Source organism: Camelus ferus, chromosome 11 (assembly GCF_009834535.1).
Source record: "Camelus ferus isolate YT-003-E chromosome 11, BCGSAC_Cfer_1.0, whole genome shotgun sequence".
Taxonomy (NCBI): domain Eukaryota; kingdom Metazoa; phylum Chordata; class Mammalia; order Artiodactyla; family Camelidae; genus Camelus; species Camelus ferus.
In genome coordinates this window covers 60,460,666-61,561,981 of record NC_045706.1, presented here as the reverse complement: position 1 = coordinate 61,561,981, position 1,101,316 = coordinate 60,460,666, and the positions used below count along the sequence as shown (strand labels likewise).

The window sequence follows — 1,101,316 nt, the reverse complement described above, 5'->3', positions numbered from 1 at the left end:
AAGCACAAGTCAGCCTGTGTGCTAACCAGGGACCACGTGCTGGGCGGCTTAAAACAACAGACGTTAATTCTCTCCCAGTCCTGGAGGCCCGATGTCCAAAAGCAAGGGGTCGTCAGGGTTGCTGTCTCTCTGAAAGCTGTAGGGGAGGATCCTTCCTTGCTTCTTCCAGCTTCTAGAAGCCCCATTCATCCCTTGGTTTGTGGACACATCATTCCAATCCCTATGCTTACATCACCCCTACTTGTCTCTCTGTCTCCAGTGTCCCTCTACCTTCCTTATAAAAGGACACTCGTCATAAGATTTAGGGGACACTGGGATACTCTGGGACTGTCTCCTCCTCACAAGGTCTTTAATTCTATCTGCAGAGACCCTTCTTCTAAATAGGGTCATATTCATAGATCCCAGGAATTAGGACACGGACATATGTTTTGGGGGCCAGCACCCAGCCACTTCAGCTTGTAGTCACAAATGAAATCGGCCGAGATGGCCATCAGCAGGTGGGTCACAAGAGAAAGACTGAAAACAGGGATTGGTCACAGAGGGATGCAAACACGTGGGGTGCCTGGTGTTCTGCTATCCAGGCTCCCCCACCCCCACCCCCCGGGGCCAAGTAAATCCTGCTGCTTCTGAAGGAGACTCTTTGACCGTGAACTACCTCTGGCAAAGCCAAGGGCTTGGGTAGAGGCTGCGTGTCATCTCCGGCTCCGCCGAGATTGTGGGTCAGTGGCCAGCTATTGGCTGGATTAGTGAATCGTCAATAGATCCGGTGGAGCTGAGACAGCTGGAGTAAGCAGACCACGCAGGGGAGCTGGTTCTTTTGGCTTTCGTGGTGACGGGGTGTGATTTGTAGCTTGGCTCTCGGCCACTAGGACACTCAGAGCCGGGTCAGCTGTCACCGTGTCATGCTCTTTTGCGAGGGAAATGACCTGGGGGTAATTTCACGGTGCATGGAAAGAACTGGGGCTCTGGGATCACACAGACCCCCCAGGTCTGTCCCCACCATGCTCCCTGCTCCTGGGAACTTCTCGAGGCTTCCTCCTGGGTAAAATGAGGAGGGACAAACCCAACTGGAGGCCTTGTGGTAATTAAGAAGCTAGATTCTATCTCGAGGGCCTGGTCCAGGGCCTGGCACCCAGTAGGCACTCATTAAATCGTTTCAAGTTTGGGATGGCAAGGTCACCATCCACCACTGGCAGAAGCCTGGAACTTTCCACTGCCTCCTGCCTCCCCTCTCCCTCTCTCCGAGTCCTACCATGTCTTGACCTCTCCTTTGTGCCCCCTGGTTGGGGCCATATCTTTGTTTCCCTGGGTCCCTGCAGTGGCTTCCCACCCGCACTCTCTGCTGCAGGAGGCCCACCCTGCTCCACGCTAGCTTCACACGACAGCCGATGCCAGTGACAGCTCTGGTTTTGTCACATTCCTTGCCTCCATGTGTTGATGATTTCTCACCCCTGCTGGATGGGGTTCCTCCGGATCAGCCCTGCCCACACAGTAGCTTCAGGGATCTCTGCTCCGCTTCATGCCATGTGTTCCAGGGCCCATGAGCCCTGCTCAGAGCTACGCCTCCTTCCCACCTCTTTGCTCAGTCCTGCCTCCTTCCCTCATCTCTCCTTCCTCCCTCATCTCTTTTCTCTCTCCTTTCTTTTCTCCTTGCTCCTTCCTTCTTCTCTTGATCCCCCCTCCCCATCCCTTCCTCTCCCTCAACCTCTCTCCTCCCATCACCTCTCCCCTCCGCCATCTCCTCTCTTCTCCCTTATCTCCTCTCCCCTCACCCATTCTGTCTCCCCTCACCCATTCTGTCTCCCCTCCCCTTTCCTCCCCTCCCTATGGTCCCCATCGCCCCGCTTTGTGTTCCTACAACACCTTGCACGTCCCATAACCATACTGTGTTGAGCCTCTTCTGGGTCCTCGCAGCGAACACAGCCCTCCCAGACTGCTCTCTCATGGGACCTGGAGGGTCGTGGTCCAGAGTGTCTGGGACTGAACCACCTGTGTGACCTTGGGCAAATCGCCTCACTTCTCTGGGCCCTGTTTCTCTCAGCTGTGAAGTTTCCATGAGGGAATCCACAAAGAGCGCTGAGGACGGCAATGAGTATAGTCCGTGTGAGTGGGAGCTCTTTCCGGCATAGAATTGACAGCCTGGGGGACATGAGACAAGACAGCAACCATGATGCCGTGTGATGCAGGAAGTGTGAGTACAGTGAGAGGGCAGGATGGGTGCCTCACCAGCCAGAGACACAGGTGTGGCAAGGGTGTTCCTCCAGAGGCCTCCAGCTGCTCAGGGACAAGGACTGTGACATGGTTGCCGAGACCTTCGAGGGCCTGGAGTCCCAGCCTTCCATGGTGTTGGACACATTCTGAACACCACACCAATCTGCACATCCACAGCTCCTGCCCTAGTCACTGCCACCTCCAGCTGTGATAAACATGCCCCGCAGGGACTCCCCTCTCCCTCTCCTGGACCCCACACCACATGCCTCACTTCCTGTCTCAGACTTCCTGATGCCAGGGCAGGTGGCCACACCCATGGGAACCCACTGAGCACCCACACAGCTATGGTCTCAAAGTGCAGGGGTATGTGTACCCGGGACCACCCTTGACCTGTGGCAGGAGACAGACAAAAGATGAGCTGATTTCCACCTGAGTCCCAGGAGGACAATTCTGAAAGGCATTTCAAAAAGTTCTTCAGAAGGTTCTGGTCAGGTGGAACACCAGTCCCCTTAGCAGTGGGTAACTCAGAATGCATCCTTGAGTTGCCTCTCGTGTTTTTTCTGCCCACTTCCCAGGTCCTACACGCCACATGCCTGGGATACTTCCCAAATACAATCAGCCCTTCAACTTGGTCTCTGATGGGACCATCTAAGACAAGATCCTTGAGTTTGCGTTGGCAGCACATATACTAAAATTGGAATGATACAGAGAAGATTAGCAAAGATGACATGCAAATTCATGAAGCATTTCATATTAAAAAAAAAAAAACAAACAAACTCTAGCAAAGGTTTAACTTGAGCTGACTGGGTACCTCAGCTGGGGAAGCCTGCCACATCCCCTAGTGCCTCTTTGTAGGTGGGTCTCCTTTATGGCATTGGTACCGATGTAAGGAAGTAAAGATGGAGAAGATCAGGCAGAAAGGCAGAAAGAGCGAGACCACTGGGTCCAACCCAAGGTGCATTTAGCTGAGGTCAGAATCCAGGTCACTACGTTGAGTTTTCCAACCCATAAACATACTATATCTCCCTTACTTAGGTCTTCTTTGATTTCTTTCAGCATTTTATAATTTTTGCCATACAGATCCTGCCCATGCTTTGTTAAGTTTATATCTAAGTGTTTCATTTTCTTTGGAGCAATAATCAATGGTATTGTGTTTTAACTGTGGTTGGAAAGTGTTCATTTATGTGTGTAGAAATGCAATTTTCTTCTGTGTGTTGATCTTTTATTCTGCAATCTTGCTGAACTCACTTACTAGTTCTGATTTTGTGTGTGTGTGTGTGTGTGTGTATTTCTTGGGATTTTTCTATATAGACAATTATCCCATTGGCAAATAAAGACAGTTTTATTTCTTCATTTTCAATCTATAAGCCCTTTGTTTCTTTTCTTACCTTATTGCAGTGGCTAGAATTTCAACTATGCTAAAGAGTAGTGGTGAGAGCAGACATTCCCTTGTTCAGTTTTTCACTGTTAAGTATGATGTTGGTTGTAAGCTTTTTGTAAATGCTGTATCATGTTGAGGTGGTTCCCCTCTAGTCCTAGCTTACTGGGAAGGTTTTTTTTTTTGTTTTGTTTTGTTTTGTTTTTTTTAATTACTATACATGGGTGTTGGATTTGGTCAAATGTTTTTCCTGTGTCAATTGATATCATATGATTTTTCTGCTTTAGCCTGTTGATATGGTGGATTACACTGACTTTTGAATGTTGAATATGCCTTGCATACCTGGGATAAATTCTACTTGGTTATGGTGTTTAATTCTATTTATATTATCATTGAATTACATTTGCCTACACTTTACTGGGAGTTTTACCTCTAAGTTAATGAAAGATATTGGTCTGTAGTTTTCTGTTCTTATGATATCTTTGTCTGGTTTTGTATCAAGGTGACAGCAGTCTCAGAAAACGAGTTAAGGATTGCTCTTTCTTTTACTTTTTTGTTGACATTATACAAAAATGTAATTCTTTAAATATTTGGTAAAATTCTATGGTAAAGCCATTGGACCTGGAGATTTATGTTTTGGGAACTTTTTAATTGCACAATTTTAGTTGTTATAGGACTATTTAGGTTATCTATTTCATCTTGGTTGAGTTTTATAGTTGTAGTTTTTTAGAACTTCATCCATTTCTTCTAAGTTGTTGAATTCATGAGTATAAAGTTGTTTATAGTGTTCTCTTCTTATTTTTTTAATGGCTGCAAGCAAGTTCTGTGGTAAAGTCTCCTATTTCTTTCCTGATATTGGTGATTTGTGTCTTCTCTCTTCTTTACCTTTGTCAGTCTTACTAGAGGTGTATCCATTTTATTTGTACTTTTTAAAGAAGTAGATATTTGGTTTCATTGATTTTCTCTATTATTTTCCTGTTTCAGTTTCTTCGATTATCTTGGGTTTTTTTTTCCCCCCCTCATTCTATCTGCTTTGGATTTATTTTGTCTTTCTTTTTCTAGCTTCTTGAGATAGGACTTAGGTTATTGTCTTGTGATCGTTACTCTTTTCTAATGTAAGCATTTAGTGCTATAGTTTTCTCTGAAGGATAGTTTCATTGGATACAGAATTTGAGAATTGACAGTCCTTTTCTTTCAGCACCTGAAAAATGGTGTGCCACTTTCTCTGGGACTCTATCTTCATGTGAAAAACCTGCTGTCACTTGAATTGGTGTTTCTACATAAGAAAAGTATCACTTCTCCCTGGTTGCTTTTAAGATTTTTTTCTTTGCCTTTAATTTTCAAAAGTTTACTTGTAATGTATGTTGGTGTGGATTTCTTTTGGTTTTTCTTATTTGAGGTGTGCTCAGTTATTTGTCTGTCAGTTTATGTTTTTCACTCTATTTGAGAAATTTTTAGCTATTATTGCTGTGAAAACTTCTCAGCTCACATCCTTTCTCTTCTTCTGAGCTTCCAATGATGCAAATGTTAGACCTTTTGTTGTCCAACAGGTCCCGGAGGTCTGCTGGTAGATTCCCTTGTTTGGCTGGAGTGCATTCTCAAACACATGAAAGAGTGAGGCAAGTACACTTTTCAAATCTTGGCATCTGTAAAAATGTCTTTATTCTCTCACATTCCATTGTTGGTATGAGTACAGAATTTCCGATGAAAAATAAATTTGCTGTCAGAATTTTTAAGGTATTGCTTCATAATCTTTTAGCACTCAGTGTGGTTGATGCACAGTCAGAAGCAGAGATGATGCTTCTTCCTTTGTAGGCAACTCCATTGTATTTTCCCTTTCTGAAAACTTGAAAGTATTCTTATTGATCTTTATATCAAAACTACAATGATTACTTACTATAATTTCATAGTAAGTCTTGAAATCTGGTAGTATAAGACCTTAAACTTTGTTCTTTTTTTTCTTTCTGAAATTGACCTGGTTCCTTGAGGTCTTTGCATTTCTGTGTAAGTTAAGAATCATTTGTCCATTCCTATAAACATAGAAATATAAAAATCCAATTTTTATAAAAATCCCCTCCTGGGATTTTACTTGCAATTGAAATAAATGTATAGATCAATTTGGAGAGAATTGATATATTAAGATTGAGACTGTCTATCCAGTAAAAAGAGATATCCCTTTATTTCTCAGGTTGTCTTTTATTTCCTTCACTAACATGTAGTCATTTAAAAAATATAGATATTATACATTTTATGTTAAGTTTATTTATAAACATTTTACAGCTGTGCTTTTGCATGGGTTTTTGTTTTTTTTTTATAATTGTTTTTCATTCTCTGACTGGTTATTGAGATTTTACAAGGGTACTAGGGACACTGGGCCACTTTGAAATCCTGGCATTGAAACAGACAGAGCTGATGGGGTCCCCTTAGTGTAGCTGACAGCACTTATGGCTTTTGAGAGGTCATGAGCAGGAAAGAAAGGTGATCTAATCTAAGTTTAATCTGGCTACAGTGTGCATGTTCAGACGCATGGGGGCTGGGGCCATGCCAGAGGCAAGGACGCTGGTGGGGAGAGCATCGTCACAGGAGTGGTTCCAGCCTGGCTGACTTTGTAGCAGGGGTAGGTGCTTCTCCCTAAGGAAGCCACGTCAGTGATTTTAACTGAAGGTGCTCCCCAAGCTGTGGGTACTAAAGGCTTCCTTGTCAAAGATCTGGAAGAACAGGCAGAGCTCCTGCCACCCTAGAGAATAGACTCCAGAATGGTTTGCTCTCCATCCACAGTGTGAACATCCTTGATGGTCTCCTTTTCTTGCTCCATCTCTCTGGCCAATTTATCTCCCTTTTCCTTATTCCCTCCCCGGTGTCGGCTGGGACTGAATTGCATTGGCTGCATCTCTGAGCTTGGACCCTCACCACAAGCTCAGTGCTGCTGCCCTACACAGCCTGGCCACCGGCTGCTGATGCTGTCTGATCTGAGCTTGAGTTCACCATGTGTCCTTGGACTTAGAGCACAGGCTGCTAGTTCTCCTTTGGACATCCCGCTGGGGGACTTAGTTTTTTGTTTTATCAGTCATCACCCAGCAGTTCCACCCAAATCCAAGTCTCTGGCTGGAAGAAAACTGTACCAAAAATCCAATGGATTCTCAGATCAATTTCCATTAAAGCTGGGCTGGAGAATTTCTGGAAGCAGGAGGGACGTAGTTCCATCACATGTCAGTTTGCTGTTGCTTCTTTCTTGCTTTGGAAAGGCAAAGAAAATAATGAGTCATCGGAATCCACCAACAAATGCCTAATTGCTCAGCCATGCAGCCACATCTGCCCTCAACATAAACCAACCTGACCCGGTAGCAGTGTTTAATCATTTTTCATAGTCACTAATGAAAATAGTGCTGCCTCTGGCTGGGTAGTTCAAAGTGCCCAGCAAATGAATTCTGAGTCCCAGGCGAGAACTCTAGGTCTAGAAGGTCTTGAATCAACTAATGACATACCTTGTGCAAATTTTAAGCCTTCCAGTAATGTCCGTGCATGTGGCCTAATGGTCTGCAGAGATTTTAGGATTGGTGCATATATTAGTCGCTGTAATTAAAATCCCGGAGTTATATTATATGTTATTTGTATGGCAGTTTGTGATGTGTTTAATGCTCCCAGTTTCAAAATTATTAAAGCTGCTGTCCCTGGGCTGGCCAAAGTGATAAGCAAAGTCAGAATGCGATCTTATTCCCTCTCGATGGGGCAGGCGGGAAGGAGGATGCGAGTGGGATTTTCTTATAAAATAAGAGACCAAATGCCAAATAAAAGAATTCCAGCTGTGCAATAGGGAAGTTGAAATGGTTTGTTAGGATCATTAATATTGCAATGAAAACTAATTAAACCTGGAGCTAGAAGGAGTTCATTAGTGGTTTGGAGCCGAGGATTCTGCTTCTGCAGAGTTGGTTATAGCACTGCGGAACTTGGAAAGTTGTCAGCTGGGCTTGGGGTCGGGTGGCTCTCTCCGCTTTGTGGCCTCCAGAACTGGGCTTGGCTAATGATAGGCACTTGGCAGACATGAACCGAGAGAGTTACTTGGAGTACCTGAAGTACCCTCAGTCTTGTCACCAGAGGGGACCGGGATGATGCCACCCCTGTCTGTGTGGCTGATCCCATGCAGGCTACTGAGAATGAGCCTGTGTGTGTGTGTGTGTGTGTGTGTGTGAGAGAGTGTGAATTTTTTTGTTGTTTTTATTGTGGTTTATTGCTTCTCTGTTTCTTTGTTTTTTTTATTTACTGTTTTTTATTGAAGCCTAGTCAGTTTACAATGCTGCATCAATTTCTGGTGTACAGCATAATGTTTCAGTCATCCATATCCATATTATATATATCCACTTTCATATGCTTTTTCATCACAGGCTACTACAAGATATTGAATATAGCTCCCTGTGTATACAGTAGGACCTTGCTGTTTATCTATTTTATATATAGTAGTTAATATCTGCAAATCTCGAACTCCCAATTTATCCCTTCCGTCCCTCTTCCCCCTCTGGTAACCATAAGTTTGTTTTCTATGCCTGTGAGTCTGTTTCTTTTTTGTAAATAAGTTTATTTGTGTCTTGAGAATGAGCCTTTGAAGATGGGGAAGGGGGCGGAATTGGCAAGTTTTCTTTCCAAGCAGTGAGAGAGGTTTTCACATTGCAGCTCAATTCACTTCAGATTACTAGAAAGAAAAGAAAGCCACCACTTCGATGTAGTTTAGGGCAACTGAAGTGCTTTCACACACATCTCATTTGCTCTTCTCCTCGGACTTTACAAAACCACTTCATCATTTCTCCGGGTTGGTTGCCTGAGAGAGGGAAGGCTGTTTTTGTTGCAGGTTGGGTTTCTCAGGCAGCACACTTGGAGATGGGGTTTAGCTGGCGGGATGTCTATGAAGAAGGGCATTTGGGACCAGCCCTGTAGAAGGGCGGGGCTCGCAGCCGGTGTGGGTGGAGGAAGAATCAAGCTTTGCTCCTGTCTGACATCTCTGGGAGCTTTGGGGCTGGGGTGGCCCTTCAGATGTGAGTGTCCTGAGTTGGGCTGACATGGCCAGGTCTTCATCCTTTGGCTTCAATCACTCACTGGATGAAGGCCACCCTGGGAAGGACAAGACCTTGTACCAGGTGGCGCTGCACTGACATGATTTGTGAAGGTCCCTGCCCCCCCCCAGCCCCACCCACAGCACCCCCAGCAGCTGGGGCAGCAAGTCCTTCTTCATGGGGGGGTTCTGGGCAGCACGTGGCAGCATCTTCTGCTGTTTCATTCATCATACTCTCCCTTGACCTTAGCCTAGTACCTGACACATAATAGGTTTTTAATAAATATTTATTAATGTAGATGGAATATTCCCGTGTTGCACAGGAAAAAACCAAGGCTTAGCAAAGTGAAGCAAACAGTGGAATTAGAGTTAGAAGGAGGGTCCCTAACTCCAGAATCCCAGGCCTGGCCACTGTCTCTACCTCTACTCATGAATGATAAAATACAGGGGCATCTGTGTGATGGCCATCTGGCCCCAGCACGAACAAAATGAAGTTCATCTTTCAGTGCCCCCAAAAAGATAGCTAGGCTTTCTTGCTTTCTTTTTTAAAAAGGAATTGTAATTAAGTTTATTTAGCACTAATGACTAAACTTTTTTTATGATTTCATTTTTTTAAAATTTATTGAAGTATATAGTTGACCTACAATGTTGTGTTAGTTTTGGGTGCACATCAAAGTGATTCAGTCTTACATATATATACATATATGTTCTTTTTCAGATTCTTTTCCATTGTAGGTTATTATAAACTACTGAACATAGTTCCCTGTGCTATACAGTAGGCCCTTGTTGTTTATCTACTTTATATATTATAGTGTGTCTATGTTAATCCCAAATTCCTAATTTATCTCTCCTCCGTCCCAGGCATTCTCTTTTTCAAGGCTGTTCCCTCAATCCCCAACCTAGGCCGGCTTTGGGTAGAAAACTGTCACTGGTCTCAAGAGGAAGGATAGGGGCTTTTCCAGCAGGTCAAACTAACTTGGCCCGGAGTGGGAGGACCCCCAGCGTGAAAGGGGGGTCCTGCTGTCTGCACGATGTCTTGGCAGCTTTGGCCAGCCCAAGGGGCTGCCTGAGTCTGGGGATGGAGCCTGTGGACATGTAGACCCAAAGTTCCAGCAGATTGACCTGAGATGCCTTTGGATAGTTTTTTACAAGGTCTCAGCCCCTGTGCTTGCATGGCAGGCAAAACCAAAACCAAAAGTAAATCTGATAACTAGATAAATATGGCAACAATGTTTACTTTTCTTGATTTTTTCTGATCCTTGAATCCAGCACCTCTAGTGGGCCACAGCTGGGTTACAGAAATGCCAACGTGTTATTCCCCTTGGCCCTGGGGGCAGCGAGCAGGCACAGGGAGGGGCAGCTGGTCACTTCCAACCATAGACAGCATCTTGTTTATTCCCACGTAATATGGATGCCCTAATTTAGAAAAGGCTGAGATGTGCCATTGAAGCCGCTTCACTAAAGGGAGCTTGTTTTGAATGTAGGAAGCAAAAAGTGCTGTGTATCTTTGAGAAAGAGACCACATCACTTTTGCATTGTAGTCAAGAGATCGTTATAAGTGAAGTAAGCCAGAAAGAGAAAGAAAAATACCATATGTGGAATCTTAAAAAAAAAAGATAAAAGAGGACACTAATGAACTCATCTACAAAACAGAAACAGACTCGCAGACATAGTAAACAGTCTTATGGTTACCGGGGGAAAGGGGGTGTGAAGGGATAAATTTCGGAGTTTGAGATTTGCAAACGTTAGCCACTATATATAAAAATAGTTTAAAAAAACCCCAAGTTTCTTCTGTATAGCACAGGGAACTATATTCAATATCTTGTAATAACCTTTAAAGAAAAAGAATATGAAAATGAATATATGTATGTATGTATATTCATGACTAGGACATTGTACTGTATACCAGAAATTGACACATTGTAACTGACTATATTTCAATTAAAGAAAATAAATAATAAAATAAAATATTTTCTTTGGAATTAAAAAAAAGACCTTTCTCGGTTTTCCAAATCAAATCCCATGACCGAGAGGAAATGGCCCACTTTCTCCCAAGGCCTAAAACAGCCACGATTTAGCTGCCAGATCCTTGAGATCCAAAGTCTCCTGAGAGCATCTCATTCAAGCTCCTCATTTGTAGATGAGGATACTGAGGTCCAGGAAGCTGAACACCTGGGTGATGGGCGTAGACATGAGGTAAGTTTAATTTGACAACATTGTTAACCCTGCTCATCTTCCTGGAATGATCACATAAGAGCTCATGAAAAATGATAATTATTTAATTGCATACTCTACCTACATAGTGTATTTTACACACTGTATAATTATCACCACCGTAGTTAATGGTGGTGAATTCTTCAGTAGTTGAAAGCAGTCTACAAAGGGGGTATTTAAATATCTTCTTTTTCCCATCAAGGTTAATCCTAGGCAACCCTTTGCTTTTTGTTTAACCCCAGGCAGCTGAGAGCCAGCATGATGAATGCATTTGTGGGATACTACGCACCAACCCCGATTCTTGATGATCAGTCAACATTCCCCACTGTGAGGGTAAGAACACATCTCCAGGACACCCCAGGGTGTCCACAGTGCTGGAAAATTCAACCTGACTTTACCAGAGCCTCCCAAATGCCCTGATTTCAGAGGAGTGAAAAATTTAGCAGTCAGCTCTGAACCTTCCCAGTCACCCTTTCAGAATGGTTGAGGTAATTTATAATGCTTTGGGTTAAGTTAAACTGCAATAAAATAGAGAAATGAAATATCTTGGTGGTTTCAAAAAGTCTGAAACCAGGCCACTCAGCATTAGAAAGGCAATCCATGGTGACATCACAGGGCAGGATCCCTTTTTTTCTTCACACCCTGATGTGTAGCTTTCATCCTCAAGATCACCTCTTGGTTCAGGATGATTGCAAAGTTCCAGCCGTCATGCCAGCATTCCAGGCTGGCAGCCAGAAGGAAGGGAGCAGGGCATGGGGAGGCTGAGACTGTTCTTCTCAGTTGAATAGATTTTCCAACGTTTCAAACAGAGCAATTCATTTCCATTCTGTTGGCCAGATTCAGTCACAGACTACCTTTAACTGCAAAGGAGTGAGCTAAATAAAGGTTTTAGCCGGTGTATCTTCTCCTATATGAAAACCCAAAGGTCTGTAACTAGAGAGGAGAGGAGGATCATGGTGGGTGTAGATAATCACTTTCTCTGCCATGAGATTCCAGGAGATAACACGTGCCAGCCTTTAGCACAGCTCCTGGCATTTGATTCCGTTCTTGTTTGTTTATCCATCATTTATGCGGTGCCTCCACCTGTTAAGGCAGAGGCTGCCCCTATTCTCAGGAACAGAGGCATAGCATTCTCCAAGTGGACAAAGCTTTTTTGACGAATCTGCTTCATATCGGTGACACTTTTGTGGTTTTCAAAGCATGGGGCTACATAGCCAGTCAGCCAGGGTTTTGGGTGAACTGATGGTCTTCCAGAGGTCCATTGCAATAAGAATGTTTTGGGGGCTGCTGAGGGAGGCTGCTCCCACTGGGCAGCACAGTTTGATGGGAGTGGCACAGATTGGGAGCCAGAGAGTCCTGGCCTCAAATCCTGCAGTGATACTGATGCTGGCCCTCAATGTGGCAAAGCTCAAGTGCCTGGTCTGCCAAATGGGGATAAGGACACTTACCTGGCAGGACCATGGTGACAACAGTGTCCAGCTGTTGTCAAGGTGCTGCTGCTGCTATTATATCTGTCAGGCTACTCTGAAAGACTCCGGTTTAGGGAAAGTACTTAACTCCATGATAAATCCTACTTTCCTTATCTGTAAAATGGGAACATGGTTCCTACATTTTGGCATGTTGTACAGACTGAATGAGACGGTGTGTGAAGAGTGCCTTCAAGGCGGGCAGGGTATAGCTCAGTGGTAGAATGTGTGCCTAGCATCCACAAGGCCCTGGGTTCCATTCCCAGTACTTCCATTTAAAAAAATAATAAAGAAAGGAAATAATACATTAAAAAACCCTAACAACCTCCTCCAAAATCAGAGTTCCTTCATATAAGAAGGATCCATATGCAGTCCCCTTATTCTAAGCTGCTACCTATTGCAAGGATACATTATTTGTCATCCCCAAAGCAGGAGCTTACATCCTCTGCTTAAACCAATTCTTAGGTCATTGTCTTCAGGGACAGACCTTGAAATAAGGACTTATTAAGGAAACGTTCCCAAGAGAAACTAGTCATGGGGTGGGGTGAGGGGCAGAGAAAGGGAGGAGGCCAGCCACGGTGTGATTTAAAACAAAATCCCACGGGATTAGCCTCAGCCTCATTCCAGGGTGCTCTGAGGGTCAGTTTCATCTCAGAGTTGTTCAAACCTCAGACCAAGGGACTGGCTTCCAGATTCTTGCACCAGTCAGCTGTCAACTAAGGGGCACTTCTGACTCTCCATGTGTGCTGGCAAAGGGGCTCCAGCAGCCTTTGAAGGAGGGCAGTCCTCCTTCAAAGAGCAGGGTCCATCCATGTTGCAGCAAGTGGTATGATTTTATTCTTTTATATGGCTGAGTAGTATTCCACTGTATATATAAACCATATATTACATATATACATCACATATATATATATATATATATATATACACACACACACACATACACATTATATATATATCTCACAACTTCTTTATCCAGTCATCTGTTGGTGGACATTTAGGCTGTTTCCATATCTTGGCTATTCTAACTACTACATATATAAAATAGATAAACAACAGGGTGCTCCTGTGTAGCTCAGGGAACTATATTCAATATCTTATAGTAACCTATAATGAAAAAGAATATGAAAATGAATATATGTATGTACATGTATGACTGAAACATTATACTGTACACCAGAAATTGACACAATATTTTAAACTGACTATACTTCAATTAAAAATGAATAATAATTTTAAAAAAGAATTTAAAAAAATCAGCAGGGGAAAATACAACCAAGCTGGGAGGGGGAGGAGAGATATGGTCAAAAAGATCTCAGGGGATCTGGGCAGGGCTCCTGACACGTCCACTATAAGAAACGGAGTGCACTTTTCTGTTTGGGTCTCACACAAGACCACGAAGCTGAAAACAAAGATGTGAAATGCACACATATTCTAAATTGAGATTCTAGACCTGCCTTCACAGGACTTGCCCAGACCAGCCACAGTGAGTCCTGGTACCTCAGCCAATCGCCAACCTCTAGTGTGTGTTCAAGCTGGGAATGGCTCAGAGTAAGGATTCTTTGAATATGGAGGGTTGGGGGGTTGTCCCTCCCAGAGTGGGGTGCTTTTCTGGTTCAAGACAACTAGAGTGCTTGGGGAAAAAATCTCTCATAACGGAAGTATACGCTTGAAGGGAAACTGAAATCTCTCCCTCTCCCACTGATCAGGGTACTTTCTAAACTTAGAAACTCCTGGGCCCTTCCCTCCTGGCTATAGGGAAAGAAGAGGGGGAAGAGATTTTAGAAGAGCTTGGCTCAGCATCCTGAGGGTCTGGGGTACACAAAGAACAGCAGGGGGAGGAGAGAGGGAGTAGGGGAGAGGGGGAGGGGGCGAGAGAGGGAGAGCCCTCCTGCTGCACAGCCGACAGGAGGGAAGGGCAAGAGAAGGCAGGGACCCCACAGTAATGGGAGGGCACTCTGTCCTGCCCCTTCCTCCCATCCAGCCCTGGAGGATGCAAAAGCGGCAGACTGCAGAGGGAGGGATGCAGGAGCCTGGGAAGGAAAGTCTATATACATCATGCCCCACTTCCCACTAGGTAGAGGGGAGAAGATTTTTAAATGGATGAGAAATGGAGCTTTTGATTTCAATTGGACAAGATTTTTTAATACCCCCAAACCAGATTACCAAATGCTTGCAGGATACACTCAGTGTTGTCCAGGGCAAGCAGGAGTAATCAGACATTCCCTTCCCAAACAGAGTCGAGGGAAAAAATCATTTTCTGCTTGTACCTTTGAATTTAGCTCATTGAGTTTACCAATTATACATAATTTTTAATGACACTGGAATATTCAATTTGCTGTAATTTATTCAATTATTTCCCTGTTCTTGGACATTTGAATTCTAAGTTGCTTAGGTATTTTATTTTATCTTATTTTATTTTATTTTATTTTATTTTTTGCTTTTAAGAATAATACTGCAAAACCTGTACATAAATGTTTATAGCAGCTCCAAACTGTAAACAACTCAAATATTCTTTAACGGGTGAACAGTTAAACAAAACTGTGGTCCATCCATACCATGGAATCCTACTCAGCAATAAAAAGGAACAAAATATTAACACAGGCAACAACTTGGATGATCTCAAGGGAATAATGCGGAGTGAGAAAAGCCAATCCCAAAGGGCAACTTGTTGTCTGATTTCATTTATATAACACTCTTGCAATGACAAAATGATAGAGCTGGAGGATAGAGTTGTGAATGCCAGGGGTTAGGAGCTGTGAGGGGAGGGAAGTGGGTGAGGCTATAAAAACACAGGGGATCCATGTGGTTAGAGAACTGTTCATATCTTTGCTGTGGTGGTGGTGTTGCCACTAATCTATTCACGTGCTGAAATTGCATAAAATTAAATATACTCACAAAGGATAGAGTAAAGCAGGGTAAGTATGAATAATGGTGTTGTATCTTTGTTAGTTCCCTGGTTGTTTATACTGTACTAGAGTTATACAATGTTACCACTGGGGGAAGCTGGGTGAAGGGTGTTGGATCTCTCTGTATTACATCTTTTTATAACTGCATGTGACTCTCAATGATCTCAAAATAGAAAATTTGAAAAATAAACTTTTCTAGCTAGAAAATGTGAATCAATATAAAAAATGTATTCAGTAATTAAAGGTAAAAGTATTTGGGAAAAAAATGTAATATTGTATTGGTTGTTCCTGTACTTGTATCTTTTGGTGCTTCTCTGACTATTTTTTCTTAGGAAAGATTTGTGGAAATAGAGTTATTGGATCTAAAGGTGAAAAACTTTGAAGGTTCTTCATACATATTATCACATTGTGTCCAGAAAATTTGCACAGTTTATGCATCCATCAGAATTGGTTTTGTCCACAGCAGTAATAGTTGTCTTTCAATGTTAAGAATAAAAATCACTGTGTTCCTCATTGCCATTTCCATATGCACGAGACAATATCTCATTGTTTCAATTCCCCTTCTATTGATTATTAATGAGGCTGAACATTTTTCATATATTATGGCTTCCTGGCCATTTGTCTTTATGCTTAGCTCATATTTCTTTTGTGATATTAAGTTTTTTCTTTCTGATTTGTAAGAGTTCTTATAAGAACATTAACCCCTTTGTCATCTTTGTTGAAAATACTCCTTTTCAGTTTGTCTTGGCCTTTTATTTTTTAAATGTGGTATTATTGATATAACCTCTATATAATATATGTATATAGATTATGCAGTTTATCTACATTTTCCTTTGTGATACTTTTTACTGTTGATGTTAGAAGTGCCTCGACCATCCTGATCTCAGTAATTATTGACATGCATTTACTTGTATTTTTTTAAGGTTCCATTGTAAATACAAATTCCATCTGATGACTAATCCATTGCTTTTCCCTTGGGTGTGATGTTCCTTTTATCATCTTATCAATTTTTATATATTTTGGAGATATCTTTCTGTGCTTAGTCTTTTCCATTGATCTGTTTGCAAATCCTCCCGCCGATAAAACACTTCATTGTTGGAACTTTAGTACGCACTTTAAAATTTGGCAGAACAGTCCCCCCTGCTTTTAAAAAATGCTTCCAACCTTTCTTACTTGTTTATTTTTTAGATAATATTTAGAATAATTGTGTAAACATTTGTTTCATTAAAAAAAGTTCCACTGCCATATTGATAGTAATTGTCTAAACTGTCCAATTGGAACACAATTTACTTTATTTATTTATTCATTTAGGCCTATTTATGGGACCCTCTGGCAACTTTGCAATATATTTGCAATTTTTCTCCCTTTTTTAAAATAGTACTTTATATATTTCAGTAAACATTCAAGTTGACTACATATGTATTATAATAGTGACGTGATTATTTTATGCTTTAAAAATATATTGCGAAGAAATTGTTTCCTTATTATTCTTTTTTAGTAATTATCACTGGTATTGAGTGATGTTCTTGGTTTACATTGATTTGTCTTGCACCCACCTGAGAATCTAATTGATATAAACAGATTTTTTGGTCCATCCTAATGAGTCTCCTTGCTGCTTACTAATGAATTAAGTATTATTTTGGCTTAAGGTAGACTTTTCCCATTCAAAAATGTATCCTTCAAGTTTTAAGATTATGAGTCATCTTCACATTTGGTTCCATCAAATGTCTGGTTAACATTTTATAATACATTTCCTAATATTCCATCTCCCTTGCATCCTTAGGTAGAATCACCTTGATCAACGTAGAGATTATTTTATTGTACTATCATATTCGATTTGCTAATATTTCTATCAGGATTGGCAACAGAATCTGCAGGACCTAGTGTAAAGCATAAGAGTGGGGTCCCTAGTTGAAAAATTTTTAAGAATTTCAAGCTGGTGACAGAGAATTAAATCAAGCGTGGGGCTTTTCTGAGCACAAGGCTCTGTGTTGTACGTAGGTCACATGTCCATGAAGCTGGCCCTGATTTTTGCTTTTATATTTACACGTGAAGTTGAAATTGGTCCATAGCTGCTTTTGGGGTCAAATTTTGACATTGGGTTTATGTTAATTTCAGAAAATGAGGATGGTAATTTACCATATTTTGTGTCTTCCGGTACAGTTTACATAGCATAGTGATTAACTGTTCCTTGAAAATGTGAAGGGCCAAATGTCATCATTTGGCCAGGGGGTGTTCTTGAGGAGTTATTCTGAAATATTAAAAAAAAAAAATTTCACCATGAGTATTGTTCCCTATAGGATTCCTAATCTTCTAAAGCCAAGTTTAACCTTTTGCTTTTATCCTGGAAAAATTGATTAACTTGATCTGGAAGTTTGTACTTTTGGAGTAAATTTCAATATAAGATTTCATAATGTTTTGTAATTTACTTACCTTTGTTACATCTCATCTCACATAACTGTTTATATTTATTTGTCTGTCTCTTTTCTTGATTAGACTTACCTGAGGTTTCTCTGTTTTACAGTGATTTTCACCCAACCCACATCCCTACACAAAAAGACCCAGTTTGAAGTGGACTTACCAATCACTTACTTCCTCTTAGGGTGGAAGCCTTTTCTGCTTTTTTGTTTTATTTGCTGCCTTGATTTTTGCTTTTATCTATATTGTTTCCATCTACCTGTTTTGCTGAGGCTCCTATGTTTTCTGCTAACTTCTTATGCTACTGACTAATCTTTATTTTTGTACATATAATGAGAGCACTTAAGGTTATAAACTTGTTTCTGTTTTCATTTTGGGCTACATTTCATATTTTTTTGAAATTCACTGTCTTTGTTTTAATTGTTTTTTTTTCTCCCCAAGAAGCTATAATTGCAAATGTGACCTCTATGACCCTAGTGAGTTAAAAGCTCCACTGTACCTCTTCTGAATTTTTTCAAAAACTTTCCATGGGGCTAAACTTCATTTGTTTGTTGAAACTTTGTTATCAATTTCTAGTTTGGTTGTACTTTATTTTAGACTGTTGTGTGTATAATTTCTGCTGTTTAGGTTTTGTGTCGTCTTTTGTAAATATCCCAGGATGTCTGATGAGCGGGCTTACTCCCTCTAAGGCACGAAGTCTAAATTCTACCTGTTTGTCCAATCGGATTCATTCTAATCTCATTTCTGTGTCCCTTATTTTTAACTACTTGATTTGCTGAAGGTTGAAAGATGTGTGTTAAAATGTATCGCAATGATTTTTCCTTCTAGTCTTTCATTCCCATGTTCTTTCTATGTTTTATTCCTCCCGATGCTATATTACTCTGAAGGCGAAGTTTCATGGGTGTTGCATATTTACTCTGAATGATTTCTTGTTCTCTTCTCGAGAGGCTTTCTCTGAGGAGTGCATCCCGTTTTCCGTGGAACACTCCCCACCATTTCTGATCCATTCATTTGTCCCTGGTTTTGTTCGGTTCTTCCTTGTCCACTTCCCGCCTTATTCCTTACAGGACCTGAGTCCTTTTTCCCAGTGCTCAGAACAGTCTCAGGCACATGCAAAGCAGTTGATCAACATGGAGTCAAGGAATGGATAATAAATGACCTTTTTTGACATGTTAAATAGTTTTTTTTAACTTTGATTTTTTTTCCTTTTTTTATTGAAGTATAATTGATTTACAAGGTTCTGTTAGTTTCTGGGGTATACCATAGTGACTCATTTATGTATGCATATATTCCTTTTAATTTTCTTTTTCATTATAGGTTATTACAAGCTATTCAGTATAGTCCCCTGTGCTATAAAGTAGGACCTTGTTTACCGGTTCTGTATATAGTAGTTTGTATCTGCTAATCCTGAACTCCCAATTTATCCCTCTCCCTGCTTCCCCTTTGATAACCATCAGTTCATTTTCTATGTCTGTGAGTCTTATTCTGTTTTGTAAATAAGTTCATTTGTGTCATTTTCAGATTCCACATCTAAGTGATGTCATACGATAATTGTCTTTCCCTGTTGTCTGACTTACTTCACTTAGTATGATCATCTCTAGCTCCATCCATGTTGCTACAAATGGCACTCATTCTTTTTTTTTATGAGGCTATTTCTTTTTTTTTTAAATTTATTTCATTTATTTTTTGAGGGGGGGAGGTAATTAGGTTTATTTGTGTATTTATTTTTAGAGGAGGTATGGGGATGAACCCAGAATTTTGCACATGCTAAGCATGTGCTCTACCTCTTGAGCTATATTCTCCCCCCACTCTTTATTTAAAATTTATTTTAACCTTGATTTTTATTTTATCTAAACTAAGTAAGGAGTGTTGTAACACCCAGACTTTCTGGGCCCAACCACCCCTGTTCCGGATACCCAGACCTCTGGCCCCTGGACCTGAGCCCCATGCAGCAGCCTCTCTAAAGGGTGGGTTCCTGCCCTGATACCAGAGAAGTTAGGCCTCTCCTGTTTCCCCAAGCTGTGTCTCCCTGGCCAAGGTCAGGTTATGACTCCTGCCCAAGGAGGGACCCTCTTCAAGTCCTGGAGGACCCAGGACCACCAGTGAGGTGGGGGGAGTCCCTGGACCTTACATGGCGGTGGCTGAATGCAGTGTCTCCCCCTCCAGCCACCCTGCACCAGCATCTCCCGTTCTTGGCTGCTTCCTTCTCCAAGGCCCTGAAAGTGTCCATCCTACTCAAAAGCCAAGTGCCTTATCAACAAGAAGCCTCTGTATGTTTCCACTTCCAGCTCTGTTTATTCATCTTCCTGTGCTTCTCGCCCTTCCAAGCCACGGCCTTCGGCTCCAAAGCCTGACAGACAAAGGCCTGACCAGAGCCCCGGGGAGCACAGCTCGCTCCCAGCCCTGAGCAGCTGGGCCCATCCTGGCCTGACGCAGAGGGCCACGATGATCCAAATTTGGCTTTGTGAAAACTCCTGGCTGAGCATCCCCATCAAATGTTGGATCTCAGTTCCTCTAAAGTAAGAGGAAGACTTTCTTGCTTCCCTGGGGTGCCCTGAGAATGAATTATTTACTCTTTGTAAAGCACTTTGTAGGGTTCAGTCTCATTACACAGGGACCACAGGGCTCAAAAGCAGCCCTGGATGCCTGACAGGGTGGTTGTTACTATTAAGCATTTATATAGCACTTTACATTGGCCGAGTGCTTTCCAATCATTTATTAGTTAATTCTCCCAGCACTCCGGGGCTGTCAGTGGACTTCAGGTGCCAGGTTCTCCCACCTGGAAATGAGGTTGTTGAGGTCAGGATCAGACAGGCTGGGACCTAGGACCTGGGACCTTGGGCTGCAGTCCTGGCACTGTGACCGAACAACAGAATACAAAGAAACTATATAAGGGACTAAAAATAGCTGTGTGTATGCACAGTTGGGGCCAGTTATGGACAACAAGATACAAAAAATCAAAAATCCAACAGCCACTTTGGGGTGTGGGAGCAGAAGCAGGGAACTGGGCATGATCCTTGCACACAGCACCACCAAGGAGGTGGGCAGACCACCTAAACCACGCCTCCAGCCCAACCCCTGGACTGGCCCCTACCTCACCCCATTTAAGGGACCAGCTCACCCACCCCTTGCCCCTGCTGGGGAGAGAGCAAGGGAATCTGTTGGTTGTTTTTGCTCCCTTGTGCTGCAGCACGAGTCCTAAGAAAGCCTCGCCTGAATTCCTCATCCGGCTTCTTATCTATTTCTATTGATTAAAGAGGCCAAGAAACCAAGGAGAAGCCGGCCGCCTTGTCCAGGGTTAACCATCATGGCTGGATCACTGGCTCTGCCTTTGACCCTCGTGTTACTTGCAGGTTTCATGTCTTACAACCTTTTCATCAACCCATCCCAATCCTCCAGTGAGGCACCCTGCAAGGGACTGCTGTAGTTTATGACCTTGGGGACACTATGGGGGAATGCTCTCAATTTACAACCTACTGTATTGTGAAGGAAGGAGCACTGGCTTTGGGGTCAAAATATGGTTGTACAATTGACAAGAAGTGTGACCGTGAACCCATTTCTTAAAGCTCCTAAAACTCGGGTCCCTTGATTATCAAGTAAGAATACAAAAAGCAGGGAGGCTGTTGAGAAGATCGGGAGGATTAAATAGAATCTGGCATAAAATAAAGGCTTTATGCTTGTTAACACTAAGCCTCTGATCACTGTCACGGCACAGACAGATTTCAGCCTCAAAGATGACACAGGCAAATGCTGGGAAGCAAAGTTTTGGATCCATGAAACCAACTAGGACTCTATCTAATTCTTGCCTTTGACTTGGTAGCCTAGGAGTAGAAAGGGAAGAAACAGGGGGAAAGCTTGAGCTACTGCTTTTTCCATTATATATGAATAAATCATGTGAGTTAGAACCCATAGTGCACTTCGGTATGTTTTTTCATTAATTAACAAATGTTTACTAAGCACCTAATAGGAGATAGGCGTAGTTTTAGGAGTGAAGGATTTGGTGATGAACAAGGGAGACAAAGAAGGAAGGAACTCTGATCAGGCAGGCAGGGAGGCAGGGATGATATGTGCAAATGCCCTGGGGAAGGGAAGACTTCAGAATGCCTGGAGCATCTTAGAGGACAGCCCTGTGGCTGGAGTAAGGGAGGAAATGGTAAAGAGATGAGCTGGGTCAGGACAACAGAAGCAGCTCCCAGGGAGCCTTGAACCCCAGTGTAAAGGATAGGATTTCATTCCCCAGGCAAACCCTCTGAGGGGCTTCATAGTGATTCTTCAGACTGCTGTGTACATCAAGACATCTTCAGAAGACAGGCATCTGAGTTCCCATCTCTGTCAGGTGTTAATCTCTCAGCTCCAAAAAGTCCAAAGTGTGTTTTACTAGTGACATAGCCTGAGTATATCTGTCCCCTCCGTAAATTCATGTGTTGAAGCCTCTTCCCCAGTGAGATGGAATTTGGAGGTGGGGCCTTTGGGAGGTAATTACATCATGAGGGTGGAGCCCTCATGAAAGGGATTAGTGCCCCTATAGAAGAGACCCCAGGAGCGCTCTCATCCCTTCTGCCATTTTTCATGCCACACTGAGAACACGATTGTCTATGAACAAGAAGCAGGCCTTCATCAGACATCAAATCTGCTGGTGTCTTGATCTGAGACTTCCCAGTCTCCAGACCCGTGAGAAGTACATGTTTGTTGTTCATAAACCACAGGCGGTCTGATAGGACAGAGCCACTTAAAGCAGAAATGTCTGAAACACTGAGCCCGGTGAGGGAAGACCTGCCACCCAGCAATAAACGTCACTTCAGGGATGGCCTTTGCCCTCACTTCCATGATCGCCTGTTAATTCTCATGGACATCTGACAGGCTTGATGAAATGCAGCAACCCAAACGGCTCCCCAGTTCTCAAACGCTGGTACCAGGGCTGATGGAGATGCTCGTCACACTGCACTCGGCACCCGTTCCTGCCTCCTTTTGTGAGATTTGTCCACAGACTGGCTGGGGAGGGTTAGTACATCTTTCTTCTCTTCCTGGTGGTCTGGGGAAACCTGCTATCCACCAAGGTACTTCCTCATCCCGCAGCTCAGACTGATGCCTGTGGGTCCCAGATCCCCTCCTGGGGTCCTGATGTAGACTCGGCATGTAGGACAATCTGTGTGGGGATCGTGGAGCTTTCTAAGAAGGATGTGCTGTCCTGTGAGAAGCTTGCAGCCTGGTCAGAGAAACAAGACTTCAGTGCTTTAGGAAATGTATTTACGGAGTTGTAAATTGCTGTGGCTGGAACGAACCCGAACGTCTTCTGGTTGTTCTGGATAACGGCTGCAATTACCAGGTCATATTTCATTAATTGCAGGGTCCGTCATGCCTGACAGTGTGCCTAGGAACCTATGCCCAGGCTGATGGTGAGTTTCCTTGAAACCTCAGTAGTGGGGGAACCCATGCTTGAGAAGCTGTTGAGAATAACAGGGCTGAGGACTGAGGTCATAAATGAACCCATGAAGCATTCTATATATATATATATTTTACCTTCGATACAATAAAACAAAGGCAGCATATAAATAAGACAAAAGCATTGGCCTCTTACACATCATAAATTTGTAATAGCAGGAAGTTTGTAATTAATTTCCATTTACCATCCCTTCCTCTCTAAAACTTTAGACGTTTCTTCCTCACAATCTGCAGCCAGATGCTTGTAAACTCACTTGACTTGCGTTCAGAGGACATGTTTAAAAGGGATCATATTTTTGAAGCATTTTCACAGCTAGTAGTTCTTCATGCCCTGGGCTCCCCACCTGTGTTGGACAGAGTTTTTACCAGGGGACAGCAAAATCTGTACTCAGTTTAATCAGAAAGGGGATTTTAAAGTCATATTTGTTAGCTTACAGGATCTCCTGGGAAACCGGGCAATGATCTTGGCTGCCACACGGCCAGGAAAATTGCCCAAACAACACACAGGACTGTTCTACTTAAATATCACGGCCGCCGCCACCCGCTGCTTGACACCTACAGCACTACGTGTCCCATTTCAGCTGCCGAGAAGGGGCAGTTGCTTCTGCAGTCAAGCTTTCTGGAAGATACCATGTCCTGTTATGTGGCCAAAGCCTCTTGTGGTTTATTGCATTTTCAAAGTCTTGAGTCGGTACATGGGCTTGGTGGATGCTGGGTGGCATGTGAAATTCTCTCTGGAAACGTGGTGTCTAGCCCCCAGTTTCTGCAGACTAGGACGTCTAGTGTGGAGGGGGTTAGCTGAGGAGCCGACTTACAGGATCTGCCAACCCCCTCACAGAAGCCAGTTTTCAGTGCTTCAGGCAGAAGGTAGATATTATCGAGAACAGCATGTCATTTCTCAGCTCTGACTTTTCAAATTAAATGCTTTTTTGAGTCTCTAACAAGACCATAGGCTTAAGAGCTAGGATGTGTAGAGAGAGAAAGCTTCTTATAAATTCTTGAAGCTCCCAAATTAACATGTTAGCAGCCTGGCCCGGCCAGCAGGAAGATCAAGTTTACAGTAACAGATGGGGTAGAGAAACTCGTGGTGTAATACATCACCCACCCTGCTACACAAAGAAAGGAGGCAAACAGCTTGGCCCCTCCGCTCTGATGGCCTGTAGAAGGAGAGAGCGAGAGGCAGGACATATTGGTCAAATGCAGAATCCTCATCATCCCCGTCTTGGGGTTACACCTTGGTGGGGGCAGGGATGCTTAGAAACATTTCTATACCCTCCTCCCAAATATCAGAAATCCCTAGCTCGCTTCCTGCATGTTACCTGGGAGACTGTGGGTCTGGGGAGAAGACAGGTGAAAATTTGCCCCCACAGTTGACCTGCAATGGGAGCAATCATGTGCGCTTGGCTGGTGGATGAGCCGGAGATGGGGTGTCTGGCCAGGGGCCTAAGCTCTTCCATCTGGTGGCTCTGGTGCCCCCTTAGCTCTCAGTCCTCTGCCACATCCTCTCTATCTAGCCAGCCAAGACAAGCCAGGAAAAAGAGGGGGGAAAGTCCATAGAGGATGGCAAAGGAGACTTCAGGGGTTTGGCCACCAAGCAGTATGTACCACTTCCACCCGCGTTATGGGCCAGAATGAAATCACATGACTCCCCTCATGGACAATGTAGTTCAGCTGTGTACCGAGAAGGAAGAGGAATGCATAACAGGGTTTCAGTCCTGTGCCAAGGATGCAGAAGGGTTGGGTGCCTTGGCAAGAGGACAGAGTGGGCAGCACGCAGTGGAGTCCTAAGGGATGTCATATGCAGGGATTCCATGGCCAAGTGGAAATAATGGAATCCAGAGCTCAACCCTGATGCCCTGAGGCCAAGAGCGGTGAAAGGCTGTCTGATGGACAGCAGTCCCAGGTAGAAACCTGACTGCAGCAGAGGTGAGTGATGGTTCAGCCTGGATCTGAGGTCCCCTCTCCCCCTGCTGCCATGAGACCACGTGCACCCACCACATACCCAGATTTCCATCTCGGAACGAGGGAATGGTCTGCTGTTTGTCCCTCCACCTCTCCCACCCCCTTTTGAATCTACATCTTTTAGGATGCACGAGGAGGGATGACTAAGGTAAAAGGCGGAGGCTTTCTACCTAAGTGATGGGCAGTGTGCTCTCTGCTGGGCATTGCTCTTGCCTCTCTGGCTCGTGTTGTATCACCGTTGATGCATTTGATGTGATAGGTGTCCACCCCCTGGCAAGTGTGAGTTCTTAGGCAGGTGTCTCTGTGGGGTCTGTCCTGAAATGGGAAATCCAGCTCTGGCACAACCCCCTTCCCCACTATCCTTAAGCTCCCCCCACTATGCTTTCCTCCACTGCCCCCAGCGGACTCTTGCTACTGGCTTCCCACCTGGTGGGAACCAAGCTCGTGGGTGGGGCATCAGCAAGACAGCTCAAGCCCAGCCGTCTTTTGAGGCACAAAAAATTCATCCATTCTTGCTACTCAGGTGACTCGAGTGTGGGCTGCTTAGCTGTTACCCTCTTTTTGGCCATTGTCTTCCTTTCCTTCCATTCTCTCTGGCTCAGGGAGGTGTGGAGGAGGTGAACAATCCTAAGAGGTGTCAAACTCAGGGATCAGAGACCAACTTTCTCGTTTGTAGGCACCTAAATCCCTAGAAGAACCCCTCATTTCATTTGCCTTGGGAGGTGGGGGAGAGAACCTCCCCCCAGGATGAGGGGGGAAGAGTCCTCCTGATGCCAGTGATACATGTCTTCCCCCTACCTAGTCCTGGTCTCATGCTTACATAGACTTTATATACAGAAAATACATATACACGTATATTTATTTATTAACAGAGATTGGCTCATATGATTATAGAGGCTGGCAAGTCCAAAATCTGTGAGGTTAGGCTGGCAGACTAGGGACCCAGTTCAAGTCTGAAGGTCCTCTGCTTCAGAATTCCCTCTTGCTCAGGGAACATCAGTCTTTTGTACTATTCAGGCCTTCAACTGTTTAGATGAGGCCCACCCACATTATCGAGGGCAATCTGCTTTACTCAAAGTCCATTGATTTAAATGTAAAGCTCATCCAGAAACTCCCTTACAGAAACATCCAGCGTAATGTTTGACCAAATATCTGGGCACTGTGGCCCAGCCAGATGGACACATAATATGAACCATTTCAGTTGGGGTAATTGGATGGGTTTGCTCCCTTTAGTTACCTCTGAGGGAGCTATCTGTTCCCAATTGCTAGCCAGTTCTTTGCAAAACCTTGTGACTCTTCAGAATGTGAGACCCTTAACATCTGCCATCCCCAGCTTTTGTCCACAGTTACAAATTTGGGGGCAATAAAACAATACACAGTGTAAATGAAACAAACACCCTTCCTGTATGATTTCCCAGAGATAGCTATTACAAATGGATTATAGCCTTTCAAATTCTAAAATGACTTCTCTCTCTCTCTCTTCCTGATAGCATCTCTATGTGTGTCTGTCTATATCTACTTTTTGTTTAAACAGCTTTATTGGATATGTGTCACATACCATACAATTCACCCATTTAAAGTGTATATTCACAGATATGTGCAACCATCAGCCCAGTTAATTTTCGAGCATTTTCATTATCTCAAAAAGAAACCCATGCTCTACCATCCCCTTACCCTCCATCTCCATTCTCCACCCTAAGCAACCACTAATCTACTTTCTATCTTGATAGAGTTTCCTGCTCTGGACTCTTTTTTTAGATCAAAACTTTTTTGTGTGTGTACTACAAAACCAAAAATAAATCCAAGCAGGTAATGAAATTATATATATCTCTATATATGTATGTATATATGTGTATATATATAATTTTAAGTGCCCCACCCTGGGTTCTCTGTTCTAGAATTCAGTAAACAGTTCAAGTTTGGGTTGCTTAAAGACTTCTGGATCCTGTGAAGTCTCCATCTTCTAACCATGTTTCTTTAGTCTCCTACACTGTCATCATCCCAGTTATCCTCCCAGACACATGCATCTTCATCTTCATCTAACCCAGCCCAGTCTTCCTCAGGGAACTCTGTGCATTCCTCGTCCTCATCTAGGAGACCCATCTCTACCAGCTGCATTTTCTCTGACATCGCAACCCTCTGCACCCAAAACACCTTCAGGCCAATAGGAAGGTTGGAACCCTCACTCTCTCTCCCCGCTGCCGCAACCACCATTGCTGCCTCCGAGGCTGGTTCTACCATAGAGACTGGACTTTCCTATGAATGGTCTTTTGTGATTGACTTCTGTCCGTTAGCATAAAGTTTTTAAGATTCATCCACATAGTAGAGGTTTCATTCAATTTTATGGCTGAATAATATTCCATTACCATATACCATATTTAATTTATTCATTTGTTGGTTGGTGGACATTTAAGTTGTTTCCGCTTTGGGGGTATCATGGATACTGCTACTATGAACACTTGTGTGCAGATTTTTATGTGGACATATGTTTTCATTTCAGGAGTGGAATTGCTGGGTCCTATGGTAGCCCTATGTTTAAGTAGTTGAAGAACAGCCTGTTTTCTGAGGTGGCTGTATCATTTTACATTTGCACTGGCAGCATGTGAGGACTCTGTTTTCTCTACAACCTTGACAATGATTATTATTTTTTGACTGTTTCTAGCCATCCTAATGGGTGTGAAGTTATGGTTTTGATTTGTGTTTCCACGATGACTAATTATGTCAAGCATATTTTTTGTGTTTGTTACTGATAAAATCTGGGCTGCAGCTATATTCTACTTAGCTTTGCTAGAAAAGCCAAGAGTACAGGCAGTGCCTGGGTTGAAGGTCGGGTTGAAGGTCAGGTTCAATTGTCAGAGACAACTTTTCCCTTCATTTTCTTCCCCATAGTGGTGATACACTTGACTCACTTGGCTAGGCAGAGCTGGAATCCCCCAAGTTTGCAGTAAGCCAGCCAAACACCAGCTCTGTCCTCTGCTTCTCTCTTCCACCTGCTTTAGGCTTTTTCTTCTCCCGCACCCCAGCCTGGCCACCCCAGACCTTCTTTCACCCCTCAGTATGGCCAGTGCCCATTGGCTCATGTCAGAATGGCTGAGGAGAGTTCAGGGGTCTCAGTCCATTTGGTTAGGCTACAAAGGTCATTCCAGTAAGGGCTGAGTGTGCCTGTAAGCAGATTCTGTGTGATAATGTCTGTTGCAGCAAATGCACGTGCTCTTTTCTTATCTACACCCCCTCGCTGCCTTCTAAGAAGCATGGCAGTGCTAATTGGAAGGCCTTTTGTTCACTGAGTGCAAACAGTCCTCATGCTCTGTGTAATGGCTTCCATAGGCTTGAATACAGTATTGATTTGGGTGTGTAAGTTTAAAGGCAGAAACCGGAAAATTGTAAATTGCCCTCCCTAATTAGAAAGGAGTGGCAAATTGAGTGGTCTTAGGGAAAAATCTAGGAATGGGAGGTAGTAATAGAAGAAATTTAGAGCAGAGGCTGGCACACTTTTCCTTAAGGGCCAGATAGTAAATATTTTAGGTTTTGTGGTCCATTCAGTCTGTCCTGGCTACTCAACTCTGTCATTAGAACGCAAAAGTGAGTCCTAGATGAAAGCTAAATGGGTGGGCTGTTCCAATAAAGCAGGTGGCTGTAGTTTGCTGACCTCTGGGAGGGTTGAAGGGATAAGATGACACAGAGAGAGAAAGGGAGAGAGAGAGAGAGAGATGTCCAGACTAGTAGCTGAAATGTGACACTTTGGAAAAGAGACGCGACTTACAGAAAATTTTTTTGATGTGGACAGATTCTTTATGATGAAAGCAATAAATTGCTGAATGTTTCCTTGTGGCTGGTGAAGGGTGAACACAGAAGCTGTATCTGGGGCAGCCAACAGAAGTAACTAGCAGAAAGTGATGCCCAGCCCAATTCTGGGTGCCCAGGAAACTCTTAGTATAATGTTCAGCTGACTCTGACCAGAACTGACACCGCGATCCAAATGGCAGGCGTCTGACTCTGACTCTGGAACACCCTGAGGTTAGTAAGGAAGTTGTTTGATTTACAAGCCTCCCTCATCTGCTCATCACAAAACCCCATCAGATGGAAACTCTGCTTTCTCCATCAGCACTAACTTTGTCACAGGTTAGTACATGATTGCTTAGTGAGTATTGGAGAGATGAGAAATGGAAGGAGAGGCAAGACTGAGGCAGATGGCCTTTGGAGTGGGGGACCTAGGTGCCAGGGGAGGGAGGGTCCCCTAATGAATGGCAATGTGATCTAACATTGGGTCTAATTATTGGGACAGTGTGGGTGTCACACCCTGGCACTGCTTTCTATCATAGTTTCAGGTTAATTTATTGAGAAATCTGTTCCTGGAGAAATAGATCTACATTTTACCCCCTGCAGAAGTAGAAGTTATATCACACTTTTTCTATGGATTCATTTTATTTGGCTGCTGTGACGTCCTATTTTTCTAGTCATGGGACTGTTGACTTGGTTGCTAAGAAAACAGTCCAAAGACACATCAGCCATTTTTAAAGCTAGTTATTTTGATCATGAAGACCTAGCCAGGACCTTTGGTCTCTTTTGTAGTCTTTGGAAAATTATCTCAAGAGACAGTCCTTTCATAATAGTTTATGTTTTAAATAAATATAAATATTTTGTTCCCTAAACAACGGATTGCCTCACCAGGACATGGGACTCTTCTTAGAATGTGGCAGGTGGCAGGTGTAATGGCTGTCTGGTTACAGAGGCATTGCTGCACATTCTCCTTCCATTTAAAGTGAGATTTCAGGAAAAAAACATTTGAGGCAAACATGATATGAAAGATAATATCTTTGTTACTCAATGAGCTCATGTAAATTTTGAAGAACATTAAGACCCCAGCAGAGGCATGGAGACAGAACAGCTCACAAAAGGGAAATCAGGAAGATGCAACGAACACAACAACCCTAGCACCAGTTAAAAAATTAATGCTAACTCCCAATGGTTAGTCTCATATGGTGTAAATTGGTACTACTCTTTGGAAAACAATCAGGCAAAATGCTTTAAGATTCATAAACATGATCGTGTCTATGATCCAAAATTCTCACTTTTGGAAATCTTTCCTAAGAAAATAATCCAAACAGGGGAAACACCTTATATATTTGAGTGCACTGTATAAGCAAACTAGAAGCTCAACATTAGCAAGATGACATAGCCTATTATCTGATTGATAAACTAATATGCAGCCATCAAAAAACCAGTTACGAAGAACGTGAAAAGCAAAATAAGCAGGATTTAAATGGCACATACAACAAAATACACGTATCACTCCAAAGACTAGCAGGGAATACGCAAAAATCGATTCTTTTCCAGTCTTTGAAGTGATATGGAATTAACAAATTTAAGAGCTTTTTATTACAGAAAATTTCAAACATACATGGAGGGGGAGAAGGTAATAAACTCTCATAAATCCATCACATAGATTACACAATTACTAATTTTTTTCAATATTGGCTTTATAGATATTTTAAAATTTCTAATAGGCAACGATTTTCTAAAAATGCATCACCCACGTGCCATCATCACAACCAGCAAAGTAAATAATTTCTTTTGTGTGTGTGTCTTTTTAAAACATTTGGCACAATTATAAACTTTAAGGAAGATTGTAAGAATGATAGAAAGAATTTCTGCATATTCTTATTTTACAGTCTCCAAATGTTAATGATATATCCCGTTTGTTCTAGTCATCTTCCCCTCCACATAAACACACACATACTATTATTTTTTAAAGCCATTTTCTTAGTTTGTTCCAGCTGCTCCAACAAGAATACTATACCGGGTGGCTTAAACAACAATTATTTATCATAGTTCTGGAGGCTGGGAAGTCCAAGAACAAGGTGCTGGCAAATTCGGTGTCTGATGAGAGTGCACTTCTTGGTTCAGAGAATGACATATCCTTTGCTGTGTCCTCACATGGTGGAAAGGGTGAGGGAGCTCTCTGGGGTCTCTTTTGTAAACACTGATCTCATTCATGAGGGTTCCACCCTTGTGACATAATCATCTCCAAATGCCCACCTCCAAATACCACCACAATGGGGATAAGGTCTCAGTGTATGATTTGGGGGGGGGGGGTACAAACATTTGGTCTAGAGCACCATTTGAGAATAAGTTGCAGATGTGAAGCACTTTATCCCTAAATACCACAGAATGTATTTCCTAAAAACAAAGACATTCTTATGCATAACTGGAGTCCGATGATTACAACCAGGAAATTAACATACGATCACGGACACGTGACCTGTGCAACGATTGCCAAGAGACGACTTTTCGCATTTCAAAATTTCTTCTACATTTATTAGTTGGCTTTCTGTGGTAAGGAAGAGCTTTTTCTTCCTATTGATTGATTCGTTGATATTAGCATGAACTCATAGATTCTTAATTTGTTCAATGAGTTCTTTTCCATTATGCCATTATTTATTTTGGTGTTCTAGTTGTCCCAGATTTGGCCACTGCGAGCCCTGCATGCTGAATTCTGTGTCCGTTTGACATACCTCCATAATATTTTGAGTCCTTCTAACTTTCAGGCACAATAGGATGTTCCAGTTTCATCTTGCGCTTTCCATACTCCAGCCCTGGAATCAGCTGTTTTGTCAAGGAGAGCTGGCTTCTTTTATTAGGGATGGTATTTAGGCTCCAAGATTTGGGTGCTAGGTGTGCTCAATTTTGAGGGGTGTATCATTGCCTCTTGGTGCTCCCAGTAGACTATGTTAGGAAATATATGTACATATACATTCCCACATCCACCCATACACCTCCCCACACACATTAGTCTATATATCTACCTAGATGTTACACTGACACACGTATACATAAAATTTACAAAAGTTTACATTGATGCCTCTAATTCCAATCCAACACCACAGATTTCATTTAGGCTTTTCACTTTACATGGTTGTAACTCCTGTCTTTAATAATCGACTTAGCTATCATTATCCATAATATATTTGTTTATTTGTTCAATCAAGTGATTTGAAGTTTGGACATTTTCTGTCCTCTAATTATGTGGAGAGTTTGAGTTTTGTGCAGTTTTATCTTCCCTCCTCCTTCCCTCCTTCCCTTCCTTCCTTCCTTCCTTCTTTCCTTCCTTCTTTCCTTTTTTCTGTAGATAATGAGGGGAGATTTGGACTTAGTCATTACCATCATCTTGGTTACCAACAATAATGTAACACTATCTAATACCCCATCTGCGTCCAGTTTTCCCTGACTTTTTAATAAAATGTCTTTTTACAGTTAACTTGTTCTAATCAGGATCCAACTTTCACACTTTTCATTTGATGGTAAGTCTCTTACAGCTGTTTATTATTATCTAGTAATTCATAATAGTACCCCTTTTTCATGTCATTTATTTGTGGAAGAACTGATCATCTCTCCTGTGAATCTTTCACATTCTGGTTTTGGCTGATTTTGTCCTAAAAGTGTCACTGAACATACTTCTCTAGCGCCCAGATTTCCTTTAACCAGCAGTTCGACCCAGATACTTGCTCATGTTCAGGTTCAGTTTTGTTTTGTTTTGAAGGGAACCCTTGCTTGATGGCGCTGTGTTCTTCCCATTGCATCGTATCATAAGGAGCATGGTGTCTGGGGGAACCACTCTGAGTGATGACTGCTCAGTCCCCACTGGTAGGTGATGTCAGCTTCCGTTATTACGAAGTCCCTGCCAACTTTTCACCAGATGGACCTTCAGCCATTGATGAATATTGTCTAGATTCATTGTCTTGAGGTGGCAAAACTGTGATTTTTCTAATCTCACATGAATGGCCCTTTAATCTCTGCCCCTCACTTTATATAATATTACAATACACTTGTAATTAAAAATATAAATACATAAGAATGAAAGTGTATATCAGTATCAGTAGTAAGCTGAAGCCAAATGGTATTATCCACATGAAGGATTTTTAATCTCATTTCCCAGATAGCCTCGTTACCATGCCTCTTGAGAGCACACTGAAGTTTCCAAAGGCTGAGGGGTTTATTTTGGGAATGTGTGTGGCCAGTTAAATCCCTTCATAGGGAAGAAGGGAATTAAAATGCACACACCCTATCACTCAACAATCCTACATTGGTGTTAGCTCCAAGAAATTATCTTTCTCAGGGTAATAGCTTTTGTAACCTTAAGACAGAAGTGATTTGGTTTGCCAGTTTAAAGGTAGAAACCAGGAGAGGATTGCAAGGATATTCACTGTAGCAATGTTTGCAATAACAACAAATCATGACAACCTAAATATGAATGGGGGAAGAGAAAAATTGGAGGTAAACCATGCAAACACACGAACAAGATTTGAGCTATCTGAATCAGCAGGGCTAAATCTCAAAACCTTAATGTTGAGTGAAAAAAATCAAGGTACAGAAAACTGCATTTTTTATGCCAGTTTTCAAAATAGAAACATACCAAATGACATTATTTATTTTTTATGGATAGATATGTACCTATGTATGTAAGACTATGAGACATGAGTTGAAGGTGATATGAAACTCATAATAAAGGTAGCCACTAAGTTGAGGGGAGGGTAAAGGATCTTAAATTTACCTAACTTGTTTTAACATTGGTAAAAATATATATACATTTGTAATATACATATATGTACAACTTGTGCAATTAAAAAAAGTATATAAGCACAGAAAAAGATAGAGAAAGTATATACCTAAATAGTCACAATGTTTAATTTTATGGGTCTAAAATATGGGTCACTATTTTTTTCTTTTCCTTTGTATTTTTCTGTTTTTTTTTTAAATTTCCAAAAATTAAAGAAGGGCAGAACCTTGCAGGGCAGCAACAACACTTGTCCAAAAAGACATGCATAGCAGGTCCTTGAAAGGATGACTCTCCCTGGAGCATGATGCTGTGTCCGGACTGGCAGGTGTCACTGGAGTGAGTACCAGCCCTTGGAAGATGGTGTCTGCCAGGGAACTGACGGGCTGCTGCAGTCTGAGGCCACCTGGAGGCCACATCTCCTGATACAAACCTGTCTGCCCTTTTACCAGTGGCAGAACCTGGATCCTCTGACTACTTTTTTCTTTTTCCTCCCTTCCTCCCCAGAGGCTGACAGTATTTCCTCACTGAAGCCCCCAGTACCCACCACTGCCTCTCTCTCTCTCCCTCCAATCTCTGTTGTGAGATTCCAGACTGGCCTTGCACAATGCCATGGTACGTCTGTCATTCCCAGATGTAAAGATTCCCGGCAGTCCCTTATGGAGGGTGGGACAAAATCTAAATAGCTTAGCCTAACACGTGTGGTCCTCTCTTGAATTTGAGTCCAGCCTTAGTGCCTTCATTCCCTCCCCATCCTCCTTCCCTTCCTCCACTCCCTCCCCTACTCCATTCTGCCAACAAAAGCCTCTCACTAGAGCCACAGAGTCCACACGGTGTTTCTCAAAATCATAGCACACTTCCCCATCGCTGGCCTGGAATGGCCCCCTGCCTCTCGGCTCCCATCAGCTTCTCTGTGAGCCTCCTCTGCTCTCGGTAATCTGTTTGCCCTCTGAGTTTCCACGTCATGTATTATCCATGCCCCATGCATTTCTTCCATACCTATTATAAAATAATAATAAAGTGATAGCTACTGCTCCTTGAGTACCTTCATGTCAGGTGCAGACAGAGTTATTAGCCAAAGCCATTAGTTTGATGGAGGGCCAGAGAGATGAGAGGCCAAGGAAGGGCTGGCAAGGTCCCAGACACTAGGTCGTGGCTGGAGATGAGCTTCCTTGGCTTAGGGAATTCCTTGGGCAGAAGAGAGTCAAACACAGAGGGTCTACCTGAGATCGTTTGGGGAGCCGAGATGGGCAATCTGGAAAGAGGTCATTTTTTGCTGTCTAGGAGCAGCCAGGTTTGGGCTACACCCAGGGGCTGTAATAACCACCTTTTTGAGGACCCCTTCTGTGCTGATCCACAGAGGTCCCGGACTCCAGCAACAGGGAGGAGGGGGAAGGCTCCAGCATCACCAGGACTCTCCTGCCCTGGCCCCGCTCCCCTGCCTGCAGAGCAGGCTTTTAAAAGCAAAGAGCCCTGGAGCCCAGCTGCCTCGCTCTGGCCTCTCCTGCCCCCAGTTCAGGGTCTGCCTGCACCTGCAGCTTCCCTTCCTGCAGGCACCCTGATCCTTTGCCTGTTGTTCCAAACGGAGGTGGTGAGGACCCCAGCTGCCCAGGCTCCAACATTCTCTACCTACAGTCTACAGCTGCTGTCTTCTGCCTCCAGCGTCTAGTGATCTCTAGCTCTTTTCTCAAAGGGGTCACCATGTTTCTTGTATCAGGGCCCCAGAGTCTCAGTGGTTTGGAGGGGCAGGGTGGACACCATGCCTTGGCTGGCAGCCTGAACGAGCTCTTATTTAGGGCTCTGCCTATTTGTCCAGGTGACCCACGTGTCCTTCTGAGGTGGGAAGCCCCATGAAAAAGATGGCAGGACCCCTAGGCAGGGCCACTACACTCCTGCCAGAACCATTCGGTTCCCTGGCCCGGTGGCATATCTCACTATTTGCCTTTGAAAAGGCTTGATTCTAGGAAAGCGGAACTTACCCCTAAGATTCTATTGATTCCCTGAGCTAACTTCTGATTGGTCCATTTGTAGTACCTCATTTGCATGGAGCTCACTCCTGGTTGGTCCATTTCTACAAAGTTCATTCTTAATTAGTCAACTCTGTTACATCTTATTTGCATATGATGTGGCAAAGTGTAGACTGGCAGCCTATAAAAGCCTATGTAAACCTACAGACCAGGTCCAGCGCTTGGAGTGTTAACTCCTCTGGGTCCGCTGGTGTAATACACCTGAGTTCTCCAACCCTGTGAGTGCTGCGTGGTCTTTCACCTGGATCCAGGTTGCCGTCACCACTGAGCTGTAACACACTTTGCTGCAACACTTCAGGATGGGGCTCAGAGAAGAAAGAAACAGCACAATTCCCAGGTAGAACCAGAGGGAATTTTCCCTTCATAGATCAGGTGCCAAAGACGGAGACATCCAAGGAGGCTACAAGAGCGTGTCTTGGAGGCAGGGGACCACCTGAAGTTCAGGCTCCCAGCCTCAGGCTGGATGTACCTCCTTTCAAACACACAGCCTCCTGTCAGCCTCTGGTGGCATCAGCCACTTACAGAGAAGCCTTGGGAAAGGCAGTGCCTTTGCAGGGGCGTTCGGAATGCCGTCACCCTCTGGAATGGACGATGAGGGCTTTGCCCATGGCCCTTTTATTTTTACTCCAATGTTTCTAGAGAAAGTCTAATGGCTTCGAGTGCTCCTCTCTGTTCGTGAAATTTAAAAGGGGGAAACAAGAGCACGTATAATTATAATCCCACAGCAGGGCAATTGGCTTGCCTCTGACTATTAGGTCCCATTAAAGATGTAATATCTGTGGTGTCTCAGGAGAAATTCCTACTTATTTATGCTTAGTATTAGGGCAAATATTAGTTAGCATCAAAACAGGATGCAGTTAAGTCCAATCTGATGTCACCAGCCACGCTCGCCTTATAAACCAAATAAGTGGCAATTACTTTCCAGCTGAACTAATAATTTTTTTTTCAAGTGAGTCCATTTTGTGTGCATCAGAAATGTTCACTGAAGGAAGGTGTGTTCCAGGCAAATGTTCAGGGTGTGCTTTTTCATCACACTTTATTTAAATGTACAAACGTAGGCTGTGGGGCGGGCGTCTCTCTCCATCTCCTGGGGTTTTCCTGAGGGACAGTAATTAGGAAATATGACCCAATATAGGAAATGAGCATTACTGCTTTTATGGGGATTTTAAACCAAATGACTCTGCTCCTGGAACCGAAGGAATCGCTCCCTCAGAAGCCCGGCAGGTCGCTCTCTGCCTCCTGGTACTGCAGGCCTTTTGGAAAATGGTGCCTTGGCCTCCTGGAAGGGCCTTTAGTGAGAAAAAGGCAGGAAGGCCCGGAAGAGGGGCAGGACCCTGGGTCAGGAGTGGGTCCAGCACTCAGCCTGGCTGCACATGACCAGGTTGGCTCTCCAGATGGCAGTGTGGGGACAAATCCCCTCCCTCCCGAATTGCAGGCTTTCTAATGGCTGCAACCCTACTTCCTTATGTCAGTCTTTAGCTGCTGGGCTTTCAGCACATTCTCTCAAAACAGAGGGTCCTTATCCCAGGCTTGTCTGCCAAGAACTTCCTGAGGTCACTGATGCCACTCCCACCCAGGACTCTCTGTGCCTTGTTAAATGTCCCCCCGTAGCCCGAACACATCCATTCGGCCCCAGAGGTGCCCACGTGACTGGCCTGTGGGGCTCCCAGAAGGCTGCCCCCAGGCCCAGGGCAGAGCTGGAGTCAATCAGATGGGGCCATTGTCCTTCTGTCCTTCTGGGAGGGCAGCTGCTCTGATTCTGATCCCACCCATGGGCATTTTCTCTGCAGTGGACAGGTGGTCCCAAGCTCCAGCTGGCAGGTATTTGGGGGCCATGAACAGACCTGAGCATCCAAGTGTATGTAAGCCAAGCACCCATCTCCCCTGGGACCCTGGTTCCATGTTTGTGTTTCTGCCCGGCACCCGCCAGGACTGGTCCAAGCCATGAGAAAGTCTACAAGAAAGTCTGTGAGAATTTCAGATTGACTTCCCCTCCCAGGCCCCATCCTCTCTCCATGCACCTCCGTCCTATTACACGACACTGGGCATTCTCCATGGATCAGGCCTGGCAAGGCCCAGATGGCAGATTCAGAGAAGAGTGAAGCCTATGTTCTGCCTACAGAGAACCTGCACTTCTAGTTCAGACTGATGGTAACAGCTCATTAACCTAAGACCACCAGACCGAGACGAGTGCCGTGTGCTAGGGAGAAGGTGGTCTAGGGAGGCATCATAGCCCTTTGGGGAGATCAGGGTAATCTTCAGGAAGGAGGCAGCATTTGAAACCTTAAGGTCAGATACGATTCCTCCATGAGGAGGTGGCTGCCAGGGAGGATGCCCCAAGCAGAGAGAGCTGCAGAAGGAAAGGCGTGGAGGTGGGAAGTGATAAGGGCTTAGACAACGCCAGGTGGGTGGCTAAATTAGTTGTTTTTTTCATTCAAGTGATGGAAACCCATTCTAGTTGCAGAGGCTGATGTCATAGGTTAACATACCAGCCATCATGGGCAAAGAATTGGGGTACAGTGACACAAGGGTTGGGTGGGGCAGAGGTCAGACCCTCCAGGGCATTGCTGGCAGCACCTCTGAGCTGTCACAGGACCAGTGCTGAGCACATTAGCAGGTCAAGTGCTCCCTTGCCAAAACCCACCCTCATTATACCCGGGAAAAGTTCAAATGCCTCTGCTTAGCCTGTCCTAAAAGTCTACTCCGGAGCTACCCTTCTTCCCTCCACCTGCTATTACCCTTTAGAAATTATTTCCTTTGACTAGAGCAGACCCTTCTTTGGGGCTGAGAGAGGCAGGCTGACCAAGCTCACTACAAGTCTCCCTTTTCCAGGAGCACAGAGTTGATATCCCAGGGCAACCTTGCCTCCCTGGCCCATGGGTAGGCACCTGACCAAGCGTACCAACCACATTCATTCTAGGAGCTCAGAGAAGGGCAGAGGCTGGCTCTGGTCCCACAGCAGGGCTCCACAAGGAGGGCCAGCAAGGTCTGGCTGGAGTCATGGATGCTGCTCCTGTAGTGGCCTGCTTCCTGAATCTTGGTTGTTCACATCTTTCTCAGACTCGCTGAGATATGTGTATAGATGTAGATACAAATCTAGATATAGAATCCCTCCGTATCACTTGAAAATAAATATTTAAATGCCAATCACTTCACCCTAAACACTCTGCAAGGTATCTTCTAAGAATGAGCCTAGGACTATCTCAGGGAGTGGAAAAGGCCTGGGATGGGTGTGAAGGCCTGGACTCTGGAGCTGACCCACTGCTGCCCTGGGCCATTTGCTGAGCCCCCAATTACTTATCTGTGAAGTGGGCCCTGAATAACTCCCCAGACCTTCGGCGCGTCACAGACTCTATTGCTAATTTCACTAATCGTCAGAAGCCGGCCACACTGGAGATGCTGGCGGCCAGGTCCAAGCCCCACCAACTTTCTTCTGCAGCCCAGGGTTGGGAGGCAGACTGTTACCAAGAGGGCAATGTCCAATACTAACAAAGAAAGAGAGTGGTTAAGACATATGGCAAGAAAAAAAAATCTTGTAAGGTCTGTATACAGTCATGTGTATTTGGGAACATTTTCTGGCCATGCTGGGCTGGTAGAAATAGAATGTCATGAAACAGCAGAAATCAGTGGATCTTCACAAACACATCACAGTCAGCAGGAAGGACGCGTCTTGGTCAGCAAGATGGCAGGATATACAGGGCTGACAAAGAGGAAGGCACTCTGCAGTTCTGACAGTCTCCCAGCCTCGAGAGGGAGGGAGGTCTGGAGGGAGTCGGCAAGAAGCTGTGTAGGTGACAGCGATGGGCTTCCTTGGGGAGGGCCTGGCCGTGCACTGAGGTGATGCTGAGCCTGGCTTGAGCCGACGCAGAGCCGGGTACCGGCCACTGCATGCTTGTCAGTCAGTATCGTGAGCGCACACTGCCTGCGCTGCAAGCTGGGTGGAGCTGACAGCACCCCTTTCCTGTGGCTGCGCTGAGCTGGCTTCCTCCCGCTGCAGGAGCAGCCGGCTGCCTCGACAGCTCCTCGCAGACCCTCCCAGGGCACAGCCTTTCCCGAGAAAGAGAGCAGGATACAGAAGGACCCCCCTCCAGAGTCCGACCCCATCAGCCTCATTATCCTTTGCCTTGAAACCTTTAAGGGTCACAGCATCTACTTGACAACTATTTTAAGAGCCATATCAGAGAGCAACAGTAACATAGCGGGCTGCCTGGAATTCTTCCCTCGTGTCTGTCTGGGAGCCGACCCAGGAAACACGCCAACGATCTGCCTTCCTGGGAGATGGTCACACACACCCCACAGGCAATAGCTTTTAGGTTTGCCGACAAAGCTCTTTGACTAGAAGAATAACGTAGTATGTCTTCAAAGTAATATTTCCTTGGTCACCTAATCTTAAGACTGGATGAGCCTTCTTTTTAGAAATCACCTAATCAGAGTGGGGCTCAGAGAGGGACATCTGCCTTCCTGGAGCCACTCAGCAGACCATGGGGACTGGGGTCTGATCTGCGGCAGCTCCACCATGGAGGCAGGCATTAGTGAGAGTAAGCCATCAGCTATCTCAGGGGAGGGCTGAGACCTGGCAACCTCATGCTTTGCCCCAGACAGCAGGATGCTGCCGAGGACTCCAGCGCCTAGAGCTATGGGATAGGAAACCCTGAACCACTGAGTTTCTTTCCCAGCTTCCCGACTCTGATGGGGGTGGGGGAGAGTATGGGAGCTGCAGCCCCTCCAGGCTGGCTGAACCACCCCTCCCACCCCAGAATTGGCCACAGTGTGTTCCATATACCAGTCCCTCTGGCCGCACCGCACTTTTTAAAAAATTCTTAATTTTATTTAGGGGTTCTTTTTTTTCTTTGGGGCTTTCTGCAAAACACCCTTTCTTACTCCTCAGCAGCAAAGTTTGCTGCTTTTGAGGTTCCCGAGCTGTGCATGTAGGAGGGCAGGATCATAGCATGACTCTGAGCGTGGGTTATAGCATCACATGGACCTGGGTTCAAATCCCACTCTGTATCACTATTTGACTTGGACAGTCACTAAAAGCCCTAACCTTGGTCCCCTTGTGTGTGAGTTCGTGATAGTTACAGTACCTTCCACGTGGGGCTGTCATGCAGACTAACTGGGATGATGAATTTGAAGTTCGGTGCACTGTGCCTGCTCCACTGTACTGAATCCACCTGTTTCCACCACCGGCTTCGGACACTCGCAGGCAGTCTTGTGGAGAAGGGGAAAGGGGCAAAGAAGCTTTAGTTGTCCAGAGGACCTAAGGTTGTGTCCCAGCTCTGCCAACACATTGTCACCTTGACCTTTCCCGTTAGCCAGAGTCACTTGCCCTCTCGGCCTCAACTTTCCAACACATTCTGGCATTTAACAGTTGCCTGATAGCTGTCTTCCCTGCCGCAGGCATTCTGCTACTTAGAAGAAATTTTTAGGGTCAATGTGAATCTATAGCTTATAACACCTGTTTTATCTTTGATTTTGTGAAACTTGATGCCAGTGTTAATGTTCAGTAAAATTTGGCTGACAGAAATTGAAATGATAAATTAACCACATTTGCCACATGCATTTGGAGATACTCATTCAAGTTCATCAATGAAGCTTTCTAAATGCGGATTCATTATAAGTATGTTCAGATTTATTTATTTGTTTGCTTATTTTTGGTTCCTGAGTCATGCAATAAAGTAGGAGTTTAAGCATCACAAAGAAGACCTGACATAAGGTTGTGGTAGTCATTTCAAAATATAGGTATGTATCAAATCATCACGTTGTACACCTTAAACTTGTGCAATGTTATGTGTCCATTACATCCCAATGACTCTGGAAAAAACCGAGTTTGAATTTATACTAAGACAGAGTGGACACTGTTAAATTTTTTTATGTGAGAAGTAACATGGGTTGCTTTATGTGTTTGATGTGTTTTTGTGTTGCTGTGTTTGCTGCAAGGAGAAGAGATGGAACAGGGAGACCAACTAAAGATATTGAAATAGTCCCAGGAAGAGGTGGTGGTGACTTGGACCAGATTGGTTACAGGGGAGGAGAGCAGCCATGGCTCTTGGGATTTATTGTGATGCCTGGGTATGGTATGACAAGGAGTGAGTCAACGCATGTACCTCCCATGTTAAGGGATGGAGAATTTGAGTGAATGGGCGAGACCAAGAGACAGTCTGCAGGGAAAGGTGAGCCAGGAATCCTATTCCCATCCTGGTAAATTTCAGGTGCCAGCTGGAAATGCAGATGGAGAGGTCAGGAAGGCAGTTGGATGGGGATTCTGCAGGTTGGGAGAGGAACTTGGCTGGAGAGTGAATGTGAGGACCATTAGCATTAGGAGGAGAGTGTAGGGAAGGCCCAGAGAAGAAAGACCAGAAAGGTCTTCAAGTGTTAATGTTGATGGAGTGGATATAACAGAAGGCACAGCCAATGAGCCTGAGAAGGAGAGTTAACTGGGAGAGCAGGAAAGCAAGGATGGTGTGGTCACAGGAGTCAGGAGAGGCATGTGTCAAAAAGAAGAGAGGAAAGACATCATCTTGAGATTCAACTCAGGGTGGGTCTTTGGGACCTAGACAAATGCAATTTCAACAAAGTAATGAAGAGAAACACTCACTTGGAGGGAGCTGAAGAGTCCTGAGCAGGTGAGGAAGAGTAGAAAGCTGGTGTACATGGCCTTTATGCGAGGCTTTGCTAATAAGGGAAGTGGAGAAGTAAGACAGGAGCTGGAGAGTAAGAGGAAAGTCAAGGGACTTTGCGTTGATTTAGAGATGAGACACTGCAGCATTTTTGCGCTGTTGGAAGATCCAGGGGAGAGGGAGACACTGACGCTGTAGGAGAGAAAAAAGGATACCAGAAGAAATTGAAACCTTCAGGAGGTGAGAGGGAACAAGACTGAGGACACAAGAGGAAGGACTGACTCTTCACTTGTGAGAGGAACCATCATGAGATGCTCATCAACCTCTTTATCTTCTGCTCCATAATCGTGGGATATGGGGTTGCCCTGAATCCCAGTGGGGCTTGTCCATTTGGACCAGGGAACAGAGATGCCAGACTCTAGGTCCAAGAGCTGGAACCTTGGAGTAGCTTGGACTCTAGGTCCACGACCTAGCTACTAGTGTAAGCTAGAAAATCTTGGGAAGGAGGTGTCATCCAATCTCCTGCTCTCCCAATTCCCCCCTCAAAGCTATTCAAAGACCTTCCACATTGAGGTGATGGTGAGAGTTTGGGGTGGAAGGAAGCAGGGGATTTTGGAAATGCTCCACCTTCTGCATCCCTCTGAGTAAGTGTAGAATCAGAGAGTACGGAGGATTTGTACTATACTTGCTACAGTGTAGCCCAGGGGTTAACTAGTGAAATCGCCTGTGCCATCCTGGACCAACAGAGAAGTGTGGGTCTGCATCTCTAGGTTTAAGACGGTCAGGGATAGTTCCCTTTCCCCAATACTTTCCCTTGCTTCCCAAGGGAAATACACTGGCTACGCCACAGACCAAGTAGGGTGAGTCCTTTTGAAAGCAAGAGGCTGCCTCAGACCTAACAGAAATTGACACCAAAAAGAGGGCACCTTCCTCCCTTTTTCTCCTCTGTCTTGTAAACCTCAAAGTTCAGCATCAACCCCTGAAGCAATAAGAAATTTTAGAAAAGGAAAAAAAATTCTGATATGATTAAATTTTAAACCTTAAGTGATGAGAAATTACATGTATTCTAAATTGATAGGAAAGCAAATTGATTGTGTCTGAAAGATAGAATCGGTAGGGAGTCAAAAATTAAACTGAGTTGTAAGAATTCAAAGTTTCATTTTTACACGTCTGTGCTGGGTAACTTTCTTTTGCCTCCAGCCCCAGATACACTGCCCATCTTTCTCTACCTGCTCTCTGCTCAGGGAGGCTGATCTGTATAGCCAACATCAATGGTTTTCAATTGCCCTTGGCCACTGGGGAAACCTGGAAGGAGATCAGAAAGATCAGAAGGAAGAGAGTGAGGTTGGGTATTTATTACTCCAGATCCCTCCTTGCAGTTGCCCAGGGCTTTGCTTCTTGATGAAGTTCACAGCCCTTCTCTCAAGATGACCATCTCCACACAACTCTTTCCTTCTCAATCCCTGTAATTCCTCCCTTCTCTTCTCCCTGAAGCCTAGGGTGGTAACATCCTTGAAATACTGGGTGCCATGTTCTATGTTAGCCAGTTGGGTCATATTTTTTATCTGTTGTTCAGTATTTTTTGTGTGGTTTTTTTTTTTGCGTTTTATTATCTGTTTGTTTCATCAGTTACTGAGGGAGATACCTTAAAATCTCCCACTATGATTGTGGATTTGCTATTTCCACTTTAGTTCTCTAGATTCTTCTTGTATATATGTATTTTTTGGCTATCTTAGGTGTAAAATTTTAGGATTATTTTATCTTCTGGTGAAATTTTTCTTATTATGAAATGATCCTTTTTATTTCTAATAACCCTTCTTGCCTCAAAAATCTAATAGAGCTATCTCAGTAGTCTTTTGGTTGGTATTTACATGACATCATTTTCCATCTTTTTAACTGTTCTATATCATATGAAGTGTGTATTTTGTAAGCAGTGTGGTCTTTTTCTCTAGTCTTGTGATCTATATTTTTTAATTGAAATAATTTTTACATTTACACTTACTGCATTTACTGATATATGTAGGTTTGAAACTATCCTTTTCCACTCCTTTCTACTGTCCCATGTTCCTTTTTCCTCTTTTCTTGCCTTCTTTTGTATTAAGTATTTTTTCATCATTCTATTCTTTCCCTTTTATTAGAAAGTTTTTTACTTTTTATGTTACTAATTTTGATGGTTACCCTAGAGATTGCAACTGACTTATTAGCATCTAATATAGAGTCATACATTTACCATTTCCCATACTAAATAAAAATGTTATTTTTTTTTTTAGAGATCACCTTTTTTGTTTTTTTCACTGCTCACTCAAAATCCATTTTAGATGTTTAACAGTGACCAACTTTTACAATCTAGTTGACATTAGCCTCTTTCCTCCCATTTTTCCGATTTTCCTATTTTTTCCCAAAGATTTCTCATGGATTAAATGGAGGTAAATCCTCAACATATCTTCAGATTCTTTTAGTAATATTAAATACTAAGTAATGAACATTCATGTACAAGATTTTTTGTGTGGACATATGTTTGCATTTCTCCTGAGTATATACCTAGGATAGAAATTGCTGAGTCATATGGTAGCTCCATGTTTAACAAAAATGTTATTTTTAAATTCTATCTAATCCTCCTACCTTATGTGTTTTATTGTCATGCATTTCAATTCTATATCTTTTTAAATTCTACAAGGCATTGTTATTATTGCTTTATACAGTCAAGAGTCATTTCTCTTTATTCACACATGTTCTTTCTGTTGCTCATTGTTCTTTTTTGCATTTCTCTGCTTCTATCTGAAATCATTTCCTCTGTCAAAAGAAAATCTTTCAGTGTTCTCTTTAGTGGTCAGTCTGTTGGTGGTACATTCTCTGTTTTTTTGTTTGCCTGAAAATAGCTTTATTTTGCCATTCTTTTTGAAGGATATTTTTGCTGGGTATAGAATTCTAGGTCCACAGTTGATTTCAGAACTTTGAAGATAGAATTCCATTATCCTCTGGCTCCCATTGCTCCTATTGAGAAGTCAGTGTTTGGTCATAATGCTGTACCTCTGAAGGTAGTGTGTCTTTGTTTCCCCCACTGGCTTCTTTAAATATTTTCTAATTGTCTTTGATTTATTACGGTTTTACTTTAATGTGTGTAGACATGGGTTTCTTGGCACTTATCCTACTTGAATTAATCCCCATTTTAAGTCCATTCTTATTGTTTCACTTTAGAGACTGGAAATTTGAGTCAGAGTGAGGATGAAGGATGGTTGATGGTAACTAGACCTCTGAATCTTTTGGATCAGTATTAACCAGCCCCTAACTGTCAGCATCCCACCCTTCTTTATGCCCCCTGGTGCTCTTCAATCTCACTTACCTCCACTATCTTCTCTCTTACTCCAGGGGTTTTTAGTAGAAAATATAAACAGCTTATCATATCAGGAATAGTTTGAGCTGAGAAATATTCTTCCAGATCATTACCATGCTCAGGCTGGTGCGATACATCAGACACTCCCAATCATTTATCGAAAACCCCCTTTTTAGAGATAGTCTAGAACAGCAGTTATGATCCAGCTTCCAGATCAGATCTTGTGGGTTAACATCTCAGCTCTGCCAATCCGTCCCCCACTGAGTGACCTTAGAAAGGTAACCTCTCTATCTCTCCATATCTCATCTGTAAAACAGAGGGCACAAATATTGTCAGCTCAGAGTCGCACTACATCATCATTTTTTTTTCCCTTGAAGAAGCAAAGTAGTTAATACCAAAAAAAAAAAAAAAATTATTGGGACAGTGTCTGGAATAAAGCTTTATATAGTTGTTACTTACCGTGTTTCTTATGTGTAAGAACTTGTCCTTCCCTTTGGGGTTCACACTGTCTTGGGGCTGGTGACCTCGTATAGTGACAGACAATGACCAATACAGGGAATCTGAGTGGCAAAGTTTCAAGGTGAAGCATCCCCGGGGTCTGCTAGTCCAGCAGAGTGGTCTGTACCCAGCAGCATATGTGTGCAGGATGTGCAGAGAGCCAGGCCACTAAGCCAGCTTGTCAGACGTGTTGGTGACACAGTTCCAAGGAAGGAGGATTCTGTTTTGTCCAAATGAGATCATGGGACCAGAGGTGTGAGCTGTTCACTGTCTCTGCACTAACAGAGTCTCAACAGCCATTTGGCTTCGTTTCTACATTTACCAGACACTACAACTCTCATTTTCCCACCCAGCCATTAATAGAAGAGACACCTAGAGCTATTTCAGGGACTATGAAGAACCCCTCAAAGTGGCCAAATTGTTAGCAGCCATGCTTGGAAATAGAGCATAGAAATAAGGCTTCATTCCAGGGCTGCTGCCCTTCTGATATAGTGTCTGTTTTCTTTTTCCCTTGAAGAAGCAAATTAGTGAACACTAAAAAAGTCATCAGAATGGCATATGAAGCAAAGCTCTCTATAGTTGTTACTTGTTGTGTTTATTATGTGCCAGAGCTTGTCCCTGCCTTCAGGGTCACGGGCTGGTGAACACCCAGGAAACAGACGCTCACCTCAGGGTAACCCTTTCGCTGTCTTTATCAATAATGCTTTTCCCTTGGTCCATCAGGGATTGTGAGATACACAGGTTTTGGAGACAGACATGCTCAGGTTTGGATTCTGGTTCCCCTTTGTGTTAACCTCGACAGACCCTCCCAGCTCTCTCCACCCCACCCCTGGTATCTTCAATATGTGCCTCCCAGCACAATTAGAAGGACTTCAGCTGGGCCAAGCGGGGAAGCTCTGGGCAGAATAGCTCATTCCCTAATCCTACCTGCCAAGAAAGCTTTGCACAGTTCCTGATTCCACCTTCCATGGCCTTGCATCTTCTTGACCACTTTGCTTGGAGTCCCTGACCTCCCTTGGGATGTAGCAGTGATGCAGGAGTGCAACATCCCTGAACCGAGCCCAGAGAACCCACTCACACACACATCGTTGAGACAGGTCGGGGAGGACTCACACAGAACATCACCATGTAGACAACTGAAATCACTTACTGATCAGTTTTTCAGAAGTTCCCTCCAGATCCTTCCACTGTTGGCCTGTCCCTCAAGGGCCCCCACTGGCTTCTCACTCCCCTTTTGCTGCTGCAACTCCCTCCTCCTGTCTGCATCAGATAACACAGGAACTCCAGATCCTCCTCCCCAGACTCATATCCAAGTCATTTGGGGGCTCAGCAAGCAAAGTGGCCTTTTATTAAATAGCATTCACTTTAGCAAGAAGGCAGCTAAGAATATAAATGACAAAGTCCTTCATTTTGTTGTTTGAGTTGCTTTTGTTTGTGTTTTCCACCTAAGCAGAACCTGAGACAAATCCTTGGGTACAAAGAACTCATTTGGGAGGTGAGGCCAAGGGGCAGGAATGAGGGAGTAAGGAGGGTGAGACTGGGAAAAGCTTGTGAAATGCATACAGCAAAGTGATTTCTAGAGACAGCAGAGGTTGAACTCTGCGTGAACCTCTGCCCAGCAAGAATTGTCTGTTTAAAGTTCAAGAAGTTGTTGGAGCATGCGTGCTCCCATCCCTCATTGAGTAGCAGTATCTCCCCCATATTTCAGATTATTTATGAGCTGAGTGGGATGCCATGTCTTCAAAGAAAGCTCAGAAGCAGAAGCAAAGAGACCCGAGGCTCAGGCTGGAGTTGGGATGCGTGGTTGGAACTGTCCACAGGATGTGGCTGGAAATGGAGGTGGCCAAGTCGATGTGAAGCAAGACACTTATGGCATCTGCCACAGAGAGGGAGCTTGTAGAGGTGCTGAGCAGTGCATGGCACTCAGTAAGAGCTCAGCAGACCTTCCTCTCCACTCCCTCCCATCCTCTGACCCTTCCTACTCTTGGTTCACCAGGAGATGCTGACCATACCGGGATTCCAGGTGGGGCTGTTTGACTTCATTTTAGTGCCCTCTTTCCATGAGCTCAGCTTGTATTTGATTTAAGAGCTGAAGCAAAGCTCAGTTTCAGTTCTCAAATTGTTGGTTTGTGTCTCTGGGAATTAGATATTCGCTACCTCTGGTGGAAGAAGATGAGAGAGCACAGATGCGGCCAATGAGTGTCTGTGTGTAAGAGAAAAGCCAATCAATCTTTTCTCTCTCTTTAAGCTTGCAGTTTTGTGGGAGAGCAAATGAACAGAATGTGGGGTTGGGACTATGCATGGAAGGGAGAAAGAGAAGAGACAGTACCTAGCAACAAGGCAGATCGTTGCACGGGGTTGAGGGGCAAAACTGAGAACCCTGTGTGTTGGTCATTTCAGATACATTAAAGCTTGAGTATGGCCTTTAGGTAATGAAGTTGGGGGAACAGGCTGATCCTAAGGAGGTCATAGGAAAGACTCATTTAACCACATCACCTTTCACCCAAGATTGCTCATCTCATATTCTAAACTTAACCCCAGGTGAGCATGAGCTTTTTCCCAAATCAAATTCAGTTTTGGAATTTGCCTCCTTTAAAGAGAAGCAGAGGACATCACCCAGACACGGGGTTGATAAGATATGAGGCCAAGGGAGTCCTGAGCCAGGCCACTGGCCAAAGGTGTGATATGAGCAGATCCTTACGTGTCCCCAGGCCCCACCTACTCCAGGTGAGTGGACTCAAGCATTGTCTTAGGTCCCTTCCTGCCTGATCAGTCTGTGCATTGTCACCTGGAAAGGTTTTCATGGACATCAGGTGTTTGGGGGTTAAACAGGCTTGGGGCGATTTAGAAGAATGCATTCAAGGTGTGGTGACATGGGGGAAACCACATCGTAGCAGGAAATGCTCATGCAGGTAAAAGATGGAGCACATTTAAATGATGAAGAGCTTTTCCCAAATGCTACCCAGCTTGGGACCTTGTTACCTCCACCCTGTAGTAGTGGGATTCACACACTGTCTATATTCTGGAGTCACACCAAGAACCCCCGTTGTTCTAACCAGCACTCGCAGAAATCAACCCTCCAGAAGGCTGGTTTCTAACTGCTGACTCCATCAGATGCATGATTTCTGAAGCCACTCGTTTTGTGCTGTAGCGCTGCAAAAAAGCAGAGCTAAAGCGATTTTAGACAGTCCAGATAAATCCATGTGGCGAACGCTATGATGATTCCTTTTATGAACTCCCTTTGAAATGCTAAATACCTTTCAAGTTGTGCTCCCCAAATCATCTGATCCCTGTAACCCCGAGGCACTCTGAAGAGCATAGCTTATTTGCTCTTTAGTCTAAATCCCATCATGGGCTTTTGGCTCAAGGCAATAAAACTTGACCCAAGCTGTAAGCTCTTTATATAGAGGAATGTACAGTTGCATATCTTTTTTCCTTTGGTATAATTTTGTACGTTTTGAAAAAGAATATGATCACATAAAATCATTTGAAGCAGAGGCTTATATTAAGTCTTTCCTAGAACTGTTGTCAATTTCCTTCTTAATGGGGAAAATTGATTCTCAGGAAGGGTGTGAGGCTGTGCCAAACAGCTGCTCTTGTTGAGAATTGAGCTTAGGTCTCAATTCTCAACAGCAGATCAGTCAGAAGGTGACTAAACTGCAGCGACTGACTCCAGACCTTCCAGGCTGTCTTTGAAATGAAAGCAGTTTCTGCAGACCTGACTCAAAGGCCATTGGGTAACATGACAGCTGAGACAATTATATGGCTAAATTATGCTAAATAAAATAAGCGATTACTCCCCTCCCTGTTCACAATTAAGATTCACAGAGGCAAGGCAAAGTCCACACTGAAAACTCCTAACACAAGACTCATGCTGCAGGTGAATGGCTTCAGGCCCTGTGGGGTGCATGGGTGATCAGAGGAATTGCTGTAAGAGTTGTATTTCCCAGTACTGCCCCACCCTCTTCAGGGTAGTCTCCATCACTGAGGGCCTGGCCCTTGTGCTCTGGCCAAGCAGAAGAGAGGAGACTTTTCTTGCATAAGAGCTATGCAGAGGATGTGAGGAGGTGCCCCCAGTACCTTTACTGTCTCCCAAATAGCACCAGTTGGTGGCAGTGGCCAAACAATGTCTTTTCTAGTTTCCACACAGGTTTTTAAAAAATGTCTCACTGCCCCATCAGAGGTCATTTACATCAATGCTGCCCCAAAGGAAAGAACCCAACAATGGACCAGAAGATGCGATTTCCAATCCAGAACACTGGAAGAGAATTTCTTTCCTAGGTTTTCTACAGCAGGAGGAGGGGTGACCACCATAGTAGGCAAATCCAGGGTTTTCACGGGCCAGGAAGGGAGAGGTCTCATGTGTGGGGTGTGCTTGCAAAGTTGGGAGGGGAATCACTTTGTTCTTCTGTCATCCAGCTGAAGGATGAGGTGGCCAACAGCAGCGAGCAGAGCCTAAGGGCCACTCCTTGTCCCAGCCACAGCACACAAATGGACACATGGGGCTGAAAGGCTCTTTACATTCCTAGATCTGACTTCATGAATGAGCTCTGAGCTACCCTGGAGCAGCATTGGGAGCTTTCTCATGAGAAGAGCATGAGTTTGGGAGTCAATAGACCGAGTTGCAGTCTTGTTTGACACTGGGCAAACCACTCAGTGTTCTGAGAGGCATTTCCTTATCTGAAAGAGGTATGGCCAGGCCCAGGGTCTTTGCTCAATACACGTACAGTAGTTGCTACTGTAAATGATGCTTCTGAGAAGTAGCAGCACCCAGGCCCTGAGGGATGGAGAATTCCGTCTGTTCCTTTGAAAGCCTTGGGGAGAAGGCAGAGGCTGGAGAGGTAAATCCTTCCAGAATGTGCACCTCCAATACAGCAGTTCTCCCGGGAAGGACTGGGGCATAGTGGTGGCTCCTCTTTGAGGGAAGGTCTGTCTCTAATCCTGGAATTCCACCTCCCTACCCAGCTCAGCATCTGCGTGTGAGCTGGAGCCCCGAGTGTGCACTGTGCAGACATCAGGAGCAAAGGTGGATGAGATGGAGGCCGTGTTCAGCTCTCAGGAGGGAGGAGAGGAAGGCCAGTGAGGAACTCTGCTCCTGTGCAGCCTGGGGGTGGGGGTGGCCACAGAGAGCCAGCTGCAAGCCTCTCTTGCTTTTGTGACTGTAGGGCACTTCCCCCAGCTCCCCCAGAGCAGGTGAGGGAGAATGTGGAGTAGCTGGGCCCCAGGGTGTCTTTGTCACCAGCAGTTGGCTGTTTGTGTCTAGAGAGATAGCTGTTGGTGGCAAGGCTAAGCCAGTCCCATTGCTGGGTGTCCCCTGTTTCTATCCATTAAGGGGTATAGATGGGGTAGAGATGAGAGCTAAGCTAGGCAGCTGCAGGTGGGCCACCAGGGAGCTGGGGATGCCCAGCTTCAGAAGGTGGCAGCACAGGAGTGGGCCCAACCCAGGCATGGCTGGACTGGGAACTAGAAGAAACTGAGACAGAAGGGAAAGGGGCAGGGCACAACCAACAAAAGAATGACACAGCCATTGAGGATATGGCTAATACTGGTTAGAACCAACTAGGCCCAAGATGGCGGAAGATTCGACTTCAGGTAGCCCTTGAGCCTCATTATAAGCTCGTTGTAATACATTAGCTGTTAAATAACACACCCACAGGTGCCATGACAGTTCCGAGGCTGATTATAAAAGGCCATAAAGTGGGTGGTTCCAATTCCTGGAAATCCCCACTCCTTCCTGCAAGCAGTTGGAATAACCTTCCCACTTGTTAGCATATGAAGTTACCCAGCCCATAAAAACTAACCCCCTACACCTCGGGCCGCTCTCCCTTCTCGGATGGACAGCATTCTGCCTATGGGGTGTGTATCTCCCTAAACAAACTTGCTTTCACTCTACTGTGGCTCGCTCTTTAATTCTTTCTTGCATGGACCCAAGGACCCTCACTGGGTGGGGCGCATCCCGGGGACTCACCTGACACCTGGGATATCCCCATCCTCTTGTGCACCATTTTCCTGCAACAAAACCAGGAGGGCAGGCACACCAATGTACCTGCTTCTGAGGCGGCTGGGAAGTCGGGGAGGACCGAGGCCAGGGAGAGTCAGTGTAAGATGTTCCTTTCTGTGCCAGATGCCGGGCTGGGTCTCCTGAGGAGTGAGTACGGGCATGTGGCAGACATGGTCCTGAATGCCTTAATGTGTCAGCTCACTCAGCGCCGGGCAGATCTTGCTATGAGCATCATCCTGATCTGACAGATGAAGAAACTGTGGCCCAGGGAGATCACGTGACTTGCTTCAGTGACACTGCATTTAAGTGGGGACTGGACACTGGGACCCACGCAGCTGGCTCCAGCTGGGGATTTCCTTTCCCTTGTTGTTAATCAGGCAGGGTCAGTAAGCCTGTCTAACCACCTCTCTCAGCTGTGTGACAATCTTGTGGGACCACCATCCAGTTCCTAGACACAGCCGGTAAGAGACGGAGCCAGGGCTCAAAGCCAGCACCTTCTGGTTCCAAAGCTCGGGGTCCCTGTCTGGGCCATAAGAAAGGCCTGGACCCCCATGGCCTCACCCCCAGATGCTTAAGACACAGCTCAGCTTCCTCCGTGTTTTGAGAGTGGGGCTTCTCCAGCCCAACACTGCTCACGTTTTCCTGCTGCCTATTTTTGATCATGGGCTCTGCATGCACTCCGAGTATCCCCCCAACCCCCAACTTTAATTAAAGCACATGATCGGCTCAAGATCACATTCCTTGTGGTGGCTCCGCTGCCACTGTCTGCACCTGTCCCTCGACTCTTTCCAGAGAGAATGGACGGAGAAGAGGTCCCATGGCTTAAACTTAGGTAATCCGCGAGATGGATGCTCTGAGGAGAGCAAAGGATAACGCTGCCCCCAGAACCACAAAAGCTGAGCTAGAAGATGATGCTTGACACTGGAGAAAGCTCTTCCCAACTGCTCTGAAGCAGGCAAAGCTCTTAACAGGATGTGATGAGAACACTAAATTCCAGTGGAAATGACAGAAGGATGCAGAAAAACAGCAGATAATTGTCCCAGTTGAGACCTAAGGCAGAAGATTGACATAAATGACACCTTGGTGACTTGCATGAAATAAAGTGGAATGAAATATTGAAAGCAAGGGAAAAGTACATAAAGCTTAGCTTAGCTCTGTGACTTAGAGTTACTATATGTTTTCAACACGCTTGGATTTAGGTTTTGGTGAGCAGAAGTCACCAGGGGGCTGAACACAGGAGATGGTTCCTTAAGGAAAATCTCACTGGAAAAATCTCCTGAGAAACTCTCACGGCAAAGACCACTTGCCAGTTGGGCTGTGATTGGCAGGTGTTTGGTGACGACTGGGATGGATTGGGTGAGGGGCTCTTTTAGAAGTGAGACCACTGATGTGGCATCAATAAAAGTTTGGAAAATACAGAAAAAGTGAGAGGAGACACTGATTTTCCCATAGGCTAATAGCCCAAGCACTGCTATTTTTGTCATAGTGTTTCATTATGGTCTTTTTCCCCATGCATTTTTGTGATCATGCTGTGTAAACAAATATTGTATACTGTTTTCTCCTCAAATAGGCTTCTCCATGTTATTCCTTTGTAAAAATTTATTGTTATTAGTTGCACTGTGTCCCATCAAGTGTGTGTGTCTTGATTGGTGTGTTCATCTTTGAACATCTGAATTATTTTTAGTTTTTCACTATTATAGATGTATTTGTACATTGGGCTATTTTCCATCTTTGAGGTTATTTCCTTGGAAAAGATCCCCAGTGGAAATGGAAATGAATCTGACATATCCCTGTTGCTCAGAGAATTCGGTGCAGACGAGATGGCAGACAATGGACCAGCATGATTAGTGCTGGTGGGAGTAGGGGTGGGAGTGGACCCGGGCGCCATGTTTTCCTGGGTCTGCAACTGCCCAGAGTCCAGCACAGAGCTGGGCAGCCCTTGTGGAAACATCTGCAGCTCTGCTCCCACTGGGCCCAGGGAGCTCCCCCCATGCTTCTCCTTTGCTCAGATTCCCTCTCCTCTCACCTCCTTCTCAGTGCCTCTTGGACCCTTGTATTCCCACCACAGAACTCTCAGCTCTCGAGTCCTTACCTGGGTTTTTAGCTTCCTACTCAAACCATCCTACCTTCAATTAACTGACCATGGAGTCAGATGGTCTAATTCATTTTATCTCCTGGTGCTTCTGAATTTTTTCTCTGCAGTCCAGGGACTCTCTCATGGGCTCCCAGAGCCTCCAGGCTGTTTCCCCTATATATCTTGGTCCATCCTGAGTTTCTCAGTCCCCAGCCTGGGGTGCAGAGAGGGTATGTGGGTAGAGGCAACAGAGATGAATGAATGAATGCCCCTTAGAGCATTTCCATCATCACCGTGCTCCTTGGATGGACTTTGGGGGAAACACATGGGCAATAGCCTTTCAGAGAATCAAACAAATTAGGATATATCGGGCAACACAAGTTTGTTTCCTCGCAGCTTCATTAGATGTCAGCTGTTGGCCTAGAGTCTTAATGTTCTTTTCGGTTTTTCTGTGTCATTGCCTATTTTGAGGTAGGAATTGTTCATTTAGTTTGATTTTTTTCCCCCCAACTCTCGCACAGAGGCAAAGTTGATAAGAAGGAAGTAGTTTCTCCCCAGTCCCGCAGGACTGTAACAGTAACACTTTAGCTTGCCTCTAATTACAGCCACCATGACAGTTCATATGTTGTAGCAATAAAAATAACCATAAACCTTACATAATCATTAAAGTTAAGCAAACAGCCCCTCACTGCATCATAATGTACAGGTAGTTGCTAATAATCCAGGAACAGCATTGGGGCATTCAAGGAACATCTTTCCTACCTCCACAGTTTCTCAAACAACTTTAGAGACATATTTTTATTAAGTATATGCAAGGCAGATGATCTTAAACCTCAAGAAGAGTGTGCATAATAATTGTGTACTCTTCTAATGCTCTCCAAAGACCTATTCAGAGTCCATTCTGAAAGACAATAATATATCAAGAAGTTCTGAAAACTTCCTCCTAATGAAGACATGCCAATTTGAGACCAAGAATGTGGCCTCAAAGGACAAAATAACCACCGCTCTCAGTCTCTCGGTGTTTTGCTACTTTATTTCAGAGTGATTCAAAATCTAATTAAATTTCTAAACTCTAATGAAATTACAGAAGAAAAATCATTTAGGATTATATTATGTACAATTACTCACAGCTGAAAATTACAGTTACCCTCTTTCACCAGGACGGAGTCTCCTGGGAAAACCCTTGTTATTTATCCGCCATATGAAGCTGACACTTCTCCCACTATTTACAGGTTGGAGGTAAAACTGAATTAATTAAATGTATATATCCTGAGCTGCAACAGATAGATGGGAGAGGGAATCAAAGAGTGGGAGATATGGACTGAGATTTCCTTATGCAAGAAAGGCTGGGATCAGGTGAGTAAAGACTGACACTAGATTCCACCTAGCAGAGAGATACTCAGAATCTGGGATCTCTTGGGAGCAGAAGGTTGCAAAGCCTTAAATGATGAACTTGGTGTGGGGGACGTTCTTCAAGTTATGTTTGACTTTGAGGATCTCAGCTTATTTTCCTGTAGGTAAGGCAAGACCTTGCTACCAGAAGTTTTCATAGGGATGGTGGCCTGAATTTCTGTTTTAAAAGGGCTCAATAACTTGATCCATCCATGCTAATATTAATAACCATACCCTTTGAGTCTGAAGCAGCTGATTAGTAATTTCATGAAATCCATCTCCTTAAAGTCTTTAATTTCTGTGAATAGAGAGCTTTGACAGTGCCTCCAAGGAAACAAGCATTGTCTTGTATTACAAGTTGTGCTTTGGAGGACATGGACTTCCAGGAATATAGACTCAGTAACTTGGATCTTTCTTCTTATTAAGAATAACTGGAAAAGCTATACAAATATATTTTTAAAAACATCTGTGTAAAGTTGTCAGAGAGCTAACAGGCAGTGAAAAAATATAAGAACAAGATCTAGGATAAGACACTCCAAAGGAGCCTGGAACTTGAACACTTTCTCCCACAGGCATTTTTCAATCCCAGAAGAGGTGATGAGAGGCTGAGAAGTGAGGAGAGTTGTCAGTAGTTTGAGGGGATAGAATTAGAATCTGCTAAGAAAGGGGAACCCTGGAAACCCTCCCAGCTTTGGATCAGGATGCTGAGGGGCTAGTCCTTAGGAGAAATGGTGAACCAGAAATAAACTGGCCTTCAAAGGGATTGAAGTTCAGCTTTAGTTCATTTTAATCTCTAGCATTGTCTTTAGTGTTGCAGTTTTTGCTAGTGAAACCTAGAAGACTGTCAAAAGCAACATAAATCTATTTAGAGGAATATAAAATCATCCTAGGCTTAAAATTACTTTATTTCTCTAATTTTTCATACATAATATCAGAGACTCAATAATAAAACCAGGCATATGAAAAGATAGTAAAACACACTGGAAGGAAAAAAAAAGAGAAACAATAGAGAACAGAAACAGATACATAGTTGATTCAGGAAATAGACCTATCAGAATATACACTTTGAAAGAACTATACTTATCCTGTTCAAAGAAATAAAAGATGAGACTGTGAATATGGCAGAGATTTGGAAAGAATAAAAAAGTATCAAATGAAAATTCCAGAACTGGAAATTACAATAACCAAAATTAACTCAAAAGATGGGTAAATATCAGATTACATGCAGCTGAAGAGAGAATTAGTGAACTGGAAGATAGTTTAGAAGAAAATATCTATACTGACACATGGGAAAACAAAAGGGTAAAACACAGATGATATAATGACAGACATAAGGAATACAGTGAGAAAATATACCATACATGTAGAATACCAGAAGGAGAGGATAGAGAGAATAAAACAGAAAAAATATTTGAAGAGGTAATGGTTGAGGATTTTTTAAAACTAATAAAACACATCAAATCATATATTTAAGGAGTCTTAAAAACTCTAAGCAGGATAAGTCAAAAGAAACTACACTTAGACACATCAAGATTGGTAAAAATGAAAGATAAAGGAAAAGCTTATAAGCAGAGAGAAAAAGAAGAAAACGTATCTTCCAAAGAACAACAATAAGATAGACTGCCAGAGGGAGGAGGGTATGGCTCAGTGGCAAAGTGTGTGCTTAGCATGCATGAGGTCCTGGGTTCAATCCCCAGTACCTCCATTAAATAAATAAATAAATAAATAAATAAATAAATATAAATACATATAAATAATATATTTAAATAACATATATAAATAAATATACAAATATATTTTAAAATATATATAAATACATATGTAAAAAAATATATATATATATTTTAAAAGATAGACTGACAGAGATGGATTTCTGTGACACCAGTGAAGCTTAAACACCAGGATTCCTCACTTGCATGGGGTCCTTCTGAGACATCTGTTTACACGGTCATAGCTTTTTTTTTTTTTTTTAATAAAACACGCAAGTAAGCTATTTTAACTTTAATTGATTAAGACTACTCTTTTCAAACCCCGATTTCCTTCTATGTGCTAGCCACTATGATGGATGGTGTCAGAATATTTTCAGGATTTGGGGGAAATCAGGACATAGGGAAGTTTAGTCTGGTTTGGTTTAATAGGATATAATTATGTGATTCTTGGTCACTTTCACATACATCATTATGGTATAGAAACAGTTTTCAGTAATACTCTCTACTGCCTATTATGAGGTCTTGCCATGACACAAAAGTATAGGGTTAAAGGTTACATCTTAGTATAAGCATGTTTTTATGGTCACTGTACTGGAAGTATGTGGGCAGGAGAGAAAAACAAGCAAGCAAGCAAAAAAAAAAAAAAAAAAAAAAGTTTGGAAATACACAGAAGCCAGAAGCTAATCTATAGAAAATTCTTCCAAATCTTATAGCTTACATATGGAAAAAACCTGATGTGAATTTTCCCAATTTTGACAATAATTATTAACTTTTTTTTACTGCATTATGAAAAGAATGATGCTAAAGAATTTTTTATAATCAATTAGTAAGAAAAAAAAATCTCAAACATGCTAGAGGAGACTTTCCCTTATCTCTTAAAGGAATTGTCATATGAAGAGATATCAAAAGGTATATAGCAGAAAATTGGAGGGAAAAAGTTAATTAAAAATATTTTGTTTTTCTAGATTTTTTAGGTTTGTAGTATTTTTAGCTTTTATAAATTTATAATTTTCTGTTATTTCTTCTGTCATTCTAAATAAATATTCATTACTGAACCTAATTTTGTATTTTTTAAAAAATAAGTACTCCTGAATTTTATAAGCTTAAGACTAGATAAAATCTGGATCTTCTGTTATTGGTAGCTGACTTTTAAACAAAAATAATAAAAGTCAATAATATTTTAAATGGTTCAGAAAAATTATTACTTACCTTAAACTCCAGCAATATCCAGCAAAGAATAGCCTATATAAATGAAAGTGAAATGAATGCTTTTTCAGGGGGGAAAAAAACCAACATTTATCACCAGTAGACCCACACTGAAAAATATACAGAGGGTGTACTTTCAGCTGAAGAAAAATGATCCCAGATGGAAGTTAAGAGATGCAGTAAGGAATAGAGAGTGATGAAAAAGTTATTTGATTGTATAAAGGAATCATCATCATCATCATCATCTTCATCATTATCTTTTCATTATTCTCACTGTCACTTAGTAAGTATTAATATTATTAGGGCAAGTTCCCCTCCATCAGAAACCCTCATCCTTGCCCTACCCTCATTCTCTCCTTTTTTCAAAATCCTCTTAGTCATTCTTGGTCTTTTATTTCTCCATATAACTTTTTAAATCAGTATGAGAAGCTCCTAAAAGTTCACTTGGAATTTTTGTCATTATATTAAATGTATATATTAATTTGCAGGCATCTGTCATCTTTGTAATGTTAACTTGTACCGTATATAAGCATAGTGTTCTTCGTATTTATTTGGTCTTTAAAGTATTTTGTCAGAGATACACGTCTCCAAAAATGATTTGTGCGTTCTTCATTAAGTGGATTTCTAGATAACCTACAATTTATGTTACCATTGTGAATGGTATCTTAATATTTGAAAAGAAAGCTATTGTTTTTTACAGTTGCCTTGTAATCAAGTACCTGGCTTAGTTTCTCTTCTTTTTCCCCTTTAATGAAGGTACTGGGGATTGAACCCAGGACCTCACACATGCTAAGCATACACTCTACCACTGAGCTATTACTGCCTCCCTTCCTTTTTTAATTTTCACAACTTTATCTTCTGTCGAGGTGTCTATTCAGATAGTCATTTCATTTAGAAGTATTAAGAGTTTTGCTTCTTCCATTTCAATACAAATCACTCTTTTTGTTTGTTTTTAAAAATCATAACCAGGGATTGGACTTTATTAAATGTATTTTCTGTATCTATTCAGATGATCATGTAATTTTCCTCCTTTGATCCACAAATAGAGTGATTCCACAGCAAGATTTTTCTGATTTTAAACCATTCTTGAATTCCTTGGATAAACCCTATTTGGTCACAGTTTATCGGTTGTTTTAAAAGTAAACAGTTGACATGATTTGTTAACACTTCATGTAGAAATTCTACATCTATATTCACATGTGGATGTCGTTTTTATATTGCCCTTATCTGGTTTTGGCATGAGTAGTATGAGTTTTTATTAAAATGAGTAGGACAGATTTTACTCAATTATTTTCTGTAAATATTGATGTAAGAATTATTTGTTTCCATTGAATTTGGCAGAATTCACTTATAAGATCATATAAACACGGGCTCCTTAAAGATGGAATGTCTTTGATCACCTTTTCAATTTTTGGATTGCTATTGGTATCTTTAATTTGTCTATTTTTGGGGTGCCAATTTTGGCATTTTATATTTTTTCCAATTTTTGTTCATTCTTTGAGGTTTTTAATTTGCTCATGCAGATCTTTATAACATTTTAAAAACTCTCAATTATATCGTAGTATCTTATTTATTTTTGTGTTATTTCTCTTTAACTCTTAGGTAAATCTTGCTAGAGGTCTACTGCATTAGTACTTGCAGAGAATCAGTGTTTTATTAATCATTGGTATTGTGTGGGTTTTTCTCCCTTTCTACCTTAACAATAAATCCTTCAATTTGATGCAGGGCACATAAATGAAAGACTTTACTTCCCAGCCTCTTTGAAGTTAAGTCTGGTCATGTGATTAATTTTGGCCAATGAGATGTGAGAGGAAATGAGCTACAAAATTCATATTCTTTCTTTGTTGACTGTAAGTGTGTTAGTATGAGCTTATTTACATGTTATTCAAACTGTTTACTTCTTGCTTATTTTTGTCTACTTGATATTCCAGTCTCTAAAATAGATGTATGGCAGTCTCCAACTATAATTATTTATTTCTCTCTGTAATTCTTTAGCTGTTCCCTTATATATTTTGAGATTATATTTTTTGGTGCCTACATGTTCATGATTATTACATTTTCTTCCTTTCTTCTTACCCCTATGTATAACTTCCATCTTTCCCCTCATGTTATTTGGCACCTTAAATTCTCTTTTATGCAATATTAAAATCACTACCCTGTTTTTTTGTATTTGTCTACTATATTTTTTAAAATATATGTTTTATTGAAGTATAGTCAGTTTACAATGTTGTGTCAATTTCTGGTGTACAGCACAATGCTTCAGTCATATGGCAACATACATATATATTCGTTTTCATATTCTTTTTCACTATTAATTACTACAAGATATTGAATATAGTTCCCTGTGCAATACAGTATGAACTTGTTTTTCTATTTTATATATAATAGTATCTGCAAATCTTGAACTCCCGATTTGTCCCTTCCCACCTCCTTCCCCCAAGTCTGCTGTATTTTTTGTTTCTTATTTTCAATTTTATGAATTTCTTTCTGAAGTAATGTCTTTGTTTAACAACATGAACTACATAATGCAGAATTTTAAAAAATTCAGTATATTTGTCTTATAGTTACTCTATTTACATATTTAAATTTTTATTGAAGTTCAATAGGCATACAGAAAATGTATATACGTAAATAGAGAGCTAAGAGAATTTTTTTAAAAGCCTAGCTCATCCCCAACACTGTTTCTCCCTCCAAAATCTTTGGCTTCTTCCTTATCTCAAGTCTTACTGTTTTGTAAGCAATATCCTGGCAGGAATATTACCCATGTATTTAGGTCTTTGGGCTTGTGTAAGGAAAGAGACATTCCATTTTCAGGATATTTATTTATATGATAACATTTACTAACACAAAGGAATTGGTGTTTATACTAAGTTCTTGTGATTTCAGGGCAGAATCTTATCTGTCAATTGAAAATTTGTAGGTGACTCAAGGCTTACTTCCTAGGCAGAGAAGCCAGGAAAGATTTTAATTCCTCCTGAGAAAATAAGGTGGAGGGTAAGACTTCCAAAGTTTGTCTAGCATTCTCTAAGCAGCTTCTTGCATCACCTGAGATGCCCAGATAGCAGACAGACCTTTACTCAAGACTGAAGTTAAGAAACAGGCACCGGGGTGGTTTGCATTTTTGCTGGTCTTCAAATTTGATAAATGCCAACTTCTGATACCTTCTAAGAAATATGGGCTGAAAGTGAAATTCTTTTTTAAAGTGAAGGAAACACTGCATACACCATATTTTCTTAATTCTCACACAGCTTTCAGATGGCCAAGTATGGATGAAATTGGATGCCCAGCCTGAGAAAGATGTCTCTGTCCCCAGATCTCCTTTGAACTGGGCTTTTAGCAAGCATGTCTAGGTTTCTTTGGCCGGGATCCCCTGAGCCACAGAGGTTTTGTCTGTCGAACATGGTGCACGTGGCTTCTCCAAAGTCACACCAGTGGATGCCCAGCTCCTTAGCTTTCCTGGGGCCCTGGAAAAAACTTGAGAGTGAAAGTTGCTTTTCGGTTTTGGTGGTTTCATTATTTCAAAATTGATTACTTTAATAATGAATTTTGCATCAGTACCTGGCCATATTTGGGAAAATTTAGAATTGTAATATTATTCTTGGGTCAGCAACAGAACTCTGTATAGCTATACAGAGATAGGGGAAGAAATTAAGCCATATGTATGTTAAGGCTAAATATAATTTTTATAATCAGGAAATAATATTAAAACAATACCATATATATGTATTGATGGTAAGATTGGATCACATTTATGTGATAAGATTCCCTGTGGCTTGCCCCCAAATGCACATATATCCTTACTTTACCTTATTACTTCTGCTAACCGCATTCCAACGTTGCAACGTTCTTTAACTGCAAAAGATTTTGGACAAGAGTGCTGCACCACTGACCATGTGTGCCTACAACTTTTCCCTGTCTTCCTTCCCTTGAAACAGGTATCTACACCAATTTGCTTATTGAAATTCAAGTGAGATGCTGAAGGTGAAGGCACACATTCGCTGATGTATGTCCTTCTGTCTCTTTACTGTTTCATTAAAGACATGTGCTAATTTAGATTGGTCCCTGGCTTTAACTTATCGTTCTGATTTTTAATTTTCAAAAATAGTATGGTGAGCATCCTTAGATATACATACTTCATCCTAGGCACTCTAGGATGCCTCAGCTATACATCTGCCTTATTTATACATTTGTTCAATTCTTGCTTTAAACTGTGTTTCTAAAAGTGGGATTCATGGGTCAAAGCTTGTGTAAACTTTTAAAGCTGTTGATACTTCTGACCAGAATGGTTGAAATGATTTCAGTTTCTATCAGCACAACCATGCTAGTATTCACAGTTATTTTAATTACATTTTATATGTGATCTTTAACCAACATCAAATTCTACATAACATATGTGGATTATGAATAAGAAGATAAATAACTGTTATCGAGTCCAAACTCATTTTGCTCGCTACACAAAAGGCCAATAAATCGGGAGACAGGGTGTTAGGGCAAGGAATAAGGACTTTATTCAGAAAGTGAGCAGATCCAGAAGATGGAAGACTAATGTCCCAGAGAGCCATCTGAGACGCATTCAGTCTCCTAAAAAGAGGAGGGGGTGTGGTTTGTTGTAAATTTCTTGGTGTCGGAATTCTTTGTTCTTGCCGGAATTCTTTGTTCTTGCAGCTGTTCACTTAAGTCAGGTCATGATGCTCCTGTAAACCTCTAACAAGACAGATGTTATTCTCTGTTCTGCAACTTTTTATCTCTATATGAGTGAAAAAGTGTTATACTGTTTTTTGTTTGTTGTTTGGTTTTTGTTTTTTTTTCCTCCCATCAAAAGAAAAAGTGTTATACTCTTAAAGGTCAGAGTCTTGAGAATGCGCTATCCTGTGTATTTCAGGTTATAGGCAACATTCTTTTACAAAAAATGCAGAATCAGCATGACAAAAGCACAGAAAATAGAGCACAGTGTGAGAGATAAAGGAAGAGATCTAAGATGAAGTCAGAGTTGTTCTTCCCTATTATGTAATTACAATCCAAATCTTTTGGCCTTTGTCAAACTTTTGGGAGTGAAAGTGATGCTATTATAATTACACAAAGATAATGGATATAAAGCAGGACTTACCTGGGAAAAACTTGGCATACGATCTTCCTACTAATGAAGCGTAATAACAACACAGATACCCATGCGCCAGCTCAAAATGAAACAGCTGGAACCTTACCTCTGCTGCCAACCTGTGTGTTCCTTCCCTTACCCTTCTCTCTCCTGAATTTTGTGTTTATCATTCCAATGATTTTTAAAGTATTATTCAATGAAAAATATGTCTGTATTCTCTAGATTTTTTGTTGTTTGGTTTTGCTTGTTTCTGTGTTTTATGAAAATGGCATGATTCTGCTTGTCATCTTTTGCAATTTGACTTTCCACACATTGTGTATGATTTATCCAAGTTGTCTCTGTTGCTGTAATTCATTTATAGTTACATAATATTCCATTGGAAAATTCATCATGAATTATTTCTCTGTTCTCCTATTGATGGATTTTATAGTCCTTTCAAGGTCTATTTGCTATTACAAACCAGGCTCTATGAATATTCGTCTCTGTGTCTCTGAATGTACAGGTGTAAAAGTATCCCTGGTTTTAGCTCCAGGAGTAGAATGGTTGGATCACATGATAAATATTCAGCTCTACCAGAGAATTAAAAATTGTCTTCAGAGATGTTACAGCATATTTTCTCACCTTCTCAATGTAACTTCAGCATTACCCAAGAGTTTCCCCTCATCTTCACTGAACGATAATCGACAAATAAAACTCTGAGACATTTAAGGTGTGCAACTTGGTGTTTTGATATATGTATACACTGTGAAATAATTCCAGTCAAGCTAATGAACATATCCAGCACCTCCCATAGTTACCATTGTGTGTGTGTGCGCCTGTTGAATCCACTTAAAATTTACCCTCTTAGCAAATTTTAAGCACACACTACAGTACTGTTAACTCTATTCACACTGCTGTACATCAGAGCTCCAGAACTTATCCATCTTGCATAACTGAGACTTTGTACCTCTAAACCACCATCTCCCCATGTCCCTTTCCTGTCCATTCCTAATTTTAATTAGATTTTTTTTTATCATGAATGGAAATGGGTAATAGATTTTACCAAATATTTTTCTGCATCATTGAGATAATTGTATTTCTTTTTATTTAATATTAAAATATACATCCCCTATTTATCCTTTTTTTTTATTATTGAAGTATAGTCAGTTTACAATGTTGTGTCAATTTCTAGTGTACAGCAAAGTGTTTCAGTCATACATGTACATACATATGTTCCTTTTCATAATCTTTTTCATTATAGGTTACTACAAGATATTGAATATAGTTCCTTGCGTTATACAGAAGAAACTTGTTTATTTTATATGTAGTAGTTAATATCTGCAAATCTTGAACTCCCAATTTATCCCTTTCTACTCTCTTCCCCCCAACCCCAGTAACCATAAGTTTGTCTTCTATGCCTGTGAGTCTGTTTCTGTTTTGGAAATAAGCCCCCTATTTATTCTTAATTTTATTTTTGGCCTCTCTTTTTCTTATCTACTCAATGAGAATCTTGTCATATTACTAGTGCTTTAAAGATAAACTTTAAGACTTGTTGACCTCCCTGTTGAATCTTTGCTTTCTGGTCACTCATTTCTGCTCTCAGATTGATTTTCTTCTCTTGCTTTTTTAAAGTTTTATTCTTTTGCCACTTCTCAGTGGTTGCTTAGCTCATTTCTTTTTTAGTGCTTCTTTTTTAAGTATTTACATCTGTAATTTCCGTTTGTTATTTTACTTGCAAGCCACAGTCTGATAGGAGACATTTTCATTATCATTCAGTTCTAGCTATTTTTAATTTTCACTGTAATTGACTTATAAGTTGATTTATGAGTTAATCAGAAGTGCATGTTTGACTTAAGAGTTACTTAGAAGTGCATTTTTAAGTTTCCAAACAGATGGAAATTTAAACTATTTTTGGCTACTGTTAACCTGATTCAGTTGCACTGTGGTATGACACGTGATCTACATGTCACTTCTTTTGTGAAATTTTTGAGTTACTTCGTGGCCCAGATGTGTTTTTTATTTTTCTGTAAACATTGTATGAATGTCTGAGAAGATTATTTTCTATCTGTTGGGTGCAGCATTCTATTGAAGTGTTATCCATCAATTTATGTTTAAAATTTTCCCTAGCTTTGATTTTTTAGAAAGTCTCCTGTAACGGTGGTGGATTTGACAGTTTCTCCCAACTTGCAGACACATTAGGCAAGAATCCTGCACTCTGAGGCTGGTGCTGAGGTGCTAGGGGAGGACTGAGGCTTCCAAGATTTGACCTTGACCGTGCTGGGGGAGGGGCAGCAGCCTGCAGAATACCAGAGCATCTGGCTTCTTCTCTTCTGATTGGCAGAGTCACCTCCCAACCACAGGTAAGGTTCACAACCTTCTCGCTCAAACCTGGAGGCTGAGCTGGCTCAGCCTGAGTGTGAGCTAAGTCAGCCAACTGATTTCTTTATTTAATACAAGCTATTGAGACTTTGTGCTGTATCAGGCACAAGGTTGGGTGCTCTGGTCTCCGACCTCACAGGCTCGCAGTCTCTTGGGAGTCATCCCAATGCCTGTGAAGGAGCAGCCTCAGGTTACCAACGTGGCATTTATTACAGGGACATGGAGTAGGGCACACATCCTGGCTGGGGTCACCATATCACACTGAGACAGCCAATCGCACCCAGGTACACTGGCTAGATAGCAGGCTGTCTTTTCAGATTCTAGCTTATGGGACCATTTTGAGCTTCTGTATTTCCCCCTTCTCCACTCAAGTAGGTAGCAGATGCTGCATTTTCTGGTCTCAGGAGGTTGTGGTGGGATGAAAAGCAGAAGTTGCTGCAGAAACTTCCCTTCCTAGGTTTATATATGAAAGTCTGAGCCCTGGAACAGGTCTCGAGAGGTATTCTAGAGCAGAATACACACGGTTGTTTGGTTTGACCTGCCACATGTGAAAACATTTTGAAAGTAGTTGCCAAAAATTAGAAAATCAGTGGTTTCACGTCAACCTGGGACCTCTTTGTGCACCTGAACGCTCCGGGCTTGCCTGCAGCTCCCCTGGTGTGTTTCCCGCGGTCCCCAGCCACTGCCCACAGATTGTGGCACCTGCACTGGCGTTTTCTTACAGTTCACTTAGGGGCAAGTGAAATATTTCTCCTACAAACGTCCCCACCTTGTGGGATAAAAATTTGAAAAGTCCATGTGTTTTGAGAGAAGCACGACAGAGTATGTTTCCTGGTGAAGACTGACCCAAAGTGTTTAATATGAAATAAAGTGGGTCTGGGTAAAAGTAAGAGAGGTGATTAGACAGGCTTACTGACCCTGACCAGCTTCTGACAAGAGGGAGAGAGTGCCAGGCTGATGAAAGGCAGGACATTTCTCTTATCCCACAGCTGGCTCTTTGGTTCCAAGGACATAGCCATACAGTGGGACATTTTCTGTCCTGCAGCTGCTGCATTAGTTCCAAGGGCATCCCCCAGTATTTCTTTCTTTGTTCTCTTCCCCCTTCACCCCCTGAAGTTCCTATTTTAGGGCTGAGCTCCACGGGAGAAAAGAGCCAACAGTAAATGACTGGCACCACCAGAATGAAGGTCACATTGGCAGAGCCTTCCAGTAAAAGACCCCGAAGCCCAGTCACAGGTTGGATCTGTCTCTACCTAGCTGATGGCTCCCTGCTTGAATGTTTTCTTTCCTTTCTCTCTCTCTGAGCAATAAAGGCAGGTCTTTTTAAAACTCTTCCTCTATTGAGAATTCTTTCTCGGTCAGCGGGCAAGGACCCACACATTTGGTGGGCTTTCCAATTTGGAGGGTCCTTCTATCTGCTAACAAAAGGATGAAACCTTAAGACACCAAAATGTAGCAAACCGCTTTCCCCAGAAACAGGCATCTCCATTCAGGTCTGTCCTTTACATGAGACGCAGGAGCAAAATGGCCATTCTGAAGGGACCCAGTCAGTGGGTGTCAGTGGCCACCAGGGCAACCTAACGGCCTCTGGCTGGATGCCTGGACCTCGGCAGTAAGTGGTACCCACCCACAGAGGGCACAGCACAGTATGAGGGGCACAGGCTGTCAGCTAATGGCCTGGGCTCAATGCCCAGCTGAGTGGACCTAGGGGTGCCACATCCCCCTGCCACGTAGCTTTCTCCTCTGTCTAAAGAAGGTGGTGCTAACCCTTAACTTGTAGGGCTGGGATGGAAGACCAAATAAACTCCCATTCTACGGGAGGGCTGGGCCTGGTAGGAGGTGCTCAGTGAGTGAGCTGTGTTAGGGATTTGGCTGAGGGAGTGCAAGGATACAAAGAGTTCTGGTTCTGCCAGCTCATTTAGATGGGGCTCAACCTTTGTCATTAAGTTGATTTCTGTTTTTACAAAGTGATGTTTCTTGCACACTGAGGTCGATGGTTTGACAGTCAAACGGGTGTCAAGGAGAACCATGGAAACACGTGGCCCCAGTTCTGCAGTTGGAGCCTGTGTTGACAACCCAGGGTCCTCCGGGGTAGGGCACTTGATCTGGAATCTGTGAATTTTGGCTGGGACATATTACAGCTCTGCCCTCAAACCTCTAATGGAAACTTAGCATTTCCTTCTAACTGTGAGTGCAGCCAACCAACCACAGCGCCATTGCCACATGGATGATCTGATTACTGGTAGGAACTGCATTTCCATCTATATCCCAGTTGCTAGAGATATCGCTAAATACCGTTTATATTCATCACGACGTCAAGATGGTGGTAGGATTTTCACCTGCTGCTAATCTTGCTATTTCCTGTGTGGGTAAAGGAGCCCATGTGTTTCTGTATCACAAGGCTGTTTTTTAAATATTTTTATAACTGTATTTCAAAATAACTAGTTTCTTTTATAACCCCTATGTACTTTATTCTGGACATTTAACAATGTTATTCTGAGAAGAGAGTCATAGGCTGCCCCAGATGTAAAGGAGTCTATGGCACAAAAACAGTGATGGGGCAGTGCTGTGGGCTCGGGGGCACTTCCTGTCTCTGCCCCACAAAGCCATGGGGGCCACTGTAGGAGTTAGACATCCCAGCAAACAAAATTTGCCCACATCCCTTTCTGAGACTTACGGGCTGGGGTCTTTGGGCAAGGAACTGCACCCAGCCCCACTTGGGTTTGGCGCTGAGTGAGGAAGATTACAGGAGATAATGTTGAGTGAGGACCAGCACCCATCCCCCTTCCCCCTGCCCCACCACACCACGGTGAACCCTCATTGTGGGCCAGCTCCCTCCTGCCACTTCACAGACGAGGATGACAGGGCAGAGAGGAACTGAGCAGTGTTGGGCTGTGGTGGCAGCTTCCTTCCCCATCTGTCATGTGAGGCTTGGCTTCTGTCCCCACCGAGGCGGGCCACTCAGCCCGCCCTGCCTGCCCTGCCCTCCCTTTCAAGAAGCCAGGAGCAGACAGGCAGCATGGGCTTGGGGATCCGCATGCTGAGAGCCCTTGTCCTCCTCCTGGGTAAGTGAAGCATGCGGGAAGAGGGGTGCACGTTCCTGTTGCGTGGCAGGGGGTGCCTCGGTGACTGGGATACTGGGGCGCGTTAGCTCATCGGGGCTCAGTCTCTAAGACATGCGTGTGTCCCTTTGGACAGATGGCTTTCCTTACTTTGACCAGACAGTAAGCAGCACTCCTGTCTGTCACATTCCAGCTGCAACTTACAAATGCTTCTGGGCCATTGGAGAACAGGAAGTTTCCTGTGGCAGAAAGATCTCTGGGCTCAGGACCTAGACAAATCTGGCTTTAAGCCATGGCTCCATTGCTGGCAAACAGAGCAAGCTTCCTTGAATCTCAGTTTCTGAGCCAATAAAAGAGAGGATGGTAATACTTACCTTGTAGGATCATGCGAAAATTAAGCTAAATTTAATTCAGTCAAATCAAAATAATTACATAAAATGAGAAAATGTAGCTACGTAGATGCCTCTCTGTCATTAATGGTGAATCCATCTTATTATGGAGTAAAGCAGGCTGGGAGTTACCCAGAAGAATCTTTATTTTTTAAAGTCATCTTTAATCCTGTGATCAAAAGAAGGAAGGAGGGAGAGAGGCAGAGACCAACAGAAAAGTAGGGCCAGATATAGCAGAAGAAATATCAGGTCAGAAAGGCAGAGAGGAAGAAGCCAAGACAGATAGAGATCAAGGTAGAGTGATGGTTAGAAATATGCATAGAGACAGATAGAAAAGGCAAAAGATCTTTGCAAAATCTCCTTTTAACATCAACCATTATTTCTTAAAAAGGCAATGGACATCTGTTGTATACACAGAGATGCTCTTTCCAAGAATTTGCACTGAGTCAAGGCTCAGAGGCCAGCAGGCTGTCTCTAGAATTAATGTTCTGTCTCTGGAGTGATAGCCTGTATCTTGGACATGGGTCAAATGATTCAGGACTCTGAAGCCTTTACCAAGCCCAGAGAGCTAGTATGTCAGACGGACAGCAGCCTCGGCGTCTATCAGTTTACATCCAGAAATGGGCATGTGTAACAAATGACGGAGGCAGTGAGGGGATGGCAAGAACTGGCAAGCAAGAACTAAGGACATGCAGGACAGATAATGCAAAGTGTACCTGGTAAGGTGGCAGATGTTCTAACAATTAATTCTGCTTTTGACCCATGTAAATACACAAACCACTCTGTCCTGGAAGAAAAAGTTTAAATTTATGAAACCTGATGAAAAAAAATGTGCAAATTATTTGAACAGACAATTCATCGAAGAATTGCAAATAGACAGTAAACCTATAAAGTGCTCAGGCTCACAAGTAATAAAAGAAATAGTAACAGCCAACATTTCTGAGTGCTTATGATACGCTGCATGTTCTGCTAAATAAACACTTCACATTAGCTCATGCAGTCCCCATGACGACTCTATGAAATAGGTCCCCCTATTATCTGCATTTTGTAGACAAGGTTTTAATCACTTGGTCAAGGTATCATAGCTAGTTAGTGTTTTGGATATTATTAGTAGAGATAGTAGTGGTTAAGCATGTGTAGTCTTCCTTCCAGTGCTCAGTTTTCCCATCTGTACCTTGGGTATAAAGATAGTACCAACCATGTAGAAAACAAACTATGGTTACCAAAGGGGAAAGAGATGGGGAGGGCTAATGTTCTGTACACCAGAAGTTGATGCAACATTGTAGACTGACAAGACTTCAATTTAAAAAATAAAACAAAATAACCAAGACAGAAATAACCTGTGTATCCAACAACAGATGAAGGGCTAAAGATGTGGTATAAATATTACAATGGACTATTAGTCAGCCCTAAAAGAACAGAATGTTGCCATTTGCAACAATATGGATGGATGTGGAGGGTATTATGCTAAGTGAAATAAGTTAGACAGAGAAAGACAAACAGTGTGTGCTATCATTTACATGTCAACTCTAAGAAATAAAATAAATGGATGAATATAACAAATCTGAAACTATTTTTAAAGCTGAGATCCATGTAACAAATGTCCATTGACCCAATAGCCTGACTGTTAACACATTTAAAAATTTGGTTCTTTTTAAAGACACCTGTACATAAAAGGAGATAGAAAAATCAGCACATCCGTCAAAAACAGAGCATCAGAGATGGAGCTGGCTCGCCTCCTCTGTCTTGTTTTCCTCCCTCCCTCTCTAGAGGAAGCAGCACCCCTGCTTTGACTGTACTTACTTCCTGTGTTGCTTTCTAGGTGTTAAAATGTTGACCTGAGTACCACCATCGCATGGGTAACATCTGTGTCTTCTCCTCATTCTGAGCCTGTGAATCAAGCGTATTCATTTTAACCACCTCTGTGATTCTGCTGAAACACCACATCATAATTTCATTATCTATTCCAGTTTGACCAAATTTAGGTTGTTTCTTACTTTTTGCATGACCACGGAAGCTGCAGTGAGCCTTCTCAGTCCTACCTCCTAGAACCCACATGCATCTGTTTGCTTCCCTAGGAGGCACACCTGGAAGAGGAGTTACTGTGTCATTTGTATGTACGACTCTCTTATGGGAATTGCTCCCCATCAGTGCACTCTGGACTGTCTGTCTCCCTACTGATTCAGTAATCCTCGAAATTGTCAGACTTCTCTCTCTCTCTTTTTCTTTTGGTAGTCAGAGTTATAAAATATCACCTCCAAGTTTTTAGGCTCTGTGTTGCAGATGGCTAGTGAGAATAACCATTTCTCCTGTACTTACCAAACAGTCAGATTTCTTTTTCTGTAAACTTCCTGTTAGTTTCACTTGGTTATTGGTCTTTTCTGGATATTAGTTATTTGTGTCATGCATCGTAAATATTTTTCTCAGTTTGTTACTTATCTTTGATGTTTGCTCTGCAGAAGTCTCTAAATGTGATATAATCAAATTGATTGATCTTTTCCTTTTTGTGTGTTTTGTTTTCCTGTCTTGTCTAAGAAACTCTTTTTCTTTTAACTTGAAAGTGGTCGCATTTTTCATGACTAGGTCTTTAATTTATTTGGAAATTATTTTCGTGTATGGGCTAATTTTAGTTACGGAACATTCATTGTCCTATCATTTATTTAATAAGCTTTCCTTTGTCTCCTGCTTTGCAATGCTTCTTCTATTCTATACCTACTTAACACATGTTTGAACTGTTAATGGGCTTCCTATTCTGTGCTGCTTTTTGTATCCATTTACACTGGGTTCATGTCACACTGTTTTATTTACTACAGCTTAGGAACCTTGTTTTCCTGTAGGTAAGATCCCTCCTCCTCCCCCTCCTCCCCCCTCCCGCTCTCTCCCCATCCTACCCCCTCCCCCTCTCCCCCTCTCTCCCCTCCCCCTCCCCTCCCTCCTCTCCTCCTCTCCTTCTTTTTCTTTTGTGCCTTAGATTCATCTTGGCTCTTTCCACACCCTTACTGTTGCATGTAGAGTAATTGTGTGCATTCCTTGACAAGCATCATAAAAGTCTGCTTCCTGAGAGTGACTCTGGTTTGGTGCTGCTCTCAGCATTTCTATGTAGACCTCGATCATTTCTCACAAACAGCCCACAAGGTAGACGTGCTTATCAATAACTAACTAGCCTCATCATTATGCCCATTTCACAGATCAGGAGACTGAGAGAAAGAGCAACAGAGTCGCTTACCAGAGATCCTGTAACCCAAAAGTGAGAATGCTGGGATTCAAATGGAAGCACCTGTTGCAGCAAAGTGTGTTACAGCTCAGTGCTACAGCTCAGTTGTGACAGCAACCTGGATCCAGGTGAAAGGCCAAGCAGCATTCGGAGGGTTGGAGAACTCAGGTTTATTACACCAGCAGGCCCAGAGGAGTTAACACTCCAAGCTCTGGACCCCATCTGTAGGATTACACAGGTTTTTATAGGCTACCAGTCTATACTTTGCAACATCATATATAAATAAGGTGTCACAAAGTTGACTAATTAGGAATGAGCTTTATAGAAATGGACCAATCAGGAGTGATAGAAATGGACCAATCAGGAGTGAGCTCCATGCAAATGAGGCACTACAAATGGACCAATCAGGAGTTAGCTCAGGGAACCAATAGAACCTTAGGAGTAAGTCCCGCTTTCCTAGAAGTGAGCCTTTTCATAGTTAAAAACTGAGATAGTGCTTCTGGGCCAGGGAACTGAATGGTGCTGGCAACAGAGTAGTGGCCCTGCCCCGGGGTCCTGCCATCTTTTTCATGGGGTTTCCCACCCCTCTACCTGGATGCCCAAAGCCTATATTTTTAGCCCTAACACCAAACTGCCTCTCAGTGAGACTAGAAAGTGATATCAGCATGCAAAACTGATGTGACTTTTCAAACTCTTCATTCAGTTTATTTCTAAGTAATTTCAAATTGCAAGTTGCAAGAATAGGAATAGTAAAAAGCATGTTCGTGTGAGTTGCTGATTTCTTAAACAAATTCCCTCATATTCCTTATCTTATGTTCTCTGTCTCACCATCTTTCTCTCTAGGTATGTTCATATAATAAAGCAAATGTAGATATTTATATCTATAACTTATATCTATCTATATAGAGATATATAGGGAAAATATAGAGATATATTTATATAAAACAAATCTCTCCATATATAGAGTTTTTTTCTGAGCCATTTACAATTAACTTGTACCCATCACTTTTTTTTTAAACCCCTAAATACATTAATGTGCATTTCTTCAGCATAAAGAGAATCTCTCACATAATCACAGTCCCAGGACAGTTATCAACTTCAGGAAATTTAATGTTGACAAAATGTTTTCACATAATCTATCATAGCCCAATGTTTTCAGGGGCCCCAACAATGCCCTTTGCAGTTTTCATTGCATCTAAGCCAAGGAGCCAGGGGTGGGGAGGAGCAGGTGCTGTGTTTGGTAACTGTGTCTCTTCAGCCTTCTTTAACCTGGAACACCCCCACAGCTTTTGTTCAGCATTTATGACACTGATGTTTGAGAAGCTTCCATCTCCCTTTTCTCGTGGAACATCCCTCATTTCGGGGTTTGCCTGATATCCTACTGACCAGATTCTGGGGGTCCATTTCCCACCAGAAAACTCTAGAACTGAACTTCTGTCCTCAGGGTTCACATTGGGAGGCCCAGGACAGCTTCCTGGGGAAGGCTGATGTACTTTTGACATAATGATAAAAACTTCAGGACCGGGATTTGGATTATGATTGTCACAATTCTAAATAAATTATTTGCCACTTAACCGCCAACTGATCAATATTTTAAAATTTTGCTAAAATACTGCTCTAACAAGAGCTATTGAAAATATCTGGTGAAATTTCAAAGCATTTTATTAGAGGTTTGCATTTTCCTTTTTAAGAAGCTGCCATGCAAAATATTCCTGTGGACTCTAATTCTAACCAAAATGTCGGCCATCTGTCTTCGTTTTAATTCCATTGGAAAGCACCCGCTGAAATCTATGTATTATTATAATACAATATCACTTTAATTATGTTCCAGGGCCTAAAACATTCTTCACTGAAGGAGCCAGAGTTATTGAAGAGAGATTTCTCCTCCCCTTAATTTATAATGAAAAGATGGCAGAGGCCGGGGTAAAGAGAATTAAATTCGTTTTTATCTTACAAGTCAAAGTCATCACTTTATTCCTTGGCACTTAGTCCCTGAGATCTTTGTAAAAATCTTTCCTGACAGCTTTTCCTCAGCCCTAGATTCCTGCCAAGACGATATTTCAGAATCATGTGGTGTGTGGATTCCAGGGAAAAAGAATTCCTGCTGTCTTCGTTTTCTTTGGCTGTGTAACAAGTTACCACAAATACAGCAAAAGAAAACGTGCACGAGGGTCTCTCAGAAAGTCAGCGGAGGGTAAAGGAAGAGGCTAAGGACCCTGGGAGGCAAGCAGAAATTTCCTGATAGAGTCGCAATTCTCTTTATGATTTTTCACCCATTTCCTAATTTGATTGCTTGTCTTTTGTTTTGTTTTGTTTTGTTTGTTTGTTTGTTTTTGCTGTTGAATTTTAAGAGTTCTTAATATATTTTGGACTTGAGTTCTTTGTCAATTATGTGTTTTGCAGGTAGTTTCTCTCAGTCTCCAGCTTGTCTGTTCCTCATCACAGGGCCTCTCACAGAGCAAGTTACTTAATTTTAACTAAGTCTAATTTACTGATCTTTTTCTTGTATGGATCATGCTTTTAATATTGTGTCTGAGGAGTTTTCACCAAGCCCTAATTCGCAAAGATTTTATCTGACATGTTCTCCTGAAAGTTACATAGATTTATATTTTGCACTTAAATCTGATCTTCATTTGTGAATTTAGATCTGGGTAATATTTTTTTCTTTTCCTTTCCTTTTTTCCTTCCGTCCATCCATCCTTCCTTCCTTCCTCTTTTTCTCGCTCTTTCTTTCTTTGCCTAAGGATACTCAATTGCTCCTGCACCATGGGTTGATAAAACTATTCTTCTATTGAATTGATTTTGCTCCCTCATCAAAATATCAGTTGACCATACCTGTGTGGACATTTTTCTGGGTTATCTTTTCTTTCCATTGATGTACGTGTTCACCCCTTTGCCAACACCACAGAGTCTTGATTTCTGTTCGTATATAGGTTTCACCGTGGTAGAGCAACCCTTCCTACTGCAGTCTTAGCTTTCAAAAAAAAGTTTCTAGCAAGTCTGGTTCCTTTACCTTTCTGTGTAAATTGTGGAATAATCTTATCTCTATCAATAAAAAATCTTGCTGGACTTTTGCTAGGAATTACGTTAAATCTATAGGTCAATTTGGGGAGATTTGACATCTTTATTATGCTGAGTTTTCCATGAACTCAGTGTGTATTTCTATTTATTAAGGTGCTTTTTTATTTCTTTCAGTGTTGCGGTGTTTTTAAGATGAGACCTGTACGTGTGTTGTTAGATTTTCACCTAAGTATTTTTTGAGCAATTATAAATTGTATGATATTTAAATTTTATCTTTCTAGGTGTAATTTTTAGTGTATAGGAGTGGAATTGACTTGTGTGTGTAGATCTTGTTATCCTGCCCCTTCGCCGAACTCACTTATTAGTTCTAGGAGTTAATTTTTAGATCCCTTGAGATTTTCCACATAGACCATGATAACATCTGCAAATGGGGACAGTTTTATTTCTTCCTTTCTGAAAAGCATGCCTTTTATTTCCTTTTCTTGCCTTACTGGACTGGCAGGAGCTTCCAGTACTGTGTTACACAGGTATGTTCTCCATCTTAGTGGGAAAACATCTCGTTTTTCACCATTATGATATTAGCTGTAGGGTTTTTTTGGTAAATGTATTTTGGTAGATTTTTTTTTTTATCAAGCTGAAGGAACTTCCCTCTATTCCTCCATTCTGAGAGTGTATGAGTGGGTGTAGAATTCTGTCAAATGCTTTTCTTGCATCACTTGATATGGTCATTGATTCCTTCTTCATTAGCTTGTTAATGTGATGGATTACATCGATGGATTTTTTAATATCAAACCAGCCTTATATCCCTAAATAAACTCTATTTAATCATAATATATAATCCTTTTAACTTGCGGATTCTACCTGATAATATTTTAGTAAGAATTTTTGAATCTTTCTTCATGAGGGACACTGGTGTGTAGTTTCTTTTTATTTTATTTTCTTTAAAAAATTTTTTCTTTAAAACAGTTTTATCTGGTTTTAATGTCACAGTAATGTTGGCTTCATAAAATCAATTAGGAAGTGTTTCCTCCCATTCTATTTTCTGGGTGGGATTGTGTAGAATTGGTGCTGATTTTTCTTTACGCATTAGCTAGGCTTCTCCCATGGAACTGAACCTGGAGATTTCTTTTTTGGGAGTTTGTAGATTATGAATTCAATTTCCTTAATAAGCTAAGGGCTATTTCAAAGGAAAGGACTTAACAGGAAAAGGCTATTCAAAGTATTCTTTTGTGTTGAGTAAGTCATGATATTTGTAATTGTTGAGGAATTTGTCCATTTTATCTAAGTCATCAGGATTTTACATGTGAAGTTTTTTGTGGCATTCTCATTATCTTTCTCGTGTCTGTAGGATCTGTGATACTGTTTCATTTCTGTTATTGGTAATTGATGTTTTCCCTCTTTTTTCCTTTGTCAGTCTGGTTAGAGGTCTGTCAACTTTATTGGTCTTTTCAAAGAACCAGGTTTTTGTTTCACTGTTTTTCTCTATTATTTTTGTTTTCAATCTCATTGATTTCTGCTCTAATCTTTATTGTTTATTTCCTTCTGCTGGATTTGGCTTTATTTTGATGTTTTTTTTCTGGTTTCTTCAAGAGGGATATTAGATTATTGACTTATGACGAGAGGTTCTCATCTTTTCCAATGTAAGCATTTTAGTGCTATCAATTGCCCTCTCAGCACTGCTTTAGCTGTGTCCTACAAATTTTGATATGCATGTTTTCATTTTCATTTAGTTAATACATTTGTAACTTTCCCTTCAGACTTGCTTTTTGACCCATGAATTATTTAGAAGTGTTGTTAGTTTCTTAGTGTTTGGCAATTTTCCTGTTATCTTTCTATTATTATTTTTAGTTGAGTCCATTATGATCAGAGAACACTCTTTGTATGATGTAAATTCTTCTAAATTTGTTGAGGTTTGACCCAGAGTATAGACTATCTTAGTATATCTTGTCTGAGCACTTAAAGAGGATGTGCATTCTGCTGGTGTTGGGTCTTACTGCTTGATAGTATGGTTGAATTTTTTTTTTTAAATATTATTGTTGATTTTCTGTCTAGCTATTTGATCAATTATTGAGAGAGGGTTGTTAAAGCCTTCAGCTATAATTGTACATTTGTCTATTTTTTTCTTTCAGTTTTATCAGTTTTTGTTTTATACATTTTGCAACTTTGTTGTCCGATCTATAGACATTTATGATTACTGTGTCTATTTGGTGGATGGACTCTTTCATCACTTTGTAATGTAGCATATAATCACTCCTTCTTTCTGTTTATTAATGCTTGCATGACATCTATTTTTCTATCCTTTTAATTTCAACCTACCTGTGTAACATTTGGAGGGAGTTTCTTGTAGAGAGCCTCTAGCTCAGTTGTTTTTTAAATTGACCTTGAAAATTTGTTTTTTTCTCTTTTTTCTTTTATGAGGTGGGGGTAATTGGGCTTATTTATTTATATTTGGAGGAGGTACTGGGAATTGAACCCAGGACCTCATGCCTGCTAAGCATGCATTCTACCACTTGAGCTATACCCTCTGCCCCAAAATCTGTTTTTTAATTGGCAAATTTAGGCAATTTACTCTTAATGTTGTTATCAATATGTCTGAGCATTCAGTCCGCCATTTTATATTTTGACTTCTAATCACTCTCTGTTTTTCATTTATTTTTCTCCAGTGTGTTACTGGACCATTTTTTAAGAATTCCGTTTTGATTTGTCTGTAGTGTTTTTGAGTATATTGCTTTTCATAGCTTTTTGAGTGGTTGCTCTGGATATTACATTATATATATACATATTTATGTAAAATGTATTACCATCTACTGGTGTCAACATTTTATCATTTCATGTGAAGTGTAGAAATTGTGCCTCTGTATCCCTTTACTCTCTTAAATATTTCTTCTACATATATTGAGAACTATATAAGACATGTGTCAGTTTTTAGCTTTAACTGTCAAACAGTTTAGAAATCTTAGAGGAGAATAAAAATCTGGTTGATTGACTAATATTTTTAAGAGTCAGACACTATGAGACAGACATCAATGACTCAGCCACACACGACCTCTGGCCACATGCTACTTCCAGGGGACTCCCCCAAGGTCCTCAGCCAGTTTGCCTTCCCGTCTCCCCCTTTCAGGATAGATCTTCTTATGTGGATTTTTAATATACTATCTAGGGTTTTTTGCTCTACTTAGTGAGAAGACATGGGAAGAGTAAGCTTAGCCCATTTTCTCAGGAAAGGAAGTCTGAAAGGAGTTTGTAAGAGCCCAGAGGATGGGTGATTCAGAAGGATGCTCTTTGGGAAGGGGCTCTGGGCCACCTAACATCTCTCAGACACACGTTCCTGATCCAAGAGACTCCTGAAGGGGTGAAATGCCCCTTGAGGTGAAGGCAGGAGGGGCGACCCTGTACCCTGGGTGGGAGCTACCGCCGAGAGGCTCAGAACCAGAGCTGATCTGGCTGACACACTTTTCAGCAGACTTTTTCACTCTCTCCCAAATTAAACCACCATGCTTCCTCTTTAAAGTCCTGTAAGCATCTCTGTCACACCCAGACCCTCATTTATCCACCAGAATTGCTTGAACTGCTCCTTTTATTAAATTTGATTCCATTAAATAACTGGCTAATGGTTCTCAGTAAGATGAACTGGGCTCTCTCTTCCCGCTTGTCTGAATGAAACAGATGAGCAGCTGGGGAATTTCTGCCTGGAACCTGGCTGCACCCACCTCAGAGACCTGTGCAAACCCTTGGGCCATGTCATTGAGGAGTTGATGTCCAGGGGACGAAGTGAAGATCCTAGAGATGGGCCCATAGGCTATGCCAGAAGACTGAGACACATGGACATCACTGCTTTCTCTTAAGTTAAGCAAATAGTGATTTTCACCAGACTCTGCTGAGACAAAAAAATAAGTGAGTCGGGTCCCAAGGAGTTGACGGTCTCTGGGGAAGATAGTTGCAGTGTGGTGTGTTAAGTACTGAGATGAGGCAACATGGACGGAAACAGAGGAGGAGCCCTTGATTCAAACTAGGGTATCCGGGAGGGCTTCTTGGAGGAGGAGTTTTGTTGAGAGCAAATTGATTATGCCTCTGCCTGGCTGACTCCTTCAGCAGCTTCCCACTGCTGCCAGGACAGATAAGCATTTACTGGGGCTACAGGGCCTCCCCAGCCCTGCTACAGGGCCCACCCCAGAGTTCTTGCTACCCAAATCTGATGGACACAGGAGGGATGCAGGGAAGGCAGCACAGGCTGGAGGGGAGTGTGGGATCAGGCTGGCAGGTGAGTGGAGGAGGGTGGGTGAGCCATGGGGAGGAAGATGGTCTTATCCTGAAGGGCATATCGAGGGAAGGAGAGCCCCCTGCATCTCAGTGTGGCCGACATCAGGCTGGCGATTAAGAGATTTCTTAGGAGAGGGAAGACAGCCTGGATTTGTCTAGGGCCATGCCAGCAGGGTCTAGGCTGGCTTCTGAGCCACACCACATGCTCGCCACTGGCAGCAGCACGTGGCCTGAGGTCGGGGCTGTGGGTGAAGGGGCGCGTCTGTCTCAGCCTGTCCCCAGGCTCCGCCCCACAGAAGACAACGCTGGACAGGGCCAGCCCGGGGCTGTGTGTTCACAGCCCGGGGCAGCTAAGCTGACCCAGGGAAGGCTCTGGAGATACTCAGAGAGGGTCCCTGAGGTGATCTTGGGTTACAAAGAGCTGAGGTCCTCCCGAGCCGGAGATGTGCACTAGTCACGTGACACGTTAAGAACCTGTGGTCCACTTAGGGCCCCTGTCCTCCCTGTGTGCTGGCGTGAGACTCTTCTGTGGAGCCTGGCTGGCCCAGCTTCAGACCCCGCAGCTCTCCTACTTGGTATGTGACCCTACAGGACACATCACCTGCCAGTACTTCCCAGTGAAATGAGGACTGTGTTCCCCGAGAGGGGCCCTGCCCCTCCCTGGCTTTGGAGGTTCCCCCCAGGTCACACACACCCAACCAAATGCAAAGATGGTTTTTCTTCTTGGTCTTCTCAGAAAGTCTCTGAGAGTTCGGGAGCTGGGTCAGCACACAGATGTAAGGGAGAGGGACTCAGATGTGGCTTGAGCAGCTGAAAGCGAGGGGAGGGGAAGTGCAGCTTGGTCGGGGGCTGGGAACTAGAGGGGGGTGGGGACAGCTTTTATTTCAATGATCAACGGGCATTCCTACGCAGACCCAGCTCCCAGATAACCACACTGCACTGCCTCCCTCCGCTTGGCGGGCTAGTTTGAGGGCATCTCAACTCTGCCCAGGAGTCCAGTGGGAAAGTGAGGTGTTGGTGGGAGGCCCATCAGGGGCGTCAGACTGAGCCAGTCCCATCCCGAATCTGGAAGGGTCCAAAGACCGGACCAGGAGGCCCAGGCCAGACCTGACTTGCCCCTACTCTGTTCAGAAGATCCTGGCAGGAGGAAGTGGGGAGAGTCCCCCTCCCGAAGGTGACCCCTGGGGAGTGGACTGCAGGGACCCCGCCAGTTGGGAGCCTTGGGGAGGGGTGGGGTCCTGTGTGTGGCTTGATCTCTAACTTTTAAATATTTAGATTGGTGATGCCCTGGGCTCTGTGAATGTTGGAAGCGGCCTTTAAAAAGATGACTAGGGTGGAAATGCCTCGCACAGACCTTGGCACACAGTAGGGCTCAGTGATGGAGGCAGATGGCTCTGTGTGGCCAAGGTTTCCGGGCTCTCGTTGGCTGGGTGTGGCTGTTTTCACTGCAGCATCATGGCCCCTTCCCCGAGGGCCAGGCCAGCTGTCATCCCACAGCCCCGCCCTCTGGGCACATGCGCTGCTCTGCCAGGTCCCTGAGGACTTTGGAGCGAAGCTTCACAGAGGCTGAAGAGCTCGGTATGAATATTGCATGAATAATAATAACCCCACCACTTAGCGGTTATGCAACGCTTTCCTCTTCCACAATACTTTACCATCATTAATTAGTTATTCTGCACTGCTTCCAGCCTCCCCTGCTCTCTCTGCAAAGGCAAGCCCAGAGACTCGCTCCTGAAAATGGCTCTTTGGTCTGAAGCCCCAGTGTTGAGTGGGTGGGCTGTCCCCCACCTGGAATTCCACAGCCTTCTAGAGGCAAGAACAGAGACCTGAGTCCTCGGCGGGGAGGACGTAAGTGCCTCCCCAGAGCCAGCTCCTGGTATGCTCTGCCCCCACCTATCCTGTGGCCCCCTGGAAAGCTGAGGCCCTGTGTCAAGTGGTGGCTGAGTGCCCTTGGAGGATGGCTCCTGCCTGCACCTCAGTCTGCTTCCACCCACCTGGGAGGGGGTCCCCGGAGCCACACTCTGTCGGTGGCCAGCAGGCTTCCCGTGGCCAGCCCCATCGCACAGGGGCCACTGAGCCAGAGGCCATGTCCCATCTGGCCCAAGGCCACGGGCTGAGCAGTGGCAGAGTGCGGACTCAGATGTTCTGGTTCCAAGTATCACTCCTGCCCACCCGCTGCGGGGGCAGAGGTGGGTTTCGCAACTCCGCAGAGACATTCATAGGTGGAGCAAAGCCCTCCAAGGGTGAGTGTAGTCAGCTGGGTGTCCCGGCTGCGGGTCCTCTGGCCGGGGCCTCCCTGGACATCATATCCACCCCACCAGGGCATCTCAGGCTACCTCTGGCTTCCACGCACTTCTAGCTCCCTTGAGGTTTCAGCAGCTCCCTGGCGAGGCATGATAGTGTGTACATGTCACCAGCTTCTGGCCAGCGTGGACCTGGGACTCCCAGGGTGGGGGGTGGGGGGGGCGTGCTGCTTTGGAAGCCCTCCCCGTGCCTGGAGCAGCCTTGGATCCACCTTGGGCCGGAGCCTGCTCTCTGCCTCCAGCCCCTCCATTAGCCTGGAAGGGTATTGATCAGTTCGGCTTCTGGAGCTGAGTGTTTTAATCCCAGTGTGTGAATCTTTAAGAATTAATTAGCAAAGGCTGCTCCGGAAAAACAAAGTGGGCAAAGGTTTTGATACCGTCTGGTCACCCACCATTATTGTCTTCCTCTTCATTATGAGGCTATTTCTGGAAGCTGCAGGCATTTCCCCTTGGTGTTTCGCTGTCTCAGGTCAGCACTCCATCCCTCCTGGTGGCCTCCTGTGGCCTCCTGCCTCCAGCTCCTGCCCGGGGCGGCCAGGTCCTGGCTGTCTGTCCTGTCCCCATCCTCTGCAAGGCTCTGAGGGCCTCAGCTTACCTATGCCCCTTTGCCTCTCCGACCCACGGAGCCACCTTCTTGATTCCCAAGCCCTCACGCCCCCTCAGGCCTCCTGGCCTTGGCTGGTGTCTCTTTCTCTGCCTGGGCACCTTCCCCGCCTGCCCCCATTCCCCACTCCCCCGCCATCTTCACTAACTCCTACTTGTCCCTTTGTTTTAATTTAAATAGTGCTGCTGACTCCAGGAGACCTTCTTTGATGGCCCCAGGCTGGACTAGGTCTCCCTTGGTCTTCCTGGACAGCTGATGGCTGTGCGCTTCCAGGTGTTAGCAGGGACCCCATGTGTGCAATCCCTTACTCACTACCCATCTCCCAGGAGTCAGGGCCCACTGCGGGCCAGGATCTGCGTGGTCCTGAGCTAGGTTTGGGAGCGAGCAATCTGTGTGGCTCCGGATGCTCTCTTGCCACGGATGGGGATCCATGGAAGCCAAGGAGGTGTCCCCAAGCTCCCACCCCATTGTGGAGGCATCTCTGCTTTGTTCCCCTGGCTCCTCTGTTGCCCTTCTGCTGTCCCTCGCAAACCTGCACAGCTTCGGGGTGGCTTCTGCCCCATGTCTAGGCACTCTCACAGGAAGAAAGGAATGCTGGTGCCCATGGGAGAGGCGCAGCAGTGTCCTGTTTACGTGAAGTTTGGCACCTGCAGCCTCTTTAATGAGACCGGAAGAGGGTATCGGGGAAGTGCAACTTCAGATGGTTTCTTAGCTTCTGAGCAGGAAGCATGAGGTCCTTGCAAGTCACAGCCGAGTCACAGGAAGGTTCTAGACCCCAGAACAAATATAGCAGCTGCTGGGAGCAGGGGTGCTGTATAACCCAGGCCAACTCAGAGTCCTCCGGCATCCTGCTCAGAATAGGACTGAAGTCTTCTTGCCATATCTGGACTTCATGTCCCTAATTTACAGCATCAAATAGCCCCAGGAGGAGCGACAGGGCCAGGGCCACTGACCTTGTTTTTCTGAGAAGCGGACCCATTGTGAGCTCTCAGGAGGAAAGGGGCCACCAGCACCCACAGCCCCCAAACCAGCCCAATTAGAAAAGGCTGCCCTGGGTTCTGCTGGGACTCCAAGGTCAGCTTCCATTGCAGAGAGGCTGGGGACAAATGGGCAAAAGAAAGAGCTTTCTCAGTACGTCCCTTCAACATGTCAGGGTCTGAAGGCCCCATTTTCAGGTGAGAAGAGTGAGGCCCAGGCTCAGACCATACTGCGAGGCATCACCGGCCTGTCCCCTTTCGCTCTGCACTTCCAGTCCCCTTTCTGATCCTCCCCCACAGTGGGGGCGGGCTGTGCTGTTCTTGGACCTGGTACGTCCGCAGCAATGGCAGCCACACGTGTCCATCTGTGTTCCACACGTGTTGCTTGGGTGTCCCTGGTCTCAGAGTCACAGGAGCAATGCTGTCACTCAATTTCTCTATGGCTGAACTCCACTTCCTCCCGAGCCCTCATCATCGCTCAGCGCTACAAACTTGATCTTATCACCTCAAGCCACTTCCAGTTTAACAGTAATGCAGGGGGTACTTTCCCATCAGTTCAGGATGCTCCCCTTTCACCTTCTGCTTGAATCTGCCAGGAGGAGAAACTAACCTCCAAAGAAGTCTCACTTATCAGCCTGGGCCTGGGGAGAAACAGCTCACTTGGGGACTACCTGAAGTGTTTCCTTTGAGCCGGAGAACATTCTGTGGGGCTGGTGGCGGGAGGGTGGAGATCTTGAGCCAACAGAGACGAAGGGGAGTTCCAGAGGAGGTGGGTTTGTGCTAAGTCTTGAAGAGTAAGTAAGAGCTTTCTGTGGAGACAGGAGAGGCATTGCATCAACAAGAGCAGCGTGTGCAAAGGCCCAGTGGTACACAGGCTTGCTTAGCTTGTGGATCCCAGTTGGGTTTCTTTGAGACTGTGCTGTGACAGCTTCTCTTTGGCAGCCAGCACTCTCTGCTGTGTGAAGGACCTGCCACCTAAGTCATTAGGACTCTCTTGAATGTAGGTGACACTTACCTAGCTCAGATAAAACGAAGATAAAGAAGGTGTTTCCTTACTGAGCTGGCTGAAAAGTCAAGAAGGGATGCTTCAGGCAAGGCTGGATTCAGGGGCTCAAAAGCTATCTCAGACTTGATCTCTGCCTGACCCTCTTCTTTCCATGGGGGCTTCAGTCTCAGTGGGTTCCCTCCACCTCATGGACCATCCTCAGCCCCACAGTTACCAGTTCCAGAAGACACTCTTCTTTCTCAGTATTTGCTCCAAAGTCCCAGAGCTGAGTCTTACTGGCCTGTATTGGATCACCTGCCCCAACTCAACCAGTCACTGCTGACAGGAAGAAGTAATATCTCATTAACCAGGTGTGGTTCACACATTCATCCTGGAGCCAGCCTTGGGACCCAACGGAGATGGTTCCCCAAAGGAAAGCCAAGGTGCTGCCTGCAGCTGAGGGGTCAGGGGAGGTGGGTGGGCCACACAGCGAGTGTTCACCCCTCACACCCCCGTTCAGACTCCCTCCAGCTCTTGGAGACTGGGTTTGCAGGAAGATGCTGGACATTACCCATGACACTGATCTCTTCAGTGTAAATCTTGTCTCCCCATCACTCTGTAAGCTCCTTCACGGGGGACTGGGGTCCTGGGTGGCTCTTGGATCCCCCGAGGCACGAGGGCCACGCACACCGCAGGTACCTCATCCCTATGTGCAGACTCTGTTACGAGAAGTTGGATGCTGGTTCTAGACATTTGAAACCCCTTCCTCAAGCTGAGAATGTTGGAATGTATGCGATCTAAAGTTAGGAGCCATTCTGCAATATTTAAGTTCCAAGATGGAAATGGCCAGGCAGCAATTGACAAACACTTAGGGCGGCCTCTCCCTATTTTTAGGTCAGATACTTATAGAATGACATCTGCGGGCACGCACGCCCACTGCCCCACAACGGGAAACACACAGCCTGATTCTGCCCAAATAAGGGTGGTGAAGAGGGCTAGCCCCCATGGAGGGTGGGCCCAACAGGTGTGGACAGCACAGGAAGGCTGAACGTCAGGGATGGGCTCTCAGCGGGTCAGATTCCAACCCAGACGGGGCAGGCCACCCTGCGCTGTCCGCTTGCTCTCTACAGCAGCCCTGCCCATCTTCTCTGAAGGCTGCTCCCTCAGGACAGGGGGAGGGTGGCCCAGAGACCCTCCAGGCCTCAGGACGATTTACCCGTGCAGGAGATTCCTTCCTGGTGGGACATGACTTGCAGAGAGCAGACCCTGCTCTGCAGGACTGAGTGGGGAGGGGCTGCAGAGAGGTGGGACAGGAGCCTGGCTATTTTGCAGGGAGGGGTGGAGTGTCTGGGCAGTCAGCACATGGTCCAAACAGGACATGAGGAAGCAGCAGAGAGTCTAGACTCGGAGCCGTGATGGTGCCTTTGTGCATCTTAGAAAAAGGCACCATCCCCTAGGCAGGTGTAGCCTCAGGTATGTGGCTTGATGAGAGCTCCTGGGTGCAGGGACCCACCTGGGCACACGGAGACTGTGTGGGTGGAGGCTGCCCTGGACCCTCAGTGGTCCACCCAGAGGCAGTCCCCAAGCTTTCTGCTCTTGGCAGCGGCAAGGGCTGTGCCCCAGGACTTTGGCTTCTGCCCTCTGTGCCTGCCCGGCTCAGTGTGGACAGTCTGAGCGAGGAGTGCCAGTGATCAAGCCAGACTTGGGCAGCACTGTACCTACTACAGCTTTCTGAATCTACTGGTCAACAGGGTCCCTGACCCCCAGGACCCCTGCCTTGGTACTGTCCCCCGGGTCTGAGAGCCCCCTTGGACTGGCCCCCGGGTCTGAGAGACTGTCGTCTGGATGCTAAGTTCCTACTTCATGTCTGCATGAGAGAACACGGAGAATTCCAGCAAAGAGAGCGCAGCGTGGCCTCCTCCTGGGGCTCTCACAGACCTGAAGGCAGGAGCGCTCCGCAGGCCTCTGGCTGCTCCTGCAGACCAGCTCTGCTCGGGCCATCCATCTCCAGCTACTTTGCAGAGTCAGGGGAGATCGGTGCTGGGGGCTCACAGGGATCTATGGTCCAGGAGGGACTCCCCCAGCCCATGACCCTGGCAGGAGACAAAGATGGGGGTGGCTGGGGCATAAGTGTGTTTATGACGGATTCTCACCCGGGGGCTCCTTAGAGCTCAGGGCGGAGACGCAGAGCTCAGTGGGGAGGGCGGTGGAGGATTTCCCTCCCCGAGGAGGGGAAAGGCTGCCGCCGAGTGGCCGTCTGGCTGGCTAGCAGGAATTACCGGGATGGGATATGGCCTGGTGGAGCACACAGCATGGCCCATGCCCCAGGTTTGTCACTTACAGCTGTGAGAACAGTGCCCCCATGGAGAGCACTCTCTCAGTCCCTGACCTGGGGCAGGAGAGCCCCTCTGGGGCCAGGGACTGGGGCAGCCTCCCGGCTAGGAGCGTGGAGGGTGGTATCTAAGGAGTCGATGCATTTGGTGGGCGAGGCTGATGAAGGATGCTGGCAGCCTGGTGATGACTGGGGCCTGGTGCTGTCAGGGAGGGCAGGGCCAGGCATTTTTGGATGCTAGACATCCAAAATCTTTCTCCCCTTTCCTCCCCAGCCCTCCTGCCAGCAGTCTGAGCTTCTCAGAGCCGAGAAGCGGTGTGTGTCCCTCTGTCCGCATGTCTCCTTGTGTCTCTCTGGTTCTCCAGCTCTTTCCATCTTGCTCTTTCTGACCTGTGTCCTTTCTGTTTCCTCTGTTCAAGTTTCATCTTGGGCTCATATAAAGCTTTTATGCTGCAAGATGGTCAAGGTGATGGTCATCAGGGGAAAGATCCCCAAGGAGGGGACCGAAGAACGATGTCTGTGTGTGAGTGGGGCAGGGGAAAAGACTGTCCCTTAGTGGGCCTGGCTCCATGCACCGGTGCCCTGCTCTGCCCTGTCCCCTGCCTTCTGCCTGATAAAGGCACTGAGGGGCCAGACAAGTCAGAAAGGCCCCAGTGAGAGCGTGTAGCTCACGTAGCTCAGACTTTCTGGCATCAGCCCGGAAGTCAGCTCCGTTCAGTGGCGGGAGCAGTCCAGCCCTACCATGTGCAAAGTACCTTGTCCCACCCTTGAAATGGTTTTCAACCTAGCTGGAGCGGCGGGATTAATGTAAGAATTAATGTAAAGAAACAATGGATCTCATTCAAAGAACTGACAAAACCAGGATCATATCTGTGGTGTGTGGGTGGGTGGACGGGCCCCACGTGGGCCCATGGGGGACAGAGGTCACCAGATCTCCAAGAAGACTTGGAATTAGAACAAGGTTTGGCCCCTGACCCCCTGGCCTGATCACGGCCAGCAGCTCTGTTCTAACCAGACTCTGGGTTTTCGGTCTTCGCAGATGTTGCAGGAGCTCAAGTGTTAGCAACGGGCAAGTCTGCTGGGACCGAAACTGGTAGGTGGCTGCCTGGCTGATTCTGGGTGCAGGGCTGAGGGGCGGGAGGAGGCACTCTGGTGGGGTGTCCTGATATGCGTCTCCTGCCAGTCATCACAAAACCAGAGCAGTGCCCCCTCCAGGGCTGCCTGAGTGGCTAACACAGCTTCATCCCGGGGGCATGCTGCAAGAGAGACTGCCCTCAAAGGGGACATGAGTCATCAGGGCCACCTCCGTCCACTCTCTATGAGATGATTTTTTTTTAATTTGTTGAAAGACGTTTTATTTGCACCTACAGTGCCCTGCACTGCAGCCGTGAGCCCCTAGGCAGTGGGCTCTGCCTGGCTTCCATGCCCTCGCCAGCCCCTCCCTCCACCTCAGGGATCAGCTCACCTAGCACAGTGCAGCTTGCCGGTCACCCTCTCTGGGAAGGCTCCTGGCTCCCACACCGGCCCACCCCTGTCACCTGGCATTAGAGTGAGCTCTTGTCCTCTGCCTCTGAAGGCAGGCTCCTCAAGATGGACTCGAAGGCTTAGTCTCTTGCCTTCAGTGTTCACTACAGAGCAAGCCATCAAAACATACTCCATAAATGAACTGATGCAGAGATAAGTGAGGACGGCTAAAGGAGGCCAGAGAAATGAGGCATCAGCCACTCAGGAATGGTTTCCTCAGCTAAGGGATCAGAGATGGGGTTCCAGGAAGAGGAGACAGGGTGCAGGTGGAAGGGCAGGGAGGCAGTGTGCTCCCAGGAGAGTGGAAAATGAGGCTGGCCTCAGCGGGTTGGAGCATGGAATGTTAAGGTGCATGAATCTGAACTCCATCCTAGCATAAGAGGAGCCGTAGAAGACATTTGCAAGGTGGTGACTGATCGCAGCCCCTGGTTCATTTCCTCCCTGCCCATCAGATATCAAATACGCCCTCATCGGGACTGCTCTGGGCATCGCCATCTTGGCCAGCTTCCTGGCCCTGAAGATTTGCATGATCAGGAAGCACCTGTTTGATAACGATTCCTCAGACTTGAGAAGCACAAACGTGGGCTTCAACGGTAAGGAAACGGTGGTGGTCAACCCCAGCTCCACTCCTGCCCGACACAAGATGTATCCCGGGCAACCGCCCAGCGGGAGGCTCCCAGGGCCATGCCAGCTGGAGAGAGATTAAGAAACATGGGTTGAAAAGAAATGCAGTGACCTCTCTGTGTCTCTGTCTGTCTGCCCACCATCCCCCCTTCTCCCGTATTTTTCCATTTAGTCACTCTTGTTCTTCCTAAGAATCAGCTTTCCTGGAGAAAGGTGGAGAAGAGAGCTGAGTTGGCTTCAGACAGAAATGTCTATTCTTTTATGCAAATAGTGTGATCAGATGAAATTGATGGCAGGAGGTGACGAGGCTGATCCTAGCATGGCTGGGTGGTGGTGGGTGCAGCCGGCGCCGATGGTGTGGGCTAAGCTGCATTTTTCTTCGTAAACTGAGCAAGCCTACTCCGAGCAGTGCTGAGTGTATCCTCATGATCCAGACACTCAGTTTCTGAGTTTTGAAAGTAAAATGTGACATTGATTCACACCCTCTTTCTCTGAAAGTGTGACCCACAAAAACCATTCCCCGTAGTCGGGTGGTGTATAGCTCAAGTGGTAGAGCGCGTGCTTAGCATGCATGAGGTTCTGGGTTCAGTCCCTGGTACCTCCTCTAAGAATAAATTAAAAACCTAATTGCCTCCCCACACCAAAAAAAAAGAAAGATTCCCTGTGTAAGACTGCTTCATGGTATGATGAGGCAGTTTGCTGTGAGGTTTTCCTGAAGATGAGGAGGAAGGAGCCTCACCACATCTCTGGAAAATGTGATTATCATCTGCAAAGATGTGCAGAAGGGAATGGGGCAGGGAGAGGAGGAGACACAGCACTTAGGGGCCTGTCCAATTGCACAAGGAGTTTGATTGGTCGTAGGGGCTTGTTCGCCGTTGATTCTGTATCTCTAGGAATAAGCAGGGAGAAGAAACAGCCTCTCCATCACACAGCAGGACACGTTCTGGGTCTCCTAAGGGCAAGAGAGCCCAGGATCTGCAAGGAGGCGGGAGGAGAGGAGCAACTGGAGTTGGGGGTGGATGCACATTGTTACCTGTGTGCTGAGCCAGGGGCTCAGTGATCGGACCCAGAGAGAGAAGCGCCAACAGTGCCAAAGGGGAGGGGGTAGAGCACTGAGCCCAGGACTGTTCCTCCAGTGGCCCCAACCCAGGGAGCCTCTCAGCGCGACAGGTGGGATGGGCTCTGACCCTCTCCTGCTTGCCTGGCACTGAGCGAGCTGCACCACCGTCACAGCGCCCCCTGGCTGTCCCCAAACAAAAGTTTGTGTTCCCGATGCACTATGAGGCTAAACAAACCTAAATGTCAGTTTGGAGCAGAGGAAAGTTTATGGCAGAGCCAAGCAAGGAGGATGGAGTGGCTCATGCCCCAGAAAACCCCGAACTCCCTGACAGGTTTCAGCAAAGTTTACTTGAAGGCCAGGTAAGGGAGGGGGTCACAGGGCATGTGATCAGCTTGTGCACAATTCTTTGGTTGATGTAAAGGTAACAGGGTGACCAACACTGTCAACTCCTAGGCGCCAGGAGGTCTGGGGGCCATGTGCTCTCGATCATCAAGTAGTTAATTTCTTCCCTTTGGTGGTGGTTTTTGGCAACTGAAAAACTCAGGAAATGTACATGAGATACTCTTATCTGAGTACTTCAAAGAGAAGCAACAGCAGAGGATATAGGGGAGGGGGTCTGTCCTGGGAAGTCACCACAGGGTCCTGTTCAGTTACCTGCCTAATATCCTGCTTTCTCTGTTTAGACACCATCTCGCTAAAGAAGAGAACCCCAAGGTAAGGTCACCGCTGTCTTGTGACTGGTACCATTTTCCCTCCTGTTTTATCTATATTCTCTCACCTGACATCCTAGCCCCTTTCTCCACTTTGAAATGTTTCCTAGGGGACTAGAATGCACCCTGGGTCCCCTCCTTTGGGCAGTAGGCAGGTGTCATGAGCACGAGACCCACAGGGTACAGTAACCAAAGGGAGCTTGGGCTGGCTTCTGCACACCAAGAGTTAGGATCTCCCCTCCCCCTCAGATTCCACCCCCCTCCCCCGCCACCAGTGCATCCCTGACTCTCAGGGTGACATCTTCAGCTCCTGCCATGACCCAGTTAGGAAGCCACATGTGTTCTGCTCCAGGCTACCTGGCTTGCCTGCTGCCACCCAGCCTCAGTGCTCTTCCTCATAAAGCTAATGGCCTCTAAGCACAATACTACCTCAGGACCTTTGCACTTGCTGTTTTCTGTCATATGAAATGCTTTTGCCCAGATAGCTGCAAGCTTTGCCCTTCATTTCCTTCACATCTCTGCTTTCCATGTCACCATTTTGTCTTAGATAGCCTGCTTAAAATAGAACCCTCTCCCCACTTCTCCAGTTATTCTCTTTCCCTTACTTGGCCTTATTTTTCTTCATAGTACTTTCCACTTGCTGACAGTATATGATATATCGATTTGTCTATTTCTTTTGACTGTTTCCCCCTTAATATGTAAGGTCCTTTAAGGTGGGATCCTCTTCATCTCTGTAGCCCCAGCACATAGCACAGAGCCTAGAACAGAGGAGGCACTCATGATACTCAGATGTGAATGAATGAATGAGCATTAAGGTGTGGGCTAGGCGGTGAGAATTAAGAAAAGAGAAGACAGCTTCCCTTACAGTCTACTGGGGAGACGGACACATTATAGATCCTTGTCGCCTGGTATTGGGGCCAGGGGGTGCTGTGACAGGGCTAAGTGTGTGTTGCTTTGTGCCCTGGGGGTGCAGAAGGGTGCATTATCCAGCAAAGAAGCAGGATGTCTGGGAGCACAGGTTGAGACCGGGACTGTATGTGGAAGGATGAGGAGAAGTTCACTGGGGGAGCAAGGATCTGAGCTATACCAAGGATGCAGATGGCCCAAGACCTGGGAGCAGAGTGAAGATGCTGCAGGAGGAGAGGAAGGAATCCAAGAACAGCCAGCATCTGCTGGGGGGGGGAAGTCCTGGCTGGGTGGTGCCCTTGGAGGAGTAGGTGGTAGATCAGGTGTGGGCAGTGGGCCGTGGGGGTATGTTGGCGACTACTTTTTTGAACACTGTTAATCTGAGGCTTCTGAAGCCTTCCAAATAGAGATGTTCAGGAAGTGGCTGGTATTCAGGGTAGAATCTGGGCTGAGACAGGGTGGTGGGCTTTGAGAAGGAACCGGAAGCACAGTCTCCCCCTCCGGTCAGTCCCTGGGACCTGGGACTTACAAAGTAGTGTCTCTTGAAGGAATGGATGGATTCATGGATGAAGAAGAGATGAGGGTGTGGCACACTGTGATCAGGGGGATGCCCAGGGGGTGAGCTGGAAATGGACTTTCCTAAGAAGTTCACTTTCTTGAGGATCTGCCCTCCTTCGGATGTTCTGATTTCTGGCAATGATCTCTGAGTTGTGAGGCCCTAAAGGATGTTTCATCAACTCTGTCTCCAAGCATCACCTCTCTGTTTCTGACTCAGTATTTTTCGGTCTCTCTCTCTCTGTCCCATCCCCTGTCCTCCCCCTCCACCACCTGGCTGGCCAGCCCACTGGCCTAGGGGAGACAGGTGTGAATAGGGTGACTGTTTACCTTACCATCAAATGTGGACTTTTTGAGAGTGGAGAAGAGACACAACTAATAATTATGTCAGGACGATGGGCATAAACCCGGACCATCCTGGGAAAACCGGAGCATGTGGTCGTCCTAGGTGTGGTGGGCGGTGGTCTCTGGGTCCTGGGGTGGCCATACAGCTCTCCTCTCACTGACAATGTCACCTCCTCTTGCACCTGGGGTTCTCAAAGCCGGGGGGGGGGCAGGTCCCCAGCCCCAGGAGGCTTTTGGAAATGTGTGGTGGAATTGGGGGCTTTTGAGACTGGGGGACCACGGAGGCCACGTGTCCCATCTCACACACACACGCTCACACACTCCCAGACCCACCCTGGCTAACTTGTCATGTTTCTTTTTCTAAAAGAAACGTGCTGAACAGCTCCCGACTGCTACCAAATTCATGACCCACTCATGCAGGAAAGTGGAATTCCAGGTCAGCTAATGCCCTCCCTTTCTTCACCCTAAAGGGTGCCTTCTCCCTGGGGAAGCTCTGTCTTCTTCCAGCCCTTGCAGGAAGGTGTTCTCCCAGCTCAGCCAGGGCTATACTCTGATTACTCTGGTTGGAGCTGCCCCAGACTGTCCCACTGTAGAATCAGGCAGACTGAACTTCATCGGGATTTCTACCAGGGCTTTTGACAGACTGGGGTGTGGGAGGCCACGGACTGAGTCTGGAAGGATGAGAAGGATTAGCTTTTGATGGCAGGGGTGAGGGAATGCAAAGGTGAACCCCAGGTCCAGAACCTGCACTGCCTTTGGGGGCCCAGCTGGTCTCTGTGGTGGGGAGTGCAGGATGGGGGACAGTTTGGGATGGATGGACTGTGCCTGCAATGGCAAAGACTTTGCCCACAGCGTGGCCTCGGGGGCCCTCTGCTGGGTGGCTGAGGCACCCTGGCGTGTGGCCATAGGCTGCCGTGGCCGGCTCAGGCCCTGTGTCAGGGCGATCGAGTGGGCAGGTGGAAATTCCAGCAGAGTGATCTTGTCACCACCCACAGTGAGAGATGCTGACTTGGCCATCCAAACAGCCCACACACATCCGGGGGCCCGTGGGATTAAGGCATTGTGTTTTGAAAGCTCCAGTGCCCTTGAAAGTTTCCAGAACTGTTGCAAACCCTGAATCAGGGACATCTTAGTTTGGAATTCATAAATCTGAAGGATTTCACAAAGCCCAGTGCTTGCTTCATCCTGGTGCGTGCGGACATGCATGCATGCGTGCGTGCGAGGGGTGAGGGGTTGGGAGAAGCAGTGATGACTCATAATGAAGGCCTGGCACACACATGCGTGCGCATGAAGCTGTTGCTGTGAACAATAACACACACGCCAATTCAAAGCCTTGTTGCATGAACAATCACTGTGGTTTTATGCTCCTATGTATGATCGATCGTGTCAGAGGAGTGTCTCAGTTTTGTGTGTGTTTGGAGGGTCTGGATTATTTTAATACATTGCAGCAATAGGAGGAAATTTACATAATCCAGGCGAGGCTGAAACATTGTGAGAGTGACGTGCAGGAAAAGGATGGAGAAGGGTGCAGGAGGAAGGCAGCGGGTGGAGGAAGGGAAGGAAGAAATGAAAGAGGGGGAGAAGTGCGTGGCTGGGAGTTAATGGCTGGACCGGACTCTGCCCCCGCCCATTCTCCCCGCATCCATTCCCCAACCGTGTACAGGGAACTGTTCTTGGCACGTATCACGTCGGAGCTCCTCTACAGAGAAGGGAGACACAATTCAAGTTTCCAAAACTGACACTAGATGGAGTCAGGCTTGAGTCAGGAAGAAGTTAGACCTGAAAGAAAAAGCTAGGGCCAAGCAAGCTGTTCTCCTGTAGCGGAACTTTGCATGTGCTGTCACCTAGGAATGATTTAGTGAACATCCTGTCCTCCAGTTCTGCAGGTTAAAATTCGGTTTCTCTGAAAGGTGAGTTGTAAGAGGGATCCAATGGCTCTTACTGAAAGGAGGAAAGGCAGTCCCTCTGGTCTCCTGCACTGGCTGGCGGCTCCCCTGAGCGCCTCCCACAGGAAGAGAGGGGGATTGCTAGCCATGGTCCTTTAGAAGTCCTTGTGCCAGGAAGGCTGTGAGACCAGGAATCAGCATCTCTTTGGGACATGTGCAGAAAAACCCTAAAACAGTGGTACTCTGACAAGATTTTAAATGAAGCTGTGGGGCATTTGCCTGATTAGAGCTAAGAAACCTGGGTTTTAACAGCAAGATAATTAAATTTTATTTTCTATTTTATTTAATTTTACTGTATTTTATTTACCAAGAATGGAAATGGATGTTAATTCGATAGTATCATCAATTACGCAGCCCGTATTCAAATTTCTCCGATCAGTTTCACAAGTATCTTTTAGAGCTCTGTTTTTCCAAGTCAGGAGCCATTGTCTTTGATTTTGTCTCTTTTTTTTTAAGTCTCTCTCGATGTTGCCTTCTCTCTCAGCAGCATTGTCGATTTTGAAGTACCTCAGCCAGTCATCTTGTATGCTGTCCCGTTTTCCAGATTGGCCAATTCCCTCCTGAGTAGATTCGCATTGAGAATTTTGTCAGGATTACTGCAGAGGTGACATTGCATGTGTATCTTTCAGTGAATTGCATTCAGTGCATCCGGAGGCACACGACGCCAGGCTCACTTACTGTTGGTGATACTGCTTTTGATTGCTTTTTAAGGAAGTGTCAGCTAGATCTCTGTACTGTAGAGAGAAAATCCCCCCTTTGTAATTAGTAAATAATCGAATTTGAGACCTTAAGAACATCCTGACCCGAGCAATTCTTTACCCAGTGATTTAACATCTATTCCATGTCCATGTTTGAATCAGTTACTGCACTGAGGATTACAGAGAGCTGAGTTTCTAATTCCAGCATTCCTCCTACATTTAATAGCTGGCATTCTTCTACAAAAAAGACCGTCCTTTCTCCTTTTCTCTTTCTTTTACGGACTTCAATGCATTATAATTCATCACCATCATGAATCTTTTTGATGCTCACATTGTCCCAAGTTGTCAGTACAGGTCACTTCTTGGTGGCTTTAGACAGGATCCCAGTAGTTGTTGAGCATTTCCTAGACTTGTGGCACAACACAGTGTCCCAGGCTCACCTTGTACTGTCCCTGTCCAGACCTGGAGTCACCCATTTTCCCTAGATCCGTGTTTTCTTCCTTCTCTTCCTCCTCCTTCTTTCTGATGTGGAATAGCTTTTAGAAACCAAGATCTGGGCACAGTGAGTGCTCAGGGACATTCAGGCATCATCGTCTACCAGCCCTCTTAACGGACAGTCAGCAAATGCCTATTTATTTATTTAATTTTTTTATTGAAGTGTAGTTCATTTACAATGTTAGCTTCAGGTATACAGCGAAGTGATTCAGTTATACATATACATGCATATATAAATAGATATTTTTCAGATTCTTTTCCATTATAGATTATTACAAGAAATTGAATATAGTTCCCTATGCTATGCAGTAGGTCCTTGTTGTTTATCTGTTTTATATATAGTAATGTGTATCTGTTAATCACAAACTCCTAATATATCCCTCCCCGCACCTGCCTTTCCCCTTTGGTAACCATAGTTTCTTTTCTATGTCTGTGAATCTATTTCTGGTTTGTAAGTGAAATTTGAAAATTTTTTTGGATTCCGCATATAAGTGATATCATATATTTGTCTTTCTTGGTCTGACTTAATGCACTTCATATGATAATCTCTAAGTCCATCTGTGTTGCTGTAAATGGCAATATTTCATTCTTTTATATGGCTGAATAGTATTCCATTGTATAAATACACCACAGCTTCTTTATCCATTCATCTGTAGATAAGACATTTAGGTTGTTTCCATGTCTTGGTTATTGTAAATAGTGTTGCTATAGCAAATGTATATTTAAATTAAAAACTCAATACCATAAGTGTCTTCTTAAGAGTTCTTATTTTGTATTTCTACTTTGCTTCCTCTAAAGTGAAAACCCTATTACCCAACTGTATAAATATTTTTACCCATTTGCTCCATCCTATAATATGCACTAAATATGTACTTCCAGGATTACAACACTATACAACTACAAACTCGCTTAAAAATTTCTTTTTGTTCTTAGAACTGAGCCCTCCATGTGAACAGAGCATTGTGTTCAAATTGAATTATTCTCTCAGTGTGGTTATGCTATCAACTTGATACAGAGTGAGAGATGTTTGTTTCAGTGCATATGCTATTTTATGTCTCCTTTCTTAATCCTTTGAGTTTAATTTTATTTTTGCATATGTAAATCACGTATCTGGTTCAAAACTAAAAACGTAAACAGGTAAACTCAGAGACATTTTACTCTCTTTCTGTCCTCTCCACCCTGCTCCCACCCACTGCTTTGACGTGATTAATCTCAATATTCCCACTTTATCCTTTCTGTGTTCCTTTTACAAAAATATATTTAATTAAAATTTTTCTGCATATATATAATTTTTATAAAATTAGATAAATATTTATATATACACCTATGTATATATAAATATAAATAAATAAATAAATATACATATATATATATAATTCTGGTTCTCACGTGGGTTTATTTTTATTTGGATCTCTGATTCATTTGGTGTGGTGTGTGGTATGAGACATAGATCCAATTTTATTTTTTTCCCAAATAGCAATCCACTTATTTCAATATCATTTTTAAAACACCCTACTTTCCCCAGCGTTTTATTTGACATCTTTCTCCTGTTCTAAATTTCCACGTATACTTGGACTATTTCTAGATTTTGTATTATTCTCCAATGATATTTATGATTATTCACGTGCTATTACCACACTTGTGTGGTGGCATCAAGAAAGCCTGTTACCTGGCGGGGCTGCTTCCCACGCACCCTGGTTTTCTTTTCTAGCTGTTCTTGTGTGTTTGTTTTTCCATACAAGCTTTACAGTCAGTTTCAGAATGTAGCTACAGAAACAAACATCTTACTATTTTCACTGGGATTGAATTACGTTCATGTATTAATTTGAAGACGATTGACTTCTTTATGACAGTAAGCAGTCCTTCATGGACAAGAAATATGTATATTTTACAAGTCTGTGTTTTTGTGTGTGTCTTAGGAGAGCTTTTGTATTTTACCCTTATGGATTTTTCACATTTCTGGTCAAGTTTATTCCTAAATATTTTATGGTTTTGTTTCTTTTGTAAATGGAACGTCCCATTATGTCTCCTACTTGGTAATAGATTGCCTATGAATTTTTTTTTTTTTTGGTGTGTTAACATGATAGCAGCTGCCTTATTGAATGCTTTTATAGTTTTGTTTGTTTTCTTCTGGAGCTCCTTGAGTTTTCATCATATCATGTCATCTGCCAAATTATAGATCTTCTCTCCTAATTCTTAAGTCTCTAATTGTTTCCTCCTCTCTGACTGCATTGGCTAAAACCACCAATACAGTGTGAGTATCCCTGTCATGTTCCTGATCTTGGTGGAAAATCCACTAGTGGTTTTCATTAAGTGAGGTGTTAGCTTTAGAACCAGGTACACATGTTTTCATCATGTTAAGGAAACACTCATCAATTCCTATTTTACTGAGTTTTCAAAGTCAGGAAAGTGTGTGGGATTTGGTCAAGAGACTTTCAGCATTAGCAGGCATTAACTTATCCTCAGCAGATCTACCCTGGAATGGTCCCAGGCAAACCAGGAAATATAGGCACCCTTGTTACCAGTTAAGTTTATTTTTCTCCTTCTCTTCTTGTTGGTCTGTATGATTTTTGGAGGATGGGGTGGAAGATTTGGGTGTAAGCAGCCACTATAATCCCAGAGTCTCCAAAAGTCTCTTTCTCTTTCCCTTGATACCCAGCCCAGGTCCGCAGCCTGATTCACTTACTAGTCCTGCCAGCAGGTGCTGTCCCAGCGTCTGTCCAGCTAATCTTTCCCTATAGATTGTGTCTGATTATCTAGGGGCTGGTGGTGCACCCATCTGTAGAGGAATCTCTATCCTGTCAGAGAACAGTTCCTCAGTGGGGTAGCTCACGGGTGCCACTTCCCAGCTCCGGGACATCAGGGGTGGGACGCAGCTGCTCTCCTGGTCTTCCCATCTTCTCTGGCATCAGTATCTCAGGTGCAAATGCTGGCTATTCCAGATACTTTAGATCCTCTCATTAGCAACACCCAAAGGGACCCTTTTAACTCAAGACTTTGTAAAGATAATAGGAGGGATAAACTTTCTGTTGAGCTCCCGGACCTCCAGAGTAGCCAACTCAAACTCTTTGTTTTTCTGGACCCACCATCCTTTAAAGGAGAAACACAAAACCCTGACCGCATTTGAGGCTTTGAATCCTTTCTTCCTCCTCTCTCTCACTATCCTTGCCTTGCTTGTCTTCCATGTTGGCTCTGCTGCCATCAAGCTTTGTAACCCTGACCCCAACCTGAGCCCTTCGTCCTCCACACGGGGTGTTCGCTATGCATATGCTGTCCTTTTTATGGATGTTGTCTTGGCTCATCCCATTGATGCTTCATCCTGCCCTGTCTGTCTGCTGTTTCTGCCCCTTCTCTCCTGGGGAAATGTCAGACGTCAAGATATTGGGACTGAAGACGCACAATGAAATGGCATAAACAAGTATGCAGTGTTGGCATAAATGTGCCCAGCTATTAGATCTGTGGATAATGTTGATGTGAAACTGCCATGAATTGTTGGTGTAAATTTGATCTCCACATGAAAGTGTTGGTGACACCCTTGGCCAAGAGTGGCCACAGCAGGTTCTCTGCCTGACTTTCAGCCCAAGATTTTCTGTATCAGGGTCTAGTTTGGTGTCCATCTTTTCTTCTGTGTTCCTAGTTTTTAATGTATGTCTATGCTGCCATTCCCTCCTGTCAAAACTGGTCCACTAAGTACGGAGAAGTCTCATCCTCTGTAACAGCATATAGTTCAGACGTGAAGGTATCAGTTTCTAGTTACATTCTCGTAGGTCTGTCTACCTTGTTCCTTGTAGCACCTGTTCAGATCAATGCCAACGGAATGCCAAGGTCAATGCCAAGATCAAGATCAATGCCAAGATCAGGCAATGGAATGACTTCTTCCCTTTTTGTCACCAAAGTGGATGAAGTTGTGTGGCTTTGATCTGGCAGAAAAAACCTCTAGGTTGTGCTCGATCTGAAAAACTCTCCCCTTCACCTAGAGCCGCTGGTCTTCAGGTCCCTTTCTATGTTGCACGAGGACCTGTTCCACTTTGCTAGGATTGGCTGATGGGCTCTTTCATACCCGTTTAACTGTGTGGGTTGCCTAGGCGTACGCCATGATTAGTTAGAACATAGTCACTCTGTCAGTAAGTCTCCCAGATGGTTCTTTTCCTTTCCAGAAATGCAGCAGTGATTGAGCTCTGAGTGAGCAACCTCTTCGGGAGGGGATCGGCAGCCTGGACTGCTGCCCAAGATTGCAGTCTTGGAGACTTGAATTTAAGCATCCAAAGCTGGTAATGGACCTTTGCATGGAACTCAAAATCCAGGGCAAATAATAGAAGGAACAGAATCTATGACAGTGCTTCTGTCTCAAAGGAAAATATTGCTTCTCTTCTGCAAGAAACTGAGGGCACAGAGGGATGCATGAGCACTCTTTCCAGCAGTGAAAAAAGATGGAAGCCAGGAAATCTTCCCTGCCTATCCTGGTTCCCATGTCAGAGCTGGTCACGCTCCGTGATGGCGTTGTGTCCATGGCAATGGAATCTACCTGCAGCAAACGGCTCATGGAATAAGAAGCAAACTCAGGGCTACAGTCTTTTTAGCATCACCATCTTACTAACAGGTGGGCAGCATTTTCCAGAACTGCTGACCTCACTTTCTTAGCTGCCAGAAGAATCTCCCTGTCAAAATTCAGGGGCCCTGAAACATGGCAACCATGGGGCAGTCTTCATCCCTGCGAATGAAAGATAGACCTTCCAAAGGATGAAATGGCTGGAGTGGGAGGATGTTGGCTCTGCAAACAGTGGAGCCAACAAAGGTTTAAAGGACAAAGCAGACGCCTGCCTTGTAGAGAGCTGTACAAATGCAAGGGATTATTAATATGCTTTTAGATTTTGTGGTGACTATTACAATGTGCATACCTGATCACGGACAATGCAACTGGCAGAGACTTAGGAAACTCACATCTTTTTATTATTGCCGTAAACCTAAGGCTCTGTGGCCCAGACCCCACTCATGTTTATCTCCATGTAATATTAACCTTGTATTTCCACTCCGTTATGGAACACTGTTGGCCTTTTAATTCAACAGAAATCTGGGTGGCTGTGCAGACTGGTTCCCCTTGGATTACTCTCCTTGTATGCGATGAGAGCTGAGCTATCTTTTAAAACAAAGTGCTGTGTTATAATAATTTGCCTGGATTCCCAGGGCGTCTTTTATCTGACTTGATAACAATGTAGTTCATTAGCAGCCTTTGTTAACTGATAACCTAAAGCGGTAATGTGATAACTCGTCAGCAATTTTCTGTGTGGAAGATAGAATAAACCATCTTGTAAGGTATCTGTTAATTGATTTGCTTCCTTTAACATCATTTTAATTAAGACATCTGGTTGTGAATGGAAGGTGAATGCTTCTGGGTTCTCTGGAATCATTTTAATTTCTATAGACACAAGAGAACGTGGGGTCCTCTCCCCGACCCCACGTCATGCATGGCACATTTTCCCAGCACCACTCCTGGGCTCAGGCTTTGTTTGAGCTCCACACAAGGTCCCCTGTGTGAAGAAACAGTGTCTGAAGACCAGGGTCTTCAGCTTGTAGAGGCAGATGTGCTGTGGGAGCCGGAATGGGCTGGGGAGGTCTATGCAGTTGGTCTCCTTGGCTGACACCCCATATCCAAACTCAGTGACTTCTTTCTGTGGCAGTCCTACTGGAAGCCCTCTGATGCCTCTTTCAACAGCCCCTCTCCATGGGATCAGCTTCCGGGGATAGAGGTGCCATTGGGCAAGGGCTCTTGGATGTGGTTTTGAAGCATCCACAAGAAATCATTGTGTCTGTGTGTGCACTGTCTTGAGTGAGGGTCATTCTCACTGCCCCACCTCATGGTTTGGAAGAATGCTAGCAGAGGCCAGGGGCTCGGATAAACCCTGCCCCTCCCAGTCCAGTAGGCCTTGGGGCCCTCAGAACACATACAGATCCCAGACAGCCCATCTCAACAGGCAGAACACCCTGCCCAAAGGCAAAAGGACAGATGACACCAGAAGGAAAAGCCATCCCTACATGGGTGGATAAAGCCACAGATGGCAGCAGCCTGCCAGGATCTAAAGGCAGAGTGGTGGTTTGCTGCCTCCAAGACTCAGCACCTGGAGGAGACGGTGAGATGTAAGAGGGTTATCTGGCAAGATCATCAAATTCCAAATAGGTATCAATCTCTAGATCCATAAATTAGAAACATATTTACATTGAATCTGTAGAGTAAAATCAACACATAAAAATTAAATAAATACATGTATGTAATCTCTTTGTGTTAAAAGTATGCATATCATAGAATTCTGATATAGTCTATCATAGAATACATGGGGGGTTGAATAAGTGAGTAAATAATGGTCCTTTCCGTCATCCAAGTTTGGAGACAGCTGAGAAGTAGGAAACAAGTTAGGCAGATGGAGATTAAAGTGTCAGAGTTATTCTGATCTTCAAAGGAGGCATGACATGTCAATATCACGCTACAGACCCCTAGGGCCATGCTTGGTGTCCTTGCCCCAGTCCAAGCAAAGGGTGAGCGTGGCTGGGGGTGGAGTGCCTGCTGGCAGCAAAGATGCAGAGGACGGATGGGTTTGGGATGGTCCCCTCTCTGCGCGGTGTAGAGTATGTAGGCTTTGAAGCCAAATGCCGCTTTGTGAGCAGGACACATTATTTACCTTTGCTGTGCCTCAGTTTCCTCATTTGTAAAATGTAATAGCTGCACCTTCCCTGTGGGATCTTTGTCAGCATTAAATAAGGTGATGCATGTGAAGCTCTCAGGACACCGGCATGTAGGCCACCAGGGAAGTGGGTCAGAGCTCGCAGTATTTTCTTAGCAAAAAAAAAAAAAAAAAAAAAAAAAAAGCCCATAAGGAAGTCTTTCAATGGGTTTCTGATTTTTTTTGTCGTTGTTGTTCTTTCCTGAGTTTAAATCAGGAGATGGTTCTTAATCACCGGCAACAAATTGTGAGTCAAGCACAGTGGTTGACCAACCAACAAAGAATTAAAACCACATCCAAGGATTACCCTAAGCATATTCTGATGGGGCGTTTGCAGCCAGCAGCAAGGGCTCAGCTCTGCGTCCCCAGTAGACTTGCCCCAAGGGGAGACGTTCTGAGGACTCTGCCCCATCATCCAGGTGACTCCACCTGCCGCTGATGTGATGATGCTCCCCTCACCTCCGTCAGCCCTGGGAAGTCAGGTGGCCTTGATGCCTCCTACCTCCACATCAGGCCTTGATCTGTGCTCATTCAGGTTGGGCAGAAGTGGGGCTGAGGTCGTGAGGAAAGGCTGATCTCAGGAGGAAAATCAGACACAATAGGACAGGAAAAATCTTTCTCAGTCCAGGCTTTGTGGACACTTCATCCATTTAAATTGTATCTGCATGTCCAAGCCTAGCTTTTTTAGATGTAGGTGCGCTCAGTGTAACAACCACTGGGCTCCTCGCTGATGGAATTAAGAACAAGGGTTCTCATCTAGATGGCTGAGCTCTAACCCCTCCTGTGTGTCACTTACTCCCTGTGGGTGACCTCCGGCTAGGCCCTCAACTTTGTCTTAGTTTCCTCATCTGTCACCTGGAGCTGGTGACCACAGAGAGTTGCCAGGATTCCCTGATGAGTTATTAGATGTGGCACAGCTTTGAACAGTGTCCAAAACTTCTAAATGTCCTATCAATGTTACCTATTATCAGACACTATGGGAAAAAAAACAGGGGACAGAGATGTGGTCCTTAAGTAGGGGAAACTGCAGGCAAACGGGGTAAGCAAGGATTGCTTTGGAGATGTGTTGTTGGAGCCCAGAAAAAGAGAAAATCCTAGTTGCTAGCAGAGTGATCTCCCAGCCTGGATGGGAGGAGTCTGAGTCAGGGAGGAGGGTGGAACATTCTGGAACCCGGTCTGCCAATAGCCAGGAGTAGAAAAGACCATGGCGAAGCTAAGGAAGGGCAAAACAACCCCTGTGCCTGGGTCTATGCTGTGCGGGAGGAAGTGCAGGATTCTGTGATACATAGTGTTCTGCTGTTTGCTTGTCTGGATTTGTGCAGTCTGTTTTCTTTGCAAAGTAGGAAGATAGTAAGTGAGTATATGAAATAGAAGTTCAGAGATATAAGGAAAGACCCAGAAGTCCTAATACTCATTTACTAGATGTTCTAGACGGGGAGAGCAGGCAGAACAACAACAGCAAAAAAGGACATATAAAAAGACAGAGAATGAAATGGACCAGAGCTGCAGAAAGATACCAGAACTTGACCTAAAAGCAAGGATCTAGTGAGATAAATGCAAAACTGACTATATCCAGAAAAATCAAAGTAAAATTTGAGAGGACCAAGAACATAGAAATCCAATGACCTATAAAAATATGAGAATGTGACTAAAATTAGACTTCTTATTTGTAGAACTGAATGAAAGAAGATGGAGAAGCAATATTTTCAAAATTCTCAGGGGAAATGTTTAGGCAATGTAGTATTCAATACCCAAACAAACTACCATTCAAGTGAAGAGGAAAAAGAAATCAAAAACCTCAAAAAATTGACTATCCAAAACTTTTTTCTGAAAAAAAACAATGCTTAGAAGATGAACTTCAGCACAATGAAAACTGACTTAAGAGGAATATGTGAGATTAAAAAAAAGTAGCAGTGAGCAAAGAAATTAGTAAAATTTATATTTAAGTTTAAATAAGTAATGATTGTTATAAAAATTGTGGTACTGTTACTATACATCAGAATTCCACCTGACCTCAATATGGGTGGTCATACGAGAGAAAAAGAAGGGACAGATGTAAGATCACTATATTGCTCAGGGACATAATATAGAATATTGATGAATTCTCAATATTGATAGAAAAATATAGTACTGAATTTGTATACTGCAAATTCAGGAAGAGTCCTAGAATTTAAAAAAAAAAAAAAAAAAGATAAGGGGAGGATGGGAAACAGTTACAAGCAATTACAAGCCACAGGGCAGGAGGAAATAAAAAAAGAGAAAGAGAAAAAGCAGAAGGAGGAGGAAGAGGCTGTCAGAAGGGGAGGAATAAACAAGAAAGTATCATAAACAGATAACAAATCAGGGTAGCAAAAATAAGCATAATTACATAAAAATAAATGTGAATTAGTTAAAATCACTAAATTCACCCACTTAAAACAAACATTTATTTTGACTTAAAAATTCGGCTGCATGCTATTATAAACATAATTGAAGCAAAAACTACAATAAGATTAAAAATAAAGGGATGAAAAAAGTTATACCAGGCAAATGCTAACAAAAAATATGACAGATGTAAAAAGAGTAATATCAGGAAAAAACTGAATTCAAGTAAAAAGCTAGACAAAAGACAGAGAAGGATATTTGACAGTGATATTAAAAGCATCATGAAGCTTTGTGTACCTGACAACATAGCTCTGAAATAAAAATAAAGCATAGTACCCACAGAGGGAAGTAGCGGGAAGTTTTAAACCAGCTCTCCAAGCATCAACATGTCAAGTTGGGATCTTCCATTAGGCCACAGAGAAGCAAAAATAATCTCAACAGATTATAAAGGATTGAGATTATGTGCTCTACTTTTACTGACCCCAGTCAAATAAAAATCTGAAAATTTTGAAAATACTAGTACAAAAATATTTCTTTGCTTGGAAATGTTAAAATATGAAAAAACAAAGCAAAATAAAAATCCTGAGGGATTCTGAAGCTGGAAATAACAGAGGAGTGTATCATTCAAACCCTTCTCCTAATAATATTATAGGCTCAGTACAAAATACAATGAAGTAATACCAAATGGAAAGGCACCGCAGAGCCCCCTACAGCAGATGGAGGAGGGAACCTGACCCTAGAAAGAAGAAGGTAGCCTCCTCATTTATCCGGCTCTGCTCCTGAGGGCACATCCAGTCTACACGGCGAACAGGGCAATAGAACAGTTTAAGCAGAAAGTGGCTGTCTTACTGGGATGGGAAAACAAAGATTGGGACTTGAAGCTGTCATAGTGGCCACAAATTTAGGAGAACAATCCTCTAAAGGAAGCAGCCTTAGAGGTGGAGCCCCGAAATCTGCTTTAAAATTTCCCTTACATCCTTGGCTGACTTCTAAACTGGGCATGTGCAGGGTGAAATTGCCAAGGCGCTCAGTGGAGGACCACAGCTGGAAGGCTAAAAAGAGCTGGGCAGAGATTCCAGCAGCTGTCCTGCCATTGAGAGAGAATTTGAAGATCAAATCTGGCCAAATTAAAGGGATGTGGTGTGATGGTTAATTTTGTGTCAACTTGGCTGGGCCACAGTGTCTGGATGTGCGGGCAGACATTATTCTGGATGTTTCTGTGATGGTGTTTTTGGATGAGATTAATATTTAAATTGGTGGACTTTGAAGTAAAGCAGATTGCCTCTCATGATGAGGGTGGGCCTCATCCAATCAGTTGAAGGCCTGACGAACAAAAGACAGATTGCCCTGGAGTAAGAGGGAATTTGGCCAGCATACAGCCTTCAGACTTCAACTGCAGCATTGGCTCCCCAACACTTTTTGCCTTTTAAGCATTTTGTCATGCTTTTATTGCTTAAAATCATTTCCAAGGTCCTACTCAGTTTTTTCATGGGTACTATTTAAAAGTTTTTATTACTATAAACTACACATAATGAAAATTCTTGTGTGCCTTCTTTTGGCACAGACCTGAGAATTTCTCTAGGGCAGACACAATTTTTATTCCTAAAACCGCGGTGTGCGTGTGTGTGGCATGGCCAGTGTGAAAATGGTCTGAGTAATAATATGATGTATAATGATATTATCCCCTAATATTTGGGGAAGCCTGGTCTCCAAGGCTGCTGTATCCAGGTATTTGAATGGAAGCACACCCTACTCTGGCCTCTTTGTCCTGGTTTGCACCTGGCTCCGATGCCAGAATGCCCTTGTAGAGAGTGAGAGAAATTAGAGCTGCTTCTGCCAGCCTGAGGGGCAGCCTCCAGTGGTCGTGGCCAAGAAAGCCCTCAGGGAGGGAAGCAAAGTGGACAGAATGAACTGTGAGATCGCTTTGGCAGAAAGAGCACCAACATGGTAGAAACAAGAGTGGGGAAAGGACAGCCCAGTGCCTGGGAGAGGCTGGGTGAGGCCGGGGCTGGGGACACTGGGAGGGCAGCGGCAGGTACGGGCTGAGTCAGGCTGAGGGAGACCTGTGGGTGTCAGGAGAGGTGGTGTGAACGAAAAATACTGCAAGCCGTGTCGGTAAACAAAGAGTGCTGAAGACATCAAGTCATCAGCCACTGCCGCCACCCGCCACAGTGAGCTCAGACAAGCCTGCAGTCCAGCTTCTGCAGCCACCCACAATGGTACCCTCTGAAGGGACTCAGAATAAGAAAGGACAGGATACTGGCCCTAGGTAGCTAGGTGCTTGTCAAAGGAACGATTTCAATGATCCCAAATGTTTGCTCTTTCCTATATATAGAAAAGCACTAAATTCTTTAACTTGAGATGCCTGGTTTTCTTTACCAGTGATCTTTAATGTTCCGATTACCTGGTCTTTGTTGTAAAACTCCTATATATCCTGGCACTGCCCCTACCTCTTCGGTGCAGGCTCTCAGAGCGATCTGGGAAGCTGTCATCCCAGGCTCGAAGGGGTTCGAGTCCTTGAAAACATCTGCCAAATAAAACATAACTCTCAACATTTAGGCTGTGCATTTTATTTCAGTCGACAGTGGGATAAGCAGGAGGACCGGCAAGGCTACACTTCTGTCTCTTCTCTGCTTTGGGAGGAGTAGCTAGCTTGGAGATGATGGCTGTCATTTCTGTCAGCGGGATGCTGTGATATGGAATAGGCCTTCAATCAGAATAGGACTCACAGGAGTGATGGCAGGCATGGACCCCAGACACTCTCAGCTTGTCATAGGGACTGTGAGTCTACTCCTGGCTCATCCCTGAAAGAACCAGCAGTGCTGGAGAGGACCACGTGGAGGGTTTTATGCACCTGGATGGCAGAAGCTTCCCCTCCCAAGACACTCCAGGCAGAAGGGCCTGACTCCACTTCCCCACAGAGGGCAGTGGGCAGGAGAGCAGAATGGCTGGAAGGGAATTTGCCCCTCAAAGAGAAGTTTTCCTAGGCAAGTGAAACTTTTTAGAGAGAAAATAATATCTAAAGAAGCTTTTTTGGAAGTTGAGCCACGTCAAACCCTTGATGTTCCGACACAGAATAATGGATGCCAGCCAGGATGGATACGATGGGGCCTCAAGCAGACTAAAATCATCTCCTTTCATTGACTTCTTATGTGAGGATGACAATGACTCACCAGATGACAGAAGAGGGGTGAGAAGGGGGAGGAGGAACGGGCACAATCCCAGGGTGGTGACAGGAGGGGATTGACACCTGGGCCCTGCAGCTAGGGGCTGGTCACGCTCTCAGACATCATCTGGTCCTGAAGGAATGCCTCCATCCCCTCCCCCATTCCCAGTGGGGATCCCGTGTCTCTGCTCTGAAAGCGATGAGGGAGAGGAACAAAAAGTCAGATTCAGGCCAAGGACAAGAGAGAAAACTTAAGTGGAGTGTAACTTGTAAGCTTCAGCTATTGTTCATGAAATCATCCAGGCATTTTGGCTCCAAAGGGAAACGTCTCTTCAAATTAAGGATCATTTACAACGTGTGCTTAGCATTTGCCTGGCACAACTTGAACATTGTAAAGCTGCCTCAGCCTTTACGAGATTGAAATGGTGCCCAGGTTGGGGCGCGTGCTTGGTCTTGAAGGGGCTCAGTTGCTCCGGAGGGATGGATGGCGGTGGGTGGAGGAGCTGAGGGCTGCAACAGTTGTCCAGAGCGGGTGGGAAGGGACATGGAGGTGATTCTGGTGGGGACTGATGACAACCCCGCTTGCTGTGATGGGGAAAGTCTGCACCCTGCAGACGGACACAGGTCCTAGGTTGGACACCTGGTTTACAGCCTCGCAGCTACTTGACCTTGGGCAAGTTAGACAGGAAAACTGGCGGGAGTGGAGGGGCTGGGGGTTCTCCAGGACCCTCATAAGGATTAAACAATGTAAGGAAATGCATTGCGCTGTGATGGGTTGGTGGTAAATAGATGCTTGTTTTTTTAAATTTTTTATTGACCTGTAGTTGATTTACAATGTTAGTTTCAGGTATACAGCCAAGTGATTCAGTTATACGTATACATACATATATATTTTTTCTTTTCAGATTATCTTCCATTACATGTTATTACAAGAAATTGAATATAGTTCTCTGTGCTATACAGTAGGTGGATGCTCATTTTTTCTGTTTTACGAACTTGGAGTCGAGAAGACAGAATCTTGGGTGGGCTTTCTGCCCATTAGGCAACCAGAACAGCTAATTCAGGTCTCAAAGTGCTTGAAGCCCAGTCATGGTCAGGTTCCTCATGCTCAGTCTCTCCAGCAGCCCCCAGGGCCACAGAGGCTGCCCTGCCTGGCCCCCAGGCCCACCCAGCCCAGCCGGGCTCCTGCCTGACCCCAGGCCTCCCTCCTCTTCCCAGCAGCATCCCGGGGCCTGCTTGCCCAGCTGGCTTTGATCAGCCTCTCACTGAGCCACTTTTCTGTTTTCCTTCCTCCTTGTTTATGTTTCCCTGCAAACAAATGTCATGTCTTTCCCACGGGCTTCTCTCTAGCCAGTTTGTTTTAACCCCGCGCAAACAGCGCCAAGTTTCTGCTCTTCATCCCAGCCTCATTTTCTGCACCCATTGAGCCCAGTGCTGCCCTCTGACCCAGAGACTGACACCAGTCCTGAGGTCCTGGGTGCAGGGACGTGCCCGTGGGACCTGATCTGAAGCATCCTGGGGATGGAGGGGCAGGAGTCATGGGGTTTTGCAAAATCTTACTTGTGGGCCTTGTATATTTTTTAAAATTTCATTAGTATTTAAGTAAAACCAGAAGTAATTTATTGCTTCTTTTCTTACACGTTTATAGTCCAAAAATTAGAAATAAAGGATCACCGAAAGGATGGTGGAACCTCTTTTCCAAAGATAAATGTTGTTCACTCTTCGGTATGTATTGTTCCAGAATTTATATACGTGAGCAGATACATTTCTATATACTAGGTTCACATAACTGGGATTGCATGGTACAGTGGACCTTTGAACAATACGGATTTGAACTACGTGGGTCCACCTATCTGCAGATTTTTTTCAATAGTAAATATTACAGCTGGTTGACTCCGTGGATGGGGAAACTCAGATATAGGGGGCTGATGGATTGTAAGTTATACTCCTATTTTCAACTGTGTGGGGGATGGGTGCTCCCACCCCACTGCATTGTTCAAGGGTCAACTGTATACGTTACTGTACTGGGAACATATTGTTTTGGTGCTCTTCATGAACTGCATTGCAAACCTTTGTTTAGTTGTCCCATATTTTATTCAACCCAGGGGCTCTCAAACTCTAGCCTGCATCCAAGTCAGTCACAGAGAGGCTTATTTAAACCCAGATGGCTGGATGCATTGGGGGTAGAGCCCAAGAGTGTGCAGTTCTAATCAATTCCCAGGTGAGGCTAATGCGACCCAATCAATGTAACCTCCTTGCCTGGGACATTGGTTGTGTCTGAGCTCATGAACGTCAGTAGCACTGTGTTGAAAATGGGCCAGCAAAATCTTGGACACCCTTAAATCCTGAACGATACATTCCTAGAAGTGAGATTGCCGAGACTGAGGGTGTCACAGGTTTAAAGTTGTTGCTACATATTGCCAGAACTTTTGTCGCAATTTACATTTCCACCAGAGTATACCAGTTTGGACCCTGGGTTTACTTAATTATTTAAAAAATAAAATAAAATGTATTATGGAGGGAGGATATAGCTCAGTGGTAGAGTGCGTGCTTAGCACACACAAGGTCCTGGATTCAATCCCCAGTACATCCATTAAAAAATAAATAAATAAACCTAATTACCCCCTGTCTCCACAAAAATAAAATAAAATGTGTCCACCTGATCTAGCTAGCCTAGCTGAGAAAGCTAGCTTCTCATCCCACAGGCTGTGTGAACCCAGGAAACTTCCCCCACTGCTCCGGGTCTCAGTTTCTTCATCCATTTATGGGGAAAGAATACTCTTAGGTCAACCTTTCTAGGTTGATGTGAGGATCATAAAATGATGATGGGAGTCAACGCCCTTTCTACACTGTGACCCACGTGGAGGTGGCGAGGGTGGGGGGGTCTGAGCACTTCCTTGAAGGATTAAGATAGAGCCTCTATTGTGGAAACTTCTAGAAAGTTAGAATTACTGCGGAAATTTTACCTAAAAGGCTGGTCTTCACAGCCAGAACTGTGAGCTCCACTAACTGCATGTAGGAGCTTCCAGTGGTGAGATGGTAAACTGTTTAGCAACCTGCTCCCTGCCTGGGGTGATGGGGCAGCATGTTCAAAAGCCCTAGATTTTAGCCTTGGCCAATTACCATGATGTGGATACTGCCTCTAAACCGTCTTATAAGCTGCCCGAATGGCATACAATGTACTAAAATAATTAAGAATGAATAAATTTGGAATATTTATTACTTTTGTGTGTAACTTATTTACATTAAGTTTATATGATTTTAATTTTGACAATGACTGTGTTTCACAACTGGCTTGCAAAAAACATCCTTGCAAGATTTAACAACTGGCTTCCGTTAGTTAGCCAGTACTGGTGGGCCCCAGAACACCGCTGGAGGCTCCTTGGCTGTGAGCTCGTTAAAAATGCAAGTCATTTTTCCATCTTTATGGAGGAATAATGCCTGGTTAGCCAACTTCATTTTTTACATTCGGCTGTGGGCTACACCCTGGCAATCTGAATTATTAGGGTTCCAAACGTTTGGCATTTCTATGTTAAAATAGTCCAGCATTAGGCTTTGCGAGGACTGAGATCCGGGGTCCTGCTAGAACGTTTGGCTCTCATGCAAAGCCGTCAAGCTCCTCCTTCACACGACTCGTGCAGAAGGAAACCCAGCAATACAGGGGAAGCATGCGTTGTTTCCAGAACCTTATCAGTGAGGTCTGGAGAGATCCGTTTTCAATTGCTGCTATTCTTGCCAATTAATCATCTTTGCTGGGCTTTATTGTGATCAATTTAATTTGCTGTGGGTTGGATGGTGAATTGTACAGTGTGACGCCTCCTAATCGTATTACTGATGTTCATGGCCTGTCATTTCCCAATAAGCTGGCTTGAATTTGTGATCCGAATACAAGCTGGTCATACTTCTTTCACAAAGGCAGGTAAGTCATATAAGAAATTGCTTTTTGGCTTGTATAGTGCTATTTCATGGCGTGTACCACTGCCTGTGAACAGTGCCGTGTGCATAGCCTGTTTGTGTTGTAGCTAATAAAGCAATAATAAATTGGCTAGGTTACCTTCAAGTTTTAGGGAATCATTTTAAACCTGTAAGTCAAAATTTAAATTTGATGGAGATGCTTGTAGTGTTCTCTTGCAAACAATAAATAATTCATGTGTGCTCCAGTCTGATCTTTATCATATTTGTTGAATTTCTAATGGCCAGGGTAGACTTGGGATGGTGTCTGAGGGGAGCTGTCTGTCTTTTGTGCAGTGAATCAATGTTGACCTTCTTCTCACCAATCCTAGCGAGGTTTCTCTTTCTCCCCAGGACTGGTACCCATAGAGCCCAGGATGCTGGCTGGTCCAGGTGGCAGGTGGTCGGGTGGGAGGCGCACCGCTCTCGCTACTTTCCGCCCATTCCCTGTGCACTGTGGGCAGAACTCTGCCTCATTGGCCCTGAGGTCCTCCCTGAACACACTGATCACATGGAGCAGACGGTCCTTTAGAACCAGACCTGCCTGGCGGAGCAAAGTCAAGTGGAATTTATCCTGGGAATGCAAGGCTGGTTCAACATTTGAAAATCAAGGAATGGGATGTGCCACATTAATAGAATGAAGGGAAAACTCTCCACATAATCATGTCAATTGATGCAGAAAAAAAACATTCTACAAAAACCAACATCCTTCCATGAGAAAAGCACTCAGTAAACTAGGATTAGAAAGGAACTTCTTCAACATGAAAAAGGCCACATATAAAAGCCGGAAATATTCTCAATGAGAAAAAACTGAAAGCTTTCCCTGAAGATAAGGCACAAGACAAGGATGCCAGCTTTCACCAGGGCAATTCAACAGAGTACTGAAGTTCTTTCTAGAGCAATTAGGAAAGGCATCCACATTGAAAAGGAAAAAGGAAAACTGTCTCTATTTGCAGATGACGTGATCTTATGCATAGAAAACCCTAAAGAATCCACACACACACACCCCAAACTATTAGCATTAATAAGCAAAATTCAACAAAACTGAATTTTAAAAAGTTGTATTTCTATACAACAGTAATGAACAATCTGAAAAAGACATCAATAAAGCAATGTCACTGACATAGCCTCGAAAAGAATAAAATACCCAGGAATCCATTTTAACAAAGGAAGACAGGGTTTGTACACTGAAAACACACACACACACACACTATGGAGGGGGAGCTGGCACTGGGCTCCCTCACTTCAGGGGTGCAGCCACAGCCAGCAGAGGGTTGGTGTGGTTGAAGGGACTGCCTCATGTGCTGGCCCCTAAGTCTAGGCCTTGGGTTCTTTTCTCGGAAACTTTCCAATGGGAATTTCACACAGTCTGATCCAGCCTTTCCGGAAGTCCCCCCTTTACCCCCACTTCATTCCTGGAGGGTCTGGGATTGGCTGCAAGGCTTCGGGCGGTGTGCTGGGGAAGGGACAGTGGCTGGCTTCCCCTAGGATGCCTCTACTGTCCATCTCACAAAAGAGACACTTTCTCTGAAGGACCGGGGTAAGAAAAAGCCAGTCTTTAGCCAAGAGTCTGCAATAGCCATTCCAATGGTGGCCATGAAAAGAAGTCATCCCAGTTCAGCGCTGGTGATCTGTGAGCTGCTTTCCAGTGCGTGTTGCAAATGCCTTGGATGTGAGCTGAAGGCCACATGGGAGTAGTAAGCCCAGCACATTTGGAAACAGTGCTAACTCACTGTTGGCCTTTGGGGTCCTGCGATCTTCCCCTCTAAGCTGGAGCCATGCTTCCAGAGGGTTCACTCAGTATGAGTTGGCAACTGATGGCCTCAAAGTTGCATCTGAGGTGGCCTATGGCCAGCACATCTTGGACATAGAGAGAAGAAAGACCCATCCCTTTTTCCAGAGCTCCCAGCATGGCTCTCTAAGAACATTCAAAGGGAGTGACCAGCAGCTGGGACCCTGGAGATCCTGGGTCACATGCGTGGCCTTCAGCTGGGATGTCCTTCCTCCCAGCTGAGATCACTTTTCCAAGGAAACAGCTGTTGGAAAAAGACACTTCTGAATTCAAAAATCTCGAACATTTGCAGTCCCATGGAGCCAGAGCTGGACAGGAGGCACGGGGGCTGTGGGCCAAGTTGGGGCTCTGGGGCCTGGAGCACAGCCAGGGACATGCCCGAGGGCCCTGCCTGAGGGGTGTCCCCCTCCCTGCTCCCTGATGATGGGGGAGTCTTAGGCTGTTTGTGTGGGCATCCTGAGGTTAAGGTCAAAACCCCCAAGACAGCTCCAAGCAAACCACCGGGAAGCAGCAGCCTGTGATTAAGTCTGAAGGAAAACAAAAGCAAAGCTCCCATCCCCGTTTGCTTGGGGAGACTTCAGATTGCATTTCTCTGCGGCTGAGTTTTTTTCCTTCCATGGTCCACTGACTCACTTCTTTTTAAATAGTGACAAGAAGCAACCGAAAATGAACTCAAAAGATCATACTTCTCTCCTCTGATACTCAGCTTATCTTCTGGCACTTTCTCTGCAGGGTTAGCCCAAGGTTAAGGTGGTCATTAGTTCCCAGGAATTGGCTTTCACGAGGATGGACTCCCTAGTCTGGAGCCAGCCCTCTACGTGGCCCATAGCATCTGGGGCAGCTCGGCATTTCCCTGCCTCCCTCAGTGTTAAGTCTGATCATGGGGGTTTTTGGCGGGGGCTGGTACCCTCTCAGGGCACCCTATTGTCCAGGGCGAAAAGAGGCGTGTTGCCCACTTAAAACACTTTACACAGCAGCTCGGCCACAGAAACGCCACGACCCGTGCACCGCCCCGGGTCACGTCAGGCTCCTTGGCCAAGTGCACAGGCTATTTCTGGAAGCTCATCAGCTCTGGGGTGAATGATCTGATTCTCCCTGTAGCCTAGATTGTGGCACAAGCCGATCTCTGGAGTTAGAAGGGAAAGGAAGCGGGAGGTGGCGTCTGCTTCCTGCTGGGTCTGTGGCTGCTTTGTTTCCTGTTCACTTCTTCTCAGCTGAGGAAAAAAAAAAAAAAAAAAGTGGGGGAGGGGGTGGGAAGAGGAGGTTTTGGAAGAGAAGTTGAGACTGGAAAATCCTCCAGGCTTGGATTTTGGGGAGGTTTCAGGCTCGCCTGTGATGTGTGAAATGAGTTGGCCGGGAGTCAGAGCTCCGAGAATGTGCTGCGTTGGTCCTTTTGGGGTTCTGCGCTCCATCCCTGCTGGCCTCGGAGTTCTTGGCGAGGCTGGAGACCCAGCTGGAAAACTGCAGGGGCTGGGACATAGGGGAATGGGTGAGCCTGGGCCATAACCATCCTCCCCAGCCTTCTCCCAGGAGGGCAGGAACCCCGTATGGGTGGCCTAGAGGATAAGTATCCCTGTGGAGCAGGAGGAGTGGCTGGGACAGAGGGTCTTTCTGTGGCTGGAAGCAGCCCAGAGGCCACATGAGGGTGAGGGACAGTGGCATATTTTGGTGGGGCTTTACTCTAAGTCTCCCCTGGGAAGCAACCCACGGGGGACAACCCCCCGCAGCCTGACAGAGCATCCCTGACTTGGGGCTTGAGATATCAGCACCCCACTTCATGTCTCCTACCTGCACCTTAACTAACCCCTTGGAGTCTCAACCTCCCTCCCTCTATAGTGGATGGTTAATGGTGCCACTCAGGTGGGATGGTTGAGAGGGTTAGAAAGAATATGTGTAGATTCGGGGGCAATAAGGGGCTGACCCCGAGTAACTTTGGAAAATAGTGTTGCTGACTAGGAACTGTAAGGCTAAAGACAAAAGGAACTGTGCAGAAACACGGTACTCTCGTCGGTAGCTTCCCAAGGGGGTACAGGTTAACAACCCTGCAGCTGCTGTGCTGAATACGGAGACTGAAAAAGTCAGTAAAAGGATGGAGGGTGGTGGGAGCCGCAGCAGGATGGTGCAGTGCAGTCCAGACGCCGGTCAATGAGCTGTCTCACCAGAACATACTTAAACACTGCATGGAAAATCAAAGTCTGTTAAATGACTATGGCTGAGTAACAAATTGCCCCAAAACTTAGGGCATGAAACTACACCTGCTTACATTCTCTGAGGGTCAGGAATTTAGGCAGGGCAGAATTTGTCTCTGCCCTGAAATGTCTGGCGCCCCAGCTCGAAGATTCAAAGGCTGGAAGCCAGAATCATCTGCAGGCTCGTTCACTCTCACATCTGGTGTTTGGCTGGGACCTTTGCCGGGACGTTGGCTGGAACACTTTCATATGGCCTGGGCTTCCTCCCACCGTGGTGGCTGAGTCCAAAGGAGAGCGGAGAGAGAGAGAGAGACAGAGAGAACCAAGGGGAAGTCATATTGTCTTTTATGACCTAGCATCAAAAGTCTCGAAGCATCGCTCTTCTGCATTCCACTGGTGGAAGTAGTTACAAAGTCCACCCTGGTTCAGGAAGAGGGACCCTGCCTCTCCATGGAAGAGTGTCACCTTCGCTTTTTAAGAAGAGCACATGGGATGGGGAATATATTGGTGTGGCCATGTTGGAAAATACCTACATTCTCTCACAGCCCTGCTAATCTTTCTCCCTTTCCCTGAGGTCACTACTGTTCCCTGCAGGGGTGCGATTACCTTTTCTGTGTCTTTGCACTCATTGACAGTATAGGCTTGGTTTAGGGCTTTGGGGGGAAGAGGGTAGCATATTTAGTTTATCTCTAAGTAGAATTCCCTTACATTTTGCTTTTTTTCACTAAACATGAATTATTAGTACATGCGGGTTTCTTTATTGCAGTATAATATTCCATGGCTTGCAATTATTTTGTAATAGATTTAGCTATTTCTTTACTTTGATGGATCTTTGAAACATATCCTTTTTTATATTATGGACAACCCTGTAGTCAATATTTCTCTACCTGCTATTTTAAATGCACATAGCACAAAATGTGATCGTTTTCCAGGAAAGGGAGGTTAAGTAAACTGCTGAGGGAAAGAGCATGCTTTTTTTTTTTTTTTTTTTTTTACGCTTTTAATTGTAATGAGTATTACCAAAATTCCTTTGAGAAAGGCAGGTCACACTGTTACCAGCAGAGTACAAAAGTGTTCATTTTCTCTTGTTCTCACCAGCAACTGTCATTCTTTTTAATTCTTGCTTGCCTTGTGGGTGAAAACAATATACATATATCATGTGTTTTTAATTTGTAGCTTCCTTATTACAGCTAGGTTGAACATCTTCTCACATGTTTATCAGCCATCTGTCCTTCTTTTCCCAGGAATTGCCTGTTCATTTCCTTTACTGAACTATTCCTTTCGCTTTTACTAAAAAGCAGAGAAACGCAGATTGAAACAGTGAGGTTTTTTTTTCTTCAAGCAATGAAATTTAAAAAAAGACGACAAAGATTCTCAACGCTTGTGATGATTGATTCACTGTAGTTTAGAAAAGCCACCCTGTAATTACAAACGTTAACTTATATTTTCTTCCTAAACATTTAAAATTAAAATGCAACCCCAGAACCACATGGAAATATTCTTATTGGTTTTATATGCAGTGAGACAAAAATTGAGTTTTAAAAATAGTGAATAAAAGTTTTCAGCATCATTTATTGACTGAGTCTTTTTTTCTCTCCCAGACTTTTATTTATTTTCTCTCTTAAAAATTCAAATACATGATGTGATCTTCTCTTGGACAAACTTTGTCTTCCATTGATCTATTTACATTTTTGTGCTGCTATCCTTTGTTTTCATAAGACAAGTCTCTGGACTTATTAAGTAAAAAATATACAGGCAATGTCGGCATTATTTTCAGGATATTAGGATTATTTCAATCCATCATCTTTTGGAGCTGTATAGAATGCAGGATCCAGAGGAAATGAGTAGGTGAGATGAGCAGGGGTCTGGGGGGGGTATGGGGAGAAGTGTTTTGGAGGATGTGCGTTCAATTCCTAGGACATCCTGGAGCAGAGAGAGACAACAGGTAGGAAGGCATGCCCGAGTGATTGTGTGGAACGCAATTTGTGCAGGTGGAGAAACAGGAGGGGACGCTGAGTCGTGGGGTGAGAACCAGCCTGCCTCAGGGCTGCAGAGATCTGAGGTGCAGAGAGAAGGCAGCTTGCCTTGGTAGGCATGACCTCGCCAACCCATCCAAATACTGTCCAAAGTATTTATCATTTATTCATTCAATAATTTGACAATTATCTCTAGCATGCTTGTTAATATGCCAGTGTAGTCTAGATGCTAGTGACATAATGGGGGAAATGGATGACGTCTCTCTCTGACCTTTAAGGAGGAGATGGATGAGGAGAGCCATTATGCATATACACCACACAGGACAGAGTCTGAGGGGCATAGATGCGCTTGTGAAAAGTCAAGCAGGGTGGGTAAGAGAGAGATGGAGGGTGAGGAGTGCAGTTTCCCTGAGGATAAGTTCTGTCTCAGCAGAGGCTACAGTGACAGAGGGAGCCACGTGGAGCCCTGGGGGGAGGCGCTCCTGGCAGAAGGAGGGGGCGAATGCAAAGTGCCGAGCAGAATGAGAGTGAGCAGAGAAGGGGGAGACGTGGGGAGGCGCCGCGGGACTCAGGAAGGGAGGGCCAAGGGAACTAGTGAGGCCAGGTTGGGACTTCGGAGCAGTGGGGAGGAGGGGAGATTTCTGGTCACCTGCTGCTTCCACAGTTCAAGGTAGGCCCACCTGGATGTTGGGTGATGACAGTACGTACGTGAGCGTGTGTGTGGTTAAGCGAATGTGGTCTGAGTTTGTATGTGTGTGAGTGTGTGTTTGTGTGTGTGTGTGCAGGCATCTGTGTGTTTATGTGTATTTGAGTGTACATGTGCCTGAGTGATGGCGTTTGTGTGCCGGTGTGGATGTACATGTGTTCATACGTGTCTGAGTGTCCATTTAGGTGTGTTGAAGTGTTTGTGAATCTATGTGTGTACAAGTGTTTACCTGTGTGTTTCTGTGCTTTGTTTGAGTCCCTGACAATACACAAGTCAGGAGAGGTCCAGAGGGGCAATGAGATCGTGGTGGGAAGCCTCCCCTGGCGTCCCAGAGGGGTCTCTGAACTCAGCATGGGTCACAGAACAGACCAATGTCACTGATGACATCATAGAATAAAGCCAGGAGCCTGGTGACCACGGGCGCCGAGCAGCCACTCGGGATGGGGCCAGCGGGGAGGGCTTCAGCCCCGCCCCTGCCAACTCTCACCCCACAGCTGGAGTCTGAGCCCCCAGGCACCGGTGTCCAGCCATGAAGCAGCACTTCAAGGACCAAAGGGGAGGACGGTCAGCAATGGACGGGGCTACCCTCAGCCTGGCCAGCCCAGAGTCCACGGAGGAGAGCGTGGAAGTGAGCTGGTCAGGTAGGCGGAGAGGGAGGGTGCGGCTGGTGTGTCCCTGAGAGGGAGGTCCTGGGAGGAGACGGATGCGGTGGGCGCCAGGTGGCCCCTGCTGCTGTTGCCAAAGTGCTTTGTTGGCCAGAAAAAATGGATGGTGGGTGTGACTGAGGCCGCTGTTGTGAGTGCATGAGGTGATTCCAGGAGGTGCAAGGATGAAAATATAAAATGTCAGTCGTTACATATTTTAATGTGCTTTGTGATGTGTTCTGTGATTTCAGCAATGATGTAAAAAGCTCTTTGATATTAAATGAACTACAGTCAGTCTAGGTCATCAGTTTGAAGACCACTATGAAGTGACCATGGGCAGCGCCTAAGGGTCACACCGGCCCTCGGGGTCGAGGGCCCAGCACCAGCTCTGCTCCATCAGTCATTTCAAAGCTCTGTGCCTCAGTTTCCTAATTTGGCAAAATTAATAACAATCCAATTTCTTAGGTTTTTTTTTTATATTACAGAAGTTAAAATATGGCAAGCCTTTAGCACGTATATATAGCGATGGGATCCAATGAGTGTTCGAGGAAAGGGTGAGATGCCTTTGGGGTTAGGCAAGACCCGTCACAAATGCCAGGGGAAGGCAGAGCTGGATGGCCCAGCCAAAGCACTTCCCATGCCTGGTTTTCTAAATGGGCTTTATCGAGCTGTGATTTACACACACAAACCTCACCAACTTTAAGTGTACAGTTTGAAAGATTTTGACATTTGTGTAACCATCACTGTGATCATGATGCAGAATATTTTCATCACCTTCTGAAAGTCCCTTGTGACCCTCTGCAGTCAGATCCCTCCCCCTTAGCTCCTGGTAACCCCTCCTCTGTTCTCTCTACCTGTAGTTTTGCCCTTTCTAGAGATTATCTAAATGGAATCAGGTATTCTATGGCTTCTGTACCCTGACTTCTTCTGTTTAGTGGAATGCACTATAGATTCACCCATGTTTTATACGTAACAGCTGTTCATTCCCTGCTATCAGCGAAGAGGATTGCACTGTATGGACATCCCACAATCTGTATTCACCAGTTGAATCAAAGGTTTGGTCAAGGGCTTGGATATTACATTCATACATTAGTTGAACCTCATCATTAAATCCAAAACTTACAGATACATCTGTTTATATATTTGATTCCTATCATCACCCCAAGAGAAATGTATATTATCCCCCACTTTATGGGGAACCAAGCACAGGGAGGTGCACCCTTTTGGAGTCCTCAGGTGGACCATGGCACTGATCCTTCCAGGGCACTGATGAAAATGTCCTTCCACCTTGCAGGGACCACAGAGAGAGAGGAGCCATCTCCGCAGCTGGGCCCGGCCACTCCCCACAAGGAGGACGTCTACTTTTCGGGCAAGGGCCGGAGAATGCTGAGCTGGAGCAGCTCACTGTTGTCCGAGTCCTCCTCCGAGTACCAGTCCTACTCCCAGGACCAGTCTTGCTACTCCTGCACATACAGCGACAAGGATGCTGCCCAGCAAAACATGTGCGCCTTCTATACCCACGTGAAGACCGTGCAGGGCGTGGCCGTGGCCTGGGAGACCGACAGTGGCTTCGAGCCGGTCAGCAGGCAGCCCCGCATCCACGAAGCCGAGTTTATCAGGAGGCAGAGGCAGAAAGGCTCCTCCTTTGAGATGGCGTCCAACACCGACCTGCGCTGGGAGCTGGAAGCCAGCAGGAACAACACCTGCTCAGAGCCGGACGACATGGAGCTGCTGGCGCCCCTGGAGTGCTGTCTGCAGGAGCTGCGGGACACCCCAGACTGGCTGGTCACCACCAACTACGGGCTGCGGTGCATGGCCTGCTGCCGGGTCTTCCCCACGCTGGAGGAGCTGCTGGAGCATGCCCAGTATGGCATCCAAGAGGGCTTCAGCTGCCAGATCTTTTTCGAGGAGATGCTGGAGAGAAGGCGGGCCCGGGGCCAAATGCAGGAGCAACAACCAGAGGAGGAGGAACAGAGCTGCTCAGACAGTAGCGAACGTCCAAGGTCCCATGTCAAGGTGCTTTCATCAGAGCCACAGACACGGCCGCAGAAGCAGTGAGCTGGGGGTGGTGCGCCCCGCCCTGCCCTCACTTCTGGCACCACAGTGGCTCCTTTCCCAGCCAGCAGGACCAAAGCCATCAGGGCAGGGAGAGAGGCTGAGGGCCGGGAAAGGATGCGAGTGGCATGTAGACCTGGGAGGGCTGTGAGAAGGGACAGGTAAGATGCCATCCCAAAGGGCACAGCATTTCAACCAGAGTCCATTTCAAAGCCAGAATCAAGTGTTTCTGACAGAGGGTGTAAGATCTGAAGCCCACAAGACTGTAGCCACAGGGATTTCTATTTTTGCCAGTGGTTTCAGTAGGTTATGACTCCCGGGAGAGGCAACTGCTAATGAAGCTTCAGCCCTATTTTTTTTTTTTTTTTCATTGTTAGGAACCCGTCATATGCCCTAGTTTGATGTCTTATTTTAATGTGATTAAACTTAAATAACTCAATGTTTAAGGCAATGGCTAATTGAATGAATCACGTTATTGGGCTGGACCCATAGGAAATTGACATCTCTGTAGGTTACACACTGGCACAGGCATCCGAGATGGCAGGTGCCCAGAGGTAGAGACGGTGGCTGGCTAAGTTTTTTTGACCTATGAGTTCAGATATGTCAACTCTGGGTTTTAAAATGCTGCTACAAAATCTGTCTTCACCCTCTCAGGGGGCTGCATTCACTCAAGAAAACACACGATGGCTCAATGGGTGCTAAGCAGGCTGATGAAACGTGGACCCCAACCTTGCAGTGAGAGGCAGATAGAACAGGCAATTGCAAAGCAAAGGGAAGAATCACCTAAAGAAGGATTGGGGAGCCCAGTGGAGGGCCCCCAAACTCATGCTGGTTGATGAGGAGGGAAAACTTCCCAAAGAGGTTGAGGCTCCCAGAGGCTTGAAGGACAGAATTAGTGAGAATGGGAGCTTTTGTCAAAGTCAACAGAACTAAGATTGCTTCTAGGAGGGGTGAACAGTGTTAAATGTGGGAGTGAGCTGAAGATACAATATTTTTCCTTTCCTTTGGCATATGGAGGTTGCTGGTGGCTGTGATAAGAGCAGTGTCAGGGGCTGAGGGGGTCAGAGGCCAGACGGGCATGGAGCATAGTGGACATGAGAAAAACCACTGGACACAAGTATTAGACAACTCTGCTGGCAAGTTTGTCTAAAAAGAAAAACAATGATGGCTTAGCTGGACAGAAGGAAATGACAAATAGGCAAAGATGGGGAGAGAGCAAGTTTCTGTGCTGGTGGGAATGATTCAGAAGAGAGGGGGAGCCTGAGAATGCCAGAAAAATGGGGGGGATCTAAGAAGAGGAGTCAAGGAGGTGAGAGGAGACCGGATCTTGACCAGGTACGAAGAAACCAGCCCCTGACAAGAGTGCCCTCGTGTTCTCTGCCGTAGGGTAGTTAGGTCAAGTAGATCTCTTTGGTGAACAGGGTCAAGAATGAGTGAGGCAGCATCACTGGTGACAAGGAGTTAAAGAGCTGGAGGCAGGATGCGTTGCGTTCAAAGAGATTTAGGAGATGGAAATGACAGATCTTGGCTAGTGTTTGATGAAGGTGGTAAGAGAGGAAGTTGTCCAAAATGACTTCCAAGTTTGTTTGTTTTTTTTAAACCTGAGTGGTTGGTAAATGTTGGTGCCATCTGAAGACAGTGAAACAACAAAGGATGAGATTTGCTGGGACGCCAATGAGCCTTTTGAGGAAGCTCAGTTTGTGACAGAAACTTTCAGAAGGGAGCTAGTTAGAAGGATCTGGGTTTTGGAAGAGTGTTAAATGGGATGGAGATGGATTTGCAGTCATCTCTGTGTGTGTGGTTACCATGGGGCTTTCGTGGCCTTGTGTTAGATTCATTCTCTCTGCTGGTCCCAGTGCAACTTGGAAGCCATGGGATCACTTTAGAATGGATGTCCATCAGGGGAATGATAGCATATCACCATTTTCAAGATGCAGCAGAGTCACAGACTTCCTAAATTCCCCATGAAAAGGGATGGAAGTTCTTTAGGAAGAGAAAAGAGATAGGACAGTGATTCAGACTTTGTCAAGCTCTTCTCAGAAGAGCTATCTGGGGTTGAAGGGAGCTCAGAAGGAAGGGAGAATTCAAAGGCAACACAAGGGGAAGGGAGGCAGCTGAGCCAGAAAGAGCGAGCCCCAGTGATGAGAACATTTCTATTCAGAAATCAGTTGCAAGGGAAGAAAGATGAGGCATGACATCTAAGCTTTGGAATTTCAGCCTTTAAAACACGAGTGTATTTATGTGTTAAAATCACGGATATTCCAAGAGCCAAGCATTGTTCTAAACACCTTAGGAATCTTGAGTCATGTGATGCCCTTCACGATCCAATGTGGTGGGTCCAAGGATGAGTTCTGGTTTCTAGGTGAGGAAGTTAAGACCTTGTCAAGGTCATACAGCTGGTGTACAGCAGAGTCAGGCTTCACACCCAGGCAGCCTCATTCCAGAGCCTACGCTCTAACCATCACACCGAGAAGCAAAATATTCACGTCAAGACAGAGACAAGGTATTTAGGAAAAGCAAACATGTCAGCTGCACAGGTTGTATTTTCTTTAAATTAAGCAGAAGCAGCTGGAGATCGGGGGAAGGATGACGGGCGTTCAGGACAAATGAAAGATGACAAGAACTTTGGGTAAGCACGCTTTTCATGTAGAGGATAACTATAGCTGATCTGGATGGAATAAAGAAGGGATGAAATTGTTCTTAAGATAGTGACTTATTTTTATTCAAATAATTCTTTGCGGAGGGGGTGGAGGGGAGGTTAATTAGGTTTATTTATTTATTTATTATGTTTTTAACAGAGGTACTGGGGATTGAACCCAGGACCTCAAGCATGCTAAGCACACGCTCTACCACTGAGCTGTACCCTCCCCTCCCCCAAGACAGTGACTTATTTTTTAAAACATAACTTAAACTCAGCTGAGTTTGTGGTTTAAATATTCATTTGTGGTTTAAACTCATCACTTTGTAGAGACCTGGGACCTCCAGCAAATAAGACCAGCATTATCATCCCTTGATCCTTCCAGAGGATGAAGGGACTTCAAACATTTTAGGTCTTGGACTACTCCACACACTTTATTTTCCCAGGCTATAGAGAAAGATGAAACTTGTTTTATGAAATTTATAGAAACATGATAACAAAGATGGCACTAAAAAAAGTAATATATTGATCTCACTTATAAACACAAAAGGATATCAAATCACATTTACAGAGCGAAAGGAACAATTCACCATGACTGAGTCTGCGTCATCTCATGATTGTAAAGGGAAAATTGATTAAATCTAACAATATTTTGTATTGAAAGAAGGATCTTATGATAATCTCAGTAGATATTAAAAAGACAATATTCAAAATTAAGCCTATACATTTATGGCCAATTGATTTTTCAACTACAGTGCCAAGATAATTCAACGGGGGAAGGAATAATCTTTTCAGCAAATAGTGCTGGGACAACTGGCTACCTGTATGCAGAAGAGTGAAGTTGGATTTCTGCCTCACATCATATATAAAACATTTAAAAAAGACTTACATGTAAGAGTTAAAATGATAAAAATCTTAGAGGGAAACAGAGGTGTAAATCTTCATGATCTTGGATTACACAATGGTTTTTCTTAGCTGGGACGCCAAAAGCACAAGAAAACAGAAAAACACATAAATTGGACTTCCTCCAAATTAAAAACTTTTGTGTTCAAAGGATATTATGAAGAAAGTGAAACAATCCACAAAATGGGAGAAATACTTGCCCATCACATAGCTGAGAAGGGTTTAGTATCCAAAATACATAAAGAACCCTTATAACTCAACAGTAAAAGACAAGCATCCTAATTTAAATAGGCAAAAAAAAAAAAAAAACTGAAAAGTGTCTAAGAGTATAAAACGGTGCAGCCACTGTAGACAACATTCTAGCAGTTTCTCAAAAGTGAAAAATAGAGTCACCATATGGCCCAGCAGTTCTGATAATTGAAAACACACATCTCCTCAAAAATCCTGTACATGAATACTCAGAGCAACATTATTTCTAACACAAAAAAAAAGCGAAAACAACCCACATGTCCGTCATATGATGAATGGATAAACAAAATTCTTCAACCATAACAGAATGCAGTACTGACCCATGCAACAATATGGATGAACCTTGAAAATGTTATTCTAAGTGAGAAAAGCCAGACGCAAAAGGCTTCAACATGCATTGTTCTATTTATATGAAATATCCAATGAGGCAGATTTACAGAGACAGAGATTCAGGGCAAGGAGAGGAGTGAGAAGTGACTGCTTATGGATACAGGGTTTGTTCTCGGAGCGATGAAAGTGTTCTGGAATTAGACAGCAGTGGTGATTACATAGCTTTGTGGATGTGCTATGAACCGCTGAATTGGATGCTTTAAAAAGCTGAATTGTACAGTATGCAAATTATATCTCAATTAAAAAAACATGTAATAAATACAACAATAATTCCTATATTATTTCTAAAACTAACAATAGAAACTTTCTTCAGATGATATAGAGTACTTATCTTAAACCAAGTAGCAAAAAAAGAAAAATATCTATAGACATTCCTACGGAAATCAGGTAAAATATATCATCTATTACAATTTTTCTTTAACATTGTTCTGGAAGTTCAAACTGATTCAATGAAACAGGAGACCGAAATGTTATTTAGAATGGACAGAAAATTCTGCTCTTTTTCAGAAAAAGACAATACGCTTACCTTGGAAGTGCAAATGAATTCATTAAAAATTATTGAAAAAAATGGTAATGAAAGGATTGAGACATAGGATGGATATCAAAAGCTTTCTTATGTATTAGGTGTGACTGAATAGGGACCAACGTGGAAAATACTCCATGCACTAGATAAACAGATATTCATGGAAATATCGCAACTGTAATGAAATGTCAAAGTGATTCTTTCCGGTTGGTAATTTGTTGATAAATTTTGGTTTTCTGTAAGGAACTTTATGCCTATTTTGAGGGAGTATGGATTTTATAATAAACAGGCCATAAAACATTTAATAAAACATTAACTTCTCAGGTTGGAGGTGACATTGGGGACCACACTTTGAGAACCCTGGCTCTTAAGACCTTAATCCCTGGTCCTTCTGAATTAAATTAGCTTTGATTTTAAGAGCACTTTATAATGGGTGAGGAGCCAGCCAACTCTAGAGTTAGGTTACAAAGCTCTTTATGTGATGTGTCCTCATTTCTTGTGAAGGTTGAAAGCTGAGGGAGAGGGTGATCTTGTGAGAGAGCCAGGGAGGGCGCGCAGATGAGAGAAACGGTAAAAACGTAGCGAAGCTGGGAAAGAAAACAAGATGGTGCAAACAGGGCTCTGCAGGGAGAGGAGGGGAAGGCATGGCAGGAGGATGAAGGAAAGATAAGGAAGTTGGAGAAAGGAGATAGATGGGGAAAGAGAGAAATGGCAGATGCTGAGGATGACACATTGACCAGGGACTGTGACCCATTCACAAAGGGGGGTCCAGGTAGGAGGCTGGAGGAGGAAGTTAAGGGTTCATCAAAGATGATGGAATCCTGACTGACCCTTCCACTGGGGGTCCCTGGAATGCTCAGTAATGGATGTGTCCCGCACAAATTTATAGGTTGAAATCTTAACCCCTAGGACCTCAGGATGTGATCTTATTTGGAGATAAAGTCTTTAAAGAGGTAATGAAAGTAAAATGAAGTCATTATTAGGCTGGGCTCTAATCCAACAGGACTCATGTCTTTATAAGAAGAGATTGGGACACAGATACCCACAGAAAGTCCACGTGAAGACACAGGGAGAAGATGGCCGTCTGCAAATCAGGGAGAGATGCTTCAGGAGACGCCAACCCTGCAGACACTCTGATCTCGGACTTTGACTTCCAGACCCGGGAGACGATACATTTGTTGTTTAAGCCCCCATCTGCAGTGTCCTGTTACGCAGCCCTAACAGGTGATTACAGATGCCGAAGATCAGGAGCCCGAGGCAGGCGGGCAGCAGCCAGGAAGGCTCGAGTAGATCCGTGTTTCCCGCAGGGAGCCTCCCAGGTCCCAGGCCCTCAGGAGAGCAAGCACACAGCAGGCGTGCCATCCAGATCTGCTGATTTACATGCCCGGAGTGGCATATTTACATTTGAGACCAAGAGGCTGACTTTTGGCAGAGACAGAATGGCTTCCCGGCCCCGAGCACTCAGAGTGCTCTGGGCTCCAGACAGAGGGCTCTGCAGAAGGAATCTGGTGGCCTGGAGTCTGGTTAAGAGAACACAGTATGTTCCCTTCCATTCTCTTCTAAGCCTCTAATGCTTCCCTTGTGGGTGAGATTGACCAGAAGGCCCTACTGGGAAATGGGCTCAGCCAGGGATAATGAGGGTCAGGATGACTGAGCCGTAGGGAAGATGGAACCAGCAGTTCATGAAAATGCCAAGCCTGACGCCAGAAGCCAGACCCTGTGTGTGTGTATGTGTGAGAGAGTGTGTGAGTGTGGATGAGCGTGAGTGGGTGCACACGTGGCACTTGCTGCTCTGTACTGGGCTGTGCCTGGCTGGGGTTGGAGCACAAGGACCTGGAGAGAAGGTCTATGAATGATGCTCTGACCCCCGAGGTCTTGTGGACACTCTGCTGCCGGACTTCCTGCAGCTCCTCCCGGGGCGCACACACCCAACAACTGCCCAGCGAGGTACCATCAACCTCAGGACAGGAGAGTGAGAAGTCCCTATCGCAGTACTTTGCAAACTTGAATACTATCCTTGCAAAGGCCTAGAACATTCTTGCAGGGCCCGTGTTGACTTTTTGAGAATGTAATTATTTACTTATTTTGTTAAATTTTCTTTTCTTTATTTATTTATCTTTTAATTTTTTTTTATTGAGTTATAGTCATTTTACAATGTGGTGTCAAATTCCAGTGTAGACCTTGTTGACTTTGTTCTTGCTCCTTAAACAACGACTTAAACAGCACAAACTCATTCAAGTGTAGAGCTACTTGATAGTGATAAAAGAAAAACAAATTTATGAATTAAAGACAAACACAATTACAAGAGTTGTAAAACTCAAACTGACAACATTAGTTTTAAGCGACCGTTAAGCCTGGTGTTTGCAAAACCAAGTTGCCTCTTAAGTGAATATGGGACTGGATGCAAGGCGGATTCTTCTGCGGGTGATGGGTCCTCTCTGCTGCGTGCTAAAATGACACAATCTCCCAGTGTGGACACTATGTAAAGCTATGCCATCTGAGGACATCCTGATTGCCAACCCATATGCAAGCAAGGCACAAGGAATCAGGTGTCACCAGATGTTTCTTAGGTGCCAATCCAGAAAATCCATGTGCTTTAAGTTTTTTTCTAGATCTTCCTAAGTTTTAAGAGTTCTATTAGGGAGGATGAGGAGCCCTGGGGCCCTATTTGGGAAAGAAAGCCTGGGAGCACTCCTGTGGAACATCCCTCCTCCATTCCAGACACTCACCCACTGCTTCCCCCACACCCAGGGCCTGGGCTCTGGCAGGAGGGACACAGAGATGCCTGATGGCCAGTGTCTGGTCTTGGGGGTCAGACAGTCCAGCAGGGATACTTATGATGGTGTATGTAGAGGTTTGTATAAGAAACTGCGAGGGCACTGAAGAGGGGACCAAATTCAGCCTCTGAGGGCTTGGAAGGCTTCCTGGAAGAGGTGATGCCTCTTTAAGCTGAGTCTTGAAGAAATAAAAACCTAGCAGCCCTCTGGAGGGGCAATTAGCTCAAATATCCCAAACTGAGCTAGGACTGGGGCTCTGCATTTCTCGAATAAAGACTGTCATTATAAATAGGGAAAAGAGGGTTTATTTTGTCTTCTAGAGAGTTCGCCCCTCTGTCCCCATGATCTCCTCCTTGGGCAGTTAATGGTTCAGTAATTTCATCATCAGAGAGCCATTCATTGACTTAAGATTTCTTCTCTATTTTAATAATAATATCCTTGGAAAGCTCTCATACTAAGACAGTATCAGCCTGTTACATGTTAGTGTGAATTAGTTCATCAGCCAGCTATATATCCAGAGAAAGTCCCTGAGGGAATGGAAATGGAATTTGGGTGGGACTGTGAGAGAAAAGTGGGACCAGATCTTGGAGCTTACCTGCGGAGGGGTGGGTACCAGGAAGAGGGAAACATACCCTGAAGATATCTCGTCTCTCATCCATCCATGTGTGGAGTGGGCTGCATGTGTGTGTGCAGTCGGGGGAGTAAAAAGGTAGGTAGAATGGGCTGCTTTCTCACTGAGAGAGAGGAGGTTACTCAAGATGCTGCACAAAAGACTAGCTTCCTGCATCTTGCCCTGGGATGGAGGCTTGAGCCTGGGCCTGGAAGCTGCCTGGGCTCTGCAGCTACCAGCCAGGCTTCCTCTTTTTACAGCCCTGGCTTTGTTTGGGTCAGTGTTTGGGAGGAGCCTGAGCAGTCCTGACTCTGATTTTCCTGGTCCACGGTAGCTGAGAGCCAGACTCCGCATTCCTCTTGTAGAACAGAGAGGGAAGCCAGGCTGGCAGTGCGAGACTCAGCTTGAGGACGCCTAGTCCGCAAGCAGCATGCTGACCTGGAGCTGATGTAAGACATCAACAGCCAATTTGTACTTGGGCACGGCTCTGAATCTTGTACACCTGCTTCTCACAAAACCCCCAAAGCCCTCTGCTGCCCCAGTGACTTCCCTTCATTCTCTCTGTTTCTCAGCGTGGACACGATCGCCACTCTGTGTGGACTGTCATTTCCCATGCAGGACTATCCATTGCATAGCCCGGCATTCGCGTTACAGCCTCTGCCTCCTGAAGGCCAGTTGTGTAACCACTCTCCAAACCATTGTAATAATCAAAAACGGCCCCCGCATTTCCAAAGACCCCCTCAGGGGGTCCACGCTGCCCACGGAAGGGAGTGACTGACTGTCTCTCCAAGAACAGACCCTGCCGAACTCCATCACTGACCCATCCTTATTCGATTAACCCAAAGTATTCAGCACCCACAGTACACAGTGCAGGTGGAGCAGGGAGACCAGGATGGGTTCATCCATGAGGGGCTGAGCTCCCAGCCCCAGACCTCTGTGGCCCAATAAAGGCTGCTCCTGAGATACATCTGAAATGCACAAGAACAATGAGGTGTCTCCTCCCAGACTTCTCTTTGTTTTTCAGCCCCAGGTTAGGGTCAGAGGACGACGGATTTTCTTGGTTCTCTTGTTTTGTTTTGGGATTAGCTGCCCCTCTCTTTGATAGCTGACCTTGGCGACAGCATCTCCAGTCTCCTGGCTCCATACCCCCGTCTCTCTCTGTCAGTCCCCTTTGTCAACCCCTTCTCTGCCTACCCTTTCAATAATAACCTGCCTTCTCCTCCCCCTCTTCCTCCCTGCTGTTATGGGCTGAATCGTATCTCCCCCAAAATTCGGATGCCGAAGTCTTAAAACCCTAGGAGCTCAGAAAGGGACTGCCTTTGGAGATAGGGATTTTTAAGGAGGTAATTACATTAAAACGAGGTCATCATCAGGCTGAGTCCTAATCCGCTATGCCTCGCATCCTCCTGAGAAGACTGGAGAAGGACACTGACACGCACAGAGGAAAGACTAAGGTGACGACACAGGGAGAAGACGGCCACCCACAAGCCAAGGAGAGAGGCCTCGGAGAGAACCAAAACTGCTGACACCTCAATCTCAGGCTGCTTAGCTTCCAGAACAGTCAGGACAATCCATTTCTGTGGTTTCTGCCCCCCCCCCCCCCCCAGTGTGTGGCACTTTGTTATGGCAGCCTGAGCAATGACTTCCTTTCTTTCTCACTGATGAATTCACTGATGCACCTCTGAACCATTTACTGATGGCCCACACAGCACTGGGCACTGGGCGAGGATAGGTTTCCTAGGACTCAGCGCTCAGCCCTTCTCTCATCTCAGAGGCCACGTCCTGGACAATGGCACTCATGTCCAAGGCATCTGACATTGGCCTGAGGGTGACTCAATTGCCTTTTTCTTTCTCTACCCTCCCTGTGTTTGCAGATTGTAAATTTCCACCATTTCTCTTTGATCTTCCGTCAACAGTATTGGAGATATTAGACTCAATGCAGCCCCTGCCTCCAAGCCTGTAGCAACCCTAGTGATGTGCCCTATGTGATGCTCGGGGGACCGTTATGACATTTCCCCTCCTTCATGGATGGTACCTGACATCATTGGGGTGCAGTACAGACTCCCGGGCCTCACATTTGGGGGCGCTTGAGGGCTTGATTCCTGCCTGTCCCTCCATCCACATCTCACTACCCAGACTCAATGGCTCTTCTGGGCCCTCAGAAGCCACCTGTGGGACTTGAAAGTCCTGTGTCCTTTAGCTTCTGTGCTTTGACATAGGTTGTGGAACAGGCCCTCACTCCCTGCTGGTGGGACTCTGCTAGCATCCTTTAAGGTTTGATTCAAGCACTGCTTTCGCTGTAGATGTTTCTAGCCCGACTAGGAAGAGTAAGTGGGCGTGGCTTCTGTTGTGGTCAGTGATATAGACAATCTGTCCAGTTCTTAATTCCGCCCTCATTCCAATTCCTTCCATCTGGAACCTTCTAGAAACTATTTCTTTCTGCATCCAGCCAGCCTGCAAAGCTTGGCACCAAGCTCACAATCACAGCTAAAGGCATGGAATGACCCTAATTTATATATTATAGCTTAGTTTGGAGAGGCTGTTTCTTTTTCTTTCTTTCCTTCTTTTTTTTAATTTTGATGGAGGGACTGGGGATTGAACCCAGGACCTCGTGCATGCTAGGCACACACTCTACCACTAAGATATACCCTCCCCCTGGAGAGGCTATTTCTACCTAGATATACTGTCAGCCTTACAGCTGCACATTTTCTTATCTTTAGGGAAAACCCAGTGCATTCCACACCCCTTCCCTAGTTGTGCAGGGAAAAGATGCTGTAGGTTTCATGAAAGTTCCACCATCAATGGCTCCTGGCTTTTCCTTCGGATTGGATGGACGCATCCCCTGTAACCATGATCTCTTCTTTCATATCTTCCCTCCCATCAGTCACAGCCGAAACCTCTTTTATCCAGTCTACTCTTTGTTCACTCCCTATTGGTGATAATTCAAGCATGCAACTAAATGCTTCTAGCTATACAATGCCTGTGAGCAGTAAGGAGAAAGAAAGCTTAACAATGACTTGTGTAAACCCAGACTGAAAAAGCAACACAGGAATTCGCCAGATCCCTTAGAAGAGGGGATTTTCTTTTCTTTGGTGATTTTAGTTTAGGAATATACTTGCTGTGCACAGAATCAAGCTGGTTACAAAACCACGCCACGCTGTTTCATCTCTGACTCAGATTTTAGCAAAAAACTGAGTAACGTAAGAGAGAAAGGAGACCTCCAGACCCCAGCCTGCCACGTGATAGCAGAATGCGTCTATTTTCAGGGAATTTGGATTTCTAAGATTCTTTTGGTGGTGACCTGTAGAATCAGGATTATTGGAGTAGGGCCTCCACATAGCTTAGTGTTCACAGGGACCTGGATCAACTTCAGAACAGTCTGAACACTCGTCCAGAAACCCCAGACAAGTGGGGAGTTTTAGACGAGATAACTTGTTAAAATAATTGGATTGGGTTATGCTTCTAATTCAGAACACAGACCTGATGGAGCCAGGGGCTGGACAAATAAGTCGGTGGAGGGTTTTCAAATTGTCCTAAGGTTGTGAGTGAGTCAGCAGGCAGCAGGGTGAAGGGACATATCTGGAAGACCTTTGCTATTTAGTTCAGAACGGCTGAAATACTGAATCTCATCTGGGTCATTGGTGGTGTCTCCCCTGGGGACTGGGTACGGGTCCCCATTCTTTTGTTATACAGCAAAGATCTTATCAGGATGGTTTGGTAGATTGTTTGGGAAGCTGAAAAGTACTACGAGAGCACACAGCCAAAATGAGAGCAATATTATGTATCGCAGAACTGCAAGAAAAGCCCTTTCTAGCTCCTAAATCCCCAGCATGGCATCAATTTTTTTGCAAAGAGAAAGTGAGGCAAAGGGTGGGCATGTAAGTCTAATACTGGGTAGAATACCTGCTCAGTTCTGCAAGGAGAGATTGATGCTTAGAAATGATACAATGACCAAAGCAAGAATTGACTCCTTGAAATGGGGCCAACCTGTGCAAGCAGTCCCTCAACTTTCCACCAACGGGAAGTAAATTACAAGCACAAAGGTTGAGGTGGGAGGTCACAGAGGACAGCAAACAGTCCAGCCACTTTTTTAGCTCTGTGCCCACATGTAGTCATGTTGACGTGCCATTTTATGTGCATCACCCTCATCTGGACAGTGAGGTTCAGAGAGGCTACGTTGCCCAAGGACCCACAAGTGGTACCCAGGGTGGGATGCTGGCTGGCTTTCAGAATGAGTGCTCCTCCTCTGGCATCCTCTCCCCTGTCCTGCCAAGTAGTTCAGAACCCAAGTTCCCTGTTCAGTCGGTGGCCCAAGAGCCCCAGACAGGGCTCTGGTCCCCTTTGAGCCTGAGTCTACTAATCTGTAAAATGGAGCTTGGGATCTCTCAGGGATGGGGTGTGAGGCTTAGTTGCTCATGCATGCAATGGTTTCCAAGCTCTGGTCTGGAAGTCTCCCAAGAATGTCTGCATTCCTGGACTGTAGGATCCAGTTTGACACCAGTTCTCGTCCTCATTTCTTGTCCTTGGCATCAGACCCAGAGACCTTGCAGGCAGCTCTCCATTGGCCCCTCAGTTCCATCACCAGCTCGATGCGGAGGGACGGGACTGCTTCCTCCAGTCAGGCTGCCTGGATGGTCAGTCCAGTCCCTGTAGGGCCCTGCTCCATGTGAGAGTTCCCACCTGGGAGAGTCCAGTGGAAACCCTGGACCCCAGGGCCCCAGGAAGTGCCTGGCCTTTGGAGAAATCACAAGGGCTGTGCACCCACTGGCCTGGGCTGCAGGGTGGACGTTCCCCGTGGGACTCGTCCTGGGGCTGAGCACCAGCAGGCAGCACCTTTTCTCTCTCCAAGCCTTCCTCACCCTTATTCACTGCTCTTAGAGAAAAGGAGGTGGGGGGCCTGTTCTCTTCTTCCTCCAGGGACCCACTCCAAAGCAAGGTCCACCTTTTGTGGAACGCCACAAAGCCCTGCCCTGACAGACACACACAAAACCGACCTAACGTACACTTTCCTTATTCTAGTGATGCTGGACTAACACAGTCAGGCTCAGATCCCAAATTTAGAACCATGGCAAAGAGACCAGGCATTGGCTCAGGTGATTTGGGCTGAGTGGTCTTGTCATCGCTCCCTGGCTGTGTGACCAGGGACAGCCCCTTCATCTCCTCTGCTTCCTTATCTATAATCATAATAGTAAAGAACTGACATGCACAGGCCAGGGGCCAGGAGCAGTACCTTAACTGGAACTGTCTTACTTGGTCTTCTTAAATGTCTAATGAGGGATATGCCCACTTTCCCATTGTACAGATGGAGGAAACTGAGGCACATGGAGATTAAGTGCCTCAGAGTCTCACAGGGGCAGGATTCAGTGACATGGTGCAAAGTATCTACCCTAGGTCTGTGGGTGAGGGCACCCTAAGCTGCCATTATTATTTATAGCGTCCACAGCCTCTGAACTTATCTGCATAGACCTCAATTTTCCAAGGGTCTCCATCCCTGATCCCCTCCACCTTCCTATGGAAATTCAGCTTCTCCTTGGCTCCCAAGGTCCCTGTGAAGCGACTGCAGGAGGTCAGCTGGGCAGCAGGCTAGCCATGGGTCAGGGAAGCCCCTGCATTTGGTAGTCTCCCCTCTTAATCTCCAAGACGCCCTCCCCTTAGCAATAACTGTGTCTGTGATGCCAAGAACCCGCCAATGCCGCTGCAGCTATGTCTTTTCTGTGTCTGAGCGATCGCCTCCCAGAACCTCAGTTTTCACATCTGTGAAATGGGGGTGGTGAAATGACAACGCCTGCAGGTGGCGGAGCGACGGCCTGCCGGGGCTGCGCCTTTGCCCCGCGCGGCTCTGGGCGCCCGGAGGCCCTGGCCCGGCGGGGGCGGGCGGCCGGAGGGGCGGGGGCCGGGGGTGGGCCGTGGCGGGGGTGGGGTGGGGAGGGGAGGCGGGCGCGGGGGGGGTGGGGAGGGGAGGCGGGCGCGGGGCGGGCTTCGCAGCGGCCGGGCCGGGCGGGCGGGCAGGCAGCGGCGCTGCTCCCGCGTCACAGCGCCAGGCGCGGCGGGGAGATGCGGCTCCTGGCGCTGGCGGCGGCCGTGCTGTTGGCGCGGGCTCCGGCCCCTGGTAAGCGCGCGGGGCCCGGGCGGCTCGAGGACCCCGCGGCTGGGGCGAGGGCGGCCGGCGCCGGGGAGGCCGGGGCTCGGGGCTCGGGGCTCGGGGCCCGGGCCTGGCCGGGAGGCCCTGCCGCCTCCGGGCCGCCCCCTCCCGCGGGCCCGGCTCTGGCCGCCCCGGCGGCGGGGCGCAACGGCGCCTGCGGAGCGTCCGGGATGCGCGGGCGGCGGGCAGGGCCGGCGGCGCCCCTTCCTCGCTCGCCGCGCTGCCGGGACCCCCGCGCTCCGCAGAGACCTGCCGCAGCCCGGGGCCCGTCCAGGGGCCAGGCCGCCGGCTAGAAGACAGAAGCGGGAACGTGCGAGCCCTAGTTGTTGGTTGTTTTCTTTTTTCTTCCCAACAGCCAGCGCCGACAGCTGTTGGCACGTTAGTCTGGGCAGCGACTTCCCTTGAACTCTCTTCGGGGAGTTCGTCGGAGGACCCAGTCCGAAGGGGCTGGACCCGCGCCGGCCGGCGGTTGGGGTCCGGGGACTTGTTCGTGGGCTTTTTGCGATGACCAGGCTTGGAGAGACAGGGGGTCCGCAGCTAGATGTAGCTGGGGACCCTTTATCAGAGCCCCCTGCTTTAAGAGCAGCCACTGCCCACACTGCTGGCTTTCATTTGGGATTTCTGCTCTCTCTTCTAAGTTGCTGAAGATTTGTCTTTCTTTATTTCCCAGCTGAAAAGGCTGTGCTGGCTACAATAATAGTAATAATGAATATATCAATGGTACTCACATTTCTTGGATGCCTGTTGGGTGCCACGGTTGTCTCATTTAATCACAACAGTGCTTGGATGTAGTGGTGACAAGAGTAAATATATATCTCAGTGCTTTGCAAACATTAATTCAGTTAAGCTTGCCAGTAACTTCTGAGGGAGGTGCTAATATTATTACCCCCATTTTATAGGTGAGGAAACTGAGGCCAGGTTCATGAGTCGACTTGCTTTAAGTCGCAAGGCTTGTTTAAGTGGTGGAGCTGGGATTTGAACCCAGGAAGCCTGGCTCTAGGCTGCTCCGACTGGCTAGGCTGTGTTGCCTGTGTTTTGTAAGTAAGGGGGCTGATGCTCAGAGTTAAGCAGTTTTCCAAGGGTGACCCAGCTGCCAGATGGTGGAGCTGGCATTTGAGCTAGCCTAGATCAGGCTGAGGGGGAGGGACTTGGATCACGTGGGGAAGAAATTTACCCGTTGTCCCCTGGCTACCAGTTTTCCAAAACGAATAAATCATCATTTTGGAAAATGTTCCTCCTTTCACAGTTGTCACTATCTTGGTTGACAACGACTGGAGGTTTACTGAGATGGTTGGGCCAGGGCAGCTCTGGTAGCCAGCAGCTAGTGAGGTACAAAGGGGACACAGGGGTCTTTGTCCCCCCAGCTCCATAACCACCTTCTTTTCTTTTTTTTTTAATTGAAATATAGTCTATTTACAATGTTATATTAACTTCTGGTGTACAGCGTAATGTTTCAGTCATACATATACATACATATATTTGTTTTCATATTCTTTCTCATTATAGGTTACTACAAGATAGTGAATATAGTTCCCTACACTATACTGTAGAAACCTATTTATGTATTTTATGTGTAGTAGTTAGTATCTGCAAATCCCAAACTGCCAGTTTATCCCTCCCTCTCCCCTTTCCCCCCAGTAACCATAAGTTTGTTTTCTGTTTATGAGTCTGTTTGTTTTGTAAATGAGTTCATTTGTGTCCTTTTTCTAGACTCCACATATAAGTGATATCATATGGTATTTTTATTTCTCTGTCTGACTTACTTCACTTAGTATGATAATCTCTAGGTACATCCATGTTTCTACAAATGGCATTATTTTATTCTTTTTTATGGCTGAGTAGTATTCCATTATATATACATGTGGTGTATGTATATCACAATTTTATCCTGTCATCTGTTGATGGACATTTAGGTTGTTTCCATGTCTTGGCTGTTGTAAATAGTGCTGCTATGAATATTGGGCTGCATATATCTTTTCAAATTAGAGTTTCCTTCAAATATATGCCTAGGAATAGGATTGCTGGATCTTATGGTAAGTCTATTTTTAATTTTTTAAGGACTCTCCATACTGTTTTCCATAATGGCTGCAACAAATTACATTCCCACCAACAGTGTAAGAGGGTTCTCTTTTCTCTACACCCTCTCCAGGTTTTATGGTTTGTGGTCTTTTTCATGATAGCCATTCTGACCCGTGTGAGGTGATACCTCAATGTAGTTTGATTTGCATTTCTCTGATAATTAGCAATACTGAGCATTTTTCATGTGCCTATTGGCTGTTTGTATGTCTCCATTGGAGAAACATTTGTTTAGGTCTTTTGCCCATTTTGAGGTTGGCTTGTGTGTTTTTTTGTTATTGAGTTGTATGAGCTGTTTATATATCCTGGAAATTAAGCCCTCGTGTGACTACCTTCTTAATCACAGGTGCTGTCAGAGAGGATGCCCCCGGAGAGGGGATTTTGGGGGTTGGGGACATTCTCATGTTTCCAGGGGACCTCAGGAGCCTTGAGAGCTGGAATTGGGGAGCATTCAAGGTCCAGTTTGGCTGTGCTCAAGGCTGTCTAATAATGATGCTGTAACTTACCACGTGCCCTCATTCTTCTTGGCGTTTCACCCACAACGCCTCCTCACGATCCCCCAAGAGACGGCCTGGCAGAACCGCTTCATACCTAAGTCTGGACCCTTACCCGCTGCACTTTTCTACCTCTCCATTTTGAGGTGAAGCAGAGCCTTAGATCTTACTTGGTCCCACCTTTCATTTTATAGAAAAGTAAACTAAAGGGTGAAACATTTACTCAAAGCCAAGCTGTAGTCCAGATTGGTGGTTGAGGGTTGTCTCTGATGCCAGATGGCCTAGGTTCCGAATTCCAGCTCTGCCACGTGCTGTGTGAGCTTGAGCAAGTGGCTTTGCCTCTCTGGGCCTCAGTCTTCTTGCCGTAAAATGGGACTAAACATAGTATAAAGATAAATTGAGAAAATCCATCTCAGGTGTTTAGAACAGTACTTGTCCTGGAGTCCAAACCCATCAAATGTTAGTGTTTATCATTGATCAAAGCCGTGTGTTTGTCCTGGATAAGAGCTATTTTAAAGTGACGGGCTTAATATGAACACATTATCCTCAAGGCTGGGTCTGGTTCTTGCACCTCTGCTTGCTTGATGCTCGGTAAACACTGGCTCCTAGTGTCGTGGGTTTTTAAGTAATACAACTGCATTTCTTTCAGAGATTTATTTGTCATGGATTCAGACTCTCTCATAAGAATGAGATTTTCACTGCTGACTGGTACGCATAATTTTTCATTCCTTGTCAACATAGAGGTTCTTGGCTCCCTGAAATGAGTGGAGCCAATTTCATCAGGACAGAGAAGTGTGATGCACAGAGCCACCAGCACCTCATTAGCCAGGTCAGAACAGAGGGACCCCAGCCGTGCCCAGCTCAGCATCCCAGGCCACGCAGGCGCCTTGTTCTGTTAGAAGTTCTGTACCCGCTTGTACCTGTAAGTTGCTGACTTCGTTTTCATGATGAGTGTGAAGCAGGGGGCGGGGATGAGGGAGAGGGAAGGGCTGTGTGTTTTAGGCTTTTTTCTGAGCTGTTAGTGCTTTTCACGACATTATCCAAATGGGAACAAGAGGATTAGACCTTGTAAATCTTATCCACAGGAACTTAATATTCGCTTACAGGCAGAACCAGCTACATCATTTGTGGGAACCAGTGCAAAATGGAAATGTGGGGCCCCTCATTTAAAAATTGTTGAACTTTTAAGAGAGCAACAGTAGAGGTTAAGTCAAGTGGTGAGGGGGCGGGGCTCCAAGCATAGGGCTCCGTGTGGTTGCAGACTGTACCCCCCAAAATCCCACCCGGCTCACAGGTCAGTGTGTGTATGTGTCCCTTTCTATGATCCCCACCTGCCCTGCTCTCAGCGCCTGCAAACTTTTATAGGTATTTTAAAGGTGTTTTCTTGTTGGAGCCTTCAACCTAGCATGCAAGGCATCATCGTCTTCCAATTTTTGAGATGAGGAAAACTGAGGCTCTGAGGGCCTCACTCCTAGTAGAACCAGGTTTCCAGTCTGGCTTTGTTGGATTCCAACCCCTGGCTCTCCGCCTAGCCCTGCCACACCACTGGAAGTCCCTGGGCCTTGAACATCCCAGTGTCCAGCCCACCGGGGAGAACCCAGGCCTGTGCTTGTTGAAGGAATGAGGTTCCCTGCAGCAGGAATCCTGACCCTCTGTTTGGGTGAGTCTCTTTCCTGCCCATTTTATTATAGTCTTCCTTTAAGAGCTGGCCTTGGGGGCCCTGATTTGGGTGCAAAGTCCTTTCCTGAGGTCTGTAGGCAGACATAGGTGGCCACCTGGGCCCTGGTGTGGTGCATTTCACCTGAGGCCACTAATCTTTCCACTTCCAGCCTGCGCCAGGTGCCTCCTGCCTCAGGGCCTTTGCACATGTAGAACTGTCTCCCTGAATTAATGTTGTAAACTCCAACTCAGCCTTCAGTTCAAGGTCACCTCTCCAGGGTCTCTTTCTTCCCTGACCTCACAGATGAGATCCAGATCTCACCTTGTGTTCAGGAGCCCTGCACCATTTTTTAGTAGCGTGTGACACTTTTTGTAGTTACATTCTCCTGTGTCTTTTTCCCGATGACCAGTGCCTTGACCAGTGCCTTGCCCTGTGGGCTCTCAGCTCCACAAGGTTAGGCATGCCTCTTCTTCCCACAGTGTCTGGCTCATGGCTGTTCTCAGCAACTCTTTGTTGAGTGATTAAGTAGGGTGTGAGCTGGGGTGTAAGCTGGAGGAAGCAGAGCGTTGAATGTGTAGATGGCCAACTAGCGGGGGCGGAGGGTATACTTCCAACCTCATTTGCCTGCAAAGCAGGGTTAGGAAGCAAGAAGTTAAGTTCTCCAGCTTAGAATGACTTCTGTACTTCCCCCTCTTTGGCCATGAAGTGGGAGACTCTGCCCTGCCTGGGGTGACTCCGCCATGCCTGGGGCGACTCCCTCACCTTACCTGACATCGGAGGGTCTAGTAACCCGCAGCCTCCCCCGTCTTGTGGCTGGCGTGGCCCATGCTTGCTTGCCCTGCTCCTCTGCCCTGCAGAGTGTGGATGCTCTTTTGTTCAGGAGACCCAGGAGGGAGGGAGGAGCCTGGACACCCCCCCGGCCCCTGAACTCTAGTCAGCCTGCCTCCACTTCCCACCTCTCAAGCCCACTGTGTTTTCTCTGTTGAGCCGTGCGGGGCCCGATGACTGTGGTGGGTCAGAAGCCATGGTATGCTCTCTCCTAGCATCTGAACATCCAGCCCAGCTCCTGCTGGCCAGCACGGGGCCTCCACCTGCATTTTCTCCTCGCCTCTCACAACTGTGTGCCCATGAGCTGAGCTGTGCTCCCAGGGTTTAAGGTGGTCATTGCCAGGATCCAGGGGAGGGCATTGCCTGGGGCACTGGCTTTCTGAGAATGCTCATTGTGGGCACAGGGACCCACAGCCCCTGAGAGCCTGTGTCCTCTAGCAAAGCTTAAAGCCCCCGAGGGGAAGCCCTTGCAAATCGCCATTTCCATCCCACCCCGTATACCCTCATGTGAAAGCAGGTGTAAATTTCAAGGCTGGTGGCCGGATCGGGGCTGAAATGAGCCTTCCTGTGAGCACGGTTGTATTGGTCTGCTCAGGCTGCTGTGACAAAGTGACACAGACAAGGGGTCTTCGATGGCAGAATTTTGTTTTTCTTGGTCCTGGAGGCCAGGAGTCTGAGATCGACGTAGTGGCAGAGTTGGTGTCTTCTGAGGCTTCTCTCCTTGGCTCGCAGATGGCTGTCTTCTCCTTGGGTCTTCACGTGGTCTTTTCTCTGCCTGTGTCAGTGTCCTAAGTGCCTCTTCTTATGAGGACAGCAATCATGTTGGATTAGGGTCCACCCTAAGGACCTCATTTTAACTTCGTCATCTCTTTAAAGGCCCTTGCTCCAATCCAGTCCCATTCTGAGGTACTGGGGATTAAGGCTTCAATATATGCATTTGTAGGGCGTACTGTTCAGCCCATTATAAGGGTCTTTGTACTTCAGCGGGGGAAACGTGCTTGGGTTACTGGTAAGAGAACGTGGGGCAGACTGGAGGCCGAGAGGCGTGCTGGTTAAGCCAGAGTGAGGGTTTAAGGAAGGGTTTAGGCATCTAGGGAAGATGGTTCAGTCCATCCCTTTTCGTGGGAGCTGCTGACTCGGCCTGTGATGCAGAAGTGGAGGAGTTACGAGTTTGCCTCCAGGATGGAATCTGGCCTCCCACGGGGACCGGAGCACTTGGCAGGTTCTCCTGGTTTCAGTCACTATAAATAATCCCTCCTTCATGCAGCGTTAATAGGAGGAGACGGGGAGGGTGTGGGGTCCAGGCTGTGCTCTCAGCCTGTCCAGATTGTTTCAATTTCCTGCCTTCCCCAGCTCTCCTTGCCTCCAGTGGGGAGCCCTCGGGGGCGGGCCGGAGCTGGACTAAGGTCCTGGAAGCCAGCTGCCTCCTCTCTGCTGCTCTCCGCCTGCTGAGCCTCCCGGGCGGCTGTTGGAGGGGGTCAGCCTGGTGTCCCCGGCTCTGCCGTGGGGCGCATGTAGATTTCAGACGGGGCCCTTGAGTTTGGGGAAAATGCTTTTGGACCAGTTTAATAGGATGTATGGGCCTGATGCTGGCTGGGCGGGAGAGGTGCAGGGGGGATGGTGGGGACAGTTCCTCCTCTTTGGGCCTGTGTGCATGACTTGTGTGCACAGTGAGACTGTTACTGGGGAGCAGGTGACTTCCCTGGTTACCTGTCGACCCACCTTCCCTGAGTGGCTTTCTGGGTGGCTTTGTCCTTTGTTACTGCAGACCTAGAAGACCTCATTTTTGTCCACAGGGAGCTGAGTCCAGGTGAGCATCGGTCTTCTTTCTTCTGACTTGACTTCCATCTGTTTTTTTTTACATTATCAAAAGACTATCACAATGTAGTAAGACGAATAATGACCCCTAAAGATGTCTGCATCGTGATCCCTCGAGCTGTGAATGGCCCCTTATACGGCAAAGGGCACTTTGTGGGTGTGATTATGTTAAGGATCTTGGAATATCTTGGACTGTCCTGGTGGCCTGGCTTCTAAGAGGTGAGAAAGAAAATGACAGGAAATTGACCCTCAAGTCATATCCCTCAAGACGTTTCGTTTGTTAAGTCAACAGTGGAGACCATACGTGAGGGTGAACTTACTCTCCGGATTTTCACGATGAAGGATGTGGTTTGTGAGACACCCCCTCTCCGCACTCCCTCCACAGTGCACACAGGGTCTCGCCTTGTTGACTTGCAGCCTCTTCACAGTGGAGGGTCCCAACTTTTCCTCTTTTCATCCTTTCTCCTTGCTCACCTGCAGCACTGACCAGGGCTCAAAGCTTTGGGCGACTCTGAGATGGGGGCCCAAGTCCTTCATGTGACCAGAAGCTGGTGTTTGGGGACCATTTGTAGTTTGGGGTGACCTTGGGGGCACCTGCTCGTGCAGTGGGGATGGCAGGGAATGGTGCCTCCTGGAGTTGTGCACTGGGCAGTGCAGGGGTGATGATGGATGTGGGCCCTGGTGAGAAGACAGCCCTGCTTGGACAGAATGTGGCTCTGGGCATCCTGTCCTTTCTGGGCTCCTCCTGCCAGGGGAGGCTCACCTGTGAGATCCGGGGTTGCATGGCCGCTCTGCACCATCCCTGCAAACACTGTGCAGTACCTCTCTTGGGAGAGGGCCTCTGTGAGCGTGGCTGGGCTTGCCCGCTCTTGGGTGGCCATGGGGGTGGCGCTTTCAAAAATCAGCTCAGGGAACATGGTGGCCAGGGAGGGGCAGCCGGAACTAAGGAACCAAAGTATAGGAAGTAGCAGCCTGGGTCTGGAATCCTGGAGCATCTTTTGAGTTGCTGAGAGAGTCTTGTACCCCTCCCCGCTTCTGGGCTCATTCATTCTTTATTCCTGCACTTCAACTCTTAGGCTGTAGATCAGGTTCCAGAGAGACCTAAAGCGAGAAATTGAGGCAGCCCAGTCATTACAGCTCCCCGGTACTAGTTTAACACCCACCTGACCGGTACTGAGAACCTGTCCTGGTTACAGTTGAAAGAGCTGAGGCAGGGGAAGCGGCTTAGAAGGCAGCTCTTGGAGCCACAACATTGCCCACTTAGGAGGTGATGAAACTGACCTGAGCAGGCCTTGGGGAGGCAGGTTGGGGTCGGGAGGGGATTGAATGTGAACTGGAAATTTTTAAGAGATTCCCCAAATCCAAATCTTTATGTGAAATCTCCTGAATTTTTGATGTCAGTACCTAATTAAAAATTTTTTTAAAAGTGTGTCTGGGCTAGATGGTCAGTGGCATCTCACATGAATAGGATCATGTCATAGGATGAGGACACAGGGGCCCGTAGAGGTTCACCCCACCCCCGAGGAGGCTCCTTCGAGAAGCAGAGTGAGCATGGAGGGGGCGGGGCGGCCTCTCTGGTGGTGCAGATCACCCTGGCTCCTGGAAAGAAGGTGCCCTGTGGTCCACCTGGGGAAAGGCAGTGGCCTTCTTCATTTTTTTTCTTCCTTCTTTTTCCTCTGCAGAGGTCTGTGGGGCCCTCAATGTCACCGTGTCCCCGGGGCCTGTCGTTGACTACCTGGAGGGGGAAAATGCCACTCTTCTCTGCCACGTCTCCCAGAAGAGGCGGAAGGACAGCTTGCTGGCTGTGCGCTGGTTCTTCACGCGCCCAGACTCCCAGGAGGCCCTGATGGTTAAGATGACCAAGCTCCGGGCGGTGCAGTACTACGGGAATTACAGCCGCAGCTCCTACCGGCAGAGGCTGCGCCTCCAGGAGGAGAGGCGCGGGGCGCTCTACTCACTGTCCGTCCTGAGCCTCCGGCCGGCAGATCGAGGACACTACGTCTGCAAAGTCCAGGAAATCAGCAAGCACAGGAATAAGTGGACGGCCTGGTCCAATGGTTCCTCAGCGACAGAAATGAGAGGTAAGAGTGCGTCCGCTCTCTGGGCGGAGGTGGCAGGGGACAGATCAGTGGGCCTCCCTCCAGCTGACCAGGCAGCGGCCCCCAGGATGCCTCTGCTAAGTGCATCTTTTTGGCCTCCAAGGGCTAAGGCTGTATGAGTCAAGCCATGGGAATGAGGATAGATCTTTACGTGGACTCTGGTGTGTACTGTCGACGTGGAAGCCAGGACAGAAAGGAGCAAGTTTCTGGCCCCACGCCACCCAGCCCTCCCCTGGGCAAAACCTCTTTCGCAGCTGAAAGATTGGACCGGCTGTGTGCTTGGTCTCCAGCTCAGGTCTGCACAGCCTTGGTGGCTTTGCCTGGTGGTGGTGGCGGGGGGATGCAGGCGCCCAGAGGAGGAGACACGCGTTGGGAGGTCCTGATGTGAGTGGCCAGGCCTCAGAGCAGGGCAGGCTGGTGGCTCTGATCCATCACCCAGAGGAATTGATCCAAGCCTCAGGCAGCAGCTCACTGAGAAATTCATCCAAAAGTGGGCAAAGGACCAGAGGTAGCCCTCCCTTCCTGGAGACAGATAGGAGGCGTGGGCCGCGTTCCGGCACATCTTAGCTACTAAGTACCATGTTTGGGGGTTATCATTCTATTCTGATGTTCTATTCAAGAAGATACCTTTCACAATTTTAATAAGACGTACTACTGTGTACTAAAATTCCATTTTTGATTGCTTTGAACTTGAATTTGGTTTGATGGAAGATCAGGAGAATCACAAAGCAAAGCTGATGATCCCAAGTATGAAAAAGAATCTGATTTTATTATATACATGTCATATAACATTAAAGGCTTTTTGGCTAAGCTTTTTGGAAGGGATAAAACTCAGTTGTGAAAGAGCATTTGTAATCTCCTATATGATAAAGTAAATAATTTACGTGGATGGTCCGACTTCATTTGTCTCTGGAGTTTGCCTATTTTAATGTTCTTAAGCACAAAGTGATGTATTATCTGAAATGCCATGCACTTTCTCTCCTTAAGCAAATTAATTTGAAGAAACAAATGACTGTTAATATAAATATGTCTTTTGGCACAGAAAGTAGAAAAAGACATAGGTTGACCAAAGGCTGAGGAGGGAATCCACTCTGAATGTCACTTGGCTCTGAAACGTAAGATTTATATTTGGCGTTTTAATTTTTATGTCCTGGGATATTCTAGAGCTGTATCTCCAGGCAGTACCTATTCTCTGCCAATCAGAATAGACAAAAAGGTCCCCTGCATTCAAGTGAGCACTGTCATCCAGTCCATTATTTCCTGTGCATCTGCTCTCAGTGACTGAAGCTGGGTTCCTTCTAGAACATTAATTTGGGTATGTGCTGCAAAAACCTGAGGTCGTTGGTAAGACTTCCCTGGAAATCATCTCTTTCCCCCACTTCTTCTGCCTCCACCTCCCTTCTCCTCTCCTCTCTCCGCCACCCTCCTCCAGTCTCCCCCACTCCCTCCCCTTCCCTCTCTCTTCTCAAAATCCCTGTGTCTTTTTCCTCTTCCTCCCTGTCTCTCTTCCCTTCCTCCTCTCCCCTCCGCTGTCTGTTTTCTCTCTGTCTCTGTGTCTGTCTGCCTGGGGCTGCCTCCCCCCCAACACCCCTCTGATCTCTTACCTGGAAGCGTCCTAACCTCTGGGCGCAGCAGAGCTTCCCTGGCTGTGTGGGCTTTGCCTCCGGGTCTCCTGCTTCCTCACCCTTCCTCAGCCTCTGGCCAGGGCCTTGGTTCTCTGAGGGGAAGACTAAAAAAACCTTAGGAATTAATGACCATCCCTTCTAGAATGTTCCACCTAGGCTTCAGGGGACTATGCGTAGGAGGTGGAAAGGAAACCGCACGTAAGGGACTTGTGCAGGTTGGATCGTGTCCTGCATGGGCTGGGGGTGGCGCATGTGGAGGCCTGGCTCTCTTGCTGTCCTCCCTGGGCCAGGCTGGGGACAGGCCTGGGCTCCAGCCTCCGGGGGCAACCGTCCCAGCCATTTGCCTTGTTTCTCTCCAGGAGCCGTGTTTTGTTGAATCTCCACCTCATGTTAATCATTGCTGTGTGAAAAACAAGAACCAGAACAAACAGCATGATGAAAAGTTCTGTGGGCCAATTCACTGGGGTTGGAGTGTTGAATAGAGACCCCCAGGGTGGTTTTGGAGCGAGTGCCTTTTCCCGCCTTACCCCGTAGCCCCTCTTTCCTAACATCCTCACGTTGCTCTTCTTCCTATGGGCTTCTCCAACTAGCCACTGGAGAAGGGGACTCCTCCTGGGAATTATTTCTAACGCTACCCCCCCCCCCCCCGCCCTCTGCCCTTGACCGTGGACTGTAGTGTTCTCCCTTCTTGCAATGTTCTCATTGTGATGTAAAAAGAAAGGCTGGGGCGTGATCTCTTTGCATCTCCCTGTTGCAGATTTCTCTATGTTGCTTGTCTTCTATTGCAAAACAAACATAGCTCAATTAGAGAAAATGTGGAAAAATACGAAAGGGATTAAAGAAGACAATGACTTGCAGTATCTCCACCCAGGCGTAACATTTCGCTGTAAATCCTTCCGCTCATTCGTATGTAGAGAGAAATGAATGCCTAATTCTGCTCACGCCTCAAATACTGTCTCGCGACTGGCTTTTCTCACGTCACTAAGAAGTGTGCACATTTCCCTGTGTTATTACATGTGCTTCCATAATGTAATTTTAATGGTGGAGTCATACTCCATGATGTGGATGGACCACAATTTATCTTTCCAGTTACTGTTTGTTGTTGTTGCTGTTTGTTTGTTTGTTTGTTTATTGAAGTATGATCAGTTTACAATGTGGCATCAGTTTCTGGTGCACAGCATAAAGTTTCAGTCATACATATACATGCATATATTCATTTCCGTACTCTTTTTTATAGGTTATTACAAGATATTGAATATAGTTTCCCTGTGCTATGCAGTATAAATAGACTTGTTGCTTGTCTATTTTGTATATAGTATTTATTATCTGCAAATCTTGACCTCCCAGTTTATACCTTTCCACCCCCTTCCCCAACTGGCAACCACAAGTTTGTTCTCTATGTCTGTGATCCTGTTCATGTTTTGTAAATAAGCTCATTTGTGTCTCTGTTTTAGATTCCACATATGAGTGATATCATATGGTATTTGTCTTTCTCTGTTAGGATTACTTCACTTAGAATGATGGTCTCCAAGTTCATCCATGTTGCTGCAAATGGCAGTATTTTATTCTTTGTTATGGCTGAGTAGTATTCCCTTGTATAAATATACCACAACTTCTTTATCCAGTCATCTGTCGATGGACATTTAGGTTGTTTCCATGTCTTGGCTGTTGTAAATAGTGCTGCTCTGAACACTGGGGTGCATGTATCTTTTTGAATTAGAGTTCCTTCCAGATATACGCCCAGGAGTAGGATTTGCTAGATCATAGGGTAAGTCTGTTTTCAATTTTTTAAGGAATGTCCATACTGTTTTCCATAATGGCCAGTAACTGTTATTAAACATTTAAATTGTTCTAAATCCTTGCCAATAAATCGCCACAAATGTCCCTGACCTTAGAATAAAGTCCTGGAAATAACATTATGGGGTCCAATACCATTTTAAATATTGATACAATGTATTTTATTTTTTAATACAATTTAGATTGATACAATTTAAAAAAATGAACTGACCTCTAGAATAGTTAGTGAATTTATGTTCCCACCAGCATTGAAAGTGCCTTTTCCCCATGCACTGGTCTACATAACATACTCTTTTTGAGGAGGATGAGGAGGAGGATGGTGGTGGTGACTGGAGTACCTGGAACCATACCTGGTACACAGGTGACCCCCAACAGGTACTTGATGAAGGTCTGTGATGACCTTGCTGTGGATGACCTTGAGGTAGGCACGGCTTGGTAGATGGGAGGCCTCACCTCTCTCTCCCTTGGTGTATCCCAGTGGACATGTTATCTGAGGTCCCTCATCCATCCTTCCTCTTCCATCAGGCCTTTTGTGTGTGCGCCAGCCCATGGAGAGCTCTCCCAGGACACCGAGGGTATCCTGTTGCTTCTGTTTCTAGCACTGTTTACACAACATGGTGTCAATTGAAATAAAATGCATAACCTGAAAGTTGAGGGTTATGTTTTATTCGGCGGACGTTTCTGAAAATTTAAGCCCAAGATGACAGCCTCTCAGATCTCTCTGAGGGACTGTTCCAGAGTGGCAGGGTAGAAGCCCAAAGACCAGGTAGTCGGAACATCAAAAGATTACTGTTAATTAAAGACAACCAGATGTCTCAACATAAGGAATTTAGCACTTTTACCTGTATGGGGAAGGTGCAAAGATCTGGGCCTCTTGAAATCATCCCTTTGATAAGCACCTAGCTGTCCAGGCCAGTACCCTATTCTTTACATTCTGAGTTCCCTCAGGGGGCACCCTTGGGGGGTGGCTGCAGAGGCCCGGCTGCCTGCTTGTCTGCATCCTGAGTTCCCTCCACTCCCTGTCATGGGTGTTCATAGCGGCTGATGACCTGATGGCCACAGCGTTCTCTGTTGACTGATAGGGCTGGCAATAGTTTTCATTCACAATGGTGTGCTCAGTCCACTGTTCTTGTAAGCTGCTGGGGCGCAGTGTTGACGTAAAAAATATTCTAGAGTCAAATGGAAGAACTGCAGTTGGAAAGTCTGTCTCTCCCCCACTCACACCCTAACGGCCCCCATTTCACTGCCATCCCCAGAGCTTATCATTGATGATTTGGTTTAGATCTTTCCAGTCCCCCTTTCTGTTGGCATTCATGAACACCCACATGTATTTTACACACACCTGCACACGTATATTTCAACAACAGTACACTTGATGCTCTATAGAGATTGTGGGTGGTATTATATGTGGTTTTTTGTAATTGATATCCTATAGCGAGGCGTTACCGAACTGCACCCCATATTCCCTTAGTGATGCACACTTAGGAAACTTCCGATTTTTCCTTGACACAACCAGTGTTTCAGTGAACATCCTTGTACGTACTTCCAAGTGTGTCTTTTGGTTAGATTCCTGGAAAGAGAATTGCTGGGCCTAAGGCTATGCATATTTAAATTTTTAACAGACAATGCCAAAGTGCTCTCCAAGAAGACTTTACAGATTTATCCTCTGACCATCGTTGCATGATAATGTTTATTTCCCTGGAGCCTCATTAACAATGAATATTATTAATCTTTTCTATTATTTATCACAATGACGGGAAAAATAATATTTCATTGTTTTAATTTTGATTATTGTACACAATACAATTTAATTTCAACCGTTGCATTCAGTTATTAGTGAGGTTGAGCATCTCTTCATATGTCTTTTGACTGTTTAAAAATTTCCTTTGTGAATTGCCTGTCTAAAGTTTTTGCCTGTTTTTCAGTTGGTTGCTGTCTTTTTCACACATACATGTATTTTTTCTGACCATTGGTTCTTTAGCTCTTATATATGGTACAGAATTTTCTTCCTATTTATTGCTTATCTTTGTACTTTGTTTATGTTTTCCTTTGTCATACAGATATTTTATAGTTTCAGGATATGAATGTGGTTAGATTGGCCACTTTTTCCTTTTTGCTATTCCTTTTTCCAGTAGGACTTTTTATTGGGATAAAATTTATATTTGATAAACTATGCAGGATACCCTGGTTTTGTATCTTATCTGGGAAGGTATTTCCTACTCCAAGATTGTAAAAGTGTTTTCCATAGTTTTAGGTTTTTAAAGGTTAAAGAGAGTTTTATTCCTTTATTCCTTTATCTCTTTGGAATCCATTTTTATGTAAAGTGTGTAGTAGCTAATTTACTTTTTGTTCCCAAATGGCTATCCTGTTGTCAGAAAAAAATTTCTTCAAAAGAGTCTTGAACTTTTCTTTTTTTTGGAGTGCTGTAGTGGAGGGTGGGGATGGCGGTGGGAGTAGGGAGGGCATTTTTAAACTATGTTTATTTCTAGGCATCTTATACTTGTAATTAGGCTGCATCCCTTCTCCCTACCTCCATATGCACATACATCTCGTTTGAATTGGTTATTGCTGGTGTATAGAAGAGTGGCTGGCTCGTATTTGGCAATGTCATGAGTTATCTTATTATCTTGGATGTAGTCTTTTTAAATTGCTTCTCAGTGATGTCTGCAAATTTATATGTCATTCCGTTTTCTAACTTGATTGCTCTGGTCATTAGAAGTAATGAGTCATCTACCTATACTCTTTTTCTTGAAAGTACTAGGACTTTTAAGTTTACCATTTGTGCTTTTATCTATTTTTAGTGGAGGGACTGGGGATTGAACCCAGGACCCCGTGCATGCTAAGCGTGTGCTCTACCACTGAGCTATACCCTCTCCCCTGGGCTTTTATCTGGATCATATTTTTCCATCTAGCCCACATGGCTACTGTTAGAGACTGTCAGTTGCCTTACTAAAAAGCCAGCTTTGAGGTATCCCTGACTTCATCATGATCCCCGCCAGTAAACCTATCAGAAAAACAATTGGCATTGACCTGGCAATATCTGTTAGTGATTTACCTTTCTCTTTTGTAATTTCTTTAAGTAATTATTTAAAAATTCATTCTAAAGATGTGAGCTCTCCAGCCATGAAAGACGTGGAAGAACCTTAACTGCATATTCCTAAGCGAAAGAAGGCAATCTGAAAAGGCTGCATCCAGTATGATTCCAACTATATGGCGTTCTGGAACAGACAGCACTATGGAGACAGTAGAAAGATCAGTGATTGGCCCGGGCTTGGGGTGAGGGGAGGGATGAATAGGTGGGGCATGGAGGATTTTTATAGCAGTAAAAATCTGTGTGATACCATAATGGGGGATACACGTCATTCGTTTGTCTAAACTCATAGAATGTACACCACCGAGTGAACCCTAACTTAACTACGGACTCTGGGTGACTATGATGTGTCCGGTGTAGGTATGTCAATTACAGGTCAAATGAAAAGTCTTAGAAAGAAAAAAGAATGCAATATTGCCATTTGCAGCAACATGGATGGACCTAGAGAATATTATACTTAGTGAAATAAGTCAGACAGAGAAAGACAAGTACTGTATAAAAGCATTTATATGTGGAATCTGAAAAATAATACGAATGAATCTATATACAAAACGGAAACAAATTCACAGGCTTAGGAAACAAACTAGTGGTCACCAAAGTGGGAAGGGAAGGAGGGAGGGACAGATCAGGAGTCAATTAGCAAATACAAACTACTATACGTAAAATGAGTAGGCAACAAGGATTTACTGTACAGCACAGGGAGTTACACCCATTTCTTTTTCAATTTTTATTAATTTATTTTACTCATTTCTTATAATAACCTATAATGGAATATAATCTGCAGGAAAAAAAAAAAACGAATGACCATCCTGTACACCTGAGACTAACACAATATTGTGAATCAACTGTATCTCAGTAAAAAAAAAACAAAACACCAACAACAAAAAACTGGATGTGGGCAAAGGAGAGAGCTTTGGGATGATATCCAGGGGTCTAACCAGTACGTGCAGGATGGTGCCCACAGCTGACAAAGGGACCCCAACAGTCGTCCAGGCACTTGCTGGTTGTGTTTTGTGCCTGTGTTTGTTGGTAATCCCTTGACCTCCCTCTGCTGCCTCTGCTCCCCAAGCTTTGGGAGTCTCTCTGCCCTTGTGACTTTTCCATACTGCTTGGTGTCCCCGTGCCCCCCACACTTGTCCTCCTCGGGTACCGATCTAGGCGGATCCCTCCCAGGACATGCAGACCCTGGAGAGTTCTAAGCATGAGCATGGCCCTGGGCTGGTAGGGGAGGCTGGACTAGCTCTTAAACCTGGATTGCTTTCAGGAGAGTTTCCAAGATGAAGCCTGGGGGTCCTTGAGGCTCCCTCCCAGCCAAGGGTAGGCTCCCGTGCGGTCCTGGGTGCCACGTGCCCCTCGCTGTCGTTGAGCTTTGACTCGGGCCGGTTTCTGGGCTCTGCTTGAGGGCACCACGTGGGCCCTTCGCACCAGGGAGTGTGAGCCCCCCGCGGTTCTCAAGAACGGAGTTGTCATTCATTTAGGCTTCTGCTCTTGGGTTTCAACAGCTTGATTCCAACTCCCTAGACCTCATAAAAAATTATTCTCAATGGCTTTTCAGTGCTGATCTGCCACCCACAGACTCAGAAGCAGTCTGACAGTCTGAGCTGGGGGTGGGGAGGTGGGGATATGAATCTCCATCCTTTCATATGGAGATGTCTTCATTAACAGTGAAAATTGTAATAACAGAAGCAATTTGCAAAGGCTGTCTCCTGCAATTTAATCAGTACTTCAATCTAACCCCAAATAACATATTTTAATAAGCCAAATTGTTATCTGACTTAAGATTGCAAGTGAGCTTTCAGTGTGAGGATTGGACAAAGCAAATGGAAAACTCTGTTTACACTTAAAGTATTTGGGGGCAAAGATGAAATTGTAGTATAATTTCTTCTCTCTTTAACCCCAAAAGGTTAGAGGGAGTTTAATCATTGGATCTGGATGTACTACCACAGGGAACCGACATTTCAAGTTTCAGTGGAAGAAATTAAATTATTCCTTTTTCTCCAGAGACATGGAGCAGATAATTAGGAATGAGATTAACTAAACATTTAGTGCTACTGCTTAATTAAACAAGCTCACATCATGATGTTTAAAGTGTCAACAGGTCTAGATACGCCGAGGGAACAAATTGACAACTGGAGTGTAATTTACACACCACTTGAAACAATTCTTCATTGTACCTGCCCTCATTCCGACTGCCACGGTTTTGGAAGAATTTAGGAGACTGGAACTTAAATTCAGCAAGATGTATGAAGCCCCAGTTTATGAGCCGGTGAACCCTGTGCTTTGCCCAAAGAGAAATAGGGCTGGAGAGCTTTAATCCCCACCCTCCCCGGTCCCCAGCCTCACAATCTGGAGGAGGAGACATGTTGTCGATATGGGTATCAGTTTCATAGGCAATATCGGCATAGCTCATAGCAAGAGAATATGAAAGGGGCAGACAACAGGGTGACACTGGCATGGGAGTAAGGTGCATCCTTGGGGGACCATGAGAAGGTCACCTGGAGGATGTGGCATTCTGCTGGGGCTGCAGGATGAGGAGGGCCATGACAACTATGGGCCATGCCATGTTGCCAGATGAAACAGCCAGAGCAAAGGTATAGACAAGGGGGAAGAGGGGTTTGCAGATAGCTCAATGGAGGTGGATGCCTGTCTGGGGTTGGTAAGGGCTGAGGCTGGCATGGTGGACCTGGCCAGAGACCTTGACTCCGGGACCCAGCCAGATTCTTCTTAAATGCACCCACATACCTGATCGAGTGCATGGGACACGGAAAGACTTCATAACGACTTTTTTGGCTGAAAGACTGAATGTGTGACCCAAACCCAGCGCCATTTTAATTAATGGCAACCAGGAGAGGAAGGTGGTTGCAGGAGAATAATATCTAGACCTAACCCAGGGTTGTATCTGGAGAAGACCGGTTACCAAGCCCTAAGTTTTAATATTTCCTAACTGCTATTTGGGGACACACACATGGCCTTTGAATTCTGCAGCTGATTCCATCTCAGAATGCAACGTTCTTGTCCAACAGCCTTGTCATGACAGGAAGTCCACATTTAATATAGTTTTTCGTTTGCTCTTTGGCTATGTTTTCTAGAATTTGTCTCAGAGTGAATGCAAAGGAAAGAGCTTGACATAGACAAAGCTGGAGCTTTTCTGTTTCCCATCAGCTGCTCCATCAGCACAGGTCACTCAGAGGTCCTGCTCACATATATGGCTTTGCCTGCGCCCTGAGGGAGACTGCCTTTGGCCCGAGTCTTGGAGGGGCAGTGGGGAAAGGAAGGGAGAGGCAGACTCCTGAGAGCAGGAACAGAGGTCTCTGTGTCTCTGGGGTTCCACTTGCCTTCCCTGAGGATGCTGATCTGGTTATAAATACTGGGGACACAGCTACATTTAGTTTTTCCCTTGAAAAACCATCTCATCGTCACTGAATAAGAAAGGGCCAGTGAACTGAGTATAGTAATTTTTGAATTTGGAGCAAAGGTGTCGACTCATCTTTATTTTATTTAAGGGGCTTTGCTTATGCATACTTCACGTCACCAACCTCTTCTGGTCCCTCTGGATTTTCCTCTCCCATTGATCTGTCCAGGATGCTACCTGAGGAGACTGAAGCAGGGTGTGTCCGCTCTCCAGATTTGTACACCTCCTGGGTGCAAATTAGTGAGGTCTATGTGCCAAGGACCAGGGCCTTAAACTTCTGCCCCTCTTCTTTCAGCTCAAAAGAACTTAAGAATCTGAAGTCAGACAGAGAAGACAAATATCAGATGACGGTGCTTATATGTGAAATCTTAAAAAAAAAAAAAAAAAAAAAAAGGAAAGAGATACAGATTTTATTTACAAACCAGAAATAGACTCAGACATAGAAAACAAACTGTGGTTACCAGGGGGGAAAGGAGAGGGGGAAGGATAGATTAGGAGTTTGGGATTAACAGGTACACACTACCATATACAAGATAGGTAAACAACAATGACCTACTGTATAGCGCAGGGGACTATATTCAATTTCTTGTAATGAGCCGTAATGGAAAAGAAACTGAAAAATATATAGATATGTATATATATGGATAACTGAATCGCTTGGCTGTATACCTGAAACTAACATTGTAAATCAATTACACTTCAATAAAAAATAAGGGGCAAAAAAGCATTTACAACAAAAAACAAGAAAACAGAAAAAGATCTTAAGAATCATCTTCTGCTTCAGGTCTCTGGGCTTCCTGCCTCCACCCTTATAAGAAACTAAGAATATGTGAGGCCAGAAGGTAAATCATGGCAGACGCAAAGCCTGCAGCTCCAAGGTTAGGTCACTACAGCCAAGTCCACCTCAGAGGCCTGGTGAGCTGGTGCGTTCCCACTGCTGCTGCGGTGGGTCTTCCATGGGAAGGAAGGTGCCGGTGGGACAGGGCCCTCTGCCCTGGGCTCTCTTCTGAACCTTCCACCTTGTAAGTTGGCCCCACACACAAAAGTTTTAGAAATCTTGGTCTTTGGGCTCTTGGTAAAGGCAATGCGCTCCAAGATCAAGAACTGTAGAATCTGGGAGAATGCTTTAGCCCAGCCTGACCAGCAGTAGAAATAGGAAGGTGAAGGCGTGTCTCCCAAACCTAGAGCCAGTCTTTCCCACATTCTGTGGCCTCCTTATATCTCTGTCTGTTCCAGGGCCCTCTCCACACTTCTCTCCATCCACCCCTGCATCCTGGAAGGTGTCTTGTGTCAGAAATGTGCACCTTACTTTGGATGTCACCTATGGTTGCAATTTAAGCTGCTCTAATTATAAGGTTCTTTGTTAAACGACAGGTGAGCAGGTGGGAAAGACTATTGGGAGCAAGGGAGCCTTCCCAGGGCCTCTCACAGTCCTGAGTCATCTGTTCCATGGATGACAGGGGTCAGTCCCTCCATGCAGGATCAGATAAAGGCATCTGTATCATCTGTGAACAGGAGGCCAGGAAGGGAGCGGAGGCCCCTCAGCCTGGAGGGAGGGCATCGTCACGGGGTCTTGGCGTGAACTCAGGGAACACAGCCTGTGAAACACACCCTTCCCAGGGGGGTCGGCGGGACGCTCTGTCCAAGTCAGAAACCAAGCGTCTCCATTTCCACACTTGAGTGGTGGTTTCCCTGCAGGTCCCAGCAAAAAGGACTTGACTGATTCTTTCTTCTCCAACCTGCTTCCTCCAGACACGAGGCTGATAGGATCGGTTTGTCTCCGCGCCTCTGGGCTGCGTTCTTCCAGACTGTTTGATCCTGTGGCCAGTTTCAACTGGTTCTTCCCGGAAGGGCCGAGACGTATTGGGTCTCACAACTTGCCCCTTCTTCGATTTCATCTGATTCTGCTCTCTTGGGGAGGAGCCCGGGGACGGCCTGCCACCCAGTCATCCGGGCCGTCACCTCCTCACCAGAAGGTCAGCCAGACTCTGCCCACCGGGCACCGGGCCCCCAGGAAATTACAGAGCAGTCAGTAGGTCAGTTGATGACTTAGCTCTTGAGTGCTCTTTGTTTCTCTTTTACACTGTTAGCCCAGACCGATTGGTAAATAGGCACAGGAGGCAGCAATCAAAATGCCCACCTTGTTTCTGATAAAGCTGGACTGCGAACAGTGGTTTGGTGCTGTGGCCCGACTGGGCTTCCTTCTGTTTCCCTGATCAGTTGCACCACCTTCCTCCCAGGCCCTGTGCCCTGTGGGGAGAGGTGGCCCTTGTACCGCCCTCCCTCACAGGAGCCCTGGATGCTGGAAGGATGGAAGAGGCAAGGATCTCTGGGGAGCGGGGGTGACGAACATCCCCAAGGGGTGCATGCTGCCCAGCCCCACATCAGCTCTTGGCTAAGAGTCTGGGCTCAGAGCACGTGGCAAGACGGAGGCCACCTTGAGCAGGGCGTGGGCCACGTTCCTCTCACTCAGAGGGCAGTGTGTCAGAAGCTCGCCTGGATCAGGGGCTCCTCGTCCTGCCACAAGGGTAGTAAGAGGGGTGAGTGGAGATGGGAGTCGGGGGAGAGTCAAGCTGTGTTATTTCAGTCATGCCCCCTGCTGGGGAGGGACAGAAGTCCCAATCCTCCTCCGCACCTTGGAAACCCAAGCACACAGGAGTGGGGACACCACCCGCCATCATGACCCTACAAGACAGCCCATTGGTTCGAAGGCTGGCTGAATGCACGTGACTCCCTAATCTTTGAGGGAATCGGCTGAGAACTGCCCCAGTCATAGGTCGCTGTCAGAAGGTGGGGACCTTTAGTCCTCCTGGAAGTCTTCACTGCTCTCAGGAAGAGCCAGGACTTTGGGTATGGCTTGTCGCCTTCTTCCCAGGTGTCTGGGAGTCCAGCTGGATCACAAGGTGAGGCAAACACAGTTGAAAGTGGTAGATAAAAGGCCACAGCCTTCTGATGGCTAAACTCATCGGAAACCATTCCAAATGCTCTTCAATCAAAAAGTTTGCATTTTATCTTAGAAAATCTTTGACCAACACTAATAATAGGTGATTAGAAAATTTGCCACCCTTTCCTTGGTCAAGCAAAATGTTTCCTTGAAGGAAGCGTTCCGTCCTCTTTTATCCTGTCTCCCCAGCGGTGGCCTTTTCCACTCAGCATCTCCAGGTTGATCGTGGTAAATCTGGGTTCGCCGTGGGCCACTGTGCCACAGAGGGAAGTGTGTCAATACAGTCGAGGGACCCGCTGCTTGTCCACTGCAAAGCCCTGGCCGTATCCCACAGCGTGTTTCCTTACAGTCTGTGAACTCCGACGTGTGGCTTGACAGCGTATCGTGTTCGCTTTGAGAAAGCATGGGATTAGCAGCTGAAACAAGAGAGCTACGCGGAACCTTGGGAAAATTTCTCAAGCTCTGGCAGAGTTCATGTGAAAATTCTTCTTTCTTGTGGGAACAGATAAGATTAGGACCGGTATTGCTGATCATCATATGCTGAGCAAAGTTGCTGCCTTTTCCCATAAAATAGCTCTTCTGGAGAGAGATGAGAAACATCCACGAGTGATTTACTTAGAGCCCCCTTAGCTTCGAATCCCAGATTGTTGGCTCTCCCGACACACATCTCCATAAGCCCACCTGGGAGACTTTGTTACCTTCTATCCCAGATAAGGCAAAGGGAATTGTAATTGGACTAAATCAAGGGCCCACAATTTCTGAAAGGGAAAAATGAAAGATGAGCCCAAAGTGGTCCAAAGGCACTTGCCTTTGCTAGAATGGTAGCGGCCCGTCTGCGTTCCAGACATTTAGCTACAAGGGCCGGGAACTCTTGCTTATGGACCATTTTGGACAACTGAAGGTTCATACTCTGAGGCAAAGGGCTGACAGCAAAGGACCATGCTGGAATTAGAGCAATGAGTGAAACAGACCACATCCCTGTCTTACAGAACTAATGTCCCTGTGGATAAAAATGGCTCACTAGGTCTCGGGCACTGTTCTGAGTGCTTCACACATCTAAACCCATCTGGTCCTCACACTACCCCTGAGCATAGGGACTTATTATCATCCCTGCATAACAGATGGGGAAACACAGGCACTGGGAAGTTAAGTGACTTGCCCAAGGTCACAGGACCAGCAAACAGCAACTTAGTATTTCAACCCAGGGCGCATCAGTGCTTCTCAAATTTTAAAGTGCATATCGTTCACCCAGGGAATCTGGGTGAAAAGCAGATTCAGATCCAGTAGATCCGGGTTGGGGCCTCTCCACCCTGCACTTCTGACAAGACCCTAGGTGACGTTGATGCTGCTGGCCCACGGACCACACTTGGAGGCGGGAGGATCTGGACCATGATGGGCATCCCTGATTTCCTGGAAACTGAGGTCCTTGGAGATATACTTCTCTCTCATTTCAGTATTGTCTTCAGTAGAACTCTGCGGTTATCCTAGCCTAGGCTCTGTTAGCTGAAGATGAAAATCCATTCAAGCTAATTCAGAAGGGAGGTGGGGATGGTTTAAGGATACAGAGCTCATGGATGGAGCACCAGGTTAGCAAATAACCCATCAGCCCTCTTGGTACCCAGAGTGCCATCAAGATTAAGTCCTCTCACCTCCCTCTTCCTCCTGCAGGTTCTGCCCTCTCCTTGCTTTTCCAAACACGGCCACCCACCCCAAAGTCCACAGGGTTTTTCACCTCCAGGGCTTACAACAACCATATGCATGTACTCTGTTTCTTAGTTTAAGTTCTTGAAGGGGGCCTCTGGTTAGTTGCTCTGGCAGTAAGTGGATTACAGGGGCTGTGGGTGGGGCAAATTAAGCAGGAAGAATGATGGACAAATTGTCTGACATGCTAATATCACATGAAAGCCCTAACATTGCTTCCTTTGTGGGGCCATCAGAAAGAAATAGATTGTTCATTATTTTCCCAGGCACCTACCAGCTGTCAGGCAGCGTGCCAAAAGATGGTGACATCGAGGTAGACCATCCAGCTTCTGGTTTTAAGGAATTTCCGTCTTCTTATGGAAGATGTGTTCTTTTCCACTGATGGCAGACTAGCTCAGAGCAGAACAAAGCCCTCCTTCTGAGAACAATTAGAAAAGCTGGAAAAAAAAAATCTGTACTTCAGCTTTCCTAATTGCATACTTCTATTTCATAAATACATTTATATTACATAATTACACAATTGTGTATGTGCATGTGTATTTCAGCTACCCTAATTGTTCTCTGAAGGACTATGGAGATAGAGTGCAGAGAAGAGCAGTGAGTGAGCCCCGTCGTCAGGGACACTCAACTCTTTTAAGAAATTCAACATACTTCTGTTTTTCAGTTTTTTGAGAAACTTCCTTATTGTTTTTCATAGTGGCTGTACCAATTTATACTCCCACCAACAGCGTACGAGGGTTCCCTTCTCTCCACATCCTTACCCGCGTTTGTTATTTGTGTTCTTTTGATGACGGCCATTCTGACAGGTGTGAGATGACGTCTCATTGTGATTTTGATTCGCATTTCCCTGGTATGAGTGGTGTTGAGCAACTTTTCACGTGCCTGTTGGCCATCTGCATTTCCTCTTTTGGAAAAATGTCTGTTCAGTTCTACTGCCCATATTTTAAACGGGTTCTTGTCATGTCCAAGCCATAACACAGTGTAACTCAATTCTATTTCCCTGGCTGTTGAAAGCAGCCACTGAAAGTGAATTCAGTGATCAACCACTGACTGAAAGCAGACAAAATAATCTCAAAATCAGATGCCTGTTGCTGGGTGTCTGGCACTGACTCGGAGTCATCAGATGACCTCAGGCTTCTCTATCTAGTGGTTCCCAGGCAAGTACACTACATTTTAGAAAGATGTCCATTAAAATGGTAAAGTAAATAATGTTTCGGTTCTTGGAATTCCCATTGGGGAGCTCTTTATTTTGCAGGTATATGGGACAAGTGGGATTTCTGTTGAACTGAGTCCCAGCAACTTAATTCCCCTCTCTGGTTTCTCTCTTGTTACCTGCAAGTCTGGCATGTGAGTTGTGACAGTTAAATATGGTTTTGCAAATGTGAAAGTTACTTTGTAAATGGAAGCGCTGTATATACCATGTGACATTACTTTGGGCTGCACTGTGGGTCCCTCCAGAAGCTACTTTATTTCATGTTATGCTGTTTCTTTTTTGTCTTACAGTGATTTCCCTCAAAGCTTCTGAAGACTCATCCTTTGAGAAAAAGAAAGAGACCTGGGCATTTTTTGAAGGTAATGCTTGCCTGATTCTTTATTATAAGATGCAGCCTTTCTTTTAGATAATGGGAAAGGAATAGAAAAGGAAGAAAGACCCTGGACTTCTTAGTTTTGCCCTAACATCAAATGGTTTTCTTGCCCTAGACTTACTCAAGAGTAGGGTGGGAATCCCTGGTGTTATCAACCCATGGGTTTTGAAAGAGTAGAGGCGAAAGCTCCAGTCTGCATAATTTGGGGCGGATTGTTTGTTTTGCTGCAGAATTCCTACTCCTGCGTGATACTAGGGAGGGACCTTCGAGTAATATACAAATACAAAGTACTTGTACTGTGGCTAATTTCACCTCAGGTTTCTTAAGGAGATTGGGGTTCTGCAAACATTTATAAACCTTCAGTAAGTGATTTGCAACCCATGTTGGAATCACCCGGGAGCTTTAAAGACATCGATGCCTGCACCACATCTCTAGCGATCCTGATTGAGTTGGAACTTGCGAAAAGCTCTTCACATGACTCCAGCATGCAGCTGTGGCCTTAGAGGGCTGTTTGCCGAAGCTGGTTCCCGACCAGCAGCATCAGCATCACTTGGGAGCCTGTTACAGATGCACTGTGTTTGGGTGCCACCCTCGCTTATGGAATCGGACTCTCTGGGGTGATGCCCTGCAATCTGGGTTTTAACAAGACCTCTGGGTGATTCTAATTACAGACTGGAGCCTTAGGACAGTGAGTCCCAACAGGAGGTGATTTTTGTCCCTCTCGGGGCCAATGTCTGGATGCATTTTTGGTTGCCACACCTAGTATTTTTGTGCTACTGGCATCTCTTCGGTAGAGGTCAAGGATGCTGTTACACATCCTGCAACGCACAGGTCAGCCACTAACAGCAAAGAATTATCTGGCCCCAAAAGTCAGGGGTGCCAAGGTCGAGAAAGCTTGCCTTAGCGTGTGGAAAACTCACAGAAATTAGTATTGTTAAGTGGTTGAGGATTATGACCATAAGCAATGAAAGGAAGCACTTTGTGAGTTCTCAGGCAGAGTATTGAAAAACAACAGCAAAAAACAGCCAACAAACAAAAAACAAACAAAAAAATGGATTAACGTTAAGATGTGATCAGGAAATTGTGAAGGGTTACATCTTGCGAAGGCGTCACGTTTATTGACGACGTATAGACCTTCCCAAGAGGGTCGAAGGAGACGTGTGACTTGGGGCTGTTCAAAATGAACACAATCAATGAGAGCTTGCCCTTGGAGGGGAGCACTTGGATCCAAACCCACCTCTTCCAACAGCTAGTGAAAAGCAGTGGACTGAGGCACTTTCTCAGAAAAGTGTAACCGTAATTATGAACACCATTTGCAGCTCATAAGGTGCGGCTCAGGTGGGCCATTAGGATTTATTGTTTCCTTTTGAAGTCATAAATGTTGCACTTCTCAGGTTGCGCTTTGCTCTAACAATGATTCTTTGTATGCCCTGCCTTTTCTTCCGCACGTTTTGTAGCTGGCTTTTTCCTTATTTGATGACCTTCTCCAAGTAAAATAATCTCCCATTCCTTGCCTTACCCTTTTCATTCAGTGAATGCCGATTTGTTAGCAGAGAGGAGTGACTTTCCTCCTCACAGAGTGAAGCAGTAGAAAAAGCATTTGATGTACCTGTACTTCTGAGTTTGCCCTCTGACCCAGGCCTGGGGGAGGGGTGGGCATCTGGAGATGTCCTGTAGGGGGTTCCCTAAGGTGGGTCACTGGCAGGTGTAATAGCAGGAGCCCCATTTATCATCAGGTGCATAAGGGTATCCTGGGGGGAAGTGATTTTAACCTCGACTCTGGGCTGCCCTCCCCTCCTTGAATCTGATTATTACATTTAGGAAGAGATCAAAGAGTTTGCACTTCATCAGGGCTTCTAGGGTTTCTGGTGCAAGTGGTCTGAGGACTGTATTTTGAAAATACCGTGGTGCAAAAACCAAGACTTTCTATGTTTGGAAGGATTGTAGCATTTAGTCCCCACGCGCCTTGTGGCATAGTCAGCATCTCTAAAATACTTCATAGAATTAATACTACTTTTAATTGACTTGTCGCTGCAGAATATCAGGGTTACTCTTGACCTAACTTCACACAAAATCTGTAGTCTGCACTGTCTTCGCCACACAGAGCCTTGGGTCCCTTTAGACAAGCAGAATCGGAATTGTTTTTGGGGTTTTTTTTAATTGAAGCTTAGTCAGTTTCGGTTGTGTCAATTTCTGGTGTAAACACAATGCTTCAGTCATTCATGAATATCTCAGGATCATGGCTCAGAGCAGCTGTTTCCAAAGTGCTCTTGCCCTGTGATTTCGGCAGTGGCAGCCGCAGCATCCGAGGCTTTTGCTTCTTTAACCCCGGCCGCAGCGTTGGCGAGGTCAGGGGTGTGGTTGAAATTCCCTGGCGCCTGACTCGGAGCCTCTGCCCTTTTGTTCCTGGATGGGAGAGCTGCCCTGGGGGCTCGCGGATGGATAGGCATCCTCCCAGGGCTTAGCTCGGCCTGGCTGTGTGCCAGCAGCACAAAAAAAGCATTGTCAGGCCTCTTGGTGAGATGCTGAGTGAGTTAAAATCCCTGCGGGCTTTTGCTCAGGTCTCTCTCCCGGAGCAAGATGTTATATTATCGGCTGGATAAAAAAGTTAGTAGAAGTATGCCGGTTTCTCGGCAGAATTACAATCTAGGCATTTGTATTTGCCCTGGAAATGTAGAGGACTGACGCTGACTTTCTGGAATCAGTGGTCCGGGGGGAGTTGGGTTCCTTCCCTGTGCTGAGGAATGCTGAGGTCGCTGGGTTTCCAAGCAGCACTGAATACTCCAGCTGGCCTCGGGGTTGCCCGGCAACAGGTGTGCCTGTCTCTCTCTCACTGGGGCCGCTCTGCCTGGCCTGGCCTGGCCTGTCGTGGCTTGGCTTTCTGGGAGGATGGGAGCTGGCACGCAGACGTTGTGCACCCCGTCTTGGCCTCCCTGCCGCGTGCACATCACTCCAGCCTGCCGGCCCCACCATCTGCTTTGGGGAGGCTTGGGCTGGAGGGCGGTGGGAAGATATTTTCTGCATGGTGGCTTGCAATGGAGTCTGACAATGACATTGGTGCCTTTGGAAGTCCGATGGCGGAGGACAAAACTGCAAGTGAATTCAGGGACTAGAACAAGGTGTTTAGAATTAGTTGGAGTATTCTGGCGTAGGTGGTATTTTAAAAGCTAGTCCCAGATCTGGTGAAGGGCAGATGTTTTGTTAAATTTGGACTCGAAGGCTTGGATTCAGTATTGTTTGGCCTGGTCTGTGTTTTAAAACCTATGAGCCAACATTTTTAATTAGAGTGGTGTTTACATAAAAGGTAAAGTCAGAAAACAGGACAACTTTGGAGTGGCGTCTGGAACTTCTCTGCGGCTGCCTTTGTCACCGGGCACAGCTTGGCTCTGGCCTGCTGGCAAAAAAAGGTGTCCCTGGAGTGTTAGGAGTTTGTGGCCCCGGCCTAAATGGTCAGGGCTTAACCTTTGTTATCAGAGAAAGATAGGGGAGGTGGTTTTAGTGTTCTGAGAAGATACAGCAGGGCAATTGCCTTTCTGCAGCAAAGGAATGCTTGGAACAGGGTGAAAAATGAGAACTTCGGGGTACCGGCTGCTACCCAATCCAGGGAAACTCAGGTGTTTTTTTTTTTTGTTTTGGGGTTTTTTTTTTTTTTTTTTTGAGCTTTTTCTCCTCCTGCAAGGTGACCCTTTTTAACATGTCTGTGGCTTCAAGGATACAACAGAGAGCCATCCTAGGCCTGTGGGGACCCCACATGCTGGAGGCTGGGGCCTGCTGGCCGGTGGCCACGGCCCGAGGGCCTGTGTACTTGGCATTGGAGCTGAGCCTTCCGGACTGGCCAGATGTTTTATGAGTCTGCAGCCGTGGCTGCCTGTGGAGAGCCCCCTCTGTGCCACGTTGAGGAGGCTGTGATCTGAAACCATCATGTGAGCCTCTTGGAGCCCCTGGCCTCCTGCCTGAGAGCAGGCCACAGATGTCGGCAGGATGCTTCTGCGGGCATGTGTGGGAGATTCTCGCCGCAACCTTGTCCCCCTTGGGTTCCCGCAGTCCCGAAACCAAAGGAAGTTCTGAGGAAGAGGTGAGCTCGTGGGGCTGGTCGCTCCGCTCCAGTGGCACAGGACTTTAGGAAGACAGGTTTTCTCTGCAGCCCAGGACGGAAGCCAAGTTGTCATTGCCTTTTGATCCGGGGTCCCGCGTCTCCGGAATCCCTTTGGGCAGATGCTGCTCCCACCTGCCCCCATTCTGTCTTCCTGGCACTGTGACTACATCGCTTCCCAGCCTCCCGTGCCAGAAACGGCTCCACAATCCTGGTCCGGAGTCGTTTGCTCGGCAGTGTGTAAATCCAGGACTGGCCATATGTCCTCCGTGTTCTGGCCCGTCCTGTATCCTGTCATGAGTCCCCGTCTGTGATGTCGGCTCCACCCCTTGGAGTTTCATGTTGTTTAAATAGATTCCCAAGCCTGTCTCCTAACTGATCACTCCCAGGGTTCTCTGTCATATTAACCTGCAAAGCCCACACATCCCAGCCACAGGTGTCCGTTTAGAAAGGCAGCTTTGATCTTAGCTATAGGAGAGAGCTTCCTCTTTTTCTGTCTCATCCTCCTCATAGCCCCTGGGGCTCCTCAACCCCCGTAATCCGGCTTTGTCCGTATATTCCCACCGGATGGGCCTTCCTCCAGGACTTTCCCAGCAGCTTCCTACTGGGAAAACCCAGAGGGTGTTTCCCAGCATCACTTGATGCCCTTAGGGAATCTTTCTTGGCTTCTAGAACTCTCCCTTGTTCCTCTTTGGCTCCTGCTCCCTCTGAAGGAGACTTCCTCATTCCCACCCACCTGCCCTGCTCCCTTAAATATTAGTCAGATGCTCCTTCCACCTGCAGCCTTGTCCTACTGCGCTTTCTGCTTATTTCATTTTCAGTCCAGGCTTCTAAGTTTCCTCCTAAGAAACCCACTCGAACTAGCATGGGCGAAAATGTTGGCTGAGCCCGAGACCACGGGAGGCACTCCGGGGGCAGAGGGTACCCCAGGCCTCCCAGGGGCGCGGGCCAGGGAGGGCAGAGTCCAAGGAACGCGAGATGTCTGGTTCCATCCCATTCCCCCTCCTTCCCTCTCCTTGACCACAGCCTTACCTGCTTCTCCAGGCTTGCCCTGGAAGCCGGCCATCCCAGCAGGCTTACTGCTTGCTTTTTGAGTTTAAGCACTTAACTAACTGCTTCTCCGGGTCCCGAGGGCTTTACAAACCGTGCATTCTTGCTGAGTCCGCAATTCCGCTTTCCAGGAACTTTCCTCTTAACGCAACATTAAGGTTTAAGGTTGTGAGTGCTCATCACAGATTCATTTATCACGGAGAAGTCAGAAGCACTTTGAATAGCCAACAACAAAATATTGTTAAGTTCCTTGTGATATATTTTATGACAAACTTTTATCATATTTTTCAAAATTAAAATCATGTTTTTGAAGAGCACATAATGAGAAAAATGAGATTTAAATAAAAAGCAGGAATGAGATTTAAATAAAAAGCAGTATGATCTTAATTGAAAAATAGCAAACATATACAACATAAAGTACACCAGATGTTAACAGTAGTTATACCAGAGTGATGGATAGCTGGTGACTTTTTCTCTTTCCCTCTGTTTTCTCTATTTCTTCCTCTGTTTTTATTCTCTCTCCCTATTTTTGCATTTTCTGTATCATTTTAACTACAACTCATCACAGAGGTCCAGTCCTCTGGGAAGCCCTTCCCACCTCCCCAAGCTGAATGGGTCCCTCCTCTGCCTATTTCTGGTTCTGGGGACGTATTTCTATGGTTCAGGTATACTGCAGCCCTCTGACTTCTTGAGAAGACCTTTGGATGGCCATCGTTATATTTCTCATACCTAAGAGCAGGCAATAGACTATGTCTGTTGGCTAAAGAAATTTGAGTCAGCAGAGAAACATTTTTGCTAAGTTCAAACATTTTCTGACTTCCAATATCTGCAGCTTTTTAAAAAAATTGAAGTGTAGTCAGTTTAGAATGTTGTACCAATTTCTGGTGTACAGCATAATGTTTCAGTCATACATATACATACATATATTCGTTTTCATATTCTTTTTCACTGTAATTTACTATAAGATATTGAATATAGTTCCCTGTGCTGTACAGTATGAACTTGTTTTTTTTCAGATATAGTAGCTAATGTTTACAAATCTCGGACTCCCATTTTATCCCTCCCCACCCCCTTTCCCCTTTGGTAACCATGAGTTTCTTGGTCTGCGGCTGTTTGCTTCATAGGAACGTAAAATAATACTTTTGGCTTCTCTTTCACTTTCTGAGCGGTTTGGGCATTTTATCAATTGGCTTGGTGATGAAGCTGTTCATTGAAGCTTCAGAAATAAATGCGTACTATTATGGGCTGAATGTTCATGTCCCCTAAAATTCAAATGTTGAAATCTTAAGCCCCCACCAATGTGATGGTACTAGGAGGCGGGGCCTTTGGGAGGTGATTGGGTCCTGAGAGTGGAGCCCCCATGAAGGGGGTTACTGTCCTTATAAGAAGGGACCCCACGAGGGCTTGCTTGCTTGCTCTCTGTCTCCTCCACGTGAGGTTACCAAGGGAAGACGTCTCCGAACCAGGAAGAGAGTCCTTACCAGACGCTGGACTGGCCAGAGCTCTGATCTTGGACTTCCTGGTCTCCAAAACTGTGAGAAATACGTGTTTGTCATCTAAGCCGCCCAATCTATGGTGCTTTGTCACAGCAGCCTTAACTGAGAGGTACATGAACGTGAGTTAATTATTGGAACGTAAAACAAATTCCCTTTGAGAAAATTGTAGATTAACCTAGATTTCTACTAAGTAACACAGAGAAATTCCTTGTACCAGTTTGTGCCCTTTTATCCAATTTCTCCGAATGGTATCATCGTGCAAAACTGAAGCTTAATACTGCAACCAGGATATTGACCCTGATACAACTGAGATACAGAGCATCCCCATCACTACAAAGGTCCCTGAGAGCAAGACGCATTTTCTTCCCATCCACTCCTTCCTTAACCCCCAGTGACCACTAATCTGTTCTCCATTTCTATCATTCTGTCGTTCCAAGAATGTTATATAAATAAAATCATACACTATGTAACTTTGGGGGATTTTCATTCCCACTCCGCAGAACACTCTTGTTGTCAACAGTTTGTTCCCTTTTAATCGCAGGGTGTTGCTGTCTCATGGTGTGGAGGGACCACAGTTTGTTTACCCGTTCACCCACTGAAGGGCATCTGGGCTGCTTCCAGGTTTTGGCTATTATGACTAAAAGTGCTATAAACATGCACATACAGGTTTTTGTGTGAACTTAAAATTTTTTCATTTCTTTGGACAAATGCCCTGGAGAGCAATCGCTGAGTTATAGCTGTATCTTTTAAGAAACTGCCTGTTCTCCAGAGTGGGGGTACCATTTTAGATTCTCATCAGCAATGTCTGCGTGACTCAGTTTATCCATATCCTCGTCAGCATTTGGTATATCCCAGCTGTTATTTTAGCATGTGGAATATCTCATTGGGGTTTAAATTTGCAGCCCTCTTATGGTTAAGAAAGAACATTTCAGCATCTTCTCATGTGCTCATTTGCCATCTGTATATTCTCTTTGGTGAAATGTCTCTGTAATTCTGTCCATTTTCTAATAGGATTGTTGTTTCTTTTTTACTGTTGAGTTGTAAGAGTTCTTGGTCATACAGATCCAAGTCCTCTGTTGGGTATGTGGGTTACAAATATTTTCTCCCAGTCTGTAATTGGTCTTTTCATTTTCTTTATAGGAGTCTTTACAGAGCAAGTTTTTAAGTTTGATAAAATCTAATCTATCAAGTTTTCTTTGTATGGATGGTGCTTTTGGTGTCAAGTCTGAAATTCCTCTACTTAGACCTAAATCCTGAAGATATTTTTACCTGTGTTTTTTTTCCCAAAAGTTTTCTAGTTTATAATTTGCATTTGAACGTGTAGTTCATTTTGCGTTGACTTTTGATCTATGTGAAATTTTTTTTTTTTTATTTGGGGCACCTCCTCTGATGTGTCCCATCCTGATGGTCACCCGTGTGTCTCTGCCTTTCAGACCTGTACGTGTACGCCGTGCTCGTGTGCTGCGTGGGGATTCTCAGTGTTCTGCTCTTTACCCTGACCATCATCTGGCAGTCTGTGTTTAGCAAGAGGAAATCCAGAGGTAAGAGGATGGATAAAGTCATGTCTGGGAGTGAGAGCACAACCAAACCACAGGCAGGCGGCAGATGCTGGGCTAAATATCCCTTTGGTTGGAAAATGCATCCTGAGTCAGAGATTATGTACCTGTGACCAGTAAGCAAAGCGGATGCGGAGAGGTGTCTCCCTTAGACTCTGCTGAAATCAACTGTGACCACTGTTGACATCACTTAAATTCCCCCTTTTGCCAGATCCCTTCCTTCCGCGGTTTCTGAGGGCCCTGACCTGTCTCATTCTCCCAGAAGAGGCAGCGGAATCGGATGACCCTGGGTTTGATCCTGGCTCGGCTGCTTAAGACCAAGCGTTTAGATACATTCCTTAACCACTCTGAACTTCAGCTTCCTCGTTTATTTATTTATTTATTTATTTATTTATTTTTCATATCCTTTTTCATTAAAGGTTATTACAAGATATTGAATATATTTCCCTGTGCTATACAGAAGAAATTTGGTTTTTTTTCTTTAATCTATTTATATATATGTAGTGATTAACATTGGCAAATCTCAGTTTCCTCATTTATTAAATGAAATGGGATGGACAGCAGCTTCCTCAGATTGAATGCCCTTGTGTGTCCGTAATTTAATTACAGTGCCGGGCACTGTGCCTGGCAGACAGATGGAATCAGGAAAGCTCCCTTCCCTTCTTTTCCGGTCCTGTCTGAGTGTTCACTTCCTTCTGTCTCCTTCCTTGTCAGTGTCCCTGTCCCCTGGATTCTACCTTCGGCGCCTTCTTGCTTTACTCTTTTTACCTTAGTGATTACAGTTCTCGCGACTGACTCTTCCCTCCCCGTGAATGCTGCCTCTTTTACTCTAGTCCTCGCCTCTCCCCAAGCCTCCATGTCCCATTTCCACCAGCTCCTGTGTGTTTTCTCTGAAATATCCTCCCTACATCCTCATCCTTCAGAATGTCTAAAATAGAAGGGACACGGTAGCTCCCAGTGGTGACCTGGGTGAGAGTGGGGCTCTGCAATTAGACTAACTCCTGTTCAGATGGTGACTCTTCCTTTACCAGCTGATGGCCGACCTGCCGTGCCTCACCTCCTCCGTCTGAATAATGGGGGAAACAGCAGTCTGCCAGTCTCGTGCGATTGTTGTGAGCATTAAGTTGACAAAGAAAAAAGAAGCACAAAAAACCCTTAATACACTCCGGCTCCTTGTAAGTGTCCTGTGTTTAGGATGACGTGTGGTTACAGTTATACGTAAAGGCTGTAAAGCTGAGAAGTGTTAGATTTGGTGGTCACGGCCTAAGGGGACAATCAAAAGGGAAACTGAGCAATGTTCTCAGAGGGGACTCTCCTTGGAGGTGCAGGCAGGACTAAAGGGAATCAGGTAGGGAGGGAAGGGGAGACACTCAGCAACCAGCACCCTTGGGATGCTGTTTCCACCCTAGATCTTAGGGGATGAGGGGAGGAGAGATTTATGGAACTTGTGAGAGCTACAGCTGTGGGTGAAGTGTCACCAACAGGAGACTTAGGAGAGGGACGCAGGCAGTGCCAAACCAGGAGACAGCAGGAAGGGAGCCAGCTGGGTGGAGAAGGGTGATGGGCACCCAGAGGGATGCAGAGTCACCCAGCACCCTCAGCGCCCGATACGGAGTGAGAGTTCCAGCCAGATCTCTGTCCTCCACAACCCTCGCCGTGCCCGCTGCGCTGTGTGTGTGTGTCAGTGCCGGGCTCCGAGAGCCTCCCTCCGCGTGTGCGCGCCCTACCTCACCCACAGTGCCCGAGCTTTTCTCTGGTTGCAAATCCTTGAGGGCTTTTATGAGCTGGTGGCACGTGCTACATGTGCGCAATGTGTGCAAATGCATTCGCCTCCCTTCAAGAGGATGGTGTGTAAGGCCCTGCATCTGACCCATTTTCCTGAGAATTTGGCTCATGACAGCTGCTTAGCAAATGCTGGGCAAATGGTGGGCAAATGGCTTTGTTTCCCAGCTGCTTTGCTCCCAGCTGTTGGGGTTTGGAGGCCACATGGGCAGCCTCCAAGGCTGTTTTGCTGTAAAGGGGCCAGGCTCAGGGGCGTGACAGAGAAATCTGCCTGGAGCTGCAGGCCCTGTTAGACCCTAGGCAGGATCCAGGAAACAGAGAGACATAGGTAGTTCAGTACGCGTCCTTCTCCAAAGCCAGCAAGGCAGACCGAGACACACGCTCCTGGCCTCCCACAGAACCCCTGAGACCCCGGATCCTAACTGCCCTTAATCCCCTGGGATGGGCTCCAGATGGCCTCACGTGCACGTGCGCTCAGTGTCAGAAACCCCTGTGAGCTGTTTAGAGCTTTGCCTGAGCACCTGCTGCGGGCCAGACCCCTCTCTGGCCCCTCCGCGTTCTCATGAATCCTCACCACCAGCATGAAGACCGGCCTTATTACACCCATTTAACAGAAGACACAGCTGGGAAACCAGGGAGTGGCAGCGCCCGAGCACAGCCCGCTCCGCAGCGTCCCGTATTTCTGTTCAAGAAAACCTCAGCCATCTGGGGGCTTCCCTTGCTGAGGAATTTTCCTTCAGCCCTCCGCGTGGTGGTCACTGAGGTCCTCCCCAGACAGCTCCACGGGGGCCTGGCATCGGTCTGGTACAGCTGCCGCCAGCATCCCATAGCCCTGGCAGGACCGTGTGGGTCAGGCCTGGTGTTACCCTCCCCTGGACCCCGGAGCCCCAGGGCAGCACTGCCCACGCCTTCGGGAACAGACTGCTCCCCTGGGAACCTGCTCCAATGCAGATTCTGATTTGGGGCATCTGGGGAGGCCTGAGAGTCTGCATTTTTAAAGTGATCTCAGGGGTCCCACTTTGAGGAGCAAGGCCTTCAGATCAATTCTTCACTCTCTCCTAATCAGCACCCTTCTTTTGCAACAAGGATTTTGAAGTATTCCCATGACACTCTTGAAATGAAACTCAGAGATAAGCTATGCTCGCTGGGCCCCTGGACCCCCTTGTTATGTAGACGATTTCTGGGTTTTCTATGCAAGTGGGTGTTTGCTGGGCCTTCTGCCTCCTGGCTGCCTGTGTGCGAGCCACAGAGCACCCCAATTTGCAAGGATGCTCACACACATGTGGGAAGCAGAGGAAAGAGCCTGGCACCCACGCTCCCACTCCCTCAGCAAGATCTGTCTGAAGGCGAGGGGATAGCGCAGTGGTAGAATGCCTCATGCGTGAGGTCCTGGGTTCAATCCCCAGCACCTCCATTAAAAAATTAATAAACCTAATTCTCTCTGTCCCCCAAAAAGAGAAATTGGAAAAAAAAAAAAAAAAAGATCTGTCTGAAAAAGGACATTAGAGATTACAGTAGCTCTCTCCGCCCCGATGTGATTCCCCCGGTGGCCCCTGAGATAAACACAGCCCATCCTGGAAGCCAGGGGACCAGAGGCCTAGCCCCCTACTCTCTCACCTTCCTGCGGCCCTGCCATCACCCAGGCCTCACTGCCCTGTCTTCCTGGGGTGCTCCTTGTTCACTGAGCTTTAGTTGATCGCACCCATGTGTGACTAGCTTTCCACTTCCTCTGAGCCGTGTCTCTGTCCCTGCTCTTTGTGGGTGCAGGGGTGTTGGGACGCTGCAGCTCTGACACCCTGGAAAGCACCAGTCCTGGTGGCCCAGGTCCGAGCCCTGAGTTACCCTAGTGGTTCCTCAAGCACACTGCTTTCCGAAGGTCTCAGCTTCTTTGGGTGTTGGTTCCGACCTGCCGCTTTGAGGTGGCCCCAACAATCCCCAACCTTCTTTGTTCTAAAAGGACAGATTTAAAGGCACCGGGAACCAGGCAGGGCAGGAGAGGGGTCTGACCCCTTTGTCTCTGCTCCCGTTTGTGACGACTGCGTTTAGCCGGTGCTCGATGTGCTAGAACCCTGGCCCCAGAGGGGACCTTCCCAGACACCGGCTCTCTGCTGCTTCCCGTGGCGATGGGGTCAAAGGGCCTGTGAGCTTCTCTCCAAGAAGAACAGGAAAGAGGGAGCTGGGGGCTGCCTCCCATCCACAGCCACGCTTACTGCAGGGAGGAGGCCACGAAGCACGGAATGGGGCGGCTGTGGACAAGGGAACCCTGGGATCTTGGGAGGATGAAGGGCTCACCGCCTGGCGTCACAGACACTTGGACAACCCCCAGCGTGAGCGCCCCCCTCCAGACTCTTCTGAGATGCAGGCTCAGTCCTCCGAGTGCCTGGAAAGGCTCGGTGGCTCCTGTGGGCCCACTGTCTGTGGGTGGGTGCTCGGAAGCCTCCCCAGTAGCCTTGGAAAAAAGCCTTGGACCTCAGGCCCAGATTCAAGCCCTTTACTTGAAAAGCAGGTATTCTCAGACCCCCAGTAAATATCCTGAGCCTGCAGGTGTCGTCCCTGTGAAACGGGCATGAGTTCCTCTCACCTTGCAGGGCTCTTGGGGTGCTTTCCCCAGTGCTGGGGCCCACCCGAATGACCTCATTTTAACTTAATCACCCCTTTAAAGGCCCTGTCTCCAAACACAGTTGTATTCTGAGGTACTGGCTTTTAGGGCTTCAGCATATGAATTTTGGAGCAGGCACAGTTCAGCCGAGCTGTGTGACCTTGAGCAAGGTTGTTAACCTCTCTGGGCCTCAGTGTCGTCCACTGTAAAAATAGATATGATGACAAGGTTATTGTGAAGATTAAAGGAGACTACCAAGTTGTGCTCTTTGAACATTTTTGCTTGTAGAGCCCCTAAAATGCACCTTTGAGCATTTTTTGTTGGTATCAAGACTTTTTCATCATAAGTGTAAACTGTTGCAAAGGATATAATTTCCAGAGCATCACAAATATTGACATCTTAAAGTAAAATGGTTGAACCTCTCCTTTACATCTGAATATCATGAAGTAAATAACAACATCTGTTGATTTAAAGGCTCTATAAACAGGCTTTAGCTGTTAGAAATTTTATGTTGTCCCTTTTTCTCCTTGAATTTTCATCCCCAGTCTACTTCCCCTACAAAATTTTATTTTACTTTAATACAACTTTTGTTTTGAAAGTCGTTTATTGATCACCCTATTCTATTACTCTGTAAAATAACATGTATAAAGTTTTAAAGTAAGATTTTAAAAAACTTCCTTATTCCACAAGTCTCTAGGTGTTAAATTTTTTTTTTCTGGATTAAGTTATCAATATTGCACAATTAGTAAGATTTGGAAAATGAGTATAAATTTAATCAAAACTACATAAATATATTATAAATTTAGTTAAATAATTAATAATCATAAGAAGTAAAATGTTATTGGAGATATATTTTTATTGAAATGGATTTTTATTTTTCTTTCATATACCCTTGTAGGAATTTGCTTTGTGGTGGAATCCAGCATCATGTCTAGTCCTGTTTTTTTAATAGATGCTAGCTCTGAAATACCTTGTTCTGTATAAAAAGAGGCAGGAATGGATGATGCTTTCTTATACCGCTCAATACTTTAAACCACTTCTGAATTAAATGTCAAAAGTTACACAATGGTCTATCATCAAAAATGATCTTAATACTCTACCAGCTGACAGCTGGATGAGGTCATTATTCGATCCTTGTTGAAAGCAGAATATGGAAATCCTACCCCACAGTGAAAAGTTTAGTTGCCCAGTCATTAGTCATTCACTTTCTCAAAAGTGGCACCAATATTTCAGATCTTCTCTTGTTTGGTGCCCAGTGGTTTTAACCCCCAGGACAGGTCTCAGTGGTACAAATCAGGATGGATGAGAGGTGCTCCTTGATTTTATGAAGTGGAACGGGTGATAGGACAGGGGATGGAGGGAGACAGATACAGCCAGATCTCAGGCATGCTCCAGGGGAATAAATTCGTATGAAAGAATACCATGGGAAGTGAGGATACAGAAACTGATGTCCTTAAAACTGTTCTTCCTAAGAGTGCCCAGAGGTAGGCAAACCCAGACTAAAGACCAGTGATCTACATAAGCTTAGAATAGGGCCAGGAACATATGATATGTTCAATAAATGTAACTATGGTTTTATTATTGTTGCATCTATCAATTCTCCAGCACATGGGAGGTACTCAGTAAGTGGAATGCAGAAAGAGCTCAGCTACTAATAATGGGTTGGACCAGATAAACCAAAAAAGCCCCCTTGAAAGCTGAGAGTGTCGTCCCGGTCTGGTGCCTGCGTTGTCACCTGTGTTGTCACCTGCATCACAGAATACTCCAAGTGCAGCAGCTTAAAACAACAGCTGTTGCATTTGCTCACACTTCTGCAGATCATCGAGTTGGGCGGGGCTCAGCCGAGCTGAGCAAGTCTTCCGGCCTCGGCCAGACCACGCAGACAGATGCAGCCTGCTGGTGGATCCGCGGGGGGCCTGGCTGCTTTGGGGCCTCCGCTGGGATGACTTGTGTCTGTTCCGTGTGGTCTCAAGCTTCTCCACGTGGTAGCGGAAGAGTTCCCTGCAATGAGAGAGAGAGAGAGCACAAACCTCTGTGCATAAGGCCTTTTATGCTTCGGCTTATGACCCACTGGCTAATGTCTCACTGGCCAAAGCACATCATGTGGCCGAGCTCAGAGTCCGTGTGGGAGGGAGTCACACAAGGGTGATGTGTGATTCCGTGGGGCCATCGGTGTGACACATTACTACACAGCTCCAGGGCCCAGTGGCTGTGTCAGCTTTACTTCTGAGCTTAGGCTGGACATTTGTTAGGATGACTTCCTAGGTATTATTTCCCCTTTGCAGCTAGAATCTGGTTTTTCTCAAGGAGACCAACTGTGGAGGATGTCATTGCCAAAAAAAAAAAAAAAAGTATTTTTCCAAGGGCTCCTCTTACTCCTAAAAGAGCACTGATCACAGAACAAAAACCCATTTTACAGGGCGGAGGGTCTAAGTGGAGACAGGTTGCCCCAGGAGGGCTTTCTCATGACGAAGGCAGAGCTCAGAAGTTGAGTGACTCTATTACGTCAAGACCCTGAAGGTTAGAACCCAACTCAACCTGGCTTGGTGAAAAACTGAACGTTTTTTTGGCTGTGTAATCAGGAAGTCTGGGGTGCATGGCTTCTTGCCTGGCTTGATCCAGGTGGGGGACAGTATCAAGTCACTGCGGTGTCCTTGCTGTGGCTCTGCTTCCTCATCCAGAGAGACGCATGAAAGCCCTGAGAGGTGGGTTGTGCCAGCATCCGGGTACCACGTGGGTGTCTGCGTTTCCTGGTAATTGCTGGAGCATATGTGTTTAAAGCAGCATTTATTTACCATCTTCTATTTCTTTTTCCTTTCACAGTGAGACATTATTTGGTGAAATGCCCTCAGAACAGGTAGGAATGTTTTCTTCATTTTTTTCTCTTTTCAAGGAAAACTCTGTGCTATCTTGCTTTCTTATGATATTGCCAAGAAATTGGTTTACATTCATCTCTTTACCTTAAGGTCTGCATATTGGTTCACAGATTGGCCTAAAGTTGTGTGTTCTGCATGTGCTTGCATGTGGCCAGATTCCACGCTCTGGGTGTCACCCCCAGAGGGGCCGGGGAGCATGTGGCTCATGCTGGCCCAACATGCCTGCTGGAGGAGGCTTGGCACCTGCTCCTTGAGGATGGCTCCCCTGTTTAGGAAGGGATGGGCAGGTGGACTATACCACTTTGATGCCTTCTGAACACAGAACACTCATGATCTCCTTCCCGTGTCTGCTTGTCCTATGCCCCACTGCAGAATGTGACAATTGGTGACAAATGTGCTAAGATTCTAGCCTTTTAGCTGATAGGACCCACCTCACAGGTAACAATAGTTAGAGTAGATATTGCAAACTCATAGTATTTAAAAATGTGAGACTTCTGGTCCAGACAGGATGGATTAGATCAATTTCTCCATGCTCTTCTCTGCTAATAAGCATAACTGTGAATCCTGGAAATAACATACGAGACAAACAAAGAAGGACTCTGAAAAGTGGCGAGAAGATTATGAAATCCAAAGACAAAGAAAAAAATCTTAAAACCAACCAGAGAGAAACAATGTGTTACCTACAGAGAAACACAAATTTGAATTACAGTGCATTTTTCATCTGAATCCATGGAAGGTAGAAAGAAGTGACACATTTTTCAAATACTGAAAGAAATAAAAGAATAAAAAATACATAGGATTGACCAAAAATGAGAAATAAATATAACAAAATATGTGGGATGCAGCTAAAGCTGTGCTAACAGGGAAATTTCTAGTATTAAATGCTTACATTAGAAATGAGGAAAGTCCTCAGATCAACATTCTAAAGTCTTAACTCACGAAATCAGGAAAAGAGAAAAAAAAAAGCAAATAGAAGCAAGGAGATATTAAAGATCAAAGCAGAAACTGAGGAAATTGAAAACAGCAAAGAACAGAAGAGAAAATCAATGAAACAAAAATCTGGCTCTTAAGAAACCGTTGGGGAAAAAATGGGCAAAGGGTATACATGATCTCTCTGCTTTATTTCTTATGACTGTGTGTGAATCTACAATTGCCTCATAAAAGTTTCCATTAAAAATGTATTTGGGTACCTCTGGGGGATCCTGTTTACAGTCCCAACAGTCCTTATTCTTGACTGCTTTGTGTTCCTGCTGCTGAGATTGGGATCCTTAGAAAGAAACCCTGTTACTGATATGAGAATGCAGATGTATTTTATTGAGAGCATACTGCTGACCAGGTGCTGTTCTAGGAGCTTGGGAAACAGCAGTGAAGTAAAGAGACAGAAATCCTGGCCTTTGTGGACCTTACCAGGCTGTGAGTGCAAATGTGTATGTGCCCAGGAAAGATGTCTGAGTATGGCTGAGGGAGGGGATCAGCAAGTCCTCTCCCCCAAATTCAACTGTGAATATGAACAAAATGGACAAAAATAACCATTTTAGCACTCTGGAAAGACCAAAGGCATATATTAACCTGAGAGGCTTTTATACTTGAAAAACTGCTGATGAGAAGAGTGGTACTCTGTGGAGTTTTGGGCTGCTCTGATACACTCTTCTCCCAGCTTGGCTGATGAGTTTCCTTCTGGGCAGGGAATGCCGTGAGGGTGACCAGCTTCTCTCTTGTGGTGGAAAGGGGCTCGCTTGACTTGGAGCAGTGTGCAGTGCCCACGTTCAGCAGCATTGTCAGTGGAAATAGCAGTCTTAGAGCCACTGAGCAGGGAAGTCCAATGGCTCTACTAGTCTGAGGTTTGGGTCACATTTGGAGCAAGTGTATTTCTGGCTGAGACACCATGCATATGCAGAGGTGAATGGAGAACCCTAAAGAATAGAAAAAAGCTACACCATGTAAGCCATGCAAATAGTGACAATAAGAGAAGCGGTAGCTAAGTTAATATCAGATAAGATACTATTTAAGACAAGAAATCTTACTAGAGTCAAAGAAGGAAATTTTATCATTATGAAAGATCAACACTTCAGGATGATATAACACATTATATGGACCTAATAACAGAGCCTCAACATACAAGAAGCAAAAACAGGAAATTGAAAGATGAAATAGATTCTAGAATAATACCTGGACATTTCAATGCTCCACTCTCAATAATTGATAGAATGACTATACAGAAAATCAACCAGGTCACAGAAGACGAAACAGTTTTACCTGAAAAGTAAGAAAACTTTGCCCAATGACTACATAATATATTCTTTTCAAGTGTACTTGGAACATTCTCCAGGATAGACCACATGCTAGGCCATAAGACAAATCTTTTTAAACTTAAGTATTTTATGTATGCAGGAAATCATGTGAAGTCTCCTCTCTGACCACAACAGAATTAAGTAGAAATTAGTGACAGAAAGAAATCTGGGACTTTCCTAAAGGTTTTGAAATTTCAAACAGCACATTTATTTTAAAGTCAAAGTAAGTCAAAGAAGAAATCAAAAGAGAAATTAGAATGTATTTTGGATTAAATAAAAATGAAGACACAGCATATCAAAACTTATAAGAGGCAGCTAAAGTTGTATGTAGAGAAAAATTTATGGCTCTAAAGTCTGGATCAGACTTAAGAAGAAAGGTCTAAAATCAATAACTTAAGCTTTCATCATAAGAAGCTAGAAAAAGAAGAGTAAGTAAAATCCAAAGTCAGCATATATAATAAAGATTAGAACAGAAATCAGTGGCATGGGAAACACATGCACCCATCCTCACCAACCCACCCGTGTACACACACACAGACACACACACACAGACACACACACACACACAAAGAGAAATATCACTGAAACCAAAAGTTGGTTCTTTGAAATGATCAATGAACTTGATAGATCTTAAGTTAGACTCTCCATGAAAATAAAAAAGAGAGAAAAAAGCCAATTACCAACACTAGAGAGGGAAAAAGGAATGACTACAGACCCTACAAAAAGTAAAAGGTTATAATCCTTGTAATCTAAGTTTATTCTAATAAATTAGACAACATAGATGAAATGGAAAATTTCCTAGAAAACACTAATTTCAAAAGCTGATTCTGAATAAACCTGTAATAAGTCAAGAAATTGAATTGTTAGCAAGAAACTTTCCAGCCATGAAAATCCCAGGTCCACATTGCTTTACTGGTGGGCATATCAAGTATTCAAGGAAAATAAGAATACCAATCCTTCACAAAGTCTCCCCCCAAAACTGAGAAAGCATAGCCTTTCAACAAATGCTGCTGGGACAAAATATATAAAGAACACTTATAACTCAATAATAAAGTGATAAATGACACAGTTAAAAATGGATAAAGAAAAAATAGAGATGGCCAACAGGCACATGAAAAGATGCTCAACATCTTTAATTATCAGAGAAATGCAAATTAAACTACAGTGAGATAGCACCTCACACCTGTCAGAATGGCTATCATCAAAAAGACCACAAATAACAAATGTTGGCAAGGATGTAGAGAAAAGGCAACCCTCATACACTGCTATGGGAATGTAATTTGATACAGCTACTGTGGAAAACAGTATGGAGATCTCTCAAAAACTAAAAATAAACTATCATATAGCCCAGCAATTCCACTCCTGGGTATATATCCAAAAAAAGGAAAAAAGAAAGAAAACACGAATTTGAAAAGATATATGCACCCCTATGTTCATAGCAGGACTGTTTACAATTGCCAAGATATGGAAGCAACTAAAGTGTCCATCAACAGATGAATGGTAAGGAAGATATAGTGTGTGTGTGTGTGTGTGTGTGTGTGTGTATACATATATATATATATAGATCCCATTATATGTATGTAATGGAATACTACTCAGCCATAAAAAATAATGAATTTTGCCATTTGCAGCAACATGCATAGACTTGGAGAGTATTATGCTAAGTGAGATAAGTCAGACAGAGAAAGACAAATACTATATGATATCACTTACATGTGGAATCTAAAAAATAAACTAGCAAATATAACAAAAATAGAACAGCGTCAGAGATATAGAGAACAAACTAGTGGGGAGGGACACAAAGTAGGGAGGGGATAGCATACAAACTGCTATGTACAAAATAAATAAATAAGCTACAGGGATATATTGTACAAAGTAGGGAATATAGGCAATATTTTGTAATAACTATAAATGGAGTAGATCCTTCAAAAATTGTGAATCGCTATGTTGTATACCTAAAACTTACATAATATTGTACATCAACTATACCTCAATAAAAAAAATGGACAAAAAAGATTTGAATAGGTATTTCCCCTAAAGATGATATATAAATGGCTAGCAAGTTCATGCAAATATGTTCAGTATCATTAGTCATTAAAAAAGTTGCAAATAAAACCAAAATGTCATGCCACTAAACACCCACTACCATGGCTGTAATAAAAAAGATGATGTCAAGCACTGGCCAGGTTGTGGTGAAACTGGAACCGTGTGCATTGCTGGTGGGAATGTGAAATGGTGTGGCCACTTTGGGAAAAAACAGTTTGGTGATTTCTTAAAACACTAAACATAGACTTACCATATGACCCAGCAATTTGACTGATAGGAATCGATCCTGAAAGAGATGAAAACATATGTCCACGCAAAGACATGCACGCGGTTGTTCACAGCTGCTTTATTCATAATCACCAGAAGCTGGAAACAATCGAAATCTATCCATCAACTGGTAAATGGATAAACATTTATTACTTCATTCAACACAATACAATTTGATCATAAAAAGTAACACACTGCTGATCTATGCACAACTTGGATGAACCACAGAAACATCAAGTTAAGTCAAAGTAACCAGATGTGAAAATTTACATGCTGTAGGATTCCGCTTATTTGAAATGTCCAGAAAAGGTAAATTTATAGAGACAGAAAGTCGATTATTAGTTGCTGACGGGTGAGAGTGGGGATAGGAATTGACTATAAATGGGCAAGAGGGAACTTTTTTGGGGTGATAGAAATGTTCTGAAACTGTATTGTGATGGTTGCATAACTTTATAAATCTACTAAAAATTATTGAATTGTGTACTTATGATCTGTGAATTTTACGGGGGAGTAAACTATACCTCAGTTAAGCTATTTGTTTCTTTTTTAAAGCTTATGCCCCACCCAAAAGGCTCTGAGGACTGGCATTTCAGATGTGGAGGGAGATTATGGCTGGGGTGGTCAGAGGCGTGCTGTGATTGAGTTCGTGTCTGGCCTTTTGTTAGCCAGCAGCGCTGGGAGTTTGGACCCCGCTTCCTTCCATGCTCTGGACTTCCCCCTCAGTTGTGCGTATTCTAAGTTGGTGCTGAGGCTGGAACCTCTGTGAGGATGTGCCGCCAGCCTAGTAGGCATTAGTGTTCAGTCTCCCCCACCCCTAGCCCTGAGATGCCTACCAGGGGTCAGGGATGACCACAGAGTCCCGCTAAAATGCTGTCCCCTCTACCAGCTGGTGGTGTCACTGAGACTGGTTGGTTGGGTGCCTGTGTTGAACTCTCCCTGTGGGCATGCCTCCCATTGCGCCAGCCCACAGACCTGCCTCTGGAAAGCCTGGCTCTCCTCCACTGCACCCCGGACCCTGCAGGGGCCAGGCCCGCCCCCTCAGACCTGGTAGTGGGCACCCTCCCGTCTTGCATTCATCCCTCTGATTAGAACCTCATGCTGATTTAACTTAGTGCAGTCCATACCCTGCCATGGGGCCTCACGTGAACTGGTCCATCCTTGCCCTGTTAACTGGCTCTGTCTCTGCAGCCCAGGCATTTTTTTTTCCCATCCCTGTTGTGCAGGGGGTGCTCCCAGACACCCCGTCTATCATCTGAGCTATGGCTGGGACCCTGGAGTCCCAAACCATGATCGGGACCAGTGTCCTTCTCTGTCCTCTGACCACTTCCTCCTAAGGGAGCCTGGGCAGAGAGCAGAGGACCAGGGCAAGATGCCAGGAACAGAAACCCTCAGGCAGGGGAGGGACCCTCAGGCAGAGGCCACACATTGGCGCTGAGGCTGCGGTCACTGAGAGAGGGGCCTTGCCAAGAGACAGAACCTGGGGACTCTAGGGAATTCCATGACTTACTGAGAGAAGTTCAAACTGAAGGAAAACAAGTCTCATCTTGAATGTGTGTCAGCCCTGAACAGAAGTTGCCGTCTCCGGGGAGGAGTGGCCCTGACCTTTGGGCCTAGGGGGCCGTTCCTTTCCCACGGCAAAGTGCTCCCTCCTGGAGCAGAGAGCTGGGCCTTATTGAGCATCTCGGGATTCTGCAAGATTTTAAACATGCCCTAACTGGGGCAAACAGCCCTGAGAGCAGTGCGAAACTGTACCCCAGAGTCCTGGAAAATCAGATTTGAAATGAAACGCCACCAATTGCATAGAGTTATCATGTGTTCCCACACCACGACACGTCCTCAGTGCACTCCGATGCCTTCCTTCCTGTAGGTCAAGTTCAGGAAGGTTGTCGAAGGGATGGATGGGGGCATCAAACAGGCAATTTCCGCCAGTACATTTCCTGCCCTTTTGCTTGACCTCTTCTTTTTAAAATTTTTTAAAAATGTTAAATTAAAAAAAAATTTAAGTATAATCGGTTTACGATGTGTTAATTTCTGGTATACAGCATAGTGATTTAGTTATACATATATATGTATGTTCCTTTTCATATTCTTTTTCATTATGGGCCATTACAAGGTATTGAATATAGTTCCCTGTTCTATACAGTAGGACCTTGTTGTTGATCTATTTTATATATGGTAGTGTCTGCAAATCCCAGACTCCCAATTTATCCCTCCAACCCCCTCTTTCCCCCTGGTAACCATAAGCTTGTTTTCTGTCTGTGAGTCTGTCTCTGTTCTGTAAATAAGTTCATTTGTCTCCTATTTTTTTAGATACTACATATAAGTGCTACCATAGGATATTTTTCTTTCTCTTTCTGGCTTACTTCACTTAGCATGACAACCTTTAGCTATTGTAAATAGTGCTGCTATGAACATTGGGGTGCATGTATCTTTTTGAGTTAGAGTCCCCCCTGGATATATGCCCAGTAGTGGGATTGCTGGATCCTATGGTAACTCTATTTTTAGTTTTTTTAAGGAATCTCCATATTATCCTCCATAGTGGCTGCACCAAACTACATTTGCACCGACAGTGTAGGAGGGTTCCCTTTTCTCCACACCATCTCCAGCGTTTATCGTTTGTGGACTTGCTTGAGCTCTTCTTCTGGGTTGGAGATAATGAAATATTTGCAAATGGGTGAAGTTAAAGTGGACATTGTATTACCTGTACAGATAGCAGGTACAGCTGAAATTTTCCAAGTTTTCTGGTGCATCCACCTCCTCAGGGATAAACAGTCAGGTGCCCAGACTATATGTTGGATAAATTACAGGCACAGCTTTACTGTGGTTTGTGAGCTTAGTTTATAGCATTTTTCAGTCTTTTCTGAACCATCAGAGATTTTTAAACATACCCCATAATCGAAGTACGGGATTTAATTTATAAGTGATTTGTTCAGGATTTTGAAAGACAGAGATGTGATTTCAAAGAGAAGCTGAAGATATGTGCTCAGAGCTTAGATAAATCACTACTTGCTTCATTTGCACAATTTCGAATAGCAGTAGTAACGTTACAGAACGTTTATTTCGTCTGTAAAAGGCAGGCCCCTGTGATGGTTAAAGGCTCTACGGCCGTGCTGCCTTGGTTCATATCCAGGCTCTGATTGCTGTGTGCCTGTAGCTAATTTTTCAACCTCTCTGATAAAATTGGGGCAATAATAGCCCAGCATGTAGCGTTGCTGGGAGGATTTCCCGAGTTAGTCTGTATAAAGTGACTCCAACAGGTAATGGTGAGCCCTGTATAAATGGTTCTCTTCTTATTCAGTCAGTATTTCTGTGTGATTCTTCTACATAGGACAGCTTGTAAGGCCCATAGAACAAGGATGAAATAACACACAGCCCAGGCCGTTGAGGTCTGCATCTAGCAGGAGACCCAGAGAAACAAAAGCATGGCAGCACCATGGGACACCCACGGAGCTGTCACGGGCACCCAGAGGGGGTGCCCCTAACCCTGTGTCAGGGGGCAGCGGTGGGAGGGAAGGCTTCCTGGGGGTGAAATTTGGGCCAAGTCTTGAATGATGAGTTTGAGCGTTCCAGGAGAAGAGGGATGGGGGAGGGCAGCACAGGGAGAGTGGATGATGGTGAGGTCTCCTGGCCAGTGTGACAGGAGGGACAGTGAGGAGTGCCAGCCCAGGCCGCCGGGCTCCAGTACTCACGCACTAGCCCAGGTGTGCCCGGAAGCTTGGATCTGATTGTGAGAGCTTTCATACAAATAAACAAGGAGTAGACACTGCGGGAAAGTCAGGGCAATGGAAGGAGTGGTGGGAAGGGTACGGATGCTGGGGATGGCCGCCGCTGCCCTGCATCCCTCGGCTTTGAAAATTCCAGCGGGCTCTGGTCACAGGCATCGATTTGTGGATGTCGTCCCCTCTGTCCACATTCACCCGAGCAAGCAAGGTGGCCGGGCAGGGACGGCAGACTCGGGTGTGTGTCCCTTGGCCTCCCTCCTCCATCCCTGATGCTGCTGCTAGGACATCTGGTCCTCGCCCCACCCCCGGGGCTCAGGCTCAGCTTCCTTCTTCCAAAACCCGCTGGACGGAGACAGTCATGAGGAGGGTGGGCCTGTGCAGTGGGGCCTGGTTAGTATTCCTGAAGAATGTTCCACCTGGTTTCAGTGTCAGTTCGAGCCGTGCCACCTAGCATCTTGGTGATGGTGGACCAGTCACTCAGCTTCTCCGGGAGTGTTTCACCCTCCACAAAATGGGCACAAACGCGTCCTTGTCCCTGTGTCTCAGGGGCATCGTGAGGATTCAGTGAGAGGAGAGCGGCCGTGGACTGAGTCCCCGTGACTGCCCATGGGCTGCCCGTGCACCTCTGCGGTGGAAGGCTTGAGGCGAGTCATTTCAGATCCTCATAAAAACCCTGCAAGGCACAAATTAATCTCCCCAGACTAAGAACATGAATAAAACTGCCAACGGTTAGACGGATGACCAGCCGTCTGTACTATTTATGAATCTCTTGATTCCAGGTGACAGAAAAGCCAGCTTAGGTGGTCTTACCCGGCCAGGGGCTTGGCTGGCTCACCTGACTGGGGATGCTGCCATGGGGTGGTTGGGGTGGTGGCTTCCGTTCCCGGCCCTTCTCCTGGAGCTGACGACTTGCAAGCAGCACGTGCCTTCACCCTGGGCTCGTGAAGGAGTCATCTTGCTTCCTAACCGACAAACACAGGTGCACCCCTCTGTTATGGGACCAGCCTGAACCAAGCACTGTGGCCAGAGGATAAGATTGTGCTGAGCAGGGGTTAGGGTCAATCCCACCCAAACGTGTGCCTTCAACCCTGGGTGGGCAGGGGTTTGGGGGTGGGAGGGGGTGCTGGGCAGGTCACCCCAGTGACCTCTCCTTACCATTATTCTTACGACCCAAGACCAACACACATGGAACCACTAAATATTAATGAAGCACCTCCCAATCTTCCCAGCTGGCAATCAGATTTTAAACTTACCAGCAAAACCACGAGCCTGGCCAGACCTCCGTGCAGACTTTGTGAAGCTGGCAGGGACTGCAAAGAAAGTGCTCTCCCAGTGAGTCCCAGCAGAACCTCTTGGGGGGGTGTAAGCTGTTACAATTAAAGGCCATGGTGGGGCTGTGGACAGGGAGATGCCATGGCAACTCCTTCACAAAGGAGCAGCTTTTATTCTGATGCTGTTCACAGTTTGTGTGCAGAAGGGTCATACGCGGGATGGAAGCAGCGGGAAATAATGCATTGAGACTCCCTAAGGGTCTGCGGGTTCCTTCTGGCTGCACCAGCTCTGGTGCAGTTTCCCCAGGACTCTGCCATGTCCGCTCCCTATTCAAGGACTCCAAGAGCTGATTCCACAATAGTGATGATAATAATGCTGGTAAGATCATAATAGCTCACGCCCATTGAGGGCTCCCTCCATACCAGACACAGTTCTATGTGCTTGACGTGTATCACTCATTTATGAAAAAGAGTCATTTCAAGGGAGTCCACCTGGAAAGCAAAGTTCTGTGGCTTTTCCACAGCCCCTGACGTGTGCTGTTGATTGACTTCGTGCGGCCCAGTGGCAAGGGAAGCCCATGGAGCACTTTCAAAAGCCCAGAGCGAGATGTCGGGAAATTCGCCCAATTTGCACAAGTCCTTGGCCTTTATCAGTGGCAGCTGACCTTCTGTTGGTGGGGGGCACCTGCTCAGAACTGAGGTATGTAGGCAGCGGGAAAGGAAGCACATGGACGGTTCTGAAGGTAAAGTGGATCAGCGGAAGCAATGACCTTCAAAGACGACGTGGAGCAGGAAGGGCCTGGGAGACAGCTCCGGGAAGCAGGCCGGGAAGGATGCTGTCAGGACCGGATCGCACACCTTCCTCAGCCCTGCCCGCCTGCAGAGGGCTTCCTGCGTCGGGATCCCTTGCCTGACCGACCACACTTGACATCCCAGCCAACCCAGTTCAAGCTACACCAAATCCTTCTGCAGGGCATGACGGACAGCTTTGTGCTGGGACGAAGAGCCCCTGCTCATCCAGCAGGAAATGGGATTAAACAGACCCCAGGGAGGCGTAGTTCAGAGTTCATAACGTGGAGGCTCAAAGATTGCCTGAACCAGGGGAAACACCTGGTGTCTGGGAGGTGAAGGTTGGATGTCTGTGTGCCCCTCAGTGGGAGCAGTTAGTCACCCCTCTGGTGTAGCCCAGAGAGAGGTGGGTACTGACGGAGGCACGAGGCTCCTGCACTGGCTCAGTGGTTCAGCAGGAGGATGCTCTGAGCTCACGTTTAGCTATGAAAGCAAAGCGTGCCTGGGTCTACGGTTCTTCATTTTATGTTCCTTGGTGGGATCAGCTCAGTTTAGGCTGTTTTATCTTTTTTTTTTCCTCCTCCCAAACACTCTAAGCTATAGAGTGGAGGCACAGAATTCCCACATGGCCGGCCCACCCACCCGCACCTCCATTTTGACAGCTGTTTATTTCAGACAATCCTGGGGACAGGAACGTGCTCCCCAGTCTTGAGTCAGGATGGCCCTTGGTCTTGGTTGGGCACAGTCACTGCTGCTGCCTCCAGGACCCCAGCACTCAGGCTGGCCCCTCTCCCTCCCAGCGGGACAGCGCTTTGAGCGCTTGGATTGAGTACAGACTGAAAATGCGCTGTCTGGTACCCTCTCTTTGGAGAGCTGATTTAAGCCCGGGGCGGCCATTGTGGCTCTGGCTTGATTGACCTTCAAAGTGAGGCTTCATTTTCCCATCTGGGAGGTCAGAGATTGTGGATGTCAGACACTTTTCACAGTGCCTTCCGTAGGATAGACAGACACAGCTCTTATTAACTTTAGCTTCTGCAAAATATGATTGCTCACAGTTTGTTCAATGCCTGGCAAGATCCAGGTTGCTGGCTTTACCTGGTGTCCTGGGGCGGCTGTCCGTGGCTCAGGGATGCAGCCTCCCCCTCCCGCCTGCTCCCCTGCTCTGTCCTGGGCTGGTACTGCACTGTCACATCTGTGGCCACAGGAGGGCACACTGTGCTCTCTTGGGCAGAAAGATTTCCTGGTCAGAGTTTCACTTGAAAGTTATAGACTTCCTGCAGGACCAAGACCGGGCACCGCGGGATCCCCAGTGGTAACAGGGTTCTCCCTGGAAGCATCATGAAATGCCGCAGCCCCACTACTGCACCTGCACACTGGAGATTAGGGTCCATGCTGTCTAGTCATTTCATGCCCCTTCTCATTCAGGCTGCGCTATCTCATCTGACCCTAATAATAACCCTGCAAGACAGAGAGCAAGGGTGTGTCTCTCCATTTGACAGGTTTGGGGGATGAGACCCCGGGAATGAGTGACTTACCCTGTGTCACCTCTCTAGTCAGAGTGGAACCATATTTGGTGCCAGCCGTCTGCCCCTATCCAGTGCCCATTCACTAGATCCAGCCCCCACATGCCACAGAGCAGAGGTGCCCAGCCTCTGTGGGACAGAGATGCCTATGAGAGGCGGCCAGGCCGGAAGCTTGTACATGTCACAACAAGGGCCCCACACGTGCGCCTCCTGCCCCACCCTTGTGGGAGCCAAAAAAAACAGCCCTGTTCTCCACAAATAGCAATTCTCTCCCATCACACAGCCCTCTAATTTAGACACAGCTTCAGCCTTTTTTTTTTTTTTTTAAATCTTCCTTGGTTTGACTTGTTCCAGCAATGCTCCCTCCCTCGGGACACAAAATATTCCAATCTTAGATGTAGGGTAACTTTTCTTGTGAGTGAATCATAAAGGAGACTTTCTTAGCCAAAAATTCCTACCAGTCCTGCTGGCTCAATGGGAGACGTTAAGATTCGGAGAGAACAACCGTCAGGCGTGTGTCATTGTAGTGACTCATTGCGTGTGACGGACGGCTCAGCATTGAAGTATGAATTAGAACTAAATTTAGTTAAGTGCAGTTTTACTGTTTTCAAGGAGAACGGTGATGACAAAGCAGATCTTTTTCAGCTCTCTGAAAGCCCTGGACATAAAGATGAAAGTTTACAATGTCCCCAAAGTTTCATTAAAGAGCTGAAGAATTGACTGCAAGAAAAGAGAAGAGGAAGGGGAAATGTTACTTGATTTTTCAGGGCATGAGGTGCAGCTGGGGAGGACAGTCCAAACTCAGAGGCAATAGACACAAAGAAAACATCAAATGATTTTAACAGAAACAAATTACCGTGCATTTAACAAAAAGCCAGAAGTCAAAGAAAGTTGGGGACAATATTTGCAATAAACATGTCAGATTGATGTAAAAGGTGCATGCAAATCTGTAAGAAAAATGCAAGATCTCGATAAATAATAGCAGAAGTTGTCCATCCGTCATTCATAAATGAGGAAGCACATTTAGACAAACACAGGACACGTTCATCCTCACTGGCAAGCAGAGAAATGCATATTTTTTCTCATTAAATGAGTCATTTTTTAAACTGGTAAACCTGGTGTTAAAGAGCATGGAATATGAAAACGAATATACGTATGTTCTTGTATGACTGAAGCATTATGCTGCACACCAGCAATTGACACAACATCGTAAACTGACTATACTTCAATAAATAAATATATATATATAAATTATTTTTATATATAAATACAATTTTTATATATAAATATATATCTATATATACACACACACAAAAATAAAGAGCATGGAAATATAAAATACCCTTATCCATTGGCCAAATGGTTATAAAGCAGTATGAATTTGTTGGAAATAATTTGGACAGTACGGATTAAATAGCCTTTCATATGATCCCCCTCTGGGAACTGGTAAGTCCCGCTCTAAGAGTCCATCCTAAAAACAAAAGTCTAAGAATGTGAAACCATTATGCACACATATATTTATAGCAATGTTATTTATATAGCAAACTAGGAAACCAATTAGATGTTTAGACGTCAGAGAATGGCTAAGTAAACTGGGGTATACCTTCTCGCTGGAATAGCATGAGGATGTAACAATATGGAAAATGAAGATTAAGTAGAAAGAAGGATGCAAAATTGTAATACATTATTATTAAAAAAAATATATTAGGACCAATATATAAGTTTAAAAAATTTTCTTTGTTTTTGGAGGGGTAATTAGGCTAATCAATTAATTTTTTTTAATGGAGGTACTGGGGATTGAACCCAGGACCTTCTGCATGCTAAGCATGTGCTCTACCACTGAGCTACATCCTCCCCCACAGTGTGTAAGTTTTGTGTGAAACTTATGTTCACACATAAAACCTGCACATGGATCTTTATAGTAGCTTTATTCATAACCTCCCAAACTTGGGAACAACCAAGATATCCTCCAGTAGGTGAATGGATAAATAAACTCTGGTACATCCAGACAATGGAATATTATTGAACATTAAAAAGAAATGAGCTCTCAAGCTATGAAAAGACATGGGGAAAACTTAAATGCGTATTTCTAAGTGAATGAAGCCAATCTGAAAAAGCTACAGACTGTTTGATTCGAGCTATAGATGGCATTCTGGAAAAGGCAAAACTATGCAGACTGTAAACGGATCAGTGGTTGCCGGAGGCGGGGGAGGGAGGGATGAATAGGTGGAGCCCAGAGGAATTACAGAGCCTCAGAAACTATTCTGTGTGATACTATGATAGTGGATACATTGTTTGTCCACACCCATAGAATGTACAACACCAGGGGTGCATCCTAATGTAAACTGCAGACTTTGGGTGATAGTGATGTGTCAAGGTATTTCATCAGCTACAACAAATGTACCACTCGGGTGGGGGATGTTCATCATGCCCGGGGAGGGGGGGGGGGACAGGGATCTATGGGAACTCTCTGTACGTTTTGCTCAATTTTGTTGTGAGCATAGAACTGCTCTAAAAAAATAAAGTCTATTTAAAAAAGAAAGCAGGAAAGAGGGAAACGTCTGGAAATATTTACCAAGTTTGTGTTTTGGTTATGATAGGCTTCTTTCCTTTCATCTCCATGCCTGACATGACCATTTTAAAATGTGAACATGCATTCATTTATAATGGAGAGAAAAAAATAAACATTTCAAGAGTTTAAAAAGCAATGAAATGAAGCCGTACGTGTGGTTGTGTGTTTAAACAATTCTGAGGGTTTCTGATCCCTTGTTTTCTCTTAGTGGCCAGAGAGTTTTGGAAACACGCATTCCTTTTTGGCTGTTTGTGAATTTACACGATTGACCCCGTATTCTAAAGCCATGGCCAGTTAGAATTTCTGTTCCCCATAAAAATGAGCTATCTTCTGGGGATTCTCAGTGGTGAACTATATTCTTGGAAATTTTCCCACAATGTGTGATTCAGTCTTTGTTTATTTTTAAAACTCTAGGATTCTATTAGAATTGTCTGTTTTCTTTTATTAAATATATGTAGGTATTTATTTGTATTTAATTTACTGTTTTTCAAAGATTATACAACCTCCGGCTTTAATAAATTAAAGTTTAAAAGTACAGTTATTCATTTACAAATATATAAATACAGTGCTCATTCTCCCTATCCAGTCTCCCATCTGTTTCGTTCCTTAGCATGGACATGCTTAAAACCACTATTTTTAAATCCTTGTGAATATTTCCAAAGTTTCTCTGTGTTTGTGTGCCTAAGTACTAATATCTATTATTCTCCCATATTTCTGTACTAAAAATGACTCATTTTATGCATTGTCCAACTCCTTGCTTTTTCACTTAACAATGTGTCTTTCCTTTTCAGTACATAAACAGCCTCTTCATCCCTCGTTACAGCTACAGAGGACCCCATGTGTGGGTGTCTGTGGATTCACCATAATTTCCTTAGCCAGTCCCCTGCTGATGGACAGTTAGGTTGTCTCTAATCTAATGCTGTTACGAATAGCACTGTAATGTACATCTTGTACTTGTGCAAGGATATTTACAGAATAAACTCTCAGAAGTGAAATTCCCAGGTCACAGAGTATGAGCCTTTGTTTCTGATACCCCTATTATTCTGTTGCCGAATTATTCGCCATCAGGAAGGGTTTAGACTCATACCAGCAATACTTCTGAGTGCCCGATTCCCCACAGCCTTGCCAAAACAGTGCTTTGCCTTAAGTTTGATGGTTGCTGTTCTGATACTTGGAGAAAGAAAGTGCAGTACATTTTAATTTGGATTCCTCTTTCATGAGGAGATCTTAGCATGTTTTCCTAGGTACGAGCCTCTCTTCTTGGGTGAAAAACCTTGTACCACATTCATTCATTTTGATTATTAGGCTGTTGGTCATATCTTACGGATTTCTAGAAGTCCTTTTTGTATTAGGAGGATAGCTTCTCTTGGTACCTACCTGGTCGGAACATGTCCCCAAGGATAAGAGATTCTAAAAAAGAGATTTCCCTCTGGGTTGCTGGAACCCATAAGATGTATTTGAAATAAGACTGATGGCCATTCAGGGAAGTGTGTGGGCTCCACCCCAGAGGTAGTAGCATCAAGAACACGTCTCACATCAGGCCAGTCTTTTGTGTCTGCTGCTTACTAACAGTGTCCCTTAGAGCAAGTCACTTAGCATCTTTGGATCTTGGTTTTCTTACCTGTAATATAATGCTCGTCAACCCCATCACTTTGGGTTATAATGGATAACACATAGAAAGAATTACACAGATAATCACCAAGATAATTGAAAATACAACACTCCTGAGGGTTGACTCAGCTTTTACCTTGGAGGCACTGGTCCAGCAGGAGGCGATAGCGTGAATGACCAGGGGGACCCTAGGGACTCCTGGGTGCAGCTCCCCAGGGTCCTTTCTCACTTGCACAAGTGCTGCTCTGTCTCTGGATTGTGGGCCACAAAGAAATGTACAGGAAAGCTTGTTTTAGGGGACTTCAGGGGAAGGGAAGTGTTTCATAATATCTTCATAGCCTACTGGTGAAGTCACCAAGCCAGACCATGTAAACCCAGGTGCAAACCACCAATCTATTCATCCCTGAAGAACAGAGACAAGCTAGCCCTGGGTCTCTCCAGTGGTTTTGCAACTTTAAACAGCACGTTATAAATCCCTAATTCATCTCATCATCTTTATCTTAGCCAAGGGTCAGTACCAGATCTCCAGACATCCCTGGAGACAAACACAGAGTGATCCCAGCTCAGCTGTAGGAGAACCCTACCTCATACACATGGGGCACCCAAAACTATTGCTTCCTTTCCTTTTGTCTGGAACAAACCTGCCTCTGCCTTCACCAGGACCTTTTTCTTCTACAGCTCCGGGGAGACCGTCACCAGCGTGACCAGCTTGGCCCCACTGCAGCCCAAGAAGGGCAAGAGGCGGAAGGAGAAACCCGACATTCCTCCCGCAGTCCCTGCCAAAGGTAGGACCCTAGCCAGCCGTCGTCACTCATGTGGAGACTGCCACGCTTGATCAGAAGTGGGCGTGGGGTTTCATGTGAGATCAGGACGGGGGAGCAGGCAGATGGAGGACACGACAGCCATGATCATATGATCTGGAGAGCCCCACCTAGCTTCTGGTCATAACTAAGCCCCGTCCCTGAGGCAGGCGGGGGGCAATGCCAATGGCCAAGGTTGGCTTTAGCAGGGAGCTGGAGGCAGGGGTCAGTCTCTCCAGACTATTCCACACTGTATTTCGCTTTGAACTATTAACATGCTCTGCACATAGCAGAGTGGGGCAACCGCATCCTCTTGGTTCGTTCAAGGCAAAGAAGGCTCTCTGATTCTCCAAAAGATGTCAGCTAGGCGTGTCATTTACTTTGGGTTTGGCCTGGGGATAAAATGAAGGTTAGCCCTTGACTCCAGTTATGACTTAGAGTGGCACAAGTAAGGCAGATGGGCGTTTCCAGAGTTGAGGACTAAAACGCTTCCTCAAATAACTGTGGCCAATTTAAGAGAAGTTCATAGGTCAAAGAATTTGATACGGAGTTAGGAATACAAGGATTGCCCAGGTGAACAGCTTAATAACAAGGCAAGATACGTTCTGTCCCTCAATTGGGACTTCACGCGTGTCTCCTAGGGACGCTTCGAGCCCTTTGATGAAAGGCAGTGGTGTTGAGACTGGGTGGGCAGAAGGGGCTGGGAGGCATGGGTGTTCCAGGAGGCATGACACGTGTGGGTCTGGGGAGGGAAGGCAGCGGAGAGCCGCTGCTCTGGGCCAGGTAGGCTCCTGCTGTATTGTCTCATTCCGTCAGAGTAGACAGTGCCCTCCCTTAAGAAAGAAGGAAATGACACTCAGAGAGCCACGTGGTGGAGCCTGGCTTTGAGTTCAAGTCCCAGATCATCTAAATACTTGTTATCTGCATGGCGTTGGGGGAAGAGCCTCAGTTTCCTCCTCTGTCTAATGGGGACAGTAAGACCCTCCCTGATGACCTCACCAGGCTGCTGTGAGGGTCAGAGGTCACTGCTGTCAGTGTTAGTGTGCAGTTAGGATGAAGCCCTAGGGAAGGTCCCAGCCTCAGCCTTCACCAAGTGCCTCTGGTTCTCACCTGCACACCTGACCTCTTTGTAGCTGGTGGTGTTTCATGCAGTTGTTTTGTTGACCTTGTTGCGGGGTCCCAAGGCTGGGAACGGACCACCCTTCCCCAAGGGGCACCAGACTGGCTGATACTTAGGTCAGAAACTCGAGCTCTCCCACGAGGGCGGGAAGGGGCCCCCGGGTCTCTGTGTCCACGCTGCTCAGGGTACGTGGGCTTTAAGAGTCCTGGCAGGAGTTGCAGACTCAACCCTTGACATGCTTCCACAGCTCCCATCGCCGCCACGTTCCACAAACCGAAGCTGCTGAAGCCACAGAGGAAAGTCACCCTGGTGAGTGACCACAAGCTGCGTGCTGTCCTTTCGAGCCTTGAACACACTGAGGTCCCAGGAGGGCCTTTATTCACTCAAAACACGCTCCAGGTTCTTGACGCTTTGTCCCCAACAGAGCTGCTCTCTCTTCTTGGGTCAGCTTTTGAGCCAGCTTTTCTGTACCTAGTTCCCAGAGTGGCTTTCTTTTTCTTTTTGGAAGTATGGTTGATTTGCAATGTTGTGTTAGTTTCAGGTGTACAGCAAAGTGATTTTAAATATATACAGAATATATATATTCTTTTTCCGATTCTTTTCCATCGTGGGTTATTAAAGATATTGAATGTAGCTCCCTGTGCGATACAGCAGGTCCCTGTTGTTTATTTTATATAAAGCAGTGTGTATATGTTAATTCCAAACTTCTAATTTATCCCTCTGCCCACCTCTTCCCCCTTTGATAACCATAGTTTGTTTTCTACGTCTGTGAATCTATTTCTGATTTGTAAATAAGTTCATTTGTGTCATATTTTAGATTCCACATATAAATGGTATCATATGATATTTGTGTTTAAACTCTGTCTGACTGACTTAACTTAGTATGATCATCTCTAGTCCATCCATGTTGCTGTAAATGGTATTATTTTATTCTTTTTTATGGCAGAGTAGTATTCTAACGTGTGTATATATATATACACACACACACATATACCACATCTTCTCCAGAGTAGCTTTGTAAAAATTCAAATGGAATTACTTTTTGTTATCAATGCTTCTTTTTGAAAAGAAGGAGAAAAGCACACTCAAGAATGGGTAAAATAGAAAGTGGACCAGTTGTATAAATTTGCCAAATAACCTCTCTGAAGAGTCTACTGAAGAGCTTTCCAGGAAATATACTTCTTTATTGTCAGCTAAGTTTACATGCATGGAAGCGTTATAAAGATGCTACGGAGTTCCTGTCTACAATTTGCCCAGCTTCTCCTGACGTTGCCATCTTATACAGCCACGGTGTATTTGTCAAAACTGAGAAATCACCATCAGTACCTAACCGGTAACTGCACTCCAGACTTTGACCAGATTGCAGCAGTATTTCCATGGATGTTCTTTTTCTGGTCCAGGAGCCAATCCAGGACATTACATTGCATTGAGTTGTCATGTCTCCTTAGCCTCCTCCAATCTGTGCCACTGCCACTGTCTGTCTTCTGTGGCCCTGACACTTTGAAAGAGGAGCAGCTAGTTCGTTTTTAGAACATCCCTGGATTTGGGCTGCTCTGAGGTGTTTCTGATGATTAGAAATGAGGTTACGGACTTAGGGGAAGAACAACACAGACGAGATCCTCCTTTCTCATTGTGTCATGTGGAGGGGACGTGCTGTCCACGTGTCTCGTAGTGTGCATCTTGGCCACCTGAGTAAGCTGGTGTCTGCTGGCCTTCTTCAATATAAAGTTACTATTTTTTCCTTTTCATATTCAATTTGTTAGAAGCCAGTCACTAAATCCAGGTGGCACTCAAGGGGAGGAGAGTTAAGACTTCATGGACATATATGAAAACCACTGCAGTAATTCATACGTATTTTAGGGGAGACACATCAAGCCTATACAAATATCCTGTTTTTCCTTGAACTCTCGTCTGCTCATTTTAACGTTTTGTGGTGGATTTTGCCTGTAGTAGTTATTACAATGGGGAACTGATGGTGATTTTCTGTTTTCCTCAATCCATCTACACTTACTACTTGAAATTCTTCTATAAGGAAGAGCTGGACCCCTTCCCTCACTGATTTACTCACTAATTTCTTTGTATCAGTGGGGATGCATGGATATTTCATTTTTTTAAGTTTCTAGTCATACTGTTATTTAATTTGTGGCTAATTTTGTTCAGCAGCTGTGTCTTTGGCGGGGGCGGGGAGAGAAAGGGAGAAAGAAGGAGAGGTAGAGAAACGGGCAAGCCTGTTCTAAAATGTCTACGTCCTGCAAAGGGCCAAGACAATCTTGAAGGAAAAGAACAAAGTGGAGAATTTCTCTGCCAAGTCATGAGCTTTACATTAAAACTGCACTAATTAAGCCAAACATTAAGTCATGATATGAGCAAGAACAGACAAATAAACCAAAGAAGCAGAATAAAGAGCCTCAGACGTCTCTACGTATGCACTGTCACTTGATTTTATGACAAAAGTGACACTGCAGTGCAGGGAAGAGGGGGTGATCTTTTCAGTACATGGTGATGGGTCTGTTGGATATTCACATGAAAAACGATGACCCGTAGCCGGTACTCCACACATACAACAATTAATTAGAGAAAGTCCATCCACTTAGTAGGAAAAGCAAAAAGAAAGCTTCCTAAAAATAGCATATCTGCCCCTCATCCGGGTGAGCAAAGATTTTTCAAACAAGATACATAATGGACCAGCCATGAGGGAAAAGTTGGAAAACTTTGGACTCCATTGAAATTTAGAATGTCTGTTCTGCTTCAAGATACTTGTTCAAAAACGAAAAGGGAAACCACCCATCCGGAGAACATCTCTGTCATGCAGAGACCTGACAGAGGACTCTGACCTAGAATTTGTGAACACCTACAAATCAGTTAAAAAATAAAAGAAAAAGACAACTCTCCAAAAAAATAGGCAGAAGCCTTAAATTTGTGCTTCACAAATGAAGCTATACAAATAGCCAGTCAGCTCATGAAAAATACTTAATCTCATTGGCATCATGGAAATGAGCTTAGAAGCAGGAGGGCTGAAATGAGATACTTATATGGTTTCTCTTTTTTTTTTTTTTTTTTGGTCTGTTTTTTCTGATCCGTTTGGAATTCAGGAATGGATCCAATTTTGGCTGTCACTCTTTTTTTGTCACATTCTTTGTTATTTAATTTTATGTTTCATATTTCAATAGTCATTACTTGGTAATTTCATTAAACTTCATTACTACGTGCTAAATAATTATTTAAACTTAACTTTTATTCGTTTCGTGATAACTTTTTTTGAATCTAGTGTCCTCCCGCCAAATATATTTCCCTTTACATTTGGGCAGTTTGTCTATGAATGGAATTCTAGTTTCGTAAACGTTCTCCACTCTGTTCTGGGAAACATGCTAAGCACTTGATGTGCATTTCTGTGTACTTCCCACATTGCTCGACGTAAACGACGAAATCCTTTTATGGCCTCTGATGCCTCGTATCATGTAAGCCGTATGTGTCACTTAAATTTTCCAGGAGCCACGTTAAAGAAGTAAAAAGGAACAGGTGCAACCAGTTTTAATTATATCGCTTACTCAGCCCAATATATCAAAATATTAGCACTGAACTGTATAACCAGTATAAAAATTATTAATGACATATTTTTCATGCTTATTGTTGGACTGTGTCTTCAAAATCCTGTGTGTATGTTACACGTACTGCACATCTCATTTCAGAACCACATTTCAGTGCTTAATAGCCACATTTGGCCAGTGGCTTACCATCTTGGACAGCACAGCCCTGTCGTGGTCTAGCCTCTGTTGCCTCTTCGACATCATTTTTATCACTGTCCCCCTTCCTCATTCCCTTCCGACTATTCTGGCCTCCTTGCTGGTCCTGAAGCAAGTTCTGGTCGGGCCTTTGTGTCTGCTGTCTGCTCTGCCTGGACCGTCCTCCCCAGGGTATGCCTGGGGCTTATCACTCAGCCCCGGGGTCTCTATTCCAACATCCCCCCAAGGAGAAGCCTTCCTGAAACCCTGTGCAAAGCACCACCCACCATACTTTTATATTTACCTACTAATTGTGTCTCTCTTCTGTCAGAATGCAAGGTCCGAGAAGGCAGGGAGGTTGTCTGCTCTGGTCCCTGCCGTGTTCTCCCCACCAGACCAGTGTCGAGCAGGGCGGGGATGTGTTGTCGATTTTGCACACCAGCTTTGTGGAGCAAGTTATGTCATTCTGCTTTTATAGCGGGCCCCAGGGAGACTCAGAGTCAGTAAGGTGATGGTGGACGACTTACCCAAGGTCATGCAGCTTGTGGGCTGTAGTCAGGACTTGAACCTGTGTCCTTCTGGATCCAAATGTAAGAGTTTAACCAGCTTATTTGAAACCTTGCCTCAGAGTGGAGCCTGGATCTCTGTGTGTGGTTCTGACACCCTCTTGAGGGCTCGGCCTTGCCCCAAGGCTATTGTGTGCCCAGATTTCCCACCATTCTCCTGGAGAGGATGGGTCCTTTGTTTTCCCAAAGAGAGCCTCCTTTTGTCTGCAGTGAACTGTGGGTTCCGAAGGGCTTTTCGTACAGTGTGATTTCGTCTGGTTCGTATCATCAAAAATCCCTCATCCGTTCTGCTCTACTGACTACACCTGTGTCTTGTCTTCAACTGCAGCAGCGGAATTTTTGCTGATTTTGGTAGCTCTCTGGTCATTCTGTGGGCTTTGGGAAACTCAGTTGAACATAAAGGCTAAAACTCTCAACTTGCCTTGGAGCATCCTGCATCCTGTGGGTGAGAGTCAGTCTCCCCAGATAGAGAGTCTGAGCTCAGTCTCCCTGAGCTGGGGTATCACTGCACCTCTGTGTGTGCATGTGGGTATCTTTTCCATATCTTTTCTTCTCAGTCCTGATCTTTATCAACAAACTCAAGAATGATTATGCTTTGTAAATTTCCCCCACCTCACATTCTCTCCAAGTTTCTTAGGGCTTCATGTTTCTAATCCAGTCTCTCACCCCTGGTAACAACAGAAACAGATCTTTTGAAGTTCCAATTATATATCCCAGGGGTTTAGAAGAAAAAGCACTTTTTGCATGTCATTATATTTAATTGTCACACTAAGTCCCTCCCATCCCCACATTTGCACGTGAGGACACACACACACTCTGTTTAAGAAGAGTGAGTCCCGACAGCCCACAGCGGGGAGCATTGCGTTTCCCGTGCTGCTGCCCCCAGGGGGTAGGGCAGTGCCATCAGCCTTGAATGGACAACTTGCCCTAGTCCACAGCTAGGCGGGCCCCACCTTTCATTAACCCACTGAACAAAAATCAGTTGTACATCTAGTGGGTACAGAATGCAGCTTTATGCAGTTGGGGGCCACTTAGGAACAGAGTGGATTCAACCGCATTTTCAAAAATAACTGGTCCTAATCACAAACTTTTGTTGCTGTTTGGGTGTGTGTCCGTTTGAGCTCTTTGTTCCTGCTTCTCTGGATGGAGAATCAACATAGGAAATTATTAATTGTCACAGAAAGTAAGTCGGGCCAGTTATGTGCATTTCAAAAAGGCTTCTTTCTTTTAAGGAAATAGCCCCCGTGACAGTTCTTAAATGCCAAATGTCCTTAGATCAGTTAAGATATGAAAAGACTTAAACTTTTTTTTATACCAGATTTTCCAGAAACGAGTCAATTTGGAGACCCGTTTGCCCCCATAACAGTACACCAGAAAGAAAAGAGCTGACTTTGAAGGGACTTCTGTCTGACTAGCAGTTTGGAGTTAAAAATGCCAGGCCTAGCGTCGGCAGGTTTTGGTTAATATTAAGATTTATTTTCCCAGGAGATCGGCATTGACCTCAGTCTCATTTGGTCAATATTTAATCTCTCAGATCAATGAGTCTTGATGGCGGCTGAAACTAAAGTCAATAGCTACTTGTCGACTCACACAGATCTTGGTGGATAATTTAGAAAATAATTTGAAGACATCTTTTCTTTGGGGCCTGGTACGGGTTTGGGTGTTTAATTCTGTAACTGTTGCATTTTGCCTCAAAATCCGTAAAACAGGACTTCTTGGAGCGGTCAGAGCCCTCCAGCCCCCCAGCCCCTCTTTCCAAAGTAAGGTTGACACATGCTCACCCCAAGAAAACCACCTGCCCGCTGCCTCCTCTGACTCATTGGCAAGAAAGCAGACCCTCCATTTATTGAGCGCCTACTGTGTGCTGGCCCTGCTGCTAGGTGCTTTGCAGGCTCGCTCGTCTCAGCTGCATGTGCAGAATCCCAGCAGACCGTCCAGACTCCAGGCAGAACTGACAAGCCTGGGTCCTTGTGTTTTTCATCCTCAGAGCATTAACAAGCGGGAACCTTTTCTTATGTTTCCAAGATAACGTGGCATTTTGCAAGAAATATACCAGATACTAACAGAGGTTGGAAGGATTAAAAAAAAAAAAAGATGAGAATTCAAGATAAAAAAAGAGGTGAGAAAGGCATTTCAGACTCTTTATTATCAAGGTATCAAAACAGCTCTCTGCTGTTTTAACAAAACAGCCAAACACAACAAGCTGCTCTCAAAGTTGGCTCATCAGATCTTAGGGCCCTGCGTTATCACTGAGGCTCTCTCTGATTGACAGCATGATCTGTTGGTCCAACAACCTTAAACATTGACAGCGAGTCATTGCTTCAATGTATCAGTGGTTCTTCATCCTTAGGGGGCGGGGAAGCACCTTCACAAAACTCAAAATATGTAGTTTTCCTTCAAATTGAGGGCGGGGGGACGGGCACTGACTCAAAGACTCCTCCAAAGCCTTGTGAGGACCCCCATTTCCTCCCTGTGATTAAGGGCTCCCTGAACCCAATGAGAGAATTCACACACTTCCAAGAAAAACTGTCATTGCTTCCTTATTTCAGAAGAAACAGAGAAAGCCAGAAGTGCATTTGATTTATTTCTATGGCATTAAGTCATCTATTGACTTAGAGCCCGAATGGAGGAAAACAGCTTCTGTGATACGGAGGCAAGACCTCGGTGTTTAAAGGAGAATTTGCAATGGGGAGCATGAGGTCTTGGGGAGGGGAGTCAGCATCCCCAAACTAACCAACAGAGGAGAGGCCGCAGTCCTGTGGGCTCTGCAAACTTTCCTACGTTCCTTCTGCCCCAGGGTCACACCTCCGCACGGACGATCCCGCGGTGCCTCACCCTGAGTCCTCTCTCTCTGTAGTCAAGTCACTTGTATGCAGCATTCGGTGGCTGGAAAAATCAGGCCACCCCCGTTCTCTAAGGAGAAAGTGATCTCTTGTGAGTCAAAGACTGAAGACACAGAAAAATCAGGAATGTCAGGGGCTTAATTACCACGTTTCCCAGTGGGTCTCTTGTATCCTGTCTCTTTCCCTCTGATCCCTCCCTCACATTGCTACCTGGGGATTTTGCTAAAACACAACTCCAAGCATGTCATTTCCCTGCTTAAAATACTCCAGTAGCTCCCCCATCACCTCCAGAATGAAGCACAGCTTCCTGCGGGGAGCGGGCCGTCATCATCTGTCTCCTGCTCCACTCCTGGACCTCTGTGGTCCAGGTCCTCTTACCGTTGGCCCCACAGGCTCTGTCCTGCACCTGCCGCCCCGTTCATCCTCCCACAGAGCTCCCGCTCATCTCCAAGATGCGGCTCACTCACCGCCTTCTTTCTGAGGCCCCGTCAGCCCCACTTCTCCACAAATCTGGCTTCTGCCAGGCATCAGAGTTATGCCTCTGCATGTCAGTGACCACCCATTGCCAACTCATGACACTTTATCACTGACCCCCAGATGTACCGATGCCCTTGTCCCTGGAGGTGAATGTGGGTCCCCTGTCATCACCCTAGCCGACTGCTTTCCCTCCTGGCCATTGCCCCTCCCCAGACTATTAGGCTGGCTTCCCCTCCTTCGCCTCTCCAGAGTGATGGCGTCTCTGGGGTCCTCTTCTCCTTGAAGACATTGCCTGGGAGACTCAACACTCTCACAGGTGCAGCAGCCATTGGTTCCCTAACCTGGGTCTTCAAGTCAGTTCCAGACTGGGACTGTTTATAATACACTCCCCTGGGGGCCCCATGTGCACCATGGATTTACCACGGCACACTCAGAACTCATTACCTTCCCCAGGTTCCTGCTCCACTGGGGAGGTCCCTGCCATCCGGAATCTAGGTGCCTTCTCCTTCCTCACCTGCAGATCCGCTGGTGAGCGGAGCCTGTCTGTCACTTCTCAGGATGCCCGGGCTTGTCCCTTTCCTCTTCCTCATCAGTGCAGCTGGCTCACAGACCCACCGCCTCCCCATCCATCTGACTTCAGGGCCTCTCCGATGATCCCTGGCCTCACCTGTATCTTAGCACTTCCCACTCTCACCTGGAAGTCACGTTTACCTGCCTGTCTTGACTTTCTCCTCCACTAGAACTGCATGGTTCTTAACTGTGCTAAAATACACATAACATGAAATGTACCATCTTAACAATTTTTAAGCATACAGTTCAGCGGTGTTGGGTACACTCACCTTGCTGGGCAATCTTCAGGGATCTTTTCATCCTATGAAATTCTGTACTCATGAAATAACAACTCTCCACTCTCCCCTCCCCCAGCCCCTGAAAACCACCCTTCTGCTTTGTCTTTATAAATTTGACCATTCTAGGTACCTCCTATGGGTGGGCGGTACCTAGAATGGTATTTATATTTTTGTGGCTGGCTTATTTCACTGAGCATAATGTGGTCATAGGCCATCCATGTTGCAACATGGGTCAGAATTTCCTTCCTTTTCAGGGCTGAATAATGTTTCAGTTTACGTGTATACCACACTTGGTTTATCCATTCATCTGTCGGTGGACACTTGGGCTGCTTCCTCCTGTTAGCTACTGCCAATAATGCTGCTGTGAACATGGATGTATGTGTCTCTTTGAGTCCCTGCTTTGAGTTCTGTTTGGATTTATAGCTATGAGTGGAATCCCTGGATCACATGGTAGTTCTATTTTTAATTTTTTAAAATTGCAATATAGTCAGTTACAATGTTGTGTCAACTTCTGGTGTACAGCATAATGTTTCAGTCATACATGTACATACGTATATTCGTTTTCATATTCTTTTTCATTATAGGTTACTACAAGGTATTTGATATAGTTCCCTGTGATTTACATTAGGACTTGTTGTTTCTCTTTTTTATATACAGTAGCTATATCTGCAGATCTGAAATTCCCAATTTATCCCTTCCCACCCTCTTCCCTCACCGGTAACCATAAGTTTGTTTCCTATGTCTATGAGTCTGTTTCTGTTTTGTAAAGAAGTTCATTTGTCTTTTTTGGGGTGGGGGGATTCCATGTGTAAGTGATCTCATATGATATTTGTCTCTCTTTCTGGCTTACTTCACTTAGAATGACAGTCTCCAGATCCACCCATGTTGCTGCAAATGGCATTACTTTATTCTTTTTTATGACTGAGTAGTATTTCATTGTGTATATATACCACAACTTCTTTACCCAGTCATCTGTCGATAGACATTTAGGTTGTTTCCATGTCTTGGCTATTGTAAATAGTGCTGCTATGAACACTGGGGTACAGGTATCTTTTCAAATTAGAGTTCCCTCCAGATATATGTCCAGGAGTGGGATTGATGGATCATATGGTAAGTTTATTTTTAGTCTTTTGGAACTCTCCTTACTGTTTTCCATAATGACTGCACCAAATTACATTCCCACCAGCAGTGTAGGAGGGTTCCCTTTTCTCCACACCCTCTCCAGCATTTACCATTTGTGGATTTTTGAATGATGGCCATTCTGACTGATGTGAGGTGATACCTCATTGTAGTTTTGATTTTGCATTTCTCTGGTACCTCATTGCATTTCAATGATACCTCATTGTAGTTTGCATTTCTCTGATAATTAGTGATATTGAGCATTATTTTTAATTTTTTGAGGAACTGCTCTACTCTTTTCCAGAGTGGCTGCACCATTTTACATTCCCATCAAATAGTGCACAAAGGTTCCAGTTTCTCTACATCCTTGTCAACACTTGTTATTTTCTGTTTTTTTTTTCTTGATAGTAGCCATCCTAATAGGTGTGAGATGATGTCTCATTGTGGTTTTGATTTGCATTTCCATAATGATTAGTGATGTTGAGCATCTTCTCCTATTCCTGTTGGCCATTTGTATATCTTTTTGGGAGACATCATGCCTATTCAAGTCTTTCCCCCATTGTTAAATCAGATTGTTTGTTTTTGTTGAGCTTGTAGAAGAAGGTCTTTATATAATTCTGGATATTTACGTCTTTTAGATATATGATTTGCAGATGTTCTCACCCATTCTGTAGATTGCCTTTGCACTCTGCTGACTATGTCTTTTGATGCCCAGAAGTTTTACATTTTGATTAGCACTGGTTTTTAACGTATCAACAACCTGCACATCACTGTGTCCCCAGGAGGGACCTGGAATCTACAGACTGTGCAGAGTGAATCAACAATTGAAGGCAGAGATCTGAGATTGGAGCTCTAAGTCCTCGCTGCTCAATGTGAGGTCCATGGACCAGCAGCCTGGGCATCGCCTGGGAGCTTTGTTGGAAAAGTGGAAGCTTAGGCCCCACCCCCTAGACCTACTGAATTAGAATCTGCAGTTCAATAAGATCCCAGATGCATCTGATGAACGTTAAAGTTTGAGAAGTGCAGCTCTGAATAATTCATCAAGCTCAGTAGCCAGCTCTGGTTGGGTCATTGCCAACAGTACAGAGTCATCACTGGCCACCGCCGGAGAGCGCTGTACTTAAACATTTTAGTAAGACAGTTCAGCCCACTTGGGAGAATGGTAGGTTTTCTTATTTATCAACCAAGAGAGAATTAAACAGGAGAATCCACTTCTAAGGGATAGTGTGACTCTCCCTCATTCCCAAAAACCTTTCCTGAATGGCTCATCCCCATCTCAGCAGGTCCAGCCCCGCCCCGTGATCTCCTAGGTTCCTCAAGGTCACAGGTGGAGAATTTCTACATACAGAGAATGTGTGACCAAGACCTGCTTGCTTGGGATTCTCTTGAGTTTAAAGTCTACCATGAACCTGTCTCTTCTCATGGAATCTGAAAGATCAGAGCCCTCAAGGCAGACAGAGGGACAAGGTTGAAGGACATCTGTCTTAGGAATGCGCCTTCCACCCAGTGGTCAGCTCAGGACTGAGCTGCCCCGCCCCGTTCAGTGTCTGCCTGGCATCAGGAAAGAAGCCTCTTCTCCTGGCTCAGTTTTCACTCTCAAGAATGTACTTCCAAGACTGAAAAGAGTTTTTCTCTGATCAGTAGCAGGAAAGGGCTTTGAGGCACATTAGACACCAGTCAGTGATCGAACTCTGAGAGGATTTTAATAATAACCCAAATCCCAGCAAAATTATTTCCAGAGGACATGCATTTCAGGTTTCTTGAAAGATGCTTATAATAAGCTGGAGAATTTCTCTTGTTGACATTAAATGTGCTAGCACTGGTTTCAGTTAAATTTTACATGAAAAGGATATATTAACCTGCATAAAATATGTTCATAATCTCGATTTAAAATTAAAAAGAAGGAAAAAACCCTGCAACCGCATGTACAATATATTGCCCCAAGTAAAAGCCTTGGGAAAAAAACAAAAAGTTTGCTTGTACCATGCTAGTGCCATTTTTGCAGAGATAAAATTCTATGCTCCCCTTGGTGCACATGCAGATCCTGTTACTATCAACAGGAGTTATGCGTGTCAACTGGAGGGAAGGATAGACGCTGAGGCTTCGGAAGGGATGAGCGTGGGTAAAACAGAAGTCATTTCCTTTCATGGGTTTGCTTCAGTCTGGGGAGAGCGGGCGGCTGTGATCATCCAGGGTGCGAGAGCAGAGCTCCCAGAAGTGGCACTGGGAACGTCCCATATTAGGGACTGTTAGCCCTGACCCAGGGCTGTCATTACCCTGCAGGCCACGAGGTTAGTGCCGAGGTCGGTCCCTCTGCTGCCTCCCGCTGTCCACCCACAGCGAGCAGGCTGGATGCTTCTCAGCTGCATCAGAGGCTGCTGGAGGTTGGTGGAGGCACTGATTTTATTAGAAATGGGCCAAGCAAAAATGTTACTTTCAGGAGTCTTTTAAGACTGGTAGCACCTTGAGGACTCCTTAGGAACCTCCTTTTGGGAGACAACAGGAATCTGACTCAAGAAGTGATGCAGAGGGAGCCTGCCTCACCCTGTCCTCAAAAGAGAGTGTGGCTTTGTGCTTTCAGGAGGCAGGTCACTTCAGAATTGACCACCTCAGGGCTGTGTTTCTCCTGTTTCCTGCATCGCTGATTCATTTGGATGATTTTGCCATCTTCCTCTCCTCCAACCTCCAAGTACCTATTGGGCGTTGACAGGCAGTGTACAAGGTGCCGTGGGGACAGGAGCATGAGCCTTGGAGCCTCCTGACAAAGGGGAACATGTATCAGAGAGGTGAGGCTGGAGGCAGGCCCAGAGGTCCATTAGGTCCAGCCCCCTGAGTGACCCCGCCTGGTTGCACGTGTCCGCCTGCTGCATCGGGTCCCAGGCCCACTCTAGGGCAGGCCCATCCGTGTGTCTGCAGGGAATGTCCCTGCAGAGCCGTAGCCTGTGTTCCATCTCAGCTCAGCTGATTTACTGCCTTTATTGGGCACTTCATTGCTGGGATCATTGCACTGCTGGGAAATTTTTTTTTTTAACTTTTCCCACTATTTTAGTTTTGTAATCTCCCGAAACAGTATCATTTGTGCTCACAGTTGATTTTTTTTTTCTGAAAGCCTATTTCATTTAAAACTTCAGTTTTGAATGTAGAGCACTTTAGAGTTGTTGTTAAAAGACATTTTGTATCTGAAATAGAGAATGCTAGAAATGAAGTACCATTTGGGAAGAAAGAAAAAAAAGGAAAGGAAGGAAGGAGGAAGAAGAGGAAAGAAAGAAATTCCCCATCTCTCCCCTCTCCCCTCTCTCTCCTCTCTTCCCCCCTGCTTCCTCCCTCTCTCTTCCCTCTCTCCTCTCTCCTTCCTTCACCCCCCTCCCTCCTCCCTCCCTCCCTCCCCTCCCTCCTCCCTCCACTCCCTCCCTCCCCTCCTCCCTCACTCCCGCCCTCTCCTCTCTCTCCCCTCTCTCTTCCTCCCTCCTCCCTTCCCTTCCTTCCTTCCCTTCCTATCCTTCCTTCCTTCCCCTCCCCTCCCTCCCTCCCTTCCTTCCTTCCTGCCTTCCTTCCTTCCTTCTTCCTTCCTCCCTCCCTCCTCCCTCCTTCGCTCCCTCCCTCCCTCCCTCCCTCAGAAAAATAAAGCATCAGCAAACCTGTATATGGGGAAGAAAATCTGTAAGTGAAATTCTGAGTTCATGACAAACTACGAGGCTTTTGTTTCCCAAGCCAGATTCGATTCTCGTTTATTGTTATAACTTCCTAAAGCTGAATTTATAAATTCCAACAACCACATGTGATGGAAAAAGACACAGCCTTGGGAATTAATGATTAGAATGTTCAGGGAAAGGTGAAGAATACAAACCATGAATTCAACATGTGCCCATTGCCCATGTTACGTGTGAATTCAACAAATGAGCTGGGATACCTACTGCTATTGTATACTTGGTCTTAATGTTTGGTTTGTGCCCTGTACATTATATCTGTGACATAATCCTGGTGGTGATAGTGGTGGTGATGGTGATAAAGGTGGTGGTGATGAGATGATGGTGATGATGAGATGACAGGGGTGATGATGGTGATAAAGGTGGTGGTGATATTGATGGTGGTGGTGGTGATGAGATGGTGGTGGTGGTGATGAGATGATGGTGGTGGTGATGAGATGATGGTGGTGGTGATGAGATGATGGTGTTGATGATTACAATGATACACACACTTCACTTGGATGGCACTTCCCCACGCAGACAGGATCCCAGGGCTTACCAGTTCGAACATTGGGATGACCTTGACCTAAGTATTGTAATGTATCCGTCTCACCAGTGAGGCAGGTGGTACCAGCATAAACTCCTCCACCAGGAAGTGGCAGAGCTGGGTCTGACCAGGCACTTGGCCCCCATTCTCTGTCCTTCCCCACTGGACTCTGGCTCTGCTGCCTTTCATCAGAAGCACTCAGTAAAGTCCCAGTCCACTGGTCTCAATGTGTTTTCTGTCCTGACTTGACTGGATGGGTTTTCATGATGAAAGCTGTAATGGTGATTCTAAGTGGGGCACAGGAATAAGGCTGGCGGATCTCCATTTGTTAAAATAGAAAGTAAAATTCTGCCTTGGGCCTCCTAACAGGGGGCTCACATTCTTTGAAATATTTTTCACTCTATATATAAACTTATATCCACGTATATGTATGTATTCCCAAAGTGCATGTACGGTCGACTCACAGTCAGTGTAGATCATGGCTACGAATTATGCCAAATCCACGTCTGTGTGCCAAGTTCCCCGAAAACAATCCTAAACAATATGTTCACGTGTTAAATTGATTTATTATTAACAAATATATCAGACAATAGATCAGGCTCATGTTTCTCCGTTAGTACATAGGGATCTACCCCATTCTTTTTATGACTGCAAAGCGTTACAGTATCATCGTTTTTTTCAGTCTTTTTTCTTTGTTTTTGTGGGGGTTTTTAAGGGGGTTAATTAGGTTTATCTATTTATTTATTTAATGGAGGTACTGAGAGTTGAACCCAGGCTCTCGTGCATGCGCTGTACCACTGAGCTACAGCCTCCTCCATCATCATTTCTTTAATTAGTCCCCGACTCTAATTTTTCACTCTTTGGATCAATGTTCTAGTGAATATCCTTTCACTTATAACTTTGCTTATTGGTATTTCTTTAGGAGAGGTTTTTAGAAATGGGATTATGATATGAACGTATAGCTGCATTTTCATTTTGATAGTCTGCCCTATTACCTTCCAAATGTGTTTTCTTATTTTATTCTTCCATCAGCAAAGGATGAGAGTGAGCATTTCCTCACACTCTCCCCAGTGTAGGATGTTAACGATCTGTCTATGTCTGTCTGTCTATCTATCTATCTATCTATCTATCTATCTATCTGTCTTTAAAACTATTAAGTTTAGAGCCGTATGCAGATTTCATGTGATTCCCAGTGGCAGAGCCCAGGTAGCTGACTTCTCAGTAGACTGTCCTCGTGGGGACCTAGACAGGCTGAGAGAGAAACGAGTCCCATGGTTCTGCCCGTGACTTCTGAGAGCATCCCCTCCCTGCATTCCTGGGGCCAAGGATAGCCACAGGACAGTTTTTAATGAGTTCCAGGTGGGTTTTCTTTCATTTTTTGTCTTATTCATTCATTCATTTAAATATGAGCATTGAGTATCTTCTGTGTGCCAAGTAGCACCGGGGCCGTTTATCTTCCTAGGAGCTAAGTCGTCAGCAGCAGCATGCTCCAGCCCACTCCTGTCTGCCAGAGAGAGAGAGCAAATCCCTTTGGCATCTTGCAATCAGTCATCATGGGAGGATTTACATATGTAAATCAGCAAAGGCTACAAATGAGAGTTTTCTTCTTGGGGTACCAGTCGCTTGACAGTTTCCCCGCACAGCACTGGGTGCAGCAGTGGCAAAGTTTAACAGTCACTGCTTCCATGGAGCTGAGCAGTGTGGTTAGAGGCCAGCGGTAGCCCCAGCGCTGCTGCTTGCTAGCTATGGACCTCAAGCTTGCCATTTCTTTGCCTTGGTTTCTGCATGTGTGAAATCAGGGTGATAAAAAGAGTACTTTCTGCACAGAGTTGTTGGTGTGCTAAGTAAACACTAGGTACTATTATTACATTCTAGTGGGAGAAGACAGCAGGTAATCAAGGAGACATTGCTTTTCAGTATCAAGGGGTGAGACGTGCTCTGCAGAGCAATCGAGCAGGGCAGGGAGCTGGGGAGGGGCTGTGTTTGATGGGGGTGGGGGCCTCCTTGGAGCACAGAGCTGATAAAGTGAGGGAGCACTGCCGTGTGGGGAAAGAACATTCCAGGCAGAGGCCCTGAGGCGGGCCCTGCACCGGGAGTGGTGGCCAGGTGTGTCCAGGAGACACAAGAAGACCAGTGTGGCTGGAGCCCTGGCCAGCAAGGGGGACGTGTGGTGCGAGCTGGGGGCAGAGGGGTTCCGGGGCAAGATCAGGAAGGATCAGAATGCTGATAAGGACACTCGATTTTATTCTTAGGTATGAAGAGAAACTGGGGGAATTTTGTGTAGAGCAGTGAGCGGCATGATTTGACTTATCTTTTTAGAGCAATTATCTTTCCCACTATGAAAAAAAATTACCTGGATTTCTCTGGAACTGGTCCAAAGTCCAATGGCATCCAGCAGCATCTGGTACATGATGTTTTTCCAAATGATCTCTGACTGTCTTCTTTTCTCTGCTCTAAATATTTCAAAGGGACCAATTGTTCAAGCAACACTTGTTCGTTTCTACGATAAAAATTATACTCATGGTAGTAACTGAGTACTTGTGTAGCATTTACTGTTTATCTACCAGGTAATCTTCTAAGTGCATGACTTGTATTAATGCATTTAATCCTCAAAATAATTCTGTGGGATGGGTACTATTATAAGTCCCTCTTGACAGATGAGGACACGGAGGCACAGAGAGGTTAAGTAACTTACCCAAGGTCACACAGCTAGTAAATAGCCATCTTTCTGTCTCCAAGAGTCCATGCTCTTAAAGTACCACTAGACAGACCCTTGCACGATCCCATGAATCTGGAAGAGTGTTTTAAAGATTGCAGTTGATTAGAAGATGGAGCATGTTCAAGACTGAAGAGTCTCAGAATGGACGTCTGTGTACAAGTAGGAAACCAAAGACTCTCGTTTTCAAAGCATAAGCATTCTCTTGAATAATATTGCCAGTAAAAGTACTTTGGGCTGGCAGCTGGGAAAACATAGCTCTATGGTCCACCGGGAAGGGAAGATGAGTGACTGTATTAGATCACGGAGAGCTCGCTGTGCCACTGTGAGAAGTTTCATGTGTCAGGACCCTCCCCAGGAGAATTGTCTCTAATCACATTTCAGCTTCCAAAACATATGTTGGTGAAATCTAGAGATAGCCATCTGTCTCATGACTCATAAAGCCTCGGGCCCGTCTGCGCAGAGCATCAGAGCCTTCTACAGCTGGTCACCTCTGTCTGTCCTCTGAGCCATTAGCCAGGGGCATGTGACTTTCCCTCGTGTCAAATTCCTTCTGGGAATGCACTTTGCTAAGCATCCGTTGAATTCTCTGTAGGCTCCAGAGCTCGATGTGAAATAGCTCCGCTCGTGATTTCCGAATGACTTCATCCAACCCAAGGTGCCAGCTCACCTGGATGAGGCTTGGAAATCTTCATCTCCAGCCAAGTCTTCTCTCTTGAGTTCCAGAGCTTTTTTAATCCTTCCAAAGTCCTAGAGAACACTGGGTTACCGGCCATGAGTCACTGGGTATTAGCAATGTGGAAGGCAGGCATGGGGTAGGACTCTGGGCAGGTACACCTGTAAGGCTCACAGGTGGCTGAAATGACAGAGGAAGGGGGCCTCGGAGAGCATCTCTGTCTCCACGCACAGTAACTGAGGGTCCTGGTCTCTGGGCCCTGGCTCAGATTGCCAAGACGCACCTAAGTCAACAGTCTCATCTGCCTTCTCGGTTTGGGGAGTGCAGCTGAATTCCAGTCCCCACCCTGCCTCTGAGGGAGGATGCTGGAATCAGTTATGCTGCTAGAACCAGAGGTACCAGTGGACCAATGACCTCAGCTCCAAGGAGATGGTGAGAGTAGACCTGGCAAGTCTCCGGCGGTTACCTCAGAAAATTCCCCTGGATTTTCCAGCCCCACCCCATCAGCGCCGAGCTTCACATTTCTCCCTGTCCAGTGGGCACCTCTGCCCTAGAGTCTGTTGCTACCTCACTCACAGCCTGACTACACCTTTGGCACCTCCCTCCCATGCTGGTCAGAGGCACACCTGCTCCTTCCTTGGAGACTAAGACTCCTTTGGGGGTGAGACTGGGAAGAGAGACAAGAGGTCACCAGAAGGGACGCCAGCAGGATTCCCGCCCCTTTGTGGTGTGACCCAATCAGTGTCAGCCCCACGTGTCAGCCCTTGGGCTGTGCCCTCAGGTCCCCCACCCCACTGCACGAAGCCAAGCCTCTGATGAGGGAGGGCTGGTTCTCCCTTCCCCACTCCCCTCCAGCTGGAGCTCACACTGCCGCTGAGCAGCCCTGGCCTCTTCTGAAACACACTCTCCTGAGATTTATGCCAGTGAAGCTTCCCCGTTGTCTTTGGAAGGTCACTCTTGTCCCCGTTGGAATTTCAAGGACTGCTGTCCACCTGGCTGGCTCACCCATGGACAAGGCACCCACATCAGAGCTTCTTCAGTCACTGCTTCTGACCACTACTTGTTAAGTTCTGGGCACTGCCTGTGAGCAGGGTGTGGATTCCAGGCCGGACTGCTGGATTCTGAGTTCAGACTCCACCCAGCAATGGCTGCATGACCTTGAGCCATTTAGCTGCCTTTAAAGCCTGTTTGCTCATCTGTGAAGTGGGCATGGCCACTGGCCCCACCTCACGGAGCTGATCTCAGAAGGACCAATCCCCAACACCCCCCCACACTCTGCCACCCCCTAGAGTCACTTCAAGATTGTGTCTTCATACCATCGTTCAAGGTCTCTGTCTCAAAAATATATCTCTTTTGTTTGTTTTGATTCTTTCATTTCATTTAACATGCTTTTTCTTTCCGTAATATGTTTAAATATAAATAAATATGCCAGTTGGCAGGCCTGTGGAACACAAGTCAAGTTCGTTTCCAAGGTCTGTTGGTTCTTACAGGACACATAAGGACCACGACAGAGTTTTCTTTCCTGAGTTGGGACCTACAGGTACCCACTGAGTGCCCTCCATCACTGAATGCACTTGAATGAGCTTCACGGAATGCGCAAGCCTTCCCCGCTCCTCAGTGGCTCTGGTGGCTCTGGTGGCCAGTGTGTGGATGTTACCAGGGGAGAGTTTGTTTTACCAGTGCTCCTCTGTTGAATAAAGAATGAACACTTATCTCGAAGAGGGAAGAGGAAGTCTGCCCTCGGTAATATGGATAATGTGTAATTCTCTCTTGGGTAAATAGATTCCTGACAGTGCAACTCCGAAGAACTGCAATCACATTTTTAAGCTCGAAGGTGACGTTAGCATAAACATCCCATGTCCTAGTTATTGATCTGATGCTGCGATAATGGTATTACCCAATTGAACTTCTGACATCAGAGAACTTGCAGTGGCTGCAACTGCATTGTTCTTTTATTCCTGCAACTTAATTCAACGTTTGCATCGAACCGTGATCTCTGTGCAAAAGTGTGGTTTTGCAGCAGTCTGCATGGAATGTTCAATCTGTTTCTTCTGGGAGGAAAGCTAACTCTTGGCTTGACTCTTGGAAACACACCTACAAAATGAGACAGAAATTTTCAGTTAGGGGCTTGAAGTAAGGCATGGTCCCAAGAGGTTCACAACTTCTAAATCCTTTGGGGTTGACTCTTCCAGTGTTAGCTTTATGCAGTAAATCCTTCCCTTTAGACATACGTTCCATAATCATCGCTCTAAAACTGGGGGGAGGTAGGGCTTACGTTAGAAGCGGGAGGTCCAGCCTGGAGGCTGTCATCTGCTGTTGCAGGTCTGACCACTGGCAGAACGGGAGAGGGGATGGGGGACATAGCATTTCAAACTCTGAAACTTGCATATTCACTTCACTACACCTAGATTCCAGAAGGTTCTATCACTGTATTAGAAAACTGGTCTGTGTGCTAAGCCTTTCCCAGTTCTTCTCGGGATGTTGTTCTATGTGAGAATTTAATCTGGCTCAGTGGCTGTCAGTGAGTATTTGAGTGCAAGGCTAGGACTGGTGAGTTCCTCCAGGACAGTGAAAAGGTAATTACTGGACCACCAGCACCTACTAGAATGGCGAAAATAAAAAAACACTGGCACTACCAAGTGCCGTCATGTATGTAGAGCGTGTAAAACCTCAGATATTGCTGGTGAGAGGGAGCAATGCTGCAGACACTCTGGGCAAATAGTTTGGCAGTTTCTTTTGAAGTTAGACGTACTTTCCATATAACCCAGCAACCCCATTCCTGGGTGTTTATCCTAGAGTCATGAAAACATCACACACAAACCTGCAATGATTATTTATAGCAACTCCTCATAACCATCAAAAACTTGAACTGAGCCAGATGTCCCTCAGCAGCTGTTGGATAAGCAAACTGTGGCACGTGACCCACCGTGGGATACTCCTTAGCAATCAGAAGGAACAAACCATTGATACACATGGCGATGTGGATGAAATGTGAGGAAATCATGCTGAGAGAAAAAGCCGATCCCAAAAGCTTACATGCTGTATGATTCCTTTCACAAGACATTCTCTAAGAGAGAAAACCATAGTGACAGAACACAGATCGGGGTTGTCTGAAGATAGGGTTGGAGGTAGGACGTGACTGCAGAGGTTAGTGGGAGGGACTGTGATGGAGCCATTCTGTGTCCTGAGCTGGCAGAGGTCCTGGAAATCTGTATGTGCATTCAGATGCATGCAACGATCCACCAAAAAAAAAAAAAAAAAAAGCTTTTACTGCATGTCTTTTAAGAAAATTAAATTAAAAAGTTAAACAAAAATCTCTGTGTCAGTGGAAGACAGAGCAGGAGATGTGAGTAGAACTGTAATCCTAGGGCTGGGGGTGCACACGCATGTGTGTGAACCTGTGAACATGCCTGCCGGGTGGGGGTGTTGCCCACATTGGAGAACATAGCTCAGGAGCACGCTTAGAACATTTGAAATATTTTCATGGAAATAAATAAATTAATAAAAATTTATTATTATAAAATCTCTTCAGTCTTTGGCCAGTGCACCATTCTATGATTACTATTATTAGAGAGATAGACAGATAAGCAGACAGACAGAGAGACAGAAAGAGGGAGAGACAAAGAGAATATATATCATGGTAGGTCCCAGTGCATTCCCAAAAGACGTGTCACAAGGCTGGGCAGTGGTGTGGAGCACACTGTGGACACAAATGATGTCAGGGAGCCCTCACAGGGGGCTTGGCTGGATTGTGAAGCAGTAGGGGGTCCACCTCATATGTGAGGAGAGAGGGAATTCCATGCTGAGGGAACCAGCATCAGTTGCAACTGAGCTCCCCTCACCTGCTGGGGACATCTGAGAAGGAGGGGAACCTGGGAGGGTGATTGAAAGCAGATCACGTAGGAGAGTTTGCATCTAGGCCATCACCCTTGGCACTTGCAGCAGTGGCCGGATGTCCAAAGTCAATCAATGCCTTCCCCTTGGGGTTTTGTAACCTACAACCTTTATTGCTGGAGAACTTTGATATTCCAGACAACAGATCAGAAAGATCCACAAGGCAGGGCCTGTGAAGGAATAAATCTAGCCCTGCTTCTGTTTCGTGTTGACACCTATGTTCTGAGCCCCACCCATCCTACTCCCCCAGTGGGCTGGGTCCTCGTTCTCAGCACCGGAGGCAGTAGATTCCAGGCTGCCATGATTGCTAAGAGCCACCAGAGATCACAGATCACTGGCCTTCACCATCTGGCCACTTCCACTGAGCCCTGGGAGTAGGAATTTCCAAAGTTACGGTTCATTTTACATATTTCATTTTATCTTGAAACAGATTGTCATTTATTTTTTTTTTATGGCAAAATATCTGGGCATAGGCCAGGGCCACTGCCAGTACATATAGCACCTTTATGTAGATTTTAGAAAAATGCCCCTTCTGAATAGACAAATTACAAAAGGGCCCCCTCAACACCATGGAAACAGCTCTCCACCCTCTTGGGAAAGCTGAGCATGGAGGGAATTTCAGCTCCCAGTTACCTAATCCTGAAATCTTTGGTCACTGAGGCCACAAGGCTCCAGTATCTTGAGCATGTTGCCCCTGGTTTTCATTCTTGTTGCCTCAAGTCTCAAGATTTACTCCATTTATTTTTTCATCGGGAAGAAACAAGACACTTTGCCCAAGAAGGTCTGAGCGCATGGGGAAGTATCACTTCCTTGGACCAAGGAGCCCCTTTCTGCAGGATTTTGATCTGTCTTCTACTCAACACATTGCTCAACCTCATCCCAGTCTCTTCTTGAGGTTTGCTTCCCCTGTATCATCAGCGTGAGAAGTGGCAACCAAAGAGGTGGCTTCCGAGAGAGCTGTGGAGTGGCAGGTAGGGGCCCAGGGATTCGGGCAGAACCAACATGACTCAGTAAAGCTGACTCCTCCTCCCTCAGATGTCCATCTGCTCATCTGTGAAGATGAGGATGACCTTGGGTTCTGCCTATATGCTGGGTTCAGCTCAGACTGAACTGGACTAAAGATGGCAGACTGGACTGTCCTGTAGTCCATTATTCAGATGGAGGCAGCCGTCCCTGGGCCTCAGTTGCTGCCTGCAGTAGCTGCCTTCTCATGGCTGGAGCCAAGCGCTCCCTTACGAGGATATTTACAGCAGCATCCCCATCCCTTCTCTCCTCAAAGCTAGTGGGTCCCCAGCCCGGAGCTGTGCTCGGCCCGGGCTGCCAGCGATGCAGCTACGTCGGTTGCAACCCAGGGTCTAGCTAAGCCATGGCGGGCAGGGCTGCTGGGGGTGGAAGGTGTGTGTCTGTGTGTGTCTTGGGGGTGGGGGGTTGTACCATGTGAGGCAGTCCTAGAGCTTCTTTATTCCAGTGTTGTTCCTCATGGAATGGGGAGGTAAATAAATCAGACCTCAGTCCCCTTCCTCCCTCAGAAGGGGATGCTTCTGCTCCGGTGTTGACATAAATTGTGTGCATCTCTTTCGTCCTGGGTGAAGCATCAGGTAGTTCCTCTCCTCTGCCCCTAAGGCAGGCCATTCCCTTTCCCTTCTCTTCTGTCACCATCTTAACTAATCTGTTAGTTTGCTCGGGCTGCCGGACAAGGTACCAAAAACTGGGGCGCTTGGACAGTTCTGGATGCTAGAAGTCTGAGATCAAGCTGTCTGCAGGGCTGGTTTCTTCTGAGGACTCTCTCCTTGGCTGATAAGTGGCCATCTTCTCCCTGTCTCTTTATATTGTCTTCCCTCTCTATGTGCCTGAGTCCTAATGTCCTCTTCTTATAAGGACACAAGTCATCCTGGATTAGGGCCCACTCTAATGACCTGATTTTACTCTAATTACCTCTTTACAAACCCTGATTCCAGGTACAGTCACATTCTGGGGTATTGCAGGCTTAGGGCTTCAATACATGAATTTTGAAGGGACACAATTCAGACCATAACAACTAATTTCCTAGAATCTATTCTTTATCTGTCAAAAGATGTCCAGGGCTACTTCGTTCTCATCGTTCTTGGTAACTCCTGAAGACCTCAGAAGGTATACTGATGGGTGGTATTTTAGCTGACACTCTATAGAGAGAAAGCGATGACACCAAAACATTGATTTATTCAGCACACGTGTGTTCAGCATCTTTTACGGGGTTGACACAGTGGTGCGAGAATCATTGCATACATCTTCTTGTTTAAATCCTCACTTACATCAATGAGGTAGATCCCTGAGTGCCAATGATGGAACTGGCCCAGGGTCACCCAGTTGGCATTTGAACCGAGGTCCCAATTCCTCCTGAACCCCTGTTCTGCTGTCAGCCATGAGGTAATGGCTTCAGGGCCACTGTCCTCACCTCCTCTCCGTGAGCACTTTCATTGAACTAAGAGAGGAATTTTCTTTTTAAATTTTTGTCCTTTTCTAAAATTGAAGTGTAGTCGATTTACAAGGTTGTGTTAATTATTATTTTTTTTTTTTTTAGAGGAGAATTTTTCTCTCTTGGATGCATTGGCCTCTCTTGGATACGTTGACCCATGTCTCCATCCAAACCTCTGCCCCTCTTGCTTATAAAATCCCACTCCAGACTAAGGAGTGGATTCCTCATGGCTGGGAGGAAACATATGAAAAGTGAGATTAAATGTACATGAAACAAAGGGGTTTAGAACCTACAAGACCCAGGCAATTGAACACAAATCCAGGCCTTTATTGGAGGAATAGAAAGAGAAATGGGCCAGGAGTCTCTTCAGGCTAAGTGAAGGGGAAAAGAAAATAAAACTAAATAGTCCTGGAAAAGAGGAAACGGCCGTGTTCCTTCTCACATGTTTAGAAAGTTTTTTTGCTATTTTTTTAATTGAAATATTGTTATTATTATTTTTTTATTGAGATATAGTCAGTTTACAATGTGGTGTCAATTTTTCTGGTGTACAGCACAATGCTTCGGTCATATAGGAACATACATATATTCGTTTTCATATTCTTTTTCACCATGAGATACTACAAGATCTTGAATATACTTCCCTGTGCTATACAGTATGAACTTGTTTATCTATTCTGTACCTACCTGTCAGTATCTATAAATCTCGAACTCCCAGTCTGTCTCTAGGGCTTCTTTTAAAGGACACTGCCGGGACTTCAAATAGCTGGTCGCCATCCCCCTCCTGTTCTCCGGGGAACACAGCACCCGCAGATAGAAATGTAAAGTTCACGTCTGAAGCCTGGAAGTCCTACCTCCCACAGTGTCCTTTGTGTTTTCACAGTTGTTGCAGGAGTGCTCGTGAACAGCCAGTTCAAGCGTATTTAAATTTGTTTTCTTGAGTGCTGTTGCTCCCACGTACTTCTGTACTTCCTGCAGCACCAGGAACAGGATGGGGGCTTGAGGACCAGAGGCTGGCAGGGAACGAACAGAAGTGTGTGTTGATTCACCTCCAGGGACGCACTCACTGCACTCCAGTTCTTGAATCGCCATAGACATTAGGAGGGATGCCTTTATCTTAAGTCCAAACAGGTTTGTGTGGTCAAGATGGCAGCATCACCTGACACGTGACAGGTCCCTCACGCTGCCTCTGCCCCGCTGCAATTGCCTGCTTTAACCTTTACATTCTGCTCCTGACTCCTGGATTCACTACCAGCGCTATTATAGTCCTCCTGATACGCCGATAATTTTCTCTAAGCTACTTCTTAAGGCACCTCAACCTTCCCCTAAAGCATCAGTGCCAGGAAAGGTCGCTCGGTGAAAAACTGGTGAGGAGTCTACATTTTCCCCTTTTCGGTGGCCATTAGGAATTTATTTCTAGCTAAACAAGCTGGGAAGTGTAATTAAGCACATGGTTGATGGGGATAGCCAAGCACGCGTGCCAGAAAAACAATAGGTTCTTTAAAGGTGCCAAGGACTAATATTACGCATCTCCGGTTGGAAACTGTATATACTTCACAATTCGGAGCCTCTGGTGTGCTACCTCATATCTTCAATCAAATTATTATATTCCAGAAATATGCATAAGGGAAATGATTCTACACATTTTATGGTGGGTTGTTGCTTGTAGCAGTAATTGAAGTACCTTTCCACTTATGAAAATACTAATTTTATTTGTTTTTATTGCTTTTCTAGATGCAATTATTTATTTAGTATGCTTTGGCTTTATTAAATTATGTTTACTATAGGAACATCATAAAAATGTTTGAAAAGGACGCATTAGCCAGGCCAGCCTGGTGACCTGTATGGAGAAAGCTAGCGTTATTTTTCATATCCAAACGTAATGGAATAACTTAAGAATAAACAGATAATCTACACGAGAAAACAATGCAATTTCAAAGTAATGTAATAAAACACCTGGACAATATGATTTCAGAAATCTTGGCTCTAAAATTTACATGAGCTGGGTTTTGCGTGCTTAATTGAGGACGCATGGCGTTTCTAAATAGAATCATTATAATGGGAAACGTAATTAAACCAAAGGGTGAGAAATAAATGGCATTTTTGTTGGCTCGTAAGATACGGACAACGAAGAAGAAATGTAAAAATTTTTGATATCAAAAGACAAGCAGGAGGCTCCAATTCTTATCATTGTCTTTAACATTGAAATTTTAAAAGGGCCACTTTGTGAGGATGGGTCTCTCCAAGGTCACCCCTGACCAGAAGTTACTGGCTGTAAGGAGTTCTCTACATTCTCTTTTTTTTCCCCTCTTTTTTCTCTCTTACCTTTTTTTGTTTTAATTGAGTTATAGTCAGTTGACAATGTTGTGTCAGTTTCTGGTGTACCACACAATTTTTCAGTCCTACGTGAATATACATATATTCATTTTCATATTCTTTTTCACCGTGAGCTACTACAAGATCTTGAATATATTTCCCTGTGCTATACAGTATAGAGTTGTATATCTATTCTTTATCTACCTGTCAGTACAAATCTCGAACTCCCAGTCTGTCTCTTCCCACCCTGCTCCTCTCTGGCAACCACAAGTTTGTATTCTATGTCTATGAATCTGTTTCTGTTTTATATTTAAGTTCATTTTTCTTCTTTTTTTTTTTTTTTTAGATTCCACATATGAGTGATGTTATCATATGGTATTTTTCTCTCTTGCTCCCTGTCCCCTCTTGTGATGCTTCATCTCAAAAGAAAAGAGTCTTTTTGCTTTGGGCATTCTTTTTAAGAACCTTAGATTGAATGTAAATGGTTTATTTATCTTGAATTTTGGCTAGATCACCAAGGTATAGCACATGCCAGAAAAATCAAAATAAAACAATGACAGCACAGTCAAAGCCAAAAAACAAAAGACAAAAGCAGAGTTGCTTACATGAAAGTGATGTGTCTTTTATGACTATAAATCAGTGTCCAGCTTTAATTTTTCTAATTCTGAATTAAAATTAAATAATGTGCTGTTTAAATACATATACCATCTACAAAATTCAAAAGGTACCAACAAATGTGTACAGTAAAGGGTGGGTCTCCCTCCAGCTACCCTGTTTACTTCCCCAGAGAGAACCTTGGAGACAGGTTCTTGATTTCCAAGTGAGATCTAAGAGTTTTCTGAGCACATGGAATATATACACGTAGATTTACTCCCATACACACATATTTACACACATGACAGTAAAACATACAGTACACATACAGCTCCATCATTCTTGTTAAATACTGCACTGTATACCCCATTATGAATGCACGAGTTTCCTACTGGTGTCCATTTAAGTGTTTCCAGGTTTTTTTTGCTTGTACCAATAAGCACTTCCACCAACAATATACAAGAGGATCTGTTTCTGTTTCTTTTGGCAATCTTTTTTTAATTTTTAATTTTTTGGTTTGTTTGTCAACTTGAAAGATAAAACTGATGTCTGTTTTTAAAATTACTACTATCTTATTTTGAGAGAGGTTGAGTCTCGTCATCTGTGTGAGAGCCTTTGTGTTTCCTTTCCTGTGAACTCTCTGGTCCTGTCATTCTTTGTTCAATTTTCTTTTCCTTTTTTTTTTTTTTGGTCAGTTAGACTTTTTTTTGTTTAATTGAAGTATAGTCAGTTACAACGTGTCAATTTCTGGTGTACAGCGTAATGTCCCAGTCATACATATATATACACATCTATTTGTTTTCATATTCTTTTTCATTAAAGGTTATTACAAGATATTGAATATAGTTCCCTGTGCTATACAGAAGAAATTTGGTTTTTATCTGTTTTTATGTATAGTAGTTAATATTTTGTTCTTTGCTTGTGAGTTGGATCATCACCAATTATTCTGTATTTCAATAACATTCCTTAATCATGATAAGAAAATATACATTGGTGACAATAATTATTTTTAACACTTTAAAAAAATTTTATTAAATGTCTTTCCAGCATCTGTAGAGATAACCATATGGTTTTTCTCTTTATTACTACTGTGAATTATATTAATAGATTTTTCTAATATTGAACCATCTTTGCATTCCTGAAATAAAATCAGCTTGAACATGATAATCTATCTTTTAGTGTACATGTTAATGCTCTCTAAGTAAATCTGATTTATGCTAATTTATACTAATAAATGAGATCGTTCTAAAATATGTGAAGCTTTTCCTTTTTTTAATGCTCTGGGTCAGTTTAATTATATTAGAATTACCTCTTTCTTAAAAGAATTTCTTTTAGAAATTATCTTATAAAACTGCCTGGGCCTGGTGCTTTTGACAGTATTTTCTTTCCTTCCTTTTTGCCTTCTTTCCTGCCTCCATTCCTTCCATTATTTTCCTTTCTTCGCTTTTCTTTCTTTTTTTATTTTGATAATAATTAATACATTTAGATTTCCTGGAGTTAATGTTTATAATTTATATTTTTCTGGACTATTGCTCATCCTGTATCTCAAAGTTCTTGCCATATGTTAAGCAAAGTTCTTCAAGTTTTAAAATTTCCTTCACTTGTATCTCTTTTCTAATTTCCTATTTTATTCATTTATACTTTTTCTCTTTTCCTCTTGATTAATTTATTTTTCAGTTTGTTTTATTAGTGCTTTTTAAGCACAAGCTTTTGGATATTTTTATTTATTCTATGGTTTTTCTGTTTTCTGATTTATGCAGTCTAGTGTTATTTATTTATTTATTTAGGTTCTTTCTTCTCCTTTTTAAAAAATTTTTTTTGTTCTGTTTCCTAACTTCTTCAATTGGGGGTTTGATCCATTTAATTTATATCATTTAATATAAATATTTAAGGTTATGAATCTTCTCTGAGTACAGCCTTCTTGAGGTTCTGGCAAGTAATATCTTCTTTATCATTATTTTCGAGATATTCTGAAATGTTAGCTTTATACAGATTAAGTCACTTAAAATTTTTAGATAGGAGCATTCTAATTTTGGGGTTAATTTCTAAGATTTTTTGTTTCTGTCTTTACCTTTTTTTATCCTTTCCATGAGAGGCTGTTAGTTGCGTTTTCACTTGTCAGAATTAAAGTTTACTTTGTGGCCTAATGTTTAATCATTTTTTGTTAGTGTTCTGTGTCAACTTAAAAATAAATCATAGTGTCTCTTTGTAGGACATGGTGTTATATATAAGACAACAAGATCTATCTTATAGGTTTTACACATCCTTTTTTTAACTTTATTTTATTATTTTTATTTAATTAAAAAAATTTTTAATTGAAGTATAGCTGATTTACAATGTTGTGTTAGTTTCAGGTGTACAGCAAAGTGATTCAACCCTATAAACATATACATGTATATTCTTTTTCAGACTCTTTTCCATTAGGTTATTACAAGATGTTGACTGTAGTTCCCTGTGCTATTCAGTAGTTTCTTATTGTTGATTTTATATATAGTAGTGTGTATCTGTTAATCCCAACCACCTAATTTATCACTCCCCACCTCCCCTCTTTCCCTTGGATAATTGTCATTTTATTTTCTATGTCTGTGAGTCTATTTGTGTTTTGTGTCATTTCTTCAGATCCCACATATAAGTGATATTACATTAAGTGGAGTAAGTTAGCCAGAGAAAGGCAGTTACATGTCCCCTTACATTTTTTTGTCCATTTGTTTCCCTTTGAATCACCAAAGTGCTATGAAAATACGTGCCTGACAAATGAATGACATCGAACTCCCTGTGCTCAGCTAAAATTGTGTTGTGTTTTGTCTAATAGCCAAAGATTGCCGAGGAGAACTTGACCTATGCTGAGCTGGAGCTGATCAAACCCCACCAGACAGCCAAAGGCGTCCCCACCAGCACCGTCTACGCCCAGATCCTCTTCGAGGAGAACAAGCTGTAACCCATCCGCCACCCCAGTTATTTATGAAACCTTGGATACAAGATCCTTATTTTTGTATTTTCACTTATGCCTTCTGTGTGGGTGGGAGCCCCTTTCCAGTGACATCCCAGGTGCCTTCGGAGAGGTACGAGGCTCCTCTCTGCAAAAGACAGGTCTCCCAGGACAAGATTTTCTGGGTCTGAGCCCTGACGGGTGAGGACTCTGATTCTGAGACCACCCAAGGAGATTCTCTGCTGAGCCAAACCCCTTTATGTTTTCTTCTCCTTTCTCTGGCTTTCAGTTTGTTTTAATCCTTTTAAAAATCTTACTTTTAATCTTCTACTCTTCCTGTACCTGTGATAGCAAGCTCATAGTATTTAGCTGGAGGAAATGCCATTACAGGACCAAGTGTGAGATGGTAGATAAGATACTAACTGGTTTTCAAAGGATCAGAGAACATTGCCGGGGCACCCAGAACAGCGCAAAGTGCTTATCTAAGGCAGTTGCTCAAGATCGCATCTCTTGTTTTAAATAGATGCACCGACACTGGCGATTTAGAGGCCAAGAGACAGACTGTGGGCAAGTCTGAGGTCTAAGCTGACAGTGAACTGTCTGAAGACCCCGGTGCCCGATTCCCCACCCATTATCACCCAAGGCCGCAGGACGAGTAGAGCGTTGTCCATTCTAAGGGCCTGCACCCCTCCCGCAGTGGGGCTTCTGCAGGTGGAGAAATTTACATTCTCCAAGAAGTTCTCACTCACCCTCTTCCAAGGGCGCTGGGGAGTTTTCCATTGATCGACAGGATGGAAGGCCTCTGGGAAGGGTGCCAAGGTTACCAGCTCTAATTGAATGTCCACTTGCGTGAAAGCAAATAGTCTTCTGCCTGGTTCCCCAATAGTAGGACAGTAGGAAATACAAGCTGAGTTGGAAAACTGTGTCCCGAACACCCCTGTGTTACAGAGTGCCTTGCCCAACTCAACTATGCATGTGAATTCTAATGCCCTTGCGGGGGAGGGAGGCTGGGAGGCATGGCGTCTAGATCCCTGGGGAAGTTGCTCTGTGGACCTGTTCAACATCCAGGATCTCCCTGGAGGCAAATCCATTCTGGAACACAGCCATCCTGTCAACTGTGTTGTTAAGGACACTTCTTGATGTGTGAGTGTGCTTGGCGGTTTTTCACCGCACACTATAGAAAGTTTGGCTTTGTAATGGACCATGTATATATGGTAAATTATATATTTTAAACACAACCTTGAGTCGTGCCCCTCTGTATAGCCATGTGAACTTGGTGGAGTTTCTTATCCCCTAATTGCCTCAGACTCCGTGTCTGTAGAAAAGGTGAGTTAACCTCTCATAGAGTTCATGTCGTGGGATAATGACTGTTGCAGGATTCTGGACACTACATATTGCTACACAAATACACCGTGCTAACATTCATGCTAAAGCCAGTTCATGTTTTCAAAAATGAAAATGTCTTCACTATTTAAGGCTCTCATTGCAATAACTTGAAAAAGTAAATATTTGTCCATGAACTTAGCCCTAGAGTAACACTCCCAGAGACCCATGGTAGCTCACAGGTGCCTCTCGTGGTTTACTGGAAAGGGTCCAAATCGGGAGCAGGTAATGATGATCCAGAAGCAAAAATAGGCTGACCTTACAAAGAGGAAGTCTTCCTCTCCGGCCTCCCCTGGCTCCATTCCCTTCCTTTCTGCCAGACTTCAGAGGTGGTGAGTAAACTCTGCAGCTTTGGAAGAAGAACTCACTGGATCTTCCAAGAGCATCTCTTTAGGACCGGAGGATGTATAGCTGGGACATCGTTCCTGTAATTATGCTAGCATCCTATCATAGTCACCCTCGGCATCCTGTCATGTTCTATCGTGGCTGTCTTCCAGCAGAGCATGGTTACATGGTGTTTTGAGGAAGGAGGGTGGTTTCCTCATGTGCTCAAGGAGCTCTGTGGGCCAGTGGGGCCCTCAGGGTCCCCGGGGGGAGTGGAGGAGGTGGCGAGGAGATGGCAGTGAAGTAGGAGGCCCCCAGGCCTCTGCAGAACTGGATTGAACTTCAGTCACCCCAGGCCCCCCACCTTACAGTCATTGGGAGCCTAGTGTCATCACACATGGAAATAAATGCATTCTAAGAAGAGCACAAGATTTTAAGAACTAGTAGCTCTAGGTTACGTCTAACAAGTCACCGTTATAGATTCAATTCAGACTCTTTCTCCAAAACTGGTCAGAACTGCATCCACGCACACGCAGGTGTGTGAGTCGGGGACTTGCTGGCATAGGGTGTAAAGGCGGCTGCCAGACCATCACCTCCTACCGAAGATGCTTCCCAGGGGAATCATGGAAGCTCTTGGCAACATCGAAGCAGAGCTTGCCCCACCGTGATCTCTCGAAGCAAACCATCCAGACTCTGCTCAGAACTGAGAGCAAGGGATGACTGATACCTGGTGCTTCTTTGGGGTGATAAATCTTGACTTTATTGTCATGATAAGCTTTTTAAAAAATGGGTTTACTTATTCTTTGCTTGCAAATACACCACTAAGCCCGCGCTGACATTTCTAAAGATAAGGGAAAATGTGTCATTCAATCAGAAAGTAGGAAAAGTTCTTCAGTCTGTTTTTGCTGGAAGGCCTCCCTGGGGATAACTCTATAGAAGCAGTTTTCAACATGGACAATTGCCTGGACATCTGAATGGAGTCACAGAAGAGCTCAGAATGCAGGGGCTTCTGCAGGCAGAGTGCACATACTCTCAGATTTGCTGGTGAGTTTTGGCCTTGGCCATGCATAGCATGGAATTATCACAGGAAGCCAGGAAGGGGGCAAGAGAGGGAATCCCTCTGAATGCAGTTGTCTTGCTAAATCAAAGCCTCAGCCCCTGAACTAAAGCAGCTGTGGGAGGACAGAGTTGAGGTTCCGTTAAGATCATCTCTTCATTAAATCATTGTGACTCTGGTAACTCACAGGGCATTTAAGAGAAAGCCAAGCTTAATCCTCCCCTGATATTTGCTGGCGGGAAAATGCCATGGGGCACTTCATTTTTTTTAGTGCATAGTCATTGGGGGTCATCCCACATCGCGAGAAGCCCAAAGACTCACCTGGGATAAGAACGCTAAAGCAGCGGTTGCTTTTAGGGACCACTCACAGCCTTGTTCATCACTCAGCCCCTGATGCGCATGACTACAAGCAAGGCTGGGCCACGAATGGGACTCATGCCCCAGGCCACAGAAAAATGGGCTAAAGCATGCACGAGGCCTGGTCTGGGCCGAACAGAATTCTTAGGAGAAAGAAATCATCCTCCCCTTGGGCAGCTGAGCTGGGGTGCACACAGATCCATCTACAGCAACATCTCCTGCCGAGCAGAGCAGCCTCGGAGAACGAGGGAGACGCTGAGCAAGTGGCAGGGAGGACAGGGTCCCGGCAGCACGGAATCCCAGCTCGCAGGCTCTGAAATCCCCCAGACTCCCTTTCCCTCAGATCATCTTTGATCCAATCAACCAACCCATTTTTCTACTGCTGAAATCCTGGTTTTGCTCAAGCTTGTCAGATTGCAGTCGAGAGAATTCTGACTGATAGACTCAAAGCTGCCAAACAATTACCCCGAGGGTCACCACCCAAGAAGCCCAGTTGCACCACTTCCAACAACTGAACTTGTTCCTGGCGTGCTCTGATTCTCCCTGAGTGGGCCCTCGCTGGGCTCCGAAGACGCCCTTCTCCGTGGAGAGGTACATCCGGCTTCAGGACTGATGCTCTCCTAAGGGAGGGGCCCTTAGGTCTGGAGTAGGGTCCCCGGCAGTACTGAGCGGTGCTGGCGACAGCAGGGGAAGGGCACCGGGTTGAGATTCGAGTGAGCCCTGTCACGTGGATGTCGGAGGGAGCCTTTTTGTGTCGGCTGACCCTAAAGTTTTGGCTGGCTTCTACCTAGAACAGGATGTCCTTCCAGTATCCCTGACCCAGGGAGGGAGCCCACTGTAAGATGAGGCAGCCACACACCACCAATCCCAGCTCACCCTTCACTCCCTACACCCAATAGAAGCTGTTTACGGGGTTGGAAAACAAAGAAGACATGGTTTGGAGGAAGAGTCTGCCTTCAGTATGGACATGTTGAACTTGAGCCACAGGGGGGTGTCCAGATGGATAGGACAGGCTATTGCTCCCTAAACTTTAATGTGTGCACGAAGGACCTGGACCTTGTTAAACTGTACTGTGGTTCAGGAAGTCTGGGTGGGGGCCGAGGAATCTGTGTTTCTAACAAGCTCCCAGGGAATGCCCATGCTTCTGGTCCCTGGACTGCACTTTGAGTAGCAGGGATGTAAACTGAGGGTCGGGGGCTGGGGAATGTGGATCTGGAGCCCCTGGGGGGAATGAGGATGTCTTCAGATCATAAGTCACAGCTGAAGCCCTGACTGAGCAAACTCCCCAGAGGCAGGCAGCCCAGCCAGGACGGAAGCTGAGCAGGAACCTGAGTGGTTGGAGCGCCCCCTGCTGGCGGGTCTGGAGGCAGGCGAGGAGCCTGAAGGAGACCAGAGCAGAGCAAGCCATTGGAGGAGTCGGAGGGGAGCTGTGCCTGGAAGTTTCTGGAAGGAGGAAGGACTCAGCGGTGGTGTGAACTCTGCAATGATCAAGTAGAATAAAGGTTGACCCTTTGCTCATTCTTAATTAATTGTTCATTTCACATTTTTAAAAAAGATTTGTTTTTCTGGGGCAAACGACTCCCTGGGTGCACAAACCTAACAGACTTCCCTGCTGAGCCACGTCTGCTCTGCTCAGCAGATTTTTCTCCAAGGCAGTCGGTGTCTTTCCATGGGGTGGAAGATTTGGAGAAGACTCTTAATTAATGCATAGGGTGGGGTGGGAGGGCAGCCACAGCAGGTTTCTGCTCCTTCTGTTGTCATTGATAAAAGATGACTTGGTGCTGGCTTTCTAATAAACACGGCTCAACTAGCTTCACACCAAATTGCGTGTCTGATTGTTAAATGTTAATGACTGCACCCTATAGTTTTAAATAGAATTAGAGATGTTTACAGCTTTGGTTAAATACACCTTGTTCTTCCACATTAAACTTTATTACAAGTGTCCTCCATCGGCAAACAGGAGAAAAACTCATTAGGAGCTGGTGTGGGCGGGGGCCGTCGCTGCTGCTGAGAGCATGAGCCTTGATTCCCTTTATTACGGCTTTCTGGCAGGTGGGGCTGTTGGGTGTTACGGCTTCCTATTTATGAGTATGATTAGAACCCCAGACTCCTAGTCTACAGGTGGGTCTTAGGGAATCCACAAACACCCAGGGACTTTTATGCAGAAGTTTGCACCGTGTACCTGAGAGTCAGATGCTCTGTCTTCTGTTTTCTAAAGGGATCCATGATCCACTAAGGATGGGCCCCTTAGAGACTCTGTGCCAGGGTCCTAACTGCAAGATCCCCCAGGAGCATCACGAGCAAGCCGGTCACTTTGTAGCTGGAGGAATAAAGGAGACAGGAAGGGAGCTGCCAGTTGGTGGCAGAGCCAGCGCGGTGACCTCCACACATCCAGCCAGAGCCCCCACCCTCACCGCCAAGCTCTGGCTCCAGGAAGCCTATCTGTTCCCACCCTCCTCGCCTGCTGGGGGAACCCCGGCCCTCTGCAGGGCTGGTCTCTGGCTTTGGTAAGGGTCAGGGCTGCCCAGCCTTCTCCTTGCAGGATTTCCTCCATCCCTGTCCTTCCTCAGCCTGTTGTGTGCTCCCAGGATTCAGGGCACCCCAGTTCTGAGAACCCCGTGATGGCCCCCAGCCCAGCCCGGGGCCAACCTCGAGTTATTTAAAACGTCTCGCTCTGCTCCCACTCCTCATCCTTCCATCTCTCCTGGCTTCTGTCTCCTGGTTCTTCAGGGGTCTCCTTCACCAGGGATCCTCTCTCGTTTTTGACATCTTCAGCTTCTCCTTCAGTTTTCGGAGTGACACACATTTCTCAACTTGGGTGGCCCCCCTCCCAAGCCATCTCCTCTTGTCCTTCCCCCACTACCCAGGAGTCTGCGCTCCCCAGGCCTCCCCGCTTACCTCTCAGCCTCCACTGGCGGCCTCCAGCCTCATCCCCGAACTCAGCTCTGCTCCAGGCCTCTGGGTCTCGTTGCTGAGCGTGTGTTCCCCAGCAGAGGATGTGTTATCATCCACCACACCTTTTGACCCAGGCGTCCTTTCCCTTTTTTGAACCTGATCCCCCGACTCACCCAGTTGCTCTTCCTAGGCTGCCCTCTTCTAATCACCTTTCCCCCACTCGGCTGTTCCGTGATGGCTTTCTCTAAGTGCCACCCTCTCTCCCTCTTTGCATGCCCACCAGCCATCCTCCGCACCGAGCATCCCTCACGCCCCTTCGAGGCCAACGTCCCATCCTGACCACAGCCACGGACACCCCACCCCACCATGCTTTCCCTCACAACCACGCCTGAGATCACCCTATTTTATCATGAGGAACTCAGGCCACTCCCACGTTAGTAGAAGACTGCAGTAAAAAAGTTCACTTGGGATGCCCGAGGGGTGGCAGAGAGAGCAGGAAGACACACTGCAGAGAAAAGTTCTCCCCTTCAAGTCCCTAATTCTGAAATTCTTCCCAGTCTCATCCCAAGTGAAGTGGGGGGCTCGGCAGTCTGGTTACTTCTGTCTCTGATTTGTTCTCTTGATTTGGACAGATTGGGATATTTTGTGAATAACTATCCACATGGTTTATGGATATGTGAATAAAGAAGAGAACTTGGCTAATTTTACAAACCCCTTCTATTTACGGCCGGCTCGATCATTAACAGCACATGACTGGCAGGAAGGAACGTCATCCAGGGTTTGGGACTTCCTGAGTTAACAGATGTGGGCATGGTGGTGACACAGTGTCCTTGCCCCTTCCCTGGCCACTCCCTCAGAGGCGGCTTCTCCCCCCTCTGTCTCTGGGCGGGACTCTGGACAGCAGCCCCGCTCTTCGGGATTGACAGCGCCATCTGGTGGCCACACTGAGAACATGCGGACCTCCTTGCCTCCACGGGTCCCTCCATCACAGGGACCTCTGCTCCCTGCTCCTTCACAGCCAGTTCCTCTGTCTCCCTGAAACCCGCACAGGCCCTTCCTCACCCAACCTTAGCCCAAATCTCTCCATTTTTCTTCTTATCATCTTCTCTCCCTCTCTCCCCGCCTCTTCGTTCCATTGGCCAGTAAAGTGTCATGGGCTGTAAGCAGCCCGTGAACCAAGCAATCCCATCCAAGCCATCTCTCCAGCCCAGGCTCTAGCTTTTCTCACTTGATAGCATGAGTATAGGATTTAGAGTCAGAAGATCTGGTCCAGACAGATCCCAGACTGGCCTTTTCCTTGCTGTGTGTCTGTGTGAAACAGCTTGAGCGCTCTGGCCTGCAGTGTCTTCACGTGGAAAAGGGCCAGGGCCAACAGGGTTTAAAGAGCCGCCTTCCTGTGCAGAGCAAATCCACCCCTGGGAGAGACGGCAGGGCTGGGGTCACAATCACCAGCCCTCAATGTGGGCCTGGGGTGACAGCAGGGCAGGGACAGGCAGGTGGAGGGTTCTGAGAGGGGCTTGCCCCCGACAGGCCCAGGACTGGGAGCGTTCATGCTGGGAGGTCTTGCTCCCCAGGACTGCCTCTCCCATCAGCTTGTGCTCAGCTTAGCTGGGGATAAAAACATCTGCTCATGTTTATCTGACAAGTGAACACACGGAGCAGGAGGCCCGGAGCAGCAGGCCCGGAGCAGAGAGAGTGCTCCAGGACCTTCCCCGAGCCCTGTGATCCGTCTCCAGCTCCCAGTTACGCTCCTCAGACTGCTGTCCCTTGGTGAGCAGGACAATTAAATAATGCCACCAAGGGCAGGCCCTTGTCTGCTTTGTCACCGAGCTGTCCCTGCAGCTTGTCCCAGAGCCTACTTCTCAATACTTAGGAAAAGAGCAAACAGCGAAAGACGGGGATAGTGCTTTGAAAACAAAACAAAACAAAACAAAACACACAACCCACAAGGAGAATTTTTTTTCCCTTTAGATTTTATTCCTCTCTAAAGGCATCCAAATCCTGGGCCTCAAACCACATCATCCAGAGCTTCCACGACTCAGCAGAAAGGCACTGCTATATTTATCCAGTTGGCAGCCCCCTCTGCCAGTTTCCATCAAACAACAGCCTGAAATAACACCCTTGTCTGGGGGGTGACGAGGCCGCAATGGCTGGCAGCACCCTCCGGCTGTGGTCAGGCCCAGTGGTGAGGGGGGAGGTACTCAATGAGAACCCTGTGGTAGGGGGTCCACCACCTCGGGGACCTGCAGAGGCACCTCTTCTGTGGGGCAAGACCAGGCCGGCTCAGGGCTGGCCCCACAGTCTCCGAGCCCCCGGCAGAAGCTGGAACCACGGCCATCGGAAGACTGCAGCCGAGGTCTTGGGCCTTGGGGAGAGTCCCTGGCTTCCTCCGGAGATGCCTGGCATGTGCGTCTGGACAGTTTCAGGCTCACGTATAGAGGCTTTCACACTATTTGACCTCCCCAGATGAAATCCCAACTCTGGAGCAAGGTAGTGAGAGCAGTTCCTGTCTGTAAGTTGCTTACGCTTTACAAAGGGTGTTCTTGGTGGACTGTGCCTCCCCCAAATTCAACACAATTATTTTCCAATACTCTCTCTGAGAAGGAGCCAGCGGTTGGTCTAATTTCCAACCCTTCTAGCCCTCCCAAGCCACTTAACAGAAGGAGCTGCCTCCCTGTGCCCCCTGCCCGTTCACCCCTCTCTGGTTCCTCGTCCCTGTTCAGTGGCCTCTCATACCCCAGTGATGCCACGTCACCACGTGCCCTGCCACGTGTAATGTTCAGCCAGGCTCAGTTCTCCTCTGAGTGATTCAGTGGGACTCTGCGGCTGGCAACAATCTTGTAACAGAGAGAAATAGAACTTGGAAGCACAGATGAGCCCAAGTGAGACAAATGTGAAGTGGATTACAGTTCCCCCACACCCTTTAGCCATACTTTCACTCTCTGTATTTTCAGTTACCCATGGGCAACAGCCTTCTGAAAATATTCAATGGAAAAATCCCAGAAATAAACAATCCATATGTTTTAAATCGCCCGCTGTTCTGAATCGTGTGATGCAATCTTACGCCATCCTGCTCTGATCCAGCTGGGATGTGAATCATCCCCTGGTCCGGAGTATCCTGCCTGGAAGTCAGTTAATAGGCATCTTGGTTATCAGATCAACTGTTCCAGGAACTCTTATTTTACTTAATAACGGTCCCAAAGCGCACGAAGAATGAGGCTGGCGATTCAGAGTCAGGATATTGTGACTGGCTTACTTCACACATCATTATGACCTGAAGTTTCATCTGTATCATGGCACATGTCAGAATTTCCTTCCTTTTTAAAGCTCAGTAATATTCCACTGTACATATTGACTACAGTTTTTTTATCCAGTCATCCATCAACAGACCCTTGGGTAACCCTCTGCCTTTAGGCCGCTGTGAATAAAGCTGCTATGAATTTGGGTCTACAGATATCTGTCTGAGACCCTGCTTTCAAAGGATGCATTTCTTAAAAGAGGTTTTTCATCATTACCCAGCACAGGGCCTCACACACGTTCCGTGGGTGCCCCGGAAATGCTGGCTTCCTGCCATCTCTCCCCTCCCTAGAGCCGCGGGTCCCTCACTGTTGAGATGAAGATGGCTTTGCAAGTCAAGGTTCTCTTTGAGGGACGTTTAGAAATTGTGATATATTCAATCAACAATAACCAAGGATATAATTCAGTACTAAATTAGGTATCTAATTTGTAGTGAAGAACATTTTAGTTATTTCTCTTAACAGTGGCGGGGAGCTAAACGTCTTGAAGGAGAGTTGGAGAGAAGCTGTAGTGTTTGTGTTTTATGGTGGAACATTCTAGTTGTCATGTTTGCAGAGCATAGTTTGACATCTGTCCCTGACTTGGATCCTCTCCAGGACACCATGTGACAGACTCAGGGGCCTCGTGAAGGTCTCAGGCCTCTGGCATCTCCACACAGGCCAGCTCCCTCGTTCAGCGGTGTCTCCATCTCAGGAACCATTCGTCTAAATCCATCTGAGTGGTCCCGCTGAGGCCACTCCTTTTCTGATCTCTGAGAGGAAACCTAAAGGCATGAGGACCAACAGGCCAGTGGGGGAGGAGGGTCAGGATGTGATAGAAAGAGCCAGAACTGTCTGAACTACAGGGGGTGGGGTGTAGAAGGGTCAGGCACTGGGAGAGATGCTTAAAATTCTTGAGAATTGAAGCCTTTTCCAGCCACTGTCTTGCTGTTTCATTTCAGAACCTTTCCAAGCCTCAGTTTTCTCATCTATGAAATGGATGTATGGTTATGAGGCTTCAAGTAGCCGGGACGGGAAAGGGCTAGCAGACTCCCAGGGCATGCTGCGTGCTCAGTGAACGAGGGTGAAGGTCGGGGGTTGCAGTGCTGGCTTCCCACCCGGCTCCTTCACTTCAGATGGCCTCAAGTCTTCCTCTGCGATGTTCTGACACTGATGGTGTCCTCAAGGACCTTCTGTGAGGACGAGCCACATTGCACAGAAATCACCCACGCGAGGACCTTGGAGACGGCTCTCAGGAGGCTGGCGGTGATGCTGGGTGACGGAGGCTTTCCTTTGCTCTTCTCGCGCGCCGCGTGCCTTCACAGCTACCCTGGGCCTCGGGCGGGGGCTGCGGGTGGGAGTCCCCCTGCCGGCCTCTGCTCAAGTGATGCTAATTGTGCCGGGGAGAACGGCTCAGTAGAGTGGAAAATAGTCCTCATATATCTAGCTGAAGACGATAATGACCTTTTAAATAACAGAAGCAATTTTATTTCAATACCTCAATTACTCTGAACTCTCAAATGTCAAAGTGCTCGGCACTTTCCAAAGAGCTTAATATAGACATTTATAGCACTTAGACACAGCTAGTTTCTTATCTAACCTAATTACGCGTTGTACAGGAAATGGCGAAGCTCACCATCTCTGGTATTTTTTACGGTGATCCCCACGCATGGCCCTGGGCTCGGCCTGGCATCTGGCAGCTGGAATTTCTCCCTGGCCAGGGATGTTCTGTTCTGAGAAGAGGCGGGAGTGGGTCCCTGCTGGGGACCTGGCCTCAGCCAAATGGGGAGAGGAGGTTTGATGGGAGCCTCCTGGTTGGTTAATGTGCACACAGCCCTGTGCCTGGACTCAAGGGGCAGCTCCTATGGATGTGAGAGTCCAGGGCCGCTGGGACCAGATGAATGGCTGGAGCTGGGGGAGGGTGCTCTGCCCTGTAGCGCTAAGGCAGGAGGTACCTTCCAGGATGTGCGTGGTGTGAAGCCAGCATCACCTGGTCAGACCCGGCCAGACTGGTACCTTCTGTTGCCATTTTTTTAGAGGCTGCCCTCCCCTCTGCAGGTCTGCTCCCCAAAGGCCCCTGGCCACCCTGGGTGACAGGCTCCCTGTGATCCTCCCTTCATTTCTACTCAGACCCTGTCCCTGACACTCTCCACCACTCTACCTCAAATCACAGTCGCCTTCTTGCTGTTTCTCGGAGCAGCAGGCTTCTGTTTCAGGGATGTGCCCTGGCTGCTGCGTGTGCTAGAATGTTCTCCCTGACACCCAGTGCTCACGCCCTCACTTCATCAGCTCTCAGATGTCACCTTCTGGGCGAGGCTATCTTGGTCACCCTGTCTCATCTTTCTCTTCCCCATGCTTCGTGGCCCCTTCCTCACTTGTTTTTTGGGGTTTTTTTGTTTGTTTGTTTCTTTCTCCTTAGACAGGTACCTTATTTAATAGGTGTTTTTCTGACATATCTATTGTTTGTGTTCCAAAGTAGAATGCAATCCCCTTGGAGGTTGGGATTTTTGTAATCACTGCTCCATCTCCAGGGCCTTCGCCAGCACCAGACACCCAGTAATCACCAAATGACCAGTGCTCAGTGGACAGTGAATGAGTAAGTGAGTGGAAGGCTGGGGAACAGGGCAGCTCCAGGGGGGATGTCCCTGGTGAGGACAGTGGCCCACGGCTCTAGGCTGGTAGACCAGAAGGCTCTGAGGCCAGCCTGGCTTTTACCAGCAGCACCAGGAAGCCAGTTCAGGGAATGCATGCACTGCACATGACATTTTTAACCCTCCACCAGGATTGGATGTGAGCGTTGGCATTTTACAGATTTGGAAACTGAGGCTTAGAAAGTTGTACAGAGTTCCTGGAGTTCATGCTGGGTCTGGGCAGAGCTGGGATGTGATCCAGTCCGTCCTACTCCAGAGCCATCTCTTGACCAGGGGGGTGTTCCGGCTGTTGGCCCCTGCGGCCAGGCTGCCAGTCGTGGGAAGGTCCAGCTGTGTTTAGTTGTGGACCCGGCCCCATCCCAAGAGGGGACCCTGGCCAGACGGCCAGTCTGCAGTCCCTGCTCCCCTTACATTGCCCACACTTTCTCTTTGTCTCTCTCATGCCCTTTTAGCCTCTATTTTTCCATCTCCAACCCTCACTCTTTTTCTAGGCCAGGCATCCACTGGTGCCCAGGCCGAGGCACCCGCCTCACAAGACGGCAGGTGGTCCTCCTGCCCGAGCTCAGCTCCCGCCCTCCCGGCCACAGGGGAGGTCAATCATTTATTATGCTCTTGGTGAGACACTGAGAAAACACGCTTGTAAACTTTCAAGTGTTCCTCTTAGTTCATCATTTCTTCCTTCGTCTAGTCACTCATTCATCCGTTCATTTCCACCTTTATGAAGTACCCACATGGGACCAGCCCTCCTGGTCCTCTGGGCAGTCCAGAGATAAACAGGACGTCATCTCTGACCTCGAGGACCCCACAGATGCTTAGAGAGTCGGCTGGAAAGTGGGAAATTTCAATCCAGAGTGTTGGGCTGAGAACGAGGCAGCATGGAGTCAGAGGGGCCAGGAAAGAGTCTAGCTGTGGGCCAGCTGGGACTCTGGGGTCTCTGCTCCCCTGCAGCAGGCCCTGGGCTTTGCACTAGCTCTCAGGGGAAGCAGTCAGGGACCCCCATCTTGGTGCAGAGACCATCGAGGGGGAGGCTGATGGCAAATAGAAAAGTGCCTCCCAGGCAGCCTGTGTGAGGGCAGCGGGAGCACAGGTGAGAGACAGCTACAATTCATCCTGGAAAAAGGACAGGGGAGGGACAGGGCCGGCCCCATCCTAGAGCCAAGGAAGGGAGGCTGGGGGAGACCTGGCAGGGCTCAGGGTTGCTGGAGGTTCCCCGACAAAGCTCTCCTATAGGTCTTGGTTATAATGCAGCATCTAGGGAGGAGACAGACCCAGCCCCATGCAGGCAGCTTCAGCTGGGACGGGATGCTCAGCCATAACAGAGATGTGAGATCACATGTGACGACAGGACCTGGGTTTTTACCCTTCAGATCCCAGGTCCCTGAAGGACATCTCCCGCCCCTCTGCCCCCCAGAGTCCCCTCACATCCCATCTCAGGAGACACAGTGCCCTCACGGCACTCTTCACCAGCTGTGATCATCTCCTTTTTCTCCATGTTGGCCTCCATGAGTGGACTGTAAAGTCCACGTGAGGTGGGGAGCCCCATGAAAAATATAAGCAGGAACCCCAGGCAGGACCACTACTCTCCTGCCAGCACCATCAGGTTCCCTGGCCCTGCACCATTATCTCGCTTTTTGCCTCTGAAACGGCTTACTTCTAGGAAAGTGGAACTTACCCCTAAGATTCTATTGGTTCCCTGAGCTAACTCCTGATTGGCCCAGTTGTAGCACCTCATTTGCATGGGGCTCACTCCTGGTTGGTTCATTTCTATCACTCCTGATTGGTCCAGTTCTACAAAGCTTGTTCCTAATTAGTCAAGTTTGTTACACCTTATTTACATATGATGTTGCAAAGTGTAGACAGGCAGCCTATAAAAGCCTGTGTAAACCTATAGACAGGGTGCAGAGCTTGGAATGTTAACTCCTCTGGGCCCGCTGGCGTAATAAACCTGAGTTCTCCAACCCTCTGATTGCTGCTTGGTCTCTCGCCTGGATCCAGGTTGTTGTCACAACTGAGCTGTAACACACTTTGCTGACCTTATCCATCTTGTTCGCCATCGCATTCTGGTACCAAGAAGATCAGGTCCTTGATAAATGACTATGAATAAATATGGACTGAATTGGAGAGTGGCTGGCTGAGCCAAGATGGAGATGTTAATTATCACATAGTAATGGTAATGATTATTTTCCTGACAACATCTCATGTCCCAAGTGTGAGATTTCTCACCTTACACATAGGCTCTTAAATTCTTACAACCACCCTATGAGGTAGGCACTATGATTCTGTTTTATAGAAGACATCCAGAAATGAGTAGGTTAGCCAACTTGCCCAAGTTACTCAGCTCGTGAGAAGAAGTCAGGCCTTGATCCCAGGGGTCTGCGTCCAGATGTGAGCCACAGCCTTGTGCCTCCCCCTCTCTGGGTGCAGGGAAGGAATTCCTTTGGGAGATGGTGATGGGAACTGGTCTCTTCCACCATGTGCTAACCTGGCGTGGGCAGACTTACCCAGAACCTCTTCTGGGTCATCTCCCTGGTAAAATGCAGAGCCTGCCCCAGGACCTTGGGTAAGGACGGTATCTCCTAGAATATGATATCGGGATGCCAGGAACACCAGGATGTGGTTCCAGGTGGTTCGAGGGGATGCACGATCAAGAGGGTGTTTTTCCATTTATTTTTATTTAGTTAAAATACAGACTGGACATCAATCCAGTGACTTCACAGACACTAATGCTTAGATGATGTTAAAGTTCAAAAAAGACAACTAAGCGAATTGTAATCAATACATGTGATATAGAAAAATCACAAAGGGGGTACAGGAAGGAGAAAACTCAGGAAGCATTTGAATGAGGGGATAATGCCTCAGGGAGGAGGGAGAAAAGAGGCAGAAAGTTGTCCTTCTCTTCCCAGGCTTTGTGTGAGAAACCACATTCCTAATAAATCATAGTAATGAGCATCTTTTGAACCCATGCTCTGTGCTAGGAATCTGACACACATTATCTCATTTAATCTTCACAATGACCTGTGAAGTCAGTAATTATTACTCAGATTTTACAAAACAACCAAAAAGAAATGGCAAGTGGGCCTCTGGGGCCAGACTGCTGAGCGCAGGGGCCTCCTGTGACTCAGTTCCAAGTTAAGGAGGCTGAGCCTCGCAGTCCGGGCAGTTGCCTCCTGCAGCAGTGAGCTCCATGTTGCAGGAGGTATGCAAGCCGGTCTCTTCTGACACAAAGATTCTGCTCCACGACCCCCTTTTTTTGATTCTTCCAGAAGCATCCGTGCCCATTCTTCCTTTGAGGTGGGGAGGGGCAGCTGTTTTTGGAAACCAAGGTGTTGGAGAGTAAGCTGGGGCATCGAGGCTCTAGCGCCTGGACGTAGACTGTTTAGACTTGCATTTGCCTGTGGTCCCCCTAAGGCATACGAGGCCATGTGGTACCCAAGGTGCTCTGGCCTGGAACCCTGGCTGGGTTCTGCGAGTGACCTATCACTCAACCTTAGACAAGTCACTTCCTTCTCTGGATTCCTCACCTATAAAGAGATGTGTAAAATGGCAGAGTCAAAGTGTCTGGGTGACCCCTGATGGCCACAACCTCTTAGGGGTTAAGTTTCAGGCATCTGTGTCCAGACTCAGCCCTCTCCATCCTGCCCCAACTGGACACAGAACAGGCACTCAGTGGACACTTGGACAAAGCTAGTGAATGAATGAATGAATGAATGGACAATTGCACAGATGATAGTTAAAGGGAGCCATCTCTCCAGTGTCCACGAGAAACCATCCGTGCCTAACGCCTGGGTGTAGACGGCGGGCCTGCAGTGTGCCTTGCACGGCATGGGGGGCACGGACCACTTCTGAGTCACTGCAGAGCAGTGGGTCAGTAATGATGCATTCCTGGCCCACAGCGGTCAAGGGCCTCGGGCGGGATGTCTCTGTGTCAACCAGTTTGAGGGCAGAGATCTCAGCCAGGGCAACACACTGTTCCCTGAGCTTCCCAGGATTTGGGGAAAGGAGACAACCTGGAGAATCCTCCTGTTTACTAAGAAGCTATGAAGGTGCTGTGGGCAGCAGCCTGTAAGAGCACAATAGAAACAACACACACGTGAGCACGCGCGCGCGCACACACACACACACACACACACACCCGATCTGGACGTGTGATGTGTACCCAAGAATTGGTTAAAGCAAAACTGATTTTGACTTAGAGAGATTTGATTTGATGCTAAACAAATTTCATCAGGGTTTTCATATGAAGAGTCTGTTCCTCCCCAAACGTACCCGGCTTGGCGGCATGCTAATGTGCTCAAATCCAGGTTCCGAGTTCTCAGCAGGCCCCCAGGACTGGGTTCTCAGGGCTCGGCTCCTGGCTACCAGCTGGGCTTGGCAGAGGCCGTTGCTGTCACACAAGTGGCTTCCAGGGGCCTAGGCTTCTCTCCCAGGAGCCCAGGAGCCCCGGGCACAAAGGAATGAAAGCAGAGGGCTAGCATGGGACAGGAGGCTCTAGCCCCCAAGGGTGAGGGCCAGAGGGACCCAGGGGCCTTGGGAACCTGGTCGGGTCTTCCACGTGCTTCCACTGTTGAATTTCTGTCTGCTTGAGAGAAGCAGTTCCCCCAACACACACTGAGTGCCTCTGAGGTGTGTCAGGCCTTTGGCCAGGGCACCACCCTTTCTGGCCTCTAATGCGTCCAGGGTACAGGGCACTCTGATTTAGCAAATACAAACACAAGATGCCCAACTGGGGCATTTCAACTTCCAATAAACAACAAACGCTTTTTTAAAGTATATCCCAGGTGAGGTCAAACCAGTCCATATGGTGAGGTGGGTATGGCTTGGGTCTTCCTGGGGCCCACAGTGGGTACAGCCACCTCCTGGAGGGTGGACTCGGGTGCGCACCCTGAACTGGTGCTTTTGCAGACCCCCTGGGAAGCCCTGCTTTCCTGTCTGCAATTAGAGCGATGTCCCTTTCTCTGGGCCCTCTTCCCCAGCCTCTCAGAGGATGCTGAGTGTTACCAGGACGAATGGGGGGGGGGAGAGAAGCTCTTATCTGGAATGGTGAGCATTGCTGAGCCTGTCCCAGGGCAGAAGCAGGGGCTGTGGCACTGCTGGTGGAGGTGGGCTCTGGGCCCTGGGTCATCACAGCCGAGGGGTTGGGGGAAGGGGCCGGTCTCACGGTCATTAAGAAGTTGTCGCGAGAGGAGCTCAGCTGGCTGAGAGCTGGGCATGGCTGCTGTCTCAGGCTGAGCTGGTGAACGGGAGTGGACTATGGGGTCCCCGATCTCAGAGGCCACTCACAAGCTACCTGTTTTGACACTGCAGGGTGGGCAGCAGGGGACAAACTCCTCCATCCTCATCCCGTCCTGTCACTGTCTCCTCCAGAGCATCTCCTCGTGGGGACTCACAACAGCATCACCTGGGAGAATTTTTCTTCCCCAACATGCAAACTGTAGCTTCTGCTCTAGCTGGGGACCAAGAGCCTGAGAGCCGGACTTGTGTTCCAGAATTCCCGAAGCAATGCCATCCCCGTGTGTGCGCCTGGGCTCCAGCTGACACACCTCTGGGCGTGAGAGTGAGAGTGCTTCCTCCCGGGTTTTCTCCGTGTCTTTCCCCGGCGCCGGCAGGGTCTTCCCTGGCATGGGCAGAATGGCTCTCTGTCCCCTGGGGCCCGAGCACAAGGCCTGGCTCAGCAAGAAAAGATACTGGTGAGTGAATGGACGAGTGATGGGTTGAAAGATGACATCATTTCGGGACTGGTGGTCCATCGTTTTCTTCATCCCTCCAGCAGATAAACAGATGTGATCTGAGTCTCACAACAAGCCCTCGTGTAGACACCAGGGTCCAATCTTACAGATACGGAAGCTGAGGCTGAAGTTGGCGAGAACTGGGGACACTGGGAATGGGGCTCAGGCTGCCTAGTCCCTGGGCGCTGCTCTCATCCGTGACCTTCACTGCGTGTGCCTGTTCTCAGATTCTGTTCTCCGAGTACTGAGCTGGGAAGGTCCAGCTTGGCATGGCTCCTGCTTCGGGGCCCCCTTGTCCCTGATCGATTTGCGGTGCTGGCAAGCTTGCACCCACATGGCCCTCGGCCCAGTCTGCCAGTGCTCCCACCTCTGCCCTGGCTGCCCCTCTGGCGAGGGCCCAGGTGTTGAGTCTGCGCTCCCGCCCCACTCCCCGGGCCTCTAGCCTGGGTTTCCCTCCATCACTGACCATCGTCAGGGACCCCAGGCCCAGCCAGCTGGCTGCCAAAATTCTGAGCGGGGCCCTTCTGTCACCCAGTTTGCCCAGAGCCTGTGGATCCTGGACGTGCGTTGTGCCTGAGTTTTCTCCTTCCCCTTCCAGGGCCACTCTGTTCCCCCAGGAGACGCTGCTTTGGACCCCACCAGAGCCTATGGCGGGGGACCTCTGCAGTGATGGTCAGGGCGTCCCTGCTCCCCTCCGGATCTGTGTGCAGAGCAGTTTCCCTCCTTCGGGGGACAAAGGAGCTGATCTCGGTGGAAGGCGGGCTCTTGGTTTAGTGCCACTAGAAAATCACTTGAATCTTCCCCGACGTAGACGCGGGAGCCCCTGACAGTGAGCCTGCCTCCCCCATGCCTCCTCCCCAGGGCTCGCTCTGCCCTCCACCTCTCCTGCTCCACGGATGCTCCACCGCTCCCAGCTCCATGCAGGGCATCGACTACTTCATTCCAGGCTGCTGCCACCATCTCCAGCTGCATCCTGGGCCCCAGGCACGACACCCGTCCACCTCCCAGAGTCTCTTCCCACCGTGGAGGGGCTGCTACTGCACCTGCCATCACTCAGAGGGGTTTTTCCTCTCCCAGAACCACCGACTCTTAAATGTCCCATGGTTCAGTCACTCACCCACAGGTTAGTAGACTTAAGCAACACTTGAGGAGAACCTTCTATGAGCTGGGCACTGGGAGTCCATCTCCGCCCCCCTCACTCCCACTCACCCCACCCCATCACAAGCCTCCAGTCACAGCAGCCCCAGAGCAACAGCCTCCCCCGCCCCCAGCCCCAGCCTGGCCTTCTGTCTCTGTCTGCTTGTTCTTTCTGCCTCCAGCCTGACATGCCCTGTCTCTGCCCACACTGTCCCCTGTTCCTTTAAACCCTACTCTCCAGCTCCCAAGGCCAATTCGGACCTGCCCTTCCAAGTCTTGCTGCAGGGCCACCTCCTTCAGTCAGTGTCATGGGTTGAACTGTCTTCCCCCAAGACCATACACTGAAGTCTGAATCCCCAGGACCTCAGAATGTGACTGTATTTGGAGAACATCTCTTCGGAGGTAATTAAGGTGAAATGAGGTCCTGTGCATGGGTCCTAACCCAGTAGGACTGATGTCCTTCTAAGAAGAGGAAATTCAGACACAAACGGGTACAAAGGAAAACCATGTGAAGACACAGGGAGAAGGGGACCATCAACACGCCAAGGAGAGTGGTCTCAGAAGGAACCAGCCCCGCGGACACGTTCATCTCAGACTGCCAGCCCCAGCCTGCGGTACTTTGCTCTGGCTGCCCTAGCGCGCCACCACAGCCAGGATGTCACTCCCTAGGGCACAAGAAGTCTCTCTTTAGCCTTTCCACCTCATGTCACATTTTTTTTGCAAGAACATCTGAGCCCCAAGACCCCAGCAACAAGACCCGACTCCATCCCCGCATTTTCCCTGTGATACGGGGACGCGAGAGGCAGTGCTCAGGGGATGCTGGTTGAATCAATGAGCTCAAGACAGCCTTCGGGCCAGCAGCCCTTTCAGCCCGGAGTAAACGCTGGGAATTGCGTTTGGAAACATGACGGCAGACCCTCGATATTTACGACCCTGCTTCTTGGCCTTCCTGGGGAGGGGTGCTCTCTGCTCTTCAATTTATGGTCCTCCGGTGCAGCCCCAGACTGACTAGGGGATTGCAAATGGGTTGCCTGCTAATAGCATGTGCAGACAGTGCCGGAGGTGGCGTGATCCTTGGCCCTGGGGTCAGACGTGTGCCCTTCTCACCCAGGGAGGGCTGCGCGGACCTGAGACGCGCCTCCTCTTCCAGGGCGCCTTCTGCAGAGACTTCAAAGCTGACAGGTAGAGCACTATTTCCTAACCAGCCTTCACTCACTATTTTTGACATACATCATACCACCTCTTCTTCTTCATATTTATCTTTACCTTGACTCCCTGCGCACCCCGCCACCCGCCAACCGAGGCCAGATGGCCCAAGCCGTTAAGATACTGAGTCCGTTTTTTGTTTTTTGTTTTTTTTTTTGCCATCCCCAGGCCTGAGCTAAATTGGGGTGGGCCACCCACCAGGGCCTCTGCAGGGCGTGGAGACATACTGGAAGGATTGTGTTCTCTCAAAGGAAAGTTTCAGGGAAGGAGTTACAGCTAAAAAGTGTCACCGCCCCCTCCCCAAATCCCTGTGCACCCACTTTGGCTGGATTTCATTGAAGATGCAGGTGAATTTCTTTTCAAGGATCTGAAAGGCTGGGGGTGGACAGAGATGTTAGAATGAGGGTGATGTCTTCAATGTCCAATGACTGAGCCGATGTCCAGTGTCCAATGAACCAATGACTGGAGAGTGACTCAGGCACTAGAAGGTACTGGAATTCCTCTGCAGGGCCAACTACCCACCTGCCATGTTATTTTCAGATGGAGAACAAAAGTCACATGGCAGTCCCGATTTTCCCAGGATGAGCTGCAACTCCAAATCAGCACGTGGACTGGGGCTCTTTACCTTGTAAGAACGGGTCCCTGGGAAAGCCTGCCAAGCCTGAGGCCAGCCAGGACCCACTGCCGCCCACTGCAGGGAGCGGAGACGGGCACAGGCACCCTAGGCAGGGTCTTCCTTCCAGCTGACTTGCCTGCGCCTTCCAGGTCCTGAGCCTCAGCCATGGAAGCGGGGCCTCCTGAGTGAGGTCCCCTCCCCGAGAACCCCTGCACAGCGGGCAAGACACAGGAGAAGCCCGATTCCCCTGAGGGAGACGGAGGGGCTGAGGCACACTTCGAAGGTGGGCTTCCCCGAGGCCTTCCTGCCTGAGTGTGGGGCTCCAAATGCCTCGGTGGGAAAGGGGGGCGATTTTCAACTCAAGAGCCCTCTTGCATTTGGAAAACAGTTGTTTTAATAAAATAAAGACACCCTAGACCCTCCCATTAGTTTCCAGTAAGCCATTCAATGTTTTTTCAGTGCAACAAGCCCTCAGAAAGTTGAGCCATGTGATTTTGTGTGCCCGTGGGCACCTGTAAGCCACGGTTTCCAGCACGCTGTTCGCAGGCCCCGGGTGCGCGCACAGATCGGTTTTGTAGAAGCGCATCCTTGTGCAACGCAAGGCCAAGGTCAAGTCCTCTGGCGATGGAGGGGCTCCAGGTGTGGGGCTCTGGTGGCCAGCCGCCCCTTCCTCGGGGACCAGGAGGAAGGGAGGCCCTGGGGGTTTCCTTTCTGCCTCAGGCTCTGCTTCCCCGTCTTCCACCTGGTGCTGCTGCCCCTTGGGGCACCCAGCTGCCGTGCCAGGACCTCCACTGGCTCTCTCTTCCTACCCCTCTGCAGACCAGCAGAATATTCTCCCCTTCTCGTCGCCGACCAGGAGTTTGGTCTGGTTTCTGGGGAAGAGAAAGAAGAGACGGGAGTGTTAGAGCCAGCCTGCTCGTCCCAGCCTGCACTCAGGACGCGGCACCATCGGGGGCGGAGGGCTTCGGTCAGGCCCCTCAGGAGCCTGCACCTGGCCCGGGGCCTCCACCTAAGGCAGGGCAGGGGCCCTGGAGAATCTTCTGACAGGGAGATCTTTTGCATTAGGAGGGTTGTGGCCCCCAGAGCACTGAGGGGACGCTCCCAGATGCCCAGGCTCCAGGCAGCAGGGTGAGGCCCGGACTTTCTCTCCAGCATCTCCAGGTGTGTCTCTTGTCCTGTGAGAGATGCAGCCAGGCCCGTGGGTAGGAGGAAGGGCCAGTTCTCCAGCACAGAATTAGGGCTCAGGGCCTTCTGTCTACCCACATGCCACCCCTAGCCCTGAGCTACCCCACCTCAGCCTGCCGTCTAGAATGGCATGTGGTTCCACCACCAGGGACCCCAAGCGGCCCACTCCCGGGCAGGGAGGAGAGAAGAAATGCAACTCCCGGAGGCCTGCCCCCTCCTGAGACGACACTTCCTAGCGTGGAGGGCGGGCTGGTGCTCATGAGTCCTGCTGCTGGGTTTTTGTGAAGAATAAACAGTGTCACCAAATGTGGTATCTGACCCTCGTCTATTCTGCATGCGCTTAGAGCCCTCGAAAGGCATTCTCTGTGATGCAGTATAATCGTCATTCCAAATACTGCACTTGGCAGAGGACTTCAGGGAAAAAAGCCCCCTTTTAGGACAAAATCACAGAACAATATACTTTTACCTTCTGGATTTCTTTATGAATTCATAGATATTCAAGAGAGCGAGACAGACACAGAAAACAAACTTATGCTTATCAGGGAGGAAAGGGGGTGAGAAGGGATAAACTGGGAGTTTGGGATTTGCAGATACTGACTACTATATATAAAATAGATAAACAACAAGGTCCTACTGTAGAGCACAGGGAACTATATTCAGTATCTTGTAGTAACCTATAATGAAAAAGAATATGAAAAGGAATATATGTGTGTACATGTATGACTGAAACTTGATGCTGTACACCAGAAACTGACATTGCAAACTGACTATACTTCAATTAAAGAAAAAAAGAAAGAAAAATTTTTAGAAAGTGAGAAAGAGCAAGCAAGAACATTTATGTGTCGGAAAACATTTCCAAGAGCCCCCCATGGCCATCCCGCCTGTACGCTGCACACGCTGGGCCTGCTCGGGTCCGGGGGTCCCTGGAGTGAGGCCACACCTCTCAGGGCCCCGTGGCCACAACAGGAACAGCCAGGGCTTCCTGGGGAGGACACAGCGCCCTCTGCTGGAGGCCTGGCGCAGCCGGGCCACCGTTACCTGGACGCGGCCAGAGCTGTCACCGCAGAGCTGGTCTTGCGGGGCTTCCCTGTCAAAGCAACGCTGACATCCAGCTCTCTGCAAAGGGCAAGATTCTTCTCCCACTTGTGACCTGTGAGGGGCGTGCAAGGGGACAGTTAGAAAGCCCCGGTGGCTTCACACAAGTGCGTGTGTATGTCCATACGCACGGCTACGAACACATACACATACATTTGTGGTCAGCAACTTGTTAAATTGAGGGGGAAAATAGATTTAATCTTGGCCTGTGCTGTTGCAAAAAAGGGCCGTCCCAATTTAATTTGCAGGCTGTGATAGTTACATGTGCTGACGTGCTGCGGTATCCATTGTGTACCAAATTGGATTTGTGTATTATTGCTTTCTAAATTGCATGCCTAGTTCAGCAAAATTGTTCATCAGTGTTTACTGGCTGTATGCTTAATAAGATGCCCCACAATACCTTGCTGCCAGGGTGTAATGCGGCCCATAATTGCCCAGTAAAAATAAATTACATAAAGCCGGCATTATCAACTTATCTAAATCCTCTCACGCCACAACCGATAATTAAATGCTGAGAAGGTTTTTCTCAAAAAAACGTAACTCGATGATTGTTATTCTACTCATTTTAATGACTGGATTTGGGGACAGATGGTAATTCCTTCGTGGAGGGTAAGATGGAGAGACATTGGCTGGGGACATCTCTGCAAAGTCACCTGGGTGGAGTCGGGGCAGGACTGATGTGGCTGTCCCCGCTGTCCCAGGGTGGCAGACAGTTCTGTGCACCAGGAAATGCATGTGCTTTCTGGGTTTGTGCAAAAGGTCAAAAACCAAGCTTTTCCCAAGCACGTTTTATGGACCAGATTGAGCCCAAATCTGTGGCGTGATTCCTAAAATAAAGTGTACTCAACTGGGTTGGCCCCTGCTGCAAACGACAAATAAATGAATCCCAGGCAGAAGCCAGATTACATCCGTGCACAAACGCAGTATCTTCAATATCCTCAAAGAACCCCCTGCATCTGAGGGATGCAGCGAAACACATGCACGAGACCCGTGCAAACAGCCATGTGTCAGGCCCAGGACAGTCCCCTTCCGGCAAGACAGGGTGAAGCAGTATTATGAGAACATGAAGCCCTCCAGGGGCTTAGGTTTGCAAATCTGCACATGGGTTCGCTGACTCCACGCTGCGGCACAGCCCGATTTTTATTAATATGTTGGTGCCCTCATGTCATTTCATCCAAGTCCTCCCTTGAACTGTAACCACAACCCTGGTAGTTACTTCGATTTGACGGTGGTGACCTTGGGCAGGTCAGGACAAACAGCAGGGGAAGGGTGAGGACCTGGGGCTCCTGTCAGTCTGACGCCATTGTAGGTCCCCTAATGTCACTGGCTGGTGTGTCAGGGGAGACGTCTCTTGGAAGTCCCAGAAAATGACAATAATGACCCACATTTCGTTGAGTGGACTCCTGTCTATGTCCACTATTTCTCTGGCCTCAGCTTCCTACCGGTTAGGATGTAGAGGAAGTACCTCTACTGACAGAGGGAACTTCAGGGGCCAGAGCAGGGCACCCCCCGCTGCTCAATCATGAGTCCTTGTCACCAGTGAACACAAGCTCACCAGCACCGTTGACCCTGAGCAGGAACCCGGGAACCCACTGGCACTTTCAGAACCAGGGGAATGGCTCCGAGGCCCCCTTTGTTTATCTACCCCTCCCTTCTTCCTTCCGTACCCCACGCAGCCAGCATTCCTGCTCAGACATCGACTTATGGACCACGAGCTGAGCTGACGCCTTCAGCTCATGGGACCGCGGTGGCTTCAGAAGTGGGCAGTTGAGCCCAAGACTGGCACAGTGTGCTCTCGAGCCGGAGTGCCACCCGGCTGCTTCACAAGCGAGTTCCCCTCTGGGCCGGGCCGGGGAGGGGAGGGAGTTTGGCCCCTGCTCTCCGAGGCCGAGTTGTGAGTTCCTTCGAATACACAGGTGGGCTGTTGTGGTTCTGTGCGCCCTAGACCTGGCAACATCCCAAGACACTCGATGGCTCCCAGGGCTCTGTAGGCCTGGGGGGAGCTGCAGCCCTTGTGCTGAGGACAGAAGAGGGGATGGAGGGCCAAGCTAGGCAAGGGTATCCCCAGCAGGGCAGTTACCTCTCGGGCTTGGAGGCAGAGCCCAGGGTTCCTCGGTCGCTGCCTGCCCGGGAACAGACATCTTCACGTCCTCCGTCTTCCAAATCTGTCCAGAAAAGAGAACATGCCATGGGCTGGGGAAATGAACCTGTCTGAAGGCTCGGGCGGGGCGCATCCATTCTGTCACAGCTGGGGGACACTGAGGGAAGAGGGGCATGACCCTTTCTCACTTCTGAGGTTGACATATTCTCAGGAGAAAGTTTACTTAGGCTTCGGTTTCCCTGCGTGGAGGTTCGGCAGGGCACAAATGCAGACTGGGTGAGCTCACTCCCCACCTCCGTGTCCACAGGACACCTCCCCTCAACCCCTCACCTGCAGGGACGGGACTCCGAAGTCAGTTTATTATCACTTTACTTAGCGAGTGCCCTCTTGTCCCTCTGTCACCATCCCCGGAGGCCTCCCCGTCCTCTGTGTCTGGCCCCTGGTCCCCAGGCCTGCTGCGAGCGCCCTCAAGCTGACCACAGGTGGCCTCTCACTTGTGGAGCCTGGACCTTCTGTGGCCAGCCTCCATCTAAATGCTTCTGTGAGAGCCACACCAGGTCTAGCCCGGCGCTGGGCCATCCGGGAGCTGCCACCCTGCTGAGTGGATGAGGGCTGAGCACACGAAGACTCCTACACGTGCTCTGGGTGGCACCGTGGAAGAAATGCACCTGCTGCTTATCAGCCCAGGCTCCCCTGACCAGCCCGTTGTGCGGACCATGAGCCACCCAGCCCGGACCTCCAGCACCTCCTCGAGTTTTGGCCAACCCAGGATACCCTACTCTCTGCAGAGACCCCGTGCCCCTCTGGGCCCATGGATGGGGCCCTGTAAGGGGACTTCTCGGGGGCTCTCATCTCTCCTGTCCGCGCACACTGGCCCCTCAGTCTGCCCTGCCTTCCCCATATGCGCCGACTTCCCCTCGTCCTCTGGGCTCTGCTGAAATGCCACTTCCTTTGCTGTCTCTCTGCTGGAAATAAATCTGTGCTCCCCCTGGCCTCCCACCATGCTATCCGTTCTACTTCCTGAAACATTTTCTCCATGATTGTTCTGACATTTGAGCATCGAGGTTCCTGGAGGACAAGGCTATGTTTCAGCCGTGTCGGTGCACAGTAAGCCTTCACAAATGCTATAGAATTCAAGGGGTATTTTCTTGAATACCTTGTGGCATTCGATTGACTTTTCCTTTAGAATCTGTGGAATTCAAGCGACAGTTTCTTGAGGAAGCCTCTTATTACTCCTTATCTTATTCATTCCTTCATCCTTCCTGTCAGTCACAGAAAAACTACCTGAATTTTGTTCTTCCCATGTTATTCCTCCCACCTCAGTGTTTTTCTTTCCCTGTCTTGGAGCCTTGATGGTCTCTCTCTCCATGGCCCTTCTCAGAGGATCCATGGCACTCTTTGATTATCCCAGTCACAGCACGAATCACATACACGGACAGATGGATAGCTGGAGGGACAAATAGGTGGATGGATGGACGGATGGATAGAAGGATGAAAGGATGGATGGATGAATGGAAGAATGGATGGACAGATGAGTAGGTAGAGAGATAAATAGTTGGATCGGTGGATGGATGGATGGATGGACGGTTGGAGGGACAAACAGGAGGATGAATGGATAGGTAGATGAAAGGATAGACGGATGGAAGAATGAAAGGATGGATGGATGCATAGAAGGATGGACGGATAAGTAGGTACACAGATAAACAGTTGAAGGAGTGAATGGATTAGTGGATGGATGGATGGATGGCCCAAATGTCTCTTTTCAGCACTGGGCTATGTTGTTACGCATTTGCTCATTCAGCTTTCACACTCTGTGACAGTAAATATTTCACTGTATACCTGTGTATAAAATTTTATATATTACATATTATACAATTTTATTTATTTACATTTTGCCTGGGGAGAGCTTTGCCTTTGCCCTCACTTGCTGTGGGGACCTGGTCTGGAATGGTCTCAAATGCAGCCTGCAGATGTGACCCTTAGAGGAAGTGCAGAACAGAGATGAACCCATTTCTTGTACCCTGCCCTCATTCTGCCCAAGGCACACCTACCCGCACCATGCCGTCTTGACTCCCAGTGATGATGACATGGCTCGTGTCCCACGCTGGCCCCTCCACCACGCAGCAGCAGGTTATGGCTCCCTCTGGGCCCCAGGCCGTGGTAATGCTGGCCAGGGGCTGTCCGTTGACGTTCCACAGGGACAAGTGGGCTCCAGCACAGGAGACGATGGTGCCCTGCAGCGGTGAGAGCTGGCCTCACTTCAGGCCGGGGTCACTGCCCATCTGCTCAGACATGCGGTTTGTACAACGACTTGTACACCCTCAACCTGCCACTTTCTGAGGACTGACCAAGGTACACTGAGACCTCAAAAGACACTTCCTTCTTCCTAGCTGATTCCTAGGTCTGCCGCGTGTTCACATTTCCGGTTCTTTTCATATTGCGATCACATGTGAGGATATTGCTTATCCCAGTGCAAACTGACAGGCTCGCCCCTCAGGCCCCTCCCACACCCCTCCCCCCGGCAGCATACTGATCTGCCCCTGGCTGACCAGCCCTGTCCCCAGGAAACAGCTTTAGATGACCGGGCGGAGGGCAAGGAACCAGGGTTTGAATGACTGCACGTGGCTCATAAAGTCGGGCCACGACCCTCCGGAGGGAATTTCTGGGGACGAACTTCCCCACCGCATCTCCTGACATGTTTATATCCAGAGTGCTTGATCTTCAAGTCCTTGTCATTTGGGGCCAAATAGAGTAGTGGCCGCTGTCCGCCACCCCACCCTGCAGGGCTCACGACGTGCTGCGGACACAGACGTTGAGAAAGAGGGGCCTCACCGAGACGTCGCTGATGGCAATGGCAGACACGCCCTCCCTGTGGGCAGGCAGGCGGGCTACGTGCGTGAGGTGGTCCAGGTCCCACAGGGTGCAGGTGCAGTCTTGGGAGCCACTCACCAGGAGGTTGAAGGCGACTGATGCTGCCAGGCATGTGACAGCCTGGGTGTGCCCATACAGGGCCTAGGGACAGACACGGAAGCACAGGTTATGAGAGGGACCCTTAATCCAGCTCCCTGGGGAGATATTCCACACTCTCTTACTGTTGGGCTCCAGATGAGGAAACAGAGATTCAGAGTGATTCAGTCATTCCAAAGCCTGTGATCTGTTTGTGTGTGTGTGTGTCCACGTGTGTGCATAGTCATGAGTCTGTGCCTGGCCTCTCAGCAACATCCCTTTCTAGGGTTGAGGCTCAGCTGGGGAGAGCATCCTTGTGCTCTGTAGTCTCCTAAATTTGTCCGGCCTCATGAAGCAGCACAAATCCCTATTAATCGGCAATAGCACAGATTTGCAACGTGCGGTTTTCCAACCAGCAGCACAAGCATCATCTGGGAACTTGCCAGACAGGTAAATTCTTGGGCCCCACCCAGACCTACTGAATCAGAAACTCTGGGGCTGAGGGCCATAACCTGGGTTTTCACAAGCTGCCCAGGGAATTTTCACGCACGCTCAAGTTTGAGCATCACATTAAGGGAGCCTCAGAAGCATACGTGCCCCTGGAAACTAAACTGGAAACAAGGCAGGGAGGTCAGGTCATAGTTAAAAAGTTGTGTGACTCTTTTAAGTCCGAAGAATCTGGGTTCACATCCAGTCTGGCCATGAGGCTGGGCAGTGGGGCGGGGGGGTGTGGTGGTGACTCATGGCCATGGTTTTGGTCCTCAGTTTGGCCTGTGCAGGGACTGGTTTGGCTTATAGATGGCTATAGGTCGAGATCCGGCCAAAGGCCTTGCTCCCCGGGGACATGTTCCTGAGGGCCTGGGGAGCCTGCCAGGCAAACTGGTACTTCCAGGCCCACTGCTGCTGGCAACGGCGGGGTTTCCATCACAACTGTCCCAGAAGCTGCCAGGTAAGCCTGGTCTGCGAGCTGTCACGCACACACGTGTCCTCTGGAATCAGCCCGAGCACTGCAGAGGTGGCGTTCTGAAGTGTGACTGCCCTGGCTTACCTAGTGGGAAACTTGCTCTCTCAGGACAGTCATCGCTCACTCATTTGGGTCAACAAGGCTGAGCATCATTTTTCAAAGCTGTCACTTGGCCTGGTCACAGCAATTTAAAAGTTCTGCCTCAGATTCCCATGTGTGTGCCATGGGCCTGCACATGGCACCAACTAGATGGTACTGGCAAGGCTCTAGGTGTGACCCACGGAAGAAGGCTGTGGTCCTCTTAGGTAAGTGGAGACTGTGTAAATGAACAGAGGGAAGCAGAGGATTTGGCAGGAGCGTTCTGGTGGTCTTCCCAGAACAAACTAAGTCTGATGGCTACGTTCTGATTACAGGGGACAGGACAGCTCCAAAGAGTGCTGGCCGGGGGACCCAAGCGTAAGGGCTGGGGATTCCGGGAGAAGCTGTGAGCCCAGGGCCCATGTGTGCTGTCCATTCCTGGAGCCGGACTGCTGCTTTCACGGGGGAGGCTCTGAGAGTGAGGGCAGCAGCCCGCACGCACAGGCACCCACCGGCACCCACCATCCACCAGCCCGGGAGGCAGGGACATCACCCCCGATCTGGAAAGGCCTGGGAAAAAAAATGAACGAGGAATGTAATTTTCAACGTTCTCCATTGGCTTTTCTGTTTTCTCAGGATAATACCTCTCTCCATGGCCAAGTGAAATAATTCGTGTATCATATCTAACTAAAGTAGCAAAAAATAAATTAAAAAAAATCTGGAAAAAAATTCCCCATTCTGGATATATTGTGGTGAAATGGGTGCTCCTAATTAATTGTGGTGCCATTGGAAAACCATAGAACTTTCTTGAAATGTATTTTAAGAAAACAATTAATCAAAAGCAAACAGCAATCTTTACGAGATGTCTTCCACAGCACAATTTAAAATGGTTAAAGCTTGGAAGCAATATAATTGTCTAGTTTTAGAAGAAATGGTTTATTAAACTGTGGTGCATTGACATAAAACAATTGAAATGTAATTTTATGGAGGTGAAATAATATGAAACAATTGAAATATAAATTACAGAGACTGTAGAAAAGCAGAAACAACTTGACAGGTGGGATGAAAACAGAATCAACATATCTACACAATGATCAGAATGGTGTAAATATGAATATCTGGGGAGGGTAGTATGCAACACTGAAAACGTTTATAGGGATTATAGAGAATTGTTCAACTTTGAAATGAATTTGAAATTCATCTTCAATGTTGTAACATCTTTAGAAATAAAACACTTTTAAAAAAACTGTTAATGAAGCTATTTAATGGTAACTTCTCTGTCTACAGGGCAGACACCATTCTCGGAGCAGCTGCTGGTGTGGGGGCTCTCCAAGGCCATGTCAGCCTCTGTAGGTAACTGACGAAGTGTTTTATTTTGCTTAGGAAGTAAGAGCATGTGGGATTCCACATACTTTTCCTCTTGATTTAGATCTAGGAGAGGAGGATAAATTACGTCTTATGTTGTCAATACTGGGCTTTTATGGTGCAACTTCACCGCTAAACAGGACCTTGGAGCAGTGGTGGGGAGGGGATCATTTCCCTGGCGCCCCAAGGCAGCTTCGGGGTTGGGCTGGATCTCCCCTGTCCCCGGAGTGATGCCTGGGAGAGGGGGGGCGCTCCACACCGGTAATGGCAGTGCACAGCCTCTTGGCTTAGCTCAGGAATGTGAAGGCGTGATAAAGCCAGGAACTCCAGGCTGGCTGGGGAGGACTTCCTCTGAGTTCCGCTGAAGACAGCCTGCCCTTGACCCTTGACTGGCACAGCCCCTCTCAGCAGGTGCCACCGCTTCTGCAGGATTAACCAGCAACCTGGGCACTGACCCTTTTATTCCCTCACCTCACGTTTACGGAGCGCCTGCCAGGAACCACACGTGAGCTAGGGGTGGCACTGGGGACAAGGGCAAGCTCTGAGGAGACCTGAGGGACTGAGAAAGCAACTAGAGAAACCCAGAGTCAGTTCCAGTGAGATGTGCCCAGTTTAGGAGACCCGGTCAGTGGTGGGCCTTGTGTGATTAATGTTTTCTGTCTGTTTGGTTCTTTGTTTTGTTATTTGGGGGCCATACGGATAATTAAAGACCAGAGATACAAGTGAACTGCATTGTGGAGCTGGGCGTGTCCCCTAGTGGTATTCTCCGGCAAGTTCAAGTGTATGCAGGGGAAAGTATGAAGTTGAGCGCTAGACAAACCTAGATTAAAAATGCAAACCTGACCTTTTTGAGGCTCAGTTTCCTCATCTGAATGCGGGAATAACAGTGCCTGCTTTCCAAGATTACAAGGAAAGGACAGTCTTAAGCAAGCAGCAGTGCCGCTCTGTTCACTGTCCTGCATGGCGGTGCTTTGTGAGGTAGGGCCAGAACGAGTCCCCTGCCCCCGGCTTCCACTCGCTCTGCTGCTGCCACAACCACCCCTGTTCTGAGACAGTCTCATTTTTCTGGCTCTGAGCCTGGACAAAGCCTTGCACCGGATTATTCACCAGTAAAGGAGGGATGATAATGGGACGGACTTTACAGGGCTGTTGAGGAAGTAAAATGAGGCCATTTACATAAAAGTGCCCGTGACAAATGCTCAAACATGTCCCCTAGTGCAAAACAAACAAACAAAACCCCGATTTCACTGGCCCTGATGTGTGAGCAGCATCTCTCACTGAGGTGTGGGTCTCCATGGACGCACTGGCTCTGTGTGCTTGTCAGGTCCACCCAAGGGCATGGAAACGGTGCCCTCGAATGATGCAGAGCCGCCTGCCGCTCTCAGTGCTTCACCGTGTTCTCTGCTCCAGGCAGAGGCAGGGCTTTCGGGGGTCAGGGAGTTGGAACATGCCAGGGCACCCCACCTGCCCAGGCCATTGCACCTGCCCGAGCCACCCCACCTGCCCGAGGCCCCGTACCTGCTTGAGGTGCAGGCCTGTGGGGCGGCCTTTGGCCATGCTGAGCTCCCACACACACACCACGGCGCTGGTCCCGGAGGTGACAATCATCGTGGGGGAGGGGCACACGGCACACAGACATTGGCCCCAAACGGCCAAGTTCTCGAACGTCATCAGGATCTGCAGGACGTGAGTGGGATGAGCGCCCGTGCCAGGGCCGGCACAGGGCAGGGAGCTGGGAGAGGGTGACAGAGGATGCAGGCAGGTCTGGACCCTGCTACTGGCTGGCCTGTGTGCTGTGGGAACCGACGGAACTGTTACTTGTTCAAGAGCCTGGCCCTGGTGACAAAATCCAGGCCATCCAGGCCTGTCCCCAAGGAGCTGACATCACCCAAAGAGTGGGGGAGAGATAAGCCAGCAGGAGGCGGTGGGGACACAGCAAAAACGCCCTGTGAGTATAGTGAACACAGGCCAGTGACTCAGCCCGGGGAGGTCAGATGTCACCTCCTCTGGAAGCCGGGGGGAGCTTTCAGGAGGAGGTGACATCCGGGACCCACTTCACTGGCTGTCTCATGAAGGAAGTGGGGGAAGCCTAGGAGGGCGAGGGAGCTGGGTGGGCAGGAAGTCATGCCACGTGATAGGGTGGGAGACACTGAGGGTAGGAAAGGAGGCAGGGGTTGGGGGACACAGCCAGCAGGTAGAAATAACAGGATGGCCTAACGCAGGGTTGCAGGACGAAAAACCAGATGGCTTGGTCTGGTGGCCAGCTGAAAGCTCAGGATGTGTCCTCTGAGTCTGTACCCCGACCAGGGCTGGAGAAGCCCCCAGGACTTCCCACCCACACTGAGTGACAGTCCAGGCCAGCTCCGTGTAGCCATGCGACCAGCCAGCCACAGAGACCACCGTGGAGGTGACAGCCTGCAACACTAACTTACAAGTTCAATTTCCGGTAACGTGGGGGGAAGTTTGGTCCACGAGGGCCCTTGGCACAGCTGCCCAAACGCTCTCAGTCCCAGGCTAGGGGTCCAGCCACGAGGAGGAAGTGGGTGTGGGCCTGACTTGGGCTCGCCGGTCCCCTGAACACCTCTGCCCCAACCAGGAGGAGGCCGAGGCCCCGGGGCCACCCTGCACCCAGCACCGCTCACCTTGTCTGAGCCATAGCTCCCCAGGCAGCAGCTGAAGTCGTCAAAGCCCCAGCTGAAGGTCCTGCTCCAGTGAGGAGGCAGCAGCAGCTTGTTTGTCTCCACAGCCAGGATGGCCTTCTCCGTGGGGACGATGTGGCCGATGGCCCCTTTGGGGGATTCCGAGCCTAGAGAGAAGAGGTACATATCTGCCCCCCCATCAGTAAAGCGGAGCTTACACGTCAAAGAGCCACACCCGCTTTCGCCGGGCCACGCGCTGGCAACGCAGACCTGGCAACGCGCCTGCCCAGGCAGGGGCGGCTCCTCATCAGGGGCCCTCCTGCCCGGGCCTTCCTCCGGGGGCTGCATTATTTCCTAGCCCCAGCCGGGGCCCCCGGCTCTGGTCCCTCCCCGCCTTAGCGCACACATGAAGTGTGTGGCCATGCAGGTGTTCAGGGCTGCCGCCCTAAGGGCTGCTGTCAGGCCAGGGGATGCTGTCGGGGAGAGGGTGCGGCTCGGCCCTTCCTGCCCCTCCCAGGCACCGTATCTAGCAAGGACACTGTGTTTGGACTTCAAAAGGAAAAACCCTGAAAAATCTGACCTTATACTCCTTGGGACCAGAAAGTTATTCCACATAATGAGACTTCCCCAAAGCAGTGCACACCCCAGGTGACATGGACTTTGGACTTCACACACACACACACACACACACACACACACACACACAGAGCTCCTCTAGGAGGCAGGGCTGAGACTCAGAGACAGGTCGTCTGCCTTGGGGTGCATGCTTTTATAGCTAGTGCTCGCCAGCCCCCACCCCTGGGTGCTCAAGAGAGATAGTGACTGCAGGTGCAGAGGAATGGGAGCTGCTACCCTCCTTTACAAAACCTGGAAGCTTCCTCACCTGGCTTTGGAGGTGAGGAGGGGTGTGTGTGTGTGCGTGTGAGCACGTGTGTTCATGTGTGTATGTGTACATGAAAGAGAGAGAGGAGTGTGTGTCTCAGAGAGACAGACGGATGGGTCTTCAGAAGTCAGGGTGTAACAGAGGTGGCCCCGGACACTCCCAGGTCACAGGCCTCCTCAGATTTCTGCTGTGACTGGAGACACAGCCATGCAGAGTCAGACCCCAACCTCCTGCCCAGGTCTGTGCCCCTGGACCTCCAGAGGAACGCCAGTTACTGAAGAAACAACTCCGGGACAGGACACTGAACAAAGCAGGGCCAGGTACTCACCTTTGACTGTGACCTGGGAGGGCCTCAGTGACTGCAGGCAGTAGAAAAAGGGCAGTGGGTGGCCAGGCAGGCTCGCAGGCGCGGAGACATCCTTTGCAGGGGAAGGCTTCCCGGCAGCGGTCCTGGCCGGGTGGGGTTTAGTAAACAGCTGGAGAGGCAAGGGGACAGATACACCCCACAAAGGTTGTTAGGGACAGAAGGACAGAGGAGTTGTCGTCCCTGGGGAAGTCGCAGCTGCACCCCTGCTCTGGGCGCTGCCCGGGCTGGGCTTGCCCCTGAGCGAGGTGAGTATAAACAGAACCATCTGGTTCAGCCTTTAGAGGATGCAGGTGAGGGGCCTGGGGCTCAGAGGGGCAGCTACTTTCTCGGGGTCACAGTGCAGGGCTGGTAGAGAGCCCTCCTGGTTGCCAGCTCTGTCTTCTCCTCCAAGCTGCTCAAGAAAAGGATGACCTCACTGAGGAGTCCCGTTCCTGGGAGAGCTGCCTGTCACAGCACAGGGTCAGAATGGCCCTCTTTCCTCCCTAGACCACGTGTCTCCTCGTTTGCTTCAGCTATTTTTCACACTGTTTTCCTTTTCCTTACAGACTCTCTGCAGGCACGCCATCCGGGCATCAACACACGATTCTTCAAGAGCATCCATTCAAGTGTTCCCAAGGGCACAGGCAAACCTCATTAGCCGCCTTTCTCAGTTTCCTTTTTCTTAGATCTCTACTGTCAAATCACCCCGAACGCCAAACTTTTCACACAAGCAGACAAAGCATGAGCTGCGAGGCCACGCTGCCTGGCAGCATCCTTGCTGCTGGGCCAGAGAGAGCGGCTGGGGCTGGCTCCAGCTCTCCACCCTCCCCTCCCCGACCGGGCCGCTCTCTCCAGCCATGGGCACATTCCTCTGCTCCCAGATGGAAACACGCGCTGGGCGCCATGATGGGGGAGTGGGGTGTGGGGAGCTGGCCTCGGCTGGGCAGGGCGCGTGGGCAGCCGTGGGGCTCAGCCGGCAGCCTGGGAGGCTCAGAGCAGCCTTAGTTTGGTTACAGCCCTAGATCTGGTAAAGCTGGGCGAGTGATCAATACAAACAGCAATCAGAATGATGATTTTTAAATGAGCATTAAGTAAAGAATGTTCTCCTTTGCACAGAAGAATGAAAGCACCCAGGCTGGGTCCCTGTGGCGGCGTTCGCAGGCGCGGCCCCTTGAGGGGACGGTCCTGAAGCGTTTCAGTCTGGTCTTCAGGCTGGGACTGCTTGGGGAATTCTAATCTTGATGATTTTTTAGAAATATTTTTTACAAGCTCCTATGATATTTTGTTAAGTAATATCAGAATCTAACCTTGTGTGCACCCCATGATCCCACCGATGCGAAGATATTTTTGCTTAAGGGGAAGGACTGAGTCTATAATACAGGACACAGTTGGATGGTTTAAGCTGCTACTTTGAATCATCTGTTTCATCTGTATTATCAATTCTTTTAAAAATTAAAGAAATGAAACCATTTGGCTACCCAAGCTTCACTGAAATTCTCTCTTTTCTACAAAGACTTCCTTGGCCAAACCCCCATTTGGATTGTGGTTTGTTCTCCAAGTCACCCTCAGGCCCTTCCACATTCCCCTACCTAGGAGCTGAGCAAACGTGAGCACATCACGTAAGACCAGGCAGAAGAGATATTATTAGGTGAGCCCACCCAAGCCTCGTGGTTACATGTGAGGAGGGCCACTCCTCAGGATGGTCCTGGAGTTGGCTGGGTCTGTGCACTCATTTCCTAGCGTGCCTCCTGGGTGGGGCCATGCTTCTGCACCCAGATGGCTGTGCTCAGGGATAAAACATCTCTACTCTGAATGGAAGTCTGAGAATCAACAGGGCAGGGATCAGTTAGATAAGCGCCTAACTCTCTTGTATACCGTCATCAGGACGGGGACATGAATGCACAGACTCACACTGCCATGTGACTACATGGATGGAAACGGAGCCAGCAGAGCAAAAGGCCGGCGTAAGGCCCCTGCATTTCACCAGGGGCCCCGGCAGGACTTGGATGCTCTCACGCTGGTGCCAATATGGCGTAGGCTTTGGAGCCAGCCAGATGGGGTGGGAGCTCTACCGCTGCCGCCTGCCAATGGTGCAGCTATAGGCAAGTTATTATTTAGACCCTCAGAGCCTCAGTTTTCTGATCTGTAGAAGAAAAATCCCTATACCCAGAGCTTATGAGAGAATTCAGTAAGGTCATCACACGCATAACTAACATTTCTTGGGTGCTTATCATATCTCAAGCACTTGATGTCTTAACTCATTGGATCTTTCCAACAACCTGAGAGGGTAGACACATACATAAAGAATTAAATTCTGTGGATTTACCATAGTGTCTATCACACACGTCACAGATAACGATAATGACGTTAGCGTTCATCACTGTCATTAACGATGTCTTCACCTCCATCAACATCAGATGGTGACGGAGGGATAAGCCCTGACACTGAAGGCATAGGGAGATGATGTGGACCATTTCGGCTCTCAGGCCTCTATGCTCCTCGCTCTCTCTCCCATCCAAGCTCACCCTCCACACACTCTTTTGAGAAAGCAAGACAGAGGACATAGCATACCGTACCTGTTTGGGCACCTGCCCAAAGTTGCTGACAAACCCCAGGATGGTGTTCCTGATCAGGGGGTCACTGATGCTGCTGAGGTCCATTCTGTCACCGTAGAAGTAGGGGTGGAAGGTGTTAACAGCCTCCACTGCGGCTGACCCCTGCTGCTTGTAGCCAAAAATGAGGTCTATCCAGTGGTGGAGGTTGGCACTAACGAAGTCACTTTCCAAAGCCTGGAACCAAAACCCAAGCATGAAAGCATGAAAACGCAGGCCTCCCAACGGACTCATGGGCCCTCTGCCCAGATCAGGAGTGGGCACGTGGCTCAGGATGCAGCTCCGCACAGGAGAGATGAGTGATGCCTCCCTGGGCTGGATACGCACTAAGCGGGCAGACACACCGTCCACTCAAGGACCACCTAATTTCTGCCTCCAGCTAGTGGCAAAATGGGTCTGACCAGCCCATCCAGTTCATAAAATAACTCTGAACCGGAAGAAATGTGGACCAGTGTTGGGATGTCCCAGTTCACCCGTTTCTGCTGAGCAGAGCCCAACTCCAAAGCTTAGTCTCCAGAACCCACAGACGATCATTTGGAGTTGTCTGGGTTCCCCTTACTGATCTTCTGGGGGGACGTGCAGAATTACACCTGGGCTTGGGAAAGTCAGGTCATCTCCGTCAGGTTAAGTTTCTGAGGCATATGGCCAAAAAGGCTTTGAGAAGGCTACACCTGCGGAAAGCCTTAGGAGGTGTGATGCCTGCTGTCACCGAATTTCCAGCGACAGGGCTAAACCCCAGGAGAACTTTCTCCTCGCCAACGACAGACAGAGGAAAGGACACAGCTTCATTATTACTAGTCAGGCCTGCCCCATTTTTTTTTTTAAGTACAGTTTATGTATAATAGAATTTTCCCTAAACTTGTAGTTTAATGTGTCCTGAAAAACGTATGCAGTCATGTCAGTCATCACCATAATCAAGATACAGAATATTTACATCCATTCAAAAAGTTCTCTTACACTCCTTTTTGCTTACCTCCTACTCCAGACCTTAGTAACCCCTGATCTGCTTTCTGTCCCCATAGTTTACCTTTTCCAACATGTCACAAAATAGAATCCCATAGTGCGTAGCTTTGGGTTTTGGCTTCTTTTGCTTAGGACAATGCCTTTGAGATTCATCCATGTTGCTTCGTGTATCCAAAATTTGTTCCTTTTTATTGCGAACTAATAGCAATGGAGTATCATTGTGTGGCTGTATCATTTGTTCATCCATTTACAAGTTGATAGTCATGTGGGGTGTTTTTGGTTTCTGACTGGTACAAATAACACTGATGAATATTTATGTACATACTTTTCTTCTGTGGACATATTTTTATTTCTCTTGGGTGCGTACCTACAAGTGGAATTCCTGGGTGATATGGCAAATGCATCTTCAACTTTATAAGAAACAAACAAGCTATTTTCCAAAGTGGTTGTACTATTTTTTTTTTCCCACCAGCAGTGCAGGATGAATTCTGGCCACTCCACAGCCTTGCTAACTCTTGATTTTATCAGTCTTTTAAATGTTAGCCATTCTTGTGAGTGTGTAGTAGCATCTCGTGGTTTTGATGTATGTTTCCCTGGTTACTAATAATGTTAAACACATTTTCGTGTATTTATGCTAACCCAGGTATCTGATCCAGGATATGTATTCCCAAATGGCGTCTGGCCCCTACCCAATCAGCCTCTCTGGGTAAAGGTAGCCAGATCCTGGGGCTTATCAGCCAAGTCCTCCCTACTCTTGGAAAACCCTTTGGCCACGGCCAGCTCCTTGGGCCTCCAGCCCCTCTCTGATCTATACTGGGCAGTATGGCCCAGGGTTTGGCCTTGCCTGTAGGGGTGAATAAGGACACTGACTTGCCCTCCATCCAACAAGAATATGGATTTGCTTTCCCCTGCGAGTCCCACAACAAAGCGTACAAAGACAAAGCCTAACGGAGCTCTTAAAAGAGCCCAGAACCCAAGCCTTTTCCTGTCAACCCAAGGCTCTCCAGTCATATAAGGCCTTAGAAGTGCTCAGCAGTAGCCCTCGGCTTGGACAGAAAGTGTCCGTCGACACTGAGGACATACTGAGGTCCTCATTCAGGACACTGGGATGCGGCTATGATCCCACTCAGCTCACCTGTCTGTGCAGGCTGATGAACTTCCGAGGGTCCCCATCAGCCCAGGGAGGGAGCTGCACGTCCCCCAGCGCTGTCCCGTCCTGCATACGGCCTGAATGAGATGAGAAAGGGCAGGGTTTGGGATAAATGGGAACCCACACTGGACTAGGAACCAGGGGGTATAAACACTGTGTTGTCCAGGTCCGCCAGTTCCTGCCAAGGCCATACTGCTTCCTGCCTCCTCTGTCAGAAGTCAGCCCACCGGATCCGCCTTGAATATTCCTATTTGGGCACTAACCCTTCCACCCTCCACAAGGCCCTCCTTGCTTCCCAGGTAGTGTCTGTGCTTGATTCACAAGTCGCATAAAATGACTACAGTGTCATCATTGTCTGTACATCTTCCTCCCCTCTGCTCTATGCGTCTTCATCTGGGGGCTTGTACACGGTGCCCAAACAATAAGGAAACGATAACAGTAACCATGACAACTACCGGGGACGCTGAGCACCTCACTCCATGCCAGGGCGCTGTGCTAGGTAGGTGCTGGGCACACAACATCTTACTGAATCTTCATTCAGCTCTATGATTTATGCCTTTACTCTCCATTTTTAAAGTGAAGACAGCAGGTTTTCAGAGGGAGCTCCTCCAGACATTAAGAAGAGGAGTCTGGCTCCCAGCCTGAGTCTTTCTCCCTCCTATGAGCTGCACAACCTTGAGCAAGTTGCTTAACCTCTTTGGAAGTCACCTTTCCTACCTGCAGCCTTCCAGGGCTGGTATAAGGGTTAAAAGAGAAAAGTACACATAAGGTGCCTAGACTAGTTCCAGGTCTATGACGGTTGCTCAATAAAAGTTAGCCGTAGTCTTGCTGAAACCCCCCAGAGCTCTCCCGGTGCAGCTGCAGTGAAAGCACTTCTCCCTCCCCGGCCCACAGGGCTGGCCTGGCCCTTCTCACCACGCAGTCTCAGCTCACCTGCCACCTCCTCAGGTGGGTCCTTCCTGAGGACCAGAGTGACACAGGGCCTGAGTCACCTCGAACCATTTTCCTACCTTCTTTCCTTATAGGACTCATCAGATTGGACAGTACTTCACTGATTTATTTGTCTATATGTTCTATACCCGTGCCCGCAGAGTATAAACTATACCTTCAGGGCAATCCGCCTCAGGACACCCAACTAAACCCCAGTGCCTAAAAAGTGCCTGCATACAGTAAGTGCTTAATAGCCACTTGCTTTCCTGAATTCCCTGGGGATACCTTGGTCCTTGGCATGCAGCTAGGCCCCTCCCCTTCTGCAGAGAGCCCGCCTCCACCTCCCTCCAGCGCTCCCCTCGCCCCAGGCTGGTTGGCAGCCCCTCCATTCAGCTTCCACCAGCTCCCCCAACTTACTCCTTTCCTGGGCCTCCTCACATCTGATGGGAAATGCCCTTTATATTTTCAGGTTTTCATATCCCTGATGCATGTGAAACAGATCTGAGAATCTGAACACTGCCGAGGCCACCAAGATCCACGGGCTCAGACTCCTGGGCCCGGGCATGCTTTAAATGCCCCGCTGGCATACTGTCTGCAAACCGCCACACAAGAGGCGAGGGCCTGAGGCGGGGGCTGGATCTCCTCAACAGTGCTCCCCTGGGCCCACACCTGGTCTGGCTGGAGGTGCAGGCCCACATGTGCCGTTTGGAGGAAGAAGGGGTGCCCTGAGGAAGGGGAGCTCCAGGGCACCAGGTGTGCGCTGGTGTTGGTTTGTGAGTGCCTTCCTCGGGGTGGGGGATTCCATCCCCCGCCTCTGGGTAGGGAGGGCCGAGCCCTGTGGGGGCTCTGACCACACACCCCTCCTCCACAAGTTGCCCTGATACGTGTCGTCAAGGCCCCCAAGGTACAGTCTCCAGGGGACCTCCTCTAAAGCAGCAGGTAGGAAGGCATGGCTCACTCTGGGGTGGGTCCTGGAGGGCAGGAAAGAGGAGGAGCCACCAAGGATGCCCAGACGAGTGCCCGCAGACACCCCAGCAATCTGTGCTGGGAGATGCAGCATCTCTGGGTTCTGCTCATGGGATCCCACTTAACCCGTTTGTGGGACCTGGAGGAAAATGGGGCCAGAGAGGGGCTGGGGCTTGCCCGGGTATCCAGCACGGCAGTGCCAGCCTAGCTATCAGCAAGGACTCCTGCTCCCTGGCTGCCAGCTCGCTGCAGACTGAGGCCTGGGGACCCCTGGGGATAGGGCCATGGGTGGAACCGTAGCTCCGTGGTCCTGCAGCCGGGGACTGTGTCTCTCCTCAGCTCCCACCCAGTGGAGGCCTCACGCCGACTGTACTGGTCTGGTGAGAGCCTGTGAGTTTAGTCACCTGGCAAAGATCCTGATGTCACGACCCACGAGCTGCAGGAAACAGCCCGGCGCTGCCCGGCCCCTCCGCCGCCTTGCCCAGGCTCCACTCACCGAACTCCACGGCGTTGCAGTTGGTCAGGAAGTCGGGCAGGTAGAAGAACTCCGGGACCAGCTCCCTGACGTCACTCATGTTCTCCCTGGAGGCCGACTCCCACGCGTTCTTCACGCTGTGGAACATTCTATCTGCCACATCGAAGCTTCCACCCTGAGAGATAAAGGGGTGACAATCAGCCGAATACGGCAAGAATTTAGGCTGCACAGGCACCGCCAGGTGGTCCTGTCTTCTCTGTCACCGAGGCTCGGGTTCTGCTGTTAGAACCGTCCATTCATTCCCTGACACATGTGCACGGGTCAGTCCATCCAAGGGTTCCTTCAGGCATCTCTTCACGCACCCACTTCCTGGGACCCTGTACTGTGAGCAGCCATGGAGGATGCAGGACCCATGTAATAAAGGAAGCGATGTTTCCCTGGTTTGGAAATCAAGGTTCAGCTCAGAGACAGGAAAACCAGGTCAGTCATCTCATCATGCCCCACTTTTGCTGAGGGCCAGCCCTGAATTAGGCACAAAGACAGGACCCGAAGGACCCACCAAAGGACAGAGAGTGGGTCAGACACTCCACGTGCAGGAAAAGTTTCTGGAAAAGTTGACCCCTGGCGAGCCTGCCAGCCTGGTGACAGAGAAGGTGGCAGTGGACAAGGCCTTGGCCAGGGGCAGCAGTGGAGGAAAGCAGGTCAGGTCAGGACCCTGGAGACATCAAACATAGCAGCCTTGACAAGCAAGGACAGGTCTGAGGATGGACAGCTGGGGGCGCACCAGGCTTTAAGGGATGGGAGGCTGGCCCCTCAAGACCAGCTCAGGGTGCAGCACATACCAAGCCCACCTGGTTTCCAAGGCCCATTTATTTCCACAGGTGTTTCCATGCAGCCCCAAGCTTGGCAGCTGGGACTGGACCACATTAGACATAACGCAAATTTACCCTTGGATTCTCCGCTCCTCTCATCTGAATGGTCAGATCTCTTCAGCTGTCTCTACCCTTATTCCTCAGGTGATGTGGGCATTGGGAAGAGCAGAGAGGTCCCAGTTGGAGGACGGAAGATGTTGGGGGCAGAGGTACTTCAGGAAAGGGTTCTGAAACTGGGATTTGGGTCTGTCTGCTGAAGTTTACGGACACTCAAGGGACACCTCCTCCCTGGGATTCAATACTTCACTTGTCCCCATCGAAGCCGGGCCTGTCTTGTTCAGCCAGAACTTGTCTTCCTTCTGCCAAGCTCTGCAGAGTGCAGGTGTGGCCCAAGAGCAAAGGGTAGAACCAGAATGCCAGTGTCTGCCTCTGCCCGACCAGCTCCCTGCACTCTGCTGGGCTGAGATTTCCCGTCAACATTTATCTAAGGCGGTGGCGGCAGCAGCAGCAGCAGCAGCAGCAGCAGCAGCAGCAGCAGCAGCAGATGAAGGATAATGAATGTGTCAGCACTTTACACGCACAGAGATGCCCTCTCTGAGTCCTCACAGCAGGTGCATCAGGAAGGAACTGGCACTTCCATTTGGCAGGGCAGAACACTGAGGCTCCTCAAAGTTCACTGATTTTCCCAAAGCAATGGATGGCAGACCTGGGGTAAAAACCTACGGATATAACTTTAAAGGGCATGCTTTGCACTAGTGCCAGTTACCCAGGGGAACCCCTGGGCCTTGCGTAAATGATCTACTGTGTGTGGCCAAAGGACTCTGCTCTTTCTGAGAAGGGAGAACCTGCCACACACTTGGGCATCCTGGCAGGCTGGTCAATTTTCAGAGTCAGATGTGAGGAGCCAGGGAGACCCGTGAGTCATTCTCTGCACAGGGTTGGGGACTCCCCTGGGGTCACAACCAAACACAGTACATAAGCAGCTTAAAGAGGTGGCTTTCCTCCAAGATCACTTTGCTCTTGGCTTAAATTAGGGGATGATGCCCACCCTTAGGTTCAAACTGCAATGGAAAAAAAATGTGGGGAGAGTGTTTTTAAATAAATCTGCCCCTAACAAGTCACTCGTTGAAATGTATTAAGAGTTTTGCGTATTTAATTTGCAGCCTGAGTCTTATATCTGCGGGAGATTGATGCCTCCTCGTCGTCCTATTTTCCTTCTGCAGTTTTTATGAGTGCTGATGGTAATCTCCTGAGAAACAATATGATTTGGTAATAAAAAGATTACCTGTATTAAATAAAAATAATATATACATAGGAAATATTGTTAGTGCTACAAATCTGGTTAAAGATATTACCACAAAGAAAAATGTTATTTTTTTCACAGCTGTCTAATGCATTTTAGGAAAAGTAATATCTTTAAAACTTAAGCCTGTATTATTTATAAAGGAAGCAATAACTGATTTTCCGATTTCCTAGATTAATAAATGTATTTGCATACATTTGTTTCAAAATGAATGGGTTTTCTCACTTCTGCAATACACAAGAAACGCCAAATTCCCTAGAAGGGAAAGCGGAGCTGCTTTGTTACTGGTATCGTAAATCAGTGGGGTGACACAAACTCCGGGGGCTGCCGGCAAGGAGTCCCACCAGGACTTAACTCTCAGGGAGAGAAGGAAGGAGAAAAGGAAGAGGAGATGGAAGGAAGAGAGAGGGAGAAAAACACAATCTAGGTTCCCAGAGCATCCCCATAAAGAATGTCCAAAACAAAAGAAAGCGACAATCAAATTAAGTCTGGAGATTGGATGGAAGCGAAGTGATCGGAGGAAATTACTGTGCTGATATCTGCTCCTAAATCTGTTCTGCAGACACTCTTGAATATCAAGAATAATGAATTCTCTGTGTAGTCAAACAGACAGAGAACTAATAGCAAGGCTATTATTATGAACAAAGGATCCACCTTGTTCCTTTGCCAACAAGGCAGAAGATGTTTCCCAGGTGATGTTAAAGCTGGAAGACGAGGCCTCTCAGTCTGGAAGTTTCTGAGGCAAAAGGTTACAGTCTTTGGATTTGATGGCTAGCTGACATCACTCAGATGTAACGACACCAGACAGACATTCTGAACATTCAGAAATAATATAACCCTGGACATCTTTCCTCAAGTAAAACGCTTTAAGAGGTGCTCAATTTTACTAAGAGAGGAATCAAAATTAAAAGCAAAATAATGAAAGCAGATGTAGCCGACAAGGACTGTTGCTGAGCACTGACAGAAGTTAAAATCAGAGGAAAGTTCACAATTATGGTCCAGCAATTAAAATCGGAAATGCCCTTGAAAGGAGTGTATATACAGAAGGCACCATTCCTTTTGCATGAAGACATGGAGTCTACGCGCACCTGTGCCCTGGGTAGACATTCCAGTGGCAACACTCTTTAACCCCTCTCCAACATGGGAGGGAAGCTGTGCTGGAAAAAGCCCGTTCAGTTCCTGACCCGCACCCCTAGGAAGTCCAGTAACTGCATGGGCTGCAAGAAACTTAACACACAGCTATTCTGATAACATGTGCTAGAAAGTCTATTCTTCCCTCCAGGTGGGTCTGACCCAAATCAACCCACCACATCCAAATTACGGGACTGGTTTTATGAGCAGGGGGATGACCCCGTCTCACTGCAGATAACCTTTCCAGGAATTTAAAAGCACCCCAGGTAAACAGTTCACTTACAGGACCTTGTCGGTACATCAGTTGGCCTAAGCGGCTGGCGCTTGTCCGTCAAAGAGGCCACATGCAGAGTGAGTGGAAAGCGCCTTAGCTTTAGAACCAAGAGGACCTGGGGGCGGGGAGGCAGGGTTTTCAGCACCCATTTGCAGTGTGTGCTCCAGGGATCTCTTAGTCCCTTTAATTTCCCATGCCCGGCTCTGCAAATTGTGGATGTGAGAGAGTGTGGGTGAGTGTGAGTGTGTACGTGTGTGATGTGTCGCAGGCCAGGCACACGGGAAGAGGTACCACAAGAGCCCGGCTCCCTCGCTTTCACACACCGGGAACTCGGGAGCAATCCTGGGCTTGGGCCCGAATCCCAGCACCCATGTGGAAGGTAACCATGGGTTCAAAAAAATAAAAAGAAGGATTTGGAAGTTATTAGACATGGAAGTGGAGGTACGAGGGGAAGGGAGGAGGAGTGGGGTCCTGGGACGGGGCAGGAGAGAAGTAGCGAGAGTATTGTCCGGGCGGTCTTGAGGCAACACCATCACCAAAGGAGTCAAGGGGCCAACGCGGCTTCCTCCAGCTCCGACATGGACTTGGGAAGCCCAGGTACCAGTTCAGCTGCCTCCTCCGTCTCCCTCTCCACTGAGGACGGGCTGACCCAGACTAGTCGTTAGCTTTCCTTCCTGTAGGATATGGTCTTTTACTCAAATAAAACCCACATACAATGTGCTGCCTGCTCTGAAGGGGAGGAGAGTGCACACGTACGGAACCCTCAGAAGCAGCAAACAGTTCTCATGATGAATCTCACTTTGCCCCCATCAGCCCGAGTCGGGTTATTTTAAAGGAGGAGGAACGGAGGCTCAGGTATTCAGCACTAGCAGTTAGAAAGTTCTAGAGCCAGGACTTCGTCCCAGGTCTGCCTGACTCTATCACCTGGGCCTTTTCTTACTCCCCACTGAGTCAGCGCAGTAACAATTACACCTGTAGTGCGGACACAACTCCACCCGGACCGGGCTGGCACCCACCCAGCCCCCAGCTGATCAGCCTGGGCCAAGTGCTACCCACAGCCCTTGGTTCTCTCCGCAGTTAGCATACGTTGTACGCAAAACCAGCCATCTCGCCTCAGGTGGTTCAGAAAACCCTTCCCGACCGCTGGTAATGGCCGACTTCACACAGGCTGTGACTTAATTAACACAGCACTTGATTTCAGTTCCTTATTAAATGCAGCAGCGGTGGCAGTGGCACTGCCACTGTGCCCTCACTGGGGCGCTGGCTGCCTTGGTCTGCCCTCCCCTCCCCAACCCCCAGGCTGGGTCTGAGTTCAGGCCTGAAAGCAACGGGCGCTCGTGACAGGGCAGAAGTGGGGGCCTGGCCCCAGCAGCGGGGTGGCTTCCCAGCTGCTCAGCTGTAGGAAGGCTCCCAGACACTGGCTCCTGGTAGGTGAGACTCCTGAGAATTACAGCATCCTGGGAGGCCAGCCCCCAGCTCTGGTCAACAGTAGTCCCACACCCCAAGGGACTCGGGATAACAGGGCACATAGCCGACTTGTGCCTGGGTCACACTGCCCACATATCATATTTTCTGGATGGTAAGAGTCTATCATTGTAATGGCAGGTTTGGGGCAGAAAAGCAGAGACAGCAACAGGAGAGGTAGACATCAATTCTAAGACCAGCCAGAACTTCATAAGGCTTAAATGTGAAGAGAATAAAGGAAATCTTATGCCTAGGAATCAGAATATGCCACACTGCAGTTCTTAGACTGCCCACATCCCTCTGCACCATGCCTAGCGGGCAGGCCACTGCCCAAGGAATGCTGTACCCACCTTCCATCAGACCACACGAGGTGCCCTGCACAGGAACCAGCTCTCCACATCGAAGCCCTCCCTGGCCAAGTCATCGAGCAAGCACATCCCTCTGGCTTATTCCCGTAACAGGCCAGAGGCAGAGTTTGCTTAATGCAGAACAGAAGAGCATGCACTTTCTTAGGCTGACTCTTGGATGTACACCTGCTCTGGAAATAGAGGCCAATCTCACTTCTCTGCTCCCGGATAAGTGAAAAGGGCCCCGCTGCCCAGATTCTGCACCCCTCTCCTTCTCTTCCTCTCCCCTTCTCTTCCTCTCCCCTACTTCATGGTCCATGCTGGGGCTGGGGGCTGGAAGCCTCAGGCTGCTAAGAATGCAGTGAGGCGCCTTTCCTTGTCACCAACAGGGGTGAAGCAAAGATCCCAAGGCTCCCACAGGGGAGCCAAGCATACTCCCCCAGATAGAGGCTCTGTGCACACCCCCTTGGGAGCTACAATTCATCTTTTATTGTAAGGAAAAAGCAGAAGACTGTTGGTTCTCCTGGTTCCAAAGGCTTGGACCTACTAGAGGAGGCAGTTAAAAGAAGGAAGGGGAAGCCAATTCAGAAGTATTGTGGAGATTGCAACTCGGATGGGCCAATGTGCCACAGATAGACTGGAACCCGAATAACTAGGAGTCACATCAGACTTAGACACGGGAGTCAAAGACCTCAAGCTAATACAACTGCCTTTGCGCCACCCTCCCCAAAGCAGAGAAAATCGCCTCTGATCATCTCACACTGGTTTAGACTATCTCACCCAGTTTGGGCTGGTCACCAATGGACCGATTCCGGCTAACATAAGCTCAGACCTGTTACGACTAGCTTCCAAGTGGCCTTAACCCAGTAGGTTGGCAGCACACCTGTTCCGCCTGGCTCAGGCCTTTTGGGATGCTGTGATGCAGTCCCGACTGTCTTGAATTAGCTTAAAGCAAAGAGAAGCAGCTTGCACAAGTCCAGGACTGCTCAGATGAGATCAGATGGGACACAAAGCTCACAGCTGACACTGCTTCTACTTCCATCTCCCTCCTCCCAGTGTGAGAAGACCCTTCATAACAGGCCGAGGTGAGGCAGTAACACGTGCGACTGAGGGCCAAGGGGGAGCTTGTGAAGCACCAGCACTCCCTGGGTGGAGGGCCGTCCTGGGATGCCTCAGCATCACCGCCAGCAGGGATCATCCTTCTTGTGGATGGCGGAGGAGCCGCTGGAGGGGATTCCTGGCATCGGGTACAGCTCCAGGGCTGTTTGTTCTCCAAACCAAACTTACTCAAAATGCCTGTTGCCTGAGAAAGGCTCAGGGGAAGCACATTTGTTATTTTTGAGTGAATTTCCAGGGAGAGGAGTTATACAATGTCTAGACGATCTGTGCCTTCCAGGAGCGAGAAGTGTGCCAGGACACAGAAGACAGGAGGGCTTTTGCTCCAAACCAGAGAAAGCGCCTTGACCTTGCCTACCCGTTCCTGCCCAGGGCCCAGGAGTGGGCGTGCTTTGATGCCGACCTAGGGTGGCTTTTCGTCTCTCGGGGTCAAGCTCATCTGAGTGTCCACAAAGAGTGACCTTGCCGATGAAGTCACTCCAAAACACACAGTTCCTGGAACAAGCATGCTTTTCCATTGGTGAAACTTGGCTGTCAGAGTGAGTCCATGTAGGTTCGGCAGTCTGTTACCCATCAGGGCCAGGCCTTCCTCTCCATAGGACCCTTGCAAGGCCTGGATCAGGAAGGGCCCTAAACTTGGGCCCTGCGGTGTGTTCGCTTTGGAGTTGGCTGAGGCAGCTGTCTGCTGCTAGGATACCCAATGGCTCTCCCCAGTCAAAACCTGTGTCCCGGGATAACCTTGAAGCAGGATCCCAGTGATGGAGTCAGAAAGGAAGAGAGAAAAAAACTCCTCAGCTGCCCATGAGGGACCCTGTCCCAGGAAACCCACGTGTCTTGGACATCACCATCCACTCAGAGTCAGACTTGCCTACTGCCAGCTTGTATTGGGCTGCCAGGTAAAATACAGGATGCTCGGCTAGATCTGAATTTCAGATAAATATAAATCACTGTTTATCTGAAATTCAGATCTACCTGGACATCCTGTATTTTTATTTGTGAAACCCAGAGACCCTAAGCTGGTGTGATGGTCTGTTAGTTTATGGGTGGGCAAACTGGTTAGTTTCTTTCTCGAGTTTGGCTGTTCATTTCAGCATTTAAATATTTTGTTCGTCCTTTTAGGCCTTCAGGCTTGTACTGAGCATCGCTTTATGCATTCTGATGTCACAGTGGTATTCTCGTTCTTCCTTCCTTCTTTGTCTTTATTTTTCTAATTTTTGACCACCTACCTTCAAGGAAGTCTTCAAGCTTCCTGCTTTTCCTTTTTCCACTAAAACCTATTCATGCTAAGTATTTTTTCCCCATATCTCTCATTCCTTATATTTTAGAGTCTTTTTGCAAGACTTTTGGGCACACATAGAAGTGTATCTGACAAAGAGCAGCCACCCTCATCTGGACGGCCTGGCATCCTGGAGCCAGTGTCCAGTGGGAATCGTGGTCTGCAGACTGGATTTCTGGCAGTGGGGTCCCCACCTGGTCCAAGCCTAGCTCTTAGTCTGTGAGACAGAGCTGTCTGTGTGTGCACACACGTGTGTAGGGGAGTGGGCGTGCTTACCTGCAGAGAGCAGAAGGCCTGGGTGAAGGGCGGCATCCGGACCAGGTAGGAGGCGACAATGATGGCCGAGGAGTAGTGGGTGCAGTAGTGGCACTGGACAGTCATGTCTCCTGCAATGAAAGGACACGCATGGGGTGGCATCCCCACCTGTGCTCGGGCAGGCGGCAGACCCGCAGGTGTGAGCCCTGCTGGTGCTGGAGCCTTGATGTTCTGTTCACAGACGTCAGTGTAATTTGGCCAACAGCCACCAGTGGTGGCAAGCACATTCGAGACCCTCAGCTGCCAAGTCCCCAGTGGGGTGCCCTCAGGCATGCAGACAGAGCCAGGCTCCGGGAAGGATCTGCTGAGGATCCACTGGGGGGACAGAGCTCTGCTTTTCTGACTTAAGCAGGACGTAGAGAGCCCCAAGGTGATCCAGTCCCACCAGCAGCACTGTCTCCTTCTGTTCTCATTTAGAATAAAAGTACCTGTGTGAGAGGCAGAGGCTTGTTAACTTGGGGACACTCCCCCCCATCCCCAGGGTGAGTGAGAACATAGTGTCTTCAGTCCCAGAGGGACCAAGACTGGAGAGGCATAAATATCTCCAATTTGCTCCATCCAGGGATGGCGGAGCTGGATCGTCGAGTCAGAAGCAGTGCCCTGGCCAGACCGGCCCAGCAGAGTAACAGCGAGGGTGCCCTTGAGGACACTGTGCAGGCTGTGTCCCCTCCGTCACTCTCTCCCTGAGTCCACACAGCAACCCTATGAGTCGGGGTTACTTGTTACCCCCATTCCGCCAATGAAGAAGCCAGAGCAAACGAGCGCCGTGCTCCCATCATTAGTGAGTGGGAGAACCAGTTGGAGGCACGGTCGGCAGAGGCCCCAGACATCTCCCCTAAACGGCCGCTCAGCCATCTCACTGCCAGGCCCACCCCTAGCCCTAAGCCTTCCCTAGTGCCACGAGGGAGTGGCACTCTAAATCAGAGTTGTTTGGGGAGGTTGTTGGATGTACTTGTGTAAGGGCGCAAACTCACTGTGTGTGGCTCCAATGCACACCCGGGTTGATATGGGAGAGAATGGTACCCAAGTGGGTCCTGCGTGGGACACAGCTGGGGAGACCTGATGTCCCTCTGCCCTGTCTCCCTGGAAGGCAGAGCCTGGTGGAGCCAGAGGAACAGCCTCTGGGGTCAGGTGAGGGACCTCAAACCAACCCAGTAGGTTGGCAGCACACCTGTTTCGTCTGGCTCAGGACTTCTGGGATGCTATGATGCAGTCCTGATTGCCTTAAATTAGCTTAAACCAAAGAACAGCAGCTTGAACTCCAGCCATAGGAGGTAATAATCAGGGTAAGGAGGCCTGCCCACTCCTCCCACCTCCCCCAGCCCCATGCAAAACAGGGGTCCCAGGTGGGGGCCAGGAGGCTCCCAGGGACTGTGTGCCGAGAACCTGTTCACCAAAGGCAGGGCCTCGGGGCTGAGGGAGCCTTCGCAAAGTGTGCTGCTTCTGGTTCTCAAGATAAGCTTTCATGGTTCATGGGTGGACGTTCCTTATTTTACCAGTTCTATGTTTATTTCAAAGTGTTTGAGAAAACCAATAGAGCTGGTGTCAAATACATGACAGAAAATTGTCTTTAAAATATATTCATTGAAGTTTAAGAAGTGAATAGACCTAAAGGAATAAGGCGGTTACAGTATAGGGGGCATGTGAATGTGGGGACAGCTGTCCAGGTGATGTGCTGGTGAATAGGTTCTACAGCCGGACAAACGCAGGTTCTGCCACTTGGAGGCCATGATCCTGAGTGAGCGGCTTAAACTCTGAGCTCCAGTGTCCTCCTCTTTGAAAACGACCGCTGTATTTATGATCACAGCCAGGCCTGCACTTGCTGTACAGAAAGTGCTGAACGCATGTCACTTCCCGGCCTTTGCCTGCCTCTGGGAGTGGAAGTGTTAGCTCTTGGCACCATAGTTCTCAGTCCCAACTGCACGTTGGAATCACCCGATCCACACCCTAGCACAGACTTAAGTTAAATCAGAATTTCTAGAGGTGGGGCCTGGGCATCAGTATCTTTTTTAACAAGCTCCCCAGGTGATTCGCACATGCAGCCAGGGTGCAGACCACTGAATCAGAGAGTTCTCTATTCAGATGTCATTGTCTGTCGCCTAGGTGACCATCTAAATTGTTATCAACTCTCACTTCAAGGAATTCGGATGAAAAGCAACGCAGGAAATAAATCGAGCTGGTGTCTACCCACCTTCAGTCTTCTCAACTTCTTTAAACCTCTGGATGAATTTCAGCTTCCTTTCCTTGGTCTGAGCCCCCATGGGCTTCGAAAGATCCCGGAAAGTCTTGGGATTCGTCAAGTTCAATGTCTAGAAGGCAGATGTGCAGCTGGAGTTAACTCCCCAGGACCCCCTGTGCCCCAGCGAGACTTCAGGAGCCACGCTCTTTAGTTTTATGGTTCTCTTTATCGGTTTACTGTTGTTTGGTCTGACCCCCCTCTGGCGATTAGCGGGCCTGCTAGGGTTTTACAGCCTCGCAGCCAGTGATCCACAAAGACTTAATAGGGGAGAGATGGAAAATAAGAGGAGGGGAAGATTGAGTTCACACTGAACTGTGTCAAGTTGACCCACATTAGAACATCGCCACTGGTTACACAAGAGACGTTCAGAAGGGTTCCTGTTGTCAGGGGGCGCTTGGCTCTGGCCCTCACGGAGCAGTTCAGGGTCCTTGCTTAGAATCAAACTGATTTTACAGGAAATTAGAAGTCATTTGATTGGGGAGGAAAGGGGAGGAAGGACCTCATGTTTCTGGAGGCGCACTCCCTTCCGGGTAATGAAAACAGCACTGGCGCCCCTTCCCCTGCCCTTGGGATACACGACAGTGGAGGCATGTGGAGCTTCCAGGGCTGGGTGTCCTCAGAGATGTTTTATTAGCAGAGACGTTCTGCGTATTAGCAGGGGAGCCACGAACTCCCCGGAAAGGAGGTGTTTCTTTACACCTCTCTTCCCTTTCACTAGGAGTGAATCACCACAGCTTTGCTGGGGAGGCAGGGCCTCCCACCGTCTCATACCTGTTGAAGCCAGGCAGGGACAGAAGCGAAGCAGGTGGGCCTGAGACCCCCACGAGTGGCGGCCCCCATGGAGACCCACAGTCAGCTACAACCAACTCTGCCAGGGCAGAATGGGGCTTCAGAGTTGCCAGATCTCCTATTCCTCCAAAAGATACTGGAAATCCAGCTTTTTAAATGCTGGTAAGTGATCAAATTTTAATACAGAGTATGGGCTAGACAAAAGAAACCGGTGAGCCACCGCTTTGCCACACTGTGAGTTAAAGCTGGGATTGGTACGTCTCGGTTTTGAAATAACTCGGCCTCAGATGATCATTAGTGCAGTAAGAAGCAACATGTGGCTGGTGAGGTTTGCTGTGTTACATGTCCTAAGTGGGGATGGGAGGTCACCAAAGGCTGAGGCTTCTCTCCAAATTCTAGGGATCAGCCATCTGAACAGCCCGAGGCAGGACTGGCCGGGGCTGATCCGAATCGGGACCCGGCCACATTTTGCCCTTTACCTACACTGCCCAAGACACCTCCCGATGGCCAGAGCTCAGGTGGTCAGGACACTGCTCTACAGCTTGGTCGTCCCCCAGTAACCTCACCTTGGTCTAGCTGAGTCATTTTTCTATTCCTTCCTCCCCTGCCTGCTGAGTTCCAGGGACAGAGGCAAAGAGCAGATGATCTGGTCTTGCCATCAGCCTCCCCTGTGGCTACATGTCTCGGTCCAGCTCCGAGATGAAGTCTACAGACCATCATCTCAGTCACTGAAGTCAGGTTACCAGGGAGGAGTACCTTCTCGCTGGGTCTGTGTCTCTGTGTCTCTCTCGCTCTCTCCTCTTCTCTCTCACCCTCCCCTCCTCTCTCTCTCTCTCTCTCCCTCTCTCTCCACGTTGATTCTAAGAACAAATTTCATGGCCCACTTCACTTGATGGACCAGTGTTGTCCATGGCAGTATCTCAGCAGATGGGTATCTCTTGCATTCACGGTAGCAAATAAACCAGGAAGCCCTCTGGGGTGCATGTTATCTATCGTCCTAGTCATGTGGGGCTAGGTTCAGGAACCAAGGCAGCCAGACTCCACAGGCCTCCTCCCAGGCGAGGGGCCAAGCCCAGAGCAGCCCCCAGGCAGGCCCCGGGGGAACTGAACCCCATCAGAGAGGCTCTACATGATTATGGATGCTCTGGTCATCAGAAAGCCCCAGGACAGCTGCGCAGCATCCCTGTGAACACGCACCTGTGAGGTGTAGTCGGCCAGGACCCAGGGGAACACCGGATACTGCATGTAGTCATTGTAGGTCCTCCCGGCCAGGGTGTTGAGGTACATGAGATACTCAAAATTGCTGATGTCCCTTTTCTACCAGAAGAGACAAAGAGGGGATAAACCAAACACAGTTGGCCTCTTCCTAAGGACCACAGGGGTCTAACTCCCAGCCCCGTGTAGGAGACCCTCGCTGTGCAGGTGAGAGCAGGTTGCACTTACCTGCCCTGTTCCCTGCACCTCGGCGTGGAGCCGGGCCATCTCAGGGAGGCCCACTAATTCCAATATGAACTGAAGCAAATCTAGTTAGGAAGCAAAGTCAGCCAGGAAAACACACACACACACACACACAAGAACACAGCTTGGCAGTCCAAGCACTCTTTTGTGTTAACTGTTGGGTGGGATGATCCAAAGCTGATTAAAATAATAGCACCAATGCTGGGTGAACTTGCTGCTGACCTCTTTATGACTGAACACACAGCTGAGGGGACTTGCAGTCACAGGGAAAGAGGCTCTCACCAACAGGTGGAATGATCTGTCTTCCTCTGGGACTTTAGGAACCTTCTTTTCCCTGACCCTGCCTGTGTGGATAACACTGGCTCTTAGGGGCCTCGGCTTGAAGACGTACAATCACACATGGAGACAGGGACTGTATTCGGGGAAAAGTCCCCAAGGCCAGCTGGTGAATGAGCAGCCCCGTACATCCCTCATCTCTGATGGGACCTGCATGCTGTGGCCTCCCTTCTCCTTGTCCTGCTTCTTGGGAAAGGAAGTGGATTTGGGACACGAGGGATCAAGAGTTACTTTCTTGCTGCCATGTGATTTGTAGGACTGGCTCTCTTGGGGTCTGTTCCTTTCACTGACAACCCACAGCTGAATGTCAGCTTCTCCAGGCTGGGAGCCACGTGTGATTTCCCAGGACAAGATGTGGTGATCACTGTGCAGTCCTGAGCTGTGTTCATTCATACATACATGCACGTCTTCACAGATGGAGAATGTGTGCACACAGGGCCTGTGTACACAGACACACACACACACACAGACACATGCCCCCTCACTCCCCAGCTCTGAGTCCAATGCTCAAGAATCACCTCCAGTCACTGAAATCTTTTCAGGGCAATATTTGGGACATTTGGGCAAATTAATAAAACAAGATCCCTCCTGATTCATGCACAGGTTTTCTCTCTTCATCACTGGGACCTCAGCTATTTGCTGGTTTGCATGCCCAGAGGGATTCCTCGGACCTAGAGCCCTCTGAGGGGGGTCACTGTACCTGCCACTTCTGCAGCATGGTCCTGTCGAAGCCGGGGTATCTCCTGTGGAACAGAAAACAATACTGGTGACAAAATATCTCAAGGCATGATCGGGTGGAGAGGTGGGACTTTCTGGAGCTTTGAGGTTCCAGGGCCTCCAGGAGAGCCACAGACTTCTCAGGACCCACAGATTACTGCCCGAGCTCTTCTTGCCCCGACCCTGCCCTATTGAAGGTTGGGTCCTTGCAGCCACCATGGCTCTCAGGTGATGCCAGAATTCACTGCTGCCTGAAGTGTGGCCCCCGGAGAAGTCCCAGGGCCTTGCAGAAGCAGGCACCAGGGCCTCACACCCTCAACACTGGATTTCCCACAGCCACATCATAATCTTCTTTGGCCATTTGAACAAAATATATGTGAGTAGAATATGTTATATACGAATATAATACATGTGAATCTATGTGCATGGTTAAAAAATGCAAATGCAATGGAAGATCATGAAATATGAAATAATAGTTACAAAGTATTGCCCCCACTCAAGAAGTATCCACAGATGAGTTTCCAGCAAAGTTTTAGCCATAGGCCTGTCTATATGGTCACAGAGTGTAAAACCAATTTTTTTTGATACATGGGATCATCTCATGTGTGCCGGTCTATGCCCTGCTCTGCTGCCCAACGCCTTGGTAGGGGCGGCTCGAGTTGTCCTGTGGCCGTGGTAGCAAGACCTCACCGCACACCTGGATGGGAAGTGGCTGAGCCTGTCCCTGTGCTGGGCTCTGTCCTCACCAATAAGGCTTCTGTGATCCCCTCTGGACATACATCCCGGTGATTTATGAGATGGAAATCGTCACATCTCATAACGATTTCATGATTTGAATCTTTGTGAGTGTATCCATGAGTCACATTTCTGGCAATGGTACTTCTTGGCTAAAAAGGATGAGCACTTTTGAAATGCCCCTTCTGCTCAGCAGGGGTTTGTAGAGTCTGGTTCCTCAGCCTCTGTGATGTACCCTGGGGCTCCTTTTCCAGCTCTGTGCTCTTTCCCCCTCTGTCTCCCTGAGGCTCTCCCTCTACTCCCCAAACCAGGTCCTTGCTCAAGAGGTTCCACCAGACGGAACCAGGCCACGCTTCTCTCCAGCCACGCCCACCGCCTCAGTCCTGGGCTCACCCCCACGGACCCCGCCCCCACGTGCACCCTACGTTCCGCCCACCGCACCAGGGTCCTTCAGGCTTTCGTGCGCCCCAGAAGGGGCAGAGCCTCTTCATCTTCCCATCACAGTGCCGCTGTTACAGCATCTGTCCAGGCTCCCCACCCCTCCTCATTCAAGATCTTCCTTGGCAGATTTTCTATAAACAGCAAGCAACTCCTAGGCTGGGGCTCACCTCTTCCCCCAAGTACAGAAATCATCTTTTTGATCCATTTTATCCAGGCAAACAATAACCATAACAAGAAGAAGCAGGCAAAACCTGGTCACACTTATTGCTTTAGCTTGCAAAGGCTCAAGTGAAGATCTGGTGGTCCTGCCCTGTCTGTGAGCCTGCCACCAACCCCCGTTCCAGGAGTCAGGCTGCTTTGAAGGCTATAAACAAGGGCAGAGCCCAGGCTGGAGACAGTGAGGGTCACCACCTTGAAAAGGAGCCTTCCTGAGGCTGTGGAGCTGAGCTCCAAGGCCATGGAGTTGATACAGCAAAGCCTGCTAATCTTGCTACTTTATTTCAGAAAGCTGACAGTGGAGTGGGAATAGGGGAGCAAAATGTGCCTCTTAGGATCCTGGAAATGAGAGACAGCCTCTGGTTTTATTTTCTCCTTTTGGAAAGAGTTCTAGAATTTTACCTGTGGTCTTTTGTGACATTGCCACCCGACGGAATGGTGTGCAGAAGATAAAGGCAATTCACTTCCCCTTCCTCATTTCATCAGCTATGAGCTCCAAGGAACACCCATCACTTCAGGACCATCATAAAAAGAAGCCATTACCAGCAGTGCCCAGACACCTAACCAAAGGTGAGTTCTCTTTTTAAAAAAATTTTTTTAAAAAAATCATGCTCGTCTGAAGGCAGTTTACAGACCTCTTGGAATGGTGTATGTGAATTTTGTAACTATCTGATGATTAAAAGTATTTAAGAGTTGATAAACTGTGCTGTTCCATCATTATAATGTAAGTTTTAGATTAAACAAGGTGCCAGAGATGGCTCTTGGCTTTCCAAAGTACCCCCTAAGTTCTGGGGGAAGTAGGGTGGGAAAGAGCACGGGCTTTGGAGTCAACAGAACCTGCCCCCAACACTTGGCTGCTCTGAACTGCTGTTACCTCATCCCTCAAACAGAGCTGATCACATCTGTCTGACCACATCTGTCTGTGTGTGTGTGTGTGTGTGTGTGTGTGTGTGTGTGTGTGGCACCTGCCGGACCACACCTTAGCCCTACTTTGACCCCGGGCCCTGACTCTGAAGACAAGTACTTTCCAAGTACTTTTCAAGGGGAAAAGAAAACAAAAGCAAATAAAAATCGACAACTAAAATCTCTGACCTGGCTGGATTAGAGAGACGTTACTTGACAAACTTGGGTATATTTAGCATTAAAAATGAACATTAGCAAAATTACCAAATTATTATTGCACACTTATGCTATGAACTTGATACTGTAGATGCATGAAAAGTCTGGAAGGGTATTCAGCAGGAAGTTACCTCCAAATGCGTTGAGTGGCTTTAATTTTTATAAGGTTTTACATATCTGCATTTTAAAATGTATTTATCATCTCATATATTTTCTCCCTTAAAATATTGATTTTCCTTATGGCTTATCTGTATTTATAATTTTCATATTACTTATTTCCTAATTTAAATTATGTGCTTTTTGAATGTTCTCATTAGAAATGTACTAAGTTGTAGGATTTCAGTTAATTTTTAATTTTCTACTTATCTTCATTTGTTCATTATTTTAAATCTAATTATTGTCTAAATTAAATGATCTATTTTATTTAGTTTTCAATTAACTAGTACAGTGCTGGTGTTCACATATTTAAAATTTTAACAGTTAACTATATTTCTAATTTAAAGATTATATTTTTATTTTTTAATTAAAAATTTTTCATTTCGCTTTTTTGTACTTTCAACATTTTATTGCTTGGGTTAATTTTGCATTTCATAGTATTTATTTGCTAATTATTTTTTTAATTCAACCTGGCATTATTCAAAATAAGTATTTTTATTTTTTTATTTCCATATATGCATTTTCTAACTTTTCTACAATGTTATCTTATTATTTGCATAATAATTTTAACATTTAACCTTTTTTGCCAAATTTCTCAATTTCTTGGAATTTAATTTAAAGGAAAAAGATGAACAAAAATACTATAAATGCCTTAATACATTCATTGCAGCCTTATTCATGATAGTGTCAAATCGGAAAAAATAGGAAAAGCATGGTCCACGAGATTCATAATTGCACATTCATTCAAAATGTCGAGCTTGGAAACTACATATCAGCACTGAATGATGTAATATTAATCAATAAAAAATTGTTGTAGAATGTCTGATTTTTATAAGCAGTAGTCACTCTGATCTATTAGTGAAAAAGGGGTGTAAAAGAGAAAACCGCAAGAAAAAATTAAATTCAAATAAATAAAGAGATAAAAGACGGCCCTCTCTCAAAAACCAAAGGGCAAGAAAGAAATATGGGGGCCAAATTACAGGGAAGTCGATGATGTTTCATGAGACTCAATGCTATAGAAGATATTTTTTCCTTCCAAGAGGCAAACGTGGCTCTTTCCCCTCTGTTAGCAATGTGCACTGCCTGCGGTCTTCAAGAAAAGCAGCCCTGCTGATACTGCAACCCCCACGGCAGAATGGGGGAAGCCAGGAGCAAGCCCCCGGCAAGAGTCCCAGCGACCCCAGACCTGGCCTCCCTCTGCGTGGGAAGCAAGCTGGCCTGCTGGGAGTCTGAGTGTCCCGGAGACGCTGTCAGCACTGTGTTCTTTCACCTTACAGGCTGGCGTCAGATTATGCTAATGAACTCCAGATCCCAAGCCTCTTGTTGCCTGGTGACAAAGTTTCACCATTGAGGAAGAGGAACTGAGACCAGCAGGGTAAGTTTTCCTCTAATTGCATTTATTTTACTTTAACTCTGCCACACTACGACCTCTTCAAACTTCTTTTCTCTCCTCCTTTGAGTAATAAGCAACTTTGAAAATGCCGGTTCTCCTGGTGTGCTTTATTTACAACCCCCAGACACCACCGCCACTGGCTAATTCATTATTCAGGAGAGGAGGGAGCTGGCCGGGAGCCCCAGGTAGGAAGGGCAGCTAGCAGGGGGTGGGGGGGCCCAGCTTGCAAGGTTAGTGTGGGAGTCCGTGGGGCTTTGGGTCACACTTTCTAATGATCTTTCCAAAGTCTGAGTGTCCTGGAGTGTTTGTGGCACCACAAGGAGGTGGAGACCAGTGTTTGAACTGCTCCTCCACCCACCCAGTTACCCCTGTAAGGAAACTGCAATGCTCGGCCAGCCAGGAGGGCTGAAGCCTGTGAAGGTGACTTCAGCAGCAGACGTCACTCAGTGACTGCTGACTGTGCTGGAGCTTAGAGCACAGTCTGTCTTTTGAGAAGTCTGGACGCAAACCCTTTCTGCAAGTGATCCCGAACACTGGAATCCACTGACACGCGGTGGAGTCCTAGGCTGGGCTGGGCCTTCCAAGGAGGGATCGGTCATGGAACACACTAGAACACATGCCTCACGTCCCTATTTCCACGACAGGTATCATGGGGAAAGGAAGGTGCCCCTACTTCAAGTCTGTGTGACTTTGGACAAGCTATTTTCTCTTCTTATTATTATCATTACTAATTGTGCTTAAAAGGTTGCGAAGACTTTTCTGCTTGGGGATCAGCAAAGACTGTTCCACGAATCCTACATCTGGGATTAATGACCAAGAGGGAGGGTCTTGGGGCTACTGATTTGAGGGAGGCTCTCAATATGGTGCTGTTTGGTGAAATCTATCAGTGTTATTTACCATCATAAAGGTACCGGATACCAGATTACCATTCATTGAGTGCCCAGTGCACACTAATCACTTAATGTAGCCATCACCTCATTGACTCTTCACAGCAACCTGCAACTTTCTAACCCATTTTGCAGATCAGTAAACTGAGCTCATGATTAAAACCAGGTTGGCAGTGAAGGTGTGGATGGAGTCCAGTTCCAGTGGTCTCAAAGCCTCCACATTCTCCACCGCCTGGGTGCCTGGCTTCTACCGAGTACTTTATACATAACAGGAAAGGAACAGACAAAATGGCTAATACAAGGGCTCTGTCCCTATTTGGAAAATGCTGAAGAGCTGCCCTGTCCTAAACAAAGTGCTGCCTGTTATACGCCTTTGCTTGCATCCTTCCTGACAAGTTATATCTTTGTGCCCAAAGTCATCAGAAAAGAGGTCTGTCTTATTGATGATGGCCTTGGATGCTTCAGTAAAAACTTTAAATAAGCCTGATAAAGACTGAAGGAGGAAAGGGAAATCTGAATTTAGAAAATATTTCTACAGAAAAACGTTAAGATTAGAAGTCGTAGCGTTTTTGAAAGACAGGTGCCGTATATACAAAGACCCCCGAACTATCCTTTTGCACCCTTTTCCTTTAACCTGAAGTATCCCTTTAAAAATGAGACCGTGGTCCTTCCAATGCCCTTCTGTTCTAGATGGGGACCGATTAGCTGGGGTTTACATAAGCATCCTCCCCGACACTGCGCTGCACTGCTCTCACCCACGTGTAAAAGGCTACGTGGTTCTGATACCACAGTCGTCCGTGCTTGACTGAGGGTTTTCAGGGTGGTGGCCGGCTTGCTGGCTCTGAGAGGACCCCTGTGGAGGGAGACAAGGGCGGCTGCCGGGGCTGCGTACCACTCCCCGCTGTCACCACTCCAGCGCGGCCAAGTTTGCTGGAGATTCAAGAGAGCACGGGGCTGCCTCAGGTAGAAATTAGAGCGGAGAGACCCTGTCCTGTCTGTGGTCACTCTGGGGGAAGTGTAGGCACGGGCCTTCTCTCCTTGGTTTGACATGTCCTGGGGACTTAAGTATCATTTGAAAAATACGGCACAGCACGTCTGCCCTGGGTTTTTGTTTTTGTTTTTGTTTTTTTGCCTTTAGCCTGCCTGCCTTCTTTCCTTCCTTCACTTCTTCCTTCTCTCCCTCCCTCCCTCCTTCCCTCTGTCTGTCCTTCCATGGTCTCCCCTCCTTCCCCTGCCCTCCTGCTGTCCCTCCCCTCCCCTCTGACATGGAGCCTGGAGCCTTTCCATCTGGCCTTCCCTCTGTCAGAAATACCCTCCCTGCCTCCCTGCATCCTCACTTCTGTCTCTGCTCAGACATCTTCTGGTCAGAGGCCCTTCCTGGTCACGTCTCCAAAAGAGCACGTCTCCCCACAACACTCTCTCTCTTGTCCCAGCTTTTTCTCTTCCTGGCACTCATGGCACCTGGTGTTAGGTTTGTCTGCTTTGGTTCATCTCCTCTTATAGGCTGTGAGCAGGGCCTTTATTTTGCTTGTTGCGTAAATAAGCACCTCGTTCACAGTCGTTATTCAGTGCGCGCTGTTGATGAATGAATGAACTCCAAAGAACCAAAGGAAGTTCGGCTGCTCCCTTAGAGTTGGTGCTCAGGGCTCCCCTTCAGGAAGTTCACAGGTGGGCGGGTTTCCGCAAAGCCTTCCCCGGGAGCTGGGGGCTGTCCCACAACAGACAGGGGAACCCCACTGGGGTATCCACCAGTGCACACTGCCGAGGCGCACCAGCGTGTGCACCAGATTCTGCACCATGTCCACCCTTAGCAGGCTCTCCCTGAGGCCAGATGGGGTCATGGTACAGAAAGAATGCACAAAGCACAGAGCACTTGAGAACTGCCCCCTACTCTGCCATCCTGGGGGGCGGCACTGTGCCTCCAAGGAGCAACGTCCTTGTCCTCCAGATAAAGTAACCCAGTGTCTGCACGCGGGAGACAGGGATGCCCCAGTAAGTAAGGACGCTGTGCTATGTGTTTCTAACCCACTGGAATCCTGGCGTCCTGGCTCCACTGTCATCAGTTATGATGCATCAGTCCAGTCCCCGCCGCTGCTGCTCCCCACACCTCCCCTCGCCCTGACACACAGTTGCTCACCCTCACCCTGCCCTTCAGAAGCAGCCACTTTTACTGTCCTATTTACAGAAGTGGGGGCTGAAGCTCAGTGACGCTCTGCAGACTGGCCAGGGCCACCGGACAATAAATGAGGAGCTGGGTGGCGGCCCTCGCGGGTCTCAAGGCCCTGTGCTTCTTGCCCTGCCGAGCCACCTCTCTGAGCCCGGCTTCCCTATCTGCAAGGGAGGCAGTGGCTGAGAGGAGAAAAATCCAGTCACACCTGTCTGGCCATAGCGGTGCTTAAACCACGCTGGCTGAAACTGAATTAATGCTCACCTCTTGGGATTTAAAGGTGCCAGGACTGACTTTGGTTCTTCGCTTTCCTGGGAGTCAAGGTTGCTCTGTGTGCTTTGAATGTGTTGGTTGATGAACAAGGCGTTTCTAGTCTGTTAAACTAATAATCTTAATATTTTATTTTAACTGTAAGGCACCTATTCCCTCTGTTCCTTTAACAAATCCAATTAAAACAGAGTACATTCAGAATTACAAAAGAGATGCTATTAAACCAATAAGAAATCATAATCCTTTGTTATTGGGCCATGTGACCCCCTGGGAACTTTTGCTCCAAATAAAAGTTGAATTCTTATTACCCACCAGGGGGATGGGGGCAGTTTGACAGATAACAGCTTCCCGGGCAGCACATGTGCAGAGCCACAGTGATGCTGAGGACGGAGAAGTAAATAATATTAGGGGTAGATGAAGCTATACATGGGAAATACCCCACCAAGATCCTTAGCGCTGCATTGATCAAAATTAACCAGATAATTGCCAAATGAAGTGAACCTGCTAATTTCCATGCAGACTCTCTGTCTGCTGCAGCTCTGATGTCATGGAAAGAACGTCCCAACTGGATGCCCTGGAATGAGGCGGACAGTGTGAGCTTGGATAAACCAACTTTACACCCCACCCACCCACCAGGTCCTTATCTTTGGGTGGGAGGGATATTCCTACCTCAAAGGAGAGCTGTGAGGACTGAATGAAAGGGCAAACTGGAGGGCACTGGCTTTGCAGAGGAGGCATGAAGTGCCTCTAAAGGGCTGGCAGAGAGACTAAAAGCACTCATGTCTATGCCCCCAGGGAGTCTCTGCTCCAAAAACCAGGTAACACTAAGGCCAGTGGCAGAGAATACCGTTCCTGGCCCAGAGTGGGTGCTGGACAAATGGTCATGCTTTCCCTCAGTGCAGACCACGCCCGAGTCAAACATTAGTGCCTGTTTTGGAAGCCTGGTCAGAGGTTCTAGACACACACACTCCACAGACGGCCCCACCGTGACCACCCACATCTCCACCTGCCCCAGGGCTTCTCAGGTGAAGGAACAGCTCGTTTTGGGAGGGGTTGGAGGGCACAGGGAATGACCTGAAGGGGGAAATCAGAGCAGAGGAGATCAGAAGCTGGCCTGTTACATGCCTAGTGAATGGGTCTTACGAGAGTCAGGAGAGAGAATAATGACTTTTGAATGAATGACTTCACTGGGGCAGGTATGCATTGTTTCCCCTTAAGAGATGTCCAAAGTGCAAAAGCTATTTCTCATTCATATGGCACAAAGCTGGCTATGAAGTTAGTCCCAGATACTGGCTGTGAAACGGCGCTGACTTTGAGGGTTTCAGTTCTACAGTATGTCCACCTTGTCTCAGTGCATCAGTGAAAAGAGTGAAGTAATTATTGAGGCTGTCTTAGCAAGATGTTTAAAGATATCAGCTATATATAAATAAAATCAGTCTTACTTAAAAATATAAAGATACATGGGTGTGAAGCACCAGATAAATTCTCGTATCAGAGTGAAGACAATGATCTTACAACTGAAAATGCTTGCAAATATTTGATGGCATTAAAATATAAGTTGCTGTTACATTTTTAATTTAGATATCCATGGGGTGTCCCACCATGCTGTTTGATTCACAATGACTAGATAGAAAAATTAATTAGAAGTTAGTCAAACCAACTGGTTCAGTTTTTCCAAAGTATAAAAACCAACTGTACAAAACAAAAAGTACATTTAGAAACTTCTCATATTTGGGTTTCTAAGCTGTTCATGAGAAATAAAATCTATTATTTGTCTGTCCATCCATCCGTCTGTCTGTTCAGCCATCTATCTGTCTATTTATCTATCTATCCATCCTTCTGATTAAATCTATTTTATATCTCTCTCTCTCTGTAATTGCCAGCTTCCCTTGTGTGGGTTGGTCACACACTGACATCTGAGGAGTCTATGAATTGATCATAACAGGTCATCTAGTGACTGACAAACGCTTAATTTCCAGAATATGTAAACAGCTCATACAACTTAATAACAAAAAAAAATCCCCAAAAATAGAATATGGAGTCCCAAATATTTCTAAGTTTTTTTAAAAACTGTAAATTTACCTACAGTAAAATTGCTTTTTTTGTATACAGTTGACTGAGCTCTAACACGTACAGCCTCACGTAAGCACCACCACAGTCAGGGTACAGGCAGGTGCAGCACCCCAGAAAGCCCACTTGTGCTGCTCCACTGTTGTCAAACCTTCTGCATCCCTAGTCCCTGGCAACTACCCATCTCTTTTTTGTACCTTTCCTTGTGGCTTTTCCAAAGTGTTGTGCAAACGGAATCATTCCTTATGTAGACTATTAAGATTGGCTTCTTTTACTCAGCAAAATGCTCTTGAGATGCATCCAAGTTGTTACATGTATCAATAAGATTTGTCCTCTTTACGCTTGAGAGTATTCCATTATAAGGATTAGCCAACGTTTCTCATTCATCCACGCACTGAAAGACCTTTGGGTTTTTTGTTTCTGTTTTTGGCAACTGTGAATACAGTAACTATAAACACAAGTTTTCGTGTGAACATAGTTTTGGGGTTTTTTTGAGTAAATAGCTAGATGGAAGAATGCTCGGTCATATGATTAAGTATGATTAATTTTATCAGAAGTTGCCAAACTGTTTTTCAGGATGATTGTACCATTCTGAATTCCCATCAACAATATATAAGCATTCCAGTTGCTCCACATTCTCGCCAAATCTTTGTGCTATTGCATTTTATGTCCTGTTTTTTGTTTTAGGTATTTTAGTAACTGTTTTAGGTATTTTAGTAATCTGACTGTGATTTTCATTTGCTTTTCCCTAGTGACTAATGATGTGGAGCAATGTTTTGTGGTTTTGTGGGCTTATTAGTCATCCACACAACTTCTATGGTGAAATGTCTCATTAAATCTCGAGCATTTTTTTTTATTACATTGTTTGCTTTCTTACTGTTGACCTTGAGTTCTTTATAGAGTCTGGATACTAGTACTTGGTTGAATATGGGTTTTGGTTTTGTTTTTGATTTTTTTTACATAGCAAAAAATTTTAAATATTGTTGCAGTCCAATCTGTCAATATTTTCTTTTATGAATCGCACTTCTGCCTAATTCAAGGTCATGAATAATTTCTCCTACGTTTTCCTTTAAAAGGTCTATGGGTTTTTCTGGGGCATGGGCATAGCTCAGTGGTAGAGTGTATGCTTAGCACGCACGAGGTCCTGTGTTCAATTCCCAGTACCTCCATTGAAAAATAAATAAATCTAATCCCCACACTCCCCCAAAAAGCTTCAAAAAAAAGTTCTATGGTTTTACAATTTACATATCTATGACCCATTTTGAGTTAATCTGAGTTAATTAGGTTGAGAGTCAACTTTTTTGCATACGGGTAACCAATTGTTCCAACACATTTGTTGAAAAGTCTGGTGTTTCTCCATTGAATTTCTCCTCAGCTTTTGCCAAAAAACAATTTACCATTTGACCATATTTATGTGGATCTAGCTCTAGATTCTATTTTCAATTCCACTGATCTATACAGATCAGTATATATGATCACTGACCTATATAGATCAGTATGCATGCACGCACGTGTGTGTGTGTGTATATATCACATCCTTTCACCAATATCACATGTTACAATGACACGGTAAGTTTTAAAATCAAGATGCATGATACCTCCAACTCTGTTTCTCTTACAAAATAGTTTTGGGTTTCTAGTTCCTTTTCTTTTCAATATAAATTTTAGAATCTGTTTTTTCCTATATACAAGTAATCCTGCTGGAATTTTTATTGGAATCACATTGATCCTTAGCCTAATTTGGGATGAATGGACATCTTAACTATATTAGGTCTTTCAACTCATGAATGGTATGTTTCTCCACTTATTTAGTTCTTCTTTGCTTTCTTTCATCAGTGTTTTTTAATTTCCATCACAGAAATCCTGCACTTTTTTTCAGTTATGTGAAATACACACGTTTTTTTTTTGGAGCATTATTATTTTTCAAATTTCAGTTTCCAGTAGTTCATTGATAATATATAGAAATTCAGTGAGGGTTTTCTGTGTAACTTTGTAGCCTGCAACCTTGCTAAACCCACTAGTTTCAAGAGCGTATTTTAAATTCAGTGGGATTCTCTATGTGGACAATTCGATCAACTGTGAGTAGAAACAGTTTTATTTCATTCTTTCCTATCTGTCCGTTATTTCCTTTTATTTTTCTTGCATTATTGCACTGACTGGACTTTCCAATGTAATATTAATAGGAGTAATGAATTAACCTTCTTGTATTATTCTCAAACTTAGGGGGAAAAGCATTCAGTCTGTCACCAATTACATTAACTACAGGGTTTTTTGTTTTTTTTTTTTTTGTGGGAGCCGTATGTCAGGTTAAGGAAGAGCCTTTTTACTACTTGTTTGCTGAGACTTTTTGTCATGAATGAATACATAGTATTGATATGTGTTTTTTCCAGCATAAGTTGATATGATGATATATTTTTTTCTTTTTAGTCTGTTAATGTGCTGTATTATGTTGCTTTCTGAATACTGAATCAACCTTGCATTTCTACTTAGATGTCATGTATTTTATATATACATATGTATTTTATGTGTGTGTGTGTATATATATATATATTCAATTTACTAATATTTTGTTGAGGATTTTTATGTCCAAGTTCATGAGGTATTGGTCTGCAGTTTTCTTTCCTTAAACTGTCTATATGTGATTTTAGTATTAGGGTAATGCTGGCCTCAGAAAATACATTAAGAATTGCTCCCTCTTCTATCTTATGGAAAAGTTTATATAAAACTGGTGTCATTATCTTTAAATATTTGGCAGAATTTGCCAGTAAAACCATTTGAGCCCGGAGGGGTTTTGGGGGGAAGATTTTCAACTGTGAATTCAGTCTCTTTAATAAATATAGGTCTTTTAAGAGTTGTCTCTTTCTTCATGGGTTAAATTTTTTAGTTTGTGGTCAATTTCATCTAAGTTTTTTTCTAAAGTGGTACTATTCTCTTATACTTTTAATGCCTATAGGTTTTCAGTCATATCCTTGCTTTAATTACTGATGTTCATAATTTATATCTTCTCTCCTTTTTTTATTGTCAGCCTGGCTAGAGACTTAACAATTTTATTAAACCTTTCAAAGAACCAGCTTTTAATTTTATGGATTTTTCTCTACTGTCTTTATTCTTTCAATTTTATTGATTTCTACTCATCTTTATTATTTTCCCTCTGTTCATGCTTTAGTTTATTTTGCTCTTCTTTACTAGTTTATTTAAGGTAGGAGTTTATATTATTCATTTGAGAAATTTCTTTTTTAAATGTCCCTAATGTGAACATTTAAAGCTATAAATTTTCCTCTAATCACTGCTTTAGTTGCATACCATAAGTTTTAATATGTTCCATTTTTGTATTTGTTCAGGTCAAAATATTTTCTAATTTCCCTTGAGATTTATTTGACTCAAGGCTTATTTACAAATGTGTTAATTTTTTAACTATATGGAGATTTTCTAGTTATTGTTCTAATATTGTCTTCTAATTTAATTCCATTATTTTTAGAGAACACTCTTTATATGATTTCAATTCAATTGTTAAGATTTATTTTATGACCAAGAATAGGGCCTATATTTGTGAATATTACATATGCACTTGAAAAGAATGTGTATTCTGTGCTGGGTAGAGTGTTTTATAAATGTCAATTGGATCCAGTTGGTTGATGGTAATGTTTAGTTCTTTATCAGTGGTTCTCTTGTGGGGGCAATTTTGCTACCCAGTGGACAGATGGCAATGTTTAAAAGCATTATTGGTTGTTCAGCTAATGGAGAGCTACTGGCTTTTAGTGGGTAGAATATTCTGGCTTTCTGCTGCTAAATATCCTACAATGCATAGGACAGGCCTTCCTCTCATCACCACCCCACTCCTGCCAACAACAAAGAACTGTCTGGCCCAAAATGTCAACAGAACCATGATTGAGAAACCCCATTCCTTGCTGATTTTCTCTCTACTTCTATTGATTTGAGAGAGAAGTATTGCTGTCTCCAACTTTAATTATGAATTCACCCATTTCTCCTTCAAATTTTGTCATTTTTTACTTCATCTATATTAAAGCTCTATTGTTAAGTACACACACATTTAGGCTTTTTGTATCTTCTTGTTATTCTTAATCTCAGGTAAATTTTCATGCTCTGAAATATACCTTGTCTGTTATTAGTAAAATCACTCCAGCTTTCCTTTAGTGTTTGCATAGTACGTCTTTTTCCATTCCCTTAGTTTAACTTAAAGTGGATTTCTTATAGATGGCATATAATTGGGCCTTTTTCTTTTATAATCCATTCTGATAATTATCCATTCTGATTACTCTGGAGATTAAAATATACACCCTTAACTCTCTACAGCCTATTTAGAATTAATATTTTACTACTTCAAAAACAGTGTAAAAGTCTTACCTACCTATAGGTCTCATTAACTTCCCCCACTATGTTGTAGTTGTTATTTGCACTCCATCTACATACCTGGACAGTATTAAAATGTCTGCTTTCAACTATCACACATATTTTAAAGATCATAAGAGGAGAAAAACAGTCTATTATATTTTCCAGATACCTATCATTTCCATTGCTCTCCCTTGATTCTCAAAGTCCAAGTTTCTCTTTAGTATTGTTTCTCTTTTACCTAAAGACTTCCTTTACCATTTCTTTCGTAAAAGCCCAGCTAGTGGCAAATCCTTTTATATTTCATTCAGCTGGGAATGTCTCATTTGCCTTCATTCATAAAGGATTGCTGGCTGACAGTCCTATATTTTCAGCGTTATTTTAAAAATATTTTTCCAGTACCTCTGGCCTCCATGGCTTCTAGTGAGAAAACTGAAGTCATTCATATTGCTGTTCCCTGTAAGCAATGTGTCATTTTTTTTCTTTAGTTTTTTTCTTTAATTTTGAGCAGTTTGATTATGTCTGAACGTGGACTTCTTTGAGTTTTTCCTGTTTGGGATTCCCTGAGCTTCTTGAATCTGTAATTTTTATGTCTCTCACCAACTTTTGGAAGTTTTTACTCATTTTTCCTTCAAATATTTTTCTGCACCACAGCTCTCTGTCTTCTCCTTTTTATAGAATGTATTCATATATTGATAACGAAAGATGTATATTTTGAGCAGACAGTCACAAGTCACGAGTTCTGGCAAACCTTCTGTAGCTTCTGTAGATTATGGTTACAGTGTCCCATTCTGCATTCAAAGAATTTACAGTGCTTTTCAAACTAGTCCTTCATGTTGCTACTCAGGCACCAGGCTGGAACCTGCACAGTGGTCTCTCTCTTCGCTCAGTTCACAGTGCCTTTGGGTTCAGGGTTTGGGATTAGGCACTAAAGACCCAGTTCAGGATTTTATCCATTATTCATAGGCAGCTCAGGGCGCGACCAGGAGTTCACACACAACTTTATTCAGCTCTATCCTTTTTGCAATCTCCCCAACACTTCGTGGTTCCCAAGAGCTGCCCTCTGCCCCACCCTTGGTGTTCTGGCTAGAAATCCAGGAATCTTGTTTTCTAAACCTGCTGTGTACTTCCTGCCATGGTTTCTGCCTCCAGGGCCAAGTGGCAGTGAGACAGAGAGGAAAAAGCAAACTTCTACCTCGTGGGATGACAGTTTGGTCAAAGACAATTGTTATTCTCCTGCAGAGTTTTAGGTGCCTGCCTGCCTGACTCCAGTGAGATAGGATTGCCTGGGGCTGAGGCAGGAGAGAATGGAAAAAACAAACAGAAAAACAACAGGAGATCTCCTTCACTCTCTTTGACCCTAAAAGGTTCCCTTTCCCAACCTTGGCCAGTAAAAGAGGCTTTTCTTGGAAGTCTGTTGTCATTGGTTCAAAGCTGGTCTTACTTTGAGTTACTCCTCCAGTCTGTCTGATACCATTTATCTTCAGAGATGTCAGCGTGCCAGCTGCTCCGCGCGGACTGTCCGGGGCCTTCAGCTGCACTCAGTGGGTGATACTGCATTTTAACTGTGACTGAAACCCCAGCTTTCCTTTTTAAACTGCTTTATCCCATCCACTTCCTCACAGTAGCATGATACACACACTTCAGTACTGGTCAAGCCAGGACTGTCTTTGGTAACCAGCCAATTACGCCTGAATGCGGTCGGCCCATTGTTTCTGAAGAACAGGTTCAGCTTACAAGGCCTGCTCCAGAGAACGTCAGTGCTGCTGAGGGCTGAGAGGACTCTCACTGGGTTATCGCGGAGGCCCCCATCCAGCTCCGGAGGCTCTGATCCAGCGGGACTTGCACAGGGTGGGCAGCTCTGACCTCCAGCTAGGAGTGGCAACAGTGGGATTTATAATAAGCACGTGGGAGGCATTTTTGCCTACTTCCTTTGACACTGAGGATTATTGTACCAGGAAAACAGGGGATGCTAGGCTCACACAGCCTGATTGCTGGCGCTGTATGTATGACAGAAACCTGGTTCCTGATAAAGGGCCTGGATGATGAAGTGGAGAGACTGCAGAGCCCCTCTCCCACCCATGCCTGCCAGGGAATGGAGGCAGTTCTAGCATTTGTCTCCTGACAGCACACATCTGTCCAGGGTGGGAGCTTGGTCCAAAATACAAAAGCAGCAAGCAAGAGGCACCAAGTTGTAGAAAAGAAAAGAGCCTCGAGAACGGGCAGGCCAGTTGCATCCTCTTCTGAGCTGTAGACCTCCCTCACTCCTAAACCTCAGTCTTCTTCTCTTAATAATGGGGGTAATCCTGTGGACCTTGTTGGACTGTTGAGGATTAAAATCAGTATGTGCGAAGTTCCTGATAATAACATTTAATAGTTAATTAGGGTTTTACTGTGTGCCAGGCACTGCTGTAAGCATTTTGTAGTTTAGATAATTTACACTCCCAAAGAGTCCTAACAGGGGGCTGTTTTCACAAATGAGGAGACTGAGGCACCGAATATGCAAGACAATTGGGGAAGAACTGGATTCTAAGCAAGCATCTGAGGCCAGAATCCACCCATCACTCTGTACGTTCTCCTTCTCCGACGGCAGCAGTCCTGTTACCACACCTATAGGCGCAGAGGTGTCCACAGCTGATTTCAGTGTGAAGGATGTGAGGGGAGGGAGACAAGGGGGTAGGAGGTAGAAAAAGGCAGCATTCTCATTTTGGTTCCGCCAGGCTCCAAGCTGGCCCCCTCCGTGCTCATGGGCACAGCGGTACATCCTTCTACTGGTGGGTCGAGCCAAAGACCTCTCTGTGCTGCTTTTATTGCAATGCAGTCATAGGAGCCGAGGCCTGACTAGTTCCAGACGGTGAAGAGGGAGGTAGCACACGTGTCATTCTTAACTCCCGTCTTGTTCCCTCATCTCCAGGCTGCGTTGCTTCTGAGACCTCAACCATCCCACCCTAGGAACTCATGAGATAACTCTGAGAAAAGACTAGATTTAAGTAGGGATCTGGGAAATGACAGCTATCCAAGGCTGCCCCCACCCCAACACACACGAATACACATGTCCCCAGGAGGGGAAATATGTCAAAGTCCAAGACAATGGATTGTAGTCGGGGACTGGCGTAGCCAGAGGGGTGGTAAGCATCCTTCAGGCCAACCCTGAACCTCCCATTTTACATCTGGGAGCACTGAAGTGTGAAGCGGGCATTCGGTTTGCTAACGCTCTTTGGCTAGGCTACTTCTGCTCATGGCCTAATTTTTCTCCACTTTCCTCTCAATCTCCTTTTCAACCATGAGAGAGTGAAGCATTAAGATTTAGGGGGAGTCTAGAACCCTCATGTCCTCTCCTAACTAGATATTTTTTCTTTTCTTATCAGAGTGTACCTTCTAGCAGTTTCATATGACTTTTTTCCTCAAACTGATCACCAATCAATCAGAACTATCTACTTCAAACACACTCCCTTAACTAAAAGAACATGGCCAAGGGTGGCAAAGGCCCCAAGGGCAAAAAGATCACCTTCAATGTGGCCAAGAATTGCATCAAGATCACATTCGACGGGAAAAAACGCCTCGACTTGAGCAAGATGGGAATTACCACCTTCCCCAAGTGCATCCTGCGGCTCAATGATGTGGACGAGCTCGACCTTAGCCGGAACATGATCAAGAAGATCCCTGACTCCATCTCCAAGTTCCAAAACCTGCGGTGGCTGGACTTGCACAGCAACTACATCGATAGGCTGCCTGAGTCCATCGGCCAGATGACCACTCTGCTCTACCTCAACGTGAGCAACAACAGGCTGACCGCCAACGGGCTGCCCGTGGAGCTCAATCAGCTCAAGAACATCCGCACTGTGAACTTAGGCCTGAATCACCTGGACAGCGTGCCCACCACGCTGGGCGCCCTGAAGGAGCTCCATGAGGTGGGTCTCCATGACAACCTGCTCAACTCCGTCCCCACCAGCATCTCCAAGCTCCCCAAGCTGAAAAAGCTCAACACAAAGCGAAACCCTTTTCCCAAGGCAGAAGAGGCGGATACATTCATAGATACAATCAAGCGGATGGAAAATCTGTACCTGGTGGACGAGAAGGATCTGTGTGGGACTTGCCTGAGAAAATGCCAGCAGGCCCGGGAAAAGCTGAACAAAATCAAGAACATGACTGTGACGGCACCGAAAAGGGCCATCTTTTCTAATTTGGTCTCACCCAACTCCATGGCCAAAGGATCCCAGGAAGATTGGAGGTGACCTGGGACCCCGACCCCAAGGCAGGAACGGAAATGGGAGGGAGGGAAGATGGCAGTGGGTGCACCCTCAGAAAACTGAGGGAGTCTTCCATCACTGCAATAGCTCCTCCAGCCAAGCCCATAAAATACCTTTCCTGACCTCCTTGGCTTGTGATTTTGTTGATTGAAAGGCTTTTAGTTCTTTGCCATTCCATACATTTCTGTCTCTGCATTCACACACCCACATGTACAGGCACAATGAGTCAGGAAAGGGCCGTCCATCTCACTTCCACCCCAGAACTCTCCTGCCTACAGCCCACGGCCCGGGCAGCTCACACGAGCATACTCTTAACCTCATTATCACCCATTTCAGGACCACTGCCAGCTCCCAAATGGGGAGCCTGTTCTATAGGAATGCTTTGGATCAGGGCTTCAATAGTCAGGAATCTCAGAGGATGGGTTGGTAGGAGGGCTGATGGACATTTCATCTTAGGAAGGGGACAAAACTGGGCCACAGTGATGGGCAGATACTGTCGCTAAGTACTGGCATTAACATCTTGGGCTTAAAGCAGTCCTATCCTTTTCTCTTATCTGCACTTGCATAATTTGCTCTAGGAGCTTTTTAGCCTAAACCTGCCAGCCCTTGACTGGCTGTGAATGAATGAGGTTGCACTCCCATCTTATTACGTCCAACACTTTTGCAGACCTTTGTGGAGTAAGGAAAGAATGTGTGCACATAGGGGTTGGTGCAGTCAATAAATAAATACCTCGTGAGGCACTGTGCTGGGAGCAGGGACTGTGTCCAATGGGGGAAAGCTTGCCTTGCCCTGTGCAACCTGTGGGGAAGATGAGATGAAAGAAAACAGAGCGTGATGTCATTGTTTGAGGAAGTTAGGAGATCAGAGCCTAACAGTGTGCAGGGCTGGCCTGGTACAGAGAAAAAGCCAAAGATTCTGGAGTTGGACACATCTAACCTAGGGCAGCTCTGCCTCTTCCTTGCCATCCATCTCCCTGGGCATTCTACTCAGCTTTGGTTCCCTCATCTGTAAAGTGGAAATAACACCAGCCCAACTCTAAGGGTTGCTGTGGGTCTCCAGCAGATGCTCAGAGCAGGAGTACTTGGTAGAAGTCAGTTCTCTCTAAGAACTAGAGCTTGGTGCAACTCAAAGCTGAAATTCCACTTTGACAGTGTCCCTAGTCCCTCTAGAGCTGTTGGCAGAAATGACAGAGATAGAGTCAATCCTCACAATAGCTGAGGACCTTCTCTGAACCACTCACTCACGCCTTCATACTGCCTAAAAGAAATGGATCAAGGAAGACAGTGTTAGAATAGTTTTGTTTTGTTTTGGTTAAATCAAGGCTTTCCTGTGTTGGTGGCAAGTTTTGTAGTGGTTAATGGAAATGCACCAAGAGACGGATATCCATTAGTTCAGTGTAACTAACATATTTCTTTTTCATGTTATAAACCATAGCAGACAGTGTGCTTCATTTTTTCACTCCTCACTGCTGCTTTTCCATGTTAATGCTTAGCTGTGACGACTCTATCATATTTCTAAAATCTCTGAAGATATAGATTCAAAATTCCCTTTTCAGCTTTCCTCCTTATTAAATGTTTTCTATTATAAAAGGAACAAAACCATATATTGTTTTAAATATAGCAGCTTACAATTCTACAGGGTAAGCCAGCTGTAATATTGACAGATTTCCCTATGAGTTATTTTTCTGTGTATATTTTTATACATAGTTAAAATAATAGCATTCGTGTCATTTTTATCCTGCTTTCAAACCCACGTGTTTACACGATCTTAGTAACCATAATTTAAAACATCTGCGAGATAGTTTAGCATGAATATACGTTACTGTAAGTTACTATTGGGCTTTCAAGTTGTTCCCAGTTTTTCACTAACAGAAATTGTTTTGTGATGATGCCTGAATGGTTAAGACATTTAAAATATTTTGCATTATTTTCTGGTAGAGCTTCATTATTGCAAATACTGTGTTAAAGGGTGTGTTTTTAAAATAATTTTTGATATGTGCTATCAAGTGGCTTATAAAAAGTTTATACCCATTTATATATCTACCAGGAATATATTAGAGAACCCATTTCATTATGTCCTTGTGAGCACTGAATGTCATTCTTTACAATTTCCCCTTCATTTAATGACCAAAATGATGTCTTAGAAGCCCGTCTGTAGAGGAATAGAGGACCCGTGTCTGTGAAGTGCATGATGAGATGTCATGCCTGAGGCTCAGGAGTCCCCACGGGAGTGCTGGGCCTTGAGCATGTCCCCAAGGGAGCCATCCTGCTATTTTAGCTACTTCATCTCCAACCCAAGGGGCACAGAGGCATTCATTCCAAACAGAATCGTGGCTAGTTATTTGGATCCTGTCCATTTCCATTCTGTCCCCTTGAGACACTTTTTCTTTAGAATTAGTGTTCCCTTCTTGGTCATTCAGAAGGATCAGCGAAGAGCAGGAGTTAAGGAAAAAGATCTCCGTGCACCTCCACAAGGGGTCTTGGTCTGGACCACAAGTTGGCCCTTCTACTCCCTCTCCGGCTCCATCGCAGCAGCTTCGCCCACTGCAAGTGGTCCTCAAAATCTCTGCCCAGTGCTTCTCCTGGATTTCCTGCCGGCGGAGTGGGTGGCGTGCACGATGACGGGTTTTGCCGTCCTTCATCTCTAGGTGCTTTGCTGGGCTTTCACGCCTGCAGCTATGTCTTAGGGAGAGATTTTAAGCACACTAAACCTCACCAGGCTTGAGAAATTAACAGGCGGGGGCTTTGATCTGCCCCAGGATGCATTCACCTTAGACCCCTCATTTGTCAGGAAACTTTGGCGGTAGGATGAAGCAAAGACGAGACACGGAGCTCGTTAAGAGGAGGCATCTTCTATAGTTTATTCCTTTTTCTGTCAAGGGAAGGTTTCGTGTCAACGGTCCCTCATGCCCTAAAAGACCACAGTCACCTTCACTTCCTGGAGAGCATATTAGGCCCCCAGACACTTGATAGGAACACCATGGGGTTTCTCTTTCCTCAAATAGAACAAAAGTCCTTTCCACGCTCACCCAGTCACCACCTCTCTGAGAGTCAGGCATGACCTAGGTGACCCCTGTGTGACCTCTACCTAGCTGTGTTTTACCCCGTGACATGGAGTAATCACCTCGGCCTTTTGTGTCTCCATCCCCAGGATTCGCTCAACATCTCCCTAGAGTAGCTTATGACAAAAACTTGAAGACTAATCAGCTAAGAAGAATAAACAACTCTGACGAAGAAAAGCGCTCAGTTAGGAGAAGAAAGAGAGTGTCATGGGGAACATTCTGGAAGCCAGGCTCTCTGGTGCCGGCCAAGCCATTGAATTGCTTCTTAAATTCACTTTGCCTTTTTTGATGATCTGTGTGCAAAAATGACTTTGGGAAATATTTGATGTGTGATTTTTTTTTTAATGTGTATAGAGAAAATGCTTACGACAACGATAGATATAAATGATAGACAACTAAAGATTTAAAAGAAGGCTTTAAGACTTAAAGACGTATGCTCTTATGCTTAACTTGAACTGGTAAAATCCCAACCCCAGTTGCCTCTGATAAGTTATGTGTGTATAACATGATACCTCAAGCAACTAAAATTTATACCAGGAAGTCATACCAAAAAAACCTCAAATAAAAAAAAAAAAACTACATAAATCAAAGTAGAATTTTAACGAATCTTTCAGTAATGCAAAGGTAGGCAGGAAAAAGAGAAATGAACAACAGAGGGAAAAATAGGAAACAAAAAAATATATAATGGCCAGACTGATGTGCTAACACCTTAGTAATTTGTTAAATGTAAATAGTCTGCTTTGTTTGGCCCCAAACTAGGAATAACCAAGTTTCCCTCAACAGGATGGTTTAACCAACTCTGGTGTGTGATACCAGTCAGCAATAAAAGCACACTATGGATACAACTTGGATGGATCTCAAGGCATTGTTCTGGGTAAAAAAGGCCTATCTTCAAAGGTCACATACTCTGTGATTCCACTTACAGAATATCCTCTAAATGACAAAATGCTAGAGATGAAAAACAGATCAGTGGTTGCCAGGGGTCAAGGTTGACGAGGGGTGATTGATGCTGAGCATGACCATGACTGTGGTGATCAAATTGTGTACGTCGATCGATCGTGGTGGGGTTACAAGAATCTGCACGTGTGATAAAATGACAAAGAACTATGCATACAAATTGTTCAATGTCAGTTTCCTGGTTTTGAAATTGTACTTTAGTTATACAAGATGGAACCATTGGGAGAAATTAAGTGAAGGCTGCTTGGGGACTCTCTGTATTATTTTTGCAACTTCCTATGAATCTGTAGTGATTTTAAAATACAATAAAAAATTTAAAAAAAATCTTACAGCCTATATGCAGCAGAAAACAGATCCTTGTGTATCTGCCAAGTGCTAATTTATGAGTGACTATGGCAAGCGTAAAGTTCCTCAACCATCCTGAAGAGTTAAGGCATTTTGGGAGAAAGAGTGCCTTAACCTTGGATCACTGGACTAACTTAAGATGATCCATGTTGCTCTTATCTTATTGAAGATTCCCAAGAAAGATGCTAAAATAATAAAAAGACAACGCATAGCTTCCCTGTCTGTGCCCCAGGTTTTCTGGTAGTGGCTGGACACAGGTGGCAAGTAGGGTGGGGGGACGGTGAGCCAGCGAGTTGCTCCTCTCCCAGTTCTGGACTTTCACACACCTGCCCACTACCCCATGGAAGCACCTCTGTTGGGTGAAGCTGGATGGACAAAGGGGCCAGGCTTGGTGCAGAGAACAGGGCTTAAGTTGGGCTCCTGCCTAGAAAGAGGTCTGAGGTCAGGACTAAGGATTGTGCTAGGAGACATGAATAGGAAAGACAGAGAGCAACACGGAGGGGCCCCAAAACGAAGTCTGAGTGGGGCTCAGGTGGAGCTCACTGCAGGTCACAGGGGTCCACTGCCCAGGGCCTGTTGAACCAACCATGTGAGAAAATCCACGATGCCAGGGCATGGGTCATCCCACCAGGGGTTTAGTGCACTTCTGGTTCCAGTGATTCTGCTGTAACCCCGGGGCTTGAGTTGTGTGGCCCCTACAACTTCCTGTCCCAAGAAGCCAAAGGAGCATGTCTCCCCACTCAGTGATGGAGGAAAACCTCTGTATCAAAGCAATCACGCACATTACAGTTCCTCAGTCTTCCAGCTCGTCAACAGTGATGATCTCCGGAGACTAGGACCGAAGGGGCAGAAGTGGGGAGATGGAGTACTTGAAATTTAGCCTCCACACTGCTACCAGTGGTGCCCTGAGGGGTGTGATTGATTATCGTGGAAGACCATCTTCTCATGGGAGTTTATAGCTTCTTATGGTTGGTTTTCTAAGTTCTCTGTCTTACATTATTTTTCAAAGATAATCTATAAAGGAAACTCATTCATTAAAGGAAATCCATAAAAGACACTACTTCCTCAACTGCAGAACTTTGTGCCAAAAAATGAATTTCATCCTAACCATTACATTTAAGTCATCTGTACAACTGAGAGAACATTTCAGAAACTACAAGCATCCAGATACAGTAAGGCCCTAAGTATAGGCACTACCTGACAACCAACAGTTTCTTCCAGCCAAGGACACTTAGGTCTGGATGACACTGCAAGTAGGTATTTATTTCAGGCCTTGTCAGGGACCACAGCCATGGAAAGATGCCCTTCACCCATTCAAAGACATGTGCCGTGTGCCACAGAGATTTCAGAGAAGGGCCAGACAGGCACCCAGGCCTTGTATTTCTCTGAACTCTGGGCTCAGTAGGAACTGAGACCCCTATGAAGAGATGGAACCAAACCAGATCACGTCCCAAAGCCACGTCTGTACAGAAATACATCAAAATGTGAGGGCTCTGCTTTTTCAGAGAATCAGCATAGAAAGTTACATTCTGTCGTACTCTTTTTTCATTTTTTTATAAAAAGGGAACTACCTTCTTTGCTCCCCACTACCCTATTTAGACAAGGACAAATCTGATACTCAGTGCTAAGAGAAAGTAAGTTCCAGGGAAAAAAAAAAGTGCACAAACCCCTCTGTTTCTTGTTATATGTCACTGGAAAACGTTGTAACCCAGCACAGTTGTTTGATTTTTGTTAGTTTCGGGACAATTAGAGTAACCAGATCACTTCATGTACCTGATATCCCATCTATGTTTTCTTCCTTTAAAGGAGTTTTGGAGTAATTTTTAAAGGATCATTGTAGCCTATATTTAGTTTTGAAGCTGTCTCCAGCCCTTTGTGGAAGGGGACAGATAACTTCAAGTACAAAAATGTGTGTTTCTTTACTTGTACACTGATAACTAGCTTCCCTTTTCCTGTAACTTCAGCTATTTCCACATCTCCGCAGAGCCTGCCTGTGCCTAATATCGTGCAGCTTTCTGGTCATCGGATGCTTATCCTGTGGAGACGGGGGGCGTCTAGCTGGCTGGCTCTACATAAGAAGCCACTGTGTGCTTGCAAAGCCTTGCACCCCAATGATGTCTGATTATGCTGCCATGCTGCCTTCAGAATGGTCTAGTCTTGCACATGGGGAGACACAGGATTACAGATCCCGGGCTCATCTAGGCTTTGCAAGTATTTTCCACTTGGGCTCCAGGCCCACAGAACCTCCTTGGAATTCAGTTATGGCGGCAGCCACTGTCACTGAAATTCTAGGCAAAATTCTGGTACCGAAAAGCTCTGGTCTCCCATATGTCAGGATGGCCTCTAGAGGGGCCACATCAGTCATGAAGAGCTAGAGGCTGAAGACATGAAAATCCATAGCACAGGCCAAGTGTCGTGGGCCAGCTGAAGACCCTGAGAATGGACCACGCGCCTCCTTCAGAGATGAGACGCTTGTGTTCACTGGAGTGTCCCAAGGGCAGCTAGGCATTTGTTAAGACTTGGTGTATGGATGGGGCACTGTCCTTGGCAATCCAAATGAAAACTGGCCACATTCATTCCAAGCATGAATGAGGGGTCCTAAGTCTGGGAGCCACCACTGCCTTCCCCACCCTGAAACGTGGGAAGGCACGCTGTGTCTTGTAGGGGAAGGGCTGGGAGACGCTCAGAAGAGCTAAGAGCACAGACAGATGTGCTAATCAACTGCTCCATAAACACGCCCCAAAACACAGCAGCTGATTCTAAAACCAAACACAGGTATTATAGTTTACTGAGCACCTAATATGAGCCCAAACCAGGTTGACCCCAAAGCTCACGGCTGTCTGTTGCCGCCCATCAGCACATGCCCTGGCTGCTTGGGTGGCCTCAGAGCTTAGGACCAGGGCTCCAGCTTCCTCATTTTGTCAAAGCTCATCCTGCATGAGCTTGGATCCGCATTTCTCTGGAGCACTGCCCCCTTGAATTTCAAAATCATATATTCAGTCACCTACATGACTTCTCCACTTGGATATCTGACAGGCATCTCCAAATGAACATGTCCAAAATCAAGCCCTGATATCCACCATACCCCCAAAGCAGTTCTTCCTATGGTCTTCCCCATTTCACTCCCAACTGCTCAAGCCTAAATCCTTGGACTTTTCCTTAAGTCCATTCTCTTACACACACATACCCTACCCATGCTTGATTTGTTAACAAATCTCATGAGATGCACCTTCAATCATGCCCAGCCATGTCCACTCTGAGCACTTCACCCCACCTTTACTGTCCCTCCCCGCACCCGCCCCCCATCTGAGCCACCATCATCTCCTGCCTGCATTACTGCAAAAGCCTCCTAACCGGCCTCCCAGCTTCTGCCTTTGACCTACTATGGTCTATTCTCGACACAGCAGCCAGAGTGAGTCTTTTAAAATATAAATTAGGCCACGTGATCCCTCCAATGCTTCCCATTTATTCAGAGTAAAAGCCGACACCGTTACCACGAGCCCCGAGGCTTACATGAACTAGCCGGTTACGTCTGACTCTCCGCCCACTGACTCCCCGCACCCCAACCACTGTGGCCCAGCCAGGCCCACCACGCTCCCCCTGGGGACCTTTACCCTTGGCCTGAAATACACTTTCCCCAGTTATCTGAATAACTTATTTCCCACTTTGCTCAAGTCTTAGATCTCACATTTTTGGTGAGGGCTTCCCCTACCATCCAGTCTAAGATCTCAACCCTTACCTCTGTCTGCTTTGTTTTTTATACTTAAACTTATCATTATCAAAGATGCTTTATATTTCACTCTTTTAAATTGTTCTCTGTCTATCTTCCTCACAAGAGTGCAAACTCAATAAACAGAGGAGATCAAGTATTTTGCTTGTTGCCCTGTCAAGCAGCAAACACCACACGACATGCTATCGGTAAATGACAAGCTATCAGTAAATAGTTTTAAATGAACGGATGGCGTGCATCCCATAGTCGTTATAAATATTTTGAACACCACTCCCCTCCCCACCCAATCCCCCACAAACTCCTGGAGAAGACAAGCAACCAGTGTCCTCGCCCTGTTCCCACTCCTAACTGAAATAAAGCACCTGCTGATCCTGAACAGGCCTTCTGGAGAACTGGGTACTTGTAAGGGGGGGCCTTGGGAAGGGGCTGTAAGCCTTTTGTCTCCTGGGAAAGATGCTCCCTATCATAGACTCATAAATTAACATCTGATTTGATACTATCATGTATTTATTTATTTTCCGAGCTTTCAGAGAGTCGCAGATAGAAATGACAGACCTGGGATGGCTCACACCCCCACCTGAGGGCCTGATCCCAAGGTGGACAGCTCTCTGGGCAACCTGCCCCCACCCACCACAGGCGAAGGGTCACTCCCTGCCATTTTGGTTTGAACAAGCCCCGGAGCACTTGGGACTTCAAGTCTGTTGGCTGTAGAGGTTTAATTGGCAGAAGGAACTTCAGGAGTAGGATGAGGGTGCTATGGGGCTGGGAGCGGGAAATATAATCCAGAAGGCAGGCTGGTGTGCTCTTGGCCCGCCTTCTTGGCAGTGGGATCAGGCAAATGGAGACAATCAAAGTGAGGCCAACACAGCTGGCCCAGAGAGCATGGCTGGCTTCCCCCCTGCACCCGTTACCTTAGATTGAGCGGGTCCTCTGTGAAGCTTTTTCCCTTCAAGCTGGGTTGGAAGGAGCAGAAGCTGGACAAAAAGGGAAACCATCCTATTAGCAGAGTCAAGACTTTTCCGCCACCAGGGAGACATCTTAGGAGCCAGGCAAGAGGTTAGTCCATTTTGGCCACCCCAGGGGGCCCCATCTGCCCCCAGATCTGGATGTACCTGGTAGGCACCCTTAGCATCCTCTGCCATTACACATTCTAGCTTTAATACCAGCAATGATAACAACAGAACAATAGTTACAATAAAAATTACATGTTTTAGAGACCTCTTCTGGGCCAGGCACTTGGCATTTCTGTTGCCGATTTCAGCAACCCCTGCAGTAGTCCAGGGACAAGAGGCGTCTTAATTTAACGCTCCTTGAGCAGCATGGAGTGGGGTTGGGCACCGCTCACTGCCTCAGCTATGGATGTATAAGACTTCTAGATCAATCATGGAAAACTTTGTTTACTGCACAGAAATGACAAGAGAAAATGAATGTAAGTTTCAACGCTGCATGTCTCCTTCAGTTGGGTCTGAAACGGAACTTGAAGACCTTTCAGGAGGCGATATGACCACCGTTCTTGAAAGAACCTCAAATGGAGAATCACAGTCCATGGAGATGCGCCCAGGGCGGGCGCAAACAGCCTCTCTGTGAGAGCTGTCTCTCTCCACCCTGGCCCTCCCCTTCCAACCCAGCAGTTGGTCCTGGTGCCAGTGACTGGTCAGGGCTGACAGGAAGACAAGACTAGAACCTCGGAGCACAAAATGACCTGGGACATTTGGCCAGGGATGTCAGGCCTCACCTCAGAACTTCCAGCCCAAAATGGAGCTGAATGTGACCATCCCCTCCATTAATCCAACTTCTGTGTGGTCTGTTTATGGCCAGGAACCTACCTCTCCTTCGGTCCCTTCTAGATTCTCTGCAAATCTACGTATCTATAACTTTAATACCAATAAAAATAAACTAAAAATTTAAACTATAGCTTACATCCCTTAGATTGATTAATCTATTTGGAGAAAGACAAGTTAAATTAAAGCAGCATGCTTCTCTCTTTAAGAAAAAAAGATGTTCCTTGCGGAAGTGGGCAATCAGTTGTATGGAGCTCTTTCCAATGAAATATGAAGTCAAAACAACTAAAATTGGCAACTGGGATCAAAAAGAAAGATTCAGCCAAAATAAATTACTTGGAGAATTGAAAGATAAAGACAGAAAATTCTGGAAGCCTCATTAAATATGTTGCATCTGCACAATTTTTTCTCCCTTCAGTTATTGTTGTCTTAAACTACTTCAGTCCATGAAATAGAGCCTGGTTCCAAGGATTTAGGGAAGGAGCTTTTATAGCTTTCTCCATACTGTGCTCTGTAACTCAACAGTTCTGTGGGTAAGTCCTTCCTTGTGTCTAACCTAAGCCCTGTTCACTGTAGGTTGAGAACAATTCTCCTGTGAACAGAGCTGTTCCCCTGCTATTGGTTCATGATCAGTTTGCTTAGCGGAGGACTTTTCAGATCCTTACCTTTTAAAGACCTTACTCCGATCACTGTTGTGGAAGACAAGAAACTTGGAATATCCGTTTTGAAAAAAGATCTCCAGGGCGATGTCCTATAAAGAGAAACCCCTTTTACTTTTCCTAAAGTTTCATGGAATGGAGACACCCGTGGAAACAGAGCCACTGGCTGTGGGTCATTTGGGACTCTGTCAGATGTGAAAGGATTTCAATCTAAAAATGGAACTGGAGGATATGAAATGGCGAATCTCACACATGTACCCTTGGAAAATAAAACTTAAAAACTGAAAGACTGATTTTCCGTAAATGCCTGATTTACAGAAGATCAAGACTTACCCGCCCTGACCAATGGACATCCATCAAGAATCCCTCCCATCCTCAAACAATGAATTCACTGCTTGGTCAAGGGTTTGATTTCCTAAACCGAAGAGTTATCTTACCAGGAACACTAGGGGCTGGCTGGGTATGTGTAAGCTCCCGATCTGAGCAGCATCCTACATTGACCTACAGTCTTAAAGGCACGTGTGCTTTGCCAAGCCCACTTCACTGAGCCATTTTGATGTGGCCACACTGACACAGCAAAGTTGTTTCAAGGGTATTTTGTTAATGCCTAAGCAAACTCTACCTGATTTCCTTTCTCTTTCCCCTCCCTTCTTTCTCTCTCCCTCACCCTTCTAAGCCACAGCAAGTAAACAGTAGACTTGGAATAGTGCTAGAGTGAGCCCACATACAGGAGGAGGCTCAGGGATGAGAGGCAGTCAGCAAGAGGATTCCCAGGGCTGGAGGGAGGGACCTGGGGGGTGGAGGTGAGGCCTGGGCCTGGAGGCACAGGTGGGGTGGGTGAAGGTCAGACTCCAGAGATGAGGTGCTGCATCCAACACCAGTCAGGTCCTGCTCCTACCTGGCTGGAAATGAGTTCTCAAAGTCCAGCTCACTAGATTCCTGAGCAGAGGGAAAGTCCTTATAATGATAATGTAAGGCCCTCCTCCTCTGCAGGTGCACTTAAGAGCCTCGGATTTTTTTTTTTTTTTACAAGCAGAAATATAAATAATGTGCAAATGGATGATGAATGTAGACTCTTATGGAGTCTTGCCCCGGCAACCTGGAGTGTCCAGACTCTGACTTTCTCCTGGGAGAATTTAGGGCTGGACGGGTGACAGTCCTGCTCACAAAGCGCCCCCTGCCCCACCTGGCCACACACACACATACACACACACACACACGCCCTGCTGTTTTCCACCACTGTCAGGCTAACCAGCCATCTGGAAACAATCCCCTTTTACTGAAGAGAAAGAAAGCCACTACACCTATTTGCTACTATATATAACCTGTAAGGCAGACATACAATTATAAAAAAAATAATTTTTGAGTACTTGCTATGTGCCCAAAATGTACTAAATGCTATATATGTAATGGTGGAAAAGACAGGACATGGTTGCCTGTGCACTGCAGGGAACCGGAAGCCCAGAGAGACGCACAATGTGCCAAGGTGGCAGCGCCCCGTAGGACTGAGCCCATGCTGCTGACGTCAGCACTGTCAGGGTGGGGCCTCCTCCACCAGCCCCTTCCCAGCTCACTCTCCGCTCAAAGACCCGCACTAAGGGCAGGCCAAATGAGAACATTCGCTGCTTTGTGGGCAAAAGCCGCGGAGGGGGAGGGAGAGGAAGGGAGTCAGCTAAACCCTTGTCAGCAGGGCGACGGTCATGAGCACCCCCAGAAGGGCTTCCCTGAGTTTTCATTTCAGAAAATAATAATAAGGCCTCCTGCAGGAGGATCAAGGGACAAAGAAATTTACAAATGAAATTATTCTTGGTTCCTGAGGGCCAAGCCCTACTCACTCTGTTGGCCTTTGCAGAGCAAATATTCTGCCAAGAACGTAGGGGGAAGGATCTGGGCCCTCCCCTCCTACAAGGGTGGTCCCTCATTTCTTCCTCTGCCTGGGAGGCCCCTGGGCACAGATGTAACTTCTCTATTACTGAGGCTGGACTGGTGAAGGTAGGAAGTGTTTGGGACCAGCGGGGGCCCCAGAGTTCTTTCTCCTCCCTCTGCCACTGAGGTGATGCTTCTAAATCAGGTGATATCTCTCCAGGGTGGGCTGCGACTCGCTGACAGCAGAGCTCTGCCTCTGGAAGGAGTCAGCTCTGTCTAGTACCTGGGTGAACCCTTGAATGCACCAGACAAGGCTCTGGGACCCTGGCTGGAGGGGACAATCAGGAGATCTCTAAACCACGTGGCCAGGAAATGACCAGGAGCTGGAAGGTGGGTGAAGCGGTGGGCAGGGCAGAGGAGAGGGGCGGTGGCCTGAGGAGGGGTCCACGTGGTCAGAAGACGGCAGACCGCCACTCAACTGCTGTGAAGCCATGGAGCTGCCCTGTCCTGTATTCCTGCATCTCCACGGCAGCTCTGGGTTGTGTCAAGGGGAAAATAAAGCAAAGAGGCTGGATCCTAAATGACATAGTAAGAGAGAAGGGATTAGGAGCCAAATGACAGGGTCTCTGGAGACAGTGAAGCAGAGGGCAGAATTTCATCTCAGCCAGGGGACCAACCCAACATAAGCCAAGGGGAGTCACTATGTGTCCCAAAGAGCTGTGATGTGGGTCACAGAGGCGTGCCCCTCACATTCTAATGGGGCCTGGATGGCACCTGGATCACGTGTCCCCTGAAGAGATGGCCCTCCCTCTCCCCCCACCCCGGGGCATACCTGCAGGAGGAAGCGAGCCTGCCGGAGCTCCCTGAGGTCACTGTAGCTGTGGCGCTGGCATGAGTAGTGGTCGGAGGACCTATCTTTGCTGCACATGTTGAAGATGAACGGATCGCTGATGCTGGAAAGGAAGCGAGCCACACAGTGAGGGGGCATCTGGCGGGCCTGTCCCCTGCCTGCCCTATGGCCCCGCCTGAGACTGTAGGACACATGGGAGGAGACCTAAGGCCACTGCCAACCAGTGCCAGAGCCCTGTGACCCGATTAGCCCTGTCTGGGTCAGCCTGCCCCGAGGAGTAGGTGAGGCACCGGCCACACCAGGCGAGGGGACAGCAAGGCAAGGGGACTGCCTCCAGGACAGACAGTGACACAGGGTGCAGAGTGTAAGGGTGAAAAGGCTCTGGGAACAGGGGTCAGAAATAGGTTGAGGGGATGAGGGAAGAATGAAGGAGATATGCAATGAGGTCTGCAGAAGTTTCAAGCTCCTGAGACGCAGGGCAAGAAGATGACAAACCTGTGTTCAGCACAGCCTCGGGCAGCGTGGAGCCTGGGGTGGACCAGGTGTTGGGGTGGCACCCAGTGTAAAATGGGAGAAAGTGACAGAAAACTCTGAGCCCCCAAAGAAGTGGGCGACAGGGCTGAGAGTGCTGACGGGCTGAAAGATAAGGACCACAGCCTTACTGGTGGACCCCAGGGCACTGTGCCTGAAGCCAGGGACTAGTGATGTTGTAGCTGAGAGCGGAGGATGGTCGCGGGGCCAGGCCAGCTGCCATCTCCAGAGGTCATACTGACTCGCCTTGGGAAGAAAGGTGGGGGGAGGGAGATTCACGAATTTGACTAAGTATCGCAAAGAGAACAATTTCTGCACCAGAAGTAACTGAAATGCCTTTCGATAACCAACCAGATGAACTTTTCACCCGCAAAACAAATGGGGACTTGAGAAATAAATTTGATTTCAGTTATGGACGGTTACTTTTCTGAATATCCAAGTTGAGCAGCAATTTTACATTGTGTAAATGACCACACAAGCTCAGATAAAACACCCTTTTCGGACTTGAGAAAACAAGGGTTTCCCAAGCACCTCAGCCCTCGAGAAATCTGCGTATCCATCACAGAGCCGAAGAGCCCTCACTCCAGCACAAGGTTGCAAGAATGTGTTCCACCTCCTCGGACCCCAGCTCCAGTGCGGCCCTCGCCGCCCAGCTTACAGGGCAGACCATGCTTCTGGGGGAAATGGAGAGAGATCAGGCCCTCACGTAGGCCGGCGAGACTTCTCCGCTCAGCGGTCAGTGGTGGTGTTCCAGCGTCTGCGGTGCTAAGGGCTCAGCATTGCATGCTATGCAGAATGGTCCCTACCGGGCAGACTGCAAGCTTACTGGTGTGGGACACCATCTGGGCCTGCTACTCAGCACCCCCGAGTGGACTCAAATCCTTTGCAGGTCCTACTGTCCCTTCTTCCAACAATTCTTTCAGGGGCCCTGCTCTGGGCCACATTGCTGGAGGACTGATCAAACCTACTGATGGCTGAGGCCCTCTGTCCATTATTAATGCTTCCCCCTGGGGCTAAGTGAGGCCAGAGAAGTAACTCTGGTTCCTACCCTTGACTGAGGCCAAACAGCATCCCAGGTGAAGGCACTGGTGGCAATGACGATGATGACTCCTCTGTGGTCCTGCAGCCCCCACGCTTGGGGGAGCGCAGCAAACGTCCTCCATACCTTAGCCGCATCTGGTTGGTTTCTCTCCCCAGCTGACTGTGAGTGAGTTCGTGGGGGCACAGACCACGTCCATAGCTCTCACCCTCCAAATCTGCTCTAGACTGATCACTGTCCTGCTCTACAGCCCACCCAGCACTTCCCTGTTGTTTAATTGGATCCTCACACCGACCCCTTACTGAGTATGTGTGATTAACATTCCCCTCTCAGATATCAGGAAACTGCATCCCAAAGAAGAGAAGAGACTATTCCAAGGTCACGTGGAACTGAATTCCAAGCTGGGTCCTCTTGAGTCTAACAGCCAAGCTCACACGCAGCACCTGCTCTCCCGAGGTGGACAGGCTGGCAGGCACTGACACAGCTCCTCTCTGGAGCTCCCCGCTTTTCAGTGTCCTCTGTGCTGATTCTCAACCAGGACTCTGAAACAGTGGTGACCTGAGGAAGAACCCCCTGGAAAATGCTTTTAGGAAGGAGCTTTTAGGAGGAAAGACATTAATTCTTCTCTTGCCTGTAGGGACTGAATAACCACATAGAGCAGGAATGCTCAGACAGACCCAATTTCTTATGAAAATTAAATTGTGAAAATGGAACTGACCCCTGATGGAGGGTCCCGATCGGAGTTCCGTCTTATGCAGCATTAGTCACACAGCTACAACTGGGTGTCTTTGCCAGCACTATATTCTACATTTTCTGTGCACTACATCAGAGTTCAGGCCCCCAAGGTCAATGAGTAGAAAGAAACAGCCAACCCATGTTCTTCTTTAGGTGGGGCTGTGGCCATCAGTCAAAGGATGCTGTTCACAGCTCTTGCATGACAGCTGTCACAAAATATGCAAATTGACCAATGTGGTCATAACATATCTTTTAATATTCTTAACTAGGGAGATCACAGTAAGCTAACAGATAATTATGATATTGATTGACCTAGTCTTTGGTAACAGAAGTGGATTTCAGATTAAAATATACTTTGATTTTCCCCACATTTGAATATATCCAATGACTGTCAGAACTGACACCTAGAATTTATACCCAAATCATGCACTAGGTCACAAACTCTTTACCAGACTCAGCCCACATCTGACTGATCTCTGTATCTGTGGAGTCTACCACAGTGCTGGTACAAGACAGATTTTCAATAAGCATTTGTTGAATTAAATTAAACAGAGAAGGGAGGCCTTAAAACTGCTGGCTGATGTGAAGGAGACACCTAATTAAAAGCACCCCAACACGAAGAGCCAGTTGGATGGTTTGGATTCCCACCAAATGAATCAAAAGCTATATACCTTGTGAGTTTGGCTGTCATGAGTGGAATTGTGTCCCCCAAAAGACGTATGTTGAAGTCCTAATCCCCAGAACCTCAGGATGTTACTTTATTTGAAGTAAATCATGGAGGTAACAAGGTGAGGTGATTAAGACAAGCCCTAATCCAGTATGACCAGTCTCCTCATGTAAAGGGGAAAAACCCACAGAGGGAAGAGCACATGAAGACACACAGGGAGGAGATGCCATATGACCGGAGTGATGCATCTACAAGCCATGGACCACTGAGGATTGCCAGGAAGCACAAGCAGCTCGAAGAGGCAGGGAGGCTCCTCCCCCAAAGCTGCAGCAGGAACGTGGCCTGCTGACACCTTGATTTCAGACTTCTAGCCTCCAGAACGGTGAGACAGCGAATTTCTGTTTTCTCAAAGCCACACACGTTTTGACACTTTGTTACAGCAGCTCTGGCAAACTAATACGGTCACCCTATTCAGCCAAGAAGGGGTCCCACCGGGAGCAAAATGTAACCTTCTAGAAAGGTTCTTACTTTCTGAGGGAAGTTCCAAAGTACACAAGTCCAATCACTGCTGGAGGACTTGCAGTGTTCTTGAGTTTTATTTGGGATATTTTTATGGTCCATCAGAGAGCCTCTTTCAAGGTCTAATGCTCAACTACACTCAAATTTATGGCAGTCTTTAAGAGAAACATTTCAGAGTTGACTTAGCTTTATTTTTAACTGGCTTATTTATGTACCTTCCTTAGTCTCCATGGTCAAAATAAGACTTAATCCCCATTGATCTGACGTGATCTAATAGTCCATCTCTGAGAGTCACATCTCCAAGAGCGCCAGCAATTTCTCAGGCAGTATACAAGATCACCGAGAGGAAGCACGGTCTAGTTAACAAACTCTTCTTTGAGGTATGGTGACTAAAATTTCCTACGCAATTCCCACATGACATTCCAAGGCAGTAATTTGTTCTCACGACACTCCTATTTGCATTCTAGAAGAGCACATTTCCAGACATGGGAAGTCTCCCTTGTCATTGCAAAGCAAGCGAGTGCATCCAACCTGAAGCCCAGGCTTCTATTAAAAGTGCAGATAGTCAATTCGATCGTGATTACATGCACCTCATAAACACAATTTACCTAATCAATAAGATCTTATCTAAACACTAACTCAATTTAAACCAGAGGTGGAGAGTGAAGCAATGGATTATGCAGTCATTACATGGGCATGCCATGCATATAGGTAGAGAAGAAAGCTTTCATCCGCTCTCAGAAAGGCAAGTCTGCAGATCCATTGTCCATATTGATCAGTATCAATAAAACATGAGCAGTAAGATGGGAGGAGTGTGCCAAGTATTAATTATGCTTCTGCCTTGGAAAAGTACAGAAGACTCACTGCAATCGGTGAACGTTTGATATGAATAAAAGATGGAAATTAGCAGAGAGAAAAAATGCCAAGCATTTTAAAGCAAACCTAAATCAGAGGAGGGTGGGCTGACATCTATCCTTCCAGACTCCTTAAACTCTTGCTTCCTGACATAGGCTGGAAATGACATGACACCTGGGGCTTAAATTCTTAGTTACTGGCAGGTAAGACTGGCTATTCTGTCAGTGGTTCTCAAAGTGTGGTCCCGGACCAGTAGCATCAGTACTAGCTGAGAACTGGCTGAAATCTCAAACCCTAACCCAGACCTCCTAAATTAGGAACTGGGATAATGGTGGGTCCAGAAGTCTGTTTTAACAAGCCCTCCAGGTGATTCGATGTAAATTAGTTTGAGAGCCACTGGGCTAAGAGGTCATCTTGTCTTCACTTGAGACTTGGCTAACCAGAAAAATCAAGGCCTACATCTGGATAAAGAAATTTTCATCCGAATTTCTTTGTAAGTGATGAAAACATACAACTTGACAACAGAACTTTTAGCGGAAGTACAAACACAATCAATTTGATTTTGAATGACTGTGCTTTATAAACACAAGGGAATCCATCCATGAGAGCTGACTGAACCCAAAGAGATCAAATACATTTAATCCTAAAGAAGAACCTTGGGAGTTTGCTGCCAAAGACCTCTGATATTAGTTGGTGTAAAAATGACTCTTTAAATTTCTACCCAAATCTCACCCATCCTTCAAGACTTAGATCTCAGCCTACTTCCTCAAGTAGCTGTCCCTCACCCCACCAGCCCCATGCCAGTTCTCTGAGTGGGAGCCTCAAAGAGTCCTCCCACACACATGTAAGTTGTCCCTTGACAGCGTTCTCCCAACTCTTTCCAAAAGAACCTGTTTACACTGCCGATTGCACCCACGGCCCTTGTGGGCATGAAGGGACAATGCCTGATGTCTTATAAAACCGTGAACAAGGAGGAAGGTGTTGAGTGAGTAACCTGATGGGATTGGATTCTATTACCCAAATCACCTAAGGAGCAATCCCCCCATCCTGTGGGGCATCCCACACCAGGAGAGGCTTGGAGAATGGCCACGTTGTTAACTGCTCCAGATTTCAGCTTTGGGGAACCACAGTCAGTGGCTGCCTGTGCCTTAAGGTTCGTTTGTTTTATCTCATAGCTCAGTTTGTGGCCTGCACCTAAGTCTACAGTAAGGACAAGGTGGGAGATGTAGAAGTGCGGGTGGCGGAGAAGACAGCTTGGGGGGGCTCAGGGATGAATCTGCTGGTAGGGGAGGGCACTCACTTGGATAAGCAGTGGCGGGTGCAGTAGACGTCACCCACAGGGGAGAGCGTGAAGTTCTCGCAGACGTAGAAGTGTTGTCGGCCAAAGAGCAGGAGCCCTTCGCAGACCAGATGGCCCTGCACGATCACCAGAGAGTACTTCTGTGTCACCTGGAGGGAGACAGCACCAGAGTCAGGCCATGCGCAAGTGAAGCATGCTCATCTCCTTATGGAGGACAGGAGGGCAGTGGCTGGCCACCCATCGGGCACTCGGAGGTGAGAGTGGCACCCGTGAGAATGACAGGGCGCTGCCCCAGGGCACCGCTCATCACAGTGTAAGTGGCCCTTCTACCCCCAAAACGCTGTTTAGTTATTTCATCTACCCACAGCCACCCGCATCCCCACCGAGGCACACGGATGAGTGTTTATTGCTCTTTTTATCACGTTGACATTTTTTCTCTCACTTTAAGCTCCCCCACAACCGTACAAAACATTCCTCAGTAAACAGTGAGGAAAGAGTTCAAGGTATGAGGCATCCTTCAGTTACAGAGGCGAGGGAGCTTGTCCAGGGACCAGCTGGAAAGTGGCTGAGCCGGGACTGGACCTGGGTCTGCCTGGAACCACAAGGGCAAGACTGGTACTGCTGTCTCCAAGGCCAAGGCCAGTCCAAGGTGTGTGCAGAGGAGGCATGAGATGCTCCCGACCCCTCCTTTCTGACTCAAGTGTGTTCTCTCAGCCGCTGAAGATGCTGGCAGCTTTCCAGAATCGCCTCAGCTACAGAGAGCACCTGGCCAAAGGTCACGTCCCCATCAGTTCCCAACAACCGGTCAGTGCAGAGAAGGAAGGGCCAGACCCTTTGCCTCAATTCAGGTCAACTCTGAGCTCCCGTGGGATCAGCGGGGCCCTCACTGAGCCGGCAGTGGAGTTCCCCTCCTCCCTCCACTCGATCCTGGGACCCAAGCTCCCAGTAAACGTCCTGCCTGCACATCTCTGGCTCACAGCTGGCTTTCTAGGGAGTCTGACCTGCTATAATGTCTGGTATGACCCAGAGTCCTGCATGATGGAAAGACTAGGTACGTCCATTCACGGAATTAATCCCTGAAGGAACGAGGCAGGGAAGGCAGGAATTCTAGATGATGGGAGCCCAGATGGATCCGAGTGAGGCCAGGACCAACACTTTCTCAGGGTAATTCCGTGCTAACTCCAGTTATACTAAAGAGGAGCTGGTATTTTCTGGACTACCTACTATATGACCGCGGTAAACATTTTATGCACATTAAGCAGATAATCCTTACACTTGGGCCTGGCTGGTTTTAGAACTCTAATTTAGAGATTTTTTTTAAAAGTTCCAGAGATAAGAATCTCACCAGAGTAACTGGCAGAGCCTGGGATTGAAGCTAAGCTCCTTGCTCATCTTTGGGAGCAATGATGGGGCCGCAGTGGTGAAATCTCGAAAGAAGCCCTGGGTACCAGTTCTCATGCCCCTGAATCAGACGGGATTAGTCAAAGTGAGGGCCAAGGCCAGGAATTGAAGATTCACTGAGGTTACGTTCCAAGACAAGCATGAACCACTACAATACAGAACAAGGTGTCACTGAACTATTTTTCCTGTGTGGAGTCACTGAGGGTCGTGGTTCCTGTAGCCTAAGCCTGCGGCAGGCAGCTGGCTCTCTCGGCCTCTCCTGCCTGAACTTTATCAGAGGAATTGGTCCCCAAAGCACCTGCAGTCACAGCTTAAGATGGACTCATTGCCAGCCTCATTCATTCATCCAGATGTTCATCTGTTCAACAGTCATGGATTCAGCACCTAGTACATGCCAGGCCCTGAGCCAGGCTTTGGGGATCGAAGGACAGACAAGATGAACAAGAATCCTCCCCTCCTGGGGGAGGATGGAGAGTAGAAATACACGTCAACCGATAGACTGTTACAAACTGCGATAAGTGCTGAGAGGAAAAGAACAGGCCAGTGATAATAAGGCAGAGAGAAAGGATGCTATTTTAGACAAATCCTGAGGCTGAAGGGTGGAATGGGGCAGTCATGGAAAAGCTGGGAGAAGAACATTTTGGGGAAAGGGAACATCCAGCTCAGAGCCTCGAGGCAGGAAGGGCAGATCAGGGAGCAAGAAGAGGTCAGTGTGGCTGAGGTGGCACTGGAAAGCCAGAGTGCCCAGATCATGGGGGCCTTAGATGCTTTGGTAAGGGCATTGGGTTTTATTCTGGTTGCAATAGAAAGCTGCAGGAGGGGTCACTTCTAAAAGGTGACACTGGCTCCTGGGCCTTAAGAGTGGCAGGAGGGTGATCGGTCACGTGGCTGAGTCAGTGTCCTGGGGAGGGAGGTTGGCGGATGGGATGGGGGTGGTGGAGGGAAGCGGGAGGAAGAGGAGAAGTGGGTGAATCTAAACAAGAGCAGGTAGCATCGACAGGAGCTGCTACTAGACAAACTGAAAGGAAAGACGGAGGACACATGTCTACTTTGGGGCTTAGGCAACTGAGTGGTGTCCCCAGCTTCCCTAGAAGCCGTGCCCAGAGGCCACCACCAGTACTGCCTTAGAATGTGGAAGGGCACTGGATATGCCACCCCCAAATCTGCTATTTTGGCATAAGTATTATTGAGTTAAAGACCCTTGAAACACAGCAGGCACAAGACGGGCACTCCCACCTACTCTTTTCTTCCCCAAAGCGGGAGATGAACCCCATGTGACAAAACCCCCTCTGCCAGGAGGGAAGGCATATTATCACCAGAGACAGGGAGTCAGGCCAACAGAAACCTGCACAAACAAACCTTGTTCAACCATCCCAAAGAGAGTCTATGACTACATAAGCATGTTTTACACGTTTTCTCTTTTTTTACACAAACGGCATATTCATGTAAGGACTGGTCCTCAACTAGTTTTTTTCCCTCAATAGGTCTCCCATCTAGAAGACCCTCCCAAATCACTTCTTATACAATTGTCTCATTTTTATTAAATGGTGCACACCGGACCCTTGCATGGATGTACTGCAACTTACTTGACCCATCCCCAAATGAAAACATTTGTTTTCAAATGTTTTGAGACAGTACAAGCAATGCTGCAGTGACCATCCTTGTGCATACGTCACTCTAAACACGTGAGTTCAATCTGTAGGTTAGATTCCTAGAATTGCACGTCAAGCGTGTGCGCGTTTTAAATTCTGATCTATTGCCACGCTGCCCTCCTGCAAGGCGATACTAGTTTGCACTCCCACCAGCATTGCTGGGGCGTCTTTACGCCACCTGTGCCAAGCTCTCTATATGCTTTCTCTTATGCTCTCGTACGAAGGATACTCCATCCTCAAGTTAACAAGGTCAGAAGTGAAGCCAGGGCACCAGCCTCGGCCTGGGCACCTCCTAAACTTCTCCCCTCCCCGCCATGCCCCACCCTTGCCCGAACTCTGTGGTGCCAGCAGCAGGGGCTGCAGCATATTCCCAAGGTCTCCTGGTGTTTTCCTTTGGGGAGAATTAAATAACAACCAGAATAAACCAAACCACAAGAAAAATGTCTGGTGAGAGCTGGGTTAATAGCTTAAACATTGATTCTGCTAGAAAAGAATGGCATTTTAAAAAGTGGAAAATGAACCCAAGTGAACTATTACCTGCTCTTCCATTTAAATTAGCCCTGGGAGGGCTCCATCACCAAGTTATCTCATGATTAAGAAATGCCCCCCCGCCATGTGAGTCTATCGATCACTTTAAAAAGGATGGAACTTCTGCTTCATAAGTGGAATGTTTTTCAAATTGGCTACATGATATATTATCACCACGGATGGGTGGCCACACCTGGTCCTGTATATGTCAAGGAACAGATTTTCTGGAAATTCCAAAACGCCAGAGCTGAAGTTAGAAGGGCCACATTTTGCCGGGACATTCCGTGGAAGCCCATGCCAGCGTCATCTCCTAGAGGCAGTCCTCAGTGTGCACATCTGCAAAATGGGGAGGTCAACTAGAGGTTCCCAAAGATTTTCTCCAGCGTTATCCATCTGCAATTTAATGAAATGCTCTCTAATTTTACAGGTGGAGAAAGGGAGATTCAGAGCTGTCATATGAGGTACCCAGTCATACAGCTAATGTGTACATTTTCTTATACTTGTATGCAACATCTACTTCAAAGTAAGCGTTAGTCCTGCTCAAGTGTATCACACTTTCATTCCGTACATCTGCTCATGCAGACCTTGCTAGCAATTCGTTCTGTTATTCTGGTGCATGGGGTGAGTATTCTTATATTTCAAAAAAGCACAGATCGCTGAGAGAAAGTATGAAAGAAGAGAGAGCCTGTTTCTACTGATGTTGGCTACCTGTGAACTCAAGCGTCTTTTTTCTACATTGATCACTTCTAGCTGCAGTATTCAGTCACATGAGTAATCAAGTAAGTGGATATTAAAACAATAAGGAGATACTGCTTTTCACACACCAACTTGGCAAATCTGCGAAGAACTACACTGCGTAGATGACTTGTCGGCAGCCCATCTTTTCAGCTGGAGACAAGGAGCAGGGATGCCCCCTGCCTGCCTGCGTGTGCCACTTCCACAGGCGAGCTTACAGACAGCCAGACCTCCAGCCTTTCTCTGCCAGCTCAGGGAGACCAGATGGAAAGGATGGAAACTGCCATCCTTTGTAATGTGAAAAGGATTCCAAGTCCCGGGACTGCTCAAAGCACAGCGCATAGCACAAGCTGCGTTGAATAAGGATCCGCACTTTGGTGACTGATGGAAGTTGGAGCACATTTCCAGCCAGGGATGCTCAGAATATTGTAAAACTTGGATTTGTGGATCCAGACATTTATTCAAAAAGTTAGTATGTATGAGAATTGCCCAGGCGGCTTGTTAAAGTCCACAGTCCCAGGTTACACTGCCACATGCTCGGATTCAGCAAGTGCGGAGTGGTCCCTGGGATCTGCATTTTAACAGGCAGCCCAGATGATCCTGAAGCAGACGATCCGAAGACCATACACTGAGAAACTGACCCCTGGACACCAGCAAGGCTCTGAAAGATGAGGTCCTGTCTCCTGTGAGCGAATCGCTATAACTCATTCCTTTGCTGTCACTGAAAGGCAAGTGCGAATGTTTAGCGTGTGCCCCATGCAGGCAAAAGGGGAGATAAAGCACATCTTCGTGGTGCAAGTGGTCTAACAGGAGAGACAGAAGAATGCCAACTGTCCTGGCACAGCATGGGGCTGGGGGGAACGACAGGCACTCTGGGGGCACAGAGGAGAGTGCCCGGCCCAGACAGGGGCGGGAGAGGGCGCAGGGGTGACATCAGAAAAGTGGGCCCCAAGGCGGTGTCCCCCAAGGCTGGGGTTAGGAGCTAAGAAGATAAAAACTGTGGACAAACATCCCAAGTCACAAAATCTTGAGCCAGTTGGACATGCTTTGAGATTATAAGTAGTTCTGTATAATCAGAGTACAAAGGCAGGTGTGTAAGTGCTGCACGCTTGGATAAGGGTGAGGGAGGTACAGGGCCAGCTCACAAGTGGCCTTGTGCACAAAGTTTGCAGAACAGAGTCTCAGAAGGTGTTATATAGTGATGACATATGCAGCTCTGTATTTTAGAAAGTCGGCCGTGGTGATTCACCCTAGGGGGCAAGTTACTACGTGCAAAGGTTGACACAATTCTTCACTTTCTACAAATGACCTCAGCTAAAAACACCTAAGAAGAGCTTGAAGCTGCACCCTGCTGTCCAGAGCAAAACTATCTCCCTTTGAGCTGATTCTTTTCTACTAATATTTTATATCAAGTTTATATGAAAAATTATAAATATTTAATTGTTCATGTAATTAAAAGGAACAGCAACGGCAAAAACAACTCATGTGAGTTCTGACTCTGGACTGGGTCTGGAAGCGCATTTTTCCAGCAGAGACTCACTTCTGAGAGCAGCTCCGTGGAGGGGTTACAGGGGACCATTCCCAAGTGCACAGCGGCTGACGCAAGCCCGCAGTTAACATGCGTTAAATAAACCCCTCCTCACATCAGATGGAGCTGGTAGCAGAGAAATGTGTTTGTGGTTCCTGGAATCATTAATCAATGACTCAAAAGTGGCACAGAGTAATTACAGTCCCAGGTATCGCTGGAGGCGATTAGAGATCCAATGTTCAGGAAAAGAAATGAGTTAAGCTGGTGCCATCCCGGAGCGCCAGGTCTGCCTGCATCCCCTAGAGGCCTCTGTCTGGGCTGAGCCATCTAAAAGTCTGGAAGGCGGTTATGCCCTGGAGTCTCCTGGACTGCGTGTGGCAAAGGCCATAAAAGCAAGTGCTCCTGAGACAGCAGGGGAGGAGGGGCCAGGGCTCTTGTGGGGCTGCCCGCCCACTGTAGGTGACGGCCACCTGAAGGGAGGTGCCCCGGGTTTGCTGAGTGTGGGTGCACACCCTGCTGTGGGCTGCTTTCACTTAGAAAAAGCCCAAGGTCCAAAAGGTCTTATGGAGACATCTGAATTAGGGGAACTCTCAGCCTACCACAGTGCTCACTATAAAATATCTCAACACAAGCAGAAAATATTAGTCTGGGGAAATGCAGAAAATAATCATCTACACACACACACATGCACACAAACACCTGCTGTGGGGCAAACTTCCCATATCTTTGCTTGAACAGGTTCATGGTCCTAGGGTCAGCACGGCAATCCTCCCATCCTTGACTTTCAGTGCCTGTCCTTGACAATGAGTATAGTAGACAAGGACTAAGGTTACGGTGGGAGGGGATGCCCTGGAGCCCAGAGGTCTGCCTGCCTGCCTGGACCAGCACTAACCAGAACGTTTGCAAAGAAGGCAGAGGGGAGCCTGGAGCCAATCTCCAAGCCCCAGTAGGGAAGGTTGCTGAAGGTGATGGAGAGTTTATGTAACTGGCCCAACATAAGGGATTGAGAAGTAGTAGAAAGAGTGAAAAACCACACGAACCTGGAGCAAGACAGGCCTGAGACGAAATCCGAGCAATTGCAGTTAGTAGCCCCCCAGGCTCTGGTTTTGCCATCTTCAGGATGGAAATGATAAAGCCTCCTTCACGGGCCTTCATAAGACTAAAGGAGATGTTATATGAATAGCACCCAAAACAGGGGCTCCAGATGTCCCGCTGTTGACATTTTTGCCAATAAGAGTGATAAAGAGCAGAATGAGGCTCTGAGTCCAGTCTGAGCACTTGCCCTGTGCCAGGCTGCCCTCTTGGGCACAGGCTGCTGGCGCCTGCCTCCCTGGTGGTGGTGGATTGGCAAGGCAGCCAGCCCTCTGCTCAGCCACGCCTCACCTGCTCCCAGAGGGGCTCCCCACACAGCCACGGCGTGCCACTCCTCAGGCTGCGTCCTGAGGTGTTTGACAGCAGACAGGGTCACTGCTGCGGGCAGGCTGCCCAGGGCCCTGAGCCCCTGCACTTCCCCGCGGCACACTCGGCTGGCTCCCTGACACACCTGCTGATCTTTCAGGTCACCAGATCTTTCCAAAGCACAAATGCTATGTGCCATGGAAGGAAGAGACTTGGATGAATTCCAGTCTGTCCCTGCCCTTAAAGACATCACAGTCAGAAATAATCACAAAGCCGAGCGATAAGGAGGATGCTGGCAGGGGCGTGAGCAGAGTGCTTTGGGCAGTCCTGGGGCTCTGAGTGGGATGGACGCACCAGCACAGCTCACCCAGGAGAGGAGGAGGCCTCTGGCTGCAGGGGAGCGGTGAGCAGTGGGCACAGGGGCCCTGAGGAGCTGGCTGATGGAGGTGCAAGCAGTGGAAGGCGGCCAGGTCACGAGGTCCCATCTGCCCCACCAGCCAGCAGGGCCTGCTCCAGTAAGGGTTCTTCAGTCTAGACCTGACCCTGCTCGCTCTTCCAGCCCATGGATGTCCTCAAGTTCCAGGACCTGCTTCCCTCTGCACCTCCCTGCCTCGTGCTTTACATTCAGGGACCTCACCACACATCATCCAGGTACCAAACCCAGCAACTTCCCTCTTCCCACTAAACACTGGCTTTTGTACTGGGCGCAGAACTCCTAGATGGGACCTATTCCAGCTGGTCAGGTTTCTTATGGGCTCTACTCTGACCCTCTGTCTCATCCTCCACCAACTCAGTAAGACAAGAGACTCATTCAGACCCGGCGTGTCCCATTTGGCCCAAGCACTCACCAAGCGCAAGCCCAGCCCCTGCCGTTCCCAGCCTCACCGGCTCCCAGGAGCATCCTGCAGGCGGCCAGGGCTGGGTGTGAACAGGAGCTCTTCCTCATTTGCACTGACAGGCTCTTTCCCACTCGTTCGGGGCCATGGCTTAGGTTACCAGGGTTCATATCCCACTCCTCCCTCCTTCTTAGAATAAATCCTAAGGGATTACTAAAAGAAGAGCCACAGTCACGGTGATAACAGTGGACACAAGCCACCAAGCACTCCCCCAGGGCCAGGGCCAGAGTTTGGGGCAGGGACACACAGTGTAAGCGGTGGAGGTAGGACTGGGACCAGGCTTGAGCCTCTGCCCACCCTGCTACCAGGAAGCCTGTCCCCGGCTGGCCCTGGCCATTCTTCTAGACCTGCTTCTCCAGGGAGCAGGTATTCCTAGGGGTTTGGTTCCACTGATCCTGCAAGAACTCAGGCTGAGTCAGGAGACAATCTCTCTTTCAATTTACCAAAGTCAGAGGCAACAAGCGCAACTCAATGAAATGAAATCAAAACAACTTGCTCAAAGAACGATGTCTTGATAGTGTCAAGAACTGCCTTTCCTTGCAGCTGCTCAGCCCCCCATTTCAGGGAGCTGACACTCCTTTGACCCCCACCTCCCACCCAAGCCGGCCCCTCCCAGCACTAAGTGGAAACAGGCCAGCTCAGGCCTCGGCCCATGCTGGGTTTCACATGCTCCTGTCTGCACAGCCTAGGGTCCCTGCCACCACAATGAGCCACACGCGGCATTCTGACAGCTTCCCGCTGTGTGACGTGGGGATCCAGAAGGACCAAAGTTTAAGTACAAGGCAGTGGAGGATGGGAAAACAGCCTCTTCTGGTCCTGGCCCGCCTCTCAGAGGCTGGGAAAGTCAGTCGCCTGCGGGCTTCAGGCTCTGGCTCCCCTGGCAAGGCCCCTGAGTTGCTGGGTGGGACAGTTAGCAAAAACAAGGCTCTCCGAGACCAGGACAAGCACCAAAGGCGAGTACCAACTGCACCAGCCGGGCAGGACTAGCTCTGGCTGGGACTCTAAGCTCCAGACCTCACCCTCAGCCCAGCTCAGTCAGGGCGGGAACCACCCGGCTAGTCTTGGGAAACACATGGGAGTCAGGTCATCTGCAGAAGAGCTCTTCGTGGAAGGTGAGGACATGGACTAGGTGAGATGTGGACCCTGAATGATACCACACATGGCAGGAAGTATTTGGGGACAAAGATGTACCCCCAGGAGCCTCGTCCCTGGTTATCCCATCAAATACTAGACAAGGTGCTACTTGAAGGGCTTGAAATTAAGATTGCAAATCAGTGGAATTTAAAATAGGAGATTATTCTGGATTATCTGGTGGGTCCAGTGTAATCCCATGAGACCTTAGCAACAGAGAGGAAGTTAGAAGAGTTGGTGGGAGAGATGATGGAAGCCAGAGGCAGAGGGGAGACGAGGCAGAAGAGGGTCAGAGAGTCCACAGGGTGAGATGGCCATGACTTGTAGCTGGCTTGAAGTTGCAGGAAGGGGACCTCTAGGCAAGGGATGTAGGTGGCTTCTGGCAGCTGAGAATGACCCCTGGCGGACAGCCAGCAAAGAACCAGGGACCTCAGTCCTATGGAAGCATGGAACTGAATTCTGCCAACACCTGAACGAGTTTGGAAACATGTTCATTCCCAGAGCCTCGAGAAAGAACACCTTGGTTTCAACCCTGTGAGACTCTAAGCAAAAACCTGGCTGAGCCATGCTGTGCTCAGACTTTTGGGATAAATGTGTAGTGCTTTAAGTCACTAAGCTTGTGATCATTTGTCACAGCAGCAAAAGAAAATTAACATACCACATAACACCAAAGCATCGCTTCCTTCTTATCAAAACAATAAAAAGAACCGATATGGGGACAGATGACATATAATGCAATATTTCCTTATCCTATCAGGAAGGTAGATGGGATGGCTGGGGCTCCATCATCTGTTGAACGTGCATCCTTCATAGCAGGACTTCTCACCTTGGCACTACAGGCATTTGGGGCGAAGTGATTACATTCTGCCGTCCCAAGCCCACCAGATGCCAGCAGCACCCCCTCCTCACCACGTCATGCCAACCAACGTTGGCAAATGTCCCTCAGGGAACTGTCCCCTGCTCAGCATCACTGCTTTATACTGATCCTTTAAGGGTATTAGGCAAAGAAGAGTTTTTATAGTAATAAAGCATTGATCTCTTAGCTGTTTTCAATTGAGTGGGCATTTACTAAATATCCATTTACCCAAATGAATGTATTAATATATGCTATGTCCAAGAGGTCACCAGCTGTTATTACTCAGGGGCTGGACATTATGCATATACATACACACATATATAAATATGTATGTTTTGATATCCATTTTTTAAACTTTCACACAGGATTACTTCTGTAATCGAAATAAAATGAATGTGAATGTAATACATCATTATCCACCAGTATTTACCGAATGGCTTCTCCGGGCCTGCCTGTGGTTAGGTACCTGGGGGGGGGGTCCCTCCGTTAAGGGGTATGGGTGCAGTGAGAGAGGCTGACAGGTGAAGTGAGGAAGGTTAGCCTGTGTGCCGGGAGCAAGGGAGCAGTGGAGACAGCGATGTGAGAGAGACCAGTTCTCCAAGTCTCAGACTGGGGACTGGTCAAGATGGGCTTCAGGGAGTCAGCTGCCCGGAGTCTAGCGTGCAAAGCGCTGCAGGCAGCCGAAGCAGCAGGAGCGAAGGCCTGGTGGAGAGGTGTGTCGGGGACTTGCAGGTGCACTCTGTCTGAAAGCTGCGGGCTAAGCAGGTGTAAGGATGGAGCTGCTCCAGGACTGCGTCGCTTTAACTGTTACCCAAATCTGAAAGCAGCTAAGCAGCTTGGCCAAAGTTCTGCCACTGTCCATCTGGCCGATGCACTTCAAGGCAGCCCTTCTACCCAACCCCCTCCAGGAGTCTCTGCAAGGAACCTGCCTCTGGAAAGGACACACCAGCCCTCCTCCGGTTATACCAAGGGGACGTGCACACCTGGGCTCCCACAACCCAGCTCCAGTCTCTGCTAACTGGCCCAGCCTGCCTCCTGGCCACGCACACTTCATCTCCGGGTCCACCCTTCTGAGGGCTGACAGTGTCACAAGTGGGCTTCCCCAGGCCTGAGTGGAGGCCTAGAGGAGCTGGTATCAGGGTGGTGAGTGTGGGGACAGCTGGGACATATGGGTCAGGATATTCAAACACACCCACCAAGACCCCTCACTCAAGCTGTGGGGTGGACCCCTCAGGGTAGTCAGGCTGTGAGCAGGAGGCCAAGCTGCTGAACGACAGGAAGGCCAAGAATTCTAAACTTGAAGCCTGACTTGTAAAGGTCAGTGTGGGACATTAGGATGTATTTTACTTAACAGTTCATTAGCTTGACTTGCATCTTTCAAACATCCTGATGCAGGCTGCATGGACATTTGCACCCTCGCTCTGGGACCATGAGTTTAGGAGCGCGCTGTTGTTTTTGCTCATTGATTTTTTTTTTTTTTTTGATGGTGAATGGAGATATCGCCTCCCACGTCAGTGCAGAAAGCTTACTTCTCCCATGTCTGAGCATCTTTAAAGAATAATGGTGACAGGCTGTGTTACCTTTTCATGATCCAGAAGCTCCTGTAAAATGACTTGTCTTTCCCGGCACAGCTCCAGGAAATCTTCGGAGTGCAGACTTTCGTGTAAGGCCGGGAAGAAGGTCAGCTGGGTGCAGTCTGTCGCCTCTTCTCCCTCGCTCTCAGCCTCCTTAGCTGTCAGCTCATCTGCAGCAGCAGAAAGGGACACTGGGTTTGAGCCTGAGCCGCCAGAAGTCACGAGGGATGGTGTGCAGCCTGGGCCCGAGTCCCTGGGAGGAACTGTCGGGTTTCAGGGCAGCTGTGAACGGTGTGGATCCCAGCAGGACCCTCACTGTTTCCGAAAGTGGACACACCCTTCTGACCCCGTGGTGCGGTGACCCCGCCTGCAGGTTGACGCCCTCTGGAAGGTGAGCCCGGCGCCTGGCTGCTCTCCAGTGACCACCAGGCTACTGTTTCAGAATTCACCTCCATTAATCAGGAAGGCAACTGCCTACAGGGTCACCCGGGAATTGCTTTTTCTGAACTACATTTTGTTAACTCCATTAAAAGAATGAGTTTCTCAGAAACCTCTAATTACAGAAGCACTAATCTTCTTACTGTAAAAAACTGGAAGCATGTGAAATTGGGAGACATTCAAAAATTGGGAGAGATAAAGTAAATATCAGCCATGTCCCCAGAGAGGGTGCTACTAACAGCAGCATCTACTTGATGAGCACTCCCTGTGCTGGGACCTGAAGGACATGTCTCCTCTAGTCCTACCGAGGCTGTAGATTCCACTTCATCCTCACTCACAGGTGAGGGAGTGGACAGAGGCTAAATGTTTTGCTCAAGGTCATACAGCTACTAAGAACTAGAGGCGGAGTCTGAACCGAGTCTCTCTGAGCCCTGACGCTGACCTTTCCACCTCTAGGCTGTGTGTCTTCACCGGCCTCAGTCTGGCTTACTTCTGACATCTTTTTTGTACATATAAGTGTGTGCACGCACATATGTAATTTTGGACATGATAAGAATTAATGCTGAATTTATAGGTTCTCTTTTCTACATTTTTTGCTCAAGATTACACCACGAGTAATTTCCCATTCCGTTCAAAGTTCTTAGAAAGCAACTTAAGCAGCTGTGTAATAATCTCTTGCAGAAATCTTCCATGATCACCCGGCCTATCTCCTATTTTTCAGAGATACAACTAGTTTCTGTTTCCTGACGACCAAAATCTCCGGTGCTGCGATCATGTGTGTGCACATCGAGCCTCACTTCCTGCGGCTGCGCTCCTGGACATGTGCATTTGGGTGCCAGCTAGGCATATACCTACGTGGGTCCCCAGATCTTGCTCCTCCACCCTGTCCTGGGCGTCCACCTGCCCGAAGCAGCACAATGCACGTGGCTGCAAAGTCAGGGTGCTACTGGCCATTTTCTTTGTGCCAAGATGCTCATGTTTTTGACCCCCCCTCCCACCTGAGAGGCTCATAGCTGGATGAATGAAAGTGCCCGCTGCTCACAGCAACAGCCATCACAGGCTCTCCTCCAGGCAGAGAAACACTGCATAGAGACAGGCACCCAGGAAGGAAGGCTGGAGAATCACAGCCCTCTCTTCTCCTCCACTGAGTTCCCTACTGGGAGCTGGGGGGTCCGTGCTGGAGACACAGAAGAGGCTTGGGGTCACAAGTGACCAGGGGCTCTGTATGAAGAGGGCGAGGGGACTTAGCAGCCCATGGCCCTAGTCCATGTGATTTTTACCACTGCAGCCACTCACTCTCAGAGGCGGGGCAAGCAGACTCTCCTTCTGACCTGGGGTTTGGGGGCTTGTGGTGGAAAGAAGAGAAACCCCAAAACAGGCATTACAATGTCATCCCAAGTCCTGTGCTACAATGGCACCCCCAAGTCAACCTGGGGTCAGAGCTCACGATCCTCACTTCTGGGCGGGCTTTGTTACTGCAGACTGACGAGACAGCAGGCTCACACAGAATCAGGTGCTGAGACACTAAATCACACACATCTGATCAGCTCCAGGAAGCTGTCGTTGGGGTAAAAGTATGGTATTAGCTGCAGCTCAGGATACAATGAAACTCACAGACAGGGGGCGTCTGAAGCACAAGGCAGAGTCTTTGGTAGAAACACAAAATTTGAAAGAGAGTGAGAGAGCAAGAGAGCGAGAAAGCCAGAGAGAGAGAGAGAGAGTGTGTGTGTGTGTGTGTGTGTGAGACGCATTCGGATGTGTTCGGGACAAAATGACCCTTGAAAATAAACAGGATTTTCAACATATCGACTCAACCAAATTCCTCCATGAGTATTACACAAAGCATAAGCATAAACATCCAAAATGATTCAAAGCATTTTTTTAATTGGGGAAATAATAATGACTATCATCTCCATCATTTCTATAATCAGAGAATTCAGCATAAGTATTAAATATCTATTCCACCCATTTTTGCTCTAACACATTTTACTGTTTTCCTCAAGTGTTCTGGGTCACATACTGAACATGTATTTGAATTTGTGGGGGTGAGGGGGACACCTTTAAAGTTTCCCTCATATTGCAAATTGATAGTTTCCCTGAAAAAAATTCTGATTGTTGAAACCTAAGTAAGAAATTCCTCCCCTAACGGAGTGTCCTGGATGGGTTCCTCTTCATTCTGGGGAGCCCAGAGACAGAAGCCCTTGCACTCATGACTTGAGATGTGCAGCGTTCTCTTTCTATGATATATTAACTTCATATCTTTAAGAGGATGTTAAATAAAGCCAAGAATTGGTTTAACTAGTAAATAAAAAATAGAAAAACTGAATACCTTGGTTTTCAGCATTCATTTGAGACACAGCACCATTTCTGTCTTGGCTTTCCTGAAATAAAGCCAAAGAGAAATTGAATCTGGGGTACCCCACCCAAACATTCCACAGATTCATAAACACACACACATGCATACGACCCCTTCAAATCACTCATACACTCAAGACTCAGACGAAAGGGAAGCCAAATGCCAAATCCTAGAGGACTGCAATAAAATGTAAGTATTAATGTTCCTAAGTCAAAGGGGAAAAAACCCACAATCTTCCATTAAGTAGGATTTACAGTAATTACTAAAGATGATGCCAGGTGGGAACTGACAGCATCCTGGATGTCTGTGGTACAGGCCACCCTGGAGAGGGGGACCAGGGACAGGGTCTGGAGCTGGACAGCCCAGAAGACCAGAGACCAGTTCCATAGCTGGCCTTCGGCCTTGTCAGCAGCATTATGGGCAGGTTTATTTTTCCTGCCTCCATTTCCTAAGAAATGTATTGAGGGAAAAGTACTATATACCACCATTTATTGACAATACATTAAAAATGTAAGTGTCTACTGAATAAGTGAAATGTAATTTTTCATTAGGTTTTATAAACCTGACATTACACACTGAAGAACCTTGCAATTCTAGACGGATGCAGAAGGAAATGTCTTGTGTTCCAGTGTTCAGAAACCTACTTTTTAGAATATCTTAAATCACGATTGTTCAATGAGGACACGAGATCCTATTAACAGATTCTTCTATATCTACTACCAACCCAAGGATGGTTCTCTATCCTTTAAAAGGCAAAAATGTAAGGCTGACAACAGAGAGTCCAAGCTCCATTACAGCAAACTTCCAGAGACTGCCCAGCTCCCGTTGCCTGGGAATCCAATCCAGCTTCTGGGTCATTTGGACTAAGTGGGTCACCGGCCCGAGCTTGCAGAAATAGCTGAGTTCAAGATGTTTTAAGTTAAGACAACAGGATTTGCTTGCACAGTAATGTCCTTGGTGGTGCTGGTTATGACCACACCACGGCACATAACTTGTGTGAGCAGACAGTGGCCATCACGTGGCTCTTTCCAAACACAGCATCCACATCACTTTACCTAAATTTTACGTTTGTCAGCCTGGTAGTGGGTCAGCGGTGTAGATATGAACCACTCGCTAACTCCTTCTTCCATTCATTCAGGCTGTACTTACAGCATCCCTTCTTGTACCCTGGGAGCTAGTCATTCTTTTCCTCTGGGAAGCAGCATCAGAAACACAGTACAGCTCTCCTACGGTCAATTGCAAATGTTCTCGCTCCTACCTGCCCATGCGAAGCACTCTCGATGAAAACAACATCAGATGCTAAAGTGAACATTTCCTGCCGGGAAGCATCCTTGTCTCGTCTCGTCTAACCCTTACCTTGAGCCTTTCTCGGCGCCGGGCCTCCAGCAGGGACAAGCGTCGGATGCGCTTCCTCATGCGAGCCGGCCCTTCTCGCCAGTCCAGTTCCCACTGGGAGCAGGGTGTGGCTTCTGCCATCTGGCCCCACAAGCCCAACTCCCCAAAAAGCTGCTCCTGGATCCTGGCCCAGGCGGTGGCTGCCTTGATGTTGTCACATCTCCGCCTCTGGGAAGGAGAAAAGTGCAGTGTCACCCCAGACACATTTCTTCACTGGCTTGGCCCCCAACCTCCTGGGTGAACAGACCAAGGCCCGTATAACTGAGGAAAATGACCCCCAGAAGTAGCCCCAAGCACCTGCAGGTGGGGTAGCGTACTCTCTGGAGCCAGGACCAGGCCAGGAGAAGTAATCAATTTGTCAGCTTGGAGGCCATTTAATTCAGCTCAGGGAAGGAGAAAACCATCTGCCCTTTGGCCTTCAGAGCCATGTGACTGCCAGGTCACAGGGTCCCTAAGGTCCCCATGCTGTTCATCAGAGTGATAGGATGGACACAGACCCCTCAGCACAGCCCTACCCTTCCAAGTGGACCAGGAATTTTGCCACGGCCCCTACCCTTCAAAATGACGCTGAAAACACTCCTTCTAGTGTCTAGACTGGCGATGCGGTGAGAATGCTCACAGAAGCTAAAACCTTTGACATTAATTAAAATAACCCCACCTAGTATCAATGAACTCCTCATGGTGTGCACAGGTGGCACCTGACTGTTACACCTTCTGCTGAAGTATAACTCACACCTTCTACAAGATACGTCAACACTCCTAACCTGCATTTGTATGCCACGCTGAGGTTCCGTACCTCACCTGTCAAGGAAACAGTCCAATTCAGTCTGGACAGCAGAATCAACTTTGTCTGCAGCATGAACTTTTGCAATTATTTAAATATTTGATGGCGTGCACCCTACATTTTCATTTTCATTTTTCAGAAAACTGAAAGGTGACAGTTTTAATAACATGAAGCAGACCTCATAAACTTTGCGGCAAGAGGAACGAAATGCACTGTCATGCATTAGGCTGAGCCCCACACTCACTCTTTCTCATTTCCTCTACACGGTGACACCATGAGTGCAACTTGGTGTTTGAAAATGTTTTCTATTATCCTCATGAGGAAACCAAATCTAGAGAGGAAGGTATAGCTCAGTGGCAGAGCATATGCTTAGCATGCACAAGGTCCTGGGTTCAGTCCCCAGGATCTTCATTAAAAAATAATAATAAATTAAAAATAAATAAATAAAAATAAAAATCACCACTGTGTTAGAAAGGAAGAAAGGAAGAAAGAAAAACCAAGTCTAAGAGAGGAGAAGTGACTTCCCCAAGGACCAACAGGTGACTGGGCTGAGATCAAAACCCAGTCTGTCTGATTCCAGAACCTTCGCTTAAGCCTGCATGCTTTAACTTCTTTCCGGGGGACTTTGTATCATTCCAATCATTGGTATGATTCCAATCATTCCAGTAACTTGTGATTTCTGCTGGTATTACTTCAAAGACTGACAGACTTAGATCTAGATAAACCCTGTAAATCCAGGCCATTCTGAATTGATAAATGGTTCTCAGAACTTGACAATTCGCACAAAAACAGGACAGCTGGTATAGTGCTCAGCACCTGGTCTTTGGTGTCCAATGAGCCTGGGTCGTCACCACATTTCTGCTCCTCACTATCTGTTTAACCTAAAGGAGACTCAGCTTCCCATCTGTCAAATTTGGTTAGTAATATTACCACCATAACAGAACCATGGGTTTATGTAACTATCAAGTGAGACAATATTTTCTGGAGTTTATTACGCTGCCTTACCCAGCTTAATCAGTTAGTATTATTATTGTGAATAAAGATCCTACTTCAAAACAAAATTGCTTTGTTTCTCCACAGTTCTTAAATTCACATGTGAAATAGTTACTGCATTTTACAAGAATGCCAATTGGTTAATAGAAAACTCCAGAAAAATAATGACTATCTGAAGCCTTTTATAGGAATTTGGTTATATGAAATGAACACTTGTTTGGGGAAAACATTTCAGCTCTTTGGAGACTGTTGCTGTGTTTGAGCTTCATAAAGGATGAACAATCCCCAGCTGTTCAGTTGTCCACCCAGGGGCTTCAAATTAGTCTTTTAAGAGTGTTCTTTTCACCCCAATCTCCACGTATGCAGCCTTGAGATTCACGGCTGCTTGAGTCTTCATCACAGGACAAATCAAATTTGTTGTCTTGAATATCTGCAGCCAGACAGATGTGTGTCAGCGGCGCAGTCCCTCAGAGATGAATGATTGTTTAGTCTGTGACAGAAGGCTACGTGTGGTCACCCCAGGACAGAGGACGTGAGATGACCAAATAAACTGAAGTCCTGAGTCCCTGCACCTGCAAGGTGTGCTGTAACGCCCGTGTTTCTGCATAAGGTGAGGTCCTCTTTCAGTTCAAACCCTGAGTGGGCCAAATGCCACACTGGATGGAGAGGCACGGATGCTGGTGTGTTAGAGGCAGCTATGATTCTCGGCCGAATAGAAACTCTGGGGTAGCATCACTGAGACTTTCCTCTTGGCAGCCAGCCCTTCCCTACTTCCAGTCCCCAGTGCTTGGACGGCTGACCCCAGGCCTGGCTTCAGGGGTGGTGAACGGCTGTAGGATGGGCTAGTGGGCATCATTCCCTGGGATGGGGACGGGTGGTCTCTAGGGCCCATACAGGGAAGACGGCAGAGAGGTGGGTGTGTACATGTTCAAGGTTGCCCACCCCTGATCCCGGGCAACCTTGTGTGCATCAGGAAAAGGCACCTGATGTATCTGCAGCTGAGCCAGATACAGCCTACTGGCAGGCCACTCAACAACAAAACAGTCCCTCTGTGATTTCTCATCCTTCACAGGAGCCCCGTCTCGTTCCAGGATGTACAGCCTGGGGAACTGAGCATGAATTCACTCCAGCCTCACACGTGCTCTCCTTCACCTGCCCTGCTGCCTCAAACATATTAGTAATCTCATACCTCTGTGTGTGTGTGTTAGTGTGAGCGTGTGTGTGTGTGTGTGAAAGAGCGAAAAGAAAGAGGAAGAGAGGACATGGGTTCCTTAGAACAGAGTTTGAATACCTGGATCCAACTCTTCCTGAAGCCTGATCTTCTCCTGGATCTTGCAGTAACACAAAACATTTCATTTATTGCCTAAGCTAGTTTGAATTGACTTTCTGATATTTATATCTGAAAGAGCTGTGACCAAATCTTAATGAATGTATAGAGACTGAGCAAGAAATGGAAACAGCCTGTTGGCCCCCAGAGCCGAAAGAGCATGGGACAGCCTCTTGCACACTAAAAGAAAGGCCATTTCTGGGGTGGAAGGCATCTTGCAAAGAGCTTTAACTAGTGTTTAAAAAAAAAAAAAACAGCACAGAATGAGGTATATCTGTAAGGTATGAGGAGGACTCAGGGGGAGAACAGGTGGTCTGGGGATATTACAGAGCAGAACCAGAGCAGCTGGACCACAGACAAGAGAACAAATAGAACTGGAAATGGCACAGAGGCATCTGGGCAGGGCCAGAGTAGAGGCACCTGTTTTTGCCACTGCTTCTGGGATGATGAGAAATCTGGGAGATTGAATATCAGAACTGCATGATTTGCTGGTGATGGGATGATGCTTGGATTAACTTCCAGGACACTGGGTGACACTGTCTCCTCACGCTGCAAGCACCTGCCGGCTCCAGCGAGCTCTCGGGTGTAGGTAAACAGGTTACACGCCGAGGTAGAAGAGTTTCACACAAACTATTGCTGAGAGCCGTGTGGGCTGGAGCCCCGGAATTTCATTATCTCCACCCTCTTGGGAGGACCTCACTGAGTGTGCTTCGGAGAAACTGTCCTTGAAAACTATGGCATATTTCACAAACCTGATTTCTTTCCAGAACTTGGACTTGACTTCTCTGGAAGTGGGTTGGGGCCCGCACTGGGAAAGTGTGCTGCTCCTTAAGAGAAATCGGGGTGAATGCTCCAGACCCCATTATCTCCGTCAGATGGTGATTACATCTACATTCCTTTAAACATTGAAACAATCTGTCTTAAATATTTAAACACTTGGAAAGTATCCTTCTGGATTAGCCTCAAATGCTGATTTTCTCAAAAACACCTCACTCGACAGTAAAATTCTGTGCAGCTTTCTCAGGTGCCCTCCGAGCCCTAGTCAGGCCAGCTGCTGAGAACGAGCCAGGCTGATGTTTCTGGGGGCTGGATCCCTGCTTGCCCTCCGGGCTCAGAGCCTCTGCTGAGGTGCTGCCCTTCCTGATGAACTTTCAACCCTTCAAATTCCAGCAGAAATCCATGAAGTACCACAGAGCACAGCTCTCCTAGCCATGACCAAATCTTCCAGGCTTTTCCAACCGCTGAAGGAGAAATGGTCACAATCTAGGTGATGATGTGGAAGTTTAGATAAAGAACTCCCTCTGTCCTGAAATGGACCAAGTGTGATAAGGATATCCATAAAGAAAGAACTCAGTCCTAAACGAGTCATCTTATTTTCCCCGCAATGGCAACTGAATTTATTAGCAGTCTTGCTAGTCCTGAATGAGGTTGGTGAATGCAGGTAGGGAGGCACTGACATGCAAGGGCCTGCCAAGGAGTACAGATAACACGTAAAGATACGCCAGCAAGACATCTACCCAGCCGTGTACCCCCAAACCTCCTCCCCCACCCCTGCTGTGTCTGATAAACTGCCCATCTCCTTGCACAGCACAGCCTGGGAGGCTGTGTGGCTAGACTGTGTGCTTCTGCGTGCCAGCTGCATGTCTCACAAATCCTTATTCCCAGGGGCACATTGTGGGCTCCCAGACAAGCATATATGGGGGGAATCAGACCAGGTTCCTTGCTGAAGTTGATCACAGCCTGTTTTGCTTCCCTTGAACTTGGGAACTCCTGTTTCACCATTCTTTGAGCCCCCGTCTGACCCCAGGCGCGCTCAGTGGTTCCTGATACCCCCCTGCTCCTCTCTTGGTGGTAGAGCACCCTAGTACTGGCCTTGTCGCCCTGAGTTTGGCTGTTTCTTTACTCTTGGTCCCAGTACTGCATGTAAAGAACCTCTGAGGCAGAGCAGTGTCATGACCGTCTCTGCCTCTCCTATACCTGGCACAGGCTTTGGCACAGAGAAATGGTAAAGTAAAAATATAATCTGTGAAGTTTTAATACTATTGTTGTGGTCTATCATTAGCAAGCATTATAAATTTTGTTAACAACAATAACACTGGCTAAAAATGAACGTCCTAGCCATTTATTAACTACATATGGGACATCTATTCCCTGCCAGCCACGGAATGAGCCTTTCCCTGCTCATTCTTTAATCTTTACAGATAGGCAGTATTATCCCGCCTTAAAGATGGGGACTCTGAGGCTCAGACTGCAGGCCTAGGAAGAGGCAGGCCTGAGATTCAAATAGAGATCCCACTAGCATGAGAGCTAGCCAGCCAGCCAGAGCTCTTGAGCTCGCCTGTACAGATATCACACCTGGAGAGCTGATTCCAGTATCTAAACCTGCCGTCATCAGTGGCAACCCATTGCCCTCAGGATAACATGCAAAACCCTAAAGCAGCAGCAAGCCCTCTGTGCGCTGGCCCTGCCTCACCTTTACCCTTGTCTCATCCCAGTTACCTCCTCTTCTCCCACGTAGCTGATGACACCAGTGCTTTCCTGACCCGGGAGCCTCACACATTCCCGCCCCTGAGTCAAAACCATTTCCTTAAAATGCTTTTTAGCTCTGATGCCTCCTTCTTCAGATTTTAACTTAGAGGTCACTTCCTTGGAGAGGGCCTCTGATCTGCCCAAATGAAATCCGCCCCGCCATCGTAATCTCCCACCGTATCGGTATTTTCCCTGCCTGTTGCGCATTCCAAGTTATGATGATCTATTTATTTGTGCAGTGATTGAATGTCTAGCTCTCCTTTAGAATGAAGCTCATGAGAGTGAGGCCCACGCCTGGTGCGTTCACAGTCACGCCCCTAGCTCCTAGCACAGGGTCTGCCACACCCTCGGCTCTCGGGGCCTATTTGCTAATTGGAGATTCAGTAGATAAGTGGAGGGACACACTCACTGCCCATCTCCTCAGATGCTGACAGTGTGGGTACAAATCCCACTACACAGGTCACACTACGCAGGCAGGACTGAATTGCTAATGACCAATTATTGACTTAGCCAATTTCAAATTTAAACCGAAGGCCCTTGTGATTCTTTATTTCAAGTTCAAGGTGGACTCCGGTCTACTGTGCAGAGAAAGGCACTGTCCTGTCTCTTACCTGTACGTGATCTTTGTATAGGGATGCGTAGAGTTCCTGACCTCTTCGTCTATAGTTCTCAATACATGACACAAAATCCTGGAGAAGAGAGAAGACAAGTCAGAGCTAATGGCAGTTGTGAGTATAGAGGGGAGCTTCTCTGCTCTAACCAACTACCAGGGGAAGTGACAGCCACAGCACTCGGTGACCAGATCAGTCACACCCTCACGCATACACATCTCAGCCATGCGGATACATTCACAGACACGTTTATGGGTCACTTCAATCAATTTGAATGAACTGAAGTTCATGTTTATGGGTTACTTCCACTTCCAGCTGTGATGAACTAGCTTATAGTAGATAAATATTCCTCTCAAGAATAAGTAGAAAAGCTAGATTTGAATATACTTTAAGACAGCAGAGAGCTACCAAGAGAGCCAAGACTCACCAAGATGTGCCCAGTGTCCAATATCTATGTTCTCCCCTCCCCCCAAGATATTAGCAAGTAGGCAAATAGCACAAGAGGCTGAGAAACTGAGCAGAAAGTGGTGGCTGAGAAGCAGAGAAGCCTAACAGAGTTTTTGGAAGTCTCAGGTGGCCAAGAAGACAAAACTGGAGTCCAGGTCAACCAAGGCCTCCAGAACATAAGGAATCAAGAGGACAGAAAGAGGACAGTAAAGAAAAATAGGCCCAGCTTTCTGCATCAGTGTTCCTCTTAAAGCAACTGCCAATTCATACACAGCAGGGGTGCTGAGAGGCTGAGGAGGTAAGTAAAGTTCCAGCAGTCTCAGTCTGTAGAAGCCAACAGGAGGAGGCCTCACCTCGTGGGTTCTCTGAAGGGCCGCATAATAGAAACATGCATGAAACAGACCAGGCCTTACAAAGCCAAGACTCAACTTCCAATAAGCTCAATCTCTGAGTACATTATAGTGATGTGCCCCTACCCCCAAAACATGCAAGAAGACAAAAAAAAAGTCCCCTCTGGAGAAGGGTCACATCATCTGAAGCCTCTAATCAAGGATTTTTATACACAATGTTCAGCAGTCAAGCAGAAATTATTAGATATGCCCATAGAAAGAAGCAACAGAAAAACAAACAATAAAAACATGACCAAAGGTACCCAGATATTAGAGTCATCAGACATGGACCTTAAAATAATGCAAATAATATGGTCCAAAATGCAATATGGAGAATTTTGCAAGAGACATGAAATCTATGAAAACCATCCAAATAAAAATTCTAAATCTGTACAGTGAATTAATTGAATTTAGAAATTCCATAGGTGCAGGGGGGAGGGCATAGCTCAAGTGGTAGAGTGCATGCTTGACATACCAGGTTCAATCCCTAGTACCTCCTCCAAATAGAAATAAATGAATAACCAGCCGCTCCCAAAAGAAATTCCATAGGTGAGTTTAACAGCAGGGTGGACACAACTCAACAGAGGATGAGTGAACTTGAAGAAATATTCTTGCTAACTATGATGAGACGAAAGTATGAAAAATACAAGAAAGATAGAGTTATGTAATATATTATGTAATATTAGTAATATACATATGTAATATGTAGAAACTATCTAACATATGTGGAATTGTAGTCTCAAAGATAGAGAAAGAATGGGTCAGAAGCAATATATGAAAAGTTAACGAGCATTTTCCCAAATGGATGAAAGGCATCAAGTCACAGGCTTGAGAAATTCTACCAAATTAGGAGCTTGAGATTAACAGATACACATTACTCACTATAAAACAGATAAACAACAGGGATCTACTCTATAGCATAGGGAACCATATTCAATTTCTTATAACAACATACAATGGAAAAGAATCTGAAAAAATATATACATGTGTATATGTATAACTGAATCGCTTTGCTGTACACCTGAAACTAACATCATAAATCAACTACACTTCAATAAAAAACAAAATTAAAAAAAGAAATTCCATAAACCTGAAACAACAAAAATGCAAATAAAACCACACATAAGCCTATCATAGTAAAACTGCAAAAACAAAGACTAAGAAAAAAATAATTTAAAAAAATTGGAAAATATTTTAGACTAAATTAGAATGAAAAATGACATAATGAAGCATATATGTTAGAGCTAAAAATTTTTGTGGGAATATATATATATATAAAATGAATGTAAATTTAAGCCTATAAATTAATCATGCATATCAAGAAATTTGAAAAAAATTAAAACCTAAGAAAAATAAATTAAAAGTCCCCCAGAAAGTCTGATAAGAAACAAAGAACTAGGCAAAATTTACCAGGGACAGGAATGAGGAAAGGAGGTATCATTTAAAAAGTCATTACGAATAGTTTTACGCTAATACATCTGAAATTTTGGATGAACAAGAGACATTTCCAGGAAAATACAGCTTGTCAAACTTGATACAAAATGAAACAGAAAATCTGAATTATGCAATGTCTATTACAGAAACTAAATCCATAAATAAAACTCTTCCCACAGAGAAAATTTCAGGACGAGCATAAATGAGAGTGAGAGGATGGGGGAGAAACTTTGAGGAAAAAAAGTAAATCAAATTCAGCAATATATAAAAGTATAATGTAGCACCACATAATTGTATTCATTCCAAGAATACAAATTGACATGAAGATTGAAAAACATTGAACATGATTTGCCGCATTTATGAATTAAGGGAGAAACATCACATGATCTTCTCAACAGTTTAGAGAAAGCATTTCATAAAATGCAACAGCCATTAAGAATAAAAAGTCTCAGCAAATTAAAAGAAGAAAACTTCCTTAATTTGATCAAGGACAGCTGCAACAAATATGAAGCAAGTATTATATTAGTTTTACCCTGCAATCAGAAATGAGAGAAAAATGTCTACTATCACTGTTTGTAGTCAATATTTTAATGAGGGTACTAACCAGTGCAATAGAAAAAGGAAAAGACATAAAAAAGGTACAAGGTTTGAAAGGAAAAATAAAACTAAAATTACTCATAGTAAACACTATTCTGTACACTAAAAATGAAAAAATACCCATAGATAAACTATTATAATTAAAAAGAACTTTAGCAAGATCTATTAACACAAAATGTTACTGTATTTGTATATGCTAACAACAAATAATTTTTAAAAAGTATTTTAAAATTATAGACTAATTGCTTTTGTATTAAAAATATCAAATACTTAGAAATAATTTAATGAGAGATGTTCACTTATATGTGGATCTAAAAAGTAAAACAAAAAAAGTATATATATAACAAAACAGACACAGACCCTCAGATATAGAAAACAAATTAGTGGTTACCAGTGAGGGGAGGGAAGGAGGGAGGGGCAAGATAGGGGTATGGGATTAAGAGATACAAACTACTATGTATAAAATAGGTAAGCAACAAGGATATATTGTATAGCACAGTGAATTATAGCCATTATCTCGTAATGAATTTTAATGGAGTATAATCTGCTAAAAAATCTGAATCATAATGTTGTGCACCTGAAACTAATATAATATTATAAATCAACTATAATTCAATTAAAAATAATAAATAAGATTAACATTAAAAAAACTATAAATGTATACCTGCTCTCCTCTTTTTTTCTCTCAGCTTATTTAAAAGACATAAAATTACATAAATGAATGATTATGAGAATGTATTGTTGAGTTTATAACATTTACAAGTGGAATATGTGTAATAATAATACCATTAAAGGGGGCAGGATTAAAGGTAAAGGGGTAACATTTCTCTGCCTCACTGGAATTAAGTTAGTATAAATATGAAGCTGATTCTGATGAGTTATGTGCATCTGGTAAATTTAGAGCAGCCACTAAGGAATAACTCAAAAATAACACTGAAAAAAGTATTAAAAATTTTAAATGCTACAGCATAATACCTTCAATTAATGCAAAAGAAAGCAGTAAAGATGAAGCAGAGACAAAAAAAGACATGACACATAAAAAACAAAAAGTAAAATGACATAAAAAGATATAAACTCAACCATATCAATAATAATTTCAAATATGAATGGAATGAACAATCCAATTAAAAGGCAGAGATTGTTAGATTGGATAAAAAAATAAACAAAATCCAATTATATGCTGTCTTCAGGAGACACACTTTAGAATCAAAGATATAAACTGAAAGTAGAAGAATGGAAAAAGGTATATCATGCAAAGAGTAACTACAAGAAAGCTGAACTGGCTATACTAATAATAGACAAAAACTCTAAAACAAAAAATATAACCAGAAATAAAGAAGGACATTTTATAATGATAAAGGGTCAATCTGTCTGAAAGCTGTAACAATTATAAACATATACAACATATAAGCAAATATAAACACATAATGATTAGCAAAGCATCAAAATATATAAAGCAAAAACTTACAGAAATGAAGGAAGAAATAAACAATTCAATAGTAACAGTTGGAGATTTTAATGGCTCACTTTCAATATTGAATAGAGCAACTAGACAGAAGATCATCAAGGGAACAGAAGACCAGAACAATACTATAAACCACCCAGACCTAACGGACATCTATAGAACACTCCATCCAAAACCAGTAAAACATACATTCTTCACAAGTGTACGTGGACCATTCTCCAGGACAGAACATATACTAGGCCATAAAACAAACCTACAAAAATCTGAATAGACATAATACACAGTATGTTTTCTGACCACAATGAAATAAAATTAGAAATCAATTCACAGAAAGAAATTTGTTAAAATTAAAAATAAATGTAAACTATATAACACTCTTGAATAATCAATGGGTCAAAAAAGTGTTTCCTTATTCAAAAGGGAAAACTTTGAGATGAATGAATATAAAGAGATAACATACCAAAATGTATTGGACCTAGCTAAAACAGAGCATAGAAGAAAATGTGTAGTTGTGAATAGAGAAAAAAATACCTTAAATCAATATTCTAACCTATCTTAAGACACTGGAAAAATAAGAGTAAACTAAGCCTAAAACAAGCAAAAGGAAAGAAATAATAAAGATTAGAGCAGGAAGTCATAAATTACAGAACAGAAAAACAACAGACAAAATTAATTAAACCAAAATCTGGTACTTTGGAAAGATCAAGAAATTGAGCAAACTAGCTAAATTTAAGAAAAAAGAGAGAAGACTCAAATTACTATGATCAGAAATAAAAACAGGGACATTGCTACTAGCTTTAAGAAATAAAAAGTATTATATTATAAAGGAATATCATGAGGAATAGAATGATGACACTATGATTATAAAGGAATATATCTGTTTGTTTTTCCCATTTTTCTGGCTTGGCTTTGCACTTTTCTCCCCTTGGGACACTGATATCTTGACTCTATTGCCAAAAAACATCCCATCAAGGTCGTTTTTTGCCAATTACATGCCAATAAGTTAGATTTACTTAGATGAAGTAGACACGTTTAGAAAGACACAAAGTACCAAAACTGACTCAAGAAGAAGTGAACAGTCAAAATATACTTATAACAAGTAAAGAAATTGAATTAGTAATAATAATATTTTTTTAAACTACCCACAAAGAAAAGCCTAGGCTTAAATGTCTTCACTGCTGAAGCCTACCAAACACTTAATGAACAATTAATACTAATTTTCACAAACTCTTCCAAAAATTAGAAGGAACATTTCTCAACACATTCTATGAGACCAGTATTATCCTGATAATAAAACCAGATAAATATATCACAAGAAAAACAAAATATACACCAATATTTCTTATACACAGAATGCAAAATCCTCAATAAAATACTAACAAACTGAATCCAGCAACATTAAAAAGAATTATACACCATGATCAAGTGGGATTTACCCCTGTAATGCAAAGTTGGTTTAACACCTGAAAACGATTAATGTAATATACACATAATCATCTCAGTAGACAAATGAAAGTGTCTGACAATATTTAACATCCTTTTATAAAAAAAAAAAAACTAGGAAGAAAGAGAGCCTCCTCAACCTGATAAAAGGCATCCAGAAAAACCCATAGCTAATATCATACTTAGTACTGAAAAACTAGATGGCTCCCTCTAGCATCAAAAACAAGACCAGGATGTTCACTCTCACCACATCTAGTCAGCATTGTACTGGAAGTTCTAGACAAGGAAAGCAGGAAAGGAAGAGAAATAAAAGGTATCCAAATTACAAAGAAATGATCTCTTGTCAAAGAAAACATAATGCTATAGCATTTTACACCAAAAGCACAATTTACACACACATAATGAATTGGACCCCATCAACATTAAAAACTTTTGCTCTGCAAAAACCTGTAGGAATATGATATAATAATAAGCTATAATCTGGGAGAAAACATTTGCAAGCCATGTATCCATCAAAGGACTAGTATCTATAACATACATGAAATTTAACAGTAAAAACTTAAAACTCAACAGTAAAAAAAAAAAATTCCATTAGAATATGTGCAAAAGACATGAATAGACTCTTCACTAAAGTGGACACACAGATGGCAACAAAGCACATGAGGACTATGTTCTACATAATTATCCATTAGGAAAATGAAAATAAAAACTACAGTGAGATATCACTACACACCTATCTGAATAGTTAAAATTAAAAAATGACAACACCAAATGCTGGCGTGGATACTGAGAAACTCGATTACTCATATATTACTGATGGGAACGTATGGTACACACTCTGGAAAACACATCAGTAGACTTTTCAAAATCTAGATGCCTACCATAGGATCCAGCAGTTGTAAACCCTGGGGATTTATCCCAGCGAAATGAAGACTTACACTCACACAAAAATCTACACATGAATGTTTATAGAAGTTTTACTCATAATAGACAAAAACTGGAAACAATCCAGATGACCTTCAACAGGTGAATGAGTTAACAAACTGTGAAACATACTTCCATGGAATACTGTTAGACAATAAGAAGGCCTGGACGGTGGATACATGCAGCAACCTGGATGAATGTGCACAGAATTATGCTAAGTGAGAAAAGACAATCCCCAAAGGGCAACATCTTGTAGTGATGGAAATGTTCCTTGTGATACTGTATTACACTTCTGCAAGATGATACCAATGGGGGAAACTGAGTAAAGAGTACGTGGGATCTCTCTGTATTATTTCTTACAATTGAATGTGAATCTACAATTCTTAAAATAAAAAGTTTAATTTTAGAAAAGCCATTGAGGGCTCTATCTTTACCATTCAAAAACAAAAGTATTCACATCCAGAAAAGACAAATAACAACTATAAGTAAGTAAGATTTTAAAAAGAGACATTCAGTAGAAATTTTCTTAAAAGAAAAAAATTGAACTGGTACTTCATTTAAAAAAAAGGATGTCAATGGCCAAAAGACATATGAGAAAGTGGTCAACTTCATTTGCCATCTGAGGGATATAAACTAAAACCACAATAAGAATATCTAAATTCAAATAGGCTAATAATAGCACATTTTGATTATGATTTGGAGCAACTGGAACTCTCCTACCTTGCTGAATTGGTACAGCCATTTTGGAACATCGTTTGATAGTGTCTTAAAAGATGAATATACGCATACCCAGTGAAACAGCAATTTCATGCCTATATACATACTCAGCAGAAATTCACACGTGTGTTCCAAAAGACATGTGAGAGAATGTTCATAACAGCAGTGTTTGAAATAGTCCCAAACTGGGAACAATGCAAATGTCCACCAGTAATAGACTGGATAAATAAATTATGCTACATTTAAATACTGAATCCTTTACAATGATGGTTCTTAAAGTGTGGTCCATGAATTCCTAGAGGTTCCTGATACCCTTTTAGGGAATCCGTGAAGTCAAAACTATTTTCAAAATACTAGGACATCTTTGCCTTTTTTCACCATGTTGCCATTTGCATTGACAGTTCAAAAGCCACAGTGAGTAAAACTAGTGTCGCAGCCCGAATCAGGGCATTGGCACCAACTGTACAGTAACCATTGTATTGCCGTCCTCACCACTAGAAACTCGTAAGGAAAAAAAAAAATCTTACTTAAGAATGTCATTGATGCTGTATACTACAAACTGACACAACACTGTAAACTGACTATACTTCAATAAAATATATACATACAAAAAAAGAATGTCATTGATGAAACAATACAAATGGTTAATTTTATGAAATCTCAACCTTTGCATACACTTCTTTTTCAATAGTCTATGTGATAAAATGGGAAATCTGCATAAAGCACTTCTGAATATCAAAAATCATGACAGTCGTTTCAAGGAGAAGCACTTGTGTAATTGTTAGAGTCGTGAGCTGAACTAGCTGCTTCTGTCATAGAACATCATTTTTATTTGAAAGAATGACTGACAGACAAAATTACAGTTATGAAGACTTGGACATCTGGCAGATACTTTCTTGCAAATGAACAAAGTGAACCTGTCATATCAAATAAAACCACTGACAGTCTTTGCTGCCTATAATAAAATTTAAGCTTTCAAATTTCAGATATTAAAATGTTGGAAAACTTGTACCTTCCTCTGTGAGCTTGACAGTTTCCCAGTAGATAAATATTCTTGTGATAAGATTGGTGGTGCATGAATATGATTTTTCCACACTGCATAATAAAGTGTGTCAACGTTTGGGAGACGTAAGGAACTCAGGGAACCAATATTCCCAACTCATGTTACATGCATGTTCCAATTCGTGTACAAATTATGTATGGGTTAAAATATCTATTCAAAGTGCAAGATAATTTATACATTTTAAGGTAACAGAGTACAAAAATTCCCCTGATTAAAGTTTCAAGTAACCTTTAAGAAACTACCAAAATTGTTGAATTTTGGTGTAGTATCAAAGAAGAATATAATTTTCTGAAAAGTCTATTAAAATTCTCCTTTCTTTTCTAACTACACATCTGTGAAAAGCCAGATTTTCTTCCCGTATTTCAATCAAAAAAAAAAACACATACTACAACTGATTAAATAAAGAAGCAGGTAAGAGAATCCAACTGTCTTCTACTAAACCAGATAGATATTAAAGGAATTTGCAAAAATATAAAACACTACTACTCTTTTCACAATTTTTTCTTTTGAAAAATAGTTATTTATTAAAATGCTATTTATGCTTAACCATAATAAATGTATTACTATTATTTTAAAATGAATTAATAAATGTGTTATTTTTAAAATTCTGTTTTAATTTCTAATAAGGTAAATAGCAACAGATACAATCTATACAAACAACAGCTCTTTCGAGTCCTCAATAATTTTTAAGAGGGTAAAGGGGTCCTGAGGCCAAAAAGGTTGAGAACTCTATGAAAATGTTGTTCTCTCACTATGAAAATGAAGGAACTACCACATCATGAAATGACATGGATACATTTCACATAGTTTGAAATGAAATAAGCCAGGCAGGAGAATATATGTTATCACAAATCCATAAAAATAAAAATGTGGGAAAAATGATGTATGGTATCAGATGTTAGGAAATTAGCTACTTTGGGGCCAGTGGGTGCTAGGGAATAGCAGGGGGCATGGAGTGTGGGGGTGCTTCTGGGGTGCTATGAATGCATTTTTAAATCTGGGTAGTGGTCACATGTTCACTCTGCGAAAATTCTTAAATCTGTATATTTGTGATTTGAACACTTTTTTCCATATGTGTTATACTTCAATAAAATTACAAAGAGTTTACCAGCAAAGACTCAAAAATATGGAAACAATATAATTTTTAAAACCCTAGTTACAGTTTTGGAGTGGTGGGAATAGGGTGATTTCTTTCTTTTCTTCCTTTATTTTTTGTTTACAAAATTTTCCTTAATATTGCTGTTACGTGTTTACACACATTAAAAGTAACTGTCATTATGAGCATTGCAAGTAACATAAAATGTTGACAAATTTGACTAATTTTACATCGAAGGCAAAAGCCCAGACGTTTTTTTCTAATACGATGCTTTGGAGATGTGCAGCAGGAGAGAACTCCTGGGGGGCACTTGGACACAAAGTGGCTCCTGTCACACAGTAAATGTGGAATCGCACTGAAGAAGACTGGGCCTAGTAAGGATGGTCCCAGAGGGTTAAGTCAGCCTGGGTAGGGAGTTTCAGGCAGGCAGGCTCCAGCAAGATATGTGAAAAGAGATTCAGACTCCCCTGCTCTTCTGAGCGTTGCAAAATGAGAGTGTGGGCTAGAAGCAATACAAGTCCAGACATCTTGGTTCTTGGCTTTTACCAGCCACATTCTGTGGGCAATTGCTTAATATTTCTGCAATTTGATTTATTGTCTATCAAATGAAGGTAATAGTACCTCCTCTGTCTATTCTAAAGAGACATTACAGAGAAAGGAGGAGACTGTAGCATGAAAGCACTTTGTAAATTGAAAAGGGTCACCAGAGACTATTTGAGTGAAAGTCATAGATAAAATCAGCTAGAAAAAATTAACCGAGGTGGTCGCTTCAAAATGAACACTTACAGAAAATGATTTCAGCTATAAATCATATTTACTCTTCAAATAAATCCCATCTACAATCGCTGCAGCCCCAGGTTGCTTACCCCCTTGCTCAGATACTCCATGTCTACCCTCAAATTTCCTCTCTGTTAAGTTCAACAGTCACTGCCCACCTACTATTTTTCAGGCTCTGGGGTACAAAGATGAGCCCCATCTCTGGTTTTGTTGGGCCCAACAGAAGAGTGTATAGTTATGTGTTGACGTGGCCAATGTTGAGACAGAGCTACACACAGGACACCATGACACAGGTCACAGTCAACACACAGAAGAGGGGACCTTAGTGTTCAGTGAAGGCTCCCTGGTTGAGATGTTGCTTTAGCTGAATTTTGAACGAGAGGTTTTAAATAGAAGCCTGATTTATTAAATCAGTATATTAAACATTGTCCTGTACACCAGAAATTGACACATTGTAACTGACTAAATAATCCAATAAAAAAATTAAAATAAAACAAAAGTTTAAAAAAAATAAATAGAAGCCTGTTGTGGTCCCAGTGGCATTTTTTTGATAACTCACTCTGGTAGCAATTTGAAGGATGGATTTAATGACAACAAGACTAGAAGTAGGGAGCACCCTAAGGATACCATCATGACAGTACAGGTGAGGACTCACACGGTGCAATGAGTGAAGTGGAATTCCAAGTCAAGTTCAAGAACTACAGGGAAAATAAAATTGGGAAGAATGATAACTATAGCAGAAGGTAAGAATTACTCCGAAAGTTCTGGTTTGCCTAAATGAATGAATTAAATTAGATAAACTATGAAAAATTAAGAGAGATCACAAAGTCAAGAGAAAGAGCAAGTTTAAGTGATATGAAGACATGTTGAATTTGAAGCCTCAGTGGTACAGCTGAACACCCCCAGAAGAAAGCTCAAGTGAGAGGTCCAAATTCTACATAGATCTGTGAGTCATTCAGCAATCAGATGATAGATAAACCCTGAGAGATGGTAACATCCCTCATGGAAAGTAAGTACAGACAAGGTCAGACACCTGGAGAGCACTAGCGAAGTGTACACCAGGAGAAGGGTGGGGAAGGTATAAGGAAAATCAGAAAAGACATGTCATAGAAACTGAGGGCTGTTTAACCATCATGAATGCCTCAGAGAAGTCCTGTAGGATGAAGCCTGAAAATGTCTTGGCTTTGTCTAGAGAAACTGGCCTTTGGTAACTTGTACAAGAGTCATTTCAGAGGAATGATTAGACAGTAAGTGAGTCAACTAGAGATTTGGAGACAAGGAAATGAAGACAATGAATACAGATACTTCATTAAAGAAACTTGACTTTAAAGAAGAGGAAAAAAAAAAAAAAAAAGAGGTGGGAGCAGAGCCAAACAACATAAGGGAACGGATACAACTCAAGTATATTTCTAGGCTGATGGGAGCTTGGCTGTAGACCAGAGAAGGTTGACAAACAAAGCAAAGAGGAAGGTCACTGGTGGTGCAGGTTCTACGGGGTAAGAGAAGAAACAGTGGGATCAGTGGCCCATGTAGAGGTTAACCTGAGCTACGAGGAAAGGAGAAGTCTCTTCACACTCGGGAGCTGAAGGGAAGGACTTGAGGATGGTGCGGATGTGGGTGAGTGTCTAAGTGGAACATTGAAAAGTTCACACCTGCTGGCTTCCAGTTCCAGGGTGGAGTAGAGGGAAAGATGGCCCTGCTTCCGCCAAAGAACTGAGCAGGGGTGAAGGTTTGGAACCATGGGTTAGTGGGATGGGAGAGGGAACTGACTGAGGGCACCTTTAATATAAGAGTTGTATAAGAGTTATATATGAGGGTTATATAAGAGTATGGAGAGTCCCAATGTTTGTTATCCCTTTGTCCGTTCTCTCAGCCTTACATCCAATTAACTGATCTGCACACAGCTCTAACTTATTTGCACACAGCTACAAGCTGACAAAGGAGTTTCCTTATGCATTATCACATTTCCTATTTAGCCACCTGACAGATCTGTATTATGATTATTCCCATTTTACAGAAGATGAAACTGAGGGCAAGTGAGGATAAGTGACTCCAACAACATAGGAGTTGGCAGCGCCGGAAGATGACTTCTCGGACTCTGCCACCATGTGCGTCTCTCCCACATGGTTTCCACCCTGTGTGTCTCTGCAATGCTAAGCAAACATTACTTTACTATTGCCTTTTGAGACCTCTCATGCCCTGGGGAGCTGTCACACTCAGGATGGGGAGACAGGAGGAGGGTGATTTGGGTCGGTTCAAGGGCAGAGGCCCATCTGCCTGGGCAGCAGTGAATATGGCACATCGTACAGGGACAAATTCAGAGCAGAGCTCTGCACTGACTATTGGAGCTAAATGTCCTTTGCTTAGCAACTGCCTGTGTATTAAAGAGTATGAGAACCTTTGAAGTAGAACCAAAGGCCTCAGAAGGCCATGTAGAGATTTGAGGGAGAGCAGATCTGGTTTAAAGAGGCTGTGCCCTGCTGTCTCAGTGCCTCCTCAGGGAAGGTTTGTCTACAGGGATACAGATTAGATCTTGGAATGGCGAATGGGACACATCCCACCTGGGGGGAGGGTCACCTTTTAGTGAGCAGGGGTCAGCTGGGTGGCGCCCACTTTTGCCAGGGGCACCCCTGGGGCTGGCCAGCTGCTGGTGACCCTCCTGCCCAAGCTATCCCACAGGAAGTGCCCGCTGTCATTGATGACAGTCATTACAGTGTTTGTGTAAAGCATCATTAGTCCTGTAATCACAGTCGTGTGGCCTAGCAAGAAGGAGAAAGGCCAATATCTGAACACAGCCCCTCAGATCCTGCTCGGAAACTTAGTACCAAGGTTACAGTTGTAGGTCCTGGACTCTTCAGCCTAGCAACGCACATGCTGGGTCTGGGACTAAACCCACTAGGTGAGAAATGTCACGTTTTACCATGTGCTGACATGTATGCATGTGACTTTAATTACGAGTCAGCATTTTCACTGCTAGTCATTTAGTCCAAGGAAATTGTAAGATATATTCACTGGAAAACATCTTCCACCATCTTATTTATAGCAGCACAAAATGAAACAATTTAAATATCAACACATGGAGGGATGGGTCATCCTGATGCTAGAGCATCATGCAGTCACCACAAATTATGATCACCAAAGGCCACCACTAGCCCATATGGCACTTTCGTGTCCCCTTTGGCAGACACCGCCCTGGACCTGCCTGGATGGCTTGAATAGTGGGACAAAGAATGGCCATTTTTTTCCTTTTTGGTCTTTCTGGCCAGATGCCCTTGTGCACAACATACACAACCATTCACTGCAGCCCTGGTGTCAAAAAAGATCTGATGACTTGGAACCAGGTTTTTGAAGTGTTGAGATTTTTAAAAGGAGGTTAGAAAATAGTATGCTCACAAATAACAATTAAATGTCTATAGATTGGCATGAAAAAGAAAAACTGAAAGAAAGTACAGGGTGTTGGTCATTAGTGCTGTTTGCCAAATATTTCCAGTTCTCTCCTCTTGTAGATGTATGGCATGATCGCCCTTCAGGCTGCCTTTGAGCCAGGTGAGGCCAGGGAGAAGCATGCTGGAGCTTCGAGGGCTCCTGCTCACTTTGCTAAGCTCTTTTTGAATGGTCATGGCAGTGCTCAAAGTTCTAGGTGGCGGTGGCTCAGTGAGATTTTGTCACCAGGTGAGGTTAACACCCAGGAGACTTCCAATCAGGTCACAGTACACGTGTAGCACACGTGAGAAATAAACCTTTGCTCTTTTAGGGAAATTAGATTTGGAGATGTTTGTTACTGCAACATAACTGAACTTTTCCTGATTAATACACACACCAAACATGATAGGAAGGGTGAGAGTGGAATTGCACTAAAACACATAAAATTTATACAGATTCATATTTGCAATCAGTGAAAAAAAGATCAAGACAGCCTCAGTAAAAACAAGTGTGAGATCAATCAAATACTATGAACAAAAAGCTAGAACAAGTTAAGCAGCAAGAGAAATAACAGGCTTAATGGATTATAGCCCAAATTATAAAATAAATATGGATGAATCCCTACTGATATAAATAAAAGATTGAATAAATTAATTAATGGAGGAAAGAGAGAAACCTTCCCTACAGAAGAACTTCAAATAATGTATGTAGCTATTTCCCTCGTCAGGAGGCAGGACTTAATTACTCACCCTGTCGGAAGGGTGAACTGGACTTAATAATTTGCTTCCACAAAATCAAGTACAAAAAGAGAAAAACAGTAACTTAACAGTGGAGAAATCTGGCCAACACCACCATGACCATGTGATGGAACAGACATTACCAGTGCTAATGTTACGTGGGCATCATGTACACCTGACCTGATATGATGTAAGGGCTCTTCTCCTCTGTGGTCTTCCTTCCAAAAATCCATAACCCCAGGCTAATTATGAGAAAAACAGTAAACAGACCCAAACTGAGGCGTGTTCTACAAAACATCTGACCTACCACTCCTCCCAACTGTCAAGGTCATGGAAACAAGGGAAGTCTGAGAAATTGTCACAGTCTAGAGCAGACAAAGAAGACATGGTAACTAAATGTAATGTGATGCCCTCGACTGGATCCTGGATTAGTGGGAAAACTAGTGAAAACAAAATAAGACTGGAGATTAGTTACTAGTAACGTACCAATGTTAGCTTTGATGAATGTACCATCGTAATGTACGATTTAACAGGGGAAACTGGGTGAGGGGCATAGGCAGTATTGAATATGAACATGAAAATATTTCAAAATAGAAGTGTATTAAAAATACAATGGAATTCTCACAACCCTTCCACCCAAGCCCCATGATGAAACTGATCATCATCAGTCGTGGAAGAGATGAGTCATTGCCTTTTCAATTGGACATGGTTCCATGTTTCTCTTGGGTGTAAACAACTCATTGTACTGAGTGTAATTCTCGTGCTTGAAGACAAGTAATTTTTGGTAAATCTTGCCCCCTGCCAAACTGCACAAGCCAACCATTCCATTGGACACTTAACAGAGAAACAGTAATTCATGACCCAAATAATGGGAAAGCTGCCTGGTGGATGTACAGAAGGATGGTACAGAATTCACAAAACCACAATTATTCTCTATGAATAATTTAAGGCAATTTTAAAAGTATTGTTGACAACTTGATTTCCACTTTATCAATGGATTTTAAAACCTAACTCCATATAACACAACTGCATTGTAGGCAGTTTTCTTTATCATTTGTTAAGATTTCTAAATGTGCACTAATAATTCCACAAAGTAAACATAGTAGCCATGCTGTTTGATTCTAGTATTGAATCTAGATTCCTGCAGCCTCTGACTTTCCCTGGCCAAAGAAACGTAACAGGTTCAAGTTAAACTCAGGTAATTTCTCATTCACCAAGGCAAGAGTAAACCACAGATGTGGAAGAGATTTCCTCCACCCTAGATCCCACGTTCTCATTGGTCACACTGGTCACTCACTGGCCGTCTCTCCTCTTGCAGGGGCAGGCTGAGAGGATGAGGGATTGGATTAACAGTGCCATGTAGTTGGGTGGCAGTGAGCAACCAAGGAAACCATGCCTGGGCAGGCCCTTGTCATGATCATGTAACCAGTGATCATCATTAATGCTTTTCTTTTTCCCAGCACGCCTCCTCGGGGCTCCATGGTACAGCATAAACCCTGCAAAGGCAGCGCTCCACGTGACAGTGCCTGGGTTCCCCACAGACTCCCCTACTAGAATAAGCTCCCTGAGGGCATTGTCTAGCTCTGTCCCCAAGAGCCTGGCAAACAGGGACAATGATAGATAAAAGTTTGAGAGCCAGATTCTCTGCAGCTGGTCATTTCCTGCCTGGAGTGAAAACACTTGCCATGGTCACAATTAATGAGACCCAACAGGGCCAGGTGACAAGACTTCCAGGTCTGCAAAGGACAAGGGTCAGGAGCTGGGCAGTTCTGGCCCTCACTCCCACTTCTATACTTAAACCCATCTGAAATCCAGTATTTTCCTGGTTGTGAAACATTCACTGAACAGATTAGCTATGCAGTTTCTGTGTTATGCCGTCTCTACCTAAGGCTGATATATCTGCCTTCAAATGTAAGTTCTTAGTGGAATGACAGAAGCAGTTAATGAGAAAACAATTCGATGTTTTCTTTGTTTGTTTGTAAACCTTGTGTAATATCTACAAGTACACCCACAAAATGTCAGTAGTTGGCTACAAAGAAGGCAAACAGGAGCCAAGGGACAGAACAGCTTGGGTCTGCATCAAGCCGTGGTCCAGCTGTCTTTGGGGGATGTCTATTTGGACGACTCAGGCCAAGAAATCTCTTTTCTCCAACTGCCCACATAATTGCACTTCTCTCTACTACACAGACATAGCCCCTAGATTCTTAATAAATGTCAAGCAATACCAGAGTAATAATCATATTTCCAGCAATAATGACAAACAACTGGTGCTCGGAGTGGGTGAGGAGGGACCAGATCACCACAGCGCAATTCATCTCTTGTTAAATTTACTCACATATTAATTTCGAAGTTGAACAGTGGTTTCTGATTTGTCTTTTTTGAACTGTGATGTTTTTATTAAATTCAATCATCATGAGTACATGGAGAATAACTACTTAAAAAAAAAAAAACACTCCAGTGTGGCAAAGGACAAAAGCTTTGGAACTGCAGGTGCCAGGCCTTCTCAAGGAAGCCACGTTCCCTCCTTTCTGTCCCCTGCTCGGGCCTCAGGGCCTCCCCGAGACTTAGATGGATGGGTAGTGTCACCACACTGACTATTCCTGAACTCAGCCATGTCTTCCCATGTTTCTATCATCTTCATCTTCGGAGGTGAGGCTCGCGGAGACCCACACCTCCTCAGGCAGGGGCAGAAGGTCAGGAATTATGAGAAGGGGCCTGGATGAGAGATGAATGTGAGCATCTATCCCCGGGGACTGCAACCCATGGAAACATTTTCCCCTGAACATGTACTGAGACTCAAGGTTGCTGTTAAGGACTGAACTGTGTTCCCCTCAAATCCGTATGTTGAAGCCCTAACTCCTAGAACCTCAGAATGTGACAGTATTTTTAGAGATAGGGCCTTTAAAGAGGTGATTAAATTAAATAAGGCTGTTAGAGCGGGCACTAATCCAATCTGGTCAGTGTCCTCCTAAGAAGAGGAAGAGGCCCCCGGGATGCCCTCAGGGAGAAGACGGCCATCGACAAGCCAAGGAGCGAGGCCTCAGGAGTAACCAAACCTGCCAACACCTTGATCTATGATTTCCAATGTCCAGAAGTATGAGAGAAATAAACAGCTGTTGCTGACAGCCTAGGCCGTGGTACTTTGTTAAGGCAGCCTTGGCAAAAGAACACAGCTTCCTTGACTCCAAAGAATGCCTAACACTGAGGAGCCTGGACACTGCAACTGGCATTTCAGAGATCACAAATGGGGACTGGAGTTTACAGGGAGGATTCCTTCTTTAGGCTTTAAGGAGAGAGACAAGGACATTTTGGCCAGGACCACCCCGTCTACTGCCCACAGCTAGAGCAGAAACCTTGGCCTGAGCTCTCAGGACAGTACCGGCTGCGATCTGAGCCCACACCAGCATCTTCTGGAGGAAAACTCTGCCCACATCCCCGGGCTCCAGGATGCTGCACACAACCTGCTCACCTCGGCTCTCTCTTGGAGGCTTCGACCAGACTTGCCAGTTGGTGCCCACTGTTGGGCTGCATGTGACCCACAGGGAACAGCATCAACACCAGTCCTTCCCGCTCCTTTAGGCTGGGCCCTCCGAGATACAGCCATTGTGAGTGCAGAATAGATCACTGTGGCCACACAGGGTCACAGCCAGGCTGGAAAGGGCTTTCAGAAGCCCTTTGGTCTGCTAGGATGGGGAGGCTCTTCCAAGCAGATGAGACCACATTTGCCCAGAGGTAGAGATGGGAGAAGTGAGGGTGCATTGTGATAAAATATCAGAATGGGCCTGGTGGGAGCAAAGCCTCTGTGCAAGACTGTTGTAGGAGATGAACTTAGAAAAAGTGAGAGTCAGGCTTCTTGCACCATGGTCGCAGGTCTGAGTCCTCCCCTGGACAGTGTGGGAACAAATAATGGTTTATAATCAGGGACATGATCAGACCTGATCTTTAAAAATTCACAGTGAGGGTGGCATGAAGGTGTGAAGGGTCAGAGTATGACCACCTGCTTTGTTCTCCCTGTGTCCTTGTTCTCTAGCACTTCTCCCTCTTGGTGGAAGCACAACTGATGGGTGAAGAATAAATACATAAAGTGTCTTGGCTACCACTCTACAACGGCAGCCGGAAAGCTCAGGCATGGAGTGGATGTTTGGCTGTAAGTCTTTATGGACTGCGTATTTATGATCTTAATTCCCCAGGAATTGACTTTCTTTTTTTAGTTTTATTTTTCCTGATCTCGTTTCTTCATTTTATTACATGCATCCTCATCGAAAGATATCATAAATCCTCAGGGGATTGAGTCAGACTATAAATAAATACGTGAGATTAACGTAAACTGGATAGGATACTCCAGTGATACCAAGCTAGCAGTTGACCCACAAGGTTACAACTGTTCCTTTGTACCTGGAGGGGGCCCCCTCAGCACCAATCTTCCCACCTGTCCTTCCTCCTCCGCTTACTCCTCCTCCTCCAGGTCTCACTCAGCTCAAACTCAGCTATTTAACATTGTAATTATCTCGCCCACCCTTGCAGTTCAGGGACTGTGCCTTTTTGTCAGTATCTCCCAGCCTTAACCCAAGTGCTTGGAATATAGTAGGAAATCAGTGAACGTGCATGGAATGTTGAAGGAGGGGCTGGCTGTTCAGAGCAGAAATGGGTGTTTAGTAGATGAGAGAGAGACGGACACATAAGTATATATGCAGATGGAGTCACAGACATCGTCGTTTTCTGATCCCCTAGAGAACTTGGAAGGATGCTTAGCAACTGGCCCCTGCCACCCTCCTCCTGGACCACTCCCCCATTTGATCTCTGCGCTTCACTTATATGGACCTCTCTCTGTTCTCAAACCTACAAACTCGTTCCCACCGCCGGGCCTTGGCACTAGCTGAGTCCTTTTCAGAAGTTCTCATTCCCCAGATGTTCAACGGCTACTGTTTCCTCAGCTTTATTACCACATCCTGTTTCTGGTGATCACGAGTCAGTCTCCCTCATATCATCTCTTTCTTTCAGATTATGTCACACTATCTAATATTTCTCATCTATACCCTTTTGCTTACAGTCCAGGCACCTCACCTGTCACCCCCAGCCCTTACATCAGATCCCAGACATAGACGCCCGTGAGTCAGGAACCGTTTGCAAGAATCCATCCGACACCTACTCCTTCCATTGCCCTCTGCTTTACTCAAGGCTCCTCCCTCTCTCACTCCAAGTGGTGCTGGTAGATAAACTAGCACCCCAGGACCCCTGAGCCGGACCCCAGGCCACCCAGGACCAGCCTGCCACGCTCTCTCCTGCTGTCTCTGCTTCCTCCTTCTCCACATTCAGGCTCTCTCCCCTTCTGTGCCAGGCCTGGAGCCAAGTGGGCACCACCAGCTCCCACTGTGAAGAGAAGAAAATTTCAGAACTTCCTGTTCTGAGACTTTGAAAGACTTTTTTAATTAACCAAAATGGTTTCTCATAATAGATGGGTCCCAGGGCGAGATAGCGGCTGTAACTCACGCGGCAGGCGCCTCGCCGCCGATCTGCGGGGGTGGGGGGGGTGGGGAGCAGGGGGGTGCTAGCGGCTGAAAGACAGCAGCGCCTCAGGGGGGCCCCAGGCTGATTCTCCACTCCACGACCATCTGCTGTTTTATCATTTCTAGAGTTTGGGGCATTTCTGTCTTGTGAGCTCGAAAGCATTTTTGCATCGATGAACAGGTTTAAGTTTTAAATATTCAAATTTAGACATGTAAACAAACAAAAACGAGCGTCCCCCATCCAGAAGTCGTATTTTTTTTTAGGAATTGAAAGCATTTCTGGAAATGATGACCCCCTTCCCCCACCCACAATGTTAGTTTTTGGAATGCAGGTGTACCTCACATTAGGAACTACAATCTAAAAATATCTGAACCTCAAAAAATAGATTCCTGGGTATAATAAGCCTTTAAAGTAAAGAGCTATCTTCAGTTTTCAGAAGGATTCAATCCAGAATTTCTTTATGTTGCCAAGGTTCCTAAATTAATTTCAAATCTGTTTTAATTTACAAAACATTGATTTACATAATTTTTTTTTCAGAAACCCATCTACCATAATTCTTCTTAGATATAATCTAGCTAGAGAAATAAATAACCAGACTATAAGGATTTTTAAAATATAAAGCCATGCGTTATTCATCTCTATATTCTTAGGGAGGACTGCTATGTCTTCAATAAATTCATATGTTGTTAAATTGCATTTGATGGAGTATTTTTGTGCATTAGAATTTTGTGGACTGAGCTGTAGATTTGGACTTGAAGTTACTTTGAAATATTCCTCAATGACAGCTGTCACATACGGTCTATAAACACAATTAGCTTGATTTTATAATAAAATAAAGTCGTATAAAAAAGAAAGGAAAGAAAATCAGGCAGTAACTAGCAGAAGGAGTCCCAGACATAGAGAAGATCTAGTTCACTTTTTCTAACCTTTTCAGACTAGATGTTTCTGTTTGGGTAGAAATTCCCAGAGAAGGAACGGAGCATTCATCCCTATGGAATTTTCAAAACATGATTTAGATTTGATGTGCCTTTCAATGGCAGTGACCTTACGTTGAGAACATTCCATTGATTCGTGGAATTTCATTCAGTACTTGCTCTCTTGGAGAGGCTTCAAGCTATCATCTTGATGCCAAAAGCAGAACAATTTTAACCTCATTTCTTGTGAGGATGAATGACCAAAACCCGTGCTCAGAGACGTGGCTCTGGGCCACTCTGAGGTGGCAGAGCACCAGGACAGAGCCATCCATCCCTTAGTGCTACTTACGGTGGCTAGCAGGAGGCAGGACCACGAGCCAGCCTGTGGGACAAAGCGAGTTACTGCCGTTCATTGTGTGGACTCTGTATTCTTAGTAAGTCATGACATAACAGATCAGTTAAGTTTTCAGAGTTAACAGTTGAGAAGGAAATTCTGATAGGGAAATTCTGTCTGCTAGCTGAGGTGGGCGCCTGCTGCACGTTAGGAGAAGGTCACTGTAATGTGGTTTTAGCAGAGGGATCCCCTGGTCAGGTCAGGGTCTCTGCTAGCATAGCCACCGCCCTTTGCATGGATTAGAAAAAGGAGCGCCCTCTGCCAGGACAAATGAGAACAACTGCACCCATCTTCAGGGTGGACGCAGACCACACCATGCTCAGCACTTGCCAGCAGAGCTCAGACAGAAGTAGGGCCCACCCCCAAAGTGTCCATCTCTACATGGAGCCCTGGTCCCATGCGGGTGAGTTCCTTGGTGTGGTGCCACTGCTTACCACAGTCCAGCTGGCTAACATCCACCACCAGTCACTGTGCAGTGATGTCTGCCCTGCCTGCCCCAGGACACCAGCCTCTCTCTGCTTGGACTATGGGGCTGTCTGTATCCACAGCAATGAGGAGCTAGTGACTCAGTGGGCTCTACTCATGGCCAAGCCCTGACAATGATCTCAAGAGAACAAAAGACAGTCTCTCTTAGGTCATCATGTTCTCTCTGCATTTATCTGAAATCTTGTTCCCACATAATGGAGAGGCCTGGATCTGGCACTATCTAAATCCATCCTCGAAAAACATCATTCAAGAAGTGATTGAGGAGGTTTAATAAAGCGAGCAGAGCCCCTTCCTCCTCATTGAACAAGTGACATCAGCTAGATGCACCAAATGCCCAGTGTCTTCAGGGGAGTAGATGGCGGAGGTTGCAGCAGGTGCATGGAGCTCACAGAAAACTGTGGGTTTTCCTAGAAGGATGGACATTCCAGGATTCCATCAGGATTGTTTGAAGAAGGAAAGCTTTGGGGATTTGGGCATGGTGGCTTCTGTCTTGGGAGCCTCTCTTTTCCAGCAAATGTCTAGAGACTCTGTGATGTTTCAGGAAGGGTCCTCATCTGACGAGGATACTGTATCCAGCACTACAACGTGCCCATTCTAGTTAGGATAGTTTATCAGAAACCAAGGGGCTGCCCTAAGAAAGCAGAAAAATGTGAGTCTGCAAACAAGGACAGCTGGACCACAAGTCTGATCCAGGCAGCCTCCTTCCTTCCTGTGTGTGAGGGCCCACGGGTCACCTGCTCTTGAGCAAATCATTGATTACATTCCCCAAGCCTAATGGAAAAGGTGAGGGAAAGGCTACATTAAAAGATTTGACCTAAAATGCCTTTAAAGGGCAAACTCAGGTTAGATTACAGAGTTTTCAGAGAAAAAAAAAAAAAAGGTTGTGATCTTTTTTTTTTTTTTTTTTTTTTTGGTTGTGATCCTTTTAAACACAAAGGACAGAAACATAAACAAACATCAAATAAAATGATCAAATAGGTGCAAAAGCACAAAGCACAGGAGGAAAGATATCAACGAAGCACTGTCATACAGCACTATGACCACGTGACGATTCAAACACTGAACAAATGGCAACTTTAATATACACCATTAATAGCAAATGTCTGCTTTACTGAAGGAAAAAATCAGAGCTATGTTGCTCTAAGCAGTTTTGAAATGAATATCTGATTCAAAACTTCCCCTGTGCATATATTCGCATGCTAATTTACATTTTAATTACTTCCTAAGAAATCAAAAGCATTTGTTGACAGTAGAACATAATGTCAACTTCACAGTGCACTGTTGGTGGATGCTTAATGAACTTAATTAGATAATTAGTGATGTTAATTATCCTTCTATTATGAAGATAAAGCTGTCTCACAGATGATGCACTTGGTAAAGAAACATCATTAAAGGTATCAGTGTTTGCTTTGTTCATTTAGTTTCTATTTTTCAAACTCCTGTAACAAGGACTTGTGATAGCCTAGTAACATTTACGAATCCCCTAAAATGGAAAAAAGAAAAGCCACTGTCTCCCTCAGCTCGATATTGTCCTTTCCCCCTTAATCTGGAGAACAACGTTGTGTTAGTGATGGGGCTGCTGTTTCAAATCCTCTGCTGCCAGGACCTACTGGCCACAGTCAGTTGCTGTATGGAGTTTTGGGTTCAAACCACCTCCTCTCTGTTCACTTCCAATAGGTTCTGACACCAGTTGTTTTAAGAATGGTGTGTGTGTGTCACAGAAAGACAGAATGGAGAGGGAGCGCCCTGAGTGCCCAGACCACAGGAAGAAAACCTAAAGAGCTCATTCACCCACACACATGCACTGCGCAAACGTACTGCACACACCTGGCTGCATTTCCATGACCCTACAGTGCTGCATCCTCACCTCCATCACCAGGATGCTTTGCTGCTGAGGGAAGCTGCACTCTGCATGTGGTTGTTGGAACACAGCTGCCTGCTTGACCTAGGGCTACCATACGTAATCCACAGACTTCACTTTCGGTTGAAGTGAACAACAAAACTCAGAGGTTTAAGAAATAAAATTTTGGACTTCATCATTTTTCTCTTCCATGCCTCCAAATAGCACCACAACCAGAGCATAATGGAAGTCCCTTCCGGAAATAATCCTAGTCCAGGACCCTAAGGCCAGGCTGGGGAGAGCGGCATTTATTTTTAGGGTCAGTTACCTTGGGAAAAGCAGTCAGGAGAAAGTGTCACTGGCAGCCTGGCCACCGTTAATTAAGAAAACCAAGATTCCCCTTATCAGAAGGTCTTAGTGACAACGCTCACAACAGTGGAAGGGATTTACACTTTTCAAAGACTTTTTTCAAAATTATACTTTCATTTGCCTCTGAGGGGTTTCACTCCTCTAACAGATAGCCCCATTTCATTACTGGCTCACAGGACTCTTCCTACCACCGGACACTAATGGGTTCTCTGACAACACAGCTTTGTGATTTCCCATAAAGTCTGTGGTTGCAGCTTTCCTGAATCATTCTTCTCTTCTCCCTGGTTTTCAACCGTCTGTCCCTCCCGCTCCCTCCTCTCTTGATTTGCTGACACAGGCTGTCCTTCTGCCCTCCTGCCACACCAGGGAGGATGGATTATCAACATCTCCCCAGCCTCTGGGTCTTCTTGCCCCTTCAATTTTAGAACTTCTCATGTGTCTTAATTTTCCCCCAAATTTAGGCCACCTAACATCTCTCTTAAAAGGCACATTCATCTCTTGGGAAAATCCTTTCTCTCTTGCCCATGAACATCATGCTGAATTTACTACAGGTTAATGCAAAAATAGTTTATTTGACAACCTTCTGAATTTCAGATTTGCCCACCTACACTGTCGGTGGGAATGTAGTTTGGTGCAGCCATTATGGATAACAGTATGGAGATGCCTTAAAAACTAAAAATAGACTTACCATATGATCCAGCAATTCCACTCCAGGAGAGAACTCTAATTCAGAAAGATACACGCACCCCAATGTTCATAGCAGCTCTAATACAATAGCCAAGACATGGAAACAACCTAAATGTCCATCAACAGATGACTGGATAAAAAAGCTGTGGTATATTTATACAGTGGAATACTACTCAGCCATAAAAAAAGACTAAAACAATGGCTGGATCTTGAGATTGTCACACTAAATGAAGTAAGCCAGAAAGAGGGAAAAAAAGTACCATATGATATCACTAATACGTGGAATCTAAAAAAGATGAGACAAATGAACTTATTTACAAAACAGAAAGAGACTCACCGACATAGAAAACAAACAAAACAAACTTGTGGTTATGATGAAAAGATGGGGGAGGGGTGGAGGGATAAATTCAGAGTTTGAGATTTGTAGATACTAACTACTGTATATAAAATAGATAAACAACAAGGTCCTACTGTATAGCACAGGGAACTATATTCAATACCTTGTAATAGCCTATCATGAAAAAAATATGAAAAGGAATATATATATATGTGTAACTGAATCACTATGCTGTACACCAGAAACTAACACATTGTAAACCAACTCGACTTCAATTTAAAAAAAACTTTTTTTAAAGAAAAAAATTTCCTACACTTGCTTAAAGATTTTTGACTATAACTCTTGTATAGTAGAACATCTCTGGGAATTCTAACTTCCATTTTCACGGTTGCTTTTTCACTTCTTCGACTGTTCCCCCTAGACTCCACCACTTACTTCCCCTTCATTTCAAAGCCCTTTCCTTTCTATTTTCCAAAAACCTCTTCTAAGCCCTGGGGCTCTCCTAGCTCAGGAGACTTTTTTCCCAGGTGCATGAAACCTGAGGCTTCCACCTCAAGGCTGTTCACCCCTGGACCCGTCGGCGCCAGAGCACTAAACAGCAAAGCACTGTGTCCTGTCAGACCTCACCATCCTTCCTGAAACCCAGGAATGGGATTCTCGGAAGCCCATCATGCTCTCAGCCACAGCAAGACCAAAATCTCCGAGCAGCAGGAGACAAATAAATGCAAACACGTCGGAAAGCAAGACTTCGTCTCCCACAGTGGGCGCTCTAGCCCTCCAAATCTGCACGCTCGCTTCCGTTTCTGCAGTTTTTATTTAGGTTTCACGATTTCTTTAAAGAGAAAGGAAGTATACAGGAACAGATACACATGAATGGTGTGATGTCTGGGATGCTGCTTCAAAGTCATTCTGTGCAGAGGGAGGAAGTGGGTGGGGGTAGAGGTGAGACCAGATTGGCCAGAAATCGAGAACTGGACGTGAAGTGATGGACAGACGACGAGGGGGTTCATTTTGTATTTCTTCTACTTCTAGTTCTGTTTCAAGATCCCCACGATGATTCGCCAAAGAGATAATGGGCAAAGTTCTCAGAGTGGATGGTCAAAAATGTCATTTTCCTTGCCAGGGACCCGAGCCAGGGCTGCTTTTAGTACAGCTGTCCCCCCGCTGCTGGTCTCAGCCAGCATCTCATCCTCCACCAGGGGTAGGACTGCTCTGTTGCTGGGGGTGAGGCAGTGGGCCTGGCCATGCATTCAGGGAAGGAGCCAGTGGCAGGTCCTGCCCACACAAGGGTCCAGTCTCTGAGCTCTCCAACCCATGGACACTGCTGGTCTTGTAGGAGGCCCTGGTGCCTCTGGGTGGGCGGAGGACTCACCCACTGGGCAGCCTTTGGAGGACCTCACGGGGCCTTGGAGTAAATGTTTAGTGTTTTCATGTCCTTTCCTATACAGACATAAAATTCTTGCAAAAACTTGTCTTTGGTATTTTAGCCACTACAGTGTGCCACCCTCTGGCTTTTGGTGTCTTCTCATCCCTTTTTTTAATTCTCCTACAGCCCTGGCTTCCCTACATGGGCCATTTCAGCTTTCTAATACATGGCTTTGAAAAAAGCAACCAGATGCCTGCTCAGCTGTCTCCAAAAGCCATGGATACATGGCAGACACAGAGCCCAGCCCTGCTCCACCAGTCCTTGCTCCCCTATAAATCCTCTAATCTTCCAGTTAATCCCAGGAGGAAAGTGGGATGAAATTCAGCTCATGCCTTGCCCAACAAGACCAGGGTCAGGTGGCTGCACCCACCCAGAGGCTTTAGAGGGCAGAAGTGGTCCTGTACTCTCAACGCCTGCCCTCTGGTCTTCTGGCTTGTTCCTCCCCACTCTCTGCACAGCCCAACAGATCCAGCTGAATCACACACTTCCCACACTTCCCACATCTCCTACACATGGGTGCACTCTCTTCTCACGGCCTGATTTAAAAGGCCTGGAGCCAGGTCCTCTATCTTTGGTGGCCCTCTTCCCCCCACCACCCCCCGAGACTTGGTTAGACAATTTCTCTTGTGTGTTCTTTGATTTCCACTGCTTTGACCACTGCCACGCATTCTCCATCATCTCCCACCTGAATGATGCTACAGCTCCCAGCTTGGCCCCTCCCCCAAGGGCCCTAAACTCCAGTCTAAACTGTACAAACACAAACATGCCATCCTACTGCTTAACCCCCACCTGCGGGCCACAGTACCCCCTGACCTGCCCCCACGCCCATCCTGCCACCTGCAGCAGCCTTGAACGCCCCTCTGCTCACAGGCCTTACACCCGCTCATCTCACGGCCCCTTCCCACCAGCTCCCTAGCTCCCGTGTCCCATGTTCCCATTTTCTGTTTGCTGATGCTTTAAAAAAAAAAAAAACAGAGGGTGACATACTTTATGTTTTTGAATAATTCTGGATACACAGAAAAGTACTAAAGACAGTACACAGAACTCCGGTCAACCCCTCACCTGGTTACCCACGATGTTAACATCATACGTTGTTGTGGTATGTCTGCCAAAACTAGGAAACTGACATTGGTTGTTGATGCCTTTTCAATTTGTTTTTAAACAAGAAAGTCTGAAACTAAGCAGGTGAGCAAAGGTGCACCCCCTGCTGTGAAGAGGGCTGGCCAGACACAGGGTCCCCTCTGGATCCCTCCACCCTGAGGAGGACACCACGAGGTGGCTTCCTGGACACCCTAAGTTGGCCTCTGATGACCTCAAGGGAGCCCAAGGTCCCAACCTCTGTCCGACAGACCAACACCCACGGCCTTCTCTCTGGCAGAGACCACGACTTCACAATTTGATCCCAGAAGGGACTGCTATAGGGGCTGAGGGGTTGTGGGGAGAAGACATAACATCTATCATATCGGCCTTGCCTCAAAGTTCAGCTCACATGCCAAGAAGAAAAAATTTTCTAGTGACAGTGAAGACAGGTAAAAGGACTTAGGAATTGTACATGGTATGTCTCACTCCAAGGAACAATTTATCAGTGCTATCGAGCTGTCAGCTGCTGACATGATAAGGAATAACACCAAATGAATAATGTTTCCTCCAAAACCAACTCCTTTAATTACAAGCCTCTTCCTTCCAGAAGACAGACAGAAGATGCAGAAACACCAATTTCATGCACTTGTGCCTGAGTAATGTCTCCATGCTGCTTTTTCCAGATGGCGACCTTCTCACTGGAGGGATTAATGATGTGGGCATATTTAGGGAAAAACCAATAACAGAGTGTTTAACCTTCAACAACAAAAAGCGTGTTGTACAAAATGCTCCTTGGGATACATTAGAAAATATCAATTACATTGCTCACTGAGGTGTAATCAGCTGTAATAATCAAAATTAATTTTTAAAAATAATTAAACAGACCCCAGGGCGAATAGTGGATGCTCTCATCCTATGACATCACAGAGTACATATGTACCTGAGAGCTGTGCCTTCTGTTGGCGGCAAAGGCATCTCGCGAGGATGAGTGATGGATGTGGGCTCTCGAGGCTGGTGAGTTTCAGGCCACAGGAAGGAGGGGGCGCTCCCTGCGGCTCCCTACACTTTCTTTAAGACCCTTCTACGTACCAGGCACTGTGCCCAGCCTAGACAGAGTTACTGGTGGGGGATGATGCTCAGTGAAGACGCAGTTGATTTTTTTAATTAAAATATAGGTCACTTGATTTCAAAAATAATTTGTCTTTTAAAACTCCACAAGACAGCATAGGCTGTAGAAAGTATTCATACATCGGGTAAAATGGGGCTCAACCAGGAAGGAAGGAGCCAGGGAGAAGAGTGTGTGCAAATACGTGTATGAGTGTGTGCGTGTACACGTGTTTTGCACAAATTTATCCCACGGGGTATGGGCAGTTACACGAATTGGGCCACACTTATCTCTCTGGCTTCTGAGTGCATGGATGAAAGAGGAACAGCATAACTGCTGTTCAAGATTTGCTGTGGAGAAGCTTGGGTCTTCCTGGTGCTAACAGCTGAGGGAGATGTCCCGCGGCTGCCCTCTCCCCACTGCAGTCCGGCCTCACTGGCCTTTCTGCCCTGGAACCCCCCGGCACACACCTGCCTCGGCACCTTTGCCTGGTGGTCCCCTCACCCCTCCACCCACCGATCACTCTTTCCTGAAAAGTCCCAGGGCTCCTGTCCTTCCTTAGGTCTCTGCTCCCACACCTCCCACCAGAGAGGGCTTCTGATCCCCTCCATCTAAGTGGCCCCGCCCCTCTCTCATCACCCTCCCCCCACTTACCCTGCTCCACTTCTCCTCATTGCCACTAACTCCCCCAACATTTACAAAGTTATTTATCTTTTCTGTAATCGATCTTCACCCCCTAGAATGTCATCTTGGTGGAAGCAGAACATGTCAGTTTTTCTCCCTTCTGTAACCACAGTACTTTGAGCAAGGAACAGAATAAGCACTTAATTTTAAGCGTTTAATTTGTTGAATGAATGGATGGATGGGTGGATGAGATCTTATCTGATGCAGAAGACAGTATCCTCAGTAACTTGCCTTCAGCAAAGACAGAGCCGACTTCAAATATTCTACCTTCCAGATCTCTCAATGTGAGCCAAGAGCAAACTGTTACCAGCCATATGTAAACCTGCATGGCCCTGAACACGCTGTCTACTCAAGCTTCCTTCAGATGGGCTGTTTCTCAACAGACCTCCCTGGGACTCAGAGGCAGTGAGCTGTACCAAGGACAGTGACTTGGGAGGGGGTGGGACACTGGCAAGAGACAGCATCGATAGCCACAAGGGTTCCCATAAAATGCATGTCCACGTCCAGCATCCCAGCCATCCCTTCCCCAGCTGCCCAGTCACACTGACCTGACCTCCTGGGGACAATGCTAACTTGATCAAAGAGTGGGAGCTGCAGGGAAGCCCAGGGAAGAGGGGCTGGATCCCTCCTGCCACAAGTGGCATTGGTCAGGAGCAAGTGCTCAGGTACAAGTGAGGATGCGCCAGCTTCTGGGGCCGGTGCAGCTGGACCACATGAGAGAAGTCTTCCCCTTGGCAGAGAGAGCTTTAAGGTAAACTGGACTTTCATAAACTGTCTCCCATTTCTACAGCATTTGCAGCTTCCAAGTGCGTCCACAAAGTCTAGTGTAAACAGAGCATGTTTCCGGCTGTAAATTCAGGAGTTGAGGCTCCGAGAGGCTATGGAGTTGCCCGAGGGCATGCCCAGCAGTGCAGAGGCTGTGACTGAAGACCCTGCCCTCACTCTGCCACTTCCTGGCTGCAATGCCCTTGACTTTTTTTAGACTCCATTTCACAGCTATAAAACAGGACGAGTAATAGCTGTGTGATGTAGCAGGCAAGAAATCTTGAGTTGTTCACTCACTAGGCCAGCCAGTGAGTCTGTAGACAAATTTAATGAGCAGTGTCTTCCACAGGCCCATGCACTGAGGACACAGCCTGCCCTCAGCTCCAAACACAGGGGGCCGGCCAGCCCGGTCAAGTTTATTTCCTGTCTCCCCTTCTACGTCCAGGCTCTTTCTCCATATGGCCTGAAGCCTACTGCTCCTGGACTTGGAAAGAAGGCGGCCCTTCCCCTGGCTGCCTGGGCACCTGCCCTCCTCTCCTTGCCCAGTATCTGATGACAGTGTCCCTCTGCATCAGTTGCTGACCACTGTGGACAACAGACCCACTGTGACAGCAGAGCTCAGATTCTGAGCAGGTGGGATTTGGAATCAACCTCACTTTCCTAAGTCACACGGGCAGAGAGTTCAAATTGTGTAATGTGTCTGTCAACTGTCTACCCCACTCCCTGGGGAGTCTCGTCCCACCGTTTCCCACAGTAATTTATTTTGGACGTAATGAGATTAAAGACTCAGGGCAGTTAAGTGTATGGCCCAAGTTGTCTAGATCCTAAGGCCACGTCTGCTGAATGACCACAGCCTGCCTCTGAAGGTAAGTCAGTGACCCCAGCGTTAGAATATACGACAGAATGTGTTTTCCAAAAAGAACCTCAGCATATTTCCAGTCCTACGTGCTCTTACAGAACTTCGCCACTTCTCCACCAGGAGGTAGAGTCCATTGCCCTCCCTCTGAACTTGGGCAGAGCTTTGTACCTGTCTTGCCAAAGGGCTGCAGCCGAAGTGACACTGCTTGGCTTCTGATGCTGGCTCATGGAAGGCAAGCTGGCCTCCACTTGGGTTGCTCTCTCTCCCCACCACCCCCATCCCTATGGAAATTTAGCCCTTGAAGTCCAGCCACCAGGTGGTAAGGAAGCTCAGGACACATGGAGAAGCCATATTTTAGGTGTTCCGGTCAACAGTCTCAGCTAAGGTCTCAGACTAAAACCAGCAGCACGTGAGAGCAAGTTAGCCAAATGATCCCTGCTGAGGCCCCAGACATCCTGGACCAGAAACACCCCTCTGCCCAAGCTGTGCTCCAGAGTCCTCAACACAGCATCCACCATCACAAAAAGTCACTGTTGGTGCCACTGAGTTATAGGATGGTTTGTTATGCAGCTTTAGAGAAATGAGTTAGAAACTCAAATGGCTCAGTCCCACAGCATCAAGAGGAGGCACCTCTCTATCTCCTGACAGTGGCACCAACGCTTCTGCCCTTCTTTGCTCCTGCTGAGCTGTGGGTTAGTGCTCTCTGAGCACACCTGACTCAGAAGAGGATGAGTTTTAACACCATCAGGAACACCCACTCTTGGCACTCAAGAAAAGTCCACATGGACCTTAAGCTAAAGCTGACCTAAGACCTGGCTTCCCAAGATGGAGCCTCAACTGGGAAGCCACATGCATTCCCTTAAACACTCGGAAGAATGTGGAATTAGATCTGATCCAATGGCAATGAAGAGAGAAGACATGACACATGGGCTTTGAAGCAAACGTCTGATGGTCTCTAAGGAAAAGAGATCTGGGCTCACCTCTGCTTTGCACTCAGGGTCCTTGGTCTGCCTTCCAGGCATCAGCCTCATGGCTGAGGACAAGCTTCCGCTCCACGAAGAGACCTTTCTGTAGTGTCCAACAGTCGAGCGACTGCTCAGGGACTTCTTTTCAGATGCTGGGAACCAGGAAGCAAAGGACTGTCAGAGGTGACGTTAAGAGGGAAACACACACTATTTCTACAGCTGGCTTGGCTTTCAAAGTGCCAGCCAGGGACATAAGCCCAGAGTGCCTGCCTCCAGTAAGGGAAACAGCCCAGGCTACTAGCTTGAATCGCTATGAATTTTGTGATGGTGAAAGACTTAACACAAGTATGTAAGTCATACTCTGAAAGCAATGACATCTTTAAAAACAAAGTTAACACGTCATTTCTACAGCTGCATTAGTTAATATGACATGCTGACCTGCATGACTTGGCACAAGGTGTCAAACCTGGTAGGTGAGTATCAGGGCACGACCTAGGACCCTAAGTTCCAGAGCCCAGGTGAGAGCTCTGACATGGTGGCTCTCCCCTCCGGGAGACTACTAGACTCTGTTTGCTTGGCTGGCACCTCTAGCCTCCCTTCCACCCAAGATGCAAAGCAGCATTCACTCTTTGTGAGCAAAGATTCAGGAGGTTTCAGTGATGTAAATCCCACCCACCAAAGGGATGAGAGAGAAGGTCTAGTGTAAAAGGCTCTGGGCCCTGAATGGAACCTGGGGGAAGCCTGGCTCTGAGACCCAGAAGTTCTGTTCCCTGGAGCCATGTGGTTAGAGACCTAGATAGTGCTGCCAGGCCTTGAGCATCGTCTCCTCCCAGAGTGGCGTGACCTCTTCAATCTTCACTTCGCTGTCCCCAGGTTTCACAGAGAGATCAATCTTGAAGGTGTCCTCCAGCTCCTGCCGCCTCTGTGCCACGAGCTGCTGCCAGAGGGTCCGCACTGTCTTCTGGATGTTGTGCTGGACTAATGGAGACAGTACATTGCACAATCAGGACAGCCTCAGTGCTTCTCCCAGAGAAAGCCAGGAGATGGCGTCTTGTGGTTGCTTTTATGTGCACCCTTCTTGAACATCACCCAGGCTTTGCAAACTCCATCCAGATAGCAATCAGTATGCAGAGCCACATGGCTGATAACAATGCTACCAACATCCTTGTGAGCAGGCCTCTCCCCAACCTCCACCACTGAGTCCTGCCTGCCTCACATGTCCAGAGCTGGGAAACATAATGGATGGGCTCAGTGAGTCTCCTTCTCTCACCCCTAACTCTGTTAGATATCAAAGAGATACCCTGCCTAAGCTCTAGGTAACCAAATAGCTCCCGCCAAACAGCTCCTTCCAACCTTGACTTCTACTGCTGGCCCTTCAGGGCAATGGACACTGAACTCAAGACTGTGCCCAGGGTAATAGACACTGAACCCAAGACTCTGTCCTCTCTCCTGGCCCTGAATCATGCTTCCAACTAGCTACCCACCTTAGTGTCCTGGATTAGCAGAGATATGGACAAATCTACCAAGCCAGGTCTACCTGCTACCCCCACAAATATAATCCCCTGAACTGTGCTGAAATTCCTTCTGATCTTGGACCACTGGGTCCCCACTTTGGTACCAGTCTGTTTTTCTCATCCTAGGGGGATGGACATGGCTTAGTCCACTCTACCAGCTAAATCCCAAAATGCAAACGTTCATGTTGTAATCAACATTGTGTCAGAGTAACCTTTAAACTCACAAGATTCTTGAGCACTGGCTTTGGGCACCTATTGAACCAAAAACAAGGGCCTTTGTTACCATCTGGTATCACAAGATAAGCGGCACAGTCAGCAAACCAAAGTTGTGGGAAAAGGTCTGCGGAGGCTTCCTGGATCCAGAGGGAGCAACCTCTCAGACACATGGATCTGACTCACAAATTGCCAATCCCTTTAACTTGATTTGATATTTTCAAATCCAAGAATAATCTCCATTAAGCCAAAAATCTCATAAGGTAATGGGTTTCTTTACTCCATCCCCATTGTCTAGAGAGGAAGGCTGAGTGGGAGCTAGGTGATGGCCTTGGGCTGAGGGAGATGGCATGCCAGTCTGCACAGCTAGTGGTCCAAAGCAAAATGCAAGAGACCACCTGAGAAGTGAAATCAACTGACAGTGAGGTCCTCTGGGATTTCAGCTAAGTTCTTAGTCTAACCAAGTCCCACAGAGCTTTCCCTTCATCCACCCACCCATCCGTTCTAATACACAAAGATCACCCCGATTTTCTATCTCTATCAGGTTAACTTGCAGTATTACTACACTGTTCTGGGATTTCCTAGGGCCTCCTCTGGCCTTTAAGAATCTCCTTGGTAGTATAGGCTTCCTTATCTTAGGAAGGATAAACGGAAGAATGCAACCCTAGCAGTTGCCACTATCCATCTACTCCCCCCCAAAAAAACCAACAAGTAAAATGTACCATCGCTCAAACTTGGGAAGTCTTCCCCTGTTTTTTCTCTCACTTCTTCATTTGGAGAAAGAAAGACTTGGTGATAAGGAGTCATTCTGGGCTTGGGTTCCAATCCAAATCCTTCTGGATAACTAGCAGACAAGAGATTGTTCACTGTAAACTCCAGTTCCTTTGGGATCATTTCATCGTTACGTATTACAAGTGATCATCCTGCCCACTCAGTACCCATCAATATGAAAGAAACTTGTCTAATGGTTAGTTGTCTAAGGACAACTTCCATGACAGATATTATACAGAAGGATTCTGGAAAATAAGAAAAACATCTTATTTTCATTCCTATCCAAACCATGTTCTGAACAGGCCCCCCTCAACACTCTCCTGGTTTCTCCATCATGAAAATTGGTCATTTCTTTTTGCAGACTCCCAAAACAATGAACTCTGCCTTCGTTTGGCACTGATCTCACCCATGTGAAATGGGGCCAGGGCCAGCTTCACAGGCCTGCGACTTGTGCGGTTGTACACGGTCAGCACTCAGAAGGACCCCGTGCTCGGGCTCTGCAGTCACCATCCTGAAATTCTCGGGAGTTTTTGAACAAGGGCCCCACATTTGTATTCTGCTGGAACCCTGCACATCATACAGCTGGTTCTGAGTGGGGCACAGCGGTTTACACAGTAGGTTCCCCACAGACCATACGCTTCCCAGCTCCTGGTCATGTTCATGTCCACCTGCCCTCTTCTCTGGGTCCCTCACCCAACAAAGCAGACTAGATACTCAGTACGTGTCTGTGGACTGAACCAAAAGTGATAAACAAGGAAATGAAGAAACAGCAGCATATGAGAATGTCCATTTTTGAAATTCCTAGAATAAAATCCCTTTAGATTTTGGAGTCCATTTTGCTATATACAGGGATTTGCAGAGGGCAGAATTTCATCACACAAATCAGTTGGCGTTCTGTTCCTCTTACCTGTGCTTCCAGTATGGAGAGGGTCTAATTCTTGAAATGCAGAAAAGAAAGAAGAACTTCCCCAATTCAGTCCGTACACTGAAACTGGATTCTTTTATTTCAAACACATAAAAAGGCAAAGACCTCCTCTGGGCTAGGAGCATTCTCCAGTGCTTCTCAGAGAGTTTAAGACCTGCCAGCTCTTGGGTTTTGTAACGTTCAAGAGTCGGCTCAACAGGATTTGGGGAATTTTTTTTGTCAAGTCATCAGACACAGTTTGTGCTGGGGTAAATAAAACTGAGACCAAGGATAAGAGCCAAGTGTAATATCCCACAGTCCTTCCTCTATGCTCAACACGGTGCTGTTAATAAGAGCTAATACTCTCACGCAGTGTGATGCCACGGCACCCGGTGGTATGTATATACTGCCACACAGAGGCAGAGAAAAAAATTCACAAAAAAACTCACACGTCTTTGAAATTTGGACTTCAAAAAAAGGATCTCAACAAGCTTAACTTAATTTCTGATTAGTATTTCTTACACAAGGGTACTCATGGATGTCATTTAATGTCACAAATTGTGTGCATGTGTGTTTTTTTCTTTCTGCAAGCAAAATTATCCCTGGCTTGCGTGATATAATTTATTATATATTTTCCCCACTCTAAGAGGGCATTTATTAAATATTCAGTATTTCTGAAATCTGGCCGTGTCATAAAATCAATGTGCATTATTTAATGCTGGCATTTTCTGCCCCCAAATTGAATCGATGAAGTTATCTTACAACCTGAGAATTATGGAAATAGGGTAAATTATTATTTCATGATCATTCTAGCTACTCAGTAACGTGGCCAGGTTTGAGGATGTAACTTAACCATTTTATCAGACACTGTGTATAATTTGGACAACCAGATCAACAAAAGGATTGTATCATTTATAACTGGTCAACTTTAATCAAGCGTCCCTCTAAGGCTTTCTCTCCTGCATCGACCACTGGTGGGCAGCTCTCACCTTCTCGCACTGAGCAGCAGAAGACAATGCATGAGGCACAGGAAGAAGCTGGCATTGGAATTATAGGTGGCAAAGACAATGTCCCAGTGTTCCTGTAGAAAGCCCAGGATGTTGAGAAGGCTGAGGCATTCGGAGAGGGACTGCTGGGGCTTGGAGAGGCAATAAAGAATGACTTTATTCAAACTGCTGTATAAAGCATTGATGATAGTGTCCCTCTGAGAAGAGGCGTTCTCGATGACCTGTGCCATAAAACAAACACACACACGTAGACTTGTGAACACTGAAGCTTAGATACCGACCCAGTTAACTGCAAATGATACAATCTCAGATTTTTTTTTCTGTATTTCAAAAAGTGACATGATTTTAAAATCAAATAGGACCATTTCCTCTACCTTGGAGCTTCTATTTAAGTGAATAATCAATAAAGGGAATTCAAACATTTGGATTTACCAAAAATTGGTGTAAAAAAATTAAAAGTTTACTGCAACCATATTACAGAAAATAGATATGGGAACCAGAGATTTCTAAAATACAGGTAGCATAGTTGACACTCAGTATATAACAACATGCTATTAATAGTGTCTAATTATTTAAAAATATGTTATTAACTACTAATGGTATAGATTACTATTAATAGTATTATCAGGTATAGACTGTTACAATAGTCCAGTTATCATGCTGAGTGCTTTGCATATATTTGCATATATTTACATATATTACCTCATTTAAACATCATAACAACATCAGTGAAGTAGACTCTAAGATTATCCCACTTTATGGATAAGAAGGCTGAGGGTCTGCAAGGTTAGGTGGTCAGTGAGAATCAAAGCCACACAGGACACTTGAGCCATGCTCTTAACCACCATATCATCTAAAGGAGATGTGATGGGGGTGGGCATAGCTCTAGTGGTAGAGCACACGCTGAGCATGCACAAGGTCGTGGGTTCAATCCCCAGTACATCCTCCAAATGGAAATAAATTGTCTTCCCCTCATAAAACAAACAAAACAAGCAAAATGTGGACTTTGATGCGAGTCCAATGAATTTTAGTACATGAGAGATTTAGAGGGGGAAGGCAGAAGGTCCTGATTTGTAGCCTTAACACTGAACTCATCCATCTGTTTGGCTTCACTGAAAAAGAATCCATAGAACAAAAAAATACAAATTCTTCAGTCTATTAGAGAGGTCATTTGTTAGGTATAGATTGCTCTCTTTGAACTTCATAGGTAACAAGTGTTTATACCACTGAAGTTGAGTTTTATTTATATCTGCTGGAATCTGGGGTTCTTGTTTTGATCATCATCCTCTCCTGCTCCTCAGGTGGGTCACATTTTCAGGGTGAGGTTAAGAGCTGTGAGAGGCACAGACAGTAAGTAGGAGACAAGAATGGTAGATGTGGGCAGAGGAGCCTGGCACCCCCTCCGAGGACACATCAGCCCCACAGGCACCCACTCTTCGGTATCAGTTCTGAGTATTTGCTCTCACCACTGGGGAGCTGCTACGGACTGAATATTTGAGTCCCTCTAAAATTCATTTGTTGAAACCCCAGTGTGATGGTATTTGGAGATGAGGTCTCTGGGAGGTGATCAGGTCAAGAGGATGGAGCCCTCAACAACAGGATTAGTGCCCTTACAGGAGGAGACAAGTGAGAGCTAGCTTCCTCTCTCTGCATCATGGAGGATACAACTAGATGACCATCTCTTAGCCCAGAAAGAGAGCCCTCAGTGGATACCAGATCTGCTGGACTCCCAGCCTCTAGAACTTGAGAAATAAATGTTTGCTGCTAAGTCGCTTACTCTACGGTATTTTGTAACAGCGGCCAAACGCACTCAGACAGGAACTGAGTGGCCACTCTCATTCTCAACTCAGCCTCCCAAGAATCTGGCTTCAATCCCCTCAGAGCTGACAAGGGATATTTCTCCCTGCTCAGATTTATTCTTGAAGAAGCCTCTGAATACATTCTTTTCACGTTGCCCAGAACTGCAAATTCTCCAGTCTGCCTATCACTCTACGAATTGAGCCGAGGCCCAGTTCTGGTGTCTGCAGGAGACTCCACAGATGCAAGGGTGCTGGGGACACTGACGTCACTGTCTCTGATGCCTAAAGAGGAAGGAGAGGGACTGTCCTGGATTCTGCTGCAGAGAACACACCGAGAGCTGCTGGCAGGAGTTGCTGGAGGCAGATTTCAGCCTGGTGAGAGAAGGTGCTTTCCAGCAATCAGGTGTTCTGCTGACTGGAACCCCCTCGTACCACAGAGACTTCCTCACACAAAGAGGGTTCGAGGAAAGAGTGAATGGCCACTTGTCGGGAAAGATTTCCAGCATGAACTGGGAGGCAGGGACCAAAAAAAAAGGGTTCAACTCTAGAATTCTGAGATTGTATGATTCTGTGTGTGTGCGCACATGTACAATAAAGAACGTGTACACAGGTGCACACACGTGCACACATATTTACATCTCAGGGTATATCTACAGGCATGTATTTGCATGTGTGGGTATGTATCTCCATCTTTCTAGGGAGAGAGAGAGATGGAAAGCACATGTAAGAAAAACAGGACCAGGTGAAAACAGACTCTTGCCTTAATTTCAGGAAAGTCCACATATGGCAAATAGAGGTGGATACTAAAGAAGAAAATGAAATAGGCCTTTCAGGAGATAAAGATCTTTTTGGCCCTTTGTTGGTGAGGAATAACAATAGCTAAGATTAAACCAACATTCACAATAAAACCCCAAAGGGCAGGGGGGGTGTTAAGGTCTAGCAGGGGACAGAGCTCAGGTGACCGTGCAGGGGCTGCGGCTCCCGATCACTGAGACGGATCTCAGGCAGCCAAAGGTGAGACCCCTGCAGGGCGGGCAACAGCACAGGTGTTAGCTGGGCCGTAAAGGTCCACCTCCTGCCTCCCACCCATCTCAGATTCTATTTCCAGGAAGGTGGCAGGTCAATCTGGACCAAGTGGACAGCAGCCAGCAGTGCGTCACACAGACATCTGGTGGGTCAGCAGAAGCCTCACCACCATGGCCAACCTGGGGTCTTACCACCATGATGTGCTCCGTGATGAAGAGAAGGATGTGTCTGGGGTCTGCTGAGAACATCCCGCTGTACAGCTTCTCCACCAGCTTCTGGGTGAAGTGGGAGATGTTGGCGAGTGAAGGAGCAGTGGCAGCTTCTGCATTCGGCGGAGGCTCTCTGCTGCCTGGGGGGTTGCAGGAGGGTGACAGAGCCAGGCTGAGAAATCAGGTTTGAACTGCCTTTTCTCCACAACAGTTTCCAAGCCCCTCTTGGTAGCCAGCCACAACTTACTCACCTCTGTATGGCCCACTACAACCGTCTGTATGTGACCTGTCGTTCCAAAAATGGGGTAGGTGCCCACTGAACACACATTTATTCAAAGCAAACTGATCTTGAACAATCTATTCAGGGATATAAACCAAGTGGGGAGGAGGCATTGCTTCCAGTGGCCATTTGGAAGAAGAGAGGATGAGAATGTAAGGCACAGGGTAATGGGACGGCTGTCGTGGTGACCCACAGCCCCCAGTTACATGGGGCAGAGGGTAAAGCTGTAATGTCAATCATCCATCTGGGCTCACCTTCACAGCAGGCACTGTGCTCACAATATTATGGATGCGATGGTCTCAGCTAATTCTGTTAACGACCCTCTAAGGGTCCTCACTCACAGGGTCAGGCACTCGCCCGGAGTAGCACCGCCATCCAGTGACAGAGCCACAGTCAGAATTGGGCTCCCAAGCCCACACTTTTCCCTGCTCCTCTACCCTACCACACTCAGACACTTCAGAAAGACCAAAAGTCAGGGTTCGCGCATTGTGGGGCAGGGAGGAGTCCAGAAGACAAGTCACATCACTGAGGATTCCGTGGCTCAGAAACTACAGAAAAGAGTTTTGTTTACTCTTGTCTGGAAGGTACAGCTGCCCCGGAACCAAATATTCCAAATGAAATTTCAATTGGAACTTCTTAGGGGCAATGGCAGTGTCTTCACCCAGGCTTGTTTAAGAAATACGTGCTACATCAAGGACCTACTTACTGTACAGCACAGGGAACTATATTCAATTTCTTGTAATAACCTATAATGAAAAAGAATCTGACAAGAGACTATATACATATGTATATGTATAACTGAATCACTTTGCTGTACAGCTAAAACTAACATTGTAAATCAACTACACTTCACTGCAATTTTTTTTTTAAATAAAGCATATCACATTAAAAAAAGAAAGAAGCACATGCTGTGCCCAGGCATAGGTGAGTGGAAGATGTTAAATTTCAGCTGACACCTTGACTCCTCTCATGGGAAGAGGACAATTCTGAAGCTGGAGGGAACTGATTTGGGCCCAGATGACAGGACTTCCCATCTCCAATTGGCCCAACGATGGCAGGGGTGACATGGAAAGTAACAAGTAGGCCATCGAGGGAGCCTCGGGGCAGGGTCAGTGCGCTCTTGTTGCAGACTCGTGGAGGGACTGACCCACAGGTGGAGGGACAGCTCCCCAAGGTTCCTAAAGCAGCCTACCGTCCTGCAGCCCGGTCTTGCTCTAGGGCCCTGGGGCCAGCAGACTCGTGGCTTTCCTGCTCAGCTGTCAGCTGATTTGTGTCAGTAACAGTGAGGAGCAAGCAGCCCCGCTCACCTCTGAGCATCGGTGTGTGGCCTCCACTCACCACGTGGAATATTTCCATGGCGGAAAGCAGGACCTCAGACTGGAAGTCTTGCTTCTGTTGGCTGGTGGCATTGTCTGGACAAGCCTGGAAGCAAACCCTGGACTAAGATTGCAGCCACATGGCCATCAGGTCCACTCAGGGCCAACCGGGTGCCCCTATTGGGCAGTATGTTAATACTGTGGCAGCTGGAGTGTGGGCTGCCAACAGCTCCCAACTGCCTCTTCTCTGGGGCATGGCCCTCTGCTGACCAAGTTGCCTCATCCACCTCCCCAGGGCAAGGTGGCAAGGGGTGGGGGGTCCACAGCCAGGGACCACCTGGCAGGTACCTCAAGGTGGGGCTGACTCTGGGATGGGACCGGGCTACTGCCGAGACCATTTCCTCCCTCGTCCTCCTCCTCCTCATCCCTTCTCTGCTTTCCTGCCCCAGTAAACCACTTCCACAAAATCCCTGCCTCAGGCTCTGCTTCCAGTAGACCTGGCTAAGACCTGCCCTCGTTCATAAATTCACTTGCTGCTGGGTGAGCTCCCTGCTCCACCCGGTCCTGCAGTTCCCTCCCACCAATCTCTGCAGTCCCAGAAGGTGTTCCTGACCACCAGCCAGCTGGCCTGGGTGAGCTGTCACAAGGGGTCAGCCCTCGGGTCTCCCTGGGCATACCCGCCCTCGTGGTGCCCAGGCCCTCCCAGCCCCTCTCCCACAGCCCACAGCTCAGTAACACCCTTTCCAACCCACCTCCAGGAGCACCTCCAGTGGCAGCCACTGCTTAGGGTTGGGAGCCATGAGCAACAGCTCCTTCAAGAGCAGCTGCATGAACTCCCTCAGCTGCTTCCGCGAGGGATGTGACTCGGCAGGAGCCTGGAGACCCTCGGCGGCGCTGTCTCCTTCAGCCGCAGCCCCGGGACTGGGGGCGTTCTGGGCAGACTCAGTCACAGCCCCCTCAAAGACAAGAGAACCCCAGCGTGAGCAGCCTGCCCGGCCTCAAAGCGCTTTCACGCCCACCTCTGAGGTGCGCACGGTGGGATCACCATCAAACCCACTGACGTGTAAGGAACCTGAGGCTCCGAGGAGGAAGGAAGTTCTCCCGGGGTCCCAGGGTTCCTTACCACACCAGATCCTGCTGTGGTCTCCGAACCCGAGACAGTGGGAGTGGTGGAAGGAAGCTGGGCGCAGAGCAAGGGAGACCTGTAGTCTCAGCGAGGAAGCCCAGGATGTGTCCTGGGCAAGGCGTTACCCTCCTCAGAGCCACAGTCCCCATCAGTCAAGCAGTAATGATGAAAAGGCTCTCACAAAGACGCAACAAGGGAACAGTGCACGTGGCAATGCCTGGCCCCGGTGTACCATCAGGAAAGCACGTCCCACCTTCCTGTGGAGCCTGCCAGGCTCTGCTGACGTTGACAGACAGGACCCTCAGGTGAAAAGAGAAATAGGGCTTCAGCCAGCCCTGGGGTCCCAGCCCTGCAGCACCTTGGCCTTCACTGTCTCAGTTCACATTTATTAAAATACTGGGAGATAGACGAGGTGGGGTCATCAGCCCGGTACGTCCAGGAGGACACAGAGATGCTGGGAGGCTGAATGACATGCCCAAGGACACAGGGCCAGGGTCTCCTGACTCCCAGCCCATGGACTTTTCACACGTTCATCTGTCGGCACCTCCCTTCACTCATTCATAAAATTAATGCAGCCATTCTTAATTAAGCCATAAAATGAATTTAACGGCACCTAGGGTGGTGGTGACTGCATTAATTAGCTCCATGCAGCCTTGACTGGAAAGATGCCACATAAAATCACAGCAAATCAAAGTCTTCTGGTCACCAGCCTTCTGCATGAAGAGGGTCTGTCATGTTTTCTGTGCAAACAAAGGCCTTTTGGAGCGGACCTGGAGCTGAAATGGGAAGAGGAGCCCTGGGGATAAGAGCTCTAGAACTGGGGGCGGGCTCACCCACAACAGGCTGGGAGGTGACTTTGGGCCAGGCCCTCCCTCGGGCAGGAACTACTGAGCACACGGAGGAAGAGCCCTGGGTCAGAGTGCGCTCTGTGGCTGCCGGTGCGCAGCCGGCTGGAATCCTGACTCAGCAGATGGAGGGTCTGGCCTGTGGGTGCAGGGGCTGACGTGGGGATCTGGGCTGAGAATGTCAGGCTATCGACTTCGAATCCCTGGCCCTCTCTGGGTGGGGGGAGTGGTGAGGGCCAGCCTGTAGGACTGTCCTTCCTCCCTGCCTGGCCCGGGGCACCTGTGTGCGGGGTCCCATCCCCCATCCCTTCCAGTGCTGCCTGCAGTGCCTTCCTTTGCTCTTTATTGATTCTTTTTTACTTCCTTTTCTACTATGTTGCTTTAGTTGCTATTAGCCCATCAAATCATTTCCTCTTTTTGCAAATCTTCTAGTCATTTTATTAAAACTAATTACTCTTAAATTTTATTTGGCCATTTAATTTTATTTTAAACGCACTGATGGAAAGGACATGGGCTTTGGGGTGAGAGAGTGAGGTTTAAATCTTGGCTCTGTCACTCACTAATCACGTAAGCTGTGGTGTGTTTCATCCCCTCACCATTTTGTAGGATGGGTCTTACAGCCCCACTGAACCAGGAGGAAACTGGTCAGTTTCACCTCCCCAAATCTCACTTTCCACTTTAACACCGCCTGCATCGGGTGCCCGTGAGGGTGTGTGAAGCCCCAGGTCAGGACCATTGCAGGTGTTCAGTAGATGGAGGCTGTCAGCATGAACGCACTGCTAGAAAAGATTAGCTTACAGAGCATGTCCATTCACTCACTTCGTCTATTAGCAAACAATTATGGAGTAAACACTACCTGCGTGCACTGTGCCTGGCATGACTTCTAAACCCTCTACTTACCAACTGTGCCTCGTATGTTCCTTTGGCTACTGGTTTGCAGCCAGGTGTGGCTAACTCACTCTACCAGGCTGGTTCTCAGCTCCTACTCCACCAGCATGGGGTGATGGGCAGGCTTGTGCCCCTCCTCCTCCTACACCTGCCCTTCACCGGTCCCCGCCTGCTCCTCTCAACTCCCAGATGCTCTCAGCACAGAGTCCCCTGGACCTGCTGGCACTGGCTCTTGGTCTCAAACTCACTCACCTTTCTTCCCATAGCACCTCACTCTCATCTCTCTACCCCCACAGTCAGACCTCGTCCTCAAGACCCAGTCGGTCCCTTTGCCCTCCCAGCTGGGCCTCTGCAAACCCTCCGATGGCCGCAAACAGGAAGGGTCCTGAGAAGACAGGACGCTGTTGCAGTTCCGCCCCTCCCCTGCAGGGGGCGCCGGCAATGAGCTTCCTGGGATCGACTGTGTTGTTTTGCGTTATCAGCGTGTGGGTATTCCACATAAAACTGGACTCCATCTACCATCAAATTTCTCATTACTGAGATTCCTAACAACTCAAAAAGTTACTGAATCACAAGCTGAAAATGTCCTGAAGCTGCATCTTTGCCAAGAGAAGGAAAATCACCCAAGTTTTTTGCTTAAGGTTTCAGCCAAGTTGCCTTAAAGTGTATTTTAATTTGCAGGTGGTGGGGCAGGGGTGGGGATAGGGAGGAATTTTGCCCTTCGCCCTTGAGGGACAGTGCCGCTCAACCCTGGCTCTCATGGGGCGGGGAAGAGGCATGTCCTACCTTAGGGGCTCCCAGGGGGAAGGCGACTGCGGCCAGGGTCTGGAGGAACTCTGGGGCACGCCAGGCCGGATCCTGGGGGTAGGTGCTGTGCACGAGGCCGAGGAACTGCAGCACGCTGGCCGGGAAGGTTCGTTCCCACGCGCCGTCTCCAGAACCTGTCGAGGGCTGAGGGCACACTTGGTGAGAGGTGGTGAGTGGGTGCGTGACTGGGGGGCTGCACAGGAGGACCTAAAATCTAGGCAAAAGACCTCCTTTCTGAGACTCTCAACAAGACACCTCATTGTAAGACACTGAAAACTGTGGATTAGCAGGGATACTGGTCATCACCTGGGGCAGGGTTCAAGGGCTTCACACAGATTCCTCTTCTCACCTCACGACAACCCCCTGAGGTAGGTTTTACATGTATCTCTATTTTACAGATGGGAAGACAAAGGTACAGAGAGGCTGAGTAGCTTGTTAATGTTCACCCAGCAGGCAAGGGGCAGAGCCGGGAACTGAACCCAGGCAACCTGGCTGTTAAGTCTGTCTTCTCCATGCTTTCTATGTGGTAAGACATGGCTTCTGTGTACAAGAAACTTGCCAATTAGGGTTGACCCCAGCCTTCACTGGCTCCATGCTAACACCCCCAGCTCTAGCCCCTGCCCTGGCTGATACATGGATAAATCCTGTCCGAGGCTGCCAGGGCTCAAAGAGCCCCCTCCCCACCAGTCAGGGGTCTGGAATGGATCGTGTGGCACTGAGGTGATATCCAGTGCCCTGAGGGGACCTGGGCACCTGTCTGCCCCACACAATAACCTGGTCTTGGCCACCTGGCACAGCCTCCATCCTGGCTGCACCCTAGTGCCCTGCTGGAGCCCAGCTCCCCTGACCAGCTGTGTCCTGTCACTGATCCCAACCCCAGTGTATCCAGCTGCTGCCTGAGGTCCTTCTCTGTTCTGGATAGCCAGCCTGGAACTTGAAAATTGACCAAGCTTAATATCAGGGTCACTCCCTACCTAGCCACGCCAACAACCAGACTGAGTGACCCTCAGCCTACTCTTGTGGGTGTTCCAGGCAGACGTCGGGTCTTCCGTTGGCCAGTTACTCAGCCCCAGTCCCACCCACTCACAGCTTCCTCATTTCCCCACCAGCCTTGAGTCCTAGCCCCATGTACATGAGTTAGGATGTCCCGATAACCAAGTAAATACCAAATGCCTAGAACTGAGCCTCATTCTAGAAAACTCAATCCTGATTGAAAAAAGAAAGGGGACAACCAAAGAGAGGTTTAAGACCTCTTTCCCAAGATCCTGTGGGTTTGGTTTCAGCTGAGCAGGCAGGCAGAGGGAAACTGCTCCTGGAGTTACCTGCATCTGCCATCTCCACTGAGTTCTTACAGCACAATATTAGATTTAGAGGAAGTACCAGAGGTCGGAGTTCAGAGACCTTTTCCTGGAGTTAGTCTGCCGCTTACTAACAGTACAGCTTTGTATCACTTTCTTAATCCCCTTACACATCCAGTCCCAACTCTGCAAGACAAAGATTGTACTGTGACCTATTTCATAAGGTCATGAGAATTAAATGAGACTTTTTAGTGCTTCAGGCTTATTTTCACAGTGAGGAGCACAGGGCAAAAATAGAGGAAGTTGGGAGACAAAGTCAGATACAGAGGACTTGGACTTTTGGAAGAAGGATTTGAATTTGATGCACTGAACAACAGGCACCCCCTGAAGGCCCTTAGGCAAGGCAGTGCCCTGGGATGAAATGCTAACATTGGGCACACGTGCCTCCACCGTGCCCTCGCTCTGTGACCCTGCCTGAGTGGGTTAACCTCCACGGCTTCAGTGTCTACATTTGCACGAGGGAGATAATTCTGTCTTTTCCAAAGGATAGCTGCACGCAATAAAATGGCTAACATCTACAAGATCAATAATGCTAAACACTGACAAGGCCTTGGAATGACTAGAACCTTCGCAGACTAAGAGCTGGTGAGTGTAAACTGGCACTTCACTTTGGAGAACTATTCCACAGTATCTGCTAAAACAAGTCACGTGTACAGCTGGTGACCCACAATTTCACTCCTGGGTATATTTCCAACAGAAAGGATTATGTATGTCCACCAAGAGATACATGTAACAGCTTTATTCATAACCCAGGATGGATAAACAGTGATCCATTATCACAATAAAATACTACTGAACAATAAAAAAAGAATGAATTTCCAAGTGAATCCCACAAACCTAAAGATGAGTGAAAGACGCCAAACGCAAAGGAGTACATGCTGTCTGATTCTACTTGATATCAAGTTCAAGAACAGGCAAATGAATCTGTGGTTACTACGAGGCAGGGAAGTAACAGCAAAGTAAGGTTCCAAGCAAAAAATAAAATATAATAAACTGAGAAAGATATGTTAGCATTATTCACTACAATTACATCCCCAACCTTTCTCTCTTATCTTTCTGGATTTTGCCTTTTGTGTTTTGATGCTTTTCTATCATATTTGGTAAATGATGCCTTCATGGCAAATAGCTTCAATGAACCAAAATAATCTTCCAGTGACTTTGCTTTTGTTACATGTTTGTTAGATCCCAGTAGGTTGGGTCCTGTTTTCTGACCCAGTTTAAGGGTCACATCTGTAGTACACGAGTTACCCATTTTATGTTTGTTATTAAAATGTAAATGTTTGGCCTGATTTTTTTACTTCTCTCTGCATACTGTGTATTTTCTTTATTTTAAATGCTTTTGTGTTATTCCTTTGGTTTGCTCTTTCTAAATAACATTAATTGATTAGAAAGGTAACAAACTCCTTATGCTGCAAATGGAAAATATGCCTTTTTTTCAGGCGTCCCCAGATTAATTGCACATTAGGGCTACAATGGAACCATGAATAAGTTTCCCAAAGTAGGAAAGCATAAACATATGTTCTGCTAGGACAAAACTGAACTGGAAGGGGTAACAGCAATTTAAATTAAAAAAGTCCCACCACAGAGACACTGAAAACTATGAGTCAAGAAGGTCTTTAAAACTTCAATCACAGAAACCCTAGAAACCAACAAAAAGTGAAGATGACGTCAAATATCAAAATCTTAAAACAACTCCCCCGCAAAAACAGGAGAATGATAACATATATCGAAAGTTGGTTCTTTAAATAAATCCACAAGTCCTCAGCTCCTTAAGTAAGGACAGGTGAGGTAAAGAGAGAGCACGCATTTACAAATTAAGGATAAGAAGGAAATAATGACACAGAAAATTAAATGAATTAAAAGAGACCATTTGGGCAAACTGAACAAGTAGGAAGAAGTTCTAAAAATACCAATTACCTAAACTAGGTCAAGGAGACATTTAAAAGCCTAAGCAGGGCAATAATGGAAAAATTCAGGCCCCAGAATTTTCATAGGAGCAATTTAAACAATACAAGAATAATGAATTTAGCATCTTCTTGAATAAAAAGAAAAAAGCCCTTTTTTCAATAAAGCTAGCATAATAGTGATACCAAAGCCTGACAGCATATAAAAAAGAGAACACTACAAGCTAATATCACTTACAAATATGAGTGAAAATCAGAAATAAAATATTTACATGGAGACTAAGGAAGTATGCTAAAAGAACAATAACAAAATGGCAAGGTGAGATCTTTGCAAGAATGCAAGGAAATCTATTAATATAATTCATTATAGGGAACTGGTTAAAAGGAAAAAGCATATGACCATCTAATTATATGCTCAAAGAGTATTTAATAAAAAATAAGTACATTACTGTTTTTAAAAAGAGCAAAGAGCTTGATCTGGTTTTTTTTTTCCTTTTCCTACTCAACACACGCACGGCAAAGTTGGCAAAAGATGAAACAGGCAATTCAGAGTAAAATAAATAGAGATGGTTAACACGCATGTGAAAATGCTATTGACGTCAGTAACAATAAATGCAAAAGAAGTCAACTATGAAATCACCATCAGTTTGGCCTTGTCATCGAGGCTGGGAGGACTGGGCCAAGCACATCTCTACGAGACGGTGAAATGTAAGTGAGAAGGGGAAACGTGTATATATAATGTCTGATGCAACCTTCCTGAGAAATAAAATGCAAGAAGTACACTTTGCCTGGCGATCCCACATCCCAGAATTTATATGAAGGGGGACATCAAACTGGAGAATAGAGACATCTACTCAAGAAAGTTCATAATGAACTTTTTGTAACAACGAACATTCTGAGATACAACACAAATTTCTATCTACAAATAATGAATCCCAACAACATGTTGAGATTTAAAAAAAAAAAAAGGCAGAAGGAATCTGCAGTCTGATCCTCCAAGGATATGGTAAAATCTTAGACAGGTGTCTGGAAGGATACGCCACTAAAGTTCACAGTGGATCTCTGGATGGGTGTGTTTTGGGTGATTTTTACTGTCTACTTTTTTTTTTCTTGTTTAAATGTTAGGTAATCATGCAATTAGGGTTTCCCCACACATACGAAACCTCCAGCTTCCCTTAGAGTCTGCAGAATGAAGTCAGAATTCTTCAGCCTCTCATGCAAGTTCTTGTGACCTGGCTTACGGTTACTCCTGTTCACAGACCACATGCCCTTCACTCCCTCGCATTTGCCTCCACATCTGAAACCTCTCTACCCACCCTCAGGGTGGGCCTTGAAGGCCTGAATCAAAGGCTCTCCATGTCACGTCTGTAGCTGGTGGGCATCTGTCTTCTCCAAGACAGGTCTCCACCTCATGGGTCACCCAATTGAGAGGCCCACTGTCCTGGCAGAGGTGAGCTCCTTGAGAGGAGAGACCCCCTTTCCCCTCTATAGGGCCCCTGAAGCTCCTGACTTAAAGGGCTTGCTCCCAAATGTTCCCTTTGACTGAAGACATTAAATCTCCCAGTGAAGAAAGTCAAGCATTTAAACAAATGGGAAGTAGATGTTTCTGGCAAAAGCACGTAAACTCCAGTGGGCACAAATAGACACGGTTTCCCATTGTGCACCTAAATTATTACTAGGAACCCAACCTGCCTCTTCCATCAAGACTTCTGAATAACACCTCTAATTATCAGCATTACTGGAAGCTGCCGGGAAAGGTCAAGGTTGACTTCCCGAGACCGTCTTCCCATCAGAGCCTCCTCTCAGCACGTGGGGAGCGGGTCTCACCTGGCTCATGGTGGCTTTCAGCATCTCCAGGAGCAGCAGGGCACCTTCCATGCACAGCCCGGCCCGGAGGACCTCTTCCTTGTGGTGCTTATGCAAGAGCCATTGCAGCATGGCGTCCAGGCTGTCCTGAAAGAGGGGGCCAGGACTGTAAAGAGACCTGTGGCTATGTGCCAAGAGGACCAGCTCTCCAGCCAGCACATCGTGTTTCCCAGGGGGCCCCGGTGGGAAAGGAAAAACCAACCAACCACACGGCAGCAGCCCAGGCAGCTGGCCTGTTCGGGGAATTTCAGCCCCCTGATGGCGCACCGGGGAAAGCGACACCTCAGAGAGGGTGCTCACCAGCAACTGGCGTCAAGTTCAGTTCTCTTAGTTCTTCTTGGTCTGACATCACAAATACTCAAGGTCCCAATCAACTTTAATGAATTCTTGTGAGTGTGATGGCAGAAAACATACAACAAATGCCAAGGCTTTGGGGCAAGTGCAGAGCACAGCAGACAGAGCACAGGGTTGATGAGCTGGGTGACCTGACTTTGCCTCTTTAAAAGCTGTGCTTATGCAACCTTTTCAGCCTCTTGGCAGTTCAGTTTCCTTCTCTGAAATGAGAATTACATTATCTACCCCATGGGGTTGTTGTAAATATCAAACGATATAAAACATGTAAAAACATCTATCATGGGTCCTGACATTCAGCAAATGTTTGTTTCCTGCAATACGTTCTTAGAAAAATAAAAATACAGGGTTTCTATGAATTCGGGACAGCATATTAAGAACTTTATTTTGAAGTGTGATCTGTAATACTATTGGCATAGGTCGACTGAACTAGGTCAAATATAAGGATGTGCAAGAGGTGAATTTTCTAGCCTTCTATTTGCAAAGCCATGACCCTCCATCCATGTCGACTCAGTGAAGTTCAACTCAACTCAATCAAGACCAAGAAGCAATTTCTGAGTCTATTTGTCAGGTGCCCTGGAAGATGAGTAAGAGTTGAGGTCTGTTCTTGAAGGGCTCAGTATCTCAGGAGAGAGGCAAATGTAAAATGTAAACATGCTGGTGTCACATAAGGCATAAAAGGAATGCTTCTTGTTGTCTAGGGGTCTAAGCAGGAGGTGGCATCTGAGCTGAGAATGGAGGGAAGACATCTCTCCAAGCAGGTGATGGTGGGAGAAAGGGCTGACAGGGCAGGCAGGCACAAGGCTGCTGGTCTTATTGGGGAGGTGACTCAGGAGGACCACAGAACAAAAAGGCCAGCGAGAGAGGAAGTTAGGCTGGGAGACAAGTCAGACACCCAAACAGGAAGGGCCTTGATGCTGGCCGGGGAGTCTGAACCTGATCCACAGGAATGGGAGCCAATGAAGCCTTGGATTTGGTGCAAGTCAGTGAGTTAGTGAGTGAGAGGCTGGTGAGAAGGTGTGTATCGTGAGTGTAGACTCCTCTTTGGAGAAATGTGGCCAAGGAAGGACAGAAGTGTGACAAACAGGACAGCAGCTGGTCAAGAGTGTGAGTCAAGGGGACAGCTTCTGGTTGTAGGTGGGACATAATTTACCATGCCTATAGTCTCTGAGGAAAGAGTCAGTAAAAAAGAAGATGCTGAAAACACAAAAGAAGGGATAATAGAGAAGGGCGGTCACTGAGGAAAGGAAGCGAAGGACACCAGACTAGCCCAGAAAAGCTGCCCTTTGCAAGCAACAGTGGAGAGAAGGTGATCAAGAGGGTCATGGCATGTACATGTCGTGGGGGGGTTCCTGAGGTAATGCCCCCTTCATGGGGGCCTCCACTCCCATCATGAGGTAAGTCATCTGAGCAAAGGGTGCCTGGGAGCCAGAAGACTCAGGGCTCACACTGGAGTGCAGGGGACTAGCAGGGGCGTGACTGAGGCAAAGGGACATGTTTCTTCGGAGGCATAAGCTGAGGCCCTACCTCAGTGGTGGCAGCCATTCGCCTCTCCACATTGCCCCCACAGTCATGTGATCTCTCCAGCTGTGCCCAGAAGGAGAGAGAGACTCACAACTGGGATTGATCGATCAAAACGGAGCCCCGCTGGGAGGGACGATGGGAGGCTGAGGCTGAGGAAGCCAAGGGTATCTGCAGAGCTAGTCAGGGGAGTGGGGCTGCCAGGGCAGGAAGTGGGTCAGGACTGAAGTTGGAAGACACAGAGAGGGGAAGAGGGAGGGGAGTCTTAGGGAACCGCCTTGGTCACGTGGAACCAGAAAACCAAGAGTGTCGCCCCATCCCAGGGCGACCCGAGAACTTACTTTGGGCCTGTCCACCAGCTCCGTAAGAGGCGTCTGTAGGAAGAAGGTGGACACGACGAGGTAGACTTCCGGGATGTGAACGTGGTGGGCCAGAGAGTCGCTCAAGACTCGGAAGCCAGGAAGCAGGCAGGGGCTCTGGTCGGGCACGGGAGGGTGGCTCTGCAGGCTCTCTGTTGATGCGGGAGGTGCCCAACAGCCACTGAGAACAATTGCCCTCGCTTCCAGTCGAGGACTCCCTGCCACCCGCCCATCCCATAGAAGCGCCTGATGGAAATACACGTCATACACACAGGAGCACAAGAAAGTGCTCAACAGGAGTTCCTTTCCCTGCTCCTGACATGCCCATTCATTCATTCATTCATTCATTCAAAAACAGACGCTAATTTAGTGCCTACCTCCTTAGAGGTGACCAGACCTCTTTGTATTAGACAATAAGAACATAGCATTTTGACAAAATATACAGAACCCCGGGCCTTCATCAGCTACTTACAATGCGACAGGAGGGACAGACATGAAGGAATTAAATACCCAAATAAATCTATGCTTGTGAATTGTGGTAAGAACTATAAAGAAAAGAGAGTATAACAGAGGTGTCCTAACCCAGACGGGGCCCTCCTCTCCTGGAGGAAGGGGCCTTAAGGAAGACCTCACATCAGGAGAGATGTGCTGCTGTCAAGGGCTGGGGAGGCACCTCAGGAGGAGGGAAGAGCCAAGGAGACTCTGAGGAATGGGAAGAAACCCCAGCATCTGAAGAGCAGTGAGGCCACGGGGAGATCCTGAAAAGGAAGTCAGAGGGGACTGGGGCCGATCGGGGGTCAGGGTCAAGGTGATCCTACTGCACGGGGCTGAGCCGGCCCCAAGCAGGCCTCACTCACCGACCACAGGTGGTACCCGCCTCCCAGAGACGGCCACACGCTCACCCATCATGATGTCCACGCCCTCGGAGCTGCGCTCCACCCAGCACCCGGCAGGCAGGCCGTCTTTAAATCGCGCGCGGAGGGAGGGGCTTGACAAAAAGTGCAGCAGCAGCTTCAGCCCCAGCACCACCGAGCTGGGGTGCAGGTGGGCCTGCACGAACAGCAGGAACCAGTCGGGCCCCAGGTTCAGAAACATCTCTTCCTTTGTTCTGCATGGGGGAGAGGGGTCAATAAAATGCTATCAATTATCTCTCAGTCCACAAGCAAGTGACATGTCGGAAACACGGGAATAATGTCCAGCCTCACTAGTCACCTAGAAAAGTCAAGTTCAGGTTAACATCCAGATATCCCTTAGCAAAGTACACACTCCATTTTAAAAGACTGGTAAAATAAAATGCTGGCAAGGTTGCTGTGAAATACATGGAATTTGTCTGTTAATGGCTGGAGTGTAAGTGGGCCAAAACTCTTCAAAGCAATTGGAAACTCTGTATCAATAGATGTAAAAATATGCAGGCTTTTGACAGCCCTACTCACTAACATTCATACTTACACAGCGTCTGACTAACCACCCATCTAATTACATCAATGTAGCCATATAAAACACACAACGATTACTTAACTCCCTTTTTAAATAACTGGTCAAAACTAATCTAAATGGAACAGTCCAGTATGTATGCATCTTTATTGGTTTAGACAAAAAAAAATACATGTTTAACTGTCACTTTCAAAAATGAGTTTTAAAATGATGAGTCTAAAGAATACAGACTTGCTGGAGAGAAACGAGGGAAGGGAGCTGTGCAGCCCATCCTCAGGGGCAATGGTTCAGCAAAGGACTCAGCCTCCTGAGAGTCAGGGAAGGATTCACCTTTGTTGGGCATTGTTCTCAGCACCAGCTGCCAGACTCAGCATAGTGAGGGTGTGGCCACTGGAACTAGGAGTCAAGAAACTGCCCTCCTTTCTAGCCATGCCCCCGCTTATTAATTGGATGACTTTGGCAGAGTTCTTGATACTCTCTGGCCATTTTCCTTCATTATGATGATGATGGTGGTGGTGATGGTGACGGTGATGATGATGATGGTAGCAGTGGTGGTGATGGTGATAATCAGCAGTTAGCTTATGGAATATTGAGAGCACCCCAGGCACCATGCTCAGGGCTATCCACATGTTAATTTCCATCTATGGCAGATACCATTTTTATCCTCATATAGATAAGTAGAAGAGAGGCATGGGGGCTTAGGTAATCCCCCCAAGATCCCTGAGGGCAGAGCTGGGATTTGAACCCTGGAAGTCTAGTTGTCAGACCCCAGGTGCCTAAACAGTATACTACATTTCTTTTCAAAAAGTCAAAAAGGAAGATGCCTTCCTTCCTCATCCCCAAGGCATCTTCCAGTTCTACGATGCCTTGATTCTAGAAATATAAAGACTTTATAAGTAAAAGTATCTGCAAGGCTGTTTTACTGAGGGGTAACTCCCCACCCCAATTCCTCCCTGCCCCAAACACACGTACACACTGAAATGTCAACTCAGTGAGAGTAAGGACCCACTTGCTCTGAGAGAGGAACAGTGTCTGGCACACAGTAGGTACTCAACAAAGAGTTGTTGAATTCATGACTCCAGAGCTGAGATAAAGCAGGCAGGCACTCTGAGAGAGTTAATGGAACTTTATGATTACACATTGTTTTGAAAGTTAATTGAAGGCAGACAACTCCTTTTTCCAACTTGGGGAAGTAACTAACAGTAAACAGCAGAAGAGTTTGGCAAGTCTTTTCCTTGATAGATGTTATTCGGGCTAACAATTTCTCCATTCTATCGCCTGCCAAGTACAGGGACATCAAAATCAGTAATTATCACAACTGCCAAAACAATAACAATTACACTGTAGCAATGGTGACGGAAAGAGTTTATTGTAATTATACCAAATCTGTTTCCAGTTACTCATGCCCGTTTAACATTTGCATCAGAATATCTTAGGGCAAGGTCTGCTTTATTGGGTGGAGAGAATATAATTTTCTTTCTGCCTAGTGCAGAAAACACACTGCAGAAAACCAACTCAGAGATGCTAAACTTTTCATTAAGAAAAGGCTTTCATACTGCACCCTGTATGAGGCAGCCTCATGCCAAATCACTCTTTCTGGAGCTACTCACTCAGAGGACAGATGAAGTTGGGAAGAAGAGATTACACTGAGCAGCATCTCCAGCAACTGGTTTCTGAGCCAGATTGTCTTTCCAGATGTTTGGCTTCCAGCTACAAAAAAAAAAAAAAAAAGAAAGAAAGAAAGAAAGAAAATTCAGATTTGAGATAAAACGGATGTAAAGAGACATAATATTTGCTGCAGTAGGCAATCGTATCCACCAAATGCTTCATTCTCCCAGGAATTGGGGCATGGCTGGGACTCGAAATTTTGGCGTTCAATTCTAGATTTCCATGCAATGATTAAAAAGAATTTCAGGCAATGTTCCTAAAGTCCCTTTAACTGGAGATGTTTTTGATGCTCTCCTTTTCCCCATGAAAAAAAAAATCCTGAAAATGGTAAGGTCACATTTCTCTTCGAGTAGAAGAATGTCTTAAATTATCACAGGCTGCAACATTCCCCGAGCACCTACTATGTGCTGGGCATTATGGGAGGCACTGGGGGCAGAGTGGTGATGATTATGGTGCGTGATCTGGGTTCCTGCTCTCAATTTGTTTCTAGGCTAGGCCTCTGACATGTCTATGTTTGCACTGCAGTTTGAATTGTAGCAAGAGGTATGCAGATCCATTGGAAGAAGAAACTTTACGTCTGAAGTTTATTCTAACCCAGAAGGACATGTAAATACTGTCTTAATAGAAGATGTTTAGTTAGATAAAAGTTTCACAGTAGAGTCCCTATGAGAAGGAGGACTGACTAAATAGTACACTGTTAGCCCATTATCCATTCATTCATTCCCTTGGTTGGCCAATTATTTTATCACCAATTCAGGGCACGCCCACCATGCTGTAGAGATATGACTGATGAGGGAGCTTGGAGAAGTGGAGTCAGACTCCCCTCTATTTGGATTCCAGCCCTATCTCTCATTAAGTTCCTAATCTCTCTGAGCCTCGGTTTTCAGATCCGCAAAATGGGAAGAGTAATTCCTACTTTTCAGGCTTGATCTAAGGATAAAAGATATTTTATCTAGATTGAGTAAGATGATCCAAGAGAATCTTCAGTGATAAGAATGTTCTCTATCTGCCCTGTCCAGTAAAGGCAGTAACCACTGGCCTCACATGGTTATCAGGCACTTGGGACACGGCTAGTGTGTCTGAGGAATTTAACCTTTAATTGTAGTTAATTTCAATTAATTAAAATTAAAATTTAAATGGCCGTATGTGGCTAGAGGCTCCCATCTTGGACAGCGCAGACCCGAAGGGCCGAGGACAACGCAATCAGTAGTTAACTGTCCCCTTCACACCTGCCCTAGCAGAGGGAACGCAGAACATGATGTAGCTGCTGTCCTGTGTCTGGTTGGGGAGAGAGACTCAAAGGAACAAACCACAGACCTCCGCATGAGGGTAAGCACAGGGGCTCTAGAAGCACAGAGGAGGACTCTTAACTCGGCTTGTGGGGCTGAGACTGGCTAGTGAGTGTGGTGGGGGGGGGGGCTGCTCAGGGAACAGCATGGACAGATGGCAGACCATCATATGTTAGGACGTGGAAGTGCTTCAGAGTGTTGAAACTGGGGCTCCTCAAGGGAGCAGGGCAGGGGAGAGCCACCTGGGAAGGGAGGTGGGGGCTGGGGCATGAAGGCTCCCACCTGCTGGTCTACAAGGAACCGGGTGTCATCCTGGAGGCCTTGGGGCCCATTCCAGGTTGTGAGGGAAGAACATACGGTTTGATTCTATTTGAAACCCTAATCATATAGCTCTCCCTCCTCCTTTCATGCAAAATGGTCCCAGCGCCTGTGCCTCTCAGGGCTGTTGTGGAGGTCGTCCTGCTGCCTTCAGACTGGCAGCTGGGAAAGGTCTCCTCACCGGGCACGGAGGGGTCTGGGGCTCCGTCCACGCAGATCGGCCTCTCGCTCACTGATGAAGAAGGCTTGAGGGTGTACACAACAAACAGCCCGATCCTGAAGGCAGAGAGAGAAGGATGCGCTCAACAGGGCCCAGGCTGTGTCTGCTGAACACACGTGAAGGCTTTCTGCACAGACCCACCCCAAGGCGGCTTCAGGGGAGGGTTTGAGGGGAACCATGTTATTCTGTGATCAATGTGGTGTTTCCAGAGCCTTGTAAAGTCTGTCAGGATTCATCAGAGCAGCTAACTCTGGCTCTGCCAGCTCAACAGAACAGTGATGCAGACAGAAAAGGTGACACGTCATGCCAGCGGAGACCGTTCTTTGGGAAATCTGCAAGAGGTGGGCATGCTGGGTCACTGGCTGGTGAGGATGGCCATGCTCGCGGAATTTCTTGTGTTCTTGGCACAGTAGGTGTGTCCGAGCACCAGGGAGCAGTGGACACATAGCCCTGCTGGGGAGTCCAGTGGACCCACCCCTTTCTTCAACTCTTGGCCCTGAGCAGAGAAACTCCTAGAAGGTTCCAAAGAAAGAGAACCTGCTACTGTGTTGAGTGTAGTCAGGAGAGAGCTGGGGGTTACATTCCTTCATTAAACTACCCGAAGGGTCTGCCCTTCCTGCCCGGGGAGCTGGCGCAGTACCTGAGCAAGTCCTGGAGGCTGAAGTGGCCCCGCAGCTGATGGCCTAGGATGGCAATGATGGTGGGCATCTTGGAGGGGGTGAGGCCCGGCTCATTGAAGTGGAAGACGAGCTTGGGAATAAGCCGTGTCTGGTGAGCAACTTCAGCATTCCGGGGTCCGTCCCTGGTGAGCCCGGGAGAGAGGCAGTAAAAGCTTTTACTGGAATGAACCAAATTCGCTGTGTTTCTGCTAAAAAGGTTTCAAAGACTGGGCTTGCTCCGTGGCCCTCTGACTCCACCGCTCTCTTGTTAGCTCATCAAAATGCAGTCAGACACCCATCAAAGAAGTGTCTGCCCAGTGCCAGCATCGCTCGGGGATGAGCCCCTGTGCCCTTCCACCCCCAGAAACTGCCTTCAAAGACAAGCCCCGGTTATTGACTTTTAAATTCCAAGCCTCGGGGAAAACTAATGCCGGGTCTCGGAAAACACAGAACAAAGAGAGCAGACTGGAGTGTGACCACGGAGCACTTCCCAACAGCCGGGAGCGCGCCCTCGGCGAGCCTGTCTGGGCTTGCGCTCTTCCTGCCCGCCCCAAACCGCAAAGTGGATGAACACGCCGCCGGAGTCAGAGGGGAGAGAGACAGAATTCAAGCCTCCACACCCCCTCCTTAGGATAATCGCACATCCACTTTCCAGTAAATCCTACCCCCCACCAAGAAAACAGCCCCCAGGGTGAGTGTCCGTCTCCTAGAAAATAACAGGTACGGAAAGAAAGTGGAAAAGTCGGGAAGAAAATAAAGGTGGAGGAGAGTCAATCTGGGTGAGTGGCTCCTGCTTGAACAGTCTTTTCAGGAGTGGTGTGTTCAATTCTGCCCAGCTCCACATCCCTGATATACAATGGAGGCAGAACCAGTCCAGTTCTGTGTATGACTTGCATTCACAGGCTCAGTGGGAAAAATGTGCGTGCATCACCTGTAAATCCCCACCATCTTGTGCTCTTTCTTATCCCTGAGCAGCCCACTTTTCTGTGTTCCTCCTCCACAGGACTGTGTCTTATCCTTCTCTGAACTCCCAGCACTAAGAACTAGTGTGAAACGGAGTGGGTTTATAATAGTTGGTCAATTATGAGTGGCTAAATGAAAATATGGTTGCAGCACCAAGGTATTAATGATTTCTAGAATGGCTGACTGGTGAGGAGGCAGGTGGAGGTGGGTGTGAACAGCCCAGCGTGCAAGGAAGGAGGTGGGTTGATAGGCTGGCTTCCTTGCCTTCCTTCTGGTCACAGCCCCTGGTTTTCTTTGGGAACTACCTCTTTCTAACCGCCCTGCACCCACTCCAGAGGGCAAGTCATGCTCCTGGCCTGGCCACCTGACCCAAGATGGCCCCATGGTACTCCATCCTATTGCTAGGAGTATTGCGTGAAAAAGAAGCCCTCTCTTCTGACTGCGTTGAGCAGAGGACGTGCTCTGAGAGCTCTAAGAGCAGGGGAGCAAGTGGAGACGAAATCAGGGGCAGATCTCAGATAAAGGAGTGTGAGCACCACCTAGACAACATGTGAAGACCTGCCTCACTCAGTTGTGTGAGCCAAGAAGTGCCCTCTCTCTCCACCTTCCTTTCTCCCCTCCTTTTTCCTTCCTTTTCCCCTCCCTTTCTTCCTTCCTTAAGTTGGTTTCAGTTGTCTTTCTGCCACTTGCTATCAAAAGAGCCCTAATTCAAAAAGTGATGTTCAATGTGACGGTATTTGGAGGTGGGGCCTTCAAGAGATGCTTAGGTCATGAGGGTGGAGCCCTCACGAATGGGATTAGTGTCCTTATAAAGGACACCACAGAGTGCCCCCCACCCCTTCTGCCATGTGAGGTTGTAGTGAGAAGACAGCCAACTATGAACCAGGAAGCAGGTCCCCACCAGACACTGAACCTGCCAGAGCCTTCATCTTAGACTTCCACCTCCGGAACTATGAGAAGTAAGTTTCTGTGATTTGTAAACCACCCAGTCTATGGAATTTTTGTCCCAGCAGCCTGAGCAGATTAAGACAGATATGCCGTGGTCAGGGGACCCAGTGCTCTGGGAGTAGGGGAAGGCGTGGCTGCTGAGCCACCAGCGGTCCTGCCCTCTCAACCCCTGTCCTCAGCATGAAGCCTTTGGTTCCAATCCTTAGGCTGACAAAGCCCAGCCTACCTTGGCGACTGAAGTATTTCCACAAGATGGGAAAAGAGGGAGAGCTCCAAGTTGTCTGCAGCGTTCATCCAGAGCTGGAAGACGGAACACACAGTGAAACCAAGGCGTGCGGGAAGAAGGGTTTCCAGGCAGTGTGAGCAGGTGGGGTGCAGGGGGTGGTCTGCTCGGCTTGGCATCACTAGCGCAACTTACCAGCTCTGGGATCAGCCTAGCTCTCCTGACAGCTAGATGGTAGAGGATGCCTCCCCCAGGGGAAAGCTCAACTGTCGTTCCTGTCTTCCCCCATCTCTGCTGCTGTCTGGAGCTTTACTGTGAGTCTAGATTCCAACCAAGGACACCTGCACTAACCACCCCTCCGGGTGTCGCACCCTGGGCCCCGCAGCCTGGGTGTCCACACACCAAACACATCTCTTTCTCACTGGATCCTACCAGGCAATTATCAGCGTTCCCAGTTTAGAGATGAGAAACTCAAGGCTGAGACAGACCACTGAGTGACAGGTCCCTCTCAACACCAGCAAGTGACAGGGCTGGAATCAGAAGCTGGGTCTCACCTCTCAGGGTTCACGCAACTACGCAGCCGACCAGTGCATGCAATTTCTTCAGGTCCCCGACCTGGAGAACCTGCTGCAAGCCCCCGTTCCCATCTGCTGTACAACAGAATTGGGAGCGACCCGCAGGCGGGAAACGCACTGAGCTTCTAAGAGTGAGGTTTTATCACGCGAGTTGTCTGCATGCACCGTAAACGGAATGTAGCTGCTTCCCATCCTCCTGGGGCAAAGGTGGTGGCGTACCTTCACGTCTCACTTCTCCTTCCCTTTAGAAAGCCCTGCTATTTCTCATCTAAATACTGACATTTCCTAAGGCCCAGATCTAGAAGGTTCAGATGCGGGATTATAAGAATGCATTCACAGAGCAGCCAAAAGGGCTCGCACTTACAAATGATACCATTTGCTGGAGGCAAGAAGCAACATACAAAGTCCTAAAATGCTATCATTTTCTGCAATTACTAGATAAGAACAGGGAGGCTCAGAGCGACTAAGTAACTTGTCTGGCGCCCCTCGGTTTTTAATTGGCAGTGACGGGCCTCAAAGCCTGGGCTGTCTGACCACGGAGCCCACTCTCGTGCCTCCTCGCTGTGTTCCCCCACAGGCATCTCCTGCAGACAGTGGCTCAGAGGGTCAATAATCAGCCTCTCACGACCAAGCAGGTGGCCGTGACCCCATCCCTTTACTTACAAGGGGAAGCAAAAGAGCCTCCGCGGACACAAGTTTATCAGGAAGGCAGAGACTGTCCCTCTTCAGTCCCCAGGGCCTGGCACCGTGCAGGCCACACAGTGGGCACTTAATAAGGATCCATTACATTTCTTAAAAGAGAAGGTAAACCAGAGCAAGACAAGTGGATCACTTTTAAGCCAGAAACAGGCTGACAGAGTTCCAGCCCCAGAAGCACAGCCACTGCCCAGTACACACAGACGTAGGGCGGCTGCCACTGGAGAGAGCCGGGGTGGATCCATGTGGCTCCCGGGGAGCTGGGGGGAGCCAGGCATGGCACCCCAACATACCCAAGAGGACGCCAAGAGCTCTGCACACTTGGAATACTCATTCATGAAGGGAGTCGTTGAACAAATGATACAGCAGGCTCTGGGATGGGAGCTGGGAGAGCTGAGAAAGGCAGGCAGGAACCCCACCACACCCCTTAGCCTTCCCACAAAAGCGTACCCTTCCTCCCAATCTATTTTCCAGAGTGTTAGAACAATGAGAAGTTGCCACAGCACATCTGAGGCTGCCTAGCCCTTCTAGAAATTACTTTGTGTAACGTAACACCAATTGTCTGAATTTTGGAAAACATGCATAATTGAATCTTTTGGTTGTTGCCTGTGCTAAAGACTGCATTAAGACATCTGGATTACATTGGTTTGAATATCAAATGTGTCAAATTCTGTTCTTTCCCCACCCTGGGACGATCTCACTCTCAGAAAGAGCTGGCCTGTCCTTTCTTCAAAAGACCAAAAGCCTAAGATCTGAATGACTTCAACTTCCTGTTTCTCTTTGCTTCTCAACTTCCTGCCCGTTCCAGCTTCTCAGCTTCCTGCCCCTTCCAGATTCTCAGCTTTCTGCCTTCCCTGCTTCACATTAGTCATCAAGGATCCCACCCCTTATCCTATAACCCACTCTGATCTCCAAATTCTCCCTCTCCTCTAAGGACCTGCCCCATCAGTGGCTGATTCTCCCACTGGTACTCTGTGGTCACCCCCCCTTTCACTGTTTCCCCTTCCTCAGCCTACAGTCAGACTCCACTCTCCTGTCTTAAGTCCTGAAACTCTCCCCTATTTTCCTCTTTTTTTTCCTCCAAAAGCCCACTGACTGTCTACGTCCAGCCTGCTCTCCACTCTTCACCTCAGGCTGACCCCGCTATTTACTCTTTCCTAGGCCTGGCAGTGACCTCCAAACACAACGCACACATCCCTGCCCTTACTTTACTTGGTGTAGGCAGACATTGGAGAAGCCCTTCTTCTTCCTGAAATTCTCTCCGCTCAATCTTTCTAACATTCTATTTCACTTCATTTTATTGTGGGCTATTTTTTAGCATCTTTTTTTTGTGGATTTTTATTGGATGCTTATTTTCTTAACTTCAGCTTTAAAAGCACCCACTCAGCTCAGTTCATTTACTCCGAGAGGGGACGGGGTGCTGCCTAGGGTGGTTCCAGGAGCAGGCAATGGGAGCATGGTGGATTCCTGCACAGACAATTCCTGGGCTGGGCTGGTGCAAGGATGCCATGGAGCCAAGCTGCCTGAGCACGGCGGTAGCATTTTAGAAGCAGCAGCTATGAGGCCAAGGCAGGCTGTCCTGTATATCAGGGTGGCAAAGCCCTTTGTGCAAATCTCCTTCCCTGCTGTGCACAGGGAGCCCAGAGCCCAGACCTTGAGTCTATCTTCAGTTCCAGGACCAGGGTGTTCATCCTGGCCTGGTCCAATTAGATCACATTTTATTTACAATTTTTGGAGCTTTATTTATGAGTAAGATTGGCCTGTAATTTTTCATTTCCCATAGTATTTTTTTCTGGTTCTGGTATTAAGATTAGCTCATAAAAGAATCTGGGAGAGCTCCCTTCTCAATTTTCTGGAAGAGTTTATAAGGCTGGAATGGCCTGTTTCCTGCCTGGTAGAACCTTCTTACAGATGCCCTGGGCCTGAACTTTCTTTGTGAATATTGTTTGTTTGTAAGATTTCAAACCCGTGATTCCATTCATTTGATGGTTATGGGACCATCTGAGTTTCGTATTTCTTCTTGAGTGAGTTTTGGAAATAAATTTTCTTGGAGATTGTTCAAATGAGCTTTGTGTTCACATTTATCGCACACAGTTGCTGATCGCATTTTTTTGTTCTCTTTCTAACTGCTCGTTCTTCTGTGGTTAGTCTTCCCTTCTCCTTCCTGATAGAATTTACTTGTGCCTCCCATCTTTTTTACTTGACCAATCTCAACAGGTTTGTATGTTTTACCAGAACCAGTCGCTGGCCTTGTTAATCCTCTGTAGGCTTGTTTTCTTTCCTATTTAATTAATTTATGTTCTCATTTTTATTTTTCCTTCCTTCTTTCTCTGAATTTTGTTTTTGTTTGGTTTTTTGTGTCTTTGTTTTTGCTTTTTTTCCCCCCTTGATTATTCTAACTTCTTGATCTGCAGCCTCTGTTCATTAATTTTAAATGTTCTCTTTTCTCATACATACATCAGTGACTACAAATTTTCCTACAAGTACAGCTTTGACCCCTTCCTTGTTTTGCTATATAGTGTTTTTCTTGCCATTCGGTTCCCAATCGCTTCTAACCTGAACTGTGACACTTACTGATCGTCCTCTTTATCCCACTGCCCTTGCCACAATTCAGGTTTCAGAATCTTCCACCTAGATTTCTGCAGCAATCTCCCTGCCTGGAGCTCTTGCCATCAGAGTCATAGGCCTAAAATAAAATTCTAACGTGTCATTCTTTAGTTAACATCCTTAGGTATCGGCTACTTAGCAAAACTTACCAACAGTCTAAAAATTGTTTAGAAAGCCTTTATCCTAATCATTCAACTTTGATCATTTCTTCTAAGGGAATCATTTTAAAAGTGGAGGATGTGTGTGCGCAAAAGTCCAGCCTCTGTTAGCATTCATTCATAACAACAAATAAAGGAATAATCTAAGAATCTGACAGTAGGGGAATGATGAAGAGATGAAGAACTCTCTACAAGACAGATTATTGTTCTGACCTCAGAACAATGCTTGCAAGAGTCTAATAAAAAAATTGTTTAATGCTTATATTATGTGAGAAAGGTAGGATTTCAAAATAATGCCTATACTATGATTGTGACTATGATAAAATATATATGTATGTATAAGTATATATATGTATGTGTGTGTGTGTATATATATGTGTGTGTGTATATATATATATATATAAAAAATGCATAGAAACTACCAAAAAAGGGATGCATTCAAAGTTAATAATTGTCTAGCTCTCAGAAATGTGTTTGTCTTTCATTATTTTCTATAATTAAAAATATTCTATAATAAGCATATATTATTTTTTAATTAAAAAATAGTGTTTAAAACCCTTGAGCAGACTCCAGCAGTTACCGGCTAAACTGCGCATCCTGCAAGTTCACATCTTCTGCCTCTCTTCTCTTCCCCTTCCTCCAGCCTCACCTCTACCCACAACAGCACCCCTGCAGGCGCCCCAAGCCACCTGCTCTCAAGTCCCCATGGTTTGTCTCATCCCCACATGCGGGTAAACAGCATCCACTCCACTTGGAATGGTCCCACACTGAATGCATCCTGCCAGACTGAGCCCCAGAGCACTGAGCTGTAAAGCTGAGCTGACTGTCCTCTCCTCCCACTCCCCAGATGCCCCGTGCCTCCCTCACTGGCACCCAGCACCTTGTAGCATCACCTTTGTCATGTCCCAGGCCCAGGCAGCCAGGTGGAGGGTCTGAGTCCCGGTTATCACCATGCCTGCAGGACATACACCGGCGCCGGACCCCAGTGGTCACTCAGGAAATGAAGCTTCGTGAATGCTTCTATTCACCCCCAGCTCTGTGCAGCCCTCCCCACTTAGTCTCAGATGTGCCCTCAGCATCTTTCACTCATTTATAAACTTGGATTTACAAACAGCAAAGCACCTTCCAAAGGAAGTGGTACTTCTTAAAATCTCATAAATATGGAAGCTTACAACTTTAAAAACCTTTTCCAGATAGTATCTGATTTGACTCCCATACCAGCCTGTGAGGGAGTGGTGATGGTCTCCATTTCATATAGAAGACTGAAACTCAGAGAAGTCATGACACTTGCCTGAGGCCACACAGCCCATTAGTGGTAGGAGTTAATTATAAATCATGGCCTCTGAGCACCAAAGCCTTTGTGGTTTCCTCTCACTACCATCTTGATGTTGGAGGAAGCTGCCCTGCTGGGTCTAGAGGAAACACCAGGCTTTCTGCACCATCACACAAGCTCCTTTAGGGCTAATGACCAGTCTCCAGTTTACCTCAAAATTGCAGAGGATGTGCTGGAAGACGCCCACGTTGGTGATTGCAGACGACCCAAAACCCAGTTCTGCAGTGCCAGCGATGGACAGGATCAGCTGAAAGATGCGATGGTTTAGGAAAGAGGTCTTCTTCCTCAAGAGAAACGCCATTATCTGAAAAGGTTAAAAAAAAAAAAACATGTTTATACTGTATAGCACAGGGAAATATATTCAATATCTTGTAGTAGCTCATGGTGAAAAAGAATATGAAAGTGAATATACGTCTATCCATGTATGACATTGTGCTGTGCACCAGAAATTGACACATTGTAAACTGACTATACCTAAATAAGAAAAAATTAAATTAAATTAAAAAATTAAAAATTTTTTAAAAAGCAGATTCGTCATGAATGCATCTGCACCAGTCTCTCTCCCTCACCTGCCTGTTCCTGAGAACACCCTGCTCTCTGGCGCTCCCCTCTCCGTTCCCCGGTCTCAGAAGGAAAACACACACCAGCTTCTGTGGCTGCTTCCCCACCAGTGTCCCTGAGTCCTTGTGCAGCCTGACCTCTCACTAGGGACCCCCGGCTCCTTCCTGAATCTTCCACATTTCCAGGATACTGCTCTCTCCTAGTTTCCTTCTACGTCCTGGGTGCTTTTCTCATTTGCCTTTACTAGCTCCATTCATACCCTACCCATACATTCATACCCATACATGCTACAGTATCCCTCGGAAGCCACCATGTGCCTGTGAGCCCAGCTACCCCAGCCTCACTTCAGGCTGCAGCCACCAGACATGCTATTCTGTTGTGTGGGACCCTGGGAAACCTGCAACATGCAGGCATCCACACCGGGATGCAGGCACGGGACCCCAGTGACCCACACTCCTCTCAGAGACCAACAAGATGGCACTCACCTAGCCGCATGTCTCTGTTGACCCCACTCACACACAAGTCAGGCTGCCCTGCCATCCACTGGCATCTGGGTTCTCAACCGCTTTACCCGGAGTCTCAGCTCAGCTCACGCACAGCTCAGTTCCCTACGCCTGGAGATGACACAGTGCACCCTTCTCCCTGTCCTCTCAGACCCATTCTTTCAAGGTGCCATTAGGTCTCACTTGTTGTGATGGACTGAATGTTTGTTCCTCCCAAAAGTCATAGGCTGAAACCCTATCCCCCAATGTGACGGTATTTAGAGGTGGGTCCTTTGGGATGTAATTACCATTAGATGAGGTGGGGGAGTGCTCGTGGACGCGACTAGGGCCGTTATGAGAGTCACAAGAGAGTGTGCTTCCTCTCTCTGCTCTGCCACCTGAGGGTACAAGGAGAAGCTGGCCATCTGCATCCAGAAAGAGGGTCCTCACTCAGCCTCACGCTGGCACCCTGACCTTGGACTTCCCGGACTCCGGAACAATGACAAAATTCATTTCTGCAGTTCATAAGCCCCCCCGGTCTATGGTCTCCTGTTACAGCAGCCCAAACTGACTAGGACAATTGTGATTGGCAAATAATATCTTTTCAGATAGTTCCAGCCACTTCTTTAGCATATGTGAAATCTGGCCACTCCTCCCTCCCCGCCAGGACATCATTAGGACGGGTGAAAGTTGCTTGAGAAAAATCACTCGGGCCAACAGGTTTCACTGTACATCAATAGTGTCAAATGTCAGACTGGTACTCAGTTTGGCCTGGAGTCCGACTGTTTTTCTCAGAGGCTGGTCTTCCTCATCCTAAATATGATGCTCTCACCTCCTCTCCCTCCCTCAGCCTCCCTTCCCCTCCACCACCCAGCCCAGCACACAGCTGAGAATTTAGACCCCACCAGACACAAACACTCTCAGCTCTGTACCACCAGGTCCACGAGCACCTGCAGCGCAGTCCTTCCCGTCATAAGCAGGGCTTCCACTCAACCGGCCTCTGGAACCCACCCCTCGCCTTCTCCTGGGGACAACTCTTCTCTCCCGGCTTCATCCATCTTTCTCTTGTCTGTTACGTCCTTCCCGACAAATAAGCCCTAGTAGGTCTCCTCTTAAAATTAATCCTCCTTTGACCCCCCAATCCCTCTAGTTCAGGCCCCATTTCTCTACCCCTTTTTGTAGGTCAACTTCTAGAAAGCACTGCCGACACTCTTTGGCTCCATGTCCTCATGTCATGTTTTCTCTTCAACCCCCTTCAGTTGGCAGCTTCCTCCTCCTGTCCACCTGCCTTAGAAAGGTCACCAGTGCCTTCCAGGAGCCAAATCCAACAGAGACATCTCTGTCCTTAGTTTGCTGGATTATTTATCAGCATTTAGCATTGTCTGACCATGCCCACCTTCTCAAAACACTTTTTTTTCAAATTCCTGGAGAAAATGTTTCTTTGGTTTCTCTTCCCTCTTTCTTCTCAACCCCCTTGGTTGAGTTCTCACCCTATTTCCAGGCTCTCCCTGGTGAACCCCTCAATGCTCCTCCTCCGTCCTCTTCTCTCCTTTCCCTACTCCTTCTCTTTAGTTATTTCATCGATTTCCTTGGGCTGAATACCATCGCAGTGATACTGAGGACTCACACCTGTACCCCCCGCCCAGCTCCCCCCTGAGCTCCAGAGCCAGGCACCCCACTTGGTATTTCACCTTTAAAGTCTCACCGACAGTTCACACTCACCAAGTCCCAGATGTCTTCTCCCTCCCTGCGGGCCGCACTCGGGGGCACAGCACCGGCCGTTCTCCTGAGCTACCTGCTCACGCAGCTCACCAAGACCCTGAATCTCCCCAGGTCAGGGATGCGGTCTCGTACCACGATGGATTCGATCTCTGTCTCCTGCTCCCATCTCATCCCTCCAACCTGTCTTCCACACTGGTGTCAAAGGCCATTCTAAAGCATCATTCATTCTATTTCCCTGTCCCAAGACTTTGGATGGTTGGTCACTCATCACCTCTGAGGTAAGATCCACCCTCCCTGGAGCAGCAGAGTTCTGCCCCCTCCCTCCCTCTCCATCCAGGCTTGCTGTGCACTGGCCCGCCATGGTCCTCTCCTCCCCGCCCTGTGGGGGGACCTGTGCTGAGTCCCTCAGGTGCTCATAATGTTAATCTGGAACTCCATCCTCCTTCATCATGCTGTGAAAATCCAGCTTAGAAAACTTGTCTGGGTGTCAGTCTGACAAGAGGATGTTACGTTTGGTGGAAATAACAGACAGAAAGGGTGAGGCTCTCATCATGTTCTCACATTCAATCAGCAAACCAGCAGATGAATATAGAGCAAATGTCTAAAAAACTATTAAATCCACTCGTGAGCAAGCCACTTAACTAAAGAGCCTTGTTTTCACTCACTGGTTCATTCTACAAATCCTTACTCAACACCTAGCGTCTACCATGAGCTCTTAGGACATAGCAATGGACTAGCAGACCAAGTCCTGCCCTCGTGGACCACAAACATGGCAACAAGTCCACATACATCACACCAACAGGTGTGCACATTACGAAAAAATGCAGCAAGAAAAGCTGTCTAGAAAGGGATGAGATAAGAAAGGGGTTCTATTTTATAAAGTGGAGTCAGGGAAGACAAAAAATAATAATCACCTTGGCTTTTTATGCAAACCTGACATTTTTCACCTCCTCTACTACTGCCCAGGCTCTCTTTCCCAGAAGACATCAATCTTTGAGATTTTTCTATTTTAAGCCATAAGAAGAGCTTTAAATATTTTTCCTCTGCCTTCATGTGTAAACATACAACAAATCTCTGAATCTGATTAATTCTTTACGCAACGTATTTGGATGTCTCATGATACTAACATTCTTCATTAGACAATGCTGTCAGCTGAATGTGTCTCCCCAAAATTCATATGTTGAAACTTAATCTGCAGTGTGATGGTAGTAGGACGCAGGGCCTTTGGGCGGTGATGAGGTCATGAGGATGGAGCCCTCGTGAGCGGGATTAGCATCCTTATGAAAGAGGCCTCAAAAGGCTCCCTTGTCTTTTCTGCCACGTGAGGACACAGCAGAAAGACGGTCATCTATGAACCAGCAGGCAGGTCCTCACTAGACACCTAATCTGCTAGCATGATGGTCTTGAACTTCTCAGCCTACAGAACTATGAGAAATAAATTCCTGTGGTTTCTAAGGCATCCCGTTATGGGACTTTGTTAGAGCAGCCTGAACAGACGGAGTCAGACAGGCGGCTCCACGGAGAGCGGGACTGAACTCACTTGTCCGTCTGTGTCCCTGGCCTGGCCCTGTGCTGGGATGTCAGGAGGTGCTCAGTCAATATGACCTGAGTAAATAGATTCCACTCACGGGCCACTTTTTGCCTCTGCCATCTCTTCCTGAAAAACTCAGCCAACCCAGTCCTCCAGGCCTCCTCCGACCCTCTTTCTCTTTTTGACTCCCCCACCACAGGTGCTGTCGGCCACCTTGGTGGCTCTCAAGACCCTGCATCTGTGACGGGCACTCTCCGTGAACTCATGATGTGCCATCCCCGCACTGGGCGGTGAGGAGACAACAGAGGGCACGAGAGGCCCCCGCTCTCTGTGCAGCTCGGGGTTTCCGGGAGGATGCAGGGTAACCACCAAGTCATGGAGACTGGCGGTTCTGGAAGAGAATCTTGGACACTTAATGCATTTGATTTATACTAAAACTATTTTGGCATTTGTCTTATTTTATCCTTCTAGATATACCCCATGAAAGCAGAAACTGCTCTGTAGCTTTTTAGAAATGCTCACACTAATTATTAACATCCCTAGCCAGAGCGGACATCCATGTGCTGACCTGGAACAAATCCCACCACTATGGCCTTTGACAATATAATCAAAGAAAATTGTTATACACCAGGAGCCTCAATTCTTGAGTTTCGATGTAAACCCAGACACACTTGTGCATTTATTCTCCAATTATTTACTGAGTGTCTTTTTGGTCTCAGTAATTCATGGGCAAGGAAGAAGAAATTCCCGTCCCTCTGGATCATTACTGGGCATACACACAGCGCCACGGGGGCTGGGAGATGGGGGAGGTGTCCCCCTGCAATCGGAGCTTGACCTGGGAAGATGAGGAGTGTATGTACCTGGGGAAGATGGTCGACAAGCTGAGAGTCGCAAGGGACACAAAGTCAGGCGATGTGCTTAGTGATTCGGACCACATGGGACTTGGGGAGCAGGAGTGCAGGGTGGGAAACATTGGCTGGGTGGGAGGTGGGGCTGGAAGGACAGGGTGGTGGCCAGTTAGAAAGGCCTTTAGGAGTTTGGGATATTGTATCAATGACCAGACATCTTTGAAGGGTTTGCACAAGGCAGAGGCATCCTCGGGTCCGTGATGTAGACCTGTGACTGGCCTTGGTGGGCGTCAAGGGAGAGGCAGGAGGGAGGGGGCCGCTGTCCGGCTGTGGCGGGGCTCCGGGTGGGAGGGGGTGTGCCCGACACGACACCATACAGCTGTCCTCTCAGACCCTGACTGGGGGGAGGGAGGCTTTCTCAGCCTGCCCTCACTGTGCCCAGGAGGAACCTGCAGTTTTGTGCCCCAGGGACCTTGCCTAGACTTTGACCCGAGTCCTGGCCTTCAGGATTCCTTTCTTAGCTGCTTCCCAGCCACAGCAAGGTATTCCTTGAGGGCAGTGTCTGCATCTTGTCTGACGTTACGAACAGTAAATATCACTAAAAGTCACAGTGAACATGCGCACAGTGGTGACTCTGAGCAGGCCCACTTCCAAGCGCTCAGCATGTGTTAACTCAGTTACCGCGATCGGAAAAAATAGCCACTGTTTTCATTCCCATTCGACACAGAGGAGAACTGAGGCACAGAGAGATGAAGAACTAGAGGTGGCCAACATTTACAGGGCACTTACACTGAACCAGACCTAATTCTAAGCCCCTCACTCATATTAACATCCAGTCCTCACTGCAACCCCCTGATCTAGGAAGTATGACAGCTCACACCGTAGACATGGGGACTGAGACAGAGAGGGAAATTAACTCACGCAAGGTTAAATAGCAAGTTAGAGGAAGACGCTTGATTCCAACCCAGCACTCTTGTTACACGGTCTGGGCTCTTAGCCACATGCTAGATGCAAGCAAAGTGTGGGGACTGCAAATGATTCTGAATTCATCAGTGAAAAGGTGCCGGTAGCCACAGACAGGTGAGTATCTCATTCTGGTCAGAGCCTCACTCTGGCTGCCTGTCACCTGGCCCTCCGCTCTGACAACACTGGTCTCAGGACCCAGGGACTTTCAGTTTCCCTTCTCCAGAAGTCACACTGGAAGGAATGTCCACTTGGGCCAGCAAAGCCCGTCCCTGATCCTCGGGGATGACAGCCTTTCAGGGGGTGTTTCAGGCTCAGATGGGAGGGTGGGATTACCTGGTACCCACAGATGTGCTGCATCAGGCGGTCACACATGACATTGCTGGTCAGGACTGAGTGCAGGACTTTCACAGCCGCGTACATGGTGTGGTCATCCGTCGCTAAGGAAATGAGACCCAGGAGGATGGCGGGCCCGCCAATGAAGTCCAGGCTGCTGGCCGCAGGGCTGGAGTGGAACACCCTTACCCCTGTGTGGGACAAAGGGCATTCTTCAGTACAGTGGCACTGCCCATGCAAGAGCTGTCAGCGGCATCATCCCCTCCCAGCAGAGGGCGCTGTGCACAGGGGACAGGCTGGGAGGAAGAGCAGGGGCTGTGAAAGTTTTAGGTTCACTGAGAGAGCCTGTGCTGAGTCCTTTCTGGGTCACCAGAAGGCTGAAATAGCCCAGGGGGGTTCAGATCACCATCCAGAGTGCCAGCTGAGCCAGATGCCCTCTGAGCCTCAGTCTACTGGCTGCTGACAACTTCCAGCTCTTGTCTGCCCTCCAGATCCTCTGAGGAGGGACCTTGCACCAGCTCGTGGCTTTGCTCTTGCCTGACTGCAAGGCAACCAACAGTCACTGGCTGTTGTATCCATCCCAACAACTACAACCATTGCCTCTGCTCAAAGGACCCGCTACACTCACTAGCGAGGCTCCGCTGTACACAGACGCCAGCCTGCTTAGTAGCGAGCGCACTGCCAGCTGTCAGCGTCAGCTCCATGAACTGACCTCTGCAGGGAGGCTGACTCTCGGGTGTGGCTAACTCCCCACCTCTCACCCTCACTGTTTTGGTTCCCTAGCCCACCCTGTCCCACCTGCTGCTCCACAATTTCAGGCTGCACGAGTGATGACAGCCACAAGCCCTTCTTCCCAAAGGGCAGTAATGGCTCATACCTAGCTGGCCCACAGCCACGGCTCCAATAGTTCGAAGAGACCCGGAGAGGTGACCAGCACAATTTCTTAGCAAGAACACAGGCGTGGTATTGTCGCGGGACGAAATGTTCATCTAGAGAAATTGGCAACAGTGAGTCCTAGGAAGCTGTCCTGGGAAGGAGAAGGTCTTGTTCATGAGCTCCTGGAGGGTGGGCACCCAGAGGCCTGGCACTCAGTGAGTGTCAGTCAGGGGATGAGTTAATAACTGAACCGGTGTCAGGGGGACTCAAGCCAAAATTCAGGTTCTCCTGTCTGGTCTCCCAGGTTCTGGCTTAATCCTAAGGGAGCAGCTTCAGTCATACGATCATGCCACCAGTGTCCCACGCGCTCACTAGTATAGACAAATGCTCGCAGTGAGGAGCCAGTGAGGGCAACCAGGACCTGAGGACTCTTGGAGGTGGAACAGAGCTACAAGGCCAGGGCTGCCTCCTTCCCAGTACGGGGTCACCCGGCTCTGTGGGCCTCCAGCATCCCTGATCTCAGAGGGCCAGGAAGACGGGCACCTTGGCCTCCTCCATTAGAAGGTACCGCACTGCTAACCCGGCTTTGGTGCTTAAGAGGACCTAACCACTGATCCCACCACCTCAGTAAAGGGACATGGCCGTCCGTCTGTGAGGGTGGAGAGAATATAAAACAATTAGCCCAAATTCATCACAAGAAACAAAAGAGCTTTTTATGCAGGAATTGGGAAACAGGAAATCGAATGGCATCTTCATCTACAAACACGTCTGCTGGCTGTTCGGCACGTTTGTTGTTTTGTATAAACACAGTGACTCAAGGAATATTTTGCAATGGTGTGGAGTCAGGAGCACCCAGAAAAGGGAAGCCTAACAGTGTGCCCGGTGTCATCAGGTTTTTTGAATATCCCATTTGTTCTTGTTCTACTGAGAAGAATGAAGAGCCCTTTCTTTCTTCTTGGAGCAACTACAAATGAAAGGTTTAGTCTTGACTGGGGGGGGCAGGGGTACAAAAGGGCAGGGAATCACAGAATATTTTCAAATGAAGCAGGAAGCACGCCTGCGTGTATATGTCTACACATGTGCAAATGTGAATCAGTATTTACTTAATCACCAGAAGCCACGGATGCAAACCATGAGACCGTGATCCCAAAGAGGAGCAGCAAGTGAAATCAGAAGGCGTACCTCTTTAGCAATCAGGCGGCTGTCCACCTCATTGTACGCGGTTCTGATGTCGGCAGCACTGGTGACGGAGGAGCTGGCTATGTGAAGGCCAAAGGAAACCCTTTCCTCTGCAACCAGGGGCGTCACTTCCATCCCAGGATCCTCTCCTAAAACAACACGTCTTCAATCATTCCTACTCTCCCTTTCCTGAGATGGAAACAAACCCTCCGAAAAGTTACTATCTACAGCTACACGGCAACATAATCACTGAGAGCATGTTTGTACGCTGTCACATGTTGTTACATGGTCTGTTTGTATACCTGTGATTTCTGACAGTAACAGAAAACTGTGGAGAAATCTCACAAGATTAACCCTACTATAAAATAGAGGCGTGCTGGATGTGAAGCTGTTAAAGCTTGAGACATCTATCAAGAATGTAATCTCGCTCCCAAAACCAAAATGCTGGACGCAAAGCCCTAGGGTTTTCAGTGAGCTGCATGTCCCAGGTAGACACCTCTCCTGGAGTTAGTGCCCTGGTCCCTGAGTCAGGAAGAGCCACGTGTGCTACTGGAAAAGCATGGTGAGAAGATGGAGTTGGTGACACTTTGGCTCTGGACCAGACCTCCTCATGTAGTTCTCACCAGCACCATTTGCCAGAGGAAACGAAGTTCAAAGAAGACATGAGACCTGGAGATAGAAACACTCCTCGGTGCTCAACCGCCTTTCACTGAGCATGAAGGCTTCCAAACATAGATTCATTTATCATCCTTCCCACATGGGAGCTGACCCCCTGGACTTGACAGAGCACAGAGAGCAACGCTCCCTGCTTGAACAGCCAACAATCAATAGTGAAAATGTGGATGTTTTGTCTGCCTGTTTAATAATTAAAGACAACAGTATACTTTAGTTAAAAAGCTTCTTCATTAAAAGGAATGTAACTTATTTATCTCATTCTCTTCCCTCTTTCTTTGCTCATGGCATTACCCACCCTCTTTCCTCCATTATGTGCTTTGGAATTGAAATCTAAAGGAGACTGTCACTTCCTTTTCTGTGACATCTGCTGTTGGGTCGTAAATATATAACGATCCAGTAGCAGAGATCTCCTCTAATGACTGGCCTGTGCTTAATTTATTCTTTATAAATATGCTATAAATAACTGGAAGTCCATTTAAAAAATAATACCAGCAAGATCATTACAAATCAAAACACCCCATACCTTGGTCAAGCACAGCTTGGAAGTTACCGCAGTATCTTGGGCCAAGTTTGTTAATAACTTCCAGGGTTTCCACCGAGATGGCTTCTTCAAAGAGGTACGCAGAGCCCAGACGCCATATCAATGATGACTTTTGTTTCCAAACTCGAGGGGTAGCAATATACCCATAAACATCCACAAAGGAGGATGGATCCATTGAAAGGAAGGGTCCCGGTAAGGCCTGAATGTACAACATCTGTTAAAATGAAAGAGTAGAGGGGGAGAACGGTGGATGAGAGGTGTTTGGCCTCAGAATTAATCAAATAAATACATAAAATATAAAATGAAGTACCCTATTCTTCTCTCAGAGTACAAAAAAATTATTTTATCTAAACACATTACAAAGATAAACTCTGGAAGCTAAGGGGCAGTGCACAAAACAGTTTGTAAAGTGCTGGTGGAAGTGAAAAAACCAACCCTGTGCCTTTGGAAACAAATTTGATAAGAAATGTGAAGAACCACTATAAGGTTCATCTTTTTTTCTCCCCAAGTCAATTTCACTAAGAACTTACATGTCCAATATTGGCACATAAGTTAAGTTTAATGTACTAAAAATTATTACACTGGAAAGGAAGAAATGAAACTGTCTCTATTTGCAGATGGCATGTCTATGCAGAAAATTCCAAGGTGCCTACCAAAAAACAAAACAAAACCTCCCAGAACTAATAAGTGAGTTCAGCAAGGATATATAACATACAAAAATCAAGTTTCTGCTGTATAGCACAGGGAACTATGTTCAATATCTTGTAATAACCTTTAACAAAAAAATATGAAAATGAATATGTGTATGTATATGCATGACTGGGACATAGTGCTGTACACCAGAAATTGACACACTGTAACTGACTATACTTCAATTAAAAAAAATAGGAAAAATTAATAAATAAATGATTTCCCAACACTGATAACATCCCTTGATGGACCCTAATCAGACACATTAATTACAGATGATTTGCTAACATTTAGAGTATCTCTAGCTATGATACTATGAGAAATGATTTAAAGTTTTCTGCATTATTTTTTACCAAGTTTTGGTATTACAGTCACATTAACTTCGTAAAAAATGCACAGACACAAAAATCAATTGCATTCTACAGACTAACAAAGAATGTGGAGAAACTAAAGTCAAAAACAATGCTATTTATAACTGCTCAGAGAAAATGAAATACTTAATAAAAGATGTGTAAGCTCTGTATACTGAAAATTCCAAAAGGATGATGAAAGAAATCAAAGAACACCTATATAAATGGAGAGACACAGCACGTTCCTGGATAGAAAGACTCAACAGGGTAAAGATGTCATTTCTCCCCAAAATGATCTATCGGCTGAATGCAATTCCTCTCATATCTCAGAAGGCTTTTTATAGACAGACAAGCTAATTCTAAAATTTAAATGGGAAGGTAGAAGTTCTAAATTAGTTTAAACAAGTAGCTTAACAAATAGCTTGACTCTTCTTTTTCGAAAAATAGGACTTAAGTGGGAGGCACTACACTTAAGTCAATATTAAGGATTACTGCATAGCTACAATAAATAAGAGAGTGTGGTTATTTGTAGGGAGATAGTCACATAGATTGGAATAGAGTAGAAAATCTAGAAATAAGTGCATACAGATATACTCAACTGATTTTTGACAAAGGTTCAAAAGTAATTCAATGAAGGAAGGATGGCCTCTTCAAGGAATGGTCCTGGAGCAACTGGACATGCATAAGCAAAGAAATGAACTTCAACCTAAACCCCATCCCTCACACAAAAACTAACTCATAACTGATCACAAACTCAAGTGTAAAATGTAAAACTGACAAACTTACAGGAAAAAAAAAAGGCATAGAAGGAAATCCTCAGGAGCAAGGACCAGGCAGAGAGAGTTCTTAGACTTGACACCAAAAGCATCAGCCATAAGACAAAAAAAAAAAAAATGATGAATTATATTTTATCAAAATAAAACCGTTGCTTTGCAAAATCCCATGTGAAAGAGAGATAAAGCAAACTATAGATGAGGAGAAATTATTTGCAAATTACACAGCTGACAAAGGACTAGTATCTAAAATGTATACATAAATTCTTAAAACTCAACAGTAAAAAACAATCCAATTAGAAAATGAGCAGAAGACATGCACAGACATCACAGAAGCAGATACACAGATTGCAAACAAGCATGAGAGGATGTTCAATCTCATTAGCTATTAAGGAAAATGCAAATTAAAAACAAGAGATAGTACTATGTGCCCATCAGAATGGCTTATTTAAAATAATGACATCACCAAATGCATAGAAACTGGACCACTCGTCCATTGCCGGTGGGAACATAAAATGGAAGTCACTCTGGAAAAGTAGTTGGGCAGCTTCTTGTAAAATCAAACATGCCCTTACCATGGGACCCAGCGATCGGGCTCTTACGCATTTATTACAGAGAAATGAAGACTTAAGTTCACACAAAAACTTGTACACAAACATTTATATCAGCTTTATTCGTAATAGCCCCAAACTGGGAACACCTGAGATGGCCTTCCATGGGTGAATGGTTGTATATCCAGGTTATGGAATACTATACAGCAATAAAAAGGAATGAACTATTGACACGTGCAGCAACTTGCATGAAGTTCCAGAGAATTATGCTGAATGAAAGTCTAATCCTAAAATATCATGTACTGTATGATTCCATAGATATATAACACCTTTGAAATGACAGCATTTTAGATAACTGGTTGCTGAGTTTAGGGACAGGGATGGGGAGGGGGTGTGGATGGGAGGTGGCTGTAGTTATAAAAGTGCAACACGAGAGACCTTTGTGGTGATGGAAGTGTTCTGTATTTTGGTGGTAGTTGTGTAGATGCAGGAACACACGCATGTGATAAAATTGTATTGAACTAAACACATACACCTGAGCACAAGTAAAACTGGGGAAATCTGAATAAACTGTATCAATGTCAGTATCTTGGTTGTGATATTATTCTGTAGTTTTGCAAGATGTTGCCATGGAGAGAAACCGGATAAAAGGTACACAAGATTTCTCTCTTTCTTAACAACTGTTAGCCTACAATTTTCTCAATAAAAATTTCAATGAAATAGCTAACAGATGATCACGAAGTAAAAAATAATAGTTTCAAAGCCCATGTAGATAAAACTTTTTTAAATGACAGTGTTAATTACACAGTATACAAATTTTTCTATACAATAAAGTCACAGCTCTTTTTTCAAAGGAAAAAAAAACTGAAAGAAAGCATAAATGACGGTAAGGTAGAAGGAAAGTAAGTAATCTTTCCTCTTTTCTCTTTCAGTTATTTCAAAATGTGTTTACATTATTTTTATAACAACTCTAAAATTACTATGTACGTGAATATGTATACAAATACATTTTTTTAAATAAGGTTGTATTATTTCGGAAATATTCTTTTTCTCTCTACCAATGAAATAAGATTTTCAAACAAAAACGAACCAAGTTTTCAGCCACCGAGTCTGCCTAGAGTGAGGTCTGCTGTGCTGTCTCCTCTCTCCTGTCCTCTCAGGTGGGGACTTTTCCTCCCACATAACACCCTGTCCCACCCTTTCAATCCACCTTGCCCCTTTCTTCCCAGACTCCTACTGCACACACTCTCTGCACCATTCAGACTGACTTCTAAACTCAAGACGTCTCAAAATGCCCCTAAACTGTTTTGCTCAATGTAAGCTGTTAAAATACTCCCTACCTTTCTCAATTTAACTTATCTTCCCTTGGAAGTAAAAATCAAGGCTCTAACATTTGAGGAGAGCTATTTAGTGGGATCATTCCCAACCAAAGATCTCCCAGCTTGTTCTTGCCCAGCAGGCATCTGCATCAAAATGTGGCCCTTTACGTTTATATCATTTAAATTTCACATGCTGAGCCTGACCCGACTTGGTGAAATCATCTTGGAAAGTCAACTCTGTCAGACTTGGCCCTGGGCCATCCTCCACGGCATCTTTGGGCATCTCTGGGCACACCTCAAGGCATCACACCACTTCCAACCTCCCTGCTGACTGACTCTGGCTTAGCTGGCCCCATGAAGTTGGGTGTTCATCCATATACCAATTCACTGAACAACACTCCCAGCCAGGCCACGTTACTCCTTGAGGCTATAAATTCAAGGCGATTCATCAGGTGTTTATTGCATGCTCTCTGTGTGCCAGCCCCTGGGCGAGGCGCAAGAAAGGTCAAAAAATCAATAGGACAAACCTCTTAGCCTCAAGGTACATGAGCAATTTCACAGGACAGCAGCCTAGACAGAACAGCAACATATTCTGTGAAAGAGACAAAAACTAGCCAGCTTTGTAATTACGCAGATAATAACAAAGACACTGGGCAACCACACAAGTGACCACACTTTCCATCCTGGCTCATACTGAGTGACCACCGCTCCTTCTCCAGTAACAGCTCAAGCCCTGCCCCACCCCTCCCACCTCCTGGATAAAAGTTCTGACATAACACAGACGTCTAATTGCCTCTCCTCCTGACAGCACCCAATGCAGAATAGAGCGACCTCTGCTTCTTTGAAGCCTCTCAAAAACCATCGGGTAAGGAGACTCTTGTGACAGCAAGCTTAATAAGTGTAACTTTCATTTTGTACTATATGCACGCTCCTAGGTGTTTGGCTCGTGGGCATGGACACTTCCTAACTCCTAAAACAATATCTAACACTTAGTAGGTGTCCAGTAAATATTTAATGAGGGAAGGAAGGAATTGTTAATGATTGTGGAAAAAAAAGTATGTTTGGAGGATCCTTTTTTTATGCTCCTAAGACTCACTCTGATAACCACTGCTTTTTTTTGATAAGACAATTTTACCAAAAGATAGCATCAAATTCATCTTCAGGTGTTCCACAGAATTTAGGTTGTTCTAACCTAATGATTCTCAACCTGGGGTGATTTTGCCCGCCCCCCCACTAACCACCCAGGGACATTTGGAAATGTCTAGAAACACTTTTGGTGGTCACAACTGGGCAGAAGGAGACGCTATGGCATCTGGGGAGCACAGATCCTACTAAATGTCCTGATACACATAGAAGAGGTCCCCACAACAAAGAATTATTGGGCCCCAAATGTCAAACTACTGACATGAGAAACCCTATTAATCTAAGGGTCTCCTTTCTGGCTGCATAGTGAAATCACCCAGGAAACTTGGAAAAAACTACCAAATTACCCCACCCACAGAGATTCTGCTGTATTTGATCTGGGGTGCAGCTTGTGCAAGAGAACTTTAAGAAGACTTTCCAGATGATTCTAGAATGCAGCCTAGGTTGAGATGCTGTCTCTGGAACCCAGGTGAAAATCTGGCTGCACCTGCCCTCTGTGGTCTTCTGGGTCCTCCTGTCTCTGGCTTCCTCGGGGACCTTTGATGGTGGCTGCTGGACCATGCCTGCCAGGTCCTCAGCTCCCGGCCTCCTCCCCCTTATGCCCCAGGACCTCAAATGGCGGTGGTGAAATGCTTCCTCCAGCTATGTGTGTTCACATTCCATTACCTTCTCTAGGCAGGGGACCATCCTTTCCTCATCACTCCTGCTCTAAACCTGGCAAGAAGCATCGGTGTCTTTGCAAAATCTGGTGTCTTGCTCCTAAGTGTAGTGCGCAGACCAGCTGCATTAGCCTCACCCAGGAGCCTCTTAGAAAAACAGGACCCGGGGCCCTGCTCGGACCTCCCTGGGGAATTCGCACCTTAAAATGTGAGAAGCTTTGCTTTGTTCAGTCTGGAGATTTATACTCTCTTATGACTATTCTTACAATATAATTGTCATGGCTACTCTTATTTCCATGTTTTACTCTCTGCTCTGGTTCTGTGACTTCATTCTAGTTTCTAAAGATGTCTCTTTGTTTTAACATTTTTTATTGATTTATAATCATTTTACAATGTTGTGTCAAATTCCAGTGTTCAGCACAATTTTTCAGTCATACATGGACATACAACACTCATTGTCACATTTTTTCTCTGTGAGCTACCATAAGATTTTGTGTATATTTCCCTGTGCTATACAGTATAATCTTGTTTATCTATTCCACAATTTTGATTTTAATGCCTGAGTTCAGCCAAGTGTTCTGGACAGCAAGGGGCTTTCATAAGATACCAAACCCGCCACCAAAAGAAAGCAAAGAACTGAACTGAGGCCACTCCGGGGTGGCGTGGCCAGGAGGCATGGGAGAACCATCTCACCTTGGCCGAGCCAATGACCTGTCCATCCAGGTAGGTGGAAACCATACAGTTCCTTTTCATCTCCTTGGTGACAACCACAGTCAGGTGGTGCCACTGACCACAAGCCAGCAGCTGGCCACACCTGACCCGAAGCTGGCAGCCCGCAGAAGGCTCAGAGTCATCCTCGGGTTCCATGACATCTGGAAGAGAACACAGATGGCAGACCTCACCCGCAGCATCCCACTGAGGCATCCCAGCAGAACGGGCCTTGCACCTGTGGACCCAGGGCTGAGCCCCTCCTTGTAAAACACTGACAACAGCAGTGATCATTGCTTGAGCTCCTGCTTTGTGCCAGACACTGTCCTGAGGACTGTCACAAATATTAGCTCATTCCATTTTCATGACAGCCCAGTGAGCTAGGCGCTATCCTGATTCCTATATTATCCCTCCTGAGGCACAGAGAGGTTAGGTAACTTGCCTCAGATCACAATGCCAGGGTTCAAACCCAGGCGTTAGGCTGCTGGGACTATGCTCACTAGACGGTCTCCATAGTACTGCCCGTTAGCCAGCAAAGTCCCGGGAGGCAGGGGGCCTAGGCAGCCGTGCCCTGTGTGAAGGATGCCAAGCCAGTCTCTGGGCCTTCTGGTGTCTCACTCTGCAACAGGGACCCTCTCTGGCACACCAGAGCAGGGGCAGCCATAACACACTGGCCTTAGCCATCGCAGGCCGGTTCGGGCCATTGAAGGCAGGTGAGCTTGGAAAGCCAGGCTGAGCTCTAAAGGGCAGGGCCAGGACGAGCCACCAGCACTACTGAGGGAATGTGGGCGCCTGGACTCTTATGTCAAGAGCTGCTGACTCAGCCGCATTTCCCCCAAGTGTGGGCCAAGCAGCACTGGCCCCCGACACCTTACCCAAGGGCTGAAACTCTTTCTCTTCTGTAGACACAACCAGGGAGAGGTCATCCGGGCAGAGGCTGACGGAGAAGCAGACGAAGGGCTGCTCAGTCCGGGCCAGGTGGCGCACCAGGGTCAGGAAGCGCAGGGGGTGGCCCTCCAAGACGGCGCCGTGCCTGCTGATCAGGAACCAGCAGGAGAAGGTCAGGCCCCCGGGCGGAGGGAAGGACCTGGCAGCGCCTGGGGTCAGAACACAAGCACGCCCTTAGGCTCCGTCCTGCTTCGGAAGCCTGTCTAGACTCCCAGTGCCTCTGACTCTGCCTGGGGGTGGCCCTGCTGTGCGCCAGCACCGCGCCTGCCTGACCTATGCCCACTTACGATGCCCCCACACTGAAGGATGCTCTCGCCTCCCTTCTCACACTTGTAGAAGTCATATTCCTGCCAGGACTTGAGCCAAGATCCTCGAAGCCTGTCCCCAGTTCTGTTCCACCAGTGTTTCCATGCGGCCTTGCCAAGGGAGGGGCCAGGGGGCATGGCCCTGAGATTTGTCACCACTTGGCCCACTGGTCAGCTGATCTAAGGCCAGGCAGTGCGCTATGTTGCAGGGGAACACCGGCCTAGCTCGGCTGAACTTTGCACGGATGCTCCACTCTAGGGAAACCCAAGCCCTCCCACCTCGGAATAAGGTTGGCAGTCCAGGCAGGGCCCACTGACCTCACCGAATGGGTGGAATCAGACTCGGAAGCCTGCATCGATGGGCCATAAATGCAATGGCTCCTCAGCACCCCCCTTCCACCCCCCCCCCCCATAGAAACCCAGAGCCTGGCTCTCCTAATAGTGGGTGCCTGGTTTCAGCAGAGAGTTGCACAAAGCACACCAAGGCCCAACGGATCCCCACACGAGTCAAGGACAGGCTTGTTCCCGGATGGCCATCAACACAGAACTCATATTCCTCTCCAGAGAGAGCCATAAGGTGGGGCAAGGTGTCCCTTTCAGCCTCTGTCAGTCACCGGCAAAAAGCATCAAACTCAGCCAGGCTCAGCCACCAAGTCACCTACCAACTCCGTCAACACTGAGCTGTGGGCTGGGCCCTTGGGACACACAGTGAACCGGACACCCCTGCCCCAAGAGAGGCACAACCAACTGGAAGGATGACTTATCTACAGACATGCAAGACCAAGAGGAAGATGCATGCTTTCTGTAAATGCCAGGTGGAAATCTGAAATCAAGACTCCCCAAGGACTTACTCCTAGGACAAGAGGAGGGGACCTCAGCAAGCTCCACCCCCAGGGAAGCACCTACCTGTCCCAATTCCTCCGGAGATCGAGTACTCGGTGCTGGTTCCCATCACCGTAGACAGGGTTGGAATAAACAAACAGCTGGAAACAGGAAAGTGTCTCAGATCATGGAACTGCAAGCCAGCCTCTGGCTGTGACGTCTCCCCCTCCATCCTTCTGCAGGGGCCTCGCTCCCTCCTAGACCCTGAGGCCCCAAGGACAGAAAGTGGCTGATGCTGGCACCATGGCCCTAAGAAAGGATTCTGCTCTGGAGGCTGGCGGGGAGGACTGTCCAGAAGGGAGACACACTTGGGGAAGGAGAGGGTCCTGGCTGGGCAGCTGGGGATGCTATCCCTGAGAAGACAGGGTGTCCGTGACCCAGACATTTTCCACAGCTGAGTGTAAGCGCTGATGGGACTACAATTTTGTAGTCAATGCTGTAATTCACCCTAGGCACTGGGAAACTAGTACAGTGTATTTCAAGTACATGAAAGCCGGCCATACCCATAACCTTCCACGGACATGTCAAATTCCATGAACGACGGAGCCAGGGCCGCCCTCTGAGGCTGCAGGTTGCGCGGGGAAGGTCATGGAGATGAGGCTCAGTGCCGTCTGAAGGGCAGTGGTGGAGCCCTGGGATGGCCTCGAGGGCCTGCTGGCCTGTGTGACCACTGGGTGGGGGCTGGCATCCTGGGCAGCCGCCGCAGGACCCTCAGCAGGCACTGGGGCTGCTGCCGGCGACCCTAGGGTGGCAAGCAGAAGAGATGTGTCTTTGCTCAAAGCACATCCTTCCCTCTTCTGACAACAGCCCTGACATTTTTGCCACAGCCCCAGAGGAGAATCCTGCAGAGCACCAGGCATTTCCTAACCCGGAGCCTCCCACCTGGTCCCCCCCCAACCCCAGCCCTTTACTGATTTTGGTAACAATGAACTGTGGTGACAACCTGTTTCTCTTAGAAACTTCTCTTGTTAATTCTAGCATGACCCTCACCCCTTTCCAATACATTGTTTTCTGTTGCTGTCCTTGGGTTGCCCCCCGGCAGCCCCTCACTGGGGCTTTGTCCTGGCCCTCTGACCTCTACACTCTTTCACAACAGCCTCTCTCTTCAAAAGCTCTGTCTCCCACCTCTGGCTGCCAGCCCAAGCCTGACTCTCCAACCTTGCTTTTCAGTTGAGCCTCCTTGCCTTAGACATCCCACGAGATCTTACATTCAGCGTGTCCATGTCAATCTTTCATCCAGTATCCTTGGATGCTGGACCAGCATCCTTCCAGATAAAAGGCCAATGCTTTGTCCTCCTGACCCCCTAACTCCTCCCTGAGCTGTGAGCTGTGCAGAAAGCTGACCCTGCACCTCTGTCCAGGGGCAGCACTGGGTACCCCTGCAGGCGCTGTGCCACGAAGGAAACCCTGTCATTGTTTCCGTGATCAGAGCCCAAAGGGATCAAGTACAAGTTCACCACCACCTGTCTTATATGGGGGGTAGGGGTCATCCTCCCTCCAGTTCTGGGCTTTGTCAGAGGACCACTCATCCGATCCCCCTGCTTTTCCTCATGTGCTCCATTGAGCAGCAGGCAAAATCACTGTAAAACCTGTCTGCTTCCCAGGTGCTGTAAAGGCTCCTTTACAAGGAATGCATATTCTGTCTCTCTTTTTTTTTTTAATTTTTTTTTACTGAAGTATACTCAGTTTACAGTATTGTGTCCATTTCTGGTGTACAGCACAACGTGTCAGTCACATATTCCCTTCTAAATCCCGTTACCCTGAACCTGCTCTTTTCCTTGTCCTCACCTGAGCACCCGGAGTCCCCGCTGTGCACGTGAGATGAATTGAGGATTTTCGCTGCAGCCGAGGGAGGTGGGGGGATTCCAAGACCTAGAAACTGTCTGAATATCATAACAAACAAAAGAACAGACTGAAGACATTTTACGGGCAGAAGTTTCCTCCAGCTTCTTCTGAGCGCTGCCCTTAGATCCCAGAGTTCTCTGGTTCCCCCTCCATGTGTTCCTCTCTCTGCCTGGAAACCCCTTCCTCAAGCCACGCAGAAACAGGGCGTCCCTGTCCTGGCACCCAGACCAGAGAGCTGATGAATTTAGATGCTTTTGACTTAACCAGTGACCAGCGAGGAGCCTCAAACTGGACCATGAGAGGAAAAGGATTTTGTTGGAAAATAACTTTGTCTCACTTTAAGTTTCTAATGGAATTTACTGAACAGCTGAATTAAGCACAGTGGCCTTGTCTGATAACCTCACAGAGGCTGAAAGAGGCTGGCCTGGCCCCTAGGTCCCATGCTTGATGGTTGGAGGAGTTACCTTCCATCCCTGGCACTCGGTCCAGCAGGTGTGTGGCCCTGGGCACGCCCTCCCTACACCTACACCTGTACCATCCAGGTATTTAAAAAACCCTTGACCCCTCTCCTGCAGCCTTTCTTTCCTCTGCATTTTTGTCCTGTGTCTGCTCCTCCCATGCATCTCCCCTCCCTGCGTGGCTCTCCAGGGATAATGCGGCTTCACAGAGGGGCTGCCAGTGGGAAGGCCCCACAGGATACAATGGCACTGCCTCTGTGCCCCTCCTTGTCAGGAGTCCCAGTCCCTGCCCCTCATGCCAGCCGAGCTTCCTGTGGTCTGGCCTCTCTGCAGTCAGGCCCTCACAGCCTCCACCCTTTTCAGCAGGGCATCTTCACATGCCCGGTTCCCTCCTCTCCCAGTCTGGTGAACATCTGCACAGGCTGGGAAGCCCCCCTTGAAGTCCCCCTCTTTATGCCCAGTCTCCCAGCTGTGGACCTCCCAGCTCCACAGACCCACCCTCTGCACCAAGCTTCCCCTCTAGCGCACTCCTATATTGTCGGCAGGACTCTTTGCTTATTGCCCCCCGCCTCCACCAAGACATCAGCTCCTTGGGAGGGCTACGTCTGCTCCGTGGGCTGCACACTGCTGTGGACGCAAGGCTCCTCCTTGTACTTGTAGTGTCCAATGCTGGGAAGTGGGGAGGGATCCCGGGGACACCTGTCCCCATGCACCTCTTACTGCCCGCTGCGCACAAGCGCAGCACACAGTACCTTAGCACGTCCGGTTCGATGGCTTGGGAAGCAAGCTTTTCAAAAATCCTGATGAGACCCGACTGCAGGGGGCTGCTGCCGGTGGTCAGGACCTTGTGGCAGGAGGTCATGAGGGTCCTGAGCATCCCCGCCTCACACATGACCTGACGGTTCTTCTCTGACTTCACCAGGGACTGGATGTGACTGGCCAAGGAGCACTGGATCTCCTCGGAAAGCTAAGAGGAACCAAAGAGAGTGGTGAGCCCTCGAGGTCAGCATGTTTTGTGGCCTGCTGTGGTCGGTCCCAGGCTAGGCCTTGAGATGGCAGTGGGGCAAGGAGACTGGGCCCAGCACCGCCTGCGGTTCTCACTGCTGCCCTCCCCGCTTCCTTCTGTCCCAGGTGCCCTCCTCACAGGAGCTGCCAAACAGGTAGATGGCTTAAAACAGACGGCAAACTGGCAGGCGAGAGGCTGCACGTGCCTGGTGTTTAACCCTCATGATGTTAAAACGGATTCTGAATTGCTAACATTTGAAAGTCTGGAGAGTCTACATAGAAGTCCAGACATGCGGCCTCTCTCAAAAGATGGAAAGATCTGGTCAGGCTAGTTTGCCACCCTGTGTCTGTGGAGGAGCAGCTGGAGCTGGTGCCCTCTGGAGGGTCCCACACCTCCCTCCCAGCCCCCGCCCCCGCTGGCAGGGCTCAGTGTTTGAGTCTGCGCCCCTGGCCTAGACGATGGAACCCTCCTGGGAGGACCAGCCTGCAGGAGGTACCCACACAGCTGGCTGCAGCAGCTTCAGCCCCCTCTGCCTTCACGTGTCAAAGCACACCCAGAGCCCATAAACCCTGCATGCAGTCACAGCTCTTGTGGGAAGCCAATGCCCCGCTTCGCCCCTCAGGGGCTGTCTCCCTCCCACCCGCCCTCCAGCCGTCCTTTGCCATCCCTGTGCTAAGCACACTGAGACACACAGACAGCGGCTCTCTTGTTTCACCCCTGCTGGGTCTCAGGTCACTTCACTTTCTTTCTGTCCTCGAAGCTCGCAGAACAGAGCGCACAGAGTCAGCTCAGCAAATATCTGAGCCAGGTACATTGTTATCACAATTTTCCTTTCTTCATAAAAGATAAACCCCTGGACTTTCCCGCCTTCCATGGATATATTCTTTTACTTTGCATAAGATCGTCTGAAATGAGAGGGAGACCAGTTAGATCTTAACGGACTTTTCCTGCAATGGAGGCTACGGGGGTTCCACCCAGACCGCCTTCCCCAGGGGAGTGCACCCATCCCCGCTGCCTTCTCTGGAGGTCAGCCTCCCCTGAGAGGTAGCTGCCCTGCCTGGGGGCTCCGCAGTCCCTGCATATATGTTCACGTATGCGTACATGTGTGTACCCTCCCACACATGCATGTACACACATAAAAGTGTGCACAAATAAACACACACAAGACTATAGCCAATGAGGCCACACCCTTCAGGGTTGAGAGCCCCGCCCCGTGGGCTCAGGCTGAAGCCAACTTCAGCTGACAGCACATCTTCACTCAGCTCCTTCCCCTGCAGCCTCCTGCTTCCCTCACTCCCCTTTTCCCGAGCCCCTCCCTCCACAAATCCCATGCACCCAGACCCCTGTCTTGGGCTCCACTTCAGGGCACCCAGCCTGAGGCCCTAGCCTGCTTTTCATACTGCCCGCCTTTGCCTTAGGGCCCGGTTTCAAGACAAGAGATCTGTGATGATGTAGATCGCGTCTAGGTTAGCCCACCAATGTCACCATAAAGGCACTTACGTGAGAAACCTCTTTCAAATGAAGACTGGCTTCTGGTCCCATGGAGTCTCAGACCAGCTGTCCCCCAACCCCCTTGGGAGCTTCCGTGAAGCCCTGCCCCGCCTCCCTTCCTTCCTCTCCTGTTTCAACAACTGTTAAGGGCCTTTTCAATGTCAAGATTCAGGTGAAGTACTAGGCATTTCAAGGTGAATATGTGCCCGCTCTCAAGGGAATCATAGACAGGTGAGGATGGAGTCTCAGCGCAGTGGGAGACATGCTCTGGCGGAGAATTTACTGTCTGAGAGTGGGGAGCTTCGCACACTTCATGGAGTTCTTGGAGTCAGAAAGGAGTCCAAGCCTGGTATCTACTTCCAGGGCCAAAATCTACCCTGTGACGAAGCCATTTCCTGGATATTTCGGATGTGTCACGCCTGGTCCAAGCATTCTGACATGTATAGCTAATGCCACCCCTGTGAGGAACCTTCTGTGTGTGTGGCGGGGGGGCGTGTTACTATTACTATCCCCATTTTACAGATGAGGAAACTGAGCCCAGAGAGAATTATCCAGGCCACACAGTAAGGACAGAGCCTAGCTTTGACTACAGACCCCACGCTCAGAATCACCTCTCTCCACCATCACCTCCCGACACATGCAGTCATTTGAGGCCACCCTTCCCAGAGATGGTCAAAAGCACGTCTACATCATGAAGGGACAGAAATTAGTAAGATGACATTCTTCCACAGGCTGTGACACAGTTTTGTAGCATACGTTTCAAGGATTAGAATTTACGGTGAGACCTATTTATACTGTTTATCATCAGTTTCTAGGTTTTTTTTAAAACATGAAGGGGTCACACAGCTCACCCTCCTGTCCTCCCCACCTTCCAGAAGCATGACACCCATAGCTCCTGCCTCAAACGGACGGCATTCAGTGAAATTTCCATCATTACACTATCTGCAGTGATAATTTCAACTTAAAATTGTAGACTATCCTAATTTTAGTTTAAAACTTAAACTACATTAAAATGGTTTTTTTCAGGAGGACCACTCCCAGTTACATTATCTGTTATTCTGCCAGCATCACTGATGTCAAGGAGAGCTCTCACCACTCGAAGAGGGTGGTCCCTGCAATGGGCCAAATGTCTGTGCCCCCTCCCAAATTCGTATGTTGAAACCCAATCCCGTGTGTGATGGTATTCGGAGGTGGGGCCTTTGAGAGGTGTTTAGGTCATGAGGGTGGAGCCCTCCTGAACGGGATTAGTGCCCTTATAGAAGAGACCCCAGAAAGCCCCTCCTCCCTTGCACCTTGTGAAGACAGTGTAAAGAATGCCATGAGTGAGGAAGGGGGTCCTCGCCAGACTCTGAGTCTGTTAGCACCATGATCTTGAACTTGCCAGCCTCCAGACTGTAAGAAATAAATTTCTGTTGTTTGCAAGCCATCGGGTCCATGGTATTTCATGACAGTGGTCCAAGTACACTAAGACAGTTTCCTTCCCTGTCACTGTGGTACCCGCTCAGCCAGCCTGAGCTGGTAGAGGGACAATGTGTAAGCCAACAGGAACCAGTAACAGAAGGAAGAAATGACAGCTCTAATTTGCACTAAACAATTCCATCACTTTAAGAAGCAATTCCACGTGGAAATGTACCCAACCTCCTTGCCTCCCTTCCCCAGATTTTTCTTCTGATGCTCTAAGCAACCCTTTCTGCAGCCAAAGAGCCTGCACCTCTGTCTTCCTTCTCCACTCTTCTCAAAACAGAAAAGCCACTTCCACCCTCTTGCCTAGAACTCTTCCTCTCCCAGAACTTGGATTACTTGGTAACTGCGGTCTTTTAATTTGGGGTGAGAGTTGGGGAGACAGTCTGCATGAAGCAAGATGCAAAAATAACATCGTGATGTATTATTAATAAAATTAAAAAGAAATGTCTACGATCTCCAGTTTTTATTACCAGCTCTTCGCTTATTGCTTTGGGGACTTTTGGCTTTCTTTTCTGTTGTCGTTGTTTTTGCTTTTTTTTTTTTTTTTCTCATCAGAGCAGGAATATTTAAAATCTAAATATGCAAAAAAAAGGAAAAAAGAAAAAGTTTTCAAAAGAGAGAAATAGAAATGCTGATCTTGTCTAATGACGCCACAAGTTTACTCCAAAATTGCCCGATACCCCATAATGGATGAGGGAAAATTGATCTTCCTCATTATCACTGCAGCTCTGTCAATACCAATATCGCCTTGTTTTGAATAAAATGTGCTGGTTTTTTTCAATGTTGGTTCCAGTAAAATGGGGTTTTAGTGAAAACATGAGCAGTAGCAGGAAGCCAGGCTGGTTTCTCCCCCTACAAATGGATTGATTTTCCTAACGCACATTACTTCCAAAGCAGGAAGGGGCTGGTGGTTCAATTAGAACTCAGCGGTGAGCACTCAGGGTCACCAGCAGGCTGGACCGGCGAAGCAAATCATCACGGAGCAATGTGCGCTGTGCGGGCCCGCCTGTAGGGGCTTTCTGCTTTCTCCACTTCACAGTTGAGCCTTCAAGTCTGTCCTTGTCCAGCTGTGGGTGTTTAATCCTCTTTATCTCTTTTCCCTTCCCAGCTTTCTCTCCTGGTCCAGATTAACATGGCTGGGTCCTGGTGGGGTGGGTCCCTCCAAGGAGGCGTGGGCTTTGGCTACATCACTCCAGAGTGTGTCCTCTGGACTTGTCCTGATGGAGACTAAAAACCATCAGACGACCAGCGTCTGCTTCCCCCAGACACTTAGAAAGAACTAGGAACTTCAATTGAGCTACTCAAATCCAGATTAGTCGCTATTCCAATTGGTCAAAATGTTCTTTATTTGATGATTTGGGAAGAGAGATGATACACCTTAAGCGACCTCAACTCTTCAGGGGTGTCACGGGTAAACAGGACCCACAGACGTGTTTTATTTGACAAGTTGTGGGTCTTATCTTTCCTTTCTTAGAACTAGTTCTCTATATGGGTGTAAACTTTCCATTTTGCACAGTCCCCACCAGCCTAACACACTCGTTTGTGGTACCCACAAGGCTTCGCAGGCAAGGGAGTCTGTGATCTTGGTTTAGATGTGAGAGGGTCCAAACCCCATTGAATCAGTAGAATCCACGTCTAAGGCATGGCTTCCTTGATGCACTTGTATAAATTTGCAACTAAGACTAAGATGCGTGTCGGTGCCTGCTCTAAATCTTCTGCTCCTTTTATGAATTAGACACATATGATGGCCAATACTTCCTGGTATTCCTAGGATCTTGTATTTATAAAATATTTGTCTCTTTCCAATGTTACTGCCCATCTTCCCCTTTGGTCCCCCCTGTACTCTACCCTAGTAACATTCTCACCCTTTGCTAAATACACCACAAGCCCGAAGTTGAGAATGTCCTCTCCAATCCTATCCCTTTGCTGAGGTCTTACTTATTACTTGAGACAAGTCACACATCCTCTCTTCGAAGAAAACTTTTCTGACTTTCCCAAGCAGCACTGTGTCCATGCTTCAATCATTATAAATACCACACTATGACAGATGTCTCTATCTATCCACCTACCGATCATGAACTGTGCACTGCTGCCTGAAACGACCCTTCATCCTGTATCCATAGCACCTGTCTCTGTGCCTCAAATACAAGAGCCGCCCAGTAAGTGTAAGCACAAGGGGACGAAGTGTTCTAGGACGTGCAGGTGCACCTGACCCAGAGGGCTCAGAGGGCAGTCAGAAAAGGTGATGTGCCAACTGAATGTTGAAGGATAATGAAGAGAGAACCAGGCTAGCAGGGGAAATGGTCTTTCTGGGAGAGGGAACCGCATGTGCAAAGGCCACGGGGTAAGATTGAGCATGGCCTTTCAGGGAAAAGCTGGGGATCGCAGGTAGTGGTCAGCTGGGCTCAGTCACCCTCCTTGCCTCCAAGTCCCTCCCCTGCAGTGAGCCTGTGGTCAGCCCTGAGATGCAGCATGAAGAAATCACCAGGGAAACCAGCTGTAAACACCCATCCAGGAGATGCCTGCACAGCCTGGAACCTGAAACATCTGTGGAGAGTTTCCATCACCTTGGACACACCCCCCCCACCTCACCCAACGACAGCCAGAGCAATGGAGCCCAACAGAGGACTCCAAGAGACCCCCACCACCTTCTGGCCAGAATCCTTCCCACCTGTGGCCGCGGTGTCCTCAGGCAGCTCAGAAAGGGAGGGATTCACTTCCCCTGAGGATGCCCTGGCCACTGCTTTGGCCAAAGTAAACACCAGTCCTTTTAAGAGAGACCAGTATCTACCCCGAAGTAGGTACCCACGCTGCTCTGACACTAACTGATGGGAAACTTGGGCTAGTTCCTCACTCTCTCTAAGGCTCAGCTTCCTTAGCTTTAAAATGAGGCTAATGGAAATACCTCCCCCGGTATGTTTTGCTGGGTGTCCACAGAAACAGCACCTGGGGAAGCACTTTTTCTTATAGGACGCAAGTGTTTTCAGAATACTAACCCCTTTTAGTTGCAGTCTTCTTTTCTCACCCAGTATCAGGAAGATGCCTCCCACCCAAGCAGTGGTTTGCACGGCCACCACGCGCCACGCCAGCTCAGCACCAGAGCAGGAACATACGCCTGCCCTGTTCTCCAGTCCCACCACTAGTGACGGGAGCTGAGCTCCCCACGCGCCTGCTGTCGGCAGGCACCCTTCTAAGTGCTTGCATGGACTAGCTCCTTCCAACATCACAGAAACACCATGTCCTAGATATTACTATTATCCCATTTTACAGATGAGGGAACTGAGGCCCGGAGAGATTACAGCCTGCTGAGATTACACAGTGAGTGGTATGACAGGGATTTAAATCAGGAGAGCTGCTCCACGGCTAACTCATCGGCGGGTGCTAACGCTCGCAGAGCACCAGCCAGATCCGGGTTTCAGGGCTGCCCTTTATCCTGTGGGTCCCATGAGCAATAGCACCTCCAGCCTCCCGTAGGTCAGGAATGTGGGGGAGTGGAATCAGCCTATAACTGGGCCCTTGCAAAGCCAATCAAAACCGCTGACTCAGGGCTGGCCACTGGGTGCCCATCCCATCATGTCTTAGGCCATCCCCTCAAAACTTACAGGAAAAAACGAAGTGCTCATGGCTCTGCCCCACACAGGGGTCACCTGAATTTAGTAACTGGCACACAGTATTTGCCATGAACTACACCAAAGTGGACTGGACCATTTCCACCATCTGGAGAGGCCAGGTGGATGTCACCGGTACATGCAGCCTCACCCAAGGCTACATCCCCAAGTCATGGACTCTCAGAGCCCGTCAGGATCATAGGGTGATCAAGCCCAGTGCTGGTCCAGGTGCCGAACTGTCTCCACTGCAAACCCAGCACCCTGCTCAGAACACCCAGAGCTGAGCTGTTCATGACCTTCACAGCTGTCCACCCAGTTTCAGCAGGTGTATCTTCATGTGGAGCCAGACTTATTATTTTGCTAGCTGGTCTGTGTTTGTCTTCCATCGTTCCGCCACCAAGAAGCAAGGATTCACCCAGGTCTTACACTCCCAGAGTCTTTTCTCTCTAGGCTACACACTCTGAGATCTGCTGAGTAATCCTCCCACGACCAAGGGTGCTTTTCAAGCCCTTCACCATCTGGTTTCATGCCTCTAGTCAAACACAGTTGTGGAGTATTAAAAGGTTGGTGGGATCATCACCTCCCTTTAGCTGGGCACTATACTTCTATAAATACAGCCCCAAGTAGAATTCACCACAGCAATGACCCCGCCTGAACTGGGACTATTACTAACCTTGCACTAAACTTCCTAGGACCCTTTCACACATGCGATTCTGTCCTCCCCCACCCAATGCATGTGTATGGGTGTGTGTGTGCGTGCATTAACGCATAAGCATGACTATCTCTGCTGAATTCTGACTCAATGCATTCTGATCTATTGCTCAGGATAGTAGAGACCCTCCCCATTTGTCACCCAAGGGGTAACTCCTCCCCACTTCATGCTGTCTAACATCTGAGCTTCACCCAGGGGTCACAGATAAAATGCAAACCAGGCAGAAGAGAGGACTCAGCCTTTTGATTCGTAAGTGGATATTTACAGTCTGACGTCAATTGTCTTTTATTAATTTATCGATTGTAATGCCAGTTGAAGTATCCCTAGAATGTGTTCCCTTCCATTTTAATATTTCCAAAATTTTATATACTGTGACTCAGAGTCCTAGGAGCAGAGTGGCAAGGCCAGGAGAGAAAGGTAGGGGGTCTGGCGGGACTAGCATCTGATGAGCACACACTGTATACTGCATACTTACAACCACCCTGTCCATTACTCCTCTCAATGGGAAAATATGATAACACTGAGCCTTGAAGAGGTTGCATCAACTCCCTAAGGCCACACAGCTAACGAGCAGCAGCGTAACTGGTGCCCCAGCCCAGGTCTCACTCCAAAGCCCATGATTCTAACACTGCATCATGTCCACATTACAAGGAAGGGCACTTAGTGTCTCATAAAGGGGCGTAAACTGATGGTCTACGGAAGTGTTTGGTGGAAACAGTTTGCCTTTGATTCTATTTCCCCCTAGTTAGACGTCAGTACCTCTAGGCAGGGCAGGTACCCTTCCCCAGAGCCGTGGGCACATCATTCCCCGCAGTTTACACCTACGTATTAACTTCACCCCTCTGGCCCCAAGACATTGAGTCTGCAAGCCCTGTGATCGAGGCCAGATCTCTGAGTAGCTGAAATTGAGGTGCAGAGAAAGGAAGCGTAAGTCACAGAATGATGATGGTGAGAGGGGCTAGAAGCCAGGCCGCCAGGTCACTGGCCCAGCGCTCGCCCTGTCAACATCAGCTTCCATCCCACCCCTCCGAGTCCATCGGACCTTTCTCTCCATGCTCTTCAATCTCAATGCCAGGTTACGTTTACTTGCCCTACCTCAGAGGCTACCCTAAGAAGTCATCTGGATTTTGATCAGGATCTGAGATTTTTCCACTTGGGAACAATAGAAATACTTAGGGGATGGGGTTCAGAATGAAAGAGAATAAAAACAGAAATTCAACGTATTTGAAATTTCTAATGTGTTACAATTTAACAAAGCAAGACTCCTCCTTCATCCATTTCCTTGTTGGAGGAAATGGCTCTTTTCAAATAGCCTGCCCTTCCACAGTGCTACCCAGGCCATTACTGCTGTCGATATTTTAGTTATTTGAAACCCATATGATTAGTTCAATGTGTTTGAAATACAGGCTAATTCCAGAAAACGGCGCCCTTTCCAAACGGAGGCGCAAACGAGTTGACAGTCAGATGCAGCCGGGTCTTCCTTCTGCCCCATCAGACTGTGCGGGAGGTTTCGGGGGCAGTGGAAGCTGGAACACACCCAATACCGAGGGGCAGTGCAGACTGACGATGGACGACAGTCTCTCTGATGCCCAGGTCCGATCACACTGTTGTTTTCCAACTGCCTCCCACCCAGGGCTCCCACTTTGCCACAGGGAAGGCAGCTTGGCACAGTGGCGGGGGTCCCGGAGCCTCAGATCAGGGACATCCCACTTAGCTACGATGGTAACGCTGTCACTTAATTGCTACAGATTTCAAATCCTCATCTGCAAAGTGAGAATATTGTTCTTATGAAGATTAAATGGGTTGTCACGACCCAACAGCTCGAATAAAGGCCGTGGACATCTGACCCAGTTAAGCCAGCCCCGGAGCCCCCTCGCCACTTGTGAGGTGCCAGCTCTGTGAGTGGAGGACCATCCTGGATGGTCCAGCCCAGATGACACCACGTGGAGCAGAGATGAGCTGTCCCTGCGGTGCCTGTCTAGTCTCCTGACCCACAGAACCAGGGCACCATTACTGCCAGCTCGGCAGCACTTTGCTGCAAGGTGATAGAAACTAAAGGAGCAATCAAACCCATTTTAGACCAGGCTCCGGCTTTTTCAAAACTGCTGAAAAATACAAAGTGCATTCCATTTCACTATTAGATGGATCCTTATTCATTGGTTTGACAATCACTCTATCATCATTTTTCAGCAGAGGAACAGGAATCAGAAAAAGGACTCCGGTTTTACAAAGGGACATGTGGACATGGCAGGGTTATTATGAAGATTAAACGGTAGGATGCTTGGAGAGCTCTGGCCACTACCAGCAGTACCTATGCCATTCAGCAGGACTTCTCCCGGTGCCACGTGTGCTGGTCGCCCTGCTAAGCGCTCCTGCCTTGCTTCATTGGACCCTCACAGTAATGCCACGGGGAAGATGACATTATTCTCCCCATACTATAGCAAAGACAGGTAGGATCTCAGAGGCTAAGGTTAGATAATTTCCCAAGGTTCTATGACTGTTAAGGGGCAGAGCTGAGATCTGACCAAAGTCTGCTGTCTTCAGAGCCTGAATTCTGCCCTCATGTAGTGGGTGCTCCCTAAACATAGTGGTAACGGTGATGATGGTGATGACAATGACAATGGAGGCAACCCTATAAAGTTCAATTCTCTTAGGATGGAATTCAAGGCCCTTCATTATGTACCGTGAATACCATCCTAAGAGAACTGAACTTAGACCAACCTTTCCTGCCCCACTCACTTTCTACCAACATGGTCCATCTTAGCCCAGCTGAAATATTCAAAGTCCCCAAACGGGCATCTTAATGTGTGCCTCTCTCTGTGTCTGAGTGCCTCGTCCCTCCCTCCTCCCCCTGATCCAGCGCAGACATGTCTTATCTGTAAAAGTCTAGCTCCAGTGTCCCCACCTCTGTGTGGCAAACTTTTGTTACAGTTAAAATGTTGTCCAACTATCTTCTCCACTCTTCTGCCTACCCATCCTCAAACTCAGCCTGTGTTCCTGTGACATTCGCCTCTGAGTCCCCAGTGGCACCTAGCAGCCGTTGAGTATTCATGGAAGTGAATGTATCACGTTGATTGCTCCAACATGCGCTGAGTTCCATGTCTAATAAACTGGACCTGGTTTCCCATCCCATGAGTTCCCATTGTTATGCACACAAGCAAATAACCCTCCACTAAGACCTGAATAAAAACCACATCCCTGGTGGATGTGCAGTGATGTCTGGGACAGGAAAGCCCTCCAGTACTGGTCAGAGTTCTAGCCCGGAGCCACGTCCCTACGGCAAGACCCTCATGGCTGTTGAGCATGCTGGAAAGAGAGAAGGTCTTTCTTCCCAATTAGTTATTTCTTCCTCAGGCCAACTCAGCTCCAAGAGAACCGAGGTGAACTCCACTTCCGCCTTGCACTTAGGACGGCAATGTTCACAACAAAATTCCTACAGTCCAATTTTGATACTGATGATGACACAGAAGTAAAAAAAAAAAAAAAATCAGTTGGATTATGTTTCCAAGAGCAGCTCACAGTGTTAGCATTTTGGAGAGGGAAAAAAAAAAAAAAAACCTCTTGGTTGTGAACAGAATAAATTTAATGGGGTCTCAGTGAGAAATAAATCTTGACAACCCATTTATGTAGCTAAGTCATTGCTTCTAAAATGATATCTGAACCTTGGAAAGCCATGAGTTTCTCTTCCATAAGGTAGGAAGAGCGTCTGAGGAATGTAAAGTGGTAAGAGTACAGAGATGCTGGGAAGCTTGGGGCCCACCCAAAGGCAGGTGGGTGCGAACTCACAGCCCATCTTTTTAGTAACACTGCCACCTACTGAGACTTCTTTCTCTGCATCAAAATCTACAGTCCTGCAGTTTCGTTTCAGCATTTTTTTGTGTGTGGGTCTCATTTCTCATTTGATTTACTATTCTATTTGTTGTTATGAGCATTCCCACTCCCCCTTTCAGAAATTAATTACTGTAATTATCCAACTTTTAATAGCTGCTGATTTGCCGTCTGCAGAAAATACCTGAGAAAATGCCCTGCTACATTTCATTTGGTATTTGAGAGACAGCGTGCGAGAAATAGACTTTTACTAAATTACGTACGGTGACCTGAATAGAGGAACAGTATCCCACCAAGTGGAAGTCTCTGCGTGCTTCACCTATCCAACTACCATCGCAGGATGAGGGAAAGTTCTTCCCCACACACTAACGTGACAACTCGCGGAGGTGATCTGAACCACAGCTCATCCACAGAGTCTTCATGCACCAGCAGACATTCATCAGTCATCCTCACCATGGAGTTTTGCACAACGTGTCCATCAGCCAACCATGTGGCTGCTAAGACCATCCAAACCACCGGCTTGGTTGTTTTCATTGCAAGTACATTGCATGGTACAAAATACAGCCAAGGAAGCCAGACATCTTCACAATCAGGCGATTGCACCTGGAAAACTGCAATGCCAAGATGTGTGACCCTGCAATCTGCCCCCCTGTTGTTCAAGGCTCAACTGTAGTTATCATCTCTTCTTAAAACATATCACCTCCTTCTTAACTACTGGACAAAGCCAAGCTGGACCCGCATCCCCGTGAACCCCCGTTCTACTACAGAAGCCAGCGCTGTGCAAGAGAAAGACCAGACCTGCCAGCAGGTAGGACCACATTTAATACCAGGTCCAGCAACTCAGAATCCCTAAAGGCATGTAAATCGTCTGAGACTCTCTTTCCCAAAGGCTAAAATGGAACAGTGATACTCCTGACCAAGCATCTATGGGGGCAAATAATTGTGAAAGGGTCCGGCACCGTGCCTGGAACACGGCAGATGCTCAGGTCAAGTAATTTCTTTTCATCTGCTGCTGATTCAAGTGTACATTTCTCAGGGCTTCCTCAACTCTCCCAGCTTCTTTCTCAGAACCTCTGAAGAACACACTTGCAAAGTGAGAGCACTCGCTCAGAATCCACCTCGTTCTGCCACTCGATGCTCCCACTCCTCGTACAAGCTTGTGCCTCACTGCGGTGGAGCCAACAGTGCTGCCGGGACAGGAACTGAGAGTCGCCCATGTCTCCTCCCTCTTCCCTGTACCCCGTTCATCTTCAGGCCTGTGACTCTATAACCGAATAGGTCTCTTGACTCCTTTCTCTTCAAGATGCCACACTAAGCAAGCTCTCACCGTGTGTCACCTGGACTGTAGACAGGGCTTCCTAATTGCTGTCCCCTTTCCCCTCCACACAGCCCCATTCTCGGGCCACCCTCCATGACACAGCTCAAGAGATTTTCATACAAAAACCTGATCGTGTCCTCCTCCACTTACTTGAGCGAAGTTTAGTGTTGCCCTTGCGATAAAAGCCCGCACCCTGGCAGGACCCCAGTCCTCCTCCGCCTGCCCCCTTCCAACTCTCCCCCTTTGCTCCCACCCCAGCAGCCTGCAGGAGGCTCCTTCCCACCTCCTTAAGTGCTACTCACCTCTCAGGGCTCTGCTTCAGTGTCACCATCTAAGAGATGGCGTCCCTGACCTCTACGCCTTTATCTAAACTAGATTTAACTGGGTCTCCCCCGACCTCCTTTCCCATCATTCTCTCAGCATCCTGTTTCTTCCCCCTTAATATCACTTGTCACAATTTGTGATTGTATATTCATCTGTGAACTTATTTATTTAGTCTGTCAGCCCTGCCACCACCTCCCAGTTCCCACCACAGATGCAGGCTCCTTGGACAGTGCTCATCAGGTTAGCCCTGCACGTGCTACACAGAGCACCAGCCAGGGTCACAGCCAGTATCCAAGGGATGGATGAATAAAGGGGGGACCCACCAACGCCCAGCACTGTACGTAGCACTCAGGATCTGCCTCACGAAGATAAATCATTTTTTTGGATTTTTGTTTGACTGTTGTCTTCAGAAGGTCACTTCACCAAAAGAAGCGATCTGCTTTGAGTGGCCACGGAAGGGTGGGCAGAACTCAGTCAAGGGTCTCAGACCCACTGACAGGAGGCGCTTCATGAGGGAGGCTCTGCTAATACAGGGGACTGGAGGCAAAGGCAAAAAGGGAAAAGGAGTCTCTGGGTAGAAGAGCTTAAAAGATAAATCATGTGGAAAAGACAAGCTCATGGGTTCATCAATAGTTACCTGAGGGTGATCTTCATGGTACAATCGTGGCAGCAGGCTGACCATGATGCACAGGACCCCAGGGTGCATGATCACAGCGTCGCCGTCATCCATCCTGCAGAGAGGGGAAGGGAAGCAGGACTTCAGATTTGAGCCTTCTAGTCTCTTCTGCTTTCCACAGGACTTTCCGGCTCTTTGTAAGACAAGCTAGGATACACATCCTCAGTCCACCAATTATTATCTACCTGACCTTGAACTAATTAATCTGAGCCTACCTTCCCCCAACTGTACAACAGAGCTAACAGTGCCATACTTCCCACCTAGAGTCATAGAATAACACCACGTGCGCTAAGGCACACTGCATGGCACAGAGTCAATGCCCAATGGAAGTTAGTTCCCTGGGCCTCTGCCTTCTCTCCAGATACGTGGGAGATGGAGATGCTCTCATTTTATGTTAAACACACATACACACACACACAAAGACTTCTGGATCCCTTCAAGATGGTGACCCTACTCTGTCCTCGCCACTGAACGAAACTGAAAACCCAGATAGAACACATGAGTAGCTCTCTGAGGGCTCTGAAGAGTAAATGGTAGCAGAGAAGGAAACCAAACCCAAAGCACCATGCAACTGGCAACAAGTTTCCCAGGGCCTCCCCCTCCAGCAACCCCTGGTGCGGGCAGACAGGGAGCGAGAGCTGTGCCCCACGTGTGGACAGGACAGACAAAGCTCCAAGAAAAGGCTCTGTTCCTGGTGTGAGGAGCAGGAAAGGAGGCTCCTACAGGTCACAGACCATGGAGGAGGATCCCTAGCATTGTCTGCGTTGAGTTTCTCTACTCTCTTCCACCCCCACCTCCAGAAAACTCCACAGCAGCAGCAGCAGCCAGGCAGGCACCTGAAACTCTCAGGGAAGAGAGGTCAGTTCCTCTCTCTGACCAGAGGAACTCTGGTCCCAAGAGTGTAGCTGAAATCCCCAATGCTTTGGTCTCTCTTTTTCCTCTCTCTGCTTGGCCGCAGAGACAGATGCTCTGGTAGGAAGTGCATGGTAGAGCAAGAAAACTAAACCCCCAGCTTTCTAGACAGAGGAGAAGAAAGGGGACCTAGGGAGCCAGAAAGGGAGAGCAAGAGTGTTTAAGAAAGTGAGATCATTAAGTTGTGTATCTATCTCTGAGCTCAATTCTGACCTGTGTATGTGTAGATCTGACCCAAAACCACATTCTAAAGGCTTTGAAAACTAAGATCAGGGGTAAACCACTATCCCAGACTGGCTCCTGCCTGGGGCGGTTGTGGGTAGATCAACTCGCTGTGCAAAGTCTTTGAAAACTGAACTGACACTGGAAATACGGTCCAAGTTAGGTGGGTAAGAACTTGTGACCTGAACCTAACTGGGCTGATCGCCTGCCTGAAACAAAATAATCAACTTTCTCCAGAAGACGCAAGAGCTGGAGTATAACACTCAAAATGTCCAGGATACAATCTGAAATTACTTAGCATAGAACAAATCTGGGAAATCTCAATATCTCACGTGGAAAAAGATCATCAACCGATCTCACGTCTGAGATGGCGCAGATGCTGGAGTTACCGGCTGAGAACGAAAGCAACTATTATTAACCAAACTCCAAGATTTAAAGGCGAATACTTCTGAAGTGTGCAAACAACCAGGAAGTCTTGGTACAGAAATGGAAGCAATAAGAAAGAATCAAAAAGAATATTAAGAAGTGAAAAATACAGTAACAAATTTAAAAATCTCACTGAATGAGAACAAAAGAATGAGATGAGAGAGAAAAGGTTCCACTTGAAGACAGATCAACAGAAATTGCCCAGTCTGAACAATAAGAAGTAAAATATTTTTTTAAATAAAGAAGCTTCAAGGTCATGTGTCATAATACCAAAGGATCTAGCATTTCTCTCCCTGGAGTTCCAGGAGAGGAGAACAGTGTGGCGTAAAAAGAAAAAAACAACATTCAGAAATTTTTAGCATTATTTCTTCAAATTTGGTGAAAAACATAACCTTAAAGATTCAAGAAGCTTAGCAAAACCTAACCAAAATTGGCAAGGAAATCTATGCACAGGTACATAATAAACAACTGTTAAACCCTTAAGACCATGAAAAAATCTTGAAAACAGCCAAAGGAAAACAACATATTACACATATACAAACAACATTTTAAATGACGGTGGATTTTCTTATGAGAAATCAGAAGGCAGAGGAACAAAATTTTTAAAGTACTGAGAAGAAAGGCACAGAACTCCCTATGCAGCAAAAATATTCTTCAGAAATAAAGGGAGAATAAATATATTCCCAGATAAAGGAAAACAGAGAGAACTTCCTGCCATCAGGTTTTTTTCTAAAAACAGTCCTAAAAGAAGGTCTTCAGATAAGAGGGAAATAATAACAGAAGGAGACTTGGTATTTCAAGAATGAAGAAGGAGCAACAGAAATAGTAAATATTTGGATAAATAACATAGGGTATTTTCTCTCTTAAGTTCTTAAAATCTGTACAATGGCTGAAAGCAAAATCACATGAGATATAACACATACAACAATCCACAACAAAAATAAAGAAGGATAAGGGGACCCACAGAGAGGTAAGGTTTATATATTCCATTTAAAGTTGGAAAATATTAATTCTAAGTGGACTCTTAAAAGTTAAGTAAGTATACTGTAATCCTTAGAGCAAGCAGTAAAAAGACTAGATGAAGAGAGACATTCAATAGATAAATTCAAATGGAAAACTAAAATATAGTCAGGTAATCCACAAAAAGGCAGGAAAAGAGAAACAGAGGAACAAAAAAGAGGGAACAAATAATAAAACAGTAGACCTGAATCCAAACACATCAAAAATTACATTAAATATAGACGGTCTAATTACAATAGACACTATTGTCAGAATGGACAAAAAGACCAAACTAGATGCTATCTATAAGAAATATAATAATATAGATAAGCTAAAATAAGAGGGTGGCAAAAAATATATGATGCTAACACTAATCAAAAGAAAGCTGGTGTGGTTCTATCAGTCTTAGAGGAAGTGGACTTCTGGGCAAGGAAAATTACCAGGAATAAACAGGTTATGTTGCATAATGATTAAAGGATGCATACCATCCAAAATGTGTAGGCACTTCACAACAGACCAGGAATACTACTCAGTAATAAAAATGTATGAACTACTGATATAACAAATTGGGTTGATCTCAAAGGCCTTATGCTGAGTTTGAAAAGCTAGCCTCAAAAGATAACACACTGTATACTTGCATTTATACAGTGTTCTGTAAAAGACAAAACTATAGAAATAGATCAGTGGTTGCCAGAGGTTGGGGGTAGAAAGAAGGTTTCACTAAGAAGGGACAACATTCAGGAATTTAAGGGAATGGGACTGTTTGTTCTGTATCCTGATTATGGTGGTGGTCACATGACTCTACACATGAATTAAAACCCACAGAACTCTATACATACCAAGAAAGGGACTCTTACTGTATGTAAATTGGAAAAATAACAATAAAAAGAAAAATTTTTCTTGGCACCACCAGCCCACATAATGGCTAAGGTGCCAGGAGTGCTTCTAACATTTGTGTTAATTTATCCAATTCAACTTAACAGATATTTATTAACCTGAATATTTTCCAGGAACTCTGGATACATCTAAAAACTAAGCAAACTAAAACCTGTACCTGGGATGTGAGAAGAGGGGTGAAGACAATAAAGACAAACATAATAAATAGGTAAATTATAAATTATAAAAATTATTATCATCATATAATGTACTATATTATTATAATATTTTAATATAATAATGAATAAGGAAATTATATATTATGAAAAAAGACCTTAAGTGCTATTATAAGAAAAAATTAGAGCAGAGAATCAAGAATGCTAGGGTTTAGGAGGTAAGTAATTCACAATCTTAATTTGGGTGGCAGGGAAAGCTTCTTTGAGAAGGTAACATTTGGGTGGACTTGAAAGAGGGGATGCAGATATCCAGGGGAAAAGCATTTCAAGCAAAGGGAATAGTCTGTGCAAAAGATCCCAGGGTGGAAGCACATCTGGCATGTTCAGGGAACAGTAAGAAAGCCCATATCATTACCCTGATACAAAGCCACACAAAGAAAAAACTACAGGCCAATATCCCTTATGAATATACATGCAAAAATCCTCAACAAAATATCAGCAAACCAAATCTAACAGCATAATTAAGGGATTATATGTCATGATTCAGCAGAATTTATCCCAGGAATGTGAGTGGTTCGACATAAGAAAACCAATCAATGTAATATACCATACCAGCTGACAAAGGAAAAAAGATCACCTCAACTGACGCAGAAAAAACATCTGACAATATCCAATATCCTTTCATAATAAAAACACTCAGAAAATTAGGAACAAACAGCAACTTCCTCAACATGATCAAGGACATTTACGAAAAGCCCACAACCAACACACTCAGTGATGAAAGCTAATCCTCAAGTTCACATGGAATTGCATGTGCAAGATTCCCCTACATGGAATTGCAAAGGACGCTAAATAGACAAAACAATATCTCAAAAGAAGGATAAATTTGGACAACTCAATTCCCAAGTTCAAAACTTAGTACAATGCTACAGTAACCAAAATAGTGTAGCAGTAGCATTAGATTAGACATATAGACCCATGGAATAGAATTGAGAGTCCAAACAAACTCACACATCTATGACCAATTTGATTTTCAGCAAGGATGCTAAGGCTGTTCACTGAAAAATGAGCTCTTAAACAAATGGTGCTTACAAAAGTGGATAGCCATATGCAAAAGAATGAAGCTGAACCTCACACAATATAATGGATTGACAACCTAAACATAAAAGCTAAAACTATAAAAATTTAATAAAAAAAAATCAAGGTAAATCTTCATGACCTTGGATTTGACAACAGGTCCTCACATATGACAGCAAGAGCATGAGCAACAAAAGAAAAAACAGATTAAATGGACTTTGTCAAAATTAAAAACTCTTGTGCATCAAAGGACATTATTAAGAATGTGAAATACAAGGCTAGCATTGCCCTGATACCAAAACCAGACAAGGACAGCACAAAAGAAGAAAATTACAGGCCAACATCCCTGATGAACATACACACAAAATTCCTCAACACAGTATTAGCAAACTGAAACCAACAATACATTAAAAGGATCAGACCCCATGATCAATTGATCATGTAAAGATGGTTCAACCTCTGCAAATTAATCAATGTGATACACCACACTAACAAAATGAAGGATAAGAATACTATCTTAATAGATGCAGAAAAAGCATTTGATAAAATACAGCACTCTTTTAGATTAAAATTCTCAACAAAATGGCTATAGAGGGAACACACCTCAACATAATAAAGACCACATATGACAAGCCCACAGCTAAAATCATACTCAACACTAAAATCATGAACAAGACAAGGACGCCTACCCTAACCACTTTTATTCAACATAGTATTGGAAGTCCCAGCCCAGAGCAATGAGGCAAGAAGAAATAAGAGGCATCTGAATTGAAAAGGAAGTAAAACTTTCAGTATTTGCAGATGACATGATATTTTACAGGAAACCCTAAAAACTCCACGAAAACACATTTGTTTATCGGTTAGAACCGATAAACAAATTCAGTTAAAGTTGCAGGATACAAAGTCAACATGAAAAATAATCTGTTGGCTTCTATACACTAATAATGAACTATCAGAAAGAAAAATTAACAAAATTGCATCAAAAATAATAAAATACTTGGGAATAAATTTAACCAAGGAGGTGAAAGACCTACACATTGAAAACTATAAGACATTAATGAAAAATTGAAGAATACAAATAAATGAAAAGATATTCCATGCTCATGGACTGGAATAATTAATGTTGTTAAAATGTCCATAGTACCCAAAACAAAATCAGTAGATTCAGTGCAATCTCCATTGAATTTCCAACGGCATTTTTCACAGAAATAGAACAATCTTAAAATTTGTATGGAACCACAAAAGGTCCCAAAAAGCCAAAGCAATCTTAAGAAAGAAAAACAAAGCTGGAGGCAGCATGCTTCCCTGATTTCAAACTATATACAAAGCTATTGTAATCAAAATAGTATGGTTTTGTTTTGATTACACAAAGATTAATGAAACAGAATAGAGAGGCAACAAATAAATCCATGCATATATAGTCAATTAATTTACAACAAAGGAACCAAAAATATACAATGGAGAACGATAGTCTCATTAAAAAATGATGTTGCCTGTTGGTGGAAATGTAAATTGGTACAGTCACTATGGAAAATAGTATGGAGGTTTCTCAAAATAAACTAAAAATAGAGCTACCATACAACACAGAAATTCTATTCCTGGGTATATACCCCAAAAAGAAAAGAAAAGAAAAAAAGAAAAACAGAAACACTAATTCAGAAAGATACAAGCACCCCAATATTCACAGCAGCATTATTTACAATCGCCAAGATATGGAAGCAAAGCAATGTATACATATACGGAATCTGTGTTGTACACTTGAAATTAACATCATATATGTCAATTATACCTTAATTTTAAAAAGAGAATGTAAATGAACAACCTATGGAATGGGAGAAAATATTTGCAAATCATATATCCGAGAAGGGTGTAACAACCACAATATATAAAGAACTTGTACAACTTAACAACAAAAAGTAAAACAACCCAATTTAAAAATAGGCAAAAGACTTAAAACAGATTTTTCTCCAAAGAAGACACACAAATGGCCAGCAAATATAAGAAGATATTCAACATCAGTAGCCATTAGAGGAATGCAAATCATAATTGCAACAAGACATCCCTTTACAGCTACTAGGATGGCTAGATATATATTTTTTATTGGAAAATAACAAGTGTTGGTGGAGAAATTAGAACCCTTATACATTGCTGGTGGGAGTATAACAATGTTTTAGCTGCAGTGAAAAACAGTCTTGTGGTTCTTCGGAAAGTTAAACACAGAATTACCATTTGACCCAGCAATTCCACTCTTGGGTATTTACACAAAGAGCTAAAAGCTACTCAAATAACTACATGTACACATATGTTCATAGCAGCACTGTTTACAATAGCAAAAACGTGGAGGCAACTCAAATGTCCAGAAAGGGATGAATGGATAAATAAATCATGGTATATGCATACAATGGGGTACCATTCACCCATAAAAAAGAATGAAGTACTGATAGATGTTACAACGTGGATGAACCTTGAAAACACTGTGCTAAGTGAAAGAAGCCAGACATAAACACTACCTATTGTATGACTCCATTTCTACGAAGTATCCAGATTAGGTAAATCGATAAAGGCAGAAAGCAGACTGGTGGCTACATGGAGGCTGGCTGAAGGAATGGGAGTATGTTAGGATTTTCCTCGCGGAGTGATGAAAATATGCTGGAACCAGATAGAGGTGGTGGTTGCACAACACTGAATGTACTAAATACCACTGAGCTGTTCGCTTTATAACGGTTAATTTTTATGCTCTGTGAATTTCACCTCAATTAAAAAAACGGAAAGTTTTTTAAAAATTTTAATGGAAAAAATGCCTAGCACCTGGGGCAGAAGTTCTCAAATTTTAATGCGCTTAAAAATAGCGAGAGGAGCTTTTCAAAAAACAGATCCCTAAACTCCAGATTCAGGAAATCTGGTTTATGAGACTGTTTTTTAGCACTTCTGCAACTAATTCTGATGCAGGTAGGTAGCCTATGTGGGCTGGCTGGCCTAGAAGGATGTCATCCAACTCAGGTAACAGAATCTGGTAAATATCAAAGAAAGTTAGCATATGAGTAATCATAACTGCAGCTGACACTTACTGAGCACCTCTCTTGTGTGTGTGTGTGTGTGTTGTGTGTGTGTCTGTGTGTGTGTCTGTGTGTGGTGTATGGTGTAGTATGTGTGTGTACCATGTGTGCTGTGAGATGGGTAGTGTGTGTTTATGTTTCATGGAGATTATATATTCTGTATTTCGGAAGTCACATACATATTTTGGGGTTTATATAATATATAACGTCTATTTCATGAAAAATGTTACTCAAATTGTAGTTGTTACACAGATTAATTAACGCTTGCGACAAGCAGAGTACAGCATCCTGCACAAGAGTGTGCAGGAAACCGCAGCTGTGCTCACTGTGACTAACACCATTATCCTCGCCAGTCCTCACCTCACAGCAGCCCCCAGAGTGGACACTAACATTATCCCTGCATCTGAATCAGGAAATCAGAGCTCAGTGAGATAAAGTAACAGGCCCAAGGAACGTGACCACTAAGGTGTACAGCTCACGGGTCTGAGACCAGGGCCCACTTTGTATAGACAGGGCTGAGCCAAGTCGCTTGCCCAGAGGGATGCCAAGTGACAGTGCTGGGCACGGATGAGCACCCAGTCCCCCATCTCCAGCCCACTGCCTGCCCTTTACCCCACAGACTCTCTCAGGAGGGGCTGGAGTTTCACTTCCTCCTTCCTAACCATTAGAGAAGGTCAAGGGTGATGTATTTCTTCTAATGAGGAAAAAAATCGTTCTGTTTATGAAATCTGACTCTTGTGCATGAAGAAACTGCTCATTATGAAACCAGGATGACATCTGACACAGGAGTTATCTGTAAACGATCAGGGCTGACACCACCTACGGGTTAGAGACAAAACCTTAAACTGCAGATTATTGTGTCAGAACATTCAGCAAAGCATCACTGTTATTGTGGGAGTATCCAGAACAAGCAGGACAAATACCACACACACAGAGGGTTTGGATGTAGACTTGGGTTCAAAGTCTTGCTCTGTGACTTACTAAATGTGTAACCTTCAGCCGTGTGTATCCCGTCTCAGCCTCCATTTCTTTACTGGTTAAATTCTAGAATTTGAAAGAGAACTAAATGAAAATAAGTTATTAGTGCTCAGCCCACAGAGATATTCAACAAATGACTATTGCTTTTCATCACCTAATACCACGTACTGAATGTCTTCTGATGCTGACAAACACCTCCCTGCCCTCTAAGTGGAAGAAGATTCAACACTGAGATCCCAAGTTACCCTACATGCTGTCCAGGTGGCCACAGCAGAGGCCTCTTCAGAGACCCCCGCTGCCCCTGGAACAGACAGATCAGGGAATCTCAGAAGGACAATTCCCCCAAGACAAAGCAAGAAGAGAAGGGCCTGGAATCTGCCCAAGGCCTGGCTACAAAGGGCAGCTGCAGCCTCACTGAGGCATTCCTGTGTCTGCAGAAAGGCAGGATATCCAGAATAAGGAAAGGCTGAAAAGGGAAGTCTTGGAGCAAGAATCACAATCAAAAATCATAAACCACAGGGAGAAACAAGGAATCTTCAGACATCCACAGATACAACATACTGTAGAATCAGACTCTCAAAAGACACAGAGAAAAGAATTATGTTTCATACATTTGAAGAAACAGGAGAGAGAGAAACATGAGCAAGGAAAAGAGCTATAAAATCATCAAGTTTATTTGGAAAAGAACCAAACAGTATATCTAGAAATGTAAAACATGATCACTGAGATTAAAAATTCAAAACCTAAGTGGCTGGATTAAACATCGTATTGGACACAGCTAACAGGAGATCCAATGAGTTGGAGGACAGATCAAAAGAAATTGTACAGAACACAACACAGAGGGACAAAGAGATAGAAAATGTGAAAGAAAGGTTAAGAAACATAGAGGTTAGAAATAAAAAAGTAAAGCACAAATCTTACTAGAGTTCCACAAAAAACATAATAGAAAAAAAGATGAGAAAGAAGTAATAATTAAAAAGAATATCCAGAATTGGTGAAAGACACCAATGATCAGATTCGGGAATTTCAAGAAGAATAAAATTTTTTAAATAATCCAAATCAAGACACCCTACAGTAAAACTATAGAACAAGAATAATGAAAACAAAAGCAGCCAGAGAAAATGGCAGACTGCCTTCAAATAAACAGCAATAAAAATGCAGCTAATTTCTCAGTGGTTCCAATGGAAGCCAAAAGTTGGGGGAATATCACCTCCTATGCACTGGGAGAAAACAACTGCCCACCAAGAATGTACACCCAGCAAAACTATCTTTTGGAAATAGGGAGAAAATAAAGTCATATTCAGACAAATAAAAAAAACCCAAGAGAGTTTACCATAAATGGACCCTCACTAAAGAAAAATCTAACACATGTACTGCTTACAGGTGGAAAATAATTCCATATAATGGTACAGATTCAAGAATGGTGAGCACAGATGTTGAAAATATGTAGGTAAATCTAAATAAATATTGTATAAAACAGTAATAATAAATGCCTTATTTGATGGATTAACTAAAATTAAATAGAATTAAAATATTGGACAATAGAAATATATGTTAGGAAATGGTAATGATATTTAAGTGCCCGGGGTCTTTATATATTAACTAAAAGGAGGGTAAAAATAAACAGTAACAGTACACAGTAAATAGGTAAACATTATAAGGATGCTTATTAAATTATTTTAGGGTAACCACTAAAAGATTAATCATAGAGAGAATAAATTCCAAACCAGTAGATGGAAAAAAATTAAATAAAAAAAGAGAATTCAAAAGAAGACAGGAAAAAAAAGGTCAAATTAGAAAATACTACTTTAAAAACCAAATTTTTTAAAAACACTCTTTACAAGAGAAACACCTAAAGCATAAAGACACAGAAAACTTAAAACAAAAAAATTTTGTTTTAATTTCAGGCATATATTAACCAAAAGAACCCTGATGTAGCCCTATTATTATTAGACAAAATTGTTACTATGGCAAAATGTACTAATGGAGATTAAGAAGATCACCATATACTGATAAAAAATTTCATACCTCCAGATGATGGAAAAATTATAAATATGTGTGATTCTAACAGCCTCAGATATATGTAAGGTGAAATTAACAGATATCAACTAGTCTACCATTATAATGAAAGATATTTAACATACCTTAGTAACTGATATGCCAAAAACCTTAAAATTCGAATAAGGCAATTGACAAATTTCATCTAGAGGACATAAGTAGAGAGCATTGGACCTAACAACTGGAAGAAAATGCATTCCCTTCAAGCACACATGGAATATTTATGAAAAGTTACCACATTGGGGCACAAAATCAAGCTCAGCTAATTTCAAGGGATTACCATCAGACAGTCCACTTTCTCTCATGATGACAAAATCAGAAGTCACTAACAAAAAGATGACCAAAAATACTTCGTAACTTTGGAAATTTATAATTTAAATGAGATTCAGCCATAAAACTATGTCATAAGGGAAATTGGGAAATATTTAGCACTAAACTATACCGAAAATTTAACATAATAAAACTTGTGTGAAAGAGCTAAAGTAGTTACAAGGAAATGTATGTTTAAGAAGAACAAAGATTAGTCTCCTAACAATTAAATTAGGAAAAAGAACACTAGTATAAATTCAAAGAAAGTAGAAGGAAATAATAAGTATTAAAAAAAAAAAACCAGAAAAATCTATGTATGAAAAACAAGAAAAGCTGCAAGTTGGTACATGAGACACATTAATAAATTAACCTCTGCCAAGAATGCTGGGGTGCTGGTGTCCGTGGGCAAAGAGAAAGAAGACACAAATGGGAGTGTTAGGAATAAAAAGTTACAAGGATATTGTGAACAGCCTTATGCCAATAAATTCAACCTTATATGAAATGAGAAAATAAACTTGAAAAAGAACTTACTAAGAATGATACAAGAATAAATAGAAATTTACTCTTACAAAAATAAATCTTCACAGAGGTGACATCAGCACCGTGGTGGTGTGAAATGCTCCCTTTGTCCCTCCTCTTCAATCAACAACTAGTAAAACATTCGTAACTCCACAAAGCTTCCTCTGCGCAACACGTCAGGATGGTGGATATCCAAAGGTGGGTGAGTTGGGACACGTAGATGTGGCAGAACCAGGGAATAGCAGAGGCAGTGCTGTGATCCTGGCCCCCAGCCACAGCCCTAAGGCCACAGCAGCTTAGCCCACGGCCCCAGAGAACCTGGTAGCAGCAACAGAGGTGGCACACATGACTCAGGCCTCCCAATCATGATGGCACCCACAGCCACAGGGAGCTGGGCAGCTGCAGTGGCAGGACCCTCGACCCTGGTCCCTCCAGGCATAGTAACACTCATGACTCCAGCCCTACCTCCTGCCAAGGGCAGCAGCACCCATGAACTCAACAACCCTGGAAGCAGTGAAGGTGCCCATGACCCTGGCTCCTCCCTTTCCCCACAGTGGCAGCAGGGCCCCTGACCAAGGTGACCCCAGAGGTGTCAGAGGTGCCTGCCATCCCCCAGGCAGAAATGCTAGTGACAGCAGCAACACTGGCAGGAAGCAAGGCACCAGCAGTGACAATGAGGGCACCAGGGACACCTCTGGCAGAGGTGATGGAGGGTAGAAAGTGCTGAGTCTCAGCTATAGCCAAAAACTTGTGCTACAGCACCACCTACTGAAAAATAAAAGAGAAGCTTTTAATTAAGAACTCGAACTGTCAGAATCCAGTAAACAAAGCTTTACCTAAATAAGAAAGTTGTTTGCTACCTCAAACACACTAGCAGAGGAACAACTCATCAAGCACCATAAGCAACCACAACACAGTATCACAAAAAGAAAATGACAGTTCTCCAGAAACCAAAATTAAGTCATGGAAGATTACGATCTAACTGATAGAGAATTCAAAATAGCTGTCATGAGGAAACTCAGTACACTGCTATAACTCAAAATGTCTGCTATAAGAAAACTCAGAGAGGTGGTTCAATGAGCTAAACAGTAAAATTAATAAACAGAAGGAGTATGTTGCCAAAGAGACTGAAACGTCAAAACAAGAACCAAACAGAAACTCTGGAGCTGAAGAACTCAATAAATGAGATTAAAGAATACATTAGAAAGCATTGAAACAGAGCAGACCATAGGGAGAGAGAATTACCACACTCAAAGTTAGAAATCTAGAAATGATTCAGGTAGAAGAGGAGAGAGAAACAAGATTTTGATAAAATAAAGAAACTCTACAAGAAGTATCCAACTTAATTAGAAAAGGCAACATAAGGATAATGGATATCCCTGAAGGAAAAGAGAGCTTATTTAAAGAAATAACAGCTGAGAACTTTCCAAACCTGGGAAGGAACTGGATACACAAGTCCACAAAATTAATGGGACACCAAGTTATCTCAAAGCAAAAAGAGCTTTTCCAAGACACATTATATTAAAACTATCAAAAGTCAATGATAAAGAAAGAATTTTAAAGCCAACCGGGGGGGGGGACAGTAAGCTGTAAGTTGCCCCCGTTAGGCTATGAGCAGATTTCTCAGCAGAAACTCTATAAAGACCAGGAGGCAGTGGAGTGACATACTCAAAATACTGAAAGATTAAAAACTGTCAACCAAGAATATGCTATCCAGCAAAGTTATCCTTCAGATATGAAGAAGAAATAAAGCCTTTCCCAGACCAAGGGGAAAAAAAAGCTGAGGGAGTTCATCACCACTAGACCTGCCTTATAAGAAATGGTGAAAGGAGCTCTTCTACCTGAAACAAAAAGGCAAGTACACAAAACTTTGAGTTGGTGATAAACAGAGTCAGAAAATTGCAAAGTTATATCAGAATAAGTTTTTAAACAATTACAGCACAAAGGTTGAAGGGGGAAATAGCATTAAAAACAACCATAGCTACTCCAATTTGGTAATAAACTCACAACATAAAAAAGGGATAATTTGTGACAACAAACATAAAAGAGGAAGAAGAAAAGGACAAAAGCCTGTATAGGCAAATGAAGATGAGATGCTATCAGCAGAAAAAGAACTACTTAGTCCATAAGACAGTTTATACAAATCTTGTAACCACAAAACAAAAATCTAGAGCAGAGACATGAAACATGAAAAAGAGGAAACTTAGAAAAACAGCACATAAAACCACCAAGCTAAAATGGCAAACAGAAAATCAAGGGAAAAGAAGTAATGAAGATATACAGCAATCAGAAAACAAAAGACAAAACGGCAGCACTGGGGCCCCATATATCAATCATCACCCTAAATATAAAAGGATTGAATTCACCAATCAAAGACACAGAATGGTTGGATGGATTAAAAAACAAGACCCAAACAACCCAATCCAAAAATGGGCAGAAGACCTAAATAAGCAATTCTCCAATGAAGACATACAAATATCCAAGAGGCACACGAAAAAATGCTCAGTACCACTACTTATCAGAGAAATGCAAATGAAAACTACAATGAAGTATCACCTTACACCAGTCAAAATGGCCACGATTCAAAAGTCCACAAACAATAAATGCTGGAGAGGCTGTGGAGAAAAGGGAACTCTCCTACACTGTTGGTGGGAATGCAGTTTGGTGCAGCCATTATGGAAAACAGTATGGAGATTCCTTAAAAGACTAACAACAGATTTACCATATGATTCAACAATCCCACTCCTGGGAATACATCCAGAGATAATCTTAATTCAAAAAGATACATGTACCCCAATGTTCATAGCAGCACTATTTTCAATAGCCAAGACACAGAAACAACCTAAATGTCCATCAACAGATGACTGGATAAAGAAGTTATGGTATATTTATACAATGGAACACTACTCAGCCATAGAAAATAATAAAATAATGCCATTTGCAGCAACATGGATGGACATGGAGAATGTCATTCTAAGTGAAATAAGCTAGAAAGAGAAAGAAAATACCATATGATATCACTTATATGTGGAATCTAAAAAAAAAAAAAAAGACAAACTTATTTACAAAACAGAAACAGACTCAAAGACATAGAAAACAAACTTATGGTTACCAAGGGGGAAGCGGGTGGGAAAGGATAAATAGGGAGTTCAAGATTTGCAGATACTAACTAGTATATATAAAATACATAAACAACAAGTTTATACTGTAGAGCACAGGAAATTATATTCAATATCTTGTAGCAACTTCTGGCTAAAAAGAATATGAAAACAAATGTATGTATGTTCCTATATGACTGAAGTATTGTGCTGTACACAAGCAATTAACACAACATTGTAAACTGACTGTACTTCAATAAAAATAGATTTAAAAAAAAATAAACAAGACTTAACTCTATGCTGGCTCCAGGAGACTCAGCTCAGCTCTAAAGACAAATATAAGCTCAAAGTGAAGAGCTGGAAGATGATACTCTAAGCAAATGGCAGCCAAAAGAAAGCAGGTGTAGCCATACATGTATCAGACAAAATAGACCTCAAGCTGAAAAAGGTAACAAGAGACAAAGATGGACATTATATACTGATAAAGGGGACAACCCATCAAGCACACATAACATTTATTAATATACATGCACATATATATATATAAAGCAATTATTAGCAGACCTAAAAAGAGAAACTGACAGCAACACAATAATAGTAGGGGATTTTAATACCCCACTTACATCAATAGATAAATTATCCAGACAGTAAGTCAACAAGGAAACGTGGGCCTTAAACAAAACATTAGAGCAGATGGACTTAAACAAATACAGGACATTCCATCCAAAATCAGCAGAATACACATTCTTTTCAAGGGCACACAGAAATTCTCAAGAATAGACCATATCCATATGTTGGGACACAGGTCTCAATAAATTTAAGAAGATCGAAATCACATCAAGCATCTTTTCCAATCATACCCATATTAAACAAGAAATCAACCACAAGAAGAAAGCTGGAAAAATCAGAAACATGTAGAGACCAAATAACATGGTACTGAACAGCTATTGGGTCAATGGAGAAATCAAGGAGAAATTAAAAAGTACCTGAAGACAAATGAACAAGAAAATAGGACATATCAAAATCTATGTGATGCAGCAAAAGCAGTTCTAAGAGGGAAATCTATAGCAATATAAGCCTACCTCAAGAAATAAGAAAGATCTCAAAAACAATCTAAACTTACACCTAAAGGAACTAGAAAAAGAAGAATAAACAAAGCCCAAAGTCAGCAGAAGGAAGGAAATAAAAACCATAATGGAAATAAACAAAACAGAGACTAAAAATACAATGAAACTAACAGTACAATGAAACTAAGAACTAGTTCTTTGAAAAGGTAAACAAAATTGACAAATTTTAGCTAGACTCACCAAGACAAAAAGAAAGGCTCAAATAAATAAAATCAGAAACAAAAGAGAAGTTACAACAGATATCACAGAAATACAAAGGGTTATGAGACAGTACTCTATAAACCAACAAATTAGACAATCTAGAATAAAATGGATAAAATCTTAGACTTACACAAGCTTTCAAGACTGATTCATGAAGAAATAGAAAATCTGAATAGACTGATCACTAGGAAGGAGATTGAAACAGTCATCGAAAACCTCCCAAAAGACAAAGTTCCAGGACCAGCCAACTACACTGGTGAATTCTACCAAACATTCAAAGAAGAAACTCAAACTCTTCCAAAAAAAGGAAAGAATGCTTCCTGTATCACTTTATGAGGCCAGCATTACTCTGATACCAAAACCAGACAGAACAACACAAAAAGAAGAAAATTTTAGGCCAATGTCTCTGATAAACATAGATGCAAATATCCTCAACAAAATATTAGCAAACCAAATACATCAAAAGGATCATATCTCATGATCAAGTAGGATTTATTCTAAGGATGCAATGGTAAGTCAACATCTGCAAATCAGTCAACATGATACACCACATTAACAAAATAAATGGTACAAATCATACGAGCATCTTAATAGATGAGAAAAAGCATTTGACAAAATTCAACATCCATTTATTATTTTAAAAACTCTCAGTTAAATGGCTATAGAAGGAACATAATGAAGAGCATAAATGACATAAATGTCAAATCCAGCTAACATCATACTGACAGTGAAAACTGAAGGCTTTTCTTCTTAGATTAGGAAAAAGAAAAGGATGCCCACTCTCACCACTTTTATTTGACACAGTATTGAAAGAATTAACATTGTTAAAATGTCCATGTTACCTAACACAATCTACAGATTTAATGCAATCCCTACCAAAATCCTAGCAATATTTTTCACAGAAATAGAATTTAAAAGTCCTAAAATTTGTATGGAACCACAGAAGGACTTGAATAGCCAAAGGAATTCTGAGAAAAAGGAACAAAGCTAGGGGTGTTCTGCTCCTTAATTTCAAATTATACTATAAAGCTACAGTAATCAAAACACATATAAAGAACTCATACAAGTCAACAACATAAAAACAAAAAATCCAATTAAAAAATGGGCAGGAATCTAAACAGACATTCCAAAGATGACATACAGATGGTCAACAGACACGTGAAAAGATGTTCAACATTACTAATTATTAGGGACATGCAAACCAAAACCACAATAAGATATCACCTCATCCCCATTAGAATAGCTATTATGAAAAGACAAGTAATAACAAGTGTTGGTGAGGATGTAGAGAAAAGGGAACCCTCATACACTGTTGGTGGAAATGTAAATAAACAGTATGGAGATTCCTCAAAAAATTAAGAATAGAGCTACCATATCATCCAACTATTCTGCTTCTGGGTACTTATCCAAGGAGTATAAAAACTCTAATTCAAAAAGATATATGCACCCCTATGTTCATTGCAACATTATTTATGATAGCCAAGAAATGGAAACAATCTAAGTGCCCATCAAGAGATGAATGGATAAAGATGTGATACACACACACACACACACACACACACACACACACACAGGAATACTACTCAGCCATAAAAAAGATAAAATCTTGCCATTTGCAACAATATGAATGGACCTTGAGGGTATTATGCTAAGTGAAATAAGTCAGATGGAGAAAGACATATATGGTATGATTTCACTCATATGTTGAATATAAAAACTACAAAATAAATGAACAAACAAAACAAAAACATAGATACAGAGAATGGACTGGTGGTTACCAGAGGGGAAGGAAGGCTGGAGAAGGGCAAAATGAGTAGGATCAAATGTACAGTGACAGTGGAAAGAAGATTTTTGGTGGTGATGTGGTATATACAGAAGTTGAATTATAATGCTGTACATGTGAAATTTATATAATGTTATAAACCAATGTTACTTTGATTTTTTTAAATGTGCAAAGAATCTAACATATATTTGTCCAAAGAAGATACACAAATGGCCAATAAGCACATGAAAAGATTCTTAATATCATTAGCCTTCAGGGAATGCAAATCAAAAACACAATGAGATACCACATCACCCCCACTAGAAAGGCTATAATCAGGCAGATAATAACAAGCGTTGACAAGCAAGTGTTCAAATTGAAACCCTCATACACTTCTAGGGAGACTGTACAATGGTGCAGTCACTTTGGATAATGATTTGATAGTTCCTCAAAATATTAAATATACAGTTACCGTAAGATTTAGCAATTCCAGTCCTAGGTATCTACCCAAGAGATATGCAAACACACATCTACACAAAAACTTGAACATGAATGTTCATAGCAGCATTATTCATAATAGCCCAAAAGTGAAAACAACCCAAATGTCCAGCAGCTGATGAATGTGTAAGTAAATTGTGGTATACAGACTGGAAAATGATTTGGCGATAAAAAGAATGAAGTACTAAAACATGTTACAACATGGATGAAACTTGAAAACACTATACTAAATGAAAAAAAATCCAGAAACAAAAATGTCACGTATTATATGATTCTATTTATATGATATATCCAGAATAGACAAGTCCATAGAGACGGAAAGTAAATTAGTTATTGCCCAGGACCGGAGGTGGGGGAAGGAGAAATGGAAAATAATGGCTAATGGATATGGACTTTTCTTTTTGGTGTGATAAAAATGTTCTAATCAATTGTGATGATTGTATAATTCTGTGAATATACAAAAAAAAATTTAACTGTGCATTTGAAATGAATGAATTTTATGGTGTGTGAATTATGTCTCAATAAAGCTATTTTTTTAAGTTTTTAAAAGAATAAATCTTCTCACAAGAAAGCATCAGGCTTCTGAGATTTTACTGGCAAGTTCTATCACATAGCTAAGAAATAGAAACAGTAATCTTTCCATAAACTCTTTCAGAAAATAGAAGAAGGAACACTGCCCTACTCACGTTACGAGGCTAGTATAAATTTGACAGGAAAAAAAGTCAAGTAAGAAATGTGAAAGGCCAAACTTGGTCGTGAACAAAAATTCTTTTTAAAAATTAGCAGATCAAATGTCGCAATAATTATATCATGAGCAAATTGTGCAGGAATGAAAGAAGACAAATTAATTTACCAGATTAACCAATGAAACAAGAACAATCATATGATTATCAAGCTAGTTGGAGAACTCACATCCATCCCCTCACTGCCAACTCAATACTGACATGTGGCCAATAGGGGCTATCTTTGGATAAACTTGTGCAATGTCTTTCAGAACACTGTCCTGTGGTGGTAAAGGCAAGATGACATGGAAAGGTGGTAGGCAGGACAGTTTACTGCAATATTAACTTGTGTTTTGTCATTGCTGCTTCAGAGAAAAGAAAAAAGATACCAACTACTATTGCTTTATTCTTTCATTTTTCCCCTCCCACTCCAAGGGGGTGCGGGGTTCTTTGTGCTCCCTTGTTTTAATGGAATTCTGTTACAGAAATGGAAGTAAAAAATTGTTTATCAAAGTCTGCGGTCTTTGACATTAGCCTGCAGAGGTAAGAGCAATTGCCCTAGTTACGGGAAATGCAAGCAGCAAGAAAGAACGGGAGTCGTCCCATGTTTGGGAAGGATGCTGTGGTTTGTGCCTTGTAAGTCAAAGGACCTCACCCATGACCTGGCAGTGCCCTGGCAGCAAGAGATAAGACCTAGAAAGGCAAAGGCTGCCCTGCACACCAGGTGGCGGGGACCAGGCACCAAGACTCCCAGAAGCAGCAAAAACGCCAAAGGGGAAAGTGAGCTATCAGCAGCAGAGCTCTACCCTCAGTTTCCAAGACCAGGTAAGTCCCCCTGGTTCCTGTGTGACCAACAGCATCCCCCAACTCTGTATAGAGTCAGACTGGTCTTCTGCCAGCTCCCAGGGTGGGGGTAGGGGAGGCTTGGAATCAGCTGGGGTCCCCAGGAAAAATAAGATGGAACCTAGGTGATAAGATAAAGTCTAACCTCTTCAGTGCTTAGTTTAGTTCCGCTTGCTCATAGGGTACTGCATGCAGGGGTCTTGCACCCAGCGCTTCACACGGGAGTGCCTAGTGTGACGCTGCAGCCCAGCAGAATGTGTGCAAAAGCGCCGGGATCCACACGCAACTCAAGATGGCGGCGCTGGCAGCTGGCGGCGCTCAGAGACTCTGCGCCTCACTCAGCGATCGGGCACGGCGAGCAGCGCGCATGCGCCTTGAGAACCCCACCCCCAGCACCCCTCCCCCAGGGGCAAGATCCCAGAGAAAGCAGCCCCGCCCACAGCCTGTCGGGAGAGGCGTCCTCTACAGCGTAAGCTCGCACCTCTTCATTCTCTGAGCAAACACAAAAGCTTTCCTTTAATTAGAACGGAACTGTTCTGGCTCTATTGGCTCCCACAATATTGGACAGAAGGACTTTGTTGGGGACCAACTTGGGAGGGTCAATAACAATGTAACGTTTCCGCACGCCCAGTTTGTAGCCTAGGCTTCCTCCCCATTGCACCGTGCGCGGGATGTTCCGGTAGGACAAGGGAGACGGAGATACACTGACAACCCGATGGCAGAAGCAGGCAGCAAAGCTCTACCTGTCCTCCAGGTCCGGCCACTGCTTGAAGTTTCCCTGGGGGTCACTGTTGGCTTCTCCCCTCTGGGCATCCACAACCAGCTCCTGCATGGCTCTGGGGGAGTCTTTCAGGTCTCTGCGCAGGTGGAGGGTGCCTCGGGCCATGCTGTCCAGAAAGCTGAGGATCTGGAGGCAGCTCTGTATCTTGGGTGGAAGTGGGCTGGCAGAGGAAAAGGCCACACTCAGCAAATCAGCAAATGGCCTGGCCTTCATGTCCTCCCAGGACTGCAGAGGGGCGCTCTCTTCCTCCAGGACCCCAAAACAGCCCAGCAAGCAGAGGTCCTCGGCCAGCTTCTCAAAGAGTCCGTTCCTCCTGAAGAAGTCACCGTTGACCGGGTCCAGGTGCAGCGCCGCAGACAGGGCACAAAGTGTGTGCAGGACCAGGTCCAAGGTCTGGCTGGGAGACACCACCGACCACATCTGCAGTGGGGGGTCCTGGAGAGAACCCTCTAGGTCAGAGAGCAGGGACAGCAGCCCATTGAACCCACTGGAGACTCTGAAAGCAGCACGGCCTTTGGGGGTCTCCAGAATCCGGAGTACAGACTGAAACCAACAAGATAAAAATGAGATGAGTAAGTTCCAGGAGGCAGGTCTTTAAGTCTGAGCTCCCGCACATCCCTGCCAAAGCATTCCGAGTGTTCTCCCGAGCTCCACGCCATAGGGAAAGTGAGCTACAGAAGGGTGATTCTGAAACATTGGGAGGTCAGTACCATACCATTTCTCTTGATTTTAGTTTTGGGTTGCCCCTCAGTGTCTTTGTTCAAATGGCTGCTCTTAAAGTCTCTGCTGCTTTCATAGGATGGATTTACCTGTGTCCTGACTTAAATGCACCTCCCTCCACAAAGCTTTCTCTGACACCTAGCTTGTGCTCATCCCAGGCTGAGTGCTCACACAGCCCACTCTACCCCTCTGATCAAAACTCTCATCACAGTATATTAAATTACTTGAAAACTGTCTCAGCCCTCCCTAGACTGAAGCACCATGAAATTAGACTTACTCACTGCTGTGGAACTTAATAAATATTCACTAAACTCCTGAAATGAACCATTTCTTATTGTGCAAAGGAGACTCACAGTGAAATCTATATAAAACAGCTTATTACTATTTATCTCCCTCTCTGTGCAAGCATGGATACTTCTATTAAATGAGGAAAGATAGTCAAATGAATCCACTTAAAACCTGGTGTGAAAACATGAGGGAATTAGGTAGAGAAGAGGAACACTTCATGGAAGGAAACACATGGGACTAGACCACGTGTGGAGTTTAGGCTCTTACAACATAACATAGTAGACTCTACCTTCTCCAGACTGCTGAGATTTTTACAGGAGAGCCAAATTTTTACTTCCTTCTAAAATCAAACATTTACTAAGCACTTCCATCATGCCGTTCATTGAGCTCAGTTCATGGTATACACTAGGTATTCAATAAATGTTCTGAAAGGAAGGACTACATTTAAGAAGTTCTCATTCTATGCTAAAGCTTCATACCTAAAAGTGAAGAATGTATGGCTGATTTTAGATAAATATCAAAAGCCTCTAGCTTTTGGTATTTAGTTATTTACTGCTCACAAAAACTGTATGGGCCTCCACTGAAGACCCAGTCTTCTCAGGCATGTTTCCTGAAGAATGGCCGGTCCTCATAATTTTGCTAGTAGGTTCTGGAGGAAGATTTGAATTGTTTCGGCCTTTCAGGTATTTAATGTTCTAGTGACACAGGGAAGAGGGTTGTCGGGGCAGGCGCAACTTAAAGCCAACTTCAGGATACTTGAAACAAGGTTCCAAGAGAAAAAAATAAAAGAGAAATTACCAATTGGGGAAGCAGGGGGTGAGGCCATGTCTTATATGCGTGGTTTAGAAGACAATCTATAGCATAATGCGTAAGAGTCCATTGACAAAGAGAAACCTAGTGGGTCAGATAGAAAAAGGAGGGAAGGGCCTAGATTTAAAAAATTTTGTGTAGAGAAGGCCAAATAGAAACCCTAGCAAAGGTACAGGTAACTACGATATATGAAGTCATGCACTTTGGAAAGAGAAAGGTAATTTTCCAGCTTTATCTCTAAAATGTTAGGACTCCTAACCTAACCCTAGTATTTATCTGAAACAATATAATGCATATTCCTAACACCCAAATTTTATCTTATATTATATTCTACCACAAGAAGCCTGAGCTGCTTGGTGGAAAGTCAACCCAAGCTTAGGATGGAAGGCACAAAATGAGCCAGGAGTAAGGAAATGCACACAGGTGAGGACTCTTTCAAAGATGGAGAGAAATGATGACCAAGGAGCTGCTGAAAGCTCTCCCTCTGCCCCATCAATGACATTTCGAGAAATTAAAAAAACAAAACAAAGATTGTAGAAGCTAGAAGAATCTATCAAAGGCCAAAGGCCACGATTATGTTCAAAATGGACAGATTATCATAGAGTGAGAAAGAAAGATTCATCCTTACCAATATGGGTCAATTGATCTCCCAGTTATAGGAAAAGAAAATGCATGACTGATGGTGGTTAGATCAGTGATTACCCACCACAGCTCAGGGGGATGACTGGGGGGAAACTGAATTGTCATTTTGTTTTTTTAAAGGAAACTCAGCATCACAGGGCCACCCACTAACAGGGGATCAAGTCAGAGTCATGGGATAGATTTCAGGGAAATACTTTTCAAACTGCCTGAAAGATGGAAGCAAAAATGAAACTTTAGGGACTGGACAATAACAACTGCTTTCTCGCTTCCTGCAGAAGGATATGGCCCAGCTATCTCTGAATTTGGCTCAAAACCCAGGAAAGTTTGACATTTGTAGATAGGTCCTTAAAGAGAAGCATGTCCATACATTGCTAGAGCAGATTGTCTGGAATAGTGATGATCGGTGAATGTAAGAGTGAATGGTGTAGCAACACACAGCTTTCTAGACAAGGCAAGACCTTTTCCTGTAGAGACAGCATCACTGCAGCTGCCTTCCCCAATCTCCAACCCCTGGGACTCTGGGGCCAGGAGACGCTACAGGCAAATACGCTACCCTTGAGCCTCCCTTGTGTGAGCAGCTTACTCTGGACAGAATGTGATTTCTTTGACAGAGTTGGAAATGCATTCTAACTTTGAAATGCAGGTGGTGGTGGAAGTCTCTTCCTGCCAACTGATAATCCACACGAAATGCTGAACATTGGCATGTGCTGCATTGTCCCAGCCTGACCTTGTGCCTAGCCACGTGACTCACGCCATGAAAAACAAGTAAATCAGCAAGACATTGGGAAATCCTAAGCTCTAGGGTGTTAAACTGTCTAAATTTATGGCTCCTGAAACCACTATGAAGTTGTTTAAGGCAAATGGAATGAATGGAGAGCTCTTGTGTTTATCACATGACGCAGGACAAAACAAATACCAAAAGGAGAGAATGATTAAAAAACAAAATTAATCAGATCATAGCAATTATCTGAGCATTGTATAACCACTAAAACCCCCCTTTTCCCTTTAGAAACTACCTTCCAGTTGTCCAGTTTGACACCAAATATTGCTCGAAAGGTCTCCATCATTCACAGAAGTATTGAGAGCAGGTATTTTTTTTTTAAAGCAACCCAATAATAGTCCTCCTCATGATCTGTGGCTCTGGGAGGGTCTATCCCTGTGATTCCTAGATGGCTCTTTTCTCCTCCTGTTGGGAGGGGGGAGGAAGAGGGGGTGGCTGTCCTTAATTGTTGCTTTGTTTGATTTATTAAATTCAGAGTCATTATCTAAAATGGGGGTAATCTCATTAGAACTTAGACTGCTCTATTATTTCTTGGGATGGGGTTAATTTCATATTTGCAGAGTCATAAAGTAAAGAGTCCAAAATCCAATTACAAAGGCTTAATTTCATAGCAACTAAAGAGAAACATTTCTATCATAAAGGAAAATAAATACTGCGCTACTTCGGGAAACGATTTGTCAGGAACTGGGGGCCTGGGGGGAGGGTCTCCATTACTGTCATTCAACTTTGCATGATAATGCATCACCTAGGCTTGCAAGTCTTCGGAAGGGAGTAAAATTCAATCAGCTGAAGTCAAAGTAATCAGGCTAGGGTTGACACATTTCAAGAAAGGTCAGCGTTAAGCACATTTTCTCCTCCTTAACTCAGTTACCATGTCATCGGCTCTGAGTTAGTATTCCTCCAGCTTGAATCTATAAAATGGATGTCTGCTGCAAAGCGCTAACTACGTTAGGACTAACAGGATTTATTTCACATTCTATTATTTGTTATTCCTCATAATTTTCCATGTGTCATGCTGGAAGACCGGTGAGGTAATGCGATTAAGCTCAGAGTTGAACAGCTAAATGTATATTAGCAAATCAATCTGAATTTGTGCATAACCCAATCATGGTCCCACTGGCCGTGGAGAGGAAATTCATTTGCTTACATTATTCTTTAACCTAGTTATCATTTGGCAGAATTAGGTGGTGCAGTCACATGTGCTTCCGTATTGGTATGGAAAATGCCATTGGATTTTTTGGAAGCAACTGCCTTAAGTCGGGTGTTTCTGGAGGAATTTTCTGCCTCTGGGAAGGGAAGTGAGGGTGGCACCATGATGTGACTGCATTTCAGAGATGGCAAACCTTTATTGGGTGGTGGGGCAGGGAGTCCTGCCTTTGAGGTCCCCACCTTCCATCACATCCCCCTCATCCTACACCAGAACCGCGGTCCTTCGGGCACGGTCCACTCTCAACTACTAAAAAGGGAGATCCAGCCGGAAAGAGCTAATTTTACATCTTTGTTTCTAAAGTTCCAAGGGGTTCCCAAGACGATTTAGAACAAAGGCAGAGCCCACATCAGATTCCAGCAAACGCTGGCTAGTTGCTCACATGACTCTGTGGTGGGCAAGTCTGGACCAGGCTCTGGGACCCGATCTTTCCCCACCACCCATGGGAGCTGTAACATGTTATCAGCCCTGGTCTTAGAAGAGAAATGACAGGTCCAGGCACCCTCCTGACTGTCCAGCAGTGACTTGGCACCCAGGGAGAAGACAACATATTGTGTGAGGTATAGCTCTTATGGTTAAATTAGCTTACACGGTATTTATCCCTGACGTGCTTTCTTGATAGTGTGATTCTAAAATGATATTGAACCTGTAAAACACCATAATGGCTTTACATTGCTAATTCTAGAAATTCTGCCCTATTACCCAAGGGCTGACACTCCAATAAGGTGCCTCCGGGAGGTGGAGTAAACAACATGAACTTTCCATGAGCAAAGCAGAGTACTTTTCTAGAACGGACACAAAACCACTTTTAAAAACTGTCCTCTCTGGGGATCTGTTTGACTTTCAGTATGAAAAAGTCAGAAACAGACAGAAGCTCCAATTATTCACCCAATAGAAAACCAAAGCCCTGACTGCTTTGGTCCCTGCCTTCCCTGTACCTGATTAGAATAAGGCTCATGCAAATTAAGCTGAACACAGACACAGGAGAAAAAAAAATGCAACCAACAGCCTGGTGAAGAGGAAGGATCACCAGATTTTAAATCACTAGTCTTAGATTCAAACTCAACTTCTCCATTTGGTATTAGAAGCTCTCCCGGTCTGTCTCTGCTGGAACATTAAGACTGGACCAGGTATACAAGAAGTTTCTTTTGGCTAGCACAGGGAACTATACTTAATATCTTGTAGTAAACTATAATGAATATGAATATGAAAAGGAATATATGTTTGTATGTGTATGACTGAAACATTAGGCTGCACACCAGAAATTGACACAACATTGTAAACTGACTAGACTGCAATACAAATTTATTAAAAAATGAAATTATTGGTAAAAAGAAAAAAGACTGGACCACATGGAGCAGCTAAGGTCCTTCCCAGCAGTTAATTGTCATTAATTCTTGATATCTCTCTCCCTTACTCAGCCTTTTCCATGCCTCCCTCAATCCTGTTCCTTCACGTAATCATGGGACTCCAGTGTCTTTCAAAAGACCTTTATGTTTCCTTTTTTGTTTCACATAAATCAGCTTCACTGATTTTTTTTTTTTTTGACTCTATAATTAAATCAGTGTTTTGCCAAGCTCTGCAGGCTTAGGTCACAAGATGACAGGAACACAGCTACATCAGTGCCTGACAGAGGCTGGGCTGAGAAATAAAGGAAGTAAAATAAACTGAACACCGTTCTCTGTTACATCGGTTTTGTACAGAGATCGTCATGGCTAAGTAAGGTTGAGGGTTTAATTTTGGAAGTCAGGGCAACTTTGTCTTGTATAAAATTCACCAGTGATCGAGTGCAGTGTGATAATGAAGCATGAGCGTGTGTTGCACGTGGGGTTGTTTTGCACGTAGACGGGACAGGTCCCCAAGTCAGCTCCCTGGGGGATATTTGCATTTACATCTGCTCTTCTCTTAAACAGCATAACACAAAAGAAAGGGGACTTTTTTTTTAAGGCATAAACTCACCAAGACAAAAGGGGTGGAAAAGTGGAAACAGCAACAAACTTGTGGGAGCTGTGAGGCTGATGGTATTTATTACCATCTTTAACTGTTTTAATCTTAGTTTTGTTTCATTTCGTTTTGATTTTTCCTCTCCTCTTAACAGAGGCACTGGGGATTGAACCCAGGACCTTGTGCATGCCGAGCATGCGCTCTACCACTGAGCTATACCCCCATGCCCCATCTTTAACTACTTTAAGATAATTTGATGATTAACAGCATTACAAAAACAAAGACATATACTCCTTTTCATTGCCCAAAGGCAACACCCTAGTTTTGCTTCTCCCTTGGTAACCACTGTTCCCACGCCTTTGGCTGCCTTTTGCTTCCTGTTTCCAGTTCAAACATTGCCTCCTCTGTGAGCCTTCCTCAAATACATAAGGCAGCGCTGGTGTCTCCTGCTTCTCTGTTCCCATGGCAGCCTGCCCTCAGCGTCTACCAGGACCTTACCACGCTGCATCACCATGACTTCTTACTTATTATTAGCCCCAGTCTGTGAGCTCCCAGATGGCAAGGGCCGAATCTCATTCAACTGTGTGTCCCGGGCGTTTGGCATCATTAGATGCTCGCTAAATGCTAGTCAAGTAAACAAAGCAGCTGCTTGGCCATCGCTGATTGGGGATACACTTCCATAGTTTACCATGTTGGTAGGAAGTAGCTGCCCAACCAGGGACTACATTTCCCAGTCCGTCTTGCAGCCAGATAAGTCCTGTCCAAAGTTCTGCCCAAAAAAGATTGGCCAGAAGTTAACAGGCACCAGTTCTAGGCCTAAACAAGAACATGGGTGCCACTCTCCATGCTCTCCCTTCCTTTGTCTGCTGGCTGGATTCAATGCCCCGGTGACAGCTGTCCCTGAATGATGCTCCTCCCAATCACTGGGCCGTATGTAAGAAAGAAACCTCTGATGTGTCAGGCTATTGACAATGGGGGCTTATTTGTTACAGCAGCCAGTACTACTCTACCTGCATGATACACTGACCAACTGAATGAATGAATGCACGGGCAATGCCGACCACCTGCAGCACATCCATGGGAAAGCCCATCACAAACGAGGACTTGACATCACCTTCAGGAGATCCAGTTTCAGTGGCAGTTCTCCTTGAGTGGATGAGCACAAAGCACCCACAATGATGCTCATGTACTCCTCGGCGTTGATGACTGACAGCTGCTCCAAGATGCTGAGTGAGGCTCCCCGGTAGCACTCATCATCCAGGAAGATCTTGATGAAGGGCACCATGCCGTGGTCTTTCAGGACAACTGGGGACCAGACAGACAGTGTGGGGCTAGAGCGATGGGGGCCTTGGCACCTTAGTTTCAATTACAAGGAAAGCTTTTCCTTACAATTTCCAAGTTTGTTTGGCTACATGTGTATCTGTTTCTCCTGTTCATTAGAAAACTTTTTTCCCCAAAATCTATACCCACTGTTAAAATAAGAAGAGGAAGAAAGAAACTATGGAGCTGAGAATTAAAAAGAAAAACTGCTTTATTCTCCAGTAAGAATTCTAGTTTTGAAAAAAAAAAAATTTCCCCCTTTTCCTTTTTTAAAAACCTGAGTAATACAAACTGGATACACCCTCTGGCCCTTATTTCCACATATTCCCTAATCCGGGTTCAATGGCAGTTTGCTCTTATCTCTGCCAAAATTCCTTTTTTTTTTTTTAATTTTTTTGTGGGTAATTAGGTTTAGTCATTTATTTTTAAATGGAGGTACTAGGGATTGAACACAGGACCTCATGCGTGCTAAGCATGCACTCTACCAATCAAGCTATACCCTGTCCCTTCCAAAATTCTTATTGAAAGCAAACCAGAATTCAAGTTAAGAAGATACTTAATTTCTAGGTAGTTTCTCAGGGGAGGCGAAGGGGATAGGTAGGATTGAAGAAATTTGGCTAATGGTATTTTTGTTTGTTTGTTTAAAAGAATCTTGTGGGGCAGGAAGGGTATAGCTCAGTAGTAGAGTACCATGCTTAGCATGCACGAGGTCCTGGGTTCAATCCCCAGTGCCTCCATTGAAATAAACAAACAAACAAACTTAACTACCAACCCCTCTCCAAAAAAAAAATAGTAATCTTAGGACTTTCTTCCCTAGGATTGATCTTCGGAGTAGTCACGTGTGGAATAAGAATTAGGAAGTAACTGGACTCTTCAAATGGCATGATGTGTTTTTGAGCTGATCAACTCAATAAGGCAGGATTTCCCCAATTATGCGCCAAGTGCCCCTTACATGGAAATCTCCTTGGAGGTGTGTTTAGAAGCAGATTCCTGGGCTCTACCCTGATCCGATAATTAAATGTCTGGGAGGGAGCCTAGGAATATGCACCTCCATATTTACCAGCCCCTTCAGGGAATTCTGTATAGTCTAACATTAGAGACCCTCTACCATAATGAAGTAATCATTCACACTTGGTATAGTTGACCTATGAGGGCCTCAGATAAAGATGCCCTGAATCACCAACCCACTGATGTCACTTGTTGAGGCATCTGCTTTACAATATACTACATTTGCATATATATCACGTACATGTATTTTTTTTAAAGCATGGGAGCTTCATGTCTTAGGAAGCGAAAACTTTTTTGAATGGATGGAGCTGCTAAATCCATCATAGGCTGGAAGCACATCAAATTATGTCTCTTAAAAATAATGAGCTTTCTTTGCCTATATTTTACAATTTGAATCTTAAAAAAAAAAAGGATCCATAATCAGTATAGCAGGATATTGAAAGATTTTACTTGAGCGGGATGGGATTTCTGTGGTCTCATAAATTTAAGATAACTCTTTGATTCCAAACCTTATTTAGCATCTACCAATTTACTGAGATGACTGAACATCAACCAGCAAATAGACATTAGCCACAGTGGGTTGGTGTATTCCTGACATAAAACCTTTCAACACTGACATAAATCACCATGAAATAGCTGATATTTTACCAAGCAATGAAATGACAAGGTGAATTTCGCTACCATCCTTACCTGCGTTCCGAACCGACCCTTTCAGAAGCGTGACCACGGTTCTCAGCATCACACAAGTCAGTTCTCTTTCGGTGTCCTGAACTCCAGGACTGGACTCTTTGTTTCCTGCTGAATTTAAGAAGCAATGAAAAAAAATTTTAATACGCATGATATGGCCCCAAATCTCCAATTCCATTAGTTTCCTATCCTCTTAAGGAAGGTGAATATCATCCTTCCATTATAAGGGAATGTGCATCCCAATTCATAAGATGTGACCTTACAACCCTCCCATTAGATCTCTCAGGACAAAACCAGTTCTGTGTGTTCACTGTTGAATCCCCAGTGCTGCAAAGTGCTTGACACAAACAAAGAGGTATACATTTGGGGAAGGAAGGAAGGAAGGAGTAGACAAGGAATCAAAGTATCTAAGAAACAACAGGAAACAGTTAACAATAGAAAACACAAAGTGAAATTGGATACATCAGCTGGTTAAAAAGTTCAAATTTTTCTAGGAATGGTCATAGGTCTGGGGTTGGATTTAAAAGCAAATTCAACGCCCGGCCACTGAAAAGCAACACACAGCTAAGGTACCACAGGGCCATTATGCATAAAGACTGTCCAAAGAGCAACAGAGAGACGCATATAACAAAATACTCTCCAAAGTCCGCCCAGAGGCCCAGATGTGCCCTGACCCTATCTGCAAACACTTCCAGGAAGGCACAGGTCCTTCCTGGACTCCAAAAATTGCGAGAGCTCCCCCTTGCGTGTTTAATCCCAGTCCTCCACACAGGGGGCACAGAACCTATGGGGATAAGATGACTAACATTTCTTGAGCATCTATTATGTGCCAAGCACAGCAATGGGTCCTTTTCAGATATTTCCTCATTTAATTCTCACAACATCCCTAGATGTAGATACTATTCACCCATTTAACAGAGGAAGAAACAGGTTCATAGAGGTTAAGTAACCTGTTCAGGATCACTCAGCTGGTAAGTAACAGTGCCAGGATTCCAGCCAGAGCTGTCTGGCCCCAGCGTCCACGCTCCTCCCGCTCAGTGTCTTCCTTGCAGAGAGGCCCAGGAAGCAGACTGATGACTTAAGCTTGAGTCTGAAGTAGAATTCCAAAAGCAGCCAGTGACTACAGAGCCCCCGGCCCCTCCCAGCCAGTGCAGGAGAAGGAGAAGACATAGAAAGGTGGGGAGAGGTGAGTGGCTGGATTCTTGTGTCCTGGGGTCTCTCTTCCAGGCTGAAATCCCAGAGTGGCAGGAGTGGGCAGCTGAGGAAGAGCCAAGAGGAACTGGGAAAGGAGTTTTCATGCCCTGCTTCTTATTTGCAAGTTGGTGGAGGTAGGGGTTTTGGACAAGCACACAGAGTGGCCCCAGCAGGGTACGTGCACGGAGCGTGGTTAGAAGTGTCAGAGCCCGGCCCGCACTCCTGAGTGTGCCCCCGCCCGGACAGAGGACACCCTGGAGTCCCATGGCGGGAGCAGAGGCTGCTGAGGTTGAGAGCCCAGTGTCGAGGCCAAGGCAGGGGTGGGTGAGGGGATGCTGCCAAGGAGCCATGGCTGCACAGCCCTGCAGGGCATCGAAAGTGTGGTCAAGGTTTGGAGGGGCAAGCTGGGCCAGCACAGCCCTGGTGACTGACCCCTGCTCCCCGTGGAGGGCCGGGGGACCTGACAGCACCATGTGAGCAAGGGGGCCATATCCCAGTTGACCCCAGATGGGTCCTCCCCAACTCCCACCAGAGCCCCAGGCCTCTCCGAGCTCCCTTACCCTTCCCTTTGCATCACTGAGGACCTGTCCTGCTGCTGCCTCCCAGCTACACACTCAGCCCACGTCTAAAGGAGGAGATCTCTGAAAACTAAGAACTCATCAGGCCTGACTTAGCCCATGAGTCTGCTTAAAGTTGGGGATGATCAGGCAAGATAAAGGAAACAGGGAGGCTGCCAGCTCTGTGAAGCCATGTACCCCAGGGGTACCATCTCTGACGCTCATGGCGCCAGGTGACATGGGGGGGCTCACTTTCTCTGTTGTGTTGGTGGGTGGCGGGGCTGGCACCCAGACCAGGCCCAGCCAACACTGACACCCACCCCTTGTCATTCCCCCTCCCCCTCCCGACGCTCCAGGGAGGCACCTGACTTCCTCAGGATCTTGGCCTGCTTCCGCAGCTGGGCGAGCAGCAGGCCCAGGAGCCCCGAGTCCCGGAAGATGTCAGTGAAGAGCGGATCCGCGCCAGCTATTCTGAGGACACTCTGCAGGGCCACGAGGGTGCAGAGTGGCTCTGGGCTCTCCTTGATCAGGCGCTGCACCTTCCTCAGGATCTCATGGGGCACATAATGCATCTCAAACACCAGGGCCTCCAGCAGCTGGAAGAAGTGCACCTGCACTGGGGTCGGCTTCAGAGGCACGATCTCCACAAACTGCGAGATGGGCTGCAGGGTCCACTCCAGCAGAAAGAAGTTGCGAGCATTCCAGGTCCACATGGTCTTGATGGATAACAGGACTTTGGTGCAGAGGACGGGGTCACTGGCTTTGTGGAAGACATTCTGCAAGACTTGGAAGGCCTGAAGATTCTTTACGGTCACCCCTAAAAATGCAAAAAGGAATAATCTGCAAGTCGTTTCTCCTTCTGGGGCCTAGAAACACATGCTTGCGTTATCATTAGGAAATATCATTTAAAATTTCTATTTCCTAGCTCCCATGGGTAAATGTCTAGAGAAGTCCAGAAAAGCCATCTGCCCAGGATGTGAGTAAGGCTAGAACTGCATCGTCCAAGACATGGTGGCTAATTAAGCATCTGACATGTGGCCACTGTGACCTGAGGTGCACCATGAGTATAAAAATACACACCAGATTTCCAAGATGTAGCACAAAGTAAAGAATGCAAAAAAAAAAAAAAAAAGGAGAAAGAGAAGCCATTAACAATTATTTGTATGACTACACTGTTTGCTAGTAATATTTTGGATTTATTGGGTTAAATGAAACTACTGTATCTAAAATAGACAAACAACAAGGTCCTACTGTAGAGCACAGGGAACTATATTCAATACCTTGTCATAACCTATAATGAAAAAGAACCTGAAAAGGAATATATACATGTATCACTGAATCACTATGCTATACACCAGCAATGAACACATTGTAAACCGATCATACTTCAAGAAAAAAGTAAAATAACTTAACGTGTTTCTTCTTAATTTTTAAAAATTTTGCTACTAGAACATTTAAAATGACGTAATGTGGCTCATATTCTATTTCCATTGGGCAGCGCTGGGGCTGGAGGATTGGTCTCAGTCAATTAAAGTCAAATGATGTTGAAGAGTACTAAGCAAAGTCAGTTTCATTTCTAGGCAAGCTGTTAAATAAAGACTCTTTCCGAACCCACCCTGTCTTTTCTCTGCAGCCGGAAGGTTAAGCCCTCACAGCTTTGCAGCCTCTACTCTCTGGTCTGCACAGGTCTCTCTGCCCATCTTGCCAGACTCACCCAGATGTTTCTGGTCACCATTTCTTTTTAGCCTCAAAACCTCTCTTGAATAGGACTCTCTGTTCAGGCTTTCCTGACTGAACCGGGCAGAGCTAATCCTCCCACCTGGAGTCACCACTGTGTCTGTTAATCAGCCAGTTACTGAGTAGATTATGGCTCAGGTCGTGTGTAACCATTTATGCAGAGCATTTTTTTTTTAAATGCAGGTACTGGAGATTGAACCCAGGACCTCATGCATGCATAGCACATGCTCTACCACTGAACTATACACCCACCCCTTCTACAGAAAATTTTTAAGGAGCAGACACCTGCCCTGTTCACATTGGTGCCCAGCTTGGGGCAGAGTGGCTGCTGGACAGAGAGCAACAGTGTACGTTGATTGAGTTCATCAATCAATCGGTCAATCGATCAATCGATCAATCAATCCCTCAGAACCAAGTAGCCACTGACTGTGAGCCTGGGTGGCAGTTTCAGGGCCATCAGTGCCTGATATATAAGCAGATGTCACCAAATAAGTCACACCAGAGGTGGGGTTGGAGAGCAGAGGCTCCCTCCATTATCTGAGAGAGTCTTTGCCTTTTTTAAGCAAACATTTCCTCTAAGTCCCACCCAAGACACGTGGAAAAGTCTATCAAGGAGAGATTTTAAATCCATAGGTAATCTTCCCCAAAGGCATGACAACACCAGACCCTACTGTGTCACTGACAGGTGCCACAGGTTTGTTTCTGCACAAAGAATCAGGGAAAGAGCTGTTTGTCTTGTCAGGGCACGGTGCCACGTGCTGCCAGCTCCCAGAGTCACAAGATGACCCACCAGAAGTTTCGTGATGGAACTTGAAACCTTCCAGCTGTGGGTACGTGACGCTGTCGAACACCTTCAGCTCGGACCTTCCACAGGTTGTCAGCCATACCACCAGCCCGAGGAGCTCCTCCAGGTGGGGGTCCACATCACTCTGGGTCAGCTCATCGTACCTGTAGGGACAGACGAGGTCAGCTCCCGGGATGCCTGGGACAGAGAAGCCATGTTTGCTCGTGGTGCTGCCTCACAGGGATGCAGAGACAATGCAGGGATGCAGAGGCAATGCAGATGCGATGCTGGGCAAGACCTCAAAAGTCTCCACCAGTTCAGCCCCCAGAAGGCAAGGGGAGTGCCCTGGATAAAAGTCACTGTTTGCAAATGTCAGCCCTAGATCTCAGGATGTGCAGTTAGAATACCCGAGCTACAGCATCTGCTCATGGGAAGGCTGCTTTCCGTGGCCGGAACCCCCGCAAAAGGCAGGTGCTCTGGGCAACAGCGGGGCAGGAGCATCCTCAAAATGAGGGACTTAATATTTCAGAAGAGCAGTGATACAAACATCATGGGAAAGAATCGGACTTCGTTAGATTTCCTCATGCTCATTTCAGGGGTGAGTATTGCTTCCAGCTACTTATGTGGGGGTGGGCTGCCTTGCTCCTCTCATGAATGACTTGTCTCTCAAGTCTCCCTGCAGCTCTGCAAACACGTCAAGAGTGTAAGTGCTGGCGACGTGACTTCAGTTAAGGCAGAAAGGAAAACAAATGAGCTGAGAGGGATCCCTCCTGGTACTCCCTGGCACAAGTTTACTTTCCCCTCCTGCCTTCCATAAGAAGCCTGGGGAAAATCAACCATCCACGTAACCAAAGAAATGTTCAGAAACTGCTGGAACACAGACCACCAACGGTAGCAGTGGCCAGTTATTTATGATCCAGACTCATGTGAAATCGGGCACCCCCACAGGGACGTGCATTCTTAGCATCCTTTTGGAGGAAGGCCCTCGGGGTGTTGTCATCTAATCCCATTCCTTTGGGATTTTCAGTCCCCTTGTCCAAGCCATCCCTCTAGACCAGAAGCCTGATTCTGCAGCAACATCCGTGAAGCACGTGGTAAGCCGCACCCCCACGGAGAAGTGCCGCTCATGTTCAGAGCAAAGCCCAGGGGAATTTTTGTGGCCTTGCCCTTAAGCAGATTCCCCAAGATCAGTGGAAGAGTTTGGAGCATCAAGGAATTTCTTTAACTTCTGTCCCTTGGTTTATCCAATCCCTGGACCCATCCTGAAGACGACACAGTGTGTCAGAATGGAGGAGATTAATCCAGACCCAGCTGAGTGATGTCTTTGTTTGGGTTTCCCATGGGTCAAGAATTGGAGAATAACAGTAGGGGAGAGGCCCTGTGAGACATGCAAGGGAAGGAAGCCAGTATGGGAGAATTATCCAGCAAGAACTACTGGAGTTTAAACCTTCCAGAGACTCTGGAAGGCGGGGTAGAGCTATTCCACCCAAGACACAATGTGGCTGGGCATTCATCCATCAGCTTCTGCCAGGCACTGATAAAGGGCTGGTCCTGGGGGTTGCTGATTTTTCAGCACTTCCAGCCACTACACATGCAGGCAGAGCTGGTTATAGCCATCCCAGAAAGCCCTCCAACACAGGAAGGGGATTCTGACAGGCGGCTGTCAGGCCAGCAGGCGTGCAGGTGGTCCAGGCCACCAAACGGACTTTGTAAAACTATTACTGCGATCACCCATGGGTTTTCTAAAAAAGTGGCTACCAAACCAGGCTGCACATAGAATTACTTTCACAATAAATGCCCAATATCTGTCTTTCTCCAAAGTATCACCAATGATTCTGAGGATCTAGGCTCCCACAGTTTCTTCCCCAACAGGCACAGCCACTTACCGAAGTAACACTTTGAGTAGCAGCGGGTAGCCCTCCCCATTCTCAAACTCCAGGAAGAGGGCTGAAGAGACGGGGTAGGAGTCCTTCACAAAGCCCAAGATCAGGCTCACCACCTCGCTCACCTCAGGGGCGGGGAGAGTGTCTGCAAGCCGGGAGAGGTTCTGGAGGGAGATCTTGATGCAATCCATGGCTGCGGGAGGGAAACACACCTCTGCTGAGTTCGGCGGCGATAGCTTTTCTGCACGGGTCATTCCCTCCCCACTCGCCTTTAAACTGTATATCAAGATGTGAATGAGGATTCATCCAGGACACTTTTCTGCTGGCTCTTGGATCAAGAAGAAGTCTCTTCTTTGGGAAGGGTCACCCTGAGAGCCATGCTCTGGGGCCCACATGGAGAGCAGGTGAACCAGGAAGAGGAAGCAAGCCTCTTAACTGCCTACTTCTAACTCCCAGAGCACACAGGAGGGTCCAGGTCCATTAAATAACAAGATGCAAGACACAAGCCCTGAGCATCACAGAAGACTTTAAGGAAGCAACACCGAGCAGATATCAGCTTGGTGAAAAGTGCAGGGAAAGATATATGAATACGTGGGAAGGTAAGGGACGAAAAGGTGGTGTATTTCAGCTACCAAAGAATCCAGGGAGGTGGAGCCTGGGAGTGTGGTCCACACGGGTGGGGAGGAAGGCAGGCCCCGCTGGTGTGTGGCCTGCTGTGGGACCTCCTGGTTACCCCAGGGCTGCAAGAAACCAGGGGAAGATTTGAGTCAGAAGAGAGGTGTGTGCATCTTGATGGATGACAGTTTTTACGTCTCTTTCATTGGAGGAAGCCTCCTCTGAGTACCAGGAAAGCCACCCCAGGGGATCAGGAAAGTTCCTACGAGAATTTGAGACAACGCATGCTCAGTCCCCCACCTGCAGCCTCAGACGTGTTCCGGAGTCTGCCTGATGAACAGGGCAGAACCAAGGCCTGTGGGCTTGGCAGGTAAACACCAGGCCAGTCATTATTGCTGACTTTCTCCTCTGCCTGTACACCCAAGGAAACTACTCATTCTCCTGTGGGGGTCCTTGGCACAGGGCTCTAGATGGCCACCTCTGCAATGAGGTAGAATTTTTCTTTTCCAGCTGTTGTCTTGGGCAGCTGAGAATAATGACCGCAGTGAGAGACCCCCACCACCAACGCAGGCAGCCTTTCCCCAGGGGTCTCCGACTCTGGCCTGTGGGGAGAGCCTGGGCTGCTGAGTGCCTCAGGTGCAGCCCAGCCCTCCAGCATTACCGTGGGCCCTGGCCTCACCGGGAACTTTCAGTCCCGAAACTCGGGGTGACGTTTTGTCCCAGTGCTCAGTTACAGTAAGAGGGAAGCCGCGTACTTTCCCAGCTCTCAGCAGCTGACACCCGCCGTTACAAGAGGCCCCAGAAAGATGACAGGTCACAGGGCAAAGCGTTTGCAGACAAGCAGGTCACCTGAGCTGACTCAGACCCCCACCTCTCCCAAAAAAGACCCACAACTTGGAGTTAACCCAAGGGATGGATGGCTGTGCTCCCAAGAGGCACTTCTGATGGTGGAGCTGAAAAATGGTAGTGTTTTGTGGTGGGTAGGGAGGTCATCTGATCAAGCTGTTCCCCTTGGAGTCATGCAGAACCTCCCTCCCCACCCGTGATGGGCCAGCACCTGAAAGGAGGCCAACGCATTTTCCTAAGATTCCGTGAGCCACGGTGCTGTCTGTGCTTCCAGGCATTACCTGGGTCCTAGGGAGACACATGATGCTAAGGGAGGCCCCTGGGACTGCTAGAGGACTTGAGTCCCTCGGTGTCTTGCCTTTGGCCACACCCGCACGATGGCGCTGTGATGCTGATGCCTACGGGGCATCCACTGGGTACCGGGAGCTATCTAAGCGCTTCAAATGTGGCACCTCATTGACGTATCACACAGTCCAATGAGATCAGTGGGATTATTACCTCCATTTTACAGAGGAAAGAACGGACACATCGAGGCAGTGAAGTGCCCAAGGTCACTCAGCTCGGAGGACAGAGTTGGAGCCCACTCCCTGGCTGTCTGGTTCCAGAATCTACAGCTTTAACCCCTGCATGTGCTGCCCAGAGCAGAACTCAAGGCACTGGGATCGGGCATCTCCAGGTTTAAAATTTAATTCTCTTCCTCACTAGCTGGGGAGCCTGGGCAAATTCTTCCATCAGGGTCTTACAGTATGAAGTGGGCCCGCAGACAATCCCCGGTCTCCTGGGTCCTACCCTGCAGGTATTGGAAGATGCTGAGGTTCTGGGCCTTGGAGATTGCCTTCAGGACACAGAAGGTGGGCTCCTTCCAAAAGGAGCAGCTGTGCTCTCGAAGACAGGTGGTGGCAATCACAAGAGACTGGAGCTCATTTCCTGAGAGAAGTCCCTCCAGACCCTGAGCGTCACTGCAAAGGTTGAGCAACATCTGGAAGATAAAAGCCAGAGAGACTCTGGTTAGGAAGCCTCCTTCCTGTGATGGATTTGTTCCCTGCTTTTCCATGTCTCAGTGGGAAGGTCTGGGTTGCCTGTGGTTACCATCTGCCCCAGACCAGCATGGTCAACCGTGCCCACTAGAAAAGGGTGACAGGGCTGAAGTGTGGACTCCAAATCCTATACAAGCAGTGGTTAACTTTTCCACATCAGAATACCAGAAAAGTGACTCAGAGAGGTGTCTTTATACAAAAATGCAGAAAATGCCACCAATGATCAAAAGTACAGAATTCACAGGGCCCAGTGCTGTTTAAAAATAGACCTGTGTTCCTGAATCTCTGGTTGACACTGAAACCCTACCTTTCCATGAGATCATGAGTGTGATCCTACAGCCTGTTAACTAGGCTCCTTGTCCCCGCCAGTCCAGTGTCCCTGCCAGTCCAGTGTCCCTGTGGCTACCAGACGGTCTTCCAACACCATCCTATGCACTTGGGATAGAAACCAAACACCTTAGCCTGGCTCAGAGAGTTGTGTGTGGTCCAGCCCTGCATCATCTCCCACATTATCACATACACTCTCTCTTTGGCTCTCAGTGGGTTAACCAGATCTTCCTCTAGTTTGGCAAATATAGAAAGTTCCTTCTGTCTGAATCCATGAGCCTTTTCTCTCCCACTGATGGAGTCCCAGCTGGACAGCAATGGAGCTCGGTGACAGATGTCTTTCCAGGCCACCCCTGCAGTGGCAGGTGAATGTGGCCATGTGGCCCTTGGCTTGAATGGCCATTTCTGCTCCTCTTCCACCTCCTCCTCATTCATGTCTCCATCTCAACCTTCCTGGTTCAATGCCTTTTCTTCAGAAAAGCCTCCATTTAGGCTCTACTGTAAGTCAGGTCCACTTGTCCTCACCTCCCAGCACATCTTTCATCTTCCATCAGAGCACTTAAAAAACTGCACGCTGCTCATTTATTCCTGTGACTTCTCCCCCTACTTTGCTTCTTCTCTCCGTCACCTCAATGCTGGGACCTGAGACCCTCTTCTGAAGTGCTCACGCTTGCCGCTGGACAAACGTCTCCTCCAGCAACAGAATACAAAGTAACCATAAGGGACTAAAAATAACTACACACATGCGCAGCAGTCCAGCAGTTATGGACAATAAGATACAAAAAGGCCAAAAACCCACCTGCCATTTCTGAGGTGGGAGCAAAAGCAGTGTACTGCACATGATCCCTGCACAAAGCACCACCAAGGGGGTGGGCAGACCACCTAAGCCAGCCCTCCTGTCCAACCCACCAATAAGCCCCTACCGTCCCCCCATTTAAGGGTCCAGCTCGCCCCTCCTCAGGGAGAGAGCAAGGGAACCTGTTCCTTGTTTTTGCTCCCTTGTGCTGCAGCACGAGTCCCAACAAAGCTTCGCCTGAATTCCTCTTCTGGCCTCTTATGTATTTCTATTGAGTTAAAGAGTCTAAGGACCCAGGTCAGTAACAGAGGGCTGAGCTGGGCCCTCCAGAAGATTAGAGGAGTTTCAGAAGTAGGAAGGGAGAGATGAAAGGATGTCCAAGGAACAGAGTGTGGTCCTGGCCCCCAGGGAGACAGCTCTCTGCTCACTCACCTGCACAAACATCCTCTGAACTGGAGCATCACTCTCAAAGAGCTCATCCTTTTCCAGAGGAAAGACAAAGAAGAGATAAAGGCACTGTAGAAGCAGGGCTGGGAGCCCAGATTCAGCAACTCTGCCCAGAGTCTCCTGCAAAGGAAAAGCAAGATGTGACCCAGGGCCACAGAGCACAGCTCCAGACCCAGATCGGTGAGTGCTGCCATTTTAGCAGGAATGTGGGTAAGTCATTTCCTCTCTCTGGGCAACACATTCTTAGTTAAGAATGGAGACAATCGTAGAACCCACCTGGGATGGCTGTGAAGATTAAGTTTATATAAAGTGAATATTATCAACATATCTTTTTTTATTGAAGTATAGTTGATTTACAATGTTGTGTTAGTTCCTGGTAAGCATAGTGATTCAGTTACACATTCTTTTCCATTATATTCTTTTTTTTATATCTTTTCCATTATAGGTTATTATAAGATACTGAATATAGTTCTCTGTGCTATATGGTAGGACCTTGTTGTTTATCTATTTTACATACAGTAGTATGTGTATGTTAATCCAAAACTTCTGATTAATCCCTCCCCCCTTTTCCTTTTTGGTAACCGTTAAGATTGTTTTCTATGTTTGTGAGTCTGTTTCTGTTTTGTAAAAAAGTTCATTTGTATCATATTTTTTCTAGATTCCACATATAAGTGATATCATATGATACTTGTCTTTCTCTGACTTACTTCACTTAGTATGATCATCTCTAGGTCCATCCATGTTGCTGCAAATGGCATTACTTCATTCTTTTTTATGGCTGAGTAGTATTCAATTGTAGATATGTGTGTGTGTGTGTGTGTGTGTGTGTGTGTATGATGCATATATACATTGAGGTGCAAATATCTTTTCAAATTAGAGCTCCCTCTGGATGTATGCCCAGGAAAGGGATTGATGGATCATATGGTAAGTCTATTTTTAGTTTTTAAAGAACTCTCTGTACTGTTTTCCATAATGGCTGCACCAAACTGCATTCCTACCAGCAGTGTAGGAGGGTTCCCTTTTCTCCACACCCTCTCCAGCATTTATCATTTGTGAACTTTTTAATGATGGTCATTCTAACTGATGTGAGGTGATACCTCATCGTAGTTTTGATTTGCATTTCTCTGATAATTAACAACACTGAACATCTTTTCATAAACATTGTATCTTTTATACAATAGATGGATGATAGGAAGAAAGGAAAGGAGGGAGGGAGGGAGGGAGGGAGGGAAAGAGGGAAGAACTGGTACAGAGCAGAAATCAAGGGCTTTCCTGGCAATCACACTGCTGGTTTTGGTAGGTTTCCTCCTGGTGAGGGAACTGGAAACTCAATCAGGACAGGGTGGTTGATAACAAGTACAAGCAACTGACTTAAAGACGTGATCAGGATGCTTTCCATCCCCTCATCCAGATCTAAGACCTCACCACCACCAAACAGCGCTATAGGCGAGAACCAATAATCCAGAGAGCCACCCCTCAACTAAACAGCCCCAGGGCTCCAGGCAGAGAGGAGACAGGTGGTCAGCAGGGGGAACAGCTTGAGTGTGGAGCCTCCTGGGGCCTTTCTTCCACGGCCTCTGCCTGCCACTCCACTGGGATTACTGCGGCTGCAGCCTCTGCGTGTGTGTGCACGTACGCACGAGAGTGAGCACTGGTGTGGTCTAAACCAGAATCTAAAGTATATTGTCCCACCCAGTGGCCTAATCTGACAGACGTGGTGGGTAAATGAGAAAAAGAAAAGGGAAAAGTGTGCAGTCCAGGCCAGCACCAGGAGTGTACTGCAGCCCGCTGGTACCCGAAAGCTTCCACTGCAGCTGATGTCTGCCCCTGGATTTGACAAGTGGCCCTACGTGGCTGCGCTTGGGGTGGCTCTCCCTGTCCTCTGAGCTGTGCTGGCTCCACTGAAAGCCAGCTGCCTATTTCCCTCATTGCTTTTAGAGCTGACCCCTCACAGCAGAAAACAAAGCTTTAGGATTTTACAACTCAGACTGGAAACAGTCCTGTCCCAGGGGTTGAAGAGCCCCTGCTCTGTGCCTCAGGCCACAGTGCCTGACGGTGGTCCAGGCAGTTTACATAGATAAACAACAAGGTGGTCCTCCCTCCAGTGAACAGCTGTGCTCCTCTCTCACCTCCTGGCACTGTCTCCACATACCTGTCCAATGCCCGTGTTCACTGTTACACTGAGGGCACCCACCACCCCAGCCTGGTTCCCTGTTGTTCCTAGTCTGGGTACCAGTGTGGCACACACGCTAGATGGATAAGCCTCTGGGTCTGCCCTCTGGCAGGGCTTCTGGCCACTTCTGCTGATGGCCACCGCCCCCAGATTGCTTCCATCTGAGAGGGCAACCAATCATCAGGCAAAGCCCTCCAGGTCCCCTCCTCACGGTGTGAGGATGTGACTGCAGCCAAGGGCCCAGGCGGGAAGGGAAGAAGGCGGAGCCAGCCTCACTGGTTCCTTTAGTCTGAGTTTAGCAGGAGGCAGGAAAGAACAGAGGCTCAGAGCACGGGCTCCGGAGTCAGGCTGCAGCTACACATCACAGGTGAGCCTGAGTTCTCACCACCAGTGCGGCACCACCGTAATCTGACTCACAGGATTTGGGGAGGATTAACTGGTACAATGCAGGGGATGCCTCCGCCTTGCCCTGACACACGGGAAATACAGTCCATACACACCTGCCGTTGTCAAACCTCACACTTGCCCTAGAACGGGAGCATTAATATTCCCTGATTTTTTATTCTATTTTTTTTTCTTTAATGGAGGTAACGGGGATTGAACCCAGGACCTCGTACATACTAAGCACGTGCTCTACCACTGAGTTCTACCCCCTTCCCTAATTTTAAAATTAACAACACAATGGAGATGCAGAGAGGTCAAATACTTTGTTCAAGGTGACACTCAGCTTGTCAACTGAAAAGACAGGATTTGAAGATGAACTTCAGGCTCTGAAGTCCACGTTCTATATCAGAAGGGAAGTTGGGGAGGAGAAACGATAAATCAGTTTCATGAGAAAGAAGACACTCTTGAGACGCGCCACTGCCCTGTGCTGGGACTTCTCTCTGCACACGGATGAGAAGCACCCAGGCCGTGCCAGGGGGGCCTGGAACTTACTGAATCTGTCCCAGTGAGCACGTACACCGACTTCAAGAGCAGGTAGCCATCCTGGTCTGCATCCCCCTTCCATCGCAGAAACTGCCCAGCTGCCACCCGTGCTTGCTCTGGCAAGAGTGCAGGAAGGGGAGAAAGTGTCACCAGCAGGGCAGTGTGGTGGCCTGGTCACCCAGCTTCCCTCTATTCGGCCTGTCTCTCCATGAGATGTGCCTTAGCATCTCTTGGGAACTTGTGCCTCTTGCCCTCCCAACAGTGTCACCTGAATCTGTACCAAACATCTCACACTCTTGCCACATTCATCTCCTTGGGGGATAGCCTTTGTCATGCCACCAACCCTGTTCAACAACCATCAATGGCTCCCTATTGCTAAATAATAAGAACAAAGTCCTTGGTGATTGGACTTGCCACAACCCAGTGTCTTCACCCTACTTCCTGTATCCCACGTCCCCTTTGTCATGGGGATTCTTGCAATCTACACCATGCTCAAGCTATTCCTTCCCCCTGGAATTCCCTCCTGCCTTCAGCCCCATACCCTCAGCCTTCAGGGTCCAGCTCTGTGAGTGGAAGGATGCAAGTCTGGGAACCCCATGGCAAGAAACATGGCTGGCTTTGGTTTCTGTGTTGTCTGCGTGTCTGTGTGTGTGTGTCCCTCCCAAGAGCAGCAGAGTTCCCCACATCCCCCTTTGCCTTGTCCTTGTTCTCCAGGGTACTCCGTGGCGGAACCCGGCCCACCATGCATTCCCAAAGGCATTACTCTCAGTCCTCTAGACAGCCCAGAGGGGCTTAGCCGGAGGCCTGGGAGGAATACACAGAGCTGTTCTGCTCTCCAGGAAGTTCTCCCTAACCTCTCTTCTCTTACCTGCAGGCTTTCCCACCAGGACCTTTTGTATTTCTTGGACAAGCTGGTTGGAAACATCTTCAGCCAGCTTCGCGAGACTGGGAAAGCAGATGATCCCCACGGAGTGTTCCCAGGCCTGAAGTGCAACAAACAGGATTTGCTCAGAGATGTCAAAGCTACAAAGCCAGGCGTGAGCATCACCTACCCTACCCCACCCCCACTCTGGCCAGCCCAAACCAATGGCTCCACCTGCTTTCCAGGTGCAGCTAAAGGCTACGGAATCACCTACCCTCCAGCTTCCACTGTATCCCTAACCCTAGTGCCTGGGAATTCTTCAACTTCCTGCTGAGCTCCAAAGCCACATCCAACTGACCCCAGACATCTCCCCTGAACTCGGAACTCCTGGAACATCAAACACACCGAATCCATTGCCTTCCCCCTAAACCTGCTGCATCTTGTCTTAGTGAGTGGCCTTACCAGGCACCCACTTGTCCTACAGGGAAATTCCAAGAAGTGATTCTCTAGATCCCCCTCTCCCTCACCTTCCTCACCATCAATTGCTCACAGATTCTCCTACACGCTTGTCAAATCTCATGCAGCTATCTTAGTTTTAGTCGTGCAAGCATTTATTTCCTTCAGATAAATTCTGACAAGTGGAATTGTAAGTTTAAAGCATGGGATTGCAAATCTTTTAATGTGCTTTATTTTTTAGTTTATATTTTAGTGCTTTGGTACCTGTTACTAACTCATTCTCCAGAAGTTTACCAGATGAGCCTCCAAGGGCTCCGTGGGAAAGGGCTTAAGGCTGATTTCTGTCCACCAAGGCCAACACTGAGCACGGCGCTGCTCTTACATCTTAAATGAGAAACCTCATGGAAGAAAAAGTATCCCATCTCAACTGCAGCCTCAGATAACTAGCGTGGGTGGATGCTTTTCGTGCCTTTTGAATTGTCCGCTCTTAGCCTATTACCCTATCAGGGTTTTCACTCTTTTCTCATTAATTTTAAAAATGTCTTTATATGCAAAAATTGTTAAGCTTTGGTTCATAAGACTATCTTGATTTTTTTCCTCCAAATTTGTCATTTTGTCTTTTTTTTAACATTTTTTATTGAGTTATATTCATTTTACAATGTTGTGTCAATTTCTAGTGTAGAGCACAATTTTTCAGTTATACATGAACATACATATATTCATTGTCACTTTTTTTTTTTCGCTGTGAGCTACCATGTCTTTTAATTTGGTATTGTTTGGTTTTGCCATACAGAGATCTGAAATTCCTAGGGAATGAAATTTCTCAAGCTGTTCCTTTGTTTTTTGGCTTTAGTTCCAGGCTTAGGAAATCCTTTCTCAGTCCAGGTTGTTAGTGTCATTGTTTTAATCTCCTATTTCTTTTTCTTTTTTACTGATGTATAGTTGATTTACAATGTTGTATTAGTTTCTGGCATACAGAATAGTGAATCATGTATATATATATATATATATATATATGTGTGTGTGTGTGTGTGTGCGTGTATATATTCCTTTTCATATTCTTTTTCATTATAGGTTACTATAAGATATTGAATGTAGTTCCCTGTGCTATCCAAAAGAAATTTTTTTATCTATTTTCATATATATATATTTTTCTTAGGATGCCAGGCTCTTTTCAGAATTCCCTCCTGGTTTCTGTAGTAATCCCAGCCTTAGATCTGCGTCTGCCTTTGCTCTCCCGTGTTGTCACAGGCTGCGTCTAAGGATGGGGAGAGCTCCCTCCAGACCAACAGTCAGGGTGGAGTGACTATCCTCACCCCAGGCTTGAAATCCTGGCAGTCCCTCATCCGAGGTTCCCATCAGGAAGGCGACCTGCTGTGCACAATCCTGGCAATTAGTGGCATCTATGAAATGCAACTCTGCTGGGCTGTTGTCCGCTGCTCCCACCCACCAGCCATATTAAATTATATTCCTTCCCCAAGGCCTGATGGAGTTTTTTAAAGCTGAGATCCGACTTCTAGAAAAAGTGACAAAGACAGAAAAATACCAAAAGGAAATTGTTTCCAATATCTCCTTGCTATAGATATTATATTTGTTAAAAAGTAAAATCTTCTGTATTGTAAATGACACTAAGTACAAAATGAGGAGGCAAGCCACAGATTGGGAGAAAATACTTGCAGGGCATACACTGACAGGAACGGTATCTAGACACCTTCAAATTCAAAAGAAAAAAAATATGATTTTTAAAAAACAGCAAACGAAGCAACAAGTAACTTATAAAAGATAATAAGCAAATTACATAATCAGAAAAGTGCAAACTAAAATCGCAATGAGATGGTTTATATTTTGGGGGTTAGTAAAAATGAAAAGCCTGGCGATACCAAATGTGGGTGGAGGTGAGGGACCACGAGACCCCCTACACTCTACTGATGGAGTGTCACTTTTGAAGAACCTCTTTGAAGAGAAGCATTTAACTCAATCTAATAAAATTAAAGGGGCGCACGTCCAAGAACCCAGCAATTCCAAGCCTAGGTATTCCCTAGAGAATATTCCAGTATTTCCTAGAGAAATACAGGCACACATGGACAAGGAATATTTATGAGGTGTTACTTATGATTGTAAAAATCTGGGAAAGACTTAATGTTCATCAACAAGACAATGAATGAATAACCTGACATATTTATATAAGGATGTTATGTAGAACTGAAAAAGAAAAAGGAAAAAAGCTGTATCAGTATGAATAAACCCCGGAAATAGAATCTTGAGTGGAAAAAAAGCAAATTGCAAAAGTATATTACAGTATGAGCCTACAAAAACCTTTGAGACTATACATAAATTACACAATCATCTTACTTATGGTTATAAAAATATACTCATATTATTACATAATTTATATATAGTCTCCAGGTATTTTAAGATGATACTGTAATATACTTTTGCAACTTGCTCTGTGTGTGTGTGTGTGTGTGTGTGTGTGTGTGTGTGTGTGTATCTCATTCCCCATAGGGAATGATAATTTGGCAGGTTGGGAGTTACCATTGGGGGAGGACAGAAGGGGAATGAGTTCTAGAATTCATGCACAGGTGGCTTTAGTTTATCTGAAATTCTTTATTTCTTTTACACAAGTGGTGAGTCCTTGGGTATTTATTTTGATTGGAACAAAACTTTGTATCTGAAATACTTGAAAAATTTTCTGCCCTATAAACAGAGTTGCATCTTTCCTTTGTAAATAAAAAAGCCGTACATCAGAACTTTGCTAAAACTACAAAAATGCTAGGTGAACGTTAAACACTATTACACACAGTAGATCTTCAAACAAATATTTGTTAAGTGAACACATGATTACAGGACTCACAATATGCAGAAAGACGGCCAAATGTATCGCGTGCTGGTTTTATGCCAAACGCTGGGCCAAGCACTTACATGCATTGTTTCCACTAATTCTCGTCACAAACCTTTGAGATTGGTATTATTATTAGTCCCACTTGACAGAAACTGAGGCTGAGCCAGAGGGTAAGCCCGGAGAACCAGTTAAGCAGCAGAGTAAAGAGCTGAATTATCTCACATACACCCAAGTAGCATGTGCACATCCAAGAAACGTATGGCGACCACCTGGAAACGAGCTATCACCTGGAAACGTTAATCTCTGGAGAAAGAAGTCAGCCCTCCTGGCTGGGAATTTCTGCATTAAGATTATTTCCCTCCCCAGGACTGAGAACTGCTCTGATGTCTTCCTGACAGATTCCTGTGCCTCCTCCCTGCACTGGCAAATCCCTCAAAGACCAATTTGCAGGCAGTTGACTCAGAGGCGTGGAGATGGTCTTCGAGCAGTGGGACCCCAGGAGGCACTCCACAATAAAGCAAATTGGGCCACTGTGAGTTGAACAGTAATTGTACGCTCAGCCAGATTCTCTCAAGGCTCACACTCCTTCCTGGGACCATGATGGGCACTTCTGGAGGCCAAATTAACTCCTTCAGGCCACTGGGGTGCCGTCTGATGCACAGAGGCAATCATTTACTGAATGGTACCGTGGAGACCCCAAAGAGTTAAGGCAGCTTCCAAAAGGACCTAATTTTTTCCCAAACTGGGATTTGCACGCTGGGAAAATATTGCTCAATATTTTTAAAATCTTTTATTTACTTGCATTATCTAAGCTGTACCATCGTGCCTTGTGGCTGTCCCCTCACATGGAAAAAAGGAGAAAGAAAATGATGCTCTGGTCTCTAAAGGGAAATAAGGAATGACAAAAGCTCTAGAAGAGATGAGAGAAAACCCCAGCTTTTGAATAACAGAGAACCGGGCTGATTTTCAAGTGTTATTGCAATATTCCTTCTGCTCCACTGTTGCAGAGTTTGGTGATTTGGCTTTAAGTCAGTTCAGAACAGTTCAGAGACTTCACATGAGTTTCCCCTGCTAGTGTGGCACAGTTGATTCTCTCCCTTGTATATAGAAAAAAAAATGATGCGTCAAAACTTTGCTAACGTAACAAAAATTTTGTCCCCTGGGGAAGGAAATAAATCACGCTGAAGGCCCCACCCTGTGGTGGACTAGAGTCAGGGGTAGACAAGAAGGAACATTTACTCTTCCCATCCCCTCTGGATACCACGCTTGGAAATAACTGTTGGTCATCCTTGTTATTATATTTCATCTTACATCTCTCTCTTCCATTGTCAGTTGGGTCCATGGTTAGTTTATATGAGAATAATTGATCACAGCCAATGGCATAAAATCTGTCCCACTGGCTGGGCAGTTAGCCTAAGAGTACCTGTACACACCTGTGCATGTGTGCGCCCACACACACACAGAGAAATACACTCACCCCAAGAACGACTGATTTAGTGTTCACTGCAATCCCTTTACAGCACGAAATAAATGAATTCCTGCCCATGTTACCCACTATTCCAATTACCTATTGCTGTATAACAAAACACCCCAAAACTGAGTCACTTAAACTAACAGTAATTATTTATTTTTCTTGTAGATCTGAAGTTTGGGCCGAGCTCAGCAGATATAGCCTCTCTCTGCCTCCCTCGGCTGGAGCAGCGAACAAGGGCGAAGAGAGCCACTTGCAAGATGGCGCAGTCACATGGCTGCCGAGTTGGTGCTGCCTGTCAGCAGGAGCAGCTGCAAGGTCGGGGCTTTGTTTTTCTCCACATAAGCTTTTCTCAGGGCCGCTTGGGCTTCCTCACAACATGACAGCAGGATTCTGCGCGTGAGTATTCCAAGTGACAAGAAGAAGCTACGGGTCCCTTGAGGCCTGGGCCTGGAAAAGTCACTTCTGCCCTATTCCATTAGTCAAGCCATCACAAACCCAGCCAGATTCAAGGGGAGGGGACATGGATGCCACCTCTTGAAGGGAGCAGCGTGAACCCATTCGCATCATCTCTAATCTACCACGTCCACAGGTTCCCTTTTTTCCCCCCATATTGTCCCACCTCCCAACCCCCACTGCAGTTTCTCTGTCCCAGACAGCGAGGAATTTTACACTAATTGCTAAGGATTCCCTGTCTCACTGTCGGCTTTCTCTCAAAGTGCGTATTCTAAGAACAATCTTCACATCTACACCTATGGCTCTAGCTTTCTCCTGTTTATTTTTTTTTAAATAGACTTTATTCTTTTAGAGCAGTTTCAGGCTCACAGCAGAATTGAGCAGAAAATACAGGGAGTTCGCACGTAGCCCTCCCGACCCACACATACGTACTCCCCTCCCCTCAACATCCCTCATCAGTGTGGCATATTTAGCTCAATCAATGAACCAACATGGGCACATTATTATCAACCAAAGTCCATAGTTTACATTAGGGTTCACTCTTGATGTGGAACATCCTGTGGGTTTTGACAAATGCATGATGACATGTAGCCACCACTATTGTCTGTTATCAAATACCTCTATTCAATGACAGGGATTGAAGTGGTTCCCTTTCCTCCAAAATAAACTCAACTGAATGCCAACAGGACCCACCCATGCTTGCTAGAGGGATAGCCTTCTTCTCTTGGTGAGAGATCCTATATTGGAAGGGTTCTAGAAAGATCAGAGCCCAAGGCTCTTGTCAGGGAAAGAACAGTCAATTGAATTCTTCCTAAAAACACTGCCCTGCACGCTGGGAAGTCATTGGCTCTGTGCTGCTTCCTGTGTGATGCAATAAAACCTTCCCCTTGTCTGCAACATCCTGCAGTCAGCTATCTAAACAGTGCATGTGCAGGGGGTGGTGTTCTTTTTATACCCCAGGGGTCATAGGTACCAGCCAGGCAAAGCCATCGTCCAGTGAGGCATGAGGTAGGGAAAGAAACGAGATGTGGTGTGTTCTACGAACCTCAGCACTGTCCAAGGGAACCCAGTGGCTAACAACAGGGGCAGACTTTGCAGGTTAAGTTCTGCTCCCCACTAACAACTGGGTGACCTTGGCCGAGTTATGCAACGTCTCCAGACTTCTCTTTCTTCATTTACAAAGCTGGGATAAAAATAGCACCTACTTCCCAGGGCTATTATGAGGGCTTGTAAACACTGAACAAAATGCCTGGTTTAGTTGCTTAGAGCTTGGTTAACTATCACTACCCATCATCAAAGAAAGTAACCACTTGCCCTGGCTTTGACCGAAGAAGGGGAATGACGGAGGCTGGCAGAGGAGGACCTGAAGCTCTGGGTGAGAACTTTGTGTCTGACTCACTCCCCCGGGACAGCTCCCTGTTGGGATTCCAATGTCCTGAGACACCTCGGGCTCTTCCTGATTATCAAGACAGTAACCAAAACATTGAGTGGGTTCACGCCCTAACCCTGCAGTTGTTTTTCAGCTCTGGAGGCATTGGGGCTAGAATTTGCTGTAGAACCAACCAAGCCCATTTTACTTGCCTAAACAGTTAAGGCAGATTTATGTGTAAGCAATGACTGGGAAAAGCTCATTTCCCGCTGTGTGTTTGGAGGAATCAGATACGAGAGAAAGCCAAGGAGGCTGAAAGGAAGCTCTTTGGGAAGAGAGAGTTTGCCTCACAAGACAAGCCTATTGTCAAATCTCAAGACTCATTAGGTCAAGGCAGATGACATCCCTTGAGATGGGACATATACTGTTGTCAACCTTCACCAGAGCTCTAGCTACACGTGGACCATACCTTTCGTGCCTAACTGGCCCAGACCCCACAACCCAGAGACATAGCCTTTCCCAAGCAGGGGCAACAATTCAAAGTCCCTTGTGTGCATTGTCTTGAAACAAAGGATATTCCAGATCATCTTAATTTTCCTCGGGCCCAAAGCGAAAAGATCTCGGTACAGAGAGTTGAGCTCTATGAAACAAACTACATCTTTCAGATGCACTCAGGATGCTCGGAGCCCAGTTAGGACATGGTTTCCATGACAACCAACACATGCATAAAGCTTTGATGTTAATGGCCACATCCCACGGGAGATGGCATAACTTTTTAAGCCCTGAAATTTCTAGGGGGTTCTTTATAGACAGCCTTGAAGAACTGTGCTTTATGGTTATAAAATTCAGAACAGAGTGACTATAAGCGTGATTATTTACACAAGGACCTGTATTCCAGTGGCTTCCTCAGTCTTCCTCTACAGCTCAGATTTCATCTGCACTACACCTGAAAAAAGCCTCCCACCTTCTCCATGTTTCCTTCTACTTCCAGTTCTTAATTAAGAAGCCCAGAGGCTGTGGCTCTGACTCTGGCAGGGTTTTATTTGTCAGAACTTAATAGGAACAACAGGCTTGTAAACACGCAGGACTTAATAAAAGAATATAGATTTTTTAAACTGAGAAAGCCTGTACTATTCTGCATCTGCAGAGTTCATCAGAGGTGGGCTACAGGGATCCAAAACATAAGTAGATTTTGTCAAGCAGTTTGGGGAATCGTAGCTCCAGGATCTCAGACTGCACGTGTGCGGTGAGTACCCTGGAGGCTAGTGGAAAGGCAGTGGGGACCATGTCTGCTTTCCATGTGTTGTGGACTCTACAGTCTTCACCTTATCTCACCTGCACAGTCTCCTGGCAAACTGTTACTGATCCCACTTTAAAGATGAGGAAACTGAGGCTTGCTCAAAGATGCACAGCTAATAAGCAATGCAGCAGGAGCTCGCACCCCACTCTGTTTGACTCGAAAGCCCATGTGTTCAGCAATAGGGCCATCGTGCCTCCAGTTACCAGGCCAGGTTTTGGGAAACATTGACCAATATCAAAGTTCAGTTATAATAGGAACAACTTACTCTCCATGAGGTCAATGCCTGTAGGGTCAGATAACATGTGAGTGATGTGGATTGGGTGCAAGATATTAGGGAAGAGAGGACTAGGGTAAACTGGGAGACCAAGACCATTTCTGTCTAAAAGGGATGCCCTTGACCATCTCCATCCAATTGTCAGTATTACAGCTACAAATATTTTCAAGAAAATTTTTTTTTCAAGAGAAATTTGCAATCTGATCCTCATGTGAAAACTTTCCCTTTTGAAAAAAAATGGCACTAATTCATTTTTTAACCCCCTACAAGCCAAACAAAACACATTCTGGGTACCAGTCAGTATTCTCTGCTCTGGACAGATGTGGGTAAAACCGCTCTCCGTCTTCCTTACTTTCATAGCCCAAGGCCCTAGAACAGTGCAAGGGAGCTCAATAAATAATTGCACAGCAAATGAGTGAATTCCCAAACCAACGATCTGGGGAGGAGCGAAGAAGTATCAAGCCCTGGCTGTCAGATGCAGAGTCCTTCCATCAGATCCAGGGCTGCCCAGATGGCTGGGAAAGACACAATGTGATGGGAAAACCCACAAGCAATCCCAGAGAAGTTTGATTGGGGCCGGGCATTGCTCACAGGTTTTCTTCCATAAGGCAGTTGGTCTGAGAACTGGGTGAGGCTAAGTTACCTCCCGAAGGTGGGGTCATCAGGGCAAAGAGGGTTGGGAATGAGAAACCTGAGCTGTCTCAACTAACCTAGTTCCTCTTTTCCAGTATGTTCCCTCTGCCCCAGGTATCCAATCTGTGAAATGGGATGGATGGGATATACAAGTCCAAAACATGGAAGGAGTTAATGAATTCATGGATCGTAAGTTACCTGGAAATTGTTTACAGAAAGGCATCCCTAAGTATTCGATGCAGCCTATAAATATGCCAAGAAAATTCTGAGTCCTCTTTGGAAATTCTTCAATATTTCTGGTTAAAAAGTTAGATGAAACTAACAAAGGAGTTTCCCAATAAAAACCTCCCAAAGCCTCCATCTGCCCTAGTTTACTTTCAAATGTGAAAAGGATCTCATATCCTCTGTGCTTTAAATGTAGGTATACCTTTTTTTGTAACAATAACCCAAAAATCAATAGTTAAACAAAAACTAAGTCTTCATAAAAAGATGCATTTCCAACTCTACAATTAGACTTCAGTATATTCAACGGTAAGGCAGACCTCACTGGCTGGAACTTTATCCCAGGACAACAGAGGAAACCCCGTGTACCCAAACTGTCACCAGCTGCCACTAGCTGGGGTGCTGGCCCAGTAGACAGGCTGGGCTTCTCTTCTGTGTCTACGACCAGTGAAGGGACACGGCTTTGCTGATCCCCACTGATTACGCCTCGGTTGCATTGTTGGCACAACCGAGGTTCTGGTTCTCCAGGCCCTGGTGCTGGCATTGCTGGTGTCTGAGCTTACCAGCCATCCCGGCTGCTCAAGTCTCAGGACACACGTCCCTTTTTTAGCTCCCAAGGGAGCACGTCTGTCCTCTGGCTCCCAAGAAGCGATTGTGACTGAACCATATCATCTTTTTAAACTAAAGAGAAAATATTACTCACGAGCCAACTGTCCATCCTGTCCAAGCCCATCCTCACTTGTTCACCATCTTCATTCAACAGCACAACGCGCTCCTCTAAGCCACCAATCAGAGACCGCTTGTGATGGCATTAAAACTACCAACGCTGGTTTCCCATCCTCCCAGACATGTCCCCATAGCACTGTGTCATCTTTTTACAGTTTCAAAAATGAGTTTACTGACCTTTAGGAAGAGCGGGAGAAGATTCAACAGGCTCTTCTGACGTTCAGCGGGGCTTCTATACGCCTGCTGCTGGTATTCCAGAAACTTCCTTTCTAGCATCTCCCAGAGGGTGGTGGGGCCAGGGGTCTGCCCTCCTCGTGGGAAGTCAGGCTGAGCAACATCGGGCTGGCCTTTATTTTTGGAACCTGGATCCTCAGCTCTGTCTTCAGCCTTCGGAACGTCTTTCGCCTCCATGCCTCAGCAAAGCAGCTCTGAGATAGGAACAAAAAAGAAAGATGAACTGTCCTGTCACAGCACTTCCTGACGAGGCTGATTTGTGGGACAAGGTACCACACTCATTCAGTCCAGTTCCTGTTGAAGATGGTTCCTCTAAGAATCTGAAACTGACTGAAATAAGGAACACTTCTTAAAAAAGAGATCCGAATTTAGATATGACTCATACTGACAGTCTAACGTGTGCCAGGCACACTCACGAGAGATGGGTATTCTTATTTTTTCTATATGAGTAGGGGAACTGGCCAAAGGCACCTGGGCAGTGAGCCATCCAGTTGAGATGCAAACCTTTAACACCAAAGCCTGTTTTCTTATCACCTGATGTTCCTCCTCCTTAAAACTCTGAGTAAATAGAAGAGGCACATGTAAATGTCTTACCAATATATACAGGCATGTAATTCTCTATCTTCCATTGTAACTTCCTTCCACCACACGAGTCTAAAAGGATGTAAGTTCTTCATTCTCAGCATTATTTGCTTCTCACTCAGTAATTTTAGAGGGCTTTGTCCTCAAAATGACTCTCTAAACCTCCAAGTTAACTTACAGAAACTCCTCTGACACAAATGAATTTATTTACAAAACAGAAACAGACTCACAGACACAGAAAACAAACTTATGATTACCAGGGGAGGAGGAGGGGGGAGGGATAAATTGGGAGTTTGAGATTTGCAGATACTAACTGCTATATATAAAATAGATAAATAACAAGGCCCTACTGTATAGCACAGGGCACTATATTCAGTATCTTGTAATAGCCTATAATGAAAAAGAATATGGAAATATATATATATATATATAATATATTATGTATAACTGGGTCACTATGCTGTACACCGGAAACTAACGCAACATTGGAAATTGTACTTCAATTTTTTAAAAAAAGAAATCCTGATAATGCACACAAAAGAGGATCTGGGGTTAGCAGACCCGAGGATAGGAACGTATGAAATGAGACCAGCCAAAGGCTGATATGCCCAATAGGCAGCTTCTAGAAAGTACCTTTATTTGTGTTCTGGCTTTTCAATGGTCATCCTCTGAAGCTGAGTCATGACTGATTCACAGCACAACAAAGGTTTATTGTTTGTTTGTCAGGAGTGCAGGAAACATAAGCAGGGACCAGAGTGTCCAGCTGCCCTGCAAGAAGCCTTCCCCAGTCACAGTGTCACCACATAGGAGTCCATCCTGGAATCTGGCCAGCGACCAACAGCCACCAATCGAGAGAGAGCAACCAGACAGATGGACACAGAGGTGGACCCCCTGGTGTTTTGCTCTGGGCTACAGCAGCTGAGGGGGCACGTCATGCTTTATTTGTAACCCAAACACCCACCCCTTGTGACTAGAGTGGGAGTTAACTCAGGGTCATGTGGCCAGACGAGCCCTCCCCCTTTCTCAACCTGGAGGTACAAGACTCCCTGAGTCCCTGGCCCTTTTTCTGTCACACATGCTTATTAAGCTCAGCCTTGATTTGTAGAAATCATTTCCTTACAAGAAAGCCATGGACATTCAGTGTCAAAAACTAGGAAGGGAAAAAAAAAAGGAAGAAAATCAAGCTGGCCCATATCCAGAAAAATGACCGCTGACACTCAGGTTTTCATCTACATTGTTTACTAAAAACACCCTCATGATATTGTGGAAGCACACTTTTTATTTGTACTCTTGCTTTTGTTGGTGGCTTGGCTGGGACTTGGTGGGGGCTTGTTTGTTTCCATTTGCGGGTTGACCCTCAGGGGCAGGTGGTGGGGAGGGGCTCGCATTCCTGAAGTCCCAGCATCTTCTCTTCCCTGGACCAGCCTTCTCTCTGGCTTGGATGGTTCATCCACTTTCTCCCTTGGCTCTTCACCCCCCATGCCCGTCTTCCCCACCCAACCCAGCCCACCTGCTTGATAGCAGGGGTCCTTACAAAACTCGCCACAAGTGCGTGATTTCCCAGTGCTTGCACTTTAAGTTCCCCCGATGACCTTCTGCCTCTTTTCTCTGTTGACTGTCTCGCTCAGCATTACGACTTCCGACCTAAGCACGTGGCTCTGTTTGTCAACCTCATTTCCTCTAACTGCTGCTCCATGTTACAAAGTGGGCATCACGTGCCTATTTGATTTGTTCCGTCCACACTGGAGGGTTCGATCGCCGCCGACTTCCCGCACTGCCCTCCCTCCTGCCCTGGACCGTCCCACACGCCTCCCCACGTGGAACTGCACGTGACTGGCTCTGGGTGTGAACCCGGGGGCCAGAGGGCTGTGCCAGGAGTAAATGCCTCTCAGTTCAGCTAAGTACCACCAACGAAGATGCCTCCAGGGAGCTGGCCTGGCATCACATCCCTCCCACAGGCTCCTCTGCCATCTCCTTGACACCCCTGTTTGGCATCACTAGGCTTTCTAATGTTTGTCAATCTGAGCGAAGTAAAGCAATCCCTCACTGTCATTTTGATTTGCGTCTCTCTAACTTACTAATGAGTCTGAGCATCTCTTCATGTGCCTCTTAGCCTTTTGGGTTTCCTCTTCTGAAAAGTGACTCTCCATAACCTTTGCTTATTTGTCCTTGCTTATCCTTTTCTTGTTGCCCTGAGAGGGTGTATTCTAGAACTCGATCCCTTGTTGCCTTTAAAAATCGCTCCTGTCTTCTCGCAATCCATTTTTTTCTCAAAAATTAGTTCATGACTTTCTTTTAGGTCACAAAGTAGTATTGTGACTATTTTCCGCAGCATTAAAGACCCCCTACAGCTTCATTTTTAATGGTGGGTGGTGGCTGTGGAGCCATGTGGCTCCTTTCTTTAGCTAATCCCCTGCATTTAGGCATGTAAGTCATTTCCAGTTACTCACTATTATAAACAACTGTGTCATAACAGGCCTCGGGTCTAAGGCTTTTCATCTATTCATGATGAAATAATGGATTGTAATACGTTCCTAAAAGGAAAGAGCTGGACCAAAAGGTAGGGGAAAATTTTAAGTTCTTGATGCATATTTCCAAATAGCTTCTCCCAAAACAATGCGCAGCCTTCCTACCAAGGGTGTACCAGATTTCGCACTTTCTTAGTTCCCAGTTTTTAACTCTTGCTGATTTGATGGATAAAAAGCAACGGCATCTTTGTTGTATCTCCCTACATATTCTGTTGGATGTGTTTCCATCCGTCTGCTGTTCAGTGTTCTCCCAGGCTCCCAGCAGTGGTTTTCTGGCATCAGATGCCAAGTGTTCTCAATTCCCAAGTGCCCTGTAGGAGATCTCAGCTACTCCCCCAGCTTTAATTACCCCTGAAAGCCACACATCCACTAAATGTTAACTCTGAAGGAAAACCATTGTGTCTTCATCAGAGGTTAGCACAAATTAGATGCTCAGTAAAATGTTACTATATACCCGAATAAATGAATGAACCTATATGCTGATGGCACCCAAATCTCTTCTCTATAGCCCAGACCCCTCTTCTAAACAGTTCTTTTTCTACTTGGATTTCTCCCAAACAGAAAGTCACTGTGTCCCAATCCAGCCTCCATCTCTGTCACCAACAAAGCCAGCCCAAGTCCAGCATGGACATCCCAACCTACAGGGTGGCTGCCGGAGCCAAGCTCCATTTGTCTCTATCCCATAAAAATAATTGTGTGGCCACACCTTTAGGTGCTACTAACCGATTCATTCAATAAAACATATCAGAGGGCCTGCTAACACACACGTCTCCAGGATCAGCAGGTGAGAAGACAAAGCGAGTATTGGGTCAGGATGTGAAGATGTGGTTCTGGGGATCACAGCTGAACATCCAGGAGAAATATCAGAGCCCCTCAGGTTGTCTCTGAGGTTAAGAAAGCATGCTTACTTAAGGGAAACACTTGCGTCACATTCCCTTCAACAGACAGAGGTTTTTGAAAAACAAAAATTTCTAACGAGTGGGGATCCGTGAATCCCATGGAGAAGACATCTGACTCAAATGTCAAGCTATGGCCGTGCCCCCTCCTGCCCTTCTGCCCATCACTGGCAGCCTGATTCAGTTCCATTTGTAAAAGAAAGGAAACGGGGAGTAGCCTCTCCGGGCTGCGTGAAGAACAGCAAAGAGAAACCATTCTAATCCACTTTGGCATCAGAAATGCCTCCTTACTTCTGTAAAAAGGTGCCAGCAACCCCTTCTTATCCAGAGGGAAAAAGGACAATTTGGAGGTAGGATCCCCGGGGGCCAGGGCAGGACTAGGGTCAGGTTGAGGTGAGTGAGGGACTCACTTCAAGCACAAGATTTAAGGGGGCGCCAAAATCTCAGCAGCCAAGATAAAGAACATTTCAATGCAAAACTTTTAAAATCAAAATTAATTTTTAAAAAAATCCCATGATGAACAAAATAGGAAAATTTTAAGTAAAGACAGGATCCAATCCTGCAGGTGCCCAACCCCATCCCACTGGCCTCCCCCTATGAGAATTGAAACTGAGAGTATTTTTCACAAAAATCAATAAGTTTAAACAAATATCCAGACTTCCTTGGAGTCTATTCTAATAAGTGCAGAGCAGTGGCCACAAGCACAGGCTGGAGCCAGGCTGCTCCGATTTGAATCCAGTGGGCTTAGACCAAGGATGAAACCCAACCCAGGGCAAGACGAGGCCCCGCTTGGTGCTGGCGAGCTGTCTCCCAGTTTGGATCAGGCTCAGGGTATGTGACACGCAGCCCAGTTCAATCATGTCTCGTCCATGTGCCCAACCAGGCAGACCAGAGGCCCTGCTTTTCTGCAGCCTGTGTGAGGCAGCAAGAGAGAGGCAGCCTTGCAGGCACCTGCCCGTTCACGCAGCCCCAGGCTGAGGGGAGTCACGGGGCTGGGGCAGGAGCCAGAGGGCTGGAGTCCAGTCTCAGCTTGGCTACTGTGCCGCCTTAACCAAGTTACTTCCCCTCTCTGAGTCTCGGTTTCTCCTCACTGAAATGGCCCTGTTGATCTCAGTTCCACCCTCTGGCCTTTATACGCCGACTAGAGAAGGGACACAGGACAGTGAGCCAGGGCAGGATGGCTGGAGAGGCACCTGAGTGGGCTGAGCCTGTGGGCTGTGTGTGGTGAGGGGCGTGGGTGCAATGCTCCCTGTCTGCACACCGTGTGCAGGGAGCCAGATGACAAGTCTGCAAGGACCCGAGGCTGATTGACTACTTCATCCCTGACTTTCTGAGGGGTGATTTTTCCAGCGGGTGAGAGTCTCAGGTTGTGAGGTGTGATTTAGCAGCCCTTGGAGCTAAGATGCCAGGGAGCTATTCTGGAGGAAATGAGCAAGAAAGTGTGTGGAGCCTCCCTCCAACGGGGCAGGTCAGAGGAAATGTGGGACTCGGTGTGTTCTCTGGGGACACTCAGACCTGATGACAAAGAGTCACAATGATAAAATCCAAGATTAAATTCTTCTCCCCCTTTCTTGTCAGCATATGTGACTCTTACACTTTCTGGATTGTACGTCCCAGGTGCAGAGGCCCCCAGGCCCTGGAGCTGGGGAGCTGGTAAACCAGATGATGCAGAACAGAACAGCAACTTCCCATGTGTGGCTGTAAAGGACCTGTTTTCCTTTCCACTCAAAAGTCAGTTCCTCGTTGTAGGTCAGCAGATCCAAACACTCTTGCTCCTTGTTCAGCAAGAGCCCGGCCTCAACCTGGAGCCCTCAGAAAAACATAACAAAGCCCTTCTTGTTCCAAAAACATGTGACTGGCGGGGCTCGGCCTTGCTTCCTTCTTCCCCACCATTTCACAGTAACAAGAGAGCTTACAAGTTCAAAGCAAATTGAAAGCTACCTGCACACCAGTGTTCACGGCAGCACTATTTACAATAGACAAGACATGGAAACAACCTAAATGTCCATTGACAGAGGACTGGATAATGAAGTTGTGGTCTATATATACAACGGAATACTACTCAGCCATAAAAAAGAATGAAATAATGCCATTTGCAGCAACATGGATTGACCTGGAGATAATCATTCTAAGTGAAGTAAAACAGAAAGAGAAAGAAAAATATCATATTATATCATTTATATGTGGAATCTAAAAAAAAAAAAGGACACAAATGAACTTATTTACAAAACAGAGCCAGACTCACAGACATAGAAAACAAACTTATGGTTACCAGGGGGGATGCAGGTGGGGAGGAATAAATTGGGAGTTTGGGATTTGCAGATACTAACTACTATGTTATAAACCAGATAAACAACAAGGTCCTACTGTATAGCATAGGGAACTATATTTAATACATTGTAATGGCTTATAATGAAAAAGAATATTAAAGGGAATGTGTATACACACACACACACACACACACACACACACACACACACACACACACACATATATATGAATGAATCAATATACTGAACACCAGAAATTAACACGACATTGTAAATCGACTATACTTCAATAAAAAAATTGTTTAAAAAAGCAAATTGAAAAGAGGCAGAGAGGGTGGGCAGTGGACAAAAGTCATAATAATAGGGACTCTCTGTTCACTCCACAGCCTACTTCAGTTAATCAGAAGCACTGGGGCAGATAAAGACATTATCATCAAAGAAATGTAGATTAAAACTATGGTGAGGAAAAAAAACCAGAGTGAGATACTAGGACACACCTATTAAAACATCTTCAAAAAATAAATAAAAACCGATCAGTGCTGGCAAGGGTGTTTAGCAACCACAACTGTTCCTCCGGCTGGTGTGAATGCAAATGGTATGGCCAGTTTGGAAGACAGTCTGGCAACTTCTGAGGAAGTTAAACATATACCCAACCATTACTCTTCTGAGTATTTACCCTGGGGAAATGAAAACTTACGTTCCTATCAAAGCCTATACATGAATGCTTAGAGTAGGTCTATTCACAGCTGCCCAAACCTGGAAACAACCCAAATTTCCACCAAGGGGTGAATGAATAAACAAGCAGGCATCTCTGTGCACTGGGACGCTTCTCTGCAGTAAAAGGGGACACACTATTGATCCACAGCAACCTGGAAGGATCTCGAGGGGCTTGTGCTGAGTGACAGGAGCCAGCCCCAAAAGGCTGCATACCGCTTTTTAACCCATTTACATTACATTTAGGAAAAGGCAAAATAAAAGGGACAGAAAATAGATCATTGGGTGCCAGGGGTTTGAGATAGGAGGGCAGCTCCAGAGGGGAGAAGGGAACATTGAGGGTGATAGAAATGTTCTATGCCTTGATCGTGGTGGTGGCCACATAGCTCTGTATGTTTGTCCAGAGGGCACATTACAAAGGGGAAAAATATTTTGTTTGTAAATCACACATCAATCAATCTGACATTAACAAAGCAAATGTTCTACGATGGAAAGAGCGCTAACAGAGAAGCTAGGAGCTAAGGTTTGGTCCCTCCCCTGCTCTATCCAGTACAACAAGGATGCACCGACATGTTTAATGGTAGTAAGAACTCCACTGTGCTGAACGCTTACTGCATCCCGGCTCTGCACCTTTCTCTCCATATCATCTCACGTTACCTTCACACAACACCCCATGAGGGAGCACACAAACAGGGGCAGTATTTTACAGGTGCTGAAAGCAAGGCTCAGAGAAGGTCAATCGCTTCCCCAGGTGACCACGAAGAAAGTTCTGTGTGTCTGAGTCCAAAGCCAACACACTTTTCCTTAACCCCAAATGCCTCCTTTCTCGGAATGTCTCCAGCTGGGGACAGGATCAAATCTCCTGTGAACATAAGCCACACTAAGGTAGAGGGCTCGTTCGGGGTCCCTCCCACGCCTCAGTCTCTTTGTTGGGGCTGCACCCCAAGTTCCCATCCACTATTCCATCCAATTAAAAAAAAAACTATAGAGTTGACCCTTGAATAAATACAGGGATTGGGGCGCCAACTCTCCACGCAGTCAAAAATCCCCATGTAACTCAGTCAGCCCTCCACATCTGTGCTTCAGCATCCATGAATTCAACCAGCCATGGATGGTTTAGTACTACTGTATTTACTATTGAAAAAAAACCACATATAAGCAGACCCACACAGTTCAAACTTACGTTGTTCAAAGGTCACTTGTATTTTTATAAGTGGTCATTTTGTCAAATTAGACAAGACAGGTCAATTATGAAAAGTGAAAGGATACCCTCCCCTACCCCACACACAAAACTCAACAGATACTGGTATTCCCATGTTTACAGCATGATGATTTACAACAGCAAAAAGGTGGAAATGACCCAAACGTCCATCTGTGGATGAATGGATAAACAAAATGTAGTCTATCCATGCAATGGAACACTATTCAGCCTTAAAGAGAAAAGGAATTCTGACACACGCTACAACATGTATAAACCTCGAGGGCACTATGTTAGGTGAAATCAGTGAGTCAGAAAAAGGCAAATACTGTATGATTCCATACATGACGATCTCGAATCATCAAATTCATCCAGACAGAAAGTAGAATGGTGGTTCCCAGGGGCTGTAGGGAGGGGAGACTGGGAGTTAATATTTAATGGGGACAGAGTTTCAGTTTTGCAAGATGGAAGAGTTCTAGAGATGGATGGTGGTGATGGTTGCACAACAGTGTGAGTGGACTTAATGCCGCTGAATAGTGCACTTAAGAATGGTTAAAATGGTAAATTTTGTGTTATATGTATTTGATCACAATCAATCAGTCAATCGATATTAAAGGAAGAGGGTATAATTCTTCTAGTCTCATGACTCTAATAAAATAATAATGACAGTAATAGCGCCTGTCGAATGGTGACTCCACTCTGGGCTCTGGGCTGAGTGCTTTGCATGCGTGAGCTGACTTAATCCTGCCCCCAGCCCCATGGCACGGGGACTGTCCTGACCCTCCCTTAGAGATGAGGAAACAGAGTCACTGTGAGTTCCAGTAGCATTTTTCACAGCGAGTACACAGCTGTGTACTAGCATTAGTACCACTTCTAGTGCCAACGTACACAGCTAATATTTTCAAGGGAGGGGACGTGAATTCCCCTCTGGCCCAAGACCTCAGTATACGTTTGCTATTGGAAGGACCATGGGGAAATCAATTATGGAGGCTCTGTGTTGCACCCCTGGGTCGGCCCTGGATGGAAAGGACAGACAAAGTATGGAAGGGGAGGTACAGTGAGGCTCAGTGACAAGATCAGAGAAATCAGAGCTAGAAGTGGCTTGGACAATATAAGCCCCAAGAACTTACAGAAAGTGGGCTGGACCATTGACGTTTCTATAGGAGGTGGTGCATGGCCCGAGAGCACAGCTTCCATGATGCACAAAGGAAAGGAGTAAAGGGTAGACATGGAGACTAACATCAAGGGAATGACTGTCTCGATGTTTCCATGTGGGTCCGTGAGGAAAGAGGTGACAGGAATTCAGCATACCCTGAGCCTTCACTTCCCTTTGAAGTGCCCTGCCTGGCTCGGCAGCCAGCATTCAGGTGGTTCTGGGAGGTGAACAATCAAACCTCCAGCATGAACCCTGTCCTCCGGGAGAAGGCATTCCGGAACTCAGTTGTCCTAAAAATTGAGACTTTCCGATTCAAGAGGTCTGGGATGAAGCCCAGGAATTTGTGTCCCTAACAAGTTTCTAAATGATGCCAAGGCAGCTGGTTCAGGGACCACATTTTGAGTACCACTGCCTGAAGAGATGCCTTGATTCAGAAGGCCTTTGGAGGCAGAGATGTGTCGTTACCTAGGTTTTACCTAGCGTTACTGCAAGTCCTGACTGCCCCTCTTCCCTACCCCCAGACACTGGACCAAGAGAAGAAACCTGAAAAATGCTGGTGAGAGAATGAAGCAGCTCCCCCACTATACCCCTCTTCCCAGACAGCCCCAAGTCAGGAGGAGAAGGCTGGAGGCTGGAGCGCAGCCTTACTGAGGGCCTGTACTCCAGGCATCATGCACACGCTCTCTGGTCCACACAATGACCCCACAGGCTGGATGCAGGGATGCTGTTTTCAGATTAAGAGACTGAGGCTTGGAAGTGGAAGCTGGCCACTTGCTGAGGCCTGGGGCTGTCTGCCTCCAAAGCCTCCCCTGGGTGGTCCAGCACCTCAAAGACCATCCTCTTCCCTGTCTACCCTGTGAGGAAAGTCCTTGCCCATATCGAGAAGTTCAGGAATTCCCCTGAAGACTCAGGTGGAGACCCGATTGGCAGGAACCAGGCAGGTTGGGCAACCCCTCCCATCACCTGCAACACTTCCTTTTTTCTGACTCCAGTCCATGCACTCCTGGTCAGAACACACCTCTGCGGTTTTTGCAACAGCAACCGAATATAGGAACCCACAGTGTCCTAGGGAGGAGACCCAGTTTTATATCTTGGTATGTGTGTCAACTTCCATGTTGCCAAAAATGGCCAGGGAGCAGTTCCCCTGGCCAGACCCTCAAAGCTTAGCTGCAACTGAGCTATCACTGTCAGCACAAAGACAGGGGCTGGTGACAGCATAGCTAACAAGAAGCCCAGCCCCCATAATCGGGAGCCTCCCCAATGAGGGAGTTAATTGGTGGCTCGGCCTCCACTGGAACGTAAGGAAATGCTGCTTAAATAAAACCAGCCATGGGGAATAGGGGGTATAGCTCAGTGGTAGAGGGCACACTTAGCATGCACAAGGTCGTAGGTTCAATCCCCAGTTCCTCTATTAACCAAAAAAAAAAAAAAAAGAAAGAAAGAAAGAAAGAAAAGAATGTATGCATTTTTTAAAAAGGAAAGATGTGGGAAAAAAAAAAAACCAGCTGTAATTGAGTGGACATCTACTAACAGGGCCATCAGTGTTCTCTAATCTTACAAAACTTGTAAAGGACATATGATCATGCCCAGTATACAGATGGGAAAAGCAAGACTCAGAGAAATTGAGATTCAGAGAAAATAGGTAACTTATTTGCAATCAAACTGCTAATAAGCATCACAATAAAAGTCAACCACAGACTTTTCTGCCTCTAATGCCCCCCCGCCCCCTTCTAACACTCCAGGTTGGCTTGACATAGTGGTAAACGGTGGTAAAAACAGACCTTGGGGGTACCTTGGGTACTAGCTGGAAACTCTAGTTTCAGCAGGGGTCTGACCCCTGGCTGTAGGAGGTCTAGCCCCAGCTCCGCCATCTGGCCCCCTCACATCGCAGACAAGCAGGCCTGGGGCAGGACCCTGTGGTGTCACCATCCCCTCCTAGGAAGAGGTGCTCTCTGGGACCCACGAGGTCAAGGGTTCATCAGCCTCGGCACAAGGTGGGCACCGGCTGGCCAGTCACTCCTGGGCTGACACCAGCAGCACACCGCGCATTAATCACTCACCCTCCAGTCTAGTCCCCAGAGCTGCCCTGGACTTGAAAGCTCACAATTGAGACAGCAGAGAGACCAGCGAGGAAGCAGACAGAGTTGGGTAGGAGCTGGGCAGGGATATACCTGGCTGTGGGGCACAGAGGAGGCTCATGGCTCAGCCTGGGAGGGGTGGGGTGGACTGGAAGGGCTTCTCAGAAAATATGGTGCAGGGGATGGTACTGAGAATACTCCAGGTAGCATGCATGTTTGGGGACATGGGTGGGGTTCAAAGAGGCTACAGCACAGGGAGCAGGGAACGGGGTAGGGGTGTCTACAGTGGAAGGACCACGAATGCCCATAATGGACATGGACTTTGCTCCATGCAGTGTCCTGGGGTTATCTGTGGGGCTCTCAGCAGGGAGCATCACTGTGGAGCACGGAGACCCTCTGTTAGATGTGGGCCTGCCCAGCGGGCCAACCCCTACCCCTAGGTGCTCACAGCCTTCGGGGGAGAGGAGGCAGAAAAAAGGATGCTACAAAAGGATGCTGGAGCAGGAATCCAGCACTAAGGGGGCAGAGGGAAGGAGCTGGTTATTGAGGGTGAGATGGGGTGGGGTGAGAGTGGGAGACAGAAAGAGCAGCTTCACAGAAGCAGGGGCTTTGGAGAGGGAGCCAGAGGGAAGGGGAGTAAGACTGTGGACGGGCCAGAGAGAATTGCTCCCAGGGGAAGGACACTCAAAGGGACAAGAGAGGTGAGGCTGAACCACAGGTAGTTTTGTGCCACTGGGAGGGAGGCAGGAGGGGAGTAAGATGGAGAGCACGGGCGGAGGCCAGGTCATGAAGGCCTCCAGATGCTGCACCTCCAGTGGGGTCTGGCCAAATCACCTGTTCACTCATACTCTGACCCTTTGCCTTTACTCAAGCATCTCCTCTGCCTGCGATGCTCCGCCCTCGGCTCTATGCATCCTATCCTGCCGCCTTCCGAACACAGTTTCTGGCTGGCCCCCTGGGCACACGCTTCTCTGATGGCCCAAGCAAGAAATAACTCTGCTCTCCAACTTCCAAACTCCTCCCACCACTGGGCCATTCTGTGACTGGGAAGCAGTCACCCTCAGCGGGTGACAGCACTTCCCGGTCTATAATGCTGCACGCACACCTGATCTCACCTAGTCATCACACCAGGGAGGGCAGAATTAAGGTCCCCTCCCCCACCCCCATCCTGTCCCCCCACGCAGATGAGAAGGGGAGCCTGGGAGTGAAAATCACTGTGAGCACACGTGACTTGTGGAGTCACACAAGATAAAAGCCCACAGTTTGCAATCCCCAAATTTATCACTGTTACTCAGTACCTTTTGCCTGTAACTGTGGCACTCATCGCTTTCCTTGTGCTATCATTGTTTATAAACACACTTTATCTCTCGCATTTCTGTATGTCTTCAATCCGGAGATTCTAGCAATAGAAAATGCTACAATTATTTAATTAATGTTGGGGGTATTAAATACACAGGTCAAAAAATGAGACTATTCAGACACTTAAAAATTGTGTGCGGAAAGTTTTTCTTGGAAAGAGGGTGGTATTTTAGACAGGTGATGGGGGTGTCCCTATCCACAAGGGGAAGCAGTAGAATCACTCTGCAGGGTAACTTCCCCCCAATTCTTTCCCCAGTCCCAAGAAGGAGCCACTGACCCGTATGGGTTACCCTCATACGGTATATGTATTATTTGCATAATGAAATGCTTCCTGGAGACAGGCGCTTGAAAGGGAAAACTCAAATAAATAACAGGACTCTGTTCTGATTCGTTGGGTTTCTTCCTTTTGAATGTCTGGACACTTGCCCACCCTGACTGTCCTGGCTCTTTTCTCCCTCTTGGCTTCCCTCAAAGGTGGTGGTGGCCACCCTGTGCAGCTGCGCATGCGCTGGGTGCCCGTTCCCTGGGAGCCTCAGGCACCTGCGCAGGAGAGGGAAGCCCTGTTGCCCAGTCTTCAACATCTTGGGCTGTGGCACCCTAATTATCGATCCTTCCATTCGCTTCTAAAGGACAAGCATTCAAGACAATGGACATAGAGCTGCAGGGTCAATGAGCTCCTTTGTAACACTTGTCTTCCAACCACCTACCCCTCCGCCGGGGACACCTGCTTTTTGCACCTGGGGCCACTCTCAGTATCATCTGGTCCACAATCAGAGACCAGGGGAAAGCCCTGTGGGCTTACTGTAGCGTGTTTCAACATTATTCACTTCTGATACGCTCTGACCACTCCAGAACACAGTTTCCTTTTATGTGCATATCTTTTTTCAATCTTTTACTGTATATCTCTTTATATTTTGTGCATATCCTTTAAAGCTGCTATTGGAGTGCTACTTGGGCAATTGTCTTACTATTATATTGAAAATACAAAAACCAACAAGTGTTTCCTGCTCTTTTTTTTTTTTTTTGCAAACTATTTTTCACACCCAAGCATATTTTACTTTTAATTGATGTATAAAGTTCTAATATATTAATCGTCCATCATCATGCCATAAATATAGTGTATGTTGCTCTTTTCCTTAAATTATCAGATTTAGTGACCAAGAAGCATCCTTTTGGTCAGCAGCCCATAATTGCCTCTTTTACTCCCTAACAATGGGATGCTCAGGGTGCCTTCACGTTGTTATGGGTAATGCTGAGAGAAAGGATTTCCTGCACCATCTTTTTATTTGTGGTGAATTATCTATGAAGATGAATTCTCAGAAGGAGGATTAACCATTGGCCGAAAGGAAGAGCAGTTTTCACACTTTTGCCAAATGTTGACTATTCCTCTCCAGAAGTGTTTCCTCAACCTTTTGGTGGCAATGTTCCTAACTCAAAGCATGCAGGCTTTAACATCAGATGAAACTAGGCTCAAATCCCAGCCAAGGCACTTACTGTCTGAGGGCAGAGGACCTTATCTCTCTGAGCCTCCATTTTCTCACCTGTAAAATGGGAGAGATGAAACTGATCTCACTGGGGATTAAATAGGATTGTAAATACCACTGCCCTCCTACCCAGTGTCTGGCTTATTGTAAATACTAAATCCATTCTTCTTACCCTCCATATGTCTTTCTTCTTGGAATTGTTTGGGACAAGTGGCTTTTCACTTCTCTATTTCCCATCCTTCTGGAACCATATGCCCCATGATAGCTTTAGCTCTGGAACCAGAAGTATCATTTCTCTGAAGAGTGTTGCCCAGCAGAAATATAAAACAAGCCACATATGTAATTTTAAATTTGGGTGCAGCCACATTTTAAAAAGTAAAAATACATAGGTTATATTCATTAAATTTATTTACATAAATAGATTTTAAATATATTTTATTTAACCCAATATATCCAAGATATTTTCATTTCAATAGGTAATCAGTATTTTCAGTATTAACGAGGTGAGATATTTGACATGTCTTTTGTTGTTAATATCTTTGAAATCTGATGTGCATTTTACAACTTATAGGACATCTCAATTCGGACTGGCTACTTTTCAGGGATGGCTGCAGGCTATTGCATTGAATAACACAGGTCTGGAATTTGAGACTTAAGCATTTACCAGGTGCAAAGGGCTTAGACTTGTGGCCTGGAGACATAATTTTGGATGCAAGTTCAGGTGCATTTTGATGGTTTGCAGCCCTTGGAGGGAGACAACAAAAGCAAAGCCCTAGTTGTAAATAAAGTGGACATGAGCTCTGTAGTGTAGCTCAAGGAACTCTGAAGAGCACATCTTCCCCCTTCCCTTCCTGCACAAACTATCTCCCCTCCTGAAACCGAGTCCCCCTAAAACTGAGTTCCTCTGTGGAATTGATTATGAATGACCTCTCTATCTAAAACTTTATTCCCTTTCTTGTCCCACACCTGTTCCCCTCAGGAATGAGCAGTAACAAAAGAAAGGGGGGACTGAATCCAAGCAGGACCCTGCAGGGTCTTCCTGGGTTAAAACAACAACAGCAACAACAACAGCAAAACACACCCTCCATGTCTCTCATGTCTTATTTATAGGGGGTAAAAGGTTTTAGTCTCTTTGGCCTTCTTTGAGTTCCAAAGAGCAGGCTCAAGCAGTTAAAAATCAGGACAGTAGAGTCACAGGACTCTGTTCTTCTTGAAGGGTTATAGAGTAACAATCTGATGTGTATCTCTGAGTCCTTCTGCAGAAACTAAGATCCCCACACGGGTAGAGGATGGTGACTACATGCTGATCATAGCACATAGACCCCAGACTGGCTGGAACCAGAAGGTTGATGATTGAGATTTCCAAAACATCACTCCACTACTAATCAATCCCAATAAGGTCCACAAGCTGATCATGCATCCTTTGGACCCTCTCCCCTTTACCCTTTTTGCCTTTAAAAACCTTGTGTCCTGGCCAGCAGCAAGAAGCATTTGAGACGAGTCTAGATCTCCCATCTTCCAAGTTGGAACCTCCTCAATTAACACACCTTCCTCTGCTCCGGACTCCAACATTTTGGTTTATTTGGCCTCACTGTGGGTCTGGCTTGGGTCTGACAGCACTCCCTCCCTGACCCAAGGGGCCAAGTTGCCTTACTTGTCTACCATGAAGGCCACTTGTGAGCAGAGAGTGCCAAGAATTCTTTCCTCTATTTGATATTTTATAGGCATCTCCACCTTCATGTATGTTCAAACCAATATTCTGGATGATCACCACCTTGTAAATATGCTTTTTCTACCCTTGACCCAGCTCAGGGGACCCAGCTCAGTAAATGACAGTTCCATTCTCCTGTTGCTCTGGAGTCATCTTGAACCTCTCTCTCCTATATCCTACACTTACATTATTATCAAATGCCTCTCAAAAAACACCCTGAATCTCACCACTCTGACCACCTCTCATTATCCCTACTACTATGACTTTGGGGCAAGCCATCACTACCTCTAGCCTGGACCCATTACAACAGCCTCTTAACTGATAGTCTTTCTTCTTTGTTTGTTACCCATAGAAAGTGATTTTTCTTTAAAATGGGAGCATACATCAGCAAGGGTCAAAAAAACGTATTTTTTAAAATAATTGCAATAATATCAAAATATAAGCCATTTAGGAATAAATATAGGCAAAATATGCACTAATTTAATAAAGAAAATTATAAAATTTTATTTGAATACTTTAAGGAAGACCTAAATAAATAAGGAGACAAACCATGTTCATGAATTGGAGGAATCGTTTTCATAAAGGTATCACTTCTCTCCAAATTATATTTGCTATAAAAATCTGAACATAACTTTTTTGTTGAATCTGATAAGCTGATTCTGAAATTCATGTAAAGGAAGAAAGAACCAAGACTGTCAAGACAGAATGAAAGAATAAAAAAAAAAGAGGAGGTTCTTTCCAGATTTCAAATTTTATTATAAGCCCCTAGTTAATAATATTATTTAGTGTTGGTATATAAGCAGCTCATATGACTCAATAAGAAAAAAATAAACAACCCAATCCAAAAATGGGCAGAAGACCTAAACAAGCAATTCTCCAAGGAAGACATACAAATACACAAGAGGCACATGAAAAAATGCTCAATATCACTAATTATCAGAGAAATGCAAATCAAAACTACAATGAGGTATCACCTCACACCAGTCAGAATGGCCATCATTCAAAAATCCACAAATGACAAATGCTGGAGAGGCTGTGGAGAAAAGGGAACCCTCCTACACTGCTGGTGGGAATGCAGTTTGGTGCAGCCACAGTGGAAAACAGTATGGAGATTCCTCAAAAGACTAGAAATAGACTTACCATATGACCTAGGAATCCCACTCCTGGGCATATATCCAGAAGGAACCCTACTTCAGGATGACACCTGCGCCCCAATGTTCATAGCAGCACTATTTACAATAGCCAAGACATGAAACAGCCTAAATGTCCATCAACAGATGACTGGATAAAGAAGATGTGGTATATTTATACAATGGAATACTACTCATCCATAAAAACAGACAACATAACTCCATTTGCAGCAACATGGATGCTCCTAGGGAATGTCATTCTAAGTGAAGTAAGCCAGAAAGAGAAAGAAAAATACCATATGAGATTGCTCATATATGGATTCCTAAAAAAAAAACCAAACAAAGCATAAATACAAAACAGAAATAGACTCACAGACATAGAATATAAACTTGTGGTTGCCAAGGGGGTAGGGGGTGGGAAGAGATAGACTGGGATTTCAAAATTGTAGAATAGATAAACAAGATTATGCTGTATAGCACAGGGAAATATATCCAAGATCTTATGGTAGCTCACAGAGAAAAAAATGTGACAATGAATACATATATGTTCATGTATAACTGAAAAATTGTGCTCTACACTGGAATTTGACACAACATTGTAAAATGATTAGAAATCAATAAAAATGTTAAAAAATATATTATTTAGTGTTGGCAAAGAGATAAACAAACTGACAGAAGAGAGAGCCCAGGAACAGACCCACTATACATGACAACTTGATTTACAACAGAGCTGTTGTAGATTAGTGGCTGAAAAATGCCCTTTTTGATTCATGGAGCGAAGACTCTTGGTTATCCATATAGGAAAAATAAAATAAAATAAAACATTACCCCTTATCTCACACCACACAGAAAAATCATTTCTAGGTAGGACTAAAGACTTAAATATGGAAGGCAAATTATTTTTAAAATTTTAATCACGTAAGAGAATAATTTTATGAAATTAGGGTGGAGGAGAATCTCTCAGACAATGCATAACACGTATATATCATAAAGGAACGTATGGATAAATTAAGCTTATTTGAAATTAAGAAATTCAATCACTAATAGAAATCACAAGGACCATAAGGAGACAAGGCAGAAACAAGAGAAAAATATTTACAACATACACAAATAACAAAGAATTAACATCCAAATACATACTGAATTACAGAAAACCAACAGGATAAAATACAAATGCCTTCAAAGAGAAAAAAATGTTTGACCGGGAGAAAGAATTTAGAATGGTCAATGAGCATATAAAGAGACGTCCAACCTTAGTAATTCAGGAAATGCATATTCAAAACATAGATGGCTTTTGATTTGCACGGAATTGGTAAAAATCAAAACTCCAACAGTATCAAATCTTGGTGAAGATGCGGTGCCACAGAAACTTTTACATATGCTGATGGGTGGGTAAAGTGGTACAACTGGTTTGGAAAAAGTTTTGAGATCATCCAGGAAGGCTAAAGATTTGTATACCCTACAACCCACCAATCCTACTTCTTGGGTTTATACTGTAGGAAATTCTTGCACACATGCCCCAAGATATATGTACAAGGAGAATCCTGTCAGCACTTACAAGTGCCAGCAGCACCTGGCACCTTATAATACAAAAAAAAAAAAAAGTAGAAATATCCCAAGTGTCCACTGGCAGTATACTGGAGGAGTACACATAGGTAATTCATGTAACAGAATACTATACAGCAATAAACATGAATGAATTCAAAGCACATGCAACAATATGAAGGAATTTCAGAAACATAATTCTGAGCAAATTAAGCAAGTCTTAAAAGAATATTTAATTCCTATTTACAAAGCTCAAAACCATGCAAAACCAAAAAACACATATTTAGCCGTTTAAATAGACAAGGTCGAACTATACAGGAACAAGTAAGCCCAAAATTCAGGACAACCATTTTCTCCAAAGAAAGAGACAAGCACATAGACAACTTCAATGATGCTGATAATCTGTAAAAAAAACACTGAGGTGGCTGCACACACAGGGCTCATGCCATTTTCATTCCTTATACGTATACACGTTCTCCAAGTCCTGTTTTCTGTCCACTCAACATTTCAAAGCTTCCCAAGTCTGAAGGGCTACGGCACAGGTCCTCACATTGGACAGGAAGACCCTTCCAGGCCTGACCCCACTCCACCGCCCTCTGGCCGGGTCACCTGGCACCCTCCTCCTCCTAGTCTGCCACTCTGGCCTCCTCCTCTGCACTTGGCCTCCTCAGATCCACCCCGCAAAGAACGCTTCTCAGAAATGGACACAGCTCAGGCCTTCCCTTCCTTCAGGTCTCCACTTAGAAGATATGTGCCTTCTGGGGCCTCCTGACCCCTGCTTCCTACCCTCTGAGCTCCAACCTTCTGGCACCCATGGCGCCAAGCACCACCCACCCCTGTCCACTGACTCTACTGTCTCAAACAGCACCTGGCAGGAACTGTCTCTCAATAAATATTCCTTGAACACTTCAAAGGATGACTATGCAGAAAATCAAATTAAAATGGACACTTTCCCTGGAAATGGTAATACATGAAATTCTTAGTTGCCAGATCAGTTCCTCATGCTTCAGAGAGGTTGGCCCAAAGGATTGGTGCAGCGTTCTATACGGTGCAATTTTAGGTGGGGAAAGAAGAGCTAATTCTCAAACCAGGTGATCCTGCTGATTTAGAAAATATTGACATTTCTAAAGTTTGATGTGATAATTCAGATGAGGAATGGGAGGCCCTCAGGGGGTACTTACTTACCAACCCCTCAGGAATGACCACAGGGCCAGGACAGAACCAGCTCTCTCAGTGACCAGTTCGGAAGTGGCCCCCGCCACGTGGGGGCTGGGCAGGGGAATCTCACAGCCAACCCCCTCTCTCCATCCCTGGACAATGGGCACAGACAGGCCCAGGTCCAGCCTCTCCTAGGTGGGACAGGTTATTTTTCTTAGCAGAACCCTGAGAACAGGCTTGACCTAAGGAAGAGGTACAGTGCTTGAGCCTGCCCTGGCTTGGCACAACCCAACAGGGACAGACAGACACCCTGGCAGACCCAGACATTGGAGTGGCCCTGCACATGCTTCCTGCTCCTCATCTTACCTCCTCTCCCACATCCACGAACCCAGATCAGGCACTGGAGCTCACATGGACTCCCAGGCTCAGCTCTCCAGGAGGTGGCCAGTCGGCCTGCCCTGGAAGATGGGACCCCCATGCCCACTTCTGGCCTGGCTTGGTGTGGCCAAGAGCAAAGTGACCTACCTGGAGTGTGTCAGTCAGGGCCACCAGACCTTGGATGGCGTGGGACCCCCCATCCCCAGCCAAACCCCTCCAGCTCAGGGGACGAGGACCCGGCCCAGAACCTTCAGTCTTTAACAGCGTTTCACTATGAATCACTTGAGCTGGGTGTCTGCTCACTTCCTGGAGAAAGCAGAAGTGGAGAGTCTGTAGACGCCTGATTCTGCCCACTTCCTGGCCATCAGCAGAGCTGCCTGAGTTCTAGTGGGTGACCTGGGCCCTGTAGAAAGGCCACTTAGGGCAGCACAGTCAGGCAGTGCTGGGTGGGGGCCAAGGACAAAGAGGGAAAGCTAATAAGAGTGGACACAGAGTTCACCCCCGTGCTATTGGGCTGGACTTTGCTTCCCTGGGTCCCATGCTTCTCTCTGAGCCTTTGGTAAAATAAAGATAATAATGGTGTTTGGGTGAATTTAACTAGAGGTGTGTCTAAATACATCCACGGACACTGCATGACTTCATCATCTTCTTCCCTGAGCTTCTGGGTCCAGAGGGGAGCTTCCCATCTGGATTTCTTCCTCCTCCATCCTCAGACCTAACTTGTACCACTGATCAAGGGAGTCTTTAAAGATCAGATGGCCAAGAGTGGGTAATATCAAAGTGATGTTAAAAGAAAAGCTAAAGTAATGGAATAAAGTTCTCTGGAATTCAGTATCAAGATTCATATTTCTTTGGGTTTACTAGGTTGAATTGTTTCATATCCTCTATCCATAGCATCATCCATGTAGGACCAGCCAGCATGTCCATTCAAACACAATAGCTCCCTGTGTAACATGAGGAAGAGCAGTGATTAACATGAATGCCTGATGCTTCAAGCTAGCTCAGCACCTAAGAAATTATATATTGGGGAACAAAAACAAAATTAGGCAGAAGTTTTCTCAGAGACCATGGAAGTCCTAAGCCAATGGAAAGAGATCTCTAACATGCTAAAAGAAAAAAATTGTTAACCCAATTATTCTTAAAAAATGAGATGAAATAAAGTTATTTCCGGATACATGACAGCTGAAATCATTCATCTCCAGAAGACATGCACTATAAGAAATTCTAAAGGGTGTTTTTGAGGCTAATGGGAAAAGACCGGAAGGAAACATAGATCTAAGGAAAAGAGAGTACTATTAATGGCTAATATGTGAGCCAATATAAACTATATAATTTTTCTTGTCTTAATTTCTTTAAAAGATTGTAAGTGTTTAAAGCAAAAAGTGTCACACTGTACTTTTTTGAACTAGGAGACCTGCCCAGATTAAGATCTAGTCACAGACTCATGTCAACGCCACGCCCACTCCCCAACATGAGTCAGAGGTACCAACATCCCTTTTCAAGTTCTCATGTCTCATTCCATTGGCCATGGGTAGAAAGGAAGCTAGAATGGAAACTGGAGGGGCTCTGCAGAGGAGGGCACCACAGATCATCCTGAGATGTGCAGCAGGTGTGTACAGCAACACAGGTATCACCTTGTCAAGCCACAGTGGGCTCCATTTTTTTAAAGCAACAAATTAAGATCCATGGTTATACTCTATTCAAGAGCTGTTATGCTATAGTGTGTGCCATTATGGTGAAATATGTTAATTTTCTCAGTGTCTGATGTAAGACTCTTCCCTAAGGAGATACCTGCTTTTGTTGACTAAAATGATAGGTTAGGAGAGTCTGGGCTCTTAGGTTGAAAATCTGGGTTGAAATTCTCATTACTACACTGAAGGAGTTATCTTTAAGTCTGGTTCTTATTTGTAGGATGAGACTATTGCAATGTTGTAGGGAACAAATCAAGCAATATTTACAAGAGGATTTTTAAATGCTAAAAATGACTGTACCATTGTGAGTTGTTATTATCATTACTGAAAGAGTTGCCCATGCTAAGACATCAAAGCAACCAGGACAACTGTGAACTGCTCATGTAAATGTGTATTTTTGTTGAGGGGAAATGTGAGATTCTGTGATTTTTAAAAAATATCAAAAAATAGCAATTATACTTGTGCTTCCAGTTATGACAGGAGATAAGCTCCCACTGAAAGCAATTCTAAAATAGGGTAATATATGAGACAACTGTTTTCAGGTATTCAACAGCCGGCAGCATAAGACCACAAGGTGAGCCCCACAGTTGCTCTGGCTTTCTTCTTAGGGGTGCTTTCCTGCTGTGGTACAGGGAGGTGGACTCCCCAAAGGCAGTAATATCCTTGAACAAAAAAGGTGTAAGTCAGAGAGTTCCAGGCTTCCTGAGGGGTTAGAATTTTCAGGGCAGTGGCATGAAAGAGTGTGTTTTGTGGGAATTCACTGTGTATGTCCTTGGCGAAGGACCTGTATGTGCATGGGGTAAGACCCCAAGAGACCTAGCAGAGATCACCTGCTCCAAGGCTGAGAACTGGGTGGAGTGATAGAGATTGGGCAATGTTAGGAATGTTGATGTTCCACACCATCCAGAGTGGAGAGACATCGCTGAGCATCTTGGAATTTCATCCTAAACTCTGGAAATGCCAAACCTGAGAAATAAGAACTGCAGCCTAGAGTAGGAGCCACGAACTAGAACAAGTTCAAGCTTGAAATAGAAGAGCCCTAACAAAGAATAAAAGCAAGCCTGGCAGAATCAAAAGGATATTCTGGTAATTTAATTGTCAACAGGAAAGAACTCATCATCTTTTGAAGGAAGAAAGCATAATGCTACATCCCTTTAATGTGACATCCAGCATAAAACTAAAATTAGTAGAAATCTGAAGGAACAGAAAAAATGTGACCCATAAGAAGAAAAATAACTATCAATAGAAACAGACCCCAAGATAAGCAGATGTTGGAATTATCACATCAGTTCTGTAAAACAGCTATTAGAAATATATTCAAGGACTTAAAAGATAGCCATAATAATCAAAAGGGGGGAATTTTAGGAAGTAAATAGAAAATATAATATTTGGATGAAAGTGAAAAGCATATCTAAAATGAAAATTTTACTGATAGACCAACAGCAGATCGATGACTGCAAATTCAAAAAAAAAATCGTTAGTGAACTTGAAGATTGATCAACAGAAATTATTCAACCTGAAGGGCAGAGAGAAAAAAGACAAGACAAAGACACACACTCAGTTGCCTTTGAGACAACATTAAATGGTATAATATATGAATAACTGGGGTCCCAGAGAGGGAAAAAAACAAAAAGAGAAAGAGAAGAGAACAGTAAAAAATATTGAAGAAAAATGTTTGAAACTTGCAAAGTTAGTTGAAAATCAGTAAATTGCAGATACAGTAAGCTTCGTAAAGTCCAAGAAGGACAAGATGGATAGAAAACTACACTTAGGCACATCACAGTCAAGCTCCTAAAAATTTTAAAAATATATAATTATCTTAAAAACAGCCAGAGAGAAGAAATTACAAATTGGGGAACAAAAACAAAATTAGGCAGAAGTTTTATCAGAAACAATGGAAGTCCTAAGCCAATGGAAAGAGATCTCTGACATGCTAAAAGAAAGAAAATGTTAACCCAAATGTCCTTAAAAATATGAGATGAAATAAAATTATTTCCAGATTAAAGACAGCTGAAATCATTCGGAAGACTTGCACTATAAGAAATTCTAAAGGATGTTTTTGAGGCTGAGAACACAGATCTAAGAAAAGAAGGAAAGGAAAGAACGGCACAATTAATGGCTAATATGTGGGCAAATATAAACTATGTGCTTTGTCTTAGTTCTTTAAAAGACTGTAACTGTTTAAAGCAAAAAGTGTCGTGCTGTACTTTTCTGAACTGGAGTTTATACCATCTCCAGTTCATACAGTCATAGATGGAACATATATGAAAACAACCACACAAAAGATGAGGGAGTACGTGGAAACATGCTATTGCAAGCTTTTCGCATTTTACACGAAATAGTACTATATTAACTCAAAGGAGCAATAAAAAGTTGCGATACTTTATGTATAGCTTTGTGATGCAGATGTCAGGAAAGCTGAAGTTCAGTTCTGATGAACAAACTCACCCTAAGCATCTATTCTGGGCCAGATCCCAGCTAGACTCTAGAGAAACAGAGACGAATTAAGGCGAAGCTTCTGTAGAATTATTTCCTACAACAGCTGTTCCAGTGGGCAGGTGATTCTCCCATATATAATGATTCAGGAACTCAAACTCCTTTGTCCCTTAGAGTCTTGTTGTCATCTGCATCCAATCAGCAAAAGGTGAAAGAGAGAGAACAAGGCACATGTCCACTCCTAGAAGCTCAGCTCATAGGTGGCATGTATCACTTTGGCTCATATTCCATTGTAATCACATGGCCATATCTAACGTCAAGGAAGGCTGGGATGTGCAGCCCTGTCATGTGTCAGCCTTAACCTATCATTGGGGGAGAATGCACTGTGGTAGGCTACCAGCTCTGCCTTCAGAGAGCTTATGATCTAAGAACAATATACCAAAAAAAAAAAAAGTTAACAGTAGTTTCCTGACTTTCAAAATAAACCATGTTAATTTTATATGCGATGCAAAAAAGTATGAGGAATAGGAAATAAAATAAAATTATCAATACCCTGAATACCCTAAACAGCTAAGCCATAGCCATGGTGAGGACAGCAATTCATTCTTTTATTCCATATTTACCTGAGTATATTTCTTTGATCTTAATTTTTTTAAATAAATTTAAAATCAGGACATAAATTCTGCTTCATAACCTCTTGAGGGTCTTTTTTCACTTAATTCGTCATAAACAATTTCCCAGTTCATTATTACGGAAATTTGGGGTCAAGAAGAAGGAAGATTGTTTACGTAACAAGGGGATGTTTTTTAAAAACATGGAGAGAAAACAACTTCCTTGGAACTAGTTGGGTTTCCACATTCCCTGTGAGGATTATGATAAACTCTAGCAAAAGAGAGGGAATCCAAACAATATTTCCCCAGAAACAGAGGATGTGAGTCCGGGAGCAAATGGACAACACCTCCCAGGGCACCTGGAGCCCACAGGAACAATGCTCACTACTGCTGGTGACACGGGGAGACTTGGAGAAGTCTTGGGAGAGAGAATTGGAAAATTACAAATGGGTAAACACCTCCCTAATTTTCAAAAGATAACTGGAGGGTAAAATCTTCAACTCCAATTGGTCGTACTGACATAAAGCTAAAAAATAAAAAAGCCCTTCGAGAAGATAAAAGAATGCTTACAAGCTACTATTCAGCTAAATGCAGGCCATTCGACCCATTTCAATCACCATAATGATTCACCAGGACCAAGTCCTAAGCTGGGTCCCGCAGGCACAAGTAATAAATAAGAACGCTTTCCAAGGAGCTTGCAACCTAAGAACAACATTTAGGCTAAGCTCACTTATCTTTGGTGGATGAGAAGATACTGTATCACTAGGGATGGAAGCTTCAGTAAGGCATTGGATAAGGGCTCTCATGATTGACACTTTCATTTATTCCACTCCTGTCCCCTCAGCACCACCATGTGACTGACACTGTGTGAAATGCCTGGGGTGATAAGATCCAGTCTGTCCATGGGGAGTTCACAGACATCACACACACAACACACACACACACCATACAGATCTCAGCCTCTATACACAGCCACACACCTGTCATACCAAAACGGTTTTATTTTAGGGAAGTAGGAATAGACAGCTGACACTTCCGTTTAATTCTGAGCGCCTTTATGCCTTCACACCATTGATGTGGCACTGATAGAAATTAGTCCTCCCTAAAGATTCTCAGCTTTGGGGGAGATCTCATGGGGCCACAGTAAGGACATCACTGAGGAGCAGGCTTGAAAGTGGAGTGAGTGCAGCTTCTGGTAATAAGAAAGCAAAAGGAAATATTCTTTAAAAAGATTCATGAGAAACCAAAGCCTTTTCAAGAAATGGTGTTGAATAGATAAACAACAAGGTCCTACTGTGTAGCACAGGGAACTCTATTCAATATCTTGTAATAACCTATAATAAAAAAGAACATGAAAAGAACATATATGTACAACTGAATCACTATGCTGTACACCAGAAATTAACACAACGTTGTAAATCAACTATACTTCAATTTAGAAAGAGAGACAGTGTTGAAACAACATGGATATCCATGACAAAAATAAATTAGTCTCAACTCCTACCTCATACCATGTACAAAAAAGAAAAATCAAAGTATTTCTTAGATTGAAATGAAAAAGCTAAAGCCATTATGCTTCTAAGAGAAACAGAGGAGTATCAAGGCAACCTGAGAGTAGGGAAAGGATTCTTGGACAGGACACAGAGAGCAATAACTTTTATAAAAGAAAACATTTCCAACTGTTAGGAAATGAAAAGGCAAGTCACAGACTGGGATAAAACACACACAAACCCTATATCTGACCAAGGAAGGATCCAGAACAAATAAAGAGTACCAACAAATCAATAATTAAAAGCTAAATAATCACAATCTTCAGGTCCATCCATGTTGCTGCACATGGCATTATTTTATTATTTTTTATGGCTCAGTAGTATTCTGTTGTACAAATATATCTCATCTTCTTTATCCAGTCATCTGTTGATGGACATTTAAGTTGTTTCCATGTCTTGGCTATTGTATATAGTGCTGCTATGAATATTGGGATGCATGTATTTTTTCAAATTAAATTTCCCTCTGGATATATGCCCAGGAGTGATCTCCACTGGATCATACGGTAAATCAATTTTTAGTCTTTTGAGGAATCTCCAAAAAAAAAAAAAGCTAAATAATGCAATAAAAATGAACAAAAGACTTAGATACCAAAAATATATTTTAATTTATAAAAATATACATATGTATGTGTCTACATATATATGTAGACACACATAAATATACACAAATGGCCAAAGTACATGAAAAGGTGCTTAATATTGTTAATTACCAGGTAAGTGCAAATTAACACCACATTGAAATTCCTCAATACACCCATTTGAATGGCTAAGGTTTTAAAGATTTTATAGGATTTGGAGCAACTTGGAATGCTCCTATATTGCTAGTGGGAATATATAATGATACAGCTACTTTTGCAAACAGTTTGGCAGTGTCTTAAAAACGTACGCTTATCATGTGACTCAGCAATTCCTTACCCATGTGCTTACCCAAGATGAATGAATGAAAACACATGTCCACACAAAGATCATGCATGAACATTCATAACAGCTTTATTCATGACTGCTAATAACCAGAAACAACCCAAATGTCCAACAGCTGGATAATGAATAATTATGGTATGTTTCAAATCAGGGTATGTTTACACAATGGGATTTTACTCAGCAATAAAAGATCTTACTATCAAGCCACCCTTCAGCATGGATGAATCTCACAGACCTTAGGGACAGCAGGAAGCCACACACAAAAAATGAGTTCTGTGATTCCATTTATATGAAATTCTCCAACAGACAAAATTAATCTAAAGGAGAAAAAAAAATCAGAACAGTGGTTGCCTCCGGGAAGAAGGTATTGACTGGGAAGGGGCACAAAGGAACTTACTGAAGTGAGGAAAATATTTCATTTCTTGATAGAGGTATGGGTTACACAGGTGGAATAAATTTTTTTAATCATACCGTTAATACTTGAGCAGTTCAATACTCATAAAATGTTACATTAAAAAAAACTATATGAACAACTGAGAAGGGAAGGGGTGGAGGTATGAATGAAATAAAAATGACAAAATGTTAGTCAAGGTTGAAGTTGAACCATGGGTATACGGGTTCATTATATCATCATGTTTACTTTGAATATACCCAAATTTTTCCATAATAAAACTTTTTTTAAAAGAGAAAGAGAGAGCAAGAAAAAAAGGTTAGGTCTACCAGAAACTAAAACATACTCTGACTCTTCTGTCATAGAAACAGCGCCCACACATGGGTAAACAAAGAGAACAATGGAACAAAATAGAAGATCCAGAAACAGCCTCAATTACATACACGAATTTAGAATACTTAACACTGACATCTCCAATCAGTGAGGAAAGATGGACTATTAAGAAGTGGTGTTAAAAATGAAATTTTTTACAAAACAGAAGCGGACTTACAGACATAGAAAACAAACTTATGGTTACCAAAGAGGAAAGGGTGGGGATGGGCGTAAATTAGGAGTTTGGGATTAACATTTACACACTACTACATGTAAAATAGATAAACAAGGGCCTACTGCTACTGTATGATAAAGGGACGTATATTTAATAACTTATAATAACCTATAATGGAAAAGAATCTGAAAAATAATATATATATATGTGTGTGTGTGTATAACTGAATCACTTTGCTGTTCACCTGAAACTAACACAACATTGTACATCAACCATACTTCACTTTTTCTAAAAAGTGATGTTAAGATAACCAGAGAGATATATATGAAAAAACAAAATTAGATCATGTCTCACAACTCAATAAGAGCCAAATGAATCCGTTATCCACATGCAAGAAAAAAAATTAAATAAATGTTAAAGGAAGAAAATAAGGAGGATTCCCAAAGCATCTGGCAGGTACATAGTTCTAAAGAGGTGGCCACCAAGCCATTGAGTCCCAGGGAGATGCCAGGCTCAAGGCCAAGGAGCCAGACCCCCAGTGAGAACCCGAGGACAGGCAGCATGGAGAGCAGGGGTCCAGGGTGGTGCCAGCAGGAGCAGACACAGCCGAGCAGTGGGGCATGTTGCCCCTGAAGGGAAACCAAAATAAAACATAAGTTCATTTCACAAGTGCATGGGGCTATGCGATGGAAGGTGTGGACCGCCCTCTGGTCATTGTACTAGGTCAACCACAGCTGCGGCAGCTGCCTAGTGAGGAGTGCGGAAGAAGGAAGGGGGGATGGGCAGAAAGAGGGGAAGAACATGCTGCATTTGTGTGTCTCCCAGAACAACCATTTGGGCCCCAGCTGAACCTGGGACAAACATGGTGGCAGAAGGATGGCGCGGCAAGACCTTCGGATGGTGGCCCTTACAAAATTCTTCCTCATCCAGGATGGGTTGCTTTTCCATTTCCAAAGGCCATATCCCACCCTTACCAAGTACAGAGAACCCTCGGCCCTTCCTCCCCAGGGAGGGTCCGAGAAGAATTTACCTTCTAGTTGAAGAAGGGACATGAGAGCAGCATCAAGCACCTTGAAGACAGTCAGCAAGCCCTTCCCCCAACACCGAGAGGACAGAGGGTACCAGGAGATGGCACTGGGGGAGGCCGAAGAAGCAGATGGGCAGGAACAGGGAGACATCCTGAGGGTCAGGTGTTGGAGGCCCGCTGGGAAAGCGCAGGAGGCCAGTGGTCCCAGCGCAAGTTCCACAGGAAGCACTGGATGGAGCTATGTTCAGCTCTCCCGGATGGTAACCGGGAGGATGAAGTAGGGAAGTGGTACCCAAGGATCTGATATGCACCCTCAGATACCTGAGCGACAACCAGGACCAACTCCCTGGGCAAACACTGAATGAGGACGGCGCATGCTGGCGGTGGTGTCTGGGCACAGTGGCTTCCACATCTTGGAGGCAGCCCTGGGCAGAGGATGAAGACAAAGTTTCTGGAGAAGAGACTTTTCTCTGCTGTCCTTAGTGAAGTGCCAGGAAGGGTCTGGACGGGAGGTGTGTCCTCAGCCCCCTGGCTAGCTGGACCCTCGGTGCTTCTCCCACACACCTCCCTGGGTAGGTTTTGGTGGGAGTGGCCGACATGCCCTAAGGGAGCAGGAGGTGCTGCCCTCTTGCCCCTCCCATCAGAGTCTGACTGGCACCTTCCCTGCCTCACAGCACTCACAGCAGAACACGGCCCCGCCTGGCTCCTGAGTGTCCTCCCTCACCTGAGGTCCAGCCTCCCACAGGTGCTCCCTACTCTCCATCTCTGTTTGGACCAATCAAATGTGGCCTGGCTGGGACCTGGGAAGTGACTGTGATTAGGTCACTGTGGCCCCCTGAGTCAGTCCCGCAGTCAGAACAATCACTGGTGGCAGGAATGCCCGGCCAGCTCACGTTGAGCAAAACTGGCTGACCCGACTACAACCACATGGGGGGCCACCGGGTGGGGGGGGGGGAGTGCAGGGAAGGCTGTCTCATCAGCGCTCCTTACAGCCACCCACCCTGCCAGATGCTCATGCCCCAAAGAAGTCACCCTGCAGCCAGTCACCCCCAGACAGCTAAGCATGTCCTCTCCTTGAGCAGGAGATGCTGCGTGAGATGCTGCTCTGTTTAACCCTGGAGGAGGTGAGAGAGGCCCCAAGGCCTGGGAGGCTGAGGTTGGTGGGTTGGTGGTGAGAAGGGCTGGGTGAGGTTAGCAGTGCTCCCTGGGGAACAGCACGGAGAGGCAGGGTGGTGGAGCAGAAAGAGTAGCGAGCTTCCGTTCTTGGAGGTGTGAACTCAGTCAAGGTCGGATACCTCTCTCCAGGGGACCCTCCCTCCCAGCTCCTGCCAAGATGGATGAGATGATGTAAAAGGAGGGAAGCACCTTTCTCCATGTCCCAGGGCCACTCCTGAGGTCCGCAGATCCTCTGTCACAGGGTGCAGAGCCTAATGCCTCCACAGTCATCCTGGGGGCCCTGCTTTGGCATAACCCTCTCCAACAGCAGCTTTCAGTTACAGGGGAAGCGGAGGGCGGGAAGTACTGCAGGTGGGGCTGGTCCACACTTCAGTAGCCACCTTGCCAGCTGGCCTGTGGCCCCTGTGGGCCTCCGCTCGGGCATGGCTCCTGGACATGCCCTGCAAAGAAAGTGCGTGGGCTGCAAACATCGGCAGGGGCAGGGACGCAGCTGTGCCCACCGGAGGCTCTGAGCCCATGTGGACCCGGCCATCTCCCTCCCGAGAGCACCACTCCTGCAGGCCGCAAGGTCTGACAGAGGAAGGGACAGCTGAGGACCAGCCCCACCTTGCTGGGGGGCGGGTGGGGGAGAGCAGGAGGGAGAGGGTGATCTCCGGTACATTCCTTAACCACACTGAGACTGTGTCCTTCTCTGAAAATAAAGACAATTACCGCTGTTTCATACGGATTGTGTTTTAATGAGAATTAAATAGAATGTGTGTGAAGCTGGCAGGTCAGGGGACTCTCTCCTTCCCATCAGGGCCCCACTTGGGGGCACATCTGTGACTCTCTGCAGAGTACAGTTCAAGGGACCTCAAACGACAGACAAGATGGGGGTGGCTTCCTTCCAGCCCCTCACCCTGCCCCTGAACTGCGGGGAAGGAAACCCTCCTCTCCAGGCTGCACACTGCCCCCTGATGATGCAGGGTATCTAAGGTGAGAGCCTTAGGCACCCTCAACTTCTTACTCAGAGTAGCACTGCATATCCTGGGTGGGAGGAGGGATGATGCCCTGGATGATACTGGTCTAACCACCCTAATCCTTCACTACCAAGAACAGGAACCTGCCAGTCTAAGCCATTAAACCTTAGGGTTCTGAGCAAGGCGTCTAACTGCCCTGGGCCTTCCTTTCCACACACATAAATTTAGCGTAATGAGGGATAAGTAATAGCCCCATATGGCAAAGTGCAGTGTTTAGCACATTGTGAATATGTGTGGTGTAGACAAGCCCAAAATGTGGCCACTCCCCCGTGTAACTAGAGAATCCCCTGGCTGGTGGGGCAAGGCCATGGGAAGGGGACAGAGGGATTAAATGTGGCTTCAGGCCTCTCAGGATGTTTGCACATGTGGTCGAACTCAAACTATCCTGTAAAAAGTATTACTGCAAAGTTGACAGGTCCAGGCAAGAGGAAGCAGAAGTTGTTTTGTTCTGTTTTTGTTATTTTAACAGTACTTATGGGTTCTCTTTTTCAATTATAAAATTACACCTGAACATGGAAGTAAAATTCAGCTTACAAAAATGTAAAAAGTGGTTTCCCTTTTGCCCGTGATCATTTTCCCATGATCGTTTTCCCCTTGGTCCAAATCATCACTAAAAGCGATTGCTTTTAGATCTTCTAATGGTTACCATTACAACTTGAATCCTTCTAATTTAGGATTAACTTTGCACCTGAAGACATGAAAAATAAGAAAGTTAGAGTGCCTACACTATTTTCTTATTCCTTTCCCATACACCTTCCTGATTTGTAATTATATCTTTACTTTATTCCTCTAAATGTGACCTTTCCAGCTTTGTTCATTGCATTTTTATAATTCCTTCCAGTAATTGCCTTTCTGACTTTAAATAGTTTGGTCAGTCCTATATGGACTAAATTAAGACAGTATTTGCTGCTCTGTAAGGCAAAGATTAGTCATTCTCAGTTAGCTTCGTTATTCTTCTTTCCTCTCTCTTCCCCCATTTTTGTTTCTCATACTATTATTTTCATATCATCGTGGTTTGAAATATTTGTGTTCGCGAACTAAAAGTCTCCTCTAAGCTTTGTCGATAAGTTGACTCTAAAAACTAGAAAACTAATAAACAACATTGACAATACTGTGGTTTCCAACTTAATATTCACTGTAGAACCAAGAAACATGATTGACTCAGAGAGAGGAAAAATACTCCTGTGTTATTAAAACTGTAAATTCAAATTATATAACTTATATAAATATCAATAAACAAATAATATTTAAAACAAAGGTAGTAAGCAATCAAAATCAACTCATTTTGTTATGTCTTGCTCTTGTGCTGTTGGCAATCACTGGTGACTCAGTGCATCCGTGTGGTGGACACGCTATGTAACAGTGTCCTAATGCACAGCTCCAAACTGCATTTAGTGACATCATGCTGGTATTTTAAAATTGGCCATGGTGGGAGAATTTACACCATGGAAACTGGAAGATGTTACAAACACGTGCTTAAATTATTGTTTTGTTGATTAGACTTAATTAAAGTAGTGGAGAAAATTTTAGTGATGTAGATTAAATTTAAATTGTGCTGGATTGATAGCCAAGGCATTGTACATAACACAAAAACAAAATAAAACAAAAAACTTGAGGAAATATTTTTCCAGTGTCTGAAAATGATTATCCAGTTCAACAAAGTCACCCGGGCTGCTGACAATGGAGTAACACTCTGACATACGTCAGTGCTAAAGCTGAAAATGGTTTCTGTTTAAGGAACATAGTCGGTATGAGGATGAAAAATAGTGGAACCATAGATTACATCCCAGATTTAATGACCATAAATGACTCGGTAAAGCCTTGTGGATCAGGACACAACTCCATTCGTCCAATCATGGTTAAATCAAGACTATAGGTTGACTATGGATTCAAGAGTTTGGCAAAAAGTAACACAACTACTCTAGAAGAATCAATTGGCTATATGGGGTTTGCAAAAGAAAACTGTATGTTCTCTTATGATTTGTAAATTTTGTGCCACACATACTTTACATCAGTAAAATTGGTGATAAACTTCGGCAGATAGACAGATGGATAGATAAATGGATGCATGCATTTTTTGAGAGCCCGTTGATAAACATTTCCCAGCACACCGCTGTCTCGAGGGCTTGCTTATCTCTCCATTACAACAAAGAAGAAATTAGGAGGAAAAGAAACACCTCCTCCCCCAATGCTCCAGGGCCAGCGAGGTTCCCGGCCGGTGCGGCTCATCAGAAGGACACTCGGGACTCTTTGAGGAGGATGAGGAGACAAAAGGTGAGAAACAGCAGGGCTGATGGGGCAGGTCACGCCTCAGAGCCTTGACCCACACATCTCTAAAAAGGGGCTGCTGGCCCTCCCCCTGGGCCTCTTGAGGCATCCGGGAGCCTGGAGACCTGTGGTGCTGTGAGGATGTGCGGGGCCCAGTGGCAGGACCTGCTCCACAAGAGAGGTGCCCCCTCCCCATCACCGATTCCCCCCCGGGTCCTGTGGCCCAAACAGGCTGTGGTCCCCCAGGGCCAGGCTCACCCAGAGGCCCTGGGAAGCTGCCAGCACCAGAGCCGTCCGTGGTGGAAGCTGACCTGATTCTGACGTCTGGGGAAGGGGCGGGGAGGCAAGGCCACTTCTGCTTTCTGCTCACACCCACTGAGGGACCAGCCCAGGAAGCACATTCGAATTCTCAAACCTCAGCCCCAGGTTCACTTCAAGTTCTGAGGGAACATTTACAGACAGTTTTCTTACAGCGGAAGTACCTCTCCGTGCTTCCAGAGAACCATGAAATGCGGGTATGATTGTTCCAAATGCAGTGGATGTGACTGTGACCCATAAAGATTGCCTTCTTCTTCTAGAAAACCCCCAATTTAAAGTACTTGACTTACCCTTCTGTGAATCTGTCCTAAGGAGGTGACCCAATATTCAATAAATCTACCTCAAGTTTTTTTTTTAATAATGGAATGATGTGGAGATATAAGTAAATGTACAAGCAAATCTTTGTGTGAAAATGCACTCTGTCTGCTGGAAACAGTGGGACGTGTTCAATTTCAGGAGATTTAAAAATAACATACAATATAGTCATGAATGTGCCATTTCAGATGTTATTTTTAATACCATGAGGAAATGCATGATTTATAACGTTAAGTTCAAGGGCAGATAAACAGCATCCTGACTGCAAGCCCCTGCTCTGAGATCACAGCCCCGGCTGTGAGTCCTGCCTGGCCTTGGGCAAGTCGCTTCAGCTCTTTAAGGCTTAGCTTTCTCATCAGAACAATGGGTCCCTAGCAACACCCTTCTTCACAGATGGTTGTTGTCAGGACAACAAGAGGGCGTCGCAGTACCTGGCACATGGTAAGTCTTTGACGTTAACTATAACCAGAATCCTCATTGCAGCCAATGTAAAATCCATCCACATAAAATACTAACAGAAGTCCATAACAAAATCTCATTTCCCAACAGTGCCAAGCATTCACTCTCTTGCATCACTTCGAGTTCAAATCCATAGTCCCAAAGGTACTTACCAGGGCAACAGGCACAATGATTCCACATAGTAGCTTGGAAATATTTTATAATATTAAACAATTACACAATTCACTGACTCCTAAATGCATACATGTAGTTCTGGACATACCATGAACAAGGTGTGACTCTGCCCACTACTAGATGGAAAATGAGCACCAGGGTTGCCAAGTTTATTTGTTATATTTATTTTATACTTTAAAAATCATAATAAAAATTTAATTTGTTCAAATAATGTTTAATTAAATGTTTTCTATTTATTAATTATCATACACATTTTGCCTTTTGATCTTTAGAGAAATCTTTAAAAATGTGGTGATACTATATGTCAGCAAAGGTTTAACATCCTAAGAAGAATTTTCTATGTGTATTCATAATAAATTAGGAATATATATAGTTGGTATTAGTGAGTATTCACTATTTTGCACTCTATGTTTTAAACTTTTTCTTTTCAAATAATAAATTCACAGGAAGTTGCAAAACTGATACAGAGAGGTCCCACGCACCCTTTCCCTCAGGTTCCCTCCATTACTACATCTCAAGTAAACGTAGCACAATGTCAAAACCAGGAAACTGATGTTTGTACAATGTGTATCATTCTGTAATGTTTCATCACATGTGTGGATTTCTGTAGCCACCCTTAAGATACAGACTTAGTTCATCACACCCACCTCCTGCCCTCTTGATTCCCTAACCTCTGGCAACCACTAAGCTTTTTTCCATGTATATAATCCTGTCACTTTCAGAATGTTATATAAATAGAATCATACAGTATATGACCTTTTGAGATTGGCTTCTTTCTCTCAGCACAATACCCTTGAGATCCATCTAGGTTGTTGTGAATATCAATTGTTCATCCCTTTTTATTGCTGAGTAGGACTCCATGGCCTGGATGGGCCATAGTTTATCCATTTGTCTGTTTAACCACCTTGAATGGTTTCTGTCTGGGGCTGTTACAGATACAGTCACTTTGAGGAGACTCTCCATGCATTCTCACTCCAGGGAGGTTGGTTGGAGCCAATCTTATCCCTCGGCAGTGAGATGGATACATGATCAAGGCCCATCAAATGAAATGATTCTCTTCCCTGGATACAGTAATGCCTGGAGGACCATGCATGTGGCCCCCAGTGGTCCAGCCAGAACATTTTGCTGGAACCAGTTGGCTTATGACCTTTTGGTCAAAAATGCCTTGAAAAATATACCCAACCTCTCTGGGCCTCAGCTATGAAATAAAGATTTTTAAAAATCCCTATGTTAACAGGTTAGTATGTATTGCTCATCCAACAAAGTAAAAGTGTTTATTGAGAGAGCATGTGGGGAGAATTTCAAAAAGAGGAGGTGGCAGGTGCAAAGGCCCTGGGGCCAAAAAGGAGTTAAGTGACCAGTATGCCCAGAGCATAATGCTGGCAAGATGTGTGGGAAGTGGGGACAAGATGAAGTAGAGAAATAGGCAAGGACCCCTCAGGGAGCCCTTCTAAGATCTGGAGGGGAATTTGGACTTGAGACTTGCATAATGAGAAGCATGTTAATTGTAAAATCTTTTAAGCAGAGAAATGGCATGCTCCAATCTACTTTTACTGCTGTGTGGAGAATGGCCCAGGGATAGTGGGGCATGTATGGAAGCCAGTAAGGAAGCTCCTTTTAAAGGCCAGACGGGAAATGGTGGTGGCCTGCCTAGGAGGATAGTAGTGGGGATGCAGAGAAAAGGATGGATTTGAATGTACTTTGGAAACGAAGTCACTGTAAGGCTTACTCATGGAGTGGGTCAGAAAGTAAAATCCAGAATGACCTCTTTTAGAAAGAAAAATACCATATGATATCACTTATATGCAGAATCTTAAAAAAAAAAAACCCAAACAACAAAAAACAAAAAACAAAAAAACAAACAAACATATGAACTTATTTCCAAAACAGAAACAGACTCTTAGGCATAGAAAACAAACTTATGGTTACTGGGAGGGAAAGGAGTGGGAAGGGATAAATTGGAGGTTTGAAATTTGCAGATACTAATATATAAAATAGATAAACAGCAAGTTTATGCTGTATAGTACAGGGAATTCTATTCAATAGCTTGTAGTAACCAATAATGAAAAAGAATATGAAAATGAATGTATATATGTACGTGTATGACTGAAACATTATGCTGTACACCAGAAATTGACACAACATTATAAACTGACTGGACTTCAGTTAAAAACAAATAAGCTCTTTCTGCTTAAAGCAGTAACATTTACGGACACAGAGAGGAGGAGCAAGCTTGGGACAGGTTGGGGCACCAGTTTTAGACATGTTAAGTTTGAGATGTCAACCAGTGAGGGCAAGGGGGCAGTCAGAAAAGGAAGCCTGCAGCTTAGAGGTGAGGCCCCGTCTGCAGCCATCAATTTGGGACTCATCAAGTGATATTTTCAAACTGTAGAAATAAGTAAGAGAATTGTAGAGAATGTGCAACAGAGAAAGAGCACAGGCCTGAGCCCCGGAGACCCCCAGCAGTTAGAGATCGCATAGAGCATGGAGAACCCATTTCTCCAACCCGCTTCAAAGCTGAACTTGGAAAGAAAAGAAACCTGTCGTCACATGTTATCTTTTCCTTAATGTCTTTAGTTGATGCTGAGATAATTTGCAGCTTTTTTGTTTTCTAATGTACATATTTAATGTCCTAAACTTCCTTCAAAGTATCACACTAGTTGTTTATAAGTCTTCAAAGGTGTTTGTGTTGAGTCCAATTCTAAATATTTCATAATTCCAATAACTCCTTTGAGACGTAAATTCATGATGTTTTTCAGTGTTCAGAAATACTTTTATTTTTACCTGTCTTTTTTGTCATTAATGTCTAATTTTATTGTGTTGAAATTAGAGAACTTTGAATAATGTGGATTCTCTAGTGTTTATTTGTTGAACCTTCCTTTGTGAAATGATGCGTGCTCAATTTCTATAAACATCACACGATCAAAGACTTCTCTGTGTATCTATTGTATCAAGCTTGCTTATTGCTTACTAGTACTTCTTGATGAATTTCTTATTGTTCTGCTAGTTCTGTCAGCTTCTGAGAGTATCATCACAACATTGCCACGAAGGTCATGAATTTGTCCAATTCTCCTCATTATGTCATAGGTCTGCGTTTGCTTGTCTTCTTCCTTTCAGGCTTTGTTGTTTGGGTGTGTATAGGTTCAAGACTTTTGTATCTCTGTGAATTGCTCCTTTTATCATCTTGTAAAAACAATCTTTCCCCTCAATAAAGCCTTTTCCTTTATCTGATCTCATATTAATATTACTACAAAGTTTTCTTTTAGCTCCTATTTGACTGGTGTATCATTTTCGATATTTCTCAGTTCTTGTGTTTTAGGTATCTCTCTAGGCAAACCTTGAGTTTTTAAATCAAACCTAAATATCTCTTCTTTTTCGAGTTTTGTTTTTAATTGAATTACAGTCAGTTTACAATGTTGCGTCAGTTTCTGGTGTACAGCATACATATATTTGTTTTCATGATAGGTTACTACAAGATATTGAATAGAGTTCCCTGTGCTATACTGAAGAAACTTGTTATTTATCTATCTTATATATAGTAGTTAGTATGTGCAATCTGTCTTTAAATATGTGAGCTTAATCTGCTTACATTTACCATGATTCTACTGGTATATTTATACCTATTTTTTACTTTCTTCTTTGGTGTTTCCATTTGTCATGATTTTTGCTTTTAAGGTTTTTTCCTTCCTTTCTTCCTCTTCTTGAATTTATTAAGAAATCTTTTTTTTTCCTTTTATCTCCCTCTACTGGTTTGAAAATTATACATCCTACTTCTATTCATTACTTGTTACTCTTAAAATTTTAACCTGCATGCTTGACTTTAAAAAGTTAAGTGCTACATTGTGCAACACAGTAGGGCTGCTAGCCTCTTGTGGCCACTAAGCATTTAAAATGGGATCAACCAAACCATTCCATTTCATTTTAACTGATTTTAATTTACATTTTAAAACTGCTACACAACACAGTTATTAAAAAGCTTTTACAGATGTTTGGAACAATTTGGGTAGGTGAATCATCTCTTTCAACTCTAAATTTTGTGAAACCTCAATATAAGATAAAATATTTCCAATGGAAGTTTACCATCCACTTTGAGATGTGCAATAAATGTAAACAACACACCAGATTTTGGGAGACAGTATAAAAAAGAATATAAAATATTACAGTAATAATATTTATGTTGATTAAATGTTGTAATGATAAAATTTTGCATATATTGCATTAAATGAAACATATTATTCAGCTAATTTCCCCAGCTTCTTTTTTCAAGGTGGCTGCTAGAAAAGGTTTTAATTTGCAAGGTGGCTCGCACTGGCTCTGTACTGGATGGAGCTCATCTAAAACCAGAGCCCCGGTACCCAGGCGTCTGAGTGCTCTGATTTGCCCCAACCTTGCCATCACGTGACTGTGTTCAGCATTGGTTACTGTGTCACATGCGATTTTAGTTCCACCCCGTCCTTCACGCCCCCCACATTAATTCATGACTCATTTCTTTTCTACATAATGACAATTCAGACTTACCGAAATGTTTGCTGATTTCTTCAATCCCCTGTTCACCTGGCATGCCATGCCTTCTTCATGGATCAGCTCTCCTCACCCTGCTCCCAGGGGCCACACTGCTGGCCCACCAAGGACCCAGGCCCCCGGCGGACACACACCTGCCGCAGGTGCAGGACCTCTGTGCCTCTGTTGGAGCACAGCTGCTCCCCGCTGTCTCAGTGGGAGCCAGACAAGCCCAAGCTGCAGGCAGGAGGGGGCCTCCAGGGTGGCCGCCACACCCCGCTGGCCTCTCCGTGGCTGGCCTGCACCCTCACACTTGCCTCTGACTCCAGGTGGGATTGGGGAGGGGGCAGCGCCTTGTCCATTTCTCCCAGAAAGTACAGCTGTTCATCCTGGCTGGACCCTCTGGGGGAGACAAGGGGCCTGAGTGCCCCAGCTAGAAGGGCCCTACCTGACCAGAGAGCTGATTCAAGCATCCTCCTCTCCTAAAGTCGTAGGGGCCACGCCCCACGACCTGGACGGCAACAAGGCAAGTGAGGCCCTCACTGCCTACTTAAAATTTGCACCTTGGATGCCTCATTTGCCTCATCCTATTTCCAGCCCTGAATCCTCAAGAAATATGTGCTTCCCATGGGTGCTATGCAGGAGGCTCCCCTGAACCCCCTGGGACCAAAAGAGCCCCTCATCCCTGGAAGGGCCTCCTCAGACTGGAGGCAGTGCGCTGCTGGAAAAGCCAGTAATGCCAGAAGCGGTGTGCGGAGAGTGCCATCTTGTGGCCATAGTTGCCAATTACAGTCATGATTGCTCAGTACCCACATTACTGTTTCTTTTACCCAATAATGGGAAGTCCTGTTTAAAAGAAGGCAGGAAACAATCCCTGGGCTCCAGCATCAATATCAATATTTACACACATAAAACAATAGGTGGCCTTCCAAAGCTTATAACTTATAACAAATACAAAAACAAAACAGCGTTGCTAGGTAAAAGCAAACAAAGTCCCCTAAGAACTCTCAATTAAAGGTAATCTATGGAGTGGTTCTGGCTGAATTTGTGACTGCTGGGGTTCAATGGCTCATTGAGCAGCGGCCTCCAGAGGATTACTGTGTGGCCACCCTGATATCTGGGGGCTCCCAAGTCCTTACACAGGACCCTAACTCCGCAGAAGCCAGTAGGCTCACTGGTGGTAACCAATTCTTGGTGAAAACTGTGGGTTCCAACCTGGTAACCGGGGAGGTCCCAGAAAATTTTCCCAAGAGGCAGCCACAATCTGGCTGCTGGCTCCCCCAAAGACCCACATCACCAGGGTCCAACGTGCTAAAACACTGACAGGCACGTTTTCTGCCACCTGCTGTCAATTTGATTTTAAATACAAACATGAACCTCCAGCATTAAAATCACCTGGGGCTGTTTGATTCTATGGCAGTCATCTCACCTTCTACATAGAGCTTACTTTTTAATTTATCGCGTTAAATTAAAATGCAGAACTTACTCAATTTTGCAGAAATCTCAGTTTGAGAACTAAGCACTGCCCGGTTAGCACCGCTGCTGCTGATGGAGGAAGGGGGAGGGAAAGAGCCCTTCCTGGGCCTTTATGAAGTGCCGCTGCATCGTGGCGGTGAAGACTAGCTCTGAGAACTTAGCTGGGCTCTTTGCAGGACTTGCCTCACTCGATCCTCACAACAGAGCCCGGAGTCGGCAGTATTATTATCCCCATTTTACAGATGAGGAATGGGGTGCAGAGAGATAGTGTAACTTGCCCGGTGACCCAGCTAAGAAGTGTCCACGGCCAGACTCTAACTCGACTTTGGTCGACTCCACCGCCTCCGCCAGCACCCTGCACAGAGGAGTAGCCCTCCTCCGCGCAAGCGCAGAGAAGACCTAGTCTGCTGCTTTCCGAGTCCTCGGTAGGAAGGTCCAAGGGCAGGACACTACACCTTGCTCCTTAGGAGCCCTGAGCTCTGGGCTTGCAGTAGGACGTGTGCCTCCTTACCTGTGCCAGCAACTACCCAGGCCCAGCCTGCCACCTTGGGAAATGCTCTGAGCCCTTCTGACCTGTTTCCCATTCCACAGAGTGAGGAGATTTGGGCGATGCTGGAATCTTGGAGAGTGGCTCAGCTCCTCCCTCTGCAACCTGAGGGCTCCTCCCCCGCTAATGACTTCTCCAGCCCCAACTTCCTCCCCGTACTTAGGACAGGACTGGCTCAGCTGCGCGGAATTCGGCTGCTTGGAGGAAGACAGTACGGAGGAAGACAGTATAGGAAACCTCAGGAATCCCGCACACCCTGCGAGCCTCTCATGGCCCCAGGGAAGGTGAGGCTACAGGTGAGTATGGGGCGAATTGGTGCTGGCGGCTGAGGGACACGGGGATGGACTGAGAGGGAGGCAGGAGTCCAGGGCCGTGGGAGGCGGTGTCTGCTGGTGCCCGCCAGGGGGCGCTCTGCACCAAGTCAAATCCCAGGCCCGCGACCGTGAGCCGCCCTGCCCCAGCCCTTCCTGGCAGAGGTCAGCCTCACCCGGGAAACAGTTTCCGAGCCAGGGCAGCTGCAGCCTCTTCGCGGGCCATCAGCGCACCATCCCCAGAGGCACCAAGGAGCCAGGAAGCATGGATCTGACTGGTGATGTTCGGCCTGGGCAGCTTCCTCCTGGTCCTGCCCGCCTCCCCTGCCCGCTGGTCACATGGGGGCCGGAGGCAGGGCCAAGGCCTCCCCGGGGCCGCCGCGGGGTGAGAAGAGGGGGAAGGGAGCCCCAGCGCTCCCTCCAGGCAGTGCCCTGAGAAGGGATCCCCAGGCAGGCTCTGGGCAGCGGAAAAGGAGGTGTCCGACTCCCCGATACCAGGTGAGCAGACCCCGGAGGGGCAACACCCAGGCAACTTTCCTGGAAGCCTGGACCACCCTTGCCTGCCTGGGCTCAATGCCCACCCGGTGATGGGGTGCTCTCTGCCCCGTGCTCACACACACTGGCAGCCAGGGGCCCTGTGGCGGATGAATGAGGAACCATAGGGCGAACGTGTAGCTGGGCCAGCCCAGGACCCAGGACCCGGGCCATTTGTCCGAGCTTGGAAAATGGGTGTCAGTGAACTCAGAGCAATCTGGGTTTGAATCCCCCCACCTGCTCCATGTTAAACCGTGTGACTTGGGGTGACTCACAATTCCACTGTAGTAGTCACCTCTGGGTGCTGTCGGGTTAATGTGTTTGGTCCCCAGTTGGTGCCTGCTAAGTGCCAGCTGTCATTATTAATAAAGCCTGTGGGTGGGGTGGTGCCCACGGACAAGGCACACTGGCCTGAGTCCAGGAAGACCTGGTGTTCCCCGCACCCATCCCCATGGTGAGCCCATTTGCCATGCCGACCAGAGCTGCTCCTGGCTGAGTCATTCCCCAGTTCGCTCTGCACGACTGCCCTGCGCGGTGCTGCCTGGCAGGCCTGGGTGCTGCGCCCCTACTGTGCTGAGTTTAGCGGGGCTGTGGCCTGCTACTGCCCAGAAAGGTGGATGAGGGGCAGGCAAGGGCAGGGCTGGGGTGGGTGATTGGGAGCCCTTCTCCTGCCCCTCGGCCCTGAGGTGGCCCTCCCCCAGCTGGAGAGCGGAGCCCACCATTCCTGCCCTTCTACCCATGTTTTCCCCAAAGCAGATACCTGCGCCCTAGGGCCTTGTCATCCCCGCTGCAGGCTGAGGTCAGCGAAGGTCACTTCATCCAGAGCCCTCCTGGTATGATCCTGCCCTCAGCACTCACAGACACACGTACTCACACCCCTGTGATGTCGATGGGCAGTGGGGGTCAGGGACCTGCTCAGGGCACATGGCACAGACAGGACAGAGGCCCCGCTCACTGTCTCCCAGGGAGACCCCTTTGTTCTGTGATAGCAGAGCTGAGACTGGGGCATAGCCCTGACCAGGAGATGGGTAGGGGCTGGGAAAGAAAGAGCCATCAACATGTCCAAGGGGAAGAACTAATATTACACACACACACACACACACACACACACACACACACACCCCTGGGGGTCAGCCTCGTTTATCTTACCCTTCAAGCAACTTGCAGTGGGCATTGCATTTTTGGAGTCCTCCTCGCCTCCCCTGGATCATAGTGACCTGGTATCTATTTTAGCATCTACCCCTTTTCTGTACCAGCCAAGGTGCCTTGTGGAAGCCAACTGCACCCAGCTCCTGGGATGAGACTGGGTTGCTTTAGCCAATCAGCACATCTCATTCCCCAACCACCAAGATTGTTTCAGGAATGGATTGGTTGCCCCGTCAAGGCCATGAGGAAAGAGATGTTTGGGAAAGTAGAGAGGGAAAGCTTACCAGCACTCCTGAGAGAGACACTAGGAGATATGTTTTTTTCTTCCTTCTGAACATAGAGGAAATATTAGCTTCTGAAGCTGGTGTCCAGCATTTTTTAATAATAAAGCAATCTCATTGAAGATGAAGCAGACATCCTAGGAAGCAAACAAGAGAATTGGGGGGAAAAAAAACCCCCTTGTTGACATTGTCAAGCTGCTGGATCTAGCCATGCCTGAAGTCCACATCATGAGGACTTTCCCACCAAAGAAGCTAAAATAATCCCCCCTTATATTTTAAGCCAATTTTAATTGTCTTTTTTGTTTCCAGCAATGGAAAGACTTTTACCTGATTATCTTCTTTTGACCAAAGAGAAAATGGATACTCAGAAGGTATAAAGTTGCCAAATAAAATACAGAACACCCAGTTAAATCTGAATTTCAGATCAGCTAGCAACAATGAATATCAACAATGAATACCTTTATAGTAGATGCTATGGGCCATGAAATATTTGTAACACACTTACACTGAAAATATAACTGGACATTCCGTATTTTTATTTGCTAAATCTGGTAACCCTATTTCAGCTGCATGTCCAGATTTACACTACTAGAAAAAGAAAAAAACCTGGACACGGACCCAGAGTTTTTAATTCTGAAGCCCCTACTGCATTAGATCATGAGGTGGGCTTCTGCCTCTCACACCACCCCCCCCCATCACCCTGCTAGTCTCACGTGCTTAGAGGATACAGACGGATGTCACCCTGTCCCTAAGGGTCTCTGAGGTCTGTCCCAGTTCTCGGGCTTGTTGCTCCCCTAGCTCCTTGGCTCTGATCCTTCGCTGCTTCCGTCCTTCAGGCTCCATCTCTCTTCTCACTCCACACTTTGTCCCGGCTTCCCTTTGGCAAGCCAAACCACCATTCGCTTGGGCCCGAGGGCATGCTGGCATCTCTGGTTGGGGCTTTGGTGTTCTCCTCTAGCAGTGTCACCCTCACCTGCCAGCTTCTGCCCTCAGCTGCCCCAGGTCCCTCTGCAGAGCACAGCTTGGCCCCTCCGCTGTACTGTGGTCCCCTCAGAACAGCAGCAGCAGGAGCTGTGCTGGGGTCGCCAAGGCCGGGAGCGGGATGCCCCTGCCCGAGCACCTCCTGCTGAGCGCTGTCCAGCAGCCCCGGTACCCAGTACCCGGGGTGGAAGGGACACACCCACAGTGAGTGCCGGCTGTGCTTGTTTTATGTGCTGAACAGTGACTGGTTCTATCATCACAAACACGATCCAGGTTCAACAGGGCAGAGACAGGGGAGCAAAGGAGACAAGAAGGGTGGTTGGAAGAACATTCTGTTGGGTGTCTCCCCAGGAGTTGCTTCTCTGCCTCTGTAAACTCTGTATGTATTTAAATGGGACAATGCCACCCCCTTGGAGCTGCCTTTCCCTTAGATTGCCAGGACCGCCGTGTCAATGCTGTTGATGGCTGCATCAGCGTCACTGGGCTGTTTCCTAATTGGGAGTTTTCTTTTCCACTTTCCACAACTGTCAATTATGCGATAATGATGCTGAAGTTCCAGAAATAGAATGAGAAGCTGCACTGTTCGCCGCCAGTGTACCAGGGTGAGGGTCTGCCTGGGGTGTTGCTGGGACTTTCTTCCTCCACCTGGGGGTGGGGTCCATATCGCCCATCTCTCCACTTAGAGGACTGCCATACACATCAGCTGAGGGGCCTGGAATTCCTGGAGGTCATGCTGCACGTTTGCAGGTTATCGTTTCTGTCTGTCTTCAAGGCTCTGGAAAACAAGGCTAACTTTGCAAATCCAGGCCAGCTGATTGAAAAGATCAAATGTAGCATCTGATATCGGGGGTCGGGGGGTTGCCTTCTTCACCCACCGTCTCATTGACCCTCCATTCACTCTGATGGGTGGCTCATTATTGTTCCGTTTTACAGACTCGAGGAACTGATACCCAGAGGTCCGTGACTTGCCCAAGGCCATTCCGAAATCCCTGGGTACACTTGCATTTAAGGGACTAATTGCTCACAGCAAGGCTTCTTGTTGAAAATCCAAGAAAACACCAGATAAAGGGCATTCTAAATATACTTCTTTTCTATAGATGCTGATCTGTTACTGGAAAACAGGAATTAGCCTGTCTGCCTGAGGATGTGGTTGGTTCTTTATAAAAAGGATATATAAGAAATTTGCACATAGACTGCCAGCCTCATTATGCTGCCGACAGCTTCCAGCAAAAGAAGAACGTTTGCAGCCAGATATTTCGGTAAGAATTTTGTTTTGTTCTCTGTGGAGTATGATTACCTTTGCTCTTGGCTTCTAGCTTGGGGGATGGGGTCACCTGAGGCACCCAAAGGAGCCGTCCTGGTCTTGTGGGCTGAGAGCACCTAGGGGTGTCTGTGGTCAGGACCCGGGCACTGACTGATGGCACAGCCCTCGCCCCTGAGCTTGGGAGCTGGTCCATGTCTGCCTGAGAAACGGCCTTCAGCATGACCGCAGTTGTTGGGGTCCCTGACTGCAGCGGCGCAGGGCCCTGATGACATTCAGAGTCTGTAAAGACCACTGTGCCCACAGACCGCGGGTGTAAAAGGCAAGTTCACTAAGGGGAAAGGCTGAGCATCCGGAGGCTTCCCTGTATCTTTCCTGGAAACAATCCCTGGCAAGCAGTTAATTCAGAAACAATGAGGATGTTCAGCAGCCCTCGGTGACGTGCCCAGGAGGTAGACAAAGTGTGACAGCCCTCTGCGTGGTCATGCAGGTGCTGGCTGAGGGGTTGTGCAGGGACATCTTGTTTCTCTGGAGACCTGGGCGCCTTCAGGTGATGATTGAAATCCCAGATACTAGTGGGTGAAATACAGTGGGTGGTCCTCAACCTGGCTGTAAATTAGAATCATGCAGGAGCTTTTAAAAAAAATCCCCAGGCATTTCTGAGTACTGGAGATCCAGGCGTAATTGGTGTGGGGTGGGTCCCAGACATCAGCATATTTTCAGGTCCCAGGTGAGCCTAGCGTGCAGCCAGGCCCAGGGGCCACCAGACCACGTGCGGGGAGACCTCAGGCTGCAGGCAGCCTTTGAGCTCGTCTGCGCGGGTGTCCGCATAGAGAACAATCTCTGTGTTCTTAAAGCCAGGTCACCAGGATCGACTTGGCTGGACACGTGCTGTGGGACCCTTCTCGCACGTTTAACCTCTCTGGAGCTCCGTTTCTGCAGCAGGGGGTGGGGAGCAGCTGAGATTAACCTTTAACTCTGTTCAGTCCTAATGCATTGTGGGGGGAATCTGTAAAATCTCCGGATAATTTTCCTCTCAGCTGGGTTTATAGCATCATCTGAGTTGAAAGGAAAAGTCACTTACTTTTGTGGAAGGTTGCAGCCACCAGATTTCCACGGTGGAGCAGATCTTCCCCGGCTTCAGAGTACAGATGCTAATCCTTTGAGAAAAGGACAAATGTGCGTGAAATACCGGAATTTAAAGACTTTGATTGAATTAGCTTTTTATTGCAGTGAAATTCACATAGAATGAACCCTTTTCAAGTGAACAGTTAGTTCAGTGGTGCACTGATGGCACAGCCCTTGCCCCTGAACTTGGGAGCTGGTCTATGCCTGCCTGAAAAACAGCCTTCAAGATGTCCCACAACTACCAACTCTCTCTAGTTCCAAAACATTTTTGGGGGGAGGGTATAGCTCAGTGGTAGAGCGCATGCCTAGCATGCTCAAGGTCCTGGGTTCAATCCCCAGCACCTCCATTAAAGATAAATAAATAAATAAAAACCTAATTACCTACCCCCCCAAAAAATTTTCATTACCTTCCAGAAAAATCCCATACCATGAAGCATCGCCCCCTACCTCCCTGACCCCTGGGAGCCTTTCTATCTCTATAGACTTACAAATTCCAGATACAACATGTGTCCTTTCGTGTCTGGCTTCTTGACTTGGAATGTCGTTTCTGAGGTTCATCCACAGCATAACACACATCGGTACTTTATTCCCTTAGATTGAATTAATTTTTAAATTGTTATCTAACCACAAATAGCTTGGCAGCTTTGTTTAAAAAAAAAAAAAGGAGCAGCAATGCCATTTTATGACATGCCTTGGAGAAGACAGGAGAGTCAGCCAGCACAGGGGAAGCGTTCCCCGCCCCATCCTTGATCTCTCTCAGTCAGCCCTCTGTCTCTGCTCCCTGTCTCTGTTTCTGTCTTTCTTTTTTTTTTTTTTTTTTATTTAACAAAATGAAGTTTAATGGCATATTCATTGAAGAAATACTGTCATTTCCTCTGAAGTGTGGTTCTTTCAGATAAAATGCTAGCTGATGCTATATATTATATATATATAAAAATACACACACACACACACACACACACATAATGGTTACCATGAGTTTTACATAAAACATCTTGAATTCTTGATTGTGTATTGTTTCTGTTTCTTTCTGTCTATCTCTTTCTCTTTCTCTGACCCTCCCTCATTTCCTTTTTTTCTCTTTCTCTCCCCATACATTCTGGAGGTGATTATTGGGGAACTTGAACTTGATTTTAACTGAAATGTTTAAGGAATTGGGGCAAACAGAAGATTCTTTGGAGTTAACTTGAGCTCACTTATTCACTTTGCCCGTAATTTTGCCAAATCAAGGACATGCCACGTAGCAGAAAGCCAGAGGCCAGCCTCTACAGGTCTTGGTCTCTCACTGGGATGGCAGTGGAGGAGGGGGCATGCTAAAACGCTTACCCGGCCATGAGTACCACCCTTGGCTCCACCACTTGTGAGCTTTTCCTGTGCCACTGTCTTGCCTGTGCAGATCAGCTGTGGCCTCTTTGCTCCCAGCTACCAAAGCTTCTGTTCACTGGGCTGCCTGATTCTCTCTCAAGGACCGGTGGATTCTCCTTGCTAGCTGACCCTCCTGGACAGCCCCAACCATGATTAGCCACTGGACGTCTGAATCACCATGAGGAGAAAGACAGTAGTCTCTGTCCATACGAGGCCAGAGAGTCCAAAGAGAAGCAGAAGGCAGCTCGGAATCCAGCCCTTCCTACAGGTCCCCAGTTCCTGGCCTTCAGGACCAAGGCCAGGGGCCAGCTTGTCATGGGTATCCTCCACCACAGCCCTTTACTGGGCATTCCCAACTCTGTGGCTTTGCTTACTTGTCCTTTCTCAAGAGCATACCCTCTCTTCTTCCTGCTGTGATTGCACAGATGTGAGGAGACCATGAGAATCCAGGTGGGGAGGCAAGAGTATGTCCCGGAAGAACAGGAGACTCAGAGACAGGGGAGCTGAAGTCACAGGAAGGGGAGTGGGGGATTGTGTAAGAGGAGAGGTAGGTTGATGTCATGTTGAGAAATTTGGACTCGTTCTCATGAGCAATAGGGAGCTATTGAAAATTGTAAGCATAGGACCAATAAGAATTGTTCATAGGAAGAATGGTGTAGTGACAGGGTATGAAGTCAGCTTTCAACTGGATTCTTTTATTTTTTAAGACAATCGAACTGATAATATAACATTGCATGTTAATAGTTTCAAAGATAATTTTGACGAGCTCCAGTTTTTAAATAGCACTTTCCTTATTTTAAAGGTAACATATGGTCATGTCAAAAAACTTGGAAACTAGAAAAAAAGAAGAAAATTATATTTATTACAAATGACACAAGCTATAAGTAATTACTTGATTTTTTTATTGAAGTAGAGTCAGTTTACAATATTGTGTCAATTTCTGAGGTACAGCAGAATGTGTCTCAACTGGATTCTTACAAGGGCCCCCTCACTGGTCTTCCTGATTCTACCCATGGCCCATTCATCTCTTCTCAGTATTGCAACTGAAGCAGGACTCTTAAACCTAAATTAGATTAGATCTGTTATTCACTCAACACACCTCAATGGATTCCTGTGTCACTCTTCTACCCACCCAACAGTACCCATCACATCGTCCCCTATGTACCCCACTTGCTTGGCACCAGCAACACCAGCCTTCTTGCTGTTCATCAGACATTCCAGGTCTTTGCATGTGCTCTGCCCCCTCTCTCCAGAGCACCCTTCTCAGATAGCCACATGTCTCACACACTCACCTCTTCCAGACTATTGCCCAAGTGTCACCTTCTAGTGAGGCTTTCACTGACCACCTGTCTGTGTCACAGTGGAATAGGTTACACAGTAACGGGTCACAGGTCACCTGCTATCCTAGTGACTCAAAGACCCAGGCTAATAGAATGACCATGATCTCATGTGGTGCTGGTGGCCAGGCCAGATAGCAAAGGGAGAGATCGAGCTCTAGAAGGGTCTCATGTCACCAATGAAGTCACACATGTCATACTCCACTCACAACTCACTGCCCCAACTACCCACAAGGGGACCAGGATGTACAGCCCAACCACGTGCCTAGAAGCGAGGCTTGAAAGTATTTGGCAAGTCATGCCAATGACTGCACAAACTGCAGTCTCATCCTGGCATTCCTATGGTTCTTCCCTGCTTTGTTTTTCTTCATAGCATTCGTTTCTATGTCATATATTTAGGTATTTTAATGGTTTATGGAGATGTAGATTACGTAGGATAAAATTCACTCATTCCAAGTGTACAACTAAATGATTTTTGGTAAATTTATAGAGGTATACAACAATCACCATCATCTAGATTTGAACATTTCTATCACCTGGAAAAGTTCCCTCCTGACCACTTGCAATTAATCCTCACTCCCACCCACCCCAGCCTGAGAAGCCATTGATCTGCCTTCTGTCTCTATAAATTGCCTTTTCTGGAATCATATACTATGTGGTCTTTTGCATCAGGCTTCTTTCATTTAGCATAAGGTTTCTGAGGTTCATTCATATTCTTGTATCAGTAGTTGCTCCTTTTTAGCTGAATAATACTTCATTGTATGGATGTGCATTTTGTTTATCCACTTGCCAGTTGGTTTATTATTTTAGGGCATATCCTGAATGTCCCATATGGACACTAAAATAACATATATTCTGCTGTCATTATGATGAGTGTCTTATACATATCAACTAGGACAAGTTTGCTAAGTGTTGCCCAAGCCTTCTATATCATTGCTGGTGTTCTGTCTAATTGCTCTATCATTTATTGAGTTTGGGGCAGGGAATCAACTCTTCTCACTCAGTTGTCTGCTGTTAGTTTTTGCGTTATGTATTCTGAGGCTCTCTTGTTAAGTTTGTATATGCTCATAATGGTCATAGCTTCCTGATGTATTCACCCTTTTATCATGGTAAAATGTTCCTCTTTGTTGTAATGTCTCTTTTCTTCAAATCTATTTTATCTTATGTTAACATGGCCAATTCCACCTATCTCATGGTTACTGTTGCATGGCTTATCTTTTTCCATCCTTTTCCTTTCAGCCAGTTTGTGTCACAAATCTACAACGTGTCTCATGAATATAATTAGATCTTGCTAATTCATGATGACAGTCTTTGCCTTTTGAATGGGGGTACTTAGACCACTCACATTTAATGTAATTATTGATATGGGGTTTACAATTTCCTTTTTGTAGTTTGTTTTCTGTATGTCTCCTCTATTTTTGCTCCTCTCTTCCTCCTTTACCATCTTCTTTGTGCTAGATAGATATTTTCTAGTATACCATTTAATTTTTTACTGATTTTTTAAACTATATTTTTGTGTCATCTTCTTAGCATTTGCTCTGGGGACTATAATATGCATTTTACCTTAATCTACTTCAGATTAATTTTAATTCCAGTAAAATATAGAAACTTTGCTCCAAGGTAGTTCTGTTTTTTTCTCTCCTCTTTTGTCTTATTATTCTCATGTATCTATTACATCTATGTATTCTAAGCCCCCAAATACGCTGTCACAATTATTGCTTTATACACACATATATCTTTAAAAGATCTTAAGGGAAGAAATTAGAAAAATATATATTTATGGAGTCTTTCATATTAATCCACATATTTATGATTTCCTGTGTACTTCATCTCTTCCTGTGGATTCTGGTTACTGCCTAATGTCACGTCCTTCCAGCCTGAAGAACTTCCTTTAGCATTTCTTATGAGACAGGTCTGCCAGCAAGGAATTTTCTTAGACTCTGTTTATCTGGGAATGTCTTTATTTTGCCTTCATTTTCATAGGATAGCTCTTTGGATACAAAATTCTTTGTTAATGGTTTTTATTTTTCTTTCAGCACTTTGAATATGGCCTTCTACTTCCGGCCTCCATTGTTTCAGATGAGAAGTCAGCTGTCAATCATATTGATGCCCCCCACCCCCTTCATGTGATGAGTCGCTTTTCTCTTGCTGCTTTCCTGATTTTCTCTTTGTCTTTCAATAGTTGGACTCAAAAGTAGTGTGTATCTGCTCGGGAATTTTTAAGTTTGTTACATATGAAAAATGGTATTTTTCATCAGATTTGAGAAGTTGTTGGCCACTATTTTTTAAAATAATTTTTCTGTTTCCCTCCTTTGTGTCTACTAGGTCCTACATTACACATATATTCTCTGAGAGTCTGTTCTTTTTCCTTCAGTTGTTCTGTTCTGTTTCTCTCTGTTCTTTAAGGTGGGTAATTTCTATAGCTCTATCCTGAAGTTCATGTATTCTTTCTTCTGCCATCTCAGATCTTCTGTTGAGCCCCTCTAGTGAATTTTTCATTTCAGTTATTGGACTTCCCACTCGAGAATTTCTATCTGGCCCTTTACTTTCTAATTTATTGAGATTCTCTAAGTGTTGATTCATTATTATCACGCATCCCTTTAATTCTTTAAGCATGTTTCCTTTAGTTCTTTAAATGTATTTACATAGTTTTCTTTTAAGTGGTTGTCTGCTAAATACAAAAAAAAATCTGGGACTATTCGGAGAGTTTTTACTGACTTCTCCTGAGTATGGGTCACACTTTTCTTTTCCTTAATATATCTCATCACTTTTTTAGATAACATATTGTGGGAATTGGATTCTGATTTACTCACCTAAATAATATTGTTGTTCAATTGTTTGGTAACTTGCCTGGAATAAATCTGTTAAATCTGTCTCCCCGACAGTGTGCAGCCAGTAATATCTCTGGTTATATTTGTGCTTTATTCTTCCTTTTACTTCTAAGCCTGGCTTCCTATGGGCCACCCCTGTGTCTGTGTAATTCAGTGATCAGCCGGTGGTTGGACAGATGTTGTGTTGAGCCAGTAGAGCTTCCATTCTCTGCCAATATATCTGTGTGGGTAGGGAAGTGCTATCAAAGTTCAGGTTGTTTTCAAGTTTTCCCTGACTTTTACTTTCTGCTGGACCCTCCATACGACCTCTGCATATGCCCACAGCCTTAGGGGTGGCAGGAATGTTTGGGTACCCCAAGCTCTCTCTGGTCTCCACTGCACTTGCATACAGCCTAATCCAGGAGTATGTTTGCCCCAACAAAGACTACAAACTCAGACACAGCATTAGTTCTTTCCGTTCACCTACTGCCAAGATTGTCTGTTCTGCTGACTATGCCTCTGGGTGTGGACGTGACCCACTGCTCAAAATTGAATGGACTGCTTTTGGCTTTGTCAGCAAAGTTGCTGGTCCCCATGGTGTGCCTCACCCTGGCAGAACCTCAGTGAGGACTGAGCTGGGGAAAATGGGAGAGAAGCACCTGCTGGCAAGAACACTACAGACCGTCACTGTTCTTACCTAAAATATGGCCGTTTTTCAAGCATAATCGCTTTTCAGATTGCTGCATGCCTTTGGTCAGTTTCAGAGTATGGAGATGGTTGTTTTGTCCATTTTGTCCAGATTAATAGTTGCATTTTGGAAAGAGGATTTGCCGACCTCATCACTCAGACATAGCTGGAAGTCCCGCCTCCTGCTTATTTATTTCATCAATTATCTGTCTCCCCTTCCTACTAAGATATAGGCTCTGTTCTGCAGGCTTTATTTCCAACACCTCTTTGGTCACTCTTTATGCACCACTTAGAATAAGGAGGGAAGGGCGAAGGTTAAGGTTAGACCTGTTTTCAGTGTCTGGAATGATACCTGATATATGTTTAATAAGTGCTGAGTGAGTGAACAAATGGCATAGAAAGACTAGTGGATGTCAGATGGCTTCCTGAGGGACCTGAGTCAGTAAGAATATAAAAGGGGACAGTGGGTTCAAGAGATGTTGGAGAAAAAGATGGATAATGTTTGGCAGTGCTGGACAGAGAAGGCATTGAGGATGTCTGAGGCTTCCAGCTGGGTAGCAACGGTTTAGGGTGGTGCAAAGTATTTCTGCTAAACCCACATGTACCTGGCCCAGGAGTCAGAGAAGCTGAAGGAGGCTCCATGGAACGGTGGAACAATGGCAGGTCCAGCTCCTGCTTCATGCCAACAAGGTGAATCAGCTGATCAGCAACAATGCCTCTGTGCTGCAGAATGGCTGCGGCATCCCTTCCATCTCTCAAATCTCCCAAGAGTCTTCCTGTAACCCAGCCCAATGGGAAAAATGCAAGAAAGGGAATCCTGGGATGTGTCCTTCAGCCTTGCCATGTTGCATTAGAAAGTCATCCCAGGTTCTTATTTTCTGGTTTTGGACAAAGGAACCCAATGGAAGATATGAGGCCATTCTGAGATTCTAGCAGGATGGCTCTGGGATGGGAAGCTAATGGGCAGAGGGAGAAGAGCCAGGGCAGGGAGACCGACAAAGTAGGAAACCATTTCAACAGTTTAGGGAAGAGCTGATGAGAAGCTGGGCCAAGATACTAGTGGTAGAGACAGAACAGACTAAGAACATATAGGGCTTCGTGTCTGGCTCACGTGGAAGGGAGGGAGGGAGGAGGAGAGCCAAGGCCCAGCCTTCTGGCCTGGGCAGCTGGGACGGAGGAGGTGCCACTGTGGGCAGAGGGCACAGAAGGTGGGACCGTGATGGGGAGGACCGCTTGCTGCCATTCCTGACTGACCCATTCAGCATGCTCTGTCCTCTCACTGTCCCATCTCACCAACTCCACCACCATCCATCCATCCATCCATCCATCCACCATGCACCCCTGTGGGCTGCTCTGGACAACAGCTCTGTGAATGAAGAGTGACACCCACTTCCCAGCTTCGGTCCACAGCACCTGCCGCACAGCCAGCACCATTGATACCGCACTGGGGACCTGTCTGCTTCTTCAGGGGACTCTCAGCAGCATTCAGCTTCTTGTGTATCTGCTTCTTGCGGACTGATCTGGTAGGGGTGCTGACAAAGTGTGTATAGACGGCAGCTTTTCTGACTGTCCCACCCACCCACTCTGCCCCTTCCCCCCGGAAGAACTCTCAGAATTAAGCCAAAGCCCGAGCCAACCTGAAGAAGCCCCTCAGACCCCTGCCCACCCGACACCCCATCCTGCGCACTGTCTTTTCCCTTCATGTCTCTCCGTCTGTGAGCAGCTCCATCCCTGCACCCCTGTCCTGGCCCTTCTGACCTCCCTCCCAGCACTCTGGACTTTGCCTGCCAGCCAAGGGTTTGTTTGTTTGTTTGTTTGTTTGTTTGTTTTTACACTATCACACACATTTTAAGAGACACACTGCACCAAATGTAACAGCAAGTATCGTCTGCATCTGGGCATCCTCCAGGGTGCTCAGTAGGCCTTTTTTGCTAAGAAGAATTCCTCCTGCCAGTGTCCAGAACTTCGCAAGTTTTATCGCCACAGAGACAGATTGGGAATCTGAATCTGGTGGGCATTCTGTCACAAAAATGCATTGGTGGTGACCAGCTCTGCTGGCAATCTCGGCACCTTCCTACCATCTCCAAGTGGCAATAGTATGTTCTGGGTCTAGTTCCATAGACAGCAAGAATTTACCAGTAGCACGGAAACTGACTGAATGCACTCCCTTTGCTAATGGTAGCATCTTCGTGTAGATAAGGTCAGCTTGTTCATTGCATCCCAGCTGGGGATAGAAGGAGCTGTAACTGACATGTCTACTGAATCGCCTCCTTGGCCAGTTGCCACTCTGTTGATAAATTTGGGGTGCTGATTTATAGCGAGGCACAGAACATCATCATTATGTTCCTGATAAAACCTCTAAGTTCCTCTAGCAACACTGTGCAGAATATCAACGAATGCCGTGTAATAAATTATATCATCACCATCATTTAAATAATCAACGTTATTCCTACAGCCTCTGCCTCGATAGCCAACAACAAGCTCCAACACAAGGTCCTCTATGGTCTCTTTTTCTTGCCGACATTGGTCTGGAGTTTCTCTGGCTGTGGTGGGGCCCTGCTCATGGCAGGCCTGCTCCTCTGTGTCTTTTATCTTCTCTTCTTCCCGAAATCCCTAGTATGGTTATCACATCACCATCAGTTAGTCAAACAAGACACTTCACAGTTACAAGACAAGGCATTCCCATCCGGCCCCTCCCCAGGCTCCCTGCACAAGCACCAAGCCCAGCCTGTGACACCCCGGCACAGAGACAGCACCAACGCAGGCTAGGCTGGAAAGACCCGGCCACCCCAGTGTCTCCACGCAGCGTGCTCTCGGCCAGCTGTCTTTAGAGAAGCCCAGAGATAAACACTGATGTCATTTGGGGGAGGAGGGGAAGGGGAGGGACCGTGTCCACCCCTTAGCATCCATCCCTCCCCAAGGATGTTCACCTGCGCCTGGGAATACGGAGCCCCTAGGAAATGAGATGAGGGTGGGGCTTTCCTCTTCTGTTTTTAGATGAAAGAGCAATGAAGGAAGGATGGAGGAAGGACCCATGCTGCCACCAAACTAGAAATAGTAACAAATAATAGCTTTGAGATCACCTCACACGGTTCACCACCCACTTCAGCACAGGCGATCTCATTCAACTCCCATAATCAGCCCGTGAGATAGTCATGTTCCCATTTTGTAGAAGAGGGAAGTGGAATCTTCCATCCTGCTCCCCAGCTGGGAAGTGGTGAAGCTCTGTCCAAATCCCAAAAGCGGAGCCAAAGAGAAGGGCTTGGGGGCAGGCAGTTTATTTGGGAGATGATGCCAGGAACCAGGGATGAGGGGGTGAGGAGAGTGAGACATGCAAGGAGGGAAGGCGGGTGTCAAGGTCATCCTCAAGGTCGCCACTGTCAGCCCCAGACTGAGTTCCGGAGAAGAGGGGTGCAGTGCTTCCCAGGAGGTCCCGGAAGGATGGAGGCTGGAGAATGATCCTGCTCCCTCAGCTGAAGGCTGCTCCCAGGGGTGCGGAGGCACAGCACTTCTGGGCTTCGTTCATTTGCACAGGGGCAATGGGTTCCCTTTGGCTTCAGAGAAGTCCCCAGAAGCTGGGAGTGTCCATGAGGGGGAACTCTCTATCACACCTGTGACTGAAATTGGAGCTAGTCATGGGGGTGGGACATGGGACACCCGAAGTTGTGCTACTAGCTACAGCCTATCACCCCTGAGATCTCTCTCTTTCCCAGCTGAGGAGAGTGTGTGAACCGGAGAGCCTGGGAAACATGGAATTGGGGTCCTGGGGCCCTCAGTGCAGAGATGCAGAAATGGGGCTGGGAGCAGTGAGACTCCGAGGCGGCAGAAACAAGATGAAGTGTCTCACCTCCTGGTGGTCCCAGAGGAGTCCCTGCCTCCAAGGGCCCCCGTGGGAGCTGGAATTCTCTTACTCCCAGTGAGGAGGAAGGGCAGGTGTGTTAGTCTGCTCAGGCTGCTGTAACAAAGTAGCCCAGGCTGGGTGGCTTAAATAACGGGAATTGATTTTCAGATAATTCTGGAGGGTTAAAATCTATGATCAAGGTGTCAGTCTGGTTGGTTTCTTCTGAGGCCTCTTTCCTTGGCTTGCAGGTGGCCGCCTGCTCCCTGTGTTTTCACATGGTCTTTTCTCTAGGCACGTCTGCATCTTAATCTCTTCTTCTTATGAGGACACAAGTGATATTGGATTAGGACCCATCATAATTTCTTCTCATAACTTAAACACCTCTTTAAAGACCTCATGTCCAAATCCAGTCACATTCTGACGTACTGGGGGTTAGGACTTCAATGTATGAAGTCTGTTGGGGGTGGAGGCGGGGGGTACTGTTCAGCCATGACAGCAGGGGAGAGCCCTCGTGCTTTCCTGGGCCCTAAGAAATAATGAGGCAACTGTGCCCCAGGAGCAAAGAGGCTGGGGAGAGGCTGGCAGAGCCCTCAGCCACTGTCTAGACAGAAGCTCTGCCAGACACACTGCCCTCCGAGAGCCAAGCGGAAGCCCAGACTCACTCACCCCCAACAACTGAACCAAATAGGGGCTGAATCAGGGGCTTTCCTTAGGGAACCAGTTTCTTACACTGATTTCTGTTCCTGCACATCTGGGAGAAATGACTTGAGCCTGGGAGTGGTTGCGAAATGGCAAACCACAGTGAGGGCTCACAGTTCTTCTGTACCCTCCTGCCGTCTCATTTACTGCTGCCCCGGCTCTGTGGGGGTGGAGCAGCTCTCCCTGTTGGCCAGATAAGGAAGCTGAGACTCAGGAAATGTATTGACTCCCAAGGGCACACAGGTGCTGAGCAGCAGAGGCAGGACTCAACCCAGACCTGAGCTGCCCCATCTCTACTGCTCACTCTTAGCCGCACATCTACATCAGTTGCAGCCCTTGGCCACATAGCCATCGAGTTCCCCCACCCAATCTGGAATGTGTACTCATCCGACTTCCTACCGTATGACTGGGTTCATGATACCAATGGGCTTCTCTCAACATGTTCGATGCTAGCAGGTAAGACTGCCAGCCAGTTACCATAGCAACAAGGGTGGGAAGAGTCAACATCCTAGTGGCCTGGGTGGAAGGTGAGGATTAACATGGGGATATAGGTGTCCATGGCACTGACTTTCAGATACCTGCCCTCAATGCCATCTAAGAGTCAGTGCCTCCTGAAGACCAGCTCAGCCCCTGTTCAATTAAGAAACTGTTTTCTCTCCTGTACCCAGAATTCTGCTCCCTCTTCCTCTTAGCATCATGTCACAGTCCAGTCTCTGTTAACTTTCCAGTGAACAAGGAAAGTCAGTCCTCCACCCTGCTACTGGCAACATTTTGTCAGTTTTGAAAAGATAGGCATAGTCTTTAGAAAAAGCCAGGCCTGGGGGTGAATCCTAGTTTCACCACTTACTTACTCTGTGGTCTTATTCTGGTATTACAATCTCTCCACTGGAGTTCCTTACTATGAAAAGGAAAGCATGATAGGCCATATCTCACAGAACTGTTAGAAGAATTACATATATAATAAAAAAAAAATAGAGAGTGAGTTCAGGAAAGGGCATAGGGTAGTCCCTGAATGAATAGAAATTCCCTTTTAGAAAGACTACTCGATCCTACTCTGACTGTGAACTACTGCTTTTGGAAATTTTTTTGAAACGAAAGTAGAGTAATGGATTTGTGCTTGATGGAGTTTTTATGTACAGACACAGGGACCCTGTATTTGGAACCAGGCACGCAGTCTTACTTCTCCAGTGTTCAGGGAATAAAAACCCCATAACCAGTCAAATGAAGGTCCCAGAGGAAGGTAGACCATCATAGAGATGAGAGTCAGCTAGGGCCATTACAACTGGACCAGCCTGGAAATTTTGCTCAGCGGTTCCCTAATGAAGTGTTGATAATTAATTTGTCACTCAGCACACATGTATTGTGCCAGGTGCTGTTCTAGGCACTGGGGATGCAGTAGGTAACAAAACTGATAAAAATCCCTGCTTCCTGGAGTTCACATTCATCACTTGTTATCATCTAATGGCGGGATCTAAAGGAAGCTGTTCTCTGAAGTCTTCCATGTGGGTCATGGGCCTCTGGGAGGTAAATCAGAGATTAAGAAGTGGAGGTGTAGTAGGAGTTGTTTGAAAAAGAATAGTCATTATGCAACAGCTTTTAACATTTAAAGACCCAGGCTTCTGGTTTTATCTTTGATGCATACAAAGCTTAGAAGTTGTCAATCCCACCCTTACAACAAGGAAACAGCTAAACGAACTTAAAATCACTTGTTAGACCCATAGGGGAATTGAGGTCACAGAGCAAACCACCACTCCAAATCTACAGACATAGGGGAATTCAGAAAATAACAGCCAAGATATGGCAGAGATTTTGGAATTATGAGATAGAAAATTTAGAATAACTAGGATTAGTATATTAAAGACTCTAATAGAAAAAGTAGACAACATGAAGGGACAGATGGCCAATGTAAGCTGAGAGGTGGAAACTCGAAGAAAGAAGGAAAAAGAAATGCTAGAAATAAAAAACACTGCAACAGAAATGAAGAATGCGTTTGATGGGCTCATCAGTAGACTGGATACAGCTAAGAAAATAGTCAGTGAGCTTGAAGATATGTCAATAGAAAATTCAAACTGAAATGCAAAGAAAAAAGAATAAAAAAGCAGACAGAATATCCAAGAATGGTGAGATCATTTCAGGTGTAATAAGCACATAATTGGAATACCAGAAGGGGAAGAAAGGAGCAGAAGAAATATTTATAGTAATGCCCAGAATTTTCCAAAATTGATGATGGTGTAGTAGAGAATTTAAGCTTGCCCAAAAAGAGGGCTAGCCTTTGCCTTTGGTTTCTGGGAGGTAATCACTGTCATTCCTGAAAGGAATGTCTTCATTTAGGGCAAGGATTGGCTACACCAGATCTTAGAGTGTCGCTAACTACACCTGATAGTCTTAGGGTAGAGGCTACCTATGCTAGAAAGGCTAATATGTGATTCAAGGTGGGTGCTTTGGGGCATGTGGTATCAGTCAGCCTAGAGGCTGAGATCAACCAGGTGGACAATTACTCCTGCCTGTGTTATGTAATGGAGCCCAAAGAAAAATTCTGAAAACTGAGGTTCTGGCAAGCTTCCTGGTTGGCAATACTCTGTGTATTGTCACACATTGATGCTCGCTGTGCAACATGTCCTGACTCCACGAGAGAGAGAGCAAGGGAAGCTGTGTGTTTGGAATCCTCCCAGACTATTCCCTATTCATCTATTCCTTGGTTGATTTTACTTTGATTCCCCCCCCCCCATAATAAACCATAGCTATGAACTGTAATGGCTTTCAGTGAGTTTTATGAGTCCCTCCGGCAAATTACTGAACCTGAGGGTGGTTTGGGGGAACACCTTCAGACTTGCAGTTGGTGTCAGAAATGAGGTTGGCCTTACAGAGAACTATGTGCCCTCAAACTTGATAGCTGGACTCTAAACTGGTTTGGCCAACTCCAGGCAATGGCAATCAACAAACCACAGATCCAGGAAGCTCAGAGAACACCAAGTAGAATAAAATTATATACATATTAGGCATATCCTATTCAAACTGCAAAACAAACCAAAAGACAAAGAGAAAATCTTGAAAGAAGCTGGGGGTAGGTTTAAGGAACAAGGATAAGAATTACATTAGACTTCTCATCAGATATATGTAAGGGAGAAGAGTGTGGAGTGAAATACTTAAAACGTTGAAAAAGATCCCCACCAATAGAGGATTCTGTATCTAGTGAAATTATTCTTCAGAAGTGAAGGCTAAATAAGGACTTTCTCAAACAAATAAAAACCAAGAGTATTTATCACTAGTAGACTTGTTCTCTGCAAAATGTTAAAAAGAAGCTTTTCAGAGAAAAAGAAAATGATATAGGTCAGAAACTGATCTACATAGAATATTCAGAGAAGGAATAAATGAAGATAAAGTAAAATCTTTTTCTTATTCTTAATTGATCTAATAATAACTGCACAAAATAATAAGAGTAACAATGTATTGAGTGACTATGGTGTGTAGACAGCTGAACCCAGTAACAGCAATGGTATAAGGAACAGGAGAGAGGAAGTGGGAATGCTCTGTTTATAAGGAACCTGCACTAACTGTGAAACAGTAGTACAGTGTTATTTGAGTGTGGACTTAGATTAGCTGTAAATACATATATTGCAAACCTAGGGGAACCACAAAATTTTAAAATAATTATAACCAGTATGCCAAAAAGAAATAGATAATTTGAATAAGCCTATCACTGTTAAAGAGATTCAATCAATAAGTGACAATTTTCCAAAATAGAAAGCACCAGGCCCAAATAGTTTCACTGGTGTATTTTAACAAACCACTTAAGAACGAAATGATATCAATTCTCTACAATCTCATCCAGAAAGTAGAAGTAGAAGGAACACTTCCTGACTCATTCTGTGAGGCTAGCATTACCCTAATGCCCAACTGGATAAAGATAAGAAAGTAAAGCTACAGACAAATATCTCCTATGAATATAGATGCAAAAACCCTCAAGAAAATATTAGCAAAATTAACCCAACAATGTATGAAAAGAACTGTATAACACACCCAAGTGGGGTTTGTTGCAAATGTGCAAGACTGGTTGAACATTAAAAGAAATACCCACCACATCAATAGGCTAAAGAAGAAAAATCATTTGATCAAATGAATTGATATAGAAAAAACATATGACAAATGCAACACCTCTTCATGATAAATACTCTCCAGCAAACTAGAAAAAGAGGAGGACATCCTCAACTTGATGAGGAATATCTCAAAAAAAAAAAAAGAAAAAAAACTTCGGCTACCATCATACTTGATGAGAAACTGGATATTTTCTCGCTATATTGGGAACAAGGCAAGGATGTTCCCTCTAACCACTCCTGGAAGTACTGGAAGTTCTAGCTAATGCAATAAGATAAGAAAAGGAAATAAAAGTTATACGGGTTGGGAAGGAAGAAATAAAACTGACTTTGTTCACAGGTCACAGGATTGTCTATGCAGAAAATCACAAATCATCTGCAAAAACAATACAAACCAAAAACCAAAAACCAAAAAAACCTCCTAGAACTAATAAGCAATTATAGCAAGGTCACAGGATACAAGCTTCATGTACAAAAATCAGTTTTTCTCCCTCATACCTGTTTAAAATGAACCAGCAGAATTTGAAAATAAAAACACAATGCCATTTGCATTAACATGAAAAGTTAAATATAACATAAAGATCTAACAAAATTTGTACAGGATCTACATATAGAAAGCTACAAGACTGGTGAAAGAAATTGAAGAGGATCTAAATAAATGAAGAAATTTTCTGTGTTCATGGATTGGAAGATTCAACATTGTTAAGGTATCAATTCTCAGCTTGATCTATAAATACAGCACAATGTCAATCAAAATCCTGGCCAGCTATTTTATAGGTATCAGCACATTGATTCTAAAGTTTACGTGGAAAGGCAAATGATCAAAGCGGCCAAGGAGGAACTGAAGAATAACATAGTTGGAAGAATCACACTGCCTAAATTCAATTTAATTATTTTAAAGTTACAGTAACCAAGACAGTGCTCTACTGGCAAGAGGATAGACATAGGTGAATGGAATCTCATAGAAAGCCCAAAAATAGACCCACACAAATATAGTCAACTGATCTTTGACAAAGAAGGAAAGGTAATTCTGGAGAAAGGATAGTGCTTTTAACAGCTGTTGCAGGAACATCTGTATGTCCATACTCAAAAAAAAAAGAGAGAGCATTGATACAGACTTTATATGTTTTGTAAAAATTAATTCAAATTGGATAATAAACCTAAACATAAAACACAAGATACAAAATTTACAGAAGAAAACACAGGAGAAAATATAGGTAACCTTAAGTTAGTTTTCAGATACAACACCAAAAAAGTGATCCATGTTTAAAAAAAAAAAACTTTATTAGAATTCAAAACTTCTTAACTTTTTAACTTTTTAAGTTAAACCATGAACTGGGCAAAAATATTTGCAAAACACATTTTTATTTTTAAGTTGTATGAGTTTTTGCTATATTCTAGATACAAGTGACTTAATAGAAGTAAGGTTTGCACAAATTTTCCCCCATTCAGCAGGTTGTCTTTTTATTTTCTTGATTTTGAAGTATAAACATTTTTCGTTTTAATTACAGCCAGTTTGTCTAATTTTTTTCTTACTTATGACTATGTTTTCTTCTATGAATTTATAGCTTGGTGCTTATATTTAAGTCTTTGTTACATGTTTTAATTGTATGAGGGGAGGGGTCCAACTTCATTCTTTTGCATGGAGATACTGAGTTCTCTCAGCATCATTTGTTGAAAGGACTGTTCTTTCCCCCATTGAATTGTCTTGACATCCTTATTTAAAATCAGTTGACCATAAATATGTGTGTCTATTTCTGAACTCTTGATTCTATTCTAGTACTGAAGGGTTCCTCAGGATGCAGGACTTCTAATGCTTAAACTAGGATAATCTCAAGTAAACTCGGATTTTGGTCACCTTACAGCTGGATAGGGCTTGCCCAACCACTGCACATGTTCCTCTCTCTAATACCCCCAATTCTACATTTCACTGCTTTTCAACCCCTCAACTACTGGATCCATCCTTCCTTTGGATTTTCACCGTAGAAGTCAGTGCGTGCTTACCGAAAGAATTCAAACAGCATAGAAAAGCGTAATGCAGAAGCAGGTGACTCCAAACTTCCATCCCTACTCTGCAGCGATAACTGCTGTTACCTCCAAAAAGTTTTGACACATATATTCATCTTTCCTTTTGTTAAAGACACAAGTGGAATTGAAACATGCATATAGTTTAACAATCAGCTCTTAAAGCTGTATAATGTCCACTTTATCACTATACTACCGATCGTTTCAAAATACCCCACAGACTGGCCTTTAGCTCTGTTGAAGATTGGGTCCCCTGAGAAGCTGACTCTGAGATGGAGGTCAGTGTGGAGTAAGGTTATCAGGGAGTAACACCAGTAGGGGGTCAGGAAGCAGGATAGAGCAGGGGGAGAAGTTGGACTGCAATGCAGGCATAACAGTGACCTCAGTAGGTTCCACACTCAGCTGAGGCTGGGGTGGGCTTCTAGGGCTGAGCTAAGTTGGGGCAAGAAGCCAGGCCTTTATACTCCCACAGTGACCAGCCATCAATGGCGGCTGCCCCCAGGAAGGGAATGTACCTTTGGTGAGGAAATCTCCAGCAGAGGCAGAGGTGGTGGGTTGCGTGTCAGCAGCTGGGGACTAGACCCTAGAGTCCTAGGGGCATCTGGGTGGCACAGCAGAGTGTACTGTAGGTCATTAAAAACAAGGCTGTGATGCACCTTTCTCTGCAAGATAATGCATCTGCAAGATAAGGGGCTGCCTTGCACGACCCGCTTAGGCATGGTAGCAGCCACCTTGTCGTTGGTCCATAGCTGCCTATCAAGGATGGTGTTCCTCTTTCTGCTTGAGCTCTCTGGGTTGATTGATGGGAAGGCAAGCTTTGTCCCCTCCCTGCAAGACAAGTCCTTATTGTTCCTATGTCCTATCTGCACCAAAGAAGTTAACTCCAATGGGCTGTGAGAGAATGGGAAAGGGTTTAGGACCATTTTGTGATGAAACCCTCTTGGGTATGAATGTGCTTTAACATACTTTACTGAGGCCATGACCTGACAACTTTCAAAAAATTCTTATCCTTTAAATTTGCCATCAGGGGTCAACAGGAGAAACCTAATGCCTTGAAAGCAGATTTCTGGGCCTCTTGGTAGTTTGGGAGCCTTGGAGGTGAAGGATGGAAAGTCTATCATGCAGGTACCATATGGTACACACCTGTGCCTATGTCCTTGCTATGGAAATGGATGGGGACCATTTGGTGTTATATACCCTGGAATGCTGGGTTTGAGGCACCAGCTTAGCCCCTGGTGTCTGATGATGTGGTACACATCATGCACCACCTCTGAGCCTCACTTTCCTCTTAAGACAGGAACTGATAGACCACCTTTGGGTGGTGATGCATGTGAACCATGATAATGGAGTCTGACGCATGGTAGGTGCTTAGAAAAAGGTAACTGATAGAATAGTAGTGATGGCAACAACTGCAGAAAGGGGGATGTTGCCACTGGGCACAGTGTGCTCCTCACCATGTCAGGTCTGGTTCTGAGACTGTGTGTGTGCAGGGCTGGGAAGGCAGGCCCATCCTGAACAGAGGTGGCTGGTCAGGCACCTTGGGACCCGTGAGGCCTGATTCATGAGCCCACTGCAAAGAAGAGAAATAGGCCCCATGTCAGTCTCCATGCTGCCACCTCTGGCCATTGCCCCCCTTTCTCTGAGCCCCAGGGTTCTATGTTCAAGCCTCTGCCTTGGGACTGATTGTTCAGGCAACTCACAGTGCAATGCCAAGTCTTGAGTCTAGACAGTGCCCTTCTGCAAAAGACAAAGGTGCCCCTTTTTCCAGGCTGAGCCAGCCCCACGGCCAGACCCTATGGCTTGTTAATCAGAGTAACCCCCAACCCTGTGCTTCTTCAGCCAGGTGTACTGTTGGCAGGGCCTAAAATGCCAAGCCCCACCCAGGGGCCCTCAGTCTGTGCCCAAAATTATCAGGTTGGGATCTTCATAAATCCCTTGGGATATCAATGGAGACTGAAATTCAAAATTGAAAATTTAGAAAAGAGAGGCTGCCGTGGGCACAGGCCAGAGCTACCCACCATTGCCTTACCTAGGGACAGAACAGCACCCTGCACAGTTCCTTGGTCCCTGCTCTCTTTCACACCCAGTCCCAGGAGTGGACCCAGAATTGAATGCAACAGGCCCTGCCTTTATTGTTTTTTTCTTACCTAATTGCTCTGGCTACATCCTCCAATACAATGTTGACTAGAGGTGATGAGAACAGATATCCTTTTAAATCTCTTGAGACCTGCTTTGTGGCCTAACATGTGGTCTATCCAGGGATGTTTTTCCTGTGCTCTTGAGAAGAATATGTATTTTGCTGTTGTTGTGTGAAGTGTTCTATAGATGTGTGTTAGGTCTAGTTGGTTTATAGTGCTGGTCAAGTCCTCTATTTCTTTGTTGCTATTCTATCCATTGTTGAAAATGGGATATTGAAGTCATCAATTACTATTGTTGCATTGTCTATTTCTCCCTTGAATCTATTTTTGCTTCATGGACTTTGAAACTCTACTGTTAGCCAAATACATGTTTATAATTGTTACACCTTGATAGATTGATCCTTTGTGTGTGTGTGTGTGTGTGTGTGTGTGTGTGTGTGTATTCCTTTCTTTTTGGTAATAACTTTTGTCTTAAAGTCCATTTTGTCTGATTTCAGTATTGCCACTCCAACTCTCTTTTGATTACTGTCACGTAGAATATCTTTTTTCAGTCCTTTCACTTTCAACCTATTTGTGTCTTTGCATCTAAAGTTAACATGCTTTAGAGAGCGTATTGTTGGATTTTTAAAAAATCAATTCTACCCACTTATGCCTTTTAGTTGAAGAGTTTAATTCATTTATATTTAATGTACTTGCTGATGAGAAAGGACTTAATCCTGCTATTTTGCTATTTTTTTCTTTTTTTCATATTATTTGTTCCTCACATCCTCAGTTACAGACATCTTTTGTGTTAAATGAATATTTTCTGTCATACTCTTTCAAGCACCTTGTTGTTTCTATTTCTGTACATTTTGGGGGTTATTTCCTTAGTGATTGCCTTTTTAATCTAGTTTGGATTAATACAAACAGTATACAAAATGTTTTTATTTTATTTTACTTTTTATTGAAGTATAGTTGATGTGTAATATATGAGTTACAGGTATACAATATAGTGATTCACAATTTGTAAAGGTTATACTCCGTTTATAGTTATTATGAAATATTGACTATATTCTCTATGTTATATAATATGTCCTTGTAGCTTATTTTATACATAATAGTTTGTACCTCTTAATCCTCTACCCCTATACTGCCCTTCCCCCTTTCTCTCTCCCCACCAGTAACCACCAGTTTATTCTCTATATCTGTGAGTCTATTTCCTTTTTGTTATATTCACTAATTTGTTGTATTTTTTTAGATTCCACGCTATAAGTGATATCAGACAGTATTTGTCTTTCTCAGTCTGGTTTATTTCACTTGGCATGATGCCCTCCAAGTCCATTTGTTGTTGCAAATGGCAAAGTTTCATTCTTTTTATGGCTGAGTAGTATTCCATTGTCTATATATCATATCTTCTTTATCCATTCATCTGTTGAACAAAAACTTTTATATATCTTCATCATCACTTATTATATCTTTATACACTATGCGTTCATCAACATAGACTTATCATTTTTTTCTGACGTTATCTTTTAAATTGGATAAGAAAAAAAGAGAAGTTACGAAGAAAAATGTGCTAACATCATCTTTAATGTTTATCTATACCGTTACTTTTACTGCTGTTCTTATTTCTTCATGTGGGTTTGAGTTACTGTCTCATGTCCTTTCACTTCAGTCTGAAGGACTCCCTTTAACAGTAGTTGTAGGACAGGTCTGCAAGCAATTAACTGTCTCAATTAGTGTTTATCTAAGAATGAGTTAATTGTGCCTTCATTTTTGAGGAATAGTTTTGCCAAGTATGGAATTGTTGGTTGACAGTTTTCCACGGAGCCCTGTAACTAGGTTGTCGCACTGCAGGAGGAAGTAAGGCAGCTTGTGTGCAGTAGCCCCTCACCAAGGTTTGGGTACACACCCATACAGGAGCTGGATGGGAAACAGATGAGCATGAAATAAAGGTTGGAAGGCAAGAAGCATTTGCCAGAGAGGGAGGGCCTCATCCAGCAGCACCTTCTGGGTGAGCTGTGAATGCTGTCGGACAGGAGGCTGTAGAAAACAAGAGCCATGGCCTGGAAGGATGGCCTGTGGTTTCCAGTCTGAGACATACAATGCTTAGCTTGGTGGCATGATTGGGGAAATGAAGGAAATGCCATCTGTGAGAGAACGGACAAGTGGGAGACCACGCCATCTGTGCTGAGTTAGGAAGATGAGGAAGTGAGAGAGAAGAGGAATGGGAAAACATGGGCTGGGAGGCATGATGGGGGCATCAGTTAGAATTTGGTGGGTTGCAAGTCACAGAAAGGCAACCCAAGCCAGCTAAAGCCAGAAAAGGGAGTGTATTTGAAATATACCAGATATTTACAAAATCTTTTGGGAGCTGGAAAACCAGGCTTGGAAAACAGACAAGAATGATGGTGACCCCAGAAGGCCTAAAAGCCAGAAGTACAAGGGTCATCTTCTGGCAGGAAAGGCGTGGTCAGGACATCCCTGCGGGACACCTCTGCCATGCTAGAAGTCACCAAGGCCACAGCAGGTCATTGTCACTGCTGCCAGTGCTGGGAAGTCCATCTAACCATCTCTCAGTCTTTTCATGACACTCTCAATTTAGATCAGACACAGGCAGGGGCATCTGATGGGCTGAGCCTAGTTCACATGACCACATCTGACAGTGCAGACCTGTTCCTGATGGAAGCCATCCCAAAGGGGGAGGTCTTGGGGGGTTGGTCCAAAACAGGAAAGGGCCAGGTATCGTAAAGCCCCAAAATGAGTCCTGTTCCCCTATAACAAATGAAGTGAAGGGAAGTGTGATTTTGAAAGGAGGGGAGACCTGAGTGTGTTTGTCAACTTGGGGAAGAGAACCAGTGAAGGAGAGCAGGATTAAGGATGTAAACACAAAGAAAATGATTGGACGAGCAGATGGAGGTGGTACGCCCAGGGGGAGAGGCTGGTCCCACCTCTTGACTTGATTCTTGCAGAATCTTGACTTTGGGGAGAGGTGTGAGTTGTGAGAGAAGGCGCCTGGGAAATTTCCATTCTTTCCATCTGTTCCAATCCCTGACTTTCCACAACAAGCAGGTGTTTTCACGAGGGAGAAGATTTGTTTTTCAACAATGTAAAACTGACCAAAGGGGTGATTCATCATTTTCTAAAATCCTGACTCTTTGTGGGAGGGGAAATCATTTCAGATCTGCTTCTTTGTTGGACCCTGTTGAGAACAGGATGCTCCTGGACAGGCTTAATGCTGGCAGTCACCCTCCCCATGGGGTCCCCCCCTTACTGCTGCAGAGAAAGGGTGACAGCTCCTTGGAACCTCAGTATCTCATGTTCCCAGGACCCAGAACTCCGCTAGCGAGGTCACACTTCCTTCTTTCTTCTTAGCCTCTGACGGCCAGAAGCAGAAACTCAGCAAGGGACCCTGCCTGGCCCAGGGTGTCAGGCCCGGCTGGCGGGGGTCCCTCCTGCCACTTCCCACAGTGCCCTGAGGGGACCCCACCTGCTCCAGCATGGCCTGTCCCACTGTTGGCTCTACACATGCTCTGAGGAAACCACAGGAAGACTTTGCAGCTGAATAAAATCTTAATCTGAAAGCTGCTCAACTAAATGGGGAGCCCAGACAGTTGCCCAAGTGAAGCAGAGAGTCTCAGGTGAGTAGAATTTGTCTGAACTCAGCATTTACAGAAGCATAAAAAATGAGGCCTACGAGGTCCACAGGACCTGTCAGGTACATACAGCCGAGCTGCTCAGCGCCCCCTTCAGGAAAGGACTGGTAAGGCCCAGCTGCAAAAGTAGGGTTGGCTGACACCGCCAGCTGTCAGCGCTTTGAGGGTCAGCCTCGGCTTTCCGGCTTTCCAGCCAACTTCGTGTTCTTCTTGGGTGGCTCCCAGCCAACAACTTCTCAAGGCAGTAGCGGCCAAGTCATGCTTGCCTCCGAGAAGGCCTCCAGCCAATGACCATGCAAAGCTGTGGTACAGGGGCCTAAACACCTCCATCCAAAGCCAGACCACGCTCTGGCCCATCTGCCTCTGAGCTCCCAGGTGGGCTGGCAGGTCCACTGTCAGGTCTGTACACCCCCTTCCCGCCCCCCGCCTGCTTCCTCCCCTTTCCTGAGCAAGTGTTCAGCCCTAATGAAACTCTCGTCTTCGCATCTGCCCCTGCACGGACATCAGCTGTCTGGACATAAGCTGTTGAGGAGTTAAAGGTGATATGTGACAAGTGCCACGGTAGAGGTTTAAACTGAAAGTTACAGTATCTGAACCAGCTCGGTACCCCTGTGTCTCCTCTCCCCCTTGACCAAGGCTATAGAACTTAAGGAAACATGCTCGAGGTCACAAGTAAGGGCCTTTCCAAGCAAAGCCTCCATATTCTGGTCTGAACCCTCTTGCTGGCCCAGTGTGTCTGGCGGTTTTCCAATGCCCAACCCTGGGTTCTGCATCTTTGTCCTTCTGACTCTCTGCCCAGGATCCCAGGGCAAGAAAGACCCCCCAAAAGTAAGAGTTCAGGGTTCTGGATCTCTTCTGGAGGCCTGGGCTATGTATGGGAGGGTGTGCCATAGATTGAAGTGCATCGACTGAAATTAAAAGCCAAGCTACACATCTGGAGGAGGCATTGGGCCAAAGGACAGAGACAGAATTCAGGCCAAAGGCAACAGGACTGAGGCCAGCAACTGAGGGCCAGGAGAGGGGCCCCGCCCTCTTCCCTCTGGGACACAGCAACTTGCAGGACCCAAGTGTCCAAAGGTGAAACCCAGGCTGTGCGCCGAGTCCCAGGAAGACAAGGCCACCAAAATGGGAGAAAAGTTCACCTTTGATGAATCCCACACAATTCTGCAATTGGAAAGATCTAGAAAGAGTATTTTAAAGTCATCATACTCTAGGTTTTGTTTTTAGTTTACATTTAAATTATAGGCTATAATATTTAAATTGTGGGTCAATTTTTAAATTATGCATAATACATATGGGCAATTTAAATTTTATATATCTAAACTATGGGTAAGATCTTAATGGGGTCTGGCAGGAGGACTTTCAGAAGGTTTGTGTGGCCTCAGGTGTGGGTGATGAGGGAGATTATTAAAGGTGTGCAACTCTAACCATGGGGCTCCGAGAAGGGAGGTGATGCTGAAACAGGGTCCAAAAGGATGCATCAATGTCTAGGAGTTGAGAAGGGCAGGTAGAGCGTGTATCTGGTGGGAAGATCGGCTGTAGTGACAAAGAGGACCAAGTGGATAATGGTTCTACTTCTCACATCTGTCTGAGATGTTTCTGGTTGACAGTGGGGGCTCACGCAGTCATTCAGGCATCTGGGTGTGCCCAAGAAGAAAGAGAGAACAGATTTGGGTGGACAGCGAGCATTCTCTGCCCAGAGCGGGGAGTTGACAGTGACTAGGGCGCACAGAGCCAGGCTGGTAGGGATGACCAGAGGAGTGCTGGCAAATGCCTAACAACTGGCTCTCTGCAAGGGAAAAAAAAATTAAGTCCTGATGATGTCAAACAGTAATCAATATCAAGGCTGCAAAGAACAAAGAGCTTTACATTTGAGCATCTTACAAATTGTAATTCAGGAGACACAGATTCCAAGGGGTGTTTCAGGGAAAAGAAAGAGTCAGGGGCTTATAAAGGCAAAACCCACAAGGAAAAGAAATATTTGTCCTTAAGGACTAGGCTGTCAGGAATTATTCTAGGGTAAGGGTCTGATAAGTATCTCAAGTTTCTAGCAGGTGTTCTGGATGTCTTAGTACAATTTCTGGTCAAAAGATCGGATTCCATCCAGGCTGAGACATGCGTAAGTCACGCTTCCTCCGTGGCCCCCAGGCTCCATTTCAGAGAGCTCTCTTAGCAATGGCAACTACATTTTGATTTTCTTTCCACAATGGGCAGCATTTGTTGATTTTCTTGGTGTAAATAGTCTCACCACCATCAACTGCAAACTACCAGCATACCAACAGGATCACTGAACAAGGAGTTGGGAAGAGATGTGTGGTAACATCCCAATATATAGTTAAATTAGGGTTCTCCAGAGAAACAGAGCAAATAGAAGATATAGGTGTGTGTGTGTGCATATACACATAGATCACACATATATATCAAGAACATATATATATATATATATATATATATATATATATATATATATATATATCAAGGATATATAAATCTCTTGATATAGATATATATCTTCCTTGACTTACAGAGGAGTTATGTCCCAATAAACCCATCATAAGTCAAAAATGAATTTAATACACCTAACCTACCGAACATCATAGCTTAGCCTAGCCTACCTTAAATGTGCTCAGAGCACTTAACAGCTGGGCAACAAAGCTAACACAAAGCCTATTTTATAACAAACTGTTGAATATCTCATGTAATTTGTTAACTACTGTACTGAAAGTGAAAAAACAGAAGTTCTGTGGGTCTAGGGTATCCGTTGTAAGTTATCGGTCACCGTGGCACGGCCAGCTGGGAGCCGTGGGTCACCACCGCTGCCCAGCATCATGAGGGAGTATCTCCTAGCATCTGGCCAGCCCAGGAAAAGCTGAAAGTTCAGAATTTGAAGGACAGTTTCTACTGAAGGCGTATCGCTTTTACACTATCATGAAGTCAAAAAAATCTTGAAGTTGAACCATCGTAAGCCAGGGACTGTCTGCATTTATCAAGAGATTTATAACAAGGCACTGGCTCACACAACTATGGAGGCTGAGAAGTCCCAAGATCTGCAGTTGACAGCCAGAGACCCAGGAGAACCGGTGGAGTTCTTGTTCGAAGGCCCGCGGGCCAAAGACCCAGGATAAAAACCAATTTTCAGTTCTACCCAAAGGCAGGAAAAAAACCCCATGCCCTAGCTCAAGGCCTTCAGGCAGGAAGAGTTCCCTTCTCTACACAAGGGAGGGTCCGCCTTTCTGTTCCACTCAGCCTCCCACGTGGTTGGATGCTGCTCCCCTACATCAGGGAGGGAAACCTGCTTTATTCCGTCTACTGATTCAAATTGTAATTTTGTCCAGAAGCACCCTCCCAGACACACCCAGAATAACACTCGATCAAATGTCTGGGCACCCTGGGGCCCAGTCAAGGTGACATAAAAAATCACTGTCATAGTAGTATTTTCACCATACAGATATCATGGAAAGAAATAATCCTAAGAATGTAGACAGCAGTAAAATGTAGTAAATAATCAGAGTCATGTCTACTGAGTATCTACTACCTTTGTTTTTAATATCATTTATTTAATTGTAAGTTTACACACTTTAATTTCTAATGATGTCTGTGTTAAAATTTTAGAATTCCTAAGAATTTAACAATCTGATCTCAGGGTGGTTGGTACTGTTGCAGGAGGATGGACAGTGCCGGAGGATGGTCGTGTCCCAGGTCTCAGGTGCATCAGGAAAGAATTCATGAGTGAGCCATAGTAGAGTAAAAGTAAATTTATTCAGGGAGCTACACACTATAGACAGAGTGTATGCCCTCTCAGAAGGTGAGAGGCCATGGGCTGTGGGGTTGTTAGTTTTTATGGGCTGGGTAATTTCATAGGCTAACAAGTGGGAGGATTATTTTAACTACTTTGGCGAAGGGGCGGGGATTTCCAAGAACTTGGCCACCACCCACTTTTTGGCCTTTTATGGCCAGCCTCAGAACAGTCATGGAGTCTGTAGGTATGTCATTTAGTACGCTGATGTATTACAATTAGTGTGTAATGAGGCTCAAGGTCTACTGGAAGGCAAATCTTCTGCCATCTTGGGCTCAGTAGGTTCTAACCAGTTTCTGTTGTGTCTTCAGTGGCTATGTCATTCTTTTAATGGTTGTGCTCTGCCCTCTTCCCTCCTGTCTCAGTACAGGTGGACAGTCCAGCACACCACTGGGATGGACAGAAGTGGTATGCTGGAGGCTTCAGTCACCTAGCAACAGGAACTGAGGGTACCATAAGCAGGGAGTCAAGGGACGCTGGTGCTGGTGACCACTGAGCAAGCATCTCAGACTCAGGGTAGCAGTGTTTTCCCCCTCTGCCTCTGGAAGAGCACACTCTGTCCTCCCTGCAGCTTCTGGAACAGGGGAGTGGGGCTCTGCTACCTATAAGACATCTTGGTGTAAATTAGAGAAAGGCTCGCCTTCCTGGCAGTGGGTCCCTCTCACCGTGCTAGAACACATGGCTTTGCCAGCAAAGCCCAAACCCAGCCCTTCCCCTGGACACCTTTGTGCAGTGCACAGCCTACACACCAGTACCTGTGGCTCTGAGCGGAGTGGAGCGGTCTCATGTTAAGCCTTGAGACAGAGGCCCCTTTCTACTTTCTAACTAGAAGACTGATTGGTAAATGTGCCCCTCCCTGAGAAGAAGCCTCCTGCGAGGCTACAGCCAGCCAAGACTGCTTCTGGTGGTCCCAGGCTCTCGGACATGCAATTATCTAATAAAGTTGTAATTGTCACCCCGGCTGCATATGGATCACCAGAGGAACTTTTACACCTCCCAATGACCAATGTCCACTCCAGACAAGTTAAGTCAGAGCCGATGGGGGTGAGACAGAAAAGTCAGTTTTCAGAGCTCCCCAACGCACAGCCAAGGTTGAGAACCACTGATCTGAAGCCATCCTGGCTGTGGGCCAATGATGTTGATGGGTGACCATCCCACCAAGAAGTGTATGTTTCAGCAAATGCCTTCTGGAGAGTTCTGGCCTCCCAATCCTCTCCACTCACCTTGTAGAGCCTACAGGTGCCTGGCCCAGAGAAGCCCTTAGAAAATGAAAAAATGATGCAGAGCAGGGAACTGACAAAAGGAGACCCAGGACCACTGCTGGGAGGTGCAGTGCTGTGAGGGAAGGCGCAGGGCAGTGGGAGAGGGGGGCCATCTCTCTGTCTCTACTTCTAGTTGAGGCCCATATTTCCCCTCCTTGGCCTCCAATTCCTGCCTGTAAGTAAGAGGAGTGGGGGCAGTTCCTCCAAATAAAAGCTTCTGCAGGAGGCCATCATGTTCAGCAGATCCCCATGCCCTGTTCTTGCCCTCACCCCACCTTTCTGGTGACCTCAGAGGGAGTGGGAGGGCTCCCAGGGCCTTGTGGTGCAGCGTCTGTAAACTCCAGGAAGGAAGGTGTGCTACTGTCCCTTCCAGCTGGAACCCCTGGATCCCTTCATCCAAAGTATTGGCAACATGATCTGAGGGCAGAGAGAAAGAAAGGGCTCCCCTGCCCGGCTCCCGCACCCCCCACCATTCTCCAGTACAGGGTCCTACCCTTTTCCCAGCTTTACTTCTGGGTTTGAGCTCAGAACCTCTGTGGTTTTGTCCAGTTCCAACACTGATCCCCGGAAAAGCAGGCGGGTAAGCCCAGCCACTAAATATCATCAGGGGAAACAGCTGCACAGGAAAAGCACCCGGGGAGTGGTTTCTTAACCAAAACAAGTGTGAGTGGACCCAAACTAAGTCTTCAGGGCATTTTTCCTGCCTCTGGCTTAGAGGAAGTGGCCCAGGCTGCATTACTCACAGGCTTTCATGATTGCTCAAGACATTGGCACTGGCCACGGGCCCTCCCCTTGTGACCCTGATGTCAACATGAGATGTTTCAGCTCTGTGTCCTCCCCTCTCCTACTGGATGGCCTCTGCCCCAGCCTGACCTGGCCTCTACCTGGCCCAAAAAGAACAGGAGGCAGATTCTGTCATTCTGTCTTGGATCTGTCCATCAAGCAAATCTCATGGGGTTCCTGGCCTGATTCCACCTGAGGCTCAGGGCTGGGCATGCAGGTGAGGCACTGGGCAGTCAGAGGGACACAGATGAGAGCCCTCAGGAAGTGCTTCATGGCTTCTGTGGTAGAATCAGGAGACTTGCTTAGAATGATCAGACTTGTGTGGCTGAAACTCACTCCAAAGAGAAGGAAACAGAGCACGCAGGAGCAGGAGCTGTGCGCGCATCTGGTTGTGTGTAGCATTAGCAAGAGATGGGTCACAGAGGAAGGCACTGACAGCACCATAAAAGGCCTTGAACGTTATAGTAAACGTACTTATACTGAGGAGTGGCTGAGGGCCAGAATAAGTGACTTGATGCTGAGTAAGAGAGCTTTGTCTCCCGGGATTCTGCTCTCTCCCTGCAACCTGGCCATTCAACCGATTATATCCTGGTGAGTCCTTAATCTCTCTAACCCTCCTCTCCTCCCCATCGTCCAGATCCCGTCCTCCCTAGCATGGACTGCTGCAGTGGACTCGCAGTGGACTCCCAGTGGACCTCCAGCCTCTGGACCTTTTCCCCTTCCAGCTGCTAGAGTCGATTACACATCAGTATGACAGTTGGGGGTGAGCAGACATAGGGGCAATATGAGAATTAGGGTAGGAGCGTGATTGTCCAAAGCAGAGAGGTTCAAGTTCCCTCATCTTCCAGCTCTTAAGAGGATCACACAGTGCCCTGGCCCCCCAAAACCCAGCTCCAGGCGCAAATGCCTAACAGGGTACATGGTGGTGATTTCAGGATCCACAAACGCTGGTCCTCACCATACAGTGAAATCACTGAGGGCTCTCCAGCCAGGAACCTTTACAGGAAGTGGCTGGAATTGGGGTATTAGAGAGACATCCTGGGTTCAGGCCCCAGCCCTGACAAGACTGTGTGACTGTGGCTAAGATAGCTAACATTTCTGTGCCTTATTTTCTTCGTCTGAAAAGCCATAATAAAGGTTTCCCGGCATCAGGGAATTTGAGAATTAAATGAGATACTGACTATAAAGCACAAGCCTCAAGGACACATAGTAGGTGCCTAATACATGAAAACTATTACTGTGATGGCATTTCTTAGGCATTTTTTTAGCCTGTTGAGGCTGAACCCCCGCAAAATCCCCACTGTACACTCTTTAGAATTGTGCTAGTATTAAACAGAAACACGGCAGTTAGCAGAGATCCACCACTCAGTGCCCACTTTTGAGATCGTACTTACCATGTGCAGGCCCTGAACTAAGTGTTTCGCACGCATTCTTATTCCTGTCCCCTTATTAAGGCGGGAGAGAAAGGTAACATTCCTAACCCGCATCCCGTGGGGCTCTGAATACTGCCGCGGCCATATGTTCCTTCCAAGACACACCTGTCTTTCAACAGTTGGAACTGTGCGCTCATAGGCGGCCTCCGGGGCCCTCCTGGCAGGAAATATCGGGCAGAGCAGGCCCCCAGTGGACGGATCCTGGATGGAGGGGTCCTTGGCCCGCAGGGGATCAAGAGCCCTCTCCCCTCCGGCCCCCTCCCCCACTCCCGGACCTTGGCAGGGCGTGCGGGCCCTGGATGGCCAGAGGCGGCGCATTCCCTGCAGTCTCTCGGTTTTTCCAGCCGGCCCTCCCCTCGCAGAGGGCGGATCCGAGCCCGGAGCCCGCCCGCCCGCCAGGACCGTAGGACCAGCTGGGACCGCGCACTCCACCCGACTCCGCCTGCCCCGCCCTCCTCTCGCATCCGCCCGCCGTCCCTCCCTCCGGCTCCGCTCTCCGGGATGGACTGTGCCGCGTGCGCCCGGGCCGGGCGGAGGGACTGGCAGGCCGTCCCGCCCTGGCCCGGTAATTGATCAGCAGTGGTTACTGAGCCTCTAAATGGTTCGTGCGGATGGGAATTAATTCTGAGATGGATAAATAATGCATTGAGGTTTATGTAGTCCAAGGCAAGCCGTCGGTCCGGAGCCAGGAGAGGCGGCCGAGGGAGCCTTGCCGGTGACGCCAGCGGCCATGGGGGCCCTAGCGGGGCATGAGGGGCAACTGGGCGAGCAGAGGAGAAAAGGGAAGTGGATGGCAGCATGATCGGCCCAGCGACTCCGGCCAGGCGGCGGCAGGAACATGCTGAGCCCAAAGATCAGGCAAGCCAGGAGGGGTAAGTCCAACTTCCTGCGGTGGATCTGGCCACAGTGTGCGTGCGTCTGCTGGCAGACGTGTGCGGACACTCAGCTGGCTGCCACGCTGGGGTCAGATGGGACAGGCATTCTGGAGGCATCTTGGTGACTGACAGCCCTTCCTAGTGAGGCTCGTGGGGTGGGTAGGGGTCAGACCTGAGACTGCCAAAGGGCGATGGCCAGCTTAGTACCCCAGTGGGGGTGCAGGCTTCACCCCCACGTTCCATGTTTTACAGAGTCCCTGGCTTGCTCAAAGTGACCAGGTGACAACTTTGGAAAAACTTTCTTTCCTAGAAGGGAAACACTGACTGCTCAAGATTTGCTCTAGCTGCCAAGACAAAAGTGGCCCTCATTAGGAAAGGCAATGCCCGGGTTTCTCCAGACAGACAGGTCTCCATCAGGGTCCTCCTTCTGGCAATGTGTTCATCTGCTCTGCAGAGCCTGCAGGAGCTGCCACAGCTGGGCTGCAAGAAGCAATTCCCCCGGCCGAGGCTCCTGCTGGGAGAGCTCCCAGGAAGCTACAGGGCCTGGAGATGACCGTGTTGGGGGAGCAGATCCAGAGATGAACAGGAAATCCCAGTGGAGTTGGTAGAGACTTGCAGGGATGATCCCGCTGTGATGGGCTAGCACCCCACCCAGAATGTGACCCTGCACAATGGTCTGGGGACTCAGGACAAGTTGTGGGGCTAGGAACAGCCTCTCCCTGGATGGCAGTTTCTTGGCCAATGCAAGCGTCATTTTAGATGAAAGCATCTGTGTCTTAAGAAAATAGGATGTGTCTTTTCAGGTGGCCAGTGTTTGTGGAGGGCTGAGCCTCCCTTGTGAGTAAGGAACACGAGGACAGGACAGACGGTGTGGAGGTGGGCGGAGCTTCTGCCTGGGGAGCTTGGAAACAGTGCGTGTCTCACTCAGTGTTTGCGTGTTTGAGGCAGGGACCTTCCAGGCTCCCGTGTGCTCACAGGCACACACTCGTCTCTTTAGCATGCTGTAGGCATTTGGATGCCGGCGTTCAGAGAGTGGTCAGAGCCAGCAGGACCCCTCCGGGGGCGCTTGGAATGGGCTGTCACCTCTCGGTCCCAGAGGGCAAAGGAGGGCTGTGCATGGCTTTGCTGAGGGGTAGAGGTACAGCCTGGTAACCGACCTGGCGGGGAGGGGCAGGGCAGGCCAGGCCCTCCCAGAGAGCTTAGGTCTTCTCTCTCACTCCTAACATGCTGGTCACATGTGGCTATCGAGCACTAGACATGTGAGTAATCCCAACTCAGAAAAATGTACACTAGATTTTGATGACTTAGTAGGGGAAAAAAAAGAATGTAAAATATCTCAATGATGATTTTCCATTGATTACCTGCCTAAATGACAATAGCTGGGATATATTGGGTTACATAATACATATGATTAAGATTCATTTCATCTATTTTTTTTTCTTTTATTTTTAATGTAGCCACTAGAACATGTACAATTGCATATGTGGCTCACATTTTATTTCTATTGGATGGGGCTGGTCCAGAAAGAAACCAGAGCTTCAGCAAAGGGGTCTCAGGAAGCCTGCCTTTGAAATCTCAAGCTTCTTACAAACATTGGTTCTGGGTCAGTGGTTCTCAACCAGGAGCTGTTTCGCCCCCCAGGGGACATCTGGCAGTGTCTGGAGACATTCTGGCTGTTCCAGCTGAGGGTTACTCCTGGCATCTAGTGGATTTAGGCTGGGCGTGCTGCTAAACATCCTGCAAATCAGAGGACAGCCCCACAACAAAGAATTCTCCAGTTCCACATGTCAGTAGTGCTAATGCTGAGAAACCCTCTACTAGACAATATTATCTGGTAGGATATGTTAAAAGATAAAGTTTATGGTGCTGTGCATTAGAAATTAATAAGCTCATCGCTTACCCATAAAAACACATAATCATAAATCATGACAAGAAGCATTCTAAGAGCATAAGGGCATATACTACAAACGAAGCTTCCAGAGGAAGCAAGTGGCGTTTGAGCTGTGAACTGGAGAATGGAGGGGCTAACTAGGCAAAGGGTGGTGGAGGAGGGAGGCCACGTTCCAGGCGGGGACCAGCATGTGCATATGCCGTGGGAGGGGAGGGGCGCGCAGGGCCAGGAGGCTGGGGCTGGGGCAGGAACAGGCAGCACACACAGCACGAGGCTGGAGACCAGGTCAAGAATCAGATCATGCAGGGTCAGGCTTGCAGCTTAAGGAATGACGCTGCCTGGGGACACTTCTGGTGAAATACACAAATTATACATGCATGCCTCAAAGAAATCAGTCTCTGGTAGAAGGAAGACATTTCCTCAAAGTTCATCCCCATCTACACCTTTTAGGAGTTGGGCAGGCTACAATGTTATGAACATAGCCAGTCTATAGTCTGCAAATTGCAGCCCCTGCGAATCCAGACACTTCCTTGTCCAGATTGCTCCAGACTATATACATTCCAGATACACTTCCAGACTACACCATCACATGGTACACTGAGTTGCATGGAAAACTAGAGTCACTTTCTGGAATAGTTAATAAAACCAGCCCCGGTCAGCTGGCTCTGCAGATAGGGGCTTCCCAGGGGCCATTTTCCAGGGCCCGCTGACTGTTAGCTTCCTGGCAGGTCCCCCATCCCGGCCAGCCTGAGCTGTCAGCTCAAAGGGTGCCATCACCCTAAAGCCATCCTCGTGTCTCCTTCCCAGGGAAGGAGAGATGGCACGATGGAGAACCTCCCAGGGAAAACCGTACTGTCATTTACCTGCATATCAAACTAAGTTCGGTCAACTGTCTGAGCTCAACTTCCAAGACATAGTTAGAGGCAGAGGAAGCAAATGTTGTTCACCGCCCCTGCCACACACACACACACACACACACACACACACACACACACACACACACACAGAAGAGGACAATAATAATTCAAAAAGATAGGGAGGTACCCAAACCAGCTGGAAATATTTCCCAATAGGCCAGTAAATTCAGACAGTGTGCTTAGTTTTAAGTGCATCACTCAATGCAAACGGATTCAGGAAAAGTGGTCCAGATTAGTGCAAACCAGCTCACACTGGCCATTAATCCTGTGATTCTAGCCAGCCATTGCCTGCCTTGAACCAGTTTAGGCTCACCCTATCTAGTTCTGGCCTGTGGAAGCCAGTCCAGGCCAATGGGACCCAGGTGTGGTTGGCCCTGCCCCCGCTCAGCTCCTGCCTGGCTCTGGGGGTCCCTTCCGGGGAGCCTCTCCTGATGCCATGCCCAGCAAGCGCTACCTCTGTGAGCTTTGTTGCCATATTCCCAAAGTGGGAATGGAAGAGACAGGGCACCCCACCCCTCCCAGTATTCCCAGAAGAACAATAGGATGAATTCACTACAACTCTGTGAACTTATCACAGATGCAGTGGAGCAAGTCACAAGTGTGTGTGTTCTGTGACACTGTAAAAATGGCAGTTTAATTTTTAAGATAGAAAATAAAAACAGAAGATAGGTACCCTCTCTCCTGAGAGCAACGTGGGTATTTTTGAGGGTCGGGGGGCCAGCAGGTGCCCAGGCTGGATGGTCTTGCCCACGACCACACAGTGTGAGTGCTGTGCCCTCCGTACACCCTCCCCTCACGCATCCTCCAGGCGTACCTGGTTCACCCTGTCTCTTCAGGCCATAGTCAGAACAAAGCCCCAAAATACTTGACCCTGATGCTACCCCACAGCCTCCTGGGATTGCTCCTGATTCTGAAATCCCACTGTCACAGGACCTGCTCTTCCAAAGATTTGTGTATTCCCCACTTCTTCTTTTTTCAATTGAAGTATAGTCAGTTACAACGTGTCAATTTCTGGTATACAGCATAATGTTTCAGTCATGCATATACATACATATATTTGTTTTCATGTTCTTTTTCATTATAGGCTACTACAAGATATTGAATATAGTTCCCTGTGCTATACAGAAGAAATTTGTTTTTATCTATTTTATATATAGTAGTTAATATTTGCAAATCTTAAACTCCCAATTTATCCCTTCCCACCCCCTCTCCGGACCAGTAGCCATAAGTTTGTTTACTATTTCTGTGAGTCTGTTTCTGATTTGTAGATAAGTTCATTAGTGTCGTCTTTTTTTTTTTTTAGACTCCACATATGAGTGATATTATATGGTATTTTTCTTTCCCTTTCTAGCTTACTTCACTTAGAATGAAGATCTCCATATCCATCCATATTGCTGCAAATGGCATTATTTTATTCTTTTTTATGGCTGAGTAGTGTTCTATTGTATAAATATACCACAGCTTCTTTATCCAGTCATCTGTCAGTGGACATTTAGGTTGCTTCCATGTCTTGGCTATTGTATATAGTGCTGCTATGAACATTGGGGTGCATGTATCTTTTCGAATTAGAGTTCCCTCTGGATATATGCCCAGGAGTAGGATTGCTGGATCTGTTCCTCTGCTCTTGACTGAGGCTTCCTCTGTGCCCACTAGCATGGCCCAGAATACAGGTTTGTTGATTTGGGCTTGCCCTGTTCTACCAGGTTGAGGTGTGGGAGGCAGCCCTGTTGTTTTATCTCCCAAACAGCTCTAGACTTGGCCTGTTTCACTCAATCTGATGTTATCATGATCTCCCAGCCATCGTCATTTCTAATCGATGACAGTAACACTCTGCCTCACCCAACCCACTCCCATCCAGTCTCCTCTCCAAAGCCAGAGCCATCTTTTCAAATATAATTCCAGCCATATACCCACCTCCAGCCACTTCCTCCTCCTGCCCCAAGTTGGCATCTTTTGGTGGCTTCCCCATTAACCTTTGAGTTAAAATCCAAAGCCCGTAAGGCCCCTCTTATAGTCTAACCACCAGCCAAACCTCCAGCCTCCTCTCACTCTCCAAGCTTTAGCCACACTGGCTTTCTTCCCACTCCTCAACTATTTCATGGACCTTCTACCACAGGGCCTTGGCACATCCTGTTTTTCCTCCTGGAATGCTTCCTCCTCCTTTTCTCTCTCTGTCTCTGTATCTCTCTCTCACACACATACATACATACTTCTTAACTCTTACCCATCCTCCAGTTCTTAGCTCAAGTGTCACCAGCCAGCCAAGGAAGTGCTCCCACGCACCATAGTCTAACTGGGTCCTCTGCTCCATGGCCTCCTTTCCTTTGTGGCATTTACGTTGGATGGTTGTACACTCCTGAGTGTGAATGTTTGGCGCATCAGTGTTATCCCACCAGACTGTGAGCTCCATGAGAACAGACGCCATTTCTGGTTTTGATTGTCATTATACCCCAATGCCAGGCACTGGTAGGCACTCAGTACATATATGTTAAACGAATGAATGAATGAATGAATGAATGAATGAATGAATGAATGTATGAATGAATAAGTGAGTGAATGAATAGTGGGGAGAGCATTAGCCTGGGAGGCAGAAGCACTGTCTCTGGACCAAAGTGGTCTACATCCTTAGGAAAGTCACCCGCCCTTGACTGACTTACATGTTGTAAATATTTTCCCAATTTGTTGCTTGCCCTTTACTTGTATATCAGGGACTTTTTTTTCCCGAATGTACATAACTTTTTAATTTTTATGCCACCAAGCTCTCCATATTTTCTTTGAGAGTTTCTGCCTTTGTTTAGAATATTTCAAAGTAAAATTGATGTTGCTATTAAAAAAGCACCTTCTTTTAGAGGAAATCATTAGACAGATGAGCAGAGCTCCAGCAGCGTTAGCTGCCTTCCTTCACAGGAGTGTCAGTGTCTTAGAAGCCTTGATGAATGTGCAAAGCCTAGTCAATACTGTGGGGATGGAGAGAGAAAGCTCTATGAATGAGATAAAGTACTTTCCGTGGCCTTATTTTTCTTGATTTTCCCACAAGAAAGCAAACCAACATTTATTGTGTGTCCTCCATGCTCCAGGCATTTCCATGGTACGTATTTAATTCTCATGACGACCCTAGCATGAGGCTTCATTATTCCCATTTTAGCAGATGTGGAGGGAGAATTGTGGGTACCCCGCCAACAAGGGGTGGAATTCATTCTCATGTCTCCCCAGTGCTGAGACCTATGCCCTCCCCCTTACCCAACACAGGGACTCACACTATCCAAACGCCACTGCAGGTGACCCTGCATGTCTCCAGGAAAGCTATAGATTCTTTGAGGAATAAAATGCAGTGTGATTTTCAAGAAGATGCCCAATGCCTATGAATACATGGAAATTAGATTTGAACAGCTGTTGGAATATTTAAGGTTGAGTTATTGATTATGTAGTAGAAAACTAAGTAAATTAAAAGGCAAGGCAATTACGAACTCCAGGGAAAACAAAAAGTGATACATGAAAGGAAAGAAAATTATAGGGTACTACATAGCTCAACTGGGACTAGCAATTACATAGTACTAATAATGCCAATTCTGCATATTGATCAAACTGGAAATACACTATAACTGTATGGGGAGGATGGGGTGGGTGCTTCTGTGTGTTGGGAACAGGAGAGTGAAATAAATAAAACCTTCATCTGCCATAGTTAGACGTCAATAGAAAATACTTAAAATGGAAAAAAAATCAAGAAGTGATTTGGCATAAAAACAGATCATAAGTCAGTGAAGCAGAATAGGGAACCCAGAAATAAACCCATGCCTATATGTTCAATTAATCTACAACAAAGGAGCCAGCAATATACGATGGACAGCATATGGAATGGACAGTCTCTTCAATAAATGGTGTTGGAGAAACTGAACAGCCACAAGCAGGAGAATGAAACTGGACCCCTATCGTACACCACACACAAAAATCAACTCAAAATAGATTAAAGACTTGAATGTAAGACCTGAAACCACAAAACTCCTAGAAGAAAATATATGGGGTAAGACATATAAACTCTTAGACATCAGTGGTGGCAGTCATTTTTTTGGATTAGACACCAAAGCAAAGGAAACAAAAGCAAAAATAGACAAGTGGGACTACCTCAAGCTGAAAAACTTCTGCACAGCAAGGGAAACCACCAGCAAAATGAAAAGGAAACCTACAGAATGGGAGAAAATATTTCCAAATCGTGTATCTGATAAGGGGTTAATATCCAGGATATACAACGAATTCATACAACACAATAGCAAAAATAAATGAAAAAAACAATCCTATTAAAAGATGGGCAGAGGAACTGAATAGACATCTTTGCAAAGAAGACATGCACATTGCCAAGAGGTACATGAAAAGGTCCCAGCATCACTAACCACAGGGAAATGCAGATCACAACTACATTAAGATATCACCTCACACCTGTTAGAATGGCTGTTACCGAAAAGACAAGAGATAACAAATATTGGCAAGGATGTGGAGAAGTGGGAGCCCTTGTACACTGAATGTAACTAGGTGCAGTCACTATGCAAAACAGTGTGGAGATTCCTAAACTGAAAATAGAACTACCATATGATCCAGCAGGTCCACTTCTGGGTATATGTCCAAAAGAAATGAAAACAATCTCAAAGAAATAACTGCACTCCGTTGTTCATAGCAGTATTACCCACGAGAGCCAAGATGTGGAAACACGTGTCCATCAACTGATGAATGGATAAAAAATGAGATATATATACATATATACATATGTATATATATGTATATAAAATATATATAATCTGAATCCAGCGACGAGGAAGAAGGGAATCCTGCCACTGTGACAACATGGATGGACCTTGAGGGCCTTATGCTAAATGAAATGAGCCGCACAGAGAAAGACAAATTCTGCCCAGTATTACTTGTATGTTGAATGTAACAACAGCAGCAAAAAAGGCAAACTTATAGAAACAGAGTAGAAAAGTGGTTGTCGGGTTTGGGAGGTGGGGGAAACAGGGAGAAATGGGCAAGAGGGTACAAACTTTCAGCTGGAAGATACAGAAGGTCTAGGAATCCAATGTAAACCATGGTGACAGTAGTTGATGACACTGTTGTGTAACTGAATTTACTAAAAGAGAACATGAATGTCTCATACACACACAAAAAGATAAATACGTGAGTTGATGGGTGTGTTAATAACTAGATGAAGGAAATCAAGACAAAATAAAAGGAAGAAATGGCAATAAATGAATACCGTTTAGAAATGTGGAGGTAAATACCGAAGGAACCAACTGAAGCCGTTGCCTCTCGGGACTGGGAAGCGGGGGAGGACCTGCCCGGTTTCACCCTAAAGCCTGTAGGATTGCGTGAGATACTGGGGGTGACAGCTTGTTCCAGTCACACTGGAGGATTGTTTGGAGTGAAGTTTCTGCTCTTAAGGGGTGACCGCGGGATTCACAGACCTCCTCTGACTGCTTGGTTCCAAATGATGTGGCCTTCCAGAATACGCCCATGGTGACCCCGTGCTGCCCCCTCCCAGGCTTCTCAGGTGCTCGGAGGGCTCCCTAAGACAGACCACCTCCGGGGGCCTGAGATGGGGACCGTAATCTAATTAGCAAAGGGACAGTAATCTAATTAGGTGATGCAGCGTCTGCTTTGCCTGAGATTCAGAGAGAAGATAAGGGCCTAGCAGAGGGGTGAGTGAGGTATGTCCAGGAGAAGGTATATGAGAACAGCTCCTGGAGATGGAACTAGGGTCTGGGCTGGAGCATGGCCGGGACTGGAAGCCTTATTGGAGGCTGTGGTGGAGAAGGGGGGCCGCGGAGACTCACCTGGTGGCCTCCTTATTCTAGCCAGGTGCTGCCACCATTGCTCAGAGCTGATACCCACTCCAGAGCTTCAGTGCCCAAGCCTGGACCACCTCCACCACTAGAGGACCAAGCTCTCTCCCATCTGTCCTCTCCAGGAGCTTGCTCAGAGCTGAAACAAAATTGCAGAGACCTTCAAATGAGCAGCATGTCTAGGACAAATCCCAGGGATCTGCTTAGAGGAAAAAAAAAATTCCCAATTAGGGGATCTTTAAACAACAGTGGCCTTAAAAATATACTGCAGCCCAATTTTTTGAGTATTGTTTATTCTAGGATTTTTTCATTGTTCATTTTAACATTTTTTTCTTATTTTTAAAACTGAGACATACTTCCATCCATACAGCAAAATGTACACGTTAAGTGTGCAGCCCAGTGACCACCACCCAGATCAAGACATAGAGCATTTCCTTCCACCCCAGAAGCTTCCCTCCTGTCTCTTCCCAGTCACTCCTCCCGACCAGACTGACCCACACTCCGCTGATTTCTATCCCTGTAGAGTGGTTTTGCCTACTCAGTTTCATATCAATGGACTCATAGGGTATGATGCTCTCATTACTAACACATTAAAGGCCACAGATATTTCTTCCACTTTCTTCTTTAGGGAAGGAAGGAAAATGAGAAAATGTCTTTGAGTGTCTAGGATGTGCCGGCTGTGTGCTGACTTTCTGCTTACAGGCAAGCATCCCATTTTGATCCTTATACCAATCCTGGGAGTCAGGGGAGGGAAACAGAGGCAGGAAAATTGAAGCCAAGTGCTCAAAACTGCCCCACCAATGAGATCAGAAGCAGCCTGATTACAGGACACAGGTCTGAGAGGCCTCCCTCCACAAATGTGGCCCCGTCCAGGCCGGACAGTGTCCCCTGGGCGGCTTAAGCCCCGATGACATGAGGATGCTGATCCTTCATAAGCACTGGCTTCCCGGGCAGGGGTTCACAACAGTACCACCAGGTGCAGGGGCCAAAACAAGAGGTGGGGTCATGCTACCCACTCTGTCCTGGCCCTTCGCAGATTTGTTCAGCTGACAGCAGCCTGGCTGAGCAGCAGGCTAGTGGGAAAGGGGAGGGAGTCAGGATTAGATGGATGAGGAGGGGGGTCATCCTTCGGGGGTGCCCTCACCAGGGGCTGCCAGCCATGCTGGCCATGGGTGCGGATGCGTGTGGTGGGCTCGGGCGGGCCTGGCCCCGTGCACCTGGTGATGCTAAGAAATCCCAGCTTTGGCTACTATTTTATTTCAACTCGCTGTATTTCTGACAGATGAGCCAGCTCAAATACTGTATCTTCAGATGCCTTCACCTCCCTGCCTGCAAGGAGTCAGACACATGTTTAATCATTCATGCACTGACCGTATTTTTCAGTAATAGCAATAACCGTAGCTCCTGTCTGTTGAACTTGTGTAAACATGCTGTGGAACAAGCACAACTCATGAAGCCACTGATTTTGTGCCCTCTACTGTCCTGAGGGGGCCAGGCCTTCCCCTGTCACTGCCTGGCAGGGCCCCGTGACAGCTTTGAGCACTCTGGAATAATGAAATGCCCTAAGTCACCCATTAGCAAAATACAAGACCAGTTCAATATTTCCACATCCTTCCCAGGGCCACATAACTGATTTTCACCCACCTCCTTGAAAACATGCTGCTTGGCCGGTCCCTCACTTTAGAGGGTCACGTCTCCTGTGTCTTGGTGCCCTGTTGGAGCTCCCATTTTAATGTCCTATCACCCTTACCATGTGTATCATCTCCTTCAGTCTTGAAGAGATCCTCATTGAGACAGAGAGCACTATTGCCCCATTTTTCAGATGAGGAAACTGAGTCCCAGAGAGATGAAAGAACTTGCCAGCCAGGAAGGGGTACCCAGCCAGTAATGGCAGCGCTGGGATTCAAAATCCGAAGGCTCTAGAAAACCATTGTGCGTTTATTTGTTTACACCCCAAGTTCTTTCCGGGCAGCAGGAGAGGAGAGCTGTCCTGGGGTAGAAAGCCTCTTGTGTCAAGACCCAGAGGCATGTGTGCTGTGAGGGGCAGACTGTGAGCCCCTGGGCAGAAAGGCAGTGAGGAGACCAAGTAATGAGACAGGGAATTGACCCATCTCACATCCAGGTAGGGCTTTCAACAGGGGAATGATGTGTCTGGACAGAGCATTAGACAGTGATGCTGGCTGCAGTGTGGGCAGTGAGTCTGCAGGGAGAAAGCCGATGTTCAGTAGATGCTGTGGGAGCAATGACGTTTCCTGTCTGCCACCTGCAGAGGGTGTGAGGAGAAAGCAGGACCATTGTCAGAGCACATCTACTGAGAGTGCTCAGCGGCTGTCAGCCAGGCTCCCGCACACTCCCCCCTGGCCCCCAGCCCACCAGTCCATCTGCAGCTGCCGAGGCCCTTGTGCCTGGAGGTGAAGGTGGCAGTTTGTGTCCTGGAGGGAAGATGCACGGTGAACCCAAGCCTCCTCCTTCCTCCTGCCTCTCCTCCCAGATACCAGCTGGTGGGAAAACTTGAGTTCTGTCCGTGGAAGTTGCCCAGAGTTCATTACCCATTCATTACTCTTAGACACGCCGGGTACAAGGCACTGCCAGATGCTGGGCTAGAGGATCTCTGGACTGGGCTTCCAGCCCCAGAGAACTGGAGAATTGACCATGACCTTCGTGTTTGCAAGTGGAAAAATAAATGATTTATTTGTAAGACACTTTGAACTGGGTTAAGCCTAGGCTAGGAGGCTGCCTTGGACTCCTCAGCCAAGACAACCAGGGACCTGCCCTTACTCTGCTGAAATCATCAACAGCCTCAGTGATTACTTAACCAAGGGTGGAGAATGTATTGATCTAAGCTAATGGCCCATAGGCCGGCAGAAATGAAATTTATAATCAATATTGAATTACATCAACTCCACGGATCCTAGGCTCCTGGTGAGCAGCTTGCTAGTCTGAACAGGAGCAGTGTTAGCAATCCTAGGGCCAGCTGTTCCCAGACGCGGTGCAGAAGGGCGGAGAGAGGCCTCCCAGGGGCTCTGCCTGCAGCAACAAGATGCTAACCACCATCCATCCATTCTGCACTTCGCTCTTTGCAAAGCACTTTCAAAGTGTCATTCATTTCTTCTGCACCACGGTCTAGGAAGTGGACACAATTCGTATTTTACTCCCAAAACCTGGGGTTCCAAGAGGCTGAAGGGCTTTAGGTCTCCAAGTCCTGGGCCTCTCCATTCCCACCGCCAAACTAGGAGAAATAGGAAAACCACATCCTGTGTTTCCTGCTCCTGTTTGCTGCTCCTCCAATCCCATGAATGAAATTGACAATCTCGTGCCCTTTAACCTTTCGTCATGTGGAAACAGGCCTTGGGTAGGAGAAATCATGTTGGTGGATTTCTTCCAAACCAAGATTCGATCTTTCCTGTTTTCTTTGAACTTGAGGATTCCGTCTCATGTCTGCACATTTACTCGGCAAGCATTTGTTGAGAAGCTCCGAACTACATTCTAGGAATCCAGCCTGAGGAGGGCACCCTCTCGGGCCATGAGAAGCTCACAAATCAACCCAGCACAGAGAGGCACATGTCCGGCCAGAGGTGTGTGCTGTCACGGTGGTCGGCAGTCAACCCCCTGCTTTGACTGGAAGACTAGAGTCTTCATACGATAGGAAATAGCTACACTGACACGTCAGGAGTGGGTCAGGGCTCGTCAGGGTGGCAAGCACAGAGGTGCGGGAGTGTGGCTCAAAATGGCCCTTGTGGGGACCGGTCATTGATCTGGAAGGAGTGGGGTGTGTGGTATGAGTGGGAGGTGAAGCTGGAGGCCTGGCTGCACACCAGCTCAGAGACCTTCTCACCTTCTCGGCTTCATACCCATGTCGATGACGGCAAAACCTTCCTTCACCATGAAAGGGGGCACAGCCTCCTCAAATGAGATGCAGCAAAAGGGACCCCCACCACGGGACGATAGCTGGAGGTCCAGCCTGCAGATGAAAGTTAGAGGAGGTCCATCAGTCTTGTCTTTCTCAGAGAAAGGAGTTTTTAAAATTAGTCTTGGTGGGAAGGAGTTAGGGTTTGGTCTATTCTAGGACAGGGATGTGGGTCCTGTGAGAGTCAGGGTTAAAAGCCTGGGAACCAGACTTTCTGGGTTTAACCCCATGCTCTGCATGTCTTCCTGTTCCCCCTGCTGGGCACACCCTTTCTTCCTGCAGCCTTCCATAGTGTAGGGGAGGAAAATTGTCTATCCTCTTAAGTTCAGCACCTGATACCTGCTAATTAAACTGATAAAAGATTAACAGGAGAAAAGGCTTATAATTTTTTTTCCAGTTTTAAATGAGTGAGGGGCTGCTTCATAGAAAAGATGCAGTTAAACCCAGGGGCAGTAAATTATGGGATGGTGACTAGGAAAAGTATGGTAGATAAGAGGTGTTTAGTAAGGTTCATTATGCAGACTTGAGTCACCTCCCGATGATAAGAATCTCACTCTCCCCTTCCTGGTACAGGAGTGGCAAGGAACCTTTACAAAGGAAAATTGATGCCCTGCTTTTAGGCAGAAATGGGGAGGGAGGAGAGCTCCTCCTGTGTACTGTTTCTCAGTTGCCTTCAGCTAAAAATAATCGATATGCCAAAGTGGCATATTTTGAGGTGGCTGAACCTGATCCCCTCTAAGGGCTCGCTCCATTCATTCATCCGGATTCAGCCTCATTGCTGGTCTCCCAGTCTCCCGGTGGACGCCCTAGCGGCCCCATATGCTCCATGGATGGATGAATGAACTTAGATCCAGTTGGACCTGGGGGTGCACACTGCATGGAAGGGCAGGTCAAGCAGTTTGGGGGTCACCCTGCCTCCTGCACCCCCTTGCTGAAGACCAGCACCAGCTGAGCCAGGAGGCAGGCCCAGGAAGAACCAATAAAAATAACCGTTAGGAATGTAATCTTTGTCAGGCGCGGGTATAGCTCATGCTTAGCGTACACGAGGTCTTGGATTCAATCTCCAGTATCTCCAGCAAAAAAAAAAAATTTTGATCTTTTCTACTGATGTTTTTAAAGCATTAAAATAATCATTATGAAAAAAAAAATCCAAACTTTCTAGATCCCCCTCAGAGCTATATTACAATTAATACCTTTTTCTTACGGTGGGTAGGTTTCCTTCTTGTCCATATTCCAGGCCCCAAAGTGAGGGCCTGGCTGGTTCTCTAGACCCCTCAGATGGGTATCTTAGCAAAGAACAGATGACCAAGAGGAGCCTAGGAAGAAGCTAAGTCACAAGTTTTTAAAAAATGTTAAAGGTAGGGGGCACTCAGGAACCATGCTGTTATAAATCATCTGAGGCTCTCACAGTGCTCCCAGGACAGCACGGGAACCTGGCGAGGCCCCCTCGCCCTTGGCTGCAAATTGCATTAACTTTATGAAACCGTCTTGTCGGGCCCTCTCCAGAGTGCCTCTTCCATTACCTCCCCTCTCTCTTCTCCATCAATCTTTCGACTTCAATACTTACCCTTTAAATCAATTCAGCTCTGAGAGCCATCTTGCTATTTCCCCAGCCCAGCTTTCAAATCCCATTGACTTTTATAAATCAATTGTGTTTTAGTCCAAGCGCAGCCACTCCTCCCTGCTCTCGGGGCTGCATTTACTGAGCTGCAGATGGAAAAACAGCCCTAGCCGGCTGCAGAGCGCTGAGCCCTGGGGAGCAGCGCAGGGCCGGCCGCCCCAGCAGCTGCCAAGGCCTCGTCAAAAGGCCCTAAATACGAACAGGTGTGTTAGATGCGGGTCTCCTAAGTAGACCCTGAGATGAGATTATCATGCGGTAATTTCTTACGGATGTACCCCTAAGGGATCCCAGTGAGACAGAGGGAAGAGGCTAGCCAAGCTGGGGTGCAAAGCCCAATAAAAGGGGGGGGTCTCACCTGAGCCCCAGAGGAAATTTGAAGTGTGAATTACACCTTTTGACCCCTCTGAGTGGCTTCCAACTAGAAACAAGGCTGCAGGGGCTTTCAGGCTTCCATACCCAGGAGTCTTTGCCCAAGGGCTGGAGGAGTGAGGGAGGGATGTAAATTCCGAGGCACTTGGTTTTCCCAGTGCTGGCTCCAAATGGCTCCAACAGCCCAAAGGCAGTCTTCCAGAGTGGGCCGGCAGTCCTGAAAAGTCACTGGGGTAAGCTGTTGAAAGTAAGGGGGCATATAAACAGGAAAAAGGAATCAAGGGAATTTGGGTGGAGCTCTGAGGTGATCCACTAAGGTAAGGGAGCTTTAATGTGTTCTCGGCAATTTCTAAGCTGTAGCAGCTGCGAGGTACTCTTGTTGCAACGCTGGGTGAGTGAACAACCCACCCACCCTCGCTGAGCCCCCTCCTCACCTGAGATGGGGTGGAGCAGACAGGCTGGAGTAGACCCAGGGCCACCAGAGGGGCTCACCTACAGAGGACGGCCCCCTGACCATGGAAAATCTACAGATGCACCTGAGCCACGCTTGCACAAAGCATCATCCGTTCGGCCTCGAAGCTCCAAGCAGGCAGAGGCTTGGCGTCACTCTGTGTTGCCGACCAAAGCCTAGTGTGGTGCTTTTTGCAGATAAATACTCATAAACATTTATCTAACTCGTGATATTTTCATTGCTATTTTAGATCTTCCAAGGGGATTTAGCTCCATTCCAAAAGAGCTCTTTCTTTTAAAGTTTTTATTTTAATTTATATAAGCAATGCATGCGTTCCTTCCTGTATAAAACCGCAGCCCTACAGCCCACTCTTCCCTTCATGACCACAATCCCTGTTACAGCTGTGACGTGTTCTTTCTATGCAAATGCCCATCCCCCATGAATATACCTTGGGATGTCTTTTGTTTAAGGGGGAAGGGTTTTCTTCCCCCTTTAAAATAGTTTTATATTTTGTGTCTTGTTCTGCAATTTGGTCTCTTCCACCGCTATAATAGGATTTAAATAAATGTTAAAATAAAGCAGAAAAGGGTAGATGGGAGGGTTGGGATGCATCTTCAAAGGGTGCTCAGGAAGTCCTCATTGAGAAAATGGCATTTGAGAAAAGAACGAAAGGGCTGAGCGGAAGCCCTGCAGGGCCAGGATCAGCGGGTGCAGAGCCCGGTGGCAGATGCATGGCTGACCTGTTTGGGAAAGAGCAGAGGCCAATGTGGCCAAGGGCAGGGAAGCACAGGGAGGTCCGAGGGGCCATGTGGCTTGGTCCCGAGGACCCTTGTAGGCTGTAGTGCTGGCTCCTACTTTTCACTCTGAGCAAGAGGGGAGTCCTGCAGGACTCATAGGGAGCAGCATGCTCTAACTCCCATCTTTACAAACTCTCCCTGGCTGCCCTGTTAAGAAACTGCAGTGGGGGGTGGCAGACTGGAGAAGAGACTGTGGCAGTAATTCAGGTGAGAAATGATGGTGGCTGGGAACAGGCAAGCCTGATAGAGTTTCCGCTGACCTTGATAGAGGAGACTGTCAGGTAGTAGGTTTGGGGGCGGGGAAAGACCAAGAGTTGAGCTTTGGATATGAGATGTGTCAGGTGGACAGTGTGATAGACGCGTGGGTCTGGAGTTAGGGTTGAGCTCTGCACAGGCGCCTGCCACACATCGATGGTGTTTAAATCCATGAGGTGGGAGATCACTGAGGCAGCAGCGAGTGTGGACAGAAAAGGGGTCCAAAGACTAGCGCTGGGCACTGGACTCTAAGAGGTGGGGATGATGAGGAGACTGAGAGTGGTGGCCAGTGAAGAAGGGGAGAGACAGGAAGGAGTAGTCTTGGACCCAGGGATAGAAATGGACCACTTAACTGGGGTCAGGTGTTCTAAGGGGAAGGAATGGATGGACCACCTTGATCCTTGGATTGAGCAACATGAGGGACATCCGTGGCCTTGATAAGAGCAGTCTGGGTCGCACAGAGACAGGGGGAGGCTAACTAGGTGGGGTCAAAAGAGAACAGGAAGCATTGGGGGTGATGAAAAATTCTGGAGATGGATGGTGGTGATGGTTATATGGCAATGTGAATGTACTTAATGACACATTCAAGTGTGCACTTCAAAATGGCTAAAATGGTAAATCTTATGTTAAGTGTATTTTACTACAGCTTTTTTTTTAGCTGTTCATTTAGTGCGTCCTTTTTTTTTAAATTTTTATTTTATTGGGTTATGGTCAGTTTCCAATGTTGTGTCAATTTCCAGTGTAGAGCACAATGTTTCAGTTATATATGAATATACATATATTCATTGTTGCATTTTTTCTCCGTGAGCTACCACAAGATCTTGTATACATTTCCCTGTGCTCTACTATGGTTTTAAAAAGGGGACTAGGAGAGGACTTGGAGAGAGTGAAGACACCTCTCGTGAAGTGTTTGTTAAGAGGGGGGAGCTAACTGTCAGCTCATATACCTTCAGCTCATCCTTTCTGTCTTCTGCCATGCATCCTGTAATGTGAATACGGCAGTTTATTTGATGATTTTCCTATTGTTGAGCACTTGGGTTTTTCCATTTTTAGGATCATTCCGAGTGCTCCAAGGGCATCCTTGTGTGTGACTCCCTAGGTACTTGCAGTCCTCTCTGCAGGAGAGAGGCAAGAAATGGAATTGCTGGGTTGTAGAGTGGGCATGTTTTCAATTTTATTAAATTCAGCCCACCTGCCCTAATATCAGCACCTGATATTATCAAACTTGAAAAATATACCTGCTGAAAATGCTGCATCACATAATGGTTCTAATTTGCATTTCCCTCTGATTACTGTTGAAATCCAGCATCTCCACCCATCTTCACTGGCGGTTTGCATTTTCTCTTCTGTACATCACCTGTTCACGTCTTTAATTTCTTCGACTGAGAAACAAAAGATCCCCTTCCTTGATAGGAAAAGGGCATGAATCACGGCTGGCCTTGCACCTCCTGTTGCCCTAGCAACGCCTTGATGCTGTACAGCCCTTTGTCCTTCTCTAATAATGAATGAACCTTTGGGTCCTTGAATTCCATTTCCTCCACCCAGGGTTCTGACCTCCTGAGTTGAACTTGGCTGGTGTTTTCATCCCTGGCAGCCTCTGTCATCTCTCGGACTCTTGGGCACATGCCTGTTCAGGCCACTTTTCTCCTTCCTCCCTGGTACCTCTGATCTGAAGCACGTGGGGCCCTACTCAGGCTCAGTTCTGTTGGGGAAGGACTGTAGCATCCACAGTGACCAGCACTGACTGGGTTTTCAATCCTGGCTCTGCCACCTAACAACACTATGTGACCACGAGTGAGCTGCTCCCCTCTTCTGAGTCTCAGTCAGAACATCCAAGAATTCAGGGTTATTCTGAGGAACAAGTGAAATTACTCAGGTCAGCTGCCAGGCTCCCACCCCCAGCGCTGGCCCTTCAGGCACTCAGGCATGTCTGGCCCTTCCACTGCCACCCACCCCACTCTCGCCCTGTCCGAGCATCTGGCCTCTTCTTTCCCCTGTTTTGGCCCCTCCCAGGCCAGCTTTTCTAGGGAAGCCAGCCCAGTGCTAATGCAGTGAGGACTGAGTCTCCCAACACCCAGTGGCTGAGAAAGCTCACATCTTCTTTCTCCAGGTCTCAGAACAACCAGCCGGGTCAGGGCCAGGGCACTGGAGGTTTTGCAGGCCTCATGGCACAGCCGCAGCTCTGAGCTGCCGCAGCACAGAGGAATGGGGCAGGTGGCAGACAGGGCCCTGAGCAAAGGGGACCAGGTGACATAGGTAGGCTCTATGACCCCGCCCCGTGGGACTAGGTGCCCCAGAGCAGGGAGAAAGCCTCATCACCACTGCAGGACCCCGTCCATGTCCATCCCTGCCCTCTGCCTCCTGCCACAGCCCATGATGGCATCTTGCTATCCCAGGCTAACCCCCGCCCACGTTCCACATCTGTCACCTCATGTACCCTTCAGCTCCCATTCTGTCTCATCTCCCACCCACCCCCGCTCATACCCTCAACCCCTCCTGGGCAAAAGCCCCCCCCCCCCCACTTGTCCACTTTTAAGTAGGCTCAGATCCCTCTGTCTTAATAAGGGGCAACCTGCCCTCCATCCCACGGCCCGCTCCAGAGACCCTGCTCCCTCCCTCCCCTCCTTTATGGGGACCTACCCTGGAAGAGTTCTCCACACTCTTGACTGTGTGCCCCTCTCCTCACTCACCCCTTGACCCTCTCCCTGCCCACCCCCCACCCCCGTGACCCCATAGACATTAACCCTTTTTCTGCCTCTGGCAGGCTTTACCCTTTTCTTGCAACCCTCTCTGGGTCCCTGAGAACGCTCTCCCTGGTTGTTCACCGCTCCTCCCAGCCTGGTTCACAGGCTGCTCTGCCTCCTCCTGTCCTCCACGCAGAGTTGAAGGGCTTCGAAGTTCCAGCCCCAGTCCCTTCCTTCCCACACTCTAGAGGCCTCCTGGGAGACCTCGTGCGTGGATGCCCTGGCAGTTTCACAAGGGCCTTAGTGCACAGGCTCTGTAGGAGGGAGAATTCGGATTGGCTCACGGTGCAGCCTTGTGGCTGACTTGGCTCTCTAAATCTCAGCTTGCACGGCTGTAAACCAAAGCAGTAACACTTGTTATAAGGGGTAAATAAACAAGCCAGCGGCCAGTGCAGTGTCCTTTGACTGGGCGCTGATCTGCAGCCCCCTCTCTCCCGAGCCTGAATCCCTCTCCCACACGCTGGAGCCCACATCCCACTTCCTCCTGGACACATCCTCGTGGGTGTCAGAGAGACGGCGGAAACCCAACACGTGCGGGTTGGGTCACTGCCAGCACCATCCTGCCCCTCCCTCCTCGACCACTGGCCTGTGCCCCATCCCTCCTCCTCCCCATACTGGCAGTCATCAGCCCATCCTCCTAAATGCCCCTCAGGGTGGTCCCTGCTCCCCACCCTCCCAGAGACCCACAGCCTCCCGCTCTCTGCCTCTCCTCCCCTGGCTCATCCCGTCAGCTTCCCCAGTTTCCCACCAGCCTGGCTTCCGAATGAGGATCTCAGGCCTCCAGGGGTGCCGGATGAGTCTGCAGGGCCTCCCCACTTAGGACCGACTGCCTGGACCAAGACCCCAGATTCTGAATTTAGGATTCCTCCAAACAGGTGTGCAGATGCAGGCATGCACTCACACTGCACATGCTTGCAAACACACTCACACTCGTGCACCCACTCACACATAGACATACGCCCACACTCTCAAATGTACTTACAAACATACCCTCATACATTGTACACTCATAGTCACACACACATGCATGCACACACGCTCATACATTCACAGTCGTACATGCTTGCAAACACACATGCATGCACGTACACACACTTGCACACTCATGCACGTATACACTCTCTTACACACTAGAAAACACATGCACACTCATACGCACAGAGTTTCCCAGGAAAGAGTTGGGTCTTCTGTTTTGGGGAGAGGAAGATCCAGGCACATCGCAAACAACGCTATTATATGCCAGACTGTTACTCATAGCATTTTCAAGGTGAAATCGAAGTGAAAAGAAAGAGACTGATTTTAGTGGACTGACTCTGCTACATGGAGGAGGTGAAGGTGGACCCAAACCTGGAATGGCAAGTAGGACTTTGACAGTGAGGATGGACAAAAGGGCATTACGATGGGAAGTCGTCTGGTGTGACTAGAGCCCAGGGCAGCAATTACCAAAATCACCTGCGCTGCTTCAAAATCCGGATTCCAGGTCCTTCCCCCCAAAGTTGTGATTCAGCAGATCCAGACACCAGATTTTCTAAGATCCCCAGGTGGGGGAGGCAGACGCCTTTGACAGCTATTAGCCTGGGGCAGAGGGGGCGGGCGTGGTAAGCTGGGGAGACACCGTCTCATAAAGGAATCACGACTGCCGGGCTGGGGTTGGATTTTACTCTGCACATGGTGATAAATACCATAACTACTTTTGAGAAAAAGAATAAAAGGATTATATTCATGTTTAGAAAGATTTCCTTAGCAGCTACATCTCTTTTGGAGACTCCTGCAGAGGGCAGGGGGCAAGAGGAGGGAGTCCAGGCAAGGGATGATAAGAATTTGATTTGCTTCAGAATTTGGACACAAATTGACTGTGGGGCTTGAAGGGAGTGGGATTTGTCAGAACAACTCCAAGCGATCGAGACAGGTCAGTCCCAGTCATGAACCCTGGATGAGGAGCGGGAGGGGGAACAAGTTTGGGAGAGGTGAGTAGGCTTGAACTTGAACATGGGTGTTGGTGACCGTGAAGCATCCCCATGGAGATGTCTCACAGATGATTTAACATGTGAGCTGGAAGTCCTGGAATAAGATCCGGGCAGAAATAAACACCTGGACTCATGATGGAATGGAGGGCAGCAGGGAGAACAGAGGGAGTCACGGGCAGAAAGGGCTTGTAGATTAGACAGTTGGGCTCTGCAGAGCGGGAGAAAAAGATTCAAGAAGACGGTGATCAATATTGCCTGAGTACCAAGGGGTCTCGGAGGCTGAGAACCAGAACCAGATTGTTGGAATTGATCAGAGCAGGTTCAGGAGGGGAAAAAATCTCCAAATGCAAGGGGTTGGCAGGAAACTGGGGGCAAGGGTGAGAAAGGAGAGGCTAGGAATACAGCCCACCCTCTCAAGACATGCTTATCATTAAAATAGGTGACAGCATCAGCCTAGCACAGGCACTGATTTGAGCCAAGAGGTAGCACTTCCATTCCTTCCCCCCAAATCTGAGCCCCACCTCCCCTGAGATGACCCCAGTTCAGCTCATCCTCCAGGGCTCAGCCCAGGTGCTCCCTCCTCCGGGCGGCTCTGCAGATGTCTATGGCAGAAAGGTCTGCACCTTCCTTAAGATGGGTACAGCCTTTACCTGTCCATATGGCCTGTGGCTATTTCGTCTCTGGGTGGGTGTTCCTTGTGACTTGTTTCCCCTGCCAGCCTGGGGGCTCCAGGGGAACATGGACAACTCGGGGTTCTGCACCGTACCTGGAGGAGTTCCTGGAGTACCTGGAAGGCATGAATGAATGAGTGAGTGAATGAATGATTGTGCTTGCCCGGCTTTGAGGAGGGAGAAGGGCACCCTCCTCCTTCCCTGGTCACAAGCTGATCTGCTCCCTGGCCAGAAGCTCCAGAAACTTCCCTTGGTTCCGGAGCCTTAGAATGCCAGAGCTGTTTGACTTGAAACCTTGGCTTAAATGTTTACAGAACTGAGTAGCTTGATTCAAGGAAATGCTGAGGACAGGAACAGAAGTTATTAATAAATCATAACAATGGTTATTTCCCTTTCAAGATGCTCTCTGGGCCTTATAAGTAATATCTGTGTGATTGATCAGCAGGGGGAAAAGCCAGGCTGGCTTGGCAGCTTGAGTACCATCCGCAGGAAGTGCCTCCCTGGTGAACTGAGGGGCCTGGGAGCTGGCCTTTCCTCACCTCCCCAGGAGCCCAGCTTCTGCCCAGGCTCATGTTAGAAATCTCAAGTTACTAAAAAGACAGAAGCCTAGACTTAATTTTACCATCCATTCTTTTTTTTTTTTTTTTTAATTTTTGAAGTATAGTCCGTTTATAATGTTGTCAATTTCTGGTGTACAGCATAATATTTCAGTCATACATGTACATACATATATTCCTTTTCACATCCTTTTTCATGATAGGTTACTATAAGATGCTGAATATAGTTCCCTGTGCTCTACAGTAGGGCCTTGTTGTTTATCTATTTTATATACAGTAGTTAGCATCTCAAACTCCCAATGTATCCCTTCCCACCCTCTTTCTCCCCTGGTAACTGTAAGTTTATTTTCTATATCTGTGAGTCTGTTCCTGTTTTGTAAATAAGTTCATTTGTATCTTTTTTTAGATTCCACATATGAATGATATCATATGATATTTTTCTCTCTCTTTCTGGCTTATTTAACCTAGAATGACAATCTCCAGGTTACCATCCTTCTTAATTAATGGAATTTTAGAGATGAGGAAACTGAGACTCAGAAAACTCAGTAACTAAGGGGACACACCTGTGCCCTCCCCCCCCGGTCCTCTGTCAGACTCCACCAGAATACTGGGGTCATGGTAACCGTTGTCTGCAAGTCCCCAGGGCCTGGAAAGGGATCAGTGTCTGTTGAATCCAGCCCTGCTCCAGCTCCTTGGCAGCCTGAGATGAAAGGAGGGATGAGGGGGGTGCAGGTACAGCCCTAGGAGCAGAAAGGCCCCTCCTGATGCAGCAGGTCCCATGGGACATGGACCCCACCTCCCTGTGAGCCACTCAGCCGAGCCTCACCCAGGCAGGGCTCCCTTCAGAGAAGGCTGCAGAGCTCTGGAGATTAAGCAGTGCAGATGCCAGGCACAGTACCACGGGCACCTGGAAATGAAAGAAAGGCCTTTCAGGGGCTGTGGGAAGAGTTCCGGAGTCAGACTGAGGCTCACAGGGGAGGGGAAGAGGATTCAAGTGACTCATGGACCTGCAGGGACTCCAGCTGCTCCCCATCCTAGCCAGCCCTTCCCACCAGGGGCAATCAGTTAGATGGGCAAAGGGAGCAAGCGGATGCTTCATACAGTTAGCAGAAGCCCATGCAGAGACATTCCACCTGATTAGGAATCCAAAAATAGAGTGAGCTAGGATGATACCTAAGTATCTTTTATACATCCTAAATTATGGAGTGGGTGTATTCAGATTATGATATTTCATGCTGAGGGCTATGGACAAAGTGGTGCATTAGTGTAATTGTGTGCTGTAATATATCCACACACTATTTTCAGAAGGAAGTGTGTAATGGCACCTAAGGAGCTGAAAGTCATAGAAAAGTTCATGCCTTATGCCCCCTGAGCTCACCCTCAGAACCCACATTCAGGAAACAGTTCTGCATGGAGACATCCACCGTACCATTTTCATGATCATCATCACCATTTCCATGGTAACCAGTTACTGGGTACCTCATTCGTGCCCAGCTCTCTGCCAGGCTGCAGAGAGTCTCCACCCCTCCCCCCCCGCCCCAGCTCACCCTGCAGAGTCAGGAATTGCCATCCCACATGGGCCCAGCTTGCTGATGGGCAGACTGAGGCACCAAGAGTTCCCAGAACTGGCAGTGATCCCAACCCAAGCCTGTAGTTCTTCAACTGGACCCCATTGTCTCTTTAATTAAATAACTAACACTGGAAAGAATCCAAGTGTTCAACAGAGAGGGAGTCTTAAGTTAATTTACAGAGATAGAAAACAGCCAAAGAAATAAAGGCAGGAAGTGCACTTTCCTCTGGTTCACATCAACATGCGTGGGGACCAGGACCCGCAGAAAGGTGGGTAAATGCAAAAACAAGTGAAGCCCAGCCTCAGATGCAGGGCACAGGGAGCTTCAAGGGCAGCGCTTTCTTGGATGGAGAGCTGCACCATGCCGTCCAAACATATCTAACATTTGTAGATACTAACTACTGTACATAAAACAGATAAACAACAAGGTCCTACTGTACAGCACAGGGCACTATATTCAATACCTTGTAATATCTATAATGAAAAAGAGTATGAAAAGGAATATATATATATACACACACATAAATATAACTGAGCCACTATGCTCTACACCAGAAATTAACACATTGGAAATCGACTATTCTTCCATTTAAAAAAAAAGATTAAGAGACACAAACCACTTAGTATAAAATAAATAAGCAACAAGGATATATTGTATAGCACATGGGAAATAGAGCCATTATTTTGTAATAACTTTAAATGGAGTATAATCTATAAGGATATTGAATCACTGTGTTATATACTGGAAACTAATATAACATTGTAAATCAACTATACTTCAGTTAAAAAAAAAAGGAAAAATCCTAAGTAGCCTGTGATGTTTGACAGCCATGTCTGATATCCATTACCTACCTTCCTGGCATGGTAATGGGAGCCACATTACCAGCCATGGACCACGTACCTTACTCAAGGAGGAAATGACTATCTAGACAAGATCAGAAGGAAGGTTCTGTGGAGGTGGGTCTTGAAGGATGAATAGGAGCTCACCATGCAGCCAAAGCCAGGTGTTGAGTAGGAAAGGGATGGAAGGTCCACATGTGGGATAGCATGAGCAGAGGGACAGCCAGGCTTAGGGAACTGCAGACACTAGTGCAGTGAAAGGAGTTTAGACACACACACAAACACACACACACAGAACCACAGATACAATGCAACAACTGTGGGTTGTGGGCACCAAGCATTCCAATCAGAAATTAGGACCCATGGTCTAAGAATTGCAAGTGTGATTATGTTTGGACTCAGAGCTGTTCCTCCGAAGTCTATGATGGCCCCTCCCAGTGACCACTGCAGCAATATCCTTGACACTGGCCAGAGAGAGGAGAATAGCTTCCCCCAGGACAGAGGGGAGAGAGCAAAAGGAAGGGGCAGAGGAAGGACAGGACAGTACCACCCTAGGGCAGAGTGCTGGTCAGTGGCATCTGCAGGGCAGAAGTGCTCACGGGCTCTCAGAACCTCTGAGGGAGGAAGAGCTGGTCCCTTTCCCCTGCCAGGGAGCCATCGACACATCACAGCAAGCAATTGCAGTGGAGGCCCTGCTGTCCAGACCCACCTGCCAGGATGATCTCAGGGAAGCAGCTCAGGGGGTGCTGGGGGTGGGGGTGGGGAGTTCTGGGCAATGGTGCTCAGACCTGACGCCTCCAGGGGAGTGGGTGCTGTGCAGAAACTAGGGAGAGGGTCTGATGGGGCCAGCTCCTCGGGGCTTGAATAACAGAAACCTTTCTAGAATGGAGCTCTGGCAGGACCCAAATTTTTATGTTTCTTAACTGCTTTATCTTCAGCACCTGGAATAGTGACTGACACATAGTAGATACTCAATGCTGAATAAATGAATGAGTCATTGAACAAATGGAAGGATGGATGGAAGGATGGATGGATGGATAGATAAATGGATGCAAGGATGGATGAACACACCTGGGAAATGGAGAATCTTGGATCCCAAAGACGTAGCACAAACTAACCAGGCAGGTAGACTCTTCACTACCCCAGGTGAATGAGGTGCTCCAGCCCACGCCCCTTTGAACCTGAGGGGAAAGAAGGCCAAGCCTGACCACGCCCTGCTGGCCGAAGCTCCCATGCGCTGGTCACAGGGCAGCTGGGATGCCAGGGTGGGGCAAGGACTGCCAACGGGCCTGCCATCCCTCATGCTCCCTGTGTGTGTGTTTGGCTTCCAGCCCGCTCCAAAAGCCTAGTGATGGGGGACCAGAGCCGGAGCCCCGGGCGGCCGCCCTGCCCCCGCAGGCTGGGCCCTGTGCTGAAGGCGGGCTGGCTGAAGAAGCAGAGGAGCATCATGAAGAACTGGCAGCAGCGCTGGTTCGTGCTGCGCGGGGATCAGCTTTTCTACTACAAGGACAAAGATGAGACCAAGCCCCAGGTGAGAAGCGCATGTCCCGTGTCCGGTGGGCATCACGGCAGGGCTCCAAGGGGGGTGTGGTTAACTATGTCCAGGAGAGGGGAGCAGGCCGAGAGAGATCCTCCCATCAGGACCTCCACCCCTCAAAGCCCTGACTCCACTTGGCACGACAGTTCAGTGGGATTTCCACCACATTCCTGCTCTCACAGCTTATTTTACTGAAAAATACCCACAGCTTCAGTAATGAAAATGTTTCCTTATAACATTGAGAGAGAGCATCTCTGCATCACTTAAAAAGACAACTCTTCCCCTGGTCCTTTTCAGCCTCTTAGTGCTTCCAAGGAAGACGCAGCTACACACATCCCATTCCTTCCATTGTCTAGGGAAATTGGCACCCAGACACCTCTAACCTCAAACTGGAGTCCGGCTCGCTGTGAACCTCCTGTGTCAGAGGCCTCTGCCTCTCAGGGGCTGCTTCTGTTTTCCACCAGCACTGTAAGCTCCACTTCCGATGCCTAACACATCTGCTTTTCCACCCAGATTGCACTAAGTTCACTCACTCAAAGCAACTGGTGGCCTCACCCACCATGGTGTGGCCTGATGATGGTTGCCCTGTGCAGACATCATAACAAAGTGCCCTGCAGCCTGCTGTCCAGGGCAGCTGGGCTTGTAGAGTGTGGGCAGTCTAATCCTTGTTACGGGATTCAGACCTGAGAAAGGACATCTGAGAGCCACCCTCATTTCTCTTGGGAAAATTGGGGAAGAGAACTTGAAGGACTTGTCCCAAAGGATGCTCCTAGTCATTGATCTGAGTCTGAGAGAAAAGGGAGATTCCCCTTTTCTGAGGTCAGGGGTCACAGAGTCTTAGTGAGCGGGGACCTGTGCACATCCAACAGTTCCCACAGTGTTCCCAGGGGTATGGGGGGCAGGGAGGGCGCTCAGTGATGGGCAAGGTGGGAGAGGGTACTCGGGCACAGCCCAGGATCACGTTGACATCAAAGCGAGAAAATGACCCTGTCACTCCTCTTCCAATTCTTCTGAGTCTGAAGGAAGAATTGTCAGATCTTTAACACTTGAGGTCTTCCCTTTAAAGAATGGGTTCCTGGGGGTGAGAAGGAGCAGGACTCATCTCAGAGACCTCAGTCGCAACAGTATCCAGCTGTAAGTGAATGGCTTTCTGTCTTCACTGTATTTAGTTCCAGCGGTTGACTTCTGTTTATGGAAAGTCATACTGGTTTCCGTTCGTGATAGTCATTGCATGTTTTCCTTTCTAAAATATATCTAAGTTAAAGCCAAGGAGTGTGCAGAGCAATGTAAGTGTACTTAATGCCACTGAACTACATGCTTAAAAATGGTTGAATGGTAAATTATATGTTATGTATATTTTAACACACACTAAACACACACATACACACACACACACACACACACACACACACACCCCAAGTGAGACTGCTTAAGGAAAACTTAGACACCAATAACAGTTGAGATGGAAGGTGGAGATGACAAAAATCATGAAGGTGGATCTAAGTCAAAGTTTAGGAAGCTCTGATCTTGTCCAGCTTCCCTGGCTTTATAAGGAAGGAAAATAACTCCTAGAGAGGTTGAGTGGAACAAACAGGAACTCTGAGTTTGATCTGAATTAGGTCAAGCATGCTAGCTGTATAGCTTGGAACAAGTCACTTAATTTTTTTTTTTTTTACTTTCGCTTTTATCATTGCTAAAGTGGAGACATTATACCTACAGTCACAGAAATGCACTAAGGATTAGATTGTAGAACATTTATGCAACAGAGGACAAGTCCTAGCACCTGGGACACTTAAGTCTGGGTACCCTCAGTGCTCCCTCAGCCCTGTCTTTCCCTTACTCCCTGCCTCCTCCAGCCCCACCCCTGAACCTACTCCCCAGATCAGGAATCACAATTCTGGCTTGCCCCCTGCCAGCCTTTTTCCTTCTGGCCTCTGTGTTTTGTGTTGAAGACCAGCCTTGGCCCTTCAACAGCATCTTGGCTTTCCTGGCTGTCCTGTTGGTGACATGTCACTGATGATGGTGACCAGAGTTGCCAGGTCTCCTCATCTCTCAGAATCCTGCCTGTGGGCCCTACTGTCATCCCCCTCCTGGCCCAGACCATAGCACCATCCCCTGGGGGAAACTGCATCGTGATGCTGGGTGAGCTCAGTGGACTACAGTAACACATGGAGGTCATCCAAGCTACATGTGAACCCTTGCCATGGGCTTCCCCACATATTCCTATGGAGATCCTGAGGTGATCTCACCCATCACTCCAGCTTTACAAGAAAATTCCAGCTCCCTGGTTTCCAGACAGGTGAACTGGACAGTCTTCTTACTCACATGCCACCTTTTCCAGACTTCAGTGGCTTCTGGTGGAAACAGCTAATAGAATGGAGGCATTGACATCTTGAGTCACCAGCCTGGACACAGGAGGAGCCCTGGGGCCCAATCCAAACTAAACTAGGGCTTTCATAAGTAGGGAGTCATGGGATCCCTGAAAGGAGCCAGCATCTCCCAATGATGCCAGCGTCATGGCCAGGACTCCACTTTTGACCTCTCTGGGCCTCACCGACCCTGCCAGATCCTCATGGAGTATTGTTCTTTTCCATAATTCCCCCTCCCCTATAAAGCCTGACTGCTCTGGCAGCCTCGATGCTCAGGTTCCCAATCTCAAGGAGACTACTGGTCAAATTTGACTCTTTTAGCTTTACAATATCATCTCAAACCTGCATGTCTGCCAGCAAAATAGCCCAGAGATTTCCATTTAATTGCATGAACTCCATGTAATGGACTAATTCTCAATGTCTGGTTCCTGGAAAATTGTGCCCTGTTCACTGTTTACAGTGACAGAGGTGCCCAGGCAGTGAGCTCCCTCCTAACAGATGGCCTGTCATCTGTCTAGCAGATGTAATTGTCGAGAGGAGGGATGTCCAGCTATCCTTGATGCTGCCCAGAGCACATCCACGTGATGAGGATCACTCTCAGCCTACGTTCTTATTGCCTCTCCAAAGCCCTTTCCCTCTCCCTTCTCCCCTTCTCACTGGCAGGAGGGTCAGCAGAGGACATAGAGCACAGAGGTGGGAAATTCAAGACGGTGGAAGAATTATGGAAACTCAGGTGGAAAGACTAGATTAGGCAAAGTTCCTTTAAAACAGGGCCTGAAAGTGTGGCCCTGTCCCTCCAGCTTTTCCCCAACACATATCCCTAATAATTTCTAGCAGACACATCCTATAATTTTACTAATAGAAGATTCCAGGGTTTTCCTCTTAAGTGGTTTTAGCTTCTGCTTGAAGTGTTCTGAGCCATGAAAACTCCTGCCATGTCCTTTGTTGATCAGCCTGGTCCATTTCCACTGTTTGAGGATTCACTTTAAGTCTAGTTTTCCCAGTTCTTTACTTGTGGGTTGCTTGGCTTTGAATAGAAATGGAATAGAATAGAAATTGAAATTATAATTTCCTAAACATAAGACAAAAAAAAAATGTACCAAGTTAAATGTGATCAGTTCAACAAATGGGCAGAAAATGGAGGGAAGGAAAAAAAAATAATGGAAAGGTAAACTAGAAAACAAAAAAGTAAATAAGATGGCAAGGGATAAGAATAAACATTTCAGTTGTCATAATAATTGTGAATAGGTCAAATTTGTTGGTCTCTTAAAAGACAGAAAATGGAAGAGTGGCTTTAAAAAACAGAGAACAATCAACAAAAAGTTCAAAAACAAAACACTGGGAAAAAGGTAAGCCAGCAAATGCAAGCAAAAAGAAAGCAGATTTAGGAACATCAAAATCAAGCAAAATAGAATTCAAGGTGATAAGAACAAAAGGGAATAAAGAGAAATATTTCATCATTATATAAATAACAACCTACTGAGAAAATAGAGCAACTGTGAACTTTTATGCTCTTAATGACATAGCTTTGAAAGATACATAAACAAAAAGAATCCTCATTGTTCTCTATTTGTTTCAAAAACTTTTTTTTCAAAAAATGAAATTATAGAGCCATATTCATTGACAATAGTACAAAAAAAAAAAAAAGAAAAATTAAGGACAAAATAGGTAGCGAGTGAGGGCATGTATGCAAACAAGGAGAGAGAACTGTATCCACATGGAAATAAATCACACTCTTCATATTACCTCCTAAACTAATAAGAAAATCAAAACTTAAATTCAAACTTCTAGTCAAGGATGACAGATTTAAAGGCCTCCAAACTCCAGTAAAGAGCACTAAAGGTGTGCTTTTGAAGGTGTGACCACACCTAGATGGAGCAGATAGGAGGGAGACACCCACAGCAACGTTCTGGATGCTGGAAGGCAGATGGACAGGAGGTAGCTGATGTAGCAGACCTGAGCTAGCTAAATTCTGAGCCAGCACTAGGGAGAGCACAAAAATCCATCTGGTTTGCAAACCCCCTCTCCCCCTGCCCCAAACCCCTGCTCCCCAACCCCAGCAAAGACCCTGGAATTGGCAGGACCAGTTATCTCTGGAAACAAGAGCAAAGAAGAGCTCAAAACAGGAGGACTGATTGAAAGTCAGTTTAAAAAGCAATTAGATCCCAGATCTCCCAAACCACTTGATGCAAAGCCATGACTGCCCTGCCCCAACTTGGGTGTTAACACCGGAGTTTATTCTGGAGAGGATACAAAAGAAGCACTTCCGTCTGAGGACACTGGCCCCATTATATGGGGTGGGGGTTACTGATACAGGAAAATGTGGGGCGAGAGAATAGCCGTGTCCCAGGTCTCAGATGAGTCCCTGGGATGCGCCCTGACAAATATGGGTCCTTGGCTTTGAGCAGGAGAGAATTCAAGAGTGAGCCACAGTTGAGTAAAAGTAGCTTTATTCAGAGAGATACATACTCCATAGACAGAGTGGGGCCATCTCACTCAGAAGGGAGAGTGGCCACAGTGTGTGGGGATTGTTTGTTTTTATGGGCCCAGTTTTTTCATATGCTAACAAGTGGGAGGATCATTCCAACTACTTTGGGAAAGGGGCTGAGATTCCCAGGAATTGGCCCACCTCCTGCATTTTGACCATTTATGGTTAGACTCAGGAACTGTCATGGCGCCTGTGGGCGTGTCATTTATCATGCTAATATATTACAATGAGTGTATAATGAAGCTCAAGATCTGCTGGAAGTCAAATCTCCCGCCATCTTGGGCCTCGAGGTCTACTCGGAGTTGAATCTCCACCATCTTGGTGCTGCTTGCTGTGTCATTCCTTGAATGGCTGTTCCCTGCCCCCTGTCCTGTCTCAGTACCACACTGGAGCAGGAGGGTAAGACTGGAGGTTGACATCCAGACCTGTTGCTTCAGTAGTCCTACCAGTCTTCATCCCACACTTGGCTCCCAGACCCCAGCAGTCAGGAATAACCCTCAGGAAGGAAATGAGGAATTTTCACTGGAGAATCTGACAGGCCAAGAAGAAAAACAGTGAACAGCAGGGCCCCCTCCACAAAACAGGCCAGGCAGATCTCTCTCTTTGTTGACCTGCCGTGTGAACATTCCCTGCCGGCCCTCATACAATTTCCAGTCAGCTGCTTAGAGGAACCATAACAAATAGGGGTAAGGCACTTTGAGTCGCTAGACATTCACGGAAAGAATCTCAAATGAAGGACAGACAAAAACATAGGAAATCTTTTAAAAAGCAAGGTGGAAGCAACACAAACTATACGGGAGGAGGGAAACTTTTGTTTAAAACTATTTTTATCGATCTCAGAGAGAGGCTATAACAATAAGTCAGACCACAAACCAGCTCCCAAAATTCAGAAATAAGTATCAGAAATGAAAACTCAAAGGAGAAGTTGGATGGAAAACTTAACATCATCTCGCAGAAAGAATAGCAGAGAGAAAAAGAGGAGAGACAGCTCAGCATCTGAGAAGAAATCCTAGAAAGAGAGAAGAAAGGAATCCTTAGGAAAAAAATATCCAATTCAGTTCAATTCAATTTCCCAGAATCGGCAGTATAAACAGTGAGTACTGTCTGATATAAGCAAAGTTACCGTGGAGGTTCAGGAAGCCACACTGGGGGCAGGGGAGTTAAATAACCTTCCATGCTGGGAATTCCGCCAATAATGCCTAGAATTTTAAATCAAGATATAGTGATATAAGCATATTATTTAGAAATAAGAGAGGAAAAAAATTTTACTTAAAAGAGTTAAAAATAGTGACAAAGATTTGGGTAATGGTAGAAAGGGAAGAAATTGCTGCCTTACAACAGCAATTTGATTCTTCAAACTATGTTTAGGTATAACTTGAAGGAAAAAAGTGAAATAAAACTGAAATAATTTAGTTTTGGAATTTTCAGAGTATGACTATTATAAATAAAAGCTGTAGGGGAAGGCTTTGAGGGCGGGGCATGGAGACGGAGGTGGTGATCAGAAAACCTGAGATTTATCTGTGTCAGTCGGCCCTTCATATCCACAGGTTCCACATCCATGAATTTAATCAACCAGGATTGAAAATATTAGGAAAAAAAATTTTACAGAAAGTTCCAAAAATCAAAATTTGAATTTGCTGCATTCTCTTTACATAGCATTTGCATTGTATTTACAACTCTTTCCATAGCATTTACATTGTACTTACAAGTATTTACAAAGCATTGACACCGTATTAGGTATTATAAGTCATCTGGAGATGATTTAACGTATAGAGGAGGATGTGCGTAGTTTATATACAAATACTATACCACTTTATATAAGGGACTTGAGCATCCTCGGATTTTGGTATCTGAGGTGGTTGGGTGGGGGAGGTCCTGGAACCATTCCCCCACGTGTACCATGGGATGGCTGTATTCTAATTTCTCACGGTGAAATTATATTCATTTAATTTTCAAATACTTTTAATTTAAACAAGAAAAGAAAAACAAATCAGAAAAGGAGTGTGACAGGGACACCGCCCTCTAGAGTTCTCTTCAGGTCACCAGAAAGGGGAGCAGATGAGGGGTCAGACAAAGGAAGGGTTCCCTCTTCCAGACAAAGCCACCAGCCCAGCCAGCCTCTGCAGAGCTGGCCCTGGCACACTGGAGGGACTCAGAAGGTGAACTTTGGGGGCCCGTGTGTCTAGCAGCTTACGCCAAGGAGGAGCCCAGAGTCTCTGAAGCATAAGCGTGAGGGTCATTGTATGGGCAGGAACCCAAACTGCGTGCAGTACCAGAAGCTGGATGTGGAGGGCTTGGGTACCACATCCAGAAGCTGGGTCCTTATTCTGTTGGTGGTGTTGAGGGACTGTGATGTTTGGGGGCCCAGACTTGACCTTCAGAGCTCTGAGGGGGAAGTCATCCACAAGCGTGCAGGCAGGGTTGGGAGGGGGCCAGGCTGGAGGCAGGAAGACCATCCAGATGGGGCTGTTGTCCTAACATCCCGTGTGGCCTAGAAAACCACCATGTGCTGGAACTCAGGAGCTGGGAGCCTTGGAAGCAGCAGAGGAGAAAGCGTGGGAGGTGACGCCTGTGTCCTCCGGTGGAAGAGCCTGGGATCCGCGGCCGCGTGACTGATGCAGCTGTAGGTTCTAGCCGAGGCGATTTCAACATCACTTTGAGAGCAGGCTGGGTTCCGTTTGTTTTTGTTTTCCAGGAGAATAAGTAATGGGAGGCTCGGCAGTGGGAGAGAAGATTGATTTAAAGTTTGATTTAATTTAGAGTAAAAGCTTGGAATTGGGAGGAGGAGAGACAAGACGGATGGGAAAGAGGCTGCACTTCTAGGAGTGAACATTAATACTGGGCAATCAGAAACCAGCCATCTTTAGGAAAGAGGACGCCTCAGGGGAGGAAAGAGAGGCCGTCTGACCCCAGAGCTTGAAGGTCACAGGGAATGTTCCAGCATGCCGCCGATCACCCCTTTGCTCCGGCCTCTGGGTACCAAACTAGCACATCAAAGACAAAACGGTGCTGTCATGAGCTGGCCCCTGGGGTCCCTGCCCCTGAGGAAGGTGCCTGGATTGTCTCCATTTTCCGGATGAGGGAACTGAGGGGCTGGCTCAGGCCTGGGTGAATGGGAACGTTACCAAAGAGCCTGAAGTCTGACAAAAGTGCGGGGAGCCTAGGAAGCAGCTTAATGTCTGCCTGCGGAAACTCCCAGCTTTGACTGTGTAAGAGTCTACCCACCAGGGCCTTTATCTCGGCACTATCTGCGGGCGTAACTAAGATGCTGTCAGGCTGGTGGGAGCCAGTCCGTGCTCACAGCAAGTCGCAGAGCAGCCCTTGCATCAGACGCTCTTTCACATCCAGACCTCATAAATTCAACTCAGCTGGAGCTGATTCAGCCAACGCTAAGTGAGCATCCTTCATCAGCTGTAAACTGCTACTCAGACCACCCTAGAGGTCATTATTATTATTGTTGTTGTTGTTGTTATCTTTGTTGCCACTGCTACTGCTATTTTATAATGCTTCCTTAGTTTCATGTCTGTTGTCCATTCTAGTCTGTAAACTACAACCAGTGAATTTACAAGGCTGGGGGTGGGGGACGGCCAAGATGGAAAACAGCACTGAGATTCATAATCATCTTGACAGGCTGCTTTCATGGGAAATTGTTAAGATAAAATATAAAGTTCTTCCTTTGGTTCAAAAAAAATCACTTGATGTCATGGAAAGGAGAGGCCTGGATTTAAGAATAGGTCGAAAGGAGGCAAAGTTAAGTGTTTTAATGAGTTAAAGGCTCAATATAGACTAATAGTGAGATGTGGTTGCCGGAAAAGCTACTGGGGACAGTGGGTTGTGTTGAGCTGCATGGAAATTGGAACCAGGGAGGGAAGCCCTTGAGCTCTGCGTGGTCAGGCCAGGTCATAGCATAATAGTCCCCTCAAGGCACTGCAGTTTTATCCGGGCAGGAACAGGGCAGCCAGGATGGTGAGAGATCTGAACTCCTGCCTGTATAAAGAACAAAACAGAATAAATCATCTGGGGAAATGAAATCTTGGGAAAGGCACTAGGTCATGCACTGCATCCTTATGTTAACAAGACTCTGTTTATGCTGTGAGCCTCCAGAAGCCATGCCAGGACACATGGAACTGCATGGAGTCCACCATGCCACTCATATATGAAGAACGCTTTGTTCCAGTGGAGCGGTCTGCTAGGCAGGGGTGAGCTCCAGTCCCTGGTGCTGGGCGAGCCAAGGCGAGACCATCACTTGACTTGGCGGCCTGGACCTGGAGTCTATCGTTGGGTAGGAAGCTGGCCAGAGATGATCTACAAATGCCCTTTCAATTCTCAAAGCCAGGGGGTTCTGTGGAGACCTTAGAAAGCAAGGAGGAATGGAGGAACAATAACAGGAGTCAGCCAAGCCACAGAGGTTTTCAGAAGTTCCATCCTGGATGAGTAACAGAGGAGGTGGGAGAAACAGGTGGGCTCTGGGGATCTGGCCAGAGCAGGGGAGTTTCCCAGAATTCCTGCTGTTGGTGCCACTCCTGGCCATTGGTTGCCATTTAATGCAGAGCTCCTGACAAAGGTCTTTGCGAAGACGCAGCGGGAAGCAAGAGAGTTGATGGGTACAGACCTTGGTGCAGTGGGGTCTTTGCAGCCAGTGTTTCCACCAGTCACATTTAGCTTGTTGAACTTGCCCCGGACTTCCTGAGAAGTCCGGGAGAGCCTGACTTCACTCTTCCTTTGTACTTCCCACCTGCACATCTCTGCCCACAGAACAAGTGCTTCGTTACCTCCCTGGCTGCCCCCATAGATCTTGGCACAGCTAATTCCAGTCTATCTAGCTGCGCTCAGAAGGAACATGTGTGAGTGTGAGGGGAAGGCATCGAAGCACTGCGAGAGCCCCACTCTGCTCGGGCCTCAGGATCGCTCAGTAGCTGTTGAGTAAACACCCTCCCCAGGACGTCAGAAATCACCCGTGAGCTAATTGGGACCTGATATTAATGTTGCCATTAATGCTACAGGAAAAAAAAATCAAACAATAACTATTTTCTTGTTTTAAATGTCCTTGGGGATAACTTCAAATGCTGCTTTTGTGAAGAATTACTTAGTGGACCCTTATTTAAAAAAAAGAATCCTCATTTATTTATGTTCAAATATCAGAAGGTGTGGCTTTTTCGTGAGGGGATGCTTTATATTTTTGTAGCTATTTGAGAAATATAACTCCCCACGACTAACAGATCAAAATGAAAATTCTAGCCAAATGATCATTTAAAATCAAACAGAAATATATTTGGTAAATTCCAAATTGGCAACAGCAGCCAGCTCCATTTTTAAACTGTTTTTAAACTTTGTGGTTAAAACAATTTTTTCCCTGCACCTGACATATCAAGGAAAAACAGAGAATAGAAATAACCATCTAAAAATATGTGTTTTCAAGCTTATCTTTCACCATCCAACAGTGGTTCTTCTGTTGCAACTGAAATAACAATGCCGACATTACCTTACGTGTACCTACAGCTCATCAGTACGTGGCAAGATTTTGCCACTGTTGTAGGGAAGGAAAACCCAGTTTCTAAGGAGACTGATGCCACGCTCAGGGGTATATAAATCACACTGGGCGAGTGTCCTGGTTGCCCCCGAATTATTTTGCACTCCCAGTGTCACTGCCTACAAAACGGATCTTCACCTTCTGAAAACGACTCATGTGTTTCCTTCCATGTGGCTGCCTGTTCGTGTAAATGTAATAAGCCTCCCTCAGGGTCTGCTCATTTAAGTCAGCACAGATATTAGCTTACAGTAGCTAAATATCTTCTACTTAAAAGAGATCAATCCTTTGGCTTTCAATTGAACCCAGTTAATTTACAGTAATAGCTCGAAGACTGATGGGTAAATTATGCGTTTTGTCAATTACTAGGCAAAAAAATGAACCGAATGATGTTGAGGCAGCATGGAAAACACATCTCATTCATTGTTTAGATGAACATAAGTTACTTTTAATTATATTTGGGGCCTTCTAGCTCCTTTGTACATCGGTTAAAGACTGAGTTACCGTTTATCAGCAAAAAGGAGGTGATTTGGAGGGGCTGCTGTGGGATTGCTGTCTTGCCCGGTCCGCTGAGGTCTGTGGGTGGGTTTCCTGAACGAACTGTAGCCTTTGCAGAGGATTGGGGTGGGGTGTGCCTTACTCGGCAGAAAGTGGCACATGCCCCTTAGAAGCAGTTGGCTCAGCAGGTCAGCCTGGTAGAGGAGACCTTTGAAACATACCATGCTTCTCAGACTAACCTGCTATCAAGTAAACAGCATAGTGGCCCCACTCCTAGATCACCGTATACCCCAGAGCATAGCATTGGTTGCGGGCTGCAAGAGCAAGAAGACAGAACCAGGCGACTTCCAGTCAAGAAGGGGCCCCTCCCACCCAAGATGAGCCAGCATGAACATGTCCTAGTGGTGTGTATCCTGAGCAGAAACAAACTGCCAAGGAGTGTGCTCCAAGGCTTGGGGCAGCCTGAGCGAGCAGGGTCAGCCTCTGGGACAGCCTGTTCATCATGGGGGGATGAAGGCTGGACTCTGTGCAGCCTCAGAAATGGGGCAGGGACCACCACACGCTGTGGCTCAGTGCTGCAGACCCTGGGCTGTGGACAAGCTACGTCCTCCTGGGCTCCGCACAGTGTGGGGCAGGGGCCAGGCAGTGCTGACCATCAAAGGCTCCCAGCTCTGAAGTAGAGGCTTTTCCAAACCTGCCACGTGGAGTCTGAAGAGCTGAGGGCAGGGTTCGCACCTTGTGGGGCAGAAATCGACACCAACATCTGCCTGAGTCTTGGGTTGGAGAACGTACTGGAGAGAAGTGTCTGGCCAGTGAAGACCCACGCTCCTCTAGGAAGCTCAGAGCACGTGCTCTCTCAGGGCTGTTCCCTTCTGAATGCAACAGCCCTCGACTGCAGTGACCAATGCAGCCTTGCCCTGCTCAGTGCTTTGACCATGAGAGCTTGGCAGATCCCGCTGGCCCATGCCCGCTAAGGCTGTATCCCAGGCAGAGGGGCCTGCCCTCTCTTTGCTTTTCCCTCCCAACATCCAATCAGAGGAGCAAGAGAATAACCGTTATGAGTTAAACGGCTTTTCCTGCGCAGAAATCTGATGTTTAAATAATATTATGATTTTTAAAACTTTTTTATTGGACCAGGTAAGCTGTTCGGAACAAAATTATCTAACATGTATTTGCTCAAAATAATATCTAATTTGTTAAAATAAACAATGCTAAATGTTCCTGCAATCCCAGCACCTAAACAAAAATAAAAGTTTACCTCTTGCTGGGGCAAGTCCACTGCGGAGCAGAATGGAAGCTTCATCTGTTTCTGTGGCTTCCAGGGTTCATGTGGCAAGGGAGGGAGGAGAGAAGGCTGGGGGTCACAGGCAGTTGCTAAAGGACCTGGCCTGGAAATGGATGACATCACTTCTGCCCAGTCCTACTGGCCTGAGCCCTGTCACCACTAGAGGGTTCAAGATGGAAGCATGTAAGCATTCTGGTCCCCTGGTCACAAATATTGCTTCCCTTGAGTGCCTGGAAAGCTACTCGGCACCCCAGCACTGGGCCCATCACAGGGACACAGTGAGGCTAGGACGCTAAATTTAGTTGAGTGCTGGCTTCGTACAGACACTATCCGTGTGGCATCGCATCTCGTAATCATGAACATGATCACAGGCATGGGAAAGCCCACAGTGATGATAAGGCTTGAGGAGTGACCGTGTTGGGACCCCTTGCCTGGGTAGAGCCTGAGATTTCGCTGTGCTAAGACCATGGGCACCACCTCAACCTCTCGGCCTCTGCAAGGCTCAGGAATCCAGTGAAATGAGGCCATCTGAAAGAATGGCTCCAAGAATCACTCAAGGAGAGTCAGGAGAGTCAAGGGCAGGGTCCAAGAGTGGTGCAGAACCAACCACAGGGAAAACTGTGGCTCCTGGAGGGAGACCCACTCACCCTACAAAGGGCGTTCCCTCCGGGGATGGGAGAGGCATTAACCTTGAGGCTGGAGGGTTGCTGAGGCTCTGCCCTGACCTGTCTTAGAGCCTCCAGTCTGCCCCAGGCTCACCTCTGATCCCAGCTGGACTTTTGTGGGCTCAGGCTCCAGGGCTGGGCAGCCCTCCAGGTGAGGGCTTCAGGGCTTGTGGCCATCTGGAGGGGTGTGGGAAGGTGCAGGGAGCTGGTGCTCAGACCCCAAAGCCCCTGCTTTCTGCAGAGCACAGTGCTGTCCCTCCAACACTCAGCCCCGAAAGGGACACCTCACAGGCTGAAAGATGCTCCAGGGACACCCAGTGTAGCCCAAGACACAGGGGTGAAGCAGGGCTTGGAGACACGTGGAGCACACCAAGTGTATTTGGAGTGCGCAGGAGGCAATCGGCTGGGAGAAGCTTGCAAATAATGAGGCGAGACAAGTAACTCATCTCAACCTCTTAGGGAGGGAAAGCACCCCAATCAAGAAGCCATTTGTCTCCAACTTTTGGGTTGCCTTTTTTAATATCTGCATTTGGGCAGTAATGGACCATGGTTACTGGCTTGTACGATAAGGAAGGAGGATGTTTCCCTACTTGGCACTGAACTTCATTCTGATCTGCGTTATTTAATATTTGGAGTGATTCAGCTCCTGGTTGGTGTCAGAGGCTAAAGCTTTTTAAGATTGATCTGAGGCCACAGTCAGAATCATAGGAGATAAAGAACCCAGAGTGATTCCTTTTTCAAACGTGTCTGCAATTTTCCAAGATGCCGCTGGTGGGAAATCTTATCATGCCCCTTGCTCGGAAGCATTTCAGAAGCTGGTTCTTCAGACAGTCTCCCTTTAGACAAGGTGAAAAATGAAGACTTCCCAGACAGCCTGCCTTTGATCAAGTTGGAGAGAGATCTGGATGAGAGCGTGAAGATTACGGAACTCTAGTGTAGCCCAAAACCCAGACCAGGGGGAAAAGCGCAGACACGCCAGGCCCTGCAGGAGGTCCCCACAGGATTGTCACCACAAACTGTGAAGGAAGAACCCTGTCCTTCACCACTCTGGGGCTCCGGAACCTACATCATACCTTATTTTGTGGCACAAGTCACTGGTATTATTGGGGATGGGGTTGTTCCTAGAGACAAACCAAATGTACAGAAATAGTGGCCAAAGTGCTTTTAAAATTACAACTGTGACAAATACTTGCATTTATTCAGCCTTTAGCGTTTACAAAGCTCTAGCTTAGGCAGCCCCGTGAGGAACAATGATCAGAGGTTCATGTCCTCATTTTTACTGGTAAGAAAACCAGGCCTCAGCCCTGGAGCTGCTTGAATTACACATTAAGTGGCAGTGTTGCAATAATTACAACCCCCTGTAATTATTTTTAAATGTTTATATAGATTCCAACTCCTGCTAAGATGGGTATAAGCAGACTCTATTCCTTGGCTATGTCATAACTCGCAAATCACAGCGATAGCATTTAACTCTTGCCTGCACTGAACCCGGTCGCTGTTGAGACATCGGCTTGTGGAGGCCTCAAAACACATCACATTTGGGTTTGGGAAATGGCAGCTTGCCCCGTCACGCAGGCATTGGAGGCCCAGTCTGAGCCCATGCACTGGCCGTAAACTCTCACTAGTGACACCTCCACCATGCTGCCTTCCTGGGTGTCGGCTACAGTCTGGCTCCATTCCAGGCCTTCTGTTCACTCTGTCCCATTTGGTTCCTGAACACAGAGGGAAACTGAGGCTGGGAGAAGGGAATTTGTCCAACCACTTGCTGTCAGTAAGCAGTGATGTCAGGATGAAACCAGATCTTTCTAAAGGTTGCACCTATGAGGTTTCCATGACTATTCCACATCATCTCAGATTTAGAATGTTTGTTAGTTTATTTATTTTATATATATATATATTTTTTTTTTTTTGATGGGGGTACCTGGGGTTGAACCAAGGACATTGTGCATGCTAGGCACACACTCTACCACTGAGCTATACAATACCCCTGTCAGATTTAGAATGTAATGGATGCTTATCTTTTCATGACTTGGGTAAGTTCTAGGCATGAGACATCTGAACAGAGACAGGTGAACAGCAATCTTTGTCACCACTGCTGCTGTTACGTGTCTCAGTCATTCTCCTGGACCGAGCGGAGGCCTCCGGACCATAGGGTGCTCTGCGAGCTGTTCCCAGGAGAGATCATTCTTTGCCAAACAAGCCATGGCAGCCTCCTGGCATGGGCCGGGGCTTGTGCGCTCTGGTCAGACAACTTGGAGAGTAATTGTCACCAGGTATGATTCCGAGCGACATGGAGAGGCCCGCCACTCCTGATGTTTGCAGAAGGGAGGAGAGGAGAGGTGGCTCTCCTTTGCCTGGGGATGACAGATGGACCTCCGGGCCGCAGAAAAGCTGAGCAGGCCGGCCTGGCCCTTGACACGTGCAGTTGGGGAGGGCTTAGCCGGGCAGTGACACTGGCAAGAGGGCAGCAGCCTGTTACTCAGGCATGGGCTATGCCCTGTGAATTATCTCTCGTGCTTTTTTTTCCTTTTGTACTTTTAAATTAGATTTTCTTACTTTGATGCAAACATTATTGGGCAAAACATGAAAGCTGCTTCACCCTTCCCCCCACTCCCTCCCCAAGTGTCAGTTTTCTGTGCCATTTCTGTATATTTACATGTTGCTCCTGGATTCTTGAGAGAGGGCAGTAACAGAAATGGAGATGGGAAAGTACTATATTATTTTTCTGGCACTTCTTTTTTTTTTTAATTTAACAATTAATCTCAGAAGCTTTTTCCATTTACCTTGTTCTGATATGGCTGTACTAGAAATTATTTAACCACTCCCCCGTTGATGGACAAGTTATTTACACATTTTCTGGTAGAGAAATTTTTACAAAAGGCATCATTATACATATCTCTTTGTATGTTTGTTTTTCCTTGGAATAAATGCTCAAAATTCAATACTAGGTTAAAGTATATTTCATTTTCAAATTATTTTAGACATTGCCTGATTGCTTTCAAAAAGGCTTTATCAAATTACTGTCCCATCAAAAATGTCTGAGAATGCCCATTTCTCTTGCTTTCCCCAATATTAGATATTGGTAGTCACTTTATTTTATTATTTTTTATTGATGTATAGTTGATTTGCAATATTGTATTAGTTCCAGATGTACAGCGTAGTGATTCGGTTAGTTTTTTTGTGGATTATATTCTGTTCTAGGTTATTACAAGATATTGAATAGAATTCCCTTTGCTATATAGTAAATCCTTGTTGCTTATCTGTTTTATGTATAGTAGCTTGTATCTGTTAATCCCAAACTCCTAATTTGTCCCTTCCCCCAGTAGATATTTTAAATTAAGACTCTTACGACATGTTTACCCACCATTTGTACTTCTTCCATTAATTTCTTGTTAATACCCTTAACCCATTATTCTACTAGATTCTTTGTCTTTTATTTTAATAATACATTTTACTTAACCCAACATATCCAGAAAATGTCATTTCAGTATGCCAGGAATATAAAATTATTCATGAGCTATTTTACATTCTTTTTTTTTATACTGAGTCTTCAGATTCTCCTTACATTGAGCATCCCTGAATTTGGACACTAAGTTTTCATCAGAAAAACTCAGTCTGTATTGCGATTTCCTGAAGTTTACCTTTGAAGAAGATTCACATACCCACTTTGTTCTAGATTTTTTTTCATAAATTTCTTTCTTTTGGGGGAGAGTGGGGGAAAGTAATTAGGTTTATTTATTTTTATTTATTAGTTTTTTTAATGGAGGTACTGGGGATTGAACCCAGGACCTCGTGCCTGCTAGGCACACACTCTGCCACTGAGTTATACCCTCCCCCTCCCTGTAACATTGTTCTAAATATACTGTGGGAGGCAGAAGAATGGCTCCCCAAAGATGTCCCTGTCCCTGGAACCTGCCAATGTTAGGTTACATGGCAAGCAGGAGTTAAGGCTGACGATGAGATCAAGGTTACTAATCAGCTGACCTTCACTTAAAGAAATTATCCTGGATTACTCAGGTGGGCCCCAATGTGATCACAAGAGTCCTTGATAGTGGAAAAGGAAAGCAGGAGAGGAGGGCAGAGTCCAACAGCAGTTTCAAGATGCAATGCTGCTTTGAAGATGGAGCAAGGGGTCAAGAGCAGAAGGATGCAGGCAGCCTCTAGAAGCTGCAAAAAGAAAGCAAACAGCCTCCCCTGAAGCCTCCAGAAGGAACACAGCCTTCCCCACCCTTGCTTGTAGGCCGGTGAGGCCCATTTCAGACTTCTGACCTCTAGAACTATATAAAAATAAGTTATTGTTGTTTTAAGTCACAAATTTGTGGTGCTCTGTTACGAAACGGATACACATACTTAAAACTTTTCCAATAACTGAATCAAGTATCAGTTTTTCATAACAGCTTTATTAAAATATAATTGTCATCAATAAACTGCACATATTTAACACGTGCAATTAGATAAATTATAATACATGTGTATGGCGGGGTGGAGGGCGTGGCTCAAGTGGTAGAACGCATGCTTAGCACGAACGAGGTCATGGGTTCAATCCCCAGTACCTCCTCTAAAAAAATTAAGAAACGTAATTACCTCCTCCCCCCAAAACAAAAAAGAATTAAAAAATAATAGAATAATAAATTTTTTAAAAAGGATTTAAAAAAAAATAATACATGTGTATACCTGTGAAACCATCACCACAATCAAGATAGCAAACATTATCTGTTACCCCCACAAAGTTCCCTTGTGTCCTTTTGTAACCCCTACCCCCCTCTTCTGCCTCTCCTGACCCCAAGCAACCACTAATGTGCTTGGTATACATTTTTGGGAATTTTAGGGAAACAGAATAATACAGTATATATATCTGGCTTCTTTCACTCATTGTAATTATTTAGAGATTCATCCATGTTGTAGCATGCATTTTTATTCATTTTTATTGCTGAGTAGTATTCCATCACATGACTGTGCCACAGTTTATCCCATTTATTGCCCCAAAACTAGCCTCTGTAAGCTGATAGCCGAATTGAGACTCGGAGGCAGAGTTTTGGGAGAATTGGAAAAGAACAGCTTCATTGCTTTGCCAGGCAGAGGAAGTCACAGCGGGCTAATGCCTTAAATACTGTGAGCTGTTCTTGGGCTAAGGATCCTAGGGTTTTATAGAAAAATGGAAACGAGAGGGTGATAACAATCAGGTTGAGAGCAAGGGCTACATCCCTTTCATTTTGACAAGAACTTGCTGTTGAGGAATTTAGGAGGGTCTGCTCATTTTCTTGAGGTTATCGGTCCGTGACCCTCTTGCAAGACCTCTAGGGTAAAAGGATAAGTTATCCTAAGAAAAGAATGCACGGGGTGGGGAGCATGTTACTCATAAAATCAGTTTAGCTAGAAGTACAGGCCTGAACAACCCAGTAGCCACCTCGTTAGTTTTCTGCCCTTTCACATTCACATTCACTTGTTGATGGCCATTTGGGTTGCGTCCAGTTTGGGGATATTAATAATGAAGCTGCTATGAGCATTGCTGTAGAATCTCTGTCTGGACACGGATTGGCTGGATCGTACCTTAGATGTATGTTTAACTGTTTAAGAGACTGCTGAACTGTTTTCCAGTGTTGTACCATTTTACATTCCCACCAGCAGTGTAGGGGAGTTCTAGGTCCTCCACTCTCACATCAACCCTTGGTACAGTCAGTCTTTTACATTTTATTTACTCTAATATGTAGTGACATCACGTTGTGGTTTTAACATGTATTTCCCTAACTTCTGATGATGTGGAGGATCTTTTCATGAGCTTATTTGCCATTCCTACATCATCTATCATAAAGTATCTGTTCAAATCTTTTACCTATTTTTTAAATTGGGTTGCTTGTTTCCCCATTATTAAATTTTGAGTGTGCTTTGTATATTGAGGGTACAAGTCCTTTACCAGATATATGATTTTCAGGTATTTTCTTCCATTATGTTACTCATATTTTCATTCTCTTAATCATATCTTTCAAAGAGCGGGGGGGGGGTTATTCAAATAGGTCAAATTATCAATTAGTTCTGCTATAAATTGTGCTTCTGATGTTGTATGAAAGAAATCTTTGCCTAGTCCAAAGTCATAAAGGGTTCCTACCAGAAGTTTCAGTCTTAGATTTTACATTTAGGTATATGATTTATTTGGGGTATATTTTTCTATGTGATGTGAGGCATGGATCAAAGTTCACCTTACACAAGAGTATAAAATTTTTCCACCACCATTTCCTGAAAATACTAGCCTACTGTCTGTCCTCCACTGAATTGCCTCTGCACCTTTGTCAAAAATCAGTTTTGTTTGTTTGTTTGTTTCTGAATTTTCTAGTCTATTTCATTAACCTCTTTGTCTGTCTTAATGCCAATATCGCAATGGTTTGATCACTGTAATTTTGTAAGTCTTGAAATACAGAAGTATTAGATCTCCAACTTTGTTATTCTATTTCACAGTTGTCTGGCTGTTTTAGGTCCTTTATATTTCTATATGAATTTTAGAATCAGCTGGTCAGTTTCTACAAAACACCTACTGGAGTTTGGATTGTGATTGCTTTGACTCTCTGAGCCAATTTAGGGAAGAATTGAAATCTTAACAGTAATAAATGTTCTGATCAATGAACACAGTGTATCTCCCCATTTAGTTATATCTTCTTTTAGTTCTCCCAGCAATGACTTACAGTTTTCAGTGCACAGATCTTGAAAATTTCTTGTTATATTTATCCCTAAGTATTTCATGTTTTGGGTGTGATTAAAATGGTTTTGAATTTAAATTTCCAATTGTTCATTGCTAATATATAGAGACATGATTTAATTTTGTGCACTTGTCTTGTACCCTGCCACCCTGCCAAACTCATTTATTAATTCTAGCAGCTTTTTTTTATAGGGTTTCATCAAATTTTCTACATAGACAGTTATGTTGTCTGTAGAAACAATTTCACTTCTTCCTTTCCAATCTGGACAACTTTTATTCCTTTTTCTCGCCTTATAACAGCAGCTAGGACTCCAGTACAATGTTTAATAGAGGTGATAAGAGTAAATATCACGGTGTTGTTCCTGGTCTTAGGGGAAAAGCTTTTAGTGTGATATTAGCTTTTTGTTTTTCAGAGATACTTTTTTATCAGATTGAGGAAGTTCTTTTTTAGCCCTAGTTTGGTGGCAGTTTTTATCAGGAATGGATGTTGAATTTTGTCAACTGCTTTTTTTTTTTTTTTTTTCATCTATTGAGATGATCTTTTCTCTTTTCTGGTTTATAAATATAGTGAATTGACTGATTGATTTTGGATTGCATTCTTGGGATAAACTCCAGTTGGTAATTAGGAGTTTTCCTTTTTATATATTGTTGAATTTAATTTGCTAAAATTTTGCTGAGAATTTTTGCATCTGTGTTCCTGAGTGATATTGTCCTTTTCTTATAATGTCTTTGGCTGGCTTTATATCAGAGTTTTGGCCTCATGAAATGGCCTGGAAACTATACCTATTTTCAGTTTTTAGAAAGAGTTTGTGTAGTATTGTGTTATTTTTTTCCTTATATTTGGTAGAATTCACTACTGAAGTCATCTGCATTTGGAGTTTTCTTTATGGAAAAGTTTTTATCTACAAGTTCCATTTCTTTATCAGATACAGGGTTATTTAGCCAGTCCTTCTGGACTGAACATCAGTAGTTTGTGTCTTTTTTTAATCCACTACATCTAAATTGCCAGATTTATTAGCGTAATGTTTTTCTTAACATTACTTTATTATCTTCTTTAAATCTGAAGACTCTGTAGTGAAGTCACGTCTCTCCTTCCTGATATTGGCAATTTATCTTCTCTCTTTTTCCTGATTAGTCTGGCTGGAGCCTGATCAGTGGTACTGATCTTCTCAACGAACTACCTTTTAGTTTCAGTGACATTAGTCTTTGTTTTCCATCTTATTTATAGCCACTCCATCTTTATTTTTTCTTCCTTTTGCATTGAATTTAATTTGCTCTTCTATGTGTAATTTTTTAAGATGGTAGCTGAGGTCAATGATTGAGGCCTTTCTTCTTTTCTGATATCAGCATTTAGTGCTGTAATTTACCCCTCAACTACTACTTTAGAGGCATGTAACAAAATTTTATATGTTGTGTTTGCATTTCTATCCAGTTTCAAGTACTTTCTAATTTTCCCTTTTTAAATTTTTTTCTTTGATGTATGGGTTATTTAGAAATGCATTAATTAGTTTCCAAATGTTTGGGAATTTTCCAGAAATTTTTCTGTTATTGATGTCTAGCTTAATTCCACTGTGGTCAGAGAAGATATGTGGTATTTGAATTCTTCGCCTTTTATTAAGAATTGTTTATGGCCATCTTAGTACAAGTTTCATGGGCATTTGAAAAGAACATACATTCTGCTGTTGAGGGAAGCAACAATTAGGTCAAATTGGTTGATAGTGTTTTTTCAGGTCATCCGTATCCTTACTGATTTTTTCATCTACTTGTTCTATCAATTATTGATAAACAGACATTGAAAATTTTTACTATAGTCATCTATTTTCTGTTTCTCCATTAATCTTCATTCCTTTGGGTAGACCCTTTTTTCCATCTAATATCATTCTAATATCATTTTCCTTCAGCCTGATTGTCTTCAACAGTTCTTGTAGTATCAGTCTGATAATGATGCATTATTTCATATTTATTTTGTATCTCTTAAAAGGTCTTCATGTAGCCTTTATTTATGAGGGATACTTTCACTGGATTCAGAATGGAAGGTTGACAGATTTTTCTTTCAATACTTTTAAAGATGTTGTTCCACTGATTTCTCATCTGCATTGATTCTGATAAGAAATCTGCTGTCATCTCCACCTTTGCTCCTCCATACATATTGTATCATTTCCCTCTGACTGCTTATAAGAGTTTCTTTTTGTGATTAAGTTTGAGCCATTTGATTATGAAATACCTTCATATACTTTTCTTTATGTTTCTTGTGTTTGGGGCTCATTGGACTTCTTGCATCTGTGAGTTTATATGGTTCATAAATTTGGGAAAGTTTCAGCTATTATTTCTTCAAATATTTTTCAGTTCCCCCCTTCTTTTTCAGAGACTCCAGTTACATATATATTCTGTTGTTTGAAGTAGTCCCACATCTCACTGATTCTCTGTCCATTCCTTTTAAATTTCTTTTCTCTTTGTTTCATTTTGAGTAGTTTCTATTGCTATGTTTTCAAGGTTTGATTTGAGTCTTTTTTTTTTTTTTCACATTTTACATTGAGGGAGTCACCTTGGGTTATCCTCTGACCTCACTCAGACTTTCATGATGTCTCACCTAACATCTTGACTGTCATTGCATAAAAGACCCCAAGCTAGAAACACTCAGCCACTCCAAAATTCCTAATCTACAGAAATTCTGTAGGAGAATAAATGTTTATTATTGTTTTAAGCTACCGTGTTTGGGAGTAATTTGCTTTGTAGCAATAGGTAACTAATAATATTTAGAATCTGATATAGGAGGCTTTCTGAATTCATCTTCCCCAGCCCCTAAGTTCCACAATACCACAGTACAGTACCATATTCTAGGGTTCCCCATTGCTGGATTTAGACAAACGAGAGGGAGCAAGGCTCACTAGGCTGTTTCCCCTCCACCTGCAGTGTTCCTGGAGTTTGCATGTAATATGTTGTAGAAATGATGGATTTTGAATAAACCCTCTAATTTGACACGAATATATGAAATATATTCTCTCCCAAAGGCCCTTCTGCTGGATGTGCCTTACTCATTTCCCAGAGGTGGCTCTCTGAGAGAAGGAATTTCTGGAGCTTGTGTCTGGGGACTCCACCAGCTACCCATGGACCTTATCAAACTGATACACTTAAAAAGGTTGGGGAGGGAGCTATGGTGAGATAGCAGCAGGCCTCGAGTAGGGCCCTGTTGCATGCAGACAGAATGGGACATCCTTTGACCATTACTTACACTAATGGACTACATTGGTGTAGAGCTAGAAATGAGTGGAGTCAGTGGCAGAAGTCAGTCTTCTCAGGAGGAACTTGGATGCACCTAGGCTCAGACACATGGGAAAGGGGAGAGGGGATTAACCTTTGTTGAAAGTATTACCAAGTCCAACCTCATACTGCTTGCGTCCCAGACCAATAAATCCAGGGATGAGTATTTGGGGGTAAGGAATAATGACTATTCAGAAAGCCAGCAGACCGAGAAGATGGTGCATTACTGTCCCAAAGAACCATCTCGCCTGAGTTAGAATTCATGCTTCTTTTATACTAAAAGGGGAAGGAGTAAAGTCAAACATTTCCTGGTTCTGGTCAGCCTCTGGAGGGGATGTGTTAATTTCTTCCTTCCTGCAGGCATTCACAGTGGGCCTGGTCAGGATGTTTCCTGTGAGCTAAGCAAAGGTATTTTAGCTTAATGCTCATTACCTGGGAGGCAGGGTTCCCAGTGATGGGCCATTATGTATAATTTAAGCTTATGGGTAGCATCCCTTTAGTAATTACCTGGTAGCAAAAGCAATAGAATACAAAGGTGAAAGTAAAAGAAACAGATCCAATATGGAGTCAGATTTGTTCTTCCCTGTTACAGAAGCTGTCATGTGACTGGCGTTTGCACCCTCTCTTTCTGCACCCAGGTGCCCACCTGTGCAGTTCTAGGTGCAAACACTGTATCTGGTCCCTTCCCAGGCACTGCAGGATGGAGGCCAGCTGACCCCCGTCCAAAGTGCTGAAGGTCGGGGACACCTTGGTCCCCTCTCGTCTGGGGCACTGTCTGAGGGGCTGGAGGCAGGTCTTCATCCTTGGGAACTGCGTGCGTCCAGGGTACAGCAGCTCAACCAAAACCTGGCTCTCCAAGGCCAGCAGGAAAATATCAAATCATTCAACAGCCTCGTGATGTAGATGCCGTTAGCCTTGCTTTGCACACGAGGGATCTGATGTGCTGAGTAAACTTAGGGAAAAGGCACCTTCCTTTGGCTGCTTCCTCTAAGTGCCACTAGACAGTGGTTCTCAAAGTGTATTCCCAAGGGCCAGCAGCATCAGAAAGCTGGTTAGAAATCCAGATTCTCCTCCTTTCTCCAGTGCTGTAGAATCAGGAATCCCAGGGCTGGGTCTACCAGGGCTATGCTTACCAGTCCATTGTTAAACACTTCCATTATTCAAAATTAAATCATACAGATCTACTATTAAATAAATTATATTAAAAACAAAGATAATCAGTCTTCAAAATGTATCACAAGGGGGTGATACATTTTGACTTCATTTAATATTACCTGTGCCTGAGAGCCTGTTGACCCCTGTTGTATCTGTGGGGCAGGAGCCCTGCAGTGTATTTCTTCCCAGTGTCATACTCACTGATGACGTGAAATCATCCATTGGGGGAGGGGTGTTTATATTACAGAAGTTGGCAAACACTAAATCAGGTTGCCTGATTTTTTCAGAGAGCCTTTTGTTAAACGTTTACCACACCACCACCAGATCTGGCGCTCTGTGTTTTAACAAGCTCTGGGGTGACTCTGATACCTGCTCAAGGCTGAGATCTACCCAACGTGTTTCAGCTGGATGCTTCGTACTGACTCCTGATGTGTCTTTCGTGACAGCCTTCACAAACGTCATACCGGAAACAGGAAAACAGACTCCCTCTGCTCTCCTGCTTCCCCTCCCCTCCCCTTCTGTTCCCTGCTCCCAGCCCTCCACCCACAAATGACTGAACAAGACTGCTGAGCTCAAAGCTGTGGGGTTAACCAGTGGCAGGAGGCAGGAGGGATCTGGACAACCGAAAGCCAGTTCTGAGGGCCCCCTGCAGTGATGGGGCCACACTGGGAATCACCCAAGTGAGCGGTGGGTCCCAAAGTCACAGCCTGGCTCTCCAGGGCAGCTTCTGGTCCACAAAGTCAGCCAGCAGCCTCTGTCACAAATGTGGGAGGGGAAGTGCTCCAGCTTCAGACATACCCGGGTGCACATCCCAGCTCACCCCTGCCAGCAGTGGGACAAGGGGCTGGTTACTTCACCTCTCCAACCTCTCCATCTGCTCATCCAGGCAAATAGGAATAGTAGTACCCACCCCTGTGGGAACTCTAGAAAGATTAAATCCAATAGTTTAGACAAAGAGCCAGGAATATAGTACAAGCTCTCTAAGCAGGAGCTATTACTGCTTTTCCATTTAGCTGGAATAGAAAGTAATGTTAGTGGCAATATTGTTATTCCCATTTTATGGATGACAGATATTGAGGCACAAAGAGAAAAAAGCAAAGTGCTCAGGATTACACCCAAACGGTTACTGAAATAGCAAACACCCATCCCATTAGCCAGTGATGGACCTCGTCCACACCCTCTAATGAGCACGTTTCCCCATCCTTGGGCTATGGTCCTGATTTATTCCCACTAGCTCCAGATTCCCTAGAAAGAAACTGTTAATTTAGTTATAACGATTACCATCTGGTTCTCTGGTTTATTGCTGTAATTTCTCTAGAGCAAGCATCCGTGGGTGAAGACACCATTCTGCCTTTACGTTACTTAAATGAGAAAAAGCATCTCCCTCTGGGCAGCACCAGACTTCAGCAGCCACGTGGAGGCTCCAGTTACCTTTAAAGCCAGGAATTGCCTGGAAAAGATGGGAGTGGAAAGATGAGTGCCCTGTGAGCACACATAAGGGTAGGGGACTGAAGGCGACGACGTGGATAAAGCAGATGATCACGCCAGTCACTTGGGCAAGTGCAGATGCAGGGGTGCCATTCCCCCACCCGGCGTGGAGCCCTGACACACAGTAATAGCTAGGATTTATTTAGCAAATACATGGCTTTCACTGTGTGCCAGGTACTGCTCTGAGGACTTTCCAAGTACTGATTCATTTCATGTTCACAACAGCCCCACAAAGGACTATTATTATTTCTACTTCACAGATAAGGAAATTGGGAGGTTGCACAGAGAGATTAAGCAATTTGCCTGAGGTCACACAGCCAGTAAGTAGCTGAGCCAGGATCAGAACCCAGGCAGTTAGACTGTAGGGATGGAGTTTCCCATGGAAAGAACCCAAAATATCTAGTTGGAGCTGAACGCAGTCCGAGTTGAACAGATCTGAACGTGAACCAAAGGCCTTGGTGGAGATCAGTCACTCTGCATAGATAAAGGGGACAAAGGAGGCCCTGCCTAACCTGGTTGGGGGTGGGGGAGGATGAGTCAAAATGGTTTTGACAGCACCTTGTCTAGAGCAGGACTTCCTGAACAGGAATCTGGTGTCTCAATGTCACTGAGAAGTGGGAGTTGCTATCTCATTGTACAGATGTGGAAACTGGAGTTCAGAGAAGTTAAGTGGTTGCCTGAGGTCACACAGCCTGGGAGTGCAGGGCTGGGACTCAAACCCACCCAACCCATCCCTATACTTCCTGCTCTTATCCTGCATCTTTCAGCCTGCAGATTTCAGCATTAGAGAACAAGGTGGGACCCACTGGGACCCACCCCTTGTAAGGTACACACATGAGTACACCAGGCTTGTGGCACCATCTGTCCTGGGTCCCTTCTGCATGGTAGCTGACTCCCATGGAACAGGTAGAGAAATGAAATGTCACCTAGCCAAGAGGGGGCAGAACTGGGCTCACACAGATCTGTGTGTTCTTTCCCCCATGTCACCTCCTGAACAGTTACATATGAGAAGCCTTTCTCTCCCTGACCCTCTACTGCCTAAAACTCCTGCCCCATAAAGGCTACAAAGGGGCGCACTGGGACAGGGGCCCCCCGGATGATGGAACCTTCCTCCCTGCTCCTGACTTGGGCTTCTATGCCCAGGGGAGTGACGACCCCAGGTGGTCTCCCATGGTCAGAGCTCCTCCGAGGGTGGGTACTGCAGGCAGTGTTGCCCCACTCCAGCGGTGACCCCATGCAGGGATTCTCTGTGCCCAGTCCCAGCCGCGCAGAGGAAGTCTGTGCTCCTCCGGGCACCCAACCCGCCCAGCCGGAGCCTGGAGGGCGGAGCCTCTGACCCTGTGGCCCCACCCTCTGCTCTCCTGGAGCCCTGACCACAGAAGCCCTTCCCCAGCCTTCTCATGACCTCTGTGTTTGTGTTTGTCTCTCTATTTAGGGATTTATTTCTCTGCAAGGGACCCAGGTGACCGAACTTCTTCCTGGCCCCGAGGACCCAGGAAAGCACCTTTTTGAGATCAGCCCAGGTAGGTCTGACCCTTCAGCTCTGTGCTGGGGCCCCTGGTGGCCCCGGTGGAGGTGTCACTGCCCTTCTGGCTTGGGAAGGGCCATCTTCACAACACTCCTCTCTGCAAGAACCCCAGCACTGTCACAAAGCACAATTCAGAAAATGTGGGCCAAATCTAGAGGATACTGCAAATTTGGGGGAAAATTGGAAAATCTAATCAATCACCTGGGTAATTAGCTTTTGGTGAGAGGAAAATATGGATTGTCAAATTCACAGTAAACACAGGAAAAGAAACCAATCAGTGGGGACACCTTGTGGTGACGGTCCAAACACAATATCTGGGTCATATGCAAATAAATCCAGGGGGAACCGCTAGCAGAGATTCAGAGCCATAAAATAAGCTCTATTATGAATCCCAGAACAGAGCATTGCAATATGATGGGAAGAAGGGAAGTAATTTAACTCAGAGAACCGCTATCATGTTAGCGGTTACAAAACAATTTTTTTTTAAGTTCTCAGTTTTAAAATGTAATTCTTATTGAACTAAGTAAATGTGTCTTGCAGATGAATCTGTCTGTTTACAGAGGGGTCAGCTTCTGCGGTGAGGTGGTGTCTTTCTTAGCTTGACCTCCCCCAGATGCAGAGCCTCAGACAGGGAGGGAATCCAGGGTTGATTCCCAAAAAGCCTGGGGAAGGGAGCAGGAAGGGAGGACGGCCAGCAGGGTGCGCTCGTGAGCTGGCGCTGCAGCGGGCACCAGGGCTCAGTTCCAGTGGGCACTCCTCCAGGAACAGACTCAGAGATGTCTCACGCAGGGAGTGAGGAGGCAGGGGGTTTATCCACCAACTCCCACCAGCCATGAACTGAGAGCTGCTCCCTGGGGAGCTGACTTTGGCATGTCTGGTCTGGCCTGCCCTGCGCACGGCCGAGCTCCCTGCATTCAGAGGCCTGCAGGCAGAGCTGCAGGTGCTTGAGCAGAGAGGCCGCCAGTGTGGATGGGAACAGCGAGTGCCCGGGGGTCAGGGCAAGGCACCAAGAACGTAGGCTACCGGCAGCTAGTCCTCACATCCTGTCACATGCTGTCCGAATTTAGACTTCCTTCTGGGAAGTGCTGGCTGTGGACTGAGTGTGCGAGGGCCTCACTGGGGTCCGTGGGCCATTAAGCTTACAGTCTCGGAGCATCACGGCCACTCAACCACGCTGCAGGCTGTACACCGTGGGGTGGATCAGGCCGGGCACAGGCCAGCATACTGTGGCCCACTGGGAACAGAAGTGAGCAAATCCACGCCTGGGGCAGGGCACATTCTCCGTTGCTCTGTCCATCCTGGAAATTCCAGGAGGCACAGGCTGCGGGTGAAGTGGAGGGAGACCCTCCCAACTGCATGCCCTGTATCAAAATTCAAGTACCCGTGGTCTCATTTGGGCCCTTCATCTCCTGCAAGAATCTCTGTGCTAAAAGTGCACATTAGGAGGTGGCAACCGAGGGATCCCAGGTGATGGAGTGGAAAATAGAGGTTTGGTTAATTATGGAACAGGAGTAAAGGCTTCTGCCAAGAAGGGAGAGAAGAAACAAAGGAGAGCAGTGAGGTAGACCGGGCCCTGCCACGTGGGGGAGGGGGAGCCGGACACGTGGAAGGAGGGGCTGGGGGAGGATCCAGGGTCTGGGTCTGGGAATCAGGGAGGAGTGAGGTGAGGCTGGAAGGGAAAGGTGGAGGCCAACACGTGCAAGCCAGCCATAAACTCAGAAAGGCACTGAGCGTGTGGCCCTAGGGCCAAACTGGAATGGTCGCCAGTGCGCATGCTCTTTATTTGGGTCAGAGGTACTTCGGGGATTTCTTAGACTCTGGGGGGAAAATGATCCATTTGCCACGGAAGGTAACATGTTCACAGGTTCCAGGGATCAGGACGCGGACATCCTTGTGGGGCCATTATTCTGTTACCACAATACTCAAAATATCCCTCTAAGTTAAAGGGTAACTTTCATGCCTACTTTATAAAAAAGGACACTGGGGGGCTAGAAAGGATACGTGCCTTGCCCAGGGACACACAGCTGGGTGGCAGTAGGGCGTTCTGACTTCCAAAGCCACACACAGGGTAAGCCGCCCTCCAACACAGGTACCGAGTACAAGTCTGGCATCTTTCCTACCTGGGCCCGGAAGTCTAGGCATGCAGTACCAGGAGGGATGGCTCCCCGCACCTCTTTATCCCAAGCACAGCAGTGGTCTGTCCAAGCACCAAATGTGTGCAGAGTCCAAGCCCTGCCCATCTCTGCCCTCTTGACTTTGAACGTGCAGCTGCTCCTGAAGGCACAGGGGCAGGGGTGGGAGGCAACTGTGAGACCACTCAGGGAAAGTGGGGCAGGTGGTGGGCAGTGAGGGGGTCCCAGGCAGCCTTTGCGGAGCATTGACGGGGAAAGGCTCAATCATCTCCATCGGACACATCTTCCTGGCCAGGGAACGCCAGGCCAGGGTGCGAGTCTGCTATACCCAGTACCCCAGAGGGAGGAACACCTGACAACACCTGGACGTGTAATAGAAACTCAAAAATCCTAACGCATGAGATCAGTTACATGAATTTTAAGTCATAATTCTGTCTGTGCTCTTCAACAGTTTTTAAAAAATCACAAAGTTTCATCAAGATATAATTTTTAAAAATCTGAGGGAAAATTATACAGTGAGTGCCATCTAGTGGAGAGACATGACAATTCCCTGACAGGCCAGGCGTGGCCTCCCGCCCTCCCCCGACCATCTCAGCCAGGCCCACCTGTGATTCTTGGTGACCTCTGACAGTCACTAAGCAGTGGCTTGAGCCAGCCCTAGCCCCAGGGCCCCGCTCTCCACCAGCACGCTGAGGCTGGCTCCCGGGTCGGGCGTGAAGGAGCCAGGCCCCAGAAGGGGCTGGGATTCAGAGATTCCTTCCCATCTGGGCCTCTTCTCCAGCTGGCCAGCTGCCTGGCAAACCCTGCCTCCTCCCAGCCCGTTGAAAGCCGTCTGCCCCTTGCAGACTTGATCCTCTTGGCCTGCCAGACAGTCACTGCTTGGCGCTGCAGGCATCTGGCCACAGGCCAAGCTTTGGCCTTCCTCCGAGTCTGCAGGGATGGGGTAAGGAGTGGACAGGCCTGCTTTGGTGCTCTGGGCAAAACGTTGCTAAACCCACAAGATGCTCGTGTTTGGCGGGTGAGTTTAGATAATCCAAAAAGCAGTGTAACTCGTCGCTAACATCCCTCTCCCGGTATTAGCGTGATGCTACCCCAGGGAGGCAAGTCCACTGACTACAGGGATTCAAAGAGGAGCCCTGAGTCTTTCTGGCGAGAACCTGCTAGTCTTTCATGGGTCCTCCATTGCTGGGTGTGTTTTTCCAACGTCCCCGATGGCAGGTGGCAGAAGCCAGCTCTGGCAAAGGAGGAAATGGCCAGAGGCTATGGGGCCACACCGAATCAACCCACAGGAACCTGGAAGGGGCAGACGGCAGGGCTGCTCAGGGCTCCCAGAGCCAGGAACAGAGAGGGGTGGGTGTTCTGCGGGGAAGGCTGAATCCCATCCCACAGGCTCAGCATCGATCGCTCAGGGTCTGAGGGCCCAGTGGCTGTGTTTAGGCCATGTGCCCTCCCCTGATGACACTGGGGTGGTGAGGAAAGGCCTGTCTACTCCAGCATCTGGACAGACCCACCCACCAAGGCTTCACCCAGTAGGAGCAGGGACCCCCAGGAAACCAGGTGCTTTCAGGGAAGGGAAGGGAGGTGCACTGCAGCTGACAGCCCGTGGCTCTGTTTCTTTAGGGGCCAAGTGTCATATTGCTGACCTCGGCCCTTTCTGCAGAGCCACCCCTGGGTCCCAGAGCCGGATGCCTTTCCTAGGCGGCATTTACTTCTGGAGTGCGAGGAGCAGAGTGTCCAGGGCTGAGGATAACCCGAGTGAGACACGAACGGCCACCGTGAGTCTCAGAGCGGGAGAGCGCTATCTCTAGAGCAGGAGGAGGACATGGCTGCTCTGGCATCGGGGCCCTGTTCCCATTGCAGAGCACCTGTCTGCTTTGGGCCCTGTGGACCGTGTTTCTCAACGTAAAGTGCTGGAGACCCTGGGGGAAGCTGCCCAGTTCAGAGGTCTGGCTGGCACCCTGTGCTCCCAGAGTGCTGGCTGCCTCCCCCGACCACGCCACTTGGGGTGTGCCCCCCTGCCCCCACCAGACTCCCCAGACTCCTAGTGGGCATCCTGCAGGCAGTAGTAGGCCTGGGCTGGCATGGCTTTGAGTCCTTGGGTTTTCCACCCAGGCACTGGAGGCTGGGGTACCAGCCAGGCGAGCAGTGGCACCCCGTGGGAGTGGGGGAGACACGGTGGGTTGTCTGTGGGCAATTGCTGATGTTCCCTGGGGGGCAGGCTGGCTTCTGCAGCAGAAAGGAAGGTTCCAGAGAAGAGAATCGGGAGGCCGAACCCACGTGCTGTCTCCCCATCTGCAGCTGTCTTCTGTGCCCTCCCAGCAGAGCACGCACATCCCCACAGCATCTGGCTCTGTTCAGTGTCCCTGACTGTCCTTCTCTCCCAAAGTCAGGGAGAACTGGACAGGAGCCCAACCCTGTCCCCCGGGCCTGCGTGGTTTGGGACAAGTCACTCGATGTCCCTGTGCCTCTGTCTCATCACTTACATTGTGATAACAAACCCAAGTGTCTTGGGTTTGGTGAGGATGCAGTGAGGGCCCAGTGCCTGGCTCAGCGTACATACTGATATTTTTCTGTTCTTTCCTCCTCCCTGCAATCTGTCTCTTTATCATTATTATTCATAATAACAACACAGTTACCGTTTACCTGTCACCTGTAAGTCAGCAATCCCAATACTGTGTGAGAAGTGCTCCCATAGATGAGTCCCTGGGGCTGACAGCCCAGAGCAGAGGGTGGGGGCGGCTCACCTGGATGGTTCGGGAAGATTTCACTCAAGCTAAGCCTTGACAGGGAAATAGAAATGTCCTGGACCAGCAAACAAGAGAAGGTCATCCCCAGAGTGGTCCAGGAGTGAACACAGAGACCCGGAGAAGCACGGTGTGTGGGAGACTCGGGGAGGAGAGGACCACAGTGGAAAGGTGGGCAGGGGCCAGGTCACAGGAGGGCTTGGATGCTGGACAAAAAGGCTTGGACTTTAACCATTACACATCTTCAGCTGGCCAGAGGGATGGTTAAAACCAAAACCGTGTGTTAGAAAAAACACCAGGTGTAGTGAAGTGGGGATTGCAAGGACTGGGCAGGAGATGGGGAGGTGATCTGCCACCCCTCGTTACCACCATCCACCTCTGCCCCCACCCTCTCTGGGGCCAGTGTCCACAGAGGAGACCACTCTGCCCCAAAGCAGCAGGACAACAGTCCCTGCCAAAGCGCTTACCCGTTGTGGAGGCAACTCAGAAGCTGGGCCACTTAAAGCTGAGCTTTTTTCTGTGCAGCTTCAAGCTCAGGTGCCAAGTTCTTAGCAAGGGACCCTGATTATGAATGTTACTTTGGGGTCTGTTTAAGTGGGTCCCAGACCCAGCTCAGCCTCTAACTCACTGGGGGAACCAGATCAGATTTCCTTAATTTCCCCAAGTGTAAGATGAGAAGGCCTCCGAGGTGTCCACCTGCCCTAGTAGGATGGCACCAGGAGACTGGCCTTCCATAACCAAGCGTCCCCGCAAGGATGGGTTCCAGCACTTTCTGACGGCTGCACTGCGTCTTTGAAGCCTCTCTCGCACACTGAGTTTACAGCTGCCAGTCCTTATCCGCCTGCAGCTTGGAGAAGATAGGAGGGCTGCAGCCTGCTATCTCTGCGGCCTGACCTTGAAATGAAGCCAGCACACACAGATTACTTTGTAGAAGCAGACTGATTCGTGCTCCCGACAGCCACAGAGCATCGCTCATCTCATTAGCTGCCTCCTGAGCGGGATGCCTATCTCAGCCTATCTCGGCACCTGGTACCAGCCAGCCCACATATCAGCCTGACCCCGGGTGGCCCCGCTGAGTTTGCCTTCAGGGCGCCAGACGATGGGTAATGACTAGAAATGAAATTAGATGAGTAGTTCACAAGTGTTCGCCACCCCTGAGGGTGGGAGAATCAGCAAACGCGAGACTGGTTTCTTGTATGTCCCCACTTTGCCGTCTGGCCCTCCTGTCTTAATCTCCCTTTTCTCAACTAAACACAGAACCAGGTGTGGGAAACTCCCACTGGTATCCCTGGAAGTAGATGCTCTTGAAGAGGCGCGTGCAGTTCATTCCTTTGCCAAAACCGTGTTCCAGAGCAGCCCTGTTCAGTAGTAATGTAAAGCAAGCCACGTTTGTAATGAAGTTGACAATCCTGTTGCTCAGTTACACCTGCTGCATGTCAGGTTCTCAGCAGCCGTGTGTGTCTGGTGGAGCCGTAGTGCACAGCGCATGCCCGGATGAGGAGGCGACGGTGTGCAATGCCTGACATAGGAGAGGTGCTCAACAGGTACCCCTAATATGAAGGGGAGGGCGGGAGGGAGGGAGGAGGAGCAACCAGGGGAAAAAGCCTAGGCTTTGGAGTCAGCGAGATTCACATTTTAGCTCCGCCACTCACTAATGGCAGGAACTTGGACCAATACCTTACATTCTCTGTGTCTTACTTCACCATCAGGTAACAGAAATAAAACTACCTACTTGGCAAGATGGCTGTGAACATCAAGTGAACTAAGAAATGTGGATACACAGAGGACAGTCCCCGTCCCTCCACCAGCCCCTTCTCTCTCCCCTTGCCCGCCTCCCTCCTTCCCTCCCTCCTCTATCCTTCCTAACTTTCTCTCTCCTCTCCCTCTCCCCACCCTTCTCTCAACGTCTCTTTTATCTGCCATGTAAAAGCAAACTTCAAATAAGATTTCCAATTTCTTTAGTTTGTGGCTTTAAAAACAAACAAATCACAGCTCTACAGCACTTGTTCTCAAATTTTCCTGCGTATCAGAATCCCCCGGAGCACTTGTCGAAACCTCGAGTGCTGGGCTCATCCCCAAAGTTGCTGATTCCAGGAGCTGGGGCGGGGCCTGAGAGTCTGCGGATGCTGCTGGTCCCGGAACCACAGCATCAGCATGGTTGAAAGAGACAGGCTGAAAGGGAACTCGTGGGAGGAAGGGAAAAACTTTGTACTTCATACCTTTAATGGTGCCTTTTTCCTGGTTTTTGAGGACGGAGCCCTACATTTTTATTCTGCACTGGGCCCCACAAATGACGTGCTTGGTCCTAAGCATAGTGGAGGGGCAACTACAGGAGCGAGGAGCCCAGAGGATGTATTCATGGAGACATGAGCCTGGAATAAAGGAGGTGATGCTCCTGGCACTGTGCTAGGAGGACCCTGTGCAAAGGAGGCTGTCTCCAACGCAGGGAGGAGGCTGGAGGCCACCACACTCCCCTGCAGCTCTGAGCTGCTCCGCTGTGCAGGCAAAAGGGCACTAAGAGGGCTTGGTGGCCACACGAATGGATGTGAGATGCTGTGATGCAGGAGCAGGTGTTGCTGTTCTTTGTGAGGGAGGGGCAGCGGATGGCTGAGCATCCTGGAGGCAGGAGGCTGCAGAGGGCAGGACCACGGGACAGCTGAGATTCCAAGTCCTCACACACGCTCCACTGGCCCAGCAGACTTCACTTACGAAACACGCATTTTTTAAATTGAATTATAGTTGATTTACAATGTTGTGTTAGTTTCAGGTGTACAGCAAAGTGATTCAGACATACACTCTTTTTCAAATACTTTTCCATTAGAGGTTATTACAAGATATTGAATATGGTTCCCTGTGCTATTCAGTAGGTCCCTGTTGTTTATCTATTTTATACACACTAGTGAAAACACAAATTTAAAGACAAGATTATTGACAACTTCAAGACAGCCGCCAAAGAGCATTAAATTTCTAGCGCAGGGTCCTTCTGAGTGGGGGCCCTGTGCACCTGCCCTGGTCGCGGGCCCGTGGGGCCGGCCCTGACTGTGGGCTTCTGGACGTAAACACAGGACCTGACTTTCTGTTCTTTTGTGTTTAGGCTCCATCCTGTGAATGCAGCCTAACGCCCTTGTGATCTATTCCTGCAGATTCACTCGCCCTCAGAGGCCCCAGTCAGAAGTGAATTCATTGCAGATACAAACTACTATATATAAAACAAAGAACAAGGTCCTATGATATGGCACAGGGAACTATAATCAATACTTTATAATAACCTATAATGAAAAAGAATATGTATATATACATATATGACTGAATCACTATGCTGTACACTGGAAACTAACACAACATTGTAAATCAACTGTACTTTGGTAAAAAAAAATAAATTTAAAAAAAATGAATTCAGTCTGCACCTTATCAGTATGCTTATCCCGTTCATAAACTTGGCACTGGAAAGGGAATGTGGCTTCTCCAAGTGCTGAGCATGCTCCCCACATCCCACCCCAGCCCCGTGTTCTCCCCTGTCCAGCCCTGACCCTGGGCCCTGGGCCACTCCGCCCTCTGTCCTCTCCCCTGGGTCCCCATTTGCTGCAGAGACTGCACACACATCCTGATCTGCTGAGGCAGAGGGGCTTTTAAATGGAACTCCTGGCGCCCAGAGGGCAACAGGGCATGTTGCCCTGGGAGGCGGGGCCTGTGTCAGCATCCTTGCAGATCAAGGCTCTGGTCTGGTCCGTTAGGTGATTAAACGGAAACCATCCCTCTTAAATGAGGCCAGTTAGAGGGAGCCTTTAGCGCACCACCCAGGGGCTCCACACCTTCAGGGCAGCCTGGCTTTCTGAGTGCCTAACATGGTCCTTACCCCAGGGTGCTGGCTCAGTCTCATCTCGGCAGGTGTGACTCCCTGACTCCTTGACTCACATCCTTCTGACCTGCACAGGGAGGGCTCCCTGCGTGGCCTGTGAGGACTCCAGGGAGGGTCCCGCCTTGGCTGAGGGAGAGAAGCATGGACCCAGATAGACTCCAGGCTTGTTGCCGTCATCCTCATCCCAGCCAGGTGACCTGCCTTCTCCCACCCACCTCGGGGCTTCTCATTCAAACCTGTGCTCACTTCTGTGGTTGCACCTTTCACGCATGAATGGAAGTACCTCTTGGTTTCTGACCTTTTCGTTTGGGGGCACTTAAATTCCTCTCAACAGACTTAGATCTCCTCAGGGGCAGGTCCATGTCTGAGTCAAACCTGTAACTTCAGCCCAGTGCTCAGTGTCTGGCCCAGATGAGGGGCACGGGAGGAGAACCCACAGTTGTGCCCATATCCTGGGGCATGAGACAGCTTAGCTAACTCTGAGCCATTTGCTGTGGGTCAGATCCCAAAGAGCCTTGTGCTTGGGCATTTGGACTGTCTTATCAGCAATAAGGAGCTACTGTTCCCCCTTTCCTAAACCGGAAAGTTATGATCGTATTTCACAACAACGAGCAGACTGGATTGAGTGTTGGGTAACAAGGGGGACCCAGAACCAGTTAAGGCTGCTTTATTAGAGCAGCCAGCATTGTGTGCTGACAGGCTGAAAGCAAGCAGGGGCCAGGAGGATGAGGGCATGGCTGGGAGGCAGAATGGCCAGACCTGGTGAGGGACGGGATGCTGGAGGTGGAGTCCAGGATCACTGCCAGGTTGCTGGGCAACTAAGAGAGGACAGACAGGGGGAAGCAGTTTGGGAATAAAGATGACTGAGTCACTGTGAGGTCTCAGAAGCTCAGGCTAGCAGCCATGACAACATGGATTCAGTTTTCGGGGAGCAGGGTTTATCAAGCCCTCAGTTCCACTCCCTCGGGGTCTGATGTTCCAGCGGTCCCCAACTGTAAGTGATGCTTTTTATTTAAGATCCAAATCAGTGATCTAGGAAGCCCTTCTGGACTCCATCCCCACGTGCTCCCTGCAAACCCCTCCCTACAATGTCACTTTAATGACAGAATTCAAAAGCCAGCACCAGAACTTACTAGCTATATGACCTTGGTCAAGTTGCCAATTTCCTTGTGCCTCAGTTTCCTCATATATAAAATGAGGATAATTAAGGTACCTGTACCTTGGGTTAGGGATGAGGATGAAGGAATTGTATGTGATTGTAAAGGGGGACAGAGGAGCCTTATTCTGATGATACCATTAAGTATCTCGATGGTGGTGATAGTTTATATAGCTGCAATGTGATAAAACTATATAGACCGCCCCCCCCTCAGTACACACACACACACACACACACACACACACACACACCAGTCCATGTATAACTGGGGAAATCTGAATCAGCTCTGTGGATTGCACCAAGGTCAGTTTCCTGATTTTGATATTGTCCTGTAGTTAGATGTTACTATTGGGGAAGACTGAGTGAGGGGAACCTGGGAACTCACTGTACGGTTTTTTTGCAACTTCCTGTGAATCTAGAATTATTTCCAAAGAAAAAGGTTTTTTTTTAAGTACATACCTCTCTGTACACCAAGAAACTGACACAACATTGTGAACTGACTATACTTCAATAAAAATATATTAATTAATTTAAAAAAATTTTAAAAATGAATTGACCATTAAAAGAAGTCCATATCTCATAATGTTTTTGTGTTATGTTATGATGCACCTGTATGTTAAGATAATACCTGGCCTGTGTTAAGTACTCAATAAAATTTGACAAGTGTTACTCGAGGTGTCTGCAAAATTGAGAAGCAAATGACAAACTTATTTTTAAAGAATGATCAGTAACCTTTCAAATACTATGTTCAATATGTTTTTCTACAACCTCCAGACACCTTTTCAGATAAAATGCCCGTAAATCTAAATCAACGGGCCCAGTTGTTTATAATTAAAAAGTGTAACAAATCCAGCACTTTCTCTGCATTTTATGACTTTCTGGCCTTTCTGTGGTTTATTTGTTGATTGACAGTTGGGCCCCTTGTTTCTTAGAGGTGTTGCACCTGGAAAACATTGAGAGTATTATTTGAAATTCGGCAAATGCACCATTTAACAGCTTACTTGATATTTCCTGAGTTTGCGGACACCTGTGTGTGGCGGTCCCCCGCCCCTGGTGACTGCCACACACCTGCCCCTCTCCGGTATGTCTGCCCCTTGTACGTCCTGACCCAGACCAGGTACGGGTACACATTTGCCGGCTGACAGACTGAAAGGGCCACTCACCAGCAAAACCTGCTCATTCCTCCAAGAGCAACTGGTCATGTTCCTGGGACAGCAATAGAAATGAGGTCCCTATCTTAACATTCTCCACAGGACACGAACAGCAGGAGATTCTTAAAGTCATTTGTTGAGTTTCTATTTAGAGAGAGAAGTGGGAAGGGCACCTTACAGTGTATTGGCTCAAACTTCCTGACACCTGGGCAAGTGGACCTCGCAGTGCTGTTGTACAGGTGTGGAAACTGAAGCCCAGAGGGGTAGCTTGTCCCAAGTCACATAACTAGTACAAGGTGGAGTCTGGGGTCCCATCCAGGTGAGTCCCCTTCTGGGGTCCCATCTTTGGCTGCCGACAGGAGCCCAGGTGGGTGCTGGGCACTGCGGCTCTGGGACACGGAGAGGTGCAGACAGAAATCCCTCAGCTAGAGATAGGCACACCGGATAGGAAAGGGTGATGTGCAGGAGGAGGTATCTTCTGAGTGCCAGCCCAGGACAAAGATGGAGATAACATTCTTCATGAGTGATCTCAGCTAGACTAAATCTCTAGATAAATTAGGATGTGGGGAGGAATGTGGCAGGGGATTAGTGGGTGGGGTGTTGGACGACCCAGGTCACCTCTGGGAAGCCACACACAGGTACACAGTCTCCTCCTACGGGGTGCCTTCAGCTTAGGAACTTTCATAGACACGAGGCCATTCTTTTAGTCTAGGTCTTTCCTACACAAGAAGTGGTCCGTGGACCACATCACGCATTGGCATCACGTGGGAGCTACTGAAAGGGAATCTGGGTTATAGCAATACGTCCTGAGGGGTTTGTGTGCATATTAAAACGCAAAGCAATGCTCTCAAGTGGAACAGCATTAGTGCTACCCAACCCCGGACCCTGCGCTCCTGAGGGAGAATGCAGAGCCAGGTGCCTGGCTCTTTAAGATGCTTAATAAATTAAACCAATGAAGGAGCAGCATCTCAAAAGCAAGAAGGGAGCTAAAGTGATGGTTAGAGAGAGGCAAATGGTGACAAGAATTGAGTCTAGTTCTCAGGCTGCAAACTGAGCTGCAAACTGAGCTGCAAACCAGGGCTTGATTTACCCATGGGCTGATTCTGGCCCACAAGACATATTTCATTTGGCTCATGAATTTTTTTTTTTTTAATGGAAGTAATGGGGATTGAACCCAGGACGTTGCACGTGCTAAGCACACACTCTACCACTGAGCCACATACCCCCTGCTAAGTATTTTAAAAGCGAAAGGTTTTACCCATAGATAATATAGATTTCTAGAGGGTAAATTTGGGCCTGCCTTCTCCACAGAAGCACTTAGCAGGAGCTGAGTAATAGCTGCCCCTTTCTGACAGAGCCAGAGTGTTCTCCAGTTAGCCAGAATCCCCACCACTCCCTATTGCCCCCCCACCTCTGCCTCCTGCTTTCTCAGTTCAACTTAACCTGCCTGATATCTCTATAAGGGTCTCAGTCTGTGAGCCCTAGTATAGATAATTAAAAAACTCAAAATCACACACTGACACCCCCAGTTATTTGTCTTGTGCGGTTGTAGTTAAGGGCGAGGTGGTCCATCACACTGTCTGAGATTCAATTCTGGCTCAGCCTCTGCCCAAGTCTTGGATCTGAGTGAGTCATATAACCCTTTGAACTTTGGGCTCTTCACCTGTAAAATGGACTCAGTTAAAGCAGCTCTATGTAGAGCAATATGCACGTGCCTGGAATATGGTTACCAGTAGCTAATTGGTAAGACGTTAGCAACTGCAGTTGCCAGAGTGAAATAACACACAGGTATGTGGCTGTTTATTCCCTGCACTTCTAAAACATCAGCATTCATTATTAATATTTTCCACAAAAAGGTGTACAGAATACATAAAATTTGTGAATTCAGTGAAGCTAAATATTTTATATATTTCAAATAAAAATTATGGATGTATGAAAAGCACCAAGGGAAAAGATAAACCCATGAAATATAAACATTAAAAATATTACCCTTCTAATAAAAATTATTAGTGGATGAAATTAATAAAATATTCTTCAAAAATAACAAACCAGGCTTTATAAAATAAAGAAAATTTTAATGATAATGAACACTTGAAATGAAATCATACTGTTTGATGTTCTTTTTGAATCATGAACATATTTTGGTGTCCATTTTTTGTAGGTGCTATAATATTTTTGAGAAATTGTTCCAAGCTAAATTTCAAACTTATCCTTTGGGTTCTTTATCTTCAGATAACCTTATTTCTTATTCAATTCTCTAGGTTTCTTTTTTTTTTAACCTCCTTTTTTGTGGTTGGCAGGGGCTACTTTTTTTTTAATGGCGGTACTGAGGATTGAACCCAGGACCTCGTGCATGCTAAGCATGCGCTCTACCACTAAGCTATACCCTCCCCTCAGGGGGCTATATCTTTTAATTGATCATGAGCTCTAGGTTTTTTTGTTTGTTTGTTTTAAGCATTTCTAGTTTGTCTTCCTCTTCTGCAGTGTTCTTCTGGGTAGGTGATACTTTGGGTCCGGTGGCTGGGCCACAGGGAGCAGTTAGTTGTATCTGAAGGGCACTGGTTTGGAATGTCTTTGAACCAGAGTACGGATTTAATGTTTCAATAGAGGCACCTTGGTTCCATTCCCTGCTGTGGATTATGGAAGAATATAAACCACTCTTTTTTTTCCTTTAAGCACTTTACATGTAGTAACTCATTTTATTTTATTTTATTTTTCATTAATTTCTTTATTGAGTTATAGTCAGTTTCTGGTGTACACCACAATTTTTCAGTCATACATGAATATACATATATTCATTTTCATATTCTTTTTCACCATGAGCTACTACAAGATTATTTGATTTTAATTGAAGTATAGTCAGTTTACAATGTGTCAATTCCTGGTGTACAGCATAATATTACAGTCATATTCATGCATATATTCATTTCATATTCTATTTCATTAGAGGTTACTACAAGATATTGAACATAGTTCCCTGTGCAATACAGTAGAAACTTGTTTATTTTATATATATATTAGTTAGTATCTGCAAATCTCAAACTCCCAATTTATCCCTTCCACCCCTTCCCCCAGTAACCATAAGTTTGTTTTCTATGGCTGTGAGTCTGTTTCTGTTTTGTAAATAAGTTCGTTTGTGTCTTTTTTTTTTTTTTTAGATTCCATATATAAGTGATAGCATATGGTATTTTTCTTTCTCTTTCTGGCTTACTTCACTGAGAATGATGATCTCCAGGTCCATCCATGTTGCAGCAAATGGCATTATTTTATTCTTTTTTATGGCTGAGTAGTGTTCCACTGTAGCTATATACCATATTTTCTTTATCCAGTCATCTGTCAGTGGACATTTAGGTTGATTCCATATCTTGGCTATTGTAAATAGTGCTGCTATGAACATTGGGGTCCATGTATCTTTTTGAATTACAGCTCCCTCCAGATATATGCCCAGGAATGGGATTGATGGATCATATGGTAAGTCTATTTTCAGTTTTTTAAGGAATCTTCATACTGTTTTCCATAATGGCTGCACCAAACTACATTGTCACCAACAGTGTACGAGGGTTCCCTTTTCTCTACACCCTCTCCAGCATTTATCGTTTGTGGACTTTGGAATCACGGCCATTCTAATTGGTGTGAGGTGCTACCTCATTGTAGTTTTGATTTGTATTTCTCTGATAATTAGCAACATTGAGCATTTTTTCATATGCCTATTGGCCATTTGTATGTCTTCACTGAAGAATTGTTTGTTTAGGTCTTCTGCCCATTTGGGGGTTGGGTTTTTTGATTTTTTGTTATTAAGTTGCCTATGAGCTGTTTGTATGTTTTAGAAATTAAGCCCTTGTCAGTTGCATCATTTGCAAATATTTCCTCCCATTCCATCAGTTGTCATTTTGTTTTGCTTATGGTTTCCTTTGCTGTGCAAAAGCTTACAAGTTTAATTAGGTCCTATTTGCTTATTTTTGCTTTTATTTCTATTGCCTGGGTAGACTGCCCCAGGAGAACATTGCTAAGATTTATGCCAGAGAACGTTTTGCTTGTTTTCTTCTAGGAGGTTTATCGTGTCTTGTCTTATGTCTTTAAGTCATTTTGAGTTTAGTTTTGTGTATGGTGTGAGGGAGTGTTCTAACTTCACTGATTTACCTGTGGCTATCCAACTTTCCCAACACCACTTGCTGAAGATAGAAACCACTTTCTAAACAAGCTTTTCTTACTACATCCAAACTTCTATTGAAGCATATCCCAGGTGTAAATGATTCCAATTTTTAAAATATATATCACAAAAATACCTGAATTTTAGCAGTTTTTAAAAGCACATTATTCTAGAATACCAGAATGTTAAAAACTGGTGTTATAATCACTAAAACAAAACAAAACAAAACAAAACAAAAAACAGCAAAAAAACCCACCAGATTTGTCAGTTTTTCTCAAGGTCAGTGACACCTTCCTGGGTTCACAGGGCACAACTTTCCCTAAAGCTGTTGTCCCCCCAAAATTCACATCCAGTGGAAACCTTGGACTGTAACCTCATTTGGAAATAGGCTCTTTACCGATGCAGTTAGTTCCGATGAGGTCTGGAATAGAGTGGGCCCTCAATTCAATGACTGGTGTCCTTATCAGAAGAAATTTGGACACCCAGGCAGGCAAGGGAGAGGTCATGTGAGGATGGAGACAGAGATTGGAGTGATGGAGCTACCAGACAAGGAATGCCAATGATTCCCACAACCCCAGAACCAGTGGAGAGGCTGGAACAGAGGCTGCCCTAGGGCCTTCTGAGGGAGCCCGGCCCTGCCAGCACCTCCATGTTCGACTATGACCTCCAGAGCCCTGCGAGAACCAGCTTCTGTTGTTGTAAGCCGCCCAGTTTATGGTCCTTGGTTACAGCAGCCTAGCAAATTGGTACAGCCATGCAATTATGGGTGAAATGTCCAGAGCCACAGGCTCTTCACAGCAGGACCGACTTTCATTGGCCTGGAGAATCCAGCCCACACTCTTAAGGCCCCAAACCCAGAAGTCCTGGCTTCCCTTCCTCCCTGCCTCCCCCTTGAGGGCCCCTCATCTTCCTGCACAGCCCCTCCATCTGTGAGGCTTGTTACCCAAGCTATGGCCCCAACATCTGCTCCGCCTGTGGCACCACCTGGTCACTTCCAAGTGCTGCCTGTGGTTGAGTGGGAAGAACAGAGCCGCAGGAGTCCCACATCTCAGGAAAGCACTGGCTGCATCCTGGCCATGCGCACGCCTTGCCAAGTCACCTCTCTCCTGAGCCTTATTGAATGGGGATCGTAATGATCTTCATGGGCCTTGGCAAGGTTGCGGAATACAGCAGCACCTGGAACCTAATAGATGCTCATAGGCGTGAGGGGCCCCTCCCACCCCAGGGCAAGCATGATGAGAATCTGGGCATCCTGGAGAGCTGGGGCTGAGCTGGGGCAGGTGGGGCCAGAACGTACCAGCAGTGGGCGGTGCCTCCCTCTGGGAGGACGGGCTTGGAGAGGGAGGGGGAGCGGCCGTCTTCAACACACACACACACACACACACACACACACACACACGCACGCGCGCGCGCGCGCGCGCAGAGAAGGGGCGTCAGGCAGGGGGCTCTGGTCTGCGGTTTCCCGTGTCTGGCACAGAGAGGCGCTCCAGAAATAACTGTCTCAGGAATGATGCTGGAGAGGGAACGAACAACCCACCGGATGAGTCAGACCAAAGTGCTGCCGGTCCAGCCCACCGTGCGGGAGCCTCCACTGAAAGAATGTGCGGCTGCGAGGAGGGTTTTCTTTTCTTTTAAATTGAGAGAGGCTGATCTTCTTTGTTCTGTGAAGGGTCACTTAAGTGGCCCTCTTAGATACGCAAATGCCAGGCCAGTAAGCAGCCAGCGTCCTGGGATCAGTGCTTAACGGGACCTCTTGTGGCGGGGGTGGGGGGGGGGGATGGAGTGGGGGGGGTGTTTTGTATTTTTGAGTGGTTTGGCAGAGATTTTGTGCCCTTTCTTTGGCCTGCAGCAGACGGGGACTCTGTCGGGAGAGTTGGAGAGGAAGAGAAATGTGTCGACGAATTGGTACAAAGGGCCCGAGTTTTCTGGAAGGAATGAGATGAGCTGGATGCACCAACCACCATAGTGTTTTCACACTTTTTTGACAACAAGAAATAGACACGCCATCCCACCCGAGGGCCCAGGCATACACGGGAGCAAGGGTCTCACCGAAACATACTGTTCCTGTATGCAGGGCCAATGGCATTTTCTATTCTCGGAGATTCTACCTCATTTTACAAAATACTTACTGGCCAAGACCCACTGAGTTGACTTCATGACTTCAGTTGGAGTCCACAGTTGGAAAAATGCTTCTTAGGGTTTGGTGTTGAGGAGGTACCAAGGCCTGGCTGCAGGGAGGGAGAAGTGGCCCTGGAAATAAAGGCCCTGGGGTTAGTGAGCTCTGCCTGGTACTGAGTAACTAGGGGGATGAGAAATGATGGTCTTGGGGACTTATCAGATACTGAACTGGGTCTGATGGGGCCATGTGAGGCCAGCTTTCCATAGAAATTGTGTGTGTGTGTTTTTGTGTATGTGTGTGTGTGATCCGACAGCATGGAACACAAGGAGCTTGTGGGCCTTCTCCCCACACAGGAGGTCATGTGCCAGAGATGCTGTGTATCCCTGCAGAAACTCGGTCGCCCACTCCCTCCCCATGGGGTATTACTGTGGTATCCAGCAGCCCTTTCCTACACAGCTGTAATCCCATTGCTGCCACCATGACCAGCTTGGGAGGGGCCCGCCCCATGCCCTGACCATCCTGGGACCGCCTGGGGCCCTGTGGGAGTGGTCTATAAGGGAGTCCACAGTCATACCCCAGAGGCCCTGCCTTACCAGGCAGGGAGCCCTCCAGACAGACGGAATGCTGAGGCCTGGGCAGAACACCCTGGAGGAGTTGCTGCTTCCACAGCAAAACCCCAGGGAACAGGGACCTCACCCATCCTAGCATCTACGCTTTAGACACTTGGCCAAGGCCAGCATCAGCTAAGAAGCTTGATAGGCATCAGGATGGGACAAAAGTGGCCTGGACAGTTGCCCACCAGAACCAGAAATGAGAAGCCGGGCTGCCCTGCACTTTCTCCTTCCACAACTAGGTGGCAGCAGCAAGCACAAAGACTTGAACCCCTTTCTGTGGACTCTACCATCCCCGCCTCTCTCCTCTGGGCTGAAATTCTTCCAGTCCCACCTCCCCCCGACCCTGCCCAGCAGCCTTGGCTGCAGCTCTGTGAAGAAACCGAAGGCCGTTGGGCACTTAGTGTCCCAGTAAAGCCTCACAGCCCTTCAGCACCTCTGGCCCCATCCACTGCCTCATTGAAGGACTGAGGGTCTTTCGAGATGATGGAAGTCGGAATTCAATTCAGACGGCTTTGGCATCACTTGCAGCCAAGGTAGTAAGCACAGAGGCAAAATGCAGTCTTGGGCGTCAGATAGCCCAGCTGCCCCTCACAGCACCTCTGAGCCCCAGGGTGGCAGCCAAACCTGCTTCCCTTTCCTGTGGCCTTGCAGACAGTTCTCCAGGCTCCCCCTGCAGTAAGATGGGTCATGTGACTGAACTCTGGACAATGGAATGTGGGTGGGAGTGTGGCTGCAGGCTGCTCTCAGCCCCTGAAATCCCCTGAGATCTTCCTCTCCCCTCCTTGACAAGCAGATGGAAAGGATCCAGGGGAGGACACAGGTCCTCGAAGGAGCTTGAGTCCCCTAGTGACTGCCTGGAGCAGAGCCCCCCTCCCTCCCCCTTTTCATGCTGACCTACTCAGGATGGTGTCCTGAGCACTAATGAATGTGTGTTTATGGGGTTAAGGCTCTGAGATTTGCGGTTGTTTCGTTACAGCAGCCAGCAGTAATTACCTGATTAACGTGCAGGTTTCCTTATCTATGGCCTGGGTTTATACTCAGTCTCAGGGTGGTTATGTCTAAGATAGATAAGGTATGCAAATCGCCAATCCTGGGGGCTGGCACGTTGCACACTCACTCACTCAGGGAGATGCGCTGCAGGGCTGAGGTCCCGCCCTTGCACTGTCAGCAGCTGCAGCAGCAATGGTGACAGCAGCAAGGAGGACTAATTAGTCCCCAGTTCACAGTGCCTTGTCCTCAGCAAAGCGGCCCAGACACCAGGTGGGCCTGGCTCAGGGCAGTGGATCTTCTGTGGCACGTGGGGATGCTGGGAGCCTTCAGAAGTGCTCAGGTCCTGTCTATGCAAATGCACTGTCCACTGGATTTTTGCTGTCACTGTGGAGACTCGCTGTTAGGGCAGTATCCCTAATGGAATGCCCAGCTTAGGGGATCACACAGACTGAAAAGGAGTCTGGAGCTAGACCCCTGAGTTCAAACCCTCTCTCTTCCACTTACTAGCTGTGGGATCCCAGGTAAATCACTTAGCAGTTCTGTCCCTCAGTTTCCCCATCAGTACAATGGGGGTATAGTAGGGTTCTTGTGGAGTTTGAGTTAATATATATAGAAAGCTCAATGCTGGGCATACAGCAGATGTTTAATTTGTGTTGCTCTTGGGGGAGGGTATAGCTCAGTGGTAGGGTGCGTGCTTAGCATGCACGAGGTCCTGGGTTCAATCCCCAGTACCTCTGCCAAAAATAATAAATAAATCTAATTACCACCCTCATAAAAAAATGTTTTTTTTAACTGTGTTGCCCTTATTACTAAAGCAAGCATCCCACTTGGTGACTCCCTTGGTAAGCAACTGAGACCACCTCCCTCCCACCCCTGCAGTGCATGGAAAGTTCTGAGGCTATCAGAGCCACCAGGAAGGCCCCTGTCTCGGCAGCCAGTCAGCCCTGGACAGGGAGCAAAAGCCCTCAGGGCCATGGCCGTGGCCTCCTGCTCTTTCCCATGGTGCATTTCTCCTGGGGGGAGTCGGGGGAGGAAAGAAAGACAGAGCAGGTGGGAGCAGGGCTGGGAGTGAGACCTCGGGAAGGACAATGGGCTTTGTAAAATCCCTCTCTGGGCAGTCTGGCCAAGTTCAATGGCTTCAGGCCACATGAACAGCAAGAAAAATGTGGCCCAGGAATTTCTCCCCAACGATGCCCCTTGTCTTTCGCTGTGGGAATTTGGAGCTGCAGACACATTCCTTCCACGAACAACGTCCTCAGCAGCTGAAGGCCCATTGGCCGGAGCCGGGGAATCCGGCTGGTCGGGCATCTCTAGGGCCCTGCCCCCCGACCCCCCGCCCTGAGGAGTAGGCACAGCAAATGTGCAGGAGAACGGCCTCTCGCTGGCAGACTTCAGAGCCCGCTGAGTCAGGGACTGACCCCTCCCCGGCACTGCGTGCCTCTCCCGAGAGCCAAGTGTCCAGACAGTTTGTGCAGCTGCTTTTCCCTAATCTGTCACCCAGAAGTGGAAACTGGACGTCTTGGATAGAATCCCCACTTCTTAGAGATGGGAATTCACTTTTTTTTGCCTAAGCCAAATACTTCCCAACTTAAGAGGAAACAATTTCCCAGTGCTCTAAAAGTCTTCTTAACAGAGGGTTGCAAACTACATGAAGCCCACAGGCCAGGGGGAGGGTATAGCTCAGTGGTAGAGTGCATGCTTAGCATGCACAAGGTCCTGGGTTCAATCCCCAGTGCTTCCACTAAAGTAATAATAATAATTTTAGAATGCATAAATAAATCTAATTACCACCCCCCCTTAAAAAGCCCACAGGCCAAGTCTGGCTCACCACCTGTTTTATAAATAAAGTTTTATTGAAACACAGCCACACCCATTCATTTCTGTATTGTTTATAGCTGATTTCATCCTGCCAGGGCAGAGTTGAGTAGTTGCTATGGAGACCATAAGGCAAAGTTTAAATATGTTTTATGATCTGCCCCTTAGAAAAAGTTTATTAACTCCTAGTTTAAAATAGGAGGTATTACATTCACTCATTAACTTATACCACTGTGTTAATCCACAAAGGATTTGAAATGGCTTGTAATGAGAACATGTAGAATGAAATGACGGTAACACAATAGTAAAAATTTAAAATATTAAGGACCCAAGAAAATGCAAATAAAAGCAGAAAAGCAAAATCAGGAAACAAAAACAGAAATGTGAAGGCCTACTTTAAGGCCTGCGTACTTGCCAGAGACAAACTGAAATTTCTGTGAGCTTCCTGGTAGCCAAGGGAAAAAGAAAAATGAGACTTAAGTCTCATTAAGAGAAAGGAAAATGCATACCAGTCCTTATGGGATCCACAGCTATTTCTAGCACAAAGCAGTGTGGGCTTACTTCAGATAGACTCTACCTTTCCCAGAGTCACACACTTCATTAAAAAAAAAAAAAAAAAAAACCAGAACAATGAGTCTGTAAAGTGAATAATGGCAATGCTGTTGATGAGGGATAATGGTAGGGGGTGGGGGGAGGAGCTAATTAACATGTTTAACTGACTAGCTACATTCAAATCAGTTGGCTTCCATGCACTGTGGCAAAAGTGCACAAAACATATTTTGAGAGATGGTGGGAGAGGCCTCTATTCTGCTTCTCATTTCTCTGTTTCAAAGCAAAAACTGAAGTTGACTTGGGGTAGCCCCAACTTGTCACTAACTCAACTTCAGTGCCCGGCACATGGTAGGTCCTCGAGAAGTGACTGATGTGGAGTAGCTCTAGCCTTTCTGGACCTCAGATTTCCCAGGAAAAATAAGGATGTATTAAAATGTAAAGTCCCTTCCAGTTCCAGAATGTCTGTGAGTGTCGTACATATGGCGTGTGCACACTGGATTTTGGCCAAGCTTCTAACACAAATCAGAACTATGACGAGAGGAGAGGATGAGAGAGGGGGAAGCAGGACCAGATGGAGACCTTCACCTCTAAGAGGCAGGAGGCAGGGCACAGGTCATTAAGAAGGCGATCTATGGTGGTCAGACTGCCTGGATGCAAGGACAGGCTCTCCCACCTACAGCTCTGTGACTTTGAGAGCTCACACAACCTGGGCAGATGTCCATATTCTCACCTGTAAAATGAGTGTGATGACCTATCACCATCACAGGGCTGCTGTGAAAAGTAAATGACATAATGCCTGTCAGGTACCAGCACCAGGATGGGGTAGCTTTGTAATAAGTGGTCTACAAAGGGCTTTTATCTTCAGGAAGCCCTCTCTACCAGGTGTCAGGGCTGCCAGGGAACAGATGCTACTCTGAAAAGCAGTAAAGCAGTGAGCCTCACGTGGTCATCCTGCTGGACGCCGTCTAGTGCTCCCCAGGATTTGTCTGTTTTACCGCAAGTCTCACCCACGGACATGCCTTAGATCCATGGGGCATGAATCCATCACCGAGTGCTGTCCCTTCTCCCACCAAAATATCTACCATAGAATGAAGAGCGTAGGCTCTGAAGCAAGACAGGCTGTGTTCTAATCCAAGCTCGGCCACTAATTAGCTGTGTGAATTACTTGTATAAATTACTTCACCTCTCTGTGCCTCGGTGTTCTCCTCCTTAAAGTGGAAATAATGATGGTACCAAACACATAGGCCTGCTCTGATTCTGAATGGAAGGTCATGCTCATAGCCTGGCTCGCCACCAGGGCCAGGCAGTGTTAGCTACTGGTGTTATATACGACCCCCCATTTCAGGTGTGTTAGTGCCTAACAAAGTACCCCAAAGCTTAGGGACTTCAACATGTAGCCCTCTGCTCTGCAGCGGGGGCAGGGCTTGGTAGGGACAACAGTCTCTGCTCTACTTGCCATCAGCTGGAGGACCACCGCACTCACACGCTGGCCCCGACCTCAGTTCTCCACATGGCTGGGCTAGGCTTCCGGGAGCATGGCGGTCTCTGAGTGGTCCCACTGCTCACAAGGAGATGGCTTTCCCTAGAAGACAACAGGAGAAGCTACTGTGTGCCTTAGGATTTAGGCCCAAGACTGGTCCAGAGTCACTTCACTTCTGTCACCTTCTGTAGGTTAAAGCAAGTCACAGGGCAGCCCAGATTCAAGGGCACAGGACCACATAGGGTGTAGAGCTCTGGGTGGCTGGGGGTGGCCTCAGCCCTGCCGGAGCCTCTGTCCTGCAAAGCTGACGTCCAGCTCTTCTCCCAGAGCCCACTGCACTCCCTGAATACCCAGCCCCTGGTTCTGGCTCTGCTTTCCCGTGATGTGTGGGATGTTGGCCTTTCAGCTCCAGAAGATGTCTCAGAGGTCCCCACCTCTCTGGTCAGTTTTCTGGAGTTGGTGGCTTGAGCTCAGCTGGAGCCTTGCAGCACCAAGTGATCTTGATGTTTTGGCTCAATTCAAGATGATGTGGGGTCATGATGAATTCAGGGGACAGAGATATGTTCAGGGACTTTGAGTTTTCAGGCAAATTCCATGCTCAGTGTGTGCTTTTCCAGTTGCAGCCCATGACTCTACACCTAACTGGAGAAATGCCATCCATCCATCTATCCATCCATCTGTTCATCTGCCCACCCATCCACCCATCCACCCCTCCACCCGTCTGTCCGTCCATCCATCCATCTATCCATCCATCCATCCATCCATCCATCCATCCACCCACCCATCCATCTTTCTGTCCATCCATCCATCCATCCATCCATCCATCCATCCATCCATCCATGATTCTGACACTTACCATTTCATTGGTCTTGGGCAAGTCTCTTCACCTCTCTGAACTTTAGTTTCTTCCTCTGTAAATTGAATTTAACGACATCTGCCTCATGGGGTTGTCCTGTGGTTAATTGAGATAATAGGACTTGTGAGTTGCCTGGGACATGATGGGAAACACACAGTGACTGTTATTTTCCTTCCCTATTAGGGAATAGACACACAACTAGAAAACGATGTAAAATCAGGAATTAAAGTGTGTGAAACCAAGGACAGTAATACTGTAAGCTCTTGCCTTGTGTTCTGTCTCGTAAACTTCCCTGGGAGTTGATATTTAAAGCTCCTTTGAAAAGTTGAGTATCCCAAAATGTATTTGAATGGTTCAGTGGGGATACTGACCCTCTGTAATAGGCTCGTTTGAAATGATCCTGCTTTGCTACTTCGTCTAAGAAAGATAAACAAGCAGCCCACAATGGCCGCTGTGATGTTTTCTTTTAAATCTTGCTTTCCAAATGTAGGACTTGGCCGTTGGACAATCACCCGGGGGCTCGCTCCCCGCACATGCTCTCCCTGAATGCAGGGAGCTCCAGCTTGGAATTCCTGGGGCCTCATTAAGCCTGCTGTGACTAAGTGATCTTGCCTGGTGCTAAAACTGTTTAAAATGACTTGGCAGCAACCAGAAGTCAGGTTTCTCTGTTTTTTCTCAGTTCCTCCCTTTTTGTAACCCCCGCCTACATGTCATGAAATGAAAACATCTTTCTTGCCGGATCGGGTGCAGGACAAGCCTCCTCTCTCCCTGAAGAAGCCTCATCCTGGTCTTTCTGGACAGTTAGAGGGAGGCAGAAATCTGTCCCACTGGTGTTAATCTCCTCTTTGAATGAGACTTAACTCCTGGGAAAACCTCTTCCCTGTTCCAAGTCATTCTTTCCTCTCTTTCCCTGCCTCCCGCACCCCCACCATTAACTCTTCTCCTCCATGCCACTGGCAGCCTCTGCCTCTGGCCTGGCCTCGCCACTGCTCTTCTCCCCGACTGCCTCTGTGTTCTCAAGATGGGATGGGGGTTGGAAGGGAAGGAGAAAATGCCAGTCCAGCCAAGGCTGTCAGAGGGTGACCACAGCCCCGTTTCAGGGGAAGGAACAGATCCTAGGAGCTGGAGGGGTGAGAGAGAATCTAGTATTAAGAAGCCTACTCTGCCAGATAGTTGAAATAATTTCTCTCATTAGATTAATTACACAATAACATGTAAATATACCTTCCTTTAAAGAAATTAGACCACTATAAGAACGTTAAATTCCCTTGACACCCACTTTCAATCCACTCTTGTCACTCACCGTCTCCCTAGAGGGAATCACTCTCGATTTGCTGTTTTTTCTTCACAAGTGTTTTTCTAGACCCAGTGCTTAGAGCAGTACCCAGCATAGAGTGGGCATTATATAGTATAGTAATAATTCTTAGGGTGTGTGCTTTACATCAGTGCTATGAATCCGCAGATCTTAAACATTCAGCTTGCATCTCCCTCCTTTGATGCAGTATTTCATTTTATGAAAATGCCAGTGTATTTGATGACCCCTTTACTGCTGATCATCCTGTTGGTTTCAATTTTTGCAGTTACAAACAAGGCTGCAATGAAAAGCCTGGTAGAGGTTTTCCTGGGGGTTGGGGCTGAGCGCATGCTGAGAAATGAAATTGCTTGGTCCCAGGGTATTAGCATTTTTTTTGTTTTAATGAGCAGAGCAAATGAACATTAGCTTCCAAAGTGATTGCACCAAAACAAACTCTTCTGGCAAAAGTGTCCATTTGCCCAAATCCTCACCAGCACTTGATAATGATGATGGTTCACACTTACAAAGCACTTAGCAACATGCCAGTTGTGTCCTAAATCATATATATGTATTCATTTAATCCCCACAAAGATCCAATGAAGCTGTTCTATTAGTCTTTCCATCTGATAGATGAGGAAACTGAGCACAAAGTGTTTGAATAACTTGATACCATCAAACCTTTAATTTGTGCTAAATGACATCTGAAGCGGCCTTTCCCGCACATTTCAGGAGAGCTGTCTCAGGGAGGAAGGGTTACCCCAAGTCACACAGTCCATAGGTAGCCCAGCCAGGTTTGGGGGTAGCCTGGGCAACTCACAGTTGTAGAGTGCAGGTGAGCTGGGAAACTGAAAGCAGAGTGGCGCTGGCAGACGCTCCCCAAGTCACCCAAGAGGTGACTACTTAGAGGATGCTGGGGGAGGGGCGCCGCCGCACTTGCACCACAGGGGACCTTTCCTTCCGGTCTGCGGTGGGTTAGTATCATCGCCCGGCATACTTAGCCAGCTCCCTGCGGGCAAGGGAGGGAGCCGCAGACCGCGCCCTCTCGCACAGCGCCCCCTGGCGGCCTGTCGCGAGCGCGCAGCTCGGCACCCCGGGAGAGTAACGGGCCGCGGGGAGGGCGCCCGCGAGGGCAGGGAGCCGGCGCGGGGCCGCCCCGGCGCGCGGAGATAAAAGCGGGCTGGCGGCGCGGCCGGCGCGATCTGCGCGTTCTCCTATTGATTAGCAGGGTCTGCCCGGAGGCCGGGATGCCCGAGGCGCGGGACTCGGACGGAGAGTGAGGGGAAGGGACCGGCCAGGCCGGTGGCCACGCGCGCAGCCCCGCGCCAGGCTGGGCACTGCCCGGAGGCCAGACCTTGGCCGCGCCGCTCCGGGGGCACGGGCAGCAGGCGGTGTGTCAGGCATTGGAGGCGAGCGGCGGGCGCGGGCCGCTGCCATGGGGCTGTGCTGCTGCAAAGACTGGAGGGGACACCTGCGAGCGCCCAAAGGTAACTCTCGGGCGCGCACGTGCGCCGCAGGCTCGGGACCTCTGCGCTCCCGCGCGGCGCGCGTCCCGCCGGCTCCCTCCAGCCGCCACTGGGGGCTGCCAGCCCCGCATCGGGGACTGGTCGCCGGTTCCCCTGGGCCACCCGACATCTGCCCCCGCCTTGGAAAGGGCTCAGGTGTGGCTACAACTCCCCCAGAGTCTCCGAACTTTGCAGCGCGCGCGTCCAGGGGCTCCTCTTGCTCCGCGGAGCCCGGATAGGGGTTAGGGTCCGGCTCCGGGGTGGGAGGGGAGCCGAACGGAGGGGAGCGCCCGCCCTCCGGGGCCCGGAGCGGATGGTGAGTGCTGGCCGCGGGTCCGCCAAGTCCAAGGCTGGGGCGGCGGAGACCCCGGCGCCCGGCCCCGCCCGCAGGTCCTCTGCAGAGGGAGCCTGGCCTGCGCCCGGCGCCGCCTCTGCGGCTTAACCGCCTCGGAGCGGGGCCATTCATTCTCTTCGCCTGCCTCTGTCACTAACTTGGACCCAGGGGCCCCGACTCAGAGTTTTCCAAAAGTCGTGGCAGAACCTCAAGGGGAGCTGCTTGTGGAATGCGGCGGGCTTGGAGAGGGCTCTGAGCCGACAAACGCGCTGAAGCCGTTGGCGGCAGCCTGAGGTCCGGCCTCCTTTGGGCCGTGGCCCTTCCAGTTTAACCCTTGACTGCCTGAAACGATCCCTGTTGATTGTCAGAAACATAGTGATACAACCCTTTACTGCAGCGCTCCCTAAACTCGCCGGAACCTAAAACCCACGTGCCCTGCACCCACTTCTTGTTAAACATGCAGATTCCCGGGCCCCACCCTGACCTTTCTGGCTAGGCTCTGGGGAAGAGCCTGTGAGGTTGTGTGTTTAAGGACTTCCCTAAGGGACTGTTATGACAACGTGCGTCTGGGAAGCCTTGCCTGTAAACCGAATAGTCATCCAGGCTTTACCAGGATGGGCACCAGGACCCTGGTTCCTTGAAAAGTATATTCTGGAAAGGTCTGATAAAGGCGTAAATGTGTCAAACAGCTTGAAGGATTCTTGTCCAGGTGATGTTAAGGATGGCACAAATACACAGGTTAGGTTCGCAACGGGTTTGAGGTAGCTTATAACATGTGTAATAAATATAACACAACTAAATTGGATCCTACATTTAAACAGGTCGTATAGAGCAAAGAGAACCGAGTTAGTCTGACTGTAAGATAGTGTTTATGGTTGAGTCTTTTTGTAGCTAAAACCAAATATGAATAGTTACATGGTTTTCATTACTCCAGAGCAACAGTTTTCCTAGCTTGGATTTAAAAAAGAATTTTGCATATGGGGCTTCATGTTTGGAGGGAGGAGACCGAGGGCCAGCATGTCTTGGCTGTCACAGTGGCCAGGGCTACAGTAAGATTCAGAGGTTAGGGTCCAGCTGCATCCTGGCCGAGGGCAGCGCAGAGCCCAGAGCAGAGCAGGAAGGATTTCACTTGGGGGCTGGCTGCAGCTTTCATCTTTCCTGACAATTTCTCAGTAAACCCTGCAGGGAGTTGGAGCCAGAGTCCCAGAAGTAAGGGTGGATTTGCAAGGCCTTGATTAGGGAGGACTCAATTGACAGGCCCGGAAGGGAGGCGGGGTCATCACCTGCCAGGGTTGTCTTCTGGGGCTGGGGACCCCAAGCTATACCGATCCAGGTAATGACCAGGCCTGGTGTAGGAATGTTTCCCAGTTTGCCCCCATCCTGCCACGCATCCTAAGGCACAGCTGGCCACAGCAGCCCGTGAACAGGGACCCAGTCTGAAGGGCCCACAAAGTCTCAAAGCCCATGTAGATTAGCAGAGCTGGCCAAGCCTGGAGCAGGAGGGGCTGGGGAGCATTGTGGTGTCAGAATGAGCCTGCTCTGTCCAGAGCGGGCAGCCAGCCACTGGCAGGCAGGAAGGATGGTCTGCAGTTCAAGGAAGGCAGACATTTAGTTTTTGATGTAAAATCTTCAAATGTTTAAATGTCGTCGCCTCATTTAACACATCTGAAGCCATGTGGCCAGTCTGGCTAGGCAGGAGACAGTTTGGACCATTGTTCCAAATTGGTACTGCTACAAGCAGGGGGCACATTTCCCTTGGTCATAAACTTAGAAATGATGAGTTATCGAAGTTTGGAAAGTTTTTCACTGCAAGACTTCTCAGAGCTTCCAACACATCGGTGCAACTCCAAATCAGGTGGACGGTAGATACAGTCCCTGGCAGCTCGCCTTTCATCGAGCATCTTCCAGCAAGCACATCTTTGAACACACTTTGAAAAATGCTGCTTTGGACTGTGACCCAGTTGTCATAGCAGTGACGCAGCACGTCTGTTTGGGGTGTGTGGTGTGTGGTGTGTGTTTAGCTATTACAAGGTACCTGTGAAGAAGCTTTCTGACTTTCCAGTTTAGAAAAATGTGTTTTTTAAATTTAAGATCAAAAGAGAGTACATTAGTCATTGGTGTAACTTTCCCCAAGGCAACGGCTATTGTTTTTGACTTCATTCTTGGATATTTCTGAATCAAAATTTTTACAGCAGAGTAGTTGACCATGTCATCCCTGGGTAAAAGTGTACTTGATAAAGCAGGCAGGCTCAAACAATAAACCCCATGAAGAAAGCAGCAAAAATACAGCACGTGCTGGAGTCACCATAGTGGATCTAATCAACATGTCTTTAAAATCCAAAGCCTGGCTCTCTCTCCAGGGGACACTTGCTCTCCTGCTAGTGGTGGAGCTGCAGGCGGGCAGCCTGGACCTGGGGAGGGATTGCTCCAGGTGCGTTGTGGGGCGTGATATGCTGTGATATTAATCACATTTACTGTTATATGCAAGACAGATTGTTACAAATGGAGCCATCCTGCGTCCCAGGGGCTTCTGCAGAAGTCAGAAGGTCAGCGAGGGGGCTCTGATGTGCAGAGAAGGATTACACCCTCGCGGACTTGCTCTGAACTCTGAGGACACTGTCTGATTTCGTTGTTTCTGGGAGTTGTTTCCAGATGCTTCTGCTATGTTGAGCTCTGTGGTGGGTCTGTTCAGTGGCAGATTTCATTTGCTTCCACTTTGCATCGCGGCCCAAGGTCGAGACTTGGAGGAAGAAGTCGTACAGGAGGGCAGCACCAAGGCAGCTTTTGTTCTAGGCCAGGGAGGGGGCAAGGGCAGATTGCAGGTCCCTGAGACCTCTGAGGTGCACTGGCCCCCTGCTGCCACTCTTTGCCCCTCACACTTCCGGTTGGTCTCAGCACTGGGAGCCCTCCTGTCTTCCGGGATCTTGTACCCTGTCATGTCCTGACTGGCCCCAGCACCCTCACCCTCCCTTCCACTGGCTCCTTCTCTCAGCCCACAAACTTGCCTCAGTCATTCATCAGAACATTTTTTTTTTAAACCCATCTCTTACCCTTGTACATGCCACAGCCTAGCCCACGTCTCCTTCCCTCCATCATCAGCCCCCAGGAGCAGTCTGCTGGTCCCTGCATCCCCTTTCTGCTCCTCCTACCCTTGTCCCTGACAGCCGTGCCGGTGCTGGACCTGGTGAACCATCCTGGTGCTCTGAGCACCTGAGAGCTGCCCACCTTCCTCCCCCGCGACAGCCCCTGCCCAGCCCTTCCTGCCTCCCTGGGCATTATTGTGATCACCTGTAAGGAAACAGCCCCCAAATCCTCTGCCTCCCACCTCTGCAGTGCCCCCCTCCAGCCTGCAAATCCAGAATGCCAGCCAGAGTCCAGCACTCCCTCCCGTCCCTTCTCCCAGCTTCCAGGCTCTCAGCTCTGCCCTGTGCTTCATTCCCTGTGACCAAAGGCTGACAGCTCCTGAGATCTTGCCCAGGGCAGTGTCCCCATCCCTGCCCCTAAGGTCACTGCAATCCCTGTGGAGACCCTCATCCTCTTGACCGCGCTGGCTTTCCTGACCAGTCATCCCAAGTTCATCCCTGCTGCTTCTAGCCCACAGCCCAAGCCAGCATCCCATGCGCGGCTCCTGTCACCCTGTATCCCTCCTCAAACCCCATCTCGGCCCCACAGGCCCAGCTTCTTAACCTTGCCGGCGTTACCTGATTCCCTCTCCAGCACCCCCTCCTGACCTCCCCCCTCCACCCCGCCTGGGCCTCTCTGGCCCCTGCACACACCACACCCTCTCACGGTGCCTTCAGTCAGGCCTGAGAGGGGCCAAGCCCCGGGAAGGTGGCCCACGCCTGGAGCCATCTCTGAGACCCTGGCCTGCTGCCCCCGGTTCATTTCATTCTCTCCGGTGCCTGGTTGGGGAGGGTCTGTCTCCTGTAACTGGCGGTCATCTCGTCACCCCTGTGGTCTGGCGTGACACTCCAAAGAGAATCTGGCAAGAAGGCTGGGGGAAAGTTGCGCTCACCTTCACCTGCTCGTGGCTCCTGGCACCCGGGGAATCCCAGGGCAGCCCACTTGGGAGAGTCCAGCCCCACTGGGTGTATCACTCTGAGTGATAGCGTGAGGCACTGGACCCAGACTCCTTGTCCCTTTCCTGATGGGCGAAGGGCTGGTCGGGGTGCCTGGTAGCCAGGGTGCAGAGGCCAGTGGGCCGGGCAGGAACACTGCTACTGGGCAGAGAGGTGCCCCTCGCTTGGCCATCCCGGGGTCGGGGGTGACAGGTCTGGTTCTCCTGTGTAAACAGCTGATACAGCCTCTGAGCTCACTTTCTTGAGAAAATTCCATTTTTCACAAAATCTTCCAAGATTGCTAATAGGCAGCCGCCATCCAGGCTTTGGGCTGTCCATTTAACAATCATTCGCTGGCCACTCCATGCCAGGCCTCGTGCTGGGCATGAGGATAAAGAGTCAGGGAGGGTGCAGTGTTTGCCCCCAGTTTGCTCGCAGCCTGGCCAAGTAGAGGCCCAGGAAACAGTCGGCGAAGCTGCAAGCTGAGAAGACAGGCAGGGAGTGATGAGCCTGGAGGCTCTAGAAGGGCTTGGCTCAGAGAATGCCCAGACTGGTGGGTGCCCGAGCTGGGTCTCATAGGAGGAGCAGTCAACCCACAGAGAAAATAAGGCAGGGCTTTCCAGGCCTGCGGAGGGAGGCCAGGGCCTCGACTCCCCAGCTGCTCCTTCTCTGCCTCTACTCCCAGGGACCTGCACAAGCACATGCTCCTTGGGCTCACTTCAGCCCCCACCTGCTCAGCCCTCTTGCTGGCAGCTCCTTTAGTCGCAGTGATTTCCCCAGGCCAGGCCTCGCTCTAAGCACCAGACCCGCTTGACATCTCCATTGGACTAGAGCAGCCAAAGTTAATCAAGCTAAATCAGAACTCTCAATTTCATCCTTCTGTGATTTGCCGTTGCCAGGTCCCCCCAGTTCCATTCCCAAAATGCACCTGAATCCCTCTGCTTGCCTCCATCCATGCCAGCTCCCAGGTCCCAGCCCCCCACCTGCCGCTGCAGTGGCCTCCCGATGGCTCTGTCCTCTTAGACCCTCCCCCGATCCAGTGCATCTTCCACCTGCAGCCAGTGACTCTTCCAAGGTCCCATCGCTCCTTGCTCAGAAATGCTCAGGGCCTCCAGCGGCGTCCGCAGTGAACTCTTAGCACCGTTCACAGGGGGCTGGTATGGTCACCAGCCCCCCTGCACTCACCAGCATCCGCTCACAGCTGGCCTGCTTTCACTTCCCTCAGTGTCCCAAGTCCTCTCCCCACTCTGGTGTCACCCATGCTCTTCTGTCTATCTGAAGTCACCTTGCCCCTGCTCTTGACCTGCGGACCCCAATGTTTGGCCCTAAGTGTTTGTCTTTCCTGAGGGGCCTTCCCTGATCCCGGTTACTTACTCACTTGCCGTCCTGTACTTTTCCCTTACACCCATCACAACAGAGTGTCAGTTCATAAAATCTGTCCCCTTGCCACGTTGAGCCAGAAGCTCCCTGAAGGCAGGGCAGGCTCTGTCTCTTGCTCTCCACTGGGAAGGCTGGCAGAAGCCAGGCGGCATGGGAGCACATAGGTCTGACTCGACCTCAAGGACAGTGATGTGGCTGGAAGGATGTGTCAGAATCTTGGAGCCTTTTGCTCCAGGATTGTGTTTGGGGCCACGAGCCCTGAGGTCTCCGTAGATCAGGGTTTGCAGGGGTCACACTTGGTTTCTGGGAAGTGTCCCTTTTTGTTTACCTCTTCCCCATTCTCATGCTCTGGGGCAGAAGTCCTCTGGGTTTTGCAAAAATGGGAACCAGCCTCAGGAAGAGGATTTGGTTTCATTTGCTAGCCAGGGGACCCCTCTCTGAGCCTCTGCACCCCCAGTTATAAATGGGGACAGCCGTGCCGACCTCCAGGGTTGGCGGAGGCCAGGTGTTTGTCCTAACACTGCTCCTTTCTGGCTGGGTTACCACTCAGAGCCTCAGTTTCCTCATCTGTGAAGAGGGAAGCAGGCAAGACTGGATGGTCTCCAAGATCCCTGTCAGCTTGAACCTTAGACAGGTTTTTGAGGAAACTCAGAACTGCTCTGTGCCCCTAGCCACGGGGCATCTGGAGGCCAAATGCCTTTTCCCACCTGCTCAGAGAGGGGCTCAGCCAGCACTCATCTGGGGAAGGGTGTGAGACTGTGAGGAGAGGTCAGCGGACCAAGTTTCTGAGCAGGTCTGTTTAACCAGCGCATAGCCACGGTCCGCACCAAAGAGGAGCCAGTCCTGGGGGAGCCTGAAGTCCCTGACCTTGGCCATTAGGACAGCAAGCCTCCCAGAGAGCTCAGGAGTCCTGAACTCCTGGAGGGAGAGGGCAAGGAAATTGCCGGATGTGTGTTTTCTCATCTTCTTAGTCTGCAGGTCCTTGCACAATAATGGGAGGCTCCTTCAGGAAGCCTGGGCCCCAGTGGGGTGCATCCAAGTGAAGTGAATTCCAATAGTTCCCATTAACCTACCTGCCACAGCTTTATAGCTAATGCACATCCAAAATTACACCTTCTGCTGGGCTCTGCCCCCAAACGCCCATCACCAGACTCTTTTAAACGGCTTTTTTTTTTTTTTTTTTTTGAGTTGTAGTTCACATATCATAGAATCCATCCATGTAGATTTTGCAGCACCGTAGTTTTTAATACATTTAGAGTTACGCAACCATCACCATAATCTCATTTTAGGACGTGTTTATTACCCCCAAAAGAAACTCGATGCCCTTAGTAGTCACTTCCCATTCCTGAGACAACCCTACCCGCCTTGCCCTGCAGCCCTAAACTGCGTGCTTTGTACAATATATGGTTTTTTAGCAACTTAGCATAATGTTCTCAAGGTTCACCCAGGTTGTAGTGTGTTACCACTACTTCGTTACTTTTTATGGCTCTGTATACCATGGTATGAGTATGCCACATTTTGTTTGTCCATCCATCAAATGATAAGCATTTGGATTGTATTTTACTAGTATTTTTGTTGAGGACTTACTAGTATTTTGTCTGTATTCATAAGGGATGTTGGCCTGTAGTTTCTTTGCAATGTCTTTGTTTTTGTTAGCAGAGGAATACTGGCTGGGAACCACTGGGAACCATTCCCTTCTCTTCTACTTTTTGGAAGAATTTGTGAATAATTGGTGTTATATTTTAAATGTTTGGTAGAATTCACCTATCAGATATTAATTCTCCTTTAAATGATAGGTAGAATTCCTTAGTGAAACATTGTTAGAAATGCTTAAGTTATTAACTTGATCTCTTGCTAAAGTTTATTTAGAGTTTTCTGTTTCTTCTCGAGTCAGTTTTGGTACTGTATGCCTTCCTAGGAATTTTTCTTCCACATCTAAGTCATCTAATTTTGGCGTAATGTTGTTCATATTATTCCCTTGTAATCCTTTTGATCTTTGCAAGGTTGGCAGTGATGTCCCCTCTTTCATTCCTGATTTTGGTAATTTAAGTCTTCTCTTTTTTCTTGGTCAGTCTAGCTAAATTTTGTCAAATGTGGTAATCTTTGGAAAGAACCAAAGCTTTTGTTTTTATTGGTTTTTCTCTATTGTTTTTCTAGTCTTCGCTTTACTTTTCTCCACTCCAATCTTCATTATTTTCTTCCATCTGTTTGATTTGGGCTTGGCTTGTTCTTTTTCTAGTTTCTTAAGGTATAAGATTAGGTTATTGCTTTGACATCGTTCTTCTTTTATAATGTGGACATTTACAGCTATAGATTTCCTTCTAAGCACGCTGCATCCCATAAGTTTTGATATGTTGTGTTTTCATTTCCATTCATCTCAAAATGTTCCTAAAACTGTGGTGATCTCTTCTTCATTTATGTAAGAGTGGATTGTTAAATTTCCACATATTTATGAATTCTCCAAATTTCCTTTTCCTGTTGATTTCTGATTTCATTCCTCTATAGTCAGTGAATACACTTTCATATTTGGTTTTATTCAATCCTTTTAAATGTTCAAGATTTGCTTTAGGATCCAGCTTGTGGTCTATACTGGAGAACGTTCCATGTGCACTTGTGAAGAGTGTGTATTCCACTCTTGCTGGGTGAGATGTCCTGTAAGTTAGACCTCCTTGGTTCATTGTGTTATTCAAGTGTTCTGTTTCCTCATTGATTTCCTGCCTAGCTGTTCAATTATTGAAAGCAGAGTACTGACATCTCCAACTATAATTGTTGAATCTCACTTCAATTCTAATTTTACTTCGTGAGCTATGGAACTCTATGTGAGGGCAGTTTACAATTGTTAGATATTCATGCTGGATCAACCCTCTTTTCATTGTAAAATCTTTTTGTTTGTCTCCAGTAACATTTTTATCTTAAGGTCTATTTTGTGCGATATTGGGTCCACTTTAGCTCTCTTTGGGGTATTGTTTACATGGTATGTCTTTTTCCATGATTTCACTTTCAATTCATTTGTATTTTAAAATCTAAATGTGTTTCCTGTGGACGGCATATAGTTTGTTTTTTAAATCCGTTCTGTCAGCCTTTGCCTTTATTATTGGAATATTTAATACACTTACATTTAGTGTAATTGCTGGTAATGTAGATTTATGCCAGCCATTTTGCTGCTTACTTTCTGTATGACTCATGTCTTTTTAGTCCTAGTCTTTCACTGCCACCACCTTTTTGTGTGATTTTTTACTTTGCCATTTTAATTTCCTTATTGTTTCTTTACAGTATTTTTAAAGTTACTATCTTAGTGTTTGTTCTGGGGATTACAATTAGTCTTTTAATGCAGTGCAGATTAATACTACCTTAGTTTCAATAGTGTTCAGAGACTTTGCTCCAATAGAGCTCTGTTCCCTCTCCCCACTTTATGCCATTCTTGCCATAATAATTACATCTTTATGCATTATAAGTCCATTAACACAGTTTTGTTGCTCCATGTTGTTGTCTCTTAAATCAGATAGAAGAAAAGAGCTAGAAAAAATATATTTATACTGTTTTTTATATTTAACTATAGTTACCTTTTTTGGTGTCTTTTATTTCTTTGTGTCGACCCAAGTGATCATCTAATGTTCTTTCATTTCTTCTGAAGGACTCCCTTTAGAGTTTCTTATAGTACTGATCTGCTAGGACAGATGACTGAATTTTCTCAGATTTTCTTTATCTGGTAATGTCTTATTTCTCCTTCGTTTTTGAAGATGGATTTCTGGGTATAGAATTCTTGGTTGACAGTCTTTTTTCTTTCAGCATTTGGACAATGTCATCCCATTGCCTTCCGGTTTCCTTGGTTTTTTATGAGAAGTTAACTGTTTTATATAATGAGTGTTATACATCACTTTGTATGTGATGAGTCATTTTGCTTCTTTCAAGATTCTGTGTCTTTGAGCAGCTTGACTATGATATGTCTGGATATGAATCTCTTTTAGTTTATCATACTTGGAGTTCATTGAGATTCTTGGATGTATAATGGTTTTCAACAGATTTGGGAAGCTTTCAACCATTACTTCTTAAAATACTCTTTCTACCCGCTTTTTTCCTTTCCTTCTAGGACTCCCATTATACATGTGTTGGTACACTTGATGATGTCTCATTGGTTTCTGAGACTCTGTTCATTTTTCTTCATTATTTTTTTTTTTCTTTCTTTCTGTTTTCTCCTCATACTGGATAATCTCAGTTGACCTATCTTCAGGTTTACTGATTCTTTCTTCTGCCAGCTCAAATCTGCTATTAATTTGCTATAGTGAATTTTTCATTGTAGTTACTGTACTATTAAACTCCAGAATTTCTATATGGTTCTTTTTATAATTTCTATCCCTTCATTGATATTCTTTACCTGGTGAGATATCAGTCATATCTGCCTTTAATTCTTTAGACATGGTTTCTTTGAACATATTTATAATAACTGATTTTAAATCTTTGTCTCGTAAGTCTTACATCTGGGCCAAGGATGGTTTCTACTGACTGCTTTTTCCCCCCTTGTGTATGGGCCATACTTTCTTCTTTCTTTGTGTATCTTGTAGTCTTTTATTGAAAGGTGGACATTGTACATAATACAGTGTGGCACCTCTGCAAATCAGATTCCCTTTCTTCCCCTGCTTTTATTGTTATTACTGGTGTAGCTGTTTATTTAGTGACTTTCCTGGACTAAATTTATAAAATCTGTAGTACACAGCCATTGAAGTCTCTTCTTGATTAGTTTAGTGGTCAGATAATGATTTTGCAGAGATATCACTAAATGCCTTTAACCAATAAGTCTGCTACCCTTTGCTGAGTGTGTGTGTGTGTGTGTGTGTGTGTGTGTGTGTGTTGGGACACACCTTCAATGCTTAGGTAATTCATGACTGTGACTTAATCTTCACTTCCTACTTGTACAGGGACTCAAAGTCAGCCGGAAGTGAGAGATTGGAGACCTCTCCAGTCTTTGCTGTTCACTGGCACAGCTCTACAGATGTACACAGCCTTGTAGATCTCCAGAAATATGTCAGAGCTCTTCAGACCCCCCAGAAGATTTCTCCATCCCCAGATCTTCCCTTTGGCCAGAGCTTATTTGGCCCAATTAGTGTCACAGTTTAAGGCAGCAGAAATGTTAATGAATTACCACTGATTTTTTTTGGACAATGTCCTGCAGATAGGGTTTTTCCACAGAGTGAGTCAGGTCACATAATGACAATGCTCTATAAATGGGACTTTTTCAGGGAGCTGCAAGGCAGGTCAAATTGCGACAATGTCCTGGGATGGGACTTTCTGAGATGCTAATTCACCCCAAGGTAGGTGGGCGGGTACTTAGATCTTCTCTAGTCCAGGCCTTGCCCTTCTTACCCGACCTTTACCCTGATGCTAAGCGGTGGCTTGGAGGTGAGTTAAGGGGCCTCAGGACTTGGTCTCAAGGAGGTAGTGTGAAATGTAAGCTCATGCAGCTGGGAGGTGGGCAGATGTGGTGCTGAATTCTGGCTCTTGTCATATACTGTCTGTGCAGCCTTGGGGACAGGTTACTTCTCTGAGCCAAAGAGGGCTGCTTTTGTCTGTAAATTGGGATACTAGCAACCTCACCAGCTTGTGTCAAGGGAAAATTTAAATTGGCCTCTGTCTATGAGGCTGCTGGCACACAGAAAAATGCTCAATCATGGAAATGATTATTATTTGTCTTGAGGCTCAGGGTAGGGCTAAAAAATGATGAGGCCTGTGTTGTTTTCTTGAAATAAAAGCAATTATAACACATGTGACACTCGCTAGGGTCCAAGCCCTGTCCTAAGCACTTTGTATATAGGAATTCATTTAGCCTCAGGTGGATTCTGCTATCAGTCTCATTTAGAGACGAGGAAACTGAGGCATAGAGGTTCCTGCCCCAGGCCACTCAGAACTGGGAAGCCAACGCAGGCTGTCTGGCACCAGAGTCTGCGGTGCTAACTGGCACTCTGTTTCATTTTAATACCACGCAGCTCCAAGCCAGGTGTTCACTTTGACATCTGGCAGTGGAGAACCCCCAAGTGAGGGTAAAACAAAAAGCAGCATTTGCCCTTTACTGATGAAACTCGGAACAAAGGGACTGGATACTCCCGAGTCACATTCAGTTTGGAAAAAGTCAGAAGTCAGTCTCAACACAGCCGTTTCTCTTTTGTGGTTTCAGCCAGGCCACGGACCCGGGCCGGTTCCTCTCTGATATCCGGCCCCCACCGGACCTGCCCACCCACCCACCCTTGGAGTTCCTCTTGGGCTGGGGGTTGCGACTCATTCCTGGAGCTGGGCGCTGCCCCGAGCGCAGCCTCTCACCCAGACTGAGGGCTCACGCGGCTGATAGCTTCAGTCCCCACCAATGACAGGATTCCACGCGGACACCCAGGAGCGAGCAGCGCCAGCAGCAGGAGGGATGGTTAATAAGTTGGCACTCACCTCGACACACCAGGGACATGCAGGTGTGGGCATCCCAGGGGTTTAGTTCGGTCTTTTACGACAGGCCCTGTCACCATCAGTGAGGTCACAGTGGCCCTGACCGCCACGTGACCGTCTCTGCAAGCGCAGAGCGTGAGGTGTGGCTCAGAAGTGGGCGCGGGGCCCTTTACACCTGCTCCCCACCCTCCTCCTCACGCCTCCCCAGAGCAGGGCCCTAACCCACAGGCCCTCAGATACCGTCCAGCCCAGGAGGTCTGCAGCCACGGCGGACGTTCAGATGGAGCTCCAGAGCAGCGAGGGGGTCTGTGAACCGCTGGAACATTTCCGTACCACTTAGTGACTTGTCACTGCCCCCAGCCTTCCCGGGCCCCTCTGCCTCCCCACTCTCTAGGACCTGGCCACCTAGGACCAGATGTGGCTTAGGACCCACTTTGATTCTGATTGATCCTGGCCCCTGACTGATAGCCATTTTTGAGGATTTTGAACTCCATGAAGCCTGCATCCAAAATTTCTGGAGGCAGAGAGCCCTGAACTTGGGAGCAAGGAGAGATCTTTGAGACTGGGCAATTTCCTCTTCCTCGGTTTACTGTTGAGGAGAGTCAGACACAGAGAGGCCCACATCCCTCCAGGGGGCCCCCCAAGGGGGTGCAGAATGGGGACAGGGTGGGGCGACAGCATGAATGGCCTTGGAATCAGGTTGCTCTGGGTTCAAATCCCGACTCTCCCAATTTGACCTGCGGCGCCTCTGGCTGTGCGGGACTTCGGTGTCACCCGGCTGGGAAAGCACCGCCTCACCAGGCTATTGCCAGGGGGCAAGGCTGTGGAGAAAAAGGGTGTTGTATAGGATGAGCCCCATCAACACCAAACACTGCCTTCCCCACAACAGCGGGCTCTGGGATCCTCAGGGAAACACCTGTACCTCTGACTTAGCAAGGTCCCAGCAGCCATGTTCAGGGCCACCTGCCTGCGAACAGACCCCTACCTACCTCGCCCCAATCCACTGTGGGGAACAAGCAAGCTCTTTTCCTGTGAAGTCTCCCCAAGGAGGGTCAAGGAGAGAGTCCACTCTGATTATCATCTTGCTAATGATCAAAACATGGGGACTTAGAGATGTAATGTCCAGGCTGAGAGGGCGCAAGCTTGGGAGGTCCTCAGGTCCTCCAAGATCACCTAGCCTGACCTTCTTTTCTAGGTGAGTTTTAAAAAACACTCCCCAAAGAGAAAATGACTTGCCTAAGGCCACCCACCATGTCAGTAGGCCAGTGGGGACCTCACTCACAGTCTCTGAGTCTGGGGGCCCCAGTCCTCGGTCCTGAATAAGGCTGCCTAACTGCGTTCTAGTTTAGTCCCTATGAATTGAGGGCAGGTTCTGTGCTGGGCCACTTACAGAGTGGCTATCACACTTTCCTTACGCCAAAATGGAAGAATGGAGGGAAGGGACCAGACATTCAAGAGTCATTCAAGGCAGGATGAGGGTTGGGGGAGGGAGCCCATGGGTACAGGGGAGCCAGCCTTCAGGCCACCTCTCACAGCTGGATGTCCAGTCAGCCCCTCGGCCATGGCCCCTGCTCAGAATGCGCTGGGCAGTCGGGCAGCTCTGTCATAAATGATCCTTCCTCCATTGTCTCAACATTTCCAAGTACCAGACGGGACACAACAGGCTTATGTTGCCTTAAGTCTCTACTCTGCCCCAGGCCCGGGACACCTCGACCGTCCTGCCTTGCTCATTTGCGTTGACTCCATAACCCCAATGTTTTTGTGGATTCACAGGGTCAAGAGGGGTTCCCTTGATGCCTGCCAGGTTTCTCCACCAAGTTCAGAAACGTTTTATGCATGGCGTTAAATACACGGTCTTTCATCTGGGAGGGAGGAGAGGCTGAGTTTGCTGAGCTCTGTCGGTGCCAAGCACAGCGCATGCGCTGCCTCCCAACTCCTCAACCTTCCCCGCCAGGGTCGTTGGATACTGTGGATTTTGGAGATGAAGACATCGAGACTGAGAGATAAATAGTTTGCCCCTGGCCACCCAAATGTCGCCGGTCAGGTCTGCATGACCCCAAAATCCAGGCTGTTTCTCTCTTCCCTCAGCTGTCTTTCAAGTCTCAAGAATGGACTCTTTTGGAAAGATTCCAGTTAAAGGTCTTTGGCTGCTAGGACTGTGGGTCCTGAGGTTTCTCTGACTACCTAATAAAGTGATTTCTCATGAAAACCTAAGGACATCCTTCCTTCCTGTGCCCCCCTCCTCCATGACCCGCAGGACACCATCAGTGCATGAAATCTCTGGAAATCTGGGAGAAGCAGGCGCCGAAAGGATGTTGCAGCCCCTTTCTTTATTCAGAGGGGCTGGGGAATTGCTCTTTCCCAATAAACTCCCGAGAAGCCACTGACCAGGACCGGGCAATGGAGGAGGGGGCGCCGCTGGGTGAGTCTGGGGGAAATGAGGCCACGGAGCCCCGGAAAAGGCCCGGGTCACCCAGCATCCTGCCCTGCCTCCCCTGTGAGGCCCCATTGTCCTGGCTCGAGCTCCCAGGCTGGCCCGCCCTCGCCTGCAGCATTCATGCGCTGGCTCTGAGGCCCATTCTGAGTTAGTGCTATTTGTAGAATCTTCTTAAAATACCACAACAGTGCCATTCAGGGAGCGTCTGCACGGCGATGGATGGTGGAGGCTGGAACAAAGCTCTGCTGTGCTGGGCATCCCGATCTGGCCTCGGCTGGAGGGCGTCCCTCCGCCCTACTGACGGGCGGGGAGCTGCGGGGAGCTGGGGTTCTCCCCGTCCTGGGTGCTCCCGGGCAGGCGAGGCCCCGTGGGGCCCGGCATGGCATGGGCTCTGGTCCCCCACGCTGGCCTGCAGCGCATCCTGGGCCAGGCTGGCCGGCGGCGGGAGTGGAAGAGGGCACTAGGCTCTCCGTAAATGAGGCTGTGCTGTTTACAGTAGCCTTTCCCCAGGAGGCCAGGTCTAGTCCACCCTGTCATCAGGCCACACCCAGGCTTGCTCAAGGACAGACAGTTGGGTGGATGGACAGGAGCAAAGATGAGGGAGGGGCATCAGGGAGGGACCCACAGGGATGAAGCTGTTTGCATGCAGAAGGCAGGGCTCTGGCACCTTTCCTCCCTCTGTGTCCATGCTGTTCCATCACGATATGTGGCATAGTAGTGCCCTTTCTCTTCCCCACCTCAGCAGCGCCCGCAGCATCTTCTCAGGAACACATGTTCTTGGGATCTCTTAGGAGGTTAACAGGCGTTGCCATTGGCAATGCGTTTCGCGGTCCCTGGGAGGAGCTGAGTGGAGCTGAGTGGAGTCGAGCGTTTTCTCTGCTGGTGGACCTCTCAGAGCCGGTGGACCTCTCAGAGCCTTTACCGTGCCAACGGGACTGTGTGCTGTGTCCCCTACACTTAACCTCCAGGCCCTCCCTCACGCAGCTGCCAGCCAGGTAGTGATGTTCTGGCCAGACCTTCCTGTGGCCCCTCCAGGTGTGGCTCGAGCCCCAGGTGCGGTGCCCATCTGTTCATAGTGTTTGATGACTTTTCAGTTTTTCTCTTTTCCCCCAATGGCACCATGTGTTATACAGAAAGGAGGCAGCTTAGCTGTCCTAGCCTGTACCCGAGGCGAAGGGCCTGCAGTGGGCCTTCCTGTGTGTCTGGGAGTGGCTGGAGGGAGACCTCACTGCCCTGAAAGGCTTGGCAGCCAGGCCAGCAGCTCCCTCTTTGAGCAGCTGCGCCAGCCAGGCCCCAGTGGTGGGTTTTTAAATGTTCTCTGCAGGTCCCTGACGAGTGTCTACTAACAGCTGTTCACAAGGGACACTGGGCCACCCTGTGATCAGTTACACAAGCCAGCATGGGGTGTGACCCTTGACAAGGGCCTGCCTGTCAGGGGAGATCTGTTTGGAGTGAGGGTCAGGTGAGAGACTGACACCCCAGGGATGGTTTGGGGGTCCTCGAAGCACACCATGTAAAGGACAACACCCACCTCAGTGTGGACGGTGGCCACCACCGCATTTGAGTCCTGGCAGTTGAATTGGATTCTGACCATCCTGGTGGAAGGCAGGGCAGCCCTGGGAAGCAGGCCTTCTCTGAGACAGGCAGGCCCAGGTCACTCACTGGCTGCAGGACTTCAGGCAAGAGACTCGGCATTTTCATGCCTCAGTTTCCCCACCAGGAAAATGGGATTCACAAGGCCTAGTCTGAGGGTTGCTGTGGGACTGTGGTAGGCAGGAGGCCCGGAGAGGCTGGATGAGTTGAGGTTTTGCTCCCCAGCGCTGCCAGTTCTGCTGAAGGGAAAAGCACTGGACAACAAATAGATGAAGCATAAAAATCTCAGCTCTGACCTCTGGCTGGGAGTTTGAGGTAGTTTTCTTCTGTAAGATGCTGAAAGATAAGACCTTCCTCAAGGTTGCTTTGAGGCTTAAATGTGGGAACATGGAGGCCACCATGTTAACTCCAGCAGGGGAGGGATTCACAGAAGCTGCAGTGTGGAGTGGGGCCTCCAGAGGGCGCCATTCATTTTAGACTACAATGAGAATGGCTGCCCCAGGGAAGGAGGTGGGCAGGCACTTAAACCACAGTGTGAATGTCAGCCACTGGGGTGCCATTTATTAAAACTGTATTATTAAATGGCTGCCCCCAGAAGGTTCCAGGAACTTCTACTACCATGTGAATGGCTGCCTCCTGGAGTTGTGCCGGGGAGTGGTGCTGGGTAACAGTGAACAGATTAAACCTCCATCCTGGCACTGGCAAGACTTCTTGTCTGGTTGTTTATACCTGGCGTCCAGGAAGGAGGCCACTTATAAAAATAGTATATTGTTTTTTTTAAAAATCCTGAAGAATTTGGTTTAAGAAGAGGGTGGGGAGACCTCAGCTAAAGCCCTGAGGTCTCACACACCTGCTGGAGGTGGGCCCACATATGGGGAAAACCATGCAAAGAAGAAAAGAGCATCAGAAAGAGATCCATGGGGTCCAGCTCGAATTAAGGAATTTCTCATGTGCCCAGCATAGATTTTGTGGCTCCGCGGGGCCGGATAGCGGAGGCAGAAAGGAACAGAGGCGGCTGGATTGAGTGCACAGTACTGGGTGGGTAGATCATGGGCTTGGAGTTCCCTAGGCCCTGGTCACGTAACCCCTGCTTGGCAGGTCACTTTCCCCAGCCCCAGTCTCTTCATTCAGCCCCCCTACTCCAGCCAGAGGAGCTCCTTCTAGCCTTTGGCTTTCTGCGGAGGCTGCCTCCACCCTGGCCTCAGGGAGGGGGTCTGAACTCACCTCCAGGGGAGGCAGAAATGGTAAGAACCCCCCTCCCCCACCTCTCCCGGCCCGGCCGTCGGTGTTTCCCCCCACTAGGAAGAGTTCCTGTGATGGCGAGGTTTTGTGATGCAGAACTGGGGAAGGGGCTTACCGCCATCTCCATAATAAAGAGTAAAGAGGCAGTGCATCCTCCCCAAAGGAAAGGGCAGCTGTCCTTCCTGTTGCTAATTTGGCGTCTTGGGCTGCTTCCCAGTCTGTGGCTGACCTGCTTGCCCTTGGCTCCCTGAGGACCAGGGCTTCATCTCTGTGTCCCCCGTCCCCAGCCTGGTGCCTGGTGGGTTGTGTGATGAGAGGACCGTAGAATGTCCTTCCGGGCAGCGGTTCTGAAGCCCCTGTCCAGGGGGGCGGCATCCAGCATCGGGGGACAAACAGGAACTTCCTTCCGGTAGAAGGAGAGGTGGCGATGTAGGCACGGGCTGGTGTCAATGATAGGGCTCTAGTCCGGGACCTTGGATGATGGTCAGCCCCTGCCCCGTGGCCCGGGCATTCCCCCATGATGCCAGACTGCGGGGCTTGGGCACAGGGAGCCAACAGCCAGGAAAGGGGAGTCAGAGCAGCATCCTGGGGACTGTGCTTTACAAGCAGCTGGGCTTGAGCCTGAGGTGGGAATCAGCTGTGAGGGGGGTGAGGGGATGTCACTGGCATTTTTATAATTGATGCTTACAATCACAAAGTGATTTTTATTTATTTTCTAAATTTAGTCTAAAATGTGCAGTTTCTGGAGACAGCGAGCTGGATGTGGTGGGACTCAGGACACCCCCTCCTCCCACTGGCACTGGGTATCGTGCCTGCCTTGGCTCCACTTATGTCCCAGGGCCGGTGGGGGAAGGGCAGAGGCTTGGAGCCCCAGAGGCTGACCTTTGTGCTAACACTTCCTCTGGATCACCACCGAGACCAAGACATCCTGAACCCAGGTGATCGTCACCCCTTCACCCACGCCACCGCTTCTCCCCCCAAACACCTGCCAGAACCTCCTAGCTGCCTCTGGACCCACTTATGCCCCATTGGGGGCATTAAGATACACCAAGGACCTCAGGACCTTTCCCAGCTCAGGGCCTTTGCACTTGCTGCCCACCCCCCAACCCTCTGTGCCTGGACTGGCCCCTCTAGTCACTTAATTCTCAACTCAAGGACCCCTCAGACAGACTTTTCCGATCAGATGGGCAACCCTACCCCATCTCTGCTGCAGTCACCCCATCTGAGCTCCCTCCTTCCCTGATTTGCTCCCTCATCCTTTGTCCATTTTCCCAAAGAGTATGCTCCAGGAGGGCACGGCCTTGCTTGTCCTCTTTACTTAGGCACCCCCTCCACCCCTCCCCTGCATGCCATGCACACAGTAGGGTCTTGAGGAGTATCTGTTGCCTCACTGAAAGAAAGAGGCTCCCTACACATGCAGGCTAGACCAGGCCCAGCCTGCCTGAAGTCTCCTGCACAGGTCAAGCCTGCAGGGAAGGAGGGGGAAGGGCTGTGGGGGTGGGGTGGGGAAGAGGGATTGGGGGAGGGGGAGAGGGAAGTTAACGCCCCCGGGACCGCACTTGACTGGAGCCCATGGGTACCTCTCCCCTTTTGTCCCCAGGCTGGCAATTCTGATACACCCTTTGGAAGGCTGCACTGACCATCCCACCAGGGTGGAGGCCCCAGGCTCCCAAACAGCAGCCAGCTGGATCCGGCGTCCCTGTGGGCTGTCCCTGCTTTCCTGTTCTGTTCCCTGCCCTGCTTCCCAAGCCCAGTCTCTGGCTTTGGTTTGGAGGAACCCAGGCTAAGACACCACGTGGTATTAGGGAAAACGTTCTCAGCAGCAACGTGAGGTAGGGAAAGGCGCCAGGCCCCCGCAGTTAATAACAGCTCCTGCCAGCCCACTGCGTGCTTTAGTCATTGGTTTAACAAATGCCGAAGCGCCCACCTGGACGAAGCCCTCCGTTAGGGGTCAGGAGAGGTGTGAGAAGCCTTGAAGGGGAGACCCAGGAGGGTGGGAACCTGGGGCTGGGAGGAGGCTGGGGAGGGTCTTCGGTGCAAATCAAGCTTCCATCACTTACTAGATTCCTAGGGCTTGGGAAACCCTCCCACCAGCCCCAGCTTCTCCTGCACATAGTAGGGGCGGTAATACGATCAGACCATTGACTTCCTGGAGTCGCTTTGTGGGGTGCCCGCCTTTGCAAGCAGTGTGGGGGCGGCAGGACCAGTAAAGCTACAGCTGGGGGCCCTTGTTACCTCTGCAGCTGGCGTTGCTTGTAACATGGTAGAAATAAATATCCCTGTGCACATTCATAGGAGAGGTTGGGTCTAATGGTGTACAAGGAATGTAAGGAAGTCGAACTTCATAAATGTTCCCTTTTCCTTTCTTAGGGCAATGAATGTTCCTTTATTTTCCATTTTTATAATATAATATATATTTTAAATTTCATTTTTTATTTTTATAACTTTTGTTCTGTTATTTATTTAATATTTTATAAATTTGATAATATAATATTTTATAATGTAATATAATCATTCCTTCCAGGTCCCTGAGCATAAATCACATATTTTCCCCTCACCTCCAAGTGCCAGGCCCACCCCTCCTCCCCCACAACCCTCCCCACCCTGGAACAGTTCAGAACCAGCTCTTCATCTGAAACTGGCATATTCCATTTCCACATGTTGCTATTTTTAACTTATTTTTTTTTTCCTGCCCAAAAGTTATTTTAAAATGGAGGTGAGGGGTGGGTGGGCAGTGCCCTGACAGTTAGTGGTGTTTTCCAGTTGGGCAGTGCTATGTTGCTGCTAAGGCCTGGCTTCTCGGGCAGGTCAGGAGACAGCAGGGGGCCGGGTCAGGCCAGGCCCAGAGCCAGGCGGGCAGAGCTGTGGGTGGGAGGCTGTCCCACCCCACCCCTACCCCTACCCTGACCCCCACCCTGACCTCCCCTCGGGAATCCTCCCTAGCTCTTGCTCCCCACGGTGGTTTTGCTTCTGTGATAATGGTTCAAGCCTGTCTCCCCAGCTTGGCTGCCTTCTCCAAGAGGCAGGGACTCATGGTTTTGTCACTGCTGTGTCCTCAGCACATGGCCCAGTGTGTGGCACGTGGTAGACATTCAAAACGCCTTTTGTGGAGGGGAGAGTGGGAGAAGGAAAACTGGGAGTGGGTGAGGGGGGAACAGTTAGGGAAGGTGATGGAGAAGTGGGGATATTTGAGCTGGGTCTTGATGAATGGGTAGGAGTTTTCCAGGTGGACACAAGGGGAAGGGAGCCCAAGAAGAGGGAACAGCATGTGCAAAGACAATAAGACATGAAGTATGTGGTATATCTTGGGCACAAGAAGTAGGGCAGAGTACCTGGGGGGTCCACTATGGAGACTAGCTGGAGGGGCTGAAACGGTCCCCTCAGCCAATCAAAAGGAGCCCCAGTGGGAAGCAGTGACCGGGCAAATGTCCTGAAGGCAGAAGAGAGGGGCTATGGTGTGGAATTCTTGCCAGGGAAGGGAGAGCCCGGCCTTGTGCTTCAGAGGGGACCCTCTGGCCGGGCCTGAGCCTTCCCCAGCTGGCCCCTTCCTTCACTTCCGCAATTGTCCCTGTGAGAAAAGTCACAGCCCCAGTTTTCCCATGGGGTGCTGCACGGATTCCCTAAAAACGCAAACATCCCCAGAACCACAAAAGAAGATTTCCCAGGGAGATGCTGGTTTGGAGAAATGAAACCGCTGTGGGGCTAGGCTGGCCAAAGGGGAACTTGGACCGCAAACCGATTGCAGGACATTCGGGACCTTTTCCTAAACGAAAAGTACTCAAAGCACAGGGCAGGTCTGATTCTGCAGGGCCAAACCCAGGGGCCACCACCTCTCTTAACAAGGAAAAGAAACAATTTTTATTCAAGAAAGCGCTCTGTGCCTGTGATAACATATGCAAACACTTCAAAGGGCCTGTGGTGAAAAGCAAGCCTCGTGTCCTGAGCCCCTCACCTCCTCCCCTGAAGCAAGTCCGGGTCCCCGGGTCCTGCTTGTCCTTTCAGAAATGGGCACCCTTGTGTGTCCACGCCCTTGTGTGTCCTTGTCCCTCTTATACAAATGGCAGCATGTGCTTCCCGCGGTATTTTGCTTTTTCCACATAATAATACATCACTCCATATCACATAGTTCCACCACCACTTTTTTTTGAATGGACATCGTTTACTGAACCAGCACATTATTTATTTAGGGGGAGGGTATAGCTCAGTGGTAAAGCACATGCTTAGCATGCACGAGGTCCTGGGTTCACTCCCCAGTACCTCCATTAAAAAATTAATAAATAAACCTAATTACTTCCTCCCTCCCCCTAGCAAAAGAGCAAAACGACATTATTTATTTAACTTGATGGACGGTTAAGTTGTTCCCTGTTTTTCTCACTGCCTCCTAATTATGCACAAGTGCAAATTTATCTGAAGGGTAAATCCCCTAGGGAGGATGGCTGAGTCATTTAAAATTTTGAGAGATACAGTAGTGCCCCCACCCCGATCCATGGTTTGGCTTTCCGTGGTGGTTTCGGTCTCTGTGGTTTCAGTTACCTGCGGTCAACTGTGGTCTGAAAATATGTTAAATGGAAAATTCCAGAAATAAACAAGACATCAGCTTTAGAACAATCCACGCCGTTCTGAGTAGTGTGCTGAAGTCTCGTGCTGTCTTGCTGTGTCCCACGGAGGGGTTAGTCACCCTTTGGTCCAGCAGAGCCACACAGAATAAGCTGCCGGCCCCTTAGTCACTGAGCAGCCCTCGTGGTTATCCAATCGACTGTCAAGGTGTCCCAGTCACATAACTTTTATTACAGGATATTTTTATAACCGTTCTGTCTTATTACTAGTTATTGTTAATTTCTTAATATGCCTAATTTATAAATTACACTTAATCACAGGCATGTATATATGTACAGGAGAAATATCAGACATACAGGGGTTGGTACTATCTGCAGTTTGGGGCATCCGCTGGGGGTCTTGGGGTGTGTCCCCCGCAGATAAGGGAGGTCCACTCTATTGTCAAATTATGTTGCACAAAGAAGTGGTGCGAAAATCTTTATTACCAGCTTGGTAAGGGTCTGTCCCCTTTCCTCACCCATCCCCCTCGGGTCAGTCCTCCAGCTGTGAGCCCCACACCCCTCGGTCAGCTGGTCACCCGGCTCTGAGGGACTCCCAGGTGCCAGCGTGCCCACCATCCACCCCCATCCTCCACTCTGCACAGCTTGCAGCCCACAGCCCACAGGGGATGTGAGATTTCTTTCCTACTTGTCACTTTCTATTAAACTCCATTTTCATCTATTTTTTTCAAATAAATAACATGGTACAAATATCAAAAGTCCAAAAGCCGGCCTCCCTGCCCCCTTTTCCTTTATCTGTCCACTTTCCGCCCCAAAGAACTGCTGCTCCCAATGTCTTTGTCTCCTTCCAGAGGTATTTTGCACAAACAGGAATATTTCTGTTTTTCCTTCCTCCCTCCCTTCGTTTGCAAAAATGGTAGCATGTTATTCCTCCCTTGGCTTTTTCATTTAACAGTATCTAGCAGAGAACATTCTGAGCATAAGCTGCATCCTCCTTTTTTTTAATACCTGCAAAGCATCTCATTTTATGAATATATACCCCTCTCCTTTTGTCATTTGTCTTTTCACTGTCTTTTCTTTGCCTTGCAAATGTTTTTAACTTTCCTGTAGTGAGATTCTCTTTTGTGGTCTCTGGTTTTGGAGTCAAATTAGAAAGACCTTTCCCACTTCGAGATTAAACAAAATTTCTCCCACAATGGATCTTGGTACTTCGTGATTTCATTTTTTTATCTTTAAATCTCTGAACCATCATGATTTTTTTTTTATTTGTTGTAAGATGGGGTATAAGTTTCCAACTTGGTAATTTTGCTCTAGGTGGCTGTTCAATTGTTCTTATACCATTTACTAAAGAATCCATCTTGTATTGGCCCCTTTGAAATAACTTCCTAATTCTATTCCAAGCTCCCAAATGTGTTTGAGTCTGTTTTCATGTTGGGCAGTACTGCGTTGCTTTAATTATCGCAGCTGCATATTTCACTCTGTTTTAGTAATTGCTAGGGCTGGTCTGATTTCACTATTCTTTTTTTTTTTTTTTACAAAAATGCATTTGCTATTTTTACTTAAGAATTTTAGACTCAACTTGCCTAATTTAAAAAAGAAATACGATTGTATTTTATTGTGCTGATTTATGGACTAAATTGGGGAAATTGGCATCTCTGTTTGAGTTTTCCTACTTATGACAGATGATATGCATTTCTGTCTCTTCTAATTTATAAACAGATTGTGGTTTCTGTGTATTAATTTTGTATCTGGCTACTGTACTGAATTCTCTCATTGCTTGTGATGGATTTTCAGTTTATTGACTTAGGCTCTCCACACAAATAAATAATAACCACAAATAGTAATAAGACCAGGCCCTCCCCTCCAGCTTTTATAGTTTTATGTTTTCTTTCTAATCTAATTGCACTGGCACATACTTCCAGGAAATGTTAAATAACAGTGGTGATGGTGGACATGCTTGTATTGTCACTGACTTTGGTGGCGACGCGGCCAGTGCGTCTGCACTAAACAGAGCATTGGCTTTGGGTACATCCGTGCTGAGGAAGGCTCCATCTAAAGGAAGGCAGGTAAACAGGTGGCATCAACACAAGTGTAGCCCCTCACCCTGTACTTTCTCACCAGAGTTTGGTGCCCACTGCCCCTGCCCCCCCCCAGCCCCCCACCCTGCCAGCCCTTAAGCTGTTATCTTCGGAGCTGCCAGTGGTCCAGGCTCCTGACGCTGCGCTGGGAGGAGTGAGTGATACCGGAGAGGCAGCCAGGCTGGGCAAGGGGGCTGTCTCGGGCTCTTTATCCTGAGGGTCAGGGGGTGCACCATAAGGGTAGCAGCTGATTTCATGGAAGGAACCCCAAACTGCTAAATCCAAATCCTGCTGTGCCATTTCCTAGCCGGGTGGCCCTGGGCCACTGGAAGCTTCTGGAGTTCCGGCTGCCCTGCCGTAACATAGGGATGATGGTCTCTACAGATGGCACGTAGGAAGCACGGACAGGTGCCATGCCCAACTTCTGGCATCCTTGTTTCATTCAACCCTCACCAGAACCTCAAGAGGCAGGTCCAGTTATTGGCCTCATTTTGCTGATGAAGAGACGGAAACGTAAAAAGAGTAGGTGGCCAGTAAGCACTTAACGTTCCATCAGCTTTCTCCCACGTATTCATTTAGTCTCCACCAACCCAGTGAGGAAGGCTCCCTGAGTCTCCACTTGGAGAGGAGGACCCAGAGGCACAAAGCTGGTGGGGCCAGGGGTCTGGCCCTATGTTCTCAGCCCCTCGCATGCTGGGGGAAGGGATGGACCCAAAGGCAGCCAGGTGGCACTCCGTGTGCTCTCAGTCCTAGAATGCAAGCTGGCATGTGCAAGGTGGTCGGTGCTTGGGACCTGCCCAGGGATTTCCGTTGTAGGAAACCAGGGCAGATGGTGCACCAGCACCAGCTGGAGGGCCCCGCAGGAACCCAGCTGTTCCTCCTCGCCCCGCTCCGCCCAGGATAGTCCCGGCTTTGGGGCACTGAGAAGTACAGAAGTTCCCCAGGGCAGACAAAAAGTGCCTGGTCCCCCCCCACCCTCCGCCCACTGGCAGAGCACAGACAGCCCAGAGGCTGCAGCCTCTGCCTCCAGCCACACGAACAAACCCGAACTGCCAGCCCGCGTGCACCTGGCATCTGTCCCTGGCCCTGCCGAGCTTGGCTGCCGCTCCTGCCGCCACGGCCCCACCACTTCTTACACCATGCCTTTCTGCCTCGCCAGGCATCTGAAGAGGAGCAGGCGTCTGCCCAGGGGTAAGTGGACAGCCAGGGTCAAGGGCAGGCTGCAGGGACACCAGGCTGGGGGTGGTGATTAACCCTGGAAGGGCAAGTGGCGTTCAGTGACTGCCAGCAAGAGAAATTGAGTGAAGACAGGATGACAGAGATTCGTGGGATGCTTGCACCTCTGCTCTGGTTCAGCCTGGGGCAGCCTGGCAGGGATAGGCAGGGGAGGAAAAACCATGCTGGCTTCTCGACGTTACCCAGAGCTGGACGAGCAAGTGCGTGCATGTGCAAACACACGAGCCGTCTCAGGAAGTCTGGGGGCGGTGGGCTCTCCCCTCCTCTGCAGCCCCCGTCTATGCTGTCTGACAGCTGCCCAGGCCCGGGGCCACCAGCCACATGTGGCTACTGAGCACTTGACATGTGGCTAGTCCCCATGTGCTGTTAGTACAAAATACACACTAAATTTTGAAGACTTAGTACAAAAAAATACATATGTATATCATATCTCAATAGTTTCTGATTATGTGTTGAAAGAAATTATATTATTTTGGATGTATTGGGATAAACAAAATATAGCATTCAAAATGAGTTCACCAGCTTTTTGGTTTTTAAATGTAGCTACTAAGACATTTGAAATTGCCTGTGGCTCACATAATATTTCCATTGAATTACGCTGCTCTGCACAGCTGCTTCCCCACACTTGGCCTTCACCCCTGAGAACCCAAGTATTGGGGCCCTCCCCAGGGCTCCCCGCTCCCCTGGGCAGTCAGTAGGATGCTGGTGGTCCCTGTGACACTTAGTACATTGCTTCTGTTGTCACCTTTAAATAGTGACTTCTTGTATTTTGTAAACATTTCCTCTAAATCCCTAGCTAATTCAGATATCATTTGATTAATTACATCAGAAGGACAGCTTTTCGACCTGAATGCCATAGAAAGGGTCCTGCGAGCTACTATGTTCACAAAATGGGCTTGCTGGTGTCCTTGACTCTGTTTCTTTTTATTATGAAAATTCTTATACAGAAAGGGTGAAAGGTAGATCTTGTCCTGGAAGCCCTGCCAGGATCTGCTGTGTTCTGGAGTCACCTCCTCTCCCCAGAGCCCCTTGCATGGGTGCGAAGAGAGACTCCGGCACAAAAGGAAGGTTTTAAATCCCAGAGCCCCGGGGGGAAGAAAGCCCAGCTGGGAACAAGACAAGCTGGGCAGGGTCCTTGCTGGGTCACTTAGGGGCCTGCCCCTTCCACAAGCCCCAGGCTGACGTAGTGAGCGCAGAGTGAGGTCAAGGTTAGGAGCCGGGCTGCCTGGGGTCCTGGTTCACTGATTTTACAGCTTGGACGTGTTTCTTAACATCTCTGGACTTTTGCTTTTTTTCCTTTAAAATGGGAATGATGACACCATTTCCCATCAATTCGTTAACATCGTGCCTCCCTTAGAGTGAGTGCCTATCACCTCGGTTCTGCTGCAGCTCTTGCTTTTCCATTCATCACAGTTCCGTGCACGCCCTCCCCATGCCACGCATCGCTTGGGGTGCTGGGGTGGCTTATGAAACAGACAGAAGAGGAATGCATGGAAAATATACAGTATAAATAAACATATTATGTAAACCCATAAACTGCATGTGTGCTGGATTGTGATAAGGGCTATGGAAAAATTAAGACCGGGGAGGGTCCCAGGTTGCAATGGGTGATGAGAAGTGAGGTTTACATAGGGTGGTCAGAAAGGATTCCCCAGGGTGACATTTGAGGAAAGGCTATTAGGAGGTGAGGGCACTAGTCATGGCGGTGTCTGGGAGAACAGCTTTCCCGGCAAGAGCAAGGGCAGAGGGAAGGCAGGTGTCTGGTTGTCCGGGGAACAGCAGAGAGCAGCCGTGAGGCCGGAGGAGTAGCGGCTGAGGGGGCCAGGGCCCTGGAAAGTGACTGCAAAGACTTTGCTGAGAGGGGGGCCGCTGTGGGATTGTGAGCTGGTGTGGGTCTCAACAGGGTCACTGTGCTGATGTTTTGAGAACAGGTCATAGAGGGCAAGGGAGGGAGCCTAGAGACCATGCCACTGATCCAGAGGAGAGATGATATGGGCTCGGGCCAGGTGGGACAGTGAAAAGTGGTCAGAATTGGAATGTATTTTGAAGAAGGAGGCAACAGAAACTGCTGATAGGAGACATGAGAGAGTGGAGCTGAGGATGGGTCTGGTTTCCACTTAAGTAACGAGAAGGCGGAGCTGCCCTCACCCAGGAAAGAGAGGGGTGGCAGACCTGGAGAGGGGTTCCATATTTGGTGAGTGGAAGAGGCCTGGAGCCATCTTAGTGGAGCTGAGGGGTGGGGGATAGAGGTCTGGAGGGCAGAAGAGCAGTGAATTTGGAAGTCATCAGCATAGGGACAACAGTTAAAGCCCTGAGACTGGATGAGCTCAATGAGGGAACAGTATGGATTAGTGTGGGGATGAGGGGAGGGAAAAGGCCAGGTGACTCCCCACTGTGCGCTTGGGGCACCCGGTTGCCCAGCTCTGAGATAGGAACACAGGAGGAAGCCGGTGTGATGCAGGTGGTGATGGTTTTCAGACAAGCCATGCTGTGCTTTTGGGAGGGATGTCATACAACTGTAGAATCTTTTTTTTTTTTTTTTTTTTGCATTCTTTTTTTATTGTAGTATAGTCAGTTTACAATGTTGTGTCAATTTCTGGTGTACAGCATACTGTTTCAGTCACATATATACATACATATGTTTGTTTTCATATTCTTTTTTTAATTTTATTTTATTGAGTTATAGTCAGTTTACAGTGTTTTGTCAATTTCCTGTTTTCATATTCTTTTTCATTGTAGGTTACTGCAAGATACTGAATATAGTTTCCTGTGCTCTACAGTAGAAACTTGTTGTTTATCTATTTTATATACAGTAGTTAGTATCTGCAAATCTTAAACCCCCAGTTTATCCTTTCCCACCCCTTTCCCCCCTGGTAACCATAAGTTTCTTTTCTATGTCTGTGAGTCTATTTCTATTTTGTAAATAAGTTCGTCTTTTTTTTTTTTTTTTTTTAGATTCCACATATGAGTGATACATATAGTATTTTTCTTCCTCTTTCTGGCTCACTTCACTTAGAATGACAATCTCTAGGGCCATCCATGTGGCCGCAAAAAGCATTGTTTCATCCTTTTTTCATGGCCAAGTAGTATTCCATTGTATAAATATACCACAACTATTTTACCCAGTCATCTGTCGATGGACATTTAGGTTGTTTCCATGTCTTGGCTATTGTAAACAGTGCTGCTAGGAACGTTGGGGGTGCATGTGTCTTTTCAAATTATATTTTTCTTTGGATATATGCCCAGGACAACTATAGAATCTTAAAGGTCATTTAGCCACATAGGAAGTATAGATCTGGTTGCTCTACATCAATGCTTCTCAACTGGGGACAGTTTTGCCTCCTAAGGAACATTTGGCAACATATGGATGGAGAACTTTTCGGTTGTCAAGGGAGGGAGGGAGAGGCTGCTACTGGCATCTAGTGGGTGGCAGCCCGGGATGCCACCCACCATCCTACCACGCATGACAGCCCCCCACCGCCCCAAGGGAGAAATATCTGGCCCAGAACATCGGTGGTGCTGAGGTGGAGAAATTCTGCTCTAGACTGCATTTAATTGAGTGTGATAATAAAAGTGAATATTTAGCGCCTGCTTGTTAGATGCCAGGTGCTAAGCTGAGGGAATAGCTCATTTCATTCTCCCAAAAAGGTAGGCACCTTCATTGTCTTCACCCCACGGGTGTGTGACTGACATTTGGGGAAGTCACGGCACTCCCCCTGGTGGAGCTGAGTGATGGACCCCCGTGGGGCTCTAAGCACCATTCTAGAGGGCCTCAAATGCCTGGGATATGTGGCAGGGTGGGATGGGAACACCGTGGCCACACAAACTCCTTAATAAAAGAAAAGGGGAAGACCGGAGACAGTAACAAGAGACCCCCATTTTTCATGGTGCATGTCTTCCTGAAATATTGCGGTTACGACTTTTTGCCTTAACTAAAGCTAGTACTAATCTTTCCTAAGGAACAGAGGAAAAGGTAGGCATGCACAATTAAATGCTGTAGAATATCCCAGCGTTTGCTGTGATGACCTATTTTATCTTTCTTGTATTCCTCGCCATGAACATAGAGGGAGCTTTACACTGCAAAAAGAGATTGAGTTTATAGTTGAACAAGCTGAATCTTGGCCCCTCTTCTTGTTTGTTGGTGAGCTAAGGGTTTAACTTCTCCAAGCCTCAGTTTCTTCATCTGTAAAATGGGGTCAGTAACACTCCTGCTTCATACAGTGTTTATGAAGACTAAATGTGATGGTGTGTCTTACACAGTGTTTTACATACACTGGGCCCTTAGCCGTGGTCATAGGACTTTCACTTCTGGATAAGATGGAGCAACAGGGACCGATTAATACTCTCACCAAAAACAACCCCCCCCCAAAAAGACAAATAATATGAAATAATGTTTTGTTATTGAAGTATAGTCAGTTTACAGTGTTGCATTGAAATAATGTTTTTCAAGACACTAGATAGACATTAGGCAGGGAAGGACTGTGAACCCCCAAGAGATGGGGGACCCATGAGATGAGCTGTATACAAGTCCTGGCTTTCTGCCTGGGAAAATTTTCAGGCTGTGATGCAGGAAGGGGACCTAGGTGGAGCCCAGTGGATTGACTCCATGAGTTAAAGAAACAGCAATCAAGGAGCAAGGGAGACCAAAGTATCTAAGAGTTTTCAGGGTAGAATACCAAGGAGGAAACAGCTGCTCAGAGAGGAAACTCCCTTGGGAACCTGTCACCCTGTGCATATAAGGGAATTAACCTGAGACTGAGGAAGGAACCACTGGAAAGGGTCAGAAGCAACACCGACCGCTCTAATACAGGGCAGGGAAGAGTGCCTTTTCCCACCTGCCACCCTGGAAAACCTCACGACTCCTGGGCCTTGCATGGAACACACAGAAGGGTTTCCTCTCAGCAGTGGGGACTAGTTAGCTCCATACTGAGAACTCTGTACCCACCTGATAAATCTTAGAAGCAAAATCTATAAGGATAAGACCCTTTCCAAGTAACCTAACTTCATCCCAGAAAAAGGCTTAAATAAATATCTTTAGAGGAATACAAAAATACCCAGCACCTAACCCTTTAAAAATCACAATGTCTGGCACCTAACCAAAAATACCAGGAATACAAAGACTCAGGAAAACATGACCTGTAATGAGGAGAAATAAAAACGATCGATTGAAACCAACCCAGGAGTGACACAGATGTTAGAATTAGCAGACAGAAACATTGAAACAGTTTTTATTCCTGTATCTCTTATGCTCAGAAAGTTAAGTAGAGACATGAAAGATTTTTTTTAAAGACTTAAACTTCTAGAGCTCAAATCTACAATATACGAGAGAAAAAATACACTGGATAGGATTGATGACAGATTAGACAGAGAAAATGAAAAGACTTGTGACCTCAAAAACACAGCAACAGAAACTGTCTGTGTTAGTTTTCCATTGCTGCTGTAACAGATTACCACAAACTTAGCGGCTTGAACAACACGAATGTATTATCTTATGTTCTGTAGGTCAGAAGTCTGACACAGGTCTCACTGGACTCAAATCAAGGTGCCAGCAGGGCTGAATTCCTTTCCGGAGGCTCTATTAGCTGTGTGACTTCAGACAAGTTCCTTAATCACTCTGTGCTTCAGTTTCCTTGCCCATCAAATGCAAATAGTAACAGTACCCCCCGCAGAGTCCCAGGAGGGCGGCTGTGTCTGTCAGCTTTGTTCACTTGGAAGGGTCACAGACTGCTCCAGAGTTCCCTGGAAGGCAGATACCAGTGCTCAATAAGAACTTACTCCTGTCCCTGGGCTGCAGGCTTTAGCAAGAAGCAGCCTGGGTCTCACCGTTCTTACCCCCTTGGGAACACAGAATTCCCTGGGACTCACCCCACCAGCAGGTGGTCCCAGTTAGGATCTGAGGCTCTGGGACCTTAGCAGTTAATGGTGAGTTACATGTTGTGGGATGGGAAATGGGGCGTAAAAACAAGATTATTCTTGAAAATCCCTTAAACGGACTGTGTTTTCTATCCTTCAGCTCGGTATAAATTGTTCTCTGTCCATTTCAAAGATTAATTCATTTACACATGAAAACGCCAGGACCGCTGGAGCTACCGGAGGGGAAAAGGCAGTTCATCCAAGCTTTTCCCTCTTTCTGCATTTAGATAATGATCCACTATCTAGATGTGAGTGGGGAGGGCAGGCGGAGGGTTCTGGAGTGTTTGCTCCATCCTGATTTAACATCAAGCCTCTGTAACGTTAATACATATGGAGAATCAGGTCTCATCTTCACCCCGGGGGAGGGCAGGCTGTGATGTCAGAGCCCCTGTTAAAGGCACACAGTGACACTGCACTATGTGCTTAAGATGTGCAAAGTTGGGGTGGGGAGGGGTGGGTACAGCTTAGTGGTAAAGTGCATGGTTAGCATGCACAAGGTCCTGGGTTCAATTCTCAGTACTTCCATTTAAAAATTTTTCTAAAATAAATTCACAACTTAAAAAAAAGAAAGACGTGCAAAGATGACTTAAGTAAAACATGTAACAAAGCTTCTCTGGCGTCTGACCTTCTCTGAGCTGGTGTCACACCTAAGTGCTTTTTCCTAATAGTGGCCCGGGATGGTTTTAATTATTTCTGATTTGACACAGAACAATAACAAAGAAGACGAAGGGAGAAAAGAAACCCAAGGGGGCTCGAAAGACAGACGTGTGAGGCGTGAACGTGATGGGGTGCAGATGTAGAACCAAAAAGCATGGCTGTTGCAGGGCGGTTTTGGGGAAACAGCCTTCTCACACCCCCGGGAATAAAAGCCAGCTGGTGTCAGGGCTGGAGAGAGCCCTGTGGGGGAGGCACCCCAGTGTCGCTGAGGTCCCTGCAGTAAGCCTGTTCTCCCTGTCTTGCAGGTGGAGCCGGGGAGAGGGAGAAGGTGCCGGCCAACCCCGAGGCGCTCCTGCTCATGGCCAGCTCCCAGCGGGACATGGAGGACTGGGTGCAGGCCATCCGCCGGGTCATCTGGGCCCCGCTTGGCGGAGGTACTGCCCGTAGCTCGCATGCTCACCCTCTAGAACCCTTGTCTCCAGGTAATCATGCCCCTTCACCCGGCCCCGCGCCTGCCAGACCCCTCTCACTGAGGACCCGCTGGCCGAGCTCTGTGCTTCGTCCGGCAGATGGGCAGTGTCGTCTTCTGCTGCCAGCCCTCAGGAGTCACCCCTCTGTGGACCAAGCAGGTCCTGGCAGGGGAGATCTGGGCCACTTTGCAAAATGCCCTCCTCCAATCAGAGAGTCCTGTGGCTTGTGTGTCCTTGTCTCCCTGCATCCAGACCCACCCTGAACACTGGGCGTGTATGTGGTGGTCTGCACTTAGGCCAGAAGTGGGCACTTGAGGAGTCATAGCAGATGGCTAGGTACCGCATCCTTCCCTCTGTCATGCCTTGTGGCCCCTGCACGGCCCACAAAACCCATTCCCTGTCTCTGACCTGAAAACAAAGTTTGCCATTTACCCACCTCCTCCTTTATTCTGCATTTTTATTAGGTGCCTAAAATGTGCTGAGTAGTATTCCAGGCACTAAGAATTCAGTGGTAAACCAAATAGAGGATGCTCTGCCCTCCCTGCCTCCATTGTCCCGGGGGGACAGACGATAGGCAGGTGACATGTCATGTCCAGTAGGGAGAAAAGCAGCGAGCAAAGAAGAGTAAGTGGGAGGACCGAGGGGATGTTGTATTAGGTGTTGTTCATTAAGCCAACTTAATGGAGTCACCAGGAGAGCCAGGGGAGGCACAGGAAGAGCATACAGGTGGAAGGACCAGCAAGTGCAAAGGCCCTGGGGTAGGAATGGGCCGTGGGAACATGAAGACTCAAAGAAAGGCCAGAGGGCTTGAGGGAGTGAGGATTGGGCGGTGGAGGACCTGAGGCGAGGCATCGGGGACATGGTGGGGATTTCAGATTTTGTTCTAAACTGATGGGGCACCAGGGAGGGCTCTCAGCAGGGGACAGACATGACTTATACTTACAGAAAAGCCCTCTGGCCATCATGTGAGGGGTGGGCCATAGAGAGACAAGAGTGGTCGCAGCAGGATGGGACAGTCATTGGAGAAGGGTGCCGGCCTGGGCAGGCGAGATGTGGAGGAGACAGTAAAGAATGGTCAGCCGTTGTGTGTTCTGAAAGTGGGGCTGCAGGTTTTGCTGATGGGCCAGCCACAGGGCACAAGGAAAAGACAGACGCCACCCAGCTGTGCAGTAGCTGTCTCTGGAGGTCCCTGTCCCTGGGAATTCTTCACAAAAAGAGCTTTTAGAAGGGATCACCATGCTGGCTGGGCTGGGGCCACTAACTCCCTGCCAAGTGTGGAGACAGGGGCCTTCGGGCTGGCCGTCTTCAGACCACACGAGCCAGGACGTCCTCTCTCTCCGTGTATCACAGGAACAGAAGCTCACCTTTGGGGGCTTCATAAATGGTCCCAGGCTGTTAGCCAGGGCCTCCCTGCCTGCTGGCGATTGCAGCACCTTTGACCCACAGCCCCAGTTTAATGGCCTGGGAAAGCCCAAGCCCGCCTGGGAACTTCTGCAGCCTCCGTGGGCTTCCTTTGGTGCAAGATGGTTGAAAGTGAGCCGGTTGTGGAACAGAATAGGGTCCAGAGGCAATGCCCATGCAGGTGGACTTGGATTTATGACCGGCGGCACCTTTGAGCGCTGGGGAAAGGAGAACACTGTTATGATCTTGGGTAGGTAGAGACTTTTTAAATGAGTTACAAAAAGTACTAAGGGTTGAGCAATGATATGGAGAAATAAGGATGATTCGGTCTTAGAACAGAAAACAGCAATGAGAATGAATGTACTACAGCTCCACCCAACAGCACACGTGAATCCAAAAAACATGCTGGGAGACTAGGGGAGCCTGAGAACGTGCTGTGGTTCCATTTATGTAAATTAAAAAATAGGGCAGAAGGAAACGGTATTATTTATGGATAGATAATTAGGCAGCAGAGAAGCAGAGAAATGCATACGAGCCAGGAAGGCAGCCGTCGTGACACAGGTGTGCCTTTGCAGTACTGCGCGTGTCTGTATGTAGGTGTTTTAATACTTTCTGAACGTCTGCATGTTTCACTATACAAAAAAAATCAGAAACTGAATGAAACAAGGAAAGAAGGGAAACTAAAGGTCAAAGAAGCTAAGGAGTTTGCCTGTAAGTCAGGAGCAGAGTTGAGAAGTGGAGGCAGCTGTTCTGACCCGAGGCTGTGCTTTGTCGCAGCCCGTGCAGGGCGCTGCCGTATGGCATGTGGTCTCCCTGCGCTGATCCCTGACCCGCACATGTGCCTGCCTGTCTGTCTGTCTCTGTCTCTCTGTCTCTCCCTGTGCTTGCTCAGAAGGGGGACCGTTTGCAGAATCCCACCTGGAACCCAGATTGCCCCTCCACCAGTACCCCCCATCCTCCCTGGCCCAGCGCTTATCAGACTTCTCAGCCTGTGCGCCCAAGAATTCACAAGAATTGCATCAGGAACCGCCATCAAAGGCGCTTATCTCCCTTCCACCAGAAGTACAGAGGAAACACAGAGATCCCAGGGGTTAGCGGTGGCAGACATGTCTGGACAAGTGTGGGCACTGGCAGGGGGGCTCCGTCAGCCTCTGAGGTTTCCTGGCAAAGCTCTTATTAGCCTGGGTTCCCCTGGAAAGGAGGCTTAGAGGATCAGCCCTTCTTTTGCTGTTTAATAACGGAGCCTGTGAGCCCTTTCAGGCATGTTCGTTCTGGCAGACAGCGGCCACCTCTGACAGGCACACGTGGGCAGCGTGCCTGCTGCAGTCAGCAGACAGCCCGGCCTGTGGGTCAGGGGAGCTGGTTACTGCTGATGGCCTGCCCGAGGGTGGCCTGGATGGAGTGCCTCTTGTCTGGGCATTCATTCATTTATTCAAGCAGCCAGTCATTCACTCAAGGATGTGTTCTAGGGGCTGGAGACACAGCAGTGAGTAGGACGGACAAGGTCCATGCTCTCTTGGAATGTGCATTCTAGTAAAGGAGACAGACAACAAACAAGGCAAGGAAGCCCCTCGTAGGTGGGATGGTGGAGGGCACAGTGGAGACCGATGAGGTGGGGAGGGCAAGCAGAAGTGATGGGGGGGTCGTTCAGTGACCTTTGAGTAAAGGAGATGAAAAGGTGAATTACACATATATCTGGGCAGAGTGTCAGAGGCAGAGGCCTGGGTGTCCATGCTGGAAGAGCAGCAAGGAGGCCAGTGTGGCTGGAGCAGAGTCTGTGACAGGGGAGAGAGGAGGTGATAGGGTGATCAGTCAGGATGGCCTGGTTACAGTGATGACTCTGGCTTTCCCTCTGAGCGAGGTGGTGCCATTGGTGGGTGTTGAATAGAGCAGTGAAAGAGCCTGACGCAGGTTCCAACGGGATCCCTCTGGCTTCCATGTTGAGAATGGATGACAGAAGGAAGGACAGAAACAGGGAGACCAGTTAGGAGCTCATGACACAATCATTCAGGTGAGAGGTCATGGTGGCTTGGCTCAGGATGACACTGGTGATTGAACTGAGTTATCTGGAGAGAGCCAGCAAGCCCTTGAAGGTGGGTCTTATGTATATAGGAAGGTGCTTAACAAACCCAGTTGTGTTGAAGAATTAATGTATTTTGTATTTTGATGTATTTTGAAGGTGCGATCAATAGTATTTCCCTACTGGAATGGGTGAAAGGTGAGAGAATGAGAGAAGTCAAGGTAATTTCAAGACATTTTGATCTAAGCCAGCTGGAAGGATGGATTAGCCATTAGCTGAGATGTCAAAGAACAGAGGATGTGCAGAGGAAGAGAGAGAGAGAGTTCACTTTGGGACTTAGTCTGGGTATGTGTTAGAGGCTCAAGTGTAGATATCAAGTAGGCAGTTTGACATTTAAGCCTAGAGATCAGGAGAGAGGACTGGGTTTGAGAGAGAATTTGGAAGCCACATAGATGGGGCTTGAAGCCATGCAGCTGGGTGGGCACGAGGAGGGGCAGCAGAGGACCCAAGCTGAGCCTGGAGCTGCTCCCAGATAAGAAGTCAGGGAGCAGAGGAGGAACCAGCAGAGGGGCTTGAGGAGAGCTGGGAGCGAGTGGGGTCCCTGAGCCAAGTGAAGAGACAGCATCAGAGGAAGAAGTATCTATGCACTGCTGTTAGGTCAACCAGGAGAGAACGGATGGTGAGCACAGTTCATTGGTGACTTGGACAAGGGTGGTTTTGGTGCAGTCCTGGGGATAAAGCCTGTTAATAGTGGGTACCAGAATGGATAAGAGGAGGGGATTTAGAGTGTGAGCCTAGCCAACTCATTCAAGAAGTTTGCTGTAAAGGGAAAGAGAAAAATGGGACAGTAGCTGGAGGGGGGAGTCAGGTAGAGAGAGTTTTTTTTATTTTTTTAAGTTAGAAGACAAAACAACAATGATGGTGCAGGTGAGGGAGAGAAGAATTGCTGGAGCACCAGTATCTCTTGTGGATATAGATGCAAAATTCCTCAACAAAATACTAACAAGTTGAATCCAGCAATATATAAAAGGATTGTACACCATCACCAAATGAGATTTATCCCAGGAATGCAAGGATGGTTTAACATCAGAGAAGCAATTAATGTGATACATCAATAGAATAAAGGACAAAAAAAACCACATGATCATCTCAATCAACTCAGAAAAGGCATTGGATAATCTCCAGCACCCTTTCATGATAAAAACACTCAACAGTCTAGAGACGGAAAGGAATTTTCTCAACGCACTAAAGGACATCTACAAAAAACCTGCAGATAACATCATGCTTAACAGAGAAAGACTGGATGCTTTCCAGCAACAAGATAAGGATTCTCGCTTTCGCCACTGATAGTCAATGTTGTACTAGACATTATAGCCCAGAGCAATTAGGCAAGAAAATGAAATAAAATGCATCCAGATTGGAAAGGAAGAAACAAATAATAATACCTCTATTTGCGGATGATGTGATCTCATTTGTAGAAAATCTTAAGGAATCCACTAGAAACCTGTTGGATCTAATTTAAAAAACCTCAGCAAGATTGCAAGATACAAGGTCCATATACACAAATCAACTGTATTTCTATACAGTAGCACTGAGCAAACTGAAAATGAAATTAAGAAGACTTCATTTACAGTAGGATCCAAAAGAACAAACTACTTGGGAATTAACTTAACAAAAGAAGTACAAAACGTAATACTCTGGAAATGACAAAACATTGTTGAAAGAAATTAAACACCCAAATAAATGGAAAGACATCCCACATTCATGGATCAGAAGACTCATACTGTGAAAAGGGCCCCACTCCCCAGTGGCTCTCTGGACTTCAGTGCCCAGCTCCTGGAACGTGGCCCCCAGGGGTGCTGTTGGGTAGCACCTCTAACCAGCTCTCTATGAAAGAGGAGAGAAGGGAGTCACCAGGGACGCCCAGTGTCTGGTGGATGCTCATGAGTGAGTCCTTGCTGTCTCTGGTTATCTGGAGAGAGCCAGCAAACCCTTGAATGTAGGTCTTATGTACCTTGGAAAGTACTTAACAAAGCCAGTTGTGTTGAAGTGTGAGAACAGACAGAGTGAGCACAAGTTTTGGCATCAGGCTGTGGTCTGGGTGTGCTCTGGCTCTGCCCCTTGCTTGCTGTGTGACCCTAGCCATGCCACTTACCCTCTCTGTGTCTCTGTTTGCCAAAGGGGAATAAGAATCTCTTCTTTGCAGGGTTGTCATGAGAAACAAGAGAAAACAGATGTAAAGTGCTCAGCACCCTTAGTACTAAATAGTTCTTATTCATCCAACAAACGCAGAGCATCTTCAACATGCAGGCAGGACACAGGGAGGAACGGAGATCAGACAGAGTTTCTGTTCTACTCCCGAGACAGACGGTAACGGGGAGAGACAGACAGTAACAGGGCAAGTACATCTCGTGGCAGAGAGTCGTTCTCGTTGGAACCACTTAGAGGAAGGCTTATAAAGAGAGACCACTGGATGCCCCCAGCAGAGTTTCCAATACACTAGAATCTGCCTTTCTAACACGTTCCCAGGTGATGCTGATGCTCATGCTACTGGTCTGGGGCCCACATTTTGAGCACTGCTGTGTTAGAAAGCGGCGAGTGCTACTGAAAGAAAAAGAAAAAATCGAGCCGTTTAAAAGACAGTGGTGAGGGTGGGCCTCATGAGAGAGTGACACTCAAACCAAGATTTGAAGAAGGGGAGAAACTGAGCCAGGAGGATGTTTGATGAAAATGTGCCAGACCTAGGCAGCAGTTCCGGCAGAAGCAGAGAGCCTCTGATGGGGTCTTGAACCAGCGCAGAGGCTGGTGGGCCGGGGGAGTGGGGAGGGGGTGAAGGATGCTGATGGAGCCTGATCACAGAGGAAGGACATAATCTGACACTGAGTCAAAAGGACCGCTCTGACTGCTGACTGGAGAGGGACGCCAGGAAGCAGGGGACCTATTGCCGTAATTCAGGCAAAGAGACAAGGGTGCTTACCCTATGGTGGGTGTGGTGAATGTGAGCAGATTTCAAATCTATTTTGAAAGTAGAATGCACCAGATCTCCTGGATGTGGGTGTGAGAGAAAGAGGGTGGTGAAGGTGGACTTCCAGGGGTTTAAGTGGCCAGAAAGACAGTCGTCATTAACCTAGAGGGAAAGACAGCGTAGAGCAGTTTGGGAGGACGCAGCAAAATTACAGCTCCATTTGGCCACATGAGTTTGAGATGCCTGTTAGCCATTATACCCATGGGCACCTGGAGTGGGCAGTTGGATGCAGGAGTCTGGGGGCCGGGGTTAGCCCTCAATAACTCAGAGCTTGGTAACTCTCCCACCCACACAGCGGGCTCTGCCGAGCAAAGCCCAGAAGCTGTTTGTCCCAACCTTACAGGCAGCAGCACAGAGAAACATTCCTGCCCTAAGTTGCTCAGAAATCATGGGGATGAATGCAGCTCCCAGAGGCCACAGGGCAGGACACTTGACATGGAGAAAATCCAGCCTCGGGACAACTTGGAGGGACACAAAGCAACCCTGTTAATCCAGATGGTCGTGGTCATTACCGGCTGGAATGACATCTCCAAACGGAAGCCCTCAAGGCACAATCAGATTCAGGATGAAAGGTCACTGGCCCCAGCCCAGGCTGGCAGTGGTGGAGCCTGCGATCCTAGTGGACCACTTAGCCCCAGCACTGCTTACTCTATATCCCAGCCCTTCTGGGGGAATCAAAAAGAGAGAGTTTTATTTCCATTTCCTCTGAATGTGAACCCACCAGGCCAGGGGGCCTGGGTCTTTCCTGGTGGCCTTTCCAAAAGAGGAGAGACAGGACTGTTGCTGATCTGGGCTGGGGTTCACTGAGCCAGCAGAAGGGGTACTTGAGTCCGGTTCTGGTGCCCTTGGCCTGTTCTAGTGGGCTCTGAGGGTCTGCATACCAGGTAGAGGAGGAATTTCCCCCACAGACCTTGGACCCCATCCAGCCCACGCTCACAGTGGCCAGATCTGTCCCCTTCTGGGTGCAGGGATCAGCTCAGCGCACCCTTGGGCCTCTTTCTCTTCAGCCCTCAAGGCTCCTCCCCTGCAGTGAGTGCCCCAGGAGCCTGTGAGCTTGGACCCCAGGGCAGGGGAAACAGCCCCCAGCCACAGGCCCCACTGACAGGTGGCCAGGGAGCCCGGGGCCGTTTACCGAGAGAAGGGAGGTGGAGGAGCAGTTGCCTTATCTTGGGAGAGCCTGGCAAGCCAGCCAGGATGGCTGACAGGGGGCTGCCCGCCACTGCTTCCTGTGAAACTCAGGGTGCTCACCACTCGACCAACTGCCTTTTACCCACCTTGCTGGGTCACTCAGTCCGCCTCCCTCCCAGCAGCTGTGGTGGGAAGGCGCCGGCGGGTTGGCCTGCCTGGCTTTGTGTGTGCTCAGATCTCAGGGCTAGAACAGAGCTTGTAGTGACCATTGCTAGGATGAGGCCAGGGGAGGGCATGGGCCAGGGACACTGAATGAAGTCTCGGTGACCCCCAGGCACAAGCGGAGAAGTTGGGCCGAGGTAGCCACTCTTTCTAGGACAGCTAATGTTTATTCAGCGTGTCCCAGTGCCCGGCTCCGCAGGCCGGCCGACCCTCACAATAGCCCTATGAAATCAGTCTCGCTATAGCCCCTTTTACAGGGGAGGAGACTGGGCAGCAAGGGGGCTCAAGTCATCTGTCCAGGTCCCAAAGGAAGCCAGTGTTCTAACCCAGGGCTGCTGGAGCTCAGAGCCCTGGTGCTGGATGCCGGTTCTGGAGAACAGGATGCCAAGAGCCCTCCGGCTGCCCCATGGTCGGGTCCTCTGACTCTCAGCTTCTTCCCTTGGTCCTCCACATCAATCTGAAGAAAGAGGAAGGGCTCTCAGGCTTGCTGCGTGCTACTCTTGACAAAGGTTTGTTGTATCAAAATTATCTTGTAGAGGGACATAGAGGCCCAGAGAGGTTCAGCAAGTTGCCAACAGTACACAGCAGGGTTGGGAGCAGGGACAGCATTGCCTCTAGGGTGAGCCCATCCAAGGATGCCCTGTTGTCAGGCACCATAACCTCTGGATCTGTGATGCCTTAATAGTTGGGGGGAGGGGGGAAGGAGGCAAGACTGAGGCTGGAGGTAGTTCCCAAGGTCCTGGACCCAGCCCAGAAATGAGAGCCACATAAGCTCAAAAGGTCACCTGTCACCAGGTGCTCATGTGAGAGGACAGATCCTTAGCCTCTCAGCTCTCTGGCCCTGCCCCAAGAGAACAGTTTCATGACTATCTTTGCCCACCCATCTGAGGCCCCCCCACCTCAGGCTCCATGGCTAAAAAGACCCCCACAAGGTGGCTTCGGTGTTGACCTGGCTGGGGTTTAACCTAGAGCTCATTATGGCAGTGGCCGTTAGAGTCCAGAACCTTCTAAATGGGGACAGCTGCAGACCTCTGTCCATCTGGGTAATCTGGGGAGGTGGGGGGGACTGAGGGGATTCCTGAGAGCCTATTGGCCAGTCTAATTCTATGACCATACAGGTGGGGGAACCGAGGCTCAACAGGAGAAGGCAAGTCAGCACCAGAGCCTGTCTGCCTTCCTGGGAGGGCTCCACCTCCCTGGAGCAGGTGCTTCCTCTGAGCCCCTGAAACCTTCTCTTTAACATGGACAGAGCTGATCAGATCCCTGGGGCTGTGGGCCACGGGAGCCTCAGGCTTTTCTAGCAGGTTTAGGGCAGGGCATTCCTTGACTTATGGTTCTGCTGGCACCATGACCGGCCCTTCCCACCTTCATGTTTACCTGAACTCTGGGAGGCGAGAACCCTGAGCCCCTCCCCACATTCCTAGCACTTGGGAGAGCTTCTGCCCCCACTCCCACAGCAGCCCCAGGACCCAGATTAGGGAGCCTCACTGGCCTGGGGCATACAGTTTAAGGGGGCACCAAAAAACTCAGTAATCAAGATAAATGTTTTATTGGAATTTTTTTAAATGAAGATGAATACAGAAACACCTATTGTGTTAGTTTCTGTTGCTACTCTAACAGATTCACATATTTAGCAGCTTAAAACAGCACGAGTTTATTCGCTCACCATTCTAGAAGTCAGAACTGAGATTTTATGATTCTAAGATCGTGGTGTCGGAAGGGCTGGTTCCTTCTGCGGGCTCCAGGGGAGAATGCATTCTTTGCCTCTTCCTCCTTCTAGAAGCTGCCCACGTTCTTTGGTTGTGGCCTCATAAGTCCAGTGTCTGCTTCCCTCTTGACATTGCCTCCTCTTCTGTGGTCAAATTTCCCTTTGCCTCCATCTTTTAAGGCCCACTGGGATAATCTAGGATAATCTGCCCTCAATTTAATCACATCCACAAAGTCCCTTTTGCTTGGTGAGATAACAGAGTCACGGGTTCTAGGGGATTACGACATGGATGTCTTTGGAGGGGGGCCTTATCTAGCCTGCCACGTCCATAATAAACAAAATATCAAACTTTTAAATCAAGACAGGACCTGTGGGTGGGATTAGGGCAAGGCAAATGAGGCACTCACTCCCAAAGTCTGTGCAAGTACAGGGTCAGATCCTGTCTTGATTTGAAATGTTGATATTTTTGTTCATTATGCATCTTTTTGCATTAATTTCTATTTTTTTAATATTGCAAAAATATTTATCTTGATTACTGAAAATTTTGGCACCCCTCCTCCTTTAATTTTGCAACTGTAGTGCAAAATTCACTTGCCTCACTTGAGTCCAGGCCCTGATTAGTAAGAGCAAACATAGTGACCCTGCCCTGCACACTCGGCTTTCAAATGAGTCCCACCACCCCATCCAGACCAAGGGCTCTCTAAAGCCCCTCCCTTACAGAGTTCTGCCTACAGACCCCTTGGGGACCTCCATCCTTCCTTCTGGTGATGCATGGCTCCAGCTCTGCTTCTCTCTTCACCCGCCCTCCTAGTGAATGCCTGAGGCGATGCACCCATCTGGGTCCTCACACTTTGCACGCTCTGGAAGTGTGGGACTGTGGGCTTTTTTCACTGGGACAGAATCTTACTCTGGGAATAACATAGGCTTTACAGAGAAGCTAATGTAGGTTTGAATTGAAGCTGTCACTTACTAGTTTCGTGGCCTTAGGAAAATTATGTAACCTCTCTGAGCTTCAGCTGTCTCATCTGTAAAATGGGGACATTAATGCTCGCACTGCTCAGGGCTGCAGAAGACAGGAATGTTCAGTCCTAAGCACCCTCCCTGGCACCGAGAGTGCGCTGGCCCCCAGCCGGGCAGAGAGCTGGAGCCCTGAACGCCAGCTCCGCGCGCGGCCCGCAGCCCAGCTGTAGATCAACCCAGACGAGTCACCTGACCTCCCTGAGCCTCCACTGCCTCCACCTGGAACACCTGCTTCCCATTCTGCGGGGAGCGGAAGCTCCTAAAGCGAGTCTTTGACCAGCAAGAAGAGGCGGGTCATTGGGAGTTGATGGTATTCTTAGGGTGCCTGTAACATCGCGCGTTAGGAACAAGGGGGTCGGAGGTCTGAAACGGGAGAGCCACGGGGGCCACCTCCAGACGCCGCATTCCAGGAACTCGCGGGTCCCGGGCCCTCCCTCCCGCGCTCGCTCCGGGGTCCGGGCCCGGGGCGGGCGGGCGGGCGGGCGGCGGGCAAGACGCTACCTGCGCGCGTGCCGGGCATTCCTGCCGCCGCCGTGCCGCCGCGCCCGGGCGCGCCATGGGCCTGATGCCGGCCGCGCGGGCCTCCTCCGGGTGCCGCGCCTGCCCGCGGCCGCCCTGCCGCCTGCCCGCCTGCTGCGTGCCCGCCGCCCCAGGTAGCGCGGGAGGGGGGCGGGCGCCCCGCGAAGCCGCGCCGGAGCGGTGTCCCGGGCCCGAGAGCGCGCTCGAGCCCGGGGCCCGCGCACGCGGGGCGAGGACCGCGCTGCGCCGGCCAATCGCGGGGCGCCCGGGGGTTGCCGGGCGATCAGCCGCCAGACCGGTCGCCGGACTCGGGGAGCGGGTGCGCGTATTGAGGGGAAGGGGCAGAGCCGGGACGCCTCCTCCTGACTCCCGCGGGGTGGGTGGGCATCCCACGTGCAAGGATGAAGAACCCAGGCTTTAGGGGCGCCGGAACTTGCAGAGGATCACCCCCCCACACACACACCCCGCCTCCTCCGCCACTGCTGAGGGGACCAGGCAGGATGCCAGCTCTGGGTTAAGGACTCCAAGCCCAGTGCTCAGCCCTTTTTGACTCTTTGGGCCTCAGGAGGGCCCCGTGCCTGGGTTGGGGCTGGCTAACACCAGAAGGGTAGGGATTCCTTCTTCTCTGAGCAGGACCCCCACCTCCCACCCCTCAATGTTTGCCTCTCGCTGTATGTCTCTCTCCTGGGCCGATTTCAGCCTGTTGGTTGGTGAGGCTTGGGCACAGCCCAGCCAATTGGTTACAGCTGTGGAGGAGAGCTCTGCGGTACCGAGAGGAGGGCGGCGCATGTCGGCACAAGCTCGGGGGTGATGGACAGCGGATTCACAAACCGCGGGGTGGATGCAGGGAGGATGGCAAGTGCCCTGGGGAGAGGAGTAGAGCACAGGCGGGGCTTACCCAAAGTGTGACCCTCTGGAGAGAATTTAGGAATTATTTTACTCATGTATCTCTTTTCTGACTGTGTGCCCCTTCCCCCAACCGGAGAGGGCCCTAGTATGGCCAGAGCAGGCCTGAGGTCTCCTCTCAGGGTTCAGCTCCAAGAGGGAATCCCAGCTGCCTCCCTTTTCTGCTGGGGTCTGGGGGCAGGTAGAGCCGTGGCCCAGCCCTCCTGGTACCAGCTTCTTCGTGCCTGGTGCCATAGGCTCTCCTGCAGCTGCACACAGCCCTGTGAAGTGGCAGACACCGAGGCTCAGAGAGGTTGAGGACTGTGTCCAAGGTCACCCAGGACAGGGATCTGAGTCAGCTGAGTGCAGGGCCTGAGCCTTCCTGCCCCTGCCTGGGATCCTGGGGAGAGGGGAGTAAGGGCCGGGCTTGCCAGGGAGTAGCTGGCAGGGGAGGAGGCCCGGGCTCTGAGCCTGCCAGCAGGTCTACCCAGAGGAAAGGCAGCCTCTGCCAGTTTCCTCTCTGGTGGCAGAGCCAGTGCTCTGTGGAGAGCGTGGGCTGGGACCTCGAGGAACCCACATGCTGGCTGGGTTTCCAGGGATCTGACAAACCTACTGGAACTGGTTCTTGGCAAGTCTTCCCCTCTGAGACGTGCCAGGGGGCCTGAGGAAGTTCAGTGCGGCCGTTCCAGGCCCTGCCAGGCTCTGCCCGAGAGACCCTGGCAAGGGGAGTGGTGGGCCAGGCCCCTGGCTGAGGATGGCCAGGCCTGTAGCCTGAGCGCAGGGGGCCTGCAGCGGGAGGAAACTGGGAGGGAGGCCCCGGGAGGCTGAGCTGGGACGAGGCTTTCCCACAGGGCTCCCAGAGCATCTCTGCTCCAAGGGTGCTGAGGGCGCGGCTTGCACCTGGAATCGAAGAAGGTCTGAAGAAGACTCCACAAAGCCGTGTAGGGAATGTGGAGTCAGTCCTGGGCCTCGTGGTGCCTGGGGGCAGGGCCCCAGGCAACTGCTAAAGACAGGTGTGATCACTTCCCTGGTGTAGATGGAGAGACTGAGGCCCAGGAGAGCGATCACTCCACTCCTTGATGGCTTAGCCAGGATGTGCACCCAGACCAGTGCAGGTGCAGACTCGGCCTTCGTCCTTGACCGTCGCCCTCCCCCTGTGTCCCCACCTCAATCTTAGCCCAGTGTTCTCACCAGGCTTAGTGCTGGAGGGCCTCTGGGGCAGTCATCATTTCCCAGAGCCCCTGAGCCATGGATGGGGTCGGTGCCCACCAGGACCCATGGTCGTTGCCAGGGCAGGGGGCTGCTGTGTTCTCAGCCTCTTCAGCCATGCTCTGTCACACCCACTCTCCAACCCCTGGGGTCCCTTCAGACCCTCCCAACCCAGGTCTGCCTTGTGGTCTCTGCTCATGTGCCCCTTCCAGCCCCCCGCCTGCCCGCTTGCCCATCTCCTTCTCATTCTTAGACCCCAGTTCCCATGTCACCTCCTCCTCAAAATCGCCTCTGCTCAGAAGCCCCCAGGGCCCTGTGGACTTGTGTTTCCTGTTCAAGGGCTGGGAGAATGGTCTGCAAGGCTGCACAGGGGGAAGGCAGTGGCTGAGCGGAGCTTGGGAGAGGGCTTCAGACATGTGGGAGCTGCCTGGCTGCAGGCGCCGCATGGAGAGCCGGGCTGACCTTGCAGCAGCTGCCCTCTGCCTGGCCCGGGCTCTGCGCCCCAGAAGCTGGTGGAGGGAGGCGGGGACAGGACCGGCCTGCCTGCCAAGTTTGGGTTTTATCCTGGGTGGAGAGGAGGGAGGCAGCAAAGGGTTTTCAGCAGAGGAACTCGTGGTAAGATTTACATGTTTCTAGCTCTCTGGGCATCTCTGAAACCCACTAAACTTTAGAACTCAGGGTGGGGCACAGACATGGAGGGATGGAGGGATGGATGGACGGATGGATGGACAGGCAGATGGCAGTAGTCCTAGGGACAGCAGATGGGAGAGCAGGAAAGGCTAGGGCCAAGAGGAGGCTGGATGGAATTACCCAGACTTTGTGGATCTCTAGAGAGGATTTTAGGATTCCTTTCCTCAGTGTCCCTCTTCCCTGACTGTGGCCTTCAGTCACCTGTGAGCTGAGGGTGGGGAGCTGAGTGCGTGAACTCAGGACCCCAGACTGTCTTGGTCTGTGTGTTCCCCCTTCTTCACTCAGTGTCCTTTGACCTCTGCTCCAAGCCCAGCATCAGCTCGGGACTGGGGAGAGGGAAGTGGTTCCCAGCAAGAAACCAGGCAGAGGCAAGTGTCTTCACTGTGACCATCTGTGACCGATCAATTGATCAATTGATAGGTAAGAGCCAGCCAGGAAGAGAGCCTGGGAGCCCATGGTCGTGCTGAAAGAAGAATCTGGGACAGCTCACGTAGGAGGGGACATCTGAGCTGTTCCCAAGGGCTAATAAGAAGTTGGCGCAGACTGAAAAGGGAAGAGGCTCCTGTGTGCGGGCCGGGCAGCAGGAAAGCAGACGTACTCAGGAGGCTCCCGTAGTGGGCAAAGAGGAAGTGAAAGGACGCCTAAGCGAGGAGGGAGGTGCAGGCACCGAGGATGCAGGGCCCGGCTGGCTCCTTCCCCTCCTGGGCAGTTCCCCTTGTATGTTCTCTGCACTTGCGCGGTCCTGGCAGATGCCTCTGGTCATGACAGGCCCTGCTTCCCACTTCTCCCTTCTGTGGGTCAGGACCCCTCTCCTTCATCCTGTCCCAGTGCCCTTGCAGGAAGTCTGTGCCTTGGAGGTAGAGGCAAAAGAGGTGAGTACCTGGCAAGGCCACGCGAGTGGAGTGTGGACGGGGTGTGAGGCAATAGGGAATGGTGGAGAATTAGCAAAAGCAAGGGCTGTTGGAAGGGCACAGGTGCCACTGAACTCTGCCTGTGTTACCCTTTGGGAATTCGGGCCTGGTGCCGCCAGGTCTATGGATTCTTTCAAGAGGAGCTGGGAAGCCAGGTTTGGATAGGAAATCTCTTGATTTTAAATAACAAATTTTAAAATGTTTCAAACATCATTACACGTAAACACGTGCATCGTGGACCCCTGTGGCTCATTGCTGGGTGTAAGTGATTGAGCCCTGAGCGAGGTGAGAAGGACCCGTGGCTCTGTGTCCCCTGAAAAGCCCAGGCCACTCTCAGGCTGGGTAGAGCGGCCAGGACGCTGGTAGCAGCGGGCCCTCGGACAGGCTTCTCTGAGTGGCCCCAGGCAGCCCGCACGCCAGTCTCTCGGCAACATCGGCCCCTGTGCCCAAGGCCGATGACTGGCCTGTCAGTCCCCACCTCAGCGGGCAGGGGCGGCTGGGCGCTCCCACCAGGCCCCAGGGGGCGGACAGTTTCCTTTCTTGTCAGTGTCCAGCCTCTGCTTACCTCTGCCTGTCACCCACGTGAGCACATCCTCGGGGGCTACTGATGAAGAAGGGCAGGAGGAAGATGGGATGCGAAGCTGGTGGGTGGAGAGCATTGCATGGGTATCTGTGCTCCCACCTGGGTGGAGAGCAGCAGTGTGTTCTTGAACATTCTCTGCTCCTGGAGCCGCCAGACTGCTGGAGTTGGAACCTTGACCCTGAGTGAACTTGGGCCCATTCTGAAGCCCACTGCCTCTCAGTGTGTTCCTCTGAAACGTGAGAATGATGATGGCGACGATAAGAGTAAAGGCCACGTTCCCTGAGTTACCCAGCTGTGCGCGGCTGGGATGGATGGCTATGTGTCAAATGCCTGGAACAGCACCTGACGCCGCATGTGCCGTGTCTCGGCCATTTCAGCACACTGTCCTCATGCACCCGCACACGTGCACACACAAGTCCACACACACGTGTGCATGTATGCCCACACGCACGCATGCACACACTTCTCCCCAAAGCGCCTGTGTGTCACTGGGTGCCTTCCACATGGGCATGTTTTGTAGAAAGGGGAAGTCTCATCCCCCAGGTTCTGTACACTCTGCCTTTGGGTAGAGCAGGATGAGAAGGAGCATTTACTGAGTCCTCCTTTGTGCCACGCACGGTCTTAGGAACAACTGATGTATCTCAAAAGAGCCATTGTATGCGGGACGCTAAGTAGCGCCCAGAGTCCTGCCACCCTCTCACCCAGCTGGTTCACCACCCAGGTCTCGGGAAGCCACCGGTCTGGGCTGCGTCCCTCTGGGACGGCAACTGCCTGGACGGGATGGAGCTTTAATGTCATGCCCTGGCACACTCCACAGCCGCCCTGTGGGAAGGTCTCCACATTGGGGGCCTCCCCAAATCCTTGGAGAGCTTAGAGCTGGGAAAAGTCTGTTTCGCCTGTCTCTCACTGTGAGATGGAGAGCTTCATGGATCTCAACTCCTTTCACTCTTTGCCTAGGCTGCCAGGAACCTCTTTGCTCAGTTGTATATTTAGTTGTCACAGGTTTTCTGAGTCAGAACTTCCTCTACCTTCTTGCTGTCTCCCTCTGTCCCTCATTTGCTTTCTGGTCCTGTATTAAATGTTTTGGATGTTTTGCTTCCAGTTTTTTTTTTTTTTCCCTGTGGCAAATGTTATTGAACTGTAGCAGACAGAAAGGTGTACAAATCATAAGTGTACAGTTTAACGATTGTTCTCAAAGTTAGCAGAACTGGGTGGGCAGTGCCCAGGTCCAGAATCTGAGCATTACCAGCACCTCGAAGCCCCTTGGGCTCCTTCTAGTCACTGATCCACCAGGGTAACCAGGTCCTGACCCGGTTTTGCCCTTTACATAAATGGAGTCGTGCAGTGCGTCCTCTGGGTCTGGCTTCTGCTCACGATGATTTTTTTTTAATTTTGAAAAATTTTGGTAAAATAGATCTGACATAAAATGTACCATTTTAATGACTTTTTAAAAAATGTACAGTTCAGTGACATTAAGTATGTTTGTCATGTGTAATCACCACCACCCTCCATCTCCAGAACTCTTCTCATCTTGTAAGACTGAACCTGTGTCCATTAAACAGTAACTCTCCATCCTATTGTCCTCCAGCCCCTGGCAACCACCATTCCACTTTCTGTCTCTATGAATTTGATTATTCTAAGTATCTCATGTAAGTGGAATCATACAGTGTTTGTCTTCTAGTGACTGGCTTATTTCACTCGGCATACTGTTCCTCAGGGTTCGTCGATGCTGTAGCGTGTGTCAGAATTCCCTTCCTTTTTATGGCTGCATGATATTCCTTTGTATGTATGTATCACATTTTGTTTATCCATCTATCCATCAGTGGACACTTGGGTTGCTTCCATCATTTGCATATTGTGAATAATGCTCCTGTGAACACAGTGTACATGCATCTGCTTCAATTCTTTTGGGAGATGTGCCCAGGAGTGGGATTGCGGGGTCACATGATATTCCTGTTTTAAATTTTTTGAGGTGCCTCCATGCTGTTTTCCCCAGCGGCTGCACCATTTTACGTTGCCATCCGCAGTGCACCAAGGTTCCAGTTTTTCCACATCCTCACCAGCCCTTGTTTTCTGTTTTCTGGATAGTAGCCGTCCTGCTGGGAGTCAGGTGGTATCTCCTTGTGGTTTTGGTTTGCATTTCCCGATGAGTCGTGGTGTTGAGTCGTGATTGTGTTTTCACACTGTCCGACGTCTGTCTTGCTGCAAAAGCCGTGCCCCATCTGTTCCCATCGCTGTCTGGTGGGTGCTGCCCGGCGTGAGCAGACCATGACCATCTTACTCGTTCCACCGCGCAGGGGCCTTGGGGGTGGGTTTCCCATCGCGGGGAGTGGCAAGTAGTGCCACTGAGAACCTCCTAGGGTGCGTCTCTTAGTGGACGCTGCTGGGATTTTAAATGTAAGCCATTTCTATTTGGAGGTTAGTGCTGTATAAATAAACCAAGCAGCAAAGCACAGAACGCATGCTCCCTGAGGACCGTTTGAAGGGTCCACAGGCCCGGCTGCTGCCGGCTGTGCGCTCCAGCCCCATCCCAGCCGCCTGGTGCGTCTCCTCCCTCTTTCTAATTTGTTCCCTCAGGAGGGAGCCGCCCTTGGCCCTGGCAGCGCCCCCTGCTGTCCGTTGTCCCCGGCGCCCTCCCCCATCGCTGGGCCGGAGAGCTGAGGGTGTGACCAGGGATCTCTGTGCCCAGGGATCTTTGGGCAGCGCCTGGAGGACACCGTCCACCACGAGCGCAAGTATGGCCCACGCCTGGCGCCCCTGCTGGTGGAGCAGTGCGTGGACTTCATCCGGGAGCGCGGGCTCACCGAGGAAGGCCTCTTCCGCATGCCCGGCCAGGCCAACCTGGTGAGGGACCTGCAGGATTCCTTCGACTGCGGGGAGAAGCCCCTGTTCGACAGGTGAGCTCCTGGGATGGGGCACAGATGGGGCCACCTGCCCGTTCCCCCTGCAGGGCCTCCTCTCAGGACGCCGGCTCCCTTGGGCAGAGATGGGGAACAGGTGGTAGGTGGGATGGTGCCTTGTGTGTGCCCAGCCAGCACCCCCGACGGGCAAAGCGCAGGGCACAGAATCACTGCAGCAGCCCTGGGTCTCCCCCGGGGATGGATCCTGCCCCAGCCGGGGCCCGCTCACCTCCATGCAGGCTGTACCCATTGCACATGCCTGGAAGCCCACCTCAGCAGGAGAGGGGAAGGGCCCCTACAGGCATCGCCTGGGACTCCAGGCCTCCTGCACCATCTGTCTCTTGGCTCTGCCTTCTTAGGGGGACCTGCCCCCAGGCTCCTTTGGTGCCAGCTTGGAGCTGCAGCAGCTCCAGCCCCACATCCTTGCAGGTTTTGGGTGGGGCTGGGGGAGTGAGTTTCCTCCACCAGTCCTGGGCCAGTGCCCATCCCAGTCCGTTACTGGGGCTTACTGGGTCCTGGGCTTCACCGTGGGTAGAGTCAGCCTCACTTATTCATAGAAAGTTCTTTCTGCATCAGGTGAACCCCGGTCCCCATGGGGCTTCTGCCCATTCTTCTCAGATCTGCCCTCTCAGACAAGGGCCCCCTCTGTCCCGGGACAGAGGTTTCTGCTGGCCTTTTCAGGTCCCCTCTTGGGACAGAACACTCTCAGCCCCTCCAGCATCTGCCCAGATGTGTCACCGCAGCCAGGAGAGTCTGTCAATTCCTTTTTAGATGTGGAGTCTGCGACTGGCCACCATTTCCTAGAGGAGATCTCCTCAAGGAGGATGCAGGGGTTCCTTCACCTGGAACCCTGTGAATCTCCATCCGACACTGAGCGTGTGGTCCAGTATTTACAATCTCAGTGAGCTTGTGGTCCACTCTGAACCCCATCCAGCCAAGCCTCTTCTTTCCTGTGCAGTCAGGGGTTGGGGTTGGAGATTGCTTCAAAAAAACGCCCCTTCTGTGGTTCCTGGAAACTTGCTCTTCACATTGGGGCTTTTCAGAGAAGGGACCACAGCCCAGGTTGCCCCTGACCCCACACCCTGAGCTCTCCCCTGGCTGTGGATGACCACAGCCTCTCCTTTCTCTGCCTCCCCTCAGCGGGAAGGTGCTGAGGAGCTGAGTGTGGTGTGCCAGTGGGAAATCTGAGGGAGGTGATGTGGTCAGTAGCCAGAGGAACCCTGGGATCCAGAACCAAGGGGGAGAGTCTGGGGGCAGACGTGGGGCATCATCTGTTTCAACAGGGCAACAATAGGGTGTAGGGGCGAGTGGGCTCACCTGCGAGGGGATGAAGGAGAAGAGAGGAGGGGGGACAACCTGAGAAGACCCCCGTGGAGGATGGGCCAGAAGTGATCCCAGGAATAGGAGTAGAAGTGGCAGAGGGAGACCAGAGCCTGGGGAAGGCCTGCCCCATTCTGCTGAGAGGTCAGGAGTCAGGGCTGCACTGTGGGGGAGTCTGAGGGGCTCTGCCTCTCCAGCGGGTATACAGCGGGTGGGCCAGGAGGGGAGAGGACCCAGCCTGAGGCTTTCAGGAGCTGCAGCTTGGCACAGAGCATGTGCGCAGTGCAGGCAAAGCAGAGGGAGGCGCTCCAGGGAGCTGGGTTTTATGCTGAGCCCCTAGAGCCCTGGCAGAGTTGGAGGAGGCGGCAGCCAGATCTGGTTTGTATTTGTAGAAATGCCCCCGGGTTGGCATCAGATGTCGGACAGTATGTCTGGATCCCTGGGAGCTTCTGAAAGTCCAGATTCCAGGCCCTGCCCTCTCCGCTCCCGTGGAATCAGATTTGGGGTGGGGGTGCAGGGGGGGGTTGAGAATTCGCATGTTTAAAAGCACCAGGTGATTCTGCTTAGCAACCATATTTAGGGGTTAGTGGTCAAGGGGGAGCCCCTCACTGGAGCTGGGGTGAGTGGGATGAGAGGGGGCAAGGCAGGCCTCCCCTCTGCCCCCCTAAGCCTCAGCTTCTCTTCAGCCTCTCTTTCCCCCCGCCCTCCCTACCCCTCCGCTGGGGCCCCAACCCCCTGCTCCCATCTGGAGCACCCCACAGTAGGCCCTGCCCTCAGTGTGCTTACAGACTTCTCTTAAATGGTCATGTGTCCGTTTTGTGGGTTAGGACCTGAGGCTGAACCCATGGAACTTGCCCCAGATGCCCAGATGTGGCCTCTGCCCAGCCAGATTCTGGCCTCTTTCCCAGAGCCCCTTGCCCTCCACTTACATCCCCCCCTCCAAAAAAGTCCCTCTCTCTGAGTCCCTGCTCACCCTTCCAGAACCATCCTGTTACTCCCTCCTGTTACGTGGGGCCTCTTCTCCGTCATCCACCCTTGCCTGTCCTCCGCCCCCTGAATGTCCGGGCTCCTCCACCTGCCTTTCCAGGGCCCATCTCACAGTGTTCCCTGCACTGCCACCGCTGCCCTGGCCTCTCTGGGTGCCTCTCCCTTCTGGAAACTTCTCCCTGGGGTATCTGACACCGTTCTCTCCCACTTCCTGGCATCTCCTCGGCAGCTCCTCGGCCCTGCACTTGTGCCCACCCCCTACACAGAGGTCCCAGGGCCCCTCTTCTTCACTCCCTGACAGAAGGGTCCCGGGGCCCACACTCTGGCAGAGGTAATCCAGGCTCACTCCCTGGGCGTAGACCACACTCTCCACCAGGATGAACTCTGGCCTCCGGTCCTGGGCCCGCTTTTCATAAAGAGCCCCACTGGGCTTGGAAGCTGCAGTCACACCTGTCCCTCCCTGGTTCCTGGTCCACAGCAGCTCCCGCAGCCCTGACCACGTTGTTGTTGAGCGTGGAGGAGGGTCTCCCCTGTGCCCAACCCTGCTGGCTCCAGTGACTCTCACACCCTCCTTATGACACTCAGCATCCATCCGTTGAGTGAGAGCATGGGATGATGCCGTGAACGAGACAGACAGTAGACAAGGTCCTGCCCTCATGTGGCTGGGACAAATGACAAGTCATGCACACAGGGAACCAGCCTGCGCTCCTGTCACCCAGCCGGGGGCCCCCTCCGCCTGGCCCACAGCACAGAGCAGGGCATGCTCCTGGCTCCCAGAGCAGATGGGAGCAGCAGGCAGCCTGGCCCCCAGGGAGGTAATGGTTGGTGCCTGGAAGCCAGCAGAGGGGCTGGGGTGAGAAATAGGGGCTGGGCTGCCACGTGGAGAGTGGATTGTAGGGGAGTGAGGTGTACAGGGGACAGGCAGGAGACCGTGGCTGTGTTCTGGATGCACTGGGTGCAGGATTGGGACGGGTGACAGCACCTGCCCTGGAAGGGCTCCCAGGCTGGTGTGCGCCCGTGGTGCTGTGGGCTGTGGAACATTCTCCTTGAGTGCTGGGGGTGAGGGCTGGATTTAGGGATGGAGGGTTGGAGGGGAGTTTAAGAAAAAAGTACCAAGAAATAGCCTTGCGCCAACTGTGGGGAGGGCGGAGAGGAAGTGCATTTCTAGGAATGGAGGAAGGAAGGTGAGGCCATCAGGGCAAGGCCCTGGGGAGGGGCAGGGCTCCCTGAGCTGGGGCTGTCCCACTGGCTGGGCCGGGCCTCCCGGGCCCAGGAGCGCTGTGAACCACCAGCAGCCAGGAGGAGCCAGGAAGGGGCTATGGGCATGGATGCCGCCAGTGAGGTCTGCAGAGTGGAGGCCACTCTGCATCTACTTGGCTCAGATCAGAAATGCACCCCCACTCCTCTGCCCCGGGGGAGGTAGAATGGCTGGCCTTTGTCCAAAGGCAAGACCGCTGATCCTCCTCGCCTCCTGTCCTGCCCCGCCACCCACCAGACCTCCTGGGCTCCGGCTCACAGAGTGGCTGGCAGTGAACTCGTGAACGCCCCGGGTCAGGGAAGGGGCGCTGGGCTCAAGGCTGGGCACCCACTGGGGCCATAAGCACCCAGGAGGTGAGGGTGTCGGCAGAAGAGGTGTCTGGGAGAAGGCAGTGGGGGTTGGGGTGGGCATCAGGCCAGTGGAAGGGGGCCCTTCACTCCCACCGGTTCCCTAGCCAGCTTTCAGAGTGCACGTGCGTGTGTGCTCACACACGTGCTCACGCGGACATGCTAGCAGAGGCTGCCCCTGAGGCGAGTGGTGCGAGGTGCTGGTCACTCCTGTGGTTCCCTGGTGCCCCGGCCTCACACATGGCCCCCCGCCTGCAGCACCACAGACGTGCACACGGTGGCCTCCCTGCTGAAGCTCTACCTGCGGGAGCTCCCCGAGCCCGTGGTCCCCTTCGCCAGATACGAGGACTTCCTCAGCTGCGCCCAGCTGCTCACCAAGGACGAGGGGGAGGTTAGTGGCTCATGGGGACCCATCTTGTGGGGGCTGAGGGGGGCCTGCCAATTAGTAGGGAGATGTGGGGTCACAACTTTTCGTGATGTTTGCTGGCACAGATCCTGTCCTGCAGCCTGCTCTGTGTGTGTCTGGGGTGCAGGGTGCGGTCCTGGAGTGGCTTGCTCTTTGGTGGGGACAGGCCTGGAACCCCCCAGTCTGGGGAGGGCTCCACCATCCCAGTCTGTGTGGGAGGGAACTCTGGCCCGGAGTGTCCCCTCCCTGCTTGCAGGCCTCTGTCTCTCTGAGAGACAGGTACCTCCTGAAGCAGGCCGTGCCCCAGCCGTGCCCCTGAATGCGGAGTACCCAGCCTGGGCCACCACCCAGCAGGCACTCCTGCTCCATCACCTGCTCCCACCCTCAACCCAGGCTACCCAGGCCGGCCGGCCATGGGGTTCAGAAACAACCAGACCTTTCATCTGTTTCTATCCTGCCTCCTCCCAAAAGAATTTGAGACTGCCCCCAGGACAGGGCCCCCACCCCCACCCTGCAGTGCCCGCCTGCAGCCCGGGTCTGCTCCAGCTGCGGAAGGACTGTTTGCCCTCCCTGTGGCCGTGTGGGAGACGAGGGGTCTTTATCTGGCAAATATTTGTGCCTTGATAAGTGAGCTGAGCGCTGGCCCCGGCATTCCTCTGTGGCCCTGCAGAGGCACATCCCTCAAAACAGCTTCTGGAAAATAAATCTGCTTCGCCCCCCAAGAGGTCACAAGCCTGGCCTGACTGCTCCTCGAAGGGAGATGGGAGTGGCTGCACCCCCTGGTCAATTGGGGCCCGGCCGCATGGGCGGAGGATGGATGGAGGCCTGGACTCTGATTCCCAACTCCCCCTCACGCACCCCTCCCTCCAGTAAGAGAAGGGCCGCATTGCTGGTCTTTGAAATACTCTTTTTCTCAAGGGGACTCTGGAGTTGGCTAAACAAGTGAGCAGCCTTCCCCTGGTCAACTACAACCTGCTCAGATACATCTGCAAGTAAGTGACCGGGGTGGGGGCTCCCGTCCCCTGTGCTCTGGCTCCGTGCCCTCCATGGGGGTCGGGGGGCCTGGCTCTGCTCTCACCAGCACTTCTCCCTGAGTGTCAAGCCAACAGGAAATATAAAAGGACACACCCCGCACTCCTGAGGCTCACAGGCCCGTGGGAGCAGGCAGTGTCACAGTCCTGGGTGCATCTTTCCTGGAGGAAGGGGACGCAGCCTGTTCCTTCGGCCTCCTCTGGGTCTGCCTCCTGACCATGACCTGGGCTCAGGTGCTGGGAGAGGACCTCCAGGGTGGTCCCCTGCCAGCCCTGTGTCTTGGGGAGGGGGTTGGGTCTTCCTAGGCATCTGTCCCCACTGCAGGTGGGAGAGTTGTGTCCCTCCATGCCAACGACGGGCCCTTGTCCCAGTGGCCTTTGCTTCTGATGGCCCGCTTAGACGCCAGGGGAAGTTCTGTGTCTTCCAAGCCTGGCAGCGGCAGCTGGCTGTGCCCGGCAGCTGTGGAAACACGTGGGTGCAGCCGAGCGTGGGGGCCCGGCAGCTCCCAGGAGATCTGGCATCAGGACTTGCTTCTCTGCCAGCTGTCTCTTCCTAACTTTGAAGGTTTCTGGATGAAGTTCAGTCCCACTCAGATGTCAACAAGATGAGTGTCCAGAACCTGGCAACCGTTTTTGGACCTAATATACTTCGGCCACAGATAGAAGACCCGGTGACCATCATGGAAGGTAACGGTCGGGGTGGGCGTGGTGGTGCTCGGTGCTCTGGGCTCACCTTGGTCCTGGGCAGGTCCTCAGAACCCTCATGCCAGGCCAGCGGGACAGGTGGTGCCATCCTTGGGGACTTGGCAGGAGCCTCTCCGGACTGCCTCATTCCTCTCCCAGCTCCTCCTCCCCCGTGGGGTCAGCTGTAGAAGGCAAATCACGGGGTCATAGGGTACAATTAGAATGGCGAGGGGTGGGGGCGGGCAGCGGTGTATAGAAAAGGTCGGTGTCCTTGCCCTTGAATACACACAGGTGTTTTTGCTTTACTAAAGTAATTTTTGAGTAAGTAGTTGTCATAGGCTTATTCTGGATGTCAGAGCTTTGCAAACCCTGGGGATCTTCTGCTCTATAATGAAAAAGAATAAAAAGAGAAACACCAGCAGCCATAGCAGCTGCTTTCAGTATGCTTTCAATACGGCTGCCGGGCACAGCCCACTGCCCCTGCCAAGCTTGGAAGACGCAGTAAAGCCTCCACCAAGGGCTTTACTTCCATCACCTTGCTTGAACCTTGCAAGCAGCCTGAGCTGCGGTTACTGCCCCCATTTTATAGATGAGCCAGGCCGGGAGGGGCGAGGTAATTTGTCAGCCAGAGTTTTCAAAGGGCACAGGTGCAGGCTGGCATGGAAATGAGAGCCTTGCTTGGAGACCCCACGGAAGACGGTCCCCACGGGGTTTGTGAGAGTCTTGCCGCTCACAGACGGGAAACCCACAGCCAGTCCCAGCTAAGGGGCGCAGAGGCTGGCCAGGGCTCAGGCAGGACCCACCCCCGGTGCCATTCCTCACTGAGTGTGACCTGGGGGGTGCTGTGGAGGGTGTGGGGTGGCTCTGGGGCTGCTCTGCTCCCCTCCCCCAGCTGAGGGTGTGGCCCTCGGATGGCACTCATGCCCAGCACCCGCCCCAGGCCCCAGAGCTCCCTCCCACCTGCCACGTTGCATGAATGCCTGAGGGCAAACGCTCACCCTGCTGACTTTGCTGAGTTCCTGCTTCACTTGCTTTTCTGGACTAAAGATTCTTTACTTAATTTTCCCCAAGATTCTCAGTTATGTCCAAGCATCTCACCCACCTTATTGTGTCGAAGCCGCCCTCCATCCCCCAGGCTCTGGTCTTTGGTTGAGGATGAGTGGAGGCGAGGAGGCAGGTGGATCAGTACCCCGGACCCTCTGCACTGCCTCCCTTTGTCGCTGACCCCTCCCCCACCGCACCGCCTCAGGAACCGAGTCCCCACAGATGCCACAGGCTGCATGTCAGGGGCCGTGGCCTGGAGAAGAGGGGTTGTGTGTAAGGGTGTGTGACTGTGTTTGCACTGGGGGGACTGTTCAGGGGTGGCTGTGTGGATTTGTATGTATGTGCATGGAATTGTGTGTGTGTATGTGGTTGTGTAAGGGATTGTGTGTGTGTTATGACTGTGGGAGGGATTTTGTGTGTGTGTGTTGTGTGTATGTAGGGTTGTGTGTGTGCGCCCACATGCACCTATAGGACATCTCTATTCCCTGTTTCAGTGTCCTGTGCCCTCCAGGGTATGGACAGTCAGGCACAGCCCTTGTGGGCAGCCCAGGGCGGTGACATGGGGCAGCCGGGAGGCCTCTGCCATGCAGGTCCTGGTTTCCAGCCCCAGCCTGCACTGGCTCACCCCGCAGCCCTCACGGGCATCGTGCCTCTCCTCCCCCCACCAGCTGGTTGGGGTGGGCGCGAAGTGCCTCTCTGTGCTCCTGGCCCCACGTCGGAGGAAGGGCATCTTGGGCACGGTCCTTCTGTCCGTGCCTGGACTTGAAGGGTGTGGTGTCTGTCCTTTCCTTCAGGCTGGCAGATGGCAAGCTCTCATGGAGTCCTCACTTAAAGGGCAGCCTGGTCTGGGGCTACAAGCAGGGCCAGGCACCCTGGGTCCGAGCTGCAGCTTCCCCTGACCCCTGGGAGAGGTTCTGGAGAGCCCGAGCTGGAGGCCCTCACATTCACAGCCAGGCCTCTCTCGCTGCTTCTTCCTGGCAGGCACTTCCCTGGTCCAGCACCTGATGACCGTCCTGATCCGCAAACACAGCCAGCTCTTCACCTCGAGGACCACAGAAGGGCCAGCCTCCCCACGCGGGGGCCCCCCATGCACCGTGGGATGGGGCCCGGAGGAGGTCACCAGGGACAGCCAGCCAGAGCCCGGCAGCCCCGGTGCCCCCGGCCTGCCCTCGCACAGGACCTCTTCTCTGGATGGGGCCGCCGTGGCGGCGCTCTCCAGAACCTCTCCCACGGGCCTGGGGAGCCGACGCGGCCCCGTTGCCACCAGCCCTGGGAAGAAGGTGCAGACTCTGCCCAACTGGAGGTCCTCCTTCCGGCAGTCGGGGTCCCGGTCCGGGAGCCCGAAGGTGGGCAGCGCATCCCTGGAGGTACCCATCATCTCCTCCGGAGGGAACTGGCTCATGAATGGGCTGTCCTCCCTGCGGGGCCACCGCCGGGCCTCCTCGGGAGACCGGCTCAAGGACTCAGGCTCCGAGCAGAGACTCTCCACCTACGACAACGTGCCCCCAGCCAGCCTCTTCCCCAGCACGTCCAGCGGGGCCGGCACGCCGTGGTCTGGGGCCTCCTCCTACGAGGCCTCGGCCAGGGGCTCGGTCAGCAGCTGCACGGCCTGCCGGGCCAGCGACTCCTCCGCCTGCAGCTCCCTGCACACCGAGGGGGCCCTGGAGCCCTCCCCCGCCCCCAGCAGCAGTGAGGAGTGCAGACCCCTGGGCCCGGAGCGCGGCCTGGATGGGGTGGGCACCTGCATCAGCAGCAGCGAGCCCAGCGAGCCGGGCAGCCCGGCTCGGGAGCATGCCCGCCGCTCCGAGGCGCTCCAGGGCCTGGTCGCAGAGCTCAGGGCACAGCTGTGCCGGCAGAGGACTGAGTACGAGGCGAGTGTGCAAAGGTAAAGGGCTGTGGCTGCAGGGCGGTGCGAGGCTGGCCCTCCCTGGCTGGGCAGAGCCCTCGCAGCCAGCTGCTCACTGGACACCGGCCCCAGGCAGTCAGCCTCTGGAGCAGGGCTCAGAGCCGCCAGCTGCCCTTCTGGGAGAATGTCCCCAGGACAGGGCTGGGAATGGAGGGGTGGGGGTCCTATCCTGGGGAAGCTTGGGAGCTGGGGCCCTGGCATGCCTCCAGAACGCCTCAGGGTCTGCTGAACCACTGAGTGAGTTAGAATCTCAGCCTGAGCCGCTCAGAGTGACTCGGGCACTATGTGGGAGGAGGCCAGCCCCCAAGGTGTGTTGCAGCCCGGGCGCTGTGTGTGGGGCAGGGCCCACGTGCAGTGCAGGCCCCGGACTGGCCTGGCTGGCTGACCGTGCTTGGGCCTGGCGTGGAGTGAAGACTCCTGATCGGAATCCAGTTTCCTCCGAGGAGGGAGCTGGCCGTGCTGAGCCCAGCCCTCACTCCTGCTCGGTCAGAGGGCACCTCGTGCCACTCTCTAAGTCTTGCTCACTAATGGGCCCTGGTTCCATCCTCCCAGCCTCCCTCTGAGGAGGGTACTTTCCAGCTCTGAGAGGCTGAGTTCCCCGGTGAACGTCACCAGCAGAGCCCGCACTGGACAGTGCTCCCATCAGCACCTCAGACCCCTTAGCTCCGCTTGCCCCAGGCCTGGCGTCAGCCTGGCCTATGAGTCCTCATCCCAAGCACTAGCAGAGGGCTTCAGCAGGTTCTGAGGGCTGCCTTTTCCCATCAGACCGTGGAGGTGGAAGGGATTCTAATTCTGAGCCTGGGATTTCCATAGGGAGCTGGAAAGGCAGCACTTGGCCCTCCTGTTCTGCTGTAGCCGTCTCGTGGGTACCTGGGGTGTGTCAGGCGTGTGCAGGTGCTGTGTCCACGGCGGGAAGATGGCAGGAAAGGGCAGTGGCCCCTGCCCTGGGGGAGGTCAGGGATGGGAGTCACAGCAGGTGATGTCTGAGCCAGGACTTGAAGGACCAACAGGACTGAGTTGAGGGAGGAGGAGAAAGGACACGGTAGGAGAAAAACCCTGAGGTTTAAAATTGCGGAGAAAACCCACACTGTCAGCACTGGGTTGGAGCTGACCAGGCAGAGGTAGCGGTGGAAGTTCCCCGCAGGCTCGCTGGGAGGTGATGACTGCTGAAGGTGAGCTCAGACTAAACTGCGGAAAGCCTGGAGGTGCTTCCCTCCACCTGCCCACACAGCGGAGGCTGGGCGGAGGCTGGCTGAGGACGGCCTCAGAGTGGGGTGAGGACCACCTTCTCGCTCCCTCGGCTGTTTATGGGGCTGGCTTGAGCCTCTAGGCCTTTCACTGTCTCAGAGGCTGGGGTTCTCAAGGGGAAGTGCAGTGTTGTCACCTGGTGGGCTCTGGATTCGAGTCCCTGCCCGTTGTGTATTGGCTGAGTGTCTGGGCAGGCCCCCTGGGGACAAGTGACCTCATCGGTTTGTCGTGAGGAGGAAATGACGTGGTAGGTGGGGGTGCCCGGCACGTCCAGCATGCTCGCGTGACCTCCTGCTTGGTGGGTCGGAGGTCAGGCAAGGCTCTCAGAGACAAAGGGAGAGCAGCGGCAGCCCTTGGGGGGCTCTCGCTGGCAGAGTGGCCTGGCCGTCATCCTGACTAGAGGGGGTGTTCTAGAGGGACACAGGTAGGACTGGGGCCCCCTCCAGTGGGTCTTTGGGGGACATGTCTGCCCAGATGGAGTCTGGTCTGGGAGGGGCGGGGAGACCAGCTTTCTGCCCTGCCTCCTGGGACTCAGAGCCCCTCCCCTGCTCCCTGATCCCTGCATTCCCCAGACACCTGACTGTGTTGCTTGTCTGCAATGCTGGGGACACGGCTATGACCCAGACTGATCAAAATCTTGCTCCTATTTGGTGAGAGTGGGAGGGGGACAGAGAGACCATAAACAGGATAGATTTTTAAAAAAATATGTTAGAAGATTAGATAGAGGAGGCAGACAAAGGGGAACATGGGGGAGAGGGTGGGGAGGCACGGCTGGGAGGGGGCATCAGTGCTGTGGGCAGAAGGCCAGGTGCAGAAGCCGGCAGCTGAGGGGGGCTGGGGCTGTGTGGGCAGGTGGAGGGAAGAGTGGGGGCACAGGGGGCCGAGAGGCCTTTTGGCAGGAGTGATGCCCTGATTTTATTCCCAGTGAGATGCGAAGCTGCTGCAGGGCCGTGAGGACTTTGATCACTTTGATGAGTTACCCTGGCTGCTGCGCTCAGGGGCTCCTGACGGGGCTCAAGGGCAGACAAAGTCCAGTTAGGAGGCCCCGGCCACCCAGGCCAGAACTGCGGGTGGCGTGGACCTAAGGGGCAGCAGTTGAGGTGGGAGAAGCAGCCAGATTCTGAACATGTTTGGAAGAGTTTTTCCAGTTTTGATTGGATGTGGGGAGGGAGAGGAAGAACTGACTTGAAGGATGTTTTCGTTTTGTCTGAGCAATTAGAAGAAGGTGGTTACTGAGCGGGGAGCCTGGGGCAGTGGGAGGGTGACTTGGGGAGGGAGGGTCAGGAGCTCGGCGGGGGGCCTTTTGGGTTGGAGATGCTTATTAAGTTTCTGAGTGGAACCGAGGGAGATAAAGACTGAGAGCTGTCGGCACGGAGCTGGTGCTTTTGAGTCTGGAGGCTGGACAAGGTCACCCAAGGAGCGGCGTGGAGGGGAGGCCCAGGCTGTGCCTGAGAGCAACAGGGGTGGGGAGGACCTGGCAAAGGAGGGGCCTGGACTGGAGGAGAAGCAGTGGGGGGGGGCTTCTTTCTGACAGCAGGCCCAGTGCTCAGATGGGGGTGGGGGTGAAGGGAGGCTCTCTCCCTTCTCCGTGCTTTGTGTTCAGTGGTTGAGGGTGGAGGCCTGGGCCTGGGCCTGGGTGCTGCGGGGAATCGGTATTTGCTCCACACACACACCGTGTACCAGGTGGTGCGTGGTGCACACGTGGTCTCCTTGGGCCGTTGTAGCTACACTGGGGGAAGGTTGTCTCCTGCTTTTTAGGAGAGGGCACCAGGGCTGAGAGCAGTCTGTGTCCCATGCACAGTCACGTGTCTCAGTCAGCCCGGTTCCCAGGGGCCAGGCGCCGCACGTCCCTCAGGCCTGACAGGAGCACGTTGTCTGGTGGAAAAGATGCTGTGCCAACGTCTGCATGGTGCGGTGCCCCCCTCCATGGGTGCCCGTGGCGGAGCCCTGTGGTAGCAGGAAGGAGCAGAGGTGTGTGTGAGCTGCTGGGGAGGATCAGGTGACGCTCCCCAGGCGGTGCGGCCTCTGGGCCGGGGTGTGGAGGCTGAGTGGGAATGGAGGACGAAGTGACATCCCGAACAGGGTTTCCTGTGAGTCACTGGAGCTCAAGGGGCCTCGCAGGAGAGCAAACTCGGGGACAGTTTCCTACTGCCCTCTCAGTTCAGGGCCCAGTCCTGTTCTCTGCCAGCCAGCGGGCCGTCCCTCAGCAGGACGGTTGGCTGGGCCAGAGGGCAAGTGGTCACCTGTATTTGCGTGCAGACTCAGGGAGGCCCGGCCTCGAGTGCCAGAAACCGAGGGAGGGTCTCTGGGGGTGAGCCCCCGCTGGCTCGGGGTGAAGCGCAGGGTCTTGTGAGGAGATGTGGTTCATGTGGCCTCGTCTGGCGCCAGGTCTGAGCCCGCACCGTCCTCTCCCCGTGCCAGGCTGACCACCTGGCATCTGCAGACGGTGGAGCCCACGTGGCAAACTCAGTGGGCCCAAGTCTAAAATTGTCTTCTCAATTTTTTTCTTTTTTTGGCATCTACTCATGGTATTTATTTATTTGTCTATCGAGTTGGCAGAGATTTTTTTAAATTGCAGTAGTTGATCTACAGTGTTGTTAGTGTCTGGTGTACAGCATAGTGACTCAGTCACACATATACGTTATATATTCTTTCATATTTTTCATTATAGGTTATTTCAGGGAAAGACAAATATCACATATCACTTTCTTCTTGATTTTTAAGACTCGAAGAAGGTAGTGCCGACCTGAGGAAACGAATGTCACGGCTAGAAGAAGAGCTGGACCAGGAGAAGAAGAAGTACGCGATGCTGGAAATAAAGCTGCGGAACTCGGAGCGGGCGCGGGAGGACGCGGAGAAGAGGAACCAGCTGCTGCAGAAGGAAATGGAGGAGTTTTTTTCAACCCTGGGAAGCCTGACCATTGGGGCCAAAGGTGCCAGAGCCCCAAAGTAAAGGAATGGGGGGAACTCGCTTCGTGCCTCGTGGCGCACCCTCCCGTCGGCAGGGAGGAGGAGCCAGAGCCTCTGCAGCTGGGACCTGGGCCTCTGTGGTGCCCAGAGATGCGGAGCCGGCTGGAGAGGGAAGTCCTGACACACACCACCCCAGCCCTGGGATGCTGGGGGGCACCGTCGGGAGCCCGAGCTCCACACGGGGTCTGGATGCAGCTCTGACCACGCAGGCTGTGGCAGGCATCAGAGGGGACAGTCCCGTGGCCACCGAAACAGACGGCACCCGGGATCTGAGTAGCCCCCTGGGAACCTTTTGCATTCTTTATTAAATCTGCTCTGAAAGCATGATGCCTGGATACCTGACTCCTTTTTTACCGGCACGTGAAGTGAGGATTACCAAGTGACCTCTGTTTCTCACAAGGTTGGGAGTCCTCAGGGCGTCCCGTGCATGGAATGGCAGGGGGTCTTCAGGAGTGGGGTGTGAGGCTCCTTAGGGAGCACCCAGCCTTGTCATGGCCACTGAAGCTGGCAGTAGGTGCATGTGTGTGCTCTCAACTCCACCATCTGTGCTCCAAGCAGGAGGGTTTTCCTCCCTCCCACTCCCCCCCACCTACTATGGGTTCCCTGCCTCCCAACTCCCCCGACCCGCTCTGAGCCACCTGCAGCTGGTCTGTCCTAGCATTCCTCTTCGGCCTCCACCATAACCTGCTTTCCTTTGCTTGGCCCCAGCCCTGCTCCAGAGTCAGAGCCTGAGACAGAGCTCAGCCTGGGTGCCGCACCCCCTGCTCCGTACGTGCAGGGTGACGGGGCGTGTGTCTAAAGGAGCAGTGAGACAAGGTGACGGGAAGTGCCTGATCGCTGTCCTCCAGGGGCCCCGGCCTCAGGCTGTGCGCACCTGCCTTGCACACACCCCGCGAGCTAGTGCTAGTTCCTCTCCCTTCCCTCCTGTTCACCTTCTTCCTTCAGTTCATCCTCAGGTTTGGAGGTTCCACTGGGGCAGACGCTTCAAGAAAGCCTTTCCCTGGCCACCACCACACACAGCCCAGGCCTGGGCCAGAGCCCCTCAGGATGGGCCTTCAGGGGCACCAAAGAAGCCACCTCTGAGCAGAGGGGCCTGGCCTCCGGGGCACAGGCAGTGCTAGTGCCCATGTCCCGTCACTTGCCCCTGCTCACAGTGCCCTCACCCCTCACCTCCCACCACCCCCAAGCAGTGGTTTCTGTGGGGAGTGGAGGTCACCAGAGTACCCTAGTCGTGGACTACCATGTCTAGAGAAGTCATTCAGACCCAACCCCCACCCACCTGGAGTCAGGTGTAGACCAGCACAGCAGTGCCGCAGATCCAGGCGCTCAGTGCTCACAGGAAGTGCTGGCCCTTCACTGTTAAGGAGCAAGCCCACAGGCCAGGTGGATGCTAACCCCAGCGGTGGGGAGGCAGGCCGACGACTGGCCATCTGCTGGGACAGGTGCCAGCCGAGGGCCCTCAGCAGCATCAGTGGTCAGAGTTCCTGGGCGCGCGGGGGCGTGGGAACAGTGGAGAGTACCACCTGCACCTGCTCCTGGCTCGCAGCCATCATAGCCGTCATCTGGGTGACAGCTTCCCCGGGAGGAGAAATATTGACCTCTATTCAAGGAGAAAGAAAAGAACAGGAAGGGACAGATTCCTCACGACAGCCCAGTAGGATAGGCATCAGCTGCCTGCTCCCCACTCAGAGGAGAAACAGGCTAGGAGGAGACAGGTGGGAACACCAGTGTATCTTATGGTCCTGCATTCCCTCACCACAGTCCTGGAACTCTGCTTACTATGACCTAGAGAGAAAACGCTGTCAGGCTATCAAAGGAGCAGAAAGGACCAAAGGGGTTTCACATGATGAAAGCAGAAAAGTGAGGCTGTGTGTCTTAGCCATTAATAGTGGCAAAGCCTCAGCTTCCGGCCAAGTCTTTGGCCAAAACCAGCTCATGAGCTGCACCTGCCACCTGCTGGCAAAACTAAGACCTGCACATGTGATTTTTCTCTGAAAATTAGTTGGTAACCTTCCGTAGACGTTCTGTACTCCAGTTGCCACTTAACCAGCACTCTCCATTCTGTCTGTAAAACGTACTGACTTCTGCCTGTAAAGCACTGAGCACTGACGCTGGGGCTCTGGCCTAGTACCTTGTCCCTATCCGCTCCGTTCTCCCCAGCTGAGTTACATTTGTAGAAGCTGTTTTCCAAACCTGTAGATTCGTTATATCTAGTACATCATTTAATATTAAGTAAACCAATGAATTATAAACGTGAAAGGATAATCAATTTTTTGAAAACCTACATGAATGCTTTAGACTTAGAAAAGGCAACTTAACTAAAAAAAAAATCTGTCAAATCACGGATGAATCAACCATGCAAGAATGGAAAATTGGTAAAAATCTAAGATTGTAGTCTCAAATTACTCCAAAAGTGTTCTAAAATTCGTGCCTGACTCTAAAGCAAAAACTGGGAATTTTAAATCTCATACTGAAAAAAAGGGAGTTGTCTTATTTTAAAAGACTGACAAATGTCCCTTTTTAAAGAAGTTAGAATACAATTTTAAGGATGTATGTGTATGAAAGAGACAGAGGCAGAGACAAAGACAGAGGGGGAGATAGTTCTCACTTTACCTGGCTGTTGGAATAACGGATCAGGCGTGAACCGTGTCACTACACGCAGTAACAGGGCTTCAGAATGGAGCCCACAATCCACGCTCCCTGACCTGTGGGCAATAAATGGAGTAACAATGACAACAGATTTCACCAGCTCCCCTTCCTTTCGAAGCAGGGCCCCAGCCCCCTGAAGAGTTACCCCAATATCCTGCGTAGTTCTGCCACAAAGGGACAGTGAGAGGTGGCAGCAGTGGTGTGGGGTAACTGTCATATCTACTTAGCTGTGAGCTTGTACATATGAGACGCTGTCCCTGTGACGGAACTGAGACTGAGGGACAGGAAGGGGCAGCCATGCAACCAGACAGCTGCAGGCAGAAGGGGCAGAGCTACAGACGTTTGCATGAGTGCCAGCGCCCCCTGCTGGCATGGTGGGAGGAGGACGGGGCTAGAGCCCAGCAGGGGCCAGACACTGTAGGGCCCTGCCTCCCATGGTGGAGTTTTTATTTGAAGGGATATAGAAAAGCATTCAAGGGCTTTAAATAAATGGGCATGAATTGGCTTACGTTTCAGCCAGGCTCCTTTGGCCACCGGTGAGTAGTGGAGGAATTTGGGGGCAGGGAGTGGGAGCAGGGCAACTAGTCAGGGAACTGTCGGCGTGGTCTAGGCCACGTGTGGTAGAGTGACAGGCTGGAAGCTAGACAGGAATGGGGTGAAGACTGAATGAGAGGTGAAGGGAGGACAGCGTGCCCAGACCAGTCTCTCCAGAAGCGCTGACGTGGATGGGAGCAGGTGGAAGCAGAGAAGTGGGGCGGTACGGTGGAGGGGCAAGGGAGAGCTTTCCAAGAAGGGGATTACTGGAGCAGGCTCATGTGCTGCCAAGAATGATCCAGCAGAGAGGCTGCTGAGGAAGAGAACAGGGCAATAACGAGGAGGGGAAGTGCAAAAAAAGGCCAGAAAATGTGGAAGGGTTGGCTTCGGAGAGAGGAGGTAGGAAGACAGAGAACCGGGACACAGTTGTAGGTGGGTTTACGTGCTAAAATCTCTGAGACATCCTGAAAAATGAGAAACATGCTGCTCCTTCAATTAACAGCCCCCAAATTTATTTGACCACACAAAACCCTTCTTTGTTCACATCAAACTTCTCAGGCAGTAGAGCACAGTGGTTAGAGATGAAAATTGGAGCCAGACTACCCAGATTCAGATCCTGGCCCCACTGGATCGTTAGCTGTGTAGCCATGAGCAAGTTACTCAACGTCTCTGTGCCTCAGTTTCATCACATAAGAAGGGAGAGTAATAGTTCCTACCTCATCAAGTTGTAAACTCTGTGAGCTCATGTGGTCAAAGCACTTTGTGCCTGGCATAGAGTAAGCTCTCCACGAATATTGCTACTAATTCAGCACAGAACTCGTGTTCTGTGCAACAAACTTTGGGAACTGCTGCTAGGTACTGAAGGGTTTGAGGAAGGGCGGGGCAGGATAAACACTTTGGCTGCATGTCTGCCCTCCTCCACCTCCTCACCCCTTTTGGCCTCCATCAGGGGTCTCCTGATGTCTGCCTGGTTCCCTTCTTAGTAACACCCTGAGAGCCTGACCTCCCTGATTCTTTGCTGCACACTGCCTCCCGTCACCACTGCTCCTGGTGGAGGGTTGGGGATGTCGGTCTCTAAGCAGCTGATAACGAACGGAGGGACCATAACAGAATCATCTTGGGAAGCTCGTAAGAAGATCACCCCTCTCATGGTACTATTTCTGTCAGAATCACCTTCTCCCTTGAGCCCCTCCGAGAAAACAGCTATGGAGTTTTGGCAACTTGCTGTAGGTGAGGTGCCAAGGGTGAAGCCAGGCTTCTACACTTTGGGTATCTGGTGTCAGAGCACATGTCCACATTACTACAGTAATTTCACAGCGCTGTATACAATTCCCTTATACCACATCTTGAGGGCCATGCATAGTGGAAGTCAGAGGACAGAAACGGCGTAGAAGGCAGGTCCTAGTCATTAGCTTACACAGCCCAACATTTACTGAATGCCTACTTCCCAGGCACCGTGAACTTGGAGTAAGACAGGTTCTTCCTCCCAGGGAATTCCAGGGCGAAGCGACAGCAGCAGAGAAGCACACAGGATGCCCTCACAGAACGACTGTAAGAGGCACACAGCACACTGCTGTCTTACGTCCTCTATGGAACAAAGCGGGGAGGGCGTGAACGAAGGAATAGAGTTGAGCAAGGAAACATGCAACGGGGACATGAAAGAAAAAGTCCTTGCAGAGAAGGTTTATCAGAGGAGGAACTGTTTGGCCTGGGTCTTCAGCAGTGAGGATTTCAAACGGGCAAATGCGGGAGTAACAACCAAAGCACGTGCACAAAGCTGTAGCTTACAGGCCGTGGAGGAGGTGCAGCTGGAATGGATGAACGGTGGAAATGACATGAAACAGAACCGAAACACAGTGGTGAACTGCTCCACGTCTCAGAACACAAAAGCAAAACCCCGAAACCTCAGTACTGATTTTGAGGCATTTCTCTCAAATGAGAATTATTCAACTGAGTATCTTTGGCTTCCCAGTCCCCAGTCTCCACACTTCCAGTCTAACCAGACTTGCTCCCACTGTCAGTGACCCTCCTAAGACAAAGGTCTGGTCATGCTGCTCCTCTTTCTCACGAACTAGGAGTTCCTACTGCCTTTAAAATGAAAACAATTTCTTCAAAATGTTTCAATTCTGATCTCCAACTTTCCAGTCTTACCTCCCGTCATATTCTCTCCTCACAGACCCACACCCCGCCAGGCCGCGCGTACACACACCTTCCTCCTTGCCTTACCCTTTCCCTGGGGATACCCTTCCTCAGAAACACGCCTCCTCCGCAAAGCCCTCCTCATTTCCTCTAACCAGTCCTTCCCCGTGTCCCTTCGGCGTGGTCTTCACTCCTCCACACACTTACTTCAATCAAGCTGACTAGACTCTGAGCGTCGTCCATTTCTGCATCTCTCTCCACCCCCAGCTTCCAGCACAGGGTCTAAGACACATATACACACATTAACTGATGAAATTAAATGAAATATGTAACTAATCACCAAAGCAGGGGAAGAGACAACAGGATGGAAATGAAATATGTTAGAAGCCTAGCTTTATAAAACATATCTCAAGTATCTTTTAGTTTCAGATGAAGTCCAAAGCCATACTGGTGTATAACCTATAAAGAGTAAAAAAAAAAAAAAAAAATTCAAACCACAAAATCAGTGTGAGTTAATTTTCACTCACACAAAGTCAATGGACCTTTTAAGGAGCAATACTAAAATAAATGCAGCACCTCAATTAACAAGAACGAATTACTCCATTTCATTTGGTGTCACCAGGGTATTGACTGGATGCAAATGAAATTAGCTCAACACTCAACACCGATGTCTGTCTTGCCACCCAGTCTATCACTGGGGGCCTCTCCAGTGACTGCGATGAGGCAGACAGCGCCAGGCTGGCAACCATGTCAGCTGATGGAGCAGCCATGGTCAGGTAGAAGCTTGCCACAGCCTGTCCTTTCCTCAGGGCAGGGAAGTGTGAGCGTAGGGGAAGGGGAATGTGACCACGTGGGTACGAGGGTCATCTGGAGAAAGAGTTGAGCAAGAGGGAGAAGTGTCATCATACAGAGACTGGACGTCCGCAGCGGGCGAGCCTGACACCCACACAGCAGCCTGCCTGGTGTGGGCAAAGAGAACACCTGCTTGGCAAAGCTGGAAGCGCACGCAGAGCCGAAATCCCTGGTTTGTTTTGAAACAGATCCTCTTTCAATACTTACTCTTGCCAAGTGGCCATGATGGCTGCTCTGTCACATGGTTAACAAGAATTAGGTTAAGGGAACTGAAGCAAATTCTCCTTTTTAGATAATGTTTCTCTAGCAAGTTCCAACACCAGAAAAGCAAGACTACACAAGCCAGGAAACCAGGGCGGTAGTTTAGGCTCTTCAGAATTTGTATAAAATCCAAGTCTAACGAGAACTGTCCTAGTACCCTGTGGATCCCAGTCCATAGGGAATCTTGAAGGTGCCCAGAAAAACTGCTTACCACAAATTTATATTTTGTTTTCAATGAAAAAACTCTTAATTTCATAATTTTTCATACCACTTTTTTCTTTTTTATTTAAAATATTATAACCAATTAACATACTAGATAACATTGTTTACATTCCAGTGGTGCATGTTTAATGACTAGGGCATGAATGATTAAAAACCACAATAATTACCTCAGCATTCCCTACAAAGTGCCCCATTTTGTTTTGTCTAGAGAGGAGAGGGGAGGGGAGGGAACGGAACACAGGGAAGGGAGAGGAATGAAGAAGGAACGGCATCATATAGGGAGAAAAGCAGATGTCAGTTATCATACTTAGGTTGCAGGTTTCAAAACCTGTTGAACAGGATAAGCTATAATGAGAAAATAGATGTCACAGTCCAGGTAGACAGCTAGTTCAGTTTAACTTCATCATTCGGCTAAAAGATTAAGAGCTTCTCAAAAATATACCAAATATCGGGCCTACAAAAGTAATTTATTTCTTCGTAAAATTTACTAAGATTTATTCCTTTTGTAAAATGTAAAGAATGGACTGATGTCACGAGCAGGTTTCTACTTACAGAAACAGACAGCATAATGTCCAACGAGCACATCTAACAATTTCCCGAGACGGACAGTGGAAGATTTGACAGGTGAGTCTCTCTTACTGATGCAAGGTATATATTTTACATACTTACTGGTAATGTGTCAACACTGGCTATAAAGTATTTAACACACATTTATAATTCACACTCAGTGAAGATCTAACAGTCAGGGCAACAGCTTACTTGGGAAAGCACAGAAAATTAGTGTGAGGTAGTTCAATAAAAACCTAGTTCAATTTGTTAAGTTACTGTGAGAATAGAACATTGTGCAAAACTAATCCACAGGTAATATTTCTCAGAAGTTTCAGTAACGAAGAGAATCGAAACCAGAAATGGCCAGAAACTGATACTCTTACTAGACTCTCCTTAAGAGCACTTAACTAAGAGCAGTTAGTTTGAAATTAGGATTTCTGTTTTCCTTACCAGTTTTCTAATCGTACCCCAAACTATACATTTCTGCTTCAATGCCCTTTACCTCTTCATCTTTCTTGCTATTAAGGAAAAATCAGTTTCCTCTGATTCAGGAAAAACCTAAGAGAGATCAGTAGAAACACAGTGTGTCCTAAAACATAAAGGATCGGAGGCAACATTTAGGGGGGCTGCTAACGACAGAACAGTGGTGTTTGCTTTTTCTACCGGTGAGTTTACGGGGGTCGTGGGGCGTCATGCATTCACTCTACAGCTAGTGTCTGACTAATGAACAACAACTCACAAACTACAACAGTTTTTTTTTTCTGAAAATAGACTATGTTTTTACCTCAAAATGTTGTACAGGCTTGTGCCTAGGCAACAATGAGCAGTTACGTCTTCAGAGTGCAGCACACACAGGCCAACAGTGCGTACCAAGTCTTATCTGTAACCCCAACTGCATTCACTTGCCTGCTGCTGACTTCACTACCAGACATCGATGTCCTCTTCACCTTCACCTTTTCAGACAATGCAGCAGGATTAGCGTGGAACCAAATAACCAAAGGGCTGACGGGAAGGTCTGCTGCTTTGCAGTACAGTCAAGCTTCTCGATATCATTAAGGGGGCTGGGTGGTAGCCTCCTCACTTAAGAGGCTGGCATTTCTCTTAGGAAGTCTGGTGTCAATGCACTGTGCCTTTACCAACTTGGAAGAGTGCACACCAGGAGCAGTCAGCAGCCGAGGATGTGTGACAAAGTGAGTGCTGCTGAGCAAACAGTATGCAACAGTTGAGATGCTCCTTTTATATGTACTATGATTAAGCAATCCCAACAACAAGATCATTTAACAAATGGTTGGAATCCATTAGAGGGTAACAGAATAGTATGGTACATATTACAGGGAAACAGAACTGTAATCCCGAAGAAGTATGTATAAAGAATTAGTGTCTCTTTCCTCACCTAGAAAGTTGAATAAAAAATCTTGGTCAAAATAATTTTCTGACAGTAAGACGATGGGTATTTAAAGTATAAAAAGTTGAAAAATCAAAGTTAGAAGACAAGCAAGGTGGGTTTACGTAAGTACTGCTTGACAGAAGAAATCATACTTGTAATTCCTCTTAAAAACCATAAACGTTTAAGATGTTTTAAAGGTTCAAAAAGCTTCTAAAATAAAAAGAACTAGAACATCTTCAGTTTAACAGACTTATAAGAGAAGAGGGAAAGTTGTATTTAGATACTGCATTTTAAAAACCCAGGGCACACAACACTAACATACAGACTTTCTATTCAGGGCATAACTTAAATATTTCAGTCTACATGACTAATAAAGAGTTTTCTTTGAATCAACTGAAACATGCTGGTCAGCAAGCGGGAGCTGGCATATACAATAAACGATACAGTAACAACACCTGGTTTTCCCTGCTCAACCAAAGTCTGTATCAATAGAGATGGCTTATCAGCAAGGAAATACAAAATATGAGAATCTTCTGAGAGCATGTCAGTTGTTAAAGTGCAACAGTGAAATAATCCATTCTACAGAAATAAAGCTAGTTAATCGTCAGACTAATACGAACTAAGAACACATTCATGCTCGAATTTCTTCTGAAATCATAAATCCAATCCTGTTCCTACAATTCAAAAGGTGTTATAGTCTCAAAACTTTAATTTGCCTAACAAAGTGAATGCAGCCTGTCATACGAGTAGAAAAGGGATTGATAAAACGGCTGACAACCTCAAGAGACTAGAAATCACGACTTTAAACCATCAAAAACAAACTTGCTATTTCAAAGCATATAAAAAGGCTATTAATGTATTTTAATCCTAAATATTGCACATTAACAATGACCTAAAATACCTTACTCAAAAGGAATTTTGCACGAAATGTATGAATAACATGCCAAGCGGGCTTTCAGATGCTGCACGCTGAGCCACACCCGTTCTTGCTCCTGTTGGTCATTAATTCCAATGGGCTTTCTGCCTGGAACCTTTCGCTTATTTAAGTGTGCATTTCCCAGTTCATTACATGATATCCCTCTTGTTCCAAAAATAATAAAAAGTGCCTGGGGCATTACAGACAACGTATTTCAGAGATAATGAGACTTCAATGACATTTTACTTAAGAAAAATTCAGTTATAGAGAAATAATTCTGCAGATATAAAATGTAAACAGTTAACATACAACTTGTCAGGAGCAGCACCATTCTTACACTGTTCAACATCCACATTGTGTGTTTTACTGAAAATCAGGTATTAAAAAAAAAAAAAGGAAAGACTCAGACTAAATAACCACCACTTATGCCTGCTCTGCTCAATGTGAAGAAACAGTCCTTAAAACATGATATCCTATATATGGCTGTGTGCTACTATTTTTAGATGAACGGTATATTGCTCATTTTATACATCACCTACAGAAATCTAAGTAGGCTTTGGAACCTCCCGACAGCTAGTATAAATATGATTATGCCACAGGTAGACTCAAATGGCCAGAAACACCTTGAGAACTGGTGCTCAACTGACTGATACTCTAACAGGAAACTGGACAGGTCCAAGGGCCCGAGGCTGCAGGAAAGGGAAAGACCAGACTCCAGATCACTGCTGGGACCCACAGCCTGCGTAGATTCACTCAGTGTATACAAAAACAGGCTCACGGCTAGTAAAGGTGAACCATCTGTTTATTTGCATTGAAATGTATTATTCATGAAGTATCCTCTTGATTTTACGTGACCATAAGCTTTGAGCATGCCACAGATTTGCAGAAAACACCATATTCTCCTACTTTACTTTTGGTGGGTGGGATAGGGGGATAGGAGAGTGGTGGTAGACGCCCAGCATCTTCATTGACATGCTCTGAGTTATTCTGCCATTTAGATGATGGGGCTTTTGCTAAAATTTGTGTAGGATTACCTACCAATTGTTGTTAACTAAATCAGAATTGGCAAGTAGAAAATATTGGAGGCTTTTTTTTTTTTAAAAACACGTTCATCATTTACAGTAGTTATTCCTGAATATAACTGGCTACAGGTTATTTTCCCTCATTCCTCTGGGGTTATTTCATTGATAAGCACATAACCCTGAAGGATAGCATCATGAACAAAACATTTGAAATAAATTCTAATTAAAAAAAACTATAAAAATCTTAAATAATTCATGATATAGGCAAGTCACCACATAATAGTTGCTTTGATAAACAAAATCTTACAAGTTCAGTAAAAAAAAATCAGCAGCATAAGATAAAGCAAATATGCAAAAATTTAAAACCATGATAAAATAATTAGGTTTACATTATACAGTTAATTACAGCAAAAATACAATACAATTTTGTTGCTGTTTTAAAACACAACTTAAGTTTTAAATTACATCACTTGAAATTAAAAAAAAATAAAACTACTTTACTACAAAATGAATTCTACATTTTTGAAAAATCACTCAAAAATAAGACCACTGAATTGTTTTCAAAGTAGTTCTATCAATGACTAAACGACTCCCCAACCCTCCCACCCCCCCAAGGCCCAAGTAGTCATCTACAGCAGCCCAGAGGTCCAGCTGATGCTTCTAGACTGCTGTCTGTATCCGAGGCCAAAGTCGGATCTGTTGACATTGAAGACACATCATTGACAGACGATGATGACGATGGATGTTGAGAGCCATTGATCACTGCTGCACCTGTGCTATGAGAAACAAAACAGCAAATCAGTTGCAGACAGAGTTGCAGACCGAGCTACTTGTATTGTACTGACTATCTCTAGTGGTCAGTAACGTCTCTTTTGGCTTTAAAAGGCTCACTAAAAATAATCGCAAGTGATACTCAACCCAACACTAACACTTCACTGCAAACTATGAGGTGAGAATTCTGAAAATGTCTGGAAACCTGAAGCCCTGTCCTTTCTACTAATTTGTTTTTCATTTTCAATTCAAGACAAAAATTGTTAAGTCCAAGCCATATTTAGAAATGATCCTATGGTAAGATTCATGAATTGGCTTTAGGTTGTGTATGAATAATACTGATAATACATACAAAACTGTCTGTATTGCATTTTGTTGGAGAGAGGATCTCAATGGGATGTATGACTCAAAAAGTTAAAAACTGCTGCCCTAATAAAGAAATGCTTTATGACATCTTCTCACTGTGAAGTCCAAACAATCCTTCTGGTACATCCTGTTTTAAAGCAAAAACCAAGACAAAGACCAAAATCAGCTTACTTCAAAGGATCCTTAGTTCAACTGCCCCATTTTACATGAGGTTACATGACTTGCCAGAGTCACACAAGTGCCCTAGTTAGGTAAAGTCAGGTCTTGTTGTTTCTCTTCTAATACTTGATAAATGCAAATATGAGTTTATTAAACAGATAAAGTTGGGGAAGACCTTTACCAAAAGCATACCCTAACAAGAATTTCCTGGATTTTAAAAAGTAATAGGAATACTTAACATAGAAAAATCCTCTCAAGGGGGTTCGGTAAGGAAGGAGAGGGAATGACATGGGGTAGGAGATGGGGAATATGTTAAAGGTGATTCATGCCCTAGGTGAGTGCTTTTGAACTAAATGATCATTAAATAAAAGTCACTGCAAATTTGAGTATATTAAATAATGCAAGTTATATAAAAGTCTTTAAGAACACATTTATGGAATAAAGAGAAATGGCTTACAAACTGAGCAATAAGAATTTCTTAGGGGTGAGTTTCAGGGACCCAATGATGTTAAAACAAAACAGGCTGAAAAACCACTGCTCTAGAACTCAGCACATCAGTGCTGGGGTGGAGGCTGGGAGACAGAAAGGAATGGAACCACAAGGGAAAGAGCAGGAGATGGGAGGTGAAATGGGAAAGGAAAGCAGACCAGGCACTTTAGGCCAGACAGAAGAGAGAAAACGGAGAAATGTGATAACATTCTAGACACAAGGAAGGTCCATTAGGTTCCCAGTCGGAGTGAAACAGAGACATTACTTGTTTGGAAGTCCAACCCATACAACACTGTGCACCTAGAAAAGGCTGCACCTTTTCTAACTGAAGTGTACAGAATACATACCATGGCTAGCTTCAAAGACTTGTACTGAAACGTTCAAATCATAAAAGAGTTTTATCATATATAATTTTTCATGCCTCTGTTTTTTTAGTCCAAATTTCATTTTAACCAAATTTCTTAAGCTGATAAAAAATTAACTTTTAAATGCATCATAATTAAAGTTATTTTAATCTGAAAATCAAATACCTAAGGGAAAAAAAAACCACGTGTTTTTTTCTAACCTTTAAAGCAATACAGTAAATTCTCAAAATCTGAATGGCAATAATATGGAAAAATCTTTAATTTCAGGTATCTGGGTCATTTCCCTCTCGGTGAGTCTCTACACACTCAAAAAAGTCATGCAAACTCATTTTAATATTAGCCAAACCAAAATAAAAATAAGATGCAATCCAGGTGAAAAAATAATATATTTGAAAATCAAGTCAAAATGGCACTGTGATTATCTGATATTTTGATTCATTAAATACTGTTTCCTTCTGTTTTTGCATATAATTAAGAACCGAATATTTTTATAACAGATTAATTTACTAACACTCTTCTTTGCAAGCTACAACTGAGAATCCAGAAATGTCTAGAAATTTGCAGTCCGGTCTTTTTCCACTGACTTATTTTATAACCATAGTCAAGTAATGTCTAGGATTCAAATTCTTCACTTATACATTAAGAACAAATACAACTGCTCTATCATGAGATTAAGTTTACTCAAACATATGGTACTTTGGATGTGCCATCCACTAGAACAGTATGCTAAAGTGTAAAACTCTCCCTGATAATGGACTTTTTCAAGTTCTATTCGAGTCTCCATCATGAATAATTCACTTATATGACTACTGTATATCAATACAAAGCTAATTAACTAACAGCTATAAAGCATTTATAATATAGCTTTTTAAAAAAGCAACTGCAGGTAAAAGATGTCAAAACCAATTTATATTTTCAATAGATCTATATTATAATTTGGAAGATTGCATTCCTGATTAAGAATTTAAAAAACAAAGAATTAAAAGAACTCAAAATACAACCAAAAATGTTACAGGAAGCTACAAAAATTGTTTAAACAAATATATGTTTATAGTACAATAAAATGGGCACCTAAAACTATAGTTATAAATCTTACTTATAAACAAGATGTTAGATACGACATCCAATTTTTTTCTTAGAATGCAGAAGAGTTTTAGAAGGATGATTCAAATGGCACAGTTTTACTCAAATTCAAGATCTATCTGTTGAAACATTACTCAGCCTTCAAGGTTCAGCTCAAATTTAATCTTTTCCATAAAACTGTACTAATCTCTGTAGCCAGAAGTCTCTGCTGGCAGCCAGAGACCACATGGGATCTGGAAAAACCATGTCCTCTAAACTTACTGATAAACATGGCTTCAATTATTACCTTTTCTACATAAAAAGATCTATTGTCTTATATCATTTAATTTTTCTAAACTTTAGTTTCCTCATCTGTAAAATGTTCATAAACAATCCTATCCTTGGGGTTTTGGAGGGCCAAATGAAACAAAGTACGTAAGCCACCGGTGTCTGTCATGTAGTGTGTACTTAATATGTACCTGTTACCTGTCATTTAACTTTTCCTTTCAATTCTTTATGCTTTACAAGTACTAAAATTAAATATAAGATGAGCTTATGATAAAAGAAAATGTTTACATCCTACAAACCAGCGTTCTTCTTAGAGATAGAATACTTTCTGACAGGAGTTTTATCGTTACTGCCTTAGTTAAATCAAAAATACCAAAAGGAGAAAAGCGTTAACTAGGCATCATGTTAAGTGCATCATGTTAAAATTTTGCACTGAAGCTCTAGTTTATTTATCCAAAGTAAAGACTGTTAAAATAATAGAAAGGTAAATATAATGGATTATGAGAAATTTTTTCTTTAAAGACAATGCCAACAACAAAAAAAGGTTTTAAATTTCTGTTCTTTAATGGAAAGTCAGTAGCACAGGAAAAGATGTGCATTTTATGAAGTCAGTTACTGACATATTAGTACAATGCACTGGTACAACCGTGTGCCAATGCTTTCAAATTTAACCACCCAAATTGTACCCCATATACTTACTACACTTTGAATAATGATGGTAGTAAATATGGAAAGAACTGAAGGTTTCAGGCCACTGAAGATTACAATACAAGAAGTAAACTGTAATCTTAACCAAGCTTATATTGTAACCAACCTAAAGGAGAGGGCTGCCCCCGTATAACTCCATTCTTGGTTCTCTCCTCCAAGTCCATAACTTCTTTGTATATCAATTCTGAAAAAGAGGTGAACAAAGTTCTCAAAGTCTGAAAGCCAATCTCACAAGATACGTATGTTTCAAATAAGAAATTTTTACACACGTTAAGTACTATGAATAGTTTCCTTACGATGGTCCAGAAGTGTCAGACTCCCTGACATTCAAAGGTGTTAATAACAAGTCCTTGATCCTCAACCATGAATTATATTGAAAGAAAAAAATCTCTGCTATAATACTCTGAAAGGTGGGGATAGAGCTGGGGTTAGAAGCTTTATCTTTCTTACTCTACCAGCACTTTGTACTATAACCGTATCACACATAAATCATTCTGTACTAAAAATGCTCATTTAATTCTCTCCGTGAGGGCTTGAATCAAATTTGTCTTATGAACTTCTATTTCCTGAGCCCTGACATTACCTGATACACCGTAGGTACTTACCCACAGATACTGTTCAACAATTTAGATGCAAGAGTATGTGGAAGCTTCTTTAATCAGAACAGAATACAAATAAATTTTCATTAAAGGAAAAGAATCAGGCAGCTGTAGTTTAACTCCTTCTGAGTTGAAACACGGCATGCTATCACTGCCAAGACTTCTCCATGGGAATCTTGTTCCTTAACTAGGCTTCTGGCCAGTGTGCAGACTGCTGGGAGGACTGCTCCAGAGGCAGAGAGATGCCGGACTGCCCTACCGGTGGATGTGCCTTTGGCCCTGTATTCGTCTACATGATCCTGACATCAAGTGTGACATGCCTTGTGAGCCTGCAAGTCCACTTAGGAAGAACCTTCTGGTGGATGCTAATATTGCCATTATTCACTGTCTTCTCTGGGTCACGAAATCCTTTGAGAATTGCATAAAAGCAATAAACCCTCTTCTGAGGAAAACGTACAAGCAAAAATGTTGCACAGAATTTCAAGGAGTCTGTAATTCCTTATATTTTTGACAAATTATTTCTGATCACAGGGTATGGCAACATTTATGCTGATAATAAGGTAAAACAAATGGATACCCTGGAATGAACAGGAACTACAAATACCTAAGTTTGCCTACCACCGCGGTAACCTACTTGGGCTGGGAAGGGGAAAAACAGGAAGTCATGATAGAGGAAAGAATGGGAGATGCTTTTCTTCAAAGAAACAAAAAGGAATGATAAGCATTTTAGATAGGAGGTTTAAAAAAAAGAAAACATCACCTGTTTATGAAAAGGGATTAAGGCAGGAGAACCAAAGCTAATTAGGAGTACTACCTAGATAAAGCAATCTGTAATCAATGGCTTTGGCAATGAATTTTTCTTTCTGAAATGATGCTAAAATTCTTAAGAAGATCTTTAAAAAGATAGTTTGTAAGTACTCACTAAACTGCATTTGGGGCTGGGGAAAAAGATACAGAATAAAGATAAACATGTTTAGAGTAATCAAAAATCCCAGCTACATCCTTCTACAAATGAAAGTATTATGTTTCACTGATTTTAAATATGCACTTTTTTCATGGTTTAAAATCTCTGAAATTGGGTTGCATCTTATAATCAATGGTGCAGTACAGCTGGCATTGTTTTCTCTTTCTCAGTGGCGCGTTACGGTGTTTTACAACTGGTGACCTATTAAGATTCCATGAAATACCGTAAGTATTTATTGTAGATGTAATGATATATAAAAATATCTTTTTAGATATTTTAATACATACTCTGACCCATAGTTACTATACTCTTATAAATTACATATCTTACATATACAGATGCACTAGGTTCTACTCAATTCTATCATTCTGGTGGGCTCTATAGAGTCTAACTATATGTCTCCCAAAGTCAACTTACAGAAAACTAGTCTCTGGTTTTTTCTAAGAAGAAAGAACCAAATTCATTCCTCCCCGGTGAATTGATAGATGGATTACCTGCTCTGGTTTATACCTCCCCAGTCCCCTTTCCCTTCCAAATAGTTAAGGTCTTAGCTCTTGTCTTCTGTCTACCTGATTTTCAGATCAGGTGAAAAAGGGGATCAAGTGACTTGCCCAAAGTCATGAGCTTCAAGAGCGGTCAACACTCTAAATGACAACAATATAAATGGAGGTAAACAGGATCTAAAAGTTACATGGCCCAAATGTCCCAGAAAATCTTGTAAAGAAATATTTTAACATTTCCATGACTAACAAAGCATTATTAATGTTCAACAAAAGTAAAAAAAATACAATAAAACTATTATATTAGATATGCAAAGATTAAAAATTAACTCACCCTGCTGGTGAGGGTAGGGGTAAAACAGACACTCCTACACAACGCTGATGGAAGTGAAAAGCGGTACAATTCCTTTGGAGAGGAACTGGAAATAACTGAAGAATATCCTCTGGCCCAGCAAATCTCCTTGTAGGACTTTTCTTACAGGCATGTGCACGTTCTCAGATGTGCACAAGAACACTGCAGTTGTTTGTAACAGTAGACTAGACACAACTTAAAGGCTCTTCAAGAGGTTGCTGGATACAGGACAACCTTGTGACACTGCCACACAGTAGATCACTAACCTGGCACTAAACGAAATGAGCCAGGAAGAAGAGAGAATAATCTCTAAAATGTATGATTATATCAACAAAGCAAGTGTGCTGTATGCAACCACTGGTGATTAAAACAAGGTGGGAGAGAGAAAGCTGAGACATCAAACACACGTTTGTGTATCTGTAGACTGCGGAAAAAAGTAAGTTCTAGAAAGCACTAAAGTGTCTGTGTCTGGGGTGGGGAACACAAGACATTAGGATTAAGTCTGCGAGGGAAGGAGACTAACTTTCTACTTTCGTAAAAATATTAATAACTATATTATCAAATATCAGTTACGAATAATAGAAAATGTCTTTCATTTCCCTAACATGATGAATAATCAATACAGAAAGCCAGAAGCTCTTCCAGCTTCATCTTAAAGAATGTGGTGAATGTTACCTTTCCACTCTTCTATCGTGTGTTCCCTTTCATCTAACTGCTTGTCAGGTATCTTTGGTGGTGGCTGAAAAACACAAGGCAATAATAATTGAGCCAGTTTATTGGGAATATGGAAATTCTTCATAATTATTTGAAATATTAGTCAGACAGAAGGCCTGGAAAAATATATCATTAGACCAAGATTAATCAACAATCAACAATGTTCTTGTGTAGAGAGGCTAGTTTTGGAAGACTCCATGACAGGAAAAAAGATGTTTAACCCTGTTTTTCTTTTCTTCTTGTTTTTGAAAACTGTCACATTTTACTTATATCATAGAATTGTGCAAGGCTTTGGAAACAATAATATGTTTCACAACTAAATTAAGATGTTTCCCCAAAGAGCTCCTCAACATGCTAACTCATCATATCAGGTATCGAGGCAAAAAGGCAAGAAACTGGGAGGGAACCTTATTTTGTGTAAGAAGTGATTGGGTATGTTCGTTCTCTTAAGGAACTTTTCATGCAAAAATAGGAAAACACCATGATTATTTATTTGTATTTTTATTTAAAAATTTAAAAATCCTCTAAACCTAACTTCAATTCTAACTGTAAGAGTGTAATATATTCTTAAAACATTAAGAAGACAACTTACAGCCTCTGCTTCAGAAGGATCATACCAGACATTGATATACGGGTGCTGGAGAGCTTCATCTACGGAGATCCTTTTAGATGCATCAATTACCAGCATTTTGGATAACAAATCCCTTGCCTGACTGGCTGCAAAAATAATGATGTTAATGTATACATATCTCATAAAAGCTTTAAAATTATCAATACATTTCAGAAACTTGAAATTATCACTTATTAAAAATGTTTTTAAAGGATAGAATTTACTATAAAATTATGCACATGTTTAGAAAATACAAAATTACCAAAAAAAATTAACTAAAAATAAACTGAAACTTCACATTGTTCCACTACCCAGCGATAATGTTATGTCCCATAAGAATATAAACACAACCCCACGTAACCCCCTCATACACCGAACTACCCACAAAGGGATTAAAGATATATATTTATCAAAAGTACCTTTAAGTTTGTTGTGTTCTGAGTCAGCTGGGAAAAGTACATCAGGGAAGAGTTTCTCAAAGCTATAGCCAGCATATTTAGGTCTGTTCTCGACGTAAGTCCTTACTGTTGGCTGTAGTTTCTTCATGAATTCAGGACATGGCGTTCCAAGCTGTTCAATAACTTTATTCCACTGATCAATATCTAATATCAAGTAGCTAAGAAAAATACTGTGTATCTAATGTCCAACATATTAGTCACATCCATATTAAAATAACAAGAAAATGGCAATTAAAAAATCCTAAGAAAGAATGTGGCAGTTATAAATCTTATAGCCACCTTGTAAAAGGCAATGACTGCAGGTGGACAAAAAGATCAATAAACAAGCTTTGTTAACCTTATTTATTATGTGTATGTGTATGTCTACTAATACTGATTTTTATCATAAAAATGGAAGCTTAAAATCACAAATTCTAAATACAAATGGTAAGTGGCTCAAAGAAAAATGATAATTAGTACCCACAGGAACTCTAAATGTAAACTGTACACAGTTCTAGAATACAAAATTTGCCTTTTCTTCCAGCTTATCGGAAAATATGAATGCATTTCCAAGAAGGTAAGAAATATTTCTTATCATCTGTACTGCTTTTTTGAGTTTTCTACACTAACAGAAAAAAATTAGTAGCAATAAAAATGATGGCTCTGATAAAAGTGGCATTTTCTTTTGCCATTCTGTTTAGCTTATGTTAATAAAAATTTTTTAAAGCTCTGAAATTTAAAAACATAACTCATTATTTTGGTAAGTTGTAAGGTCAGAATCCCTGGTCTCTTTCCCCCGAGTCTTTAACACTTCAAGTCCTCCCTATGGACTAAGACCTAAAACTTTATTGTAATTCAGTGAATATGGCTTTTCCCATTCTTCTTCCTAAAACAATTTCAAGTGTCACTAGCTGATAAACACATAACAGATCACTGTTAATGTAAATATTAAAAGTAGTCAGCTGAACAAAAATCATGAACCTAAATCTACTCATCACCATATAAAACTATTACTGCTGAAATTCTTTGGCAAACAGATCCGTATGTTATGCTGAGTAATGAGACAACAACCAAAAGACATAAAACACACAGAACATCAACAAAAAAAGGAGGTGGGGGGGTACAAAACAAAAGGATGACCAGAAGCAACAGACAATTCCAAAATTCATATTAAGTCATAAGTACTTTTAGACTTACTCAAGTGTAAAATTACTGGGAAATTTTAATGCAAGCCATGATTTTTGATTTAGGTCAAATAAATCAACTCAAAGCCAGCAAGTGATTGTGGATAATTAACTTGAGCAGTTTTCAGAATTAACATATGAGACAACCAATGAATGAGGGAAAGGAAAGTCTATGTCAAATAACAGGTGGTATTTTGAAAGAGTAATTTAACAATACTTTCTTATCAGGGAGAGACAAAATACATTATACCTGACCAAGCTGAAGTGCTGTCATACATTTTGACCTTTAGAAACTACACTTTAGGCCAAAGATAAGGATACGATCTGTACCTGGGAACAAAACACCACCTTTGATCATTTCTCCCATGATGCACCCAACTGACCAAATGTCAACTGAAAACAAAATGCAATGACATTAACGTAAAGATTTTGGTTAAAATAAAAAAAATATAAACATTAAAAAAAAATCACGCACACCATGTATACTTCAAAATTATAGAAAGCCGTATAAAATAAAAATGAGTGACAGTGAATGTGCTCTAACTACCAGCAGAGACTGTATGTCCTACTGCCAGATGCAGCCTACAAATATTTCAGCTTCATCTCTCAACAATTTTTGAACTATAACAGCCACAAACTTTACGTCTGTTTAAAAAACCCCACCTGTATGAATGTGCACTCTATTCATTTTCATTAGAGAACATACTGGGAGTTCACCTGACTAATTAAACTGCTGCAGCAGCACAAGGATACAGTCCCTTCCTGGAAAGAGGATTTTGTGGCAAACCATTTCTCCCATAATGCACCCCACAGACCATAAATCCACTATATGTTTGCAGCACAAAAGAAGGAAAAGCAAAGCAAAAGGTTGTTAAAATCAAAGAAGCATAATATGACTGCATTATATAAAAACGGCAAAACATCACAAAAAGAAAAGTGATCTTAATTTTAGCTAATGGAATAATTTAAAACACAAAGTATTTTTCAAAAGGCTTTGATTCACAAAAGCAAATGTGAAGTGTGGCCTTTTAACTACATATTTAATTTTAAAGTGAGAGCTATGCACAGAAATCCCATAATTAAAAAAAACCTATGTATCTTGTCCCTGAGAATTTGTTTACAAAATATAAGAACCAAACACACATCTTGTAAATTAGGCTGAAAATGCACATGAAGTAGCAAAATTTTAAAAATAAAATCTTGATACTATTTTGAAGTTCAACTGTGCATTATACTCTCTCTTTAAGTCAAATGAAAGAAAAAAGCATGAGCAGAAATAATCGAGTATATCAAAAGGTTTAACAGAAAGAATGTTTCTATGAATGACTATAGTTAAAAAGTTAAAACTCTTCAGAAATTTTCAAGTTGGATTTCATAAATCTGCATTGAGAAGTGCTAAGTTTATTCTGAATTGAAAGTTATCTGTCTTTTTGGCAACACTATGCTGCATTTACTCTACTGTTCCCAAAGGAAAGCACGCAAAGAATGAACAAATAATCAATTAAGGAAACTTAGTAAAAAATGTATTTCATATGTTTTTCGCCTTAAGTTTTTTAAACCCATAAATCCAAACTATTTTGACTTAAGAAGTTAGTTTTGGCTGAATACAGTATGAAAGTTCCCACAGATTTATTATCTACAGTCTCCTGGTGGATTTATTGGCCCTTGTCAACTTTAAATGAGAGCTCTAATCAATGCTGAAAAGAATCTGCTAGACACAGAAATGGGCAATTTGAGGACCTCCACCTGTTTCACTAAAACTAACAAATACTCTGACATTTTCTATCTTTCGGTTTCAAAGTCGGATAAAAAGTAGATGCCTGTAATTTAATATAAGAAAGGGAAAAGGAGCAACGTGAAAGGAAAGCTTCAGAAACCTGCATTTGTTTTTGAAGTCTGAAGGCTCCAATTCTTGAATAGCAAAATGTTAGGAAGGATGTTAGAGATATACCCTTTACCCATGCTGCAGAACTCAGGCACTTAAAAGTCTGTACTTTCTAGTACACTCATAAGGAGACGGCTAGTTCATTACAGAATTTTAGGAGTTAAGTTGGGACAAATTTTGGAAATCCTATGGAACTAAGGTTTCTCTAAAATTTCACATTAAAATACATTAGAATCTTTTTACATTTACAGCATGATTCAACTTTCAAGGATAAAATTTTAGAGGAAAAACTAGTATTCATAAACCAGTTCAGAGAAAAACCTTTTCCAGGGTTTTCATTTTTGGCAAAAATCTATGACAATAATTTTTCCCTATGGATTTTATAGAGAATAGCAAGATTTAGTTAAATATTCAGAACACAACTTATGCAGGTAATCTTAAGAAAAACATTTTAAAACAGATTTCAAAAGCTGCAAGCATGAGAGAAGATACTGTGTGGGTTAGTAAAGCCTTTCCTCAGAAAACAATAAGCCTGATTTATATGTAAAACTAGCTTTACAGGGCCTAACTGCTTAGTCTATTGGGCAGTTTAAATATATTCTGTTATCTTACACTTTCCAAAAAGCATTGGGGTAGCTTGCAATAAAAGCCATATAAAACAACGTTGTTAGAACAGGTGGGGGTGGATGGGAAGTGTCCCCAAAAGGAGGAAGGTCTTATGTTTAACCCTGCTGGCTAATGCAGTTACATAATTAAGCATTACATTTGACTCAGTTTCCTGGGGGCAAAAAAAGGCAATAAAGTGATCTATATAATTCTTATCTAAGAAAGGAAAGTATGTCAATTTTTATGTCAATTTTTTATACGATAGTTTTTCTTGGTGCTAATTTTTGGTAGGAGGCTCCCAAGATCACAATTATAGGACCGAGTGACACATTACACATTATCTGTGACAATCAATGGTTTTACAGCAAATGCAGAAGTAATCTTCATGCTGGTCACTGGAAGTACCAATTCTCAAAAAAAAAAAAAAAAGTCTAATACTAAACCTAACATGCTGAATTCTATATGGTATAAACAACTTTAGGAAAAGAGTAAGAAACAGTCTATTTCAGAACAAAAGAATTATAGTAAATGTTTAAAGTGTTTGTTTTTAATTAGCTCAGAAAAAGAAATTAAGCTATAGTCCTGAGTTCAATGTTATCTTTTATAAAAAAGAACCCAGAAGACTGACTTGATACAGTTTCCTGATTCGAAGTGAACTGCTGTTTCGGACTCCTTCCTAGCAAAAATGTCTAGGTCCTATTTCAGGAAATGTTTCAGATTAAATTACCATATTAAAAAAGTTATGGTTTAAGTCAATAAAATCCTGTATAAACTTATTCATCTCCTAAATGACTGAGATTCAACAAAATTTCTTAAGTATAAATATATGTATGTATATGTATACAATTTTTTAAAATTCATGAACTACATGCCTAATAACTTCCTTCAACCTTGATTCTAGTGCTGATATATATAACTGACTATATTCACACATATTTATGCCACTTCTTTAAGGCTGGACATAAGGGCTTTGATGAAACAGTGAAAGTGACCCTCCGAAAGGTCTCTTTACATCAGTTATCCATCAGCTTTGCAGAATGGCCTTGTTGTAACTCTCAAAGTTTGCACTGAGCGCTACTGCTATTAACTTTTGTGTCATGGGGTTGGAAATGTGTGCAAATATCACTAACGCAAACTAAGATTACTGAAGGTAAACTATTGGTCCACTGTATACTTCCTTGAGCCCATGTTAGAATGCTCATTTTCAAGTTACAGGCAAGCAAATGGCATATGTTCTGTTACAGGGGCCATGGCAACAAATTCTTCATCCAATGGTAGTGTTGATGGTTATGTATTTGTGTTTAAATAAACAGGGGCCCCCAAGTTTTTTCAAACATTTATGACAGAATTTGTAGTTACTTGTAGTTTCAGTTGATAAACGTTTCTAACAGCGATACACATTTAAAACTATGCACTTCATTTTAAGTATTTACATAAGAAATCTGAAAAACAGAAGCAAATAAACCAGAACATTATTCAAGGAAATAGCGTTTGCTGACCGTTTTCTTTGTAGCCCATCCCTAGGATGACCTCAGGTGCTCTGTAGTAGCGAGTCACTACGTAAGGTGTCATCATAAAACTAGTTCCTGCAGTCCTGGCCAGTCCAAAGTCAAGAATCTTCAAAGTGCAGTCTGATTTTACTACTATATTACTGGGCTTTAAGTCCTTCAAAAATAAAAATAAAAAAATTACTGCTATGATATAAACAAATACTTTGCAGTCCACAAGTTATAAGATCACTTGTAAAACAATTCACGTTAATTGTTCATTTTTCTCACTGTAATTATTATCACTGCACAGATTCATTATAACAGGCAAATTTGAGAAATGAGCTTGATGGCATTTTAAATTTATGAATACATACAGTTCTTAAAGAAGTTAGCAATGTTTTATTTGCTAGAAATTATGATTAGGTAGAAATTAAGTAGAGTAAAAGTGATTAGGAAAGGCATCTCAAAGCTCACATAAGAACTACTATGGTAAAAGAAAGAATCTTAAGTTAGCATTTATATTCGTTTGTATACTAAATTACCAACTTTTAAAAAATCTCATTTTAAAGTCACAATAAGCTTTATACAGATATTATACATCAACAATGGGCCATTCTATGTCAACCAAAGCAAATGTCATTTGACCTTTCGAATCGGTAGATGTTCAACTCTAAAGGACTGAAATAGTCATTATCAGTCTTTCCATCACTGATTTGCCACCCAAAGTCATACAAATTTGTTCATAAAATTTTTGACTGACCTTAGAGTTAGGACACCATTGTCTTGGTGCCACTATCCATAAAATTACTTGCTATTGATACTACAATGTCTTTGTGAAGAATTTCCCACCTGATTCCAATACACTGAATTAATTAATTAAGGAATTCTGTGCTATGATCATTAAAAGGCAGCAGCATAAACACTCATGGCTTCAAGTTCAACCAATCTTGCCTGTTAGCTTCCATAAATCCTATTATGAACTAAGAGGCCAAAGAAAGCAAGCGTACACCCACATACATTGAATACCAATGACTAATACAACGGAAAAGAAAGCAGACCTGAAAGATAATGGTTACTTTTGTAATGTCTATAATCCAGAAGGGCATGTATGTTGTCTGTAACATATTCTGATAGGCAATCATGGATGGGTTTAGAAGATGTGTCCTCTAAATGTTTTATCAAATTAAAAATAGGTATCAATAGGCTTATTGAAGTAAGATGAAAATTTTCATTATTGCTATCCTGTAAATATGTTGCCACTGTTTCCAACATATAATGTCTCAGCAAAGTAACACTGCACATTCAAAAAAAAGTATTACAAACTTTGATACTACTTCAATGTCTACCATGTTGGTTAATGATTAATGGCTCTTCATACTACTGCATTCTAGTCTAGGAATAAGGTTCCAACCTTAAACACTTTTATTCTGAAAAAATTAAGAACAAAACACAATTTTTAAAAAACAAGTATTTTTTGTTAAGAAAAAGAAACTCAAAAAAATGCCTCAAAGAGTGTCATCTGAGATCCATTCTTGCATATCAACATGTATCTCTCTACAGATGCTAGTAGCACTGCTATCCATATTTGTGAAGAAGAACTGAACTTGTGTGAATGTGTGTGGCAGAGGTAGTGGACTAACTCAATATTTCACCTTTGCTCCCACATTTTTCCAGCCCAAATGTGATTAATTCTAGTCAATGAATGTGAGTGGGAACAAGGAACAGAAGGGCCAGTGCATAACATCTTTTTGTTTCTTGCCCTGCTCTGGTGATGAGTAATATTCTAGATAGTGAATTGCTGAGCATCTGTGTAAAGCAGTCTTCACCTCACCAAGACCTGTGCTGGACATGCAGTGTGGGAAAGAGATCTTAGTTGTGTTAAGTCATTGAGAATTCAGTGTTTGTTACCTTGGCCTACTTGTGATACTGTAATTTATAATCAGAAAAATAGATATGGTCTTTGTCCCAATTAGTGGCACAGAGGCCTTAGAACTCTTGGAATTTTCCAAGTGACAAGAGCAATAAAGGTGAAAGGAGTGCATAAGAAGTACCTTTCAACTACACCAGAGTTTATGTTAATGGGGTGTCTTCTGGAAAGTGTGAAAGGATGAGACTGGCTTCCCGGGAACCAACAAAGTAATTAGAGGGTTGGCTCTTTCAGCCCCACCCCACAGACCTCCTGGGAGGGAAAAGGGGCTAGAAATAGAATTCAATCACCAATGGCCCAATATTTAATCAATCAAGCCTATGTAATTGAAGCCTCCATAAAAACCCCAAAGGACTGGTACAGAGAACTTCTGGTAAACAAATAGAGAGAAACACATGGAGGTGGCTGGGAGAGTGATGTACCCAGAGAAGGCTTGGAAGCTCCATGCACGTTCCTACATACTTTGCCTTATGCATCCCTCCATATGGCTATTCCTGAGTTAGGCCCTTTGTAATAAACCAGTAATCTAGTAAGTAGATGTTTTCCTGAGTTCCGTTAGCCACCCTAGCAAATTAACTAAACATGAGGAGGCAGTTGTGGGAACCTCCAAATTACAGACAGTAGACCAGGAGCATTGGTAACAACCTGGGATTGTGACTGGAATCTGAAGTGGGGGCAGCCTTGTGGGACTGAGCCTTTAACCTGCAGCATCTAATGCTATCTCCAGGTAGATAGTGTCAGAATTGAGTAAAATGATAAGATACCCAGCTGGTGTCCAGAGAATCTGAGAACTGTTTGGTGTGCGAAAAACTATCACACATATGGTGTCAGAAGCATTATGGCATTAGTGTGAGAATAAAGGAGACACAGAAGAATGTCTTCCTTTATATTATTCTGACACTGAAATTGATACCAGGAGTGGGGTATTACAATTATAAACGAAGGATCATAGCTTAGCAGCTGAGTAGCAGTTCAAAGGTTGGAAAGGTGATCCAGGTTATAGAATAGCAATACATTCATTACATTCATGACACTGTCATCTACAATAACCAGAAGCTCTAGAACAGGGGTTGGCAAATTAATGCCTGCTTGTTTTTGTGAAGAAAGTTTGATTGCAACACAGTCACACTCACTCATTACCTACTGCCTATGGCTATTTTTGTGTTACTGTCATAAAGTTGAGAAGCTGTAACAGAGACTGCAGCTTACCATCAGCAAAACCTAGGATATATACTATCTGGCCTTACCTTTACAGAAAAAGTTTGCTGACCCCTGCTCTAGAAGAAGAGATTGAAAAGCAAAACTTTAATAGTGTGTGTAGGTGGCTACTGGGTGCATATCAAAGAAGTGGCCACTTTACAAGATATATTCAAAGTCCTAAAAGGAAAAACCTGCAACCTAGGATACTCTACCCAGCAAGATTATCATTGAGAATAGAAGGAGAGATATAGAATTTCTTGAACAAACAAAAACTAAGAATACAGCACTACTAAACTAATCCTAAAAGAAATATTGAAAAGTCATCTCCAAATAGAAAAGAAGCAAGAATCCACAAGAAAGAGACAATCACAACTGGAAAGTAAATCACTTAAATAAGCCAGTACACAGATTAAAAAATAAAATAAAAATTAAAACATTTAAAAAGAATTGGCCACTCTACAAGAAGAAATAAAAGGAACAGAGAATCCAGAATTTCAGGGCTTTGCCATTCTGGAGAAGTTAAATGTTACTAGATCTTTTAAAAAAAAAAATGGTGGATTGTTCAGCAAATATCTCCTCTTCCCAACTTATATACTTCTTCACCTTATTGATGGGCCTAGACTAATTTTGGCCAATGGAATGTGAGGGAATGTGGTGTTCACAAAATCTGAAGAGAAGTTTTACATGTGCCTGATTGATTTAGCATGGCTCTTGCCCTTCTTTCACTGTGAGAAAAGGATGTGCCTCAGGAAGGCACTCCTTCAGCCTGGATGCTGAAACCTGAACATGAATCAAACCCTGAAACTGACTCTGTGACCTGCAGCAGTGCCACACAGCCAAACTGCAGACCCCTAAGCAAGCAATAAATGTTTTAAGTCACTGATATCTTGGATTTGTTTTTAATGCATTATTTTCACACAGCAATTCTGAAAGCCTTTGAGGTAAAAAGACCTGTAAACTCTTTAAGCTGATGAAAATATTTCAGACTTGCCAACAGAGGCTTAAAAAACCATAAAGGTAGACATGGAGTCCAAGAATCTATAGAGGCAGTGAGCTAACAGATGTGCTCTGAAAAGAACTGTAATGAAAAAGATAAGAAGCCTCCTAAGTTTCTAAGAGAGTTGTACTATTAAAAAAAAAAATTCTAGCCTTAAAACAATGGTTCTTAAACCAGGGCAGTTTTGTTCCCAGAGGATATCTGGTAATGTCTAAAGAAATGTTTGGTTGTCATAATTGGGGAGTACTACTGGCTTCTAGTGGGTAGAGGCCAGGAATGCTGCCAAACATTCTATAATGTATAGGAAAGCGCCTCAAAAGAAAGAATTATTCATCCGAAATGTCAGTAGTGTCCAGGTTAAGGACTGCCTTAAATGACACTAGGGCCCCCAATCTTTTACAGATAGGAAGCTGAAAAAGCTGTGCAGCCCTCAATGAGAACACATTTCCAATACTCACTTGATACATATTCAAGAAGGCTGGTAGAAAAGACTCTCCACAGGGTGGAGAAGGTATCACAGAGAAAAGAGAGTATTCCTTGCAGAGATAAGATTCAGGGCCTAATCACATAGGCCAATATCACATATGAACACAGATGCAAAAAATCTGCAACAAAATAGGAGCAAAACAATTCCAACAGCATATCAAATTACACACTATGACCTAGCAGGACTCATCCCAGGAATGCAAGGGAGGCTCAATACACAAAAATTAACCAATGTAATGTACTACATTAATTGAACCAAGGAAAAACAAATATATGATCACCTCAACTGATGCAGAAATGCATCTGACAAATCCAACACCTTTTCAAGATAAAAACTCTTAAACCAGGTATAGAACGTATGTGGTGAAAAATTAATCCTATGTAAAGAGAGGTATGGTATTTGCCCTCAGCTACAGCTGATCTCTAAGCCAGTGGAATGTCCTGACTGACAGCAGTGACTTTATTTGCCAGGGGGTTTTTGTCACAGGACAGTCTAACAATGTGATTTATGACTGGGGCTTTAGGACACATGTTAGTTCCAACTTCTGGAGAAATAGGAGACTAAAGGTATTAGCGTGAACCTTAGGGAGGGTTGGAGACTAAGGGAGGCAGCATGTGATTGAGCAGCAAGGAAAACTCTGGAGTGAGCTTTCCTTGTTGGCAATACTCTGCATGCATTTTCATACTTTGTGGCTGGGAGAAAAAGGATTAATGACTGAAATCTCCATGATGTCTCCCACATTCTGCCCTAAGCACCTCCTTCTTCAGTTGGTTTTAATTTGTATCCTTCTGCTTAAAAAAACTTTTAAGTGTAGTGCTTTTTGGAGTTCTGTGAATCATTCTAGTGATCACTGAATCTGAGAGTGGTTGTGGGGACCCCAAATTTGCAGCCAGCTAGTCTGAAGTGAGGGTAGTCTTGTGGGGTTTGTGCCCTCTAACTGTACAATGTGATTAACTCCAATGCAAAAGGGAACTTACTCAAACAGATAAAGAGTATTTAAAATGAAACCCCATAGGTAATATCATACTTAATGGTGAAAACTGAAAGCCTTTCCCTTAAGATTAAGAATAAAACAAAGATGCTCACCTTTGCCACTTTTATTCAACATTTTACTTCAAGTTCTAGCCAGAAAAACTAGGCAAAAAACAAACAAACAAAAAAACCCCCAAAAAACCAAAGCAACAACAAAAGGCACCCAAATTGGAAAGGAAGAAATAAAACTATTGTGCAGATGATGTAATCATATATAGAGAAAACTGTAGGGAAAAAAAAAAAAACAAAAAAACAACCCTAATAGGATAAACTGAGCAGAGGTGCAGGATATGAGATCAACACACAAAAATCTGTTCTGTTTCTATATAACAGAAACGAACAATCTGAAAAGGAAATTAAGAAAACAATTCCACTTATAATACCTTCCAAAAGAACAAAATACCTAGGAGAAGATTTTAACTAAGGAGGTGAAAAGACGTACACACTAAACACTACAAAACATTGCTGAAAGAAACTAAAGATCTGTTGTAGACTGCACTGTGTACCCCTAGCCCACACCCCAGAGCAAATGTTGAAGCCCCAACCCCCTAATGTGACTGTATTTGGAAACAGGGTCCTTATGGAGATAATTAAGGTTAAATGAGGTCATAAGGGTGGGGCTCCAATACAAAAGAACTGGTGCCCTTACAAAAAGAGAGACACCAGAACTCACTCTCTCCCTGCATGCACAGAGGAAAGGGCATGTGAGGACACAGCAAGAAGGCAGCTATCTCCAATCCAGGAAGAGAGGTCTTCTCAGCAGAAACTGAATTTACAGGCACCTCGATCCTGGACCTCTAACCTCCAAAACTGTGAGAAAATAAATTTATGTTGTTTAAGACACCCAGTCTGTGGTATTTTGTTATGACACCCAAACAGACTCATACAACCTATGTAAATGGAGAGACATCCTGTGTTCATTAGTTGGGATACTAAATATAGTTAACATGGCAAAACTACCCAAGCAATCTACAGAGTCAACAAAATTCTTATTAAAAATTCCAGTGGCCTTTTCTTCAGAAATGGAAAAGCTAATACTCAAACTCATATGGAATCACAAAGGGCTCTGAGTAGTCAAAATGATATTGAGAAAGACTAAAGTGGTGGACTCACATTTCCCCATTTCAAAATTTACTACAAAGCTATAGTAATCAAAATAATGTGGTACTGATATAAGCATGGACACAAAGGCCAATGGAATAGGGAACTAAGAGTCTAGAGGTAAAACCACATGTCTATGGCCAACTGAATTTCAACAGGGGTGCCAAGAGCATTCAATTAGAAAACAACTGTCTCTTTAATAAATGGTGCTGGGACAACTGGATTTCTATAAACAAAAGAATGAAGTTGGCACCTTATTTCACACCATACACAAAAATTAATTCAAAGTGGGTCAAAGACCTACACTTAAGAGATAAAACTATAAACCTCTTAGAAGAAAAACTAAGGATAAATCTTAATGACCTTGGATTTGACAATGGATTCTTACATATGACACTAAAAGCACATGCAATCAAAGAAAAAATAAACTGATTTTCATAAAAATTAAAAGCATTTTTGCATCAAAAGAGATCAAGAAACTGAAAAAACAACATATAAAATAGGAGAAAACATTTACAAATTACATATCTGATTAAGATCTAGTTATCCAGAATATACAAAGAACTCAACAACAAAAAGACAAACAACAAATTAAAAAATGGGGCCAAGGGCTTGAATAGACATTTTCCCCAAGAAGATATATAAATGGCCAACAAACATGAAAAGATACTTAATGTTATTAGAGAAATGCAAGTCAAAAAACCACAAGATACTACTTCATATTCAACTAGGATGGCTAGAATGAAAAAAGACAGTAAGTATTAGCAAAGATTTGAGGAAATTGGAACTTTTTGTGCATTGTTGGTAGGAATGTAAAATGGTGTAGACATTGTAGAAGACAATTTGGTGGTTCCTCAGAAAGTTAAATACGAGCCAGCAATTCCATTCCTAGGTAGATACTCAAAAGAACTGAAAGTAGGAATTTAAACAAATGTTCATAACAGCACTATCCACAAAAGCTAAAAGGTGGAAATAACCCAAATGTCCATAAATGGATGAATGGATAAAGAAAATGTGGCAAATACATACAAAAGAGTATTAATCAGTCATAAAAAGCAATGAACTATTAATACATGCTTCAGCATGGATAAACTTGAAAACACTATGCTCTTAAAGAAATCAGACAGAAAAGGTCATATATTATATGATTCCACTTATATTGAAATAACCAGGAGAGGCAAATCCATGGACACAGAAAGCAGACTGGTATGATGCCAGGGGCTGGGGTGAGAGGGATACGAGGAGTGACTGCTCGATGGGTAGGAGGTTTTCTTTTGGGGCAATAAATATATTTTGAAATTTGCTATTAGTGGTGGTTGCACAATGTTGTGAATACACTAAATATCATTGAATTGAACACTTTAAGATGAATAATTTTACATTTACATGAATTTCACTTCAATGATCAAAAAGAGAATATGATAATTTTTTCTACTAACCCGATGAATAATTCCAGCAGAGTGAAGGTGCTTGATTCCACACAGCATCTGGTAAAGAAGGTAGGACATTCTTTCATGATCTAGTTCCATTTGAATCACTTGACAAAGATTTGCATCCATGAGCTCCATGACTATGTAACTTCATGGGAAAAAAGAGGACAGCTGAAGTACACAGTAACAATCAGAGAGTAATATACTAACAAAATTTTAACTGTCACACTTACACATCTTGAAATTCTTCTAGGGACTTCTGTGGTGTAAAAACATTCAACAGGCCAATTATCTGTGGTAAAAGCAGAGAAATAAAAAAATCAGAAATTGCTTAATAATTTTTTTAGAGGAGCTGCAAATACATAGATTAAGAAAAAAAAACTACCCTCAGTGTAAAAATTTTCTAGTCTTATGTTCTAAGCTCAAGCAATCTTTTTTATTTTATATATTACAACTTTATGGCCAGGGGTTGGGGGCAGGGAGGGAAGCAGAGCACAGAGGATCTTTAGGGCAGTGAAAGTACTCTGAATGATACTATAATGGTAGAAATATGTCACTATACATTTGTCTAAACCCAAGAATGTAAAACCTCAAGAGTGAAACCTAATGTAAATTACGGATTTTGGTGACATGGACGTGTTAATGTAGGTTCCCTGACTATAACAAATGTACCACTCTGTTGGAGATGTCAGTAATGAAGAAGCTATACATGTATGGGGGCAGAGGGTACATGGGATATCCTCTCAGTTCTGCTGTGAACCTAAAACTGCTTTTTAAAAAATAGTCTTAAAACACACACAGGCACACACACACACACACACACACACAAACTATATCAACAGAAGAGCCTCACAAAATCTATTCCATTTATGAACACTCAATTATCAAGGACCTACATTATATAATCCTCTATAATTTGTAAGCAAATCTGAAATACCTTCTGCCAGCTCTTATCCAACTCAGTATTTCTAAATAATCTCAGCCCTTTCGCCTGCTGGTTTTTCATTAATACTGCACTTCCCCAGTTTTCCTCATTTCCAGTCTATTCCACTAGTTCATCCACAGGCATGTGCTCTTTCCTACTATTCTGTCTTAATCCTCCTCCTTTCTCTATCTGTATCCTGTTCCTGGGTGATACTATGTATGTTTTTTTCTCCAAACATCTCTACGTGGGTAACTTGTAAGTAGGCATTAAAAGTCCTTTTTTAGCTTATGAGTCTTAGATTTTCCTTGATACTTCACATGATCTCTCATAAAATAATATAAAATTGAACTCATTATCATTCCTACCCAAATCCCTTACTTTTCCAGAGTGCCTTTTCTTTTACAATAGAAGGTTCAAAGTCTTTTTTGACATTTTTTCAATATTTGCACCGTAATAAATATTTAAAAGGATGTTGCCCACTTTACTGGCAGTTTGAATTTCAGCCTCTTCTTTTCACTCCCTGTGCTACTATACACGTTGAGGATTCTAACATTTCATCTAGGCTGTTCACGCTATAATAACTTCTAACACTTAGTTCCCTAACAACGATTTTCTGCAAATCCAGCTACCATTTTACTGCCTATAATATACGGTAATGAAAAGACCTGATAGTATTACTCACCTTCTCAAAAACTTGATTCTAATAACAACAAAAATTACAACCCCCTCTTGCAGTACATTCAAAGCCCTCCACGACAGGACAGCAACCCACTTCATCTCCTGCTGAGCCCTCTACTAAACTTGATACTTTATCCATACTAAATCAGTTTAAAGAATATCGTTAAAAAAAAAAAAAAACCACAAAGGCCTTTAAACATACTATTCCCTATGTTTGTTATTTACCTACTAAACTCTAACTACTAAAACTTCAAGACAGGCCTCTTTGGAGAGTCTGACAACCCCCTAGTCCTCGACAGAGCTGAATATTCTACTTTGTCCCCACAATATCTTATGTGTTATTATGGCATTTAACACACTATAGCATAGTTTCACTTTCACAACAGCCTCATCCCAACCACACCAAAACCCTTGTTAGAAAGAATTGTGTCTTATTCCCCTTTACAATTCCAGCATATAGGAAAATATCTGACACACATTTCTGAAATGTCTTTTGACAATTATACTTAGAAATGGGAATGCTTTTCTAGGTATACACTTCATGTGGGCAGAATCTAGGTTACTGATTTAAGCATAAAGCTTTGCTTTAGAGGCATTCAGGTATTTGTTCAGTGAATAAATTCGGAAAAATAATTTTCAGATCAGAGAGGTTTTAAACAAATTTGTTTAAGACAGAGGAAGTGATAATAAATATTTAGTTGCTTGAAATGAATTCCTGTCTTCTAACCAGATGAACTGAATACATATACCTGGACACTTGGAGAAATACTAAAACCGTTCTCATTAACATCTGGGAAATCCCAGAGTAGAAGAGAGGTGTTAAAGATGAAAGCCATTTAGACACAGAAAGGTGATGAGTGGTTGCTTAGAGCTGAGGGGGATGGGAGATGGGGGAATGAGAGCTAAAGGAATGGGGCTTCCTTTGAGGTGATGGAAATGTTCTAGAACTGACTGTGGTGACAGTCACACATATCAGTGAATATACTAAAAACCACTGAACTCTACACATTAAACAGGTTAGTTGTATGGTATGTGAATTGTATCTCAATAAAGCTGTTATTAAAAAAGATTAAAATGGACAGCTTCAGCAATTACATTAATTATGTAATCAAGAAAATTACATCAATCATAGACTTACATCAACAAAAGTCAAGGACTGATTAAGTGGGTGGTATATGACTACTTTGAAAGAAGTAAAAATTACTAGAAACATGTAAAATTTTATTTGTTTATTACTTCTGTGAATAAAAATAACAACAAAACAATAACAACAAAGAATAGCAGCAGTAGATCAGGGAAATGCAACCAGATATAATAAAGATTTCAAAAAGGCATTTTTGAAAATGTCACTAGTAACAATATCCTTGTGAACAGGTTGAGGAATTGAGGAGATCTGGGCAACTGTTATAGTGAGACATGTACTTTTTTGCGGTATACCCAAAAGTTGCTAATGAATTAATCCAACTATTATGCAGGCATCCTGAGCAAAACTAAGTGAAGCGAACAAGTGAAAAATCAGAACAAAGAAGAAGAAAGCGATCCCCAACAGTCCAGTAAGAGGAGCCAAAATTCACATGTGAAACTGAATAGGAAGATACAGAAAGTACTAATACTTATTATCTAAAACAAAACAAAACAAACAAAATGAATGGGAAAGACCTGTTAGTAGGTCTGTGACAAAGAATAACTTGCTGAGATAATGTGAGTCAGATGATGACCTGATTTCCAAACAGGATTACAATGTCCACACTTAAGAAGAGATGATATGCCTCAGTCCCTCTCAGAGGATTCAGTCAGACACGCAGTACTGTGTACTAGGTGACAGAGCCAAGTGCATTCAGAAATAAGTGACCAAGTTGAAAAGGAAATTCAAAACCGTCTATGAAAAGAGTGGAAAATGTACAATATGAATGTACTTAGTACCCCTGAACTGTACACTTAAAAATGGTAGACAGTAAGTTTTATCTTATGTGTATTTTACCAGAATTTTTAAAAAAAGAGAGAATAGGAAAAACCAGAGATGTTTAGACCAACGAAGAGATGATTTGAGCAAAACATGAAATTGTTTAACAGCCAAGACATTACAGAAACATCCATCCATGAGGGAGTGGAAAAATCCCATTACCATTCTTCTTTTCCCTATCTCTAGTTCCACATTCATTCACTGAACAATTCACTGAATAAGTATGCTCTGAGCACCTATTCTGTGCCAGCACTCTTCTAGGTGCCAAGGGTATTGCCTAGATGAATTTGCGACACCCACACTAGAGGGTTAATCATGTGAAACAAGCTTTCCATGCCCTCTATTTAGGCGACAGAATCATCTTTCTTTGAAGTCACTTGCCCAAGCTCAGGAGGAGGGTGTCACTGGCCATCACCCTAGTATAAAACCAAGGGAATGCCACCATTATCGCCACAAAACAAGGCACAAGCACTTCTATTCCAGAGCAGGAGCCACCAGCAAAACCCTGACAAGCAACAAGCCTGGTTCCCATGCAGAACAAGAATGGCTGACACACCTTCTTTCCCCATCACTGATTGAGCAATCTTCTCTCTCCTTAAATCTCAGCACTTTTTTCCATTTGCCATAATTTGACAATTAACTTTTACTGCTTTATTACATTTGATGTTTAACTCTTTCTGTATTTATTCTGTCTTCAAAGTAATACTGTAATCTCCCCAAATGAGTAGTCTAATCCTTAACTTCCATGAATGCTTCCCCTTAGGGGCCAACCTAACAACTGCAATACATGGAGGCTTGCACATAACTAGCTCTCAAAATGTGGTAAATTGTGTTATATGCAATCAGAAAGTACAGAGCTCTTCATATCTTATAAACTCCCTTGGACAAACACCACAAAACGTCTCCAATCAGATGCTTTTGGTTTAGTACTTCATAAAACTGTCCCTTTCAGAATTCACTCCTAGTTTGTTTCCTCTTGACTTGGAAAAATCATCCATTAAAATAATCATAAAAGTAAAAGTATGCTTAATTTAAGTTTAAAAAAGTGTAAATGGGATGAAAGTCATATGTTGAAGTCTTTAAAATCATTAGAAAATAGTATTAGGAACGTTTTACTAATTTCACTTAAATATTTTTTTAAAGTTTCTGCTAAACTGCTTTATCCAATAGTATTAAATAACAGTTCCAATGTCGAAGAATAAGGGGAAGGGGGAGGGAGGGTTTAGCTCAAGCACTAGAGCACGTGCTTAGCATGCACGAGATCATGGGTCAATCCCCAGTATCTCTTCTAAAAATAAACAGATAAACCTAATTGCCTCCCTGCTAAAAAAATAAAATAAAATAGAAGTTAAAAAAAAAAAGAATGGGAACAATTTCATCTCTGTGCTAAGGCTTCAGTTTTTGGAAATGTCAGCTTAATAGAAAACAAAAAGCAGAAGATGAGATCAAGCCTAAATAAAGTTCTAAAACACCTCCCTCTTTAAAGATCCTTTTGCAAATTAAACGTCAGAAATTTATACAATCTAAATTTCAGAAGCCATTTTTCTTCTGACATAATTTAATAAAGTTGAGAAAAATTTCACAATGTAGATATCCCTTTAAGCAATGTTTCAATCCAAAGGAACAATTTAAAGTACCTATTTTAAAAGTTTTTTGTTATCAATGTATTCATGAACAAATCTTGATTTCATTTATACTTAAGAAATTTTCTACAGTGTTCACTTACATTTTTGTGATTTACACATTTCATAAGAACTAGCTCTCTGTAAGCACGCTTAGCATGAGTTTGATTCTGAAATGGCCGGCTTAGCTTCTTGATTGCAACGTTTCTTTCAAGAATGGCATCATACGCTGCACTGTAATAAGAAATTCAAACAACAACAAAAAACTTATAAAAATCTGCAAAACTGAATTTATGAAACATTCATGTAGATTCCTCACTTTCTCCAAAGATAAATGCAAATGAATCAATTTCCAGACTTTGATGCTCAACATGTTTTTTCTAGACCTATTACAGCATATTCCAGCAAAGGACAGCATTGTTACCTGTTTCTTAATATTAAAAGTAAAAAATTGACCGTGAAGAAAGAGACTGTTTACTGGGTGTCGTCCAAGACCACCTAGCATACAATGGGCACTCAATGCACAAATGTTTAATAAGTATTCAGGTACAACAGATAGCTTAAAGCCTAAATGAATCCTTTTCCTGAAATCTACACCAAGGAAAGACAGGATAAAGAATACATGTGGTCATAAGTTCTACTCAAAATACTTGCTGAAGAACTCTACATTAAGTACCTCACCTTCTCCTCTTTAGACACAACAAAATGAATATAGAAAGAGGAAGGCACATATAGAGGCATCTATATGAAAGATTATTGTTTTAAAAAGTAAACACTTAAAATTTGCTTTGGAGGAGAAATTAAAAATCAAGGTATTTATAAACATAAATGCTAGATTTCAGGACATTAGAAGTGGCTTCATAACTATTAATGAAACACCTATAATTCTGTGAAATATAACACTATACTCATTACCCTTCACATCTTCCTTTACTGTATGACACTGACTAAATGGCACTTCGCAAATGACAGGTGAGAGAAAGTAAAGCACAAGTAAGGTAAAGTGTCTTAAAATTATACACTATCATGATTGAAAGAGACTAAAAATCATTTGGATTAATCACTTCCTGTTATAGGGCCAAAGAGGTTAAGTAATTTCCCCAAGGTTAGCCAGAAAATCAAAAGCAAAGCTGAATGAATAAATGGACACATGTACATATTCTATATACAGCATAAATAACCATTGCCTGTCTGCATATATATATACATACTCATACCAAAACATACATAAATATTATAATCTTTACTTAGAAAATGCTGTTATTTATAGATAGGTCCTTCCCAAATGAAAAATAAATATTAGGGGTCAGGCAGAATTAGAAGTTTTGACTCAGAAAAAGTATGTTTTATTTTTAAACACTGAATTCACTCCTATTAATTTTTTATCTGCTAAATCAAAGTAATATTTCAAACTCTAAAAGTTCTAAAGTTCAAAAGTATCTAAAAGTTCAAAAGCACTATTTTGTACCCAAGGTAATTAGATTTCTAACTATTAATTCCTAAGTGTGCACAAATTAGAAATACCTGGGGACTCAGAGGCCCCAATCCAGACCCAATGAATCTTACTATCTATAATTGGGGCCAAAATAATGCCTTTTTAAAAAAATTTAAGTTCTTCAGTTGATTCTGATAGTAACCCAACAGTGACGTTTAAAATATTTTTTAATGTTTCTCTATTTCATAGCAATCTTTTATGAAGGAATAAGCAAAAATTTGAAGGCATTTATTCCTTAGGACAGAGGCTGGTTACCTTCCAAAGCAATTAAAAAAAAATTCTGGTACACAAATTTCAAAAAGCACTTACCTGAGGATAAGGGAAAGCACAGAAACCTAATAGATTTTTAAATCCTATTAAATATTTTATAAATATATTCCTCACAACAACACTGTAAATTAGATAGGAAAACAGGCTTTAGAAGAGCTAATTTGTCATGAGTCACAAAGTTAATCATAGAGCTAGAATATGAACCAAGAGTGAGCTATCAAAAGCCTTTCCACATTGACATTACATTATTTTCTTTAAATTTAATTTGTGGTTGGTTAAATGTGATCAGTTAAAATGACCACCAGCCAGCCAATAATGCATTTTTTTGGTATTCTTTTTTATTGCTGTATAGTCAGTTTACAACACTGTGTCAATTTCTGGTGTACAGCATCATGTTTTAGTTATATATATCATACATATATTCATTTTCATATTCTTTTTCATTGTAGGTTACTACAAGATATTGAATATAACTCCCCATGCTATACAGTATAAACTTGTTGTTCATCTATTTTATATACAGTAGTTAGTATTTGCAAATCTTGAACTCCCAGTTTACCCCTTCCCATCCCCTTTACCCCCAGATAACCATAATTTTGTTCTCTATGTCTATGAGTCTGTTTCTGTTTTGTAAATAAGTTCATTTATCTTTTTTTTTTTTACAATTCCACATATAAGAAATATCACATGGTATTTTTCTTTCTCGTTCTGGCTTACTTCACTTAGAATGACGATCTCTAGATCCATACATGTTGCTGCAAATGGCATTATTTTATTCTTTTTTATCAGTCAGCCAGTAATACTTTATAAAATAACCCAGCTTCTGTAATTTGTTATAGTATAAATTATTTTAAGAATACATAAAAGAATAAAAATAGAATACATAAAAGAAAAAAAAGTTCCCATTACACAAATTTGCTTGATTCTAATATTTTTATCATATTTGCTCTGAATTTTTAAAAAAATAAATATATTATTTTAGGTTTTAAAGTCCCCTTCTTTCTCTTTATTCTCAGAAGTAAGTACTATCTTGAGTTAGGTGTTTATGAATGTTTTTACACTTTTCTACATGTATATGCATACATAAATATATGGCATTGTTTTCCATATTCTAAATAATATATGTGGTATAATCATGTGTGTATATTATACATCTTGCTTTTACACTCAGAATTACACTTCTGATTATCCTTGTTGATATATATAACTCGTTAATTTTAAATATTGTATAGTATTTTGCTGTATGACTATTTTTTACTCTCTTACTAATGGATTTGATGCTGTTACCAATTTTTTGCTATTATAAATTGTATAGCAAAAAACAGCCCTTTGCAGGTCTCTTTCTACATATGTGCAGAAGTTGTATGCAAGAGTTTTTCTAGAAACTGGGAGAACTGCAGGGATATAAACACTTACGATTTTTTAATGGATCCCAAAACAAATCTGGTTCAAAAAGAGGTAATAAAAATATAATTATGCTTGAGTGAGGCTTAGAATTCCCTAAAACACTAGCTTATTATGCTAACTTAGTGATCTAAAATCATTAACAGAACTGTCCCAAAGAGCATTTTGATTTTCAGTTTATAAGGAATTATGCTGATCCATAAAGCCTAGGCCTTTTGCAGAAATTAGCTTGTAAATCAATTTTAAAGATACATAGGAGTTTTGAAACAAATATAGAGATACTAGCTGACTTCATTCCCCAGCGTAAAGTAAGATTTATGAAATTCCAGAATTTTGTTGCAGTGTAAAAGTGATGATTAAGTGAAGCTTCTTATTAAACAATTAGCTATGGGAAGAGATGTAGACATGGAATTACCAAGCATGCCACTTACTCTTTTCTGATAGGTATTTGTCTTTATATGCTTATGATCAAGTATTTAATCATAATTTATACTTATCGATGACAGTGCTGATTTTAAAAGTTATGTTTTATGAATAATGAAAAGGTCATCAATCTCAGAACAAAACAACTTACCATGCTATGGCTTTAATTTAAATTTTATAGGTTTGATTAAATTTTTTGAAGCAAGCTAGATATTTACCAAGGAATCTACACTGTGAGAGTAGAAAACAGAGCAGTTAATGATTCTTTGCCTATTTTTAGAAACAAAAACTTACCACACTATTCCTTGAGCTCCTGAGCCTATAGGTTTTAAATTCTGATACCGTTTCAGGACTGTGAACGTAGAATCTCCAATCTCTACACTATAAAAATTGCTGTCACGCTTGCTTCTACTCATGGTGGCATGCAATTAATTTAATGGCTTCATCCAAAAATTCACTGAGAAGCTGCAAAATATAACAAAATGTGACATTAACAAAATGAATTTGTTTAATCTTAACATTCAAGTCACCACTCTGTTCACAGATTGCTAGATCATGTTTAAAAAAAGCTGCTTCATTAGAAAACACAATTAGAAAGAAAAAAAATCACAGAGCCTGGTTAGCGCACCTGTTATACTTAAGGAAACAACTGGTGGTTTATAAAAGAAAAGAAAAAAGCAAATAATTATAACTAAACTTGTTTTAAGGTTACTTCCACAGTTTAAAACTTTAAACCAGTCCTTTTCATATGTTTATTATAGAGTACTGAAATCTTAATTTTTGTAAGTGATAGGCTAGTGAGCTGGTTATCACGTTATCACCCCTACCTAACAAACTAACAAACACAGAGCCGCACAGTCTGTCATTATAACATAGCCCCTGACCCACAACAGCAACTTCTGGGTGCAATGCATATGCTGAAAGATATGAGAATCAGGGTAGCAAACAAAAGATATAAAGATACAAGATAAAGTTATTTAAAAAATAAAATGTAAGAATGAGAGAAGCATTTAGTATATTAGGATATCAAAACAATACTGTTCTGAACTGTTTGGGGCATTATAACCATGACCTAAGTCCTGACCACAGTTTTTTTTTTTTTTTTTTTTTTTTTTTTTTTTTTACCATTTGTATGATTATAAGCCAAGGGAGTCTTTTTCTACCCATCTGAATATTGGTTAGTGACAAATCTATTATCCATCCTTACTAGACAAAAGTGGCCTATTCCAAAATGCATGCAAGACAGCTCCGGCTACTCTCCACATCCTGCAATAACAGAGAAACCAGTTAGGTCTAAAGAACTACTGCTTTTGTGTGTGTGTGGTTGTAAGACAAGGCTGACAACAACAACAACAAACCCAAATCCTGGTAAGACTTACAATGCAGAGATTTAATCCAACAAATATTAAGTGCTTACCATGTGCCAGGCACTGTGCTATGCCCAGGGGCCAGACTATGTAGAGGCCCATAAACTGGATTCTAACAGTGGAATTCTTAGGCTAGGATAGATGTCACTGGAAAGTACAGAACAAGAGAGTGCCTTGACTAGATACCTAGCTGCTAGCTGGGCATACTGCAAGAGGAGGGGGAACAAGAGTTGGAAGAAGAAAACTAGTGAGCTATTGAACTGCATTTCCAAATGAAATAAAAGTAAAATTAGTAAGAAGTCCTAGGTATGTAAAGTTAAAAGTAAACAAAAACTAAACCAAAAAGTTCAAACAATGTAGGTTTTAAAAGAGAAGATAAATAAATTGGAAGTAACTGAAGAGGTAGAGAAAAGATTTGGATAAATTAAAGACCCAGAGAAACAGTTTCAGAATCAATAACTAAACTAGTCATGTAATTAACTCCAGAGAGGACTGAGTAAGTCTCATTAACTCTGCCTAAGTTGACAGACCGTATGCTTTAAAAAAAAAAAAAAGTGTAGTAATGATGTAAACACTCAGCTATGCTCATAGGATGATCAAATACAGGTACTGTCAACCAGACCAATTTCCCACCTTAACTTGGATTCCCTCTTGCCTACCAGCGTAGGAAAAAGGGAAGAAGAGAAGTGGGGTCAGGAAGACAGGAAGTGTTGGGTGTCAGGCCCTTCATCAAATAGTCCATAGATCTGTCCTGGAAACTGGGTCAGCCCAGGGCTTGAAGACAATAATGATGGTCTCCTGTAATCTGCACAAGGCTTAGAGGCTGAGTGCAGATCTGACGGTGCTTGTACCTCAAGTAGTCAAACTGTGTTTGTAGATGAGCTGTCTTAAGCCTTTTTGGAAGACTGGCATTCCGTTCCTTAGGAAGTTAAAGGATCCTCTCAGAGAGAAGGGGGTACTCTGCAGTGCTTCACAGGAGTTTGCTTATTGTTACCAAAGCAGGTAACAAACAGACTGTGTTTTGGTTTCCTAACTTGCTGAAAATCAAAGAAAAAAGCGGAGTAGATCCAGGAATATACTTTCTGCTAAACAATTAACAGCAAGGAAAGGCTTCTCTCTATTCTCAGCATAGCCCAGCAGCAGGCCTGGAGTCCATGGTGCCCACATGAAGTCTGGACAAAGCTGTGGCTCAGCAATGACAGCAACCACAACTCCCCAGGAACAGCGCAGGGGCAGCAGACAGAGGGCCCAAAGTTAAGTTGGCAGCCTCAGCCAATAGCACCTTCTGCAGAGGCCACAGCCACTCCTATGAACAGGAGAGAGAACTCTACTCACTTATGCTCGGTTGTACAATATTTACTGGAGTATCTGAGTCAAACTCTGTGCTCAGTACTATGAACACAATAGTAATTAGCGCTTGGCACTTAACAGAGCTTGTAGTTAAGACAGAAAAGCAATCTTACGCTATTTAGTACACCATCTGATGGTAACTATGGCTGTGATCAGAACAAGGAAGGAAAAGGGCAGGGTGCTACAGAAGCAAGGCTATGCTAGTCCAGGCTCAGGAAAGGATTCCCTTGATATGGAATGTTCAAGCAAGATCTCAGTATTGAATATGTGCTAACCAGGCAGGCAGAGAAGGGAGCTCTCTAGCAGAAGAAATAGTGCAAAGGCCCTAAAAAATTCACCAACTCTGTACCATTTGATTAGTTTTTTTATAAACATATACAACCCTGTAACCACCACCAAATCCTATAACCAGAACCAAAATCATGATATAGAATATTTCCATCACCACAAAATGTTCTGTGTATGGCCAATCCCTGCCCCTACCCTCAACCCCTGGTAACCAATGAACTGCTTAGTTGTGCCTTTTCTAGATCTTCACATAAATGAAATCATAGCATGTCATTTTTGTGTTTGGCTTCTTTCACTGGCCCTAATGCTTTTAAGATTATCTGTGCTGCAGTCATTTTTATTACTGACTGGTTTTCCATTGTGTGAATACACCATTTGGACACTTGGATTGTTCCCAGTTTGGGGGTTGCTATAAATAATGATAGTATAAGCAATCACACATTTTTTTTTTAATCCATCTTTAGTTAATACCTAGGAGTGGGATTTCTGAATCCTATGCTTAATAAAAAACCGCCGAACTGTTTTACAAAGTGGCCATACCATTTGTCATTCCTATTAGCAATACGTAAGAGTTCCACTTGCCCCACAATCTTTTGATTGTCATTAATTTTTCCATATATATATATATATATAAAATAGTATTTCATTGTGGTTTACATTTGTATTTCCTAATAACTAATGATGCTGAGCATCTTTTCCTAGGCTTATATGCTATACATGTATCCTGTGGTAATGTACCTAATTAAAAATGTAACTGTCTTCCTTTTATTGAATGCTTATATTTATATATTCTGGATATATATCCTTTATCAAATGTTCGCAAGTATTTTTCTCCCCATTTGTGGTTTGTCCCACCATTTTCTTTAGTGTCTTTTTTTTTTTTTTTTAAACTTTTTACTTTGAAAAGAACTTTAGAATCACACAGAAGTTGCAAGAATAGTACAGAGTTCCCGGGTATCCTTCACCAAGCTTCACCCAATAACAGTATTTGACATAATCATAGCAGAATTACCAAAATGAGAAAGTTGACACTAGTACAGTACTATTAACCGAACTACAGACTTCACTCAGACTTTATGAGCTTTCACATGCACTGATTCTGTGTATGAATGTGTTTGCATATGCAGTTATACATATGTATATTTATATATGCAAACTTATCACATACACATGTATTAGTGTTATCTCCACCACAATCAGGATACAAAACTGTTTCATCACCCTCAAGAAACTCCTTTGTGCTATCCCTTTATATAATCGCACTCTCTAGCCAACCCTAGCCCTGGCAACTGCGATCCATTTCTATCATGATTTTTTTTTCCTTTAAAAAATGTTATATAAATGGAATCACATACGAGTACTCTTTTGAGACTGCTTTTCTCACTCAGTATAATGTCCTTCAGATCTTCCAAGTTGTTGGTATGACAACAGATTCAGTTCTTCTGCATCCTTATCAACACTTGTTCAAGCCAGTGCTTTTAATTTTAGCCATTCTAGTGTGTGCAGCATCCCATTATGGCTTTAATTTGTATATCTCTAATGGCTAATGATGTTGAACATCTTTTCCTGTGCTTATCTGACATCTGTATACAATCTTCGGTGAAGAATCTGTTCAAGTATTTTGCCCAGTTTCTAACTGGATTGTTTGATTTCCTACTGTTAAGTTCAGAGTTCTTTATATACTCTGGATACAGGTACTTTGTCAGACATATTTTCTCCCCGCTGTGGCTTGTCTTTTCATGCTCTTAACAGTATCTTTCACAGGGTTAAAAACTCTTAATTTTGGTGAAGTCCACGTTACTGATTTTTTTCTTTTACGGATTTTGCTTTTGGTGTAAGAAATCTTTGCCTAGGCCCTAGATTAACAAGATTGTCTTCTATGTTTTCTTATATAAGCTTTATAGTTCTACACTTTACATTTAGATCAATGATCCACTTTTTCTTAATTCTTGTATAGGGTATGAGTTTTAGGACAAGGTTTTTAAAAAAAATTTTGGCAGGGGTTGGGTGGAGGAGATGCTACAGATGTCTTATTGTTCTATTTGTTGTAAATAGCATCCTTTCTCCATTGAATTGCTTTTGCACCTTTGTCAAAATTCATTTGGCTATTCTTCTGTTGAGTCTACTTCTGGTCTTCTTGTTTCATTGATCTACCCCTTGACCAGTAGGTACCACAATGTCTTGAGGGCTAAGTCTTAAAATTGGGTAGTGTGATTCCTCCAAATTTACTACTCTTACTCAAAATTGTTTCCAGTTACTGCACCTTTCCATATAAATTTTAGAATAAACTTGGCTATGTCTATAAAAAATATTGCTAGAATTTTGACAGGAATTGTGTTACTAATGAACTTGAATAGCCACTTTCGAAAAGCAAATGTTTTTAATTCAGATGAAGTACAACTGATCTTTTTTTCTCTTACGGTTTGGCTTGGTACGTCTCATCCAAGAAATAGACCTTTCCAGGGTGACATTTTTTTTCCTATGCTTCTTCTATGAGTTTTATGGTTTTAGCTCTTACATTTAATTGAAATCTATGATCCATTCCAAGTTAATTTTTGGGAATGGCATAAGGTAATGATTAAGGTTTGCTGTTTTTGTATATGGGTGTCCAACTGACTCAGAACCATTTGTCAAAAATACTAGTTTCTTCCATTGAACTGCCTCAGCATTTTTGGAAAAAATCAGATGAACCTAAGTTTGTGCGCCTGTATCTGAACTGTATTCGATTCATTTCATCTATATGTCTATCCTTAAGCCAATAAATACCATGCTGTCTTGATTAATACAGCTTTACAGTAAGTCTAGAAATTAGGCAATGTACATCATTCAACCTTGTTGTTTTTCAAAATTGTTTTAGCTATTCTAGGCCCTCTGCACTTTCATATAAATTTCAGAATTAGCTTGCCAATTTCTACAAAAAAGCCTGTGGAGACACTGATTGGAAATGCACTGAGTAGTAAACATCAATTTGGAGAGAAATGACATTATAATAATTTTGAATTTTCTCATCTATAATATGATACTCCTTTCCATTTATTTGGTTCTCCTTTTAAGTTCTCTTAGCAGCATTTTATAATTTGCAAAACACAGGTCTTGAAAAATTTTGTTCAACTTCTCCATAGTATCATTGATATTTAGATGCTATTGTAAATGTTTTCATGTTTATTGTAATAAAAATTTTAGTTGTTCATTGCCAGTACAAGAAATACAATTAAATTTTTTTTGCATAATAACTTTATACTAAGCTCATTTATTAGTCTTAGTAACCATTTTTTGGTGGATTCTTTGAGATTTTCTACATATACAAGCAGTTTCATTTCTTCATGTCCAATCTGGATGGCTTCCCATTCCTTTCCTTGTCCCACTTCACTGACTGTAACTGCCATACAACCCTGAACAGAAGTGGAAAGAGCAAACATTATTCCCTTATTCTTGATCTTAGGGGGAAAGCATTCAGTCTTTCACCACAAAGTATGATGTAAATCACAGGATTTTACTAAATGCCCTTTAACAGGCTGAGAAAGTTCCCTTCAAGTCCTAGGTTGCTGAGAGTTTTTATCAATAAGAGTATTGAATTTGGTCAAATGATTTTCCTAAATCTACTGAGATAATCATAGTTTTTCTTTCTGAGTAGGTTCATATGATGAAGTACACTGATTGTCAAATGTTAAACCAAACTTGTACTCCTGTAATGAATCCCACTTGGTCAAAAGTATTATCCTTTTTTTTTTTTTCCATAGCACTGACTCAGTTGGCTAAATTTTCATTAAAGGTTTTTCAATCTATTTCTGTGTCAGATACTGGTCTGTAGTTTCTTTCATGTTAAGGGTAAATGTTTACCTCATAAAATGAGTTGGGAAGTATTCCCACTTCTTATTTTCTGAAAGACTGTGTAGAACTGATACTATTTCATCTTGAATGGCTGATACAACGCCTCAGTGAAGCATTCTAGGACAAGAGATTTTTTTGAAGGAAAATTTTAACTGCCAATTTATTTTTTGAAAGTATATATAGGGCTGCTCGGGTTACCTATTTCTTCTTAAATAAGCTTCAGTAATTTGTGTTTTTCAAGGAATTTACTCATCTCATCTAAACTGTCAAATTTAATGTCTAGAGGATCTGCAGTCATGTGTCCTCATTTATTCCTGCTATTGTAATTTGCATCTTCTCTTTTTTTCCTGATGAGTCTGGCTAGAATTTTATCATTATTACTGATCTTTCTAAAAAGCTAAAATTTAATTTCTAATTTTCTTTATTGTTTTGTACTTCTCTATTTCATTGGTTTCTGCTCTTTTTATTCTTTTTTATTTGTTTTGGGATTACTCTTGTCCTTCAGTTTCTTAAAATGGAAACTTAAGAGTACTGATTTGAGAACTGCTTTTTTTTGTATAATATAAGCACTAGATACTATAATTTACCCTTAAAGTACCACTTTATAGCTTCATCTCACAATTTTACTGTCATATCCATATTTAATGATAATAAAAGCAAAAACTTTTGTAGAGTTTAACTTTATGCCAGGTCCTTTTTCAAGTGCTTTATAAATAATCTTAATACTCACAATACTCACAACAGTCCTATGAGGGTTTTCTAACTGTTTATGGCTAGAAAGTAAATTCAGTTACTGTCACTACAACTTGGCTGGAAGTATCAGTTCCATATACTCACTATGTCTGATGTTTCCTTATGTTAAGAAAGGAACTATTGTGTTTCCATTTTACATATGATGAAATTGAGTCTTAGAAAGGTTACTTATGGTTACAAAGTTAGTAAAGAGTAGAGTGAGGATTTGAGTCCTTTATCCATACACTGTATTGAGTCCAACAGAAAACAGGTCTTGGTGCTGAAGAAGATATGAAGGAAGAGAAGTTATAAACACGTTAAGTCTTAAGCATGTTGAGTCTGAGATACTGCCCCAAAACATCCAAGTGGAAATATCAATTTGGTAGCTAGATACAGAACAGGACCTAAGAGGAGAAGCCTGGATAAAAGATATAAATTTAAGAATGGTCATTGTTATTGAAGCAATGAGAAAGAATGATATTACTCAAGAGGATGTAGTAGTAAGAAAAGAAAGGCCTAAGAGTCAGCTTTGTGGATATCCACATTTAATGAGCAATTAGAGAAAGATAAGCCAACAAAGTCAGAGAAGATGTAGCCAGAGACATACATAGAAAATGAAGAGAATATGCTGGAGAAGACAAAGGAAGAGTGTTTTAGGGAAGAGAGTGACCAACAGCATTGACTGCTACAGAAATATCAAAAAGCCATTTGAGTTGAGTGATGTGGTAGAAGCTGGATTAGAATGAACCGAAGTGTGAACAGGGTATGACTTTTTAAAATTTATTTTTATTTTAAGGATACAAATGAATTACTTATTATTTATAACTTAGATGACTGATTTCTTGAATATGTGTAAGCACATTTGACTGTCTTTTATGATTGGATTACTGCATTGTTGATTCTTATATTGTGGTTGGCTTTATTCCTTTGATAACTACATAAGTTTAAAAAGCTAAAGCTCTAATCCGTTCTTAAAAACAATGAAGAGTACATATATGCAAACAAACAAAAGTGCAGTATATTTGTATTTACATGCAATATAATGTGTATGTGCAGTCAAATTACAATAATTCTACCTAATAAAACTGAAAAAAATGTATTTTTATTTATTTTTTAGATGATGAGAATATACATGCCATTTATGTCGTCTAGGATATGATTTTAGAAATAAGTTAAGTGGGTGGAGCTACTTCTTTAGAAAAGTTAAGCAAAGAAGAGGAAATGGATGGAGAAAAGTATATGGTCAAGGGAGGATGATTAGATGTACAATACAATATACAATACAGTGCAGCATGGCATAGCGCACAATATATATAACATAGAGACAACCTCAACACATTCATCTGCTAATAAAAAGGGCCCCAAAGCAGGGGAAGGGTGAGACGAGAGGAGTGAGAGGAAAACTGAGGTTTCAGTTAGCACTACATCTCTGAAAAAGTAGAAAGGAATGGGATCCAGAACACATGTGTGGCCATACAGATGGAGATACTGGTGTAGCAATGCCATCTGAAAATACGTTCAAAGGACTAAGGCAGAAAGAACAATTCCTAAGACAAGGGCATGAGGATACTAGTGAAACTTATGGAGGATGCATTTGGTATACTCTTCTCTCCATGAGGAAGCAGGAAGAGGAAGAGAGTGAGGAGGAAACGGTATGGAGTCTGTTAACTCAGTCCCCTACTCAGGAAGGTCCATTTGTGGACTGAAAAAAAAACTCAAAAACCAAAACCAAAAACAAAAAAACAAAAACAAAAAAAAGCAAAGGAACTATAGTTTTAGAATTTAGATGTGACTGGTTATAAGGCTCACAGGAATAAGAGAAAAGACATTATCATGCCATTCAGTAGATGAGTAACTGAGGCACAAAGGGGTTAACATGCAACATAATGTCATGGACATATTGAGTCAGGTTTCAAAATACTCCTCTGCAAGAACACTACACTCATGTCAACATGGCTAAATGATCATCCCCTAAAGCTCTCATGCACCGGATTTGCTCATTTAACTTTTTTTTGGTGGGGGGGGGGGATATTTTCACCTCTTTTTTGTATCTACCCAAATTCTGTGTAACAAAGACTGGCTTAAATATGATCTTCATGAAGCCTTTTCCAGCTTGAATCTAATTTCTCATCAAAACTACCTTGCTATATATTTAGATATGCAGATTTTACTATCAGACTGTGGTCTTTTTGAGGGCAAGGACTGTGTCTCTTACACTTTCAGATTTCCAAAACATGTCAGTTCTTCAAGAGTTAAAATTCAATACATAACTGCTAAAAATGTTAACCAAGAATGTGAATCTTTTTAAAGTAACAAATTACTTAATAAATTGTTCTGTTTATCTTCACCATTGTTTTCCTTCATTAGCAGGGAAAAGAAAGATTGAATAAGATTTTTATGACTCAAGGTCTATTTCTGTAATGTCTATACAAGAAACAAGACTCAACTGCTACCAAGTTGGCCCATTCATAAAATAGTTGGTCTGGTGAGCCTGAATGTAGGGACAAATAAGTTAAACTAAACAATTACAAAAAAATGAACTTAGAGAAAAAAAGAGTGAGTTCAATGCAGCCATACAGCCAGGCCTCAAAGACAATGGAAAATAATTCAGGCAACACAACAAAGCCCAGAATTCAAGACAGCTGTAATCATCGCACATTTTGAGACTAAGTCACTGGGGTGAACTGGAGCAGATCTTTACTTATCTTGCTTTCATGACTACCAGCAAACCCCATCTGTGATGGTTAATTTTATGTGTTAAACAGACTAGGCCACAGGGTACGCAGATATCTGGACAAATTGGTCAAACATTATTCTGCACGTTTCTGTGAGGGTGTTTGGATGACTCTGACATTTAAATCGACAGACTGAGTAAAGCAGATTGCTCTCCCTCATGTGGGCAGGCCACATTCAATCAGCTGAAGGTCTGAATAAAAACAAAAAAGGCTTATTCTCCTTTAAGTAGATGGGAACTCCTGCCTGACTGCCTTCAGACTATATAACTAAAATATTAGCTCTTTCTGAGTCTCGAGCCTGCTGGCCTTCAGGCTAGAACTTACATTATCAGCTCTCCTGGGTCTCAGGCCTTTGGACTTGGACTAGTATTACATCAGCTTTTCTGGGCCTCAAGCATGCTGACTGTAGATCTTGGAATTTGTCAGCCTCCATAACCATGTGAGCTAATTCCTTATAATCCATCCATCCATCCTATAGGTTCTGTTTCTCTGGAAAACCCTGACTAATATAACACCTCACTTTACTCCGAATATTTCTTCCATATAACTCTTGGCTTCTACTATCTCACGGTGGCTGCATGCTGCTTTTTCCTCTTCATCTTCTACTTAGGACTCTGCCTGAACACCAGCTTCTGAGAAATGCCCTTACATGACAAGCCTATCTAAAATGGTACCCTCTAATCATACCCTCTTCTTTCCCCAACTTCATTTTTCTTCAAAGCACTTACCACTACTGACATCTTATTACACACAAATTATCTGTCCTCCTCAAACAGAAGTTCCATGAAAGCACGAACTTTGGTCTGTTCATGATTAAATCACCAGAGCCTAGAATAGTAACTGGCATTCCTTCAGAAAGACTCAAATGCCTGACATTTTCTAATAATAACTTTCGCCAAGTCTTTTAGTAATAAGATTCTCAGGCTTACAAGAGAAGAAAATGTTGATGGCATTCAACCACCACCAGAGACATTTCTTAAAACCACAAATTAGGAATAGCAAATAAGAAGTGTCCCAGATGCATCTTAAAGGGAATTTTATTCATGTTAGTTAATTCTACATAATTACCTTTAGTTTATCTCGCCAGAAATGTAATTATGATGAGAATTTTTAAAAAGTGCTAGGTGTTAGAAGAAAATGATTCCATGACAAACAGGTTTCTGTAATAAAATGTGCCTATTCCCAGCAGGGTGGGGGGGAAGACCTTAATTTCAGTAAATTACACCATGTTTCAGAATCTGTAAACTCAGCAAGATGGGGAGAAAAACAGCATTTCCACTTGATTGTGTTAACCAGATACGACAAATCTAAGTTGAAGACTTGCAAGATTAGTAAAAAGGCTTAACTGTCCAGCTACAAACCTATCATCAATCCCTCAGAAACAGGTTCTGTTTTAAGCTCTATCACATCTTTAAGTTGCCCTTCATTGGATAAGACCTATAGCTTGAGCTATAAAAATCTTTGTTTACTACCAACACATTAACAGCAAGAAAAGCTAGAGATTAAAAACACAAAATTTTTCCCACATAAATCTGTAACATATATTAAGTGTTTCTCCTATCTTCTCCCCCCTCATACCCCATAAAGAGATATATGACTTTCTAGAGTAGTTCAATAACCTACATACGGAAAAAGCTCATGAAGTCACTTAGAAGACTACAGGAATATAGCATGGGTGTCCAACATGTCAACTGGCAGGAGTGATAAAATGACTTGCTTTTTTCCGGCTTGGATTTTTTGATTCACAAATGTTAACAGGGCTAACTATTTAAAGTGTTATTTATTTGTTCCTAAAGGGCTCTCTAACAATTTTAAACTATAACACAGTGAAGTGCTTTGAAGGAAAAAAGTCCTTGAATAATAAATCCAAATGACTTAGAGGAAGAAGACCTCAAAAAACAAGGCACACTAGAACCATTCAGTACAAGAACAAGTCCTAACAGTGCTCAAAAGGCCCCAGCAGTATTACAGCCCTGAGTAATAACTATGATACTCCTGAGGCATTAAGAAATTAGGCGACCAGTGTATTCCATTTCAGAAAGCCAGAACTTGGCTAATAAATTTGTGTAAAGCAAAGTTATGTTTTTTAAATGTTAACATATTGAGATTTCAAAAATCACATATAATATGCATCATTCATTGGCAATAAACATACTGCCAAAAAGTCAGTTAATCCTCACATCCTTACAATCTCCTTTCATGTTCCACTGTCTCCTGACCCCTCTGGAGAGCCACTCATGAGTTCCCAAATCCGGTGGCCTGCTCAGTCAACTCCTCTTTAACCTCTCAAGTTTCTCTGCAAATTGCTCAAACCCTGTAAGCACCTTTTCTCTGCCTCTACCTCTCACTCGTTAAATATACACAGTACCTAAGACGACCTTATCACTCTCTGTATTTCTCTTCTTGGTGAATGCATGGATTCAATTATGACTCCCAATTTTGTTTTCAGCCCTGACCTCCCTCCTATATTTTCAACTGCCTCTTGGTCATCTTACTATGACATTCTAGAGGTATTCAAAATCTAAATAGTGAAAATCAAACTTATCTTCCTTCCAAAATGCACTCTTCCTTCCATATCTATTTTTATTATCAGCAGGACTATTTGCCCAACAACACAGGCACTCTCCAAAGAAACTACTGGTTCATTTCCCTTTAGTGACACCTTCATTTGAGGATCAGTTCTCACACTGAGTTACTCTCACTTACTGTCTGCACATAAAGACTCCTACCCAGGCCTTTAACAACACTACTCTCCTGTTGGAGCTCCCATGCTTTTACTTCTTTCCTTCCTCATGTTATATTCCATGGCCCATCAGTTAGATCACCATGATGGCAATATCCCTGCCCTGCTCTCTCCTGATGCACCAACCTGAACTTGCACTTCATGGACCAAACTAGCTGTCTCCTTCTGAGTGTATACCTAGGCTGCTGAATGAACAAAAACCACAATGGTGCATATAAACCCAAGGCCTTCAATCTAACCTAGGCAGAAAACCCCAGATTTCCCTAGTCAGCTACCCTCTCTAATTTCTACAAGGTCTATTTCAGAGTCTCACTGCTCTTTACATCTTCAGCCGTACCTTACTTGTAGATAACTCCAATTCCTTTCCAGAGAAAACAAGTCAGAAAATAACTTCCCTTTACTAAACCAGGGTCCATACACTTCTTTTTGCTTCGTTCTTCACTATTAGAATGCAGCAGTGCTCTGAATAACTCTTCTGATCTTAAACAAAAATACACACACACTTAAAAACACTATTTCACTGTCAATAACAAACACTAGCCATTGACTCCTCTCTCTCCTTCCTCTCCAGCCAAATTTCTCAAGCACTGTTTATATTTGCTATTTTGATCTCTTTACACTTCACATAAGCCATCATATAAAGCCAGGAAATGGTAATTTTCATCTGAATTTTATCCGTACTTCTCATGACACTCAATATTTTTTATATTATACTAAACGTTGTCTACGTACCTATTAACTTTTTATTGAAATATAGTTGATGTATCCGTTAGTTTCAGCTGTACAACACAGTGATTCAACATTTAAATACATTACGAAATGATCACCATACTGATAGTTACCATCTGTCCCAATACAAAGCTATTACAATATTACTGATCACAGTCCTTAATGCTCTATAAATTACATCGCCATGACTTATTTATAACTGGAAGTTCATATCTCTTCATCTATTCTACCCATTGCCATGCCTGCCCTCCCCTGTGACAACCTCCTAATTGTTCTCTGATCTATGAGTCTGTTTTGTTTGTTCATTTGTTTTGTTTTTCGGATTCCACATATGAGTGAAATTATACAGTATTTGTCTTTCTCTTTCTGACTTATTTCACTTAGCATAATGCTCCCTAGATTCATCTAAGTTGTCACAAATAGCAAGATACCATTTTAAAAAAAAATATTCTTTATCCAGTCATCTATTAATGGACATTTAAGCTGCTTCTACATCTTGGCTATTGTAAATAATGCTGTAATAACCACAGGGGTGCATATATCTTTCAAGTTAGTGTTTTTGTTTTCTTTGGTAAATACCCAGAGTTTAAAATTAATGGATCCTTAGTAGTTCTATTTTTAATGTTTTGAGGAACCTCCACGATGTTTTCCATAGTGGCTGTACTAATTTACAATCGTGCAACAGTGCACGAGGGCTCCCTTTTCTCCACATCCTCACCAACATCTGATATCTGTTGTCTTTTTCATTACAACCACCCTGACAGGCATGAGGTGGTATCTCACTGTGTTTTTCATTTGCATTTCCCTGATGATTAGTGATGCTGAGCATCTTTTCATATGTCTGTTGGCCATCTGTATGTCTTCTTTGGAAAAGCGTCTATTCAGATCCTCTTCCCATTTTTTAATCGGATTTTTTTTTTTTTTTGGTATTGGGTTGTATGAATACTTAATATATTTTGTATATTAATAACCCCTTATTGAGGTTATTATTGGGGTGGTAATTTGCAAATATCTTCTCACAGTCAGTACGATGCTTTTTTGTTTTGATGATGGTTTCCTGCACTCTACAAAAGCTTTTTAGCTTGACACAGTCCTCTTTAATTTTGCTTTTGTTTCCCTTGCCTGAGGACACATCCAGAAAAATATTGCTAAGACCCCTAATATTACTGGATTATTGCCAATTTCTTCCTTGATATACGTTAATATTTGCTTTATATACTTAGGTACTCCTATTTTGGGTGCATATATATTTAGAAGTGCTGTGTCTTCTTGTTGGATTGATTCCTTTATCACTATGTAATGCCTTTCTTTGTCTCTTGTTACAGTCTTTGTTTTAAAGTGCATTTTGTTTAATGTAAGTACTGCTTTTTGTTTCCATTTGCATGGAATATCTTTTTCCATCCTCTCACTTTTAGTCTGTGTCTTCACATCTGAAGAGAGTCCCTTGTAGGAAGCATATATATGGGTCTTATTTTTTAATCCATTCAGCCACTTTGTCTTTTGAATAGAGTATTTAGTCCATTTACACTTAAAGTAATTACCAATAGGTATGTACGTACTGCCATTTTGTTAATAGCTTCCTGGTTGTTTTTGTAGTTTGTTCCTTTCTACCTCTCTTGCTTTCTTCCCTTGTGATTTGGTGACTACCTTTAGGGCTATGTTTGGATTCCTTTCTCTTTATTTTTTATGTTATCTATTATAGGTTCTGATTTGTGGTTACCATGAAGTTCATATATAACTATATATATTTATATACATATATATATATATAGAGAGAGAGATAATAAGTCTGTTTTTGTTCAGTCTCTTAAGTTTGAGCACATTCTGAAAGCACTACATTTTTACTCCCCCTCCACCCCATTTTGTTTTTTACCTCATATATTACATCTTCTTGTTCTGTGTATCCCTTAATTACCTATTGTAGATATAAATGATTTTTACTACTTTGTCTTTTAACTTTCCTACCTGCTTTATAAGTGGTTAATCCACTACCTTTACTGTATGTTTGCCTCTACCAGTGACATTTCCCCTTTTGTAACTTTCTTATTTCTAGCTGTAGCCTTTTCAGTTCCACTCAGAGAAGTCCCTTTAACATTTCTTGTAAGGTCAGTTTGGTGGTAATGAAGACTTTCAGCTTTTGCTTGTCTGCAAAGCTCTGTAACTCTCCTTCAGTTCTGAATGATAGACTTGCCAGGTAGGGTATTCATGGTTGTTAAGTTTTTTCCTTTTATTACTTTGAATATATTGTGCCACTCCCTCCTGACGAACAAAGTTTCTGCCGAAAAGTCAGTTGATAGTCTTGTGGGAGTTCCCTTGTTCATAACCAGTTGCTATTTTCTTCCTGATTTTAAGACTCTATCTTTAATTTTCGTCATTTTAATTACGTCTTCCTGCAGACCTCTTTGGATTCATCTTGTTTGGGACTTTCTCTGCTCCGTGGCCCTGGATGTCTGTTTTCCTTCCTCGGGTTAGGAAAGTTTTCATCTATTACTTATTCCAGTAGGCTCTCTGCCCCTCTTCTGTCTTCTCCTTCTGCGGCCCTTACAATGCAAATGTAAGTGTACTTGATGTTTTCTCAGAGGTCTCAAACTACATATTTTTTAAATTCTTTTTTTCCCCCTATTCATCTTGGGTGAATTCCAATACTTTGTCTTCCAAATCACTGATCCATTCTTCTGTATCATCTATTCTACTGTTGATTCCTTCTAGTATATTTTTCATTTCAGTTATTAAATTCTTCAGGTCTGACTGGTTCTTTGTTACATTTCCTAATTCTCTGCTGAAATTCTCACTGTTTTGTTGCTGTTGTTGTTGTTGTTCATTCTTCTCCCGAGTTCACTGAGCATCTGTAAAATCATTACCTTGAATTCTTTACTGGGTAGATTGCTTACATCCATTTCATTTAGTTCTTTTTCTGTGGTTCTGTCTTGTTCCTTCATTTGGAACATATTCCTCTGTCTCCTCATTTTGTCTAATTCTCTGTATTCATTTCTAAGTATTAGATAGATTCTTTATGTCTCCCAAATCTTGGAAAAGTGGCCTTATGCAGGAGATGTCCAGTGGGGCCCAGCAGCATGCTTCCTTCTGGCCACCATAGCTCAATATTCCGGGCTGTCCCCTATGCGGGCTGCACGCACCCTTCTGTTGTAGTGGAGCTGACTACCGTGAGCACACTGATAGGTGGGACTGGCCCCTGGCCCTACTGGCTGTGAGGCCCTGCCTCATGCGGTTGCTGTGGTGCATGTGGCAGGTTTCCCAAGTGACTGCTATGGGCTGCTTGCTGGCAGGGCAAGCCCCCAGCACTAACAGGCTAGAGTGAGGATTCCAAAATGGTGCTTCCTAGTGCTGGTGTCAACAGGGTAGAAAGAAATCCCCCAAATGGCTGCCACTAGCATCCCCAGGGAAGTCCCAGCTGCCTCCTACTTCTCCAAGAGGCTCTCCAAGATTAGTAAGTGGGTCTGACCCAGGTACCTTTCAGATTACTGCCTCTGTGCTAGGACTCAGTGTGTGTGAGATCTGTGTGTGCCCTTTAAGAGTGAAGTGTCTGTTTCCTATATCCTTCCACCTCTCCCAATCATGAGCCCTGGTCGTTTTCAAAGCAAGATGTTCTGGGAGCTTATCTTCATAGTGCAGGAATATGATGTGGAACTTGGACCCCTCACTCTTCAGGAAGGTACTCTGTGGTTGTAAAAGCCTTCCTATTTGTACATCGCCAACATGGGGGTGTGGGTCCCAACTAGACTGTGTCTCTGTCTTTCCAACAGTCTTGTGAGGTTCTTTCTTTGTATCTTTAGTTACGGAAAATCTCTTCTGCTAGTCTTCAGGTCCTTTTCACAGATAATTGCTCATAGATAGTTATAATTTTGGTGTGCTCATGGGAGGAGGAGAGTTCAAGGTCTTCCTACTCTGCCATCTTGATCCCCTTCCTAACTGTAAACTTTCATGTCAACCAAGAAAAGTCAAGTTTCTTGTTTAAACAAAGATAAAACATGCAAAGAATTCAATATAAATAAAATAACTAATATACTAATGCTCCCAAACATGATAATAATCATGGTTGCTTATAATTAATTAAATTGCATTTGTCTACAATGTAGACTTTCCACATTTAGAATGTTTTCATTACCAAGGATCAATCTTTTATCCTAGTTAATGACATCTCTCTAAACTTGAAATGTATTTTCTATTAACTACAATGGTCTTAACTGGAGCTGTGCACAAATAACCACAGTATCTCAATCGATATTAAAGTTTTCTTTGTGGGCTTGGTACCTCAGATGGCTCTTGGACTAACTAACACCTTCTAATCATTCAGTTGAAATGGCAGTGTTTTCCAAACTATGAGTTCTAACTCACTGATGTGTCACTGAAATCAATTTAGTGGATTCGAATTTTTTCTTAAATGAAACAGAATAGAGAATATCAGAGTATAGCTCACATGTTAATAAGTATTTGTGAAACTTTTACTTATTTCACACATAAACACAAATGTGTACTGTGTCACAATAAATTTTTCTCCTATGGACCACAGTAAAAAAAAAGTCAAAATAACAAATCAATGATATGTATAAGACATAGAGAATTAAAATATATATTGAAAAGTGTTTTTAAAAACCTGCTGATTTTCAACTAAGAGTAAGTTATAGTGGGTTAAACATTATAATATACCTAGGGCTCTCTTATTACATGAGGACATTCACTCACAGTCACATCAAACTACAGGAAACAGACAAGTATTCTCAAAGAATTCTCTTCTTCTGTTTTGTATTTTTTGTGGACTTTCTTTATTCACCAAGGACATTCTGCAAGCTATGAAGTAGAACTGCTACCTATTAAAATATTACATATTGCGACTTCTCATTGAATCAGGAAGTGACTAAACAATACAATATGCAATTAAGATTTGGATGGAGTTGATTCAACAAGATGTAATTATTATCCAGTTGTCATACCACAAATGTAACTCATTGAACATGCTCGTTCCCTGACAACTGAAAGTTCCTTGCTTATATTCATACCTAAAATACCTTTTAGATACAGAGCTATCAACAACAAAATGGCTAGGAATTCAATATATTTTTAAAAAATACCCTTGCCAAAGATTCTATAGGCAGATGAATAACTGTTACATTTCCCTCAAAAAGATGAAATAAGCTCTTTAGTTTATCATTATTCTGATTATCAAGAACTGGTAAAGTTTTGGAATTTCCACACAAGGCAACATTTTGTAAATATGGTAATAATATTATCAACACCTGACAATATATAAAAAGAGAAAAAAATCTCTGTATATCCAGGCAGTGTGTGGATGATTTACAAGATGACATGAAAGTTATAAATTTACTTACGATCATGGGAAGATGGCATTATTTAACTGAAATCTGATGATACAAAATGGTATCAGTGAGTTCAAATCAACAGCACTAATTATTTTTCTTAATAGTTGTGAAAGTACAATATCAACTTTGAAGGATATGTACCTAACGATTGTTTACTGAGACAGTGAAAAAGTATAAAGACTACAGAGCCAAGAAAAATGATACTACAGTCATAGAGAAATCAAGTACTCCCTTTTAATAAGTTTTTTAATTGCTTGTTTTACTTTATTGTAGTCTTGATTCTTTAAGAACCTTGGATAATGATCTTATTTCCTGTTTTACACAATTTAGCTGCAAAACCCTTAAACAACAGAGAATACAAAGGAGTTTTATGAAAAGAAACAAACTGTTATCTAGTTACAATACTGTTAATACTTTGTGCATTTTTATATCAATAACTTGCTATTTTCCCTTAAATCATATACTATGTTTTCAAACTGACAAAAGTAATTCATAGTTATTACCATGGGTAAACTAAGTATATACATATACATATGCACAGACAATGCTTGAAGAATAAGATTAAAAGTAAACAGCTTCTCTGGATAAATCAAATTTTATACAAAGTTTACTATTATTCTAAGGTTATCTGTCAAAAGACAGTATGACTGATCGTTCTAATTTGTCAAGAACACTTTTTTACATCAAAGATCTTAAAAAAAAAAATCAATTTTCAAAGGCAATCAATCAATCCATTGCTTGGAGTTTTCTGCCTTTAGCATATGGAAGTATCCAACCAGTAAAGGTAATTATCAAAAATGGTTCTGACACTTCAGGAATTTTTTTTTTTTTTTTTAGTAAAAGAATAAAAGCAAGCCTGTATATTCAAAAAGGCCAGGTTCCCTTTCTGGAAGCAAGCATCATCTTCCCAGGATACTACACAGATGCCTGTAAAGAATGAGAGCTTTAAAGAAGGTATACGATATGGATCCAAATTTGGTCTCAAAACATACTAGCTCGCTGATCCTGGGCAACTTACTTAACCCATTTGATTCCTCAGTTTCTTCATCCATAAAATGGAGATATTTTTATTTGTCTTCCAGGTTACTGGAAGAATCAAATTAAATAATAATACACTGAGCTGGCACATGATAAGCATTCAGCCAATCTCAGTTCCCTTTCCTTTTCACTTAACAACTCAAAATAACTAACCGTGAGCATAAAATATTTCTAAAGAATACAGTTTTAAAATTCTTGTTTTCATGTGTATCAACAAGGACAATGTAAAAAAGAGATAAAATTCTCCTCCTACAGTACTCATAATTGATTACAAACATAACCTCCATCAGCCATTTCATTCTACCAATCACCTGGCTTCAGAAATTCAAGGAAAAAAATTAATGCGGTAGGCTCCATACTGATAAACATGTTCTGTTTATTCATCTGGTATTTACTAATAGGACAGTATCAGACAATGGACACTCAATAAACACTGCTACTGAACTGAAGCGAACAGCCATAACGTGCCTCAAAAACTCCTAAAGTATCACCATATTCTGCAAAACGACTATGAGCCAGGAAAAAAAGAATGAGTTAATAACTGTATGCCCAGTTTGAGGGAATCTATATACAGATTACTGGCAAGTGAACTCAAGTCCAAGACTGCTCTTGAAAGGAAAAAATAAAATCTAAGCATTGCAATACACTGTTTTATATAAGGAACACTTCAGCTGCTTTTCAGATATTTGTAAATAATCAGAAAATGTGGGGAAACTTGACATCACATACATGTAAGTTGGAATGATTGGTCCAGATAAGATGTCATCCAAACAACTTAAAAGCAAGCAGTAATCAGAGAGCAGAAATCACAGGCAAAGCAAGTAAATGTCTATATGAGCTGACAAAGTGGTGCACTTGAGCCATCTAGTGGATAAGGGGAAAAAGTAAGTTTAATTCTGTAAGAAAAATGTCCTATTGTCCCAATCTCTTCTATAAAAACAGTAATAAGGTATATGTTTGGAGGAACAGTAAATTACAATTATAAAAGATAGTAGAGACCTAAGCAGTAGTACTGGGAAAAGATGAAGGATAAAGTGGTGACAGATTTGTCCAGGTGGAACTCAAGAGTTCATGGACAATTAAAGATGAATACTAAAAGCAAACACTACTCCTCATGATATTTTTCTTGAAACTATATAACCATCAGACTACATGTAAATTTGTAAAAGGCCATTATAGAAGATAAGAAAAATTTCCTACCAACTACAAAGTTCTGAGAAAGGGCTACAGGCAGTAAAAACAAGGAGACTCAGCCTCTTGATTGAAAGAAGAAAAGGGAACCGGAATAGAGTGAATTTCTATGGAACTAAATGAAGAAAATGATGATGCCAACATTCTGCCTGGGGACTCCCATCCAGTTAGGGTTATGACAGCCCCAGCTCACTTAAGATCTCCCATGACTCCTCTTCCAGCAAAGAGGGAAAGGTAGGTTGAAAGGATCCACTTTCAGTGGCATCTGTTCCAGCACTGAAAAAACAACACGAGGTCCTGTGGAGCAGTATGAGATTGGAAGTGGAGGGAGAGCTTTGGAACTTGAGAAAATGAAAACATTATAAAGTAAGCGCGGTGGTAATCAGAAGTCAACTCAGGGAGTCCACTGGAATAGACAGGCAACACGGGAAAACCAGGAAGATGACAAGACTGGCTGACGTGACAATTTTGAGATCTCCGTAATGTGATCAGGTGGTGGCATCTTAACAGTTATACAATACAAAAGTTGAGCAGTTTTTAAAAAGTGGGTCAGATTTCCACCTCACATATAAAAGCAGCTAGCCTGATACCACTTCCATAATATTTATCAATTCACGTCTCTCATTTCTTTTGATCCTACTTTGGTTATTTATATTTCCCTTTAAAAAAAAAATCAACCACTCATCAAGATTATAGATTTACCACTTCATCAAGATTATAGATTTACTGGTTCAGAAATTACAAAGAATTCATCCTATGAAATTTATTATATATCAAAAAATGTATTAGACACACACTTAAAAAAATAAAGTGAATGTCAGTGTAACTGCCACCCATTACCAGGATCCTTGAAATTCCTCCCCAACACCATCCTTCTCTCTCATCCACAAGAAGTAACATTTATCCTAAAGTATGTGAAAACCATTCCTTTGATTTTCTTTATACAGCTTCATAATCTAGGTATTTAACCCACTTACATTTTTCAGTTTTGCCTCTTACTGAATTTCATACAAAAGAAACCATTGTGCATATATTCTTTGGTGGTTTGCTTTCACTTGATGTTATAACTGTGATGTGTGTGTGTGTCTGTGGAAAGGCATTGCACTGTATGAATATACCAGTTTTTTAAACCAATCTACCGTTGATGGATATATTTAGGCTGTTTCCAATTTTGGGCTATGATGAAAAGTGCTCCTATAAACATTCTTGTTGGAATCTCTCATACACATTTGCTTATGCTTTTCCAGGGTATTTACTTACTTTTTAGTTTTTCTCTTTTTGAAGTCTTTTTCCAGTTGATCTGTTAAAGCCTATGTAACAGGCTTGGAAAAGAATGACAAAACTAAAAACATCTGCATGGAACAGTAAATTATAAACAAAAAACTACTAAAAGTGACATCCATAATTGAGTTAATGAAAAAAATTAAAACTTGTGGGATACAGTTATATAGTATATTGATGGAAAGCTATACCCTTAAAAGGTACTTTTTAAAAAGTAAAAATTAATAAACCAAATATTAATCCAAGAAAGTTAGAAAAAGAACAGTGAAATAACTTAAGCATACACAGTAAAATGAAGAAAATAATGAAGATGAGATGGGAGCACAAAGTAATAAAACAAAACAAACAGTACAGGGAATGGCAAAACCAAGAGCTGGATTTTTTTAAAAGACAAACAGAAAAAGTTGGAGGATTCACATTTTCAAAATACTACAAAATTACAGTAATCAAAACAATATGGTACGGCATAAGGGTGGGGAGTTTGTCTTCTTGATCCTGGACTTGGCAATGGGTTTTTAGATATGACACCAAAACCACAAGTAGCAGCAGCAGCAGCAGCAGCAGCAGCAGCAGCAGCAACAACAGGATGAGCTGGACGTCACCCAAATTAAAAACTCTGTACATCAAAGGAAATTATCAAGAAAGTAAAAAGACAACTCATAAAACAGGAGAGAATATTTGCCACTCATATCTGACAAAGGTTTAGGATTCAGAATATATAAAGAACTCTTACAATTTAACAACAAAAAATAAAAAACCTAATTAAAAAAATAAGCAAAAGTATTTCACCAAATAAGATATACAAATGGTTAGGAAGCACATGAACACTCAACATCACTGACCATCATCAGGCAAATGCAAATCAAAACCATGAAATACCACTTCATATCCATCAAGATGGCTAGCTATATTAACAAGACAGACAATAACAAGTGTTTGTTGGCAGGGATGTGGGGAAATTAGAAGCCTTGTATATTGCTAACAGGAATGTAAAATGGTGCAACTGCTGTGGAAAGCAGGTTGGTAGGTGCCTCAATAAGTTAAACATAGAATGTTCATGTGACCCAGCTATTCCAGTCCTGGGCATATAACCAAAGAACTGCAAATACGTGCTCAAACAAAAACGTGTACACCCATGTTTATAACAGCACTATTCTCAATAGCCAAAAGGTAGAAACAATCCAAATGTCCAGCAATTGATGAATGAATAAACAAAATGTTGTAATGCACTATATACATACAATGGAATGTTATTCTGACATAAAGAGGAACAAAGTACTCACACATACTACAACAGAAATGACTTGAACTGAAAACATATTGGAAAGTGAAAGAAATCAATCAAAAAAGGGCACTTATTAAATGGTTGCATTAATGTGAAATATCCAGCATAGGCAAATCCAGACAGACAAAAAGCAGGTAAGTGGTTGCCAGGAGCTGGAGTGGGGAGAATGAGGAATGGCTACTTAATGGGTACACGGCTTCCTTTTGGAGTGATAAAAATGTCCTGAACTATATAATGGTACTGTAATTGTACTCAATGTGACTAATGCTAAATTTTATGTTGTGTACTTTAAGTTTTTTGAAAATTAAAAAAAAATTGATAAATCTCTGGTGAGACTAGCAAAAAAGGCACGAAACTCTCAATATGAGTGGTGAAAAAAAATGGATGTGACTACAGATGCTACAGACATGAAACAGATAAAAAAGGATACTATAAACAAGTTTTATGTCAATGTTTTATCTACTTGTTCTATCCACTACTGAGAAAGCTGAAAACTCTCAGGTTATTCTTATAGATTCATCTTTTTTCCTCCTTGCATTTTTTTGGCCTTATATATACCTTATATACCTTTTATATACCTGCTACTGTGACCCCAAAATATATAATTGGGGCCACAGTAGCAGGTATATAAAATTTAGAATTGCTTTATTTTCCTATTAAGTTGAAACCACCCAATTTATCTTTAGTAAAGTTTTTCGCCTTAAAGATCTACATTAGTGTTTGCATGATGAATCTTTCTGCGTCCTTTCAGTTTCAGCTTTGTTACACTCTCCTTTTTTTTGGGTGGGGGTGGGGGTAAACTGCATAATTGAATTTTTAAAATCCAGTCTGACATTCAAAATTAATGGCATAATATATTTTATATTTAATATTTACTGATATATTTGGATTTATGTCCACCATTTTATATTTTCTACTTATTCTGTAAACTATCTTTTTTTTCCTTTGAATTTCATGCTTTTCTTTTCCTTATCCCATTTCCTACACTATGTCAGAAGTTATTCCTTCTGTTTCTTTCAGGTGCTAATCTTTATTATAACATACATGCTGATTAATTCAGATTCTGAGAAGTTGTGTATCTTTACTCTCCTCACCAACAAGTAACTTAGAATACCTAAAGCTGATATTCATCCCTCTTTAACATATATTATTATTGGCATATATACTAACTCTCCTTTAAGAAGCTCATGGACACAATTACTGTCTTATACAAATTACTTGTTTAGATTTACCACAGTATTTATTACTTCATGTTCTTTTCAAGCCTTCGTACATTGAGTACTTTCATTTGAGAATCACCTTCCTCCTACCTAGAGTACACTTTTCAAAATTTCCTTTCGTGAAGACTTCCCGATTGTCTGTTTGAAGTGTCTGAATTTCCCCTTAACCTTTTCCCTTGGTGTAGAATTCTAGATTGTTTTTTCCTTTTATTTCCATTCCAGTGTCTTCTGGGTGTGACACCACTGAAGGTAAATCTCTCTTCCCTCTCTAGATAGTTTTAAGATCTTTGTCTTTGATGTTCTGCTGTTTCACTGTAACAAAGCTAAGTGAGAACTTCCTTTTATTTAACCAGCTTGGGCTCTTGTGATTCTTGAAATGCACAGGTTAGCATCGTTAATGAGTTGTACAAAATTCTTAACCATCATCGTTTCACCTGTTAACTGTTCCCATTTTCTCTTATGGAAGGCCAATTCAAGTAAATGCTTATTCTTAGATAGTTCTCAACTTCCCGTTCATAGTTCTCATCTGTTTCTCTTGAATACATGCAGGGTAATTTCTTCAGATGTTTCTTTCAGTTCATTACTGCCCTCATCAAGTTTACATGAGTGGTTACATCCATCTATTAAGGACTTTTTAAAAGTTAAGTTAGTATGATTTTCAATTCTGTAAATTCCAGCTGCTTTTTAAAAGAAATATTTTGGGGATATTCTTTACAGTTTCTTAACCTTGGGACATATTTTCAACATGTCTTTAAACGTATTAAGCAGTTAGTTTACATTCGATGTCTGGTTACTCTTACTTCCTAGCGGATCTCCTGCTGTCTCCTGCTCATGGTTCTTACTTAGTTTCTGTGTGTTTTTATTTTTGACTGTCAGTTGATCTACTTACTTCGAATTTTATTTCCAGGAAAACTTTCAGCCCTGGGATAGAGATGAGTTTCTCCAATGAGAATCTGTATATGCTAAGAGCTTGGAGACACATTTATAGTATGATCACTACCATTATGAGAGTAAATTCAATATCTTAGGGAAATTTTTTTAGATCACCTAGGTGGTGCTAAATTCAAACTGCAAACCACATAAGCATCCACTGCTGAAAATTCTCAACAATAATCTTGCACCCACATATCTACACTAATGATTTCTGAAGTGTGGTCCCCAACCAGAAAAAATCATCATGACCTAGGAACTTGTTAGAAATGTGAATTCTCAGGTCTCACCCCATACCTACTGAATCATAAACTCTGGGGATGTCAAACTAGCAATCTGTGTTGAACAACCCTCCAGAGGATTCTGCTGCATATTAAAAACTGAGAAGCATAGAGAAAATTAATCTCCCTCACAGTCATGAAGGATGGTGGGATTGGTGGGGATTTCTAGTTTAACCCTCTGAGGCTCAGCTTTTAGGGGAAGAGGATGACTTATTAGATTTATCATCTCAGAAAGACCTTACTATTTCCTCTTGTTCCTCAGTACTTCCTGAGGCTGAGGAAAGGAAACTCAAGTTTACCAGGTTTTGCAAATGCCCTCTGGATAAAAGCCAGTTTAAGCGTCACACAATTAATTTCTCAGAGACCTTATGCCTTCATTTAGCTTTTTTTCATCTGCTTGCCTATGGATATCCAATTGTGCCAGCATTATTTGTTGTAGAGACTATCCTTCCTCCACTGTCTTCTGCATCTCTATCAAAAATCAATTAGCCTCAATTGTGTGGAGCTATTTCTGGCTTTCAGGCCTGTTCCACTGTCTAACTGCCTGCCAATACCACACTGTCTTGATTATGCTAGCTATATAATAAGTCTTGAAATTGAGGAGAGTGATTTGCCCCATTTCATTCTTCTTTTTTTCAAATTGTTTTAGCTACTCTACTTCCTCTGCCTTGCCATACACATTTTAGAATAATTTTGTCTACACCTAAAAATATACCTTCCTGAGATTTTGATAGGAATTTTGTTAAACTTGTATGTCCATTTTGGGAAAAGAGATTTCTATACTATGTGAAGTCTTCCAATCTATTGAATAAACTGTCTCTGCATTTATTTAGGTCTTAGATTTCTTTCATCAGTATTTTAGAGTTTTCAGTATACAAGTCCTATAAATGTTTTGTTAGGTTCATATTTAAGTATTTCTTTTTTTTTTGGAGCAACTGCGAATGGTATTAAATTTTTAATATCAGTTTCCACATGTTCTTTGGTAGAGTATAGAAACTGATTTTCGTATGTTAGTATCATACCCTGCCATTTTGCTGAACTCAATTACTAGCTTTACAGGTCTTTTCACAGCTTTCTTGGGATTTCCTACACTTATGATTATGTCATAGGCAAACAGGAACAGTTTCATTTCTCTCTTTCCAATCTGTACACTTGTTTTTTCTCCATCACATTGGGCTGGCTGAAACTTCCAATATTATGCTGAACAAGAGCTGTGAGAATGGACATCCTTACCACCTTGTTCCCAATCACAGGAGGAAAGTATTCAGTTTTTTTAACAAGTCTGGCTTTAACTGTATGTTTTCTGTACATGTTCTTTATCAAATTGAGGAAGTTTCTCCTTTTCCCTAGTTTTCTGAGCATTTTAGTCATGAAGGGTGTTCTACTGTGTCAAAAGCTTCTTTTCTGCAACAATGGATACGATCATGTGATTTTCTTCACTATCCTGTTAGTATGGTTGATTATATTGACTGATACAAAGTCCACTTGGTCACAGTGTAATTTTTTATACATTGTTGAATTATATTTACTTGTAATTTGCTAAGGAATTTTTTGCACCTATACTTATGAGGGATATTGGTCTGCAGTTTTGTTTTGGTTTTTTTTTTTTTGTACTGTCTTTGTCTGATTTTGGTAACAAGGTTAATAACGGTTTCATAAATGAATCAGAAAGGGTTCTTTCATCTTGTATTTCCTGGCAGAGATTGTGTAGAAATAATGTGAATTCTTCTTTGAGAATCTGGTAAAATGTTCCAATGAAAACACCCAGGTCTGGTTTTTGTTTTAAAATTACAAATTTAATTTCCTTAATAGTTTAGGGCTATTCAAATTATTCATATCATGCTGGGTGAGCTGTGGTAGCCTGTGCTTTCTGAGTAATCGGTTCATTTTATCAAAGTTGCTGAGATTTACTCTACCTTCGTTGAGAATTTATATTTTTTCATTTGTTACAAGTGTTTATAATTGCTTGTTGAAACATTTCCTTGGTGGCTGCTTCAAAATCCTTGTCAGATAATTCTGACATCTGTGGTATCTTGGTGTTATTAACTGCTTTCTCTATTTTGAGTTGAAACATTTCTGGTTCTTGATATATTTCCAACTGAAATCTGCATTCCTGGGTATTATATTATGAGACTATGGATCTTATTTAAATATCCTGTGATAGCAGGCTTCTTCTGACACTGCTCTGGTCGGGGAAGAAGGACACAGCCTTGTTGTCTGGCAGGGTGGAAGGAAGTGCAGGTTCCTCAATAGACTTTTGCTGACCACTGGTAGAGGGGAACTGAAGGAGGAACTTCTCATACTGGGTGAAGGTAGTTCAGGATCCTCACTAATAGTGCCCTGGCTGGGAGGAGCGCGTTGTTACTGCCCCCTCCGCCCCCATGACTTCCACTGATACCATGGAGGGGAGAGGTTGCCTTGTTATGTCTGAGGAGAGAGAAAGTCTAGGTCCCCACCTGGCTTCTGCTAATCAGGCGGATTTTTTTCCTGTGCATTTGGCCGGAGTGGAGTGGTTACTATCTAAAAGTTTTCTGCCTTACTAGGCTATCCCATTCCTAATCCTTGGCTAAAGAGGATAGACCTTTCTTGAGGCTTCTGTCTGTGCCAAACATATCTGGGTTGCCAGCTTCTCCATACCTATTCTAGAATATATGACTCCATAAGAAAACTTAGGATTTTTACAGTCATGCTATTATTTGGGTCCTGAGAGACTAAGCCAATCTATCTTCTTTTCACTTTTCCAAGTCTTTTATTTGCTTTATACACAACATCCAGGATTTTAGCTGTACTTAGCAGGAGTAGTAGGGAAATGTACATTTATTCCATCCTTCTGTAAGCAGAAGTCTATACTGCACCATTTTTAAGTTTACTTTTGTATTTTCTTCAGGCTTAGGCTTGGATAGAGAGAGTGGCGTGTGTATGTGTGTATGTTTAAAAAATCAGATCTTAGACTCAAAGAAATGTTCCTGTTTCATTTTATTCTCTATAAATACTTCGTAATTTTACTTATTTCACAAAATATTCAGAATTAGCTTTCTAACAGGAAACAGCAAAGAACCCTAGGCTTGTATACCGGCTGACTCACAAGCCAAAATGAGAAGGAACCCAGTTGTTATGAGAGAGAGTCGATCATAAAGAAATGAAGTGGAGAATTCACAAAAATATCAGATCAAGCCATGAAACTGGGAGTTCCAGACAAGCTTATTTAAATCTCTAACATTTCCTATGGTCTTGTTTATTCTCTGCACACTTTACTCTCAGAGATAAGTATGTTAAATTCTCCCACTAGGATCTATCAATAAAAAAAGAATCTTTCTGTTCTGTTTAATGTTTTATGCCTTGAATTCTACCACATCGGATATTCCTATTATTCTTGGTTTCCTTTACAATTTTGTAACTTTTTTTAAATGCTCGTAAATTTGCTTTTTAACTTTTAACCTTTCTGCTTCAAGATTTTGTTTTCTCACTCTCTCTGGATTTCAGTAGGTAGAGAAGAAGACATAATGAGGGACGTCCATGATCATATAACAATCTTACCTAGAATTCCTGAACTCCTACAGCATTTTAACTTTACTTGTCTCAGCAATTATAACTACATTATTTTGGCAAATTCATATATATGTTCTCTCTCCATAGACTGCAGGCATTTGGAGGGTGGAAAAATTTTTTATAACTTTTTCAGAAGTTTTCCAAAGTATTGAGCACATTACTTTATTTATAGAAGACATTTAACAAATATATTCTGAACTTAAATCAAATCAAGTCAGGACAACTAATCTTTGCACTAAGCACTGTGAGGCGAGGCTAGAGAATATATCAACAATGAAATCCCAGTAAGCAGTCTGCCAGCTTGGAAATGCATGCTGAAAATGGCCACCAACAAGATATTCAATCAGTTTCTGTACAGTGGCCTGATGTGAAACTCCCCAAAGCAGGAGTGAACAGAATTGCTTTGGTTAAGTCATGATGAAAAACTAATGACTAGTGGGAAACAACAGCAGATGGTCAATCTGGCAACAATCTTAAACGGGGGTATCTCTTTAGGAATAAAGACAACAGGGAATTATAAATAGTACCAGAATCTGTAAACTCAAAAGCAGCTCACAAAATCTGTGCAGTTTTAAAAATGTATATAGAGAAGCAAATCTGTTACCCTAAACTTACTAAGCTTCATCTGGACCATATTTACTTACAATAATTTTCAGAGGTGACCAGCTATAGTTGCTGCTAAACTATTATGGTCACTGAGAGAACCCACTAATAGAGTCAAAACAGCATGTGATCTTTGTTTGCTCTGATATTGCTCTATTTTTACCAAATATTCAATTTACATTCCTTAAATGTATCCTAAGTGGGAGAAACTGGAGGTGTACCAGAAATGAGCTATGTTCCATGGGTAACCCATATGAAACTGAAATACTACAAACCCACATATCAAATAACCCAGATTTTTAATTGATATATTTATAGCACAAATTTTCCATATACTTTAATGTATGGTATCGTCTTCTTTTCTCTGTCTCCTTTACTTCTGACTCCCTGTTCTCTACTGTCTTCTCTTGAAAACAGTAGAAACAAAAAACCTATGAAAGCTTCAGTGCTTGCCTTTTTTAGGCAAATTAAGACTGAAATCAACTGCAACTTTCACTTCAGGTCAAGTTAGTTAATTATTTTGGGAACTGGGCCTAGTGCCCATCATCTCAAAAAAAAAAAAAAAAAGAAAAAAAAAAAGATAAGACAAAATTCATCATGGCTCTCACTCATTTCATTAAAAAAAAAAAATTAATGCCCAACCAAATGCCCATCATCATCCATGGAGTTCTATACCTCTATGACCCTGACCAAGGCCTCTACTCCTCCTTAACTTTCCCAAACCATTCTATGGAGCCATCATAACTGCAGCTTCAAATTCCTCTATATCCTATATTTTCCCCAAGCACTTACTCTGCTTCTTTGCTTTGCATAAAATCTTATCTTCTCTCAAACCACCGCTTCTTATGCTGCTCTCTCAAATGGTGGTGTAGGTAGGTATCTTGCTTACTCCCCACTGTTCCCTTCTATCCTTTCCAAACTCTTATAAGACCCCCCCACACACATACAAACCTGCTCCTTTAAAGCTCATGTAACTCAGCTATAATACCCAGTTGCCCTCTTTGTTGCTATGATCTACCAGTCTCCTAGCTACCCCTGCCCCCTGACATTCAGTGAGGACTTTCACACCATAAAATCTTCCCCTTTACCCTAAGCTTTGCTATCATCCTGTGATATCAACATCCCTGAGACCAAACTCTCCAAAACTTTCAGTTCTTCTGACATCCTCATCTATAATAATCTACCTCCTCATCTAACCTGTGATCACTACCTGGGATTTAGTCATCATCTGAAACTGACCCACTTGGAGAAAACATAGTTCAGGTATCCTATACTAACCACTATCTCTTCCTGGAAGCTTGTTTATAAACTATGCTTATTATGAACATTCTTTGACCCCAGATGATATTTTAGTACCTTAATTTTGTAGCTTCTACTCATCTATCTTCTTTTTTATTCTTTTACTTTCTTAGGCAACTTAAATTCTATGCTCCAGCCTGTTAAAAAAAAAACTTTCATGAATACCCTAAGCTCCTTAGATTCCTGTCTTATAAAATTCCCAGCCTAGACAGAATGTCAGCTGTCTGCTTGCTCCATACTCCCGCCCAAGAGCAAATAGAAAAAGGAACACAACAGGATAGACAGATGCAAGTATCATTTCATGATCAACCTCAATGAGTGTGCAATAATGTTCTTTTCTCTGCAGAATTACTTTCTATTCTCTATTTTTATTTTAAATTTTTTTCATTCTCTTCTAACTTTTAATCCCCATCATTTCCTTCTCTTCATAGAAGAGAAGCTATCAAACAAGAAGTCTTGCAACTTCTAGCTACCAAACACCCTGTACATTCTCCAATATGACTTCTGCTTCCATCAAACAGGTCTCTCTGAGACTACCAATGGGATCTTTTTAAATCCACATTTAATTTGATCCCTCAGAAATACCAGACATAGAAGATCAATTGAATGTCTGAGGCATTCTTGTGTGGCAGGTTGAAAAATGCTCCCCCAAAGATATCAGGTCCTAGTTCTTGGAACCTGTGAATGTTCATGTGACACAATAAGAAATACATAATTGATTTAGTCCCTGACACCTAGCTCCTAAAACCCTGGGAGCAGTAAGCATGTCTTTTGTATACTAATGAGATGATTGGTGGGTGGAGGCCCACAAGTAGCTTCAGGATGAATGATGGTTGCCAGAAAAACCAAGGCATGATTGTAGGGTTGGAAATTTAGGCCCCACATCTTGACCTCCAGGAGGGGAAAGGGGCTGAAGACTGAGCCAACCACTGATGGTCAATGATTTAATCAACTGTACCCACATAATGAGACTTCCACAAAAAACCCCTAAACAATGGGGTTCAAAGAGCTTCTGGGTTGGTAAGCACATCAAGGTTCTGAGGAGGGCACATCAGTGCCTGGAGAGGGCATGGAAACTGCACACTCCTTGCCCCCATGCCTTGCCCTATGTATCTCTTCCATCTGGCTGTTCTGAGTTTCACCCTTTATAATAAACCAGTAACAGTAGATAAGAGTCCTTCTCTGAGTTCTGAGAGCCATTTCTAGCAAATTATCAAATCTGAGAGGAGGGACTGTAAGAAACTAACCCCCTTCACCCCTGACCTCAACTTCATAGCCATTTGGTCAAAAGTATGGGTGGCCAAGACTTGGAACTGGCATCAGAAGTGGGGGTACTCTTGTGGGACTGATCCCTTGACCTGTGGGATCTGCACTAACTCCTATCGTTAGTGTCCGAGTTGAACTATAGGATGACCACTTCGTGTCCAGAGAGTTGGTGAACTGGTTGGTATATGGAAAAAATCCACATATTTGGTGTCAGAAGTGTTGTGTAGTTTAAAAGCTCAGAATAAAGGTTTGGCAGATGTAAGTATATTAAGGATCTTGAGATGCGACTGTCCAGGATTATCCAGGTGGACCCTAAACACCATCACAAATGTCCATATAACAGAGGTAGATCAGACACAGAAAAAGAGGAAGCAATGTGACTATAGAGCCAGTGATTAGAGTGGGGTGGCCACAAGTCAAGGAATGGTGGCAGCCACCAGAAGCAGGAAGAGTCTCTGGAGGGAGCACCGTCCTGTCAAAACCTTGATTTCAGCCTAGTAATACTAATTTCAGACATCTGACCTCCAGACCTATGAGAGAATATAAATTTCTACTGGTTTAAGCCACTAAGCTTGTGGTATTAAAGCAGCCATAGAAAACTAACACAATGTAGCTTCTTTAATAATTCACTGTCCCAGTGTACAGAAATCAGTTCTTTGGCTTCTTGAATGATTCATTATCCTCTGTACCTGGACATTAAAAAGGAGAATTCCTCAAAGGCTAGGCATTCTCTTTTCTTTCCGTATTCCTTTGTTTCAGTTAGTTTCATCCACATCCACAGCAATTACCACATCAATACAAGAGATCCAAATGTGGATTTTCAACTCTGATTTTGCCTCTCATTTCATGGTATTTCCATTTGAATGTTCCAAAGTCATCTCCAATTCAACATCTCCAAAACCCAAACCTGGCCCCCTTCTAGTATTCCTAGTCTCAGCACCTGGTACTCTACTCTCCAGCCACTACATTAACTTTCCTCCATTCCTTGGAACATGCAAGGCCCTCTCTTGATAGCTTCTGCATAAGCTTCCTCTCAGCTTAGACTGCTCTGAACAAGTCCTTTTCAACCTACTTCCTTCTCCTTACTACTGAGTTCCTGCTCATCTATCAAATCTCAAATTCCAGTTCAGCTGTCACCTTCTCAGAACTTCCCCTGACTCTTCAATCTAAACTGGGGGTCCTTATACACTTTTATGATGCCATGTTCTTCTCACTGTATTTATCAAAGTTCTACCTGTTCATTTATTTTTGCGATTAATCCCCTTCACTAGACTATAAACTCCAAGAAGGTAGGGAATGGTTGTTTTATTCACTCTATATTCTAAAAACCTAAGCATAGTGCCTGGCATATAGGAAATACCAGATAATATTTGCCAAGTGAACAAATGAAAAATGAAAACTATTACTTCAAGCGCTAATGTCCTAGAAACCACCTAACCTTTCTTCCTTTACAGTTGGCCCTCCATATCTGCAGATGCAGAACTCATGGAAACAGAGGGCTGACTGTTCTGTGCCATTTTATACAAGGGACCCGAGCAACCACAGATTTTGGTATCCATGGGAGATCCCTGAAGATACTAAGGGATGACAAATTTTTACATTTTGTTACCAAGACTATTACTATGTTTTAACTCAGATCCACAGCTATTTAGATTTTCCTAAGGAAAGAAAAAATGTATCACTGTCCAATATTACCCATTATGTATTAAATGGGGTTCACTTCCTTTAAAATAATAGTTCCTGAAACAACTCCAAAAATAAAAATTAAAAAAGCTGACTTCTGCCTCTGGCATGGTGGAGTACTGGGATCAGATTTACCCTCTTTCAGTAACTAAAAAGTGGAGAAAACGTGATACTGCTATCAGACACCAGATAAGAGAGATTAGGTCTTCAATCCCTAAGGGGGAAAAAAGGAAAACAAATAAATTAAGCCTTATAGTTTCTCTGCTGTCCTGCCCGGGGCCTTTCCAGACCACTGTGTAGAAACGGCCACACTAAATGGAGCACAGCAGCCTTGCTGAGTTGAGAAGCTAGATCAGGAAGGCAAAGGTGACCGAAATCTTGAGGGCAGAGTAGACAGAAGAGAGCCACTCAGAGAAAGTGCTCCAGCAATGAGCATGGGAGTCCTTTTCTGTCTTTAGCCAAATGCTAATCTACACATGCATAAGGCAAAACTCCCAAAGTCTGAGGCAAAGGACAACTGCCAGGGAGCTGTAAGATAAACAATTTCCACAATTTATTCTGAAACAAGGATAAAAATTACCACAGACTTCTCTGAAATTGTCAAGTCAGAGACAGGAAGCTACAACTTTAAAGTGCTGAAAGACAAAAATGTACTTACATATCATATGCACAGAAATGCGTATCATTTGTCTTTTTCACTCTCATCCTCTTACAAAATGCACAAGAGTTTTCCAGAGTCTAAGAAACCTATGATACCACAACAGATTATATTGTTTTTTTCTTTTGGAAAATAGTTAATTTTTATTAAAAAGTTATTTACGTTAACTTGTAATTGGTTTATTATTTTGTAAATGAATTGATGCTTTTTAAAGTTATTAATTTTAATTTTTAATAAGGTAAATTTGATAGCTATAGCCCACATAAAGAAAACCTGTTTAAGATCTTCAATAATTTTTACGTAAATATATTCCAAGATTTAAACAGTTTGAGAATGACTGCTTTAGGCCTAGTGGAGTCATCAAATTAGTGTTTCCCTGTGATGCCACAGAGCTTGTGGGAAAGTTTTTCATTATAAATTCAGTTTCTCTAATATATACACAGCTTTCTTGTTTTGTCAGTCTGGAGAATGCATTATCTTTAAAGGAATTTGTCTTTTTTTCTTATTAAGTTGTATGAACTGTTTATATATTCTGGAAATTAAGCCCTTGTCAGTCTCATCTTTTGCAAATATTTCCTCCCATTCTGTAGATTGTCTTTTTGTTTTGCTTATGGATTCCTTTGCTGTGCAAAAGCTTATAAGTTTAATTAGGTCCCATTTGTGTATTTCTGCTTTTACTTCTATTGCCCAATCCAAAAATGGGCAGAAGACCTAAACAATCAATTCTGCAATGAAGACATACAAATGACCAACAGGCACAAGAAAAAATGTTTAATATCGCTAATTATCAGAGAAATGCAAATCAGAACTACAATGAGGTATCATCTCGCACACGTCAGAATGGCCATCATTCAAAAGTCCACAAACGATACATGCTGGAGAGGATGTAGAGAAGAGGTAACACTATACTATTGGTGGGAAGGTAGTTTGGTGCAGCCACTACTGAAAACAGTATAGAGATTCCTCAAAAAATTAAAAATAGACTTACTATATGATCCAGCAATCCCATTCCTGGGCATATATCCAGAGGGAACTTTAATTCGAAAAGATACATGCACCCCAATGTTCACAGCAGCACTATTCACAACAGCCAAGACATGAAAACAACCTAAATGTCCATCAACAGATGACTGGATAAAGAAGTGGTATATTTATACGATGGAATACTACTTGGCCATAAAAAAGAATAAAATAATGCCATTTGAAACAGCATGGATGTCCCTGGAGAATGTCATGCTAAGTGAAGTAAGCCAGAAAGAGAAAGAAGAATGCCATATGCTATCACTTATATGTGGAATCTAAAAAAAAAAAAACAAAAATAAACAACTTATTTATAAAACAGAAATAGATTCACAGACACAGAAAACAAACTTATGGTTACCAGCGGGGAAAGGGGGTGGGCAGGGATAAATTGGGAGTTTGAGATTTCAGATACTAGCTACTATATATAAAATAGATAAACAAGTTTCTACCATATTGCACAGGGAACTATATTCAGTATCTTGTAGTAACCTATAATGAAAAAGAATATGAAAACGAATATATGTATGTATATGTATGACTGAACTACTATACTGTACATCAGAAATTGATACAACATTGTGAAATAATTAGACTCCAATTAAAAAAAAAGAACTTGTCCATTTCACCTAAATTATTATTGTTAAATAATTGTTTATAATAGTCCTTTAGGATATGTTATGATATCCCTCTTTTACTCTAGATATTGATAATCTGTGATTCCTTTCTTTTTATATTGTTTAGTCTGACTACAGATAACAATTTTATTGATTTTTTCCTCCCAAATATTAATTGTATAAATTTTGACCCTCCAATACATGACACAATTGGGGTTTTGGTGATGGCCTTCGAGTTCTCATAATACCCAATGGCAATGGTGGTATAATCAAATATATAAACATTTAGAAGATTTGCAGACCTCATTCAACCAGTATTTTCCAAATTATCAATGCATGAGCAAAAAATTCATTTAAATGCAAGATAGATCAATGGATTTTAATACAACAGAGCAAGAAAATTTTATTTATATGGTTTCAGATTTCACACTGCAGTTAAATTGTTGAATTTTGGTGCAGTATAAAAGAGGAAGATCTAAATTACCTGTTTAATGAGACAGGAAGTAAACACAAGCACTTCTGTTGTATACTGAAAAATAACTGTTACCTGAAAAAAAAAAGCACCTGTGCAACTATTTGAGCTGTGAGCCACTTTTCCATGGATCACTACCATTTTTACTTGAAAGAAATGGACGAACTATTATTTGGACTAGAGTATCCAGAAGACGTTCTCTTGAAAATGAACAGAGTGCTTATTACTTCAAGGAAAACAAATGACAGTATTTACCACCAATGATAAAATTCAAACCTTCAGAGAGGAGGGTATGGCTCAGTTGTGGAGTGTTTGCTCTAGCATGTATGAGGTCCTGGGTTCAATCTCCAGTACCTCTATTAAAATAAATAAATAAACATATACCTAATTACCTCTCCCCTAAAAAAAAACCAACTTTCAAATTCAAATTAAAATTTTGGAAAACTTCTACCTGTTCCTGGGAGCCTTGGCAGCTTCCCAAGATTCTTCCAGTAAGACAGGCAGTGATACTAACAAATTTTTTTTTTTTGTATTATATAATGTGGCAGTTTGAACTTTTTGGTTTCAAGACTACTTAAACCCTTTAAAATTATTGAGGATCCCATAGAACTTTTATTTTGGGGGGTTGAATCTATCAGCGTTTACTATATTAAACATTAAACTGAGCATTTAAATTTTTAAAACGTATTTTAAAATGACAATAATGAACCTATTACATGTTAATATAACTAGTATTTTGATGGAAAATAACTATTTTTAAAAAAACTCTAGTGAGAAGAGTGCCTCTGTTTTACATTTTTACAAATCTGTTTTCCTGTCTGGGTTAATTTCAGACAGCTCTATTCTCTTATGAACTTCTAACACTTTGTTACCACATCACAGGTAAGGTCACATGGCCTCTGAAAAACTCTTGAGAATAAGCGTGAAAAAGGCAAACAGCATGTTAGTATTGCTATGAAAACAGTCTGACTTCATGGAACTCTTACAATGCCTTCCTATATTTTCCATTAATAAAGTTAAGAGATGGCTAAGGTATAGAAACTAATGTTGTAAATCTCTTCTTCAATAAAAATTCTTACTCTGTTAAGGGCATATTTCTTTTAAGCAAAACATATTTCTTTAGGCTCTACCCCTAATCAAATCAAAGCAGTTATCACTACTCTAGTCTCCAAATAATACATACTAACTACTTTTGGATGGCTTACAAACGTATACATGCATGTGTGAGCCCATGTGTATAAACATATATAATCTCTCTCTCACATGCACAAAATACATGGAAAGAAATACACCAAAATAATACTAGCAATATTATTGTAATTTTGATCTTTATTTTTCCCAATATTCTATACGTGTATGCATTTGATTTTTTAAAAAATAAACAAAAAAATGCTTCCCACTACTCTCTTCCTCTCATTAGCAGTGGATAATATTCTTTTCAATGGGAGTGTGCTCTGACCTTAAGGAACCAGCAGGCCTTAGTATTTACAAGGAGGGAGAGAATAAGAAGAAAAGGATTCCAGGAAATAGAATGCAGTGGACTCCATGTTAACCTATCAAAGGATGGAACTTAGAATTCTGATCTAAGAACCTAGGATTTCCACTAAATTACGTTCTTCTTATAAAATAATCATCCCTATACAGTGCCAGCAGGAACTATGTACATCAATAAATTCATTACAAATATTTATCTCTCTGTACCTTCTGAAGTGTTCTCACTTACTCTCTTTTGATTTTATAACACCACAAAATACAGTACTTTAAAATTCATACTCTAAATGGATTTAATAAACTTTAAAAAAAATGAGACCTCAATCTTTTTGGACCTTATCACTATTCATGAAAATGTTTGTCTCTTGGACAAAAATAATTGCAGCAAAGGGCCAATAACTCAGAGCAATGCAATACAAAGCTTTGAATTCTTCTAATTAGGGATCTCAAAACTCTATTACTTAAATAACTGGTGCCTGCACACCAAGGCATTATGGTAGTACAAGTGCCACCCATTATGCTGTAATTAACATGAGAAGAAGGGGAACATGGTGCTGAATCACAAACAACTCTTCTGCTTAACTAGTGGAGGAAAGGCAGCACAAAGCAGTGACTGAAGCTCAGACTCTGGAGCAGATTGTCTGGATTCAGATTCTGGCCCCATCATCCTGGGCAATTTACTTAAGTTCACCTGCCTCAATTCCCCCATTAGTAAAATGGAGGAGAGAGTAGAATAATAAATAATACAACCTACAAGGTTGTTAGAAGGATTAAATTGTGGGTTTATATTTGTAAAGTGCTGGCACACAGTAAATATTTGTTAAAGAAAAAGTAACAAACCCCTGAAGTTCAAACACTTTAAAATTAATGATGAAATAATTGTAGAGATGCAGAAAAGCCAAATCAGATCATTCAGAATACTGTATACTCAATTTTCTAGCTCCTTAAAAGGGTATAGCAGTATGGTGTTCAATTATCTCTCATACAGCAGGAGTCCAAACTGCCAAAGGACAAATCACCTTCAGAGACCTCATAGAAGACTATGGCTCTATGTTTATGTCCAGATAAACTGAACCGAAAAATGTTCTGTTTTTGAAGTAAGGAAGGATACCCTGAGTACTAGCATTGACAGGAGGCCTCAGCTGTTCTACAGACTACCAGAAAAAAGCAAAAAGGCAGATCCTGTGAGGCATATCGGTTCAAAACTTGAATGAAAGAAATGAACAATCATATAAAATTAAGACGGAAACTAATTTTCTAAAGAAATGGAGTGTTCCAGGTTGAGGCAGGATAAGTTCAAGCTGAAACACAGACATCGTATTTGGCCAGGAAGCCGGGAAGCACTCAATGGACATTCAGGTCAGATCAAACTGTCAGAGTAGTCACCTAAAGAAATTCCCACTGGCCAAATCTGGGACAATTTGAGTATTAAAGAGAATACTGACACCTAAAACAAGCAAAAGAAAAAATAACAAGGATCAGAGCAGAAATCAATAGAATTGAAAATAAGACAACAGAGGAAAAAACTCAACAAAAACCAAAGCTGTTTTTTTTGAAAATATAAACAAAATCGATAAACACATAGCTAGATTAAGAAAGGAAAAAAGAGAGAAGACACAAATTACTAATATAAAAAATGTAAGAGGGATCATCTACTAATTGCATATACATTAAAAGGATAATAAAGGACTATTATGAAAAACTCTGTACCCACAAATTTGATAACTGAAGTGAAATGGACCAATTCTGTGAAAGACATAATCTACCAAAATTCCTATAAAGAGAAATGGATAATCCGAATAGGTCTACACCTATTAAAGAAACTGAATCAGTAGTTATTAAACATCAATTAAAAACACCAAGACCAAATGGTTCACTTTTAAGTGAACATTTAAGAGAAAAAAAAAATCAATTGTCTATAATCTCTTTCAGAAAACAGAAGCATAGGAAACACTCCCTAACTTATTCTATGAGGGCAGCATTATCCTAATACCAAATCAGATACATTACAAGAAAACTATAGAGCAATATCTCTTACGAACACAGATGCAAAATTCTCAACAAAATATCTGTAATCAAATCTAACAATGAATAAAAAGAATTCTATACCACATCAAAGGGGGATTTATTTCAGGAATGCAAAGCTGGTTCTAAAATCTATAAATGCAACACATCACACCAAGAGGCTAAAGAAGAAACATCATATGATCATATCAATGGAAGAAGAAAAAGCATCTGATGAAATCTAATACCCATTCATGATAAAAACTCTCAGAAAACTATCTACCCCCTCCCCCTCAAAACACCCCCTATAGTTAACACACTTAATTGTAAGAAACTGGTTACTTTCCCTCTAAGTTCAGGAACAAGGTAATAACATGTCCTCTTTCACCACTCCTATTCCATATCATACTGGAAGTTCTAGCTATTCCAATATGACAACAAAAGAAAATAAAGGGTATAGAGATTGTGAAAGAAGTAAAATTGTTTGTTTGCAGATGACATGATTATATATGTAGAATTTTCCAAAGAATGGACAGAAAAACCTCCTTGTTGATAACAGCTGTTTCCACTTGGGTATGGATTAATAACTCTGATACTGCTATACACATATACATACTGGAATTGAACAATTAAGTGAATGGATGGTATATGGTGGGAGGCAGGTATCTCACTAGGAAATTCAGTGACCAATAAGGGGAGGATGCCAGAATGATTTATGTAGTAATGGATTAGAATGGAAGACAGTAAGAATTCATGTGTGCTTTAATATAGACACAGATGGTTACACACAAAAATATTTGTAGACATGTATATAGACACATATTTATATACATGTGGGTTAATATATACATATTCATTTCTTTGCTCTGCCTGCCAAGAGTGCCTAAAAGAAACCACATTCCAGAAACAATAAGCACATCTAGCACCTCCATCTTGGTTTCTAACACCATTCTCCAATAAAAGAACACAGGGCTCCTTGGAGAAATGGCTAATTCTAGGTCTGGGGCAGAAAATGTACAAGATGAGCTTGGAGCATCTTGTAGTGCCAGAAAGTAAGGATGTCCTCAGAAACAAATAACACCAACTCTGATGTAGGTATGTCAAAGGGGCACAGGAGCCAACTAAAAGATCTCTTAATAGCCAAAGGTGGAACAATCTGAACAAAATAAAATAAAGTAGTACTGGATTACAACCCAAGGTTTAAAGTAAGTATTCATACATCCATAGTGATATTAATGATGGAATAAATTAATAAATGGGAAAAGAGAGAGAGTTCTCATGCAGGATTCCAAATAATTAATACATTCTACTCTCAAGGAGGGAGCATTTAACTCCTCATTCTTCAAGTGTAGGCTGCACACAGTGACTTCTTCCAAACAGTACAGTAGGGAAAGGGGTTAGAGGAGAGATCTGACAAATACTATCTCAGCCAGGTGATCAATGTCAACATCAACAGTTGTGAATTATGGTATGCACTCTTGACATTACATGATGAAAATGGCACTTTACCTTTGTGATCTTCCTCCCCCAAATCCATAACCCTAGTCTAAATATAAGAAAAACATCAAATTCCAATAAAGAGGCATCCCACAAAATGCCTGTACGGTGCTCCTCAAAACTGTGAGGGTCACTAAAAATCTCAAGAAATGTCTGAAAAACTCAAAGCCAAGAAGATTCTGAGGAAACATGACAACTAAATGTAATGAGGTATCTTGGATGGGATACGTGAAAGAGAAAAAGGACATTAGGTAAAAGCCAAGGAAAGTGGAGAAAACTATGGACTTTAGCCAATAATAATTCATCAATATTAGTTCACTAATTATAACAAATGTACCATACTAATGTAGGCTACTGATAACAGAAGAAACTGGGTACAGAGTATATAGGAACTCTCTGTAACATATTATCATTTTTTTTGTAAACCTGAAATTTGTAAAAAATAAAGTCTACTTTAAAAAGGGACAGTGACTAAATAATGATAACCACCCCTCAAACAAAAATCTCTGTAATACCAAGAGAGAGAGAAAGAGAAATAAAATTTTTTGACATCTTTGGAGATGACCAGTCACCCATTTTCAGAGTTGAAATTGAGTTCAGAGTTTCAGAGCTGAAAGAATTCTCAGAGTTAGAGTTGATACATCAAAGGAAAATAAGCATTTCCCTCATTTTTTCAGGAAGGACTGTAGTTTAATCTCAGTTGACATGGGAGAGGTCTTTTATAGGGAGGACTGTTAGCTGATAGATCCAGAAGGATGACAGGGTTAGAAAAGCACCACTTTACAAGCCCAAATGAATTAACTGGTTTAGACAAGGTTTATCAACATATGCTAAAAACATCAGGTAAAAGGCTGCTGGGAACAGAATATTTGCAGGGAACTAAAATATCACCTCACCGATCAACTGCTGATTGCAAAGTGGGGGAACCATCTTTATTATGGACAGATCTAGTGAATACCACTTTAACCAAATGATCACATTTCAGGTAGATAACCTGATGTGGTATGCCTTGTATCATGAATCAACATAACATACATAGAGTATCTAAGCCCCAAAACCTAAATATAATGCAACCTTTAGTTCCAACCCTCTGTTCTTAGGAAACACAGTGGCTAGAGAGAAAAGTTAAAGACCACAAGGAAACAATCAGACAAATCAAGAATGAGGGAACATTCTATAAAATGACCAGTCTGATCTCTTCAAGAAGCTACCATTGTGGGGTAGAAAAGTGGAGGTGGGAGCAACAGTAGTAAATTAAAAGTGACTAAAGTAACAACAATCAAATGTAATGCATGAACTTTGATTGAATTCTGGCTCAGGAAAACCCACTACAAACAACTGGAAAAACTTGAATACAGACTAAACATTAAGGGTTTTCCCTCCACCAAAGATGACATTTATAAGAGAATGTGTTTAACTTTAGGAGATGCTTTAGGGGTCAAAAGCAGCCAAAAAAAAAAAAAAGCTCTATTAAGAGAGAAATAAACAAATATAACAAAATGTTAACTATCGTATCCAAGTGGTAGTATACAGGTGTCAATTGTCCTATTCTTTTCATTTGTCTGTTATGTTTGAACATTCTTAATAAAAGCTGAGGGTGATGTGGAAGAATACAGTCATTAAAAAAAAAAAAAAAAAAAAAAAAGCTGGCTAAATGATCAGTTGCAAACCACCGGAAGACAGTAATAGCAATTTCTTCGGACAGGTATAGCAAGGAAACACAGGTTTTAAACCAGTCCCTATGACACATACACTACATACATAAACACTAGAAAAGGAGGGGCATGAAAGAGATAGAATCAGTTTAAGAAACAATTCCTATCTTCTAAAGTTTAAAATATCAACCAAAACTCTACTGATAAAATCACCTAAGACTGAACACCTCCAATATCCCATTTTTTTAAGAAGAAAAAAGGGACTAAAAAAGAGAGAGCTCCCTCTTCAACTACAATGGTTGAAGAGTGATAAAAGTTTTGTAACTTTGAAATTTTAGAAATATATGAGTGAGTTGGAGGATGAAGAACATAAAGAACTCATGAAGACCATAAATTAATTTACATACATAAAAATACATGTGAAGATAGAACACGAAATCAAAATCAGCAACATTTCATGTCTTATATTAATAATGGGTTTCATAGAATTAAATTCTCTCTGCAACCTCTTACTTTACTAGTGCCTGTGCTGTAGGCATATACCGCTACAACCATTAAGTCCGGTCCCAACGTCAACCCCTCCATATAATGACTTAAAAAGTTATCCTGGGGTTTCTCTGTGGGACAAATTCTAAAATTTTACTCAATATAACCGAGTAGATACTTCTTATTGCCTCCTCCACACTATCTAGGATTCTCCAGCCTTACAACTATGACAATATCTTGCCAACAAATATATGTATGCCTGCCATTTCTCATTCCTGATCGACATGAAAATGTTACCTTATCTTTAACCCCCCCAAACTTTGCAAAAATGTCATTTTCAACTGCCATTTGTTTACCTTTTTCTACTCTTAATCTTATTTTCCTTTCTCTAATAATTGCTATAATGTATATACAATGAATATATATTGTATATATAATGACAATGGTACTCAAACTCTCACTTTGAGAAAAAACTAAAACCATATACAACATTCCCTTATAATGGTTAACTAGGTACTTCAGACCAATTCTTATACTGAGAGCAAAGGAAAAACCTGGACATCCCCTTTCCCCAAGCAAAATTAGAAAAACAAACATAAAATACCTCTTTGAAGGCATCAGACTGCTAAAAGGGCAGTAAAAAAAGCATGGAGGCTAAGATCTGGGAGAGTAAGGACATCATCAGAGGTGAGCCAAACATCTGGGGGCCATTTTCTCAGGAAGCATCTGCCAATTCCGTAAGGGTGGCTGAGAAGCCGAGCTAAACTTGCCAGATTTGCAAGGCTGGTGGGGATCAGGTGTTAATTATTAGAGGTAAGGAACCAACAAAGTACAGGGATAGAGAAACAGGGGGCTGATAACATCCCTGGTTTTATGTTGAGACCCCAAAGGATCATATCCTAGGATTAAAGAAAAAAGAAAATAGATCAGCCTTTGCAGACTCTGGAGAGCTCAGCTTTGAAACACTTTAGTCTCTGACTGGATTAAGATGATCCTTAAATTATCTCTATAATTTTTCATACATAATGTCTTAATTAAAAAATCCAGGTATAGGAGACTAAGACAGTATGCTAAAAAATTAAGTGACACAAAAGCCTACAGGAAAACACTTACAGAGGATCAAGATAATAGTTATCCAATACAGACATGCTTAATATATTCCTTTTTTTCTTTTTTTAACCAAGAGCCATGAAAGACTGGCCCTGTTTCAAAATTTCAAATCATACTTTATTTCCTAATCCTTAAATTCGATCTGATTGATTTTTGAGGAATTCCCACAGCTGTTCTAAAGCCTCCTTTGGTCCACATACATCCAAAAAGAACACAACACCCACTAAAGTAAGAAAAATCAGTCCTCCAATCTAAAAGGAATTCACATGCCCACAGACAGGCCCTCGAACTCGCTCTACTGGTACAATCCCCAAGAGGAAGCACATCCCCATTAAGTTGCCACCAGAGAGTGAACTGTTGCAGGAAGCCACCATAACTCAAATGACAAGTTTTCAAGCATTTTACATCACAACCATTACATATACACCTCTGTGTGTATCTATATGTAATGAATTGAAACACAAATTTCAAAAAGCAATTCTTAGCTCCAGTAAGCAAGATAGAGTGATTGACAGAAGGATAGACATGTAGATTAATGGAGTAAAACTGAGAGTCCAAGGGGGATAAAACCCATTAAAAACAAACAAGAATGGTAAGAGAGTTCAATAAGAAAGCACAGTACAGTTGACTCTTGAACCGCCCGTGCAATTGAAAATCTAGGATTACATTTATGGTCGGCCCTCTTTAATCCACATCCACATCCTTGGATTCAACCAACTTTGGATCATGTAGTACTGCAGTATGTATTTGTTGAAAAAAATATGCATATAAATGGACTTACACAGTTCAAACCTAGGTTGTTCAAGGGTCAATAGTATTTTCAACCAATAGTGCTGGGACAACTATATACCCATATGCAAAAGAATGAAGTCAGGTCCCTTCTCACATCACACACAGATTAACTCAAAATGAATCACAGACTTAAATATAAGAGCTAAAACTATAAAACTCTTCACGATATCTTTACAAGTTATCTTCACAATCTTCAGTTAGGCAGTGATCTCGAAGATACAACACCAAAAGCACAAGCAACAAAGAAAAAATAGATGAACTGGATTTCAATAAAATTAAAATCTTTAGTGCTCCAAATGATAACATTAAGAAACTGAAAAGACAACCCCCAAAATAGGAGAAAATATTTCTGAAATACTTGATAAGTTCTTGTATCTAGACTATATAAAGAATACTTACACCACAATAAAAAGATAAATAACCCAATTTTTAAAATGAGCAAAGGGTTTGAATGAATATTTCTCCTAACATATACAAAGCACGTGAAAGATGACCAATATCATTAGCCATTAGAGAAATGGGAATCAAAATTACAGTAAGATACCACTTCAAACCCATTAAGGATGGCTGTATCAACAGACAGACAATAACAAAAGCATCAACAGGATGTAGACAAACTGGAACCTTTCATACCTTGCTGGTGGATATGTAAAATGATGCCGCCACCCTGAAGAACAGTTTGGCAGTTCCTCAACATGTTAAACGTGGGATTACCCACGTGACCAGCAATTCCAATCCTAGTGATATACCCAAGAGGACTGAAAACATACATCAAACAGGAACTTGTGCCTGAATGTTCAGCATTACTTATTATAGCCAAATGCCCATCAACTGAAGAGTGGATAAATAACATGGGCTATATCTATACAAACGAATATTAATTATATCATAGAAAGTAATAAAGTACTGATACATGCTACAAGATGAATGAATCTTGAAAACATTACGCTAAGTGAAATAAGCAGTCACAAAAGATCACATATACATCCTATATGATGCCCAGAAAAGGCAAATCTATGATAGAGACAAAGCAGAAGATCAGTAGTTACTTGGGGCTGGGGCTGGGACTGGGGCAGGGTTTATGGGTGTAGGTGTGTGTATGTGCACATGAAGGAATGGGAAGTAGAGTTGTTAGAAACTCTAACAAGCAGAGTTTCTTTTGGGAGTGACAAAAAATGTCCTAAAATTAATTTGTGGTGATAGCTGCATTACTCCATGAATATATGAGAAAGACTTTGAACTGTATTCTTCAAATAGGTGAACTGTAATGATATGGGAATTAAATCTCAATAAAGATGTTAAAAAATTTTAGCGCCTTGTTACTTGTGATACACTGTGATATTTTCCATTGCATTTCATTTAAAAATGTAATCTCTTAAATTCATTCTACAATCCACAAATGGGCCATGACAGGCAATTTAAAAAAACACTGCCACAGAGTCCTCTAACAGTACAGCTGGCCACCTTCTCCCACCTATGAGCAGGATTAATCCCCTCAAACCTCACATCCCAGAAAAAGTCCCACTCTTCCTGGTCATCTATTATTTTCTGAGTTGTCATTGCCACACTGCTATGTATATCCTCATTTTCCCCAATTCCACAACCCCCCCCTAAATACTTTACTGGGCCTTCTGAAATTCCTAATTTGTGACAAGCAAACAGCCAATTTATGTTACCTTTACTATTCCTTATCATTGTCTACCCTCCCTCCAATTCTCCCTCACTGAGGACATTAGCAACTGGTACATAGTAGGTACCCTTACTCTGAGCTTCACCATTTACTAACTTCATCATTCATGCAGACTGACTGACATCTTTAATACTTCAGCCCTTTAATTCATTGCCCTCCTCATTTCCACAGATTTTCTCTTCTATTCCACCTCAGGAGCCCACTCCCAAGGCTACCCTAGATATTATCATTGTCAGAAGTTGTTATATCTCTGTCTGTCATTATCTCTATTTCAAGCATCCTACCTGACCACCACATTCAATCCTTCTGGTTCTCTTACTTCATCCAACCACCACCCGCAACAATTCTAATTGAAATTTCCAATACATTGATGCTACCCCTTCCTTACTATCCGTCCTGACTTCACTTCCTTTCTTGTCCATGTTAGATTTCATGATTCATTACCACCCCTCTAAGCATTCCCTTTAAAAAGCCCTAATTTCCCTTGTTCCCTTTCCTTTTATTTTAAATTTTTAATATAAAATATTCTTAAAGTATAGTTAATTTACAATATTATGTTAGTTTCAGGTGTGCAGCATGGTAATTCAGAATTTTTAAAGATTATACTCCATTAAAAGTTATTATAAGATAATGGCTATAATTCCCTGTGCTACGTAAGATATCCTTCTTGCTTATCTATTTTATACACAGAAGTTTTTAATCTCTTAAATCCCATACCCTTGTCTCGCCCCTCTGCCTTTCCTTCCCCGCCACTGGTAACCACTAGTTTGTTTTCTATATCTGAGAGTCTGTTTCTGTTTTGCTATATATACTCATTTGTTTTTTTCACATGTAAGTGATATCACACAGTATTTGTCTTTCTCTGACTTATTTCACTAAGCATAATATTCTCTAGTTCCATTTATGTTGCTGAATGGCAGAATTTCATTCTTTTATGCTGATCTAGTTTTATGTGTCAACTTGGCTACAGTTCTTCTATTCAATCAAATACTAATCTAAGTGTTGCTGTGAAGGTATTTTATAGATATGGTTAACATCCACAATCAGTTGACTTTAAGCAGAGGAGATTATCCTCAATAGTGTTGGTGAGCCTCATCCAATCAGTTGAAAGGCCTTAAGAGCACAACTGAGGTTTTCCTGAGGAAGACAAAATTCTGCTTCAAGACTGCAGCATCAGTTCCTGTCCAAGAGTTTCTTGCCAGCCTGCCCTACAGATTTCCAACTTGTCAGCACCCATAATTGTGTAAGCAAATGCCTTGAAATTTCTTTATATACACATATGTACATACATATTTCCTAGTGATTCTGTTTCTCTGGAGACTCTGACTGATACACTTGACAAAACCTCACCCCAGAGAAACTGAAACATTTGTCTTATCTTTGCTTATATTTAACCAGTTAAATAATGCTGGGTGGGGGAAAAAAATCACAAAACCAGGCTAACAGATACCACTTTAAATTCAAGACTTTCTAATGCTTAAATGGTCAATCAATACTTCTTAAAAAACTGTTTTAAACACCCCCATTCCCCTCCCACCTCATACCAATGAGAAAACAGAAAGCAGGAGAGAAGATGAAAGCCAAGAAGATAAACTTTCATCTTTCAGCAACCAAATTTCCTTGGAAGAACACACAGCTTTTCTGCATTCCCTATTTGATGCAAGACATCTTTCTAACAAAGGCCAATCTCTCTACTAGTGCTCTCCACCTCCTTTCCCACATATTCTCCTTTTTATTCACTGAACCCTACATTTTTCTTTACCTACCAACCTACTTCTCTGTTCCACTTCATTAGAGAAATACCATCTGCAAATTCTCATATAATCTGGAATTAGGGAAAGATTTGCTAATCTTTCCCTAATTAGAAGTCAACAACCAGAAGGACTGGGAAGCTTAACTACTGAGGAAAAAAAAATTTCAGCATGACAAAACCATCACAAGCAAATTTAAAAAGCAAACAGTAAACTAGAAAAAGTATTTCCAAAAAAATAGCACAGAGCTATTTTCCCTAAATATAAATCCTACAAATCTAAAAAACAAAACAAAACAAAAAAAACAAAACAGTAACAAAGCAACAGAAAAATAGGCAAAGGTATGGATAGTTCACAATAAAAATACCAACAGTCCTTAAAAGACAAAAGATGTTTAACCTCATTCATACTGGTAATGAGAAAAGCAGCAGGCATCCTTACACAGTGCTGGTGGAATGTTGGAACAATCTCTACAGATAGCACTTAGGCAATATCTATCAAAATTATAAATGCACATACACTCTGACCTAGCAATTCCACTTCCGGAAGTGTATCCTACACATTTCTATACAAGGGGGAAATTATGTATGCACAAAGTAATCCGTTGCACCATGGTTTTTGATAGCAAAAGACTGAAAACAACCTAAATGTACCTCAAAAAGGGGCTACATAAGAATGTTACACCTGTATAATGGTATTACTGATTAAATTTTTGAGTCTTCCCAAAATTCTTATATTGAAGCCCTGACCCCTAGGTAATAACCTAGGTAATCAGGTTTATAAGAGGTCATGATAGAGCCCCTATAATGGGATTAGTGTCATAAAAAGAGGAAGAGAGAGCAGAGCACTCTTTCTCCATATGAAGTCACAGTGAGAAAGTGACATCTGAAAGTCAGAAGAGTCCTCACCAGGAACCAAATCTCCTGGCACCTTGATCTTAAACTTTCCAGCCTCTAGAGCTGTGAAAAATAAATGTCTGTTTTTCAAGCCACCCAGTCTATGGTATTTTGTTATAGCAGCCCAAGCTAAGACAAATGGTATACCATGAAGGTGTTTAAAAAAAAAAAAAAGAATAAACATGCTATTTATGTACTAATAAGACTAATATGAAATCATCTCTAGGCTATACTGTTAAGTTAAAAACAAAAGGTGAAAGATAATGTGCATGGTATGCAACTTAAAGAAAAAACAGGGGAGGCACAGGACATATACACATAAGATACACAATCCTTCACTGTCAGTTCTGAAATCCATAAAGCTTTGAGAAATACAAGTTTATTGTAAATTTAGTACAAACCTATTTGGTGTCAAACCTGACCAAAAATTCCATAAGACAATCTGCAATTTTTATTTATCCTTGCTGTACTATATTTATGCTTTCAATACAGAAATCTTAATGTGTTTGATTATAGGATGTAACTCCTCCTCCTGCTAGGGTTTCTGGATAGTAGAGTAGATGCGCTACATTACCTTTCTACAGTCCCCTCATCCCCCACCCCCCAAAAAACCCAAAACTTAATTCTGAAATACTTCTGGACCAAAGGTTTTGGAAAGGAATTATACATCTGTATTTACTTGCACACACATAAACTATCTTTGAAAGGAAACTTAACACTGTTTCCATGCAAAGGAATGAGGTGGCTGGGCTGCACAGGGTACAAAGGAAATTTTTCACTGTATACCTTTTTAAATCTTTGAAATCTGAATCAGTAAATATACCACTTAGTCAAAAGATAAATAAAATGTAAATAAAATAAAATCACTGAAAATTTAAAATTTTTAACAGAACAGACAAAGCAAGATGCTTTGGTTTTTTATTTAACTGAAAACTGACCCTTTCTTAAATCACAGGGAAATCTGTACAGTGATGGCTTTCCTTTATCTCACTTTTGGTTGACCCAAATGGCATCTGAGAGAGAATCCCCCTCTCAGGAGCAAGGCAGAGAATGGTGTACTTCCATTCCCATTAACAGCTTTTAGGAAATAGCAACCTCCCAATGTTTTTGATACATCATGCCAAGCAAAGCACGTGTGCTTGACTGTTTTTCTCTTCTAGTGTCCCCAGAAATATGATGGGGCTTAGGCCTCTCAGCAACAGGAAGCAGTGAAGCTCACACTTCTCAATATCAGAGAAAGGCTTAAGAAAGTGCTCCCAGCAAAAATTTTGCCTTCGGTTTTCAGAAAGCTTCAACATAGTAGAGTGGGAGGACTCCAGTTAATATTTGACTAGCATCTTTTCTACTACCTGATTTTCATACTTTTCATACACTTATTTTGATACCCTGTTGTGTTTTCCAAAATGGATCTGAGATGACTATAAGGTTTGCATTTTCTTCTGACTTAGATTTTGACTAATCTGTACCACACTCTCAACTTTAACCAGAAATGAGGAGAGACGACATCTTGCTTTCTGTGGTTTATCTAGTGAGCATTACTTTAAAAGGCAGAGCTAGAAATGTATATGGTTCAGAAGTCCCCAAATGCCCCAACATCCGGCTCTAAGCCTGATAACTAAAGAAATTCCCAATGAAATGCCTAACAATACTTGGTTTCTTGTATTAGGACATAAATGCACTTATGTTTGTTCTTATCTCCCATCAAGTTATACTCAGTGAAAATAGAGCCTGACTTCTACTTCCTGTGGCCCCCATATCACTTAATACCTGTTTTGGTATAGAGTGGTTTCTCAATAAATACTACCTGTGCAAAACCAGCATCATCTCCTAGTTGCTGTCCTCAAGGAGGAGCAAGAAATTTAATGTACCAATATAACCACAGAAACACTACTCAGAAAACTTAGAAAAACACAGAAAAGAAAGATAATAATTCCTAATGCTACTTAATAATCTCTAGAAAATGCTTAATGAACTGTTGTGGTTACCTGATCTCTAACAAATCTGCAGTCTTCACGTAGTCAAAGATCTCAGTAAGATCAAATTTAAAAGATATGACAGTATTCCATTTTCTTCAAATGTGGGTACATGATAAAGCTATTCTCAGCTCTTGGATTCCCATTCCCTTAGATATCTGCCAAACTAAACCTAGGAAAGCTCAGGCAATTCTCTGCAATGGGAAAGGTAAATGCGGCAAAACAACATTGTATCAGAGAATGTGGTAAATTTTCCCTTTAGTATTTGCTTTTGGAACATTTCCCACTTTTTAGGCAGAGAGGATTACTAGTCCAAATGTTAAAATCATTTCAGTCAATTCAGATTAGATAAGACGATCAAATTTTAACTAAACCCCCAGAGATGCAGAGGGAAAGAAAAAAAAACTAATGTATTCTGGAGAATTTGAATGTATACTGTACATCAAAGTGGTTTTAAATTTACTTGGCATTTAGCATTTGTTCCAAGTTAAAAAAAAAAAGTAAGTGACAACAATAGCTAAAATTTCTTTAATACATACATTTAGTGTTCCAGGTACTGTACATGCAGTACCTTGATATAAACCTCACAGCCCTATGAGAGTATGTGCTATCATCACTCTCATCTGATAGATAATAAAACAGGCCCAAAGATGTTACATAACCAGAACGAGCCTATGCCATATAGTTAGGTAAATTTGGAGCATGGATTGAACTCAAGGCTGACCCTAAAGTCCATGCTAGCAACTTTAACTACTAAGTTTGGGCACCTTAACTTTCTAAAGAATTGGCAGATTTTAACCAAACCTAATGCACTACCAAAGAGGAACAGGAGACACAGACATATATTTGTGCTATATTTGCTATATCTGTGATATAATCCACCACCCTGAAAAAGAATGGCAATTAGTAAGTTTTCTAAAAGTCTTTATACACATATATACTCACATATAATTTTAAAAACTAGATTTCAATGAAATTTGGCCTGCCCAGAGAATTGGGATAGGCTTTTGTGCATTTGGGGGAAGCCCTCTCATAATCTTTTAGAAGAACATAAATTCACTCTTTAGATATGCCTTAAGTTCCATCCCTGATCATAAGCTTCCTGAGGCTAATATACTCTTCATTTTCACATTTTCCACTAAGTCTCTGAGAGCACTAAGTTTCGTTAGTAAGTATGGCTTTGTGTAATGAATAAAATCTACCATCCAAAGAACTCATGTTAACTTACAGTGAAGCTTTTTATTTGATTTGTAAGTATAGGTATTACAGAAAATATCTGACTTAATTTTCTCTGCTTCTGTAAATTATAAAAATCTAATTTTCATTTGCTGTTCTTGACACAGGATTCTGCTATCACCCAAGAAGAACTCTTTTTACCCCAGTATGTTTTCTGAAGAACCACCTATCTGAGGAATAATCTATTAAAAAATTTAAAAAGAGAGTTCCAAAAGCCTTTACAGTTCTAAATCCAAAAAGGTAAGCCACTTGTCTATGGCTTTAGAGCTTGTTGATGACAAAGTCCAGATGACAGCAATGAGAAGTGAACCCACGTCTGATTCCTGGATAGGTCTATTTCCACCTATTACCCTGAAATGACAGGACAGTTTATCTTAATACTCCTGTCACCTTTTAGATAATAAAAGTTTGTTGACTCAGAACTCATTTCTGAAATCAAAGTTCAAGTTAATCCACATTAGAAGCAAGAAGACGAAGCTGCTGAATGTTCATGTAAGGAGCTCATGACTAAGACAATAAGCATCACAGCTCACAGAAACAGGCAAATGATTCATATCTAAAGCTATGTGGCTATAATGACTTCCTTGCACTACATGAATCAGAATGGCTACTATCCATACCACTGACCTGACCAGAGACCTCTAGAGAGCTGGCATCTTAGTATCAGGCATTATTTTATACACGTGCAACAAAGCATCTCAACTATCTAGATGACTCAAATATGTCAAAATGGAACTCACTGACAAAGTGAGACAGTAAGAATCAGGTGTCTATTCAACAACCTCTTAATTGCCACTAGGATAGTTTGTGACTAGTGACTTAACAAATTATTTCAAGTTGTTTCACTGAGGATGAATATCATCACAAAGTTATTTCCATAATATTAGGCATCGAGCAAATATTTAAGATTCTAACTTCATTAATTTCGGTAAAATTTATTCTTAAACTAATTTCCTCTCCCAGTGGCTTTTCTCCCAGGATTTAAAGGAATATGAAGGCTATCGCTTCCTAGTCTGCCAGGACACTTAAAGGGAGCTCTTTTCAAACTCATTAATGGAATATGCTTACTAAAAGAATCAGTGCTACCTTTTCCTTTAAAGATAATGTAGAGTGGAATGGGGGGGTGACTGCTAATGGGTGTGGGATTTCTTCTTGGAGTGATGAAAATGTCCTGGAATTAGATAGTGGTGATCAGTGCATAACTTTGTGACTATATTAAAAACCACTGATGCACACTCTAAAAGGGTAAATTTATAGTATGTGAATAATGTCTTGAAAAAGCTGTTATTTTTGAAAACCAACAGAATTTAGAAAACAAAGCAAAAAAAAAAAAAAAAAAACCCCTCTGGTTTGATATGTATATACAGCCTGACTGAAAATTTGTATCAGTAACTCTTACTGGAATCTCACATACCTTAACTAGGTAGAGCAATAAAAGTTTAGTATCTCGAGATTTTCATCCCTTATCTTAATAATGTATTATTTTATTTCTTTATTTGTACTCTAAATCAGAGAATGATAAGCTCACCTGAAATTCTTTCACATCCAAAACAAATGCTAAAACATACTAAGCAGTGAGTAGAAAAGAGATGTAATGTGGATAAATTAGTATTATTTTGAGTTTTAGGCCCACATGCCTCACCAACAGTATTAGTAAAGGAAGAATTTAAAATTAAACATTTCTAACAAACACTTCTAAAATGTTATTAGAAAATAAACATTTCTAATAAAACTTTCACGCCATTTATTTCCTTTGTTCTAACTTTTCCACTTAAAGGAGTATTCAGAAACTTTTCAAGTAATATTCACAAAAGGACAAATGCAATTATTTTAGACCCCTATTGAAGTATCATTCTGTGTGCGTGTCTCTGTATGTATATAAGTCACACAGAGACACACACACATATAGAAAAAATTTTAGACAAGGTTTAATTTTAGGATAGTCAATGATTTAGAAGTGATAGGAAAAAAACCGATATTGAAGTGGTTCAAAAGCAGCTACTCTCAAGACCGATAATACGAACTGATCATTTAGCGGCAGGGAAGACAGTTTGCATGAGGCTTCCAAAACCTTACAGAGAACATCAAATGCTTTTTCTTTTTCTTTTTTTTTTTTTTTAATAAAGGCCTGAGTTCAAATATTATCAATCGTAAAGAACTTTTCATCCATCTGATTTTTACTGAACACAGCATATTCCAGACTAGGTGCTGGAGACACAGATCCAAGACAAACTTGTCCTCAAGGAAGTCCCATTTTGATTGCTTGTTTATGTCAGGTACACGAAACATGTTCACTTATAGCATCTGATCCCCTAGGCTTAACCCACAGCAGGAGATTCTGAAGTAAACATTACAAATGACTGTAAAGAAATATATAAAAGCTGTTGCACGTTTAGATCAAATTTAACTCTATTTACTAATATGTGTAACATTACACTAGAAGTTCCAGGTGCACTACTAAAAAACAGTAAAATGACACAGAGTGTAAATATACCTTCGTTAACACACATAATTTATACAATCGTCTTACTTAAAGATACATCTACCTTATTTCAGTCAAAGTATCTTCGTTCATTAAAGGATGTTTCTCTTTACCCTCAAACTCTGGGTATAGTACTGAACAGTTGCTGAATGAATGAATGAATGAAATAAACAGATGTTCTAATTACCAAGGAGGTACTCGCTTAATGCTTATCTCAAAACACAATGGACTGACAGACCAGAATTCAATTGGAAAGATCACTGAATCTCAGAGGTAAAAATAGTAACCATTGGACATTGATACCGTGCAGTCAACGTGTTATTAAGTTCACAGTAAACATATGATGGGAAACTTTCAGAAATTAAAATGAAACATGTTCATCACAATACTTTAAAATAGACTTGGTTCCACCACCTAAGGGTTGGGAACACAAACGCAAGACAAAGAGACGGGAGAGTAGGGTGAAACAGTCAAAAGGTCACCATCGAGTGACCCTCAAGAGAAATGCGCGCTGACCACTGAAGCTCGCGCCGAGCTTGACGGACACCTCCCGTCGAAGCCACGGGCCCCGGCTCTCCCTCGCGGCCCGGAGCTGAAGGCCACCCGAGCCCCTTTCGACGCCGCCGCCTGCGTTTGCCCAGAACATTAGCACAAAGAAACCACCGAGAAACAAAACACCGTCCCGGTGGGCGCCGGGCAGGCTTCGAGACCCGGCGATCAGAACGCTCTCCGCTGCTCCCCGCCGCCGGGAGAGGTAGCCAGGACGCGGCGGACCGCCAGGGCACCTCAGTCCCGACCTTCCCCGAAGTGTTTCAGAACTTGCCACCCGCCCCCCGCTCCATTTTCCCCTCCCGACGTGGACGCGGGACCCGCGCAAGGAGGGCGCGCGAGGACCGACGGGCGGAGCTGGGGCGACGGGCGCGGGGGGGTGGCGGCCAGGGCGCGCCGGAGTCCTGCAGCCCCACGCCCCCTGGCCTTCCCCCGCTTCCCCGGCCGCTATTGTTCCCGCGCCGCCCCCGCCGGCCGCGCGCCCCCCGCCTGCCGCGCGCTCCCGGCCCCACTCCCGGGAGGGGGTCACGGCTGAGGAGAGGCGGCGGCGGTGGCGGCGGCACAATAACATAAACACTGCGGGGCCGCCGGCCGCCCCGGCCCTGCGGCACCCGCCGCACTCACCCGGCAGTGCAGCGAACGACGACAGGAAAGCCCGGCGGCGGGGACCGGCGCCGTCCCGGCGGTGGCCGCGGCCGTTACCCAGCCTTGCTCGCGGCTCCGCACTCCGGGCCGCGTCGTCCGGCCTCCGCCGCTCCGCTGAGTAACAGGGACGCGGGCCGTCACCGCGCACGCCCGCCCACGTCATCGCGCAGGGCCCCGCCCCCGCGCTTTGAGAGCGGCCCGAGGGGCGGGGCAGCCCCGGGGCCCGGATTGTGGGGGCGGGCCCTCAGTCCGGAGGCGGGGCTACTTTAGGGGACCGGTAGGATTTGCTGGGGTCGCCCGAAGGCGCAGCTGCCAGGAGAGCCTCTGAGAGCCGCGTGTGAGGGGCGTGGCGGGGAGCCGAAGGGGTGGGGCCCTCCTCCTGGCACGTGGCGGTGTGTGGCCTGAGCGCCCCGTTTGTGTATAAGGGCGGTCAGCTAGTCCGCGCCAAAGCCTCAGGGGCTCCTCTCCCCAGGATTTAAAGGTCAGGTGCACTTAGATCAGACCCCCCCGGGGAGCAGGCACCCCGGCCAGGGCACACACCTGAGAGACGAAGAACTCTTTACTTTGACCGGCAGTGCGTTCCAGTCTGAGGACACCTGCTCCGGGCCCAGCAATCCACAAGCTAGTAGTCTCTTCAACCGCCTGGTAAAAGCTGCCTCCTGTTTTCCCGAAATCCACTTCCTACAAGATTCCATGCATTACCCTATTTGTCTCTGGGCCCCACAAGGCGTGTAGATGTTAGTTATAGAAGTGACAAATTGGCAAGCCCTTAAATATCCAGCAATGAGTGGAAAGATGTCTAAATTACATACATGCTTGCAATAGAATCCATTTTAGCAATTTAAATGCCATTTGATCAAGAAATTCTTAACAACATAGGAAAATGTTCATTATACATCATTAAAAGAGAAGCAAGACTATATATAGTCTATATGTAGAGAATGATCCTACTTATGTATTATGTATACATAGAAAGAGCCTGGAAAGAAACGTGCCGAATTATTTTAACGGTAGTTCATCATTGGACTGTGACTAGGTTCTCTTTTATACTTTGAGTATTTTTCCGTAGTTTACAAACTATATTCATCATCAGAAAAAGTGTATTACTTTAATAATGAATTATCCATATTTGTTGAGTAAATGAGTGAATTCAGATAGGCTATCTTCCACATCATGTCCAGTGATTCTGAAATGAAACATAAATGTGAACATTCATTCATTCTCTCCCCAATTCCTCCTTTCTTCTCAGGCTTCTTTATTTCCTTCCTTCCCTTATTTCTCAGATAAATATGTATTACATGTCCATTCTGTGCCAGGTACTGTGTTAGCACTGGCAATACGATGAAGCTTACAGATTTAATCACTATAATATAGAAATAATAACAGTAAACCTACAAAATGATCACCACATTATAATACAAACTGATATGGATACCCAGTGTTATGGAACTAATTGATGGAATTAAGAAAGGCAGGAAAGCCTTCCTTGGGGAAATGCCTCTTGAACTGAGAATAGATTTAACTAGGCAGAAAATATTTCAGACAGACGTAACAGTGTGCAAGGGTCCTGTGGTAATGTGGAGCATGGCAGATTAGAGAAATTGAGGACAGATCAGTGCCACTGGAAGAGGAAGGAAGAAGAGGCTATGAGATGAGTTGATCTAGAAGATTGGAAAAGGACCAAACCTGGTGAGCCATACTACCCATGTTGAAAACCTTGTCTTTATCCTAAATGCAATGGGAAACCCCTGACATGCTTCAGCAAAGGGGGTGGCATGGTCAGCATGGCATCTTGAAAGATTCCTTGTTGGAAGGAGGCCAGATAGATACAGGAGTAGTCTAGATGGCAGATGGTAGAAGCTTGGTCAGGGTGATGGTCACAGAAACAGTAAGGGGAAGGATCTGAGGACCATTTAGGAGATCCAGTGACAGAACTTGGCGATAGATTAGATGAGCAGTGAAGGAAAGGGAGTCATCAAGGAAAAGTCACAGGTTTCTTGCTTGTAGGCAGCGATGGATGTGGGTGCTGGTTCACTGAGATGGGAATCTTGGAAGAGGACAGGGATTGAGTGGAAAGATTGTGAGAGCAGATAGTTGAAGCCTTTTGATCTGTCCAAAAGAGATGCCAAGCCGTTGGGTATACAGAGCTGGGCTCAGGTGGATAAGAGCTGAATCATTAACAGATAGTGATGACTTGTAGCCTCGGGTGTGGATGAGCTAGCCTAGGCCTGAGGAAGGAAGGGTAGTGAGCCAGAAAAAGAAGAGGGCAGGGAGTCAGACTTGAGGAATTCAGCACTGCATGGCTAAGAAAACAAAGAACTGAGAAGGAGCTACCAGGAGATAGAAGGAAAACCAGGAGAGAGGGATTCAAGAAGGAAGGAGTGATCAATAATATCAAATATAAGAGGAGGCTTAAAATCCTGGGATACTTAGATCCGGAAGCGGTTTAGAGTGGGCTGAGGAATGAATGGGAGATTGAAAATGAAATGGTGGATATTGATGAGTCAGGCAGTGAAAAAAGACACAAACATATTTTACATCTGATAAGAAGACTGTTGAGAGGGAAAGGTGAGATAGAAGGAAAAAGCATGACTGTAAGTTTCCTGGGAGGGTGGGCCGGGGGAGGTGTAGAGGTTGTGTGATTGGACACACAAGCATTGACAGATACCTCCTGTTCCCCATCAGATAACATTAAAGACCTGAAGGTAACAAAAGACAGTATAATCAGAGCAGTTGTGAGATGAGGGGTATGGCAGAACAGAGCTCCCAAGGTTCATGCTAGTTTTTATAATGTTATTAATAGCCTCTCTTACTTTCAACAGAGAGGGTTTCAGACTTAGCACCAGCCTGCCACTGTCAGCTTCCAATTATCTACATCTAGAAAGGATGTCCTGCAGGTTTACATGTGTGTATGTGCATGTGTTTGATTTCAAAAGGCATTTCACTACTTGTGATTGAATATAATCATCCCTGATATTCTGCAGATTCAAAACCCTTTTTGTAACCCAGACAGGACTCTGGCCTCCTCCTTCCTTTTCATGGCATTGTTCTTTGTTAATGTATTATGGTTCCTTGTGAACCTACTGGGGGCTGGCTCAGAAAAAGAGGAAGAGCTAAGGAATTCTTTCATTATTGGCGTTCTTCCCCTAATATTCTGCCCCTACTTCCCACAGCTTAGACATACCTATGCTAAATTGCCCTCTCTCCATCCACATCCACATATTGAAGATAGTCAATATTTATCCCCTGGAGAAAAATACAATGGGAATTGAATAGGATGGGAAGAACATGTCACTGAAGTCCTGTAACAATAAATAAAATCCTTGCTGTTGTTTTAAATAAATATATATTTAGGAAGAAGGGTTTTCATCAGATCTCTCAACAAGGATTCTCTGCCTCCTTTACAATCCTCTCATCTCCAGTTTCTTCCAGCCCAGTGGAATTTTGCCATTTGTAACTCCTGTAATTGCAGAAAATTTGTCTAGGTCCCATGGCAGAGAGAAAAAGAGCATCTCATTACTGGTCCCTCTCCCTTGGAAGTTTTAGGGAGGATACATCTCCATTGCTCCTCCATCTCCATCTCTCACTTCATCTTCATCCCCCCTTCCATCTTCATCTCTAGCTAGTGGGAAGAGATGGGGACACCATCCTGTTTGGATCCCCTTGCGTGGGCACATACCCACATACTTAGAGAAGATGGGACCATGCAGAGTGACATCACGTTCAGATACCTGGCTCACTCTACCCTCAACAGCAGGCTGGGGCATCAGGACCCGGGAGGCAGAATTTCCCTGTTGTTTCAGAGGTCAGCAGCCCTGAGAGAAAGACTGGACAGGGCTGAAAGAGGCAAGCCAAAGAGAAAACAAAATACCGAGAGCTGGCCTGTGGAGCAGAGATTTTAAACACAAAAGAAAAAAACAAAAAAACAAAAAAACACTACACAAAAAACAAAATCCCCCAAGGAGACTTGCCAAGGCACTAGATTTCTCCTCACCCCCAAAAGCCCCACAAGCTTATAGGTCTGAGGGAAGAAGTCTAAGAGCTCCAAGTAAAAGATGAGTTCAAGGATTATTGAGTTACTCAGTTGCCATCGAAAAGCCAGGATTCAAAATGGCATATATAAGGGCACAGCTCTAGAATCCTTGCCAAGTCAGAGAAATAGAGACAATACTTGAAGGGGTGTATCCAGGAGCTGGGTTTTCCTGGGCACATCAGGTGGAAAGGCTGAGGGCAAGGAAATTGAAAGTATTCCTGAGAGGATCAGGATAAGGACTCTGGGGTCTGGGCTGGACAGGAAGGCCAGTGAGGCCAAGTGGAGGGCAAATAGATTGGGGCAATATTCACACAAGGAGCAAGGGCTTTGGGTACTTTAGGACTGAGAATGGTTAGCAGTGCACATAAGGGCATGTCAGAGGGAGAGGGACAGAGAGGAATAAGATGAGATAACGTGGTTTAAGTTTCCGACGTGGAGCAGCCCCTAGGCATGCTCACTACTGTGAATTATTGGTCTAAAGTAGAACTAAAGATTTCTCAAAGTGAGTAGTCAAGGCACGGTTTGCTTTTTGTGTTCGACAAGTAGTTTGACCAGATGTCCCAGGTCGTCCAGGATGGGCCCATTTTGTATCTGTTGTTCCAGTATGATTATTAATAATACTTCCCACACTTTCAAAAAGATCCAGGTTTGAATGACTAAATCCAATGGCAACAGTAATAGAAGCAGCGGCGGTGGTGGCAGAACTGGCCATGGCCCAGGAGAGACGAGGGGATCTGTGTGAGCGCAGGGCTGGGACCCCAGGGGGAGGCAACTTCCCATCATTCTCCGGACCCCATCCCTGGGGCATCTGCACAAATATGAAGGCTTTGACCTGAACTCAAGGACAGACACTGCCCATACTCAGACAGTTAACTTTGTTTACTACAAAATTGTAGTTTTTTACAAAGTAAAGATACAACATAGACATCGCGATAAAGTGTATCAGGGAATTATTAGAGTTCTTCAAAGAGTTTAGAATACCTGGTTTTGAAAACTGCTACAACGTGGCAAAGCAAACATATACAGGCTTATTTCTGCCAAAATAAAAATTAAGGATTGTTTTATTCAATGAAAAAGGATGCCATTTTCACATGAAGCTGCAGGTGAACCAATTCCTAGTGAGGAAGATAATTTTAAAATTAATTAGTCCTTGTAATCGATGACAGAGCAAGACAGCAATAACGCACAGATAGGTGTTTTGAATTATACACAAATTGTGAAGCCACTTTTGGTTTCTTGTTCACCTTGCACAAGTTACAGAAAATATCAGAGGAAATGCTAAAATGGTATTGCCTAAATTTACATTTAAAATGATAGGACTTATATAAAACTGACTTTTACAAAGACTTAAATCTTTTTGGGAAAGTTCTTTCTTAATAATCATCAGTTCCAGATATACTAAAATTTATGATTTTAAATAAATGTATCAGAAATGTATCCTGATGTTATTACAGCCTATAAAATACTCTAAACAGCACCAGCAGCCGTGGCATCCACAAATTCTTCTCAAAGTTTAAAATTATCAAAAATTACTTGCAGTCTTCACTTGCCAAGAGCAAGTGATGTCACTTTCAAGTATATCCAAAAAATTGTATCCATTGGAAGTTGTAAAGCACGATTTTTCAGTTATATATAAACATATATATATTCATTGTCACATTTTTTTCTCTGTGAGCTACCATAAGATCTTGTGTATATTTCTTTGAAAGTTGATTTTTAAAAAGTTGTTAAAACTAAGTTTTGATGACCTGACAAATAAATTTACAGAAAAATGACCCAGAAATTACTATGATCAATCAAGATACCACATTAATAAAGTATTATATTTCATTATAAAAATTATGATATCAAAAACAAATAGTATGAAATAATGTAAAATTATGGCACTAAAAGTACAATCTTTTTTGCATTTTGTAGATTTATGCTGTTACTCATGAATCATTATTAACCTCATTATATTTTATAAGTAAAGTACTTTAAAGGAAAAAGGTTTATACTTTAGTACCTTGAATGGTATTTTTTTCCATGCTTTTGAACAGGGGTCTTCTGTTTTCATTTTGTACCAGGTCTGCAATTATATAGCTGGCCCTGCTTTGGGCAGTGAATTTACCCATAGTGATTGTATGATATGGGATAGAAACATGCCCAAATACCTTGTGAATGTCAGAAAATAAGGAAATGGCAGAAGGAAAGCTTGACAAAGAAATAGCAGACCTCTCAAAACAGAGGGGCTCTGGCCGTGGGGAATGAGTGCCAGCACTTGCTATGAGGACTGAAAAGGCAGCTCTGTCTTCAGGGAGGCCAAAGGCGGTCAAGGTAGGGAAGGGAGAGAAGTGTTCCATGGAATCCTGGGGGAGGAGGTCATTGCTGTTGATTGGTTTGTTTCCCCTCAGCAAGGTTCAAGTGAAGGTGGAGACAGGTGAGATGGCTCAGACAAGCTCAGCTTTAAGCAAGGAATTACCTCAAGGATGAGGCTGGGGAGTGGAAGCTGCCTTGCTCATCAAGGAGGTTAACTTTTAATTTTATTAAGACTTCTGCAAGGTATTTGCATTATATGTTTGTATCAGACACTATCCCCAGAGGAAATAAGTAATGGAGTAATTAAGGACAGTTTAATAAAGGGCTATTTCTGGAGGTGTAGGAAGGGTTAAAGGAATCCACCAGGTGGTCATGCAGTATCTAAGGGCTAGCAACAACCTGGGAGCCTTAACCACACCTGGGTCTGGAGGGACAAAGGAAAGGAGTGTTTTTCAGCATCCAGCCAGGGCAGCTGTAGGAAAGAGCCACTTGACAGGGGCTGTGGTCTGTGGTAGAAGGATACAGACAGCCCTCAACAAATAGGTAGGAAGTGAATGCACACCCTGTCTCTCATCCTCTGTCTCCTGCCATTGCCCACTGCCTCCCGTTGTCCATACACAGCCACAAGCAGAAGGCCAGGGAGTCCACCAATACAGTCCATACAGATGTTCACGCCCCAAGTGCAGAGCAGATGAGAGGGTGGAGAGTGGATCTATTTGCAGGGACAAAGAGTATTCAGCATTGTGTATTTGTATATGGTATATCTATTATATATACTGCATATATATCATGATATATGGTATCTATTATCGATATGATATCACATCACATTATACATATAATATGTAATATCATATAGATGTATATGTACACATATACATAAATAAAATCTTGTGATGAGTGATATCGTATAGATATATATATATATATATATACACACACGTATAATCTTGGCCAAGGATAGAGGGGTAGAGGGGCCTGGGGTTCAGTATATATATATATATACATACATACACACACACATTATAGGAGAAACAGCCAAACTAAAGTTTGAGAAGTAAAGAAAAATTACAACAAAAAGCTATCACCTGCTACTAATTGCCCTCATATTTCTGGTTCTTTCAAAACTCTCTGAATATATAGGTAGGCAGAAAGAAGGGTGCTTTCTAGTTTGCTTGGCTACATTTCCCCTGGGGCAGGCAGGAACCATAGGAGAAGGGGAGGCAGTTCCTGGTTCTATGTGTGTGTGTGTTTGTGTGTGTGCACATGTTTGTGTGTGTAGGGAGGGTGGAGGTACAGGGCAGAGACCTGGGTCAGATATTGGTGTTTTAGGGTGGAGCCTGATAATGTTTCCCTATTGCTCTGTTTGAATGTCTCCATATTTGAACATGATCCTCACTGGCCCAGAGCCAGGTATAAAATGTGTTGGACTAGTCCCATAGAGCTACTACAGTAGGGCAGTGGTGCAGTCCAGACAGCAGCAAAGAAAGCATCTGGAGAATGCTTGACATGTGTTGAAATAGGGCATTTCTATTGTCCTGGGGGCCTTGGTGTCTTTGGTTGGAATCCTCAGGAACCCCATTCAACCTCCAGCCACTACTCATTCTCTCCAACCTGATTCTATCTCATCTTCCCTCCATGCTCTGTGCCCTTCAAACCTTCTTCCTATCTCTTTCTTCTTTTCTCTGCTCCCCTAAACCAACTGGAGAATCTTGAGGGGGTCCTGATGGCAGTAACCAACAGATCTGCTCATTCCAGGGTCCTACCCTAGTTTTAAAAGATGAATTTTTTCAAGAAAGATTTCCAATATTTCTAAACAGAGTTCCTCCATAAGAACTCAGCGGATGTAACAGGAAGTTTACATCAAGAAAATAAAGGTTAGAAATAATGAGGCCTGGGTAAGACCTCAGTATTTAGTCAAATTCCTCCACTACCCAGGAATCCCTGAGAATCACTTCGGCCTATTTATGAGCTGCTGATGTCTGTACTCCGTCACTTCCCCAACCCTTGCCTAGGTTAGCAGACCTTGGAGATCACAAGGACTTTCCCTTGTTGAACTTATTGGTTCTTCTACACCAATGCCAGATGGGAGAGAAAGTGAGACCAATCACTCAAAATGAACACTCACTGGAATCCAAGAGATACAAGTTTGCTCTACAAAGGGTTTTTGTCAGTGTCTGTCCCAAACATGATATAGCATACAAGTGTAGAGATGGGCCAGGTCATGCTGGGAATGGCCCCCAGGAAGCCATGCTGCTACCTCTTCTCCACCCTGATGGGATATGGAAAACAACTACTTAATAATAACTAATAATTTATAAGATAACCCTGACAGGAAAAGAAACAGAGTATATAAAAATATATAATTTTAAAACTAGAAGAATGAGAAAAAAATGATTAAAAGTAACAAATAAAAGCTAAAGCAAAAAAAAAAAAAGATAGAAAAAGAAATATTAAATAGGCTGGATAAATAGAAAGCACAAATTAACATGGTAGCTTTAAACCCAAGTATATCAGCAGTTATTTTAAATGTAAATGAAACAAAATCTCCAGTTAAAGATAGAAATTATCACTGTTAATTGAAACAGAAAAACAACTATATACTATTCATAATTGACAACTTTATCTTAAAAAGTTTGAAAGGAAAAATTACTGGTAGGAGATTTTAATATTCTATTTTCAGTAATTCATAGCATAATAACAACAGAAATTCAGTAAGTGTATAAAATATTAAATAACTTGACCAAATGGTCATTATTTAAAATGCTGTTATCAATAACTGCAGAGTTCACATTCTTTTCATGTTCAGAGAAACATTTATGAAAATGATCCAAACAGCAAAACTTGAAAATTTTCAAATGATTAAGTAATACAAAGCGTGTTCTCTGATATACTGCTCTTAAATTAAAAAAATCGATAACGAAAAGAAACACATTTGTAAATAATCTATTGAGTCAAATAATTAATCATAATGAAAATGAAAAAATGTGAACTAAGAATGAAAACAAATGTACAACATCTGTGAGATGCAATCAAAGTGCTATTTAGAGAAAAATGTTATAACTTTAAATGTCTTAAATTAAAAGGAAAAAATTACAAAAACTTAATTGAAATACATTAAAGAAATTCCCCTAAATACATAGAAAGATATACCATGTTCATGGATTAGAAAACCCATTATTGCAACAAACAAGCTAGGCATCCACTCCAAGATGTTAGAAAATAACAGCAAAATAATTCCAAGGTAAGTAGAAGGACAGAAATAATACATAAATATGAAAACAAAAATGGATGAATTAAGTAGGAAACAGAGATAGAGATAGAGATGGGGGAATGACTAACCAATGTCAGGATTTTTTTTAAAAAAGTGACAATTATAAATACAATGGCTATTAAAAGGAAATTAAATAAAAGACAAATTCCTAAAAATAAATAACTTATCAAAATTAATTCAAGAAGAAAGATAAAATCTGAAGAGTCTTAAACCTTAAAGAAATTGAGTAAATTAGAAGAAAAATCTTTCCATAAAGCTTTAGCAGACTCAGAAAGCTTTATCACCAAGTTCGATCTAAAATTCAAGGAACAAATAATTCTCTTATTATATTACCAAATCACTTTATGAGGCTATCATAACCTTTATAACTCAGAAGGTCAATAAAGAAAAGAAAATAAGCTAAATTCACATAAATATTAATGCAAAATTTCTAGGCAAAATATTAGCAGACTGAATCCAGTAATGTATAGAAAGGATAACTCATCATGACCAAGTTGAGCTTATCTCAGGAATGGTGATTTAACATTAGAAAATCAATTGAAATAATCAACTACAGTAGCAGGTGAAAGGGGAAATATCACATGATCATCTTAATAGATTCTGAAAAACTGTTTGATTTTTAAAAACTCATTCCTGGTAAAATTTTAAGCAAACTCTGAATAGAAGATAATTTCCTTACACATTACTATGTGTTTACTCAAAACAACAAACATCATCATGGCAAAATGTTGAAGACTTTCCCTCTGAATTCAGAAATCAAATGAGCAAACCCATCTCCATTTCTAATTAATATTATACACTATGCCCTTACCAATATGATAAACAAGCAAGAAATAAAAGATATGAGGATCCAAACTGTCACTGTTCAGGAACTATATGTAGATACATGTTGATAATCCAAGAGACTCTACAGATTAATTATTATAATTAATAAGTTTAGGAAAGTAAACCATGTATAAAATTAATTATATTTCTATATATACCAAGAATAAGCATAATAAAATAAATAGTAAATAATATTTTATTTTATTTAGTACTATTTATTAAATAAATACTAAGATACTATGTGTATTAAAAGATATTTTAAAATAGCATAAAAATTTGGAGTACCCAGGTATAAACCTAACAAATCATGCAAAAGACCTCTATGAAAAAATTTATAAAACTTGATTGAAAGGCATTAAAGAAGACTTAAATATGGAGAGAGACATACTATGTTGGTGAATTGGAAGACTCGGAATTGCAAAGATGTCATTCTCCTTAGATTTATCTAAAGATTTAATGCAATTACCATCAAATTCTTAACTAGGACTAGAACCCTATTCTGCCTTGGCATTGGAAAGAATCCTTCCATTCTTCTTTTACCCTCTCTCCAACACTCTTTCCAAACAGGGCATCTTAAACACCTTTAAACTACTGCCTCTCCTCTTCATCATCTCCCACACACGTTACCTCTTTGCCATCACTCTGGCCACCATGGCCTTTCCAGCCCCTGGCCCTGTCAAATTGATTATCAGGCCCTGGGCAGGTGGAGGGAGGTTCCCAGAATGGTGGAGCCTGTGCTTTGGCTTAGAAATGCTTGTCTTTAAGGCTAGAAGGAGGAAGAAGTGTCCAAGTTCAGCCTGATGAAGAACTATGGCCTTTCAAGACAGAGGCAGTTGTGTGTGGTTCCAGTAGTGACCAGCAGGTGTCGCAGTCACCGGTGGGATGCCGCATGCTGGGTCTGCACCGTTGGATATGGGACTGCCCTGCCATTGCTCTTGGAAGCCTTTCTTTTTAGCAACTTGACAAGGGCAAAAGAAAATATCCAAGACAATGAGCCCCACTCCCTCTTTGATTATGGCCACCTCCCCACGTTTGGGTGAGCCCTTTCATATCGACATAGAGCCCATGACCCAAGAGAATATAAAGAATTCTTAGATTTCTAAAAGAAATGGTTTATTTAAAATATTTTTTACAGGGAAGGGAGGTGGGTATCGCTCAGTGGTAGAGCACACGCTTTGCATGCATGAGGTTCTGGGTTCAATCCCTAGTACCTCCATTAAAAAAAAAAAAAAATATATATATATATATATATTTTTCTTACAGGTAATAGACTCCCGAAGTAGATACAGGGGGGTGGTGTTGCAGACCTCTCCAGCCCTAAACTGGTTAAACACAGGTCTCACATACCATTTTTCTTTGCACTCTATAAAAAGTGTGCCTGCTGCAGAGTTGATTTTGGTAAATATTTGAGGAAATAATATAGATGATAATGTAAACAGGAATAATAATACTGATAACCTGTATTGAGCACATAAAATATACCAGAGACACCCATGTCCTTGCTCATTTAATTCTCACAATCATTCCATTTTAGCAGAGAGGTACTCATCCAGATTCCGGGGGCCTTTGGGTGGTGGGATAAATGAATGAAGGGGCAATTGAGTGATAGAGATAAGCTTCATTCTTGTTCTATTTTTTTTCAGGCCAGGCATCAGTCTGTGAATGGAAAACTCAGGCAGAATGGAGCCCACAGCAGGAGCTGGGAGAAGACCAGCAGAGGCAGAATTTCTCTTCCCCAGATGGGTGGGCCATGGAAGGCGCAGGAAGGCTGGGGCGGTACAGCTGTGTGTGTGGCCCAGAGCCGCGCAGCAAGCCCCCACCTTCTCATCTGTTGAGCCAAGAGCAGCACTATCAGAACAGACTGTGTATAAGCCAAACCCATCGTGGGCCATTTTTGAATGAAATCCACCTCATTCACCAAAGAAAACACTTGAGCAAGAAGTGGTGGGAAGATTGCGTGCTGGGGCCCTTTCTTCATGGACAAATCCAGAGGGTCTACTTCTCCTTGCCATGTGGAAGTTAGCAACGACAAAGGGTCAGCCCTGGCAAAGCCTACCTTCTCAGTGCAGAGAAGGCACCTGCCCATGGGCCCCTTTCCTGAATTTGGTGTTTATTTTTTTGATTGGGCTCTCAAAGCATCATTTGTCTCTTCCTAGCACCTTGCCAGCAGCTGGCACCTTGCCTGTTGCCACAGGAAGAAAGGACACAGGACCTCCGGGTCTTCAAGCTTCACCTTGGGTGGCCTTGACCTGCGATCATCTCCATCTGTTTGCACACTGAGGGCCCTTGTCTGCTCCTCTTCTGTCTTCAGAGCTGGTTTCAGTGGATTCTGGCCCCAACTCACTGCTGCTCTGTCTCTGAGCTCCGGACTTGTCTTCTTTTCCTCCTAGGCCAGAGTGTTCCATTTAACTCATTGCACCTGAGAGGGGAGCCACCCAAACCATCATGGGCAGGGAAAAGGTGTCTGCATCCACAGAACCTGGCCCTGAGGTGGGTGGTCCTGCGTGGGCCATGAGGACCCTCCCTCAGCCTCCTTCTCGTGACTTCCAGGGTTGGACCATAGGACCTTGCCATGGGAATCATAGCCAAGGGTGTGCCTTCCTTTCAATTATGTTTCAAAGAAAAACCCAGCTGCCTTTTTTCTAAGCAGGCAGTAGCCACACTTACCAAGGTCAGTCATGCTAAATCAACGTACATCTGTGAGATGGCTATGTACCTGACAGGTGAGCTTGGCAGAAGCTGGAACTGCGGCCCTGAGGTCGGTAAGTAAGGCAGCAGGTCCCAGTTCCTGCGCTGACACTTCTGGCTGATCTGCCAGTCTCGGTTGGCTCTGTCCACTGCTCCGCCCCAACCCCACCAGGCCCCTGCCCTCCCAGTCTGTTCTGTACATACAGACCCAGCTTGGCCTAGTCCTGTCCTTCTCAGCACTGCCTGGCCCGGGAACGGCCCCTTTCATGACCTTTATCAGGATCTTCCTTTCTCTGTACACAAAGCTTCTTTTCTGCTCATTCGTCTTCAAAAGTTACCCAGGTACCATCTGCTCCAGATTTGATTCAATCCAATTTTTTTTTTTAATGGAGATACTGGGAATTGAACCCAGGACCTCATGCATGCTAAGCACATGCTCTACCACTGAGCTGTACCCACTGCCCAGGTTTGAAACCTGGGTGTCCGATCTTTAAAAAAAATCCCTGCCCTCCCCCACCAACAGGACATGCAGTATTAGGGACTGAGCCAGGCTTTGGCATTTGTCCCTGCCTTGTCCCAGTCACCCGCTCCCTCACTGGACCTGCCCCTGGCCTTCCTGATTCTCTGACCCTCTGCACAGCCCAGCCCCTTGGGTCCACCTGCTGCTCAGTACCTTCTCTATTCCTCCCGAACTGGTCACCATCTTGGTCTTCCCAGTGTTCGCTCCAAATCGTTTCCATTTTCCAATCTGAATCTCATCATGCAGATGACTTTGAGTGCTGCTTTCCTGGAAGGATGGAAGCCATCTGACATGAGACGTTTCAAATTCCCTCTGTTGGTCTCAACATTTCCATGCCTTTCACTCATCCTTTTTCTCCCTCCCACATCTCAAGGAAAGAGTGACCTCTCTACCTCGCCAAGGCTTTCCCTTGTGTTGGTTCTTCCAGTGGAAGGAACACAGGTTTCGAAGTCTGACTGGAATTCAAATCCTAACTCTATCATCTGCTATAGCTGTGTCCTTGGGCAAATTGTTTGACTTCTCTGAGCCTCAGTTTCCTAAATCTGTAAGATGGGGTTAATACTTCCCACTCCCTAGGGTGTATGCATCTGGAATCATATACTGTGTGATAAAAAGCACTGACACACAGGAAACTCTCATTAAACTAGTGACTCCTGGTCCTGCTCCTCGGTAAGACCTCTTATCATCAATCATTCCCATGCTCTTGAGTGCAATTTCTGCTGCTTTTGGAATTCTCCATGGGTTTGATCACCATATCCACTTCCCTGCTGGGTGACCTTACCCAACTCAGTTAACTTCCCTGAACTTTAATCATCTTCTTTGAAAAATAGCAAAAAACATTGACCTCATAAGGTTGCTCTGAGAGACTAGTGAGCTGAGGCCAAAGAGAGACATCTCTATAGCATCATCGTGGGTGCTGTCTGGGTCCTGTGTCTGTCACTTTTAGTCTGTAAGGGCACAGATATTCCATCATCCAATCAGTGTGTATTTAGTGGGCATCTGTTCTGAGCAGGGCCTGTTCTGGGTGCTGGGGGTGCAGCATTGTGGCAGACATTCTTGGTTTTTCACCCACTAGACACACAGCTCAGTTTTCCTTCATCTCAGGGCCCATGTTTTTGCCATATATCAGGAAGCAGGTGCTCTGGAAAGATGGGCTTGTCCTCCCCAGCGAGAAATCGTGTCTGATCAGAGCCAATCATCCTCATCCTTTCCACTTTGGGTGAGCAGTGGCCCCATGACTTCATCTGGACAATCTTAAAAAAGAAACTGGCTAGGATTCAGAGAAAGATTCCAGAGAGACTTGAGGGGATGAAGTCCTTTCTGTCCCCTCTGAGCTGGTTGGGTTAGGATGTGAAGGCTGGAGCTGCAGCAGCCATTCTTCAGCATGAAGGGAAGTGCCAACCCAGGGCTCTGACATTGTTGAACTGCTGAATGTACATTTGCATGAAAACACAGATGTCCTTGATTGTCTAAGTCATTTTTTATGGTTTCATCTGTCACATGCAGCTGAAAATTTCCTGCAAGCACTAAGCAAGATGGATCATGTCCCTTACATCTGTCAGTTTGGAGATAGAAAATAAACAAGTTGACAAATAAAATATCCTATTAAAGTAAAAAATTATAACTGCTATAAAGAGAACCAAAGGGGAACCAGAGTGATAAAGGGAAAATGTTCTATGTGGGTAGCAGTTAGGGTCCTAGGCTGAAGAGCAGGGCACTTGGAAGAAAGCCCAGAAGAGGGGCACAGATGCTGATCAGTATGAACCCCTGGTCCATGGATGTCTCAGCCATTGGGGAGAGTGCCTTGAGAGGAGAGCAGAGTGGGTCTTCTTGCCTGAGTCTGACTTGGGGACTTCTTAGGAGTGAATAGGTGATGGCAGAAGGGTAGCAGAGCATCTTGTCGCATGTCTCAAAGAGGCTCAGGTTTTGGAAGGAGGATGTAAGACAAGTAGAGGAGCAAGAAAGATGCCTCCTGGACCCTATGGAGGCAGCCAAGTGAACCGAGGCTACAGGAGATAGATTCTGGCTAGGCATTTGGGGATGGGAAGAACTGCACATCCTTTGAATAACCACCACCTCAAGCAAGATGCAGAACTAGTCCATCACTCCAAAGATTTCCCTCATGGTATTCCTTTATAATCACCCACCCCTATCCCTGACACCTAGCAGACGCTAACCTGATTTCCATCTCTATAATTATATTTTGTCATATCAAGAATGTCATATATAGAGAGTCGTACTATATGTGACCCTTTGGCTTTTTCCACTCAGCATAATGCCCTTGAGATCCATTCGCATGTTGCACGGACCAATGGTTCCTTCTTTTTTACTGCTGAGTAGGATTCCATGGACAGTTTGTTAAACCATTCACCTACTGTAGGACACTTTGGTTGTTAACAGTCTCTGACTGTTGTAAAGAAAACTGACAAACAACTATATATGAGTTTCTATGTGGACAGAAGTTTTAATTTCTCTAGGATAGTTGCCCAGGAGTTCAATTACTGGCAAAGACATGTTTAGTTTTTTAAAGTAACTGCCAAACTGTTTTCCAGGGTGTCCGTGCCATTTTCATATTCTCAGCAGCAATGAGAGGCCCTGGATTCTGTTTAGAATAATATAACTTTATTATTTTAGATTTAATTAATTTTCTATTTCTGACAATTTCAACATTGGACCTTGATATAAAGCATAAAATAAGAGGCATAACTGGGAATTCGTTCTAGTGTTGAATTCTACTTGATTATATTATCCTGCTTTCAAAAACTGTATGTAAATATGGATTAACGTGGTTCTTGAAAGTGAAACAATTGAATTTTTTACAGATATGCAAATTCAAAAATTTCGGTACTGAATTAGGATTTTTCCTTGCTTTAATTTGAATGAAAGAAATCTTAACAGAGGTAACCATAGGAGGGGATTACTGTGCTAATGTTTGTAACAAAGAGGTGAATCACTGGTGACTTTAAGCTGCTGCACGAGCCTGGGTGTCAGTGATTTACTGACCGTCAGTTGCTCTCTGCTCAGCTATGAACCAGCCGCATGACCCCAGGGTTCACTTTCCCCTTGGGGAACTCAGGTTCTTCATTTGTACATGGTTGACCTGAATAAATTACTAAATAAAAATGACCTGGCCTTTGCTAAAATGCAGATGTCCTTGACTCTTCCCCAGAGGTTAAGGTTCAGCAGGTCTGGGGTGGTGCTGGGAAATCTACATTTAATCAAGTTCCCATTTAAATCTGATGAGTTGACAAATTTGGGAGAAATAGCACAAGATGGTTGCAATTATTGTAACTTGTAACATGCTTTACTAGCTAGTGTGGAGGGCAAGTAGCTTTAAGTAGGAAAAAGATAAATTTTGTAAAACATTATACAATGTTTATTAGTTTTTTTTTAAAGCAATAGAACACAAGGGTACAAGGGGTAAAAATCCAGAAATGGACAATAATTTCCCTGAATATGTAACAACTAATGACTAATAACTCAAACACTCTCTCCCCAAAGCAACTACTATTAAGTTTCTAGTGATTCCTTCTAGTTAAAGAATATATATAAAGTACAATGTATATAATGCTATATATAATGTAAAGAATACATATTTTATACATATATTGTATATTTTATATATAACATATATTGTGTATTATACACATACATATAAAACGTATATATTATACATATAGGATATGAATATAATGCATATTTATTATACATGTATTTACACTAGGAGGAATTTCATACAGGCTGCACCTTTTGTTTTTTGAAAGATTTCCTTGCAAGTGTTGAATGCCAGCACACACGTATCTACGTGCCTCCTTTGCAAAGCTATGTGTGTAGTTAGTTTGCCACTGTGTGTGAACTACAGTTTATCTGTCCACTGTTGGTGGACACTTCAGCGGTTTTTAGTTTTTCACTATTACAAAAATACATGGCAGTGAGCATCTTTTTCATATGCTTGAGTGAACTTTTGTGAAACTGTTCATGGGGTCAGTTCCTCACAGCTGGATTTGCAAATGACATGTACATTTTCAGTTTTGATGAATATCACCAAATGCCCCTGCTGAGAGTTTGCACTAATCTATATTCCCAATCCTGGCATATGGGACTTCTCACCAACCATGCCCTCACCAAGCCCTAGGTTTCATCAAACGTCATTATTTTATTTTTTGGTCAGTATATAAAGTAAAATGCATGGTGTCTCTTTTTTTTTTTTTAAAGTCTCACCACTTTAAAACTGCTGTTGATTTAAAGGGCTCTGGAGAGCTGTTCTTTCACCCTTAGCTCTGCAGAGATATGATCACTCTAATGCTTGCTGTTCCCTCTCCCTGCTGACTTTTGAACCTGAGCACCAGAGAGTGTGAGGATTCCTCTTCCCTTTTCTCCAACCACATTCCTATTTTTTAAGAAAACATTTTATCAAGGGGTGATTGACACACAGAGAGCAGTATATATTTAACCTATACAACTGGATGAGTTTGGAGATCAGTGTATATGCGTGAAACCATCACTACAATCTGTGCCACAAACATATTTGTCACCTCCCAAATTTTCCTTCTGTCCTGTTATGACGACGATGATGATGCTGTTGTGTGTGTATGTGGTGATCACAACCACATTCCTCTTGCCTTCTGACTGGCAGCTCCAGGTCATCGTTTCTCATTATGATCTTGCATGTTGCTCTGTCCTTTCGGTGCAGGCCCAAAGGGCATGGAGAATGGTTGAGTTACAGAAACTAACTAAGGCTCAGCTCTTGGCCGGCCCCTGGTTCCTTGCAGGGCTCTTTCTTTTGGTTGGACCAGGAGATAAAGTGACATCATTGTAAAAGCCCCCCGCTGAGTCCCAATCCCATTGCCTTCAGTGGCACCTAATCCAGCTGAGCTCTTACAGGCTCTCTCGCGGATCACCGGATTTGAGGATGCAGGCTGCTGGGTGGCTCTGCCTGCTAACTGGCCAGAGTCTGCACAGGGCTCAGGGCATGCGAGCCAGCAGCCAGAACGGGCAGAGCCTCTGTTGACTCACTCGCTGGGCCACCAAGTGCTTAGTAACAAACAGTCAACAAAGACAGCAGCACAGGCGACAGTGGCAGCTGAGTGGAGAGACAAGATCCCTGCTCGTTGTTGGAAAGCTGTCCATGATGAAGGCCTAGACCGTCACGGAGACTTTTTGGATGCAGCCTTTGACACAGGACCCAGGTACTCCTTGGCCTCATTCACTTTTCTCCTATCTGGATCAATGGAAGGGCAAACCCATTCACTGGGTCTGGGTATCAGGAATAAGAAAAGCTCAGCTGGGGTAGGCTCTGTGTCAAAGTCTCTTTGCAGTGTTGTCGGGAGCATGATTTGTTCCAGGCTACTAGTAGGGACTGATTTGCTTTTAATGAGTAGAGAATGAGATAACTTGGAGTTTAGAGTCAGACCAATTCTTGTTTGAATCACCACTTGGCTGTTCAACATCTGTGCAAACTCAAACAGATGCTTTAACTTTCCTGAGACTCAGTTTTGTCATCTGTTAAATGGGGATACTAGTACACACTTCACAGCAATGTTGAATACATAGGGTGACATATGTAAGGGGCTCAGCGCTAGTGCTGGGAGCATACGACTAGCCCAGTAAATGATAGCTGTCACTCTTTTTCAGGAATGAGTGTTTTGTTCATTCCTTACAGGAGGTCACTGGTTTAAGGTAGAGTCTCAGGCCATGTCTAGTTGACTTCCAGAAAACAATGAAAAAAAGAAAGAAAAAAAAATGTCAGTGATTCATCTGGTTTTATACGGTATGCCTAAAGGAAAGAAAAAACTCAGTTGGATCTTTTCTACACTTTAAATAACCTTTTTTTAAAGCAACAATTGAATTCAGAGATGAATATCTACTGGCTAGATCCTGTGATTTGCTGTAGGCTCTTAGCTGAAACTAATCAATTAGCTTATCAATTCAATAAGCACGTACTAAGTATCTCCTGGGTGCCAGGCTGGATGCTAGGTGGTGGGGACACCTCTCTGCTCAGAAGATCTTCCAGATGAGTAGAGGAGCCAGAGAGGTGGACCTGCACAACAGCTTATGGTGGTAGCAAGTGCCAAAGCACAGGCTTCTGGAAGAGATTCTGTCTGAGCACTGTTTGAATGCTAGGTGGGAATTAGCAGGAGGTGGGAGAGGAGGAGTTGGGGAAAGGCATCCTAGGAAAAATTAAGCATGTGCAAAGGCCCAGTGGCACCAATAAAGCATATTCTGGGAACAGCAGGCACTTTGGCATAACTTCAGTGAAGTGTGAGTGTGAACATCTGATAAGAAAGGAGGCTTCAGAGGTGAATAGGGCAGATCAAGGAAGGCCTTCTATAAAGTTTGTCTTTCTTCCTGAAGGTCCTGGAGGGCCATTGATTATTTTAATGAGGGGGATGTCGTGATTGCCTTTAAATATTAGAAAGATTATTCTGGTGGTAATATGGGCATGGGATTGGAGAGAGTGAGCCTGAAATAATGATGGATAGCCTAAGCTAAGGAAACCGCAGTGGGGATGTAGAGAACCTCCAAGCAGGTGCTGCCAACACTGTGAAAAAAACCAAACATGCATACATATGTATATAAGTTCCCTACAAGCGTTATTGTTGTGAAGGATGTGTCAATATACAATACTCTTTACTGCCAAGTGTGTATAGCCAGCTGATTCTCATGGAATGCATCCACTGATTTTTGTTGAACTCTTGTATCCTTAGTCACCCTATGTTTGCAATTGACTGATGAGTGTAGTCCCAACATTAACCGATATTTTTGTTTACATTGACAAGTAAGAAGAAAGTTAAGCAATGAAGGTGAATGAGTTAATTCCATTCATTTGTCAATGACACAAGTGACTTTTTTGCTGAACAGGACAACAGTTTTGAATTCTGGGAGAATATTTCCTCAAATTTTTGTTCTGTTTACCATGTAATAGCTGCAGACATGACACATTTTTGGATTTAATCTACATTGTTAATATTTTCTTTATCGTTTTCTTAAGTCTTGTTGACTGCAAAAATGCACCACCTAAAAGTTGAGAATTATATTTTATTCGAGGACATTACTGAGGGACTATAGCCAAGGGAGGCAGCCTCTCAGATAGCTCAAAGAGGTAAGGGAGCAGCCAGGAAATATAGGAGTTTTTGCTGAAAAGAAAAACAAAAACACACATGTAGTCAAACATCAAAGGATTACTGCTAATCACGACAGACATCTCAAGTTAATGATTTTAGTGCTTTTCTATGCAGGAGTCTGGGCTCACTGAACTGTATTCCTTTGATATACATCTTAACTATCTAGGGCCAGTATCCTTTTTCTCTCCATCCTGAATCCCCTCAGGGACCACCATTGGGAGTGGCTGCAGTGGCTGATGGCTTGATGATGGACTAGCATTCTTTGTTTACAGGAATGGCAGACAACCTTTTTCTTGTCCACAGCCCAGACAATCAACAAAACAACAAAGCAAGCCCTGATTTGTAGCTTTTGCCAATTTCTTTGGTATAAGTACTCCCACTATGGCCAATTCTAAGCTCCCAATGTGATATCACTGAGCACAAAGTTGAAAGAGATATGCACCAGCATACCATTATGTGTAATTTCTACCATATGCATGCAATTGATTTAAATAAGTTCAAGGGCATAGACAACATAGTATATAGTAAATTAATGAGGACATGGTGAATTCTGAGGACATTATTAATATAATTTATTTAATTGGAAGTTTCTATAACTTAATTTTTTATAATGGCTGTGTTTAACAACGAGCTTGCAAAATTTCTGGAGATTATAAATAATTGGCTCTCACAGGTCAGTAGGAGCCTTCTTCAGCACATCCTAGGATGCTAGAGAGTTTTAAAGAGGCAGAATCCATGGGGATGGGAATATGATTAGTGTAGATGGGAGAAGGGGATGTAAAGACAGGAATTAAGGTTACCTGCTTCTCTTTGTGGGTAACTGTATCACTTATCAAAATAAGAAATACAGGAATGGATTCAAGGTGCAAGTCAGTGCTGGACTCTTTGAGAAGACCAATATGGAAAGATGACTGTGATTTAAATACAGAACAGAGAAGGATGAGGGAGGTTTGCAGCCTTCAAGAGATGTCACTGGACCTCAAATGCCTGCAGACACCGTGCTCACTCCCCTGGTGGGATCCTGTTTGAATTCCCAGCATCTAAACCTCCAGGTCCGGCTCATCAGCACTCAGTGAAACTTATTTTGGCTAAGTTATTGTGCATTGATCCTCTCATTTTTATTTTATTTTTTACTCTAAAATGTCCTTTAATGCAACCTGCTGTTTTTCTGTCCATTAGTGTAAACAAGACAAGCTAAAAGGGGTGAGAACCTTTGTGACATAGTCATACAAAAGCATCCAAGAAGTGAATGTTATTGTAATTATTTCAATTAACAAATATTTGGGCTATAGGGAATAATAATATATTAGGCTAAAGGCTGACCTCTTGAGTTCCTTTTATTTTTGATGTAGTGTTGACTTCGCCCTATTATAAAATGAATGTAATGCTACTCTCTACAAAGTGTTTTTAGCCTAAAAATATCAGGAAAGCCATGTAAACCCTCCTGGAAAGACTCCAGTGCTGTCCCTGGCCCGTGCCCTGCTGGTCGCCATCCCCGCATCATCCCCTTTTGCAGATCCCTCCCATCCATAGCTTTTGTGTCCAGACCACACAAGCCCACCTGGTTTATGGCCTCAGCTCATCCTCTGATAATATCTTCACTAAATTCCTTTTCTTTGATCTAAGTGAGTAGTTACCCAGGTTCCCTGGAGCACTGACAAGCCCCAGGTATGGGTCTCCTTGGTTACTCAACACCGTAATCTACCCCCACATTTTAGGTGGCTGTAGCCATTGCCTGCCTGTCGCTGGTTCTTCCAAACAAGCTGATGGAACCAGGGCAGTGCTCTGTAGCTTGTAACGATTAGATGAACCACTCAGTGATCCCCACTGGTCTTGTTAAAATGCAGATTCTGACTCAGGAAGCCTGGGGAGGTCCCGAGTCTATTTCTGATAAGCTCCCTGGTGATGCCAGTGTGGCTGGTTTGAGGGACCGGACTCTAAGTAGCAAAGATTGCTGTGTACAGCCTGGCCCAAGGCCATCTGCAGCTCCACTGATGAAGCCATTTCTGTTCTCAAGTCCTAGTTTTGTGGGTTTGTCCCTACCCTACCCCCTGCCCTCACTGTATACTCAGTAATATAAATAGAAGCTATTATAAGACGCTACTATGTGTCAGACTCAATAAGCCATGTTACATACGAATAAAGACAAAAACTACTTTGCCCAGGGTAGATGAGGGTCAGTCCAACTGGACTTTAGAACCTGCCCGCTCAGCCACCACACTCTTTCTCATTTTCCTTCTGAGTTTCTTGGCCTGGAGCTCAGTGTTTTTAGTTGCTCTCCTCCCACACCTCTCCTCCCCGAGACTGGCTAACTCTGCTTCCCCAGACTTGGTCTTCATTTTTATGCCTGGTCACTGGCAGCTCTGTTGCTAATTGCCCTGATTTTTCTTGCCTTAGTTGTAAACCTCCTGCTTCATATATTTCCTTGAGTTAAAATGATTGGAATAGCCTAAAGTCATTGGAAATAGAGTGGGCAGTGAAGAAAAGCAGGAAGGTGATCTGGAGCATGCTGGAAAAGGACCAGTTTGTGGCGGGCTGGTGTCAGTCAAGGGTACATTTTAAACTTCCCCCATCAGAACTTCCCCTTTCATAGATTTAAAGAGGAATAAAAAGATGTTTGGCTATTAAGGAAATGTGTCAGACATTAAAAAAAAAGGTATCATCCAAGTATTTCATTTATTTTCTGTATCAGTATCATTTCTGTGTGATGCTGGTCACAGAGTCCGGGCAGCTCCCACTTGGTCATTCATTGATTTCCTCGGTCATTCAGCCTATGGGGAAAAGGGAGCTCCAGGTGGGAGTGTCCCCACGCAGCCAGTGGGAAGGACAGGCAGTGAGAGAGGGCGATGCATCAGAAGCCTGGAGAAGGGCTAGAGAGACAACAGGAAGTGGTCGGAGATCAGTCTGGAGGGGTGGACTGGAGGTCCCAAAAGCCTTGGTCTGGAGTTTGGAACCTGAAATGATCCTGTGGAGAATGGAAAGCTGCTGAAGGAGTAACACAGTGAGATTTGTGTTTGAGAACAAGGTCTCTGCAGAATGGAGAATGGATTGGGGTAGTAAGACTGGATGTGAGGAAACCATTTGGAGAATACAGTGGTCGATCAGGTGGGAGAATGCTGGGAGCTTAGACCAGGACAGTGGCAGGGGGGCTGGGGAGAAATGGATGTACTTGAGAGAGATTCTGAAGGTAAGGATTAAGAGGATGGGCAGTTGAGGGACTGGAGAGAAGAGTGATGCCTGAAGTTTTGGCCTGACTAGCTGGGTAGGTGGCGGTGCCATTTATCTGGATAGGGAGCTGGAGGGAAGATGATTTCAATCTTGCACATCCTAGTGGGATGGTCTAACAGGCAGCTGGAAACACCAAGAGGGACATCAGGAGAGAAGTCTGAACTGAAGACACGACCGGAAGTGGTGGGTTGATAGTTGGTAACTTCAGAGTATGTAGAGTGATTTGAGGAGACAGGCTAGGGCAGAAAGAACCCTGAGGACCACCAGCATTTGATATTTCATTGATTTATTATTACATATAATGCTATGGCAAATCTCTTTGAGTATATACCTTTCTCTGTTATATTCTTAGTGTAAATTCCCAGACAAGGAATAACTTGACAGGAGGGATGGATATCCCTTGGCTCCCAGTAAGTATTGCCAAATTGCTTTATAAATCAGCTGTCTGAAATTGGCCACACCCTAAATAAGGTCTCTGGGAGGAACAGTTTCATTGCAACCTCACAAGCACTGAGTGTTCTCAGGGCTGAAGCCAACTTGATGGATTGGGCCGCCCTGATTGTTTCCCCTTGCATCTCCTTGATCACCTGTAGAGATGGACAGGGCTCCATATGCTTTAATAAAGATTTGCAGTTTCTGTTACGATTTTTCTTAATCTCACTTTCTGCTTGCCTACTACCACAGATTTCTCTCTCTCTCTCTTTGGACAGAAATAGACACTTTCAGCTTGACCTTCATCCCTTACCACAGCTCATTGTTACGGCTCTTTATAGACGTCCCAGCGGGAAGCAGCTTCTAAACTCAGGAATCTAGAAGGGGAAATACGGTGACTGAAACCCAGGCAAGAAGCTTAAGACTGTAATTCTCTTCTTAAAACCACTTGGCATGTCTGGTGAGAAAAAGCTTTTGCTTCTTCAACCCTCAGCTGTTCTCACATGTCTCTTTTCTGTGCTAAATCAAGGTCTTTTGGATCAGTGAAGCTTGATACAGATAACTAAGAACTGTTTCTTTTCTAGCTATTATTTTAATTTCTTTTTTTATTGAAGTGTAGTTGATTTACAATGTTGTGTTAGATTCTGGTGTACAGCACAGTGATTCAGTTATGTATACATCTATTCTTTTTTCATTATAGGTTATTACACGATATTGAATATAGTTCCCTGTGCTATGCAGTAGGACCCTGTTGTTTATCTATTTTATATATAGTAATTTGTATCTGCTAATCCCAAACTCCTAATTTATCCCTCTCCCCTCCTTTCTCCTTTGTTAACCATAAGTTTGTTTTCTATGTCTGTGAGTCTATTTCTGTTTTGTAAATAAGTTACTTTGTACTGTTTTTTAGATTCCACATATAAGTGATATCATATGATATTTGTCTTTTTCTGTCTGACTTACTTCACTTAGTATGATCATCTAAATCTCTAAGTCCATCTGCAAATTCTGGCCATTATTAGTAATGGTCTCTTCTGAATGGATAACTTTGGCTGAAGGATGTAGCTTCACCCCTAGAGGAACATTTAAAACAAAGTATTCATTTTGCGGGCTTTGTGACAGAGTGAACCACCTCTCTATTTGCATTCGGTCGGGAGCTCACTAAAGTCGCTGCTCTGCTCGAGTCCCCTTTGCCAGAGGTTGGTCTCCTAGCTGTCGCTACAAGGTGAGAGGAGATTAAGCTCTCTCTAAAGAGGGGCCCTCCCGGGCTTGTCTAGCTCCTGGACCCCTCTGGAGGCAGACGACCCCTTCTCGCTATCTGGTATTCACAGATCACTTCCGCCAACGCACTTACCTCTCTCTGTTTCACATTTTATCTTGCTGGTAGGGTGATGCAATAGGCCAAAAAAAACCAAACAAACAAACAAACAAACAAACAAACAAAAAAAACCTGCTCTCTTTGTCTTTGGGTGTCAGGCAGAAATGGTTGTTTAAACATGAAGTCCCAGTCCACTTTCCAGACCAAAGTGAATGTCCGGAGGAACTTGGACCAAAAAACTGGCTTATTAATGCTAACTCCAGGAACTTTGTTTCAATGTTTATTTTATATTTTATTTTAATTTATTTTTACTTTACTATTTTGTTTTATTTTATTTTATGTTAACAGATTTTCCCTTTAGAGCACTCAGGATAATGCCTTCGAGGTCCATCCAAGTCACTGCAGATGTCAGCAGCTTGCTTTTCATTGCTGAGCAATATTCCACAGTGTGGATATTCCACAATCTGTTTAACCATTCACCAGATGAAGGACATTTTGGTTGCTAACAGTTTTTTCTCTGCATCTTCACTAGCATTTGGTATTATCACTTTTTTTCCTCTTCTGATAGGTGTGTAGTGATATCTTGTTATAGTCTTAATTTTCCTTCTTCTCACGGCTAGTGGTGTTGAACATCTTTTAATGTGCTTATTTACCATGTGTATACCTACTTCAGTAAAATGTCTCTTCCTGTCTTTTGCCCATTACATTTTTTTTCTAAATAGACTTTATTTTCTAGAACAGTTTTAGGTTCACGGTAAAACTGAGCAGAAGATAACAGAGATTTCCTGTATGTTCCCTGCCCCTTCTCATGTGTAGGCTTCCCTGTTATTAACATCCTTCACCAGAGTATAGGACATTTGTTACAACTGATGAACCTACATTGACACATCATCACCCAAAGTCCACAGTTTACTTTAGGATTCACTTGGTGTTACACATTCCATAGGTTTGAACAAATGTAAAATGACATGTATCCACCATTACAATATCATGCAGAATAATTCCACTACCCTAAACATCTTCTGTGTTCCACCAGTTTATCACCCACCCCCACTCTTGGTAATCACTGATCTTTTTACGGTCTCCATAGTTTTACCTTTTCTGGAACGCCATATAATTGGAATCATACTATACGTAACTTTCAAATTGGCTTTTTCCACTTAGTAATATGCATTTACATTTCCTCCATATCTTTTCATGGTTTGATAGCTCATTTCTACTCAGCCCTGAATAATATTCCATTGCCTGGTTGTACCACAGTTTATTTATCCACTCACCTACTGAAGGGCATCCTGATTGCTTCCAGGTATTAGCAATTATAAATAGAGTTATTGTAGACATCCATGTACAGGTGTTTGTATTAACATAAGTTTTCAACTCCTTTGGATAAATGCCAAGGATTACAATTGCTGGATTGTTTAGTAAGTTTAGTTTTGTAAGAAATAGCCAAACTGTCTTACAAAGTAACTGTACCATTTTGCATTCCCACCAGCAATAAACGAAAATTCCCGTTGCTCCACATCTTTGTCAGCATTTGGTGTTGTCAGTGTTCTGGATCTGGGGACTCTAATTACGGAATGCTCTCTTGTTAAGCACACACACATTAAGGATTGTTATGTCTTCTTGGGAGTATTGACTCCTTTATTGTTATGTAATGTCCCTCTTCATCACTAATTGTTTTCTTTGTTCTAAAGTCTGCTTTGCCTGAAATTGAGATAGGTACTCTCCAGCTTTCTTTTGATTTGTGTTATTATGGTGTATCTTTTTCCATCTCTTTCCTTTTAATCAGTCTGTGCCTTTACATTTAAAGTAGGTTTCACGTAGACAAAATGGTGGAGATTGTTTTTTAATCTACTTTCTCTCGGTTTCTGTCTTTTGGTTTGTGTATTTAGATTGTTTACATTTAAAATGATTATTGATATATTGCATTAAAAGCTGCCATATCTATCACTATTGTCTATTTACTATTTTTCTTCTGGCGTCTTTCAAGATTTTCTCTTTGTGTCTGGTTTCCTGTAGTTTGATAAGCATATTTATTGATTTTTTGGGTATTTATTCTGCTTGATATTTTCTGAGCTACCTGGATCTGTGGTTTGGTGTCTGTTATCAATTTGGGAAAATCCTGAGCTCTTATTACTTCAATTGTTTTTTCTGTTCCATCTCTTTTCTTCTTCTGGTATTCTAATTACATGTATGTTATACTTTTTGTAGTTGCCCCACAGTTCTTGGATAGTTTGTTCCATTTTTACATTCTCTTTTCTCTTTGCATTTCAGTTTTGGAAGTTTCTATTAATATATCTGCAAGGTCATTGATTTTTTTTTCCTCAAATGTGTACAGTCTGCTAATTAGCCCATCAAAGGCATTCTTCACTTCTCTTACAATGATTTTGATTGTAAGCATTTCCTTTTGATTTTCAAAAATAATTTCCATCTCTCTGACTACATTACCCATCTGTTCTTGCATGTTGTCCACATTTTCAGTTAGAGCCCTTAGCATATTACTCAGAGCTATTTTAAATTCCTGGTATGATAATTTCAAGATCTTTGTCGTATCTGAGCCTGGTTCTGTCACTTGCTGTATTTCTGCAGACTGTGTATTTTTCTTGATTTTATACATGAGTTGTAACTTTTTGTTGAAACCCAGACATGACGTAATGGGTAATAGGAACTGAGATACATTAGTGTGAGCATTTATGTTTATCTGGCCAGGAGTCACACTGTGTACTGTTTGCTATAGGTTTAGGTGTCTGAGGCTTCAACTTCTAGTATCTTTGCTTTTGTCTCCCCTGTTGTCTTTGGATTTCTCTAAAATCTCCTTCTTAAATAGAATCTTTGCAGTTCTTTACACAGTTATCCTCTGCTATTATATAGGAGTTGATGTAGTGGTGAGGTGTGGGGAGAAATTGTGTTCTATAATCCTATGATTAGGTATCAGTCTTTTAGTAAGTCTGTTCTCTTGGGCTGTGACCTTCACATGCTCTTCTTAGCTTCCTCCTCCCTTGAGGTGAGACAGGAAGACTAGAGGCATTGGGTTTGGGTATTTCCCCTCCCTTAGGTTTGTTAAACTCTGGTAAAGTCGCTTCACTTGCAGGGGAGATCAGAATACTCTTGGCTTATTTCAAAATGGTTATTTTTTTCTTCCCCTGCTGGAAAGCATGAGGGGATTTTTCTCAGATATTCCCCATGAGAATCTGGTGGCACTTCTAGAGACAAAACCCACAAAAACACAGGATCCCTTTAAGACTGGGCCCCACAGAATTTTTAATTGTTAAGCTAGTCCACCTTCAGCCTCTGCAGTTTGTCAATTGCAGTCTAAATTTTCCTTATTGTTACTGACTCCAGCCACTTCCGTTTATGGTAAGCTGTGGCCTTGTATTCACCCATCTCTTAATTTTGGGGACATCAGTTTGCCTTGTGACCTCAGCTCTCTGATAGACCTAACAAGAGGTGCTGATTTCAATTTGTTCAACTTTTTACTTATTGTTAGGATGAGAGTGATGACTTCCAAACTCTTCACATGTTGGAGCAGAAACTGAAAGTCTGCCTGTTGCATATTTTAAGGCTTAATTCATGTAAATTCCATATCAAACTTTTATATTTGTTAATGTAGTCCAATATATCACTTGTCTTTCATGGATTTTTGAATTTTTTATCTTGCTTAAGAAGGCTTTCACCATTTTATTTATAAATTAATTCAACATTTTTATATTCTAAGTCTCTCTCTCCCTTTCATTCTCTTTACCCCCTCCCTCTCTCTCTCCTATAACAGATACATAATATTTAGTATTTTAATTAATCTTAAATTTTGTGTGTAATACAAACTAGGAATCCAAATATACTTTTTGCCAAATGAGCAACTCTTGTCCCAATATCATTCACTAGTCAATGCATCTTTCCTCATTGATTTAAATTACTAAACTTTCCTATTCAATTTGATCTATTTCTCTTTTATATTCTGTTCCATTAGTCTGTTCATATGCCGACACCACACTCTTTTATTCATAAGGCTTTGTATAATACAACTATTTTTTGTTTTAACACTGGGTAAAAAGTCTTTGCAGCTTCTTCATTTGCATTTTCAGCTTCACCAGAGAGCCTGGCGTTATGGAAAACACACCAGGTCTGGAAGCCACTAAACCAGCCATTGTGAACTTTAAAAGATAACATACTTGAAATACTTAAGCTTTAATAAAAAAAAAAGTCTTTATATATTGTGAAGAATTTTTCTTAATTTATGGAAAAGTTTTCCCCTGATGACTGCTGACTTTGATCTTTGGGCTTTCCCCTGCCTTTGTTATTCTTATTTCTCATCTTCATTTAGATTTTTTTTTTTTTTGAACTAGTAATCCATTGATCTAGCTAGATAACTTTCTTTTATTTTCACACTGTCTCTAACTGTGTGCAACAATGTTGATGCCCTTGATTCAGTAGCTCAAGGGATGTCTCATGTTCTTTCATTTGAAAAAAAATGCTTTAGAATTTCACACTTTTCTTTCATTGCTAAAACCTGTCTCCTCTTACACTTGCCAGAAGAAATTATGCCACAGCACGGTTCTGTGGCAATTTCAAACCATTTTGCATGCTTAATATTTGGACTTTAACATTTGGCTAATGATGTGCAAAGATCAGAGGAAACTTTAAGACAGAATACTTCCAAAGCAGAGTGAAAGAACGCACTGCGTGAAGAGGGAGTACCACAAATGAATGGGGAAAGAAATTCAGTGTCCTATTGGCTTACTAAATTCAACTTTGTTACTTGACCTTGTTGTTATTACTTGGTGGTGCAAAACATCTCAGTTCTAGGAAAAAGACTAAGTAAATGTTTACCAGTGTTATTTCCATATTATATTGACTTCATTTCCCCTGTTTACCAATCATGTAAGAAATAATTTATATAACAGAAACATGTTTGTTGATCATAGATTTACTAGAAAAAATAATGTTATTGTTCAAGTCTTCAATATCATTATTTTATCTGTCTAACCGATTTCTAAGAAAAATATGTTATCATCTCTTCCTATGACTGTCCCTTTATAAATTTTACCTGGTAATTCTGTCAATGTTTTCTTTATAGATTTTGTGGTTGTATTTTTGGTGCATTTAAATTCATGACTGATATTTTTTTTAAAGGATTTTCTTGGTCATGATTTTGAGAAAAATTTGACTTTTGTCTCATTAATATTGCTGTGCTAGCTTCTTTTGGTTAGTGTGCTTCCATAGCATTCCTATCCTCAGTTCTGTATTTTCAACTTCCCTGTCATTTTGTTAGAGCAGGCAGATAGCTAGATGTGAGCAGAGAAAGGGGGACACAGACCAAATGACAGGAATTGGTCAGAAAGGAGGGGCACAGGCCAAATGCAGGAAACCACACATCATGTAAGCACCAGGGGTCCCTGGGCAAAGAAAGAAAAGCAGGAACCTATGGGCTGATAAGGGGTCATGCTTTTTGGGGTGACAAGTGGCTTGGAGAAGAACAAAGAAAGGTGAGAAAAGGCAGGAATTTCCAGTTTCTGAACCTTTCGCTCATTATGCCCTCATTTCAATAAAATTAGCCTTGCAGATCAGAAATACCCATCATGTACTGACGCCATGACACTTCTGATCCAGACTAAATAAGGACAAAATTCCCTCCTCCCTTTGGGAAGGTGGAGTTGGGATGATAATCAGGGAATATGACCCCAACCCTTCCCTCCCCAATGAATATTCCGCCCATTCATCTTTACACCCTATGTAACTAACTTGCCAAAGAAACTCAGGGCAGCCGCTCACCTGAGCCTGCCCACTCTCCCCTGAGAGTGTACTATCCATCCTTTAATAAATCCTCACTTTACCTTTTTTTAGCCACTACATCTTGTCTCTGAATTCTTTCTGGGACGGGACAAGAACCTGGAACACCAATTGCATCTATCGGTAACAATTTTGCTTTAAGCTTCCTTTAAACAACTCTGGCAGGACTTTCTTTTCCCTCTAATCTAATGAACTCAGTTTTTTAAAAAGCTTTTTCTTAACATTAAAGATATGTAAAGAAAAGTACAAAAAATTATAAGTGCACATCTTGATGAATTTTCCCAAAGTGAACACACCTGCATAACCAGCACCCAGATCAAGAAACAGAACATTACCAGCATGACAGAAGCCTTACTTGTACCGTCTCCACCACTATCCCCTGACTAAGGGTAACCTCTATCCTGACTTCTAATGGGAAAATTTAGTTTTACCTTTTTTTTTTTAAATTATATAGATTGAATCAGACGGAATATACCCTCGTGCATGGCTTATTTTGCTCATTATTCTACTTACTAGATGCATTTAGTTGTAGTTTGTTCAATCTCATTGCTGTAGAACATTACATTGTGTGGTGTGTGTACTATAATTTATTTATCTATCCTACTGTTTATAGGCATTTGAGTAGTTTCCAATTTGGCATCACTATGAACAGTGTTGCTATGTCCATTCACTGCATGCCTTTGGTGGACATGCGTAAACCTGTTGAACATATACGGAAGAGTAGAAATCTGGGGCCGTGGAGGAGGCATATGCTTAGCTTTAGTGGATATTGCCAGGTAGTTTTCTAAAGTCATTGTACTAATTTACACTTCTGCCAATGAGATATGACGGTTCCAGTTATTCTGTCTCTTCACCCGCACTTGGTCCTTCATGTCTTTTTCATTTCAGTCCTTCTGATGGGTCTATAGTGGTGTCTCATTGTGATTCAAATTGGAATTCCCAGATGACTGATAAAGTTGAGCACATTTGTATATGGTTGTTGGCCACTTGGGTATTCTCTTTTGGGATGTGCTTGTTCAAGTTTTTGCCCATTTTTTCCTATTGGGTCTGTTCTTTTAAAATTGATTTATGGGGTTTCAGAAATATATTTCAGATAAAACTCCTTTTTTGATATATGTATTACAGATATAGTCTTCCCTTCCCTGCTCCCAGGCTATCATTTTACTCCTTAATGGCTGGTGTCTTTTGCTAGAGAACAAATTCAGTCTTTTAGTGGGTACATTTAGTTTTTTTGCATTTATTGATTCCTGATATATTATTGATGTGTTTGGTCTTATTTTGTTTGATTTATTTATCATTATTTTTCTTTGTTTTTCCCTTTTCTGCCTTCTGTTGGATTGATAAACATGTGTATTCTTTTTAAAATCCTTTGCTGACTTGAAAACTATAGATTGTATTTTAATTTTTGAGATGTGTACCCTAATTTTTTTCTTTAGTTTATATGCTACTGTTAAGATAAAATTTCTAAGACAAGTATAATTGCTTTGTAGATAATCTATCTTTATATCTGATAACATACTTTGTCTTTGATGTTCTGCAGTGTTAATGCAATGTGTCTAGGTGTGAATTTATTTTGATTTATCCTGTTCGGTTCTTGAATGTACTTTGTATCTAAGGACTCACATTTCTTTAACTCTGGACAACCCTCAGCTATTTATTTATTTCTTCAAATATTCCTCCTTTCTTATCTGTCCATTCTCTTCTGGAACTTATGCTAGAAGAATGTTGGAGCCTTTCAGTTCTACCATGCACCCTGCAGCCAGAGTGATCTTTTAAAAGTATAACTTCTATTATGACAGTCACCTGCTTGCAGCCATGTGTGCTGGACATCTTCATAATCACTCCCTGTTTCGGCTTTGCAGCTCTTCCACTGTTTATACAATTACTTTTTTGTGTGTTAACTTTTTTCCCATTGAAAGACCTGGAGGAGTTTCTGTTATCCTGGATGAACCTGGATGAACCCTGACAGATGATGTCTTCGTTAATATGACGTTTTATTTGGCAAAATTCCAAATACCTTCCCATGGCTTGAACACTCCTCTATGATGTGAGCTCTGCTGACCTCCTAGTCTCATCTTGTTCCATTCTACCTCTCCTCCATTGTACACTAGCCGTATGACCCTGCTGTGCACAAAAGACAAGATAGCAGGATTGACTGCTATTCTTTGAAAAAGCCTGCTTGCAAGATTGGCCCTTGGCTGATGTCTGGGAATTTGTTTTTTGGGAGAGTCTCTCCCACCCTGACTGATAAGAGTGTTTATCTGTGCCTAGATGGTGCAAACAATGTGGTTTATGCTCAATACACACTTTCCTTCTGGGAGTCTGGAATTTTGGTATGAATTAGGGAAAGTGTGCATATGTGGTCAGTCCCCAATAAAAACCCTGGGTAATGAGATTTCTTGGTAGACAATATTTCAATCATGTTGTTACAACTCACTGTTGAGGGAATTAAGCATATCTTCTGTAACCTGACTAAAAGAGGACTCCAGAAAACTTGCGCCTGATTTTCTTGGGATTTACCCTATGCAACTTTCAGTTTTTGCTAATTTTTATCCTTTCTCTGTATTAAATAATAACAGACTATGACTATATACTTAGTCTTTTGAGTCCCCCTAGTGAATCTTGGGACCATCACCTAACACACCTTATGGGTATGTGGAGGCATGAGATACTGTGTAGTGTTTCAAAGTCCATTTATTAGAGTCACTTATTTCCAAAAGTAAAAAAAATTTTTAATGAAGTACAGTCAGTTTATAATGTTGTGTCAATTTCTGGTGTACATTACAGTACTTCAGTCATAAAGGAACATACATATATTCGTTTTCATATTCTTTTCACCATAGGTTACTACAAGATATTCCAAAAGTAAATTTTAAACAGACAAAACCTTCAAGAGAATCTTTGTGGATGCATTTTTAATAGATATACAGGCAGTGTAAAGTGTGAAGAAGCCTTACAGTCACAGTGAATTAGTTACATAACGTAATTATTAATCACAGGATTGGACACACTAACTTCCTGTTGCAAATGTTATTGTCATCTCTGGGTGAAACAAACATTCTTCTTTACAGCAAGCCTTCTAACAACTGTGGTTAGAATTTCCAAACATACAGTTTCAAGGTTGTAAGTCACAGAGATTGTAGACTAACTATTAAAGCAAATAAACAAGTACTGAGTCAGAATCTCAATTTTAATAAAATGTAGTATACATATAGATTTAACTTAAATTTTATAATACCTTATAAGTAAATCAATAATCTTCCCCCGCTCCCCCCCCTTATCTTTCTAATCCTGAGCTTTCAAACACGGGTCAACGATTTCTTTACTCAGTCTTTCATTAAGTACCATTGACATTGTCATGATTTCAACAGCAGTTTTTAGTAAGGTTGAATCAAGATATTATAATCCCCTCCCCTACAATTCCTCAAATACACCAGTTCATCACTGCCATAAGGCTTGACCTCAGCAATTCTCTTCTGCCATCTTTGCAAGGCTCTCTTTCTTGTTGAGATCTCAGCTTGGATGCTACCTCCTTAGAGAAGTTTTCTCTCTAAAGTAATTAGCTATTCACTCTCCCATGCTTTTATCTTTGCAGAGCACTTATCACTCTCTATTTTTACAGTTTCTCATTTCTTTATTCATTTCTTTCATTTTTCTTCCCCACTAGAATATAAGCTTCCTGAGGAGAGGGATTTGCTACATCCCTAGTGCCTTACACGTAAGTGGTCAGTGTTCATGGACTGAATGAATGAAACAATAATGCTGGATTTAGAATTCTCTTGATATTTTAATAACTTTTAATTAAAGTATAACATACTATGAGCACACCCATCTAACCACTGTCCTGATCAACAAATAGGACATTAACAGTACTCCAGAATTACCCCTTTGTTTCCCTCCAAGTCAATATGCCCCTCTCCCCAAAACCACAGTTTTGACTTCTAACACCTAGATTGCTTTGTGAACTTTATATAAATAGAATCTTGTATAATTTTTTGTCCAGATTGTGTCCTTTAATATATTTGTCATATTTACCCATGTCATTGCATGTTGTGCTAGTAATTTATTTATTTATTTTTGCTGTCTAGTATTTTTCTGTTAGAGGTGACATTTGATCCATTATATAATTGATGGCTATTTGTATCGTTTCCACTTTGGGATTGTTATAAATAGTGCTGCTGTGAACATGCTGGTGCACATCATTTGGGGCCACACATATGTATTTCAGTTGCATACCACTAGGTCATAGTGAATGTATTCATTCAGCTTTAGTAGATCATTAAAACTAGTTTTCTAATGTGGTTGAACCAATTTACCCACGTACCAGCAATGCATAAGATTTCCAGTAGCTCAGCATTCTCACCCATGCTGGGAATTGTCAGTCTTTTTTGTGCCATTCTCAAGTCCTTATTATACCAATAGCTCTTTGATGCCTTCAAATAGATTCAAAAATTTTTATTTAGAATTCTTAATTATCTTGGGTGGGAGGATTGGTTTGATATTAAATAGTCCCTCTGAAGAATATTTAAGCCTCAACGGGTCTGGAATTATTTTTATTAGAGGATGATTGACGGAGAGAAAAAGATTAAAAAAAAAAAAAAGGGGAAGTCATAATGGATTAAGAAGGAAAGGGAGAGGGTTAGGAAGAGAGAGCTCTTGTATAGGTTGCGTGAGAGGTGACATTATCTTTGGAACACTACCAAGGAGGTGAGAAAAAGGGGAGAATGGTTGGAATTTTTTTCTGGGTGTTCTAAAAGTATCACATCCCCTGGTTCGATATTTTTAAAAGAGCCTGCAATAAAGATTCAAATTACTTTAAATGCCTTTTGGTTGGTAATCTGATGGTCCTCTGAATGCTTGTGAACTCAATTCTGTCTAGCTGTGTGTGAGTTACATCAATTTCTTGTTTTAAATTTGTTTAAGAGAGATCACATAATTCACCAAATCCTTTCCTAGTCAGAGAAGCATAGTATAGTAAAGAGCTCTGGCGCTAGACTGATTTTTATATCCTTCACCCCATGATTTTATTGTAAAATTTTTCAAATATTCAAGAAATTTGAAAGAATTGTACAGTGAACACACACAACTTAACATTTAAATCCCATCAGTCATATTTTTTATATTTGCTTGATTGCAAATCAATCCTTTAATCATCTATCACCTTTTTTTTAAGGATATCTTTTATTTATTTTTTTTGAGGGGGTGGTAATTAGGTTTATTTATTTATTTAATGGAGATACTGGGGATTGAACCCAGGACCTCGTGCATGCTAAGCACATACTCTACTGCGGAGCTATACCCTCCCCCTCCATCTTATTTTTTCAATGCATTCCAAAGAAAGTTGCAGACATCATACCCAAACACTTCAACATGCATATCATTAACTAGAATTCAGTGACCTGCTTGAAATTTAATCCTTATTAGTTACCAACAGTGTGCATTTGAGCATGTGACTTCAGTTCTCTGAACTTTGGATTCCTAATAGGTAAAATGCTCACATTAATAGTTACTTTATAGCGGGTTGTTAGGTGGCTTAAATGATATATGCATATACATACACATATGTATTTATTTACAGAGAAATGTTTAGGTGCACATATTTACTTATAAGGCATGCTGTAGGTTTGCATAGGTAGCCATTGCTATTGCCATTGTTAATCTGTGCCCTAGAGGTCAAGAAAAAGTTATGGCCACTGACCCTCCTTCCTAACAGAGCTCCCTACCAGGAGGATGATGCTTACAGGGAGCTGCCGAGGGCAGAGGACTGGTGCATTACACAGACATTTACCTATCACAGCATGGTTCATCCTCCTGTCTCTGGGATTTGTAACCACAAACATTACAGGAACTGCATTTCTGTGGACAGAAATTCTAGTCTTGGGCTTTCTCTTCTATTCAGTGAACCGATTATGGGAGCGATTCAGGAAAAGCCAATTTTTCTTTCACATGCTGTGAAATCAGCATGGAATGCCAAACAATTTCCAGACAAATAAAAGGCTGTCCAAAGAAGGTGCCATAAGGGCAGAATTTAAACACGGCCTGATGATAGTCACATGGGGTTTTCTTGTCCTCTTGCTTTCACTCTGCGTGGCAGGGAGTGTGCGGCCTGGAGAAGCACTGCTGGGACAGGAGATGGGTATTTGAGTATTCTCAGCCACTTGTGGGACATCAAAGAACTATGGAGAAGTGGTCAATAACATAGGTACAGGGGATAGATAAGAAAGGTATATGAAGAGGGTATAGAGTCTTAACAGTGAAACTTGGATGACAGAGCACTTAATTATAATCAGAATGATCAGCAATACATCCCATTAATGTGACTCAGGCAAATAAAGCTCATGAAAAAGTGCTCAGTACCCGTTGTAAGAGGTTGTGTTGTAGAACAGAAAAGTCCCAAAGCTAAAAGTTCAGCTAGTTAATCTGCAAAACCTTGGACCCAGGTCCAGAATCTCTGAAACTCATCTGTAAACTAAATATTTAGACCCGGTAGCTTCCACTAGGGAAGTGAAACAAAAGTTTGGGAAGACAAAGACAGAGCATTAATAATTATAATATTCCTTTAAGGATCAGCCTTGTAATCATAAAGAAATGGGTTTATTTTTAAGATGTTTGAAGTATTTAAGAAATTATGACATATTAGAGAACACTCAGCATGCCTGACTTGTGATTTAATGTGAATTTGTAAGGATGTAATTAGTTAAGTTTATAAACAGTGTTTAAGGGTAGAAGGTATATGGAGACACATTCAACTCAAAAACAGTCAACTATTGGGGAAGGTATAGTTCAAGGGGTAGAACGCATGCTTAGCATGCAGGAGGTTCTGGGTTCAATCCCCAGTACCTCCTCTAAAAATAAATAAATGAATAAATCTAATACCTCCTCCCTTAAAATTTTTTTAAAAAGAGTCAACAATTCCTTGATAATTAGAATTTGAAATTATAAACATAATATTAATTGCATCGGCACCACAAAATATGAAATGTTTACAAGAACCTGAATTGATATTCCACCTTTATTCTTTGGATTTATAGGAGTCGTGTATGTATATAAGAAGACTTGGCCTGATAGGTTTGTAACTTTGCTTTGGCTTAATTAAAAGTATTAAAGAAGTTGTGGTATATTTATACAATGGAATACTACTCAGCCATAAAAATATTAAAATCATGCCATTTGCAGCAACATGGATGGCCCTGGAGAATGTCATTCTAAGTGAAGTAAGCCAGAAAGAGAAAGAAAAACACCATATGATATCACTCATATGTGGAATCTAAAGAGAAAGACAAATGAACTTATATATAAAACAGAAACAGACTCACAGACATAGAAAACAAACTTATGGTTACCAGCGGGGAAAGGGGGTGGGAAGGGATAAATGGGGAGTTCCAGATTTGCAGATTCTGACTGGTATATATAAAATAGATTAACAAGTTTGTACTCTATAGCACAGGGAACTATACTTGATATCTTGTAGTAGCTTATGGTGAAAAAGAATTTGAAAGCAAATATATGTATATTCATATGACTAAAACATTGTGCTGTACACCAGAAATTGACACAACATTGTAAACTGACTATACTTCAATAAAAAAAAAGTATTAAAGTTTAAAATGCAGTTCAAATGTTCAAGGGAATTTAATTACCTAATTTTGAAAAAGGAGTTAATTTTCAGGAGTATTTAATATGTCAATCATAGATGTGATGTTTAGTTTATGATGTGTCAGCTTGGCTAAGCTACACAGTGGAAGGAAGCCCATTCATGGAGCAGGAAGTGGGTTCTCAGCAGACATTGAATCTGCTGACAACTTGATCTCGGGCTTCCCAGCCTCCAGAATTGTGAGAAATAAGTGTCTGTTGTTTATGAACGTCTGTTGCTTATAAGCCCCCTAGTCTATTCTGTTAGGGCAGCACAAACTCACTGAGACAGTACTCAAATCCATCCGGTGGTTATTTACCCAGTTTTGGAATGCATAATTGGAATAGGTATACTTAGTCACTGGCTTAACACCCACATTGGCCCCCTGACCTATGGAGTGAGGGCTCTTGTGGTGGGAAAGGCCAAGTGAAAGCCACTAGAAAACAGTCAACCAAAAGCAATACTGCATTTCTGGAGGGATTACAAAGATTAGTGGCACCACCAAGGACTTGAAGATGTAGGGTAGGGACGCTTATCACATCCTTGTCCAGTTCTTCTATCTGACCCGTGCAGAATACAGATGGATCTTGGAGAGTGACGGTGGATTGTTGTAAACATAATCATAACTCCTGTTGTCCCAGATGTGGTTTCATTGCTTGAGCAAATCAGCACATCCCCTGGTACCCAGTTTGTAGCTATTGACCTGGCAAATGCCTTTTTCTCCTTTCTTATCCATAAGGACCACCAGAAGCAGCTTGCTTTCCACTGTCAAGACCAGCAGTACACCATTGGCATCCTTCATTAGGGGCATATCAACTCTCTAGCCCTCTGACTTTTCTTGGGAGGAGAAATGGCCGGAGGTCCAATCTATACCGATTCATCGGCCGTGGCCAATAACTTAGCTGGATGGTCAGGGACTTGGAAAGAATATGATTAAAAAATTGGTCACAAGGAGGTCTGGGGAGGAAGTATGTGGTCAGGCTTCTCTGAGTGGGCAAATTACTACTGGTTCTCTGGAGAACTCCCTGACAGTTATATTATGAATTAGTTGAGCATTCATCAAATATCCTGTGAAGTGGTTCTTTTTTATATCAATCACTGGATGAATGGAGCATAATACTTTAAAACTGAATTTAAGGTTTAAGACAAAGCAGCTTTAAAAATTCACAACATCAATACATTGAATGCTGTGGGGAGGGTAGACCTCAGCTATTTATATCCAATAATACTAATTTTTCACTTACTTTAAGTATATACAGTTTTCTTTTTAAATAAATGCACTTAAATTGAAAAAAAAAACCCACTTGCCTCATTAGGTAATAAAGGAATGTGGCAAATACTAGGGAGATGGTATGTGAAAGTGGAAGATGGGAGTGATCATGTTTAGAATACTCTAAATATTTTTCTGGACACAGTATCCAGTCTCTTATCTAGAAGAGCAGTCTTCCACCTTGGAGTTGAGGAAAGGTAGGTCATCTGCTAGTTGCCTTTTTTCCATTTACTTGTTCTGTTTCTCACAGTCATCTTGTAAAGTAAGAAGTATCATCTCGCTTTTGTAGATGAAGGAAATGAGATTTTAGGAGTTTACTGGTTCAAGGTCATGTTATGCTGCAGCCAGTATTTAAATCAGGGAGCAGGTCAGGGCCTCTGTGGAGAATGTGGCAGCGATGTCATTTCATGCACGGCTCGCTGGAGGTCAGGTTTCAAGGAGCTCCCTGTAGGAGAGGTCTGGAAGATAAAAGCCCCGGCCACTTTACCTCTTTAAACAGAGCCCAAATGAGACCTCCCGGTGGGGAAGATGCCATTTGCCTTCTGGAAAGTTTTGCTCAGATTTAGGTCTGAGTGCAGGTGGATGGTTTTTAATGAATGTCCAAAGGGAGAAGAAATGAAGGGAGACACATGGGACCAGAGGAAGAGAGAAACAAAGATCATTCTTTGCTTTGATTCCTGGGGAGCCCCATATCCTTCCCTCATCCCTCCCCGTGGTGTCTATTTTGGGGACATTGAGATATTTTAGGAATTTTGCTAAGGTTGAAAATGGGAAGTTTATAGCGCCTCCATCCTGGCAGACAGATGGAAACAATTAACACCATATCTTAACATTCTCATAGTTGGAAGCTACTCAGCAGCCCTGATGCTTAAAATAGGGATTTTAAGTTGGCTGGAGCAGAGATGGAAAGAGAAGGGAAATCAGATGTGCTCAGCACCTTTCATATACTGAGCACTTTAATATAATCTTCCCAAAAGTTCCCAGGGAGCTGACATGATGCACCCTACTTCCCAGACGACAAAACTGAGGCTCAGAGAGGTTAAGTATGTGCTTTGTGCTCAGGCTCACACAGCCTGACAGCCTGGCTGGGGGATTCAGCCTCCCTAAGCTCATGTCTTTTTTTAGCCAACAGGTAGACAGTGTTGAATGAAAAAGAGGCTTTGATAGACTGAATGATGCCTCCCTCCACTGTACCCCTACTCCCCCCCGCCAAAGATATCCACATCCTGATCTGTGGAACCTGAGAATATTACCTTAAATGGCAAAAAAAATACTCTGCAGTGGTGATTAAGTTAAAGGATCCTGAGATGGGGAGATTATACTGGGTTGTTCAGGTGGACTATAATCCCAAATGTCCTCAAAAGATGCAGGTGGAGGGAGATTTCAAACAGACAGAAGAGGAGAAGGTGAGGTGACTACAGAGGCAGATATGGGAGTGATGTGGCCACAAGCTGAGAGATGCTGGTGGCCACAAACACTGGAAGAGACAAGGAACAGAGCCTCCCTGCAAGCCTCCGGAGGGAAGGCGGCCCTGCCAACACCGATCTCAGCCCTGTGAAATGAACTTCTCTGCGATAATAATTTCTACAAACTGCCAAGTTTGTGGTAACTTGCTATGGCAGCCACAGGAAGCTGTTACAAGATCTGAGATAGAATTGCAAGGGACAACATTTCAGGGAAAGTGAGAAGGAGAAAGCATACTGAGAAAGTTAGGGGGAACCAGGTGTCTGAGGAACAGGGAGAATTTCACAGAGGGAGTGGCTCCCAGTGGCCTGTCCCCATGAGACTAGAGGCTGTGCACATTGTCCCCACTGTACAGGTCTCCCCCACTCACTCCCACCTTCATGCCCTCTATTCCTGGGCAGTGGCCCCTTGAAGTCCCGAGCTAAGAAAGGTCTTTGCAGCTCCAGAGATCTTGGTCCAAGTTCCGTCCCCTTTCAGAGGTGTCTCCTAGGGCACTGCAGAGGGTTATAAATCACGCCAACCACACAGAGTTTAAGACCAGAGATCATCATTGGTGCCTTGGTGGAGAGTGAGGGAGAGGAGCTAAATGAGGGCAGAATGCGGGAATGTGACTACAATCTCACTGCCCAAAAGCCATTACACAGTCAGTCAAGAGATGGTCAGGATCAATAGAGATCCTTACTTCTTCAGAAGCCAGTGCTTTCCAAACACTACAAAATATCATGACAATAAATGCGGAAGGCATGCCCTTGGGTGGGTGGCTTGATCCACCAGCTGGGACTCGGTGACTGTCCCTGTGCAAATGTCCAGGTGTCTTGGACATGGTTGTTCCTGAGGGGCAGGGGACAGATGTGAGCCTTGCCCTTGAGAAAAGTCCTCCCCACTTACAGGACTGGTGAGGGTTTAAATGAGATAAGGTGTTAGACTCTGGCCCTCAGGCACAGTCACTTCCCTCTCTTCTCTAGTTAGTACTCAGCCCCGTGACTATGTCAGCGAGGCTTCTGCCTGGCTTTGTTCAGTGTGGGTTGCATTTCTGCCGCAAGCTAGCAGGTTGGCCAAGTTTCCTACAGCTCCTGGGCAAAAATGCAAACTCCTCTCCTTGGCCTGAGAGGCCCGGCAGAAGGGCGCTTGGCCAGCCCTGCTCTTCCCCTCACACCTGTCGGCCCCCTTGCTTGCCTCCATCACCCCGTGTTCCTGCCCCTCTGGTCTTGGAATCGGCCAACCCCCGAGATTCTGTGCCTGGTACTCTCTCTGTCTGGAAAGTTCTTCCCAAGACTGGCGCCTTCTCAACCTTCAAGTCGCAGCTCAAATGTCACCTCCTGGAGGCATCTCTCGGGACCACTCCATCTCCAGTGTCCCTAACACCAAAGGCATGTGGTAATGCATCACATTGTCTACTTGTTCCGCCTAGTCTTTCTCTCTGTGGAATTATTTCATCTGTTTATCTCCTCATGGTCTGTTCCCCTCTCCCCATTCCCCCCTACAATGGAACCCTCACAAAGATGCTACTTGTACCTACCATTCTATTCGTAGCACAAAGCTTAAAATGTATCAGGTCCTTGATAAGTATTTGTTGAGTAAAGGGATGGCTGAGGCAAGGGTATGGGGACAGCCTCACAGATGACGGTCAGGGCTGCTGCCACCATGGCTCACATGAGAGGGCAGCCCAAGAAGAAGCACTAAAGAGCAAGGGCACGGATGGAGCTCCTAAGCCAAGCCAGACCCAGGTGTGAGGCTGCGGGAAGCCGGAAGCCAACAGGTGAGAATCTCTTGCAGACAAGATGCACCACAGGATGCGAATTTACAGAAGGGAGCCCCGGGAGACTCCTGAATGGGCAATGGGGTATCGGATGGAAAAAGAGACTTTTAGGTTATTAGATGACCACAGGAGATTTCAGAGAATGGAGCCAGTACAGAGGACTTGGGCCTCGGAGGCGAGATCCTGGAAGATACCTCAGAGATGAAGATACAGCAATGGAACTCCCCCCAAAAGACATGCCTTTTGGCTGGATGCTTTCTCCAAGCAGCCTCACTGGCAGGAGGACTGGGTTTAGCCATATGGTGGGATCCCTCCATCCTTTCGTTAACCGTCCCCTTTTTAGTCCATGGTACAGCAATACCATGTACTCGCCCACCAGACCGTTTAGAAAACCTTGGAGTGAAGCCCAGAGGCATCACAGTGTGCTTGACTGTTTCATAGCCAGAGATTTACACACAGAAAGCTCTCAGGACAGTGCTTGTATTCAGTAAGCTCTATGGAATGTCTACTTGTATTGTTTTTAGAGAAAGTATCCGTTCGTTGGCTCTGAAATGACATTTGCAATATTACACAGAGATAGCGATGTTAATGTGAGTCCAGGTTGCTTCCTGAGGGATGGTGGGCTGGAGAAGAGTCCCTGGACTGACCCAAATGGATTATTCCTCATCAGAGTGGAGGGTGTGACCAGGGCTGCCATGGAAATCCAGAGCCCCGCATGGTTCCAGTCATCAAAACTCTTTCCAAACACCAACCTAGCCTGTGGGCAGAAAGTACTATTCAGCTGTGATCATGGAGACAGATGGAATTTGTACAGAAAAGCAGAAGGTGCACATTTTCTGTAGTAGATCATGTATGTGCATTGGGACAAGTGTGACAGATTTATTTTTTTTAATGGAAAAGATGATGGATAGTTTGCTGGCACTTACTCCTGGGTTCAGCCTTGCATTTGATGAGGAAACTGTGATTCTGACACTTCCAACAACAACAGCTTCAAGCCTCCAGGAACTCAGCTCTAACAGCCAAGGGGTGCTTGATTGGCCAATGTGATTAGTGATGTGGTTTTTCTAGATGTTGGACGCTCCCTTATCTACCCTAGATAGAGAGAAAGCATGGTTGGGCCTTTTAGCTGGTTAGCATTTGTGGGCAGGATTTCAGAATAACTCTTCAGACAAGTTTAACATAACCAATGAAAGTTGTTAGATTCATATTTCAAGAAAGGAGGTGGTAGAAACAGAGATTTTTTTTCCTTTTTTTTGGATTTGCTTAAGAACATTTTTTGCAGGGCAATGCTTAAAGTTGTTTTAAACTTTATTTTTATTGTAAAATAACAGAAACAGAGAATCATAGGACAAATGGAAAGCTTAATGAGTCATTTTAAGGTGAACACCTGTGTAACCATTGCCAGTCCAAGACACAGAACTTTGCCGCCAGTTCCAGAAGCCCCTCAGTATATTCCATTTCAGTCACAGGGAACCATTCTCCTGATTTTTACAGTCACCACTTCATTTTGTTTCTTTATAGCTTTATGTATCCCTCAAATGTGCATCCATAGACATTATAGTTAGTTGTGCTCATTAAAAGAAAAGTTGATATGTCTTTTAAATACAGGTTCCCTTCTATCTCCTTCTTTTAAAAACAATTATTGAGATGTAATTCACATACCATAAAATAAACCGTTCAAAGTGTACAATTCAGAAATGTTTAGTATGTTCACTAAGTTACTTAACTATCACCACTAATTCCAGAATATTGTCATCACACCCAAAAGAAATCTATACCCATTAGCAGTCATTCCTCAGTTCCTCCTCCCCCCTACCCTTGCCAACTGCCAATCTACTTTGTCTCTACTGATGTGTTTATTCTGGATATTTCATAGGAATGAAATCATACAGTATGTGATCTCTAGTGATTAGCTTCTTTCACTTAGCATAGTGTTTTCAAGATTCATCAATTTTGAATGGCATAGATTGTGGTGATGGTTTCATGGGTATATATTTATCTCCAAACTCATCAAATTGCATACATTAAATACAGACAGCTTTTTGTATGTCAGTCCTACCTTAATAAAGTGGTTTAAAAAAAGATTTGTTCATCTTTGGCATATAGCTGTAAGTACTTCGTTCCTTTTCACCACTGTATAATATTCCATTGAATGTGTATACCACATTTTGTACATCCATTCATCAGTCAATGGATATTTGGGTGGTTTCCACTTTGGGGACATTATCAATAATGCAGCTATGAATATTTGTGCACAAGTTTTGGTGTAGACATATATTTACATTTCTCTTGGGTATATACCTGGGAGTGAAATTGCTGAGTCATATGGTAACTCTACAATCGACTCTGAGGAACAGCTGAACTGTTTTCCAAAGTGGCTACACTACGTTATACTCCCGTCAGCACTATATGAAGGTTCCAATTTCTCCATATTTTGTCAACACTTTCTGTTGTCCATCTTTTGGTTATAGCTATCCTTATAGATGTGAAATATGATCTCATTGTAGTTTGATTTGCACTTACCTAATGATTAGTGATGTTGAGCATCTTTTCATGTCCTTAACTGGTTACTTGATAAAGCTTCTTTGGAGAAATGCCTATTCATATCTTTTGTCCATTTTTAAACTGGGTTATTTGTCTTTTATTGTTGAAATGTGAAAGTTCTTTATATAGTCAGGATACTGTTCTCTTATCAGACATATGATAAGCAAATAATTTCTCCCTTTCTGTGAGTTGTCTTTTCACTTTTTAAGTAGAGAAGCATAGAAGCTTTTAATTTTGATGAAGTCTGATTTATCTGTTTTTTTGTTGCTGCTCATGTTTTTGGTACCATATTTATAGATCCATTGCCAAATCCTAAGTCATGTAGATTTTGCACCAATGTTTTCTTCTGAGAGTTTTATATCTTTTGCTCTTATGTTTAGGTCTTAGATCCATTTTGAGTTTACTTTTGTTTATGACAAGAAGTAGGAGTCCAACTTTATTCTTTTGCATGTAGAAACCACTTGTTTTAGCACTATTTGTTGAAAATAACCATCTTTACTCATTGATTTGTCTTGCTACACTTGTAAATCATCCATGAATTTTCTAGTTTCTTAAGATGGAAGGTAAGGTTATTGCATTGAGATCTTTATTTTCTTGTTAATATACATATTTTCAGATATAATTTCCCTTTAAACACTACTTAATTGCAACTGATAAGTTTTGGTATATTGTGTTTTGGTTTTTATTAATCTCAAAGTATTTTCTAATTTTCCTTGTGATTTCTTCTTTGACCCATTGGCTATTTATGGTATTTAACTTCTACATTTGTTAATTCTCCAAATTTTCATCTTTTATTAATTTCTAACTTTATTCTGTTGTTTTCTGAGTACATAATTTGTGTAACTTCAATCTTTTTAAATTTATTAAGTCTTGTGTTATGATCTGGCATATGGTTTATCCAGGAAAATGTTTTATGTGTGCTTGAGAAGTATGTGTATTCTTCTGTTGTTGGATGGTATGCTTTATAAAGTCATTTAAGATTAGTTGATTTATAGTGTTGCTAAAGTCTTTGTTTGTCTTCTTTATAGTTTTTCTATCCATTATTGAAAATGTGGTAATGAAGTCTATATTTTTGTTGAATTGTCCATTTCTCCCTTCATTCTGTTAATTTTCATTTCATGTATTTTGAGACTGTATTGCTTAAGTAATATATATTTATTTTTGATATATATTCTTGGTGCATTGACCCTTTTGTCATCATATGATGTCCTTCATTGTTTCTAGTAGTAATTTTTGTCTTAGATACTATTTTGTGCCCAGTCTCTCTTTTGGTTATTGTTTACATGGTATATTTTTTCCCAAACTTTTACTTTTAGTTTATTTGTGACTTTGAATCTAAAGTATGTCTCTTGTAGATAAATACAGTTGGATCATATATTTTAAAAGATGAATTCTGACAATCTCTGCCTGTTGATTGGAGTGCTTAATCTATTTAGTTTTAATGTAATTACTGGTAAGATAGGATTTACTTTTGCCATTTTTCTGTTTTTTTTTTTTTCTATAGGTCTTATGCCCTTTTTTGTCCCTCTTTTTCTCCATTACTGCCTTCATTTCCATTAAATAGATATTTTCTCTTGTATTGTTTTAATTTCCTTATCATTTCTGTTATTATACTTTTTGGAGTTACATTCTTAGTGGTTTCCCTGGGGATCACAATTAACAATTTATAACAATCTAGTTTGTATTAGTCTCAACTTAATTTCAATAGTGTATAAAATTTTATTCCTGTATAACTCTATTCCTTACCCTCTCCTTTGTGCTGTTATTGTCATATAAATCACACCTTCATGCATTCCATGCCAATAAACACCAATTTATAATTATTGCTTTATACAGTTGTCTTCTAAATCCAACGGGAGGAAAAACATGTTCTAGTCAAAAATCGTTTTCATTATCTTTTATATTTACCTATGTAATCACTTTCACCACTGCTCTTATTTTGCCATGTGGATTTGAGTTTTTGTCTAGTACCTTTTCATTTCAGTCTAAAGAATTTCTTTTAGGATTTCTTGGATGGCAAGTCTCTGCTTCCTGTAAGTTCTCGATTTTTACTTATGAGGGTATTTCTTAATTTTTCTATCAATTTCAAATTTTTGTTGTTGTTGTTGTTAAATACAAAATTCTTGGTTGGCAACCTCTTCCTCTCCCCAGCTACCCAGCATTTTGAATATGTCATATAAGTGCCTTCTGGCCTCCATGATTCTGAGGACAAAGCCATTAATCTTACTGAGGATTCTTTATATGTGATGCTGCTTTCCATATTCTCTTTGTCTATTTTTGACAGCTTGATTAACATGTGTCCAGCTATGGATCTCTTTGAGTTTATTCTACTTGGAGTTCATTGAGCTTCTTAGATGTGTAGAGTCATCTTTTTCATCAAATTTGGAATTTTTTGGCCATTAGTTTTCAAATATTTTTTCTGTCCCTTTTTCTCTCTCCTCTCCTTCTGTGACTTCTATTATGCATATGCTGACAAATGTGATGGCATCCCACAGGTCTCTGAGGCGCTCTGTTTATTTTTCTTCATTAGTTTTTTCTTTCTGTTCCTCAGACTGGATAATCTCAATTGTCTTCAAGTTTACTGTTTTTCCTTCCTGATAAAATCAGTTGTTGAGCTCCCTCCCTCTTTCATTTCAGTTATCATACTTTCCTTTTTGGTTATTTTTCTTATACTTTCTCTTTATTGAAATTATCTGTTTAATGAGATATTATTGCTATATTTTCCTTTAGTTCTTCAGACATGATTTTCCTTAGTAATTTGAACATATTTTAAATAGCTGATATAAAGTTTTTCTCTAGTAAGTCCAACATCTGGGATTCCTTAGGAACAATGACTATTTAACTACTTTTTACCTCTGTTTATGGGCTATATTTTCTTGTTTCTTTGAATGTCTCATACTTTTTCTGTTGAAAACTGGACATTTAAAATAACATAATATGGCACTTCTGGAAATCATATCCCCTCACCCCTGCCAAGGTTTGTTGTTTTTGCCATTTGTTGTTTTTGTTGTTTGCTTATTTACTTTCCTGAACTAATTTTGTAAGTCTGTATTCTTTGTCATGTATGGCCACTGAAGTCTCTGCTCAGTTAATTTAGTGGTGACCTAATGATTAGACAGGGATTTCTTTAAGTGCTTGTAACCAATAATTCTCCCAGTCTTTGCTGGAGGGTTTTGTGTGGTGTGGGAACATGCCTTCAATGCTCAGCCAAGCAGAAGATGCTCTGTCTTAGCCATCACTTCATACTTGCTCAGGGCCTCATGGTCAGTCAGAGGTGAGTGTTTAGGACCTTTCCATTTCTTCCCTTGGCATGTGTACAAGGCTGGGCATGTTCACAGCCCTGTACATGCATGTAGCCTTCTAGACTCTCAGGGATATTTTGGAGATTTTCAAAGGTTACTATAGACATCTTATTTCCCAGCTGCTTCTTTTAAGTTTTTTTTGATTAGTTTGCTGTTTGCCTACCTGTTATTGCTATCTCTAGCAAATACAATGTTAAACAATTGCTGTTGATTGTTTTTGAGAAATGTCCCTAGGGGAAAGACAGTTTGTACTGAGCAAGCTCCGAATCAGGTAAAGTACTAGCAAACATTGCGAGGGGATTTCCAGGGAACTGCCAGACAGGTCAAATAACAATAATTCTCTGAGAATGAGGTTTTGAAAGAACTACAACTATGCTTTGACCTTTACTGTGTCTGTAAGGCTGCTTATTTCATCATTGCCTTTATGGAGGGGAGAGTTTTGGGGAGGTTTTTACTCCGGCATTCTATTCTCATTTCCTCCTTTTCATTCCTCTCTCCTTCCTTCCTTCTTTTTAAAATAATTTATTTGCTGAAAACCCAGGCTGTTTGACTTGTAGAGTTTCCCAAGTTTGGATTTTGCAAGTTCAAAATATTCTTTATCCTCTAAAGTTCAAAACAATGGCAACTGGATACAAAGACCTGATCTGACTTAGGCTTAATCCCTTTGTAAGACTATAGATGGTGTTGTGTTCCTTCTACAGGAGGCACTCAGAATTAAATTAGGAGCAGAAATCTCATTCAACCAAGCCTAAGCCCTCTTACTAAGCTATTAGATAAGAAAAACTCAATATGTTGCTTTGTTGAATATAGAATTTTTCTAATGGATCTAAGACCATCCATAACCATAATAATTTTTGTAGTTTTTCAGTACCATACATTAATTACCTATGAATACTCGGTTAGTGTTGCCCAGTAATAATCACAAAAGCTAATATTTATACAGTGTTTATTTTGTGTTAGGTACTATTCGACCCCCTTTTACATATTGTGCATATTTTTCATTTGTCTCCTCTTGATCCGTAGTAATATTTCTCTAAGTGCTAGTGATGTTGAACATCTTTTTTTCTTTGTCATTTGTATATTCTCTTTGGTGAAGTGCCTGTTCATGCCTTTTGCCCATTTTCTAATTGGATGGTTTATTTTCTAATTGATGAGTTTTGAGAGTTCTTTATAAATACTCTATACATGTATATTTTGTCAGATATGTGGTTTTCAAATATTTTCTCCTAGTATTTAGCGTGTCTTTCCATCTTCTTAACAGCGTCTTTCTTTTTCTTAAATTTTATTTATTTATTTTTATTAATTTGGGGGGGTAATTAGGTTTATTTATTTATGTTTGGAGACAGCACTGGGGACTGAACCCAGGACCTCGTGCATGCTAAGCATGTGCTCTGCCACTTGAACTATATCCTCCCCACAACAGCATCGTTCTAAGAGCAAAAGTTTTTAATTTTGATGAGGTCCAATTTGTCAGTTTTTTTCTTTGTATTTTTGGTGTCAAGTCTAAGAACCTGTTGCCTAGTCCTAGATCCCAAATATCATGTCCTATTTTTTTCTAAAAACTTATAATTTTATGTTCTACATTAATCTGTCATCCATTTTGGGTTAATTTTTGTATAAGGTGCGTTTTTTTCTTGATGGGCCCAGTACTATTTGTTGAAAAGCCCGTCCTTCCTCCATTGAATTACTGCGCTGAAACGATGGCCTTAACTAGCTACACCAGCTTTTCTAGACTTTTAATGTATTTTTCTCTAGTCATAAAGTAACTAGAAAAAAACACATTTCATATATTTTGAGAGTCAGAGATTTCATTTCTTAGTAGTCCATAGGTCTTAAGAAAGGTTTGAAAGAAGTAGGAGGAAGAATAAAGAAAAGAAAGACAAGAGAGGGCCTGTGTTTCAGTTTTGTTTGTTTGTTTTAACTTTTTTTATTGAGTTATAGTCATTTTACAATGTTGTGTCAAATTCCAGCGTAGAGCACAATTTTTCGGTTGTACATGAACATACGTATAGTCATTGTTTTTTTGTTGTGAGTGTATTTCAGTTTTGATTCCATCATTTCTTCTCCTAGGTTCCCTTGGATTGCTTTCCTACCTGTAAATAGGACCAACAGCCCCTCTTCATAGACTCCTTGTGATAAATAGCATCTCACACAGAAAGCTTCTCCCTAGGTCCTGCTGTAGTGCCCTTCTGGCCCCTGGGGGACAGACAGAAGAGCCAGGCTTCCTCTCCTGGGAATCTGTCTCTCTTCCTAAGACTGCAGGAGGCTGGACTTAGAGGCATATGTAGAGAGCAGCTGGTGAGAGGAGAGCCTGGATTAGCATATCGGATGGAAGGTTGAGGGGGGCCATAATGTGCTCCCCACCCCGCCAGCCCCCAATACAGCACACCCGCCCTCCCAGCTCTGGCTCTGGAAAAGATCAGTGACGTAAATGGATTAAGAAAAGCCTGCCTGGCCTCTTCCTGCTGCCACCGCACCTGGAGATTAGTGGGTGGCAGCTTTGTCAGGGGGACAGACATTTAAATGTCAGCTTTAGTTTAAAGGAGCACTTCTAGGAAGAGAGAGGAGAGAAGACCAGCCTTCCTCACCTCCTCCTCCAGCAAATCAGTCCCGTGCTTTCCTGTGAGTCTGCACCTTTTCAAAACACAGCGCTTACTATTCCGTCTAGCGAGTCTCGTCTTTCAGGCAGGTGTTAGTGATCATTAGAGACTGGGCTGGTGCTGGCATCAAATCCAGCTCTGGATGTGGCAGCCGGAGAGGAAAAGACATGAATCATGCATTGGACGCAAAAGAGGTTGTTAACCCACTTTCCCAGACAGAGAGGAGAGCAGGCAAGAGACATTCCCTGGGCAAGGAAGCTCTCTGCAACAGCGCATGCCCAGCTCAGAGGGAGCCATTCTCATGGTTCATTTGTTCATTTATTGACTTAACCCTTAATTGGAAGATTATTTATTTTTTATGTACTTACTCACTGAGAACCAGCCGAGCCCAGCCAGCCCCTACCCCAGTGAGTATTTCTTTAGCTTCTCCCATGTGCCTGGCTCTGTGCCCAGCCCTGGGGTTGCAAGTGATAAAACACGGGGCTGGTGTGCTGCAGAGGGGGCTGGACCATGCCTGGGCTGGCATGGTGACTGCTAGTCCAGACACGCTCCTGAGCATTACAAGGTCTCTGCCACACGCATGTCTTTGCAGGCATGAGCCCGGCCTCTGTGACTCTGGCCAGTGTCCTGCAGGTCCGGGGCGAAGCTCTGTCTGAGGAGGAAATCTGGTCCCTCTTGTCCCTGGCTGCTGAGAGACTGCTGGAAGACCTTCGTGATGGTAAGAGAGTGTGTCTGGGGCAGCTGAGTCACAGAGAGCTGAACGGGAAGCTTCCTAAACAGACATCTCCGGATGCTGCTTCCCAATCTGTCATCAGTCCGAGATGTTAGAACCAGTAGGCAGAGGACACCCACCCACGGAGCTGCTCTGGGAAGGCAGCGCTGTCTCTGGACCCATGGCACAGGGCAGAGTTGGAAGAAAGTCTCTGCTGCCGCCTTGGTATTGCAGCTTTTCCTGGGCATTAAATTGATAACTGGAACAAACACTGAGTGCCCAGACTCAGATGTCAACTCAGAAGTCACACGTGCTTGGGGGCTGCCAGGAGGCGGTGGAGGCTCCCCACGCGGGAGATGGCACACGCGCAGTCAGGGTGAGAGTCCCGACGTGGGGAGCTGAAGGGAGGCTGTGCACCTGCACTTTCAACTGCATCGTCCTCCTGAGTCTTCACTCCCTCCTTCCTGCCTTGGAGGTTCTGATGAACAGCGATAGTATGTCCAGCAGACCAGCTAACTTTGTTCCTGACTTGGTTCTAGAGAACTCAGACTTGTGCGAATTTCCAGGTGGACCTGACCTCTTTTTACCTTTTACCTTGAGATTCTTGGGTCACCTATGAATTTGGATGCAGGGGCTAGTTTCCCAGCCACTGCTGCTGCCACCATTCCTGCCAGCAACATGTCAGGGCTGAATTCCCTCCGCTCCCTGTTTCCTCGGTCCTTGCTCACAGTCTATCCCAGAGAAGGCTCTGCAAGACACCTGCTGGGCACAGTCCCATAGATGGCCCTCCAGACGGTGGCTCTGTCTCTATACCCCCATCACTGCCTTGGTTTCAGATTCCTCGGACTATGTGGTCTGCCCCTGGTCAGCCTTGCTTTCTGCAGCTGGAAGTCTTTCCTTCCAAGACCATATTTCTCACATAGAGGCAGCTCCTTTCAAGGCCCCTGAACTGCTGCAAGGACAGAGTGACGACGAGCAGCCTGATGCATCTCAGGTAAGGCACGTGGTGTCTCTGCAGCACCTCTGGACCTGTCCTCTGGGGAAGACCTGGTCCTAGGTCATCCCCAGCTCAGCCCTGAGGAATGGATTTAAAGAATTTTATTCCTAGGCTTTCTTGCCAGCAACTTATTACCTCTTAGATGAGGCCAAATGAACTTCTCTGAGCCCCAAGTTCTATATCTGTAAAGTGGGGTTAATATGACCTAATCCATCACCTTACTGTAAACATTAAAAAAAAAAAAAAGTGCTGAAAAAACTGTAGGTTCATGGTCTGGGGCATTAGTACCATTGGCAGCATGGAGCCAAAATCCTAAAACAGACGCAACAAGTCCTCAACCGGGATGTATCGCAAGGCACGAGTAAAGATTGATTTAGCTGCAGCAAAGTTCACTGCTGTATTGTTGACATTAGTGATAAACTGGAAACAAGCTGAATGTCTGGTAAGAGCAGACATGAAATAAGACAGCATTAAAATGAAGCTGTAGAAACATATGTAATGACTTGAAAAGAAATGAAACATACGTATGTACAGTGTGATCCTAGTTGTGTACACACACACAGAGTTCTAAAAACATGTCTGCAGTGATTATTCCTGGGTGGCAACATCCGTGGTGATTTTTGTTTTTCCGTAGTTGTGTTTTGCTTTTGAATAGCACAAAGTTCTGGTTAAACATTCTTTTCAATTTTAAAAAGAAGAAATTCTAAGGAAAGAAGGATGTCAGCTAGGCACACAGTACTGGGCAGGGCATGGTGGGCATTTAGAGGTCAGTGAGTTCTGTTCCTTTCCCCTTCACGGGAAAAGTGCAGATCTGGAAAGTCCACTCCTCTCAGGAGGCATCCTGGAACAGGAGCTGCTTTGCCTTTTGGGCTCCGGGAACAGGGCCTCAGTGGCTTACAGGTTTGGTTTGTCTGGACCCGTGTCTGACTGGTTTGTCTTCAAGTTAGATCATGACAGTGAAAGCATGACAGTCACCATTGCAGGGGCCAGGACTCTGTCACCCCACTTGCAATCGCCTCAGCACCCGTTCCTATACTGTCGGGATCCCTGGGGTGAATGCCTGGACTCCTGTGTTGGACGCAGACTTGGGTGCCTCTCAGATTCCCTCTATTTGGGTCTTTTAGATGATGCACCACCCACACCTACACTGTGGACTCGGCTAAGAGGGCACAGCCTGAGCTGCGGGATCTGACTTTCTGAGCAACCGCTAGATGGTCCTGCTGCTGAAACCTGAACATGCGGGGTGGGGGGCGGGCGGGGCGGGGGTGGTGCTAGTTTCCTATTGGGTGACCCTAGACCAATGGGAATGAGAGGTGGGAGGGGACTAAGAAGATAAATTCTCCCTTCTTTCTCTCTTTTCTTTTTTTCTGGGGGAGGGAAGGAAGGAGGAAGGACGAGAAGGTAAGGAAGGAAGAAGGAAGGAAGGAAGGAAGAGGAGAGGAGGGAGGGAGGGTGGGTATTCTTCTGGCGGGAGTGGGAGTGGACTTTCTTCTTTCGTGGGATGGGTCTGTTCGGATTAAGGCGAATGAAGGTTCCTTCCAGGACTCCTTCCATCCTTCCTTCCTTCTCCTTTTCCTTTCTTCTTCTTTCTTTCTTTCTTTATTTCTTGTCTTTCTTTCTTCTTTCTATTTCTTTCTTGTCTTCGTTCTTTCTTTCTTTCTTTCTTTCCTTTTTCGCTCGTTCATTCCTTCCTTCTTTCTTCATGAACTGCTTCAGGATAGGCAAGACTTCCAGGCCTTCTAGAGAAGTTCTGAGTGCAGAGGCCATGTCTGCTCTGCTTCCTGCTGTGCTCTGTGTCTTGGTACAAGGAAGTGACCTACCAGCATGAGGACCCCACACATCACCGCCATCCTTGCCTCACTGTCCCATTTCTCCTCACCCTCATTGCCCTGGACTTGCAGCTCCTATATGAAGTGTCAGCACTTAATCCTTGCTTCAGATTCTGTTTTCTCTGGGACCTGGGCTAAGACAGATCCTGAGTGCTCTTGGGGGTCTTTCTCTGTCCCTCTCAACTTGCATTGGTGAGGAATAGACATCACCTTCCTGACTGCAGCTTGACCTGCAACTGAGTGTCCTGTGAAGGTCTAGTCACTCCTTGCTCAGAGCATCCTGGAGCTGAGCCTAGCTGGGGAACATCCTCCTTCCTCTGCTGTGGTCCTCCATGGAGAGGAGTGAGGGCTCTCAGAGTTCCAAGGCTAAAGGAGGAGCCTGAGTTAAGAACCAGAGAGGTGTGTTGTGTTACTGAGATTTGGGGCCAGGAAGATGAGGGTGAGTTTGAGCTGAGAGAGGGTCAGTGTGGTCAGGGACTGAGTCCTGAATGAACCAAACAGCAATTTTTGTTGGTGGCTTAATTCTCTAGGTGTGGCATATGGGAGTGTGGCTTAAGGAGCAGAAACCAATGACCTTGAGCCCTATTTGTTAGGCCAGGAAGCAGAGTCACCTGACCATTCTGTCTTACAGCATCCCTGCCACTCAGTTCTGTTAGTTGCTGTTCTCCATTCATCCCAGGCTCCTCTCTTCATCCAGTTTGGCTCGGGTCCTGGGGGAGGTGGAGTGGGCAATCAGGACAGTGGTCTCAGGACAGGCTGCACTCAGAATCCTCCCACAGCCCTGATTAGGAGGATATACCTTGACTCCTCTCCTCAGGCCAACATTCAGCTCTAACCAGCACAGAGATGTTTGCCCCACTGCTTGGAGTGTTAGTCCCAGGTGCAGGTGGAAGGTATGGGCAGGTCTCTAAATCCAAGTCACTCATGCCACCATCATCAGCCCATCCCATGCTCGTGGCAGACATTATTAATCGATCATGATGTTCCTTCCTACTGAGCCAGGAGTTGCCTTCTTACCACCCTTCTCCTGGCAACAACTACCAGTGGGCAGGACTTGGGATTTGGGATGAAACCTGTTGTCATTGTGACCTTAGGCCTTGCCTTAGGGCAGTTTAAGATAGAGTCTTTGGAATCCAGGTAGGTTCCCAGGTGTGAATGAGGCCTCTGGCAATGCTCAGGCAGCCCTTCTCAGGATCCATTCTCAGAAATGAAAGTGCAGTTGGTGAACTTCCCTGCAGATGTCTAGTCACATTTATCAGAAGAGTGGTTGGCTGGTTGAGGGGCACAATTTCGGACAAAGAAGAGAACTAATTGGCATATGTGACACTGGACACATGCCCCTGACCTAAGATGTAAAAACCAAAACCCTACCCACCTGTGTTAAAGTCAGTCGATTGCTCAAGTAAACCATGTGTTTCTACATACCATGTTTTGTGAATTCAACATCTCCTTTTCAAAGTTCCTGGAGTCATTTCATGAAAAGAGAGATCTTAATGGAAATGTGCCTTTTCAGTTAAAATAGAAGCATAATAATAATAATAATAATAATAATAATAATAATAATAATAATAATAATAATGATAATAATAATAACATTTATGGAGGACTTCAGAGGTGACAGAGACATGGCCCTGGGGCCTGGGTTCAAGTTTAGGCTTTAGGTTTTATTTGGGCAAGTTCCTTAACTTGTCTTTGCTTTAGTCTCCTCCTCTGTGAAATGGCGACAATTTTAAATACCGAGGATTTGTGGTGAAGACTAAATGAGTTAATATAAGTAAAAGACTTGGAGCATAGCTTGGTCTGTTATAAGGGCTTTCTGTCCAATAAAAACAAAACAATAATAGTAATTATTATTACCATCTACAGGTACTTTTTACTCATTTTAAAGATGAGGCTCAAAGAAGTCAGATATACTCTTCCATTACACACCATGTTGCTTTCTGACAACATATGATGCTTTTTAATCAGGCTGAACCAGTGTGCCATGTACAGATGGCTATGGCTACTAGAAACAGAAACCTTAAAATACAGCAGCTGGAACCACAGATATAGTTATTATTTACTTAACAAGAAGTCTAGAGATTGGTCAGGGATTTAGTAAATATCATCAAGGATCCAGGCTGTATATTTCCATTCTACCCTCCTTAGCTGTTGCCCTTCTTGTCCTTACGCTTGTTGCCTCATGGTCACAAGATGGCTGCCATGATTCCATACATCACATCAGTGTTCAAGACAGAAAGAAAGGTGGAAAGGATGGGACCAGCCAATGTGCTCCTGTTAACAGTAAAGAACAAACTTTCTCAGAAGCCCCCTAACAGACTTACTTCACATCTTTCACAAAAATTGAATGTCACAGCCACTGAGGCTTTCAGCCTCTAGAGTAGGATGCAGCAAAGGTTAAGGGAGTTGCAGGTGCTTGTTGGGCTAGCCAGCCAACAGTGTCTGCCACACGTGGAAATTAATTATATGTTGTTTACAGGACCACAGAATAACAGGTGACAAATCTAATCATGTGCCTTTTCTCTTGGGCAGATGCATGTCTATTCTTTAGGAATGACCCTCTACTGGTCAGCAGGGTTTCATGTTCCACCAAATCAGGTTTGTAAAGAAGATAATCAAAGTCTTGCTAGGTCATGTCTTTGGATTTATTTAGCATTTTGTTGTTGTTGTTTGTTTGTTTGTTTCTCTCTCCAGGGCAGGCACCACATCTGTTGAGCTATGTGCCATCACTCTGTCCTCCTAGGTTCTAGGAAGGCATTGACAGTTGATTAAAAACCTGGTCTCACTGAATCCAGAAACAATCTCAGACTCCTACTCAACGTGGCATGCTGGGCAGCCACAATTTGGGATTGGCAAACGTGATAAGACTTGTTTGCCACTCCAGCCTTGAAGAAGTAGGAAGCTAGAGGATTTTATAGATACTGAAGATACCAATTTATTAAAAAAAAAAGACTATAAAGCATCCCATCCTGAAGTGAGATACATCCATGAAAAAATCTTCTGTGCTCAATCAATTTGGGAAAATGTTCCCTACAATATCTTCTTCTTGAAGATTTTTCAGAGCAGTTTGTGAGTGACCGAGAAGGCTTAAATCACAGAAACTTTTAAACTTTATCATAGCACTTTACAAAACTTTTGACTGCAGAGTGCATATGTGTGTTTGTGTGTGTGTGTGTAAATTTTCATCTGACATCATAAGAATTCAGTACAAACTAGTGTAACAAGAACACATCCTGGAGAACTCTGCTCAGCCTGTTTGCCTCCTTTCTTTACTCCCTCCACCCCTCCCTCCCTTCCTTCCTTCCTTCTTTTCCTTCCTTCCTTCCTTCCTCCCTCCCTCCCTTCCTTCCATCTCACTTTTGCCCTCTCCAATTCAACATCCAGGCACTTCTGGTGCTCTTTCTTAAGAGAAACCTACTCATGTCCCTTTTCTGTGGAATCTTTCACTGCTCCCCACTCCCCATGGGCTTACATTCCACTTCTCAGCAGAGCATACCTGGAGTCCAGGATCGGTTCCTACCTGTGGCCCTGGTTCCTCTCTGGTACTCAGCCATAATCAGGACTGGCTTCGTGGGCATGTGGCCTGCATAATAGCACAGGGCCCTGCACTTGGAAGGGCCCCACACTTGATTTAATGCTCTGCTGTCACTGTCTTGAAATTCTTAACAATTTTGAACTACATTGTCCTTTTGCCCTGGGCCCCGGTCCTGCCCACATCCTCCATCCTTCCAGACATATGCCAGCCTTTGCCTACGCTGGTCCCTCTGTCTGTGGCTCACTCCTCCACTTTTCTCCTGGTCAACCCCAGTGTGCTTTTTGAGATTCAGTTCAAATTCTTTCCCCATCTCCCTTCTTCCTCCCCAGGCTGAGTTGGTCCCCTTCCTCTGTGTTATTGCCATGTCTTGTACGTCCTGAGACCAAAGCCCTTATCAGCCTGTACTGCCCTTGTCTCTTTAAGTGACTGTCTTTCTTATCACATGGTGCACCTCTTGAAGGCAGGGACTGTCTCCCACCTTCTGTCTCAAGTAACTGTGCAGTCCCAGGTCCGTAAGAGGCACTCTGATGTGCAGGACTCAGTAACCTGGTTACACGTGAAGATAGGCACTCGTAACTGATGCTGCAGGACAAGGAATGGTGGTGCAGCTTTCAGCTGGAAAGTGACTTGCAGTGTGGGTGAGTGCGAGAAAATGCCTGATTGTGAGTCCGAACTTGAGACCTTCCCCGTGTAAATGGTGGCCATTTAAACTCAGGAGGGAAGTGTTTAATAAAACACCTAATTTTTCTTCTGCTTAATGTGTACATGTGACATAAAGTTCAACCAATGATGACTGACTGACCTTATGCTGAACGCTGGAGATTCCAAAGTGAAAAAGCCACAGTCCTTGTGCTCCTGGAGCTCCCATTCTAGGGTAAAGGTCCAGTGAGACCCACCTAAATCATTTGAGAAAATGACAAGCTGCCCAGATGCTCGTGAGTTAAAAGCTGCTCTCCCATTTGCTCTGGGTGCTTGGCATAGGTGGAAATCCATTTTGTCAAGCATCTATCTTTTGTAGACATTCCAAGCACATGGTCAGAGTCACTGCCAGGCACTGAAGGGCATTCCAGATGAGAAAGCAGCAGACTACACACAGCTGATGCAGAGATCATTGCTCAGCATTTTGTGGCCTCAGTGATGTCTCTGGTGCCCCTCCCAAAACTCCCCAGAAGGAGTGGCCACCTGTCTAGTTAATGAGAACATCTGTTCCCAGTCGTCCCCACTGCACACCTGACAAGGCGGTGGACTCAGCGGCCGCCCCTCTGCTCTCCAGCCCCTGCAGCTCTGTGAGCCCCTGCACTCCATTCTGCTGACCATGTGCGAAGACCAGCCCCGCAGGCGGCTGTCCCTGCCGTCCATCCTGGAAGCTTGTCGGGTTCACTGGGAAGAAGTGACTGTCTACCCAGCCTCTGCCAATCTCCACATCAGACAGCTGGTTGGCATGGTTCTGGGCACCATCTCCCAGGTCAGTGTAGATCTGCACTTTCCAACCCGGGAGCCACCAGCCGCATGTGGCTGTTGAAATTCAAATTTGCCAAGTTTGAAAGGAGGTCAAAGAAAATGTGCAATTCCTTAGCCACACCAACCACATTTCAAGTGTTCAGTAGCCACTTGTCGCTGGTGAGGACCATACTGGACAGGGCAGACCTAGAATTTTTTTTATGTGTTGGGTTTGGTTTGCTGTTTTGTTGAGAATTTTTGCATCTATGTTCATCAAAGATATTGGCCTGTTATTTTCTTCTTTGTTTGCGTCTTTGTCTGGTTTTGATATCAGGCTGATGGTGGCTTCATAGAATTGGTTTGGGAGTGTTCCCTCCTCTTCAGTCTTTCGGAAGAGTTTGAGAAGGATCAGTGTGAGTTCTTCTTTGTATGTTTAGTAGAATTCCCCAGTAACGCCATCTGGTCCTGGACTTTTGTTTGCAAGGAGTTGTTTGTTTGTTTGTTTATTACTGTTTGTCTTTCACTTCAAGTGAAATCGATCTGTTCAAATTATCTATTTCTTCTTGATTCAGTTCTGGTGGACTATATGTTTCTAGAAACTTGTCCATTTCTTCTAGGTTGTCCAATTTGTTGCCATATAGTTGTTCACAAACAGGGCAGATCTAGAACGTTCCTGTTATGACAGTTCTGTTGGGCAGTGTTGGTGAAGACCTTTGGGTGAGCCTAGATTTCTAACGTGACTAAGACCCTGGGGATCTTTGAAAAAGCCTCTTTATGTAAAAACGATCACATTTATAACTCATGAATTCATTCACCTATCAAAATTCAACCCTAGCCCTTACACTAGAAGCCTTCCTTGACCATGCCTATGTGGTCCCTAGCCACTCCCTCCCCTCTGCTATCTTGTACCTGCAGAGGGTCCCTTTGCTGTGCCTGTCGCCCTGGGCTGCTTGCTGCCCTGTGGCTCACATGGGGTCTGGCTCATAGTAAGCATTTGACTTACGTTGGGTCTCCTTGAAGCAAAGCCAGCGATGGGCATTCTTGGGCAAGTTAGTTATTGGGGAAAGGCTCCCAGGAGTGGGAGTGATGGAAGGTCGGGGGACAAGCCGAGTAAGGAAGTGGTCTCCGGTGGAGACCACCTCCACCTGATCCCACAAGGAGATCTGGAGCAGGATTTTCACAAGTGTTGGTCCCCCTTGAGGCCAGGACAGAGCTGGGGCTCAGGTGAGGCAAGTGAGGTGCCAGCTGGGCAGTGTGGCCCTTGTCCAGAGAGCGTGTTGGGGATTTGAGAGCAAGACTACACAGGAGTCATGTGGATGGAGAGGAGAGGACGCTGGTGGGATGCTGCCCACAGTCATTCAGAAAATGCCTCTCCCATCCTACCCTCATTCTTGGACCCTTTTTCTCTTTGGCTTGTAAATATGTTGCTCCTATTCACTGAGCCCGAGGATTTGATGGGAAAGAAGGGGGTCTATTTATTTGAAAGATGCTAGTGCCTACCATGCATTGGTATGTCGTTTTCTCCCACACTGTGCAGCCTTGCCATCAGGAAATCAGAAAATGATTTCCATCACTTATTCGACACTTACTAGGGCACTGAACTAGGTGAGCTACAATGGTGCATATAACACATGGTGAAGACGGGAGAGACAGACAGGCAAGCAAACTCACTGTAACGTCGTGTAATACAGGCGGATGTGAGTAAAGTGATGAGAGGACATTTATACCTGCCCTGAGAGTAGAGTGGAGAGGGTTAGAAGTGGAGAGGATGTAGCCCTGGGTCTTGGTGGCACAGGGGAGCTCATCAGGGAGACCCTAGTCCATGGAGGGGATGCATGAGCAAAGGCACAGGTGTGCATGGGGGGGAGCAGGATGAGGGAACCACCTGTAGGATGTGTGGGTAGTGGGCACAGAGCTGGTTCTGGTTGCTGCCGTGCGCATTGCTGGGCTCCCACTGGATAAGACAGACTCAAACTGATAGCCAGGCTGTATGTATCTATGTAAATATCCCCCTTCGACTTTGGGATGCCGATGTGCAACACACTTGACCTTCAGGTGGAGCAGAGGGCTGTGGAAGAAAGCTCGTCCGGGCAGCGGGACAGGAGCTACCTGCTCAGGAACAGGCTGCATCAGGCGAGCCGCGAGAGCCCAGCTGCTCAGGTCCTGGGGTGTCTGCATCCCTGTAGAGGTAGGTCCAGTGCCCTGAGGGTTTTTTAGACTCTTTTAAAAAATTGTTTTGCTTTTTCTTCTTGGGGGAGCTGGTAATTAGGTTTACTTGTTTTTAGTGGAGGTACTGGGGATTGAACCCAGGAACTTGTGCATGCTAAGCATGTGCTCTACTGACTGAGCTCCTTTTTTTTTAAATTGAGTTTTAACTGTCCAAGTTGCTAAAACAAATTTAAACAAACAAGAAAGAAAAATTGTCCTTTAATTGATTTCTAGGTGGAGAGAAGAGAAAACCAATTTGTGAAAGATTGTTTTTGTTGCTCCAGGTGTGTTAGGTAAAGAAGGGCTTTTTAGAACAATCTTCATGCCTTCTGTTGTTCTCTACTTTTCGCCTGAATCTAAGATTCTTTAAAAAATTGATGTTACTGTCTGTTGTCCCTAAGACAAGGTACTCTTTGCTGTCAGGTTTTATCTTTCCCTCTAGAAACTCCCCCAACCCTCTGTGACTGTTATTTCCATTTCCACTTCTCACATGAGGAAACCGACTCAGAAAGGTCAAGTAACTTTGTCAACGTCACACAGCTAGTAACTTGTGATGTGATACCCACACCCCAGGCTGCTTAATTCAAGAGACCGTGCTCTTTGCCTCTGCCTGTGCCCTCTACCATGCTGCTTGGTTAGTTTCAGAGAGAAACACAGAGACCCAGAGCTCCCCAGAGCCCAGACTGAGCGCCGCATCTCACGGTCACTGCAGCCTCTCTGTTAACAGGTGAGCAGCAAGGTGTACCGGGCAGTGAATTTGGTGTGGGATGCGGGTGTGGGAGCCGCTGTACTTTGCTTTCTTTTTTCTTTCCTTTTTTTAAAAAATTGAAGTATAGTCAATTTACAATGTTGTGTTAATTTCTGATGTGCAGCATAGTGATTCAGTTTTATATATATATATATATTCCTTTTCATATTTTTTTCATTATAGGCCATTACAAGGTATTGAATACAGTTCCCTGTGCTATACAGCAGGACCTTGTTGTTTATCTATTTCATATATGGTAGTTAGTACTTACAAATTCTGAATTCCCAATTTATCCCTCCCTATCCCCTTTCCCCTCAGTAACTATAGGTTTGTTTATTATGTCTGAGTCTGTCTCTCTCTGTTTTGTAAATAAGTTCGTGTCTTTTTTTGTTTTGTTTTGTAGATTCCACATATAAGTGACATCATATGGTACTTGTCTTTCTCTGTCTGGCTTACTTCACTTGGTATGATGATCTCCAGGTCTATCCATGTTGCTCCTGCTTTTTTTTTCTTTTCTGATTATTAAAAATGAGAAGTCCCTGGCTTTGCCAGAAGAAGCTGACCCTATTCCACTGGCAGGTGAAAAAGCCACATTGAAGCAGATATGAAGCCAAGGTGATGAGGGGCCTGATGACAGCTGTCAGGGCATCCTGTCTCCTCTGGGACACAAGTTCAGGCTCAGGTAGAGAACAGTGTGCTTCCACGTTGTTGGGATGATCTATTGTCACACAAAGCTGCATAACAAACAGTCACAAAATGCAGGGGATAAGCACAGTGGTTAATTTAGCTCTGATTCTGTGAGCTGGGAATGTCAGCTGAGCGCAGGTGGGAGGGGCTTCCGGACTCTGCTGGACGCCCGTGTGCATCCGTGATTAGCTGCAGCTCGGCTGCGCAGCTCCACTCCAGGGGGTGGGGTGCTCTTGTCTAGGTGAGCCCTGGCTCTTCACCAGCAGGCTAGCTAGCCCAGGATTGTTCTCATGACCGTGGCAGAGTTGAGATACAGAGGAGGGAAGGAGAAAAGGAGAGCGAGAGAAGATACTCCCCAGAACCTCCAGAGCTAGCCCTCGCCCTTCACCACTTCCACCTTATCCTATTGGCCACAGCAAGGCCAGATTCAAGGAGTAGGGGACAGACTCCACCTCCTGATGGGAGGAGGGGCAAACTCACTGTACAGTGAGTGGATCAGGGAGAAGAATTGTGGCTGTTTTTGGAATCAGTCTAACAAATCTGCTCAAAAGCCACATGGGCCCATATCGTCCTGGAACATTATACATTTTGAAGCTTTATTTATATATGTATTAACTTGTTGTCCCCCATGGTTCAGCCAAAGGCTATAGGCAGCTTGATGTCAAATACACAGCTGAAAAAAAACTTAAAAAAATAAACCAAACCAACAAACAAGGCGGGGGAGGGTATAGCTCAGTGGTAGAGCGTGTGTTTAGCATGCACAAGGTCCTGGGTTCAATCCTCAGTACCTCCATTAAAAAAAAAAATACACAGCTGCAGCCTTGATGAGAGGCTGCAGAGTTCATCTTGCAATGCTTTTTTCTCTATTTAAAATTCTATTTTTTAAAAGGAACCCCCCTACACTACTGGTGGGAATGTAAATTAATACAGCCCCTATGGAAGTTCCTTAAAAAACTAAAAATAGACTTATCATGTGGTCCAGCAATCCCACTCCTGGCCATATATCCAGAGAAAACTCTAATTTGAAAAAATACATGCACCCTAAATAGCAGCACTGTTTACAATAGCCAAGGCATGGAAGCAACCTAAATGTCCATCATCAGGTGAATAGATAAAGAAGTTGTGGTGTATATATATATGGTGGAATATTGCTCAGCCATAAAAAAGAATGAAATAATGCCATTTATAGCAACATGGATGGACCTAGAGATTATCATATTAAATGAGGTAAGTCAGAGAAAGAAAAACATCATATAATGTCACTTATATGTGGAATCTAAAAAAAAAGCTACAAATTTTATTTACAAACCAGAAATAGACTCATGGACATAGAAAACAAGTGATGGTTACCAGCGGGGAAGTTGCAGGGAGGGGTAGATTAGGAGTTTGGGATTAACAGATACACATTACTATATGTAAAATTGATAAACAACAAATACCTACTGTATAGCACAGAGAGCTATATTCAATTTCTTGTAATGAGTTGTAATGGGAAAGAATCTGAAATATATACGTATATATACATATATGTGTGTGTATGTATATATATGACTGAATTGCTAACATTGTAAATCGACTACACTTCTTTTTTTTTAACATTTTTTATTGATTTATAATCATTTTACAATGTTGTGTCAAATTCCAGTGTTCAGCACAATTTTTCAGTCATTCATGGACATATACACACTCATTGTCACATTCTTTTCTCTGTGAGTTATCATAACATTTTGTGTATATTTCCCTGTGCTATACAGTGTAATCTTGTTTATGTATTCTACAATTTTGAAATCCCAGTCTACACTTCTATAAAATAAAAGAATTTAAAAAAGAATGAAAAAAAACTGGGGAAAAAAAGAAAAAATACCTATTTTTTATTATCCCAATGAAAATAGCTTTTTTTTTTTTCTGATTCCATAAACAATGTGTGTTTATTGTCCAAACATGTTGAACAAGGTAGACAGTTCCAGGGAGGAAAGTCAGAATGCCCTGCAGCCTATCACCTGCTGCAGGTGTTCAGGCCCTGGGGTCACAGGGCCTGCCTGTCCTGAGCACGGTGAGCAGAGACAGGGTCGGGGGCTGGGGAGGAGATGAACTGAGCCCTTGCGCCTCCAAATTGCCTCCCACGGCTGTGCAGCCCTAACTTCTCTGGGCCACAGCTTCCTCCTTGGCAAAGCAGATATGATAACTCATGGGGTGAAGGGGCAGAGATGGGTACACTCTGTAGCGGAGCACCTGTATGCAGGGTTGGGGGGGAAGCTATTTCCACTGTTCATTGTTGCTGCCCTTCTCTGACCTCCTGGCCAGCGCACTTCCTGCTGAAGGGCCCCCAGATCCTCAGGAGGGCCGGCGGCTCAGCTCTGGTTCTGCTCTCCCGGAAAACTCACGGCCGGCCACTCCCTCTCAGAGGGGTTTCCTGCAAAGAAAGGGAAAGGTGAGCAGAGATGCCCAAAGGGCTCTCCCAAGGAGGGTGTGAGTGGGGAGCCATGTATGACTCACCCAGCAGCTGAAAATGGGCCGGGTCCTCTGGGGGGCCTGCTTTCCCTGGGCTGAGATCTACAGAGCTGGACTAAAATCATCCTGAAATGTGCAATTCAGGGCATGTTCTTGAGTGGTCTTTCTGTAGACTCTGTAGGACAGAAGGCTGAAGCTGCCAGGTTCAGGAAGTCCACAGCCATTGGTGTGTGGTGGTGGCAGAACATGGGAGTTGGTAAGAGCTGGCAAGGTGGAATGTTCTTGGAAGGGGCCTTCTGAGCAGGTGAAATGTGGGACCGAAGGTCTGGCTGGGACAGTCATAGGGGAGAGATTCTCCATTCTGGTTGGTACACAGGGCAGTAGGATTTGGACAAGCATGGGAGGTTGAGGCTTGGAAGCCTTGGAAGTCCAGGCTGCTCATGGCTCCGGGGACCCCTGACTTCTTGCTGGCAGGCTGGTCTCTGCTAAGGGGCCAGTTTGCTGAGCCTGTGCTGGAGAGTGAGATCCAGAGTAGTCCCAGGATGCACCTTCCTTCCGAAACAGCCCTGGCTCCAGCCATCAGAGCCACTTCCGGTGTTCAGATAAAAAGCGTCCCTTCTCCATGCACAATAATGTCATTAGCTGAAAAACTGTTTAAAAATTTTTTTTATTTGACCCCATTTTTTACTGTTTCCTCCAACATTACCACCAAGTCATTTTCCAGTAATGTAACCATTTTTACTTTCATCAACAGCCCACGAGTGTCTGTTTCAGTGTAACTGTTCTAGAATCAGGATGCTATCATTGGCAATCTTTGACATACTGATGGCTGAAAAATGGCGTTTACATTTGTTCAATTAACAGTGAAGATCAGATTGAACATTTTTCTTATACTTATTAGTACTTTGTATTTCTGTGAATTTCTTGTTCGGTTTCTTTTGAAAAACTTATAATAACCACACAAGCCCACAATGACTGTGGGGATCGGTGGCCCTGGATCTGTGACAAGTCCCTCCTGGGCAGGCTGTTCACTGAGGAGGCTGCCTCTGCCAGGCCTTCTGTCTGAGTATCAGGGATCCTTTGGGAATGTCAGACCCAGATGCCCCCAGAAGGCCTTGTCTGTCTGTCTGTCTGCCTGTCCGTCGCAGAGAGAGATTTGCTTAAAGATGCTCAATAAACTAGGGATGAGCTGAGCCCACTGTATCCTCAGGACATCCTCTCCTGTGTGCCTCCGGGCTTTCACTCCCCTCCAGCCCCTGCTGCCCTCCAAGGCCACTGTCAAGTCTTCATGACTGACCCGGCATCAGGGAGGGCTTGTTCACCTGCTTTAGGGTTTCTTCATAACCACTCACTAAAGATGCGTCTATTGGGAACTCTTTCAGGACACAGGTCACCCCCTGGGAGGACTGGTGGCCTCTTGGGGGACACATTAGAAGGCCCGCCCAATCCTATCACACACTGGTGTTAGATTTGGGTGAGTTTCTTACCCTTTTGGGGTCTCAGCTTCTTGCAAAACAGGCTGAGAATTCACACTGCACAGGGTGATGGCTGGGTCTAAATAATGATGGTATGTAGGCATTTCCTGGGTCACAAGTGTGACAGAAACAGCAGGTATTGTGAAACTGAGAATAGCTGTTCATGGGCACGACTGATTCCATATCCAGGGTTGGGCTGGAAAAACGTTTCATCGAATCTAAATCTAAAGGTATTTTTGTTTTCAGCAAAACTTATTGCATACAATATATATTTGTCTGGTATACTGTGTTTAATAATTTTGAGATATTAAAAGATGATATAAAGGAGGCATAAATTATGAAATTTAGAATGAAGTGGATCCCCGAAAGAAGAGCATGAACACTCCCAGACCACACCCACTTGTGAGACATCCACTCCCAGATGCCCAGCCTACTAGGGCCTCAACCCAAGTTGAGCTCCATTTCACTGGCACCTACTTCCCACTGGCTCTGGGGGTGGGCATGCTGGTGGTGGGTGGGGGATGTGAAGCCACGGGGGAAGCCCAGTTCTGCAGCAGGGGGTCCAGCCCCGTGGAACATGACTTCTCTACAGTGAGTGACTCTGCGTGTTTCCTCAGTTCTCCAGGCCGGAGTTCGCCCTGCTGGCTGGAGAGGCCCCGGTGACCTTGCACCTGCCCGGATCGATTGTGGTAACTGCTGGGTTAGACGGAGCAGGGCTGGAGGGTGGTGGGGGACTGGCCAGCTGGGCAGGCCCCGAGGCCGACTGAGCTCCTCCAGACGCCTGCCAGCCCTCACCAAGTCACACTCAGCTTTGTGTCCCCCAGCATCCCTCTTCCCCTTTAAGAGGAACCCTCTGTAACAAAATCCAGCTGGTCCTCCAGACGAGGTCAGCCTTCATCTCCCCATTCAGTTGGAAAATGTTGTTTCAGGTCTAGTAGTTGCCAGCCACTACTCCAGACCCCAGAGCTCTGTTATGAACAAAACTGAGTCCTTTTCACCGGGAGCCCATGTTCTAGCCTTTAGGTGTTTGTCTCATTTCTGGGGAGGAAGAATCAATCTCCCTTCCCTCTGCTCTGCTGCCCCAGCCCAGGTGAACCACAGACCCATCAGGGGTTGTGACCTCTGTATGGAGAGGCACTTGGTACCTGGATTGGGGGTGAGTGACAGGCTGGCCCCTCCTGAGGCCCAAGGAAACAGCTTTGGTCCTGCCAGCCCACAGTGGGGACAGCCCTGCTCCTAGATGTCCTGGCGTGTGTATACCTGACTGGGACCCTTCCTGAACCAGCCCCCTGCAGAGGAGGGGAGTGATGGTGTAATATGAGCTAGTGGCCGCCCTGGGAGGAGGGTGGCAGAGGTCACAGGGTAGTGGAGGGAGGAGGGGCTGGACAGGGCCTGGGGCACCAGGGAACAGTGCCCCAGGAAACAGAGGAGTTGGCGGCTGGAACCCATTACCAGAGATGGGGAGGGAGGACCACAGTGAACCAAAGCCTCTTGTGCATTTTGGATGGGACCTCACTTTGAAAACACCTGTACATGAACCCCCCAGGTGACACAGGTGTGCAGGACGTGCAGGAACCAGGGTGGCTTAGAATGTGCCATGTGGTTCACCCTGCTCGGGGTCATGGGGGAAGCCCTTCCCACAGGGTCCTCAGACCTGTGCTGGCCCCTGGGTATAGGAGAGTCATGGTGTGGCTGTAGGCATGGTCTCAATGGCACTGAAGCCACACCCCGTGTCCATCTGTGACTGTCTATTAATGAGGACATTCTGGGAAGGTCTGGACCCAGCCCCAGGCTAGGCTTTGGGGCACAGGGGATACTTAGCCCCTGTCCTTAGGAAGGCTGGGGTCCTGAGCACAAGGTGTGGTGGGATTAGAGAAGGGAGTGGGAGCCTTGAACCTCCAGGCCACAGACAAGAGGTCCTGAGCCCGTCCTGGAAAACTCGTAGGAACTTGCTTTGTGGGGACGGAGGGGAAGAGCATTCCAGGCAGCAGGCAGTGTGTGCAGGGCGTGGGCAGACAGGCCGTGTGGCGGCAGAATGAAGGGCCATTCTGGGTGGCTGAGGGGAGGAGACAGTGGTTGGGGGGTGGTGGCTGTCGTAGCGGATGGCTCCGGAAGTAATCTGAGCGGGGTGAAGAGACAGAAGGCGGGTGCTGCTCTGCATCATTGGATGTGGCTCTGCTGATCAGTTTCTCAGTTCACCATCATCCTCTTAGCTCCAGCCTCTCTCTTCCTTGGATCTGTGCCCACCTGTTCTCACTGCTGTGTTCTCTGAAGGCCAGTGGGGGGTGGTCAGTATCAGGTTGTCCCCTACTCCTGGGGGTGGGTATATGATTGATCGATGTGGCCCTGAGCAGTCCTCTTGGGACGCAGGGCCCAAGGGGTCAGGGGGGATTTCTGCAGGGCAGAGACATCCATTCATTACACGTGCCTCCTCCGCCTTCCTGGCCCTGTTAGGGCCTGTCAGAGAGCATGGATTTGAGTCTGGCTCTGCCTTTTACTAACTGTGCAACTCTGGGCAAGTCCCTTACCTTCTCTGAGCCTTGTCTCCCATCTGCTGAATAGGAACCGTAAACATATTCATCTCTTAGGGTTGTTTGTCAGTTAAATGAGGCGGGGCCTACAAAGTGCTTAGCCCAACCGTTAGCCCATGCTTTGCAGTTATTGTTACAATGTATACTGTTCTTGTTTGCAGACCAAAAAAGGGAAATCCTATTTGGCTCTCAGGGACCTCAGTGTGGTGCTACTGAGTGGACAGTGCCTGGAGGTGAAGTGTGACATCACGTCGACTGTGGGAGCCGTCTTCAACGCCATTGTGTCCTTCGCCAACCTTGGGGAGCTCACCTACTTTGGCTTGGCTTACTTGAAAGGTACGGGTCTTCCAGGTGGCCCACTGCTGGCCTGGTGCCGCAGGTAACCCAGGTGTCTAGATACCTGAGTGCTATTCTTTCCAACAAAACTGCTTGAGACTGGCAGGCCTCACCTTGCACACCTAGACATTAGCCAGCATATCAAATCCTCCTGTGCAAATGGTCAAGTAAGTGCAGAGGATGGTAAGGAAATGGTGCACGTAAGACGTTGTGGCTTCTGTGATTTGCAGGGTCTGGTTGACCGATCTCAACGCCTTGAGGTTAGATAAGCAAATGGGAAAAATTTTTCCATCTAGGTGGGAATACAAAATGGTACAGCCATTATGGAAAACAGCATGGAGTTTCCTCAAAAAATTACAATCAAATTTACACAGTGATCGAGCAATTCCACATTGGCGTACGCACCCAAAATAAGTGAAAGATATTTGTATGCCCGTGTTCATGGCAGCGTTAGTCACGGCAGCTAAAATGTGGAAGCAACCCAAGTGTCCATTGATGGAAGAACAGACAAGCAAAATGCAGTATATACATGCAATGGAATATTCTTCAACCTTCAAAAAGAAGGGCATTGACACATGCTACCGTGTAGATGAACTCTGAGGTCATTTGCCAAGTGAAATAAACCAGTTTACACAAAACACAAATATTGTATGATTCCACTTACGTAAGCTACCTAGAGGAGTCAAATTCATAGGACAGAAAGCAGAATGGTGGTTGCCAGGGTCCAGGTGGAGGAGGAAATGGGAGTTATTGTTTAGTGGGTTTAGCTGCAGTTTTGTAAGATGAAAAAGTTTTGGAAATGGATGGTGGTGATGGTTGTGTAATAATGTGAATATACTCAACACTACTGAACTATACACTTAACTGTGGTTAAGATGGTATATTTTATGTTGTGTGTCTTTTAACCACAATAAAAATTTTTTAAATGTTGTTTATCTAATCATACTGGACTAATGGAAAATCAGCACCCCTACCCCCTGGAGCCCAAGTTGAGAATCCATTCTGAAGATCCTGCAGGAGAGGGTTTTCACGCCTGCCCACCTCTGCCCTTCTGTTATGTTAACGGGACTCAACATCCATCTACTGCAAATATCCCTTTGTTGCAGACAATGCTCTTGAAACAGTGTGTGGAGGGAGTAATGGGACAGAGGCTGAGCTGGGATCATACAGGCCTTCAGGTTAAATCCTGGCTCTCCCAGCCCACCTTGCTCCATCTCATAATTTCTGTGTTTCTCTGTTCTCTCCCATCCCTGATGGGAGAAGCTCACAAGCTTGTCATAGGATCACTCAGCGGGCCATGGTGGTCAGAAGAGGGTCCTCCCCTCCCATAGTTCTCAGGGGACCTCCAAAAGGTCCCTCTCCCAGGTAAAACAGAACAACCATTACACACTTTGATGTGATCAACTGATGTTTGCTCAATCTTTTGTAAAGTGTGAACAGAAGAACCTTCAGGAAACATTGTATTTTTATTGATCTGTAACATGCAATCTTCGTAAAACCCCTGGCTTGTCCTGAGAGGACAGCCTTAAAGCTTATCCTCTGCTTTCTCCTCCCAGCCAGGTGTCCACCCCGGACCCTTCCCAGGTGGACCTTCTAGAGCTACTTAGCTTGGGCCTCCTGGGCAAATCACTCAACAGTGATCAGTCTGGGGATTGGATATAAACCCCCTTGGGAAGGTTTGCCAGTCAAGCTGTAACGGGGACCTGTCCATCCCTTGAGGAGATGTGAGCCACAGGGGAGGGTGAGTTGGTATGGGCATCAGATTCAGCAGCAAGGGCTGATGGCACAGGGGGCAGAGGTCAGGGCATGGTGTGGTGACACCTATTTGAACCACTCTAGACACCTCTTCCTCTGTCCCTCTCCCCAGCGTGAAGATACCCTTGGGAGGAAGGGCTGGTTACCTGCTGTGCCCCAGCAACCTGGTCCAGAGTGCCTCTGCACTGAGAGGACAGAGCATGGAGACGGGTGTGGAGCAGACTGTCAGGGGCCCCAGGGGGCAGTGGCCAAGGGGCCCACCTGGGTGGTTAGGGTCAAATTTTGCCTTGAGGAGAGCAGAGGGTGGAGGTGGGCCCATCAGTGGCTGGGGCCGGTTCAGCCTCCCTCCCAGAGGTGCTAGTGGCATTGAAGTCCGGAGCTTGGGTTGGTAGAGGTCTCAAGATGGCAACATTCAGGTCAAGAGACAAAGGGTGACCTTACACCCTGTCTTGGTCTTCTCGGGCTCCTATAACAAAATATCCTAGACTGGGTGGCTCAAATAACAGACCTTTATTTCTCAGAGTTCGGGAGGCTGGAAAGTCCAAGATCAGGGTTTGAGCACGGTCATGTTCTCGGTGAGGGCTCTCCTGTTGGCTGGCAGTCAGCCACCTTCTCACTGTGCCCTCCTGGAGCAGAGAGAGCGAGCTCTTCCTCCTCTTATTACACGAATCCTGTCATGGGGGCCCCACCCTCATGACCTCATCTAAACCTCATTACTTCCCAAATGCCTCATCTCCAAAGAGCATCACATGAGGGTTAAGGCTTCAATACATGAATTTGGGGGTGAGGGATACAAACATTCAGTCCATCCTACTGTGGCTGGGGAGACTTGGGGATGGCCTGTTTGATGCGGAGTGCTTGGTCCATTGCAGAAATGGAATAAATACTCATTTCTTTGTTTTAAAATTTTATCTTCATAAGATGGTAGCTGGAAGGCAGATGTTAAGTGGTATCTCCCCTGTGATAAATAATTGTTCTTCTCCACTAGGTGCTGAGTTTCTTTTCCTTGACTCTCTCCTCTTTTGTCTCCTGCTCTTGGCCCCTGGTGGACCCAACAAAGTTCCTTGGTACTAAGTTTCCAGAGGACTTCCTTCCTGCTCTCTCCTGCATTCCATTGACTCTTGTCTGACACTCTGGACAGAGCTCAGGGCTGTGGGTCTGCAGGGCGGTGCCTGCCCAAGTGCTTTTCCTTCTTAACACGCTCTACTTCCATTTCAGGCAAAGAGTTCTTTTTCCTGGATGCTGAAACCAGGTTGTGCAAAATTGCCCCTGAAGGCTGGAGTGAGCAGCCCCGGAAGAGGAGCTCCCCAAAGACCTTCACGCTCTTTCTGAGGATCAAGTTCTTTGTCAGTCACGGTGGGCTGCTCCAGTGAGTTCTGCAGACTTCTTGGTTTTTAACTTAAGGCTTTTACAGATGTCCAGGCAGATGTTAGAAATAACAGCTAGACAAGGGTTTGGCAAACCAATGTATATATAACTTAAACCGTTGTTTGCTGTTGGTCTTCTGTTGATTGGATTCCAATATGACCAAAAGGGGGGAAAAATCAGTGTTTGGGGACAGGTTCTGGTCAAAATGAGAACTTGCCCTTTTGTTTCAAACATACAGCTGTCAAGGTCAAAGTTCTGTCTCCCCAGACCCCAACACGCCCTGCCCCCCAGCAGCCCATGAAGATGAGGATTGGAGAAGAGGGTCATGGCTTGGGATTGGACCACTGTCTCTATTCCTTTGCTTACTTGAAGCACCATCTAACTGAATATCACTTTTCTCATTTGAACTGCAGCAACAACCGTCTCCATGGGTGTTGTGTGGAGTGACTGGCACAGAGCAGCCCTCAGGGGTGACAGGAGGCACAGGGCGGCTAAAGGAGGCTGCCCTTGTCTTTCTGGCATTGGCTTCTGGGTTCTGTTGACTTGTATACCCTCTTCTCTCCTTTCCCTGCTTCCCAGACTGAGAAAACCCTCTGGCTTTAGAGTTCCCCCTCTCCTTCAGCATTTCCAGGACCTTTATTCCTGCATTTCTTTCCCAGGCACAGCTGGACAAGGCATCAATTTTACCTGCAGCTTCGGAAAGACATCCTGGAGGAGAGGCTGTACTGCAATGATGAGATGCTGCTACAGCTGGGGGTCCTTGCCTTGCAGGCTGAGTTTGGCAGCTACCCAGAGGAGGTAGGGGTGGAGACCCGGGGCCCTTGCATGGAGTTACCGGAGTAGCAGTTATGGGATGGGGGGAACTGTTAGAAATGTGAACACTGAGTTGTATTGTTAGCATCTACCACTGTGATTAGGGTAAACTATATCCATCCGTCCATCCATCCATTCATCCAACAATCATCTATCAAGTGTTCTTTGCTAGGCTCTGGGGGATACAAAGATGAATGAGTCAAGTTTATACATTGTAATGTAGTTCTAATCTAAGGTCCTGCCTAAAAACAGTAATTTACTAGTTTATTAAGTTCCTATCATCACCGGCTTTCAAATGTTTGGTGCCATGGCCCATGATAAAAAGATGACAGACATTGTAACCCAACCCACACACATGTGTACATGGGACAGAAGTGAGGCAAATGTTTAGGAAATCAGATGCACTTTTTTCTATACACTTCGGCATTTCCTATTCTAGTCTAGATAATTTGAAATTGCTGGTTATGAAACACTAAATTGATTTCATAGCTTAGTAATCGATCGTAGGCTGCAGTTTGAAAAACACTTTGCAGAATACACCAATATCATCTTGCTTTCCTCCCAGCATCTGTTCAGAAGGTGCCGCCATGTCTGAACGTGTCTAAGACCCTCTTTATCCCCTCGCACTGCTGTGTGCTCCCTCCTAGAATTTTTCACCACCGGGTGTGGTTTATTCGTTTATTAATCAGTCTTGTTGTCAAGCTCCCTGTTAGAAAGGAACCCACCAGAGGGTAAAGGTTTTGTCTGCTTTGTTCTGCCATTTCCCCAGCACCAAAGTGGTGCCTCCAACCTAGGAGTTTGCTCAAGGGCTGTTGGTCTAAGGAGTGGATGGCTGGATGGAGCACAGGCTTCAGGGACTGGGTAACACCAAGGATAAAAGTCACCCAGCAGGCAGGTCAGCATCTTGCTTGTCAGGGAAATGGAGCCGTATTCCCACCACCTTGCCCTCTGACCCCTCTTCCCTGCTCCCACTTCAGTCCCTGGGGATGGAGACTTCACCTTCTCCTCCTGGCAACACCCCAGCCCTGGTGGGCAGCCTCCCAGAGCTGGCCTGGACCCCGGAACCCCTCCCTGCCACTTGGACAAGCCTCCAAGCCTGTCACTGGTGACACTGGTATATCCTTGCTGTCTGCTCAGCCCCCAGTGCCAGGGTCCTAGCCGTCCCTAGGCCAGCTCTCCTGCCCTTGGGCTTCTCCCTTGGGGAGGTCTTGGGAGGAGAAGGGCCCGGGCACGTGGAGGCTGCTCTCAGATGGGGTGGGGGGGCAGTGAATTGGTCAACATCCTCGCTGCAGCCTGTAGGCCAGCCCTGTACACGGCTCATGTGGACAGGCGAGGGTGACTTCCAGGGACAGTGCCCCAGGGAGCAAAGGCATGGGCCTGAGATTTGGAGTCAAATGGAACTGGGTCCAAGCCCTGCCTCTTTGGGTAAGTAGCTACGTGAGCTTGGGCGTGTTAATCTGAGTCTCGACTTTTTCCTCCGGAAAATGGAAATAATAGTAGGTCAAAGCTGCTGTAAGGGTGGAAGGCAGTGATGTATGTACAGGGCCCGCAGGTAGCAACTGCTGTCTGTGAGCTTCCCTCCCGCCTCCCCAGCATCAGGAGCGCTCTGCTAGCAAACAGCGTGAAGACTGACTGTCGGTCTGTAGATGCAGACAGGCGACGTGTAACCTGAGACTGAACTCGAGGGCTGAGAGTGGTGAGAGCTGTGGGCCAGGTCCGCTGAAGGCAGTGGGGAGCACTCAGGCCCAGATCCTCCTTGTGGGATCACTTGTCCCAAGGCTCCAGGGCCCAGACCTGTCTCTCGGTGCCCCATTCTGGCGGCCCACTGCGCCTGTCACCTGTCCAGTTTATGACTGGCCTCACCTAGCTTCTGCCACAGCCCAGTCTCATCTTTCACCTCCAGCTTCTCTCCGGGATCCTTCCTAACCTCAACCTTGCCTGCTGCACTGGGGCCCAGTGTGGTTCCAAGATGTTCTCTGCTGCCCCCATGTGGCCCCCAAAGGCAGAGCTTTTCTGTTTCTGGATGTGTGTGTGTGTGTGTGTGTGTGTGTGTGTGTGTGTGTGTAAGCCTGTATAAAGGTAACAGATTACAGACACTCATTCATTAGTCCTCAGCCCTAATGTATGGAGGGCCTGCTCCAGGTTTGCGTCATCTAAGTTTGTGTCAGCCTTGCAAAACAAGTGTTATTTCCATTTGCATTTTAGAAGAATTGTGTCCCTGTGAGGTTAGGAAAGCCAGTGAGAGCACCGCCAGGGCTCACTTCTAGGGCCTTGCTTCGCTGTGTGCCAGGCACTGCGGTGGGCACCTCAAAGGGCATTAGGGGGAGCTCAGAGAAGAGACCCCCTCCCTGTGTCTGGGCCACTGCGTGGGCCGGAGGAGGAGCTGGCCTGTCCAGGGCTGCAGGGGTTTCATGCAGTTTTAGCTAATGCGCCTCGAGGCTGGGCGGCACCCCCAGTCAGATTTAGGAGGAACTTAGTGTGCCCTCCTAAGGGGCGGGTATTTTGTTTGATAAATGGTTCTGGTGCTGGAAAAGGAAAAAGAATTTGGAAACCACTGCAGTGAAAGACTGGGAGCCACTGATGAATTCTAAGCAGGGAAGTAACATGATTACATTTGCATTTTAAAAAGAGAGACAAAGACAGTTTGGTACAAAAAATAAATCTCCTTAATCGCATCATCGCAGCAGAACAACTTTCCTCTGGGAGACTTCTCTTCCAGCCTTTGATCACACGCAGGGATTTTTATGCAGTTGTAAACATTGTCACATTCAGATTGCATTCTGCTTTCTCGCTCAATGGTGCATGTATTCCCCTGGCCTTCCTAATGAGCATCTGGGATGGCCACACGCGATGCTTCAGCAGGACCGGAGCTTTCCTTACTTATTTGTTCTCTCACTCTTGGGCATCGCCCAGAAGCACCGTGTAAGTGGTAAGAATTACTCTTATTCTTGTTCCAGTTCCTTCTGATCTTTCTTTTTTAAATAAGTAACATAGAAATACCTGTTTGTGCTGGACTTCTTTGAGTTGCATGTGGACTTCTCTAGGACATAGTCCTAGCAATAAGATGAGAGGTCAAAGTCCTAAATACTTTTTTTTTTTTTAATGTTTAATAGACTTTTTTTTAGAGCTGTTTGAGGTTCACAGCAAAATTGAGTGGATGGAGCAGAGATTTCCTATGTACCCTTTTGCCCCCACACACGCATAGCTTCCCCACTAGCCATGTCCCCCAACAGAGTGGTGCATTTGTTGAAATTGATGAACTGACATTGACATATCATTATCCTCCAGAGTCCATAGTTGATATTAGGGTTTGCTCTTGGTGTTGTATACTCTACAGGCTTGAACAAATTTATAATAACTTATATCCACTATTACAGTGTCATTCAGAGTAGTTTCACTGTCCTAAAAATCCTCTGTGTTCCATCTGTTCATCCCTCCATCTCCCCCCAGCCCCTGGAAACCACTGATCTTTCTACGATCTCCATAGTTTTGCCTTTTCCAGAACGTCATATAGTTAGAATCAAACAGTATGTAGCCTTTCCAGACTGGCTTCTTTCACTTAGTAATATACATTGAAGTTTCCTCCATGTCTTTTCAGCTTGATTGCTCATTTCCTTTTCTCGCAGAGTAATATTCCATGGCTGGATGTACCAAAGTTTATTTATTCATTCACCTACTGAAGGACATCTCTTGCTTCCCAGTTTTGGGAGTCATGAATAAAGCTGCTATAAACATCCACATACGGGTTTCTGTGTGGACATAAGTTATCAGCTCCTTGTGGGTGGATACCGATGAGCAAATGTTGCTGAATCTTATGGTAAGAGGATGTTTAGTTTTGTAAGAAACTGCCAAAGCATCTTCCAAAGTGGCTGTACCATTTTGCATGTCCACCAGCAATGAATGAGAGTTCCTGTTGCTCCACATCTTTGTCAGCATTTGGTGTTCTGGATTTTGGCCATTCTGATAACATTCTGAATGATTTTTTTCATGCACTAGATTGCTGAGCAATGTCTTCCCCTTTTCGTCTCTGAGCTGAGCTCAGAGCCAGAGCCAGCATGCACCAGCTCTAGGCTGGAGGATTCTCAGTCCACAGCTTCATGGGGACAGGCCTGTGCTTGTGTTAGGAGCGTGAGGGGGCCGTGGAGCTGTGCTCTTCCCTTCAGACCCCCTCATCCGACCAACTTGCCCATCCCTAGCCCTGAGAAGCCACATGCTCCCTACTCCCAGCTACCCTCTTCACAGGTAGTTGCCCTTGGCTGCGGGGAACTGTCTTGCCCAAGATTAGGCTGGGAGGGGCTGCCTGAGACCAGGACAGGCTGCTTCAGGAATACAAGGGAAGGGTCACCTTCTCCTTTTGCCAAGTCCTGCCTCCCTCCTTCCTTACAGTGAACCCTGAGACCACTTCTGCCAAACTTCTTCATTCCTCTCCCTGCCCCAGAGTCTGGACCAGGGAACCATCAGGCAGCAAGTGATGCTCAGTCATGACGATCTTTCCTCAGTTCCTGATGGGGCTGCAGCCTCCAGTCCCTGAAAGCGCAGATCTGATGAAGGTTCGGGCCTGGGGCAGGAATGGGGGATGTCAGATCTTCTCTTGCTCAGGGGGCGACTTCTCCATCACTTTCTTGCGGAGAGATGGTGCCACAGCCAAGACTTCCCTTGGGAGAGAGGACAGTAGCACATGCAGACGGAAAAGCTAATATCTCATATGGCAGAAAAAGATAGACCAGTGGGCACTTCAAAGGAGCATCCTTGCCCTGGGGACCTAACTGGGGTTTGACTGCAGTCAGGCTTCTGTTCTGCTCCGAGTCCCATCGAAGGCATCTTGATTGTGCCCTTTTTCTTCTGCATCTTTCCAGCAGGTTGAAAATACAGCCTATTTTCGAGTTGAAGATTACATCCCTGCAAGTCTGATTGAGAGGATGACAGCTCTCCGGGTCCAAGCCGAAGTCTCAGAGATGCACCGTCTGAGTCCTGTGCTCTGGGGAGAGGATGCTGAGCTGGAGTTCTTGAGGGTGAGGCCTTTGACTCTTGAGAGGGTATGATGGTGTTCAAAGGCATGCAATCAGCAATCCCCTTTGGAGATTTCTCTGGGGCTGGATGTACTCAGACCCACGAGCAGGTATGGGCAAGGCACTTAAGACTTTGGGAGGAAGGCAGCTCCGTCACCCAAGGAGAGGCTTCTGGAAGTAGATGGCATTGGAAGTGATTCCCCCGAATGAGTAGGGTTTCGTGGCTGGAGTGGGTGTAGCAGGGCCTTCAACCTCAGAGCTCACAGTCATGAGAGCTCTACTCTACTTTTCCATGAGTGGGAGACCACATTTCTCATAGAGACGTTTGGGACAACGGAAGTACAAAACTCAGGTGTGAGCCAAAAAACAAAGCCATTGGAAGACCTCAGATTTGCAGCCTTGTGGGCACCTGTTCTCAGCACAGCACAGAGGGTGTGGTCCATACATTTGGGTGCAGCTCTGGTCCACTCTGTCTTTGGGCCTTTAGCAAAAGCAGCGATAGTTCAGTCCTTTATGTCTGTGGGCACATACAGAGCCTCCGATGAATAGCCTTTGCTCACTGCATGACTTACACCTGCAGTGGGTCAGGCACAGTAGGAACCGGAGACAGAAAGGACATGCTCCCTGCTCCCAGGGAGTCCTCAAGTCTCCTAGGGAGGACAGACGGGTACCCAGAAGCATGCAATCCTGTGATAACTGCCCGATGGGAATAACAGCACCAGTTACTCTACATCAGGCTGGGAGGGAGTGGCTGCCCTGCCTGTGCTGATGGAGCAAGTGCAACAAGTAAGAGGAGGTCCCCAGCTTCGCCAGGGTGATGCACCTGGTGGGACATTTGCAGTTGGGGAGCAGTTTCAAAAGGAAGCTCCAGGCTTTGTACATTTCTCTGCACAAAATCTCCCAAGGCAGAAATATTCTGTCTGTGTTTTCTTGCTTTTAATCTGCCAAAGTAAGGTCTATCTTTTTTTTTTTTTTTTTCCTGGTCGGTCTCTTTGAACTGTCTGCCACACCCAGCACGGTGTAAACCCTCAAGCCTTTCATTTGAGAAACCCTGGTAGAAAGGCACCCACTGTATTCCATAATTCAGCCTTCCCAATGTTCCCTGTCAAGAGCTTTCCCTTGACCAGGGACAAGTGGGGACTTTAAAGACATCAGCACATCTGATGGAGAGTGGCCACAGGACCGCAGAGCCAAGGGCTCAGGTGTGCAGGGGCTCCTGCAGGTGGATGATGACTACCCGCCTCTGCCCAGGCCCCGGCTTAGAGTGCTGGGCTCACTGTGTCCCTCCTTCCTCTGGTTGAATGATGACAAGTGATTGTAAAGGAAGCCATCATCTCATAAGCAGAAACGCAGGAGATTTTTTTTTTAATTGAAGCATGATTGATTTACAAGATTGTGTTAATTTCAGGTGTACAGCAAAGCGATTCAGTTATACATATATATATTTCCAATTCTTTTCCATTATAGTTTATTACAAGATACTGAACATAGTTCCCTGTGCTATATACTAGAACCTTGTTGTTCATCTATTTTATATATAGTAGTTAGTATCTGCAAATCCTGAACTCCCAATTTATCTCTTCCACCTCCCCCTTTCCCCACTGGTAACCATAAGTTTGTTTTCAATGTCTGTGAGTCTGTTTCTGTTTTGTAAATAAGTTCATTTGTGAGTTTTTTAAGATTCCACATATAAGTCATATCATATGATACTTATCTTTCTCTGTCTGACTTACTTCACTTAGTATGATCATCTCTAAACTATTTTTTTTTTCCGTCTTTGATGGAAAACACTGAATAGATTTGACTTGATTTGCAAGTGATCTCACCAGTTTCAGGAAACACAGGCTTTCGTGGTTCCCCTCGGCGGTTGGCTAGGCTTGCTAATACTGAGCCTGCCCGCGGAGCAGACATGAACTAGAGAGGGCTTGGTAACATTGTGACTCTTCCTGTTAGGGCTAGTGTTTATTAACCAAGTCCTTTCCCCCATGATTTTAAGAGGAACCATTTGCTCGTGATTCTGCCCCGTGGAGATAATATAATTACACTTGGGTATATTCATCCTCCTCTCTTTAAGCAGTAACGTGTATATGTATATATATTTAAAATTGGATTTATACTATCTAGTCACTTTTGTGGCTTTTTTAATAATCCCATCCCTCTAAAATTTTGAATCTTTATTTTGAATCAGCATATGGTGTATCCTAAATTTTTTCTCAATACTCTGTTGTTTGGCACAGAAATTGTTTCAAATATGTGACTGTTTTAAACAATACTGAGATAACTTTTTTTTTCCTACATAAGTCTTTAGCTGCATTTGTGCTTAATTTTTTGGGGAGAGACTGTCATGAGTGGGATTACAGGGTCGAAGGTTAAGAACATTGTGAACAATGTTGATACCTATTGCTGACACCCTTCATGGCTGTCATTTGTTCCTTTCTTGTCCCCTCTACTAGGTTGTAAATGTCTGGAGAGCATGGGATCCCCAGAGACCCACACAGGGCCCAGTTACTCCATAAGCAGTTGCTGGATTATTTAATTAGAGCATCTCAGGGCTGTCTTTTCCATCATCAGATAGCTCCTGTTGGCCTCCGGGTCACGGATGACTAATTCTGCTAGTTCATCGTCTCACACTAGGAAAAGCCTTGGCGGAAGTCCAATTTGGGGAACACTGAGTAACACACTCTGTCTGCAAGATTCACAGCTACATTAGCATATCAGTCCTAGAACAACCTGCTCCAGGTTAACTCAGTATTTTCCAAACTTCTTCAGCCATGGAACCATTTTTTCCACCTAACCAGAGGTTGCAAAATATGCTGTTAAAATATTTTCTTTCTTTTCTGTTTTTTTTTTCTTTTTGCTATCGAAGTCACACCAGTTATACCCTATATTTCTCCCCCACTTAGCATTATAACATATGCATTCCCCAGATAATTACAAACGTTTTGTAAATATCCTTTGTAAAGCTTGCCTGATCATCTCTTTTAAAGCAGTGCTACCTTTAGGAAACCATTTACCTGCAGGAACTAACCCCTCTAACCCAATTCTGCAAGTCAGCACTGAACATCACTGTGATCAAGGGTTCGTCTTGATTAGCCAGTATGTTTTCTTAGGACAGAGTCCCAGGAGTGGAATTATACGGTCAAAGAATATGAATTGTTCTAAATTTCTTTTTTTCTTTTTTATTTCATTTACTTTTTGTTGTTGAGGTACAGTCAGTTTACAATGTTGTGTCAATTTCTGGTGTACAGCATAATGTTTCAGTCATATACATACACATATTTGTTTTCATATTCTTTTCCTTTATAGGTTAATACAAGATATTGAGTATAGTTCCTTGTGCTATACAGTATAAATTCATTGTTTATCTATTTTATATATAGTAGTTAGTATCTGAAATCTTGAACTCCCAATTTATCCCTTCCCACCTACTTTCCCCTCTGGTAACCATTAGTTGGTTTTCTATGTTCTTGAATCTGTTTCTGTTCAATAAATAAGTTTATTTGTGTCTGTTTTTTTTTTTTAATTCCACATATAAGTGATATTATATGGCATTCTTCTTTCTCTTTCTGGGTTACTTCACTTAGTATGGTGATCTGCAGGTCCATCCATGTTGCTGCAAATGACATTATTTTATTATTTTTTATGGCTGAGTAGTATTCCACTGTATATATATACCACATTTTCTTTATCCAGCTGTCTGTCGATGGACATTTAGTTTGCTTCCATGTTTTAGTTATTGTAAATAGTGCTGCTATGTAAATCTCTTGAAGAATATCTGGAAACAATCTATATGTTCTGACAGTTTTGAGTACAGCAAGGGTGCTTGGTGGGCTGGGAGCCAGGAGAGCCTGGGTCCAGTCTTAACTTTGCAGCCCACTGGAGGGATAAGGGGAAACCAGTGAGATGGACCTAAGCAGATCTAAGGAGATGATGGGACCCTCAGAGAGGAAAATCAGCAGTAGCAACACTGTGGAGGAGGAGAGGTGCCCCAGAAGATTCCTTAGCAGAGCATGGAGACATAGATATTATTATTTATTTTTTTATAGACTGAAGATGCACGTAATGACATTACATATATTTACTGATATTTCCAGACTTTATGGAAACTCTGTATTTTAGTCATTAAGAGTGAAGACTCAAAAGCAAACAGACTCGACGGAATATAGCTCAGTGGTAGAGTGCATGCCTAGCATGCACAAGGTCCTAGGTTCAATCCCCAGTACTGCCATCAAAAAATTAATTAATTAATTAATTAATTGACCTGATTACCTCCCTCCACCAAAAAAAAAAAAAAAAAAAACACACAAAAAACAAAAAAAAGGGAAAAAAAACCCCACCTGAAGAAAAAAAAAGGCAAACAGATTCATGTTTCCATGTTTGGCTCCAAGTGGGAACTCTGACAGATTGCTTAAGCTTCCTGTACCATTTTTTTCTTTGAAGAGAGAGAGCGCCACCTATCTTTATGATTGCTGTGAAGATTAAATGAAAGAATGCTTGGAGAACGTTCAGAATGGCACTTTACCATTTTAAGAATTTTGTGGCTCCGAATACTTCAGTATCATATCCCTCTCTACATAATTAAAATTTTTTTAAAAATACTAAACAATTAAAAAAATATAAGCAAGTCTAGCAAAGACATTTCTATTCTAATGGGGACTATTTTAATGTTTTAATTTTTTAAAAGATGTATCGTATCAAATTCTTTAAAAGAATTTACTTAGTTGTTTTGGGATGGCCTTGCTTTGTCATACTTTAAGCACATGCCTGGTCTGGCCATTGGATATTTCAGAACCAGAGTCCAATGAATATTGTTTTGAATGATGATGATGATGAAGATGATGGTGACAGAGTGTCTCCAAAGTTAAGAAAAGCAGGGAAGTTTAGGGGCCAGACACTTGATAAAGGTCACATGAAGAGTTGTAGGTTTTGCAGGCAGCGTGACCTCTCTGCACATATCGTTTATTAGCAAAAGGAGAAAGGTCAGCAGGAAGCCTGAGAAAGGAGCCTCTCAAAAGCCATAATTTGTCCTCATTTTTGTTACCGTGCCTGGGGATGAGAGAGATTGGACAAGGCAAAGAGCCCTCTGTTTGGGGGTAGAGATGGGGAATCAGATCTCACCAATGAAACCCTTATGAGAGTTTCACACACCTGGAGCAAGATGTCGCTGCTGTGAGCCCAGGTGCGTCAACCTTCTGGTGAGGACCGGTGTCCTTCAGGTGAAAAGGAAAATGATAGAGATGTGATTACCATTCAGACATAAAAACATTTGCATTTGCTCCAGCCTCCTAAGAATGTGGCTGGCCTGGTGCAGTCCCCAGCTCTGACTGACCCATGACAAAATTCCGTCTCCTAACCTGGTAAACTGAAAACAGGTCATAGGCTTTGGGGACCCCACAGGCACCTGATTGGTCATTTTCTCTGCAGGATGTTCATGGCTCATTTTGCTTTAAGAGTGATGCTGATCCTTTGGAAGGCTGCTTTCTGCGCTTGGGCCTCAGTTTTTCCATCTGTGAAACGAAGGGGTTGCATCAGATAATACCGCAGTAGACTCTGGAAAAAAGAACCCCTTACCTTGAGATGACTCAGAATAGTCTGAATTCTACAACCTTGTTCAGAATATGCTTCCTTTATTGAATCATTTTCATAACTGTGTTCCAAGTGTCTTAAAGTACTCCATTAGGAAAGGATTCCTTGGGTTAATAAAACAGGAACACATTACCATATTAGAGGTGCAGAGAAATTCTGTAGTAAGGAGATTTGTTTAGCTCAGTGTTTCGTAACATATTTGGCAACCCTGCTCTTTTTTTCCAGACCATCTGTTTAAAGGTGTTTTTCATGGAGTGGTTTGAAATCCATTATTTTAGACCAATTTGCCTGTCTGTTCTAAATTGGCTTTTTTCTCGTTCCAGGTCACTCAGCAGCTCCCAGAATACGGTGTGCTGGTTTACCAAGTTCTCCCGGAGAAGACGAGGCCAGAAGGGGAGATGGCCTTGGGAATCTGTGCCAAGGGTGTCATAGTATACGAAGTGAGAAACAACAGCAGAATTGCAACTTTACGGTTTCAGTGGAGAGAAATTGAAAAGATTTTGGCTTATGTGAGTGTGGCTCAGTTGATACTGACCTGGGCTTCCTTTGCCTTTGATCTGTTACCCCTTTAAAGGAGCAGCGGGTCAGGTGATCTCCTAAGCAGATAAGCTCACAACCAGTCAGCTAACCTGTGCTCTGATGCACTGTGGCATGTTTGGAAGAATCTACCAGGGGATTTGAGGGTCCCCAGGAGACCATTTCTTCTCTACAACCCCTCACCCAGTCCCCCTTCACCCCCATGGACAGCGATTGGCCTAAAGGGCTACACTTTCCCTCTGGGTGAAGTTCTCTTAATTTGGGGAATCTTCTGATGTTGAGAGCAAGGACGGAGGTGGGGGATGGGGGAGGAGAGTGTATATTGCGGGTGCAGTGAAGTCTGTAAAGTTTTGAAACATTTTCCTTGTATTTTAATTTTCCCTTTGTACACATTGTGCCCAGGCATCCGGCCTGTCTCCCGTGGACTACAAGTGTGCAAATCTTTGACAGCTATTGAAACTATAAAAGCCTTATTTTAACGCCCCCACCCCCAAAACCCCTATTAAACGTACAATGTTTGAAATAACGTTTGAACACCACTCGCTGGAGTATTTATAGTTCCTGAATTTATTTACAGTAAATGTGGCATCAAAAACATGTGTGTCCCCAGAGCAGATTAATGTTCTAGTAGGTAATGTCCCCTCCTGTCCTGTGGGTCGGTCATCCCAGTCAGTATGCTGTTACTTCAGCAGTGATTTCATTATCAAACATAAAGTTTTGTGACTTGTGGCCCAGGAGAAATTTTAGTTTTTCTTTCTTTTCTTAATTTTTCTTGTGGTTTTAAAATTTTTTCACACTAACTAGAGCTTTTTTTTTTTTTTTTTTTTTTCCCATTACCTGATTCTTTTGTTTTGGTTTTTGTCATCATTATCTGATGTTCGAGTTCCCTAAGTAGGACGTAATCAGTTTTATTCTTTTTCTCAGTGTTTCTTGTGTTTTTTCCATCTTAGCTGTTGAAGTTAACATATTGTTAAAGTATGATTCTTGATAGGATTTCACAATAAAGTATTGTTTGTCTTTAGGGAAAAAAGCTTACATCTAAAAATAAATGATGATTGAGCATAATTTAATTGAGTTCATTAAAGTGGCCTTTATAATATCAGGAAACTGACTTTGCCCCAAATATTTCTGACCTTCTGTAAAAATACTTGATATTTATATTTGTGAATGTTTCAGAATTTTAATGAGTCAGATTACTTTAATTCAACTGAAAGATTATTTGAAGAATTTTAATTGTTGAATTTATGCAATACTATTGCATCATTACTTCCTTTTTTTCTTTATCTCATGTTTAATTGTTCAGAATTCTCAGTGTAAGTTGTTTTAAGACATTTGTAAAAATGCAGACAACCTACAGAGTAATTTTGAAAAATAGAGTTCTTTGAAGCCATAAAATGTAACAGTCCCCAAAGTATTTTATATTTAAGTTGATTTAAGTTTTACAGATATTTATTTTCCCCATGACCACAGACAATTTCTTGATTAAAGCTGCAAATTTTCTCCAAACAAACCTAGTAGCTTAAAAACACCCTTGTCATTAATTAGGATTTCCATGTTCTGATGATCAGCCTCTTCCTCAGCATAAAGTTCCTTTTTTAATGGAAAATTCATCCTGGAAAGTGACATCATCATCTTCTTGCCATAAACCAGGCATCTTACACAGAAAATGACTTGAACTCCTCAAGCTTCTGCAAGCAAAATATGGGAACTCCAGGAACCATTCAAGAATGAGCTCAGGAAACTGGTTTCAAATTTGCCCAATTAACAGCAGAAGCCAAAATGCTTCAAACAATTGCAGACGTTCTTTTTTTTTTTTTTTTTTTTTTGTCAGCCTGGAGAGAAGTAGCAAAGAAAGGAGAGAAAAATGCCATTTTTTCAACGAGCGTGATTTGTAGGTGCACTGGCCGCCTGTCTATGACAGAGACATCATTTCAGAAGCCTCTTCAATCTAGAAAGCGTTCATTGTAGAACCAGGACCCCACCCGTGTAAATAACTGCTCTTGGCTATTAGCACTAGTTAAAATGTCTGAAGAGAAATCCATGAAAGCTGGGAGAATCCAGGCTCTGCAGGGCTCTCTTTAAGAGCAAGAATGTCAAGTTCCAAATACAAACAAGGTTTTAAGGTGACTGTTCATTTCAAATGAGAAAAGAAATTACCACAACTTGTGAATTTAAAAAAGCTTGAACAACTACCGCAAAATCACAGAAGCTCAAAAAGTAATATTCTAATTAATGAACTCCCTGATCAACTCTATAATTTTTTTTTCTTTCAAATTTTTGGTGGCATACGCTCTGATTACTTTTCTATGTGATACTTTATAATGTCATTTTCTCTACAGAGGAGAGAAACATAATTTAGTCTTTCTCCTAGCGAGGCTGATTGAAAGTTGTTTTTATTATTGATAAGATGCATAAAACACGCAGCTTTGCAACTGAGACGTACTTGCTCTTTGTGGTGCTGCTACAGGTTTCTGTGCTACCAACACAGAACAACCAGAAAATTCCATATTGTGTGAATCCATCAAGAAAAGAAAAAAAAAAAACAAAACTGTGTGCTATATTGGCAATGCAAGATATGCAATTATAAAGTATATCCCTACTAGGATAAAACTTCCACTTAATTAGGTGTTTTTGAGACTTAAATTAGTTTTCCATTTCTGATGATTAAAAATATTTCTCCCAGACTGGCCTCTGGGTCTGTGCATGTCAAACCTCGTGCTCCTCCTGGGCTGAGGCCGCATACTTCCGGTGCTGGGTACTGTAGGGCATGGTCAATTTCATATGGCCATTGGTCCTGTATCTTTATGCTGAGACTTTGGGTGAGTTGGTCCAGTGGAAGGAGTATTCTGGGATGCCTGACAATAAACTATTGCAGAAGAGACTGCAAACCGCATAAATAAATCCCATTAAATCTGCACAAAATGTAGCCCCATCTCGACTTCTCCTTAGTGAGCTCTACTTCCCCACCATGCAACGTTACCTAAGGCGAGAAAAGTAAGAATCAGTTGCAGCAGAAAGAAGAGTCAATGGTCGTAATGGATTGTGGTGAAAGCACCTTACTTTCCACATTTTGTAAGAACACATGAAGACGTCGATTGCCAGGACCCTCCCTGGAAACGGCCTTCCAAGTAGGGAGCTAGAACTTTGGCTTCCTTAGCTTCATGGCACATCCGCCTCTATCTGGAAGAATATTATTATTCTGCAGGGATGTGTCAAATCAAACAAATGAGCCTGTGAAAAAACAGCAATGACAATAAAACTACTGGGGATGAAATATTTGAAATGGTGATCTGATGCTTTGAAACAAACATGCGGTTACAGAAGCACCAAGTATTTTTGTTCCGCAACAACAGGGATGTAAATAAATTTTTCGCACTTGTGCTGAAAGCCCTGAGATTCAAGTTATACGTCGTCTTATTCATAGAGCACCAAGCCGCTGTGAAAGCTGGCCTGCAGATTTGAATTTCCCATTAAATGATGTTATCAAAATGGAAAAAAAAATCCAAATCACTACAGTCAAGACTGTTGTCAGCTTTACGCCAAGAAAAGAAATCAAAATTCTACTCCCTGGGGTGTCTAATACCTTAGAGCGCTGATGTCCAAAAGGACAAGAGTTTGCCAAGAGTTTATGAGCTGGAAGAAAGATTGGCATGTGTGTGTGTGTTTGTGAATGATTCTCTTTTCAGATTTGTTAAAGAAGAGTTATTTGATTTTTTGGCACTCAATAAATTGTTTAATAATTCAAAGCTTAGGAAAAGATGACATTAATTTAATTTAGTTTTATTTTTGTAATTGAAGTATAGTTGATTTATAATATTGTGTTAATTTCCGGTGTACAGCCTAATGACACACACACACACACATATATATACATAAATACCTTTTTATATTCTTTCTCATTGTAGGCCATTACAAGGTATTGAATATTGTTCCCTGTGCTATACAGCAGGACCTTGTTTATTTTGTATTCACAGTTACTGTCTACAAATCCTGAACTCTCAATTTATCCCTCTCCACCCTCCCCTTCCCCATTGGTAACCATAAGTTTGTTTTCTATGTCTGTAAGAGTTATTCAATTTTTTTAAATGACTTACTTATCTAAAAATTTTTAATACCCGAATGAACTTGATATAAAATTGTCAAGACTATACAAAAACATATCAGTGCATACTGACAAAGTGGATGGATTCTAAGCAAATATTCCACTTTGGAACACTGTGCATAAAGCCAGTGGAGTTTAGGTATTATTATAATTTGAATACTAAGGAAGAATTATTAAAGCTGGTAGGACAGCATCTATGAATGTTTGAGAAAACACATTATATGAAAAAATATTAAATATAGTAGAGTTCAATTGGATTCAAAATCCATTCACATTCATATAAGGAGGGTCAACACTGTTAATAAAAGAAAAGAATATTTAGAGAATGCTCAAATTATTTGAAATTAGGTTAATGATAAAAAGGAGTTTCTTGAAGGAAAAGCAATGAATAGTTATCTGCCTTTTGTTAATATCTGACTGTGTGAATGGAGTTTCTTGGGATTGCTGACTCTCATGAATTAAAAGGGATAAGTATTAAAAAGGATCATGGGATTCAGGGAGCCCTTTCAAGCATAAACCCTGCATTTATAGTTGACCTTGTAGGAGCAAACTCAAGGTTCTTACTGAAATATGTAGAATAGAGATTTTATTTGGAAGTTATATATAAATTTATATATAATATAATCTCTCCTACTTTGTATTTTATTGTTCTTATTTAGAATTATATATTGGTAAAAGTTACAGATTTTGTTCCAAGAATTTTTTTCCCTACAGATAACCTAACCCCATATAGATAATCCTCTCCAGTGTATCCCAGTGAGCTGTGCAAATATCACTTTGTGTGTGGATCATTTTTTTTAATAGATACGTGTGGGCTTTGACGGTATAAATGTGGGGAAGCACATTTATGATGTGATGTGACCTCAATTCCTGCTGCATTCTGAGAAGTCTTGGTCTGGTCCCTCATCTGTAGAAAGAGCATAATGATGGTGCCTCCTTTGTTCTGTAGCTTTGAGGATGAAATGAATCAATACCCAGAAAACACTCAGAACAGATCCTGGCACATAATACCATGAAAAATGAAAATACATATGTGCTTTTGTCTTTTCTGTAACCCTGCTAGCTGAGATTGTACCTTCAACTTCTGGGATTTTGTACAATGAAAATTACAGGTATATTTACTGGCCTTTCAAATTGAGATCACTAGTTATCAGAGAAATGCAAATTGAAACTACAATGAGGTATTACCTCACACCAGTCAGAATGACCATCATTAAAAACCATCATCCACAAATGATAAATGCTGGAGAGGGTGTGGAGAAAAGGCAACACTCCTATGCTGTTGGTGGGGATATAGTTTGGTACAGCCACTATGAAAAACAGTATGGAGATTCCTCAAAAAACTAAAAACAGACTTACCATATGATCCAGCAATCCCACTCCTGGGCATATATCCAGAGGGAACTCTAATTTGAAAAGATACATGCACCTCAATGTTCACAGCAGCACTATATACAATAGCCAAGACATGGAAACAGCCTAAATGTCCATCGACAGATGACTGGATAAAGAAGCTGTGGAAAAAAAAAAAAAAAAATTTACAATGGAATACTACTCAGCCATAAAAAAGAATGATATAATGCCATTTGCAGCAACATGGATGGACGTGGAGATCGTTATTCTAAGTGAAGTAAGCCAGAAAGAGAAACAAAAATACCATAGGATATCACTCATATGTGGAATCTGAAAAAAGAAAAAAGAAACCACTAATGAACTCATCTACAAAACAGAAACAGACTCACAGACATAGTAAATGGTCTTATGGTTACTGGGGGAGAGCGGGGTGGGAAGGGATAAACTGAGAGCTCAAGATTTGCAAATATGAACTACTATATATAAAAATAGATAAAAACAAATTTCTTCCATGTAGCACAGGGAACTTTATTCAATATCTCATAGTAACCTTTAATGAAAAAGAATATGAAAACAACTATATATATGTATATGTGTGACTGAAACATTATGCTGTACACCAGAAATTGGCACACTGTAACTGACTATACTTCAAAAAAAAAAAAAGATGCAAAAACCCCAAAATGCACATTGAGGATTATATTCACTCCTTGCTGAGGGCCAAGCATGTAGTGAACACATTTCACATTCTTTCCAGCTAGCACACTCCTTGGCAGATAGCAAATGCCTAATAAACAAACATTTGATTTATGAATGAAGGGAAAAATTTAAAAAAAAAAAAAAGGGATTGTCTTTGGTCTAAGAAAAAATATCGGGCCGTAGTCAGGCAACATCTGCCAAGTACCTCTGGATGCCTAGTCTATTCGTATCCAACTGATGGCTCCGCGTTTGGTTATTTTCTGGATAGTTGTGCTTCCGTGGATGGGTAAGGATGATCGATACATTAAAGTCTGTGTTTGCTTCCTTCAGCGAAAGAAGTTCATCATCACAAGCAGCATCACTGGGAAAAAGCACACATTTGTCACCGATTCAGCCAAGACCTGTAAATATTTACTGGGACTCTGCTGCGCCCAGCATGGGTTTAACGCTCAGATGAGCTCTCCCGGAGTTACACCTGGTGAGTAGACACTATCTTCTCAGTCTAGTGAGGTCTGGCTTTGAGTGCTGGGATATATCACGTGTGCTGTTGATCTCTCGCCATTGTTTCTTCTTCAGTTACAAAAGGGAACAATATAACATAGTGGTTTCGCTCATCCGTATTCAGAGTGGTCTCTGCATACGCATCGCCTGGGAGCTTGCTAGGGGTGCAGAGTTTCAGGCTCCTGAATCAGAATCTGCATTTGAAAAAGAACCCAGGTGATCTGGATGCACATGAACCTTTGGGAACCCTGGGCTTGAAATGTGGACCCTGGAGTCCAGTCCAGTAGAGTCAGAGCAGTGCCACTTACTTGCTGTGTGACTTTGGATAGCTCCTTGCCCTCTCTGAGCCTCGGTGTCCTCAGTTGAGCAGCTGGCTGTCTGGCAGGTTTTGCTGCACTCCAACAGGGTTGTGTGTGTGTGTGTGTGTGTGCGTGCGCGCGCTGCTTTTAGCTCTAGAAGGCATGTCTGGCATTCATGGCTCCAGGGGAATAAGTCACAGTACCTCCTGCTCATGGGTGTTTTGTTTGGTGCTGACCAATTCACAGGGGAGCTGTGTCACTGGGCCCTGGGGTCCTGGCTCAGGGGATCAACTAGGAAACAAAATCATGGAGCATTCAGAGGCAGAACCAAATACAGAAGATAAAGCTGGCATAGTCTTTGCTGCAAAACCAAATAAATATATAAATATTTTATTGAAATCACAGAGTAGTACTTCCATGATGGAGATGGTGACTGTAAATTGATTATGTCTTACCTGCTATTGCCGAGACCCCGTGTGAAACATCATCAATGATTTTATTGCCTGGTATCAGTGAACATTAAATATTCATAAACATTCCATGGGCTTAGTGGTAAAATTAGTCCTTTTAAGCCTCTTTTGCTCATATTATACTATTTTTTTTCAAACTGCGAATTCTACCATCATAGGAGTTTATGGGAATCTAACATTTGTACTACAAGGATTATTTTAGACAATTTTTCTTCTTTCTTTTTTGGGGTGGCTGTTATTTCATTTTATTTTGTTTTATTTTCTCAGCTTCAAAATTATTGACATGTTTAAGGTGTACAATGTGATGATTTGATACATATATGTATTGCAAATTGATTACCACAATAAGGTAGTTAACACATCCTGTCACACAATTACCATTCTTTTTGTGGTAGTAACATTTAAGATCGACTCTCTTTACTTTCAAGTATATAATATAGCATCGTTAACTATAGTCACCATGGGATGCATTAGATCCCCAGAACTTGGTCATCTTATACCTGGGAGTTTATGCCCTTTGACCATCATTTCCTCAGTTCCCTCAGCCCTCAGCCCCTGGCAAGAACCATTCTACTCTATTTCTGTGAGTTCAGCTTTTTTTACCATCTCATATAAGTGAGAACATACAGTATTTATCTTTATCTTATTTCATTTTGCATAATGCCCTCAAGGTCAATCCATGTTATTGAAAATGACAATTTCTTCTCTTTTTTAATGGCTGAATGATACCTGTGTGTGTGTGTGTGTGTGTGTGTGTGTGTGTATTACATTCTATTTTTCTGTTCATCCATTGAGGAACACTTAGGTTGTTTTCCCATCTTGGCTGTTGTGAATAACGCTGTAATGAACATGGGGGTTACTGTTTTCATTTCCAGTTAGTCTCAGTGTTTTCATTTCCTTCGGAGATATATACCCAGATGTGGAATTGCCAGATCATACGGTAGTTCTATTTTTAATTTTTTGAAGAAATTCCATACTGTTTGTCATAATAGCTGTATCAATTTACATACCCACCAGCAGTGTACAAATGTTTCCTTTTTCCCACATCCTCCCCAACACTTGTTATTTCTTGTCTTCTTGATGATAGTCATGCCAACAGGTGCAGGTGGTATCTAATTGTGGTTTTGATGTGTTTTTACTTCCCTGATGATTAGGCACGTTGAACATCTTTTCATGTACCATTTGCCTTTGGAAAAATTTCTTCCAATGAGAAAGTCTCTCTGCAGTCACTGTTTTCAAGGATTACGTCCAGCTGAGAGCTGGCCATCTCCCCCTGATGGTCCCACATGGTCCTCAAACTCATCTGATCTCACCCTCCCACTCGGCTCCCTTCACCATGGTCTTCATCTTGTTCAAATGAGACCACCCACCCACCTTTCGAGAAACTGGGACGATCTGGGGCTGCACCCTCTCTTCCCACCCAACCTGTCACCAAGTGCTCTCAAATGGGCTTTCTGCTGGGAGTCGTGTTCGCTCTAACTCGTCCTAATCTCAGCCTTCACAGGCACCTTTCAAAAAGGCCAATCCAGTCACGTTCTTCCACACTGAAAATTTGTCAGTGGCTCTCTGCTGCCTGCAGGGACAAGCCCAGACTTCTTAGGATGGCAAGTCAGACTCTCCCCAATCTGGCCCCAAGCCTGACTTGTTTCTTGCCATGACTCTCCCACTTTTCCCTCGAGCTACACTGTATGCTTGCTTGAAGGCTGCTGGACGCCTGAGAATGTCTCAGATTCCTGGGTCTTTGTGCTCAATATGGCCTCTGCCTGCCATGCTGTACCTGCCCGCTTCCAGGCTCAGACTACCCAGATGAGTCTGATTCTCCAAGAATAAGGTCCAGGACAACCTCCTCCTGGAAGTCCCTCCTGATTGACTGCCCCCCCCCACTCCCTTCCCAGGTGGAATTGACCACTCCCTCTTTTGTGCAGACTCCATCTTCTGATCTGTAATGTCCTGCCCCTTTTATTTGTAGATACGCCTGCTTCCAGTCTGCAGTAGACTGGGAGTTCCTGGAGGGCAGGGACAGTGTCCCACTACTTTTACGGTTCCAGCATGGAACAGAGGCGTGTCAGGTGGGAGGTGGTTAATACATGTGTTTTTGAATGAATGAATGGATGATTCTTGTGGAAATGCAATCATTTACTTAATTATTCCTCTATTTTGATTTTAAGTTTGCTTTTCATTTTTTAATATTATAAATAGCATTGCAGTAAACACCATTGGAAGAAAAGTGTTCTGTACCTTCTATTATTTCTTTAAGCTAGATCTCGGTTAGATTTGGGGGGCAAAGGCTGGGACATTTTTAAGGTCCTTGCTGTTTCCCGAGTAAGTCATTCCCATGTTCAGTGTCATTGTGCCTGTTTCACCAAATCCTTGCTGGAATTGATTTTATCATGTTTCTCTTGGTTCACTTCATAGGGAAAAATGATTTCTCTGTGTTGTTTCATTTGGCCTTTCTTTGATTGTTGAGAAGTTGGACATTTTCCAAATGTTTCTCAGTCATTCTTCTGTGAATTGTCTCAACAAGCATATTATTTTATAGTCTTATTTGACACGGGGAGAGAAAAATTACCCGGCTTTTGCAAGTGTGTAATTTCAGGACTAAATCAGGCTGGATGTGTCAGCATCGCAGAGTGGGACCACGGGCTCTTTCTCAGCCGTTTCAGATGGGTGGCGGGGGCCTTCAGGGATGCTTGTGGACTTTCCATGAACTTATGGCTGTTAAGACTCCACAGACCTGCAGTGGCTGCCGGGATCTTGGGCTGGTTCCCTCTTCCTTACGGCCCTAGGTGTCTGTGCTTTTGAAACGCTGTAACTAACTGAGACCTCAGCCTTTGCCATCCAGACCAATTTGTATATCTCTCTTCTACTTCGCTGGTGCCACGGTTGTACTGTGAGTCACCCCTGACCTGTGGACAGAAACCATTCACTCTTCTTGGCAAGTCAGTGGCACTGGGATATTCTTGGTACCCCTTCCTTCTGTTCCTGAAAGATCATCAGCTCTTGGCTGTCCTGCCTACCAGTCAACCCTGCCTGCACTGTTTCTCCAGCCAACCGAAGCCCACTAAGCTGATGTCTAATAATGATTAGAGCACTCCCACCAGCCCCACGAGCCCCCTCCTGCGTCTTGCTTGAAGCTAAGTGCTTGGCATCCGGGCTCTCATTCCCAGACCTCCCTGTGTGGCTTGTCCTGTCAACGGAGCTTCCTCCCCGGTGCCCTGATGCTCTCCGGCTTCTTGCTGGGGACAGAGCCCCGCTTGGAACCCAGGCTCTTGGTGGTCTCACTCCTCTGCTACCTCTCCTAGAGGACAGCCCCCTTCTGCCTGCGTCTCTAAACTAACCTCTCTACAAAGGCTTCCTTGAAACCCACACAACCTCTCTGAGCTGTGAGCCTGCCACCACTTTCTCCCCTTAGAATGCCCCCTGTGTGTATTAATATCTATCATAATTAAGGCTGAGGTCACTGTCCCTTTAGACCAGTCAGAAGGCTGGGTGTGCTTCAGATGAATCTCCTGTGTTACCATTTTTATCATCGTGTCCTCAGCATGTCCATTTTCTGGTGTGGACTGTGGAGTCCGCTGACCCGAGCCTGAGACCTGCTCCACCTCCAACAAGCCCTGGGACCTTGAGCAAACTGTTAACTCTCTCTTAGCCTTACTTTTCCTCATCTATAAAATGGGTATAATGATATCTACCCCACAGGGTTATTGTGAGGATTAAATGAGACAAGGCAGATAGCATGCGTACCCTCATGCCTGGCACATAGAAGCCTGTGCCTTGCGGGGGCTGTTGGTGTGGGTGTTACTGCCTTGGCTGCTGTGTCTTGAGGTCCAGTCTCTGGAGTCAGAGACCGTGCAATTTGTATAAAAGCTGCAGGTCATATTCAGATCGCTTAGAATCCTCCTCCCTTCCCTGCCTACCGTATGTGAGTGATGGTACCAAGTGCCTCATAGACACAGAATCCTCCCCAAAAGGACTTTTTAAAGGCTACCTTTTTCAGCGGGCACAGTCCTGGCAATGAACCAGGTGCCACTGTAGGAAAAGGGGGAAATGAATGTCCACGGACACGCCCTCAGTGAGGGTACCTCACTGTGCTTGAGATATGCACACACACACAAAACACTTACACACAAGCACAAAACACACATAAACACACCACCCCAAACACACATACACATAAACACACACAAATATGCACACAAACTCACATACACATAAAACGCACACACAAACACGCACACAAAGCACACATACACACAAAACATACAAACACAACACACACACACACACATAAAACTGGAGCCACACAAGCGCCACGTGCCTGAGTATTCTTTCCTTCTCAGTTTTAACAAGGAACAGATAGATGGTCAGAATATAGTCATCATTTCCTTTTTTCAAATTACAAACTGGGCTTTGTATGAATCCTGGTTGATTTAGGAATCTGTCAAATCCAGGTTCTCATGAATGACATGAAGAGCGACTGGTGAGTCACTCACAGTCACCGTCTCATGTTGGGGATTTCATTTGCATCACTTGTCACCTCTTTCTGCATGAAGGGAGGAAGGGATGTGTCAAAGCTGGGAGACGCAGCACATCTGATATGTATTCCTATTTCAGAAAATCGAATCTTAAATGTTATTCCCAGGGCAGCTAAGCTGTGTAGAGATGAAAGGTGACATCCCACAGGGCAGAGTGTAATGTGCAGACCTGTTTGTTAAGACAATCTTTGGAGGGTGGTTTGTAAAGGCGGCGAGCAGAATGGGTGGTGGTGCTTCATTTTATACGAGGTTCTGTGGGCACCGTGACACGGCGTGGACGCCCCCAGGTGAGCGCCCATCTGATCCGTGGCTCCACGTCCTGTCTGTTGCTGGGGAAAGGGAGCATCCCATGTCCTCCTTCCTGTGTGTCTGGGGTTTCTGCCACGAGGGAGTGCTAATTAGGAAGACGTGACATTCTCAGGGCTAATCACAGGAACCCAATCACGAGCTAGCATGAAGAAAAACAGGCCCCTCTGTGCAGACAAAGACAAGCTGGAACAGGACCTGGGGCCCGGGATGTGTTGCAGCCACAGGAGTGATGGAGCCAGTGTCACTCTTGTCAGTACTTACTTGTATCTTTTTCTCCCACATTTCAGACTATGATAAGTGTTTGCAAATGGCTAATTTGAGTCTTGCACATCTGGCCCGGTCCAAGCCTCTCAGTTGGATTCAGAGATTGTCCTGCTCAGAAAACGCGCTGTTCGTACCCAGGCTGGAGGATGCCGCAGGAGGCATGGTGCAGACGTCACTGGATAACTTGACCGTGGAAGTCAGCAAGGAGACGGGAGCTCAGGGACTCAGAGGCAGGTGGGTTGGATGCATCTGTTCTCTGGGCCCAAACCACCATGTACTTGGTGCTCTGGAATAATCCAGAGCTGAAGAAATTATTTGAAGGATGTCAGAGGTCTAAGGGAAGTATACATTCATTGGGTGTCTATCAGTTGATTCCACAGAGATTCCCCGAAGGCTGAGTATGGGCCACATCCATGCTAAATACTATAGGGCAGACATCCCATGACCTCCTAGTATGTTTCCCTATCTTTGGCGGAGAGAGAACTAGATGATAATATGAAATTGAAGGGGACAAAATAAACACGTTGCAATTGCCTTTTTGGGCTGATCATGAGCCCGGTGCTGTTCTAAGCACTGGACCCACCAGCTCATTGAACCCCCACTGCCCATGGAGTAATTTCTATTTCCTCCCAATTTGATATTTGAACACAGACAGCTGGCCCTGGAGTCCAGACTCCTAACCTCTACACTGCTGCTGCCTTTTCTGTTGATGGATTGCTTCTAATTTAATTTGCAAGCGAAAGTAATGAGCTTATCAGCACAGCTTTATATATGACACAATGATCCATAAATTTGAAAATAGCCTAGAAGGTGGACTGCACTTACATTGCAAGTTCTAGAAATAGCACAGAGTCACAGGCAGCCCGGGACCATGGAAGTTTGCTGTAGGTGCTGTTTTGGAATGAGTTATACATTTGCTTCAGCAAGAGGGTGTGGATGATTGATTTGAATTGCAGTGCATCTACTATATCTTAAAGTAATTCTTAGGAAATGATTGCTTCAAATTCTGCTGATGCAAATGTGCCTCACCACACACTGCAAACTAGTTCAATAACAATGAAGTGAAATCATCTATTGCGGTGTAACAGGAAACTCCAAAGCAGAGTGGCTTAAAAACAGCAACCATTTTGTTTTTCTGTTTCACCGGGTTAGAAATTAGGCAGGGCTTGGCTGGGCGATTCTTCTGTTCCACTTGACAGGACTCATCAGGACTGGTCTGGAGGCTCCAAGACTGTGTTCTTCACTTGCCCAGCCCCTTGGTGGAGGTGGCTGGGACGGTGAGCTCAGCTGGGCCCTTCTCACTCCCCACGTTGTCTCAGGCCCTCTCCATGTGGTGCCTCTATATGGAAGGTGGTCAGGCATCTATGCAGAAGCTCAGAACTCCAAGGGCCCAAGGGGAGGCTACCAGTCTACTTAAAGGCTGGGCCTGGAGCTGGAACAGCATTACTTCCGCCATATTCTCTTGGTCAAAGTAGTCCCGGGTCAGCACAGATTTGGGGCAGCAGAAATCCACCTCTCGATGTAGTGTTGTAGAAAAACGTGTTACAGCTTGGTGTTACAGCTCAGTTGTGACAGCAACCTGGATCCGGGTGAGAGAGCAAGCAGTACTCGGAGAGTTGGAGAACTCAGGTTTATTACGCCAGCGGGCCCAGAGGAGTTAACACTCCAAGCTCTGGACCCCGTCTGTAGGTTTACACAGGCTTTTACAGGCTGTCAGTCTGCACTTTGCAACATCATATGCAAATAAGGTATAACAAAAGTTGACTAATTAGGAAAGGCTTTGTAGAAATGGACCAATCAAGGGGGAGAGAAATAACCAATCAGGAGTGAGGGAAATGGACCAATCAGGAGGGGGAGAAATAATCAATCAGGAGTGAGGGAAATGGGCCAATCAGGAGTGAGCTCCGCTTTCCTAGACGTTAGCTGTTTCAGAGGCAAAAAGTGAGATAAAGCTGCTGCACCAGGGAGCCAGATGGTGCTGGCAGGAGAGTAGTGGCCCTGCCTGGGGGTCCTGCCGGGTTTTTTTTATGGGGCTTCCCACCTCAGTAGGAGTGTAAAAGCATGTGTGGCCCTCTTTGATCTATCACTCAGATGAATAGTACTTTATAGCCCTTTACAGATTAAAAGCCTGAAGAAGCCATGACTGACTCAAGGCCACCTTGAGAATGTGTTGACTGCAAAGTACCCTTCCTGAGGAGGGTGGGCTTCCAGAGACCATCCAGGGGCACGCACAGGAGGGGATTTGCAGCCCTACAGGGCAGCCAGACCTCTTAGTAGGAAGTTGAGTTGGCATCCTCAGTAATCTCTGGTACTCCTCTAATTTTAGTTCACGAATGTTGGATTTTCACAACCCTTAATAACTCAGGTCAGAGGTTATGGTAACCTTCCATGACAAGAAAAATCTAGGGTGTCTGGCCATCTGGGAGGCCCCCAGAAGCAGAGCCCTAGACGGTGACTTGCGTGCAGGTGGTTTTTGTGGAGGTGAGATCAGGAAGCAGGAGTGAACATGGTGAGTGAGACAGGGAAAGAGGAAAGTCAAAAAGGGGGGAGCAGTGTCGTCAAGGTAACGATTGTGGGCACCCAGGGCTAATTCCAATGGCAAGGTCTCCTGGAATTGTCTGTCTGAAGGATCAAGAGGGTGGACACCAATGCCCTGGCTCCCATCCCTCTCTGGTGGAATCTTGTCTGTGGGAGGTACTGACTCTCCTATACTTTTGGGCAAAAGGGGATGAGTGAGGTGCTCAAGATGTACCAGAAGCTCTAGGGTAGAAAGGGACCAGCGCAAGCTGAGCCTGAGCTTATGTGGAATGGCCGGCCCACCATTGCTGTGGCCAAAGTCTGAGGGGGGCCAGGGGCTGGCATCCCTCTGGCTCTGTCGATTCCTATGACACGGATGGGAAGTTCATCTTTTCTGTTGCAGCTGCTGCCAAGATGACCCAGCCAAGGGTCGCCTTCAGGCCGAGTTCTGGGACGAGCCCGTCATCATGGAAATCTGTCACCCACACCTGCTCAGCTGTCTGCAGCTGTGTGATTTGGGCTAGTTGTTTATAATGCCTGTGCCGCAGTTTCCTCATTTGTCCAGTGGTGGTAGCAGGACTACCCATCCACTGGGTGGCCGTGGGAATTAAATGGTGTTATAAAACCCTGAAGGTGGGATGAGTCTGGTGAGCATCCTGATGTTGGTGCCCGTCCCCTTGCCTCTAGGGGAGAAGTAGGAACAGAGACCCTCTTAAGGGGGATAGGATGGAGTAACTGTTTAAGGAAGGCACAGATACAGAGTGATGGCTCCCCTGAGAGTGAGGCTATTTCCAAGGAAGGGGATTGAGGAGGGCTGCCTGGGGGATGTGACACCAAGTCTCGAACAGCCGTAGGTCTGGAAACAGTGAGAAGGGAGGGAGATGTGCCGGCATGCCATTAGCGAAAGACCAGTTCTTCTTGCTAGAAAAACTGGTTGAGCACCTGCTGTGTGCCAGCCCTGAGGACTCAGCAGTGAGCAGGACAGACACAGCCCCTGCCCCTTGGTACTCCCGGAGGTGACAAGCAGAGGGCCCATGTGGCAGGAGCAGGTGGTGCTGTAGACCAGTGGGTTAGAGGCAAGAAAGGAAGGATGGCAAAGCATACAGATATTGACCCTTAGAGATGGGCCCCGTCCCCACTGCTAATCCCAAGGAGCTTTGTGCCTGGCTCAGAACAGGGGTGCCAGTGGGGGTGCCAACCCTGATACACAGCCCCAGCCCCACCTGTTTCACGGCACCTTTTCCGTGAAGCCTGTGAATGAAGAATATTACCTGCCCTATCAGTAAACAGAGGAAGTTGCAGCCATCAAGCCATCACCTTGCAGCCGCTTTTAAAGGTGAGCCCCGAGGGAACTCAGGATGGAAACAGGATGCCTGCCATGCCCGGGAGGTGCCCCCTGAGGAGACTCAAGATGGGAAGTACAAGACACTGGCCCTACATGGCTCAGGTGCACATCAAAGGGATGATTTCAGTGAGCCCAGATTTTGCATCTTCCCATACACAGAAAAAAGCTAAATTCCATAACTTGAGATATCTGGGTTTTTTTTTTTTTTTCCTTTAATTACCAGTAATCTTTTGATGTTCTGACTGCTTGGTCTTTGTTGCAAAAACTCCCATATATCCTGGCTCCTCCCTTACTATTCCCGGACTTGAAGTCCTCAGAAAGTCCACCAAATAAAACATAATTCTCAGCTTTCAGGTTGTGCATTTTTGTTCAGTTGACAAGCCTTTCCCGACTACCCAGGCAAAGGGTGACTCCTGGACACCACCAGCTCCCTTATGAGCAGCCCCGACTCCTCTCCACCCAGACATCACATGCATTTATCTGTCCTGTTAGCGAACTTCCAGAGGACAGAAACATGTCTGATTTTTTCCTCAGCTCTGAGGCCAGCAAGCGGAGACTTTCAGTAAATAGCATTTTTTTTCCCGTTAGGTTTGCATTTTTAAAAGCTTATTTTAATTGTGGTAAAATATATATAACATATAATTCACCATTTTAACCATTTTTAAGGGTACAGTGGAGTAGTGTTAAGTATATTCACATTGTTGTGCAGCCAGTCTCCAGAACTCTTCTTATCTTGCAAAACTGGACCTGCATCCATCACAGGACACTCCCCACTGCCCCTCCCTGAGTCCCTGATGCCCGCCATTTCTGCTTTCTGTTTCTGTGAATTTGACTGCTCTAAGGACCTCACTCTGCTGTCTGAGTGGAATCACACAGTGTTTGTCTTTTTGTGATTTGCAGTAGATGCTGGTTTTTATCCTTTTTAAACAATGGTTGCATGTGTGGCTCGGGTCACATGGGCCAGAGCAGCTGGGGCAGAAAAGCCTTTCCTTTGCTCTGCAAGGCCCTTCCACGTGCCGCCTTGTCCTCCTGGCCTTTCTCGACACTTTCAGGACTGCTGGGGTGTCTCCTTCCTTTAAATCCAGGAGCGCTCTGCCAGCTTCTCTCCCTGGACACTTTGACTGGCCCTGGGTGGCATGAAAGCCACCCACCCCACATCCTGCGATGGGCTGGGAGCTCCCAGAAGGCAGAGTCCATGTCTGGCTCACCTTTATCCTTGGTGCCTTGCCAGCCCGAGGCCTGACTTCTAGTAGGTTGTCAGTCAATGTGGGTTGAACTTGCTGGAATGCACAGTATAAACAGGAGCCAAGTCAAAATGAGGCCCCATCCCCAGTCTCTGAAGAATGGCTCTGTGCTTGCCCCTCACCTGCTTTCCCTCCCCCATTGCTCTTGTTCTTCCCTCTGGCTCTGGCTCCTCTGTCCAGTGCTGGGCTCTGTGCCAAGAGGACCTGGCATCACAAATCCGAGGGTGCAGGGAGAAGGTCCGTGGGTGGCTGCATGCCAGCATCCATCCCCACCTCCATCTGGCTGCTTAAAGCAGTCGGGTGGGTGTGGACTCCCAGAGGCTGGGGACAGCCTGGGTGATGAGGGGCAGCCTGGGTGATGAAGGAACAGCCTGGTTGTTGGAGGGACTGTCTGGATGATGGAGGGACCACCTGGGTAATAGAGAGACCATCTGGGTGATTGAGGGACAGCCTGGGTGATGGAGGGACCACCTGGGTGATGGAGGGACAGACTGGGTGATGGAGGTCCACTGGATCTGTTCAGATGGTTGACTTCCTGGCTTTCCTTCTATACGAGGCCCAGTGCTGGCTGTTTCCAGGGCTCTGAGTCCTGTGGCTTTGACTTCGTTATTCCTGCTCACTCTTTATTTTATTCATCCCTGAATGTAGCTTATCTTGGGCAGAGATGGCCCTGTGGGTAGGGAGGGGTCCCCACCTAACTCATTATCCTCCTAGGACCTAGAACATCCTTTGTTTGCTAGAATGCTGGCTTGGCAAAGCCAATTGAATGCCTGTGTGAAGGGTTCCTGTTCTTAGCTCAGTATTTTTAGTGGGTAGCCAACCTGAATGTCTGCAAAGATCAAGCAGGGAAGTTACTGTGTGAAACACTCAGGGGCACATCACAGTGGGGGTGCTGGAGCCTGCGCGGCCCTGCTAAAAACGAAAGCAAACAACTGAAAATCAGGACTTACTAAAAGTGTCAGGGCTTTAGAATTACTACCTCATTTAGAAGCCTAGGAAATAGGAGTATTATTCTTATTATATGGTTAAGGAAATGGAAGGTTTGAAGGCTGCATAGCCAACCCAAAGGAGAGGTGGTGGGAAGTTCACAGTGGCCTGGGTGACTCTAGGGTCCCCTCTAAGACAGAAAGCCCCCAAAGCTGTTCTTCCCAGTGCACTTCTTTTTTTTTTCCTTCGGTTTTTAAAATTGAAGTATAGTCGGTTTACAATGTTGTGTTAATTTCTGGTGTACAGCAGTGATTCAGTTACATATATATATATATATATATATATATATATATATATATATTCCTTTCCATATTCTTTTCCATTATAGGCTATCACAAGGTTTTGAATATAGTTCCCTGTGCGCTACAGTAGGACCTTGTTTTTCTATTTTGTATACAGTAGTTAGTATCTGCAAATCCTGAACTCCCAGTTTATCCCGCCTCACTCCCTTTACCCCCTGGTAACCATGAGTTTGTTTTCTATGTCTTTGAGTCTGTCTCTGTTTTGTAAGTAAGTTCATTTGTATCTTTTTTTTTTTTTTTTTTAGATTTCACAAATAAGTGATATCACATGGTATTTTTCTTTCTCTTTCTGGCTTACTTCACTTAGTATGATGATCTCCAAGTCCATTCATGTTGCTGCAAATGGCATTGTTTTATTCTTTTTTATGGCTGAGAAATATTCCATTGTATAAGTATACCACAACTTCTTTATTCAATCATCTGTCAGTGGACAGTTCCATGTCTTGGCTGTTGTAAACAGTGCTGCTATGAACATTAGGGTGCATGTATCTTTTCGAATAAGAACCTTCTCTGGATATATGCCCAGGAGTGGGATTGCTGAATCATAGGGTAAGTCTATTTTCAGTTTTCCAGCACACTTCTAATAACCAGATCAGGCCCTGTTGGGGTATGTCTATGGATCTGCTGGGCAATGGAGCCTGGGGCCACCACCCATACTCAGAATACTAGGAAGTTGCCTCCTTGGGGCATCTTATCTCATCTGTTACCTTTCCCCACAGCCCCTGCCCTGGCCATGAGCAGCTGGAGAACATATGTTTGATCCAGAAGCCAACAACTTGTGACCCTCTCTCTGGGCTGCCTGTTCGGAGCGTGCGCACAGGTATGGACCAGGCCACAGGCCAGGTCGGGGTAAAGGACACCTTACATGTGACCCTTGCTTTAAATCTTGCGGCACCACTTCATATTGCTTCCCTAATAATGTTCACAGTCTTTTTGCTTTTCACATTAATCTCAAAACTGTTTGTGGTCAGGAAGAGCGCTTGCTGCCCATCTTTGGCTTGGGCTTGGATCTGAAACGTGTTGGTGCTGGCAAGAGGATTCCCACACTCTGGTCCAGCGCGAGGAATTCCTGCCATGGAGGAGTGTGGTTGGAAAAACACATCATTCATTTTCTTTACAACTCTTCACGTGGGCCCAGAATATCATCTCCCACTATCCACCAGAAAACATAGACAGGGCAGGCAGCATTCCCCTGTGTCGTACATCCTCCAGGCAGGTCCCTAGTGAGACACAGAGACAAAGCGATTCCTGAACTACAGAAGATCTTTTTATTTGATGAGCGTTGAGCCTGGGGATTGGATCTGGAATACCACTAGAGGGCTCTTTCCATGAACTGCGTGCCAGGTTCCACCATGGTCCCTTGGGGGAGGGAGAGATGTGGAAAGTGCTGGGTGGTGGGTCAGCATTTGGAGTTTTTTCCACATGCTCTGTGGTCAGCATTGGAGTGTCCATCAGGGCTCTGCGTTGGGTTCCCTCCAAGACCCAAGCTGGGGAAGCCACCGGGTTCCTGTGCTGGGTTGAGAGACTGTGTATCATCCCCTGACTGTTAGAGGTCCAACTGCTATCTCTCTGTGCTCCAACTATAGTTTCAGTTTTTGCTGCCAGCAAGGACATCCCTGTTCACATTCTGTCTTGTCCCAAGGCCAGTGCAAAAAACAAACAGCTACAGTAAGTCGTCCAGAGCAGGCACCATGGCCCACCCCACCTTAGCCTCTGCTCTTATTGAGCTGACACTGACCCAGTGAGGTGCATCCAAAGTATGTGTTCAGCAATCCATGCCCAGTATTATGTGTGTGTGCATGAAACACTATTCACACCTTTTGTATTAAGCCTCAGATAATTTTGGAGAAAAGCACAATGTGGGGCTTTGTTTCCACCTCTAGGGCCCCAAAATAACAAGAGGAGCTTTACAGCTGAACCAGACCGAGAAATTGTGCACGTGACATTGAACAGGGATCCACGCCGTGGTTTTGGTAAGAGGGCCTCCCTGCAGAGGGGACCCAGTTTCTCCCTCTGGGAGGAAGGGTGGTATGTCCCATCTTCCTTTAGACTTTTCTCCTCTCCTTCCTACCTGTCCTTTTTGGTGATCACTTCTTTTTATTTTCTCTAAATATCCCTAACAAGCAATGGGACTTTGGGATCAAAGTTTTCCTTTTAGGCCTGATGAGGTTTTGGGGTGCAGATCTGGAAAGTCTAAGTACAAGATAGAAAAAGATTTTTTCCCCCGATACCACGTAATAAGCTTTCTCTCATATATTTGGATTATTAGTGATGGGGAAGAATAGTGAGTCTTTTTCACGTCTTAGTATTTACCACATTTGAAGACCCTTAAGAACTGCATAAGAAACAAGGCACTGAGAGAAGGTACTTCATTAAGGATCATCTGTTTCCTCTCTCTGATCATGTATTGGAGCAAAGTCCACGCACACTGATGGGCTGTGTTCCTCGCTTTAGCTGTGCTTACAGACAGGGGACAATCCACTTTTCTCCACGTGCTGTGGCAGAGTAGAAAGAGATGTTTGAGGATCAGAGGACCTAGGTGCAGATATCAGCCATGCTACTTGGTAGCTGCGTGATCTCAAGCCGATAACCTAACCTCTCTGAGCTGCAAAAGCATTAAGTACCATCTTATTTAATATCATTGGATTACAGGTTTTGTCATTCATGAGGGAGAAGATGTAGGCAAAGTTGATCCTGGCATCTTTATATCTTCTATTATACCTGGGGGACCAGCTGAAAAAGCTAAAAAGATCAAACCGGGTATGTCTTTTTAAACTGCCAGAGATGCTGCTTTAAGGACCTGCTCTTTCTCATTTCCTTGATGGGATAATTGAGGTGTCTCATTTTTCCAGGAGGGCAGATACTAGCCCTGAATCACATCAGTCTGGAGGGCTTCACGTTCGACATGGCTGTTAGAATGATTCAGAATTCTCCTGACAACGTAGAATTAATCATTTCTCAGTCAAAAGGTATGTCTTAACCTGCTTTCTGAAGCCGGGGAGCCTCCTTTATTTTCACGAGTCCATTTTTCCCACCTGGGGCTTTCAGTCCACATAGGTCTTCCTCGTAATGAATGGCTTTGGCTCAAATCAACAAATTCTGCAATTTCAGGGGGCAGAATGGGCTCTACCATTGCTCAGGTGGGAAGGAGACAGGGGAGGTGTTCTTGAAGCTGAATTCACATAACAAGCATGCTGTTCTTTCTTGGTTAAGACTTGGCATGTTAGGGATCAATCAAAAGAGTAAATTTTTTTTTTTAAAAAAGATGCTTTTATTCATACATTAGATAACTATATGAGAGCAATAATTGCTTATATCAAAGAATAATATTACTCTGTTTATTTGTGGACAGGTTTGGGGGGATTGATGGAGGTAATAGGGGGACGTGAACACCCCTTTCCCTCCCTGTTACCTGGCCCATGACTGCTTCTTGGTTGGGTGATCCCGCAATTTAACAGCAGACTGTCTACAAAGCCAGGCTTACATTCCAGGAGCTTTGGACAGTCTCCCCTCATGTACAGAAATGCTTCACGTTACATCAGCCAGCATCTTCTGGGTCCCGAATGTGGGCACCCCATCTGCCTTGCCCTTTGAAAACCATGCAGACTTTCCCGCTCTTGCACGTGTGCACGCCATCATCAGATGGCTCTCCCAGGTGTTGGAGCTGCCCCTGGTCCAGCAGCTGTGGGGGATGGGGAGTGGCAGAGCTGGGGCCTCAGCCAGGCACCTTCCATCCTGCGGTTGGAGCTGACCCGGGGGCCTGCCCGGCACTTCGACAGCATCAGCCCTGGCTCACTGCGCTGCTGGATTTCCTGCATTGTCACTGTTCTCCCCAGTGTTTTAGCTTTCCTTGTGCTTCCCTCCATACTTTGCACAGGGGAAAGATGAAAAGGAGCAATTGAACCATCCTTTTTTGATCAGGAAACATAATGCAGCCAAGGTGGAAACAATTTAGAATCAAGGATGGCCTGCTGGGATGGGAGGGTTGTCAAAATTGGCACCCAACGTCTGTGAAGCCCAGACATTAGAATTTTAGATGATGGAGTTCCCACAGTGCCTGTGAATTACATGTCCTCACACCCTGGGGCCCCTGTTGGTAACTTTGCCTGGTCACAGTTGCGGTTCCTTGGCACAGCTGCCACCTTTGTTGGAGGACGATGTTTCCATGGTGATGCTGGCCAGTCCCCTTGGGCAGAAGCTTGATCACCTGGAGTTTTTATCCAGTTGGGCTACTGTTGGGGCAGGTGCTCTAGGTTGAAGATCAGAGACAAGACAGACAGCATTGCCTTTCTGAGCAGCCATCACCGTCTACGACAGAGTGAGTGTAAATTACCTGTGGAAAGTCTCCCGGCTTGAATTTCCATTAGGCAGGACATAAATTGCACACCTTGATATTTTAATCCAGTCATAAGTGCCATCCTCATCTCTTGTGGAGTGTGGGGGGCAAAATGAACAGATGCTTACCACATTGCCAGGAGGACAGTGACAGGAGAATCTGTGAATGAAACAGCCAGGAATAAGGCCTGACTGAACGGTGGCCCCACCGCTCTCTACCGAATACCTTTAGGCTTGAACAACTTCTAATTCATTCAATGAAGTTCATTCACCGTGTTTGGGCACTTTCCTGGGTGCTAATGTGTCTGTATCAAAAATCATAAACGTATTTGTGTTTTCGTATGTCCAGATCTAAAGAAAATCTAACCGTATTCTTTCTCCCCATATACATTTGGTGAATAGCTGATATTAACATGAGAATAGTAAACACATTTACTGAGGCTTTCAGTACAATGTACTGAGCTGTAATCTTTTTCTCTCTGTATATAAAAACTTCTCTCCCTATATAATCTCTAATCCTCACCATCCCTACAAGGTAGTTGATATTATCTCTATTTCAGAGATAAGGAAATTGAGGTCCAGAAATGTTACGTATCTTGCCGGAGGCCTTACCTATTGGTTCTTGACCTTATGTTGTTTCCTCTGATCCGTGTCAGCCCATGGGTCAGACACAGGGTAAGTGGGAATCAGTGGCCCAACCTTGACCCAAAGAGAGCCCACTGTCTGGTTAGTCCCATGTTCCCACAAAGGACCTGAAATATTGGTCTTTGGATCACATGACGATTACAGGTGAGCTCCGCAGGCTCTCTGGAAGAGGCTGGCTTTAAGAGCACCACCACATGCTGGTTGTGGGATCTCGGGCAAGATCTTAATCCTTTTGACTCTAGTTTCTCATATTTGAACTGAGATCACACCTTCCCGGTGGGTATGTTGAAAAGATGGAAATAGATAGATGTGTGTATGTGTGTGTTTGTGTATACGTGTGTGTGTGTGGTGCCCATCACATGGCAAGAGCTTAATAAAGAGAAACTGGCATTATTCACTGTCCCTTGCTCCTGTATTTTCATAACCAGGTCACACAAGCTCTATTTAGATTTCAAAGTCACATCCAGAATCTTCCCTTCCTCTATTCTAAACACATCACCTTTCACGAGGTGCTAACCTCACATGCTCCCCAGCAGCTATAAAAGGTATCTCTCTCATTGGAGGCAAACGCTTTGCCCCACATAGAAATGCCACTGAGATGCCAGCCTTTCCAAGCTGCTGACTTCTTCCTGGCTTGGTTGTACAGGTGTTTGTGGCAATACCTCCAGCAAGGAGAAGAAGAGCACGGCCAATTCCAGGGTCTGCTCTACAGACAGCCTGAGCGACGGGCACCAGGGAGGTTTGCCATCACACACACAAGACCAGGAGAGAATCAGTGAAGAACTAGGCATGGCTCGGACTCAGAGCTTGATGCCCGGGCTGAGGCCTCAGCTGTCCACTCTGCCACTCAAGGTAATCGCCCTCTTGCTTCCCTCCCTAGAATTTGGGGGAAAGAGAACAGACTGTGGAGTCCAACAGCCCTGGCTCCAAAGTCCCTCCTCATTCTCTGCCGTCAGGTGGAGGGAGGGTACCTAACCCCTCTGACCATCATCTGTCTTATCTGCAAAATGGAAATAAATGCCTACAGTGGACTGAGCTTCTCGTGACCTTAGTCACCAATTATAACTGTTACTGGTAATAACCAGATGTTGCCAAGGGCAACACATGGGCAATCAGACATTTCATGTCCTTGGTCTCTAGTTGGGCCTCAAGCAGCAGCTCATTGGCTTTGCCCTTGACAACACATCAAGGAGGAAGAAGATGAAGGCTGGCTTTGGTGTGCAGAGAGCTGTCTACATTAGTCCCAGGGCCACCACCCTCCAGCTGTGTTTCCTTAGACACTGGATGGAAAGGTCTCTCTTTGCCCCTCCAGACCTCTCTCCCTTCTCCTCTGGGCCCTGAGAAGCTGACGTTCACCAGCTGGGTCGGCCCTCCGGCTTCTGGTTAGCTCTGCCCGGGAAAAGCCTTCTGTTTTCCTTCATCTCAGCCACTGCCCCACTCACAGCTTGTGTGATGTAGCGCGTGGTTAGTCACTCAGTCAATGTCCATTGTTAGTATTATTTTTTGCTGACTCCTTGTCCAGCTCTTCATGGGATGTTCTGTGGCCGGGGGAGCACCAGGGCCACTCAGGAAGGAACTAGCATTCATGGAGTCCTGCTGCCAGCCAGACCCTCAGCACTCTTGTCGCCACAGCTCAGTGCACAGGCATCATTACCTCTCTCATAAGAGATAAAAATGAGGTTGAGACAGGTCAGCTCTTCTTGGCACAGTTCATTGAAGTCCCTTCCCCACTAGAAATACTTCAACAGGGGAAGGTCTGTCTTATCACTGCCATCTCTCCAAATTTCACAATACCTGGCCTGTAGTAGGTGCTCAGTGAATGGTTGTCACATGATCAGATGGATGAATAAACATATCGTACATGTCACAGCACTGAGCAAAATGCCTGGCACGAGACAGATCTTCTGTCCTTCCCTCAAGCATTCAACTGTTGTGGAAACCCAGTGCAGCTGTTCTTGCTCAGGATGATTGAAGGTCCTCCCAAGGTTATCTTCTGCCCAAGAAGCTGCTGGGTATCTGGTATCCAGCATGCCATCTCTTGATTGGTGTCATGTGTGAAGCTACTAGGAAGTGTCCAGATGACTTCAGTTTTCATAATAATATTTGCATCTTGAGTGGAAACAGGAGGGAACCTACTGGGCCCCTGCTATGTGCTAGCATCATTCATAGTCACTGTTAGAGGGCGATCTCTCATTCCAGTCCCATGGATTGGGAAACAAGACTAGAGAGACCAAGAGACTGGTCCAAGGTCATATGAGGAGGAACTGACAATGCTGGGAGTGAATCCCCTGTTAGCTCAGCCCGGAAACTTACGGTTGTTTTTGGTGTGCAATGCTGCTGGCTCCTGAGAGCAGGTGAGAGCTAAGAGGGACCATCTGCTTAGGCAAGTGCCTTCAGGCCTTCTTACTTTTTTTTGTTTGTTTGTGGCAGGGTGCTGGTTCTCGTCCTTCATCACCCTCAGAAACCAATGCCAGTGAAATCTACTTCGTGGAGCTGGTTAAAGAAGACGGGACACTTGGATTCAGCGTGACTGTAAGAGTTCTTAGGAAAGCTTGGAAAGTAAATAGTTGAAAAGGGGTTCATTGGAGCTTGGTGGCCATTCCACTCTCATACCAGCCTCTGAAGTTTAGGTGCTCATAGGGAAGTATGATGGGAGTTCTAAGTGGAACTGGGGGACCAATGGCAAACATGGGGTGAGTAGACACTCCAAGCAGTGTGGGTGGAATTAAAGTTATTCCAGACAACAAGGAAAGGACAGCAGGGTGAGGCTTCAGGAACACAAGCCAAAGGTGAGTGGGACAATCCCAGGTCATCCAGAGCAGGGTCACGGTGGAGCCTAGCACTCCCACTTCCAAGGTCAGGACAAAGTCAGATTGGCAAGACCTCCGTTCAGGATGGACATTTTGCATTTGATTTCTGAGCTCCATCTGGCAGACCCTGGAGGAGGGAGGATTAAAAACTATACAAGAATGATATAATCCCACTGATGTAAAATCTTTATATATATATTTGCATATACATGCATGGATAAATTAGAAGAAAAATATAGAATTAGATCTTTACCTAGGGACCTGTAGGGATATTCATGATCTATTAAGTTAAAAAAAAAAAAGTAAATTGCAGAATACTGTGTAGTTGAATTCTACTTTTGTATCCGCAAACAAACACACACAATACAGGGCATGCCAGGCACCAACCTGTGGGCCCAGAGATGCATCTGTCTTTGCTGGTTGCTGCTTATGGGGAGAAGATGTGCTGCATTGATGTGACTCTGGTTTATGAGCACCTACCATGGGCCAGTGCTGAGCTGGATACGGCACAGCTCCCTCACACAACTCATATAATTATACTTCTTAAGAGCATCTAAACTTCCTGCTCAGCGGATAATATAGCTTAAAGGAACAAGTGGATTGTATGAGATGGTGTCATGTGGAGATGATGAGATGGGATAGAGTGACAGGCAGATGGGGGGTCTCTGAGTCAGAGAGGTTGGGGAGGCCCCTTCAGGAGGAGGCAGATGGGTGGTTAAGTTTTCCATTGTGTTTTCCAGGGTGGCATTAACACAAGCGTGCCCTGTGGAGGTATCTATGTGAAATCCATCGTTCCTGGAGGGCCGGCTGCCAAGGAAGGGCGGATCCTGCAGGGTGAGGGGTGGAGTCCTGCTGGGATCTGCATTCTGTGGTGTGATGCGCCCTGGCCTGGGGGTCGGGGGTGGGGAGTGCAGCCTGCAGGCCTGTCCCACTCCCACTCTGACACCTTGTGCAAATGACTGCCTCTCCAGGTCATGGATTCCTTACCTGGAAGAGGAGATGATTTCACCTACTTAATATGTTAACGTGGGGCTCAAATGCTTGCAAAACATAAGGTGATTTGAAACTATGAGATTTTAAATAAGCTTGTTGCTGTTTGGCCTTCCTGGGAGAAGCAGAGCTCCCCCTGGAGGACAGAGTGAGCATTATGACCCCTATTTTTGTATCAGGAGTGAGGGACACCAGCCAGCCTTCCCACTGCTCTGAAGGAAGGGGCTGATTTTTACTGTTCTCCAGAATGGCCAGAAGTGAGCTAAAAAGGGCACCTAAGCTCTTACCTATCGCCATTTCCCCTAGAATCCCAGAACCCCTGGCATCAATCAGGTCACTCTGACCTTTTTTGAAATAAAAAATATCCTGGAGATATAAATGGGATGCCTACGCAACTTGAAAAAACTTAGCAAAAAGTTTTGCAGGAAGAGAGGAGAAAGGATAAGGTTGCAGAGGGCTGGCTGGCCTACTCTGTGCGCCAGCACTAGGGGGCTTTGCAGACGACTGCTCTGTGGAGGTGTTCAGACAGGTGGCGGGTACTCGGGCCCTGGTGGGGCTCCTCGAAGCTCAGCTTTCTGCTCCTCCTTGAGGCTGCGTGGAAGGGCGCGGGGCAGGGGCCTCCCAGAAGAGTCCTTCCTGCAGCCCCAGGAGCTCGGGGACATGACGTCTGTCCCCCTCCCAGGTGACCGGCTCTTGCAGGTGGATGGCGTGAGTCTGTGCGGCCTCACCCACAAGCAGGCTGTGCAGTGCCTCAAGGGTTCCGGGCAGGTGAGTGCACCATTATGGGGGAGCTTCCCTTCCTCCCAGAGCTTTCCTGGGCACCGTCAGCAGCTGCAGTTGCCTCTGGGTGGGAAGAGGGGTGGGCAGGAAACAAAATGAGACTTTCTTTTTGTCCACCTTGTTTTTTTTTTTTTTTTTTTTTTTTTTTGCCTTTCACACGTTCCTGTTCCCAGCCCTTTTCTGTGGAGGTGTGACAGGAGGAAGAGGGCAGATGTTCCCAGGCAGGAAAGCTCACGCCCTGTAAAGAGCCTTGAAAAGCCTGGATGTCACTTGCCTAGATTCTGGAATCAGCTGAAGGGAGCTGCCGGCGTGAAGCGACTTCTCCTGCCTGGTTCTGGCTTCCCCTCTCACGCCCTCTGCTTCAGCTCTAAGTGGCCAATGCCTCCGTCCACTCTCAGGGCTTCTCACCAACTGCCTTTGCACGTGCTGACACCCTCCTCCCACCAAGGACGTGCCATTCCCATCACCCTGTGTGACGGCCTGGGGTCCTCTCGTTACCATGAGAGAGGAATTCAAGCCCCCAAGAGTGTTTGCCCCTTAGGCGCTTATTCTGTGGAGTGCCCAGGCAGCATCTGGATGTCACTACACTGTGTCCCATCCTCCGCTTGAGGGTGGGAGCTTTTCCTTGTCACGGTGTCCTGATGTCCTAAGCAATAGAGTGGACGTCTCCCCCTTGGTAACTGGGGAGTTGGCAGAGACACAAAGGACTCCTGGGGCCCCTTTTGACCAACAGAGAAGTGGAAGGGCCCCTTTTTATGCTTCCTTTTCCAAAGCATTCTTCTGGTTTGTGGTGAGACTTGCTTATCTTGGCAACCTTGATTGATGTATTTTGAGAACAGAGTTCTAATTTACTAGTATTCTCTGTTCTTTAGAACTTTGCTAATGGACATGCTTAGAGAAGGTACTTGGCCAGCCTACTGGCGGTGGTAGGAATTACCACTCTGGGGTCACAGGCTTGGGGCTGAATGACAGTTGCTACAGAAGGATGTTGCCAGGGTCAGTTCCTCTAAATGGAAGCTTGGCATTTCTCAAAAACTTCCAAGTGATGTCTTGCCAGTGGGTCTTGAATCACACTCCGGGTAACAGGAATATACAGTGTGTGGAGAAGAAAGACGGGAAACTGAACCAGAAAGAAAAGGGGGAGGCTGGATGGACGTAGGCCTGGGATTCTGTGCTGGGGGGTTGGATTTTAGGTGATGGGTAACATTGGAGGCTTTCAATCAAGAGTGTTGCATGTTCCACTTGTGTCTTATATCAATCCACAGGTAACCTTGAGAGGAGTGGACTGCAGGTGGAGGAGACAGGGTCCAGGAAGCCACATTAGAGGGAGCTTTCCCCGGTCCAGCTGACCACTGGTGGCAGGAGAGGGAATGGAGTGGAGGGGAGCACTGTGGGGGATGTTTCTGATGGAGAACATGCAAGCCTTAGAAGCCAGAGGGATATCTGGAGGGCAGAGGAGGGGGAGAGCTGGACCACTGCGTGTGTGGCCCCTGGGAGGTTAGGTGAAGGATGGGTCCATGTTCTGAGAGAGCAAATGCAAGAGGAGGGATGTTTTAGGCAGAATGAAGAGGGGGAAGTGAGGACGAGTGAGAGGAAGAAGATGAATTTGACCCTGAATACCCTGAAATGGAAGTACACATGTTACTTCCAGGAGCATTTGTCCAACAGACAGGTGGAAATATGGCTCTGGACCCCAACAAATAGGCTAGATTGGAGATTTTGATTTGAGATTCAGATGAAGCAGCCACTGGAAATTTCAGAAAATTAAGAAGCATCGGCAAGGTGATGGGAGAGCCTTCTGACTGCCATATGAGGTGTCAGCTGAGTTTGTCCACCCATCCTTCTAGGTTGCAAGGCTGGTCTTGGAGAGAAGAGGGCCCAGGATGGCACAGCAGTGTCCTTCTGCTAATAACAGGATGGGAGATGAGTGCACGGCTGTTTCCTTGGCAACGGTCTTGCCTGGAAGGCCCGCGAGCTGTGTCTTGGCGACAGATGGTGAGATGAAAGAGAATTGAGTGTCACTATTGTCATGTCACTCTCTGCTGCTTTTGAACCGTCAACTCCAAAGGGAAGCCAGGAAGGCCTCCTCTGGGTTCTCAAAAGATAGCGAGCAGGGGTTGTCATCATGTGGCCAGTTTTCTGATGTGATGGAAGTCAATCGAAAGAAACACATTTCTGGAAAAAAATGCATTGTCCCCGAATGATTACCAGGCATAATGCTGTCCCCGAGCCTTCTGAGGTTTTCTGATCAGCTGCTGGAATGTTTGTGTGTTAAGTATTTGTGGATGACATTGGAATGAAGGGCTCATGCACTTTCTGATCAAAGCTCCATGTTCCAGCCAGGACAAAAATCTGAGAAATGATGAGGTGGGAGGGGAGAGGAAGGTGTTCAGAAACCTAGCCTTGTTAATAGCATCCATTTAAAAAGCAAATCCATGATCAGTTTACAGGGGAATTATTGCATACCTTCTGATGGGCTGCCTCTCTTCATTTCCCTGTGATTTTGGTTCCTGCTAGGAAAACATTTATTTCCTTAGTATATCATGATTTGGAGCTTTTCAACCCCTTTATTTATTTATTTTTTAAATTTTATTTTATTGAGTTATAGTCAGTTTACAATGTTGTGTAATTTTCCAGTGTAGAACACAATTTTTCAGTTATACGTGAACATACATATATTCATTGTCACATAGTTTTTCACTGTGAGCTACCACAAGATCTTGTATATATTTCCCTGTGCTATACAGTATAATCTTGTTTATCCATTCTATATATACCTGTCAGTATCTACAAATTTTGAACTCCCAGTCTGTCACTTCACACCCACCTCCCTCCTGGCAACCACAAATTTGTATTCTATGTCTATGAGTCTGTTTCCATTTTGTATTTATGTTCATTTGTCTTTTTCTTTTCTTTTCTTTTCTTTTTCTTTTTCTTTTTTTTCAGATTCCACATATGAGCAATCTCATATGGTATTTTTCTTTCTCCTTCTGGCTTACTTCACTTAGAATGACATTCTCCGGGGACATCCATGTTACTGCAAATGGCGTTATGTTTTTTTTTTATGGCTGAGTAGTAGTCCATTGTATAAATATACCACATCTTCTTTATACAGTCATCTGTGGATGGACATTTAGGCTATTTCCATGTCTTGGCTATTGTAAATAGTGTCAAAAGACTAGAAATAGACTTACCATATGACCCAGTAATCCCACTCCTGGGCATATACCCGGAAGAAACCCTCCTTTAACCCCTTTAGAGAGATTTTTCTGAAATCAAGTTGAAGTCAGTGATGGGGTTGAGTGGAGGGGGAACATGTGTGCATAAAACAAGTCTCTTTTCTCTTTCACTGCTCCTCTGTTCACTTCAGTGAGGGCCTTTGAGAAATTGACTTTGGAATGAGCTAACAGGATCAGGTGATAGTGATGTGAAATTGGTCATCTGATATGTCTGAACCCAACTGCTCCCCTTTTTTCGTTGCCCCCAATCATGGTTCACAAGTTAGTGCTCTGTCCTTCTACTGACGGACTACCAACTGAGTTGGTGAAGGCAGACTCGGGGAGGCCCCGAGGCCTCTTTGGCTGCCAGATTTCCTGGAGCTGTGTCCATCCTGAGTGCCCAGAAGCAGCTGTTTTATCTTACCGTCAGTTCCTAGGGCTGAACAAAATGGCACCTAAACATTTTCATAGAGTTGGCCATAATCGTCTCCATGGCTTAATTATGCAAAAAAAATTTTTCAAGTATACTAAAAAATGATTGGGATTAGTAATACAAATACACGTGATCCAAGTTTTACTAAATGATGTAGGCGTGTTGTGTATGTCTACAAATTGTATCTCTACATGTAAACTTTGTTGATTATCTGTAATTGTTATGTCTAATACGGTATCACTTGCCAGTGTGGCCACTGAGTACTTGAAGTGTGGCCAATCCAAATGGTAAAACACCTACTCAACTTTTAAAGACTTAGTTCACAAGAAGAACGTAAAATATCTCAATATTTTCTCCTTTGATTACATGTTGAAGTGGTAATATTTTAGCTATGTTGGGTTAACTCAAATATTTGATTAAGTTTATTTTATCTATTTTCTCTTACTTTTTAAAATATAGCTATTTGGAAATTTTGAAATTACGTACATGGTGTGCATCTGCAGCTCACGTATTTCCATCAGATGGCACTGGCCTATCACATGTATAATGAACTCTGTCCTAACAATTAGCAAAATGAAATCTTTCCAAGTAAAAGAGAAACAAATTCATTTACCTGACAATTTGCATTTGGAGCCTGGCCTATTTCATTTGTCACCTACTTACTGAAGGAATGGATCTCGTTCGCATCCCATGATACAGGTCCTAAGTTTGAAGTCAAACTGAAAAAGAACATCAGTGGTTTGGGATTCAGTTTCGTGCAGATGGAGAGAGAGCACTGCGGCCACCTCAGGAATGATCTGCTGAGGATTAAACGGCTCTTCCCGGGGCAGCCGGCAGAGGAGAATGGGGCCATCGCGGCTGGTGACATCATCCTGGCCGTGAATGGAAGGCCCACGGAGGGCCTCGACTTCCAGGTGGGAGGCCATGAGGGATGCAGCCCTGCGCACAGGCTGAGGTCAGCCGCGCTCCTTTCAGGCCCACTCACCATGGGGTCACTCCGGGCTCTCGGATATCACACCTGGAGCCTGTGCTGGGATCACACAGAGAGAGAAACTGGAGGAACATTCCCAGATTAAATTTTCCATCTCAGTTCTTAAATATCTGACCTTGAATAAGCCTTAGCATGCACAAGGTCCTGAGTTCAATCCGCAGCACCTCTGTAAACAAACAAACCTAATCACCTTGCCCTTGCCAAAATCCCCCCCAAAAACCCAAAAGTAAAAAGAGAGTAAAAAGTGGACACTTCTTAACGCTTATAGCACAAAATCTCAATGAAATATTATACATATCAGTCAGAGTCCTGGCAGAAATTGGACCATTTGAGAAAGTGTAATAAAGGGGTGGAGGTGGGTGGGAAACTCAAGGGAGAGTATAGAGCCCTGGGGCTGGGAGCAGTGGGTGCAGTTATCCACCCTCCCTCCCCCTGCCAACCCAAGTCCAAAGGGAGATGGGAAAGAGCAATTACCCACCTCCAGAAATGGAGCGAGCTAGGTGGAGCAGGCTCACTGACGTGAGCTGTGAAATTAGCCGAGGGACACAGTCATCCCGTGACAACCCCACAGGGAGGGAGACAGGAAAGCACCCATGGACCTCCCTCTCCTCCTCATCCCTGATCGCTGCTCACCCTCCCATTGGCTGAGCCCAGCAGGAAGTCCCTCTGCAGCCCATATCCACCTCCAGGGCACAGAGGAAGGCAGGTGAAGGTAGTGAGTGGCTCTGGGTGGGATTGGAAGGGATGCAGAATCCTCAGAACAGGGGTAGGGTGGAGAGGCCTTCCTGCATCCTGCATCCTTTGTCTCATGCAGGAACTGTCCTCAGAGGACCAATGCTGGGCCAGCAACTGTGGGAGGAACTGAAGACACAGAGGTGGACATTTCATAGTCTCAGAGCTCATGGGGGTGGTGGGACAGACAAGAGAACAACACTTACCATGGGAGTTAAGTGTCATGAGAGATAAAAACCCCTGCTCCAAGGCTTGCACTGGGGAACCGAGAAGCAGCCCATTCTGCGGCAGTCCATCACAGCTGGGGGGTGCTGAGTAGCGTCCAGATCAGAGGTTCCCGAGTAGGGGTGATCTCAACTCTCGGGACATTTGGTGAAGTCCAGAGACATTTGTGATTGTCACAGCTAATGGATGCTACTGGCATCTAGTGGGTAGAGACCAGAGATGCTGCTCAACATCCCGCAATGCACAGGACAGCCCTGACAACAGAGCTATCCAGCCTGAAATGCCAACAGGTCAACAGTGCCGAGAGGCTGAGAAACCATGGTTTGGATAGGTAATAAGAGCTATTCAGCCAGCCCCACGCTCTGGGCTTTGAGAGGGTGGCTTGGAACAAGAGGTTCAGCATGGTGGGAGCTTAGGATGTGGGTGCAGGTGGGAGCAGGTGGGAAAGAGATCAGAGTGAGAGCAATGGCAGGTAAGAGCAGGTTCTGTGCTTATGTAGGGTGAGGTGAGCCAGAGAGGGGGTTCAGCAGGAGAACCGGTTTATAAATGCCTTTTGGAATGATGCACTTAAGTGATTTAGAGGGAGGAAGGTGGGTGAATCTGGAGGAGGCAGGGAGCAGAGAGGAGGGCCCTGTAATTCCCCAGGTGAGAGGCTCTGAGGGCCTGAGCTGAGCCTCACAAGGAGCTCAGGGCTGAATGTCAGGCTTTAGAGATCAAAGTAGGGGCACCTACATCACTGGCAGCCCTGAGATGAATGGGGTCGGGAGGGAGAGGAGGTTGAAATGGGAACAGTCGTTAATTTGGGTCACTCTCTCTCTGAAGAAAAGGCATCAGTATTGATTGGCAGATGCTGCCACGGAAAAGCCCTGGGCAGACCCTGGCCATTTCCAGCTCAGCATCCATGCCTGGTCTCTGTGGGAACCACAGGGTGACGGCCTTGGATCCATGCATTTTGGGGTAGTCGGGCCCACAACATTGTTCTTCAAAGTTCTGTGGAGCCAAGAAACAGATCGAGGTGGGAGGAGGAGGGGCCAGGGCCAGGAAGATAGTGGGGAGCCCAGAGAAGGAAATCCCACAGCCACGCCAGCCCCACATCTAACCACGGGCTTTGGTTTCTGGTAGGAGGTGCTCCATTTACTGCGCGGAGCCTCGCAGGAAGTCACACTCCTGCTTTGCCGACCCCCTCCAGGCACGCTACCTGAGATGGACCAAGGATGGCAGGTAAGACATGGTGCCCTCCAACTCTCCACGTGCCTCACGCTCAGCACCGCGTTTCTTGTCTGCTGGGTCCTGAGAAGGCCACCTCTGCTTTCAGAAGGGTTCAACGCCGCCTTCTTTCACTGGGGCAGGAGAATAGCTGGCCCCCACACCTCAGCTGGTCTGTGACAAGTTCATGAGGTCCTATCTCTGCCTCCTCCTTCCTCTCCCCGCTTCTGCCTCTCCCAATATCTGGGTCTTCCTGTAGACGATTCCGTGTTTACATCCTGGCTGTGAAACTTCTAGAGCCAGGCTCTCCGGAAACCCAAGCATCAGACAGGGGAACCCCAAAACAAGGGGAGTAGGTCTAAAATCAGACGAAGGGAAGGTAAGAATTGGCATTCTAAGGAGTGAAATAGAGAACAGGATGGATGGATGTCCACCCTCCTAAAGCACGTGTGATTCAGTGCAAGGAAGCGAGGCATGGGAATCAGGACAAGCCAGAATTTTTATGTTGAAGCCTCTATTAGTCACGTTCTCTGGAGAAATAAGACCAATAGGGCATATATGTGTATATGCATGTGTGTTTATAAGTATATATTATAAATTTATATATACATAGTATATGTGTGTATATGTATATATACATATATACATGTATGTGTGTATATATGTATGTGTATATATACATATATATATATATAGAGAGAGAGAGAGAGATTTTAAGGAATTGGCCCACATGATTGTGGGGCTGGCCAGTCTAAATTCTGCAGAGCAGTCTGACCGGCTGGAAACCCAGGAGAGTTGTCACTTCAGTCTTGGGTCTGAAGACAGTCTGGAAGCAGAATTTCTTTTTTCCTGGGAATCTCAGTCTTTTTTCTCTTAGGGCCTTCAACTGATTGAAGAAGGCCTACCCACCTCATGGAGGGCCATCTGCTTCACTCAAAGTCTGCTGATTTATATACCAATATCATCTAAAAAATACCTTTATTTTACATCTAGATTAGTGTTTGACCAAATATCTAGGGCCTGTGGCCCAGCCAAGTTGACACATAAAATTAACTATCACCTGTTGTGTTCCTGGGACACAGACTGGAGGCTTATGGGGCTGGCTCTTGGAAACACCCTTGTGAGGGTGCGGGAGGCAGGGATGGGTGGAAGGGGAAGTTAATGTGGTGCAGCTGTAACAGGGGCCTCAGCTGACCCCACAGGGAGCTCTGAAGCTGGGATGGCCCCGTAGTGCTGTCCCGAAACTGGGACAAAAGAGCCTGGACCTTTGCCATCTGCATCAACCAACACTGGGGTAAGGGCTGCCCCAAGGGAGGGGGCCTGACTTTGGCTGAGACAGTTCCCTTGAGCCGAGCATAATGCCTGTGGAGAGGCTAGCTGTGGGCTGCCAGCAGCCAGCACTCCCAGCAGCCGGGAGAGGGGGGCCTTAGTCCTGGAGGAGGGTCTGTGTGAGCACCTTGGGGTCGCTGCACCTGCTCTGCTTGCTGCATGGGCCCCAGGCACTTGCCTGACTTCTCCAGGCCTCTTATTTCTCATCAGAGACGTGGATAAGATGTGGATGAAATTGATCACTTACCATTACTGAGGGTGACGGTCACTAAAGACAGCACAGGGAACTTGTGACGCAGATCCTCTTGATGTTTGGACTCCGAGAGGTCATTTGATACCAATTTTGGTGAGAAAAGAGCTATGGGAAAATAAATCAGAAAGCTGCCAGTTTGGAAAAGAAGGTTCAAAAAAAAAAAAAAAGTGATTGTGTTAAACAACTGAACAGAGTGGGAGAGGGTCAAGTTTCACGCACATAAAGATCAGATCAAAGTGCCAGGAGCCTGTGTTTTTGTTGAGATATCTGGGAAATGCCAGAGAAATAGCCGTCCTTCTGTCCTGGAGAAGAGCTCCTCTCGGGAGAGCCCAGAAGATTCTGGTGGCAAGGGCTTGGGGTAAGGAATGGCGGCATGCTTTCTTTCTCCTCATGCCTGGGGGCCAAGTGGGAGGAGAATTTTCATTCATCCACATGGCTCAGACTGAAGGTCAAGGAAGGGAGCATTTAGTTCATAACTAGAACAAAGTAGTTATGAGAAGAGGCAGCTGTGCAGACATCGGGAGCAGGGTCACTCCAGGCAGAAGGAAGAGAAAGTGCAGGGGCTCTGAGACAGGAAGGACCTGCATGTTTGAGGGACACAGAGATAATGGTTGTGCCTGGATGGTAGTTAATGGGGGAGAGTGTGGAGCGGAAGGAGTTGTGGAAGGAGTCGGGGACCACATCATGTAGGGCTTTGTAGGTCTCGATCATGTGCTGAGTCTATCCTGGCTGCAATGGGAAGCCACTGGGCTGGGAGGGGTCAAGCAGGAACGTGGCCTCAGCTGGTCTATGCTTTAGCGAGATCACTTAGGTTGCTGGTGGAGATGGAGTGGATCGGGTAATGTGGCAGTGATTCAGGTAGGATATTGTGACTTAGATGCAGGTTGTAGCCAAATAGCTGGTAAGAAGTAGTCAGATTTGGGATACATCTGGGAGGCAGAACACATGGGATTACTATGGGATTCGATATGGGTATGAGGATAGAGGGTAGGGTCTGGCCTGAGCAACTGGATAGCAACTGGATAGATGGTGGCACCACTTACGAAGACAGGACGAGCTTAGCAGGAGCAGTTCAGAGTGCATGGGGGAGAAGCTGTCATTCTTGCTAGCCTGCAAACTGAAATGTTTATGGAACGCTCAATGAAGATATCTGTTAGGTAGTTGTTTGTGGAGAATTGGCATAGGGTCAGGGCTGGAAAAAGTGAATTTGGAATGGTCAGCCAATCATGCCACCAAAAGCCATAAATGGGATGAGATCATCTTGGGAGAGAGTAGAAAAAAAGTCAAGAAGAGAGCTGGGAAGTGAGCCGTGGGACACCCCAACATTGAGAGGTCTGGGTCAAAGGAATGAGGCAGCACATGAGGCTGAGAAGAAGGGGCCTGGGAGGTGGTAGGAGAACCACTGAAGGATGAGGTTCAGGGTAAACTCCACATTTAGAGTAAGTGAGTAAAGGCTGCTCTCAAGAAGGAGGAGGGGCCAATTATGTTGAATGTTGCTGAGAGTTAGAGTGAAATGAGGGCAGAGAATTATCCTGTGGCTTTAGAGAGATGAAGGCCATGAGGGACCCTGATCAGAGCTCTTTCTATTGAATGATGAGGACAGAAGCCTGGTTGGAGCGGGTACAAGGGAGAAGGAGGGGGCAATGAAATAGTGAGTATAGGCATTCATTCGAAGAGCAGAGAAAAGGGGTGGATTGGTAGGTGGGAGAGGACATTGGAGTAGGGGTGCAGGCTGGTTGGTAGACTTTGAAATGGGGAGATGAAGGATTCTTCTCTGAATGTGTCCATTCTCACTGTAAAGTAAGAGGCAACTTGCAGGGGGTGGTTATTGGACACTTGTGGAAAGAGAAGATGAGAAATCATTTAGAGGGTAGAGAGAACAGGGAAGTGAATTTACTAAGGACGTAGAGGAAGATGACCTGGAAGTCTTGAGTGCCTGTTTGACATCTGTGCTCCTATCTGTGGCATTAGTCAGGGGCTCAGAAGCGGGTGTGGAGCCCACATATCATGGCACTAAGAGCTAGAATTAAAATCCAGCACCTGTGAGCAACATGTGATGGAGGCAGGGATGGGGGAGAGGATGGGAGCTCAGGAATTCGTTTTTCAGGGAGTGTTTATGGGACAGACTATGGAATCTAAGCAGAGTAAAAGGAAAGTGAGGAAGGACTTTGAAGATGGGAACTGGGAGCAGTGGTGAAAAAGCAGCAGGTCCCTCCACTGGAAGCCTTCAAGAGGCTGAAGAATTTCTGAAGAATGAGTCCTGGGGGTGATGAGCTGGAAGGACAGGAGTGATTGAAAAGGAGGTTTCTGGAGGTCTCCCAAGGAGGATGAGAGAAAAGATAACTCCTTTTACTATCTATGTATCTATATATGTATGTATGTATGTATGTATGTATGTATCTATCTATCTATTTACTTAATTTTGAGTCCCAATTTTTTTTTTTAGTAGATATTTTGAAGGATCTTTCTTCAAGATTGCATAGAAAGCTGGTATCATTTTCCCTTTAGGAGTTGCTGTCTCTTTTTCCTCCCCAGCTGTATCGAGATATAATTGATATTACATTGTAATAACATCACATAACAATGTGTTTCGATACATTTATAAACTGCAAAATGATTACCACTGTCATGTGAGCTACTCCCTCCATTCCGTTACATAATTATTGTTTCTTTTGGGGGGTGAGAACATTTTGGATTTACTCTCTGAGCAACATTCAGGTATATGATACAGTATCATTAATGGGATACTGTGTCGTTAGAATCACCATGCTGGATGTTAGATTCCAGAACCTGTTAGTCGTCTTCTTTTTTTATTTTTAAAATCAACTGTACTTCAGTTAAAAAGCAAACAACCCATTTAAAATATGGGCAGAAGAACTGAACAGACAGTCACTATTTCTTTTTTATCTCATCTATTTCAAATTTCAGTTTTGAGTATACCCTTTAGAGTGTACTCATATGTCAGTAGAGTCCTAAGTGTTTATAATTTATAATTACATAAAAGTGCATATTTTTGGAGGTGCATCCTCCCTCACTGTGGGGAGTGGGCAATCAGAAAGATGAGACCACTAGGCTGGGGGACAGGGGACAGGTTCCTGTGTTATAGGAGAGGGCAGGGGCCAGAGCCCAGAGCCCAGTCCCGTCTGGCTCGAAGTCCATGTACTCTGTCACATTAGGGATGTAGGTCATGAGACAGAAGTAGTAAAAGATAATTTTCAAGAAAAGGTAAAGTCACGATTCTTACAGGGAGAGAATATAATGATGAACACATGTTCAAGATTTTATTTAACTCATTCCATGAGGGAACCAGGCAGATGTTCAAACTTGCTCAAAAGAGTTTTCAAAGAGCAGCATTTTTAGTTATACAGAGTTTTAAAATAGATCAAAACAAGGAATATAGCTAGAATCAGATAACTCAGAAGGCTGTGCTGTGGCCAATGCATGGTTTTCTACTGAAGCACAGGTTTTTTTTTTTTTAACCTATAGAAAGCTGAGCAGTGTTAGTGTGTCACAGCTGGTCATCAAAATCAGAACCTAAAAGGCCCAGTAGGGATGTAAGCAGATGAGGAGAATCAAGAAATGTTTGGAGAAGTGAGGAGGAGACCCAGGAAAGGGCATCATGATGGAGGGGAGATGAAGCTGTGAAAATGGACCATCTTTGACTGAGGACCAATGAAGACAAAGAGTCTTTAAAAAATTCCTTCTTGCCAAGTGGGATAAAGAGTCATTACTTCTGTTTTCATATTTTCTACATTTTCAAGATATTTTTATTAATAAATGAATGATGCTTACATTTATCAAGAGCTTCCAATGGTCCCAAGCTAAGAGGCTTAAGAGATGGTTCAGTGTTTTGCTCAGTGGAAGCTGGGGTTCTGACAGAAGGAGACTGATCCCATCTCTTAATGGCTCTGCTCTCCAATTACATGAAGAAAAAGCTTATTATTTTTTTTTTTAAAAAGCAATTTTAGATCTTGCTCAGTGTGCGCTGTGGATCCAGTAATCCTTACCATTATTTTTCAATAGACACCCTTGCTGTCAGCAGACAAAGAATTCACCAGAGCGACATGCACTGACTCAGAGCAGAGCCCCAGCCTGGATCGAGAGGACAGCCAAAAGGACAGTGCCTCCCCAGATGCAGGGGAAGGCCTGGGTCTCAGGCCAGAGTCTTTCCAACCGGCCACCAGAGAGGCACAATGGGACCAAGACACAGAGAGACCCTGGGACACTTCCTTGACGTGTCCACAGGATTCCTACCCTCATTTATGCCGACTTCACCGAGAAGTGGTTGCATCAGCATTGGCTACCTCTTTGGAAAAGGATGTGAGGCAAAACTGCTATTCAGTTTGCGATATCAGGAGACTTGAAAGGTAAGTTCACCTCTTTGCAGACGTACTTTAAATCATATGCATTTCATTGCTAGAAATTACAATCAAGGAATCAATAACTGTGCCCAGATGCTTATGGGGCCCAGGACCTGTGCTGGGCATGTGGAGGGAGGAGGAAACAAGAGAAACATAAAATCTGGAGCTGCTGGAGCCACAGCTTGTGAGCTTTGGGGAAAGCAGACCCCATCCAGAGGTCCTCCAGTATCCTTGGAGACCACAGATGGCAGGCTTTGGGATTTCTTCCCACCACACAAACCTTTGTCCTGCACCTCTCAAGGCCTCTTGAAGCACTGTGTTAAGAAAGAATTTTTCCACGTGTGCATCATCATTTCTACTGCTAATATAATGCTTTATAATCAACACTAGCTTTTAAAAAAAAATCTACATCTTCAAAACCAGACTGAAGCATTCATTTCAATAGCCATTTATTTTTATCTTCGTCTGCATCTTTGTGCTCATCCACCCGTAAGTATTTCTAATTGTCAGTCCTGTTCTGTTGGAAAACATACTCCTCCATTCAGTTTGATGAGTGCTTGTTACACATACTCAAAGTGCTTGGAAACTTGTTAGAAGTAGAGAGAGGGGATCCAGCACAGAGAGAGGGCAAGACACTGCTTCTGGGTGTGTGCCAGCTAGATTCATAGGCACAAAGCAGCCAAATATGAGGAACAGTTGCTTGTGTTTGACACTGTAAAAACTCACCGAGATTAAATGGCTCTTAGTTGTCGGTCATCCTAGGAGCTTGACGAGGGACTGGTAGGTGACATGAACTACGAAGCAGCTGGGGTAATGCAATTAGGCAGCATGAGATCTGGGACAGCAGGAGCCAGACATGTTTCCTAGAAGCATCCAGAGTCAATTTTTTTAAAGTATGCTGTATTGTGCCAACCAAACAAAATTCAACTACTCTGCGAAGCAGAACCGAGTGGGTGAGCACGTTTGGGCGGTGGTATTCATTTTCATTTTCTGAAACGCATGAGCACCAGTGTGTTTATAATTCCTTACAGTTGCCTTCTTCTAGGCCGTAGTTGATACACTTGATCAAATGATACAGGAAATTAACCTGCAGAGCTTTATCCAAGGACAAGTATTTGTATGATCTTGTAGGAAATACACAAGGAAATGTACTTCCCTTCAGGCAAGGGACCACTCATTCGGATTTCTGAAGATTTTACTGATAGTCTGGGGTGATGGACAGAAACCCTGAAAACTGGATTATAAAGTGTGACTCTGGAGTTTGGCTTGCCATGTGCCTTAAATCTAATATAGTCATTATTTATTAATAGTAGTATTTTAAACTAATTATTAGTATAGGTTGTCACTGTTTTATTCACGAACTCACAAAAAACTCGGGGTTGTTCAATGTAAAAACGATCTCATCTAACCTCACATTCCATGCTGGCATCTGCTCTGTGACATCCCTGAAGTAGAGGGCCTGCTTTTGCCTGAATAGCTCCAGGGATGCAGAATTTGCTACCTCTTGAGGTGGCCCATTTTATCATCGTGTCGTTGTCAATCAGCAAGTTCTTCCTTATATTAAGGTGAAATCTGCCTTTCTTTATCTTCTTCTTATAAAATCCTGACACCTTTTCCCCCTTATATTTTTGTCATTCCTTAAAAAAAAAAAGAAACATCATATCATTTTATATTTCTGGATCAAATTAAATTTGGCTTAGCGTCCCTACTTGCAAGGGTATACCAGATGTCCAAAACCTGCCATCCTTGGAAGGGGGTGGCCCCTTCCCAGAATTATACAAGAGTATTGACAGCCTGTTCAGAACATTCTGGTGGAGCCTCTGATCGGGCCATCTTGGTTGCTGCTCCATGCTCAATGCCCCAGGACCATGTGGTCCACAGGGTAACAGGTGGGCAGGCTTGCTGTTCTTTGCATTGACTCCCTCCATGGCCGACTCCTCCCCCTTGCACTTGGCTCCCTGTGGCCCTGGTGATGGCAGCTCTCCACCTCATCACATTTCCTTTTACTGTGTTTCACTTGTACTTTTGTCTCCTCTCTCCCATTCAGAAATGGAAGTCCTCTTTCTCTCCAAAGGAAGGACTCAAACCACATTAGCTTCTCCTCCCATGGGACATCAGCTTGCGCTTAGAGCACACGTACTTAGTGGCTGTCCCCTACAGGAGGAAAAGCATGGTACATACCCAGCGATCCTCGGACACAGTTCCCCGAGCCCCTGGGTAGGGTAGGAATTAGGATTCCAAAGTGGGGTTGTGGTTCTTGGTGGACCCCATCTCGAATGTCCATAGCTCAGTTCTGAGGTGGCTGTCCCAGGTAACTGCCCCTTTGTTTGCCAGCATCCACGAGTGAAGTTCTCTTTCTGTGGTTTAGAACAAAAAGAGCACTGACTTCTTGATCAGAGAGCCTTGCTTTCAGCTCTACCACTTCCTAGCATGCCCATGCCCAGAGAGTTGAATTTCCTGAGCTTGAGGCTTCTCAAATGGAAATGAAGACACAGACAATTCCACAGGGTGCCGTGCAGTTCGAAAGAGATAACACATGTGCAGAGTGCTAACCCAGTGCCTGGCTCCCAGCAGGAACTCAACCCAAGTCAATTTTCTTTCCTTTTCCAGAGCCATTTCCAGCTAAAAAGCAGGTCCTATCAATTGAAATTCCCAGCGCACTGTCATCTACCAGGTGGCTACTTCCTACAGTCAGATGGCTGCCAGCACCCAGCAAAGCCAGTGTTCTTGGAGAAGATGAAGTTTGACATTTCTTCTTCTTTTCTTTTACCACACTGTCCATCTATTACTACCATAGCACGGTAGATCTTTATAAAACATGTAATAAAGCAGTACAGTACATTTTCATGGAAGACCACTGGAATTGTGTGCCTTCCAGAGAGAGGACTTGGTACTTGGCTGGAGTTGCATCTTATGCAAGGTTAGTTTCTAAAGTTAGGGCATAAGGCAAAAACCACATCAAGTCATGTTACCCTGAACATCACTTTGCAAGGTGTGATGTTTTTCCCTCCTTGGTGTGGGAGCAGGTCGCTTCTTCTTTGGTTGAGCCACAGATGAAGTCTGGTGGTTTGCCTTTACAGGCCATACTGACTGCAAAATGCTTCTCTTTAAATGTTGACCTCACAGGAATGAAGGGATGGCTCATTCAAGTTTCCCACTCATGCTCGCTTCAGGGCTGAGCCTTGGGAAGTTGGTCTTTCCTTTCTCTCTCTCTCTCTTTCTCCCTCTCCCTCTCTCTCTCTTTCTTTCTCTCCCCTCCTAGTGTATATATTTATATTCCTGTAATTAAAATGCATGTCATTTCAGCAAGTATCATGTAGTGAACATGAGGATATAAGTCTTCATGATCATTTAAAAATGCAAAATGAGGCCGAGTCCTTGAAATAAACCTAAAGTTACTGTGTACCTTCTGGGGAGGACAGAGTTCCTGGAATAGCAAAAGATGATGAGGGGACTAGGGGTCTAACTCAACTGAAGCTTCCATGCCAGGTGTGACCTCAGAGTAGCTGGCCGAGGGGTGAATGAGGCTGCCAGGTGGGCCGGCTGTGGGTCAAAGGGAGGGCACAGGGGACCCCTGTGAAGGCCTGCTCTGGAGCTGGAGTGTGACTGAGGAGAGCGAAGGAGGCAGATGCCTGGCCAGGAGCATCAGTGGTTCATCTAGCCCTGCAGAGCAGAGCCCGCTACAGGCTGGGCGTGGGTGCTGCCTTCAGCTGAGTTCTCTCCCCACACTTACAGGCTCCCTGGGGAACCCCCCTCCCATACACACCAAGCCAGGCACCCCACTCTGATGACTCTTAAATATTGCTCTCCAGCTCAGGATTATCAACTAAGCTTCAAACCCAGTGGTCCACTGAACGTCCCTTCTTGATGTCTTAGAGTCACTGCAAACCCAACCTGCTGATGTTAAACTTGGCACGGACCCTGAGATCCCAGCTGCACTCACTGGGCTAGCAGGGACGTGGCGGGGGGCCTGGTGCAGGAGACCTGGAGAAGGTGGAGCCCCACACGAAGAGACACGAAGCCTGCACTTCATTGCGGGTTTCCCCTGCAGTAAATAGGGCAATTACGAAACCTAGCATTTCAGGCCTGAAATGCTGCTGTCTACGCATTTGGCTTGTTTTCCTGAAAGGCACACGTGATTTTGGTGGCCCAAGGTTCCACTTTTGCCCTGGCTCCTGGTGCAAGTGAGATTTTGCGTGCGCCCTTTAAGAGTGTAATCTCTGTTTCCCCCCAGTCCTGGGGGGCTCCTGCGAGTAAGCCCTGCTGGCCTTCAAAGCCAAGTGCTCTGGGGGCTCACCTTCCCAGTGCCGGAATTCCGGCCTGCAGGGCCCAACGTGGGGCTCAGAACTTCTGCCCCGCAGTTGTTCTCCAGTTTGTGGGTCACCCTCCTGGATCTGATTATATCGTGAGTCCGCCCCTCCTACCCGTCTTACTGTGGTTCCTTCGTTATGTCTTTAGTGGTAGATCTTTTCTGGTAGGTTCGTCTTTTTCATCGATGATTGTTCTGCAGATAGTTGTGATTTTGGTGTGCTCAAGAGAGGAGGTGACCTCTGGGTCTTTCCACTCTTCCATTCTGGCCACTCCCCCCAGGAAGTCAGTGGCCCAAGTTTCTAAAGAACAGCTCTCCAGGGATGTTGGGCACGGTGTCGGCCACTCTCAGTAAATACCCTGTAGCAAGCAGAGGCTTCACACTGATTTCACTGACCTGAGCTGAACCAGGGCTCCTTTCCTTGAAAGCAGAGGCTGAAGAGTTGCAGGGTCTGGTGAGGGGTGTGGTTCCTAGGCCCTGCCAGCTTGTGTTAGGGAGATGGCTGGGCAGAGATCCCAGGTGGGGTCTCCAGAGTCTCCTCCAGATGCCACCTGTCTATAAAAGGCTCCTTTTGTCAGACAACTTGGGAGGGAGGGGAAGAGTGCAGGGAGCAGCTGAGGTCATAAAATGGACCTGCGGGTGAGCAGAGAACTCAGAGCACCTCAATCCCTTTCAGGTTCTGGATGGGAGAATTATGCAGCATTATTCCCAGATCCTGAGCTGGCCTTGAGCCCTGGGTGAAGGACTCTGCCTCTTTCCCTGGCACGTCCACCTGCCAAGACATCTGGCCTTGCTCAAAAGCATACCACCATCCTTATCAAATTCTCCGCATCTCCAAGTCTTGCCCCTTCCGTGCAGGAGGCTCTGCCTGGGGGCTTCCGTGGGCCTTCTGGTGCCTCTTCTGTTCTTACTCCCTTTCCCCACGCCCACAGGCAAACTCCAGGTCAGATCCCCAAGAGCATCCTGGTGGCCAGGGTGGAAGGGTGGATGGAAAGGCCATTATTCTCCCCGACTTGTGGTGGGACAATGGCCAGGATGTCACCTTGGAGATCACCAAACCTTCTCTGGACATCCCAACAGCCTTGCCTCTTGCTGCTCGGGCTGATGGCCTCCCTGGGTCTCCCTCCAGGCAGGGCCAGTAGCTGGAGCCCCAGATCCAACCTGGTGAGCAAAGAGCTTATTAGAAATGTTGAAGGAGCATGGTCGTGAGAGGTGAGGCCTGGATCGTCAGGCACTGCAGTGTTGCCACTTGCTTCTTGGCAGGGAAGGGGGAGAGGGGGTAGGGGACAGGGGACAGGGTGGACCTGGGCACCAGGCTAGATTTCTTGTCTTTTGACAAAACTTCCCCAGCATTCCCTTCCTTTGTTTATTAAAAAACACACTTTCTACACAATTCAGTCAAGTACTTTAAGGTTTTAAGCCAAATTTTCCTTGAAATGCTTAGTAATTTTTAAATGTTGTTTTTTCTTTTCTTTTCTTAAATATTTTTAATTGAAGTAGAGTTGATTTACAATGTTGTGTTAGTAAATATTGTTTTCTTAAAGTAAGCGTTCCTCTTTAGTCCTCGGAGCATATAGTGTCCTTTTCAAACACACACGTGTGTGTATATTTACATGAAATGCACACTCACACGAGCCCTGTAGCTCTTGTGAGCAGAAATGATGTCTCTTTGAGAGCAAAACTCAGGTTGGGACTGACACTATGGCTCCAGTGGGGGAGGAGGACCAGCTGTATGGGTGTTCGGGGGGCTGGTAGCTATGGGGAGGGGCCCAAGCTGACTTTAAGGGGAAGAGGCACTGTGGGAAAGAGAGAGGGAGGGCAGGGGACACTGACAAAGCCAACGCATTGATTTGGGGGTGGGGCAGGAGGCTGATAAACAAGGATTTGTGTATTTGGTACAAAGTTCAACCTGTGTACATTTCTTTTAGATTTTCCTTCTCATCTTCTCTAACCAGACTCTCAACAGACATTTTCTGAGTACCTTCTCTGCATGTTGGAAGCACTGGGCAGAACGCTCTGTCTGCATGGACCGCTCTTTCTAATCACAAAGCCTGTGTGGTGACCTTCACGCAGCCTCTGGAAGGCTTACTGCTCACCGTTGCATCTGCATCTTTGTCACCAGACAATGAGCCTCTCTGTTCATCCTCTTTCTGTGTCACTCAGGGAGTAAATGCCATGCCAGCTGGCTGCCTCTCCAAATAGGCACTTTTTCTGTGCTCAGAAATGGACCTGAAATTTGCACAAAGCACCTTGAAGGTCACCTGCTTAAGTTGTTCCCAGCCTCCTGCTTTGGCCCTTTTGATTTAATTTCTCTGTTGAAGGAGCGATCATAATCATAGTAGTAATCATGGTTTTGTCCATTGGCTGAGAACTTACCCTGGCCCAGGAACCGTGGATGGCTATATCAGAATTATTTAACTTAAGCATCCCAACAATCCTGTAAGTTTCTTGACCTTCCCATTTTTCAGATGAGAAAACTGAGGTCCCAGGGAAGTGCATAAATTTGTTGGAGGTCTGACTGACTTCCAGTTCCTAGAACTGGGCCAGAGCTCTGCTTTTGATGCCACCCCCTCTGGCAAATTCCCCCATGGTCTCGTGGACTTGACAGGGAGCTCCCCTGCCCCCACCGCTTCCATAACGCTGTGTGCTGCCGCTACCATAGTGCTTACTACTTGGATTGTAACATTTCTTCACTGCTCGCTCTTTCTGTTAAATCCGGGTCTCTTCAAAGACAGGGGCCATGCCTTATTCACTATTCACCTCCTGGTCCCAGAGCAGTCTTTGGCAGGAACTGTCTGAAGCCTGGCTGGCTCTCCTGTGATGGGTCACCATGAGCATCCTGAAAACAAGGGAAGGTGGGGAGAGGAATTTCTGATCAACACTGGAAGACACATGGGTTTCTGTTTTCTAGTCCTCAATGGTACAGTGATGATGAGGAAGGTGACGTGTGCCATCCACCTGAAGCCCCTCCTCCCACCTGGGGGGATGAAGCCTATCTCATCATCAACTCTGCCTTGGAAGACCAGCTACCCTGTGGAGAATGTCTGGAGGCAGATTCAGGGACCATTCCCTTACCGCAGTTCTGTTCTTGGGGGACTTTCTCAAAGTCTTTGCCTCCAGAAGAGCCCCATGACAGTGAGAGTGAGTGGGAAGACCTCGAGGAGGCTGAGGACCCGGATGATGGCACCCTCAGGTGGGTATCGCTCTGTCTAGGTGGCATGAGGCTGGGCTGACTTCTAGAGGGACACAGTGTTTTTACTTTGGCTGCGTGATGGTCCACGGGCATCGCCATGTTCCCCTTACATCCCCTCTGGAGGTCACACCTCATTGCCACACTTATAGTGGTCCATGTTCCATGGCAACAACCCTATGAGAGAGGGTTATTGTCATTTCCATTTTACAGATGACACATTTGGGACTTTCCCAGAGACACCAGTGAGTAAGGGACAGAGTCACAACTCAACCCTAGGTCTCACTCCATGAACCCCCTGCTCTCCTCTGCTGACCCTGGACCAGGAGCCGTGGATGGATACTGCCTTTCGCATGTGGCCAGGCTGTACCATCTCTCCTCAGGCCTCTCTTTCAGTGGGTTGCTTGGGAAGTGCTGATTCCTGTTTTGTCTGTCCCTGCCAGCCCCTGGGCTAAATGTGTTTTGGAGAAGACTCTTGGTGTCATATGACGTGGCCCATCTCAGCAGCCCCTGTGTCTCAATATGGTGAGCTCTTGCTTGAACAAGAAAGTCAAACTGTTGACACAAGGCTCTGCCAGAAGCTGGGACTGGGTGACCAGGCTGGAGTCAGATCATACTGATAAAGAGTGTATGGGAGGACTATTTGCAGCAACATGGGTAGACCTGGAGATCATCATACTAAGTGAAGTAAGCCAGAAAGAGAAAGAAAAATGCATATGCTATCACTTATATGTGAAATCCAAAAAAAAAAAAAAAAGACACAAACGAACTTATTTACAAAAGAGAAACAGACTCACAGACATAGAAAACAAACTTACAATTACCAGGGAGGAAAGTGGGGAGGAGGGATAAACTGGGAGATTTGCAGATATTAACTACTATAGATAAAATAGATAAATAACAAGTTCCTACTGTGTAGCACGGGGAACTATATTTAATATCTTGTAGTAACCTATAATGAGAAGAATTTGAAAAGGAATATATGTATGTACATGTATGACTGAAACATGATGGTATACACCGGAAATTGTCACAACAGGTAAACTGACTAGACTTCAGTTAAAAAAAAAAAAAAGACATGGGAGGAGTAAGTGTAGTAAAAAAAATGTCAGGGAGGGAGGGTTAAACTCTGGACAGGTTGGTAAATCACCCAGCTTGCTGTTAAAGTGCCTACAATATAAGTAGTTCCAGTATTTGAAAAATGCTGAATGTTCAAGAAACTTTCACATAAACACGTTTTCAAGACACATTGAAACTGACGAAGGCATTGGCTGTGAAGCTTTGGGTATGTTCAATTTCATTCCAGTGTGTCCCAGCTACATTTTCATCACAAATGATTGAACTGGATTCTTAGAGGACAGTGGCAGGCTAGCTGATAAGGTGGGTGGATATTTGAAACTCAAATATGACAAGAGGGCTGGTTCTTACCTGAAATAGGAAGCAACACGTTAATAGAGGGGATGACACGCAGGCTTTGAAGGTTGGTATGCCATTTATGGGGAAGTCAGACATTCTGACAGCTCTGGGAATGATGCATTATGGATTCACAAAAATGTTTAGTAAGCAGGGAGCAGCTTATATGTGGAGGGCAATCTTCCCAGAGGGGGCTCCTCGGGGCTGGGGAACTAAAAGAAAATAGAGTGGTGCTTTGGAAATCCACAGGAAAGCAACTAAGGACCATACTTGTCAGCACTTATGAAATGTCCCAGGAAATCTGCAGTGCCCTGGAGGGAAGGGGCAGAGATCAGAGTATTGAGAGCAGGGCTCCAAGTCAGGTCTGCTACTCACTACCTAAGTGACCCGCAGCAAATGACTTTTAAACCACCTAAGACTCAGCTAACTGACTGTCAAATGGAGACAATGAAATCTACCACGTGCTGTTCTTGGGAGGGTTAGATGACAATGCGTGTCAAATGTTTAGCGCACTGTGTGGCATGTAGTAAGGACTCAAAAAGTGTTAGCCATTTTTAAAAAAATAGAAGCATAGTTGATTTACAATGCTGTATTAGTTTCTGGTGTACAGCATAGTGATTCAGTTAAACAGATATACATTCTTTTTCATTTTAGGTTATTATAAGATATTGAATGTAGTTCCCTGTGCTATACAATAGGACCTTGTTGTTTATCTATTTTATATATGGCAGTTAATATCTGCAAATCCCAAGCTCCTAATTTATCCCTCCTCTTCCCCTTTCCCCTTTGGTCACCGTAAGTTTGTTTTGTATGTCTGTGAGTCTGTTTTTGTTTTGTTATAAGTCCATTTTTTGTCATTTTTTTAGATTCCACATATAAGTGATATCATATATTTGTCATTCTCTGTCTGACTTACTTCACTTACTATGATAATCTCTAGGTCCATCCATGTTGCTGCAAGTGTCATCATTTTTTGTGGCTGAGTAGTATTCCACTGTATAAATATACCACATGTTCTTTATCCAATCATCTGTCATTGTTTCCATGTCTTAGCTGTTGTATACAGTGTTCCATGAACATTAGGGTGCATGTATCTTTTTGAATTAGAGTTTCCTCCAGATATAATATGTGCAGGAGTGGGATTGCTGGATCATATGGAAATGTTAGCTGTTTTTAATCATAAATCTTAAAGGAGGAAACTGCTTCAGTGAAATGATGCAACATTACTAATGCATTCAGTACTGTTGGGGTTTTTTGCCCCACGTAGACAAAGGAACTAGGCAATTTTGTCAGATTTGTGCCCTAACATAAGGTGTGGGGTGGGGAGAGGTACTGGTTTATGGCAAAAGTGTCAGGATCCAAGGTGGACTGAGTAGCCCTCAGCTATGGATGATGGCTTGGGGCGTAGTTAGGCTGAGTCCTGTACACTGTCACTTATCCACCTTGCTGACTGAAGACGGGCCTGCAGGGTTAAGTGCTCAAGGCATGACTTAGCCTGGGCTCCATGGAGCTGCCCACACATGTGCTTCAAGGCACCCGGGGAGCTCTACAGTTAGAGTGTTGACTCGCTGCTTCTTTGGAGAAAGCAGCTCTTAACATTCTTCAAGTTCCGTAGGCGGTCCGTCACCCCCAAAAGGTTGAGGACCTCTGTTGTATATATTCTCTCTTCATCCCGGAAGTACAGAGAAGTCTTGGAGGGTGTAAAAAGGACTTTGCTTATGGATGGAGTCATGTGTCCTTCAAAACTTATAACAAATGGCTTTTATTTCGCCCTGTTATATATTGACAGTAATATATATATATAGGTAGTGTCTATAGGTGATTTAGTTTAATCCTCTTATCAACTTTGAGTGGTATTCTTATTTCTCTTTTATAAATGGGGCTTGGAAGGTTTATTTAATTTGCCTACGATCATACAACTGGGAGGGGCAGATTCACACTGCATCTGTCTGATTCTACTTCTGGTGCATTTTTACATTTCCCCTAGAATGTGTCTTTCCACATAGGCCTGTGTTACACACACGTCTTTCCATCACATGTCATGAATCCTACTATTTTCCTCCCAAAGTATTTCTCTCTTATGAGGCTAAAACAACCCCTGCTGCCCAGTGGGATTAAGAAAGCAATCGAACTGTTCTATTTAGGGAAGGCTGCTGACCACAGGCAGAGGTGACCCAGTAAAAGCTGCTTATTGTTTTAGATAAGCAGAGAAATGGGGACAGTCTCCCGAGACAGAACCCAAGGATTTCTGCATGAACATCCTTCTGACTGTGATCACATGGAAGAATCCTCAGATGTTGGTCCAGCCAATGTACCCACATACTCCACAATCAGTAAAGGAACTTGAGGGTTCCTGAGAACGTGACGTGGGATGGAGGGTCTGGCCCAGTGGTGAAGAGGTGACTTCAAGAAGATCATGCCTATCACTTCTGGAACTCATTTTGAATAGTGGTTGTGGCCCCTCTTCAGTTCTGGGCACTTTTAGGTTCTCCAATGGTTGAAGCAGTTTCCATGGTTTTCAAAGAGCCCCCGGTTCCCTCAAAGGAATCTGCTGAGAGACTTGGCTCGAAAGCCATGAAGAAGTATGTTTTGTCATCTCTCATCTCTCTGTGTTCTTCCTATGCATCTGCCAATGGTTATAAACTCTTAAAATTATTTTCCTTTTTGGGCTATGATTCTAAAACATTACATGAAGGAAAAATGTGATGGCAGCATCTAATAGTAAAAGGATGGGTGAAGTGGCAGATCCAGCATTGTGGTGGTGGTTACCACCATAACAGAACACTAAAAAGCTAAAACTTGGGATTATCAAGTGTACAAAAGAAATAGACCCAGTGAGCCACAGTGTGAGCCACGGAACACACTCAGTGCTATGTAACAGGGGGATGCATGGCAGTCAGTGTCTCAGTATGGGGGAGGGAGGCCAACTTCAAAGACAGAACTGGGGTAGCTGGAAAAGATGATTTAGACTCGAAATTCCCTTCATCTACTAAAATTACATTAAATTTAATTTAAAGCTTGATTAAATTAAAAACACATAGGCAAACTGGTAGAAAACAGACTCAAGCTTTATCAGATCTACAGAGGAGTAATAAACGTCCACTAGCTGCCAGCAAGAGATAAAAAGCATAACAAAAAGCCTACAAAACCAACAACATTGAAAAAGTGAAAACTTAATATAGTAACAATGACAAAATTAATATAAAAATAGGAGCTATGAATTCGGAAAACATTGATGTAATTGTGAATAGAGATGAATGTTGATTACATTTAGAAAGCCCATTATAATTTACAATATGTTAATAAAGGATTTCAATAGACAACGTGTGTGATAAAAACACAAATGGTAGACGAACACATATTCTAATAAAAATAATGCCAATGTATGAATTTGCATCCATCACATTCACAAAATTAAAAAAATACTACCCAATTTTGGCAAAACTTCGGTGAAGCTGGTATTCTCAGAAATATCAAAAGCCATAAAAATATGTATGCCCAGTGACCTAACAATGCTATTCCTGTATCCCAGAGAAATAATTCAGCATAAGGAAAAATCCGTTTATTTTAAGATGCTTATCTCAGCATTCTTGAGAAAAATAACAAACTGAAAATGGCTGAAATGCCTTAGAATGTAGTCATAATCAAGACAATGTGTGTAGTGAAAAAAATGGACAGAATAGACTAGAAATGGTCATAGAATAAAATATGGTAATGTTAAAGACCACAGGGTGAAAAGAAAGACAGTTCTAGTACGGGGGAATAAGAGGATATTCTGCAGCCAAGAAAACAACAAAATAAGTACAAAAAAGTCACAACTTAGAAAAGTGTTTGATATAATAACCCTAAAGTGTATGCCAACTGATTAAAGCAACAGGAAAGCATGTCTGCACGCAGAGAAGGGCAATGAATTGAAGGGACTAAGCAACGATGGGAGAGAAGTCACCCCACGTTTGAGTGATGGAATTAGGAGAATATATTTTGTTACAAATTCCTTTACTTTTATATATTTATTACCTACATAATGAATTTTACATTGAAAATAAAGAGATTGAAATAGAAAAGAGAAAGAAAGAGAGAGAACAAACAAAATCAATGACAGAAGTTTAAAGAAGCCGGTGCTCTAAACTTTAATTTATGAACTCATCTCTATGTATTTTATTTCTAATTGCCTGTTCTCTTTCTAATAGGAAAGTCTTATAGGTTATTTGATTTGTTCTGCTGTTTAAATGAAAAAGAAGTTTCGAGGCATCTGAACAGTCTTCTTTCCAACACTCTCGGAGCTGGAGTCAGCTCCCTCGGTGCCCTAGGCCGGCAGGTTAGGGCATTACCAAGTATGCAATACAGCGAATAAATAACAGTATTTACTGGTTTGCAACTGCTTGCATCCTGCTGAACTCTGGACGCTTATTTCCTCTTTGGAAAAGAAATGGGTGGCTACAGGTTCAAAATGAATCTAGTCCTCCTCCTTATAGGAAGGGACTTCCTCCCTCTCCCCAGGGTTATGAATGGAGTCATGCATCCTTTAAAACTTGTAACAAGTCATATCTCATGAAGGACATGTTCACTCGTCTTAGGTGGACTTGACCTGCCACTGCCACTTGCTTTGTTTCAGTACAAATATCAGAAAGAAGCGTGCAGTCCTAAGGGACTCAGCCCATTGCCTGTCAAACTGCTTCCACGGCTGGCTTCTGTATCGCACCGTCTCCAAACTAGCTGTGCCTGAGAATCAGCTGGGGAGGAATGTTAGAAATAAAGCTCCCCCGGCCTCAATGCTGGAGACTCTGATTGAGCAGGGCTAGAGTGAAACCCAGAAATTTGTATTTCTTACCAAGCTCAGCAGAGAACTGTATGTGTGGCCAGATTTGGGAACCACTGATCCAAACTCTTTAAGACTTTTCCCAGCCCTCCCATCTTCCCTCTCTGCCATAAGCCTTTATAAGCTCCTATTGTATGCCAGCACACCACTTATATGAGATTGTTCAGACGTGTCCACATTCATCACTGAATTGCAGAGCCATAGTGGGCTTCCCATCTCAACACAGTAAAGATGTCAGTTCTCCCCAAACTAGTTTAGAGGTCTAATGTTCTTACCAAATTCCCTGTAAGGTATTTTTTTTTTAGGGGGGAGGTAATTAGGTTTATATATTTATTGTTATTGTTTTTTTTTTAATGAATTAGACCCAGGACCTTGTGCATGCTAAGCATGTGCTCTACCACTGAGCTGTACCCTCCTCAACCCCATCAGGTATTCTGTAGACATAGGTAAATTTGATAAATTTTATTGTATCATTTACATTATATAAATTAAAAATATGTCCTGAAGAGGCACAAGCCCTAGAACAGCTAAAATCATCTTGAAAAAGTAGAAGAAATTGGGAGAAACTACTGGACCCAATATTAAGGCTTATTAAATGGCTACCATAATCCAGTCTGGGTACTGTGGCAGAGGGATAGACATATAGATCAATGGGCTAGAAAAAAGAACCCAGAAATAAACCTGCACAAATATTCCCAATTGATGTTTGACAAAGGTGCAGAAGACATTTAATGGAAAAAGAGTAGCCTTTCAACAAATGGACAACCATTGACCAAAAAAAAAAAAAAAAAAAAAGAACATTAAACTAAACATCACACCCTGTACAAAAATAAACTCAAAATGGATCATGGACTTAAATCTAAGTGTAAAACTATGAGACTTTTAGAAAATGAAAAGGAAAGAATTGGGATCTAGGGCTAGGCAAAGAGTTCTTAAACTTGACACCAAAAGCATGATTCATAAAAGGAAAAATTAATAAATTGATCTTTTGCCCCATGAAAGATTCAGTCAAGAGGATGAAAAATGCTGTAAGCTGAGAGAAAGCATTTGCAAAGTACATTTCCAACAAAGGACTACCATCTAGACTATATAAAGAACTCTCAACACCCAACAGTAAAATGCCAAAAAATCCAATTAGAAAATAGGCAGAAGACATGAACAGATACTTCCCTGGGGATGATATATAAGTGACAAGTAAGCACATGAAAGATGTTCAATCTCATTCGCTACTAGGGAAATGCAAAGTCAAACCCCAATAAGATATCTCTACTATATATAAAAATAGATAAAAAATTAATTTCTTCTGTAGAGCACAAGGACTGTATTCAATACCTCGTAGTAACCCTTAATGAAAAAGAATATGAAAACGAATATATGGATGTATATGTATGACTGAAACATTATGCTGTACACCAGAAATTGACACATTGTAACTGACTATACTTCAATAAAAATAAGTTATCTCTATACATGTATCAAAATGTAAAATAAAAAAAACAACAGTAACACTAAATGCTGATGAAGATATGGTTGAATTGGGTCCCTCCTACATTGCTGATGGGTATTTAAACGGGCATAGTCACTCTGGGAAAATTCCCACAAGAAAGTAAACATTGAATTACCATAAGACTCAGCAATGGCACATTAGGCATTTATCTCAGAGAAACAGAAACGCGTTCACACAAAAACCTGTACGTGAATGTTCACAGCAGTTTTATTTGTAACAGCCCAAACCTGGAAATAATCCAGATGCCCTTCAAGCAGGTGAATAGGTAAACAGACTTTGGTACAGCCATACCAAAAGGACCAAACTATTGACACAGGCTTGGATGGACTGCTAGACAATTATGCTGAGAAAAAAGCCAGTTGCAAAAGTTTGCACAGTACGATTCCATTTATGTAACATTCTTCAAATGATAGGGTTATAAAAATGGAGAACAGATTTGTGGTTACTCTAGGTTTAGGAGGAAGCAGGGGAGGAGAGGGGCAGGTAGGAAGGAAGTGGGTGTGGTTACAGGAAGGATCCTGACAGTGATGGAACTGTTCTGTATCTTGACTATGATGGTGGATACAGGGACCCACCCAGTGTGATAAAATTGTATAGCACTTAAAAAAATTAAAATATAGTTGATGTTGTCAATTTTAGGTTGTATAGAACTTAATAGACACATACACACACAAGTAGAACAAAAGAAATGCAAACAAGAAGGGTGGATTCTATTAATGTTGATATGCTGGTTGTGATGCTGTCCTAGTTTTATAAGATGTTACTGCTGGGCAAACTGGGTGAAGGGGACAGGGGATCATCTGTATTATTTCATATAATTGCATGTGAACCTTTAATTATTGCAAAATAAAAAAGATTAATTTTAAAAAGAGGTCTTCCAAACTCTCCTTTAACCATGCTATGACTGCTCACAGATTAGCAGGGCGGGTTCCACAGAACGTTACAGAGCCACTGACCGAGAGGGACAGCACTCAGCCTCCTCTGCCAACCGTCTGGATCCCACACGATTCCCCAAGAGCCCTTTGACACAGTTAGTGCCATCACTGTGGCACTTGTGGTGATATTAGGATTATTTTTTATAGATTACAACTCCATCCTTCAACCACACACATCTCGGCTGCAGAATAAAGGACTCAGCTTCAGGGTCAAGCAATCCTGGAGAAAACCAGGAAGACTATCTGGAACAGCTCTGCATGTCTCTGCAACACGTACCGTATCGCAGGCTATGGACGAGGCTCGAGGAGGGTAGAGATGAATGTGAATGATGACTGCCCACTGGGAACTTGCATCCTGTGAAGGAGACAAAATACAAACACATCTCTATAATCAATGGGGATAATGCTGTAATGATGGCATAGAAATGAATGTTGTACAGAAAACAGGGAGTTTTCCCAGAAGGAAATATTAGTCATGCCAGAGCCTGGGATGGTGTAGCAAAGCATTCACTCCTCTGAGAGGAGCCGTGTAAACACTTAGGGGCATGAGAAGCTGCAACCAAGATGCAGCTACGGACAGAGTGAGCCGGGGTCGGGGGTGCCGAGATGTAGGGGAGGAGTTAAGAGGCGGGGCGGGGACAGATTATAAACTACGCTGGGCTGTTCGCAGGTGTCTGTTATAACCAGATGTCTAGTCAGAACGATGAGCCTGGTGTGTGGGATGGAGGAAGGACTGGTGCAGGAGAGACGACAAGTGGTCAGATCACTCTGGAGACCACTGCTGATTCTGGAGTGGACGGAAGAGTGGCCCCATCCACTGAGTTGGGAAGGAAGATCATATTTGGTGATCAGTTTGGTTTTGTAACATTTTGAATCTGAGATATCTCTGGAGATGTGGTACCCCAGCGAGGGTATTTTCACTGAGGTGGCATTATCTTGAATTCCACTGCAAGGGATACAGTTACTGGGGCCTCAGAGTGATGCTATGAAGTGGCTTGATCTACAAGAGATTCTGTAGGACGGATCCGAAAGACAGTTGTGCTGGGAAGCTCTAATACACAAGCAGCAGAAGGAGGAGAGAGATTAAAGGTGAGTGTAAATGGACACATCTCATGGCTGTGGAGGATGAGGAGAGAGACGGATCCTTCCTCTGTACTCCGTTAGACCCCTCGTTGGCTGACGGGCAGGCCTTACCAGGTCATCCCATCTCTCTGATAAGACACTGCTAAGACCAGCAGTCAAAAGCTTCCATCTCTAAATCGGTCGCTAAAACCAGACCTGCTTATTTTCACTGGGTACCGAGTGGATGATTAGTTGTCTCTTCAGCATTCTTTCCTCCTTCCTCCTGCCAGGGTAAGACTCAATTCGTTTAAAGGCAACTCCGTTTTCTATAAGAATGATTAAGTTTAAGCTAGTGAAATAAAAGCAGCTATTTTGCAGGGACTTTTAGAGAAGCACCCCATGTGTCTTTAGGGAAAGTTTCCGGAAGGCAGTTTCTCTACACCAGTGGATAGCTTCTGGCAGCCTTCCTGTGACCTCAAGAGGAACCAGGCTTAAGATGAAGCAAATAAAGTCAACCCTGTAGAGGCCTGAGCAAAAAGGTGGAAAGAATCTTGGTCCTTCTTGAGCTGCCGAATCAACCAACCTGGAACCCTGCCCTGCAGTGGGACTTGGAATTCACATGGTAATAAATCTACTCGTATTTAAGCCCATTTGGCTTCGCAATCAAAAGCCTTCCAACTTACACAGGGATATTCAGCTGCCTTCCCCCCAGTTCTGTACCAGGACCCTCTATGTCTATGCCTTGAAAATAGAGGCATTTGCCAATCCTAATCCTTTTGGATTTCTGTTTCTCAGCCAGGCTTTTCTTTGCTGGAATTTTCAAGTTTCCTTCTATCACTTTGAAATGGGAGGCCCAATGCCCATCCTGTTGTTGAAGATACAGTCCTTTTCCTAAAGTACTTCTCAGCAAGAAGCTGGGAGTCTTCACGACAGCTGTGGGTGGAGGTTATGCTTCATCCAAGAGCTTTGTCAGAACCTTGTGGGTTTCAGGCTCTGTGTCAAGCACTTTGTGTTTAACCCCCACCACGGTCTTGTGGGGTAGGTATTTGTAGTGGAAGGGGCCATATGATTAGTTATGACCAAAAGTTAGGAGCAGAAGTAATGCATACTGTATCCAGACTAACTGTAGACACATCCACGAGTTTAACTGCAGGTGCTGAACCGTCTAGAGATCTCTTTCCGCATTAGCCAGATGATCACAGGGTGTGAGAGGGTGGGTCCTCCATCAGCCTGCAAGTTGAAGTTAAGGGTCATGGAGCAGAGGTTCCAGCTGACCCACACTGGATGTGCATTGAGAGCAAGAATCAAAACTTTGCTGCTCTAAGTGACCAAGATCTGGTGGTTTGTTTATTACAGCAGTATAATCTAGTTTATTCTGACTCATACATTATTAGGGTCATTTTTATATATGAAGAAACTGAGACCCAGAGAGGCTCAATATTTGTCTGAAATCACAAGTAAACAGTGATGCTGAAATAAAACCTAGATCACGCTGGAATAAAGCCTTTCTCTCAATCACAATGCCTCCCAAAATGAAGTTGGCCAAGCAAGGAGGATGAGTGGCTTTCTAGACGGTATTAGAAAGACTGAGAAGAAACCAGAACAAAGTGAGAAATTCTTTACTCTGATTGGAAGATCCTTGGAATATTGCTTATTAATGCTCTTAGCTCACACCAAAGAAGTCTCCACTCTCACCATGCCTCTCCACACTGCACCCAAAGGCAGCAGGCTAAGAGGCTAATGAAAACATGCACTCCCTTGTTTGATGGCTAATCCTGTGGGATGACAGTCAAATTTCCTAGCACAGTTTGGAAAACACTGCAGGATGTGGCTACCAGTAGGTTCTCTGACTCTAATTTCATCTCAGACCAGCCCTCAGGCTCTCAATTTCTCCTGCAGTCCTGTGAAGCTCCTAGAATATGCCATGTTCTCTCAGGCTCCTTCATGTGCTGCTCATGGAGCAGGACTTCCACGTCCAGATAGCACACTCTTCCCTTCTTCCTTCAATTATTACTACTCATGCTTTACGAGTCACCTCCTCCCGGGCAAGCCAGCAGCCCTGGTGATCACCCATCCACAGTCTATAAAGCTTTAGAGGGTAAAGTGGCCAGGAATGGAAAATTCCACTGTAAAGAGTTGTTGCAATGCTAGTGGCATTTTTGCTTCCAGCCTTGGGGAGGAGAGGAAGGAAGGTGGTGCTTCTCCTTCAAGACCTCTGTGTGCATGACAGGAACTTTAAGTGAATAATTTACTGTCTCCTGCAGTTTGTGGGACACAACGGCTTGGTGTCTGATCGATGCCTGAGCAATCTAAAGGTGAGATGAGATAGGCTGAAACCACGAGCTTGGTGGGAGAACAGAGAGACAGAAGGACCGCCCCTGGAGCACACTGCAGATACCCATGGTAGGGTAAGGATGTGGAAGCCCTTTTAGAGCTAAGTGAACCTACAGGTGGGGCACAGTCTGGATATGTCCTGAAACAAGCAGGGGTGATGTGGACCCAAACAGAGAGAAAGTCAGACCCTTAGCTCACAGAGGGGTCCACTGGTGAGCATCACAGAAATACAGTGGCTGATGAATGGCACGAAGGTGTCCTGTCCTCCACTTTGAGAAGACTGAATACATGAGGTCTGAAAGGTGTGCATCCAGCTCCTGTCTTAGAATTTGGCAGTGTTTGCATTTCACTTTCTGCCATATCATTATTTGATTGTTAATAAGCAGAGCTGGGAAGTAGAAGGCAGGGCATTTATGGGCCAGAGTTTGTGACAGACTGGCCTGCCAACTTAGCAGCTCTCCTGTGAAAGCCTAAAGAGTCTCTCTCCCTGGGGTGTGTGTGCTCAGAGCGACGGACTGGTTGTTGCTCTGCAAATGGGTGAGCCACCCACTAATGGATCCATCAATTCCTATTTATTGAGTATCGACATGTGCCAGGCTCAGGAACTAGGCAGCAGGAACTTCACAACAAGGTAAGTGCATGTTCTGCTTTTTAAATGAAATAGTTTTCAGCCTCCCCTGGGATGTTTACTGGGGTTGAACTCTCCACAATTTATTTTAATAGAGTCTTTTATGGGAAGTGTCTCAAAGCGGAGCAGATAGAAAGACACACACAGGAACAGCCCCAGAGCTCCTTCCAAGCTCACGATCCTCATCGACTCACACTTGGTGGTGCTGCTTGTGAAGAACACCATCTAAAAATAAACTGGAAAAAATTAAATAAAAAAATAAAAATAAACCAGGCTTCACAGCAGAGGCCTGTACCACAGTGGCTCCCGTGGAAGAGTGGTTTTGCTGAAACGATTTTTAAATTTTTTTTTTTTTTTGGTCTATGTTTCTTGTTCTTAGTTATTTGCTCTTCCCTGGCCCCAAGCCAGGTTTAGAAAACCCTGAACTTGAACATGGGCTTTGGGGACTGTGAAGAAATGACTGGGTGCTGAGGTCCTGGGTGCAAGCTATCCACGGGGGTCTGAGAGGCCGTCAGGAGTCCTCTCTGTTTGTGTCTGGAGATACGTAGCTTGGAATGACAGGCCATTTCAGCAGTAAATTCTTGTACTTGAAAGGGGCAGATGGGTCACAGTTCAGCAGGGAAGGCAAGGCTGCTGGTCGAGAGATGGGATCTACTATCAGTGACTCTCGGAGGTGGAGGCCAGCCCCTCCATGCCTGGACCGAGGGTGGCTGTTTTTGCTCAGCCCCAGCTCAGCTCAAGAATATGACTCCCCTGGACCAACACTGGAGGCTATAGGTTAAGTAAAGCAGGTCTCATCATGACTTTAAGGGATCTGGATCCGCCAGAGTGGCTCTGGTCATGGAGAGAGGTGCACTTCTTAAGCTAAAAAGATTCTGTCTTGTACTGAGGCAATGCCTACCAGCTGAACTCCCCCTACACTGATCACCCCAGATGAAACTGTCTCACGTGGCCTCGTAGCCAACTGACCTCACGTTCTGGCACAGGCTAGTGACTCCTTCTGCAATACTATATCCTGTCCAAAATGCCCAAACACTGCTGCCCCTTTGTGACTACTGCAAACCAGACCCCTTACCCCGCCCCTCTCCAATTCATTAGGGAGATTAGAGGCAGGTGTAAACCAGGCGATCACCTCCAAGAGAACACAATCCTCAGTGGTTTAGGATGTGGGCATGGCTCAGAGAATTGCTGGCATTATGAGCCTGGCTTGGGAGGAGACAGAGACAGGGCGGTGATCCAGGGCAACCACAGGGAATCCTCCCCTGGATCCGAGGAGACCGCTGCAGTGCTTCGGAGGGCCAGCAGGGGGCGGCACTGCCGCCTCCGGGCCCGGCAGCAGAGGGCGCCGGCGCAGAGTGAGGCTCCAGTGCGCAGGCTCGCGGGAGCCGCCAGGATTGGATGGCAGCGATCCCGCAGGACCGGCGGGCTCCCGCGGGAACCCACCTGGCGAGGTGGGCTGGGGGCGAGGCTGGGCGCGACAGGTCCAGGTGAGGAGAGGTGGCGGGGGCCAGGTGGGGCAGGGTAGGCGGCAGGGTTGGGGGCGGTTGAGGGGCGACTGCGCTGGGGTGAGAGGGCAGACTTGGGTCCACCTAATGGTCTTGAGAGCAAGATGCCATTGATGCCCAGGGCTGAAGGTGTGGACTGTGGCCCCAGCCACAAAGGGGCCCCCTGGGCAGGTTTCGGGTGGGCCCTGGGCAAGGTGAGGCCAGAGTGCGCCGCAGCCTCGTGGGGGAGACAGCCAGGGCAGTGTGATACCGCACTGCGCTGCGACACGTGTTGTGGGTCCTGTGTGTGACAGGTTTGGGACACGAAGCGCTTTGGCTCTGTGGTAAAGATAGGCCTTGACCTCTCGCTGAAGAGCATGAAACTGCTATGATTGATAAGAAGCCACAGTCAGGTGCTAGGACACGGTCCCTGCTTCCTGGGCTGGGGAGGTTTGGAGGCCAGGAGCTCCATTCTCACTCAGGGACCAGTGAGGGTTGAGTGGCCCAGAGAGAAATAGGACATTAATTCATGATTAATTCCACAGCTATTTTTGAACACCTCCTCTGTACCAGGACTGTTCTAGAAGCTGGAAATATCCATGAACAAGATAAGCAAGATCCCTCCTGCACGGACTTACATTCCAGGTGGGAGGGAGCCAGTCAAGGCTGTTCTGGGTTTTTACCTTGCTATTTAATGAGATGGGGAAAACTGTAGGTGAGGCAGGTTTCATTTTTGGAATGGGTGGAATCAAGAATTATGTCTCGGGTATCTTAGGTTTGAGATGCCTAGTAGGTTTTTTCCAAGTTGCAACATATGAACAATATAGTGAGAATTTTATAGTAAACTCCATACACCCACCACCTAGACCCCACCATTAACATTTAGTTACACTTGTTTTTTCACATATCTTTTCATCTCTCCATCCCTCTCTCCATCTCTCAATCACCTGGTGGATTGTGTGTGTGTGTGTTTGTGTGTGTGGTAAAATGTATACAACATAAATCACCTAGTAGACTTTTAAGCTGAGACATTAAACAGGCCATTGGAAATTCAAATCTGAAATCCTGGGGAGTGTTAGGGCTAAAACTGGCCTTTGGAATGGTCACCATATAGGTGGTATTTAAACTAAGGGACTGGATGAAACTACCTAGGTTGACAGTGGACAGAGAGAAGAGAAAGGGAAGCCAAAAAGAGAGGGAGCTGGTGGTCAGCCATGGTGAGTGCTACTGTGCAAGTTAGTTTGGCAATTAGGGGGATTTTAATCATTTTAACAAGAACAACTTTAGTGCCATAGATGGGTCTTAAGGTCAAGTGAAATTTTGTTTTTAAGACAGAGAAAATTCAGAATATGTTTATATGCCAGTGCGATTGAACTCATAGAAAGGGAGAAATATTTGAATAACTAAGAGGGGAGGAGACCCCAGAGCAGGTGAGTAGTTGTCTTTCAAATGGGCAGGAAATGACATTCCATTGTCACTAGAGGGGAAGCTGAGAAAACGGATGCAGGTGCAGGTAGGTGGTAGAGGCCCCATCTGTCTGTGAAGGTGGTCACTCGCTGAGAGTTGGGGCAGCAGGGGAGCAGGGAAGAGATGCGTTAGAACAGGGAGGAGACACATGGGAGGGTCCCTCTGGAGAGTGGGAAAGTGAACCAACTAGGGAACTGGAGTTGGACTGCTAGGCAGTGCTGAGTGCCCGTTTGAGACGTGAAATCATGAACGTAGAGTGAGATCACCCCAGTGGGGTTGTGGTTGCCAGTGGGGAAGTTCAGGCTTGGAAGGATGTTGTGAAGTTTAGTAGGTGAGGTAATACATGGTAAACATTTAACACAGTAGCAAGCCGGTGATGGATGTTACCTGTTTTTGAATTCTCATTTTGTTTTTCTTTTGTTTTTACAAATGTACCTGAGGAAGGCTGACATTTACCACTGGACAGGATCGTCTCCTGTGACATGTTCTCTAGTCAAACCAAAGTCCACCAGCAGTTTGCAGCTACTTGGAAGTCTGGCTCCTGGCTGTGGTTACATTTATACAGCTTGATAATTGAGTATGTGTGCTAAAAAGAGCCAAACTATAGCAACTGTAGCAAACGGAGCTTTCCATTTTCATACGGACTCCTAGTCTAGGACTGGATCTGCTAGGGGTTTGTCACAGTAGCGGTTCTTAAGTTTTGTTTATCTTTTATTCCTGCAGCTTTTACTGGATCTGATGAAATGGGAATCTACAGAATCTACAGATCTAAGGTAATCAGGGGAGAGTTGCAGTTTCATGGGCTGTCATTTCTCCCTGACCCCTTTGGGCTGTAGTGTGATGCAAATAACATCTGACAGGTCTGCCAAGTGCCGGGCACTGTTGTAAGCACATCACATGCATAATCTTGTCTAATTGTCACCTCATCTCAGTGAGGCAGGTACTATTGTTATGTCTGTTTTTCAGATGCAAAAATAGGCTCAGAGGGGTTAAGTAACTTGCCCAAGGTACACAGAGGCTGATCTCCAGTTTCTCCTGCAGACATCAACTTTTTTTCTTTTTAGTTACCTCGGCTATCAGTCATCTACACTGTAGTAGAGTAAATAAGGTAATGGACTGGAGCAGGTTGCCTGGGTTCAGAAACTGCCACCTACTAGCTGCGTGTCCTTGGGTAAATTATTTATCCTCCATGTGCCTTTGTTTCTTTATCCATGAAATAGAAATAACAGTACGTGCATGATAGGGTTCTTATGAAGATCACATGAGTTAATACACTTAATAAGCCTAAATTCATCCCTGGTTGTTTAAATGCTGCTCTTGTCATCTGCCTGGTAATGCGGCCATGGTGATGTGTATACTGATTGACTCCCCTAGAATCATTCTCTGTGGGCCCTATTACTGGGTCTAGGTGGAATTTGGACATGCTCCTAACTCAGGCATTATCTTTGTTTCTTCTGATTTTATTATCTCTCTGATGGAAGCAAGCATACCAGTGCTTCTAGGTCCAGAAAACAACTTGGATTTCATTCAGATTCATCTGGCCGTTGATGTTCATTTAATTTGTCCTGGCATTGCAGTATCTCTTAAAGGGAAATGAGGCTCGGGGAGTAATATGCTTCCCTTTTGCCCTTCCAAGGCAGCCTGTTAGAGGGATTGGGTTGGAAAGGCCAATGGACTACATAGCCAGTGCTGGGCACGGTGTATGGTAAATGATGTGGGTTAAGGGGCTGCACGTGAACATGAGCATCAGTGATCTATAAAATTGAGACACCGTGATGTGTTGCTTCCGTTACTGATTAAAAGCAACTGGTCAGGCTTGGCATGGGAGGCCAGTGAAAGTTCTAGACGATGTTTTCTGGTAGACAACAGGGAGAGTAAATGCATGGTATCAAGTAGTGGTTCCCAGTGGGTTTACATCAGGATAATCGGGAGAGTTTTAAGAAGCTTTGCAAAATGATGGGCTTCACATCCACAGATTCTGAATCAGTAAGTCATGCTGGGGTTCTGGATTCAATCTGTTTGTTAAGAGCTCCCAGAATGACTCAGATGTGCACTTAGCATGGGATATCATTAGTGCAAATCAGTGCTGTTCAGTCCTGTTTTTTAAAATCGCTGTTCATTTGGATTTTTAAAAATTACTGATGCCCTGGACTTACCCCAGGGATTCTAATTCAAGTACTTTGGGCAATGGCTGGACATTTGATAATGGTATTTTTGAAAAAGTTTCTTAGGTGATTAACCTGCAGCCACTGTTTGAGAATGACTGGTGTAAATAATCAGCTAGATTTCCCTTCACAGTTTAGTTACTCCTAGATTTAAAATAGATACAGCTTCAGACATTATCTTGTTAGGAGAGTGAAAAAATGACTGTTTCTAAACTTCCCCATTGCACATGTTCGATTTAATAATCAGGTGACAAAGAAAGATATGAACTGATGACTGAATCAGCATTTATCACTGAGCAATGAAGATTTCATCAGGTTTTCCCTGGGAAGAATTAACATTGACTGAGACTTTATGTGTAATCTCAATCTTACAACGACTCTAGGAGGTGTTTATTATTCCTACTTTGTAGATGAGAATTTGGGGGCTTAGGGAGGTCGACTAACCTGCCCAAGATGTACACCCAAGTATGCACAGCTCTGAAGTCTGGGTTTCATTTCCTCAGTGATTTTCAACCTTCACTACACGGTTGGATCACCTGAGGAGCTTTAATGATGGATCCTTGGCTCCCATTCTCAAGAGATTCTGCTTTAATTGATTTAGTGTGTCCTGGAATTGGGATTTTGCAAAGCTCTCCAGCTGCTTCTAATTGGCTGAAATTGGCAATCTCTGCCTTATACCATACAGCCTTTGGGCAGGTGGGTATCTAAATTTATTTATTTATTTAATTTTACACCAGTAGGTTGTCCCTCTGTAGAGTGCTGTGACTCGGTTCTTTGCCTCCATACATTCACATATCTTAGAGTCCTTTCTGCTCCTTCTTGCCTCTTAATATGTATTGAGTGCCCAGTTTTTGCCATTTTTCTTAGTGCTGAGATGACACAATGGTGACAAGACAGACCAAGTCACCAGCCTTGTGGTACTTATATTGAGGAAGATACACAGTAAACATATGAGCAGATATATTTTGACTTATGTACATAAGCAAACTTAAGGGTAATGAAAGGTGCTTTTAAGAAAAGTAAAACAGGGTAATGAGTAAAGTGATCCTAACAGCAATGATGAGCGTTCCGGTTGCTCCATATCGTTGCCAGAACCACTTTGTATTGGGGTGTGTGTGTGTGTGTGTGTGTGTGTGTGTTTCATTTTAGCCTTTCCAATAGGTATGTAGTGGTATCTTTTTTTTTTTTTTTTTGCATTTTTTTGTTGACTAGTGGTGTTGAGCATCTTTTCATACGTTTATTTGCCATCTGTGTTTCTTTGGTAAAGTGTCTGTTGAAATTTCTTGCACATTTAAAAAAATTGGGTTGATTTTCTGGTTTTTTTTTTTTTGAGTTGTAAAGGTCTTTATATGTTTGGGATATAAATAATTTTTCAAATAAGTGGTTTCTCCCATCATGTCTTATTTTTGTATTGTTTTCTTAATGCTATCTTTTGAAGAGCAGGTGTTTTTAATTTTTATGAGTCCAATTAGCAATTTTTCTTTTGTGGTTTGTGCTCTTAGTTTCCTAAGATATATATTCTCTCACAGCTCAGGAAGCTAGAAGTATGAAATCAAGGTGTCGGCAGGGCTGTGCTTTCTCTGAGGTTTTAGGGGAACATCTTTTTTGCCTCTTCCTCTCTTTTAGTGGCTGCTGGCAATCCTTGGCAGCAAAGTTTAATTGGTTGACACAATTCAAATCAAAGCAGTCTGCCTTTCATACCCAAAACTTATGTCCTTAACATGTGCAGAATACATTCACTCTGTCTCAACATCCTCAAGAGGCTTGACTGCTTCCAGCATCAGCTCCAAGTCCGATATCTCAATAAAACTTCTCAACTCAAAATGTCCCAAATCTTATCTTATAAATCATCTAGATCAGATATGTGTGAGACTCTGGGTATGGTCTATAATGGGGCAAAACTCATCTCCATTTGTTTGTCTTGAAACCTAGAAAACAATGGTCTTATAGTCATAAGATAGACACTCTTATTCCAAAAGGAAGAAAATGGGAGGAAGAAAAGAGTCACAGGTCCCAAGTGATGAATCCACACAGCGGGGCCAGTTTCACTAGGTTTCAAGGCCTGAGCATAGTTCTCTGGCTTGACCTACCCTCTGGGCCCATTGACGCCCTGTTGGCCTCTGAGCTGCCCTCAGTGAAGTCAACCTAACTGACCTTAGCCTGTAGCAGCAGATACACCTCTGGGCAGCTTGTTTCCTGTTTGTAGAGTGCAGAAAGCCTGACAGCCCTCCTGCATTTCATTCTAGCTCTGCCCTCTTCTTTCCAGGCTAGCAGTGTTTCTGCTGGGAGGGCCGGTTGGATCCATGAGTCATAGACCTCTTCTCTTTGGTGAAAGCTTGTCCAGCTACACCTTTAGTCCTGTTTCCAGAGCATGATACTTTGGATAGGTTGAGAATTTTACAAATCGTCAAGTATTGTTTCCTTTCTGCTTAATAATTTACTCCTCAATTTATCTCTTTCCTCTTGGATTTTACTATAAGCAACGAGGAACCATGGTTACATCTTCCACACTTTGTCAGGAAACTCTGCAGCTGAATAAACAAGCCATTACTTACAAGTTTTACTTTTCACCCAGCAGCAGAACAAAATTCAGCCAAGTTTCTGCTACTTTGTAACAAGGATCTCTTTTCTTCCAGTGTCCAATAATATGTTCATCATTTCCTTTTAAACCCTCACCGGAGGAGCCTTTAAAGTTCGCATTTCTAGCAGCATTCCATTCTTGATGATATATGTGTTCTCTAAGACTGTGGATGCTTTTTCTACAGTTCCCCTCTTTTGTTGCTGACCCCTCACCAAATTGCCTTTAACATTTGTATTTCTCCCAACAGTCTTTTTAAGGCAATTTAAGCTTTTTCTATCACGTGCCTCAAAACTCTTCCAGCTTCTACCATTACGTAATTCCAAACCCATTTCACAGTTTTTGGGGTAATTATTATAACAGCACCACACTTTCTGGTATCAAAATGTTTATCAGTTTCCTAGCTTTGCCATAACAAAGTACTACAAACTAGATGGCTTTAAAAAAGAGAAGTGTTTTCTTTCACATTTCTAGAGGCAAAATTCTAAAATTAAGGTGTCAGCAAGGCCATGCTGTCTCTGAAGTCTCTATGGAAGGATCCTTCCTTGCATCATTCTAATTTTTAGTGGTTGTCAGTAATTGTTGGTGTTCCTTGTCTTATAGACACATGACTCCAATTTTTTTCTTCTCTTATCACATGGATTTCTTCCTCTGTATCTGTGTCCCCATTTCCCTTGCCTTATAAGGATACCAATCGTTGGGTTAGGAACTCATCTTAACTTGATTATACCTGCAAATACTCTGTAAGTTCACATTCACAGGTACTGGGGGTTAGGACTTCAAAATATCTTTTTAGGGGACACAGTTTACCCATAACAATTACACAGGAGAGAATCTAGGTGGCCTTAGTTTTGGCAATGAGTTTTTAATTACAACATCAAAAGAAAGAAAAAAATGTATAAATTGGATGTTATTAAAATTAAACACTTTTGTGAAAACTCCTTTTAAGAAAATAAAGACAAGTCATACACTGGAAGAAAATGCTTGCAAAACACCTACCTGATAAAGGACTTGTCATATAGGTGGAATCATACAGTAAATAGGCTTTTCAGATTGGCGTTTTTCCCTTAGCAACATTCACTTAAAGTTCCTCCATATATATTTCTGGCTAGATAGCTTATTTCTTTTAATCATTGAATAATATTCCATGGTATGGATATACCACAGTTTATCCATTCAACTACTGAAGTACATCTTGATTGCTTCCAGTTTTGGGTGATCATGAATAAACCAACTTTAAACATTTGAGTGCGTGTTTTTTGTGTGGACGTAAGTTTCAGGTCAGTTGGGTGGTCTCTAGGAGAGCAATTGCTGGATCATATCACAGCACTGTGTTTAGCTTTGTAAGGATCTGCTAAAACAGTTTCCTAGAGTAACTGTGCCATTTGTGTTCCCAGCAATGAATCCACATCCTTACTGGCATTTTGTATCGTCACTTCTTTGAGTTTCAGCCATTCTGATAGTTACGTAGCAACATCTTATTGTTGTTTTAACTTGCAGTTCTCTAATGACACATGATGTTGAGCATGCTTTTCATATGCTTATTTGCCATCTGTAACATATCCTTTGATGAGATGTCAGTTTAGCTTTTTTTTTTTTTTTTGCCAATTTTAAAATTGGGTTATTTTCTTATTGTTGAGCTTTAAGAGTTCTTTTCTTTTAAGCCACCCAGTTTGTGATACTTTGTTCTGGTAGACATTGGGCACCAATATTGTTACCTCCTAGAAGTTATTTATAGTTTTTTGTTTTGCATTGAGGCTTATGATCCATTTGGACTTAATTTTTATGAAAGTATAAGATCTATGTTTAGATTCTTTTTTTTTTTTTGCATATGGGTGTCCAGTTGTTTTAATACCATCTATCAAAAAGAATATTTTTTCTCCATTTAGTTGCCTTTGATCCTTTGTCAAAGATCAGTTGACTCTATCTGTGTGGGTCTATGTCAAGTCTATTTCATTTATCTATTTGTTTCTTCTTTTACCAGTACCATGCTGTCTTGATTACTGTAGCTTTATAGTAAGTCTTGAAATCTTTAGTGTTGGTGTTCCAGCTTTATCCTTCTTCAGTATTTTGTTGGCCATTCTGGATCTTTTGCTTTTCCATATACACTTTAGAGTGAGTTTGTTGATAACTACAGAATAATTTGCTGGGATTTTGATTGAGATTGCATTGACTATAAATCACATTGGGAATAATCAAGATCTTGACAATATTGGTTCTTTCTGTCCATGAACATGGAATACCTCTCTGTGTATTTAGATCTTTGATTTCTTTCATCTGTTTTGTAGAGTTCCTCGTATAGATCCTGTATATATTTTGTTAGATTTTTACATATGTATTTTATTTAGTGGGGGCACTAATTTAATGTTATTTTTTTTTACAATTCCAGTTGTTCATTGCTGGTATACAGGAAAGGAATTTACATTTGTATATTGACTCTGTGTCTTACAACCTTGTTATAATTGCTTATTAGTTCTAGGAGTTCTTTGTTGTTATTATTGCTTCTTTGGGATTTTCTTCATAAACAATCATGCCATCTGGGATGAAAGCAGTTTTATTCCTTTCTTCCCGATCTGTATATCTTTTCTTTCCTTCTCTTGTCTTATTGCATTAGCTAAGACTTCTAATATGAACTTGAATGGGAGTGGTAAGAGAGGACATCCTTGCCTTGTTTCCCATCTTAGGGGAAAGCATCTAGTTTCTCACCATTTATTAAATTACCTGTAAATTTTTTGGTAGATGTTCTTTATCAAGTTGAGGAAGTTCCCCTCCTCTAGTCCTAGTTTTCTGAGAGTTTTTATAATGAGTGAAATTTGTATTTTGTCAGATGTTTTTCTCTGCATATGTTAATATGATAATACGATTTTTCTTCTTTAGCTTGTTTTGTTGCATTACATTAATTGACTTTTGAATGCTGAACCAAACTTGCATACCTGGCATAAGTTCCACTGGTCATGGTGTATAATTCTTTTTATACATTGTTGGATTCAATTTGCTAATACTTTCATTGAAGATTTATGTATCTGTATTCATGAATGATGTTGGCCTGTGGTTTTTTCTTCTAATGTTTTATTTGGTTTTGGTGTTAGGGCAATGCTGGCTTCATAGATGAGTTAGGAGGTGTTCTCTATGGCCTTATTTTCTGGAAGAGATTTGAGAGAATTTGTATAGTTTTTGCCTTAAATATTTGGTAAAATTCACTAGTTAAATATTCTGGGTCTGGAATATTGGAAGAGTATTAGTTATTAATTCAGTTTCTTTAATAGACATGGGCCTATTCAGGTGATTTACTTTTCCTTTGTGAGTATTAGTAGTTTCTGTTTTATAAGGAGTTGGTCTCTTTAAGTTATCAAATTTGGGGGCAACGTAATATTCCTTTATTATTCTTTTAATGTCCATGGAATCAACAGTGATGACCCCTATTCATGTCTGATATTAATAATATCTAGTATTAGTAGTCAGTAATTTACTCACTTTTTTCCTTTGTTATCCTGGCTATAGGTTTATCAATTTTGTTTATCTTTACAAAGAACCAGCTTTTGGTTCATTGATTTTCTCTATTGATTTTCTGTTATCATTTTCATTTATTTGTGCTCTAATTTTTTTTATTTCTTTTCTTTGCTTGCTTTAGGCTTACAGTGCCTCTTCTTTGTTTAATTCCCAAAGGTGGAAGTTTAGTTGTTCATTTTATGTCCCTTTTTTTCTGATATATGCATTCAGTGCTATAAATTTCTTTCTAAGCGCTGCTTTTGCTACATCTCTCAAAATTTGATAAGTTGTATTTTCATTTTCATTTAGTTCGAAATATTTTTCGATTTCCCTTGAGACTTCTTTGACCTTTGTGTTAAACACATGTTGTTTAATCTTAAGCTGTCTTTCTGTTATTTATTTCTAGTTTAATTTCACTGCAGGTCTGAGAGCGTATTTTGTATTTCTACTCTTTTAAATTTGTTAAAGTGTGTTTTATGGCCCCAGATGTGGCCTGTTGTGGTCAGTGTTCCATGTAAGTTTGAATAGTGCATGCATTCTGCTGTTGTTAAATGAAATATTCTATAAATGTCAGTTAGATACAGTTGATTGCTGGTGTTGATCATTTCAACTATGTCCTTACTGATTTTCTGCCTGCTGAATCTGTCAGTATGATAACGGGTGCTGAAGTCTACAACTGTAGTAGTAGATTTGTTCATTTCTTTTCATAGTTCTGTCCCTCTTGCCTCACATATTCGGACACTGCCTTGTTAGGTATATACATGTTCAGGATTGTTAATGTCCTCTTGGAGAATGGACTGCCTATCATGTAGTGTGTCACTCTTTGTCCTTGATAATTTTCCTTGTTCTGAAGTCCATTTTGCCTGAGATTAATATAGCCAGTCTAGCTTTCTTTTGATTAGTGATAGCATGCTGTATCTTTTTCCTTCCCTTTAGTTTTAGTCTGTCTTTATCTTCATATTTAAAGTGAGATTCTTATAGACAACTTACATTTGGATCTTTTTTGTGAATGTATTTAGACCATTCACATTTAAAGTGATATTAGCATAGTTGGACTAAGCCTACTGTATTTGTAACTGTTGTGTACTTGTTACACTTATTCCACCATTTTTCTGCCTTCTCTGATTTTAAATGTTCATTTTGTGATCAATTATACCATTTTATCTCCTTTAAATTAAAAAATTACTTTTTTTTAGTGATTGCCTCAGTGTTTGAAGTACACATTTACAATTAATATAAATCTACTGTCCAAGAACACTATGCTGTTTCACAGGTACTGCAGTTACCTTGTAACACAATAGTCCCAGTTTTCCCCTGCTGTTCCTTACAGTACTGCTGTCATTTTCACTTATCCATGTGCTATAATCCCCAATACATTCTTGTTTTTATTACTTTGAAACGTTATTTATTAGATCAATTAAGAATAAGAAAAATAAAAGATTCTATTTCACCTTCATTTATTTCTTTTGTGTTGCTCTTCATTTATATAAATTTTAGTTTCTGGGTAAAAGAGACGGAGAAGATGGCGGAGTAGAAGGACGCTCGCAGGTCACCCTGTCCCACAAATACACCAAGACCCACATCTACAGACCCACTCAGCCAACCAGAGCACCTGTGGAACTCCGACAGAACATCGCCCTCTTCAACAGATAAAGACGCCAAAAATCTGGTAGGAGAAAAGGAAAAAAGAAAGAACAAAAGGCAAAGCAGCGCGGGACGGGTCCCGCGGGGAGGGAGCGGCAAACGGGGACTGGCGCTCGCTTGCTGGGTCTCCCCTCTCCAACTGAGAGGCCAGCGGGATGGAGGGGGAGCCTCCGAGGCTCGGATCTGTACAGAGCAGCCCTTGACTAACAGAACTAAGTTAAACAGGCACAGAGCGTCCCCCCGACACCCAGCCTGAGATGCGGGCCGGCAGCAGGCGGGCAGGGCCAGGCTGCACAAGCCGGGCGGAGGACGGAAGTGGCTGCATGGAGGCAGCCCCGGGGAACGCAAGGGGCTGCGCGCCGTGGCTGTGGGTGCACAGGGCAGAACAACCTGGGCCCTCCATAAAACAGCAAGGTTGATGTGCTCCCGGGGGAAGGGTGCACACCCCCATCTCTGAAAACCCGCGGAAAGTTTTCGGGGGAAGAGAGGCGGGGCTCAGGCACAGCCGCCATATCCTCCTCGCTGAGCACTCAGGCAGGGGCGGGGGCGAAACCTGCATCACACCGAAGGGCTTAGCAGCCTCAAAGGCCAGACTGAGATTGGCCTGCAGCCCAGGGCAGACAGGATCCTTCCATCCTGGTCCCTCAGAGAACTTGCTCCACAAAGACAAACAAGGAGCTGGGTTTTGGCTCGGAGCAGGGACAGGGCTGTCCCTCGGTCTTCCCCGAGCCCACCCGCGGAGCGCCGACCAGGGCGGAGCCCGCAGCCACACAGAGCAGCGGAGCTACCAGGCGGCGGCGCAGGTAAAGCGAGAGCGGCCCCCCGCCTTTCGGGCAGGAACACAGCCCCTGACCGAGGTGCTGGGAGGGGGCATGACCCGACCTCCTACCCGGCCAGTCTGCAACATTTGACTGCGGCATCCGGAGGGGCAGCGACCCGCCCGCCCACAGCAGAGAGCTGCACCTGACCCAGTGTTCAGGAGGAGGCGCGATCTGCTTGCCGACAGGTGCTGGGAGCAGCACAGAAGAGGGCGCCAACGGAGGGCCTCTGAAAACAGCAAGCTGAGCTTCCAAAACAGGACGAAGACAGAAAGACTTCACATTAAAAGCACACAGACTCCAGGAGAACACCGACAACCCTCCCCCCCCCTTTTTTTTTTAAATCTGTTTTTACCTGTTCTATTTTCTATTACTCTCTTAATCTTTACTTCTTAATTCATTTCTATTTCTCTTGGGTTTTGATGTCCTGCTATTGATTAGACACAGGTTTCAAATACATCTATTCATCTCCCCCCCCCTTTTTTTGTAAAGGTTTCAAAAGGACAGTCTCAACCCGATTAATACTCTGCTTCAACTCACTCTTCTATTATTCATTATACACTGTTTTCAAACCCTCTTTCTCCCTTCTTTTAAAATTCTTTCTCTCTCTCTCTTATTTTTTTTTCTTTTTTTCCTAAGTTCTATTCCTAAATAGGCATCAGATAGATAAAATCCTTAAGGACCAAAATAAACAACTGATACTCCATAAACCACAGTGCCAAAGAGGTATGAGCAAGATGAAGAAGCAGAAAAACGTTTCCCAATTAAAAGAACAAGAGAAATCCCCTGAAAGAAAGATCAATGAAATAGACATCGATAGCCTACTAGATCAAGATTTCAAAAAAGGAGTGATCGAATTGCTGAAGGAATTAAAAGAGATAGTGTTTAGAGATATAAAATATGTCAAAAATGAAATTGAAGCTATAAAGAAGAGCCAAGTAGAATGGGTAAACTCATTGACAGAGATAAGGAATGATCTAATAGCTGTGCAAAGCTGACTAGATAATGCAGAGGAACGAATTAGGGATCTAGAAGACAGGGCAATAGAAAGCACCCATTCAGAAGAACTACAAGAGAAGCAAATAAAAAATAATGAAAATAGCATAAGGGACCTATGGGATAATATAAAGCATCCCAATCTTCGCATAATAGGGGTCCCAGAAGGAGAAGAAAGATCAAAGGGGATTGAAAAGGTTTTTGAAGAAATCATGACTGAAAACTTCCCAAACTTAAAGAAGGAATCAGATATCCAAGTACAGGAAGCTCAGAGGGTCCCAAACAGGAAGAACCCAAATAGACCCACACCAAGACATATCATAATCAAGATGGCCAGAGTCAAGGATAAAGAAATGATTCTAAAGGCAGCAAGAGAAAAGCAAAGAGTAAGTTACAAGGGAACCCCCATAAGGCTCTCAGCTGATTTCTCTACACAAACACTACAGGCCAGAAGGGAGTGGCAAGATATATTCAAAGCCCTGAATGAAAAAAAGATGCAGCCTAGGATCCTTTATCCAGCAAGGCTATCCTTGAGGATAGAAGGAGAAATAAAGAGTTTCACAGACAAAAAAAAGCTGCAGGAGTTTAGCAACACTAAACCCATGCTAAAAGAAATATTGAAAGGGCTATTCTAAATAGAAAAGCAGCAGGATGCTACAGAAATGAGAAACACACAACTGGAAAGGTGATAACTCATGAATTACAAATAAAGTAAACATGAAATTATAAAAGAAGACATACAAATCACTGAGAGTGGGAGAGGGAGGCAGGGAAATATAGAATATTTTTTTCTTTCTTTTTAAAATTTTTTTTAACAGTAGGATGGGTTTGAGATCATGTTACTATCAGTTTAATAAAAACAGTTATAGTAATGTGTTGATAGATTTACAAAAAAGGGTAACCACAAGCCAAAAATTTACAAAGCAGTCACAAAAAGTAAATAAAATCCATGATAATACAAAGGAAAATTACCAAACCACAAAAGGAAGAAGAAAGGAAAAAAGAGGATATACCAATTCAACTGCAAAGATAAGTTCAAAATGGCAATAAACACACATCTATCATTAATTACTGTAAATGTTAATGGACTAAATGCTCCAGTCAAAAGACACAGAGTGGCAGACTGGATAATAAATCAAGAACCTTCAATATGCTGCATACGAGAGACCCACTTTAGGGAGAAGGACACATATAGATTGAGAGTGAAAGGATGGAAAAGGATATTCCATGCAAATGGAAAAGCCAAAAAAGCAGGTGTTGCAGTACTGATTTCAGACAAAATAGACTTTAAAACAAAGGCCATAAAGAAAGATAAAGAAGGACATTTTATAATGATTAAAGGAGTGATACAAGATGAGGATATTACACTTGTTAATATATATGCACCCAATATAGGAGCACCTAAGTACATACAAGAATTACTAACAGAGATAAAGGGGGATATTGATGGGAATACAATCATAGTTGGAGATTTTAACACTGCATTAACATCACTAGACAGATCTTCCAGGTAGAAAATAAACAAGGCAACAGAGAAATTAAATACTACAATAGAAAAACTAGATTTGGTGGATATTTTCAGAGCATTACACCCCCCAAAAATAGGATATACATTCTTTTCAAGTGCACATGGAACATTTTCCAGGATCGATCATGTACTTGGGCACAAAAGAAACCTCAACAATTTTAAGAAGATAGAAATTATCTCAAGCATCTTTACTGACCACAATGCCATGAAACTGGAAATCAACAACAGAGAAACAAAGGAGAAAAAAAGGAAAGCATGGAGATTAAACAATATGTTATTGAAAAAACAATGGATCAATGAGTAAATCAAAGCTGAAATTAAAAAATACCTTGAGACAAATGATAATGAAAGCACAACCACTCAAAACCTATGGGACACAGCAAAGGCAGTGCTAAGAGGGAAGTTTATAGCGATACAGGCCTTCCTCAAAAAAGAAGAACAATCTCAAATAAACAATTTAACCCACCACCTGAATGAATTAGAAAAAGAAGAACAAAAAGCCCCAAAAAGCAGCAGAAGGAAGGAAATAATAAAGATCAGAGAGGAATTAAATACAATAGAGATTAACAAGACCATAGGAAAAATCAACCAAACCAAAAGCCGGTTTTTTGAAAAAGTAAATAAAATTGACAAACCTCTGGCCAAACTCACAAAGAAGAAAAAAGAGAGAGCACAAATTAGCAAAATAAGAAAGGAAAATGGAGAAATTACAACAAACAAAATAGAAATACAGAATATCATACGAGAATATTATGAAAAACTATATGGAACCAAACTGGATAACCTAGAGGAGATGGACAAGTTTCTGGAAACATACTGTCCACCAAGACTGAATCAAGAAGAATCTGAACACTTGAACAATCCGATCACTAGAAAGGAAATAGAAATAGCAATTAAAAACCTCCCTACAAATAAAAGTCCAGGACCGGACGGCTTCACCAGGGAATTCTACCAAACATACAAAGAAGAACTCATACCAGTCCTTCTCAAACTCTTCCAGATGATTGAAAAGGAGGGAATACTTCCAAACTCATTCTATGAAGCCACCATCACCCTGATACCAAAACCAGGCAAAGACACTACAAAAAAAGAGAATTATAGGCCAATATCACTGATGAACATAGACACCAAAATCCTCACCAAAATTTTAGCAAATAGAATCCAACAACACATAAAAAAGATTATACATCATGACCAAGTGGGGTTCATCCCAGGGACACAAGGCTGGTTCAACATACGCAAATCAATCAGTGTAATACATCACATCAACAAGAGAAAGGACAAAAACCACATGATCATCTCAATCGATGCAGAAAAAGCATTTGATAAAATTCAACACCCATTTATGATAAAAACTCTCGCCAAAGTGGGTATAGAGGGAACATATCTCAACATAATAAAAGCTATATATGACAAACCTACAGCCAGCATAGTACTCAACTGGTGAAAAACTCAAAAGCTTCCCACTAAAATCTGGGACAAGACAAGGATGCCCACTATCACCACACCTATTCAACATAGTCCTGGAAGTCCTAGCCACAGCAGTCAGGCAAGAGAAAGAAATAAAAGGGATCCAAATTGGAAAAGAAGAGGTAAAAGTGTCATTATATGCTGATGACATGTTACTATATATAGAAAACCCTAAAAGGTCCACACAAAAGCTACTAGAGCTGATTGAAGAATTCAGCAAGGTAGCAGGTTACAAAATTAACTGTTCAAAAATCAGTTGCATTTCTTTACACTAATGATAAATCAACAGAAGAAGAAAGTAAAGAAACAATCCCCTTTAAAATAGCACCCAAAGTAATAAAATATCTGGGAATAAATCTAACCAAGGAGGTGAAAGAATTATACACAGAAAACTATAAACCATTGATGAAGGAAATTAAAGAAGACTTTAAAAAATGGAAAGATATTCCATGCTCTTGGATTGGAAGAATCAATATTGTTAAAATGGTCACACTGCCCAAGGCAATCTACAGATTTAATGCAATCCCTATCCAATTACCCAGGACATATTTCACAGAACTAGAAAAAATCATAATAAAATTCATATGGAACCATCAAAGACCTAGAATTACCAAAGCATTACTGAAGAGAAAGAAAGAGGCTGGAGGAATAACTCTCCCAGACTTCAGACAATACTATAGAGCTACAGTCATCAAGACAGCATGGTATTGGTACCAAAACAGACATATAGACCAATGGAACAGAATAGAGAGCCCAGAAATGAACCCACAAACTTTTGGTCAACTCATCTTCGACAAAGGAGGCAAGAATATACATTGGAATAAAGACAGTCTCTTCAGCAAATGGTGTTGGGAAAACTGGACAGCAGCATGTAAAACAATGAAGCTAGAACACTCCCTTACACCATATACAAAAATCAACTCAAAATGGATTAAAGACTTAAACATAAGACAAGATACAATAAACCTCCTAGAGGAAAACATAGGCAAAACATTATCTGACATACATTTCAAAAATTTTCTCCTAGAAGAAATAAAAGCAAGAATAAACAAATGGGACCTAATGAAACTTACAAGCTTCTGCACAGCAAAGGAAACCAGAAATAAAACAAGAAGAAAACCTACGGAATGGGAGAAAATTTTTGCAAGTGAAACCGACAAAGGCTTGATCTCCAGAATATATAAGCAGCTCATATGACTCAATAAGAAAAAAATAAACAACCCAATCCAAAAATGAGCAGAAGACCTAAACAAGCAATTCTCCAAGGAAGACATACAAATGATCAAAAAGCACATGAAAAAATGCTCAATATCACTAATTATCAGAGAAATGCAAGTCAAAACTACAATGAGGTGTCACCTCACACCAGTCAGAATGGCCGTCATTCAAAAATCCACAAATGACAAATGCTGGAGAGGCTGTGGAGAAAGGGGAACCCTCCTACACTGCTGGTGGGAATGCAGTTTGGTGCAGCCACTATGGAAAACAGTGTGGAGATTCCTCAAAAGACTAGGAATAGACTTAACATATGACCCAGGAATCCCACTCCTGGGCTTGTATCCAGAAGGAAATCTACTTCAGAATGACACCTGCACCCCAATGTGCATAGCAGCACTATTTACACTAGCCAAAACATGGAAACAGCCTAAATGTCCATCAACAGGTGACTGGATAAAGAAGAAGTGGTATATTTATACAATGGAATACTACTCAGCCATAAAAACCGACAACATAATGCCATTTGCAGCAACATGGATGCTCCTGGAGAATGTCATTCTAAGTGAAGTAAGCCAGAAAGAGAAAGAAAAATACCATATGAGATCGCTCATATGTGGAATCTAAAAAACAAAAACAAAAACAAACAAACAAACAAAAACAAAGCGTAAATAAAGGACAGAAATAGACTCACAGACAGAGAATACAGACTTGTGGTTACCAGGGGGGTGGAGGGTGGGAAGGGATAGACTGGGATTTCAGAATTGTAGAATAGACTACACTGTATAGCACAGGGAAATATACACAAAATGTTATGATAACTCACAGAGAAAAAAATGTGACAATGAGTGTGTATATGTCCATGAATAACTGAAAAATTGTGCTGAACACTGGAATTTGACACAACATTGTAAAATGATTATAAATCAATAAAAAGTGTTAAAAAAAATTTTAGTTTCTGACCTCTAGCACTTTGTGCTAAAAACAAAAAAGTCACCTTCTTTTACCTATCTCCTGCAAGGCAGATCTACTAGTGACAAATTCCCTCAGTTTTTGTTTGTCTGACAAAGTGTTTATTCCTTCTTTACTTTGGAAGGCTAATTTTATTGGATACAGAATTCAAAGTTGGTGGATTTTTCTTTTAACATTGAAAATATTCCACTCTATAGTCTTCTGTTGATGTATCGTCAGGCTCACAGCTTCTTTCTTCACCTATGTCCAGTTCACTGATGAGCCCATCAGAGGCATTCTTCATTTATGTTACAGTGTTTTTGGTTTCTAGCATTTTGTTTTTATTCTTTCTTAGTTTCCATCTCTTTGTATACATTACCCATCTGTTCTTGCACATCATCTTACATTTTCCATTAGAGCTCTCAGTTATTTTAAATCTCTGTATGACAGTTCCAGTATGTGTGCCACATTTGAGGTCTGGTTCTCACACTTGCTTTGTCTCTTCAGATGTTGTTTTTTCTTTTGGAGTGCTTTGCAATTTCTGTTGAAAGCCAGACATGGCATGTTGGGTAATAGGAACTAAGACACTTAGGCTTTCAGAGTGAGTATTTATGTTAATCTAGGCTCTCTTTATGTTTCCTATAGCTGTAGGTGCTAGAGGCTGAAGTTTATTGTAGTTTCCTTGTCCCTCCCCACCTTTTATTGTCTTTGGGTTTCCCTACAAACTCCTTCTTAAACAGAGTGTGTGACTTGCAACTTTTCCACTTACAGTTCACTGCTAACATACTGAAGCCTAATTGATACGGTAGGATTTTGAGGATGAGAAGTATTATATAACTTAATGATTAAATTTCAGTTTTTTTTATTAGGGCTTGAGTCCTTGGGATATGACATTTAGAAGTGTTTTTTATTCTCTTTTTTGCCCCTTACATGAGACAGGATGGCTACAGGGGGCTAGAGTTGACCAACTGTCCTTCTTCCAGGTCAGATAGGACTCTAGTCACATACCTTTTCTTGGAGGACAGGCCTCCATTATGGAGAGTGCTCTAGGTGCATTTCAAAAGAGTTACTTTTCCCCTCCCCTTGTCAGAAACACATGGGTATTTTTCTCCACTCTTTCCCATGAGAACCTGGTGGTGCAGCAAGGCAGTGCCCCATGACTGACTGCGTATGGTCATGAGGGGATGGTAAGAAACAGGGGAAGACAGGGAGAATGTGAACAGATGAAGTAGTGGTAGTAGAAACGTGGAAACTTTATAACTTCAGTGACTTGAGAAGAACACAGAACACAGTGCTTTCATACAAATAAGATGGTAAGGACCCATGAAGGGTGATAGTTCTCTCTCATTTCTATGGTTGATGGGTAACACCTATTTTTTTAATATTTAAACTTTCATTAATAACTTGATTTTTTTAAAGTAATCAAATAATTATCTCTGTTTTATTTTACTTTTATGGAAGTAGATTATATTTTTATGGATTTTTAAAAATAGCTTTATTGAGGTATAATTATGTGTAAATATTGTAATGTCATGAATAAAGATAATTTCATTGCTTCCTTCCCAGTCTGAATACCTTTATTTCTTTCTCTTGCCTGATTGCACTGGCCGGGATTGCCAGTGGTTCTTGAGGTGGCTCTTCAGCACTTCATTCCTCCCGGCTTCATCCTCCACACCCCACACACACATTACAGACAATGAGTATTAAACTGCTGATCAAGAATGAAGTTTCCTAGTGGTAACTTTACTTTCTATGTGAATATTACTTATCTTTATAATCAGAACAAGCAACAACATCATTCCTTAGAAAAAGAAAACTAAACTAAAAACAATTGTTAAAAGGTATAAAACATGTTATATAATTAATAATAGTCCAAGAAGCTTATACTGGCAGTGTGGTCACAGGAAACCTAAATTTCACAGGAAGGAACTCTTATCCCTGAGGCGACTTCAGGAAGGCCAGCAAGATGACTCAATATTGATCGTTTAGGGGTTTCATTCTCTTCTCTCCAGGCCAGTATAGGTCTCTGAGAGTGGGGCGAGATAGAACTTTCGGAAGAATTGAATTGGAAGCAGCCTCAGCCCTGGAGGTCAGAATTACTGGGGCAAGGTTCATCTTGCAACTAACATAAAGTCAGTATGAAGAAATGGCCTTTGTTAGCATCTGCTTTGGTTTTGAGAGAGTTTAAGATAAATTGAAAATAGCACCCCAACTGAGAATTTGAGAATATATATGGTATTCATTGGCCCTTCTATGACACTCTTAACTCCTGAAGAAGAATGTTCTGCTTTTGTTACCTGGTCAAACAAAATACTTGTGTTTTCGTCCTCTTATGATCATGTGAGACCACTTTGTGCCATGTTGGAGCTCTTTTCCTCTATCCTCAGAGCTGTACCCAAAAACAAGTAGTAATTTTTTAGGCATCCCTCTTCTCAGGCTTAATTCACTGATTTTCTACACTACAGCATCTTCTCTGGGGGCTGGAGGGAAACCTTTAATTTAGGGGTCTGACTTCTGAGTTCTTGAAATGGTCATGCAGACTGGTGATGCAGACACATATTTTTGCAGAATTAACTAATTAATCTGTCAACCACTTCTTGAGTGTCTAAAATGTCACTGAAGATTCAAAAATGAAAAAGTTACAGTTCCTGTCCTCCAATGCTTTTGGTCCAACCTGGGGAGATGTGTCCAAGACAAACCAGAAAATAAGCACTGATTTGGGCTTACTTAGCCAAAACATAAGGGGAAGTGGGTAATACAGTGGAAGCTTTCAACTATTTCCTGAAAAGTTATCTTTTGCTTTATAAAATAGTGAAGATTCTGTTTCTATTGTATAATTTACTTTTGTAGACCTTATAGACTGCCTAGACATCAGTACACATTTGTCAGTGGTGAATTGTACAGTTTTTTACTACTACGGATTTACCACAGTAACTGTGACTTAAAAATTAAATATTAATCAGTTTAGTATTGACATTCTTTTGTCTGTTTCTTTTGTGATACACTAGGTCAAATCTAAGAGAAGAGAAATTCATACAGTTTGGTTCTTGTATTTCTATAGGATTATCTCAAACTTACTGCGCTAATGGACACACCAGAAATGGGTACACGTTTCTGATCAAAGCTGTTTGTTCTGGGAGCTCTACTGACTTTCATGGAAGATTTGAAATTGGTGACTGTTGGTATGGATTAATATGAATTTCAGTCTACTCATCTGTGTGCTAGAAAGATCTTACTAATTTGTGTGTGTGTGTGTGAATTTACATGAAGAAGATAAGTTGCTTGGGTGCCATTCACACGTTTATTTGGTAGAATGCATTGGATAGTACATTTAAACATTGGTATTTAAATAGAGTATTTCCGGTTATCAAGGAGCATCTTGACATTTCTGAAGGAAATTCATTTTAACTATCTTTAATTCAGATTGTATCATTTTAAATATTTTCAATCATATATTTGGGAGGCAGAAGCTTGGGTGTCATCCTTGGTGCGTTTTACTTAACAATGAGGTCTTTAACTTTTCAGTGTTATTTCCAGGGGAGGCCCATCACTTAAGTCTGTGACCTCAGTACCAATCACAAGACCACTGCTGTCCTTTAAAAAAAAAAGAGAGAGAGATTGTTTTTCCCTTTATCAAAGTAAAATTTTCAAAAAATTAAATACATGACTCATTAAAATTTGAAATGAAACCATGTTAAGGACTTTATTCAATTTATTTATTAATGAAGCAACCAGGAAGGTGACAAAGGTAATTCAGAGAACATTTTGAAGATCTAGGTTTTTATATGCACTTTGAATGAATGTTGAAGTAAGAATGCTGTATTAGGTTTTAAAATCCTGGTTAATATCTGACAGGGCAATAAATTATAATCTTTTGTATTATCTTTCCTATCAGAGAGAAATTAGTGGTACCCAGACTGGATGAAAATCGTTAACACGATAATTTCACTGAGTCTAGGCCTTTTAATCAATGGTAAACAATGAGTTGTACAAAGTACAATTTTTTATGTAATTAAATAATCCTTGGGAGGCCCTTTTAAACATCATCCTCATGTAACATTGAAAGGATATGCCACCTGTGTTTTTGCCTTACTTCCATATTTAAATAATATTTCTTAACATCCTATATCTCAAAGTTTTGAAATATATATTTTAAAACATTAACTTTTAGATTCAGATTATAGTAATCTCATTTCATCTGCAAGTAACTAATGGAAATGTTGCCAGACCAAAAAAAAAAAAACCTCTAGATTTTAATCAATGGGAGCAATGTAACATCATCTTACAGACCTATTATGGCACAGATTAGAAGAGAGAAACATGTTTATCCTATGTGAGGGCTTTTTATGGATTGAACATGAACTCCTTGAAGACGGGCTCTGAAGTTAATTTTGTCCTTCAAGATCGAATCCCCAGCCCCTAATTCATAATAAGGTGGCCTTGAAAGAATTAACTTGTGGAGTGACAGTGACTAAATAAATGAGTAATAGTATGTCAGAACTGTGAAAACTTGAGTTGTCTAATAGAAATGCTTTTCTGTTGTGTGCTGGCCCCAGGATACTAATTAGACCTTCTGCCTGACTCTAAGAACATAAGGCCCAGCACCTGCAGAATCCTGCCTGTGTCCTCTGGGCATGGGGACAACATGTCTTCACCCAAGAATGCCGAAGCAGGGTCTTGTAGGCTCGTGTGCATTGTGCACTGGGAAGGTGTGGGGGCAGGAGGAGCCAGAGCAGTGCTTTTCAGGCTGTAAATATGTGTTGAACCACCTGTGGATTTGTTACCTGCACATTGGGATTCACTGAGTCTGTGGTGGGGCCCAACGTTCTGCATCTCTAACAAGCCATCCTGCTTAGCGGCAAGGGTTAGACTCTGTGTTTTATTTCACAATGATGAAATAGCTTTGTTTTTTTTTCTGATTGTAGATGTGATATATATTTATTGAGGAAATATTTATGTCCTTTGGAAAGTACATAAAAGCACAAAAACGCGAAGAAGGATTTTGGTGCATAATATTAATGCAGTGTTTTAATTAGATGATGCTGCCTCCCGGCTGACCCACGTTGTTATTGTCTTGCCTCAAACATGAGTAGCTTGCCCTCAGTTTTCAACCTTTCTTTTATACCTTTTCTCATCCCTTCTGTGTTGAGCTCAGCTCCTGGTTCCTCTCCTCCCCTGCCTCCGTGTAATCAGTGTTGCTCCCTCCCACTCGAGGTTTAAGCCAGAGTTCTACACAGAGGATTTCCTGCCAGGCTGCTTCTCTAGCCTTGCAGGTCCGACTCCAGAAGGACTTCTGGCCCTGTTTACACTCTGAAAGGCCTAGAGGCAGCTTTCTTTCTCATTATGTTATTACTCATTCATAGCACGTATGTTGTCTCCAGTTTTTTTTTTCTTCAATTATAGATACCATATTGACAGTTAGAATTTTAGATTTTATTCTTTGATTGAATTCTTTCTTTAGAATAAAAGGTTGGGATCCAAATTGGGATCCTTGAGCTAATAGATCTGAATTTTGTATTACTTTTACTACTTATTGCCATATTATTTTTAGAAGTTAAGCACGTTACCAGCAATGTACCAGTTATACTGTAACCTCACATTATTTGATGTCATTACAACAAAAAGAAATGTGGTTGATTTCGTTGTTGTGAAATGATGCCCTGAGCTTCCTTTAATTCCTGTGATTCTTGTCCAGGATTATTTATTTACTTTTGTGTAACATGATTTAAAAAAAAAATCTGCTTGATACTTTTTCCTTTTTGAGCTAACTGTGCGCTGACAGTTCTATAAATTAATAATCTTCTAAACTTCTATTCAAGAATCTGATGCAATTATAAATTTGGCTGGAGTCTTTTAAAATGTAATTTTGACTCGGCTTCACTCCTGTTATATCCTAAACACTCCATGCCTTTGTTTTAGCTTCAGTGAAAAGGACCAAGACAGCATACAAAAAAATAGTTGAAGCATTTATTTTCTTAAGACATTTGCGAATTAATATGCAAGTGGCCAAACTGGGTGGGCTTCCTTACAAGAAATTAAAATAAAATTAGTGATTCTCATATTTTATTGGCAGTACTGATTTTTAGATTCTGAACATATTTTTCTATATTCAAAAAGTACTACATTATGTTATAGTAATTTATAATTTTATTTTTTATTTATAGAGTGAATTCACTCTATTTTTAGAGTGAGTTATCTCTTTTCTCAAGAAAAGAGAATGCTTTGCAAAGTTGAAAAGTTAAACATATAGATGAATTTAAAGTCTAAAATAAGAGACAGACAGACAGAGCAAGAACCAGGTTACTTTAAATAGATTAAAATCTTTATTCACAGACACAGTCCCCAAATCTCTTATTAAAAGCATTTACAGTTTTCATGGAATTCCAGCTGGAATTTGTATTCTCTTTTCTCAGCTCCCATAAGCCTTTATTTATATCCTCATTTGTGTGTTTTATTGTCTGATTTATCTTTACATTTTCTTATTGAACTGCAAACTCCTTGAGGATGGAGGTTGTGTTGTTTTCCTCTTTCCTGAAGCAAGCTCAGTACTTTGTCTATGGTAGATATTTAATAAGCGTTTGTTGGTTTGGACCTGATCTCAGAGCTGTGCTTAGTAGTGGAAGGAAACAGAATGGAGGAGATAATAATCTGTAGTTTCAGCAGTATTCTGTCCTGTAACAAGTGATGGATTAGCAGTGTTGACTTATGGTAAATTTTTATTACCAAACAGATGTCTGTGAGCCCTGAAGAAAGAATGATCTTTAGAAACTGGCTGAGTTTCCCTGAGAAGATTGGTTAAACCAGCCTCTGACTGTAGTGGTCTAGAGCAGCCCTGGATCAAGAGGAAGCTGTCATTCTGGTGGAGTAGACATTCTTCTTCCTGGTCATCCCGAGAGTGGGATGACTCAGACCACCAAACTCCAGGGAATTCTTTGCAGTGGAGCACTTGCTAGCCCTAAAGCCTCCCTTGGAACCCTGTTGCAGGTCCAAATAGTTGTTTGAGCTTAGCAATGCATGCTGAAATCAGAAACCATCCTTTTATGATTCTGAAAATGGTGGCATACACAGAAGACTCACTTAGTCGTTTAACTAGTGTGCTGGTCACTTAGATGTCCCATTGGCAAAGTCTATGTGACGATCCTTAGCCTTCTTCATGTTTCATGCACCTTTAAAACTTAACCACAGTGATCTGAAATTTCTGGTGATCTTACTGCACCAGGTCCAGAAATCTGAATTGTACAGAACCATGTAGGACCTGAGCTGGCTAGCCCAGGGTTTATGCTGCTCTCTGTCAATTCCTGAGTATCCTGGAAGAGAACATGGTTGTCATTATAGTAAATATGCCAGGACAGACCACTAGGTCCTTTGTGCTGGTTCATCTTTAGTTTTTCCAGTCAACCCTACTTTTTCTTAAGAGATATTTTTTCCTAGTCTTCCCACTCATGTGTCTGAGAGAGGGCCACATTTGTATCTTGTAATTTTTAAGACCTTCTAAGTTCATGTCCATCTATCAATAAGCCAGGTGGGGTATTTAAAGGAGTCACTGGGAAGTGCTGTTGGTACGGTGCCTTATATGGGTAAAATGACAGGCTACATAACTCTCAAAAGCAGTATTAATACACAAAAGGTAGTTAAGTCAGTCCACAAATCTTTCTTAGAAATTATGTCCTTAACTCATAGATCTGTACTCTATCTAGAGCCATCTTGACTCTGGCCATTTGTCAAGGAATCTCAATCACAAGAAAGATTTATAGAATACTACATGAGGGGCTGCTGGTAGACCTCAATTGACAGCATTGCTCACCAATAGAAAGCATCCCACTGGCAACCTAGACTCGCTCAAGTCGCATATAATCTCTATCTCCTGACCCTTCAAGAACATTGAAGGCTGCATTCTGTGTTCTTCCCAAATCACTGAAGTTATAACTGAAGTTGACAACTTTCTAGTACCACTACTACATCTGTTCGTGTACTCCCTGTCTTTCACTGTTCCTTACCATCCCCTTGTGACCATACCCAGTCCATGGGGCATTGCCATGCTGCCAGGACTTTTAGGATGTGCTCAACAAACAGCCTCCACCAGGGCTTGGTCTAGTGCTTGAGCCAAGGAGAAAGGCTGGATACCAGAGGAGTTCACAGGAACAGGAAGCTCCAATAGACTTTCTTAGGGGAAGGATCTCAGACGGGACAAAAAAGGGACACCCCTTGCCTTATCTCAAGGTTATGGTGTCTGGGAATAAGCAGGAAGGGAGAAGGGGTATGCTGTGCAGCCTGGTACTTTTAAACTCTCATATCTGCCCCTAAGCCACACATGAGCACACATAAAAATAGCTCTCTGATGTCTTCATTTCTCATGGACCCATTAATTTATGGCCTTGTGTGCCTTGTATGACTTCTGCTCCTCTAGCTTTCCACTTCATGTTTCATTCCTTGAGCTGATGTTTAGCACCTGTTCTCCAATTTTGACTTGTCACTTTTCTTCTTTGATTCTGATTTGGACTCTTTCTGGCCAAGTTATTATCATGATTTTGAGACAATACCTTGTTTATTCTAGCCTGCTAATCTGGAATCCATGATGGAAGGGCACACCCCTACTACCATAACGGAAAAGCATTCCCATTGCCCAGCATCTTGCATTTGTCCAAACCTGGGTAGAGTAATCTTATTGCCAGAGAAGCATGTAATAACATGGATCATACAATGACAGTTGTTAACCAAATTCATTATTCCATGGATATTTATCTACTGCATTTTCTAGCCTGGGCCCTGTATTCTAGGTTGGAAATAGGAAAGTGTTAGTAGAAATGAAAAGAAATCAGGAGAGGAGGATAAAGTTGGATATATCTTTCAGAAAATAGAAGAAAAAGGTAAAGAGATAGAAAATACAAGAAAGATAAGGGTAGAGCATAAATCTAAGGCAGCTTTCATTTAACTAATAGGAATTCAGAAAAAAGGGGAGGCTGAGCAGCTAATTATTAAAGACTTATGTATTAAAGATAAGATCAGCTATAATATATAGATCCTACAAATTAAAAAAAATAGCAAACAACTCAGTAGGAAAAAAAAAAGAAGACTATGAACAGAAAACTCACATGAAATAGAAATAGCCAATTAACAAAAAAGATGACAACCTTGCTAGTATTCAGTTGGGAAAAATTATTAAAATGGATGAAATTCACTGCTGGTGAGGATTTAAGGAAATAGGCTAAAGGAAATAGGTTAAGTGTAAACTGAAATAGTATCAGTCTCCTTTAAACTGTACATAAGCTTTAACCAGAAATTCCTCATCTAGATTTCTTATACAGAAATACGCACACACGTAAAAACTGAAGAAAGAGCAAGGATGTTTATTTTAGTGCTGTTTGCGACAATAAAAATTGGGGAAAAACCCAAAATGTCCTTCAATTGTAGGACAGTTAATAAATTAAGACTTACTCATAAAATGGAATTCTGAGGCGTCGCCCCAAAAGTCTCCTCTCTTTGCAGCCAATTCATCTCTGCCTGTATTCACCACTGACTTATGGCCTGGATTTTCAGAGACGTCCTAAATTTCCCTGATTTTGATCCTACTGCCCTTTCAAAGATTTTTGAACCTGATGAAGCTCTACTGAATCAAAATGGCTTCTGAGGTATAGCACAGTTAGTTACAAATAATAACCAAAGAGCTGAAGTTGTGGGTCACATGTGTGTAAGTTACATCAGAAGTAAAGTTATTAATTAAATAATACCACTTTATTAAGATGTCTGTCTGACAGAAAAAGTTATGGTTTCAGTGCCCTGTAGGACATTAGTTTTATTTCTAATTTAGCAAACTTATTTCAAAATGCCTTTCCTAATAGACAAACATACCCTGTTCCTTAAAATGGTCTTTCAACCAGCTTTTATCCTCTTACTATTCCTTGATATTTAATGAATTGAACAAATTATTTGAGACAGGTTCTTTCTATAGTTATTTGTATGAGTTTTCCTCTAATATAAATTAGCTAAATGGACTGACACTTAAACACAGAATGATTTTTTCAAGCATTTATGATTTTAACGTTCAGAAAAAAAGGATTGTGTCTACTTGTCTACAGTGCTTTTGAGAATTTTGTCAAATTTCAAGCTTTCAAAATTTGGTTTGAGTAAATGAAGAACCCTCAAGTTGAAGACCTTGTACTTTTTAAATAACTTACCTTCTCTAAAGGAATGCACGGCTGTTAAGAATTATTTTTTTAACTAAAACAGAAACCTGCTAGATTTACTGAACTGCTTTTTTTTTTTTTTTTTTTTTTTGGCTGTGCCAGACAGCTTCCTCTCTACTAATTTAAAGAATAAAATATTTATTGTCATAATATAGCACATCTTATTGTCTAGTTAGATTTTAAATGAAATAGTCTAGCAATCCCTCAAGGGGTCCCTTTATATAATTCTATTCAAAGTTATACAGGTTTGTATTGACAGTTATGATTTCACCACTGAGTATCACAGGCCGTTAACAAGCTAAACCAGAGTCTCACTCTGTAATCCTTAACCTGACTTCTGCACTCCTCTATAAAGAGGATTTATTTCTACTCCCCTATTTATTTATTCAATCATTTGTTTATATCAATATGGATTCATGTATACGTATTTTATACTGTATATTATAATCTAGTTGTTATGTTACTTTGTTTTTCACATTGTTCTAGTCCTGGCCCTTGGGAGCCCTTTCAAGTTGACCATTGTGTCCCTTTGGCATACTCCATCTTTTTGTTTTTTGAGCACTTTATTACTTTATGCATTACAAGATACTCCAGGCTTATCTTGCATTTCCCCCTCCCTAGCCCTAGATTCAGCCATTTCTCCAGAGAACTTTCTTTTCTCTTATTGGATAATAGCATTTAGAAACCAAGATCTGGGCACTGGGCATGTTTGTTGCTGATGTAGTATTGTTGTTTCTAGGCTCTGACTATCTTTAATAAATTAAAAAGTAATTACATGGTTTAATGGAGTAAATATTTCTTGAAAAATGTAAATGAAGAATATAAATTCTGGAAACTCAGACAGAAGTAACCAACTCATCAAATGCTGCCCCTGTGTCAGGTGCTGTGCTGAGTGCTTCACACGTATCTGGTTTAGTTAGTCATTGTGACATCCTTGTGGCACAGGTACTGTTAGTATTTTTTTCTGTAGATGAGGAAAGTGAGGCATAGAAAGTAGGGAACTTGACCCAGGTCACACCAAATGACAGAACTGGGATCAAAGCAGACACAAGAAGAAGGAGGCCACCTGTAAACCAAGGAGAGTTGCCTCAGAAGAAACTAGACTTGCTGGCACCTTGATTTTGGACTTGCAGCCTCCAGAACTGTGAGAAAATAAATTTCTATGGTTTAAGACACTCAGTCTGTGGTATTTTGTTATGATTGCCCTAACAGGCTCATACAGTAGTGTTTACCTCGTAGAATGAAGTGAGAAGTGTATGCATCTCTTCAGTGTTTTTGAAAGTTGGTTTAAAATTGGTGCTTTTCCTTAAATGTTTTGAATTTGCCAGTGAAGCTGTTTGGGCCAGGTGTTCTTTGTGGGAGGATTTTAAATTATAGACTCAATTTCTTTACTGGCTATAGGTCTGTTCAGATTTTGTGTTTCTTCTTGGCTGAGCTATGGTAGATTGTGTGTTTCAAATTATTTGTTCATTTCATCTACATTGTCAAACTTACTGATGTAGTTATTCATAATATTCCTTTAACATCCTTTAAATTTCTGTTGAAATATTATGGAGTCCTCTCTTTCATTCCTGAGATTATCAGTTTGTTTCTTCTCTCTTTTATTTCTTGATTCATCTGTCAAGATATTTACCAATTTTACTGATCTTTTCAATGAACCAGATGTTGGTTCCATTTTATTGTTTTTCTCCTTATTTAATTGATTCCTGTTCTTACCACTCTATTATTCTGCTTCTTTGAATTTATTTATTTTTTCTTTTTCTGATTTCTTAAGGTAGAAGTTTAAATCATGGATTTTAGGTCTTTCCTTATATTAGGTGATGGTGGACATTTTTTCATAAATTTATTGGCCTGTAACTTTTCTTCTTCTATGAGTTGCTTGTTTATAATTCTCATAGATGCTCTTTTTTTCTTGTAATTTGCCTCCCTAGCATGTGAAGCATCTTCTTAAGTTTGCAGAGCTCCCTGTCCTTTAAGTCTTGGTATGAGGAAGTAGTGGCAGTGACGTCCAACGTCAAGGGCTCTGGGAGGATAGCAGTCCGTATCAGGAGTGTTAGATGTGCACCCCACAGCGTTCATGGACCGTATCTTATTGCTCAGTTTTTTTGGTGGTTAAAGAAGTTTCCCAGAGCACATGTAAATTTTCTTTATTCGCAAATCAGCAATAGTTGGTTGCTGTTAACTTGCAACTAAGAGTATCAACTAGTTTAATATATTTTACTCATTTTTTTTTCCAATTGGCTTGTTTGTCTTCTTAATGAATTTTAAGAATTCTTTATATATCCTTGATATATTCTGTAATCTGTTGTATCACTTCTCCCTGGTAAATGCTTATTTTTTGTTGGTAGTATCTTTTAATTGAATTTCAAACTTAATAAATATTATCTTCTATAAATTGTGCTTTCATAATTCCAAAATCTGTCCTTACTCTGAGATAATAAAAATATACTCTTTTACTTTGCATATTTTGATCTTTGATCTTACCATGCTGTGAAGAAGGGGTATGATCTTTTTTTTTCCTGGGAGGAAAGCCAGTTGTCCCAACCCCACTAATTTTAGGACTTTCCCCACTCTGAGCTGTGCTGCCGTCATTATCAAATGGCAGATGCTCATGTGCTTGAGACTGTTTTTGAAGCCCAGTTCTCTTTTATTGATCTACTTTGTTGTCCTTATACCAGTTCACACTGTTTTGATTACTTTAACTTAGAATGAGTATTGATATCTGATAGGGCAAATGCCCCCAATTTGCTTTCCTTTTCCGGAATTGTCTTTGCTGTTCTTTAGTTTGTCTACACACGTAGACGTGTACATAGACACAAATATACCCACATTTCCTGCTTGAAGTTTGACTGGATTTGCATTGAATCTACAGATAAATTTAGAAGATACTTACCATTATTATGAGAGGAATTTTCGCCTATATGAATATATGTGCCTTATTTATTCTATTTTTTGTATTTTTCAATAAAATTTTGCAATTTTCACTGTATATTTTTGGTTCAGTTGATTTCTAGTTACCTTATATTTTTATTTCTATTGTGAATGACATATTTTCTTTGTTGCGATATCTGATTGGTTATTGTTGGCATATGAAATGTTTCTCCTCTACTGATCTTGGTGTCAGCTCTTCTGTCAAGCTTTCTTATTATTTCTAATATCTGACCATAGAGACTCTTTAATTTTTTATGCAGGCAGTAACAGTATTTGCAAGTAACAGTTTACTTGCTTTTTTCCAATCCTTATGGCTTTTTTTTTTTCTTTCTTCTTACTTTTCATTGCTTGGGACCTGTATCTTATACAGTATTAAATAAGGATAGTGGTAGTAGGCATTCCTATATTTTCTTTAAAACAATGAGAATATGTCTAAAGTTTTACCATTAAGGATAATATTGGCACAGTATTTTGATTAGGTAACCTTTTCTCTAGGTTAATGAAGTTTTCTTCTATTTCTACCTTGAAAGACTTGAATTTTTCAAATGATTTTTCTTTATATGTTCAGATGATAATATAATTTCTATCCTATCTTTTATTAACATTTGTTAATATGCCAATTTACACTCATAGGTTTTTATGATTGTTTATGAACCTGAGGATACTTTGAATTTTTGAGATAAATCTTAGTCTGTGCATTTTTTTCACTGCATCATTTGGTAATATTTTATTTAGGACTTTTGCATCTGTGTTCATTTTTGAGTTTGGCATACAATTTTTATTACTTGTATTTTACATGTTTTGTTTTCATGTCAGGATTTACCAACCTTTTAATATGAGTTAAGTATCTTTACTTTAAAAAAAATTCTCTGTAACTGTTTGCATAAGAAAGAGATTTTTGTTCATTGAAAGTTTGATAAAATCTCACCTGGAATTCTGTTTGGGTCCAGATGCCTTTTTCCTCCTGAGTGTGAGACTTTTAATTATTGATTTAACTTTTTGAATGATTATTATACTACTCAGGCTTATATATTCTTGAGTAGATTTTGATAATTTATAATTCTTTGTAAAAGTTTCTACTTCATCAAGTTTGTTCAAAGGTTCTCAGGATTTGCTTATTAGTTCTTAAAATGACAGTTGGATTTGTGGTTGTGCCTTTTTTTCATTTTTGATGTTATTGAGTAGTGAAAGAGATGTGCGTATTTTTAAGTATTTGATTTCTAAGAGTCAGTCTTTGATTTGTTGATTATTCTATTATTTCAGCTTAGTTTCTATTTGCCATTTTTCTTTATGATTTCTTCCTTTCTATTTTGGGGAGTTTCCTCAGCCATTCTTGGCCTTGATTGAACACAAAACTCATTTTTGTCATTGTTTTCTGTCTTTTTTTATAAATGTTTTTAAAACTATGCTTTTCCCCTTTAGCTACTTCACATTAGTTTTGATATATTGTCCTTTCATTGATATTTTTTAATGTGTACTTATAAAATTAATTCATGTGTTGTAATAGTTCATAATTTCTATTTGATTTCCTTTTGACTCATTCAGAAATGCACTAGTTTCCAAAGTACTTGTTTATATTTTTACTATACTTTTTATTGTTGATTTTTTAATATGATATGTTATAGATTTCTAAATCATAATGTTTAAGGCTGCCATGACATAAGAAACAATACTCTGTTTAATTCTAAGATCAGAGAAAAATCTCTCCCTTGGCTTCTATATGAAAGATTCTGTGTAGTGAAATTAATAAAGTAATTAGCAAAAATCCTATAATAAAACCAGCAATGAGTTTCCTAAGGATCATTTGTATTACATTCTTCAATAAAACAGCTTTCTGTGTACATTAACATGTTGCTAATTTATTTATTAACAATACAAGACATTAAAATGAGACTTACATAACACACTGTTTTTTATCCAAGAAGTAGACTCTGAAACCCAGAACTGAATTCTGTAGATCCCAATGCATAGGTTCTTAGGTGGTATATATTTAGAATTTATCTGAAGAGTGCTTTGCTGAATAATACTGAAGTAGGAACAAAGGGACTGCTCAAAAATCAGCTTTCTGAGGATAACCCTAGAAGAAGGATCATGTTTGCTCTGTTATTTTTTCAAAGCAGGGAGAAAAGTGATTAGTGTAGGAGACAAAGATGAGATGAATCTAGAACAGAAAAAGCAGGTGACAATTCCCCTCAGTTAGCTTGGCTTTTCTTTCTAAGGCTCAACCTTTCCTTCTCTGTAGGCCTTTGCATTTGATCAGTTCTTTTCTTTTCTTTGTTCAGGAAAAGATCAGAAGGGAGAGGACTCTGATATGAAAAACCTGGATCCATCTTTGCTTTCATCAGATCAGCAAGACTTGCCTTCATCAAGTCAGGCCACGACACCTCGATCACTGAGCTCTGAGGTAAAACTAGAAGAAGAGGGATCTTTGCTAACTGACTCTGGCTGATGCCTAAATCACTGACTAAGCTCTCTAAGTTATAGGCAGCTGTTTTGTTCTCCTTACCACAATGATTTCTCAATTCTGTGTCACTCTGATGTTCAAGGTGATCAAAATAGGGGTCTGGAAGAGTGGAACTTTTTGCAATGGAAGAAAACCCCTTTCAATGCTATTTTGGAAATTTTACTTATTTTAGCATCTATTTCACTTTGTGCTACTAGCAGGTACAAAATATCATGTAAAATTTGAAGCACCTTGGATATATTGGTGGTGGAATTTTTAACTGAGAGAGATAGCATGGTGCAGTGGCTCTGAACTATGGAATAGTAGACGGCTGTGAAGAAATCTGGGGCAAAACCCTCCCCTTGACACATTACCTTTCTTGTGGAGATAATCCCAGGGTTAGAGCACAAAAAGAGAAATATGTTTTCATCTTGTGGGTGCCTTGCTTTTTTTTTCCTCTCTAATCTGTTGGAGCTTTAGGGCTTCCATCATGTTACTGTCCTCATACTCACTTCCTGTAGGTTCCAGCATTCATAGAGATAGAAATCAGTACCAAGAACAAGCACTGCTTCCCCCACTTTCCCAGTTTGGCTGCCACCCCCACCCAGGGCTGACAGCCGTGCTGTGCTGCTCTTTCAGAAAACAACATTGTAGCTTGGCTGTTCTCTCATGTCGGAGTCAGTCCATTCCTCTGTGACACGTAAGGTGGCCACATCAAGTCCACCATCACATCTCTGGCTGGCAGGCTCTTTTAGTGTAATTCTGGGCTCTCAGCCCCACTGTTGATACTTTTCTGTGATCAGAATGATTTCCTACTTGAAGGACAGGTATTTGAAAGTGGACAACTTCATAGAAGTCTTGAGCAGATCCTTTATACAGCCATACTTGACACCCTTCTAGAACTGACTATATTTTATGGTTTGGGTTTTTTTCCCCTGTATTTTATGGGTTGACTTTTCTAGGATGAGATTTGATATGCTTTAAAGTTTCCTTTTAGAAAAGAGTATCTTAGAACATTTCTGGGTGGCTTTTAGAGTATATTGTGAAAATCAGCTGGTTTTATTAGAATTTGCTTTGCTTACATTTCGTGAAGCAATTAATTTGATGTAACGGCCACTTGATGCCCTCTCAGTACGATGCTGTCCCTGGGAACTGTCTACACTTCATAGACTTGTATGTAGATGTTTAGATTTAGAAGATAGATCAATAAATTTTTGTTCTAGTGCTCATTTTAGAGGTGAAGAAACTAAGTCCCAGAAAGCTGAAACGATTTCTCTGTGATCATACAGCTCTCTAGTCGCAGAGAAAGACTAGAAACCAGGCTCCTACCTCTCAGTATTGCTGCTTTCCTTCTGTCCTCACAAGTCTTTGGCACACACAGTGCAGAAAAGTTAACTTAGGCTCCTTTGAAAAATTAATCCAGCCTTTTCTTTGACATAATTGGATTCAGTGAGCACTCTCCAAAAAGACCTGGTTTCTTGATAATTTAGAATATTTCTCCTTGTGCCTTCTTGGCATCATTAGCCAGATCAGATTTCATTCAATCAGAGACATGTGACAGTCCTGAGTGAGCCTTATTTGAATTACAGCTATCTGGAACAGTTTGCTTCTTTGATAAATATAATCAAGTTGATCCTGAAGCGTGACTTTAAGTACCTCTCAGGTTTAAATTATGCTAGGACTTCTCGTTCAGGTGGTGTCACTTTTTCTTAGTAGATGAGTTGTGTGCAGATGGCTTTTTAACGTGTCTTGTTGGAGCTGGGAGGGGTTGTGTTGATGTGATAGCATTACCCCTTTCTTTTCCTCTGGGCCATTTCGTTCGCAGTCTCCACATTCCTACTTTAATTACCTGAAATTAATTTTTAGAGATTAGCTTTACCTAGTAGTGTTGATAAACTATTTTTCAGGACTAGGTCGACTCTGTAGAACTCATCTCATTTATTTTAGTGGTTATCCACATAGGTTGATGAGAATAAATCTTGGGGGAGTATTTTCTCTTGATATTTTAAAGTAGAAAAATTAAAATACACAGAGGAACACTAACAAAAAAGAGCTGGTATAGCTATAGAGATATCAGAAAGAAGACACTTAAAAGCAAACCATTAGGTATTAAGTCACTGTATAATACTAAAAGGTTTGTTGGCTCACACGGAAGATATAAAATTCTAAGTTTATATAAGCACCTAACACTAGCTTCAGAATATGTAAATCAGAATTACAAAGAGTAATTGATAAATTCACTATGATAGTGTGCCATTTTAAAGTATCTCTTTTATTGATATATTAGACAATTAGTTAAGAGCATAGAAATTATTTTAAAAAGTGAATTAGCAAGCTAGATATAATGAACATATACAGAACATGCATCCAAAAATTAGAGAGCACATAATTTTTTTCAAATATACATAGACCATTTATAAAAATTTACCATGTGCCAAATCAAAATATATCACAATAAATGTCAAATAATTTTTGTAGTACTGACTGTGGTCTCTGATATAAAGAAATTCAGTTAGAAGTCAACCACAGAAAGATGAAACATACATTTGGAATTTAAAGACATGTACTTCCAAACCTGTAAGTGAAAGAAGAAATGAGAAAATGACCTTATGTTGGCCCCCTAGTACCCTGTTTCTCTGGAAACCTGAAAAGACGGGCTGTCAGCTGTTATCAGGCAGCACTGATTATGGTAAAACTGACTCCTGGGCTGGAAGGGTTATGACTAGGACTTTAAATGTCTTGTTGAAAGTACAGATAGAGTGCATGTAGGAAGCTCCTTGCTGCAATCTCCGGGGCTTAGGCTCTTGGGTTGTTACAAGAGATACTGGTTCGTGTAGCTTGAGACTTCTAAGTCAGGGTGCCTCAGGGACCCACCCATGTCATTTCACTGCCTTCACTTGTGGTGACACTACAGTGCTATCAGAGTTCCTGATGAGAGCAAGCCTGAGGCTGTTCTGCTGACATGTGTTGCTCCTTTCCTGTGTCCTTCTGCAAAGCTCCCCTGGTGCCAGGTGTGGTCTGTTGGATCTTGTGAATGTCCATTGAATGGAAGATCGTTGTTGGTGGTTGAACAGAACGGGCAAGGTACACTCTACACTGCAGTTGATTCTAGGTCAATGAAATCCCCAAATATTTAAAGCGAAGCTTAAAAGAGTTATATGAGAATTGACATATTTTTTACCTTTATAAGGAAGGACTTTTTAAAAATTTGTTTTATATATTAGTCAAAATGGCAATTACCTAATCCACTGGAATTTAATATATTCTAAAATGGTCAAGTTATTGCTAAAATGTAAGTTAATTTTATATTTTAGGCAGTGCTTATTCTTTTAGGCTAAAAACATAGTAAGTTGTATGTTTTGCGTATATGCTTGATAGGAGTATGAGGTAGTTGTTTACATCTTTCCATTAGTATGCTTGTTTTTAAAACTGATTGTGCTCCGGTCCATGTTCTAGAATGACGGCTGTATATATGCCCATAAGATGTATTCCAGGTCTAGGAAGTTTCATGGAATTAAGCAAAACACATACACGTGCACACACACTCACAAGAGAGGAAAGGATTTATAAATTTCACAAAATAAGAATCAGAAGACACTTGAAAAAAGATGAAAAGACATAACATAGTGGATGGCTGGAGATGCTGCATGAGAAATAGAGAAGCGGGAGATGAGGGAGGGAGATTAGGCCAATGCCAGACCATGGCAGGCCAGGTGGACTTTGGACCTGCTGCTCCTTTTGCTCAGGATGCTCTCCTGTCTCTTTGCCTAATCTTTCCTTCTGTCTTTTAGGTACGTGGCGATTAGGTATCACCAAATTCTGTTACGGCATTAACGCTTGTCGCCAGCTGTAATTTTTACTTGTTTGTGTGTGTATTTCCTCTCTCACCATGAGAATATACATGCTCCACAAGGAGAGAACACATGCTTCTCTTGTTCAGTGTTTTATCCATAGCAGTTAGAACTGTATCTGCACGTACTAGGCCCCCAGAAAAGAACTGTCAAATGAATGTATTAACCGAAGCAGAATATTGGTTACTGCATCTTTATTTTAGTATTATTTTTCCCTTTAATTATATTCAATTTGCTTACCAGCGGGCCAGGTGCTGTATAGGAGGCTGCAAAGGGAACAAAACGGACTAATTAATAAAGTCCATCAGGCAGTACAAATTCTTGTGGCACAGACGTACTTAGAGTTACTGGATTAGATTATACACATGCTAAAATAAAGATAAATATAGTACTAGGAATTTTATACAAACAGTAAACTAAATGTGATAGCACTTGTTATAAGAATCTCCTCTGGGCTGCAGTTTTTGTTTTTGTTTTGTTTTTTTTTTTTTTAAGAAAAATGAGGCTTATTTTTATGAACTTTTAGAAAATAACTTGGGTGATTCAACAGAAATCATTTATATGTGCGTAGTACTCAATGCTTTTGATGGACTGGAAAATATTTAATAGGCAGATGTACATTTCAAGTGATTTTCTAGGAGTAGAAATCACACTGTAATTGTGGTTTTAATTCTATAATTGAAGACCTTATTGTTCTTCTTAAGAAGCTATAGGAAACATTTTCTTTTAAACTGTATATTCCTAAAATTATAGCCATAATTTTTTCCTTTCTTATGCCTGTAGTTTTGGAAAGTGAAGTTAACTCAGAGAAGGTAAAAGTCTTTCTTCGGGATTTCCAACAAAATGATGATTTTGAGGGTCATTTTAAAGAGGACACAGAATGGTATAACTAATATGCTTGTTTAGTGAGTTTTCTGCTTATTCACATGCATAGCTAGCCCTCTTGAGTGGAGACAGTGAATAATGGCCCTCAAATGTTTGATAAGTTTTAAAAATACAGTTCTTAGTAGTAAGTACAACCTGATTTGTCTAGAAATAGGATGTATTTATGATCTAATAAGTATGGTATTAATTCAAGAGAAATATATTCCTAAAGAATTAAATTTCTCTATCATCTCAACAATTACCTAGTTCCAAAGCCTTTGTAAATAAAGTCTTTGGAGCTCTTGGAGGGAGCAGTGTACTTAAAGTAAAGCTCAAAGCCCAGCTTAATTTTATGAGAAATTATATCTGTTTCTAGAAAGAAAATAACATGCTAGAAACAGGACTATTAGCATGGTGAACTCTTGGTACTATATATGAAAAAAATGTAAAGAACCAGGAGAAAAGTAAATTTCCATTAGAAAAACAAAAGGAACAGCAACTTTTCATGCTTATAAAATGTTCAAATCCAAAAATATATCAAGTAAGAAAACATTTTATTGAGCCATATTTTCTTAGAGATTTAAAAGTACTGGCTACAGTCACTGAGATAGTAACGTGTATAGTGTACATCTTGTGTAAACGACTTTCAGAAGTTAAATGAACAAATAATACTAATTCAAAAGGCATTTGAGATAATATTATGTGCTACTAATATATGCTAATTAGTAGGTGCTAATTATATTCTAAGCACTGTATACAAATATAAAATAGTACGTAGTTCCTATCCTTTAGTTTACAGTTTAGCTGGGGAAACAGACATGTAAAAGACAAATTTAAATGCAGTGTAGTAGATATTATTATAGAGTCAAGGTCCAAGGATTGTGGATACAGAAGACAGAGAACTATGCAAGGAGAGAGTTTCCCACCAGCTTCCTTGAAGAAAAGATACTTTGGTTGGATTTAGTATCTCAAATAATTAGAAATTCAGCAGGGAAAAAGGGACAGAAGAAAATTTCAAGCTGGGGGAAGAAGTTTGAGCAAAGGTAAGGAGCTGTGAAAATACCTAATTCATGGTGAGAAATGTTATGTGTCAAGAATTGTAGGGTGTGTGTGAATTGGAGTGCAGGGAAGCTTGAGAAGAGGAGACGTAGAACAGAAAATACAATGTGGGCCAGAGTATGATGGAACTCAGTGTGTGTGAAACCAAGGAGTACGTATTTTATTCAGTCTGTTAGAATGAAAATGAAGCGCAGACAAGTCTTTTGTTTTATTCATGCATCTGCCTGCCTATCAGTCATCTGTCTATCATCTATCCGTCTAGAAGGAGGAATGCTGGTAGCAAGGTGAAAGAGGGCTGGCAGGAAATGGAGAACAGGTAGATGTTGACAGTAATCCAAGAAAAATTGAGAAGGAGGAAGGAGTAAGAAGCCTGAAATTACCTGCAGAAGCAAAAGGAGAAGGCTGTTACTTTGCGAAGGCTGAGGCATAAAGTGTATAAAGGAAATGAGTAGAGATGAGGATGAAGAGCAGGCAGGGGCCACATTACCAGCGTCCTCAATTTATGAGTCCAGTAAGGAGCCTGGGTTTACCCTGAGATTGGTGGGCAGGTGTAACAATTAAATTTGAGTTTTAGGGAGAATTTTCTCTAGATATTGGAGATTAGATTCAGAAATCAAATTAGGAGGCTTTTGCTAAGTGGGGTTGCAAATGAAAATGCGAAGACAGCCAAGCAGGTAGCATAAGTGAGTAAAATTGAATAGTGAGAAGTTGGAAAGGAAACAGAAAGTGAGCATGGGCTAGTATTTGAGAAATCTGTTAGAGCGTATAGAGCAATAGTTAGATGGAGATGAAAGGTTAAAGGGTTTGTTTTTAAGGTGAGAGAGAATCAAGTATTCTTATAAAACGGAAGAATTTGTAGATAGAGATTAATTTTGCATATATGTATATATATAAGGAAAGATCATTGTAGAAAAATGTCTCAGAGGGGACAGAAAGCATAAGAGCTGAGAACACAGAAAGGATTAATTCTGAACATGGAGAAGGTAAGGAGTAATGAAGAATGCTGATCCTTCTAAGTTACATTTTAAAAGAGAGTAAGTTGAAAGAGTTCTTGCTTTCTGGCTTACATTTTATAGAAGGGGCTACATTTTTCCTAAAGCAGAGAATTAAGATGGAAACTACATGACGGCGGTAGTTTGAAAATTAGGAATGAAAGAGGAAACAGGATAGAGACATACCGGTGTTTTCCAGATGGCTCTCTGCTGGCACTGCAAACCCCAGTGACCCCAGTACTTTTCTTCTACCACAGCCTGGTTAAAGGAGGAAAGAAGGTGAATAGGTGGATTGATCCAAAGTTGGCTAGTTGGCAAGCCAGGTGAGAGCGAGAGGAGATGGATGGAGTTTGTGATCAGACGTTGAGATTTAGGAGTTCTCTCTGAAAGTGGGCCAGTTCCAGGGGCTGACAATGGAAGTGGGTAGCTGGACTGAAATAGCGGTGAATGTCAGTTGAACAACTAATATAGATTATAAGAGATTCTTTCTTAAATAAATACATTCTCTGAAATATAAATTTAAATATAAATACAAATTTCTGTTCTAGTGACAGTGACCCCAGCTTGTGGATGACCAGTGGCTCCTTCCTAAAAGACAAGTCCAGCAGTGAGGAGAGGCTCGCAGGGCCTTCCCAGACTGACTCCCCTACGTCTCAGGGTCTGACCTCATCCCCTTTTACTGGCAGATTCTTGAAGAAGCTGTATTTCAGAGGTATGCACAAAGAAGTTTCTAATATAAATGCAGGAAAGAGCTAGGAAACACTTTTTCAAATGGGGTAAACGTGGTTCTCTAGGGTTTTCCTTTAAAAATGAAGAAAATGCTCCACACCTCACGTTCATAAAGGGCACATTTCTACTCTATCCTTAAATATTTTAGTATAGCAAACATATCAATTTAATAAATGAGCTATTTGTATTTCTGAAACTAGGGATTAGCAATGTGTTTAGACTTGAATATGACCTGCTTCCTCATTTTCTTAATTTTAATTTGTTGTACACTATATACTTTCTAAATAAAATAATAACTTTTTTTGGATGATACATTATCACATGTTGTGGGAAAAAGAAAATACAGGTATGTATAATAGGATAAGTCATAATACTGAAAAGTATTCAAAATTTTTTCTATGAATATGTTATTTATAGTTGTATATGATATAAATATAACCATGGAGAAAAAATACATAATTACAGTGTATAAGGTTGAAGAATCACAACGTATCTCAGAAACCTTTAGAGAAGATCTTACAGATCACCTGTCAGCCTCTCATCAAGTGACAGAATCATCTTCTCTAATGACTTTTTAGTTTGAGGAATGTCAAACCTAATTAAGGCAATATTATATGGTTATTAAAGTACCAGTCTCACACAAAAATAGTTTACAAGAAAATACTTTTAAAATTATATATGACAAAATTTACCAGTTTAGCATACAGTTCTATAAAGTTAGACGAAGGTCTACCACCATGATCTAGATATAGTACATTTCCTTCACCCCTCAAATTTCTCTTGTGCTCTTTTGTAGTCAACCCCTAACCCCACCACCAACACCTGCAACCAGTAATCTGTTTTCATTCTCTTTACTGTTATATTTTTTGAAGTCTCATTCATATAGATGGAATCATAAATACATTGCATTTCAAGTCCAAGTTCTTTCACTCAGTGTAAAGTTATTGATATTCATCCACACCATTGCATTTACTTATTTACTTTTTAAATTTTGTTGAATTAAAAAATAAATGGCTACATCAATTTGTTTATCCATTAACCAGTTGAAGGACATTTGGGTTGTTGCCAGATGTAGCAATTATGGATAAAAGCACTAAGAACATTCACATACTGGTTTTGTGTAAACCTGTTTCCATTTCTTTAGTCTAAGAGTGGGATTTGTGAGTCATAAGTATATAAATGACAAACTGTTTTCTTTTCCAAAGAAGCTGTACCAATATGCTTTTTACTTTTTTTCTCTTTGTGTTTCTGTTTAGGTAATTTTTATCAACCCATCTTCAAGCTTATTGACTCTTTCCTCCCTTGTGTTGACTTTACTAATGAGCTTATTAAAGGCATTCTTTAGCTCTTTTACAGCCTTTTTTTTATTGTTAACACTTCCATTTGACTTTATCTTACAGTTTTCATCTCCAGTCAGATACCATATATGTTCATGCATTTTGTCCACCTATCCCACAAAGACTTAAACACATTAACTATAGTTATTTCGAATTCCCTCTCTGATAATTCTCATTTCTGAGTTTTTTTTTCTGTTGATTACTTTTTTTTTTGACGGTGATTTTTGTTTCTGTTGCTGCTGCTGCTTTGTGTGTCTCAAAAATTTTGAGTGTTGGTGTTAGGTGCAGAAAGGTAGAGACTGAGGTAAATAGAATTTATGCCTGGAAATAGTCATGCCTGTTCCTCTGCTAGGTCATTAGGTCACTGATTCAGCGTGTTTAGGGCATGTGCTGGATTTTGAAACCATGGTTAACTATTGACTTAAAATTCCTCAAGATTTAACTTGTACTTAGGATAGTAACTGGAATGTTTCAGAGTTTCTTTTCCCATTTCTATTCCATTCTTAGCTTTAGACCCTCCCTGTATGCCTGTGCCTCAGAAGGAGTCATCTCTCTACCCTTGCCCTCCCTCCAGCAGTAGACTGTTGCTTGTCATTGTAGCCCAGTGTCAGCCTGACAGGTCCTCTATCCCTGGATCTAGGTCGTGGGGCTTTGTCAGTGATGCAGCTTCCCCTCTCTATGCTGTTCAAACTCTGTCTTATGTTTTTGACAAGTCTACTAAGGAGAGAGTTTCCTGGAAGGAGTGTTTTATAAAGGTCAGTTAGGTTAAGTTCTTTTTCATTCCTTTTGTGTCCCTATCAATTTTCTCTGTGCTTGTTCCATTGATTCCTGAGTTCAGAGTACTGAAGTCTTCAATTGTAATTGTGAATTTTCCTGTTTCTCCTTTCAGTACTAATTAGTTTTTACTTTATGTAGTTTGAGATTCTGTTGGGTACAAATAATGTTTAGTATTGTTATGTCTTTTCTGTGAATTGACCCCTGGACAATTTTTTTTAAATAGATTTTTTTGGAAGTTTAATTTGACTGCAAAATTGAGCAGACGGTACAGAGATTTCTTATATACTCCCTGCCCCTACACATGTATAGCCTTTCCTTGTTACTGATGTCCTCCTCGGATGGGTAAATTTGTGACGGTGGGTGAAACTGTGTTGACACATCATCACCTGAAGCCCATAGTTTACTGTTGGTGGTGTACATTCTGTGGGTTTGGACAAAATGTATGACATGTATCCACCATTATAGTATCAAATAGTAGCTTCACAGCCTTGAAAATCCTCTTACTTCCACTTTCCCTCTCCCCAGTAATGAGCTTTTTATCCCTGGTAATGTTCTTGGTCTGGTGTCTGTTTTATTGTTGACATATTCTCTGATATTAACAAAGCCACTTCACTTTCTTTTTTTATTTTATTTTATTTTTTTAACATTTTTTATTGATTTATAATCATTTTACAATGTTGTGTCAAATTCCAGTGTAGAGCACAATTTTTCAATTATACATGAACATACATGTATTCATTGTCACATGTTTTTCTCTGTGAGCTACCATAAGATCTTGTATATATTCCACTGTGCTATACAGTATAATCTTGTTTCTCTCTTCTACATTTTGAAATCCCAGTTACTTTCTTTTGATTAGTGTTCCCATAGTGAATATTTTTCCATCCTTTAGCTTTACCTTGCCTATGTTATAGTATTTAAATTGGTTTCTTGTGGGCATTGTATGGTTGGGCCTTGCTTTTTCATCAAATCTCCAATCTCTGTCCTTTAATTGGTGTATTTAGGCTGCTTTTATTTGTATCTACCATCTTAGATTTAACTCTACTCTCTTGCTCATTATTTTCTTTTTTGTTTGTTTTGTTTTGTTTTGTTTTTGGGGTGGGGAGGTAATTAGATTTATTGTATATATATATTTATTTGTTTATTTTTAATGGAGGTACTGGGGATTGAACCCAAGGACCTCATGCATGCTAGGTATGCATTTTACCACTGAGCTATATGCTCCCCCCATTCTTGCTAATTATTTTCTTTTTATTCTTTCTACTCTTTATCTTTTTCCTATTTTTCTGCCTTCTCTTGGGTTATTCTCTGATTCCTTTTTATCTTCCCACTTTGCTTATTATTTATATCTTTTTCAAAATGTTTTCTTGGAAACCCTATGATTTACAATATACATCTTTCATTTCTCACAGTCTTTCTTTTCTATCTTCACATAACACTATGTCAGTTCATGTGTTGTGTAACGACCTTAAAATAATGTCATCTGAATTTCTCCCATCCATCTTTTGTGCAACTGTTGTCAAACATTTTAATTTTACATAATAATAATCACAAAATACATATTTATTATTTTTGTTTTAGATAGCCAGTTATCCTCTAGAGAAGTGAAAATTAAGAAAAAAAATTTTTATCCAACTACATTGATGGAATTTTTAGAACTCTTCATTTCTTTGCATAGATCAAATTTTTTTATTCTGTAATACATTTTTTTCTGCTTGAAGAGCTTCCTTGAACATTTCTTGTAGTGTAAATTTGCTGGTAATGAAATCTCTCAGTTTTTGTTTGTAAAAGTGTTTATTTCTGCTTCATTTTTTCTGAAAGATATTTTTTATTAGTTATAGGATTCTGGGTTATCTTCTGACTTGTATGGTTAATGGTGAGCTTTTGGATCTGAGACTTGGTGTCCTTCATTCATTTTGGAAAATTCCCAACCATTATCATTTCAAATATTTCTTCTGCCCAGTTCTCTCTTTCCCAACTCTCTCTCTCTTTCTCTTTCTCTCTCTCTCCCAACTTTCTCTCTCTCTCTCTCTTCTATTTTGGAATTCCAGTTACAAGAATATTAGTCTGCTTGATATTGGCCTTTGGTTATTGGATAGACTTTTCTATGCCCTTCCCCAGCCACTCTTTTCTCTTTCAGTTTGGGTAATGCCTATTGACCTATTTTGAAGTTCACTGAATTTTTTTCCCCACTTGCCTATATCAAGCCTATTGATGGCATTATTTTTTCTGTTGTAATATTTGTTTATCTTTAGCATTTCTGCTCAGTTCTTATGGTTTCCATATCTCTGATGAAATGCCTAATTTGTTCATGCATGTTGTCTACTTTTTCCACTAAAGCTCAGCATTAAGCTTAGTTTAAATTCGATGTCTGGTAAAAGTTTTAACATTTTTATCGTATATCTGTCTGGTTCTGTTGACTACTTTGTCTCTTGGCAGTTTTATTTATTTTTTCTTTTTCTTGCTTCTTTGTGTGCCATACAGTTTTTTGTTGTTGTTGTTGAAACCTGGATATCTCATGTCCTAGAGACTGAGGTGAATAAGAAAGGACATGCCTCTTTCTTTAGTAAGCATTCAGTATAAGGAGCTGAGTCAGTTTAGTCAGGAATTGAGCAGTTTGGGTTTTGATGTTCCTGTGATTACTCTCAGTGCCCCACCAGCCTCAAATTCATGTGGTTACCTTGTGCTTGGGATAGAAAACGGTATGCCAGAGAGTTTACTTTATTGTATACTCTATCCTCTGCTTTAGGTCTCCTGATAGTCCTGCAGTTCAGAGAAGGTTTCTAACCATGATTTTGTACATTCCCCAGTGAGAGAGTGCTCTTATTTGAAATTCTGTTGCTTGCTAACCTCGTTGTGGAGGAGTAGCATTCTCTGTGGTCCTTGTTCAACCTCAGTCTTAGGCAGATGCAGTGTCCTTGGGTCTTAGGGATAGTGCCTTCACAGTTACCTTCAGGAAGGGGATATATTATCGTCTCAGCCCCGGATGCTTTCCTCCCCTCTGTATCTCCAATGTTAGTGGGTCTTAATCTGTGCTTTGAGGCTAATATGGTTTGCTACCCTTTCCCCAACTTCTTATTTTTTTGATCCTTGGGGGAGATTGTGTGAAGCTTCATGCCTTTCCTGCAAAAGCTGCTGCCCCCCTCTCCAAGCTTGCATCATAAGGGAGGGTTTCTTGAGTTCCTCACCTTGTCTCCAGTATTTGTCCTGAGCTTCTGATGAGGGCCTTTTATACATTATCTTTTGTTTTTGCCTCTTCTCTTCATTAATTTATATACACATCTTTTTCGTATGAACAAGTTCATTTTCACCTACCTACTTTGTTTTCTACAGTGTTTGATTTAATTATGAGTTTTATAGTCATGTACTTTTGGCCTTTAATTAATTTTCTTAGGTCTATAAATTTATTTCCCACCTCATTCTGTTGTTTTATCTCATTTTGAGCTCTTATTTAAAATAATTCACATTCTTACTACTTCTGCCTTTAGATGATAGATTTACAGTTTAGGTTATGTTTCATTCAGAATGGATTAAAACAATTATTTTTGCATGACATTGCATTACTCATATTTCCATCTTGTTCACTAACATATATAAATCTGCATCTCTTTGATTTTGCTGACTGAGCATGAATGAATTCTTCTGTCTCTCATTCCATTTGATTGGAGTCTAGTCATCTCCCACTATAAACTACACTTTGAGAGCTAGATTTTGTTTGAGGACAATGGCAAGTGCGCTGAAGATTAGGAGGAAAGAAGCAGAAAGCTCAAAAGGGGTGGATGAATTTTTGTGTGACAGAAATTATAGATCAGTTTACTCAACATGGATCACACCTTCCTCTTAGTGTACCTTCCTGTGTAATCCAGGCAGAAGAAAACTAAAAATTACATTTCCCAGACATCCTGGTAGCTATTGTGAATTTGATCAGTCATATATACTTAGCCAAGTCTTAAATGTGTAGAGAAGCAGCCATGTTGCTGGTACATACCATAGCAGGCATGGCATTGCTGGTGCCTCAGTATAGCTAAGATGGTACATTACTAGAGACAACAGCTGTGGTGGTGACTTCTACTTCCTCCATGGTTGCTAAGGTAGTGTCACTCAGCCGCCAGCAGTAGTGTCCAGATCCCTCAGATTCTTCACTGTGGCAAAGCTTGCAGTTTTCTTGACAGACCATTCTGCTGTGTTAGTTTTGGATCATAACAGGGGAAGCCCCTAGTCTTCACCAAATAGGTAGATAAAAATCCCTTTCTGTAAACTGACTTTCTGTGAAAATCCATTATATAATTATTACCAGTATCTGTAACTGAAGTCTGACCTGTAACACCTTGATTGAAATTCTTGGACCAGGCTGCAAACAAAAGAAACCAAGTGGAAAATGATGTTAAAAATAAGAAACCTATCTTCTACAATAATGGAGGTCCAGATTTAGGAAGAATTCCAGGTTCAATATGATAAATTGCTCAGTGATGTCATCAAGAACATAGGTTCTTTATGATTCTTTTTCATATTTGCTATACTCAGCTTACTCCTTCTATGGCCACAATAGGGCTGCATGTGGTAATTGGGACCTTTTGCTTCTGTGTTTCTGTATGGGTAACGGAAACTTGCCTACAAGCCTTGAATAACCTCTTTGCTTCCAGTTGACCCAAATCACCTCCCTATTACTAAATTATTCATTGGTAAGAGAATTACCTTGGAATGGTTAGAAATGGCTTTAACGAACCATCAGGGTAGAATCAGCTTCAGGGGTCAGCTACATTGTCCATTGTAGTCATTCTGCCTTTTCTCTTCTTTCCTCTCTGCCTTCTCTGGGCTTTTTTCCAGCAAGGCTAGAACACGATGGTAAGCTGTATGGGTGTTTCTCCTGGGGATCAAAGAGGATTAAAATGACTTCTGCTCTTGTAAGAATTTTGTCTCCTCTTTTGGGCTTCCTAGACCTCTTCTCATCCTAAGTCTGTGAGCAATTTTAGGGTTTCTGTGACTGTCTTTCCCAACCAATAGTCCCTAACTTCCACCCCTAGAGAGAGCTTTCGAGTATAGTAGGCTTCCAAGATGAGATGAGTTTCCCAGGGCAGTGCATATTCTTAGAAACTTCTGTCTTGTTTTTATGCTCATTCTTTTTCTTAATTGCTTCCTGTGTATTTTTTTGCTGATATTTACTTGATTTTTGTTCATATTATTTGGCTTTGGAAAGAGATTTCAGTTGAGCATTCTACCTCAAAATTCTTATCTTTAAAATATTCTTTTAATATTGACTTTCTAGATTTATTGCATTTTGGCCAGTGTACATGATCTGGAAACTTTTAGATATTTAGAACCTAGACTATCAACATGACCTAAAAGATCATTATTTAAAATAAAATTCCCATATGTACTATTAAATAGAATGTATTGTCTTCTGTTATTATTGGTTATAAATGTATAACTATATAATATATATTTACATACATAATACAATATATATATTTGTAATATATACAATATTATAATGTATAATTACTTATATATAATACATATTTTAGTGTTATTAATTGCATCACATAGAGCCTCTCAATCCTTGGGGTAGGGGTGTGTGTGTATGTATGTGTGTGTGTGTATGTATGTGTATGTGTGTGTGTGATGTGTGTTTGTGTGCACATGTGCATGCTTGATCTGTTTTACACTTAGAGGTGTGTTAGACTCTCCACGTCCTCTCAGACTCCAGGGACTTCCAAATCTTTGGTCCCAGGGAGGACAAAAGTTGTGTCTTTCCCATCCAAGTCTTACATACGTTTGTCTTGGCATAGTTGTCAGTACATATACTTAATCACATTATAAAGCAGAACACTTCTCAGTCTACTTCATCTGTTATATTTATAACACTTAACAGTTTTCTCCAAGAACAGTGGATTTTGTGTAATTTCAAGGTACACAGTCATAATTTTCCTAAAACAAGGATCCTTCCTTTCAAAATAATAGACTATGCACCTCAGGAAAAATAAACTTCCGTTAATTCTTAAGTGGCTGTGTTTTTACTTAAGAGAAAACAACAACAACAATAAAAATAAAATCTATATATATATATTATTATATATTATATATAGATACCTATCTATATATATAATAACTTAGAAACATGAAATTTTCTCTTTCTTAGGTATGGAAATTATTTCTGCAATGGAACTAGCTCACTTGGCTCTGGTTAGACCATTAACATTCAGTATTCATGAGAATTCAACCACGAAGGATTATTTTAAAAATGCTTGAGAGACAAGCATCAGAATTTGAAATCATCCAGGAATTTATGGTAAATATTTTGGTCTTAACAAAAGTCTGTATGTGATTTCTTTTTCCACATCACCACCCAGAAGATTTCTCTTTTTTTTTCTTTTTTTCAGATTGAGTTGGTTGTTTTTATTTTTAAATATTAAATTTGTTTTAAAAGTAGTAGGTGTACATAGTATAAGAATCAAATAGCATAAAAGGTTATAAAACAAAGTCTCTCTCTTTTTCTCCCCTGACTCCCGAGGCCCCCTTTCCACTATAAAGTTTGTCATATAAACTTTCAGAAAAATTGGCATATACTTTACTATTTCACCCTTTCTTTTCATTAAAAAAATTCCACATAAATAATTTCCAAGTGTATTATAAGCTGTTATCTTATTGTAAGTATTGCATGGTAGTTAATTATATGAATAAAGGCCTTTTCTTTAAATAGTCCCCTACGATGGACCTTTAGGTTATTCTAGTCTTTGCTATTATGAGTAAGAATCACCCCTCTTCACACATTGCATGTGCGTATGTGTGAATGTTGTTTAGAACAAATTCCTGGAAAGACAACCAGTATTTTGTGTTATCAAATTTTTGGATCTTTGCTCATCTTTTAAATGACAAGTGATTTCTTATTGATGATCTAATTGGCATATGTTTATTTGAGAACAAACAAGTAGCTTTCCATATGCTTTTAATTCTAATTCTTTGCTCAATTTCCTATCTGTTTTCTTATCAATTAATAACTCTTTATGTAATGAATAAATTACCCTTTGGTATGTGTTGTATTTGGTAAAATTTTCCAGTTTGTTTTTGTATTACTTATGTGTGCACACATTTACTAAAAAGAAATGGCTAATTTTTGTGGTCAGACATGCCAGTCTTTTCTTTTTGGGCTTCTGGGTTTTCTGCGTCCTGTAGGATTTTCCTTTTCACTCTAGGAGCGTAACAGTTACATAATACTTTTTTTTCTAATACTTTTATGATTTTTGTCAATATGTAAGTCTTTGATCCAGCTGGAATTTAATTTTTAAAGTGTTTGGGACCCAGCATTATGTAGCTAATCAGATGTCCCAAGGTTCTCTTGCCCTTCAGTGGTGTGAAATACCACTTTTATTATATACTGAAGCTCTGCGTATATTTTAATTTTTTTCCATTGATTTGTTTATTTAGGTACTGGTACCAAACTTTTAGAATTAGCATCACTCTACATTTTATTTTACTATCTATTAAGACTAGTCTTCCCTCATTACTCTTTTACAAACGTCTTCCTGCAGATTTTTTTTCCAGGTTAATTTTAGAATTGGTTTGCAGAAAGAGTAAAAGGTAAAAATCTGATCATATTATCCTACAGCTTAAAACCTTCACTGGCTCCTCATTTCCCGTGGCAGTAGTTGCCAACACTAACTTAAAGACTGATAGTGCCACGCTGGCTACCCAAGAGTTACTGAAGAGTTTTTAAAAAGTACAGACTCTCAGGCGTTATCCACAAATATTCTAATAGGGCAGGACTGGACACATCTCAGTTCCTTTTGTATATGAAACAAGGCCTTCCTAGTTAGTTTCGGTTTCCCTTTGGGCTAAGTCATGTGCTCTGTGCTGTCGCTGCGGTGCTGTGAACTGTTCCCTGGAGAGGACACGGGTGCCTCCGTGCCTTTGTTACTGTTGTCCTGCCTGGTGTGATACCTGTTCACCTCTACTCTGCTCCTTCTACACACAGACTTCGTGTGACTTAGGAAGGGCCAGTTCAGGTCCTTTCCTTCCAGTGCTTTCAGGTACAGTCACATGCTATCATTTACACGAACGTCTCTGTCCATTGATTACATGTCCATCTCTAACTGCTCTGTTAACTTCTTAAGGATGAGGCCATTTTCAGGTTCATCTTTATATTTTGATATCTAGAGCAGTGACGAGTACATACTAAATGTTCAATAAATGTTGAATTCGCAGTTGGTAAAGAAAGTTTTTGAAAAGAAGAATTCTTTAATTAGTATCCTAGCTATAATTTCTTCATGGGGCAAGGAATAAATTGTGAGACTTTATATTTTTTGTTTATATGTTTCTTTTGCTGTTATTTTATTATTTTTCTTTATAAAATGATACATTTAGGGGTAGGTCCTAAGAAGGAAATATTCTGTACTGGCTCTTTTTTTTTTTTTAATATGGAAAAGGAAAAATCTTGAAGTTCAAGGGAAAAATTATCTCCAGAGAGTTTAACATTTCCTTTTAAAGCAATTTATTGATTGCTATCTCAAATTTTAGATATTTTATATAGTACTTTTTCAGTGAGGTTCTGACTTCTCTATTTACCATACAACGCGTTTAACATCATCAGGTAATGTCATATAGGGACTAAGGATCATGAATACTACACAAAGACAGATTTCTTTCTTTCTTTCTTTCCTTCTTTCTTTCTTCTTCTTTCTTTCTTTCTTTCTTTCTTTCTTTCTTTCTTTCTTTCTTTCTTTCTTTCTTGTTATAGTAAATACATGACTTACATTTCTTACCTTTTAAAGGTTTTAGAGTTTAAGAATCTGCCTGCTGTGTTCAACTCTGGGAATGAACCACACAACAGAGGCAAAAACAGATAATTGAGATATTTTTCCATGTAAGTGAAAAATGCTTTCAATTACCTTCCTATTTACATTTGGGAAAAGATAAAAAGTGGGTTGTGTGGCTTTCAGTATTAGGCATTTTGACTGGTGACCATGATGGAGAGCTCTGATAGCCGGCCGTGGGTCGCCTGGGCCCTTTTTTGGGTGTACTAGAACAGAGCGAAGATCAAGTCTTCTGTCCCAGGTGAATCTTCCAGTCACTGTCACAGTGTTATTACACAAGTCCTGCAACTGTGTGCTTATACATTGCTACTCCTCAGGCTGTGAACCATCTAAAACATAATGTCTAACCATCTGAGAAGTTTCCTGGCCATTTTTCGTTCAGACACACAAATACATTAGGGCTATTTGTACCCTTTGTCCTGGACAATAAAGCTGTCAGTCTACCCTCCAACAAGAGGCTGCCCTTTGGTTGTTGCCAAAGGGTTACACATTGCTTCCCTGTGCCGGTGAAGCCAGTGCTGCTGCCTCCCCACCCAGTTACAGAGTTACCATCTCAGACCATCCAAAGAGCAGAAACAAAACAACATAGTTTTAATCTGAGGCAGGAAGTCTCATTGTATGCCTCACGTTCCTTTCAAAGTCAAAATTTGTCCAAATTAAATAACCATTTTTCTTCCTACAACATGACCTTCCTCCTTTATTCTGTATTTTATTTAGTATAACCACTTATTTGTCCAAGCCAGAAAACTCTGAATCACCCGCAATATCCAAAGTGGTCACAAAGTCCTTTTGATTCCACCTCCTTAGTGCCTATAGAATCTGCCCGATCTCTTAATTCCCGCTGCTGCTGACTTAGATTGAGCCTGTTTTGTCTCTCAGCTGGTCTCTGTCTTCTTCACTGCCTCCACTCCCGTCTACTCAAAGCAGCTGCTGAAATGATGTCCCTAAAATGTGAATCAGAACATGTTACTGTCCTTTGAAAGCGCTTCATTGGCTCTCTGTTACTGTCATGGTCAAGTTCTTTAGCACGGCATAAATTTTACCTCTCTAGTCTCGGCTCTCCCACAGAACTTCTTCTGGTTTCTCGAATTCATTGTTCTCTTTCTCTTGTCTCCAGGCCTTTGAATCTGTGGTTCTTGCAAGAACCATCCATCCTCCCTTCTTTGCTGAGGTAGTTCCTGCTGTCTTTCAGAGCTCGCCTGACCAGAATTTCCTTGTTTCCCACAAAGCTAGGTTTGGTGCTTCTCTAATAGTCTCATGCCATCTTGTGACTACCCTTCCCCACTTACCAAGCTATATTTAAATTATCAATTTACATTGCTGTTTCACCTGTTGAGGTGGCTGTCATAAAAATCAGAGTAGAATAAGTGACTGCCATCATTGGATAAATACCTTAATGTTTAGTTGGTTCATTCAGATCTAAAATAACTTTATGTTTATAAAAGTAATACTTCCTTCCCGGGATAGTTTATTCATAATAAATTATGAAATAATTTATTCTTCTATCTTTTTGGGGGAGAGTGTGCAGAAGTACACTGGTGACTATTTCTGAAATCAGGGTGATAAACCATTATTAGACATTTTAAGAGATAATGCCAACAATTTGCTGTCAGTCCGAGAGGCCAGTTATATAAAGGGTCCCAATTATATAATTCCTGTCTCTGCATGTGCAGTTAGTCCTCAAGGAGACTGAATGCAAACAGGCCTTTAAAATGAGACTCTCATAATTTTGAGAAACTTGTTTTAGGACATGGGGTACATTTAACATTTGATCTTGCGTGAACTCTTTATTCAGGGTACAAGAAGAGTGACAACTAAAAAGATGCAAAGATATGAAAAAGTAGTTAAATGATTAAAACTAAAGAAAATCATATAAAATTTCTTGCTTTTCTCTTAAAAGAAAATCAACTGTAATTCAACCAAGTTCTTTAGTTCTTTTTTTTTTTTTAACCAAACATTCAGTTTATTAAAAGGGATCAATTAGCAGAGCTGGAGAAAAAAAGGCCAATACTGATGCAAAATTGCAAAACCTTTTTAATACTGGGCACACAAGCAGCATCCCCAAATGCAATTGGAAGGAAAATCCTCTTGAAACAGAAAAGGGCTTATGCCCCAAAGGCTTATTAAACAGACCTGGAAAAGAAACACTGCAAATGCAGTGAGTTAGGCAATGGCCCCATAAAGGTAGGCAACTCAAGGCCTTATTTTTCCTAAACCCAAACCCATGCATTTAGCTAATCCTGGTAAAGGGTCCCAATAGCCAAAGGGAAACAAGCTTTTCCTCCCGTGCTTAAAGGCGAGCAAAAAGCAAATATTTGGGAGGCACAGAACCCTGCCCACTTCCCCACACCCCTCTCACAAGAACCCCCTACTTGCGTAAATTGACCCACCGAGTCATTGAGTAGGTCAGTTACTGAGAATGCAAATCCACAAACACGAGGCATGCTAATTTATTTACATTTAAATTTCAAACACTGAGCTCAGTATATGCTAGCCAAGTTCAGATTTTTGAAATAAAGATAAATGGAAAGCCTTAAGGATCTGAGTTAAACACTACACAGTATATTCAACAACTGGAAAAACAGCTAGGGGGTGGTATAACTACGTGCCTTTACATTTAGTACGCAAGTGTAGGGACGAGCCCTGCAGTTTGAAGAAAAACCCGTTCAGGACAGAGCTGACTGTCTCCCCTTGACTTTCAGACAAACTAAGGAGTCTGCCAGTATACAAAACCCACTGAATTCAGAAAAGTAGCAACAGGATATTAAGGAGTGGCTTTTGCCATCATGGATGGTGGGGACCAGTCTGAAGCAGGGCTGGTTGGAGGTGGGAAATGTCGCAGCTCAAATCCAGGATCTGCAGATTAGAACAGCAGTCTAAAGACAGAATGGTTAGTGCTTTCCTCAAAAATTCCCATGTTTCCAAACAAGTTCGTAGGACATTTTCCCCAGTGAACCAAATTCTGTTTTAAAGTCCACTGATTTTTCTACCTCATGCCACAGTGTAATTTAACCTAAAATGAGCCTACTTAAGTGACAGTCATAGTAAATTTCCTTGATTTCTACACCACACATTTCTTGAATTTATAGTCAAGGTTTCTGAAGAATCACATCAAGAAAGCCAGAGCAATGATTAGTTTTCTCTCCTCTTCAAATGCTGAGAACACTAAATGAGAGAATTCACGCATCTCAGGATACTGTAAGTACAGGCAGTCCTCACTTTGCCTCGCTCCAATATGCATACATTTCAGTTGTTGTATCTGACTGAATAGCGCCAGTCCCTCAACAACGCTATTCAGATTTCAGAGCTCATGGTGCGTTCACTGTGAGCACCTGTGTAAACTGCAAACTTCACTTCCAGCTCTTCAGTCCACAGATCACTACATAAATAATAGATGTGCACCGTGATCAGCGACTAATCCTGTTGCCTGTTTCCGAATACAACAGCACTCGGTCACTGTGTGCCTGTTACTCAGCTCGTGCACAATCAGCAAAGCACATAGCTGTGTTGCCTCCTTGCCTCTCAGTGATAAACCCACATAACACTTCACAAAAATAGAGGATCAAAAGAGAGAACTGGCCAACAAAGATCAAGTTGCAGCAAAGAAAGGAAAAGTGATAGCTCTGGGGATGAAATTCTAATAGAACATAAATAGGGGTATAGAAGAAAGAACTGACCAGGAAAACGTTGAACTGCCACCATTGAAGAGAGCCCAGATGTGAAGCCAGAACAACCTGTTGAAGGGGAACTTACCAACATAAATGAAGGAAGAGTTTGTGACAGAAAGGATGAAGGTGTCCTGGTGGAAGTGATGCTGGCAGAAAAACCATTCACATTAAAGAAACTCTCGGAGCTACTCCACAGCAGCGTAAGTGCAAAGGACAAAGTGCTGGAAGCTGATCCGAACTTGGAAGGGAGTGCAGTAGTTCACCAAGGCACAGAGAAGATGCTTGCTCTGTAGTGTGAGTTATGTTATGGAAAGTAGAGGCATGCTCTGTTGAAACTACTTTTGATAAATTTTTAATAAGTTAAATGTTCTAATTCTCAATGTTTCTAATGTTGTAAATTGCAGTGTTCTAAATAAATATTAGTCTTGCTCTTTTTCACTTTCCTATACATTTATAACCAACAGTGAAAGGGAGTTTCTAATGTTTTGAGAAAAAATTTTAAGGGTATGGAACAATCACAATTTGTCAGACTATGATTATTAAGGTCTTTTTTGCACAGCTTCAACTCACACAGCCGTATTTACAGCTCTGTCCTACCGTGTAAAGCAAGAACGGACCGCATTATGTGGTCTAGGAGTTCTTCAAGTATAAAGACAGTATCGTGCATTTCTGTAGCACCTTAAACTTTACAAAGCATTTTGAAATGTAAAATCTTATATAAGCTTCATAAAATCCCTCTGAAGCAGACCCAACAGATATTATTATTCCTAGCTCTGAGGTTAAAAGGTATTTTAAGGGCTAAGAAAGGAGTAGGGCCATCACACATGTCAGGTTCTCTGGCTCTCGGCCCAGTACTTTTTCCGTTACTTGTCTTTGGGTCAGGGTATACTCAGAACTAACGAATAAAGATAGTGACTTAGATTTCTAGTACTTTTCCACTTTTCAGAGCACATTTGCACATATCTCATTGAGTTATTTCTACAATCACAGGAGGAGGGCAGAGCAGATGATAGTATCTGAATTTAAGGATGCAAATCAGTGAGGAAAGGACATCTTTCAGCAAACAGTGCTGGACAATTGCATGTTCGTACACCAAAAAAAAAAGTGGCGTCAAAAGACACCAGGGATGCTTGGGCAGAGAGGGAATGTGAGGTTGGGTGAGGACACAAGAACGTGGTCAGCTACACGCCAAGGAGAGAGGCCTTAGGAGAAGTTAACCCTGCTGACACCTTGATCTTGGGCTCCTAGTGTCCAGAACTGTGAAAATAAGTTTCTGTTTAAGCCGCCCAGCCTGCGGTGTTTTGTTGTGGCAGCCCTAGCAAACGAATGCGCTGTGTCATTCCATTTATATAAAATTCTAGAAAATTCAGACTAATTTAGATGGACATGAAGTTGATTAGTAGTTGCCTTGAGGGCAGGAGCGGTGCAAGACAGGTAGATTACAGAGGGGGATGTGAACATTTGAGTGGTGATGGAGATGTTCCGTTATCTTTATCGTAGTGATGGTTTCGTGGGTGCACGTGTATGATGATTATGCCTCAATACACTGTTGAAAAAGATGGTTTGTGAGTACGGAAGTTATATTACACTTTTTATATTTTGTACACTTTCCCATTGTAGTGTAGAGAGCTGGAAAAACATAAGCTATCTAAGGGAGAGAGATTAAACAAACATCCATACATTAATGAGGCCTCTGTGTGTTTCTGTTACTAACCACCACCACCAGTAATAGCAGTAGTAGTAATATGCTTGTATGTGCCCCGCACTGATCTAAGTCCTTCATAGGTTGTAACTTATGTAATCCTCACCACAACCCTATGATGCTGGTGCTCAGTATCTTTGTTTTACAAAAAGGCTAAGAGAAATTACTTTTCTACACTGCAACTAGGAGACAGATCTGGGACTCAAACTTAGGCTTAAGCATCTGCAGTAGTGTTTCTCTATGTTAATTCTTTTTCTAGACTACTGATAGGTTTTTCTGTGCTGCGTGTTATTTTCTATTTCCAGAAATTAAATGGTACATTCAGTTATTCTTTATATAGAAATACAACTGCATTTTGCAAGCTTGTTGTGTTCTACTGTTTCCTTTTCTGTCTTCCCTTAATCTGAGGTCTCTGTTCTGATTAATTAGTTGTTTGATTAGATACGGACTAAGTAGTTAATGTAGTCTCAAACTCTGCCTGTCTGCAGCTAGCTCTCCCTTTTTTTTTTTAATCCTGATAAATGAATATCTTTGTTGATTTTAGGATTATGGCATTTATCTCTCAGTTTTCTCTGGGCATTAAACTTCACTGTTCTCCAGCTTCCAGTGTTTTAGATGAGAAATATAATGATAATCTGATTCTTATTCTTCTGTAAGAAACATTTTTTTTCATTCATAAATGTGAAACCTTATCACATTCAATTTTTCCCTGAAATTCAGGAATGTTACCAGATGTGTTTCATTTTATCAGTCTTACCTACAACTCATGGAACCTTTCAGTCTGCAGAGTCAGTCTTCCTTTAGCCATAGGTTAGTGTCTTCAGTTATTTAATCATTGCTCATCCTCGGTCTGCTCTTTTTTTCTTTTTCTGGAGCTCCTGTGATGTAGAGGGTTGGTCTTCTCAATCTGTCTTTTCAGGCTTTCATCTTCCCTCTATATCTTTACTTCTGCCTTTTTGTAGTTTTTGCATATATTTATCTTTCTCTCTCTAGTTTTTATTCTTATTCTCTTTCTTTCATTTGGTCTTCTAGGGAATTAATTTAAGTTTCAAGAAAGACTTTCCTCCTTTAGATCATCTACAAAAATTTTTAGCTAGTGTGGTGATTAATTTTATACGTTGACTTGGCTAGGCCACAGTACCCAGGTATTTGGTCAAACATCAGTCTAGATGTTGTTGTAAAGATATTTTTAGATGTGATTACCATTTAACCAGTAGACTTTGAGTAAAGCAGATTCTCCCCTGTAATATGCATGAGCTTCATGTAATCAATTTAAGAGAAAAAACTGAGATCCCCCAAGGAAAAAGCCATTCTGCCTCCAGACTGCCTTTGGCCTCAAGACTTCAACATCAGCTCTTCTCTGAATCTTCAGCCTGACAGCCTGCCCTGCAAATTGCAGACTGGCTAGCCTCCATAGTGATGTGAGCCAATTCCTTAAAATAAATCTCTTTCAGTGTATATATATATATACACACAGCTTATTGATTCTGTTTCTCTAAAGAACACTGACTAATACAAGTTTTGGTATCAAGAGTGGGTCTAGAGGAATGGGATCTTATGGATGCATTTTATGAATTGGTTCCCCATTCTGACAAAATTTAAAGGCATTAGTGACTCTTCCTAGTAGTAAAGAGAGCACTGCTAATTCATGGCATCACATGGCAGTAGAGATCCACAAAATCTCACTGGTGGATATTCTATTCAAATACTTATAAGAGGCAAGGTTCTGGATAACTATGTATACGCTACCTTAGATTACTTTTGTCAAACTAACAAGTATAATGAGATTGGCTGGTTGCTCCTAATTGTGCTGGACAAATGGGAAAAGAAAGTTACCATCCCAGGGATTCAGATTTCCAGCCCAAGCACCACATAAATGTCCTGAAAGTTTTTATGTCTGTGCTGAAAGAAACTCTTATCTCCTATAGCCATGGAGCCAGCACCTCTGAAAACCTAACCCCAAGTCTCATCCTGCAAATGGCTAAAATACGATGCAAATTAAATTCCCAACCTTTCAAGGTGTTTGCTGTTCAAATGAGGGCATTGACTGAGAAAGAATGCGATCCTGAAAATGAACAGAAACATAGGGGAAGATCCTGGTGAAGATACGCCCAACAAACCCCTAAACGCTGAGGCATCTTCTTTGCTGGTGCTACTGACAGGTGACACGAATCCAATACTGATTCCAGGAGACCTAAAGCATCTCTGTGGTCTACCAGTTAGATTGGTGCTTATAGAAGTCAGATAATTAATGAAGTTTTAGCTCAGGTCCATTTAAACAGTGGGTCCAGTGGGTGCTGCCCCACTGTGGTTATTTCCCCAGTTCTGGAATGCATTATTGGAATAGATATACTCAGCAACTGGCAGAATCCTTGCATTGGTTCCCTGACCTGTGAAAGAGGGCTAATCTAACAGAAAAGGTCAAATGGAAGCCACTAGATCTGCTTCTACCTAAGAAAATAGTAAATTAAAAGCAATCCTGCATTCTTGGAGAGAATTCAGAGATTAGTGCCACCTTCAAGGACTTAAAAGAGGCAGAGGTGGTGATTCCCACCACTCACCTGTTTGACCTATGCAGAAAACAGGTGGACCTTAGAGAATGATAGTGAGTTATTGGAAGCTTAAGCAGGTGGTGACTCCAGTTGCAAGTGCTGTACCAGATGTGATTTTACTGCTTTAGAAAATTACACGTCCCCTGGTACCTGGTGTGTGCATAATGATCTGCCAAACACTTTCTCTCCATACCTGTTAGTAGAGGCCACCAGAAACAGTTTGCCTTCAGCTGGCAAGGTCAGCGATATACCTTCACTGTTCTACCTCAGGGAAATATCAACTCTCCAGCCCTGTGTCAGTTCACAGGGATCTTGACCACCTTTTGAATTACCTGATATATCACAGTGGTCCGTTATATTGATGACATTGTGCTGACTGAACCTAGTGAGCAAGAAGTAGCAACTAACTAAACTTACAGGGAAGACATTTGTGCACGAGAGAGTCGGGAATGAATCCAGTGAGAATTCAGGGGCCTTCTGCTTCAGTGAGATTTCTAGAGGTCCAGCAGTGTGGGGCATGCCAAAATAATCCTTTCTAAGGTGAAGGATAAGATGTTGCACCTGATCCCTTCCACAGCCGAAAGAGGCAGAATGCCTAGTGGTCCTCTTTGGGTTTTGGACGCAACACATTCCTCATTTGGGTGTGCTGCTCTGGCCCACTTACCAGAAGACTCAAAAGCTGCTCGTTGTGACTGGGGCTCAGGAGACAGGAGAAAGCTGTGCTACAGGGCCAGGCTGCCGCCCAGCTGCTCTGCCACTTGGGCCACGGGATCCAGTAGATGCAGTGCCAGTGGAAGACAGGGAGACTGTCTGGAGCCTTTGTCAGGCCCCTATAGGTGAATCACAGCTCAGGCCCATGGGATTTTGGAGCAGTCTTGCCAGTCTCTGTATATAACTGCTCTCCTTTTGAGAAACAGCTTTTGACCTGCTACTGGGCCTTAGTAGAGACTGAACACTTACCCATGGGCCGTCGAGCCAGAAAGTTGGACGTGCATCGCCGCATTCCATCATCAAATGGAAGTGGTGTGTACAAGGTCGGGCTTGAGCAGGCTCTGAGGGTACAAGGTAGTTACATGAAGTGACCAAAATGCCCAGGGTCCCTTCTCCTGCTACGTTACCTTCTCTTTCCCAGCCTGCACCTGTGGCCTCATGACGAGTTCCCTATGATCAGTTGACTGAGGAAGAGGAAACTGGGACCTGGTTTCCAGATGGTTCTGCATGATAAGCAGGCACCACCTGAAAGCGGACAGCAGCTGCACTGCAGCCCCTTTTTTGGGGGACAGTGGTGAAGGGAAGTCCTCCCAGTTGGTAGCACTTTGACCAAAGCACTTGCTTGTTCATTTTTCTTGGAAGGAGAAATGGCCAGAGGTACAAATCTTTACTAATTCATGGGCTGTAGTCAGTTGTTTAGCTGGATGGCCAGGGACTTGGAAGGAACATGATTGGAAAATTGATCACAAGGAGATCTGGGAGATATAAATGTGTATAGATCTCTCTGAAAGGGCAAAAAATCATGAAGATATTTGTGTCCTTTGTGAATGCTCATCAAAGGATGATTTAAGAAGAGGTTTGAATAATCAACTGGATAGGATGACCTATTCTGTGGATACTAGTCGGCCTCTTTCCCAGCCATCCCCTTCATCACCCGGTGGGTTTATGAACAAAGTCAATATGCTGGCAGGAACAGAGGCTGTGCATGGGCTCATCGACATGGACTTGCACTCTCCAGGGCTGACCTTCCTGTGGCCACTGTCGAGAGCCCCATCTGCCAGCAGCAGAGACCAAGACTGAGACCCCAGTCTGGCACTTTTTGGCAGGTTGATTACATTGGATTGCTTCTGTCATAGAAGGAACAGTGCTTTTTTTATCCTGAAATAGACACTGGATGTGGATCTTCCTTCCCCACACATAGGGTTCTACCAAATCTACCATGTGCGGACCTGCAAAATGCCTTATCCACCATCAAGGTAGTCCACACTGCCTTGTTTCTGATTAAGGAATTCACTTTGAGGGTCTCATGATGATGCAATTCACTGGCCTTCACATTTTCCTCGTAACCCTGAGGCAGCTGGCTTGACAGAGCAGTGGAGTGGCCTTTTGGAGACTCAGTTGCAGTGCCAGTGAGGTGGCAGTACCTCACAGGGCTGGGGCAGTGTTCTCTGGGAGGTTATTTGCTCCAAATTAGTGTCCAGTATATGATGCTGTTTCTGCCATAGCCAGGAATCAGGAATCAAGGGCTGGAAATGGGAGTGGCCCCACTTACTGTAACTTCTAGTGATTAGCACATTTTTCACCTCCTGTCATTGCAACCTTATGCTCTGCTGGTCTCAAGGTCTTAGGCTGTCTTCATCAGTGTCATCTGGCACTTGGTAGGGCTTTTCCATCTGCAAACTTGAGTCTTCCTTGAAGGGAAGCAGATCATGGAATTATTTGTGGACTGTGGAGTCTAGAGGAATTGCTGTGTAATACAGAACAAATTACTCAGCCTCTTTGAATAAGGGTTCCTCAGGACGCTGCTTGGCGCTGGCCTGCATATTTGCACTAAATTCTAATACTTTCTCTTTTGTTTGGGGGACTCTTCTCCTGTGACCACTTGAGTTATTTCTTCCCTGCTAAATACAGGCGTACCTGGTTGTTTAATGCTATGCTTTTGTACTTATTTTACAAATTGAAAGTTTGTGGCAACCCTGCTTAGAGCTAATCCATCAGCACCATTTTCCCAAGAGCATTTCCTCACATTTTGGCAATTTTTGCAATATTTCAAACTTTTTCATTATTATTATATTTGTTATAGTTATCTGTGATCAGTGATCTTTGATGTTACTATTACAAAATGATTACAACTTGCTGAAGGCTCAGATGATGGCTAGCCTTTTTTAGCAATAAAATATTTTTAATTAAAATATTGCTTTTTAGACATAATGTTATTGCACATTTAATAGACTACAGTATAATATAATCTTTATATGCACTGGGAACAAAAAAAATTCATGTAACTCACTTATTTCAATAGTCTCTTTCTTGTGGTGGTCCAGAAATTGCACCCGCAGCATCTCCAAAGTATGCCTGTGTTCTGAATTTTGTTTCTGAAATTCCTTTTATGTATTCCTGTTATATGCTCAGCATCCTTTAGCATTTTCATAATTATTGTCATTTTTTCACCTTTTTTTTTTTTTTTTTGAGTTCTGGTGAACTTCCTTAAGCCAATTTCCTAAATCACTAATTTGCTTTTCTGTTCACTTCTCACTTTAGGGATTTTAATTGAGTAACAATGGTTTTTATTTGAAAGCAAGCTTTTATTATTTATATTGTTTAATTTTCACATATCGAATCTCCCTTTTGATCATAAAAAATTGTTCTCTTCTGCAAAATAGTAAATGTTCACTCTAAAAAATTTTGGATGATAAAGTAGCCACTGCTAGCATTTTGATAAATACTTGCCAAGTTTTTTAATGTACGTTTATATATGATATATATGTATATGTACATACATATATATGATGAAAGATCTTACTTTAATGCTCTTTTACCTCCTTTGTAATTGAATAATTTAACAAATTTATATCAATAAACACATGTATATCATCCTTTTCAATAATAAAATAATGTTTGCTTAGATTTCATTTAAAATACAAATAGGAGTTTTTAAAAACATTCTTCCCTCTTATAAAAAGGAGGACATTTGCTATGATTTCTCAGAATGGTCTCCTTTTGTGAAGTGCTGGATATCTTTGTATATCTAGTAACTGTTTTTCCTGTTTATTCACATTTACGAGGAGATATCTGTTTGGTATTTTGGAATTTGAAAAAGGTTCTATCAGAAATTGTGTACGCCCTGTTCAGTGATCTTGGTCATAGCGTATTTGCTGGGTAAGTGGGCTGAGTACCTTGAGTAGCAGGGAAGGACTATGGGTGAGACCACTGCGTGGTAGGAAGGACCCTCCTTTTATTCTCTCTGTGGGAGCAGTGGTGGAACCAGAGCCCCAGATGTCCATGTAAAGTGAAGAAAGAGCTCCTGGGCCAGTGGAGTTTATTAGAGAGCCAAGTAGTTGGGTTTCCCCCTCATATTTGTTCTAATAGTTCATGTTAGATGAGCCCCATGTTACCTGGAGCAAATTCACTACTTTGAGGCATCCTTTTATCACAATACCTTTACTCTGATTAGCATGCCACTTCACCAGGTGAAGGCTGCGAATGAACATAAAAGATGACTGCCTTGTGTGGGGGCCACTGGTAGAATTCCAGTAATCCTAGCATTTGTATCTGATCAGCTACCCGAGTATTTTTCTCCCGCCCCCCCACCCCCCCGGCCCCTGCTGCTCTGGGCTCACATGTTCTCTGGATTTGTAGGAGACTGTCATTCATTCACTTGCTTCCTCAGAGCTCTCCCCCTTTGCTGTGTTCAGTTACAGGATAGGAGGTACCTCCCTTGGCCTAATCCTACCTATGCCATATATAACAGCAATCTCTCAAAGTGTCTGGATTTTGGTGGCATCCTTCTCTGTTTAGTAGAAACTGGGTTTTAAACAAAACTAACTTATCCTAACTGTATATTCCTTAAGCCATACCAGTAGGTTTTCAGGAGGGAAAAATTTAAGTTCATGGACTGAAGTAACCATTTTGAAAAGAAACTCTGATGCCATCTTCTCTATTGGTCAAAGAGATACATGGATGTACTCATGTGAAATGCTTCCATGAAATCTGGGTGTATGGCATCTCCCACTTCTCCTTTACCCATCAGATGTTTCTGTTTTTGTAACAGATGATTCAACACGTGTTCTTCTCAGAGAAAACAAGGACTGCATCAATGCTAGTTACATTAAAATAGTCAATTCTGGAGAAGAGTACTACTATATCACTACCCAAGGACCACTGCCAGGTACCACAGATGACTTTTGGCAGATGACTTTGGAAAATAACTCTTAATGTTATTGTCATGATAACCAGAGAGGTAGAAGATAGAGTTATCGAATGCCACCATTACTGGCCCATTTCTACGAAGAAGCCTTTGGAATTGAAAAGCTGTCGTGTCTTCCTGGAGAACTACCAGATACTTCAGAATTTCGTCGTTCGAATATTTCAAGTTGTCAGGAAGTCCGTAAGTTTTAAAAAAAACTCATCTATTTAGAGATATATATTTCATTATATAAGCACAAGTGTCAGGAGGAGCAGTTAGAAGTAGGGTGGGATATAGCTGGGGATACTTTTTAAAGTAACTTGTTTTTACTTCTCCCTGGTACCAGAAAGTAAGACAACACCACTTCTATTTCTGCCTAACCAAACTCTGGAGAGATGTTAGGGCAGTTGAGAGCTACTCTTGGAAGTTGCCTAATCCTGGGCTGTACTTCGGCTGCTTCTGCTGAGTGTGACATATATATATATATATATATATATATATATATATATATATATATATATATATATGAGTCCTTAAGATAATGCTGATGATCACAGTGCCAGGCGCTACGGCTCCACACTGAGTAGTGGAGAGTTCAGTGTGCTCCCTGGACTTTCAGTTCCTCTGCTCAGTGGTAATACTGAGATCTGTATGGGGTGCTTTGGGGGCTCAGGAGGGACGTACTTAGCTCTACTTGGGTTTTATGGAAAGGTTTTCTAGAGGAGGTGACATCTGGATTGAGAATCGCCCAAGTGAGAAAGATGGAAAGAGGAAGTAGATGGCCGAGGTGTAAAAGAGCATGGGATATGTAGAGAGACATGTAAGTAGTGAAGTGTTTCTGGAATGTAAAATCGCAATGCCAGGGGGTAATGAGAGCTGAGAGGAGGCTACAGAAAATAGGCAGGGAACTATCTTGGATCTCAGCTCAGGAGCACGAACTTTATTATGAAGATAATTGGGACACATTTGAGGTGAAGTGCAGCACAAGTGAGGTGGTAGCATATGAGCTCCTGCTCAGAAAATGGTGCTGGAATTTAAGAACTGAGAGGTTTTTGATACTAGACAGTATAGTGGTGGTAAGTCCAATGCATGATCATCAGTGTGAAGACTGAAAGAAAGGAATGGTCCCCTTTGCAAGAGAGAAGTAAAGATGTGAGGTTAGAGTGTGTGCTGGGCTGTTGAGATCCTGAATTTGCCCTGTCAGAGTCTGTCGTCAGGAGACAGGCAGCATCTCTGGTGAACGTGGCAGATGAACCGGGAGGTTTAGCCACTGGGTGATAGCAATGAGAAGATGGAGCTAGGAGGTATGACACTCAAAAGGAAGAGGAGTTTTTGTACCAGGAGGAGGAATAATGAATTGGAAATAGCATTGGACAGCAGGGAGTCTGCAACCTAATCTCTACGCTCTGTGGTACCTGGCGCACAGGAGGACAGGTGGGCTGGATTAGAGAGGGCTGCGGAGTGCAGTGTCATGGGAGGCAAGGCAAGGAAGTGGAAGAAGCATTTAGGGAAGTGATGAGGGTTTCCAAGAGTTTACTGTAGGATGGGGGCCTGAGTGCAAAGGGAGACATGGAAGAGACAGAAGAGTAGGGTGGGAGGGGAAGAGGTGAAACTGAGGGGCATGGGGAGGATCAGAGCACAGAGCAGTGACCAGGGAGGCTGAGAATAATAATGGCTGACATTGGTGGGGAGCTTGCTGCTAGTGCTAAGCACTGTGCTTGCTCTGTATGCCTGGGGATTTGCCCGGCCCCTCGCTCCCCTAATACTGTTGATTCCCTCTGATTAACCAAGTATTGTGCCAGGTGCTGCAGATAGAAAGCAGATACAGTCTCCATCTTAGAGTACTTACATCTGGTGAGGAAGGAAGACACCACTTCCAGGTGACATGTAGTGCGTGCGATGAGAGAAGGACAGCATGCTTGGAGAACACAGGCCAGATGGGAGGCACAGAGAGATGATCTGTCTGCAAGGATGCAAATGCTCGGGTCCACCTGTGGAGCCTTGGCAAGGGGGTCTAGGATGGTGGCCTTTGGACTGAGGCCCACGAGCCTCAGAACCACGGGGTTTATGTTTGGAGAATCTGAATCATGGGTTCTGTCTTCACGGCACTGGCTCAGGAAAGCGGCGAGGCCCACCTTTGTTCAGTTTCCCAGGGGTCAGCAGGGGCAGGAAAGATTGAATCCCTGAGCTATGTGATGGGATGAGCGCTGTCCTCAACTTGGTGCCTTCACAAGATTTTCAAGTATTGTTTTCCTCATCCAGTTTCATATACGAATGATTCATACTTGATTTTCTGTTTGGAACTTAGGAAAAAGAGGTGCATTAGGGAGAAGCAGAGAAGGAGTGAGAAACCCGCCCAGAGTTTTTTCACAAGGGTACCCAGTGAAGTAAGATGAGGGCTCCACCCTGGGGAAAGGGTGAGCCCTCTGGAGGGGATGATGGGTAAACTCAGAGTGCTTTATCTGTTGACCCTGAGGAGAGTTCCATGACCCCATTTTCAGGGGACTCAGCACAAGAGTTGGGACCAAAGTCTATTCACATGGTCATTAACCACCCTGTCTTCATCGCCAGAGGAGATTGCCCCCCGCCACTCACCAACCTGACCCAACTTGACAACACCTACCTATTCTAATTAAATTTAGTATCATGACATATAAGCCAAGGTAGACTACTTTTCTATCTTATTCCTAACATGTGAGCTCATCTTTCACTCTAAGCGTTTGGATTCTTGGTGCAGAAGGAAAATGGTAGTGTTGATCTGGAGGGCCTACCCTATTGTCCAGCTCTAAGCCTGTGAGCCTCCTGAGCTAGAGTGCATCTGTCAGTCACTCCTGCTCTTACTTTTTCATCTGTAAAATGAGGATAACATAGTGCCTGTTCCCCAGGGCTGATGTGCAGGTTAAATGAGCTAATATGTGTCAAGTCCTTAGCACAGTACCTGGCACATTGTTAAGTGCTCAGTTCCTGTTACCTGTTAGTATTCTTATTTTTATTAACATATTGATGTAGTCATTATTATTATTATATCTGGCATATTAGAAATTAATATAAGATCTCTAATACAAAAAGCTGAGAAATCTCTTCTTCTCTCCCCTTTTCTGCTCTCTCTCTCCCCACCCCTCTTTCACGCTCTCTCCCTTACTCCCTCTTACCCTCCCCACCTCCCACCCCCAACAGACAGAAACTAGTCACTTTGTAAAACACTTGCAGTTCACCAAGTGGCCAGACCATGGCACTCCTGCCTCAGCAGAAGGTTTCATAAAGTATGTTCGTTATGTGAGGAAGAGCCACGTTACAGGACCCGTCCTTGATCACTGCAGTGCTGGCGTGGGCCGGACAGGGGTGTTCCTCTGCGTGGATGTTGTGTTCTGTGCCATTGAAAGGAACTTCCCAGTAAGTGTGTGAATTAAGCAGACAAACCAATGCTGTTAGTAAATACTGTACTTTTAATAGCCTTCTAATATCTGAAGATTCATGTTTGGCTTTCAGGAGCAACTTATTAAATAGCACGTGAGCTTTGGCTACCAGCTTCTCACTTAACTGCTGCAGGTTCTTGGAGATGGTTGTGAGGATTAAAGTACAGAATGCAAATGAATGGCTTAGGACAGTGTCTGGAGCGTAGTAGGTACACAGTAAATGTGAGTTAGTTTTCCCTTTGCTTCCCTCCACCCCACACATACAATTTTTAGACTCTTATTAGAGGATGTTGATGACACGTGCCTGTTTTTAATGAACAGAAATACAGACACGTGAGCACATTAGACTTCAGAGTTAATGAGAGGTCCCTGGGTGTGACTGTCAGTTTTGCCACATACTTTAGATTTTGGTGACTGTGACATTGCTTATCGTCCCTGAAAGCTAGTGTTCTCATACATAAAATAAGGATAATAATATTGTTGGGTTTGAGTCAATCATTAACAGTTCTTTACTTCCCTCCTAAATTTGTAACCAGCTAAGGCGTAGACACAAGAATTAGACATACTGTGATTCTATTACCTTTATTACTGATTAAACTAGTTAGGGAATGTGGCTTTAGATATGTGCCCCAAAAGGCCTACCTACTGAACTGTTTTCCTGTCTATGAGGAGAGGAAGCAGGCACTGGGAGAAAGCAGCTCTTACCATGTCCACAAAGTATACAAAAATCCACACCTCAGTCGTAAGAAAGCAAGAGCTATGAGACATTTGCCCTGGTAGACAGGTCCTGCAGCATTATCTTGTTATCAGAATAGATGTCAAGTCTCTGCTCTCTCGGGCATTATGTAGTTAGAGCCCAACAGTGACAGGCTTTCCCCTGTGACAGCAGGTTAACTGCATGGACTCCACACCTCTCCCTCCTAAGGGTTGTATTATTGAGGTGGGAAGCCCCATAAAAAAAGACCGGCAGGACCCCTAGGCAGGGCCACTACTCCCCTGCCAGCATCATCCGGTTCCTTGGCCCAGAGGCTCTATCTCACTTTTTGCCTCTGAAACGGCTTACTTACCCCTGAAATTCTATTGGTTCCCTGAGCTCACTCCTGATCGGATATTTCCTTCACTCCTGATTGGTCCATTTCCCTAACTTCTGATTGGTCCATTTGTAGTACTTTGTTTGCATGGAGCTTACTCCTGATTAGTTATTTCTCTCTCTCCTGATTGGTCCATTTTTACAAAGCTTGTTCCTAATTAGTCAACTTTTGTTACACCTTATTTGTGTATGATGTTGCAAAGTCTAGACTGGCAGCCTATAAAAGCCTGTGTAAACCTGCAGATGGGGTCCAGAGCTTGGAGTGTTAACTCCTCTGGGCCTGCTGGCGTAATAAACCTGAGTTCTCTAACTCTCCGAGTGCTGCTTGGTCTCTTGTCCAGATCCAGATTGCTGTCACAACTGAGCTGTAACACTGAGCTGTAACACGTTTTTCTGCAAAATTTCATGGGGGGTAGAAAAATGTCACTCCCTGGAGGACAGAGGAAGTTTCTTTCTCTCAGAAGCTTTAGCCAGTATCTCCTAGCATTTCTCTGATTCCAATTGAGTTATATAGCCTTTACTCTAAACTAATCACTGTGGGAGATGCTGGTCCATTTAGGTCATTCGGACTACTTTAGGCCATAAGGTTGTGAATGAAGAGCAAAATGGTTTTCCAAAGCAAACTGAGAGTTTTAGTACAAAGAATGAATATAAATGAGGTGATCAAAAAAATGGCGAATGTCCTCAAAAATGCTGAAAATTTAAGTAGTATCAATCTGATGTTACCAGTTCCCATAGTTTATGTTGTTTTATTCTTTCAACAGAAAATGCATTAGCAGAGTTTTTATTTTATGTATTGTTCATCATAATTAAATCATTTTTTGTATTTGTCCTTATTTTGTATTCCTTATAGAAACTATAAAAACTGTAAATTTTATATTTTATGATTATAAGTAGCTCTGTTTTTTTTTCCCCCATCATTATACCTTCTTTAAATTCAAAATGTGTTTTATCATAAGTCATCTGTCAGCTCAACAGTTTTTCTTAGGGGTACATAAAATAGTGATATATTTTATAATTAAGGATGCTTAGATTTGGTTTAAAAATAGTGGTTCAAAAATAGGAAATACATCCATTGTTTCCTTATTGGCTTTGCATAGAGCCTTAAGCTGTCAAGCGCTCGTACGGATGTCCCTCTCCACTCTTCTCAGAAATGTTTCCTACCAGAGCCAATCAAAGTGTGCTCTTGGAGCAGCAGCAATTTGTGGATGTTCGTCATTTGCAGCAAGATAAGTTTTCTGAAATTGAGAGTAAGCGTTTAGAAACTTTCAAAGCAGTTTGGTGTATCACTGTGACATCCAAGAGCATGACGGTGGGTTGGCCTTGTTGAACAGGGTGTAGACCAGTTTGTGTGCTGTGGAACTCACACAGGGGGTCTCGCATGCTGCAGACTGCATACCAGCCATGGGTGGCTGGACACGTGACCACTGATATTTTAAGATTAGTTTATTAATTATGACTCTAAAGAATATGAAAATCTGAGAAGATGTAACCATTTATTTCTTTTTATTAGTTGTTATTTTTTAGTCATTTTTACTTTTAATCAGGCTTACTTAAAAATCCTTAAAACATTGGAAACAAAATGGCTCTTCTCTTGCCAAAACACTGAGATTGGTCTGTAGTTGAAACATTCTTGATAGAACTTTCTCCTCTAACCATCTTCAGCATGCAATAACGGTCGTTAATTGTCAGTTTCTATGTTATGACATAATGAAAATGAATAATCCACAGTTTAACACATGAACCTTTACAAAGTCAAAAATTCTTTACCACCCCTCTAAGCACACTGTTCAGTTCACCTGGTAGGCTTTTGTTTTGTTTTGTTTTTATTTTTATTTTTGTTTTTGTTTTTTTGGTAGCAAGACTTTCTGGATGAAGCAGTGTGTTGATTTATCTTCTGGGATAAATTCTTTAATCTGTGTAACTACCTTAAGACTGTTTTTTTTTGTCATTACAGCTCTACTACCAGAACATAATCTGATATAAAACTTAAGCTCCAAATTACATTTGTTGACGATGTAGTACTTTGCATTTTTATACAATTTAAAACCCGTTGTGTTCGTCAGTAATCAAACCAAGCAAAGGAAGAATTTTTGCTTCTTATCACATGATGTTCAAATCACAGATATGCTGAATCACTATGTTAGCAGTATCTGTGCATTTATTAAGTTGTGCTGGTAAACACTTTGCTACTTTTATTTGTTTCCTAAGTTGGTACCACTCCACATCCCCAGGCAGTCCCTGAATTCGTCAGGTTGTGATGTCATTAGAAAATGGTACTTTAACTATCTTTTTTTTTTTTTTTGCCGCATAATCATCTCAGATTTTCAAGAAAACACCTTTAGGCAAAAACACTCTTTGTCAAAAATAATTGGGAGTATTTGTATGGGACCTATGTCTAGTTCCATATTCTGTTTCATTTATCTATGTGTCTATCATTTCGTTAATACCACACTTTGGATTCCTGTAGCTATATAAGTCTTAACATCAGATAGAGTGAATCTTTCTCTTTCAAAATTGTTTTAACTGTTATAGATCTGTGCCTTTCCATGGAAGTTTTAAAATTAGCTTGCTATGTTTACAAAAAAGCTTGAGGGATTTTGATAGGATGAGTGGACATTTTTTACTATGTTGGATCTTCCAGTGTGAATGTGGTATGTCTCCATTTATTTAGGTCTTCTTTGATTTCTTTCATCAGCATTTTGTCATTTTCAGCATATAGATTCTGTACATTTTTTTTAGATTTAGCCTATTTCATTTTCTTTGGAGCAGTTATAAATGGTTTCACTGTCATGTTCATTGTGTGTATATGTATGTAGAAATGCAATTGATTTTTACATGGGGATCTTGTATCCTGTGATCCTGTTGAACTCACTCATCAGTTGTAAGAGGTTTTTTGTTCTGTTTTATTTTGTTTTTAGATTTCTTGGGATTTTCTACATAGATGATCATTCTGTGTACAAGTAGGGACAGACTTATCTCTTCCTGTCCAATATGTTTGCCTCTTACTTTTTCTGTTCTTACTATACTATCTGGAACTTCAAGTGTTGTGTTGAATATGAGTGATGAGAGAAGACTTTCTTGCCATCACTGATATTAGGGGGAAAGCAAAGTAAAATCATTTGTTCTGTGAAAGACCCTACAAAGTGGATGAAAAGACAAGCTACAGACTTGGAGAGACTGCAAGCCACATATCCAGAAGAGGTCTTACATTTAGAATATATAAAGAAACTTTAAAGCTCAAGAGTAAGAAAAAACAAAAATGAAAAAAATCCAGTTAGAAAATCGGTAAAAGACTTGACATTTCAACAGGATGTAGTGATGACAAACACATGAAAAGATACTCAGCTTCATTAGCTTTTAGGGACATGAAATTAAAACCATGCTGAAATATCATTGGATATCTATCAGAAAAAAACTAATATAAAAAATAATGACATCACCGAATTCTGGTGAAGATTTGAAAAACCTAGATTACTTATACATTGCTTGTGGACATGTAAAATGGTAGACCCAGGCTGGAGAACAGTTTTAAAATTTGTTTTTAAAAAAAAGCAAAAGCAAAACTAGATTAAACTTGCCATGGAACCCTAGCAATAGCACTCTTGGCTATTTATTCCAGAGAGATGAAAACCTGTGTTCACACAAAAACTGGTACATAAATGTTCATAGTTAATCTATTTAGAATAGCCAAAAATTGGAAAAAACTTAGATGTCCTTCAAAAAGTTGATGGTTAAAAAAATTGGTCCACATCCATACTGTGGAATACTATTTAGCAATAAAAAGAAATGAACTATTGATACAATTTCAAAGAATCTCAAGGCAATTAGGCTAAATGAAAAAAAGTCAATCTCAAAAAGTTAGATATTACATGATTTCATTGTATAATCCTCTTGGAATAACTAAACTGTAGACATGGATATAGATTACTGGTTGCCAAGGGTTGGGGGTTGAGATGGATGAGTAGTTCTAATGGATAGCAGGTGGAAGTCTTGAAGGGGGACAGTGCTGTATCTTGATTGTGGTTGCAGTTATCTGAATCTTCATATGTGACAACATTGTATAGAATTACACACACTCACACATACATGCATACACTCACAAATGATTGCTGTGTAAAACTGGCAAAATCTGAGTAATCTCTGGATTGTATCAATGTCAATTTCCTGGTTTTGATATATTATACTCTAGTTATATAGGATGGTATCATTGGGGGAAACTGGGTGAAGGATACACAGAATCTGTACAGCTTTTTTTTTTTTGCAACTTACTATGTATCTATAATTATTTCAATTTAAAAATGTTTAAGGCTTAATTAAAATTTTAAATTACAGAAATGGCAAGTTATAAAAATAAAGGAATGCTAACATTTTCTCTGATTTTTACATACTTTTGGATTATAGTTGACAAACCTTAAAATTTCATGGTCTTGCTGCGCATGTCAGCATGATCTTGCTGCACATGGCTGGTCCTCAGTGCACCACACGTAACTTTTTAGGCAAGTTCAGCAGCACCTGAGCTGGTCTAGATTCTGTTCTGCTGATGAGGCTTCTCAATGCTGCGCCACTGTCAGGTTGCCGTGAGAGTTTCTAGACACTTATTACCAGTTTCTAGACTAATCTCATTGTGGTCTAGCAACAGCCCTTTGCAGACCTGCACCATCTTAGCAACCACACTGGTAAAGCGCAGGTGCAGAATCTGGTGTTGGGCCAACTGGTGCTCAGGGTCTCCATTTGAGCTGCGTGGGCTCTTTATATAAGAAACAGCTGTGTTACTGTTGTGGCCAGAAAAAGTCTTCTGTGCTTCAGAATTTTCCAAAATCATAGTGTTGCTTTAAGTTCTCCCTTTAGAGAACAGGAAAGTATACACAGGGGCAAATTTGTTGTTATTTCTTTTGGAGAACATTTCTTATTATAAATGATTGCTTCCTGTTTTTTTCCTGGAAACCCATTTAAACAAGTCTTCCTTATCCATTAGACTAGGTTGAACATAGTACATTTTCTTATGACTGAAAATGAGAACTTTCTGGTTAAATTGTGATATATTTTTTACTTGAAAGAAATATGGAGTTCTCATTTGGCATTTATGAGTTTGTGTTTTCCCCCTATATGGATAATACAAAATTATTGTCATCCTGTTACAGTTCAACACCATGAATATAGTGGGCCAAATGAGAGAACAACGTTATAGAATGATCCATACAAAGGTAAGTCTCACCACATAAATTCTAATAACAATAATGAATATAAAGATGAACACTGTATAGCACGTTACAATGTATAAAGCTCTTTTGCCTACATGATGTCGTTGAATTCTCACTGTTTGAGACAGACAAGAGTTTTGCTCTTCTATTACTGATGAAGTACTCCAAGTTCAAGGTGAAGAAGTTTGTTTGCTAAGGTCATTCAGATAGCAAGGGGAGGAGCCAGGACTGAAACTGAAGTCTCCTGATGCCCACACACATGCTTTGTCCATAATGCCATGTTATTTAAGTAACATACCTAAAGTTATTTCTGTAAACTTCTGGATAGCAGTTTCGGGATATTTACTTGGAACTAAACATATCAGTCATTGGCATGTCATAAAAAAGACATTTATGTCACAGATTAGTTATATTAATCATTGGGGTAATCAAGAAAATATGAATAATGAAAACAAACAGATACCCCTAAATCTTTTTTTAGGGTTTTTTTTTTAGGCAATGTTGAATGATATGAAGTGTTTCATTTGGACTAGGGGTGCCTGAGAGACCTGAAAAAAAGGAGTTCAAATTTGATTTATCCAGTGAAGATATAAAGAGAGTGAGATTAAGAGGCAGTTTCTCCTCTGTTCAGTTAACCTTCAGTTAACTGGTTCTAGACCAAGAACTATATTATCATTTATCTACCTGGTATTTAAAATATGTTTACATACAGAGGTTCTTGGTTAAATGTTTGCTCTTTGTGGTAGGAAATTACAAATGTGTTCTCTGAAAGTGGATGTTGGTATTCAGTTAACATTCCATTGTCTTTCATATAGATGTATTTAGGAGCAGTATACCTTTTGGTATAAAATTGTGCATGAAATTCTTCATAAGCTTCTGACTTTAAAGTAAGAAAGACTTCTGTTGCCTCACACTTGAAATTACCAAATAGTTTGGATCTTCCTCACAAAGAATATGTTCAAGCTGTGCTGAAGGGCTTGCTCCTGCAAATGTGCTTTCTTGGTGTATCATTTGACTTTCTTCCTGGCAACTCCCTGAAGGCAGCATCGTTGGATTCGGAGTGAACGGTGTTTACCCACTGACCTTACTTAGGTAATAGCAGGTACCCTCCCACATTTTCCAATGAAATGAAAGTTACGTAAAACAACTGCAGCCTATTTGGTTGAAGGGATTACAGAGCTCGGTAGAGGACTTAAACTGTATTATTTAAGATTTTATTTGGAAAGACAGCTAACGGGAGCTGAGAATTTTCAGGATCACAAGATCGCAGGATCACATCATGACCTCTTAACAGGCATTTTCAAGATAGACACTTACCCATTATCCATGGTTTTTAGCTAGAGGCTGTACTGTTAGGTGGTATTTGATTAACTTAGGCTACTGAAGAGTCCAAATGGGATGGGTTAACTTTCTACACAAATTGGATTCCATTTTCCTATACTTCTGCACTCCTGTGGGGCCCCAGGAACCTCAGAGGACAAGCTGCCTTTCTCGAGCAGCTGGACAAAGACCTGTTGGTCTGGGAAGTATTTTCATGGGTGGGCAGAGTTCCTCCTCCCCATCACATGAGCACACTGGTGAAAGGTCCAAAACTAAAATAGATGTTTATATAGAAAGTCCAAGAGGAAATTTTTGCCTGTCTTGAGTTCTTTCCTATCCCACCCTAACACTTAACATATTACCCAGTCTGCTTTGTTAAAAGCAAATATTACCTTTTACTTACCTCTTACTCTCTGCCCTTTAGCTAACCAATAAACTTTGATACCAGCATCATTACATACTTCTGAGTATCTTTTATGCCAGATACATTTTTCAAACTAAAATCTATGATAATTATTTTTTTCTTCAGGGTCCCATTAAATCATTTCTTTCCATTACTGCCCCACCTCTGCTGTAACATTTAGAAGTGGGTTTTGGGAACCAGATTTTGGAAAACCAAATTCATGGTTGTGAAAACGAAAACTTCCATATTCTGTTTTTGAAAAGATGTGGCCATTATTACATTCATCTTATTACAGGATATTGCCTCATCCAATTATAGTGATATTTTGGTCAAGGAATTTTAGTGACCAGTTATACCTGATTACAAACTATGAAGCAAGTGATACATGTCTCTGTATGATGTAATTCAGTAGAGATCAGAATAGCCTAACACTTTATTGAAAACATTTCTAATATTAATTTGTAAATCTTGAATTTTTAAGAGGCTTATTTTGTTCTCTTGGCTGAATGAATACTTGAATTGGTTGAATTAAAATTGATAATTTTCATTTAAAAAATAATTACATTCCAGAAATATACTTCATATTAAATGGAATTGATGATTTTTACTTATTTACATGGTTTATATAAATAAATGTTAATTCTGATGATTGGCTTTAAATATTTGTATTACTAATTTTATTTCCTCTCTATTACTGTAAAATAACAGATATAATGTACAATAATATAATTTCTGAGAAGGACTCTATACTATTATTTAAATTAAAAGATTTACTATATATTGCCTGAAGTATTTTTATTATTTGGGCCTTGAAATGTTCTTGCAAAGAATTATTCCACAATTCTTGGTGGTAAACATGTCTCTTCTTTAATGTGTGCCTCGTATTTTTATAGCTGGACTAATTTTTAGTTTTTCAGGTAAATTAAGTAAGTATATATGGAAATATTGATTGCATTTGTTTTTATTTCACTTTTGGAAAGCAAATTCCAAACTGAAAATGTTCGACTAATTGAAATACTAAGTTTCACATCAACGATAAATCAGTTTTTGCCTAGGATATGAATGTTCCCATTGATACCTTTGTGAGTATATGAATGCTTATTTAGAGGAACTTTAAAAATATTTAAATATAAGCATTTATGGATATATTAGCTCTCAACTTTAAATACATGGTTTTGAAGTTGTTTGTGCTTGATAGACTTATATGTTGGACCCAAACTTTTCAGAAGTAAACATTGTAGGTTTTATTCTCATAGAAGTCTTAATAATTTATGTTTCTTTGGACCTCTCACCCCCAATCTGTCTAGAACACTATTGAATGTTCAATTAAGTTTAAAATTCTTACCCAAAGGTCATTTCAGTGATTTATTTTTATTTAAAAATCTCAAAGGAACATACCTTAAATAATTCTAAAACAAATAAGTTTCATTTCCTCCTTAATTTTTCTTAATACTTGGGAAGAATTAGTTTTCTTCTATGTTATCTTGAGGTTCAAGTAATTGAACCAGAAGACTGGAAAGTATTCAGTAAGTAAAAGCAGGTGAGTGGTATTCAGTGGGGGTGCTGGATTGCTCGGTGGAGTTCTCAGTTTATTTACAGCCACAATCAAAAAGCAATAACTAATGACCTCATAATGAAACAATTTAAATTAGAAGGAATCTTTAAAGATACTTAATGCAGACATCATATCTGAAACTTGAACATTTTTTAGACACTAATAGCAGCATATTTGGAGTCGAAAAAATGGGGCCTTCCGATTAACAAAACTGTACCTCCAGTTAGCACTATAGCTGAGTACTGCGCTAGCATTATCTAGACAGTAAGACTACAAAAAGGAATAATTGGTATAAATATTAGAAAGTTAGAACACAATGATCTTTTGTTTGTATATTTTTCCCACATAGAAATAGTAGACTCAGCTAAACTGTAGTATTAGAAATTCATTGTGGAGTCTGGAGAAAAGATACCTATGTGCCAAAAACTAATCTTTCTCTATATCCAGGGTCAGCAAACTACGGTCTGCAGGCCAAATCTGACCCATTGCTTGTTTTTATAAATAAAGTGTTATGGCCATTTCTTTACATGTTGTCTGTAGCTGCTATTGTGCGACAATGGCAAAGGCAAGGTTAGAAGTTGCCGAGATCATATGGCCCGTAAAGTCTAAAATATTTATCATCTGGTCCTTTAAAGAAAAAGCTGGCCAACTCCTGTTATCTGCCTTTAATAGGAAAGTATCTCTGAGCAACAGGGGCATATAACATATATTTTATAAAATGTATAAAATATTTAAGATTAAACTTACCAAGAACTTGACCAGTTGATGCTCTTATCCTAAGTGAATAGTAAATGCACGCAAAGAACCAAGATATTTTTGAAAAGGAAAATTAATTGTGGGGAAAGGAGAGAGTTTGCCTTAGAAATAATATCAAAGTGATCAAAGTCATAGTAGTTAAAACAATGTGATACTGCGGCAGAGATACATAAGTGGATCCATGGAACAAAATAGACAAGAAACAGACTCCACAGACTCCTCATTCCTCTCTTAGTAATTGATAAAATAAGTAGATGGAGAATCAGTAAGGATGTAAAAGATGTGGATAACACTACCAACCAGCTTGACCTAGTTGACAGTTGTAGAACACTGCAGCAGAATATGCACTTTTTTTCAGGTGCACATAGAACATTCACCAAGAGATTATATTTGAGGTTCAGAATAAGTCTCAATATAATTAAAAGGAAAGGCACTATAAAAGTATGTTCATGGAATTAACTAGAAATCAATAACATAAAAATATGTCAAAAATTCCAAAGTAACAGTGTACTTCTAAAAGTCTTATTGGTCAAACAAAAAAAAAAAGTAAAGAGAAATTAGAAAAATATTTTGAAATAAAATGAAAACACAACATATCACAACTTGTGAGATGCAGTGACAAAGTTTAGGGGGTAAGACAGATGCTCGGTTTGATCTATGCTGAATTTGTTATGCCTGTGGGACCTCCAGGTGTCTCTGCAAGTCTCGTGTTAAAAGGATTCCTGAGCTGAAGACCTAGACCTTGGGGAATGTTTTCCTTGAAGGTGATGTTTGAAGGCATGGGAATGGATGAGCTCCCCCAGAGAAACTGAGATGAGGCCAAGGGCAGAGCCCTGGGGAATGTCAACATTGATTCCCACCTTGACTGCCCTTTATGGCCTCAGAGCCATGGCTCTTCTTCCAGGAAGCCTTCTTAACACTCAGCTCTTCCCTCTCTGATTCCTTCATCAGTGCTTCTCAAGCTCTGTGGTGAAAGACCTGTTTTATTTACAAACAGATGGACCCCAAAACAGCCGAAATAGCCAGCAGGTATTCACTGGAAAGTGTGGTGGGCTCATCTGGGAACAGCAGTGGAAACTGGATGAGTAGCACCATTGTCCTCTTCAAAAGTGAGTGAGTGCCAGCTGCACTTGGTAAGGCCATCAGGGGTTGGATCAGTCTAGGTCTTATCTACTCTAAAAGCTGCCCAGCCATGACTCTCTTCCAGAACAGAGTCCCACACTGAGGAGAAACTACTATCAAAATTGAGCAGAACAGGGGTAACAGGGAAAAGAGGAGGTCCATATAAAAGTGAGGGAGGGAACAGAACTGGAAAACCTATATATTTAACATCTTAACATACAAAAGCGTTTTGTGGGTGAATTTTCTCCTTGTGGGAGAAATGGTAGTATGCAAATGACTGTATGACCTAACAAAGTGGATGTAATCATTTAAAAATGGGGGAGAATGGGTATAGTATGAGCAAAACAGCTCTTAGTAATTAATAGAACAAGCAGACAGAAATCAGTAAGACCATAGGAAGAAGCAGCCATCTATAAGCCAAGGAGAGAGGCTTCAGAAGGAACCAACCCTGTAAATATCCTGATCTCAGCCTTTAACCCTTCAGAATTTTAAGAAAATAAATTTCTGTTGTATAAGTTGAAGAAAAAAGTCAGTGAAACTATAAAAGACCATGATGTACCCAACTGACCAAAGAACATATGTAAATCACTGCACCTAGCTACTGGAGAATATACTTTTTTTCAAGCTCTCATGACACTTATGACAAAGTCATGACACTCCCCTGCCAAAAAAATGACCATAACCTGGGCCATAAATCAAATTTCAATTTATTTCAAAATATTGAAATCATAAGCATCATGTTTTCTAAACCAAATGCTATTATGCTAGAAATAAGTAACAGAATGATAACTGGAAAAGCCACATATATCTGAAACTTAAGAAATTCATTTTAAAATAAATATTGAGACAGGAAAAATCATAATCAAAGTAAGTGTGAACTGATAATGAAAGTAGTACAATTAAAAACTTATGTGAGAGAGCTAAAGCAAATGCATAACCTTAAACCTTTTTAATGAAGATCAATGGAAGTTAAGATTAGAAATGAATGACATAAAACAAACATGCAATAAGGAGAATCAACAAAGCTTGATCTAAACTAGTTCTAGTAAGGCTGATCCAGATAAATGAGAGAAGGCACAAATAACGAAGAACAAGAATGGGGGGAAACAAAGGTAATTTTATTATAGAATCTGGAGACTTAAAAAAAAAAAAGGAAATGCAGGCTCTAAAAGCAAAAGCAACAAAAACAAAAATAAATAAGTGCAAGTATATAAAACTAAAGAGCTTCTGCACAGCAAAGGGGAAAATTCAACAAAATGAAAAAGGAAGCCTATTGAATGGGATAAAATATTTGTAAATTATGTAATAATGGTAATGGGTTAATAGCCAACATATATAAAGAACTCATACAACTCAATGGCAAACAAAAACAACAAAAACCAAGCAATCGGATTTAAAAAATGGGCAGATGATCTGAGTAGATGTTTTTTTCCAAAGAAGACACAGATGTCCAAAATGTACAAGAAAAGATGCTCAGCATCACTAATCATCAGGAAAATGCAAATCAAAACTACAGTGAGCTATCACTTCACACCTGTTAGAAGTGGCAAGGATGTGGAGAAAAGGGAACCCTTGTGCACTGGTGGTGGGAATGTAAATTGGTGCAGCCACTGCAGAACACAGTATGGAGGTTCCTCAAAAAATTAAAAATAAAACTACCATACGATCCAGCAATTCCACTTCTGGGTATATATCCAAAGAAAATGAAAACACTAATTTGAAAAGATACATGCACCCCAAGTTCACTGCAGCATTATTTACAATAGCCAAGATATAGAAACAATCTGTGTCCATCGATGGGTGAATGGAGAAAGAAGATGTGGGGGGGTGTGTGTGTGTGTATAGAATGGAATACTATTCAGCAATGAAAAAGAATGAAATCTTGCCATTTTCAACAACATGGCTAGGCCTTGAGGGCCTTATGCTAACTTAAATAAATCAGACGGAGAGAACCAAATACTATATGATCTCACTTATATGTGGAATCTAAAAACAAACAGGCAAGAAATCCAAGTTCGTGGATACAGAGAACAGATTGGTGGCTACCTGAGGCAGAAGCTGTGGGGTGGATGAAATGAGTGAAGAGGGTCAAAAGGTGCAAACTTCCAGTTATAAAGTAAATCATGGGAATATAATATATAGCATGGTGACTATAGTTAATGCCATATTGCATATTTGAAAATTGCTAAAAGAGTAGATCTTAAAAGTCCTCATCACAAGAAAAAAAAATTTTTAAACTATGTATAGTAAAGGATGTTAACTAGACTTACTGTGGTTATCATTTTGTAATATGTACAAATATTGAACCATTATGCTGTAAACCCAAAACTACTATAATGTTATATGTCAATTATACCTCAATAAAAAGTTGGAAAATTAAAAAGAAAATGAGAGAATATGAATAAGTTTATGCCAGTACACTGGAAATGGATAGATTCCTCAAAAAATAAAAACAAAACAAAACAAAACTGAAACTAATACAATTAAAATAGAAAATCATAATAGGTCTAAATTTTCAAAGAAACTGATTCACAATTGAAACCACTCCACAATAAAAATGTCAAGTCAAGGTGGCTTCACTGCGAAATTCTGAAAAATAATAAGAAATTACTCCAATCATATTCAATTCTTTGAGAGAAAAGAAAAAGGTTAGCATAACACTGATACCAAACCCAAAAAGGAAACTATGAGAACATGTCAGGTCAGTTTGACTCATGAACATATATTATGTATCCTTAACAAAGTGGTAGCAAATTGAATCTAGAAATAAACTGTTAAGAGACAATTTTTAAAGAAAGCATAATTATTACTCTCATAATATTAAATATATACAAGTCAAAAATTTTTTAACTCATCAATTAATGAGGGAACCCATAAGCTAGTTAGTTCTCAGGAAAAGTAAAAAAAAGCATAATTTGGTATAAAAGAAGATATGAGGATATACTGTACACTACAAGGAGTATAGCCATTATTTTGCAATAACTTTAAATGAAGTATAACCTTTAAAAATTATAAATCACTATATTGTGCACCCATAACTTATACAATACAGTACAGCATCCACACTGCAGTTTTAAATAATCACACATAAATGCTGAAATTTACAAATAGATGATCAGTTGCCTTTTACCATAGTGGGTAGGAAGAAAAATCAGTTGTCCCTCTACTGGGCAGATTTAACTTACATGTCTACGGATAAGAATCATTTTGCATTGCTGTCAGTTATCTACAATTACAGAGTTGAAAATAGCTCAAAGGTACTTTAATGAAAGTACCCGTAAAATCAGGTTATCTAAAATTTAAAAATTCCTGGTTTTCTATTGAGAACACCAAGTATTCCTTTTGGCTCATTTCAAAGCCTGTCACAATTTTTTCCTGGCAATATAAAAAGGGTAACATATCATGGCCAAGTTGGGTTTATTCTAGGAATGCCAAATTGGTTTAACAATGTGACATCAATAGATGTGATTCATCACACTAATGGGTTAAGACAGAAAATCCTATGGACAGCTCAATAGATGCCGCAAAAAAATTCTGATGAAGTCTGGTATCCATTTTTGATTTGGGAAAAGAAAAGAAAATTCTACGCAACATTGTAAAATGATTATAACTCAATAAAAATGTTTAAAAATAAAATAAAATAAAAATAGCAAGGTAAAAGCAAAAGAAAAAAAAAAGAAGAAAAGAAAATTCTTAGCGAGCTAGGAACAGAAGGGAATTGCTTTAATCCTAGCGGATGGCTGCAGCACACTTACAGGCAACATTCATTTAATAATAAGACATTGTTCCCCTCTTACAAATCAAGTGCTGTCTTGGTCTTGTCTTCTGAAAACGGGGTTGTGTGTGGAACTGGGGAAACTGAGTCCACTACACAGCCAGGCTTGGATAGTAGCCCCAAGGAAACGGCAAAGTGTCCCTTTATGCAAAAGATCGTGTCTTCCTCACTGGTGATGATTCTTAAGGTCTTTCTCAGATACAGAGGAAGTAGGTTTGGTTAATTATACCCCACAGAGCACCTTCAGTGTTCTCTGCCGGTGTCTTTTCTGCGCAGGGTCACCACTGAGATGTGAGCAGTCCAGAGCCAGTGCTTTTACAAACCCAGTGTAAAAAAGGTACTTCTCAGGCCAAACAGAATCGCATACGTTAGCAGTATTTGATTCTCCAGGAAACATCTGAAGAGTGTGGTACTCTAGTGCTGAAGTGCTTACGTGCAGGGAATTCTGCCTGTATGAAGCAGAAAATAAAAAGAAACATTAAAGTGACTGCCATCAAAGGGCCAAATCAAAGAGACACAGCATTCCAGAGTCTGAGCGTTACCCACCCTGCAAAACAAATGGCTTTCATGACTGTCCAAGCTGGATCGCCATTGAGAATAGGGACACGTAAGGGCGTGCCCGGGATCCCTGGGCTGGCATACTTATAGGAGCAGCTTATTTATATGAGCGTTCTAATGACCCCTTGGGGGAGCTAATGTCTGCCCACTGGCACGGACTGCTGCCTCCAGGGCTCATGATGGCGTTGGGACACAATGGCCACCCCGTAGCTTTTCAGGTCAAGCTTGTAGGGGAGAGTCATCCAGAGGGTGAGGAGCCTGCCAGGCTCCTGACAGAGTCAAAGACCATGAGTGAGGGATTTGTAAGGAAGGCCTGGGGTTTAGCAGGGCCTCTCACATGAACTCTGGCAGTAGACCCTCAGGGAAAATATGTGAAGTTGGGGGGTGGGCGGTGGGGTAGATGTAATGGTACACCGTAAAAGCAAATCAAATAAAGCAGTGTAAGAAGAACAAATAACCTGCGAATACATTTTTGTTGGGTTCATCAGGGGTTTTAGTGAGATGGAAAGAGGTCACTGCTCATCACTGAAATGAGGAGGCCAGGGCTGGGTCTGCACCTGCGGCCAGGAGGGCGTCCTGCCTGGAGGGAGAGCGCAAGGAGGCCAGGACCCCGAGGAGGCAAGGAGATGCTCCAGAACAACTGGGTGGTGCTGGGAGACAGGCTGGGAGGTCCTCAGTACATCTGAGGGCAGAGGGGCACCTCAGGGCTGGGGAGGCTGGCTTTGCTCTAGTCTGGCTTTATCGCCACCTCTGCTCCTGGGGAGTCACAAACACACACTCCTAGCGCTCTCTCCCTTCATGCTCATTCACGCACTCCCCAGTTGCCCACATCCAGGTGCACAGTCATGCAGTGTGACCTCCTGGTACTTTTCCGCTTTCCATACCATACATGTTTCTTCCAAGAGCAGGATGGGACAGTGACATATTCCACACGTAGCCCTCTCCTTGAAGTAGGTGCGGATTTGCGAAGCCCTTTACACTTTTTTCACCCTCTCCCGCAGACTCTTAGAGTGATTCTTCGTACCCCTGCTACAGCAAACACAGCATCATATTCACTGATGACTTTGCTAGGAGCTCTCTAGCTGGCCGGTGCATTACTCTGCTTCAAGTCCCCATTACCTAGCACGATGCCTAAATAGAGCAGGCCCTCAGTAAAAGTTAAGCCAACGAAGAATGAATGAAGAGAGAAAGTGGGATCTGTACCTATCATGTAACGTCAATCTTTTGGAGTATTATTCATACCATAGGCATTGGTTTATGACATGAGCTTGCTATCCTGAAATGCTTAGGAATATTCCGCAGAAATCAGTCCCATGAGAGTCAATAAGAGGAGGATTCTTGGATCAAAGAAGTTTGGGAAACACCGCATTCCATGAGCTTCTTCAGCTGGAGTTCCTCAATGCACATGAGTACACTGGCACCTGATGGACCCGGAGGAGGTCTTGCGTGTCGAAAACGCCATCCCTCTCTCGGCCTCTGGTGTGAAATGATGACTGTAGGAAGAAGCATGAGTGAATGAAATACCAGACTGTAATAACAAAGTTGTTTTTGTCTCTTTGGTGGATTTATAGAAATTTCATTACGTTGATTAGAATTCATCCCCAAAATAATTTTTCCTAGATGACCTCATGAGTTCTATATTCCCTGATGTCTGGCATATCTGAATATGTATTTATCCACAACATCAAGAGTGAACCCTAATGTAAACTATGGACTTTGGTTGATAATAATGTGCCCATGTTGGTTCATCAATTATACCAGATATGCCACACTGATGAGGGGAGGGGAGTATGTATGTGTGGGTGGGGAGGGCTATGTGCGAACTCCCTGTATTTTCTGCTCAATTCTGCTGTGAGCCTGAAACTGCTCCAAAAGAATAAAGTCTATTAAAAAAATAAAATAAAATAAAATGTATTTATCGTGCATGACGTTTGGTGCTGCATAAAATTCATGCATCGTTCTTCTCTCACTTGGAGGGTTTTGTAGACCCTGGAGATATTTGTAGACATTTTGCAGACATTCACTCACCTTCTAATAGCTTCAGTTGTTAAGGAGGAACCAGCTGTACTGAAAACGTAATTCTCATGCCAAAAGACAGGGAGCACATTTTATTGTTTCATCGACTTCATTAATAGCAGAACCAGCAGGAAGACAAAAGGGCTGGGCTGGATTAAGGAACAAGAAATTTTCTCCAGCAACTCACTGTTAAATTCCTGTTCTCCTATTACTTTGTTTTCAGGATGCGTTTTCCTAGTGTTTTGTTGAAGCAGGTCACACAAACGCTCGTTGGCTGGTAGAGAGATTGAGTGAATAAGTCGCTGATTCACAGAGGGCCCTCAGGAGTTTGCCTTGTTCATGAAATGAAAAGAGACAAGTGCCATCTTCATGATGTAGTGCCGATGACTAGAGCTGTTAAATAGATGGCGTTTGACACTCTCTCCCAGACCATCTTTGGCAGGAGAAGCAGGCTGGCGATAAGGAATATACAGTCACCTCTCTGATTCCTGTTGCTGTTTGTATAAGGCATTTGGGGAAATCTCTGCGAAGTGAATCCTTCTGAACTTGGGAATTCTGTTTTGTTTAAGCCGCTTCTGTTGAAAACAGGGAAACCAAAGGTTGCTGGCTGAAAATAAGTCACGGTGTAGGTCAGCCCCAGGGTCCTGCTCTCCAGGTGTGCAGTTGCTCAGATATATTAGAGCCCCTCACCCTGTGTGTCCCAGAGCTGGAGCAGGTGCTGATGGTAGAAGGTGACTCTATGTTTCAGAGCCCTGTTCATCCTGCAGCCTGACCAGCGATGACTCCCTCATGGAGAATGACCAAACAGGAAACCAGAGAGACAGAGGGAGAACAGGGAGAGAGTGATCATCCTTGAGTCAAAATAGGAGCTCCCCAGGCCCTTACATAATACTGTTGCCCGGCTTGTACACCAGCCCAGTACACGGTGTCCTCTTTTGCAGGTTTGGTCTGTGTGTTCCTTTCCTTGATGGGAAGTAGGATCATGGCCATGCCCTTAAGTAGAAGTGGCTGTTCATGTTTCCACTGATAGGAGTGAGACTTGGAGGCCCGTTCAGCATAATACCTTTCCCTGGGCCAGAGACATTGTGATCCACCTGGAAGTCAAGCCATCCTTGTGTTCCAGGCTGTTGAGAAGGAAGTGTGGGTACCGGGCTCTGTAGGACCTGGCTGCTGAGAGCAGCTTTCATTTGTTTCTTTCTTGGTCCTACAGCAGCTTCCTTCTAACCCAGGGTCCCTTCAGATGGGGCAGGTCAGCATGGGGCTGGGCATAGAAAAGGCCCATCACCTCTCTGTAATCCTCTAATTTTCCACATGAATTTCCTCTTCCAAAAAAATTCACCCCACCTGAGAAAAGAAAAAAAAAGAAAAAAACCAGACCACAATATTAAAAGTTTATCATTGGGGTGATAATTTTCCTGTTTACCTCTTAATTAACCGTGGTCAAACATACTTCCAACTTCACCATTTTCATTTTGTATTGTCAGTGCTGAATGTATTTCCTGATTCCCAGAAACATTAGTTAAGTGGGTGATTAAATGAATGATATAAAAAAATACAATAAATACATGATACAAGATTGGGCAGCAGGGCTGGTTCATCCTAACTCTAAATGTTAGTTGAATGGCTGCTCTTTGGTAACCTGTAAGGGAGAGTGGCACCAGCCACCTTGGGGTGGGGCAAAGGGGCTGTGACCCCCCCGCCCCACAGCTGAACAGGGTCACAGCACAGCAGACATTCTCACTTATTGTCCCACCTGAAGCTCGAAGAAACAGCCGAGAGAGAGGTTTACTGGTCCTTCCTGGGGATGAGGACTCTAAGTCATGCGTCATTACAGCCAGAGCCAGTTGCCCTGGTTCTCCATCCGTCTGCTCAGGGCTCAGACTCAGCTCTCCGGTGGGGATCGGGGTCCCTCAGTTTTTCTGCTTGTTTCTGGAGCTGACAGTGAGCCTCCTATTGCACAGAAACCTCCTGTGTACACCAGTGGTATACCTGACCGTAGCACTCAGCCCCAGAGCACACAGAGCCCAGGGCACCGATCGTTTGGTTCAGGTGGCTCCTGTGGGACTGGAAGCCCCAAGTTCTCACCCCTTCAAACTGTCACCCCCACCTTCATTCAAGACCTGCCAAGAGTTACAGGCAGCTCCCAAGGTGAGAGGAATCTGCAAATGAGCTTTGAGAGGCTGGGCTGTGTCCTATTAAAGGAGGAAGGTGGGTTTTTTTGTTTTTTTTTACTTTCAATGTTTCATTTATTTCAAAATCAATTTTATTGAAGCCAAAACAGTGGAATTAACTGTACATAATAAACTATTATATATACACACACATTTTAAGTATAAAGTTTATTTTGGCAGAGAGTGTTAAACAAAATTAAAATTGCATACATTCATAACATAACTCAACCTCCTTAAATCTGGTGTAAGTGTGACATTTTCTTGCTTTCCTGTGTTCTGCTAAATCACCATAACTTAAACTGCTTTAGAAAACTGATACGCTGAAATTTAATTTTACTGTTTCCACTTATGCTCTGATTCCAAACAAAGCAGGTCTTGCCTAGATCCTTTATAACCACCTCCAAATGCATTCCGGCCACCTCCGCCATGCCCCCGCCACACGGCACCCGCATGTCCACACCAGCAGTCACTCTATGTGCCCATCTTGGAGAGCCTGTCTCTAAAGGTCACCTCTGACAAGGTCACTCTACTCCCAGCCTGGCAGGGCTCCTCACCACGTAAGCGGTTAAATTGTATCATGTATCGTGGGTAGGCCACCTGTCTTCTGCATTGACCCAACCTTCTGCCTCCCGGGGAAAGAAACCAGTGGAAAGCAGAATCTCACATCTAGGTCTGGCAGCGGGAAGCTGGCAAACAAAGTCTGCTTTGAGGTCACCGAGTCAGCCTCTGAGACACACAAGGGCCGGCTTACCCTGGGCCCAAGCACCAAGGCAGGGGCAAGGCTGCGGGGACCCCAGGCCAGGACCAGCTGCCCACCGGGCCTCCAGCATCACTCAAGCCAAAGAATCTCCATGAACCAAGGCCATGCTCAGACTCTCACGGCGACATGCACAGTGGGCCAACAGCTTACAAGGCTTGGAGACAGACGGCTCTGGCATGCGGGGAGCCCCAGGCCCACGGGGGGCACCTCAACCTGGAGGGTCTCCGTGGAGGTCGTAGCTGCGGTGCGGCGCGGGGCGCAGCTCCCCGGCCCCGGGTCCCCTCCCGGAGCCGCGCACGCTGCTGGCACTCAGCAGGTCGTAAATCACCGGCCCGCAGTGCCTTCAGCTGGGATAACTCCACAGCTGGAGGAATTTTCTTTTTTCCCCCCAAACTTAACACATCATAAAACATAGCCGTTTAGGGAATGAGAACAACCAGGAGGTGTTTTTGCCTCAGAGGCTGTGTCCCAGGGAAGCTTGGCAGGTGAGGTCTGGAGTCTGATACATCCCCACATGTGGTCAGCCTCGTCCACAAGCAGGAGAACTGCCGTTTCCACAGGTCCCCGGGCTCCTTCCGGACAGGCCGGCCGGCTGCTTGGCCAGGCCTAGGGCGCGGAAAGGCCATGGCTCGCTGTCCAGGGCCATGCTGGGTTTGTGACAGGCGGGCTTACCGTAAGCAAGTATAAGTTTGTCCTGGAATTCAGGCCTGAGTCTTCTCACCCCTTTTGGAGTCTGTCAGCACGCGACCCTGACTTCAGCCGGCCAGAGACAAGGCTGAGTCAAGAAGAGGGCTCAGAGGGACCGGACAAAAGCTTGGTCAAGAGGGGAGTCTCTGCCAAGCCACAACTTCCATGTCATATCAGATCAAGATTCCCCAATGTGGGTACTGAAGACTTGACTTTCCCTCATTCCCTCATTCACTTATTCTCTTTTGCCTTTTTTGCTTTCATGCAATAAATAGTATTGAGCATTTCCTCCGTGTTAGGGGCAACCTAAGAAGCAGAAGTAGACATGGTGCCTGTGCACTTGGGGCTTTCAGACCCTCCAGGAGATTAAAATGTCTATACCTTAAAAAATCTCATGATGACTATGAGAGGAGATGAGAGGTATGAAATGAAGCAGGGGCCTGGAGACCACACGGCAGAGGAATGGGACCTATTCTTAGGGTTCAGGGCCATGGGCCCCGGGAGCAGTGATGGCTGAGCTGAGATCTGCAGGGTGACTGGGAGTTCCTTTACTGAGGATGCAGCTGGGCGGCCAAGCAGAAGAGACAGAGCAGCCTGCAGCAGGCCCTGGTGCGGGGTTGCCAGCTGCGGGGTTGCCAGGGGGAGCCGGCTGTGTCCTGGGAACTGAGAGAAAACCAGCACGGCCGGGCAAGTGAGGGTGGAGGCAAGGCCTGAGGGCAGGTGGGGCCAGGCTCAGGGGCTCTGATGGGAATCAGATGCCCGACAAATTTCCTCCTGGAAAGCAGGGCAGGGTTATCCGCTTGGAGTGAGGGGGAGTGTGGGCGATGGGAGATTTTAGGAGAAGAGAGGTTAGAGGTGGGTCATTTTGGAGGGCACGAGAGCTCTCTGACAAGGAAAAAAAAAGCTCTCTGACAAGGTAGATGTGAAAGGTAGGCCATTTGAGGTTTTAAGGAATGGGTCCATGGTGCTTCTCTGTCCTTCCTATACATCTCTACGTATATGTGCAGCTCAGACTTCATATATACGTGGTTACGTGTATAGATGCATGTGTGTGGTTATCTGTATTAGGTTTCATATATATTAAGATCATTATCTTCATATATGTATAATTTTTCAGTTGATCAAGTAGTGTGAGAAAAGGCATAGAGGTGAGAAACATGGCATTGGGTTCAGGAAACTGTAAGTTGATTAGCTTGACTGGAGCCAAGGGTGCAGGGGAAGGGATGGCTTAGCTTATGTCCCTGGTGGGGGGCGGGGTGGGAGGGGTACCAAAAGGAAGGAGCAGATGGGACATATTAGTGTCTCCGGACAAAGGTTACCTTTATTGGAGACTGGGGATGATTGCACGCCAGTTAAATAGGTGCCGGTCCAGGTGATGTGAGCTGATGTGACTCTGGGGATACAGGAGGACCCACCTGCTGAGACACAGCGCCCCCAGCCTCCCGAGAGCATTTCTCTCATACTAAACCATCAGTCCCACGAACCTGAGAAAAAAAGACCAAGTAAATTGCAAAAAACAAAAAACAAACAAAAAAACCCAACCTCCAAACTCCCTTTTCTTCTCCTTGGGAGGACTGTCTTTATTAAAAGTTCCTTGGTAGCTAAAGCTGGGTGCTGTAGTTCAGCAGAACTGAACTCTTTAACCCAGAGGCAAACCTGCTTATTCTGCCTAATGCCCATTAGCACCTCAGGAAGCTTGCATTCTCCGTAATATTTTATGGGAAACACTGGCTGAAATATCATGTTTCCCAGAGGCTTCCGTTCTCATTTAAATATGTTGCCAAGAAATAATACATCGGCACATTAACACACATACGTGACTCTGGAGGAATTCAAAAGAATCCAATCTGAGAGCATGCATGTTCAGCAGAGCGGCTGCCCCCACCCCCTGCTCCCACAGCTGGACCAGATAGGAAGACAGATGGGGGAGACATGCAAAAGGATGAAGGCAGCTGAGGAAGTGCTCGGGGTCAGGGAGTGGGGAGGACCCAGCCTGGGAAAGGGTGACTAAGATGTCTTCAGGAAACAGCACTGTAACGGGGGGCAGGGCTTGAGTGAACGCTGGTCTTTGATAGGTGGGACTAGGGGAGACAGGGCTCCAGGTGAAGGAAAGGATGGGAGTAAATGTGGTAACAGAAAGTTCAGGAGTGAAAGGGAGCCTGAGATTAAAATACAGATTCGTGGGGGGAAGGGTATAGACCAGTGGTAGAGCGCATGCTTAGCATCCATGAGGTCCTGGCTCTAATCCCCAGTATCTCCATTTAAACAAACAAACAAACAAGCCTAATTACCACCCCCGCCCCCCAGAAAGAGAACATAGATTCGGAATCAAAGTATTAGGTTCATCAAGGCAGCATAATAAGTGGAGGTCACATGGTGATATGCAAATAGGTTCACACATTCCCTTTTTTCACACCCCTGAACAGTATAGCACATGCACCAGTGGCTCTGGCTCACTGAAGTGATCACTCTTACCTGGGAAGGTAAGAGGGGGGTGGGAGTGTAGCATCCTCCTCTTCAGTCTTGGAAAAGTCTCTCCAGTGACTTTCAGTGACCCCTGTATTGATTATCTTTTATCTTCTGTATGCTGATGCTTTGACACCTTGGGACCTTGCCTCCCCTTCCAGGATGAGCCAATTCCTGAAGATGGTAAACAGCTCATCCTGAGAGTGTGCTCTTCAACTGCAAACCAACCAAACCAGAGCCCACACCCCAACCACCTCCTTTATTGGCTGTCACACTTCGGGCCACTGTCCACCTGCCCTAATCACCCAGGGCCACGTACCAGAAACATACCCCGTGCCCCAGAGCTACTGAAATTATTCAAACAAGCCAATCCTAAGCAAGCTCACCCTACCTTGCCTACTCACTCCCCTGGAGTCCACAATAAAGGCTTTTGCCCATGTTTTCCCCTCTTCCTCTGCTTCCTGTTGACCCTGGTGCTTCCCCTTGTGGCCCTCCATAGCAGGCAGTGCCCCCTGCTTCTAAGGATCTGTGGAAATAACTTCTTCTTTCATGACAATCATTTCCATGTCTGTGCGTCTCATCACACCTGATTAAAACAAACCCTAGGCACCCCTCCAACAGCCCCTATGGGTCAGCTGAGCAGGATAGTCCTGCTTGACACCTATCGCCCTACATAATTATTAATGATATTTCTTTCATTCTCTACAGTGGCCCAGTTTGGATGATGATAAGTTTTAAAGGGCCGGACCTGCCCATTGAGAATCACAGGGGAAATGGAGCAAAAGAGGAGGGTGGAGGGCAGAATCTTAGAGATTTGCAGGAAGGAAAGTGAGGATGGATGTGAGGTGGGAGGGGACATGGCACTTGTCACATCAGAGAAACTGAGACTTGGGGAGTCACAAGAGTAACACGCTGTGGAGAAAGAAGCCAAAGAGAAGCCACTGCACGTGATCTTCAGTGGGTGGGGAGGGCGGGGACACAATGCCTTCAGGCCAAGGGTGGACCGAGGACAAGGTGAGAACTGGTGATTGCAGGGTTCACTATCTAACTTTATAATCATGAAGAGAAGCAGGGAAGGAGGTGGGCAGGAATCTGAAAGGCAACAAGCCTGAAGACATGGTTTATTTTAAGTGGATAAACTCAATTTTCACGAGTTTTGTGGAGGAAGAGAAGTCACGAGACAGAACACACATGGGGAGGGGATAGTCTCTTCAACAAATGGTGTGGGGAAAACGGGATATCCACATGCAACAGAAGGAAAGTGGACCTCTATTTTACATCATAAACAAAAGTCAACTCAAAATAGATTAGAGTCTTAAATGCAAGACCTGAAACCATAAAACTTCTCACAGCAAATGTGGTGGAGGGAGGAAGCGTCTTGACATTGGTCTTGGCAATGACTCCTTGGACTTGATACCAAAAACATAGGAAACAAAACCAAAAGCAGACAAGTGGGATTAAGTCAAATTAAAAAGGAAAGGAAACGGCAAACAATCAACAGAGTGAAAAGGCATCCTATGGAACAGGAAAAAATATTTGCAAACCATCTACCTATCTAGTAAGGGGATAATATGCAAAATATATAAGAATCTCCTCCAACTCAATAGCAAAAACCCAAATAACCCAATTAGAAAGTGGGCCAAGGACTTGAGTAGACATTTCTCCAAAGAGGACACACAGATGGCCACCGGCTATATGAAAAGGTGCTCAACATCCCTAATCATCAGGAAAATGAAAATCAAGACCACAATAGGATATCACCTCACGCCTGATAGGATGGCTGTGATCAAAAACAAAGGATAACTACGTGTCAGTGAGAAGGTGGGGAAATTGGAACACATACATTGTTGGTGGGAATGTAAATTGGTGCAGCCACTATGAAGAATGGCATGGAGGCTCCTCAAAAAATTAAACATAGAACTACTATGATCTGGGAATCCCAGGTCTGGGTGTGTATCCAAAAAGGTTGAAATCAGGATCTCTAAGAGATATCTGCACCCCCATGATCATTTTAGCGTCATTCACAATAGTCATGATATGGAAACAAACCAAATGTCTATCAACAGATGAATTACATATGTATATATTACTGAGTCTTAAAAAACAACATGGGTGAACCTAGGGGACACTATATCAAGTGAAATAAGCCAGTCACAGAAAGACAAATACTGCACGACCCCCCACGGATGTGAGCTATCTAAAATAGCCAACCTCATAGAAGTGGAGAATAGAATGATTGTTGCCAGGGTCCGGGTGCAGGGGGGAAGGAGAAATTGTTTTTTAATGGATGAAGAATCTGCTATGCAAGGTGAATACATTCTAGGGATTTCGCTGTACAACTTAATACACAGTATCTGCAGTTAACAATACAGTACAGTATTGTACTGTTTAAAATATATTCAGAGGCTAGATCTCAAGCTGTGTTCTTACTGAAGAAAAAAGAACATGAGGGAATTTCCTTGGAAGTGATGTATATTTTTAGGGCCTTGGAGCCTTGGTTGTAGGGGTGGTGATCACAGGTGTACGCATATCTGCAAATGTGTCAAGATGTATAAATTAAACACGGGCACGCTTTGGTATATCAATTATACCTCAATAAAGCAAAATAAATAAAAAAAAAGTGAAAAGACAGAAAAATGGAAAGAAGGCAGCAGGAAGGCGAGGGATCCAGAGTCCAGGGGGAAGAGTTTTTCTTGAAAAGAGAAAGGATATTTCACAATAAAGACCCATGGTGAAGGAGCAGCGCCGGGGGGAGCGGGGAGACGGGGAGAGGGTGCAGCTCAGGGGGAGACCGTGTGCTTAGCATGCACGAGGTCCTGGGTTCAATCCCCAGTACTTCCATGAACATAAATAAATAAATAAACCTAAGCACACATTCCCCCCCCCTCCGCCCCCCAGGCATTCTGAGGCAAAGGGGAGAGAAGGTAAGAACATCATTATCAGATGAAATGCTCGATAAATTATGTTGTGCATTCATCCCCTACGCGTCCAGGAAGTGGAGATGGGTTTGTGGACTTGGGGAGAGGAGAAAGATTGGGAACAGCCACTGGGGGAAATCTGCTGGAAGGTCAGCGAGGGATGAAGACCTGGGCTGTGAGGGGCCAGCGGAGGTTAGCAAGGACTGGCTTCTCAACCAGCTCCGCAGCCGCCCCCTCCCTGCTGCAGGGGCCGGGAGCTGGGAGGGGAAGTCAGTGCTGGCTTCTCCGTGCTGGTGCCTGGCGAGGCAGGAATGGAAAAATGTCGGGGAGCAGGGGATGGCACAGACTTGCAGCTACACGTGAGGATAGCGTTCAAAATGATTTCAGGAGGAACTTGCAGGATGAGTAAAAGGGGGGGGGGATCTTTATGGGGAGAAACAGCAGGTACACCAGGACTGGGGAGAGAGAGAACAGTGGGCAGATTTCAGTCAATCCGGGTGTGAATGAAAAACAGTGCAGCCCTATCAGTAAACATAGGAGGCTGTGGCCATCAAATCATCATCCACCACCGCCCCCGACGGTGGGTGAAGGGAACTCAGGATGGAGACAAGCAGGCAGCCGGGCCTCTGCAGCCACCCACAACGGTGCCCCAGAGGGAACTCAGGATGGGAAAGTACAGGGTACTGGCCCTGGACAGCCAGGTGCAGATCAAAGGGATGATTTCAATGAGCCCAGACTTTTGCATCTTCCCATACAAAGAAAGTCACTAATTCCTTAACTTGATGTATATGGTTTCCTTTCATTAACAGTAATCTTTTGATGCTCCTACTTCCTGGTCTTTGCTACAAAAATTCCTGTATATCCTGGCTTCTCCTTTACCTGGCTGGAACAGTCTCTTGGAGCCATCAGAGAGGCTGTCTCCTGGTCTCGAGTCCTTAGGAAGTCTGCCGAATAAAACGTAACTCTCAGCTTTTAGGTTGTGCATTTTATTTCAGTCGACAAGGGCCACATCAGAGGGACTGGAGATGGAGTGATCCTTGAGGGATGTTTGAGATTCCATGCTCGCCTTAGTTTCCTCCATCCCAACGGGTCCCCTGCTGGCCAGTTTCATTCTCTGAAAATGCAGGTAGCCCTCACTTTGCATGGCTCTGATATGCTTGAATATCAGGTGCCTGCTTTCAAGATTTTTCCTTTTCTTTAGTTTTCAGGTGTGTTCCTTTGGGAACCCTCTCAAGTATAAGAGCGCCACCCCACCCCACCCCACCCCCCCGCCCTGTGCCCCATTTCTTGAAGTAAAAGGCTTGGCTTCAGGCCTTTCCTGAGTCTCAAAAGGCTGGCTCCAGACTTAATGATTAGGAAATTGTAAACATGTAGTAACAAAGAATACCTGTTGGGTTGGCAAACTGGTAATGATTTAAACAACACATTAGCCATATAGCATGGAATCTATAACATACGTCAAACTATAATACACTTTATTATCAAAATTAAAGGTAGTGAGACAGGATGGAAGAGGGGCAGGGCACAGCCACTCAAGGAATGACAGCAATTTAACACCAAAATGGTGGAAGATTCACCAAAATAGTGGAAGATTCAACTCTTAGTTGGCCTTAAGGATTAAGAAGTTTGACTTCTAGTAGACCTTGAACTTCATTATATGCTCATTGTAACAGCGTGATAAATAACATGCCTGCAGGCGCTGTAACAGTCCCAAGGCTAACCGCAAAAGGCCAAAGAACGGGCATGGCCCAGTTCCTGGGAATCCCAGCCTCTTCCCCAGGGTGGTTGGAATGGTCTCACCTATAGGCGTATGAAGCTACTGAGCCCATAAAAACTGACAACACCATGCCTAGCGGCCCTTTTCTCACTCTCTCCTCTTCGGAGACGGCCCGTACTCTGTCTGTGGAGTGTGTACCTTCTTTTACTCTAACCTGAGCACCCAATTCCCACACCTCTTTCCTTGCCTTTCTCTTGCCTTGCACTCTATGCAGTATGTACCTCTCTAAGTAAATCTACCTTTACTCAAAGGTGGCTCGCACTTGAATTCTTTCCTGCGCGAAGCCAAGGACCCACACCTGGCGGGGCACGTCCCAGGGGCTCAGCCGAGACCTGGGACGCGGCCCTCCTCACGCCCAACATCCGTTTTCCTGCATCAGTAGCATTTTTTTTTTTCTGAAGATAACAGGTAAAACTGACCTCAGACACAAATAACAAATTAAGGACAAGGGCTCCCTGGGTGGCTGTGAAGTCTGGCCAGGTCCTTGTTACACTTGGGAGGAGGGATAGAGGTGGTGGGTGATGGAGAGTATTCTCAGCTCCCAGAGAAAAGGTAAAATTAGGGATGGAGGCTGGAATGGCCAGGGTCACAAATGCAAGAACAGAAACATAATAATTACTTCAAAACCTTAAAGGAAGCAAAACTTGCCTGTGCAGGAAAAATGAAAATAAAAAGAGAGGCAATGGAAAAGTATGGAGAACAGAAACTAGAAAATAAAATAGCTGAAGTAAGTCCAAATATATCAGTAATCACAAAAAAAGGAAGCAGATTCCCTTGTTGATTAAAAGACAGATATTGTCAGATTAAAAATTTGAACAATCCATCAATACGCCGCTTAAAAGGGACACTACTGAAATAAAATCATCCAGAAAAACCAAAGGAGAGCAAAAAAAAAAAAAAAAAAAAAAAAGAAAGAAAGAAAGAAAAGGAAAGAAAAGAAGCAGGCACATGCAAACCTAAATAATGATGGTGAAACAATATTAATAACAGGTAAAACATGATTTAAGGCAAACACACCATTCCAAAAGGAACAATCTGCAATTATATGTACTTAACAACGTAGGCCTGGAATTTCAAAAACAACATTGTTTCAACAAGCATCAAGCAAAATCCAACAGAATTATAAGAAATTGCAAAGCTATAACCATAATGGGAGATTTTAATTTACTTTTGCATAAACAGATAAGACAATTAGTAAGGAAATGGAGAATCCAAACCATGCGTCCCTGCTCGCTCTGATAAGTAAACACACAACCGTGCAGTCAAGGCAGTTTTCTCAATCGTCTGCTACACATCCAGGCTGGTGCTTCTGCCTGATGGGGACAGCATCACTGGTAATAGAAGACAAAAATCATTGTCTGTCCTTAAAAACCCAAGAATTAATGGCAGTGACAGGAAGTAATTAGAAACTCCCCTGGGTGGTACGTTCTGTGTTAGCGCTCTGAACCTTGCGATTCCCATCTGGAAAATGGGCATGGGACATGCTGTGTTGTCTGCTTCCTGGGGGTACATACAGCCTGGTGCATGGAGGGGACCAAGCACAAGGAGGGGGCAGGGGAAAGGGGCTTTGAGCACATTAAGTGCCATCCATATACCAGCATGAGGGTCTCCTTGTGGATTCAGACCAGAATGATGCCGGGTTCAGAGAAGGTAAGAGGCAAATCATGGCTGGGTTAGTTAGACAGGGAGCAGAGTAAACCCAGCTGCATGAAGAGTCTGAAACTGGTCCTTCGGGGGAAAATGCTGGTCTGAACAGGGAGCTATTATTATCCTGGAAATGAGGGAATTGAGAATGTCCAGGTCATCAGAGTCCAGCTAATTAAGGCTAGGCTTAGCCACCCTAACAGGACGTCTGGAAGCCTGATAGCTGGAGGCCAGCAGACCTGATCCTACCATCCCCTGGTCCCTAGATCTGGAGGTGCTGCTGGATCGAGACACTTGGCCAGGGGACATAAGGCCCTCCATCCTGCGCCCACGTTTGGACCCGTGATGGGTGGAACCACATACTCACAAGAGCAGGCTCAGGGGCCCTGGCCTGGGCTGTCGACTCCCATCCCCAGCCTATGCCTGAAGGCCTACGTGTCACGCCATTTGCAACGAGGACAGGAAAGATACTTTCAGGGAAGGAGGAGTCTGGAAGCAAAAATAATGGGGTCGTATTAATTATCTATTGTCGAGCTACAAATTTAGCAACTTAACACCCAGTTATCATGTCATGATTCTATAGGTTGGAGGTCTAGGTGAACTCCACCGGGCCAGCTGTCTCCCACCAGCCAGAGAAAACTGAGTTTAGAGGACTCAGGTGATTGAGTTAGGTCTAATGAGGCCCATCCAAAGTCAAGGCCACCAGATTAGTAGCCTGAATGCCATCTGCAAAGTCCCTTTGTCATATACAGTAACTCCATCAAGGGTGAATATGACATTGCATTGTATTCACAAGTCTTACCTGCGCTCAAGAGAAGGAGTTTGTACAGAAGCATGAGTCTTCAGGGATCATCCTGGCCTTGGGCCCCTCCCACAGGGCTGGGAGGTGAAACGCAGTCAGGACAGGCCCGAAAGGAGCTCCCTGCCTGCGGTGAGATGGGGAGTTAGCTGGGGGGGGCGGTATTCTCACCACGTGGGGACTCCAGAAGAGGGTGGACCTTGGTGTTGGCTGAGCTGTGCTCATCACGTTGCTGTACCAGCTCCTTAAAGTCATCCCAAACCTACTGGCTTAAAGATCAGCATTTATGTCACTCGGGACCCTGCAGTGTGGGCTGGGATAGGACTCAGCAGGGAGGCATCAGCTGGGGCAGCTGGACTCAGGGCTGAGGGTCTGCTTCTCAGATGAATCACTTCACAGCTGGTGGCGGGGGGCTTGGCTTGGCTGGAGCTGAAGGCCGGGGCCTGGGTGCCTCTCCATGCGGCCCCTCCGCACAGGCGACCTCAGAGAATGGGGACTGCGTTCCAAGAGCAACGTCCTGAGGAGTGGGAAGTGGAGGCGGCCAGTTCCTTACTGCCCACCTCCAGGAACTGGCACAGCATCCCATTTGCTGGGTTCTCTTGGCTAAGCGGTCCCTGGCCCAGCCTCAAAGGGAGAGGGCAGAAACCCCATCTCTTAGTGCCAGGAATGTTGCAAGAATTTGGGGACCAGAGAGTTAAAGTACTGCCATCTGTGCTGTGTGATTTTGCCAAGGACCCTGAACCTCACCTAGCAAGTAAGACAAATGTTTTCTTCTCTTGCTGTGGGCAGGGGGCTAGAGCTGGCAGAATCCGGGCCTCAGAGATGAGTTCTCTACACTTGGGGGGACCTGGGTGCCCGATCCGAGGGGTGGCAGGAGAACAGAGGTTTGGCCAGCCTCACCCAGGGGCAGAACCAACAGCCCACCTCGAGCATGGCTCCCAGGGCCCATCCTGGAGAGCCAGGTCCTGGGATCCTCGCAGTGAGATGGCAGATCACATGCCAGTGGGGAAGCAGCAGGGGAGGGAGGTGGAGGCTCCCCCATCTTTAGCCAGGAGGATAGATGGAAGGACTTAGAGGTGCCTGAAAGGGGCTGAGGAAGCAGGAGCCTGGCAGGTGCAGGTGGCAGCCGGGTGCCTCCCTGGGCTCACTGTGACAAAGGTGGAGCCGAGTTGCCATTGGGGCTGTTAGCACCCTGGTCCAGAGAACACCCAGCAGACCATCCACCTGCTGGAGCCCGGGCCCTGTCCTGGTCCAGAAGAGGGTCCTGCTCCCTCCAATAAAGGCTGAGGTCAAGGGCTTCTGTGGCTGGAGATGATCACCCGACCTCCCACGCAATGGAGGGAAGCCCAGGCTGACGCTATCAGACCTGCTCTCCAGATGGCTGGCTGCCGGGTCCTGGATCTCTGGAGGGATCAGGCCATGTTCCAGTCTGGGAAGGCCTGGGCTCTCCGTCGACCTCCAGACTCCAAACAGAGCCCTGCTGAGGGTTTTCCATCACACCACCCTGTTTGGGGGAGCCACACGCCAAGCCAGCCTTCTATGTGAAAAGGAGAAAGGAAACTGGTGTTAAGTCTCTCTTTCATGCCAGATGCTGTGCTAAGCTTGTCCTGTGATCCAATCCCTATTTTATAGCAGGGAAATGGGCTCAAAGAGGCAAAGGAAAGGCCCAGGTGTTAGTTACCTACGGCCACATAATGAATTACTCCAAATTTGATGGCTTCAGACAACATTTATCACCTCACAGTTTCTGTGGGTCAGGAGTCCAGGTGTGGCTGAGCTGATATCCTGGCTCAGGTCTCCCAGGGGCTGTGGTCTCCTCTCAAGACTCAACTGGGGAGGGTCTGCTTCCAAGCTCCCCCAGTGATGATGGTGCCATTCAGTTACTTGCTACTCGCTGGCTGAGGCCTCTCTGGTGAGGTTCCTAGTCAAGTGGGCCTCTCCATAAGGCAGCTCCCAGCACGGCAGGCCGGCTTCCTTCAGAATAAGCGGGCAAGCAAGAGACAGAACGGACAGAACCCAGAATCTTTTCTGAATCTAATTTTGGAAGTGACAGCATCACTTTTGCCATATTCTGTTCACTAGAAGCAATTCGCTCGGGGAAGCCCACATTCAAGGTGTGGGATTACACCAGACTGGGGGATCGGGCCACCTGCAGGATCCTGGAGGGCAGATTTGACCCCATTTGTCTCTGACTGCAGCATCTGTGTCCCAAACCCCACCCACCACCCACGCTCAGATTCAGTTTCACAATGCTGCACACACACATATATACACACTCACAGACACACAACACATAACACACACATGCACACACTCCCACACTTCACTGCTGGGAGGAGACTGAGGACAGGGTCAATACAATGACTATCGGGAACTGGGGCTTTGAAGTCACTTAGAAAATCATCTTAGGACAAAAAACAGGATTGTGGGTCAAGTTGATTCTGTTTCAGATAAAATCCTAGTTCAAGAAGGAAGTTCCAGGATCCAGACCAACCATTTCAGAAAATGGAATAATCTGTGGAGCTCAGAGCAGCAAAGGCATCGGCTGTGCAGCCTGGAGTCTGGAGTTCCTCCCTGGCTGGGTGGGCTTGGATCCGTCACCCTTCCTGTGATGGTGACACCTACCTCACAGCTTGAAGCCGGGCACGGACTGGGCCCTTAGCAAACGTGACCTCACCCTGTTTCCTTTTCAGACGATTTGGCTGCCCTCCCACAGCCACAGAATCAGTTTTTGGAAAGAGAAAGGAACCAACGTTTTATGGCTGTGGATGGCCAGTTCCAAGACAAGCCCCAGCGAGGAGGACGCCGGGAAACGTTTGTGTGCGGGTGCAGGTGTGGGTAGGGGCTGTGATAAGTGTTCACGATGATGTGTATGCTTGTGTGTGTCTGTCTGTGTGTCTGTGGGAGGGGAGAGAGAGGACACCCACCGCATAAATCTGCATCCTGATTCACGGTGCCCACTATGTCCACTAGGTGGCGCTGCCGGCCCGTGCAGCCGCACATCAGTGCCAGAGGCGGCTGGGTCCTGGGAGGCAGGTTCCCCTGACTTCCACTCACCCGTTCTCAGCTGCTGAACCTGTGACCCCTACTGCGTTCTGAGTAGGAAGTCCGTGGCCAGCAGATGAGCCTCAGCTGTAAGTCACGGCCATCAGACTGAATCCTATTTGAGCATGGGCTTAACAGTCCACTTCCTAGGGCTGCACTTGTTAATTGCAGGGAGGAAGGGAAGCCTTCATTCGCCCCATGCAGAGCACTTTACACACGTCACTGCTTTGGATCTTCACAACCACCAGTCAAGGGAGGAAGCTGAGGATCAGAGAGGTTCAGCAACGGCCCAGGGTCACACAGCCTGGAGGTGAAGGAAACCAGGCCTGCCTCCAGAGCCCACTCTCTCTGCGTGGCACCGCCTGGACCCTGCCCCAGACTTGGTGGAGGAGGCTGTGCTGGGCACAGGGAACTTATGAGTGAATCAGGGACCATGGACTGAGAGAAGACTGAGGCCGGATGGGGCCAGGCTCCTGCAATCGGAGCTTTGCTCCTCTCCTGACAGCTGGGGTGGGGGTTCCTGTGGGGCTTGTGAGCCCAGAGCAGTAAGAGCTTCGGAGATGGCCATTAATGACCTCGTTCCTTAAGAAGTCATGGGCCAGCCTGGGGCCGCCCAGCCTGATCCCATAGCTCCTAGCTTCCCCCACAATGGCTGCCCCCATGTGCACCAAACACACTTACACTGACAATTCCGGAGACCTGGCTGGAGGGTTCCCATAGGGGTGCCTCTGGGCACCCTGGGATGCAGATGCAACGGAGCTGGGAAGGAAGCCTCTGATGAGTTTCCTGGGGGCGGAGGGAGACGGGGGAGGGGCAGGCTGGTCAGCCCATCTTTCTGAAGGCTCCACAGTCCCCCAGTTAGGGAATCCAGGTCTCCCCTGTGTTCCCTGAAGTAAGCAAAGGTGGCCCAATGGGGAAGGATGACCAGGGGCCCAGCCCCTGGCCAGAACAGGCACTGGGTGGGTGGGGGGGTGGCAGGGGAGGGAACACCTGATGTGCCTTCACCTCTCAGCCAGGTGCGCTGGGCAGGTTGCCAGGCTGAATCCTGAGAGGAACCTGCTGATGGAGTCTCCGTACCCCAAGGAGGGACAGCACAGCCAGGGTGGTGAGGGTGCCCCCCAGGCTCACAGGGCCATCCTTGTGATGGCATCCTGCCCTGGGGGAGGGTGAGAGCCCGGCAGGGGCTCAGGCCTCCATGGGAGGGTCTCCCTCCAGGCCTGGCCCAGCTGCCCCTGCTCAGTCTCCCCTTTCCTCATCCTCAGCCTGTCTGCAAGGAAGCTGCCACGGACCGCTCTCTCTCCCGGCCTTCTGCGTCCCCAAGGCCAGTCACACAGCCCCAAACGGGACGGACAGGATGCCTGGAGGGCCCTCCGCCCACCCACCCCAGCCAGTCACTCGACCAGCTACTACCTTGAAACACGTGAAATCATTCCCCTCTGCTCCCCACTGCTCCACCTGAACTGGGGAAGTCTCCCCGTAGTCAGTCTCCTGCCTCCAGAGCCACCACCTCAGGCTTCACTGCCCACTTCCACTCAAGAAGTGTTCAGTGAGAACCTTTCCAGAAGCCGTGCTCTGGGTTCCCACAGGGAACGATTCCCACACAATAGCAAAGTGGCCCTTCATGGGTGACATCCCTACTCCCAGGGCTCCTCGTCGCTTAGACTCTAGGGTGGTGGTGCCTTAGCCCGACTTTCTAGGCCCCCAAGGCCCAGGCCCTTTGGCCTCTGTCTGCCTCTGCAGCCTGCGCCCCACCCCAGCATCCCAGAGCCTGGGCTGCCTGTGCCCGAACTGAGAGCCGCAGCGGGGCTCCCCCCTCCGCTCCAGGCAGGCCTTGCCGGCGGGGGAGGGATGGAAGCTTGCAGGCTGACGGTGGAGCTGGAGGGTCACACTGTAAGGAAAGGAGGCCACTACATTTGTCCCTGGGGCCCCAGGGTATAAAGCAATACGTATTTGTCTTTGTCCCTGGTTCCTGGCACAGAGCTCTGAAAACCCTTGGAATTTCCTGAGTGATGGGAGTACCTTTTGTTCCTCATCAGAAGCCCCTGGACCATACCTGAGTGTAAGTCTCACAGACACCTGTGGACCATGGCGGGCCTTCAGAGAGTTTCAAGGGAGGGGCAGCCACCAGAAAGCCAAGCATGAGATTAGAAGGTTGGAACCTTCAGCCCCACCTGTTTCTGACCTCCCAGGAGAGGAGCTGGGCTGGAGGTTGTGACCAGTGATGGAATCCATCCTGCTCTGTAATGAAACGCCAGGAAAAGATCCTGGAACAAGGCGGCCTGAAGAGCTTCTGGGTTGGTGACCACATGGATGTGCCGGGACGGGGCCCTGGATCCTCTGGCCCCACCCCCAGACTGCAACCTATGCGCTTCATCTGGGTGTTCATTTGTGTCCTTCATAATGAACTGTACTCGTAAGTATAGGCTTTTCCCAAATTCTGTATGTTGTGCTAGCAAATTATCACACCTTGGGAGGTAGTTCATGGGAACCCCGAAATGTGTAGGTGACTGAGCAGAAGTGTGGGTGCCTGAGGACACCTGCCACCTGGGGCCCGGCGTCTGAAACGGAGGCAGTCCTGTGGGACTAAGCTCTTACCCTGCGGGGTCTGGCCTGACTCCGGGCAGCTCTTGTCAGAACTGAATTGAACTGTAGGACACCCCAGTGTCCTACGGTGTCAGTGTGGAGAGCTGGTGTTGGAATGTTGCAGCCTTTTCTCCAAGCCCACCTCCTCCATTTTCCCCTCCACAGTGATGTTCCAGGCACATCATCACTGTGGTCCAGCTCCCATCCTGTGGTTCCCAACTGTGGTCCAGTTCACCTGAGGCAAGGTGAACTACTGAGTCCCAGAAGAAGCAAGAAGCCCAGGGCATTGTGGGAGTAGCAGATGCAAACTGCTAAATATAGAACAGAGTCACAACAAGGTCTACTGTATAGCACAGGGAACTACCTTCAACAACCTGTAATAGCCTGTAATAAAGAATATGAACACAAACATATAGTTGTATAACTGAATCACTATGCTGTACACCAGAAACTAACATGACATTGTAAATCAACTATACTTCAACTGAAAAAAAAAAAACGAAAAAAGATGCACAGGACAGCACATCCCTCTGGGACAGAGCCCCTGGGGAGGCGGGAGAGCGGCTGGAACAGCCCCCTTGGGGGGGACTTCCTTTACCCAAGGATCAGCACTAAATCTCAAGCCAGGGAAACAGCTCTCACCGCGACTGTGGTCTAGCCCCGCAGGGGACCTGCAGCTGTGGATGCAGCTGTCATCCCCAGCCTCCACCCCGGCCCCACCCTGCACATCCTCCATCAAGTCTGAAGTCCCAGGGGAGCTTGCAGTGCCCCGAAGTGGGGTTGGGAGGGTAGCATTAATATCCGGGGTTCAGGACGGGAGTGCTGTCTGGAAGACGTGGCTCAAATCCACCCCTTCTTGGTTTTCTTAATGAACCATCAGAATTTCCAGAAGCTCACTGAGTATGGGGAGTCAGGGCTGGGCTACGTGATATTCAGAGATGCCCAGGGGGACTGGAGCTGAGAGGTCCTCCCCAGGTGCAGGCACTGGCCCAGCCCTCAGGGGCCAACACCCCTGGACCTCTTGCCTGGAGTCCTTCGCGGTGCCTCCTCAGATGGACTCTCCACCTGCTGGCCGTGGCTCCTGAGCATCTGGATTCACTTTCTAGGGCTGCTGCTACCAAGCATCCCAGACTGAGGGGCTCACACCCCAGACATCTTTTGTCTCACAGTCCCAAGGGCTGGGAGCCCAATACCAGGGTATCAGCAGGGCTGGCTTCTTCTCAGCTTGTGGGTGATCATCTCCTCCCAGTGTCCTCACATCGTCTTCCCTCTGTGCGTGAACACGTCTGTGCTCAAATTGCCTCTTCTTACAAAGACAGCAGCCACACTGGATTGGAACCCAACCTTGAGGCTTTGCTAACTCAATCACGTCTTTAAAGATCTTATTTTCAAATACAGTTACATTCTGAGGTTCTGGGCTTTGGGGCTTCAACATGTGAATTTGGGGGTGACCTGGCTTAGCCCATAAACACATCCTGAGAGAGAAACGGATCTCAGGGACTCGGGGAGCAGTCTTTCTTTAAAGCAGGGTTGGAATTCCCCCTTTTCAGCTGGTAGGTCTGAAGGGAGGCGGATGTGACCACAGGGTGACCAGCAGCTCACCCCTGGATCAGCTTCTGATGACCACGGAGGGGCCGTAGTTAAGCGCAATGGGATAACAGGTGCTACTTCAGTTAGTTCTACTGTTTCAAAGATGAGTGTGCACCAGTCCAGGGCTCAGGACTCACGGTGGGTGAAGATGGGGACCTTGGTGGCCGGCGTGGCCGTGCTGGGCAGTGGGGTCTTCTTTATACTGCTCTTAACTCTGGAAGGCGTGGAATCTCCACAATTGCTACTTGGCCAATTATAGGCTGGCCCACTGCAAATCCTTCTCTAGCATTTTCTGGGTCTTTCGCATCCTGTTTTCCATTCTCCGAACTCCCTCCATGAGAAGGCACATGCTCTGAGCATTTGAGAGCTCAGAGGCTTGCTGGCTTTTGTCAGGCGATCTTGGCAGTGGCCTGGGAACAGGACATGGTAGCAGGAATCAGGGCTATTGGAAAATCACAAAAACATGTGTTTTGATGATGTTGTAAGCTCTCCAGTCTATAAAGACTCCCAAATGATGTAACAGGAATGCTGTCACAGATCCCGGGCCCAGGCTTTCCAACTCCCACCTCTGTTCCTGGGAAAGATACTGACTCCTCCAGGCACACAGCGATCCTGGAGAGAAACTTCAGACAGGTCCTTTGGACCATGGTGGAGAGCATGATGTAGATTTGTCTCTTTTAACTTATTCAGAAATTCCACCCGAGATTACTCACACACATGTGAGCTGATCAACAGAGTCCTCATGATTGGCTGTAAAGTCTCAGCTGGGCGGCGTGTATGCAGCATAGTCATTCATGCACTGATTCAGCTGACGTTGACCGAGTCCCATCTGAGTGCTCAGGGAAGCCCCGTAGCAGTGGTTTTCTAAATGCTGCCCCCAGACGAGCAGCATCTCCATAATTTTATTTTATTTATTATTATTTTTGTGAGGCAAGGAGTCAGCAAAGTTTTTATTCTGAGATCTATTTATTCTGAGACAAATGACTGTTTGACATCATTGCCACTTTTCTTAAGCACTGAATGATCTGGACTATACTGTACATCTCGGTCAGTCATTTGATATAGAAGGAACCTCCCCATCCTGTCTAGCATTAAGAACCAGAGGGAAAATAATGACAGAAATTTATTAAGACAAATACAGTTAAAAGGTATGGAATAACCTTGTGCAGATCAACAGTGGTCTGTGAGACGCTTAATCCTAGAGGAAATTCAGATACAAATTTTGAGTAGAAGAGACACTGTGTCTCACCATCACTGCCTACAGGGAAAGAATAACTTTTTCAATGCCTATTGAAGGCAGCCTTAATAACCTGCCCTCCCCTTTTGCACAGGCGGACCTGGTATCTTATTATGCTTGATAACTCCACACCTGACACAAGACTGTGTCCATGCTTGACGTTCAACAAATATTAATCTCATGAGGGAAGTAATATTCAACATAACAAAATATACCCAAACTATACTGAAGAAAAACTAAGGTTTGAAAGTTACTGTATAAAAGGAATGTTTCCAGCATCTAAAAAAATCCATTCCCACATATAACCACCACATATTAAATATGATTTTTTATCACCATTATGAAGAGTGGAAGCTGGAAATGCAAACTCACAGGCCCTACCCAGTTTCACTCATCAGAAACCCTGGGTGGGGGTCCCCAGGGCTGTGCTTTCACAAGCCCTCACCACTAATTCTGATGCGCCCTCAAGTTTGAGAGCCACTGCTTTACCGTATGTTCAAAACTGGGGATGGAGGACCACGGCGGTCACAGGGAAGTAAAAAGAGTGTTGAGAGTGCAGGAGGGAACGGCAGCGAGGTAGGGAGGCAAGCAAAAGCCAGGTTAGGCTTTGTTTTCCTTGAAATGGATGGGGAACCACTGAAACATAGAGGGGACCATGAGCACTGATGTCTGTGCTGGACATTTAGAAAGATCTTCTCAAGAACTGTGTTGCAGGTGGACTGGGAAGGGATTCAAGTTAGGATTAGACCAATCAGGAGGCTGGTGTAAGAATAGTCCAGACAAAAGATGATGTGGGTGAATTAGGGAAACATGATGGGGAGGGCAGCGGGTGGCTGGCTTTGAGAAAAATTAGGAAAATTGGTGGGGTAGACATCTCAAATGAGTCCCAGGTTTCTGGCGTGAGGACTGGGTGGTGGTGATGTCATTCTTTGGCGCAAGGAACAGGAGTGAGTGTGGAAGAATCGGTCATGAGTTCAGTTTGGGATGTGGTGAGTCTGAGCTGCCCTTGGAACTTTCCGATCGAAAGGCAGTTCCGGCACCAGAGGAGATGGGGCTGGGGATGTAGAGGGCAGTGGGGAGGGCTTCCTGGGGAGCATCAGGGATAAGCAGAGGGGGGCCCAGGCCCAGCCTTATATAAGCACAGCCCTGGAGACCGTTGCCTTTCGCTGAAGCCACTCTGGCTTGAGCACAGGGATGTGAAAGGATCAGGGACATCACTTGCGGAGGTGGGCGAGCAAGGCTCTGTCGCTCCATTGAGTGGGGCCGAGGGGAAGGCAGTGGTTCAATGGGAGTCGGGGCAGTGACGCTCCTGGAAGGGGGCTCCCCCTGCTTGCTGCACCCAGAGAGGTAGAACCACTGGAATGAGGGCACGGGGGCTCCTCCGGGCTGCTCATATCCCACAAGGTGGTGTTTCTAAAAAGCCTAAGAGAGAAGGGCGGCTGGGAAGCCATCCTCCATCTGGTGGATCTGGTGGTTGAGGAGATTGTTCTGCCTGCAGAGCAGGGCTGACAGGAGGAAACAGGTGCATTTGACTCATGGGGTGGCTCTGTAGCTCCCCGAGAGAGACAGTGGAGGCGTCTGCCAAGACTTAGAAGGGCCTTTCTGACTTCAGAGCTGTGGCTTATCCCAGAAACCCCTCCCTAAGGATGTCTTGGGATCCATTTGGGGGATTACGCAGAAAGGGCCCTTCCCACGGGAGCTGGGTCTGATGGACCACTGAGGTGTGGGTGATTCTGTGACTCATTCTCCAGGCAACTATACTAGGTATTAGTCGGCGAGGTGGACCCATCATGGCTTTGGTCATGGTGGTCGTGGACAGGTTCCCAGACGTCACTTAACTGAGAGGACACCTTGAGACAGCCTCCCCTGGATGGTGGGTGGCGGGGCTTTCAGACTTGATTCTATTTTCCTTTCATTCATCTGCCTTTTCGTTATGGTTCTTGGGAGGGGAGGGAGGCTTTCTATTAGAAGCAAATCAGAAGCAAATCAAAAGCTGGGAGGTGAGCATCCTGTGACTATTTTGAGGATGGGAAGGTGGGCACAGGCAATGCCAAGGCCATTCATACAGCTTTGAGGTAACCGTGTGAACTCACAAGTGACAGCACATGATGGAGATGGCCCAGGGCAAGTCACGTGCCTCCCGGGGAGCCCTGCTGGGGCAGGTGCTGGGCAGACATGCAGATGTGCATGGGTCACAGCTCCTGACTTGGCACCTGTGGTCTGGTGGTGATGAGAGACAGACAGACACAGGAAGCAGCGGGCAGAAAGTGTGGTGTTAGGTTTGGTGTGGTGGATGGGTTGGCATGGGCACAGGAAGGTACAGGGCTCAGGACGGCTCTCTGGATGTTGTCTGAAAAGTGACAGGTAAATAAAGGAGGGAAGACCTTTCCAGGCTGGAGAGCAGAAGGTGTTAAGATATGGAGGTGGCAGGGCCCTTGGGCAGGCTTGAGGAATTTGCAGTGGTTCATCATGACTGGGGTTGCAAAGGGGAGGCCGGAAGGGCTGAGAGATAGGCTGAGGCTAAGGGAGGGCCAAGCCGAGAAAACTTGCACTGTGCCCTGAGAGACTTCACTCTTCTTGGTTGGAGACCAGAGATCTTAGATGACTTTATGCAGGGAAGTGGCGCCATATGCATTTTAGCAAGATGGCCTTTTGGTTGCAGTGGCCTGAGTGATGTGTGATGAGGGTGCAAATAGGTCAGTGGGAATGGACTGGGAGAGGAAAAGATGGCCGGAGAGATAGGAAATAGTGCCAGTGAGACTCTGGAGCTGAATGGGGAAAGCGTCTCCTCATGTGAATAAACTGGCTTGGAAGATTAGAGATGCTGGCTCTCTCAGTGGTACACGAAAAGTCTGGGGGGCTCCATCCCTGGGGGCATGGCTGGGACGCAGGTTTAGTCAATGAAGGACTTGCCCAAGATCACAGTGTTGAAAGTAATGCTGTGGCTCCAACCTGGCTCTCCCCAGTCCCATGAATCGTAGTGTCTTCCATTCATTCTACAGTCCTCCTCGTGTTCCAGTTCTAAAATGCAGCATTACACAGACACGCACTCACACACACACACACAGAGCTACATTTCATTCATTCACTAATTAACCCTGTTTGAATAGAGAGACCCATTGGTAATGGCCTTGGTTGAGGGGGCAGCTCACGACCAGAGAGTCACCCAGCACAAGTCCCTCCCTGCGGCCCCAGGAAGCCAACCCCATTGGCCCAGGGAGCACCTCCCAGCAGGGAAAGGTGAGGGGCAGGGTCATTTTCTAGAGGCTTTGAGGAAGCTGAAGGTGGTGGGCTTCAGACAGAAGGGCACGGCTGAGTTTGTCTGGGCAAGCGATCACGAGCCCATCTCCAATTCCTCAGCTGGTGAGTGGACGGAGAACCCGAGGACACCAGTCTCCCCGAGTTGTTCTGGGCGTGGCACGGGGGGGATCAGGCCATGTGTTGGCACGGTACCCAGTCACGGCAGGCGCTCCCGAAGTGGCAGGGTTCATCAGTGCCAGTATCAGCCTCGGCGGCCGCCACCTCATCTCATCATCACTGTCATCAGCATCATGGCCATGAACCTCCCGCCTCCCTGGTTTGGCAGCCTGGCCCGGCCCCGCCGTGCCTGCTCTCCATGCAAATCTAGGGACAGGGACTGGGGAGAACAGTAATGAATACAAATCGCTCCCGGGGTACCATGGAAGCTGTCGTTAGTATCTCAGCCCCTTCGTGCTAGCCGTCCTCATTATTTCCTGAGCAGCTGCTGTCAGAGCGCGGGAGGACAGAGCTTGATGAAGACAGATGATGGCCTGCTTGGGCCGGGCCATCGCCTGGGGTAATGCTGTGTGAGAGCTGGGCGGAACATTTAATCAGAACTCTGCTCTCTGCCAGAGCTGAGTAATTGGAGGCAGGTGCTAAGTGCAATTTAAATAAAATGTGGAGTTAATAAGGACAGTCGACAAGGATGTTACAAGCCCCCAGTCCAAGTTTTCAACAGGAATTTGGAGGCCCGAGGAAGTGAGACAATTTCTTAAGTGTCTCTTCAAAAACAAGTAAAAGGAATTCTTTTTTAAAAAGCATATTTATTTTCACTTCTGTGGTTTAAAATAAGATGATTAGAAGTCCAGTAAACATGTCTGTCTGGTGCTCATGATGGCCTATGTCACGTAAATACGTAAGGACTTAGCGTGTGGCTGTCATGCTCGCCTTTAGAGGATGAGCCAGGGACCCCTGGCCTTGAACAGCGAATCAGGACCCATGGGTCCCCAAATTTAGAAGCCCGACCTTTTCCCCCTAATGTCTGGTGCGTCGTACAGCCCAGCACTTGACAGCAGCAAGAGCAAGGAATAAGGTCCTGACCCATCCTGTCCACACATCCTTAGGCTCAGAGAGATAAGCCTCAGGTATCTGAAAAAAATCTGAGGCCCCAAGACTCGTGTTGGACCAGTAGGTGTGCAGGAGCCCTGCAGGGGCGCAGGCTAGAGGCGCTGCCCCATGCAGCCTCCCCTCGGCCCAGGTCACTCCCAGGTCCCCACCTACATGGCCCCACCCGGTGGCCAATTGTTCCTCATCCTGTTCTGAGACAATAACAAGTCGCCACAGGCTCAACTTCTCCATTCCTTGACTCAGTCTCAGGCCCTCCAGGGACTCAGTCCCCTGCCCATCTCCTCCTGGCTGGTGCCCACGGGGGAGGTTTCTCATCTTCAAGCTGACCAGCACCTTCTGAGCCCATCCCTCCCCTTCTCACCGTTCCACATGTGATTGAAAACTCCGCTTTCATTTCTGGAACCCACTTCATAGTCCAAGGATCTGACCATGTTTCCCAAGAAGGCAGGTTGGGCAAGAGGCTGCCCTGGGCCTGAGAAAAGTCATTAGGGAGGCCCTGGCTGGGGGCTGAATGAGGGTGGGCCTCAGGATGGCTCCAGCCACATCTGGGTGGTGGCCGATTTCTGAGATTCTGGAACAAGTGATGTCACTCCTTGAGGGACAGTGTGGATGCGTGGAAGGGCTTTTGTCTGTTAGGTTCAGAGGAGCTGGAACTGAACCCCAGATCGGCCTGTTACTATTTGTGTCGCTTTAGATGAGCCATCTCATCATTCCAAGCTCTGTTTCTTCACAGACCTGAGTCAACTTCTGACGAAATTGAATTTACTGGAGGAGATCAGGCAAGTGACAGAGAAGCCCGGTGCGCAGGCTTGGGGAAGAGGCAGGAGTCAAGGCAGGTGTGGCTGCCAAGGTCAGCTGGGGAGGCGGGTGGGTGGTCCAGGCCACTGCTGCTGCCACACTGGCATCACTGCCCTGGGCCGCCACCTTGGCCCTTGAACCCTGGTGAAGCTCACTGCTGGATGGAGGAGTGTAGGGGACATGGTCAAGAGGGCACAGGGAGAGGAAAGATTGAAGAGCCATGTCTACCCTGCTCAGTTTTTGTAGTAGTGGCTGCTCCCTGAGTCTCCAGAGAATCATGCCAAGACCAGCTCTCCAGGCATGAGAGCAGCCTAGTGCCAATTCATGTGCTTTCTGGGGAACCCCAGGGATTACTGATCAGGTCTGTTGACCTCCTGATGCCTGTAAGACCCTTATCTGAAGGGATGAGGCTCGGGCAAAGGCCCCTTGTCACAAGAGGGACTTGAGTGAGTACGGCAGGCAGAGGAAGATGTGATCAGATCCTGGGGATGTCATCTCACCCCATGTGCAAGGATGTGAGCACAGCCACTCACTTAGATGAGCCCAGCTTTCACCTTGCACCTGCCTGACTGGGGACAGGAGCAGAGAAGGAGCATCTTGATGGAGCTGCTCACAGTTGAGTGGGCTGAGAGCCTGCGAAACAGAGAACCAGAGGAGAAGCTGTTCGGAATTACGTTTTGTTTTTTCCCCTGTATGTCTGTCTGGCTATTTTCCATTATTCAGAATTGTCCTTGAATTTTAATCTGCTTTTTAAACGACAGAGATAGAGACACTCAGAATTGTCCTAAACATCCTCCTAGGTCATAAATGTGTTGTGATCAACATGAGAATATCTGCCCCTCCCTGCCCCCAGGGCTCCTGCCTCCCTCCTGAACTGAAAGCAGAGGACCATTGAAGGTGAACCACTGCCTGGGGTGTTCACAGCACGCAGCCGGCTCCCGCACCAGCATCCTTTTTGACCCAGGCGCTGGGTCCAGATAGGAACGCCTCCCTTCTGCACTTGGTGAAGCAAGACCTGTCATCTTTCCTGAGACACAGCGGCCTGCGTCACCCTTTCCTCTCTCCCCCATGGGCCTGGGCAACGTGGGTTTTCTCAGTCTGCAGCCCCACCCAGCAGTGCTTTTCAACATCCCATTAGCAGAGGGGCCGAGAACAGAAGTCTGGTCCCCTCCCTGGTGTTTGACCCCAGCGTCTTCAATTAGTGTGTGACACCAGTGGTCCATAATTTCCGCCCAAGCCCAGTTTTGATTTCCCTAGCACAAACATGACTCAGAGGCCACTGATAAGGGACAGAGGGGACAGAGAAGAGAGCTCAGCATTTCTCGAGACCACAGCCAAGGCATTGCACCGCCAATGTTGCTAATCCCTTAATGAGGTCTTGGTGGCTGCCGAGGGCAGGATCCAGGGACGCGGGGGATGGGGGAGCAGCGCCCGGGCTGCACAGAAGCCCCAGGAATGCCTTACATTAACAAACCTAGCTTGCCCGGCAGCTGCTCCCGCCTCTTTGCGATGCTTATGGAAACTTGCGCTAATTATAGACAGCAACGTGGCTCTGGAAAGGAAGCTCTTTTGGGGATCTCATGGCCTCCAGTGATAATATTTTAGAGCTGTGACATTAACATAAACAGTCCATAGTAGGTGGGCAGCATGAGAACGTGCCGGCCCAGCGCAGCGTCCCCACCCAGGGCTGTCCGATGGCTGCCTGGGGAGAGGATGGTTCGGCTGTGCAGACTGGCCTGCTAGTAATACCACCTTGCTGTAGCTAGAGCTTTAAATTTCAGCATTTCATCAATTCTCAAGACAGCCTTGTGTGGCATGTGTCACCGTTTCCATGTGACACTTCTGGCCCGTAAACGTGTGGGAGGTCCCACCCTCAGAGGAGAGGGGCAGAAGTGGGATTTGAACCTCAGATTGTCTGGTGGCAAAAATGCACTTTAGAACCACTTCGATGGTGCAGTTGCTCCGAGTCCTGAGAGCTGGGCTCACCTCAGGTGACGGGCCAGGCGGGCTGGGCCAACCTCAGGTCCTCCTTTTACCTGTCTGCTCAGCTGCACCCCCATGCCACACTGCTGTCTGTTGGCACTGGGCTGTAGGTCATGCCCCATCCTGAGTGGCAGGTGGGCACTGGCCTCAGTCCCCCTGATAAGCCCCACAGCGGGCCAGGCTCATGTTCGGGCACCAGAGTGCTCACTCTGCCTGCCAGGTTGCAAGATAAGCCTGTCCCAGGCTGTGTGAAATGGCCCCACGCCCTTCCTTGGAGCAGGGTCCATTCCCAGTCCCGCCCCATCACCACATCGGGGGCCTGCCTCCACCCGCACAGGGCGGTGGATGGACATGCGGCTGGTCCCTCCCTTCCTCCCTCCTCCTTCTGCTGCTCTGCCCACTTTGAGGGTAGGTGCTGCTCAGACCTGCCTGGACTCTGGACGGGGGCCGTGGCCACTATCCTTGGGCCCCACGGAGCTCCCTCAGCTGAGTCTGGAGGCTGGTGAGGTGCTGAGTCAGCGCTTTGGTGTGATTTCCCCACCTGAGTGCCTTGCATGGGCAGCCTGGGCTGATGAGAAGGGAGGAAGGCCCGGTGTGGTCAGCCCTCTTGCCCGGGTTCCACGGGTCAGGATGGTGTGTAGAGCGGAGGGGATTCTTTTGTGTGTATTTCTGTCACATCTCTCCTCTCGCCCTAGATCAGCAGCAGCATGAGAACAGGAACTCGGCTCACTGCTGCATCACCAAGTCCTAGAGCAGCGTCCCCGGCCTGGTGACCACTGGATGCTCACCCTGGAGTCGTGGAGGGAGGGAGAGAGGGAGGAAGGGCTGTCCTCAAAGGTGGACGCAGCATGCTGTCACTGAGAGTCGGCTTAAGGACCCACAGCCCTGAGCTGACATTCTGGCTTGGCGACATGGGCACTTGCTGTAGGGAGCTCACCTAGAATGTGGAAGTCGTGACTGATGTTTGTTGAATGAATAAATAAACAACCCCGAAATGTAGATTTCATCATCCCCAATTTTCCAGGCAAGAAACTAAGGTTGCCTGGTGGTTTCCACAAAATCACAGGCCCGCCTGGTAAGCAACTGTAGACTTTCCATACATGGAAATTGTTATTTTATGTCAATCTTTACCACATCTTTTATTTCCCATTGCATAAGGCTCTTAAGAAGTTAACTCACTTCTTGTTAACAACAAAAAAAAGTGTATTAAGAGATCTAAGCTTGCGGGGGGAGGTCAGCTCAGTGATAGAGTGCGTGCCTAGCATGCATGAGGTCCTGGGTTCAATCCTTTGTACCTTCACCAGAAATAATAAGTAAATAAATAAACTTAATTACCCCTCTCAAAAAATGTAAAATTTAAAAAACTTAAAAAAAAAAAAAGAAATCTAAGCTCACTTGCTAAACCAACACTCACTCATGTTGAGTTTCATGGTATCCAGACGGCTTTTTTTTTTTTTTTTTGCATAAATTTACCATTGAACTTGAAACAGATCATGGAAATGTGTATTTTTTTTTTTTTACAAAGCAAATTTGCAATAGCGGGTTGTTTGTTGAAAAAGATTTCCACGTCTCAAGACATTTTGGTTTCCTGAAGTGAAGTGGACATCCTGACCTAGGCACCAGCTTCACTGTCAGTCAATGTTGGAAGAAATTTCTTCCCCCTGCCCTAGGAAAAAAAGTACCTAAATCTGAAATCCTTTAAAGAGGAGAGCCTCCCTGTTGGGCAAATTCAAAAGTCCTCTGAGTACTTGCTGGTGAATTTTCAAAAGGGATTCACTACAGCCTTTTCAAAATTGAAATGAATTGTAATGCTGAAAAATTGGGAGCTGGGTACACCCCACCGTGATTTAAGGTAACTTCTGATAAAGTTGTCCAATATCACTTACTTTAAGAAGCACGGTAAGATTTTAGAAACTGAGGCTGGCCAAAGACACTTTTGTAGCTGGCCTTGTACTTTACAAAAGGATAGCACTGAGGCCTGTCGGGAAGGGCAGACAGGGCTCTCTGGAGGACAGTGACAAGGAGGACTTCAGACATCCAGGGAGACTCAGGTTAAAATTGGCCCAGGACGCAAGCCTGGAGAATAAGACACCCATGTGTATGTCCTAGTGTTAGAAAGTTACTTCTCAGGCAGAAACCTGATCAGCAGATGGGCTTGGAGCCTGGCCCTATAGATCCAGAGTTATCTGGCTCAGAGAGGTTGGGACACTCACTCAAGATTACACAGCTTCTAAGGGAGGAGTTGGGATTCAACACCAGTTTTAACCATTTTTCACTCCCTCCATCACCCCAAAGTTTCCAAAGAGACACACTGTTGTCTCTTCAATGAGGTTTTGGACCTCTAGGCTGTGGTGGGAGGTGGAGAGAGGTGTGAGTGAGAGGATAGGAGGGAAGGGAGGTGCCTCCAGCCCCATGCTCTCCTTTGCTACTTGGTCCACGGGCCTTGCTCCCAACTTGGACACTGCCTCCTCTCGTGGCATCCTGGCCCTGACTCGGCGGCATGTGTGCACTGCTGTCACGGGTCCCAGGGGCTTCTGATATGGAAGGTGGGGATGCCTCCCAGATGAACCCAGCGTTTTCAGTGCTTCCTCGGTGACGACGGTCTCTTGGTGCCCTGCAGGGGTGTCAGAGGCTGTGAACCCAAGGTGGGGGGGCGGGGAGGTGATATAAATTTATTAACTTGGCAAATATCTATGAAGCCCTTACACTGTTTTAGGTTCTGGGAACACTTCAGCATAGATAGCAGACAAGAACCCTGGTCCTTAGATAATGTACATTGTAGAGATTTTAAAGCCCAGGGGTTAACAGGACAGCCCCTGGGGCCAGACAGGGTGGGATTCACTCCATGCCCTGCCCTTTACCAGCCGGTCGATTCAGGCAAGACACTTAGCATCTTTGGGCCCCTGTTTCCCCATCTGTAATCTTACAGATGGGTTGTACCTGCCTCACAGAAGGTGCAGAGTGAATCAAATGATTTAACACATGGAAAGAACTTAGCACTGCACTTGGGCCCAAGTAAACATCACGAAAGCAGAGTATGTCGCTAGCGGAAGGGAGGACTGACATCATGTGATACACAGGAGTCAAGTCCATGCTGTCAGCGGGGAGATGGCCTGGAGGAAGTGGTGGAGCGGGGAGGGGCGGGGTATGTGTTTGTGTTGAGGTCGAGGAAGACCTCAGATTTGAAGGAGGGGAGGGACCAGAGTGTTCTAGAAATAGGAAAAGGGGACATACGTTCCTTTAGCCTCTGCCCGGTGTGAGCTGGTCTGTAAAGCTGAGCTGCGTGATTTTCTTTCTTCTTTTTAGCCCCTCTGTGGAGGCCTGCGTGTGGGAGGAACAGATCTTGTCCTTGAAGGTCACCTTGTGAAGCTCAGCTGAGGAGCCGCCTCCTCCTGGGGGCTCTCCTGGCCCCAGTGGATCAAGGGTTCACTCAGGGATGGCATGGTCATGTGTTGCCCCTCTCTCCAGATCCGGACCCCCTTGGGGGCAGCCCAGGGGTGATCCTCATTTGGTGCTCCAGTGCATTAAGGGGACCCTTGGTGCGACTCTTGTGTGATTTTCCCCAAAAAAGGAGAGATGCCAGCATGGTGGTGCTGTCCCTTCAGGAGCCTTCAAAGAATGCTCGCTGAGCCCATGAATGGTCAGTTCACCTCACTGGGCATAAACCCCTCCAGCCCTGGAGGCAGCCTCGCCTCCCAACAAGGGCTCTACATCGCCCTCTCTCTAGGACAGGGAGCCAGTCCAGGCAGCTCTCAGGCTCAGCTGCTGTGTGAGTGCCTGGCTCCCCCTCAGCCCAAACTGGAATTCCCAGGAGCACAGGACCTGGGGCTCGTGGACAGGTGCCCTCCTGGCTGAGTGGTGCCATCTGTCCTTCCACTTCGTCATTGCCACTTGCACATTCAAGGCACCACCAACCCTGCCGTATCTCCTGCAAGACGCTGCTGCCGGACTTCAGAGAACTCGAGTGGATTTTCCTCTTTTTAATCGCAGAGCCCACAACAGCTGGCAGTTTGCACCGTCTCCGCTCGGCCCCAGGAGTGAGCGACAGGTGCCTTGCAGCACCTCCCCCAGAGCCCATCACCAGCATCCCATGGAAAAGAAGGAAAATCATTTGTTCCCCTTTCCAAAAAAACACATGTAGAGAAAATCAGCCTTGTCTTAGAGGGGAGCCAACTCTTTTCCAACTGATCTGTCTCAAAAGAAGTGAGAAAGTGCAGGGGTTTTCCCCCCGGGCAGCTGGGAGGATGACAAGAGCCTGGAAACTTGGCAGGGATGCCCTGAATCGCAGCTCTGGCATCCAGCCACTTGGCAGGGGACCAGGGAGAAGCTTTCCAGTTGTCCTGATGCAATTCCCTCCTCATTTTAGGCGAGGCAGGCGCACGTGTGGGCTCAGCACAGATGGGGATCTAGCCTGCAAGGAAGGCTGCGCTCCTCCACTTGACCTCAAGTCAGTGGACACCTTCCAGCCTTTAATGAGCACCACTGTGTGCCGAGCACTCACAGGTGAATTTTCTACAGTGACAGGTGACCCAGGAGGCGCACAGGAGGCTTTCAGTTTTCTAGTCCCTCTTAGGGCCTCCTGATTCTGCCTGGTCAGTGCTGTGTCATGGAAGTGGGTCCGGGTGTGCCCACTTACCTGCAAAGTGACAACCACTTCCCTGATGGCCTCTGGGGTCCTTCCCGCTTCAGAACCCAAAGTCCTCATGTGGAAATTTGAGTTCTCTGGTGCCCGGCATCTGGATATTAGGGATGATCCAAATTAAGGGCAGCTTTTTCACTGTTGGATCCAGATGTTTGGCATCAGGGATGTGCCCTGCACAGCTCACCCCACCTGCTGAAAGAAAATTGAGCTGTCATGTAAAATTCTTTTCACACTCCTGAGGAAACTGGAATAGACATGCTAGGCTCCACACACACTGAGTGCCTGGAGTTTCCTGTGTTTTGTGCGGGAAGGGCTGAGCCTGGGGTGGGCTGGTGCCCGGCGCCTCCAGCAGGCGGCCTCCCAGGCACTGACCACTGGTGAACCTTGTCATCACCTGGCAGTGGGGTTCCGTGAGTGTGAGTCTCCAAGCTCACAGCCTGCCTGGCAGAGAGCAGACACAGAGAGAGGGGAGGATGGAACCCCAGAGGTGCTGGGCAGTGGTGGGCGTGGACCCTTGGGGGTACTGCTGCTCAGGGCAGAACCCTGGCCCATCTGTGCTCCACACCCCATCTCTGGGGAGCCCTGGACATCCCCTGCAGCAGCAGCTGCCCCTGGGAATCTCCTCTAATGAGATTGTATCTCTGATGAACTTCCTTCAGCAGCGTCCAGAGAGGAGAGAGCAGTCAGGGCCTTGGTCCAAACTGAAGCTGCTGTCCTAGATCCGAGAGGGGACAACCAAAGGGCGGAACCAAAGAGCCAGGCAGAGCAATGGGGGCTGCGGGGCACCCCACCTCATCTGAGCTGAGCACAGGGTCATGGGCGGTTCTGATGTCCTATGTCAGCTGCTGTCTCTCCTTGATGAGAGCAAGCTATGGAATGACACACATGCAGAGAACTTGTCCACCTCTGCGTGGGGGCTGGGTGAGGGGTGGGCAGTACTTTTCAACATCATATTTTAAAGGGACTCTGAACCTCTGAGGCATGTCCACAGAGGGGCCTCACAGCAGGTCCTGGGAGTCCCTGGAAGCGGTGTGGTGACCAGGGGATGAGGAGGTCTGGGAAATTGGGGGATGAGGGGAGCACCTGGAGGCTTGCCCCTCCCACTGACCAGGACATCTCCCCTAAGAGGCGGGCCAGCCTGGTCCTTCACAGTGCCTGCGCTCCAGACTGGAATTCCTCGGGAAGTCACAGAGCACCGGGATCGCAGAGACGGCTCCCCCTGGGAGCCACCTGCTGCCTTTCGGGTCCTGCTCGATCACTGGTCTTGCCGACCCCTGGGTTTTGGCTCTACCTCCTGGGGACCACAGCCACTGGACTCAGCCATGGCACAGCACAGGGCTCTTTCTAGAGCCTGCTCAATCCTTCTTCTCAGGCTTACCCTCTTTCTTCTCATTCCCACTGATGCTTCTCTGTTTTGATTACAGTGGCTTGCCTTCCCCACTGCTTCCTCCCAGAGTCTTTCTACCCCCAGACCTCTCTAGCCCTCTATTGGACAACCCTATACTTAGCAGGATGAAGGGGCAGGAGGGCAGGTAGCCCCAATGCTAAGATTCAATGAGACCTGAGAACAGTCGCAGGCCAGAGCGTCCTCAGAATGTGCTCCATGGCCGTGTGGGAGAGGAGTTCCACCTCCCTCTGGACAGTCTCCCCTCCTCAGGCGTGTGTGGGAACTGGGACCCCAAAGGGATGCAGGAGGATGGAATCCGGTCTGAGGCCCTGCCAGGGGTCAGGTGGTAAGTTCAGTGTCTGCTGCTCCAGGACCCGAGTCCTGTACATCTCTCTGCTCCCCTCCCTCCTCCAGAACATTTCTCTGTCTGGAACACTAGCTGCCAGAGGCAATGGGTCCTGAGAGGCCCAGATTAGCTCCAGGCAGCCCATCTGAGCATGCACTGGGCAGAAAAGCCCAAAGGACCAAGTCCAAGTCCAAGTCCAAGTCATAGTTCTGGGGTGAGCTGGAGGTCAAGGCCAGATTCCGAAGCCCATGGACCGAGCCTAGTGGAGGAGCTGGACTAAAAGAAGAAGAAATCAAAGGTCTGAGGAAACAGGGACAAGGTCTTAGTAGGGTGGTCCTAAGGGCGAGCAGGCCTGGAGACTGGCCTCATCATCATCAGCTGTGCGGGCAGGCGGGGTGGGCTTAGAGGCTCCTGGAACCAGCCATGCCCCATGGGTGCTTGCGAATAGCCACTCATGTACCCAGGCCTGATGAGAGAGGCCCCTTCAGAGGGGGCTTCTGCAGGTGGCACTGAGCCTCCAAAGACCACGGCAGCCATGGCCTCCATAGAACCATGAGCTCAGGGAGCATGAGGCCCTGCTGCAATGGCCAGACCAGGGTGTCTCTGGGTGGTGGGGAGAGGTGGTCTGAGGGCCAGAGGTCTCCTCACAGGAAGGGCCACCACCTTCCAGGAACCCGGCCAGCCTGTTAGCCCCTGCCACCTCCCTCCCCTCTCCCAGGCCTTCCCCTGGGCTCCGCGGACACAGCGCCAAGCGAGCTGGAGGCTGGTGTTACTGGGGAGGTGGGAGAACTTGGTGCGGTGCCCTGGCTGGAAGGCGATGTGGGAAACTTCTGCTTGAGGGGAGCTGCTCAAACGGGCCCCTGGACCCCTGGGTACAAGGTCTTGTATTCTCACTGCCTCTGCAAATGGAGGAGGGGCTCCAGTAGCCCCGGTGTAAACAATGGTCTTGCTGGTTGCCCATCTCACCCCCGGGACGTGGGGCCCTGGTGGCCAGCCGCTGCCCTCCTGCAGGACCCGCGCTCCCCTCTGAATGCAATGCCTCAGGCTTCTCCTGGGAAACTGGGTGGTGGCCTGGGGTCATCTCTGTCATGTTCCTCCTTTCCCTGCAGAGCCCTGAACTCGGGGCGAGTGGGTGCTTCTGAGAGTGGGGGTCTCACATGCACAGGCGAGTGGTGATGGGTTACTTGTGGCCCAAGAGTGAGGAAGAGAAAGGGTGGGGAAGGGGTCTGTCCATGGGCAGGGGAGGCGAGGTGGGTGTGGGTGTATAAAGCAGGGTGGACCTGGCAGGTGAGAGGGGGTGCTGTGGCGGCGTCTGTGAGGCTGGAGGTAGGAGGTGATCTCAGGACATGATGCTATGGTTTGCGGAGAGGGTGGATGAGTGAGGGAGTCGGAGGCGCATGCGTGGGCTGATCTTACCTGCCGCTGAGGACTTACCTGCCGCAATGGAGGCCCTGGAGGCTTGGGAGCAGCGTATGGAGTGCGGGGCAGGGTGAAGGATGGGTGGGTGCAGGGACCACAGAGACAAGGTGACTAGTTGAGCACTGAGTCATTGACCCGGTGGGGGTGTGATGACATGGAGGGGAGGGGACAATTGGAGGCAGGACAAGAGGACTCCATAGCAAATTGAAGACAGGGAGAAGACTGGGGGGCACCCTGGATGAGGTGAGTCTGGGCCAGTGTCTGCATGCATTAGGTGCTTATGTATTTGTTGGCTATGTGACTGGTTGGTTAGTACTGCCAGTGGGCAGAGAGGTCCCCAAGAGGAGCATCAGTATGTGTGTGTGTGTGAGACAGAGAGAAGGAAATGGTGTGTGCACACACACACCCTGTCTCCCCTGGTCACCCTCGGCAGCGAAGGATGCCTGTGAGTGATGCTGCATCTTCAGCATGACCAGCAGGGGGCGCCGTGCCACCGAGTGACCCCTCCCCCTTCTTGGAAACCCTTCCAAAAGCTGGAATACATATTTTCACATTTTTACATTTTTGAGTGGGTGCCCATCTCTGGCATGGCTTTGATGTTAATCTAGCTCCGGTCCTAGCTGGCAAATTGTCTGCACCTCATCGCCTCTCGTGCTAATAATATCACAGGATGTCACACCCGGGGCAGCCTGGGGCTCCTGGTCCCCTCAGACCCTCTCAGCCCTGAGAAAGGTTCACATGGTCCCTGATGAGAAGGCACCTGGAGCAGGTGTGAAATAAAGCTGGAGGAAGGGATGGTCCAGTCCACACGGGAGGGAAAGGGGAGGGACAGGGGAGGGACAGGGGAGGGTGCAGGCCAGCGGTCATCAATGGGGACTTTCTCCCCAGCCCAGGGCAGGACACCCAACACAGACTGCAGTCTCTGGTCTCACAGGCTGGGTGGCCTAAGGGCTTCTCGGCAGGGTGTGGTTTTCTTAGGAGTGGCAAACAGGAGCCTGGGGTGACATCAGAGGCAAGAACAGGGGCCCTGGGAATGGCTGCTGGAACCCTCTGATCACACCCAGAGGGGCCGCCTTGCCTCTGCTCAGTTAGGTCACCAGTTATGTCCCTCACTGTATCCTGAATTCACCCAACACAAAGAGTGCTCTCTCGAGGCCAGAGTGGGGGCTGGGATGGCCCAGTTGAGGGGTTCATCCCAGCTGAGGGGTTGGGGGGCTGCCAGGCACAGCTTCAGTAGAAGGTTCGTCTGAACTGGGTTCTGAAGGATGAGTAGGAGTTGGTTGGACCAAGTGGGTGGCGTTCCACACTCAAGACCCAGGCTGCACAGGCAGGAGGTGGGAGCCGGGTGGTTGTGGGCAGGTCTGTGTCAAGAGTTGAGGCTGACCAGCCCCCGTGGGGTGCTCAGGCAGCTGAACCCAGACAGGTTGAGCCCCAGGGCCAATGGCAGGTCCTGGGGGCGGGGGTGAGTCCTAGCAAAGGAGCTGAAGAGAGTGGAGGTCAGTCACTGCAGCCAGCAGGGGCGGCCCCACATCCGCCCTGGTATTTCTAGAGTCAACATTAAGACAAACCAAACTTTAAAATCTAGGCTTTTCCAGGGACAAATAGCCCAACTTCTCTGGAGCTGGAGATTCCATCTGTATTTTTATTTTATTTATTTTTTATTGAAGTATATAATTTGCAGTGTGTTAATTTCTAGTGTATAGCACAGTGATTCACTTATATATATATATATATATATACACACACACAGACAAACACACATATACACACACACACTTATATATACACATTCCTTTTCATATTCTTTTTCATTATAGGCTATTACAAGTTATTGAATATAGTTCCTTGTGCTGTACAGTAGGACCTTATTGTTTATCTATTTTATATATAGTAGTTAGTATCTGAAAATCCCAAACTCCCAATTTATCTCTCCCAACCCTCTTTGCCCCACTAACCGTAAATTTGTTTTCTGTGTCTGTGAGTCCGTCACTGTTTTGTGAATAAGTTCATTTGTGTCCTTTTTTCTTTTTTTTTTAAGATTCCACAGATAAGTGATATCATACCATTTTTCTTTCTCTCTCTGACTTACTTCACTTAGAATGACAACCTCCAAGTCCACCCATGTTGCAGCAAATGACATTATTTTATTCTTTTTTATGGCTGAGTAGTATTCCATTGTATAACTATACCACAGCTTCTTTATCCAATTGTCTGTTGATGGACTTTTAGGTTTCTCCCATGTCTTGGCTATTGTATATAGTGCCACTATGAACATTAGGGTGCATGTATCTTTTCGAATTAGAAAAGATATATGCCCAAGAGTGGGATTGCTGGACCATAGGGTAAGTCTATTTTCAGTTTTTTAAGGAACGGAGATTCCATCTGTAACATGGACTTTGGGAGGGGGTGAAGGTTAGATGAGATATTTGTAAGCCCTTATCTGTGCCTCACACATAGTAGGGCTCACAAATGTTAGCCATTATTATGATTATTCCAGGATTTCTGCAGGTGGGGAAGCAGGGAGGTCATTGAAGTATGTTGTCTAATTCTGTGTCTTTTTATCTAGCCCGAGGTAGCTAATGTTCTTATTTTATGGATAAAGAAGCAGGCCAGCCTAGCTTAGTCATGTGCACAGGCTGCTCAGCAGTAGCTCAGCAAAGCTGATCACAGGCCCAAACATGACTGCTTCTCAGCACCCGAGGGGCAGCCCTGCCGCGGGGCCAGCTGTGCGCAGGCAGGACCCTCCTAGGGAGCCGTGAGACTCGGCCCCCGGCAGGTGCTCTGAGCTGGTTGCCCAAGTGGAGACAGAAAGCAGCTGTATCTAAACATCATCTTCGATAGCAGCAAAAGAGGGAAAGAAACGTAAGGCATGTGTCACGCGCAGCCTGACCCCTCCGGGGTGGCTGGGACCAGCCTGCTGCCTTGGTTTGTCTGTGGTTGGCCGCACTGGGTAAGAAGCAGGAAGGGACCCAGGGTCTGCAGGGCACGGGCAGGTTGACCAGCCCTGCAGGGGGATGCTCTGAGTACCTGGATGACTCTGGGGACCGGGGGCTGTGGGAAGAGCCTATGGCCTGGGCAGGGGCAAAGGAGGAGTGCAGAATCCCTGAGGAACCTCCCTGCTGGCCCTCAGGGCGGGAGGGAGAGTAGGGGGTGGGTGTTAGGGGACACCAAACAGAGATCAGAAAGGTGGTGTGCAGGTCAGATTCGCCCTGTCAGTGTATTTGATTTGGCTTACAGAGTGGTTCTCAAACATTTTAATATTATGTCACAACAGTTTCCTAGGAAAATCTAGGTTTTAAGTTTCTCTTGAAAAATTGGAGCATCTGGCCACACTGTGTGAAAGGAGAGAGGCTGCCCAGTCTAGCTGGTAGAAGAGTTACCGCAGACCCCACCACTCCCTATGGTGCTGCCTTCACTGCTTTGTTGTCCCCTGCCTTGGTGGCTCCCACCATTGATAGGATTGCCCTCCATGAACACTTGGTTCCTCTCCTTGACTCTCAGTCCCTCTGTGATCCTAGTTGCCCTAGAGATGAGTATGGGGGTGCTGTCAGGTGCTCAAAGTCATTGGTCTCAGCTGTCCAGAAGCAGAGACAGGACAAGTAGGGGGAGCAGCGAGTGAGGGCTCCCCCACCCCTAGAACCAGCTGTTCAGAGGGTTGGGGCTGAAAATTTGGTGGAAGCAGCCACCTCAAGACCCTGTGGGTGGCTCAGCCCTTGGTTCTCTTATGCTGGTAGAGAGAAGGCTGGAGTTGACTGGCCCCAGCAACACTGCCACCCAGGAAAACACTGTCCGCTCCTAGGGAGTTGAAGGGAAAGGGCAAAAAGAGGCTCTCGAGCTTTCCAGAAGCTTCCAGATAGATCACAAGCTTCCAGGACAGACAACTGACATCGGAGGAACTCTTTTTAACCCCAAACTGTGGGGGAGGTTAGGAACTAGGGGAGAGGGCTCCCCAGCTGCCAGGGGCAGGGCACACCCTGAGGGGCACAGGAGAGCACAGGACGAGGGGCAAACATGGGGTCAGGACCCACCCCTGCAGGCCCCAGGTGGGCTTGGGCACAGAGCAACTGCTGCTAGGGGAAACCGGGCCTGGAGGTGATGGGGCGGGTGATGGGAGGTGAGTAAGAGAGAGACAGAGAAAAGGAGAGAGAGAGAAGCGAGACAGATGGAGACCAACACAGTGAGAGATGCACAGAGACAAAGAGAGAGAGATTAAGGAGAAAGAAAAGCCAGATGAGCCCCTTGGAGCCTGTGGGTTCCACCCGACTTGGGACGAGCTGGGTGCTCGCTCCTCTCCCCTGAGGACCTGCCCACCTGTGCTCACCTCCTCCTTCCAAGGCCGGGTTCAAGGCCAGGGCCGAAAGCATCCTGTGCTAACAATGCTGGCACGTCCCAGGGGCTCCAGGCCTCTCCTTACGACAGCAGCTGCTCTGTCCCCTGCCAGTGGATCCTCACTCACCAGGAGAAGCCCACCAGAAAGGCCTCAGCCAGCCTGGGGACACGTGGGGAAGGACCACCACCTGGGGTTGGCTGGGCCTCTGCCGATGGCCAGTAATATTTGGCGAGGCCAGGGCCGTCTCAGCAGCAGGACCCTGCGGAAAGGCTCAGCTCCTCCGTGAGCCCAGCCTCAGGCCTCTGGCCCTGCCCACCTAGAGGGGACAGTCGTGGAGGACCCAGGGACCGGGGCTTTGGGAAGCATCGACAATAAAATCAAAACCACATTTTTCTGTGTTGGAAGACTAAGCCGTGATAAATTTGGAAAGTAATAAATATCAGAGCTTTGCAGACCATTTCCCGGCATCTCACAGCAACCTGGCTTCACGCAGCCCGTGCGGCGCGCCCCCAAGTGCGTGCGGCCTGGACCAGCGACTGCTCCGATCCGTAAAGGTGGAGACATGCTCGGAAGGCTGGGTGCGTTTCATTAGAGGCTGGTGATGGGGAGCTTCCAAGTGTATGGTTTGGAAGCCCACGAGCAGGCAGCGTTGGGGGAAAATGCCCCCGTGAGAGTTGTGGCCAAAGCCAAACCATGGTTATTCACTGTGTGGTTTCCAGCTGCTTCCAAATCTGCCTCCGCCAGCCGGGACGCTGAGTGAGTTATGCTTCCCACCGTGGATCCTGGTTTCCCCAGTTTCTCGGTCTGGCCTGAGTAACATAGGGTCAAAGACTGAACAGGCCCTGGAAGGGGTCAGAACCATCTCGTGTCTATGCCAGCTGGTGGCTTTTGCTGGCTGGGTAGACACATGGAAACCCCTTTCTTTGTGAACGCTGGGATAAGGGAGATCAGAGGGTGTGGGTTCAGAACCTCTGCGGGCCACGCTGTGTTCAGGCACCCAGTTCAGGTGGCTTCCTCCCCGGCTGGTGGCCTCTGAAGTGCCCTCTCTGTGCTTGTGACTTCCTGGCCTCCGTCTGCACCTGGCACAGGGCTGTGTGTCTAGTTTGACCTCTCCTGGTCCTCTTTTTTCTCTCTGGAACCCTCCCTTCCTGGGACTGGATGCCAGGACTGCTCGACCAGTGGAGACTCCCTGTGGCCCTGAGTCCCATGAAGAGTCCCCTTGTGGGTGGCCCCTGCACAGAGGTCTCCGTGATGGAGACCCTTGCTGTGCTGGGCGGTGGCACTCACCCTGCCCCCTGCTCTGACCACCACATCTACTGGTCCGCTCCCCAAGCTCAGAGGTGATGGCCCAGCTCACGGTCTTGTCCCACATGCACACAGGCACCAGGCGCGGACCTGGCACACGCAGGCACGTATTATTTTTGGCTCCTTTTCCCTTGCTCATTTCTGTTTAAAAACTCATGCCTGCACAGCATGTTTAGTTTATATATTTCCATAATCCCAGCTTTATTTCCAAAGAGACTCCAGCAGACTAGAGAAGGTAGTGCAATTTCAGGATGGGTAATACTGAAATGTTCAACCAAAAATGGAGCTGTGGCCACCACACGGGCAGAGGGAGCTCCGTGTCCTCACGCCTGTGCACCACCCGCGTAGCAGTGCTCAAGGGGGTAGAACCAGGGGGATCGCCCAGTCCCTCACTCTACAGAGAGGAGGTAAGTTCCACCACATGGGGCTCTTGTTCTTTTCTTGCTTCTTGGCTCTCTCCAAGGTCCAAAGGACTCTTCAGCTGGACGACGGAAGTTTTCAGGTTATGCGCTGTTAGACATCACCATTTAGGCACGTCCTCAGTTCTTGTGACAGTGAGAACCAAAGGGACTGCCTGGCAGTCCCAAGAGGCTGCATGAAATAGCCACCCACCATAGGGAAAACCCACGTTAGAATGCAAGGAATCTTGCAAAGAGCTGCTCCAAGTTTACCAGCACTGCTGAATCAAAGTATCCGGGCAAAGGCTCTAGGGATCCTGGAGAAATGAGATGGGTGGGGTCCACTTTTTGATCTCCTGAAGTAACTTATTTTAAAGAAGGACTGATGACTACAAAACGATCCTGTGGGAGCAGGTGTATCTGCCACCTAGTGTAGGTGTCTGATTTCTTTCCACAACTGGTGCATTTAAAACAATGCATTTTCTTTTGATTGTCAAAGTCATCTGTGTTCATTATACACACACACACACACACACACAGAGAGATAAAAATACAAAGAAGAAAATAACAATCACAAATTGTACCCCTCAGAAGCATTTTAGCAATATTGTGGTCAATTTCTTCCAGTCGAGACACCTAGCTGCACATAGCAAAGGGATTTTTTTTTAACCCTGTTTCAATTGTATCATCATGATGCTATGTGATGCTGTGGGAACCTAATCTTGCTTACATATTTGCCTGCATTTCTAATCATTTCTATTCATAGATTTCTGGAAGGGGAATCACGGGGCTGAAGGGTGTGAACATATTGAATATTGATTGCCAACTTGTCTTCCAGAAAGTGTGAGTCACTTTATTTGCTCTCCAAGAGCGTGACAGTGCCCACCACCAGTCTTTAAAAAAGGATCAGGGCTGGAAATGACCCAGAAGTCAATCTGGTGCCTAGATATCCAGGGACAAGATGCCAGTCCATTCCCCACGTGAAGCAGGAGCTCCCTGGCAGGGGCCCCTCTGCTGAAGCTTCAGGGACAGAGAGCTCACTCTCTGCAGGAAAGCCTCCACTTCTGCAGGTACTTAGGTTGGCTCTGTGTGCCCTTGGCCATGAGACAGCTTCCGCCAAAGACGGGTCTGAGGCAGTGGAGCATCTGTGTTGTGGGCGGGACCGGTGCCCATCCCTCCATCAGCCATGTCAGTCAGAGAAGACCTAGGTTCTAGTGTTCCTGATCCAACTGGGGGAACTTCTCTAAGAAAAAGAACACTAAAGCATGAATACCAAATGCGTAAAATTATGTAAAAATTACGTAAAAATGTGACCAGAATCCCAGTAAATCACAAATTTTCAAAAGCTGATAAATAACATAAATATCACAAGATCCTTCAAAAAACAGAGACGAAAACTTCTAGACATCTCTAATACTTTCCTTACGTTTTTGGCTGAGATTTCTTTGTTCTCTTCATGTGACAATGATTTTCTACAGTCATAATAAAAAGATAATTTAGTCTTTCTTCATGGCATGACTGATCAAAAATATTAAAAGTTTTCTCATAGTTTAGAAAAATTACTTTCAACTTCGTAACTCATTGGTAACGACGTGTAAATTATAGTCTTATTATCAGATTTGGACAACACTTGTATCATGTTCCCGTTACGTCTGAGCTGTAAGATTTTAGGGCATTTCAAGGTTTCACATGGTTATTATTCTTAAATATTCTCTGAATGATGGTATTCACATCTTTATTCATGTTATAATGGCATTTATGAGTTTTGTGTTTTCTTTGTTGTCAGTTTCAGTGAATTTGGCAAGAGATTTAAATTTCTTCCCAATATCTTCATGGGATTCACTCCTTTTAATTAGTTAAATGACTAAACATGCCAAGAGCCTATTTGTTATTTTTATTAAAGATGTTATCTCTTCCTCTTTGGCAAAATCTGAACAGTTAAAATTTTGATTTGATTAACAACAATTTCTATTGATTGCATCGCACATCTTTATGACTTTTCTCATATTCCATTAACTTCTATCTGATTTTTTTCTCGGTTTCTTTTTTTTTAATTGAAGTCTAACTGCTGTACAAAACTATGTAAGTTATTGTCAGTTACAGGTGTACAATATAGTGATTCACAATTTTAAAGTTTATACTCCATTTATAGCTACTATAAAATATTGGCTACATTCCCCGTGTTGCATCATATATCCTTGTAGCTTAATTTATACCTAATAGTTTGTACTCCTTACTCCCTGACCCCATGTTGCCCCTCCTTCCTTCCCTTTTTCCCCACTGGTAATCACGTTTTTGTTTGTTTTCTATACCTGCGAGTCTGCTTCTTTTCTATTACTTAATTAAAAATCTAAATGTCCAAATTGGAGAACTATAACTTCTCATTTGTTTTATTGCAACATTTTAAAACATCTTTTTAAATTATCGTTTAAACAGTGTATTCTCAACTGAAATTCTCCTTAGCTGGGTACCAAAATGCCTGAGACCCCACCAGTGCCACCTGATGGGGGTCAGAGTTGGGGGTGTATGTGACAAAGGGGAAGTCCCAGTGCAAAGAGAAGGCAATCTCACTTTTTCTATTGTTTAGGGCCACTCCCTGGGGCTTTGGAAAGGGCTCCTGTAAACTGGGGGCCTGTCTTGTAAGCATCATTAGTTTGAAGGTAAATCCACCTGTGACATCAGTCTTAGATTGCTGCCCACTTCTCCTTCGGCCCTGTGGAGCCTCTATTCAAAGGACTTTGGGGCTTTATATTCTAAAGCCTTAGCCTGAGATAGTGACAGTGGCTCAGCAAGCCAGTTGTAATAGGAAAGAACAAATCTGATACCATATTGGATCTGTTTCTTTTACTTTAACCTTTGTATTCTATAGCTTTTGCTATGAGTTAAGAATGTTGCCTATAGCCTGAAATATACAAGAGAGCCCATTCTCAAGGCTCTGACCTTTAAAGGTATAATAGTTTCCCATTCATACAGAGATAAAATATTACAGAACAGAGAATAACATTGGTCTTGTTGGAGGTTTACAGGAACATCTTAACCTGACCTCTGTGGACAGCTGTAAGAACAAAGGATTCTGGCACCAAGAAATTTACAACAACCAACCACACCTCCTCCCTTTTTAGTATAAAAGAAGCCTGAATTCTGACTTGGGTAAGATGGTTCTTTGGGACACTAGTCCACCATCTTCTCAGTCTGCTGGTTTTCTGAATAAAGTCACTATTCCTTGCCCTAGCAACCTGTCTCTTGTTTTATGGGCCTATTGTGAAGTGAGCAGTACAAGCTTGGACTTGATAACACAGGTGAGATGGACTCAATTGTGTTCATCGTTCAGTTTCATCAGGGAGCTAAGATGACTTCCCCATAACTCCTGACAAACCTGCTCTCTCGTATGGAGGAGTGTCTACAGATCTAGGCTTGTGCCTCAGTTCAAGGACGAGGAAGAAAGCCCTGGATCTATCTTCTGGATCTATCCATCTATCTCAAAAACTCCTTAAAATAGTTTCAGGTTTCTTTTTGTATTTAAAAATCAGTATTATTCAAGAAAAAGAGAAGATAAGCCTCTGACTGCAAAACATATCTGATAACGGACTTACGTAAATATACAAAGAACTCTTAAAACTCAACAGTAAGAGAATGAAGAGTTAAAGATGGGCAAAAATTTATACACGTATGATTCTAACCAAATGATATTTGGAAAAGGCAAAGCCATGGAGATAGTAAAAAGGTCAGTAATTGCCAGGGGCTTGCGGGGAAAGATGGATGAACAGGAGAAGCACAGAGGATCTGTAGGGCAGTGAAGTCACTCTGACACTACGATGATGGGTACTTGGCATTACAGGCAGACCTTGGAGATTCTGCAAGTCCAGTTGCATCCCACTGCAATAAAGCAAATACTGCAATAAAGCAGGTCACACAGATTTTTTCAGGTTCCCAGTGCATATAAAAGTTACGTTTACTCTATACCGTAGTCTATTAAGTGCGCAATAGCATTATGTCTAAAAACCAATGTACCTACCTTAATTAAAACATTGTTGCTAAAAAATGCTAACCCTCATCTGAGCCTTCAGCGAGTGGTAGTAGTAACATCAAAGACTATGGATCACAGATCTCCAAACATATATAAAAATAATGCAAAAGTTTGAGATGTTTCAAGAATTACCAAAATGTGACAAGGCACGTAGTGAGAAAATGGTGTTGGAAAAATGGCTCCAATAGACATGCTCATTGTGGGGTTGCTACAAACCTTCAATTTATGAAAAACACAGTATCTGTGAAGCGCAGTAAGGCAAACAGCAATAAAACTAGGTATGTCTGTGTACTTTTGCCCAAGGCTGTAGAACGTACAGCGCCAAGAGTGGACCCTAATGTAAACATTCAAGTGATAAAGATGTGTCAATGTAGGTTCATCGATTATAATGAAGGTACCACTCTGCTCTGGGACATGTTGATAATGGGGGAGGTTGTGCCTGTGGGGGCAAAGACAAACAGGAAATCACTGTGTTACTCTCAGCTCAATTTTGCTATGAACCTAAAACTTCTCTAAAAAATAAGGCTGTTAAAATCAACGTATTCAATGTTTTTGTGACTTATTCAACAGCCATGTCCAAGTATCATCCAATCGATATTTACTGATTGATATTTGCGTGAGGCCGGGGGATCTAGTCAAGAAACGGGCTGGAGAGATTCCTCTGGTCACAGCATCATAATCCTGCGGGGAAGGCAGTCATCCAGAAATGCAAATAAATTTTTTTTTCAGAAGTGCAAATAAATTTTAAAAATCATAATGGCAATAAGTACTTTTTCAGTCATCTGTATTTCACAGAAGCAATGAGGAGAGGGACTCAAGATAGTCTGGAGGGTGATGGGGTCTTTCCCAAGAAAGTGACATCTGACCTGAAGGGTGGTTGGAGTTGTTCAGGTCAAGAAAGAGGCAGCAAGAGGCCAGTAAAAGGACCTGTGTGGGGCCCCCAAGCAGCTCTGCGGTCTGAGAGAGGGAGTCTGTGGCTGCAGCTTAAGTTCAAGGGTTTGACTGTCCAGAGCATCTCTGTCGAGGGGGTGGAGCCAGCCCCGCAGTGCCCAGAAGAGGCAGGGGGGGGGGTGCTCACTTCGGGGACTGCTCTTTCTCCAAATGGATCAGAAATATTTGAAGGGCTTTAGTGAAGGAGTGGAAGTGATCGGATTTGTGTCTCAAAAATATCCTGGCTACGCACAGAATGGATCAGATGTGGGCAAGAGTGGCACTAGGAGACGAGTTAAGGGGCACTGCAGTAAGCCAGGCAGGAAGGCGTACTGGCCTGTGTGGTGGGAGGGAATCGCATGGAGCCAGAAGAGTGTCTTAGACCAGCAGACAGGGGACAGTGTCAGCAAGGTATAGCGTTACAAACTGAGACAGAGGACACTGGAGGGGAACAGATTTGGAAAAGAAGATAAGGAAGTCACTGTGGACCTGCCAAGTGAGATGTGCCTGGACTGCGTGCCTCTGGAACCCTGCACACAGCCCGGGCTGGAGACATAAATCTGAGCAGACAGATGGTAACTGGAGCTGTGCAGTGATGAACTCATCTAAGGGGAACGCGTGGGCTGAGACCAGCAGGGAACAGGGCCACCATAGCTGCCCTGATCCTCTGTCGGGGGATCCTCAGATCATCAGCGATGCCCTGGGCAACAAAATCTGGAGCTCAGATTTGCTCTATGCTCTCCAGGCGACAAAGGTCTTGCACCAAACCATGTCCCTATGATTCCTCACCAGACCCTTAGAGGCAGGCACGCTTAGACCCACCTGGAGGCTTTGTGGTGCTGAGGAGGGAGAGCAGGACTGGGAATCCCAGAGATCGAGGCACGGATTCACAGGGTAATAATCCTGACCCCAGAGAGTTGCGGGGATCAAGTGACATATTGCATTTACAAAGCACCAGGCACTGCGCCTGACACATGGCTGTTGAGGTTTTAAGGGACTCATAAATAACACTCCATGACTCTCCTCCTGCTCACATCCAACTGAGAAATGAGACGCCGGAGACAGATCACTGGCAGACGAGCGACAGCATCACTGCCGGCCCTGATGATGTACATCAGGCCGTAGCTCTGTGGTCCACACGGGGTGCTCGCCTTCCTGCATTTGCCGGCATCCTCTCTCTTACTTCGTCACATCATGGGGCAGCCCACCTGAGAGACCAGGGGGCCGGCAGAGCAGAGCAGTTAAATTTACCCAGAGCAGAGGGGAGACCAGGAAGGGATGTCTTCTGGGGGCTGCCTTTTGATGGCTCCACCAGACTCAAGCTAGAGTCGGAGACAGTGCTGTCTTGTCACCCATCACCCACTGGGGAGGGGAAGGGAGGCAGGAAGTGTCACTCTGCTGAGGTCTCCCGACATGGTGTCATGAAGCCCTCATCTACACCACCAGTAATAGGTGATTGTAAATACTCAGTCTCTTACTCTCAGCTGTTTTCAGAGTCACAAGGAGGTGCCTCTTTCTGTCCCTGTTGGTTATGTCTGTTGAAATGAACTCTGATGACTGGGTCACAGCTGTCAGGATCTGGGGACTGGTTCCCTTCCATGTGGTCTTGGGTCCCCTGGACAAGGGCACAGGGGTATGTTGATCCAGGCATCCCCAGGCTGCCGTGCTCAGGGGACCAGAGAGGTCAACCCCAGCCCCAGTGGGGAGCTTGCCCACTCTTGTCTGCTCATGGTTCAGCACGGCTCAGCCTGCTAGAGCTCCAGCACCCGACATACCTGCCCTGTGTGTCTCCAAAGTCTCCTCTCCTCCTCCTCAAGCCTCCTCTCTGTCCAAGGACCTCGTGTCCTTGCTGATTTTCCCCAGAGCCACACATCCCAACTGTCAGGGCGGGTTATGACAGCTGGACCTGGGATTGGATATGTGGAACCGGGAGAGGCAAAACCAAAAACCGTGTGTGTGTGTGTGTGTGTGTGTGTGTGTGTGTGTGTGTGTGTGTGTGTATCACGATGGAAATGCAGAGTGGGGTTCCAGTTGGTATCCCTGTCCTGATCCAAGCACAGGTGAGGTGTCCCCACTTGACTTTGATGCCAGGCCAGACATCCATCATTCAAAGTAATGAGGAGAAGAACTTGTGTGGCAGGTGTGTGTCTTGTTTTATTCATTGCTGCTGCTTTTGCCAGGCTGGGAGAAGTTCGATATGGAAAACATTGGAGACTTCTTCTGCATCTTGAGTGTATGAAGATCCTACAATTTCTACACAGAGCAGGACACGTCCTTCAGCCCACCTATTAGGGCGGGGATGCTGAGGCCCCAGCTGGTGTGGTCTCCTCAAGCCCTGTGGCCCCGTATGCCCTGGACCACGAGGTCATAGCATCCTGTGCTGAAGCAGAACCACCCATGGCTGAGTGGGGCCTCCCGTGCAGGGAGCCATTCCCATCAGAGGTCCTGTTGTTGCAGCAAAGTGTGTTACAGCTCAGTGCTACAGCTCAGTTGTGACAGCAACCTGGATCCGGGCGAGAGACCAAGCAGCACTCAGAGGGTTGGAGAACTCAGGTTTATTACACCACCAGACCCAGAGGAGTTAACACTCCAAGCTCTGGACCCCGTCTACAGGCTTACACAGGCTTTTATAGGCTGCCAGTCTAAACTTCGCAACATCATACGCAAATAAGGTGTAACAAAAGTTGACTAATTAAGAATGAGCTTTGTAGAAATGGACCAATCAGGAGTGACAGAAATGGGCCAATCAGGAGTGAGTTCCATGCAAATGAGGCACTACAAATGGACCAATCAAGAGTTAGCTCTGGGAACCAATAGAACCTTAGGGGTAAGTTCTGCTTTCCTAGAAGCAAGCCGTTTCAGAGTTAAAAAGTGAGATAATGCTACTGGGCCAGGGAACCAAATGGTGCTGGCAGGAGAGTAGTGGCCCTGCCTGGGGGTCCTGACGTCTTTTTCATGGGGCTTCCCACCTCACTGTCACTTTCCTGTGGGGCTAACGTCAAACCGGGAAGGGTCTCCTCTCCTCTAGGGACCCCTGGACTTCTGGGACCCCAGTCAATCCCTTCTCTTTCCCTCACAGCTCTGGCAGCAAATGCCTTTCCTCCTAGCATCCATCACACGGTCGGGTTTTTGAAGATCACAGGTCAGGGACAGGAGTGATCTCTGGGTGGCTTCCACTTCCTGTCCTGTTGCAGCAACAAGGAGGGAGTGTAAAGGCCAACTTCAGGCCTACACAGGAGAGGGGACAGAGAGAGAACTGACAAATGTCACATCTCATCAATTATTCTGCCAACCGCGCTGTTATGCCCCCAGCTTGATCTCACATTTCCCTGTTCTGGGTGTCCATGTTGCTCTGCCAGGCAGTGCTGGCGCTCTGGGATCTTTGGGAGAACCCCAGGGACCCTGAACCTCAGGGTAAACTTTGCACATCAGTTACCGGCAAAGGTAACGAATTGAAAACATGGTTTATTGTTGAAATCCCCGTTGTATACGGAGAGACCCACAGCGAGCACGTCTGCTTTGAGTTGTTGCATTTCACTGGTGGCAGGATTCACAGGAGGAGGTGGAGACTGGGGTTGGGCTTCTCCACTCCATCCCATGAAGTCTTCCTTCCCAGGATCTCCCACTGCAGCAGAGCTGGAGTCTCAGCCCTGGGGATGCCCCTTGGTCTCCCCGGTACTGAGATGGAGATGCCTTTTCCTCCTTGAGCTCCATTCTGCCTTCCTCTCCATGGCCTTGTCTCTCTCTGCTCCCTGCCAGGAGGGTCCCATCCCAGCCTCCTGCTGGGAGTCTGTCCTTCAGCTCCCCCAGTTCCCTGCTGAGAGGTACCAAGCCTGGACCCTAGGGTGGGGCAGACGGGACAAGGGGCCTTAGCAGCACTTGCTGGAGCATCGGAAAGATGATCAGACATTTCACCTTCCTCAATGAGTGATCCTCCAGGCACCCCGGACCTTATTATACTGACAGAGAGTCCTTTTCTGTCATCCTAGCCTGGTGTGTGCCTGACCCAAGAGGAGAAGGAGAAAGGAGAATAGAAAAATAAAGAACAGATTATAAAAGTTAACAGGGTTGTATCATGAGGGAGAAACTTGTGCATAAATTTCAAGGCTAATAAGCAAGACTTCAAAGAATTTTCTGGATTGCAGCTCCCTTTTGGTCTGTGTCCCAAATGCCCCGAATTAATTATTCATTCTTTGGAGATCTGTGGGTGAAAAAGTTTGAAATGTGCTGACTTCACCCATTTAATCATTTCCTTGTTGTTTCTTTGGTAGGTTTTTTTTTCCCCCTTAAAAATGTATGTTTATCAAAGTCGTCCACATACACAGTTTTAAAGTCAAATGGTTCTGCAAGGCTTATAATGAAAACCAGCGTTCCCCTTCCCCTCTCCTGATCCTCACTCCCCAGAGGCCACCACTCTGAATTCTTCTTGCTGATTCTTCTCTGTTTTCCTCCTGACTTTAAAATAACCTGCTTAGACTGCCATTTCTTGATTTTCCAGTTGAAATGTTATTTCATGAATTCCTCAATGGAAGAGGAGGACTTAGCTTTCTGAAACCATCCTCCCCCCTGCCTATGCGCCCTCTCTCCATGCCCCCACCCCCGTCACGGTAATTACAGTGTCATTTTTGGCCAAATCAATAACTCGGCATTTACGTAGTTATGACTATGTTCATATTATTCACAGCTAAACCACGTAGAGCACATTTCCTATCTTGTACAGCTTTTTGTTTTGCTTGGAATAAAGCGTTGCCAAGTTTTCCCTTTGTTTAGTGTTTCATCGCTAATCGTCCCTAGACTTTGGGCTGAAGGAGGCTCTCCCTGTTCTGTGTGTAGATTCACTGGCCGCTCCCTGCCCTGCTGCCCCCACCTCCGTGATTTTGGGGTCCTGAAGACCCCTTTGACTTCCCCAAGTTGGGTCCCTGTTTGCTGAATCCAATGTCCTCTCGATCTTCTCCCTCGTTTTGGTGAACGAATCTTCCAGTCGCTCCCGGAGAAATGTTTGTGTTAGGACAGGATTTGGAGAGCTCGTATGTATGTGCAAACATGAGCCATTCCACCCTCACATTTGATTGGCAGCTGGGTTGGAGATTCTTGACCCTCAGACTTTCAAGTTTTGCTCACTGCCTTCCGGCTGCTGTTGAGAAGTCAGATGCTGTCTCATCACTTTCCTTCACATAAAATCAGTTTCCTCTCTGAAATCCTTCAGAATTTTCTTTTTATCCTTGGGGTGCTCGGGTGTGGGTCCCACTCACTCGGGGATTTTCAACCTGGAGGATCATGATTGCTACTCACAACCTGGTAAATGTTCTCTTTTTATTTTCTACCCCTCCTTCCCTTCCCCCAATCTGTTTCCTCTGTTCTGGTTTCTAAAGCTTTCTGTTTTTCAGTTCGGGACCTCCTGAGCTGATTCTCTAGAGTCTAGTTTTTCTCTCCTAAGTTTCATCTCTTTGTTCGCGTTCTGTCTTTTGGAAGAAAGTGCTTAATCTTTCTGCTGAAGCTTCTTGTATGCTATGGTTTTGGATGGCTGCCATTTTAATTTCCAAAAATACATTAAAAATTCTGAATGATTGTTTTAAAACTTACTTTGTTATTATTTTTTTAAGCAACCAGCTCACTCATTTCATGGATGGATGTAATATCTTCTTTTTTTCTCGAGATAGCACCTGTAATATATATATGTATATATATTTTTTATATTTGTATACTATTTATATATATTTTATACATTTATAAACTTATATATATCTTTTCTCCCGTACTTTTTTAAATGTCTCTGTTTCCTCTAAATTCATTTTTCCCTCTTTAATAGTTTTCATCTCTGATTGGATGTAACCACTGAGGCTCTCAGACACACACTGGAAGCTCTGTGTGTCTGAGTGGGGCTTTGTTGGAGGAAGACTGGACCATTTTACTGGGGGTTCCCTGAACTGCCAGTGTCTGCACAGATTCTATTGGCCTGGCCAGTATCCCCAGAGAAGGGTCATCCTAAATCCTGTTTGGTTCCTGGTTCTAGGGCCGAGGGAGGTGTAGGGCAGGGGCTTCAGCATTCAGCATGTTGACTGCCATCCCCGTGGTCAGCCTGCTGCCCTCACCTGCATCTGTGCCCGTGGTTTCTGAGTTCAGAACCCTCTGGTTCCCTCGTCTTCTGCCAGGATGATGGGGAAGTAGTTTTTCACCTGTACAAACTGGGGCAAGGGACCGTGGGCCAAAACATTCTCAAACGAATTTTTAACTCCTCCTCCGTTTTCAGCTCCACCCACACTGCTGCTTGCAGAAATACTGTCACTGGCAATCCCCGCCCCTTTCTGGAAGACTCTGCTTATTCCAGGCTTCCCCTGCCACCTGCTCAGCCTTCAGGCTTCTCAGATGGGCTCCATCGTGACCACTCATGCATCTGCTTTCCAGGTTCCAAGATTTTGTCTCTGTTGCTTCTTCTGCATTTTCTTTGTCTGTGGAAGGTTTTGCCTGATTTTTCCTCCTTTCCTGTTACTTAGTAAACTTTCAGGAGAGTATAGATTAATAGGCTAAGGTTGTTCGAGGTGCTGGGGAGCCCATGGTTCCTTCCTTTGCTTGTTCTCTTCTGGCAACGCCTCCCAGCCCGTC

At 45.1% G+C, this 1,101,316-nt stretch overlaps 8 protein-coding genes, 2 long non-coding RNA genes and 1 pseudogene across 23 annotated transcripts; 9 read left to right on the top strand and 2 right to left on the bottom strand.

Annotated features, from left to right (window-relative positions):
- Nucleotides 1–2,877: 2,877 nt before the first annotated feature.
- On the top strand, nt 2,878–2,969 carry LOC116667417 (annotated as a pseudogene).
- Nucleotides 2,970–28,762: 25,793 nt separating this feature from the next.
- On the top strand, nt 28,763–35,836 carry LOC116667363. Its single transcript, XR_004324250.1, has 3 exons — nt 28,763–29,166; nt 32,585–32,688; nt 33,817–35,836. It is a non-coding gene; the product is annotated as an uncharacterized LOC116667363 (long non-coding RNA).
- Nucleotides 35,837–68,882: 33,046 nt separating this feature from the next.
- Nucleotides 68,883–123,505, top strand: TMEM273 (transmembrane protein 273). Of its 3 annotated transcripts, XM_014562634.2 has the most exons (5): nt 68,883–68,977; nt 88,099–88,152; nt 89,036–89,176; nt 90,951–90,981; nt 100,080–101,246. In XM_014562634.2, exons 1-5 carry the CDS (start codon nt 68,932–68,934, stop codon nt 100,102–100,104), a joined length of 297 nt encoding a protein of 98 aa, XP_014418120.2. In that variant the 5' UTR covers nt 68,883–68,931; the 3' UTR covers nt 100,105–101,246. The 3 variants fall into 3 exon arrangements, 2 of the variants coding, with proteins under 2 accessions (XP_014418120.2, XP_032347563.1); XR_004324049.1 differs by lacking the exons at nt 88,099–88,152; nt 89,036–89,176; nt 90,951–90,981 and having other exon boundaries at nt 68,906–68,977; XM_032491672.1 differs by lacking the exons at nt 88,099–88,152; nt 89,036–89,176; nt 90,951–90,981; nt 100,080–101,246 and adding an exon at nt 120,721–123,505 and having other exon boundaries at nt 68,914–68,977.
- A 12,042-nt stretch (nt 123,506–135,547) lies between these two features.
- On the top strand, nt 135,548–224,931 carry VSTM4 (V-set and transmembrane domain containing 4). Of its 2 annotated transcripts, XM_032491670.1 has the most exons (9): nt 139,889–139,943; nt 142,540–142,581; nt 144,272–144,670; nt 160,762–160,830; nt 168,917–169,024; nt 176,244–176,277; nt 193,067–193,173; nt 194,556–194,617; nt 223,577–224,931. In XM_032491670.1, the coding sequence occupies exons 1-9, from the start codon at nt 139,904–139,906 to the stop codon at nt 223,700–223,702; spliced, it is 987 nt and encodes a 328-aa protein (XP_032347561.1). In that variant the 5' UTR covers nt 139,889–139,903; the 3' UTR covers nt 223,703–224,931. The 2 variants fall into 2 exon arrangements, with proteins under 2 accessions (XP_032347562.1, XP_032347561.1); XM_032491671.1 differs by lacking the exons at nt 139,889–139,943; nt 142,540–142,581 and adding an exon at nt 135,548–135,680.
- Nucleotides 224,932–244,691: 19,760 nt separating this feature from the next.
- Nucleotides 244,692–512,269, bottom strand: WDFY4 (WDFY family member 4). Its single transcript, XM_014562645.2, is given in 63 exon segments — nt 244,692–245,192; nt 246,544–246,655; nt 248,681–248,765; nt 250,753–250,935; nt 251,534–251,713; nt 255,573–255,731; nt 256,697–256,881; nt 257,905–258,052; nt 260,499–260,711; nt 262,633–262,724; nt 265,040–265,193; nt 273,078–273,187; nt 275,308–275,425; nt 277,342–277,461; nt 278,639–278,681; nt 305,715–305,777; nt 307,250–307,335; nt 309,942–310,062; nt 315,606–315,754; nt 327,311–327,474; nt 330,072–330,123; nt 331,455–331,661; nt 337,738–337,815; nt 369,684–369,820; nt 370,461–370,646; nt 372,118–372,239; nt 374,060–374,298; nt 377,094–377,251; nt 378,699–378,813; nt 379,460–379,663; nt 382,353–382,517; nt 387,463–387,588; nt 389,715–389,884; nt 390,635–390,840; nt 392,777–392,876; nt 394,623–394,717; nt 395,302–395,463; nt 397,458–397,531; nt 402,975–403,127; nt 409,267–409,457; nt 410,144–410,255; nt 411,325–411,470; nt 412,520–412,751; nt 418,716–418,894; nt 419,606–419,827; nt 420,890–420,966; nt 421,369–421,448; nt 421,450–421,607; nt 422,654–422,748; nt 423,921–424,135; nt 437,557–437,650; nt 458,198–458,778; nt 465,742–465,932; nt 467,646–467,753; nt 469,758–470,210; nt 471,921–472,078; nt 473,801–473,990; nt 476,048–476,237; nt 477,851–477,985; nt 480,975–481,081; nt 481,834–481,948; nt 491,754–492,004; nt 512,145–512,269. Coding segments are annotated over 62 exon segments (9,564 nt in total). The 5' UTR covers nt 491,988–492,004; nt 512,145–512,269; the 3' UTR covers nt 244,692–245,125.
- On the top strand, nt 278,717–302,079 carry LRRC18 (leucine rich repeat containing 18). The gene is made up of 5 exons (XM_006188770.2): nt 278,717–279,031; nt 280,434–280,617; nt 282,600–282,697; nt 295,828–296,690; nt 299,861–302,079. The coding sequence occupies exons 4-5, from the start codon at nt 295,927–295,929 to the stop codon at nt 299,880–299,882; spliced, it is 786 nt and encodes a 261-aa protein (XP_006188832.2). The 5' UTR covers nt 278,717–279,031; nt 280,434–280,617; nt 282,600–282,697; nt 295,828–295,926; the 3' UTR covers nt 299,883–302,079.
- A 21,692-nt stretch (nt 512,270–533,961) lies between the features above and the next one.
- ARHGAP22 (Rho GTPase activating protein 22) lies at nt 533,962–713,276 on the top strand. 9 transcript variants are annotated; one of them, XM_032491664.1, is made up of 11 exons: nt 534,021–534,232; nt 537,774–537,935; nt 595,562–595,761; nt 622,630–622,717; nt 681,355–681,531; nt 699,530–699,737; nt 703,911–704,043; nt 704,977–705,050; nt 705,655–705,776; nt 707,799–708,688; nt 712,696–712,858. In XM_032491664.1, exons 2-11 carry the CDS (start codon nt 537,884–537,886, stop codon nt 712,708–712,710), a joined length of 1,959 nt encoding a protein of 652 aa, XP_032347555.1. In that variant the 5' UTR covers nt 534,021–534,232; nt 537,774–537,883; the 3' UTR covers nt 712,711–712,858. The 9 variants fall into 9 exon arrangements, 8 of the variants coding, with proteins under 8 accessions (XP_032347557.1, XP_032347559.1, XP_032347560.1 ...); XM_032491660.1 differs by having other exon boundaries at nt 534,029–534,232; nt 707,799–708,702; nt 712,696–713,276; XM_032491663.1 differs by having other exon boundaries at nt 534,035–534,232; nt 681,355–681,483; nt 707,799–708,702; nt 712,696–713,276.
- LOC116667234 lies at nt 681,543–694,396 on the top strand. The gene is made up of 3 exons (XR_004324048.1): nt 681,543–682,166; nt 689,117–689,121; nt 694,385–694,396. It is a non-coding gene; the product is annotated as an uncharacterized LOC116667234 (long non-coding RNA).
- A 6,358-nt stretch (nt 713,277–719,634) lies between the features above and the next one.
- Nucleotides 719,635–811,885, bottom strand: MAPK8 (mitogen-activated protein kinase 8). 3 transcript variants are annotated; one of them, XM_032491658.1, is made up of 12 exons: nt 811,719–811,885; nt 754,270–754,440; nt 750,488–750,617; nt 745,429–745,487; nt 745,205–745,343; nt 737,031–737,196; nt 733,794–733,865; nt 731,839–732,021; nt 731,402–731,526; nt 730,771–730,834; nt 727,787–727,864; nt 719,635–724,243 (listed from the first exon to the last, which is right to left on the bottom strand). In XM_032491658.1, the coding sequence occupies exons 2-12, from the start codon at nt 754,389–754,391 to the stop codon at nt 724,098–724,100; spliced, it is 1,284 nt and encodes a 427-aa protein (XP_032347549.1). In that variant the 5' UTR covers nt 754,392–754,440; nt 811,719–811,885; the 3' UTR covers nt 719,635–724,097. The 3 variants fall into 3 exon arrangements, with proteins under 3 accessions (XP_032347549.1, XP_032347548.1, XP_032347550.1); XM_032491657.1 differs by lacking the exon at nt 733,794–733,865 and adding an exon at nt 733,362–733,433 and having other exon boundaries at nt 811,719–811,884; XM_032491659.1 differs by lacking the exon at nt 733,794–733,865 and adding an exon at nt 733,362–733,433 and having other exon boundaries at nt 719,635–724,248; nt 811,719–811,883.
- Nucleotides 811,886–830,423: 18,538 nt separating this feature from the next.
- FRMPD2 (FERM and PDZ domain containing 2) lies at nt 830,424–945,376 on the top strand. The gene is made up of 29 exons (XM_014567719.2): nt 830,424–830,566; nt 864,431–864,556; nt 865,387–865,544; nt 869,909–869,974; nt 872,185–872,376; nt 874,407–874,539; nt 875,199–875,286; nt 878,299–878,425; nt 880,538–880,609; nt 882,613–882,787; nt 885,761–885,911; nt 886,570–886,708; nt 891,580–891,735; nt 897,642–897,827; nt 904,340–904,487; nt 910,411–910,621; nt 917,502–917,602; nt 918,666–918,755; nt 919,435–919,542; nt 919,635–919,751; nt 922,409–922,614; nt 924,193–924,294; nt 925,313–925,406; nt 926,245–926,330; nt 928,190–928,337; nt 930,693–930,907; nt 933,064–933,162; nt 938,753–939,096; nt 945,328–945,376. The coding sequence occupies exons 1-29, from the start codon at nt 830,542–830,544 to the stop codon at nt 945,374–945,376; spliced, it is 3,912 nt and encodes a 1,303-aa protein (XP_014423205.2). The 5' UTR covers nt 830,424–830,541.
- Nucleotides 945,377–1,024,899: 79,523 nt separating this feature from the next.
- On the top strand, nt 1,024,900–1,037,819 carry PTPN20 (protein tyrosine phosphatase non-receptor type 20). The gene is given in 6 exon segments (XM_006196009.3): nt 1,024,900–1,024,903; nt 1,025,733–1,025,914; nt 1,025,916–1,026,089; nt 1,029,066–1,029,281; nt 1,035,539–1,035,601; nt 1,036,424–1,037,819. Coding segments are annotated over 6 exon segments (705 nt in total). The 3' UTR covers nt 1,036,490–1,037,819.
- The last annotated feature ends 63,497 nt before the right edge of the window (nt 1,037,820–1,101,316 follow it).

Coding starts and splice junctions, on each gene's coding strand:
- ARHGAP22 (XM_032491660.1), top strand. CDS start 537,884: ATGCTGCCGACAGCTTCCAGCAAAAGAAGAACGTTTGCAGCCAGATAT. Junction 595,762..622,629: donor AAGATGAGACCAAGCCCCAG/GTGAGAAGCGCA, acceptor CTCTCTATTTAG/GGATTTATTTCTCTGCAAGG. Junction 681,532..699,529: donor TCTAGAACCCTTGTCTCCAG/GTAATCATGCCC, acceptor CTCTGTGCCCAG/GGATCTTTGGGCAGCGCCTG.
- TMEM273 (XM_032491672.1), top strand. CDS start 68,932: ATGGGCTTGGGGATCCGCATGCTGAGAGCCCTTGTCCTCCTCCTGG. Junction 68,978..120,720: donor AGCCCTTGTCCTCCTCCTGG/GTAAGTGAAGCA, acceptor TCCACCTTGCAG/GGACCACAGAGAGAGAGGAG.
- MAPK8 (XM_032491658.1), bottom strand. CDS start 754,391: ATGAGTAGAAGCAAGCGTGACAGCAATTTTTATAGTGTAGAGATTGGA. Junction 733,866..737,030: donor GATGGGCTACAAAGAAAACG/GTCAGCAAACGC, acceptor GCAAACATATAG/TGGATTTATGGTCTGTGGGG. Junction 724,244..727,786: donor GGGGCAGCCCTCTCCTTTAG/GTTGGTTACAAT, acceptor CTCATAGCACAG/GTGCAGCAGTGATCAATGGC.
- FRMPD2 (XM_014567719.2), top strand. CDS start 830,542: ATGCAGCCTTTGACACAGGACCCAG. Junction 918,756..919,434: donor GGATCCACGCCGTGGTTTTG/GTAAGAGGGCCT, acceptor ATTGGATTACAG/GTTTTGTCATTCATGAGGGA. Junction 926,331..928,189: donor GCCTCAAGGGTTCCGGGCAG/GTGAGTGCACCA, acceptor CCATCCTTCTAG/GTTGCAAGGCTGGTCTTGGA.
- VSTM4 (XM_032491670.1), top strand. CDS start 139,904: ATGAGGTTCCCTGCAGCAGGAATCCTGACCCTCTGTTTGG. Junction 144,671..160,761: donor CTCAGCGACAGAAATGAGAG/GTAAGAGTGCGT, acceptor TTTGTCTTACAG/TGATTTCCCTCAAAGCTTCT. Junction 160,831..168,916: donor GACCTGGGCATTTTTTGAAG/GTAATGCTTGCC, acceptor TCTGCCTTTCAG/ACCTGTACGTGTACGCCGTG.
- LRRC18 (XM_006188770.2), top strand. CDS start 295,927: ATGGCCAAGGGTGGCAAAGGCCCCAAGGGCAAAAAGATCACCTTCAAT. Junction 296,691..299,860: donor GGATCCCAGGAAGATTGGAG/GTGACCTGGGAC, acceptor CTCCATCCCCAG/GATTCGCTCAACATCTCCCT.